Raw genomic sequence first — 1,153,433 nt, 5'->3', positions numbered from 1 at the left:
CCGGGTGCGTTAGCATAAGTCCCGTTTTTCCAGGACCCCGATCCGTGAGTATAGGTGTTCCTGGGCTAGACTGGGGACCCGATATCAGCACCGATCAATAGGGTGAGAACACCCCCAAAACACCCGACACAGGCAGGCAACTTATTGGCTTAAATTTCAAGCAAGTTCTACAGTCCAAACACATCCACATACATTATTAATATATCTGGAAGCAAAAATCCATACCACTCTCATAAATCTGGCTACCACTGCGATAGTATAAGATATACGCATTAGTGAGATCTGGCCTCTTGTCATTTCTATGTGCTTATGAATTTATCTTTTTTATATCATCAGTTTCATTTTTATATTTTTTTCTTAACTATGCATAATATTGTGGCACTGCCTGTGCATTGTACTAAGAGAACATTAATTAATAAGGTTTGTTTTTACCATTTATATAATCAGGAAATGTTTCAAAGCATATTCTTGCAAGAAAACAAAATTAGAAATTAAAACCCACAAATGTGCAGACAAAGTTTAAAGAAACATTAATTGATAAAAATATTCAGCGATTTGTGTAAATCTAGATATTATTAAAATTAATATGTCCTGTCATATTACAATGCAAAAATCCAATGTCTCATGACAGAAATGCAACCTTAAGGAGCCATCACATGAATGGCATATCTAAACCTACTGAATTTTAAATTCCGCCCACCTGTTGCGTTCAAGGGATATCCAAATCACGCACACGACTGGGTTATGAAATGTACTCTGGCATTCTTTGCCAGTTTTTGCTGAAACATGCTCCTCCCCTAAATCACTTCTCATCTCAGTCTTAAATGGCTGACCCCTTATCCTGAGACAATGTCCCCTAGTTCTAGACTCTCCAGCCAGGGGAAACAACCTCTCAGCATCTACCCTGTCAAGCCCCCTCATAATCTTGTATATTTCAATGAGATCACCTCTCATTCTTCTAAACTCCAGAGGGTATAGGCCCATTCTACTCTATCTCTCCTCATAGGACAACCCTCTCATCCCAGGAATCAATCTAGTGAACCTTCATTGCACCGCCTCTAAGGCAAGTATATCCTTCCTTAGATAAGGAGACTAAAACTGTACAAAGTACGCCAGGTGAGGTCTCACCAAAGTCCTGTACAATTGTAGTAAGACTTCCTTACTCTTGTACTCCAACCCCCTTGCAATAAAGGCCAACATGCCATTTGCCTTCCTAATTGCTTATTGTACCTGCATGCTTACTTTTTGTGTTTCTTGTACGAGGACACCCAAATCCCTCTGAACACCAACATTTAATAGTTTCTCACCATTTAAAAAATATTCTGTTTTTCTCTTCTTCCTACCAAACTGAATAACCTCACATTTCCCCACATTATACTCCATCTGCCACCTTCTTGCCCACTCACTTAACCTGTTTATATCACTTTGCAGACTCTGTGTCCTCCTCACAGCTTACTTTCCCTCCTAGCTTTGTATCGTCAGCAAACTTGGATACATTACACTTGGTCCCTTCGTCTAAGTCATTAATATAGATTGTAAATAGCTGAGGCCCAAGCACTGATCCTTGCGGCACCCCACTAGTTACAGCCTGCCAACCTGAAAATGACCTGTTTATCCCTTCTCTCTGTTTTCTGTCCATTAACCAATCCTCTATCCATGCTAATATATTACCCCCAACCCAATAAGCCCCTATCTTGAGTAAAAATCTTTTATGTGGCAATTATCGAATGCCGTTTGAAAATCCAAAGAAATACTACATTCACTGGTTCCCCTTTATCTACCCTGCTAGTCACATCCTCAAAAAACTCTAATAAATTTGTCAAACACTATTTCCCTTTCATAAAACCATGTTGACTCTGCCTAATCATGTTATGATGTTCTAAGTGCCCTTTTACCACTTCGTTAAAAATGGATTCCAGCATTTTCCCATCTAACTGGCCTGTAGTTGCCTGTTTTCTCTCTCCCTCCTTTCTTGAATAGTGGGGTCACATTTGCTACCTTCCAATCCAGTGGGACCGTTCTAGAATCTAGGGAATTTTGGAAGATCACCACTAATGCATCTACTATCTCTGCAGCCACCTCTTTTAGAACACTAGGATGTAAGCCATCAGGTCCAGGGGATTTATCGGCTTTTAGTCCCATTTGTTTCTCCAGTACTTTTTTCTACTGATCACTGATCACTGCACCTGGTCTTTATTCCCCCTGTGCATTGTCATAAAAGATCTACTACATTTTACATCATTTTTTTAAATCACTGTAATATTTCTTGACTGAAAGGACTATGGATATAATTAAGATCAGGAATGAGTAATTCCAGACAGACCCAGTCAGAATGTGAAGCTTTCCACTCTCTACCACAAATTGAGAATTATGGAACTAATCCTCTTCTCAGCACAGCAAAGAACTACAAATAGGAGGTTTGTGGAGTTCCAAAGTCTCACTAAAGATAGAAAACAAACCAGACCTGCCCAGATCAGATCAGCCATCCAGCAGCATTATAACCTGTGGGGTCTCAGCATGCAACCCCTAAGGCCCATCTCAGACCAGTGTCTGTGGAATGCAATGCACAGTTGGCAGACCCAAGATATTCTGCAGCTTGCACTGAGATCAGCAACAAAGAAGCAATGTGCATATGCGCTTGGACCCGTGTTAGGAGAATTCAGGTAGGAACGTCTGTTGTCTCCTAACATTAAAAAGTAAGTTTATAAGGTGCTCAATGAGGCACTTTTACAATGCGGCTTTTCACTAGGAGTTATATGGTACCCAGTGTGAACTCAAATGATTGTGAGCCTGTTTCGCAGTAGGGGCCTCATATCACTAGGCTTTAGTGTGCTCAGGTATCGTATTAGCACTTGATTCCAGAGTTATACAATCACTTTCACATCAATATGTACATGAAACTGCTTTGCGGCAACATGAACTTTAATGGTATTTGCTCAATCATGCTATTTTACTCAAAACATAATTAAATTTAAGGTAAGTAAAATTAAGTAGTAGTGGTTAGATTATTACATAAAATAATTTTTAGCAAGTTTGTATTGTTAAGTCTTAATCCCAGCATGCATTCCAACTTTGAGCCTCTGTAATTCAAGATTTTTTTTCAAAAAATATACTTTATTCATAAAATTTGCAGCAATACATACAGTACAGTTGTCATATCACATTCCAAATGTACACAATACAAATTATACAATTTGCAGGTTACATCGAGTACAGTTCAATGAACACATTGTACATAATTACAGTTCATCACACTCTAGGGTGCCTCATTGCATTACACTCAATACAGATTATTGATTACAGATTCATTACAAGTACATTACAGATTCATTACAGGTACATTACATCAATTTGAATTTTACATTCTGCCCGAGGGGTTTTTTCCCTGATTGCAGCCCCTCGGTATACAATGGTGGGAAGGCTCTAAACGGTTGCCTTTCCCCACAGAGCCTTTGCGGCGGCCGGACCCATCCTCAGTGCGTCCCTCAGCACGTAGTCCTGGACCTTGGAATGTGCCAGTCTGCAACACTTTGTCGAGGACAGCTCCTTGCACTGGAAGACCAGCAAGATTCGGGCAGACCAAAGGGCGTCTTTCACCGAGTTAATGGTCTACCAGCAGCAGTTGATGTCTGTCTCGGTGTGCGTCCCCGGGAACAGCCCGTAGAGCACAGAATCCTGTGTTACGGAACTGCTTGGGACAAACCTGGACAGATACCACTGCATCTCTCTCCAGACCTTCCTTGCAAAGGCGCATTCCAGAAGGAGATGGGTGACGGTTTCATCTGCACCGCAGCCTCCTCGGGGACAGCGCGCGATGGCGCTGAGAGTCCAGGAGTGCATGAAAGATCTGACAGGAAGGGCCCTTCTCACCACCAGCCAAGCTATGTCTTGGTGCTTGTTTGAAAGTTCTGGCGATGAGGCATTCTGCCAAATGACATTGACAGTCTGCTCGGAGAACCAACTGACAGGATCCATCACCTCCTTTTCCCGTAGGGTCTCGAGGACGTTACGTGCGGACCACAGACTGATTGTCTTGTGGTTGAAAGTGCATTTTTGCATGAACTTTTCGACGAAGGACAGGTGGGGCGGAACGGTCCAACTGGACGGAGTGTTCCGTGGCAGCGTGGCCAGGCCCATCCTTCGCAACACTGGAGATAGGTAGAACCTCAGCACGTAGTGACATTTTGTGTTTTCGTACCAAGGGTCCACGCAAAGCTTGATGCAGCCGCACACGAAAGTGGCCATCAGGATGAGGGCCACGTTGGGCACGCCTTTGCCCCCTTTCTCCAGAGATTTGTACATCGTGTGTAATTCAAGATTACCAAGTGGCCAGTGGACAGTATTCATAGAGCTCTCAACATTGGTGATCAGAAAATGCCTTTATATGGGTGGATCTATGTTTAACTTGAGCTTGATAAATGTCACATTTTAACCCAAAATGAGTGATGTGACTGCTGATCAATGACACTTAGCAAATCAGCTTTAGCAACCAAATGTGGGTCGTGACTTGCTTCTAGCCATAGAGCAAGGCTGCACGGGAGGAAGGACTTTATGGGGAGGCATTTCACATTTACTTCTGAGCGAACCTGAATTTGTGATACAATGGGCATGATTTTTACTTGGACCCAGGAAGAGAGCAGGAGGGTAGATTTTCATGTGGGAAACCTGGAAGTGAAGTGCATGCGTCAGAATCTGCGATCACAACTTGATTGAAGGCAATTATTTCTGCTTTCGGGTTTCCTGTGCAATTGACTAGCTTGCTGCGTTGTTGGGAGGGAAAGCAGCCGGGGAACGAATGCCAGAAAAATCTGAAGTCTGGGATGGTGGGGGGGGAGGAGGGGGTCGGAGACATCGCAGGGTCTTGGCCATCGAGATGGGGGTTCTCCGATATCGGGCAGGGAGGTTCTCGGCGATCAGGCGGGGAGGTTCTCAGCCATCAGGGGGGTGGGGGTGGGGGTGTTCCGGCCATTGGGAGGGGGTACTCAACCATTGGGAGGAGGTCTTAGCCATTGGAGGATCTCAGCAGTGGGAGGGAGGTGCGGCCATCCGGGGGGTATCTCGGCCGTCAGGGCTGGAGGGTCTCGGCAGAAGGGGGCGGGGCGGACTTGGCTGTTGGGGGGGGCTCTCGGCCGTTGGGGGGTCTCGGCCATCGAGGTGGGGGTCTCGGCCAGCGGAGGGGTGTCTCAGCCGTCCGAGGTAGGGGGTCTTGGCCATTGGTGAGGGAGTCTTGTCCATTGGCGGGGGGTCTCAGCTGTCAGGGGGAGGGGTCTTGGCCATTGGGGGGGTCTCAGCCATTGGGGGGGAGTGGGGCTTTATTTATTTGTTCATAGGATGTGGGCATCGCTGGCAAGGCCAGCATTCATTGCCTATCCCTAATTGCCCTTGAGAAGGTGGTGGTGAGCAGCCTTTTTGTACCGCTGCAGTCTGTGTGGTGAAGGTTCTCCCACAGTGCTGTTAAGTAGGGAGTTCCAGGATTTTGACCCTGCGATGGTGAAGGAACGGCGATATATTTCCAAGTCGGGATGGTGTCTGACATGGAGGGCAACGTTCAGGTGGTGTTGTTCCTCTGCGCCTGCTGCCCTTGTCCTTCTAGGTGGTAGAGATCGTGGTTTGGGAGGTGCTGTCGAGTTGCTGCAGTGCATCCTGTGGATGGTACACACTGCAACCACAGTGCGCTGGTGGTAGAGGGAGTGAATGTTTAGGGTGGTGGATGGGGTGCCAATCAAAAGGGCTTTTTTTTTATTCGTTCATGGGATGTGGGCGTCGCTGGCGAGGCCGGCATTTATTGCCCATCCCTAATTGCCCTTCAGAAGGTGGTGGTGAGCCGTCTTCTTGAACCGCTGCAGTCTGTGTGATGAAGGTTCTCCCACAGTGCTGCCTTGTCCTGGATGGTGTCGAGTTCTTGAGTGTTGTTGGAGCTGCACTCATCCAGGCAAGTGGAGAGTATTCCATCACACTCCTGACTTGTGCCTTGCAGATGGTGGAAAGGCTTTGGTGAGTCAGGAGGTGAGTCACTCGCCGCAGAATACCCAGCCTCTGACCTGCTCTTGTAGCCACAGTGTTTATGTGGCTGGTCCAGTTAAGTTTCTCATCAATGGTGACCCCCAGGATGTTGATGGTGGGGGATTCAACAATGGTAATGCCATTGAATGTCAAGGGGAAGTGGTTAGACTCTCCCTTGTTGGAGATGGTCATTGCTTGGCACATATGTGGTGTGAATGTTGCTTGCCACATATCTGCCCAAGCCTGGATGTTGTTCAGGTCTTGCTGCATGAGGGCACAGACTGCTTCATTATCTGAGGGGTTGCGAATGGAACTGAACACTGTGCAGTCATCAGCAAACATCCCCACTTCTGATCGTTTGATGGTGGGAACGTCATTGATGAAGCAGCTGAAGATGGTTGGGCCTAGGACACTGCCCTGAGTAATTCCTGCAGCAATGTCCTGAGGCTGAGATGATTGACCTCCAACAACCACTACCATCTTCCTTTGTACTAGATACGACTCCAGCCACTGAAAAATTTTCCCCCGATTCCCATTGACTTTGATTTTACTAGGATTTCTTGATGCTATACTCGGTCAAATGCTGCATTGATGTCAAGGGCAGTCACTCTCACCTCACCTCTGGAACTCAGCTCTTTTGTCCATGTTTGGACCAAGGCTGTAATGAGGCCTGGAGCCAAGTGGTCCTGGCGGAACCCAAACTGAGCAACAGTGAGCAGATTAATGGTGAGTAAGTGCTGCTTGATAGCACTGTTGATGACACCTTCTTTGCTGATGATTGAGAGTAGACTGATGGGATGGTAATTGGACGCACCTGGACAATTTTCCACTTTGTCGGATAGATGCCAATGTTGTAGCTGTACTGGAACAGCTTGGCTAGAGGCGAGGCTAGTTTTTTTTTATTTGTTCATGGATTGTGGGCGTCGCTAGCAAGGCCAGCATTTATTGCCCATCCCGAATTGCCCTTGAGAAGGTGGTGGTGAGCCACCTTCTTGAACCGCTGCAGTCTGTGTGGTGAAGGTTCTTCCACAGTGCTGTTAGGTAGGGAGTTCCACGATTTTGACCCAACGATGATGAAGGAACGGCGATATATTTCCAAGTCAGGATAATGTGTGACTTGGAGGGGAACATGCAGGGGGTGTTGTTCCCACGTGCCTGCTGCCCTTGTCCTTCTAGGTGGTAGAGGTCGTGGGTTTGGGAGTTGCTATCAAAGAAGCTTTGGTGAGTTGCTGCAGTGCATCCTGTACATGGTACACACTGCAGCCATGGTGGTGAAGGGAGTGAATGTTTAGGGTGGTGGATGGGGCACCAATCAAGCGGGCTGCTTTGTCCTGGATGGTGTCGAGCTTCTTGAGTGTTGATGGAGCTGCACTCATCCAGGCAAGTGGAGAGTATTCCATCATACTCCTGACTTGTGCCTTGTAGATGGTGGCAAGGCTTTGGGGAGTCAGGAGGTGAGTCACTCGCCGCAGAATACCCAGCCTCTGACCAGCTCTTGTAGCCACAGTATTTATGTGGCTGGTCCAGTTAAGTTTCTGGTCAATGGTGACCCCCAGGATGTTGATGGTGGGGGATTTGGCGATGGTAATGCCATTGAATGTCAAGGGGAAGTGGTTAGACTCTATTTTGTTGGAGATGGTCATTGCCCGTCTCTTGTCTGGCACGAATGTTACTTGTCACTTATCAGCCAAAGCCTGGATGTTGTCCAGGTCTTGCTGCATGCGGGCATGAACCATTTCATTATCTGAGGGGTTGCGAATGGAACTGAACACTGTGCAGTCATCAGCAAACATCCCCACTTCTGATCGTTTGATGGTGGGAACGTCATTGATGAAGCAGCTGAAGATGGTTAGGCCTAGGACACTGCCCTGAGTAATTCCTGCAGCAATGTCCTGAGGCTGAGATGATTGACCTCCAACAACCACTACCATCTTCCTTTGTACTAGATACGACTCCAGCCACTGAAAGGTTTTCCCCCTGATTCCCATTGACTTTGATTTTACTAGAATTTCTTGATGCTATACTCGGTCAAATGCTGCATTGGTGTCAAGGGCAGTCACTCTCACCTCACCTCTGGAACTCAGCTCTTTTGTCCATGTTTGGACCAAGGCTGTAATGAGGCCTGGAGCCGAGTGGTCCTGGCGGAACCCAAACTGAGCAACAGTGAGCAGATTAATGGTGAGTAAGTGCTGCTTGATAGCACTGTTGATGACACCTTCTTTGCTGATGATTGAGAGTAGACTGATGGGATGGTAATTGGACGCACCTGGGCAATTTTCCACTTTGTCGGATAGATGCCAATTTTGTCGCTGTACTGGAACAGCTTGGCTAGAGGCGAGGCTAGTTTTTTTTTATTTGTTCATGGAATGTGGGCGTCGCTAGCAAGGCCAGCATTTATTGCCCATCCCTAATTGCCCTTGAGAAGGTGGTGGTGAGCCGCCTTCTTGAACCGCTGCAGTCTGTGTGGTGAAGGTTCTTCCACAGTGCTGTTAGGTAGGGAGTTCCACGATTTTGACCCAACGATGATGAAGGAACGGCGATATATTTCCAAGTCAGGATAATGTGTGACTTGGAGGGGAACATGCAGGGGGTGTTGTTCCCAGGTGCCTGCTGCCCTTGTCCTTCTAGGTGGTAGAGGTCGTGGGTTTGGGAGGTGCTATCAAAGAAGCTTTGGAGAGTTGCTGCAGTGCATCCTGTAGATGGTACACACTGCAGCCATGGTGGTGAAGGGAGTGAATGTTTAGGGTGGTGGATGGGGCACCAATCAAGCGGGCTGCTTTGTCCTGGATGGTGTCGAGCTTCTTGAGTGTTGTTGGAGCTGCACTCATCCAAGCAAGTGGAGAGTATTCCATCACACTCCTGACTTGTGCCTTCTAGATGGTGGCAAGGCTTTGGGGAGTCAGGAGGTGAGTCACTCGCCGCAGAATACCCAGCCTCTGACCAGCTCTTGTAGCCACAGTATTTATGTGGCTGGTCCAGTTAAGTTTCTGGTCAATGGTGACCCCCAGGATGTTGATGATGGGGGATTTGGTGATAGTAATGCCGTTGAATGTCAAGGGGAGGTGGTTAGACTCTCTTTTGTTGGAGATGGTCATTGCCCGTCTCTTGTCTGGCACGAATGTTACATGTCACTTATCAGCCAAAGCTTGGATGTTGTCCAGGTCTTGCTGCATGCAGGCATGAACCGTTTCATTATCTGAGGGGTTGCGAATGGAACTGAACACTGTGCAATCATCAGCGAACATCCCCATTTCTGACATTATGATGGAGGGAAGGTTATTGTTGAAGCAGCTGAGGATGGTTGTGCCAAGGACAATGCCCTGCGGAACTGCTGCAGCAATGTCCTGGGGCTGAGATGATTGGGCTCCAACAACAACTACCATCTTCCTTTGTGCTAGGTATAACTCCAGCCACTGGAGTGTTTTCCCCCTGATTCCCATTGACTTCAATTTCACTGGGGCTCCTTGGTGCCACAATTGGTCAAATGCTGCCTTGATGTCCAGGGCAGTCACTTTCACCTCACCTCTGGAATTCAGCTCTTTTGTCCATGTTTGGACCAAGGCTGTAATGAGGTCTGGAGCCCATTGGTTCTGGTGGAACCCAAACTGAGCATCGATGAGCAGGTTATTGGTGAGTAAGTGCCGCTTGATAACACTGTCGACGACACCTTCCAGCACTTTGCTGATGATTGAGAGTAGACTGATGGGGCGGTAATTGTCCGAATTGGATTTGTCCTGCTTTCTGTGGACAGGACATACCTGGGCAATTTTCCACATTGTTGGGTAGATGCCAGTGTTGTAGCTGTACTGGAACAGTTTGGCTAGAGGCGTGGCTAGTTCTGGAGTACAAATCTTCAGCACTACAGCCAGGATGTTGTCGGGGCCCATAGCCTTTGTTGTATCCAGTGCACTCAGCCGTTTCTTGATATCACGTAGAGTGAATCGAATTGGCTGAAGACTGGCTTCTGTGATGGTGTGGCTATCAGGAGGAGGCCGAGATGGATCATCCACTCGGCACTTTTGGCTGAAGATGGTTGCAAACGCTTCAGCCTTGCCTTTTGCACTCATGTGCTGGGCTCTGCCATCATTGAGGAATTGTAAACAATTTTACAACACCAAGTTATAGTCCAACAATTTTATTTGAAATTCACAAGCTTTCGGAGGCTTCCTCCTTCCTCAGGTGAATGTGGAAATGAAATCCTCGAAATTGTTGGACTATAACTTGATGTTGTAAAATTGTTTACAATTGTCAACTCCACATCATCATTGAGGAAGGGATGTTCACGGAGCATCCTCCTCCTTTTAATTGTTTAATTGTCCACCACCAATCACGACTGGATGTGGCCGGACTGCAGAGCTTTGATCTGATCCGTTGGTTGTGGAATCGCCTAGCTCTGTCTATAGCATGTTGTTTATCATGAATGTTGATTTGAATCCTAATCAGCAATTTCTGAGATGGGGTGGTTGGGGGCGAATGAGAGATAATGTTCCTATGCCAGAATTTCTGCTCAGTGCTCGGGATGAGAAGATTTGTTGTCCGACCCTGGAATGTCTGCTAAGTGTTTGTGGTCCTATGCTTTGTGGATGCATTTGGGCTTATGGTCATTTCTTGAGGAATTCTTCTCGGATATATGCTCATTGGCTTGGTTCCCAATTTTTTCACAGTGAGTGGGGTTTGATTTTTTTTTTGCTCAATTGAGTGGGGGCCATGTTTATTATTCTACCGGGGAATGTAGAAGGTGATGCAATGGTGGTGCTGCAGGGGAGAAATTTATTTTCACTGGTGGCAGTTTTTGCTAGTTGATCGTCCATGGAATTGCACATGGCGAGTCAAAACCAATGAAACTTTTCAGGTCAATCAAGGGAGATAGTTGAACCAAGACTGGGAGGGGAGCGGTGACAGAAAGGGAATGGATGAAAATGGTGAAGGCAGACTGAGAGAGGGGGAGAGGAAGGGTCGGGAAGGGAGAGGCAGTGAGGGGGAGGAATGGGGACCATAAAACCATAAGAGATACGAGTAGAAGTAGGCCATTTTGCCCTTCGAGCCTGCTGCGCCATTTAATGAGAACATGGCTGATCTGATTTTTACCACTTTCCTGTCTTTTACCCATATCCTTTGACTCCCTTGCTGGTCAAAAATTTGTCTAACTCAGCCTTGAATGTATTCAATGACTCAGCCTCTACAGTTTTTGGGGGTAAAGAATTCCAAAAATTCATGACCCTCTGGGAGAAGAAATTCCTCCTCATTTCCATCTTAAACGGGCGACCCCTTATTCTGAGACTATGCCCCCTAGTTTTAGATTCCCCCATGAGGGGTAACATCCTCTCAGCATCTACTCTATCGAGTCCCCTCAGAATCTTATATGTTTCAATAAGATCACCTTTCATTCTTCGAAACTCCAATGAGTATAGACCCAACCTGTTCAATCTTACCTCATAAGACAAAGACAACCCTTCCATACCCGGAATCAACCAAGTGAACCTTCTCTGAACTGCCTCCAATGAAAGTATATCCTTCCTTAAATAAGGGCCCCAGAACTGTATGCAGTACTCCAGGTGTGGTCTCACCAGCACCCTGTACAGTTGTATCATGACTTCCCTGCTTTTATACTCCATCCCCCTAGAAATAAAGGTCAATATTCCATTTGCCTTCCGGATTACCTGTTCCATCTGTATGTTGACTTTTTGTGTTTCATGTACAAGAACACCCAGATCTCTCTGTACCGCAGCATTTTGTAGTATTTCTCCATTCAAATAATATTTTGCTTTTTTACTTTTCCTCCCAAAGTGGATGATTTCACATTTTCCCACAATTTATTCCATCTGCCAAATTTTTGCCCATTCGCTTAACCTGTCAATATCCCTTTGCAGACACTTTGAGTCCTCCTTGCAACTTGCTTTTCCATCTATCTTTGTACCATCAGCAAATTTGGCCACAATACACTGCTCCTTCATCCAAGTCATTGATATATATTGTAAATAGTTGAGGCCCCAGCACTGACCCCTGCAGCACCCCACTAGTTACAGATTGCCATTTTGAAAATTACCCTTTTATCCTGACTCTTTATTTTCTGTTAGTTAGCCAATCCTCTATCCATGCGAATATATATTACCCCAAACACCAAGAGCTCTTATCTTGTGAAGTAACCTTTTATGTGGCACCTTATTGAATGCCTTTTGGAAATCCAAATATACTACATTCATTGGTTTCCCTTTATCCACCCTGCCCGTTACTTCCTCAAAGAACTCTAATAAATTTGATGTGGAGATGCCGGTGATGGACTGGGGTTGACAATTGTAAACAATTTTACAACACCAAGTTATAGTCCAGCAATTTTATTTTAAATTCACAAGCTTTCGGAGGCTTCCCCCTTCGTCAGGTGAACGATGTGAAATTTTCACATCGTTCACCTGACGAAGGGGGAAGCCTCCGAAAGCTTGTGAATTTAAAATAAAATTGCTGGACTATAACTTGGTGTTGTAAAATTGTTTCTAATAAATTTGTCAGACATGATTTCCCCTTCATAAAACCATGTCGACTCTCCTTGATTGTATTATGAGTCTCCAAATGTCCTGCTACTATTTCCTTAATAATGGTTTCTAGCATTTTCCCAATGACAGTGTTAGGCTAACTGCTCTATAGTTACCTGTCTCACTCCCTTCTTGAATAGGGTGTTATGTTTGTGGTTTTCCAATCCGCTGGGACCTTTCCAGAATCTAGTGAATTCTGGAAGATTACAACCAATGCATCCACTATCTCTGTAGCCACTTCCTTTAAGATCCTCAGATGCAAGCCATCAGGTCCAGGGGACTTGTCAGCCTTTAGACCCATTAGTTTACCTGGTACTTTTTCTCTAGTGATAGTGATTGTTTTTAGTTCCTCCCTCCCCTTTGCCCCTTGATTTTCTACTATTATTGGTATGTTATTAGTGTCTTCTACTGTGAAGACAGATACACATTATCTGTTCAATTCCTCTGCCATTTCCTTGTTTCCCAGTCTCATCCTCTAAGGGAGCAATGTTTACTTTAGCTACTCTCTTCCTTTTTATATATTTGTAGAAGCTTTTACTGTCAGTTTTTATATTTCTTGCTAATTTACTCTCATAATTTATTTTCTCCCTCTTTATTATTTTTAGTTATCCTTTGCTGGTTTCTAAAGTTTTCCCAATCTTCGGGCTTACCAGTGATCTTTGCCATGTTGTATGCTTTTTCTTTTAACTTGATACCATCCTTGACTTCCTCAGTTAGCCATAGTTGGTTCACCCTTTTTGTGGAGTCTTTCCTCCTCACAGGGATATATTTTTGTTGCGAGTCATAAAATATCTTTTTAAATGTTTGCCACTGCTTATCCACCATCATACCATCTAATCTGTTTACCCAGTCCACTTTAGCCAATTCTGCCCTCATTCCTTTGTAATTGGCCCTTTTTAAGTTTAATACAGTAGTTTCAGACCCAAGATCCTCGCTCTCAAACTGGATGTGAAATTCTATCACGTTATGATCACTGCTCCCCAAGGGATCCTTTACTTTGAGGTCATTAATTAATCCTGTTTCGTTACCCATTACCAGATCCAAAATGGCCTGTTGCATGGTTGGTTCCCTGACGTATTGGTCTAAGAAACAGTCCCCAATACACTCAATGAACTCCTCCTAAGGACTACTTTTGCCAATTTGATTTGTCCAATCTATGTGAAAGTTAAAATCACCCATGTTTATTGCATTACTTTCTTTACAAGCCCCTCTTATTTCCTGATTTATATTTTGCCCTACAGTGTAGCTACTGTTAGGGGGCCTATATACTACTCCCACCAGTGATTTCTTTCCCTTGCTATTTCTTACCTCCACCCAAATTGATTCGACATCTTGATCTTCTGAGCCATGATCATTTCTCACTATTATACCAATTTCATCCTTTATTAACAGAGCTACCCCACCATCTTTACCTTTTTTCCTCTCCTTCCGAAATGTTAAATAACCCTGAATATTTAGCTCCCAACCTTGGTCACCTTGCAATCACATCTCTGTAATGGGCACGAGATCACACCCATTTGTTTCTATTTGTACCGTCAATTCATCTATCTTATTACAAATGCTGCGTGCACTCAGATAAAGAACCTTTAATTTTGTCTTTTTACCATCCCTTCCTACTCTGGCCCCATTTGCTAGTGCACTGTTGTGCTTGTACACTCTGTCCCTTCCTGACACACTGTTTATCATTACCCCCATCACATTCCTGTACCACTTCCTTGTCTTTTCTCTTTATCAATCTAAACTTTGCCCCACCTGAACCCTCTCCCCCCCCCTCTATTTAGTTTAAAGCCTTCTCTACTGCCCTAGTTATTCAGTTCACCAGAACACTGGTCCCAGTATGGTTTAGGTGAAGCCCGTCCCAACAGAACAGCTCCCTCTTTCCCCAGTACAGATGCCAGTGCTCCATGAATCAAAACCCACTTCTCCCACACCAATCTTTGAGCCACGCATTCATCTCTCTGATCTGATTTACCCTGTGCCAATTTGCTCATGGCTCAGGTAATAATCTGGAGATTATCACCTTTGTGGTTCTGCTTTTTAATTTAGTCCCTAGCTGCTCAAACTCCCTCAGCAGAAGCTCTTTCTTAGTCCTACCTATGTCGTTGGTACCTACGTGGACCATGACAACTGGATCCTCCCCCTCCCACTCCAAGTTCCTCTCCAGTCCTGAGGAGATGTCCTTAACCCTTGCACTGGGTAGGCAACACAGCCTTCGGGACTCTCGCTCTTTGCTGCAGAAAACAGTTTCTATCCCTCTAACTATACTGTCACCTACTACAACCAGGGGAGAGAAGGCCGATAGAGGGTGAGGACAGGGGTGGGCTGGTGTGAGGGAGAGATGAGAGGAGAGGAGGATGGAAAGGGAGAGGAGAGAGGGAAAATGAAAGGGATGGGGAGGAATAGAGAGTGAGCAGGAGGAGGGGAGAGGGAGAGAAGGTGAGATGGAGGGGGAGAGAAGCAGGTGAGGGGGAGAGAGGGACGACTGGGGAAAGGGGCACCCAGGCAGGAGCTTGAGATTTGTCTGATTTCTGGATGTGGTATCTTGGTGCTTCCCAAGAACTTAGAAACAAGTCCGATTGGTAGTTTCCTCGGCAGGTTGGAAGTTTGCCGAACTATTTGCAGGACACGTACACCCGACGCCAGCCACAAGTGTAATTCAAGTAGATTTGTTAACAAATATTTTTATTCATTTTTGTTTGGCTTCTGTGTTTCATGTTACTTGGGATTCATTCTTTGGAATTGCCTATTGCTCTGAGGATTCTACTGTTGATTTTGTGTATGTTTCCACCATCCTGGATTTCCACGGATGCTTACTCTTTGCTGGTTACACATCTTGCTGTATTTTTAAGGTACTCTACACTTCCTTATGTTTACAAATAACTTTACGTTTTTTATTACTGACTGTATGGTGGGAAGAAGCCAGCAGACAACAATACCAATATTAAACAAGGAAAGACCTGTAGCCAACATAATGAGTCAATGGGAGCCACCAGCATCTCGCACCCACTGCAGTGCATGATGGTCTGCACTGAGGCTGCATGGGGAGGAGGGCATGAAGAGCTGGCTCCAGATTCAGGCCAGGAATAAGGAACATATACCAGGGTGAGCAGGAGAGAAGTGATTTGATGATCAGTGCAGTACAAGCAACATTCATATTTTGAACTTCCTAACAGCACCAGCACTAGCATAAGCATTAAAAGATGAAAAGCATAACGGATGTCCCTGGCAGTTATTTTCTGCTGCATATGGGAAATGTGGTGGATTCAATCAAAGGGCCTGTCAACCACTGCTGAGGGAAGACTCAGCTGTGGGAAAAGGACCTTAGGAACTCTGGCGAGGAAAGTAGATTGATTACAGCAGATATGACAGAGAAGGAGAAAATTAGAGAAAGGGATGAAATATTTACTGGAAGTGGGGTGGGAAGAAACACAATCCAAATAGTTGTGGGAATCCAAGCTTATAATACATATCTATGGAAAGTGTTTGCCCCTCAGCCCATGGGCCATCCTGGAAAATTTGGCACTAGGCTAGGACCTGGGTGTACTCATGTACTGGCTAGTTTCTTCTTGTTCTGGTGTAGACTAGCTGAAGTTACAGCAAAACTATTCCAGAACAACTGTGGATTTTTGGGACTGAACACTTCAGCTTTTTCTGAGATAACGTTACTGAAAAAACCCAATTTAATCACTCTGTGAATAGAGTAATTTATTTAGTAAACATATAATTTTACATGTGTGACAAATGAGACTCTTCACTTTGAGATGTTGCCATTTTTAAATCTATATTTTATAATGTATTCTAAATGGTGACAGTAGCTACATTTTTTTATTTATGGGTGTTTGAGAGAGAACTCAAGGCAATCAGGAAAATAAAACAGTTAATATAGACTGTCAATTCTGTAAGGGCTGTACCATTAATTTAGTTTGCATGAGTTTCTGAATAAAAATCTTGAATTTAATCACATTTATTTAAGCAGAATTTTTAGTAACTGTAAGTATTGTTGCAGAGATATTTGGTAAAGTTGAAAAGGTCCAAATTAGCATAATCTTTTCTTAGATTTTATACCTTTTAGTTCTTACTATAAAATCCTGCACCCTAAACCAATGGTGCCGAATGGCCATTTGATATCCCAAGTAAGGAGCTGTTTCCCCCTCCCCTCCCCCATGAGACATGGAAAGATTTATTTATTTCTATAACTGTGGTATCATCAGTGAGTAAGGAAAACACTCTTTATTTTCCAGGAACCAATCAAAAAACACTCCATACTCTCTGAGAAAAGCTCTTACAAACTTCTATCCAAATCCTTGCAGTGGAGATGTGCAGTCCCATCCCCTGCAAGAGCATAACCTGAAACTTGCTGTGAGCAACACCATGGGATGTCTGCTAGTCTGTATAAAAGTTCTGAGATATATCACACATGTAAACTGCCCACCACACCGAAATCTTAATTGATTCCTGAGAAATTTGAGCCAGTCAAAAGACACTTCTATACCTATATCACTATTTCTCATCACAAAACAAGTCCTTTTAGTCACCATGTTGCTTCATTCTTTATCTATCGCCGTTCCCTTTTATCTTTCGTTCATTCTTTCCAACTTTGACCATTTATTCATTTTTTCCCACTCATGCTTTTATTTGTTTCAAGGCAGCCAGTTATCACTGTATTATTTACTTATTTCCTCCCAGCTCATTCCTAAATTGTTACTATTTCCTTGCGACTCTCTCCAGCTACATTAGTTATTTATTTCCTGCCCATGTACTCCACATGCATTAATCACTTCCAGCTGACCCTAATCCACCAGTATATGACAGATAATACTCCCAATCCATGCAACTTTATGGTCAACACATAAACACTTACACCATAACACTCCTTTCATTGCGAAACTGCATATCCCCCAATGTACTCTGCACATGGGACAATCACCAATTATTTACAAAATTCCACTTGAAAATTCCCATTTATTTCACATGAGGTGACAAGGTTGGATATCTTCAATAGAAGATATTGAAGTGTCTTGTCATCTATTATCTCTCTCAAAAGGATAGGCTATCACTTTTGTCCATAATTTGTCAGATTCCGCTTACTCAGAGGATTTGTAACCAGTGTTTATTTACACTATTTAGGGGATGATACTCTTTTTTTATAATTGGGGAATGATGCATGTTCTCTCAATTCTTTCTATAAGAGCATCTTAAGCAAGTCCCACAATGACCTGCAGCCCATCATATGCATGAGTGATAAACAACAATGAAGGTTCTTGACAACTCAGACATCAAGTGTGAATTTCAGCAGTTCAGCACGCTTGGAAAAGAAGAAGTCATTCAGTAAGCAATTAATTAATGCTCATTAGCAGTTATCATTTTGGCTCATTTGCAAGAGGTTTAGCAGGAAATAAATAAGTCATTTGCAGGTGGCGCTTTCAGTCTTGGTGCAATCAAATAGCTGAAAAAAGCTTCAGAACCCCTAGTTGTACTTCAAATCTCTTAGGGCAAATACTGAAGGGAATAGAAGCACAGAAGGGGTCTAAAAGCTTCAGGTGTTAAGCACAGTGTTTGAGATCAGCAAGGGGTAAAATTTCATGGATTCCTCCAAACAGCCTCCCACTTACAACAGTCACTTCTTGTGCTTTATTGCTGTGACAGTGACAAGTATTCTCTAAACTGGACACTCGAGTGCAAACATGATCTGCAACTTAAACCTGGCAGCGCTACTCAGAGCTGGTTTCTGTTTGAACTGAGCCATGACTGCAAATCAAAAAGGGGCTTGTGAAAGTGGTAAACACAGAGGAATGAACATTCTAGATGGCTAATGCATCATTTTTGTGACACGTTGTGACTGATGAGTGTGGTTGATGTGGGTTTTTGATAAGTGCCTCATCAGTATCCTCATCATGATCACACTACTGTGCCGTGGTATGTGCCCTGACTTGATTGTAATTGCTTGAATCTGCTCCTGCTGCTCAGAAGCACAGACCAATATGCAATAAAACAGCAAGAGTTCAAGGTTAACTCTCTGAGCACTGAGGCACCATATATCACCAAAAAAAGGCCTTTATGATGTCTCACTACAATACCAAAATGACTTGACCAAAAGCAAAGTATGTGTTGGATATGTATTTTTCTGCTTGTTATTGTAATATTGATAGCATTTGAAAACAAATTTGTTAATTCACTTTTTATTGACACTGACATTGGCTCTGACATTTTGTGCTTACAACTGAAAATCCATTGATAAGCAATCTGAACTTCAAGCACTGAAATAAATGTACAAAAAAAAGCAAATGAAAGAACTCCAAGAAACTCCATCCGAAATAGAATTCTCATGAATCTTTTCTCTTTAAAACAAATTCAAAGATCTAACTGTTGTAGGTCTCCCATTACAATCCCAAACCCAGCAATTCCAAATCGCAAACCTGCAAAGCTTGAGTATTAGACTGAAGGGAGTCCAATAATACTTTTCATGCTCTTTATTCATTGTCCATAATGTTGAAGGAATGGATGCTATGCTGCAAGCTGAAAAAGACATTAAGAGCTTAACAAGTTAAATAAAAAGGAAAAAAAATCATTTTTTATGTTGTAAAGCATTTCTTTTCATGCAGTTGCAGCAGTTTTTTAAAAAAGAAAAACTTTTGCTCAATAGGTGGTCTTTTTATGTTCTTGAGCTTTAACAATTAGAAAAAGCAGGCCACCATGAATGTGTCAGAATGTAATGTTCTAAAGCAGGCAAAGACCATTCACTTTCTTTTGTTAATTGTTAGTTTCTGCAATGTCAGGTATTGTTCAAATCACAAATGTGGGAACATTCTTATTTGACATTTTCCTATAAATAGATGCTGACTGAGAATGACCAGTCAGTGAGACATCTTGTCAGAAGCAGGGAGGAACTTGCTGGTGAAAAACAAGGCCATGAACCCATGTTGAATGAATGACAGTTGGTAGTCAGAAAACCCAAAAGAAATTGTGAATGTTAAATGCCAAATAATTTAATATGTATGACTACTGTCTGATTACCCTTAAAGGGACTTAAAGCTTTTATTAAAGTTCAAGCATCATTTTCCTGTGCCTATTAATGAGCTTTCCAACAGAATACAAATACTTTTGCCCCATTTAAATTTCTGACCACTTTTCATAATGTCTGAAAAGATTCACTTCTAAGCTACTCCTATAAATCTGTATGTACATCAGTGCCTCTAAACATGCTAAGCAACATATATTTTGGTGTGAGAATTTAACTTAATTAAAGTATTATAAAAGCAGAGATTTTTTTGATTCTCATTTTTTTTTTAATACTGGAAATAAAGAGTAAAGCTTTAATTGTCTACAGGGTAGGAGCAGCAACTGCCATTGATGTGATGTCATGATGGTGATTGAGTTAATATGCATTCACCCATCTTGCAGACTTGGTTGTGCATGTCATATATGGTTAATTTTAACCATGTAGCAAGGATATGATGAAAGAAAATGACCAATATTTGGGTGCAGAAGGAAGACAGAGTATGAAGCTACATGAATGGAATTACAGACAGAAAAACAGAGAGGGAGACAGATTACAAGTAAAAAAGATGATTTCACTGTAGTCTGGTGCTAGATATCAAAATACTTTTACAGATACCAGTCTACCAATAGTTCCCTTTTGAATTCACCAGAATACAAACAAATGGATGGTTGGTTGATTTCATATACATGAAATGAGCCTGAAAAAATAACAACTCCTTGCAGCTTCTGACAACTGGAAATACTAAACTGCAAGGTAACAGTTGCAGCTGAATCTCTGGTAAACAATAATTGCTTAGCATTAACAGGTTTTTCTGACACTACTCATTGCACTTTGAAATTGGTATTGATTTGGTAGTGCATATGAAAACAATGTTATTGGAAAACAGAATTCTTTGACAGCCCTACTCCATTTTAATCAATATACAAACTTCAGTGGGATTTCAGACTGAAATGCTACACTTGGGAATGGTTCAGTATTTTATTGATTCATTTCAGGTATCTACATAGTAGGGCTAATATTTTGTACCTCACTGATACATTTTGGAATCTTTACCTATTTGGCCTGGAACAGATTTTAGTTTTAATTTGTTATATTATTGCTATAAAGGCAGCTTTAGCTTACAAAGGGTAACTCCCATAGATGTACAAGTTATTTCAAATGTTAATTAGAATGATTAAGTGGGACTTAAATGGAACAGCCATCAAATTGTGTAATTTTGCATGTCACATTAGTTTTGAGGCAATGGGCAAGTGTTGAGCACCTTCCATAGCAATTTGCACCCTGATAGTAGAATGTTTTTTATTCATTAAACCCGGTGGGGACGGGGGTGGGAAGGGCTTAGCTGACCAGACAATACAGGTGCTGTGGGCTTATATTCAAGGTATTGAAACTCGACACAAGTCTGCAACAGTTTTGCCCACTCACCTAGTCTGTCTATGTCCCTTTGTAACTTCCTGCTCCCATCTACACAACTTACTATGCCTCCTAACTTAGTGTCATCTGCAATCTTCCATTACAATTCTCTATTCCTTCATCCAAGTCATTGATATATAAAGTGAAAAGCTAAGGCCCTAGTACAGATACCTAGGGAATACCACTTGTCACAACCCATCAATCAGAGTACATTCCCTTTATCCCTACTCTCTGTCTCCTACCTATCAACCCATGTCACAAGGTTACCTCCAATTCCATGCACTCTTATTTTTGTTAATAATCTTTAGTGCGAAACCTTATCAAATGCCTTCTGGAAGTTCAAAGAGACAACATCCATAGACTTTCTCCTATCCACTATGTTAGTGACCTCCTCAAAAAATTCAACCAGATTTGTCAGACACAACCTACCCTTCACAAATCCATGCTCTTTGATCAGCTCATACTTGTTCAAGTGCTCAGTCACTCTGTCGTTGATGATAGATTGCTGTAATTTCCCCACAACAATTAAAAGGGGAACATTTAAAAGGAATGCACAGCTAAGAAGATGCATACCCTATACTTTCACTAAGGAAAAGTACTGGGGCAAAACACACCAAATACAACTGCATCATATTGGTAATAAGGATTATTCAAAATTGCATTGACTGATAATGAAATGTCCTGACAGTTCTTTTGGTATGAGGCAGATTAAGGTTGTTGTGGAGAAATGATGTGGTCTTCATGGTTCTTGATGTATGGCTGGGACCAATGCATGCAATGTTTTATTTGGCAAGGGTATTGGCACATGCGGAAATGCCTGTTGTGTATTAGAGGTATATTTAAGGGTTGGTCTATTAGACCTTGCCTGATGATTATTGCTGACAGCTGTTTTCAGTGTCAGGAGGTATTTTGTCCCATGGTTGGGCTGGTCTTCCTCTGCTTCCTTCTCCTGCTTACTTCAGGGCTGTACTCTTTTGTAAGGCGAAGTTGTATGGGACACAGCAAGCTACAATAATCTGAGACACCTTAGCTAGTTTTACTGTAGCACTCACCATAGTTGCCAATTGTTACATTTTGTGTGAAAAATGAGCGATTCTTTCCTTCGTTTGTGATCCTTGCACTTAACCTCAAATACTCGTTCTATCGCCTCCGCAATGCATTGTTCATTATTTCTTTTGCCCAGTCATGATGTGCAATGCATTGTGGGGCAAGTTGATCAGTCTATGGAGCTCCTGCATGAGTGGGAGTTACATAAGCGGTAGGGCGTGCCATTTGAAAATTAACTTAAGCTTGTTACACGCTGTAAGCGCACATCACCCATTATAATATTCTAAATGTGCAAATAAAAGCTGCTGAGCTTTTTATGCTTTTGTCATAAAGAATGCTGTTAGCTGTACCCCCTCCACCCCCACTTCCATTTTACACACAACTTTCAAATGGGGCCGTCAGATTTTATTTTACAACCAAAACCATAATCTTTTATAGTTGGTGACTTTCCTTGGAGGACTGAGAAATCAAAAGAAATTTAGCCAGATTTTGTTCTGTTTCCCATTTAATTTGAGATCCCTTAAGTTGTTGTTCGCCTCCACTCACATTCTCAGTCAATACCTGCAGGGGCAGCTCCAGAATTGCTGCTGAGTTTCATCACAGAAATATTTCTCAGGGAAATCTGGTCCATAATGCTGCTGCGTGCAGCTGCTTTTTGTACCCCTCTGGTGTGCATGAGGTTAAAGTCTGTTACTATAGTGACCTCTGTGGAGATTAAAGATGATCAACTTTTCTAGTTCCAGAGAACCTCCAAATATTTATTTTATTTGCAGATAGGAGATCCCTTACATTTGTCTGATTCTGATAAAATGGATTTTTAAAAACAAAATCTTTAATTTTCACCAGATTGCCTGTCTATTTTGTATCCAGTCAGTTCTCAAGCATGAGTTCACCGTATCTGGTTTATCTGCTGCAATGTTAATTATCCACAGATACTTTACCATTATGCTGGAGCCATCAATTTCATGTCTCAATCTCCAATTTAAAATATCTGTTTTTGAAAGAAGACTTGGATTTATATAGCACCTTTCACAACCTCAAGACATCCCAAAGCACTTCACAATCAAGTACTTTTGAAGTGTAGTCACTGTTCTACTGTGGAAAACACACGGCCAATATGTGCACTTCAAGGTCCCAAAACCAGCAATGTGATGTTGGTCGAGCTAAATATTGGTCAGGACACCATGAGAATTCCTCTGCTCTTCTTCAAAATAGTGCCATGGGATCTTTTATATTCACCTGGTTTAATTTCTCATCCAAAAGTCAGCACCTCTAACATTGCAGCACTGCCTCAGTACTGCACTGGAATGTCAACCTAGATTTTGTGCTCAAGTCTCTGGAGTGAAATTTGAACCCACAACCTTCTGACTTAAGAGGCAAGAGTGCTACCACTCTAATGGTCCAGCTACACCTGTCTGTGCCTGCTATTCTTTATCTCTCCTAAATTTCTTGATTGATCTGAAAATTTGGGTTGTCTCCTATATCGGTAGAGGGATTTGGAACCTGTCTTTTCCCCTTTAAGGATATATGGTTAAAAGCTGATCCCCCAGTGTGGTGTACGATAAATCTTTAAGGTCATGTCTTTTCAAGTTTAATAAATTCTGTAAGGAGCACAAAATTAAACAATACATGCCCACCATCCACATTTTGCCCAGACCTCAGCATTTCTACAGCCTCCAGTGTTGCTGGGGAAGATCTTCAGTTTTACTGCTTGGGTCTATACACAAGCTGTTTCATTCATCTATATTTTCTAAACATTTTGGAGCCTATTTCCTGCTGGGGAATATTGATGTGACCTGCTTTTTCAATGTCAGTACCTAGCCTCCAGCCAGTGTGCTGGTTCCAGTGTGCACCAAAACCAAAGGTACCATTCCTGTGTATGTATTAGGGTAATCAGGAGTGGGTTAGTAGTGATCGATGGTCACAATAATGATTTTGTGCTTTATTACTGCTACCACCAGAAAACCAAATGCCGAGAAATTCGACTTGCACCCAAAACGGGCAGAAAAAATTCTGTGCAAGGACAGCTGAATGTTAGTAAACAGTCAGTCACCTTCCCTAGTCATCTTTCACCCCTTGCTTTGCAAGTACTCTATTTGTGCTTTGCATAGGATGACCAAAGATATATCCTGTAGGGCCAAAATAAAAACCTGTAGGAACACATTAAACGGCTGATGAGGAGTAAAAAATGCACTAGACCTATATGCAGAGAGCTATGTATGATGCACAGCAACACTATAGACACTGAAAATTGCATTTCCAACTAAAATACTTTGAGGCTGCAGGAAGTAAACTTGCTGGATAACTGCTAACCTAAGAGCAACTTCCAAGTAAAACAGTGCAAATACATTTGTTTAAGTACAGCTGTAATGCATCTTTTCCCATGATAATTGATTTTTTATTAATTCTGCATATTTGTCAGCATTTACACATTTTCATTTGAACCTGTTCTTCCAGCACATAAACATAGCTTGAACTATGCATTCCCAAGAATGAGTATGTAAAATAATGTTAACAATTATAAAAGGGAAGATTAATTTCAGAAAAGGTGCAAAAAGGCTACTACAGTCCCTACAAGTTCAAATTTGTATTGAATTATTTTAAGTAACAATCATTTACTCCATCAGAACTGTCATTGCATTGACCTTTCATTATTGCCGCTGTAAGCCAATGAGATTTTCTGCTACTATTGTAGTGGTAAGATGTTCCACATCACCCTCATGCACCCCCTTGTATTTGACCTTGATGAAATGAGCTGAATAGCTAGTGCAAATGCTATGCAGGCAGAAATGAATAGTTTGTACAATGGATGATACTCCAGAAATCAATTAGACAGTCACAAAACTGAAACAGATGTGAGTGATTCAACAGCAGGAATGGACAGGATTGCAGCTCTAAAGTATGTTTGCTTACATTAATAACCCATCTGTAAGAATTAAAAATGGGCATTAACATATAATGTTCCTTTTGAATTATGCAATATTCACACATCATGTGTTAATAGTGCTTAACAATCCTCATTTGTTTGTTGCAGAAATTACAATGGAAACAAACCCGAGACCATATACTTCCCACTGATTCCAAGATTTAGAATTTTTAAATGATTTTTAAATTCTATGAACTTATGCTAGTCAATAAATTAATTTTTAAAACCCAGAATTGTGCTGCATCAGATCATTCGATCTAACTCCCTAACACCAATGGCAATGTTCTTTTTTGATTAATAACTGAGGCATTTCATTGGTAAGCAACTGGCATTTGCAAAGAATGATAATCAATGGTTTTTGGTAAACTAAACAACACCACAACTTTTATTTATATAATGCATTTAACATTTAAAAAAATGTCCCATGGCACTTCACAGAGGTGTAATCAGACAAAAATGGACATTGAGCCAAAGGAAGAGATATTAGGAGGGGTTGCTAAAAGTTTGTTCAAAGAGGGGGGTTTTAAAACAATCAAATTATTTATTTCACAATAACATGATTAACTTGCCCATTGAATTATCTTTTCATTCCTTTGTTCGAGCTTTTATTTCTAGGCCTAAGTCAGTCTCAAAAGCCTAGGTGTCAACTGGATATATTGACCCCTGAAGAGGGTTACCAACCACATCTGTGCAGTCTGAGTATGTGCAGTTTGCAAAATTTCCACCTGGATCAGTAGGCTTCTCTGAGTTGAAGTAGGTGAGTTACTTTGTTTTTTTCTAAAAGACTTCAAAATTAGAGATTGAATTCTCAGTTTGATTTCAGGTAAGTTTCGTATTTATATTATCAACTGCTTCTTTTCTATTATGATCTGTTTAATTCTTATCTCAACAGTTAGACAATGAAATTGCTTAAGAACTGTGATTCCTTTTGCTAACATTTAGAAAGCAAAACAAAGATTGTTTGATCAAGAAGGCTTTCCCTTTTCTCAATGGGCAGAATGCCCGATCTCACAAGAACTCCTGTCCAGTGTACAATGCTGTCAATAACAGCAGAAGGGCCAGCAGTTATAGGTCGGAAAAAGAGAGAGGGAGAGAAAATAACAGTACCACAGATGGGCAGAGCAGAGACAGAGACAAAGGAGAAGCTACAGCAGTACTTATTCCACTGCTCAAAAAGCAACATGGCCACCAAAAGACATTAGAGCATTTTTTCTGATCAATTTTGTTACTTGCTGGTTTGTGAATGGCATCTGTGGGTTAATAAAAAGGAACAATTTCCTTGTACAGGTTTATGCTGGCTATTCATTGCTGATTGGTAGTTTGTGCTATTGCTTAGAGCTTGGAATCAATTCAAAGGGACATAAAATTGAAGGGGGGTGCTGTTTGAGGATGTACACTCCTGCTCACACAATTTTCCTGAACTTTTTTTCCCCCCTACAGACCTCATTGACCTCTGGAATAGATTGCAAATAACATGTGATGAATATGAATTTGCTACAAGCCTTCACTCACAGGAAGTTTTTCAACTCCCTTTTGAAGGACATCTCGAATTATAGAAGGTAGGTGGGACCAGAGCACACTACTTATCAGGTACTACAATCTCTTGGAGCTTGCTTGATTGCCTTCAGGGGTCAGAGAGAAATTTCACAATTTTTTCCTAAATTGGTCTTAAGGTTTTTTTCTCTAGTTTTTTGCCTCCAGTGAGATTGCATGGGGTGGATTGATGGTGTACATAGGCTGCATCATGTCTGGATAGCACAGGCTGAATGGGCCAGTTGGTCTTTTTCATATGTTCATATTTGCTGCACCAAGGTGATCCACTAACTATTGGTTGGGGAGTTAGAGATGAGGGGTCATCAATTGCCACTAAGAGTGAAGAGAGGCTAGGAGAAATTTATTTATGGAGAGAACTGTTATGGCATGGAATGTTTGCCATAGACAGTCATTGAGGCAGACACCATTGCATTTTAAGGAAAAAGTGGATGTAATCATTCAAAGTGGAGGATGATTCAAGGCAGTGGATTGCTCTAGCAAATAGCTAGCACAGACAGGATGGGCCGATTGGCCTTTCTATGCCTCATCTTTTTCTCTTGGGATCTTGCAGCATTGGTTGCAAACGTCAAACACTTCCTAAAAAGGACAAAACTTATTATTTCACCATTACAAACACAAAATTACTTTAATCAAGCACTTTAAAAAACTTTATATTCTAAATTTAGCATAATTTTGAGTGTTTGGTTTAAAAGCAGGTTTTCAAAGATTTCATTTTTTAATCTTATAATCAACAATATGTTAAATATCAGAATCTGAAATATTCAGTTTTCAAGGCCCTGTTGTAAATATCTATTTATTTATAGTTACAAAAACAAAATGCTCAAATTCACAGGTCAATCAGCATTAGTAAAGAGAAACGGCAGGTTAATGTTTCAGGTATAACTCCATTACAGCATATTTATCACTAGCCTGTTAGGAATGAACTCAATTTCTTGTCTAACAATAATTCTATAAATAGGGTTCAATACACAATAGTTCTTTAACAGTTTAAAAAACACAGCAGAGCATTCCCCTCAGATCTTAGGCCCATTTACAGGGGCACTTACCAGACAGCAGCTGCTATGGAGGGTCTCTTGACTGCAACTAAAAAAAATGCTTTATGTTTTAAATATAAAACATAACATGCACAATTGTCAAAACAAACTGTTCCTAATTTTCATTTGGTTGTATTCTTTATCTTGTAAGGAGTTAAAATATAGAAAATTTAACTGGTAACCTAATATGGTCCAGGCACTTTTTCAGTATTTTTTTAAGGGAACATTCACACAAAGAGAGTTAAAAATTGTCACCCAAGATCTTTCAAATAATTTGTTCTAAACCTTCTTGAGGTTTGTGAAGTAAGGATGAAATTTTCTGCAAATAACCAGTTCATTGTAAACAGAACTAGATTTCATTGAATGGTGATAATTCTTAAAAAGTGTGCTTTAAAAATGTGCCACTTTAAATAAAATGTTACAAATCATTACATACACAATTCTTTCTACAGTTCTACAGATTCAAACCAAAATAAATTGTAATTAAACTAAAAGGTTTTATCACCAAAAAAAATCTTGTGATTTGCATGATTGCAGAGGGCTGGATGCTACATGTACTAGCAGTTCTCCTGTAGTGTTGCTCAAGCTGACTCAGAGGTTACACTCTTGAGGGGGTGGAGGAGGCGGAGGTATTGAAGTGGGTGAGGGGTTTATGTCTCCAGTGAAAATTTTTGGAAAGAGATCAGTTCAAATCAGTGAAGTGTTTTTTTTATTCCTGGAAAATATGGTTGTTCCTACCCACGACAGGAACAAATATATTTATCTACTTAATGCATCAGTTACATAAATAAATAAATTGCTGCATGCATCAGAGTAGCAACTTACACTTATGGCTCATCTGTTTGGCATAGGTTTTTTTTGTCATAACAAAAGATTCAACTAATTACCATCTTTCCTTTCTTTTAAACCAAATATCTTTGCAACGGTACTTAAATGTCACTAAAAGGTTCTATTTAAATGAAGGTTTAAATGCAGGACTTTTATTTAGAACCTCCTTCCAAATTTAATAACAGTCCTGAATTTCTACTTTAAATTTGAAGATAAACATAAGTAATTGAATCTGGTGTATCCACACAGAATAATTACAAAATATAAAGATGAAACACTTTCAAAGTGCAAAGTTTCATTTGTCACACATATAACATGCTGTATTTGATAAATTAGCATCCGTTTGAAGAGTAAACTACATTTTTTCAGGAAAATCACCTCAAACGTTGAGTTCATGCTTTACCTTGTTTTGATATTTTATTAAAGAAAACAAATTCTGATTACTTTCAATGCCCCTAAAAAGTTTCTCTAGGCTTTCGGTAATTTTGCCATTATGTACAATAAAGGGTAGAACTTACAGCCATACAACTCTAGAATGCTCTGAATGCCCGGTTTTGCTTTTTATCATAAAAAACTCTTTCCTTCCTCCCAGCCCCAATAAGCGGTTGTGTTCATTAGACTCAGCAAGGAGACAGCCTCAGTGCATGCTGGGAGTTTTCTCCACAGACCACTTACACACAGTGATGCTGGTGCACACTGGGAGCTATAGTATACTATCTTGTTAGGACTTTCTTTGAGCTGACAGTGATAGTTCTGGGAAGCCCCAGGTACCAGAGTCTCAAGGAAGCCCAGAAACTCAAGGCTCAGGCTTCTCAGAGAAGAACAGGCAGTCAAGCATCCACTTGAAAACATTATTAAAGACATTTTAAGGCAACATTTAGGTTTATCTAATCATTTTATTCTAAACTTTGTAATTTTTATGTCTTTGATTATGTTACAAACCCTATTTACTGTACTAAGTTTCACAGCTACTTCAAAACAACAGCCAAAGATAAACAAGTATTTTAAACAATTTGCATTGGTAACTTTTTCTGAATTCGTTGTTTTCATATACACGTACACCGTACACGCACACACCCCTAATGGATAGATATTCCGATATAACTCATAGGGATAGCTATGCCTATAAATGAAAATCTAGATGGCATACAGAAAATATAGCCAAGATAGATACATCTACATTTAGAACAATAACAATTAAATTAAAAAGGCCCCATTCTCCACTTGTGTCTTGGGTACAAGTGCAAAATACAAGCACATTGATCTGATGCCTGAACCTGGCCTGGCAAGCACTGTTTACATGGCAGGCTATTCTCTCTTCCACCCCCCCCCCCCCCTTTTATTTAAAAAGCAGGAGCTGACGGCATAAAATAAAGTCGTCGCTAGTGGCACTGGCCGTAACATTAGTACCTGGCCAATCCAACTCTTCCTCAACCCCTCCCTCCCCTCCTCTGGCCAATACCCAAGATACGCCTATAGTGGTAGTATTCTAACAAGGTGACCTTCCCCGATCCCAGATATTGCAGCGGAGTCAGGAGTGGAGGTCACCAGCACCTGCTCTGCCACACTTCTAGCAGCAGTGCAGGCACAGGGATTTCTGGGGCCACCATCGCCATATTGAGAAGATCATAATTTCTTAACTAGGCTGTTAAGACTGAGCGTTTCTCAATGGGGGAGTTCTTTATCTTCAGAAGCTGGCGTTGGGAAAGAGAGGATTATCTACACTGAAAATTTTTAAAAAGCGCAGAACAATATCAAACTTTTATTGTACCAATGTTGCACAGATATAATTAACAATATTTACATGAACACTGAACACCTAAAATGTGGTTTATTCAAGACACTTGTTTGATCAGAATTTGATGCTTTCAATATTAAAGCAACTTAGTGCCATCAGAATGTTTCTACACAATATTTTGTACAAAATGCATTTATTACAGATGCTATCACAGCACAGATTTTGTTTATTCTTTGGGATACAAAGATTTAGTAACAGCTCACTGCTCTGACAATTGCTCAAGAGTAACGGCTGCTTTATTTTAAAAAAATTGTTCCCATTTATCTAGCTACTAGAATTAGGACATCAATTTAATTCTAGCCAAACTGACATTTTCAATCCTGATTATGTACTTCAGAAAACAGAATATCTGGTTCAGAAATATTAAATAGCATGTTACTGACATCACTCCAGCAGGTTTTCATTTCCTGAAAAAAACTCAGAAATTCACCAACTAATTTGGCTGGTTTTAAATAGTCTTGTTATAAAGCTCAGAAAAATTGACCTCATATAGACATCTTGTCAGCCTCTATTGGCTGAGCCTGGTCATTTGCTTTCTGCAGCAGCACTGCCTTCAGTGCATTAATCTTCTCATCAAGTTCTATCAGGCTGTAGCCCTGAAACACAAACAATTTAAAGTATTTAAATTTGCAATACACTGGACTAAACAACTGTAATTATGCTTCTCATTTAGAAGCAGCATGATGCAATGCAAACATTTCAATGGAAAAATAGCTCTACAGCAGCCATGTTTAACAATCTTTTACATGATTTGAACTTCAAGTATTTCCTGTACCTCTATGTATCAAACCTAACTTGATGCAGCAACAAGTCACACTGCATGAAATTTTTAGTTGTGCTTTTCTATATGCAGTAAACCACCTGGCACATTTTAATTGGATAATGAAGATTCTTTCCCTCCCCTAACTCTGACAAACCAAATTTTACCTGTCACTTGCTGCTCTTCTGCCATTTATAGCATGTTATATGCACTTGCATATCATAGCAAGCAAGTCTGGTATTGATCAGTAGCAGTGATGTTACATCATGTTAAAAGAGCATTCCCAATGATACTTAGGTTGATAACGAAAAGGACATAATTTGTTGTAATACAAAAAGGAAGAGGAGGGGGAAGTAGAAAATTTATCATATGTCCTGGGTGACTCAATTCTGGCAGTGGTGGTGTCCCACTTGGATGGAAAATGCCAGCAATTCAGTGAGCTCTTTCTCGAGCTCTCCAGCATAAAACATGAAAATGTGATGGACGTGGGAGAAGGCTGCGGGGGGCGGCGGTGTGAAGAAAGAAAAAAGATAAAAACAAGTGGAAAGGACAGGAGTAAGAAAGAAGTATATTAATATCACTTTTATAGTGCACTGAAGATCACAGTGTCAGGTCTATTTTCATTGTAATACAAATGAAGACCATATTTTCAGTTTGCTAACACTTGTGAAAGTGGGGAATGCAGAGTTCCAAATGCACATATTCAAACCTAAGCACCAAACTGTGCATCAGCTTCTCTGATTTGTAATGATCGAAAAAAAGCTAAGAATATAGTCAGCTTTTTTTTAAATCATTAAAATGTGATTGGCTTTTTGTTTTGAACTTTAAAAGTTTTTTCTGACATGACTTTGTACGAGCCACATGTACTGCATGGCACAGATAACTGCATTATCAGTGAATTTGTTCATTTTATAGTGAATTATGCCTAATTGGGCACCACACAAATACCAAAATATAGTATAAAGGCAGCATGCAAGAATTAGATCCCTTGTTGAAGGAACAGTTTCAATGCTTTCCAGATTTTGCAGATTGGGGCTTAAGTTAAAAATAAGTGGCCCAGAAGTTTGTTCTCATTTGACTGTTTAGAGATTGAAGAGAAAGAGGAGGAGAGAGACTGACAGAGAGATTGAGGCAGCTCAATGTAGAAGTATGTAAATATATGATCAAATATGTCCTTAGATCCCAGACTGCATTGCATAGGATATTGAATATGAAAGCGTAAAAAAAATACCTGCACTGTTTCTTGAACTTTACGCCTTTTGCTTGGAAAATTCTGAAGAGGAGAAAGTTTTTTAAAAAAAATTATGTTCTGTTCCACTTAAGAAAATACACAAAATCTTAGTTCCTAATCATCTATAATTAGCCATGGAGAAGCTGCAAAATCTGAAGCATACAGGTGAAACACTTTCAGTAGCTAAAATTCTTAACCCTATAAAATAAAATCCATGACAAACATTTTTCAAGTCTAAAAACAAACACAAATTGTAAGTAAAATTTGTATGGAACAGGACACTCTATATCTGGATCATGCAATAAAAAGGAGTTTCACAGGTAAAAGTTCCAAAGATCCCTTCCATGGTAACATTTCATATAAATGTTACACATTTCTTATAATTAAAAGGTCTTGCATATAGTGCATTTCTGTAGTATAACATGTCAAATGTGTATGTAGTGAAAAAAATTGTGACTGGCTCAAATAACTAGTTCACATTTAATCAATGGGATATTTGAGCCAATCGAAAACCTGTTCCATTCCAGATGGTTAGGGGAAAAGTAACAACCAGCAACCATCACAAAATCAACCAAAGTTTTCAATTTCTTTCAAAGCCACCGTTCACAAATCAGGAAGTACAATAAAACTGACCAAACGAATTGCTCAATTTTCTTCTAGTCCTTGGAATAACCATGTAATTTCTTCACAAATATTAGTACATACACCCAAGTTGAATTTATACAATAGTACATTCACAGTTACATAATATTGAAAAAACATTAAGCTATAAAGTGAGCCACTATATACTAGAAATGCTTTCAAGAAGTTTCACTCACATATGCCTGCTCATTTCCTCTGGAGCTGACAATTTCAGTTCTGCTATATGAACATACGAATTAAGAACAGGTGTAGGCCATTCTGCCCCTCGAGCATGCTCTACCATTTGATAAGATCATGGCTGATCTGATTGCGACCTCAACCCTACTTTCCTGTCTACCTACTATAACCTTTGACTCCCTTGTTAATCAGGAATCTATCTAACTCAGCCTTAAAAATATTCAATGACCCTGCCTCCACTGCTCTCGGGGGGGGGGGGGGGGGGGGGAAGGGAGTTCCACAGACTCACGACCTTCAGAGAAAAAATTTCTCATCTCTGTCTTAAATGGGAGACCCCTTATTTTTAAAACTGTGGCCCCTAGTTCTAGTCTCTCCCAAAAGGGGAAACATCCTCTCAGCATCTACCCCTTCAAGTCCCCTCAGGATCTTATATGTTTCAATAAGATCACCTCTCATTCTCCTAAACTCCAAAGTATACAGGCCCAACTTGTCTAACCTTTCCTCATGAGATAACCCCCTCATCCCAGGAATCAGTCGAGTGAACCTTCTCTGAAGTGCCTCCAAAGCAATTATGTCCTTTCTTAAATAAGGAGACCAAAACTGCACACAGTATTCAAGATGTGGTCTCACCAATGCCCTGTACAACTGTAGCAAAACATCTCTACTTATATTTTCCATTCCCCCTGCAATAAACGACAACATTCTATTTGTCTTCCGAATCACTTGCTGTACCTGCATACTAACGTTTTGTGATTCATGTACTAGGACTCCCAAATCCCTCTGTACCTCAGAGTTCTGCAATCTCTCTCCATTTAAATATACTGCTTTTCTATTCCTCCTGCCAAAGTGGACAAGTTCACATTTTCCCATATTATACCCCATCTGCCAAATTTTTGTCCACTCACTTAACCTATCCATATCCCTTTTGCAGACTCCTTGGGCCCGATATTACCATGTCGGCGGGTTCGTGGCGGGGGGGGGTGGGTGGGGTGGGGGTCGATTGGGCGCGTGGGTAACGCGCCCGGTGAAATCAGTCTGCCTCGCGCACAATCGCAGGCTGATTGGATCCACTAACCTGTTGTTCCGGGTTCCCCACTGCTAAGCTGCGCGTCGGGCGGACTGCGCATGCACAGTAAGGTCTGTCAGCTGGAGGAGCTCTATTTAAAGGGGCAGTTCTCCACTGACAGATGCTGCAACAAATAGGAAAAATTACAGCATGGAGCAGCCCAGGGGGAAGGCTGCTCCCAGGTTAATGATGCCTCACTCCAGCTCTTATTGGATGGGGTGAGGAGGAGGGGGAGGACAGAGATCTTCCCCCTGGCGGGCGGGAGGAAGCGGCCTGCCTCTGCCACCAAGAAGGCCTGGCTCGAGGTGGCAGAGGAGGTCACCTGCACCACCAACATATCGCCCACCTGCATACAGTGCAGAAGGCGCTGCAATGACCTAAGTAGGTCAGCCAAAGTGAGTACACTTACTCATTCCCCTAAACTCCGTCTGCCACATCACCACCCCCACCCCACATCTCCTTCTGCACTGCCAACACTACTGTGTCACATCACCCCTCATACCCACTCAAACCTCATCCTCATCTTACCTGCACTTACTCGCCTCCCCAGTACTCATCCCGCCACTACCACTCAACCCAATCCTCATACAATCTCATGGCTCTATCTCATACTCACCCTCATGCATCTCTTTCACAGTCAGCCTCACTCAACCTGCCACTACCTGTGCTGCAGCCACAGGGCATGCATCACATATGTGCAGTAGGAAGCGTAAGGCAAACATGTCGTGAGCATGAAGGGGATGCACAAGGGTGTTTGAGGGTTTGTCATGGTTTTTACTTATATTTAATTTCTGATCAACTCACATTACATATTATATTGGCATCACTACTGCCACGTCTTTGCGAATCTTGACTGGTTTGTGCAATAATGCCCTTTCCTGAGGATCACCATGAAGATCCACAACTGATGCCACCCATTGTGTCACTGCAGAGTGGGTGTAGGTGTATTAGCAGGGCTCTTTTGTGCAGACGACAGAGGCGTCGGCGATGTCCCCAGTGGCACCCTGGAAGGATGCGGAGGAGAAGTTGTTGAGGGCAGTGGTGACTTTGACAGCAACGGGTAAGAAGATGGTGCTCGGGCCAGCCGGGAGCAGCTCGGCATGAAGGAGGCTGCAGATGTCCACGACTACATGTCGAGTGACTCTGAGCCTCCGTGCGCATTGCTGCTCAGAGAGGTCCAGGAAGCTGAGCCTCTGTCTGTGGACCCTGTGGCGAGGGTAGTGCCCTCTGTGACGCATCTCTCTCTGCGGTTGCCCTCCCTCCTGTTGTGCAGGTGGATGTGTCACAGCACTGTGTTGTGGAGCTCCACGTGTCAGAGGTGGACAGCGTGGCTGGTGATGCTGTTCGCCCTCTGAGGAGTTCATGACTGCAGCTATGGCGGCCCCCATCCGGAAGATGCACACCTGAGGGGGTCCGCAAGGTAGGTACATGTGTCTGGACACCGGGGTAAGTGTGCAAGTTGGTGAATTTTATTGTTAGGAGGAGGGTGGTGGAGGCCAAACTTTGTCCAAGGTGACAGAGTAGCCTCCTGCAATGAGTGAGGGTCTCCACCCCCACTTGTCAAATGGACCTTTGCAGCTGCCACAGGCTGATGGCTGCAACACGTCCATTTGAACTGGGAGTGTTTCCCCCAGTACGGGAAACAGTCCAAGTTGTTTGCAAAATCCCAACCTTCCTAAAATATCATGTTAATCAGGTCTCTAAAGGACCTGAATACTTAAATAAATACCTTAAGTGGCATCCTGCCGGCTTTAATTGCCGGGTGGAGTCCCACATGCGGGGGCTGCGCGCGCATGTCAGCGCGTCTGTGGGGAACCCGGAAATGGGGCGGGTTGGAGCCGGGCTCCCGCCCCGCCCCGGGAATCCCTGATTTTCATAGCCTCCCCCCGCCACGAATGCACCCGATCGCGGGTGCTAAAATCGAGCCCCTTATGTCCTTTTCACAACTTAGTTTCCTACCTACCTTTGTGTCATCAGCAAATTTAGCAACCATACATTCAGTCCCTTCATCCAATTCATTGATATAGACTGTAAATAATTGAGGCTCAAGCACTGATCCCTGTGGCACTCTACTCATTACATCTTGGAAACCTGAAAATAACCCATTTATGCCTACTCTCTGTTTCCTGTTCGCTAACCAATCCTTTATCCATTGTAATATGTTAATCCCTATACCATGAGCTCTTATTTTGTGTAGTAGCCTTCGATGTGGCACCTTGTCAAAAGCCTTCTGGAAATCCAAGTACACCACATCCACAGGATCCCCTTTATCCACGTTGCTTGTTACTTCCTCAAAGAACTCTAATAAATTAGTCAAACACGATTTCCCCTTCTCAAAGCCGTGTTGACTCTGCCTGATTGCATTGAGATTTTCTAAGTGCCCTGCTATAGACTCCTTAATAATAGATGCTAGCATTTTTCCTATGACAGGTGCTAAGCTAACTGGCCTGTCGTTTCTTACTTTCTTGAATAGAGGAGTACATTCGCTATTTTCCAATCTGATGGGACCCTTCCAGAATCTAGGGAATTTTGGAAAATTAATACCAATGCATCTACTATCTCTGCAGCCACTTCTTTTAAGACCCTAGGATGAAGTCCGTCAGGACCTGGGGACTTGTCAGCTTTTAGTTTGAATATTTTTTTCAGAACCCTTTCCCTGGTGATTGTAAATGTTTTAAGTTCCCAGAACTTGAATTCCCTGGCACAGCTGAGGAATCCTAGTTCCCATTGAATGCGAATGAGTCTGGTTTGTGTGTGTGTGTGTGCGCAAAGTGAAATGGGAATTGTAGTTTTCACCCCTCTCCTCTGGAACTACCAGACCTGTCATACACCATATCCATCATTAGGACAATCAGGAACAAGATTTATAAATAATTATGAGGCACAAGCAGTGAAAAAAGAAAACAATAATATATTTTTTCCTCACTGTTATTCAGTACAAGCCAGTCATTAAAATTCTAAGCCAAAGGTATTTTTGGGATTTCTTTTTGCCTGTGGTGTTTGAGTGAGGCAACTTATAAACATCCCCCTCTAGCCCTGGTACAGTGTTGAGCTCAGACCATGGCGAATGGCCACCTATTCGAAGAACAGCATGGGAGTTCCCCAGACATCCTGGCCAACATTACTGTTTAAATAAAGAGAGACAGTGTTTCTATAGTCTATCCTCATAAGCTTAAGATAATGACCAAAAGAACAAAGATGTGGAGATGCCGGTGATGGACTGGGGTTAACAATTGTAAACAATTTTACAACACCAAGTTATAGTCCAACAAATTTATTTTAAATTCCACAAGCTTTCGGAGGCTTCCTCCTTCCTCAGGTGAATGGTGTGGAAATGAAATTTTTGAATCCTTCGCATTTGAAAATCACAGAACAATGCCTGGTGATTACTGCCCCTTGCCAAGGCAGTCACAGTGAGCAGACAGAAAGGTGTCACCTAAAAGGCCACCGAATATACAAACCCCCAAAAAAAGAGAGAGAGAGAGAAGGAAGACAGTCAATGACCCGTTATATTAAAAACAGATAACATTTGTTCGCTGGTGGGGTTACGTGACTACAGATCATGAACCCACTCAAGTCCACATACAACTCGGATTACGCTGAGAGACTCTGCCGTCGTACCTCTCACACACTCCGCAACCATCTCATACACCAACTCTACAGCAGACGCCGCAACCTCGAAACTAAGATAGAGTCCATACTCTCAACCTGTACTCAGGACACAGCAGACCAGCTACGATATACCGCCAAACAGACGAGGCAACGGAACTACGCTGCCTACATGAAAACTAAGAGCAGGAAGCTTGAGAAACTCGGCATCACCACCAGCATCGACCAAGCTTCCCCTGGTACCACGGTTGCAACCACAGGGAAGTCTATCGTCAATTTGTCCGACCACACCCTTCAACCAGACGAAATCGAAGTTCTCAGATGAGGGCTCAATTTCTGCCCCACTACCAAAATGGACCCCACTAGTCTCGCGGCAGACACAGAGGAATTCATCAGGAGAATGAGGCTCCGGGAATTCTACCACAAACCCCAAGATTTCAGCAGCGAACCCAATGAGACAATCAACGATCCAGAACAGCAGACAGAGGGATCCGCGGTACAGCAACCGAAGAGGAAAGAGTCTCACTGGACGCCTCCAGAGGGTCGCTGCCCTCAGCTTGACATGTATGCTCAAGCTGTCAGGAAATGCGTCTATGCCAGATTCATCAGCCGCACTCGGAAGACAGTCCAGAATGTCACCCGGGCACAACGCAACGTCATCAAAGCTCTCAAGACCAACCGCAACATCGTCATCAAACCAGCGGACAAAGGAGGAGCCATCGTCATACAGAACAGAACGGACTATTGCAAAGAAGCATACCGACAACTGGACAACCAGGAACACTACAGACGGTTACCCACAGACCCGACCAAAGAACACACCCATCAGCTCAACAAACTGATCAAGACCTTCGATCCAGACCTTCAAAACATCCTACGCACTCTCATCCCACGTACTCCCCGCGTGGGAGACTTCTACTGCCTCCCAAAGATACACAAAGCCAACACACCCGGACGTCCTATCGTATCAGGCAACGGAACCCTGTGTGAGAACCTCTCTGGATACATCGAGGGCATCCTGAAACCCATCGTGCAGGGAACCCCCAGCTTCTGTCGCGACACTACAGACTTCCTACAAAAACTCAGTACCCACGGATCTGTTGAACCAGGAACACTTCTCACCACGATGGACGTCTCGGCACTCTACACCAGTATCCCCCACGATGACGGCATCGCTGCGACAGCATCAATACTCAACACCAACAACAGCCAATCTCCAGACGCCATCCTACAACTCATCCGCTTCATCCTGGATCACAATGTCTTCACCTTCAATAACCAGTTCTTTACCCAAACACACAGAACAGCCATGGGGACCAAATTCGCACCCCAATACGCCAACATTTTCATGCACAAGTTCGAGCAGGACTTCTTCACTGCACAGGACCTCCAACCAACACTATACACCAGATACATCGACGACATTTTCTTTCTATGGACCCACGGTGAGGAATCACTAAAGAGACTACACGATAACATCAACAAGTTCCATCCCACCATCAAGCTCACCATGGACTACTCCTCAGAATCAGTTTCTTTCTTGGACACACGAATCTCCATCAAAGACGGGCACCTCAGCACCTCACTCTACCGCAAGCCCACGGACAACCTCACGATGCTCCACTTTTCCAGCTTCCACCCTAACCACGTCAAAGAGGCCATCCCCTATGGACAGGCCCTGCGAATACACAGGGTCTGCTCAGACGAGGAGGAACGCGATGGACACCTACAGACGCTGAAAGACACCCTAGTAAGAACGGGATATGATGCTCGACTCATCGATCGACAGTTCCGACGGGCCACAGCGAAAAATCGCGTAGACCTCCTCAGAAGACTAACACGGGACGCAACCAACAGAGTACCCTTCGTCGTCCAGTACTTCCCCGGAGCGGAGAAACTACGCCATGTTCTCCGCAGCCTTCAACATGTCATCAATGATGACGAACACCTCGCTATGGCCATCCCCACACCTCCACTACTCGCCTTTAAACAGCCACCCAACCTCAAACAAACCATCGTTCGTAGCAAATTACCCAGCTTTCAGGAGAACAGCGTCCACGACACCACACAACCCTGCCACGGTAACCTCTGCAAGACATGCCAAATCATCGACACAGATACCACCATCACACGAGAGGACACCACCCACCAGGTGCACGGTTCATACTCCTGTGACTCGGCCAACGTTGTCTACCTCATACGTTGCAGGAAAGGATGCCCCAGAGCATGGTACATTGGCGAGACCATGCAGAAGCTGCGACAACGGATGAACGGACACCGCGCAACAATCGCCAAACAGGAGGGTTCTCTCCCTGTCGGGGAACACTTCAGCAGTCATGGACATTCAGCCACCGACCTTCGGATAAGCATACTCCAAGGCGGCCTTCGAGACACACGACAACGCAAAATCGTCGAGCAGAAATTGATAGCCAAGTTCCGCACCCATGAGGACGGCCTCAACCGGGATCGTGGGTTCATGTCACACTACATGTAACCCCACCAGCGAACAAATGTTATCTGTTTTTAATATAACGGGTCATTGACTATCTTCCTTCTCTCTCTCTCTCTCTCTCTCTCTCTTTTTTTTGGGGGGTTTGTATATTCGGTGGCCTTTTAGGTGACACCTTTCTGTCTGCTCCCTGTGATTGCCTTGGCAAGGGGCAGTAATCACCAGGCATTGTTCTGTGATTTTCAAATGCAAAGGATTCGAAAATTTCATTTCCACACCATTCACCTGAGGAAGGAGGAAGCCTCCGAAAGCTTGTGGAATTTAAAATAAATTTGTTGGACTATAACTTGGCGTTGTAAAATTGTTTACAAAAGAACAAAGGGAGAGGTTAGAATTTTTTTTCCTTTATGTAGAGGTCTAATAGGACATAGAATGCCTTACCAGAAATAATAGTGAAAACAGAATCCATAAGAGCTTTGAAAGGGAAGTGGATAAATATTTTTTTTAAAATATTTTACAAAGTACTGGGAAAAGGTCAGGGGAATGGAATTAAGTGGATAGCTGTTTCAGAAACCCAGCACAGCGCCATGGGCCACATGGCCTCCTTCAGTGCTGCAAAATTCTATAAGCTTACAATTAGGTTTAAGAACATGTTGCCTTGTGCAATGAGGTCAATAAACCTACCACATGTTGAAAATATTCTGGAGAGAGACCTTCCAAATGAAGAATTCTATCCTCAAGTCTCTTGATCCTTCGATAAATGTCAATTGGGACTGGACCACCTAAAAATGATATACACAAAAAGGATAATTTTTCATAGGTACTTAATTCCACACTAAGTGCAATCTTTCCTCTAAAAATGTTTCATCCAATCTCTCAAGTTTGGACCAATAATGAAATTCGAAGTTCATGGAACAGCACAATGGTGAGCACCAATCTTCAAGATCATTAGCACAGATCCATTATTAAACTAGATTGCCTACCTTTCACATGCAGAATTGCTATTGCAAATTCTTCAATATTGTAGTAAATAAAATTATACGTCATTTTCATTGGTATGAATTTTGTTATTCAATACTTTATGTATTTCAGGAAAAGCTCTGGGCAATTACCACCCAACTCCCAGCAGATATTCAAGCAAGCTCCAGGAGACCATGGTTGCCCATCACAATGCACAATGAAACTAACCATACTCCCATGTGTCCCAATTTTCTTAGAAACATACATGACCGGAAATGACCATCCCCCTCCACTGGAGTGGCCCCAAAGGTCAATGACACCTTACCCCACTTTATCTCAGATACCCATCATTAGCCCAGCCTGCAAAAAAATTATTCATCATTCTCAAAATTTATGCCACTCTAATTTTACTGCCTCCCGATGTCGGTCAAGGAAGATTGCATAGCAGGGCCCAATGTGTGTCAACATTAGTGACTTTCAGCAGTATCAGACTTCAGTCTGAAGCCAGGGCAACAGCAGTGGGTGTGGCTCAAGTCCGTACTAGCGCAATGACTTGTGGCTTTCCTGCGATGATGGCTGACCCAGTGACTTCCTTTGAGATGAAGAATCACAGCACTAGAGTGTTCAGCACAGCAACAATCAGCCTTCTTATAATTCCAGGCGTTGCTGAAGATGCTGGGTAGCAATAGCTGAAAATGCTACAGACACCAATGGGCTGGTGATGTCAGAGACTTGAGTTGTGTTGACAGGAGACTTGGGCAGAGTCAGCTGTGCCAAATGAGACACATTTTCTCTTGCAGTATAGGTCTTATAGACAACAAAACTGATCCTGTGCACCTAGTGTGGGCAGAGGATCCCAGACAGATGTTACAGGTGCTCATGTCATGCTTTTTGGAGCAATAGCAGACAACAATCACGGCTACATCAAAGATAAAAGCCCTTCAAAACAGTGATTGAAGCCAGCCACGTAGTAACCATCTCTTTTTCCTCGCTTTTCAAAAACTGATGGAACGACAAAAAGGAAGATAAAAATAGCCAGAAGAATTGAAAATCTTGTAAGATAAAGAACTGTGAATGAAACAGTATAATAAACTAGCAAAAATCAAGGCCATAACAGAATTTTTAACGACTCAGACACACACTTAACAAAAATTTGCCATGGTGGCAGGGAAAATAGACCAACCTCCAGATTGGAATAGATCCTTATGAACAGCTTGGGCACAGGAAGCATCAATTTGGCAATGGTGAAGGAAAAAGGCAGTGTTCGTGGCAAGTGGGTGGTAAAAATTAAGTGGCGAGAAGTGGTTAAAGCTTCAAGGAGGCAAGAAGAGGGAAAGTTAGGGGCTCCAGAGAGTTTGGTGGTTGTAAGCAAGAAAGATGGTAGTGGGATGAGGTGCAAACAGGAAAGATGGAGTTGGGCAGTTACAATGAAGAGAATATGGAGGGAAAGGTATGGAATGGACTATTGGGGTTTGAGGCTATGGGGGTTTTAGGGTGTGCAGACTAAAACAAAACACAAACACGAGGAGTGGGGAAGAAAAGAAAGAACTCTCAATGACAGCATTTTATAACATCTTCAGATTTCAACGGGAAGACATTGGCTGGGATTTTCTGTTTCTGCTTTTACACTCTAGCCTTTAATTTTCTGCCCATTAACTTTTTAATGGGGGGGGGGGGTGCGGGGATGGGGGCCAAGAAATCATAGTGCAGTAGTAGAAAACCCTGGCCTATCAGTTTGGCTTGCTTTATTAAATGAAAAGTGAATAGCTTTTATTTAAAATTTTATCAGCTCCTTCATCCAGTTGGTATTCTATTTTTGGAAAAAAAATAAATATTGAGGCAATTTGACTTTTCCACTACAAAAATAAAGTTTGAATTCAAACAAACAAAAACTACAACAGGTATATAATCAGTACATTCCGTTATATTTGAAGGGGCTGTTTTTACTCGCCATCTCATGCACAAAGATACCATCTGTTTAAAAAATGCTTTCAACTTTATATTTACCTGAATAAAGCTTTTGAACTTTTTCCTCTAGCTCTTCAAATAATTTTGAAAAAGCAGCAAATATTTTGATTGAATAGAGCATTGTTCATAGAGTAAATGCTACTGATCCGAGGAAATTGCGCACATGCTCAGAATGTAGGACCCACCTTCAAAAGTAAGGAAGTCTTACTACGATTGTGCAGGGCTTTGGTGAGACCTCACCTGGAGTACTGTGTACAGCTTTGGTCTCCTTATCTAAGGAAGGGTAAACTTGCCTTGGAGGCAGCGCAGCAAAGGTTCACTAGATTAATTCCTGGGATGAGAGGGTTGTCCTATGAGGCAAGGTTGAGTAGAATGGGCCTATACACTCTGGACTTTAGAAGAATGTGAGGTGACCCAATTGAAACATAAGATTAGGAGGGGGCTTGACAGGGTAGATGCTGAGAGGTTGTTTCCCATGGTTGGAGAGTCTAGAACTAGGGGCATAGTTGCAGGATAAGAGGTCAGCCATTTAAGACTGAGATGAGGAGGAATTCCTTCATGCAGAGGGTTGTGCATCTTTGGAATTCTCTACCCAGAGGCTGTGGATGCTAAGTCATTGAATATATTCAAGGCTGAGTCAGACAGATTTCTGGGGATTTCTCTAGGGGAATCAAGGGATATGGGGATCAGGCAGGAAGTGGAGTTGAGGTTGAAGATCAGCCATGATCTTATCGAATGGCGGAGCAGGCTCGATACGCCACGTGGCCTACTCCTGCTCCTATTTCTTATGTTCTTAAGCTGACAAGAATCACAGCTCTAGAAAAAAATATTAAGTCAAAGTCCAGACTTGAGAGGCTCAGACATTCAAGTAAAACGTTACTGAAGGTATTAAAAGACACAAAAGCTAATTTAATAAGAAACATTAATCATGTTATTGTGAAATATATAATTTTTAAACCTTTATTTTGAACATTAGAAATTTCAGATGCTGAGATAAAAATGGTAACTAAGTTTTTTTTTCAAAAACTATTTTAATTGATTTGACTGGCTCACTTTTTTTTTTAAAATGACAACTTTTCCTGAGTAGTCATTTGGAATTTGTTTTCCATTTGTATTTAGTAGTTTCTTATTGCCAGTTTTCTAGTGTTTTTCTTGCTTTTGATAGGTTTGTTCCCTGCTTCTCCATTTGTGATTTGCAGTAGCACTTTGGTTGCCAAAGTGATAAAAGGAAGCGTAATGCAAGATATATTTAGAGCCAGAAAAGTATAGGTGGATAATTATAGAGGAATATTTAATGCTACTTACCCGGAAATGCAATTGCAACTCAGTATAAGAGAGGATGTGTATACCAAAAGCTGAGTACCCAAGAACAGATGAATGGACAAATATAGTCAGAGGTTATGCTAGTTTTCTTCAAAATTGCTAGAATTCCTCACCCTACCTCCAATTTATCAATACAGGAAATTTTATCCCTGGGTTGTGTTAATCTTTGTCTAATAGGTTTGAGTGCTCATAATCTAAACTAAAATGTATAATTTGTGCTAATATAGTATGGTTACAATGTATGCAAAGCAATATCAAAATCTTTCAAATAAAGAATTTCAAAATGAAGATATCAAACTTGGAATATTTAATGGACAAATAGGAAAGATATCTAATAAAAATTAAAACATTGACAAAACATGACTGTACAGCTGAAATGTGTCCATCTTACCAGGAATTTGTGATTTTTAGACACCAGTTAGATTTTTGTTTGGGTGGGGGGGGAGGGGGTAAGGAAAGAGGAGGGACAGGAATTTATCCTAAACATACACAGGGTAGAACTTTTGGTAATCAACCAAACGCTACTTCTTGACAACTTACATTAACGGCATCACAATCATTAAACTTTTTGTGTTTCTTGTACGTAAGCATACAAAAGGTTTGCTTCTGCAGTAGCACAGACCAGATATGGAAAACTATTCATTTAATTAGAAGACAAACTAAAAAATTAGAATCGATTCTAACACTACAGTCTAATTTTAGAGTTCAAATAACAATACTAAACTGACCAAGTATTGCCCTTGCAGTTTATGCTACCATATGAATTTCATTAGGTTATTTTGCAATCATTCCTTTGTATTCTTTATTTAATACACCCTTCAAAAGATTACAAAGTGAACCATACCTGTTGGAAGCTTCAAGTGGGTTTCCATATTTTGAAGCCTCTCTTCAATAGCAGGGTTACCACAGCTTTGTGTCATAGTATCAGGTTTCTGAAGAGATTCTCCCACACCTTCAGGCCTTGTTTGAGGCCCGTATGTATTCACAACTCTTGAAACTGCAAAAATGGTTTTGAAAAATATAAAGGAAGGTGTACAGGCTTTTTAAAAAATCTATTATTAGAAAGGATAAGTTTCACTAAGCAGCAACCACTTAGCTGATCTGTGAGGTGCACTTCAAAACTCAACAGTAATCATCCCCAGAATACAATATTGCATCACTGTTCGTGAATTATTGTTCTTTCTCTGAACTGTCAGAAACACAGCCATCGCTCACTCATATCACTCAAGATAGAGTATTGCAGGCTACTCAAGGAGGAAGAGTGCATAGTCATTGGTTCAGTAACCTACTTGCAACTTTTAGGATATTCCTGTTGCAGTGAATCTCAATATAGATTTATAAATATAAGACAATGAACAGTGCAAAACATGAAATGTACACATGATGAAGTAATCCTATGTTGCATTTTGTCCATGAGCAAAAGCTAAAGGATTTGGGTGCAATTACTGATCATTCACTAAGTTTTAGTCAATGTGAAGCTATTATCAGTATTTGGATGTATTAGAAGGACACCTGATGTCGATTTTGTATAGATTACTGGTGAGGATATATTTGGAATACTGTGTGCAATTTAAAGCATTCTGTCTCAGAAGAAGATACAATCACTGGAGAGATAATTGCTAATGATTACTGGATCAGGGCTTCACGTTATGAAGACAGACCCATTGGAAAAGGTTGAAACGTCATGACCCAGCTTTCTTGGATAACCCAGTTTCATGGATAATGTAAAATAATTGGACTTTCGAACACAGAAGGTATGTTGCAAGACAGTGTTCTTCCAGCCTGTTTCCCTCCTCTTCTCGATTCAAATCTTGTTTCAATGACAGTGACTCTGCAACACTGTCTACAATTGCCTCTAAGTGCACCCAGAACTAACAAACAAGTGCCAAATTTGTATTTTATCAAATTGTTTTAGCCAACTTAACACATACAACAGAAAAGACAATAGTGACAGCAGGAACTCAAAATACTATCTGGATAACAATTTCAGAATCGTATAAAAGTCTTATTACTTTTGAAGATAATTCTAGGAGTGGTACAGGAGTGCTATGAACAGCTCACAACTTCAGCTGCAGTGATGACACATCTACAGAGCTTTTCATAAGGTCAAACATACTCAAGAATATTTTTAAGTGAATGTATAATCATATTATACCAAAAATACAGTTTAATTTTCTTATGATGAAGAATGAACATAAATGCTCAGCTTCAATAGGATATTGGAAAAAAACAAGTTGCAATATAGGATAAGAAATCAACATACCTTTTATATGACTTTTGAAACCAGGGTGCGGGGTGAAAACTGCATCTGTTCTAGCACAGCTGTTTTCTGGTTATAAACAGAGTTACTTGACTAAGACCAATCATAAAAAAGTCAATATGGTAAAAATAATTTGCAAAGTAAATGAAATAGATAGAAAAGTTGACGTAACAAAAAAAATCCTCTATTCCCAATTACTAGAAGTGTTTTTTACTACATGGAAATGGAAAATAAAGCAAACAGATCAGTTTTCCCACATATATCCTATAAATTAGCATTTAATCTATATCTCCGTCTCTCCCTCTATCTTGTTTTCTAAAAAAAAGTTACATCAATATACCTTTTACTAATTGACAACTAACCTAGATTACAATTAATAACATTGCAGAATTCACGGATGTTGTTTTCATTGATCTCTGCCTGTTTTCTCTCCATGAATGCTGAAATTCTTCTTTCGATCTGTGTGACAAATAAGATGACATGGGAAACAGCTTCACCCACTAAGGTTAAAAAAAACTCCACATAATTATAGCAATGGAGGATATGGAAAATGTCATTAAATCTTACTTCATCTCTGCCTGCTTTGATCTGAACCAATTCCATTTCAGTTTGGATATTTGATTTGTCTTGTCCTTCAGGCTTGTTTTGTGCTTCATTTAGGAACATTTTCATTCTTAGATTAATTGTTTTATGTGAAATTTGCTCATGGCCATCAGTCACTGTTGAATTTGAGTCACTATCAGGTTTTGTGGGCAGCATCATCTCTCCTGTGTTTCTAGTCCCAGATGTGTCATTTCTCACCAATAAATTAAGCTTGTCTGAAACACACTAACAATAAAATGTTACTAAACTACTTGAAGTCCAAATTAACTGAGCAGTTAGTGTGGTTAATGCAAATCAGTTACAGTTTTAATATTCAGCTACATCAACTAAATGTGTGTGTTTTGGGTTTTTTTTGCTCAGCTGGATGCCTTGACAAGTGGGAAATCCAACACCATGTACAAGAGTCTCCATAATTAGCTACTAAGAAATCCACTGAGTTCCTGTTGTCCAATATGGACTATACACTTTCTTGCCCTGTAAGGACATACCCTACTTACCCAACTTTAGAGTTTAAGCACAAGTGGCAGTGTAAGAGCTCAAGAATCCCAGGGTACTACTGCAGTTTAACCAGCTAAAACCACAAAGCTTGCCAGCACAAATCACTGATAAAACTTCCTATTGCTTGTTCAGCCAGACCTCCCTACACGTGGGACACTGGTTTACAGGATTATCTGGAGCAGAGTGCGAAGAATCCCAACCCCGGTGCTGGGTCTTCTCTTCCAGGCTCCATCAGTGAGCCAGATTGGCTGCTTAATCATTAACAATGCCCTGCACTGGTGCAGACCCGTTTGGCTCAGGGACAGGCATACCGAATCCACCACAAAGGGTTGACTTTGTTCCAAACTTCCATAGCCTACCTGGTGTGTCACCTTAGAGCCACCTCGACTTTAAAAGATACTCTGCTCACTTCAACCCACCCCCAAATCATCCCAGAAGGATAGTCATTAGACAACAGACATGAATGGGTTTAAGCCCATGCTAGATAGACACCAGTTACCAAGAGCCCCTCAGGTGCACCCTGGTGAGCACAACTCAACATGAAATGTGCAACTGCCACCATTCGCCACTGAACAGTAGGAGGAGCGAAACATCAGCAGCACCAGCTTGCCTCTCTGCAATCCAATCATGGTAAGCACTAAACCCTGGATATATTAACACACACTCTCATACCCACTTTCCAGAAGCTTTTGTTCCAAGCCTCAAACTTTCAATGGACATCTGCATTGAGCATGATGAAAGGACTAAGACAGGGCAGCTTGCAACACACCAATCACCTTGATGATCTAGATAGCTATAGAACTAGCCATGCTGCTGCCACCAGCCTCTGCTCCCAGACTCAACCCAGCAAGGCCTCCACACTCACCCTCAGACTTTGCTACACCCCATTGCTAGATAACTAATTCCACTCCATCTCTGCTTCAGATGGTGCCTCGTGTCCCATTCCATCTTCCATTTTCATCATCAGACCCACGTTCTGGCCTGTATCCTACACTATACACACACAAAGTACATAATTCATTCATTTCTAGGTACATAAATTAATACATTTCTTGAGCTTCGCTATTGTGGTTTAATCATGTCATTTGCAATTCTCAAATCAGTTTACTTTTTAAAAAAAATTACTTCCAGGTATCCATTAATATATAGAACAATTTTCTTAAACGAAGAATTATATTTACACTTACCTGCAAATCAAGAATATACTGTTGGAGCAAGCTACTAAGGTGTGCTGGGTTAAGTGCTGTCAGACTCTGAAGCTTGCATAAATCAACAGTAATGCTTAGAACATCATCTCCAACATTAAGCTTTAAGAAAAAAGACAAAGCATCAAAATCACCGATTTCCAACATCAGACTCCAGATTGCTCCAAAATGGTCACAATAAAGCAACTAGTTTGTTCAACTATTGTGCAACTGACTTATAAGACGTACAAATTGAGATAGCTAACAAAAGCAGAATTAATAGACATCAAAAGGTAACTCCTGCATATTGAAATGGTCAAAGTCATTCTACATAGAAACATAGAAAATAGGAGCAAGAGTAGGCCATTCGGCCCTTTGGGCCTGCTCTACCATTCAAAATGATCATGGCTGATCGTTTAACTCAGTACCCTGTCCCCGCTTTTTCCCCATATCCCTTGATCCCTTTAGCATTAAGAAATATATCTATCTCCTTCTTGAATACATCTAATGACTTGGCCTCCACTGCCTTCTGTGGTAGAGAATTCCACAGGTTCACCACCTCTGAGTGAAGAAATTTCTCCTCATCTCGGTTCTAAATGGCATACCCTGTTTCCTGAGACTGTGACCCCTGGTTCTGGACTCCCCAGCCATCGGGAACATCCTCCCTGCATCTAGCCTGTCTAGTCCTGTTAGAATTTTATTTGTTTCAATGAGATCACCTCTCATTCTTCTAAACTCTAGTTAATATAGGCCTAGTTGACCCAATCTTTTCTCATTTGTCAGTCCTGCCATCCCAGGAATCAGTCTGGGATGGCAGGACTGACAAATGGTTGCACTCCCTCCATGGCAAGGACATCCTTCCTCAGATAAGGAGACCAAAACTGCACACAGTACTCCAGATGTAGTCTCACCAAGGCCCTGTATAACTGCAGTAAGACATCCCTGCTCCTGTACTCAAATCCTCTTGCAATGAAGGCTAACATACCATTCGCCTTCCTAACTGCTTGCTGCACCTAAATGCTCGCTTTCAGCGACTGATGTACAAGGACACCCATTTCCATTTGTCAAAATGTTGAAAGCACTGTAAAATGCTGACATCCCTATATTTGTCTGAAATTATGGTATTGTATTTCCAGATAGGATTCAATCACTAATCTTGCACAACCCCCTCCCTTCTCCACAGATTCTCCATAACAAAATTGCTTTTACTCTACAAGTCACAAAATTTCTTGGTAATTCTTCCATGTTCTGTTTTCGCAGGAAAGGGGAGATGATGGTGTTATTGGTACTGCAATTAATTGTAATATACATGTGTACTTTTATTACAAACATTTTCCACTGGGGGAATATTATGGACATTGCAGATAAGTCATGTAAACTAAGGTTTCTTTGCAAATTACTAGTGAAAATATCAATGGCAGATTAGGCTCCTGTGGGATGTATGTTTGATGCAACACTTCAGTCCACGTTCATTTTTAGACATTATATTTACACCTTTTAAAGCTATTCTTTAATTTGGCAATGCTAGCAGCTCAATGTTAATGCCAGAATTTCAGTATTAACTAATTCATCAGATACCTCACTCTCAATACTCCACACCTGGGAGACAGGCCCCACTATCTCTTTCTCTGCTAATAGCAGGGAGCAGGCCCAACTCTATGCGTGCTCCCAATCTCTAGATGCCACTTCCCTCCAGACCCCACTCCCTCCCATATTGAGCCCCTTATTCCTCACCCGAAGCTTCTGGTTTACATGTTGCAGTGGGTTAACAAGAGATAGGGACTGTTCCTTACTTTTGAAGAGATAGCAATGTGAATTTTATTATAGTACAGGGAAGAAGAGATCAGAACCAAGATCAGCATGGAAAACGCCTTTTCTCAGAGATACTTACAAGCCTATTTCTCAACTCTTCAAGAAAAACTTTTAAAAACAGGCCAGCTGGGTGATGTTCAAGGCGTCACTGGGAGATAGTAAAAGAGCTTGCATTTATACAGTGCCTTTCACATCCACTGGAGGTCACAACCAACCAATTATTTGACTATTCCAATGCTCTCCAGGCCGGCCTCCCATCGTCCACCCTCCATAAACTTAAGCTCATTCAAAACTCTGCTGCCCATATCCTAATTTTGCAGCAAGAACCAGACAACATCCAAGCTTGGGCTGATAAGTGGCAAGTAACATTCGTGCCAGGCAATGACCATCTCCAAAAAGAGAGAGTCTAACCACCTCCCCTTGACATTCAACGGCATTACCATCGCCAAATCCACCAGCATCAACATCCTCGGGGTCACCATTGACCAGAAACTGAACTGGACCAGCCACATAAATACTGTGGCTACAAGAGCAGGTCAAAGGCTGGGTATTCTGCAGCGAGAGACTCACCTCCTGACTCCCCAGAGCCTTTCCACCATCTACAAGGCACAAGTCAGGAGTGTGATGGAATACTCTCCACTTGCCTGGATGAATGCAGCTCCATCAACACTCAAGAAGCTCAACACATCCAGGACAAAGCAGCCCGCTTGATTGGCACCCCATCCATCACCATATTTACTCCCTTCACCACCGGTGCACCATGGCTGCAGTGTGTACCATCTACAAGATGCACTGCAGCAACTCACCAAGGCTTCTTTGACAACACCTCCCAAACCCACGACCTCTACCACCTAGAAGGACAAGGCCTTTTAAGTCCTGTTCAGCTGTGAGGTTACTACAGGGCATTTGCTGGAGCATGGAATTCCAAAATTTCACCAATTGCTTCAAATCAGCATTACACACTGATTCGCATAATCATTTCCCTACTCTACATGCTGCCGGCGGTCATTAGGTGTGCGCCAGCAAAAAACACCTTTAGCAAGATGGCGTCCTGCGCACTTCACGTTGGAAGTGTACATGTGCATCTCGGACTCTATTTTCGGGACTTAGTGTCTATGTAGTGCCTACAAAATGGGCGCTACACAGCCCAATTTCGCTCCCAATACATTTTGGTGGTATTGACTAAAAGATAAGTGTTCACCAGGACACCAGAAATACCTGCTCCTCTTCAAATATTGCCAAGGGATCTTTTACATCCACCTGAACAGATAGATAAGGCCTCAGTTTAACTTCTCATCCATAAGATTGTATCTTTGCAAATAATACAATCAGTTCTTGTCATCAAAGTTGATCCTGCGACATAATTACAGAACCATCAATTGTTTATAAATGCACTTTCAGGAAAATAAAATGTGAATTATTTTGGATCACCAATCTCATCTGACACTGGTTTCAAAAACCAAGTGGAACATAAACAAAGTTTTGCTTGTGGAAAGAATGTTATCAAAAAATACTTCACATCATACCGCAAGCATATTTTTGATGAAACATGCATAGCACAAATGGCTTTTAAATAGTTCTGATGTTTCAGGTCGATGACCTTTCATTAACTCTGTTTCTCTCTCCACAGATGCTGCCTGACCTGCTGAGTGTTTTCCAGTATTTTCCGTTTTTATCTTTTATATTTAACAAAAAACGAAGGTTATCCTAACCTATTTTGCGCAATCTCATAGATCATGAGTTTATGGACTGTTCTGTACTTTGGTGCACAACCATACATTACCTTTTAGGATATTCTTACTTTTGTTTTCTTCTAAAATCAGCGACTTCAGCACTCAGGTAAAACGTTTCTTGGTGGGGTGGCGTTGAAGAGCCCTGAAATTAATCCTCCACATTCAGCAGCTTTGTCAACTCGATGGGTTTAAAGAGCTGTCTGAAGGCACAAGCCATGAAAGCCCAGCCGCTCTGTAGTTAGTTACTGAACCAAAGGATTCAGTAATGTCTGTTTAACCAGAAGCCGACTGCACTCAGCTCCAATGAGTACAGCGACTAAAAGCCCGGACCATTGTTACTCCAGACCCTGGCTCCGGCCCTACTTCAGAGATCATAAAAAAGGGACTTTTCAAATCAAAGAAAACAAATTGTAAGTAACAGACCTGCTCGTGAAACCGTGCGAGCGACCTGAGCAGGGCGCGCACACTCCCCCCGGCCTCCCTGTCCGGGTGAAGAAACGCCGCCTGTCCCGGATCCGCCGTCGCCATGATACCGAACGGACAAACCCGCCAGCGCCCACAATGCCCTGCGAGACTCTCTGCTTGTTGATTTATTCAAGAAGGCCCCAAGAATCAGACCATTACCAACATCACAGGAATCAAATCATTCACAGGAATCAGACCATTACCAACATCACAGGAATCAAATCATTCACAGGAATCAGACCATTACCAACATCACAGGAATCAAATCATTCACAGGAATCAGACCATTACCAACATCACAGGAATCAAATCATTCACAGGAATCAGACCATTACCAACATCACAGGAATCAAATCATTCACAGGAATCAGACCATTACCAACATCACAGGAATCAAATCATTCACAGGAATCAGACCATTACCAACATCACAGGAATCAAATCATTCACAGGAATCAGATCATTACCAACATCACAGGAATCAAATCATTCACAGGAATCAGATCATTACCAACATCACAGGAATCAAATCATTCACAGGAATCAGACCATTACCAACATCACAGGAATCAAATCATTCACAGGAATCAGACCATTACCAACATCACAGGAATCAAATCATTCACAGGAATCAGACCATTACCAACATCACAGGAATCAAATCATTCACAGGAATCAGACCATTACCAACATCACAGGAATCAAATCATTCACAGGAATCAGACCATTACCAACATCACAGGAATCAAATCATTCACAGGAATCAGACCATTACCAACATCACAGGAATCAAATCATTCACAGGAATCAGACCATTACCAACATCACAGGAATCAAATCATTCACAGGAATCAGACCATTACCAACATCACAGGAATCAAATCATTCACAGGAATCAGACCATTACCAACATCACAGGAATCAAATCATTCACAGGAATCAGACCATTACCAACATCACAGGAATCAAATCATTCACAGGAATCAGACCATTACCAACATCACAGGAATCAAATCATTCACAGGAATCAGACCATTACCAACATCACAGGAATCAAATCATTCACAGGAATCAGATCATTACCAACATCACAGGAATCAAATCATTCACAGGAATCAGACCATTACCAACATCACAGGAATCAAATCATTCACAGGAATCAGACCATTACCAACATCACAGGAATCAAATCATTCACAGGAATCAGACCATTACCAACATCACAGGAATCAAATCATTCACAGGAATCAGATCATTACCAACATCACAGGAATCAAATCATTCACAGGAATCAGACCATTACCAACATCACAGGAATCAAATCATTCACAGGAATCAGACCATTACCAACATCACAGGAATCAAATCATTCACAGGAATCAGACCATTACCAACATCACAGGAATCAAATCATTCACAGGAATCAGACCATTACCAACATCACAGGAATCAAATCATTCACAGGAATCAGACCATTACCAACATCACAGGAATCAAATCATTCACAGGAATCAGACCATTACCAACATCACAGGAATCAAATCATTCACAGGAATCAGACCATTACCAAAATCACAGGAATCAAATCATTCACAGGAATCAGACCATTACCAACATCACAGGAATCAAATCATTCACAGGAATCAGACCATTACCAACATCACAGGAATCAAATCATTCACAGGAATCAGACCATTACCAACATCACAGGAATCAAATCATTCACAGGAATCAGACCATTACCAACATCACAGGAATCAAATCATTCACAGGAATCAGACCATTACCAACATCACAGGAATCAAATCATTCACAGGAATCAGACCATTACCAACATCACAGGAATCAAATCATTCACAGGAATCAGACCATTACCAACATCACAGGAATCAAATCATTCACAGGAATCAGACCATTACCAACATCACAGGAATCAAATCATTCACAGGAATCAGACCATTACCAACATCACAGGAATCAAATCATTCACAGGAATCAGACCATTACCAACATCACAGGAATCAAATCATTCACAGGAATCAGACCATTACCAACATCACAGGAATCAAATCATTCAAGGAATCAGACCATTACCAACATCACAGGAATCAAATCATTCACAGGAATCAGACCATTACCAACATCACAGGAATCAAATCATTCACAGGAATCAGACCATTACCAACATCACAGGAATCAAATCATTCACAGGAATCAGACCATTACCAACATCACAGGAATCAAATCATTCACAGGAATCAGACCATTGCCAACATCACAGGAATCAAATCATTCACAGGAATCAGACCATTACCAACATCACAGGAATCAAATCATTCACAGGAATCAGACCATTACCAACATCACAGGAATCAAATCATTCACAGGAATCAGACCATTACCAACATCACAGGAATCAAATCATTCACAGGAATCAGACCATTACCAACATCACAGGAATCAAATCATTCACAGGAATCAGACCATTACCAACATCACAGGAATCAAATCATTCACAGGAATCAGACCATTACCAACATCACAGGAATCAAATCATTCACAGGAATCAGACCATTACCAACATCACAGGAATCAAATCATTCACAGGAATCAGACCATTACCAACATCACAGGAATCAAATCATTCACAGGAATCAGACCATTAGCAACATCACAGGAATCAAATCATTCACAGGAATCAGACCATTACCAACATCACAGGAATCAAATCATTCACAGGAATCAGACCATTACCAACATCACAGGAATCAAATCATTCACAGGAATCAGACCATTACCAACATCACAGGAATCAAATCATTCACAGGAATCAGACCATTACCAACATCACAGGAATCAAATCATTCACAGGAATCAGACCATTACCAACATCACAGGAATCAAATCATTCACAGGAATCAGATCATTACCAACATCACAGGAATCAAATCATTCACAGGAATCAGACCATTACCAACATCACAGGAATCAAATCATTCACAGGAATCAGACCATTACCAACATCACAGGAATCAAATCATTCACAGGAATCAGACCATTACCAATATCACAGGAATCAAATCATTCACAGGAATCAGACCATTACCAACATCACAGGAATCAGATCATTCACAGGAATCAGATCATTACCAACATCACAGGAATCAAATCATTCACAGGAATCAGACCATTACCAACATCACAGGAATCAAATCATTCACAGGAATCAGACCATTACCAACATCACAGGAATCAAATCATTCACAGGAATCAGACCATTACCAACATCACAGGAATCAAATCATTCACAGGAATCAGACCATTACCAACATCACAGGAATCAAATCATTCACAGGAATCAGACCATTACCAACATCACGGGAATCAAATCATTCACAGGAATCAGACCATTACCAACATCACAGGAATCAAATCATTCACAGGAATCAGACCATTACCAACATCACAGGAATCAAATCATTCACAGGAATCAGATCATTACCAACATCACAGGAATCAAATCATTCACAGGAATCAGACCATTACCAACATCTCAGGAATCAAATCATTCACAGGAATCAGACCATTACCAACATCGCAGGAATCAAATCATTCACAGGAATCAGATCATTACCAACATCACAGGAATCAAATCATTCACAGGAATCAGACCATTACCAACATCGCAGGAATCAAATCATTCACAGGAATCAGACCATTACCAACATCACAGGAATCAAATCATTCACAGGAATCAGACCATTACCAACATCACGGGAATCAAATCATTCAAGGAATCGGACCATTACCAACATCACAGGAATCAAATCATTCACAGGAATCAGACCATTACCAACATCACAGGAATCAAATCATTCAAGGAATCGGACCATTACCAACATCACAGGAATCAAATCATTCACAGGAATCAGACCATTACCAACATCACAGGAATCAAATCATTCAAGGAATCGGACCATTACCAACATCACAGGAATCAAATCATTCAAGGAATCAGACCATTACCAACATCACAGGAATCAAATCATTCACAGGAATCAGACCATTACCAACATCACAGGAATCAAATCATTCACAGGAATCAGACCATTACCAACATCACAGGAATCAAATCATTCACAGGAATCAGACCATTACCAACATCACAGGAATCAAATCATTCACAGGAATCAGATCATTACCAACATCACAGGAATCAAATCATTCACAGGAATCAGACCATTACCAACATCACAGGAATCAAATCATTCAAGGAATCAGACCATTACCAACATCACAGGAATCAAATCATTCAAGGAATCAGACCATTACCAACATCACAGGAATCAAATCATTCACAGGAATCAGACCATTACCAACATCACAGGAATCAAATCATTCACAGGAATCAGACCATTACCAATATCACAGGAATCAAATCATTCACAGGAATCAGATCATTACCAACATCACAGGAATCAAATCATTCACAGGAATCAGACCATTACCAACATCACAGGAATCAAATCATTCAAGGAATCAGACCATTACCAACATCACAGGAATCAAATCATTCAAGGAATCAGACCATTACCAACATCACAGGAATCAAATCATTCACAGGAATCGGACCATTACCAACATCACAGGAATCAAATCATTCAAGGAATCAGACCATTACCAACATCACAGGAATCAAATCATTCACAGGAATCAGATCATTACCAACATCACAGGAATCAAATCATTCAAGGAATCAGACCATTACCAACATCACAGGAATCAAATCATTCACAGGAATCAGACCATTACCAACATCACAGGAATCAAATCATTCAAGGAATCAGACCATTACCAACATCACAGGAATCAAATCATTCAAGGAATCAGACCATTACCAACATCACAGGAATCAAATCATTCACAGGAATCAGACCATTACCAACATCACAGGAATCAAATCATTCACAGGAATCAGACCATTACCAATATCACAGGAATCAAATCATTCACAGGAATCAGATCATTACCAACATCACAGGAATCAAATCATTCACAGGAATCAGACCATTACCAACATCACAGGAATCAAATCATTCACAGGAATCAGACCATTACCAACATCACAGGAATCAAATCATTCACAGGAATCAGACCATTACCAATATCACAGGAATCAAATCATTCACAGGAATCAGACCATTACCAACATCACAGGAATCAGATCATTCACAGGAATCAGATCATTACCAACATCACAGGAATCAAATCATTCACAGGAATCAGACCATTACCAACATCACAGGAATCAAATCATTCACAGGAATCAGACCATTACCAACATCACAGGAATCAAATCATTCACAGGAATCAGACCATTACCAACATCACAGGAATCAAATCATTCACAGGAATCAGACCATTACCAACATCACAGGAATCAAATCATTCACAGGAATCAGACCATTACCAACATCACGGGAATCAAATCATTCACAGGAATCAGACCATTACCAACATCACAGGAATCAAATCATTCACAGGAATCAGACCATTACCAACATCACAGGAATCAAATCATTCACAGGAATCAGATCATTACCAACATCACAGGAATCAAATCATTCACAGGAATCAGACCATTACCAACATCACAGGAATCAAATCATTCACAGGAATCAGACCATTACCAACATCACAGGAATCAAATCATTCACAGGAATCAGACCATTACCAACATCACAGGAATCAAATCATTCACAGGAATCAGACCATTACCAACATCACAGGAATCAAATCATTCACAGGAATCAGACCATTACCAACATCACAGGAATCAAATCATTCACAGGAATCAGACCATTACCAAAATCACAGGAATCAAATCATTCACAGGAATCAGACCATTACCAACATCACAGGAATCAAATCATTCACAGGAATCAGACCATTACCAACATCACAGGAATCAAATCATTCACAGGAATCAGACCATTACCAACATCACAGGAATCAAATCATTCACAGGAATCAGACCATTACCAACATCACAGGAATCAAATCATTCACAGGAATCAGACCATTACCAACATCACAGGAATCAAATCATTCACAGGAATCAGACCATTACCAACATCACAGGAATCAAATCATTCACAGGAATCAGACCATTACCAACATCACAGGAATCAAATCATTCACAGGAATCAGACCATTACCAACATCACAGGAATCAAATCATTCACAGGAATCAGACCATTACCAACATCACAGGAATCAAATCATTCACAGGAATCAGACCATTACCAACATCACAGGAATCAAATCATTCACAGGAATCAGACCATTACCAACATCACAGGAATCAAATCATTCAAGGAATCAGACCATTACCAACATCACAGGAATCAAATCATTCACAGGAATCAGACCATTACCAACATCACAGGAATCAAATCATTCACAGGAATCAGACCATTACCAACATCACAGGAATCAAATCATTCACAGGAATCAGACCATTACCAACATCACAGGAATCAAATCATTCACAGGAATCAGACCATTGCCAACATCACAGGAATCAAATCATTCACAGGAATCAGACCATTACCAACATCACAGGAATCAAATCATTCACAGGAATCAGACCATTACCAACATCACAGGAATCATATCATTCACAGGAATCAGACCATTACCAACATCACAGGAATCAAATCATTCACAGGAATCAGACCATTACCAACATCACAGGAATCAAATCATTCACAGGAATCAGACCATTACCAACATCACAGGAATCAAATCATTCACAGGAATCAGACCATTACCAACATCACAGGAATCAAATCATTCACAGGAATCAGACCATTACCAACATCACAGGAATCAAATCATTCACAGGAATCAGACCATTAGCAACATCACAGGAATCAAATCATTCACAAGAATCAGACCATTACCAACATCACAGGAATCAAATCATTCACAGGAATCAGACCATTACCAACATCACAGGAATCAAATCATTCACAGGAATCAGACCATTACCAACATCACAGGAATCAAATCATTCACAGGAATCAGACCATTACCAACATCACAGGAATCAAATCATTCACAGGAATCAGACCATTACCAACATCACAGGAATCAAATCATTCACAGGAATCAGATCATTACCAACATCACAGGAATCAAATCATTCACAGGAATCAGACCATTACCAACATCACAGGAATCAAATCATTCACAGGAATCAGACCATTACCAACATCACAGGAATCAAATCATTCACAGGAATCAGACCATTACCAATATCACAGGAATCAAATCATTCACAGGAATCAGACCATTACCAACATCACAGGAATCAGATCATTCACAGGAATCAGATCATTACCAACATCACAGGAATCAAATCATTCACAGGAATCAGACCATTACCAACATCACAGGAATCAAATCATTCACAGGAATCAGACCATTACCAACATCACAGGAATCAAATCATTCACAGGAATCAGACCATTACCAACATCACAGGAATCAAATCATTCACAGGAATCAGACCATTACCAACATCACAGGAATCAAATCATTCACAGGAATCAGACCATTACCAACATCACGGGAATCAAATCATTCACAGGAATCAGACCATTACCAACATCACAGGAATCAAATCATTCACAGGAATCAGACCATTACCAACATCACAGGAATCAAATCATTCACAGGAATCAGATCATTACCAACATCACAGGAATCAAATCATTCACAGGAATCAGACCATTACCAACATCTCAGGAATCAAATCATTCACAGGAATCAGACCATTACCAACATCACAGGAATCAAATCATTCACAGGAATCAGACCATTACCAACATCGCAGGAATCAAATCATTCACAGGAATCAGATCATTACCAACATCACAGGAATCAAATCATTCACAGGAATCAGACCATTACCAACATCACAGGAATCAAATCATTCACAGGAATCAGACCATTACCAACATCGCAGGAATCAAATCATTCACAGGAATCAGATCATTACCTACATCACAGGAATCAAATCATTCAAGGAATCGGACCATTACCAACATCACAGGAATCAAATCATTCAAGGAATCAGACCATTACCAACATCACAGGAATCAAATCATTCACAGGAATCAGATCATTACCTACATCACAGGAATCAAATCATTCAAGGAATCGGACCATTACCAACATCACAGGAATCAAATCATTCAAGGAATCAGACCATTACCAACATCACAGGAATCAAATCATTCACAGGAATCAGATCATTACCAACATCACAGGAATCAAATCATTCAAGGAATCAGACCATTACCAACATCACAGGAATCAAATCATTCACAGGAATCAGACCATTACCAACATCACAGGAATCAAATCATTCAAGGAATCAGACCATTACCAACATCACAGGAATCAAATCATTCAAGGAATCAGACCATTACCAACATCACAGGAATCAAATCATTCAAGGAATCAGACCATTACCAACATCACAGGAATCAAATCATTCACAGGAATCAGACCATTACCAACATCACAGGAATCAAATCATTCACAGGAATCAGACCATTACCAATATCACAGGAATCAAATCATTCACAGGAATCAGATCATTACCAACATCACAGGAATCAAATCATTCACAGGAATCAGACCATTACCAACATCACAGGAATCAAATCATTCAAGGAATCGGACCATTACCAACATCACAGGAATCAAATCATTCACAGGAATCAGACCATTACCAACATCACAGGAATCAAATCATTCAAGGAATCAGACCATTACCAACATCACAGGAATCAAATCATTCACAGGAATCAGACCATTACCAACATCACAGGAATCAAATCATTCACAGGAATCAGACCATTACCAATATCACAGGAATCAAATCATTCACAGGAATCAGATCATTACCAACATCACAGGAATCAAATCATTCACAGGAATCAGACCATTACCAACATCACAGGAATCAAATCATTCAAGGAATCGGACCATTACCAACATCACAGGAATCAAATCATTCAAGGAATCAGACCATTACCAACATCACAGGAATCAAATCATTCACAGGAATCAGATCATTACCAACATCACAGGAATCAAATCATTCAAGGAATCAGACCATTACCAACATCACAGGAATCAAATCATTCACAGGAATCAGACCATTACCAACATCACAGGAATCAAATCATTCACAGGAATCAGACCATTACCAACATCACAGGAATCAAATCATTCACAGGAATCAGATCATTACCAACATCACAGGAATCAAATCATTCACAGGAATCAGACCATTACCAACATCACAGGAATCAAATCATTCAAGGAATCAGACCATTACCAACATCACAGGAATCAAATCATTCACAGGAATCAGACCATTACCAACATCACAGGAATCAAATCATTCACAGGAATCAGACCATTACCAATATCACAGGAATCAAATCATTCACAGGAATCAGATCATTACCAACATCACAGGAATCAAATCATTCACAGGAATCAGACCATTACCAACATCACAGGAATCAAATCATTCACAGGAATCAGACCATTACCAACATCACAGGAATCAAATCATTCACAGGAATCAGACCATTACCAATATCACAGGAATCAAATCATTCACAGGAATCAGACCATTACCAACATCACAGGAATCAGATCATTCACAGGAATCAGATCATTACCAACATCACAGGAATCAAATCATTCACAGGAATCAGACCATTACCAACATCACAGGAATCAAATCATTCACAGGAATCAGACCATTACCAACATCACAGGAATCAAATCATTCACAGGAATCAGACCATTACCAACATCACAGGAATCAAATCATTCACAGGAATCAGACCATTACCAACATCACAGGAATCAAATCATTCACAGGAATCAGACCATTACCAACATCACGGGAATCAAATCATTCACAGGAATCAGACCATTACCAACATCACAGGAATCAAATCATTCACAGGAATCAGACCATTACCAACATCACAGGAATCAAATCATTCACAGGAATCAGATCATTACCAACATCACAGGAATCAAATCATTCACAGGAATCAGACCATTACCAACATCTCAGGAATCAAATCATTCACAGGAATCAGACCATTACCAACATCACAGGAATCAAATCATTCACAGGAATCAGACCATTACCAACATCGCAGGAATCAAATCATTCACAGGAATCAGATCATTACCAACATCACAGGAATCAAATCATTCACAGGAATCAGACCATTACCAACATCGCAGGAATCAAATCATTCACAGGAATCAGACCATTACCAACATCACAGGAATCAAATCATTCACAGGAATCAGACCATTACCAACATCACAGGAATCAAATCATTCACAGGAATCAGACCATTACCAACATCACAGGAATCAAATCATTCACAGGAATCAGACCATTACCAACATCACAGGAATCAAATCATTCACAGGAATCAGATCATTACCAACATCACAGGAATCAAATCATTCACAGGAATCAGACCATTACCAACATCACAGGAATCAAATCATTCACAGGAATCAGATCATTACCTACATCACAGGAATCAAATCATTCAAGGAATCGGACCATTACCAACATCACAGGAATCAAATCATTCAAGGAATCAGACCATTACCAACATCACAGGAATCAAATCATTCACAGGAATCAGATCATTACCAACATCACAGGAATCAAATCATTCAAGGAATCAGACCATTACCAACATCACAGGAATCAAATCATTCACAGGAATCAGACCATTACCAACATCACAGGAATCAAATCATTCAAGGAATCAGACCATTACCAACATCACAGGAATCAAATCATTCAAGGAATCAGACCATTACCAACATCACAGGAATCAAATCATTCAAGGAATCAGACCATTACCAACATCACAGGAATCAAATCATTCACAGGAATCAGACCATTACCAACATCACAGGAATCAAATCATTCACAGGAATCAGACTATTACCAACATCACAGGAATCAAATCATTCACAGGAATCAGACCATTACCAACATCACAGGAATCAAATCATTCACAGGAATCAGACCATTACCAACATCACAGGAATCAAATCATTCACAGGAATCAGATCATTACCAACATCACAGGAATCAAATCATTCACAGGAATCAGACCATTACCAACATCACAGGAATCAAATCATTCACAGGAATCAGACCATTACCAACATCACAGGAATCAAATCATTCACAGGAATCAGACCATTACCAACATCACAGGAATCAAATCATTCACAGGAATCAGACCATTACCAACATCACAGGAATCAAATCATTCAAGGAATCAGATCATTACCAACATCACAGGAATCAAATCATTCACAGGAATCAGACCATTACCAACATCACAGGAATCAAATCATTCACAGAAATCAGATCATTACCAACATCACAGGAATCAAATCATTCAAGGAATCAGACCATGACCAACATCACAGGAATCAAATCATTCAAGGAATCAGACCATTACCAACATCACAGGAATCAAATCATTCACAGGAATCAGACCATTACCAACATCACAGGGATCAAATCATTCACAGGAATCAGACCATTACCAACATCACAGGAATCAAATCATTCACAGGAATCAGACCATTACCAACATCACAGGAATCAAATCATTCACAGGAATCAGACCATTACCAACATCACAGGAATCAAATCATTCACAGGAATCAGACCATTACCAACATCACAGGAATCAAATCGTTCACAGGAATCAGATCATTACCAACATCACAGGAATCAAATCATTCACAGGAATCAGACCATTACCAACATCACAGGAATCAAATCATTCACAGGAATCAGACCATTACCAACATCACAGGGATCAAATCATTCACAGGAATCAGATCATTACCAACATCACAGGAATCAAATCATTCACAGGAATCAGACCATTACCAACATCACAGGAATCAAATCATTCACAGGAATCAGACCATTACCAACATCACAGGAATCAAATCATTCACAGGAATCAGATCATTACCAACATCACAGGAATCAAATCATTCACAGGAATCAGACCATTACCAACATCACAGGAATCAAATCATTCAAGGAATCAGACCATTACCAACATCACAGGAATCAAATCATTCACAGGAATCAGACCATTACCAATATCACAGGAATCAAATCATTCACAGGAATCAGACCATTACCAACATCACAGGAATCAAATCATTCAAGGAATCAGACCATTACCAACATCACAGGAATCAAATCATTCAAGGAATCAGACCATTACCAACATCACAGGAATCAAATCATTCACAGGAATCAGACCATTACCAACATCACAGGAATCAAATCATTCAAGGAATCAGATCATTACCAACATCACAGGAATCAAATCATTCAAGGAATCAGACCATTACCAACATCACAGGAATCAAATCATTCAAGGAATCAGATCATTACCAACATCACAGGAATCAAATCATTCACAGGAATCAGACCATTACCAACATCACAGGAATCAAATCATTCACAGGAATCAGACCATTACCAACATCACAGGAATCAAATCATTCACAGGAATCAGACCATTACCAACATCACAGGAATCAAATCGTTCACAGGAATCAGATCATTACCAACATCACAGGAATCAAATCATTCACAGGAATCAGACCATTACCAACATCACAGGAATCAAATCATTCACAGGAATCAGACCATTACCAACATCACAGGGATCAAATCATTCACAGGAATCAGATCATTACCAACATCACAGGAATCAAATCATTCACAGGAATCAGACCATTACCAACATCACAGGAATCAAATCATTCACAGGAATCAGATCATTACCAACATCACAGGAATCAAATCATTCAAGGAATCAGACCATTACCAACATCACAGGAATCAAATCATTCACAGGAATCAGATCATTACCAACATCACAGGAATCAAATCATTCACAGGAATCAGATCATTACCAACATCACAGGAATCAAATCATTCACAGGAATCAGACCATTACCAACATCACAGGAATCAAATCATTCACAGGAATCAGACCATTACCAACATCACAGGGATCAAATCATTCACAGGAATCAGATCATTACCAACATCACAGGAATCAAATCATTCAAGGAATCAGACCATTACCAACATCACAGGAATCAAATCATTCAAGGAATCAGACCATTACCAACATCACAGGAATCAAATCATTCACAGGAATCAGATCATTACCAACATCACAGGAATCAAATCATTCAAGGAATCAGACCATTACCAACATCACAGGAATCAAATCATTCACAGGAATCAGATCATTACCAACATCACAGGAATCAAATCATTCAAGGAATCAGACCATTACCAACATCACAGGAATCAAATCATTCACAGGAATCAGACCATTACCAACATCACAGGAATCAAATCATTCAAGGAATCAGACCATTACCAACATCACAGGAATCAAATCATTCACAGGAATCAGACCATTACCAACATCACAGGAATCAAATCATTCACAGGAATCAGACCATTACCAACATCACAGGAATCAAATCATTCACAGGAATCAGATCATTACCAACATCACAGGAATCAAATCATTCACAGGAATCAGATCATTACCAACATCACAGGGATCAAATCATTCACAGGAATCCGATCATTACCAACATCACAGGAATCAAATCATTCACAGGAATCAGATCATTACCAACATCACAGGAATCAAATCATTCACAGGAATCAGACCATTACCAACATCACAGGAATCAAATCATTCACAGGAATCAGATCATTACCAACATCACAGGGATCAAATCATTCACAGGAATCAGACCATTACCAACATCACAGGAATCAAATCATTCACAGGAATCAGACCATTACCAACATCACAGGAATCAAATCATTCACAGGAATCAGATCATTACCAACATCACAGGAATCAAATCATTCACAGGAATCAGACCATTACCAACATCACAGGAATCAAATCATTCACAGGAATCAGACCATTACCAACATCACAGGAATCAAATCATTCACAGGAATCAGACCATTACCAACATCACAGGAATCAAATCATTCACAGGAATCAGATCATTACCAACATCACAGGAATCAAATCATTCACAGGAATCAGACCATTACCAACATCACAGGAATCAAATCATTCACAGGAATCAGACCATTACCAACATCACAGGAATCAAATCATTCACAGGAATCAGACCATTACCAACATCACAGGAATCAAATCATTCACAGGAATCAGATCATTACCAACATCACAGGAATCAAATCATTCACAGGAATCAGACCATTACCAACATCACAGGAATCAAATCATTCACAGGAATCAGACCATTACCAACATCACAGGAATCAAATCATTCACAGGAATCAGACCATTACCAACATCACAGGAATCAAATCATTCACAGGAATCAGACCATTACCAACATCACAGGAATCAAATCATTCACAGGAATCAGACCATTACCAACATCACAGGAATCAAATCATTCACAGGAATCAGACCATTACCAACATCACAGGAATCAAATCATTCACAGGAATCAGACCATTACCAAAATCACAGGAATCAAATCATTCACAGGAATCAGACCATTACCAACATCACAGGAATCAAATCATTCACAGGAATCAGACCATTACCAACATCACAGGAATCAAATCATTCACAGGAATCAGACCATTACCAACATCACAGGAATCAAATCATTCACAGGAATCAGACCATTACCAACATCACAGGAATCAAATCATTCACAGGAATCAGACCATTACCAACATCACAGGAATCAAATCATTCACAGGAATCAGACCATTACCAACATCACAGGAATCAAATCATTCACAGGAATCAGACCATTACCAACATCACAGGAATCAAATCATTCACAGGAATCAGACCATTACCAACATCACAGGAATCAAATCATTCACAGGAATCAGACCATTACCAACATCACAGGAATCAAATCATTCACAGGAATCAGACCATTACCAACATCACAGGAATCAAATCATTCACAGGAATCAGACCATTACCAACATCACAGGAATCAAATCATTCAAGGAATCAGACCATTACCAACATCACAGGAATCAAATCATTCACAGGAATCAGACCATTACCAACATCACAGGAATCAAATCATTCACAGGAATCAGACCATTACCAACATCACAGGAATCAAATCATTCACAGGAATCAGACCATTACCAACATCACAGGAATCAAATCATTCACAGGAATCAGACCATTGCCAACATCACAGGAATCAAATCATTCACAGGAATCAGACCATTACCAACATCACAGGAATCAAATCATTCACAGGAATCAGACCATTACCAACATCACAGGAATCAAATCATTCACAGGAATCAGACCATTACCAACATCACAGGAATCAAATCATTCACAGGAATCAGACCATTACCAACATCACAGGAATCAAATCATTCACAGGAATCAGACCATTACCAACATCACAGGAATCAAATCATTCACAGGAATCAGACCATTACCAACATCACAGGAATCAAATCATTCACAGGAATCAGACCATTACCAACATCACAGGAATCAAATCATTCACAGGAATCAGACCATTACCAACATCACAGGAATCAAATCATTCACAGGAATCAGACCATTAGCAACATCACAGGAATCAAATCATTCACAGGAATCAGACCATTACCAACATCACAGGAATCAAATCATTCACAGGAATCAGACCATTACCAACATCACAGGAATCAAATCATTCACAGGAATCAGACCATTACCAACATCACAGGAATCAAATCATTCACAGGAATCAGACCATTACCAACATCACAGGAATCAAATCATTCACAGGAATCAGACCATTACCAACATCACAGGAATCAAATCATTCACAGGAATCAGATCATTACCAACATCACAGGAATCAAATCATTCACAGGAATCAGACCATTACCAACATCACAGGAATCAAATCATTCACAGGAATCAGACCATTACCAACATCACAGGAATCAAATCATTCACAGGAATCAGACCATTACCAATATCACAGGAATCAAATCATTCACAGGAATCAGACCATTACCAACATCACAGGAATCAGATCATTCACAGGAATCAGATCATTACCAACATCACAGGAATCAAATCATTCACAGGAATCAGACCATTACCAACATCACAGGAATCAAATCATTCACAGGAATCAGACCATTACCAACATCACAGGAATCAAATCATTCACAGGAATCAGACCATTACCAACATCACAGGAATCAAATCATTCACAGGAATCAGACCATTACCAACATCACAGGAATCAAATCATTCACAGGAATCAGACCATTACCAACATCACGGGAATCAAATCATTCACAGGAATCAGACCATTACCAACATCACAGGAATCAAATCATTCGCAGGAATCAGACCATTACCAACATCACAGGAATCAAATCATTCACAGGAATCAGATCATTACCAACATCACAGGAATCAAATCATTCACAGGAATCAGACCATTACCAACATCACAGGAATCAAATCATTCACAGGAATCAGACCATTACCAACATCACAGGAATCAAATCATTCACAGGAATCAGACCATTACCAACATCGCAGGAATCAAATCATTCACAGGAATCAGATCATTACCAACATCACAGGAATCAAATCATTCACAGGAATCAGACCATTACCAACATCGCAGGAATCAAATCATTCACAGGAATCAGACCATTACCAACATCACAGGAATCAAATCATTCACAGGAATCAGACCATTACCAACATCACAGGAATCAAATCATTCACAGGAATCAGACCATTACCAACATCACAGGAATCAAATCATTCACAGGAATCAGACCATTACCAACATCACAGGAATCAAATCATTCACAGGAATCAGATCATTACCAACATCACAGGAATCAAATCATTCACAGGAATCAGACCATTACCAACATCACAGGAATCAAATCATTCACAGGAATCAGATCATTACCAACATCACAGGAATCAAATCATTCACAGGAATCAGACCATTACCTACATCACAGGAATCAAATCATTCAAGGAATCGGACCATTACCAACATCACAGGAATCAAATCATTCAAGGAATCAGACCATTACCAACATCACAGGAATCAAATCATTCACAGGAATCAGATCATTACCAACATCACAGGAATCAAATCATTCAAGGAATCAGACCATTACCAACATCACAGGAATCAAATCATTCACAGGAATCAGACCATTACCAACATCACAGGAATCAAATCATTCACAGGAATCAGACCATTACCAACATCACAGGAATCAAATCATTCAAGGAATCAGACCATTACCAACATCACAGGAATCAAATCATTCACAGGAATCAGATCATTACCAACATCACAGGAATCAAATCATTCAAGGAATCAGACCATTACCAACATCACAGGAATCAAATCATTCACAGGAATCAGACCATTACCAACATCACAGGAATCAAATCATTCAAGGAATCAGATCATTACCAACATCACAGGAATCAAATCATTCACAGGAATCAGACCATTACCAACATCACAGGAATCAAATCATTCAAGGAATCAGACCATTACCAACATCACAGGAATCAAATCATTCACAGGAATCAGACCATTACCAACATCACAGGAATCAAATCATTCACAGGAATCAGACCATTACCAATATCACAGGAATCAAATCATTCACAGGAATCAGATCATTACCAACATCACAGGAATCAAATCATTCACAGGAATCAGACCATTACCAACATCACAGGAATCAAATCATTCACAGGAATCAGACCATTACCAACATCACAGGAATCAAATCATTCACAGGAATCAGATCATTACCAACATCACAGGAATCAAATCATTCACAGGAATCAGACCATTACCAACATCACAGGAATCAAATCATTCAAGGAATCAGATCATTACCAACATCACAGGAATCAAATCATTCAAGGAATCGGACCATTACCAACATCACAGGAATCAAATCATTCAAGGAATCAGACCATTACCAACATCACAGGAATCAAATCATTCACAGGAATCAGATCATTACCAACATCACAGGAATCAAATCATTCAAGGAATCAGACCATTACCAACATCACAGGAATCAAATCATTCACAGGAATCAGACCATTACCAACATCACAGGAATCAAATCATTCAAGGAATCAGACCATTACCAACATCACAGGAATCAAATCATTCAAGGAATCAGACCATTACCAACATCACAGGAATCAAATCATTCACAGGAATCAGATCATTACCAACATCACAGGAATCAAATCATTCAAGGAATCAGACCATTACCAACATCACAGGAATCAAATCATTCACAGGAATCAGACCATTACCAACATCACAGGAATCAAATCATTCAAGGAATCAGACCATTACCAACATCACAGGAATCAAATCATTCAAGGAATCAGACCATTACCAACATCACAGGAATCAAATCATTCACAGGAATCAGACCATTACCAACATCACAGGAATCAAATCATTCACAGGAATCAGACCATTACCAATATCACAGGAATCAAATCATTCACAGGAATCAGATCATTACCAACATCACAGGAATCAAATCATTCACAGGAATCAGACCATTACCAACATCACAGGAATCAAATCATTCACAGGAATCAGACCATTACCAACATCACAGGAATCAAATCATTCACAGGAATCAGACCATTACCAATATCACAGGAATCAAATCATTCACAGGAATCAGACCATTACCAACATCACAGGAATCAGATCATTCACAGGAATCAGATCATTACCAACATCACAGGAATCAAATCATTCACAGGAATCAGACCATTACCAACATCACAGGAATCAAATCATTCACAGGAATCAGACCATTACCAACATCACAGGAATCAAATCATTCACAGGAATCAGACCATTACCAACATCACAGGAATCAAATCATTCACAGGAATCAGACCATTACCAACATCACAGGAATCAAATCATTCACAGGAATCAGACCATTACCAACATCACGGGAATCAAATCATTCACAGGAATCAGACCATTACCAACATCACAGGAATCAAATCATTCACAGGAATCAGACCATTACCAACATCACAGGAATCAAATCATTCACAGGAATCAGATCATTACCAACATCACAGGAATCAAATCATTCACAGGAATCAGACCATTACCAACATCTCAGGAATCAAATCATTCACAGGAATCAGACCATTACCAACATCACAGGAATCAAATCATTCACAGGAATCAGACCATTACCAACATCACAGGAATCAAATCATTCACAGGAATCAGATCATTACCAACATCACAGGAATCAAATCATTCACAGGAATCAGACCATTACCAACATCGCAGGAATCAAATCATTCACAGGAATCAGACCATTACCAACATCACAGGAATCAAATCATTCACAGGAATCAGACCATTACCAACATCACAGGAATCAAATCATTCACAGGAATCAGACCATTACCAACATCACAGGAATCAAATCATTCACAGGAATCAGACCATTACCAACATCACAGGAATCAAATCATTCACAGGAATCAGATCATTACCAACATCACAGGAATCAAATCATTCACAGGAATCAGACCATTACCAACATCACAGGAATCAAATCATTCACAGGAATCAGATCATTACCAACATCACAGGAATCAAATCATTCAAGGAATCAGACCATTACCAACATCACAGGAATCAAATCATTCACAGGAATCAGATCATTACCAACATCACAGGAATCAAATCATTCAAGGAATCGGACCATTACCAACATCACAGGAATCAAATCATTCAAGGAATCAGACCATTACCAACATCACAGGAATCAAATCATTCACAGGAATCAGATCATTACCAACATCACAGGAATCAAATCATTCAAGGAATCAGACCATTACCAACATCACAGGAATCAAATCATTCACAGGAATCAGACCATTACCAACATCACAGGAATCAAATCATTCAAGGAATCAGACCATTACCAACATCACAGGAATCAAATCATTCAAGGAATCAGACCATTACCAACATCACAGGAATCAAATCATTCAAGGAATCAGACCATTACCAACATCACAGGAATCAAATCATTCACAGGAATCAGACCATTACCAACATCACAGGAATCAAATCATTCACAGGAATCAGACTATTACCAACATCACAGGAATCAAATCATTCACAGGAATCAGACCATTACCAACATCACAGGAATCAAATCATTCACAGGAATCAGACCATTACCAACATCACAGGAATCAAATCATTCACAGGAATCAGATCATTACCAACATCACAGGAATCAAATCATTCACAGGAATCAGACCATTACCAACATCACAGGAATCAAATCATTCACAGGAATCAGACCATTACCAACATCACAGGAATCAAATCATTCACAGGAATCAGACCATTACCAACATCACAGGAATCAAATCATTCACAGGAATCAGACCATTACTAACATCACAGGAATCAAATCATTCAAGGAATCAGATCATTACCAACATCACAGGAATCAAATCATTCACAGGAATCAGACCATTACCAACATCACAGGAATCAAATCATTCACAGAAATCAGATCATTACCAACATCACAGGAATCAAATCATTCAAGGAATCAGACCATGACCAACATCACAGGAATCAAATCATTCAAGGAATCAGACCATTACCAACATCACAGGAATCAAATCATTCACAGGAATCAGACCATTACCAACATCACAGGGATCAAATCATTCACAGGAATCAGACCATTACCAACATCACAGGAATCAAATCATTCACAGGAATCAGACCATTACCAACATCACAGGAATCAAATCATTCACAGGAATCAGACCATTACCAACATCACAGGAATCAAATCATTCACAGGAATCAGACCATTACCAACATCACAGGAATCAAATCGTTCACAGGAATCAGATCATTACCAACATCACAGGAATCAAATCATTCACAGGAATCAGACCATTACCAACATCACAGGAATCAAATCATTCACAGGAATCAGACCATTACCAACATCACAGGGATCAAATCATTCACAGGAATCAGATCATTACCAACATCACAGGAATCAAATCATTCACAGGAATCAGACCATTACCAACATCACAGGAATCAAATCATTCACAGGAATCAGACCATTACCAACATCACAGGAATCAAATCATTCACAGGAATCAGATCATTACCAACATCACAGGAATCAAATCATTCACAGGAATCAGACCATTACCAACATCACAGGAATCAAATCATTCAAGGAATCAGACCATTACCAACATCACAGGAATCAAATCATTCACAGGAATCAGACCATTACCAATATCACAGGAATCAAATCATTCACAGGAATCAGACCATTACCAACATCACAGGAATCAAATCATTCAAGGAATCAGACCATTACCAACATCACAGGAATCAAATCATTCAAGGAATCAGACCATTACCAACATCACAGGAATCAAATCATTCACAGGAATCAGACCATTACCAACATCACAGGAATCAAATCATTCAAGGAATCAGATCATTACCAACATCACAGGAATCAAATCATTCAAGGAATCAGACCATTACCAACATCACAGGAATCAAATCATTCAAGGAATCAGATCATTACCAACATCACAGGAATCAAATCATTCACAGGAATCAGACCATGACCAACATCACAGGAATCAAATCATTCACAGGAATCAGACCATTACCAACATCACAGGAATCAAATCATTCACAGGAATCAGACCATTACCAACATCACAGGAATCAAATCGTTCACAGGAATCAGATCATTACCAACATCACAGGAATCAAATCATTCACAGGAATCAGACCATTACCAACATCACAGGAATCAAATCATTCACAGGAATCAGACCATTACCAACATCACAGGGATCAAATCATTCACAGGAATCAGATCATTACCAACATCACAGGAATCAAATCATTCACAGGAATCAGACCATTACCAACATCACAGGAATCAAATCATTCACAGGAATCAGATCATTACCAACATCACAGGAATCAAATCATTCAAGGAATCAGACCATTACCAACATCACAGGAATCAAATCATTCACAGGAATCAGATCATTACCAACATCACAGGAATCAAATCATTCACAGGAATCAGACCATTACCAACATCACAGGGATCAAATCATTCACAGGAATCAGATCATTACCAACATCACAGGAATCAAATCATTCACAGGAATCAGACCATTACCAACATCACAGGAATCAAATCATTCACAGGAATCAGACCATTACCAACATCACAGGAATCAAATCATTCACAGGAATCAGACCATTACCAACATCACAGGAATCAAATCATTCACAGGAATCAGATCATTACCAACATCACAGGAATCAAATCATTCACAGGAATCAGATCATTACCAACATCACAGGAATCAAATCATTCACAGGAATCAGACCATTACCAACATCACAGGAATCAAATCATTCACAGGAATCAGACCATTACCAACATCACAGGGATCAAATCATTCACAGGAATCAGATCATTACCAACATCACAGGAATCAAATCATTCAAGGAATCAGACCATTACCAACATCACAGGAATCAAATCATTCAAGGAATCAGACCATTACCAACATCACAGGAATCAAATCATTCACAGGAATCAGATCATTACCAACATCACAGGAATCAAATCATTCAAGGAATCAGACCATTACCAACATCACAGGAATCAAATCATTCACAGGAATCAGACCATTACCAACATCACAGGAATCAAATCATTCAAGGAATCAGACCATTACCAACATCACAGGAATCAAATCATTCACAGGAATCAGACCATTACCAACATCACAGGAATCAAATCATTCACAGGAATCAGACCATTACCAACATCACAGGAATCAAATCATTCACAGGAATCAGATCATTACCAACATCACAGGAATCAAATCATTCACAGGAATCAGATCATTACCAACATCACAGGGATCAAATCATTCACAGGAATCCGATCATTACCAACATCACAGGAATCAAATCATTCACAGGAATCAGATCATTACCAACATCACAGGAATCAAATCATTCACAGGAATCAGACCATTACCAACATCACAGGAATCAAATCATTCACAGGAATCAGATCATTACCAACATCACAGGGATCAAATCATTCACAGGAATCAGACCATTACCAACATCACAGGAATCAAATCATTCACAGGAATCAGACCATTACCAACATCACAGGAATCAAATCATTCACAGGAATCAGATCATTACCAACATCACAGGAATCAAATCATTCACAGGAATCAGACCATTACCAACATCACAGGAATCAAATCATTCACAGGAATCAGACCATTACCAACATCACAGGAATCAAATCATTCACAGGAATCAGACCATTACCAACATCACAGGAATCAAATCATTCACAGGAATCAGACCATTACCAACATCACAGGAATCAAATCATTCACAGGAATCAGACCATTACCAACATCACAGGAATCAAATCATTCACAGGAATCAGACCATTACCAACATCACAGGAATCAAATCATTCAAGGAATCAGACCATTACCAACATCACAGGAATCAAATCATTCACAGGAATCAGACCATTACCAACATCACAGGAATCAAATCATTCACAGGAATCAGATCATTACCAACATCACAGGAATCAAATCATTCACAGGAATCAGACCATTACCAACATCACAGGAATCAAATCATTCAAGGAATCAGACCATTACCAACATCACAGGAATCAAATCATTCACAGGAATCAGACCATTACCAACATCACAGGGATCAAATCATTCACAGGAATCAGACCATTACCAACATCACAGGAATCAAATCATTCACAGGAATCAGACCATTACCAACATCACAGGAATCAAATCATTCAAGGAATCAGACCATTACCAACATCACAGGAATCAAATCATTCACAGGAATCAGATCATTACCAACATCACAGGAATCAAATCATTCACAGGAATCAGATCATTCACAGGAATCAAATCATTCAAGGAATCAGATCATTACCAACATCACAGGAATCAAATCATTCAAGGAATCAGATCATTACCAACATCACAGGAATCAAATCATTCACAGGAATCAGACCATTACCAACATCACAGGAATCAAATCATTCACAGGAATCAGATCATTACCAACATCACAGGAATCAAATCATTCACAGGAATCAGATCATTCACAGGAATCAGATCATTACCAACACCACAGGAATCAAATCATTCACAGGAATCAAATCATTCACAGGAATCAGATCATTACCAACACCACAGGAATCAAATCATTCACAGGAATCAGATCATTCAGAGGAATCAGATCATTACCAACATCACAGGAATCAAATCATTCACAGGAATCAGATCATTACCAACATCACAGGAATCAAATCATTCACAGGAATCAGACCATTACCAACATCACAGGAATCAAATCATTCACAGGAATCAGACCATTACCAACATCACAGGAATCAGATCATTCACAGGAATCAGACCTTTACCAACATCACAGGAATCAATTCATTCATAGGAATCAAATCATTCACAGGAATCAGATCATTCACAGGAATCAGATCATTACCAACATCACAGGAATCAAATCATTCACAGGAATCAGATCATTCATAGGAATCAGACCTTTACCAACATCACAGGAATCAAATCATTCAAGGAATCAAATCATTCACAGGAATTAGATCATTACCAAGATCACAGGAATCAAATCATTCACAGGAATGATATCATTACCAACATCACAGAGAGGACTGTTTATGCTTTTAGATCAAAAGTTATCTTCTTTCTGTGGGTATCTCTACAGAAAAAAAAACATTTTTTTTAATAATTAAGGTAGTCTGAAACATGAGTACATCTTGTTTAATAAGTGGCATAAATGTAATTATTTAAGTTGAATATTTAACAAATGGGAAGTTCAAATTTGCACGAATAGAGCAGCATTTTGTGTTCTGATGTAAGCTCATCGGCCTGAAACATTGGGCCTGATATTACCATGGCGGCGGGTTCACGGCGGGGGATCTATTGGGCGCATGGGTCACGTGCCCGGTGAAATCAGTCAGCTCCGCGCGCAATTACAGGATAATTGGAGCCACTTACCTTTGGTTCCGGGTTTCCTGCTGCTAAGCTACGCGTCGGCCGAACCGCGCATGTGCAGTAAGGTCTGACAGCTGGAGGAGCTCTATTTAAAGGGGCAGTCCACCAATGCTCCTCCTGCTGCAAACAATGAATGCGACACCATGGAGCACTCCAGGGGGAAGGCTGCCCCAAGATTCTCGGACTCCTCACTCCAGCTGCTGCTGGATGGGGTGAGGAGGAGGAGGGAAACATTGTTCCCATCGGATGGGAGGAAGTGCCCTCCCTCCACCACGAGGAAGGCATGGTTGGAGGTGGCAGAGGAGGTCAGCAGCTGCGGCAACATTGCACGAACCTGGGTCCAGCGCCGCAAGAGATTTAATGATCTAACCAGGTCAGGCAAAGTGAGTATACTTACGCATTCTCCCACACTCCGTCTTCCACATCACCTCCACCACCACACAACCCCTTCTGCACTGCCACCACAACGCTCTCGCATCACTCCTCATGTCCACTCAACTATCATCCTCACCGTGCCTGCACGTACTCACTGCCCCTGTCCCCATTCGAACACTACCATGCACCCCAATCCTCATACAATGTCATGGCCATGTTGCACACGCACCCTCCCATCCATCCCCCTCACACTCAACCCACCCACACCAATGCATGCAGCGCCTCACCATGCAAGCATCACTCAATCACGCCTCTGTGTTCTGCCTTGATAGGAGAAGAGATGCCAGAACGCCCGGGAGAGGGCACGGACCGGAGGGGGCCCGCCACACCAGGTGGTGCTAACGGACACGGAGCAGCAGGTGTTAGAGATCAGCCGCACGCTGGAGTGCCTGTCCGTGGAGAATGCCGAGGCTGGGGCTGCAGAAACGGCCGGTGACAGAAAGCTAAAACTCAGCACACATGATAGCGAATGATCTTAGCATCACTTGGCATCTGCCGCACCTCAACATCTGTCCACATGCCTAATATTGCTTTCTGTTCTCTTGCGTCTGCGAGTGCCGTGAGCATGGAGGGCGATTCCTCAGAAGACCTGCCGGTCTCTGATGGTCCATCGTCACATCTGAGCCATGCATCCACTAGCGCAGATACACACACCTCGGTGGGTCCTCGTCCTCACTTAGTTGGGCTTGCACATGGTGAGTCACCACGCACATGTGAGCACAAGCAGACCATGGTGGCAGGGGCAGCCGTGGAGAGTCCGCGTCGGTGGGAGCACCCTTCTCCAGGCTCTGCTCAGCTGGACCCAAATGCTGAACCCTGGGGGCCAGCCGTGAAAAGGAGAGTCGTCGAGGGGCAGCAGCACATTGCCGAGGTGCTGGAACAGGTGCCACGCGCACTCTCCACAATCGCGCAGGTGATGGAGGAGTCTAACTCCTGCATGAGGGGAATGGTGGCACAGGTACAGGAGGGTATCTGCAAGATAGTGTCGCGGGTAGGTGCGGGAATGTCTGCGATGGAGGAAAGGCTAGCCTCCCTCGAGCATCAAGCACGGCTCAACAATGAGTCTATCCAGGCCCTGACAACGGCCGTTCGGATTCAGGGTGAGCAACATTCTGCCGCCATAAACAGGCTGACAGATACATTACAGGTGGCCTTCCAAGGCCTCACACAGGTCCTCCAAACTGCCGTCCAGCAGGGTGGAAGGAGTGATGTGGGCCTGGGCCACGAGAGGGATGATGGTGAAAGCGGACATGGAAGTGGAGACGCCACTCAAAGTGCTCCCATGTCTCACCCATTGCCCCCCTCTCAACTAGTACCCACAATGCTGCCCCCTCTCCAGGTGGCTGAGTCTGCCCCTGCACAGGTGCAGGAGGAGCAGTCTTTGGAGGGGCCCTCACGGGCACCGAAACCCAGAGGGTGTCGGCCCAAAGCATCTAATCGGTCAGGGCATGGACAAGAGCAATCTGCCACTACCTCTGCTGAAGCCACAGGGGTAGCACCACGTAGGGGTTCCCGAAAGCACAAGGCGAAGGTGTTGTGAGCACAAAGGGAATGCACAAGGGTGTATGACGATTTGTCATGTTTTTTATTTATATTTGTTTAGTTCACATCCACAATAAACCCCATTGTTATCACCACTACTGCCACGTCTTGCCCATTCTTGACTGGCTTGTGCAATAGGTCCCCTTCGTGGGGCTCACCATGAAGACGAACACCTGGTCCCACCCATTGGGTCATACTACAGTGGGTGCCGGTGTAGTTGCACCATTGTTCTGTGCAGAGGGCAGGGGAGGGGGCTGGTATGGCCGCTCCTCTGTCCAGGGGATGAGGACTGGACTCTTCAGACAGTCTGATGTTAGGAGAACCGTTCACATATCAGTGACTCCCTGGCCTCACAAGCAGCCAGGTGAGCTGCTGTTCTGCCCATTGGTCGTTCCTCCTCCTCCTCCTCCACGGCCTCCTCCTCGGCCCCCTCCTCCTCGTCCTCAATATGAGTGGCAGATGTGGATGGGGCCTCCTCCAGCGGCACCCATCTCTGTTGTGCCATGTTGTGCAGGACACAACAGACGACTATAATGCGTCCCACTCTGTGTGGTGCGTATTGGAGCGCTCCCCCAGACTGATCAAGGCACCTGAAGCGCATCTTGAGCAGCCCTATAGCCTGCTCAGTTGTGGACCTGGTAGCAATGTAGCTGTCGTTATACCGACGCTGTGGCTCGGTGATGGGGTTCCTCAGAGGTGTCATAAGCCACGTGTGCTGGGGATATCCCTTGTCGCCGAGGAGCCAGCCCTTGCGGGTGTTGGGTGAGTGGAAGAGGGGCAGTACGGTGGACTCCCTGAGGATGAAGGAATCGTGGCAGCTGCCAGGGTATCTGGCGCACACGTGTAGGAATCTCTTGCGGTGGTCACAGATGAGTTGAGTGTTCATGGAGTGATACCCCTTCCTGTTGATGAACAGTCCTGGCTCGTGTGGAGGTGCTCGTATTGCTATATGGGTGCAATCGAATACACCCTGCACCCGTGGGAAGCCAGCCACAGCATGGAATCCAACTGCCCTCTCCGTCTGGCTGCGGTCATCCATGGGGAAGTTGATGTAGTGCGAGGCCCTGTGAAACAAGCCGTCGGTGACCTGCCTTATGCACTTGTGTGCAGACGACTGAGAGACGCCGGTGATGTCCCCGGTGGCACCCTGGAACGATCCGGAGGCGAAGAAATTGAGGGCAGCGGTGACTTTGACAGCGACAGGTAAGAAGATGCTGCTCGGTCCATCCGGGAGCAGCTCGTCATTAAGGAGGCTGCAGATGTCCGCAACTACCTGGCAACTGACTCTGAGCCTCTGTATGCACTGCTCCTCAGAGAGGTCCAGGAAGCTGAGCCTCGGTCTGTAGACCCTGTGGCGAGGATAATGCCTTCTGCGATGCATCTCTCTCTGCGGTTGCCCTCCCTCCTGCTGTGCAGGTGGATGTGCCACTGCACCGTGTTGTGGAGCTCCACGTGTCAGGGGCGGACGGTGTGGCCGGCGAGGCTGGTGATGCTGTTTGTCCTCCGAGGAGGTCATGACTGCAACTACGGCGGCCCCCATCCAGAAGGTGTACGTCTGAGGGGGTCCGCAAGGTAGGTAAGTGTGTCCGCACACCGGGTTTGAGGTTCCAGGTCGGTGAATTTTCTTGTTAGGAGGAGGGTGGTGGAGGCCAAACTTTGTCCAAAGTGACGGAGTGGCCTCCTGCAATGAGTGAGGGTCTCCCCCCCCCCCACCTGTCAAATGGACCTTTGCATCTGCCACAGGCTGCTGGCTGCAACACGTCCGTTTGAACTGGAAGTGTTTCCCCCAGTACGGGAAACAGTCTCTGTCAATTGCAAAATCCCATCCCTCCTAATATAACAGGTCAATCAGGTCTGTAAACGACCTGAAATACCAAGATAAATACTTTAAGTGGCACCCCGCCGGCTTTAATTGCCGGCGGGAGTCCCACATGCGGGGGCTGCGCGCGCATGTCGGCGCGTCTGTGGGAAACCCGGAAGTGGGCGGGTTGGAGCCAGGCTCCGACCCGCCCCGGGAATCCCCGATTTTCGGAGCCTCCCCCCCCGCCAGGAATGCACCGGATGGCGGGTGCTAAAATCGACCCCATTAACTCTGTTTCTCTCTCCACAGGTGCTGCCTGACCTGCTGCATGTTTTCCAGCATTTTCTGTTTTTATAACAGAATTTTCTCTGTTGCTTTCCTCCACCAATAACAACAACTTGCACTGCTGGACCTAGTAGTGGGAAATGAATCAGAACAGATAAGAGAAGTAAGAGTAAGGGAATATCTAGGCAATAGCGATCACAACATAATAAGGTTTAAGATAAAGATAAAGATTGAGAAGAACATAAGTAAGACAAAGACCAAAAAGGCTGATTTTAAGGGGATGAGAATGGAACTAGGGAAAATAAACTAGAAAAATTTACTGACAAACAAAGAAATAGAACACCAGTGGGAAACATTTAAAATGATGATCAATAGAGTCCAAGAGAAATATATCCCACTAAAAAGCATGAACAAACTAGCGAATAATGAAACACCATGGATGAATAAAGAAATAAGGGCAGAATTGAAACTATAGAAAAAGGCATATACGAAGTACATAGACAACAAAGGAAAGGATGATGAAAGGGACTATGAAAAGGTTAGGAAATAAGTCAAATAAACAATTAGGGTGGCAAAGAGAAACTTCGAAATTAAATTATCAAGGAATATAAAAAGAAACAGTAAAGTGTCCTACAGATACATAAATAACAAAGGAAAAGTCAGGATAGGGATAGGACACATGATAAACTCGCAAGTAATGACAACAAAATGGCAGAAATATTAAATAATTACTCTGCCTCAGTATTTACCAGGGAGACTAACATGGTGGGCATGACATTAGAAGAAGAGGTCAAAAAAGATATAAAGACATTTAAAATAGAAAATCAAACTTAGAGAGGATAAAACCGCTGGTCCAGATGGATTGCATCCAAGCATATTAAAAGAAGTTAGGGAAGTGATAGCAGAGTCACTATTACATATATATATAAATTCATTAGAAAAGGAAATAGTGCCAGAGGACTGGTGGACAGCTAATATAATTCCTATATTTAAAATGGAGAGAGAACAGGTCCAGAGAACTATTGACCAATTAGCTTAAAGTTGGTGGTAGAAAAGATAATCAAATCCTGACTCAAAGATGTAATAGAAAAAATTTAGAAACCAAAACTATAATAAAGAATAGTCAGCACCAATTTCAAAAGGGAAGGTCATGCTTGACCAACCTTATTGAATTCTTTGAAGAGGCAACAGAAAGGATAATAGCAATAGCCAAGGGTAATAACAAGGGTAATACAGTAGATGTAATACATTTGGATTTTCAAAAGACCCTCGATAAGGTACCACATAGTAGACTCATGACTAAAGTCAGAGCATGTGGAGTTAGTGGACAAGTAGCAGAATGGATAGCAGGCTGGCTACAGAACAGAAAACAGAGAGTAGGAGGTTAAAGGTAGTTACTCAGACTGGCAAAAGGTGGGAAGTGGTGTTCCACAAGGATCGGTGCTGGGACCACTGTTGGTAGAAAGAATAACGAGGCCACATACTCCTTGAAAAATAATAATCTAAATGGGGTAGAGATAAACAAATCTCTAAAAGTAGCGACGCAGGTTAATAAGGCCATAAAAAAAGCAAACAAAGCACTGGGGTTCATTTCTAGAGGGTAGAATTAAGAAGCAGGAACGTTATGTTAAACTTGTATAGAACTTTGGTTAGACCACATTTGGAGTACTGTGAACAGTTCTGATCTTAATATTATAATAAGAATATAGAGGCACTGGAGAAGATGCAAAAAAGATTTACTAGGGCGATTCCAGAACTGAGAGGTTATATCTATCACGAAAGATTGAACAGGCTGGGACTCCTTTCTCTAAAAAAAAGACTGAGGGGTGACCTGATAGAGGCCTTTAAGATTATGAAAGGGTTTGATAGGGAAGACATAGAGAAGATATTTCCACTTGCGGGGGAGACCAGAACTAGGGGCCATAAATATAAGATAGAGACTAATAAATCCAATAGGGAATTCAGAAGAAACTTCTTCACCCAGAAAATGGAACTTGCTACCACAAGAAATAATTGAGGCGATTAGCATAGATGCATTTAAGGGAAAGCTAGACAACACATGAGGGAGAAAGGAATAGAAGGATACGTTACATGGAATTACATAGAATGTATAGAACAATGAACAATGTTTATGCTCCACATAAGCCTTTTCCCACCCTTCTTCGTCTAACTCCATCAACATATTCTGCTATATGTTGATGGGGTTAGATGAAGAATGGTGAGGGGATGCTCATGTGGAGCATAAACACCGGCATGGATCTTGTTAGGCCAAATGGCCTGTTTCTGTGCTGTACATTCTATTTAATTCTATACTGAGTTACATTGAGTCTACAGCACAGAAACAGGCCATTAGCCCCAACTGGTCTATGCCGGCGTTTATACTCCACATGAATCTCCTCCTTCCCTACTTCATCTACCCCTATCAGCGTACCCTTCTATTCCTTTCTCCCTCATGTGCTTATCTAGCTTCCCCTTAAATGCATCTATGCTATTTGCCTCAACGACTCATTGTAGTGCACGTTCCACATTCTCACCACTCTTTGGGTAAAGAAGTTTCTCCTGGATTCCCTATTCGATTTACTGGTGACTATTTTATATTGATGACCTCTAGTTTTGGACTCTCCCACAAGTGGAAACATTTTCTCTACATCTAGCCTATCAAACTCTTTCATTGTCTTAAAAACCTCTATCACGTCACCTCTCAGCCTTCTCTTTTCTAGAGAAAAGAGCCCCAGCCTGTTCAGTCTTTCCAGATAAGTATATTCTCTCCATTCTGGTATCATCCTTGTGAATCATTTTTGCACCTTCTCCATTGCCTCTATATCCTTTTTATAATATGAAGATCAGGACTGTGCACAGTACTCCAAGTGTGGTCTAACCAAGGTTCCATATAAATTTAACATAACCTCCCTGCTTTTCAATTCTTTCTCTCTAGAAATGAACCCTAGTGCTTGGTTTGCCTTTTTTAAGACTTTATTAACCTGCCTTTAATGTATTGTAAACAATTTTACAACACCAAGTTATAGTCCAGCAATTTTATTTTAAATTCACAAGCTTTCGGAGGCTTCCTCCTTCCTCAGGTGAACGATGTCGATGTCACCTGAGGAAGGAGGAAGCCTCCGAAAGCTTGTGAATTTAAAATAAAATTGCTGGACTATAACTTGGTGTTGTAAAATTGTTTACAATTGTCAACCCCAGTCCATCACCGGCATCTCCACATCATGCCTTTAATGTAGTAAAAGGTTCAGAGGTGCTCCACAGGAGCGTTATCAGACAAAATTTGACAGCAAGCTACATAAAGAGATATTAGGATAGGTGACAAAAGGCTTTGTCAAAGAAGTAGGTTTTAAGGAGTGCCTTAAAGGAGGAGAAAGAGGTGGAGAGGTATAGGGTGGAATTCCGCAGCTTAGGGCCTAGACAGCTGAAGGTATGGCCGCCAGTGGTGGGGCGAAGGAAGGGGGGATGGACAAGAGGTCAGAGTTGGAGGAACGCAGAGTTCTCAGAGGGTTGTAGGGCTAGAAGAGGTTACAGAGATAAGGAAGGGCAAGACCATGGAGGAATTCGAACATGGGTATAAGAATTTTAAATTCGAGGTATTGCTGGCCTGGGAGTTAATGTAGGTCAGCGAGTGCAGGGGTGACGGGTGAACGGGACTTGGTGCGAGTTAGGATACTGGCAGCAGAATTTTGGATCGGTTCAAGTTTTTGGAGGGTAGAGGATGGAGGCCAGCCAGGACAGCATTGTATTAATCGAGTCTGGAGGTAACAAAAGCATGGATGAGGATTAACAACCCAGAGGTTATGAGTTCAAACCTCACTATCACAAGTTATGAAAGTGAATTCAATAAATCTGGTCATTTGTGGGCTGGCATGGATCAATAGTATATGTGTGTGTGTATGTGTGTAAATCAGAGAGCGAGAAAGACAGAAAGAAAGAGAGACACACACAGTGTGTCTTTCCTCATCCTAATCTGAGATTTTTTTTAATGTGTTGGATTTTGAAAGCAAACAAAACCTCTAATTAATGCCTGAATATCACCTATATTCTGTTGATGGTTATAAAATTGTAATTACTGACACCTGTGAAATACAAAAAGTGAGACAGAGGCAAAGAGAGAGGTAAACTGAGGGAGAGGCGAGAGAGACGAATTACAAGTGTAGCCACTGTTGTCATGTAGGCAAATGCTTTGTTTTTATTCATAGTCAGGATGTGCATCTCTCTGGCAAGGCCAGCATTTTTGCCCAGAGAAGGCATCTGAATTACTCGTCCAGTAACATAACCACTATTCTACCATACTCAGAGACAGACAGTCACAGAGATCCACTTCTAAGAACAAATCAAAAGCACTAGATTTAATGGGCCCGATATTACCATGGCGGCGGGTTCGTGGCGGGGGGTAGATTGGGCGCGTGGGTAACGCGCCCGGTGAAATCAGTCTGCTCTGCACGCAATTACAGGCTGATTGGATCCACTTACCTGTTCTTCCGGGTTCCCCGCTGCTAAGCTGCGCGGCGGGCGGACTGCGCATGCGCAGTAAAGTCTGTCAGCTGGAGGAGCTCTATTTAAAGGGGCAGTCCTCCACTGACTGATGCTGCAAGAAATAGGAAAAATTACAGCATGGAGCAGCCCAGGGGGAAAGCTGCTCCCGGGTTAATGATGCCTCACTCCAGCTCTTATTGGATGGGGTGAGGAGGAAGGGGAGGACAGAGATCTTCCCCCTGGCGGGCAGGAGGAAGCGGCCTGCCTCTGCCACCAAGAAGGCCTGGCTCAAGGTGGCAGAGGTCACCTGCACCACCAACATATCGCCCACCTGCATACAGTGCAGGAGGCACTGCAATGACCTAAGTAGGTCAGCCAAAGTGAGTACACTTACTCATTCCCTTACACTCCGTCTGCCACATCACCGCCCCCACCCCACATCTCCTTCTGCACAGCCAACACTACTCTGTCACATCACCCCTCACACCCACTCAAACCTCATCCTCATCTTACCTGCACTTACTCACCTCGCCAGAACTGATCCCGCCACTACCACTCAACCCAATTCTCATACAATCTCATGGCTCTATCTCATACTCACCCTCTCGTGCATCTCTTTCACAGTCAGCCTCACTCAACCTGCCACTACCTGTACTGCAGCCACAGGGCATGCATCACATATGTGCAGTAGGAAGCGTAAGGCAAACGTGTCGTGAGCATGAAGGGGATGCACAAGGGTGTTTGAGGGTTTGTCATGGTTTTTACTTATATTTAATTTCTGATCAACTCACATTACATATATTGGCACCACTACTGCCACGTCTTTGTGAATCTTGTCTGGTTTGTGCAATAATGCCCTTTCCTGAGGATCACAATGAAGTCCCACAACTGATGCCACCCATTGTGTCACTGCAGAGTGGGTGTAGGTGTATTTGCAGGGCTCTTTTGTGCAAACGACTGAGAGACGTCGGTGATGTCCCCGGTGGCACCCTGGAAGGATGCAGAGGAGAAGTTGTTGAGGGCAGTGGTGACTTTGACAGCGACAGGTAAGAAGATGGTGCTCGGGCCAGCCGGGAGCAGCTCAGTATGAAGGAGGCTGCAGATGTCCACGACTACATGTCGAGTGACTCTGAGCCTCCGTGTGCATTTCTGCTCAGAGAGGTCCAGGAAGCTGAGCCTCAGTCTGTGGACCCTGTGGCGAAGGTAGTGCCCTCTGCGACGCATCTCTCTCTGCGGGTGCCCTCCCTCCTGCTCTGCAGGTGGATGTGTCACAGCACTGTGTTGTGGAGCTCCACGTGTCAGAGGTGGACGGCATGGCTGGCGAGGCTGGTGATGCTGTTCGCCCTCCGAGGAGGTCATGACTGCAGCTACGGCAGCCCCCTCCAGAAGATGTACATCTGAGGGGGTCCGCAAGGTAGGTAAATGTGTCTGGACACCGGGGTAAGTGTGCAAGTTGGTGAATTTTGTTGTTAGGAGGAGGGTGGTGGAGGCCAAACTTTGTCCAAAGTGACAGAGTGGCCTCCTGCAGTGAGTGAGGGTCTCCCCCACCACCTGTCAAATGGACCTTTGCAGCTGCCACAGGCTGATGGCTGCAACACGTCCATTTGAACTGGGAGTGTTTCCCCCAGTACGGGAAACAGTCTCAGTTGAGTTGCAAAATCCCATCCCTGCTAAAATAACAGGTCAATCAGGTCTGTAAACAACCTGAAGTACCTGTTCAAGTACTTTAAGTGGCACCCAGTCCCACATGCGGGGGCTGCGCGCGCATATCAGCGCGTCAGTGGGGAACCCGGAAATGGGGCGGGTTGGAGCCGGGCTCCCGACCCGTCCCGGGAATCCCCGATTTTCGCAGCCCCACCCACAACGAACGCATCCAATCGCGGGTGCGAAAATCGAGTCCATTGTTTTCGGATATCTTTTAGAAAGTTAGAGTGCTGCCAGACCTTCAATATCCCGTTCCCCTGTGCTGTCAGGCCCATGCCCTTCACTTACTACTAACACACATCAGGAATCCACTGGTCAGTCAAACCTCTCATTCCACCCCCATTTGCCATACCCTAGGTCCCCTCCACACTGATGCCAAATGAAAAGATCAAAGAAGCCCCACCGCCTTGCTGCCAAACTCAAAATGCCCAACCCAATTCTGCCAAAGTCCAGGACCAACCTCAGAGCTACCAAAACCCAGGACCATCCCGCAGGTCAATCAAAACCCAGGCCCAATTCCAATACTGCCAAAGCCCGGACTCCAGTGTGACTAAAGTGCAAGACCACCAGTGCAGCTGAGCCCCAGTCCCTGTACCCAGTACAGTTAAAAACTTTATACTTAGAAACAGTGGTGAGAATGTGGAACTTGCTGCCATATGGCACGGTTGAGGCAAATAGCATAGATGCACTTAAAGAGAAGCTAGATAAGTACATGAGGGAGAAAAGAATAGAAGGATATGTTGAAAGGGTAACGTCGGAGGAGGCTCGTGTGGATCATAAACATCAGCATAGACCTTATGGGCTGAATGGCCTGTTTCTGTGCTGTAAAATTCTATGTAAAAACCAACTAGTACATTTTGCATATCATTTTGGCTGTGTGGTATCAATTTTAAAACTGGTAAAGGATAAAGATTAAATACACAAGAAAGAAAGGTCACTTATTTAGGGTTTTCACAGAATAATGGACTAAGTCATGGAATTCAGTTCCCAAAGCACCAGTAAAACTTGTCGAATATCTTTTAATAAGAATGGATGTTATGCCCTACACATCATAAACACCTCTGTTGTTATAAAACAGTGCAGCCTCTGTCATGGGAGGTCCACTAGTGTCCTGCTAAAAATTTTGCATATGCACACTTTCTGTTCACAAACCTTCAGATTTTTGTCAACATTGAACATTGAAACTGCCTATATATAAATATTGTAATGGGAATTACTGGGTGCCTGAAATTAAACGTTCCAGTCCCTAGAACTAATATTCCTCACCTTGATATATACAATTCAAAAAATTGCCTATAATCATTAATTATATGGTAACCACCTTGATCAAAGCATCAGAACAATATATGAAACTTACAATAAATAGGGATGATAAATGTTTATGTGAGCTATCTATATAATATACTAAAAATCTTATATCTGCACACACTTCCGGTATAAATTCCTATGTCTACATTTATAATAGAAACTGCCTATGTAAATGTGTCACATTGTAATTACACACTCAGTGATGGTCCTGGAGTACCTCGGTTTTATGTCTCCCAGCTCCCCTGCTTGTACTGTAGAGAAACTGTATACTCCAACCAATTCTTCCCCTCTGCTCTCAAATTGCCGTCATGTTTTACTATTTAACTATATAAAAAAAATAAGGACAGTATGTATGACTTTAAAATGGGAACAGAGCTTTTTCTGCCCACTCTGGTTCACTTATTCCCCATCCTTTAACCCTCATCCTCTTTGACCCTGAGCTGAGCTTCTGACCCATATCCTCTCCATCGCAAAGACTACCTACTTCCACCTCTGTAACATCGCTCATCTCCATCCCTGCCTCAGTCCATCTGCTGCCAAAACCCTCATCCATGTCTTTATCGCCTCCAGATTCGGCTATTCCAATGTTCTCCTGCATGGCCACCCATCCTACACCCTCCATACACTTCAGTTCATCCAAAACTCTGCTGCCCATAACCTATCTCCCACCAGATCTCGCTTACCCATCACCCCTGTGCTCATTGACCTACATTGGCTCCTAGTCCCCCAACACCTCGAATTTTATTCTTATACATAGAAATACATAGAAGTTACAACACGGAAACAGGCCATTCAGCTCAATCAGTCTGTGTCGGTGTTTACCCTCCACACGAACAAATCGTTCTAATCACATTTACCTACCCTGTTCCCATATCCCTTTAACCCCTTTTCCTTCAACCATCGATCCAATCTAATTTTGAATGTTGACATTGTTTCTGCCTCAACCAATAACCCTGGAATTGAATTCCACAGCCTCACAACTCTATGTGAAGAAGTTTCTCCCACCCTCTGTTTTAAATCTCTTATATTTAGTCCTGTATCTATGGCCCCTCACTCTTGATCCCTCAACTACTGAAAGCAGTCTGTTTCTATCTACTTTGTCTCATCCTTTCATAATTTTAAAAACTTCTGATATCATCCTGTAATCTCTGTTGTTCCAACAAAAAGACCCAATTTTTCAAGCCTTTCTTCATATTTGTATTTCCTCATACCAGGCAGCATTCTTGTGAATCTGTGTTGTACCTTTTCTAAAGCCTCAATATCCTTTTTATAGCGTGGAGCCCAATACTGCACACAGTACTCTAACTGAGTTCTTATTAAGGTTTTATATAAGCTCATCATTACCTCTTGGCTTTTATATTCTGTACTCTTGAAATAAAACCTAGAATTCCATTAGCTACTTTACTGCCTTATCAATCTGAGGTGCTGCCTTTAATGTTCTGTGAACCTATACCCCGAGGTCGCTTTGCTCTTCCACAGCACTGAGCCTAATTCCATTCAGAATTTAATTACTGCTGTGTTTGTTTAACAAGATGTATCACCTCACATTTACTGACACTGAATTCCATCTGCCATTTTTAGCCCATTCCCCCATCTTACCGTCCCTTCCCAGTTTACTTTGGTCTTCTAAAGAATTAACTATACCTCCTATTTTGGTATCATCTTCAAATTTCAATACCACTCTCACTAGGCCTATATTCACATCATTGATATACACAGTGAATAGAAGTGAGCCCATAAATGATCCCAGAGAGACACCACTACTCACTTCCAACCACTCTGAAAAACTGCCCTTAACTCCTACTCTCTGGAATGACCTCCCTAAACTGCACCGCCTCTCCACCTTCCCTTCTTCCTTTAAAACCCACCTCTTTGGCCAAGCTTTTAATCACCCCTCCTAATATCTTCTTCTTTGATTCAGCACCAATTTTTGCCTGATTACACTTCTGTGAAGCGTCTTGGGACATTTTTCCTGCATTAAAGGTTCTATATAAATGCAAGTTGTTGTTGTTGTTGCTGCTGCTTCACCTGGAGACTGCAATTGGTGCAATGTCACAGGCAATCAATTAGTTGTTAAAAATAAAATCATGATCTCAATCAAAGAGATAACAAGTGTGAAAACTACAGAACAATTAGCTTTATGAGCATGCTAGTAAAATGATTAAAATTATTGGAAAATGTCTGAAGAGTCAGAACAACATCTTTCAGAACAGCTATCAGGGTCCAGATCAAGAAACATGGTAGAGCAGATTTCTGTACTGTATAAGAAAAAGTACTTGGTATATATTGCAAAGACTACGTAGCATTCATTATTTACATCAGGAAAGACCTTTAACATAATGTGGCAACAAGGTCTGTTCAGCACAGGATAGCTATTTAAGGAATACCACAAGACCCTATGCATGCTGGATTGACATGCTGTTGAAAGAATTACAACTGACCAGCGGCAACTGGTGACCTTTTTGACAGGTGAGGCACAGCTATACATGCCTCACAAAGCTAGCATGTTACCATGGCATTGGGCCCTTCCTGTGGAACCCTACCACTAATTCTGGCAACAAAATTTCATCCAATTTCACTGGCCATAATCCAATACTATAGCTCAGATTTTGGCAATTACAAATTAATGTGCAGTGTAAAAGGCCGTTCTGCACATCTGCGTGCCGTCAGCGACATTGACTTCCCACCTGCGCGTGTATACGCAAAAGTCTAGGAGGCAGTGATTCACTTGCCTCAACTGATGAACTGCCTCTGCAGCTAACCATGGGGCAAGGCTACATAAGGAAAGTTTGAGTGGTCAAAGCCCATTGATAATTTGTCCTACCGAAAGGTACCATAGCCTCACCTGTAAACTATATCCGTTGTTGCAAGCGCGGTAAAAACATTTCACAGGCTGAAGTTTTGTGTCTTCTTCAGCCACTCTCCATCAAGTTCCTGATGACAATTCCATTAATCATTGGTTTTGCAATAAAACAGACCGAGGGTCTACACCCTGATGTGCTAGAAGAAATCGGTAAATCAAATATAGTGGAGCTCTTCTAAAATCCATCATAGACAAGTTTTCATGAACCTCTAGTAATAGAAACTCATTAATAAAATAACTAAATATTTATGTATCTGTGCTTTTAGGCCAGGCCTTGTTAACATAATGGCATTTCTATTTATTATCAGAATTATTACGAATTGTATTGAGAAAAAAGTATTGGCACCAAAAAGATTTGATTGTATTTCATCAGAGTTGAGTTATATTTATAGTCATCAAATTTGTCTAGGTCCCCTAGCTTCATCCAACATTCCCCAAGAGATCAGACAAGCAACATGTCACCAGATTTCTGTTAATGATGTTCGGAGGTGTACAGCAGTGGTATGGATTACCCCATGTACTAATTTTCCTGATTATAGCAGCAGCGTAACAATCAAGCAAGCACACACATATCAAATTAAGAAAACAAGTTGCACCAAGGTTCTTAAAATATTTTATAAGATCAAACAACTATACCATTTATGACAGATGAAAGTGTTGCTCATTAGGCTCACAACTGGACTGTATTAATCAGCTTTTTATTACTAAAGATCTTGGTAATAATTCCAGAAATTGACTAACGTACATACGGACATACAAAAATGACAGGTAGGAAAAGACCAGTTGGTCCATCAAGCCTATGCCACGTTGTAACTTCAGAATACCATGACCCCCATCCACACACTCCCCTCCCCCCACAATGAATGCAATAAAAACACAGTGGGGGTCATTTTCAACTTCACCGTCTCGGCCGTAACCGGTCGAGTGGATCGTTCACCTGTTGCAGAACAAACCTGATTTTCATTCCATTGAAATAGATGGGATGAAAATTAGATGGGTTCTTTTAAGACTGGGCAATTTGCTGCGCCAGATTACCACCCAGGCGGCGAGGTTTAAAATTCCCCCCCACCCCCCATGTCATCAAACTACTTCAATTTAATACAACAGTGTCCACTGGAGCAAAACAAAGGCTTGTAGAAGCCTATTTTCACTAGGTTTATGTCTTAATAATTACATTATAAGTTATATGTAAACTGGAATCTGGAATCTGAAATTAAATAAAAATTCCACGCATATGATTTTAAAAAACAATCACTAAAACACTTGATTAGCCACTTTACTGGGTTTTGTTTAACCCAGCATTAAATGACAATACATTTAGCGATAGTAAACATTTTGAATAAGATAAAAGTTCATAGAAATACAAGGTTTCACTGCTGTAGGGACATTATATTGCTTGTGGGGCTATGGCTGCATTTTTCTAGCCAGTTCTATTCCAATAATATCAACTATCTGCATTGTCCAACGGAATTTCAGCATCCCCAGGAAAACAGTTTTTAACCTTTGAGCTTCTAAAGTATAATTTAATGGGTATGTAGAATCTTTAATTTCTTTTCTTAAATATTATGGAATAATTATTTGAAACTGTTGTGTATTTTTCACGTTATCATATGATATGATAATAATATGATAATGATAATCACATGATATGATATGATATGATATGATATGATAATGATAATCATGATATGATATTATGATAATGTATATCGGCTTCCTTAGATGTACTTTGTATGGTTGGATCTAGAACATAAGGGCAATTTATTTTTAACCTATTAAATATTCTTTGTTCATATTAGTAAACAAAATAGGCTATTGTAGACATATGTGCTATCTGCTATGCAGTTGTTTTTTGTTGAAGAAGGAGTATATTTGGACATTAAAGGTGTGTAATTAAAATATTTTGAGGTATTTTGAATGCTAAAAAAGTTTTCCAATACATTAAGGACACAAATTTCCTCTCATATAAGCATGAAATGAACATTCAACCTTGTAACGATTATGTTATGTCTATGGTTCATTAGAAATACTGTACTTACATATTTTATGGCTGATATTTTCTTACATAGAATTAAATAGAATGTACAGCACAGAAACAGGCCACTGGGCCCAACAGGTCCATGTCCCTCCCTTCTTCATCTAACCCCACCAGCATATCCTTCTATTCCTTTCTCCCTCATGTGTTTATCTAGCTTCCCCTTAAATGCATCTATGCTAGTCGCCTCAACTATTCCTTGTGGTAGAGAGTTCCACATTCCAACCACTCTCTGGGTAAAGAAGTTTCTCCTGAATTCCCTAATGGATTTATTAGTGTCTATCTTATATTTCTGGCTCCTTGTACTGGTCTCCCCCGCAAATGGAAACATCTTCTCTACGTATACCCTATCAAATTCTTTCATAATCTTAAAGATCTCTATCAGGTCACCCCTCAGTCTTCTTTTTTCTGGAGAAAAGTGCCCCAGCCTGCTCAATCTTTCCTGATAGATATAACCTTTCAGTTCTGGTATCATCTTAGTAAATCTTTTTTGCACCTTCTCCAGTGCCTCTATATCCTTTTTATAACACAGAGACCAGAACTGTTCACAGTACTACAAGTGTGGTCTAACCAAGGTTCTATACAAGTTTAACATGACTTATTTGTTTTTCAATTCTATCTGTCTAGAAATGAATCCCGGTGCTTTGTTTGCTTTTTTTATGGTCTTACTAACCTCTGTCGCTACTTTTAGTAATTTATGTATCTGTATCCTGAGATCCCTCTGCTCCTCTACCCCATTTAGACTCTTATTATCCAAGCAGTATGTGGCCTCCTTATTCTTCCTACCAAAATGTAATACCTCACACTTATCTATATTGAATTTCATTTGCCAATTACACGCCCATTCTGCAAATTTACTAATGCCTTCCTGTATTTTGTAGCATATTTGTTGATATTAACTATACCCCCTAATTTGGTGTCGTCCGCAAATTTTGAAATTGTACTTCTGATTGCTGAGTCCAAATCGTTTATGCAAATAGTGAACAACCATTGTTCTTCAGGTACACTTTCCAGTTACAAGAGCATGAACTATATAAAGACTTAAATAATGCCAATAAAAATACTTACACAATGGAATTATATTAATTTGTTGTGATTATTTATCACTTAAAATGGCAAAATAAACATGTGGATATTTTAAGATTCAGATACATCATCCTCCTTTAATCCTTTGGGTATTGGACGGTATTATTAGCATTTTTTTGTCTATCATCTGCCAAAATGATTTTTGTACATTTTAACCAATGTTTCCGAACAGAATTAGAAAACTGCACAGAACCAAAAACAAATCTGTAATCCACATTATTCTGGAAAGAAATTAAAACATCTTGTTATATTTGTGAATTTGTCTGCTAATGCTACTGCATCTCTCAAAGAGTTAACAGCATTATAATTGAAAAGCTGCTTTCTTTTGCCTTTTACATTTGAAACCCAATGTCTTCCAGCCAATTATTAGGAATATCTGTTCACTTTTTTTTGCATGAAACAAAACTTGAGCTGTGTTCATTGTCTTTTCCTCCCCAGATCCCATGTACATATTGGGAGTAGAATATGGAAGTTTGACAGGTCATAATAAATTGTTCCTTTTTTCAGGTATCATGTGTCTTTTTGGATTTTATGTGTGAATAGGAAATGGCTAAAGGCACCTGTGTTATTGCAGGTCCCATAGGCAGCTGCTCAGCTAATGAATGCCTGATTATGTGTTAACATGCTTTGTCAGATATTGGCAGAATCCATTCTGTTCTCTTTTTTGCCTTTTCAGTAAGGGTGCCATTGATAGACGGGTTACCATTTATAAAAATGTTGTCCATCAAGCTGAGGAAAGACAATGGTGTTTTCTGTGGCCAGTGACTGTGGGAAACTTTCCTTTGCCTATTCAAGCAATTTTAGTAGCTTACATTGGATAGAACAGAATGATGAGTGCAAAAAACTATAATTAGGAAAAACTTATACTGATAATTATAACATAGTCAGTCTGCTGTTCTAATTTTACACAACTGCAAAAAAGCCTGTTTTTAAAGTGCCAGCAGAATTCAACAGGATAGTTACAGTAGTAGAGGTGAATTTAGTACCCAAATCTTATCATGTGTACAATTTTTATATTCACTTTGTTAAACAGTATTGGGGGAGAAATTTAACTCACACCGCCCGTTAAGCACCTGAAAGATGGGCAGCCAGCAGTGAAAAATCGGGCGGCCTCCCAACTGATGCCCAAGTCCCATCTGATGCCATATTCAGGAAAGCCTGTAAATGGGTGAGTAGCTCATTTCTGAAACAGGCGTAAGGCTGCACAAATATGTAAATCACCTGTTATAGGAGCACAAATGCAATATTCGGGTACAAGTGAGCAGAATGTGAGCTGTGCACCCTCCACCTATTACCAGACATTGAGCGACCTAACCAGCGGTCCTTAAAGGGATCATTGGAAATTGTTTAAAAAAAGGCCCAGGAAACTTTGAGATTTGGAGAAGCAGGAGTTTTCCTCCTAGACCCACAAAGAAACCCTAGCCTTCTGCCAGTGCATTTGAGGCCCTCCCCAGAGCTGCCTCCACCACCCAAGACCTGACATCCTAGCTGGCTCAGAATAGGAACCAGCCAATTTCTCGCCCTCCCTGATCGGCGAGCTGCAACAGGGCACCCGCATCTCACCAGCGGCATTTTTAAATGGGGCCCAAAGCTATATTTTGGCTTGGGCCTCAGGCTAGCACACCTGTTTACAGCACAAATCGAATTTCTCCCCCATTATTTCCTATCTGAACACATGCACCCCATGTGATTGATTTGATAGCATGATAAGCATGCACATAATATTTTATATTCCATCACAGATGGAACCATCATACTATTCACTAATAGCCTTTTCCTGACACAGAATAGTCACTTATATACAATTATCAATGATATGTACAAGTTGTCAGTTTACTTAATTGTGGTCAGTTGCCCTCAAACTACGTTGTGACCTTCTATATGATTCCTCCAATTGTTTCAAGTGTCTTTTGAATCTACCTTGTATTTTATACAGGAACAGCAGTTCTTTATTCTTCTTTTTGATAATTTTAATTCTTATTGATATCATATCAACCAGTAACTTGCAAATATTGAAGTAAACATGATTACAGTAGGGTCGAGTTTCTGACAGTTATATCAGCGCAGTCCGGGCAGAATCGGCCCAATCAGCGCAAAAGATCGAGGAATTTGAAACATAAGTTTGAAACAACGCCCAAAACCACTTACACTCATGTATTCCACGATCTTTTACGCTGGTTCAAGACTTAATTTGCCCGAATCAGGCACTGAACATAAAACTGGCCACACCCACAGGTCGAAATCGCGAGATTCTGCCAAATGCGTTGGTTCAGGAAGGCTCTTCAAATTGCATTCATTTTCTTAGGCGCATAGGCACCAGTAGGTATGTTTTTAAAAGTTTTTTCATATCAAAAAATATTTATTTTAATAAGAAACTGACTAGTGTACACCAATGAAATTAGTAAATGGTTCAGTAGTTTTTTGAAGTCATTTTCATTGATTTTAAATCAGGTTACTCACAGGTGAAGGACTGGACATCCTTATTAAAAATGCTTATTTTTGGTGATAAACCCATTTTCAACTGTATTAATACAACTGCACCAGGCTACCACTCTTAAATACATCAAGGAATACATTTTAATGAAAAGAAGAAAAAGAAACAATTACGTTCTATTACGCTGGCTCATGGAAGATTTTACCTTTGTGATTATGCAAATGAATTTTAGCGGAAACTTGAAGTGTAACCTAACCAGTGCATTTTCAAGCGCATTTTGGGTTCAATTTCCCGATTTTGCCTAAAGCAGAAACTCTACCCTAGTATCTTTATGTATTTTGCAAGTAAGTCATTAATTTTGGTTTTTACAGATGCAAAGTAATTTTCAAGATTGTTTTTTAAAGGAATGGCTTTAATTTGATTTAAACTGTTATAAATTAACGGGTAGTAAAGTGATGCTACTGACTGTTAAGGACGTGACTGACTCAAACAGTTTTGTTTAATGGAATGTACAAATATGGCATTGGAAGACTTTTACTGGATTGACAACAAACACAAAACTATCTTTTGTTAAATAATTTAAGTATACCAGTGATGCCCCAGTGAGGAATGCCTAAACTTAGCCATGCTGTCAGGGGAGATGAAGTACTTTCCCGGGCAAGAGGGAAGGGGAGGTGGAAAGAAAGACCAAGCACAAGAGAGAAAATAAATCAGAAAATGAATTCATCCTCATTGTTCTCACATATTTCCTAAGCAATGGTACAGTGGCATTGACAGAACCTTGGATTGGGAAATAGTCTCTGTTAGATAGGGAGAAAAGGAAAACGAGATTTTAATGGTTAGCATAGTTGCAACTATAAAATATATGATGGCTAATTGCCGGTTGCAAACAGAACACACTAAGCACATTTGAGGATGTAAAATGTCTGTGTTCCATGTCATAACAAAGGGTGGCTATTCTAACTTGACTCTTAACTAAAGAGTACTGAGATTTCTTCAGCCCTTAACTTGTGAAATTACATGCCAGGGGTTCATGATCAAAAACAATCAGCCTTATGACCTAAATGATATAGAGGAATGTAAATTACATACAAAGAAAAATGAATCCCACCTAATGGGATGAGCAAAGTTCTTGGGCACAGTGCATTATCTGGACAGCAAATCTCACTTCTTTCAGCCTTTCATTTATTTTCGTATTTTTGATTATCTTATTAATGATGTTACTAAGTGGTTGTTGCTGATACAAAGTATAGGCAGGGGATAAATATAGTAGCTGTGAATGGTAACACATGCTACAAGAGGAGAAAAAAAGCTTCAGCAGTGTGGCCTTATTGAGGTCGAACCTGTGGATAAGTCAACATTTTTTTTCTTTATCCAGACTCCATCTACAGGAGTGTGTACCATCCACAGGATGCACTGCAGCAACTCGCCAAGGCTTCTTCGGCAGCACCTCCCAAACCCACGACCTCTACCACCTAGAAGGACAAGGGCAGCAGGCACAAGGGAACAACACCACCTGCACGTTCCCCTCCAAGTCACACAACATACCGACTTGGAAATATATCGCCGTTACTTCATCGTCGTGGGGTCAAAATCCTGCAATTCCCTACCTAACAGCACTGTGGGAGAACCTTCACCACACGGACTGCAGCGGTTCAAGAAGGCAGCTCACCACCACCTTCTAAAGGGCATTTAGGGATGGGCAATAAATGCTGGCCTTGCCAGCGATGCCCACATTCCATGAACGAACAAAAAAAAATCTTATGACAGTCTTATAGCCAAATCATCAAAAAAAAATTCAAATAGCACACTTTACACTTTAAATGTGTACAATGCACAAAAAGTCTGTCACAGTTTTTTGATTGGTTTCTGGGAAATCTTAGTCAATCAAAAATAATGATACTGATTGGTTCAAATTTGGTTTCAAAATGCCACTCTCAAAATATTGTCAGTTGCATCGTCAGAGTTAATGGGACAGTAAGGCTACTGACCCCATTTTGAGGCCACATTAACACCAGGTGAAACAAGTTAAAATCAACCCCAAGGAATGAGAGTATAACCCAATGAAAAGATACTAAATGGTCTGGAGGAATAGAGAGAAATAGAGGTTTGAATGCATAATTCCTTTGTGTGAGTGCAGTTAGATAAAGCCATTAAAGTAGCCAATAGTATTTTGGGTTTTAGAAGTAGGTACATATGTTATAGTTGGATAGCCATGTGGTGAAAGTTAGAATATTAGAGCCTGGTCTTTAGTTGTTTCCAAGCCTTTATTCACAGAGATTCTCCTTACACCCACACCACACCATAGATAAGATCTCCTATAAAAAGGATACAAGAGAGTCTCCAATTTATGCCCTCCACCTGAATACAATTAACACTCATTGATATAAATCATACAATTAACAACATAGAGTAAAAGAGCAAAGATTAAATGATAAATTCATACAAGGCAATAGTCAAGCCAAAGAATACTTTGTGCAGCTTTGATGCCCCATTGAAAAAAGAGCATTAAAGACATACAGAGTAAAATTATTCTTGGGTGGTAGCGCAAAACAGGTGCTAGTGAATCGACAGCTCATTTTACACCTGGCCTAATTTTCTTTTCCATTGACCTCAATGTAAAGAAAATCGAGCAGGTGTAAAACAGATTGCCAATTCACTATTGCCTGTTTTGCGCTATTGTCCAGGACCAATTTCACCCTCATCGAATGCATACAGCTTAGATTCACCACGGTGATACCAGGGATGAGAAATTATAGTTTTTAGGAAAGACATGAGATATTGGGCTCGATTTTCAGACGTCCGAGATGGCGGGTTCGTGGCAGGGGACGCTCCGAAAATCAGGGATTCCCGGGGCGGGTCCAGAGCCTGGCTCCAACCCGCCCACTTCCGCGTTCCCCAGTGACGCACTTAGATGCGCACACAGCCCCCGCATGCGGGACTCCCGCCGGCAATTAAAGCCGGCGGGATCCCACTTAAACCAATTAATTAGATAGTTCAGGTCGTTTGCAGACCTGATTTGTAGGATATTTTAGGAGGGGTGGGATTTTCAACTCAACTGAGCGTGTTTCCCGTACCGGGGGAAACACTCCCAGTTGAAATGGACGTGCTGCAGCCACCAGCCTGTGGCAGCTGCAAAGGTCCATTTGACAGGTGGGAGGGGGGGGAGACCCTCACTCATTGCAGGAGACCACTCTGTCACTTTGGACAAAGTTTGGCCTCCACCACCCTCCTCCTAACAATAAAATTCACAAACTTGCAACCTCAACCTCGGTGTGCAGACACATTTAACTACCTTGCGGACCCCCTCAAACGTACATCATCCGGATGGGGGCCGCCATAGCTGCAGTCATGACCTCCTTGGAGGACGAACAGCATCACTAGCCTCGCCGGCCATGCCATCTACCTCTGACAAGTGGAGCTCCACAACACAGTGCTGTGACGCATCCACCTGCACAGCAGGAGGGAGGTCAATCACAGAGAGAGATGCTTCGCAGAAGGCACTACCCTCGCCACAGGGTCTACAGACCGAGGCTCAGTTTCCTGGACCTCTCTGAGCTGCAGTGCACACGGAGACTCTGCAGCCTCCTTCATGCTGAGCTGTTCCCGGCTGGCCCGAGCACCATCTTCTTACCTGTCGCTGTCAAAGTCACCACTGCCCTCAACAACTTCTCCTCTGCATCCTTCCAGGGTGCCACCGGGGACATCACCGACATCGCTCAGTCGTCTGCACAAAAGAGCCCTGCAAATACACCTACACCCACTCTGCAGTGACACAATGGGTGGCATCAGGTGTGGGTTTTCATGGTGATCCTCAGGAAAGGGCATTATTGCACAAACCAGACAAGATTTGCAAAGACGTGGCAGTAGTGGTGACAATATAATATGTAATGTGCATTGATCAGAAATCAAATATAAGTAAAATCCATGACAAACCCTCAAACACCCTTGTGCATCCCCTTCATGCTCATGACACGTTTGCCTTATGCTTCCTACTGCACATATGTGATGCATGCCCTGTGACTGCAGCACAGGTAGTGGCAGGTTGGGTGAGGCTGACTGTGAAAGAGGTGCATCAGAGGGTGAGTATGAGATGGAGCCATGAAATTCTAAGAGGATTGGGTTGAGTGGTAGTGGTGGGATGAGTATGGCGAGGTGAGTAAGTGCAGGTAAGATGAGGATGAGCTTTGAGTGGTGCAAGGAGTGATGTGATAGAGTAGTGTTGGCAGTGCAGAAGGAGATGTGGGGTGGGGGCGATGATGTGGCAGACGGAGTGTAGGGGAATGAGTAAGTGTACTCACTTCGGCTGACCTACTTAGGTCATTGAAGCGCCTCCTGCACTGTATGCAGATGCGTGATATGTTGTTGGTGCTGGTGACCTCCTCTGCCACCTCGAGCCAGGCCTTTGTGGTGACAGAGGCAGGCCACTTCCTCCCGTCCGCTGGGGAGAAGATCTCTGTCCTCCCCCTCCTCATCCCATCCAGTAGGACCTGGAGTGAGGCATCATTAAACCTGGAAGCAGCCTTCCCCCTGGGCTGCTCCATGCTGTAATTTTGGCTCCTTTCTGCAGCATCAGTCAGTGAAGGACTACCCCTTTAAAAAGGGCTCCTCCAGCTGACAGCCTATGATGCGACTGCGCAGTCCGCCCGCTGTGCAGCTTTCCAGCGCGAAATCCGGAAGCCAAGGTAAGTGCCTTCAATTAGACTGCGATCGCGTGCAGAGCTCCCCAAATTCACTGAGTGGGTTACCCACGCACCCAGTCGCCCCCCCCGCTGCCAACCCGCCTCCCTCCTAAAATCGAGCCCATTGGGACTATTCCACCGGAGTAGAGAGGGTAAGAAGAGATTTAATAGAGATTTTTATAATTATGAAGGGCTTTGATTGGGTGAATATGGAAAGACTGTTTCCTGTGGTTAAGATGTCAATTTAAAATTGTCACAATGAGAGTGAGTGAGAGATTAGGAGAATTTTTTAACGGAGTTATTAGAGCATGGAATGTTTTGGCAAAGGGAATATTTGAGAAACAGACCATTACATCTTCTGAGGGAAGAATAAAGAAGGAAGAATGAACTTACATTTATATAGCACCTTTCACTTCCTCAGGATGTCCCAAAGAGCTTGATAGACAATGAACTTTTTTCTGAGGTGTTGATATATAGGCAAACATGGTGGTCAATTTGCAGACAGTAAGGTCCCACAAAGATAAAATAAGATAAATGGCCAGTTAATCCATTTTGATGGTGTTGGTTGAAGTAAGAATATTGGCCAGGGCAAGTACCTGCTCTTCTTCAATAAAGTTCCATGGAATCTTTTATGTCCACTTGAACAGGTAGACAGGGCCTCAATTAAACACCTCATCTGAAAGATGACATCTACAGTAGTGCATCATTTCCTCAGTACTGCACTGAAGTGGAGTCTAGATTATGTGAAGAGAACAGGGGATTCACCATAAGGAGGGAGGGAAAATAACCTGACAGTGAGTCACATTGGGCTACTTCTATGCATCTCTTAGTGGGCAACTACAGAACAGCAGCAGCATTGGTAGAGGCCTAAAAATATGTCACCTTTCAACTCCATTGGTGTAGGGTATAACAACTTAAGAGTCGTGGTTCTCACAGGGATTGCAGAGCCCATGATTTTTCCATCTATCCATTAGTGACTGCCCATGAGTTGCTCCCTGTGAGCGCCATTTCCCATTGGGAGCACAGGAGTATGGAATCAGCACTATAGAAAGAAGAAAAGGAATGGAATTAAATTATAACAGCAACAAAAAAGTTCGTTCATAAAGCAAATGAATCTGATTTTATTCAATGAAAAGTTAATTTCAATATACCTTTTTGTTGTCACAAGTACGGTTTTCATTGCATGTTTTCTTGGTAATGTTCACACTGCTGTAAATTGATTTTCTCAGTTGAAGTGAAGGTCATCTGCTGCTATGAGGATCTGCTAACAGACCATGCAGTGCACAGCAGGAAATCTTTGAAGGACAGAAAGAGAATGTTTGCCCCACTATGTTAGCAGATTTAAGATCCAATTAGGGAATCTATTGTGAATCCAAATGCTATTTTCATGTAATTATGTGATCAGAGAAGCATTAATTACTTTGGGAGGAAGCGTATATTGTGTCTTTGTTATATGGCCTTAACAAGCATATATTGATATAATTGAGTTCTCTGAAAACAAATACGTTAGAGTAATGATTGATGGACATATGTAAGGATTTAGTGAATTAAATGAAATGCTGTTTTGTAGTGTAAAAGATTTTTTTTTAAATGTGATTGGAAATAAATGTATCATTCATGTTTATGTGCTATTACAATTAGACATTTTACACTGACTGCTTTATAAAAAATAAAATGTAATAGTAAAAATGGAAAATTAGATCAAATTATCAATTGCTGATATGTTTAGTTCGTACTCGTAGTTGAAATCATACATATAGTTGAATCTTATATAATGATTCCAAATAATTTCTTTATTGCTAGCTTGTGGGTAGTATGGAAAATGATTACAGAATTCTTCCTTCTCATTTTATGTGCGTGTATATAAATAAAATCATACATATTGAAGTTATCATTTCTACAGTTATGTGTTAAAATATTATTGCAACCAAGCTTTAGGAAGACAATAGTTAATTTGATAGAAAAAAGCAACTATAGTGTTACAAAATTTATGTTAAACACATTGGGGGCGAAATCTGTCTTGGACGGTAACGCACAATGGGCCATAGCGCATCGGCTGGCTGTTTTCCACTCCGCTTGATTTTCTTTTCAATTGACTTCATTGGGAATGGGACAGTAGTGTGCTCAAAATTAGAGTTTCAAAGTTACCATCCTGTTCCCGCCATTGTTCCACATGCTGCCATTTTGAATGAGACCTTCAGATAGGTGGCCAAAGCGAGAGCCTCATTATACATTGCAAATTGATGTCCTATGATGACAACAGGACCCTGATGCAATTTTCAAGTACTAATGATGGGAGTGCACTTTGGGCATGCTCCGTCCACTAGCACTGGTCATAAAACAGTCTAACCAGCAGTCCATAAAGGGACCGCGGGAGTCTGCTCCAAAGACGGGACAGGTCAGTTTTTTAGTGACTTTTGTGGTGCCAGGAGAAGCATTAATGCAAAAATCGACCCATCCAATGCCCTACTCTTCATGGCCCATCCCCGGGATTGCCACCTCTCCTTTAACTTATCTTAACTAGCTTGACTCTGCGGAGCAGCCATCAGATTTTCCATCAGCTCATCGTTGAGCTGCCAGTCAGCATCCCAAACGCGTGGTTAGCTCAATGTGAATATTAAAATGAAGCCCGACCATGAAAATGGTTCAGGCTTCTTGCTGGTGCCATTGGGCAGATGTCCAGTTCAATCCTCCCAGCATCCACCCGATGTACACCACATGAAAATCTACCCCATTGTTAATTAGTGCTGAACTAGGGGCAATTATATTCTGTTGGCCCATGCCCACCAGGGACTGGATTGAGACTGTCCAAACTAATTTTATATGCGATGGCGCTGGCTGCCTCAGGGCAAGCCAATGTTGGACCTGGGATCTCAATCAGGTGTTAGGCCTCTTATTTGCATATGCAAAGGGGCTAATGCCTTCTGGCATGATAAAAGATGCCTCTTGTTTGTCCTTACCCAATATGGTGGGTGGCGCACTTCCAGCCGTAAATGTGCGCACATTTCCTGCCCACCGTTTTGGGACTTTAGGTGTCCGCACCGCGCCGGAAAAGCAGTTGCTGCACGATACAATTTCCGGGCAAATTACTGAGTTAAAATCTAAGGACTGCAAAATGAGGTTACCAATGGGAATCTCACTTTATATGATCTTGTGCTCTGTGACTCACCATGTGTCAATTCCTCATCTACACTATCTGTGTATGTGTCTCTGGGCTGCTAGAGGGTGAGTGACAGGCTGGGTGAGTGATTATGAGAAGTGGAGGGGACTACAAAGTATTGCTCTTCAGCAATCGTCTATGCTGTTTCCTCTGGAGGAAATACTACACTGTTATCTTTGGTGTGCTTGAGCAGCATTCTATCCTAATCAGCCACTTTGTGGGTCTCTTATGAGGTAAGTAGTAGCTGATGAAAAGATTACAGGACATATAGAAACATTTGCCGTGAATTTCATCCTAGGTTCTCCCAATCAGCTGCCGTAACCTTGGCGGAAGATCAGCGTAAACCTCAGATAGATGCGTAAATGAGGTTTCTGGTGATCTTCCGCAAAAGTTACAGCAGCCAATCGGGAGAATCCCCAAGAAAATTCCTGGTGATTAAATAAGATAAGGACCCACTGAAGGCACAGAGACTCCCACATCTCCATCTGCAACTGCAAAGTTAGAGTTATGCCAATTATTGCCATTGCTTGCTCCTCATATGTTGTTAAATGCTGGATGTAAGAACATTCTACCCAGTAGCCTGACATTCCCTAGCATTATGTACTGTCTTCTACAGGAGGATTGCATAATGTTAGTTGGCTGCTGCAGCCTCCAGTTCCTGCAGTCACAATCAATTGGGATTTGTGAAATGGAAGACAGTAATAGTAGATGTAAAGCAGCAAGGACCCAGGTTGTGAGACTTTAATGTGCTGGCATACATTTCAGGATGTGAGACACTTGACATGAGTGCTGCCAAATGACTTTGCTTCTGGGACAAGGAACATAGTTCCATGTGATACACTAAATAGCAATATTTGACTATTTTCTTCTCTGTGATTTAGTTATCTGCCATGTTATTCGTCTGAAAACACCTTTGTTGACTTCTGTTGAGATCATTAAACGTCTCCCAACATTGCAAGGGAGGCCAGAGTATTTGGGGATCCGGAGGTCCCACTCACAACCACAGTACCTACTTTACAGGGCCTGTAGATGTTATTAAGAACATCAGGGGGCAATGGCACTGGGACTGCTGTGTGTTAGGTACTGCCCCACCCCAAAAGGCATACCTGAGTGGAAATTTAGTTTTAAATAATGTAACTTGTATTGTTTTTAGGGATCAGTGAGTTCACTGCATGCTCTATCAGCTAAGGATGGATAATGTGGTTGCAAGTAATTATGAAAGCAATAATATAAGGTTAGCTCATTAGCACACTGTGACAGTGCTTTGTTATGGAGAGCTTGAGCGCCAATCTGCAGCAGTCCGTCTTCTCATGATTCACCATGTTGGGGAATCAAATTGAGACAGGCATACTGCAATGCTTAAAAAAACTCATTGCTGCCCAGAGATCTGCTTCCACGCACATCCCTGGCCAGGCTGAGACAGTGCACAACAGCAGAGGAATAGCAGTAATTGGCACAGATGTTGGAGATGTCTCAGGACAATGCCGCATCCCAACCTCCCTACTATCCCACTCGAATAACAGTGGAGTTGCCTTGACAACCAATTCCTCACTAGCTGTGGTGCCTTCACTTGTAGGTCATCTTCAGACCCCGGAAAAGGAGAGCCTAAGACATCAGCATCTCTAGAGGCAAGCACTGGCAACCAGCTGTCACCCAATTCATTCCCTCCTCCCATTAGGGGAACATTTAAAAAGACTACAAGATTTGGAAGAAGACACAGACCATACACTTTGATTAAAGAGTAGCGACAGGGCAAAATAAACAGCAGCATCATGCATTACAAAGGTTAATAAAAGTTGCATTGATTGATGCTTTGACTTTGACGGACACTGGTAGACCTGTCCCTGGAACTGGCCTCCAACTATGGCTGCAGGAATTTGTAGAGCTAAGTAATGGTTTCCTTTGGGAATCTTAGTAAATGCTGTCAGGTATCTTCAGGCAGGTTCAGATAAGAGACCTTAGCCCTGTCTAATGAAATCTCAGTGTAAGAATATTTCTGAATGGAGCATCTAAGGACAATCCCACCAGTCTGGGATGCCTTCTCCAGAATCTTAGGGTTTCCAATCCTCTTGGTCCTGCCCCCGTCACTCTTAAGTTCACCAGAGAGGCGGATTTCCACGCTTGCTGTGAAGTTACAGCAGTGGAGCAGGACCAGCCATGAGGAAATTCATTGTGCCTGCAGCAGCCTGCCATTCTTGCTTTATTGCCATTAGCCGACAAGAGCAGGACGATCCTTACATGGTGGCAACCCTACATAACTAACAAATAGAAACGTTTGCCCATAGGAATTCCCATAGCTGGATGCTAAAGAGCTCTCTAACTATAGCAGCTGTATAAACAGTCACTGACAAAAGATGCACAGTCACTGACAAAAGATGCAGCACAGCTTTAAGTAGCTATCAGAAAGGCTCCAATAAGATGCAGTAACTTCCTTTGTCCAACAAGACTAAAACAGTGCACAAATAATTAGTTGCTAAGAGATAACATTAATAACAGAATTGTACCTTTAACAACAAAGACCCAACTAAAAGGAACAAGCCTCAGTTTTATTTAGGCACTAAACCCATTGGACCCTGCTCTAACCTCTTGTTTGCATTATGGGGGAGTATCCCTCATTAACTTAAAATTGTAGGCTGTAATGAGCCTTGTGCACTGTCTGTGTGCAAGCTCAAGTGCTCAAAGCCTTTCAGGCATTTTGGTATGCTATGTGCTTTGGGCACCTAGTAGACTTCAGGCGTTCATGCCCAATAAGACAGTGAGCCAGCACCTGACGTGTAGCAGTGGTTTGGGCACCTGTTATTGCATTGTTAGTCCCAAATGTACTTGGATATGGAAAAGTCTACCGATGTGTTTGATTGTGTAGAGATTGTTTTAAGCCCATTGTTACTTACCATTCAGCCTATTTTTCACTTTTGCTGATGGAGCATGCAATGAATTAATTGGTTCCCAAACACAATACAAGTTATATTATTTAAAAACTAGATTTCTACTCATCAAGGTACACGAAATGTGGCCTTCATTTTGACATGTTCTTTTCACACATGTCGAAAGCTCTTAGCACTCCGCCTTTAATTTACCATTTAAGGCCCTCATGTTACCACAAATGAAAAAAAAGTATTGACAACATTCTATTTGAACCCAGCAACTTGTGGTTCACTTTTCTGTCTTTTATTAGGTAATGAAAATAAATGCTTTGTTTGCAGACCTAATGTAGCAAACGCAGGCCTTCTACGAAGTTTTGTTTTCATTAACCTTATCTCATCCAGTCATCTCTTTCTTTGTCTTTAAGTCAGATTAATTACCTGCCAGTGTCCTTACTTCTCATTAAGATACAGAGGGAAGAGATTTTAAGCGAGACCAAGTATTTCATTCATGCTCACTGTATAGAATATTCAAAGTATTATATCTGACAGGGGCATAGGCAGGAGCAGGGGTGGGGTGGGGTGGGGGGGGGATGGGATGGTGAGGGAAGGGGGTGTTCAAACACCCTCTGATATTTCGATGTGTTTTTTTATGACCACACATTCTTTCAAACAAATGTGCCTTCGATCACTTATAGAACACAGAATCAATGGATGTTCTTCCACAGCTCGTCATTCCACAAGTAATTGGCAGCTCACCCATTGGGGGTTTGGACTACTGCGATTTAAAGACAGCCTGCACCTCTTATAGAGGAGGTGCCTTGAGTAAATGGTCAATGACAGAGGTGCTGCTGAAAGCATAATGTCTGCTGTTAGAGCCTCTGTTTCTCGAACAGTGCTGTGGAGGTCATCAAGAGAAAAAAGGTGTAGTTCACCACACACAAATGCAGAATGCCCTGCCAGATAACCTGGCAACAATGGGCAGAAGTAGCAGGCCGCATGAATGCTGACACCACTGGCAGCAATATAGGAAGAAATTCAATGACCTAACCAGAGCTGCTAATGTTAGATTCCCATTCACAGCTTTTTTACAATCTACACAGCCCTGCACTACTCTATTGAATTAGGGGTTACGGGGAGCGGGCAGGAAATTGGACATGAATTTAGATTTGAGGTTAGGATCAGATCAGCCATGATCTTATTGAATGGCGGAGCAGGCTCGAGGGGCCGATTGGCCTACTCCTGCTCCTATTTCTTATGTTCTTATGTTCTTATTGTAGCCCCAACACTAGCACCCATTGCCACCCCGTCTTTCATCTTTCTCCTCCAATCACAGCAGCAGATATCAATACAACTCCTTCTGCTTTGACTTGCACACTCTGCACCTGGTAATGCCCTCACAATTATTGGGCCCTCTTCCTCACACCTGCGACTTCTTCTTCGCACCATGTAAACTATGCTAAGCTGCCATAGATATCTTCACATCCCTTCACAGCCCACACATTACCACACTCCCACTCTTCCCGCAGGACAAGCTGGTGCACAATAAGGTGAAGCTCTCCAGATCTGGAGGAGGTCCACCATCCATCCAGGAGCTCACACTAATGGAGGAGGCAGCAATCGATGGCATGGGCATCTGTGATGGCGAGGCTGGAGGATGAGACCCCAGGGTGCTTCCTCTTTTTTTCTTTTGACACTAAATTCTCTCCCTCACACACTCAGAATGACAACTTGGTGGCCCAAAGAGCGGCTGCTTCCATTGCCACTAAGTGCTAATTCTTGTCCATCTCCCTTCTTTCCAAGTGCTAGGACCATCTACAGCAGAAGAAGAGAGCAGTCCTCCTGAAGAAGCACCATCACTGTCTCTCAGCCTTGCAAGCATCAGCTAAGAAATCTGCATTCCATGTACTTTAGGCAGTGAGTTTCCGGGCTGTGCACTGGATGATTCACCATGCACAGGTGAGCAGAAGTGAGGGCAGGGAGAAAGGATGGCACAGGGTACACCTCTCTGGAGGTCAAGCTTGAATCCAAACTCTGCTATAGAGGGCACAAATGAGGACTTCCAGCACCCAACCTAGAATAGAAAACTGAAAGATGTGAACCAGAAATGGTTCAGTGCATTGGAAAGTGTGCCAGCGAGCCTCCGCGCCATGCACAGAGTGTGAAGGACTACCAATTTGTGTGGGGTCATTGCACATAATAGTGAGGCAATTCAGTCAACCACGGAGTGTGTGGTCAGCTCTACGAAAGCATTTTTTAATTCATTCATGGGACATGGGCGTCACTGGCAAGACCAGCATTTATTGTCCATCCTTAACTGCCCTTGGGAAGGTGGTGGTGAGCCACCTTCTTGAACCGCTGCAGTCCGTGTGGTGAAGGTTCTTCCACAGTGGTGTTAGGTACTGAGTACCAGGATTTGGGCCTAGCGACGATGAAGGAACGGTGATATATTTCAAAGTCAGGATGGTGTGTGACTTGGAGGGGAACGTGCAGGTGGTGGTGTTCTCATGTGCCTGCTGCCCTTGTCCTTCTAGGTGGTAGAAGTCACAGGTTTGGGAGATGCTGTCGAAGAAGCCTTTGGTGAGTTGCTGCAGTGCATCCTGTGGATGGTACACATTGCGGACATGGTGCGCCTGTGGTGGAGGGAGTGAATGTTTAGGGTGGTGGATAGGGTGCCAACCAAGCGGGCTGCTTTGTCCTGGATGGTGTCAAGCTTCTTGAGTGTTGTTGGAGCTGCACTCATCCAGGCAAGTGGAGAGTATTCCATTACACTCCTGACTTGTGCCTTGTAGATGGTGGAAAGGCTTTGGGGAGTCAGGAGGTGAATCACTCGCTGTAGAATACCCAGCCTCTCACCTGCACTTGCAGCCACAGTATTTATGTAGCTAGTCCAGTTTAGTTTCTGGTCAATGGTGACCACAGGGATGTTGATTGTGGGGGATTCAGCGATGGTAATGCCAATGACTGTCAAGGGGAGGTGGTTAGGCTCTCTTTTGTTGGAGGTGGTCATTGCCTGGCACTTGTGTGGCACAAATGTTACTTGCCACTTATGAGCCCAAGCCTGGATGTTGTCCAGGTCTTGCTGCATGCGGGCACGGACTGCTTCACTGTCTGAGGGGTTGCAAATGGAACTGAACACTGTGCAATCATCAACGAACATCCACAATTCTGACCTTATGATGGAGGGAAGGTCATTGATGAAGCAGCTGAAGATGGTTAGGCCTAGGACACTGCCCTGAGGAACTCCTGCAGCAATGTCCTGGGGCTGAGATGATTGGCCTCCAACAATCACTTCCAGCTGTAGCGGGGCCCTCAGTGATGGTGTCTATGGTGACTGCTCCGAAAGCTTCGATGGAAGCTCAAACTGCTGCCAATCAGGTTCTGGGCGCCACCACCTCCACACATTTCCACAGTTTGTGTGAACGGATATATAGTGGCTTCAGTGTTGTCACATCCCTCCTGCAGTCTGCTCTCCCACAGATCAGTGCAAGTACAGAGGTGCAGCCCCATGCAAGTGTCAGCGGTGCCATGGGAGAGGGTCTTGCTGTCCTCTTTCAAGATAACAGTATGCCTGCTCTCCCACCTACCCATCAACCAATACCAGTCCTGGTGCGAGAAAGCCAACTGGGCCAGACTGCCCCAGAAGTAACCGTGGCACTGCAGTCTGCATTTGTACCCTCTCAGATTCAAGCATCTTGAGGTCACTGACCATGGCCACTCAAATGCCCTGATTGGAGGTTTAAAAGTGCTACATCTCCCATTCTAAAGCTTGGTATCTTACCTCATAGGAGCACCAGAATAGATAGGAGAGCCCTGAACTCAGACACTAGTGACTTGCACTAGGGTGATCATTAGTTTATGGATGTGTTAATGTTCATTCTCAATTTACAATCTTTTATGAAGTTCTTGGTGTAGAGATTTTGTTTGGTAAGTATTTGTTGACCAGGTAATGTGATTTAACTGAAATACCCATGCTGGTGTTTGGGTTGAGTGCAGCCCTAAGGATGGTGCAAGGACTGAGACTGCTGTTGGGAAGGACTGTAGGGCATGAGAATAGGAATTATTTCCCACTGCTCAATGAGCTGCTATCGAAGAGCTCTTGCAGCTGGCAAGATTGGTGAACCTTGCTCTTCCTTGTCATTCTCTCTTTCTTCCTGTTCTTCGTGCTCCTTCACATCCACATCTTCCTCCACAGGTGGTTCGATGGGTTTGAACCCAAACTGTGGGGCAGGCAGCACATGACGGCAATCCTGGATGCCTCCAGAACTATCCAGGTAGCAGAAGCATTGCTTGGGGATGCTGATACTTTGATCTAACAGGGTTCTGGTGGAGGCATGATTTTGATTATACCTCATCTCATCATCTGTCCTTGAGTTTCTGACAGTGTCATGAGCCATGTTGTAGGGGTAGCCTTTGTTTCCAAGGAGCCAGCCTCTAACCCAATGGTCTGGGTGAAAGACAGGGGGAATTGATGACAGGTGCAGGATGAAGGCATGGCAGGAAAGATCCAGTGGTGCAGATGCTTAGTGCAGTGGTCATTTTCTGCATGTTGCTCACTGGTTATAGGCCTGATTCAATAAGCTGACACAGGTAAGCGATAGTGTCTCTGTCAAGGTGCAGTCTCCTTATACATTGTTCCTCACTAACGTCCAGGGATATTGCACTTTGCCAATACTTACTGGATAGTATTGAGTCTTGAAGGTCTGCCTCCTATGACCCTGAACCTCCTAAGCCATGATTTCCTGTTGATCCTCCAGCTTAATGACAGTAAAACAGAAGTCATCCTATTCAACTCCTGCAAACACCTACCTGTCTCTGGTATCAACTCTATCTACTTTCCAGTTGCCATCTCAGGCTAAGTACAGAGATGTGTAACCTGGGCATATTGCTTAACCTTGAGCTCAGCTTCTTGCCCCAATGGATTTGTCACCAAGCCAGTTTCTTTCATTACCCCAACATCAGCCACCAAAACCCTAACCCTAGTTCACCTCTCTGCTGAACTTCTGCATTGGTTTCCTTGCCAACCTCCCCACTGTAACCACTCAAACCAGAAGTCATCCAAAAATTATGGCTCATGTTCTCACCCATATTAAAGTGCGCATCAGTGTCACCTCTGTTCTTTCGAAGTTTCCCATGTACCAGAGATCAACTTTAAGATTCGTGTCTTCACCTTCAGATTTCTCCATGGGTTTGCCATTCCCTACTTCCATGAACTCCTTCAGTTCTACGTCCCTGCACACACCATCCGGTCTTCCTACAGTGACCTAATTCTAGTTCCCTGCTCCCTCTGCTCCAAAAACAGCATCTACCCGTTCAGCCACTTTGTCCCCGCATGTGGCACTGAAAGGATTTAGAAGGAAGTTTGTCAGGGTTGTTCTCAGAGGCAGTGAACTATGTATTTTCTAATTAGTTTTGGAAAATAAATTAAATTTGCTTTACTCAATGCAAGTAGACAAATAAAGAAATTAAAAGCATTATCTCCATATACCACAGTTACATATATAAATAAATAAATCAGTGTATGTAATCTGGGGGAGATGGGCACCTTGGAAATGTATAGCTAAGCAATTATTTTGTTCAGTAGAGTGGTCTAGATGATTGGGGCAAAGTATCAATGAACTCTATTGCTCATCATATTTAGAGAAACTGCACAGGATGGGGCCCCCAGACAGCTAAACCTGGGTCTGCATAATCGGAGTATAAATGCATATAGAGGAATAAGAGTGGACTTAAAACTGTAATGGGAGTTGTCTACAGGCCTCCTGAGAGCAGCAATGAAGTGGCAGAATGTATTGATTCAGAGATTTAAAGAGGCTTGTAACAAAAGCAGATCTGTTTTAATGGGAGACTTCAATTTTCATATAGATTGGGAAGAGCAGAGTAGCTCAAGTCAGATAGGTAGTGAATTTCTTGAGTGCATTCAAGATAGTTTTCTGGAGCAATATTTTCTAGAACCATCAAGAGGGCAGGCCATACTAGATTTAGTAATGAGTAATGACCCATACTTAGTTAATAATCTAACAGTAAGGGAACATTTATCGAACAGCGATCATAATATGATCAAATTCAATATTAGGTTTGGAAAGGAGAAACTTAACACAGTTACTAAGATTCTAGATTTTGGTAATGCTAACTTTAACGGGATGAGACAGACACTGATGACAGCAAACTGGTAAAACTACAGATGAAGAGTGGGAGGTGTTCAAAAAAGAATTTAGCTTAGTACAGGACTAGAATAAAACCCTAAGGGGCAAGAGCTCGACTTACCAAATAAAACAGCCATGGTCAACAAAAGAGGTGAGAGTTAATATAAAACTAAAGGAAAAAGCATACAAAAGTACAAAGAATAGTGTAGATCCAGGGGACTGGGAGAAATATGAAGAACAGCAAAGGGAGACAAAAAAGATAGTCAGAGCTGCAAAAAGGGAATACGAAAAGAAACTTGCGAGAGATATCAAGATTAACACAAAAAGTTTTTATAGTTATATTAGAAGAAAAACGGTAGTCAAGGGTAATGTGAGCCCTTTAAAAGCAGATGCAGGTAATATTGCGAATGAAAATAAGGAAATGGCAGACTTGTTGAATAATTACTTTGAGTCAGTCTTCACAGTAGAGGAAGAGGATAATATACCAGACATTCCAGGGAAACTAATAATGAATCAAAGACTGGAACTCACTAAAGTTAACGTAAGCAAGAAAACAGTATTAGAAAAAGTAATGGGCCTAAAGACTGACAAAGCCCCAGGAACTGATGGTTTCCACCCTAGGGTTTTAAAGGAAATAAGTGGGGAAATTGCAGATGCTTTAGCCATAACCTTCCAAAGCTCTCTCGATTCAGGAGTTGTCTCATTAGATTGTAAAACTGCCAATGTAACTCCATTATTTAAGAAAGGTGAGAGAGAAACCAGGAAATTGTAGACCTGTTAGTCTATCATCTGCTGTGGGAAAGTTATTAGAATTTATAATTAAGGACAGTGTGATTGAGCACTTAGAGAAATTTGAGCTGATTAGAGAGAGCCAACATGGATTTGTAAAGGGTGGGTCATGTCTAACACACCTAATTGAATTTTTTGAGGAAGTAACTAAAGTAGTAGACAGGGGAATGTCTATGCATGTTGTTTATATGGACTTCCAGAAGGCATTAGATTAGGTTCCACATAACAGACTATTAGCTAAAATTAAAGCTCATGGAATTGAAGGCAAATTATTGACCTGGATACGAGATTGGTCAGGCAGCAGAAAACAGAGAGTAGGGATAATGGGTATTTACTCAAAATGGAAGGAAGTGACTAGTGATATCTCACAAGGATCTGTGCTGGGGTCTCAACTATAATTATTAATGATTTAGTTAACACAATAGAGAACCATATATCCAAGTTTGCCGATGACACAAAGATTGGTGGCATAGTAAGCAGTGTAGACGGGAGCATAAGATTACAGAGACATTGATAGATTAAGTGAGTAGGCAAATCTGTGGCAGGTGGATTTCAATGCAGGTAAGTGTGAAGTCATCGATTTTGGACCAGAAAGGATAGATCTGAAAATTTTTTTAAATGGTGAAAAGCTAAGAACAGTGGAGGTCCAGAGAGATTTTGGGGTCCATGTATACAGATCACTAAAATGTAGTAGTAAGGTACAAAAATAATCAAAAAGGCTAACGGTATGTTAGCCTTTATAACTAGAGGGCTAGAATATAAAGGGGAGGAAGTTTTTCTACTGCTATACAAATCCCTGGTTCGACCTGTATAAAACACTGGTTAGGCCACAGCTGGAGTACTGTGTGCAGTTCTGGTCGCCACACTACAGGAAGGATGTGATCGCTTTGGAGAGGGTGCAGAGGAGATTCACCAGGATGTTACCAGGGCTGGAGCGCTTCAGCTATGAAGAGAGACTGGGAAGATTGGGTTTGTTTTCCTTGGAGCAGAGGAGGCTGAGGGGGGACATGATTGAGGTGTACAAAATTATGAGGGGCACAGATAGGATGGATACTAAGGAGCTTTTTCCCTTCATTGAGGGTTCTATAACAAGGGGACATAGATTCAAGGTAAAAGGCGGGAGGTTTAGAGGGGATTTTAGAAAGAACTTTTTCACCCAGAGGGTGGTTGGAGTCTGGAACTCACTGTCTGAAAGGGTTGTGGAGGCAGGAACCCTCACAACATTCAAGAAGCATTTGGATGAGCACTTGAAATGCCATAGCATACAAGGCTACGGACCAAATGCTGGAATATGGGATTAGAGTAGACAGGGCTGATGGCCGGCGCGGACACGATGGGCCGAAGGGCCTCTATCCGTGCTGTATAACTCTATGACTCTATGACTCTATGACCAAATCTGGAGTGCTGTGTATAGTTCTGGGCATTGCACCTTAGAAAAGTTATATTGACCTTGGTAGGAGTGCAGCGTAGATTCACTAAAATGTTACCAGGGCTCCAAGGGTTAGATTATGAGGAGAAATTACATAAACTGGGCTTGTATTCCCTGGAATATAGAAGGTTAAGGGATGATTTGATAGAAGTTTTTAGGATTTTGAAAGGAATTAATAGGGTAGCTAAAGGGAAACTTTTTTCCACTGGTTGGGGAGTCCAGGACAAGTGGGCATAAACATAAAATCAGAGTCAGGCCATTCAGGAGAGAAACATTTCTTCATGCAAAGGGTGGTAGAAGTGTGGAACTCCCTCCCACAAAAAGCAGTGGATGTTAGCTCAATTAATAATTTTAAATCTGAGAGCAATAGATTTTTGCTAACCAAGGATATTAAGGAATATGGAGCCAAAGCAGATGTTTGGAGTTGGGATACAGATCAGCCATGATTTCATTGAATGGCGAATCAAGCTTGGGGGGCTGAATGGCCTATTCCTGATCCTACATTCCTAAGTTCCCAATATTCTTAAGACATGATGAGGAGAACAACTAAGGAGTGGAAGGTGTCTGTCTCTGGATCACCAAATAAACATAAATTGCATAACCAAATAACCTATTGTATATACTTAATTATATTACTTTCACTGTCTTATTTATCTTAGATGAAGTAAAAATGTTCTTTCTTTATCGTGTTTTGATGTTTTTATATATTAGAAAAAATCCATAGTAACCTTCACAGACCTAATAATAGCTCCCTCGCTTTGTTTTTTTTCATTTGTTCATGGGATGTGGGCGTCACTGGCGAGGCCAGCATTTATTGCCCACACCTAATTGCTGTTGAGAAGGTGACGGTGAGCCGCCTTCTTGAACCGCTGCAGTCCGTCTGGTGAAGGTTCTCCCACAGTGCTGTTAGGAAGGGAGTTCCAGGATTTTGACCCAGCGACGATGAAGGAACGGCGATATATTTCCAAGTCGGGATGGTGTGTGACTTGGAGGGGAACACGCAGGTGGAGTTATTCCCATGTGCCTGCTGCTCTTGTCCTTCCAGGTGGTAGAGGTCGCGGGTTTGGGAGGTGCTGTCGAAGAAGCCTTGGTGAGTTGCTGCAGTGCATCCTGTGGATGGTACACACTGTAGCCACAGTGCGCCGGTGGTGAAGGGAGTGAATGTTTAGGGTGGTGGATGGGGTGCCAATCAAGTGGGCTGCTTTGTCCTGGATGGTGTCAAGCTTCTTGAGTGTTGTTGGAGCTGCACTTATCCAGGCAAGTGGAGAGTATTCCACCACACTCCTGACTTTTGCCTTGTTGATGGCGGAAAGGCTTTGGGGAGACAGGAGGTGAGTCACTCGCCACAGAATACCCAGCCTCTGACCTGCTCTTGTAGCCACAGTATTTATATGGCTGGTCCATTTAAGTTTCTGGTCAATGGTGACCCCTAGGATGTTGATGGTGGGAGATTCGGTGATGGTAATGCCGTTGAATGTCAAGGGGAGGTGGTTAGGCTCTCTCTTGTTGGAGATGGTCATTGCCTGGCACTTGACTGGTGTGAATGTTACTTGCCACATATCAGCCCAAGCCTGGATGTTGTCCAGGTCGTGCTGCATGCAGGCTCGGACTGCTTCATTATTTGAGGGGTTGCGAATGGAACTGAACACTGTGCAATCATCAGCGAACATCCCCATTTCTGACCTTATGATGGAGGGAAGGTCATTGATGAAGCAGCTGAAGATGGTTGGGCCTAGGACACTGCCCTGAGGAACGCTTGCAGCAATGCTGTCATTACTTTTCCATCCCTGAACAGGCTGAGCGGTGTGGCTTACAAACAATAAATACTGGCATGCTTTGTGAATGGGAAATCTTGGCGTCAATCATAGAAAAAAATCTACAGTGTTCTACATCTCTCCCTCAGCTCTAAAATATTGTTTGGTTTAATATACTACGAATGGAAGAAGTCGGAATCTGTATTATGAAACCAAACTGATAGGGGGGGTGGGGGGGGGAATGGGTGGGATTGACATGGATTGCAGCCAGAGAAACCAAGGCATTAACAGAAAGAAATAGACAACAAAGTCCAACTCAACAAGTGAACCTCCAAATAAGTAGCCTTAATTGAGCTGCAGACGTCCGACACAGGAGTAGGCCTCTGCAAGAAAGTAATTTCCAGAGGTCTGCCACACTGTACAGTGAATTAGGAACATAGGAACAGAAGTAGGCTGTTCAACCCCTCGAGCCTGTTTCACCATTCAATTAGATCATGGTTGATCAGTATCTTAATCCATCTACCTGCCTTGGTTCCGTAATCCTTAATACCCTTGCCTAACAAAAACCTATCAGTCTCAGTTTTGAAATTTTGAATTGACTTAGCCTCAACAGCTTTTTGGGGGACAGTGTTCCAGATTTCCACTACCCTTTGTGTGAAGAAGTGCTTTCTGAACAGCCTAGCTCTAATTTTAAGGTTATGCCCTCTTGTTCTGGACTCTCCCACCAGAGGAAATAGTTTTTCTCCATCTATCCTATCAAATCCTTTCATCAACTTAAACACCTCAATTAGATCATCCCTTTATCTTCTATATTCAAGGGAATTCTCGTCTATGCAATCTGTCCTCATAATTTAATCCTTTTAGCCCCGGTATCATTCTGGTGAATCTGTGCTGCACCCCCCACAAGGCGAATATATTCTTCCTGAGGTGTGGTGCCCAGAATTGCATGCAGTACACCAGATGGGGTCTAACCAGAGTTCTGTTTTGCTGTAACATAACTTCCACCCCTTTGTATTCCAGTCCTCTTGAGATAAAGGCCAACATTCCAGTAGCCTTTTAAATTATCTTTTATACCTGTCCTCTAGTTTTTAGTGATTTCTGTACTTGGACCCCTAAATCTCTCTGCTCATCTACAGTCCCTAGCTTCTTGCCATTTAGAAAATACTCTAATCTATCTTCCTTAGGTTCAAAGTGGATGACCTCACACTTACCCACATTGAACTCCATCTGCCACAGTTTTGCCCACTCACTTTACCAATGTTCCTTTGCAACTTTCTGCTCCCATCTACACTACTAACTGTGCCACCTAACTTAATAATTCTATCAATATGAATAAGCATTTATTCAGAATTGATTAATTTTTTTATTGGTTTCTCATGTTATAAATGTTACTTACACGGGTATATTTTCAGATAAATCAAGGTAGCAGCTCAAACCAAGATCACAAAATTATTCACGCGATTTGATTGATCAGTTTCTGCCTTTTGTAAATTCAGGGTTGGCAGCTTTGAAAAAAATTGTACAATTTGATTGTTCAGTTTTGTTGCTTCCTCATTCCTTTGTACTTACCAATTAAATCAATCTGCTTTTATTTCATTTGCATTTAGCCAAAGGATATATGGTTGGTAATGTAAAGGGTCAACCTTCATTTCAGCCAATTAGTAATTTTTACCCATGGATGTGTGATGCTTTGAGATGTAGGGCTTGATTTTCCTCTGAATTATCACTGGTTTTGGGATGGATTAGGGTCAGTAAATAGAGTAAAATGGGTTGTTAGAGACTACCACCTTAAATCGACTGCAAAATAAACTGCACCTGAATTATCCTCCCAAAAAAACACCAGTTCCCTTTAAGGCCTGCCAGGAGCCTGGTCCACCCCATGTAAATGGGATAATGGGATTATGGCTAATTCATCTGATCCACTTCCCCCAACTTCCGCCCCAAACCCACTTCAATTAATTACCATCACTATATAAGTGGCAGTAGGAGCTGCAGGAAGGTATCCCTGAGGTGAAAACCACTTTTTGTGTGCTGCTGCTAAAGGATGGTGATACTTTGCCTGCATATTGATTTCTTTAGTACTTTGCAGGTTCAGTCAGGACTTTTGCTGCTAATTTCACTCAGCTCTGTTCAAATTATTGTTTTGCATTTGGAATTGCTCTATTCTTATGCTATGAACAGGAGGAGGATAAAGATATAGAAAAGGCTAGATTGGAGGCTCTTATAGTGAGGTGTCACAGAAGATATCTCTTCTCTATGTGTTCATACCCACTAAGCAGGGTCTGCAAAACAAGAAGGTCATACTTAGAGATAGATCTTGTCTTTGTGTGATAGTGTAAAACAGGTAATAGCAAATCGGCAACCCGTTTTACATCTCTCCTGATTTTTATTTCCATTGACTTCAAGAAGCTGAGACTACCTATGATGAGCATTTCTCAGCCTTTACCAACCTTCTAATGATATCACGCTTCCAACCTTGCCCTCTCCCACAGGCTTGCCCGTCTACCTGCCAATGATTCGCAGAATCTCTTCATGTATTCTTAGGATTTTCAGCATTATTGCTCCTCCCCGGTTGTATTTCTGTGGCATTGTTTGTAAGCCAACTTTTTTTTTGGAGGAAGAGAAGATAATGTTAAGGGCATGTGAGCGGTATAGACACTTTCCCCATGACTGCATGCATCCCATGATGGTAGGATGTTGAGGTACATAATCCCTTTAAATGAAGTGTCCTTGAAGGCTAACAGTAGCCATTGTGGCAGCCGATTGCGCCTTGCACATACCTGTGTATAAACGGTGTCCTTAGTGATCAGCTCCATTCGCAACTTCTCCATTAATGAAGCGGCCCATGCCAGCCTGCAGCAGGACCTGGATAACATCCAGGCGTAGTCTGACAAGTGGCAGATAACATTCATGCCACAAAAGTACAAACTAATGAACATTTTGAACAAGACAAAATCTAGCCATCTTCCCTTAACCTTCAATAGTACCACCACCACTGAGTCCCTAACCATCAGTATGGTGTCACCACTGATCTGCTTCTGAACTAGACAAACCATATCAACACTATGGCTCAGTTGTGATGCCACTCATCCCCATGATCAAATAACCTGTTGACACCACTTGGGCAAGATACTGGAGGTTACACAGGGTCCATGAACTATACCCCAACAGGACTGAATAGGATGGGAGAAAACTCGGCTAAAAAAGCTTCTTAATGACAACCATTGTTGCACTGTGTGCATTACCAGCCATTGCAGATCCTTAATCAGTAGAGTTGTACAGCAAATTGATCAGTAACAGTGCTTAATAAAATCGTTTAGTGTTAAATTACGAGAGAGCACTTAACCTTAAAGATATTGTTTGATGGATTAAAGTGAAATGCTAAAATTCAGCAATAAAAGCTTTATATGCAGACATCAAAGAGGTTATCAACATTATTCTATAACTGGAGCCTTACATAATAGTGTCATAATGCTGTGATGAAGTAATGCATTTGGAGCTTTAAATTGTAAACAGAACAACTTGAACCTTATTGGTTAGAGTGTTCAAGAGGTTTAGGAATTGCTGTAGCTTGCTGAGAATATTTAATAGTTATTCTATTTCATGTGGTGTATTGTTAATATGTGAAAAATATGTTCAGATTTAAAAATCATATCATTTTCTTACAAGAATGTGTTTAACATCTTTAACACATGAACTGTACTTATTTCATTAACAGACCTGTCATATAGGTCAAGGATAATTTATATCTGCTCTGGAGGAACTGCTGTGATTACTTGAGCTGTTTCATTTTTCTTTTACTGAAATATTCTGACCTTTAGACTGCAGTTATACTGCCACTTGCAGATCAATGCAAAACAATTTCAGGTATGCTGACACAGAAGTAGCAAAAAACTTTGATTAAAGCTAAGTGCTGTGAACCATATAAGTATACAGCAGAGAAAGAGGCTATTCAGCCCTTCATATTTGCGTCAACTCTTTGCGAGAGCAATCCAAGATTAACCCAACTCATCCTCTCTCTCCCCATGGCTCTGTATCTTCCACTGCTTTAAATATTTATCCAATTTTCCCTTAGAAGATACAATGGTCTCTGCTTCAACCATTCTCTGTGGCAAAACAATCTGCTGCAGAAAGAAATTTCTCTTAACCTCGTTCCTCAGTCCCTTAGTGATCATTTTAATCTGATGTCCCCTTTGTCACTAGCTCCTCAACCATAAGAATTAGTCTTTCCTTATTCACTCTATCAGAATTTTAAAAACCTCCATTTAAATGTCCCTCTTATCCTTCTCTGCTCCAGAGGAAATACTCCCAATATTTCAAGTCTCTCTTCATAGTTTTCCATCCCTGGTATCATACTGGTGAATCTACATTGTACTCTCCCAATGGCTTTAATGCCCTTTCTATAATGGGGTGCCCAGAACTGTACACAGTACTCTGTGGTCTAATCAATGTTTTATATAAATTTACCATTACTATTTTGCTCCTGCACTCTGTGCCATTATTTTTTAAAAAACAAAATTCTATTGGACTTTTTTATGGCTCCATCCACCTGCAATTGCACTTTGAGGGAATTACATACTTGAACCCCAGGACTTTCTGTTGATCCATACCCTTCATTAATTGTATATTCTCATTCCTTGTTTTTTCAACTGGAATGTATTCTCTAACACTTATTCACATTAAATTACACTTGTCAACTGTCTGCCCATTCTGAGAACCTGTCTATGTCTTTCTAACATCTTTTACACTCCTTCTCACTTTTTTCCAAACCTAGTGTTGTCAGGAAATTTTGAGATTGTATTCCCTATACCCACGTCCAAATCATTTCTATACACTGAAACAAAAGTAAGACCCAGCACTGATCTTGGGTTCCTCAACTTCCAACCTTTCTCCAGTCTGAGCAACACCCATTTACCCTTACTTTGTTTTCTGTCCATCAACCAACTTTGTATTCATGCTACAACCTTTTATTCAATTCATCTGAATTTTTCTAAAAAGCCTCTTGTGAGACAAATTATTGAACAACTTCTGAAAATCCATATACACTTGTATGTACTGCATTCCCTTTAGCTATCCAAATGGTCAGTTCTTCAAAAACTCTATTAAATGTATCAAACATGACATGCCTTTAACAGGTCCATGCTGACTGTTCTAGATTAACCAATGCATTTCTAAATTCGTACTACTTTGACCTTGATTATGGATTCTAAGAGTTTGCCCACAACTAACATTAGACTAACTGGTCTATAGTTACCTGGTTTATCCTTCTCTCCCTTCTTGAACAAATGTGCTACAGTAGCCACTCTCCAGTCCCTTGGTACAATTTACATTTTTAAGAATTTAAAAATTGTGCTCAGAACCTCTGCTATCTTTCAAGGGGATAGGGTGTATGCCATTAGAGCTTGGTGATTCTTCCACCTCAAGTTCTGCTAATTTTTTGTCAGAATTCATTCCTTTTCTAGTGTTATCTATAACAATTGGTCAAAATCCTTCTGTGGTACACTTACATTATCACTTCCACCATCATTTGTAAAACAGATACAAAATATTTATTTAATGGGTCAGAATTTGCTGTCAAAATAACAGCAAAGCTAATGGCGTTCACTATTATTTATGTGTAAATGGTACAGCAACTTCAGGTGAGGAGCAGATGTGTGGTTCAATGTGAGTATGCAAAAGTTGCTGTCCGAGTTGTGCCACTCCGCCATTAGCTTCACGAAAACAGCATCTCACCCTTAGCCTCCCCGTTTCTTTTAGGAACTTGTTGTATTTGCCCATTAATTGCCCATTAAACTCAGTACAGAAATGTAAGTCTTGTCATTACAAGCATAAGTACCCTTTCAATGATGTGATAAGTGTTAATGATTGCCAATCAATCTCTCTGGCGCTGAAAATTAACCATTACAAGTGTGGGGTCCCATTCCTTCAAGGTTTGAATTTTTGGGGGAGATTTCAAAAGTGTCAAATTTTAAATTTAAATTTTTTTCTTACTTTTCCTTTCTTTCTTTTTTCTCTCTCTCTTAATCCAATCTTTCTTTCCCTCTCTTTATTTCTCTTTCTATACCTGATTTGACATTGCATTCACTTCCTTTAACTCACCCTCCTTCTCAGTCCTTCCTGTGTTTATTTCCATATCCTTAAATCTCATTGGTTAAGGAGATATTCTGCTGGTTGCCCTGTTCATTCAGGTCTGTTTCCCTTGCTGCACTGTTACCAGGGGCGCGATTTTCGGATGTCCGAGCCGGCGGGTTCGTGGCGGGGGACGCTCTGAAAATCAGGGATTCCCGGGGCAGGTCTGGAGCCTGGCTCCAACCTGCCCACTTCCGGGTTCCCCAGTGACGCACTTAGATGCAAGCGCAGCCCTCGCATCCGGGACTCCCGCTGGCAAATAAAGCCGGCAGGATCCCACTTAAAACAATTAATTAGATAGTTCAGGTCGTTTGCAGACCTGATTTGTAGGATATTTTAGGAGGGGTGGGATTTTCAACTCAATTGAGACTGTTTCCCGTACTGGGGGAAATACTCCCAGTTGAAATGGACGTGTTGCAGCCATCAGCCTGTGGCAGCTGCAAAGGTCCATTTGACAGGTAGGGGGGGGGAGACCCTCACTCATTGCAGGAGGCCACTCTGTCACCTTGGACAAAGTTTGGCCTCCACCACCCTCCTCCTAACAATAAAACTCACCAACTTGCACACTTACCCCGGTGTGCAGACACATTTACCTACCTTGCGAACCCCCTCAAATTTACATCTTCCGGATGGGGGTCGCCATAGTTGCAGTCATGACCTCCTTAGAGGACGAACACCATCACCAGTCTCGCCGGCCATGCCATCCACCTCTGACACATGGAGCTCCACAACGCAGTGCTGTGACACATCCACCTGCGCAGCAGGAGGGAGGGCAATCGCAGAGAGAGATGCATCGCAGAAGGCACTACCCTCGCCACAAGGTCTACAGACCGAGGATCAGCTTACTGGACGTCTCTGAGCAGCAGTGCACATGGAGGCTCAGAGTCATTCGACATGTAGTCATGGATATCTGCACCCTCCTTCATGCCGAGCTACTCCCAGCTGACCCGAGCACCATCTTCTTACATGTTGCTGTCAAAGTCACCATTGCCCTCAACAACTTCTCCTTCGCATTCTTCCAGGGTGCCACCGGGAACATCGCCGACGTCTCTCAGTCATCTGCACAAAAGAGCCCTGCAAATACACCTACACCCACTCTGCAGTGACACAATGGGTGGCATCAGGTGTGGGTCTTCATGGTGATCTTCAGGAAAGAGCATTATTGCACAAACCAGACAAAATATGCAAAGACATGGCAGTAGTGGTGACAATATAATATGTGATGTGAGTTGATCAGAAATCAAAAAAAAATAAAAACCATGACAAACCCTCAAACACCCTTGTGCATCCCCTTCATGCTCACGACACGTTTGCCTTACGCTTCCTACTGCACATATGTGATGCATGCCCTGTGGCTGCAGATCAGGTAGTGGCAGGTTGGGTGAGGCTGACCATGAAAGAGATGCATGAGAGGGCGGGTATGAGACGGAGCCATGAGATTGTATGAGGATTGGGTTGAGTGGTAATGGTGGGATGAGTACTGGCGAGGTGAGTAAGTGCAGGTAAGATGAGGATGAGCTTTGAGTGGGTGTGAGGAGTAATGTGATAGAGTAGTGTTGGCAGTGCAGAAGGAGATGTGGGGTGGGGGCGGTGATGTGGCAGACAGAGTGTAGGGGAATGAGTAAGTGTACTCTCTTCAGCTAACCTACTTAGGGCATTGAAGCATCTCCTGCACTGTATGCAGATGCGTGATATGTTGGTGGTGCTGGTGACCTCCTCTGCCACCTCGAGCCAGGCCTTCATGGTGGCAGAGGCAGGCCACTTCCTTCCATCCGCCTGGGAGAAGACCTCTGTCCTCCTCCTCACCCCATCCAGGAGGACCTAAAGTGAGGCATCATTAAACCTGGGAGCAGCCTTCCCCCTGGGCTGCTCCATGCTGTAATTTTGGCTCCTTTCTGCAGCATCAGTCAGTGGAGGACTGCCCCTTTAAATAGGGCTCCTCCAGCTGACAGCCTATGATGCGACTGCGCAGTCTGCCCGCTGCGCACCTTTGAAGCGCGAAACCCGGAAGCCTTCAATTCGGCTGCGATCGCGTGCGGAGCACCCCGAATTCACTGGGCGCGTTACCCATGTGCCCAGTCGACCCCCCGCTGCCAACCCGCCTCCCTCCTAATATCGAGCCCCAGGTCATACTTACAGCAATTTTTTGGGCAAAAATATTTTGAGCTGAAGAATGCAGGGGCAAGTTTAACTAACAGCAGGTGCCATTAGATACCCTGCTATACTAAAATCTGGCCCAATATCTGTGTCATACCTTCATCCCTAAATGTTCATACCCTCTTTAACTAATGTTTTCCATTCTATATGCTTATGAAAGCCCTTACTATTGCCTTTTATATTTTCTGCTAGTCTTTTTGCATATTCACTTTTAGCCCTTCTAATCTCCCTGTTCACCTTCCTACTGCACTTTCTATATTCGTTATGATTATCTTTACTATTGCTAGCCCCCTAACTTCCTCATATGCTTCCCTTTTAAGTTTCAATTTAGTTTTGGTATCTCTATTTATCCACAGAACTCTATACTTTAAAGCATACCTTTTCATCTTATAAGAATATATTTATTTTGTATTTTAGTTTAAGTCCAGTTGCATTTTAAATATTGGACTTCCTGTGCATTTTCTAAATTTATTTGTGAATGTTTTTAATGTTATAAGAAAACAGACACTCCTACCCATTCCTTCCTAAGATTAAAAATTAACCACTCATGGAGCAGACTTGTAACCAAATACACTCCTTTGTTGCTGATCTCAATGCAACCCATAGAAATGTACAACCAGCTCCATGCTGCAATCTGCAGATACTGATCTAAGACTGGTCGCTACAATTGAACTGTAGTTATCAAGTCATTTGTGTGATTCATTTCAAATAGTGCCAAGGTATGTCAACCAGAACAGGCAAACTGGACCTCAGTTTAGCACCTCATCCAAAAGACAGCACCTCTGATAATGGAGTACTGTCTCAAGATTGCACTGGAGAGTCAGCCTAGATGATGTATTCATGTCCTGGTGCAGAGCTCAAACTCACAACCTTCTGACCCAAAAGTGAGAGTGCTACCAACTGATCTCAGCTGATACAAAACACAAATTTCTCCCAGTTGCACTAACTGGCACAGGATGGCTGGTTTGGGAAATGGAAAAATAGCCATACTTGTGCAGTAGAAGATATTCTTCTTACGGCACATTGTTGGAGCAGAGTAGAGGGAGCTTTACTCTGCATCTAGCTGATTATTATTGAAGTGGTCAGATAATAAGAATACATATCAGATAAATGCTAAATAACACAATGGTACAATGACAATCTTGGAAGACTGGTAACCTTTGGCCCTCAATTGCTTGAGGTGAGGGCCTCACATGCTGTCCGAAACATGCCAGATAAAATGCCGCGGGACACTTGGGCAGCATGGCTATTGCTTGCGGTTAAATAAAATGTTTCTGAGAGGTAAAATATTTACTTCACTAAGACACAAACATGATACAGTAAATAAGATCAAACTCTCTGTTCTTTAAATATTGGGTTAGTCATAAGTCAATATTTACCCAGGTCTAGGCTGACGAGAGAGCATGATACAAATCACTACACCCCCATCCAAACTGGCTTTAACTTTTCAGATACATCTATGGTACATTCATACTACAGAAATTTAGTGTTGCTGCTAAGCTGAAACTGCCTTGTACTGACATTAAACTTGGAGCCTAAATCAGGTACGAAGGCACAAATTGATTCCAGTGTCAAATGGGGCCCTGGCATTTGATTCAGGCTGTATCTATACTATAACTAGTATCGGCGGTTTTGCTTCGCACCAGTGTTGAAGTTGAAGTGTAAATGCATCCGTAAACCTTTAAAAACACTTGCTAAAGTTCAGCATTTGCCTAGAATTTGTATTATGTGTTATAATGTTGAATTTTTTTGCTAATCAAAGCAAGGAAATGATAATACAGGGGAAAGGAAGTCTCCTGATTTGAGATACTCAGGGTCGGATTTTCCTCTGTTATCTCATCCCAAATTGGGCCAGACAGTGGCAGAAATGGCAGAAAAATGGGTTGGCAAGGTTACCTGTACCTCCTCACTCCAGTCTGGATAGTCATCCCCCACCTCTGCTAGGATTACCGCTGGCTGCCTCTTCCCCGCCCACCGGATGTAAAAGCCAGCGGGCAGGTGGGACCCGGGTTCCTGGTGTATTGTCCTCACATCCGCCTCTTTTACCGCTGAATGAGACTGCCTGGCAAAAGGTGTCAGTAAGCCCAAGGCAGCAGCAGTAATGGCTCCAAAGTCTCTCGATACAGGGAGAGGGCCTAGTAGGGGCCTTCTGTCCCTCCAAGTGGACCCCAACACATACCATTGTAGGCCTCGGTCTTAGCCATTTCCAACTTAGGATCTCTTCTGCCCCTTTAATTGATGCAGAGAAGGTCTTTTGGTGCTGCAGCACTGTTCCCATTGTAGCCCCTGAAAATGGAAAGAGGCAAAACTAGTACCAACATCAGATACTGTTGGGTCAGGCACAGCACAGCCACCTGAAGAGAAAGACTCCCTTCACTGTGTCTCAACATTCTGTCGCAAAAGAGCACACTTATTGCACAAGTATGATTTGTGGATTCTCGGAGGTTAGTTTTTATATAATTTCCCTTTTTATATTTTATTCCTTGCTGGAACAGAGACATCACATTTTTGTTATCCTTATTTTCTATTTAAGAGCAATAGAAAAATTAAAACTGAGTTGTTAATTTGAAAGTCACCGTTTTTCTAAAATATTACATTTCTGGAAGAACTAAATTTTTTATCTTCCTGAACATTCAGAATCTCGATCAATTTCAGTGACACTTAGGTATGTCATTGAGCGTTATTAAAAAATGGTTAACACTAAGACCGCACAATAGGTGCTGGTAATACATGTACTAATTTTCCTATCCTGAACTTAGTTATTAGTTATTAATGGAAAATAAAACAAACTTTGAGTATGTAAATATTATAGATATCAGCCTAAGAATTCTATCAAGCCTGAAAACGGGCCTCAGGAGATGGGGAGCGTGGTGTACTCGCCTGATCCGTGGGTGCAGGGACAACGTGAAATTTGTGCTGGCAGCTCATTATAATGAGTTAGGACTACCCGTACTGTTTATTGGCTATACGCCTGTTTCTGGGAGTGGGGTGGGGGGTGGGGGTGGGAGAAATTAGGCTTCACTGGCAGCCACCACCTCTTAAAGGGGAGAGGCACTCTGGCTGGAGACAGCAGGGAAACTTTGTAAGTGAAGAAATGGCTGCAAGAGGTCCAGAGAGGGCATCCAGTTTCTCAGATGCAGCATTGAAGGTCCTGAGCCAAGCAGTGGGTGGACAGGAGGAGAGAGATCCTGTTCCCCCCAGGAGCCAGAAAATCCTCCAGGCTACACCTCCACCGCAAGTGGGAGGAAATCACTGAGGAGGTCATTGCAAGGAGCTTAGCTCCCAGGACATGACTGCATTGCAGAGAAAAGTTCAATGACCTCACCAGAGCTGTCAAGGTAAGAATCTTACCTCTAAGCTCAATTACTCCCTCACACAGGCCAGCCTTCCTGAAGATGCGGCATCACATGAACCAACCTTAGCAAGCCCCAGCTCCGCGACTGGCATCACGAGTACTTTAGAGGGTAGGCTAGAGGAAGGGTCTTCACTTGTTGAATCACCGGGCACAAGTCTGCCAAAGATAGGGCAGGGGGATAGAATAACACAGGTGCCAGCTCACGGAGGGCAAAATCACATACTAGCACTGCTGCAGAGAACACAGATGCTGACTTCGAGGGCCCAGGCTACTGAAGATGGCTGATGTGCATACGCCAGGAAATGCTAGGTGCACTGGGCTGCCTGTCAGCGAGCTTGCGCACAATGGCCGACAGCATGGAAGAATCCAGTTCCAACTTATGTCAGGATTTCACACAGAGCATGGAGACCATTCTGCCCAACATGGTGCAAATGGTCAGCTCCATGGCGCTCAATGGAGCCTCTGTTGACAGCTCTCACAGCTTCAATGGCAGTTCACACTGCTGCCAGGGAAGCTCAGACTGCTGCCAGCTTGGCTTTGGAAGCCACTACTGACAGGGGCTTCCAGAGCATCACATCACTCCTGCACTCTGTTCTCGTGCAGAGCCATAGAAATGCTGAGGTACAGTCCTAGGAGAGTGGCATTGGATCCATGGGAGAGGCACCTGTTGTACTATCTTAGGATGGCAGCATTCCTGTGCCTCTGTCACTCCATCTACTACAGCCCTTGTTAGTGGCAGAGAGCCAGACTGCCTAGGCCCACGCCAACTTGCTGCAGTCTGCAGCTGGGCTGTCACGGCCCAGAGCTGCTCAAGGTCGCCCACTACGGCCATCTGATGTGTCCTCAATGGAAAAATAGTAGCCTTCCACCTCCCAAGCTGTAGCTGCTGGAGATACAATTCGTATGAGCACTAGGATAGGTAAATGAGCACAGAACACAGACACTAAGGGGTTGCAAAAGGGTGATTCTTAATTATTCCTGTTAACTATTATACACATATAGAATAGTGTTATTGGAGTAAATTTTTTTTCTGGATTTGGTTTAGGTGTTAATATATGTGCTCAAGTGAGGGCAAGACCCAGAAGGCTGGATTGAAGCAAGGCAATAGGATTGGAGCTAGTAAGGACGATGGTGATAAGGATTGTGGGACTGTTGGTGGAGGCATGGTTCAGATGAAGTGCTCTTGGATGAGTTGCTCTCTGAGAGCTCTGGCAGCTAGAGGCACTGGTGGCCGATGCTGCGCCTGCTCTTCCTCCTCTTTGAGTTGCTTTTCCTCCTCTTCCTCCACTTCTTATTGCCCAGGTGATGGTAGGGGCTGGTTCCTCATTACCACGAAGTTATGCAGCATGTAGCACAAGACCACAAATATGGAAACATGGTCAGGGCTGTAATGCAGAGCTCCTCCTGAACAGTCCAGGCAGCGGAAGTGTTGCTTGAGCACGCCGGCAGTCTGCTCAGTGATATTTCTGGTGACTCTCGTTGTAGGCCAGCTCTGCATCCGTGCCCGGGTTCCTGAGAGGAATCATGAGCCAAGTCTGAAGGGAATAGCCCTTGTTGCTCAGTAGCCAGCCTGTTAGCCAATGACCTGGTTGAAATAAAGGCAGCACAGAGAACTGGCGAAGGATGAATGAATCATGAATGCTGCCAGGAAATTGGGCATGATGTGCTGCCTGTGGTCATAAACAAGCAGAGAGTAGAATCGCTTTCTATTGAGAAAGATGCCAGGCTGGCGATGGGAAGCACGCCATATTGGACCCTTAGGCATCCATTTTACGGCCGTAAAAGAGGCTCAGCACGATCAAATTGCTAGACCAACATCTCTGGTTTGCTATTCTTAGCACTGCCATCTATTTAAAGAAGTGGACTATTGGACTGTGTTAGGAATATAACATACTTTCAATAAAACAATACAGGTAATTTGCAACAGGAAGAAAGACATCGGAATCTACAGTTCTATCTCACCGATTTCTCGTCAGCATTGTGCTATTGAAGGTTATGTTTATAGTTGTTACATCTTTTAATAGTATTTCTTTAAATTCAAACATTTAATGACAAGAGGGAATTTTAAAAAAAAAATTTATTAGAACAGTGCCCTTTCATTTCAGTGGCCAGGTTTGAAAATCGTTGTCTGTACATAAAAGTAGAAAAAGTTTTGTGACAAAAATTTGTGTAGACTGTCTCTTAAATGTCTTCAAATCTTATCCACTGATACACAGACAAACTGGAGGATCTGTTTGTCTTAAAATGCATGATGGTTATGTAATTTCCTACTATGTAGTGCAGCAACAAAACAAAAAAAAATCCTTGTTTTCTGTCTGGAGACATAATGGGATAAATGTTAACTTCCAGCCCAGAAGGGAGCGGGGGTGGGGGGGAAGATTTCCGGGTGCGAAACCCGGAAGGTAAGTGGGCGGGTTCTTAATGAGGCCCATCAGTGGCAGGCTGGCTGGCTGGCGGCCACAAAGGCCTGCTGCAGCAGGCCACAGCCGGGGATCAGAGGGAGGGAGGAAGGAATCACAGGCTGGGGACAGGATTGGGGGAGAGGGAGAAGATTGGGGGAGGGGCTGAGAAAGAAATCAGGGGCTGAGAAGAAGATCGGGGGGCTAAGAACAAGATCGGGGGGTGGGGTGAGAACAAGATCAAGTGGCTGAGAACAAGATCGGGGGGCTGAGAAGAAGATTGGAGGTCGCTGGAGGTCGGGTGAAGAGTTGGAGGTAGAAGGGGTCCACCATGGCGGGGGGGGAGGGGGGGTCCACTATCGAGGGGGCATCAATGGGGGGGGGCGGCGTGGGTCAGCCGATCGCAGGGGTCCTGTCGGTCAGGTTAGGCCTGGATGAAGCACTCCTGCTCCTCCAGGCTCACAAGCAGTGCAATAAAGGAACTCATCTCATGGATCCAGCCCTTCACGCCTGCTTTCACCTGGCATAAATGGGAAGCAATGGGAAACCTGAACAGGTAAGGTTAAATTCATTTTATTATTCCAATACACAAAATATTAAGTACCTCAGATATCTCAATGAGGTACATTTCCCTTTTAAGTGGGGGCGGCTTTAAGTGGGGGCGGGACTTTCTGGTGTCTGCTCTCCGCACGCAGACAAACCTGCCTGGGTTAAACCCAGAAACAGGCGTGTTGGAGCTGGGATGCCGTCCCGCTCTGAAAACCGTGTATTTTTACTCCCCACCCGCCCTCAACCCACCGTTCTTGGGGGTTAAAATTTACCTTGATATTCCTGAAAACTATTGTCACAAACACCCCTTATCCTCGAAGAACAAAACCAACAATATCAATTTATACAAGATTTGTGTCACACTCCAAATATAACAATCTACATCATCAAACCTTAAATTGTTGAGGCTATTAAAAAAGAGAAAGAAATGTATGCATGCTGCAATTTTATTTCTAACCAGAAGGTGGAATTTATAAGATCCTGGTAATCTAGTAACCTCCCTTACTAAATAACAATTAAACGTTAATTGACTTCAGGTTAGATCATTTCCCCACAGAGACTACCTATGCAGTAGCCTTAAAAAGACAGGCCAGATGAAGAGTTAAACATTATAACCATGCTGCAGACTTCAAGCTACCAATAAGCAATGCTACGGGAGATCAGGTGGCTTTTCAAAAGATTGTCTAGGGAATATTTGCAAATTCCATAACTAAAGCAAATTTTATGGCATGACAACATATCTAAAAGATGGTAGGCTCTCAGACTGACTCCAGTATTCCAATCATATAATTTAAAAATATCTTTCATAAAACATAATCAGAATTTTAGAGTATATTTTCAACAGTTTTATAAAATCTGCCATTTAATTGCCTGGATCGGACCTGACATATATCAAAGGCTGAATTTATTGCCCATTCCTAGTTGCCTTGAGAAGGCGATGGTGGGTCTTTTTAAAACATTGCAGTCCTTGTGATGACGCTGCTCCCACAATGGTGTTAGATAGGGAATTCCAGAATTCTGACTCAGTGTTGATGAAGAAACAGCTATATGATCCAGTCAGGATGGTGTGTGACTTGGAGGGGAACTTAATGGTGTTCTTATGATATTGCGGCTCTTGTCTTTCTCAGTAATAGAAGTCTGGGAGCTGCTGTCAAAGTAAACTTGGCGAGTTGCTGCAGTGCGTCCTGTAGATCATACTTACTGCAGCCATAGTGCACCAGTGAGGGAGTGGATGTATATTGAGTCCAACGGCAGGGGCACTGATTAAGTAGACTACTTTGTCCTGGATGATGTTGAGCTTCTTGAGTGTTGTTGCAGCTGCACCCATTCTGGCAAGTGTGAGTATTTCAACAGACTCCTGACTTGAGCCTTGTATATGGTGGAGAAGCTTTGAGGGGTCTGGAGGTGAGCCACTTATCGAACAGTACAAAGCTTCTTCCTTGTCCTTCTAGCCACAGTGTTGATATGGCTGGTCTAGTTAAGCTTCTAGTCAATGGTAACCCACAGGAGGTTGATGGTGGGGAACATAGCAGTGGTGGTACTGTTGATGATTAGAGAAGACAATTGGGCTTTTTCTTGTTGGAGATGGTCATTACCTGCAATTATGTGACATGAATGTTATCTTCCACGTTAGCCTAAGCCTTGATCCTGCCCAAGTCCTGCTCTAGACCGGCATTGGCTGCTTCATTACTGAAGATGTCGTGAATGGAGCTGAACGCTGTGGAATCATCAATAAACAGGTTCATTGCTGACCTTATGATGATGGGAAGGCTATTGACGAAGTTGCTGAAGTTGTTTGATCTGAGGACGCTGCCTTGAGGAACTCCTGCAGCAGTGTTCTAGGGCTGTGATTAGCTTCTGAAAGCCTCAGCCATCTTCCTGTGTGCCAGGTATGAATCCAGCCACTGGATTTTTTTCCCTTTGACCCCCACTGACTTCAGTTTTGCTACGGCTCCTTGGTCCCATAATCAGTTGAATGTTGCCTTGATGTTGAGGGCAGCTACTCTCATCTTTCCTTTGGCATTCGGCTTTTGAGTCAAGGCAGTGAGGTCTGGGGCTGATTGGTTCTAGCAGAACCCGAACTGAGGATTGGTGAGCAGGTTATTGGTGAGATAGGTGCCATTGTTGGCACTATAAGAACATAAGAACATAAGAAATCGGAGCAGGAATAGGCCATATGGCCCCTCAAACTTGCTCCGCCATTCAATAAGATCATGGCTGATCTTCTATCTCAAATCCACTTTCCCACCCTACCCCTATATCTGTTGATTGCCTTAGTGTCCAAAAATTTATAGATTTCAGCGCTGATTATACTCAACAACAGAGCATCCACAGCCCTGTGGGGTAGAGAATTCCAAAGATTCACAACCCTCTGAGTGAAGAAATTTTTTCTCATCTCAGTTCTAAATGCCTTTATCCTGAGACTATGACCCCTTGTTCTAGACTCTCCAGCCAAGGGAAACAACCTCTCAGAATCTACCTTGTCAAACCCTCTAAGAATTTTATATGTTTCAATGAGATCACCTCTCATTCTTCTAAACTTCAGAGAATACAGGCCCATTCTACTCAATCTCTCCTCATAGGACAACCCTCTCATCCCAGGAATCAATCTAGTGAACCTTGTTGCACCGCTTCTAAGGTAAATATACTCTTCCTTAAGTAAGGAGACCAAAACTGTACACAGTATTCCAGGTGTGGTCTCACCAGAGCCCTACATAATTGCAGCAAGACCTCCTTACTCTGATACTCCAACCCCTTGCAATGAAGGCTAACATTCCATTTGTTTTCCTAATTGCTCGCTGTACCTACATGTTAACTTTCAGTGATTCGTGTACAAGGACACCCAAACCCCTTTGAATACCAACATTTACCAGTCTCTCACATTTAAAAAATATTCTGCTTTTCTATTCTTCCTACCAACGTGGATAATTTCACTTTTCCTCACATTATACTCCATCTGTCACCTTCTCGCCCACTCACTTAACCTGCCATAACCTTTTGCAGCTTCTTTGCATCCTCCTCACAGCTTACTTTCCCACCCAGCTTTGTATATTCAGCAAACTTGGATACATTACACTCAGTCTCCTCACCTAAGTCATTGATATAAATTATAAATAGCTGAGGCCCAAGCACTAATCCTTATGGCACCCCACTAGTTACAACTTGCCAACCCAAAAATGAGCCTTTTATTCCTACACTGTTTTTTGTCCATCAACCAATCCTCAATCCATGCTAATATATTACCCCCAATCCCATGAGGCCTAACCTTGTGTAACAACCTTTTATGTGGCACCTTATCGAATTGTCTTTTGAAAATGGAAATATACTACTGGTTCCCCTTTATCTACCCTGCTAGTTACACCCTCAAAAAACTCTAATAGATTTGTCAAACACGATTTCCCTTTCATAAAATTGTGTTGACTCTGTCTGATCATGTTATGATTTTCTAAGTTCCCTGTTACCACGTCCCTAATAATAGATTCTAGCATTTTCCCTACCACTGACGTTAGGCTAACAGGACTATAATTCCCTATTTTTTCTCTCCCTCCTTTCTTGAATAGCAGGGATACATTTGCTACCTTCTAATCCATGGGGACCATTCTAGAATCTAGGGAATTCTGGAAAATCAAAACCAATGCATCCACTATCTCTGCAGCCACCTCTTTTAAAACCATAGGACGTAGGCCATCAGGTCCAGGGGATTTCTTGGCTTTTAGTCCCACTAATTTCTCCAGTACTTTTTCTTTACTAATATTAAGTACTTTAAGTCCTCACTCTCATTAGACCCTGGGTTCCCTACTATTTCCAGTATGTTTTTGTGTCTTCTACTGTGAAGACAGATACAAAATATTTGTTTAGCTTCTCTGCCATTTCCTTAGTCCCCATTATAATTTCTTCTGTCTCTGCCTCTAGGGGTGCACTTTTACTATCACTAATCTCCTCCTGTTTATATATATTTGTAGAAGCTCTTACAATCTGTTTTTATATTTCTTGCTAGTTTACTCTCATATTCAATTTTCTCCCTCTTTATCAATTTTTCGTCATCCTTTGCTGATTTCTAAAACCCTCCCAATCTTCAGGCTTACTACTCTTTTTGGCAACATTATTAGTCTCTTCTTTTAATTTAATACTACCCTTAACTTCTCTAGTTAGTCATGGTTGGACCACTTTTCCCGTGGAGTTTATATTCCTCAACAGAATGTGTATTCGTGAGAATTATTAATTATTTCTTTAAATGTTCGCCATTGCTTATCTACCTTCATATCTTTTCATCTAATTTCCCAATCTACCTCAGCCAACTTGCCTCTCATACCTACGTAATTGGCTTTGTTTAAATTTAAGACCCTACTTTCGGACCTAACTACATCACTCTCAAACTCAATATGAAATTCTATCACATTATGATCACTCTCCCCCAGAGGATCCTTTACTATAAGATTACTAATTAACCCTGTCTCATTACACGATACTAGATGTAAAATAACCTGTTCCCTAGTTGGTTCCTCAAAATTTTGTTCTAGAAAACTGTCTCGAATGCATTCCATGAACTTGTTCTCTAAACTATTTTTGCCAATTTGGTTTGTCCAATCTATATGAAGATAAAAGTCCCCCACGATTATTGCATTATCCTTGTTACATGCTCCTCTAATTTCCTGATTTATACTCTGACCAACAGTATAACTACTGTTAGGGGATTATAAACTACTCCCACCAATGTTTTCAGCCCCTTGTTGTTTTTTAGCTCCATCCATACTGATTCTAGATCCTGATTTTCTGAGCTAAGATCCTTTCTCCCTATCTCATGCTTTATTATCAGGACTACCTCGCTCCTTTTCCATTTTGCCTGTCTTTTCTAAAAGTCAAGTACCCTGGAATATTTAGTTCCCAACGTTGGTCACCCTGCAACCACTAGATGGCTACTAGATCAAACCCATTTACCTCTATTGTGCCATTAATTCATCTATCTTGTTATGAATGCTTAACATAACATGACCTTAGTCACTAATGCCCTATTACCTTTGTCAAACTCTCTGTCCCTTCCTGTCACACTCTGCTTGTTTTTACCCAACTTGCAACTCTGCTCTACAGCCTTGACTTTTCTCTTTAGATTTATAAATTAACCCTTACCTGATCCCTCCCTCTGCTTTATTAGTTTAAACCCCTATCTACCGCCCTAGTTATTCAATTAGCCAGGACACTGGTCCCAAGTGGACCCTGTTCCAACAGAACAGCTCCCTTTATCCCCAGAACTGGTGCCAGTGCCCCATGAATTGTAACCCCTGCCTCCCACACCACTCTTTCAGCCACGCATTAAACCATCTGATCTGCTTGATCCTATGTCAATTTGGTGTGGCTCAGGTAGTAATCCAAAGATTGTTACCTTTGAGGTTCTGCTTTTTAATTTGGACCCTAGCTCCTCAAACTCTCACCGCAGAACCTCATTCCTAGTTCCACCTATGTCATTGGTTCCTACGTGGACCACGACAACTGGATCCTCCCCATCATGCTCCACGTTCTTCTCCAGACGCTTCTCAAGTCCTTAACCCTTGCAGACCGGCAACACAGACTTCGGGACTCCCGGTCGCAGCTGGAGAGAATAGTATCTATCCCCCTGATTATACTATCCTCTACCACTACCACATTCCTTTTCGCTCCCCCCACTTGAATGGCCTCCTGTACCACGGTGCTGTGGTCATTTTTGCCCATCTTCCCTGCAGTCTTTGTTGTCATCCATACAGGTAGCAAGTACCTCGTACCTGTTGGACAAGCGCAAAGGCTGAAGCTTCTCCACCACTGATTCTGGGGTCCCCTTACCTGCCTGACACGCAGGGACATCCTCCTGTCTCTGATCACTAATCAAATCTAAACTATTACTTAACCTAAGGGGTGTGACTGCCTCCTAGATCAAAGTGTCCAAGTAACTCTCCCCCCTCCCTGATGCATCGCAATGTCTGCACCTCGAATTCCAGCTCAACAACTCTGAGCTGAAGTTCCTTGAGTTGCAGACACTTACAGCAGATATGGTTGCCTGGGATCACGCTGCTCTCCACAAACACCCACATGCTGCAGTTACAGCACACTACCTGTACTGCCATCTTTATCTAACCTTGTTTTATTTATTTAATTAATCAAAGTTTTTATATAATTAATTCACTTGGTTTATTTTTCATTTTTAAAAAACTAATTAATTTATTTAGTTTCAATTATTAATTTAATAAAGCATTAGCAAGTTATAGGTTCCTAGATCCTAGTTTAAACAACTCCCCTAGCTTGGAGAGCAAAAAAATGTTTCACCAACCTTCTGTCCGGTGACGTCACTGGGTCTGGGAGTTGTTTACTCCAACCGAATGGACACTACTGGAAAATCTCATGCTTTTTAAACCCGATTTAATTATGCTAGTTATTTATCTTAGATCCTTATCTCAATAGTTATCCTCGATACTTATCTTAGTTCCCTCGGATTCTGCTGCTCCTTCCTCTCTGCACTGATTCTGACGACACTCTGACGTTACTTTTTCAAATTTCTGCCTGTGTTTGAGTTAGTCTCAGCTCCCAATCCTTCTAGTCTCGGGCCTCCACTGCCACCGCGCTTTATATCCCCGCTCTGCTTTCACTCAGCTCCCGCTCCTTCTAGTCTCGGACATCCGCTGCCGCCGCGCTCTATATCCCTGCTCCGCTCTCCCTCAGTTCCCGCTCCTTCTAGTCTCGGGCCTCCGCTGCCGCCGCGCTCTATATCCCTGCTCCGCTCTCCCTCAGTTCCCGCTCCTTCTAGTCTCGGGCCTCCGCTGCCGCCGCGCTCTATATCCCTGCTCCGCTCTCCCTCAGTTCCCGCTCCTTCTAGTCTCGGGCCTCCGCTGCCGCCGCGCTGTATATGCCTGCTCCGCTCTCCCTCAGCTCCCGCTCTTTCTAATGACTTCTTCCATCACTTTGCTGACAATTGGGAGGAGGCTAATAGGGTGTTTGGCTATCAGAAACTCAACCTTGCAACAAGTTTTTAAAAATTATTAATTTGACCAGATATTTAATCGATCAGAAACAAAAATCCAATTGGCTTGTTGGGCCTTTTCAAAAGTCTGCTGTCAGGATTATGTGCCACACGGTACAAGCAAGTTGGATCGACAGCCAGTCCTATAATTCAGGCTCACAATCTACTACAACGGCTACCAGTTTGCCAAACGTATTCAAAAGTTTTTTAAAAAATGAAGGGCACACTACATGTTGGAGGAGAGGTCTTCCTAAACTCCCATTAAACATAAGGCTGACAAGCCCTCTTCTCAGTGGATTCTTAATTGTTCTGCGACAAAACTTTTCTGAATGTTTACCTCCAACACAAGTAAGAAAATCATTTTAATCTTTACAGAACTATTAACAGAAGTACCCACAGAGAAGAAAAATGTGAGGTTCTAGTTTCTTTAGCTAAGCTTAAAGAAAAATCGTCTTCTATCATCCAGAGATAGTCAACACTTGATAGGAAACACAATTACTTATTTACATCCATTAACTACATTTTGTATTTCATAACAGGAAAATAAAATTTAAGTTCAAGAACTGTTCCCTTTTTAAAAAAAATTGCTCTGTACTGTACCTAAAGTAGTTTGTCACATACAGACTAACAGGATATAATTTACATAGCTTATTTAGGTTTATCGCAATCACTACAGCAAAGTTCTTAAAATAACTGTAAGTCGGTAATGTGGCAGTTAACTGCTTTAGACATTTGAGTTCTATAGTGTTATCATTAACTGGTAAAGTACTTGTTTATCTTCCATTACAATTTGTTCAGTTTTAAACCATTAAGAAGAGGAGCATAATTGCTGACAAGCCTGGACCACTGCAGAAATCACTTCCTTGTTGACAGCAATTTTTCTCCTCGACCTAAATGTCACAGATTTCTGATTTGTGCAGATCTGTTATGGACTCATCAGTTGATTTACTGCACCTGTCACCTGTGTGCTAGCATTCTACTCAGGATCAATTTACATAACCTCATTTAATGGTTCACAAATCATGCCCATTAAGCCCAGCTAACAGGAGCTGAGGGTTCTAATTTACTCTGCCTTTCACAGCAGGAAATTGGGAGGCTGGAGCCTGTGGATAAAGACGCAGGTCTTGGCTTTGATTGTTGATTGTGATGGTAAATGTATGGATGATTAGAACAGATTTTCACTTTATTGATTTCCTGCCAAAATACAGCATGTTATAATGCATAAAGGGGCCGTTTGCCAGCAATGCTGAAGTGACAGTTGTGTACTTGCTCTAGCCCAAGATGATACTTGCAGCAACATAAAATGACAAACATTGAAAACGGTATCAAAATGGGATTTTTTTTCTATAATATTTTGGAAGTGTACATGAAAGTAATATGTATAATAAATCTGTATTTTCTACAGTTGATTAATTCTATGGTTGCAGTCATATTGCAGTACTGATGACTCAAGTGGCAAGATCCCTTTATATTGCCTGGCTGCCATTAGAGAGCTCTGTGTATGCATGCTTACACACATATCCATGGTCCTGCACCCAACTTATATATTTTTAATGCTTGGAAATGCAAGCATAAATGTCCACTTGCCCAAAACATAAAAAAGAAGACTGCTTAAGTTTCTAATATGCCAGGTGGTCCAACAGACACTTGAGCACTTTTTGAACCCAGCTTCATCTGCACTGGAGTTATACCCCATATGATGGCAAGCCCAAGTGATATGATACAGCCTCCCTAATTTGGTCTCACATTGCTGTGTTCTGGAGGCAGATAGGGACCTGAAGTGGAATTTTGCTGTCATTTTCATGTTCAAAAGAGACAGAATAATTGCACCCTAAATATTCTTCATCCAATAGTGCTATTCTTTTCCAAAAAAGTTCTCATTCATTTAATTCCATTGAAGTTACAGATTTTAGGTAAATAATTTCTATATTTTGGAGAAACTTTGCAATTTCCAATATATTTTCAATTTATGCCAAAGCCATAATCTACAGCAGCTGCCAATAAAGAGCTGTGTTGCTAAAATATTTGTAGCAGCAAAAAATAAATGTAGACGTGCTTTTCTCGGCAAGAATTTCTAAAATTCACAAAATAATTTGCAATTTATTAGACTTTTAATATGAGCGTATTCTCTATTCAGTTTCAAAATGGTTAAAACTAGAAGAAAACTCTGACAATAGTGAGAAGTACTGTATCAGTTTGACCACTGCTTCAATTTGACTCACAATTACAGAATTACATGAACTGCAATCATTAGTCCTCTAAACAATTCACATAGCTCTTATGTGATGATTAGATTTCCCTTTTGAATGAAATGCTTTTATTTATAAATCCTTTAAACTTTCCTTGATATTAAGGTATTGTCACACATGATGAATTATTGTAAGCATGTCACCACATAGTGGAAGTCAAGTACAATTGAATGATACTCAGTCAGAATTAGATTTGGCATGATATTCTAAAAAAAGGACTCAATTCAGAGTTTCCACTTGCTTCTGCTAAACTTGTCACTTGTAGGTGCTAGAGTGCTTGTTGTGTTAGTTTAATTAGTCAACAAATTGTTCGCTACTTGATTGCATGGTTGATCACATTCTTGATGGAGATATTAACGAGTGACAAGAGTCTCTTACACCGGGACTAAAAAGAAGATAAGCTCTTCTATATCATTTCATTTGGCACTGCCAATGTTTATTAGATCATGTGCCCCACATGCTGCAAGCCTAAAAGTGAGATGCAAGAAAAAATTCACAGGCTTATGCTCATCTGAGTCTAAAAGGAAGGTCACTGAGCAATTGGTGTGCGAGGAGTGTAAATAAGATAAGTGTTTGCTCCTACGATGCCTTAGAAATTCATTATTTGCTACAGTTGCTCCAGATATCCCTTTGAGCTATTTCACTTAAGGATAATTTATGGCAAGAACAGAGTGGTTCTTGAAAGTACTATAGCAACTGGAGCTGAATGCTTAGTCTACAGGCCGCATACATAGTCAAGAATGGCCTGCAAATTGCTTGTATTTGTATTCAAAATAAAAAGATGAAAACAAAAATGCTTTAATATTCTATGAAACCAATGGGTTTACTTCAATATAAATGCTATAGATAATTTACTGTCACTTTCTGTTTTGCTGGTACAAATTACTATGTTAATAAAACTCTCTTTCTGTAGAGCTGATGAATGAGAATCATCGAGTCAGACTTTACAAAAGGACTTCTCTATTCATGTTTTGGCAAGACTTAACAACAAAAGGGAGTGGATCCTTTTCATGTTATAGTTTTTCAAAAGTATCTGTGAATGAGCTCACAGTGCCTCTACTAAGACATGGATTTTTGTTTTTAGCATTCCTCTCCTAAATTAGATGAAAGGTCTTCACTATTGCCAATGTTTGCCACAGATACAGTTTATGAAATAGCAAAAATCTGCTTTTCAGAATTCTTAGAGTACTTTCTTTGAATCTATTTCTAAGTTTAAAATATGCACACTTTAATCTAGAAATTTATGAATATATATGTGCAAGATCATTAAAAAGATCCAATGAGAAAAATGTGTTATATTCAATTAGTGTTACCCAATGAGATTACACATCCATTCACATTGGGGCCCCAGGGAAGCATGGCATTGGGAGAGTTTGCTTGGGGAAATATTGGCTACAACTCTTTTTGAGATAAGTGCTATGGGATCTTCTTGTACACCAAAAGCTCATGCCAAGTATTTTTGGAGTTTTATGATATTCCACCAAAGTTTTGTTATTTGATATGGAATCAGCTCCAGCTAGATAATTTCATTTTATTGATAGCAAATGCACATACAATGTTGTTTAACGAAGCAATGATATATTCTTGAAGTTATGGAAGATAGCCCAGGAGGTATTTTTTTTACTGTGAATAAGTGATTACATTATTGAGAGCATTTGAAGATCTTTGCTTAGCAGTCTTAAAATCATCTCATCCTATGGTAAAATCTAGTTTTTCTTTTCTTGTTGGAGTTGACAACAGAAAGAAATAAGCTGTCACTCTTTTTCCTTGTGCAGTTTGATAGCCAGACGCTGCCAGTTGTTGCTAGGGTAGTCATGCTGTTAAATTAGGTCTAATGAACAAGTAATTGCTTTATATATAGTGAACAGTTTCAAAGAAAACAAGGATTCTAATTGATTTGCAATTTGTTTGGCACATTGCATTGTCCAGTGTACTATTGATTAGTCTTCTGTATTTCACACTGCATGTGTTTCTCTTTATTAAGGGAATAACAGGTTACTGATTACTTTCCTCCTGGGTTTAATGTAGCGGTTAATGTCTACTTTGTTCCTGTGTCATGTTGCAGGGCAAGGACGAATAATATGCAAGTGGGTGGCCCTTTGCTAAGAAAGTTCCCCACTGGTGTGAGCTGTGTATTCCATGGCATGTTGAAAGGCAGATCACTGAAAAGGGTTAGAATAGCAAGAGTCACAGGTTATGGCCTGTGCAAGACCAGCATAGGACTGCAAACTTAGCTTTTCACATGGGGTGTCAGTACGACATAGTATTAGCAAGCATTTTTTTTAAAGATGGCATTAATTTGTTGACATACATTCGAGGAAAATGTCAGAAAACATCAGGAGAAAAAGGTGTGCTCATTGAATAATCAAATGAATATATATTGTTAAAATTTTAAACTTAAAAACTATATTTAATAATCTTTGTAATTTTGGCTTAATATTTCTGGAATTGGGTAATTACATCTCAAAGAAGCATAGCATAATGCAGAAATTGCTTTCACTATTTTTTTGTAAAAACAGTATGTTTGGATTAAACTGCCTGTTGAATGCATGAAATTATTACTTCATCTTTGGAGCTGTGCAGAAAATATCTGAATGAAAATAACTAATTGTGCAGAATAATTACTACCAAAATACAATGATTAGATGAAGTAAACTGTAGTCTGTGAACAGTGAATTGCACGTTAGCTAATTGTTAATTTTAGCAAACGCTGCAGCTAATTACTGTGGCACACATTGGCTATTAGCATGATGCCCCACCACCTGCTTTTTCTTATAAGCAGATTTCTCCATTGCTGGCAGTAGTGCAAGTAGTGCAATTATTGGCTATCAGTGGGGCAATTTTTCAGCTATTCCTTTGTGTGAATTGAATAAAACATAATGGCATATTTTATTAGAGGGCAAATAGCCATTTGTCACTGACAGAAGCTTTATATTTGAGAGAAGCAAAGCAAAGTACGTTATTCTTGGTAGTGTAGATTTAAAGAAGTGGTGCAAATTCAACGTGTTTATCTTTTATTGTATAAAAGTATACAATCTAGTCAACTACAGCTAACCAATATTCTAAACTTTATCATCTCTGATGCTTATACAGATTCAGGAAAATAAAGTTCTCAATCAAAATTCCTTTGATAATTTATTTTAATGCAACATTATATGGGTTTAAAAATTAGTAACACCTATGTAGGAAATGTCTACTACTAAGGGGCAGCAAATCACACCAAACTGCTTATATTCAAAATATGACCAGATACCTAGTTTCTCAATAACATAAAACCAGAAGTATACAAAACCCATAAAATCCTACATTGTGTGGAAATTACAGATTAAATTGCATTGAATTTTACCATGATCATTCACACTTGAAAATTAAAAGGCAAGCTAAGTTCACAGATTTTACAATTAGCTTCTTCACACAGGGTATGAACAGAACAGGAATTGTTTTGCATGTTTCAGTGGATTTGCTCAGTTTAATTGACCAGAAAAAATCCAATAAGTCTGCTCATGGGGCATGTAATACACACCAGTCATTGCTTTCATACATAAAATCAGTGGTGTAGAATTCCAGATTTGTTAAATATTCCTTGTCTCGAAGATCATGAACAATTTAGGAGTTTCACATACAGTTGTTGAGAGACTTGACATGAAGCTGACAGCTGGGTATCTACTTATTAGCTGTCTTGCAAAATAAAGGGTCACAATAATGTTTTTTATTTATAGTATTAGTTAACTGACAGCTTATTCTTAAGTACACATTTATTATTTGACAGTCTGTTTAAAGACTGTTCTGAATTAATTTCTATGAAGACAGAGTATATTGAACAACCTTATTAACTAGAGAAAAGCATTAGCTACCAACATTGAATAAAACTGTCAAAAATAAAGTTGACAAAACATGATATTGGTAGTATGTTATAGTTACAGAAGACTTTTAATCAACACTGAGTCTGAAAACAAATAACTAAAACCCCTCACTGCCAGCTGAAGGACTATATTGTTGTTAAACTACAGAATTGGTGGTAAAATAATAGATGTCTGCAGATGAACTAGTACAAAAGAGGATTACAAAATATATACCATTTTATATCATTACATTAAGGATAGCTGCTTTCATGTCACAACTGTAACTAAATTTGGTTGTTATCTAAATAACATAAGAGGACTGAAGGTTTGTGGTTTATTATTCAGTTTTGTTTTATTTGTAATATTTAGGTAAATTGAATTTCAACCTAAAATGCTCCACTGTGATATTAAATAAATGCATCCTGTCTATATGTAAGACATCAAGTTTTCAGTAGTAACAATTATAAAACTTATCTGATCCATGAATATGAACCATTCTGTGGCTATGCCAAAAGAAATTACAGTCTCCCTGGGCCAGTTAGTCTTTTAAAGTTTTCAGCTCATAAGCTTGTAACATGCTGAAACAAGCATTAATATTACTGCAATAAAACTACCCAAATGCCAGGTACACTTTTATTACTATGTAAGTATATACAAGTAAAATAAGTACAACACAATTTTAAATTAAAAATGCTTTACTTCTGCGTGCTCTGATCTTTTCTTTCCTTCCATTCTCTCCCCACTCGAATTTTCTTTATTATTTTAAAACTTTACTTCAACTTTTTTTCATCTAACCTAATCTATCCATTTTAACACCTTTTCCCGCTTAAAAAAAAACTTCATTTACCCATTTTCTTCTTCCTCTCTATTTTGGAGGTGACAGCAAAAATTGGGCTTACATTGCAGAAAAACAGCTCCCTTAACACCATTTTATCAGTTAACTGAAAGCCTGAAGATTAATGTGATTGCACGACCGGTGCAACCAGATCAATCTTTAGCTACACCTGTATCAAACCCAGAAGAGCTGCTGCTGCATGCAATGTAAACTTGCTTATGGCATGATAAAGGTTAACTATAGCACTATGTGTGACCATTATTGGTGGCTTATTCCTGGTGTCTTTTTTTTGTCATTGTATTATTTATAGTAACAGCATGAATATCTCAGTTGTACTGCAGTGATCCATAGCACAGGATCTCATAAAAGTATTCTAACACCAGAAGCCACAATACAAATTTGTCTTTAGGTTGAAAGAAGGCTCAATGTACAAATGTTGCAATGTGGTAGAAACATGACAAATAATATAAAGTAGTAATTTATTGTACTAATGTAAGCTACTTCATAAACAGAATCTGTAACTTATAATAGATATGAGGCTTTATGTCACCTCCTTTTGTAAACATTAGCTTCCCATTGTGTATATTCAGCCATTTTCAATCTTTTACTACCATCAATAAAAAATATTTCAAGTTGGGAACTTAAATATTTAAAATTGAATGTTTGATCACTATAAAATCAGTGTCAACATGGTGATTTCCCATAACACTATAAACCCCATCCAAGGTACACTTAGTCAGAATGTTGATTTTAGAATTTAAATTGCATCTGCCTTGTATTCTGCCAAAACATAATTAATTAAAACTCCAGTTGATGTCTGATTAGAAAGCCCTGAAGCAACATATTTTGAAATTATAATAAATGATCAGGAAGATCCCAGGTTCAATCCCTGATCTATGCAAGTTAACTGATCGCAACCATGGTAGCAATGTCAGAATATCATTTGGCTGCAGTGCTCTCAAACTTGGCAAAGTAGAAATCTGCCAGGCTTTCCAGTCTTAACCACCTTCCAGTGACCTCTGCAGCAGGGAAATTCTCAACTTCGAAGGGCGTGTAAAACGGGCACTAGAAGATTGGCTCTCACCCGTTTTATGCCGCAGCTGGATTTAAAGTTCCACCCTGTGTGTGGTGTGGATGCCAAGTAAGGACAGGATGGGGCATGGCTATGTTGTACCTACCTCAGTGGCTGAATAGTTTGGCAATACTACTTCCAAGCTTCACATTTAAGAATGGTCATTATGCAGCACTTAAAGTGGCCAGAAATAATTGTTGGGTCTCAGATAAGACATGTCTTAGCATTATCATACTGCTATAGAATTCTAAGCTTCTTTTCATAAGTTAGGTGTTCAGTTCATTGCGCATATTCATTCATATTACAACATAAGCAAGGAGACATGCAATTTGAACAGAAATATTTACTGTGCACTAACATTTTTACTAGAAGGGGAGCAAACTGAAGTCATTACGGTGATACTATTCTTTAACAACTGAGCAATATTTTAAAAACAAGCCACAGTCCAGTGCCACCCCAAATATCATTTTTAAATAAATGACTAAAGATACCCAACAGCCCTGGCCACTCTTGGAAGGGAGGTCAACAGGCATTGTTACAAAGGAGAACCTGAGGAGAGGCAGTTGGCGCACATAAACTATGGAAAAATACATTTTATTAGCTAGAAAATGATTGGCCCCTGGTCCAATGAAGAGACTGTGGCTGCTGAAGGGAAGGAGCAAAATCAACATCAATTGAAAGCGGATAGGCAGCGTATACACATAAACTATCAAAAAATATTTGTTTTGTTGGAAAGAGGAATTGGGAGCCAATCACTCCAGACGCATTAAGATTGCTGGAGGAGGAGAGGCCAGATCTGGGTCACCAGAAGGATATTACAGATGTACAGATTACTATTACAAACTTTCCAACTTAAGTTAAACTTGAAAAGAAATACATTACTTTTCCAATGGCTTCCCTTGTTTGAAATCTTTGATGCCAGTAATACTTGCTGATGGTGTACAGAACTCAAAGGAAGATTCATTTTTTTTTAAAATTTGTTTGCCAGCCATGCATGTAGTGACAGACTCTCTACAGAGCTGCATAGCATATTGATGAAACTAACAGACAAAAGCTGAGGGAGGAGCGTGCTCATTCGCTTTTAAATACTAAACGCTCACAAGATAGCAAACATCGTGGAATTTACCCTGAACAACCAAGATTGAAAACAGTGAGACCTGCCTGAGTTTCATCAATATTTTTTTCTGGGCCTGAGACTTGATGCACGTTTAAGATAAGTCTGGGTACCAAATCTTTACCACTATTCAGTGATCCTACTGGAAGGAGTGTGTGCATGTGTGGTACATCAAATGATGACAGGATCTGACATTCGCACTCTAGACACATACAAAGAAGATACACTTGGATGAAGTATCGAAAGACTGCTTGTACCCTTGAGCCACTGCCTTTCATGAGAGAAAGAGACAAAATAAGGGGTAGATTGGTAGGTAACATTCTAACCGGTGAACAGGGAATGGGGGATATGATCTAATGTCAGGAATGAACAATAAGATATCATGATTTTACGATTGATGTTTAAATTGGCACAAACAAAAATAATAAGTACAAATGCCTTCTTATTCAGACAAATGCAGGCGAGACCTGTTATCCATTTCCTTATAATGGATAATAAGGAAATGGCAGACTTGTTAAATTAATACTTTTTATCCGTTTTCACCGGACAGCAAGAAGACAAAATAGCTAAAAATACGTTGGGGGGGGGGGAGCTTAGTGAATTTAATATAAGTTTTAAAACAAAGTAATGGAGAAAATAACAGGACTAATTAAAGAGATCAGCTCATACTTGTCCAAGTATTCAGTCACTCTGGGCCCGATTTTACCAGGGGAGCGGGTTCTTGGCGGGTAGGCCAGCGCGCCCCGTGAAATTAGTGGGTTGCCCGCACGACCGTAGCAGGCAACACACTAATTGGATCCACTTACCTGCTCCTCCGGGTTCCCCGATGCTGATCTGCGCGTCGGGCGGGCTGCGCATGCGCAGTAAGATCTGTCAGCTGGAGGCGCTCTATTTAAAGGGGCAGTCCTCCACTGACAGATGCTGCCACAAACAGCAAAAATTACAGCATGGAGCAGCCCAGGTGGAAGGCTGCTCCCAGTTTAATGATGCCTCACCCTAGGTATCAGTAGATGGGGTGAGGAGGAGGGGGAGGACAGAGATCTTCCCCCCTAGGTATCAGTAGATGGGGTGAGGAGGAGGGGGAGGACAGAGATCTTCCCCCCGGCGGACGGGAGTAAGCGGCCTGCCTCTGCCACCAAGAAGGCCTGGCTCGAGGTGGCAGAGGGGGTCACCAGCGCCACCAACATATCGCCCACCTGCATACAGTGCAGGAGGCGCTCCAATGACCTCAGTAGGTCATCCACAGTGAGAACACGTAGTCTTTCCCCTACACTCCGTCTGCCACATCACTGCCCCCACCCCACATCTCCTTCTGCACTGCCAACACTACTCTGTCACATGAACCCTCATACCCACTCAAACCTCATCCTCATCTTACCTGCACCTACTCACCTCGCGAGTACTCACCCCGCCACTACCTCGCAACCCAATCCTCATACAATCTCATGGCTCTATCCCATACTCACCCTCTCGTGCATCTCTCTCACGGCCAGCCTCACTCAACCTGCCACCACCTGTGCTGCAGCCACAGGGCATGCATCACATATGTGTAGTAGGCAGCGTAAGGCAAACGTGTCGTGAGCATGAAGGGGATGCACAAGGGTGTTTGAGGGTTTGTCATGGTTCTTACTTCTATTGAATTAAAGAACAACTTACATCACACATTATATTGGCACCACTACTGCCACGTCTTCGCGAATCCTGTCCGGTTTGTGCAATAATGCCCACTCCTGGGTATCCCTATTTGGACCCACCACTGATGCCACCCAGTGTGTCACTGCAGAGTGGGTGTAGGTGTATTTGCAGGGCTCTTCTGCGCAGACGACTGAGAGACATCGGGGATGTCCCCGGTTGCAGCCTGGAAGGCTGTGGAGCAGAAGTTCGGGAGGGCAGTGGTGACTTTGACAGCGACAGGTAAGAAGATGGTGCACGGGCCAGCCAGGAGCAGCTCGGCATGAAAGAGGCTGCAGATGTCCACGGCTACATGTCGACTGACTCTGAGCCTCCGTGTGCACTGCTGCTCAGAGAGGTCCAGGAGGCTGAGCCTCGGTCTGTGGAACGTGTGGCAAGGGTAGTGCCCTCTGCGACGCATCTCTCTCTGCGGTAGCCCTCCCTCCTGCTGTACAGGTGGATGTGTCACAGCACTCTGTTGTGGAGCTCCACGTGTCAGAGGTGGACGGCGTGGATGGCGAGGCTGGTGAGGCTGGTGAGGCTGTTTGCCCTCCGAGGAGGTCATGACTGCAGCTACGGCGGCCCTCATCCGCAAGATGTACATCTGAGGGGGTCCGCAAGGTAGGTACATGTCTCCGGACCCCGGGGTAAGTGTGCAGGTTGGTGACCTCGACCATCAGGAGGCCAAACTTTGTCCCAAGTGACAGAGCGGCCTCCTGCAATGGCTGAGGGTCTCCACCCCCCGACCTGTCAAATGGACCTTTGCAGCTGCCAAAGGCTGACGGCTGCAACACGTCCATTTCAACTAGGACTGTTTCCCCCAGTGTGTGAAACAGTCCCATGTTTATCCAAAATCACACACAGTCCCTTAGTCAGGTCAGTTAATGACCTGAACAACCAAAATAAATACACTCAAGTGGCATCCCGCTGGCTTTAATTGCCTGCGGGATTCCCACCAGCGGGGGCAGTGCACGCACCCCCGCACATCAGCGCGGAACCTGGAAGTGGGCGGGATCGAGGCGCGATTCGGTCCCGCTCCGGTATTTCACGATTTTCGGGGGCCCCCCGCCGAGAACGCACCCGATAGTGGGTGCTAAAATCGGGCCCTCTGTCTCTGATGATAGAGTATTGATTTGTGTCATGTCTGACTAATCTAGTTACATTTTTTGAGGAGGCCATGAGCATGGTGGATAGGAGAGTGTCTATGGATGTTGTCTATATGGATCCAGAAGGCTTTTGATAAGGTTCCCCACAAGAGATTATTAGCAAAAACAAAAGCGCACGGAATTGGTGGTAACCTTGTGACACAGATTGATAATTGGTTGGGAGTCAGAGAGTAGGGATAGAGGGAACGTTCTCTGATTGACAGGATGTGACAAGTGGTGTTCCCTAGGGATCTGTACTAGGGGCTTAGCTTTTCACCATATAGAAGAATAACTTGGAGACAAGGATTAGAGAGTCGTATGTCCAAAGTTTTCAGATGGCACTAAGTTAGGAGGCATTGTAGGTTGTGTAGATGGGAGCCGGGAATTACACAGGGACATAGACTGACTGAAGGGATGGGGAAAATTATGGCAGATTGAGTTCAATGTGGGTATGTATGACTCGTCCACTTTGGATCTGAGAAAGACAAATTGGAATATTTTCTTAATGGTGAGAGACTAGGAGCTGTGGAAGAGTAAAGGGATTGGGGAGTCCATTTGCACAGATCACTAAAAGCTAGTACGCGGGTACAAAAAGTAATCAACAAGACTAATAGAATGTTGGTCTGTATCTCAAAGGGGTAGGAATACAAAAATAAGAAAGTGATGCTTCTGTTGTACAGAGTCTGGTGTACTGTGTTCAATTTTAGGCACTGAGCCTCAGGAAATATATATTGGCCTTGGAGGGGTAGTGGAAATCTGGAAATCTCTCCCCCAAAAGGCTATGAATGCTGGGTCAATTGAAATTTTCAAGACTGAGATCTATAGATTTTTGTTAGGTAAATGTATCAGGGATATTAAGCAAAGGCAGGCAAATGGAGTTGAGGTACAGATCAGCCATGATCTAATTGAATAGCAGAACAGGCTTGAGGACTGAATGGCCTACCCTTATTCCCATGTTCCTATGAATTTTTTGTAGCCCAAGAAAAATCATTTAAAGCTGTTCTGTGACGTTATTTTATCAATGTGATGTAATTTGTTGTTATAGTCTCACAGTTAACAAGAACCAATGAGCAGCAGTTAACATGGATCAATTAAATTTTGTTTCCATGGAGCAATCACAGTGTCAAAAAGTAAAGAGCAGAAGTGACCATGAAAATACTCATGCCATTACTGTATCAGGAACAGAATCCGTGGAATTGCATTGTCCAAATGCAGGTCAATCAAACACAGAGGGCTCAATTATTAAATGCCGATGGGATAGCAGCGGGGGTGTGTGGGGGGGGGGGCGTCAGTGGGTGCGCGGGTAACCCGACTAATAAAATCCTACCATTTCCCACATGATCGCAAGTTAATTGGTGGCCCTTAACGCAGCTTCCGGGTTTGCCGTCCGAAAGCTGCGCAGTGGGCGAACTGCGCACCTGCATCACAGGCTGTCAGTTGGTGTGGCTCTATTTAAAGGGCCATTGCTCCAAAGGCTTATGCTGGAGCAAACATCAGAAAACACACAAAATGGAGCAGCACAGGGGCAAGGCTGCTCCAAGATTCAAGGATACCTCACTCCAGGTGCTACTGGATGGGGTGGGGAGGAGGAGGGATCTCTTTTAGCCGGCGGACGAGAGGAAGTGGCCTGTCTCTGCCTGGCTCGAGGTGGCAGAGGAGATCACCAACAGCAGCAACATCTCCTACACCTGGGTCCAGTGCAGGAAGCACTTCAATGACCTAACTAGGTCAGCAAAAGTAAGTACACTTACTGATTCTCCTGCATTCCGTGTTCCACATCACACCCACTTAAGGCTCATCCTCAACTTAGCTGCACTTCCTCATCTCCCCATTAGTCACCCCACCACTACCACTCACCCCAATCCTCATCCAATGTCATGGCTCTGTCTGATACTCACCCTCTGAAGCACCTCTTTCACAGTCAGCCTCACTCAAAGCAATGCATTCATCGGTTGGTCACTTCACCATCACTCACTCACACGTCTATTCTTTCTCCCCTTCTAGGAGGAGAGAATGCAAAATGCACGTGAGAGGGCGAGGACTGGAGGAGGGCCACAACAAGTAGTGGTCCTCACAGACGTGGAGCAGGAAGCGCTCGAGATCAGCCATACCCTCGAGTGCCTGTCCGTCGGGGACGCTGAGACTGGCAACCCACAAACGTCCGGTGACACAACATTAACATTCATCACACACAACATGAATTGATCTTAGCAATGATTGGCATGTTGAACACCTCAGTATGCTCATCACAACATGACACATCTGTGATGATGCTTAATATTGCCTTCTGTTCTCTTACAGGCCCTTCAACGAATGCGGTGACAGCAGAGGGCGATTCCTCAGTGGACCTGCTGGCCTCTGAGGGTGCACCATCACATCTGAGCGAGCCATCCACCAGCATAGATACTCACACCTTGGTGGGTCCTAGTAGTGAGTTAGTTGGGTTGGCACCTGGTGAGTAACCACACTCAAGTGAGCATGAGCAGTCACTGGTGGCAGGGGCAGCTGTGGAGAGTCCGCGTCTGTGGGTGCACTCCTCTCCAGGCTCTACTCAGCTGGAGGCAGATGCTGAACCCCGGGGGCCATCCTTTAAAAGGAGAGTGATCAGGGACCCCAGCACATTTGCAAGTTGCTGGAACAGGTGCCACGTGCGCTCTCCACAATAGCACAAAGGATGGAGGAGTCCAACTCCTCCATGAGTGGAATGGTGGCACAGGTACGGGAGGAAATCTCTGCGATAACGTCGCAGGGACGTGAGCAACTGTCTGAGATAGTGTCACAGGTAAGTGCGGGAATGTCTGCAATGGAGAGAAGGCTAGGCTCCATTTAGCTTCTAGCACGGCTCATAAACAAGTCCATTCAGGCCCTAACAATAGTAATTCAGACTCAGAGTGAGCAACATTGTGCTGCCTTAAACAGGCAGACAGATACACTAGCACTGGCCTTACAAGGCATCACACATGTCCTCCAAACTGTTGTCCAGCAGAGTGTAGGAGTGATGTGGCCCTGGCCCAGGGGAGGGATGATGACGAAAGGGGACATGGAAGTGGGGACGCCAATCAAAGCGCTCCCACGTCTCACCGTTGGCCCCGTCTCAACCAGTACCTGCAATGCTGCCTCCTCTCCAGATGGCCGAGTCTGCCCCTGCACAGGTGCAGGTGGAGCAGTCTTTGGAGGGGCCCTCTTAGGCTCCAAAACCAAGAGGGCGTAGGCGAAAAGCATCTAAGCAGTCAGGGTATGAACATCAGCAAGCTGCCACTACCTCTGCTCCAGCCACAGGGGATGCACCATGTAGAAGTGTTAGGAAGAGGAAGGCTAAGGATTTGTGATCATGAAGGGTGTGCACAAGGGTGTCTGACAGACTGTCATGTTTTTCATTTATACTTGGTTTTTGTTATATTCACATTAAATGTTATCATTCTCACCACTACTGCCACGTCTTGCCCATTCTTGACTGGCTTTTGTGATAGGGCCCTTTCATGTGCTTCACCTTGAACGGCGACACTTGATGCCACCCATTGGGACACTTTACAATGGATGTATGTGTAGTTGCAGGACTGTTTTATGCAGGGAAGGGTGAGGGGGCTGGAATTAGTGCTGCTCTTGGTACGAGGACTGGACTCTTCTCACTTTCTGATGTTAGGGGAACCGTTCATATATCAGTGACTCCCTGGCCTCACGAGCAGCCAGGCGAGCCACGGCTCTGCCCATGGGTTCCTCCCCCTCCTCCTCCTCAAAGTGGATGGCAGATGTGGATGGGGACTCCTCAAGCGGCACCCCTCTCTATTGTGCCATGTTGTGCAGGACACAACACACTACTATAATGCTTCCCACTCTGTCTGGTGCGTATTGAAGCGTTCCCCCAGAACGATCAACGTGCCTGAATCAGATCTTGAGCAGCCCGATAGCATGCTCATTTGTAGACCTGGTGGCGATATGGCTGTCGCTATATCGACGCTGTTGGTCGGTGATGGGGTTCCTCAGAGATGCCATGAGCCACGTGTGCATGGGGTATCCCTTGTCCCCGAGGAGCCAGCCCTTAAGGATGTTCAGTGCATGGAAGAGGGGCGGGATGTTAGGTTCTCTCAGAATGAAGGAATTGTGGCAGCTGCCAGGGAATCTGGTGCACATGTGAAGGAATCTTTTGCGGTGGTCACAAATGAGCTGAGTGTTGATGGAGTGATAACCATTTCTGTTGATGAACAGTCCTGGCTCATGTGGAGGTGCTCGTATTGCTATAGTGGAATCCCACTGCCCTCTCCGTCTGGCTGAGGTCGTCCATGGGGAAGTTGACGTACTGTGAGGCTCTGCGAAACAAGTCGTCGCTGAACTGCCTTATGCACTTGTGTGCAGACGACTGAGAGACCCTGGCGATGTCCCTGGTGGCACCCTGGAATGATCCAGAGGCGAAGAAGTTGAGGGCAATGGTTACATTAACTGCGACAGGTAATGAGGTGTCGCTTGGCCCAGCCGCGAGCAGCTCGGCATGAAGGAGGCTGCAGATGTCTGCTATCACCTGGCGACTCACCCTGAGCCTCCGTATGCACTACTCCTCAGAGAAATCCAGGAAGCTGAGCCTTGGTCTGTAGACCCTGTGGCAAGAGTAGTGCCTCCTGCGACGTCGCTCTCTCTGTTTTTGCCCTCTGTGCACTTGTGCAGGTGCCTGTGGCACAGCACTGTGTTGTGGAGCTGCAAGTGGCGGAAGTGCATGCCATGCCTGGCGAGGCTGGTGATGTTGCTGGACATTGGATGTAGTGGTGAATGCAGCCATGGCGTCCCCCATCCTAATGGTGTCAGTTTGAGGAGGTCCAAAAAGTTGGTAAATATGTATGAACAGAAGAATTCTGAGTGGAAACTAAGAGTTTTCAGTGAAAGCATAAAGATCTCCCAGCTAAAAGTTTGTCTGAAAGAACTGAATGCCCTGCTGCAATAACTCACCTTTTATCCCTATCTGTCAAACAAGCATTTGAATGTCCAACTGGCTGCTGGCTGAAACATGTCTCCTGCAACATGGAGTGTTTCCCACAGTACGGGAAACATGCTAGGGCTGAATGAAAATCGGTCCCTTGCCTGAAAGATCATGAAATTAACTAGTTCAAATACTTCACGTATTTAACTAACTGTCTTAACTGTCATCCCGCCGGCTTTAATTGCCGGTGGGACTTCTGCATTTGTGAGGTGCGCGCATCTGTGGGGAACCTGGAAGTCAGCGGGTAGGCGCCGGCTTCCTCACCCACTCGGGATTTCCCCGATTTTCGGAGCCTCCCCCGCCCCAAACGCACCCACACTTTGATTCTAAAATCGGGACCAGAATGTGAACACAATTGTAGAATCAGATGCAGCTAATGAGATTGCTAGAAAGAGACACCAATACAACAGTTATGTGACCACTATGTGCTACTGAGATTATCAGAAAGTGTCACTCAGTTGGAAATGTTACACAATCGCTATCAGTCAATGAGATTGATGAAAAGAGGCATACACAATTGCTTTTACATTATACTAATTGATATCCCATGCCATTGCTAATGAATAGTCTGGGGACTAGAGCACAGTTATGATGTTTAATGTGATCCAAATTGGGGAATACTGTACAGCAGGGTGGGATTGTGAGTAAAGTATATTGGGACCCTGCCAGGTTAGGCTGTGGAACATCCCACTTTCCCTGTCCAGTACTTCATTAGACCTGAGGAGAAAGTGGCAGCCTGCATTTTGGGAGTTGTAGATTATCAGATTGACACACACATTGACATTGATGCCTTCTGCAAGTTGTAGTCCACCAGAGTGACACAAGTCCACTCAGAGTCCGCTTCTTGGTTGAACCTCTTCACTCAGGGAAGGCCCAAGTACACAATGGTGCCTGAGGAAGGCAGCAGAACAGAAACTATAATCTCAAGAGAGGGGCAGGCATGTTTTCAAAAAATTATTCTCAGTATATATGGGTGTCAGTAGCAAAGCTGGCATTTATTGCCCCTCCATAGTTACCCCTGAGAAGGTGGTGGCGGGCCATCTTGAACTGCTGCTGTCTATGTGGTGAAGGTACTCCCACTGTGCTATTAGGTAGGGAGCTTCTTGGAGGCATTTGTAGCATGCAACAGTTGATTTTATACCTAATGTTAAGTATTTTTTTCTGAATTATTTAATTTTTAATGTTTATTACATTATTAATATTACTTATTTATATTTTCAGATAGGCCAGAAATCAACAAGGTGACCAAAAACCAGTTTCAAAATAATTGAGCCATACGGTTGGCTTTGTCCGTAAATGCTGTTACCAATCTGGTGTCTTCAGAAAAAAAATTGAACCGCTGAATTGATTGGTTTTGAGCAGGATCCGCGCCCTTGAGTTTAAGCTTTCCTGGGAGCTATATATACATATATATATATATTTATATTTATATGAGCGAAGCAGTGTATTTAAATTAACAAACAGTGGTTATTTTAGCCTATTCATAATAGCGTACCTCTTAATTATTTTATGATGCAGGTGGATTTAATGTGCCACCATATCCATGTGACACAGTACACAAGACCTTCAATCCAATATAGATCATAATTTTTATAATTTATCATTTGAGGATTATGGTTGCATTTCTGTAGAAAAATTTTAAAAATAACAAATCCACAATTAGATGAACTTGAAAACTACTGGAAGTGCAGTGTAGCCAGCGTATCATTACTTCAGAACCTAGGTCTTTATTGACTCTTGAAATCCGGTGATGCATGCAAGTCTGTAAATAGATAGGAGAATATTAAACTGTTCTCCATCATGTTATCTATAAACAATGGTTCGCAGCATTCCCAACACATGCTTTGGTTTTACATTCCGTGCGTGCATGTCTACCTCGCTATCCCATCACTCTCGTTATAACTTACTCCACAATAAGCAAACTTTACCCACTATTTTCTATGACTCTATAATGTGCACAACAGCCAGCCTGCTTTGATACAGAGCCTCTCAACTGCAATATGATTAGCATCACAGTACAGCAATTGCATGTCAAGTTTATCGTTGAATTTATTTTATCTGTTGCAGTGATGACATCATAAAATACAATGTAGATTGATAATCATAATAGATGGTCACAGCAAGTTGCCAAGCAACAATTCAATTGGACTGCTCTTATGACATCGGCAAAGTCACTTCACTCTCATCGCATTATATGAACTATTAAATTACAGCCTTATTACTCACTCCAATCATTCATAATTCAATACTTTTCAAAGTTCACTTTTGACTTTTAGTACCATTATCTAGCAAGCTTGCTGAGTGCATTAGAGGTAATGTGACATGTTTTAAAAAATAATAAAGATGACAGTGTTGAAGAACCTGACGATGTAGGGCATTACCTAATGCTACAAGCCTTCAGCTCCCCTGTTGTAGTGCAACAATCCTAGCCCTCTTACTTCCCAATCCCCTACCTATTCCCCGGACGGTGCATTATTGACAAGTATAGAATACACAATATTACACAAATATAAAAAATTCAATTTTGACTTGTTTCTGAAGTTAGGATCACTGAAATTTAAACTTTTGCTTTAATTACTGTTACATTTTTGAGTTTTATAGAACAGATGAGCTGTTAAAGATATTCTATGATTCTATAGGATATAGTGTAAAGGCAGGAAAAAAGGATTTTTATATCAAACCTAAGTATGTTATGAATTTTATTTCCTCTATATTCCTCTATCCTTACATTACCTACTTCTCCCATTATATTTTCTAGAACTATATCCAGCTCTGCCTCAATCCTTGTTGCCTCGAATTTCCATGGAGATTCTCCCAATCGTCCGCCATAACTTCTGCAGATCAGTGGAAACCCCAATGAAACGTTGTAAATGGTCGTTTACACCATTTCTCCGAGGTTTCTGCCTAACTTCTGCTGAAGTTACATTGGACAATTGAGAGAATTCCCAATGATTTAGAAAACTGTTCTGAACACACTGTAGAAACGCCTTCCCTACTTTGCCATTTATATTATTTTTACCCCAGTCTATCTTTGCATTAGTAAAGTCACCCTTTGTTATGGTCCTGTTATTTCATTTCTGATTTGTCTAGATAACTCTTCCTCTGGAGTACTATACTAAGTTTTAGTCTTCATAATACAGAAAGGGTATAGAGAAGCCCTGAAACTTTGTATGGGTTCTCCTGGTCAGACTGGGAGAACCCCCACGAAATTTCAAGGCCTGAGTTATTGGATGGAGTCAAAGGAGGGTTACAAGGCTCATTCTTCAATTTAGAGGACTGGGTATGAGGAAAGAAGTCAAAGAAAATACAGATGATGCAACAGGAAATCATGACAAGTTTTTTTTTAGAAAGGATTGGATGAATTCCTATTAGTAAATATGAATCAGAAGCATTCTTTATAAAATCATGATAAGGGAAGTGATGGGAGATTTGGAAGAGCAGGCTAGATGAAGCAATTTTCTTCTCCTTCCCAAAACATTGCTATGTTATTACGTTAGTTATTTAAGGCCTCATTAAATAAAGACAAAAATGCAGAAATGGGATATCAAAGTTAACTAAATAATTTCTGAAAGGCAAAAAAGAGTACAGCTTCCATATACATGGCTTTGAAAATAATTTTTTTGTATCAGTCAATATTTTTCAGATAAAGTTCCTTGGCCCTTTTTTTGAGAAAATTAACACAGAAGCTGGATTGATACATCAAAGAACCTATACCCATTACAATGAATAAATAACATCCCACAATACCTGAAAAATTATTTCTAGAACTTGCAATCTCTATATCACAAGAAAGTCAATTATGCTGGACCAGTGTCAGCTCTCAGTGAGGTTTGTGTGACAAACAACACAAGAAAGTTATAACAAATTAGGCCAGTTAGCTCAGCCTTCATTTGGGTTCTTATTCTGGACCCAAATTATCATTTTATATCCCTCCTGCTTTACTTTAGTGCCAGAAAAGAAAAAACATTGGCATATCACTCTGCTGCATGTTGAATAAGGAACATCACAATTTCCTTTTTGAATGCTTCCAACAGTCAGGACTTTCTAGACTAGAGGCATTACAGTCCACAAGTTTACTATTTTAAATGCAAAATTGCTTCTTATGTAGGTTTACAACTAGATCGTCTAGTTCCACCCAAAGAACTTTTCTGTATCACTCTAATCAACAATTCTTAAAAATATTAATTATTTGGAATATTCCCAGTTATTTTCCCACTGAAAATAATAAATGGTTATATGACCCATAACCAATAATTTTGCCCTCCTTTTAACCATTTTCAGTACAGCATATATCTGTTTGAAAGTACATTAACCATAACTGGATTCAGTACTCTAAATGTAGTATCCCCAATACCTTATAAAAAAGTATTATTGTCACTTCCTTACACTACAGATCCACCTTTGCATCTTAACATGATGCAGTCATGATCTCAATAATTGCCCCACTGAACAAATTAACCATATATTATCTGCAATAGAAACACAAAGGTCTTGAAATTGGAATTATAGGGAATGCTAGAAACTGATGTCAAAAAGGTAAGTAAAAAATGTTTTACTTACCTGAATGTGGAGCCAGAAGGAGCCACTGCTTGTCCCTCTTCCCACCCCCCCGACTCACAGTTGCTCCGATGCCCGTGTACCCACCAGATGATCTTGGCTTCTGTGTGACCGGTGCACCGCCCCTTGGAGCGCAACTGGCATCCCCTGCACACCAGTTGCATCATGATGGTGCAAGAGGACCAATTTTGCATGGTCTCTTGCTCATCATTTTTGACGCGGTGGTGCAAATTTGCCGCTAGGCCAAGAAGTATGTAAGAAACATCCAGGACTGGGCTCAGCTATGATGCTTCCCTTGGTCAAATTGCCTCCCAATACTTACTGCTAAGACACACACATGAATAATGGCCACTTGCATAAATTACTTGAAGGTAACTAGTGCGTGTGGAACCATACCCTGCAAGGAGTCAATACCTTTGGGGAGGTGGGGAAATGGTGAGGGAAAAACTTCACTATTTATCTAACACTATGTGAAACATCTTCCCTGTGTGCGAGATATTTGGATCTTATCACTTTCATTCCAAATTCACACATAGATGGAAGGGATGTGAAGTGCTAATTATAATTAGCTGTTAGGAATAGAACTCTAAAAAATAAAGCAATAAATCAAACTTCCCAAATTCATTGCTGAATAATTCAAAATTCTAACCTTTTCTAACGTCAGTTTCATTAACACAAAAGGTAGCTACTGCTATTATATGTAAACTTTTTGACTATTATAAATTATTTGTTAATATGATTTTATATAAGGCTAGTTAGCACCTCATACACAGAATGCTACACAGAACTGAAGTGTCACTGACTGCACTAAAAAAAAGGCGGGTGTTGAGGGGGAGAACAGTAAAAAGCCCCAAATAGGTTTTTCTGTTCTGGAGGCATTTTGTTCAAACCCTTCTTTCAGTTGGTGCCAATAAATAAGCTGAAGATTTAATACATTTCTATAGCTTTAATGGGCTGCTATACTGTCACCTGCAGCCTTTTTATTGATATATGTGCAATGGTCAACAATAAAAGAAAAATAAGGGTCAAGTTGGGCGGTCCTTGAGAGGGAAATTAAAATAAAAAAGATGTCTAAACAATAAAGAGAGATCAGCAAATGTCTAAATCTGCCAGTGGCCAAGTCTGCTGCATAAAGCCAAAGCACAATTAGTCGTACACCTACAGTAATTTCCTGGTGCCATACAAAATCTCGTCTAAAATCAGAAATTGCTATTTCTAAACATTTATTCCACCAAATGCTGGCTAATTGCTGCAACGGTCATTACATAATGAATAATTTTCACTCAGAAAAAGAAAGAAGGGAACATTTTCTCTTTTTATTCCACCGGGAAGCTCTATTCAGTGAATGCTGAATGCACAGCGTTTCACTGAAACATTTATTATGCTGAGAGGTCAAGTATTACACAGCATCTTGTATTACGCTTTGCATGCTAAGTATTTCACTTCGCCAATTGACCCTTCGGCGTACTTTGCTATACAACCGGCTAAAATGCAGGACAATTAGCAATACTTTTGTTACCAGTTAACAATCAGAACTGTCAAGGCAAGTGATTGCATTTACAGTACTTTTTCACGAAATTGCTGATTGACACATTCAGCCAGCTCAAAACTGCATGGCACCAACAGGTATAAGGAGCTTCCTACGAACAATCTTTGAATGTTCATAAACAGTATTCAGCCATGTTTGATTTTTAAGTTAAAAGACCAACTGTACATTTTACCCAATTATACACATTTGAAGAAAAGCAAAGTGACATGCTTTGAAAGCATATTGGCAGTTTTACTTGTATTTTTCATTTGCCATGGTTTTCGTCTAAATTTTTCACTGAAGGGTTTATTAAAAGGGTAACCACATTTTTCTCATGTGCTGTTTTAAACTAAGCACCACAGGAACGTATATACATCATTCACAGCACACAAGCTAAAAAAAAAATTCTGTAGACACTTGTTAACATTATTGTGTAGCTCTGATAAGGTATTTGAAATCTCAGAATTTGTTAAATGCAGTGTCGTCTATTATCTGTCCTGACGATCCCCCCGCCCATCCAATTGCTAGGAGAAATGCTTTTATCATAATATGCTTGGCCTTGCAGTGGTGATGCATTATTGCCAACTGTAAAAAATATTATGATACTGTGTTCTACGTTAACTAGGCTAATTAAAATTGAAATTGTTTGCACAATGCTCAAAGATAAAGTCCCAGTACATGTATCATGTTCCCTGCAGACTCTGGTATTGGTTCTCTAGGTAACTCATGAAAGGGATAATTAACATTAACTAAATATATTATTCCATGGTCTTAAAATACAATGTGAATGTTTCAATTAAACAGTAAATTTAAATTTACATATGAATAATAATGAAACATTATTATATGTAAAAGATTAGCTGTTTCCAATTGGATAGGATTTTCAGGAATGGATACAAGACCTCTGCGCAGACACAGCAGATTTTTTTCCACAGATAGCATAATTCTTCTAATATTGTGTATTCCATACAAGTGGTATTTGAATATACCTGTTCAATTGAAAATACATTTTCTGTTAATTGAAAATAAATTCCTAAATCACTTTGAGCCACATACATTGTATTCATTCCTATTAATTGAATATCTTGAACTATAAGTTTCCATTAAGTACCACTTTTTCTTTCCAATTATACATTAATAATATTTCATTATTAAATATCACTACTCACATTCTACATTCTGTTGGATCTGGTTGACATGCTAGGTACTTTAAATTTTTGATCATCCACTAAAACACTGCAAGAGAATGGTGAAATAATGTAGTTGCATAAAATATTTTCCATTAAACTCTAGTAATTTCTCTCCAAATGAAAGCATTCTAGAAATTACATCAATACCATTAATATAACCTAATTACCATTACACCACACAGACTGCAGTGGTTCAAGAAGGCGGCTCACCACCACCTTCTCAAGGGCAATTAGGGATGGGCAATAAATGCTGGCCTTGCCAGCGACACCCACTTCCTATGAACGAGTAAAAAAAAACACCAACATTCTAGACAAATGACTAAGTTTGTGGTGATCAGGCACTCAATCAACGTGAATCAACTGAATTAAACTGAAAAAGTCATTAAGATCAATGTGTCTGCACACCTAATAGTTATAGTTCTGAATGCTCATTACTGATGATAGGATTTTTTAAATGTTATACTATAACTATTAAAGGCGTATTTTAAAAAATTAGACCTTCTGATTTTCAGGTTTTATTTTTCTCTGAATTCAGGCTTAAAAAAATCAGGTAAAATTGGTATGCTTTTTCAGTTCAAAAGTTCATAATCAAAAAAATAAGGCTTTATCCAACAAAACAATTTTGGAAGGAACAAATAAAATACATTCCATAAATAATAAACATTTACAACTGTCTTCACAATGAATAATCCTGACAGGAGTTGACATGCATTATTAGCTGTATCCTCAGAAGCTCCTCCTCCATTGAGCCATCTCTGCGTAATGCAGGTGACTAAATGAACACTTTACATCAATGCTTCCTTCCCATATAGAAAGATGATAACATGCTCCCTGCACCCAACAGGGAAATCAGCTGTGTCACAGACAAAACTGAATTATGCTGATATTCATGTCTCCAGGCTTCATTTGGACTAACCTTAACTTCAGAATTCATTTTAAGGGAGGTGGATGTAATTATCAAGCTGAACAGTAAATTTAGAAGGATTCATTTTAATATAGATTTTATTGTATTCAACATTCTATTAGAAATTTTAAGTGGTATCCTCACATATTGAAAAGATTAGGAATTTTTAGGAATTCTTTAAAATTTCATAAATCATCACTTTCAGATTAGGAGATGGTTACTTCGTCAATTTTTGCAACATGGAGACAAAGATTTGAAGATGATTGCCAATTGCATCCTCTAATAAAAACTAAATGTCAGTTCTTTTTTAAAAGACTTAAATTACAATGCTGATGGTATTAAACAGTATTATCTACTTACAATTCCGTGTTCATGTATTCTATTACTAATTATATGAACTTTCTGACTTGGAGGCAAGAGTGCAGGAAAGTGTTGAAGATGATGGCATAGGAAAGAAAAATTTGCACACGTGAATTAATGGGTAAACAGGCCAGCTCTTGCATTTATTGGAAGGAATATCGGATTAGTGCCTGCTGCACCAATGGTTCTACAGTAACTCATTCCCCTTCAAATAACAATGGTACTAAGGAATGCCAGAGTAGCAACCATTCACCTGCATTATTCTGTGCTGATGGTCACATACTAGCTACATAATGGTTGAATAAAAGCACTTAAAGTTAATTTAAGGCATTAAATATAGACAGGAGTCCTTGATAAGTCTACAGACCTATAGAAATATACACCTCCATCGTGCTGGTGCTTTTGGTTTATTGGGAAAGCAAAAAAGTTGTTGTCCCTGAACCTCTGCCTATGACACCAGTTCTTGTCCAAAAGAACATGACTCTCACAGCTGCTGGCAATGCCATATGAAAAGTCCTGCAAAGCTTCATTAAGTAGATGGCACAACCTCCTGATTTAGCCTCAGCCTTCTCAGGCACTTCTCCTCAGTCCTTCCCAAATAGATCTGCCTAGATGATACAGCCAAGGTTTTGGGTGCAGGTGGGAATACATCATACACCTTGTGTGCCACCTAACTTCACAGGCTGCCCTTTCCTGATTCTCTTGGTCCTTGGCCAATTGCAAGGCAAATGGTGCACTGAGTTAAACTTCTATGAACAGTCAGGCTTGTAGCTCTCTTCTGTAGTAGATCAGCTCTCATCAGCAAAACAATTTGCAGTCACTGCTCCAATGCAAGTTATAAATACATGGCAGATGCAGTATAACGTGGATAAATGTGAAGTTATCCGCTTCAGAAGGAAAAACGGAAAGGCAGAGTATTATTTAAATGGTGATAGATTGGGAAATGTTGATGTACAAAGGGACCTGGATGTCCTTGTACACCAGTCACTGAAAGCAAACATGCAGGTGCAGCAAGCAGTTAAGAAGGCAAATGGTATGTTTGCCTTCATTGCAAGAGGATTTGAGTACAGGAGCAAGGATGTCTTACTGCAGTTATACAGGGCCTTGGTGAGACCACACCTGAAGTATTGTGTGCAGTTTTTGTTTCCTTACCTAAGAAAGGATATACTTGCCATAGAAGGAGTGCAGCAAAGTTTCACCAGACTGATTCCTGGGATGGCAGGACTGTCGTATGAGGAGAGATTGGGTCGACTAGGCCTGTATTCACTAGAGTTTAGAAGAATGAGAGGGAATCTCATTGAAATGTATAAAATTCTGACATGACTAGACAGGCTGGATGCAGGGAGGATGTTTCCCCTGGCTGGGGAGTCCAGAACAAGGGGTCACAGTCTCAGGATACGGGGTAGGACATTTAGGACTGAGATGAGGAGAAATTTCTTCACTCAGAGGGTGGTGAACTTGTGGAATTCTCTACTACAGATGGCTGTGGAGGCCAAATCACTGAATATATTTAAGAAGGCGATAGATAGATTTCTAGACACAGAAGGCATTAAGGGGTATGGGAAGACAGTGGGAATATGGTATTGAGATAGAGGTTCAGCCATGATCATATTTAGTGGCAGAGCAGGCTCGAAGGGCTGAATGGCCTACTCCTGCTCCTATTTTCTATGTTTCTATGTTATGAATGAGTGCACATGCAAAGAAGGAATATTGCAAGATGGTGCAAGTTGAATTTAAATATCAATTATGCCGCCATTAACGTGCCCAGTAATTCTACCACATTGGTTCAGTGCTTTAACATCTGACCGGCTGCTTCATTCAGGTATCAATTATACAACGATGAAGATGGGTAAAATGTGTGCTGAACTGCACTCTTACATTAGTGGTACCCAACACATAAATAGTGCAAAGATTAATAATAATGCCATCAGTAAATTCCAGGCTTATAAATTTACCAACATATGCTCCAACATATATGAATTTAAGTTTCTTTCATTTATTATACAGTTGATCTTCTGGGAAATGTTCTTAGAAGCAAAGAACCTACAGCAGATGGAATGTGAATGAAAGGGATTGCATCAAATTAAACCAGTGCAGTTTTCCACAAATGAAAGATCACTGCCTAGAAATTGGCTCGCGTCAGCCTGCCAACACAAATGGGGCATGGAGAATCCCTGCACCGGAATGGGTAGGCCCGAGCTACACCCGATATTGGGCCTTGAGCCTTATTTAAATGCGACTGGCGAGCTGCGGACGCATGCTGGGTGCTCCAGGCAGCTTGCTGGCGAATCAACATTAGATTTTGAAATACTGTGTCGCCAGCAGCGCTGCTAGAGGGAGGGGGCAATTGGAGAAGGGGAAGCGATGAGGAGGGACGGGGCGATCAAGAGAGGAGGAAGTGATCAGGAGAGGGGGATGTGATAGGGAGGGGGGAAAGTGAACGGGAGAGGGGAAAGTGAACGGGAGAGGGGAAAGTAAACGGGAGAGGGGAAAGTAAACGGGAGAGGGGGAAGTGATCGGGAGAGGGGAAAGTAAACGGGAGAGGGGAAAGTAAACGGGAGAGGGGAAGTGAACGGGAGAGGGGGAAGTGAACGGGGGAGGGGAAAGTAAACGGGAGAGGGGAAAGTAAACGGGAGAGGGGAAAGTAAATGGGAGAGGGGGAAGTGAACGGGAGAGGGGAAAGTAAACGGGAGAGGGGAAAGTAAACGGGAGAGGGGGAAGTGAACGGGAGAGGGGAAAGTAAACGGGAGAGGGGGAAGTGAACGGGAGAGGGGAAAGTAAACGGGAGGGGGGAAGTGAACGGGGGAGGGGAAAGTAAACGGGAGAGGGGGAAATGAACGGGAGAGGGGAAAGTAAACGGGAGAGGGGAAAGTAAACGGGAGAGGGGGAAGTGAACGGGAAAGGGGGAAATGAACGGGAGAGGGGAAAGTAAACGGGAGAAGGGGAAGTGAACGGGAGAGGGGGAAGTGAACGGGAGAGGGGAAAGTAAACGGGAGGGGGGAAGTGAACGGGGGAGGGGAAAGTAAACGGGAGAGGGGGAAATGAACGGGAGAGGGGAAAGTAAATGGGAGAGGGGGAAGTGAACGGGAGAGGGGGAAGTGAACGGGAGAGGGGAAAGTAAACGGGAGGGGGGAAGTGAACAGGGGAGGGGAAAGTAAACGGGAGAGGGGGAAATGAATGGGAGAGGGGAAAGTAAACGGAGAGGGGGAAGTGAACGGGAGAGGGGGAAGTGAACGGGAGAGGGGAAAGTAAATGGGAGAGGGGGAAGTGATCGGGAGAGGGGAAAGTAAACAGGAGAGGGGGAAGTGAACGGGAAAGGGGGAAGTGATGGGGGCAATGAACGGGAAAGGGGGAAACGAACAGGAGAAGGGAGAGTAAACGGGAGAAGGGAAAGTGATCGGGAGAGGGGGAAGTGATGGGGGGAACGAACGGGAGAGGGGGAAACGAACAGGAGAGGGGAGAGTAAACGGGAGAGGGGAAAGTGAACGGGAGAGGGGAAAGTGATCGGGAGAGGGGGAAGTGATGGGGGAAACGAATGGGAGAGGAGGAAATGAACAGGAGAGGGGAAAGTAAACGCGAGAGGGGAAAGTGAATGGGAGGGGAGGAAACAAATGGAAGAGGGAGAAGCGATTAGGAGGGGGCCAAACGAGGGATGGCGATGTTCTTTGGCACTCCTCCCATCTGCATATTCAGGTAAGTATTTTTTGATAAACTTTCCTTTTTGGTGGTGGCCTCCAGTGGTCCTTTTTTGGACCACCACTTAGGCTGCATGTAAACCGCGTTTTCCTTAATGCAGCTGTCCCAGCACCAGCTGCGATCAGGGCAGACCAATTTTGCAAAGGGGCCCTCAAAAGGGCATTAGGCCTCTTATTTACATATGCAAAGGATCTAACACTCGTTTCAGGCGCTGGCCCTGGATGCCTCCTTTTCTGCCTTCACCAATTTGCCGAATGGCGCACTTCTGGTACAGAATGTGTCCGAGCACGCCGCTTGCCATGTTGGACACTTTGGCACCTGTTTATGCCTGTAAAATGGTCGTGGCATCAACCAATTTCTAGGCTCACATGTTCGAAGAAGCTCGAATTGAGAATGCATTGACTTATCAAGAATTTAATTAAGGTTCCATTGGGAACCAGTGAAAGCCTAGCTGGGGCAATTTCCATAGAGCTTGCACACAGGACCAATGGGAACCAAACACAAATGGGTCATGAAATACTGAAATAATGACAATATGAACTCGAATTGGGTTTTTAAATGGCTTCTAACAAATGATGTAAATATTTATAGGAAATCATGGCAAAGCTGGTGTTGACATTGGAATTTTGAGAAGCCAAGATCCTTGGAAAACCAAGACAAAGGGACTCCCACCACAGAATAATTACATATGTTTCCAATAGCCTGGAACCATGAAGGTTCGAAATCTGTACAATACAAGCCTTGGAGGCAGATGGATGAGTCAAATTTATCTGTGGGCCTAGCCAAAAGATTTTTAAAAAGCTGTAATGGAGACATCGAAGTCAGAGTTTATGGCTTGCAAGTTGCAGTTAATTGAGAAAAGGGTTTTTAGGGAAAACCTGATTTCCAGTGATTCGTGGACCTGGACAATAGTTCAGTCAAAGAAAGTCACCCTTACGCTGTAGTTTTGTTAATCAACATGATTATTTAATGATATTATAATTCACACAAGCATGAAGCAAAGCAAGCAATATATACAACCCTACTCTACCAATTTTACACTTATGCGGTATTTAAGATCGTAAGACCATAAGAAATAGGAGCAGGAGTAGGCCATAAGGCCCCTCGAGCCTGCTCCGCCATTCAATCAGATCATGGCTGATGTTCAACTTCAACTCCACTTTCCCGCCCGATCCCCATATCCCTTGATTCCCCTGGAGTCCAAAAATCTATCCATCTGAGCCTTGAATATACTCAACGACTCAGCATCCACAGCTCTCTGGGGTAGAGAATTCCAAAGATTCACAATCCTCTAAGTGAAGAAATTCCTCCTCATCACAATCTTAAATGGTCGACCCCTTATCCTGCAACTATGCCCCCTAATTCTAGACTCTTCAGCCATGGGAAACAACCTTTCAGCATCTACCCAGTCAAGCCCCCTCAGAATCTTACATGTTTAAATTTGATCACCTCTCATTCTTCTAAATTCCAGAGAGAATAGGCCCATTCCACTCAGCCTCATCTCATAGGACAACCCTCTCATTCCAGGAATTAATCTCGTGAACCTGCGCTGCACCCCCTCTAAGGCAAGTATATCCTTTCTTAGATAAGGAGACCAAAACTGTACACAATACTCCAGGTGAGGTCTCACTAAAGCCCTGTGGTAAGACTTCCTTACTTTTGTACCCCCTTGTAATAAATTCCATTTGCTTTCCTAATTGCTTGCTGTACCTGCATGCTAACGTTTTGTGTTTCTTGTATGAGGACACCCAAGTCTCTCTGAACACCAACATTTAATAGTTTTTCACCATTTCAAAAATATTCTGTTTTTCTATTCTTCCTACCAAAGTGAATAACCTCACATTTCCTCACATTATACTCCATCTGCCACCTTTTTGCCCACTCACTTAACCTGTCTATATCCCTTTGCAGACTCATTGGGCCCGATATTACCATGGCGGCGGGTTCCCGGCGGGGGGTAAATTGGGCGCTTAGGTAACGCGCCCGGTGAAATCAGTCTGCTCCGCACGCAATCGCAGGCTGATTGGATCCACTTACCTGTTCTTCCGGGTTCCCCGCTGCTAAGCTGCGCAGCGGTCTGACTGCGCATGCGCAGTAAGGTCTGTCAGCTGGAGGGGCCCTATTTAAAGGGGCAGTCCTCCACTGACTGATGCTGCAATAGGAAAAATTATAACATGGAGCAGCCCGGGGGAAGGCTGCTCCCAGGTTTAATGATGCCTCACTCCAGCTCTTATTGGATGGGGTGAGGAGGAGGGGGAGGACAGAGATCTTCCCCCCGGTGGGCGGGAGGAAGCGGCCTGCCTCTGCCATCAAGAAAGCCTGGCTCGAGGTGGCAGAGGAGGTCACCTGCACCACCAACATATCACCCACCTGCATACAGTGCAGGAGGCGCTGCAATGACCTAAGTAGGTCAGCCAAAGTGAGTACACTTACTCATTCCCCTACACTCTGTCTGCCACATCACCGCCCCCACTCCACATCTCCTTCTGTACAGCCAACACTACTCTGTCACATCACTCCACACACCCACTCAAACCTCATCCTCATCTTACCTGCACTTCCTCACCTCGCCAGTACTCATCCCGCCACTACCACTCAACCCAATCCTCATACAATCTCATGGCTCTATCTCATACTCACTCTCTCATGCATCTCTTTCAGTCAGTCTCACTCAACCTGCCACTACCTGTACTGCAGCCACAGGGCATGCATCACATATGTGCAGGAGGAAGCGTAAGGCAAACATGTCATGAGCATGAAGGGGTTGCACATGGGTGTTTGAGGGTTTGTCATGGTTTTTACTTATATTGAATTTCTGATCAACTCACATTACATATTATATTGGCACCACTACTGCCATGTCTTTGCGAATCTTGTCTGGTTTGTGCAATAATGCCCTTTCCTGAGGATCACAATGAAGACCCACAACTGATGCCACCCATTGTGTCACTGCAGAGTGGGTGCAGGTGTATTTGCAGGGCTCTTTTGTGCAGACGACTGAGAGACGTCGGCGATGTCCCCGGTGGCACCCTGGAAGGATGTGGAGGAGAAGTTGTTGAGGGCAGTGGTGACTTTGACAGCGACAGGTAAGAAGATGGTGCTTGGGCCAGCCGGGAGCAGCTCGGCATGAAGGAGGCGGCAGATGTCCACGACTACATGTTGAGTGTCTCTGAGCCTCCGTGTGCACTGCTGCTTAGAGAGGTCCAGGAAGCTGAGCCTTGGTCTGTGGACCCTGTGGCGAGGGTAGTGCCCTCTGCGACGCATCTCTCTCTGCGGTTGCCCTCCCTCCCGCTGTGCAGGTGGATGTGTCACAGCACCGTGTTGTGGAGCTCCACGTGTCAAAGGTGGATGGCGTGGCCAGCGAGGCTGGTGATGCTGTTCGCCCTCCGAGGAGGTCATTACTGTAGCTACGGCGGCCCCCATCCAGAAGATGTACATCTGAGGGGGTCCGCAGGTAGGTAAATGTGTCTGGACACCGGGGTAAGTGTGCAAGTTGGTGAATTTTGTTGTTAGGTGGAGGGTGGTGGAGGCCAAACTTTGTCCAAAGTGACAGATTGGCCTCCTGCAATGAGTGAGGGTCTCCCCCCAACCACCTGTCAAATGGACCTTTGCAGCTGCCACAGGCTGATGGCTGCAACACATCCATTTGAACTGGGAGTGTTTCCCCCAGTACGGGAAACAGTCTCAGTCAGTTGCAAAATCCCATCCCTGCTAAAATAACAGTTCAATCAGGTCTGTAAACAACCTGAAGTACCTGTTCAAGTACTTTAAGTGGCACCCCGCCGGCTTTAATTGCCGGGGGGAGTCCCACATGCGGGGGCTGCGCGCGCATGTGAGCATGTCAGTGGGGAACCGGAAATGGGGCGGGTTGGAACCGGGCTCCCGACCCGCCCCGGGAATCCCCGATTTTCGCACCCCCCCCGCCACGAACGCATCTGATCGCGGGTGCAAAAATCGAGCCCTTTGTGTCGTCCTCACAGCTTACTTACCCACCTAGCTTTGTATTGTCAGCAAACTTGGATACATTACACTTGGTCCCTTCATCTAAATCATTAATGTAGATTGTAAATAGCTGAGGCCCAAGCACCGATCCTTGCAGCACCCCATTAGTTACAGCCTGCCATCCTGAAAATGACCGTTTATCCCTAGTCTCTGTTTTCTGTCCATTAACCAATCCTCTATCCATGCTAATATGTTACCCCAACCCCATGAGCCCTTATCTTGGGTAACAACCTTCTATGTAGCACCTTATCGAATGCCTTTTGAAAATCCAAATATACGACATCCACTGGTTCCTCTTTATCTACCCTGCTGGTTACATTCTCAAAAAACTCTAATAAATTTGTCAAACACGATTTCCCTTTCATAATACCATGTTGACTCTGCCTAATCATATTTTGATTTTCTAAGTGCCCTTTTACCACTTCCTTAATAATGGATTCCAGCATTTTCCTGACAACTGATGTCAGGCTAACTAGCCTGTAGTTCCCTGTTTTCTTTCTCCCTCCTTTTTTGATGATTTAAAATTTCACACAAGCATGCAGCAAAGCAACCAAACATACAACCTTAAACCAAGGATTTCAGCATCATGGCAGTTCAGAAGTGATCAGCTTCTCATGTCTTGAGGTCTTTGTATTCTTGCTGTTGGAGTTTCTTCTTCTTCTTAAAGTTTCTGCTTCCAGGCAAAGCTTCGTCAAGCTTCTCTGACAGCAGCTCCTCTGACTGTTGACTGTCCAACTGTTGACTGTTGAAGCTGCTTCCAGCCCATCTGACTGCGGCTCCTCCGATTGTTGAGGTTGCTATGATGTCCTATCTTTATATGATTTTTTGGCAGTTATGGTATGAACAAAATTACGAGAAGTCCCATTTTTGCCACTCACCCACTGTTGCATTAATGTTGGATGGTCGGCTGGACCACTCAAAAACCGTGTGAACCCAGCTGTATCTTCTTATTCGTGTGAATCCAGGTGCAGTTATCTTTCTCAAGGATTTCGTCTCATAGGAACATAGGAACAGGAGGTGGGTTATTTAGTCCCTCGAGCCTATTCCTCCATTCAATGAGATCATGGCTGATCTGAGACCTATCTCCATATACCTGCCATAGCCCCATATCCCTTAATACCTATGGTTAACAAATAACTATCACTCTCAGATTTAAAATTAACAATTGAGCTAGCATCAACTGCCATTTGTGGAAGAGAGTTCCAAGCTTCTATCACCCTTTGCATGTAGGAGTGTTTCCTAACTTCACTCCTGAAAGTCCTGGCTCTAATTTTTAGGCTATGTCCCCGAGTCGTAGACTCACTAACCAGTGGAAATAGATTCTCTCTATTTACCCTATCAGTTCCCCTTAATATCCAGAGTCCAGGTATCATTCTAGTAAATCTATGCTGCACTCCCTCCAAGGCCAATATATCCTTCCTAATGTGTGGTGCCCAGAACTGCTCACAGTACTCCAGATGTGGTCTAACCAGGGCTTTGTATAGCTGTAGCATAACTTCTACCCCCTTGTATTCTAGTCCTCTAGATATAAAGGCCAGAATTCCATTAGCCTTTGTGATTATTTTCTGTACCTGTCCATGACATTTTAATGGTTTATGAACATGGACCCTTAAGACTCTTTGGACTTCCACTGTTTTGAGCATTTCACTGTTTAGAAAGTACTCTGATCTATCCTTTTTAGGTCCAAAATGGATGACCTCATACTTGCCTACATTGAAATCCATTTGCCACGGTTTTGCCCATTCACTTAATCTATTAATATCTATCTGTAATTTTATGCTTCCATCTACACTGCTTACAATGTTGCCTATCTTTGTGTCATCGACAAACTTGGATATGTGGCTCTCTATCCCGTCATCTAAGTCATTAATAAATAGTGAATAGTTGAGGCCCCAACACAGATCCCTGAGGGACACCACTAGTCACATCCTGCCAATTTGAGTACCTGCCCATTAACCCTACTTCTGTCTCCTGCCGTTCAGCCAATTTCCTAACCAGGTCAATAATTTGTCCTCAATTCTATGAGTTTCACCTTTAACTAACAGCCTCTTATGAGGGACTTTATCAAATGCCTTCTGGAAGTCCACATAAACAACATCCATAGACATTCCCCTGTCCACTACTTTAGTCATCTCTTCAAAAAATTAAATCAGGTTCGTCAGGCATGACCTACCCTTTACAAATTCATGCTGGCTCTCTCTGATCAGCTGAAAATATGAAACCTGCTGCGTCTTCTTATCCGTGTGAATCCCGGTGCAGTTATCGTTCCCAAGGATTTCTTGTTATTTCAGCACTGTTTTTCCAAGTTAATTGTTATGAGAAACAAAGTTATTTTTGGGAATCTTTATATTGTTGTGAGAACTAAATTAGTTTTGAAAATTGAAGTTGTTTGAACCTTCTAGAAGCTTCTAGAAGGTTCTTAAGGCTTCTGTCTTTCATTCTCATCAGTTCTAAATGAAAACCGAAGCATGTTGAATTTTTCTGGACATTTGCAGTTTTAAACTGAGGTCTGAATGTCCAAAGGAGCAAGTTAAATTCACAATGTCCAAAAAGGGGCACAGTCCTTCAAATTTCCTTCAAATGTAATGTCCAAATGCTCAAAGGGGCAAGTTAACCCTTTCCTTCAAATGTAATATCCAAATGTAATGTCCAGGTACTTTGAATTCACAATATTCAATGGGGTTTCAATCACAATGTTCAAGGGTTTTAAGCTCTGCCCTACAGGTTCAACGATGCAGAATGGTCAGAAAGTTCTGGGGCAGATTTTCTTGTTCCTGTAGGGAATTATGCCTCCCGTCCTTACCCAGTCTGACCTGTATGTGACTCCAGTCCCACACCAAGGACAATGGCATCAGGTGCATGGGAACACCATCAGCTCCAAGTTCCCCTCCAAGTTATACACCATCCTGACTTGGACATATATCGCCGTTCCTTCATTGTCAATGGTTGAAAGTCCTGGAACTTCGTACCTAACAGCATTGTGGGAGTACTTTCACCACATATACAGCAACGGTTCAAGAAGGCCCACCACCACCTTCTCAAAGGCAATAAATGCCAGCCTTGCCAGCAATGTCCATATCCTGACGAATGATAAAAAAAAACCTGGAGCTGTTGGACTGCATAGGCGATATCCTTGCAGTAAATTTCCCAACTGGTACATCTGGGAGAGAGCATGGAGAATGACCATTAAGACAATGACTGGGGTATTATTCAGGGTTTCCACTGGCTCCCAGTCTACATAAGCTTGGTCTATTTGCGAATGGATCTCAATAGCTTCTGTATGTCAATCAAAACCCCCACAACGATGAGGAGCAGAAATGGGAAACCTCACAAAAGTTCCTTCCTGTGGTCTATGTCAGATCTAGAGAAAGGGCCACTGGAATGAGAACATTAAGCCATTAAGTAACCCATGTCCTAAACTCCTGTGTAAATTTGAAACTTTTGCCCAGTAACCCATCCATGGGCAGTTTGTCACTCCCTTGGTCAAACCCCCTCCCCAACACTGTTCCCAATTGCCTGCAGGCCATGAGGAATTAGCAAGTGGTTCTTTATAGATTCATTAGCCTTGGGGGTCTAGCATGAACCCCTTACAGGAGACAGCATGGCTTTTATCAAATTGGCTAAAATACTAATTGAATGGCTTAGGGATTTTAATCCTTTGTGAAAGATGCCTCTACCATTCTTCAGCTAGTTCTGCCCCTGAATCTGATTAGCTTCCACAAAGTAAGTTTCCTGTGCTGAATTATAGTTAATAATCATAGGGGCAAACTTGTAATAGACACAGGAAAGCAATGCACAAAACGAATGCATACTGACCTATAAACAAGCTAGGTTAGCATCACATTCCTCAAATCCACCTTCTAAGCAATTCATGGATGTCTCTGAGTGTGGCATTGCCAAAGAATAAGGTGCTGATGATAGCCATTCCTATGTAGTTTGTCTTGGTTTGCCCATTCCTCATATAGGGGGCTGGGAGCATTGGGTCAAGCTTATTTATGGATACTTTCGTAATTTTGGCAGCCCTTTCACTCTCCTAGGAGGAAAATTTTAGTTTGATTTTACATTTTATTTAAACTATTCATATGGCTATGTAGTCCAAAAGGCACCAGTACCAGTAGAATATTGCTGGTCAGTCGGGGGTGTCTAATCATGATGCTTCAGGCATCGCGTCTTTGTGGAGCAGGCTTGATGTACCAGATGGTCTTTTCCTGCCCATCATTTTTGTACTTTCATATGTAAGAAAACCTTGATGATGCTTTTTTGAGTGTAACCGGAATCTCTTCATTGGAGGGTCCCTGTGCCAAGGTGGCTCCATATTGTTGAACCTAGAGTTCCCTCTTTGGAGAGATTGGGTGTGTTTTGCCTTTGGCTTTGACTAATCAGCATGCCCAAGTCTAAGGGGAGGTATTTTGAATAAAAAGTAGTCACACTTGGCTTTTCTTCTCTTTTAAGTTTCTAATGTCAGAAAAGAACTAACTGTGTTATTGACTGTTTATTAACATTAAAATTTTACTGGTATTCAGATGCTTACTAATGAATCTCCCTGCATACATTTAAGAACATAAGCATAGAACTCCACTTTGCCTGAATATAGAATAATGAAGCAGAGCACTCACTGACAAAACTTGTAATTGAGGTATAACTGCATTATTTAAAGTCCCAGTTATCTAATGAAATTGAATATTGAGGGACATTCTATTGTGTCGTCATAATTTAGAACGTGTTATTATTGCCTTGACACATATTCCCAAATCCCACCCTCATTAAAAACTTTAAAATGATCATAATGCTTTAGTTTTTCTCCACATCACTGAACAATGGAAAGAAAATAACTTCCATGTACACACTAAAGCATGTTACACATGAATGATCCAAGTATTGAGCTTCCAGAACACTTGTGGAGAATATGATTTTACCATAATTTCAACAAGCTACTTCTGTGGGAGAATCAAATTTGTAGTGACTGCACAACTTACAACTCTAAGGAAAGCACTTATACATGCAGTGAATTATTATGGCAACATATTTTGTAAGCTTCCATAGAGATACCTGCATAATGGAAGTGACTTGAATTTCTACACTAGTTTAATAAACATGTAGGATAATGTTAATAGATGGCTGGCAGCCCAATGCAAGATAATAACTGAATGATTTTAAGAACTTAAAATGCAAAGGTGAAGCTTGAGGGGTATCAACATAATTAAACAGCTGAGCTTTAGCCAATACCTTGTACCTTTAATTGCTTTTTTGACTATTTACAGCACAGGACAAATATATTAAATCCTATTTTAAAAGCTAGTTTAAGTTGCTTACCACTTGTTAGATCCATTTTGGGTAGTTCTATTCTTCAGCCACTGGAAAGTGAAATTCAAAATCATATAATTAATAGTGTAACAAGCATGAATGAAGTTTGACCTGAAGCTGAAAAGCTTCATGTAACTTGTACCTAGTTTTTATTTGTGGCAGCAGAATACAGGTATTCATATATATTATACAAAATCCTCATCTGCTGTCCCCTATCTATGTAAATATATATTTTGTGCTCTCTTTCACAATTTTGACATCACTGCTGTTAGATATAACAGAACAACTTTCAATATATTCATAACTCGTTATTTATGTAAATATGAGAGGCGGTATCACTATCTATATCAAGAAAATGAGTAACTCTGCAACTACCACTTTTTAAACTCAAAAGGCTCAACTTGACTTAAGGTGCCTTTATACTGCAAATTTAGTGTCAGTGTGAAATGATTGGAGCATCACACCAATGTAAAACTGGCAGTGAGTAAATCTGGAGTCAAAGCCTGACCAGATTCCACAGCATGGTGGACTGAGAATTCCTGAAAGAGTTACACTGCATGGAGTGTAAATCCTGTGCCATGTCAAAATCTGGTTTGCAAAGTGTGTTGAACTCTCTGAAGTCAGGCCTTAATTGAAATGTTTGGAGATCAGAGATGCCCTCCTCCTCACTCTTTAAATATTTAAATTTCTGACTTTTCAAGACAGCCTTGTGCCTGCACAAAGCGTTAACATAAGAACATAAGAAATAGGAATATGAGTAGGCCATACGGCCCCTCGAGCCAGCTCCGCCATTCAATCAGATTGTGGTTGATCTTCAACCTCAACTCCACTTTCCTGCCCAATCCCCATATCCCTTGATTCCCTTAGAGTCCAAAAATCTATCCATCTCAGCCTTGAATATACTCAAGGACTGAGCATCCACAGCCCTCTGGGGTAGAGAATTCCAAAGATTCACAACTCTCTGAGTGAAGAAATTCCTTCTCATCTCAGTCTTAAATGGCCAACCCCTCATCCTGAGACTGTGCCCCCTAGTTCTCGACTCTCCAGCCAGGGGAAACAACCTCTCAGCATCTACCCTGTCAAGACCCCTCAGAATCTTACATGGTTCAATGTTCTCCTAAATAGGACAGTTAAAATTCCTAGAGCCAAGCAACGTAAGCAGAGTTCTACCTGCCTGGAACCCGAACTGAAGTATTTGGTCTCAAACTAGTGGATGCAGAGTAAATGCATCCACAATCGTGTGCAATTCTATTTCCAGGCTGAAGTGGGTCGTTTGTCAAAAAAAGGTTAAGATTTATAAAAACGGCCACCTCTTCCTCGCACTCAGGTACATGTCGCTGGATCCTTTTCTGGGCTTTTGAAGCCTCCTCACTATGACAACCGCTGACATGTCCGCGATTTGGCTTGAACAACAAAAAGTGCAAGAATCGCGCCTCATGGAGTCTGTGACCAAGTATCTCGCGGCTCCACGCGCTGTTGCTGTGACTACCGCGTAGAACCTGGGAGCAAGCGTCGCAGTGAGTGGGACGGCTGCTCCGTCTACATTCACTGCTCTGTGGGTATTGTGGCTGCAACTAACGGCAGTGCACAGGCAATGGAGATGGAGGGCAACGATATCTCCACTTCAACCTTCGTAAATGGCTGGATTTGAGAAGTTCCTTAATTACAAATTACAATAATATGTATTGTTTATTTGGTACTCCTTCCTTATTTCACCATAATATTTCCTCACACGATTCAATATATGATTGGTGTGAATTTTAAAAATTGACCTCCTCCCCCTTCCCAATTTTTCATAGCCTTGTTACATGAAACGTCCCACTTTTCTCCGCACCAGTTTGTTTCACTCCAATTGGCTTCAGCTTAATTAAAATATGTTCCATCTATCCAGTCACACCGGACAAGGCACAGGGGGAAACGTATTGATCCAAGCAATTGCTCTCTGGAACATACTTAAATATTTGAAATATATATTAAATAGTATTTTATAAGTTTTAGCTTTGTAATTTCAAATTTTACAGATGTATTAAAAAACTGTGTTTTCATGCAAGTTGTATAACTAGCTATGTGTACTGTAAAAACAGGTATACACTTTATCCTTTATGTATTTGTTGATTTTCAGAAAATCGAAACATGACATTCCGTACACATGCTTGTATCTCTTGTGCTTTGAGAGAATGTCCTTAATTGGATTATAAACACATCTTAAGTCTGTATTTTCGTAATTTTAAAGACGTATGAAATTACATCAAGTAAGATGTTTTGTTTCAGCTCTAGAATCGAAAACGGTGCAATTTTGCTGCTGGGTAGGGACTTGTCAACGCGACTCTGGAACTTATGCTAAAGTAGCTGTTTGCTTGTTTGGGATATCATACAATAGTTGTTTTAAAAATGTATACGTTTGTAAATAAATTGATATATCTGTAATTCATACGCGGATATCCCCGTTTAATAAAATGACGTCTAACGTATATGACGTCTCACTATCGTGTATGTTCATGGAAGGTTTTACAGTATTGCGCCTTTATTTGTGAATTTCCTGTTTTAAAGCTGTTCCAAACTCACTTATTTGTATTCCACTATACAAAATACAAAAGGGGGAATGCTTAGAATTTGTTGTAATATTTTTCTTAAGTATTTATTTCAAATCTTGTTGAAACCAATGACTTGCGACTTTAAATAAAAATGATTACAGTTATACAAAAATAAAACAATCCTTTTACATATGTTCAGAGTTGTTGAGATATAAACTGATTTAATAGGTTATTCTTGTTATGTTGACCTAATTAAAAAGGTATAACAGGTGTGTGTTAACATGGACCCGAGAATGATGTAGTCACCCCGCAATTCACAAAAAAACGAAGGCAATTGACCTGCTTGTGGGATGGGTACAAAACAAAACCGATGAACTACTAGAGAATCCGCGTTGTCTTTATATTCTAGAATGTTATACGTATAACATTTTGTTCTGGTAAATTTACTTTTAGAAACCTGGGAATTAATTTTAAAATGCTACAGTAACCAATGTCGCACACTACTTTTGCACTCGATGTGTACAAAGGGACAGTAGCGGTATTGTATTAAACACTCCGATAATGTATAAAACTGATAATTGCGCTCAGTTACATATTTAGTAATTAATGGACAGGATGAATTAATGTCTCTGCTTTGTTACCTCTTCCAGTAATCAGTAAATCCACACGCTTTTCCTTTTAGACTTTTCCTACAATTAAAATGTTAATCCCGTTACCAAACAGCGTCCTACCGTTACGAAAATTGAAACAGTCAAAAAGATACATTCACCACAACAAGCAAATGCAAGATCTAGAGGCAGCGGAAACATGCAAAGCATATTCGGGGGCGAAATTGCTTATTTCCAATTGAGGATGCAGAAACGATGAATTTAAAAAGTGAGGCTTATTTATGCCAGGATGAAATCTATCTGTCATTCAAAGCCGATCTAAAGGACAAAAAGAGAAAAGCAGGAGATAACACTGTGATTTTTGTGCCTGATCACCACAACGGTAGTGATACAAGTAAACGAGAGCAGAAAACACGTGGGTATTGGAGACCATCACGTCATGGCCTGAATAGACCCTCTTATAAGCGTATCACTTGTTCTGTCCTGTCGATAACACCTGTATCGTATATTCTGTATGTGGAATTCGATTGAAATATGAATTGTTTCCATTAACTGGTTAATATACTTATTGGAAAATAGTGAACAGTTGAAATATTTAAGTTGCTTAGGCATTATTCCTGATTATTGTTTTTTTTACTGCAACTTATGAGCAAAAATTAAAAATAATGTTCATCAGTAGCTGTGACTATCATAATCATTTAGCTTTCTTCACTTTACGTAAGAAATGTTACAACGTCGCACTTTGAAGATCATGGCTTGAAATTCTTAAAGAATTTCAAACACAAATGGGACGGAAAATGTAAAACATATTGAGGCATATATTTCAGTGTTTATATCTTAGTGATTTATTATCAATCGTATATTAAAGTAAATAAATTACCGGTGTCAAGCGCTTTTTTAATTATTCTTCCAGTCAAGGAAGCAATGCATTAATTTTGAATTGATTCTCCTTCTTGTTATGTATGTTGTCATTTTAAGTTCACGAACTGAAAATAGAACTATGCAGTTGAATCGATTAAATAATGTGCGTATTAATTACTTGGAAAATATTTCAAATGTTAACGTTAACAAAAGAGATTTTCCGTTTCCTTGTTATGTGCCAATATTTCAAATTCCGACCATTAAAAAATGCACAAAACACAATATTTACATATATTAGTCTCTTACAAAGCCTCTTCAATGTTAATTTCTGCTAAGAGTGGTAATCCTTCCATTTAGTGACAGTAACGTCAAATAAATTATATAGTCTTTGTATAATTTCGTATAGAATTAGAATGCTGGACAAAATATGTTCTGTGGCAAATTTCATAAACAGATCGTCCAAAGAACTATATATTTCAATAGCGTTTTTGTGTGCATTGATCTGTATAGTAATTGATATCATGGATGGTTTCAAATATAGGCTGCTTTGTGGCCAACATCACTGAGACGTTTATTGCAAAATGCTTGTATTCTTCAACACTTACACTTTAAGTTGGTTACGAATGTCACTTTTAATGTAGAGTTGTGTGCTGCTTTTCTGCCCACACTGCAAAACTAGTAGGAATTAAATGTTCAAATTGGATATTTTAATATAATCCAGCTCCTTCAAATATCTCAGCACCTTTTTTCAATTAATGAAGTGGATTACTACCTTATTTCCTATTTGACTTAATTCATTAAAGAATAACTCCGATTTTATGACAAAGGTTAAGACATATACAAAGGATATCTGGTTTGTATTCACAGTTTTAAGATACAACCAATATTGATTTCCCAGTAAGCCAGCTAGAATATAACGTAAGGATACCGTTAAAATCTTTTAAGGAGACCCAACAGATGACATGCATTTCAATAAAGTATTAACGAATATCTGGTGGCGAATGTACTCGTGTTTTTCTAATGCTGTCCTTGTATTCATCATTCTCGCAAGAAGATGCAGTAAAGTCACTTTTAATTAAACTTTCTTAACACATTTTGTAATTCTGTAAAACTTTTTGACGATTGATAGCGATAAACAACTTGCACGAATTTTAACTTGAATTTCGTTGCGATGAGGTTAGTATCTAATTGCTTTGGCTTTTGGATGAAATTTGAAGTATAAAGCCAGAAATGCGAGATATCCGCTGACCATCTTGAGTTTTACACACCGTCTTTAAAGGGATAGAGATGAGTGCACGCACGCTTCCCACAAGTAATTTCCAACAGTTACAAGCAATCCACAAAGACCACACAGAGAGCCTAAAGAGATGCAAATATAATCCGTGGTCATTCTACAAAGCTTGAGCAAAAATGTGCTAAAGCCTAATGGAAAAGCAATCATTTCTCAATCATCGGCTGCTGTTAGATTCCATTAGAAAATTATAGAAATTGGATCTGTTTATGTACATGTTGGAGAATGATCTGACAAAATCACTGCTTCAGTGTGACTGGCAATGGTTCATAAATGCTGCCATTTTGCTTAGGTACGAAATGTATTTCCACTAAGCCCTTATAAGAATGTATTATGTCTGCACTTGAACGCATGCTGAATACGGTTAAATAGTATACTAACTATTCTCAATTATTGCGTTCTGAACGTACTCACATTTTTTTTGAAAATATTAATTGGCAATAATTTTGATGTTGTGCCTGTTTGGTGACAATGTTGTTAGTCTGTTTCTATACATTTCCTAAAAGGGCCGCTATAGCTGGCCATGCAGGGTCAATGGTCAGAAATTTAGATAACCACTAGATATAGTTCGAAAGCGAAAGTACTAAAAAGCTGAAAAGTATTTTTTTCCTTTTTTCATGCTATCAATTTCTTTAGAAACGAAAGAAAAGGAAAAGTAGTTTAAACGTTTACTAATTCCCACAACTCCTCCCCACCCCCCCCCACCCCACCCCCGCCCAAATAAATAAATATATTTTAGCTGCTTATGGCATTCGTTGTAGTGATAATATCCGTTAAAACATAACACTTTAAAGAACAATTGTTTGGTTTGTACAGTAAACATTTGAAACATCTAAAAACTTCGGCAGACACGGATACAATTAAATAATACAAAAAACATGTAGTGGGTAACTGTGCCACGAAGACTAAACGTTACCAAATGTGTAGATATTTTTTAAATGCCTGATATTTGTTTCAACCTTGTTTTTAGATGACTGTAATTAAAAACGCAATACAAGTCGTCCAGTTTTGTGCTGCAGGAAATGGAACATATTCGTCAATTCACACTTCAAGGTAAAAGTTTCTCATGTGCTGCGCAAAGAGTGATGCCCCAGATGTGTAAAATATGGTTGCTCAAACTAAAAGTCTTTTTTTGTTTTGTCCAATCTATTCATATAATTTTTAAATATTAACGAGCAATCATATATTGAATCAGCGTTTCATTTTAATTAAAATAATGAACGCAGTGTGCCCTACAAGCTATTACAACGTTAAGTATGTTAACCAGTTACTTTAAATTGAATTACGTTAACAGGTATAATGAAGGACTAGTCCATCCTAGTAAACCTGGATTTAGACAATAGTCAACATACTCCGCAATTGGAACTGCAGTTGCTATTAACCATTTGGAGACTGCAGCTATGAAAATAACAATGTTGAGGTACAATGGTTATGTGCAAAAAATAGTCTTATGAGCCGTAAGGCTAGATTTGGTACCCGTGGGTAAACAACTAATCTCTAGAAACACGTATTACAAAACGAAATTCATAATAAGGTTGCTATATTATCGCCCTAATGGCAGGAGATAGGCATGTGAATATTTTTAGTTATAAAACCTTAAGTATATGTTCCCAACGTCTATCACGACTTTCTATTCTGTATTCATTCTGAATCATTCACCATCCAGAGCTTTCATGATTGCAAATGTGCCTGTTTTCAAATGGAAATAAGACACAAACTGATTATGTGTGCTGAATCCGAATCAGCCGTTGCAGTCTTCTGAAAACCCGCACTGAAAAGAAGCTGGCTGAAGACCTGTGCAACCGGGCCTTCTTATCTGAGTGGGGTCGATCTATTTTCCAACTTTTGCCATTTGTGAGTGTCTCTGCTAGATAATTACGTTGCCATTGTAAATTGCCCAAACAGAACCCAGAGAGTGGTGCTCTTCCTTGTCTGGGTCTTGCTACTGATTTTTCCAACAATAGCTTCAATGACTTGCATAGAATCGCCTTATTGAAGTGAACAAATGGGAGCGATATGTCTCCGCGGGGAAAAATGAGAAATCATGAGATTTGAGTTGTTTGTCACTGCTGCAATCTTTATACAAATTAGACTACCATTGATTGTACCCGAACATTTTATCTGCTGATAGAGTTATGTGCAGTACCAGAGAAATAAATCCGTGCTTTTAAAAGGCTATATCTGCCAGTTACTGTTACTTAGCTTTGCAGAGTTGCGGTATTGGAGAAAGATACAATTGGACCACAGTTTACCATTTTATTATTAAAATAACTAATCACGCATTCATTAAAATTCTTTGCGAATTTCCAAATATAAAGTGATCAAAGTTGGAACATTAATATTGAACCCAATTAATGTCAGATCCTATCCTACGAAGACAACCTGATATAAAAATACTTAAAACAATTCCCTGTGCTTGCCTATTAATCGCTCTATAAACGATAAATAAACATCCAGACAAAACAATAAGCACTTGCCTCATTTTTTTCAATTTGTATTTGAAATGTGAAAACAACACACTAACTTCCATTAATATATTTACATTGCTTTCTAAAATATGTTCTTTCTTTCTATTATAAGAAATGGTAAATTTATAAAGTCGGAAATTGTAATTATAGCTGCTGCAGCATTTACTAACACGGCAATTCCGTTTCATTTGAACATACTTTGATCAAAGCTATCGAGGGTGCCGTGTACAATATATTTTGGAGCAGGAATTTCCTCAATAATCATTTTTAAATAATAAATTGCTTCTGAAAGTGCCAGACACTTCCAATATTTGTAGCAAGGTGTTTAAATTGGTCGATGCTCTCGTTTCATGAGTCAAATGGAATGAAAATTATTTTAAAAAACACCGATGACAAGACGTCACCTTCATACCGGATACTTAACATCAATCAGCAATAACTGATATCAACGGGGTTACAACCTCCCAACCCCCAACCCAACTGATCGTTGGGCCATGATAAGTGAGACCAGCAAATTTTTAATATCTAATTTTACACACACTTGTGTACTAAAATCACTTGTACGACCAAAGAAAAATTGTCAACAGTTAATGGCTTCACAAATACTCAGAATCAAACCGGGTTCTTTCAAGTCTGTTTTCACACTGTCTAGTAGATCGTCAATTTATAATCGGTGTTTCGTTTCCAGGTCATACGGGAACACTGGCGCACCAATGCTCTGTGATTTGCGTTTATTAGTTTCGTTATCACTGCCTTAACGTAAGGCTGTTTTAACATTAGTTCCCTCTTTGCAAAGCTATGAAAACTGGCTATTTCGCCTCGCTTGGTTTAGAACATAACCCCAATGGAACAATCTTGCAATTGTACCCAAAATTTTGTGTTTATTTCTTAAATGAACAGATTAGAAACAGCAAATGTAAAGATTTAGCTTCATTTCTATTCACCTAATGCCTAGTTATAGTGAAGTTAACTGTATCATATTACTGTTTTGCTACATTTTCTTACAAAATCTTGTTAACAGATTAATTCTCGTCTCCTTCAAATAGCCGGATTTTCGTCAGAGTTCCGTTTTACTATATCCGTTATTATAAATGCAATCATGAAACAATTACCTGGAGAATAACTACCATAATATGTTAATTCAAAATCGAATGACATATACAGAATTACCCTTCCCCTGAATGAAAACATAATTTGGAGGTCACTTAATACATTGCAATTTTTATACATGTCTTAATATATGTTAGAACAATATAAATAGCAGGATCAGATTAAACTCGAATCTAATATTTGTTTGAATTTTCTAGGTAAACCCCATCATTAAAGATAATGTACGACATTGCCCATAGATAACACGTTTCTGCTTGATAAGCCTGTCAAGACATTAGTGGCCTATCTGCTTTATTTTCAAAATTGCATTTGGAAAGTTATTCAATCGACAAGATTATACTGCGGGCATTACAATTTTTGTTATGGATATTTTAAATTCCAATTAATCTGTATCAGCCGGATGTTTGCTGACTTCGATAATGGTTGTTGTAAACTACAAAAATTCGCAATGTAAATGTAAAATTATTCTTTATCGTGCAAAAATGAACAATCGTTTTATGCTAAAGTTACGATTTAAAATTATTTAAAATCTTAATTTAAGAATGTTTAGATATGTGCTCTCGCATTAAGCGTGAAGCTGCAAAACTATAAACTAAAATATAAATAAAAATAATTATAGCTGTCAACTTTCTTAAATAAGAAAAAATCATTACCCGGATATCATACTCTGGGGAGACGTCAGTCGGCTATAGTGATGGATAATAGTTTTCTTTCTGAATCTATGATTATTAGCTCAGTAACAAAACTAAAAGGACTGCACCACTTCAGAACATTCCTTTGGCAACAGAAAAAGTGCAAGAACATTTCGTGATCTTGTAGAACTAATAAGAATCGGAATCATAATATTCCAGAAGCAGAGTTACAAAGAAAGTACTTGAGGGTAATGTAATTTTCAAATCTTTAGTTACGAGTAAATGGGGACTGCTGTAGAATAACTGCAAAAGGTGTAAATTTGATTTAACATTTATTTCTGCACCTGGACTATACTGATGATGAGTACAGATGTATTGCAGTTTTGTTCCTTCATTGTAATGTTCTATAGGTATATAGAAAAAGCAATTTATTCCAATTGTATAAATACTTTCCACATTTGTTTTCTGTACCTTTCGGTCTCTTTTTAAAGTGTCTGTGAAATTGTGCGCCACACCAATGGATATTTTGTATTGTTTTACCTCTAATCTTCTACTTGGGTAATCTTTGTTAACACAAAATATTATTTTAAAACAACTGGTACATGTTGTGTGTATTTTCATTATGACTAGAAATAGAAGAGATTTTCTTTAAGTATTGCTCTGGGCCGTAATGAATACAATGCCTCTTTTATAAGAAATGTATTTGTCGACTTAAGCAAAAATACAATTCAGAACGCTATACGGAACGTTTGTGAATACAAGTTTGTACTTATCTGAATATAAGTTCATGCATGGCTATGAAATATATCAATTATATTCCTACCGTTAACAATGATATCCCGTGACTAAAGAATTACATTCAGCCGACCCCAGAACATTATTGAATGTCTGTTTTTGGACAGAAGTAACGAAGGACAATTTTGGAAACACCTATGGATTTAGTTCCAACTCTACTTCATAGAACATTAAACTACACAACGTCAAACATCACTTGTCATCCATCTGACTGCTTATATTTACTTTTTTTTATTACTGCTTACCTTGGGCGTAGAAACAAGGCTTGCATGTCACCACATAAATTAATACCAAATCTTTAGAAATACATTATTAATACTTTTATTGCAAATTCTTCATTTGTTACAAACGAAAAAAAGGGTGAAAATTTGAAACGCATTATAGCCCCATCCCTTTCCATAAACACTACATGTATTAATTGAGCGTGTTTGGCACACCTTTTTAACAAACACTGATGGAACCGCTTTGACCTACCTGATAGCTTCATTTTTCTGAGATCATTCCTCGGTACCCAGACAACCGAAAATCTCTAAACGAGCTGAAGAGCTTAATTTAAGCAGCTCCCAGATCAGGTACATCTTTATGCATACATCAACGTGGAACACTTCGGTTAAAACAAAATAATAATGGCATTTAAAAAGCTGTAAATCGACTGAATGTATACATAAGTATTTAACAATCGGAATGCTGTATATACCTCCCCTTACAGCATTTCCTGGGAGAGAGGAGCCTTTAGTGTTTACCCCTTAACTCTACTTTGTTTGTGAATACCATCTGCTGAAGGGCCTAGGCCTGAGCTACCTCTTGAAGAAGGCGCTTTCACTTGTAACAGAGATTTATATATGACTCATAAAAATAATGACATTCGTCTTTGGGGTCTTCTCGGCGGAACGCATCGAGCATGAATCCTAGAAATATTTTTAAAGTGTGCAATTTAAAAGGAGTTTGCACAATTTTTCTCAGCATTATAATGATGCAAAAATGTAAGCGTCAGTTTAAAATACTTTTTCTTTAAGTGTTGCACTTAAATAGTATGGGGCTGAACTTATAAAGGGAGGTTGCTAATAAGTAAATTTGAAAGACGATGAATGCCTTCTTTAGTCGTGACAGTTAAGTTTATTTCAGTGAGACTGTAACATCAAAAATTAAGGTTCTAAAAAATCTCCGAAATAAATATGTAAGCCTATGTTCAACAAATAACTCAAAGTGTGTTTCATCAAAACGGACCTTCGAAATGTTTGATCTTTTGTTGTTTAAAAGGCACATATCAACTGCATTGTTAATTTTGTTGTAAACATCGATCACCACTGTTGCGATGGTCAGTGAAAGAGCGCTTCGTTTTTTACTAAAACTTCTGACTTTGGTGTTTGTTAATAATCAAACACGAAACGATTCACGTCATAAACAGAGAGTTTATCTTTAATGCGAAAGTGTATCTGACCTTTTAACACTGAACAAACTCCATCCTGCCACAGGCTGAAAAATCAAATATAACGTTCGAATTCAAATCCACGAGTTATGTTGACCATTCCATTTCCATGGGCTCTTCAATGGCATCGCTCCTTCATTCTAATCGCTATATTTCCAATTCCGATACATAAAATTATTAGAATTTTGAATCTTTTTGAATGACGCAAATTTGGTATTCGAAGTATTCAACTGTGAGGATGGCTGACCGAATCAGTTACCTATCAATCTCTTGTCTTGCTAAGAATGAATCCCAGCGCTGTTAATAAAAATAAATAAAAATATGAAAGATAACTGGATCACGTAATTTGCGAATGTTTAATTAGCGTTGAAATACGTGCATACGGTCACTAAAAACACACACATTTTTGCGAGCTTAGTTTTAAATCGGCCCGAGCTGGCCGAGCAACACGTAGATCTTTGCCTTTTGCCTACAGCAAACAACTGAGATTTCCTTAATGCCAAAACAAACAGTGTCTTCCATGGAGAAATCATACTTGATCGCTCTAATTGAAATGCACTTTGGCCTCATTAACTACTTTAACTTTAATTCACTCTGTGGAATTAATTCAAAATAAATATCGGAGAAGCGCTCTAAGTGTTTAGATCATTACTCGGTTCGATTCTGCAGTTTACGGTCAATCCACAAATTGAACCTTCTAACGTTTGACATTTGTGGACTTTGAACTGTTGGTTATCAACAGCGCCAGTAACCGAACAGAGCATTCCGTCTGTATTTAGAATGTAAGCATTGTATTGGGTTATAATTAATTTACATCAGAAATAGCCTTCATTTTTAAAAAATGCACTAAACTTGAATCATAATTTTCTCAGTAAAATTACACGCTAGCCTCTCCATACAAAAAAAAAGATAGACAAGAGAATAACAAAATATTTGGTTTGTCCACGTGTTCTAGTAAATGGTAAATCTAATATAACATTTCATGAGCCTTTGGGTGTCGAGGCGTCTTTACCTATGCCGTAAAAAAAAAACAGGAAAATAATGGGAGATTTTTCTAATTGGAAATTACTTTTTGAGGTAACAGGAACATTATGTAGATCTCTTTACCTATTTTATATACTTGAAACTATAAATTCGCTATAAATACAACGCGTTGAGTTCTAATCGCGACACGCATAGGCAAATAGCAATTGTGAAAGTTAAGGGAAATGTACAATGATATGCAATAAAACAGTTGTGGGTATTGCGGTTTAGGGTTTCATAATTTATTAGAAGCTCTCAGAACTATATTTATACCAATTATCTATTTAAGTTACAACAAAAACGATTTTCTTACGCCGGCAATAACGAACAAACTATCAAATACTGTACAAGCTCAGTCCATCATGAAAACATTTTTACAGCATAATATACAAATTACTAAAAACTATAAATTCGTTCCAGACATGTGCATTTTACAGAAATATACACCTAAGTTTCATAGTAAAAACTAAGAAAATGCCAAGTCGTGTTAAATAAACCTAATGTATTTCTTCTCTTTCCGGGGAAAGAATATTACTGGGTGTCACATTTTTTGTTAACACTGTATTATATTTCGAAAGCTTCATTCTATACGACCCCCACAAAAAACGTTATATTTACAGATCTTACATATGGACAGATCTGTGTTCTGTAAAGTTCAGTCTATGTCTGCATATGGAGAAATCTTTTTCACTGTAATATTATAAGTCCAGCCAGCAATATGTGCATTCCAAGTCTACAAAACAAAAGACATTTACAGCGTTTTGCCATCACTTCAGCCGGAGCCTCCTCCTATATTGATGCATATCTACGCAAATTAGGACCAGGAACACTTTACCAAAAGACAGCAGATATGAATCAATACAGCATGGTGTTAAAACACAAGCCAAGTGAATCGTTCACCAGGTCCTACCATACAGTAAGGTAGAGCATGACATGGCTGTACCATAATCAGAACTAGAAGAGTTTAGGTGAGACAAGCTGGTGACGTGGCTTTGGAGAGACGAAGGACTTCCTGAGGTTTGTCCTAATTCCGATGTCTGACCTGTGCTATTTGCTTGCTGGCTTGGGCCATGAGCAGTGCCATTGGTAGCTATTGTGATTGCTGTGTTGGTAGATTGCTGTTGTTGGGTCTGCATGGTCGTGGTTGGGGCATTGGCACCTCCTTGGCATGGTTTGCCATCTTTAACCAGGACAGGTACAGCTACTCTTCTCGGAGACTGTTGCTGCTGTTGGCAAGTGCTGCTGTCCTGCTGCATGTGCTGTTGAGCTGCCTTGTCTTTGGCTTGCCGCTTCATCTTATAGCGGTGGTTCTGGAACCAGATCTTCACCTGAGTGGGCGTGAGATGGATCATACTGGCCAAATGTTCCCTTTCAGGGGCTGAGAGGTATTTCTGCTGTTTGAAGCGCCTCTCTAGCTCATAAACCTGGGCTTGAGAGAAAAGCACTCTGCGTTTTCTCCTAGGTGTACTATGGAGAGGAGCCATGGGTTTGCCAACGTCTCCAAGAGAACCCAAAGCGCTCATTCCGCCCATGTTCATTCCTGAGGACGGGGCCATGAAGCGGGAAACTAGAGAGTGGGGATAAAAGAATACACTTAGACAAAGACTTTTACAAATAACGCACGGTAAGTATAATTTTTTTAAAATACTATAGGTATATTTATCCCAACACAAATTTTTAAAAATCCAAAACCACAAAGAGGTGTTTCATAAAGCTAACCATTAAAATTAACATATTAAGATTTTTCTTTCTATGCAGTAAATTTTGAGTGCTCTGTTTCCATTTAGCAGCTTTAAATGGAACAGGTTTCTATACTTATTTACAAACGATTAGGAATTTTAGCCACTTTAAAACACTGGATATTACAAAAAGGTTTAGGTTAAAAAGTATGTAATTTTTATATTTAAAGGATAGTTTTGCTGAATAAACTACACAGGGCTGTATATTTTTCATTTGTTTAGAAATGCTGTTGCGGTTTTCAAAGAATAATATTTATATAACTTTAGGACAGTGCAATGGGTGTATTTAAACATTGTAAAACATTTATCAATAAAGCTAACAACACTGCTTCCCTGTGCACTGGGCAAATATACCTTTCCAACATAATTCCCACATTGCTAATGCGTGGTTTAAACGTTTACACACTTTAATCTGGCCACGTTAGTACAGTACTTGAAACACAAGTGTCTTGAGTTGCGAGAAATGTTTGTACTATATACGGATAGGATCACTTACGCTGTCTATATATTTACACCACAAAACATACCGACTTGCGACACAAGAAAAAGCATGTGAACTAAAACTAAGGTATTTGAACTACAACTGCGAACTAGTTGTGTCATCTATGATGGCAAGGTAAATCATTTTGCTTGTTCCGATCTCAATGAAAAATCAAAACACGTAAAACGTATGAATTAGAAAAACATGACATTGGAAATACTGATTTTTGAACGCCATTTTCATAATCTCAACAAATTTTGAATACTTGAAGTATTTTTACAGTTTGAATAGCTTATTGCTTAACTAATCCTGTTTATTAGAAACTAATTATTCCACTTACTGGATGAAAAGCGTGGATCCGGATTCGTGCCGTACCAGCCTGTCGCACTTGCACTGTTCCTCATGGTATCTTGGTAAGCAGGAAGCTCGCCCATGTTGCCAATATTGCTAATATTGCCGTTGCAGTAGCCTCCCATAGCAGCGTGTGAAAGCTGGGGGACCCCGTGTGACATGTGGTAGGTCGCCGCAGGCACCGACGTATTATGTCCGATTGGGTGCTGTTGCATGCCCGGCTGGGAGACCTGTTGCTGCCGGTAAGTTGTCAAGTGAGCTCCGAGGTTACCCGCTGCGTCCATGCCAACTTTCTTGTAGCTCTCCTCGATGGGGCTCAAAATATCTGAAACTGAGAAGGGCGTAGTATGCTTGGGGCTCATCGACATGGTTCAGCAGCGAAGTAGGCAAATTTGCTGAACGGATAAACAGTGTTATGTTAGCGCCGATCTTGTGGACGTACACGTAAGAGAGTGATTGAAGTCCGCCTTAATTGTATTAAGTCGAGGCTATAGACCTGCGAGCGCCTAGCTTTTGTTTGTTGTAGCCAGGCGCCAGGTTTTAGACAGACAGGAGAGGCGGGGCATGGGCGCAAACGAGCAAACAATAGAGCTCAACATCTTGCTAAGATAATTAGGTAACATGCTGATGGCAAGGTAAATACTTTCGAGTTTACCTTGCCAACATATTTTACTTTTTGTGAAATATTAAATAACAGAATATTAGAAGGTACCCATTGATTCAATGCATTATCTATAAAAGATGTGCAATAAGGTTTCATTGTATTATCAGTGGTTATGTTTGGTTTACGGGAAGGTCAGTGTTTAACTCTGACTTTTGATATCATTGATAAAGCCAGGGGATAATTGCACTTTTAGGTCGTGTTTTCAGTATGGTTAAATTATACTTAAGTAATGTAAAAGTGCACTTGCTACCTAGGAATAGCTAAATATCTTTAGTCAGAGTGGCAGCATAAATGCTTGTTCGCTTTGTGACTGTGCTCGATATTAATGCATAAGGATCATTTTGCTTCAATTCAGGGGCTCTTATTCAGTAGCCAAGAAGTCTTTCAGGAGAAAGAAGGCTCCCGCATGAGTTAACATCGTTCAAGTGTAAACCTCTGCCCTGATTATACTTCACTTCTCCTGGAGAGGCGAGATTTCCACAAGATTTAATGTTAGAAATTTATTCTTGAATCCGCATGTTAAATGTCCCTTTCAGCACTGAAGCGTATATTTACTGTACCCATTCGCGAATATACCACAATCGTAACACTTACCTTATATTTTCTGGTGCAAGATACACGATTTGCACGTTTTCATTTGAAACAAGGTAACTTGCACTAAATTACCTAAAGTAGTCTGCTGGAGTATGCATAATCTTTTAAATATTTCACATATTTTAACAAAATCGGGATAAACTATGCTCCGGTCATAAATCAGATTGACAGATATTTCAATGTCTTGCATGTAGTGCCTTCACTTAACTGATAACTTGTAAATCGTCGTGCCTGTACTATGAAATATTTGTGTCGTTTGCAATCAATTTTTGATTCGCGTATCTATATAGACAGTATATATATTTACACTAATATATGAAGAGATATATCTCTATCCTCTATCTTCCGTGCCTTCTGTTGATTCCTATGTTAATGATGACTTCCACCCATCGCCCGTTACTTGTAAATCCCCAAATATTTTGGAATTTATTGCTGTTGCAAATAGATTGTGCATTCCAACATGTGTGCTTTTATGAATTCATTTATTTTACGTCAGTCTTTATTTACTTTATAATAATTACGTTAACATACTAATGGGCAGTACCAGGTAGAGGTGGGATGACTGTCAGAGACCGGATAATATTCCATGCAAGTTTAATACGGTAAGCCCCAAACTCATTAAACAGTACAATTCTAGCTCTGGGATATTACATTTGCTTGTTCTGAATCGAACTCCGAATTACCAATAGGCAGTCATTGTAATACTGCAATTAATTTGAAGATGTAAATGCACATTGACTGATGATTATCTAGTAAAAAATTGTATGCAGAGCATTTTTCAATTGTTTGATTATCCACATAACGGTGTGAGAATTGATTCTTCTTTGCCAATATTAATGTGTTATTGCATGAAGCAGTGGAATAGTTATTTATTATTGCATGAATAATGTACGCGATCTTACCCTATTATTGACTCCATTCTCTGCCCGGCTGTTATGTATTAACCAAGGAGGGATGATGAGCAATGTGCAGGTTCATACAATCCTATTTTGAGAATGGTGCAGTCCTTTCTATGTTTATGTGCACTTCATGGCGGGCTACATGGAGATTTTCCAATAGCTCCTGACCTTACACAATCCATTTGATAACACTTGAGATGTGGTACAAGGCTAGATATTGTCAATCAAATGGTCCCAAACCTAATGCAAACGGTCCAGCCAAGATCAAGGTGTTTTACCGATGTGCATCAATTGGTGGAACAAGACTAACGATTTTGTTAATATCATACTAAATTGTACTGAATAAATGTCACGAAATTTGATACCACAGTCATTTGTAATCACATAAAATATATATTGTAACATTATGTATTTCGAATAAAAGTTTAATTTGTCTCGTGTTTCTAGGATCTCACTTTTCAGGATTTTCACCCTGTAAATAAGTGAGAATTATAATACTAACCACAGTTGTTTGAAAACTGATGATATAATTTTCCAGCAATAGTTGTGATATGAAATTTATAAAGTAAAAATAGTATCCTAATTGTTTTAATAGAACGAGACTCCATTTCATGTTTCACCTGTCATTAAGCGATCTGACTAATGGTCAAACACACAGAACCGAAACCATTTAATTGCCTTTTAAGTGTAATTCGTGTTATTATAGTAAAAATCATAATAGCGATATAGCAGCACGTTAGCTAACTTAGGATTTTTGATAGCTGAAACATACATAAAGTCTGCTATTAATTGTTGAGATTTGTTTTGCTGCGCTGCATGAACAGGACGTTCATTCTTACATCAACGTTTTGATGTTTTTCCCCCTCCGATCGCAATAGGACGAATACTGAACAGACTAAATTCTAAAAGAGTAATAGCATGTTTGAACACTGCAAGATAAATTTATTGACTATGAATATATTCAGTTATATTTTCACGTGAACTTTTTGTTTGTATAAGTGTGATTCTACATCTATGTAAAATATGTACATGTTTCACCAATGGAAAACTCTGCTACTTAATTATGTTTAAAAGAATATATATTGAAACGTAATCATTGCAGTCTTTTATTCGTGTAAGAGGGAATAAATGTGCAAAAGCCATTTGTTACATATGTTTCTATCCTTATCAATAAATAATCAGTTTCCCACAACCCACACTGAAAGCCGTAAATATTTTCATAGGCGTTCTATTAATTCCAACTCCTGCATCAAAGCTAATGGATTTAATTACATTGCATTGATACTTCTTGGAATGCAATTATTTCGAAATATTGACAAACAATACATATGTCTTTTGGATCAGGGTTAAAATTGGACACATGTTGATAAATTGAAGAACCTGAGAATTATATACATTGGAATTCCCCGTCTGCGTCAGAACTGCGCTCGAGTTCAGTTACATCCAGATTTAGCAAACTGGGTTAAACATAGTGCAAAGTTTTAAAAGTACGATCGGGGAGGTAATAGCATTTTAATGTTGGTATTTGATAGTTGTCACGCGGTTATTGTACCGGAGGGGTATCATGTATACTATCAACTATCAGCTCTATTGTAATCGCACATTGATGCTGAACACATGCCTATACCTTAAAGTGTTATCCGAATGTTCAGAACTATCAGCGCAAATATATAAGGGACTACAAGAGAAAGTTGTTTTGATTGTAATACATGCTTGCAACAATTAGACATCCTGCACTTGCTTGATGATTAACTCTAGAAAGTAACATCAACAAACAACTGAATTAATTAGCAGAAAGTGAAGCCAATAGACACTACACACGACAGCGCAGAACGCTTCCAAATCACAGCACGTTCTACTTTGCGACTTTGTAATTCCCAGCAGCCCAGCAACAATTAGTAACACTGCAGTAGGTCGATAGCAAGCGAGGTATGCCTTTGAGAAATCCCATTTAATAGAAACTAAACGCGAACAGCGGCCTCTGTTGATGGTTTCTACTTTCAAGTTATTCAAGGTGAAGGGGAGGGGGGAGTACTATGTGAGCCCAATTGTTCCCCTTCTCTCCATCCCCAGATTTTACAGGCAAATATAATTCAGACTTCTTTTAGTAATAGGAATGGACGTGGAGTTATTCTGTGGAACGTTTGCTGTAGAGAAAAACACAGTTGTGATTTGTCAACAAGATTAAAACCAACATTCTTTCTTTTAGTCTAACATACCGTTGTTTTTTCTAAACCCGATTCAGTTCCAGAATGTTGCCAATAATTAGCTCCTACATTATTTTATCAGAACATTAGGAGTTCCGCTTTATCCAGATTATGGAGGCCTGCCATTGGTTCAACTATATTGTACGTCGACCGATGTACACATATGATTATATTGTTTCCCATTGGCAATTTGGACAGTCACAGTTAAATTGTGGAAAGAAGAGCTTTCCTTGCAATCTTCTGCCGCATTCAGTATTTTAAGCTTTCAGTTTTCATTATGAATTAGTTCATTATCTTAATTGAATGACATTTTCTATCTCAAATTGAAGTAGACAATGGAACTAAACTCACGATTTCGTCCTGAACAGATTGATTGAAAAACGTTCTTGAAAACTGAATGCAGCACAACATTAAGTTATAACATATTGTGCAACGATACGGTAAATTAAGTTATATATATGTAATTTTAAAGTGACATTCCTTTGATAGGGTGAGATTTGAATTTCACAAACTACTGACCCAAAAGCAGAATCTGTATAATATATATTTGCGTTAATGGTGCACGTTTCGTAAATAAAAAGGACAATCCAGTTAGCCTCGCCCTACCTCGTCAGATCAATATGATTTTAATATGCTTGCCTGCGCCAAAGCTTTTTTGGCTAATACGATCAAGCCGAAGTAAAAATCACTTTAACACACCAGAAACAAACTGTAAAAATACAGATTAAGAAAGTGACACAGAACACAGTATTTTCTGCTGATCATCACAGCAGTGAAAATCAAGCCTTAATTCCCAACACTGCACTACTGGATCCTTATGATAATAGATACAGTATTAATGTTTAAGTCTGCTAATTTCGCTCTGTATTGTGGAATATGTCCTTACATTTTAATGAAAATATTTAGAATATTTCAATAAAAGATTCCTGGAGCATTCTAGTATATACAGTACTGTGTTTTCCGGTTAGACCTTAGAAAGCTTTAAAGAGGAAACCTAAAATATCAATGAGGTCAGGCCCTGTTAAACGCTTAGCAAAACAACGGATATATACGTCCCTTTGTATTAAGGTTTTTAATGAAAAACAATGGTAATTTTTTTAAAATAACAACTTAAATACTGGTAACTACAAACTTTTGCAGCGCAAAGGATTTCGGCTATAAAGGCGATCCTTCCACACAATGTACACCGACATGTTTTCTGGGAAACATCTCAGAGCTCCACCACCGACGACCACGGATACCCGCCAAGTCCACTGCTTTGTTTTAAGTAGGCCCTTTGCAAAATTGTGTTTTTCTAAATTGTTGCAAAGTATTTGTCCCTTAACTGAAGCATTGTATTTTGTAATAATAATGCTAAATCTGTGTTTTTAAAAATAATTTCCCAATTTTATACCGCTGGGAGAATGAGTTAATTTGATATAAATCAATCATTTAAAGTACACTTTAAAGCACATCCGAAGATTTTTTAATGAAAAGATATAGTCCTTCATTTAAAAAGAGACAAGTGAAAGATATATTAGTCGGATGTATGAAAAGCCCATGAAAGGATTAATTCCTTTCTAACAAAGAGTCAAAGTGATTTGTTCAGTTTGAAAGCTTCAAAGAACTGTACAGTCGCATGAGTCAAACACTGCCTGTTTACAGCATCGCTAAGAGGTTACATATTTCTCAAACGCAACTTTGAGCAATAAGTTATGCTAAATATTTAGAAGTGTTTTTAGGTATTTGCTACGTTTGATATAAATGAGCAAAAAACCCCCCATAAGAAACATAAAACAGGACACCAGCTATTGAAATTGGCTCCAGTGTTAGCTCCAGGCTTGGAAATAGCTGCGTTTAAAACACTTCCGTGCCAAATAATTCGCTAGCTGAAGCCTTTTCTTTGCAGAACGATGTGTTTTTAGTTTGATATCTTTATATGTACTTACTAAACGCTAATATACATAAAAAAAAGTTTTGGTCCAATATTAGGTAGCTATCCGACATCTTTGCAGATCCGAGTTCGCTTATTCAGCAAAATTGTTTTTTGTTTCTCCTACATTTTACACTTTGAGGTTTTCAAATATTAATATGGACTACACATCTTCCCAACTTCAGAATCATTTGACTTAGAATTGTATTCCGTCTATCCATATATATCTATGTCATGCCTTATAAGGACGAACAGCTACTGAAATTTTAACAAACGAATTACATTTTCCTGGTCCATTGTGACTGCGATTAAAATTTACTGAACTCGGAACATGTGAATCCAGGGCTATTGAATATTCATTCCTAATTTTAAACGGCTTAGTCAAAGTGCATCATGCATTTATTGCAACTTCTATCTTTCCATAACTCTAAGATATATCTAGATGGAGCACATTATAAATCGTTGAGCAAACACTGGGATGTAACAGCGCATTGTCCTTTAAGCATGCTCAGTGACATCCCCGCCAGGAACCAAAGCGAAAGTACGGAGAGTAAAGCTGGTAAATGGCCACTGAGCTCACGGGATATTAGAAATGTGCCATTAATTACTGTTTGATAGATTTGGCACGGGCTATTTGGATGAGATTTTTTTTGTCAGATCCAAGTTAGTTCAAGCATACCGTGTAATATCATGAAGTCAAATTGTGTCCCTATTAGAAAGATCAGTAGACAGATAGCCATCACAATTTTTAAAATGCGACAGCTTATTTGATTGACTTTTGCATAAGAGTTTGTATTCCATCCTTTTTAGATTTGATTGGAACACTAAAAAAGACTAAATCCACAATCGAACGCGTTCTTAGATATACATTTAATAGTAACTAATTCCATATGGAAGTTGTTATATATACATTACATGGTACAAATAGCTAGAAAACTTATAAACATTAACAAGTATTCAGCTGACCTAACTTGAAATCGCAAGCAAAACTCGCGTATGATGTGCACGGAGCTTTTTGCCGGGAAGAGGCGAAACTCCTTTCTTCGCTAATGTTAGTGAAAACGTGGAACACAAGCAAAAAGTGATGAGATGGAGGCAAAAATCGGCAAGAACTATTTCCCCTGTTTAGCACTACATTTTCCCAGGATTTTACGTGCTACCAAAATTTCATTCGGAGTCTCTTAATTTCCGACAAATGGATCCAAGTTTTAGGAAAAAGAGAACATGTGGCCTCCAAATATTAAACTATTAACCATTTAACTACCAACGCTTTCCAAAAGATGAGGCATTTGTCCACAGATTTGATGTCACATAGAATGGAATAATTTCAGTTAACATTTGCCATGGGAAAAGAAGCATCAATGGTAGAAGAGTTAGCATTCTTGAGGTGATGCCTCGTTCTCTCAGCGCTCAGCTCACGTTATAGAACCTTTTCATACTCGAATTCGGCCGCATCTCTATTATTGACAAACACGCGTAATACGGTTTTAAAAGGTATGTGGCACAATCTTTGCAACTGTGCAGCCGAGATTCTGCAGTGGCAAAACTTCCATTGTAGGCCGCAATGAGGGAAGTTTTCCGTTTCCCCCTCTTCTAACTGAGGTGAGTAAATTATTGGGGTAAATAGAAGAGTGTGTTGCCAAGGGATACAAGCCACACTTATCGGGGGCTCCATTCTTTTCTCTGAAATTTGCAGTATTAATGATACCGGTGTACGTACAGTTGTCCTCAGAGTTTTGGGGGAACTGGAGAATTGCCACTCGTGACATGTTTAATGTCACCAGGGTGAGTGAGATGGCACTGTTTAATGCTGTATCACTTATGCCTTCCCCGGTAATGCTAACTACGTTGCTGTTACAAATGTAATAGTGGCCTGAATTAAGCCTGAATTTTAGTGCCACATTAGGACACTATCCTGCTGGACGATACTTTTGGATCCGATGCTGCACCGTTATTTATGACTGCTGTTACAGATATGCTACAGCTACCAACTGTAGACTGCGATGTGCAGCTGGAAGACTTAAATTATACTGCCGACTGCTCGTTGCATTGAACTAAATGACAAAAGAATATTGCACAATTTTCGACTCCTTGGTTAAATTTCTCAATCCTCTGTTGGTGCCATGACATCGCTACATCATGATATATACCAAAGTTACACTATACTTATCCAGTGGTACAACTGACTTGTTGGGTCGACCCTGACAATACAACAGTGAGTAAGCATTACTGATGTCGGTCCCATAACACTGGACAAAACCTTTGATCCATCCATCTGTTAAAATGCTCTGGTATCCTCTAAATTTTGGAGTAAACCACTGGTATGCATGTACGCTCATATATTAGGGATGCCCCAGGATTTGACGGTGATTAAATGACAAGGTGCTGTAACTGGCAGAATTGAGGCATATCAAACATGTTAATACAAGGAGCTGGGATTCACTACGGTAAGCAGGTACAACAGGGCACCACACATTCAGATTCTGGAAAGCTACTAGGAATGTTTTTTTTAGGATGATTATAATTTAAAAGTGATGCATTATCATTTGGTATTGTGTGTACATGAAAGGGAAGATGTATACAAATGGACATGTATTGCCACCTCTGATGGTGTTACAAATGGCCAATATAATTGTCTCAACCTGTGAATACATCTTATGAGGAATCAGAGTTTGGAACCAATCTGAAATCTGCATTGTAAAAATAATGGTGGTGTTTCTGATGTCTGGTGAAAATTATTTTTAAAAATCTGGCTCATATGTGAATTCAAATTTTTAACCCCCTATTATACAACATTTATGGGACCCATGTCATGTTGCCATCTGCAAAAATTCACTTCCAAGAATGAAGTACAAGATCCTTCAGAGCATCTTGAACCCCAAGTGGTGTGTAGCAGATTCACCACATGCAAGTTACAGTATAACTTTTAGCCAGGCCAACCTCTGTTGGCTGCAAATCTAATGTGGAAATTCAAGGTTTAAAGTTCTTATTAGCTGAGCTATAAAATAAAGATGGACAAGGGCACAACCTTCTTTTCTCATTTCCTTTGAAACAGCATTTGTTAGTGTAAGAAAAAGCCTTAACATATTCTTGATGTTTCTGAAGGTGTTCTACTCAGCCATACAGGTCATAAAAACAGGACTGTGAAGGCAAAAAAATGGTTGCTGTCAGCTCAGCAGCCCCATGCTCTACTGTTTATTTCTGGCTACCCTTTAAGTAGATTCTAAAAGTGCTATCTTGGATTTCACTTCTTTTAGCATGGGTCTAAAAAATAATGAAATGTAGCTTTTTTTTAGAACTGTGTATATATTTGCATGTTGCACATGTATACACTGTGGTGGAGAATGCATGTTTTTTGTAACATTGTTACTGCTCTTTTTGGAATCAATACAAAAGAACAACATCCTGTAAAACCATGTAAAGAGTGGGGAGACTGGAGATAGAAAGGTGGGAGGCTGGTGGTAGTCATTGGTCATATTTGTTTGGGTAATTAGGAGCTGAATTAATAAAATAAAATTTTAAAAAAGATGATTTCCAGAATAACAGTGAATTTAGAAATGTCACGATAAACACAATCCTGATGCCCTGGCCAATATTCCTCCCTGAACCAACACCAGAACTAATTAATTAGTCATTCATCTTGTTGTTTGTGAGATCTTGCTCTGTACAAAATGGCTGCTATATCTGCCGACATAACAACAATTACATCATTTGTATGTGAAGTACTTTGAGACACGTTTGAGGCATGTGGTAAGGCATTATACAAACAGCAAGTCTTTCTAGTTGTGAGACCAATTGTTCGACTAGGTTAGAGACTAATGCAGAAGTCTCTGCAGAATAAAACTATAAGCAATGGCATAAATGGTGTATGCCTTCCGATATCCATCTGGGTATTGCCTTCCCTTCTCCCCCTTCCATCACAGTTGTCTTTCAAATATTTATTTAATAGAACCTAATTTGCAACTTCACTCACTTACCATGGCTTTAAAAGAAGAAAAGCAAAAAGGCACTAACATTGTACAGGTGGATTATGTTAATAAATGAACAGTTTTTAAAACTCTATTTGAAAAAAAATATTTTTAGTTGTAATTTCTTCTACTAGTCTCCATCCAGCAGCCAAGGTAGATAACGTGAAACCACTGCACAGGACTGGAGTTTAACTTTAGGGAAATTTACTCTGTGTACTAGGCACAGCAAAAGATTGAATTTATGATTCCAGCATACATCTAGCCACATCTAGCGTACAAAGGAAATCTTCACCCAATGAAAAGTTGCAGTATGAAATTAAAGTATAATTTATGTTCGCACAATCTTAACATTACTTATTTAGTACCTTTAAACTTCAATATGTTACCAGTCTTCATATCATGGAATCATAGAATCATAGAATCTTACAGAACAAAAGGAAGTCATGTCGCCTGTCATGCCTGTGTTGGCTCTTGAAAGAGCTGTCCAATTTAGTCCCATACCCCAGCTTTTCTCTCATAAACCTGCAAATTAGTGCTCTTCAAGTACATGTCCAATTGCCTTTCGAAAGTTCCTTTGAATCTGCTTCCACCACCCTTTCCAGTAGTGCATTCCAGATCTTAACAACCTTCTGTGTGAAAACATTTTCTCCTAATTTCCCCTCTAGTTATTTTGCCAATTATTTTAAATCTATGACCTCTGGTTACCAACCCACTTGCCAGAGGAAACAATTTCTCCCCAGTTTTTTTTAATTTGTTCATGGGATGTGGGCACCGCTGGCAAGGCCAGCATTTATTGCCCATCCCTAATTACCCTTGAGAAGGTGGTGCTGAGTTGCCTTCGTGAACCACTGCAGAACGTGTGGTGAAGGTTCTCCTACAGTGCTGTTAGGTAGGGAGTTCCAGGATTATGACACAGCGACGATGAAGGAACGGCAATATATTTCCAAGTCAGGATGGTATGTGACTTGGAGGGGAACTTGCAGATGGTGTTGTTCCCATGTGCCAGCTGCCCTTATCCATCGAGGTGGTAGAGGTCGCGGGTTTGGGAGGTGATGTCAAAAACGCCTTGGCGAGTTGCTGCAGTGCATCCTGTGAATGGTACACACTGCAGCCACTGTGTGCCGGTGGTGGAGGGAGTGAATGTTTAGGGTGGTGGATGGGGTGCCAATCAAGCTGGCTGCTTTGTCCTGGATAGTATTGAGCTTCTTGAATGTTGTTGGAGTTGCACTCATCCAGCCAAGTGGAGAGTATTCCATCACACTCCTGACTTGTACCTTGTAGATGGTGGAAAGGCTTTGGGCACTCAGGAAGTGAGTCACTTGCCACAGAATACACAGCCTCTGACCTGCTCTTGTAGCCACAGTATTTATGTGGCTGGTCCAGTTAAGTTTCTGGTCAATGGTGACTCCCAGTATGTTGATGGTGGGGGATTCGGCGATGGTAATGCTGTTGAATGTCAAGGGGAGGTGGGTAGATTCTCTCTTGTTGGAGATGGTCATTGCCTGGCACTTGTCTGGCACGAATGTTACTTGCCACTTATCAGCCCAAGCCTGGATGTTGTCCAGGTCTTGTTGCATGTGGGCACAGACCGCTTCATTATCTGAGGGGTTGCGAATGGAACTGAACACTGTGCAATCATCAGTGAACATCCCCATTTCTGACCTTATGATGGAGGGAAGGTCATTGATGAAGCAGCTGAAGATGGTTGGGCCTAGGACACTGTCCTCAGGAACTCCTGCAGCAATGTCCTGGGGCTGAGATGATTGGCCTCCAACAACCACTACCATCTTCCTTTGTGCTAGGTATGACTCCAGCCATTGGAGAGTTTTCCCCCTGATTCCCACTGACTTCAATTTTACGAGGGCTCCTTGGTGCCACATTCGGTCAAATGCTGCCTTGATGTGAAGGGCAGTTACTCTCACCTCACCTCTGGTATTCAGCTCTTTTGCCCATGCTAGGACCAAGGCTGTAATGAGGTCTGGAGCCGAGTGGTCCTGGCGGAACTCAAATTGAGCATCGGTGAGCAGATTATTGGTGAGTAAGTGCCGCTTGATAGCACTGTCGATGACACTTTCCATCACTTTGCTGATGATTGAGAGTAGACTGATGGGGCGGCAATTGGCCGGATTGGATTTATCCTGCTTTTTGTGGACAGGACATACCTGGGCAATTTTCCACATTGTCGGGTGTATACCAGTGTTGTAGCTGTAATGGAACAGTTTGGCTAGAGGCACGGCTAGTTCTGGAGCACAAGTCTTCAGCACTACTGCTGGGATGTTGTCGGGGCCCATAGCCTTTGTTGTATCCAGTGCACTCAGCCATTTCTTGATATCACGTGGAGTGAATCGAATTGGCTGAAGACTGACTTCTGTGATGGTGGGGATATTGGGAGGAGGCCGAGATGGATCATCTACTCGGCACTTCTGGCTGAAGATAGTTGCAAATGCTTCAGCCTTGTCTTTTGCTCTCACATGCTGGACTCTGCCATCATTGAGGATGGGGATGTTTACAGAGCCTTCTCCTTCCGTTAGTTGTTTAACTGTCCATCACCATTCATGACTGGATGTGGCAGGACTGCAGAGCTTTGATCTGATCTGTTGGTTGTGGACTCGCTTAGCTCTGTCTATAGCATGTTACTTCCGCTGTTTAGCATGCATGTAGTCCTGTGTTGTAGCTTCACCAGGTTGGCACCTCATTTTTAGGTACACCTGGTGCTGCTCCTGGCATGCTCTTCTACACTCCTCATCGAACCAGGGTTGATCCCCTGGCTTGTTGGTGATGATAGAGTGAGGAATATGCCGGGCCATGAGGTTACAGATTGTGCTGGAATACAATTCTGCTGCTGCTGATGGCCCACAGTGCCTCATGGATGCCCAGTTTTGAGCTGCTGGATCTGTTCTGAATCTATTCCCATTTAGCACGGTGGTAGTGCCACACAACAAGTTGGATGGTGTCCTCAGTGCGAAGATGGGACTTCATCTCCACGAGGACTGTGCGGTGGTCACTCCTACCAATACTGTCATGAACAGATGCACCTGTGACAGATAGATTGGTGAGGATGACGTCAAGTAGGTTTTTCCCTCGTGTTTGTTCGCTCACCACCTGCCGCTGGCCCATTCTGGCAGCTATGTCCTTCAGGACTCAGCCAGCTCGGTCAGTTGTGGTGCTACCGAGCCACTCTTGATGATGGACCTTGAAGTCCCCCAACCAGAGTACATTCTGTGCCCTTGCTACCCTCAGTGCTTCCTCCAAATGGTGCTCAACTTGGAGGAGTACTGATTCATTAGCTGAAGGAGAACGGTAGGTGGTAATCAGCAGGAGGTTTCCTTGCCCATGTTTGACCTGATGCCACGAGATTTCATGGGGTCTGGAGTCAATGTTGAGAACTCCCATGGCCACTCCCTCCTGCCTGCATATCACTGTACCACCACCTCTGGAGGGTCTGTCCTGCCGGTGGGACAGGACAGTACCCATGCTTCTCCAAGTGAAAATTAATTTTGTCCTTGACAACGGTCTCCAGTAATTTACCCTCCACTGACGTTAGACTGACTGGCCTGTAATTACCAGGTTTGTCCCTCTCCCCCTTTTTGAACAGGGGTGTAATATTTGCAATCCTCCAGTCCTCTGGCACTATTCCCATAGCCAAGGAGGATTGAAAGATTATACTGCCATCAGAGCTTTTGCTATCTCCACCCTTACTTCCCTCAGCAACCTGGGATGCATCCCATCTGGACCGGGTGACTTGTTATCTTTGAGTGATACCAACCTATTTAGCACTTCCTTTCTACTTATTTTTATCCTATCCAATATCTCTAGTCCCTCCTCCTCTACTGCAAAATTAACATCGGATATAAAATATCTTCAAACATTAAAATACTTTCCAACTTCAACTTGCTACATAATATCTTATTTAAAAAGGAAAAAAAAATTGCTTGATCATTGCTTAAAAAATAGAAAACAGGTTACAAAACTCCTAACTGCTTTTGTCCTAATGTGGATCCTCACTGTTTTGTCTGCACACTTACTGCCATTACAGAAGCAAAGGAATTGCTGTCACTGCCAATATATTTTGTATCCAATATGAAGTAAGTGCCCCGATGTGGGAGTTTTTATTCGGCCTCCTGCTGTCTGACCAATACCCTGCCTGCCAATAAGGCCAAGTTGACTATATTTCACAGGCCTAGCTCAATTCCATCTCAGGCTGACACTGGCAAGGCTGCATTTATTGCTGATCACTAGCTGCCCTGAGAAGGTAGTGGTGAGCCTTCTCCTTGAGCTGCTGCAGTCCTTCTGGCGATGGTGCTCCTACAATGGCATTAGTTGTAGTGGGGTGAGTACGCTGTTTCCTTTTAATCCAAGGTAGATAGTAAAACCCCCACCTCAGGAGGATTTTCAGCATAGTTTCACAAGACACCTGAGCACAGTGAAAAATGAAGTTTAGAAATGTCATAGGCAGGTTCCCCTGATACCTCAGTTTAGCTTACCTTTTAAGCAGATAAGCCAGTCAGAGCGGAAAAATCCTGAATTCAACGCTCAGTGCATACTGATCTCAGCTGAGATAGTGGGTGGAGGTTGGAGGTGGGGGTGGTTGTGTCAAAATTGGCCTCAGTCTTTCTATGTTAGGGACAGGAGGAAAAACAGGTTTCCTGATTGCTATCTATCAGCTGCTCTTAGGAGTTGTGTGTGCATACATTATCTGAATATAGAGCTGGGCTGAACTGTGATATCCTTAATAGTTGAATAGTCAACTGCACTCATTGTCAAGGCTGGGACATAAATAATGACACCTTCATGAGTTACCAGAATCAACACGATTAGGAGAGGAGGGGAGTGAAGGAAATGATCAAGAAAGAAAAAAATGTTAGTTGTAGCTTTTAAACTTAATTTTTAATCTAGATAGTGTTAGGAGACAATTGTTAGGACAGTCATCTCAGTGCTAACACTAATGTTTAACTGACATTTGGATATTTTTCTCTACAGAGGGAGGGTCAGCAGTACATGTTAGGTTTGCTAGCCTTGTATCATTCTAAACAGGTACCAGTTTCAAACCAATAATCAAGCCATTAGTCCATTGAAGAACTTCAAGAAACTGTATATTTAGATTTTGGGAGTCCAGTTTTCCAGTTTACAGTGCAGATTAGTTTTAACAGTGGGGAAGGAGAAAAATAGGTGACAAAATGTATGACCACCACCGGAATGGGGGGCTGGAAAGCTCCTTGCCTCCATCCCTTTTGTACAGGTAGTCAATTGGTTTCTTGATCACTTACATGTACTGTGCTACACCTCTAAAGCTGCTAATAGAATCTTAGAATCTTACAGAAGGAGGCCATTCGGTCCACCATGCCTGTGCTGGCTTTTTGAAAGCTTTATCCATTCAGTCCCACTTACCTGCTCATTCCCCGTTACCCTGCAAATTTTTCCTTTTCAAGTATATATCCAATTCCCTTTTGAAAGTTACTACTGAATCTGCTTCCACCAACCTTTCAGGCAGTGCATTCCAGATCATAACAAGTCATGTTTAAAAACATTTCTTCTCATCTCCCCTTTTGTTGGAGAAAAAATAAAACAGTAGTTTAAAATTTTTTCAATATTCACAGCCAAATGTTTAAGAAAATATTTTAAACCTTTTTTTAATCAATATTAAGGAATTAAATTAGTGCCAAATTTACACATGAACTAAGGGTGCATTTATATTACATTTTCAGCATTGCAGGAAAGTGTTTTCCACTTCTTTGTGATGCTAAGTGTCAATATAACAGTTGGGTCAGATCACTAATCTGACCCTGTAGCACACTCGTCACTGCAAAGTAAACCCTTGGAAGCTGGCGTTTCACAGCACAACTGAAAATGCCTTGATGCAATATAAATGGTTGCCCCAGAGGTATGGTGCATAGCAGAGTGTGGTATCACAATGTCACATGACCACCTCACTGGAGCTGTGCACCAGCTTCACAGTTGGGGACACAAGGGGGACTTCAGAATCTGGAATACAGTATAAATTGGCTAACAGCAATAAGGTGAACCCTAGAGTATGGTCCAGGTGTCCTGGCCAATATTTATCCCTCAACAAACATCACTAAAAAAAATTATCTGGTCATTTATCTCATTGCTGTTTGTGGGACCTTGCTGACAAATTGGCTGTGGTGTTTTCCCACATTGTAACAGTGATTACAATTCAAAAGTATATTATTGGCTATGAAACGCTTTGGAACATCCTGAGGTTGTGAAAGTCGCTATACAAATGCAAATACTTCCTTTTCTTTCTATAGCTGCTCACTGATATCCATTGCCTAATGTCTGATGTAGCAATAGCATAAGGCAGTCAATCTGTTTACTGTCTCTGCCTTGCCATCCAGGTAGTCGCAACAACACCACATTAAAAGCACAGAAATCATTTCAAAACCACCAAACCTTTTGTATAAATTGAATAGTCGAAGGTAAAGACATGATTCCGTCTCCATCTCACTCTGAGCTAATTGTAAGCAATTCAGCCACCACTGGTGAATTGTGAACCAGCCTCACCCATACTTAAGAGGGTCATATCCCCAACATATACCCTCTGACTCTCCTCTCATATCCTCAAAACACACCATTGGAGCATAGCTACACAACTTTAATGGTGATTTAGGACATACCTTTGTTAAATATATCAGAAAGGTAAACGTTTATAGACAATTGCAATGGCATCAATGTACATTTTGTTGTTCATCAGAAATGAATGGTTTGACAAGTTGAATGACTTTTCAAGGACTAATTATTGCGATAGTTGGCCAGAAATCGATAGATAGCAGTGTGACGTCTTTCCAACTGGTTTCCTATATTTGCACACGACTGTGCTCCAGAAAATTATGTTGCTGGGAGTGTTCCATAATATTGTTTTTAATGGTTCTGTGGAAATAACTATTGGATTTCACGCTTTCTTTGAATTCGAAACAAACAGCAAGTATGGACTCTGCCTTTGCTTCTGTAGGATCCTAAAGTTGCTTTTTTCAGTTCATAATGCTTTTTTTTATTCGTTCACGGGATGTGGGCGTCGCTGGCAAAGCCGGCATTTATTGCCCATCCCTAATTGCCCTCGAGAAGGTGGTGGCGAGCCGCCTTCTTGAACCGCTACGTTCTATCGTTACACTTATGCTCACATTTCTGTTGTGATTAGCAATGTTCTGTACAAATAATACTTCTAGGTAAGTTTACATTCTTTATCGGTTGATCGTTGGGATATCATTTATATATCCAGTTGGGTAGCAATAATTACCCATGTAAACCCATCTGCTTCCTAATAACGTTCTACGCTTGCAAGTTTGACTTTAAATATGATACTGGAGTTCCATGCAGTACGGAGGGGCGTCTCCTGCAGTCGGGCCAAGCTAATAAATTAGAATGAACTCGCATTTTTATCGGTTTTTATCTCTACTTTCATCGCAAATGGGTCAGCAAAGAAGGGGGGCTACTTGTACCCTATGTTAAACAGTATTATGCCGTGTGCTTTGTATTTAGCGCTCACTTCTGGAGTTTTAAAATTACCCTGCCTTTTCGCACTGCTCTGCTTTAAACCACAAGTCTTTTCATCATACAATAGTTTCCTTCTATGCATTTCATTTTATTGTTTACTTAGTGTATTGATAAACAGAACATAAATATGAACATCAATGCAACATTTTGAAAATAAAGTCACGTTATAGCATTTTAAGTCGACATTGTTTTTCTTTAGAAAACTGTAACCTTCATTGTTGTCCTTATTTTATTTAACTGTTTTTTCACGTTCCGTGACTTTTTAATAATAAAAACACACCAAAATTGTCATCTTAGCAAAGCAGTCAGGATCAATAAAAACATTTGAGTGGCAGCAAGAGTTGAACAATGATACACTACATCTGGATCCGGAGAGTGTACCAAGGATTCTGCAAAAGGCTCATAGGCCTAAAACAGTATCAAGTACAGTAATGAGTAAAAAGGAATCCAGTAACTACCGCTCATGGAGCGCTCTCCCTATAGATCATTCACAAAGGATGATGTCAACTGATCTGAAAAACCAACCATGGGAGAAATTTCATGAATTAATAAATCTACAGTAAATAATGAGCCCGGGTGGATAGAACTGACTTGGACTCACATTTTTGCAAACCCTAAACTTGTTCAAACATTTTTAAGATCTTTGGGGTTCAGCTCGAGTCCCAACCCTGGATCCTCAGATGGGCTTTACATATACATGCCAGCAGGGCAATATGCCTGCTGTCACTGGGCATACTGGCCCACTGATGGGTCTCTAAGCTGAGGACAAGGAAACTTCTGGCCAGGGATTCCTCACCCCTTTTATCATGCCCATCTGATGCTGGTGTATTTGTTTGGGGCAGAAGAAGGCTCACCTCAAACAAGACCTGCAGAAACTGGTGGGGAAGCCCAGGAACCAAGGGATCTGGTATATTTGGCTACAGGTCTAATTTCCAGCCCTTATGCCATACTCCTGTATGGCAAGAATGCACCAGGAGAGATGAGAATCTTTGGCCCCACCACCTCTTACAATGCAGCATTCTCTAAAATATAGGACTAGTCCTTAGTTTCTTAAGCTCAGTTTCACCTCAATGCCATTAACTTTTAACGTGATAATTTACCCTTATATGCAAGCTGAGGTTAATTATAAGTATTACATGGCTTTGTTGGAATATTTTACTTTAGTGATTGCAGAATTTCGGTGCTGCAACTAATTACTTTCAACGATATCTTTCTGTCCTGGTTTCTGCTTGTCGGGGTCGAATAACTATAATTGACAATGATGGTTTCTGTTGGAGCTATAAAATTATTCATTTCAACAGAGCTAATTCAATATATTCTTCCTATTATTTGTGCCACAAAGGTGGTAAAATAGAAATCAGTCAATATTTGTGTACTTCTCTGATGGAAATGCAGTTTTTCAGCAGAGTAACAATAAAGTTAATATGTATGGTAAAGACTGCTTTGCAGCAAGTAATACACGAACATACGAACATATGAAATTGATGGGAAGGAAAAGACCAGCTGGTCCATCAAGCCTGCCCCACATCCATGATGGCTAGACCATCATGGCTAAACACTGCTTCCCTCCCCCAACCTCCCACCCTCACACCCACCCCCGCAGCCATGTAATCTCCTGGGAGAGGCAAAAAACAGAAAAATCCTAGGGCCAATAAGGGAAAAAATACTCTGTAAAATTCCTCTCTAACCAGGCAATTGAAACCAGTCCAGGAGATTACATGGACCAAGTGTTATCTATAAAGACACTTACCTTCTACATAATGCGATCTCTGCCCCAGTCAGGAACTGGTCCAGCTCCTTCTTGAAGGCAGAGAGTCAGCAGCCCCCACACCAGCCGGCAATGTATTCCAGAGGCTCACAATTCTCTGGGAAAAGAAGAACTGCCTAACATCCAGTCTAATCCTACACTTCCATTGTTTAAACTTGTGTCCCCTGGTCCTCACCAACCAGTTATACTGGAATAATCTATCAACAGGGATGCTTCCAGCCCTTTAATTATTTTATAGACCTCTATCAGGTCACCTCTAAATCTACGCTGCTCCAAAGTAAATAGACCAAGGTCCTTGAGCCTAGCTGAGTAGCTGAGGTTCTTTTGCATAATGTGATGCAATTTGCATACTCGGCTGTGCATATGTTGATCTTATTTCATTTCAATTTTTATTTATTTGTGTGCTCATCACAGATGTGTGCTCATCAATAAGAGGGATATCAGGATCATGCATCAGAACAGAATTCTACTTTGTGTACCCGCTGCTAATATCATAGGCAGCAGCAGCATGAAAATCTTTTTTTTACTGTGTCCCAACATCCAACTCCAACCTGAAAAGAGTACCCCCAACTGCAACAGGTACCCTTCAATTCTTCATACTTATAGCATTGCCGACCAACATCCACTGAGAGCTGAATTGATAGTGGCCAAATTAATTTCATGCAGAGAAGAAGCTTCTCTTGTTAGTCTCAGCTGGATTAAAACCAGGTCCTGCAGGTGAAAGAGGACCATTCTTGACCTAGTGTGCCATCCTGGTCGTTCTGGGGTATGTTTTGCTCCAAGATTAAGAGTAAACTGATCTCCAAGATTAAGAGTAAACTGATCTCCTAGTATGTCCACTACTAAAACAATGGTTTTCCCCTGGAAATACTTGAGGTTAAGGTAAATACTCAATGGATTATGCAAATTGCAGCACATTATGCAGAATTCTAAATGTTCTTAAGTGGTGATGTATCAGTTAACAGCAGCTTCTGGGTGAAACAATAATAACTATGATTTCATAACCGGAAGGTAGTTGTAGTGAATGTAGAACAGAAAGTTTTTGAAACCATTTGCACGATGTCATGCAATGACTACCAAGCAACCAGAATATCAGGGTGTACAATCAGAAACATAGAATATGAATCCAATAAAATAATTTAATGCTATATGTTTAGAGTTTACAGTTTTCAGGATTTTGTGTTTATTTTAGGAATTTTTCTTTATTTGAAAAGTCTAAAGTACAGCAAAACCAGATGAAAACCTATAAACTTAATCATATATTTGTACGACGGCTAACAGTCTAAAACTAGTAGTGGAAGCTTGTTTCAGAGGAACAGTACCCAGTTTATACTGCTTGGCTCAAACTGTAATTTTCCTGACCCAGAATGTGCTCAGGCGTGTGCAGATGTCTTCTCCCACCAGATAAAAATTAAATGTTTAGAGAGTACAGCAGGAGTGGATTACTGTCTAAACATTTAAATCAACTCAGGGTCCATTGAAAAAATCCTCAAAAGGCTCTGGGCATCCTTAAAGAGTGGCTAGATACTACACTGGAATCATAATTCATGTGATGTCAAAAGCCAAATTGAGTGAGATTATCTCCTCTGGGGGTTGTCATGTCTCTTCTCTCTAAAGTCAGGCTAGGTGCAGACTGCTATTTTAGCATTACTGCCAAGTGGAAACCATTATGCGGTAACACAAAAGCTGCAGTATAAATGCACCCTAAGTATCTGCTTCACACTATTTAGTCTGAGGAAGCAAGCATTAAAATGATGGCGATGGCGCAGAGGGAAATGTGGAGTGAAGAGTCTTGGGGGGCTATTGAATGGAAAGTTAGAATTATGGAGCTGTGTTTGAGAGTTCAATTCCCTTGAGGTTTATTGCCTAGTAACACAGGTAGATAATCGAGGAGGATCAAAAACTATTAAAATTGTATATTAGTTTTTTTTCGTGTTAACAAGTTTCGTGGAGACCCCAGATCTGGACACTGGAACCAAGTAGATTTAATTATCATCTGTAGAAAGCATCAACAGGATGTTCTTCATACTTGCAGTTTTCACAGAGCAGATTGCGACACAGATCATACACTTGTATGCTGAAAAATAAGGCTTACACCAAGGAAATTCCATTGTACCAAATAATGTTGTTGCCACGTATTAATATCAAAACCACAAAAGACCAAGGAAAGTGTTTCCAATTTACTGCAAGTCTCAAAGAAGCCAAGTTATCGATTCCACTTCTCCTGAATGTTGATGCAGCATGGAATACACTCAGAACTAATATAAACAAAACTACAATCTTAGCTTATGGTAAAAAGACTGTAGAAGATAAAGATCGGTTTACAGTATATTCTGAGGAAATGGTTCCAGTTATTAAAGCAAAACGCACAGCATAGCTCCACCACAGAATGAATCCCTCTCCTGAGACATGCTAATCTCAGAGTGTCCAAAAGCAAATTGCAATGAACAGCAAGAAATTGTGCTCAATCATATTGGCTAGATATGTGTGAGAAGGTACAAATGTTCTTTGAAAATGGAAACCAAGGAGATACATATGATGGAATAAAGAAAGCAATAGGTCATTCAATCAAGAAGATTTCCCCACCTAAATTGAGCAATTGAAACAGTTTCACTGACAGAGATAAGCAGATGAAATGCTGGGTAGAATACTTTCATGAACTTTATTCACATGAAACTATTGTTTCTGAAACAGCATTAAATGTGACCCCAGGAACTTGATATAGAGCCATCCATAAATGAGCTTGAAAAGATAATCATCACTCTAGCATTAGGAAAGGTGCAGGAAAAGATGGGATTCCAGCTGAAGTACTAAAACAAGAATGACAGGCTGTGCTTAAGCATTTGTACAATGTCTTGCTTGCATGCTGGAGGAAAGGATAGGTACCACAAGACATGAAGGATGTCAACATCATTTTGTTGTACAAGAACAAAAGAGATCGGAGCAATTGCACAACTATAAGGGAATTTCTCTCCTTAGTGTTGGTGCAAAAGCATTTGCATGAGTCATTCTTAAAAGATTGCAAATAATTGTTTAATTTGTTTATCCAGCGAGTCAGTGCAGTGTCAGTAGATCAACAATTGACATGGTATTTGCATTAAGATATCTGCAAGTAAAAGGTCAAGAGCAGGTAAAACCTCTTTATATGGCCTTTATCGATTTTACAAAGGCTTTTGATCTGATCAGCAGAAAGCGTCTTTTCCAGCTGTTGGAGAAAGTTGGTAGCCCCCAGTCCTCCTCAGTCTGATTCAATCCTTCCATGATGGTACAAAGGCTACAATCCAGTATGATGGTAATCAATATGTCAGTTTTGAAATTCATAGTGGTGTCAAACAGGGATGTGACTTTGGTATATTCTTCTCTCTGCTGCTTTGTTATGCTTTCTCATCTAGTCCTGAAGGTTGTTATACTCCATACAAGATCAGATGGAAAACTCTTCAATATTGCAAGCTTAAAAACAAAAAGTAAAATCAAACATCTGTTGATAAGAGAACTTCTTTTCACTGACGATGCAATGCTCGTTGCATACAGTGAAATCGAACTTGAACAATTTTGCAATTGCTTTTCACTAGCTTGTGATGAATTTGGACTAACCATCAGTGTAAAGAAGAAAGTGATCATGGCACTTGATGTTTTGACTGCACCAGAAGTTTCAATAGCTAACACCATGCTAGAAGTTGTACATAAGATCTGCTACCTAGGATCAACTGTATCAGATAACTGATCTCTAGATGATGAGCTAAATTCATACATTGGAAAACCAGCAACCACATTTGGCCAATTGACTAAGCATGTGTGGAAGAAGAAGAAATTAACATTAAACACTAAGCTAGCGGCCTACCAAATGTGTGTTTTTTTTTATTCGTTCACGGGATGTGGGCGTCGCTGGCAAGGCCGGCATTTATTGCCCATCCCTAATTGCCCTCGAGAAGGTGGTGGTGAGCCGCCTTCTTGAACCGCTGCAGTCCGTGTGGTGACGGTTCTCCCACAGTGCTGTTAGGAAGGGAGTTCCAGGATTTTGACCCAGTGACAATGAAGGAACGGCGATATATTTCCAAGTCGGGATGGTGTGTGACTTGGAGGGGAACGTGCAGGTGGTGTTGTTCCCATGCGCCTGCTGCCCTTGTCCTTCTTGGTGGTAGAGGTCGCGGGTTTGGGAGGTGCTGTCGAAGAAGCCTTGGCGAGTTGCTGCAGTGCATCCTGTGGATGGTGCACACTGCAGCCACAGTGCGCCGGTGGTGAAGGGAGTGAATGTTTAGGGTGGTGGATGGGGTGCCAATCAAGCGGGCTGCTTTATCTTGGATGGTGTCGAGCTTCTTGAGTGTTGTTGGAGCTGCACTCATCCAGGCAAGTGGAGAGTATTCCATCACACTCCTGACTTGTGCCTTGTAGATGGTGGAAAGGCTTTGGGGAGTCAGGAGGTGAGTCACTCGCCGCAGAATACCCAGCCTCTGACCTGCTCTCGTAGCCACAGTATTTATATGGCTGGTCCAGTTAAGTTTCTGGTCAATGGTGACCCCCAGGATGTTGATGGTGGGGGATTCGGCGATGGTAATGCCGTTGAATGTCAAGGGGAGGTGGTTAGACTCTCTCTTGTTGGAGATGGTCATTGCCTGGCACTTATCTGGCGCGAATGTTACTTGCCACTTATCAGCCCAAGCCTGGATGTTGTCCAGGTCTTGCTGCATGCAGGCTCGGACTGCTTCATTATCTGAGGGGTTGCGAATGGAACTGAACACTGTGCAGTCATCAGCGAACATCCCCATTTCTGACCTTATGATGGAGGGAAGGTCATTGATGAAGCAGCTGAAGATGGTTGGGCCTAGGACACTGCCCTGAGGAACTCCTGCAGCAATGCCCTGGGGCTGAGATGATTGGCCTCCAACAACCACTACCATCTTCCTTTGTGCTAGGTATGACTCCAGCCACTGGAGAGTTTTCCCCCTGATTCCCATTGACTTCAATTTCACTGGGGCTCCTTGGTGCCACACTCGGTCAAATGCTGCCTTGATGTCAAGGGCAGTCACTCTCACCTCACCTCTGGAATTCAGCTCTTTTGTCCATGTTTGGACCAAGGCTGTAATGAGGTCTGGAGCCGAGTGGTCCTGGCGGAACCCAAACTGAGCATCGGTGAGCAGGTTATTGGTGAGTAAGTGCCGCTTGATAGCACTGTCGACGACACCTTCCATCACTTTGCTGATGATTGAGAGTAGACTGATGGGGCGGTAATTGGCCGGATTGGATTTGTCCTGCTTTTTGTGGACAGGACATACCTGGGCAATTTTCCACATTGTCGGGTGGATGCCAGTGTTGTCGCTGTACTGGAACAGCTTGGCTAGAGGCGCAGCTAGTTCTGGAGCACAAGTCTTCAGCACTACAGCTGGAATGTTGTCAGGGCCCATAGCCTTTGCTGTATCCAGTGCACTCAGCCGTTTCTTGATATCACGTGGAGTGAATCGAATTGGCCGAAGACTGGCTTCCGTGATGGTGGGGATATCGGGAGGAGGCTGAGATGGATTATCCACTCGGCACTTCTGGCTGAAGATGGTTGCAAACGCTTCAGCCTTGTCTTTTGCACTCACGTGCTGGACTCCGCCATCATTGAGAATGGGGATGTTTGCAGAGCCTCCTCCTCCCGTTAGTTGTTTAATTGTCCACCACCATTCACGACTGGATGTGGCAGGACTGCAGAGCTTTGATCTGATCCGTTGGTTGTGGAATCGCTTAGCTCTGTCTATAGCATGTTGCTTCCGCTGTTTAGCATGCATGTAGTCCTGAGTTGCAGCTTCACCAGGTTGGCACCTCATTTTTAGGTACGCCTGGTGCTGCTCCTGGCATGCTCTTCTACACTCCTCATTGAACCAGGGTTGATCCCCTGGCTTGTTGGTAATGGTAGAGTGAGGAATATGCCGGGCCATGAGGTTACAGATTGTGCTGGAATACAATTCTGCTGCTGATGGCCCACAGCGCCTCTTGGATGCCCAGTTTTGAGCTGCTAGATCTGTTCTGAATCTATCCCATTTAGCACGGTGGTCGTGCCACACAACACGTTGGATGGTGTCCTCAGTGCGAAGACGGGATTTCATCTCCACGAGGACTGTGCGGTGGTCACTCCTACCAATACTTTCATGGACAGATGCATTTGCGACAGGTAGATTGGTGAGGACGAGGTCAAGTAAGTTTTTCCCTCGTGTTGGTTCGCTCACCACCTGCCGCAGGCCCAGTCTAGCAGCTATGTCCTTCAGGACTCGGCCAGCTCGGTCAGTAGTGGTGCTACCGAGCCACTCTTGGTGATGGACATTGAAGTCCCCCACCCAGAGTACATTTTGTGCCCTTGCTACCCTCAGTGCTTCCTCCAAGTGGTGTTCAACATGGAGGAGGACTGATTCATCAGCTGAGGGAGGACGGTAGGTGGTAATCAGCAGGAGGTTTCCTTGCCCATGTTTGACCTGAAGTCATGAGATTTCATGGGGTCCAGAGTCAATGTTGAGGACTCCCAGGGCCACTCCCTCCTGACTGTATATCACTGTACCGCCACCTCTGGTGGGTCTGTCTCTGCCGGTGGGACAGGACATACCCAGGGATGTTGATGGAAGAGTCTGGGACGTTGGCTGAAAGATATGATTCTGTGAGTATGGCTATGTCAGGCTGTTGCTTGACTAGTCTGTGGGACAGCTCTCCCAATTTTGGCACAAGTCCCCAGATGTTAGTAAGGAGGACCTTGCAGGGTCGACTGGGCTTGGTGTTTTGCCGTTGTCGTGTCCGGTGCCTCGTGGTCCGATGCCGGGTGGTCCGTCCGGTTTTATTCTTATTATGACTTTTCGTAGCGAGATTTTACAACTGAGTGGCTTGCTAGGCCATTTCAGAGGGCAATTAAGAATCAACCACATTGCTGTGGGTCTGGAGTCACATATAGGCCAGACCGGGTAAGGGCGGCAGGCTTCCTTCCCTAAAGGACATTAGTGAACCAGATGGGTTTTTACGACAATCCGGTAGTTTCATGGCCATCATTACTGATACTAGTATTTTAATTCCAGATTTTTATTTAATTAATTGAATTTAATTAATTAATTGAATTTAAATTCGCCAGCTGCCGTGGCGGGATTTGAACTCATGACTCTGGATTTTAGTCCAGGCCTCTGGATTACTAGCCCAGTAACATAACCACTGTGCTACCGTACCCTATGCTGGGCATGCTGCTGTATGCCAGTGAGACCTGGACCATCTACAACAGGCATGAGAGAAGACCACACTCTTTCCAAAGGCCTCTGCCGTATTCTAAATATTAAGCGGGAAGACAAAGTTCTTGTGATCAAAGTACTTGAGGTAGCTACGTTGTCAAGTCTAATAACTTTTCTCAAACACAGACAACTCTGGTGGCTTGGTCATCTATATCAGATGGAAGATGGCCATATTCCAAAGGATTTTTTGCATGGAGAACTTGAGGATGCTTCAAGGCCCAAGGCTCCTAGATTCAGGTTTGAAGGCATTTGCGAGAGGGACTTGAAAATTTTTAACCTCAGCACTGCAAGCTGGGAAGCTGTGTCTAACACCAGACTGAAGAGAGGCCTGAGCGAGAGGAAAGAGAAGAGAGCAAAGAGGAAAGCACATCAGGCTTCATCATCTGGCTCTGTAATTTACATCTGCACCATCTGTGGCAAGGACTGTCGCTCAAGAATTAGACACTTCAGCCACGATGTTGCAGCATGGCAAAGTAACTGAACTGCTTTGGTGCTCTCACCATTGCCTTTTGAGACGGACGGTTGCCATACAACAAACAAACACCAATTTAACTGGGTAGTTTTATTGGTTCAGCTCAAGAAACTGGAAAACCCATCTGTAATCTATTAGTGATACCACATTTGGAATGTTGCATCCAACCTGTCACCAAAACTGCAGAGGCATAAAGAGAGAGGCATTAGGAAAGATACAAAAACAGCAGGAATAATTCTGGTATGTAGATCAGTGAAATGGTGAGAATGCTCAGATAAATGAATCTATTTTTAGTGGAAAACATAAGGGAAATAATTCAGATATTTAAAATTTAGAACTTAATTGGTAAGGAGCGTGATTACAAGGTTAAAAAAATTACAAACTAAATGTGACTTAATATGTAATTTCTTCAACTTGTGCAGTGAAAATGTGGAATAAGCTATCACCTAGCACTGTGAACTCAGAACATATTTTCTCTTTAAAGAGGCAATTGGATGGTTCTTGGCTATGAAGAAATTGCAGGGATAATGGCTTTGATTAGTTGTAAAATTACGATAGAAAAAACAAATCCCCACAGTATACTCACTGCAAAGCCTTTTCTGATTCCTGCACTTCCTGTTGTCTTAAAATAGTTTCTATAGCTACTCAGAATGCTTTATTCTTCAATCACAATGGATCATATGATTTTAATTTATTCAGCATTAGACTGATAGTTAAGTTCAAAAACATTGGCTGTAAATGTAGAGAACAGAAGGTGGAATATTCCTTTCATGCACGATATATTGGGTATTTTAAAAATCATGTAAGGAAATCATCTAATTGATTAAATGTGGTCAAATTTTAATTTTACTACTTTATATAAATGTTGCATAAATATTTTATAAATGTTAATTCAAACATTGGATTAATGATAAGGGACTGTACCATTATGTCAACTTAATTTATCTATATGTTAAAAGATTCTGAAGTAAAACTAAAAAAAATCAGTGTGATTTGCCAAATGCTCTAGCTGATTTGATAACAATTTTGACATGGCCAGAAAATCTGAGTTCTGTGGTCACAGTTGTGTTATAGGCAGTTAATGTATTTTCTTTTTGCCAATGTTCTCCCTCCCCTGAAGATTGGGTACAGTTCCTGGCTCAAGTGTCATTATTTATGTGAGCCTTGATAGTGAGGGGAGGCAAGCTAATTGATGGGGATGGAGGGTATACTAATCAAAACCCAACATCCACAAATATGCATTTCCAGCAGGAATGGGAAACCTGACTGGCATTCCCATCTCTAACCCAGGGGCAATAAAACCCCTACCACCAGATCGCTTCAGCACAGAATGGTAATTAAACCTCAGCTACTCACTGGATAAACTTGCCTAACATTGTGGAGCTATGCCAAGAATACAATGAACTTTGTAGTAAGACTGAAACAAATTAAGCCAACGGTGTTGTTCAGGTCTGCTTCCTGACCGATAAACTCAATCTATAAAGACCCGGGATAAGATAATGCCTGTATAAATCGGATATATTTTCTTTTCAAAGAATGCAATGCAATCCCACAACTCGCGACTGTATGAAATACAAATGTAAAAAGAAAGTAACTGGATTAATTTTCATCGAAATGTAAAAAGTTTCCATACGAATATGAAAAAAGTAATTATGTCACTGGATAACTTTTGGTTGGCTGGTAAGAACAAAAATCCTCACACAAGAAAAAAAGTTTTAATTTCCAACTTAAAAAATAAGCAAGTAATCAAACATTCAAATGCAAAATAAGAATTTAATAGTCAGGTCCTTGCCCACAGCGATTCTGGGACAAATACTGAGCTCAGATTCTTGGATGCAGTTGTGGTGTGGGAGCATGCAGAATATCACAGTTCTCTAAATAAAACCAGGTAGAAATCTAATAAAACAGCGACGCCAACAGCTCGCTGTGAAAAATCGGCGAAACATAATCACATTAATCCAGAGTATAAATGCAGGTGGATGGTTTTCAAATAATTCAAAGGCTGCAAATAAAAACGCTGCGAATTGCAGCAAGCAAAAAATAGTGAAACGTTACTCAAGTATAGTTAGTCTTATTTCAAATGTGCAGTTTACACCGATTTGCACAGCTCATCGTTAGACACGAACTCCTGCATAACGCATATATGAACTGCGCCGTCTTAAATAAAGTTCTTTGTTAAAAAAAACAAATAATAAACCAATAATAATGCTTTCAGCGCAACATATTGAATACTGAGGAAGAAATTGAACATAAACTTCGTGCGAACTCATTATCGCCCTCTTCTGGAATGTATCTTTCACTGTTTCTGGGGTTACCTTCAATGTTTGGTCATTGGTGTAATTACAACACCACTTATGGTATCTTTGTGCTACTGCTTTTGCAAGAATGACAAACGGTTCTGAGGGATATTGATGCAAAAGAAGCACACCAACAAAGGAGACAGTGGGCCAACTCATTCTTAAAACCAAGAGATGTGAGACCACCTGCAAGGATTTGGCATGAGATCCGCTGCAGTAAAGCTATTTTTTAAAAGTTCCCAGATTGCCTATAGCTTGCTTACGCCACTGGTTTCCTCCCATGGCGTGGGTTAAATGCAGGTGAAGAAGGCCATTTGGCTTGCATGCATCCAGAAAAACCCCAGCACTTCCTCCATGGCAGCATTTAATTTGTTCTTAAATGATTCTGGGGTTTTCACCTCCACTATTCTACCCAAAAGCTCATTCCATGTATGGATCACACTGTATGAAGAAAAATGTCCTAAAATGAGTCCTAAATTTGCCTTTCACTAGTTTGAACCTGTGTCCTCGTTTTACTTTTACAGAGAGTTAACAGGAGAAGCTGTCAGGTAACATCTTTAGTACTGTGTCCAGTTCTGATTTCTGAAATACAAAGGCCAACCATTTTGCACCCTGCCTGATTTTACTTTCCAATGTAAAAATGAACGGCCTGCCAATCCGACCACGTTGGTTTCCGGCTGAGTAGGTCACGTTAAAATTAGCCCCCTAGTGTCAGTGTCTGCTCTCCACCCCTTGTGAAACTCCTTTGAATGTTTTGCTACATTAGATGTGTTATTTAAGTACATGTTGCTGTTGTTGTAGTAATAGGTTTAAGAAGATCTCTCAAATAATTTGATCTCATCCTTCCAGAATATGACCCACAGTCATCCCATTACAGTACCAAGTTGTTTTGTAAACGAGTCCCTTGCTCTTTCACCTCCGGCTTATTATTCTTTAATCACATTCAAAACAAGACTTTCAAATCCCAAGACAACACTGTGGGCTGCAATATTGAAATAATAGAGCTAATATTTCTTTTTCAAACAATCACAATGAATATTTTGCAACATCAAATGCTGGTCATTGAATCATCATCCCTAGACTTCAATTAACTAGGCAGTCATTTTAGATATCAGTTTATTATCTCGATGCTTCACCTTCAACAACCAGCCATTATCAACATTCTTACATTCCGTGTATTATTCTCTTAAGGAATTTATCGCATAAATGCTCTTCCAGTCATTAGTAACCATGAAATCGTCAACCAGTTCACTGTTTAATGTTCATCGAATAGTATAAAAATGTTTTGATAAAGCTTATATCAGCAATAATCATTTTTGTTTTCTTATGTGTGCTTTGTGATGTATTATGTTTCACCTTTTGCAGATGAATACATTTTTAGGATGTAGCCATACTGCCTTTTTCATGTCTATACAAATCAGTTTCAAGTATCCATCGATGCAAAAGTGACAGTACAAAAGCATCAAGTCTTGAATCTGACTCCCAAGGGCACTAAAGCCATGCTTCATTAGGTCTAACCAGGAGACAAATCATCTCACACCAATTTGAGTTCACACTTGCCACTGTATAACTGCAACCAGGTGCAAATGCATGTGTATTTTCATATGACCTTAGATAAATAAAGTAAATATAAATTTAAAATTGGCTTCAGAAACTTGTAGCTGGAAAAAATACTTTTTTTTAATATCTAACTGGGAAGAAGCCCGAATCATTACAATTGGTGGAATCTAGAGTGGGATAAATATAATTTGCAGACCAAATAAACTGATTAAAGTCTAAAGTAAATGACCAGAAGCAAATAGCAGTCACTATGAGTACTAAATGTCAGAAAAATGTTGACAGTGTTGGAAATGTCTCTCTTGCAGCAGAAGAAAAAGATAAGGCCCATAAACAACAGTTAGAAGTGCTAAAACTGGAGGCCAAAGGGTTGTCAATGCTAACATCAGGAGGTACAATGCAAACATCAGGCTAAAGAAAAAGAGTGCCAGTGCAAGTACAAGGTGCAAGAAAAAAATATATGGTCAGTATGGATTATGATTTTGTAAAATGATAGACTGTTATTGCTTTTGACTTGATACCAGAAGTGTAGATGTATACATTTAAAATGTTATGGAAAGTTCAGGACTGCACTTCCAGGAAATTGGTGATAGAAATGTGTCTGTAATTGGTTGGGAGGTAGAAGGCAGAGAATAGGGATAAAGGGAACGTTTTGTGATTGGCGGAATGCGACAAGTGGTGTTCCCCTGCGGCCTTAGCTGTTCACCATATATATTAATGACTTGGATAAAGGCAGACTGCTCTGGTATTCCCTCCCTAAACCTCTCTGCCTCTCTAGCTCTCTCTCCTCCTTTAAGACGCTCTTTAAAACCTACTTCTTTGACAAAGGTTTTGGTCACCTGTCCTAATATCTCCTTAAGTGGCTCGGTCAAATTTTGATTGAAAGTGCTCCGGTGAAGCGCCTTGGGGCGTTTTACTATATTAAAGGCGTGAAATAAATGCGAGTTGTTGTTGCATATTCAAGTTTGCAGATGACATTAAGTTAGGAGGCACAGTAAGTTGCGTAGATGGGAGCAGGGAGTTACAATGGGACATAGACAGGCTAAGTGAGTGGGCAAAACTATGGCAGATGGAATTCAATGTGGGAAGTGTGAAGTCAACCATTTTAGATCGGAGAAAGACAAAAGAGAATATTTTCTTAATGGTGAGTGGCTAGGAGCTGTGCAGGAGCAAAGGGATTTAGGTGTCCATGCACACAAATCACTAAAACCTAATGCACAGGTAGAAAACATAGTCATAAAGGCTAATGGATGTTGACCTTTATCTCAAGGGGGTTGGAATTCAAAATTGAGGAAATGATGCTTCAGTTGCACAGAGTCTTGGTCAGGCCCCATTTGGAATACTGCATTCAATTTTAGGCACCAAATCTCAAGAAAGATATACTGGTCTTGGAGGGGGTACAGTGCAGATTCATCAGCAAGATAGCAGGGCTTATAGGTTTAAATTGTGAGGACAGCTTATATAAACTTGGTTTGTATTCACTTGAGTTTAAAATGTTGAGGGGTCATCTAATTGAGGTGTTTAAATGATAAAAGGATTTGATTGGGTAAATACAGAGTATCTAGTGAGGGAACCCAGAACAAGAGGGCATAATCTTAAAGTTAGAGCTGGACCATTTAGGAGTGAAATTAGGAAGCATTTTTTTCACACAAAAGGTAGTGGAAATCTGGAACTCACTCCCCCAAAAAGCTGTTGATGCTGGGTCAATTGAAATTTTCAAGACTGAGATCGATGGATTTTTGTTAGGTAAGGGTATCAAGGGGTATGGAGCAAAGGCAGAAAAATGGAGTCGAAGTACACATCAGCCATGATCTAACTGGATGGCAGAACAGGCTTGAGGGTTTGAATGGCCTACTCCTGTTCATGTGCTCCTAAATGAAAGATGTATTAAAATTATGGTTAGAGGGGCAAATGTAACATTCTATGATGAAATGCACAAATTAGTGTTAAGAAATTATTTTCTGGAGTGTTTCCAGATAATTTAAACAACAACAAAAACAGCTTTAACGTAGTAAAATGTCCCAAGACACTTCAAACAAAGGCTAATAGAATGTTGACCTTTATCTCAAGGGCATTATTAAACAAAATTTGACGTAAGAAGAATTTTTTTTTTATTCGTTCATGGGATGTGGGCTCCGCTGGCAAGGCCAGCATTTATTGCTCATCCCTAATTGCCCTTGGGAAGGTGGTGGTGAGCCACTTCTTGAACCGCTGCAGTCTGTGTGGTGAAGGTTCTCCCACAGGAAGGGAGTTCCAAGATTTTGACCCAGCGACAATGAAGGAACGGCGATATATTTCCAAGTTGGGATGGTGTGTGACTTGGAGGGGAACGTGCAGGTGGTGCCTGCTGCTCTTGTCCTTCTAGGTGGTAAAGGTCGCGGGTTTGGGAGGTGCTGTCGAAGAAGCCTTGGCGAGTTGCTGCAGTGCATCCTGTAGATGGTACACACTGCAGCCACGGTGTGCCAGTGGTGAAGGGAGTGAATGTTTAGGGTGGTGGGATGGGGTGCCAATCAAGCGGGCTGCTTTGTCCTGGATGGTGTTGAGCTTCTTGAGGAATTCTTCTATTAGGACAGGGGATCAAAAGCTTGGTCAAAGAGGTAAGTTTCAAGGACATCTTAAAGGAAGAGAGTGAGGTAAAGAGGCGGAGATGTTTAGGGATGGAATTCCAGAGTTTAGTGCCTAGACATGGCCATGGCCGCCAATGGTGGAGCGATGAAAATTGTTGATGCTCAAGAGGCCAGAATTGGAGGAGCACAGAGATCTCATGGGTTTGTAGGGCTGGAGGAGGTTCCAGAGATAGGGAGGGGAGAGGACATGGAGGGATTTGAAAACAAGGATAAGAATTTTAAATTCGAGGCATTGCCGGTCCAGGAACCACTGCAGGTCAGCGATCACAGGGACGATGGGTGAACGGGACTTGGTGTCAGTTAGGATACACCCAAGTGCTCAACCCATAATGCTTTTATAACAGAGCATTTCCTCACTCTACTACCCCTATGGGATGCTCCCTCAGTGGCTTCAGCAGAGCTGGTGGAAGGATGCTGTTGCTCATGTGAGGATCCCTAAGTTGACTGTGGCTGATGACTCATGGGTGATCAAGCCTGAGAGGGCCCAATAGCAGACTGCTGCACTTCAGCTTCTGCTGGGTCAATTTGGCTCAGCTGGCTTTCTGGCACCATGCTGAGTATTGGTTGAGGGGATGGTGAGTGAGCAAACGTGCTGACATCCTGAGAGAGGTCAACGCCTGCCTCTACTGCTATGCTACTGCTGCCCTGATGGGGCTGGGGCTCATCACTGATCCACAAGAGGGCAGACGTTAGAAAATGAGTGATTCCTATCCATTTGCTCCATCAATCATTCCAAGGTGGGAATTTGCCTCTCCAAGGCAGAAGTCTGTCTATCCATGGCGAAGCACAGGTTTGAGCCCAGAATCTGCATGGCAACCATTTGAGCTTCCACCTAAGCTGAAAAGCATGCGAACATGGACTCCTGTTGTGAGGGTTCCACTGCAGCTTCTCTGGAGGTGGCCACATTCTCCAAGATAGACAGAAAAGTGCTGATGCCATGCAAGATGACACCATTCAGGGTGACAGTGGACTCCTCCTGACTTTCAACCGTGGTGGTGAGACTCCTTGGCAGGACTTCCAATACCTCATACATCTGCTTGTGTGAGGTGAGCAGTTTTCCTCTCATTGCTGGATCCCTAAAATCTTCATTTCTGTCCTCCTCAGCAGAGCTGGGAGAGGATCTCTCCCTCCAATGAGCTGTCTCCTGGGCTGTCCCTTCTACCAGTACCATATGAATCATCATGTGAAAACCCCTCTAGCTCACTATTTAACCCAGTCGTGGTGCCAATGTCTGTGCTGGTGCTTGGGGGTGATGGAGGGTGTGATGGTTTCTCCTCAGAAGAACTCTCCTTCTCTGTTTTGTCTTCTTAGGGGGGCTCTGGCTGTTGAGAAGGATCTGGAGGAAAAAGTTAGGACAGCATTGAGGTGCTGCACAGTTGCAGAGGACATCAATCACAATGTAATTTGATGTAGTGAAGTTGTGTGAATGTGTGTTTTTCCAGTGCTTAATGAAAGGGTACAAGTAATTGTCAGAGAAATGATCGATGCACACAGTTCGAGAAGGCCTTCATGGCTTGCTGCTACAGCTCACTCATGATCATGAGGTTAGCTGGTCCTCCCCCAGTTTTGCTTCTCTCATGATTATTGTGCGCAGTTTTGTCCCAGGAACATTGGAACAGGAGCAGGTCATTCAGCCTCTCAAGCATGTTCGATCTTTCAGTTAGATCATGGCTGATCTGTATCTTAACTCCATTTATCTGCCTTGGTTCCATATCCCTTAATATCCTTGCCTAACAAAAATCTATCAATCTTAGTTTTGAAACTTTGAATTGACCTAGCCTCAACAGTATGTTGGGGTTGAGAGTTCAGATTTCCACTACCCTTTGTGTGAAGTGGTGCTTCTTGACATCACCCTTGAATGGCCTAGCTCTAATTTTAAAGTTATGTCCCCTTGATCTGGACTCCCCCACCGGAGGAAATAGTTTCTCTCTATCTACCCAATCAAATCCTTTAATTATTTTAAACACCACATAGATGAAACATATAAAATTCTTAGAGGGCTTGACCGGGGAGATGCTGAGAGGCTGTTTCCCCTGGCTGGAGAGTCTATAACTAGGGGTCGTAGTTTCAAGATAAGGGGTCGGCTATTTAGCACCAAGATGAGGAAAAATTTCTTCAGTCAGAGGGTTGTGAATCTTTGGAATTCTCTACCCCAGAGGGCTGTGGATGCTCAGTCATTGAGTATATTCAAAACTGAGATCAATAGATTTTTGGACACTAAGGGAATCAAGGGATATGGGATTAGAGTGGGAAAGTGGAGTTGAGGTAAAAGATCAGCCATGATATTATTGAATGGCGGAGCAGGCTCTTGGGGCCATATGGCCTACTCCTGCTCCTATTTCTTATGTACTTATGTGCCACAGTTATATCACCCCTTAATCTTCTATACTTGAGGGAATACAAGGCTAGTCTTTGCAACCCGGCCTCATAATAGAACCCTTCTAGCCCCTCTAAGGCCAATATATCCATCCTGAGGTGCGGCCCCCAGAACTGAATGCAATACTCCAGATGCGGTCTAACCAGAGCTTTATGCAACTGTAGCATAACTTCCACCCTTTTATTTTCCAACCCCTTTGAGATGATGGCTAACATTCCATTAGCCTTTTAAATTATTTTTTGTACCTGTCCACTAGTGTTTAGTGATTTCTGTACATGGATCCATAAATCTCTCTGCTCCCCCACAGTTCCTAGCTTCTCATCATTTAGAAAATATACTGATTTATCTTTCTTAGGTCCAAAGTGGATGACCTCACACTTATCCACATTGAACTCCATCCACCAAAATTTTGCCCACTCATTTAATCTATCAATGTCCCTTTGCAACTTTCTGTTCCGATCTACACTACTTACTGTGTCACTTAACTTAGTGTCATCAGCAAACATGGATATACGGATCTCTATTCCTTCAACTAAGTCATTTATAAATATAGTGGAAAGCTGAGGCCCCAATACAGATCCCTGGGGGACACCACTAGTCACATCTTGCCAATTGGATTACATACCCATTATCCCTACTCTCTGTCTCCTTCCTCCTAACCAATTCCCCACTCATGTCAAAAGTTGCCTCCAATTCCATGCGCTTCCATTTTTCCTAACAGTCTCTTGTATGGAGTCTTATCGTGTGTCCTGCAGAAAGGGAGGGTGAGAGTTAGTGAGTGGGTACTGAAAACGAGAGTGCAGATATGTGGGGCTTGTGTAGGTTATGCATACGTTGAGAGGGAGAAGCAAGATGCAAGTAGGATGAGGAGGTGTTGAATGGGAAGCAAGTGTGTACAGTATGAAGTGAGGAAGGAGTCCTGAGAGAAGTTAATGATTGTGCAAAGGCTAGCAAGTGAGGGGATAATGGTGCCTTGTGCTGGTTGGTGAATGAAGTGATGGAGGAAATGGAATTGTTGAGAGTGGTGGGGGAGGGGGTGAAACACTGCTGTTATGTAGAGAGAGGGATAAATAAGGAGCAATACTCACCTTTGTTACTCTAGCGAGGTCACTGAAGTGTTTCCTGCCTCCTGCACTGTATCTAGATGTTGGGGGTATCACTCCTGGAGCTGACGACCTCTGAAATTTCTCTCCATGCCTGATGAACAGAGTTTTGGCAACCCTCCTGGCACTACTTCGGAACTCTCCTCACTTTCGTATCTTCCACAAGCATCTCCAGGGAGGTTTCTGAGTACCTGGGACCTTGCCTGTGACTCATTTCAGAGAAATGTTTGTTTGTTTGTTTGTTTGTTTGTTGAATGTGTATTCGGGGGTTCTGCAGGTGACACCTCTCTGTCTGAACACGGTGATTGCCTTGGCAATGGGCAGTTGCAGGGGCAGTCTGTAAACACCATGTATTGTTCTATATGTATAAATGCGTAGGCTTCAAGGAGCTCCTGAACATTTACCTGACGAAGGAGGAAGCCTCCGAAAGCTTGTGAATTTAAAATAAAATTTCTGGACTATAACTTGGTGTTGTAAAATTGTTTACATTTCAGAGAAGAGTCTTCTTCCAGTACTTTGGCAATAAAAGAAGCCACAAGGGAATGCAACTTCCCATTAGGAGGTACATTCCTGCTTTAATAGGCCTCTGACTGACCCGCTGAAAATTGCAGCCTGGTAGTGGATGGGTTTCTGGTCGGCCAGCTAATTCAGTGGGAAGCACACCAGTGAGATTATACTGAGGCCTGGAAGTTAAAATAACCCAGGTCTGTTTTTAGCTGAAGCTGTTGAATGTTAAACTGAAATAAAACTCAGCCTCCCAAAACTGACCCGCAGTTCAAATCAGGGCCATCGTTGATTTCAGAAACACAATCAACGTTGTCCTCAACACATTCATTCAGGTATCCTTGTTAGTAGGTCAACTTAGGCCAATAGTTCACTGTTAGATTCTGAAGGCCCCGTAGAAGTAAGAAAAGAAAGAAAAAATGAAGGAAGAAGGAGAGGACTTGCATTTACTTAGTGCCATACCACTACATCACAATATCTGAAAGTGCTTCACATTGCAAATTACTTTTGTGCATTTATTGTTCTGAGGGCAAACATTGCATCTGTACCAATGACACATGGAAGATGAATGGCCAGTTAGTCCAATTTTCATAGTGTTTTTTGAGAAAGCAATGTTGGCCAGGATCCAGATAAAGTTTATGCTTTTCATCAAGTAGTGCAGTGGGATCTTTAACATTTACCTGAACAAATATATGGGACCGTGGTATAATAGTTGCTAAAATAGAGACATTTTTAATCTGTCAGCACTTATCATACAGCTACTGTTATCTGTGGAATGCAACATACAACCAGTCGATCCAAGTTATATTACTAGTGTCAACTTTCTCTGCAGATACTGGTCTTAAACTGGTAACTTTTAAGTGCTATGTACAGCTGGCAGACTTCAGTTATATTGCCACTGGCACTTTGCATTGAATTTAGCAAAAGGAAGCTCTGCGCATGTATTTTTCTATGCATGTGCAGACATCAGCTTCCTAAGCAACTCATTTTTATTAAAATATGTCTGCTTTCTCATAAAAATATATTTTTTAAAAAGTTTATAAAGTCACCAGGCACTCCAATGGACATTTTTAATATGCAGTTTCACATTGGGCTGGAGTAACATTACACCCAATGTGGGATTAAATAATCAAAGTAATCTTTCCTCCCACCTCCAATGTGCCTCAAGATTTTATCCTTAGCCATTTCCTATTCCTCATCTGTTGGATTTGCTCTCATATGTATGCTGATGATACCTTACCTCTCCACCACCACCCACACCTCCACAACTGTTGCAGTGCTGTCCAACTGTCTGTCCAGCATTAAGTCATAGATGAACCACACTTTTCACCAGCTCAAAACTGGCAAGATCAAAGCCATCACACTTATTTCTCACAAGAAACTCTACACCTTAGTTGTCAATTTCATCCCATTCCCAGCTACTTACTCAGGCTAAACCTGACAGTGCAAAATATCTTTGTCCTGTTTGACCCTATATATCTACTTCAAAGCCCGCATCCAGTCTATTGCCAAGACTGTCTTCTTCCATGTATTTGTGCCACTCTACCTCCAGCCATATGCTCTGGCTCACATCCTCTGTTCTTCTGACGCTGATGTATTATGTGTCCCTTTCACTTCCACTCCATCACTTGTGTCAGAGCCTTCAGCCATTGCACTTCTGAACTCTGGAATTCCCTTCCTTAGCCAAATGAACACCCATCTTTTTGACCACCTCTCTAAATGCGCACCCAACTGCTGCTCTGATTCTAATTCCCCCTTCCCTCCCTCCCTCCCTGAAGCACCTTGAAATGGTGCATTAAAGGTGCAATATATGTGCATGTTGCTGTTTTTGTCTTGCATCTCTCATTTTAGTGCACTTATGATTGCCAAACTGACTCTTGAATTAACCATCACTTTTGCATTGATGTGCACCCAAAATCACTGTCCATCAACCATCAACCACTGTACCACTGTCCATTTCCACATTCACCTGAGGAAGGAGGAAGCCTCCGAAAGCTTGTGGAATTTAAAATAAATTTGTTGGATTATAACTTAGTGTTGTGAAATTGTTTACAATCATCAAAATCAAAGTATAATCCCACTCTTATGTCTGTAAATTAGCCATATCTGATTTAGGTCATTCACTATTCTGCCTTCTCTACTGCATCAACTTGACTTATGTATGTATTTACAGACTTGGATATAGTGACAGGAGTTATCAGGTGTTACATAGTTGAGGGTATTGAAAGAAAGACTTGCGTCTGTATAGCATTTTTATCACATAACTCAGGAATGTCCCCAAAACGCTTCACATATATTAAATCAATCTGAAGTGCCCTGGTCTCTTGTTACCAAGGAAAATGCGGCAGCCAATTTGCAGACAGCAAAATTACCAATTAATCCGTTTTGGTGTGTTGGTTGAGGAAATCTTAGCCAAGACACCAGGACAAACTTGAATGTTAGCATTGGATCTTTAAGGATGGTGCCTCCAACGATGCAGACTCACTTAGTGCTGTGTTGGAGTGTTAGCCTAGGATGTGTACTCATGTCTTAGGGTAGGGCTTGAACCCATAACCCTCTCAATCAGAGGCCATAGTGCTTCCAAGTTCCTAAATCCATCTTTTGAAATCTACAGCTGCCAGTATTATTTTTTTGTGGACAGTCTCCAAGCAGGTGTAGGAGAGTGCTTTTGCCATTTTGGCAGCTGTTGATTCCAATTCCATTATGTGGCTCCCGCCCCCACCCTTCTTTCGATGGTTCAGACACTACCTGATCTTGCAAGTTTTGGTAGCTTTCGTATAATCAAAACTGCGTCTTGTTTGGACCTCCGAAATTTGAAAATCCCGACCAAAAATATTCCTCATTTGTAAATACTTGACAAAACTGCTAAATTATCTTTCTCTGTTCAAAAGAAAATAAGATTGCTGTCTACAATTAATCAATGGTTTTAACGTGGTGCATCTCTCTAGTTGGGGTTTTAAGAATAAGCATATTTCATTAGCTTTTAAGGAAAGTTTTAGCCGTTATTGTTTTACGTTAAATGATTGTAAAATACAAAAATAATGACGAAGAAATGGGTGTCTTGAGATGCTGGCAAGTGCAAGATATTAAGGATCAAACCGGCAAGCGTTTCGGTTTCTTACACGTTCAATGAAAGAGGGATAATATTCATGGGGAGAGAACTTTACAAATAACAACCTCTTAATGTACAATTTACAGGTTCATGTCAAAATCCGAACTGGAGAAACTGAAGAAATGTTTGTAAGTTGGTGATGGCCAAGATAACAAAAGTGCGCATTCTTTTCAATATATAATGTTTTATGACATTTGTATTATTTGTTATGTATAAAAGGCAATGTCACCATTACATAAGGACAACGCGTCAGAAATAGTTACACTAACAACAGGATTAATTTTGTCTTTGCTTCTTTAAATGCCATTTGGTGTAACAAATCGCCCTAATGGATGCGTTAAGTACCGTCCAAATACCACACTGTCCTAACAAGATCACGGATTTCCAAAATAGTTATTGTCATCCCATCAAAACCATGTCCTTTGTCTTCATGAAGGTTACAATGTTTTAAAAGATGCTATTGTGCCCCCGTAAACCATAAAATTGTCACTGGGGACTGATTAAAAAGTTCTGAATTGAAACACTGCGGAATTTGTCTGCATCCTATTCAGACCTGACAATGCCCCTTTCAGCCTGGTATACAAAAAGGGTTTAATGGTGATTCTGTTGGAGATTCTCCAAGGCTAGCTGCATCCATATGGAATACACGGAGGACATCAGCTGGGACAAAGAGCCCAGGTGACAGCGCCAGCCCCATCCTCTGCCCAACAGGCAGCAAAGACAACATAGGGTCGAGATACACAGCAACTTTCATCAAAATGCACGCCTCCTACATTTCACTTTCTCATGACAACAACTTCTCCTTTTACCGCTCTTTAATAGTTATTGTGCCAATATAAACTGCTTAGCTTCCTGCTACATCCCCAGTACGATCCGAGTCTTGCTACGATTCCTGATGAGATACGATGACAATGGGTGCTGTACCACTTTGCCAAATGCGATATCGTTGTTGAAATAATCTTAGTGCCGAGTGTTGCCTCAAACAGTAGTTAAATATAGGACTGGGTCACATCTCATTGATTTTTGCATCCCTGTCTAATACTACAAAGATATAATGCGATCAATTTTAGACATTGTTTAAATTAGCATCCCAAAAACGATTTTATAATTTTCACAAATCCTTCACAATATATAACTCGGCGTTATATTACCATAACCTTTCCTCGTGCGTGAAGAGTAAAACTTATTACGGACATTTTATGATTGAGACAAATCAAAACTATAAAGTTTAACCTAAGTGCACTTGTCTGAAGTATTCTTCAATAATATGTCCAGTTAAAGGCAGAGTGGAAGAAATTTAAACATACAGATGCCTAAAAAATCGATAAAATTATCTTCTGAATACAATGGACCACTGCAATGAACGTAAGCGTTTAGCCTCTAAACTGACAATTAGCATTTAAACACACACGCAAACATAGCCTAATGCTTACTCTAACACATCTTAGAGATAATCCTTATTTCCTTGTTGAATATGCAAAATTGTTTTAAACGTGCTTCCATGCTTCAAATGGGCGCTTCAGTTTATATCGGAAGCCTGAAGGCTAACCGCTGCTTTGTTTTTCCAAACGAGTGGTCTGGTACATTCAAAGAAATAATACCTTTTTAAGTTTTTTAATACTTAGAGCATTCAACTTAAAACCCTGACCATATCTCAGAATCCCATAAATGTTAGCAGTTTTTCGGACTTCTGCAACCATAGACAGAAACACAATGTGAGGTAATTACAATGTTCGGAAGTCATCGAGTTTACTAATCAGCAATCATTTTGAGTATTACCATGGCTTACAGGGAAATTAGAAGTTACAAAAACTACTCGGACACTTTCACTTTCTTCCTTTACTTCTGTCCATCAACCTTTGGGAATCCAAAACAAAACCACCTTTACTACTGCCCCAGTGGTGTCCTGTCGAAGATTGTATATCGATTTTCTCCTGGGGTAGGCCAGTAAAAAAGGGATACTACTTCAATAATAAATACTTCTCAATCTGTATCTACCGCGCGACTTGGAGTTTCTGAATCCTTTTTTATTACACACGTATCAATGACCTATTTTTGAACTATTGTAGCATTTTTTCACATTCTTCCTTAATTTCTGTTCATCCCCTTTTGCTAGAAAACATTTAAAAAATCTAATTTCTCAAACTTGAGCTTAATTCACCTTTTGTTTATTACTGCATAGGTGATGTACCACGGAACAAAACAGTAGGGCTCAGTTGTTTGTTGGTATGAGGCGACACTCGGCACTAAGATTATTTCACTCATTTCTGTTCCAGTTTCTATATCAATGATATTTAATTTGTATTGTTTGCAATTTATATCCTTATCACGGCACATACTAATAGCAGATGTTTTTTGCAACTAAGGCAATTCGCTTGAATGCGTTTATCAAATACTATTACAAATTACTTTGTTAAATTCTAACAAGGAATGCAGAGATTTAAAGGTAAAGCTTGTTAATGACCTTAGTGTTTACTTGCACGTCGTATTTGTATACAGAAAGGAACAGAGAATTCCAGATAATACGTGCACGCCTTTACTCACCTCCAAGTCATAGATAGCTGTTATTGGGGGAAGATTTTCTCTGCATGCTATGTGTAATTAAATTCCAAACCTGTTTATAAAGAACAAGTTTACGAATTCGTTACGCAAAACACCTGAGGGAATATCTCTCGTCCCTTGCTTTTACAGTCACCTTTAAAAAGAAAATGAAAGTGTTTTAAATAACCACAACGTCAGGAATGAATGACGTTGACTTTATTTTAAAATTGATATTAAGTATTCTGTTGCCACTTTTTGAACTGAAATAACTGCCTCTTAAGGATCTATCTTCCTCCAATCTTTGTGAAATTTGTAGTTAGGCAGAAGTGCATTATTTTTCATTGGCATGTGTTGGAGTTACGAATACGTTATTTAGATATATTTCTTAAGAAGTGTGCAATATAAAACAAGTATTATACATTAAAAATTAGTTTTTGTTATAGAACATGCTCGACGACAACGGAACACATTTGCTTCACTGTAACCAGATTCAGAAAAAAGGAATTAAGTGGGTATTACACAAGATACTAATTGCCTTTCGCCATCAGTGGATACCATGGACACGTTCTTAAAAGCGATAATGCATTTATTTTTAAATTGTCATTCTCCTCAGCATAACTACTGCTTTGTTCAACAGATCTGATTAACGCCAGGAAATAATTTGCTTATTCTCCTTTTAAAATGTTACGTAAAGATAACTTTATTTTATATATTGCAAATATTTAACCTTTGCATAAAGGTTAGGAGCTTACATCCGCATTACCAACGTAACACGCTGGAATATATGACATCTTATAGTTTATACTTGTATAATGTTGATTTAAAGGGGAAAGTTAACTTTGAAATTCTATTTCATAAAAATCCCAAGGAGAGCGTAACCTTTATTTTCCAGGTAGATCATCTGAAGCAACAACTGTTACACCATTTTATCATTAATTTCCTTCTATAGAAGAGAACTTCGTTCTAACCTATTAGCTCACAAAGCTTACCCAATGAATACGTTCAAATCACCCAACACTAAAATTCGGTTCAATTTTAACGAATAAATCGGAAGTGTTCGGGTCAAATCTCGGAAATAATTTCGCATTAGTTAGTAACATTGAACGTGGTAAAACTAGTCCATTCATGTACTTCAGAATGAAATAGTAAACGGTTCTATCGGCATCGTAAATGAACCATTTTACACTTTACATTGAGAAAGCAAAAATATAACCATTGATATTAGAAATTAATTGGTAATAGACCAATGACTATGAAATCTAATACTTTCAAAATAACATATGAAAGTTCTAATTTGCAACTATTTTTCAGAAACTCAAAATATAGCAATGCAATTTGTAGCTACTTATTGCCATTTTATTTTCTCAGGCAGGAAATTACATTGAAAAAAGTACCAAACTCTTTTGTTGGCCTTTTCTATACAGCTTGAAAACGTACAGCCGTATACAATAGTTTAGAGTTGCCAGATTATGTTATACCCATGAATTACTTAACAAGAAATGTCCCCTTTGGAAGACAAGACGTGCACGTTATGAAGAAATCAATGACATTCCAAGAAGTGATCAAAAGAAAGTTTAGGTAGGGGCCTAGAAATGCTGTGTGCAAAAAAGTACCAGAAATGCAATTACACCGGATAATGTGACTATTCACAAGCTCGCTGAAGCATAAAATAATTATTTTATACATCAAATAATAGCATAATTTATTAGAGTTCAAAATGTCTACGATTCACCAGCTCCACTGTTGTCTTCGTACTACAGGATGTGTTAAGTGATGGTAGCTAGGGAAGACGCCAAATGATCCAGTGTGCTGTACCTGTTGAAAACCATGAACTGTGAAAGCAGTATAGGAGTTACTGGGATGAACAATATCGCCGGGCTTGTCCTGGATCTGTACCGAGGTAATGGAGCAAGTATGACACGGTTTGCCATCTCTGACCAGCACTGGCACTGCCACTCTGCGGATCAGTTGAGGCTGGTTTACATCTAACTGCAGGGTGCCATCTACCCGGGCTCTCTTCATTTTATACCTGTGGTTTTGGAACCAGATCTTCACCTGTGTCGGGGTTAGGCTCAGAAGATGGGCGAAATGTTCGCGTTCAGGGGCAGACAGGTAACGCTGTTGTCGGAATCTTCGCTCTAGCTCAAATGTCTGTGCTTTGGAGAACAGGACTCGTCGTTTTTTCTTCTTCTCATTCTTCATGTTGGATGAAGAGCCTTTTCTTTGGATACAATCCGCTGAAGCTGTATCTGCGCTGCTTTCATCAGATGCTACAAAGAAACATGTTTTGGTTAAAGTTACTTGCGATACTTTATCTGAGACCAAGAGAGTAGACCAGCATGAAACACTAAAATCTAATTTGTATACTTACAAATTTTGTCACAGCCAATCCACCCCGAATAGGAAAATTTCGAATAGTCACGCTGTGAGCGTTGGTCTGCTTCTTTCTTAATGACAGCTGATTGCATTGCTTTCCCACTTCCCTGATCCCATTGATTTAGAGGGTCTACTTCGTGTTGATCTGGTAAATCTAAAATACTGCGCACTGTAAAGCTGGTCCTCGTTATCGACATGTTCACAGATTAGCCAACGCTCGACAAAATTTCTGGAGAAAAATAGACTACTTGCTAGTTAAAGCGAGTATAAAACGTTTCCGTGGAACGTATATACAATTATATCTCGCTGCCAAATAATAGAGCAATATAGAGTCTTTTACAGGGAGCGTCCTATGTTTATATAAACAGTCCTCTTCACCGCAAACAGAGGCAACCTTCAGATCGTGTCTGACCACAGGATACCAAGTACCTGCATCAGTCAAGTACCAAAGCATTAATGTGAGTAGGTGTAACCTCACCAGAGAATAACCCGACACTTCCCAATGACAGCAGGAAACTGGCTTCATCATTACATATTCTGCCTGATTAGCAAAGAAAGTAGCGAACAGATAATGGTAATTGTGTTAGTGAATTAGTGAATTACATCTTGGGTGGTTAGTGGTGACCACAACCCTTCCCCCTCCCCATTATTTGCATACAAAGTAAAGAAGCAGTGACAGGTTTCTCTAGTTCATTTAATTACTTATTCATTTGTTAACTAGCCCATGTGTGTTATTTAAGGTGAACTGGACGTGCTGTATTTGCTGCAATTTTCTTTAATTACAAACACATAAGATGCTTATTTCCCCCCCAAAAAAAATCCCTTTCTGAGACTTTACTACAAATGGGAATTTCCAGGGCAGATCGTACAGTGGATATGAAGTATCAGCTTTACAGCGAACATTATGCCGGGATATCGAAAACGTCCATTGCAAGACAAGTAAAACTATATCTGACTACAGATAACTGCGAAGAATATCAAAATTTACAATTTTTATTGGTTTCATTTTGTTCAATGTTTCTTAGTTATTTGGATGTATAATGTCTATATATATATATATATTTAATACGTACAATGGGACAACAGATGGCAATTAAGACATACTATCCTGCAGTGGTTTTAACAGAAAACACTTCTTGTTTGAAATTCTAGTTGATACTCCAAAATATTTAGTAAATTTGGTAACTTAAGAACATTAAATCGAATACTGAAATGACGAGCTATTGGCGATGTTACTTGCAAACATGGCACTAAGCCTGAGTTGGCCATCTATTTGAAAATTTCTGTAGGTAATCTTCAGGCAAAGATTCCCATGCCATGCCTATTTGTGCCACCTATCAAGCGTGCTTCTGTGACAGTGCTCCATGCTCCACAAACTCCCTCACAACGTCCTGGGTGGTCGAAACTGGGAGAACACAAATACATGCCAACTGCTAGGCTGCAAACAATGGAGGAAATGTAGACCAACGTCCCGGACCTGTTGGAAGCATTTGTTCCAGTCAAGATTTTGCATTTGTTCAGTCATCAAATAATAGATGATTGACGCCTCAGCACAATGAGCTGTAACTTTTTGGGATAAGTCCGAGTTTGTTCCTTGTTGTCATGGTTTTCAATGGCATTAAAAGGGATTTGGCTGCTATCGACTTCGCTTCACGTCTAATGCAGCCAAGTGCATAAAAAGTTATTACTTATATCGTTTAGAATCAAATAGGATTTCTTAAAATGTAAAATTAAAGGATTATTCACTCTTGCGAGAAAGATGGACTAACGCATCTATTGCAAATACAATTTGTTCTACATTTTTACAAGCTTAACATATCTGTGCAATAGTAGTTTTTGGAATTGTTAAGCACAAAAAACAGACTTGGTTTCGAAATTTAGAGAGCGTGTTAGTGATATTCACTAAATATGCTAGTACCAAATGTTTGCTTTGATGATGAGTGAAATAGTTACAATTGTAGTCATTTGAACATTTCACTAATCGACTACTCGATTATTAATGTACTTCACATTCGGTACAAAATAGAAAGTTATTACAATTTGTATTTAATAACGGGAAATCGCTTACGATGCACAATCATTTAACCTTTTTTGATGCTTAAAGTGCTTGTGCTAACTTTGTAAACACAGGGCTGGAAAAACGTTGAAAGAGCGAAATATTATGATTATTGTTTTCTGTCGATGTAGTGTGGAAGGGTAACTTTATTCGATCTCAACGAAAGACTGGCCGCCGTATTCATCGTCGGTATTGATCTCAAGAATTTACAAAGCGGTTAAACCTTGTACTTAATATAGAAATCCTTATGGATTGCATTACGTAAATTAAGAGTCAACTATACTGTTGGATAACTTTACCAATCATAGTCCAATGAAAGTGCAGAAAAAGTCATGCTCGGTAAAACAAATGTACAGCTTCAATGACCTCTTGTAGCCGTCTAATCTATTTAACATCTGAAGACTACAATGATGTGCAGAAATAAGCAAATAGATGCACTTACACGCTTAAGGGCTCTTCACCATCAAATGTTTGCTTTCGCTTCTAAAAGATTTTAGCTCACGATGGTTGCATGAATATTTCACGCCCTGGCGTTTCTTTGATACCAAAGGGCATTTCGATTTTATGTACTAAGTCCTAGATGTGCCCACAAGCTTGAATAAAATACTGGAAGTGAATAGTTGGTTTTAAGTATCATTAAAACTTTACCGATTAAAGATTCAATTCCAGTTAATTACATAATTTATTATGTTTCTTTGTCATTAAAAAGTCAATGCATTAGTATGTAAAAGACCTTTTAATAACAGGTTCTTTTATACATCTAAAAATTAGCTAACCGTTGAACTTTCAATTATTTCAATATGTTGCAAAAATCACAGATTTGCTTCATAGTAAACAAGTTTGATTATATTTTTAAAAACTATAATCTTGCTGTCTTTGTCAGGGCGCGTCTGCACTGTACAAAGCAAACAGATAATGATTTACGGTGGCCACAAGAGCCAAGAACAACTTTCAATTTGAGAGAATAAAAAGTCATTGGAGTATACACTTGATGGAAAGCCGAGTGCATCTTCAATTTGAGCTAATAAATTAGGAGATGTAGGAAACATTAAAGTAATATTCCAGCTTTGAGACAGTGGTGAGAAAGATGATGAGCACAGCAATAGCAAAAAAAAGTACAGCAGGTTGGTAGTTCTGTACCGTCTGGAAAGTCTGCTCCACTCGGGTGATCGAAGAACAATTTGGGGGGAAAAACTGCAGCATTTGGTGGAATTAGCTTAAACATTAGTTTACGTTATGGCGTCATGACATCCCATTTAAGAAAATATTGTGGCTGGGGAACCTGAACTGTCGGACCTCATTAATATTGAGGGACGGGATGTGCACTGGAAGTGTAAAATCCACAGCTGCAGGGTTTATCAGTTTTGGGTTCTGAGTATTTCAGGAGTCTTTGCGTTTAAACACCAACCCTACTATCAGAGACTGGTGGCTACAGAATAGGTTCCAACTAAGCAGCACCTTGTTTGTTGGCTCTCATTCCAATTCTCACGCTAGACCAGAGCTCTCTGTACAATCGTTTGTAACAAAATCAGAGCACTATTCAGTGTCTGTATTGTGATAAAATTTATAGGACAGCTGAACTTTATAACTACAAGAAGAATAAACCCTTGTATTGCAGCTTTTAGGTCTTAGTTGTCAGCCTTGGCTCAGTGGTAGCAGTTTGTTTTTGAGTCAGAAGGTTACGGGTTTAAGCCCCAATCCAGAAATTTTGACACAAAATCTAAGATGACAGTTCAGTACAGTAGTGAGGGAGTGCTGCATTGTCGGAGGTGCTGCCTTTCAGATGAGATGCTAAACTGAAGCACTGTCTGCCCTCTCAAGTGGATGTCAAAAATTCCTTGACACTATTTGAAGTAGAGCAGAGGAGTTCTCCTGGAGTCCTGGCCAATATTTAAACATCAAACAACATCACAAAAAAACAGATTATCTGGTCATTTATCTCAGTCCTGTTTGTGGGATCTTGCTGTGTGAAAATTGGCGACCATGTTTCAATACATACAACAGTGACTACACTTCAAAAGTATGCCATTGGCTGTGAAACATTTGGGGTGTCCTGAGGTCGTGAAAGGCAGTCTTTCTTTAAAACAGTTAAGAGCTAAAGTTGTGCTATTAAATTTGATAAGAAGCAAGTGCCTTGATTATTCATTTCCTGCATTTCTATATTGTGGAATATTTTATTTTCATTTTTAGTCTGCATTTAATGTAATCACATTTAACTCGAAGCCTATTACCACTGGTGGTAGCAACATATATTGTCAAACTAATTCACTAAACCACAAGAAATAACATGAGGCAAGTAACAAATAACCGAGTCATGCCCATAAATTGGATTAAACATCATTGGGCAAATTTATCAAGTATTACACTGAAACACAGGGACATGGAGGGGGGGGGGTGGATTTTAACTCCCAAGAATGGGTGGGTTGGGGGTGGGTGGGAAGTTAAATAATGGAAATTTGCAGTGCGACTGCAACCTGGCTCCAACGCACCCACTTCCGGGTTTAATGGAGCCGTATTTGGCTGCTTCCGATTAACCTATTCGCCGGAGGCGGGTTGATAATTAGTACAGGTGGGTGGGTACTTATCAGAGCATTTCAGTTGATCAGATGCTAATGAGGTAATACCCAGAAATTGCTTAAAAAAGAACGGCGTGCTCAACAGTGCTCACCGATGTCAGGGTGCAATCGAAGAGCAACTTCCGGTGTTCACACATGCGCAGTGAAACGCAGAAATCTGGAACTTGCTTCTCCTGGTTCACCAGCTTCGAATTAAAGGGCTATCACTGGCTGGAATCAGAGGAAACAATGGACCAGTGCCAACTTGCTCATCTGCCCAACTGGAAAGTAACTAATATTGTCACAAAACCAAGTTTTAACAGCACAGTAAGTCTTAATGTCTGCCAAACAACTAAAAATTAATTTTTAAAAATGTGGCATTTCATTGCTCCTTATTTTAAATTTTTGGTCATTAATTTTTTTAAACTTTTCCCTTTTGTCTCTTTTATTTAATTCAATTATTTCTTACCCTTTTTTGCTGTCTATAACTGTTTTTACAAATGAGTTTAGTGTTGTACCTTTCACTTCCTGGATTTTAGGTTCCAGCTTGCAGTAACTTTTCACAGCTTGTCAAAAATGCTGCAATCTGATTGATCGAGGAGAGACAGTGATTCTCTTGCTTTTCCCAAGGGTCCTAGTTTCACTGGAGCGAATGCTGGGCTCTTCTCCGCTTCCTATTAGAGGAAGTGCACCCAGTAAAGACCACAGTAAGTTAGATGGTTAGTTTAAATCTACAGAGTGGCGAGCACGGTTGGTTCAATTTCTGGGCCATTGTTAAATTGAATTTAACAGGCATTAGAATTTATTTCCTCCAGCATGGGTTTCCCAGGGCTTGGGACACTCGCCTGAGAAACAAAACGAGATTGAGCCACAGTTCATGGGGATCTTTAAAGTTATTATTGTCCGATGCAAATAAAAGCTCAATGATTACAGCTGGTATTTCAGTTCCCTCTGGCAAACGTTTGGCAGACAGTTCTTGTGTTCATACAGCTTTTTCAGAACTTTAGAGGCTTTCAAATGGACAAGATCAGGATGGGGTGGGGGCGCCATAGATGTGTTCGATAGGACATCGGATGAGGAAGACAATCACCAGCCATGGCAGTGAAGCCGTGCTGTGTTGGGATCTGCAGGTGCACAAGAGAGAGGTGCACAACACAGACCTGGAGAACAGCAGAGAGAAGAGCAGAGTGGAAAACAGCAGAGAGGAGAGCAGAAAGGAGCGTAGCTGAGAGGAGAGCAATAGAGGGGCCAAGGTCACAAGAGGCACTACCCACGTGAGAGGGTCTACAGATAGAGGCTGAGCTTCCTTGACCTATCTGAAATGCAGTGCCTACGCAGGCTCAGATTAAGCCAGCAGGTGGTTGCAGACATCTGCTGCTTCCTTCAAGAAGAGTTGCTCCCCGCTGAACCTGGTGCCCATGCATTGCCCGTTGCAGCAAAAATCAGGACTGCCCTCAATTTCTTTGCATTTGGCTCCTTCCAGTGCAACACCAGAGACATCTCCAGGGTCTCTCAGTTTCCTGCACATAAATGTATAACGCAGGTAACAGATGGGTTGTTTTCCAGGGCATCCACTTAAGTGAACTTCCCCTGTGACGACAATAGCCAGAATGAGCGGGCAGTCGGTTTTGCCTCTCTGGCTGGCTTCCCACAGGTGCAGGGCGCAATTGATTGCACACACATGGCAATCTGAGGACCACCACATGAACCAGGAGTTTTATCAACCACAGGGGATTTCACTCCATTAATGCACAGCTGGTGTGCAAACATGGCAAGTGGCTCATGCAGGTGTGCGCCAGATTCTGTGGCAGCTGTCATGATGCTTATATACTGTGGCAGTCCAACATTCCAGACTTCTTCCTACCAGAAGACAGGCTTAAGGACTGGCTCATAGGAGACAAGGGATACCCCTTCAAACTTGGCTCATGACACCTGTGAGGAACCCCATCAATGAGGCGCAAGAGTGCTACAACCAGAGCCACATGACTACCAGGTGTGTCATCGAGCAAGCCATCGGCATGTTAAAGATGCGCGTCGGATGCCTAGATAGGTCTGGAGGTGCCCTTCAGGATTCACCAGCAAGGGTGTCCAGAACCATTGTGGTGTGCTGCGTCCTGCACAACATTGTGCAGCAGAGAGGATTAGAGGTAGAGGACGACCAAAGCGCTTGTAAATCATCTTCTGATGACAAGAATGTTGAGGAAGAGGAGGAGGAGGAGGAGGAGGATGAGCAATATGAAGATGGGGCACCCATCACCAGACCAGCCATGTACATTGCTGCTTGGGATGCTCTCATATCTCAAAAGTTCTCTTAGTTAGTCAGAGTAGGAAAAAGAAAAATTGAAATACTCTGGCTCGTTACCACCGCCGCAACCAACCCACCACCAACACCCCCAGCCACCCCCGGCCCCCTTTGCACAAAACAGTCCTTCTACCACGCATACACCCATTGCGGGTGCTAATATCGGGCCCTTAATATCAGTTTTGAGGAAAACTAAAAGGATTGGCTAGAAACCCTAAATTAATTACTTGCTTAAAGAGCCGAGTTTTGTTAAAAGGATTAATAACAAAGGATAGAACAGAAAACTGTTAAACGTGACCAAAATCAGATGGCATGCTGGGAAGTTTGCCTAAGTTCAAAAGCTTTCATGAATATTATTATTGCTTCAGAGTGTTGAAGGCTAACTGAGACTTGATGTATTTTTGTGGAGATAAGGAATGAGGCTGAAGATAAGACAACTGCCTAGCTAGGCCATGGAAGACTGCCAGAAACAGTCATAAACATCAGACGCTGTTTTTCAAGCAGTAGCCAGGATATAAAAATAGCCATTTTAGTAAGTTCGAGGAGGTTGGTCAGAAGCAGAGACCATGAAGGATGTCAATGAAGAATTCATCCCTCAGTCTCCAGAAGCAGAAGAATTTGACCATTCTGAGTGTTGAGTTGCACTACTGACTAAGTTGTAAACATCTCTATCTATAAACTTGTGTTTTAAAGTTAATATAACCAACATAACCTTAATATAACCTTCATTAAAAGGCATGATGGTGGATAGGCGATGGCTAACATTTAAGGAAAGAATGCATGAATTACAACAATTATGCATTCCTTTCTGGTGCAAAAACACAAAAGGAAAAGCAGCCCAACCACGGCTAACAAAAGAAATCATATAAAGTTGCCAGAAAAAGTAGCAAGCCTGAGGATTGGAAGCAATTTAGAATTCAGCAAAAAAGAACCAAGAGATTAATTAAGAGGTGAAAAATAGAGTATGAGAGTAAACTTGCAAAGAACATAAAAGTGGACTGGAAAGGCTTCTACAAGTATGTAAAAAGAAAAAGATTAGTGAAGACAAATGTAGGTCCCTTACAGTCAGAAACGGGAGAATTTATAATGGGGAACAAGGAAATGGCAGAGCAAATAAACAAATACTTTGGTGCTGTCTTCATGGAAGAGGACACAAAAAACTTCCCAGAAATGCTAGGGAACCAAAGGACTAGTGAGAAGAAGGAATTAAAGGAAATTAGTATTAGTAAAAAAATAGTGCTGGAGAAATGAATGGGACTGAAAGCCGATAAATCCCCAGGGCCTGATAATCTGCATCCCAGAGTACTAAAAGAGGTAGCCATGGAAATAGTGGATGCATTAGTTGTCATCTTCCAAAATTCTATAGATTATGGAACAGTTCCTGCAGATTGGAGGGTGGCAAATGTAACCCCACCATTTAAAAAAGGAGGGAGAAAGAAACAGGGAACTACAGAATGATCAGCCTAACATCAGTAGTAGGGAAAATGCTGGAGTCTATTATAAAGGATGTGATAACAGGACACTTAGAAAATATCAACGGGATTAGAAAAAGTCAATATGGATTTATGAAAGGGAAATTATGTTTGACAAACCTAATGGAGTTTTTTGAGGATGTAACTGGTAGGCTAGATAAGGGAGAACCAGTGGATGTGGTTTACTTGGATTTTCAGAAGGCCTTTGATAAAGTCCCACATAAGGGGTTAGTGTGCAAAATTAAAGCACATGGGATTGGTGGTAATATACTGGCATGGATTGAAAATTGGTTAACAGACAGGAAACAGAGAGTAGGAATAAATGGGTCTTTTTTGGGGTGGCAGGCAGTGACTAGTGGGGTACCGCAGGGATTAGTGCTTGGGCCCCAGTGATTCACAATATATATCAATGATTTGGATGAGGGAACCAAATGTAATATTTCCAAGTTTGCTGATGACACAAAACTAGGTGGGATCGTGAGTTGTGAGGAGGATGCAAAGAGGCTTCAAGGCGATTTAGACAAGTTGAGTGATTGGGCAAATACATGGCAGATACAGTATAATGTGGATAAATATGAAGTTATCCACTTCAGAAGGGAAAAAGGAAAGGCAGAGTATTATTTAAATGGTGATAGATTGGGAAATGTTGATGTACAAAGGGACCTGGGTGTCCTTACACACCAGTCACTTAAAGCAAACATGCAGGTGCAGCAAGCAGTTAGGAAGGCAAATGGTATGTTGGCCTTCATTGCAAGAGGATTTGAGTACAGGAGCAAGGATGTCTTATTGCAGTTATTCACGGCCTTGGTGAGACCACACTTTTTTTTATTCGTTCATGGGACGTGGGCACCGCTGGCAAGGCCAGCATTTATTGCCCATCCCGAATTGCCCTTGAGAAGGTGGTGGTGAGCCGCCTTCTTGAACCGCTGCAGTCCGTGTGGTGAAGGTTCTCCCACAGTGCTGTTAGGACGGGAGTTCCAGGATTTTGACCCAGCGACAATAAAGGAATGGCGATATATTTCCAAGTCGGGATGGTGTCTGACTTGGAGGGGAATGTGCAGGTGGTGGTGTTCCCATGTGCCTACTGCTACTGTCCTTCTAGGTGGTAGAGGTCGCGGGTTTGGGAGGTGCTGTCGAAGAAGCCTTGGCGAGTTGCTGCAGTGCATCCTTTGGATGGTAAACACTTCAGCCACTGTGCGCCGATGGTGAAGGGAATGAATGTTTAGGGGTGCCAATCAAGCAGGCTGCTTTGTCTTGGATGGTGTTGAGCTTCTTGAGTGTTGTTGGAGCTGCACTCATCCAGGCAAGTGGAGAGTATTCCATCACACTCCTGACTTGTGCCTTGTAGATGGTGGAAAGGCTTTGAGGAGTCAGAAGGTGAGTCACTTGCCGCAGAATAACCAGCCTCTGACCTGCTCTTGTAGCCACAGTATTTATATGGCTGGTCCAGTTAAGTTTCTGGTCAATGGTGACCCCCAGGATGTTGATGGTGGGGGTTTCGGCGATGGTAATGCCATTGAATGTCAAGGGGAGGTGGTTAGGCTCTCTCTTGTTGGAGATGGTCATTGCCTGGCACTCTCCACTTGCTTGGATGAGTGCAGCTCCAACAACACTCAAGAAGCTCGACACCATCCAGGACAAAGCAGCCCGCTTGATTTGCACCCCATCTACCACCCTGCACATTCACTTCCTTCACCACCGGTGCACTGTGGCTGCAGTGTGTACCATCCACAGGATGCACTGCAGCAACTCGCCAAGGCTTCTTCGACAGCACCTCCCAAACCCGCGACCTTTACCACCTCAGACAAGAGCAGCAGGCACATGGGAACAACACCACCTGCACGTTTTCCTCCAAGTCACACACCAGCCCGACTTGGAAATATATCGCCGTTCCTTCATCGCCGCTGTGTCAAAATCCTGGAACTCCCTTCCTAACAGCACTGTGGGAGAACCGTCACCACACGGACTGCAGCAGTTCAAGAAGGCGGCTCACCACCACCTTCTCAAGGGCAATTAGGGATGAGCAATAAATGCCGGCCTCGCCAGCGATGCCCACATCCCATGAACGAATAAAAAAAAACTTGTCTGTGCGAATGTTACTTGCCACTTATCAGCCCAAGCCTGGATGTTGTCCAGGTCTTGTTGCATGGGGCTCGGGCTGCTTCATTATTTGAGGGGTTGCGAATGGAACTGAACACTGTGCAATCATCAGCGAGCATCCCCATTTCTGACCTTATGAAGGAGGGAAGGTCATTGATGAAGCAGCTGAAGATGGTTGGGCCTGGGACACTGCCCCGAGGAACTCCTGCAGCAATGTCCTGGGGCTGAGATGATTGGCCTCCAACATACACTACCATCTTCCGTTGTGCTAGGTATGACTCCAGCCACTGGAGAGTTTTCCCCCTGATTCCCATTGACTTCAATTTTACTAGGACTCCTTGGTGCCACACTCAGTCAAATGCTGCCTTGATGTCAAGGGCAGTCACTCTCACCTCACCTCTGGAATTCAGTTTTTGTCCATGTTTGGACCAAGGCTGTAATGAGGTCTGGAGCCGAGTGGTCCTGGCGGAACCCAAACTGAGCATCGGTGAGCAGGTTATTGGTGAGTAAGTGCCGCTTGATAGCACTGTTTACGACACCTTCCATCACTTTGCTGATGATTGAGAGTGGACTAATCGGGCGGTAATTGGAGTATTGTGTGCAGTTTTGGTCTCCTTACCTAAGAAAGGATATACTTGCCATAGAGGGAGTGCAGCGAAGGTTCACCAGACTGATTCCTGGGATGGCAGGACTGTCGTATGAGGAGAGATTGTGTCGACTCAGCCTGTATTCACTCAATTTTAGAAAAATGAAAGGGGCTCTTATTGAAACATATAAAATTCTAACAGGGCTAGACAGACTGGATTCAGGGAGGATGTTTCCCCTGGCTGGGGGGTCCAGAACGAGGGGTCACAGTTTCAGGATACGGGGTAGGACATTTAGGACTGAGATGAGAAGAAATTTCTTCACTCAGAGGGTGGTGAACCTGTGGAATTCTCTACCACAGAAGGCTGTTGAAGCCAAGTCACTGAATATATTTAAGAAGGAGCTAGATAGATTTCTAGACACAAAAGGCATCAAGGGGTGTGGGGTGAGAGAGCGGGAATATGGTATTGAGATGGAGGATCAGCCATCATCATATTGAATGGCGGAGCAGGCTCGAAAGGCCGAATGGCCTACTCCTGCTCCTATTTTCTATGTCTATGTTTCTAATATGATCAGAAAAGTTTTAAACCTTGGTGGATCCTTACCTCTGGGTACTCTAAGCAGTGAAGAGAGAGTTTAAAAACCCTTCACATGTTTGGGGTATTGTGGCCAATTTTGGTCCCTGCACATGGCAACATATACTAAGGCTCTAGAGAAGGCTAGGAGGGCAAACAGAATGATAAGGGCTCTTAGTTATCAGGGTAAGTTTCAAGAGTTAGAGCTATTTACATTCGAGAAATGCAGGCTTAGAAGTAAGTGTCTAAACTGATGTAAGGACTTTAATTCAATCTGGTTGCATAGGTTATTTGAAATGGACAGGAATAGTAGGATTAGAGGGTATGCATATAAAATACTTGGGGAAAAGGGTAAGTCAGATGCAAAGAAGTATTTCTTTTCATGGAAAGTCATCATGCTCTCAAAGAGGCTATCAAAATGCTTCCCTACCTCTGCAGCCTCCTCCAGTCTTATATACCCTCTCAAACCCTTAGGTTCTCTAATTCTGGCCTTTTGTGTATCTCCACTCCCCTTCACCCCAATATTAGTGGCAGAGCCTTCACCCACCTCAGCCCTATTCTCTAGGGATCCCTCCCTAAACCCCTCCACCTCTCTACTTGTCTCTCCTCCTCTAAAACCCTTCTCAAAAAACTGTTTTGACACAGCTTTTGATCAACCCCTCAATCTCTCCTTCCGCGGCTCAGCATCCTCAACTATCTAATTTCCATTTCTGAAGTGACTTGCTATTTTTAAAATGCTAAATAAATGCAAGTTGTTGCTATCTGCAGCATAATTTTTTTTTAATGATACCACAAGCATGCAAATTTATTTGACAGAAATCATTGGCAGTCTTTTGACACCAGCATAAGTACCAGGATCAGCCTGCAGGGAACTTCCTGTTACTGACACCGCTGGAGTATCCGGGGTTGGGGAAGATTCCCTCATCTGCATATGCATGACAGATGCCTGCACCACTATGGGGGCATCTCAGGTGCCTGACATAGTGGGTGGGGCACGCATAATGCAGCAGTGGGCAGCTACTCATATATTCCTCCTTTGTGACCATGCTATTTTTGATTCAAAGCACCAGCTATGGAGACAGCTATTAACTTAAAAACTATGATAAAATATGAAACTAGAAATTCGGCCATGCAGTGCCCATTTTTTGTGTGCTAAATGGCCTCCTAAGCCTCCAATATGGTGGGCAGGAAGCACATACACATTTCCAGCCAAAAGTGTGCCACCCGCCATATTGGATAAGGTAGATGACCTCACAGCATGAGTGCATGTTGGGAACATTTTAAGTACAGAATAATTTAGTTAAATTCGGGTCCTGCAAGTCTTGCAGGACCTGTTTATATTTTGGAATGATTCTCACTTCACTCGCCACATGCTGAATTCCCACAACACAACATGGCGCTAATCGGCATGAAGGCACTTTCAATGGTTTGATGGTAATGAGGCCTGAGGCCCAATATCGGGGGCTGCTCGGATTTCGCCATTCAAGCGCAAAGATCGTACACGGGTGCCCAAAAATGGACGCATCTGAATTTCTAGGCCTATATATCTTGAAATAATAGAATGTGTTTGTCAGACATTGAGTGGTAGGAGACTTGCAATATTAATTATTCTATCAGCAGCAATGCCAGATTAGTGCCATGAAGATTGGGGCACTCTGGGTGCCTCCTGGGCTTTAAAGGCATCGGGACAGTTAAAGGGGTAGGTACGGGTAAAGCCCCATGGGAGAATCAGAAAAACATTTTTTTTGCAGGTATAGATTAGGATTATTATCTAGATACCGTCTGATGAAGAATAATACATTTTAAAATGTATGAGCGCTAGAAGCTGTGATTTGCATGTCGGTGGTCTTTCCTTTTATTTAAAGGTTGCATCCCCAGTGAATGAATGTGTGCTGTTGTGCCATGGCTGGGATGGCAACAGTACCTCAAACAGCAGCCCAGGCAACCCCGCCGTCTACCTTTGAGGGAGCCAGTAACAGAGTGGCACAGGGATAGCAAGTGTGGGTAAGAAGAGTGATGTTGCAGAAATAGGAGAGTGCTGGATTGAGTGGGAGGCTTCCCTTTTTATTTCAAGTGGCACGGAGTGGGGAAATTCCTACCCTGTGGTAGAAAAACAGGTGCTTGTGGCTCAGGAGGTGACCAGGTGAATAACCTCAGCAACTCAGCAGGGGATTGTGCTCGTTTCCCCTTGTCTGCCTCCAAATATGTCGTATTGTAAAAGGATAAGTAGCACAGTACTGATCACAACCTCCATCACTAAGTGTAAAGGAATAATAGTGTTCTGCAACAAGAATAGAAGCAACAAGAACATTTTTTATTCATAAAGCCACAAATAAAGTCCTTTCTTGGCAATACCAGCGCACCCCTCAAGATAGATAATGCTTGAAATAGCAGCTCTGGAATTGGTAACAACAGGTTTTTCAGGGAGCAGTTTACCCCTGAACTGAACCCAATGTTATTGGAGGAAATTTGAATGCAGAGGTCTCTGATGTTCATTTTCCTTAAATTTACATTGCTGCACTCTCTTCAGGTGCAAACATCAAAACAGCCATAGAGAAAATTCATGGGCAGTGCTTTCAGGAGCAAAATGAGAGCAAAGGATTAGCACCCATTTTCTCTCTGCATTGTACCCATTTCTTGGGCATTATTTGGGAGCAGGGCAAAGGAAAATCAGCCCTCATGATAAAGAGTAGATTTCCCACGGCATTACTCACAGGTATAGAGTATGATTTCTGATGTTTGCAACAGTTCAACTGCAGCCTAAGCAAGACAACGGTTTGCACGTTGCTGTAATGCAGCAAATTTATTGAAGCAATATATCATATGCCTCACTGATACTAAGATAAGTTTCACAAATGTTTACCTACCACTTTATGAAACTTGCTTTAGGTGCAAATAACTTGGTTCTTCCCTCCTCAATACTTGTTATTCTCGTTTACATATTGTCACTTTTCTTTTGCTCTAGCTCCCATCATAGATTTTCGGTACTTCATTTATTTTCTTGCCCTTCCTTCCTTCAAAACCTCCCCAAAACCTGTTCACTTTCCCTCAGTTATGATTATGAATATATTTTTCTCTCCCATAATTTCCATGGTGGATATGTAGTTGTTACAGAAGCAGTCATTGGTATAGCATTGGACCAGGAATGTTTTTTGCACTGTTGTGTGTTCAATATTCAGCACTTTGAACAGGTAGTCATTTACTATGTTCCAGGTGTGGCTGGCCGGCTGGCTGACTGAGTCCATTTACAATATTAGAGTTTATCAAAGTACCTCATAAAGATCCCTCTGCAGGCATAGCACAAACATCAGTCCTCCACGGCAACACAGAAAAAAACTCTAATCACAAACAGCAACTTTTCTCCAATAACTTTATTTTATTATATTTATGCTATTATTGAGTTGTACAGGAATTTACGTGCTTTATTAGGTAATGGCAGAGTTCAGATTAATAGAGTACATGTTGTTATGTACATTGCATAAACATATAGATGCATACATTAAGCATCCTTTACAGGTGTGAAGTTCTTGGGCAGGGTTACTATTTGGCAGGATTTTTTCCTTGCCGGGAGCTCAGGTCACACGGTAGAGGAAGGAGTTGAGTGGGATGGTACCTGGTTGCTAAGGAAGGTGAGGGATTCAGTGGGAAGAGGGTATCTGTCAGTTCAGAGGCTAGCCTAAAGTCCCTTCAGCTAAACCATTAGGTAAGATCATATTCAGAATATTTCTTGTAATTTTGGGCATTTTAGTAGAAAATAACATTGATGTATTGGAAAAGATTCAGAGATGAGTAACAAGGATGCTTCAAGGGCATAAGGCCTTATATTATAGAATGAGCCTCACAGAAATAAATTAGTTTTAATTGGAAAAAAGGTGACTGACTGGGGATCGAGGTTTTTAAAATGCTGAAAGGCATAGGTAATGTTGGCATAAACAGATTATTTAATTTGGATGGTGAGCAAAGAAGTGGAGGACACATTTTAAAAAGCAATTTATAAGCAAGAGTATAGATTAGAAGAAATTCCACGCTTTCATAGATTGATGATGTATGAAAAGGACTCCAAGCAAAGGCAATTAATATTGTATTGATGAATTCCTTCAATAAAGAGCAGTTTAATGATGAGAATCAATGTTATAGGGTTAATGATACATGTAAAGATAAGGGGAGATATTGTGCGAACTGGATCTCCTTTAGCTCACTGCACTTCTGGAGAACATTGCTAGAAGACTCTGATAGATCATCTTAATGAGTTAATACATGGATTAGTAATCTGGAGATCATTGTGTCAGCAAATTGAGATAAGTTGGATGGATGCATCAAACGTGGACATTATAGCAGAAGCAATTTTGATTGATAAAGACAACAGAGTGATGATTGCTAGCTGTAGTTAACTACCATATCAATATGAATAGGTAGATAGAAATTTGACAGGTTGCAGGTAAATATCAATGTCTCACAGGTTAACAATCATAAGGGTAAAAGCATAAATAGTTTTGTCGAGTTTAAAATTGATTTTTTTTAAGCACATATGAAGGATACATAGCAGCCCACATAAAATGATTACTAAGCTTCAAATGAGCACTTGAGCTCTAGTGATTATTGAAAAGTTAGATTTCATATTGTGGTTCAGGATAAGACCGAAGACAACAATAGATGCTTATGAATTTTAAAAAGCGCATTTTCAAGCTGTAAGCAAGTTATGCTTGAGGATTAAGAGGATAACAACCTAGAAAACAGATTTACTATGATGAGCTTTGCATGAGGCACTGCAAGGATGTTCGTAGCAGTCATTCTAGTGCTTTGAGGTATAGCCTTGCCTCAGGAACAAGGGCAGATTTCTGCAGATAAATCTGAAAATTACTGGTTGGGAGTATTACATATTTATTGCATTAGTTATTATAACTGTAGTTTGGAGGATAATAATAACTGTTCTGGTAAAATCTGGACACTCACATAATGTTCTAATTAATTATAGCTCTTGAGTTTCAATAGTCCAGGTAAACAATTAAGGGTTTCCTAAGTACAATTATTTGTCACAGAGGGTAACCAAATAAAGTCTCTAGTGGTTTAGTTACATTATAGCTACCAGTCTGAGACCAACCGTTGCAATTTGGGTTTCAGCCAAGCAGAATCATGGTTAATTTTCTTGGCTCCAACCCTGCTGGAACTCGAACTGCCCGGCCCAGGAGAGTGCTCTACACATGACTGGTTACACACGTGTTCACTGCTCTCTCCCAACAGTTAGAAATTTTGATCTTAAGAGTTCCTATTCTCCAAGCATGTAAGTTGAGATAACATAAGTTTAAAACATGCCCTGGAGGTCCAGTGGATTCTCTGAGTGCTTTGTAAACTAGGTTTGACAATGTACTGGATTTACACTCTATGCAAAGTCAATCTGAAATGGTGTGAGATTACTACCTCCAGAGAATCTGATCCCACTTCGCTCTAGAACCAGGTAGGTCCTAGACTTCAGGTTTATACTGCCTGCTCAGCACTGAAGTCAAGCAGTAATTACTTCGCATCAATGGAAAGTTGTAGTGTAAATGCACCCCACAGAGCATCTGTTCATTTGAAAAACTGTCACCAAGTACATGATTTTGACCCCGAGCTGGGAAGGAGGTGGTGGGGGTCAAATTGCGGATGGGAAACCTGGAAGTATAGGTTTCCTGGATGTCCTTACGATTTTGACAGAAGGCAGAAGGACATTTTTTTTTGTCGGTTTGCCATCCTACTAGCCAGCCTGATTGACTAGTAGGGGCATGGGTGGGCATGAGGCACTGGTGGGCATGGGTGGGCACAGGGCATCAGTGGGCATGGGGGCCACGGGGGGGAGCCAGTCATGGGGGGAGGGATCGGGGGTCAGTTACGGGGTGGGTGTCGGGATCGGGGGTCATCGCAGGCGTCTGCAATTTTTGGGTGGGGAGGTCGGGGTCATTGCAAGTAGGCTTGTTGGGCCTGGGGGAATCACTCCTGCTCCTCCAGGCCCACAAGCTGTGCCAGAAAGGCAGTTACCTGCAGTTTCAGGCCTTCTTGCCTCCTTTCACCTGGCATGAAGGAAAAGGCCCGGGAATCCTGGCCCCCAGGGGTTGAAATTGCAATTTCTGCAGAAATTGAGGCCCGCAGCCTCCTTGAAAGGTTTTAGTCACTAACCCGCCTCCTGGGAGCGGGTTGGTCGCCCGCCCCTCGTCCCACCACGGTGAAAACCGGAAATGGGCAGGTTGGAGGCGGGTTATAATAGAATCATAGAATCATAGAAAATTTACGGCACAGAAGGAGGCCATTCAGCCCATCATATCTGTGCCGGCCGAAAATGAGCCACCCAGCCTAATCCCACTTTCCAGCACTTGGTCCGTAGCCTTGTAGGTCACAGCACTTCAGGTATTTTTTAATTGAGTTGAGGGCCTCTATCACCCTTTCAGGCAGTGAGTTCCAGACCCCTATCACCCTCTGGGTGAAAACATTTTTCCTCAGCTCCCCTCTAATCCTCCGACCAATCACTTTAAATCTATGCCCCCTGGTTGTTGACCTCTCTGCTAACGGAAATAGGTCCTTCCTATCCATTCTATCTAGGCCCCTCATAATTTTATACACCTCAATTAAATCACCCCTCAGCCTTCTCTGTTCCAAAGAGAACAACCCCAGCCTATCCAATCTTTCCTCATAGCTAAAATTCTCCAGTGTAAAGAATCTTACAACACCAGGTTATAGTCCAACAATTTTATTTGAAAATCACAAGCTTTCGGAGATTGTCTCCTTTGTCAGGTGACTCACCTGACGAAGGAGACAATCTCCGAAAGCTTGTGATTTTCAAATAAAATTGTTGGACTATAACCTGGTGTTGTAAGATTCTTTACACTTGTCAACCCCAGTCCATCACCGGCATCTCCACATCATAAAATTCTCCAGTCCTGGCAACATCCTCGTAAATCTGAAACGGTTGCGATTTTGAATACCCCCGCGGCCCCAACCCATTAATTTTTCAATGTTAAAATCAAGCCCCAAAGTCTCTAATAATAGGCCATATGGCAATAGTTTCTAGTACCTGCTGCCTCCTTGACTAGGGTTTGCCAGTTGCATTGTGGCCAACTAGTGACCAACTTCCTTAGGGTCTATTTGGGAGACTAGAATTGAGTTGACCGTCTGTGCAGACTTGGTACTGTGATTACTGAGTCAGCAATACTTCAGGATGCTATTGATGATTGACCAGCTAATCTGGCTCATGAGTGGTCAGATCTGTCACTGGAGCTTGAGGTGGTCCTAGCTATTCAAGCAGGAGGTAAGCTTAAAGGTGTGTTTTGGTAGGAAATTGTGCAGTTTTATCTGGAAAAAACTTTAACCTCTAGTTCTCTGTCCTTAGTTAATTATATTAGGCAAACAGTAACATGAACTGTGGATTGCTCAGTACTTTAGTTTGGAGACTATTAAGTATAGTGAAGGGTTTCTACATAGATCATACACCTAGCTGATCAGAAAAATAGGAAAGAGTGGAATTATCATAGATATCGTCTTACAAGAACAGACCAGCAATCTCCAAAACATCAGCAGAAGCAGCAGGGAAGTGCAGAACAGTTGATCTTGGAGGCAAGAGTGAAAAAGTCTACCTTTTCCACAGTAAGATTATACTGCTAACAGTTAGACGGGCTGTATGTTGTAGCAGAGGCAACTCTGGCTGGCATTAAAGATACTTACATTATTGACAGTAAATATGACAGCACCTTTACATTAAATCGCTCTTATTTAGAAAAAGCGCAAATGTTTCTCACAACAGCAGGTGGGCATCTGTCACCTGCCTGGGGAAAGAAAGATTTTCCATCCTGAGCATTTGCTCCTCTTCCTCTTTTTCCATGGCTCCCAAAGAGATGGAATAATGTCAACAATGTTCACGGAAAGCTCATGAGCTGATGAACTGAATCAATACCCTGACTCATGAGGCCTTATCAGTGAGTTGGTAGTGTGCTAGATGTATCTGCCACTTCCCTGGATATTGAGACTTTCAACATCTGTACTTCCAAAAATGAACGTGGGACTGAATAGAGGGGAATGCAGGGCAACTGGGGGAAAACAGAGATTACTGTCCATTGATTCAACTGGGTGCACATGTGTCGACACTTATTGAAGAAAGGAGGAGGGCAGAAAATTGGCAGAAAGAGGAAGAAAAGTAAAATAATATAGAAATGATGAATGCGGCAAAAAACTGGTGAAAAAAAAGCAACTGGCAGAACTTTGATTAAGATGAGACTAATGCAGAGGGGAATGATTCTACTGTTCCAAGAAAAAATAAACTGGCTTTTGTTGAGCAGGGTTTGCCCTTTATACTGTACAGGAGTGGTGGTGGGAGGGGGGAAAAGAGTGTTACAGCCCAGCATCATACATCATGGTTATCAAAATCATTTCAGAGGCAAGAAGATCAATCCTTGGTTTGTGTTGAGTCACTTGATCTCAGCTGGGGTGATAGTGAGGACAACTACAAATCACCTCAGTATCCCTAGACTAATGATAAAGAAAAAAAATCAGGGTTTCCACTCCCAATCACAATCCACTAACACCTGCTGGAAGTGCATTTATGGATGATTAGATTGGGTTGTGGTCAAACCCTGCTGACATATATTGTTTGTGCCTACATATGGCCACTTAGGTGAGGCACTGGTAGGTTGCCTCACCCACACTAAGGCTCACATCCCATGAACCCTGTCATTGGCAAGCTCCATCGGCTTCCTGTGTCCCAGAGAATTGACTTTGAGATTCTTATCCTCTCCTTGAAATCCTGTCATGGCCCCCTCCCTAATTCTGTGATCACCTCCAGTCCTGTATTCTTTCACATACCTTCCAATCCTCCAGCACTAGTCTATTTCTTATTCCCCACTCTTTCTGCTCAACCAGCAGCTGCCCTTTTCCTTCAGCCACCTTATCTGCATCTCCCTCATTATCTACGCCTTGTCACCTCCCTCTCTGCCTTCCAAATACTCAAGACCGTTCTCTTCAACCATTCTTTTGTACTTCTCCCTCTCTCCGTTCACTATCTATTTGCTATCCATCATAAAGTATGCTGACATTTCTTCATACATAATGAGCACTATAGAAATGTAAATTGTTTCCAGTGCCTGTGGAACAGTTCACTGCATGATTTGCCAACTTCAGGAGGGGAAGGAAAAAAAGGAAAGAAAAACTGAGTGGAAAAAAGTCTTAAAGGGCCAGCTTCCCTTGTGTCTCTCCCTTAATAGAATTTATCCCATCCTTGAAAAACTATTGATCTATGGATGATGCCAGTGATGAAGAAAAATGAGCTGCTACTATTCGGAAACTGCAAGCTAAATACTAAGTGTTGATAATGGATCTCAACTTGATGCAGCACTTGAGAATTTCTTCAGTTACATGAAGCAAAATTCGATGTCTCCCAAGCGCAGCTTACCATTGAAGGGAGCACCATGAACTATAAGGGAGAAACATATCAGAATGTTGGTGAAATTTGCTAGTAGGAGCTGTGCTTAAAATAATGCATACTCATCAGTGATTAAAGGAACCCTTACTGAGCACACTGTAGCAGCACAGCAAAAGCTGTATTAAAATGCCGACCGCTTGTCACGGGGGTCTATTTAGATTTCTTGTATTTCCAGAAAGCCAAGGAGAAGGCAAAACTACAGCTACATTATAAAAAAGATGAATGATCTTTTTGAATCTTGGTGAGACTCATGATAAACCAACACTATTTGCTGGAGCTGGATTCAAATTTACCAATTATTCAGAGTCAATAGAAAAAAAACATTGCCCCTAATGCCATGTACTGACTAGCCAAAACTTGGAAGCCACTTCCATCTCCTCACTGAGCTACAGTACCAGAGAAATAATCAACTCCACTCAATTCAACTAGTCATATAAGGAATACAGGAGGCCTTGAAGTGAAAATAAATCAAAAGTAACATATTAGACTGGGCTAAAATCTCATACGTCAGAGACGGTAGGAATTTGTTGATGGAAACCTGACATTTCAGGAATTTGTAATGATGCAAACAATACAGGAGAAATGCTACATAGTCTTCTGATGTAGAGATAGAAAGGTATCTCAGGACATCGTCAAAAATGTGCGAGTACTATTCCAGCACTGGAAATGTATAAAAATTGGAATGATGGTGCAAGACATAGGGAAAATGTGCATTAAGGAGAAAACTACAAAGGAAGATGAAATAGTCACAAACACATATAACATGGAAGCACTCCTAAAAATGGGTCACCATCGATAATCCAGGACCATCTGCCTCCCACCATGGCTGACTTCTAGAGGGCTAACACATATTAGTTGTCAGAAAACTATTTCAACAAACATGCATCCTATCAGGAATCAGGAGTTAAAATGGTAGACCTGTCATAGTGAAATAATTCAGTCATATGTCTGGAATTTTATATCACGTTAAAACTAAAGCAATGTTTTGAGGCAGCTGTCTCCATGAAATGTGTAGCATTAAGCAGTTACAGCAAATTATCATTAGTATTTTTATTTATTTCAATATTTTTGATGATGTTTATACATATGAAAATATCAACTGATGCTGAATATAAAAACATACAAATGGAATGTGGAAAGATTTTTTGACCCATCAAACCAACTCTCAACAATTTGTACAATCAGGAAGTCTAGCCAACTTAATTAATCTCCTGAGGGATATGAATAATCAAAAGATAAAAACATCCAAGGGCTCTGTGAAATTTCTCATCTACAAAATCATTCAAGTGAAAACTCCAAAATATCAGGATAAATTTGCTGATCTTGTACTCCAAACATGAAGCCATGTTTGAAGGCAGCACAAGTTAGTGATAGAGCTCCAACTCTAGATTCTCAGACCCATGCAGCTCCCCACCAGGAATGTGGGATCAGTAAGTTTATCCTACCAATTTAACATTAAAATATATGTAATTCAACCCTGACCAGTTGCATTCCACGGTTGATATTCCTATGTCCACAACAGGATAGGAGCTGTAATGAACTGTACAGTATTTACATTGAGTTACATTGAGACTACAGCCCAGAAACAGGCCATTCAGCCCAAGTGGCCTATGCCAGCATTTATGCTCCATGCGAGCCTCCTCCCTCATCTACTTCATCTAACCCTATCAGCACACCCTTCTATTCCTTTCTAATTTTGTGTGCTTATCTAGCTTCATCTTAAATGCATCTATGCTATTTGCCTCAACTACTCCTTGTAGTAGCACGTTCCACACTCTTACCATTCTTTGGGAAAGACGTTTTTCCTGAATTCCCTATTGGATTTATTAGTGACTAGTTTTGGACTCCCAAACAAGTGCAACCATTTTCTCTATGTCTACCCTATCAAACTCTTTCATTATCTTAAAGACCTCTATCAGGTCACCCCTCAGCCTTCTTATTTCGAGAGAAAAGAGCCGCAACCTGTTTAGTCTTTCCAGATAAGTATATCCTCTCAGTTCTGGTATCATGAATAAGGCTAATGGAATGCTGGCCTTTATATCTAGAGGACTCGAGTACAAGGGGGCAGAAGTTATGCTGCAGCTATACAAAACCCTGGTTAGACCGCACCTGGAGTACTGTGAGCAGTTCTGGGCACCGCACCTTTGGAAGGACATATTGGCTTTGGAGGGAGTGCAGCGTAGGTTTACTAGAATGATACCCGGACTTCAAGGGTTAAGTAATGAGGAGAGATTACACAAATTGTGATTGTATTCTCTGGGGTTTCGAAGGTTAAGGGGTGATCTGATCGAAGTTTATAAGATATTAAGGGGAACAGATAGGGTGGATAGAGAGAAACTATTTCCGCTGGTTGGGGATTCTAGGAGTAGGGGGCACAGTCTAAAAATTAGAGCCAGACCTTTCAGGAGTGAGATTAGAAAACATTTCTACAAACAAAGGGTTGTAGAAGTTTGGAACTTTCTTCCGCAAACGGCAATTGATACTAGCTCAATTGCTACATTTAAATCTGAGATAGATAGCTTTTTGGCAATCAAAGGTATTAAGGGATATGGGCCAAAGGCAGGTATATGGAGTTAGATCACAGATCAGCCATGATCTTATCAAATGGCGGAGCAGGCTTGAGGGGCTGAATGGCCTACTCCTGTTCCTATGTTCCTATGTAGTGAATCTTTTTTTCACTTTCTCCAATGCCCCGATATCCTTTCTGTAATATAGAGAGCAGAACAGTGCACAGCACTCCAAGTGTGGTCTAATCAAGGTTCTATACAAGTTTAACATAACTTCTCTGCTTTTCAATTCTATCCCTCTAGAAATGAGCCCCCTTTTATGGCCTTATTAACCTGCATCACTACTTTTAGTGATTTGTGTATCCGTACCTTGAGATCCCTTTGTTCCTCTACCCCATTTAGACTCTTATTATCGAAGCAATATGCAGCCTCCTTATTCGTCCTACCAAAATGCACCATCTCACACTTAGAACCATAGAACCATAGAAAGGATACAGCACAGAAGGGGGTCATTCAGCCCATCGTGTCCGCACCGGCTTGAAGAACAACCAGGTGCCCATTCTAATCCCACCTACCAGCACCCAGTCCGTAGCCATGCAGCTTACAGCACTTTAGGTGCAGGTCCAGATACTTTTTAAAAGAGTTGAGGGTCCCTGCCTCTACCACCAATTCGGGCAGCGAATTCCATACACCCACCACCCTATGGGTGAAAAAGTTTTTCCTCATGTCCCCTCTAATCCTTCCGCCAATCAGCTTAAATCTATGTCCTCTAGTTCTTGAACTCTCCGCTAGGGGAAACAGGTACTTCCTGTCTACTCTATCTAGGCCCCTCATAATTTTGTACACTTTAATCAAGTCTCCCTCAGCCTCCTCTGCTCCAAGGAAAACAACCCCAGCATATCCAATCTCTCCTCATAGCTGCAATTTTCAAGCCCTGGCAACATGCTTGTAAATTTTCTCTGCACTCTCTCCAGAACAATTACGTCCTTCCTGTAATGTGGTGACCAGAACTGCGCACAATACTCCAGCTGTGGCTTTACCAGCGTCTTATACAGTTCCATCGTTACATCCCTGCTTTTGTATTCTATACCTCGGCTAATAACGGAGACCATTCCGTATGCCTTCTTCACAACCTTATCTACCTGAACTGCCACCTTCAGGGACCTGTGCACATGCACTCCAAGGTCTCTCACTTCCTCTACCCCTCTCAATATATTCCCATTTACTGCGTATCCCCTTTTACAGTTTGCCCTCCCTAAGTGCATTACCTCTCACTTCTCTGGGTTGAACTCCATTTGCCACTTTTCCACCCACTCCACCAACCCATTGATATCTTCCTGGAGTCTACAACTATCCTCTTCACCATCAACTACACGGCCAATTTTTGTGTCATCTGCAAATTTGCCAATCATGCCCCCTACATTCAAATCCAAATAATTAATATATACCACAAACAGCAAGGGACCCAACACTGAGCCCTGTGGCACACCACTGGAAACAGATTTCCATTCGTAAAGACATCCATCGACTTTTACCCTTTGTTTCCTGTTACTAAGCCAATTTTGGATCCAATTCACCACATTTCCCTGTATCCCATGGGCTTTTACTTTTCTGACCAGTCTGCCATGTGGGGCCTTGTCAAATCCCTTACTAAAATCCATGTAGACAACATCCACTGCAATACCCTCATCAATCCTCTTTGTCACTTCCTCAAAGAATTCAATCAGATTTGTAAGGCATGGGTTTCCCTGAACAAATCCATACTGACTATCCCTGATTAAACCATGCCTTTCCAAGTGACAGTTTATCCTATCTCTCAGTATTGATTATAATAGTTTGCCCACCACCGAGGTAAGACTGACCGGCCTATAATTGTTCGGCCTTTCCCTCGTACCCTTTTTAAACAATGGTACTACGTTTGCAGTCTTCTAGTCCTTCGGTACCTCCCCTGTATCTAGTGAGGATTGGAAAATGATCCTCAGAGCATCCGTTATTTCCTCCCTGGCTTCCTTCAATAGCCTAGGAAACAATCCATCCGGCCCTGGTGACTTATCAACTTTTAAGGATTCCAGTCCCTCTAGTACTTCCTCTCTCGTTATGTTTACTTTATCCAATATTTCACACCTCTCCTCTCTAACTACTATGTCCGGATCATCCCTTTCCCTTGTGAATACGGAAACAAAATATTCATTTAAAACCCTACCCACATCCTCTGCTTCTACACGCAAGTTACCCTTATCGTCCCTGATCGGTCCCATCTTTTCCTTAGCTATCCTCTTGTTCTTAATGTACTGATAAAACATCTTTAAGTTTTCTTTAATCTTACTAGCTAATATTTTTTCATGCCCTCTCTTTGCTTTCTATATTTCCTTTTTTATGTCATCCCTGTACTTTCTATACTCCTCTAGGCTTTCTGCAGTATTTAGTTTTCTGTGATAGTCATAAGCTTTCTTTTTCTGCTTTATCTTGCCCCGTATACTTCTAGACAATCAGGGGGCTCTAAATTTGGCAGTGCCACCCTTTTTCTTTGAGGGGACGTGTCTGCATTGTACCCGTAGAATTTCACTTTTTAGTGCCTCCCACTGATTTCTCCTCAAGTAGTTGTGTCCAGTCCACTTCTGCCAAATCACCTCTTAGTTCTGTAAAATTTGCCTTCCCCCAATTTAAAACGTTTACTCTTGATTTAACTCTTCCTTTTCCATAATAATGCTAAAACTAACTGAATTGTGGTCACTATCCCTAATATGGTCACCCACTGTCACTTCACCCACTTGCCCATCTTCATTTCCCAGGACTAAATCTAGAATTGCATCCCCTCTTGTTGGGCTTGTCACGTACTGGCTAAAAAAGTTCTCCTGGACACCGATCAAGAATTTTGCGCCATCTGTGCTCCTCACTTAGCTACATTGAAATTCATTTGCCATTGCATAGCCATTCTTCAAGTTTATTAACGTCTTCTTGCATTTTAACGCATTCTTCCTTTGTATTAACTACACCCTCCAATTTTGAAATTGTACTTCAAATTCCCGAGTCCAAATTGTTGATATAAATTCTGAACAACAGTAATCCCAACAGTTACGCAGTGGAACAGCACTTCCCACCTTTTGCCAGTCTGAGTAGCTATCCTTAACCCCACTCTCTTTTTTCTGTTTTCTGGCCAACTTGCTATCCATTCTGCTAACTGTCCCTTGACTCCACATGCTCTGACCCTAGTCATGAGTCTACAATGTGGTGCCCTATCGAAGGCCTTTTAAAAATCCAAATATATAACATCTACCACATTACCCATGTCTACTCTTTCCGTTACTTCTTCAAAGAATTCAATAAGGTTGGTCCAGCCTGACTTCCCCTTCTGAAATCCCTGCTGACTACTCTATTATATTTTCATTTTCTAGATGTTTTTCTATTACATCTTTGAGTAAAGCTTGCATTATCTTACCTACCACTGAAGTTAAGCTAACTGGTCTATAGTTCCCTGGACTTGTTCTTTTTTTTTATTCGTTCATGGGATGTGGACATCTCTGATGAGGCCAGCATTTATTGCCCATCCCTAATCGCCCTTGAGAAGGTGGTGGTGAGCCGCCTTCTTGAACCGCTGCAGTCCATGTGGTGAAGGTTCTCCCACAGTGCTCTTAGGTAGGGAGTTCCAGGATTTTGACCCAGCAACAATGAAGGAACGGCGATATATTTCCAAGTCGGGATGGTGTGTGACTTGGAGGGGAACATGCAGGTAGTGTTGTTCCCATGTGCTTGCTGCCCTTGTCCTTCTAGGTGGTAGAGGTCGCGGGTTTGGGAGGTGCATCCTGTGGATAGTACACACTGTAGCCACAGTGCGCCGGTGGTGAAGGGAGTGAATGTTTAGGGTGGTGGATGGGGTGCCAATCAAGCGGGCTGCTTTGTCCTGGATGATGAGTCACTCGCCGCAGAATACCCAGCCTCCGACCTGCTCTTGTAGCCACAGTACTTATATGACTGGTCCAGTTAAGTTTCTGGTCAATGGTGACTCCCAGGGTGTTGATGGTGGGGGATTTGGCGATGGTAATGCCGTTGAATGTCAAGGGTTGGTGGTTAGGCACTGACTTGTTGGAGATGGTGATTGCCTGGCACTTGTTTGGTGCGAATGTTAGTTGCCACTCATCAGCCCAAGCCTGGATGTTGTCCAGGTCTTGCTGCATGTGGGCACGGACTGCTTCATTATCTGAGGGGTTGCGAATGGAACTGAACACTGTGCAATCATCAGCGAGCATCCCCATTTCTGACCTTATGATGGAGGGAAGGTCATTGATGAAGCAGCTGAAGATGGTTGGGCCTAGGACACTGCCCTGAGGAACTCCTGCAGCAATGTCCTGGGGCTGAGATGATTGGCCTCCAACAACCACTACCATCTTCCTTTGTGCTAGGTATGATTCCAACCACTGGAGAGTTTTCCCCCTGATTCCCACTGACATCAATTTTACGAGGGCTCCTTGGTGCCACACTCGGTCAAATGCTGCCTTGATGTCAAGGGCAGTCACTCTCACCTCACCTCTGGAATTCAGCTCTTTTGTCCATGTTTGGACCAAGGCTGTAATGAGGTCTGGAGCTGAGTGGTCCTGGCGGAACCCAAACTAAGCATCGGTGAGCAGGTTATTGGTGAGTAAGTGCCACTTGATAGCACTGTCGACGACACCTTCCATCACTTTGCTGATGATTGAGAATAGACTGATGTGGCAGTAATTGGCCGGATTGGATTTGTCCTGCTTTTTGTGGACAGGACATACCTGGGCGGTTTTCCACATTGTCGGGTAGATGCCAGTGTTGTAGCTGTACTGGAACAGTTTGACTAGTGGCGCGGCTGGTTCTGGAGCATAAGTCTTCAGCACTACAGCCGGGATGTTGTCGTGTCCCATAGCCTTTGCTGTATCCAGTGCACTCAGCCATTTCTTGATATCATGTGGAGTGAATCGAATTGGTTGAAGACTGGTTTCTGTGATGGTGGGGATATCGGGAGGAGGCTGAGATGGATCATCCACTCGGCACTTCTGGCTGAAGATGGTTGCAAACCCTTCAGCCTTGTCTTTTGCACTCACGTGCTGGATTCCACCGTCATTGAGGATGGGGATGTTTACAGAGCCTCCTCCTCCCGTTAGTTGTTTAATTGTCCACCACCATTCACGACTGGATGCGGCAGGACTGCAGAGCTTTGATCTGATCCATTGGTTGTGGAATCTCTTAGCTCTGTCCATAGCATGTTGCTTCTGCTGTTTAGCATGCATGTAGTCCTTAGCTGTAGCTTCACCAGGTTGGTACCTCATTTTTAGGTACGCCTGGTGCTGCTCCTGGTATGCTCTTCTATCTCCCTTTTAAAATATAGGAACAACATTAGCTGTCCGCCAGTCCTCTGGCACTATTCCCTTTTCTAATGAATTTTTATATATATGTAATCGTGCCTCTGCTATCTCTTCTCTAACTTCTTTTAATTTGCACAGATGCAGCCCATCTGGACCAGCGGTCTTTTCCCTCTAAGTTTGATTAGTTTATTAATTATCTCCCCCCTTTCTATCTTATACCTTTTTGATCTCCTCTTCTAACATCATGCCCACCTTGTTCGTCTCCCTGGGAAATACTGAGGCAAAGTAACTGTTCAATAATTCTGCCATTTCGCTGTCATTACCTGTGAGTTTATCTTGTGCACCCTTTACTGGCCCTACCCCTATTCTGATTTTTCTTTTGTTATTTATGTGTCTGTAGAATACTTTACTATTTCTTTTTATATTCCTTGATAATTTAATTTCGTAGTTTCTCTTTGCCTTCTTAATTGTTTTTTGACATCTTCCTAACCTCTTCATATTCCCTTTTGTCATCCTCTCCTTTATCGTCTATGTACTTAGTGTATGCCTTTTTTGTTCAATTTTACTCATCTCTTTAATCATCCATGGTGTTTCATTATTGGCTAGTATGTTCTTATTTTTTTTAGAGGAATATATTTCTCCTGAACTCTATTGATCACCATTTTAAATATTTCCCACTGCTGTTCTATCTTTTTGTCTGTCAATTTTTTTCCAGTTTACCTTCCCTAGTTCCATTCTCACCTCCTCAAAACTTACTTTTTTCCAATCTATTACTTTGGTCTTTGTCTTACTTATGTCTTTCTCAATCAATGTTTTAAACCTTATTATGTTATGATCGCTATTGCCCAGATGTTCCCCTACGCTTACTTCCCTTATCTGTTCTGGTCCATTTCCCATTACTAGATCCAGCAATGTTTCCTCTTTTATTGGGCTTCTCACATACTGGGTAAGAAAGGAGTCCTGTACACACTGTAAAAACTCCATTCCCTTTCCCTTTTCTCTACCTCTTCAAGTAGACTTTCAACTATTTGATAGTCTATGTGAATAACTTATCCTTATAATCTTCAATCCTAATCTTAGCTCTTGATCACTTACTACTTTTGATAGGACTTTATATCACATTCTTATTACACTGTGAGCAGAAAATTTCTATTATCCAGTCTCACTTAAACTACAAAATACTTGTATTTTGTCCTCCGGTTGAATGATTAGTCAAAGCTAAACACCCTGGTTATATCTACATTATATAGTGATTACACTACAAAAGCATTTCTTTGGTTGTGAACCACATTGGGATGTCCTGAGAATATGAGAGGCACCAGATAAATGCAAGATGTTTCTTTCATTCTCCCCCCAAAAAATAATTTAGTGAGACTCTCCCTTAAACTACTTGAATTAACTAAACCCTCTCTGATCAATACCCTTTGTAGGCACCATTAAGCGAGCTAGCTTGGAGAAGTTATTCGGCTGACAGGAAGAAACTCAATTACTATTCAGAGCTTTCTGAATGTAATGTAATTTAATTTACTGATCACTGAATACCAAATTGTCCTCTCAGTTGACTATCAAATGGTTGCTGACAGTCCATCTGGAGGCTGAACTGAGAATTTCATGATGGAGTCAACCTGTTTTTAAAACCTATTGTATATACCTGGTTCATCCTTTGTAAACCTCCAGAAAACACTTGTATTATGGGTTAAGTACACTGTAGACTTCTGTGACTAATCACAGGTTACACAGAAAGAACTTTGAGTTGCATTAAACTAGATATATATGCAGTGTTGGTAGCATTCATGTGACATTGTGAGAATCAGCTGGTGAGTTCTGCCTGAAAGTTGTCTATATTTATCAGGAGATTAAATGCCTGAATGTGAGAGATGCATACTAGATATCTCTCCCGGTCTCAACTTATTTCTTCTATGAGGAGTCAAATTCAGCAAACCTTCTGTGTAAGACATTCTGCCCTCCTTTGTGAAAAGAGTTCAGCTGGTAAGTGTGCCAATGCATTCGGCTCCATGTGACATTGTTCATTACTGATCACGAACTTGGAATTTGACTTTCTTTAATACTAGACCTTGCTTTCCCTTTTCTTCAGGCTTCAAATTACTTCCAGAATTTGTATGATTAGGGCAGGATTGATGTCCTTTTAAGCAAGGTTTACTCTGCCCATCTTTGTGGGAAGATATTTTTCTGTCACCCACTGTATACCCTAGGGGAGACATTAATATGGTTATACACAGACAAGTTAGAAAATGCACAGAGATTCCATCTTGCAGAGCATGTTGCATAACCATAAGAAATATTTTGGTTGTTTCATTCCAGTTGAGCTCTGAAAAGTACAATACTGACCACATGTTGTGGGCTCAGGCAGAGGAAACACTAAAAATATTCATCCAATTTGGAAAAGGCCTCATTACAGCTGGTACAAATCTTGAAGCTTCTATTTACTGTACAGAGAAATGGTCTCCTGTTAAGTTGACAAGTTGCCAGAACATTTACTTGAGGGTATCTTGTGTGTCTCAAAAAACTTCAATACTTTCTTAAATGTTTGAAGACATGCTTCAGAACTTTTTATGGGTACAGAACAATGAACTATACAACTATCAGTGATGGGAGAAAAAGAGTTGAGCATATGTTGAACTGATCAGGGGTAATTTTACAAGTCTGCATTACCAGTGGGGGAACCTCGCTCGTTAGTAGTGCATATCAGAAATTCAAGCATATGCTGCAACCATTTTCAGAAAATTATGGGCAGCAAGTGTCTTTCTGATTTGCATTGCTGGCAGACAAGGTCCCAGCCAATAGTACAGACTTGTAAATTAGTCCAAAGCCAGATAAAATGTTTGAGCAAACAAATGAATTTTTCTCCCACAAACATTTATCAGGAAATTGAAAATCATGTGATAAACAATTCCCCTCAACCCTCCCAAGAAGGTGATTTATTTTTATATTTCAAAATAAACTTCATTCATAACATTTGTAAAGGTACATACAATGCAATTCAAGTCGCACTTCAAACTATACAATACATGTCGTACAATTTGCAACGGTACATACAGCACAAGTCAACGATCCCGGTCCAATCAATAGTTACACACCATACATTGTAAATACAGTTCATGGCACCCTAGGGTGCCTCCTTGCATTTCAGTCACTACCGGTTACAGATACAGTACATTTTGTTACATTCATTTGTCATTTTATATTCTGCCCGAGGGGGATTTTCCCTGATTCTAGCCCCTCGGTATACAATGGCAGGAAGGCTCTAAATGGTGGCCTCTCACCATAGAGCCTTTGCGTAGGTCGCACCTCGCTTCAGTGCGTCCCGCAACATACTCTTGCACCTTGGAGTGTGCCAGGTGGCAACACTCGGTCATGGACAGCTCCTTCAGCTGGAAGACCAGCATGTTTCGGGCAGACCAAAGGGCCTCCTTCACTGACTTGATGGTCTTCCAGCCGCAGGTGATATCTGTCTCGGTGTGCGTCCCGGGGAACAGCCCGTAGAGCACAGTGTCCTGTGTTACTGAACTGTTTGGGATGAACCGAGACAGATACCAAAGCATCTCTCTCTACACCCTCTGCGCAAAGGGGCAGCCCATCAGGAGGTAGAAGACGGTCTCCTCCCTGCCACAGCCTCGAGGGCAACTCGCGGTGCCGCTGAGGTTCCGTGCGTGTTGGAACAACTGCACTGGGAGGGCCTTTCTCAACACCATCCAGGCTACATCCTGGTGCCTGTTGGTCAGTTCCAGCGACGAGACATTCTGCCAAATGGCCTCGATCGTCTGGTCAGGGAAGAAACTGATCGAGTCCACCCTCTCCGTTCCTTGCAGGACTCTGAGAACGTTTTGTGCCGACCGACACTTAGTGGCGGTTTTTGACTCACTATCTTCCCGTTTGCACTTAAGAACGGGGCAGTAGCAGAACCAAAACTAGACGGCAAGTAGTAGTGCCATCTTGCCACTGTGCCTGCTCTGATTTTTCTGCGGACCTAAATCCTGACGATCAGACATCCTGTCAGGCACAACTGGAGCCTCATTACCAGCAGCAGATGCAATCTATTGGAAATGTTTTCCACAGGAAAATCCATTATGTGCAAATAGGAGTCAAGTGAAGCAATTAAAACCTCAATGCTGTTTTCATTTCCGTCTGCCTGACTACTCCTAGCTCTTGTTCCTTCCCACCAACCATGGGCAGTACAAATCAGAAGGTAGCCATTTCCAGTGAAAATTAAAGGTATCCTCAGCTGCAGTCTGGATGGAATTTTTGGAGACATTCTTCTGAGTCGCTTATGGGTTTTGCACCTTGACGCATTTGCTGCTGTAGACTCCACACAGGTGTTGCCAACTGCTCCCCAGTGTTGCTTCTTTTGATCCCAACGGTAAATACGCCTCCCTTTTAAGGTGCTTATGCAAAACCATCACAAACGGCCGGTTCACCCAATTTTCCACCTCCAATGTGTGAGCTGCCTATTGAGGGGCATGTTTCACGCTGGCAGCTCCCCGAGCACTGCATAATGAGGAGCCAGGACCAAAATCGCCCTGGCCCCACTCTGACTCCTCTGGGAGTCCTACTACCGCCTGCCTGATTCACGCATGTGCACCAAAATTGCCCACTTAATCTTTATAAATAATCTGTTTATTGCTTCAGCAGCTCATTGTGTTCTAGAGACCATCACTATCTGTACCTTATATTTACTTAGATCCCTTTATCTGTTCTTTTATCACTCTCATTTAAAGGGCATTAATTGACATGTCTTTAAAGACCTTATTGGGGGTCTGTTTCACATATGCATTACTCAGAGAACTGGAGAAAATTCACCTTATTTAAGACTGTTAATTTTACACTTTTCTGTAGTTCTGTTCCAATAGTGCAAATTAAACTGCTTGCTTGCATCCTACAAGGTACTCTTTCTACCACTCCACCCTTCCCCCACTCAAAAAAATGTGCGAGGCTCTGTTCCTGTACCAAGGAGAAGGAGCTCTACAGTATTACAATGGAAGAACTGCACACTTATCTTGGAGTCTAGTCCTATCATAATTCTACATACTTGGAGCGGATTACATTTATGTTAGCACTTGGGAGAGGGAGGTAAACTTCTGCAGGGGTTCGTCCGCTCACCCGCCACAACTTTGGCACAAAAGCCTGCGGAAACACTGGAAAATGCCGTTTAGCCACTTTCTACCCCCTGCACTGTTGATTAAGAATCACAAAATGTAAATATTACCCCAGAAATAAATCAGTGCAAAGGTTCTTCATTTGCTGGTAGTGACTGACATCCTTCAAGGCTTGATATTAATATGTGTAGATTCAATAAAATACAATGGGCTCGATTTTCAAAGGGTGGCGAGATGGCAGCAGTGGGGTCAATGGGCGCGCAGGTAACCCGACTAATAAAATCCTACCGTTTCCCAAGCAATCGCAAGTTAATTGGCGGCCCTTTTTGTGGCTTCCGGGTTTGCCGTCCGAACGCTGCGCAGGGGCAGACTGCGCACCCCATGACAGGCTGTCAGCTGGAGCGGCTCTATTTAAAGGGCCATTGCTCCAAAGGCTTTTGCTGGAGCAAACACCAAAAGGTACAATGGAGCAGCACAGGGGCAAGGCTGCTCCAAGATTTAATGACGCCTCACTGCAGCAGCTACTGGCCGGGATGAGGAGGAGGAGGGAAATATTTTACCCCGCAGATGGAAGGAAGTGCCCTGCCTCTGCCACCAAGAAGGCCTGGTTCAAGGTAGCAGAGGAGATCACCAGCAGCAGCAACATCTCCCACACCTGGGTCCAGTGCAGGAAACACTTCAATGACCTAACTAGGTCAGCAAAAGTAAGTACACTTACTGATTCTCCTGCATTCCGTGTTCCACATCACCCCCACCCCCCAACTCATTCTGCACTGCCAATTCTACTCCATCACATCACTCCTCTCACCCACTTAAGGCTCATCCTCAACTTAGCTGCACTTCCTCACCTCCATTTTAGTCACCCCATCACTACCACTCACCCCAATCCTCATCCAATATCCAATGTGATGGCTCTGTCTCATACTCACCCTCTGATGTAAGTCTTTCACAGTCAGCCTCACCCAAAGCAATGCTTTCATCAGCTGACCACATCACCCTCACTCACTCACACGTATGTTCTTTCTCCCCATCTAGGAGAAGAGAGTTCAAAATGCACGTGAGAGGGCGAGGACTGGAGGGGGGCCACAGCAAATAGTGGTCCTCACAGACGTGGAGCAGGAGGCCCTGCAGATCAGCCGCATCCTCGAATGCCTGTCCGTTGGGGACGCTGAGACTGGCACCTCACAAACATCTGGTGACACAACTTTAACATTCATCACACACAACATGAATTGATCTTAACAATGATTGGCATGTTGAACACCTCAGTATGCTCATCGCAACATGACACATCTGTGATGATGCTTAATATTGCCTTCTGTTCTCTTACAGGCCCTTCAACGACCACAGTAATGGCAGAGGGCGATTCCTCAGAGGAGCTCCCGGCATCTGAAGGTGCACCGTCACATCTTAGCAAGCCATCCACCAGCGCAGATACTCACACCTCGGTGGGTCCTAGTAGACAGTCAGTTGGGTTGGCACCTGGTGAGTCACCACACACAAGTGAGCAAAAGCAGACACTGGTGGCAGGGGCAGATATGGAGAGTCCGCATCAGTGGGTGCACTCCTCTCCAGGCTCTGCTCAGCTGGACGCAGATGCTGAACCCTGGGGACCATCCTTTAAAATAAGAATGATTGAGGGACAGCAGCATATTTGCAAGGTACTGGAACAGGTGCCACGTACACACTCCACAATAGCGCAGAGGATAGAGGAGTCCAACTCCTGCATTAGTGGAATGGCGGCACAAGTAAGTGCGGGAATGTCTACGATGGAGGGAAGACTGGCCTCCGTTGAGCTTCAAGCATGGCTCGCAAATGAGTCGATTCAGGCCCTAACAACGGTCATTCAGACTCAGAGTGAGCAACATTGTGCTGCCTTAAACAGGCAGACAGATATACTAGTACTGGCTTTACGAGGCATCACACATGTCCTCCAAACTGTTGTCCAGCAGAGTGGTAGGAGTGGTGTGGCCCTGGCCCAGGGGAGGGATGATGGTGAAAGGGACATGGAAGTGGGGACGCCACTCAAAGCGCTCCATCGTCTCACCTGATGCCCCCCCCCCCCCTCTCAACCAGTACCTGCAATGCTGCCTCCTCTCCAGGTGGCCAAGTCTGCCCCAGCACAGGTGCAGGTGGAGCAGTCTTTGGAGGGGCCCTCATGAGCTCCAAAGCCCAGAGGGCGGAGGCCAAAAGCAACTAAGCAGTCTGGCCATGAGCAACCTGCCACTACCTCTGCTGCAGCCACAGGGGATGCACCACGTAGAAGCGGTAGGAAAAGAAAGGTTAAAGATTTGTGAGCACGAATGGTGTCTGACAGACTGTCATGTTTTCCATTTATATTTAGTTTTTGTTATATTCACATTCAATGTTATGATTATCACCACTACTCCCACGTCTTGCCCATTCTTGAGTGGCTTTAGTGATAGGGCCCTTTCATGAGCTTCACCATGAGCATCAACACTTGTTGCCACCCACTGGATCACTTTGCAGTGGGTGTGTGTGTAGTTGCAGGACTGTTTTGTGCAGGGAGTTGGGGGGGAGGGTGGTGTTGCTGGTGATGGCGCTGCTCTTTCCAGGCGGTCAGGGGACTGTACTGTTCACACTTTCTGATGTTAGGAGAACTGTTCACATATCAGTGACTCCCTGGCCTCGCGAGCAGCCAGGTGAGCCGCTGCTCTAGCCATGGGTTCGTCCTCCTCCCCCTCCTCCTCCTCAATGTGGGTGGCAGATGTGGATGGGGCCTCCTCAAGTGGCACCCTTCTCTGTTGTGCCATGTTGTGCAGAACACAACACACTACTATAATGTGTCCCACTCTGTCTGGTGCATATTGAAGCGTTTCCCCAGAACGATCAAGGCACCTAAATCGCATCTTGAGCAGCCCTATAGCCTGCTCAATTGTAGACCTGGTGGCGATGTGGCTATTGTTGTACCGACGCTGTTGCTTGATGATGGGGTTCCTCTGAGGTGTCATGAGCCACGTGTGCAGGGGGTATCCCTTGTCTCTGAGAAGCCAGCCCTTAAGGGTGTTCGGTGCGTGGAAGAGGCCCGAGATGTTGGATTCCCTCAGAATGAAGGAATCGTGGCAGCTGCCAGGGGATCTGGCGCACACCCTAAACATTCACTCCCTTCACCACCAGCGCACTGTGGCTACAGTGTGTACCATCCACAGGATGCGCTGCAGCAACTCACCAAGGCTTCTTCGACAGCACCTCCCAAACCCGCGATCTCTACCACCTAGAAGGACAAGACCAGCAGGCACATGGGAACACTACCACCTGCACATTCCCCTCCAAGTCACACACCATCCTGACTTGGAAATATATCGAATCTTACAACACCAGGTTATAGTCCAACAAATTTATTTTAAAATCACAAGTTTTCGGAGATTATCCCCTTCGTTATGGAAATATATCGCCATTCCTTCATCGTCGCTGGGTCAAAATCCTGGAACTCCCTTCCTAACAGCATTGTGGGAGAACCTTCACCAAACGGACTGCAGCAGTTCAAGAAGGCGGCTCACCACCACCTTCTCAAGGGCAATTAGGGATGGGCAATAAATGCTGGCCTCGCCAGCGACACCAACATCCCATGAACGAATAAAAAAAAACACGTGAAGCAATCTTTTGCGGTGGTCAAACGAGCTGAGCGTTGATGGAGTGATACCCCTTTCTGTTGATGAATAGTCCTGGCTCATGTGGAGGTGCTCGTATTGCTATAAGGGTGCAATCGATTGCACCCTGTACATGTGGGAAGCCAGCCACAGAGTGGAATCCGACTGCCCTCTCCCTCTGGCTGAAGTCGTCCATGGGAAGTTGACATATTACAAGGCCCTGCAGAACAAGCCGTCGGTGGCCTGCCTTATGCACTTGTGTGCAGATGACTGAGAGACCCCGGTGATGTCCCTAGTGGCACCCTGGAATGATCCGGAGGCAAAGAAGTTGAGGGCAGTGGTGACTTTGACAGTGAGGGGTAATGAGATGCCGCTTGGGCCAGCCAGAAGCAGCTTGGCATGAGGGAGGCTGCAGATGTCTGCGACCACCTGACGACTTACTCTCTGCCTACATATGTACTGCTCCTCAGAGAGGTCCAGGAAGCTGAGCCTCGGTCTGTAGACCCTGTGGCGAGAATAGTGCCTCCTGCAACGTTGCTCTCTCTGTCGTCACCTTCTGTGCTCTTGTGCAGGTGCCTGTGGCACAGCACTGTGTTGTGGAGCTGCAAGTGGCGGAAGTGCAGGCCATACCTGGCGAGGCTGGTGATGCTGCTCGTCCTCGGATGTAGTGGTGAATGCAGCCATGGCGCCCCCCACCCCCCTCCCATCCTGATGGTGTCAGTTTGAGGGAGTCCAAAAAGTTGGTAAATATGTGTCAACAGAAGAATTCTGAGTGGAAACTAAGAACTTTCAGTGTAAACACGAAGATCTCCCAGCCAAAAGTTTGTCTGAAAGAACAGAGTGCCCTACTGCAATAACTCACCTTTTATCCCCATCTTTCAAACAAGCATTGCAATGTCCAACTGGCTGCTGGCTGAAACACGTCTCCTAAAACATGGAGTGTTTCCCACAGCACGGGAAACACGCTAGGGCTGAATGAAAATCAGTCCCCTGCCTCAATCAGCATGAAATTAACAACTTCAAATACTTAAAGTATCTAAATCACTGTGTTAACTATCATCCCGCCGGTGGGATTCCGCATTCATGAGGTGTGCGTGCACACAGACACGTCTGTGGGGCACCCGGAAGTCGGCGGGTTGGAGCCGGCTTCCTCACCCACTCGGGATTTCCCTGATTTTCGCAGCCTCCCCGCCCTCAATGCACCCGCAATTTCCTTTGAAAATCAGGGCCAATATCTTTCCTTAGCAGAATAATTCAGGATGATTAAGGACAACACGTGGGATGAGACGAGGAACTGCCAGAAAGGAAACAGCACTTGCCAGATTGGTCTTTTTGGTACAATCATCCTTTTGACACCACTCCAGTTTTAAGACTGTTATTTTCTGCATAGCAACCTGATTTGAACACATTACCACAATTCTGCTTTGCTTCATTTTTATGTTTGACAACTTTCAAGTAAACAAAAAATATTCAGTAGACTCCTGAATCAGTTAACATTTTACCAGGTCTACACTGATGACAATTACAAACTTATAAATGGATCCTATAAACTTTGATGACTTTTCCCATTATGTTTCCTGCTTCTTTGCTTGGAAAAACTATTACCAACATTTAGCATCCACAGAGGGCTATGGCACATTGCCTGAACAAAATAATTTTGCTCTTTTAATGCCTGTACATTTCTGTTATCAACTAATAACTGTGGTTCCTTTTTATTTTACTATGTTACTTAATTGTTGATATGATGCAAGTTATAAGGATGATTTTTTTAATGGGTTAATGGATGCCTAGCAATGATTAGAAAACAGGGATCTCATTGAGGAGTTCAGACGATGTCAATTAATGACAGCAAAGCTCGAGTGAGTACTGGAGTTGCCCTGCACTTACGAGAGGAGAGGTGCCCAGAATTCTCCTGTCCTGGGCCATGTGCTGGAGGGGTGGTCACAGGAGCAGAGCTGCAGGCCTTGCCACTGGCAATGGGCTTTCGGGCCATGGAATCCCAATACCTGATGGTTGTTCAAAGTGGGAGAGGATGAAAGATCCATACCCATGGTAATTATCTTTCTTTGGGCTGTCCCCAGGACTTCCGAAAACCCTCCAGTTGCTGGAGATTTCGGACTACAAGCCCCAATGGAGGTTTCTTTGGGTACCCCTCCATTGGGGTGGACCATGGCTGGATGCAGAGGAAACTGCAAGGTGGGAGAGCAGGAACGTTCCCTCCCACCTTATCTAAATATTTATATAGGGCCTGCACCTACTCCAGGCACAGGTCCAGTTACCTAATCTTGGGAAAGCTCTGGAAATCCCCAGCGGTTACTTGATCAGGAGTAAACTCTCTCTTTACCATTTAAAAAAATGAAATCTTAGGGCTGGGATGATTTTCTTCTGCCCTGCTCCCAAATAGCACCCAAAAAATGGGTGCAATGCAGAGGAAAAAGCAGTGCTAATTCTTTGCTCCCATTCTGTTCCTCAAAGGTACTAAACCCCAACCTCCTCTATGGCTTTTCTAGTGTTTGCACTTGCAGATGTGCAGCAAATATACATTTCATGCAAATTAATGTCAGAGGTCTGTGTACACTGATTTGCTCCAATAACGCCATGTTCATTCAGAAGCACACTGCCCCAGATTCCAGAGCTGACATTTTCCTAAGGGACAGGTTGGTATTGCCAAGAAAGATTGTTACTTTTAGCTTTTTGAATCAATAATGATTTTGTTGCCATTGGACTTGTTGCAGAATGCTGTCAGTCCTTTACACTTAGTAAGGCTGTGATCAGTACTCTGTCACCACTTGCACCCTCCCCCCCCTCCCCCTCCTGCAATATGGCTTATCTGGAGGCAGCCTAAGGGAAACAACCACAAGCCACTTTGTCAGTTGCTGATGCCTTTTCCCTGGACCTCTCTAAAGCCTCTAACATTTGCTCCATGCCTCCTACAATAAAACAAAAAGCCTTGCAGTCAGACCAGCACCCTCCTCCTATTTCCACATGATCATTCTTCATTCTCCCGTTCCTCAACCAACTATTTGGCACAACTTATCAGCTCCCTCAAAGGCAGACTAAAGAGGTGCTCAGACTGTTGCTTGGGGTGTTGCTGCTAACCTGGACATGACACAGCAGCACAAACTTATTCAAAGGGGACAGAACCTTTAAATACACATCATGACCATCAACATACATATCACAACTTTCAGCATACATATGTTAAACTATAAACTCACCATAATACATCAGAAGCTGGGACTACAAAAATCTTGCCCCATTACCGTTAAAAAATGAAGATCTTCTGGTTCTCCCATGGGACTTCCATTTTACTTGCCCATTAACACTGCTGCTGTCTTCATGGTCCAGACAGCACCGGGACATTCTTTCAGGATGGTTGCTGCGTTCAATAGTGTGCCTCCACTAGTACCTGAAGTCCACCCTCTCAACATTAATGAAGGCCAGCAGAAAATCTCAGCACAAACTTTCTACCCCCAGTGTAGTGCATTGCACCCACATGGCTCTCAATCAGTGATGAGAAAGGAAGATTGAAGCTGCTGATTCCCCAAGTGAGAGCTCCCAGTGAGGAGTAGTGTTCACAGGGCAGATGGTTAGGAAATCGTAGGCCTGCAGACCATGATTCCCCAAATAGTACTCTTTGTGAGTACCACTCCACTCTGGAAGCACTCACTTGGGGATTAAACCCTGTCTGTAGACTTTGCAGGAACATTTTGTTTTTATGTTTTTACAAGTTATTTCACCTTGTGAGTGAGTGCAATGGCAGACATCGGTAGCCAGGACGGTCTATACAATTAGTGGTGGATGAAATTTTCATGCAAGGATTATTGGTTGTGACATGTTTACTGCAAGATTATCAAGTAAGAATCTGCAGTGAATTGCCAGGAAATAGGTCAGTCATTATATATTATATAATCAGCAGGACTTCACAAAACACAATTAAAAGATTATGCAAGAGAAACCACACTAACATATTAATAAGCATAGTTCATAGCAATTTTACTTCCTTATTCCAACTATGAAATCTAAAAGAGAATATTATTAAGCTTCCAGTTTTCTGTTTTTTATTTGGTAATATGCCTGCATTTGCCGTAACCTCATTCATTAGATCACTACCACATTCTCCTTTTTATTCAGACTTAAAATATAAAACATATGCGGGTAGGATCTTCCTCTTTGAACCCAATTTCAGTCCTTTATTGTAGTTATTGTTCCAATTATTTTTCATTGAAACATCATCTGCACTTTGCATTGAGTATTTAATAAAATGAAGAATGAGACACACAGACCCAAGTAATATGCATTAAAAAAAATGGAGATATTAGTTTAGAAATAATTGTTGCCGTAACGTTTTACACAAACAGCAACTGAAGCATCAAAGACCAGCAATTTGGTGAGTCTGCTGTTTTGTGCGGTTCCTGCCTACACCAAAATTGCTGTATTTAACTTTAGAGTTGCTGTGTGTGATTGTACCTAAGCCATATACTAGTCTCATTGTACTCTTAGTTGAAGTATTATTGATGGTTATGAGGAAGCCCATAAAGTTCCAATCTTCATGCATTGCACATGCAATGCACCTATTCTATCCTTATGGGGCAGGCATTACAGCTGAGGGAGGTTCTCATATTCAGAAGGTTACTGCTGCAGTTTCACAAAGTTTATGTAAACCAAAAGCTCACTACAGTGGGGACTGCTTTCAGTGTTCCCTGACTCTTGGCTTTGTGGAGGATGCATAGCAGGATGACAGAAGAGCTGCCAGAGATGTTAGATGGCACTAAAGATGCACAGTCCAGATATGCCACTCATCACATCTACAGGGCCAATCACAGCTACCTGGCAAAAACTGAAGAACAAAAGCTTAGCAGTGAGGCAGCTATAGAACTGTGCTAGCTGCTTCAGGAAGACCTGCAGGCAAGCTCGAAGGGAAAGCACTGCTAGTGGACATCAAAGTGACATAGGTTAATAAGGGATCTCGGGGTACAAATACACAAATCACTAAAAGCAGCGACGCAGGTTAATAAGGCCATAAAATAGGCAAACCAAGCACTAGGGCTCATTTCTAGAGGGATAGAATTGAAAAGTAGAGAAGTCATGTTAAACTTGTGTAGAATCTTGGTTCGAACACACTTGGAGAACTGTGCGCAGTTCTGGTCTGCATACTATAGATAGGATATAGAGGTATTAGAGAAGGTGCAAAAAAAATCACAAGGATGATACCAGAACTGAGAGGATATACTTATCAGGAAAGGTCAAACAGGCTGGGGCTCTTTTCTCTAGAAAAGAGAAGGCTGAGGAGTGACCTGATAAAGGTCTTTAAGATAATGAAAGGGTTTGATAGGGTAGAAATAGAGAAAATGTTTGCACTTGTTTGGGAGTCCAAAATTAGAGGTCATAAATATAAAATAGTTGCTAATAAATCCAATGGGGAATTCAGGAGAAACTTCTTTCCTAAAGAGTGGTAAGGATGTGGAGCATGCTACCATAAGGAGTAGTTGAGGTAAATAGCATAGATTCATTTAAGGGGAAACTAGATAAGCACATGAAGGAGAAAGGAATAGAAGGGTATGCTCATAGGGATGAAGTAGGGAGGGAGGAGGCTCATGTAGAGAATAAACGCCGGCATAGACCAGATGGGCCGAATGGCCTGTTTCTGTGCTGTAGTTTTGATGTAAATATTAATTTTTATGCCTCAAGCTCCTTCCAGGTTGGTGCAGGGGATATCAGCAGTATCAGCCAATTTGATGTCCAAAGATGCATCAAACAGATGAACAATGTTTTGTTCATGAGGGCCAACAGCTTAATCTTCTGTTCCACTGATCAGCATCACAGCACTGGACTTCTGGTTTTCCTAAAGCACAAGGGATGATGAATACCATCTGGATTGTGACCATCTCAGCATTTAAGCCGTTAAGCAATGGCTCAGATGAACAGAAATGGACTTTATTCCATCAATTTGTAGCTAGTTTGTCACCACCTACATTGTATAATGCAAATCACTGACCACTTCCCAGGCAGCATCCACAATGCTTTCATTTTGTGCCAAGCTTCTCTGCCAGGCCTATTTGAAAATTAAAGTCTAGATGTATGGCTTCTCAGAGACTAAGGCTACCCTCTTCAGCTTTGACTAATGATACCCTTACAACAGCCAAGGACAGAAGCGTATTGTAGACACAACACGGCCTACACAACCATCAGGATCGCTATGGAGCATACTACTGTCTGAACAGATTGGGCATACCCTCCAGTACAGTCCCTCCTATTAGAGTTTTTTGAGGATGTAACTAGTAGGGTAGATAAAGGGAAACCAGTGGATGTCATATATTTGGATTTTCAAAAGGCATTCAATAAGATGCCACATAAAAGGTTGTTACACGAGTTAAGTGCTCATGAGGTTGGAGGTAACATATTAGCATGGATAGAGGATTGGTTAACGGACAGAAAACAGAAAATAGGGATAAAGGGTCATTTTCAGGCTGGCAGGCTGTAACTAGTGAGGTGCCGCAAGGATCGGTGCTTGGGCCTCAGCTATTTACAATCTACACTAATGACTTAGATGAAGGGACCGAATGTAATGAGTTCAAGTTTGCTGACGATACAAAGCTAGGTGGAAAAGTAAGCTGTGAGGATGACACAAAGAGTCTGCAAAGGGACATAGACAGGTTAAGTGAGTAGGCAAGAAGGTGGCAGATGGAGTATAATGTGGGGAAATGTGAGATTATTCACTTTGGTAGGAAGAATAGAAAAACAGAATATTTTTTAAATGGTGAGAAACTATTAAATGTTGGTGTTCAGAGAGACTTGGGTGTTCTTGTACAAGAAATACAAAACATTAGCATCCAGGTACAGCAAGCAATTAGAATCATAGAATCATAGAAGTTTACAACATGGAAACAGGCCCTTTGGCCCAACATGTCCATGTCGCCCAGTTTATACCACTAAGCTAGTCCCAGTTGCCTGCACTTGGCCCATATCCCTCTATTAGGAATTAAGAAAGCAAATGGAATGTTGACCTTTATTGCAAGGGGGTTGGAGTACAAGAGTAAGGAAGTCTTACTACAATTGTACAGGACTTTGGTGAGACCTTATCTAAGGAAGGATATACTTGCCTTAGAGGCGGTGCAACAAAGGTTCACTGGATTAATTCCTGGGATGAGAGGGTTGTCCTATGAGGAGAGGTTGAGCAGAATGGGCCTATACTCTCTAGACTTTAGAAGAATGAGAGGTGACCTAATTGAAACATATAAGATTATGAAGGTGCTTGACAGGGTAGATGCTGAGAGGTTGTTTCCCATGGCTGGAGAGTCTAGAACTAGGGGGCATAGTTGCAGGATAAGGGGTCGGCCATTTAAGACTGAAATGAGGAGGAATTTCTTCACTCAGATGGTTATGAGTCTTTGGAATTCTCTACCCCAGAGGGCTGTGGATGCTGAGTCATTGAATATATTCAAGGCTGAGATAAACAGATTTCTGGACTCTAGGGGAATCAAGGGATATGGGGATCAGGCAGGAAAGTGGAGTTGAGGTCAAAGGTCAGCCATGATCTGATTGACTGGTGCAGCAGGCTCGAGGGGCTGTATGACCGACTCCTGCTCCTATTTCTTATGTTCTCACATTCATAAAATCAGCACTACAGACCAAACACTTATTATCTTACTTTGTGTGATGTACGAGTGATGTCACTGTGTTTTGCCATGGTGCTTCCTTTTAGTGCTGGTATATCATGTGCACACGCTCTGATCCCTACCTGATGACTTCTTCTAAGAGAATCCTCTGTTGAAATAGGAAGTGCGCTGGCTAGCAGCAGAGCTTCGGTGACAGCGAGGTCACTGTAAACCTCCTTGCGCTGGTTCATGAGATGGCCCTGCAGCAGGTAGTCGTGCCTGCTGCTGCAGTGGCTGGCTGACCCTGCCCATTTTCTGGCATGTCTACTGTGATATGACAGCTGGATGGGCCTGATATGCCATTGCCCTAATAGACAGCAGCCTCATTTCGTGCCTATTTCAGGCCTGGCACTGCTGCCAGATACCGTCATCAGAATTTTCAACTTTGGCAAGGGTGTAAAACAGGCAACATTGGTTTGGTTGTCCGTTATACACACTGCCCAATTTTCATTTCCATTAACTTCAAATTCGGTTGGGGTGTGTAACGGGCGGCTGATTTTTAAAGCGCCCGTTTTACGCCCCACGAAAATTGAAAGTTCTCGCCTCTGTCACCACATCCACGGGTCTGCAGAAGTTCTGATGGGATTTTCTATGATGGGGGACTGTCTGAACAGGACACTGACACAGCGGGGGTGAAATCACCCCGATACAGCGGGGGCGAAATCACCCCGACACAGCGGGGGCGAAATCACCCCGACAAAGCGGGGGCGAAATCACCCCGACACAGCGGGGGCGAAATCACCCCGACACAGCGGGGGCGAAATCACCCCGACACAGCGGGGGCGAAATCACCCCGACACAGCGGGGGCGAAATCACCCCGACACAGCGGGGGCGAAATCACCCCGACACAGCGGGGGTGAAATCACTCTGACACAGCGGGGGCGAAATCACCCCGATACAGCGGGGGCGAAATCACCCCGATACAGCGGGGGTGAAATCACTCTGACACAGCGGGGGTGAAATCACCCCGATACAGCGGGGGTGAAATCACCCCGATACAGCGGGGGCGAAATCACCCCGATACAGCGGGGGCGAAATCACCCCGATACAGCGGGGGTGAAATCACCCTGACACAGCGGGGGTGAAATCACCCCGATACAGCGGGGGCGAAATCACCCCGATACAGCGGGGGCGAAATCACCCCGATACAGCGGGGGCGAAATCGGGGCGAAATCACCCCGATACAGCGGGGGCGAAATCACCCCGATACAGCGGGGGCGAAATCGGGGCGAAATCACCCCGATACAGCGGGGGCGAAATCACCCCGATACAGCGGGGGCGAAATCGGGGCGAAATCACCCCGATACAGCGGGGGCGAAATCACCCCGATACAGCGGGGGCGAAATCACCCCGATACAGCGGGGGCGAAATCACCCCGATACAGCGGGGGCGAAATCACCCCGATACAGCGGGGGCGAAATCACCCCGATACAGCGGGGGCGAAATCACCCCGATACAGCGGGGGCGAAATCACCCCGATACAGCGGGGGCGAAATCACCCCGATACAGCGGGGGCGAAATCACCCCGATACAGCGGGGGCGAAATCACCCCGATACATCGGGGGCGAAATCACTCTGACACAGCGGGGGCGAAATCACCCCGATACAGCGGGGGCGAAATCACCCCGATACAGCGGGGGCGAAATCACCCCGATACAGCGGGGGCGAAATCACCCCGATACAGCGGGGGCGAAATCACCCCGATACAGCGGGGGTGAAATTACCCTGATACAGCGGGGGCGAAATCACCCCGACACAGCGGGGGTGAAATTACCCCGATACAGTGGGGGCGAAATCACCCCGATACAGCGGGGGTGAAATTACCCTGATACAGTGGGGGTGAAATCACCCTGACGCAGCAAGGGTGAAATTATCCCGATACAGTGGGAGTGAAATCACCCCGATACAGCAGGGGCGAAATTATCCCAATACAGCGGGGGCGAAATCACCCTGATACAGCAGGGGTGAAATTCTTCTTGGGCAGCAGCGCAAAACTGGCAATAGTGCAGCGGCAGCCCGTTTTTCACTCCACCCTACTTTTTCTTCATTGAGGGTAAACAGAACATCAACAACGTGTCAGTTTGCAGATTTCAGTTTTTTGTTGCAATTCAATGATGGGGTAGATTTTATGGTCAACTGCACCAGTTGTGCAGATACAGAAGAAAAACACAAATTTGGGCAATGAAGCCTGAGCCATGTTTTGCGCCATATTCCTTCAGCTCACGATTTTCCAGCTAGTTGCATAGTGTTCACTAGAGCACTAACGCACATTTTATGCCACAGCTTCATTAAAGACCCGGAATTCATGCAAAAATATTTAAATGGCACCTGGCCAATTTCTCAGCTTTGGGGATTGTGTTGGGATTGCACTTTTTTCCTTCAAATTCCATGTGTGATGGAGCTCAAAGCAGATCAAACTTTATATGTTGTTGCAATGTTTTCAGTACCATCTTATTAATGTGTTTTTCTTACAGATTTTATCAATGTTCCAGAAATTACTATTAATAATAATTTTGTAACAATATTTGAGGGAAATTTATTTGTACTCATTACAGTAAGTTTGATTTTAGTTATTCTAATAATATCAATTATTGTTCACTAAGTCACCGGAAACCACCGTAGGGGAAGCATGTACAGGAACTCAGCAAAACAGGAACAGATGAATACCAACTCAGGGAACCATAAGGCATTGAGGCGCAAGCTGCAAAATCCCATGGTGGTGAACAAATAAAGGTAATGTTAATGATGTGGGCTGATTTGAATGCACCTAAAAAAAGTAATTCATGGTCGATGTGGTATTCCAGTGAGATCAGCAGGCATCAGAACCACAGTGTCCACACCTGCTGTTAAGCCACCAACCATACCTGCAAGCCCTGGCATCCTACCTGCCAATAACTGTGTGAAACTGGTTCCACAGGCTATCAATCAGCATGGAACCAGCTGTAGATCTGTGCCATCTGCTACAAGGGCTTCTGCAGCCAACCTGCACCATAGGAATGGCACTGCCAGTGACAGTTAAGGTCATTCTTCCCTCAATTTTTTCCTCTCGTCACATCTTGCCATTTATGTTGCAATGCTGTCCTCTGGAGAGGATGCCCTGGAGTGCAAACAGGAAAACCTTCTTTGCACCCGCATCATGCAGCAGTTCCACTTTGCCCGCCATCACACAGGGGGGTTAGGAGCTGGATCATTCTATCACTTGCCCATGGACATCAGCCTAGAAATTTGATCGTGCAGCACCGTTTTTAGGATGCTAAATGGACTCCACAGCCTCCAATAAGACGGGCAGGAAGAGCACACTCACTCGGAGTAGGAAGTGCGCCACCCTCCATATTGGGCATTGGCAAAAACATCGACATCCAATGCCTATGCCTGAAACAGGAGTTAGGCCCTTTCCATATTCAAATAAGGGGGCTAATGCCTGTTTGAGGTTCCCTCTGCAATATTGGTTTGCCCTGAATGCAGCCAACATTTCCTAAACCCCCTTAAGATTGTACCATTTAGTTTATATTACCTCGCCTCATTCTTCTTCCCAAATTCTTCACACTTCTCTGCATTAAATTTCATCCGCTATGTGTCTGTCCATGACCATATCCTCCTCACTGTTTACTACATTTCCAAGTTTTGTCTCATCTGCAAACTTTGAAATTATACCCTGTATACCCAAATCCAGGTCATTAATATATATCAACAAGAGCAGTGATCCTAAATCCGACCCCTGGGGAACACCACTGTATATTTCCCTCCAGTATTAAAAACAACCGTTCACCACTACTCTCTGCTTTCTGCCTCTTAACCAATTTCAAATCCATGCTGCCATTATCCCTTTAATCCCATGGGCTTTAATTTTGCTAACAAGTCTATTATGTGGTACTTTATCAAAGGTCTTTTGAAAGTCCATATACACATCAACTGCACTATCTCCATCAGCCATCTCCATTATTTCAACAAAGAACTCAATCAAGTTTGTCAGACACAATTTGCCTTTAACAAATCGGAGCTGGCTGTCATTTATTAACCCATGTTTTTCCAAGTGAAAACTAATTTTGTCCCAGATTATTGTCTCTAGAAGTTTCCTCACCATCAATATTAGGCTGACTGGCCTATAGTTATCAATTTTATCGCTTTCCCCTTTTTTGAACAGGGGTGTAATATTTGCAACCCTCCAGTCCTCTGGTACCATTCCCATATCCAAGGAAGATTGAAATATTGTGGCCAGAGCCTCTGCTATGTCCACTCTTACTTCCCTCAGCAGCTTAGGATGCATCGCATCTGGACCAAGTTTCTGTTCTACGTTAAGCACTGCCAACCTTTTAAGTACCTCCTTTTTATATATTTTTATCCTAACCAATTTCTATACTCCCCCCAACGTCGCCCGCCCCCGCAATTTCCAATTTACTATCATATGGGCAGCATCCTCTTCTTTTGTGAAGACAGATGCAAAGTATTCATTTTGTACCACAGTCTCTGCCTCCACAAGATGGTTTACTTTCTAGTCCTTAATTGGCCCCACCCTTCCTTTGACTACCCTTATATCTTCATATGTTTATAAAAGACTTCAATGTTTCCTTTTGTGTTACCCACTAATCTTTTCTAATTCTCTTTTCCCCTCTTATTTCTTTTTTCAGTTTTCCTCTGCACTTTCTGTATTCTGCTTGATTCTCTACTGTGTTATAAACCTGACATTTATCATAAGCTTCCTTTTTCTGTTTCATTTTAATCTCAATTTCTTTAGTCATCCAGGGAGCTCAAGTATTGGTTGCCCTTCCTTTCCCCTTCATGGGAATGTGTTTAGTCTGTACCCGAACTATCTCCTTCTAGAAGGCCTCCCTTTGCTCGTTTACAGTTTTATCTCAAAATGATAGAATGATAGAATGGTTACGGCACAGGAGGAGGCCTTTCGGCCCATCAAGCCTGTGCTGACTGTCTGCAAGAGCAATCCAGCTAGTCCCACTCCCCTGCTCTTTCTCCGTAGCCCTGCAAATTTTTCTCCTTCAGGTACCTATCTAATTCCTTTTTGAAAGCCACAGTTGACCCTGCTTCCACTGGCCTTTCAGACAGTGCATTCCAGATCCTAACCACTCGCTGCGTTAAAAGTTTTTCTTCATGTCGCCTTTGGTTCTTTTGCCAATCGCCTTAAACCTGTGTCCTCTGGTTCGCGACCCTTCGGCCAACGGGAACAGTTTCTCTCTATCTACTCTGCCTAGACCCTTCATGATTTTGAACACCTCAATCAAATCTCCTCTCAATCTTCTCTGCTCTAAGGAGAACAACCCCAGCTTCTCCAATCTATCCATGTAACTGAGATCCCTCATCCCTGGAACCATTCTAGTAAATCTTTTCTGCACCCCCTCTAAGGCCTTCACATCCTTCCTAAAGTGCCGTACCCAGAATTGGACACAGTACTCCAGTTGTCAAATCTCCTGTGACAACTGCATTGCCATGGTTCCCTGTGCTCACCTGCATGGTCATTCGACCTACATGCCATGGATTTGCCAAGGACTATAGTCCCAGAGGTATCAACACTCTCACCATTATTCAGCACAGTTTCTGTCAAAGTTATGGTGGGAGATGGAGAAAACCCCCATGCAAATTTTACTCCCACATATCTAGAGAGGTTAGTTCAGTCCCAGCAAAAAAAATGAATGAATGCATCAGACTTACACCTATAATAGGAAATCACTTGGCAACAATGCCCACTTGGCCAGTCGCCAAAGTAGTCATTATGATCAGGTCGAGTGTAGTCATTGTAGATCCTTTTAGCATTGATTGCTATGTAAACAGAGGCATATACATTTAAATTACATAAAATGTAATGTATATACAAAATAACTATACAGATTCCTCACAAAGCCAATACCCTAGTGGTTACACTGGACTTCAGTATTTATTTGTGCTTTAAAACTAGCAAGTTTGTTTATGAACAATTCAAATATGTAAAAATGTAGCAATTCAGCTATTATTCCTAAGCTAGAAAAATGAAAATTGCCTAATTTTTACTCAAAATAGAAAATGTTATTGACCACATTAGTATGTGTTTTTAGGCATGTTGAGCTCAAAATGTGCTCACAATTTCCCCTCTCTGCAATCAGAGCCTGTTCCAGAAGTAAAACTGTGGGAATGAATCATAATATAATTTGCAATTATTCATACACTTACAACAACTCAAACAAAACCACTGGTCAGTGACCTACTTAGTTTGGAAAAGCATCCAATTTGGACCGCTGATATTAGGGCAAGTGATGCTGTGGAATGTATGTAAAATCAGGACAAACTGATCACAAACTATGCATAATGTTTTTTTCAAATGCTGGTACATTCATTTTTGTATTAAGCTACACAACATCTTTCCACAGTGAAGTCTACCTCTGTGGGCCTCATCTGCTGATCCTCATTAAATATGTACTTTAGGAAAGAAAACCATGTATCATATGTTTTGGTGATGTCCCAGGGTAGTAATACTGGTAGCAAATAATGAGATTCCTAACAAAGCTGCTGAAAATTCATGGTTCAATCCCTCTAAAGCTAGGTACATTTGCTGATCCAGCAAATCTGTTTGGACTTGATCACAGGAAAAGAATGATTTTGGCAACCCTCATATTAAGAAAGCAATTCTCAACTCCTAAAAAATTATCGGGAATGCTGGCTAAAATAAGGAAAATCAATCTGATTCTGATACAGATTAGGAACTTTCAGATGATGTGCACAGTCCTTTTGTTATTGTTATGGAGAAAATAGTCTACTAAAACTAGACAGTCGGAAGAATGCAAAGAAGTATGAACAGGATTTAAAACACAGCCTATTCCTATTCAAAGTCATTTTTTTCTGGAAAAAAATTCAAATTATCTAATAGTATGAATTATGCATTTTTTATAAAACAGTACAGGAGGCTTTGTTTCACATCTTCAGCTCAAATTATCAGATGATTTGAATTAAGCAACTTCAAATTAAGAGTAGATTATATAAAAGGATGTCACATTGATAGTATGTTGTAGCATTGTTTACATGAACAGATGAGCATCTGAAAATGATTATTATTGGATCTATTCATAGAATGATGCAGCACAGATGAAGGCCATTGATTCTATTCTGCTTATTCTATCGATATTTCTCCTCATAGAATGCTAAAAACGTACTTAAGGGTACATTCATACTTCACAAGTTTAGCATGCATCAATACTAAATGGTGCGTGTATCAGGTGTCAAGGTCCGATCTGATTCCAAAGAGGAGTGAGATTACCTCCTCCAGGAAGTCTCACACTGGTTTGTTCCAGTATCAAGTGCGAAGCGTAATCCCACCTCACACTTCCAACACAATTAATGAGTCAGATTTTTCTCTTTTGTGCTTGGTCATAAATAATCACCTGGCTGAAGCCCATCGAGGAAAATAGGGTGGAGCGGATTGTATGCCCATAACAGGGTTAAAATTTTCTATTCAAAAATGGGTTCAAATCGAAACTGCTGAGTTCATCTAAACTGATGAGATGTCTTCTGGTTGTCAGTCTCCTATGTGAAATGAGTTGGGACAGGCTCAATCTAGTTCTCAACGAGCAGGGGTCCAAAGCACAATACTCCCACTAATTTGACACTGATCGGCAATCTCTTTCATTTAAGTCACAGGAAAGATGACGTGGGAAATGGAATAATGGACGCTGATGTTATTTTGAATTTGTGGAGAATAGAAGGAATTCTCATATAACTTCACGATGCCAAACCTGGGAATGGTCAATGCTGACATCACAGGGAACACATATCAGAAATTCTGGTATGCGCTGTATAAAGTTGGAAAATTATGTTGAGTGTCAAAATGGAAAGTTCTCTGCTCTCTTGCAAAATATACCTCACTTTATGCTGCAAAATTCATATTTAAAAATGCATACAAAAAAGACATTTGAGAGGAGGGGTTGACATCCTTTACAGACCAGCAAATTGAGAGAATGTTAAGAAATATGCAGACATTTCAGGGAGTTGCTTAGAAATTATAGGGTAGTGATAATGGGGAACTTTAACTATCCATGAGATACCACATCTATGGGAGAAAAACTATGGGCGAGTAATTGGTTTTAATGTTAAAACACAAAAAAACAATGTTCATTGATTGAAGAAGGGCAAAATACAAAGGGTGAAAGAGGATTTAGCCTGGAGAAATCAGAAAGTCAATTTCACTGGTGCAAGAATAAATATAAAATATTTAAGTGTGAGATTGGTGCAACACAATTTTGGAACTTTCCAATAGGGAAATGGGTTGTGGTTCCATGAATAAACAGATTAGATGAAAATAAAAGTTAACAAAACCTACTACAAAGCTAGTGACATGAAAGAGTTATTAGAAATAGCAATCTACCAATAGAAATTTTAAAGAAGGTAAGGAGAGGTAACAGGCAGTATGAAAAGGAACTTTCAGCCAATGAAATGGGAATGGGAAGTAGCAAAGGTTCTTGCAACATATTATACGACGAGGTCAGTCAAAAATTAATCTGGTGAAAATCTGATGATAGATCAGAAAATGGCACATTTGCTTAATGAACACTTTGATTCAATATTTACAGAGAAAAATGGAGAAGGTCTTCAAAGCCTTGAAAATGAGAAGCTAAAAAGGCAAAAAACAGGTATATGAATTAATAAGGAAACCTTTCTTGAACTGCCATGGTCACTAAAAATTGATATGTATCAAGGATCAGATGGTGTACAACCCAGAATATTTAAGATGATTGGGAGGAAGTAACAGAAGGGTTAACAATGATTTATGAAAATTCTTTAGCGAAGGCGGCAGCACCAAAAGGCTACAGTTGGCAAATGTTACACCTCCATTCAAAAGGGGGAAAGGATAAGCCATGCAAATGTAAATCAGTTAGCCTTACACAATAGTAAGAAAATTGCAAGACACCATTATCAGAGATAAAACAGATAAATACTTTCACGACATTGATCAGTGATAGTCAACATGGATTTGTGAAGGGTAGGTCATGTTTCGCTAGCCTGATTGAAATTATTCTCTCAAAGAAATTCTTTCAGAGAATACAGACAGTGAATATTGTAGATGTTGGTTATATCCAGGAAATCTGATAAAATGCCCCATAAGAAATTGATAAAGAAAATTAGGACCCATGGCACCAAACAGGCACTCTGCTGCAGTTTGCTGGTTTTGGCAGGGCAGAAAATCAGCCAACAGTTGGAGCCAGAGAGGAGAGGCGACCCCCGAGTGGAGGGTGGGGGGTAGGCTCGGATGAGCTGGCAGTGGGCGTGCAGTGCTCCACTTCCTCTTGGCCTTACCCAAAAAATTAACATTTCCTGGATCGTTTTCTCAGCAGCCTCCAGCGGTCCCTTTAAGGACCGCTAGCTAAGCTGCTCACCATCTGGTACAAATGGGTAGAGCGTGCACAGTGCATGCTCCATTGATTTGTCCCCCAAAATTGCAATATTACAAATGGCCTCCCATCTGAAACAGGCGGGTGCTCCGGCTACCAATCTCAGGACCTTACCCAAGATATCAGTAACTGGAACGCCAGCGTGAAGGGGCGATAAATGATCTAACGCCATTTGGGGGGCTATACCGCCCTGTATATGCTGGGCAGAGGGAGTTAAGTCTGCCCTCATATGTCCACAAGCACAGTGCATTTAGACAAACATAAATGAAAAGTAACAGATTTGTCTGGACATGGAAATTAATCCAATATCCCTTCTATATAATAAGCAAGCTATAATAAAGAATTAATTACTTGTTAATGTTATCCGTATGACCAAACAGCCATCAGTCAGTTAAATGTTCTATTCCAGAAGACATGGGACATTCAAAGGAACATATGAGAAGCTTTGGCTTGACGGGAACTTTGAGAGATTTCCCCGCTGCACTGGTGCTGGATGCTGGACACAGGTAGAAAATTTAGAGCAGACTGTGAATACTGAAATGCACTGGGAACACATCCTGCTTAGTATTTTACAACTGGTCAGTGCTGCAGGGTCATGAAGCTGGCATTACACGTGTGTGCGAGCCCCATAAAAGGAGAAATATATATATATATAGAAATATTTTCCAATAGTTTCACCCGAAACGCAATGTCATCATTGTGCTCCATAAAACAGTACTTGCAACTTGACTTCCTTAGAACCTAGAGGGCTAATTTTAACCTGCTGCATCCGACGGAACGAGGCAGACAGGTGGTTAAATATGCGGTAGAATACATACCGAGGCGCTTCCGATGCGCTCCCGCCCACTGCCATCTTAACTGCACAATTTTCTGAGTCGTTCCAGGAGCCCGCTAGAGACAGGCAGAAGCCTCATGTGCCGAGTGCCCAACCCACAAGTAAAACCCAGCGGAATTGGTCTGTCAGCACCATAGAAGCAACATTTTGAGAGGTACTCACCTGCAGCTAAATGGATCACAGGGTCTGTGTGCAATGTGGATTGCTAGGAGAGTTTCCAACTTCCAGATCGCTTCTTTCTGATATTTTTCTCCTTACTTACCCTCAGTAAGGTTTACCTGCTTATCATGGGTGCTATTACTGCCAGTTTCATTGGATGAAGGAACTGCTGGAGAAAGAGGAGCAGCAGCAGCCTCAGCAACCAGCAGGAGCAGCAGCTGAACCTGTTAGAAGACCGCAGGTGAGGGGGGGGTTGCCTTTAGGAGGCCCTACCCAGCACTCAGGTTGTAAAGTCCAAGAGTCACTTGGATCTATCGGAGAAGCAGTGCATCACGAGGCTGCGCTTCTCCAGTCAGGCTGTTGCAGACCTGTTCAGCCTTCTGCAACAGGAGCTACTGCATGCTGGACCAAGGGGCCATGCTTTGCCAGTGGCTGTAAAAATCAGCACAGCCTTTAACTTCTTTATGACTGGCTCCTTTCAGTCTACTACGGGGGACATCACGCACATCTCCCAGTCTGCAGTACACAGTTTGTGCTACTACATCCGTGCTGCCTGCTAATTACAATGATTTGTGTGGGCAGTCAGCGCTACCTGCACTATTCATTGGCTGCATGCCTCTCTGGGGAGGAGCAGTGATATCGAGAGTCCAGGATACTACTTAAAAATGAGTTCTCTGATGCTGCACTGGAGGCCTTCGCGCAGGAAGTGGAAAGGAGGAGGGACATCCTTTCTCCCCCAGGGGCAGGAAAGCCACAAGATATCTATTCAGGAGGCAGTGGGAAGAGATTGCTGAGTGCGTCAATGCCAGGAAAAAATTCAGGGGGAAAGAATTGGATAAGGGCTGTTTTTGGGCACAGGTACCGTGATGTGCTATTATCCCTCGCACAATGACCCCCTGCGCAGGCAGGATGCGAGTTTCGGCCGGCCTGAGTACTAACCTGCAATCAGCATTCCATTCCGAGCCTTGTACGTGGAATCATTGCAATTTACACTTTCCACCAGCAGGAGGAGCCCAATCTCTTAAAGGGAGGATGTTTCTTAGAAATCTCTTAAAGGTAGTTGGTACCTGTTATTTGCTGAAAATAACAGTCTGCTGTCTACATGGAGTCTGAACAGAGATCAGTTATAGCACACGTAAAACACAGATGCAGGTCCCATCCCTATATTTACACACTGATGAGTTATGTTGAAACATTGAATAAAGCTTGCGCATTACTAAATCCCACATCCGCCAATCTGCACGTCAGACCTCACCAATCTGCCGATCTGAGTTGATACCAGGCCTGTGAGAGTGCATGCACCAAGGTTCTCTGCTGATGCCCTAGAGACCTTGGTGCAAGGGGTGGACAGAAGGAGGGACATCCTATATCCGCAGGGTGGGGGGGGGGAAGGGGAACAAGAGGACCTCCAGACATATATCCAAAAGGCAGTGGGAGGCAGCGGGGGAATGAAGTCAATGCCAGGTGCACAGCATCATGAACATGGATGCAGTGCAGGAAGAAGTTCAATGCTTTGACATGAGTGGTCAAGGTGAGTGAGGTTAACTGTCAAGTGGTGTCTCCTACCAACTGCACCCGCACTACACCCCCCATCACCCACATACCAATAGACTCTTTCCATCAGTACTCAACTCTTCCAACCAGATGCTTCCTCTCACCCTTACACATTACCACTGTTTCAAGCTGCCCACCCACAACTCACAGGCCACACACACTGGCAGCTATTCAACCATGACAGGCACATCACCCAGACACACGTCCCACTTTCTTGCAGGAGAAGGTGGCGCATATTAGGAGGCAGCAAGTGGCAGTGACATTTAGCCTCTCGAGCCTGTTCCACCATTCAATGAGATCATGGTGGACCTGTGACCTAACTCCATATACCCATCTTAGCTCCATATCCCTTAATACCCTTGGTTCACAGAAATCTATCAATCTCAGATTTAGAATTCACAATTGAGCTAGCATCAACTGCCGTCTGCAGAAGAGCGTTTCAAACTTCTCCCACCTTTTGCGTGTAGAAGTATTTCCTAACTTCACTCCTGCACATCCTGGCTCTAAATGTTAGGCTATGTCCCCAGTCCTAGTATTTAAGTATAGGAGACCACCAAATACAATTACAAATGTCTCAACAGCCAGAAGCAATAATTCAGCCACTAACCTGTAAATTCTGCAAGGTCCCTTTAAGTAATGCTGGTGGGGTCTTTCAGGCACTCTAAGACACATTCAGATGTTCGGGGTTAAGACTGTGCATTGAGTTGAGCATTAAGTCCCAAAATGGTGTCTATCGCATTAAATCAGCGTTGCACACTGATTGTAGCCATTTTCTCCCTACTTTAGATGCTTCCAGTATTCCTTATCTCCGCCTGCGCTAACTCCTAGACCAAGATGGCGTCCGGCGGCCGAAACAAGGGCACTACATGGCCCAATTTAGTGCCCTCAATGTTCTAGCTAAACTACTTTAGCTAGACTAGCTAAGGTAAGAAGACTGCTAAAATACTTTCTGATCACAGCTGCACCACTCTCAGCCTCATTAGTTAGAACACTCACAACACTGCCCTCCCAGACTACTTGCACTGTCCTGCAGTCACTGCATCACATTTCACTCAACATCCTTTTCCTCATGCTCACATACTTACCACTATTACAACCCTCATTACCCACAACTCACATGCACTGTCAGTTATTTCACCATAACAGCCACATTCTCCAAACAACTCCAAGACTCTCACTAACACATTTCCCTCTTTCTTGCAGAAGGTCTCAAACAATACAAGGGAACAGGCTGCCACCAGAGGAGGAAGAGCCCATCTACGCACCCTCTCCCCCCTTGAAGAGAGTGTCCTGGCCATCATGGGAAGCACCAGAGTGGAGGCCAAGACCACTGGCGACACCGGAGGAATGTCATGCAGGATTTCTTTATACCTAATCCTCTTTGTCTCTTCTGACTTCTCCCTCACCTGACACACTATTCATGACAAGCTGCAGATGGTTCAACTACCACCTCTCTCTCTCTCTCTGCTCTCCCTGACACCACAAGCTATTGCTTTTCCCTTTCTTTCATTTCAGCTGACAATGTCAACGCCCCTCAGTTACGCTGAAGATGCGCCCAGGGACTGATCAGAATTTTGGGCCCAATGTATATTTTAGTGACAGGCAAAAGATACGTTCCAGAAAGAGGTAAGAGAGTTTAACAGACAAATACATGATATTTTGGTAAGATACGTATATGAGAGGATAATGTACAGATGAAAAGAAGGCCAGGAAAAGACAATCAGGCCAATCAAGCTCTCCTTGTCCAGTACACAGTATGACGTCTTACACTGAACATTCTCCTAGTAATGCAGTCTCCTACAAGAAGCAAAATAAAATCTGTGGCCAGTTCAGGAAAAGCTCTTGCAAATTGCTCTCAGCACTCTGAGGCAGTCGAGCAGAAGACCATGGTTGCCGATACATGGCCAGATACAGTGCATAAATCAAACAGGTACAGGGTTGCATAGAAAGTCAGTTCAGAAATATAAGGAACATTTAAGATTGGGTGTGCCAGTAGTGCTCAGGCTGACTGGGAGAGTGGGATGTACCTATCAGGAAAGATTAAATAGGCTGGGGCTCTTTTCTCTAGAAAAGACAAGACTGAGGGATGACCTGATAGAGGTCTTTAAGATTATGAAAGGGTTTGATAGGGTAGATGTGGAGAAAATGATTCCACTTGCAGGGGAGACCAGAACTAGGGGCCATAAATTTGGATAGTCACTAACAGATCCAATCGGGAATTCAGGAGAAACTTCTTCACCCAGAGAGTGGTAAGAATGTGGAACACGCTACCACAAGGAGTAGTTGAGGTAACTAGCATAGATGGATTTAAGGGGAGGCTTGATAAACACATGAGGGAGAAGGGAATAGAAGGGTATGTTGATAGGGTTAGATGAAAAAGGGTGGGAGGAGGCTCACATGGAGCATAAACACTGGTATGGGCCGAACGGCCTGTTTCTGTGCTGTACATTCTTCGTAATTGTACATAATCGGGCGAGCAGGCCTTAGGTCCGATTCTTGTCCGATCTGCACAGAGTGCCATTCTATGATCAGACCCTGTGTAAAACACACAGGTCAACTGCACTTTTCTTGTGATAACTTTTAAACCTTTAATGAGGTTATGATCAGGACCTAGTGACTCCATTTCCCAGGTTCAGAATGCATTGAAGTTAATGAGAGCCCATTTAAAATGGGCACTGCACTGAAGGCAACTTCAGCTGTTTTGGAGATTGCACCCTTAAAGGGGAATGCCATTATTAGATGTGGAATTTCATTTTGCAGCAGCACTTGTTCATATAGTTTTTTTCTGCACTGTTTTTGTTGCATTTCCTGCTGCTTTTGGCTGTGGCCTAGTTTTTTGATATTTCTGAAGCCCAGTAATTTTCACATCTGGCTTGTTAGCAGCTGCAGTTTAAGTTCCTTCAATCACAATTCTGAAGTTAGGCATCCCACAGTGCATACCCCTCTAATTGTTGGTTTTAAAGTAGTAGCAGGATTTTAAATTTGCAATCTGCAGCTCTGCTTTAACAATGAGCAGCAGCCCCTGAAGAGCTGCTTATTTGCTGGATATCCTTCTCTAAGCACTAAGCATACTCCCTGTGCATCAGCCAATCTGCACAAGCAGTGCATGATAATTATTAAAATTAACTAATCTTGCAAAACCATACCAGATTAACTCTCTACCCTACTTGTGGACTGTGCAGATGAGATGTTGCAGTCCTGCTGGCAAAGTGACAGGACAGCATAAGCCTTGTAGAGCATTATGCACAGCACCAGATTCTTTAAAGGCAAAAACTGTTATTAAATATATCTGTAAAAGAATCAAGATTTAAAATTAGAACTAAAAAGGAAGTAGGCTGAACAACTAAACCAAAGAGAAGTTTTATTTTAAAAATTGCTGGATTCTTTGAAAATAGGTAACATAATCTATTCAAAACAGCTCCAGATCCATTTATTCATGGTATCAGTGAAACTGGAGAAAGAAAACTACAAAAAGCCAAAGACTTAGAAATCCAACTCTCAGAAATGATATGAGAAATCCAGCAGGTCCCTATTTAAGCATTCTTTCGTCATCTGCCCTGAACTGACCTGACCCTCATCACCCATTTTGCATGGGGAACTCAGTACACAGTGCTTTCCTCATGAGAAAAATCAGGCAATTGCAATTTCGTTCATTATACTGATATTACAATTTGTTTAAATACTTAAGTGAAGCTCGCACATTTTCTGCAAGAGCACTTTAAGCCAGCCAAAAGATCATGCATTGTGCAAAATGGTTGGGAATCTGGCAATATGGATCTCCACCCGATTTCCTAACTCCATTTTCTGCTGGCGCCATGTGGAACAGAAAATACACAAAGGGTCCTCAGGTCCTATTTCAATAATCTATTGCAAAGGACATAGTCATCGTCCAAAAAAAGGCTAGTTTCAGACAAGCACAGAAAAAGGCCATTCGGACCAACAGCTTCATGCCGGTGTTTATGCTCCACAGAGGCCTCCTCTCTCCCCACTTCATCTAACCCTATCTTCATATCCTTCTATTCCTTTCTCCCTCAAGTGTTTATCTAGCTTCCTTAAATGCATCTATGCTAGTCTCCTCAGCTACTCCATGTGGTAGCGAGTTTCACATTCTAACCACTCTCTGGGTAAAGAAGTTTCTCCTGAATTCCCTATTGGATTTATTAGTGGCTATCTTATATTTACGGCCCCTAATTCAGGTCTCTTTGGCAAGTGGAAACATCTTCCCTATCAAACCCTTTCATAATCTTAAAGACCTCAGGTCACCCCTCAGTCTTCTCTTTTTTAGAGAAAAGAACCTCTGCCTGCTCAATCTTTCCTGATAGGTATAACCTCTCAGTTCTGGCATCAACCGAGTAAATCTTTTCTGCACCTTCTCCAGTGCCTCTAAATCGTTTTTATAATATGGAGACCAGAACTGTTCACAATATTCTAAGTATGGTCTAACCATGTTCTATACAAGTTTAACATAACTTCTCTGCTTTTCAATTCTATCCCTCTAGAAATGAACCCCAGTGCTTTGTTGGCTTTTTTTTAATAGCCTTATTAACCTGCATCGCTACTTTTATTGATTTGTGTATCTGTACCCTCAGATCCCTCTGCTCCTCTACCCCATTTTAACTCTTATTATCCAAGCAGTATGTGGCCCCCTTATTCTTCCTACCAAAATGTAATACCTCACACTTGCCTATATTGAAATTAATTTGCCAATTACAAGCCCCTTCTGCAAGTTTATTAACATCTTCCTGTATTTTGTCGCAGTCCTCCTTGGTATTAACTATACCCCCCAATTTGGTGTCAAGTTGCAAGCATGTGCAAGCCCCATTTAAATAAAATATTTATGAACATGCTCTGCCCACAGATGCACCTCCCCTATATAAAAATTACACATGCTGGAGCCTAGCCTGCGCAAGTAAAATGTTCCAAGGCACTTCATAGGACCGTAATCAGACAAAAATTGACACCGAGCCAAAGGAGGAGATATTTGACACTGAGCCAAAGGAGGAGATATTAGGGCAGGTGATCAAAATCTCGGTCAAAGAGGTAGGTTGGGCTTCAATGGAAGTATTGCAAGGCTCGGGAGCCATGTGCGGAACCACTGGCTGCATTTTGGATTCTCCTGCTGTAGTATATGTTACTTGGAATTATCAATAAATATATATCTCAAGCATGATTTTTATAGTTGCATCACTAGAAACGTTTCAAAAGTTCAGACAAAATGGTTGAAGATGTTAGGTTCCACTTATCTCAAAGAGTAACAAGTATCAAGGCACCTGAAGGAATCAAAGCATTGTTAATTCTGCTGGTCAAATATCAACAAAAGTATCTGCTTATATGAAATAAAAAAATGGTGGAAACCTCTCTCTTCCAAGAAATAAAGTTCACTGATATATTGGTGGAATCTCCACGTATGTCAACAGTTTCTGGTATTACCACTTGTGTGTTTCGATTGCTGTGCAGTTTCAAAAGGTGCAATTTCACTATGTACGTTTGGTACTTATATCAATCTATGTTGATGCATTTATGGTCCACAAAGACAACTTTGAACAAATCAAGAAACTTCAAAAAGTTTTGTTCCTTTTTGGATTTTTTTTGGAATGAGAGACAGATAGTCATGAAGCACATTACCAAGAGCACCAGGAGGTACAAATATAATTACACATGTGTAATGGCTTAGATGCAATACTGTAAATTCTAATATTCTAAAAAGTGTAAAATGATGTAATATTTCAAACAGCTACAGTTTTCTAGTGTTCAAGTTAACCTTGGCTGTGCTAATCTTGGATTTCTACTGTGTATTCAGATAGATATTCAACTACTTGGAAAGAGAAGAGAAATCTCAGATCAACAGCAAAATGTACAACATTGTAAAAAAAAAAGGAAACTGTTCAGGGAGAAACAAACCAGCTCCCCTCGGTTATCGCCATTATGTCTATTAATCATTCAGTTGGTGCAGCAACGTAATGGCAGCTTTATTCAATTAATTCTGGAACACTCCTCTCTGGCTTCATTAACTAGTATCAAGAGGAGACCCTGGAGTTTTTTTAAAACAGTATTATTCCTCCCATCAGGGGGCCCTCTAGTGCTCAATTAACATTATTCAATTACAATATATATCACTTACACCCCTCAGAATTTCAGGGTCACAGCAATCATGTCCAAGAATAAACTTGGTTATCCCCTAAAAAATATTACATTAGGAAATTCAGCAACTATGTAGTGATGAAAAAAAATAGCATATATATCAGAAGAAAGATGGGTTATACTATCACCAGAACCACAAGGAAAACCACTACACTCGAAAACCCACAAGTCCAAACATTTGGAGTTTTCCTTGACCTTTGAGGATTTCTTCAAGCAGGTTTGATAATGGGTGCATTGGGACTAATAACAGGGGCAGTAGATGGTAGCCTCTCAGGTCTGGTTTCAACACAGTAGGCTTTCATAACTTTCTTTGGAGACCATTGTGGAGTGTAAACACCAGAATCAGGTCCTGGGAGGCAGTTAGTTCATAACACTTGAGAATAGACAAAACATCTGAAGCTTTTTGAGGAGCTACTCTTCTTGGTTGAATAAGCATTGGTGGTTGGTCACACTCAACATTAATATATGGTAATACCACATCAAAGGCAGCAGGTCAATGCAATTCTTGTAATTGATCCTTAAGGCATGTCCACGGCAAACCAACCATCAGAACTAAAAACGGAACAGCTCCAATTTTGTGTACAATAATGCCAACACACTATTTTTTCACATTCCCACAGAAATTAAGACAAATACTTTTTCTCCCAGCAAGATTGCTTCAAAGTTGACGATCCAGCATTCCAAAGTTTTCTGATACAGACATTTCCAAGTCAGGTTTAAAAATATCGAAAGAGTACGTAACTTCCTTCCAGTGAATGACTCAGAACTTGTCAAAACGAGGCGTCGAATGATAATGCAAGAGAAATACAGCTAATTTCTGATGAATCATGCCAGGATCTTGTAACACATACTTGAGAAGTTTTGAATGTACATCCAACCTTCTCAATTTTCCCATTTGACTGCGGGTGTCCAGGTGAAGAAGTAATATGAAACACACCATTCTTACTGAAAAAAAATCGTATGACTGAAGAGATGGTGCATTGTCAGAGACCAGCTCTACAGGATGTTCATATTGGGCAAACAAATACCATAGCACATCAATCATCACCATTGCATCTGTTGATGACTTTGGAACCACTTCAAGGCATTTAGAATGAGAATCAAAAATAAATAAAAACTTCTGTGTCTTCAGCTCGGTGAACATAAATACGCTGCCATGGTTTTGTTGGCCACTGCCAAGTATTAGATGAACAAAAATTTCCTTGAACTAAATATTGGGAAGACCGAAGCCATTGTCTTCAGTCCCCGCCACAAACTCCATTCCCTAGCCACCGACTCCATCCCTCTCCCTGGCCACTGTCTGAGGCTGAACCAGACTGTTCGCAACTTTGGCATCCTATTTGACCCTGAGATGAGCTTCCAATCACATATCCGTTCCATCACCAAGACCGCTTCCTTCCACCTTCATAACATCGCCCGTCTCCACACCTGCCTCAGCTCATCTGCTGCTGAAACCCTCATCCATGCCTTTGTTACCTCTAGGCTTGACTATTCCGATGCTCTCCTAGTCAACCTCCCATCTTCCGCCCTCCATAAACTTGAGCTCATCCAAAACTCTCGCCCATATCTTAACTCGCACCAAGTCCCGTTCACCCATCAATCCTGTGCTCGCTGACCTACATTGGCTCCCGGGTCTGGCAACGCTTTGATTTTAAAATTCTCATTCTTCTTTCCAAAACCCTCGAACAACTTCAAGCCCCTCCCTATCTCTGTAACCTCCTCCAGTCCTACAACCCTCTGAGATCTCTGCGCTCCTCCAATTCTTGCCTTTTGCACATCCCCGATTTTAATCGCTCCACCATTGGCAGCCGAGCCTTCAGCTGTCTACGCCTTAAGCTCTGGAATTCCTTCCCTAAACCTCTCCACCTCTCTCTCCTCCTTTAAGATGCTCCTTAAAACCTACCTCTTTGATGAAACTATTAGTCACATGTCCTAATATCTCTTTATGTGGCTCAGTGTTAAATTTTGTTTCATAATTGCTCTTGTGAAGCGCCTTGGGACATTTTATTATGTTAAAGGTGCTATATAAATGCGAGTTGTTGTTGTTGTTATAGTTTCCACAGGGTTTACAGGTAAGATGATCTGACAAGCTTGACACTTATGAACAGCATCTTCTACGTTACTATGCCTGGATCATATGATTTCAGAATTTAGGTGGGATAATAACACGAAGTCCACAAAGCAAACACCCATCTTGGATTGACAATTCAGCTCGATATCTACCATACAATTGTAGTTCTGTTGATAATTTCTTAATGGTCAAATCTTTGGCAATAAGTGAATCTGCTACAGGTAGACGGGACAAAAATCTGCATTGCATTCAATTTCAATGATTTAAACTTTAAATATTCACAACAGCAACTTGCATTTATATAGCGCCTTCAACATAGTAAAACATCCCAAGGCACTTCACAGGAGTGATTATCAAGTTAGGATTAGTGAGTTAGGACACGGGCAGCAGAGTTTTGGATGAGCTCAAGTTTATGGAGGGTGGAAGATGGGAGGCCGACCAGGAGAGCATTGGAATAGTCAAGTCTAGAGGTAACAAAGCAATGGATGAGGGTTTCAGCGGCATATGAGCTGAGGCGGGGGTGGAGATGCACTACGTTATGAAGGTGGAAGTAGGTGGTCTTGATGATGGAGCAGATATGTGGCCAGAAGCTCATCTCAGGGTCAAAATAGGATATCAAGGTTGCGAATGGTCTGATTCAGCCTTGGACAGTGGCCAGGGAGTGTCATAGAGTCATAGAGTCATAGAGTTATACAGCACGGATAGAGGCCCTTCGGCCCATCGTGTCCGCGCCGGCCATCAAGCCCTGTCCACTCTAATCCCATATTCCAGCATTTGGTCCGTAGCCTTGTATGCTATGGCATTTCAAGTGCTCATCCAAATGCTTCTTGAATGTTGTGAGGGTTCCTGCCTCCACAACCCTTTCAGGCAGTGAGTTCCAGACTCTAACCACCCTCTGGGTGAAAAAGTTCTTTCTCAAATCCCCTCTAAACCTCCTGCCTTTTACCTTGAATCTATGTCCCCTTGTTATAGAACCCTCAACGAAGGGAAAAAGCTCCTTAGTATCCATCCTATCTGTGCCCCTCATAATTTTGTACACCTCAATCATGTCCCCCCTCAGCCTCCTCTACTCCAAGGAAAACAAACCCAATCTTCCCAGTCTCTCTTCATAGCTGAAGCGCTCCAGCCCTGGTAACATCCTGGTGAATCTCCTCTGCACCCTCTCCAAAGCGATCACATCCTTCCTGTAGTGTGGCGACCAGAACTGCACACAGTACTCCAGCTGTGGCCTAACCAGTGTTTTATACAGCTCCATCATAACCTCCTTGCTCTTATATTCTATGCCTCGGCTAATAAAGGCAAGTATCCCATATGCCTTCTTTACCACCTTATCTACCTGTTCCGCCGCCTTCAGGGATCTGTGAACTTGCACACCAAGATCCCTCTGACCCTCTGTCTTGCCTAGGGTCCTCCCATTCATTGTGTATTCCCTTGCCTTGTTAGTCCCTCCAAAGTGCATCACCTCGCACTTTTCCGGGTTAAATTCCATTTGCCACTGTTCCGCCCATCTGACCAACCCATCTATATCGTCCTGCAGACTGAGGCTATCCTCCTCGCTATTTACCACCCTACCAATTTTTGTATCATCAGCGAACTTACTGATCATACCTTTTACATTCATATCCAAGTCATTAATGTAGACCACAAACAGCAAGGGACCCAGCACCGATTCCTGTGGTACCCCACTGGCCACAGGCTTCCAGTCACAAAAACAACCTTCGACCATCACCCTCTGCCTTCTGCCACTAAGCCAGTTTTGTATCCAAAGTGCCAAGGCACCCTGGATTCCATGGGCTCGTACCTTCTTGACCAGTCTCCTGTGGGGGACTTTATCGAAGGCCTTACTGAAATCCATGTATACCACATCCACTGCGTTACCCTCATCCACACGCCTAGTCACCCCCTCAAAAAATTCAATCAAATTAGTCAGACATGATCTTCCCTTGACAAAGCCATGTTGACTATCCCTGATTAATCCTTGCTTCTCCAAGTGGAGACTAATTTTGTCCTTCAGAATTTTTTCCAATAATTTTCCTACCACTGATGTTAGGCTCACTGGCCTGTAGTTCCCCGGTTTTTCCCTACTCCCCTTCTTGAATAATGGTATTACATTAGCGGTTAATAATGATATTACATTAGCGGTTAAGAGTGGGTTGGAGTTGGTGGCTAGGGAACAGAGTTTGTGGCGAAGACCAAAGGCAATGGCTTCGGTCTTCCCAGTATTTAGTTGGAGGAAATATTTGCTCATCCAGTACTGGATGTCAGACTAGCAGTGTGACAAATCAGAAACAGTGGAGGGGTCGAGGGAGATGGTTGTGAGGTAGAGCTGCGTGTCATCAGCGTATATGGGGAACCTGATGTTGTGTTTTCGGATGATGTTGCTCAGGGGAAGCATGTAGATGAGAAATAAGAGGTAGCCAAGGATAGATCCAGAGGTAACAGTGCGTAGGCAGGAAGAGAAGCCATTGCAGATGATTCTCTGGCTACAACTGGATAGGTAAGAATGGAACAAGGCGAGCACAGTCCCATGCAGCTGGATGATGGAGGAGAGGCATTGGAGGAGGATGGTGTGGTCAACCGTATCAAAGGCTGCAGACAGGTCAAGAAGGATGAGGAGGGATAGTTTACCATGGTCACAGTCACATAGGATGTCTTTTGTGACTTTGGTAAGGGCCATTTCAGTGATGTGGCAGGGACGGAAACCTGATTGGAGGAATTCAAACATAAGAGTTGCGGGAAAGATGGGCATGGATTTGGGAGCCAACAACATGTTCCAGGACTTTGGAGAGGAAAGGGAGGTTGGAGATGGGGCGGTAGTTTGCAAGGACAGAGGGATCGAGGGTGGGTTTTTTGAAGTGGGGGGTGATGATGGCAGATTTAAAGGGGAGGGGACAATAGCTGAAGAGAGGGAACCATTAGCAACATCAGCTAATGTGGGGCCCAGGAAGAGAAGTTGGGTAGTCAGCAGTTTGGTGGGAATAGGGTCGAGGGAGTAGAAGGTGGGTCTCTTGGTCAAGATGAGCTCGGAGAGGACATGAGAGGAAATAGGAGAGAAACTAGAGAAAGATGCGAGTTCAGGACTCGGGCAGGGGGAGCCTTAGGGGAAGTTTGGCTTGGTGGGCTAGGGGAAGGGAAGGAACCGGCAGAGGCAACTAAACGGATGGTCTCAATCTTAGTGACAAAGAAGTCCAAGAGCTCCTCACACTTGTTGTTGGAGGTGAGGGTGGGTGGGTGGGGTGCAGGGGAGAGGGATTTAAGAAGACGGTTTGTAGTGAAGAGAAGCCGGGGGTTATCTTTGCATTCCAGGATGATCCTGGAACAGTGAACAATTTTGGCAGAGGAGAGCTGGACCCGATCGTGCTTTGTGTGCTCCAGCCAGATCTGGCAGTGAATGGCTAAACCAGTTGTGCACCATAAATGTTCATGTCTGCATCCCTTGGACTTAAGGGAGCGGAAATGAAGGACATACCAGGAGGAATGACCACGGTGAGAAAGAGTAATGGCTTTAATGGAAACAAGGGCATCAAAGGTGGAGGTAAGATTGAGCTGCAAAAATGTCATGGTGAATGGAGGGCCGAAGGCTAGACTGTTGGGAGTTTGAAAGTGCAGTTGTAATCACTTGGGGAGAATTTTTATCAGGGGCCAACACAGAAGGAAGTGGGGTTGGGAGGGGGAAGGAGGATGTGAATGGAGAAGGATACAAGGAAGTGATCAGAGATGGCCCTATATGTGATTCACATGATGGGGAGTAGAGAGGCCACGTGAGATGGCAAACTCAAAGGGGTGGCCGTCAATGTGGATAGGCGAGTTTATATGGAGGAAGAGATTAAGGGAGGATAGGAGGGCAGTGAATTCAGAGGAGAGAGGGCATGATGAGCTGAGATGAAGGTTGAAATCACAATGATAAGAAGTCACTTGATGCTGAGGGTGGAAAGCAGTGAAGATATTTTGGTGAGAAATTTGGCATGGAACTTCAGTGGGCGGTAGAGATTAAGGATTTTAAAGGAGAGGAAGGAGGGGTGGAACATGGTGAGATGCTCAAAGGAGGAGAAGGTGCCAGAGGAGTAGGGGAACAGACCAAGGTGTGACTTAGTGCTAAAGGCCACACCACCATCATGACAGTCTGGGCGGGGCAAATGATGGATAGTATAGCCAGGTGGGGAGGCTTCATTAAGGGGGAAGGTATCATCACCTGTCAGCCAGGTTTCCATCCAGGCCATGGTGTTGATGCAATCATCCACAATAAGCTTATGGAAGGCAAGGGCCTTGTTCACAAGTGAACGGACATTCTGGAGGGAGATGCAGAGAGGAGTGGTGGTAGCTGGTCCACTGATAGAGTCTGCAGGTTCAGCGCTGGGAGGGATGAATGGGACGGGAAGAAGGCAGGCAAGATTAGCTCCCAGCGGGGTGGCTGCTCATAAGGAGGCAGTGACGAATGCCTCGATGGGCCCTTTGGAGGATGCCAAGAGAGGCACAGAGGGAATCTATAAACTTATCCGTGGGAGTCAAGCCTGGGACGGCAGCAGGAGAGTAGGAGGCGTGGTGAAGGTTTGGGATAGTGATTTGAGGGGGAAGATTACCTGAGAGGGAAGAAATAAAAGGAGGCATGATGACAGGAGAGAGGGGCCTAGAAGGGGTAAAGAGAAAAGAAGAAAGGGAAATAGAAGTGATAGACTCGGGTCTGGAGTGGCAGCCAAAACACACATGCATAGAAGGCAGTCAGGCAGCAAAAGGCTGTGAAGGGAGAGTGGTTCTGCCCCAGGAGTGTAGGACATAATGCAGGGAGGTTATTCTGTTTTAAGTTACTTAAGATGAGCTACCAAAATGGGATTGCATCATGTGTTCCTTATCTTGTATCATTAAGAAAACATAAGTTGCATCGATTGAACTAAGTGACTCTGTGCATACCTGTTATTCTGGACCATTCATCTGGCTATGGAATAAAGTACAATGAAACCTCTAAAAAAAGGGACACCTCCAAAAAAGGGTCACCTGCAAAAAAAAGGACACTCATTGAGAGTCAAAAATAATTTACTGTACATACAATGACCATTTTGAAGTTAGGGACACCTGCAAATAAAGGACACCTGATGCAAGTCCCTTAGGTGTTCCAAGTTTACAGGTTTTACTGTAGTTTACAAATTGAACCAAACTTCACCTCATCTGGTGTTAACTTGGTCCATTAACTGAGAGATTGAAGAGGTACATGTGTATAAGACAAGGAGATCCTATCCAGAATAAATTGAACAAAGCAGCCATTACATTGCCACACCAAGTGAATGTTTAATAGACGTAATATTTTGGCAATGAGGAAAATGGACAATGTGTTGTCATGAAGGTTGAACACTGGACATCTTGTTTATTTATGTAGTAGTCAACCTTGTCACTGCAATTATTTGTCATGTTGCCATTGGTTGAGAAAATTGGAGTGTATCAGATGGGGTCTAGCTGGAATGAGTATGTCGAAAGACTTATTTTTTATTTTGAGGCAAATGAACTGACAAAGGATGCTAAAAAGAGTACAGTTTTACTTCCCATCTGCGGGCCTGCAACGAAAACACTGATTAAGAATCTGATCACGTATGCTCAACCTAAAGACAAATGTAAGAGGGGTTGGTCCAAGTGGTCAAAGAACATCTGAGCCCGAAGCCACTGGTTATTGTGGAACAGATTAAGTTTAACAAGAGGAGGCAAAAATATGATGAAAATGTTTCTCAGTTTATGGCGTTTCTCGACAATGCAATAAGAGACTGTGTTTTATGTGGTTTGAAGGCAAAATTGATACAAAGTTGGTAGAAGACAAAATCACGTCTGCTAGAATTCTCAAAACAGCACTTGGGAAATTTGTGTATATCTCCCACTAGACGTCACCAATGGGTTCAATACTTTTTTTAAAGCAACATTTTTGCAAGTCATTTCAAAGAACATAAGAACATAAGAAATAGGAGCAGGAGAAGGCTATACGGCCCCTCGAACCTGCTCCGCCGTTCAATAAGGTCATGGCCGATCTTTGACTTCAATTCCACTTTCCCGCCTGATCAACATATCCCCTGATTCAATTAGAGTCCAAAAATCTATCAATCTCAGCCTTGAATATACTCAGCGACTGAGCATCCACAGTCCTCTGGGGTAGAGAATTCCAAAGATTCACAACTCTCAGAGTGAAGAAATTCCTCCTCATTTCAATCCAAAATGGCCAACCCCTTATCCTGAGACTCGACCTGAACTATTTCTAGACTCTCCAGCCATGGGAAACAGCCTCTCAGCATCTACCCTGTCAAGCCCCCTCAGAATCTTACATGTTTCAATGAGGTCACCTCTCATTCTTCTAAACCCCAGAGAGTATAGGCCCATTCTACTCAATCTCTCCTCATAGGACAACCCTTTCATCCCAGGAATCAATCTAGTGAACCTTCTTTGCACTGCCTCTAAGCTAAGTATGTCCTTCCTTAGATTAGGAGACCAAAACTGTACACAGTACTCCAGGTGTGGTTTCACCAAAGCCCTATACAATTGAAGCAATACTTCCTTCCTCTTGTACTCCAATCCCTTAGCAATAAAGGCCAACATATTATCTGCCTTCCTAATTACTTGCTGTACCTGCATGTTAACTTTGTGTTTTGAGTACAAGGACACACAAAATCTCTCTGAACACCAACATTTAATACAGACTCTTTGTGTCCTCCTCACTGCTTGCTTTCCTACTTAGCTTTGGATTGTTAGCAAACTTGGATACATTACACTCGGTCCCTTCTTCTAAATCATTAATATTGATTGTAAATGTCCGAGGTCCAAGCACTGATCCTTGCGGCACCCCAATAGTTACAGCTTGCCAACCTGAAATTGACCCATTTATTCCTACTGTCTGTTTTCTGTCCGTTAACCAATCCTCTATCCATGCTAATATATTACCCCCAACCCGATGACCCCTTATTTTGCGCAACAACCTTTTGTGTAGCCAATTATCGAATGCCTTTTGAAAATCCAAATACATTACATCCACTGGTTACATCCTCAAAAAACTCTAACAGATTTGTCAAACATGGGGCATCATTTTAGCACCCGCTATCGGGTGCGTTCCTGGCGGGGGGGCTCCGAAAATCGGGGAATCCGGGAGCGGGTTCGGAGCCCGGCTCCAACCCGCCCACTTCCGGGTTCCCCACTGACGCGCCAGCGTGCGCGCGCAGCCCCCGCTGGTGGGAATCCCGCAGGCAATTAAAGCCAGCGGGATGCCACTTGAAAGTATTTATGTTGCTTGTTCAGGTCGTTTACAGACCTGATTGAGCTGTTTTATTAGGAGGGGTGGGATTTTACACTGAACTGAGACTGTTTCCCATACTGGGGGAAACACTCCCAGTTCAAACGGAGGTGTTGCAGCCAGCAGCCTGTGGCAGCTTCAAAGGTGCATTCGACAGGAGGCCACTCCGTCATATTGGACAAAGGTTGGCCTCCACCACCCTCCTCCTAACAAGAAAATTTACCGACCTGGAACCGCAACCCCGGTGTGAGGACACACTTACCTACCTTGCGGACCCCCTCAGATGTACATCTTCCGGATGGGGGCCGCCGTAGCTGCAGTCATGACCTCCTTGGAGGGCGAACAGCATCATCAGCCTCGCCATCCACGCCGTCCACCTCTGACACATGGAGCTCCACAACAGAGTGCTGTGACACATCCACCTGCACAGCAGAAGGGAGGGCAACCGCAGAGAGAGATGCGTCGCAGAGGACACTACCCTCACCACAGGGTCCACAGACCGCGGCTCAGCTTCCTGGACCTCTCTGAGCAGCAGTGCACACGGAGGCTCAGAGTCACTCGACATGTAGTCGTGGACATCTGCAGCCTCCTTCATGCCGAGCTGCTCCCGGCTGGCCCGCGCACCATCTTCTTACCTGTCGCTGTCAAAGTCACCACTGCCCTCAACAACTTCTCCTCCACATCCTTCCAGGGTGCCACCGGGGACATCGCCGACGTCTCTCAGTCGTCTGCACAAAAGAGCCCTGCAAATACACCTACACCCACTCTGCAGTGACACAATGGATGGCATCAGTTGTGGGTCTTCATAGTGATCCTCAGGAAAGGGCATTATTGCACAAACCAGACAAGATTCGCAAAGACGTGGCAGTAGTGGTGCCAATATAATATGTAATGTGAGTTGATCAGAAATTAAATATAAGTAAAAACCATGACAAACCCTCAAACACCCTTGTGCATCCCCTTCATGCTCTCGACACATTTGCCTTACGCTTCCTACTGCACATATGTGATGCATGCCCTGTGGCTGCAGCACAGGTAGTGGCAGGTTGAGTGAGGCTGACTGTGAAAGAGATGCATGAGAGGGTGAGTATGAGATAGAGCTATGAGATTGTATGAGGATTGGGTTGAGTGGTAGTGGCGGGATGAGTAAGTGCAGGTAAGATGAGGATGAGGTTTGAGTGGGTATGAGGGGTGATGTGACAGAGTAGTGTTGGCAGTGCAGAAGGAGATGTGGGGTGGGGGCAGTGATGTGGCAGACGGAGTGTAGGGGAATAAGTAAGTGTACTCACTTTGGCTGACCTACTTAGGTCATTGCAGCGCCTCCTGCACTGTATGCAGGTGGGCGATATGTTGGTGGTGTTGGTGACCTCCTCTGCCACCTTCCTGGTGGCAGAGGCAGGCCGCTTCCTCCCGCCCGCCGGGGGGAAGATCTCTGTCCTCCCCCTCCTCCTCACCCCATCTAATGATACCTGGAGTGAAGCATCATTAAACTGGGAGCAGCCTTCCCCCTGGGCTGCTCCATGCTGTAATTTTTGCTATTTGTTGCAGCATCTGTCAGTGGAGGACTGCCCCTTTAAATAGAGCTCCTCCAGCTGACAGACCTTACTGTGCATGCGCAGCCCGCCCGACGCGCAGATCAGCAGTGGGGAACCCGGAAGACAAGGTAAGTGGATCCAATTGGGCTGCGATCGCGCGGGGGGCAGACTAATTTCACCGGGCGCCCCCCCCGCTGCGAACCCGCAGCCCTGCTAACATCGAGCCCATGATTTCCCTTTCATAAAAGTAATTAATGTTAGTAAAGAAAAAGTATTGGAGAAATTAATTGGTCTAAAAGCCAACAAGTCTCCTGGATCTGATGGCCTACATTCTAGGGTTTTAAACAAGATGGCTGCAGAGATAGTGGATGCATTGGTTGTGATCTTCCAAAATTCTCTAGATTCTAGAACAGCCCCGTGTTGATTCGTGTTGTCTCTGCCTAATCATATTATGATTTACTAAGTGCCCCGTTACTACGTCCTTAATAATGGATTCCAGCATTTTCCCGACTACTGATGTCAGGCCAATTGGCCTGTAGTTCCCTGTTTTTTCTCTCCCTCCTGTCTTGAATAGCAGTATTACATTTGCTACCTTCCAATCTACTGGGACTGTTCTAGAATCTAGAGCATTTATTAACATCTGGTCAGGTTAGACTTTGAGAATTTTACTAAGACTTTTAGGACTACACCAATTCCAAAATATAACAACTTGCAATTATATAGTGCACTTAATGTAGAAAAATGTCCCAAGTTCTTACTTTTTAGTTTATCCCAAAAGCACTTCTGGCATTTGTCCATCACAAAACAGTATCACACTTGCATATGAAAGTATGTGTCAGCTGATTGGCTCAAATGTCATTTTCATAAAACAACAAATCAAAGCAGGTACGGAATTACCAAAGGACAACTGGCTAGCAAGTACAAACATGATCAAGAAGTACCAAAGAGGTACAAAAGCTACCAATTTAGAATGAGCAGCCAGCAAACAGCAACAATGAAATGACAACCAAGGACAAGAAGGGAAACCAAAGAAATCACTCCAAATATTTTTGTCCACCATATTGTTTTGTCAGTAACCTAAGGACCTGAGGTTGTAAAAATAAGGTTTGTAATATAATAAACACATAAAAATGTATAATTCACAACAAAATCATTAAATTTACTCATACTTACACATCCATTTCTGGGACTAGGCTGTCCACCAGTGTCTACTATAAGCCCACCAACTCCTACAGCTACCTTGATTATACTTCCTCCCAGCCCGCTACCTGTAAGGACAGTATTCCATTCTCCAAGTTTCTCCGTCTCCGTTGCATCTGTTCCGGCCATGCCAACTTCCACACCAATGCTTTTCATTTCTGGGGATGAACTTACGCATAGTCATCTTTTCTATGTTCTACAACACTTCTTCTGGCAGCCTGTTCCACTTTCATGTATGTGCTATTTGAGTATGTCAGGCTTCCCTGACTAAAAATGCTCAATCACTCTTTGCAAGCACATTGTTCACAGCTCCCATTGTGCTACTTAAGGCTGCCACCTGATATCAGAATCTTTTGAATGCCACCACATTTTGGAGCAAGGGAAAAGGCAGATAACACACCAAACTTTTTTTATATGCTTAGCAACAAGTTGGCCGTTTATATAGCATACTCGGACCTGTTTTTGTAAGCCCCATCCCTCCCCTTTTCCAACTATGGAAAAGTTCTGACAGCATTAAGACCCAGTGTAACGATTATTGGGATTGCCCATGAATATAGTTGCAGACAAAATAAACTATGATTTTTTGAACTCTGATATAACATTCACAGGAAAACTAATCTGAGGAACTATATAGTTAGTTAAGGAAACTTTTTTTGAAGCTAAACAGTTAAACAATTTACTTTGAGCTCTTTTGTGATAAGTTTAATTGGGAAAATAGTGCAATTGTGGACAGTGGCTGAAAAGAAAACTGCAAATGTTGGAAATCTGAAATTTAAAAAAAACAGAAAATTCTGAAAATACATGTTCTATACTTGAAAAATTAACATTTCCTTTCTCCTTACAAATGCTAACAGATCAGCAGTGGATTTCTAGTATCTATATAGTCTCTTGCCTGCCTCTCCACCCTCACCTCGAACAACAAGTACAAGAAGCTCATGGAGTTCTTCATCACCAAGATAGAGACCATCCGTTCAGCTATCTCTGCTCTTTCCCCCTTCCCCTTTCTCAATAAGCCACACACTCTCCCAGCCTCTCTGACTGTAGCCCTAAATCCAGTCTCTCTCACGTTTCTCCCATCTTCTCACTTGCCTCCTCCAAGCTCCAATACGAATACCACCTCTTGCTCCCTCGACTCCATTCCCACTAAACTCTTGTCCACCCAACTTCCCTTCTTAGCTCCCATTCAAGTTTGTATCATAAATTATTCCTTCTCAGGCATTGTTCCCCTCCCTTTCAAAACTGCCATCACTCCCACTTCAAGAAAAAACACCCTTGCCCCTAAGTCCTTGCAAACTACCAGCCCATCTCCAACCTCCCTTTCCTCTCCATGGTCCTTGAATGAGTCGTTGTCTCCCAGATCCATACCCTCTCTCCCACAACTTTCTGTTTGAATCCTTCCAATCCATCGTCTGACTCTCCCACAGCACAAAACACCCTTAACCAACGTCATGAATGACATTCTATGTGACTGTAACATGGTGTAATGTCCCTTCTCATTCTCCTTAATCTCTCTGTATTGTCCAACACACTCAATCACACCATTGTTCTCCAACTCCTCTCCTCCATTGTCCAACTTCATGATACTGTCCTTGCCTGGTTCCACTCTTACTTATCTGATCATGGCCAGAGTATCTCTAGCAATGACTTTTCTTCCCACTCCCGCAACACCTCCTGAGGCCCTGAAGGATCTATCCATGGCTCGCTTCTCTTCCTTACTTGCATGCTGCCCCTTGGCGATAACACCTGTAGACATGGAGTCAGCTTCCAAATGTACACCGATGAAACTCAGCTCTACTTCTCCACCACCTCTCTCAACCCCTCCACTGCCTCTGTGCTGTCAGACTGTTGTCGACATCTAGTCTCGGATGAGTCGTAACTTCTTCCAGCTAAACATTGAGAAGACTGAAGCCATTGTCTTTGGCCCCCAGCACAAACCCCATTCTCTCACCACCACCTCCATCTCTGTCCCTCCCCTCACTGGGCCACTGCCTCAGGCTTAATCAGTTGTCAAATTTGCCATCCTGTTCAACTCTGAGATGAGTTTCTGTCCTCATATCCTCTCCATCACAAAGATCGCGTACTTCTACCTCCGCAATATCACCCGCTCCGCCCCAGCCTCAGCCTATCCATCGCTGAAGTCCACAATTGGCAGCCATGCCTTCAACCACCTAGGTCACATTCTTTGAAATTCCCTCCCTACTTCACACTCTTCCTTAAAACTTACCTGCTTGACCAAGCTTTTGTTCGCCTCTCTGTGCCCATTTTCCTCATACCTCTGTAAAGGGTATATTCTACGTTAAAGATGGTATGTAAACGCACACATAATACATAATGAACAATAATAGTGTAAATATGAAATATGTTATACATAATCAGCCCTGCCGCTCTCATCAGCCTCTCTGCCAGCCTCAATTCTAGGAACACCTGAGCTTTCTTTCTTGGCCCTAGGAATCCTTCCATTTCCATCCTCAGCCCAAGCATTGTCTGACCATAAGACCATAAGAGATAGGAGCAGGAGTAGGCCATTCAGCCCCTCGAGCCTGCTCCACCATTCAATGAGATCATGGCTGATCTGATTTTTACCTCAACTCCACTTTCCCGCTTTTTTCCCATATCCTTTGACTCCCTTGCTGATCAAAAATTTGTCAAACTCAGCCTTGAATGTATTCAATGACTCAGTGGCCACAGCTTTTTGGGGTAAAGAATTCCAAAGATTCATGACCCTCTGGGAGAAGAAATTCCTCCTCATTTCTGTCTTAAATGGGCGACCTTTTATTCTGAGACTATGCCCCCTAGTTTAAGATTCTCCCATGAGGGGTAACATTCTCTCAGCATCTACCCTATCGAGTCCCCTCAGAATCTTGTATTTTTCAATAAGATCTCCTCTCATTCTTCTAAACTCCAATGAGTATAGACCCAACCTGTTCAATCTTCCCTCATAAGACAACCCTTCCATAACCGGAATCAACCTAATGAACCTTCTCTGAACTGCCTCCGATGCAAGTATGTCCTTCCTTAAATAAGGACACCAGAACTGTACGCAGTACTCCAGGTGTGGTCTCACCAGCACCCTGTACAGTTGTAGCATGACTTCCCTGCTTTTATACTCCATCCCCCTAGAAATAAAGGCCAATATTCCGTTTAACTTCCAGATTACCTGCTGCATCTGTATGTTGACTTTTTGTGTTTCATGTACGAGGACACGCAGATCCCTCTGTACCGCAGCATTTTGTAGTATTTCTCCATTCAAATAATATTTTGCTTTTTTATTTTTCCTCCCAAAGTGGATGACTTCACATTTTCCCACAATATATTTCATCTGCCAAATTTTTGCCCATTCACTTAACCTGTCAATATCCCTTTGCAGATACTTCGTGTCCTCATCGCAACTTGCTTTTCCATCTATCTTTGTATCATCAGCAAATTTGGCCACAAGACACTCTATTCCTTCATCCAAGTCATTGATATATATTGTAAATAGTTGAGGCCCCAGCACTGATCCCTGCGGCACCCCACTAGTTACAGATTGCCATTTTGAAAATCACCCTTTTATCCCGACTCTTTGTTTTCTGTTAGTTAGCCAATCCTCATTCCATGCCAATATATTACCCCCAACACCATGAGTTCTTATCTTGTCTGCTTAGAGTCTGGGCCCCAGGACCACCTTCACGCCTGTCTATGGCCTCAGGCACACTTGAGGTTTTGGCATCAGTCCCAGGAACGTCTATTTTGCTGATCCTGATCCCAGGAATATCTGTGTTCCTATTTTCAACCTTAAGAATGCCTGCTTTCCCAGTTTCAGACTCAGGAATGCTTCTGCCTTACTCAGGCCCAGTCTTTGCTGTTCCCAGTTGCCAGAAAAAAAGGACACTGATACCGTTCCATCTCTGTTTCAAATCTAACCTTGCATCCCACTCCATCACTGCTTTAGTTCCCACTTTGACCAACTAGTCCACTCCCTGGCCAATATTGCATATATAAACCTCACCCACCTGGTCTGCTCCTCTCCTTGTGCTTCATTCACCACCTGGCTGTTTCAGTCTCTGATCTGTGTCTCAAATGGATCTACCAGTTGTTAAAAATATTCTATAATTTTGTATATTTCTTTAATTTGTCTTGATAATCATAATTAGCACATAATTAGAATTATTAATGTAAATAGCACTATATTTGTAAAACCCATATGACAGAACAGAATTATGCAATAAAGACATAACATGCTGGAAATACACAACTGGGCCATCAGCATCTGATTAAAAGAGGAAATGTTAAGGGACGAATAGGTAAAAGTCAAGCATACAGATGTGATAAATGTAATTACAAAGAGGCAGTTAATTGGTTTACTAGCCTGTAAAAAGTTTTACAGAAAACTGTAAAGAGCTGCAAAATGCTGGATGATATACAAAGGTCATCTCAACATGTATTAGAAAGACAAAAAGCATGCTGAGCAGCTCAAGAAGGGAAGGGATATGGTAGAATATGAATCAGGAATCTGGCAGGAAAAGCAGGAAGGCAGCTAAGGTCCGAAGTTGCTAAAGACAATGATTAAGCCAGTGGGGGAGGAAAATGATACTATTCCTGAAGTTGTCATTGAATTGATTAGTAGAAAGCTAAAGACAAATGGGTAAGAGTGAGAAAGGAGGGGAAATAGAAGTGGTGAACTCCACAGAGATCAGGATTATGTTTGTGGGCAAAAATAAATGCTTACAAAGCAGGTTTCATCCAGAATTTCAAAATTTTTGCAAAGCTCAAGATTTTTGTTTACAACCTTAACATGTTAATTTATGAACAAACAATTATTGACTTGTAACATATACACTGCAAGTTTAACCCTGAGAAAAGTGTTCACAAGTAATTCCCCATTTCAACCATTTTTTAAAATTTTAGCTGCAAAAACTTTAATTATTTTTTAGAAGTAGTGGCTCCTTAGAATCAGCATTGCTTGTAAAGAATTCATATTTAGTTAACTTTCGGATCATATTGTTGCTTTCCGAAGAGCTAAGAATTGGGGTTCTGGTGTTTTAAATAAATTGCATATCTTCACTAATGCCCACGGTTTTAAATCAAACTTTCATAAGTGAAAATTACTTCCAGTCAAGAAATCGAACTTTTCATCAATTGAAAACATACACGTGTGCAAAAATGCTAAGTCCTTAAGAATAAACATATGTAAAAGTATCAATATTAGACTGGATGAAAACAGTTCTCCTAATTTGTGAAAATGGAGAACATACTGAAAAGCTATCTTCAAGAAACCTGACCCTACAGGGTAGGGTTTTCCTTTTAAACATTGAAAGAATATCAAAACTAGTGCATCCTTTTTTGGCTCTTTATATGCCATCAATATGATGTAAAAACAAAACTAAGTGAGATTTAATTTCATGTGAAAAAAATTCCAATAAAAATGAATATTTATCTAGAAGTGGACTAAATGCTGTTAACTTTTATTAACTTTAATAATTGTCTTTAGAATTAATTGGATTTAAATAAAAAGAAAAACGTAATTGAAGACTGAAAGAGAATTACTTTTTAAAGGGCAGAGTATTTTTGTAGCCATCAATAAATACAAGAGATATTATAATTTCCACAGTTTGTGAAAATATTTAAAATTTTGTATGGCTATTTATCAACCAGAGTATTGAAGAAAAACTTGGAAATCCACAATTATAAAATCTCACACTCACTTTTCAAGATTAACTATGTTATCAATATTTATTGTAATACTGAACTATGTCACTTTTCCTACACTTCTCTGGAAACTCCCCCTCATTTATTTTATAATTGTTCATATCCTAAATTTCAAACTTGTCTTATGACATTTATAGGCTGTTGCCAAGTTAAAGGTCTTGAGCGTATTAACTATGTACCTATTACTGACAAACTATGGACAAATGTAAATACTAATGCAGAACCACATTTTGTTCATTCTCTAAGGCACTCAATTCACAGCTGAATAATCTAAAACATGAGAAAAAAAGGATTGTTTAACATCACCCTTATTACGCCTCAACTAGTATTGCCCCTAATGTTATAGATTTTTCTCCAATTGATTTAATGTACACAGATGTCGCTCATATGTACAAACATGTTAAGTATATAATGTGCTTATATGAGCAAGAAGAAGGAAAACAATGTTGAGTGGCAAGTAACTTAGCACGGCAAATGCCTAAACTGATGAAAATTAAGTTCACTGTTTGGTGAACATAATTTTCAAAAAAACAAATGCAATATTAGAGAATCCTTGAGTTTGGGAAAACTCACCAACAAGTGTTTCTGTTTTCTCTCAGTTATATCGCTATCCAGTGCTCAGACTGAGGCTGTTCACTCCCTCTGATTCCGTCAGATTTTAGTCTCCGGCCTCAGGCGCGCGGGCGCGGCAGCTGCTTCTCATTTTGTGAAGACGTCGCGTGCACCTTGGGACAGCGGGACGAGCGGGACAGGGGCGGGGGGCGGGGGGATTGCACCTCTTATTACATTCCCTCTGCATCACCGGTTGTATTTGTGAAGCAGCCTTTTACTACACCGATGAAGCAATCCCGCTCAGTCATTAGGTCTGCTTCATTGCGTAATAAAAAAGACAACGAGTAATCTTCGAGGTAAATTATGATTATTCACGCATGCGGAACTACATTTTTATTACTATTTTAAACTCCAAATTTAAAAATAAATACAATAAAATCACATCTTCTAACATTGCTGGTGTCGCCGAACTCGGGATGGTCATAAATCAAAAAGTTTGGGGATTGCAATAGGCCATTCGGCCCAACGAAGCTCATTCTCAGTATTTAAGATTGCAGTTCAGTTACTGGTGTTGGGTGAACATCAAAGCGTAAGTGCCAGTATAATTCCTGAGTCATATCAGTGATCTGAGTCCGGAGATCACGAAAACTAGACCGCCTCCTGTACTCTAGCACAGTGCAAAGTCACATTTCAGAAGTGTCCAGGCGATCCATTGGATCTTTTAGGAACTGTATAAAAGTAGTTTTGTCTCTCTTTAATTTTATAAGAGAAGCAACTGTGCAGTTTGTGCTCTCATAACATTAAAAGAATAGCCACTTGAGGAGTGGAGCTTTGCTCCACATGTGAAGAGCTTCGTTATTGCTGAGCTTAGTGCATGGTGCAGTTGTCAATATATTTTGCTAGCTGGGGATGACAAAATACAGATACCATACAGTTTGAGTCCAGTATCTGTGGCAGTTATACTGCCAGCTTTCCAGTGGAGAATGATGAATTCACTGGAACTGTATATACAAAAATGGCAGTACAATTTGTGAGTCAAACGAATGGACCACCTAGGAACTTTCAAAACATGCCTTGACACTGGGCTGGAGTTATCTTATACACAGTGCAAAGTCCATGCAGTCCCACCAGTAGTGGTCTCAGATCTCCTGGCTTTACTGCATTTGAAATTGCCTCCTGACTCCCTAATGACAGCGGCACTCAATGATATGCATCCAAAACTGCTTTGCATCAATATGAAAGTGTTTGTATAATGGCAATTTTATATTGCTGTTCTAGCAATATAAATGCTACCATTCAATTAGCTTTTTCAATTGTTTCACCATATTTTTTTCATATAATGTGTCTAATATTACTCCCAGGTCTCTTTTCGGCACGGCCAGATTAATAATTCTTGGGGCCCTCCAAACCCCCTGCTCAACCCCCTCCCCATTCGTTAAAACACAATCGTGTAGGAAAATACATGAAGAAATAGGCCGTTAATATGTTTACACGCTCGTTAATAATAAAGCACATCATATCATAATATACTACGCTTAAATGAAACATATTTGCAAGGGCCCCATATTTGGTTAAGGCCCTTGGGCACAGGTCCGGTAGGCCTGTGCTTTAACCAGCCCTGCTTTTCAATCTCCCCATACCAATTGAATTCCATTATTTGTATTCTAGTGTGTGACATTTTTACCTCGTGTAATACGTTACGTGTCTGACTGAGGGTATAACAAGTGTTAGTACTTTTGAAAATCTTTAGCTGTATACTCCAACCATACTGTTCTCCCTAACGTGTGTAGTCAGCAAATTTATTTCTCCCACAGTGGGACTTTATCTGTGAGACATATATTTCACATTGAAATCAACCTCTTCATTGAAACCAGGACCACGGATGAATAAATTGTGCGAATGAATCTTTCATTTTGAAGTATTACTTTTTAAATTATTAGAGACATTTGGAGGCAGTGTATTTATTAGTTTAGTGATTACAATGTATAGATACAAAGAACCAGTAAAATGGATGGGGTATAACACCTTTAATACTTATCACTGCAAACATCAACATTCATATACATAGATTTGTTTTAAATTGTATCAACACTAATAAATATTTAATCATACAGCGTGTGACATCTGTATTATTAAAATTTACAATTATACAAGTAAACAGATGGCTAACTAAGAAGGCCAGAATCATATCCCTGCAACAAAACAGAAGGAAAAAAAACTATCAAAGCTTTAAAAAACCATCACTGTCGGAGTGATAGAGCTCATGTGTCAGCTTTGATTCAGTGGTAGCACTCTCAACTTTGAGTCAGAAGTTGTGTCTTCAAGCTTCAAGACTTGAGCACTTAATCTGAAATGACACTAACTGCAGTATTGAGAGAGCGCTGCATCGTCAGAGGTGCTGTCTTTCAGGTACGACTTTAAACTGAGGTCCTGCCCACCTATTCAGGTGGACATAAAAGATGCCATGGCATTTCTTGGAAGAAGGGCATGAAGTTCTCCTTATATCCTGGTCAATAGTCATCCCTCAACCAACATCATCAATAAATGATTAACTGGTCATTCATCTCACCGCTGTTTGTGGGATCTCGTTGTGCACAAATTGGCTGCCACATTTGCCTACAAAAAAACAGAAGTGACTACACTTCAAAACGAATTAATTGGCTGTGAAGTACAGTGAACCTCCTGAGGAAATGAAAGGCGCTATATAAATGCAAATTCTTTCTTTATACAGGTGGGGAGAAACTGTACTTATAGACATAGAGTACAGTTATTATTCCACTTTTGCACCACTGGAAAGTAGATTCTGCTTTGCAGCAGTGCAAAACTATAACTCTGGAACTAGAACTCAATTTGTCTCCGAGTGCAACTCAGAATCTCCCTTTCTGAGTCCATCTCAGACCGCTTGCCTGACACTGCATGAAGTATAATTCCATTGAGATTTCAAAACCAGGTTTACAAAATGCTACGGGTGCCCGTTAAACCTCTTGGGCCCTTTATAATCTTCAGCAGAGCCTTTTTTCTAAATGTTTTGAGGAGGCAGGCGCTTCCATCTACTCTCAAAACATGCAAAATCTACCATCGAGTGCAGTTCCAGCCCTGCTGTAAAATTCAGGTGTTGCCGCTGCGGATCTTTCTCTGCAAATACCAATCTGAGACCGGTTGCACAGTATAACGAGCAATACATTAGAACGCTTCGTAGACTTTTTTGAAACAAAATCTATGTAAAAAATCGTCTTCAAATATAATCAGTCACAATCCAAACAAATCATTTATTTAAAACACTAACAAAAATGAAATATTGAATTATCTCCCCCACACAGCAGAAACGTAACAGGACGATTTACAATTAATATACTGTCAAGACGTGGATTTTAAAAAATTACAGTTGAACAAAACGAACATATGGAAGGACTTAAAACGTGTTTGAAATACTTTGCAGTGGGCGATAAATGTCTATGTTGTTTTTACTGCCGATTTCAAATCAAAAACATCAGGCACAACATTGCGAACTCATCACTTTAAAAAAAACATTTTTCATATTTTATCAACATGTAGCGTTCTAAACTAAGTAGAATGAGAAAAGAACTCACTCGGACATGTGTATCAGTATAACTATTTGTAAAAATGACAAGTGAACACGTTTAAATGTTCCGCGCGTGCGAGTGTCGTTTAATACACTTTTCTCACCATAAGTGTATTGCACCAATTGTATCGCATCTGCATGAGAGGCTTTTACTAAGAAATGTTAAATTTAGTTCGAACTTAAAAAAAAATCAATTGTAGAAGTCATCTTTGCATGAGTATTAAAAAGATGCTGCAGAAAAAGTTGATGTTATCCTCCAGTGATTCCTCCCGCCCGCCCCCATTTTCAGGAGCCTCCGCAACATTTCATTAGTCAGGTGAAGAATAAACTCAAAGACAATACCAGATGCCAAACCTTAGCAACATATATTGTAATTTTTAAAAATACGCGTTTTATCGCAAAAATGGTGCTACTAAGTTCCTCCGTATACTCATTGACATCGTGTTTAGTCTTAATACATTTCGAAGGGATATTTGGTTATCTAGATTGTATTTCGTTTCCAATTCTTCATATTTATTAGCAATAGCTAAGTCGAAAGAATTTACCCACACGATTTAAGTTTTAATGTCAATCTAATTTTACTGCAAAACATGATTTTTTATGCCCGATGTTCAAAAACATTGCAAAGGAAGAAACAGAATACATATAAACTATTACACCATTAAATTACAGTGTAGCTCGCGCTTTTGACTTTTGGGAGAAAACAGATCCAAACAAGGTAGGCAAGAGGGAAAGCCTAATTTCTAAGCTTTTATGGGTATAAATTATGCATTGCAGCTTTTAGAGTTATATTTTCAACGATAATTGTTCAAAGCCATTGAGATCCATCATATACAACGGGAACTGGTTTAAACGCTGGCCTGAACATAGCTAAATGAACATCCTGAATTCCCAAATGTTTAAAAATATAATTTTGGTACCGCAGCCTCATCACTTGGTATCTAGATTACTAATTAAAATACTAATTTTAGTCGGAAATGCAAGATTGATTATAATTTAACGGTTCTGATAAAACGTGTCTTCATCTGGATTTTACTTTATTATAGAAGAATGGAAAAGGGCATTTGAGCAAAAACATATTCAGCCAATAAACGCGCGCGAGCTCTCGCCCACAAAGTCCAATGCCGCTGACAACTGATTACGAAACAGGTAGAAATGAGCATTTTTTCCTGAGAATGAAAGTCACTCTTTTAAAATTATCTCCGTTCACTTTTGTATATTCTTTATTCGAACAATTAATATTTTCAAGAATGAATATCAAGAATGATTGCCAATTTATTTTCTGCTGAACGAACTTAATTATTCGAGCAGTATTCATATCATTCCTATCCCCCATTCTGTTAACTATTAGCAGCACTGTTGTCATATTGTGATTTTAGAAATTGATAAGTAACTTTGCTGAATGCGGGAAATCACTGACTAGATTGTGGGATGATTTTGGACCGAAGACTTCGGAACTTGTGACGATGGATGCTGACATATGAAATCGTTATATTTTTTCCTTACCTGCCAGCTGTAATCAGGAGGTGGCGCCAGATCCCAACAGGGTTTCTTTCAACTGAAACGCTGGGTTGGAAACAAGCCAGCTCTGCGGTTTTAGAACAAAATTGACGGTAGATACATTTTTCAATTAAAGAATGACATCGTTTATGAAAAATAAATGAAATGTTCAATAAAGACGCAGCAAGTAAATGAAAACGACACACATTAATGATCAAGGAGTATACCATAATTGTATTTTAGTAACATTTAGCATAATGTTAGCCAAATAAATGTTCTGCTTCCTTGTTATGTGCCAATATTTCAAATTCCGTCCATTGAAAAATGCACAAAAACACAATTTGGAAATGATTTAAAAATACACCTTATATTTACAAACTGTTATAAAACATAAGCATTGAATGTCAAATTTTAACACAACACAGTGCCATAGGAGTGGCGCGTGTTTTTGGGAGGAAGGGGATGCTAGCAAATTCGAAAAGGTTGCTGAAAATTGATTCCACCCAAGTCCTTCATTCCTGTAGTTACTTTGTGGTTAATTTTATACATCCAAAATGTGAAAACTATAAACGGTCTCGAAAAAAAATCAGAAATTCAAATGTCCATTGATGTTGTAATCAAGGTAGTCTGAGGTGTGATCATCGGTGTACCATTTGCCAAATCCTATAAGTAAAATTCCAAATTCTACCCCTACCGCTATGGACAACTAAAGTTTTATGAAATTACAAATTATTGAGAAAACATGTTCTCTGGCGCTTACATGAGAATTAAATCGACGTAATTATCTGTGATGAGAAACGTTATTCCACGAAACAAATTGGTTTGTATTGTATTACAAGAATCATTTTCAATAAACCAATTTTCGTGTTGAGCGGCTCGTTGGTTAGTGGTTTTTATCTATTTTATATACTTGTTATTTGAACTTAGTACAGGAAGTTAAAAGAATGATCTAAAAATGGAACATTTCTTAGCAATGCAGCACACTGTGGGTCCTCCATTAGTAACTACAATAATAGCACAAAATGTTTAAAGAACATGTTATTTCATTATATTTACCAAACAACTTATATTTCTATCAGTTAACTCTTAGCATAACTTTCTATCTTAATAATTTAAATCTACTAAACATATATGTGGATGAGGTTATTTTGTGTATTTTAAAGAGCATTCCTATTTTTCCTCCTGTCCCGTTTATGGATTTAATAAAAAAATAAAGCATTTATTCTAAATTACCGGTGGTCTTTCATTTCTGTATCATAACATCTAATTTACTCCGTATGAAATTACACTCCTCAGAACATTCAGCTGCATAAACATTTGTATTTGTATATTTGCAATTAATATGTTTTTGTTCCTGTTTTATGACTTAATGGCTCTCTTTTTCTCGCATATTCTTTCCATGTGTATACTTTATATTTTGTCTGTATACATATTTACATAGCTAAAATGTAACTAAAATTGTGTACGTATGTGAAATATTGTAGATGTATTCATTTAAACTGGATTTTTCCTTTCTATAGCATTATATAGTTCTCAATGTTTTAAATATAGTTTGTTATTTTTGGGAGGACCCCCAGTGAAATCAGGTTGTAGCTATGTAAAGTTAAATGCAATCTATAAAAACAACGATCTATCCAATTTTTCAAAATTAGTTTTACCTCACGCACAAATTCCACTTAACTTATTTTCAGGTAACTTATTTCTCGACTTTGTAAACAGAAGTGCAACCTTAGTTTTTATATATATATAAAAGTTAGAAATCAGTAGCAAACTGAAGGCATTTGCAGAAAAATGTAATATACATTAGCTAGATAGAGAGATAGCTAGAAAATCCAAGACAGACATACAGACAAAAAGAAAACTAAAGAGCTCAGGGTGATCTATTCAGCACATGGATTTATACAATTATTTTTTTCAAAAGCATAAAATGCCCAGTTTAAGCAAATAGTGTTTTTACGCCGTACATATAGACAAGGTGAGAACTGAAAAGTTAAACTTGATGACATTTTTATTTTCTATTCCACGAGCTACAGCTTAATGGGAGGAATTTGAGATTCTAAAATTTTGTTGCAAACTTTTAATTTACCTGTGTAAACCAGAACTGACAAATATGCAACATATACACAACTGAATACGGATATTGTACCGAAGCTTTTGGCCAGATTTGAAATATCAGCGATCATGGCTAGTCAAAATTATCTTAATGGCAAACATTTTTGTTCTTTAGATTTTAACTTTTTCTAAAATTATCTCGAGGCTATCAGCATTGCGAAAATTGACTTTCCTCAGATATGTTCATATTAAAATGTAGAGTTAAAGAAACGTGCCGAGTTACCGAAGATTTCTTTATTGGAGGTATGATCCAAATTAACTGAAACATTTAGGTGGGCAATGTGTTAAATTGGTGTAGAACTAGTATCATGATCATCAACAAGTCGAATAAGGTTCACCAGGGGTTGCAGTAATATTATTGCTCGCAATCCGTAATAATTGCAGCACAACACTGATTCAATTCTAAGCACCCATACAATCTTGGAAACACTGTCACATTTGTGCAAAAATAAATCTTGAGGGATAAAAATAAAGTGCTGTCAGATAGACCCCATGCCCTGTGCATGACCGTAATGTTGAACTTGAGAAATAGCGTAACCGACTTTGAGATCTTACCGCTCTCTTCTTTTATACAAATTAGATATTGTACGAATCATTACAGCTTCTACATACACTTCGTTGTGCAATACTAAGGGCAGCCGCATCATGAGTACAATATAATCCCAGCCGAATTTCAAAGCACAATTCGTATTTTTAGAATACCATTATGCTTAATCAAGCCATCTCGTAGAAGATTGGATCTTTTATTGATATATGCTTTATGAATTTATCAAGAGAATACTGATAACAGCCACCCTGTTATTCTGGATCTAAAGAAATGTTTACGTTCTTTGTATTTTATCCCCATAGTCAATAGGTCACTAAGTTCAATGCTTATAGTTATATTAATATGATCTCGCTCTTTCTCCCGAAGAGCTGGGAAGATATTAAAATTATTCCGGAATAACATTAGTATTTAAAATACCAACAGGCTCTGACTTATTATTTTGAATGCGTAATTCAGACAAGGCCCTCCTGACTCTTCACTTCTAAGCTTGTTATTCTACAAGACGGGGATAGGTGGTGAATATTGCTGTCCTGGTTAAATAACGTGTGCTTCAGTTACAACAGGAAAGTGATTTCCGTTGTTCTTCCCAAAATTCCACACATACTGTAAGATTGACAACTATTTTGCTCCGGTATAAAATTCAGGGAGGGAAGGGTAGAGAAGAGATAACAACTGGTTAATTCATAACCAACTCTAACGCTAATACGTTTTGATATGCACGCAAATCTATGAAGAAGTGCGTTTTGTAATTTGCTTCTTTATCACTGTTTATACTTTAATTGCAGATTTTATATATTTGGTGAAATCTATCTGGTTTGTTATTAATTTTCATGCATCATAACATTATGCTTATAGATTATAACAGAATAGTATTGTGTAGAATGAAGGTTTGCGATCTTCAGGCTCATTCAAACCGAAATATGGCTTTGCGCTGACAAATAATTTAGAAAACCTAACTGTATTTCAGATAGTTTAAACTTCTTTAGTTGAGAAACATATCACGTATATGGCCTGCAATAGCATTTGATTTATTGGAAACAAAATGCATTGCAATGGACACACAAAATGTGCAGCTGTGGTAATTTAATATCAACTGATATGATCACCTTCCAGTTAAGGCTACTTGGATGGTGTACTCTATTTTTGAATTAAGCTATATCTGGTAGGTCAGATCCTATCTGGAGTTTTGGGCACTGAACCTCAGGAAGGATATATTGGCCTTGGAAGAGGAAAAGTCAGATTCACCAGAATGATACCAGGGATTAAACTTTTAAATTGTAAGGACAGGTTGCTTAAAATTGGCGTGTATTTCTTAGAGTTCAGGAGGTTGAGGGGTGGTCTGATAGAGGTGTTGAAAATGATAAAGAATTTCCATAGAATAGATACAGAGAAACTATTTCCTCTAGTGGAAGAATCCAGCACAAGATGGCATAATCTTAAAATTAGAACTAGGCCATTTAGGAGTGAAACCAGGAAACGCTTTTTCACACACAGGGCAAAATCTGGATCTTACTCCCCCAAAAGGCTGTGGGTCCATTGAAATTTTCAAGACTGAAATGGATAGATTTTTGTTGGGTAAAGGATATGAAGCAAAGACAGGTAAATGAAGCTGAGCTACCGATCAGCCGCGATCTAATTGAATGGCGGAACAAGCTCGAGGGGCTGAAAGGCCTACTCCTGTTCCCATATTTATAGTTTGTTATATTATACTATAATGCGAACCTGTTGCTCGTTAATGCATTCTAAGTCCGATATGGCACATCCCAAATAAAATCAACTTTTCTTTGATGATAGTAAAATGCAATCACAATAAATTAAATATGCACTAAGACAAATGTGAACTTAACTTAAAAAAATATTTTTCGGATCCATTGGACTTGTTTTGGCTCACCTATTGTAGAATATATTTTACTAACAATATTGAAACTTCTGTATGTTAAAGGATGTGATCAGCAATATTTAATGTAACTCTTTGGCTTATTCACTTAACACTAGTTGAACCTGAATAGCCTAAGTTAGGACCAGGCTATACTTTGTTGCAAACGAAAGCTTTCCCTTTGTGCTGCTTCTTCGTTTTGATATAAGACTGTGCATTTCAAAAGAAGGGGACAGCGAGGACTCCTGTTTAGCTGTGGTATGAAGACAAGCTTCACACCCATTTCTGGGAGATTAGAATACTGTATAAAGCACTGCGCAGTCAAGTATAACTTGCAAATATTTCCCAAACATATTAAAGTAAATTCGCTTTGGGGAAAATGACATTAACAAGGGATTTTAGTTTACTTTTTTCAGTAGCCCAACGAAGTGTTCACCAAACATTTATCTACGACACATATTTTGGTTCATAACCCGATTTTGCAAAATGTGGTATTTATTTGTTCCACTTTATGTCCCGTTTTCATATCAAGTTACCTATTAGAGATATAATGCATTTGTCCTTGTACTTTGTTATAATGGCCTTTTTATTTTCTTGAGAAAATATTCAAAATAATTTCGAATAAGACATAATCTGCGACGCTGCGCTTCAGTGAAAATGGCCATAAATATTTATTCCTGCTACTTCCAAATATTTAAACGTAAGATTTTGGAATTCAGTAGTGTAATCACTTTATAAATTTGTCTGATTGCTCGTTGCCTTAGTTATGGATGAATAACAATTTTCATCCTGAAGGAACCTGGAAGTGTTATATTTTAAAGGAGAATTCAAAGCAGCAGATGCAGAGTGTAAACATTGTGTAAGCTCCTTAAACTAGATGTTAAAATAAGGGACCTGATGCGAGATTGTATAACGAGGTAATGGATGAGAACTAGAAATGTTGAAAATGCATGTAGCGGCATTTATTCTAGCTAGATGTATTTTTGTATAATAAGATATGAATTTCAAAATTAGAAACCAACCTTCTTTCGGAAATTAATTCTAACAAGCCATTTGGCATTCAAAATGCTGTTGGTCTGAAATGAAACAGTCAACTTCAAAATGATTTAAAGCTTGCTTGCAGAAACAATTGCGGATTCATCCCGTTTGTGTTCCCCTGCTCTTTAATGGGGCAGTGTGTATCTGACCTTTGTTATTTAAGACCACACTCAGCACCTCAATGGAAACAAGTTAAGCACGTTCAGCTCTGGTAAACATTATCCTTTTCCACTAGAGACCAGCCCTGTGCAAACGGACTCTTCCGACAGTCCCAAGTTACAACCTCACATGCGGCCCACACATTGAAAAGAGAGCGGGCACAGAGATCACAAAGCGAATAGTACCGAAGGAAAACAGGATAGAGACCCATACAGACAGCGGGGTAGAGCTAAGAGCATGTTCCAAAGCAATTATAGGAATAGCAAGAAATTGAGAAAAGAAATGTAGAGGACAGGAAGAGACGAAGGTAGATCTTCTTATAGAATTACAGTATACCCGACACACTATCAAAAACAAGGACGATAATAGAAACGCCGCCTGATAACTTAATCAGGTGATACTTTATCAGAGGTTGTTAGGTCGAATTGTCAGTTGCTATTATAAAACTCTTCTTGAAAACATTGCTTTTGATATTTTGGTACACTCAGTAATTAAAAGAAAAATGTTAAATACACCTTTCCGTCAAACCTATTAAATAGCACAACACGGTCCTTGAAATAACCCGGCATTATTTTTACGCGTTATAATTTTATTGACAGCAGAGCCTATTTGGTACCTTAAACATAACATAGCCAAATAAATATTGAGATCTAACACAAATATTTATGCTGAATTAAAATGAAACATTTGACTTTTAAATTCAAATAAACATTTTAGGTATCGAATTTAGTATTTTGGAGAAGTGTTTTAGTTTTAAGAACTCAGGACCCACTTCAAACTTTATTTTGTGGCAGATTTGGAACATACCACGAAACATAAATGATATGGCCAGATTATACCACAAAGGTAAATAGATACCCTCACGAAATTAAAGTCATAAATTTCTTCCCTGTTTTAAAATCGTTCGCACCAATAAAATAGTATAAACCCAGGGTTGATGTTCCATTTTGTAATTAAGCGAAGCCATTAATGATTAATTTAATTGAAGAAAGTAATTTACCAATCAGAATAGCACAACGGTGAAATACATGAGCAAATTCTTTGTTTAGATTGATAAAATGGATATCACATTTTCTAAGACAGTTTAGTGTTAACTCATTTATCAGCAGCATATTGTGTCGTATATTTTGATTTCAAACCGCAGCGTGAAGCAAACACATTCTAATACCTGCCCATTAATGTTACTGATGCAAGAAGCACTTTATGCTAACACTACACACGCAATAATTCTTCAAATATAATTTACCTACATTTTATAAACGTCATTATACACTGCCTACCTGATTACCTGTAGTTAAATGAAAATTGAAATGGGAAGATTTTTGCAACTATTTTTTCTGACAATTATATGTTACTCCCTACACTGATGCAACCCTCGGCTTCATTGTAGTGAAAGAGCAATCATTCTGATTATTAATTTTCATTCCAACATTGATGTATTCTCCATATTGGTCGGCTGTTTATTATTTATTATTTAGGACGCACTTTATTCCAACAAAAAATCAGTGCTGGTACTTTAATTTGGAGTAACACTATTGACACGATGTTTTAAAAAAATCAATATGCCAAAAAACCCAATGTTTTTTGGGAAAAAAATAACTTACAATGGGAACTTACCGGCTGTATGAACTATTCCGTTTTAAACAAAAATACTAGTTTGATACAATTTATTAAAAGTTTTAAAAGTAATATTCCCCTCATTTTATCAGTCCACCAGAAGCCAACAGACGTTGGTCAGCCCGATACTAATTTGTATGACCAACTTCCAGGTAGTGTTGCCAGGTCACGTCCGTCCACCAATGAGGGAATGCTATCTTCATTCTCCCGCCCTCTTACGTCATTGTCATAGGCGTGCCTGTGGTGATTGACAGACAGAGCGTGTAAAATCCATTTCCCATGCTGTGCTTTGAAATGCAGAACCGAGCCACCTCTCCCCAGGAAAAGAGAAGCACATTTATTCTGTACAAGTTCTTCTGTAACTTCGAAAGTGAAATCAGTTATTAGGCAGCATTTACAAGCGGACCCCAAAGCAATCTGTACTACAGGGGATTTGGAAACTATATGTTTGGAACTCTTTCATATTCAGCAGGAAGTATTGAGGATCATTGGTGTAATAACTATCATGGGTAAGTCATTTCAGTCTGTAAATTTTACATTGCTGTCAACAGAAGCACAATCGACCATTGAAGCTAGCATTATCAAGCTTTTATTTTTTTTCAACTATTTGTATTACTTGAAAAGACATGCTATAAAATCAAGTCATTCACGCCTAGTTAGATGATTACATATTGGGATGTTTATCTTGCGATTAGAGGAATTAGACAGAGGGTTGTGGATATATAAAAAAAACAATGTTTTCCATACAAACATGTGTCGATGAATTATATGTGGTTTCTGCATGGTCATCTTTTGGAGCGTTAATGAGCTTAGAGGGTGCATGCGTATGGGTCTGTACTGAAAAATGGGTACAATAATGGCCAAACGGTCCAATTAACAAACACGGTAAACCGAAAGAAAAGTAAACTGTATAACTTTTAAACACAAGTTAAATATTCTTGGGAGTTTGCATTCCTCCTTTAAATAAGATAGATAAATGCATCCTGAGGGAAAATAAAGGCCGGTGTCTAACTTCTATCTGTGTTTTGAATCTCGATTTTAATTAACAATATCCTTGCGTTTTATTTTAGCCTAATTATTAAAGAAATGAAAACTCTCGTCTTGTGATATGAGAATATTACAATTCAAAGAGCAAATAATATGGTAAACTTGGTCGCGTATACTTTGGTTTGTAATAAATCAACAGAAAACATCTGAAGGTTAAAAAAATCATACAAAAGGTTAATTTAAAAATAAATCTTGTGCCATTTTCGAGCCTTTCGAATAAAAGTTCCTGGCGACTGAAAAAAATATTTTTCTAAAGAGAATTGTGCAAAAGCTAGCGACTACAGATGATCACAATTTGCACTATTCTTGGTTGACTTCTATTTGAAATCGCCAGGAACTGTGATAGTACTTAATGTATGAGTTTGAGCCGAATGTAAGCGTTACACTGTACAGGCCAACACGACGGATACGCTCCATAAACGTAACAAAGTAGAGCTTGTCAAATGTTGGTTAACAGAACACAGAAATACATCCGCTGTCTGATTAGATGCTTGGTTGTAACGTCTAACTGTAGTTGACTTTTTTTCTGAATGCGTCCTCTTGTTCTGTTCTATACCAGAGCCAGCGTTCGGGGAGGTGAACCAGTTAGGAGGTGTATTTGTCAATGGCAGACCACTGCCTAATGCCATTAGACTGCGGATAGTTGAACTGGCCCAGTTGGGGATTCGACCATGTGATATCAGTAGACAGTTAAGAGTTTCACACGGCTGTGTCAGTAAAATCTTGGCTCGGTACAACGAGACCGGTTCTATATTGCCCGGTGCGATCGGAGGCAGCAAACCCAGAGTAACAACCCCCACAGTCGTCAAACACATTCGAGCATACAAGCAGAGGGACCCCGGGATTTTTGCGTGGGAGATCCGAGACAGACTCTTAGCCGATGGGGTCTGCGACAAGTACAACGTCCCTTCGGTGAGCTCCATCAGCAGAATCCTGCGCAACAAGATCGGAAACTTGTCCCAGCAGAATCAATACGAATCGAGCAAGACTCCAGCGCACCCACCTCCACAGTCGGCTCTCCAGTACAATGCAATTTATTCCTACTCGAGTCCCATGACAACGGCCGGAGCCAAAATGCCATCGTCGCCCGGTGTGCCCGCAATCCCAGGACACATGGGAATTCACAGGACCTGGCCTTCATCGCACTCTGTCTCCGATATACTGGGTATTAGAGCAATAATCGAACAGCAAGGTAAGCTGCAGCACTCCAGTACAATGTCGTTCAGTAAAAAAGGCCAAGGTAGAGCAGCTACAACATCAAGCCTTTTGTTTGTACCTCAGCACTTACAAAATCGTTGTATTGTATCCATAAATAACAAAGAATCTCCGATCACTAAAAATCCAGCTAACACTGTTTCCCACTTTAGTCTTAACTTTACTAAAGTGCATTGTACAGTTTTTTTTGACTGCCCCTATTTTCTCTCCATATAATAAATTGAACACGAATTTGTGAAAACCAAAAATCTTCAATTTTGATTCAGTAGCTGTTCCACTGAAACCCACCAAAACTAAAGTGTTATCCTAAATTTAAAGGATTGTTCTCTTTTTAGTGAAACAATTTCAGAAGTACCCATTTTACCAAGTTGCATTTTAACTCTTCGTAAAAGGAGGTAAGCGAGGATTTGAAAGTTCCATTCCAGTCAACTATTTTTGGACCGAATTAAATACCTAACGCAGTCAATTTTCGCAGTCTTGTTAACAATACAAAATAAAGCCATGTCGCTTCCCACAGAAAATGTCCACTCTTATTGTCACACGACATAATGATTTCCTCTCCCACTGATCGACTGATTAGAATGGTCTGCTATTTATACCTCGTAGTTTTTGATAGTTGAACACCGATTATATTTAAGTTTTTCGCGATGATTTGTGTAATAGGAACATTTCTCCAGGGCAGTTCTAGATTGATTGCGAAATTAATTAATACATTAATTGTCAAATATATTGTATTATTGTGCTGTTTCTGGGATATACAAATAAGCATTTTTTTCTTTTTCGGGTCAGTTTACTGGAAATTCGTCTCTGTTGCCCCTTCTCAATCTCAATTTTATTTTCTTTTATTTTCACATACAAAAAAATGTAATTAAACGGTTGTTGGATCCAAACAATGATATGCCAGCTTCGGGAATCGCCAGCTTTTATTCAAAACAGATTTAGTAGTTGCATCGTTTTTACTCTGCGATGTTAAGAGATGATAGCTCACGCTTACGATAAAGCTACCTGGAGAAGTGTCTGCTATTAACTGCCAATGTCAATTTACTTTTTTAAAACCATCACGATAAAATATCTTGACCTGAGACTGAGAGGAAATACATAATTAAACCTCCAATTGCATTTCCTACGTAATAATGTATCGCTTCGGGCTAAAACGTAATACATAAGACCACAAACTGCATAAAATGAATTCTGTAGTTATGATTTTGGGAGAATCAATTGAAATTTAAGTAGGAGGATTAGTAGCGCGTTTCCACTGCAAACAACCATGAACAGAAAAGTTAGGACTTGATACGGAAGAAATCAACTTAAACTAGACTTGTCATCCTTGGAGAACATTTGTCGAAACATCGAAAGCTCGTATTGAGATGTTCGATTTGAAAATGATTTTTTTTACAGTAACTGGCTTTTCAAATTAAAATACATGAATACTTGTAAAATATAATTTGCAAGGACGTTGGTTACGCGTATGTTTTAAACAAAAATGGTGACGTTTCAGAATGCACTGTTGGAAGTACCGTACATCAGAAATAATCTTCAAACTCTAATAACAAGACAATTTGTGGAAATATTTGATGTTCAACAGTTGGCTTTCTTATTCATTAATGTGTAACATATTCGACATGTTCCAGACCGCCGAGGAGTGCAAACCGGACTCGATCAAATCCGATGAGTTTAGCAGTAATGAGTAAATCAGCCGAATGGCACCCCAGCAAACTTCATCTGGTCGTCTGCACCAATTTTTTTTTTAAATGCCGGAATCATAAGGGCGGAAATAGAGAAACAAATATGATGTCTACTACAAATATTCAGATACAAATCATGTCATATAAATATTTTTGTTGTTAGGTGCAATTCCCATTAGTGACTGTTCTTCCTATCCTACGAAAGTGGAGGAATGGAACAGTATAAACAGGAGCCACTTCCAGTCCTCAAACCAGTCTGCAGTGAATGGACTGGACAAGTCCCCACTGGAGCAGGAAGTCAAATACACTCAGGTAATTGTAGCTTGCCTTTCCTCTCAACTAGACAGATTACAGCGTTTACAGAACTCTAAACTACAAAAATAAACACGTTTCAACAATTACAACCCATATGTAATTAGTATTTTAAATTGCAATGACTTTTATATAGTGGGAACCTGTAATTAATTTGTAAAATCAAGGACGAGATAATATGCTGTAGACATTTTTAAAACAAAAAGGAATAAAGGGCTAATATGAAAATACCATCTATTTGTATTTTAAAGGATATTAGCAGCGTTGCTGATAAGTCGAAATAACATTCCATTCTTAGCAAAGACGGAAACACCATATCGCAGAATGAGAAAAACTGTAAAAATAACACGTTAAAAGTAGTCTAAGATATTTAAATATATTAATCGTTTTGTTGCCAATTATGGGATCACAGTACACGTTGTTCACTGCAACAGAAGAAATCAACCGTTCACTGTAACAAAGTAAATAGATTGATGATAAACTCGCTAAATATGGAAAAATAACCTAAATTTATCTTTTATACTAATTTAAGATGAACAGTAACAGCATTTCTATACTCTGGTGTAATGGCTATAAAACAACAGTTGCCTGAGAATGGGGGAGAGTAATTATGACGGATTTAAGCCAATAAATACAAACACAAATTGTTTTCCTCGGAATTATTGTATTTTTCACAAATGCCTCTTTAGCAAATCTTCACACCAATTTAGAGTTAACTAATTGCCCTGAATGGGACGAGGAAAGTTTTGTAAAACGTTTGGGGTGGGGAGAGGGGAAAAAACAATGATAAACTGGTATAGAACGATTAACTGCTCAGCACCTACACGAATATCTAGTTTTTAGTATTCTAATACAAATCTGTGCAAGAAATTTGGCACGAGGGATTTTTAAATGAATATAATTATACCCCTACCCCGATCGCTCAGTACAATTGTGCTTCATTTGCTCGATTGAAATAACGTTTCTAACAATGAAATTGTCCAATTAGCCACATCTCATCTAGAAAAAAAATACTGCTAATTTTTTAAAAAGGAAGACGGCGGTAGTGATTCGAACAAAGCATCGACACCCTAGGCACAAAGTAAAATGAGTTTTACGGTGGAAGAAAGAACAGTTAGTTGTTGTAACAGTGAGCTATTCCTAAATATTTTCTAAGATCATTTCTTAAAAATCGAAACAGGCTGAAGGCACGGCTTGTGCGTTTTATCAGCTCACTTGACTGTGTCTAATAAGTGTAGCGGTGTCTAATGATAGGCGCAAGTATTAGACTTAATATAGTGCAACTAATTAAACTCGACTTATCTCCTATTAAAAGCGAACTACATTACAAAGCATCACGGCGCATTTTTTTTATATAGGATTGAATAAATTGACGCTTGTACGTGCATTTCACATTGGATGTGTTCTAGCAGATTTAGAACAGTAAACATAATGCAGTCATTTGCTATCTACGTGGCTTGTATTAGTTCCACTGTTCTGTTGTTCCACTGTATTATTTTCAATTGTATTTGTGCAGTAGCACAACTCATTCACTTAATCATATACGAAGGGGAGCACAGGCACAGCAACAGTGTGTGTTAGGTTCTGCATTTTTGTTTAATGGCACTGCGTTAGGAAGCATTATGTGGGAGTAGTCGTCATTGTGCTGTTCGCCCTTGTCTTGTGCTGGCCTTCACTTTGCCATTATTTTCATATATATCATTCTGAGTGCTAACTCAGATTTACTGACAACGTTCAAACATGTATTACACATGAGCACGTTAGTCAATGCACTCAGGACAGTGACTTTTTAAATTGGGAATCTTTTTGCTGAATATTTTAAACACATTATCAAAGTATAATCTGTTATTTATTGTAATCATGTCACGGTTTCCAATCTTTTAGCAGTTATTTAATATGCATTAATATATATTTAACATACCGAAATATGTTAATTTTCCCGAAATTAGGTGAAGCCTACGTGTAGGTTAATCTCACTTTAAAATATTTCGTCCACTTTTGCATAAATTAAGGTTACCTGATATTTCCACCAGATGACTGTAAATTAGATCTTTCTAGTATACTATTAAAATACTGTTATAAACAAAACATTTTTTAATATTAAGTACACTACCTTTTAAGATTTGTCAATGTGTTCTTATTACATCAAAATGATCTAAATTATAAACTTACTCCATCATACTTCTAATGATTTAGTCTTGGTGTGATTGGGTCGCATGCTGCTAATATAATAAAGAAAGAATATATAGTAATTTCAACTGATTATCTTATCTTCATTAAATAATTCAATGATCAATTTTTATCTTCCAGGGTCCTAATGGTCTGCCTGCAGTTAGCAGCTTTGTCTCTGTCCAAAGTATGGCTCCTTATCCTCAACCTACACAAGTATCTCCCTATATGACATACAGTGCAGCTGCCTCCAGTTACATAGCAACCCACGGCTGGCAGCATGCGGGTGGCAGCACACTACCAACTCACAGTTGTGACCATCCCACACCAGTGCCATTCAAAAGCATTCAAGCAACCAGAGAAGGTAGTCACTCTGTTGCAGCCTCTGCATTGTAGTATGCAGTTAATTACAATTCAAAGTCTTAGTGTCAGCATCAGAACAAATATAGTCCTAAACTTTGATAAACACAGCCAAGAAGAAATGCCTGTTTCGTGGCAATTTCAAAAACTTTATTTTGCTTGCTTTTATTTAATGAGCTATTGGAATCTGAATCTCTTTAAAATACTAGCACCCCCTCACTTTATCATAGTAATTATGTCTTCTGTGGGACGCAGATGATAACATAATTGGCATTTAACAAACAAAAATCTGAGGATTGAATCATACCTATGTTACCATCCAGAGATGATAAGTCCAAGAGCTACTTGTCATATCACTGTGTGGCTGAGATGCTTGTTGGAATCCGAAGTAAAAGTAAGCATTTTCATTTGAAGAAGAAAACTCAAATTCTCCATCTTGCCTTCTCTTACATCACTGTTCCTAACATTCAATCATGGAACAGCATTGATTGCAGTTCTTTAGAATAACTGTGGTTTGGACAATCCCAAACTTCTGGCTGAGCAAGAAAGTGCGGTGGCAAGTGCCCTGTTTAGCGAGGGTGGCAATATTACTGAAACTAGGGTACTAATGTTAAGTCAAGGAAAGTAGAACAAAGTTAAAATTTCAGAGGGGCAGATTTTCAAAAATTCATGCAGTCATGGATATTAATAAATTGATTAATTTGTTAAACTGGTCACAAGGACCACAAACCATTCAGAACTGTTACTTCTTGATTCAAATTCAGTTCCACCGACTTTCCTTTTATTAGCTTATCACAAATATTTTGCAAACAATGGCAGACTACTGGAAAGCTCTCTAATGTGTCCATTTTTCATTTGAATCATTATATGACTACAAGAATTAATATAATAGTATTCTATAATGTGTTGCATTGTTTTTGAAATGTTTGGGGGGAAAAAACAATGACAAGAGCCTACTAAGAAAAGCCTTTTGAACTTTAGTACAATTCCTATCAATTCCATTGAAAATCTGATCCCAGGTGTACCCTTTGCAATATTCAAAAAAATACAGATGTGCTTATATATATCATCACCTTCTTCTGTTAAAGTAATAACATCTGAGTAACTGGACCGAGAGAATGAGGCAAAGTATTGTAATTTAATTATTTGGTTAAGCAATAATCGATGGGAGGGAGGACTAATTATGGAACAGAGACTTTCTTCTTTGTAAATATAAATAAAATGACAAAATTTATTTTCGTATTATTGTGTAAGGCTTTGCTCCCTGACTGTTACTGTTGGCTTTCCGGCAAACATATTCATCGATGGCAGGATGCCCAGACACTTGAAAAATTGGACATTTTTTTGTTATTTTATGTACGTACGGTAGAAGGTTCAGCATTTTTTATGAAGGACATTTTCTTTCTTCAGCAGAGGACACAAAGCCAAACAACCCTCCAAGTAAATCTACAGGATCCTATGCAACCTCACAGGGTCATTACACAGCCCAAACACAGCTAGAGTATAAAGTTAGCTATTCGAAGACCTGAACAAAAAGTCTTTAAGAAGTTGATCAGAAGGTTCAAGCTTAATGTGAAACCAATATATGGACTCATACTATGGACTTGTAGCATAACCACTGTGAAATGCAACTTCTACTCTAGTTGATGGCTATAGCACTGACCCTACAATTCAGGTGAAATGTTAACATGTTTTCCTGACAGTTCCCAGAAAGTTTCTGTTTGAAATGAATGTACATCAGCTCGCTGTGAAGTTTACATCCATGTAAATAATCATTTTTATTTGTAGGTATAATGGTGGTGGTAAAAAGTATGAATATAAAATTTATTTAATGGTAATTAGTACTTTATGTAGCAAATATCCAGTAAACTAGGCCGTACCTGCAATTGGGCAGTCACACAAAAATCTGTACTCCACGCAAAACATAAAGAAACTCTCATCATTCTATATTGAAACATTTTTTTTTAAAGTACATTAATTCTACATGTTTCTGTTGTGAGATTAGTTCACTGCTCTCACAGCTTCTCTCAGCAAAGCCTTCTATTAAACCTGTTCTTCAATAAAGTTCAGGATGGATGTATAAAAAAAATTAAATCATTTTAAAAAGGATGTAGATCATTAGGCTGTACCTGTATATATTTGTAAGAAAGCCTTTTATTTTTATATCATATCTAAATTAAAAAAGCGTGAATTACAAAATATTTGTTTTATTCAGAAATGTAAAAATTGTTGTACTTTTTAGTTAATCATCCTAGGTTAATTTATTGACATGAGGAAAATACTTTACAATTATATAATTTTGTTTGCTTTGAATACAGATTCTGGTGAATGTCCTCTGAAAAAAATAATATTCTGCATGTTTACACAGTTTATTGAGGGCACTGTCACATGATGTTTCATAAGAAAATACAACTGTTTCAGTGATATTTTGTTCTGGTTGAATCAGAAGTTTTCCTGAAGCCAGGCAAATGAATATTCATAAACCAAGAGCATAACTGCACCCCCTGGAGTCAGAGAGGGATGAAAACAGAGAAAGCGATCAATGTAACTTAGTAATGGATTTTAAAACTACAAACTATTGAAAACAATCAAATGTCTTTAATGCTAACATTTTTGATTAGAGTATATATAAATACTAAGATTGGGATTACCTGGCCCTAGTCGCAAGATCTTAGGTACCAAGCCTTTGTACAATGCGAAGAATCTATCAAATGGAAAATTTATATATTTGTTAATGTTGCTAACAAAATGCTCTAATGTCCGCTGAGGAATTCTGCTAAGTAATAAATGAACATATTCTTTAGCTCAGCCTCTTCCCCCTTTGAACTACAAGTTGTTATAGCACTTTGCATTTAGTTCTGTTTTTAAAACCCTCTGAAAAATGGGTGTAATTTCTAAGTACATAAATTATACAACACAACTGAAAATATGATGGTTAAAATCATGATGCAAGGTATTTTTTAAAGTTAATTTTACATCATTGCTTTACAATTTTACATTTAATAGCTGAACTATGCACTGTGATAAGATTTTCACACGTTAAATATATTTCAGGAAAATGTGAGTAATTTGATCTTAAGTAATTATAATTTCCAGAGGTTTAGTATGGACTTTCTTAAAGTAATTTTATTTTCTTCAGCCAAGGAACAATTAAAATTATGTAGATTTTGAAAATCTGCAATGGGGCACATCTTAGTATAAGTTCCAAGATGTGAATTCCAGGAATTTCCACCAGTGTCCCCATAGAGCTCTTGGGGTTAGAGGAGATACCCTAATTTGTGTGCCAATGCTGAGTGCCGACACCACTAGGGGCAGATCTAGGACACCTGTCCACCAAGGAGGCCAGAAAATCTGGTCAAACAGGGTCTGCTCCAGATGGGGGTGGGGGGGGAGGCTGTGCTGTCCCCCCCCCCCCGAAAGAATTAGTTGTTGGTCCCTTGGCTCCCTTATAGATGAGCTGCTTTAAAAATAACAAAAAAACTGGGAATAATGGTCAAGTTTCTAGCCATTCCGGTGGATTCCCGCCAAAGCTATGGAAAGAGTACACTGTGGATTTTCAGGGCCATATGTTTTACTAGGACATAATTTCATGAAAACTTACTGGAAGTGACAATGTTAAGATGATTCAACTTGTAAACTAAAAGGGACTCTTACCCTTCTTCGCTATAGATAGTCTTGATGGTGCTAAAACATGTTCTATATTTAATCACTCCTGGCTCAGGCTGTGGTCCTTGAATTCTGCTCTTTGCTACATCGAAAGGTATGTTAACAAAAGAAGCAATCGTTCCCGACAGTAATCCAATTCCAAGTTTCCTCAAGAACTCCATTGCTGGGTCCTAAAAAGAAAACAAACATAAAATTTGTTTTAGGGGAAAAAGAATTACAATTAATCAGAAATCTACATAGCACACTGTTTTGTTATTTTACCTAAACACATTAAGATTTCCCATACTCAAGCTCACCTTCTTGACAATCATACTGCCTGTGTTTTTACACATGTTCTAAATTGCTGAAGTACACATTTCCTCACACAGGATTTATAAACAAACTTCATAAAAAAGACTGGCTTGGCATATGGGGATGATTTGTATAATTAGGCCTTACAATGTACTTAGTATTACTGTATCAAAACATGAGAAATCCAAGCAACCATATTAGCTAATTGACCAGAATACTTTACAAATGACAGCAACTTCCACCATGAAATCTACCAAAATACTGATTTGTACATGAGATCTCCATATGTTAAAACATTTTTGATCCTAGTGTCCTGTGTTTTTGTTCTCTTTCCTGCATGCTTTTCTCTTCATATTTTCTTTCATGTTTAAGTTATCCAGTCTATCAAGAAGTACAAGTTTCCTGTTATTAACAATCCACATTAGTTCAATTATGGCAGTGACTGAAGTCTCTTGTATTTTTAGAAAACAGCAGCAACTAATTTAATTGACCTAAAGGATTTTTACAGTACACTACTACTTCAAAATACCACTAGTTTCAGACTTTTGCTGTATACAGTGTTATATTTGCACTCTTAGAATGTAGACACTTCACTGATGTTTTATGTTGATACATTCAAATCACCATTTTTTTCTGTTTTGTGTTAGTAATTATTTATGCAGGCCTGTCATCCACCACATTTTTATGGACAATTAAATATAATGGTGTGTAATGAATTACACTTGCAAAACATTGTATTTCAGTGTAATGCTAGTTATGGGCAACTTTTTGGAAGATTAGAAAACTAAATGATTGGTACAGAAAAGCTATGACAGATGGTCAAATGATATGTTCTTCCTGAAGGCCAATGTAATTGATGCATTGTAACAGATGTATTGCCTTAGTTTGAATAAAAGATTTGCATGAGGAAATGAGTTGTACCAAAGTGAAAGGAACATGAAAATCCATTGCTTACGTATACACTAACAATTCTTAGTTTCTGATTTTTCTTTCACTATCCAATATTGGCTATTGATTTGGATCAAATAATTACCTTATTTACAGGAATAATATTTTTCACATTGAAGTAAAATCCAAAGTAGATCATGTTGAACACACCATGTCGACCTATTGTTGCTGTCAGTCCCTTGTTCAGGCCCCGCAGCCCAAAACCCTGAGATCGGATTATTTCACGTGCATATGCAAATGTGGATGGTTGCTGTATTGAAACAAATGTCATATAAAGTTATTTTTTAGGTAAAATAAAAAATCTAAAACAAAACTGCCTTCATTTCTCTTTTATCCCGCTTAAAAAAGTGGAATATAAAATGACAAAACTGATGCAGATTGAGATCTATATGCAAAATGCAACCTTTTTAATCTGAGATCTCCTGCTGTATTGCTCATAGTGCCAGATCAGAGATTAGGGATCAGGCAGGGGCTGGGAGCACAGGGTGGGAGCTGGAGCATTCAAGATGGCTGTAAGTGGAAGGAACAGAGGATAGCTGGGGGCTGGAGGATTGACGATAAGCTACAGAGAGAATTGATCAGAGTTTAAGCCAACTACCTGGATGGAGAATTAAATAGGAGAGGACGGAAAGGGGCCAGGAAACTCTCATGGCAGTTGAAAATAGGGAGATTTTTAAAAATCTGATTGGTTATTATGGACAATGTTAGAGGCTCATTGCAATCCTGCAATAATGGAATGATATATGCAAGATATCAAATCATTTTAACCATATAAACACCAAAGCATAGGCCATAAAATTACGCTGTGGGATATTAGCATGCATTTGTCTGAAATTCCTCTTCTGCATTATTTTAGTGGAGCGGTTCACCCTTTTATATTAAATATGTAAATGTCTCCACTAAACTAGCAGGGAGTGGAATTTTGGATGAGCACATTAAGCAGTCATACGCTAGTATCCCGTACGTATTATCAGAGCCATAATCACTAGCTCCTGGAATTTCCACAGGGATTCTTCTGATCATCCACTCTAACTAAAAACCATAGAGAATTGGCGTAAACAGCCATTTAATTCATTTCTGCAGGATTCGGCCGATTTCCACTGAAATTATAGTGGGAGATCAGGAAAACCCTGGAAAAATTCTAGCCCTAGCTTTTTATCAAGGAGGAATTTTAAGGGCTGACTTGCCTGTTCCCCCCATTATGCCTGAGTGGAAGGCAAAGTGCATTTGAAGTGTGCACCACCTGCAATGACCTGAACTTGCCTGTATTTTCGAGTTCAGATGATTATCCTACCCTCAATGTGACCCAGAACAGTCTCACCCTGGCAGGGCCTTGCACTTAGAAACGGAGGTGGAATTACAGCTGCTGCAGGCCTCAGAGACATGCAGCAGCAGGAATGGCCGCTGCCTTCAGTACCTTCTGGCTGCTATCCAAAAACAACAGTCAGAAGGTTCCAGCCTGAAGATCCATGGGGAAGCTGTAAAAAATTTTAACTTACACTTTTACACCTCCCTTGTCTTTCTACCACTCAGATCCTGATCTAAGCGTGGGCTAGGCCATGCTTAGATCAGGCTATCAGTGGTAGAAAGACAAGGCCTACCACTAATTTCAGTGAACCTGGTGGAAAATGTGTCAGGAAGGCCGATGCCATCCCCTCCTGCCTCATTTCCACGGCTGCCCTTTGCTTGTGTCTGTTGTAGGTACAGTTATATTGCTCCTCTCCTTTTGGGTGAAGCTCCAGAAATCCAGTGTCACGGGTTTCCACTCCTTTGTACCTAGGAACTGAGCATTCAGCAGGAACAATGGAAAAAAACAGCCTCTTAAACCTTGCAATTAAAACACTAACATGGACTTCCTGATGGCTTTGTGAGTAAACAAGCAGCATGTTGCGGTACTGAGCCATAAAGAACAGGAAGGTCCCAGATTCAGTACCTGATCCAGGCTGAGTTAGCTGTTGTACACTGGGGCACAGCAATTGGCTTCAGTATCCCTAGGCTCAGGAAGACAAGAATCAATAAGGTTTCCTTATCTTCATTCAGTTACTTGTGCTGCCCTGTGTACATATGGGTTTTGGATTAGGCTTAGATGTGCTGCCCACTATGGTCAAATATGAAAATAAGAAAAAGGATGAGAAAAGGGATTATCAGCCTCATCAATGCTCACCCAATTCAATAGGCAGTGCAACCTTTTACAGCACTATCCCCACTGCCATGAATTCTAATGCCCAAGGAAGGCCAAAACACAGAGTAAGAAACTTGTGGCCTGTTCTAGGAAAAATCCTTGTAAATTCCTTCCGCTTCCATAAGGCAAGCTCCAGGAGATTATGGTTATCCATGATATATCAAAAATGAACATAACTAATGCCTCCCGAATAAGCCTCCCAGCACCCATTGAAAAGTCGACCCTTCCAGGCTTCACCACTGAGCTAGGTTGGGTGGTAAATTGTTAACAGTGGCCTGAAATGTCTGCCATGGAGAACTGAATTGGTTCCAGTCTTTCATCATCAGGCACGTCATCTTGGAGCCACCTCAATCCCGAAGAGACCCCACTTACCTCCTCCAAGATGGATAGTCACTAGTAGCTTATTAAACAACTGAAAAGCCTGGGTTTGAGCCCTCATTAGGTAGCAGGCACTTTTTATGAGTAACATGGTGAGCCACACAAATAACCATTACATATACAAATTCATTTCCACCATCTTCTTGACCACAGCGTGATGACACAAATATCATATTGAAAGGTGTTTCATCAGTTGGAGGTAAGGAGCTTCAGATGCAACTGCTTGCCTTTCTGAAACTCAATCAAGGTAGATACTTCAGCTTCAACAGAGCAGCGAGGCAGCGGACCGGCGAGGAAACAGAGGCGGCGAGCGGCGGTACTAAAGGTGAGCCCCGAGGCGGGGAGTGGTGTTACTAAAGGTGAGCCCCGAGGCGGGGAGTGGTGGTACTAAAGGTGAGCCCCGAGGCGGGGAGTGGTGGTACTAAAGGCGAGCCCCGAGGGGGGGAGTGGTGGTACTAAAGGTGAGCCCCGAGGCGGGGAGTGGTGGTACTGAAGGTGAGCCCCGAGGCGGGGAGTGGTGGTACTAAAGGTGAGCCCCGAGGCGGGGAGTGGTGGTACTAAAGGTGAGCCCCGAGGCGGGGAGTGGTGGTACTAAAGGCGAGCCCCGAGGTGGGGAGTGGTGTTACTAAAGGTGAGCCCCGAGGTGGGGAGTGGTGGTACTAAAGGCGAGCCCCGAGGGGGCGAGTAGTGGTACTAAAGGTGAGCCCCGAGGCGGGGAGTGGTGGTACTAAAGGTGAGCCCCGAGGCGGGGAGTGGTGGTACTCAAGGTAAGCCCCGAGGCGGGGAGTTGTGGTACTCAAGGTGAGCCCCGAGGCGGGGAGTGGTGGTACTCAAGGTGAGCCCCGAGGCGGGGAGTGCTGGTACTAAAGGTGAGCCCCGAGGTGGGGAGTGGTGGTACTAAAGGTGAGCCCCGAGGCGGGGAGTGGTGGTACTAAAGGTGAGCCCCGAGGGGGCGAGTGGTGGTACTAAAGGTGAGCCCCGAGGCGGGGAGTGGTGGTACTAAAGGTGAGCCCCGAGGCGGGGAGTGGTGGTACTAAAGGTGAGCCCCGAGGTGGGGAGTGGTGGTACTAAAGGCGAGCCCCGAGGGGGCGAGTGGTGGTACTAAAGGTGAGCCCCGAGGCGGGGAGTGGTGGTACTAAAGGTGAGCCCCGAGGCGGGGAGTGGTGGTACTAAAGGTGAGCCCCGAGGCGGGGAGTGGTGGTACTAAAGGCGAGCCCCGAGGTGGGGAGTGGTGTTACTAAAGGCGAGCCCCGAGGCGGGGAGTGGTGGTCCTCAAGGTGAGCCCCGAGGTGGGGAGTGGTGGTACTAAAGGCGAGCCCCGAGGGGGCGAGTGGTGGTACTAAAGGTGAGCCCCGAGGTGGGGAGTGGTGGTACTAAAGGCGAGCCCCGAGGGGGCGAGTGGTGGTACTAAAGGTGAGCCCCGAGGCGGGGAGTGGTGGTACTAAAGGTGAGCCCCGAGGCGGGGAGTGGTGGTACTCAAGGTGAGCCCCGAGGCGGGGAGTTGTGGTACTAAAGGTGAGCCCCGAGGTGGGGAGTGGTGGTACTAAAGGTGAGCCCCGAGGGGGCGAGTGGTGGTACTAAAGGCGAGCCCCGAGGCGGGGAGTGGTGGTACTAAAGGTGAGCCCCGAGGCGGGGAGTGGTGGTACTAAAGGTGAGCCCCGAGGCGGGGAGTGGTGGTACTAAAGGTGAGCCCCGAGGCGGGGAGTGGTGGTACTAAAGGTGAGCCCCGAGGCAGGGAGTGGTGGTACTAAAGGTGAGCCCCGAGGCGGGGAGTGGTGGTACTAAAGGTGAGCCCCGAGGCGGGGAGTGGTGGTACTAAAGGTGAGCCCCGAGGCGGGGAGTGGTGTTACTCAAGGTGAGCCCCGAGGCGGGGAGTGGTGGTACTAAAGGTGAGCCCCGAGGTGGGGAGTGGTGGTACTAAAGGTGAGCCCCGAGGCGGGGAGTGGTGGTACTAAAGGTGAGCCCCGAGGCGGGGAGTGGTGGTACTAAAGGTGAGCCCCGAGGTGGGGAGTGGTGGTACTAAAGGTGAGCCCCGAGGTGGGGAGTGGTGTTACTAAAGGCGAGCCCCGAGGTGGGGAGTGGTGGTACTAAAGGTGAGCCCCGAGGCGGGGAGTGGTGGTACTAAAGGCGAGCCCCGAGGTGGGGAGTGGTGGTACTAAAGGTGAGCCCCGAGGCGGGGAGTGGTGGTACTAAAGGTGAGCCCCGAGGTGGGGAGTGGTGTTACTAAAGGCGAGCCCCGAGGTGGGGAGTGGTGGTACTAAAGGTGAGCCCCGAGGCGGGGAGTGGTGGTACTAAAGGTGAGCCCCGAGGCGGGGAGTGGTGGTACTAAAGGTGAACCCCGAGGCGGGGAGTGGTGGTACTAAAGGTGAGCCCCGAGGGGGGGAGTGGTGATACTAAAGGTGAGCCCCGAGGCGGGGAGTGGTGGTACTAAAGGTGAGCCCCGAGGCGGGGAGTGGTGGTACTAAAGGTGAGCCCCGAGGCGGGGAGTGGTGGTACTAAAGGCGAGCCCCGAGGCGGGGAGTGGTGGTACTCAAGGCGAGCCCCGAGGCGGGGAGTGGTGGTACTAAAGGCGAGCCCCGAGGCGGGGAGTGGTGGTACTAAAGGTGAGCCCCGAGGGGGGGAGTGGTGGTACTAAAGTTGAGCCCCGAGGCGGGGAGTGGTGGTACTCAAGGTGAGCCCCGAGGCGGGGAGTGGTGGTACTAAAGGTGAGCCCCGAGGCGGGGAGTGGTGGTACTAAAGGTGAGCCCCGAGGGGGGGAGTGGTGATACTAAAGGTGAGCCCCGAGGCGGGGAGTGGTGGTACTAAAGGTGAGCCCCGAGGCGGGGAGTGGTGGTACTAAAGGCGAGCCCCGAGGCGGGGAGCGGGGGTACTAAAGGTGAGCCCCGAGGCGGGGAGTGGTGGTACTAAAGGCGAGCCCCGAGGGGGGGAGTGGTGATACTAAAGGTGAGCCCCGAGGCGGGGAGTGGTGGTACTAAAGGTGAGCCCCGAGGCGGGGAGTGGTGGTACTAAAGGTGAGCCCCGAGGCGGGGAGTGGTGGTACTAAAGGCGAGCCCCGAGGCGGGGAGTGGTGGTACTAAAGGTGAGCCCCGAGGCGGGGTGTGGTGGTACTAAAGGTGAGCCCCGAGGCGGGGAGTGGTGGTACTAAAGGCGAGCCCCGAGGCGGGGAGTGGTGGTACTAAAGGTGAGCCCCGAGGCGGGGAGTGGTGGTACTCAAGGCGAGCCCCGAGGCGGGGAGTGGTGGTACTAAAGGCGAGCCCCGAGGCGGGGAGTGGTGGTACTAAAGGTGAGCCCCGAGGGGGGGAGTGGTGGTACTAAAGTTGAGCCCCGAGGCGGGGAGTGGTGGTACTCAAGGTGAGCCCCGAGGCGGGGAGTGGTGGTACTAAAGGTGAGCCCCGAGGCGGGGAGTGGTGGTACTAAAGGTGAGCCCCGAGGGGGGGAGTGGTGATACTAAAGGTGAGCCCCGAGGCGGGGAGTGGTGGTACTAAAGGTGAGCCCCGAGGCGGGGAGTGGTGGTACTAAAGGCGAGCCCCGAGGCGGGGAGCGGGGGTACTAAAGGTGAGCCCCGAGGCGGGGAGTGGTGGTACTAAAGGCGAGCCCCGAGGTGGGGAGTGGTGATACTAAAGGTGAGCCCCGAGGCGGGGAGTGGTGGTACTAAAGGCGAGCCCCGAGGGGGATCACAAAACCAGGTTCCGGGAGAGGGAAGCAAAAAGTATTCGTAGTGTGACGTCACCAAAAAGCAGGTAAGTGATTGGTTGGTGAGTATTTTCTTTCTCAATTTTTCTAAACTTATATTTTGTGGTTACTACAGTCTCTGTCGCGGGGACGACTGTTAAGCAGGGGCCCTTGAGTATATCACTTAATTCCAGTGTGATTGGTGGGATCCATTTCATTTTAATTTAATTTAAATCAATTAAAGGGTAAGTCATGGCAGGACAGCTCGGCCCCGTGGCATGCTCCTCCTGCTCTATATGGGAAATCAGGGACACTTTCTGTGCCCCTGACGACCATGTGTGCGGGAAGTGTATCCAGCTGCAGCTACTGACAGACCGCACTGCGGCACTGGAGCTGCAGATGGATACATACTGGTGCATTCGCGATCCTGAGAACCACTTGGATAGCACGTTTAGCGAGTTGGTCACACCGCAGGTAAAGGGTGTACAGGCAGGAAGTGAATGGGTGACCACCAGGCAGAGTAAGAGGTGCAGGCAGGTAGTGCAGGGGTCCCCTGTGGCCATCCCCCTCTCAAACAGATATACCACTTTGGATACTGTTGGGGGGGAATGACTTATCAGGGGAAGGCAACAGCAGCCAACTTCCTGGCACCATGGGTGGCTCTGCTGCACAGGCTGGGAGGAAAAAGAGTGGAAGAGCTATAGTGATAGGGGACTCAATTGTAAGGGGAATAGATAGGCGTTTCTGCGGCCGCAACCGAGACTCCAGGATGGTGTGTTGCCTCCCTGGTGCAAGAGTCAAGGACGTCTCGGAGCGGCTACAGAACATTTTGGAGGGGGAGGGCGAACAGCCAGCTGTCGTGGTGCACATAGGCACCAACAATATAGGTAAAAAAGGGGATGAGGTCCTAAAAGCAGAATATAGGGAGTTAGGAGGTAAATTAAAAAATAGAACCTCAAAGGTAGTAATCTCAGGATTGCTACCAGTGCCACGTGCTAGTCAGAGTAGAAATAGGAGGATATTTCAAATGAATACGTGGCTAGAGGAGTGGTGCAAGAAGGAGGGATTCAAATTCCTGGGGCATTGGAACCGGTTCTGGGGGAGGTGGGACCAGGACAAACCGGACGGTCTGCACCTGGGCAGGGCCGGGACCGCTGTCCTCGGGGGAGTGTTTGCTAGTGCTGTTGGGGAGGGTTTAAACTAAAGTGGCAGGGGGTTGGGAACCTGAGCAGGGAGACAGAGGAAAGCGTGTCAGGAAGGGACAGAAGGTATGGAGTAAAAGGTAAAATGTTAAAAAAGGAAAAAGCAGGAACTGTCACAAAACATATTTGAAAGTTCTTTATCTGAATGCACGTAGCATTCGTAACAAAATGGACGAGTTAACGGCACAAATAACTACGTATGGGTAAGATCCTGTGGCCATTACAGAAACATGGCTGCAGGGTGACAACGACTGGGAATTAAATATGCCAGGGTATTTAACAATCAGGAAGGACAGGCAGGAAGGAAGGGGAGGTGGGGTGGCTATGTTAATAAAGGAAGGAATCACTGTAATACAGAGAAATTATATTGGGACAAAGGATCAGGATAATGAAACAGTTTGGGTAGAGATAAGGAATAATAAGGGGAAAAAAACACTAGTGGGTGTAGTATATAGGCCTCCTAATAGTTGCAACTCTGCTGGAAGAAGTATTAATCAGGAAATAGTCGGGGCATGTAATAAGGGAACAGCTTTAATTATGGGGGATTTTAACTATCATATTAACTGGACAAATCAAATTGAGCAGGGCAGCCTTGAGGAAGAGTTTATTGAGTGTATTAGGGATAGATTTCTTGAGCAGTATGTAACTGATCCTACAAGGGGGCAAGCAACCTTGGACCTGGTCCTGTGTAATGAGCCAGGATTAATTAATAATGTCCTAGTTAAGGATCCCCTTGGAATGAGTGACCATAACATGGTTAAATTCCATATCCAATTAGAGGGTGAGAAGGTTGGTTGTAAAACAAGCGTACTGACCTTGAATCAAGGAGGCTATGATGGTATGAGAGTGGAATTGATTTAAGTGGACTGGGAAAATAGATTAAAGTGTAAGACGGTACATGAGCAGTGGTGTTCATTTAAAGAGTTATTTTACAACTTTCAAAAAATATATATTCCACTGAGGAAAAAAGGGTATAAAAGAAATGACAGCCATCCGTGGCTAAGTAAAGAAATTAAGGATAGTATCCGACTAAAAACAAGGACATATAAGGTAGCCAAACTTAGTGGGAGGATAGAAGATTGGGAAGTCTTCAAAAGACAGCAAAAAGTAACTAAAGGATTGATTAAGAAAGGGAAGATAGATTATGAAAATAAATCAGCAAAAAATATAAAAACAGATAGCAAGAGTTTCTACAGTTATATAAAAAGAAAAAGGGTGGCTAAGGCAAACGTAGGTCCCTTAGAGGATGAGACTGGGAAATTAATGGTGGGAAACATGGAGATGGCAAAAATGCTGAACAAATATTTTGTTTCAGTCTTTACGATAGAGGACACTAAGAATATCCCAACACTGGACAAACAGGGGGCTCGAGGGGGGGGGAGGAGCTAAATACGATTAAAATCACTAAGGAATTGGTACTCAGTAAAATAATGGGACTCAAGGCGGATAAATCCCCTGGACCTGATGGCTTACATCCTCGGGCCTAGAGGGAAGTGGCAGTAGGGATTGTGGATGCTTTGGTAATAATTTTCCAAAATTCTCTGGACTTGGCAAAGGTCTCGGCAGGTTGGAAAACTGCTAATGTAACACCCTTATTTAAAAAGGGTAGTAGGCAGAAGGCTGGAAATTATAGACCAGTTAGCCTCGCATCTGTGGTGGGTAAAATTTTGGAGTCTATTATTAAGGAGACAGTAACGGAACATTTAGATAAACATAATTTAATAGGACAAAGTCAGCATGGCTTTATGAAGGGGAAGTCACGTCTGACAAATTTGCTTGAGTTCTTTGAGGACATAACGTACAGGGTGGATAAAGGGGAACCAGTGGATGTAGTGTATTTAGACTTCCAGAAGGCATTCGACAAGGTGCCACATAAAAGATTATTGCTCAAGATAAAGAATCACTGGATTGGGGGTAATATTCTGGCATGGGTGGAGGATTGGTTATCTAACAGGAAGCAGAGAGTTGGGATAAATGGTTCATTCTCGGACTGGCAACCAGGAACCAGTGGTGTTCCGCAGGGGTCGGTGCTGGGTCCTCAACTCTTTACAATCTATATTAACGATTTGGAGGAGGGGACCGAGTGTAACATATCAAAGTTTGCAGATGAGACAAAGATGGGAGGGAAAGTAGAGAGTGAGGAGGACATAAAAAAACCTACAAAGGGATATAGACAGGCTGGGTGAGTGGGCAGAGATTTGGCAGATGCAATACAATATTGGAAAATGTGAGGTTATGCACTTTGGCAGGAAAAATCAGAGAGCAAGTTATTATCTTAATGGCGAGAAACTGGAAAGTACTGCAGTGCAAAGGGATCTGGGGGTCCTCGTGCAAGAAAATCAAAAAGTTAGTATGCAGGTGCAGCAGGTGATCAAGAAGGCCAATGGAATGTTGACTTTTATTGCTAGGGGGATAGAATATAAAAACAGGGAGGTATTGCTGCAGTTATATAAGGTATTGGTGAGACCGCACCTGGAATACTGCATACAGTTTTGGTGTCCATACTTAAGAAAAGACATACTTGCTCTCGAGGCAGTACAAAGAAGGTTCACTCGGTTAATCCCGGGGATGAGGGGGTGGACATATGAGGAGAGGTTGAGTAGATTGGGACTCTACTCATTGGAGTTCAGAAGAATGAGAGGCGATCTTATTGAAACATATAAGATTGTGAAAGGGCTTGATCGGGTGGGTGCGGTAAGGATGTTCCCAAGGATGAGTGAAACTAGAACTAGGGGGCATAATCTTAGAATAAGGGGCTGCTCTTTCAAAACTGAGATGAGGAGAAACTTCTTCACTCAGAGGGTAGTCGGTCTGTGGAATTTGCTGCCCCAGGAAGCTGTGGAAGCTACATCATTAAATAAATTTAAAACAGAAATAGACAGTTTCCTAGAAGTAAAGGGAATTAGGGGTTACGGGGAGCGGGCAGGAAATTGGACATGAAGCTGAGTTCGGATCGGTCAAGGCCCTGTGGGTGGCGGAGCGGGCCCAGGGGCTGAGTGGCCGGGTCCTGCTCCTACTTCTTGTGTTCTTTAGATTTGAGGTTAGGATCAGATCAGCCATGATCTTATTGAATGGCAGGGCAGGCTCGAGGGGCCGATTGGCCTACTCCTGCTCCTATTTCTTATGTTCTTAGACTGAATCCTGGATCTAAGTGCATGTGGTCTCATACCCAGTGTCCAGATAATGTCTTGCAGCAGCTGTCAAGCGAAGCCTCATCAAATATACAATGGACATCTGCTTTTAGCATGGTGCAAGCAACTATGCAGGAAGTTTGGGATGCGCCAGTCTTGATGTTCTAGCTGTCCTACTCCGATGTCATATGTCAGACTGACTCATAGAAGAATTGTTTGGACACATATTATGGGCTCGAATTTAGCAGGCCTGCGGGTTCCCAGCGGGTGGTCCTCCGGGAGCGTGGAAAACGCGGACGGCTAATCGCGTGCGTCCCCCACGCGATCGCGGGATAATTGAACCGATTAAGCCCTGCTTCCGGGTTCTCCGCTCCCCAGCTGTGTGCCGGCCGGCTGCGCATGCACAGTGCCGTCGACGCGATGTAGGAGCTCAACTTAAAGGGGCAGTCTCCCAAAGCCCCTCCTGCTGCAATCATTAGGTTGCTGACGATGGCTCAGCCAAGGGGAAAGGCTGCGCCACGTTTTTCCGACCTTGCGCTGCAGCTGATGCTGGAGTGCGTGAGGAGGAGGAGGGACACGCTCTTCCCGGAGGATGGACGCAAGTTCCCTGCCGCCGCCACCAGGAAGGCATGGGCAGAGGTGGCGGCGGAGGTGAGCAGCAGGGCCAACACCCCAAGGACTTGGGAGCAGTGCCACAAGCGCTTCAATGACCTGACTAGGTCTGGCAAGGTGAGTACACCAACGCACCCTCCCACAGCCCGTCCCCACCATCACGCCAAACAGATCACAACCCCTCCTGCACAGCCACCACTGCGCTCCATCAGCAATCCTCACAGCCACTCATTCACCATCCTCGCCGTGCACGCAAGTACCCACCGTCCCTGACCCCACCTGAACACTACCACACACCCCAATCCCCATGCAATGGGATGGGCACGTGGCACACGCATCCTCCCATCCATCTGCGCCACGCTCAACCCACCCACACCGATGCTCGATGCGTCTCACGATGCAATACGCACCCTTTCACACATCTGTGTTTTGCCTTCACAGGAGAAGAGGAGCAAGAACAATCGCGAAAGGGCACGCACCGGAGGTGGCCCGCCGCAAGTGGTGGAGCTCACCGACGCTGAGGTGGAGGCGCTCGACCTCGCCCGCACGCGACATTGCCTGTCGGTGGCTGATGGCGAGTGTGTCGCTGCCGAAACGGCCGGTAAGGGAAAGCTGACACTCAACACCCATGATCGCGAGTGACCGTATCATCACCTGCCATCAGGCGCACTGTCAAGTTGGTCCACATGCCTCATAGTGCCCTCTGTTCTCTTGCAGGGCCGTCTGTGTGTGAAGCGATCGAGGAGGGCGATTCCTCAGAGGACATGGCGGTCTCTGAGGGTGCATCGTCACATCAGAGCCAACCATCCACCAGCGCAGAGACACGCACCTCGGTGGGTCCCCCTCGCCAACTAGTTGGGGTAGCACTTGGTGAGTCATCGCGCACGAGTGAGCATGAGCAGACCTTGGTGGCAGGGGCAGCCGCGGAGAGTCCGCGACGGAGGGAGCACTCATCTCCAGGCTCTGCTCAGCCGGACCCAGATGCTGAACCCAGGGGGCCACCAGTGAAAAGGAGAGTCGTCGAGGGCCACCAGCTAATTGCTGAGGTACTGGGAGAGGTGCCGCGCGCATTGTCCACAATTGCGCAGGCGATGGAGGAGTCCAACTCCTGCATGTGGGCATCGGTGGCGCAGGCACAGGAGGGTACCGGCGACACAGTGTCGTGGGTAGCTGTGGGACTGTCTGCGGTGGAGGACAGGCTGGCCTCCCTCGAGCATCACGCACAGCTCCAGATCGAGTCCTTGCAGGCCCTGACAACGTCTGTACGGATTCAGGGTGAGCAACATTCCGCCGCCATCAACAGGCTGACGGATACACGAGGGGTGGCCTTGCAAGGCCTCACACATGCCATCCAAACTGCCGTCCAGCAGGGTGGAAGGGGTGATGTGGGCCGAGGCCACGAGAGGGATGATGGTGACCGGGGACATGGAAGCGGGGACGCTTCTCAAGGCGCCCCCACGTCCCACCCGTCGCCCACCTCTCAACCAGTACCCGCAATGGTGCCTCCTCTCCAGGTGGCCGAGTCTGCCCCTGCCCCGGTGCAGGAGGAGCAGTCTGTGGAGGTGCCCTCACGGGCACCGAAACCCAGGGGCCGTCCGCCAAAAGCATCTACCCGGTCAAGGCGAGAACACGAGCAACCTGCCACTACCTCTGCTGGAGCCACAGGGGTAGCACCACGTAGGGGTACCCGGTAAAGAAATGCAAAGGCGTTATCATCACAAAGGGAATACACCAGGGTGTCTATTAATTTGTACATTTTTTTTAATATCATGTCACATTGGAGATATTAAGTACTCTATTCTCACCACTCCTGCCACCTCTTGTCCATTCTTCCGCGGCCTGTGCAATAGGTGCGTTCCGTGGAGGCCATCATGACGGCGAACACCTGCTGCCGCCCATTGGGCACACTGCTGTGGGTGCAGGATTACTGGCAGCACTCTTCAGTGGAGGGGGCTGGTATGGCCGCTCGCATGTGCAGGTGAGGAGATGCGAGCGCCTCGCAGTGTCTGACTCTAGGAGAACCGTTGACGTATGAGTGCCTCCCTGGCCCGGCGACCATCCCGGTGAGTCGTGGTTCGGCGCATGGGTCGTCCACTATCCTGTGGCGCGTCCTCCTCCTCCGCCTCCGCCTCCTCCTCCTCCTCCTCGCCCTCGCCGTCCTCAATGTGGGTGGCGGGTGTGGATGGGGCCTCCTCCAGCGGCATCCCTCTCTGTTGGGCCATGTTGTGCAGGGCACAGCAGACAACTATGATTCGTCCCACTCTGAATGGTGTGTGTTGCAGCGCTCCGCCAGAATGATCAAGGCACCTGAAGCGCATCTTGAGCAGCCCTATGGTCTGCTCAATTGTAGACCTGGTAGCAGTGTGGCTGTCATTGTACCGACGCTCCGGCTCGGTGATGGGGTTCCTCAGAGGTGTCATGAGCCACGTGTGGAGGGGATACCCCTTGTCGCCGAGGAGCCAGCCGTTGCCGGCGTTGGGTGCCTGCAGGATGGGTGGGACGGCGGACTCCCTGAGGACGAAGGCATCGTGGCAGCTGCCGGGGTATCTGGCGCACACGTGTAGGAATCTCTGGCGGTGGTCACAGATGAGCTGGGCGTTCATGGAGTGATACCCCTTCCTGTTGATGAACAGCCCTGGCTCATGCGGGGGTGCCCGTATTGCGATGTGGGTGCAGTCAATTACACCCTGCACCCGTGGGAAGCCAGCCACAGCATGGAATCCAACCGCCCTCTCCATCTGGCTGCGCTCGTCCATGGCGAAGTTGATGTAGTGCGAGGCCCTGCGGAACAACCCATCGGTGACCTGCCTTATGCACTTGTGTGCAGAGGACTGACAGACCCCGGTGATGTCCCCGGTGGCACCCTGGAAGGAACCGGATGCGAAGAAGTTGAGGGCAGTGGTGACTTTGACGGCGACAGGTAAGAAGATGCTGCTTGGTCCATCAGGGAGCAGCTCGTCGTTAAGGAGGCTGCAGATGTCGGCGACTACCTGGCGATTGACTCTGAGCCTCCGTATGCACTGCTCCTCGGAGAGGTCCATGAAGCTGAGCCTCGCTCTGTACACCCTGTGCGGAGGGTAGTGCCTCCTGCGACGCATCTCTCTCTGCTGTTGCCCTCCCTCCTGCTGTGCAGGTGGGTGTGCCACCGCACCGTGTTGGGGGCCCCCACGTCTCCGAGGCGGACGGCGTGGACTGCGAGGCTGCTGGGGCTGGTCATGCTGTTCGTCCTCCGACGATGTCAACGCACCACCCATCTGGCAGGTGTTGGTCTGAGGGGTTGTGCAGGGTAGGTGGGTGGTTCCTCGGACTGGGGCTGCGGTTTTGTGTCGGTCTGTACTCTGGCTTGTCGGGGGGTGGTGGAGGGCAGGGGTTGCCCTATGTGACGCGGTGGCCTCCTGCGTGGGTGAGGGCTCTCCCCCGTGGAGTGCACCTTGGCACCTGCCACAGGCTGCTGGCTGCAACGCGCCTGGTTGAGGAGGGACTGTTTCCCCCAGTGTGTGAAACTCACTGCCTTGAACCTAAAATCCCACACTTCCTCTTTTGACAGCTGCTTCAGCTCATTAAATGACCACAACAAGCAAGGTAAGTACACTCAAGTGGAACCCCGCTGGCTTTAATTGCCTGCGGGATTCCCACCAGCGGGGCTTGCGCGCGCAGCCCCGCACGTCAGCGCCGTACCCGGAAGTGGCCGGGATTTCGTCGCGATCCGGTCACGTGACCGGATATCGGGATTTTCGGGGCCACCCCGCTGGGAACCCGCCGGAAACACGACGCCAAAATCGAGCCCTATATGTCAGAACTTTAGCCTGCAATGGGATAGTGTACCCACATTTATGACATTCACTGGTACTCTGTCCTACAGGGCGACAACCTTCTGAAAAAATAAATAGTTCCTGGTATGTAATTTGACTCTCTGTTTACATATTTTATAGCCATACCTTCTTTCATTATTCATTTCAAATATCGTATCCAAATCAAGTACATTCAATCCTTTCATAAATTTAATAACCTCAATCACATCCTGCCTGAGCGTAAGCTACTTCAGAGTGAATAGCCTTAACTCTCTAAATCTATTCTCATAACTAAGTCCTAAGTTGAGGTATCATCCTTGCTGCCTTCCTCTGTCCCCTCCAAGTTGCCTTTTTATCCATCACCAGATGTGGAGACCAAAACTGAACACAGTACTCCAAACACAGATGTACAAAGCATTACGACATAAACACAGGGCTCTTAGTTTTGTATTTTTTCGACCTAACAATACTCCAAAAACTCTAATTGCTTTCCCTATTGCTACCTCATATTGCTTATGAGCTTTTCATGACTACTCAATGACTAGCCCCCATATCCATTTCTTGTTCTGTTACTTTTAATTAGCACCTGTGCATGGAATAAACCTGGCTTGAGTTGCCTGGCCTTTGGGCATAACACAGCACTTCTCCACAGTAAATGGCATCTACCATCCAGGAACTTATTCATTTAATTTATCTCAATCATTTTGCAACCTACAATCTCCTCCTTATTGTCAACCCTCGCAAACATTTTTGTTTCATTCACTAATTTAAATAATCGTGCCATTCGTCCCTCCTCAGGATTATTAAAAAAGCAACAAAGAGTAAAAGGCCCAGCACAGAAACCCTGGGAAACTCCACTTATCACCAGACTTCATTCTGTACCCTTCCTGTTAATAATCACTTTGTTCAAGCTCAAAAAACTCCCAAGTATTCTTTTGTGTCCTCACTAATATCACTGCATTCAAAATTCTCGAAAACCCATCTATACAAAACTTTATAAAACAATCCCTGAAAATCCAAATAGACATATTCACTGGACTTCCTATTATCTCTAGTTTTAGTCACTTCTTCAAAAAACGCAGTTATATTTGTGAGGCAAAAATCGCTATTATATTTCTGTGCCTCCTAAAGCTCTGTTGGGTGTTACCAATAATTGTGGTACTAAGTGTTCCTTTACTCGTCATTATTTTCTCTACAACCTAAGGTAAGTTCATTGGCCTATAAGATCAATTCTTTCCCGTTTTTAAATGATGGGGCCACATGATTAACTCTCCAATCTTCACGAACCATCTCAGACTGTAATGAGCTACAGAAAATAACAACCAATACTTCACATCTGACTTGCCCCATTTCCTTGAGTACTTTCGGATCAACTGAATTGGATTCTACAACAATATCAATTTTAAGTCCATTAACCTTGGCTAGCACCATCTCATGTTATTTCCAATTTATTAATTTTACTTAACACCAATCTTAGAAAACTAGAACTGCCCATTGTGTTCAAAAATGAAAATAACCACAAAGGGCTCAATTTTAGGGGCCAATCGCGGGTGCGTTGGGGGCGGGGGGTGCTCTGAAAATCGCAGAAATCCCATTCGGGTTCGGAAGCCGGCTCCAAACCACCGACTTCCTAGTTTCCCAGGAACTACCTGTGTGCGCGCAGGCGACCTGAAAATGGAAGTCCTGCTGGCAATTAAAGCCGGCCAGATGACAGTTAAAGAGCCAGATGTACCTCACTGAGGTACTTAAGGCATTTTACCTGTGACAGGGTAAGTGATTGGAACGATAGTTAACATACCTGGGCAGCTTGCCCGCCACTTCTGATTCACGCCTTGTGAAACCAGGGCCGGATCAGGGAAAAAGAAACTAAATAATTTAACTAAAACACCATAGAAGGAAGTTAAAACACAAAATGAATCTACCTTTGCACCCTGCTCCCATATCCGATGTCTCCCTCTCCGATCTCCCCCTCTTCGCCCCCCCTGATGTCTTCCTCTTCACCCCCTCTGATGTCCTCCCAATATTCCCCTCATCCCCCGATCTTCCCCTCTTCCCCCCCACCGATCTTCCATTCTCCCCGCGGATCTTCCACTCTCCCCTCCCCCCCACACCCCGGTCTTCCAATCCAGTGCCGGATGATGTCTCGCCCTCTCTCTTTCTCTCCCCCCAACCCCCCCCCAACCTTGTGTTGCAGCTCCTGACGGCAGCCAGCCTGTCAATCAGGAGCTGCAATCGTGTCGGAAACGGTAAGTTTTGTTTATTCGGGTTTGTCACGCGCACATTTCACCCCTCCCAATGCCAACCTGCCACCATTTCAAAATCGACCCCAAAGTATTTTTGGAGTCATCAGCCATTTCTTTATCCTCTTTTATAATGTGCCCTGGCATATCTTTCGAAGGTCTTTTTCTCCTTGACGGCTCAGTCTCCTAATATAACTTTAAAACTGTCTTATCATTACCCTTACTATTTTCCATTAACCTTTCTCCAATGCCATCTTAGTTTTCCTCATACTATAGCTCCCTGACCATCTGTCTGCTCATACGTGAAAAATGACCTTTGGGATGAGATACTGAAAGTCTGCTGGTAACCATGGCACCATATTCTTATATAAGTCATCACCTTTAGGAGAAAAGGGGAGAACATTTGTGGTGGAGGAAGGAACTGCTGACACAATAATGACTCTTAAAAAAAACTTAAATTGATTTCTCCAATCCAATGTCAACTTTAATGCATTTCTATTTCCATTCTGGCTTCTTTAACTTCAGGAACAAGATGGTCAGAGCTGGAGATTTTTTTTCAGCTGCTCTCTATTCAGCTTCTTATTGCTCTATGGTGCACTTCATGAGATGGGGCAGATCTCCCTGTTAGTTTTTCATTTCCCTTCGCTCAATTACTTGAGGCACTTGGTACTTACAAAGTGCTCCAACTAGCAGTCAGGCAAGAACCAGTGAAATTGGCCTATACAGCCTCCTTGAAGAAATATTGAATCATACCTCAAAAGAAAGTACTATCATAAAACATTTTAACAATTTTCTCTACTTTCCTTTAACTATTTCAGCTTTTGGAAATAACATACTTTGGAATACAATTAAAGAGACATTGAACAGAATTTCCCTTTTTATCCTTCCCCATTTACTCATTACTTTGAGGATGATGTTGAAGTTCCTCCTAATTTGTGCATAAATAATTCTCTCATTTGAATATTCAGATAGAACAGTTTTGACTAAAATTTTGTCAACATAGATTTTTTAATGTGATGATTTGTTTAGAAGAGATTCTCTTTCAAAACATACTGTTAGATTCATGGGGGTAAGTTTTAGCCCACAAGAACGGGTGGGTTGGGGGTGGGTGGGCAGTGAAAATGCTAAGTTTTCAGAGTGGGACCGCATCCCAGCTCTAACACGCCCACTTCTGGGCTTAACCTAAGCAGATTTGTCTGCATGTGGACAGCAGACACCAGGAAGTCCCACCCCCACTTAAAGACGGCAGGCCGATACTTAAAGGGACAATGTACCTCACTGAGATACTTGAAGTACTTAATATTTTGTGTATTGGACAATGAAAATAAATTTATCCTTACCTGTTCAGGTTTCCCATTGCCTCCGATTCACATCAGGTGAAAGCAGGCAGGAAAGGCCGAATCCATGAGGTGAGTGCCTTTATTGAACTGCTTGTGGGCCTGGAGGAGCAGGAATGCTTCATTCAGGTCCAACAAGCTCACCTGGCTGACAGGACCCCCGCCACCGATGGTGGGCCCCCCCCATGATCCCCGATGCTAGCTGACTCCCCAATCCATGATGGTAGCTGACCACACCTCACCCATGTCACCCATGTCATCCATGTCCCCCCACATCCCCCCCCGACCCTCCGATTTTTTCCAAGCCTGATGATCTCTCTTTCCCTTCCACCCTCCTCTCTGATGTGCAGTTCCTTTCACTGCTGACAGCCAGCTACCTGGCTGCCGGGAGTGAAACCCAGAAGTGCCATTGATGGGCCTCATTAAGTTTGTGATCGCAGATCGTGACCCGCCCACTTACCTTCCAGGTTTTGCACCCGGAAATCTTCCCCCCTGCTCCTTTCCTGGCTGGAAGTTAAAATTTACCCCATGATATCAGCCAAATTATCCCTTCAAACGTCGAGTAGGTAGTTAGGGCAGAAGAGAGGGATGGATTTAATTTCAGGTTGTTTGAAGTGTGAGTATGCTTTGATCTTCATTAAACCAATGACATTACTTAGGCAAGGATAGGCATAAAAATAAATTTCTCTAATTCAATTGCCAGGAAATTTTGCTAAGCATATATATTTTACAGTGTGGACATCACACCAGTTTTAACTATTCCACCATCCCATTTGGTTAAAAAAAATATGAAAACAAGCCAACTCTGTTTCATAAGGTTATGTTTTAATTTTTGTTCTGTTAATTAGTGACCAATATTTCTCATATTAGTCTGTGAGAGGGGAGGTAAATTTGATTTGTTTACATACACTATACTCCACAAACAGATAGAGAATTAGCTTATTGCACGAAACATAACAAGATAGCACTGCAAGTCATAGGGTTCAGGCAGCCTAGGAGCGGCTGTAAAACCATATATAAATATGTGTGTCGAAAAGCTTATAATATAGATCTTTACATGTCACATGCACTACCGTCAAGTATGATAATAAAATGGATGACACTATTATAAAACACAAGTTAAATTACACTGACCTGCGAAAAAGAATTCCGTTGAACTTGTAAGCTAACCTTGACCACTTCAAAAGGGTTGACAATAATAGCTTCTGTGAGTCCAGATCCCAGTCCAGCAACTGTAAAAACCTAAAGAGTTGCCAATTAATACATTGGTAAGAAATACAATGCAATATTTTTTAAAAATTAGAAAGACTCCTCTTTAAAAGGTGTTAGCCTTGGTTCAGTGATAGCGCTCTCACCTCTCAGTCAGAAGGTCGGAGGTTCAAACCCCTCCTTCAGAGACTTGAACACATAATCCAGGCTGACACTTCAGTGCTGTACTGGGAGATTGCTGCACTGTTGGAGGTGCCGTCTTTCAGATGAGACATTAAACCGAGGCCTCATCTGCCCTCTCAGGTAGACACAAAAGATTCAATGGCACTATTTGTAGAGCAATGGAGTTCTGCCAGTGTTCTGGCCAATACTTATCCCTCAACCAACAGATGATTTTGTTATTTGTTTCATTGCTATTTGTGGAACCTTGCTGTGCATGTCTCCTATACTTAAAAAATACTTCATTGGCTATAAAGCACTTTGGGACGCCCTGAGTTCATGAAAGGCACTATATAAGTGCAAGTTCTTTCTTTCTTTTCTCTAATGAAACGCCGTAAATATTTAATATTCTATATGGTTTGATAAGGTCCCTCAAGACTGTACAGGTTCACCGTCTCTAACCTTTGTCGTTGCTCATTCTCTTTACAGCTGGGATCATTCTTGTTGCTCTTCTCTGCAACCTCTCTAATGCATGCATGCCCTTTTTGTAAGAGTGGTGTCACTGGACAGCAAGTATCCTCCTTTCATTAGTCTCGTTGTTACTCTTATTCACACCCTCACTCAGTAACACGCAGCCAGTTGCATAACAGCAGCTATGTCACACAACAAATTGGTATCATGTCTCTATTAGAAGGCATTCCCTTCTGAAACCGTTGTACAGGCACCTTTTTCTCTTCCTTGGGGGGCTTCCTAAGATAGTGCATCTAGACCAATGGCACCTACAAATTCAGCACTTCACAGCAGGTTGTCTCACATATTGCGCTCAGTACAAGCACATAGATCCAAGCACCCTGAGACATTTAGGTTGTGAGTATGAGGAGGGAGCACTTGGGAAGCATTAATCACAAGTGAGGAGCAACAAGTGAAGATGGCAGTGGAGGAACTGTAAACATCTGGCAAGAGATCCAGTCTCAGGTGTTCCCCTGCTTCAGGGGTGAGGGATTGGCACCCTACTGGGTATGCAGTCAGAAGGGAGTTAGTTTGACTTCATGACATCTTTGGAGCCTATGTTGAACACCCTGAAAATGTGTGGGAGAATGTGCTGCGCATTCTCTTTGTGACATCTCCTGCCTTTGCCTCTGGGTACCTCTCCTTGAGGCCCAGCAGAACTCAGTGCTAAGTAGTATCGTCCTTCTTTGCCTCACTACCTGCAGCAGTACTTCCGCTGCCTCATCAGAGAATCTGGACAATCTCTCACCTGCTGCAAATCCGACAGTCTTTCTGGAATCTTGGAGCGTCTTTAGGGAAATGGTAATGATGATGCCAGCCCCTTTAAGTTGCTGCAGGCCTTTAAATCCTGCTCAAATGGGCACGCTGCCAATCAGTGGCAATTGTGAGGCTTGGAGTTTGCTCAAAAAATTCTAATGAAGCGAGGGAATACCGGCAGGGTCAGCACTCATAACATTGGGTGGATGTAAATCACACTCTGTCCTACTTGTGGTCGGGCTTACGTCCAAGCAGAAAACTCAGCCTAGTTTCTATCATGAATGCTGTGACTGGGGCTATTGAGATTTTGGGCTCCATGCAGCAGCCTGTCTGTGCTGGATTGGACAGGCTTGGGACTGATAAGAACATAAGAAATAGGAGCAGGAGTAGGCCAATCGGCCCCTCGAGCCTGCTCCGCCATTCAATAAGATCATGGCTGATCTGATCCTAACCTCAAATCTAAATTCATGTCCAATTTCCTGCCCGCTCCCCGTAACCCCTAATTCCCTTTACTTCTAGGAAACTGTCTATTTCTGTTTTAAATTTATTTATTTAATGATGTAGCTGATGAGAGAATCTTGATGGGTAGGCTTCACGCTATTCAGCAATGCCCTGTGGTCTGATCCCAAACAGGTCATTGGTCACCCTGCAGGAACGCTCAGGAGAGGCAGCTTTCTCTCAGGCACTACCCGTCCATCCAACCTAGCTGGCCAACTCAAAGGATTGAAAAAGTACCAGTTAGCAGGCAGATGCCAGTAGCTGCTGTCTCCTCATACATGGCTCCAGTTCATGAGTCAGCACTCAGAGGTACAAGGACAACTCCATCATATGAAGCCCACATTTCACAGTAGCCATGTGCCATCACACTTGTTCCTCCCACTCAAGTTGCACAGATGTAGTATAGGGTTAGATAGTAGAAGAAGTACATCGTATAGGGGGAGTACACTGGCTGGCAGTAATAGCACAAGATGATGTAAATTTCACATAATAAATTTTGCACACTTTATTTCACCTTAGTCCAGAGAATTTTTTTCCCCAGCAGGGTCATAGTAGAAATACAGACAGCTCAAGGTTGGAAAAGACCATAGATCCACCTGGTCCACCTTCTTGCTGACTTTGCAGTTGTTTCTAATAATGTGCCTCTCTTCAAGGTACTTGTCCAATTTTGCTTGGAAGATATCTAAACTGCTTGGCCTAGGAATTTAATGGCTCCGCGCCTGTTTTTTCAGGCACAAAACAGGTGCCTTTGCATCCAGTATGGTGGGCAGGGCACACATGCTCATTACACACTCGAAGTGCGCCACCCGCCATATTAGTAAAGGGAGAAAAAGAGGTGTCCAGCACCTGAAACAGGAGTTTATCTTCCAAGCAAAATTGTACAAGTACCTTGAAGTACGTTCTACTGCCTAACCCAATGCTACATCTGTGCAGCCTGAGTGGGAGGAACAAGTGTGATGGCACGTGTCTTTGCATATGTAAATAAGGGGCCGATCGCCTGATTGAGGGCTGGCATGAACCAATTGCTAGACTCTTGCCTCTACAACTACATTTAGGAAACTGTTTGAATAATTAACCACCTTTGGTTTCTTGAAATTATATCTGAACCTACTTCTCTTGTATGGAGCCCTCGATCTCAATAGCTCCATACACGAATAGCTCCATACACATCCATCGTTTTGTTATTTTGTGCCAATACAAATAGCTGTAATTGACCTTCATCTCTGAACCATACCATTTTAAATATGTCAAGCACATCCCCCAATGAGAAGAATTCCAATTCTTTGAGCCTATCCCCATATGTTTCATCAACCCCCTTATCATCATACAAGCTCATTTTGTTCCTTTTTCAGCTCAGCTACATCCAAAGAGTGTAGGTTCCAAAACGTTTTTGTTTAGAAGCTTGTTCTTGGGAAGTATACATATTGCTCATCCTCCATTGCCCTGAGGGCATTAAGAGTTAACCACATAGAGTGAGGGCTGGAGTTAAATGTAGGCCAAACCAGGTATGGTGAGAGGTTCCCTTATCTGAGGGAAATTAGTGAAGCAATTGGGTTTTTACAACAATCAAGCAGCTTTCATGGTTATTTTTCTTGTGCCAAATTTATTGAGTTCAATTTCACAATTTACTGAGGTGGGATTTGAACTCAAAACCTCTGGGTTATTAGTCCAGTAACATAATCAATGGGCTACCATACCTGAGTCTAAACCAGATGGGGCCTGACCAATGATTTATATATTGATAGGATTACTTCCATTGATCTTCTCTCCATTCCTCTTTTCATGCAAGCCAACACCCATTAGGATTTTTTTTTAATAGCAGCCAGACATTGGCTTGATGCCTTGAAGGATCTATCTATTATGATTCCAAGATCCCTTTGCTGATCCATCATGTCAAGTATTTTCCCATTAATTCTGTAATCACTACTATCACCCAGCCAACTTTAGTACACTCCCACCAGCTGCTTAGTTTGTGTACTTAGGAAAGTGCCTGAACTAAAATGCAAATGTATTACACGTATCTACATTCTTACCCTTTTTCAAAAAATTCTACTGAATTGGTGTGGCACGACTTCTCTTTTGCAAATCCACGCAGTTTCTTTCCAATTAGTGTGTATCTCTCTAAGTGCTCCATGACCTTGATAATTGGTTTCAGAATTTTATCTGGTTTTGATGTCAGACTTCCTATTGGATCCTGCCCCCCACCCAATTTCCTTTTTAAATAAGGACATTACATTTGTCATTCCCCAGTCCTCCGGTACGACTCCTTTTTCGATTGATTTGCTAAATATCGCTGCTGCAGCTGTTGCTAGCTCATCTTTGTAGTTCTTTAGGAAACTTTGGATGTATCCCATCTGGCCCAGGTGCTTTATTTACTTGGATCTTATTCAAGTAGCCAGCTAAGTAGTAATTTAATTTTATTATAATCTTTAATCTGTGGGTAAACTCATTAGGGCCGATTTTAACTCAGGTGTGCAAGGGCGGGGCAGGCGGTAAACCCCCTTAACGTTTTTGACGCGAGATCAGAATCCATTTTAACTTTGGGCTGCATTACCATTTGACTGATGGGCTGCATTCCCGACTGCGTCACGAAGCGGGCAACCCATCCACCTGCTGCATGCAATTCCTGGTGCGACAGAGACGCGGAGGAATCTTAACCCCTCCAAAATGGGGGGTGGGGGGGGGTATTGGTTGAAATTTCAAAAATCTGTAAGCCGACTCCAACGCACGGCCACTTCCGGTTTTAAAAGAGGCATGTTGGGGAGTGGGCAAGTAACCTGCTTTTGAGAGGAGGATCAGTAATTTAAATATGTCAATGAGGCTGCGTGCCTCAGATTATAGCAGACTTACATTTAACGGCTGCGGGCCGGATTTTCCAGGGCTCAGGAAACTCGGCAGCTGAAAGGAGCAGAGAATGGCCGGATCCAGCAAGTAAGTGCCTTTCCAGCACTGCTTGTCGGCCAAGAGAAGCAGAAGTGCTTCCTCCTGGTCCCCTAACCTGTCACAATCGGCCTCCCTCCCCATGATCCGCCAACCCCCCCCCCCCCCCCCAGCGATCCAAAAAACACCCCCGGTCTCCAGGCAGACCTGTGATCCGAAGCCCGCTCGATCTCCAGGTCAACACAGGATCTGAAGCCCTCCCCTCAATCTACCCCCCCCCCCCACAACAATCTCTCCTGCCGCCTCCCCCACCCCCTCACACTTTCCCCCCACCCTCACAATCGCTTCCTCCCTCCCTTCCTCCTCTTCATTCCACTCCCTAGCTGTGGCCTTCTATGCAGGCCTTCCCACCCGTCAGCCAGCCAGCCTCTCCATCTGGCTGGATGCCAGCTGGGAAACGGAAGAAAAAAAATTCAAATGAGGCCCTGCCATTAAATTCGGCAGGACCTCCGCGTTCCCTGCATTTCTGGGTTTCCCCGCCGCTACAACCCCCACCTCCCCACCCTGAAAATATCAGGGCCGAGGACTTCAGAGACTTCATGAAAAAAAAACATAGAAAAATATCCCAAGGCACTTCACAGAATCACGTGTGCTATATAAAGGGAATCTTCCACTATACAATACATGCTTTATTTTGATATAGATTAATTATATCAGACAAGAGTGCCAAAATAAACAGAAAATAAATCTTTGAGATAGTCAGAGCCTCAGAGGTTAATTAACTGGGGGAATGATTCACTTGATAATGAGCACATGAATTTATGATGCCTGACAGATCCTCTTTTGCTCAGGCACGGAATATCTTGACTTCATTTAATGACAGTTTTCTTCGTCTAAATGTGGACATAATCCTGCACCAACAGCAAGATGCCCGCAGGTGGTTTCAAAGTGATTTTCTTTTTTTAAAAGTGAAAGAATGCTGATAAATTCATCTTCCGATTTAGGTGTTTGATAGGTGTGTCCTGTATGGACACTCAGTCACTCATAAATAATAGACATTTCTTATCCTTCAAAATAACTATTAGCGCATTTGTCTCCTTAGATATTTGATTTATGACTTAGTGTACGGAACGATTGGTTTTAAAAAATGAACAAAAATTGAACAAAAATCTGACAAAAAAAAAGTGATTACTCACATTCACGAACCCAGATATTGATCGATCATGTAATGTATGATGCAGTATTTTAGGAATGCAGACAATAATGACTGGTGAATCCTTACAATTGTGGATTATATTTTTAATTCAAACATATCCAAAAGCATTGTAACATCATGGTACAACTCCAGGGATTTAGTTTCCTCTGGCAATGCAGGTTTGTGCAATCAAACAATGGGCGGCCTTCAAAGAGGAGATGGTTCGGGAACATTCTAGATGCATTCCCACGAGGGGGAAAGGTAGGGCGATCAAAACCAGAGCTCCTTGGATGATGAAAGAGATAGAGGGTAATATGAAGCAGAAAAATGGAGCACATTCCAGATGTCAGGTTGGATAATGCAAGTGAGAACCAGGTTGAATGCAGAAAGTACAGAGGGGAAGTGAAAAAGGAAATAAGAGGGGCAAAGAGAGAGTATGAGAATAGACTGGCAACTAACATAAAAGGGAATCCAAAAGTCTTCTGTAGGCATATAAATAGTAAACGGGTAATAAGAGAAGGGGTGGGGCCAATTAGGGACCAAAAAGGAGACCTATTCTTAGAGGCAGAGGGCGTGGCTGAGGTACTAAATGAGTACTTAGCATTTGTCTTTACCAAGGAAGAAGATGCTGCCAAAATCACAGTAAAAGAGGAGGTAGTTGAGATACTGGATGGGCTAAAAATTGATGAAGAAGTAGTATGAGAAAGGCTAGCTGTACTTAAAATAGATAAGTCACCAGTTCTAGATGGGATGCATCCTAGGTTGCTGAGGGAAGTAAGGGTGGAAATTGTGGAGGTACTGGCCATAATCTTCCAATCATCCTTTGATACAGGGAGTGGTGCCAGAGGACTGGAGAATTGCAAATGTTACACCCTTGTTCAAAAAAGGGTGTAAGGATAAACCAACAACTACAGGCCAGTTAGTTTAACCTTGGTGGTGGGGAAGCTTTTAGAAACGATAATCTGGGACAAAATTAATAGTCACTTGGACAAGTGTGGGTTAATTAAGGAAAGCCAGCACAGATTTGTTAAAGGCAAATCGTGTTTAACTAACTGGATTGAGTTTTTTGATGAGGTAACAGAGAGGGTTGATGAGGGCAGTGCGGTTGATGTGGTGATCTGACGAAAGGTCTTCGGCCTGAAACGTTAACTGTTTCTTTCTCCACAGATGCAGCCTGACTTGCTGAGCATTTCCAGCATTTTCTGTTTTTATTTCAGATTTCCAGCATCCGCAGTATTTTGCTTTTGATGTTGTATATATGGACTTCCAAAATACGTTTGATAAAGTGCCACACAATAGGCTTGTCAGCAAAGTTGAATCCCATGGAATAAAAGGGGCAGTGGCAGCATGGATATGAAATTGGTTAAGTGACAGGAAACAGAGAGTAGTGGTGAATGGTTGTTTTTCAGACTGGAGGAAGGTATACAGTGGTGTTCTCCAGGGGTTGGTACCAGGACCACTGCCTTTCTTGATATATATTAATGACTTGGACTTGGGTGTACAGGGCACAATTTCAAATTTTGCAGATGACACAAAATTTGGAAGCGTAGTAAACAGTGAGAAGGATAGTGATAGACTTCAAGAGGACAGACAGGCTGGTGGAATGGGCGGACACGTGACAGATGAAATTTAACGCAGAGAAGTGCGAAGTGATACATTTTGGTAGGAAGAATGAGGAGAGGCAATATAAACTAAAGGGTACAATTCTAAAGGGGGTGCAGGAACAGAGAGACCTGGGGGTATATGTGCACAGGTCGTTGAAGGTGGCAGGGCAGGTTGACAAATTGGTTAAAAAAGCATATGGGATCCTGGGCTTTATAAATAGAGGCATAGAGTACAAAATCAAGGTGGTTATGATGAACCTTTACAAAACACTGGTTCGGCCACATCTGGAATATTGTGTCCAATTCAGGGCTCTGCACTTTAGGAAGGATGTGAAGGCCTTAGAGAGGGTACAGAAAAAATTTAGTAGAATGGTTCCAGGGAGGAGGGACTTCAGTTACGTGGATAGACTGGAGAAGCTGGGGTTGTTCTCCTTGGAATAGAGACGATTGCGGGGAGATTTGACAGAGGTATTCAAAATCATGTGGGGGTCTAGACAGAGAGAAACTTTTACATTGGCAGAAGGGTTGAGAACCAGACGACACAGGTTTAGGTGACTGGCAATAGAACCAAAGGTGACATGAGGAAAAACTTTTTTACCCAGCGAGTGGTTATGATCTGGAATGCACTGCCTGAAAGGGCAGTGGAGTCAGATTCAATCATGGCTTTCAAAAGGGAATTGGATAAGTACTTGAAGGAAAAAAATTTGCAGGGCTACGAGGAAAGGGCGGGGGAGTGGGACTAGCTGGATTGCTCTTGCAGAGAGCCGGCATGGGCTTGATGGGCCGAATGGTCTCCTCCTGTGCTGTAACCATTGTACAATGTGATGGAAAGTTTTTGATGTATTATTTTAAAACGCTTAAAATAAAGTCGCGAAAGTCCACAGCCCTTCCAGCACACTCCTGTCATAAAATCAGCAGGTACGTGCTGGCAGGGCTGGAAATTAGGCTGGGACTCCCATCAGGAGTTTCCCAAGTTGGTCTTGACCCTTGCTTTCACCAGGCTCCCTTCAGAGTGAAACGGGGGGAGGGGGGGTACTGTTAAGAGCAGGGGTCCACACCTGGACCCCCGAAGACAAACTGGTTTCCTTATTTTAAAATGTGGCCCATTAGACCATAAGACCATAAGAGATAGGAGCAAGAGGAGGCCATTTGGCCCCTCGAGCCTGCTCCGCCATTTAATGAGATCATGGCTGATCTGATTTTTACCTCAACTCCACTTTCCCGCCTTTTCCCCATATCCTTTGACTCCCTTGCTGATCAAAAATTTATCCAACTCAGCCTTGAATGTATTCAATGACTCAGCCTCCACAGCTTTTTGGGGTAAAGAATTCCAAAGATTCACAACCCTCTGGGAGAAGAAATTCCTCCTCATTTCTGTCTTAAACGGGTGACCCTTCATTCTGAGACTATGCCCCCAAGTTTTAGATTCCCCTATGAGGGGTATCATCCTCTCAGCATCTACCCTATCGAGTCCCCTCAGAATCTTGTATGTTTCAATAAGATATCCTCTCATTCTTCTAAACTCCAATGAGTATAGACCCAACCTGTTCAATCTTTCCTCATAAGACAACCCTTCCATACCCGGAATCAACCTAGTAAGTCTTTATGAAGGAGGCCAGTGGGAGCAGGCACTCAGCTGACCAGTCATCAGTTGGATTTTCTGGCCTCTCCCCTTAATCCTGTGTACTTTTGCTTTTTTTAAAAAAGTAAAAATTGTGCATTACAGGGATATTTGAAACATATCTTTTGAGGAGATAAATGAGCTATCTTGCATTATCAGGATTCCCAGTTTCTGTCCTCAAAAGATACATGTTTCAAACATTCTTTCTCCAATCTGTAAATTACATTTGTTCATGTGATAATGTACATGGTGGGAGGATTGGTCTTATCAACCAATGTCAGCCTGGGCTCAGTGGTAGCACTTTCCCCTCTGAATCAGAAAACCTTCAGGACTTGAACATGTAATCCAGGTTTACACTTCAGTGCAGTACTGGGGGGTTGCTGCACTGGTGGAGGTGCTGCCTCATAGATGTGATGTTTAACCGAAGCACTACCTGCCCTCTCAGGTGGACGACTATTTGAAGAAGAGCAGAAGAATTTTCCTGGTTGCCTGGCCAATTTTTATCTCTCAACCAACACAGGCACAATGGGAGCGGCGGAGGCAGCGGGAGCGGACCCAGAAGACCACCGGAGGCGGTAGAGGGACTCAAATAAAGGTCCAGGCTCGAAGGCCTAAACTCACTGGGAGCAGCGGAGGCGACGGATCCTGCGGAGACAGTCGGAAGGAATCGAGCAAAAAACCAAGGACTAACGTCACAGGACAGCAGGTAGGTGATTGGCTGGTAAGTGTTACAGCTTATTTTTCCCCTCTGAGTTAGGGAATTGGGTAAAATTAAAATAAAAACTGGGAGTGAAAAACTGCTGTTAGTTTATTAAATTTAATAATTTAAATTAGTTTATTAACTAGACTAATAAAACAGCTGATTGGCTGGTAGCTGGTGAGTGTTTCTTTTTTGAGTGAATGTTTTTTTTAAGGGTTAGTTTATTTTTGTTAAGTTTAGTAAACAATCTAATAAATCGATGTACGGCAGGGCAGCTCACACCCATCGAATACATGGCCTGTGCCATGTGGGAACTCCAGGACACTTCCCGTGTCCTGGACAAGCACAGGTGCAGGAAGTGTCGTCAGCTGGAGGAGCTCGAGCTCTGGATTTCAGAGCGTGAGCAGCAGCTGGGGGTCACTGCTGTGCATCCGCGAGGTTGAGAGCTACGTGGATAGCACGTTTCAGGAGGTGGTCACCCCGCAGCTTAAGAGAGTGCAGCCAGACAGACAAGGAGGACCAGGCAGGTAGTGCAGGAGTCCCCTGAGTGCATCTCGCTCTCTAACCAGTGAATACTGGTGAGGGAGAGGGTTCCTCTGTGGAGTGCAGCCAGAGCCAAGTCCACAGCACCATGGATGGCTCAGCTGTACAGGGGAGAAGGAGAAAGGTCAGGAAAGCAATAGTGATATGGGATTCTATAGTTAGGGGAACAGACAGGCGTTTCTGTGGCCACAGATGTGATTCCAGGATGGTATGTTGCCTCCCTGGTGCCAGGGTCAAGGCTGTCACTGAGCGGCTGCAGAAGATTCTGGGGGGGGAAGGGTGAACAGCCAGAGGTCGTGGTCCATATCGGAACCAACGACATAGGTAGAAAGAGGGATGAGGTCCTGCAGGTAGATTTTAAAGAGTGAGGAAAGAGATTAAGAAGTTAGGACCTCAAAGGTAGTAATCTCCAGATTACCCTCGGTGCCACGCGCTAGTGAGTATAGAAATAGGAGGATAGAGCAGATGACTGCGTGGCTGGAGAGATGGCGCAGGAGAGAGGGCTTTAGATTCCTGGGGCGTTGGGACCAGTTCTGGAACCTGTACAGGGCCGGATGGGTTGCATCTCAACGGAGCTGGGACCAATGTCCTTGCGGGGAGGTTCGCTAGTGCTGTGGGGGGGGGGGGGGTGGGGGGTTAAAACTAATTTGGCAGGGGGATGGGCACCAGGATGTAGCAATGGAAAGGAGAAACAAGGGACACAAAGGATCGGGGGAGAAAGATAGCACTAGAGCAAGTAATAGAACAGTATTAGGTGGGATCAGACCAAGAGAGATTACAAGAAAGTCTAAGACTGGTTTACAGTACATGTGTGTAAACGCACGAATCATGGTAAACAAGGTTGGTGAACTGCAGGCGCAAATAGCCACATGGGAATATGATGTTATGGCGATAACGGAGACCTGGCTCAAAAAAGGGCAGGATTGGCTACTAAATATTCCTGGATACAAGGTGTTCAGGGAAGGTGGGGAGGGAAAAAAAGGAGGAGGGGTGGCATTATTCATTATGGAGAATATTGCAGTACTGGAGAGAGAGGATGTCCTGGAGGGGTCAAGGACAGAATCTATTTGGTTAGAGTTAAGAAATAAAAGAGATGCCATTACACTACTGGGTGTATTCCATAGGCCATCAACTAGTGGGAAGGATAGAGGAGCAAATTTGCAGGGAAATTAGAGAGAGGTGCAAAAGCTATAGAGTAATGATAACTGGGGACTTCAACTATCCTAATATAGACTGGGATAACCATAATAATAAGGGGCACAGAGGGGGAGGAATTTTTGAAATGTATTCAGGATAACTTTCTTAACCAGTACATTTCTGGCCCAACAAGCAAGGGGGCATTGCTGGACTTGATTCTAGGGAATGAGATGGGCCAAGTGGAGCAAGTGTCAGTCGGGGAGCATTTAGGGAGCAGCGATCATAGTATCATAAGGATTAGAATAGTTATGGAAAAGGACACGGACCACTCTAAAGTAAAAATACTCAATTGGAGGAGGGCCAATTTAAATGGGATGAGAACAGATCTGACCCGGGTAAATTGGAATCAAAGATTGGCAGGCAAAACTGTAATTGAACAGTGGGCAGCCATTAAGGAGGAGATGGTTCGGGTACAGTCTAGGCACATTCCAACGAGGAAGAAAGGTACGGTAACTAAAGCCAGAGCTCCCTGGATGACAGTGAGCAAGATGAAACGGAAAAAAGGGGCGTATGATAGATATCAGGTTGATAACACAAGTGAGAACCAGGCAGAATATGGGAAGTTCAGAGGGGAAGTGAAAAAGGAAATAAGAGGGGCAAAGTATGAGAATAGACTGGCAGCCAACATAAAAGGGAATCCAAAAGTCTTCTACAGGCATGTTAACAGTAAACGGGTAGTTAGAGGAGGGGTGGGCCGATTATGGACCATAAAGGAGATCTACTCATAGAGGCAGAGGGAATGGCCATGGTACTAAAGGAGTACTTTGTATCTGCCTTTACCAAAGAAGAAGATGCTGCCAGAGTCTCAGTAAAGGAAGATATAGTTGAGATACTGGATGGGCTAAAAATTGATAAAGAAAAGGTACTTGAAAAGCTAGCTGTACTTAAAGTAGATAAGTCACCAGTTCCGGATGGGATGCATCCTAGGTTGCTGAGGGAAGTATGGGTGGAAATTGCGGAGGTACTGGCCATAATCTTCCAATCATCCTTTGATACAGGGGTGGTGCCAGAGGACTGGAGAATTGAAAATGTTACACCCTTGTTCAAAAAAGGGTGTAAGGATAAACCAACAACTACAGACCAGTCAGTTTAACCCCAGTGGTGGGGAAACTTTTAGAAACAATAACCCGGGACAGAATTAGCAGTCACTTGGACGAGGGTGGATTGATTAGGGAAAGCCAGCACGGATCTGTTAAAGGCAAATCGTGTTTAACTAATCTGAGAGTTTTTTGATGAGGTAACAGAGAGGGTAGATGAGGGCAGTGCAGTTGATGTGGTGTATATGGACTTTCAAAAGGCGTTTGATAAAGTGCCGCATGGTAGGCTTATTATCAAGATTGCGGCCCATGGAATAAAGAGGGCAGTAGCAACATGGATACAGCATTGGCTAAGTGACAGGAAACAGAGAGTAGTGGTGAACGGTTGTTTTTCGGACTGGAAGGAGGTGTACAGTGGTGTTCCTCAGAGGTCAGTGCTGGGGCCACTGCTTTTCTTGATATATATTAATGACTTGGACTTGGGTGTACAGGGCACGATTTCAAAATTTGCAGATGACACAAAACTTGGAAGTGTAGTAAACAGTGAGGAGGATAGTGATAGACTTCAAGATGATATAGACAGGCTGGTGGCATGGGCGGACACATGGCAGATGAAATCTAACGCAGAAAAATGCCAAGTGTTACATTTCAGTAGGAAGAACGAGGAGAGGCAATATAAACTAGACGGCACAACTCTAAAAGGGGTACAGGAACAGAGCGATCTGGGGGCTTATGTGCACAAATCGTTGAAGGTGGCAGGGCAGGTTGAGAAAGTGGTTAAAAAAGCATACAGGATCCTGGGCTTTATAAATAGAGGCATAGAGTACAAAAGTATGGAAGTCATGATGAACCTTTATAAATCACTGGTTCGGCTACAGCTGGAGTATTGTGTCCGGTTCTGGGCACTGCACTTTAGGAAAGATGTGAAGGCCTTAGAGAGGGTACAGAAGAGATTTACTAGAATGATTCCAGGGATGAGGGACTTGAGTTGCGTGGATAGACTGGAGAAGCTGGGGTTGTTCTCCTTGGAACAGAGACGGTTGTGGGGAGATTTGATAGAGGTATTCAAAATCATGAAGGGTCTAGTCAAAGCGGATAGAGAGAAACTGTTCCCATTGGCGGAAGGGTCAAGAACCAGAGGACATAGATTTAAGGTGATTTCGCAAAAGAACCAAGGTGACATGAGGAAAAACTTTTTTTTTAACACAGCGAGTGGTTAGGATCTGGAATGCACTGCCCGCGGGTGATGGAGACAGATTCAATCGTGGCCTTCAAAAGGGAACTGGATAAGTAATTGAAAGGAAAAAATTTGCAGGGCTATGGGGATAAGGTGGGAGAGTGAGACTAGCTGGATTGCTCTTGCATAGAGTCGGCTTGGACTTGATGGGCCGAATGGCCTCCTTCCATGCTGTAACCTTTCTATGATTCTATGAACTTAAACAAATGATCTGGTCATTCATCTCATTGCTGTTGTGGGATCTTGCTATGTGCAAATTGGCTGCTCTTCAAAAATTGTCTGTGAAGTACTTTGAGATGTCCTGAAGTTGTAAAAGGCACTATATAAATGCAAATTCTTTCTTTCTGTGAACTTGGTGGGGTGAGCAGCAGAGGTCCTGGGTGGACACATCTTGGCACTTACCCCCCCACACCCCTCCATGCAGATCTTCAGGAAACACCAGGTTAGTGATTGCACTAAAATTAAGCACAAAGATCGTTCACTCAAACACATTAAGCTGTGTTCAGAGGGAATTAAACCCCAGATTATCAACTACAGTTACCACCTTTTGCCAAGACCAAAGTTCAGATCGATAGCAGGACAGAAGCCATGGCACAGGTGGGATTGTGATGCGAGTTCTGATGTTTTCTTTGTCAATGACAAAAAATTATTTGAAAAGTTCAGTAACTTTAAATAATGAATGCTTCCACATCATACTCTTTACAAGTGAAAATGAATTTAAAACATTTTTTGCAAGACAGACTTTTGTTGCGTGGCAGTGGTAATTGTAGAAGTTGGTGTACTTCACCTCATGTATGGGAATTACTTCTGCTGGAACCATGACCTTTGCCCACCAACAAAATTTAGATTTTTGACACTTTATTTGATGCAATGCCCAGCATTCTAGAATAGGTCTTTTTTTACATTTAAGTAAATATTTTCTGATGTGTATATTACTTCATTTGAGAGAATAGGCCTGACTAAGTTTGACCAAAACTACTACTGTGAATGGTGTACGTTGTGGTAATCTATTAACAACATGGTACACTTATTTCTTCACTTTTATTTCTTCCTATGCCACCATGTTCTTTTTTAATCTAAAAGTTATTCTTTGCAATGTTGGAATAATATTCCTTTGTCTGATATTTTAATGTCAGTGTTAACTTGTGTTAAAATAACAGACAAAGAATTGTCACATGAATACACTAATCCACTAATATTGTCAATGATAATTTCTAGACTTTGGTCTCAAAATGAATCTATTAATATAGTATAAAAATGACAGAAACTGCCGCAGAACCTTATGCTTTTCATCGAAAGATGGTTGTCTACATCACCTTGATGTTGTGTGATTTGCCATCTTGTGTTTCTGGAGCCAGGGTCTGTTGTACTTTTTTCTATCTCACAAGTGAAGAGTTGGTCCACTCAGGTTCACAATTTCAGACTTGCCACATTTGAATTGAGGATTCCTGTGCCGTTCTAAAGCAATTTTTTTCTGAGCAAAGAACAATGAACTCTAGAGCTTCTGCTTATTTATGCTACACTGAACTGCAGTTAGTTGGGAAGGACTCCATTTGTTGCTGTACTGTAATAAGTACAAAATCCTTGAGGTGATCTGTCTAGGTAGATTCCCAAAAGTCAAGCAAATGTTTGATCAGCTTGTGTAAGAATTAGAGTGTTCTTGGATAGCGCAATGAGGATAAGATGTAATAAGATCTTAAAGGGGAGGGAATTGTTCCAATTGAAACTATGCAAGCACATACTGTGTGTTAAATTAATTGTGAATCAGAACATGCTGAGACAGAAGTCAAGGTAGAATTCACACAGGAATTGTGAGACTGCAGAAAAATTTTACTCATAATTCTTGGCAGAAAAATATATTGCGAAAATTCAGGTGGAGCAAATAAACAACCGCTGATTATTCTGATGAGAAGACTAAAAATAGCAGATGATTATTCACAGTAATTCAAAGAAAAGCAAATAATAGTCAGAAGAATTACTTCACATTAATTACAGTACAAAAGTTACTCATAAAGAGGAATATTACTGAATGGAAGTTGGAGATCTTAAAGATATTGTATATTCATTTCAAGAAATTCAATGAACCATAGATTGATCAATTGAAAACATACAGAAGAAACCAACATAGGAGGCAAATAATGAGATAAACTTGATACTTAATAGCAGGGAAAGATTCTGCGGTCTGGAAATGTACTCATATGACATTCCTCTGTCTCTTATTTTAGCAGAGGTGTAACCCATCTAAAATAAATGGTTAACACCTTCATTAAAATAGTGAATACAGAAATATCATACAAATACATCAAGTGTTCATCCACTAATAACGTCGACAGTAATTTCAAAGAAATGTCTTTCTTTCTAACAATAATTTCTGGCTTATAAGGGTGAATTTTCCAGCCAGTGAGATGATTCCCATTGGAATAAGTGTGTGAGAGTTTCAATGTTGAATTTGATTACGTAGTAAGGTCTCATGTAATTTCTTGGAATTCATACCAGGAATGCACTAAACGTGCAACCCACCTATATAAAATGAGCAGAGCAATGACACTGACCCCAAAGATAAACCCACTGAAGCTCCTTTGCAGCCAGGAAAAGTAGTATGCCATGGAGGCACTAGAAAGGCTGGCTATACTTAAAGTAGATAAGTCGCCCGGTCCGGTTGGGACTCATCCTAGGCTGCTGAGGGAAGTAAGGGTGGAAATTGCAGAGATGCTGGCCATAATCTTCCAATCCTCCTTAGATATGGGGGTGGTGCCAGAGGACTGGAGAATTGTAAATGTTACACCCTTGTTCAAAAAAGTGTGTAAGGATAAACCTGGCAACTACAGACCAGTCAGTTTAACCTCAGTGGTGGGGAAACTTTTAGAAACGATAATCCGGGACAAAATTAATAGTCACTTGGACAAATGTGGATTAATAAAGGAAAGCCAGCATGGATTTGTTAAAGGCAAATCGTGTTTAACTAACTGGATTGAGTTTTTTTGATGAGGTAACAGAGAGGGTGGATGAGGGCAATAAGGTTGATGTGTTTATGGACTTTCAAAAGGTGTTTGATAAAGTACCACATAATGGGCTTGTCAGCAAAATTGAAGCCCATGGAATAAAAGGGGCAGTGGCAGCATGGATACAAAATTGGCTAGGTGACAGGAAAGACAGAGTAGTGGTGAACGGTTGTTTCTCGGACTGGAGGGAAGTATACAGTGGTGTTCGCCAGGAGTCAGTACTAGGACCGCTGCTTTTTTTGATGTATATTAATGACTTGGACTTGAGTGCACAGGGCATAATTTCAAAATTTGCAGATGACACAAAACTTGGAAGTGTAGTAAAGAACGAGGAGGATAGTGATAGCTTCAGGAGGACATAGTAAAGCTGGTGGAATGGAATGGGCGGACACATGGCAGATGAAATTTAACGCAGAGAAGTGCGAAGTGATATATTTTGGCAGGAAGAATGAGGAGAGGCAATATAAACTAATTGGTACAATTCTAAAGGGGGTGTAGGAACAGAGAGACCTGGGGGTATATGTGCACAAATCTTTGAACGTGGCATGACATGTTGAGAAAGCGGTAAAATTGGATAAATACTTGAAGGGAAAAAATTTGCAGGGCTACGGGAAAAGAGCGGGGGAATGGGACTAAATGGATTGCACTTACAAAGAGCCGGCACGGGCTCTATGGGCCGAATGGCCTCCTTCTGTGCTGTAACCATTCTATGATTGTATGATAGTGTTGGTTCGAACTTTAAAGTTTCTCTGTAGTACAGGCTGAAGATAAGGAAGACACAAAACTGAGGCACTACAATGCCACCAATGGTGGTAGGATATAATTACAGTATGACAAGTTTACATAGGCAGTTTCCATTACAAATGTGGACATAGGAATTTATAATGAGAAAAGTTAATGCAAAATTTGTGTACAGACGTATTTTTAAAAAATATATTACACAGATGAAGGTCTTTAGCTAAACCCCATGTAAAAAGAATGACATGATCTTCATATATTTTGATCGTCATAATTTATTACCTCTGCCTTTACAATTTTGGTTGCCTTCAATGGATAGGAGTATTCTAATTTAGTAAGTTTCTCTTACAATTCTTAATTTTATTGTACATATGTATTCAACTTACTTTGTGCACTTACTAGCCTTCCATCCTCCCTATAACGCTGACAGAAAAATGTGAACATGAGAGCACATCATGGGGTGAGCTAGTAATGGAGTGAGGTGGAAACAGAGTGGGAGTAGGGACTTCTAAAAAGAGAATTTGGCGAGAGTGGGAATTAGATGCAGAGAAGGATGGAGATGGTAAGGAGAGTAGTGGATACTATTTGCAGTAATACATACTTCAATGTAGAACAAACTAACTAAACCTAAAAATGACAGCACAGGAAGGAGGCGATGTGTCATTCCTACAAGATGGAGGGGTTTCAAGCACCAGGTGTTGACTTGGGCAAACAGGTCTGTGGGAAGTGTCACCAAAGCACTTTGCTCAAGCTCAAAATCTTAGAACTTGAGAAGGAGATGGAGACAATCCAACACATTCAGGGAGGGAGAATGGTTTTTGGAGCGAGAGTTTGAGAGGGTGGTCAGACCAATGAGAGAAAAGAAGGATGAAAGATGGGTGACTATCCAAGGGGCAAAGAAAGGTAAGAAGGAAAGGCTAGAACAGGAACACCTAGAGCAAATCATATTCTTGACAGTTATGAAGCTTTAGTTTCCTATGGGCAAAATGAGGACTCTAGACGGGACCATCAAATAACTATCAATGGCACCAGTAAGTAACAGTCGGCTCGGGAGGGATGGGGGTGAGATTAACAACACAGGTATAAATGCAATAGTGATAGGAGATTCTATAGTTAGAAGGCTTGACATGATCATTTGCAGTCCAGCCTTTCAGTCCCAGATGCTTTGTTGCTTTCCCGGGTGCGAAGATAAGAGACATATTGAACAGACTGGAAAAGATTACAAGGAAGGGAGAACAGCCAGTTATTGTGGTCTATGTAGGAGCCAATCACACATGTAAAGAAAAGCCTGAAGTCCTACAAGATGAATTTAGAGGATTAGGAAACAAGCTCAGGAGCAGGACTTCATGGGTGGTACTCTCAAGATTATTTTCCTTCCATGCGCTAGAATAGGGAAGGTCAGGAAGATTTGGGAAATCAATGTATGGCTAAAGGTGTGGTGTCATTGGCACCAGTTCTGGGAGAGATGGGACATATTCCACAAGGATAGGCTACATTCGAACAGGCAGGTTGCTAATGTGCTGGCAAAATGGTTAAATAGGGAAGTGGTTAAATAGGGTTAGGAAAATAAAACCAACCAGGATCAGTTTATTGAGAAGGGAGAAATAGATGAGAATAATATTCAGCAGAAAACAATTTAGCAACAGAGATATGGGGGGTGATTTTAAACCCCAAGAACGGGTGGGTTGGGGGCAGGTGGGAGTTGAAAACAGTTGTTTTTTGGGTCGCGACCGCAACCCGGCTTTATTTCCGGGTTTAAGGTCAGTGTGGAAAAGAACAGGATTCCCACTGGGAATGCCAAGTCCAAAGATTTTGTGGTTACGACCCGATAAAACAACTGTTTTCAACTCCCACCCGCCCCCAACCCACCTGTTCTTGAGGTTTAAAATCACCCCCATGGAGTAGAGGAATAAAATCAAATGAACTAATTATAAATGGAGAAAAGACTTAAGTACAAGTAGAAGGTAACAGGGAAAAAAAAAATCATAGAAAAAGGCTTGAAAAAAATGCAAAAAAAAAAGTTGAAATATATATATTGCAATGTACAGAGTGTGGGAAATAAACTGGGGGAACTGGATGGAATTATTGTTCAGGAAGATCTAGACTTAATAGCATTAACAGAAACCTGGCAGCAAATTGGACAACAGTGGAAAATAAACGTATCGGGATATAATATACTTAAAATGGTTACAAAAGATAAGAAAGGAGGCTGAATGGCAATATTGGTAAAAGAGGGAATACATGCTGAGGTGGGTTTTAAAGAGGGCCATGAAGGAGGAGAGGGAGGTGGAGAGGCAGACAGCATTAGACAGGGATTCCAAAGCATGGGGTCTAGACGGCTAAAGGCATGGCCACTAATGCTGGGGCGAAGGGATGTTGGGATACACAAGAGGACAGAGTCAGAGGAACGAAAAGTTCTGGATAGGGTGGGGTTGTAGGCTGAAGGACCTTATAGAGATATGGAGAGGCAAGGGCATGAATGGATTTAAAGATGAGGATGAGAATTTTAAATTGGAGGCTTAGCAGTAACGGGAGCCAATGCAAGTCAGCAAGGACAGGAGTGATGGGTAAGCGAAACTTGGGGCGGGATAGGATGCGGGCAACAAAGTTTTGGATGAGTTGAAATTTTGCAGAGTTTGCAGGGTGGGAGGCCCGCCAAAAGAGCATTGGAATACTGGACTCTGGAGATGACAAAAGCTTGGATGCGGGTTTCAGTAGCAATCGGCCTGAGGCAAAGGCAGAGGTGGGCAATGTTACGGAAGTGGAAGTATGTCTTTGTGATGGAGAGGATATGGGGTCGGATGCTCAGCTTGAGATTTAATAGGATGTCAAGGTATTGAATAGTCTGGTTCAACTTGAGACAGCACCGGGGAGGGGGATTGAATCAGCAGCAAATGTTTTGGAGTTTGGGTTGGGGCTGTAGACAGTGGCATCAGTCTTCCCAATGTTTAATTGGAAGAAACTGCAGCTTATCCAGGGCTATATGTCAGACAACACAAAGGCAATGGAAGGGTTGAGAGGGGTAGTGGAGAAGTAGAGTGGGTGTCATCACCGTACATGTGGAAGCTAACTCCATATCTTCAGATGATGTCACCAAAGAGCAGCATGTAAATGAGGAAGAGGAGGGTGGACAAGGACAGATCCTTGAGGGACTCTGGAGGTAATGATGTGAGGGCAGGAACAGAATCCATTGTTGTAGATGCCCTAGTTATGATGTGACAGGTAACAGTAGAACCAAGCGTGGGCAGTCCCACTAAGCTGGACAACGAAGGAGAAGTGTTGGAGAAGGATGGTGTGGTCAACCATGTCAAAGGCTGCAGAGAGGTCGAGATGGATGAGGAGGATTAGTGCACCATGGTCATAATCACAGAGGATGTCATTTGTGACTTTGATTAGGATCATTTTGGTGCTATAGCAGGGGCGAAAACCTAATTGGAGAAATTCAAACATGGAGTTGGGGAAAGATGGGCACGGATTTGGACTTTGGAGAAGAAAGTTGGGTGGTCAGCAGTTTAGTGGGAATGGGATCAAGGGAATTGGAAGTAGGTCTCGTGGGCAAGGTGAACTCAGAGAAGGCATTGAGGGGAGATAGGAGAGAAACTAGAGAAGGGTGTGGAATCAGGGCAAGGGCGGAGGGGAGCGTGGGACGGGTGTGGCTTGGTGGGTAAGGGGAAAGGAGTGAAGCAGCAAAAGCAGGCTGAACAGATGGCCTCCATCTTAGTGACAAAGAAGTACATCAGTTCCTTGCATTTGTTGCTGGTGTTGAGGGTGAAGGGGGCAGCAGAGAGGGGAGAGGGGTTTAAGAAGGTTACCTTTGCTCCCCAGGATGATCATGGAATAGTGGGTGCTTTTGACAGAGGACAGCATGGCCTGAAGATGCTTGATGTGGTCATAGATATCTGGCACACAACTGGTTTAGCTATGCTAAAGTCTGCTGCCTTGGCCTTGAGGGAGTGAAAATGGGGGCCATACTGCAGATGGGAAAGAGTAAATGTATTACTGGGGTCAAGGGCATCAGAGGTGGAAGTGAGGGAGTGGCTGATGGACCAAAGGCTAGGCTGTTGGGAGTTTGAAAGTGCAGTTGTGAGTGACCTGGGGCAGAGTTTTTGCCAGGGGCAGACACAGAAGGAAGTGGGATTGAAAGAGGGTAGGCAGAAGTGAGTGATGAGAGATACAGGGAAGTGGTCAGAGATGACCTTGTTTGTAATCAAGTCCATGGGAGTAGAGAAGCTTTGTGAGAAGGCATGGTCAAGGGGTGGCTGTGAATATGGATAAAAGAGTTTATATGGAAGGAGAAGATTAGGGATGAAAGGAGGGCAGTGAAATCAGAGGAGAGAGGGCAAGGGGGGGTTGAGGTGGAGATTGAAATCACCTGGATGAGGGAAGAAAGAAGGGAGGGTATCTCACAGAAACTCAGGGGCAGGCTTGGGGGTAGAGCAGTAGAGAACAAGGATTTTAAAGGAGGTGAGAAGGGTGGAACAAGGGAAGTTGCTCAAAGGAGGAGTAGGTACGAGAGGAGTAGGGGGAGAGACCAAGGTGTGATTTGGTGATAATGGCCACCCTGCCACTGCGACGTTTTGGGCGAGGCAGGTGGTGAAACGTATAGCCAGGTGGGGAGGCTTCAGTAAGGGGCACCTGTGAGCCAAGTTTCAATCAAAGTCACGATGCCAATGCAATTGTCCAGAACATGGTCGTAGATGGCAAGTGTCTTGTTAGTGAGTGATCGGGCATTCTGGAGTGAAATGCAGAGAGAGGCGATGATTGTTGATCTGCTGGCACATTCTAAGGAGGCAGTGGTGGGTGGAGCGAGCGGAGCGGGAAGGCGTTGGGCGAAATTCACTGCCAGCGAGCGCACTGTGTTAGAAGGCCAGCAAGACAGGGCAATTGGGGTTGTTGCTCGTAAGGAGGGTGGAATTAAGGGCAGGACAGCAAACAGGATTAAAAATTGGTTAGAAGGCATAAAGCAGACAGTAGGAATTAAGGGTAGCTTGTCAGAGTGGTTGGAAATGTCCCATAGGGTACAGTTCTAGGGCCACTTTGGATATAGGCCTAGAAGGGTGGTGTCGAAATTTTCAGATGATACCAAAATAGGAGGTATAGTTAATTCTTTAGAAGACCAAAGGACGCTGCAAAAGGATGGAGATAAGATGGGGGAATGGGCTAAAATGTGGTGGATGGAATGCAATGTCAGTAAGTGTGAGGTAATGCATTTTGGTAAAAAATATAACAAGTAATTATGCTGTGAACGGAAGTAAGTTCAGTGCTGTGGAAAAGCAGAGCTATTTGTGGATACAGGTTCATAGGACATTAGAGGCAGCACCTCGGGTTGATAAGGCCATAAAAATAGCTAATCGAATTCTGGGTTTTATTTCAAGAGGTATAGAATATAAAAACCAACAGCTAATGATGAGCCTATATAAAAAAAAGAAAAAAAGACTTGCAATTATATAGCGCCTTTCACAACCTCTGGATGTCCCAATGCACTTTACAGCCAATTAAGTACTTTTGAAGTGTAGTTACTGTTGTAATGTAGGAAACACGGCAGCCAAGTTGCGCACAGCAAGCTCCCACAAACAGCAATGTGATAATGACCAGATCATTCATTTTGGTGATGTTGGTTGAGGGATTGGCTAGGACACCGGGGAGATCTTCCCTGCTCTTCTTTGAATAGTCCCATGGGATCTTTTACGTCCATCTGAGAGGAGACCTCGGTTTAACGTCTTATCCGAAAGACAGCACCTCTGACAGTGCAGCACTCCTTCAGCACTGCACTGGAAGTGTCAGCCTAGATTTTATGCTCAAGTCTCTGAAGTGGAACTTGAACTCACAACCTTCTGACTCAGAGGCAAGGATGTTACCCACTGAGCTACAGCTGACACCGGCTAAAACCTTAATAAGACCTGAGTTAGGGTACTGCGTGCAGTATTGGGCTGCACATTATAGGAATAACATTAAGGCTATAGAGAGGGTACAATGGAGATACACTGGTCAGCTGCCTGGTATGAGGAAATTCAATTACGAAGAAAGACTTGAAAAATTGTTTTTTTTGTTAGAGCAACGCAGATTATGGGATGATATGAAGTGTTTAAATTATGAAAGGATGGGACGGGGTAGATAAAGCACGAGAGAGCGGTCCTGAGCCGGACGCCCTGGAACCAATCCCTATAAAAGTGGTGGTGAGGGGGGGCGGCAGGCTGAGAGAGCGGTCCTGAGCGGGAGGCCCAGGAACCAATCCCTATAAAAGTGGTGGTGAGGGGGGCGGCAGGCTGAGAGAGCGGTCCTGAGCGGGAGGCCCAGGAACCAATCCCTATAAAAGTGGTGGTGAGGGGGGCGGCAGGCTGAGAGAGCGGTCCTGAGCGGGAGGCCCAGGAACCAATCCCTATAAAAGTGGTGGTGAGGGGGGCGGCAGGCTGAGAGAGCGGTCCTGAGCGGGAGGCCCAGGAACCAATCCCTATAAAAGTGGTGGTGAGGGGGGCGGCAGGCTGAGAGAGCGGTCCTGAGCGGGAGGCCCAGGAACCAATCCCTATAAAAGTAGTGGTGAGGGGGGCGGCAGGCTGAGAGAGCGGTCCTGAGCGGGAGGCCCAGGAACCAATCCCTATAAAAGTGGTGGTGAGGGGGGCGGCAGGCTGAGAGAGCGGTCCTGAGCGGGAGGCCCAGGAACCAATCCCTATAAAAGTGGTGGTGAGGGGGGCGGCAGGCTGAGAGAGCGGTCCTGAGCGGGAGGCCCAGGAACCAATCCCTATAAAAGTGGTGGTGAGGGGGGCGGCAGGCTGAGAGAGCGGTCCTGAGCGGGAGGCCCAGGAACCAATCCCTATAAAAGTGGTGGTGAGGGGGGGCGGCAGGCTGAGAGAGCGGTCCTGAGCGGGAGGCCCTGGAACCAATCCCTATAAAAGTGGTGGTGAGGGGGGCGGCAGGCTGAGAGAGCGGTCCTGAGCGGGAGGCCCAGGAACCAATCCCTATAAAAGTGGTGGTGAGGGGGGCGGCAGGCTGAGAGAGCGGTCCTGAGCGGGAGGCCCAGGAACCAATCCCTATAAAAGTAGTGGTGAGGGGGGCGGCAGGCTGAGAGAGCGGTCCTGAGCGGGAGGCCCAGGAACCAATCCCTATAAAAGTGGTGGTGAGGGGGGCGGCAGGCTGAGAGAGCGGTCCTGAGCGGGAGGCCCAGGAACCAATCCCTATAAAAGTGGTGGTGAGGGGGGCGGCAGGCTGAGAGAGCGGTCCTGAGCGGGAGGCCCAGGAACCAATCCCTATAAAAGTGGTGGTGAGGGGGGCGGCAGGCTGAGAGAGCGGTCCTGAGCGGGAGGCCCAGGAACCAATCCCTATAAAAGTGGTGGTGAGGGGGGGCGGCAGGCTGAGAGAGCGGTCCTGAGCGGGAGGCCCAGGAACCAATCCCTATAAAAGTGGTGGTGAGGGGGGGCGGCAGGCTGAGAGAGCGGTCCTGAGCGGGAGGCCCAGGAACCAATCCCTATAAAAGTGGTGGTGAGGGGGGCGGCAGGCTGAGAGAGCGGTCCTGAGCGGGAGGCCCAGGAACCAATCCCTATAAAAGTAGTGGTGAGGGGGGCGGCAGGCTGAGAGAGCGGTCCTGAGCGGGAGGCCCAGGAACCAATCCCTATAAAAGTGGTGGTGAGGGGGGCGGCAGGCTGAGAGAGCGGTCCTGAGCGGGAGGCCCAGGAACCAATCCCTATAAAAGTGGTGGTGAGGGGGGCGGCAGGCTGAGAGAGCGGTCCTGAGCGGGAGGCCCAGGAACCAATCCCTATAAAAGTGGTGGTGAGGGGGGCGGCAGGCTGAGAGAGCGGTCCTGAGCGGGAGGCCCAGGAACCAATCCCTATAAAAGTGGTGGTGAGGGGGGGCGGCAGGCTGAGAGAGCGGTCCTGAGCGGGAGGCCCAGGAACCAATCCCTATAAAAGTGGTGGTGAGGGGGGCGGCAGGCTGAGAGAGCGGTCCTGAGCGGGAGGCCCAGGAACCAATCCCTATAAAAGTGGTGGTGAGGGGGGCGGCAGGCTGAGAGAGCGGTCCTGAGCGGGAGGCCCAGGAACCAATCCCTATAAAAGTAGTGGTGAGGGGGGCGGCAGGCTGAGAGAGCGGTCCTGAGCGGGAGGCCCTGGAACCAATCCCTATAAAAGTAGTGGTGAGGGGGGCGGCAGGCTGAGAGAGCGGTCCTGAGCGGGAGGCCCAGGAACCAATCCCTATAAAAGTAGTGGTGAGGGGGGCGGCAGGCTGAGAGAGCGGTCCTGAGCGGGAGGCCCAGGAACCAATCCCTATAAAAGTGGTGGTGAGGGGGGGCGGCAGGCTGAGAGAGCGGTCCTGAGCGGGAGGCCCTGGAACCAATCCCTATAAAAGTGGTGGTGAGGGGGGGCGGCAGGCTGAGAGAGCGGTCCTGAGCGGGAGGCCCAGGAACCAATCCCTATAAAAGTGGTGGTGAGGGGGGCGGCAGGCTGAGAGAGCGGTCCTGAGCGGGAGGCCCAGGAACCAATCCCTATAAAAGTGGTGGTGAGGGGGGCGGCAGGCTGAGAGAGCGGTCCTGAGCGGGAGGCCCAGGAACCAATCCCTATAAAAGTGGTGGTGAGGGGGGCGGCAGGCTGAGAGAGCGGTCCTGAGCGGGAGGCCCAGGAACCAATCCCTATAAAAGTGGTGGTGAGGGGGGCGGCAGGCTGAGAGAGCGGTCCTGAGCGGGAGGCCCAGGAACCAATCCCTATAAAAGTGGTGGTGAGGGGGGCGGCAGGCTGAGAGAGCGGTCCTGAGCGGGAGGCCCAGGAACCAATCCCGGTGAAATCAAAAACACAAAAAAATAATCAAGGAGTGATGTCACAGGCCAGCAGGCAGGTGATTGGTTGGTGAGTATTACCACTTTTTTGTTCTCTAAGCTGGGGCAGTGGTTTAAACTAAGAGCTGGGAAACGATAACTTGCTGTTACTTTGTTAAATGAATAACTTAAACTAGATAAACTAATTAGTTAATAAAACTAAAAATATCGAGTGAATAAAAACTTTAAACTAATTAAATAAATAAAACAAGGTTGAATAGGGATGCCAGGGCAGGTGGTGTGTTGTAACTTTTTTTTTTATTCGTTCATGGGATGTGGGCGTCACTGGCGAGGCCGGCATTTATTGCCCATCCCTAATTGCCCTTGAGAAGGTGGTGGTGAGCCGCCTTCTTGAACTGCTGCAATCCGTGTGGTGAAGCTTCTCCCACAGTGCTGTTAGGAAGGGAGTTCCAGGATTTTGACCCAGAGACGATGAAGGAACGGCGATATATTTCCAAGTCAGGATGGTGTGTGACTTGGAGGGGAACGTGCAGGTGGTGTTGTTCCCATGTGCCTGCTGCTCTTGTCTTTCTAGATGGTAGAGGTCGCGGGTTTGGGAGGAGCTGTCGAAGAAGCCTTGGCAAGTTGCTGCAGTGCATCCTGTGGATGGTACACACTGCAGCCACAATGCGCTGGTGGTGAAGAGAGTGAATGTTTAGGGTGGTGGATGGGGTGCCAATCAAGCGGGCTGCTTTGTCCTGGATGGTGTCGAGCTTCTTGAGTGTTGTTGGAGCCGCACTCATCCAGGCAAGTGGAGAGTATTCCATCACACTCCTGACTTGTGCCTTGTAGATGGTGGAAAGGCTTTGGGGAGTCAGGAGGTGAGTCACTCGCCACAGAATACCCAGCCTCTGACCTGCTCTTGTAGCCACAACATGTGGGGGGTTGGTGGAGACCAGTGAGATCCTGAGCAACCACATCGGCAGTAAGTGTCTGCAGCTCGAGGAACTTCGGCTCAGAGTTGTTGAGCTGGATTCCGAACTGCAGACATTGCGATGTATCAGGGAGGGTGAAGAGTTATCTGGACACTTTGATCCAGGAGGCAGTCACATCCCTTAGGTTAGGTAGTCGTTTAGATTTGGTCAATGGTCAGGGACAGGAGGATGTGACTGTGAGTCAGGTATGGGGACCCAGGATGCAGTGATGGAGAAGCCTCAACCTTCGACCGTCTCCAACAGATATGAGGTATTTAGTACCTGTGTGGATGAGAACAACGACTGCAGGGAGGATGGACAATTTGACCATGGCACCGTGGTACAGGAGGCCATTCAAGTCTGGCTGCTACATTTAGATAGGCTACTATCTGCTATGAAGGTGCCCTTGAGTGGCAAAAAGGCTAGCCCTTCTCATATCCACTTCAGGCAGCAGGAGCACGATGACTTTCTCTCGCTATCAAATAGGGGGTTTGCGCTGTTTCATCACTTGGCCAAAGACTACATTTCCTGCCTCCATGTATATTCTTCCTTCTCTTAGATTCTGCCAGCCACATCTTTTGCCCCATACAGCCAGGGCTGAAAAATATTTATGGCCTCTGGAAAGTTTCCACCGATTTATTCCTTATATGTGCCCACATCCGTTTAAATTATGACAGCAACCCACTAAAGGCAGTCCCCACCCCTCCCCCTCCACTCTTTTTCTTTAAGGGAACTCTCAACACCAGGACCAATAACAGGAGGATACGTGTCAATGCTTCAAAAGGTTAAATTCATTCAACCATATTAAAATATTTTAGTTTCTTGTGTTACCTCAAGTGACACTGACAATAAAGAATATAGTACAGTTGGCATAGTTTGATTTATTTCTCATCCACAATATAGTTAAGGCAAAGAAGGCTTGTAATGTTAACATACCAGTACATAAATGTCAACTCGGCAATTCTATCTGAAGGAATGAAAATTAAATTTAAAATTCAAGATTTGTAATATTATGCAGTTACCTATTTTATCATTGATTCATCATTTACAAGTAGCTTTTAAAAGTTCCTGGAGCAATATGCCCTTGGACTCCGGTAACTTAGTGAGGCCCCTCCAGATTACTATGATTCATGCCCTGGGTGCTCACAAAATAGAACCTTTTCCCGAAAGCCTGAATGTAAACCTGGTGATTGACCAGTCAGCAACAATCTTAATACAAAACAAGTTGACTTTGTGCCAGGACTTAGCTGCTGAGCAGGTTTTCCCATAAAGTTCAACCTTGCTTAACTCTGTTCAGCACCTAAATACACACCCACAGGTAAACAGGAAGATGAAAGCAGGAATGCAAGAAACAAAGGCACTAATCCTTGTGCTGAGTGACAGCTCATGAGCAAACCTACAGTGGGTTAAACTTAACACACAACATTTTTATTAGGCTATTATAAAACTTAATAGTACACAGAGCATTGGTTGACCATAAAGTAACTTAAATAACATAAAAATGTCTTTATTTGAAGTCTTTAGAAGGGAAATGACATTTAACTAACACTAACAAAGGATTTTAAATGAAACCATATGCTGTGTCAAAGAACCATTCATTGTTAAACACTTTAACAATAAATTGTTCACATTTGTGTCAACATCTTTAGGAAAGTGCCTATTAATAAAATGTTTATCACTACCCTAACTGAATGTATTACTAATAGAAAGAACCATAATTTGTGTACTTACCACACTAGAAGACAGTGAAGCATAACTTAGTATCTTCTTATATTGCTCAAAAGTCAAAAACTGGAAACCAAACCATAAGGATATAACCATCAGTTCCAGGAATTTAACAGAGATAACCACGTCTGTTTTACCTCTTTAACAAATGTATCACTATGATGTTTGACTCTTTTACAGTCAAAGACTGAAATGAGAAGTAAACAAATTAAGTAAAATGCACTGAATGAAAAACCTTTAAGGAAAAATGTCAAGTACTTCACATAATGTCACATTTTCAAAAAAGAAGTCCAACATATGGATCAGATATAAAATGCAGCTGTGTGTTCTTTAGTTATACAATAAAAAGCATTAAAAAAGTCAATCACATAGACAGGGCACTGAAGAAAATAAACAAGATGTGAATGGCAAGTTTTAATCTAAAAAGGAAGCAACTGCTGAAGTGTCAATATTTAATAGCCACTTTTTAGTAAACAAAATGCAATTGAGCCACTTTTATCAATTAATATATTTTATAAGGGACCTGTTCAGCTTAAAAGACATATATTTACATCCTTGACCAACTAGTGATATTCAGACTGTCAAGTATAAAGGCACTTTAGACAGTTAACATAAAAACATAAGCTCCAAATTTTCCACTCATAGGCACTGAATGGGCAAAAAAATCCAGCTCATAAATTCCAGTGAGCAAAAGCCATTCGCCCCATCAAGCCCTTTATTCTATCAGGTCTCTTTCCTCACCGCCGCCCTCCCCCCGCCACTCCATCCTTTTCACACCAGCAGTGCTGTTAATATATCTGTGGAGCTATGCGGTAAAAAAAAGCCATTGGCATAGGCAACAGAATGGGCTCCCATAAGGTAGTGTGCCAGCACCGATGCTATATATATATACACACCAATGACCAATCCATCCATCCTAGTATCAGAAGTTTCCAATATGCGGATGATCTTTTCGTAACGTCGCAAAGCCGGACTTTTGATAGGATCGAAGAAACTCTGAGCAACGCCCTAGCTAGCCTGACAATACCACACCTCCAATCAACTGAGGGCCAATCCAGTTAAGAAACAGTCTGTGCACCCACTTTAAAAATAGAAAAGCCAAACGAGAATTATATATTGAGTGTTACGGGAAAAGACTTGATCATTATTTCAACCCTGTCTACCTTGGTGTGATACTGGATGGCACTTTGAGTTACAAGGAACACATCATCAAGACAAAAGCTAAAGTTGGAGCTAGGAATAACATCCTGCAAAATATGACTAACTCAAACACTATTATTAGGACTACAACTCTGGAACTCTGTTTTTCTGCCACTGAAAATGCTTGTCCGGTATGGGAATGCTCCGCCTGTGCAAAGAAATTGAACTCAGTTCTTAATGTATGCTGCCGTTGCAATGCTGGCTGCGTTAAATCTCCCAAGGTAGACGATCTTTATCTACTGTCAGGTATTGCACCTCCAGACATATGTTGAGCAACCATAGCCAGAGCTGAGAGAAACAGACAATATAATATCCACGCCATCCATTGTTCCAGCACCATCCTGCTCAGAGTAGACTAATGTCAAGATGCAGCTTCCTGCACTCTCAACGCTCTCAATTCCAGTGCGAAACGACTTTCCTCCCAAACTTGTTCGGTGCAACTTATACTGCAGCAAAAATCAACAAGACTTCAGGAAAGTGTGATGTAGCAAACTTAAAGCTTCAGCAAAAAGGCAAGAAGAAAATCAAAGTATGCAAGAAGTTAGAGAAACGCCCACTGCCATAAAACTAGACTTCAGTAGTAATCAATACAGCAGCAACCTTGCTTTAAGAAGCACTCCAAAGCAGGTCAGGTGATTAGATTTCTTGCACTCATTTTAGATGGGTGAGGTGCATGAAGCCTTGCCTGAAGTTGTGAAATTCTGCATGAGACTTGATTTACATATGTTTTTATTTTAAACAAGTACATGCTTAAGTGTGCCCTCCTTACTCACCCCAAAATCACACCGTGGAAAATTGGACTCAACATAAACCAATCGTGCAAGTGAGCCTCCACACTGCTACTACAACCTCATAAAATATACCCTATAATGCTTAACAGTTTTGAAACATCTAATATATATTACTAAAATTAACTGGATTAAATCCATTAATAATTTTAATAATTAATAATATTTTAGTTCCTAGCAGTAATCATTTATCTCTGTTAAACTAATATCAGAATGTGTGAAGTTACATTATCACTCAAAATAGCCATTACCATCAGCGTGCAATATTCTGCTTAGTGCAAAAAGTGGATTAGAAAATTATATGTACACACAGTAGGACTAAAGTCTGCTTCTCTGTTTAAAATATATAACTGTGCTACTAAATGGTAAAAAACCCACTAAATTTAATTAATGGCAGTGTTTTCCGCAACATGTCTGGATCATTTGAGTATGACTGGAATTCACAAATTAAGCCTTCAAAAATTCATTGAGTCATGTGGGAAAATTCATTGGGAATTTGGTGAGTGAGGGGATTCGGTGCAGTAAGGGGTGAGGTGCATTTGTTTAGACAGCAGAGCAGAGCGTACCGAGAGCGGGTCACAGCAACAAAACAAAACTGCAGTGTAACATCACAGGTAAGGCAGGTAGGTGGTTGGTGGTGAGTATCTCTTCTGTTTTCTTCTTTCTTAAGACTGTGGGCTAAGTAACATAGCATAAAACTAAATTTAAAAAAAAACTAAATTTAATTATAGCAAGTTAGTTGTAGTAAGTAGAGTTTTTTTAGTGAATCAAGGTCCTTAGTGTAGTTAACATTCTCTAAATTACGAGTAATTAAAAGGAGTAAACTCCTTAAAGGAGTAACTAACGAGCTTAATCTAAGGCAAGTCATGGCAGCAGAGCTCGCACCCGTGATATGCTCCTCCTGCGCTATGTGGGAATTCATGGACACTACTGGTGTCCCTGGCGACCATGTGTGCAGGAAGTGTGACCAGCTGCAGCTACTGGCCAACTGCATTTCGGAGCTGGAGCTGCGGGTGGATTCACTGTGGAGTATCCGCGATGCTGAGATTATCGTTGATAGCACGTTCAGTGAGGTGGTCACACCGCAGGTAAAGATTACACAGGCAGAAAGGAAATGGGTGATAGCCAGGCAGAGTAGAAGGACTAGGTAGGTAGAGCAGGCGTACCCCTGGGGTCATCTCCCTCTCAAACAGATATTCCACTTTGGATATTGTTGGGGGAGATGGCTTATCAGGGGAATGCAGCAAGAGCCAAGACCGTGGCACCACGAGTGACTCAGCTGCACAGGAGAGGAGGAAGAAGAATGGGATTCCATCATAAGGGGAACAGATAGGAGCTTCTGCGGCAGCTGACATGACTCCAGGACAGGATGTTCCCTCCCTGGTGCTAGGGTCAAGGATGTCACGGAGCGGCTGCAGGACATTCTGAAGGGGGAGGGTGAACAGCGAGAGGTCGTGGTCCATATCGGTACCAACGACATCGGTAAAAAAAAAGGGATGAGGTCCTGCAAGCAGAATATAGGGAGTTAGGAAATAAATTAAAAAGCAGGACCTCCAAGGTAGTAATCTCAGGATTTCTCCCAGTGCCACGTGCTGGCGAGAGCAGAAATAGGAGAATAGACCAGATGAATGCATGGCTTGAGAGATGGGGTAGGAGGGAGGGGTTTAAATTCCTGAGGCATTGGGACCGATTCTGGGAAAGGCGGGACCTGTACAAGCTGGACGGGTTGCACCCAAGCAGAACTGGGACCAATATCCTCCTGGGGGTGTTTGCTAGTTCTGTTGGGGAAGGTTTAAACTAGTAGGCAGGGGGATGGGAACCAAAGGGCAGGTACAGATAGGACAAATTCAGACCAGGAAACGGGAAGTAGAAAAGGAGTTGGTGTCGTAGTTAGCGACTCAGAAAGGCAAAGAAGCAAAGGTTAAATAGTGTTCAGCACAGGAATTTGACAGGGTTAAAGGGTATATACTTCAATGCAAGCAGTATTACAAACAAAGCAGATGAGCTAAGGGCACAGATAGACACACGGCAGCATGATATCATTGCGATAACGGAAACCTGGCTTAAAGAGGGGGATAATTGGCAGCTCAATATCCCTGGATGTAGAGTTTTTAGGCAGGATAGAGTGGGTGATAAAAAAGGAGGGGGGGTTAGCATTATTGGTTAAATAATCAATTACAGTTGTGAGACGGGATGATATGCTAAATGGATCATCAATCGAGGCCATATGGGTTGAGCTAATAAAAAAGGGGCAGTCACACTGCTAGGAGTGTACTATAGACCCCTGAATAGCAAAAGGGAGGTAGAAGAACAAATATGTAGGCAAATTTCCAAGTGCAAAAATAAGAGGGCAATAATAGTAGGGGACTTCAACTAGCCTAACATCAACTGGGATTCAAACAGTGTGAGGGGCACAGAGGGCGCAAAATTCTTGGTCGGTGTCCAGGAGAACTTTTTTAGCCAGTACGTGACAAGCCCAACAAGAGGGGATGCAATTCTAGATTTAGTCCTGGGAAATGAAGATGGGCAAGTGGGTGGAGTGACAGTGGGTGACCATATTGGGGATAGTGACCACAATTCAGTTAGTTTTAGCATTATTATGGAAAAGGAAGAGTTAAATCAGGAGTAAATGTTATAAATTGGGGGAAGGAAAATTTTACAGAACTAAGAGGTGATTTGGCAGAAGTGGACTGGACACAACTACTTGAGGAGAAATCAGTGGCAAGCCAGTGGGAGGCACTAAAAAGTGAAATTCTACGGGTACAATGCAGACACATCCCCTCAAAGAAAAAGGGTGGCACCGCCAAATTTAGTGCCCCCTGGTTGTCTAAAAGTATACGGGGCAAGATAATGCAGAAAAAGAAAACTTATGATTGTCACAGAAAACTAAATACTGCAGAAAGCCTAGAGGAGTATAGAAAGTACAGGGACGACGTAAAAAAGGAAATAAGGAAAGCAAAGAGAGGGTATGAAAAAATATTAGCTAGTAAGATTAAAGAAAACCCAAAGATGTTTTATCAGTACATTAAGAACAAGAGGATAGCTAAGGAAAAGGTGGGAAATATCAGGGATGATAAGGGTAACTTGTGTGTTGAAGCAGAGGATGTGGGTAGGGTTTTAAATGAATATTTTGTCTTCGTATTCACAAGGGAAAGGGATGATCCGGACGTAGTAGTTAGAGAGGAGAGGTGTGAAATATTGGATAAGGTAAACATAACAAGAGAGGAAGTACTAGAGGGACTGGAATCCTTGAAAGTTGATAAGTCACCAGGGCCGGATGGATTGTTTCCTAGGCTATTGAAGGAAGCCAGGGAGGAAATAGCGGATGCTCTGAGGATCATTTTCCAATCCTCACTAGATACAGGGGAGGTACCGGAGGACTGTAAGACTGCAAACATAGTACCATTGTTTAAAAAGGGTACGAGGGAAAGGCCGAACAATTATAGGTCGGTCAGTCTTACCTCGGAGGTGGGCAAACTATTAGAATCAATACTGAGAGATAGGATAAACTGTCACTTGGAAAGGCATGGTTTAATCAGGGATAGTCAGCATGGATTTGTTCAGGGAAGGTCATGCCTTACAAATCTGATTGAATTCTTTGAGGTAGTGACAAGGAGGATTGATGAGGGTATTGCAGTGGATGTTGTCTACATGGATTTTAGTAAGGCATTTGACAAGGTCCCACATGGCAGACTGGTCAGAAAGGTAAAAGCCCATGGTTACAGGGAAATGTGGTGAATTGGCTCAGTAACAAGAAACAAAGGATAAAAGTCGATGGATGTCTTTGCGAATGGAAATCCGTTTCCAGTGGTGTTGCACAAGGCTCAGTGTTGGGTCCCTTGCTGTTTTTGTTGTATATATTAATGATTTGGACTTGAATGTAAGGGGCATGATTGGCAAAGTTGCAGACAACACAAAAATTGGCCGTGTAGTTGATAGTGAAGAGGATAGCTGTAGACTCCATGAAGATATCAATGGAGTGGGCGGAAAAGTGGCAAATGGAGTTCAACCCAGAGAAGTGTGAGGTAATGCACTTAGGGAGGGCAAACAGTAAAAGGGAATACGCAGTAAACGGGAATATATTGAGAGGGGTGGAGGAAGTGAGAGACCTTGGAGTGCATGTGCACAGGTCCCTGAAGGTGGCAGTACAGGTAGATAAGGTTGTGAAGAAGGCATACGGAATGGTCTCCGTTATTAGCCGAGGTATAGAATACAATAGCAGGGATGTAATGATGGAACTGTATAAAACACTGGTAAGGCCACAGCTGGAGTATTTTGCGCAGTTCTTGTCACCACATTACAGGAAGGATGTAATTGCTCTGGAGAGAGTGCAGGGAAGATTTACAAGCATGTTGCCAGGGCTTGAAAATTGCAGCTACGAGGAGAGATTGCATGGGCTGGGGTTGTTTTCCTTGGAGCAGAGGAGGCTGAGGGAGACTTGATTAAAGTGTACAAAATTATGAGGGGCCTAGATAGAGTAGACAGGAAGTACCTGTTTCCCCTAGCGGAGAGTTCAAGAACTAGAGGACATAGATTTAACCTGATTGGCGGAAGGATTAGAGGGGACATGAGGAAAAACTTTTTCACCCATAGGGTGGTGGGTGTATGGAATTCGCTGCCCGAATTGGTGGTAGAGGCAGGGACCCTCAACTCTTTTAAAAAGTATCTGGGCCTGCACCTAAATGCTGTAAGCTGCAGGGCTACGGACTGGGTGCTGGAAGGTGGGATGAGAATGGGCACCTGGTTGTTCTTCGAGCCAGCGCGGACACGATGGGCCGAATGGCCCCCTTCTGCGCTGTATCTTTTCTATGGTTCAATGGTTCTATGTGCACTGTAATGACCTGCAAACCTGTGTGCATGACTGAGCTGTCCACATTGTAGTACTTTATCACTGGCAGCACCAGCAAAAATTCCTGCTACCCCCAATTCTGTAAATTTCTTCTCATGTTGATGTGAAATAAATGTGTAAATACTCATCATGGGAAGGTATTGTAACAGCTACTTTTGGCATTCGCCTCCAAAACTCACTGAATTGTCTGACTATATGAAGGATAAGTAGCTTATTATAATATTTTTCCAAACCAAAGTAGAGCAACACATGACTGGAGTCATATTTTGCTCATGCCAGGAGCCCTATGTTGTTCATTAGACACAACGATGATGGAAAGAAAAATCGTGAGGGTTGTCTTACGGATTGCCGATTCGATATCACCCATTTTACACCTCCATCAAAATTGAACATCAATAGTGACAAGCAAGGTGATTCCAGCTAACTACAGAAATTAGAATGCCAATACTTATCAGTTAGCAATAAATAAACATCACTGCAGAGAAGACAGCAGGAATCGGGCAACTGGTTATCACCACTGAACCGCCCAGGCCCTTTTTCAGGCTTATTCCTTTCCTCAAGCATCAGCAATAGCGTCCAACTGTCGATATCAGGGAGTGCGAGAAGTTTGAAAGCCTATTGCAAGTTCATTTTTAACTGGAAATTTAACTTATCAATTCTAATTAACAATTAGCAGTTGAAATTTCAATTTACCGTTGGCAAAAACACTCTTCCAAGTTCGATTGTTTTCCAGCAGAAAATCGAACCCATATTATTTTTTTTATATTCGTAAGCCATTTCCCAGTTGTAGGATGTGGAGCATTTTTCAGTTCATGGGCTAGTCTCACTTTCTAGAGACTAGCCCATCAGCTGAAAAATGTTAACTTTGCTGATCCATAATGGTCTTCAATCCCTGGCCTACTTTGCTTCCCCTCACTTTACAGCTGAGTGAAAAGAACACTGGTGCAGGAAAGAATATATCATGTTATCAACAAAGGAGGATAAAGTTTCTTCTAACACAGAGGAGGTAGGTTCCAATATAAACAAAATTGCAAGGTGAAAAATGCAGAAAACTGATCTGTTGTTTTTTTCAGAAAAAGAAATGAGTCTTAAAAATGAATGTGTTTCGAACAGTATTAGCTAACTTTTAAATGCTGGATAGTTGGCATTGCAAAAAGAATATTAAAACCCATTAGATTTAGTGAGTATACACTGTTCAAATGGAATTAATGTATAGGTTATTGGGAGGCATCAAATGGTGTATTCTACTATAAAGTCTGTTGGAAATTTGTTGGGAAAAACGGAAATACTTTCAAAGAATATGATTACTGGTTGAAAACATGCAAAGGATTAGATCAATGTTATCTTGGAAAAATTAGAATAATCCTAAAGAACTAAGATTGGCAAAGCTGGCCTTGATAGTTTCCACCCCACACCTCCCCCCTACCCCCCAGCTACCCCATGACTGGGCACTGGGGCACACAGCAAGTATCCTCCAGGAAAATAAGATGGGAAGCTGGGAACATCCCCATCCACATCATTTTTATTGGTGTGATGGGCTTACTGGAGGCACAGGCCCAATTTTGCCCTCGTCCTGAAAATTCTGGGGCTACATGAAGGGAACAGGAACCCAGCAAAACAGCTCTTCGGTCCTTTTTTCCTGACGGTTGCAGCCAGGAAAATGGGTGTTCCTTGGGGACCAGAGTCAGAAAACTCACCCCCTAATAATCTGTTTGGAAATATGTGACTGAACTTTATTTATTTATGTTTAGATTTTGTACAAAACTGCAAAAAATTAGGACTCTATGAAATAGTGCACTGTCTGGCGACTTAAAGGCGCTGGCAAAAGAACCAGAGGGGAGATGAGGAGAATCTTTTTTTATGCAGCAAGCTGTTCTGATCTTGAGAACACTGCCTGAAAAAGCAGCGGAAGCAGATTCAATAATAACTTTCAAAGGGGAAATGGATATTTACTTGAAAAGGAAAACATTGCATGACTATGGGGAAAGAGCAGGGGAGTGGGACTAATTGGATAGCTCTTTCAAAGCTGGCACTGGCATCACTGGCTGAATAGCCTTCTTTTATGATTCTAATTTTTCAAAAACTCATTTCCCTAGTGAACAGGAATTATATATAGCCAACACAACACAATATTAGAAAATCTAATGGTTGCACATATTGCTGTCTACAAAGTCTTACTGCCTATTCTTATGTTTTTGTCGTACTTTTGTGTCAACTTTTGCCATTATAAATTCCTATGTCCACATTTATAGTGGAAACTGCCTATAAACAAGTCACGCTGTAATTCCGCTCTCCTGCTAGTGGTAGCACTGTAGTGCCTCATTTCTGCATCAATTGAATTACTGCTGTGTGTCCTGGTCCAATTATCCTCTAATCCTGCTTAATCTGAAGACTACACATGCTCCTCATGTGCAACACCATGGAAGATCGACTTATACAATAAAAATTGCATTAATACGTAAAATGTTTAATACTTAAAACGTTTAAAGATATCTCTTGATAGATAGGTTTTCTGTTGTGGGGGTGGGAGGGGCGGTGGTGGCATTTCTAAAGGGCCAGCCCTTCTGTCAGCCCTGGAAATACCCCCTGCCCCAGTCATATGCTAGGCCTCGGGGCCATTCACATGCTAGAGGTGGACTCTCTGACCTCCACCAGGATTTCCGCCTGAATCAGGGTGGAAATCAGCAGTGGTAGGCCATGGAGGCCTGTCACTGTGTAGGGGTGCCATTAAAAAGTGAGAAAAAACTTAAACGTCAGCCCTCACTGCCAGCAATATTTTCCTTGGTCCCTCAGCTAACCTTTGAATGCTGGGGCATAAAAGGTGGGCTCTGCATCCAGCATTCGAGCTGGGCAAATGTGGAGGCCATGTTTCCCTCATTATCAGGTGATTTGCCTGCTCCCCCAAGTGGAACAAATTCCAAGTGTATTTCCGACCTCATCCATCCAAGGTCAACCAGCAAACTGGTGAAACAGGGCCAGAAAGCCTAGAGCATAATGTTTTCAATACAATAAGTGAAACCATGTGGCCTGAAAACCCGTGGCCTTTGATTCCTGGATCCACCTGCCAGTGACCTCAGGCATTAATCCCGCCAAAGTTTGTGTCAGGGGAAGATTACATAATTTACATAACCCAGGTACACCCATCATGGTGGTGAGGCCAAGAATCCCGTCAGAGGATGCCGGGATCAGGGGAGGGAGTGTGGTAGCCCCTTCCCTCACGAAATATTGCAGGAGTAAGCCCATAAGCCTTCCCTATATGTGGTCTGAAATATCCTGAGGAAATTTTTCATCTCTCGGGAGCTCCAGGCATGGGCCCCGACAGGGGCCCCACTTCCGCTGATCAGCAGGCCAGTGCATCTGCCTTCTCTTTGTGTACCAGCCCACCAATGTCCCACCAGGTCGAGGATTGGAAACACCAAGCCTGTGACTCCCTGCACATGGTCATGCATACTCTTATGCCAAAGGCCCTCTTTGGGATGAGTGGAGGCTCTGCTGGGGAAGGCTGGGTCCCAGCGTATCCAGAACCCATCTTATTTGCAGCCTTCCGTCACAATCCCGCTGGACTTTTGGCGGGAGTTTCAGCCTCACTGTTTCCATTGTGCTATAGTTTATAGACAGAATTTATTGCACTTACCTTCACTGCCCTTTTAGGTGTCTCAACTAGGATGGGAGGTAAGATTCCTTTGTAAAAGCCAAGAATCCTATTACAAGAAAGAAAAAATATATTTCATTTTCAAAAAAATGCAAAAAACCTAAGTATTTTAGCAAGCTGCCATATGGTCTGCAAATCTGAGCTTGTGAAAACAATTTTAACTATTGCTTTTTTCCTCTATCTAATAATGGTGAACACCTCCAAGCTTAGTTTGATGAAAAACTACAATTATTATAACTTATTAAGGCAGTAAGTGGTTAGTAATTGTTGTTATTATCCTCCCAACAAAGCAAAATGTGTGATAAGTAGGTCAGTTTCCTCCGGACTATGTATTTTAAAGCTGACAAAGCCAATTAGGAGTGAAGGTGGGGGATAAGGGGAAAGGAACTTAAGGAGACAGTTTGTAGTTAAGAAAAGAAGCCAGCGGTTATCTTTGCTCTCCAGGATGATCCTAGAGTAGCGGACAGTTTTGGCAGAGGAGAGTGAGGTGTGGTAGAGCTTGATACGGTTCAGGCAGATCTAATGATGGATAGCTAAGCCAGTTGTGCACCAGATATGCTCAATGTCTGCACTCCTTGGACTTGAGAGAGCAAAGATGGGGGCCATACAGGGAAAATGACCAGGATGAGAAATAGTGAAGATTTTGCTGAGAACAAGAGAATCAAGCGTACAAGTGAGGGAGTGATTGAGAAAATCGACAGCTGCAGAGGTATTGTGGTCAATGTGTGATGGTGAACTCTGTGAATAAAGGCTTGGAAGCAACTGAAGACCAGGCTCTAGTATTCTATCCTTCAACACCTGGCTATCCAATTTATAACATGGGTGATCACGGATACAAGGAAGTGGTCAGAGATGGCCTTAGGCCCAAAGGTAGGGAAGTCTATAACGAGGGGGCATAGATTTAAGGTGAGAGGGGAGAGATACAAAAGGGTCCAGAGGGGCAATTTTTTCACTCAAAGGGTGGTGAGTGTCTGGAACGAGCTGCCAGAGGCAGTAGTAGAGGCGGGTACAATTTTGTCTTTTAAAAAGCATTTGGACAGTTACATGGGTAAGATGGGTATAGAGGGATATGGGCCAAGTGCAGGAAATTGGGACTAGCTTAGTGGTATAAACTGGGCGACATGGACATGTTGGGCCGAAGGGCCTGTTTCCATGTTGTAACTTCTATGATTCTATGATCGAGGCCATGAGAGCAGAGACATCACAGAAAATGGCAAGATAAAGGGGGTGGTTGTGAATAAAGATATGAGGGTTTATATGAAAGAAGAGGTTAATGAAGGACAAGAAAGCAGTGAAGTCAGAAGAGAGGGGGCAAGGGGAGCTGAAATGGAGATTGAAATCAGAGGATGAGGATTTGCTGAGGGAGGAAAGGAAGGAGGATATCTTGGGGAGAAACTCGGTGTGGGGCTTGCGTGAGGTGGGGGGGAAGAGTAGACAACATGAATTTTAAAGGAGGGGCAAGTGAGGTAGAAGAGACTGAGATGCTTGAAGGAGAAGAAGGTATCAGAAGAGATGGGGCGGGAGACCAAGTTGTGACTTGGATAGCAGCAAAGGCGAGATCGTTTAGTAGCATGTGAGTAGAATCCAGAGCAGGATGGGAACCAGCAGGAATAGATCAGAGCTAGCTCAGTGTAGAGTGAAAAGTCCCAACGGAGGAGCAGAAACTGAAACCGCAGAAGCAGACCACTTACTGGAATTGAGGCAATTCAGCAGAGAATACCATCTCAGAAGAAAGTAGCATGAGGGGGGAGGTCCCAGTAAAGTCCAATAGCCAGAGGAGAAAGAGAATTCACCCCAAGTGAAAGAGGCTTCCTGCCCAGGGCCCAACACAACACCAGAATACAGCTAAGAAACCATTAGCGTACTGGTGTACAGCCCTAAAGCCCAGCAGGTGTGGGATGGGCACTGCAGGCTTGAATAGGTTACTTTAAACTTGGAGATTGAGAGGCAGAGCAGAGTTTTGGCAGCAGAGGCATACAGAATAGTCTAGCAGAGCAGTGCAATCCTCATGACAGATGAGTCCAAAAAATTGAATGTGAGCAGCGTCTCAGCCATTGAAAAGAGTACATGTAAAAACACAGAACAAGCTGGGTCAGGGATAGGCAATGTGCTCTTTACAGGTAGCTTTAACTTGTAACTTGAACTTGTAGACTGAGCAAAAATGGTCTCACTATTTGGAATTGGAGGAGGTTAGGGGAAGGGGAAGGGATAGTCAACGATGGAGTTGCAAAGGAGAGGAACTCAGTAGTGAGCTGCCAGCCTGGGAGCAAGCTTCAAAAAAAACCAGTGCATCACCTGTGGCCATTCTTTACAAGTGAGCTTAGACACAAGTTTTGGCAGGCTACTCAACCGTAGTGCTGGGGGAGTGGTGCCGGTAAATGTTAGCCTGAACCCAAAGTTCACACACGACTTTCTAACATAAGATTTTTCTGTTCCAATCTAAACATTGTTAATTTGAAACCACAACTCTGGGGCTCCTTTGATGGCTCAGTGGGTGTTCCCTTAATGATTCAGCAGGTAAAATAGCTCATTAAAAGTGGAAGATAGGGCACTTAACAGTAAAAATTCAAACAGTGTAAATAACTTAGCACAACACAGGGTCCTTTACTGTTCATTATTTTTATGAATTATCTTGAGGAGGGTATCAAAGTACTATTATTAAATTTATAGATGATGCAAAAATGTGTGCTCGGGTTGCCGAAAAGGATTAATAGATTGCAAAACTTTTTTTAAAAAGTGGTGAAATATTGGTGGTTTTTGAAGTGGAAAAACACTTTGTTATGCACATGGGGCCAGGTAACTCAAGGCATGTCTATTTTATGTAAGGAAAGTAATTAAAAGTAACAAAATGAAAAGCATGTAAAGGTAGTCTTTGAGTTGTGCCTAAAAGTTCACAAGCAATTTGAGGTAGCTATAGATAAAGCAGACAGAGGAGGGGCTGAGCAATTGCTCTGGTTGCTATATGTAGCAACGTCCTAACTTCATTTAAAAAGAGCATGTTAATGATGTCATTACACATAGCAACCAGGACAATTCTTCTCCCAGGGTTCTTGGAATTATTGTGAGGTCAGTAAGTACAAAACTAAAATCACCATATATTATATAAGGCACGACGTTGGAGTATTGTGTCCAGTTTTGGTCTCCACGTCTGTGAGGATATTGAAGTTCGAAAGAGGATGCAGAGGAGAGCAACAAGGATGGTACCTTATTTTACATCTCTCAATTAAGACGATAGACTTAGAGAGTCAGGGTTATTAACTGTGGAGAAATGCAGGCTCAAGGGCAATATGATTGAAGATTTTTTTAAAAAATTAATAAAGGATTGGGAATAGTAGGATTTGGAGAAGATATTGAAAACTGATAGATACAGTAGGACATGGGATCATGTCTATTAAAAAATCTGGGCAAGAGGCACATTAGAAACATAATTTTATCAAGAGAATCCTTGCTCTCAGGAACTGATTACTGGAGGATATAGTAACTATGGGTACACTACAATCTTCTAAGAGGGACGTGACAAGTTCCTGAGCGAGAAGGACATTGGGACATATTAGGATGTACGGATTTGTTAAGTTTGTCATTGCTGTAACATGGGTAACCACAATAGCATAATAGATTCTGCATTAAAAGGTTTGCATGATGTTTGAAAAATAAACAAATGCTAAAAGAAACTTCTGTTATGGTGCTGGAAAAGCCTATCAAAAATATTTAGTAATTAATTAGACTACTAAAATAGCACCATTTTAAGGGTACTTTGACAGACACATCACACTTCCTTCAAAGCATATAAAGTGTTGGCAGAGTATGCTGAAGTATTAAATCATCAGTTCCTTCAAATTATTATGGACCATCCAAGTTATAAAGTTTGAGACCGTGCTTTGATGCCCAAATGTTGACACAATCAGGTGCAAATACAATGAACAGCAAACTGTGAAACAAATAACCACAATATGAACCTTGAGAGATTATACTTTAAGGCTGGAGTCAAATTGTTCCCCAAGTACTCAGAGACCTCCAGTAGTCCCCATGTGTAAAAGAATTCACATGTCACTTGCATTTGCAAAAAGGTTATGCTGACAGTTTTCTTGTGGTCTGGGCAGCTCATGTAGTCTTCTATTTAAGTATGAGAACATCATGCTCCCATTGAGCAAATCTTCAGTACAGTTTTCGCTCTTTCATTTAACAGACTGGCATATTTATTTCTTACTCCTTGTACCAGTATTAAATGTTCAGACTTTGCTCACATTACAGAAGTCTCATTTAATTTCTTAATTATTTGAATGGCAATTCATTAGGGCTCGTCAAGGTGGAGTTTTTTTTTATTCGTTCATGGGATGTGGGCGTCGCTGGCGAGGCCGGCATTTATTGCCCATCCCTAATTGCCCTTGAGAAGGTGGTGGTGAGCCGCCTTCTTGAACCGCTGCAGTCCGTGTGGTGAAGGATCTCCCACAGTGCTGTTAGGAAGGGAGTTCCAGAATTTTGACCCAGCGACGATGAAGGAACAGCGATATATTTCCTAGTCGGGATGGTGTGTGACTTGGAGGGGAACATGCAGGTGGTGGTGTTCCCATGTACCTGCTGCTCTTGTTCTTCTAGGTGGTAGAGGCTGCGGGTTTGGGAGGTGCTGTCGAAGAAGCCTTGGTGAGTTGCTGCAGTGCATCCTGTGGATGGTACACACTGCAACCACTGTGCGCTGGTGGTGAAGGGAGTGAACGTTTAGGGTGGTGGATGGGGTGCCAATCATGCGGGCTGCTTTGTCCTGGATGGTGTCGAGCTTCTTGAGTGTTGTTGGAACTGCACTCATCCAGGCAAGTGGAGAGTATTCCATCACATTCCTGACTTGTGCCTTGTAGATGATGGAAAGACTTTGGGGAGTCAGGAGGTGAGTCACTCACCGCAGAATACCCAGCCTCTGACCTGCTTCTGTAGCCACAGTATTTATAGGGCTGCTACAGAATGAAACATCTCTTCATTTTTGTGTAATCAGTTACAGTTTCAAACACTCCCAGGATAGTCATAGCACAAGTCAGAGATAAAGCTTTCTCTATACTGCTCCAATGAATCAATGTGAACAAGTGGAAAGTGTTGCACATGGGCAGAAAAAATGGTGCCGCACGTACTCCATGAATGATGTTGAAATAACTTAAGGGTGAAGTTGAAAGAGACCAGTAGTCTTAATAGACTCAGCCCTCAACATGTCCAACCAATGCAGAGCAGTAATCAACAAAGCCAACAGAATGTTGAATTGTATAACCAAAACAGTAGAATACAAGTCAGAGGGAGTTATGATCAAACTGTACAGCGCTCATCAAAACACAACAAAGGATACTAAGATCAATTCTGCGCTCCCGTGCTCCCAGTAAGGAGTGGCACTTGCACGCTGTGCAGTACAGAAATTTGCAGGCACACAGCTTGTGATTTTCCATCATTTCATGTGCCCATCAATTCATAGCTTAGCTAAATGGTCAAGGCTTTTCTATAAACATTCAAATGGTATATGACACAGACAAGAAAATACTACACCTAATGCACAGTTCCCTGGTGGTAAGCACGTTTTCATTTTGATGTAATCATATGTGCGACAGTTTATTAAGCAGGAGTACAAATCAGAGGAATTCATACTCAAAATGTATAATGTCTGGTTGGACCACACCTTGAGTATTGTGTCCAGTCTGGTCAACAGGACACAAGGGAGTCATTTGAGCGCTGGAGGTAGTGTGGAGAAAAGCCATGAGTCTTAGAGATATTTAAGATGGTAAATGATATGGAAAAAGGTAAATCTGGAAAATTACATTAAACTAAATTGCAAGAGTAGGACAAGGGGATACAGGTTCAAACTAGGAAAAAATAAACTTAGGTTTGATTTCAGTAAATTCTTCTTCACACAGGCTGATCAATCAATAAATGGAATGCATTTCCAGATAGAATAGTGTAGGTGAAAGCACTGGAATCATTTAAGAAACACTTGGATGCTACAATGGGAGGACTTTAGAGTTTTTGTAGATGGATTGACTATGATGAGCTGAATGGCCTTCCTGATCCTTAATTATCTTGTGATGATGATAGGTGGGCTGGCTCTTTAGAAATGTGGGCAACACATTGGAACCATGACACCTTTGTTCAGCCCCCCAACCCCCCTATCCCCACCATAACCCAGCAAACCGGGGTTCTTACTGAGCAGACATTTGAGGTGGCAAAATAACGATTAAGTTGCTTGGACCAGCCAAGGAAAGGGCCTTATAATATGCCTCACTGAAAGTGTGCAAAATGATAGCAGTCTGCTGGATAATGCATAATAGTGCTGTAGACAGAGACCTCACCACAGACTTGGGTAATAAGTATCTGCAAGCTACAAAAGAGCAGGAGTACTATGATACAGAGCAGCCAGCAGCAGCAAACCAGCCAATGCAAAGTGGCAGGTGCACGAGGAGCTCATTGCCTAGTTCTTTCAGTGAGTTCTGTGATTGGGCACTACTATTTTCGATTATACATATTTACAATGACATAAGTGCTATTTGCTTTAGTTGTTCATTTGTTAGAGAATATGTTCTGTTAGGTTTACTTTCGGACAATTGGCACTTTCTTTTCCGCACAATCAATGAATGATACACAAATATGTTAAAAGTGAATACATTTTATGAAGGTATGAGGTGTGAGTTGGCGAGGATAGATTGGAGAACTTTACTAAAAGGGATGATAGTGGATAGGCAATGGCTAATATTTAAAGAACGTGTGCAGGAATTACAACAATTATTCATTCCTGTCTGGCGCAAAAATAAAACAGGAAAGGTGGCTCAACCGTGGCTTACAAAAGAAATTAGGGATAGTATTAGATCCGAAGAGGAGACATATAAAATTGCCAGAAAAAGCGGCAAGCCTGAGGATTGGGAGCAGTTTTGAATTCAGCAAAGGAGAACGAAGAGATTGATTGATTAAGAGAGGAAAAATAGAGTATGAGAGTAAACTAGCAGGGAACATAAAAACTGACTGTAAAAGCTTCTATAAATATGTCAAGAGAAAATGATTAGTGAAGACAAATGTAGGTCCCTTAGAGTCAGAAATGGGGGAAATTATAATGGGGAACAAAGAAATGGCAGAACAATTAAACACATACTTTGGTTCTGTCTTCACAAAGGAGGACACAAATAACCTCCCGGAAATGTTAGGGAACCAATGGTCTAGTGAGAGGGAGGAACTGAAGGAAATCAGAATTAGTAAAAAAATAGTGCTAGGGAAATTAATGGGGCTAAAGGCTGACAAATCCCCAGGGCCTGAAAATCCACATCCCAGAGTACTAAAGGAAGTGGCCCTGGAAATAATGGATGCATTGGTGGTCACCTTCCAAAATTCTAAAGACTCTGAAAAAATTCCTACAGATTGGAGGGTGGCAAATGTAACCCCACTATTTAAAAAAGGAAGGAATTACAGACCAGTTAGCCCAACATCAGTCATGGGGAAAATGCTAGAGGCTATTGTAAAAGATGTGATAACAGAACACTTGGAGGGAATTAACGGGATTGGACAAAGTCAGCATGGATTTATGAAAGGGAAATCATGCTTAACAAATCTACTGGAGTTTTCTGAGGATGTAACTAGTAGAATAGATAGGAGAGAACCAGTGGATGTGGTGTATTTGGATTTTCAGAAGGCTTTTAATAAAGTCCCGCACAAGGGGCTCTATTTTAGCACCCGCTATCGGGTGTGTTCCTGGCGGGGGGGGGGGCTCCAAAAATCGGGGAATCCCGGAGCGGGTCGGGAGCTCAGGTATTTCAGGTCATTAACAGATCTGATTAAGGGAATATGTCAGGAGGGGTGGGATTTTACAGACAACTGGGACTGTTTCCCATACTGGGGGAAACACTCCCAGTTGAAATGTACGTGTTGCAGCCATCAGCCTGTGGCAGCTGCAAAGGTCCATTTGACAGGTGGCGGGGGGTGGGAGACCCTCACTCATTGCAGGAGGCTACGCTGTCGCTTGGGACAAAGTTTGGCCTCCACCACCCTCCTCTTAACAATCAAATTCACCAACTTGCACACTTACCCCGGTGTCCAGACACACGTACCTACCTTGCGGACCCCCTAAGATGTACATCTTCCGGATGGGGGCCGCCGTAGCTGCAGTCATGACCTCCTCGGAGGGCGAACAGCATCACCAGCCTCGCCGGCCACGCCGTCCACCTCTGACACGTGGAGCTCCACAACACGGTGCTGTGACACATCCACCTGCACAGCAGGAGGAAGGGCAACCGCAGAGAGAGATGCGTCGCAGGGGGCACTACCCTCGCCACAGGGTCCACAGGCCGAGGCTTAGCTTCCTGGACCTCAGAGTCACTCAACATGTAGTCGTGGACATCTGCAGCCTCCTTCATGCCGAGCTACACCCAGCTGGCCCGAGCACCATCTTCTTACCTGTCGCTGTCAACGTCACCACTGCCCTCAACAACTTCTCCTCCGCATCCTTCCAGGGTGCCACCGGGGACATCGCCGACGTCTCTCAGTCGTCTGCACAAAAGAGCCCTGCAAATACACCTACACCCACTTTGCAGTGACACAATGGGTGGCATCAGGTGTGGGTCTTCATTGTGATCCTCAGGAAAGGGCATTATTGCACAAACCAGACAAGATTCGCAAAGACGTGGCAGTAGTGGTGCCAATATAATATGTGATGTGAGTTGCTCAGAAATTAAATATAAGTAAAAACCATGACAAACCCTCAAACACCCTTGTGCATCCCCTTCATGTTCACAACACGTTTGCCTCACGCTTCCTACTGCACATATGTGATGCATGCCCTGTGGCTGGCACACAGATAGTGGCAGGTTGAGTGAGGCTGACCATGAAAGAGATGCATCAGAGGGTGAGTATGAGATAGAGCCATGAGATTGTATGAGGATTGGGTTGAGTGGTAGTGGCGGGATGAGTACTGGCGAGGTGAGTAAATGCAGGTAAGATGAGGATGAGGTTTGAGTGGGTGTGAGGGGTGATGTGACAGAGTAGTGTTGGCAGTGCAGAAGGAGATGTGGGGTGGGGGCGGTGATGTGGCAGACGGAGTGTAGGGGAATGAGTAAGTGTACTCACTTTGGCTGATCTACTTAGGGCATTGCAGCGCCTCCTGCAGGTGGGCGATATATTGGTGGTGCAGGTGACCTCCTCTGCCACCTCGAGCCAGGTCTTCCTGGTGGCAGAGGCAGGCCACTTCCTCCCACCCGCCGGGGGGAAGATCTCTGTCCTCCCCTCCTCCTCATCCCATCTAATGATACCTGGAGTGAGGCATCATTAAACTGGGAGCAGCCTTCCCCCTGGGCTGCTCCATGCTGTAATTTTTTCTATTTGTTGCAGCATCAGTCGGTGGAGGTCTGCCCCTTTAAATAGAGCTCCTCCAGCTGACAGAGCTTACTGCGCATGTGCAGTCCGCCCGACGCGCAGATCAGCAGTGGGGAACCCGGAAGACCAGGTAAGTGGATCCGATTAGGCTGCGATCGCGCGCAGGGCAGACTGATTTCACCGGGCGCGTTACCCACGCGCCCAATAGCCACCCCGCGAACAAGCAGCCCTGGTAACATTGAGCCCAAGAGGTTAGTGTGCAAAATTAATGCACATGGGATTGGGGGAATATACTGGCATGGATTGAGAATTGGTTGACAGACAGGAAACAGAGAGTAGGAATAAACGGGTCTTTTTCCGGGTGGCAGGCAGTGACTAGTGGGGTACCGCAGGGATCAGTGCTTGGGCCCCAGCTATTCACAATATATATCAATGATTTGGATCAGTGAACTAAATGTAATATTTCCAAGTTTGCAGACGACACAAAGCTGGGGTGGAATGTGAGCTGTGAGGAGGATGCAAAGAGGCTCCAATGTGATTTAGACAAGTTGGGTGAGTGGGCAAGAACATGGCAGATGCAGTATAACGTGGATAAATATGAGGTTATCCACTTTGGTTGTAAAAACAGAAAGGCGGATTATTACCTGAATGGTGATAGATTGGGAAAAGGGGAGGTGCAACGAGACCTGGGTGTCCTTGTACACCAGTCGCTGAAGGTGAGCATTCAGGTGCAGCAAGCAGTTAGGAAGGCGAATGGTATGTTGGCGTTCATTGCAAGAGGATTTGAGTACAGGAGCAGGGATGTCTTACTGCAGTTGCACAGGGCCTTGGTGAGACCACATCTGGAGTATTGTGTGCAGTTTTGGTCTCCTTATCTGAGGAAGGATGTCCTTGCCATGGAGGGAGTGCAACAAAGGTTTACCAGACTGATTCCTGGGATGGCGGTACTGACGTATGAGGAGAGATTGGGTTGACTAGGCCTATATTCACTAGAGTTTAGAAGAATGAGAGGTGATCTCACCAAAACATATAAAATTCTAACAGGACTCGACAGACTAGATGCAGGGAGGATGTTCCCGATGGATGGGGAATCTATAACCAGGGGTCACAGTCTCAGGATACGGGGTATGCCATTTAGAACCGAGATGAGGAGAAATTTCTTCACTCAGATGGTGGTGAACCTGTGGAATTCTCTACCACAGAAGGCAGTGGAGGCCATGTCAGTAAATATATTCAAGAAGGAGATAAATATATTTCTTAATGATATAGGGAGCAAGGGATATGGGGATAAAGCGAGAACAGGGTACTGAGTTAGACGATCAGCCATGATCATTTTGAATGGCGGAGCAGGCCTGAAGGGCCGAATGGCCTACTCTTGCTCCTATTTTCTATGATTCTGTGTTGCAGCACATGTTGTATATGTGTTTTTTCTGTTTTGCTGGTGTATTTTCTTCTTTGTGCTGTGAATTTATGCGTGTTAGTTGTTGATGCAGCCAACTATTATTTGGTCCTTAGGTGAAGGAGTGGTATGGCCAACTGTGTAGTATACTGAAGGCCTGATACCTGACACAACTAACCCTGATATATCTGCATCACTGCCACATGTCTCCTTCACCTTTAGTCATAGAAGATTCTTTGCTTTCAGAGGCAGAATCTCCTGTCACTTGTGTAGGGTTTTGTGGTGGCACACGACTATCACTGACATGAGTACCAGCAACTGCTCCATTGCTGCAAGACATCTCCTCACAAGAAAACTAATCTATTGAGCTGAAAACAATGGGCACCTGTCAGAGTGTAACCATTTTCCAAGCGAACTGAAGCCAAGCATGACTGCTTCATGGAGTTGGGACCCATCATAAAAGTGTCAACATTTACCTGCAGAACCTGCACACCTATAGATGGTGCTGTGACAGGGGATTTCCATGTTAAATGTAATGTAGCATTATCTACCAAAACAACTGCAGCTACATAATTTATAAAGAGTGAATACCAAAAGAAAACTGGTTGAGTTTATATTCTGTTGCAGGATCTGGGCACCGAGTGTTGCTGTGGAGACAGCAGCCATATTGGTATAGTTAAGTAAGGGTAGATAAGTTTTAAAGTTCCTAACTAAAGTTAAAACTTTGTATAATTTCTCTCAACTCTGACAGCTCTTCTGGACATCCTTCCACCTCACCCCCTTTGTGGGATGACCTCCTCCTCACTCCAGTTGGCCTTACAATCCCAGACTTCTTAGAGCCATCAACAGCCCAATTACTCTCCCCCAGTAACTGCTAGACCCCAGGCCCCAGGCCCCCAGAACCGCCACAGCAACAGCAACATTTATGAGAGATGCACCAACTGTGGCCTTAGCCAAAGTCACTGCCAATGTCATGGGTGTTGTCATGTACTTGATGGAAAATACAATGCAGACAACTGTGCGTCCAATCTGACTAGTTAAAGTGGGAATACACTTCCTAAGGAGAGGTTGTATTCACTTCACTAACATTCTTGTCTTTTAGTGATGCAAAGTTGAAGATGAGTCAGAAGCAAGCCTTAAGATTCTCTGATGCCTCCCTGGAAGTTCTATTCTAAGAGGTGAGAGTAAGAGGGATGTTCTCTTTCCCTCAAATGGGAGGAAGTTTGCCAAGACTGATATACACTAAGCCTGGAGAGAGGTGGCAGAGATGGTCAGCTCCAGGAGCATCACCCCCAATACCTGAATCCCATGCAGAAAACACTTCAATGGCCTGTCAAGAGTAGAAAGGATGTCAGGTTTTTGAACAGAAAGTTGTGAGGGAAATCTTCCACCAGGCACAGAAGTTTATAATGCAGGAGGACAGTTAGAAAATATTTTGATTAAGTCAAGCAAGATGACCCACTGATCTGGGGAAGTATAGCATGTTCATTAGTATTATTAGTGAAGACAAGTTGTGCTGATTGAACTATGTGAGTCTGATCATAACTGTTGCTCTGTATGTTCACTTGCTGTGAAATTCATAATTTTAAAAATGTCTATTGACTTGCCTCTTAGCCTTCTCCTGTGGAAACAGTCCCAGGATCTCAAGCATCTCCTTATAACTACAATTTTGCATCCTTGGTATCATCCTGCTGACTCTACGTTGTACACTCTCTATGGCTTTAATGTTCTTTGTATAATAGGGCACCCAAAACTACACACATTACTCTAACTATGGCATAACCATTGCATTGTACAAACTTCATTTTTCTCTTTTAGTCTATGCCCTGTTTCTAAAACCCAAAACGCTACTGGCTTTTTTATAGCTTTATCTGCCCTTACTTGCACTTCCAAGGAATTATGTATTTGAGCTCCTAGGTCTCTCTGTTTATCCACACCCTTTGGTCTCTTTCCATTGAGTGTACGCTTCTGTTCCTTGTTCTTCCTCCCAAAATGTATTACCTTACACTTGCCCACATTAAATTGTCTCTGTCACCTGTCCATCCATTCCACTAATCTGTCTATGTCCTGAATTCTTTGACAATCCACCTCACTATTTGCCAAATCTTCCTACTTTTGTTTTGTTAGCAAATTTCAATATTGTATGTCCTATGCCCAAGTCCAAATCAATTACATGTATATCAGGAACAAAAATGGACCCAGCAGTGGCCCCTGACGTACACCATCTCCACCCTTTTCTACTCCAAACAATTAACCTATTAATCCTAATCCTTTCGAGGGTTTATAGAAGGTATGGCACAGATTCACCAGGATATTGCCTGGTATGAAGTAATACAAATATGAAGACTTGGAATTTTTTTTTGCATTAGAACAACATAGATTATGGAACAATATGATAGAAGTGTTTAAAATTATGAGAGGCTGTATTAGGGTAGATAGAAGCAGACTGGTTCCAGTAGTTGAGGGTACAAGATTGGGGGGGCATAAATACAAGTTGAATATAAGAAATTTAGAAGAGAAGGCAGGAAAAACCTCTTCACACAGAGAGTCGTGAGGCAGTGGAATTCACTTCTCGGGTTAGGGGTTGAGGCAATGCTTGGCAAAAATTACATATTTAAGGAGAAGTGAAAAATTGTGATCAGAGCCTCTGCTATCTCCGTTTTGACTTTCTTCAATAGCCTAGGCTGCATGGAGTTCGGGCACCTTGAACTCTACAAATCTCTTTAACCAATGCCTTTTCTACAGTCATCTCTAACAATTATTCCACATCCATCTCCAGCATATCTCATTCTGATTTCCACAATAATTTAAAATAAAATGCAAAATATTTATTTAATGGGGTAGAAATTGCTCAGAGCGGCGAAACCAACACAGCTCACCGCTCCATAGATTTATACTAACCCCCTAACTCACCACGGTCTTTTCGTCGGCCACTTCCTCGAATAGGAAGCGGAGAAGAGCCCAGCGTCAGTTCAGGTGAAGCCAAGACTCTGGGAGAAGCGAGAGGATTGATCTCTCCCCTTGAACAATCAGATCGCAGCATTTTTGGCAGCTGCCTCTGCAGGTTTGGAATGTTAAACCAGGAAGTGAAAGGTACAACATTTTAAATCAATGTAAAAACAGTAATGATCAGCGAAAAAAGTGGGTAAGAAATAACTGAATTAAATAAAAGAGACACAAGGTAAAAGTAAAAAAAAACGTAATTTTTTTAATTTAAATTTTTTTAAATGACCAAAAACTATTAAAATAAGGAGTAATGAGACTCCATATCTTTAAAAGTTAATTTTTTTGTTGTTTGGCAGTCATTAAGATTTACCGTGCTGTTAAAACTTAGTTTAGATCTGTATTTTTAAGCGTCCCTGTTTGGTGGCGTAATTAGTTACTTTCTGGCTGGGCAGATAAGCAAGTTGACACTTTTTCAATGATTCCTCTTATTGCAGCACGCGATGTCCCTTTAATTCGAAGCTGGGATATCGCCGGCGAACTACTAGGAGCAAATTGCGGATTTCCGTGTTTCACTGCACATGTGAGAATGTCGGAACTTGCTCCTCCATTTCGCCACTAACAGCGGTGAGTGCTGTTGAGCTCTCCGTTATTTCAGGAGCAATTTCTGCCCCAATATATCTGCCACTCTAGTTTTATCATATGCCTCTCTTTTAGTTTTGTTTAACTCTCCACAGAACTCCATCCTTTGATATATTCTCTTTTTGCCTTATAGGAATATATTTATTTTGTACTCTATTCATCTCATATTTGAAGATTCCCCACTGCTGATTTATTGTCCTATTTGCTAACATTTCTGCCCAATTAAGTTGGGCTAATTCACTCCTTATTTTACAGAACTTTGCCATTTCCTAATCTTTGTTTATTATTCTTTTCTATTTTCACATTGAACTTAGTTATGTTGTGATCTCTATTACCCAATTGTTCTCATTTTTCATATCAGTTATTTGTCCTACTTCATTTCCCAGAGCTAAATCAAGAAATGCTTCTTTCCTCATTGGATTCGAAACATACTGATCTAGGAAGCAGCTTTGGATGCATTCTAAAACGCGTTCTCCACTTTTTCCCAGTCTACCTTGGGTTAGTTAGAACAACTGATATTATTGCCCTATTCCTCTTCTGTCTCTATAGGTATCCCACAAGACCCAAGCAGAAGCTTGAAGAAAATACCTCACAACACCTTCCATCTCTCACACCAACCATTGCAAGCACCAGCAGAGCTATAGGATTAGGTAGTGAGCTTGAGCAGAGAACTGAGCGCAAATGAGCAGAAGCAAGCGATGGTGACAGTGGAGAAATAGAACATGCATAGCCGAGGGCTGGAACCTTTCAGGGGCTGTTTATAAAAGAAGGTTGTTATTTGAGCACAATAGTCTCCTGGAGTCATTTCAGTCTGTTCAAAGCTCCCCACAAGGTCTGGTGATGCCCGTGGAGGCATCCACTGGCTGCAACCTGTGCTGTCATGAAGTAAACCTTGTTAGCACTACTGGCTCACTAGACTTCCTCTCTGCACAGATGTTACTGCACTGTCATCCACTTACTTAGGGTCCGCATTCTGGTCTGGCTTTGGTTACAGGGTGGTTTCCCCCTCCACCTTCTTAGTTGTGCAAAGATATACAGCAGACAATGATGATCTTGTCGACTTTGGGAGGGCTGTCTTGTAAGGTTCCCCCTGACCTATTGAGGCCACTTTTTTATGTTAGGTGGGCTCCTGGGAGCTAAAGGAAATTGGCTGTGGCAGTTTGCACGTGCTTGCTGCAGCAATGTGCGGCCAACACTCCCAAAACACTTTTTTTTTCAAATAATTCCCCAAAATTATGTTAGCTCATAGATGATTGATTGTGTATACAACAGCAGTCCTTTAAATTGTAATAGACCCCCTTAAACCCTGAGAACTTGGATACCAGAAACACACAAGTGTTCCTAGCACCTAATGTTGCCAGGGCGCAAATGACGAGAAAAATGTTGGATAATATATTCCTGTCATTTGCAAGTCTTCACAATACATGTGTCTATATTTAGATTGATATCGTTTGTCACTTGTGGTGGAAATCCCAAAATGGCATGGGCAAGTAGGGAGTCTCCTGCCGTCATCCACTGGAATTATCCCGGGGAGCAAGTTTAACTCCAGTGGAAAATCCTTGCCATCAATTGTGAAGGGTTATTTAGTCATGGAGTGCTGGATTCATGTCATGAAAGGACTTTAACAGCTTCTTGCTGAATCTAAAACTGACAAACTCCCCCCTCCCTCCATTCCAGTAAAAGTTGCCTCTAGAACAGACATTCCACCCCAAAGTAAAACACTGCCATGCCAATATTTTTCCAAAGTTTTTTTCCCATATTTGTGCCAGGTATGGATTAAGTACATATCTTGCATTAGCGCTGAGATTGTAAAATTGAGCCTCAATGAGCAAATTAGTGATGAAGAAACATTCAGCTAAAATCTATGAAATCTAGAATGCAGAATGGTTTGGTTCATGTGGGAACTACTGTGACTTATATCAAAAGTATCTGAATAATATATTTTTGCAAATAAAATACCAAAACAGGTAGAGCAGGATGAAAATATCTTTCTTTAAATTAGTCATTCTTTGACACACCCAAGGTTGGTTAAGCCAACTAATGAAAGAAAATGCCTTAAATGCAGTTTTTTTTTCAACAACAAGCCTGGAGCATTAATCAACAAAGAAATGGTATGTGGAAGATCCACATTAATGAAAATAAACACTGTGATAGCATAAACAGTTACTTTGTGAGAACTGAATGGTGTATTGACTTGAACACTGTCATTTCAACTTTGAAACCTGCTCCTCTATCTTATAGTTATAAGTGAAATGAGTTTGCGCAGTCTCAACCCAGTTCCTGCTAGGCCTTAGCTCAGAGGACAAAACTGCCAATAATTTGGAACAAGTTGTCATTCTGTTATTAGTCTCACTTAAAAAGGCTACAAGGGTAGCTGGAGTAGGAAACATAAAGGTCACACTGGTGTGGTATGAAGGTTGCTTTTGAGGTTGGATAAGGTATATATGTGGGGAAGTGCAGAAGTGCCTCGTAGATCTGAGAGGGTAAAAGGCAGGATGGGAACAGAGGAACATAACACTATGTGTGTCTGAACACAAAGAGTACTCTAGTCTGGAAAAACAAATGATCATTCTCCTTTATTTTCAGGTTTCTGTCAAATGTTATGGGCTATCTATACCAAAGCAATAATTGCTTTAATTTTTCATTAAAGACAAAGCTGCTTTTGCAAACTCTGGATCGCTTGAGGATTTTACATCATGGCAATAATACTTGATGAATGCATAGACGGTATTTTAACTTACAACTTTGTAGATATCTTTGAGGTTTTTTTTTCATGCTCCCTTAGCCACCTGGTTTCTCTTTGCTTTCAAGTTAGATACCTAAAGGTTCAATCCCAATGGGTAATGGATAGCTGTTTGGATTTTCTGATGGAACTAGTCCTTTTTTGGTTTAAAAACAAAGTGCTTTATATACTTAAATATAGTTCCACCTTATTTGCCACAGGAATAGCAAGTTAGGTGCAACTCAGGCAAGCTTGGAACTTGGAACAGGGTCAATCTGGCTGGTTGCCAGGTAGGAAACAGAATAAAAAATTATAATGAGGTCCTGCCGTTAAATTCAGCAGGACCTCCGCATCCGGGGGATTTCCAAGTTTTCCCCCGCTCCCTCCCCGGAAATATCGGGGCCTTTAACTATGGAAACGCTTCAGAGCTCCAAACAGGATCAATCTCTAAGTTGTTTCATTGCTTTTCTACCACATTTGTGCTTCAACCTTAGCATCGCTGCAAAAGGATTTCTGCTTTGCTGTAATGGAAAGGTGACAGTACACCACCTGAGCCAAGTCCTAGTCCAACTCCAAACAGGAGTGGTTTGAGACCTCCTGGAGGAGACACAACACTGCTTGGAATTGACATCGCATTGAGTCTAACTCCAGTGCACTGCCAAAATGGGTTTAAAAAGTGCTTGACTGATCTGCTGAAGCTCCTGGGAACGTTTTAAACTTACTTATTTAAATGTAATGAGAGTGTGGATGAGAGCTCCTTCCTGACTAGGAGAATTCTAATCAGAGCCTAGCAGGAGCCAGGCATTGTAAAAAATGTATTGCCTGGCACCCTAAACTGGCAAAGTATTCTTCATTTTTTAGTATCCTCTGAATGCAGCTATCCAAGGAATTACTCTTGAGAATTTCTGCCAGTGATACATTTAATAAAATCTGATTTGACCGTTTTGTTAAACACTGGCACATAGTCAACATTCAAAGCTACAATTTATGTAATTGTTGTTTTAATTAAGGATGTGAAAAAGTAGAGTGGCTCTTTTGTCATTAACTGAAACTGATGCACTGAGAAAAAAGAAAATGACTTAACAAACTCACACGAACATCTTTGGTGCAATTTTAAAGGGGGTGGAGATACACAAATCTTTGAAGGTGGCAGGACAAGTTGAGAAGGCTGTTAAAAAAGCATATGAGATCCTGGGCTTTATTAATAGAGGCAAAGAGTACAAAAGAAAGAAGTTATGCTAAACCTTTATAAAACACTGGTTAGGCCTCAGCTGGCATATTGTGTTCAATTCTGGGCACCACACTTTAGGAAGGATGTCAAGACCTTAGAGAGGGTGCAGAAGAGATTTACTAGAATGGTACCAGGAGTGAGGGAGAGACTGGAGAAGCCGGGGTTGTTCTCCTTGGAACAGAGATGTTTAAGGGGAGATTTGATAGAAGTGTTCAAAATTATGAATGGTTTTGATAGAATAAATAGGGAGAAATTGTTTCTAGTGGCAGAAGGGTCAGTAATCAGAGTAACCAGATTTAAGGTGATCGGCAAAAGAGCCAGAGGAAACAATTTTTTACGCAGCGAGTTGTAATGATCTGAAACGTTCTGCCTGAAAGGGTGGTGGAAACAGATTCAATAGTAACTTTCAAAAGGGAATTGGATATATACTTGAAGAGAAAAAATTTACAGGGCTTTGGGGAAAGAGATGGGGAATGGGACTAATTGGATAGCTCATTCAAAGAGCCGGCACAGGCACGATGGGCCGAATGGCCTCCTCCTATGCTGTACCTACTATGATCTGAATATCAATCTGAAGTTGTTAAATCATATTAGAAAATGATGCTAATTTCTTGTGAAATAACTCTGTGGAAAAGATAAAGAAACAAATTTAAATACTAGAGTTTTACAACTGAGGCATTACTATGAACAGTTTATTAGTTATTACAATACTAATGGGAAAATACATTTTGGTAGTTGGTTAACTTTCCTCAACTAAGACTTCCGAATGAATGGCACACATAACACTAAAGTAACATTTTTGGGATTTTCTATCATTGATTTTATCAAGTTAGCAGAAATTTTGGTTTGTGTACATGAACTTATTAGGACCAAGAATGGAAGAGAACCGTTACAGTTCATTTTATCAGTGGCCCATATCACAGCTGTGACTTCTATCATGAAGCCTACAGTTAGATTCCAAGTAACTGTTCTGGGTACGAAAAGTGCGCTAGCCATTTACTGCAAAAGATCTAAGATTTCATGAATTGAATGTATAAGCTTTGAATGGTTTTCTTTTTCCTCAATGCGTTATATTTAATGTTTTCAGAAGGGTTCAGCCGAAATGATTGCTAACAATCCTAGCCAGAACTGGTATTTCTAGTATTCAAAGTGCAAAGGTCACTTTTAGCAACGCAGATTCACCTAAAGATCTTTTTCAGTGCAAGAATGTTAGCTGTTAAGAAATGAATAACAGTTGCTAAGACAATCTGACACAGAATGGCTCTGATCCATGAATCCATTAGTTATTTAAACAGACGGTGTTTCTGTTCTTCTGGACAATCCTGCAGTACTTAACTTTTTCCAAGACTTCTGCACAGACATTTGATCATATTTGCTCATGTAAAACCAGAACATTACCTATGTAGGATACAGGTAAAGGAAAAAGAAATGATATTGTTGGATAAATGTCAATATGTGGCTTTCAAAAAGAAAAAAAAATCCCTCTACATTCATTAGAATCATTCAGATGTGTGTAGGTGGTATGGAAGTAAATTTAAGCCTGGTTTTAGGTTCATTGTGAATGGATTAATTTTGGAGAGGTAAACGTGTGGGAGAAAAGCCTTCCTTAAGTCAAAGAGAGAAAAAGATAAAAGAGGCTCAAAACGACTTAGATAAATAGGTAAAAGCCTGTATCACATTGCAAATCTCCTGCTGTGATGATCTAGTAAAATAGATATATGATGGGAGAAGAGAGAAAGATTGGTTTATGGCATATTGAACCAGGTGACGTTGAAAAGCTAGCTCAAGCTGGTCACAATATGTATCCCCAGTACATTGTACTGCCACATAATCTGAAATATTTAATGCACTTTCCAAGATTCCTGAGTTGTCCTGTGTTATATACTATGACCTTCAGGTATCACCAAGGAGATAAATCATTTTAGTATGCAGCTTCTGCCTGTCACTGCCAACATGACTCAAGTGGTCAAAGAACCTGGCATTGCACTGGCAAAAGCATCTTGGTCTTGATCTGGTTGCGTCAATGATTTAATCGATTTAAAGTGCAATAACCTGAGTCTTGACGGGATGAAAACTGGCCTTTGTGGACAGTTTCAGACAGTGACCGACCTTTGAAGATATGAGGCCCAGCTGCTGAATGGACTGTGGGATGTTAGGAGATGAAAAAATAAAACATTTAAACATGAAAAAATTAGACATTTAGCCTCATTTTAGTAGAACAGCTTTGGTTGGATTCGATATCATTGTAGTTGGCACATATGCAATCGTACTCAATAGTTGGTGCTAGGCTTAAAAATAACAGTGAACCACTGGAGATACTGTAAAATGGGAAATTTACACAGAACTAAATTTTAATTGGAAGAAACTTGGGGTAATTTCACATGCATGCCAGTGTAACAATGGAAAACAGGCTTCAAATGGGTTTTTGTGACCAACAAGTAGTGACAGCGGGGGTCATTTTGACATTGGGCGATAATGTAGAACGGGCAATAGTGAATCGGCAGGCCGTTTACATCTCTATCGATTTTGATTTATATTGACTTCAATAGAATCATGTAAAATGGGCTGCCGATTCACTATCACCCATTTTACACTATCGTACAAAATCAAAATTATCCCAATCATTTGTAAAAAAAAAAGTCCAAGTGAAAATAACCCAAAGTCATAACTAGATTCTTCCCAAAAATTAAAATTACTCCTAAGAACATATCATGCATTCTTTATCCAAATGAGGTAATTTATCTACTGGTTGTTATTTCTAACTTAAATAATTGACGTTTCCATTTTTTTTCAGTAAATGGTTTAAAGCTTTACCTCTCCAGTAAACTTACAAAATCCTTTAAAGTTATTTTAGTACAAAAATTCTTACGAATGAACACAAATGTTTTAGAAGAGCAGACACACTGCCGCTTCCATAACTCATTAATTTTTTCCTGCAGTTCAAAAAGTGTCTTCCCCATTTTTCAAACTGCAATTGTTTTTTTAAAAAATTGCATAGTAGCATCCATCTATCACCTAAAGTTAACAAAGCAGTAATTTGATATATGACAAATATTACAAGCTAAATGGCTGATGCCCATTATTGATGGGGTTTGCTTGCTATTGATAGGAGACTGTCACTGAAGGATTGCTGTGCAAACAGAATGGCTAGAAACTTGCACGCAACAGTCTGTCACCATGTGTGTGAAAGGAGGCATTACCTGAGAAAACTGTCTGTTATCTCAAGGCGTAAGCTGCTGCCACTGCTATTAATGCACAACAAAAACCTGTCATGGTATCTTGGTATGCCACAATAACTTGATGGTGGTTTACCCTCCCTGTACCTCATTCCTCTTTACGGATCAGCTGAGACCAAGCAGCAAGCCTTGCTTTGGAAGCTATGATGCAGGCTCTTTATAACAAACTAGCGACAATGAGCAGCAAACTGGTCTGTGACTTTTGTAACAAACAGCTAAGCAATTTTAATCCAAAAAAGACACAATGAATTTCAACCTGAACAGCATTTGATTAATTCTCTGTCACAATAAGAATTAACTTTTTTTTTACTTGTTCAAAGGTAAACATAGCTAATCTGATGTAATTGTTTTGTTTTCTAGTAAGGTAAAGGTTTATGCCTATTCTACAACTTCAGCCATGTACAAAAAATAAGGTACCTAACTGTACTTTCACTAATCTATATTAATAAATCATACACTACATATTAACAGCTAAACTAATTCATTGCCATAATATTGCTTTGGGAAACTGGTAAACAACTTCTTTTTGAACTTTATAGCTGATGTATATGTGCTGTCTCTGTTTGTGATAAGTAGGCTTATAGGCTGATTTAGCTTCTCCTTGAAGCCATTTGTTTGCCAAACATTTAATTGGAAAGATGGTATGCTTCATTTAAATACAATATATTAAAAGGTACAATCCAGCTTCCATGATGGCCAGCTGGGTAAAGGCACCGCCCAATACAGTACAGAGCTTTTTTTTTATTCGTTCACGGGATGTGGGCGTCGCTGGCAAGGCCGGCATTTATTGCCAATCCCTAATTGCCCTCGAGAAGGTGGTGGTGAGCCGCCTTCTTGAACCGCTGCAGTCCGTGTGGTGACGGTTCTCCCACAGTGCTGTTAGGAAGGGAGTTCCAGGATTTTGACCCAGCGACAATGAAGGAACGGCGATATATTTCCAAGTCGGGATGGTGTGTGACTTGGAGGGGAACGTGCAGGTGGTGTTGTTCCCATGCGCCTGCTGCCCTTGTCCTTCTAGGTGGTAGAGGTCGCGGGTTTGGGAGGTGCTGTCGAAGAAGCCTTGGTGAGTTGCTGCAGTGCATCCTGTGGATGGTGCACACTGCAGCCACAGTGCGCCGGTGGTGAAGGGAGTGAATGTTTAGGGTGGTGGATGGGGTGCCAATCAAGCGGGCTGCTTTATCTTGGATGGTGTCGAGCTTCTTGAGTGTTGTTGGAGCTGCACTCATCCAGGCAAGTGGAGAGTATTCCATCACACTCCTGACTTGTGCCTTGTAGATGGTGGAAAGGCTTTGGGGAGTCAGGAGGTGAGTCACTCGCCGCAGAATACCCAGCCTCTGACCTGCTCTCGTAGCCACAGTATTTATATGGCTGGTCCAGTTAAGTTTCTGGTCAATGGTGACCCCCAGGATGTTGATGGTGGGGGATTCGGCGATGGTAATGCCGTTGAATGTCATGGGGAGGTGGTTAGACTCTCTCTTATTGGAGATGGTCATTGCCTGGCACTTATCTGGCGCGAATGTTACTTGCCACTTATCAGCCCAAGCCTGGATGTTGTCCAGGTCTTGCTGCATGTGGGCTCGGACTGCTTCATTATCTGAGGGGTTGCGAATGGAACTGAACACTGTGCAGTCATCAGCGAACATCCCCATTTCTGACCTTATGATGGAGGGAAGGTCATTGATGAAGCAGCTGAAGATGGTTGGGCCAAGGACACTGCCCTGAGGAACTCCTGCAGCAATGCCCTGGGGCTGAGATGATTGGCCTCCAACAACCACCACCATCTTCCTTTGTGCTAGGTATGACTCCAGCCACTGGAGAGTTTTCCCCCTGATTCCCATTGACTTCAATTTTACTAGGGCTCCTTGGTGCCACACTCGGTCAAATGCTGCCTTGATGTCAAGGGCAGTTACTCTCACCTCACCTTTGGAATTCAGCTCTTTTGTCCATGTTTGGACCAAGGCTGTAATGAGGTCTGGAGCCGAGTGGTCCTGGCGGAACCCAAACTGAGCATCGGTGAGCAGGTTATTGGTGAGTAAGTGCCGCTTGATAGCACTGTCGACGACACCTTCCATCACTTTGCTGATGATTGAGAGTAGACTGATGGGGCGGTAATTGGCCGGATTGGATTTGTCCTGCTTTTTGTGGACAGGACATACCTGGGCAATTTTCCACATTGTCGGGTGGATGCCAGTGTTGTAGCTGTACTGGAACAGCTTGGCTAGAGGCGCAGCTAGTTCTGGAGCACAAGTCTTCAGCACTACAGCTGGGATGTTGTCAGGGCCCATAGCCTTTGCTGTATCCAGTGCACTCAGCCGTTTCTTGATATCACGTGGAGTGAATCGAATTGGCCGAAGACTGGCTTCCGTGATGGTGGGGATATCGGGAGGAGGCTGAGATGGATTATCCACTCGGCACTTCTGGCTGAAGATGGTTGCAAACGCTTCAGCCTTGTCTTTTGCACTCACGTGCTGGACTCCGCCATCATTGAGAATGGGGATGTTTGCAGAGCCTCCTCCTCCCGTTAGTTGTTTAATTGTCCACCACCATTCACGACTGGATGTGGCAGGACTGCAGAGCTTTGACCTGATCCGTTGGTTGTGGAATCGCTTCGCTCTGTCTATGGCATGTTGCTTCCGCTGTTTAGCATGCATGTAGTCCTGAGTTGTAGCTTCACCAGGTTGGCACCTCATTTTTAGGTACGCCTGGTGCTGCTCCTGGCATGCTCTTCTACACTCCTCATTGAACCAGGGTTGATCCCCTGGCTTGTTGGTAATGGTAGAGTGAGGAATATGCCGGGCCATGAGGTTACAGATTGTGCTGGAATACAATTTTGCTGCTGCTGATGGCCCACAGCGCCTCATGGATGCCCAGTTTTGAGCTGCTGGATCTGTTCTGAATCTATCCCATTTAGCACGGTAGTAGTGCCACACAACACGTTGGATGGTGTCCTCTGTGCGAAGACGGGATTTCATCTCCACGAGGACTGTGCGGTGGTCACTCCTACCAATACTGTCATGGACAGATGCATTTGAGACAGATTGGTGAGGACGAGGTCAAGTAAGTTTTTCCCTCGTGTTGGTTCGCTCACCACCTGCCGCAGGCCCAGTCTAGCAGCTATGTCCTTCAGTAGTGGTGCTACCGAGCCACTCTTGGTGATGGACATTGAAGTCCCCCACCCAGAGTACATTTTGTGCCCTTGCTACCCTCAGTGCTTCCTCCAAGTGGTGTTCAACATGGAGGAGGACTGATTCATCAGCTGAGGGAGGACGGTAGGTGGTAATCAGCAGGAGGTTTCCTTGCCCATGTTTGACCTGAAGTCATGAGATTTCATGGGGTCCAGAGTCAACGTTGAGGACTCCCAGGGCCACTCCCTCCTGACTGTATATCACTGTACCGCCACCTCTGGTGGGTCTGTCCTGCCGGTGGGACAGGACATACCCAGGGATGGTGATGGAAGAGTCTGGGACGTTGGCTGAAAGATATGATTCTGTGAGTATGGCTATGTCAGGCTGTTGCTTGACTAGTCTGTGGGACAGCTCTCCCAATTTTGGCACAAGTCCCCAGATGTTAGTAAGGAGGACCTTGCAGGGTCGACTGGGCTTGGTGTTTTGCCGTTGTCGTGTCCGGTGCCTAGTGGTCCGATGCCGGGTGGTCCGTCCGGTTTTATTCTTATTATGACTTTTCGTAGCGAGATTTTACAACTGAGTGGCTTGCTTGGCCATTTCAGAGGGCAATTAAGAATCAACCACATTGCTGTGGGTCTGGAGTCACATATAGGCCAGACCGGGTAAGGGCGGCAGGCTTCCTTCCCTAAAGGACATTAGTGAACCAGATGGGTTTTGAACTCATGACTCTGGATTTTAGTCCAGGCCTCTGGATTACTAGCCCAGTAACATAACCACTATGCTACCGTACCCGGATACTTCATGTTTGTCTCCTGCTTTTTGGTGAGCTAAATGATCTGACAGATCAGTAGTTGGAGGCTACAATTGACCCAGCAATGTTGGGTTCGGAAGAGGAGGGGAAAACTCAGCCCAAGTTCCCACTGCTGATTTTCTATGTACTGCTAGAAAGTGTGTGAATCTGGAAATTAGGTAGGAATCAGTTCGGGCTCAGCTACGATGGTTTCCAAGGTCCAGTATATTGGTGACTAGGCTGTCACTGTCCAAACTCGCATGTGAAAAATATCCACTGGGGTGCAAGCGGGAATCACATACTGGCAAGAGTCTGGACCTTCAGGACAGATGGGGAGAAGGGAAAGGAAGAAAACTGAGGAGAAAGCACACACCAGCTTTAAAATGATTGTCTATTCTTATGAGATGTAAGAACATATCATGAATAAAATGTGGGCCCCAAAAATCTGCGGGCATTCTGGACTTGCCCCATGTCGGGTCCCGGCCTTGCGCTGAAGTTTCTAGTATGGTCTTATGCGGGGGGGGGGGGGGGGGGGTTTCTGCCCACCCATTACAAGGTCATCGACATAAAGGGGATGGGCTGGGGCGGGTCACCAAATGTCGAAGTTCCAGTGCACCATCCCTTTTTTGGGACTCTTGTGTATGGTTGGTGCAGGTATGCCTGGTGAGAAGGGATGAAGGAGGCGGTTGTGAGGCCCATCTGGGATCGTAGTCTGGCCCCATGAAGATCTGGCCAGCCAATTTTTTTTAAAGTTTCAGATCTGCCCCTTTGTAAGAGGGCTCAGAGGAGCACTTACATGATTCTTCCTGAGGGGGTAACCACTCTCCCCAGCCCAGGACTCTTTGACCAGACTTTCAAAACTCTTTGTGGAAACGGATGTTCCAGTTGTGCCTCAGCCTGCTGAAGGCATGTAAATCTTGGGACCGCTTCGTGACGCAGTGAAATTTGGCAAAGTCAATGGTGGAGGTCCAGGGAAGGAGCCTGGACACACCACCCTGTGGATTTTCAGGGCCATGGTTAATTGTGTAAAACATGTGGATGAAAATTAAGCAAAGGCCTATATTCTACTCACAATATTTTTCCTTTTCAAAGATCATATACATTCTAATGTCTGAGCAACTGGTGATTTAAAGTAAAGGAATAATATTTTGAATGTCATTTTAAATGATAATTCAGAAACATTTACAAATGCATTTTGAAATTTGTTACACAATCTGGTAAATTAAACCATTGTCCTTGAATAGCTACACACCATATAATTTAAAATATTTCTGGTTAATATATAACCACAGACAATGAAAAGGATCTAAATAGTAGATATAGTAGAATTACCTTCAGTGGAAAGGGTATTGCTGAAGAAATTAGAAGTACCAATAAAAAAAAGTTTAAAATGTTATATTTTTGTTTTAGTCTGTGATTTCTCTACTTTTTTAAATTTACAAGTATTCCCACTGTGTCGTCTATTAAAGTGTCATGTTAATGAGGAACTGAGTGAAACTGTGTGATGCAATCCATTAGCACACTGTCATTTCACCACTGGAATCTGTGCTTGAAGTTCAACCCACCCCGAAAGAACAAAAGTTTTCTCTTTGTACCAGATGTAGCGCTCCTCTGTGAAATGAGCTGGAGAACTCTCAACTCAGTTACTTGTGTCCATTACAAGAAACAGTTCATAATTCAGCACTATCATAAAATGTATAAATCACACCTGCGTATAAGTTCTTCTCCCTCACTGGCGTGTTGAGAAAATGATTTCTAAATTTGCATACAAGTTACAACCTCATTTTCTTAGAGTACAAAATATACTGTTTTAAAAATTTGCCTGCAGCAGAGAATATGTTTCATATCCTTTGCTGCATTATTTGCTTCTGTGGCATTCGGTCACGTCCCTCTCTCTTTTGAGTTACCTAATCTTTATTTTCTGCAATCGCATTTTCTTGATTTCTCTATTCATCCACCCACTGGGGCAAAAATTCCTCTTGGATGGTATCAGCCGCCTGTTACACTGCACGCCTGATAGTCGACTGCCCATTTTACTGCATGCCTAATAGTTGGCCGCCTGTTATATTGTACACCTGATAGTTGGCCGCCTGTTATATTGTACACCTGATAGTTGGCCGCCTGTTATATTGTACGCCTGATAGTCGGCCGCCTGTTATATTGTACGCCCGATAGTCGGCCGCCTGTTATACTGCGCCCCCGACAGTCGGCCGCTCGTTACACTGCGCCCCCGACAGTCGGCCGCCCGTTACACTGCGCCCCCGACAGTCGGCCGCCCGTTACACTGCGCCCCCGACAGTCGGCCGCCCGTTACACTGCGCCCCCCGACAGTCGGCCGCCCGTTACACTGCGCCCCCCGACAGTTGGCCGCCCGTTATACTGCGCCCCCGACAGTCGGCCGCTCGTTACACTGCGCCCCCGACAGTCGGCCGCCCGTTACACTGCGCCCCCGACAGTCGGCCGCCCGTTACACTGCGCCCCCGACAGTCGGCCGCCCGTTACACTGCGCCCCCCGACAGTCGGCCGCCCGTTACACTGCGCCCCCGACAGTCGGCCGCCCGTTACACTGCGCCCCCCGACAGTCGGCCGCCCGTTACACTGCGCCCCCGACAGTCGGCCGCCCGTTACACTGCGCCCCCCGACAGTCGGCCGCCCGTTACACTGCGCCCCCGACAGTCGGCCGCCTGTTACACTGCGCCCCCGACAGTCGGCCGCCCGTTGTACTGCACGCCCGAGTCAGTCCCCTGTAATACTGCACGCCCGAGTCAGTCCCATTGACTTCAATAGAACTGAATATCAAGCAGGGCATACAATAGGTGGCCCATCAGATTTCGCCTGTTCAGCATCCTCAACCAAGTCAAATTTCACCCCCTATAGTCTTTACTTTTCATTCTCTTTACCTGCCTTTTTCTTCGAGTCTAGCTCAGTAATTACTGTTGGGCACACAGTGGATGAACACTTCATTCTTTTGCCCTCGATTTTAGTAGAACCATTCATCCATTTAAAATAGGAGTAGCTTGCATTAAAATAGCACACACAGCAACATCATATACTTTAAGTGTTTGTTTGCTCATATTGCCAACAGTAATGTCTATGCTCTATCTTTTCTCTTTCTTATTTCTTTTCTTACCACCACTTTTCTTTGCCCTTCTTTGCTCTTGCTCTCACTCTCATCCTTTTAAGAGGAATCAGACTTATGTGACAAAGAATGCTGACCAGATTCACCGGGACAACTCCTGCATAACCAGCACTGATCAGAATACAAGTCACACTGGTGTAACAAGTCATTCCCTAAACTTGAGAATGATGAAAATATATTTAAGTGTGTGCTTAATACCCATAGATCTATGGCAATTTCAGCTAAACTGGAAGCTTCATTACCAGAGACCGTAAGGATGGTCGGTGTAGGAAATCAAAATTAATGTGAAGCTGGGTGAGTCAGTCTGCAATCCCATGCATTCTAAACCTGACTTGGGAATGCTTGATGGTGATACTGAAGTGGCAAACCCAAAAGTGGTGCAGCATTGCAATGGCCTCACAATGATGGACACAACAGTAAAATTTAATAACATAATCTCACTGGGTTGTATAGATCTGTAATCAATAGCACAAGGAAATAAAGAAAAATAAATGCTGCACCTTTTGCTACAAGTTTAAGATTTATAATAATTCTCTTTTTCATAAAGAAAGGTCCTTAACTTCCTGCCATTAGTTTGCCTTTATGAGTATATCAGGTAAAGGGGATTTTTTCTTCAAAGGACAGCTGATATTGAGATGGAATTCTCGAGATTTGAATAAAACCATGATCAAATTCGTTGGCTTAAAACTTTTATTGCCAATTATGGTTCACAAAAATTCACTAGAAGGAAATATGAATTGTGGTTATAAACATCATAGTTTAGTTTAGCCTACGATGCAACCGTGAACTTCCAGCTGAGTGGGGGGGGGGGGTGGGGAGGGGCATTTGTGATACCTTTAAAACTTCAGGGCATGAGATGTCCCATAAATCAGTTTAAAGGAGACATACTTCAAATTTCAGGTCTAATAATGGTATGCTGAACTGTAATTGGCTTTTCTGCACATTGGTTTGTCACACCAAGCAGCTAACTGAAAGCTGATCACTCTCATGAGAACAATATGAGGCAAGCACTTTACTGCTTTGCAGAAGTCGCAATAGCGAGGAAAAAATGAAACTATACAGTTATCCAGAAAAGTGAATTACATAGTAAATAAAGTGAATGTAAAATAAGATACATAACAAGACCACGAATGACAGCTGAATCTGGAAACTCTGTGTAAGATGGGTTATTTTAAAGAATGGTGTTCCTTATATTTTTCTGTGAATGCTTTTTTTTAAAACTTATTTTACAGAATAGAGTAAAACCTTTCTAAAATAATCAATTATGACACAATTTCTAATACCAGCTGCTTCAATCGTTCCATGGATTATTTTTTAATTACACGTTATTATTAACGGATAAACTTTCCTTCATCATTCCAATCTTTACAGAAGTTTAGTTTATTCTACATTAGATTGTTATGAATTCAAATACAGTGCTCCAAGTTGGCAAAAACAAAATTGAAGAATTCCCATTATATTCACCCCAGAATGTAGGTGTTACTGTCTCATTAATAGTTAATGATATTTCCACTATAACTAAAAGCAATTATTGCAATTTAAAAATCTGGCCATAATGAGGATTCATATTTATTCAATATTTAAATTTTGGATGGTAAATGCATGTAATGTAAAGGCAATAATTAAGTTGAAGGTGTGTCAATATTAGAACATTTATCCGCTTAGTCTGTTTTAATTTTTGGCTCCACCACACAATGCAGTTGTTATGGGGGATTTGATAGTCAGGGGAATAGACAGGCATTTCTGCAACCGCGGACGTGAGCCCCACATGGTGTGTTGCCTCCCCGGTGCCAGGGTAAAGGACATCACTGAGAGGGTGCGAACATTTTGAGGGGGGAAGGTGAACAGCCAGAAGTCATGGTCCATGTGGAAACCAAAGATATAGGAAGGAAAAGGGTCGAGGTCCTGCAGTCAGAGTTTCAGGAGCTAGGGAGGAAGTTAAAAAGCAGGACCTCAAAGATAGTAATCTCTGCATTACTCCCTGTGCCACGCGCTAGAGAGTATAGGAATAGTAGGATAAAGCAGGTTAATGCACGGCTGCAGCAATGGTGCAGGAGGGAGGGCTTCAAATTCCTGGGACATTGGGACCAGTTCTGGGACAGGAGGGATCTGTTCAAGATGGACGGGTTGCACTTCAACAGAGTTGGGATCAATGTTCTCGCGGGAGGTTAACTGGTGCTGTGGGGGAGGGTTTAAACTAATTTGGCAGGGAGATGGGCACCAGGATGAAACATTAGAGAGGAGAAGCAAGGTGCACAGAGGACTGGGAGGGGTAGGTAACACTACCGTAAAGAACAGTTCAGAAATAGAAGGGATCAGACAGGGGGCAAATGCGAGGCAGTCTAAGATGAGTTTAGAGTGCATGTGCGTCAATGCACGGAGCATGGTAAATAAGGTTGGTGAGCTGCAGGCTCAAGTCGCCACATGGGACTATGATATAGTGGCAATAACAGAGACCTGGCTCAAAGAAGGGGAAGATTGGGTACTTAATTTCTTGGCGACAAGGTATTCAGGAAAGATAGGGGAGGAAAGAAAGGGGAGGGTGGCAGTATTGATCAAAGAAACTATTTTAGCACTGGAAAGGGATGATGTAGTTGAGGCATCAAAGACAGAATCGATTTGGTTGGAATTAAGGAGCAAGAGAGGAGCTATTATGCTACTGACAGTGTACTATAGGCCACCAAATAGTGAGAAAGAGATAGAGGAGAACATTTGCAAGCAAATTACAGAAAGATGCAAGAACTATAGAGTAGTGATAATGGGGGACTTGAATTATCCCAATATAGACTGGGACAGTTACAGTGTAAAGGGCAAAGAGAGGGAGGAATTCCTGAAATGTGTTCAACAGAACTTTCTGAAACAGTGTGTGTCTGGCCCAACCAGGAAGGAAACAGTGTTGGATCTAGTTCTGGGGAATGAAGCTGGAGTATTAGGTTTCAGTGGGGGAGCATTGGGGAACAGTGATCATATCATCATTAGGTTTAGAATAGTTATGGAAAAAGACAAGGAACAATCAAATGTGAAAATGCTTAACTGGAGGAGGGCAAATTTCAGTGAGTTAAAAAGGGATCTTGCCCAGGTGGATTGGAATCAAAAATTGGTAGACAAAACAGTAATTGAACAATGGGAGGCCTTCAAGGAGGAGTTGGTTCGGGTCGAGAGTAGACACATCCCTACAAGGAGGAAAGGAAGGGCATCCAAAGCTAAAGCTCCCTGGATGACTAAAGATATAGAGATTAAAATGAAACAGAAAAAGGAGGCTTATGACAAATGTAAGGTTCATAATACAGTGGAGAATCAGGCTGAATATGGAAAGTACAGAGGAGATCTAAAAAAGGAAATGAGAGGCAATGAGAGAGTATGAGAACAGATTAACGGTTAACATAAAAGGGAACCCAAAAGTCTTTCATAAACATATAAATTGTAAAAGGGTAGTCAAAGGAAGCGTGGGACCATTTAGGGACAAAAAAGGAGATCTTCTTGTGGAGGCAGAGGGTATGGCTGAGGCACTAAACGAATACTTTACATCCGTCTTTTTTAAAAATTCGTTCATGGGATGTGGGCGTCGCTGGCGAGTCCGGCATTTATTGCCCATCCCTGAGAAGGTGGTGGTGAGCCGCCTTCAGTAGAGAATAGGATGCTGCCATTGTAGCAGTAAAGGAGGAGGTAGTAGCGATATTGGATAGGATAAAAATAGATAAAGAGGAGGTACTAAAAAGATTGGCAGTACTCAAAGTAGAAAAGTCATCCGGTCCAGACGGGATGCATCCTAGGTTACTGAGGGAAGTAAGGGTGGATATTGCGGAGGCTCTGGCCACATCTTCCAGTTCTCCTTAGATATGGGGGTGGTGCCGGAGGAATGGAGGATTGCAAATGTTACACCCCTGTTCATGGAGGGGAAACTTTTAGAGACAATAATCCGGGACAAAATAAATTAATAAATTAAAATCAGCATGGATTTGTTACAGGAAAATTGTGTTTGACTAACTTGATTGTGTTCTTTGATGAAGTACGGAGAGGGTTGATGAGGGTAAAGCAGTTGATGTTTACATGGACTTTCCAAAGGCATTTGATAAAGTACCACATAATAGACTTGTTAGAAAAATTAAAGCCCATGGGATTAAAGGGACAGTGGCAGTGTGGATACAAAATTGGCTAAGGGACAGAAAGCAGAGAGTAGTGGGGAATGGTTGTTTTTCAGACTGGAGGGAAGCATTCAGTGGTGTTTCCCAGGGGTCAGTATTAGGACCACTGCTCTTTTTAATATATATTAATGACCTAGACTTGGGTATTGAAGGTATAATTTCAAAGCTTGCAGATGAAATGAAACTCGGAAATGTAGTAAACAGTGTGGAGGATAGTAACAAACTTCAGGAGGACACAGACAGATTGGTGAAATGGGCAGACACATGGCAGATGAAATTTAATGCAGAGAAGTGTGAAGTGATGCATTTTTGTGGGAAGAATGTGGAGAGGCAATATAAACTAAATGGTACAATTTTAAAGGGGGTGCAGGAACAGAGAGACCTGGGGGTGCACATACACAAATCTTTGAAGGTGGCAGAACAAGTTGAGAAGGCTGTTGAAAAAGCATATGGGATCCTGGACTTTATTAATAGAGGCATAGAGTACAAAAGCAAGGAAGTTATGTTAAACCTTAATAAAACACTGGTTAGGCCTCTGCTGGAGTATTGTGTTCAATTCTGGTCACCACACTTTAGGAAGGATGTCAAGGCCTTAGAGAGGGTGCAGAAGAGATTTACTAGAACAATGCCAGGAATGAGGGACTTCCGTTATGTGGAGAGACTGGAGAAGCCGGGGTTGTTCTCCTTAGAAAAGAGACGGTTAAGGGGAGATTTGATAGAGGTGTTCAAAATCATGAATGATTTTGACAGAGTAAATAAGGAGAAACTGCTTCCAGTGGCAGAAGGATCAGTAAATAGAGGACACAGATTTAAGGTGATTGGCAAAAGAGCCAGAGGCGACATGAGGAAACATTTTTTAAGCAGCATCTGGAATGCACTGCCTGAAAGGGTGATGGAAGCAGATTCAATAATAACTTTCAAAAGGGAACTGGATAAATACTTAAAGGGAAAAATTTACAGGGCTATGGGGAAAGAGGAGGGGAATGGGACTAATTGGCTAGCGCTTTCAAACAGCCGGCACAGGCACGATGGGCCGAATGGCTTCCTCCTATGCGATACCTACTATGATAACAAAATATTGCCATGGTGAAACACTAATACATGCATATCTTCTCATTCACTGTTGCCTAACTGACCATTAGCTGCATCTAATCTTGTGAATGTGTGTGACTTTAACAAAAATCTTTTTCATATTCCCCAGTGAATGGTTTTGAAATGTGGAGGGTTTGATGACAGCTGTTGGAAGGTGGTACCTGGTTGCTGGGTATAAGAACACACACTCATACATCCTGGGCTCAGTGATGACCATGGCTGGGTGGAAGAGAGGAAAGCAGCTGCTGTGAAGCTTCGCTCCTCCAACCGTGGAATTCCTGGTCAATGGGACATGGTGCATGTCTATGCTGTGGTCAGGGGGATGGAGGTAATGCTCTCATACATGTTAGTGAGCTGTGCTGTTCAACATGCCACTCATAAGGAACTCCTGGTACCTGTTGTCCACCTAGTAAGCGCTCAAACTCACTCTTGTAAGTTATAACCAATTAATAACAATGCTCCCTGGAGAGCTTGGATGAGACATAGGTAGAGTCTTTTTGGAGTTGAGGTGGGTGGTTCCAAGGTGACACTTCAGAGGATGGAAAGTTGGAACCAAGTCAACCCTACATGGTAAACTCAGTGTATCAATACCTGAACTAGCGGTGTCTGCGATGTCCCACAGCATTACTCGTGATTGACCAGTCAGCTTTCTCATTAATGGAACCTGGAGGGGTAGTCCTGTCATGGGGGATGGGAGGGGGGAGGGGGCAGGGTGGGAGGGAAGAGGGATCCTACCCATTTGGCTCCAGATAACCTAGCAAGCCAATGTTTGAATATGTAGGGTGACCCTAAATGGACAAGTAGTGGGAAGCTGTGCAGTTTTAGCTAGTTAAACTCTAGCAGTACCCCTCTGCACACCTCGGGGTTCCTAAGCCGAGGCTCTGCTAAACCGTACCTCAGCTCTCTGGGCTTCAGTAACTGGGGTCTGTCCCTACAGGTAGAAAGTACACGCTCTCTTTTGGGAGAATTAAAACCCAAGGTGGGTGTAGATTTCTAGCTTGATTTAGAAACTTTTGAACATGGTGATGGGCATCTGCACATGTTAAGACACCACTGATGGAAATAAAAACATATATTCCTAAAACTTAAGAACACAAATGCATACATCACAAAGCAGGTTTCTCTCTTTTTAAATTAAGCAGAAACACCTGTATAATTTGATTTAGTGGTTTTCCTCCCTACAGCTTGACAGTATAATCATTTAGCTAAAAGGTGAAGGTTCAGAAGTTATTCAAAACAGTCTTCTCAATTATCTTTCCTTATACATTTATTTCATTCCAAAAACAAGTTAACTACCAAAACAATTTATCTTAAAGCCAGTTATATAAGTTTATAGATGCCAGTAAGATACCGTCTTACAGAGATAATAAAATAACCCACTAATCACTTTTATGTTGCCACATGCACACATTCACCTTTGCTCCTGGTACTAGCACAAGATCAAGTTTATGCAGGCTATAAAACTGTCAGCTCTCAATAAACAGATGTATTCCCAGTGGGCTAACTTCTGCTGTCTGCAAACTAACTACAGTATATAATCACCATTTATCATCTGCAAAGTAACTACAGTATATAATCACCACTTATCAAAGCTAAAATAAATAAGACTTTACTATCAATGAAATGGCTAAATGTTACATTTGTGCTTTGAAATGGGATTGGTTTTACAGTGGATGGAGATAGGGATTTAAAAATAATTAATTCCTTCATCTCGACCATGTTGGCAGTAAGGGCATAATGCTTGTGTAATGCCACATTTTCTAACTCTGGGTGATTCAGTGCCTACTTATGAACAAAAAAAACAAATTTAATGCATATTTACACCACTGTAGGCAGAATGCTTTTCTTTTAGCTTCTGCAAGAAGACTAACAGTTAGTGCAGTCAACCTTAAAACTGGAGAACTGCCTCAAGTACATTAATCATCTTATATGCAAACTTTCAGATGATGAACAGGAAGAAGGGCATCACTTAAACATTCCATTAATGCAATCTTCAACTGTATTAATTGCATCTTGCCACAGAAAGATGGGAAGTAGGATCAAGCCGGTCAGGTAAATGACAAGGATCAAGCATTGTCCAGATAACACGTTATAAACCCCAGCTGGTCTTCCCCACTTTCCCAAAGGGTGGAAGCAATGGGAAATGGGAGGTTGAAAAGATAAACAAGCCACACCACTATTCTTTAGCATTTCTCATGATAAGTAGAAGCCTAGAAACAAGAGAACATAACTATGAAGAGATAATACTTTACAAATTTAGGAATGAAAATGAATGAATTGAAGATTGATTATTGGTTAATAGTAAAACTTGTTTAATACTCAAAAACAAATGTTAAAACCTAAATATATCGATAATCCTTTTTAAAATGGATACCTAGGTGAAGCTAGATACAGGTATAATCCTTACACACCCAGTTTCAAAAGCCAAAGAAATTTTCACAAGACAAATTTGCTGAAAGTCCAATAAAGCATAATTGAAATGACAATACAGCATTTAGTGAAGGACAAGGGCGTGGGTATAACATTTCCAACATGCTGGATTAGAATAGATGCTTTATCTGATTAGCACCAAAAGTAACAACGGACCTTTTATTGGTTTATTTTAAAACTGTTGAACTCATAACTTTGCAGTCAGTGACGAATGTTAGGGTGCATTTCCGCTGCAAGATTAATGTCGCTAAAAAACAATTTTCACTTCACACCGAAGCTGAACTGACAATGTAAGTCTCGAGTCAGGGTCTGATCTGACTTGAGAGAAACGGAGTCAAACTCACTGGAGGTAGTAGTCTCACACTGCTGTGGTTTGATACCGTTGGATCTCCTGGTCACTTTGTAAACATACTTGACCTTAATTTAAATGTCTAACTTTAGGGAAATAGCTCTGCCCATTCATGAATCCAGGCATGAGTAGAGCTTTCTCCTAAACAGGGCAGTTAAACTTCCTGCATGACAGAAATCAAACAATGTACAAAGGGCTCTGCCTGGTTGGAACCTGAACTACATCTACCAATCTCAGACCAATAGCTGCAGTGTACATGTACTCTTGAACACTCTTGGTTTCCTGCATGATCATTCTTCAATAGCCAACCCATATCCATGATCAGCTAATCCCGGAGATTAGTGGTGTACAAGCTTTTTGTCTTCATGAGCCACATAGTGTATACAATGGTGGTAGGGCCACATATAACGTTTAAATCAATGTTCCCATTAATTTGCATGAATCTCAAGTTGCTAACACTAACAGATCTTGATGTTCTGATTTAGCATGTATCCATTAATGAGGCAATAGCACTAAGATCAGGTCTTTCCAAACTTCCAAGACCACAAATTTAAACAGGATAAACCAGAAAATACAAACTGGTGCAAATAAACAGGCTAAACCAATTTTAAGTCTGCTTGTAACCTCTGTATGCTCACTATTAGAGAGCTAAATACAACTTTTATTGAAAAGGAGTACAACTGTTGTCTTCCTGTCCCTCCAGAAGCCATTCCTTCAAGTCTTTTGTCGAAGTTGCCTCTTGTTACTTCTGTGAATCCTCCGTGGCACCCCTCTTCCAACCTGATGGGAAACCGAGCATTTTGGCTCACTTTTCTCCTCCAAATCTGAGCTCAATGATCTTGCTGAATTACTTCCTCCAGTAGTCCATTCTGTCCTACTATTGTGACACACATCAAGTTTTGCCCCTGCCAGATCTGCTGGAGCCTTTGCTTTATGGACTCGAATAAGACTTCTGGTTCCAGTGGTACCTCTCCCATCATTCTCATGATGTGTGCCTCCAAACTTATTCCTGCCCTGTGTTATCTCATCAATCTCTCATACTCCCAATCAATATTTCCTACTACCTGGAAATTTGCCTACGTTCACTCTATCACAACAGCTGGTCTTATTGCCCTTATAGCAAGACTTTCTAAGGTTATAGAAGCCAAGATTAACTGTCAAGTTATCCATCACCGTAATAGTTTTGGCCTAATCATTAACTATGATTTTCACCATGGACAGTCCACCTGTAGATCTAATTGTCTATGTCACACTGCATAACTGTGCTCTTGGCAAATCATTTGATATTGTCTTGGGCATCTCCAAAGTTTTCGACAGCACGCGGCACCATACACTTCAAAACAAGTTACCATTATGGCCTGTCACCAAAGCTATGATCATGGCTATCCAGCTTTCCTCTCTAATTTCTAACTATTCAGTAATTGGTGCCTCAAATTCTTTTTCCATTAACTCAGTGATTTCTTGTAGCTCTGTCCTCTCAACCAGCCTCTTCCTACTTCACATCATTAGCCGTCCCCACTCATTATTCAACTCTATCCACTCATTTGTTGGTGATTGAATGTTACATTCATAAACTTCCTTCAGATCACATGCCCTCCGTGCTTACTACCTTCAGTATTCTGATAAAGTAATGATGAAATCACAATGTCTTGATCTCCTCTATTCCCTTCAAAAGGGCACTGATTCTTTTTCCTTTCAGTTTGGCAGCCCTATGATATCTCATACAAGCAGCCATCTTCATGTGAATATCTGCTAGATATTCTATCAGGAAAGGATCCCAGTCAAGCCTGATCCTCTTCTCACCCGATGTCTACACATGTGTCCTTTCAAGCAGGGGTCCCTGGGCCCTGGTCAATTGTATTCCCTTCCTAGTTGAGGCCAATAGGAGTGGCACAAAGGTTACATCAGCATTGACCAAGAATTGAAACTGAGTTCATGGCTCAGAGCGACACCAGGCAGTGTCATTACTCACTAGGCAATACAGAAAGCTGGTCGACATTTATAGCAATATTATAACATCAAAAAATAAATCCCCCTCCTCTTAGAACCTAGGATAATTGAGGAAATGTTATAACAGTTACGTAACTCTCACTTTCCTTGTACCATGTCAAGCCCCCCAAACATGTATCTTGTCTTGCGAATTATATCAAGGATAGGAAGTTTAAAAAAAAGTTGCCACTGACAGTCAAACCCTGAATAACTTAGAACTTTAATTACAGAACCTTCTATTGCATTATTTCATGAAACTTTACAAAATTATTTCATCGATCTTTACAAAAATTCCTTCTTCAAACTTTACAAAAATTATTTCTTAAAATACTGCTGCTTTAGAGTAATTCTAACAAAAACAAATCAACATTTTATGCTGGTTATTGAAAATGAGTAATTAGAATCAAAATCTGTACCCTTCTTGACGAAAAATTGTTTTGAAGCAGTGGCCAAGACTCTTGTAGCTGGTTGCATCACCTTTCCCTCTCTGAATTTGGATCCTAGGAAGTAAAGACAATGAATTTAATAACTCCAGTTCCATAAATGAGGTAAGTCCAAGCTAGGTTTCTTCAATATTACCATAACGTGGGTAAAGCATACCAGTAACAATGTATTTGCATACATATTTGTGCAGCAACAAACAGACTTCCTGTAGACTGCCCTACAGATAAACAAGACCGTGGCAGTATAAATCTATACCTTTAGTGTGAATGCTATTCTTTTAGTTCCTATAAATGGCTTAGACCATTCAGAAATCATGACTGACAATTCTTATCCTCGTTCAATTGCTAATTATTTAAATTATGTTAAACTTCTGAATTTCATAAAGAACAGGTATTTTTTACATAATGTGATGGATTAAATGATTGCAACAATTTTCCTATTCTTTTCTGAACTGTCACAAAGCTAATATTTATCATCACTTTATGATTCAACCTATGCTTATCAACAAGAAAAATAAATTATGAAATATTTGTGCAATAAACTTGTACTCTGAAGCATTGATACTAGGGCATCATGACCAATATTTCCATTTGTTGGAAAATCAATTTTGTAACAATTACATTTAGTCCACCTTGTTTCTGAAGATGGCTCATTGTTTGGAAGGGTCCAAATGAACAAGTATCCTAAAAACTCTTGTTTTATTCTCCTCTGAAAATAAAACAAGGAAGAGCACATTAGTTTATTGTGCAGATCAAAATGACAGTTCTGGTGTCAGCCAGTAAAGAGAGTGGCACAGGTTTATGCAAGTTATTTAAAAGTAGCTAACAATATAACATTTACATTTTGATTGGTAATAGTCTTTGAGTTGCAAATATAACAAAAATCATGAGGTTGCAAAAATCATGACCAGCAATTTGAGCCTCCGAATTACAGACCTACTCATCGCATTCTCTCTGGTAATGCTTTCTAAAAAGTGGGTACACATGTAGAACTTAACAAAAAGACAACATTCCACCCTCAAACCTTCCCTCCATCATAAGGTCAGAAATGGGGATGTTCGCTGATGATTGCACAGTGTTCAGTTCCATTCACAAACCCTGAGATAATGAAGCAGTCTGTGCCCACATGCAGCAAGACCTGGGCAACATCCAGGCTTGGACTGATAAGTAGCAAGTAACATTCGCGTCAGACAAGTGCCAGGCAATGACCACCTTCAACAAGAGAGAGAGTCCAACCACCTCCCCTTGACATCCAACAGCATTACCATCGCTGAATCCCCCACAATCAACATCCTGGGGATCACCGTTGACCAGAAGCTTAACTGGACCAGCCATATAAATACTGTGGCTACATGAGCAGGTCAGAGGCTGGGTATTCTGCGGCGAGTGACTCACCTTCTGACTCCCCAAAGCCTTTCCACCATCTACAAGGCACAAGTCAGGAGTGTGATGGAATACTCTCCACTTGCCTGGATGAGTGCAGCTCCAACAACACTCGAGAAGCTCGACACCATCCAGGACAAAGCAGCCCGCTTGATTGGCACGCCATCCACCACCCTAAACACTCACTCCCTTCACCACTGGTGCACAGTGGCTGCAGTGTGTACCATCCACAGGATGCACTGCAGCAACTCGCCAAGGCTTCTTCGACAGCACCTCCCAAACCCGCGACCTCTACCACCTAATAGGACAAGGGCAGCAGGCACCTGGGAACAACATCACCTGCACGTTCCCCTCCAAGTCACACGCCATCCTGACTTGGAAATATATCGCCGTTCCTTCATCGTCGCTGGGTCAAAATCCTGGAACTCCCTTCCTAACAGCACTGTGGGAGAACCTTCACCACACGGACTGCAGCGGTTTAAGAAGGCAGCTCACCACCACTTTCTCGAGGGGAAATAGGGATGGGCAATAAATGCTGGCCTTGCCAGCGACGCCCACATCCCATGAATGAATAAAAAAAAGGCTCAGGCGTCTCGTCATGGACTTCAGGCGGTTGGGCGGCACGAACGCTCTTCCTGCACACCCGCCTAAAGTTAAAATCAACCCCTTAACATCCCAAACAGGATGACAGGATAGTGACTAGGAGTGAAAACGCGAGCTGGTTTTCTCCTTCCTCCCAAGGGACAGTAAGGCCAATTGTATAACCCCCTCTGTCATCCCAGTTCAGATCAGCTAACTTAACACAGACTAGGGATCAAATCTGGGACTTTCTGGTCTGTATAGCTCTTGAAAAGTATCAATATATTAAGTACCATATGAACATAATGTAAACAGATTAAACCTGTTATACAAATGCCTGTTAAAGTTTTTTTTTAAAATGATCACAATACTAGAGTGTATGCTGAAATACAATAATAATTTGCTTGTTTCCTGTGCAGTTTTTAAAAAAAATCCTTATTCACTTGGTTTTTTCTTATTAAAATAAGTGGGAAATGTATCCCAACAACAACCATTACATATTTCAAAAAAGAACAGTAAATGCTGCTCGTGCACAGTAGGTCCATCAGGACCTGAAAAGAGAAAATACAGATTAATATTTAAGGTCTACGCCTGAAACATTAACCTGTCTTCTTTCTTTTCTGGTTGCTGACAGACCTACTGTGTAGTTTCAGCACCCTGTGTTTTTATTTTAGTTTTCTTCTTTTTATCGCAGCACGTCTTATATGCAACACTAAGATGTTCAATTCAACTTCATCAAAACGAGCGATAGCAGATCAGCCGTCTGTTCTACACCCGCTCGATTTTCCTTTGCATTGACTTCCCTACCACCCATTTTGTGCCCTGCCAAAGTTGAATTTCACCCCCATAAAAAATTGTTAGGGCTGATAAGTATTACCAGCCTATACTTTTTCAATAATATAGAGACCAAATTCTAAAACTGTGGATGGATATTATCTCGGTGATAAAATAAAGGCCACTATCCATTTATAGCAATCATGCATTACAACAAGAATGATTCTTAAGAGAGAACATTCCTCCTTTCCACAGCTAGACCCATAAAGATCCTTTACTGTTTTAGGACTAGCCATTAAAGAACAAAGGAATGTTTCTAATATCTGAGGTCAACTCCTTTTTATGTGTTTTCATAAATACCGTATCATGGATTCTGCAGAACATGAGAACATAACATAAGAAATAGGAGCAGAAGTAGGCCATACAGCCCCTCGAGCCTGCTCCACCATTCATAGAAACTTAGAAAATAGGAGCAGGAGTAGGCCATTCGAGCCTGTTCCGTCATTCAATATGATCATGGCTGATCCTCTATCTCAATACCATATTCCCGCTCTCTCCCCATACCCCTTGATACCTTCTGTATCTAGAAATCTATCGATCTCCTTCTTAAATATATTCAGTGACTTGGCCTCCACAGCCTTCTGAGGTAGAGAATTCCATAGGTTCACCAACCTCTGAGTGAAGATATTTTTCCTCATCTCAGTCCTAAATGTCCTACCCCGTATCCTGAGACTGAGACCCCTTGTTCTGGCCCCCTCTGCCAGGGGAAACATCCTCCCTGCATCCAGACTGTCTAGCCCTGTCAGAATTTTATATGTTTCAATGAGATCCCCTCTCATTCTTCTAAACTCTAGTGAATACAGGCCTAGTTAACCCAATCTCTCCTCATGCGACAGTCCTGCCAACCCAGGAATCACTCTGGTGAACCTTCGCTGAACTCCCTCTATGGCAATTATATCCTTTCTTCGGTAAGGAGACCAAAACTGCACACAATACTCCAGGTGTGGTCTCACCAAGGCTCTGTATAACTGCAGTAAGACATCCTTGCTCCTGTACTCAAATCCTCTTGCAATGAAGGCCAACATACCATTTGCCTTCATAACTGCTTGCTGCACCTGCATGTTTGCTTTTAGTGACTGGTGTACAAGGACACCCAGGTCCCTTTGTACATCAACATTTCCCAATCTATCACCATTTAAATAATACTCTGCCTTTCTGTTTTTCCTTCCGAAGTGGATAACTTCACATTTATCCACGTTATACTGCATCTGCCATGTATTTGCCCACTCACTCAACTTGTCTAAATCGCCTTGAAGCCTCTTTGCATCCTCCTCACAACTCACAATCCCACCAAGTTTTGTGTCGTCAGCAAACTTGGAAATATTACGCTTGGTTCCCTCATCCAAATCATTGATATATATTGTGAATAGCTGGGGTCCAAGCACTGATCCCTGCGGTACCCCACTAGTCACTGCCTGCCACCCCAAAAAAGAAACATTAATTCCTACTCTCTGTTTCCTGTCTGTTAACCAATTTTCAATCCATGCCAGTGTACTACCACCAATCCCATGTGCTTTAATTTTGCACGCTAACCTCTTATGTGGGACTATATCAAAGGCCGTCTGAAAATCCAAATACACCACATCCACTGGTTCTCCCCTATCTATTCTACCAATTACATCCTCAAAAAACTCCAGTATATTTGTCAAACATGATTTCCCTTTCATAAATCCATGTTGACTTTGTCTAATCCCGTTGATATTTTCTAAGTGTCCTGTTATCACATCCTTTATAATAAGACTCTAGCATTTTCCCTACTACTGATGTTAGGCTAACCGATCTATAGTTCGTGTTTTCTTTCTCCCTCCTTTTTTAAATAGTGGGGTTACATTTGCCACACTCTAATCTGCAGGAACTGTTCCATAATCTATATAAGTTTGGAAGATGACAACCAATGCATCCACTATTTCCATGGCTACTGCTATTAGTACTCTGGGATGCAGATTATCAGGTCCTGGGGATTTATTGTCTTTCAGTCCCATTAATTTCTTCAGCACTATTTTTGTTACTAATACTAATTTCCTTTAATTCCTCCTTCTCACTAGACCCTTGGTTCCCTAGCATTTCTGGGAAGTTATTTGTGTCCTCTTCTGTGAAGACAGAACCAAAGTATTTGTTTAATTGCTCTGCCATTTCCTTGTTCACCATTATAAATTCTCCCGTTTCTGACTGTAAGGGACCTACATTTGTCTTCACTAATCTTTTTCTTTTTAGTTACTTGTAGAAGCTTTTACAGTCCACTTTTATGTTCCTTGTAAGTTTATTCTCATACTCTATTTTTTCCCCCTCTTAATCAATCTCTAAACTGCTCCCAATCCTCAGGCTTGCTACTTTTTCTGGCAACTTTATATAACTCCTCTTTGGATCTAACACTATCCTTAATTTATTTTGTTAGCCATGGTTGGGCCACTTTTCCTTTTGTGTTTTTGAGCCAGAAAGGAATGTACAACTGTTGCAATTCATGCATTCGTTCCTTAAATGTTAGCCATTGCCTATCCACCATCATGCCTTTTAATGAAGCTTCCCAATCTATCATAGCCAACTCACTCCTCATACCTTTGTAGTTTCCTTTGTTTAGATTTAGGACCCTAGTTTTGGATTGGCCTACTTCACTTTCCATCATAATGAAGAATTCTATCATGTTATGGTCACTCTTCCCAAAGGACCCCGCAAAACAAGATTATTAATTAACCCCTTCTCATAGCACAACACCCAATCTAGGATAGCCTGTTCTCTAGTTGGCTCCCAACGTTCTGGTCTAAAAAACCATCTCGTACACAGTCCAGGAATTCATCCTCCACAGTATTATTGCTAATTTGGTTTGGACAGTCATTATATATATATATATATATCTTCAATAAGATCACGGCTAATCTTTGGCCTCAACTCTACTTTCCCGCCCGATCCCCGTATCCCTTGGTTCCCTTAGAGTCCAAAAATCTATCGATCTCAGCTTTGAATATACTCAATGACTCAGCATTCACAGTCCTCTGAGATAGAGAATTCCAAAGATTCACAACCCTCTGCGTGAAGAAATTTCTCCTCATCTCAGTCTTAAGAACCTTCTGCTTATCACAGAATACTGCAAAAAAAATCTATTTTGGGTGCTGCTCTAAGAGAGACAAAATGGCACAATCTTCAGACCTTGAGACAACATTAGATATTGACTGCTGGAAAGGGATTTCTAATGGAGGAAGTATGGCTTCAGGTAACACCTATTTAAGGCTGATCTAGATCAAAATCTTAAACAGATGTTAAGTAACTGCCAGTAAATTACACTCAATAGGAATGAGAGAATAGACTATGGTGGATCCAAGGGACAGTGGTTCACTAACTTTTATCATATCTGAAAATAGTTGCTCCTTCTCCCTATGATCAGAGTTAGTATATTTCCATCAGAGTTTTTTTTAATTCATCATTATTATATTAAAAGATATAATGGGTAGGTTGGGTTGAAAACTATTAAAAAGGTTTGAGCTTTTTCCTATTTCTAAAAACTTTATAAGTTAAGTTTACCAATGCCGCACTCCCAGTGCGGAAGCTGCACTTGAACGGAGTGCAGGAAATAGATGGAGTTACTTTTTGGCCAATTCTGCAACCTGTGCTCTTTACGGTATGGCTCACCATTGGGAGTGTGTGTTTGCTGAATTTACCTTTATATTCTTGCCTCAATTTGGCATTTTTGATAAATCATCACCACTGATATATAGCTAATTTTGTTAAGTGATAATTGTATTTTTTGTGTATTTTGTAGGGGATTCTATAATCAGAGGGATAGATAGTGTCCTCTGCAGTCGCGACCGAGAGTCCAGGAGGGTGTGTTGCCTACCGGTTCAAGAGTAAAGGACATCTCGGAGCAACTGGAGAGGAACTTGGAAAGGGAGGGACAGGATCCAGTTGTCGTGGTCCATGTCAGCACCAATGAAGAACAAGGAGGAGGTCCTGCTCAGGGAATATCACAAGCTAGGAACTAAATTAAAAAGCAGGACCTCCCGGGTGATAATCTCAGGATTACTACCTGAGCCATGTGGTAATTGGCATAGGGATAGACAAATCAGAAAGGTGAATGCGTGGCTGACAGAGTGGTGTGGGAAGAAGGGGTTCCATTTCATGGGACACTGACTCCAGTACTGGGATAGGAAGGAACTGTACCGCTGGGAGGGGCTCCACCTGAAACTGAATAGGACCAAAGCCCTAGTGGAAAGGATAAATAGGGCGGTGGATATGGCTTTAAACTAGCAAGATGGGGGAAGGGATCTGGTTGCAATAACCAAAGCTTAAAGATAAAAGAAACAGGAGATGACTGTAAAGGTCAGGCCAGGGTAAGGAATAAATATAATATAAATGGTCAAGGAACAAGTACAATTATAAAACAAGTATAAAAGGACTGTTAAAAATAAAATAAAAGGAACAACTATTTAACATGAATTAAACTACCTGTACAGCAATGTAAACAGCATGCAAAATAACGTGGGGGAACCGGAGGCAATAATCCATCGCGAGGAACCAAATGTAGGAGGAATAACTGAAACATGGCTACATAAAGAACAGCTCTGGCAACTAAATATTGTAGGCTATAACATAATCAGAAAGGATAGAGAAGGAAGAAGGCGGGGGGTTGGGGGGGTGGAGTAGCTGTACTAATTAGAGATAACATAATGCCCGCAGAAAAAAGGGACATCACTAACAAAAGGATAGAAACAGAATCCATGTGGATTGAAATAAAAGATAAGAGGGATCGGTCACGCTAATAGGAGTATACTACAGACCACCAAATAGTGGAAAGGAGGTGGAGGAAGAAATATGTAAGGAAATATGCGAAATGAGTAAAGGTCATAGAATAATAATCATGGGAGATTTTAACTATCCCTAAATAAACTGGCAAGAAGAGGTAGGTAAAGGGGTACAGGGAATGGAGTTTTTACAATGTGTGCAGGACTCCTTTCTTACCCAGTATATAAAAAGCCCAACAAGAGAGGAAGCACTGCTGGATCTAGTAATGGGAAATGAACCATAACAGATAAGAGAAGTAAGCATAGGGATCATCTAGGCAATAGCAATCACAACATAATAAGGTTTAAGATAAAGATTGAGAAGGACATAAGTGAGACAAAGACCAAAGTAATAAATTGGAAAAAAGCTGATTTTCAGGGGGTGAGAACGGAACTAGGGAAAATAAACTGGAAAAATTTACTGATAAACAATGAAATAGAACAGCAGTGGGAAACATTTAAAACGGTGATCAATAGAGTCCAGGAGAAATATATCCCATTAAAAAGTAAGAACAAACTAGCCAATGATAATATACCATGGATGAATAAAGAAATAAGGGCAAAATTGAAACTGAAAAAAAAGGCATACACTAACTACATAAACAACAAAGGTGAGGATGACAAAAAGGAATATGAAGAGGTTAGGAAAGAAGTAAAAAAACACAAGTAGGAAGGCAAATAGAAACTGAAATTATTTATCAAGGAACATCAAAAGAAATAAAGTATTCGACAGATACATAGATAACAAAAGAAAAATCAGAGTAGGGATTGGACCACTAAGGGATACACATGATAAACTCACAGGTAATGACAGAGAAATAGCAGAAATATTAAATAATTACTTGCCTAAGTATTTAACAGTGAGACTAACATGGTGGGTATAACATTAGAAGAAGAGAACAAAACAGATATAAATACCTTTAAGATAGAAAGGGGGGAGATAATTGATAAACTAATCAAACTTAGAGAGGATAAAACCCCTGGTCCAGATGGATTGCATCCGCACATACTAAAAGAAGTTAGGGAGGAGATAGCTGAGGCACTATTACATTCATATATATATATATATATATATATATAAAATCATTAGAAAAGCGAATAGTGCCAGAGGACAGGCAGACAACTAATGTGATTCCTATATTTAAAAAGGGAGATAGAACCAGTCCAAGGAACGATAGACCAATTAGCTTAACGTCGGTGGTAGGAAAGATAATGGAATCTTTACTCAAAGATATAATAGAAAAACATCTCGAATCAAATATATAATAAAGAATAGTCAGCACGAATTTCAAAAGGGAAGGCCTTATTGAATTCTTTGAAGAAGTAACAGAAAGCGCACACATGGGTAATACAGTAGATGTAATATATTTGGATTTTCAAAAGGTCTTCGATCAGGTACCACATAGTAGGCTCATGACTAAGGTCAGAGCATGTGGAGTCAGTGGACAAGCAGCAGAATGGACAGCAAGCTGGCTACAGAACAGAAAACAGAGAGTAGGGGTTAAAGGTAGTTACTCAGACTGGCAAAAGGTGGGAAGTGGTGTCCCACAAGGATCGGTGCTGGGACTACTGTTGTTCACCATTTACTTAAACAATTTGGACTTGGAAGTACAATTTCAAAATTTGTGAGCACCACCAAATTGGGGGGTATAGTTAATACAGAGGAGGGCTGTGAAAAAATACAGGAAGACATTAATAAACTTGTAGAATGGACATGTAATTGGCAAATTAATTTCAATATAGGTAAGTGTAAGGTATTACATTTTGGTAGGAAGCATAAGGGGGCCACATACTGCTTGGATAATAAGACTCAAAATGGGGTAGAGGAGCAGAGGGATTTGGGGCTACAGATTACCAAATCACTAAAAGTAGCGATGCAGATTAATAAGACCATTAAAAAAAGCAAACCAAGCACGGGGGTTCATTTCTAGGGGGATAGAATTGAAAAGCAGAGAAGTTATGTTAAACTTGTATAGAACCTTGGTTAGACCACACTTGGAGTACTGTGAACAGTTCTGGTCTCCATATTATAAAAACAATATGAAGGCACTGGAGAAGGTGCAAAAAAGATTTACTAGGATGATACCAGAACTGAGGGGTTGTACCTTTCAGGAAAGATTGAACAGGCTGGTGCTTTTTTCTCCAGAAAAAAGACTGAGGGGTGACCTGAGAGAGGTCTTTAAGATTATGAAAGGATTTGATAGGGTATATGTAGTTAAGATGTTTCCACTTGTGGGGGAGACCATAACTAGGGGCCATAAATATAAGATAGTCACTAATAAATCCAATAGGGAATTCAGAAGAAACGTCTTTACTCAGAGAGTGGTTAGGATGTGGAACTCGCTACCACAAGGAATAGTTGAGGCGGCTAGCATAGAAACATTTAAGGGGAAGCCACATAAACACATGAGGGAGAAAGGAATAGAAGGATATGCTGATAGAGTTAGATGAAGTAGGGAGGGAGGAGGCTCGTGTATAGCATGAACGCCAGCATGAACCTGTTGGGCCAAATGGCCTGTTTCTGTGCTGTACATTCTAAGTAATTCTATGTAAGAAATGGTGTTTGTTTTGACTCGCAGATGAAAGGGATGGTGAAGTTGCAATATATGGAAAGATTAGTTCTAAAACTAAGAATACTTCACTCTTAATAACAAACATTTAGAAACTAATCATGTACTCCAAACTCAACTGATTGTAAAACAAAGAATTAAATATTTCTGTGAAAGGAATAAAAAATTGTGTTTTCCAGATCTGTAAACTTAAAGTGATTTTGCATAACCAGCCTTCACCCTGAATTCAATCAGAGACCGATACATTAATGAATTTAGTTACAGACCATGTCCAGTACATATTGGATGAAAATGCAAACAAACTTTTCATCTATGAATTTGAGTTGAGCTCAATGCCATTCATCTTATGGCGGTGTGTTTGTGTTTTAAAATCCAGTAAAAAAAAAAGGAAAATGGCATTAGCTAAATAACAAAGACAATAAAGGAACCCCTAACACCGAAATCTTTGATCAATTTTTGTAAATCTTTCAATTTAGCAATAGTTCAAAGCGTGATCGTTTTTTCTTTAAACAAGGTAGAAAGCAGGGTTGAAAGAAAGATTTTTTGTTTTTTGGTCCCTCTAAGTAGTGGGAAAAATAAAGAGCATTCTCTTGAAGAATGGTGTGTCTCAGGTGGGGGAGGGAGTCAGGGTTGATTTTAACCAAGGAGTAACAATCATTTTTCCAGATTACTACAAATTCACTTCACTAGGAAAAACAGCTTTTGACACCAGCACAGCTGTCAAAATTGAATTTATTTACTCAATTGCCAGATGATTAATATTAAAAATAATACTTAACTCTTCAACTGATTCCATTCAAAGTAAGAAAAAAATATTTGAAATTAATTTGTCTCTCTCCGGTAAGGCATTGGTCAACATAAACCATAATCCAGTAGGTTTGTTTTTATAAATACTGCACACAAGTACTGCTTTTACTGTGGTTGGAAAGGAGCCATTTTTTAAAGAATCTAATTAACTCCATAAATAGTGAACTGAGGCTGACCAAAATTGTTTACAGAACTCACAGGGGAATCTGTTGGTTCCTGCAGATTTATCATTTTGCGTGTTGTAAAAGGTTCCTTTGACAATTGTAGGAATGTCTTTCTTAGTCAAAGCTTCAAATCCAACAATAATTAATGAAATATTTTTAGCGAAAAGCAAATTAAACATGAGCGAGAGTAAATGCAGAAATATGAGAGGTAATTTTAACCCCCAAGAACGGGTGGGTTGAGGGTGAGTGGGCAGTAAAAACAGTTGATTTTTGGAGCAGGTCCGCATCCTGGCTCCAAAAGGCCTACTTCTGGGTTTAACCCAGGCGTGTTAGGATGCACGTGCACATCAGAAACCCAAAAGTCCCGTCCCCACTTAAAGCAAGTGGGCCGATAGTTAAACGGGCAATTGAGGTACTTTAAACACTTGAGGTAATTAACTTTTTGTAGATGCTGCAACAGAAATGGATTTAACTTCTCCTAAACGTGCCTCTCACAGCTTCTGAAACACGCCTTTGAAATGGAGGCAAGATACAATCAAAGCTCATCTGGCCCTTTAGACCAGTGATTGACACATCTCAATAAAAGATGAGGTACTGTAGCTGGGCACTCAGTTCCCTCAGGCAAACATTTGGCTGGGAGTTCTTTGTGCTTAAACTAAGAGTTCTTTGTTGAGACTAAGAATTCTTGTGTTCACAAAAATTTACCAACATTTTGGAGCCCCTCAAACTGACAAAATCGGGATGGAGGACGTAATGGAGGTATTCCATAGTACCTCTGAGGAGGCGGTCCATCACCATATGCGGCAGGCATGTTGTGCAGTTCTGGGATCTACAGGTGCACAAGACAGAGTTGCGTCACAAGGACCTCGAAAAGAGCAGAGAGGGGACCAACAGAGGGGCCAATGTCGCAGGAGGCACTACCCACATGAGAGGGCATACAGGCAGAGGCTGAGCTTCCTTGACCTCTCTGAAAAGCAATGCCTACGCAGGCAGAGATTGAGTTGGCAGGTGATCGTAGATATCTGCAGCTTCCTTCAGGAAGAGCTGCTCCGGCTGGACCTGGTGGCCACGCATTGCCCGTCGCAGTTAAAGTCAATCAACTGTCCTCAATTTCCTCGCCTCTAGATCCTTCCAGGGTGCCACTGGTGACAACTCTAGGATGTCTCTCAGTCATCTGCATGTAAGTGTACAAGACAGATGATGGATGGCTACTTTGCCAGGGCATCCGACTATGTAAACTTCCCCTGCGACGACATCAGCCAGACTGGGTGGGCAGTGGGTTTCAGCTCTCCGGCTGGCTTCCCACGGGTTCCGGGCGCAATCGATTGCACACACGTAGCAATCCGAGGACCTCCACATGAGCCAGGAGTGTTCACAAACCAAAAGGGATATCACTCCATCAATACACAGCTGGTGTGCGACCACCAGAAGAGATTTCTGCAGGCATGCGCCAGATTCCCTGGTAGCTGTCGCGATTCATTCATTTTGTGCGAGTCCAACATTCCGAACCTCTTCCAGGCAGGAGACAAACTTAAGGGCTGGCTCCTTGGAGACAAGAGATACCCCCTGCAGATGTGGCTTATGACACCTGTGAGAAACCCCACCAACGAAGCACAGCAACAGTACAACCAGAGCCACATCACCACCAAGCGTGTCATTGAGCAAGCAATAGGCATGTTGAAGATGCGCTTCAGGTGTCTGGATAGAACTGGAGAGCCCTTCAGTACTCGCCAGCTGGGGTGTCCAAAATAATCGTCATATGCTGCTTCCTGCACAGCACAGTGCAGCAGAGAGGGTTACAGGTGGAAGAGGATGAATGCGCTCATCAAGAATCCTCTGCTGGCTCCAACAACGAAGAAGAGGAAGAGGAGGATGAGGAAAATGAAGATGGGTAACCCATCGCCAGAGCAGCCACGCACACTGCCGCCCATGATGCCAGGGATGCTCTCATCTCTTACAGGTTCTCAAAATGAGATGTGCAATGTGAACGATTTGACATACTCAGGCTGCCTGGAACAATCACTGCCAGCACCATCACCGCCCCTCCCTTTGCATTAAACAGTCCTTCAACCACGCATACACCCATTGCACGCCCACCCCAATGGGTGTCGTCTTGCCATTCATGTTGAAGCAAATGAAAGGGCGGCTTCACAGATGGGACGCAATAATGGCCAAGATGTGGTAGTGGTGATAGATTAAATTTAATGCGGCATAACAAAATATATAAATGAGCAACATGACATTTCGCCAAACACCCTTGTGCATACTCTTGGTGAACTACAATTACTTAACCTTTCGCTTTCTGCTGCTTCTATGTGGTGCATACTCTGTGGCTTCAGCAGAGGTAGAGGCAGGCTGATCAGATCCCTGCCTTGACCTACACTCTCTGGCTTTTGGAGCCCTTGAGGGCCCCGCCAAAGACTTCTCCACCTGCAGTCGTGCAGGGGCAGACTCGGCCTTCGGGAGAGGAGGCAGCATGTCGGGTATTGGTTGGGGAAGGGGGGGGGGGTGGTGGAAACGGGGGAGATACGTGAATGCTTTGAGTGGAGTTCTCACTTCCATGTCCCCTTTCGCCATCAACCCTCTCCCAGGCCAGCACAACATCACTCCCACCACTCTGCTCGACAGCAAGTTGGTGCACAGATGTATGTATCGCGTAGTAAGGCCACAGATAAGATATCTGTCATCTTGTTTAAGGCAACATACATGTTGGCATTCAGAATATGCATGGTCATGGCCTGCATAGACTCATTTGAGAGCCGTGCTTGAAACTCAATGGAGGCGGCCACTCTCTCCTTTGCAGACATTCTCACGTTTACCTGCGACAACAATCCAGTAGCGATGGAGTTGGACTCCTCCATCCTCTCTGCTATTGTGGAGGGTGTGCGTGACACATTTTCCGGTACCTCGCAAAGGTGCAGCTGTGCCTCAATCATTCTCATTTTCAATTATGGTCCCCGGGGTTCGGCATCTATGTCCAGCTGGAGAGGAGTGCGCCCTCCAATGCGAACTCTTCACAGCTGCCCCTTCCACCAGTGTCTGCTCGTGCACACTTGTGAGTGGTGAATCACCAGGTGACAACCCAATTATCTGTCTAACAGGACCCACCGAAGTGCAAGTGTCTGCGCTGGTGCGTGGCTGTATGTCCTGTGAAGGTGCACCCTCAGAAGGAATAAGCTCCTCTGAACAATCAATGTCTTCCATTTCCCAATTGCTCTTGAAATCATGAAGGCCCTGGAAGATAACAGAAAGTGATATGAATTATTCATCGGAAAAGTGACAATGACCATACTGAGGTCTGGCACAGTTCACTCATCGGTAAAATCAATTCATCAGGTGTGAGAAAGATGTTAAAGTTCTGTCACCAGCCATCTGTGGGTTTCCAGTCTCTCCATATCTGATGGATAGGTATGCAATTGTCCCACTTATTTCCATGGCCTCCTCCTCTACATCTGTCAGCTCCACTATATGCGGTGGACCATCACCAGTTCTACTCCTCTCCCTTGTATTTTGCGCTCTCTTCTCCTACAAGGGAAGAAAGAAAAGACCTTTGAAGGTGACGTTTTCACTCTATGAATGCATTGCTCTGGGTGAGGCTCACCATGGAAGAGATGCATCACAGGGTGACTATCAGACAAGTACATCACATTGCACCAGGATTGGGGTGAGTGGCAGTGGTCAGTGGTCAGTGCATAAAAGTTAAGGAAGTACACAGAAAGTGAAGGATGGTTGAGGCTGAAACTTAACTGGGTGTGAGGAATTATGTGATGGAGCAGGCATGCCAACACAAAGAGTGAGGGGGGTGGGGGAGGGTGTTGAACAACACAGGATGTGGGTGAATCAGCAAATGTACTCACTTTTCCTGACCAAGTTAGGTCATTAAAACGCCTCCTGCACTGCACCAAGACCTGGGCACCTTGCTCCTGCTGCTGACCTCTTCTGCCACCTCCAACCACGCCTTCTTGTTGGCAGAAGCAGGCTTCTTCCTCCTATCAGCTGGGTATATCAGCTCCTTCCTGCTTCTCACAGCAACTAGTAGTATCTCAAGGGAGGTGTCTGAGAACCTGGGTGCTAACTTTCCTCTATGTCCTTCCTTTTCGCTTTTTACTCCTCTCTTCTTCAAAATCCATTTTTGCATTGGCCCTTTAAATAGTGGGCTTTAAATCATGTCATGTGGGTGCGCATTACGCCTGCTGCACAGCTTGGAGATGCGAAGCCTGGAACTAACATTTCATATGCCTTCAATTCAGTTGCGATCGGACAATCCAAAATGCTCAAGTTATTTCCAGGTATCCCACGTGATTATTTATCTACCCGCTGGGTTCCTGCCTCCATGCTAAAATCATGCCCATGTTATCTGTTTCAAAATTCCTTCACTACCATGTCACTCAACATTCTAGCTAAAAACAATAAACTATTTCTTACAAATATTATTTTAAAATAGGATTAACAATAGCATTGCGAAGCATAAATGCTCTGTTCATTTTATAGATTATTTATTTCTCATTTCAACTATTTAAGTATTATGGTTCCTGCTAGCAAATTGTCATATTTACCTTCTCATGCCTTTCACTCAATGATTCATCAGCTGCTTTACTGATATGCCGAGTATACACTGGACTCTGAGCAGCCCATACCACTGCCAACGCTGAAGGAATAGCCATGACCCTCTCTTCCCCCAAGTACAATTTTTAAGCAAACTGCAACAAACTTTGTAGGTCAGTTATATTATACAGATTATGTTGCTATGAGGCAAATTTGACATTGCATTAACACTTCCATGTAATTCAGATGCAGAGTCATCCGCAGTACACTGCAGTGTAACTGCAAACTTGTGGAGGCAATGTTAAGAAGTTGCCAAGCAGTCCATTAAACCACGCGGGAATTTTAAACGAAGGAAATGAAGGTATGCGTCCATTTCTCTGGAAATGTATCCAGTTCCCTAGCGGTCCAGTTGTGATCGATGTATCCACTGTTCCAACCAACCTTCAGGAGCAATTTCTCATCTATGTAATTTCATGTAATCTTTTTTCTGAGTAGAATTCCAAACCTATCTCCCCTATTTTCTTGATGGATTCTCCCAGTCGGTGTTAGTCACACTCTTGTTTTCTCTTCCTTTTGGAGTCATGAGTGTGTTCTTTCTCAACTTTTTGTTTCAAATGTCTGCAATATCTAATCCCCATTTGAGATGGTTGTTATACAGTACACAGAACATTACACGAGTATTTTAAAACCTGTTAATAGATTACTGCACCCCTTAGTTGTATTTTTATGCAAGCAGTTAATAAATTTGAACACTCAACCTCCACCAGTTGTTCTACTTACCCTTTAAGTTTTCTTTGTCATGTCTTAACTTGTCCTATAAAAGAGGCTTGTTCACCCTTAGCTCTGCCAGTTTCAATTTAGTGTTATATCCAAAATTTTTACCCGTCTTTCTTTGTCAGGGCTAGTTGCATTTCCAACATTTCTGTTTAATTATTAATTTCCACCGTTCAAAGTTTTCTTCCTGCCTCACTCAGATTTCCTGAGTTTCCTGCTCTATACGTACATCTCCGTCACACCAGTGTTAATGACATTGGGGTTCCCTTGGGGGTATTTTAACCCCCAAGAATGGATGGGATGGAGTCAGGTGGGAGGAGAAAATAGTTTTTTGGGTTGCGATCACAACCCGGTTCCAACGTGCCCACTTCTGGATTTAACGTGGATGGGTTTGGAGGCATGCACGGAGCAGAATCACGAGGTCGCGTCCCCAATTAGTGCCAGCGGGTGCGTATTTATCAGGCCAATTAAGGTAGTTAAGAGACGTTAAGTATCGCTTTTAAACTGATTTTAACCGAGCTTTAAATTTAACGCCTCCATGGCAGCTTTCCCGGGGCTCGTGAATCTCGCCACGTACAAGGCGGCGAGAAGTGCCGGTTCATCAGGTAAGTGGCTTTATTGCACTGCTTGTGGGTAAGGAGGAGGAGGAGTGTTTCCTCCAGGCCAAACAAGCTTACCTGCCATGATCGGACCCTCGCAATAGGCTGACCCCCACCCTGATGTCCAAGCCCCACCACCCCCCCGATTGCTGACTTCTTACCTCCCCCCAGCAATCAGCCCTACACCCATCCAACCCCGAGGACACTGATCTCTCCCCGACCTCCTCCAGCGAACCCCCGAGGACAACGATATCTCCCTGACCTCCCCCATCCACCCCCGAGGACAAAGATATCTCCCCGACCTCCCCCATCCAACCCCCGAGGACAGTGATCTCCCCCCCAGACCTCCCCCATTCAACCCCCGAGGACACTGATCTCTCCCCGACCTCCCCCATCCAACCCCCGAGGACACTGATCTCTCCCCGACCTCCCCCATCCATCCCATGAGGACACTGATCTCTCCCCAGGCTGGCTGCCGGGCTCGAAGCCCGGAAGTAAAATTTTTATCATTCAATTAGGTCGCGATCACAGATTCTGACCCGCTAACTTTACTTCCATGCTTCCGCGTGAAAATCTAACCCTGGCTCTCTTCCCAGCTGCATATAAAAATCATGCCCCTTGTGTTACTTGTGCCCACCACTGTAATCTGTCATTAGTGTTAGCATGTCTGTTTTTTGCTGGTAAACCAGGTGTAACCCTCATTCTACAGATGGTATCCTGTAATACGGAACCTAAGAAAACAATCACATTCCAACTACATTGTAGAGTAAAATTATTAAAGAGACCTCAAAATCAAATTTGTCATTTTTAACCTTCAGCAGGTAGCTGTGCTTCAAAATGAGATCATGCCCATCCTTAGCATAAATATAACAATTACCCACTCAAACAAATCAGGAAGTTATACAGGTTTATAGGTTGCCTTCTGCTTATTGCCCCGTTCTCTTTGACTGCATATATTTTCATATTTCCTGGTCTCTGGAAACATTTATGATATGTGGAGGACGATTTTAACTGCCTCCATCCAGTGTAAATGGAGCGATAGTATTGGGTCACGTACAGTTCCGTTGATGCTGGTGGTCCAGCCACTTCCATCTTGGGTAGGGTCCTCAAAAGTGTAGACAGAGCACCCGCCTCTTTCAGGTACTTGCAATGTGCATATCAGGTCCTGTGACATACATAGGAATCCGACTGCAATTTTGTGGGACAAATGGGCAGAGCGTGAGCTGCCGATGCTTCACCCATTTGTATCAGTATTAAGTGGCCTAACCAGCAGTCCTAAAAAGAGACTGCAGAAGGCTGCTCAAAAAATGGCCCAAAGAAATTTTAAAATCTTTTTTGTGGGGCCAGATGGAGCAGGAATGCTCCTCCTGGCTCCACAACAATTCTCCGACCTGCTGCTGGCCCATGCGTGCTTACTCCCGGATTGTCTCCTGCCCCAGGCGCCAACTGTCAGCAAGCTCCAGATAGGAGCCAGCTGATTTCTCACCTTTTCCAACCTGCGAACTGCCCCAGAGTACTGGTTTGGTATGCACAGCTCGCTGACAGCGTGCTTCAAAATGCCTCAGGACTCACGGCAGTTGCAATGGGCGGGGGGTAGGTCCACTCCGCCCGTTGTGTGCCAAAAGTTAAAATAGGCCCAAAGTTTTCTTATGTAATACCATCACCCATGGCATCAGCATGCCCCTGTTGTTTTATGTAGAAATATTTGGATATTATCTTTTTTGTTTGACTTCTTGCTTTCCTTGTGAGAGGAGAGAATTGTAAAGTTTTCAGTCAAAAATCAATAAAGTAGAAATCAATAAAATGTGTAATACTTTTACTAAATACTTCACAATTTAGAATTACTTTATCACAATTAAGTATTATGTTGTTCTAGGTTTTTAAAAAGCTGGTTTTAACTTTTTCACAATTACGTTTTAATTACATTCTTCTCATTTTAAGAATATATTTGAATTGTTATCTTAACTTGCTAACTGAGCATTTCCTATTGTGACTTTATTAGTACAGTTGACATTAATCTTTTCCAACACTGAATTCTTGTGGGACAAACCTTAAAATGTTTCAGTACTCTGTAAATCATCATCACATGTATTTCTAATATAAGGTACAGCAGCATGTCTGCCTTCATGTATGTTATGTGTGTTAGGTATCTTGTATGAAAACAATAATTTATATAAATACAAGCAACATTATTGATGATACCACTTCTGAACATCTAATTGACAGAAAGTGCTGAAGGACAAAATTACTCCTTGGACTTTGAATCTCATCCTTGGTTATGATTCATCTCGACTCATTCAGTGGACAGGCTTTAACTTTAGGTAAGCATTTAAGTCCAGCAGGATTCAGTTATCTACTGGAGATCACACAACTATTTTACGATGATCGTTTTAAGGCACATCTGCACAATGTATGTTCCTTTGCTACTTCTAAAGAAAAGTTGAATTAATATTTTGTTACTGCCAAGGCCACTTTCTGTCATGCAGATTCAGTCATCCTGAGTCTGGTCTGCTCCTGGTGATTGTAAACGCTTCCCCATGATCAGGGGACGTGAATTTTGCCTGTAGTGGAGCACAATAGGCATTTTAATTGTTCCTCCTTGGCGGCAGTTGGTGGTGCACAGCCATCAGTCTTCTTCTGTAGGCTGAGCCCTCTGAAGTAGGGCCCATTTCGCGTCCGTTTTTGGCGCAAATTGAATTTCTCCTCATTTGTATCTTTTCTGAAGTTCAGTAAGAATAAAAAGAGACATTTTGCTTGGGAGGGGGAATTTTGCACTTATTAAGATGGGAGATGTCAATGCCAGGAATGGCTGCTTTATTGACTTTGCACCACCTATTAGCATTGAGCACTTACAGGGTCATGTACAACAAGGCAAATAAAATGTAGGATACAGCACTGTGCTTCAACAATAAGCCTTGATCAAAAGAGTGTTCCCTACCTTACTAGTAATATTTCCATTTCCTATACTAGCATCCTCATGGCCTTGCTGACTGAAATTTTCATATTTAAGTCAATCAGTGCCAAATTATCGGCAGGTTTTTACTTTGGGCTTTCATCTCTGAGCATTAAGTAGAGCTAAACTGAATTAATCTGACTTAGAGCCTTCAATCATCTTTAACATGTTACTTTCATCCCAGTCCCTTAATAGATTAATGTTATGACATATAAAACTTTCATCAGTTCTTTTTCCCTTAGGACTTTCCTCCAACATTCCTAAGAATGTGAGAAAAAGATGATGGGGGTGAAATTGAGCAGCGTAGCGCCCATTTTTGTTAGACACTACGCAGACACCTAAGTCCCGAAAATGGGGTTTGAGATGCGCGTGCACACTTCTGATGGGAATTGTGCAGGACGCCATCTTGGGAAAGGTGTTTGCGAGTGTGCACCTAACGACTGTCGGCAGCATACAGAGTAGGGAGATTATGATGCGGATCAGTGTGCAACGCTAATTTGAAGGCAACGCTGCTATTTTGGAACTCCACAATCTAGCCAACGCCCTGTTTTAACCTCACGCAGATGAACAGGACTTAAAGGGCATGAAGGAGCCCCCCACCGCCGCTATTTAAAGGGATCATGAAGTACTTACAGGTAAGTTGCTGGATTATTTCTTCTGGCTGCTGGTGCAATTGTACATGTTTTTGGAGGTTTCCTATACTTGGATAAGGTTTAAACACTCTACAGGGAGTGACCTCCATGGTTTTGCTGTACTCTTTGTATCATTTAAAATATTGTGCCAAAAAAAGTTGCATCCAGATGTGGGTGGCCTGCTAGGGCTTCCTCTCGGAATTGAACATGACTGGGCGAATGAAGAGAGACCACGAAGAGAGCAGGACAAGCTGCTAGAAGAGGGAGGAGGAGGAGGAGGAGGGCACTCAGCAGGAGGGTCTTCAAAGAGCAATTCTCATACCTCAACTTCAGCGACGATCAGTGCATCAGACATCTTTGGTTCACTAAAGTGGTCATGACTGAAATTTGTCAACTGCTGCAGTCACAACTGCAGCCTCAAAGCAGAGCAAGGACAGCATTGCCTGTGGCTATCAAGGTGACCATGGCTCTTAATGTTATGCCTCTGGCTCCTTTCAGGCTGCTGCTGGAGATATAAGCAACATCTCGCAGTTTGCAATGCATTGCAGTATAAGGGAGGTCACTGAGGCTCTCTATAAAATGAGAAATATTTTCATCTTATTCCCTCTTGCCAGAGAGGAACAAGAGGAGTGAGCAAGAGGTTTTGCTCGCAATGCAGGCTCCCCCATGGTGCAGGGTGCCATTGACTGCACGCACATAACCTTGCGTGCCCCTCATCTGAACTCAGGTATATTCATGAACAGACAGGGATTCCATTCCCTCAATGTACAACTGGTGTGAGACCACACGCAGTGCATCAAACAAGTGAATGCCCGCTATCCTGACAGCAGTCATGATTCGTTCATTCTGCGGCAGTCCTCTGTTCCAACTGTATTTCAACCAGCAGAGCAAGTCAAATGCTGGCTACTGGGCAACAAGGGTTACCCCCTCAGGACATGGCTCATGACTCCGTCAGGAACCCATGCACACATGCACAGCAGACCTACAATGAGAGCCATTCTGCCACAAGGAATATCTTCGAACATAGGCATCCTCGAGCAAAGCTTCCGCTGCCTGGACTGCTCTGGAGGAGCCCTGCAGTATTCAGTTGAGCGGGTATCAAGATTTGTCATTGTATGCTACATGCTGCACAATCTGGTCATCATGAGGGAAAAGCCCTTGCCACAGCCTATTTGGTGAGAACCTGAAGAGCATCAGGAGGAGGAGGAGGAGGAGAAGGAGAAGGAAGAGGCGGAGGAGGAAGTGGAGGAGGAGGAGGAAGTACAACAGGAAGTGGAAGAAGAGGAAGGGAGGCAACAATGTAGACAGGCCCTTTCTGCCAGGGCTCTGTGTGATCAGATTATTAATGAGCGATACCAGTAATCTCAACTACATCTCCCCATTCATCAACAGTCCCACACTCCTTACCGTTCGTTTCTCACATGACCATCAAATCGTCCTTCTTATGATTACACATTGTTTCCTTCCTCAGCTCATCACAGAAATAAAAACCACCTCCAAATGCAAATTCAAATCCACATTTATAAATTATAAAAAATGAGACTTTGTCCTTGTGCATTACCTTAGTGCCTGTCGTTCGTGTGCCTTTGCCTTTCCTGGTGCTACTATGAGGTGCTTCCCCAGTGGCTGGAGCTTGGATGCTGGAAGGCTGCTGACCTTCAATTAAGGAGACATCAGATGGCCTTGGAGGATAACTTCGAGCAACTCTGGGCCTAGAGGGCCTGTCTTCAGACAGTACCATCTCGCCTGGGCTGCAGCAGTCTGGGTTGGCTGGCAGACAGGCAACAGCAAGAGTACGGGTGGAGTGGCAGGGTGGGAGCAGGAATGCTGTCGCCCTGAGAGAGGACAACAGGTTCGTCTTCCATGGCACTGCCACTCTCCTGGGGCAGTGCCTCAGCAATCCTGGTGATCTGTTGGAGAACAGATTGCTGGACTGCTGTGTCGCCCTGGAAGCCCTTTTCCACAGTGGTACCCAGAGTCACGATAGCAGCAGTCAGACCTTTGATGGAAGCTGTTACATTGCTCATCAGACGCTGCATCATTGTGGGTTTCACCCCCATGTTGGAAAGGATGGGCTCCAAATTCTGCGCAAAGCCCTATGCCAAGTTAGAGCTGAACTCCTCCTTGCTCCTTGACATTATACACAGGTTTTCTGGCAGGCTTTCCAGTGCACCAACCATTTGGTTGTGGATGCCCATCAGTCTTCTTCTGTAGCCTAGGCCAACAAAGTCATCATCTGAATCCTCTGCAGCAGAACTAGTGTGCGACCTTGTCCTCCGGCGAGCTGGTACCTGCGGTATCTTTTCCCCTCGCCCTGGTCCTGCGCACTTGTGCCTGGTGTCTCACATGCAGATCCCTCCTCTATCCTAGCCTTTAAAGTATGTGCAGTGTCAGTCTCTGAGCTGGTGACTGCGAGTGTAAGATTGAGTGAGGGTGTCTCTTCATCATCACTGCCATCTTCCTCTGCCTCCTCTGATGGTGCCGGTTCCAGTTCTTGGGTATCTGAAATGACAAAGGGAAACGAGTTGGGTTGCGGTGAGGAGAGAGGAGAACGTAAGAAGTGTGAGCTTACACCATCTGCAGTACATGAGTCAGAAAAGATTGTGGGTGAGGGAGAAGTGGGAAGAGAGAAGGAGGGTTAGGTAAGCAGAGACCCTCATCATCAATCCCTCCAGCACCGACAGTGGCCATGGCCTCAGCGATAGCCCTTCCTATGATGGCCAGCACAGTCTCCTCCATGAGAGTTAAGTTGTGTAGGCGTGCTTGACCTCCTCCAGTTGTTTCTTGCTGCCTCCTGTTATGCGCCTCCTTCTCCTGCAAGAAAGAGGAACATGTGTCAGTGAGTGTCCTGAAAGATGTTTGGGAGATGTGGCTATCATGGTTGAATAACTGTCAGTGTGTGTGAACTGTGAGTTGTGGATGTGAGGCTTGCAACAGTGCTAAGTGTGTGAGGGTGTGGTAAACCATATGATTTGAACGGTCGAGTACGAACTTAGAGGTTGATGATAGGTGGGTGATGGGGGTGTAGCGCATTGAGCAGTGGATGAGGCTACTGGTGCAGTTGGTACAATATGCCACTTGAAGCTTGAACTCACTCACCTTGACAACTCGTGTTAAATCATTGAACTTCTTCCTGCACTGCATCCATGTTCTTGGAGCTGTGTTTCTGGCATTTACCTCCTCCGCTACTTCCTCACACTGCCTCTTGAGCGTATGTCTGGAGGGCCTCCTGCCCCCCTGTGGATACTGGATGCCCCTCCTTCTCTTCACCTCTTGCACCAAGGCCTCCAGTGTACCATCAGAGAATTTTGGTGCACACTCTCTCCCTGATGCAGCCATTCTTCAAGTATCACTGCACAGATTCAGTTTTCCAATGACTTCCAACACTTCTTGCAACCACAATGTACCTCCCCTTTAAGAGGAGCAGGCTGCCTTTAAGAAACGCGAGCCAATCGCAATATCGGGGCCCCCTGCTGATGCAGGCTGCCAATCAACAGTGCAGGTAGCGCTGACTGCATGCAGCAACCATTTAAAGGAACAGTCAGCACAAATGTAACGTGCAGCCTGCATTACAATGACCAGGCGTGGGTTAATCGCATACTGCGATCCCCACGCCCGTTTTCAGGGGTTATCCAATTTTACCCCCTAACTCTGCATACACTATTTGCATGAATGTGGCAGATACTGAAGAACTTTTAAAAAAAAATTTCTACATCTCAAGAACAGTATGTTAATTATACATACATTAACTTTGTTCAAATCATTCGACAAGATTACATCAATTTTAAATGTGTTAATTTTGAATATAATATATTCCCAATGTACTACATCTATTTCACACAGGACAGCATTGGTAAATATATCTCATTAGTTCTGCTACCTATATAAGCTACAAATGCTTATTGTAGCTGTGATATTGCACAGCCCTGTTTCCTGAAAATTCGTGGCAGCAGAAACCTTTGCTGTTACATGTTCATCAACTGGTATAAAAGCAGATGAGACCATGTAGCTCCATTTAAAAGCTGTAATTGTATAAAATGAAATCATGTCTGCTCATGCAAAAAGCTTTAAAGTGCACTTTAACAAATCACTATAGCTACTTCCTGCAATATTTGCATTTCAACAACTACAGTCACTAAATGATCACAAAATTCTGAATCCCTTAACAAGGTTTTCATTTTATCAATGCTGTCCTTAAAGTCACAAGAGGAATAATGCAGCTTGACTCCAGTTACATTTAACATAACTTTCATTTTTTTGATATTTACAATCTTCGAAACCCTTTGATTCGTATATCAAAGAACATTCCCTACAATCTGTTATTTTCTCTCATAATAGTTAAAAAAAGCAAAAAGGCACATAAACATACCTGATTTATATATAAGTAGAATTGCTTTGAATTTTTGTTTGTTAAAGTAATGAAAATCCAGTTCTTTGTTTATAAACTGTAGCCTTAAATTTTGCAGATTGATTTTCTGTTTATTATGTAAAGTAGTCCTCATATTCATTTTTTATAACTTTTGTACTGTTGCATAACATAAATAAAAATTTCACAATTTGTTTTTAAAACATAAAAAGGGAAATTTTGAAAAGAGAGCATATATTTGTGAAATAATCCATAACACAACGGGATATATTCTTCAATCCTAACACTAAAAAGTGGCAAGTATAATGTTTACTGAGGTCCTGTAGGGCCAATCTCTTGCAATTTTCTGGAGTGAGCCCAAATAAATCATTAATTGCAAGCTCTAACCCATATTGGACTTAGTGCTGCGAACTTCACAGAAAAGAGTTGCGATAAGTGAGAAATTGTGCACATCAGCAGTGCTTAAAGGGCTGCAGCTAAATTTTAATGGATTGTGGCCACATAAATGTACAGGAGGTAAAAATTGTTGCAGCCTTTATAGGTTGTAAATGTTTTAAAATGCATCCCAACTTTCCCAAAGGTAGTATGGGACAAAAAAAAAGTAACTGGCAAAATAAATGCGAAGACAGGAAATAGAAGTTCTGGGCAAATGATGGAGCAGAGCAATACCTGATTGCCCTGTTTGATGGCTGATCAAACACAGGTGCTCCTGCACGTGGTGGGTTTAAGGAGGGTTGCCCCGTTTGGCACTCTAAGGCATCTTCCAAAGGACAGCAGTACAGCAAGACTGTCAGAAGATGGTGGCAGGGTCAATGTTCTGTATAGTACCCACATGATGTGGGAACAGGCATGGAAATGGCATTATACCGTAAGAAAACTTCGATGCATTTAAAAATATTTACGATCTATAAAGGCCGTACCATTTGACAGATAGTTGACCCAAGTATGCATGCATGCCACAAACTGTTACCTTTCAATCTGTTCCATATTTGCTGCTGTCTTAGGCTAAGCTCTCACAAACCTGACAGCTCTTTGTTCCTTATCACGTCTGCCCAATTAGGACACACATTCAAGTTACAGCTGATAACAATGGCACACTCATATCTTGAAAGGGCCACACATAAAATTATTGTAACACAATCTTCCTTTTAAATACATGGTCCCATACTAACCCAACGGGATGGATTATAGAATGGCTGCCATCAACGACCCCTATACCTTCAGAAATGCAACAGAGCGATGACAGTGAGTAGCCATGTTATGCTGCTATTGGTAGGAGATGAAAGTACTCATCAAATGGAACCTATGCATCAGTTACCGGTTTAATACATATATATGCAACATATTGACGGATACTGCAGATAATCACTATGCTAGCTGACAGGAGTTGGAGGCAGAAAAGTTGAGGGTGGAAGTGACCTATACTGCCACTGGCAGAGCCCCTAGCTTTGTTGCAGGTTGTTTGCAGGTATCCTTATACTCCATTTAAAATCAAACCAATTCAAATGTACTTAATTTCTTTATTCTTGCTTCCAAACTGTAATATGCTTCACATTTCTTTACATTGAACTGCATCTGACACCTATTTGCCCATACCTCAAGGCAATCCAGCTGTGTAGCTTTTCATAGGACATGCATCTGATCCAGATTTTCTAGTGCCTCAGTGCTTGTTCCACTCCTGTGCCACAAGTCTTAGCAACCAGAAAGTAAATCCCAATTTATCTTTTCTTGTTAAGAACCTGTATTTTATTGGATCTATGTTGTACACAGTGAAAGGAAAGACATGTCACATAATATTGCCAGGAAACTTTCCAGAGGATATACAGCTTGTGATGAGAAATACAGAAGACAGTATGGGAAGTGTATTATCAGATGATTATTAATTACAAAATATCAACAGGTATGTTTGCCAAATATTTAAAATCTTTACTCACATGTGGAGGTAACAGTAGCAGCAGGTGGGCTAGTACATGACTTAATTTTTGATGGGCTCTTTATGAAACCTTCCAATTTTATAGCACAGACACTGCATTGAATCTTAAAATAACTCACATTTCATTACTTCCTTTAAAATGTAGTTACAATGCATTGTTCTTTTATATTTCTGCTGATAAACTATTTACTATAGTATTGAGAAATTTAACGAATACCAGAGCAATTTTACTCTTATATTAGTACCTCATTAATCACCTACCTATAATGTTGAATATTATAACCCCAAGTTTTAAAAATGTTTTAAATTGTTCCCTTTGGCAGATGGTATCCTAGATGTGGTCCTAGTGGCATGGGTGCTTACCACTGGCAGAAGTCAGCAGTGCAAGTTTCCAGCAGACGCATCTCAGTATTTATACCAAGCTGCAATCCACTACAGATTTTCAGGGCCATAATGTGATATATACGTAATAATTTAATGACACTACCCTGTTTCGCGAAAAGTTTAGTACCTCAGGGTACCTCACATGACTCCATTTAAGAAGAGTTAGCAAACTTAAATTATAGAAAGGCATGATGTGGAGATGCCGGTGATGGACTGGGGTTGACAATTGTAAACAATTTTACAACACCAAGTTATAGTCCAGCAATTTTATTTTAAATTCACAAGCTTTCGGAGGCTTCCTCCTTCCTCAGGCACATTTACCTGAGGAAGGAGGAAGCCTCTGAAAGCTTGTGAATTTAAAATAAAATTGCTGGACTATAACTTGGTGTTGTAAAATTGTTTACTATAGAAAGGCAGGCAAGGATGATTCTTTTCGATGATTTTAAATAGAAAATAAACTTTTTTGGGTGTCTCCACGACATGCACCATTTTCCAGTTGCGAGGGCAGGTAAATGACCTCCTCTCACTCAGACTTCTGCAAGTGCCATCCCATAACCAGATAGTAACAGGTGCACGAGTGCCCACGACAATGATTTTCTGCCTCGTCGTAACAGCCGAGCTAAAGTTGGGGAACCCACCATTTGGGGAATCACAGTGTGCATCCAGATCCTATTGCTCCAAACAGAAGACAGGCACTAAGTTTTTAGATAAAGCAGTCCCAGTTCTTACTCAAGTTACACTATTTGTGTGCTTGCATTTAGTACAGGTGGGAAAAAAATCCAAAACAGTTGACTGTTTATGCTATACATGTAATAACCTGCAAAATTCTATGTAAATATGAATGTATTACATTGTAAGGAGTCACTACATCTGTCAACATAAACATTTTTCTAACCTACAGAGGCCAAATATTCTTTTCTGGTTTTATTAACATCGCCGAATCCCCCACCATCAACATCCTGGTGGTCACTATTGACCAGAAACTTAACTGGACCAGCCATATAAATACTGTGGCTACGAGAGCAGGTCAGAGGCTGGGTATTCTGCGGCGAGTGACTCACCTCCTGACTCCCCAAAGCCTTTCCACCATCTACAAGGCACAAGTCAGGAGTGTGATGGAATACTCTCCACTTACCTGGATGAGTGCAGCTCCAACAACACTCGAGAAGCTCGACACCATCCAGAACAAAGTAGCCCACTTGATTGGCACCCCATCCACCACCCTAAACATTCACCCCATCCACCACCGGCATACAGTGGCTGCAGTGTGTACCATCCACAGGATGCACTGCAGCAACTCGCCAAGGCTTCTTCGACAGCACCTCCCAAACCCGTGACCTCTACCACCTAGAAGGACAAGAGCAGCAGGCACATCGGAACACCACCACCGGCACGGTCCCCTCCAAGTCACTCACCATCCCAACTTGGAAATATATCGCCGTTCCTTCATCATCGCTGGGTCAAAATCCTGGAACTCTCTACCTAACAGCACTGTGGGAGAACCTTCACCACACGGACTGCAGCGGTTCAAGAAGGCGACTCACCACCACCTTCTCAAGGGCAATTAGGGATGGGCAATAAATGTTGGCCTTGCCAGCGACGTCCACATCCCATGAATGAATTTTAAAAATTGCAACTTTGTTGCTTGTTTGGTAAAAATTACATTCAATAATTATAGAACTTTGGTTACACATGTATATTTTTATGTGAAATAATCCTTAACAAAACCATTTTATACTATCTTTATTGGAAGATTTGACTAGTTAAAAAGCAGTTTCTTATCATTTACAAAAATGCCTAAAGCACTAGCTTGCTTCATTCTTTTTATGTGTCACTGCAAAAGGTGCTAATATAAACTATATAGAATGGTGACCTATTAAATAAGAAATGAACAAAAAGCATGACTTAGACATCTGCTGTTTACCATTTGCAGATAAAATAAGAAGTTTTGCAAGGAAACTAAATTATTGCAAGTCAAACCTGGCAGAAAAAGGATTCATTTTAGAATCATAGAAAGGTTACAGCACGGAAGGAGGCCATTCAGCCCATTGAGTCCGTGCCGGCTCTATGCAAGAGCAATCCAGCTAGTCCCACTCCCCTGCCCTATCCCCTTAGCCCTGCAAATTTTTTCCTTTCAATACTTATCCAGTTTCCTTTTGAAGGCCACAATTGAATCTGCACCCCCCCACCCCCTCGGACAGTGCATTCCAGATCCTAACCACTCGCTGTGTAAAAAAGTTTTTCCTCATGTCACCTTTGGTTCTTTTGCCAATCACCTTAAATCTACGTCCTCTGGTTCTTGACCCTTCTGCCAATGCAAATAGTTTCTCTTTATCTACTCTGTCTAGACCCTTCATGATTTTGAAAACCTCTATCAAATCTCCTCACAATCATCTCTGTTCCAAGGAGAACAACCCCAGCTTCTCCAATCTATCCATGTAACTAAAGTCCCTCATCCCTGGAATCATTCTAGTAAATCTCTTCTGCACCCTCTCTAAGGCCTTAACATCTTTCCTGAAGAGCGGTGCCCAGATCTGGACACAATACTACAATTGTGGCCGAACCAGTGTTTTATAAAGGCTCATCATGGCTTCCATACTTTTGTACTCTATGCTTCTGTTTATAAATTGTAAACAATTTTACAACACCAAGTTATAGTCCAACAATTTTTACTGAAATCTACAAGCTTTCGGAGGCTTCCTCCTTCCTCAGGTAAATGTTCAGGAGCTCCTTGAAGCCTACGCATTTATACATATAGAACAATACATGGTGTTTACAGACTGCTCCTGCAACTGCCCGTTGCCAAGGCAATCACCGTGTTCAGACAGAGAGGTGTCACCTACAGAACCCCCGAATACACATTCAACAAAAAAACAAACAGGAAAAAAAACAGAGAGAGGCAGAAACATCCGGAAGGCAGAGAAAGCCAGCAAATGACCCATTATATTAAAAACAGATAGCTTTTGTTCGCTGGTGGGGTAACGTGTAGCGTGACATGAACCCAAGATCCCGGTTGAGGCCGTCCTCATGGGTGCGGAACTTGGCTATCAATTTCTGCTCGACAATTTTGCGTTGTCGTGTGTCTCGAAGGCCGCCTTGGAGAATGCTTACCCGAAGATCGGTGGCTGAATGTCCCTGACTCACGACAACACAAAATCGTCGAGCAGAAATTGATAGCCAAGTTCCGCACCCATGAGGACGGCCTCAACCGGGATCTTGGGTTCATGTCACGCTACACGTTACCCCACCAGCGAACAAAAGCTATCTGTTTTTAATATAATGGGTCATTTGCTGGCTTTCTCTGCCTTCCGGATGTTTCTGCCTCTCTCTGTTTTTTTTCCTGTTTGTTTTTTTGTTGAATGTGTATTCGGGGGTTCTGTAGGTGACACCTCTCTGTCTGAACATGGTGATTGCCTTGTCAACGGGCAGTTGCAGGGGCAGTCTGTAAACACCATGTATTGTTCTATATGTATAAATGCGTAGGCTTCGAGGAGCTCCTGAACATTTACCTGAGGAAGGAGGAAGCCTCCGAAAGCTTGTAGATTTCAAATAAAAATTGTTGGACTATAAATTGGTGTTGTAAAATTGTTTACAATTGTCAACCCCAGTCTTTCACCGGCATCTCCACATCTGTTTATAAAGCCCAGGATCCCGTATGCTTTTTTAACCACTTCTCTGTCCTGCCACCTTCATCAATTTGTGCACATATATCCCCAGATCTCTCTGTTCCTGTACCCCTTTTAGAGTTAGGCCCTCTAGTTTATATTGCCTCTCCTCGTTCTTCCTACCGAAATGTATCACTTTGCATTTTTCTGTGTTAAATTTCATCTGCCATGTGTCCGCCCATGACACCAGCCTGTCCATATCCTCTTGAAGTCTATCACTATCCTCTTCACTGTTTACTACCCTTCCAAGTTGTGTGTCATCTGCAAATTTTGAAATTGTCCCCTGTACAACCAAGTCCAAGTCATTAATATATATCAAGAAAAGCAGTGGTCCTAGCACCCACCCCTGGGGAACACCACTGTACAACTCCCTCCAATCCGAAAAACAACAGTTCACCACTGCTCTCTGTTTCCTGTCACTTAGCCAATTCTGTATCCATGTTATTCCATGGGTCACAATCTTGATGACAAGCCTACCATGCGGCACTTTATCAAACACCTTTTGAAAGTCCATATACACCACATCAACTGCATTGCCCTCATCAACCCTCTCTGTTACCTCATCAAAAAACTCTATCAAGTTAATTAAACATGATTTGCCTTTAACAAATCCGTGCTGGCTTTCCCTAATCAATCCACACTCGTCCAAGTGACTGTTAATTCTGTACCGGGTTATCATTTCTAAAAGTTTCCCCACCACTGAGGTTAAACTGACTGGCCTATAGTTGCTGGGTTTATCTTTACACCCTTTTTTGAACAAGGGTGTAACATTTGCAATTCTCCAGTCCTCTGGCACCACCCCCCGCATCTAAAGATGTTTGGAAGATTATGGCCAGTACCTCCGCAATTTCCAACCTTACTTCCCTCAGCAACCTAGGATGCATCCCATCCGTTCCGGGTGACTTATATACTTTAAGTACAACTAGCCTTTCTAGTACCTCTTCTTTATCAATTTTGGGTCTATAAAACTTCTTATAAGTTGAAAGTAAAGCTATCATTGTGTGCTTTGCGTTGACGTGAAACTGTCATTACCACAATTTTAATTGAAACGAATCTTCAGCTGTACCTGATTAGACACAACTTGATTGTTGTTATTCCTCCAACAGCAGTGCCTAGTTGAGAAACAAGGGTGCTTAAAGCATATGTGTAAAAAAAAAGCCCTTAAATAATTAGATTGAAAGTGGACCAGAATCTTAACAGAGCATTCAAAATATACTATGAAGATGGAAAGGGGAATGGGAGCTCTCCATATTACTTTATGGAAATTATGGCACAGAACAAGGCCGATACCACTCCTTGAATGTGCTGGTGTTCGATCTTCATTGAGCGCTAACAAACCAAATCCCATTTCCCTGCCATTTGCCCATTTCCTAGAACCATAGATGTTTACAGCACAGAAGGAAGGCATTCAACCTGTTGTATAAGTGCCAGCTCTTTGCTAGAGTAATCCAAAATGAATCCCACTGTCGTGCTCTCTCCCCATAGCCTTCTGTTTCAAATATTTATCCAATTTTCACTTAACAGATGCAAGTAAACTTGAGCTCATCCAAAACTCTGCTGCCCGTATCCTAACTCACAACATGTCCCATTCACCCATCACCCCTGTATTCGCTGACCTACATTGGCTCCCAGTCCGGTAATGCCTCAATTTTAAAATTCTCATCCTTGTTTTGAAATCCCTCCCTTCCCTATCTATGTAACCTCCTCCAGCCCTACAACCATCCGAGATCTCCGTGTTCCTCCAATTCTGGCCTCTTGCGCACCCTCGATTTTCTTCGCTGTACTATAGGCAGCCGTGCCTTCAGCTGCCTCGGTCCTAAGCTCTGAAATTCCCTCCCTAAACCTCTCCGCATCTCTACCTCTCTCTCCTCCTTTAAGATGCTCGTTAAAATCTACCTCTTTGACCAGGCTTTTGGTCACCTGTCCTAATATCTGCTTATGTGGCTCGGTATCAAATATTTGTTTGATAACACTCCTGTGAAGTGCCTGGGGACATTTTACTACACTAAAGGTGCTATATAAATGCAAGTTGTTGTTGCTGCATTCTTCCTTACAGTTTACCATGCCTCTAATTTGATATTAGACTTCAATACAATTCCACCTGTGCCTACGTCCAAATCATTTACATAAATAGAAATCAAGAGGTGCCAGATAGATGGCTGGAGCACACCATTATTATAGCTCATCAATCCAAAAAACTTCTAGGAACCAGCCTACCATGCCATTTCATACCCATCCATCTGTGTTACTGCTGTTCCCCGGGACCGCCTGGCAGAAGGTAGCCGTAGGCCTTGGGTAGCAGTGTTAATGGCCCCAATGCACAAAAATGGAGGGAAAGGAACTAGTAAAGGTCTCCTGTCTCTCCAATCATGCCCCCACACATACCTTTGTCTCTGCCAAGGCCTACAGAGCTGCAGCTTCTGCCTCTTTAAGGGCTTTCTTGCCCCATTTACCTCTGTTGCCAACGTCTGTGGTGCTGCAGCGGTGTCCCAGCTGCAGCATTGTCTCGCTTTCCTTTAGCTCTGGCTGGCTCCCTCTTGGTGGCAGAGTCTTGCTGGGAGCCTGCCCTGTATGGCTAGTGGCCCCTGACCCAGAAAAATGGGTTGGGTTTCGGCAAGATCTGAGGGCAGGACAGGAGTCCCCCTTCCCAGATGGAAGGAAAATCTAGCCCTTGAAGTTTACCTACAGCTGAAATAACATTAACTGGCCTATAATTTCCTAGCTTATTCCCTTTCCTTATCTTGAAGAGGAGCATAACATTTACCACCCTCCAGACCTTTGGTACAATTACCATTTCCAAAGATTTCTGTAAAATCATGGTGAGTCCTTCTACTCCCCAACCTTCTTCAGTAATCTGGGCTTCATGCCATCTAGAACTGATGAATTTGTACTTTTAGTCCCATTATCCTTTTCAATGCAGTGTCCTTCCAATTCCATTAGCTTTTTTTAATACAGTGGCCTTTTAACATTTATCTCCAGCACTGACTCTTTCGCATTCTCCTCAAGTATTCCAATAATCCCACTTTCACCCTCTGAAAATTGGTGTGAAATATTTATTAAGTATCTCTACCATTCTCTCACTCTCAAGTACAAGATGGCTTCTGGCTCTCTTTGTCTCTAGCTGGTCCCAACCCCTCTTCCTAAGTTGGTTATGAAAGTTCTTGCTATTTTCCTTTATGCTGTCTGCCAGTTTTCTTTCACACTCCCTCTTAGCCTTCCTAATCTCTCTTTTTGTTTACTTTCTGTGCCTTATTCTTATATGTGTATTGCATATAATAGAAAATTTACTCTTAAATCAAACAGCCACATCATATTATTGATATAATTGGGATGAGAACCTATTGTAACTGAAGACACTTTGTTCCCAATTAATTTCAATGAGAAGTTGACTTGTCCTTGTTTGGATACCACTTTTTGATGCTCGAGTTCCAGTACAGGAGATTTCTAAAACTGAAATATTGGCGTTATTTTGTAAATGCCCAACTCTAGTTGACTTATGTGGAGAAATTAAGTCTTGGCAACTGCAACATTATGGTGACATAATGATGCATTGGGACAGGAGGTGGCATTGAATCACTTTATTGACCATCAACATATTAGTCACCTATTTGGCAAACAATCATTTTTGAACTTAGTGTAGCAGCATTTCCACACCAACGGAACATGCCTGTAGTTTGAAAAATACTACAATTCTCCAATTTTACATAACACCTATAAATCATTTGAACATAAGGAGCCTAGTGATTCTAACAGTGGAGGATTGAAATCACCTTTGAAAGGGCTTATTCTTTGAATCCCAGTTTAGGTGCTAGATGAAGCATTTTGCAGTTGCAATGAACATCAGGGGAAGCTACTATGCCTTGTTGCTACCCACCTCCAATTAGTTGAACACAGAATAACATGGGCATTTATTGTGGAGGTGTCCATGACCCTAACCCTGAACACTTCCAATAGACAAAGATAGCTCTAGTCAATAGCAACAGAGGTGATATTGAACAAATGAATAAATGTGATAACTGAAGATCATTTTATACAAGCTATATAATAGGGATTGTGTGTAATTTGAAAACTGTAAAGACTACTGAACTACAAATTCAATAACTGAATGAACAGTTTTAAAAGTTACATTTTGTAAACAGCAATAATAAATGTCCAATGACTTCAATGCTACCGTGTCGGGTTTTAACTAAGTGATCAGTATTCAAATCCCAGTTTTGACTTGCATTTGGACCTGGATTTCCTTTAGTGGCAGGTTTGCTTCTTTCAATCAGATCATGTAAGAGACATAGGAACAGGAGTAGGCCATTCAGCCCCTTTAGCCTGTTCCGCCATTCAATTAGACCAAGGCTGATCTGTAACTTAACGCCATCTAACTGCTTTGGTTCCATAACCCTTAATACTTTGCCTAACAAAAACCTATCAATCTCAGTTTTGAAATTATCAATTGACCCCCAGCCTCAACAGCTTTTTGGGGGAGAGAGTTCCAGATTTCCACTACCCTTTGTGTGAAGAACTGCTTCCTGACATCACCCTTGAACGGCCTAGCTCTAATTTTAAGGTTATGCCCCCTTGTTCTGGACTCTCCCACCAGAGGAAATAGTTTCTCTCTATGTACCCTATCAAATGCTTTAATCATTTTAAACACTTCAATTAGATCATCCCTAAGACGGGAGGGATCTCCTCCTACCTTACTTTGTTTTTAAAATTATGAAGAGTTTTGATTGGGTAAATAAGAAAAGGCCATTTCCTTTCAGAGGCTCAATGAAGAGGGATCATCAATTTAAATTTATCACTAAGGTAGGAAGGAGAAATGGTCGGAGAAATGTCTTTACACAGAGCTCTGTTGGAGCATGGAGCGCTTTGTCACAGATAGTGGTTGAGGCAGAGACCACATTGTACCTTTCAGGGTAAAAGTGGGTAAATATTTGAAGCAGGGGAAGATACAGGGCAATGGGGAAAGAGCAGGACTATGGATTAGTTTTGAATGGGAGGGTGCAAGGGTGGAACAAACTGCACAGCACATTAAAAAGCACAAAACTGTAAAAGTGAGTGTTACTGGTGGATATATGTCAGAAATAATGCAGGTATTTTACCATAGACCTAGTCATTTACCTCAGCAGTAATTTGTTTCATTAGTTTTTCAGTGCAATCCATGGGGGAGAATTATTTCTTGTCGAATCATAGAAATTTACAGCACAGAAGGAGGCCATTTGGCCCATCGTGTCTGTGCTGACCGAAAAAGAGCTATCCAGCCTAATCCCACTTTCCAGCTCTTGGTCCATAGCCCTGTGGGTTACGGCACTTCAAGTGCATATCCAAATACCCTTTAAATGCGATGAGGGTTCCTGCATCTACCACCCTTTCAGGCAATGAGTTCCAGACCCTCACCATCCTCTGGGTGAAAAACTTTCTTCTCAACTCCCCTCTAATCCTTCTACTGATTACTTTAAATCTATGCCCCCTGGTCACTGACCTCTCTGCTAAGGGAAATAGGTCCTTCCTATCCAGTCTGTCTAGGCCCCTCATAAAATTATACACCTCAATTAAATCTCCCCTCAGCCTTCTTTGTTCCAAAGAAAACGACCTCAGTGTATCCAAACTTTCCTCATAGCTAACATTCTCCAGTTCTAGCAACATTCTCATAAATCTCCTCTGTACCCTCTCTAGAGCAATCACAACTTTCCTGTAATGTGGTGACCAAAACTGTATGCAGTACTCTAGCTGTGGCCTAATTAGTGTTTTATACAGTTCTAGCATAACCTCCCTGCTCTTATATTCTATGCCTTGGCTAATAATTGAAAGTATCTTGTATGCCTCTTAACCACTTTATCTACCTGTCCTGCTACCTTCAGGGATCTGTGGACATGCACACCAAGGTCCCTCAGTATCCTACCATTTATTGTGTATTCCCTTGCCTTGTTTGCCCTCCTCAAATGCATTACCTCACACTTCTCTGGATTGAATTCCATTTGCCACTTTTCTGCCCATCCATTGATATCTTCCTGCAGTCTACAGCTTTCTTTCTCACTATCAACCACACGGCCAATTTTTATATCATCTGCAAACTTCTTAATCATGCCCCCTACATTTAAGTCTAAATCATTAATATATACCACAAAAAGCAAGGGACCTTATATTGAGCCCTGCGGAACCCTACTGGAAACAGTCTTCCAGTCACAAAAACACCCGTTGGCCATTACCCTTTGCTTCCTGCTCTCACATAGCCGATTTTGGATCCAACTTGTCACTTTCCCTTGGATCCCATGGGCTTTTACTTTTCTGACCAATCTGCCATGTGGAACCTTGTCAAAAGCCTTGCTAAAATCTATGTAGACTACATCAAACGCGCCACCCTCATCGACCTTCCTTGTTACCTCCTCAAAAAATTCAATCAAGTTAGTCAGACATGACCTTCCCTTAACAATACCATGCTAACTGTCCTTGATTAACCCGTGCCTTTCTAAATGACGATTCATACTGTCCCTCAGAATTTGTTCTAATAATTTGCCAACCAGGGTAAGGCTAACTGACCTGTAGTTACTTGGTATATCCCTTTCTCCCTTTTTAAACAACGGTATAACATTAGCAGTCCTCCAGTACCACGCTTGTAGCCAGAGAGGATTGGAAAATGATGGTCAGAGCCTCTGCTATTTCCTCCCTTGCTTCTCTTAACAGTCTGGGTTTCATTTCATCTGGGCCTGGCGATTTATCTACTTTCAAAGATGCTAACCCTATAATATTTCCTCCCTCACGATGTTTATCCCACCTAATATCTCACACTCCTCCTCAACTGCAATGCCTGCATCGTCCCCCTCTTTTGTGAAGACAGACGCAAAGTATTCATTAAGAACCATACCCACATCTTCCACCTCCACACGTAGGTTACCTTTTTGGTCTCTAATAGGCCCTAACTCTTTCCTTAATTATCCTCTTGCTCTTTATGTATTTATAAAACATCTTTGTGTTTTCCTTGATTTTACTTGCTAATGTGTTTTCATGCCCTCTCTTTGCTTATGCATCTAAGTTTGATTTTTTTGATTGGAAAATGAAATATTCAATTAGCTTAAGATCAAAACATTGGGTCACATTGATGGCTGCCATGTCTGGAATTTCCTTATAAATGCCCGATTGCTCAGCAGTTCATAGGTCAAGCAAAACAGTAGGGATGATTCTATTTGCACTTCATAGGCACAACGAGATTTGTAAGAGTTAAAGCCATTTTCTGTAATTTCAAAGTTATGTGACCCCATAACTAGAGCTCCGAATACCATGGTGGAAGAAATATTGCTAATAACCATCAAATACTTGCCCTGTTTTCTCACTGTAATAATAAGATTTCTTTAATATATCTGCCAAAAAGGTACACTTTCACCAACAAAAGAGCATCATGAATACTTTCAGAAAAATGCTGACTACTGCAGACATTGCAGCAATCAGTAGATCAATCTTGCAACAGATTTTACAGCCTGTTTTCAGTTTTATGCCTTAACATTATTTTTAAACGCAACCAATAAAAGATTGTTGGTATCCATATAAGATGATCACAGGCGCAGTTAAAGATCTATTATAAAACATAACTTGTCGTGTTACACACTACATTAACACTAATTGCCCTACTTAAGGTATTATGTGGTCTCTCAGTATTTGCACATTGGAAAATTCTATAGATTGTTCAAGAATACAATGCCACAATTTTCTTGTTCTTTTCGAATTTTGCCATGTTTTTCTGATAAATAATTCCGTCAAAGGTCACGCATTATCTTATTTAACGGCAAATGTATCAATTAATAGGAAACATAGGAACATAAGAAAGGAGTAGGCCACTCAGCCTCTCGAGCCTGTTCTGCCATTCAGTTAGATCATGGCTGATCGGTACCTCAACCTCAGTTACCCGCCTTTGCTCCATTTCTGTTGATACCGTTACCTAACAAAAATCTATCAATCTCAGTCTTGAAGAATTCAATTGACCCAGCATCCACAGCCTTTTGGGGAGTGAGTTCCAGATTTCCATTGCCCTTTGAGTGAAAAAATGTTTCCTGAATTCACTCCTACACGGTCTAGGTCTAATTTTAAGATTATGCTCGCTTGTTCTAGAACCTCCCACTAGAGGAAATAGCTTCTCTGTATCTATGCTATCAAATCCCTTTATCGTTTTAAATACTTCAATTGGACCACTCCTCAACCTTCTAAAGACAAGGGAAAACAACAAATATTTATTCGACCTGTCCTCATAATTTAACCCTTTAAGTCCTGGTATCATTCTGGTGAATCTGCACTGTATCCCCGCCAACATATCCTTCCTGAGGTGCGGTACCCAAAACGGAACCCCAAAATTAGTTTAGTAGTTTGTAATCATTCCCAGGTTGCCATTACTTTGTGTATAATATAATGAATGTCATTCATGGATTAACCTTTTAAACCTTCATGTAGTCCTGTGAGAAAAAGTGTTTTGAAACAGTAAATTTTCACTTTTGGGGATGGCACCATCAATTCCCTAAGGTCCATGTTGTAGATTTCATCTTTCATCTTGTACTTATAAACAGTATAGTCTGATAAATAATCAACTTTCTCTTTAACCCCTTCTCACCCAGAAATGTCAAGAGTTTCACTTTCAATAGGAAGTGACAGGCCATTTGGTTGGTCTTGGGAACGGCTAATGTCTTCAGCCCAATCTGCAAATGTTTGGATTTAAAAACACAACCAAGATTCTCCAAGGCTGCAAACACCCATTCATATACATTGGTTTACATAATAGGTATGCTTGTCAGCAGTCTTGTAGTCATAAAGAGTAATTTTAGGATGTTGGGGTAAGTTTCACTCTTCACAGTAGACCTAGTTTCGCCTTAGGCACTGTAAATAATGAACTGTTCGGGGATCAGCAAGGAAACACTTGTGTTTTTACAAAACTTTGTACACTTCCTTTCCTAGCCAAGTTAATGTTACACACAGCAGTAACAAACAATTGCTCTCCCTCTGTCCACCTTTCAAGTGCGTGTGAGTGACCCTGAATCAATGTGACATCAGCTGACATCCCCCCCTGATGTGCCAAAGACCATAAAAGCTGTCAGGAATACTGTTGGCCTCCAGCAAGCAAGAAGGCACTACATTTGTTTTCTTTTCCTTTTTTTCTTTAGAAGGGACAACAGTGAACAAATCCACGTTCTTATATTAGAATGTGAAATCTGAGAGCATTCTCCTGAACCTAACAGTTCTGCATTCAGCGTTATTAAATGCTTTAAATGTCAAAGGCAAAGCACCACTTGCATGCTGAGTTACTACCCCTCATCAGTACTAAGTCTCTGCAGCAGACTGACATTAGCCCCAGTAGATGAACTGCCCCAGTGACTGACATGTCTTCTTTTATTAACATTTTTCTAGTTACGTTACTGCTTTTTTTCGATCTGTAACAAATGCGAGTTTATCAAAAAAAAGTCAAATTAGCATTCTTGACTAAAGGAGAAATGGCAAGACATCCACAAAAAAATAATCAGCTACCTAATGTCTGGAACAAGCTTAAGCTCTCTGTAATGTGATCCTTACATGAACCATAATCTCCTGTTTATTTCCCCTAATGAGGCAGGAGTTAAAACAGTTGACCTGATCAGATTCAGATGGCAGCCCTAAAGGAGTGAGCCCCCTGCTGCATCTTGGGCCCGACACCCTTTGTTACCTCCAAGTGAGCTGAGACCAGGCTGTGAACCATGTAAATAGGAGGTTTCCAGGTTAATGAAAAGCCATAACTTCGTCCCAGTGCCTCTGTGGAACTCTCCTCACTTCAACCATAGAACCACATTCTTGCCGCAATCCACTAATAAAGCTTAACAAATGTGTTAGTTTCTAGAGAAGCCAAATGTGTTTGGTGAAAAATGGGTCTAATTATAACCTCAATCTATACAGGAAAATATATACTTACAATGACTTAAAGAGCTTAAAATGTCATGTTTTTGTTGCAAAAAATATATATTTATTTTAAGATTCAACAGAAACAAATGTGAATGACAAAATCACTAACAAAATTATTTGTAATGTCAAAGTTTAAGCTTCCTGACAATTTGTGATTATTGTTTAAATTAGTATTGCCATCTCTATAATAGTAATACTGTATGGAATGAATTGTGCAATTCAAGATTTGATTGAATCATTGAACTTTGTCTTAAATGCAAATTAATCTTCATGTGCATCAGTGGTAATAGTCCTCACATTCTTGATTTATGTATAAAGTGTCAAATTTTCTTAAGACCTCATTGCCATAACAGTATCCACTTGAATCCAATGTGAAAAAACCCAAATGCTGGACTGAACGCAATATGTAAGACAATGGAAAGTGAGAATTTCAAATTTTCCTTTTTCCACTGCAGTTGATTTAACTTGGAAACTAAAGTCTTTCTCATGAACATTGGCAAATTGCATCAATTCATGAACAGCAACCTTAGCGCTCTCATATTATGTTACATTGTCTCTCATGCAACTGCTGTTTGCTGCTCTACTCAATTATAAGTCGGAGTGCAAAATATGATGTGATGTGAATTTGTGGTCAAGTCAAACATAAGCTGCACTACTCTGTAAACTGTAACCAGAATCTATTTAAAACAAGCCAAGAAGTTGGAATGGAAGGAGTTAATGTACAACAAATGGTTTAGTAGCTTACCAGCTTGATGATGAAAGAGAATTAAATGGTTTAACGTGTATGATGATATGCAGCAAAGTTCCCATTTTGTTTTAAAACCTCTGATCAAAACAAGGGATCTAATTTGATTTATTTTTAACATAATCCATTGACCCTCCCCTCCCCCCCCCCCACTCCTCTCCGATATAATGTTGGCACTGGTGTGAAGGAGAATTTTGTTCTGATTAAAGACTGATGCATGCACAGCACGGTAGGTCTGAATCACACACGAGTCTGCATCAGTTTGCACGTAACCTTGTGGTTGTCTCACTTCAAAGCACTTGTTTGAGTTGCTAAATCCCTAAAGTAAAACCAGTTTGAAAAGATTTTTTTTAAAAACAGTGAAGCACAATGACAGTAGAGATTCTAGACATTTAGCACACTGCAAATCATAAATTCAAATCTGAACTAAGACAGACTCACAGAGGTGTAAATTCTGTTAGTAACTTTACCCCTGATAGGACTCTGTTGGCATTTGGTTCCTGTAAAAAGCATTTAATTGTGAAAATGTTAAGAAACAATAAAGCATAAATCGTATGTTTTCTGACAAAATAAGAAATCATCAGTTTTCCAAAATGTCTCCATTATGGAATGACATTAAAGCACCAATTACTTAGGCAAGCCCTGACATTTTAAATCAGCAGCCTGGCAGTCCACATTCTGGATGACTTCCAGTATCAATAAAACTTGCTCAAGCAAAGCCTTACCTGGTTTTCACCACATCGAGGGGATGCATCAGGCAAATTTCCACAAGACCTAAGCAGGTAACAGAGAAGAAACAGCCAGTAAACATTAGCACAAACAACAGTTCATGCTTCACTACCAAGGTGGTTATTATTGTGTGAAAGGTCAAATATGAGAATTGAGGTGAACTGAAGCAAATAAGTAGGACAAACAGTTAATATAGATGTGTGCAAGAAAGCCACTCAATAGTAACATATCCAACCAGCATACATATCTGAACCACTTGAACCAAGCATATAATAATTACTTTTATCACAAAGTACATTTTAGGATCTAATTGGTTGACCGTGTTAGCCCATTTTGAGATTCATTTTGGGTCCATCCAACACATCTGTAGTGCACAAGCCTTTAAAAAACTGACCATATTAGCAATTCGCATTAAAAAATCCCCATCACATATGAATCTACTCTATTAAATACCCAAAGTAATTTTTTGGCTTTATGTGGTCTTTTTCGAGGTTAGAAATACAGCATCACGTGAGAATCTTTGTGCTGTTATATAAATGTGTTTACTAATACTAAAGAAAGTCATGGACAGATCAAATCCAGTACTGCTTTATAAAACAACTTTAGACAAAACTTAGTTTTGGACCTGTGTTTAAAATATAAAATTTTCTGTTGCTTTCATTATACTGACATCTTTAGCATTGCTTAAGGTGCTGTACCAAGGTTTTTACAGGACAACAACAGCTTGCATTTATATAGCATCTTTAATGTGGAAAATACATCACCAGATGCTTCACAGAGGCATGAGAGAAACAGGATCTGCCGGCCTCTGAGGGTGCACCGTCATATCTTAGTGAGCCATCCACCAGCGCAGATGCTCATACCTCAGTGGGTCCTAGTAGTCAGTTAGGTGGGTTGGTACCTGGTGAGTCACCACACACAAGTGAGCACAAGCAGATGCTGGTGGCAAGGGCAGCAGTGGAGAGTCCGCGTCGGTGGGAGCACTCCTGTCCAGGTTCTGCTCAGTTGGACGCAGATGCTGAACCCGGGGGCCATTCTTTAAAAGGAGAATGATTGAGGAACAGCAGCACATTTGCGAGGTACTGGAACAGGTGCCACGCGCACTCTTCGCAATAGCATAGAGGATGGAGGAGTCCAACTCCTGCATTAGTGGAATGGTGACATAGGTACGGGAGGGAATCGCTGAGATAGTGTTGCAGGGACGTGAGCAACTGTCTGAGATAGTGTCGCCGTAACTGCTGAAACGTCTGAGAGAGTGTCGCAGGTAAGTGCGGGAATGTTTGCGATGGAGAGAAAGCTAGCCTCAGTTGAGCTTCAAGCACGGCTCACAAATGAGTCCATTCAGGCTCTAATCACGGTCATTCAGATTCAAGGTGAACAACATTCTGCCGCCTTAAACAGGCTGACAGATACTTTAGAAGTGGCCTTCCAAAGCATCACACAAGTCCACCACACTGTTGTCCAGCAGGGTGGTAGGACCGATGTGGGCCTGGCCCAGGAGAGGGATGATGGTTAAAGGGAACATGGAAGTGGGGGCGTCACTCAAAGCGCTCCCACGACTCACCTGTTGCTCCCCCTCTCAACCAGTACCCGCAATGCTGCCTCCTCTCCAAGTGGCCGAGTCTGCCCCTGCACAGGTGCAGGTGAAGTAGTCTTTGGAGGGGCCCTTAAGGGCTCCAAAACCCAGAGGGCGTAGGCCAAAAGCATCTAAGCAATCAGGGCATGAACATGAGCAACCTGCCACTACCTCTGTTGCAGCCACAGGGGATGCACCACGTAGAAGTAGTAGGAAGAGAAAGGTGAAGGATTTGTGATCAGAGAAGGTGTTTGACAGATGGTCATGTTTTTCATTTATATTTGTTTTTTGTTAAACTCACATTAAATGTTATGATTATCACCACTACTGCCACATCTTGCCCATTCTTGACTGGCTTTTGTGATAGGGTCCTTTCATGAGGTTCACCATGAACGGCGATGCTTGATGCCACTCATTGGGTCACTTTACAGTGGGTATATGTTGCAGACTGTTTTGTGCAGGGAGGGGTGGCAAGGCAGTTGATGCTGCTCGTCCTCGGATGTAGTGGTGAATGCAACTATGGTACCCCCTCTCGTCCTGATGGTGTCAGTTTGAGGGGGTCTGAAAAGTTGGTAAATATGTGTGAACAGAAGAATTGTGAGTGGAAAGTAAGAATTTTCAGTGAAAACACAAAGATCTCCCAGCCAAAAGTTTGTCTGGAAGAACTGAGTGCCCTGCAGCAATAATTCACCTTTTATCCCTATCTGTCAAACAAGCATTTGAATGTCCAACTGGCTGCTGGCTGTTTCCCACAGCATGGGAAACACAGAGGATGTTTGAAAATCAATGTGCACAAAATTAAGTACTTCAACTTTCTAACTAACTGTCTTAGCTATCATTCTGCCGGCTTTAATTGCCGGTGGGACTTCTGAATTCGGGAGGCGCGCGTGCACCCAGACGCATCAGTGGGGAACCCGGAAGTCTGCGAGTTGGAGCCGGGTTCCGAACCCGCTTGGGATTTCCCCGATTTTCGGAGACCCCCCGCCCCCAATGCACCCGCACTTGGATTCCAAAATCGAGCCCATGGTGTAAGCGCAAATGTAATAGCATGAATAGAAAGTTGGCTGACAGACATCAAACAATGAGTTAGGGAAAATGGGTGTTGCTCAGATTGGAGAAGAGTTGGAAATGGTGTTTCCCAAGGGTCAGTGCTGAGCTTACTTTTGTTTTCCGTGTGTGTGTGTATACATATATAAGAACATCAGAAATAGCAGAAGTAGGCCATATGGCACCTTGAGCCTGCTCTGCCTTTCAATAAGATCATGGCTGATTTATCTCAACGCCACTTTCCCACCTTACACCTCATATCTCTTGACTGCCTTTGAAGGGATTCGCAAAATTTCACATGTCCACCACCCCCCCCCGAAGATTTTATTGGAGTTATTAAAGAAACCCTGGTGTGACTGTTTCAAACAAATCCAGGGTCTCTCAAAATGGGTGCGGTCAGACACATGGCCTAAAAGCCTGCTGGATTCTCCAACAACTTGGAAGGCTTCGTGTTTCAGACAGGTTTCTTTAAACAATGCAGTTGCATTCAAGCCCTGAGGCAAGCCATCAACATGGCCGGCCTACACATCAAAATTCGAGCAGGAGAAATTCCAGGACAAAAGATAGACCATCAAGGAACATTCGGAACAATGGTAAAGCAGTTATGGAACAGATAAAGACAGGAACTGTCCATTAATGTAAATGGGCCAGAGATGGGGTCCTTTGTCTTACGTTTTCGTGCTTAAATCAAACAATGAAGCAAGCTGATGAGGTACGAAAAAAAACTGTTACCAAGAGGGTATAACTGGTGGCTTCCCAGTATCTCTCTCTCTTCTCTCTTCGCCTGGTGGCCGGGGTCCTGCTGCTTGCTAGCAACCAAGAAGGAAGGCCATCCAGTAAACCTCGCAAACACATGTCGACGGCAGCAGCAGGAGGCCAGGCCTTTTCATCTGTTTCACCGGTGAGCATTAATTTTCTGGCCGCCACAAGACAACCTAGCATAGGTCTAAGGGTGGGGGGTTAAAGGGGATTGCTAAAATTGTGATTTTAGAATTTTCCCTCGATGTGTCCGTTTTCTTCCACCCCGATAAGTGTAAGACAGTATTACATCCATAGCGATGTTCTTTTATCTTCTGTATAATACTGTTTACCTTGTAGTTTTTTTTAGTTTTCTTATTAATAAACATTGGTTTTCCTTGTACCAATCCACTGGTCTGTTAGTCTGTCTTTGTTACCGCCCGATAAGTCCTCAGCTCAGAATCAGGAAGGGGTAACCGATTCACAACCGCACAGCGGGCAGGGCAGCTCAGGAAGACATAACTGGCTGACCTATAATAAGCCCGAGAAACAGTAATAAGATCATGGCTGATTTATCTCAACGCCACTTTCCCACCTTACACCTCATATCTTTTGACTGCCTTAGTGTCCAAAAATTTATCGGTCTCAGTCTTGAATATACTCAATGACTGAGCATCCACAGCCCTCTGGGGTAGAGAATTCCAAAGTTTCACAACCATCTGAGTGAAGAAATTTTTCCTCATCTCGATCCTAAATGGCCGACCCCTAATCTTGAGACTATGACGCCAATAGGATTTGGACTTGGACATATGGAGCTCAATCTCAAAATTTGCTGACAGCACAAAAGTAGGACCTCTGGCAAACAGTGAACTTCTTTCTTTATGCATTTTTGGGATGTGGGCATTGCGGTCAAGGCCAATATATTTTGCCCATTCCTCGTTACCCTTGAGAAGGTGGTGGTTGGTGCTCTTTTTGAACCGCTGCTGTCTGTGCGGTGACACTGCTCCCACAATGCTGTTAGGTAAAGAGTTCCAGGAATTTAACCTATCAATAATGAAAGAACAGTGATATATGTCCAAGTCAAGTTGGTGAGTGACTTGGAGGTAGTGATGTTCCCATGTACCTGCTAGCGTCCTTCTGGGTGGTGGAGGCCATGGGTTTGAGAAGTGCTGCCTAAGAAGCCTTGGTGAGTTGCTGCAGTTCATTCTGTAGTTAGTACACACTGAGCTATCGTGCACTGATAGTGGAGGGGGTGGATGTATAGGCTAGTGGATGAAATGCTTATTATGCAGACTTGCTTTGTCCTAGATGTTGTTGAGTTTCTTGAGTGTTATTTGCATCTCCACCTATCCAGGCAAGTGGAGAGTATTCCATCACACTCCTGATTTGTGCCTTTTATGTGGTAGAAAGGCTTTGGGGAGTCAGGAGGTGAGCCACTTGCTGCAGAATACCCAGCCTCTGACCTGCTCTAATAGCCACAGCATTTATGGAGCTGGTCTAGTTAAGTTTCTGGTCAATGGCAACCTCCAGGATGTTGATGGTAAGAGATTTAACAATGTTAGTGTCATTGAATGTCAAGGGATGTGATAAGGCTCTCTCTTGTTGGAGATGGTTATTGCCTGGCATTTGTGTGGCACAAATGTTATTTGCCATTAATCGGCCCAAGCCTGGCTGTTGTCTAGATCTTAGTGAATGCAGCTATGGACTGCTACACATTGAGGAATTGTGAATGGAGCTGAACACTGTGCATTCATTAGTCCACAGAAAATTGGCAGACTTGTCCCACAGACTAGTCAACAGTATGATAGTCATGCTCACAGAATCATACCTATCAGCTAACATCCCAGAATTCTCCATCACCATCCCTGGGTATATTCTGTCTCACCGGCAGGACAGATCCACCAGAGGAGGGGGCACTGTGGTATACAGTCAAACCAGAGAGACCCTGGGGAGTCTTCAACATTGACTCAACACCCCATGAAGTCTCATGGCTTCAGGTCAAACATGGGCAGGGAAACTTCCTGCTGATTACCACCTACCACCCTCCCTCAGCTGATGAATCAGTAGTCCTCCATGTTGAACATCTCTTGGAGGAAGCACTGAAGGTAGCAAGGGCACAGAATATACTCTGGGTGGGGACTTCAATGTCCATTACCACTGACGAAGCTGGATGAGTCCTGAAGGACACAGTCGACAGACTGGGCTTGCGACAGGTGATGGGAGAACCAACACAAACCGTGTCCTCACAGATGCATGTGTCCATTACAATATTGGTAGGAGTGACCACTGCACAGTCTTCATGGAGACCAAGTCTCGTCTTAATACTGAGGACACCCTCCATCGTGTCATGTAACACTACCTCCGTGCTAAGTGGAACAGGTTAAGAACAGATCTAGCAGCACAAAACTGGGCATCGGTGAGGTGCTGTGGGCCATTAGCAGCAACAGATTTCAATGTCACCACAATTAGTAGCCTCATGGCCTGGCATATCCCTCACACCTCCATCACCATCAAGCCAGGTGACCATCCCTGGTTCAACAAAGTGTAGAAGAGCATGCTTGGAGAAGCACCAGACGTACCTAAAAATTAGGTGCTAACCTGTTGAAGCTACAACACAGGAGTACATGTATGCTAAACAGCTGAAGCAGCATGCTAAGAGATAAGCGATCCCACAACAAACGGATCAGGTCATAGCTATGCAGCCCTGTTACATCGAGTCATGAATAGTAGTGTACAATTATGCAACTAACGTGAAGAGGAAGCTCCATGAACATCCTCATCCTCAACGATGACAAAGCCCAGCACCTGAATGCAGAAGACAAGGCTGAAGCGTTTGCAACCACCTTCATCCAGAACTGCCGACTGAATGATCCTTCTCGGCTTCCTGTTAAGGTCCCCATCATCACAGATGTCAGTCTTCAGCCAATTCAATTCACTCTATGTGATATCAAGAAATGGATGACTGCACTGGACACAGTAAAGGCCACGGGCCCCGGCAACATCCCGGTTGCAGTGCTGAAGACCTGTGTTCCAGACCTAGTTATGCCCCTACCTGAGCTGTTCCAGTACAGCTACTATACTTGCATCTAACAGACAACGTGAAAAAGTGCCCAGGTATATCCTAGCCGCAAAAAACAGGATAAATCCAACCCAGCTAATTACCGTCCTATTAGCCTATTCCCAATCATCACAAGTGATGAAAGAAGTCATCAACAGTGCTATCGAGCAGCACTTACTCATCAGTAACCTGCTCACTGATGCTCAGTTTGAGATCCACAAGAATCACTCTGCTTCAGACATCATTACAGTCTTGGTCCAAACGTGGACATGGGCTAAATTCCAGAGGTGAGGTTAGGTATTAAGGGATATGGGCCAAAGGCGGGTATATGGAGTTAGATCACAGATCAGCCATGATCTTATCAAATGGCGGAGCAGGCACGAGGGGCTGAATGGCCTACTCCTGTTCCTATGTAAGATTGACTGCCCTTGACATCAAGGCAGCATTCGTCTGAGTGTGGCGTCAAGGAACCCAAGTAAAACTGAAGTCAATGGGAATTGGGGGAAAACTCTCCAGTGGCTGGACTGGTAGCTGGCACAAAGGAAGATGATTGTGGCTGTTGGAGGCCAATCATCTCAGCTCCGGTACAACGCTGCAAGATTTACTCAAGGCAGTATCCTAGGCTCAAATATCTTCCCCTGCTTCATCAATGATATTCCCTCTATCATTAAGTTAAAAATGGGGCTGTACACTTATGCATGCAGTGTTCAGCTCCAGTCACAATTCCTCAGATACCAAGCCGGGCAATCCCACGGAGCTGGACAATGGAGGAAAGGTGTTTGAGGAGTATCATGTTGTTGACTGTGTGGAAGGCTGCAAAGAGGTCGAGAAGGACACAGAGGGATAATACATCATGGCCATAATCATAGAGAATATTTTTAGTGACATTGGTTAGGATCATTTCGGTAATGTAGGAGGGACGAAAGCTGGCTGGAGGGTTTCAAACAAAGTTGCGGGAGAGGTGGGCGAAGACCTTGGAGAGAGAAAGGAGGTAAGAGATGGGGCAGATACGGGAACTGAGGGTGAAATTTTTGAGAGGTGGGGGATGATGGTTTTAAAAGGGAGGTGGATAGTGCCCCAGGAAAGGGAACCATTTATTATTTCACCTGGCATGGGAGCCAGAAAGAGAAGTTCGGTGGTCAGAAATTTAGTGGGAACAGGATTTAGGGCTCTTGGGCGAGATAAGCTTGGAAAGGGCGGTGGGGGGGTGGGAGGGGAGGGGAGAAACTGAAGAAAGACCACTGATCAGGCCTATAGTGGTCTTTAAGCTCCCTACACTTGATGTTAGAGGTAAGGGTGGAGTGAGCATGGGAGAGGGGTTCAAAGAAGAGATCAGTAATAGAGAAAAGGAGCCTGGGATATATTTGCCTTCCAGGATGATCGTGGAGCAGTGGGCAGTTTTAGCAGAAGAGAACAAGATCCGGTAAAGTTTGTTGTGGTCAAGCCAGATCTGGCAGTTGATGGCTAACAACAACTTGCATTTGTATAGTGCCTTTAATGTAGGGAATGTCCCAATGCACTTCACAGGCGTGTAATCAGACAAAAATTGATACCAAGCCAAAGAAGGAGTTATTAGGAGAGCTGACTGAAAGCTTGGTCAAAGAGGTAGATTCTAAGGAGGATCTTAAAGAGCTGGATGGAGAGGCGGAGGGGTTTAGGAAGGCAATTCCAGAACTTAGGGCTATTTTATCAGTATTGTCATAAGTGCTCCTCTGAATTTTCCTCTCCGGTATATTCTATGCTTCCAATTGTACATGTTCTTCCTTCCTCCTCACTATAACCTAGCTATGTTGAAATCAAGACTTATTGTAGTGTCTTCCAATTCCAAAATATTCTTTCCCAGAACCTTAAAACCATGAACATTGTTACCTACCTCTCCCTTCTCTTCATTTTATAATTTATAAACCAAGCTTTGGCATCACATAATGACTACATGGGTTGCCTTGTCTTCTTTCCTATTTTCAATCTTGACTGCCTTTTCCCTTCAGTTAGGTTTCTCAATAATGGAAATAAAATCCAATAAAATCTTTGTTCACCTTTTCTTCCCCATTGTTTAAATAACACTATCAGTACCATGAGTGATCCATTTAATAAGTTACTCAGTGATCCTACTTCAAGAAATTTACTTTGCTTTTGTCTACCTCAAGATGACAGACTTAAAGTAATTAAAGTGAACACTAGTAAATCTAAGTTCACAGTCACCAGGAGTAACATCGCAAAATTTTCTAGTGCGGAACATGCCATCAACTGTCAGACTGCAATTTATACACTTGACAACTCAGATTAAGTACGGTAAGTCAATGCCTGTTATTCAAAACTAAGCTATTAATACCAGTTGCTAAGATGTGTAGTCCAGGTGAATATATGTTCTACCTACCTCAGGCAGTCAAGTGCGATATTGCTGGCCTTTTGACAGGAAAGCAGTATTTTCTTTATTTTCAGTGAATAAAAGTCAAATAAAGGTGGTGATTTCAACTTGACAGAGCCTTGGTGATTGCACAGTCAAAAAATGTAGAATAAGTTCATAATAATTAGTTAGTATCCAAAAAAAAAATCAACAAATCTAATTGTATGTTTAAAGTGCTCCAGGATTGATTGCTCCAAAGCACTGTACTGTAACAGCTGAGCATTTGAATACTGATACTGTAGTATAGCACATCTTGGTATCTTACACTAATCTACCCAAAAGTTACATGTTCCTACTACACCTTCAGAAAGCAATTAAACAGGTTATTTAATTTGCCATTTATTAAAATTGTTGGTGTTATTTCCGTAAATGTTAAAACTCTGTCCCATAAATATGCTGCTTACACTGTATTGCTGATTGCATGAAATGCAAAAGATAATCTTCAAACAAATTAAGCTTTCTGTATTCTTAAAATTTCAACATTTCAAAATACATAAAACCATTTCAGGAACATTAGTTGCACAGAGGGCAATAGCAGAATCCTGCAATTGCAGTAATATAGAACCTACAGCTTGAAACACAATACAGGCATTACATGAGTATTATTGGACAGTAGATTAAGTGACTATTTTAAGGATAATATTCCTTCTTTATTGCATATAGTACTCATTCTGACATAGTATAGCATACAGAAAATTACTGCCATTTATAACATGTTATTGCATATAGGGCTATACAAATAATCAAAGACCATGCCATAATGATTAGAGCTGGAGACAACAGTATTATTGTACACCAGAGGTCACTTTGGATATTAAAGACACTGTCAGTAAAACATAAAAAGACAACATACTTAATTACAGTGAACAAAAAAAAAAATTGCATGTGACAGAATGGTGATTCCAACCGTTTATCTTTCCACCATTAGCTCCTTTACTACTGACTCATCTGGGAATTTGGGTTTTGTTTAATATTGTTTTTTCTGCAGTTGAGTTATTTATTAACCTCCACAGGGAAGGTCATAGCATTTGTTTGACTGATTTTTTTTTTGCCATGATATACACTTCCACTTTCCTTCTTGTGGTTAAACATTTTGACTGCTCGTGTGGGTCTCGAGATAGATAAACCCAAATGGCACATTAACTTTGAAGATATTCCTCATTGTTCATTCTTATCAAGGGTTAAGATGCCAGTGACAGAAGTTAAAAGTTTGAACTTTAGGAATAAAAAGGGAAGCAGAACATTTTTACCAAAATGGCGATCGAGTCGTGGAAGAAATTCCAGTGGAAGGCCACTGAAGCAGACAGCATAAATGGTTTCAAGAGACAAATAAATTGGTTTTTGGGGAGAGAAAGCCATTTGAGAAACATTGAGAGAAAGTGGTGGGCCAAGGTAATCTAGAAAATATGTGGGTCTGTTTGAACCTGATAGCCTCATCTTGTCACTAAAGATTCTTAATGTTTTAAACTCAATTATAAACAAATTTTCAGTTGAGCTGAAACTTCTGTGCCTGTGCAATTTATCCAATTAACTCAGAGTTGTATTTGTTAAACTACAGCGCTTTTAGGTTACAGTTTATTTTTTTATGTTGCATTGTGGCTTCTCAACCTCTCTGCGTCCTTCAATATGATTGACCACACCATCCTCTTCCAACATATCTTTGATACTGCCCTCGCATTGTTCCATTCCTACCTGCCTCAATGCAGCCAACACGTCTCCTGCAGTGGCTTCTCCTCCCCCTGTCGACATGGTTAGCTCCCATGTGTCCCAAAGACCAAGGTCAGAAACTTTGCATTTTAGCCCTTAATTCCATTTCCTTTCCTGAATGGTCGCTTAGGTTGTACTCAACAGTGCACCACTTCAGTTGTGCCTGCTTGACTTTGAACTTAGTATAAACTTTACATCCAGTTCATTAGCAAGACCACCTACTTCTACCTTCAAGACATCTCCCACCTTCATTCCTAGAGGTGTCACCTTTAGGTTTGACTCTTCCAGTTCCCACTTAACAGCCTTCCAAGCTGCACCCTATACTAACTCCAAATTACCTAGAACTCTCCACCCGGTATCCTGTACACTACTAAATCCCGTTCACCTATCAGCCCATCTGTGTTCATCTGCACCCTCAGTGTATTGACTTCAAAACCCTTGACCTCGACTACTAATTCCTGAATGGCCTCACTCATAGAGTCATAGAAGTTTACAACATGGAAACAGGCCCTTCGGCCCAACATGTCCACGTCACCCAGTTTATACCACTAAGCTAGTCCCAATTGCCTGCACTTGGCCCATATCCCTCTATACCCATCTTACCCATGTAACTATCCAAATGCGTTTTAAAAGACAAAATTGTACCCGCCTCTACTACTGCCTCTGGCAGCTCGTTCCAGACACTCACCACCCTTTGAGTGAAAAAATTGCCCCTCTGGACCTTTTTGTATCTCTCCCCTCTCACCTTAAATCTATGTCCCCTCGTTATAGACTCCCCTACCTTTGGGAAAAGATTTTGACTATCTACCTTATCTATGCCCCTCATTATTTTATAGACTTCTATAAGATCACCCCTTAACCTCCTACTCTCCAGGGAAAAAAGTCCCAGTCTATCTAACCTCTCCCTATAAGTTGAACCATCAAGTCCCGGTAGCATCCTAGTAAATCTTTTCTGCACTCTTTCTAGTTTAATAATATCCTTTCTATAATAGGGTGACCAGAACTGTACACAGTATTCCAAGTGTGGCCTTACTAATGTCTTGTACAACTTCAACAAGACATCCCAACTCCTGTATTCAATGTTCTGACCAATGAAACCAAGCATGCCGAATGCCTTCTTCACCACCCTGTCCACCTGTGACTCCACTTTCAAGGAGCTATGAACCTGTACTCCTAGATCTCTTTGTTCTATAACTCTCCCCAACGCCCTACCATTAACGGAGTAGGTCCTGGTCCGATTCGATCTACCAAAATGCATCACCTCACATTTATCTAAATTAAACTCCATCTGCCATTCATCGGCCCACTGGCCCAATTTATCAAGATCCCGTTGCAATCCTAGATAACCATCTGCAAACTTACTAACCATGCCTCTTAAATTCTCATCCAAATCATTAATATAAATAACAAACAACAGTGGACCCAGCACCGATCCCTGAGGCACACCGCTGGTCACAGGCCTCCAGTTTGAAACACAACCCTCTACAACCACCCTCTGTCTTCTGTCGTCAAGCCAATTTTGTATCCAATTGGCTACCTCACCTTGGATCCCGTGAGATTTAACCTTATGTAACAACCTGCCATGCGGTACCTTGTCAAACGCTTTGCTAAAGTCCATGTAGACCACGTCTACTGCACAGCCCTCATCTATCTTCTTGGTTGCCCCTTCAAAAAACTCAATCAAACTCGACTCTACTTCTACAACATTCACAGTTTGTGTTCATTTGCACTCCCCCTCCATTCTTCTGACTTGTCTCCTATACGTTCCCCTCTCCCTCTGCTCCACAAATGGTGACAGTCTTCCGCCATCTAGCATTCAAACTCTGGCGTTCTCTTATTGAACTCTTCTGCCTTGCAACATCTCTCTTCACCGTCAAAAGTCTCCTTACAATTTATCTCTTCAACTGTACATTCAGTCTTCAGTCAACTTCAGGTGCTCTCCTTACTCCTGCTCTGGTTAGACTTCAACCTCCTGCATCTTGTGATGTTTTCACTATGTTAAGAGTGCTTTTTAAAAGCTAATAATTGTTGTTCAGGAGTGCAGCTGACAGAAAGTGTGACAGTTTCCCTCCATTGGCTGTACTCCATAATATAAATGTCATACCCTTGGGGAATAACGGGCATCGTAGAACCATGAAAATGGGGCTCTACAAATATGCTATTGGATTAAGGGGGCTGCTTTCAGGAAAGTAAATGTGGGCAGCCAGGTCTGCTTCTGTTTTCCACAGTGGATCCTAGCACAACCAGCATCCAACTGTAAAAGCAGAAAGAGGAAAGCAACATACAAAGGTCACTCAACATACAAAGGTCATTTGACTGGACGAGCAAAAATAGACAATATAAAATCACTTTTACATTCTGGTGAGGGGAAGCCAGATAAGCACATGAAGGATATGTTGATAGAGTGAGATAAAGTAAGGAGGAAGGAGGCTCGTTTGGAGCATAAACAGCAGCATAGACCTGTTGCACCAAATGGCCTGTTTCTGTGCTGTAAAATTCTATGTAATTCTTTGTCATTCATACTTTTGCATTGCACTAAATGAAGGAAGAGGCACCATCTTGAATTCAGATTCAGAGAAGGCAGCATTTTTTAAAAAGTAAACTTTATTTGTGAACCAAACAAATAACTGGAGCACACAGATTTTAAAGTGATTGGCAAAAGAAACACAGGAGACATGAGGAAACATTTTTTTTAGGCAGCAAGTCGTTATAACTTGGAATACACTGCCTGAAAGGGTGGTGGAAACAGATTCAATAGTAACTTTCAAGAGGGAATTGGATAAATACTGGAAGGGAAAAAAATTGCAGGGCTATGGGGAAAGAGCAGGGGAGTGGGATTAATTGGATAGCTCTTTCAAAGAGCCAGCACAGGCACGATGGGCCGATTGGCCTTCTTCTGTGCTGTATGATATAATGATAAGACAGTTTATAAAATATTTTGTGTGCAGTAGGAAGTTATGCTATGATTCATGAGTTCTTCAAGTAGCATCTACAGTAATACATTTGGTTTCTGTGTAAACAATAAACTCAAAAAAATGCTACATTTGCATTTAGATTCCAAACACACAAATACATTTTCAGATGATATCAGGAAAGCCTCAGGTTGGAGCCATTCCTCATGTTGCGCCATTGTGGTAGTTGCACCAAGGTTTGGTGCATCCTTTAGCATGCCACCCTCAATAATGGAATGTGCAAGTCTGCAACACTCAGTCTCAGTCAAATAATTCTTTGCTCTGGAAAACTATTAAGTTTCAGGCAGGCCAAAGAACTGAATTGATGGTTTTCCAGCAGCAGACATTTATTATCTTGGTGTGTCCCCTTGGGAACAGGCCATAGAGCACTCGTTACCACGTTAGGGAGCTGTTAGAGATAAACATTGATATAAAGTACCGGATTTCTCTCCAGACTTTCTTTGCAAACATACATTTCAGGAAGAGATGGGCAATAGTCTCTTCACTGCCGCAGCTGTCTCAAGGACAGCATGTTGTGTAACAGGGACTCAGGCTGTACATGGCAGGTCTGACAGAAAGGATTCTTCTCACTAACATTCAGGCAATACAGCAGTGTTTGTTCAACAGACCATAATGAGTAGGCATTCTGCCAAATGCCTTATGCTCGTCTGCTCAGAGAACCTGCCAAGAGGATCCATCACCTCCTTCTTTTGGAAAGCCTCAGGGACATTCTACATGGACCACTTTCTGATTGACTTGTGATTAAAGGTGTTCTTTTGGAACAGTTTCTCCACAGAGGATAGTTGGGATCGTACACTACAACTGAATGGACCGGCCATTCTGCGGCAGTGTAGCCAGACCCATTCTGCTCAACACCAGGAGCAGATAGAATCTCAGCATTACACCAAATGTGATCTAGCAGCTGAATGTCAACTTTCTCCAACTAACTTGAATTTCCACTGAGAAGCATGCAACACATCTCACTTTAAAATTCGGCCAGGGAGACAGAGTACTCCATTATCCTTGTAAACATCCGAAAGCAACAACTGGGTTGAACCAGGAGTAGAATTACAGAGGTGGCAGAGTGAAACTTTAAAAGATTTGTTGCTGGGGGATTCAGGAGACTGCTATTTATGAACAATATGCAGAGCTCCTTAAAATAGCAGCAGGTTCAAAATTGAGTGACATTTCAAAATATATGTATATGTGCCTTTAAAGTTAAACATGTACGAACAGTCTTGATTACTGTGTTGCCTTAAACTAGATGCATTCACTTCCTGGTGGAAACAAGGACTGCAGCATGGTAATGACTGTAAAATAAAATAATTATAAGAAATGGGCAGCTAATCTCATTAGTTTTAATGAGTGCACAACATTGTGTATTGCATTCATTCAATAGACTTTGCACTACAAGGAAGAAATTCGGGAGAAAAGTCAAAAAAGTCAAAAAATTAAAATAAATAAAGATGTCCAGAAATAAAATAATATTTGTAAAAACAAAAAGCAAATGTGAGTCAAATACATTTTTAAAAATTCTTAAAATTTAAGACAAAGCAAAAAAGTAATTACACTAAAACTAATAAAGTGATATAATGCATAACATTTGTGGTAGACTATAACATAATTAATTTGCTAGCTCACCTCATTACCAACCTTGGTCACTACTGCCTCACTATTGTGGCCTTAAGGGCTCAGTTACCTCATTGCCCCTACGTGAAATGATCAATTCTCTTAGCATAGGCTCCAGGCTGTACAAAATATAGTTTAAATCAGGACTCGATGGGTGGGTGGATTATATGGTTAAAAGACTGATTGACTGGATGAGGTTTGTATTCGATCACATGCTTTAATTGGAAGTGCAACAATTTCTAACAAAAGCATTCTTAAGGTAAGGTTATTTTAGGCATTTAATATGAGGAGTTGTCTCGACCTATTCACTCCTTCTCAAAGCGCAATGTTTCAATTTGGTTGTGATCCACTTCATTTGGAGATTGTATGGGGAATTATGGGATATCATAAAATAGGGGGGAAAAACAAGAGTTTTTAAAAATGCATTCTACTTCAAAATGGTGAGAAAATTGCATTCTTATATCCTTAATAAATGTGAAATGCAACACTATCTGGAAACATAAAAATAAAATATACATCCTAGGGCTTAGAAGAAATGTGCTAATGCTGCATACATTACTAATACTAAAGAACCTTCTTTATCTGACGGAGGGGGAAGGTGGCGAGAGCCCGTCATAGCCTATATTAAGCTGTCCTGATGAGCCACAGGTCAAAGCATCGAATCTGAGCCACATAAACCACGTTTGAGCCTCATTTGTGCTGAGTTAGCAAATTTCATCTCTGGCAGTTACAGGGGCTCTACATTTGGTATTCTTGAGCTCGAAAAATCAGCCCGAGATCCCCTGCTAATCCCCCTCGTCAAATGAAAGGGTACATGTGTGAATGCCTGCTGAGGACAAGATTGGGCTCAGCTGTGATATCCTCCACAGTCGGATAGCCGGCTGATGCCAACTGTCAATGTTGACATGTGAATATTGGCCACTTAGGCAACATACTAGGGTGCGACCGCTATCCATGGAACCGAACCACAGTAAAAGGAGTCAATATCTTCAGAATATGAAGAGACTGAAAAAATTTGGAGGAGAAAAAAAATTAAATCTTATGCATTGTCTTAAAAGTTCTAACTCATAATCTAGATATATGTAAAGGCCATCTGAATAGGATTTTATGCCCAATCCAATGTTTCACACATTTGAAAAATGTTTCGCCTTCAGTTAATAGCATTTGCAAATCTGCCAAAATGCTATTTCCTACAACTGCATAATGCAGGAAAAAAAAAATCTATGGTTTAGAAATTTAAGTCAGCAGGGCCTCATATTATTTCTGCAATTGACCATAGGTAAAATATTGGAAATTATTTGAAATGTCGTTAAAATAAGTTGCTGGCACAATCTGAGAATGATTGGCACAAACAATTCACAATCTAAGACTGTCCATAAATCAAGCCTTGCTTTCCACAACACCTGTACCAATGTAGATTCAGCTGTAAAACCACCGGTTTTGCAATAAAATTAGGTAACAGGAGCGGAATTATTAGCGTTGCTTAAGTACACCTTCTGTTGGCCAGTTATGGAATGGTATTAATACACAGTATGGAGAAACATAGGAAGTGACTGGGGAGTTGGATAGTAAAGAACATTAAAAAGGTGAAAATATCAAAGAACTAATTTCCAAAATTTACAAAGATTCAATTTATTATCTAATTAGTGGCATAATATAGGAAATATTTTTACAAGTGAATCAAAAATTTAACATTAATATTGTCCCTTTGTAATCTTTAATTTCCTTCATATTAATTCATATTCAAAGTGCTGCTGCTTAATACTGAATTATCGGTTCCATGTTGTTGAGCCTGGAAACAGGACGATAAGAAAACTTGGAATCTAGCATTCTAATAAGAGTTTTCAATGAATTACAATAGAACTATGAAGAGACAACCTTGGTGCACTGAACAAACAAGGCATCTTGTAAATTTAACCAGCACAAACTTCAAATCCTGAAATATCCCAAACAAAACATACCTGTCTACTGGGCAATACACAGTCCTTGTTTGGTAGTGAAATTCTATTTCATCGGCCAACTTTGATGGAACTTGTTACAAACTCACATTCCCCATCTCATTAGAGAAAATGAAACCAGAATTTAAATACTATATAATAAATATAATTCAGTCCTTATTCTTTCAGGCTTTGCTAAACTACTCTTCAGTTCTTCTTTGTTATATTATACATATACTACGATGAATTTTATTGGCATAGCAAATGGCATAATTACTTTTTTTAAATGTAGAGAAAAAAGGAAGATGTGGAATTATCAATAACTCACATTGACGATGTTGGGCATAATAAATACAAATCAGTGGCAAAAACAAAAGACCTTTTAATTTGAATTGAATTTGTAGCACATTACAAAATCCAAACAGAATGAGATGGTTGTTAAATAGGAAATCGTATAAAATGGATGTATACACAGACAACTCTTAAGTACAACAACAAATACAAAATGTATTGGTTTCCACTACTTTTGTCTGTGGTAGGGAGGAAAACTTGGCTTTCGGGAGAGTGCCAATTCCTCATTCCTATTGAAGAGTACCTCTTGACACATGAACCAAGGAGCATCTACAGCAGCCTCTGTAGCCATGTCTGCAGATTTAGCTGCAGCTCTCATATATACGACAGAAGTGAGCATCATGTAGCAGGAAAATGCTCCTTTTCAGTTGAAACAAAAGTTGTGGATTTCTTCTGATGTAAATTTGGGGGGGGGGGGGGGGGGAGGTGGGGGGGGGAGAAGAAGGAAAGATAAAAAGAAAACCTAGCCATATATCTTCATTTACTGGTCGCTTCGTTATATGTATAACGTGCAGCAATAAGGATTTTCTATCTGATATGTGTGAAGATCAATAGACGGTACATGGGGGGGAAGTTAATATCAAGGTTGTAATGATGGTTCTCTCACAGCTTCTTCAGTAGGTTCTTTACTGCTCCGGGTCTCTCTTTCTGAATGAAATGCACAATCTATAACACTACGGGGGCAATTCGTCCCAGCTTCCCATGGCGCTCTCAAATTTATTTAAGGGTGGAAGGACTGGGACATGACAGTTAATAGAGGGAAACAGGAATTGTTCAGCTGAAGCACGCTTCAACGAGCTGCTGCCAAAGAGCTCTGGCGAGAGGCAACTGTTGGACCCCTCCCACTCCCTAGACGTCCTCTATATCACCAGTGTCCTCTCCCTCAACATACTGAAGGCCCTTGTCCAATGGTGGCTCCATGTGTTGTCCCCATTGCATAGGAACATAGGAAGAGGAGCAGGCCATTTAGCCCCTCGAGCCTGTTCCGCCATTCATTGAGATCATGGCTGATCTGTGACCGAACACCACATACCCGCATAAGCCCCATATCTCTTATTACCTTTGTTAAAAAAAATCTATCAATCTCAGATTTAAGAATAACAATTGAGCTAGCATCAACTGTTGTTTGCGGAAGAGAGTTCCAAACTTCTACCATGCTTTGCGTGTACAAGTGTTTCCTAACCACTCCTGAAAGTCATGGCTCTAATTTTTAGACTATGTCCTCTAGTCTTAGACTCCCCAACCAGCGGAAGTAGTTTCTCTCTATCTACCCTATCGATTCCCCTTAATATCTTGAAAACAAAATCAAATTAACCCTTAATCTTCTAAATTCCAGGGAATACAACCCTAGTTTGTGTAATCTCTCCTCGTAATTTAACCCTTGGAGTCCAGGTATCATTCTAGTAAATCTGTGCTGCACTCCCTCCAAGGCCAATATAACCTTCCTAAGGTGTGGTGCCCAGAACTGAACACAGTTCTCCAGGTGTGGTCTAACCAGGGCTTTGTATAGCTGTAGCATAACTTCTACCCCCTTGTATTCTAGTCCTCTAGATATAAAGGTCAGCATTCCATTAGCCTTTTTGATTATTTTTTGTGTCTGTCCATGACATTTTAATGATCTATGTACATGGACCCCTAAGTCTCTTTGGAACTCCACTGTTTCCAGCTTTTCACCATTTAGAAAGTACTCTGATCTATCCTTTTTAGGTCCAAAGTGGATGACCTCACACTTGCCAACATTGAAATCCATTTGCCACAGTTTTGCCCATTCACTTAAACTATTAATATCTCTCTGTAATTTTATGCTTCCATCTTCACTGCTTACAATATTGCCTACCTTTGTGTCATCAGCAAACTTGGATATGTGGCTCTCTATCCCGTCATCTAAGTCGTTAATAAATAGTGAATAGTTGAGGCCCCAGCACAGATCCCTGTGGGACACCACAAATCACTTCCTGTCAATTTGAGTACCTGTCCATTATCTCTACTCTCTGTCTCCTGCCGCTTAGCCAATTTCCCAACCAGGTCAATAATTTGCCCTCGATTCCATGAGCTTCAACTTTAGCCAACAGTCTCTTATGAGGGACTTTATCGAATGCCATCTGGAAGTCCATATAAACAACATCCATACACATTTCCCTGTTCACTACTTTAATTTACCTTTTCAAAAAAATTCAATCAGGTTCGTCAGGCATGACCTACCCTTTACAATTCCATGCTGGCTCTTTCTGATCAGCTGAATATTTTTAAGGTGGTCAGTCACTATCCTTAATTATAAACTCTAGTAATTTCACAACAACAGATGTTAGGCTAACTGGTCCATAATTCCCTCGATCCCCCTCTCATCTTTCTTAAATAGTGGAGCTACATGTGCAATTTTCCAATCTAAAGGAACGGTTCCTGAATCGAGAGAACTTTGGAAGATTATAGTTAGGGTATCTGCAATGTTTTCACCTACTTGATTTAAAACCCTGGGATGGAAACCATCTGGTCCTGGGGATTTTTCACTCTTTAGTGCCATTAATTATGGTGAGTCCCTGTCCCTTATTCAAAATTAGTTTCCTTGGGGTGTCTGGTATGCTATCCTCTTCCTCTACTGTAAATACTGATGCAAAATAATTATTTAACATGTCCGCCATTTCCTTATTTTCATTTACAATATCACCATTATCAGTTTTTAAGGGGCCCACATTGCTCTTGACCACCCTCTTTTTCCGAATATAATTGTAAAAAAATTGTATTGATTTTGATATCCCTTGCAAGTTTCTTTTCATACTCCCTTTTTGCAGTTCTTATTATCTATTTTGTCACCCTTTGATGTTTTTTGTATCTCTCCCAATCGCCAGGCTCGGCAATATTTTTTCTATTTTTGCATGTTTTTTCTTTTAGTTTTATATTGTCCCTTACCTCTTTAGTCGTCCATGGCTGGTTTTTTTGGCACGTAGAGCTCTTGCCCCTTGGTGGTATAAACTGGTTCTGTATCACATTAAATTCTTTTTTGAACACCTCCCACTGATCATCTGTCATTTTACCCATTAATAGATTTGCCCAGTTTACAATGGTCAGCCTCTGTCTCATCCCGTTGAAGTTGGCCTTACTTAAATTTAGAATCTTAGTAGTTGTTACGGGTTTCTCCCTTCTAAACACAACATTGACCTCGATCATATTATGATTGCTATTAGATAGATGTTCACGCACCTTTAGGCTGTTAACTAAATCTGGCTCAATACTCATTGTTAAATCTAATGCAGCCGGCCCCCCCAGGACCTATTTTTTGCAGAAAGCTGTCCTGAACACACTCAAGAACAAAGTTATGCAGCATCCAGCAAACCATCATTATACAGGAGACTCTTTGTCTGCTGTATTGCAGGTAGCCACCAGACTTGTCTATGCAGCGGAATCGTTGCTTGAGAATTCCAATGGTTTGCTCACTGAGGACTCTAGTTGACCCATGGATCTAATTGCAGCGCAGTTCAGCTGTCGAGCATAGGTTCCTGAGGAGGCATGAGACAAGTATTCTTTGTCTCGAGCAAGAGCCTCTCACTTGCTGTGCAGAGGCAAAGAATCGGGGGTTGGTGATTGCCGCAACATAAAAGCATCATGACAGCTGCCAGGAAAGAGGGCACACACCTGCATGTTGCGTTGCTGGTGATCACGCACCAATTGCACATTAATAGAGTGGAAATCCTTGCGATTTCTTGAAGGCAATGTGCTTGTGTGAAGGAGTCTGAAGGGTGACATGGGTGCAGTCAATGACACCTGTAATCCTGCAATCCATGCAAACCCCACAACCCTATCCTGCAGCTTCCAGTTGTCCTTGGGAAAAGTTATCAAAGTGCTTGCACGAGCAAACATGGCATCAATCACCTGCTTAGTGCAAACATGAACTGCAGATTGACTGATGTTACTGACACCTTCTGTCTGGTAGGAACCAGAGGCAACCTTGACTGCAGCAGACAATGCTGTGCTGGTTGTGGAAGTTGGTTGCAGGTCTTGTTACAGGAGGTGACACAACTATATCACAGCCTCCCTAGAGAAGCAAGGCCGCCTGACACGCTGTTCTTCCGAGAACTGCAGGTATGTTGTTCTGGGCCTATAATCTCTCCCTCCAGCGACAGCTCTGTTCCTTTCTCCTGCTCCTGTTCTTCCTCCTCCTCCTCTTCCTCTTGTCAGAATGGAATTCCTAGAAGGACCCCCATGAAGAAATAAGTGCAATACCAGAAGCCCCTTAAGGGCTCAGAACGTTCTACAACACCTACAAGCACTTTGAAATTGCCTCCTGACTTATATCACCCAAGCAATGCTGGCAGAGACAAAAATGGCGTCAGGCATCGTAACTATGTCATCTGACCCCGATTTGCATTTATTAATGAGGCTCCCACCTGTTTCCAGCGGGAGCCCTGGCCACATAGATCGAGGTTTATTAGAAAGGGCAGAAATCAAGTGGTAACCATACATGCTATTTTGGTCCCAATATCGCCTGCTTTTAAGCACAAACAGGTTGTAGGGGTACGAAAATCACCCCATGACTCAAATCAGTTTGGTTATTTAACTTAGATATTCTGTGATATACTTTTAACTCTATATAAGCTACGTAATAGTATATCTACAGGTGGATGGGTGTCTTATCAATTACACCAACATCATTACAAAGAAACATCTTGCACTTTCTCTTCCTGTCATGCAATATCATACTCTCAGCAGTGGAATCAAACCCAAATAATTTATATAACATTTGGGAGGGGCATATGTTTGGATAGGGCCCATTATACATCAGATGTCATACTGTTACAGAAGCAAAAGATTCTTCAAAAATAAGGAAAGCCAAGCATTAATCTGGAATCTGAAACTTTGAGGCACTTTGCAATCTGCAACATTCCCTGACCAAACAACAGTTAAACCCTGACCTCATCTGTGCTCACTTAACAACAATTACACTTGATGGCCTTAAAAGGGCACAGTTCCAATTTAGCAGCAGAATAATACACGGTGCATCACATGATATAACATCTCTTTCCTTATAAAACAGCATTTCACTCAACTTACTACATGCAATGCTACTTAAGATATGCTAGCATTATTAGAAAATAAGAACTTGTTTGGATAGGGTATACCAGCTCTGACATTCAGCTGGCTTTACAAGCGATTCAATGCTTTGCGCTTATGGTTTCTGATACCTTCCAAACATCTTAGTTCCATTTTAGTCTTGAAAACATTCCAAGTCAGCTGTTCCATTTGAATTCAAATCTTTTTATTCGGCATTATATTTAAAAGAAAAAAATCCACTACCATTTTCTGGAAGGAAAAGTCTTTCCTCAAAAAGTAATAAATCCATAGAAACAGTCACAAACAGAAATGAACAACTCTATTGCATTAGCACCCCAAATGTTTATGAACCATCTCATTTGATCTCCCAGATGTGTAACAGTCAACAATTATGAGCCATAACATACACCAGTGGTAATAGTTAAGATTTCCAGATAAAAGCATCTTATCAAGAATGCATTTGTATTTCATTTAACAACACATTTAAAAAATATGTATATATAAGCTGAGGATTACTACAATTTCACTCAACATTTCCAATAGATTATATAGTAGTTTATAGCAAAATAATCATGCTGATCTTGAGTGGAATGTAAGAATCCTAAATGGTTCATGCGCCCCATGTGGACTAGAAAATTAAAAATGCTTTTGTATAAATTCTCCAACAATTCATTTTTCTTTTCAACTATGCAAGTTGAGGCACCGATAATCATTTTACAGTATCATGCTATAGATCTTCTAAGTGGAACCAAGCATTTCAAAGGCATTAAATACAACGCTGCCATAGTCAAATGACACATCCCTTCTATCAATGAGTACTGAAGAGGACGTTTTCTAAATGTAATTGAAGAAACTGCAAAGGTCAACATTAGGTTACACAGTGTTAGTGCCATCACAGCTGTAGCCGATTCTATCCATATTGAACCAATCTTCCTGCAATGAAAATGTGTAAGTAATATTTTTTCCCCTGCATACTTAAAAACAGCTTGATAAAATCCTTTCCATGAAAAAGCTGACCAGTCATGTGTCCCTAAGCTGTTGTAATTCCTGTTGCTTGGTTGATCTGCATATGTGGATATCTTTCCTTCAGTAGACATGTTTAAGGTTCTCTAATGAATACAGCTAACGGCTTACGGCTGCTTCAATTGTCATCCCTTTTTCTTTCTGTCACTTGTTTGCCCTTAAGGGCCCTAATGTCTTGAAAATAGGCCTCCTGGCTGGTATTTAACTGCCTTGTCCAAAGGGGTCTGAAGGGTACAGCAGATCAAAGGTGTGCTGGCGACATAAAAAAACAGCTGTCCTTCATTTACCTTTAATTAAGTACATCTGACCATAGAGGTTTTCAAGCTGCCTTTGTCACCCTTTTATTCATTTAATATCACTGACTTATCTTGGAATATAAATTTATGGAAACACTCATTTTAGTTTAGTATTATGGTTACTTTTAAACAGTATAAACCATGTTGAGAAAAGAATCCTTTAATAGCAGCAGATCACACAATACAAATGCATGTTTTCCCACTTGGAACTAATGACTACTATATATTGTTGATGTAACAACCCATTAACTAAAATCACAAGCCCTTGTCTTACTACGAGATACCTATGTGCTGCAACAATATCAGTAAACTTTCCACATGGTGTAGATGCTACTAATATCTGCATCAGTATCGATTTTATTAAATGAGGAATTAGATAACTCAAAAGATTTCCTTGTATTGCCTACAGAAAACAAAATGTAAAGGAAGGAATTCTTTTGCACTTTTTATGCATTAATGTAGAAACAATTCATATTTTAGATATCATGAATGAGAAAAGCAATACTAAAAACCAATCTCTCTCCCATGATCAAACCTGAGAGTGCAATTGGGCTCTGAAGTGAAAACCAATCTTTCCTTGAGGTAAACTTGAAGGAGCTATGGGTATTTTTTTTCCAGAGACAATTAGAAAGAAAATGAGTTTGTTACTGAGCCAAAACTCACTATATTGCTTATGAAATAGAATAGTGCTTTTATCAGGTCAGTTGACGTTTACATTCATCAGCCGTCTTAAAGTAAAATGGAAGTTGCTATTGAAATGTTGGGGAATTTTGAAACTAAAACTGCTTAAATTATAGGGAATAAATTATAGGAAATAATTTATTTGAGGAAATCATTGGCCTCTATTTTGAAGTGTTTTCTGTTGGCCTGGTGTTCATGAGTTTGGTTTAGTTTAGGACACAACTTCTAAATTGCACATTAATTTCTAATTAGGACACATTAATATTCAACTAATGTGTTTTAGTTAGACCCAACATATCCGTGATATTTCATTGATATAGCAGTAACATGGCTGGTCACAGCATTTGTCTTATATATTTCCTGTCCATTTAACACAATCTGATGAAAGGAATATTATACCATGCAATATAACTATGGGGCAGATTTTCAACTTCCTGTCCAGCGTAAAATTGGCATTGCAGATTGGCCGCCAATTATAGACACCATGTGATTTGTACTTCCATTGGTTTCAATAGAAATTAAAATCGGGCAGTTTCCATAATGGGCGGCCAATCAGCAATGCCAGTTTTGCACCCAAACAGCAAGCTGAAAATCTAGCCCTATGAGCCACTTACAAAAGGGGAGGGAGAGGAAGAATCATGAGATCAATGATTATGTGATATATCTACCAGTGAATTCATCAACCACATCATGTTATCACATGACATCAAAAAATTATTATTGAAAGTTATTAAAAAGTAAAAAAACACAGGCAGTAAGTCTTTTTAAAGTCAGAATATTGTTTTTTTTAGATGTTTACAAGTTTTCCAAAGTCTTAGAATTAAATATTCTTAAATCCTAAATGATTTTGATTCTTAATTTTTGTTTTTCTTACCTGTAATTTTGTAATGTAATTTATAACTGTTATTGAAATGAAGGAAGCTTGGACAATGTTTTTCTTTAAAAGATAAAGGACAAAATTTCTGAAGACTGTTTGCATTCCAACATTTTTCTTTACATGCGAACCTCATCAAAAATAACATTTGAATCTGTAATGTCAGATCCTGTTCATTATAACTTTTAAAGTGGGTTCCAATGTGGCTTCTAACATTTTCTTCATGAACTGGGATGGTGTCATATTAAAATTAGAACTAATGTATTCAAAACTGTAGTTCTTATGATTTGCTTATCATTTGGTGCTGCTTATTCAACTCTACAAGCCTCTACATGTGAACTGTAATGTTATGATGATTTTTAAAAAAAAGAAAATAAACCAACATTCCCACTTTTTAATGCTGATTATATGGGTCATGTTTTGAAAAAGATATATCATTTCTTAAATACAGTATTTAAAACTGTGCTTGAAAAGCTCAATTGAGACAACAGAAGTAAATTATTTAATCTCAAGTGATCACATTAATGTCACATTAAAACATTGAATGCTGGAAATACAGATTTTTTAGAATTTTCTGTTATAACTTCAGATTTCTAGGTTTTGCAGCATTTTTCCTTCTATTTTAAGCTAATGGCATTTTACACTTAAACAAACACTGCATGATATTTGATCAAAGTTACACATTCACCTAATAGATCCCAAATTATAACAATCCAGACAGGAGTAGTATGTCTAAAATACATTATTAAGATGCCACTATCTATCGCTAAGTAATCTAGAAAATTAACATTTTTTAAAGATTACTTTATTTTATGGTTTAGTTCCAGAAAAAGGAAAGGGAACTTGCTTGGCGTAGTGCATTAGCACATTGTCCTTTAATCTCTGTGACCTAGGTTTCAATCCATTACAAAAATGTAATGGGATGAAACTATCCTTCCTTTGCTGGCTGTAAGTGTACAGTTTAACAACAAACTGAGAATCTAATTCAGAATCTGCCGCAAAGACGAATGCTGTGGGAAATGCAAAAATTTAGATAAGTGCAGCATCTTCTTCAGTTGGGTTAAGTCACATTGTTAGACAGTATAGTTAGATTTTTACATTTTTTGCCTGTAACTTTGCTTGATGCTGATACATGAGGGTTAATTTTTTGAATTCATGTTCCTATCATGCAGCCTCGCCTGTCAGAGTGTCTATCGGGAATTTGGCACACGCTTCTGACAATTTTCCATCCAACTCATAGCACACAGCCAAATTCCCAGAATGCACTCTTGGTGGGCAAGAGTGCAAATGTGATATCCCTTATCTTAATCATAAAAATTCCCAAAATATGTATTTTTAAAAAGAAGGATGTTTCGCTACACAAACAAAGCTCACGTTTTCAACGTGATGGGTTAGAGGAACTCTGGTTCCATATTCCCTGCCACCTGCAGTATGACCCTATTTGCATATATAGTAAAGAGACAGATGCAATGATCCCACCACCTTGTCTGTCATTATAAAGTAGCAGGACTGTATGGAGAAAGGTAAGACCAGCTGAGCTCAGGGCATACTACCCCCAAAATTCTTTCCAAAACCAATAAAAACAATTCTTAAAAGTTGTTCTCGGAGGGATGAGAGAAACCTGTAAACAAAATGGTGGCAGGTTGCTTCGTACAAAAAGCTTATTCCAAAAATTTGTTTTTGAATGCCCTTTTTCAAAAAAAGTGCATTAAAAGCACAGAACGTATGTACTAAGAAACAAAGATAACATCATTGTACAGGAAGAGTAATCTAAACGAACTCTTGTCGTAGCAAGTTTTACTAACACGTAGGATAGCAGCAACCACCTTTATATGTCCAGTGTTGTTGGCGATTAATACTTTATTTCTGTCTCCCTTTATCTCAAGCTTCTGCATTTAAATAACAGATTTCATGCAGTCCCCTTGTATGCTGTACATAGACTTAATTTTCATTTAATTGCAAATAGCTAACACGTAGGATGCAGACAAACGGAGATGATCTGCAGGGTTGTTTATTTTTCGGCTGTTTCTATAACTGGTGAATGGTCTTGAAACAATATTATATTCTTCAGAAATTAGATACTAAATTTTTGTCAGAGCACATAAAAAAATAAAGGTTTCATGAATGCATCAGTTCGGTTTAAGAGTGACGTATTGATGTCCTGCATAGTCTGTAAGATTTACAGGAAGCAATCTTCAAAAAAAGGTCAATATATAGGGTACGATTCTAGAACATTTGCAACAGCATAGAATTGCATTCAGGCCACATTTCAAATAGGCAACTTGCAAAGATTGAATCTTAGTTCACCCTTTACTGGTGGCATGATATAATATGCATGGAGCAGCACTAAGAAGTGGGCAAAGGAAATTTTAACACAGTACTGCAAACAAAATGTGAAAACAACTTTGGGACAGCACTGGTTTCGCCTCTTGCAAGATACAATACACCATCTCTGACTGGTCACCTTTGCGTATTTTTTTTTTAAAAGGCACTCGCGGACCTCTTCTCACAACAGGTCAGTGACATCCATTGGCCTCTACAACATTTCTGGCCATTTTAATTGACCATTCTGTGACCGGAGAAGGAAATGGCTTCTTGAACCTTGCTGAGTTGTATGTGCCCATAACTCTGGTGTACCCATATGAAGGCTTGCTGGAAATTAACATTTATCCTCTCCAATTTTCTCACCTCCTCTTCTAAAGGCTCTGACTCATGCTGGAGTATGGTTACATGGTACTGGTCACCCTCTAAAACCTTGTGAAGTGGCCATTCTCATGAGTGAGCCTAGTCAGTAAATGGTGGATAGCTATTTGACAATGGACTATGGGAGGCATTATAACCAAGGCTAACCCTATTCTCATCCAAAGTCAGCACATGAACTTTCTAGCAGGAGTCATGTGATAATGGTTATCATAGAAAGAAACCCTGGTGTACTTTTTCTTTCCCTAAATGGAGGCATTGAAGCCTACTGTAGTATCTTGGATGTGATCAGCTACACCTGGGACCTTCCTGTTCTATGTAGCAAGGTAACCTACTCACTGGAACCAATTAACAGTTAATCAATAGTGTTGGTTTGTTTCGCTACTTTCCAATACACTTCGAGCAAGACCAAAAGAACAGAAGCTAATTGGCAAGCAGGCAGTTACAGAAGCCATTTGGAAGATGGTGTCTTTTTAAAAAGAATGTTTTTAAGCAGAGAAATGGAGTAGTGGGGAAGCAAAAAATATGGACAGAAGTCCATAGCACACACTCAATAAAAAAAATCCATGGTAACCTAGATTTGCTCACCAAATACCACCTGTTATCAAGTGGTACAGGAACGAGGCGTTCAGAGGTTTTCTGGCAGCAGGATAGGTTTGATTTATGTCCCTAGAATTAGCTAGTTTCTAAATTCTACAATCAGAGATCAAAGAATTTTGCGGGTGCCCTTTCGATCAAGTACAGTGGCATTTCCTTCATGTACACTGGCTATATTAGACTTTCACAGTGAAATAATGACAAGGAAGGTGCTTTCTGTTGTGCTTTTCCATTGCTTCCTGCCCCTCCCCATCATAGATTTTGTAGCAGATTCCAGGCTTCTCAATTTCATTCAGTGGTTTTAAGCAGCTGCTGTGAATGAATCATTGCCACTGCACAAGATATCTCTCCCCACACGGTTGTATCTCCCAATAGAGAGGCGTACATAGCACTGGGAGCCCAACCTGAATACTTAATTAATGCCAACGCAGGGAGATGGGATGAGATAGGAGTGGAGTTGGCCCATCTGCCTAAAGTTCAGCCCCACCCTGTTCTGGCATGTATTCCAATGATGAGGAACATCCAGGCCATAGACTGCTAGAACAGCAGTACTTGGTGTACAGGCTGAGCATTTATCAGTACCTTTATACGTATGTAACACTACTCATTGTAAGACCTGGGAAGCAGCGAGTCAGCAAGCAGTGCGCTCTTGCATTATAAAAAAAAGTCTTTTGTTTTCAGATACAGCCTGCGACTTTTTCTTGATGATATAAGGAATAAAAGAAGTAACACAGTCTGGATGTGTCAGTTTTACACTGGGCAGTAAGTTACTAACTGATCGCTTAGAAGAATCTGACTGAAAATTAATTTAAAAGTTTCATGCATATTTGTTTGGTGGCAATGAGAAACATCATACCTTGTGGGTTGTGGTATATAAAAACACAGCGTTTGGACATAGACCAGGACTCCTCTGCTGCTGTTTGGGCACTCTTATTGGGGTCATTATCCATGGGAGCGGGGGTAGGGTTTGTCATCTACCAGTCATCAATTGACTTGATTTTCCTCCCTAAAGACATCAGGGAGGGCCAAATTTCAAAAGATGATGAGTGACAACATCCAACATACCTCATATTAACGTGCAGAATCCTTTACATGTTCATAGAATAGAATCATAGAAAGTTACGGCATAGAAGGAGGCCATTCGGCCCATCGTGTCCGTGCCGGCCGAAAAAGTGATATCCAGCTGAATCCCACTTTCCAGCACGTGGTCTGTAGCCCTGTAGTTTACAGCACTTCAGGTGCGCATCCAAGTACTTTCTAAATGAGTTGAGGTTTTCTGCCTTTCCCACCCTTTCAGGCAATGAGTTCCAGACCTCCACCACCCTCTGGGTGAAAAAAATTCTCCTCAGCTCCCCTCTAATCCTTCTGCCAATTACTTTAAATCTATGCCCCCTAGTCACTGATCCCACAGCTAAGGGAAATAGGTCCTCCCTATCCAGTCCCGTCATAATTTTATATACCTCAATTAAACCTCCCCTCAGCCTCCTTTGTTCCAAAGAAAACAACCCCAGCCTATCCAATTTTTCCTCATAGCTAAAATTCTCCAGCCCTGGCAACATCCTCATAGGTCTCTGTACCCTCTCTAATGCAATCACATCTTTCCTGTAATGTGGTGACCAGAAACTGTAAGCAGTACTCAAGCTGTGGCCTAACCAATGTTTTATATAGTTTTAGCATAACCTCCCTGCTCTTATATTCTATGCCTCGGCTAATAAAGGAAAGTATCCAGTATGCCTTTTTAACTACCTTATCTACCTTTCCTGCTACCTTTAGGGATCTGTGGACATGTATTCCAAGGTCCCTTTGTTCCTCTACACCTCTCAGTATCCTCCCATTTATTGTGTACTCCCTTGCCTTGTTTGCCCTCCCCAAATGCATTACCTCACACTTCTCTGGACTGAATTCCATTTGCCACTTTTCTGCCCACCTGACCAGTCCATTGATATCTTCCTGCAGTCGACAGCTTTCCTCCTCACTATCAACCACACGGCCAGTTTTTCTATCATCTGCAAACCTCTTGATTAAGCACCCCACATTCAAGTCCAAATCAATAATATGTAATACAAAAAGCAAGGGACCCACTGCTGAGTCTTGCGGGACCCCACTGGAAACAGCCTTCCAGTTGCAAAAACACCCGTCAACCATTACCCTTTGCTTCTTGCCACTGAGCCAATTTTGGATCCAACTAGCCACTTTCCCTTGGATCCCATAAGCATTTACTTTTTTGACCAGTCTGCCATGTAGGACGTTGTTCAAAGCCTTGCTAAAATCCACGTACACTACATCAAACGCGTTACCCCCGTCGACCCTCCTTGTTACCGCCTCAAAAAATTCAAATCAAGTTAGTCAGACACGACCTTCCCTTAACAAATCCATGCTGACTGTCCTTGATTAACCCGTGCCTTTCCAAATAGCGATTTATGCTGTGCCTCAGAATTGATTCCAATAATTTGCCCTCCGAGGACTGACTGGCCTGTAGTTACTCGGTCTATCTTTTTCACCCTTTCTAAACAACGGTACAATTGGAGGATTGGTCCTCCAATCCTCTGGCACCACGCCTATAGCCAGGGAGGATTGGAAAATGGTGGTCAGAGCCTCTGCTATTTCCTCCCTTGCTTCTCTCAACAGCCTGGGATACATTTCATCCAGGCCTGGCGATTTATTCCCTTTCAAAGATGCTAAACCCCTTAATGCTTCCTCTCTCACTATGTTTATTCCATCTAATATTTCACACTCCTCCTCAACTACAATCTCTGCATTGTCCCCCTCTTTTGTGAAGACAGACGCAAAGTATTCATTAAGAATCATAACCACATCTTCCGCCTCCGCACATAGGTTACCTTTTTGGACTCTAATAGGGCCTACTCTTTCCGTGGTTATCCTCTTGCTTTTTATGTATTTATAAAACATTTTTGAGTTTTCCTTACACGTCGTCACATGTAACCTGTTATTCAAAGAATGGAAGCGATTCCTGTTGAGGGAGTTCAGAGGGTTTTCTGTGAGGAGCCCACAAAGCAACACGAGTGCCATCAATTGCACACTGGACTTTGAGAAAGCCCGTGACCCTGTAAAATGGATGGCCCTATCGCACTGTTGTCTTGATGTCAAAGGAGATGAATTCCCCAGATCGCCTGTAAAATGCATCAGTCATCTGATGAACGCCTAACAGTACTGCACACTGGTTGATATTACAGAAATCTTTTGTGCCTGCCTGAAATTAGCCTGTGCCATTAAAGTTGAGTGTGGTTATCATCTTCATCGGCAGAGAGAGAGCAGTGCAGGCAGATGACCATGGCTTCAGGACCTCATTCTGCAAGTAGCAGAGCTCCTTGATTTCCTCTTTTGGTGCAGCACACTTCTTACACACATCTCCACACGAACATCCTCATATGACCTGTGTTATCTGTATATTCAATGTTGGGGGACAGGGGTAATATCTGTTGGAATCCATCCTCGTTACATGCTGCCTGGCTCTCCTATGCCCCATCCTGTGTGCTCCCCTCCTTCTCCATGATAGTGGCATGCCTACATGGAATGCCATACCTGTTCTTGAGAAGCCAATATTTCCTGGTTGTCTTACACTCTCAGAAACAAGTGTAAGCAAAATACCAAAAAAATGTTATTCCCAGTTGTTGAAATCGCCATTGAAACTCTCTATACTTCAGGCTCACAAATTCCTCATTTTGCCTGGCTCACCTGACCCTGGCAACCTCTGTGTCTTGTAATTCTCATTCTAACTTACCTTGACTGCATTGTGAGCATAAAAGCAGGGAAGTCAGAGCTACAGAGCTACTGGCGCTCATTGTAATATATGTAAATGAGCTCACTCGGGAGTTGGCGGGCAAATGAAGGGAAGTGCCAAAATACGTGAGGAAATTCGGGGGGATATCTTTTGGGGTGGAAAACTGTCTTCTACCCAATATTGCTGCCAAAAAAAAATTATGCACTGAAATTACGCCGATAAAGATGTCAAATTTCTGGGCCGATAAATTGGATAGCGTGTGTAAAATCTACACAAGAGAGATCAGAGCACACAAAATATCCCAATGATAGACTTTCTAAGTTGCACATTGGTAGAATGCTGCAGGCAACACAAGTGAAGTTATCTTGAATCAGTTTCTGAACTTTCAGGGTTTTCGTAATAACATAGGAACAGGAGGCGGCCATTTAGCCTTTCGAGCCTGTTCCGCATTCAATGAGATCACGGCTGATCTGTGACCTAACTCCCTATACCCACTTTAGCCCCATATCCCTTAATACTTTTGATTAACAAAAATCTATCAATCTCAGATTTAAAGTTAACAATTGAGCTGGCATCAACTGCTAGTTTCCCTCTATCTACCCTATCGATTCCCCTTAATATCTTGAAAATTTCGATCAAATCACCCCTTAATCTTCTAAATTCCAGGGAATACAACCCTAGTTTGTGTAATCTCTCCTCGTAATTTAACCCTTGGAGTCCAGGTAGCATTCTAGTAAATCTATGCTGCACTCCCTCCAAGGCCAATATATCCTTCCAAGGTGCGGTGCCCAGAACCGAACACAATACTCCAGGTGTGGTCTAACCAGGGCTTTGTATAGCTGTAGCATTACTTCTACCCCCTCACCTCTAGTCCTCTAGATATAAAGGTCAGCATTCCATTAGCCTTTTTGATTATTTTCTGTGTCTGTCCATGACATTTTAATGATCTATGTACATGGACCCCTAAGTCTCTTTGGAACTCCACTGTTTCCAGCTTTTCACCATTTAGAAAGTACTCTGATCTATCCTTTTTAGGTCCAAAGTGGATGACTTCACACTTGCCAACATTGAAATCCATTTGCCACAGTTTTGCCCATTCACTTAAACTATTAATATCTCTATAATTTTATGCTTCCATCTACACTGCTTACAATGCTGCCTACCTTTGTGTCATCAGCAAACTTGGATATGTGGCTCTCTATCCCGTCATCTAAGTCGTTAATAAATAGTGAATAGTTGAGGCCCCAGCACAGATCCCTGTGGGACACCACAAATCACTTCCTGTCAATTTGAGTACCTGTCCATTATCTCTACTCTCTGTCTCCTGCCGCTTAGCCAATTTCCCAACCAGGTCAATAATTTGCCCTGAATTCCATGAGTTTCAACTTTAGCTAACAGTCTCTTATGAGGGACTTTATCGAATGCCATCTGGAAGTCCATATAAACAACATCCATACACATTTCCCTGTTCACTACTTTAATTCACCTCTTCAAAAAAATTCAATCAGGTTTGTCAGGCATGACCTACCCTTTACAAATCCATGCTGGCTCTTTCTGATCAGCTGAATATTTTTAAGGTGGTCAGTCACTATCCTTAATTATAAACTCTAGTAATTTCACAACAACAGATGTTAGGCTAACTGGTCTATAATTCCCTCAATCCCCCTCTCATCTTTCTTAAATAGTGGAGCGACATGTGCAATTTTCCAATCTAAAGGATCGGTTCCTGGATCGAGAGAACTTTGGAAGATTATAGTTAGGGCATCTGCAATGTTCTCACCTACTTGTTTTAAAACCCTGGGATGGAAACCATCTGATACTGGGGATTTGTCACTCTTTAGTGCCATTATTTTTTTTAATTACTGTTAATTTGCTTACATTAATTATGGTGAGTCCCTGTCCCTTATTCAAAATTAGTTTCCTTGGGGTGTCCGGCATGCTATCCTCTTCCTCTACTGTAAATACTGACGCAAAGTAATTATTTAACATGTCCACCATTTCCTTATTTTCATTCATATCATCACCATTATCAGTTTTTAAGGGGCCCACATTGCTCCTGACCACCCTCTTTTTCCTAATATAATTGTAAAAATTTTTGTGTTGATTTCGATATCCCTTGCAAGTTTCTTTTCCTACTCTCTGTTTTGTCACCCTTCGCTGTACTTTGTATCTCTCCCATTTGCCAAGATCTGTGCTATTTTTTGCATTTTTGTATGCTTTTTTTTTTAGTTTTATGTTGTCCCTTACCTCTTCTGTCGTCCATGGGTGTTTTTTTTTGCAAGTTGACCTCTTGCCCATTAGGGGTATAAACTGGTTCTGTATCACATTAAATTCTTTTTTGAACACCTCCCACTGATCTTCTGTCGTTTTACCCATCACAGATTTGCCCAGTTTACTGTGGACAGTCTCTGTTTCATCTCATTGAAGTTGGCCATACCTAAATTTAGAATCTTCGTAGCTGATACGAGTTTCTGTCTTTCAAACACAACGTTGAACTCGATCATATTATGATTGCTATTCGATAAATGTTCACTTTAGGCAGCATTTTTTAAAAAATGTTGAACAGTCCAATTTTAGAAAATGAATCTAAAAAAATCTTCAATAAATCCAAGAATGGTCTGGTGTGCATGAATTAAACTTACTTTTGACATTGCCTTTCAGCCTGAAAAAGAGGATAAATGCTGGATGGACATTGGCAGTGACCACCCACCCTTAGCCCCCTCATGTCTACATTAATTGAGAGAGGAGAATACAAAACTAGTCACAATCTCAGTTTGGTACTTGCCCTGGGCACAATAAAGAAACATTGGGCCCTTTGTATTTTAAACAGGAAAAGGCTTTCCAAAACTTTGAGGCAACATATATTTTTTTTGTCAAGGTTTTCCCACAGACGTGCTTCACTATCAAGTGTGTTTTGAGAATACTCAGACCTTACTTTAGAAATGCTGCTGGCTATCTGCAATTCCATGCCAGTCTATAAATAGGAATTGCATGGGATTGAAACCTTAAACTTTTTGGAAAGACGGGAATAACTAAGTGTAATTTTTTTTTAAAAAAGTATTCCTCAATTAAATATTTTACACAAAGATTTATTTCCAATGTGTTCACTAACCTCAGGTTTATATAAAATGTACTTTTTTTGTTTTGACTGTGGAGCTGTTTGATATGTGGGGAAACCCATCGCCAAGTTTTCGAGCTTCCAAATCAAACGGCTGAAAAATCTGCAGAACTAGACTTTCTGTTTGCCTCATATCAAGTGCACACTCTCCTCCCATAGAGAAATATCCTATTTACACTCAGGGAATTTAGGTGCAGGTTGGATTTCAGGGCCCACAGTGTGCATAATGGTACTTCTGGAGGTTAATCTGCTAAAACCAGCACAGCTTAGCAGCACAGGATGCTGCTAAACTCCAGCTAGGACCACCCTACCTGTTAAGGCATTGACCTGCAGGGTTATTTAGAGCCAAGTGTGAAGAATCCCAGCCCTCCAGGTTCTGTCAATGAACTAGCCTGCCTGGTCAATAATCAACAGCACCCTGGAGTTTAAAGACTTGCCTAACTCATATATCCATATATAGAATCTGCCACAAAGAATCAGCTTAGTTCCAATCTCCCACTGCCAAGCATGTTATCTTGGTGGCAACTTGATCCCAAAGAGAACCTACTTTCCTCCCCCCCTTCTCCCCAGAGGATAGTTACAAAAGAGATTAATGTTTCTCTTCCAGTACTAGACTTTCGAACTCTCCCACATATGTGGCAAGCATTTTTCATTTCCCCAGTGGAGATTTTTCCACGATAGGCTCTCACACGTCAACATTTTGCTTGAAGTTCGGAGCTCCGCCGTACAATCGGTAAACTTAATCAGTTCCTGTTCATGAAATGCCACCATGCTGCAGGCATTCAACTACACTGGTAACGTGTGATTAGGAAGCAACCAGAGTCACGGAGCTGCAGACACTCAGCCAGCAGCACCTCTGACAGGCAGGTTATGTTTTCTGGCCTCGATTTACTGGATAGAAACAGGTAGGCCGACTGTAAATTATGCTCTTTACATGTGAACCTTTGAAGCAGTTGTGAAAATAGTCATGTAAGCTCTATCAGAAAATAAGCACTGTAAACTTACTTTCTGTGAATGTCATATACTGAATCAACCACTACAAAGCAATGAACCATAGAAATGGAAAAAAAGTCTTAGAAAAATCAAAAAGATTGTAATATTTACTTTGGTGCTAAAATGGCATAAGCAGTCCTCCTGAAGGTGAAGCAGCTGGTCTGTTTAAATAAGCTTTACAAAAAATAAAAGCACTGACATTTTTATGTGTGGGCCATCTGCCTGTCTCCAGCCCAACAGATTTCTATCTCCTCCCCAAGATATGCAAACAGGACTGTTCTAGCAGACCGAATGTTTCGCCTTGTTAGTTTCTTCTTACCGTGCCAAGATTCTTCCACCCCCTCCCCACCCAGTCTACCTGTATCCGTGACTTCTGATAACCCTCTACCATTTTAACTAGTCCAGAATCTCCAGCCCCAATTGTTGCCTTTTCACCATCGACTCTCAATCCCACTACACCTCCACTCCTCACCAGGGTGCTCTCAGGGCTCTCTGCTTCTTCCATGAACAGGGTCCAAACAAATCCCCATCCACCACCACTCTCCTCCACCAAGCTGAACTTGTTTGCTCCGTGAACAATTTCTCTTTCAAATCCATTCACTTTATCCAGATAAAAAGTGTCACAACGGGACCCGCTATGCCGATCTTCTTTTAGGAAATGTGGAGCAGTGCTCCTCCAGGCCGCACAAAAATGCCCCGGCCCGCTGCCGATCCCCTCACCTCCCCCCTCCTGGCATTGACCTCCAGGTCCAAAGTGTCGGCCGACTTCCCACCCTGCCCAACCAGCGAGCTAACTCGGAGAACCCACTTGGCATTCGCAGCTCGTCGGCCGCATGCTAATGGCGTCTGACCAGCGAGATGGTTTGGACCACTCGATCAGACGGGTGGCACGATTGCAACACTCACCTGATTACTGCAGCAAACCAATCTTGACCTCAGAGTGTGTGTGTGTGTGTGTGTGTGTGTGTGTGTGTGTGTGTGTGAGAGAGATTAACAGGCAGGTTGCTTGCCTGTAATTTTCCCAGTGACAGAACTTGGCCAAAAAAAATCTTTAAAAATTATAAGAAAACAGAAATATATTTGTTAGTCTAGTCAAATTGTAAAAGTAAAGGGACATCGACTGACATATATCTGGACTCATTTGCTTTCTTACAAGCAGCTACCTTCAAGGCTATAGGAAATGCAGAGTACTTACTATAATTATATAACTTAAAATATTCTCAGTTTGAGTGTGTCTGTCTATATGCTTTTAGACCACTTTTCCTTTAACATGATAACATCTGAATACTAAGAATAACTTCCAATACCAAGAATAACTTCCATCTGTGTACTATGTACAGTTTTGGTCTTCTTACCTGAGGAAGGATATACTTGCTTTGGAGGCGGTGCAATGAAGGTTCACTAGATTAATTCCTGGGATGAGAGGGTTGTCCTATGAGGAGAGAGTGAGTAGAATGGGCTTATATTCTCTGGAGTTTAGAAGAATGAGAGGTGATCTCATTGAAACATAAAAGATTCTGAGGGGGCTTGACAGGGTAGATGCTGAGAGGCTGTTTCCCCTGGCTGGAGAGTCTCGAACTAGAGGTCATAGTCTCAAGATAAGGGATCGGCCATTTCGGACCGAGATGAGGAAAAATTTCTTCACTCAGAGGGTTGTGAATCTTTGGAATTCTCCACCCCAGAGGGCTGTGGATGCTCAGTCGTTCAATACATTCAAGACTGAGATTGATGGATATTTGGACACAAAGGGAATCAAAGGATATGGGGATAGGGCGGGAAAATGGAGCTGAGGTAGAAGATCAGCCATGATCTTATTGAATGGCGGAGCAGGCACGAGGGGGCGGTATGGCCTACTCCTGCTCCTATTTCTTATGTTCTCATCTCCTCCTGCCTCCTACACCTTGATCTCTCCCGCCCAACTTTTGAGTATTCAACTTCCTATCCTCCCAATGACATCATAAATAGCTCCCTTTGCTCAGGCACCATTCAGTTTCTCTTCAAAACTGCCATCATTATCTTCCTCCTCAAAACCCATCCTTGACCCTTCTGTCTTTCCCAACCACCATTCCATATCTAACCTGTCTTTCCTATCCAAATTCACCATTTACCTCCCAAAATTACCTTTTCAAATTCCTTCTATCTGGTTTCCTCCTTGCACACACCACTGAAACCGCCCGAGTCAGAGTTACTAATGACATTCTCAGTGATTGTGACCAATGGTGCATTATCTTGTCTTATCCTCCTGAACCTTGCCATATCATTCCATCCTCCTCCACTCTCTCCTCTCTGTGGAATAGATCACGCTCACTTGATTTCACTCCTACCTATCCCAATGAAACCAGGAACAACTGATTCTCCTCCTGCCTGTAAATGGTCATCTTTAAAGTATCTGAAGGTTCCATCCCTAGTGCCCACCTTTACCTCTATTTACATGTTGCCCCATGGCAGTATTATCTGTAGGCATACTGCAATTTCATTAAATATGAGAATTTCTTGCCCTACCTTTCCAATACCATCAAAATTCAATAACCATCTCTGTGCTGTCAGATTGCCTATCAAATCAAGGTTGAGCCAAGATTTTTGCCAACTGATATTGGGGAAAAACAAAGCCATTTATTTGGCTTGTGCCAAAATCTCCACACCCTTGTCCATGATGACATTCCCTCCCCACTGCTCACTTGCTAATGATCTGCTCACCAACCTCCTGAGTTCCATCCGATGCAACTCATCCAAAACTCCACCGCCCAGATCCTGTTCCATGCTAAGTCCCTTTCATCCATTAGCTGTGCCGTCATCAACTGCTCTTTGGAACTATCTCCATACACCTCTTCGCCCTGCTACTTTTCTCTCCAACTTGTAAAGTTTTCTCAACACTAAAACCATGATTTTAACCCTCGTCACACCCAGCGGGAATGGTGCGGGTGGGCGGGGTTAAGATGGCAGTGATGGTCCACCACATTCCCAACCACCATCTTAATTTACCTTAGATCAGGTATGGGAGGCCCGCCATTCGAGAGAAGCATGGGCCTAATTTAAATGGCAAAGTTACAGTTCAATTATTTGGATGTGCATGCCATTTTAATTGTGAGCTGTCTAAGGGCTGCCCAGTCTCGAACTGATCAGCAAAAGCAGCACCAAGGCCACAGGAAGCTCAGGTAAGTTTATTTTCTTTCAGTTTTTAAAGATTTCTTGTAGGCCAGGAGAAGTAAGAGTGCTCCTCCTGGCCGCACAAAGATACCTTGGCCTCCCCTGCCCAAGGCTAGAACCCCTCCCCCCCAAATACAATTTTTGCCAGCCCCCGCACCACCCCCCACCCCCCACCCCCCTTCCAGCCCAGAGTTAAAATCGACCCTGATCTTTTCAACTGTGCATTCAATTAACTCTCCCAATTCTTCTACCAAAGCTCTGGGAACCACCCTGGGATGTTCAATTTCAGTTAAATATACTTGGAAATGGTAGCTATAATTGGGGTTTAAATAAGTTTGAAAACGATCATATGGGTACAAATTATACGCTGTTGGAAGGAGGGCCTTGAGGAGTTGAATGGTCTTTTCTTGTTCCAGGGATAAATGACTAGATTTTTTTTTAAAACTCATTAACGGTGAAGAAAAACTAAAATATTGTATTTTTAATTCTGTGCTAGAAAAACTATTATGCTTCTCAACGGACTGAATGCTGAGTTAACACAGCAATTGTGAGCACATCTCACCAATGTAATGACTCAGTGTATCAACACACTATAGTATTGAGTGGCAGTTTGTGCAGTTTGGGCTCATTTGGCACAATCTTAATCTCAAACGAGCTGTTAGCGTGAGATTCTGAATACAAGTTGGCTGGTTCATCAAGGAATGAGAGGTAGTTAAAGTGTCTCCCTGGGAGCAATAGCTGGAGTACATCAACTGCCTTCCTGGCCTCCGTTTGGGAATGGGACATGTTGCAGAAGTTACTTAAATAAAGGAATATATCTAAGGGGATGAGAGGGTAAAATTTCTATCTATAAAAAAAATCGTACTATCACAATAAGTTGCAAACTGCTCCAAGAACAATTGCTTTTCAGTTACTTTAGTACTCATTCATAAAATCCAGAACATTAACATTTTCATTTTTAAGATTTTATCCATAAATCAATGCCTAAAGAGAATTGCATGCTGTCAGTTTGAATTACAGGTTTATTTCATTTGCATGTAACAGTAATAAATCTTATCAGAACACCAATGTAGCCAAGTACCGCATCACTGAACGTTTCTATTTAAAAGTACGCACTTAAAAAATGCATGGTTTTGTTGTGGACAAGCGTTGAATGGAGAGAACTAAACCCACTCGAAACTAAGCCACTCATTATGCATGAAGACAAATACTCTATTCCAGCCAGTCATGGTGAAAGTTAAAAAGGTTGCCAACATTCACTGCTGTGCGCCAGATGTTAGTGCACACATAAAAAGTTATACATAAGCAGATGATGTAATTTTTGCAAACAGTTCTCCAAGTGATGGCATGTATCAATGGTAGCCGGGGGATAGTCCTCCAGTTTGCCAGAACTTACCCGGGCAAATCAAGCTTTTAATGCATTTATATATCAACATTTAGCTGCAACTGCTGTTAGCTCAACAGCAGAGGTCATTAAAAGAGGAACACTCCCCAAAAAACACTCTGGGTGCTTTTAGTAAAAACGTAAACAAAACTTGCTAAGTACTGTTTTTATCTATCTCCCTCTATATTAAAAAAGGTGAAAATTAAAGCCATGTTCTGCTAAAAAGCTTACTGTTCCAAGAGGAAACCCCTGCCCCTGCAGTGAAGAGCAAGCCCTTGTTGCCAGTGCTTAGCTACGTTAGATCCTAGCATTTCAACATCATAAAATTGAATTAAAGAGACTGACAATCATCAGAGGCAGAGAAGCCATGAAAACCTGTTATTTAAAGAGAAGCAGCAGTAAGAATGATGCAGTTTAACAGTAGGAATCTAATAGTGGGATTCTCATATTGGGGAGGCGTTTGTAGCAATTTGGGAAGGAATAAATTGCTGCTGAAGTAAGTAGTTTAAAAAATATTTTTGTTCAAGTATTTAATGTTTTCTTCCTCTGTGTCCTCATATATCTGGCTGATGGCAGGCTGGAGGCTATTCACAGACCACTGTCAATGTGATACTGGAACTGTATGTGAAGAGGAGACTCTCTGATTTTTCCCACTTTCCTTACCAGAATGGGTGGCAAGATCAGTAATTAATGATGTGGTGAATCTCACAGCTCCAAACCATTGCACCAGTGGGCCTGTCTTTCCTGCCTCCTTCCTAGTTACAACAGAGGACAATAACTCTCAGAACAGAAAACTGCACCAGCGAGATTAAGGTATCCTATGGAAAAATATTATTGAGTTTTTAAAGTGAATGAGGGAAATACGTAAGAAAAAGTGTATACTTGCTTAAGTATCCAGTACTTTGATGTTTAAGAGACTACAGTATTGCAAAAAAGAGTCATTACTTGAAGGGTTATTCTGTAGACTCCAAGAGACCGTCAGAGAAAGAGAATACAGAAGAACTGTAGATGACTTTGCCTTCGATAATCACTATTACAGCTTAGTGCAAACAAAATTCACAATAGGTTTCTCCTGTAGTTATATTAAATAATAACCACATTAAACACTATTGTCATCATTTATAATGTTGTGCAGCACTGCACTAGAAAGGAAAGGACAGGAAAAGGATTTGCATTTATATAGGGCCTTCACAACCTCAGGGCATCTCAAAGTGCTTTACAACCAATGAAGTGCTTTTGAAGTGTAGTCACTGTTGAAATGTAGGGAAACATAGCAGCCAATTCTCCTTTAGTGTAATCTGACCCCTCCTTTTCATAGTGCAATCTGACCCCTCCCCCTTTACGGTGCAATCTGACCCCTCCCCCTTTACGGTGCAATCTGACCCCTCCCCTTTAGTGAATTTTTAATCAGACCCCATCTGGAGTACTGCATTCTGTTTTGGGCACTGCACCTCAGGAAGGATATATTAGCTTTGGAGGGGGTGCAGCGCAAATTCATCAGAATAATACTGGGGCTTAGAGGTTTAAATTATGAGGACAAATTGCATAAACTTGGCTTCTATTCCCTTGAGCATAGAAGATTGTGGGGTGATCTGTTCAAGGTATTTAAAATGTTAAAAGGATTCAATAGGGTAGGTTACAGAAAAACTGTAAGAAAGAGGGGACGTAATCTTAAAATTAGAGCTAGGCCACTTAGGAGGGAAATCAGGAAGCACTTTTTCACACAAAGGTTACTGGAAATCTGGAATTCTCTGCCCTAAAAGGTTGTGGATGCTGGGACAATTGGAGCTTTCAAGGTAGGTCAACAGAGTTTTGTTAGATAAGGGTATTAAGGGATATGGAGTTGAAGTACAGATCACCCATGATCCAGTTGAATTGGCCTTGCAGCCAGAGGTGCCAGGGACAAATTAATTGGTCAGCAATTCCAGTGATCTGCTCATTGCCATGTCCTGAAAACTTACACAAAGTCCCTCTGCTCAACAGTCCTTGTTACATCCTTCATCACTCCCTTTGTCCTGCATTGAAACCATTCAGCCAACTTCAATATCAATGACATGCTGACAATGCAGACTCAGAAGCTGCTATTAAACCACACTGCAGATCAAAGTGACAAATGTGATGAAGGTGATAAATTTACTGCAAAACACATTCATTGCCTTGAATTCATTTCTCACTCAAGTGTCAACCCATGGTGCCTGTTTTAAAAAGTTTACTAACTCTACTACTCCTACAATATGCTCCCCTAGTGGCCTCAGCAAAGCTAGCACAAGGCCGCTGTGATCCTTGTGGCCGGTGACTTCCATGTCCTTCAGCCTCTGAGGGTCCGGCAGCAAACTGCTGCACTTTGGCTGCTGCCGAAGCAGTCTGGCCCAGCTGAGTTCCTGGCACCATGGTTGAGGGGTTGGTGAAGCAGCAAACATGCTGATATCCTGAGAGAGGGCAACATATACTGCACCCCGAGCACTAGCCACTGTCACTTCCACTGATCTGCGGGAGAGCAGGCTGCAGAAAATGAGTGACTCCTTGAAAGCCCCTATCTATTCGGTCCACAAATCCATACAAGATGGGCACCTGTCTCTCCAAGGTGGAGCCCAGATTTTGCATTACAGCCATTTGAGCTTCTACCAAAGCTGCAAAGGCTGGTGACATTGACTCCTTTTGTGAAGGCCCTGCTGCAGCGTTTCCTGAAGGTGGCCACATTCTCCAAATTGGACCACAGAGTGCTGATGCCATGTGAAAGAACACCACAGAGGCTGGAAGCGGACTCCTCCATACTTTCAGCCATGATGCTGAAACTCCACGGCAGGTCTTTCAATACCTGGCTTAATGCTTGTGTGAGGCCACCAGTTTTCTTTATATGGCTGGGCCACTGATGTCCTCACTTCCGTCCTGCTCAGCAGAGCTGGGAGAGGAGCTTGCCAGAGGGCAAGCTGTCTCCTGGGCTGTCCCTGCCACCAGCACCTTCTGCTGCTCACTCGTGCTCTTTCACCATATGCAGGCCCCTCTAACTGAATGTCTAACCCACACAGAGTTCCTATCTCGGTGCTGGTGCTCGGGAAAATGGAGCTCGTAACGGTGCATCCTCAGTAGGATCATCCTCCCCCAAGATGTCTTCTTCAAGAAGCTCTTGCTACTGAGAAGAACCTAGAGGAAGTAGAAAAGGGACAAGAGTTAGCATGGCAGACCAGACATTAGCAGCCAAAAATCTCCAGAATGCAGCTTGAAATTGACATGCTGGCTGAAAGTGTGAATTGCTGAGGTGAATGAAGAGTTATAAGTAAAAGCCAGACACCTTGCTCAGAGAAGCCACCAGCCTCACTTCCCCAATCCCTATAGCTTCAGCCAGCCATGAATCTCCAAGGCTCCATTTGGATAAGGGCTGTGATGTCAGGTGCTTGTCCCCTGATCTTGGTCCACTCCCTCGGATTGTGTGCTGTTATGTCCTGCCGAAAGAGAAGGCAAAGGTTAGTGAGCGGCTGTTAAAAAGTTAAGTAGAGCTGTGTAGGATTTCTGCATGTAGTGCACATGCTGAGAGCTGAAGAAGCAAGATGGAATCAGGATGAATGTAGAATATGAAGTGAGGAAGGAGTCCTGAGAGGGGTTGCTTGTTGTGCAAGGGCTAGTACGTGAGAAGAGAATGCTATTCATATCTGGTGTGAAGATAACAAAGGTAGAGGTGAGTGTGTTTGGAATGAGAAAGAGAGGTGGTGCAGAGTGTCTTTGTGATTATATACTGAAGGACATAATGGGGAGGAGGGAACTATGGAGAGTGATGGGGAGGAGGTGAAAGGATTGTTGTTAGATGCTGTTGAGAGAGATAAGACCATAAGAGCATAAGAGATAGGAGAAGGAGTGGGCCATTTGGCCCTTCGAGCCTGCTCCGCCATTTAATGAGATCACGGCTGATCTGATTTTTATCTCAACTCCACTTTCCCGCCTTTTCCCCATATCCTTTGATTCCTTTGCTGATCAAAAATTTGTCGAACTCAGCCTTGAATGTATTCAATGACTCAGCCTCCACAGCTTTTTGGGGTAAAGAATTCCAAAGATTCATGATCCTCTGGGAGAAGAAATTTCTCCTCATTTCTGTCTTAAATGGGCAACCCCTTATTCTGAGACCATGCCCCCTAGTTTTAGATTCCCCCATGAGGGGTATCATCCTCTCAGCATCTGCCCTATCGAGTCCCCTCAGAATCTTGTATGTTTAAATAAGATATCCTCTCATTCTTCTAAACTCCAATTAGCATAGACCCAACCTGTTCAATCTTGCCTCATAAGACAACTCTTCCATTCCCGGAATCAACCTAATGAACCTTCTCTGAACTGCCTCCAATGCAAGTATATCCCTTCTTAAATAAAGGCACCAGAACTGTGGTCTCACCAGCACCCTGCACAGTTATAGCATGACTTCCCTGCTTTTATACTCCATCCCCCTAGAAATAAAGGCCAATATTCCATTTGCCTTCCGGATTACCTGTTGCACCTGTATGTTGACTTTTTGTGTTTCATGTATGAGGACACCCAGATCCCTCTGTACCGCAGCATTTTGTAGTATTTCTCCATTTAAATAATATTTTGCTTTTTTATTTTTCCTCCCAAAGTGGATGACTTCACATTTTCCCACATTATATATTCCATCTGCCAAACTTTTTCCCATTCACTTAATCTGTCAATATCCCTTTGCAGACACTTTGTGTCCTTCTCGCAATTTGCTTTTCCACCTATCTTTGTATCATCAGCAAATTTGTAGTTCCTCCCTCCCCACTGCCCCTTAATTATCTATTATTAGGATGTCATTAGTGTCTTCTGCTGTGAAGACAGATACAAAATATCTGTTCAATTCCTCTGCCATTTCCTTGTTTTCCATTATTATTTCCCCAGTCTCATCCTCTAAGGGATCAATGTTTACCTTAGCTACCCTCTTCCTTTTTATATACTTGTAGAAGCTTTTACTGTCAGTTTTTATATTTCTTGCTAGTTTACTCTCAAATTATTTTCTCCCTCTTTATTATTCTTTTAGTCAGCCTTTGCTGGTTTTTAAAGTTTTCCCAATCTTCGGGCTTACCAGTAATCTTTGCCACATTGTATGCTTTTTCTTTTAACCTGATACCATCCTTGACTTCCTTAGTTAGCCATGGTTGGTTCACCCTTTTTGTGGAGTCTTTCCTCCTCACAGGGATATATTTTCATTGCAAGTCATAAAATATCTTTTTTAATGTTTGCCACTGCTTATCCACCATCATAGCATCTAATCTGTTTGCCCAGTCCACTTTAGCCAATTCCACCCTCATTTCTTTGTAATTGGCCCTTTTTTAAGTTTAATACAGTAGTTTCAGACCCAAGATCCTCGCTCTCAAACTGGATGTTAAATTCTGTCACGTTATGATCACTGCTTCCCAAGGGATCCTTCACTTTGAGGTCATTAATTAATCCTGTTTCGTTACCCATTACCAGATCCAAAATGACCTGTTCCCTGATTGGTTCCCCAATGTATTGGTCCAAGAAACAGTCCCTAATACACTATGAACTCCGCCTCAGGGCTATTTTTGCCAATTTGATTCGTCCAATCTGTGTGAAAGTTAAAATCGCCCATGATTATTGCATTACCTTTTTTACAAGCCCCCCTTATTTCCTGATTTATATTTTTCCCTACAGTGTAACTACTGATAGGGGGCCTATATACTATTCCCACCAGTGATTTCTTTCCCTTGCTATTTCTTACCTCCACCCAAATTGATTCGACATCTTGATCTTCTGAGCCATGATCATTTCTCACTATTATACCAATTTCATCCTTTATTAACAGAGTTACCCCACCATCTTTACCTTTTTTCCTCTCCTTCCGAAATGTTAAATAACCCTGAATATTTAGCTCCCAACCTTGGTCACCTTGCAACCACGTCTCTGTAATGGCCACGAGATCATACCTATTTGTTTCTATTTGTACCGTCAATTCATCTATCTTATTACGAATGCTGCACGCATTCAGATAAAGAACCTTTAATTTTGTCTTTTTACCATCCTTTCTCACTCCGGCCCCATTTGCTAATGCACTCTTATGTTTGTATGCTCTGTCCCTTCCTGACACAATATTTATCATTACCCCCATCACTTTCCTGTACTACTTCCTTGTCTTTCCTCTTTATCAATCTAAACTTCGCCCCACCTGAACCCTCCCCCCCTCTATTTAGTTTAAAGCCTTCTCTACCGCTCTAGTTATTTGGTTCGCCAGAACACTGGTCCCAGCATGGTTCAGGTGAAGGCCATCCCAAAGGAACAGCTCCCTCTTTCCCCAGTACTGGTGCCAGTGCTCCATGAATCGAAACCCACTTCTCCCACACCAATCTTTGAGTCATGCATTCATCTCTCTGATCTGATTTACCCTGTGCCAATTTGCTCGTGGCTCAGGTAATAATCCGGAGATTACCACCTTTGTGGTTCTGCTTTTTAATTTAGTCCCTAGCTCCTCAAAGTCCCTCAGCAGAACCTCTTTCTTAGTCCTACCTATGTCGCTGGTACCTACGTGGACCACGACAACTGGATCCTCCCCCTCCCACTTCAAGTTCCTCTCCAGCCCTGAGGAGATGTCCTTAACCCTGGCACCAGGTAGGCACCAAAGCCTTCGGGACTCTCACTCTTGGCTGCAAAGAACAGTGTCTATCCCTCTAACTGATCTGTCACCTACTACAACCACATTGGAGAGATGAAGAGCTGTACTCACCCTGTCGCTCTTCCTACAATGAAGCCAGGTCCGGGGGACGATGTCTCTAGCACTGAACCTTCCAGCCACCTTGGTCCAGGCCTGCTGAATATTAGTCCTCTGGATCTTCCTGTGGTTTCTGGGCAACAGTACCTCCCTCCTTGCCCTGACCTACTCCACCAGAACTCCCAGGGAGGCATCAGAAAACCTGGGGGCATGCCCTCCGACTCATCATGGCCCACAGAATTCAGTCCACACTGTCCCAGCGAAATGTGAAAACAGCGAATGCAACCTTGCTTCAAGAGGTGCATTCCCACTTTCAATATGCCTCAATCTGCTCGCTGGAAATTGTGCCATGAAAATGGGCGATTAAGTTAATCTTATTCAAATGAGGTTCGGGAGTTAAAATCGTCCAGGCCTCACACTGGGGATTTCCCGCTCGCCCCGCCCAATTTCTGTTCCAGGTTAAAATCAGGGCTATGGGATCAGTTAACCTGTCCATCCTTTTGCCAGGAAAGTGTGTGGCATGTAGCGGAGATAAGAAAGGTAAAGGAAGAGTATTCTTAAAACAGGAAATAAAATCAGAAAGTGCTGAAAATACATAGTAGGCCAGACAGCATCTGTAAAACAGGGACTAGATTCAAGGGTTTCCATGATGATAAAATAACAAGAATAACTCAACCACTCATCAACATTGGACAATCAAATTACAGACATATATTCCTATAAGTATTAGTAACATTACATATTTAATGTTATAAGAGATGTAAACCTTTAAAAAGTCAATACTTCAACAGGTATCAGTGGAAGCAGATTTTTATTTCTATTTGTTTCCAGCACGTGGCTGATGCTGGCACAGTCACAATTTTATCACCCAGCCCTAGCTGCCCAGTTAAGTTGTTGGTGGGCCTTTGTCTTGAACTGCTTCAGTCCTTGTGCTGATGGTGCTCCCATGATGATGTTAGGTACGCAATTCCAGGATTTTGACCCAACGATGATGAAGGAACGGCAGTATATGTCCAGTCAGGATGTGACAGAGGGGAACTTGGAGGTGATGTGTTCCCACGATCCTGCTGCTCTTGTCCTTCTTGGTGATAAGAGGTAGCAGTTCTGGGAGGTGCTGTTGAAGTAAACGCGCGGTTAGTTGCTGCAGTGTATCATATAGATCATACATTCTGCAGCCATAATGCTGGAGGGGGTGAATGTTGAATCAAGTGGTAGGGGCACTGATCATGTCCAGTATGACTCCACCAAAAACAAAGATGGTTGTGGTTGTTGAAGGTCCGTGGAGATGGTAAATTTTCAAAACAAGAGGCTGGAAAGATTTCAGTGAACCTGTTATTTTTAATGATACAAATGTGATCTTCAAACATGATGAGATTATATCATGAATTAGCACCCGAGACATTCATTTCTAAATCCTGTCCGTACTACTGTCTATTGGAGTCATATTAACCAGTTTCCACTCAATCCAGGTGGGCCTGAGACTATAACAATGGACTACCCAAAATTCACACTGGAGGAGCATACAATACACATCTGAGTTTAGGGTTATAAGACATTGCTGTGGCAGAATAGAGGAAGGTTTGTTCTACATCTAGTTATGTTATACCTGACCTAGGAATGTTTCATAGTGATACTGAATACCAAAAGTAGAAGTGTATTTCATTCTCTCCCACTCTCAACTCTTAGTTTGGTGAGCACAAAAAATACTACCAGCACAAAAAACGAATTGAAAAAAATTCTTGGAGAGTTTGAGAGGCCATTGATAAATTGAGTTGTGAAGTTGAAGGTGCGTTGTAAAATGGAATTAGATGGCCTGCAGAATTTGGACATAGCATTAAAACTATTTGCTTTATTGGTATCCTCAGGAATATTCCTGATGTCGGAGAAAGTGTACAATGAAAGGAGGTCTAAAGGATGCTTATGATCATGTTACGAGTATAATCACCTTAATTTTTTTTTAATCTAACACTTTATGGCTCCTTTTCGACAGAAATGATTCGTAATTACTGGCGAAAGACATATCTGCTAAATTCAAAAGGGCAGATATATTCTAATACCAAATAACTTTAAAATTTCTACCTGTTTCTCACCCATATTTTAAGTTCCTGCTTCAAAAGTTCTTGAAATTTAATTTACTTTCTGTGCCAGTTCTTTCAAATGAATCTTAACTACCTTCAAAATATCATATCTATTACACAATTACAAAGAAAAATCACACCAAAACACTAAGGCTCTCAGATATTCTGGATTGTCAGGATTCTTTTAAAAAAGAAAACGCACTGTAAAATGGCATTGTTAAACAAAAGGCTGATGGATTGTTTTAGTTCTTTACCTCAGGGTGCTGTCAGCAGCTGTTGTCAGCTGCAGGGTGTTAAACAGATGAAAAAACAAAATTGATCAGAGGAGTACTGCTTTGCATAGCAAGCTAGCGTGCCGGCAGCACTGAGGGCACCTTTATTTGAATGCTTGGTCTGAAATACTTATACTGGGCCATATGTTTATGTTTTAGGAAACCTCGTCTACAGTGCCTGTTTTGTTTTCTCATACACGTAACAAAATATATACAAAGATGGAAAAAAAATACGATCTATAGCCTAATGTTGGTTTACCTTCCTCTGGTATAATTTCCTATTTTTCCATGCAAATAATTTAAACAGGATGGGAGCCAAGTTCAACAGGAGGTTGTTCAACACCTGTGAAGGGAGTTATGAAAATTAAGCAGCTGCATAATGTAATCACACAGATGATCATATGGCCAGCAAATGATGCACACAGCAGCTTCTCCTTTTGGCAGTGTGATTGTATAGTTATTGAGTCAATCAAAATGACATTCCCTGCTTTGGGATAACTATTGGCCTCTCACTTCAACAGGCTTAAATTACTGCACCAGTAGATGAATTTGCATTTGTTGGTACTTTGGATTGAAACGCTTCTATTCCAAGCCCCAGGTTTTAGCAACAAGTATTCAATATATAACAGACGTAAAACACCTTCGACTGTACTCCAACAACATGCCTCATTCAACCACCTCAGAAAAACATCCCCTACTCCAACAGTTTAACATTTTTCTATCTCCCACACCAACCTGTCATGTCTGAGTGAGATCGCCAATATAGTGCCAAATTAGGGGCAGTTTTGTGGTATGGGCCCACGGCCATTCGGATTTCGATCAAGACTATCCAAATTTACTTTCGTATAGCAACCTTACTGCTAACAGAAAATGCTTATCATCTCTGTTCAGGGATGCATTTTTACAATTACTTTTGTGTCAGTGCAAAGTGATTTTGGGTGGGCATCAATGCTAAAGCAACAGCATAACTTAGAAGACTACCAAGTGCACTAAAGCCCTGAGATATGAGACCCCCTCCAGAAGACTCTCTCACATAAGTTTGAGTCCCCAAAGAGTGCAGTCTAAATCTATCCTAGATTGGATTTCAACCCAGAGATGAAATGCTGGTGCCTAACCCAGTGTACAATTATTTTATTTTGGTAAAATTCTTTGGGTTGCAATGACAGCGTTGAAGATGAAATGTGTACATTCAGCAGGAACCACTGTCTAACACCCGGTCAGTTTATTTCTTTTAAGCTATGATTACACAATTTACCCAGCTAACCATATTTCTATTCACGACAGGGGATGACTGCACTTCCAACTTGTTAAACAGCAGACACATAACTCCTTGACCCATTTCCTAGCATGGAACAGTGAAAGAGGAGATTTTCTTGAGTCTGCGCCCAGGAACACTGGACTGCCTGGGCTCAGCAAATGTCGGAATATTAGGCTGATCCGAGTGCACGCTTGTAAAGGAACCCGCCTAATTTTCCGATATTTGCTTCACCCAGGTAATCCACAGCACCTGGGTGCAGATCTGGGAAAATATTCTCCGAAGAATCCACTGGACAACATCCTGCTCAATCAGAAAATGGAAACAGAAAAACTGAATAGGTATATGGGCCTCTCCTCTTCTTTATGGTAATTCCAGCAGTTTCTTTTTTTACTTCTACCATTCGACCTACCAATTGCACAAAGATTCTTCTGAACTAGATAAATGCTGTGGGATTAGGGTTGTCAACCCTCCTGGAATGACCAGGAGTTTCCCAGAATAGGGGGCATCTCCCCCGAGTGGTGCGTGCAGCAGCCCGGGAGATTCAGTGAATTAAATTTCCCCACAGCAGTGCACACCACCACCCTCCCCACACCACACTCCCTGAGGTCACCGGCTGCTGTTAGAGAAGCCTCTGGCTCGGTGACATCACCCACTGAGCCGCGACCTCCTGGAGTGTAGTCGGGAGGGGGCTCCAGAGTCGGGAATCGGGAAGAGGGGGGGTGCTCTCTGAACTGGGGGGAAATGGACCCTGAAGTGAGGGGGGGAAATGGACCCTGAAGTGAGGGGGGGGAAATGGACCCTGAAGTGAGGGGGGGAAATGGACCCTGAAGTGAGGGGGGGAAATGGACCCTGAAGTGAGGGGGGGAAATGGACCCTGAAGTGGGGGGGGGGAAAATGGACCCTGAAGTGGGGGGGGGGGGAAATGGACCTGAAGTGAGGGGGGGGGGAAATGGACCTGAAGTGAGGGGGGGGGGGGAAATGGACCTGAAGTGAGGGGGGGGGGGAAATGGACCTGAAGTGAGGAGGGGGGGGAAATGGACCTGAAGTGAGGGGGGGGGGGGAAATGGACCTGAAGTGAGGGGGGGGGAAATGGACCTGAAGTGAGGGGGGGGGGAAATGGACCTGAAGTGAGGGGGGGGGGAAATGGACCTGAAGTGAGGGGGGGGGGAATGGACCTGAAGTGAGGGGGGGGGGGAATGGACCTGAAGTGAGGGGGGGGGGGAGAAATGACCCTGAAGTGAGGGGGGGGGGAAATGAACCTGAAGTGAGGGGGGGGGAAATGACCCTGAAGTGAGGGGGGGGGAAAATGACCCTGAAGTGAGGGGGGGGAAAATGACCCTGAAGTGAGGGGGGGAAATGACCCTGAAGTGAGGGGGGCATTGACTCTAAAATGAAGGGGGGAATTGTCTCTGAAATGAAGAAGGGGGGAATATCTCTGAAATGTCTCTGAAATGGGGGGGGGATCTCCAAAATGGTGTCCCCTCTTCCCAACCTTCGGTTTTCCACCTTGCCCTGCTCACAGGTGGCCTCCTGGTTCTTGGAACTTGTTGCGCAACAACTGCTGGCGCAAAGCCACGAACAAAAGTAGTCAACTCCAGGGGCCCCAACCTTTAGACGGTAAATGCATTTGTAGAAGTCACGTGATCGAGCGTCACGTGGTCAGAATGTGACGTGGTCAGAATGTCAAACCTCCAGGAATGCCTCCAACCAGAGTTGCCAACCCTATGTGGAATTGATGGAAAATAAACCACCTCCTGACATTGGGACTGAAGCTCTTACAGCTTATACAGTATGGTGTAATTTAGCATTTTAGTTTTCAGTGAACTATTGGTCAGAAATAAACACATGTTCAAATTATTAATTTTAAAAATGGATACACTGTATAGAAGTAGATATCGTGCCTTAGTGTATTAATTGTTATATTGGTGTCACACCTCACACAAGGCCTAAAGACATGACTATGGTCACATCTCCAACAAAATTCAATCCCTCATGTCATATTTCCAAAAAGAGCCAAAATGCACTACATTCCACCCATGTTAGACACAGCACTCTTGTTCAAAATCATTGTCTGTCATTTACTCTGATCTAAATTAGACTTGTATATTAATTCATTTAAATAACTAAATAATGCAAAATAATTCATTTTACAAATCACACGATTCCATGGACCAAATCATTGGAAGAATAATGAAAGCATGAATCATGGGGGATCATCAGAAACCCAATCAAATTTGGAGAACAATTAGGGATCTGGTCATTTCCATGACTGTTAACAGATTATATATGCATGTGACATAGATTCAATTGCATTGTGCCATGTAAAGTTTGTATCGGAGTGGCCACCATAGTCCTTGTAGTTGCGATATGCACACCAGTACTTTTACTTTAGATTCACTCCGCACTGCTATTAAGTTGCAGCTTTCCAACTGGCAATCCAGGTTCTAAACTGGCACTTGGATTAATGGATCTAAACTCCATATTTTGAAATGTGTGATTAGATAACTGACTTCACTGTGAGCATTTTCCTGACAAGAGTATAAACTTTAAATGTAAGGAATCTTACAACACCAGGTTATAGTCCAACAGTTTTATTTGAAAATCACAAGCTTTCGGAGGCTTTCTCCTTCATCAGGTGAAATGTGGGATTCCTTGAAGGTTTCCGCATTTATAGTCAGAGAACAATGCCTGGTGATTACAGATAATCTTTCCAACTGCCCGTTGTTAAGGCAATCAAAGTGTTCAGACAGAGAGACATTACATACAGGACCAACGAATATACAAACGGCCAGAACAAAAGACAGAGAGAGAGAGAGAGAGAGAGAGAGAGAAACATCCAAAAGGAAGAGGAGAGAGAATGACCCATTGTATTAAAAACAGATAACTTTTTTCGCTGGTGGGGTTACGTGTAGCGTGACATGAACCCAAGATCCCGGTTGAGGCCGTCCTCATGGGTGCGGAACTTGGCTATCAATTTCTGCTCGACGATTTTGCGTTGTCGTGTTGTGACGATTTTGCGTCGACGACATTTTCTTCCTATGGACCCACGGCGAAGAATCACTAAAGAGACTACACGATAACATCAACAAGTTCCAACCACCATCAAGCTCACCATGGACTACTCCTCAGAATCAGTTTCTTTCTTGGACACACGAATCTCCATCAAAGACGGGCACCTCAGCACCTCACTCTACCGCAAGCCCACGGACAACCTCACGATGCTCCACTTTTCCAGCTTCCACCCTAACCACGTCAAAGAGGCCATCCCCTATGGACAGGCCCTGCGAATACTCAGGATCTGCTCAGACGAGGAGGAACACGATGGACACCTACAGACGTTGAAAGACGCCCTCATAAGAACGGGATATGACGCTCGACCCGTCGATCGACAGTTCCGACGGGCCACAGCGAAAAATCGCATAGACCTCCTCAGAAGACTAACAAGGGACGCAACCAACAGAGTACCCTTCGTCGCCCAGTACTTCCCCGGAGCGGAGAAACTACGCCATGTTCTCCGCAGCCTTCAACATGTCATCGATGACGACGAACACCTCGCTAAGGTCATCCCCACACCTCCACTACTCGCCTTCAAACAGCCACCCAACCTCAAACAAACCATCATTCGCAGCAATATACCCAGCTTTCAGGAGAACAGCGTCCACGACACCACACAACCCTGCCACGGCAACCTCTGCAAGACATGCCAGATCATCGACACAGATACCACCATCACACGAGAAGACACCACCCACCAGGTACATGGTTCATACTCCTGTGACTCGGCCAACGTTGTCTACCACATACGTTGCAGGAAAGGATGCCCCGGAGCATGGTACATTGGCAAGACCATGCAGACACTGCGACAACATATGAACGGACACCGCGCAACAATCGCCAGACAGGAGGGTTCCCTCCCAGTCGGGGAACACTTTAGCAGTCAAGGACATTCAGTCACCGATCCTCGGGTAAGCGTTCTCCAAGGCGGCCTTCGAGACACACGACAACGCAAAATCATCGAGCAGAAATTCATAGCCAAGTTCCGCACCCATGAGGGCGGCCTCAACCGGGATCTTGGGTTCATGTCACGCTACACGTAACCCCACCAGCGAAAAAAGTTATCTGTTTTTAATACAATGGGTCATTCTCTCTCCTTCTCTTCCTTTCGGATGTTTCTCTCTCTCTCTCTCTCTCTCTGTCTTTTGTTCTGGCCGTTTGTATATTCGTTGGTCCTGTATGTAATGTCTCTCTGTCTGAACACTTTGATTGCCTTGACAACGGGCAGTTGGAAAGATTATCTGTAATCACCAGGCATTGTTCTCTGACTATAAATGCAGAAACCTTCAAGGAATCCCACACTTCACCTGACGAAGGAGAAAGCCTCCGAAAGCTTGTGATTTTCAAATAAAACTGTTGGACTATAACCTGGTGTTGTAAGATTCCTTTCATTTGTCAACCCCAGTCCATCACCGGCATCTCCACATCATAAACTTTAAAAAGAGGATCCATGTTTTATTCTTATATACCAGTGGATCTATCACAGCAGTGTGAAAGGTGAGTCTCACGAGCGTTATTTTTACCTTTCTTTGTCATCTTTTTGTTTATTCTTTTTTATTTCTTATCCTGTTTCTCTATTATCTATTATCTACTGCTTCAGCCTGTTGCTTCTCTTCTCTTGGTTGGGAGGTAGAGAGGCTTGGGGATTTGGGAAGGGGTAAAACACTTAAACGCTTCGAATATATTTGGAGTTCACCCATTGCCTTCCTTCACTCCATAATCATGGTTATCCTGTGCCTGTTCGTCAGCACCTCGTCAATTATTTTGCTTTTAAAATGCAGTCACAGCTTTCTGTTATAGGCAGCTGGTTTGTTGAAGAATATATTTGCTTGTAGACCAAATTTAAGGTTTTCTACATGTTGATAATTAAATTGCCCAAGTCATAAATATTTATGATCTGAAAATCAAGATTTGTTGCTTCGGGTAAGTGAGAGAACTCTGTTACCATACACGCATGTCAGATCCCTTCTACGCTGCAGAACTCCCTCTCAGATACCTCAGTGTACGCCAGTGAAAGACAAGGAGGCTAATTATCTCTTTCATCATGGACAGTAAACTGACAGAGCAAATCAACCAACTGTTATCAATGATTTCAATGGAAAGAAAATTGAGCAGGTCCTACAATGGGCAGATGATCTGCTCTGCCCATTTACATCCCAAGGTTAAAATTACCTCCATGTGGTCTTCATGGAGACACTAATAATTCAGAAGAAAAAGAACAGAACACAGAATATATTTCTTGTGCCTGATTCAATCTTGTGTTAAACTCCATTTGCAAATCAAGTCCACTTGATTAAGAACATAAGAAATAGGAGCAGGGGTAGGCCATTTGGCCCCTCGAGCCTCCTCCGCCATGCAACAGATCATGGCTGATCTTCGATCTCAACTCCACTTTCCCGCCCGATCCCCATATCCCTTGATTCCCTTAGAGTCCAAAAATCTATCAATCTCAGTCTTGAATTTATTCAATGACTGAGCATCCACAGCCCTCTGGGGTAGAGAATTCCAAATATTCATGACCCTCTGAGTGAAGAAATTCCTCATCTCAATCCTAAATGTCCAACCCTTATCCTGAGACTATGACCCTTAGTTCGAGACTCTCCAGCCAGGGGAAACAGCCTCTCGGCATCTACGCTGTCAAGCCCTCTAAGAATTTTATATGCTTCAACGAGATCACCACTCATTCTTCTAAACTCCATCGAGTATAGGTCTATTTTACTCAATCTCTCCTCATAGGACAACCCTCTCATCCCTGAAATCAATCTAGTGAATCTATGTTGCATCGCCTCTAAGGCAAGTATATCCTTCCTTAGATAAGGAGACCAAAACTATACACAGTACTCCAGGTGTCATCTCACCAAAGCCCAGCAAGACTTCCTTACTCTTGTACTCAACCCCTTGCAATAAAGGCCAACATACCATTTGCCTTCCTAATTGCTTGCTGCACCTGCATGTTAACATTCTGCGTTTCGTGTACCACGATACCCAAATCCCTCTGAACACCATTTAAAAAATATTCTGTTTTTCTATTTTTCCTACCAAGGTGAATAACCTCACATTTCCCCACATTATACTCCATCTGCCACCTTCTTGCCCACTCACTTAACCTGTCGATATCCCTTTGCAAACTTTTTGCGTCCTCCTCACAGCTTACTTTCCTACCTAGCTTTGTATTGTCAGCAAACTTGGATATATTACACTCGGTCCCTTCATCTAAGTCATTAATATAAATTGTAAGTAACTGATCCCTGCGGTACCCCACTAGTTACAACCTGCCAACCCGAAAATGACCCGTTTATTCCTACTCTCTGCTTTCTATCCGTTAACCAATCCTCAATCCACGCTAATATTTTACCCCCAATCCCATGAGCCCTAATCAAGCAACAACCTCTTGTGTGGCACCTTATCGAGTGCCTTTTGAAAATCCAAATATATTACATCCACTGGTTCCCCCTTATCTACCCTGAAAGTTGCACCCTCAAAAAACTCTAATAGATTTGTCAAACATGATTTTCCTTTCATAAAACTGTGTTGACTCTGCCTAATCATATTATGATTTTCTAAGTGTCCTGTTACTACGTTCTTAATAATAGATTCTACATTTTCCCTACTACTGATGTCAGGCTTACTGGCCCATAGTTCCCTGTTTTCTTTCTCCCTCCTTTCTTGAATAGCGGAGTTCCATTTGATCACTGGGCTGCATTTTCATTTTTAGAAACTCAAGGCTCAGAGAAAAAGAGAAAAACATACAGATTAGTTTCTACTACGGTGCGGTATTTATTCATCCTTTCAGAAAAAACCCATATCCTAATTGGACTGTAACAGAACATATTACATAATGCAACCCATAATTACATAGATGATTTCATTATGCAAATATTGACTGTAGAATGATTTCAACCAGAATAAGATTACAGAAGTTATATGTTAGAATTAATAGCCAAAAACTAAAAGCATTATTTTATATTAAACATTACAGTGCTTACTCAAGGGCTGATATCTCAGCATTTCCAGAGAGAAAATGGCAGGTGATGTTTGGTGTATAATGGAAAATGATGTTAATTCTCTGCTTATTTGGACTTTGGTAATAAAACATCATTCCCCATTTGCAACATAATTTCACCACACAGTCTCCACAACAGCACATCTTGTCAATTTTATTTTGCTTTAAAATGTAGTTACAACTTTCTGCTGTTGTAAACAGGTGAGTTGTTTAAAGATATATTTGCTTGTAGACCAAATTTAAGATTTTCTACATGTTGCTTAATATTTGGGATTTGGGTAATTTAGTTATTATCTGAAAACCAAGATTTATTGTTTAACAATACCTATCCATCTTTTTGGACAAGGTGGGGAAGTACTTTAATAACTAATTTGAGGCCTAAGAATTACATATTGCAAGGGAGGGAGGGTGGGGAAGGAAGGAAGGAAGGAGAGACCTTAACTCCTGAGGATTATATATTTTTTTCATTAGGGTAATTGGAAGAGGTCAGCTGCACAGAGAAATAAGCATATAGGAACAGTTAAGATTCCACATGAGCAATAAGGCTTTCCATTCCACATGAGTGCTTCTTTATAGCTGATACACATTATTTAATGTAACAAATGCTATGACAAATAAAAGCTGCAATTCAATGTCGGGGCTTTTTGTGACATTCGTCAATTACTCAAGCTACCCGTCTAAGGTTTATCATATTATGGTTGAATTATAGCTTCATAACACATTTCATAGCATCCATTATTCTATGTAATACACATTGGCCACAGTACCAAAGTAGTACTTTAGAGACAGTAGACTGGATTATCCCAAGGATGGGCAACACCACGATTGTTGCCAGTAGTACTGGCTACCATTCACTTTTGGTATTTTCCCCAAAACAAAAAAAGTAAATAACTGCTAACAAACTTTTAATCATTACATTATCATTTTTTTTTACAGTGGAGCAGGGAGCCAGGTTATTCAATTTTCTTTTTTATTTTGTACAGATACATGGGTAGACTTCCAGCGTACTGAGGACAGAATCCCAGGCATGTCAGATTTAACTATGACTCAGGAAATAGAAAAATCCTTTTAGTGTATCCTGCTCCTTTCCCAAGGCCCTCCCTTTAAAAAATAAATAAACAAACTATTGCTGCTAAATTTGAAATCAAGTTACTTTTGGAGATTAACAGCTAACCCGCTGGGTTAAAATTTGAAGTGACATTATTTGGAGGGCAACAAAAGGTATACTTCAAGCATACGGGTATACGGCTTTGAAAATGTAGACTCCATAATACGAGATCAAAGTCAAGCAGTCAGTTATTTGTATCAATAGGCAATGTTATGTGAATGCAGATTATTTTTCCAATAAAATCCACAGATTAAGTCCTGATTTCATGTTACCTTTCAGTTTAAAATAGTTGTAGTATATTTGAACACAGTTCAACAATATCCTTTGCGGCCTGATTGCCCCTCCCCCGGTCAATGCAACCTCCCCCCTGATCGATCTAATCCAGCCAGCTAATCCCCGCCCCCCCACACCACCACCCCGGCTGCTAATAACACCCTCCCCCCGATCACCAGCATTCATCATTTACCCACAGCCCGATCTTCATTGATGCTTCACCGGCAAACTGCCTCTTACTCTCCGCAGCTCCCCCGCTTCAAGTGAGGCCAGAGGTGCAATTTTGGGGGCACCTCAGACCTCACCATTCAGGTGCAGGGACTGTACCCAGTGCCAAAATATAATAATACTAGAATCTGAAACAACCCACCCAAACCCGCGACCTTTACCACTTGGAAGGACAAGGGTAACAAGCACATGGGAACAACACCACCTGCATGTTCCCCTCCAAGTCACACACCATCCCGACTTGGAAATATATCGCCATTCCTTCATCGTCACTGGGTCAAAATCCTGGAACTCCCTTCCTAACAGCACTGTGGGAGAACCTTCACCACACGGACTGCAGCAGTTTAAGGCGGCGGCTCACCACCACCTTCAACAATGGGTGAAACTAGAACTAGGGGGCATAATCTTAGAATAAGGGGCTGCTCTTTCAAAACTGAGATGAGGAGAAACTTCTTCACTCAGAGGGTGGTAGGTCTGTGGAATTTGCTGCCCCAGGAAGCTGTGGAAGCTACATCATTAGATAAATTTAAAACAGAAATAGACAGTTTCCTAGAAGTAAAGGGAATTAGGGGTTATGGGGAGCGGGCAGGAAATTGGACATGAAGCTGAGTTCGGATCGGTCAATGCCCTGTGGGTGGCGGAGAGGGCCCAGGGGCTATGTGGCCGGGTCCTGCTCCGACTTCTTGTGTTCTTTAGATTTGTGGTTGGGATCAGATCAGCCATGATCTTATTGAATGGCGGAGCAGGCTCGAGGGGCCGATTGGCCTACTCCTGCTCCAATTTCTTATGTTCTTATGTTCTTATGTTCTGATGGGCAATAAATGCTGGCCTTGCCAGCGACGCCCACATCCCATGAACGAATTTAAAAAAACTACTGGCAACCTCTTTATAAGTTTTTTTAATTGGACGACGACATTAAATAGCTAAGTTCCATACTTCCAGATACCTTAAAGTGATGAGGGTCTTTCCTTTTTGAATTCAAAGCTGAATTTTATGATAGCACTTAAAGACTCGGCACAGACCAGGTTCAATCATCGGTCTTCACTGGGTTAGCTGATGTTAGGCTAAGCAGCAGTTGGAGCAGTGTATTTGGCCTTATGGCTTGGACTAGAAATGGGGGGCAGGGGAGAAGCCAGCAAGGGTTCTCACTAATGATTGCTGGCCAACGATTCCTGCTGGAAATTATGTGTGTGCAGACATCAAGAAATGCCCCCTTCCCCACAGCCCAATAACCTGCAACTCTCATTGCGCAGGGTCATTCATGAAGAATGGACACTGTGCAAGGTACCAGAGGTCCATTGGCACCCATGGGTTGCTGCCATAGGAAGCAGAAGATAAATTAATAAGAAGTCTTCACAATCAAACTATCAAGTATATAGAACAGTTACGCTTTGACAAATTCTCACCCAACCTCAGACTGGTTCTCATAATTTCATGTTTTTAGCAGCTGTACCTGTTTACACTACATCACAAAAATAGCCCTCCACATCAATAAAACTATGTACATGTATTCAGAGCTGTAAAAATACATTGTTTGTATATCTGCTGATAAAAAGCAATGGACAAATCACTACAACTGTTGTCCCCTCGAATTGGTGGTTGGTAGGGACATCGGCACAGCATTGTCTAAAAGATTGGTGATTGCTATGCATTATGGGAAGATAGTTGCAAGTAAATAAATATCATACCCAAAAGAGTTTACATTACAAAGATAGGAGCAGTTTCATGCCAAAGCTTGACCAAATAGATTTTAGACTTTATTCCCATGTTAGAAGACTGTTACGAGTTCACAAAGACATTTTACTATTAGTATTGACATAATACTGATTTGATACTAGCGTAAACATGGCTCGATCAGGAATTTCATTGCTTTACCTCAAAGTTGCATATGAAGGTGAACTGATTTTAGTGATAACATAATTTTTATTAAAGACACTGTTTTCTATTCTAAACAAAAACATTAGAAGCACAACCAGCTACTGTTATTGTTACTTTATTCAACAGACACATTGGGCTCGATTTTAGGGTCGGGTTACCTGCGGGTTTCCAGCGGGGGGGCCCCGAAAATCCCGATCTCCGATCACGTGACCGGATTCGGATGAAATCCCGGCCACTTCCGGGTACCGCGCTGACGTGCGGGGCTGCGCGCGAAAGCCCCGCTGGTGGGAATCCCGCAGGCAATTAAAGCCAGCGGGGTTCCACTTGAGAGCACTTAACTTGCTCGTTGTGGTCAGTTAATGAGCTGAAGCAGCTGTCAAAAGAGGAAGTGTGGGATTTTAGGTTCAAAGCAGTCAGTTTCCCACACTGGGGGAAACAGGACCCTTCAAACCAGGCGTGTTGCAGCCAGCAGCCTGTGGCAGGTGCCAAGGTGCGCTCCACGGGGGAGAGCCCTCACCCACGCAGGAGGCCACCGCGTCACATAGGGCAACCCCTGCCCTCCACCAACCCCCGCCAAGCCAGAGGACAAACCGACACGAAACCGCAGCCCCAGTCCGAGGACCCACCCACCTACCCTGCACAACCCCTCACACCAACACCTGCCAGATGGGTGGTGCGTTGACATCCTCGGAGGACGAACACGATGACCAGCCCCAGCAGCCTTGCAGTCCACGCCGTCCGCCTCGGAGAGGTGGGGCCCCCCAACACGGTGCTGCGGCACACCCACCTGCACAGCAGGAGGGAGGGCAACCGCAGAGAGAGATGCGTCGCAGGAGGCACTACCCTCCGCACAGGGTGTACAGAGCGAGGCTCAGCTCCATGGACCTCTCCGAGGAGCAGTGCATACGTCGGCTCAGAGTCAATCGCCAGGTAGTCGCCGACATCTGCAGCCTCCTTAACGACGAGCTGCTCCCTGATGGACCAAGCAGCATCTTCTTACCTGTCGCCGTCAAAGTCACCACTGCCCTCAACTTCTTCGCATCCGGTTCCTTCCAGGGTGCCACCGGGGACATCACCGGGGTCTGTCAGTCCTCTGCACACAAGTGCATAAGGCAGGTCACCGATGGGTTGTTCCGCAGGGCCTCGCACTACATCAACTTCGCCATGGACGAGCGCAGCCAGATGGAGAGGGCGGTTGGATTCCATGCCATGGCCGGCTTCCCACGGGTGCAGGGTGTAATCGACTGCACCCACATCGCAATACGGGCACCTCCGCATGAGCCAGGGCTGTTCATCAACAGGAAGGGGTATCACTCCATGAACGCCCAGCTCATCTGTGACCACCGCCAGAGATTCCTACACGTGTGCGCCAGATACCCCGGCAGCTGCCACGATGCCTTCGTCCTCAGGGAGTCCGCCGTCCCGCCCATCCTGCAGGCACCCAACGCCGGCAACGGCTGGCTCCTCGGCAACAAGGGGTATCCCCTCCACACGTGGCTCATGACACCTCTGAGGAACCCCATCACCGAGCCGGAGCGTCGGTACAATGACAGCCACACTGCTACCAGGTCTACAATTGAGCAGACCATAGGGCTTCTCAAGATGCGCTTCAGGTGCCTTGATCGTTCTGGGGGAGCGCTCCAATACACACCATTCACAGTGGGACGAATCATAGTTGTCTGCTGTGCCCTGCACAACATGGCCCAACAGAGAGGGGTGCCGCTGGAGGAGGCCCCATCCACACCCGCCACCCACATTGAGGAAGGCGAGGGCGAGGAGGAGGAGGAGGAGGAGGAGGAGGAGGAGGAGGCGGCGGAGGAGGAGGACGCGCCAGAGGATGTTGGACGACCCATGCGCCGAGCCGCGACTCACCGGGATGGTCTCCGGGCCAGGGAGGCACTCATACGTCAACGGTTCTCCTAGAGTCAGACACTGCGAGGCGCTCGCATCTCCTCACCTGCACATGCGAGCGGCCATACCAGCCCCCTCCACTGAAGAGTGCTGCCAGTAATCCTGCACCCACAGCAGTGTGCCCAATGGGTGGCAGCAGGTGTTCGCCGTCATGATGGCCTCCACGGAACGCAACTATTGCACAAGCCGCGGAAGAATGGACGAGAGGTGGCAGGAGTGGTGAGAATAGACTATTTAATATCTGGAATGTGACATCATTTAAGAAACAAAGTACAAAATAATAAACACCCTGGTGTATTCCCTTTGTGATTATAAGGCCTTTGCAATTCTTCTCCGGGAACCCCTACGTGGTGCTACCCCTGTGGCTCCAGCAGAGGTAGTGGCAGGTTGCTCGTCTTCTTGCCTTGAACGGGTAGATGCTTTTGGCGGACGGCCCCTGGGTTTCGGTGCCCGTGAGGGCACCTCCACAGACTGCTCCTCCTGCACCGGGGCAGGGGCAGACTCGGCCACCTGGAGAGGAGGCACCATTGCGGGTGCTGGTTGAGAGGTGGGCGACGGGTGGGACGTGGGGACGCCTTGAGAGGCGTCCCCGCTTCCATGTCCCCGGTCACCATCATCCCTCTCTTGGCCTCGGCCCACATCACCCCTTCCACCCTGCTGGACGGCAGTTTGGATGGCATGTGTGAGGCCTTGCAAGGCCACCCCTAGTGTATCCCTCAGCCTGTTGGTGGCGTCGGAATGTTGCTCACCCTGAATCCGTACAGACGTTGTGAGGGCCTGCAAGGACTCGAAGTGGAGCTGTGCGTGACGCTCGAGGGAGGCCAGCCTGTCCTCCACCGCAGACAGTCCCGCACCTACCCGCGACACTGTGTCGCCGGTACCCTCCTGTGCCTGCGCCACCAATGCCCACATGCAGGAGGTGGACTCCTCCATCGCCTGCGCTATTGTGGACAATGCGCGCGGCACCTCTGCCAGCACCTCACCAATTAGCTGGTGGCCCTCGACGACTCTCCTTTTCTCTGGTGGCCCCCTGGGTTCAGCATCTGGGTCCGGCTGAGCAGAGCCTGGAGATGAGTGCTCCCTCCGTCGCGGACCCTCCGCGGCTGCCCCTGCCACCAGGGTCTGCTCATGCTCACTCGTGCGCAGTGACTCACCAAGTGCTACCCCAACTAGTTGGCGAGGGGGACCCACCGAGGTGCGTGTCTCTGCGCTAGTGGATGGTTGGCTCTGATGTGACGATGCACCCTCAGAGACCGCCATGTCCTCTGAGGAATCGCCCTCCACGCTCGCTTGACCCAAAGACGGACCTGCAAGAGAACAGAGGGCACTTTGAGGCATGTGGACCAACTTGACAGTGCGCCTGATGGCAGGTGATGAGACGGTAACTCGCGATCATGGGTGTTGAATGTCAGCTTTCCCTTACCGGCCGTTTCGGCAGCGACACACTCGCCATCGGCCACCGACAGGCAATGTCGCGTGCGGGCGAGGTCGAGCGCCTCCACCTCTGCGTCGGTGAGCTCCACCACTTGCGGCGGGCCACCTCCGGTGCGTGCCCTTTCCCTATTGTTCTTGCTCCTCTTCTCCTGTGAAGGCAAAACACAGATGTGTGAGTGGGTGCGTCTTGCATCGTGAGACGCATCGAGCATCGGTGTGGTTGGGTTGAGCGTGGCGCGGAACGGATGGGAGGAAGCGTGGGCCACGTGCCCATCCCATTGCATGGGGATTGGGGTGTGTGGTAGTGTTCGGGTGGGGTCAGGGACGGTGGGTACTTGCGTGCACGGCGAGGATGGTGAATGAGTGGCTGTGAGGATTGCTGATGGAGCGCAGTGGTGGCTGTGCAGGAGGGGGTTGTGATCTGCTTGGCGTGATGGTGGGGACGGGATGTGGGAGGGTGCGTTGGTGTACTCACCTTGCCAGACCTAGTCAGGTCATTGAAGCGCTTGTGGCACTGCTCCCAAGTCCTTAGGGTGTTGCCCCTGCTGCTCACCTCCGCCGCCACCTCTGCCCATGCCTTCCTGGTTGCGGCGGCAGGGAACTTGCGCCCATCCTCAGGGAAGAGTGTTTCCCTCCTCCTCCTCACGCCCTCCAGCATCAGCTGCAGTGCCAGATCTGAAAAACGGGGCGCAGCCTTTCCCCTTTGTTGAGCCATTCTCCCAGACCTCTTGCTTGCAGCAGGAGGGGCTTTGGGAGACTGCCCCTTTAACTGGAACTCCTACATCGCGTCGACGGTACTGCGCATGCGCAGCCGGCCGGCACGCAGCTGGGGAGCGCAGAACCCGGAAGCAGGGCTTAATGGGTCCAATTATCCCGCGATCGCGTGGGGGACGCACACAATTACCCGTCCGCGTTTTCCACGCTCCCGGAGGACCACCCGCTGGGAACCCGCAGGCCTGCTAAATTCGAGCCCATTATTGTTTCAATTTCTAAGTATTTTAATTTTCTTAGGACACAGGCAATAAATCACTGAGATAAGTGACAGATAAGATACAGGCTTCAATTAAAACCAATGCTGTTTTAGAACTAAACCCTGTGAGTAATTCACATTTAGCTTCACTAAGTTGCATTAAAAACAGACCCCACCCAAATAATTATATCCTTCTTTAAACAGATTTTTCATTTGCCTGAAGCTCAGTTCCTGAAGTTACTGCATAGCCTTATCACAAGTTGTCAAAATGGAAGATGTGGTGAACAAATTGGAACAAAATCCTTTTTGCGCTCACTGTCTTTCTCTTTGGTCAGCTGCGATATCTGTGTACTGCATGCTGCTCTTTTGACTTATTGAGAATTACGGAGGTAGTGTTTGAGAGGGGACAAGAAACCATTTCAATGTAAAGTCTAAATGAATTTTTGGAAACTTTACAGCACTGTTTCGGATTATCAACCCAAATAAAAACATAAATCAACCAAAAAAGGTGGAAACGTGTTTATTTTAATAACTGATTAACCCAATCACCCAGCTACAAAAGGAAAATAAATCTATATTTTTCTTCTCACTTATCAGCATTATGAAACAAAGCAACATTCTCTATAAGTCAGAAATGCAAATATCACAATGAAATATGTAAACATGAGATTAAAAAGCAAGTCTCTCCTGAAAGTATTTGTCAGTAGTCTTCAGAAAGGTGGCCAAACCAGAATATGAGTTGTAGGATTGCTTAGCTCAAATGTCACATTTGTGACTTACTTCATTTACAAGATGTCAGCTGGTATTAATTTGTTCATTCAACTGGAGAACACAAAATCTAAGAATCGTTGTTCAGTCTTCGGCCAGTTATCAGCACTAGAATGTTATAGGTACAAGGCAGAATATTAAACGTAATGCTGGCTCCAACACTGTTTTTCCATATTACCAAACAATTTCACACAATTGTCCTAGTTCAAAATCAATAGTTTATAGAATTTTGTGTACATTACAATGTTTTCTCACACCAACATCTAAAATTTAATTCTCCAAAATGAAAACACTGTACATTATATACAATTTCTTGTCACAAAAATTACCACTTTCATATAGTATTTTTATGACTTGTACTAGGAAACATTACTAACTAGAATTAATTCACCCCAAAAGTGTATTTCACAAGTCAATTATGCATTTTTCGATATTACTGATATGTACAATATCGAATACATCCAAATTTTGAATCATAAGTCCATATCATTTACACAATAAATGGGAGGATACTGAAAAGTGTAGAGGAAGTGAGGGATCTTGGTGTGCATGTCCACAGATTCCTGAAGGTAGCAGAACAGGTAGATAAGATGGTTAAAGGTGGCATATGGAATACTTTCCTTTATTAGCCGAGGCATAGAATATAAGATCAGGAAGGTTATGCTGGAACTGTATAAAACACTGGTTAGGCCACAGCTTGAGTACTGTGCACAGTTCTGGTCACCACATTACAGAAAGGATGTAATTGCACTAGAGAGGATGTTGCCAGGACCGGAGAATTTTAGTTATGAGGAAAGATTGGATAGGCTGGGGTTGTTCTCTTTGGAACAGAGAAGGCTGAGAGGTGATTTAATTGAGGTGTACAAAATTATGAGGGGCCTAGATAGAGTGGATAGGAAGGACCTATTTCCCTTAGCAGAGATGTCAATAACAAGTGGGCATAGATTTCAAGTGATTGGTAGAAGGATTAGAGGGGAGCTGAAGAAATTTTTTTTCACCCAGAGGGTGGTTGGGGTCTGGGACTCACTGCCTGAAAGGGTGGTAGAGGCAGAAACCCTCAATTCATTTAAAAAGTACCTGGATGTGCACCTAAGTGCCGTGACCTACAAGGCTACAGACCAAGTGCTGAAAAGTGGGATTAGGCTGGGTGGCTCATTTTCGGCCGGCGCGGACATGATGGGCCGAATGACCACCTTCTGTGCCGTAAATTTTTTATGATTCTGTATCAGTCTGCACAACACATATATCCCACCCGAGTGGACCCTAATGGATCAGATGGATGAATGCTCTCCATGAGATCACCAGGAGTTGGAAGGACAGACAATTACTAACAAAGTTATATACCCTGTCCAACAGACTACCACAGATGGGACATTACATTTTTTTTAAATTATGGAACCGGTACCTAACTTGTTGCTACGACTTTAAACCATTTAGATTTTTCCCTCAACATGTGCCAGGATGGTAGGAAATCTTTCATTCAAAGCAAAAATTGTGCAGGGTACAGGAGCTAAATCCCCTCAAATATATTTGAAGAAAAGCAGGTAAAATTTGGTGTGTGTGTGTGTGTGTGTGTGTGTGTGTGTGTGTGTGTGTGTGCACCAACATGATAGACCATATAGATTCCTGCTGTTAAACATACTCAAGAAAGTTCAGAAAGTGTATTAAGCTGAGAGAGCGAAAGATATACACAATTCCAGAGATAGATTCCTCGCCCTAATTTGAGTTCTTGTTTCCAAAAAAAGATTGAATTTTGAAAGCAAAAATAGCCTATTTATTACATTTTGTCAGAAAATGTAAACATTCTAATTACTGAAGACTGAATTACTTTGAGACTGAGGGAAAGAAATACAAGACAAGCAACAGAACTTTTAACAGGAAGGGGGATATAACAGGTGGCAGATCTGATATCGCTCATCGTATACCCTGGCCAAAGTTGAAAGTTCTGCCCACGTGGGAGAGAGGAGAGATACAGCGTGGAAAAGGTTTAGACGGGGCTAAATGCAGAGCGCACCAGCCAACCACTCAATAATGCCAACGGGAAGGTGAGTTAAGTTAGAAAATGTAAACATTCTGATTACAACACTATGAGACAAAGAGAGAGACAGAGAGGGGGACAGAGACAGAGGGTGAGAGGCAGGGAGGTGCAGGTGAAGAGAAGCAGACAGTTAGGGAGAGACAGACAGAGAGCTATGCTTCCAGGAACCAATCACAAAACACCAAATTTAATCTTTACAGAGAACTCTTAGAGAGTTACAAACCCCACACTCCAGTACTGCCAAACCACAGGGACTCCCTCCATAGTGCTGCCAAACTACAAGACTCCCACTCCAGTTCTGCCGATGCTCAGCACCATCCACCAATGCTACCAAAGACTAGGACTCGCCCAGTGCAGCAATACTCCATTCCATTTATGATTTTAACAGAATAATAGATACTGTTACTTGATCCAATCAGCAAAATAAAACACAAAGCAACAGTAAAAATCCCAGAATAATAAAAATACAATTTGATATATTTGATCACTGTAAATCAGTGGCTTGATATTATCCCCTACTTGGCATAAACACCTCTATTATTATTAAATAGCGTATTGTCTGGCTCACTGTGAGCAACACTGGTGAAATGTTAAGAGCTCGGACTATCTCTCAGGGAGATTCATTCATCTCTGTTGCTTTATCTGGTGGAGAGAGAAGAAATTAACTTGAGATAGGGACGGAGAAACCCCTTCCCTTATGCACTCAAGCATATCTTCTGGTAGATCAACCGAGGATGACAATATCTGTGCCTACTGAAATGGCCACAGATCACTGTTCAATCATTTGAACTGAGTTAGATGCTGTGAACAAAAGAAATGGGGTGAAAATGGAATTAAAAAGGAAATGACGTGGAATCTGAATCGTTTAAATTTTCTAATTTCTCCCCTCCTTTCCTGAAGGTGCTGCAGTACAGTTCCATTGATGCCAGCACATCTTCTGGTTCTTCACCCAAGTGGTCATTCTTCAAGTGTGAGCATAGTGAGTGCTGGTTTGATCATTGAGGATTTCACAGCAGAACCCATTCCCCTTCGAACCCAATGTCCACACTTGCATACCTTCCCTTCCAGCAGGGTATTTGCTAGCAATCAGGAGCAGGAACCCTGGTTGAAGTTTTACTTCTCCCTAGTGCAGGGGTACTAAGCCTCTTCCAGCACCCAACTGGTACAATAGGTAGGATCAGCACAGACCAAGAATTGAACTTTGAATCTTTCGTCTCTATAGCTTAGTGTGACACCATCATCGTGGTTCAAAAAATGCACCAGTTTAAGTGCTCATTATTGTTTTGCTGGCCTAATGTGAAACAGTGAATACTGTGGAGTAAATCTTTTGGGTTCCTATTCTTCTGTGCTACATTAGAAACAAATTCTATTTGTCCACTGGGAACTGTATTTTGTGTGAACTTGTATTTGCAGACAGAGAGTAGCCCTTCACATTATATGTTATAAGAGGTATGTAGGATCACAGGAGGGAGGGAACCTTAGCTTGATAAAGGCTGCTTGCATTCTTTCCTCTGATGCCTTAAGTGTGGGTAATGTGCACACTTAGGTCATTTTAAATATACATTTTCTGTATAGGACAGAACACAAAATTCCAATCTTACAAATAGGTGCAAACAGATCAACGTATTTGCACCTGACTTTGCCACTATTTTTGCTCTTTGCATACAGTAAAGGGAAAAAAGTCTTTAGTTTTTATACTCCCTACCTCAAATGCAAAACATAGCCATCTGGCTGTTGGTTTGTTTAAAATATAAATCCAGTGTCAGTGTGCTGGTGCTGACCTAGTGAGGCTGAAGTTCATGGTGATCTGAATCACTTATCCATAGACAAGAGAATCATAATATCAAATCTTGGAATCCAGCTTGTGATGGGTGATAGGCTTAATGATAGGCTTCTTAAAGTCAGAGGCCTGTTCCAATGTAAATGCAGTACTGATCTTGTTACAACATCTTATTCTAAATCTTAAAATGTTTAACCAAAACAGATCTCTTTTAGGGTCCTTAAGTCTGTCTAAAGATATAACATGGATAACATTCCCCCAGCTACTGTCATCAAAAAAAACCTCTTTACACATACAATTTAACTAACTAGCATAGATTTTCCAATTGGTTTCAGCCAATTAATAAAGGTAAAATGCTGTAACTGATCAGAAAAGTGGGCAAAGGCTCACTATGCCAGATTTCCACTTCCTTAGCACCTCATCCAGTTTCAAGGTCGGGTATTGTACTGGTTCCAGAAGTGGCCTGCAGTTTTCAATAATTATGCTGAAAAACGATTGCCAATTTACACCACTTTAACACAGTCATCTATGTGCTCATATAAAATGGGTATCCAATGGTGCACTCCTTATGGAAGGGCATTTAAAGAGCTCTATAGTAAGATTTGTAACATCATTTTTAAGCTGTTTTGGAACCCTTTTCTTGCTTATTCTGTGTGTGTCTTTCCTGCTTCCACTTTATTGGTCAAGTGGCTTTGTGGCAAGTGTTCTGCCACTTTTTTGGTACATCAACAATATTGGTACCATGGGATTCCCAATGGGAATTCTCCTTTATTTATATCTTTGGAGTAGTTAAGGAGGGATGCCAAGCATTATGTTTGCCCCCAAAGATCAAAGTTGAGCCATCCAGCAGCATAAGGGCAGCAGATTTTTGAACTGTTATTTTTAAAAGAACTATAAAGAAAGGTCTGGATCACCCAGGGTTCTTTTCAGATACACAGTCAAACACAATGGAAATGACGGCACAGAGGTCGAATGTCATTGACACACAGGAATGTCTGTGGATAATGTCACTGAGGGGTAACATATAAAGAAAGAACAGGAGGGGGCGAAGGTAGAACATTTGGGCACACTGCAGGTGACCTTGTAGTCAAGGGAGGAGAAGATATTGGAAGCGAGATTCTGAGTACATTGTTATGGATGGGAATGGAATCAGGACAGGAACTACAGAGGAGAGACACAGTGGAGGTGGATGGATTGTCCACTGTATCAAAAACTGCAGAGATATTGAAGAGGATCAGTTAATGCCTTTGTTAAAATAGCAGAAACAGGAATTTCAGACAAACAGGTTCATGCATCCGTCTGCTAATATCGCATGTTGCAATTTCACTCCAAAAATCTTCGAAGAGATAGCAAGAAAGGGCAAGAGGAATGTTCCAAAGTATTAGCCTGTTTTTGCTCTTTCTACTGAAGTCTTGCTGGGAATTCTGTGAGTAATGGAAAGCAAATATTTACACACAGGAGCAGCAGCACAAACTGAGAACAAAAATAAAATATGCTGACTCTGGAAACATCCGCCCCAATATTTACAGGGAGGCAGCGAGGGAACGGGAACGCGTGTCTGCGGCCAGAAAGCTGGAAATCCCAGGGAGGTAGAGGTCCTGCTGAATTTAACATTTAAATATTATAATTACGGACCCGCCTCTCTAGAGCAGGTTACTCGGACGCCCCAAACTCACCGCAGTTAAACCGGAAGTAGGCACGTTCACAGCGGGTTGAGGTCGGGTTTCATATATTTACCAATTTAAACCCCGACCCTCTCCCCTAATCCTCTCCCGCCTGTCATGGGTTGGGGGGGGTTAAAATTCCCATCGTTTACAGTTAATAAATGAAACGACTCAAGTTTGTTAAAGTTAAAGTTAAAGTTAGGATTCAGTTGAATCCAAAGGTTTTTGTTACAATATTGAAGCAAAGAATAACAACAGCATTGGACAAAAATAGATGTCAGGTAAGAACAGTGAAATATCATTCCACACATATGGTTGCCAACTCTCTGGGATTGCCCGGGAGACTCCCGGGAATGGATGGTCGATTTCCCAGGCACTGCTGCTGGCGACTCAGGAGAAAAGTACTTCTGCATTCCAGTTCGCGCCTGCATACCTCCGGCAGCACGTACTGTCAATTCCCGCCCCGCACCATCCTACCTGCCTCCATAGAGCAGGAGGTGCTATCTGTCACCAGATTGAGTGATTCCCCGCTCTCCCCACTGCCCTTAAATTCACCGGCGGGGCAGTTGCCGCATTTCCTGCCTGCAGCAGCCTGTCTTGCTTGCTTTATCAACATGAGCCAACAGGAGCAGGACGACCCATACCTGGTGGAGGAGCCAAGTGATGGGGAGAACTTGGTCTCCAGCTCTGAAGACAAGTCCAGCACGATGAATTTGAACTTCATTTTCAGCACCACCATATTCAGGTCAGTCATTTAAAATTATAGCCTTTAATGGCAGTAATTGGCACCCTCAGTAAGGCACAATTACAAGCCATTAAGTAAATGCAATAACATTTGCAGACTGCAGCAAATGTCACCTGACCATATGTCAAGTGACCGAACCTCCAGGAAAAGGTCCAACCAGAGTTGACAACCCTATCCACAAGACATCTCGTACTGAAAGTAATCAATAACATCGACAGCATATTATTAATATTGATCTAGTGCTCAAAACTATTTCCCTGACTTTAGTGCATGAACATTAATTTAACTTTTAAAGTGCACTTGACTCTTTTTCCATTTAAACTGTCACAACTATGTCTGAACAATCATAGAGGTGTTCCATTGTTGTATATTTACCCACAAATAACCGACCATGCCCTATTATTATTAATAAAAAAAACCTTACATTTATATAGCGCCTTTCACAACCTCAGGACGTCCCAAAGCACTTTACAGCCAATAAATTACTTTTGAAGTGGAATCACTGCCCTAATGTAGGAAATGCGGCAGTCAGTTTGTACACAGCAAGGTCCCACAAATAGCAACGTGATATTGACCAGATAGTCTGTTTTTAATGATGCTGGTTGAGGATTAAATATTGACCAGAAGAACTCCCCAGATCTTCTTAATATAAAAAGTGCCACTGGATCTTTTACTAAGGAATGGTATAAAGGTTGAACTTTAAAAGTATCACTTTTTCTTTAATTTGCCAATTATTAAGCATGAACTAGTGGCATAGATGCTGATGCTGATAATGTGTATTGCTATAGAACAGCAGGACATATGTCTGTGCCTAAACGATGAATTCTCAAGCTCAGTTGGGGCCGAACCACATTCATGTGAGAGGAAAAAAGGAAGAAAGAGAAAACAGAGGGCAGTCCAGCCCTAGCTACTTTTCGAAAGCCTGTAGCAGCAGTTTACAGAGTGATATTGGCAGGGACCTAGAACAGCTTCCCTATCTTCCTCTCAGTCAGAAAACAGCTTGGTAGTAACCTATACACTAGAAAATACATTTTTGAAAGCTGAATGAAGACTACAGATAATAATTTGACAATTATTAACAGGAAATATGATACAGTATTTGTACAAAATTCACCCTTAACTACTTTGCAGAACATATTGGGATATGTGGTTAAAATATGTTAATCACAATATAATTTTTCAAACATACCCATGCTAAACAGACCAACACATACCAGCTCAGAGATAGATACTGACACACATCTGCAATCATTTGTTAACATAATTACTAAATCTGGCATGTCACCCTGTGCTGCAAAGAGTTCTTCAACTTTTTGGGCTTAATAAGACAACTGTCCTTTTGTACTTTGTTATTTATTACAATGATCAAATCACCTAACAAGTGTGCAAAATACCCTAATGATTATTGAAAAGATATTTCACATGTAGTTAAAATAATATTTTGAAAAATAATCTAAACCATATAAATGCTAGTACTTATTTCTAGAGTGCTTTCCACAGAATTAACCTGCTGCAGCAGCTTAGACTAGTACCATTTGCTGTACCAACCAGTATTCCTTGCCAAAACCTATTACTTCCCAACAGATTTTCTATATAAAACTATCTAGTTAAAATACAACAGCAATGTTGACAATACACAATGAAAACAGGTACTTAGGATCTGTGCGACACTTGTTGATGTCATAACATTCATTAGTCAAAAGACTGGCATTGTTTTAATTCCCTATTTTTAGCACACCGATCAATTATTAGTTAAAAATGTAATAATCAATGCATTATTGACCTTTATGATTCAGAGATTCGTTTTTCCATTAAAAATTATTTTCTTTAAGAAATGTTTCTACATGTTTTTGGAACACAATGTAATAAATTGCACCTTCTTCATATGATAACAAAAGGCAGAAGAGTTGTACTGTCACCTAGTGGGCAAATATTTGCAGGCATTTATCCAGCATGTTAGACATGTGTGCATTAACTGCATTACATTGGGGGTGATTTTTGTTCTGCTACCAGCCAATTTACACCTAAAAAGGGGGAGGTACCGAGATGAAAATCGCGTGGAGGACAACCTGTCGATTCACAGCTGCTTTGCCGCCCGTTCCAATTTTTAGGCGGACCTTGATTCAAGCCATCAGAGCTCCTGCTGAAAATGGGCTGATTAATACACGCAAATTAATATAAAATGATACATTGCCATTTCTGTCTCCATCCGTATTGCTACCACCAGTTCCTCAACCTGCCAACAAACCATGGGTGGTACAAGTCGGAGGGTGACCATTTCCTGCAGTATTTAAAAGGAATCCTTAGCAGCATTAAGCTAAAACTGGGACCAGATCTGGCACTCATTATTACTGTCGTTGCTTGTGTGTTCTCAGTCGTAAGGGCATCTAATATTTGATCATCTTCTGCAAAACATCCCCCCTCCCCCCACTATAAGCTGCTGACCCCCAGCTTCACTCCCAACACTTCCACCCATCCCCTTTAAGGTGCTGCTTCAAGGCCCTTCAAGATTGGCTCCCCTGACAGATTTTCTGTCCTCCCAATTGGCGAGCTGCCTACAAGGAGAGCAATTAGTGCTGGCGGCTTGCCCATACAATATTGATGAGGCCCGACCACAAAAATTGATCAGACCTCCCGCCAACTGCATTGGACAGGCTGAAAAAAACACCCCACCCACTGTCCACCCGATATCTGCTAAAAATAAAAATCGCAAAATCATAAAAATAAAACGTACAATCCAAACTTTGTTGTTGACAGAACGTGGAAACTTGGCAGATGATAAAAGTTCTGACTGAAATCAAAATGATTAAACTTCACCACTAAATTCATCTTTCAATAAAGCTGCAGAGTGCCTTTGGCTGTGATTTTATAATGCATTTAAAATGATTGGCAATTAAAAATGCATCAGCAAATTTTTCTTTGATTTTTACTCTTATAAAGTCTTGAGACATTGGGTCAGACCTTGCTGGAAAAATAAAGTCATTTTCTCTCTCTCTTAATCCAACCTTTCTTTCCCTCACTTTATTTCTCTTTCTGTACCTGATTTGATATGGAATTCACGCATTCTAATTCACCCTCTTTCTCAGTTCTTCCTCTGTTTCTTTCTCAATCCTTAAATCTCATTGGTTAAGGAGCTACATTGTAGGTCCCGCCATTCACTGAGGCCCCAGATGCCCTGTTGCCCTCGCCATGCCTTTTATCAGCTTACACTTCCAGCAAGTTATCGTGCAAATATTTAAGCTGAAGGGTGCAGGAAAAAGTCTAACTAATGGAGCATGTCGCGATATGCCCTGCTCCATCAAGTTCTGGCCCATTGAGCTGATATGGTTTGTTGCAGTGTACTCCAGCATTCAGGATATTCTACATTATGCAACCTGTAAATGAAACTGATCTATGAAATGGGCTTCATGAGCAATTTAATGTAAGATACTGCAAGGCTATATATAAGACAGTTACTAAGAAAGGGAAAGGCTTTATTATCTAGTTTTATGGATACCATCAATTCAGAATGATGCCTGACATTTTACATAAGAACAGTAACATTTATTTCTATTTGTGTTCATACATGATGTTAATTCCTGTTTTTACTTTCTTTCAGTGGACATCAGTTAAGAATTTCTCCTTTGTTTCGGAATCATTAAGTGTATCAGTAGTTAGCTACCAAGCTGTTCATTAAAGAAGGAAAAACTGATTTGAAACTGTTTTTACCAGACACTGGAGTTTTAAAATATCTTTGAAGATGTCCTGTCAGATTAGTTGGCACTGATATGGTTATCTCTCGTTTCAATTAATTCTGAACATTCCATCCCAAATCTGAGAGACTATGTTTAGAGTTTAGAATATGTTGTCTAACATGTTTAAGCTTGACATGCTGGGACCTTGTAGTCTCAAGGGATAACCTTCCACTATTGTCACTTCAGTATTGGACAAGCCTAAAATCTTATGTTAACTCTTGCAAATTTGTTTATGAACTACAATTTTCTGAAGTTAATCTAACAAAAAAAGAAACAAATTATTATAATATTAGTATCAGTCTCCACTAGCCAAGAAAAACATTAAGTTCAAGCAGTATGAATAAATAGACAAGTAGCTTCTACCAGTTTACACACTGCTTAAAGCTGGCAATCACATTGTAACTGAGCAACCATAAACATTTTAACCGACTGATGATAGTCAATTATTGGCACACAAGAGCAATAAAAAGTTTAGTGGACTTGTAAATATTTAATTAGTTGTTAAAACTGTGCTAAGTACATATTTTCACACATTTATGAAATGTTTGTTGCAGTATACCTTTGGTACAAGGAAAGATGCACTGCACATACTTTATTAAAAAAAAGTAAAAGGAGTAACAAAATCAGGGCTATAAATTAATCAGTTACAAATCTTGCTGAGGTGCATAGCAGATACTGAGGTGGCATGAAATAATTAATATGAGATTTTAGATTACGTAGAATCAAAATGAGAAGTGTTTAGCCAAGAGAAAACCTACACTATTTAAAAATGAGAGGAGTGTTAAAAAGGTCTCAGACACTGGGCTTGTTTTTCATACTACTGTCTGGCAGACATTAAAAACAAAGGGTGACATCTAGAAGGCTTGAATAAATAAACCTTAGCCTGATAGCACTGCATAGCTTAAACAGGTTATGTGGCCTGACCTGCTTTAGTAAAGACACAATGTATGAACATACGAACCTATATATGCGGGTTTCTTTCTTGTTACAATATATAGAATTAGATAGCTCGAGATACATAATTAATTTAACTCATGTCTTTGAAAAGAACGGTCTGAAATCCATGGTTTTGCAACCCTTCAAAGTACAAACATTAGAAATGACAGGGAATTTTTATTTGAAGTCAGAATGTAGATGGAAATGGAAACAGTATTAAAGGTTAGCACCACTCGGTTTTGTTGACAAATGGTGAATAAATTTACAAAAAGATATGTACAATATTGCTGCATAAATTATTCAATTATACACACAGAAATAATTAATTGTCGCATTCATTAATCTTTACATTACTACTGAGCTTTTAGAAAAAAGTTATTGGTCTTCCAACCTCCACAAACTGCAACATATCCAAAACAATGCTGCACATATCATGTCCCACACAAAGTCTTGCTCGCCCATCATCCTAGACCTTGCTGACTTATTCTTATCTTTAAATCCTTCCATGGCTTCATCCCACCCTAGTTATGCAATCTCCTTCAGCTCTATAATAGCACCCCCCACCTCACCTCCAAACTTTCTATTCCTCTGGTTCTGGTCTGTTCATCCCCCAGTCCCTTCATTCCACCAGATAGCCTTCAGCCAGCTTAGTCCTACCCTCCCTCCCAAAACCTCTCCACTTCTCGCCTCCTTTAAAAACATTCTCAAAACTCATCTCTTCAACCAAACTTTTGGTGCCCTCTCCTAATCTCTCCATTCCACCTTAGTGTCCATTTTCCATATGCCCATCTGTGAAGTGCCTTGGGACTTTTCTATGTTAAAGGGCCATATAAATGCAGGTGGTTGTTGTAGTCAAAAGCTTTTACCCAACCCTATCCTTGAGGATAATAGGACTCACATATGGGACAGCAAGCTAGGGTGGAGGGGAAGACAAAAGACATGAGCCTGGAAATTACTGTTGTCAATCTTATTGTATGAATGCTATTTTAATGAATGAAAAATCTAATAGGAGTTCCTACGATAAAAAAACTGACAGTAAATTCTATCCAATGGGGCTGAAATAAGAGGAGAAATCAATGCAGAGCTTAATGATGGACCAGATGTCAAAAGGATGTTTTTTATTGAGATATAACTCGATGCAACATTCATTATATAGATAAGACAGGAAATGAGTAAAACCCCCTTCAAAAAACATCATTTTGCAGAAGTTCAATAAAATGTTCCTCACTGTTTATAGCATTTGTAACACTTACTCTAAGGCACATAAAAAAATAGATTGTATTAAAAAATTGAACACAGCAAAAATTGAACGAAGAGAAAAATCTCCAGCTCCTTTCTACATAAAACAGTAATGTAGGGCTCCACCAACATGTTGAGAAAATACCTGGTGTGCAGCCAGGGTGTTATTGTTTGGGCACAAGATATGCTATGACAGATGTTCCTTGTGAACTGTTGATACAAACTGACTTACCAGGTCCAGGTCTCCCTCTCTCACATATCTCTTTTCCGATTTCATTATACCCTAGGTATTTTACCATTCTACATCCAATCATGGGCATCAATTACCAATATTCAAAAACATGAGTCCAGTACAGGTCATGGGTCAAACCAAGACATACCATTTTGTATATATACGTATAAGCCATCAGTCAACTGAGGAAATTCAACTTTCAATTTGACTTTACATTTATGAAAGGTCATATATTTTTGTCCCTTAAACCAATTTATGAAAAGGTTGAAGTAAAATGATTAGAAACATAGACGAGTGAGTGAATTTCATCTGGGATAGTTAAAAAATGCATATTGTAACCATACTTTAGAGTTCTGAAGTCACAACAGTTCAATTGTAATGAGGCAGAACTTGTGTATTTTAACTGTCTGTAACAAATAGTTACTATTGGATTTATTTTGATTTGGAACACTGCTAAATGCAAACTTGCTTAAAATGCACAGGAAAGGACTCAGCCATGAATATCTGATGCATTACCAAGCAATGTTTTGTCTAATATGCTGCATTACATTTACAGGTAAAATAAGGAGACTGGGACCACAAGTCCTGTTTAATTCTTTTTAAGAGGACCAACTCACTTCCACCCAGTGGCCATTAATTATACTCACATAGGCTTACTGTTCAGCTAATCTGACCATTTCTCTGGTACAAGATGAATTGATACTACCATCCCAGTTCTGAACAGTATGACACATGGTCCCAAAACACTTAGAATGGGAAAGGGCATAAATCCAATTTTCACCCAAGGGAAGACTGGAATATGGAGCAAAACCAGTGGTCGCCCCCTCCCTCCATGTCAAGAGAGCATGTCGAGGACATTTCTGGCTTTCCCGGGGAATTCTTCTGTTTGTCCTCAAAAGGCCTTGGTGGAACTCATACCAGTTGAGACCTGATGGGATTCCCTTTGAGGCCTTCTGAAGACCCCAAAGCTTTACTGTATGGCTCCAGTGGGAGCTGAATACTTAATTTTTTTATAATTCAGCCCAATTGGGTCTCGGGGTGGGGGTCTTCAGTCAGAGCAGCAAGGCACAACTCTGCCTTAGATGAGAGGATTGGCTCAGGCAAGGTCACATGCCACTCACGCACGCTTGCAGGTGTCAGCAGCCCACCTTGGATATGGAAATGACGCCATCCGCAAGATTTGGGATGGGATTCATTTCATTCATGGGGCGTGGGCGTCGCTGACAAGGCCAGCATTTATTGCCCACCCCTACTTGCCCTTGAGAAGGTGGTGGTGAGCTGCCTTCTTGAACTGCTGCAGTCCGTGTGGTGAAGGTTCTCCCACAGTGCTGTTAGGATTTTGATCCAGCGACAACGAAGGAACAATGCTATAATTTCCAAGTCATGACGCTGTATAACTTGGAGGTGGTGGTGTTCCCATGCGCCTGCTGCCCTTGTCCTTCTAGGTGGTAGAGGTCGCGGGTTTGGGAGGTGCTGTCGAAGAAGCCTTGGTGAGTGGCTGCAGTGCATCTTGTAGATGGTACACACTGCAGCAATGGTGCACCGGTGGTGGAGGGAGTGAATGTTTAAGGTGGTGGATGGGGTGCCAATCAAGCAGGCTGCTTTGTCCTGGGGGGTCCAGCCTTGGGCTAGGGCAGGTGGAGACTCTGCTCTGCTGCACTTACACTAGCGGAGTGGGGCACCAGGAATTTCCAGTCACTGGTTTTCTGCAAGAGTTTAACGCAGCTCTGAATTGCTAGACTGACATTCACATCAACACATGCCTTTAAGATTTATTCTAACACCACTTCAATTGAATTTAGTACTTGCAAATCAGTTTGGTGTAGTGTTTCTCGTATTTTAGTAGATTTGTTTTACAATATCAGAATAAATACATTTCTTTTAATGAAGCTGCTTCAGAATGGTTTTTCAGGTTTCAAACTAGTGCCATCTTTCTACTTTCCAAATCCAGATTGTTGGTGCAAATATTGCACTAATTATACCCAATATTAAAATAATGCTTTTTGTTTCCAAAATGACATTCCCATCTATCCCAACTTTCCGTATGTTTTATGCATATAGAAAGCTCTATGAAATGAGCTATATGTGATGGCATCTAATAATGTATATTACAGTTGTAATGTCCCGACTGTGATGCAGAAAGTGTGCCTTCGTAACTGTAGTTACTGCACTGGAACTTATAAATCTAACTATTTGGTCAGATTTTGCATCAAAATCACAGACTCATAAGTGATGAAACCAATCTAATCCTACAACACTTCTTTTGTTCAAACTAAAACTTTTAAAAGGTGTCACACATAGCACCCTTTCTCTCTAACTCCATCTGCACTCCCACCCACCTTTCCCAGGCCATCTATGGTATATTTGCATAGTCTTTAATAACTTGAAAAGTCCAAACGCATTATCTAAAGAAAAAAAAGTCACAAGAAATAAGAAAGAATTTGTATTTATATAGCACCTTTCACAACCTCAAGAATACCCAGGGTTCCACTCACCCTCTCTCCTCCACCCAACAAAAATAGAAAGATGTCCCAAATCACTTCACAACCAATGAAGTACTTCAGAAGTGCAGCTAATGTGATGTAGGCAGACAGCTGTACTTTTCATCAGTGGTGTTATAGCAGTGTGCCTCTCAGCTTCATGTGATCACACAAGATAAAGCTGACACCTGTGTGTTTGCAACATTGGGGACATATTTTGCCATCTAAATCATCTGGGGGTGCAGTGTCTTATTTATTCTTCTAAGGTATATTAGATACAGTTTTAGAGATCGGTGGGGGGGGGGTGAAATGCAACTTTAGAGGGACATAAAACGTTTGGTAGTGGATCAGTCACTCGTTATACTCCACGACTAATTGAAGTCAATGGAAAGATCAAAGGAAAGGAAAATCGGGCAAGGTGTATAACGAGTGGCCAATCCACTACTCCACGTTTGCAGCCCCCGCCAAAGTTGAATTTCACCTCCCATCCCCCAGGACTCTTCAGCTACACTCTGGGATTTCCACCAACATTTTGTTTTATAAGTCTTGTGAAAAATGGCAGCAGTTAACACCAAGTTGAATCAAAAGACCCCATTTATAGCAAGTTTCCAGGCAACCCTCACTAAAACTTCAAATATCTCAGCGTACGAGAGATCCTGGAACAGTAAATTATAACTCATGTTAGCACTAACTCCTTCATTAGAAAAGGCATAATATTGCATAGAAAACTTAACAAAGGCTTCCCTTTTAACCTCTGCTACCATAGTCATTAAGTTGAGATAGTAAAATGATATCAAATAATAAACACAACTCATCTATTGCAATATTACAGGGGTGCCACTGGATCTTAGCAGTTCAAAGGCTCTATAGAATAGTGCCTTAATATATACCAATTTATTGGAGTTGTTGTCTGTAAACAATGTAAAATAGTAAACAAAATGATTACAGATCAGAATAGGCAGAACATGACTCTCTGTTTTAGCACCTGGTTGTATACGTAAACACAATAATATGTGACAGCGCACATATATGGACTGTATTTGAAAGCCTGGCTGGTGAACTGTTTCCCTGAAGTTCACAAAAGTGACCAAGAGTATGCTACAAATTTACTTATGCTTTATTAAGATAACTTCTGCAGCCTGAAGGACGATATTTTGCAACACTTTCCATCTACATCAGTAAGTGCTCAAGCTGGCCATTCAGTTGATGCTTTGCAATGTCAATGGACAATGGAACTCTCTTCTATTCCACAATGACATGGTTATCAATTGGTGAGAAATAGTGGCAGCTACTTTCTAATATATAATGACTTCAGCAAACTATGCCAAATACTTTGATCTACAGATGTAATTACAGAGAGAACAGCTGTTGATGGACTGAGGCGTTATAATTCTTTGGCAAGTGTGAAATTCCCTTAACTCATGATGTTCCACAAATATGCTATTCTGTCAACTCTATAGGTCTGCCTCTCTGGTAGAATCTTAAGATGAATTCCCAAATACCATATGGGAATACACATGAATGTTGACAATTAAATTATTGATCACACCACAGAATAAACTATTTCATTGAATAAGAATTGTTCATTTAAGGTTTGTGCTCTCACTCGAGAACTCATTGGGCCAATACACTGTATACTATATCCCATAACAACCAGTAATGTCCCAGCCTTGATCCCAACTTAACTATCTCAACTTAATGTGCAGGCTCAGCTAATCTCAATTGGGGTTGTAAACAATTTTACAACACCAAGTTATAGTCCAGCAATTTTATTTTAAATTCACAAGCTTTCGGAGGCTACCTCCTTCCTCAGGTGAACGATGTGGTGGTAGTGGCCCCAGGCTAGGAAGCAAAACACTGTGAAGGGTTTCTATTTCTAACTGCTATCTAGTTGTTTATTCCTCTAAAGCTGCTTTAGATATAGTAGATTTACAGAACAGTGTTATAGATCAGGGCCCCGATATTAGAGTGGAGGTGGAATAGCAGCGGGTGGGTGAATGGGCGTGCAGGTAAACTGACCAATAAAAAATATCCATTTCACACGCGATCGCAAATCAACTGGTGCCACTTAACATGGCTTCCGGGTTTGCCGTCCGAAAGCTGCGCAGCAGGCGGACTATGCACCCGCATCACAGGCTGTCAGCTGGAGGAGCTCTATTTATAGGGCCATTGCTCCATTGACTTTTCCTGGAGCAAACACCCACACACCACAGTGGAGCAGCACAGTGGCAAGGCTGCTCCAAGGTTCAATGATGCCTCACTCCAGGTGCGACTGGATGGGGTGAGGAGGAGGAGGGATCTGTTTTACCTGGCGGACAGGAGGAAGTGCCCTGCCTCTGCCACCAAGAAGGCCTGGCTCGAGGTGGCAGAGGAGGTCACCAGCAGCAGCATCATCATCTCGCGCACATGGATCTAGTGCAGGAAGCGCTTCAATGACCTAACTAGGTCAGCCAAAGTGAGTACACTTATTGATCCTCCTACATTCAGTCTTCCACATCACCGCCCCCACCCCCCAACTCATTCTGAACTACCAACACTACTCTATCACTTCACTCCTCACACCCACTTACAAATCATACTCAACTTACCTGCACTTCCTCACCTCCCCATTAGTCACCCCAACACTACCACTCAACCCAATCCTCATCCAATGTCATGGCTGTGTCTCATACTCAACCTCTGATGCATCTCTTTCATGGTTAGCTTCACCCAAACCAATGCATTCATCGGTTGGCCACTTCACCATCACTCACTCATGCCTTGCCATCTTCAGCGCCTCAATATGCTCATCGCAACATGACACATCTGTGATGATGCTTAATATTGCCTTCTGTTCTCTTACAGGGCCTTCAGCGACCGCTGTGACAGCAGAGGGCAATTCCTCAGAGGACCTGCCGGCCTCTGAGGGCGCACCGTTAAATCCACCAGTGCAGATACTCACACCTTGGTGGGTCCTAGTCCTCAGTTAGTTGCGTTGGCACCTGGTGAGTTACCACACAAGTGAGCTCGAGCAGACACTGATGACAGGGGCAGCTGCGGAGAGTCTACATCGGTGGGAGCACTCCTCTCCAGGCTCTGCTCAGCTGCACGCAGGTTTAGAACCCTGGGGGCCATCCTTTAAAATGAGAATGATCGAGGGACAGCAGCACATTGGCGAGGTGCTGGAACAGGTGCCACGTGCACTCTCCACAATATCGGAGAGGATGGAGGAGTCCAACTCCTGCATGAGTGGAATGGTGACACAGGTATGGGAGGGAATCTCTGATACAGTCACAAGGACGTGAGCAACTGTGAGATAGTGTCACAGGGACGTGAGCAACTGCCTGAGATACTGTCACAGGTAAGTGCGGGAATGTCTGCGATGGAGAGGAGGCCAGCCTCCATTGAGCTTCAAGCACGGCTCACAAATGAGTCCATTCAGGCCCTGACAACGGCCGTTCGGACTCAGGGTGAACAACATTCTGCCGCCTTAAACAGGCAGGCAGATACATTAGCACTGGCCTTACAATGCATCACACATGTCCTCCAAACTGTCGTCCAGCAGAGTGGTAGGAGTGATGTGGCTCTGGCCCAGGGGAGAGATGATGGCTTCAGGGGACATGGAAGTGGGGACACCACTCAAAGCGCTCCATCGTCTCACCCGTTGCCCCCCTCTCAACCAGTACCCGCAATGCTGCCTCCTCTCCAGGTGGCCGAGTCTGCCTCTGCACAGGTCCAAGTGGAGCAGTCTTTGGAGGGGCCCTCACGGGCTCCAAAACCCAGAAGGCATAGGCCCAAAGCGTCAAAGCAGTCAGCGCACAAACATGAGCAACCTGCCACTACCTCCGCTGCAGCCACAGGGGATGCACTGCGTAGAAGTAGCCGCAAGAGAAAGGCAAAGGTTTTGTGAGCACGAAGGGTATGCACAAGGGTGTTTGACAGATGCTCATGTTTTTCATTTATATTTGCTTTTTGTTAAAATCACATTAAATGTTATGATCGTCACCACTACTGCCATGTCTTGCCCATTCCTGACTGGCTTTTGTGATGGTGAACCTCATGAAAGGGCCCTATGAGTGGCGACACTTGATGCTATCCATCGGGTAACTTTACAGTGGGTGTATGTGTAGCATGCTCAACTGTAGACCTGGTGGCGATGCGGCTGTCGTTATATTGATGCCATTGCTCGGTGATGGGGTTCCTCAGAAGTGTCATGAGCCACCTGTGCGGGGGTATCCCTTGTCCCCGAGGAGCCAGTTCTTAAAGGTGTTCAGTGCGTGGAAGAGGGGCGGGATGTTGGATTCCCTCAGGATGAAGGAATCGTGGCAGCTGCCAGGGAATCTGCTGCACACATGAAGGAATATTTTGCGGTGGTCACAAATGAGCTGAGTGTTGATGGAGTGATACTCCTTCCTGTTGATGAGCAGTCCTGGCTCATGTGGAGGTGCTCGTATTGCTATATGGGTGCAATCGATCGCACCCTTCACCCGTGGAAAGCCAGCCACAGAATGGAATCTCACTGCCCTCTCCGTCTGGCTGAGGTCATCCATGGGGGAAGTTGACATATTGCAAGGCCCAGCGAAACAAGCTGTCGGTGACCTGCCTTATGACCTGCCAAACGACTGAGAGACCCCGGCGATGTCCATGGTGGCACCCTGGAATGATCCAGGGATGAAGAAGTTGAGGGCAATGGTGACTTTGACAGCGACAGGTAAGGAGATGCTGTCCGGTCCAGCCGGGAGCAGCTCCGCATGAAGGAGGCTGCAGATGTCAGCGACTACCTGGTGACTCACTCTGAGCCTCCGTATGCACTGCTCCTCAGAGAGGTCCAGGCAGCTGAGCCTCGGTCTGTAGACCCTGTGGCGAGGGTAGTGCCTCCTGCGATGTCGCTCTCTCTGTTGTAGCCCTCCGTGCTCTTGTGCAGGTGCCTGTGGCGCAGCACTGTGTTGTGCAGCTCCATGTGGCGGAGGTGGACGCCGTGCCTGGCGAGGCTGGTGATGTTGCTCGTCCTCGGATGTAGTGGTGAATGCAGCCATGGCGCCCCCCCATCCTGAGTTTGAGGGGGTCCAAAAAGTGGTTAAATATGTGTGAACAGAAGAATTAAGTAGAAAGTAAGAATTTTGAGTGAAAACACAAAGATCTCACAGCCAATAGTTTGTCTGAAAGAACTGAGTGTCCTGCTGCAAGAACTCACCTTTTCTCCCCAGATGTCAAGCAAGCATTTGAATGTGCAACTGGCTGCTGGCTGAAACACGTCAGGTAGAACATGGAGTGTTTCCCACAGCACGGGAAACACGCTGAGGATGCTTCAAAATCAGACCCCTGCCTCAATATGGAGAAAATTAAGTACTTCAAGTACTTAAACTATCTAAACAACTGTGTAAACTATCATCCCACCGGCTTTAATTGCTGGTGGGACTTCCGCATTCAGGAAGCGCGTGCGCACCCAGGGAACCCGGATGTGGGTTGGATCCGGGTTCCGAACCCGATCGGGATTTCCCCGCCCCATCACACCCACTACTTCCCTTCAAAATTGAGCCCCAGGTCTCTTCACCCACATTTCAGGGAGTTCCACCAACATTTTGTTTTGCAAGTCATGTGAAACTCAAAGCAGTTAATACGGAGTTGAATTAAAAGACCCTATTTATAGCAAGATTCCAGGTACCACGAATAAAATTTCAAAAATCTCAGTTTAATATCAGAGGTCCTGGAACAGTAAATTACAACTCATAACAACGCTACCCCCTCTTCATTAAAAGAGGCGTAATATTGTACAAAGAGTATAGCAAGGGCTTCCCTTTTAACCTCTGTTACCATAGTCTTATGTTTAAACAGTAAAATTATATGGATGAAGGAAGAGAGAGTTGTATATTCAAATTTGCAGATAAGTCTACGTTGGGAGACAGAGTAAGTTGTGTAGATGGGAGCAGGAAGTTACAAAAGGACAAACAGATTAAGTGAGTGGCCAAAATTATGGCAGATGGAGTTCAATGTGAGGGAGTGTGAGGCCATTCACTTTGGATCCAAGACAAATCGGAACATTTTCTTGATGGTAAAAGACTATCAAGAAGAGCAAAGGGGTTTGGGTGCCATGTACACAAATCACTAAAAGCTAATGCACAGGGGCAAAATGAAATCAAAAAAGCTAATTGAATGTTGGCCTTTATCTTCGGGGGGGGGGGGGGCGGGGTGGAATTCAAGAGAGGGAATGATGCTTCAGTTGTACAGAGCTTGGTCAGACCCCATCTGAAGTAATGAGTTCAGTTTTGGGCACCGAACTTCAATTATGAGGACAGACTGCATAAACTTGCTTTCTATTTCCTTGAGTTTAGAACGTTTGAGGGGTGATCTAAATGAGGTCTTGAAAATGATGAAGGGATTCAATAGGGTAGATACAGAGAAAATACTTTCTCTGGTGGAAGAGTACACAACAAGGGGGCGTAATCATAAAAGTACAGGCCATTTAAGAGTGAAATCAGGAAGCACTTCTTCACACAAAGGGTAGTGGGAATATGGAGCTTTCTCCCCCAAAAGGCTGTCGATTCTGAGTCAATTGAAATTTTCAAGACTTTGGTCGATAGATTTTTGTTAGGTTAGTTAAGGATATCAAGGAATATGGAGCAAAGATGGGTAAATGAATTTGAGGTACAGATCAGCCATAGTCTAATGAATGGCAGAACAAGCTCGAGAAGCTGAATGACCTACTTAGGTTCCTGTTCCCAAGGTTTTATATTAAGTTGAACATTGCTTCCTTCCTTTTGTATTCTATACATCTAGGTACAAAATCATGGATCATTTGCCTTTTTATGGCCTTATCTACTTGTGCTGCCACCTTTAATGACATGTTCAATATGTACAAACTAAGGTCCCTTTGTTCCTCTATTCCATTTAAAAGCTTGCCATTCAAAGTGTACTTTGTTCCCCTATTCCTACTTCCAAAATGTATTACATCACATTTTTCTATATTGAACTGCATCTGCTACATATCTGCCCATTATAATAGTCTATCTATGTCTTTCTACAGTTTTTCACAATCCTGGTCACCATTTTGCTGTATGCACCCCCCCACCCACCACCCAAATTCAGTGCCATCAGCAAATTTCAATATTGTACATAGCATATAAAAAAGGCCCCTGTGGAACACTACTCAGGGCAACTTTACAATCTGAGAAACGTCCTTTGTTTTCTGCTCTTCAACCATTTCTCTATCCATGGGCCACATCCCCTTAATTCCATGTGCCATTATCAATGCAATACCCCTTTTGTGCTACCTTACCAGATGCTTTTTGAAAATTTATGTAAACCACAACTGCTGCCTCTGTCACCTCCCTCCATACAGCCTGAACAGCCCCCTTATGAGGCTTCCTGCCCTCAGTGCCCAACAGACTTAAAATTCCTTTGTGACACCACCATGCTGCCAGTCCACATATTGTGTCATATACTGCAGTTTTTAACTAATGAAAGTGATTTTCAAAACAAGTGTACATTACTTTCATTTATGAAATATACTTTTGCTATACACAGTAACTTACAAAACTGTCAATGGTGCCACTGCCTGGCAAATTGAAAACTGCTGTTAAAAGTAACTTTTAAAGGTATGTAAAGTAGATTTTAACTATTCAGAAATATATATATTTGATAATTATAGATGTAAGCTATTATTTAGTTCAGTTCAAACAGCACTAGGCATATACTGATTTCAATGTAGGAGTTCCCAACCTCAGTTGAGTCACTGTGAAGGAAACATTTAGAGAAGGTTTGGTTCTTCTCCAAAGGGAGGGATAGAAAACTGAAGAAAGATTCTTTTTTGAAACTTCCATATGTCCCTCATAGCTGGTTTCAGAATTGCATTATAAAAAATCTGGGACCAAGTTGCCGATCTACCCACTCACTGCCCCAATTAAAAGATTCACAGGACAGCCAGTTTTCACATGATTTTCACATCAATTATTTCAGAGGTTTTAATTTGCTAGAAATAAATTACTACAAAACATAATGTTGTACAACGAAAGCATTGTTTTCAAACAGTTTGTTGGCTTAGTGGCTAACAGTGCAATCAGTAATGCATTATTACTTCAATAAAAAAACAATTCTTTGTGCCTCATTTTGATCTGTTTTAAATCAGCTCAATTTTTCAGTTTAATTCTAACTAATTTAATCCAAATTACAGAAAAAAATAGACAATCAAACTGATGGCAATTTGGATAATGTACAAACTAACGAGAAGAATGCTACCAGACCTTTCCCATTCAATTCAAATAACTACGCCCAACTAAGGAGTAATGGGGCTGAGAGGGGCAGATGACACCACCATGGTTCCAGTCCAAGTATTGTGTAATATACTGCAGCTTTTACTAATCTATTTTAAATGAAAGTGGTTTTCAAAACAAGTGTACATAACTTTCCTATATGAAATATACTTTTACTATACAATGAAATAAATTCCTCATGAGCTGGAATTTTACAACATTGTAATTGGTACCACTGCCTGGCAAACTGATAACCACCGTTTAAAAATATTTTAAAGCCCGATGAAGAACTTTTAATTTTTCTTAAATATGTACATTTGGTAATTACAGATGCAAGCTACTATTCTGCTTAGTTCAAACAGCACTGATTTCAGGTGGAGTGAGTACAAGGTTATATGTTTTTCTTTGAAATAGGGCATTGTCCAAGTTTACAAGGACAATATAATTTCTAAAAGGATAAACATGACCTCACATTTACCTCAGCTGAGGTTGAAATTTGTTTTATTATGCCTGCTCTTGATCTTCATTGTACTGTTCCTCTTTTTGCTATATGAACATGATACGTATTATCTTTATTATTCTGCTAGGCAGGTTCAGATTGGGATGAACTATCGTATGGACATAGCGGCAACAAACTGGATCAAGGCCAATATTTATAAAAGCCAGTTCACTGCATAATATCAGGGAGCCCATAGTATTTACACCTTTGCACAATAGATATGTGCACAATTTCTTTGTGAACATGGGTTCATGTTAGGGCCAACTATTTTCATTTACGTTGTTAAACATATGAATTACAGTAACTTGAATCATTTACAAAATTAATCTACTTCGCAACTCAGCGAAATAAATTCCTCATGAGCTGGAATTTTATAAACTAAATCTTTCAAAATATTGGGTTTAAAAGCAGCTTCTGGTTTTCATGATATGCATAAACGATGAAGAAAAATGTATTTGTTTATAATGTCACCAGGCATTGCTGCAGGAGTTCCTCAGGGCAGTGTCCTAGGCCCAACCATCTTCAGCTGCTTCATCAATGACCTTCCCTCCATCATAAGGTCAGAAATGGGGATGTTCGCTGATGACTGCACAGTGTTCAGTTCCATTCGCAACCCCTCAGATAATGAAGCAGTCCGAGCCTGCATGCAGCAAGACCTGGACAACATCCAGGCTTGGGCTCATAAGTGGCAAGTAACATTCGCGCCAGATAAGTGCCAGGCAATGACCATCTCCAACAAGAGAGAGTCTAACCACCTCCCCTTGACATTCAACGGCATTACCATCGCCGAATCCCCCACCATCAACATCCTGCGGCGAGTGACTCACCTCCTGACTCCCCAAAGCCTTTCCACCATCTACAAGGCACAAGTCAGGAGTGTGATGGAATACTCCCCACTTGCCTGGATGAGTGCAGCTCCAACAACACTCAAGAAGCTCGACACCATCCAAGATAAAGCAGCCCGCTTGATTGGCACCCCATCCACCACCCTAAACATTCACTCCCTTCACCACCGGCGCACTGTGGCTGCAGTGTGCACCATCCACAGGATGCACTGCAGCAACTCGCCAAGGCTTCTTCGACAGCACCTCCCAAACCCGCGACCTCTACCACCTAGAAGGACAAGGGCAGCAGGCGCATGGGAACACCACCACCTGCACGTTCCCCTCCAAGTCATACACCATCCCGACTTGGAAATATATCGCCGTTCCTTCATTGTCGCTGGGTCAAAATCCTGGAACTCCCTTCCTAACAGCACTGTGGGAGAACCGTCACCACACGGATTGCAGCGGTTCAAGAAGGCGGCTCACCACCACCTTCTCGAGGGCAATTAGGGATGGGCAATAAATGCCGGCCTTGCCAGCGACGCCCACATCCCGTGAACGAATAAAAAAAAGTTAATTAAACATTCATAGCAACATAGTAGACAAAGAAATGTTATATAAGCATGTGAAGCATTTGCTGATATCTCTAACAATACTTTCTAATCTACAGACAACAATTTCTGAAGAAAACATGCAGCTCACTAGTTTTGGGAGGGTTGGAAATCAGCCAGCTCCTATGCTGAGTCGGCTGAGTGGGCCTGGGAGAGGAGGCGATCCCAAGGGAAATGGGCCTCAAACAGGCTGGTAGTGGACCGTAGTTTCCTGGGCAGTTTTGAGTGGCCTCCAGCAGTTAACCCATGGTACAAATGCGCACAGCATGAATAATTTGAGTTGGGCCTCATTGAACGTAATGGTTACAACTCCACCTACAGGTGCAATGCCAAAGAACGTTGCTCTTTTTTTCCACTTTTTTTATTTGGACTTTATCTTTGCCTTATTTCTAGTATTGCCTATTTCAACATTTTATACCCTACTTGTCCCCCTTTTTTAAAAAGTCTAAAATCTTTACCTACTTTTCGTACAATGCCTTCCAGATCCCACTGTCCATTCTGGCCTCTGAATTGGCTCAAAACTAGCTCCAAAGGTCAGATATCCAATCAGTTGAGGCTCAGGTCCTCAAAGATTAATCTTTTTTTTATTCATTCATGGGACGTGGGCGTTGCTGGCAAAGCCAGCATTTATTGCCCATCCCTAATTGCCCTTGAGAAGGTGGTGGTGAGCCGCCTTCTTGAACCGCTGCAGTCCGTGTGGTGAAGGTTCTCCCACAGTGCTGTTAGGAAGGGAGTTCCAGGATTTTGACCCAGCAACGATGAAGGAACGGCGATATATTTCCAAGTCGGGATGGTGTGTGACTTGGAGGGGAAGGTGCAGGTGTTGTTGTTCCCCTGTGCCTGCTGCTCTTGTCCTTCTAGGTGGTAGAGGTCGCGGGTTTCGGAGGTGCTGTCGAAGAAGCCTTGGCGAGTTGCTGCAGTGCATCCTGTGGTGAAGGGAGTGAATATTTCGGGTGGTGGATGGGGTGCCAATCAGGCGGGCTGCTTTGTCCTGGATAATAGCGAGCTTCTTGAATGTTGTTGGAGCTGCACTCATCCAGGCAAGTGGAGAGTATTCCATCACACTCCTGACTTGTGCCTTGTAGATGGTGGAAAGGCTTTGGGGAGTCAGGAGGTGAGTCACTTGCCGCAAAATACCCAGCCTTTGACCTGCTCTTGTAGCCACAGTATTTATGTGGCTGGTCCAGTTAAGTTTCTGGTCAATGGCGACCCCCCAGGATGTTGATGGTGGGGGATTCGGTGATGGTAATGCCGTTGAATGTCAAGGAGAGGTGGTTAGACTCTCTCTTGTTGGAGATGGTCATTGCCTGGCACTTGTCTGGCGCGAATGTTACTTGCCACTTATCAGCCCAAGCCTGGATGTTGTCCAGGTCTTGCTGCATGCGGGCTCGGACTGCTTCATTATCTGAGGGGTTGTGAATGGAACTGAACACTGTGCAATCATCAGCGAGCATCCCCATTTCTGACCTTGTGATGGAGGGAAGGTCATTGATGAAGCAGCTGAAGATGGTTGGGCCGAGGACACTGCCCTGAGGAACTCCTGCAGCAATGTCCTGGGGCTGAGATGATTGGCCTCCAACAATCACTACCATCTTCCTTTGTGCTAGGTATGACTCCAGCCACTGGAGAGTTTTCCCCCTGATTCCCATTGACTTCAATTTTACTAGGGCTCCTTGGTGCCACACTCAGTCAAATGTTGCTTTAATGTCAAGGACAGTCACTCTCACCTCACCTCTGGAATTCAGCTCTTTTGTCTCGGCTGTAATGAGGTCTGGAGCAGAGTGGTCCAGGCGGAACCCAAACTGAGCATCAGGGAGCAGGTTATTGGTGAGTAAGCGCCGCTTGATAGCACTGTCGATGACACCTTCCATCACTTTGCTGATGATTGTGAGTAGACTGATGGGGCGGTAATTGGCCGGATTGGATTTGTCCTGCTTTTTGTGGACAGGACATACCTGGGCAATTTTCCACATTGTCGGTAGATGCCGTTTACATCGTGGACACAACCGAGCCTAGTTTAATGCATTGCATGTTGACCAATCTGGAATAACCACTGCTCAATGAAATATCTGAGCAACCCTGGCAACATGATTCTGTCATGACAATATAAGTTAATCTCAGCATTCCACAGGTTAAGTCAGCCCAAACTCAATTCAGTCAAAGGTCTTGTAACAATCAGAGAAAGAGAGCTTATCCATTACACTGAGCTGGATTTATAGCCTGGTCCCAGAGATTAAACATTTGTTCCAAAAATATTGTAAACCACAATGCTAACCAAACTTTGACCAATGCACTGTGTACCTGAATAAGTAACTGACCAATCACAAGGCAACATCATCGGAGACAATGAAAACTTAGCACTGAGAATCACCTTGCCCTTAGATGGAGAAGTATGGACATGTGTAGGTGCACTCAAGGGCATAAGATGCAAGAAAAATACAACATACAATAATGCCAATATGATGCACTACAAACATTACTATAGGAATCTCAGGGTGTTGTGAATTGTCAATCAGCAACACCATACTTGACCATGATGTGGAGATGCCGGTGATGGACTGGGGTTGACAATTGTAAACAATTTTACAACACCAAGTTATAGTCCAGCAATTTTATTTTAAATTCACAAGCTTTCGGAGATTTTCTCCTTCCTCAGGCAAATTCAACATTTGCCTGAGGAAGGAGAAAATCTCCGAAAGCTTGTGAATTTAAAATAAAATTGCTGGACTATAACTTGGTGTTGTAAAATTGTTTACAATACTTGACCAGGCAGGAACTACTTCTATAAACAGGAACAAATGTTTCCCGATCACCACCATCATGAATTCTCAAGCCTACAGACTACAAAAGTAATAAATAAATAGGCATTGTAGAAGGAACTCTGGACATTTACAATCCCTACCTTCACAGTACTGGCAGTTAACAACCACCATTTACACAATCATTAGACAACAACAATCATTTACATCATAACCAAGAATTATTTTGTTATGGTTTTAAAGGTTAAATTTTATTGCTTCCTTTTAAACTTCCATAATACATTTAATTGACTTCAGCTTCAGTAACTGTCCTTTATTTGAAAAAGGTGCCAATGCCAAAGCTTTTGTCACCGATCCATACAAACAGATTTTATAGCCCTTTTAGAGTCTGCTACAGTTCTGGCACAGATGTAAGCAACAAACAATTTATTTTTTTGAGCAAGTGACTGAATTGAGCTTTTTAAAAGCATGAAATTTATAGACTGTTGCTGGCAAAAGAAATTATAACAAGTCTACATTTTAACTTTCCGTGATATCTACAGAAACCAGAGATTGAGTCCATTTATTCAGCTCTCAGTGGGGGGAAAGACAAGTAACAGAATAACTGAAACCTTTATAAAAATAAACATAAAATGTTTAAAAATGCTTTCTTATTTGCCCCTGTCACAAAAATGCATCTTCCCCAAAGATCCTGAAACAGGGCGGCCTCTGTCAACAATTAGCACCTGAACCCTAAACAAATTACACTTCAACATTTGGTTTTGCAACATTTTTCAAATAACTATAAGTGAATAACCTAGTTGGACATTATTTCAATATCTTCTTCCCCATAACAAAACATGCAAGAAAAAAATCTGCCCATCGAACCCATTCTTGCTACCTATGAATATTTTCAAGAATGTTATGGTTCATAGAAGGAATGATTGATTAGTTAAACGGATATGGCAGTAGCAAGCAGGTAATGGCAATAAATAGAAGAAAACTGTATCCAAGGACACTGGTTGAAGGAGTTCTGCCTGGGTGTGTTTAGGATTTCCTGTTGTTCACACAATTCATTAATAAAATCGAGGAGGATACTTACAGTAATATTACAAAATTTGTCACCAACACTATACTATGTGATCGGGTGACAAGCATAAGAAAAATTCATAGCATTCAAAGGGATCTGGATCAATGAAGTCAATGGGCTGAGAAACAGCAGATTGATTTTAATGTGGAAAAACATATGGTACTGAACAATGGAAAGGAAATGAAACAAAACAAATGAACAGTGAAGGAGTCCTATTTAAAGTAAGCCTGTTTAACTGTGGAACCAGGCAAGCCTGAACTCACTGGAATACAATCAATCTCCTTAAAGCGATAACACAGTAAAATTTTACAGGGGCATTGGCCAACCCAAGATGATTTTTAACTAAAATAACATAATTTAATTAAAGGGGTCTGGAACTTATTAGTGAATGGTCAATAATCACTCCTACCTTTAAAAGCCTTCACATACAGAAGTTTATCAAATATTTTCTAAAAATCCAAGTAAATTATATCCACTAGATAGCTTTCATCTATTAATTTAATGATATCCCCAAAGAACTTGTAGGTTCCACAGGTTTAGGAGGCACAAAATACTGCTTTAAAAACCATGCTAATGATCCTCTAAGGCCTCTGCGGCTCTTCAGGAAGAAAGAACTTACATTTATATGGAGCCTTTCATGTCCTCAGGGCATCCCAAAGTACTTCACAGCCAAAGAAGAGCTCTGAAAAGTAATCACTGTTGTAATGTAAGGAAACGCATCGGCCAATCTATGCATGGCAATGTACAACAAATAGCCATGAGATAAATAACCAGATAAACTATTTTAGTGGTGTTGGTTGGTTGAGGGATAGATATTAGCTAGGACATTGGGAGAACTCCCCTGCTCTTCTTTGAATAGTCCACCTGAGAGGCCAGATGGGGCCTGGGTTTCATGTCTCATCTAAAAGATGGCCCCAGGAGCCATTCCCCAGCACTCATAGACCTAGGGACCACCCCCACAATGCTCCCTTCACTGTGCTCCTAACCTCAGCCCCCACATTCCCCACTCCAAACTCTACTCCCTTCACATCTACCACATCCCAAGAGCCCTCCTCCAGCATATGCACACTCCAGAAACACCCCCTCCCCAGTTTCGACATACCCTAGGACCCCTTCCCACCAACAGTGCTCCAAACTTTGCGCCCTTCCCAGTTCTGTCATGTCCTGGAACCCTGCACCCTCATTGCAGACAGATCCTGGTACCTTCCCCAATGCTCCCATATCCTGAGACCGCACCCCCCCCCAAACCCTCAGTGCTGCCAAACCTTAGGATCTTCTGTCCCATGTTGCTAAAGCCTGCCACCTGCACCCCCTTGCTGTAAAAATCTCAGAATCCTGACCCCAGTGCTGCCATACCCAAAGACACCAAACATTTGTGCTTTCAAAACTCAGGACCCCATGACCCTGCCACCTCAGACCCTAACCCCCACCAAGTGATGTCAAATTCTAGGACCTAACACCACGACTCCTCTACAGTTTTGCCAAACCCCAATGCTATAAAGCTCCAGAACCTCCCCAGTTGCTAAACCCTAGGAACCCCACTGCAGTGCTGGGATCCTCTCCAACACTGTACGACCTCTGAATCTCCCCAAGCTGCGAAATCCTAGGAAACTCAGTGCTCCAAAACCCAGGGACTACCCATCAATCCTGCCAAATCACAGGACCTCTTCCTCTTGTGTTGCTAAAACCCAGGACTTCTCCCCCATTGCTGCAAACCTTAGGACCCCCAATGCAGTTTGCCAAACTCCAACACTGCCCCTCAGTGCTGCTAAAACTCAGGCACCTAAATCCAGTACAACTTGCTTACTACCTTGTAATATATCTTGAGCTTTTAAAAAAAAGTGGGGGATAAAATTGAGAATATAGGTAAAAGGAAACATAATAATCAAAGCCACTGATTTACAGTTTCCTCAGAAAAATTAGCAACTTTGATTCCAAAAATACTGATAAAAATGGCAGAATAGCATACTGAAAATGCAAAAATAAAAATAGAAAATACCAGAAAAACTCAGCAGGTCAGCAGTATCTGTGGAGAAACCAGGTTAACGTTTCAGGTCAATGATCTTTCACCAGAACTCAGCAGTATTTTCCAGTATCCGCACTATTTTGCTTTTGTTTTATACTAAAAATGCAGTTTGACTTATTCAATCACCATAAATCAGTAGCCTTGATAATAATACATTGTGACTTATAAAGTATAACAGATTTGTTTTACATAAAAAATGTATTGTGGGACTCAACATGAGCAATGCAGTGAGGCATCCATTATAGATGAAAACTTCTTGTATCTTACGCACATCCATTACGCACAAGATGTCACACTTTATTACGGATACAAAACAATTATTGACCCGCAGCCTGAAATTTACAAGCCATTTATTGACCCAGCTACAGATAGAATTACCAGGATTTCTAGGGAGTACTTACATACTTGCCTTAAAGGAACAGGCCAAGTTATCAGCTAAACATCAGAACTATACTTCAGGCCTCAGATTACTTATGAGCAATGCCATGGGAGTTATGTTTTATAAATCTGCCTGATGATAATACTCATATCTAGGACCAGCGTCAAGATGAAATCCAGCAAAATCAATAGCGACTCCTATTAGGACATACCTTCATTTTTATACTATAGTCTCAGGAAGAGCTGTCATGTCAGCTCACCACTCCATCTCAAGTGACATAGATTAGAGTGACCATAAGAGACAGGAGCAGGAGTAGGCCATTTGGCTCCTCGAGCCTGCTCCGCCATTTAATGAGATCATGGCTGATCTGATTTTTACCTCAACTCCACTTTCCCACCCTTTCCCCAGATACTTTGACTCCCTTGCTGATCAAAAATTTGTCGAACTCAGCCTTGAATGTATTCAATGATATATTCAATGATGTATTCATACATTCCACATGACTCCCAGTGCTCATCAATTTATATTATTGAGAGCTGGAAGGTAAGATCAGCCTGGGGCCATTCTGAAACTACCCAAACTAGGAAAAAAACAGCTGGTAGGGTCTTGGCACCCCCAGATCATCCTTCAAGGAAATCTGAAGTACCATTTCCCATTAAAATTAACAGAGCCGCTCATGAAGGCACACAGCTACCTCTACAACCTGAGTGGATTGGAGGGGGAAGGGAGAGATGACTCAAATGGTGAATCTCCATGAAGCTGAATCTACAGTACAAAAAATTAGGTTAACTCCTAACAGGCAGAAGATGTGATTTATATGAAGGCTACAGAGGGACAGCAGGGGAGGGAAGGGAGTAGCTTCATACCAAAAAAAAGTCTTCTTCTTGAAAACTATATTGGCTATTTCATACTAAATCTTTTTATGGACTTTTCAGACAACCTCCCTTCACCTTTCTTTTTGTTCAAATGGCTCTTTATGTATCATTGGAGAATGTATCATTGGAGTATGCACCATTTTAGAGTCAAGAGGACCAACTTCCTGGCCTTTGTTAATGTCAACGCCTGAACCAGATGCTGGGAATTGTAAGAGAGTAGAGCTTGGGTGGCTCACTGGCCAATTTTCCTTCCCTGTGGAGAAACGCCCAGCCTCTGCTCCAAATTTCCTGTGTTGGGAATTGTAGAGCACTATGTCCTAACATTCCATCAAATAATACACTAGAGCACCAAAATGCATTGCTATCACATTGCACAATTCTTCCTCTGAATTCTAATCTCCCCTCCTTACACATGTGGTACACACATGCACATGACTTGGCAGATAATCTTATGGAAAATAATGAAGAAAAAATTGATAATGAACAGTGGGAAAAAAAAGCTTTGCTGCTTTAGTAAACCTATTAATATAACAATTTCTTTATGAACAATGATGTGCATGTGATTACTTATTGGGAATGAACATTGAATCTGAAGTGGTCCAAATTAGTTAGATTTTTAGTATTTGAAATCCAAAGTTTGGTTAAACTCAAATTATTCAAATTCAATAGCTCCTATCCATTTTACAGAGAGACAATACGTGGGATCTACACATGTATTTTATCATTCTGTAGTTCTTGGTTAAAGTTTGGAAGAGTGAAGTTTGAAAATGCAAGTGGGGGGTTTTGTCTCCTCTCCACCCATGGATTTTGTTATTTATTAATTATTACTCAGTCTTATTTACTATTTGGTTGTTGTGTCCAAAACTGTTGGGAATCTAGTTTTTGGTATGGAGAGGGATGGAGTTGGTGGCTAGGGAATTGAGTTTGTGGCAGGGACCAAAGACAATGGCTTCAGTCTTCCCAATATTTAGTTGGAGGAAATTTTTGTTCCTCCACGACTGGATGTTGGACAAGCATTGTGACAAATGGAGGACAATGGAGAGGTCGAGGGAGGTGGTTGTGAGGTAGAGCTGCATCAGTGTACATGTGGAATCTGACGTTGTGTTTTCGGATGTCATCGAGGGGCAGCATGTAGATGAGAAATAGAAGGGGACCAAGGATAGATCCTTGGGGGACTCCAGAGGTAACAGTGCGGGAGCGGGAAGAGAAGCCATTGCAGGTGATTCTCTGGTTACGACTGGGTAGATAAGAATGAAACTAGGCGAGCACAGTCCCACACAGCTGAAATATATTGGTTGATAAAGCAGCAGGATGGTGTCTCAAATGTCTACACCTTGGGTTATAGCAGCTGGAGGAAATTGCAATCAGCATAAAAGAGCAAAAGAAACAGGCCTACACTTACCAGCAGCAATGAAACAAAAAGAGCTAATATATTGCAAGACAGCAATGAGACAAACATCCGACAGGCAGCTGGTGCTATGATCTGTGGAATGGCAGCCCAAATCCTTTGCCAACAATGCAATGCATGTGTGCCAGATCAAACATTAAATGCTTAAAAATGTATTGTTTGTTCAAATAATAAATGTACTTAACAGAAAAAATGTGCAATTGTTTCTGTAACTAACTTTATATTCTTTGATGATGATAGTTATGCAATATAAACTTGGAAAGTCTAATATTTGTACTGTTATTCAGTATTTTTGTCTCAGATATATCCACATTAGACTGAAGCAGAACCATATCCATTCTCTATGACGAGGTACAAGCTCCGGATCTAATCGCAATACATAATACACCTTTTTGGTGAAGGCTGTTTTGCCACTGTATGGGAGTAGTGGTCGAAGGGCAACTAGCCTTTCCTTGTAATTGTACTGTCTCGCAGACACCACCTGTATACATGCAATACATATTCAAAGTTGTAAGGGTTAGCCAAATAACAAAATACATTTTCCTTGAATTACAAACATAAAATAATAAATGATTTCATGGAGGAGTCCATTTGGAGAAATAAATGATCTCACCCAGCACACTGGCAGAGAACTAAGCAAAAGCACAGAATACCACCAGAATAGGCAACAAATGATCTCATACATGGACACTTAGAAAAATGTGAAACACCGATTTTAGCTTTTAACCCTGCCTTGAGACTACTCCTCCTGACCTGCCAACCAGAGATCTTTGCCAACATTACATTGGACAGGATGCAAAACTCTCAATGTTTTGAAAAAGAATCAGTTGAAGAAGTGCTGAAGAAAACATTAAAATGAAGCCTCCATAACACAGGAAATCCTCTCACTTTTGAAACATCTTCCATCATGAAGGAGAAGCTACAGAAGTGAAAACTTTATCCACCTCATCATGCTGCATAGAGTCTGGCTTTGAAGCAGCAGCTGCCCACCATAAATTTCACTGACCCTCAAAGACATTCACTGTGCTTTCCAACTGTTTTCTCTGTGGAGCTGCAGCTCAGCGTTACGTCCAAGTCACAGCACCTGACAAAACTAAGCAGCCCTACAATGTGAGAATTTAAAGGCCTCATTGTTGTTGTTTTTTTCCGACTGCACGAGCAGAGAGGCATGAAGCCACACCTCAAAGGAATAAAGAAGCTGTAAAAAAAAAATCAAAATCCCTGTTGGGAACTTGAAAAGAGACATCTTTTGTAGATATAAGTTCACTACTGTCCCAGTTGAATGAAGATTTTGTTAAAATAGTTTGGAAAGCCAAATATTCAAAAATCTGATTTTTTTTACTCCCAAAGCTTAAATGGAAATTGATCATTTTAAAATTAATTGCACAGTGCCAGCAACCAAGAACACAAGGAAATTATGAATTACTAAAAAAAAATTAATGGTCTATTGTTTTACGTACACTGACTATTATTTCCCAATTGTAAACAATTTTACAACACCAAGTTATAGTCCAGCAATTTTATTTTAAATTCACAAGCTTTCGGAGATTTTCTCCTTCCTCAGGCAAATGTTTCAAGATCTCCTTGAAGCCTACGCATTTATACATATTGAACAATACATGGTGTTTACAGACTGCCCCTGCAACTGCCCGTTGCCAAGGCAATCACCGTGTTCAGACAGAGAGGTGTTACCTGCAGAACCCCCGAATACACATTCAACAAAAAAACAAACAGGGAAAAAAGAGAAAAAAAAAACACAGAGAGAGGCAGAAACATCCGGAAGGCAGAGAGAGCCAGCAAATGACCCATTATATTAAAAACAGATAACATTTGTTCGCTGGTGGGGTAACGTGTAGCGTGACATGAACCCAAGATCCCGGTTGAGGCCGTCCTCATGGGTGCGGAACTTGGCTATCAATTTCTGCTCGACGATTTTGCGTTGTCGTGTGTCTCGAAGGCCGCCTTGGAGTACGCTTACCCGAAGGTCGGTGGATGAATGTCCATGACTGCTGAAGTGTTCCCCGACTGGGAGGGAACCCTCCTGTTTGGCGATTGTTGCGCGGTGTCCGTTCATCCGTTGTCGCAGCGTCTGCATGGTCTCGCCAATGTACCATGCTCTGGGGCATCCTTCCGTTCATCCGTTGTCGCAGCGTCTGCATGGTCTCGCCAATCACCGCGCAACAATCGCCAAACAGGAGGGTTCCCTCCCAGTCGGGGAACACTTCAGCAGTCATGGACATTCATCCACCGACCTTCGGGTAAGCGTACTCCAAGGCGGCCTTCGAGACACACGACAACGCAAAATCGTCGAGCAGAAATTGATAGCCAAGTTCCGCACCCATGAGGACGGCCTCAACCGGGATCTTGGGTTCATGTCACGCTACACGTTACCCCACCAGCGAACAAATGTTATCTGTTTTTAATATAATGGGTCATTTGCTGGCTCTCTCTGCCTTCCGGATGTTTCTGCCTCTCTCTGTGTTTTTTTTTCTCTATTTTTTTTCCCTGTTTGTTTTTTTGTTGAATGTGTATTCGGGGGTTCTGCAGGTAACACCTCTCTGTCTGAACACGGTGATTGCCTTGGCAACGGGCAGTTGCAGGGGCAGTCTGTAAACACCATGTATTGTTCAATATGTATAAATGCGTAGGCTTCAAGGAGATCTTGAAACATTTGCCTGAGGAAGGAGAAAATCTCCGAAAGCTTGTGAATTTAAAATAAAATTGCTGGACTATAACTTGGTGTTGTAAAATTGTTTACAATTGTCAACCCCAGTCCATCACCGGCATCTCCACATCATGACTATTATTTCCCAGTAACCAACTACTGATCATCAGTCCATATACTTGTTTTATTCACAACACAATTTTCATTTTTGCAGCATGGGTGCATCACAGATAAACAATACAAATCGCACTGTTTGCTGCCATCAGTTATAACAGTTGCTACAGGCAAAACAAGGACTTCAAATATACAACCTAAAATATTGATGCCTGCTTTGCTCTCAAGTCATTCATGTCATTCTCTGAACACGCCAATTAAATTACAGCCTCTATATAAATCTTATGGATGACAAGACTCACCTAAAATTGGGATAATCTATTACTCCAAATTGCAAGCATTTGGTTTTAGAAACAGCTAATATTTGTTGAAAAAACAAGTTCTACAAAAACAAAAAAATCATACAATCCATTTCAACATACCAATGGTGTAGCTTTCTTGTTGTGCTGTTTAAGCGCAAATTTCTGCCTTAAGTTACACCAAACTTAGTGATGTGCAAGTCTGCTATTTTTTTGTCTGAATGTTCCATACTGGTAAGCAAGGAAACTACATCTAAAGAAGTGGGGGGTAGACCAACAGTGTGGCCATTCAACTGTTGGTGCACGTGAAGAATGTTCACAAGGCCTGTCTATCAAAGTTAGTGGCTTTTGTCCCCTCTAAATGAAATGAAAGAACAAACACTAGTTTTTAACCTTTTTCATTTTTCTCCCCTCCTCCCCATGAAGTCACTGGCTTCACAGGTACCAGCCTTGATTTCAATGGAAATGAACATCAGGTGCTTTCAATAATGGGTGGACAAACTTTTTTAAAAATTCGTTCATGGGATGTGGGTGTCGCTGGGGAGGCTGGCATTTATTGCCCATCCCTAATTGCCCTAGAGAAGGTGGTGGTGAGCCACCTTCTTAGAGTCATAGAGTTATACAGCACGGATAGAGGCCCTTCGGCCCATCGTGTCCGCGCCGGCCATCAGCCCTGTCTACTCTAATCCCATATTCCAGCATTTGGTCCGTAGCCTTGTATGCTATGGCATTTCAAGTGCTCATCCAAATGCTTCTTGAATGTTGTGAGGGTTCCTGCCTCCACAACCCTTTCAGGCAGTGAGTTCCAGACTCCAACCACCCTCTGGGTGAAAAAGTTCTTTCTCAAATCCCCTCTAAACCTCCCGCCTTTTACCTTGAATCTATGTCCCCTTGTTATAGAACCCTCAACGAAGGGAAAAAGCTCCTTAGTATCCATCCTATCTGTGCCCCTCATAATTTTGTACACCTCAATCATGTCCCCCCTCAGCCTCCTCTGCTCCAAGGAAAACAAACCCAATCTTCCCAGTCTCTTGAACCACTGCAGTCCGTGTGGTGAAGGTTTTCCCACAGTGCTGTTAGGAAGGGAGTTCCAGGATTTTGACCCAGTGACGATGAAGGAATGGTGATATATTTCCAAGTCGGGATGGTGTGTGACTTGGAGGGGAACATGCAGGTGGTGGAGTTCCCATGTGCCTGCTGCCCTTGTCTTTCTAGGTGGTAGAGGTCGTGGGTTTGGGAGGTGCTGTCGAAGAAGTCTTGACGAGTTGCATCTGCAATGCCAGCTTTAGGCCTGGGCAGCAAGTTGAAAATCTATCACAGTTAGTCTTAACATGCTGCACAACTACATTGGGGATGGAGAAGGGGAGATGGGTAGAGGGCACCACTGCCATTCACCATCCTGCTACTGCTGATCCATCTGCACATCTACACCTTCACAAATGAGTCACTGGATAGTAATTCCTTTGACCAGGAACCCATCCTGATTTTTTCCCTCCCCAACCTGAGGATGCCGATGCCAATTGTAACATCCGCTGTGTTGCGCTGGCTGAGATCAGCCAACTCAGCACATGCTAGCGATCAAACCTAGATCTATATAGCTCAGTACCAGATCACATGTTGAATTAATTACTAGAACATCAGGGGAAAATGAGCTTAGCTTGTGAGTTTCTGGTGATATTAGATTTCTATAAGGATTGGAGTTCATTGGCTACAAATATATCGGGCGGAACTTTCAATTTGGGCAGGAGCATGATTCTGGTGGTATTGGATCAGCTGCCGTTATACACCCTGCCTGATTTTCCTTTCTAATGACAGGGTGTATAACAGGCGGCCCATCTGATACCGCCAGTTTTACGCCCGGCCAAAGTTGAAAGCTCCACCCATTTTGCTGTTAACTGACAAAATGGACAGTACACAGAGATTAGACATGCTTCAAACATGACTTATCTGAGCAGATAATCATATCCTGGGTCTAAATACAGATAACTGGCACCTTCGCCACTCCCTCAAGACACATGCTAGGTTGTCGCCACTTTTAAAATGCCGAGGAATTATTTTATAAAAACATATGAACACACAAAAATGTCGTGCAGGAAAAGACCAGCTGGCCCATCAAGCTTGCCCCATACCTATGATGGCTGAATCATCATGACGAGACACCTCCCTCGCACCCGCCGAACATCCAGTCTATTTCTACTCCTGCGTAGTTTAAACTCATGTCCCCTGGTCCTCCCCAGTCAATTAAATTGGAATAATCTATCAATAGTAACGCCATCCAGTGCTTTCATTATTTTATAAACCATGAACAATGCCAGAGTGATCTACAAAATATATAAAGAGTCTTGGATGTACTTCCTTTAAGTGTAACATTTACCTCCTGGAACACATTGCTGTCACTCTTTGTTAAAATGCCCCCATTGTTAAAAAACAGCCTGTCTTCCTAACCACCTACGCCACAGGAAATCTACTAGCATAATTGCAAGTTTTGCATCAAGCACTCACCTGCAACATCACACATTTCAAAGGTGTTGCACCTGAAAATGTGGTCTCAGAGCCATCAAGTCTCATGACATCACAGTGCGTTACACACTCATAGGACAAAAAACTGTGCTTGACTCGAATAACCACATCTGTTAAATTCCCAACATATCCAAAAGACTAAAATTGAACAAATTAAATGTGGCGAAAAGTACCAATGAGGAATAAGTAGCTAGCAGAAAACTGAAAGAAATCAGTCATTTGTTTTGTAAAAGCTGCTACAGCAAATACTATAAAACCAACCATTCAAGTAATTTCTCCACTGTGTTCAACCACTTGTTTCCTTTTTCATTTAGCTTGCTGCAGGAGTTCCTCAGGGCAGTGTCCTAGGCCAAACCATCTTCAGCTGCTTCATCAATGACCTTCCCTCCATCATAATGTCAGAAGTGGGGATGTTCGCTGATGATTGCACAGTGTTCAGTTCCATTCTCAACCCCTCAGATAATGAAGCAGTCCGTGCCCGCATGCAGCAACACCTGGACAATATCCAGGCTTGGGCTGATATGTGACAAGTAACATTCGAGCCACACAAGTGCCAGGCAATGACCATCTCCAACAAGAAAGAGTAACAAGAGAGAGTCTAACCACCTGCCCTTGACATTCAACGGCATGACCTTCACCGAATCCCCCACCATCAACATCCTGGAGGTCAGCATTGACGAGAAACTTAACTGGACCAGCCACATTAATACTGTGGCTACAAAAGCAGGTCAGAGGCTGGGTATTCTGCGGCGAGTGACTCCCTGAAGCCTTTCCACCATCTACAAGGCACAAGTCAGGTGTGTGATGGAATACTCTCCACTTGCCTGGATGAGTGCAGCTCCTACAACAGTCAAGAAGCATGACACCATCCAGGACAAAGCAGCCCACTTGATTGGCACCCCATCCACCACCTTAAACATTCACTCCCTCCAGTACCAGCGCACTATGGCTGCAGTGTGTACCATCCACAGGATGCACTGCAGCAACTCGCCACGGCTTCTTCGACAGCACCTCCTGAACTCGCGACCTCTGCCACCCTAGAAGGACAAGAGCAACAGGCACATGGGAACACCACCATCTGCATGTTCCTCTCCAAGTCACACACCATCCGGACTTGGAAATATATCGCCATTCCGTCATCGTCACTGGGTCAAAATCCTGGAACTCCCTGCCCAACAGCACTGTAGGAGAACCTTCACCACACAGACTGCAGCGGTTCACCACCACCTTCTCATGGGCAATTAGGGATGGCAATAAATGCCGGCCTAGCCAGTGAGACCCACATCTCATGAATGAATAAAAAAAAGCTTAGTGCATACAGCAAAACAAAAATATAATAAACAAGGTTTTGAAAAAAATTACAAACTTACCCATGAAATTGGTCATTTAACGTTAGAAATGTCTGCAAGAATGTGTATGTGAGAGAGAGAGAGAGAGAGAGAGAGAGAGAGAGAGATCTGAATCCTATTGTGGAACTACAATAGTCAGAGTGTACTGTCAAAATAAGAACTGAGGTGCACACAGCCAAAAAAGTTTTCATTTTTACTGGTTTTTTTTGAAAAACAATTTAAATTTAAATTCTGATCTAATGGTGCAGTTTGGAACTGAGCAACTAGGGCCAGAAGGGAATATTTTACGAGGAACTTTGATGCTGAACTTGGACACCTTGCCAGAATCAGTCAGTCGGCCGGGTTCGGGTCATTATAAATTATTACCTGGTCAGGTGCTCGTCATTGGAGTCCCAACAGTGGGAAAAGGCTCTGTGGGCAACTTGACACCAATTACTGATTCAACAAATCCATTATGGGAAGGAAGGGGAAGAAAAAAAATGTCTTTTATAATCATGGAAATATCTGAGACAAAGTGGGGAGTTTTTGGGAGGGAGGAAGGAACAATAAACAATAAAGTAATTACATCAATCATGTGATATGTCGCTTTAGTAAATTTTCTGTATTACGTCAATGGGCAAATCATTGTTTTCGTTAGGTTGTAGCAAGACCGTGATAAACATCAGAAACTGTACTTCAGGTCATGGACTATCTGTGAGCAATGACTTGCGAAATCTACTAGTCTATGACATACAACACCTATATTTGTTCATTACAAGAGGCAAAAACTTGGGATCTTCTAGTGACATAACTTATAACTGAATCCACTAGTTATAGATCAATCTCGACTTTTCATACGCAAAAAATTTTCAGTCAACAGTAAATAAAAAGCTGTCATAGTACTAAGAGACGGTTACTGTAATGTCACACCATTTGCAGCTAATGTGCCTGCATTACATTTTATGGCATACTTGCTCTATTAACTTCTTAGCTGGTGATAATCCCAATAGTCAATATTGAAGCCATTTGGATGTAATCAGTGCAGTAATTGGTCACAGATACATTTCCAGTGTTAACATTTTTCTGAAAAACACTGGTTGCAATTCAAGCTTCCCCCAACACTTTTGTCTTGCATTCACAGCTAACAAAGTTTCCATATGCAGAACAAGTCTGAACCAAAATTTGCGAATTTGTACATGTTGGGATTGAAGGTGTGCCAAATTTAACAATCAACCTCTAACTGCAGTGTATCAATCACTGGGGAATACATGGGGCAACCATCATATTTTCTTGCCCCTTTTGAAAGGTGGAAAAGAACGTACAATCAGGCTAAACAACTGGTCAGATTTATTTACAGATTAGAGATATACAGCAAGACATTGGAACAGCACAAAATTAAATAAAAAGGTAAAAATAGAATCAACGTATACAAGGTTAAACTAAGCTTTTTGAGAGCATTTTTGTTGTAGGGCCTGTTAAGCAATAGACCTTTTGTATGAAGCAGTCAGTTTTATCTCTTGGTAGACTTTCAAGATGTAAAGTTTTTCCTGGACAATGCAAATTCCAGTTGATCCATTGAATTCGGGTCTCTTGCAATCTAAAGATGAGCAACCAGTGATATATGTCTTTTATGTTATATTTGTAAACAATTTTACAACAACAAGTTATAGTCCAACGATTTTATTTGAAATTTACAAGCTTTCGGAGGCTTCCTCCTTCCTCAGGTAAATGTCAGGAACTCCTCGAAGCCTACGCATTTATAAATCACAGAACAATACATGGTGATTACAGACATTCTTTGCAACTGCCCTTTGCCAAGGCAATCACCGTGTTCAGACAGAGAGGTGTTACCTACAGAACCCCCGAATATACATTCAACAACAAAAAAAAAACAAACAGGAAAAAAAAGAGAGAGAGGCAGAAACATCCGGAAGGCAGAGAAAGCCAGCAAATGACCCGTTATATTAAAAACAGATAGCTATTGTTCGCTGGTGGGCTTACGTGTAGCGTGACATGAATCCAAGATCCCCATTGAGGCCGTCCTCATGGGTGCGGAACTTGGCTATCAATTTCTGCTCGACGATTTTGCGTTGTCGTGTGTCTCAAAGGCCGCCTTGGAGTACGCTTACCCGAAGGTCGGTGGCTGAATGTCCCTGACTGCTGAAGTGTTCCCCGGCTGGGAGGGAACCCTCCTGTCTGGCGATTGTTGCGCGGTGTCGTTTCATCCGTTGTCGCAGTGTCTGCATGGTCTCGCCAATGTACCATGCTCTGGGGCATCCTTTCCTGCAACGTATGAGGTAGACAACGTTGGCCGAGTCACAGGAGTATGAACCATGCACCTGGTGGGTGGTGTCCTCTCGTGTGATGGTGGTATCTGTGTCGATGATCTGGCATGTCTTGCAGAGGTTACGGTGGCAGGGTTGTGTGGTGTCTTGGACGCTGTTCTCCTGAAAGCTGGGTAATTTGCTGCGAACGATAGTCTGTTTGAGGTTGGGTGGCTGTTTAAAGGCGAGTAGTGGAGGTGTGGGGATGGCCTTAGCGAGGTGTTCGTCGTCATTGATGACATGTTGATGGCTGCGGAGAACATGGCGTAGTTTCTCCGCTCCGGGGAAGTACTGGACGACGAAGGGTACTCTGTTGGTTGCGTCCCGTGTTAGTCTTCTGAGGAGGTCTATGCGATTTTTCGCTGTGGCCCGTCGGAACTGTCGATCGATGATTCGAGCATCATATCCCGTTCTTACTAGGGCGTCTTTCAGCGTCTGTAGGTGTCCATCGCGTTCCTCCTCGTCTGAGCAGACCCTGTGTATTTGCAGGGCCTGTCCATAGGGGATGGCCTCTTTGACGTGGTTGGGGTGGAAGCTGGAAAAGTAGAGCATCGTGAGGTTGTCCGTGGGCTTGCGGTAGAGTGAGGTGCTCGTCTTTGATGGAGATTCGTGTGTCCAAGAAAGAAACTGATTCTGAGGAGTAGTCCATGGTGAGCTTGATGGTGGGATGGAACTTGTTGATGTTATCGTGTAGTCTCTTTAGTGATTCCTCGCCGTGGGTCCATAGAAAGAAAATGTCGTCGATATATCTGGTGTATAGCGTTGGTTGGAGGTCCTGTGCAGTGAAGAAGTCCTGCTCGAACTTGTGCATGAAAATGTTGGCATATTGGGGTGCGAATTTGGTCCCCATGGCTGTTCCGTGTGTTTGGGTAAAGAACTGGTTATTGAAGGTGAAGACATTGTGATCCAGGATGAAGCGGATGAGTTGTAGGATGGCGTCTGGAGATCGGCTGTTGTTGGTGTTGAGTATTGATGCTGTCGCAGCGATGCCGTCATCGTGGGGGATACTGGTGTAGAGTGCCGAGACGTCCATCGTGGTGAGAAGTGTTCATGGTTCAACTGGTCCGTGGGTACTGAGTTTTTGTAGGAAGTCTGTAGTGTCGCCACAGAATCTGGGGGTTCCCTGTACGATGGGTTTCAGGATGCCCTCGATGTATCCAGAGAGGTTCTCACACAGGGTTCCGTTGCCTGATACGATAGGACGTCCGGGTGTGTTGGCTTTGTGTATCTTTGGGAGGCAGTAGAAGTCTCCCACGCGGGGAGTACGTGGGATGAGAGTGCGTAGGATGCTTTGAAGGTCTGGATCGAAGGTCTTGATCAGTTTGTTGAGCTGGTGGGTGTGTTCTTTGGTCGGATCTGCGGGTAACCGTCTGTAGTGTTCCTGGTTGTCCAGTTGTCGGTATGCTTCTTTGCAATAGTCCGTTCTGTTCTGCATGATGATGGCTCCTCCTTTGTCCGCTGGTTTGATGACGATGTTGCGGTTGGTCTTGAGAGCATTGATGGTGTTGCATTGTGCTCGGGTGACATTCTGGACTGTCTTCTGAGTGCGCCTGATGAATCTGGCATTGTCGCATTTCCTGACAGCTTGGGCATACATGTCAAGCTGAGGGCAGCGACCCTCCGGAGGAGTCCAGTTTGACTCTTTCTTCTTCGGTTGCTGTACCGCGGATCCCTCTGTCTGCTGTTCCGGATCATTGATTGTCTCAATGGGTTCGCTGCTGAAATCTTGGGGTTTGTGGAAGAATTCTAGGAGCCTCATTCTCCTGATGAATTCCTCTGTGTCCGCCGCGAGACTAATGGAGTCCATTTTGGTAGTGGGGCAGAAATTGAGCCCTCGGCTGAGAACTTCGATTTCGTCTGGTTGAAGGGTGTGGTCGGACAAATTGACGATAGACTTCCCTGTGGTTGCAACCATGGTACCAGGGGAAGCTTGGTCGATGCTGGTGGTGATGCCGAGTTTCTCAAGCTTCCTGCTCTTGGTCCTATCGTATCAGGCAACGGAACCCTGTGAGAACATCTCTGGATACATCGAGGGCATCCTGAAACCCATCGTACAGGGAACCCCCAGCTTCTGTGGCGACACTACAGACTTCCTACAAAAACTCAGTACCCACGGACCAGTTGAACCAGGAACACTTCTCACCACGATGGACGTCTCGGCACTCTACACCAGTATCCCCCACGATGACGGCATCGCTGCGACAGCATCAATACTCAACACCAACAACAGCCAATCTCCAGACGCTATCCTACAACTCATCTGCTTCATCCTGGATCACAATGTCTTCACCTTCGATAACCAGTTCTTTACCCAAACACACGGAACAGCCATGGGGACCAAATTTGCACCCCAATACGCCAACATTTTCATGCACAAGTTCGAGCAGGACTTCTTCACTGCACAGGACCTCCAACCAACGCTATACACCAGATACATAGACGACATTTTCTTTCTATGGACTCACGGCAAAGAATCACTAAAGAGACTACACGATAACATCAACAAGTTCCATCCCACCATCAAGCTCACCATGGACTACTCCTCAGAATCAGTTTCTTTCTTGGACACACGAATCTCCATCAAAGACGGGCACCTCAGCACCTCACTCTACCGCAAGCCCACGGACAACCTCATGATGCTCCACTTTTCCAGCTTCCACCCTAACCACGTCAAAGAGGCCATCCCCTATGGACAGGCCCTGCGAATACACAGGGTCTGCTCAGACGAGGAGGAACGCGATGGACACCTACAGACGCTGAAAGACACCCTAGTAAGAACGGGATATGACGCTCGACTCATCGATCGACAGTTCCGACGGGCCACAGCGAAAAATCGCGTAGACCTCCTCAGAAGACTAACACGGGACGCAACCAACAGAGTATCCTTCGTCGTCCAGTACTTCCCCGGAGCGGAGAAACTACGCCATGTTCTCCGCAGCCATCAACATGTCATCAATGACGACGAACACCTCGCTAAGGCCATCCCCACACCTCCACTACTCGCCTTTAAACAGCCACCCAACCTCAAACAGACTATCGTTCGCAGCAAATTACCCAGCTTTCAGGAGAACAGCGTCCACGACACCACACAACCCTGCCACGGTAACCTCTGCAAGACATGCCAGATCATCGACACAGATACCACCATCACACGAGAGGACACCACCCACCAGGTGCATGGTTCATACTCCTGTGACTCGGCCCACGTTATCTACCTCATACATGGCAGGAAAGGATGCCCCAGAGCATGGTACATTGGCGAGACCATGCAGACACTGTGACAACGGATGAACGGACACCGCGCAACAATCGCCAGACAGGAGGGTTCCCTCCCAGTCGGGGAACACTTCAGCAGTCAGGGACATTCAGCCACCGACCTTCGGGTAAGCGTACTCCAAGGCGGCCTTTGAGACACACGACAACGCAAAATCGTCGAGCAGAAATTGATAGCCAAGTTCCGCACCCATGAGGACGGCCTCAACAGGGGTCTTGGGTTCATGTCACGCTACACGTAAGCCCACCAGCGAACAAAAGCTATCTGTTTTTAATATAACGGGTCATTTGCTGGCTTTCTCTGCCTTCCGGATGTTTCTGCCCCTCTCTCTGTTTTTTTTCCTGTTTGTTTTTTTTTGTTGTTGAATGTGTATTCAGGGGTTCTGTTGGTAACACCTCTCTGTCTGAACACGGTGATTGCCTTGGCAAAGGGCAGTTGCAAAGAATGTCTGTAATCACCATGTATTGTTCTGTGATTTATAAATGCGTAGGCTTCGAGGAGTTCCTGACATTATCCTGAGGAAGGAGGAAGCCTCCGAAAGCTTGTAAATTTCAAATAAAATCGTTGGACTATAACTTGTTGTTGTAAAATTGTTTACAATTTTCAACCCCAGTCCATCACCGGCATCTCCACATTTATGTTATAGCCATTTCCTTAATGTAAGCAAACAGATTGAATTTAATGTATCTCACACTTTTAAGTGAAGTGTTAATGTCTGGAAATTGCTGCTTCATCCATACATTTCCCTTAATGGCTCTGCGTTTGAAGAAAGTAGAATCATCTAGGAACATAGAAACAGGAGTAGGCCATTCAGCCCCTCGTGCCTGCTCCGCCATTTGATAAGATCATGGCTGATCTGTGATCTAACTCCATATACCTGCCTTTGGCCCATATCCCTTAATACCTTTGGTTGGGATAGCTATCTATCTCAGATTTAAATTTAGCAAATGAGCTAGTATCAATTGCCATTTGCGGAAGAGAGTTCCAAACTTCGACCACCCATTGGTGTTCCACTATCCGTCGATCCACACATGTTAACATACCAAATCAACCGTTTCAACCACCAAACAACTTCTTGACTCAATTCATTTCTGTATAAAGGCACAGAAAAAACAAAGAAAACACATTTAAGACAGACATTTCCCATTAAATTCAATGACTAAGGCAGATTGCGTGCAGCCAGTTACATGTATTTGCTACTGCACAATGCTATCCTCCTGGGAACAAAGCAGCTAAATAAATTTTAAATCAGATTTATCCTATTTTACAAAAATATGTATCAAAATGTATTTGTCACAAAACTGCTCTAGATTACTTTTGGTGACCAAACCCCAATAATCACAGTTTGGCACCTTAAACTGTTCGAGTTCTTTGACCCCTATAAAAGGCTGTTGGGGGCAGGGAAGGGGTAACCTAGCCAGCAAAACTAATCAGGATTTTTTTTTAACAATGGCAGTGAGTTTATGGAAGCCACATTTCACGGAGGCTGAGGTGACGCTGCTAGTGGATGAGTGGCACAGTGAGTCACTATATGAGTCAGAATGCACCTGCCAGACCATCAACTGGCAAGGGAGCAGGGAAAGATAACTGGGCAGCCTCGTGCAAGTATAACCAACTATGAAACATGGCAGGAAGTGCCCAAGTATTTCAAATGTGTCAGAGGAAGGTCAGCAAGGAGGAAATCATATTCAATCATCAGACAAAAAGAGCTATAGTGAGATACCCAAGACCCGAAATAGCTTTTCTCCTTCATTTTGTCTTAAAAGGCTGAGTGACCACAATTACTGACCATTGGGTTGCCCGCACTGATCCTGGTGTCTTCACCAGATATAAATGTCACTGAAAGCAATCAAACATAATGTCACCTCAATAGATCACAAGGAGGTCGTAATTTTGATATAATGAACTGCCAAACTACTATTTTTAAAATGGGCAGCATTGATGATATTTTCTACCAACTATCCTGACAGAATACTAAAGTCTCTCCACTTCTCTTTCTCCACAGACTGACTTGGACTATCTGAAAGACAAGACAGCACATAACTATCTATATATAATCCACTGATCCAGGCACCAGCAGAGAGACAGGTTTAGCTTCAGTAACAGAGTTTGGTCAATCACCAGAACATTTGCATCCAGCCGGCGTGGGTGATGCAATGTATCCCCTCCTCAAAGACTAACTGGCGAAGCTCAGCCCTGATCATATTTAAAAATGACCAAGATGCCAACAGATGAGTGATAGTGTTGGTCTGTTTCTCTTACCACCACCCCCTCCACCCTGCTTTTTGTGAAATGTTTTGCTTGATCAGCACCCCTGCCACTAGGTTCACTATTCACCATCTCCAATACTAGTGCACTGTGGGGACACTATGTATTATTTACGGGATGCACTGTAACAACTCACCAAGCTTACCCCGACACCACCTTCTAGCTCTGCAGCTTCTACCACCAAGAAGGATAAGAGCACAAGATATCCATTAGGACATAAATGCAAGTTTGTTGTTTCTTTAAATGAAGCCACGGTGTCACGTTTTGAGATTTTTGATGATTTGACCACAAAGGAATTTTGAGTAATTTATATCAAGATGTTGCTATCAAGTTTAATTCAGTGCATAAGGGATTAAATTCACAGACCATATAAACTTTTGGGAATGTGGATTTGATCCAGATAAACCAGCCAAAGAAATGGTGCTTCTCGCATATCACATCAGCTTCAGACAATGGAAGCTCAATAAGACATTCCAGTAAACATTCACACATAATATGTTAAAATCCCTTCATTCATCTTAGTGGGGGTGGGAAGTTGTCAGGGAAGCTTACATCTAAGAGGCTGGTAGCTCAACTGGTCAATCCCTGGATGGAGAAAGCTGGGGGAGGGTCAAAGGCTGACTGTCCAGCCAAGAAAGGAAACAGTGTGCAGAAATCTGGACTGAAAATCAGGCACAGAGGGTGAGAACTCCCTTCTTAGGTATTGTGCCAATTACTTTCAGAGAATTTCTCTTTAGAAAAGTGAATTTATCCCACTAACAGGAATATTGTGGTATGTTTTATTATTTTCTATGAAGAGTATTAGAAAGTAGATTAAGATTCTATTTGTTCATATATTTATATTTAAAATAAATTGGAATGTTGATTTACAATTGGTCTTGTTTCGTTTAAATGTGTGTCAGTCTCCCTTCCAGAAGATAAGGGGGAATGCACATAACAGTACATGCAAGATTACAATTCCCAGTTCATGCAATGAAGGGTTTCATTATTATAACCCCTGGATCATGCTATGGCGTGACTATATATTGTGTAAAGGTAAATTCCTGATCATAAGGTATGCAAGGTCTGCTGACAAACAGACCAGTAATGATGAGCCCAAAGAATATGGAGTTCAGATCCAAAATGGGATAAACAGAACTTACAACTTCCTTTGAAGTTTTTCTACCATGTACTAGATATGACACTATGTCCATTTTTAGTATGAAAATAGTATGCCATTATATCATAGTTAAGTACTCTCATGCACGTTTATCCAAACTGAACTACTGAATCTGGGATTACACCTCATTCCAATTCAGGATTTCTCCCATCTACTTATTCGTGTTTGCAGTAAAATGCAGTTTCCACAGCCAAACGCTCAATTCTTTTAATTAAAAACTTACAGCCTCATACATACCATAAATGAGTAGTGTACCACAGGACTGGCAGGTACCTTTTTAACACTGTTACTTCACACCAGGGTTGTAGGAGCAGCCAAGTGTGGATTCATGTCCTTTCTGGACAGTGGAAAATACCACACTATGAGACCACTTTGTTCAGGCTATTTTAAAATATGTTCTGAGGATATGGATGATGCTGGCAGGGCTGTAATTATTGCCCATCCCTAGTTGCCCTGAGACGATGGTGATGGGCCTTCTCCTTGAACTACTGTAGCCCTTTGCTGACGGTACTCCCATGGTGCGATTTCATTTCGAGGATTTCATTTCCAACAACGTTCACCTGAGGAAGGAGGAAGCCTCCGAAAGCTTGTGAATTTAAGATAAAATTGCTGGACTATAACTTGGTGTTGTAAAATTGTTTACAATTGTCAACCCCAGTCCATCACCGGCATCTCCACATCACGGTACTCCCATGGTAGCATAAAGTAGGGAATTCCAGAATATTGGTCTGGCGACAATGAAGGATTGGCAATTTCTGTCCAAGTCGAGATGATGTGTAACTTGGAGGTGATGGTGTTCCTATAATCTTGCTGCTTTTGTCCTTGTTGGTACAAGTTACGGGGGCTAGGAGGTGGTGTAGAAGTTACCCTGGTGAGTTTTTTTTTATTCGTTCACGGGATGTGGGCATCGCTGGCGAGGCCGGCATTTATTGCCCATCCCTAATTGCCCTCGAGAAGGTGGTGGTGAGCCGCCTTCTTGAACCACTGCAGTCCGTGAGTTGCTGCAGTGCATCCTATACAATGCACTGGTGGTGGAAGCGGCAAATAGAGTCCGGTCGGATCAAGCAGACTGCTCTGTCCTGGATGGTGTCAAGTTTCTTGAGTATTGTTGCACCCATGTTATTGAATCATCAGCAAACAGCCCCACTCCTGACCTTATAATGAGGGGAAGGTTATTAATGACATTAATGAAGATAATTGGGGAGCAAATTTTCTTGAGGCTTCTCCTCCTCTGACGCCAAACTTCTGCCAAAGTTGCAGCAGTGGAGCAAGAGAAACCCCGAGGAGATTCCTGATGCTGGCCTGAGTAACTCCGGTAACGTTAACCTCATGCTGCAGTGATTAGTCTCCAACAGCTATGACCATCCTTCTTAGCATCGGGAATGACTCCAGCTATTAGAGGGTTTTTGCCTTGACCCCCCATTAGCCTCAGTTTTCTGGGGCTCCTTAGTACCATGCTAGTTCGAATGCTGCCTTGATGTTGACAACAGCTACTCTTGGCTCTCCTCTGGCATTCAATTAGTTTCCATGCCAGGATCAAGGCTGTAACAAGATCTGGAAACGAGTGATTCTGACCCAAACTGAGCATTGCTTAGCAGGTACTAGTGAATAGGCATCGTTTGATGACTCGTACCATCATTTTGCTGATGATTGGGAGGAGGTTAATAGGGTGGTAATTCAGCATCAAATTTACTCATAAGATTTAGAATTATACAGGAGCAAAAGGAACACAGAAGAAGAATGAGTGATACAAATCCTTGGCTTACACAATACTTTAAACTGTCTCATAAATGAAGTGTTCAAAATATTACAGCCCATTCCAGAATCTTTTAACCGAGTCTTTGATGATCAAATTGTGAGCATCTCTTTGCGCCACAGAGTCGTCTCACTGCCGCAACTTGGATATATGTGGTTGAAGCATGAGAACTGAGGACTGCTATAATAGGAACAAGTCCACTTATTGTACCATTCCTCTGAATCTCCAAGGCAGAATACAATACGCAGGATGAAAGGCGTTCTTTCCCACTGGGCAGGCAATTATGTTATTAATCAATTTTGCCATTCAGGTTAAAGATTATGAATTTCAGTCTTCTGACTTTGATGAGGTTTGTGTTTGCTTTTCACATCCAACTGGCATATCAAATAATTTGGTACTGTAAACAGCTCTTCGTGACCTTTATATGTCTGCAAGCTTGACTTGCAATCAACATTTCAAAGCCAGAAAAGAATTCCTGCTGCAAACAACATGTAGTGGCTTACCTCCAGGAGAGCGGCTGTAACTCATTTCCCCCACACTCCTTTCCCCCATATACAAAGAAAAAAAAATCATTTCAGAAAGCAGCTAACAGAATTTCATTTTACATTCATAATATATCAGTTAATTTAAAATTTCCTATAAAAGAGATATAATTGGGATTTTATGATCCAATGCAAAATGAAGTTCCACTTCCATTACACTTCACATGTTACACTCATAGCAAAGTTTTCAGATACTGTTTCTTCAGTTGCTAGCAGATCTCCCACGGAGTTGCTCATGGTGAGATGGCAGTATTATTCCAAGTACTATTAACAGAAGCACCAACTTATCAGCATGAGGTGGGGGGGGGGGGGGGGGAAGATATTGTCTTGTGAGAAGGGGGACCAGGGTCTGACACTACTGGGATCGGGTATCAGAGTCCAGCAGTATTTTAAGGGAGGCTCCAGATTCTGGGGACATGGGGAGAATGGGGTTCTAAAATTCGAGAAATGCTGGAGATGGAGATTGAGATTGAGAACACAGTGCAGGTCCTGGGATCTGGATCACTGGGGAGGGGGTTCTCAGGGTTTGGGTACAATAAGGGCAGTTCTGAGATCAGAGGGAATTGGGTATGTGGTCTACAAATTTGTGAGCACTGCTAGGGGATACCAGGAACTGGAAAAGGGAAGGGGAGAGGAGATAGCAACAGGAAGGTTCTGGGACCCAATAGGACTGGAGAGAGATTTTCCAAGCATTTTCAGGATCAGAGCTTGGCAGTATTAGGGAAGCAGAGCCCAGGAGAACAACACCCTAACTATCCTTGGTCGCTTTTCAACCCATCAGGCATGACCCCACTGCATTCCCACATACCAGGCTCCATCCCCATTCAGCCTGTAACCCCTTTTGCATTTACATTTCCTCACCATTCTTCAGCCAATTCCTCTTTACATTCCTGCATTAAGCATTTAAGGGCAAATTTTCTGTTCTTAAAATTAATGGATGGAAAATCACAAACTGTAGACACGCAGTTTCTTAAAATGCACTCACAGCATTCGCCAAGAATACAGGAGCAGAACATTTATACATTCCCAACATTTACTGTTTAATAAACATAAATTTCCATAAACAAAAATTACATCATAATATTTAAAAGTTCATTATTTATGCAGTTTCTAAATTTTTATAGCAGCCTCAAAAATGGTGGAGAGATTTTTCAACCAAAATAAATTAAACAACAAGAAGAAATTAATTCTCAAGCCCTTTGTTGATAAGACAAGAAATAAACCACAATCACGGGTGCTGCTAATCACAAATATTGTCTGTGAGCAGTTTATAATAGAAACCAATATTTCCAAATAAATATTATCACCTGTCTGAAATAAAGCTTGCAAAATACATTTTTTGGAAAAGGCAAAGAAACTCTCATATCTTCAGAAGATGGCAGGGCAGGGGTGGAATTATTCTATCCTTGAACTCTGCTGCTGGACAGATTGCATGGTGGAATATTCTGTAAACTACACATATTCCGAATGCACAGATGAGAATGAAAGCTCTGTCCAATGGTTGTGAAGAAAAACATTTCAGCCAAAGCCCAAGCTTTTGAGACAGAGGCTTTAAAATAAAAAACTTTAACCGAAGTATTCAGACACAAAAGGCAATTTAATGGCTAAAGTTAATCATGTTATTGTGAAATATGTAATTTTTAGAATTTTTAAAATTTTGTTCAAAACCTTATTTTAGACATTAGAAATTTCAGTTATTAAGGCAAAAAGACAGATGATTTCTTTTGCATCAAGTGATTTAATATGTTCAACGTGTGACATGTTCAGAGAGGGTTTCCCATTACAAATGTTTACAGATGAATTTTCCATTATAACACAGGTTTTCCATTATAAAAGTGTAACATAGTAACTAACGTATAGAAGAAGTGCATGCCATATAGAACATTTTTAGTTATATATATATATTAAAATAGGCTAATTTATTTTGCCTTCAGCCTTCCGTGCGGGCAACTTTGTGCACATGGATAATGGACAGAAAATCGTGGCCTGTACTAGATATCCCAATATGCACTCTCGGTATGCTAAGCTCTGCGTTGGGAATGCTAATGATAATGATGTACCCGTGTGTGTCATATTTTCAGTTATTTACAAGCTAGAATTTGGGTTCATGGGTAGAATATAGGATTATATATCCAGAGGCCTGGACTAATAATCCAGAGCCATGAGTTCAAATCCCGCCACGGCAGCTGGGGAATTTAAATTCAATTAATGAAATAAAAATTCTGGAATAAAAAAAATAGTATCAGTAATGGTGGCCATTGTCGTAAAAACCCATCTGGTTCACTAATGTCCTTTAGGGAAGGAAACCTGCCGTCCTTACCCGGTCTGGCCTATATGTGACTCCAGACCCACAGCAATGTGGTTGATTCTTAATCGCCCTCTGAAATCGCCAAGCAAGCCACTCAGTCGTAAAGTCTCGCTACGAACAGTCATAATAAGAATAAAACCGGTTGGACCACCCAGCATCAGACCACGAGGCACCGGACACGACAAAGACAAACCAAGCCCAGTCGACCCTGCAAAGTCCTCCTCACCAACATCTGGGGACTTGTACCAAAATTGGGAGAGCTGTCCCACAGACTAGTCAAGCAACAGCCTGACATAGCCATACTCACAGAATCAAACCTTTCAGCCAACGTTCCAGACTTTCCATCACCATCCCTGGGTATGTCCTGTCCCACCGGCAGGACAGACCCACCAGAGGTGACAGTACAGTGATATACAGTCAGGAGGGAGTGGCCCTGGGAGTCCTCAACATTGACTCTGGACCCCATGAAATCTCATGGCATCAGGTCAAACATGGGCAAGGAAACCTCCTGCTGATTACCACCGACTGCCCTTCCTCAGCTGATGAATCGGTCCTCCTCCATGTTGAGCACCACTTGGAGGAAGCACTGAGTGTAGCAAGGGCACAGAATGTAGTCTGGGTGGGGGACTTCAATGTCCATCACCAAGAGTGGCTCGACAGCACCACGAATGACCGAGTCCTGAGGGACACAGCTGCCAGACTGGGCCTGTGGCAGGTTGTGAGCAAACCAACACGAGGGAAAAACCTACTTGACCTCAACCTCACGAATCTACCTGTCGCAGGTGCATCTGTCCATGACAGTATTGGTAGGAGTGCACAATCCTCGTGGAGACGAGTCCCATCTTCGCACTGAGGACACCACCCAACGTGTTGTGTGGCACTATCACCGTGCTAAATGGGATAGATTCGGAACAGATCTAGCAGCTCAAAACTGGGCATCCATGAGGCGCTGTGGGCCATCAGCAGCAGAATTGCATTCCAGCACAATCTGTAACCTCATGGCCTGGCATATTCCTCACTCTACCATTACCAACAAGCCAGGGGGTCAACCCTGGTTCAACGTGGAGTGTAACAGATCATGCCAGGAGCAGCACCAGGCGTACCTAAGAATGAGGTACCAACCTGATGAAGCTACAACACAGGACTACATGCATGCTAAACAGCAGAAGCAATATGCTATAGACAGAGCTAAGCGATTCCACAACCAACGGATCAGATCAAAGCTCTGCAGTCCTGCCACGTCCTGTCATGAATGGTGATGGACAGTTAAACAATTAACGGAAGGAGGAGGCTCTGTAAACATCCCCATCCTCAATGGTGGTGGAGTCCAGCACGTGAGTGCAAAAGACAAGGCTGAAGCGTTTGCAACCATCTTCAGCCAGAAGTGCCGAGAAGATGATCCATCTCGGCCTCATCCTGATTACCCCACCATCACAGAAGCCAGTCTTCAGCCAATTCGACTCACTCCACGTGATATCAAGAAACGGCTGAGTGCATTGAATATAACAAAGGCTATGGGCCCCAACAACATCCTGGCTGTAGTGCTGGAGACTTGTGCTCCAGAACTAGCCACACCTCCAGCCAAACTGTTCCAGTACAGTTACAACACTGGCATCTACTCGACAATGTGGAAAATTGCCCAGGTATGTCCTATCCACAAAAAGCAGGACAAATCCAATCCGGCCAATTACCGCCCCATCAGTCTACTCTCAATCATCAGCAAAGTGATGGAAGTGTCGTCAACAGTGCTATCAAGTGGCACTTGCTCACCAATAACCTGCTCACCGATGCTCAGCTTGGGTTCCGCCAGGACCACTCGGCTCCAGACCTCATTACAGCCTTGGTCCAAACATGGACAAAAGAGCTGAATTCCAGAGGTGAGGTGAGAGTAACTGCCTTGACATCAAGGCAGCATTTGACCGAGTGTGGCACCAAGGAGCCCTAGTAAAATTGAAGTCAATGGGAATCAGGGGAAAAACTCTCCAGTGGCGAGAGTCATGCCTAGCACAAAGGAAGATGGTAGTGGTTGTTGGAGGCCAATCATCTCAGCCCCAGGACATTGCTGCAGGAGTTCCTCAGGGCAGTGTCCTAGGCCCAACCCAGCTGCTTCATCAATGACCTCCCCTCCATCATAAGGTCAGAAACGGGGATGTTCGCTGATGATTGCACAGTGTTCAGTTCCATTCGCAACCCCTCAGATAACGAAGCAGTCCATGCCTTCATGCAGCAAGACCTGGACAACATCCAGGCTTGGGCTCATAAGTGGCATGTAACATTCGCACCAGACAAGTGCCAGGCAATGACCATCTCCAATAAGAGAGAGTCTAACCACCTCCCCTTGGCATTCAACGGCATTACCATCGCCAAATCCCCCACCATCAACATCCTGGGGGTCACCATTGACCAAAAACTTAACTGGACCAGCCATATAAATACTGTGGCTACAAGAGCAGGTCAGAGGCTGGGTATTCTGTGGCGAGTGACTCACCTCCTGACTCCCCAAAGCCTTTCCACCATCTACAAGGCACAAGTCAGGAGTGTGATGGAATAGTCTCCACTTGCCTGGATGAGTGCAGCTCCAACTACAATCAAGAAGCGCGACACCATCCAGGACAAAGCAACCTGCTTGATTGGGACCCCATCCACCACCCTAAACATTCACTCCCTTCACTACCGGCGCACAGTGGCTGCAGTGTGTACCATCCACAGGATGCACTGCAGCAACTCGCCAAGGCTTCTTCGACAGCACCTCCCAAACCCGCGACCTCTACCACCTAGAAGGACAAGGGCAGCAGGCACACGGGAACAACACCACCTGCACATTCCCCTCCAGGTCACACACCATCCTGACTTGGAAATATATCGCTGTTCCTTCATCGTCACTGGGTCAAAATCCTGGAACCTAACAGCACTGTGGGAGAACCTTCACCACACAGACTGCAGCGGTTCACGAAGGCTGCTCATCATCACCTTCTCAAGAGCAATTAGGGATGGGCAATAAATGCTGGCCTCACCAGTGACACCCACATCCCATGAACGAATGAAAAAAAAACCTGCAATTCTTCAGTCAAGCTGTTCAGGAGAGGTACAGAAAGGAAACTTTCTGGTGGTGGTTTACTCCCACGATAGTATGGCTCATGGAGTGAAATACGTGAATTTACTCAGAATCTACAGCACAGAAACAGGCCAGATGACTCAAGTGATCTGTGCTGTTGATATTTCATACGAGAATCCTTCCACTCTAATTACCACCCTACTCCCATATCCCTCAACTCCCTTCACCCTCATGTATGCATCAAGCCTTCCATTACATGTGTTAATACTATCTGCTTCAACTACTCCATGTATTAGAGAGAGGTAAAGAGGAAGAGTGATTAAATATCAGTGACCTGTTAAAATATTTTGAAATATTAAAATATTCCCAATTTTCCCATTTACTTTCTTGTTGATGGGTTTTCTAAGTGTACTGCCATTTCAATTAATTTAGTCAATATAGTTATTTGGTTGATTTGTTTCAGTCACAGAAAATAATTCTCCCATCATTCCCTGGCCTCTCTTGATTCAAATATCCCAGTTAAGACTGATTAAACTCAGCCCTTGTTCAAAACTGGGATTGAAACTTGGGTCATTCAGTTAGAAGTCCACTCCTTGCTTCTCGGCCACCCAAGTATTTTATATTTTAAACAGTGTATAATCAAGTTAATTTCAATCTTTGAGGTCATGCACTTTTTGTTTTAGGAATTGCGAGGTCAGTTAAAGCAAGTGAACTGCATACAAGGTTCAGTAGACACTCAAAACATTAATAGAAGAGTTGTTAAAATTCATAACTTAAGGCAGTTGAAATGTTTTTACTTGTTACTGCACGTTACCCTGTAACAACTGTAAGTTGTGCAACAAAGTTAGTCAATTTGTCACTGGGTAGAAGAACATGATATTCAATCATTCAACACAGTTTTCAGTGGATAAATATACAAGCTGGTTAATGTACCGAATTCTATTTAACTTATCCAGAATAGAAATTCAACCAAATGTCACTTCAGCTTTGAAATGATAGGCTTTAAAAAAAAATTATGGAAATGTCTACATATTTTGTGCAACATTAAGATCTTTGTAGCACATTGTTTTTAACTAGATGCTGCAAAGATATGTATGCTGCACACAATACATAGACTATTCCAGACAGGAAAATGTTAGCTTTCAAATTTGCTCTGCAATCCCATATCTGTCCTCAGTCAACAAGGTGTGAAAAAGATTGCATAGACATGTCCTCAGACACCACCAATATCACAATCACGATCACCTTTTGATCAGCTGTAAGGAGTTGCACTTGAATTTGTGGTATTGATGTTAAAACCATCATCCTCAATGATGGTAGATCCCAGCACGTGAGTGCAAAAGACAAAGCTGTAGCATTTGCAAACATCTTCAGCCAGAAGTGCTGAATGATCCATCTCGGCCTCCTCCCGAGATCCCCACCATCACAGAAGCCAGTCTTCAGCCAATTCAATTCACTCCACTGATGTCAAGAAACGGCTGAGTGCACTAGATACAGCAAAGGTTATGGGCCCCGACAACATCCCGACTTGTGCTCCAGAACTAGCCGTGCCTCTGGCCAAACTGTTCCAGTACAGTTACAACACTGGCATTTACCCGACAATGTGGAAAATTGCCCAGGTATGTCCTGTCCACAAAAAGCAGGACAAATCCAATCTGGCCAATTACGACCCATCAGTCTACTCTCAAGCAACAACAAAGTGATGGAAGGTGTCGTCGACAGTGCTATCAAGCGGCACTTACTCACCAATAACCTGCTCACCGATGCTCAGTTTGGGTTCCGCCAAGACCACTCGGCTCCAGACCTCATTACAGCCTTGGTCTAAACATGGACAAAATAGCGGAATTCCAGAGGTGAGGTGAGAGTGACTGCCCTTGACATCAAGGCAGCATTTGACAGAGTGTGGCATCAAGAAGCCCTAAAAAATTGAAGTCAATGGGAATCAAGGGGAAAACTCTCCAGTGGCTGGAGTCATGCCTAGCACAAAGGAAGATGGTAGTGGTTGTGGGAGGTCAATCATCTCAGCTCCAGGACATCGCTCCAGGGGTTCCACAGGGCAGTGTCCTAGGCCCAACCATCTTCAGCTGCTTCATCAAAGACCTTCCCTCCATCATAAGGTTAGAAGTAGGGATGTTCGCTGATGATTGCACAGTGTTCAGTTCCATTTGCAACCCCTCAGATAATGAAGTAGTCCGTGCCTGCATGCAGCAAGACCTGGACAACATCCAGGCTTGGGCTGATAAGTGGCATGTAACATTCGCGCCAGACAAGTGCCAGGCAATGACTATTTCCAACAAGACAGAGTCGAACCATTTCACCTTGACATTCAACGGCATTACCATTGCCGAATCCCCCACCATCAACATCCTGGGGGGTTACCATTGACCAGAAACTTAACTGGACCAGCCATATAAATACTGTGGCTACAAGAGCAGGTCAGAGGCTGGGTATTCTGCAGCGAGTGACTCACCTCCTAACTCCCCAAAGCCTTTCCACCATCTACAAGGCACAAGTCAGGAGTGTGATGGAATACTCTCCACTTGCCTGGATGAGTGCAGCTCCAACAACACTCAAGAAGCTCAACACCATCCAGGACAAAGCAGCCTGCTTGATTGGGACCCCATCCACCACCTTAAACATTCACTCCCTCCACCATCAGCGCACTGTGGCTGCAGTATGTACCATCTACAAGATGCACTGCAGCAACTCGCCAAGGCTTCTTTGACAGCACCTCTCAAACCCGCGACCTCTACCACCTAGAAGGACAAGGGCAGCAGGTGCATGGGAACACCACCACATGCACGTTCCCCTCCAGGTCACACACCATCCTGACTTGGAAATATATCGCTGTTCCTTCATCGTCACTGGGTCAAAACCTTGGAACTCTCTGCTCAACAGCACTGTGGGAGTGCCTTCACCACACAGCCTGCAGCGGTTCAAGAAGGTGGCTCACCACCACCTTCTGAATAAAAAGTTTTTAAGTCTCTCTTGCAAACGTATTTAAACCTGAACTTAGGTTGGCCAAGTGGCCTTGAAGCATCTGCAAGTTCTCCATATAAAAGATTCTTTGGTATATGCCTATCATTCATCTGCTATAGATGATCAAACCACCAGAGATGTCTCTGTTTGGGAAAGGTCATTAGACTTGGCAACTTAGCTTCCTCAAGTATTTTGATTTCAGGAACTTTTCTTCCAACTTGATATTTAGAATACAGCAGATACAGTGGGTTTGGAAAGAGTTCAGACTTCTCTCATGCTCGCTGTAGGTCGTCCAGGTCTCACTGCCATACAGCAGCCTGTCTAGAACACACATTTGGTAGACCCGTATCTTGGTGTTCAATGTTAGTGTACTATAATTCCATAAATGCTTAGTCATCCCTGTTTGACACCACTACGAATATCAAAACTGTCAGACTGACTACCATCATACCAGACTGTAGCCTTCGTATCATCAGGGACAGATCAAATTAAACTGAGGAGGACTGGGGGCAACCAACTTCCTCCTCAATGGGAAAAAGTTGACCAGGTCAAAAGCTTTTGAAAGATCCAAAAAGGCCCTGTGAAGAGGCTTTCCCTGCTTCTAACACTTTTTCTTGCAGCTGCTTTAGTGCAAAGACCATGTCGTTTGCTGATCTACTGGCATAGAAGCCACACTGACTCTCTGAATAAACACGTTCAGCAAGTACTTGCAATCTTTTAAGAATGACCCATGCAAATGCCTTGCCAGCAACACTGAGGAGCGAAATTCCCCTTTGGTTGTTGCAATCATTGCAATCTCCTTTTGTTTTTGTACAACAGAATAATGTTGCTATCCTTCATGTCTTGTGATACCCCTCCTTCCCTCCAACATGTAAGCAAGATATTGTGCTTAAACATCTGCACAACCTGTCCTCCTTGCTTCAGTACAGCTGAAATCCCATCTTTTCCTGCACCTTTCCTGATGCTAAGGAGATGATTGTCTTTTTAAGCTCATTTATAGATGGCTCTGTATCAAGCTCCTTAATAGTCTGAAGCCTGAGGATCACATTTAATGCTGCTTCAGAAACAATGGTTGCATGCAAATAAAGTTCACGATAGTATTCTACCCAGTGTTTCATCTGTTTGTCTCTATTAGTGATGATGTTTCCAATGCTCTGTTTTAGGTGGTGAATCTTCTTGACTGTATGACCTATTACTTTCTTTATTTCATCATACATCCCTAGTTCGCTATTTTCAAAGGTCATTTGTATCTTCTCACACATATCTAGCCAATATGATTGAGCACAATTTCTTGCTGTTCATTGCAATTTGCTGTTGGACACTCAGATTAGCATGTCTCAGGAGAGGGATTCATTCTGTGGTGGAGCTATGCTGTGCATTTTGCTTCAATGACTGAAACCATTTCCTCAGAGTATACTGTGAACTAATCTTTGTCTTCTACAGTCTTTTTACCATAAGCTAAGGTTGCAGTTTTGTTTATATTAGTTCTGAGTGTATACCATGCTGCGTCAACATTCAGGGGAAGTGGAATCGATAACTTGGCTTCTTCGAGACTAGCAGTAAATTGGAAACACCTTCCTTGGTCTTTAGTGGTTTTGATATTAATACATGGCAACAATTTTGTTTGTTATGATGGAATTTCCTTCGGAACATCGGAAGGAACATAGGAACAGGAGTAGGCCAAACAGCCCCTCGAGCCTTTTCCGCCATTCAATTAGATTATGGCTGATCTGATCTTAACTACATTTACCCGCCTTGGTTCCATATCCCTTAATGCCCTTGCCCAACAAAAATCTAGCAATATTAGTGTGAAGAACATCCTGTAGATGATAGTTAAATCTAGTTGGTGCCGGTGTCCAGATGTCTCCATGAAACCATCCAGCGGTGAGGGCCTTGGGAAGTGGGTGTTGGTAATGCACAGTCCTGGGTGCAGAACTCCTACTGTCTTTCCCCATTATCATTCATTTTCCCCATTCCATGGTGGCCAATGCATAACGGCCATATTCGAAGATCTGAATTGACTCTCACGATCAAGTCTTCAAGTAGTTAGAATTGCTTGCCCGGGAGAAGTTTACTAATGACGGTGTCAAGTGACTGATAGAACGGTCCTTATCTTCAGAGGCAGAGGAAAGTCTTGGGACATACATACTGATGACGGTAGCAAAGCCCCTTGTAGTAGATATATAAAACGTTCTGATATTGCAACAGGACATTCAACCATGGACAGTAATTAATTTTTAACTGCAAAACCCACCTCATGTTCACAGCGGTCCCCATTGGCTTTTACCATGTCAAAAAGGTGTAATGTATCTTGCGTAAAGAACGTGAATCAACTAATCTGGTCTCAGAACACAGCTATATCAATGCCAAGTTTTGCCAGCTCTCCATCGATGTTAGCAGTCTTTCTAGGATCTCTGACAAACTCTACTTCATTTGACATACCAGTGGATATTGTCTTTATATTCCAACAAGCGTTTTAAAATAGCTATTTTCAAGCCAGGAATTTTTAGCTCACCTTTTCTAGGGTCATTCCCAAATTGAGGCAAGCAGCCCATCTCTAAGCAGGACTGTTTGGTCGTTAGGGCTGCCGCGGGACTTGAAGCATGCTGCGTACTGATGAGGACAACCATCCTCCCCAAACCTTTGACACGTGTGCCTAGGCAAAAAGAATTATGAGGCAAAGGCTTGCCCTGGGACCAAAGCCCCCCTCTCAGCCGCATGGAATAGGATCAAAGGCTCGGAAGGCCAAGATATTTGAAAGTCAGCTGAGTTGTAGTGCCAACCGCATAATGCTTTCTCTGCAGTGGATTTGGTTCAGGGTTTGTTCCCTAGCCTTTGTTCAACCAAGAACCAATTGCAAGGCAGCAGCACCCCATATATATATATATGGGGTGCTGCTGCCTTGCAATTGGTATATATATATATATATCTCCGAGATTGGGTCCTCTTGGCCCGACTCTCCTGCCAAATCCCAACCCTGCACTCTCCAACTCACTACCTGAAGCCCAGCACCTCCCCCCCACTCCACTCCCCATACTGCCCGGCACCTGGCCACTCCCCAAACACCCTATTTAACCACATAAACACCTTCCCCCATCTGTCACAAATATAATTACAGACCTCCTACCACTGGTAGTGAAAAACACTCCATCACTCAGCTTTTCCATAAAAACTTAAAAATAGCTGCAACATTTTACACATACAAATTTCTCACTTGTACATTGTTATCTACCTTAAAATATATCCGACCTCTAATATAAGCTGGTTTTGAATTTTAAAATTCATTGTAAGTTGGCATCCCACTTCCAAAGGGATTAAGCGGGAAGGCGTTTACAAGTCATAGTCTCTAGTTACCCTTGGTAGCCAAGTAGTTCTGTCACATGGCAGAAAATCTCAAGAAGGCTTCTCAAAACAGGTGAAGTACCTTTGTGTGGCATTATAAAATTTTAATAAACTCGTCAATCTCCTGTGACATTGCATGTCTAGTCTCGTCTGTTTAGAGGATGAGGGATAATTGGGCCAGGGCATGCAGACATAATTCAGTCACCATTTTAAAATCATACATTCTGCTCACATTTATATTTCCATTATAAATTCCTATGTCAACATTTATAAAGGTATACTAACATATAGTAGTAAATCTTCCATGACAATGTATGGAAGTGAGAGGCTGAAGTAAGCCTATCTTTTCTCCCAATGCCATTCCCCACTATCTGTTACCTTTTCCATACCTGCTTTCCTATTGTCCCTGCTGCCACTACCTTGTCTTTCTTGCTCTCCCTGTATATACCATGCTCCGACTGCCTGTTTCCCCATTGCACAGAGCATGTCCCACCTGAGCTATCAACATTAGAAGTTTTATGTGCCCCATCAGCCCAAGGATAGCTCACTTCCGATTTGACAGCACTATGGAGAAGGCTGGCAAGGTGTTTGTGGAGAAAAGCAATGGATGCTTGGTTTTGGCAGTGCCTCTCTCACCCAGGAAATGCCATCCCAGCAGATGGAGTAAGATTGCGAGAGGCAGAAGAAAATGCTGTGCATTGAAGCAGAGCCCAACAGAGGTCAAAGCTGGGGCTGGAAGGGAGTCAGTGGCCAGGAACAGTAACTCACCAAATCCCCATCCCCAGCTAGCATGCCTTTACTGGCATTGGTCCAGGGTCCTGGCAATCAAACATGGAGCCATCCGAAGCGTTGCATGATTTCTATTAGCCAATGAGATAGCTAGGAAGCAATATCGCACTCAAGTAGTCACTTTTGGCCAATCAGCTGGCAGAAATGCGACTCACTTTTTATTTGAACTAGATTACACAATAAGGTCATTGGTTCATACTGATGTCATGTTATTATTTGCCTTTGTTTTAAATAAATTTAGTGGTGAAATGATTGGCACTAAGCCACTGGTGAATAGATTGTGCTGAAGCAGGCTCAGGCTTCTGTTCTATTAACCACATTTACCCCCCCAGTACCCCTCTCACCAAATATTAATACATTTTCTTTTACTCTTACCTTGCTCAATAACCAAGAACTGCATCTGATTATCATAAGTGTATTTTCATGCTTTAAAGTGTACTTTTTCATCTTGACAACAACAATGCACTCTCTCTAATTCCTTAAATTCTGTATGCAAATGAAACTTTAAAAGAAAAAAAAATAAGAACAGTTGCTTGTAAGCTGGTGCAAGCATACGGTATACACTGGGAAGGGGGCAAATCTTACTCAACAGGGCATTCTTCAATTCCCAAGGCACTCATAAACAACTCCTAGAATTGATGACCTTTTCAGAGCTATCCAGGAAAATACCTAACTATGTAAAAATGCCTGTCTAATTTATTGATTCATTCTGGACCATCATGAGAAACTCTTGAGGCCAAGCAGTTCCTTACCCTGAGGCATTGTGGCCATGTTTGACATTTACAGAAAGTGCCTGACTACATGGAGGCCCTTGGTACCTGCTGGTGCAATTCTCTAGCACAATGTTTATCTTGGATCAGCCTTCCAGCCAACTGTTTGTAATTGACCCTCTACAGGGACAAGTTAGGATATGAACATGAACGTTTTTTCTTAAACTCTATCAGTATTTATTTCCAGCCCCCTTCATTCCCATCCACTTTGGCTGCGAACCAAGCTGCTGTCATGATGCAAAGCACTTTTAAAAGCAGCTCCTGAAAAAGTTCAGGCACTCAGCTTGTGAATCCATGCAATGTCTGTGTGCTTACAATAGTTACGTTTCCACCTTGTATGACAGAAAGCACACCTAATTATTACATCACTAACTTCTGCAAGCAAAATGTCAAACTGACATTTATCTCCAGATCAGTCATCAGTCAATCTGACATACGGAGTACATACACAATCACTAAATTAAAACTGCGGATGTGCAAACTTCCAAAGTTCTCTTCCTAAGGGCAAGTATTACCAGATCCACATTTACCAAATTCAGCACCACATTCAGACTTGCGTTCAATTCACCAGACAATGAAAGTTAAGACTGATTCAGTAAATTCATCTTAATTTAGAGAATACGAAGAGTTTCACATGGAACACACCAGGATTTAATCATACCAAATCTAAATAATGCTCACAAAAAACCTCCACTGTTACCGAGAATAGTTTGTTTTTCTTTAGCTTTCAATTTGGCAGTAAAAATTAGTGTACATTTTGTTTCTGATTTTCAGCTTTCTGATTAAAACTGGCACAAATCCCTGGGTCTTCAGGATTAATCTAAGTAAGCATCAAGTTTTACTGAAAACAAGCTAACTTTGTCTCCTTCTGGTAACATGGATTAAGATGGAAATATTGGCAGCTGACAGCACTTTTATTTTCTTAAAAACAAGCCAACATGACATTAAAAAATTTAAGCGAGTAAATTAGCCTGCTAAAGATCTGCATATGCTTAAAATAATAGGATTGGCAAGCCAATCAGCCATTCAAAAGGGAGGCTTGGCTGAGGTTCCAATTACAACACTGTAAAGTTGGCTTCTGTAGGCCTTCTGAGGTAGTCTGCACTGTATATTTTCATTTACAAATATTCTTACAGTTATGACTAAAGCCATAGTGGAATTACAACTAATTGGATAAATTCCACAAGAAACTAAATTTTATTAGATATTAAAGATGGAGCATTATTCCTTTTATTAAAAAAGCAAAACGTTTACTTACCCTCTTTCCAACTCAAGGTCATAAAAACAAGCTGGACTAGTGCCAATCTGTAGTAAGGCCTGTCCGTACAGGTCCAATTTACTCTCTCTCTCTTTATAAAGAAAACAAATCTTTGTTTAAAAGAGGAGTGTGCCTTTTCATTTTTCTTATTTCTTAATGTTAATGTACCCTTATTGCTTATGAGGCTTCTTAAATTTCATATTGAAATAATTAGGGAATCAATTTTCAAATCCAGCCAGTCCCACCTTGTTTCGCCTGGTCTCCAGGTCAAATGGAGCGACAGACATGATCGTGAGTCTGCTACATCTGTCACCATACCGTACGCTGTCTGGGAAGTGGGGTCACGCTGCAGGTGGGCAGGAATATACAGCTGCAGTCCACTCAGCCCACCCATGTGCAAAAGTGGCAGCTTAGCAGGTACTAGTGTTATTCCACATTCAAATAGAAAAAAAAAGTTTTTACATTTTAGTTTACTGCTGGTAGAACTGCAGAATCAATAATTCTACTACCAGCACTGCCAAATCAAGGCATAACTATTCTCTGTATGTTTTATACTTTAACAAACTACTTAACTGTATATAAGGACCCAGGAAAACATTGGCTGCTTGGGCCACAGGTGTACCTTCCACAGATTGTATCTGCAGAGCAGATAGTGCAAATAAACTTGCGCTAGGAAATGAAATATTTTCCAACCATCATGATCAAGAAACCTCAGGTCAGTTATAGCACTGTCACCTTTCTCAATTCTCCCTCACAATGGGCCTTAACATCACCTCACAAAAACATCCCTATTACACTAATGTGATTTTTCCCTCGACTTCCCCGTGGCCTCACTGACTGAGAATGCCAATTTAGTGTAAATTTGTGCCATGTTATGACAAGTTTTGTGGTGCATACCCATCACAGTATGTAGAGGGTTCAGATTGCCCAAACTCTTTTCAATCAGAACTGTATTCAAATCCAGGGTTCCAAATTTGAAACAACAATGTACTAAACTACAACACTGCAAAGAACCTTTTTCCTCTCGTCCCTCCCTGGACAGCTCCTTTTATGTAAAACTATTGTCATATACTTTTATTATACAGATGTGCACTTGTACATACATGCAAACGTACATGTGTGACTTTCCTTCACACTGCTTTATTTACCTCACATTATTTTGAGTTTATTTCTGTTTCTCTATTTTGCTGTTACTTTTCATTTTTTTGTTTTACGATCTCACTTTAGTCACAATCCTTCCTAATACAATTATTAAGGCTCTTTTATTTTCTCATTTTGCTTTTTTTCTTCTTTCCTGGTCTCTTCCTTCCTTCATCATCACGGCTTCTAACTTCATCTGGCCTCCTCTCAATTTTATTGTCCTGGTAATCTTTTGATCTGTCAGTCTCTGGACATTATTCTGGAGTTCCTATTTCTGTTGCTATAAATTCCAGATCTCATTTTACTACTTTCTGGCTGAGGGTTGCCAACTTTGGTTGGAGGCATTTCTGGAGGTTTGATCACATGACATTCTGATCACATAACACTGATGTCTGCAAATGCTATTGCATTTACCTCAAAAAGGTTGGGTCCCCTGTCGTTGAGTATCTTTGCTCGTGGTTTCGCGTATGCGAGATCCAAGAATCAGAAGTCCATCCACGAGCAGGCGAAGAAGGGAAACTGAGGGCTGGGAACAGGGAAAACCAAAGGTGGGAGAGCAATTCACAGAGGATAAAGCGATGGTGGGAGGAGCTTTGATTCCTAATAGTAACTCACTGAAATTGCACCGATAACTATTAGTAATACTGGAAACACTCCGATTTCCCTCATAATCAACAGTAATACAATAACTCACTGATAGCAGTTGGTGTAATGGCCCTATACCTTTCCTGTATATATTAGTAATCCTATAACCTGCTGATATTCACCCTGAAACTACAGCCAGAATCCCCCTGCACTACACAAGGTGAGATCAGACTCCCTAGTCAATGCCACTTTTAATAGACACAATCTCACTCTCTCCCCATCTCCTTGGAATCTGATTTGGGATCAGGTTGTGTGTGAAAGTGACAACTTTGAACTGGGTGGCTCAGTCAGTGCCGATCTGTACTTGGGCTTCACATCAAATCCGGCCAGCACAGGCCATCCTGAACCAAACTGAGAGATCGCACAAAGTTCAATGTTTGGGGCGCTTTTCATAGGGCACATGGTCCTAAATTCAGCTCGGACTCAATAAAGGGGAGTTTTCATAGAAAGATAGAAATTGGAGCACAGGAGGAGTCCATTCCCCCCCACCCCGATCTCTGTGCTGGTGCTCACTCCTCACTCCTCTAACCCCATTCCCCAGATCCTTTTATATTCCTCCTTTTCAAATATTTATCCCATTCCCTTTTAAATGATGTTCTAGTCTCTACCCCATTTGCCAATTGTGGTAAAGCATCCCATGATCTAATAGCCCTCAATTCAAGAACCTTTCTTCTTCCTTCCCCCTTGGTTCTTCCATTGAGTATCCTCTATCCCCCATTCACCCACACATTGGAACAATCTTTCACTACTCACCCACAATAAAGTCCCAAGGTTTCACTCACCCCTTTACTCACTGCTCTCATGGTGCCTCTCCCACTCACCACATTGTTGTTTGTGCTCTCGGCCCTGTAGGAATTGCTGGGCCGCATGCCCGCTTCATTCGCTCAATCCGCCCGCTCAACCCCCAACCCCCGGCCCCCATTCCCCACTCTCCTGCCAGCCCCCTAGTCTCCTCCTCTCTCCCTGAGCCCCCATCCCCGACCCCCAATACCCTTCCTCTCAGACTCTTGATTCCTTCCCCCCTCCCCCGCCCGCCTCTCTCCTGACTCCTAATTGTTCCCGGCACACCAGTCAGTCCCGGCTCTGTGTGGCGATGGAGGGGGACGTCATCGACCCGGGGCCTTCTCTGCGGTGTGGGGGGTAACGTGGGGGCCACCACTGCGGCGGGAAATTTAATGCGCGAATATCTCCCGGGCGCTGTTATTTTCCCATGCCCCATTCCGGGGAAACCCAGGCAATCAGGGAGGGTTGACTAACCTAGGCTGAAGTACTGCCGTTAGAATCATAGAATGGTTACGGCATAGAAGGAGGCCATTCGGCCCATCAAGCCTGCGTCGGCTCTCTGCAAGAGCAATCCAGCTAGTCCCACTCCCCTGCTCTTTCCCCATAGCCCTGCAAATTTTTCTCCTCCCGGTACCTATCTAATTCCTTTTTGAAAGCCACAATTGACCCTGCTTCCACCACCCTTTGCACTGATCCTAACCACTCGCTGCGTAAAAAAGCTTTTCCTCATGTCACCATTGGTTCTCTTCCCAATCATCTTAAACCTGTGGTCTTCTGGTTCACAACGCTTCTGCCAATGGGAACAGTTTTTCTATATTTACTTTGTCTAGACCCCTCATGATTTTGAACACCTCTATCAAATCTCCTCTCAACCTTCTCTGCTCTAATGAGAACAACCCCAGCTTTTCCAGTCTATCCACGGAACTGAAGACCCTCATCCCTGGAACCATTCTAGTAAATCTTTTCTGCACCCTCTCTAAGGCCTTCACATCCTTCTTAGAGTGCGGTGCCCAGAATTGGACACAATACTCTAAGAATGCCGGCAGATGTAGGAGGGGTTCTAAATGAATTTTTTGCATCTGTTTTCACTATGGAGAAGGACGATGTAGACATAGAAATACGGCAGGGGGACTGTGATATACTCGAACATATTAACATCGAGCGGGAGGAGGTATTGGCGGTTTTAGCGGGCCTAAAAATGGATAAATCCCCAGGCCCAGACGAAATGTATCCCAGGCTACTGTGTGAGGCAAAGGAGGAGATTGCGGGGGCTCTGACACATATATTCAGAACCTCTCTGGCCACAGGGGATGTGCCAGAGGACTGGAGAACCGCTAATGTAATACCATTATTCAAGAAGGGGAGTAGGGAAAAACCAGGGAACTACAGGCCAATGAGCCTAACATCAGTGGTAGGAAAATTATTGGAAAAAATTCTGAAGGACAAAATTAGTCTCCACTTGGAGAAGCAAGGATTAATCAGGGATAGTCAACATGGCTTTGTCAAGGGAAGATCATGTCTGACTAATTTGATTGAATTTTTTGAGGGGGTGACTAGGCGTGTGGATGAGGGTAACGCAGTGGATGTGGTATACATGGATTTCAGTAAGGCCTTCGATAAAGTCCCCCACAGGAGACTGGTCAAGAAGGTACGAGCCCATGGAATCCAGGGTGCCTTGGCACTTTGGATACAAAACTGGCTTAGTGGCAGAAGGCAGAGGGTGATGGTCGAAGGTTGTTTTTGTGACTGGAAGCCTGTGGCCAGTGGGGTACCACAGGGATCGGTGCTGGGTCCCTTGCTGTTTGTGGTCTACATTAATGACTTGGATATGAATGTAAAAGGTATGATCAGTAAGTTCGCTGATGATACAAAAATTGGTAGGGTGGTAAATAGCGAGGAGGATAGCCTCAGTCTGCAGGACGATATAGATGGGTTGGTCAGATGGGCGGAACAGTGGCAAATGGAATTTAACCCGGAAAAGTGCGAGGTGATGCACTTTGGAGGGACTAACAAGGCAAGGGAATACACAATGAATGGGAGGACCCTAGGCAAGACAGAGGGTCAGAGGGATCTTGGTGTGCAAGTTCACAGATCCCTGAAGGCGGCGGAACAGGTAGATAAGGTGGTAAAGAAGGCATATGGGATACTTGCCTTTATTAGCCGAGGCATAGAATATAAGAGCAAGGAGGTTATGATGGAGCTGTATAAAACACTGGTTAGGCCACAGCTGGAGTACTGTGTGCAGTTCTGGTCGCCACACTACAGGAAGGATGTGATCGCTTTGGAGAGGGTGCAGAGGAGATTCACCAGGATGTTACCAGGGCTGGAGCGCTTCAGCTATGAAGAGAGACTGGGAAGATTGGGTTTGTTTTCCTTGGAGCAGAGGAGGCTGAAGGGGGACATGATTGAGGTGTACAAAATTATGAGGGGCACAGATAGGATGGATACTAAGGAGCTTTTTCCCTTCGTTGAGGGTTCTATAACAAGGGGACATAGATTCAAGGTAAAAGGCGGGAGGTTTAGAGGGGATTTGAGAAAGAACTTTTTCACCCAGAGGGTGGTTGGAGTCTGGAACTCACTGCCTGAAAGGGTTGTGGAGGCAGGAACCCTCACAACATTCAAGAAGCATTTGGATGAGCACTTGAAATGCCATAGCATACAAGGCTACGGACCAAATGCTGGAATATGGGATTAGAGTAGACAGGGCTGATGGCCGGCGCGGACACGATGGGCCGAAGGGCCTCTATCCGTGCTGTATAACTCTATGACTCAAATTATGACCGAACCAGTGTTTTATAAAGGTTCAACATAACATCCTCGCTTTTGTACTCTATGCCTCTATTTATAAAGCCCAGGATCCCGTATGCTTTTTTTAACAACTTTCTCAAAGTGTTCTGCCACCTTCAATGACCTGCATACATATACCCCCAGGTCTCTCTGTTCCTGCATCCCCTTTAGAATTGTATCCTCTAGTTTATGTTGCCTCTCCTCGTTCTTCCTATCAAAATGTATCACCTCACACTTCTCAGCATTAAATTTCATCTGCCACATGTCCGCCCATTCTACCAGCCTGTCTGTGTCCTCTTGTAGTCTATCACAATCCCTCTCACTGTTTACAACACTTCCAAGTTTTGTGTCATCTGTAAATTTTGAAATTGTGCCCTGTACACCCGAGTCCAAGTCATTAATATATATCAAGAAAAGCAGTGGTCCTCGTACTGACCCCCAGGGAACATCACTGTATACCTTCTTCCAGTCTAAAAAACAGCCGTTCACTTAGCCAATTTCGTATCCATGTTGCCACTGCCCCTTTTATTCCGTGGGCTTCAATTTTATTGACAAGCCTATTATGTGGCACTTTATCAAACGCCTTTTGGAAGTCCATACCCACACCATCAACTGCATTGCTCTCATCAACGCTCTCTGTTACCTCATCAAAAAACTCTATCAAGCTAGTCAACCACGATTTGACTTTAACAAATCCGTGCTGGATTTCCCTTATTAATCCACACTTGTCCAAGTGATTATTAATTTTGTCCCAGATTATTGTTTCTAAAAGCTTCCCCACCACCGAGGTTAAACTGACTGGTCTGTATTTGCTGGGTTTATCTTTACATCCTTTTTTGAACAAGGTTATAACATTTGCAATTCTCCAGTTCTCTGGCACCACCCATGTTTAAGGAAGATTGCGGCCAGTACTTCCACAATTTCCACCCTTACTTCATTCAGCAACCTTGGATGAATTATTGGCTGTACTCTTACTATTTCCTGATTCTATCACTGCAATCTCGCTGTTCTGTCCTTATTAGTTGGAAGCACTGAGTGAGTGCAATAATACAAGTAGTTGCATCTCAGTGTTAAATTTTACCATTTAATGTTACAAATAGCATTGTCAGGTAATTTGTTCTTATTGTTATTGCTAGTGAATTACTCAATGTGTATTCTTTGAAACGATCAGACACAGAGATACACAGAAGGGCAGGATCAGCATGTTCATGAGCCCTTTCAAGCTTCATTATAAATATATTCGTAAGTTGAATGATCTGAAATCATCAAAGATCCAAGTGTCACTGTGAAATGGCTCATTGTGCCATCACAGTATAGCCTCTCTCTCCCTCCCTGCTTGCAAATCCATTATGGAAGGTCGGGCAGAGAAAGATTTTTCTTCTCTCCTTTTTAAAAGGAAAATAAAAGACATAAAAAATTATTTGTCGTCACCAAACTAAAAATCAGTGTAAATAACTATGTGTTTAAAAATGCAACCTTGTACAAATAGGCTTCAGCAGATAAAACTGAAAAATAATTTAGATGTTTTCTTTGTGAGTTTCTTTAAAACTTATATACAATAACAAGAAAGATTAAAAATCATGCTATAAAATTTTCTAAAAAGTTTCATAAGTGCATTGCACTTTTTGCACTACAAAGATAAAGGATTCCATATTTAATTAATTCTCTAAATCTAATTAGAAATGATTGTATCCAGCAATATTTAATGAGGAACTTCAGATCATTTTAAGTGGAAGGCCTGTACTTTTTGAAGGAGAACAATGCTTTGTGTGGGAAGGTCAGTAATTTCAATATAAAGAATTCCTCCCAAAAATACTTCAAAAAATTGTTTACCATTTCTCCTACCCGAGAGGAGAAATTCCAACCTTTCCAAAGCGAGAAAACCATCTGCTGGAGACCCGCCACGTCAGATCTCCCAGACAGAAGACATGCTCGGGTGACGAATGCAGTGGACCCAACTTCGGAAGGATCTCATTATGTTGAGCAGGAATTGGCATCTTTCCCAGTCCTAGATCCCAGTGCTCTAAAGCAGTTAAAAAGTTCAGTACCAGTCCAGACTTAAGCAAACATGGTGGATTTCTACCAGACTGCTTCTTCACTGGGAAATGTTGTAGCTTCTCCTCTGAGATAGGAGAAATTACAAACAATTTGTGTAGTGTTTATAGAGAAAGCACTTTAGATTGAAAGTACTTCACCCAAAAGTACTATTGTCTTTTAAATCTAATTTCACATTTAAATATGATTTTTTTTTTACACACAGTGACAGTGTTGGTGCTTCTCAGAAATTTTACCAGTAGTACAAAACTATAAAATATGCACAGTTTACTGACTCTTAATTTTTTTTAAAGAAGTATTCCAATTTGCTTTTACCTATTTTACAATTTGGTAATTGGTCACTAATTTAATGGGTTTTGAATCAATCTATTAAAGGTAAATAATAAATATTAACTGCATTTATTTAGTGGCTAACTGCATTTAAACTTCTCAAAGTGCGTCACACAATTAATTACGTTTGGACTGTTGTTACGTGGACAAACATGGCAGCCTTTCTGTGCCAGCAGAGTCCTGCAAACATCAACAAGGTCCATAAACATTTTTTTTGTAGTATTGGTTGGGGCTGAAATGTTGGCCAGAACACTCAGAAACCTCACTGGTCTACTTTGAATAGTGCTATGAGATCTTTAAAGTTCACGGGATCTTGATTTAATAGGGGTAATTTTGCAAGGCGAGACTTCCAGTGTAAAGCCTCACTGGTGGTGAGCACGGGTTGGAAAATAAGGGCTGCTGTGTTGTAGCCTCATTTCTGCTTCTGCACTCGCTGCTAGCAAAGCGCTGTGCCAGGAGCACAGCCCCACACTATTACCCCTAATTAACTTATCTAAAAGCTGGCGCCTCTAACAATGCAGTGCTCCTTCAGTTCCACACTGGAGTGCTAGCCAAGATTATGCAATCAAGTCCGGGGGGTTGACTTGAATCCATAACCTTCTGAGCTAGAGGCAGGAGCATTGCCACTTGAGCCAAGCTGACGCTTACATACAGGCTGATAAAAACTTCTAATTTTCAGGAGTCTCTCCTATAAAGTTCAATGGCAGATTCATCTGGGAGTAGATAGCAAAAATGAAACAGGACTGGTCCCTTTGCAAAATCCCTCCTAAAATGTAATCTCACACAGGTGAATATCTGGATTTTAGGAGAACACCCTAATTTAGAGTTGGTCTGGGTACGAATGTGCATAATCATCCCAATTCACAGCACGGAATAGGTTATCATTGGGTGTGTCAATGTTAGCAATGAAAACAAAGGGCTCATTTAGAAGCCATATAATGCTTCATTTCAGAAAAAAATTAGTTTAATGTTAACTTAAAACATATTTGGAGTATAATTACAACCACTTTAAGTAAAAGATTATTTATCTGTGATTCATCAGTGCCCTTGTAATCTTCATGGGAATGCTGCTACTGCTGTTTCTCAGTAAATGCTACCGAAGAATCCAAAATCTATAAAATAATGTTCAAGATTTGATGTACAATTATTTTTAGTGACGGAAGTTAAAATAAAATGTCACACATCTAAAATCACAACTCAAAGATTTTTACATCAGCTGTTACCCTTACATGGAAGCCTGAAGCAATGAAATAGATTTCTACAGCTCAGATTTATATTTCAATCTTTTAAAAAATAATAAGTTTTAGCTTTAACAAAACCAAAACCAAACCGCCAGTCAACATTATTAGGTAGCCCAAGGACTGCAGTTCTTTAACCTCGAGTTTATGTAGTCTGAGAAAGTTTCCAGCACTAGGAATTGAACTCCTTCCATGGCTCAGAGGCAATAATTTGTTACAAGTAAAAGGTTCATATGTCTGTGTTATCGTTTTTAAGAATCGAAAAACTACATGAGAGGACACAATGTTTAAATACAGGCATAATTACTGCAATCATTTTTTTTTGGTTTCCTCTTCATGTATCCAGACATCCCCATCTCTTAGTGTTGGTAAAACCTGACAGTTGCATGACAAGGAATGTTTCCCTTTGTAAAAGCCAACTTCCTTTCTGTGTAGTTTTAGCCTAATTGAAATGTTTCCTATTGAGCTCAATCAAGACAGCAATTATCTAATTACTCACTTATGCTTTTCCAGCCAAAAAATGCCTAGACAAGCATACTGGAAGCACAAGACAAAGGTTTTTTCAAGGAGGGGGGCGGGCAGTGGTAGTTGTTACTATTGAAGAGTGGAAAATCTGGTTCTCTGACTTAGAGAACTATAGAGAACACTTAGTTTAGGATCCTTCTCTTCATTATATCAACAGGAGAATTATGTTAAGGTACTTTTGGATGCAGTACTCCACATACTCATCAGATAAGCAAATAAAAAGGATGACAAAAAGATCTTTTGCCAAAAGACTGCAACTCATGAACAATAACATGGTCTTACAGTTAAAAGACGAATAGTAAAGACAACTGTGGTAGCATGTGTTCTTCAGCGAAAATCCTAATCAACCTCCCACAAACATGTAATTACTTTCTGATGGCCAGTGTGCATTAGATCTTTGCCATGGATGGAAAAGTTCTGTTGTTGACTATTATACTAGTGTCAGCAGCAACTAAATCAAATCTTCATCTATAAATTGTACTTTGAGTCATGTTAGTGTGTTTCTTTGCAAGTTGACAATTATTGTGGTTCTCTGCAGTCCATTTTTTAATCTCCCCTAGTATGCAGGCACGCATGCAGTGTGTGGGCATCGGGACAGATTAAAGTCCAAAATGCTTGTGACAAAGGTTTTGTGCCAAACAATTAAAGCTTTTTTGGAGCAGCAACATGGAGGCATTTTACACTAGTGCGACAATGAGTAGTACGATGTGGCTTCATCCCATGGTTCCTCAATGGTGATTCCCAACCCCAACTGTGCCATCAAGAGAAGGGATGGTAGTAAAGGCAAAGACTTCACCACAGCAAAACAAAGGCTAAAAACAGCTCCTCCAGCAGCTCACGCACAACTCCTACATGTTAGATCAAGTGATAAATTGACAAAAACTTGCCAGTCTGACTTCTTAGTTGCAAAATGGCATGTAAAAGTAAAATAAAATAATAACTTGAAATATAACTGTTGATTTGTGATCTTTGATAGCTGGATTTTGGTTGGGATACCACAATCAGATGGCTGATAGAAGATGGGACAGCAAAGGCCCACGATGCAAGTAGAATATAAAACTACAATTATGGAAATGAAGCAGTCGTCAATGGGTAAATGAAGAGATGCAGAGAAAGCTGCAGATTGGTCTCATATGTATCAGCTATTCTTTTCTAAAAAATTGTCAGGAGTTTCTTAGTTTTCTTTCATCTAATTTGTACTTCTTTCAAAAAACAAAATTTTTCACTACAACAAATGGTTGAATGCTAAGACAACAAAAACTTGGATGGGGGGGTGGGTTTAACTGAAGAGTCAAAATCTGCTCATCCATTGCAAAGATGCAGTTCCACAAGATAAACTAAGATTAGAGCACAGCTGAGTCAACAGCAACATTCTAATTGGCTATGGCAGCACTCTAAAACCCTTATTAATGGGACTCAAAACAACGTTTGATTCAAATCCCAATTATTTTGTGTATCTTTTCTTGCAGCAGTTTATCTATTTTTTCTATTAAATGCAAATAATTGTAGCATATAAAACAAAATTGTAATCTAATGGTACTAGCAAGTAAGGAATGACTATACACAGAACCTTAACCATATTTTGTCACTTGGCGTCATCCCCTGCCAAAACAATCTCTGATGTAGCAATATATCTGCAATGTATGTTGCTACAAGACAGTAAAAGTTGCTTGATTTTAGTATTTTCTGACTGTCTTTTCAATTTTTTTTTACAACTAGTAGCAGGTTACTAACAAGGGAGAAAGACGTCTGAATGTCCAATCACTCTTAAATAGCAGGATGTTCTGAAGAAATCTAGAACAGATGTCAATTACCATTTTGCTCTGCAGCAGACACTTGCAGCTGAAATATCCTACCGATGCTAGTAACTTTTTGTAACGTACAATGCACATTCCCCAGCTGCAAGGATTTCTGAAGATCAGTTTCACAAGTATCCACCAATGCTGATCTATAGCGCAATGCCAGAGTCCAGTATGACCAGTCCTATAATCTTGCCTAGCTCCCACAATGACATCATGAATTCATCACATTGAGAACCATGGTCATGGACCTGCTTATAACCACTTTGTGATCAACTTTAATAGTCTAGAATCGCATGCAAATTGTATAACAAATTATAACCTAGGGACAGCTTTTCTAAAGCAAAAATATATATTTTTTTTAATTCACTCGGGATGTGGGCGTTGCTGGCAAGGCCAGCATTTATTGCCCATCCCCAGTTGCCCTCGAGAGGGTGGTAGTGGACCAACTTCTTGAACCACTGCAATCCATGTGGTGAAGGTACGCCCAAATTGCTGGTCGGTAGAGGTCCAGGATTTTGACCCAGCAACCATGAAAGAAGAGCGATATATGTCCAAGTCTGGATGGTGTTGGACTTGGAGGGGAACCTGGAGGTGATGGTGTTCCCATGCACCTGCTGCCCTTGTCCTTCTCGGTGGTGGAGGTCGCGGGTTTGGGAGGTGCTGTTGAAGAAGCCTTGACGAGTTGCTGTAATGCATCCTATAGGTAGTACACACTGCAGCAACAGTGCACCAGTGGTGGAGGGAGTGAATGTTTGAGGTGGTGGATGGGCTGCCGATTAAATGGGCTGCTTTTTCCTGGATGGTATCGAACTTCTTGAGTGTTGTTGCAGCTGCACCCATCCAGGCAAATGGACAGTATTCCATCACACTCCTGACTTGTGCCTTTTCCGTGGTGGAGGCGCTTTGGGGAGTCAGGAACATAAACATTTTAGATATTTCTAATATCAAATGACAAAAGGTGTCAACTTTAGGAATCAAAAAAAGACTGTGGTATGGCATATTGACTGAGATTTAGCTATCTGCAGTACGTTTTAATCTTGGAGAGAACATTTAAGTTAGATAGGTGTTATTTATCATATGTAGTTTTTTTTTATTATTCTCTTTTTGAATCAAAATTGCAATCTATCTGTTTAGTATTCAGAATACAAAACTGCCAAAGCACTGAGATTCATTATTATGTACATTATACATCAATGGAGTAAATATAACTACGCACCAAGAGATGAAAATGCATAAACTTGTTCTAAGCCACCGTATTTTTATTTTCCATCTGATTAAAGACACTAAGAAACCAAAGTATCTAAGTGCATAATATTGCTAATATTTCATACAGTTAATAAAGAAAATAAGCTTTAAATGGTATTACATTTTCCTGTAAATTAATAACTTCAATCTAATAAATACTTCATAAAACAAAAACAATGACATTTGGATCATGGAAGCTGATACAGAAGATATACAACAATACATAGCCATTTGTTTCTGGGCTGCACAACACACAAATAACTATGTAACCTTATTTTATGCTAAGACCTGTATGCTTGCTAAGTAGAAGGCCATTACCTATTACGAAGCTAGAAAAAAAGTCATAGTTGGTAATTTTCTGTTGCTAAGTTAATGAGGTTCTCCTTGATTTGAATCTTCACATATATTATCAACCAATTTGATTTATAAAACCTACATTCAATTTTCACCAGTCCTGTAAAACAAACTATCTGAAAATGAAAAGGGACTTTCTGTTTATAGCATTCTAACCTTTCACTAAAATTCACTACAGCAGAGCAATATTGCGGCTGTTATCAGCCTCAATTAGACAACAAGCAAGTCCACTGTAGTTGTGAGTCATTATGGATCTGACAAGAACTTCTAAATGAAACTTTATGCCTTAGGCAAGATTTGGTAGAGGTGGAATTACTAATAATGTGTTTATAATGCTATCAATCTGCCAAGTTAAAATCATTAGTTTTGAGTCCTCATCACTTAACAAAATAATAAATTAAAAGCAGAGCAACTATTTTCTACTTTATATCTTTTATTAGTGATCACATGAATCTGAACAGTTGGGCATCATATACATGCAAAACCTATGTATTATCAAAACCTATGTATTACTTTCATTGTAACTAAACAGAATTTGATTCTGTGACTAAATGTAAGTCAACATTCACACTTTGCCTTTATTAGAAATAACCCAATTAGTGAGCAGTATTTTTGGTGAAAGCATCTCCATGTGATAACTTTTTACTACAAAATGTGCATCTATCTGAACTGTGCTGAAGATGAAATAGTGATCCATAACATACTACAAATCTTTTCCATAAAACAATGTTCTTTCCTTTCTCATAATTCTGGGAAATTGAGTACTTTTATCACAAACGTTTTATCACTCTTCTTGTCATGTGACATAACGCCTTGCACCTTCAAAAACTTGGCAATAGCAGCATGAAAACAAACTCGAGAATGGATAGTTAAATAAATGCTATAGGAAAACAAATGGAAGAATCCCAATGAATAATTGAACAAAAGACAAAAAGATTATAATTTCATATTTTCTACTGAGCAAAGCAAGTATGCTGCACTAATACAACTAACTTATCTACTTATAGCCATTGCGAAATCTCAACTCGTGCTGCAACCAAATAGCAGGCTTACCATATTTCACTCAAAATTTAAAAAAATGGGCTGTATTTATAACAAATAGAAAATGACAGAGTGCTTGAAAGCTGGAATAAACACTCAGGGTTTGCTTTCATGGTTTATATCTTTCTGAACTTGTTGATTGTGTTACACGAAGAATAAATGTATGACTTAGTCTGTGTTACAAGTTCTGTAACATACTCACAAACATATTCTTGAAAATACATGTATAGGTTAGTCTTGTTTACCTGTTTATGGAGCTTTCCAAATAGAGTTTTATCTTCCATTACCACCATCAGTTGCCGCCATTACTGTGTGGCTCCACTTCATGTGATAGGAAAGAAACTTTTTACACTGTGATGCTAGAGCATAACCAGAATTGGGTTATCTGACAGAATAGCGGGCTTTACTGAGTAACAGTACACAGAGCTATAGCACTCCTGTATTTTAGGGTAACCTTAAAAAACACTTTTAGCCAATGCTATCTACTATTCAACAAATACATGTTGACAACATACACAAGTAGGGATGCATCAATGCATAATAGGCTAGGTCAGGAAAATCATTTATTCTTGTTTATTCATCTGTTGTTCTTTCGGTCAAAGTGAATATCAGGCAGTCAGTTAGGAGGAAAAGCAGATACAACTTGGGCTCCAACAAATGAAAAGTTTGGAAGAAAGTCAAATTAACATAAAAGACAATCATTTGTTGCCTTGACTGTTGATTTAGGAGGAAAAGCAGACTACTTCTTAGTGGTAACCGTAGGTTAAATAAAAGGAGGAAATACTAGTTAATTGGGTTTGGTCTACAACAAATGTTTCTGCAGTGCAAATCTAAAGCATATTATTTGGATTCCGGTTTAAGTTTCTGTATTTCCTGAACCAGACGTTTCCTATGGTCGTCTATTTTTGGTAACCACTGCATGATCAGTGGAAGAAATTATTCAGTGCGAATGTCTGTAGTCTTTTTAGCCATCATTCATGTGTTGCATAGCTTTTAATTTATCATTTATATAGTGTATAGTGCAGAAATAACAATGGTTGTAGTTATTACATCAGGTACTTGGGGAGTAAAATGTAGAATGAAATAAAATGATTGAGTATAAGAACGAACTTAGCGGCCAAAAATGTCAGATATCAAGTGGGACTACAATGTTTCCTCCTGAAACTGATGATCATCAGTCTTTATTGTGCTTATAGGAATTATCACTGAATTGTCAGATATATTATTCTATACAGGACTATAGGGAGAAAGTACGGAAATAGGATTTGTTTTGGATTGCTTTAATAAAGGCCCAGCACGGCACAATGGGCAAATGGTCGTCTTCTGTGCTGTAAACTTCTATGGTTCTGTTTTTCAAAGGAGCTAAAATTAACTTTGTGTGGAAATATGCACATCATAGTAGTTTTAACAATGTGCCACAACACAACACAACTCCAAATTGATGTCCTCTATCCACTGTACATTTACAGATCAAATCATTTGTGCCAGAAGGAAGAATTAACATCTGACTGAACCTGCAGTTCACTACTCTATATACGGAATTATAATTTTTCTCTTCGTTCAAAAAATGTTAATAACCCATTTTGCAATGCACTAACAAATACGATGGGCATGCATAGTTTTTAAACCAGGATTTTATACATGAGAATGACAAAAGAAAAAATGGCCAATCATGACTTATTATGACCGATTATAGTTCTTCAATACTCTTCAAACAGCTAATGAGCCACTTAATCAGTATATATATCAGCAAGTTTGTTAATCCACCTGTGGAGTGATATTTGTGAAACATCTGGATTTACACAGACACTTCCAGACACAAATCAACTGTTTGTAAAAGGAGCCAGATGTGAATGTTCACAGCTCCTCATAATGAACAATGTGCTCCTCCCCCAATGCTTCCAAATCACTTACAGCATACGTATTTCTTTATTAGTTTTAATACTGATTTTAGCACAAAATTTAGAACATAAAAGCTTATCTTTGTCATATTTGATGTAAAATTGCTGAGTATTGAAACTGATTTGACAAACTATTAATCGAGATAATGCACCCATTCCATTGTATTATTTTTTCAGAGAAGATCTTGAATACATTTTCTGTACATGCACTTTTCTTAGAGATGTGCAAAGGTTTTTCATGCTCATAAAGCTTTATTAAACCTATTTCAAAAATCACATTTAATTATTATGTTGAATGGCCTGAGGGGTAGCAAAAAAAAGTTACAAATTGCACCATACTTATTGTTCACAAAGTTTATATTTGTTAGGATTTCTGGCTTTGTGGATGATTCAGCAATTCCACTAAACACCCACATTCAGCAGAAAGACCAGCAAATGAAGACAGCTTTGGGAGGCCCAAACCATTTTCAGGTCCAGGCCTCATTTAAATGCTCCGCTGTAGCTCATGGGTTTTGAGAGGGCAGGAAATCAGCCGGCTCCCATGCTGAGCTGGTTGGCAGGTCGGGCCTGGCCGGGGAAGAGGAGGGGGGGATTCTGGGAAGGGCCTTGCATAGGCTGGAGCTTTTTGTGGGCCCATGAGAACTCCTGCTCATCCTGGCCCCACAAAATTAAAAATTAAACATTTCTTCAGCAATTTTTGGAGCGGCCTCCAGCAATCTGTTTAAGGACCGTTGATTAGGCTGTTTAGGCTGCTTAATGCCTGGTGCAAATGGACGGAGCTGAAAATCTGCAACTTTTCCAGCATATTTTTGCCATAACTCTGGTGGGAGTGCACCAAAAGGGCTGGAAATTAGCCTCGGATCCAATGTTTTGTTGGGTATTTTATGGGGATTTGTAAGGGGCAGATCATTTGCCCACCTATTGGATGGCCAGCAGCATTGGGGGGGGGGGGGTTCCACATTCTGAGTCTCACAGAAACTTGACATAATTGTCAGCATCGATATGTCAAGTGAGACAGATTGGTGGTTGTGGGATCACCTGGTAGTCCAGGACAAGGATTGTGGCCTGGACCTTTGCAATTTAAGGACAGTACAATTTTTTTAAATTTGGAAAGCAATCCCTTTCAAAGGGGACAAGGTAACACCACTATCCTTTCCGGGGGGCTCCAGAATCTCGGCCAGCTGCTGTTCTGCAGCAGTTTTCAACCGACAAGCACAAGTAGATGCCTTGGATGTGCCCCCATGTCGCAGGCACCTGCCATTGCCATACAAAGAAAGACACCTCCCCCTGCTCTTACAAACTTAGGCTGGGATTGTGAAGGTGATCACGGATGGTTGCATCCGAGCTGGGATGTGCCCTTCCCCATGTGGGTATTTCGCCCCAGTGTTTCTGGGATCTTGAGAATCTCAACCTGAACTCTTTTCTATTAGGTTTTTATTTACACTTTTCATCCAGGGAGTGCTTTTTCTTTCTAGTTTCCATTTTAGTTTTTCTTTATATTTACTCCCTGTCTCTTTAAAACTCCCTTCATTTCAATGGCTTCAAAGAATAAGGACAACTAAAATATCAATGCAGTAAAGCTGGATGGTGGGGAGGAAAGCTCACTCCATATTCTATTCACTGTAGTTTCACAATGAACCAAGGTTTGCTTTGTCAAGACCCAAGGAACTGTGTATATTTAAAACAACTGCAATGTGTAGGCTTTAAAAAGCAAATATGGTGACACCTGACCCCACTTCTTGATTTGTCTCGAATGAATGTATCTTCTCTCATTATCCTGCACTATGGGCATTAGTTTCTCTATGTAAAAAAAAGGATACCATGAATAGGCTTTACCATTTACCATATTATTTTTAAATCTTCCAATCTTCCTCTTATAGATTTATATACACACACACACACAGAGTTGTTGTCAACATTGAGCAAGTCCTAGCTGTGACACTTTTTGTCATAAATCAGTCATACGTGCATTACTTCACATTAAAATCTTGTTTATTGCCAAGTTGAGGTGAAGTGGGGAAGAGCTGGAATCTGAAGATGAAACTGGCTGTGGCATTGGTGTGTGGTCATTTTATGGCACATTCCAACCATGAGAAAGCTCCCAAGGAGAGCATGTGAAAAGGTTTGTTCAACATCAAGAAAACTGCCAGCTTTACCAATGAACATGGCATTTAGTTGGTTGCACTGAACCTATGTACAATAAGATGTCTGTGCTGAATCATCGATCATTTTCTTAATTCTTTTATGAAGGCAGCATGGATTGTATTTCTCATTTCCTCTTCTATTCTCAAAATCCCTATTCTTATCTTGTTTCCTTCTCCCCACAACAGCCACAATAAATATTCACAGAGCCTGAATGTCACCTTGCAATGTAGGTTGCTGCACATACACATTGGCAGGATCCCACATGCATAGTTTAGAGCTGCTTGGAGTGGAATATAGAAAGTGCTAAAAGACAAATAATGATCCTACAGGACTTACTTCTTCCTTCTCTCCACTTCCCCACACAAGCTGGATTTAATTTAGGGTATTCATTCAAATCATTTGACCCCTACCTGTGCCTTGTTCTCTCCCCAAGCACCAACCCCCCCCCGCCCCCACCATGCCCACCACCCTCCTCCACTTAGTAATTTCACTGCTATGATGATACTTCAAAAACTTCCCATTCTTTAAAATAACTAATGCCAGATCTGAGCTGGAATTCAAAATTCACTTTCATTATCCTCTCTGACCGCCCCCGTCCCCACCATAATTCTGCACACGTTATTTACCACGGCCTTATTTTTCCCTAATTTTCTTGAACCCACTTTTGGATAGGTGCAATCTTCAGAACAACACTAAATATGGACAAATATTCCACTAGTGTTTTCCATCCATATTGCAGCACTGTTTTTGCAGTGGAAAATAGACGATAGTATTTATACAGGTGCTTTTGAACTTTTATGGTGAATTCGCCCAGGATTAATTCTGTAGCAAAAGTCCAACATGAAGCGTATTTGAATGCCTTTGATTATGTTGTAAAATAAACTTGATTTGCAGTATAAATCCAATATGTCATGAATCCAAGTTTAGAACAGCAAGAATTGTGCTAGAAAGAGTTCTTTTATAACTGTTTTAACTCTGGCCAATGAACAGAGTGAAAATGATGAGTACCAGTGATATTCTATACATCTAGGATTTATTTATTTCAATTTGTTTATACAGCATACAAGAATATAGAATCAAATAACATTGCACCATACCACATAGCCTTGACAGACCAATTAAGGGCTCATGCAAGCCAGCTTATAGCTAAGCCCTGTAATTCTTATTCAGAGAAATAAATTCTATCAAAAATGAGAAAGGATTGCAAATTTAAGAAACATCCACTCCTCTAATGTGTGAATTGTATGTTTAGGTCAAGCCAGAGTACTGGACCTGCAAAGTTTCCATCTAACCCCCAGGGTTCAAGACAACCAGGCTTAGGAATCAGTTGAAAATCACAGTCTTCCCCAGATCGCTGTTTTTCATTAGGTTTCCCCCCCTCCCAGCCTAGTGACTTTATTAGCTGTTTCTGTATCTCCTCTCATTCCCAACATTACGTTACAACAGTGACTACACTTCAAAAGTACTTCATTAACTGTAAAGCACTTTGGTCCTCAGGTTGTGAAAGATGCTTTTTAAATGCAAGTCCTTCTTTCTTTTTCTTAAAAACATTCAGAAGTGCAGCCTTGGATTTCCCATGCCCCACTCATCTCATCCCATTTACTTTTTTTTCATTCAAAACTTAATAAAGACCAAAAATTAAGAGTTGCTTTTATCCCTCCCATTCAGTGGGAAAATATAGTAAATTAGATTTTGTGTTGAAAACTGGCTTCAGGATAGACCCAGTCGACAGCCCAAGAACGGGTGGAAAGGGAGGCCCAGAGTCGTGAATGGACCACAATCTGATTGGAAGAGGAGCTGTTAGCCAGGAACATTTCAGATAGTATGGCAGGAAAGTGTGGACCAGAAACATAGAATGGGGGAAAGAGGGGTGGGTTGGGGGAGGGAACTGATGGCATGAAAATGTTGCGGCAAATTGGATCAACCAGAAACTTGAGCTCCGAGCCTCTGACAGAAGTTGGGTGATCTTATGGATAAGTTAAAATATCTTTTGCAATTTAATAATTGCAATCAACAGCCACCATCTGTTACATTTAATGATTCTTTAAGCTATTAACATTCTTGACATCACTGTCATCTCTGATCTCAAATGGATTTCCAACATCAACACTATTGTTAAAGTTTCTTCCAAGAGGTTCAATTTTTCTTTTGTGCCAAATGCTTCTTTCCCCCTCAACAACTCTAAACTCCCTATAAAGCCCAAGTCCATCCCATTTATACTCCCATATCTGGGGAAGATCTTCTAATATCTCTCCCATAGTGCTGGACATAATGCAAAGAGAATCTCATCAACTGGTAGGCAATTTTAATTCATCTCTAGCCTTCAACCTTTCCATCACAATCTATTGTATAGGCACCCCGATAGTCAGTGGTCCTCTGAACTATTCTTCTGTATCTCTTCTGTGCTCCAAAATACATAATCTTACGCACTCTTTCTCCTCCCGACATCTTCACTGTGTTGAAATCATTGATTACATGATCTTCAAGTGTAATTTATTCTTTCCCAGATTAAAAATCTGCAGAACTCCTTGCCTCCCTTGATCTTTTCTTAATTCTACAATCTTTAGACTGCTTTCTGATTTACCTTATTTCTCTTTTGCTTCTTTCAGTGATAGCACTCTCACCGCAGTCAAAAGGTTGCAGGTTTAAGGCTCCAGGGCTTAAGTAAATAATCTACGCTGATGTTTCAATGCAGTACTGAGAAAGTACTACATTGTCAGATGTACTGTCCTTTGGATGAGATGTTAAACCAGGTCAACCAAGGGAACCAATATAGAGGAGTAGGAAGGAGGAACAGGGAGTGAGGGAGAAGGTTGGAGAGGGAAAAAGGAGGGGAAGGGAGGGGAAGAGGAGGGGAGGGAGAAGAGAGTGGGGTGGGGGATGGAGGAAAGGTTAGAGAAAGGGAATGGAGAGAGAGTGAGTAAGGGAATACTGAGGAAGGAGAATTCAGATCAGCAGGGGTAAGCGATTAAGGCATAGAATAGCCAGCTTCTGGGAAAGGACAAATTCAGCCAATGGAGGTGGGAGGTGATGTGGATAGGGAATACAGTAGGGGAGGGGGGTTATTGTAAAAAGGAAGCAGTGTTTTTTTTTATTTGTTCATGGGATGTGGGCGTCGCTGGCAAGGCCAGCATTTATTGCCCATCCCTAATTGCCCTTCAGAAGGTGGTGGTGAGCCGCCTTCTTGAACCGCTGCAGTCCATGTGGTGAAGGTTCTCCCACAGTGCTATTAGGTAGGGAGTTCCAGGATTTTGACCCAGCGATGGTGAAGGAACGGCGATATAGTTCCAAGTCAGGATGGTGTGTGACTTGGAGGGGAATGTGCAGGTGGCGTTGTTCCCATGTGCCTGCTGCCCTTGTCCTTCGAGGTGGTAGAGGTCGCGGGTTTAGGAGGTGCTGTCAAAGAAACCTTGGCGAGTTGCTGCAGTGCATCCTGTGGATGGTACACACTGCAGCCACAGTGCACCGGTGGTGAAGGGAGTGAATGTTTAGGGTGGTGGATGGGGTGCCAATCAAGCAGGCTGCTTTGTCCTGGATGATGTCGAGCTTCTTGAGTGTTGTTAGAGCTGCACTCATCCAGGCAAGTGGAGACTATTCCATCACACTCCTGACTTGTGCCTTGTAGATGGTGGAAAGGCTTTGGGGAGTCAGGAGGTGAGTCACTCGCCACAGAATTCCCAACCTCTGACCTGCTCTTGTAGACACAGTTTTTATGTGGGTAGTCTAGCTAAGTTTCTGGTCAATGGTGGCCCCCAAGATGTTGATGGTGGGGTATTCGGCGATGGTAACGGCGTTGAATGTCAAGGAGAGGTGATTAGATTCTCTCTTGTTGGAGATGGTCATTGCCTGGCGCGAATGTTACTTGCCACTTATCTGCCACTTGTCCAGGTCTTGCTGCATGCGGGCACAGACTGCTTCATTATCTGAGTGGTTGCGAATGGAACTGAACACTGTGCAATCATCAGTGAACATCTCCATTTCTGACCTTATGATGGAGGGAAGGTCATTGATGAAACTGCTGAAGATGGTTGGGCCTAGGACACTGCCTTGAGGAACTCCTGCAGCAATGTCCTGGGGCTGAGATGATTGGCCTCCTGCAACCACCAACATCTTCCTTTGTGCTCGGTATGACTCCAGCCACTGGAGAGTTTTCCCCCCGATTCCCATTGACTTCAATTTTACTAGGGCTCCTTGATGCCACACTTGGTCAAATGCTGCCTTGATGTCAAGGGAGTCTGGGTGTTTATCAGAAAATGGGATGGGCAGCCAGTGCGTAGGTTGGAACAGAAAATTCAGCCAATGGGAGTGGGAGTAAGGAGATCAAATACTTCCTCAGTGTTGATGGCGGTTGGGGGAGTGGGGGAGAACAGATGTGCAAAATCTTGCTGGGGAGGATTGAATGCTAGGTCCATAAACATTTCAACCAATTTGTGACATCATGTTACGCTTTCAGTAACTGCCGTAGGTACATTACCACCAGCATCCCGACACCGATCACCAGTTTTCCTTATTCAGTACATTGCATCACACTACACCTCTGTGTTTCTTTTTATAATGCGTTCTGAAAATTATAACATTTTTCCAAACTGTCACACACACACACAACTCCAGCAAAATTTATTGGACTTACCTTTAATGGTATACAACCATTGGGGGACCCAACATCTCTGCAACCTGATCTCAGTTCTGCCATAACACTTGTAATGGCAAAACTGATAATAGCAAGCAATCCTTGAGATATTTGCTTTCCAGCTGAATGCTACCATTCTAGTCACTGAATTGATGAAAACATTTGTGTGGTCTATTGGATCCAAAAAAAATGTACTTCACAAAAGGTTAATAGGAATAGTTAAAAATTACTTCATTAAGGTATGTTAGTGAAGGGAAGCAGATGTACATCATTCAATAAAATACTGCCGAAATTACATGCAGATGAAAATCTGTGTGTAGCACTGAATAGTGTTTAGGGAAAGAATTTCATGAGCATAAATATCCTTTGGCTACATATTTCATAAAAAGAAAGATTTAAGGCATTGCATGCCATCTGTTTAATGGCCAGCTCTTATAGTATTTATTTTGGCTTTAAAGTTTAAAGCGCATTCAATGTAATCATATAGCAACCAATTAAACTAAGATAAATATCATTATACATAGAATTTACAAAAGTCTAAAAAAACAAGAGGATTATAGATAAGGATAATACAGCCTATAATGTTTCTACACATTTGCTAACTCACCAATAGAAATGAGGTAATATTTAAAAATAATTGAAATGATTTTTTAACCTCTGTGTTGCAGTTGTTGAGCCTTCTTGTATCACATAATCTTGTATGCAATCTACCTAGCCTTTATGTTGTCATCTTTGTTTACCCTATCCATCCTCTTCCAGCAGGAAAAGTCAAGCAGCCTGGGCCTCCTTTGCGACTGACATTAGTGCTGCTCTGCATCAAAAGTAGGCTGGGTTTACAGAATAGGATCGATCGCTTTTGCCAAATTTTCTTTCTCCAAGGTGAAGTATGCACCATGAGGCATTGCGTGCAGGAGTCAAACCAAGAAATGGCAAATCTTATCCTCTGCAGATATTGCAACTTGATTGTTACTGGAGGCTAGGAAATGAACCTCAGTTGCCTACATGGCAGGTCTGCATTCCATTTTTAAAAACTATTCAGAAGCTCACAAAATTCACCATTTTACCAGAACAATTTGTTACAGTGATAGTGTGATGGTGAGAGATTGTTGTAATCATATTTTGAATGAGCTCTAAGGAAATAAAATAGCAAAAATCTTATTAGATCAAGATAAAAAAATCTATGTGTAATGATCCAGGTGAAAACAAAACTGTTTTCAGAAATAAATTTTACTCTATTTTGAAAAATGGTACATTTTAATTTTGATCACGAATGAAACACACTTATCCATATAATACTATGTTGTGAAAAATAATCCACTACATTTCCAATGCCTTGATGCAATGCATTTTGGGAGGATGATATCATCATGGCTGGCTGTTGTTTTATCACTGCATCATAAAATTCTATACTGTAGTTGTACAATAAATCTTTCCACAGAACTTTGGCTCCTAGAAAAATAATAAATATCCATTTTATTTATGAGCCAAGATTCTCTGGAAAATTTTACAGCACAGTTCCAGAACACAAGCTGGCCTCAATTATATCATCTTCCTCAAAAAATATTGCATGGAGGAGAAGCAATAGCATCCCCTGCTGAAAATATTACAAGTTGGATTTCTCTAAAGTACTGCAGAATACAGTTCAGAACATATGGGAGGAAATTTTGTTTGAGAGTAAGCCACTGCAATTTAAAAAATGGTATCTTTTTAAAATGTTTTAGCAGATTACTAACAAATCTCACATGGAATTGCTCAGCTGAGTCAAAAGAGACATGTAGGAATTTCCTCGTGGGGTGTCCCAATTAGTCACTGTAACTTTCGTGGAAGATTGGTGGAAACCTCGGACAGACGAGTAAATGGGGTTTCTGCCAAAGATATGGGAAGCAATTTTAAACCCCAAGAATGGGTGGATTGAGGGCGGGTGGGAGTTGAAAATAGTTGTTTTACTGGGTTGCAACCACAAAATTTTCGTCCTTTGCATTCCCAGTGGGAAACCTGTACTTTTACACGCCTACGTTAAACCCGGAAAAAAGCTGGGTTGCGGTCGCGGCCCAAAACACAACTATTTTCAACTCTCACCTGCCCCCATCCGACCCGTTCTTGGGATTTAAAATCACCCCCATGGTGGCCGATTGGGAAGATTCTCAGTGACACTGTTTGGCACCATGATCATGTGTATATTTGCATAGAGACTGTAAATCAGTGGTCTTTATTATTATTATTATTTTGCTCATTTCAACGTGTAGTTAGTTACTTCATATCTTTTTTTTTGCCCCAGGATAGAGGGAGATGACAGGGAAGATGTTCCAGATTAGAGATAAGGTAAGTGGTAGGTAACAGGAACTGCATGTAGCAGTAATATGGAGTGGGGAGGCATTGTGGGTTGATAATGTTGGGTGTGGTCCAGGAGTGTTGCGAGCACGAAGGGGTAAGCGAACATTAGGAGGCACAAAGATCTTGGAGGATCAGAAGGAACGTTGTGGGATTTGGGAGCAAGATCTGGTAGGAGTGGAGGGGGTATTGGCATATGAGAGCACTGGATGGAGGAGTACTGGGGTGCGGGAGAAGTTCGAATGGAATGCTGACTGTGGCACTCATAGAGTGGGCAGAGAATAGCACGGTCACTAGGGGTGGGTAGATGTGGTGGTGGTGGAGGTGGTGGAGGTGGAGGAGGAGGAGGAGAGGGGGGTGGTGGTGGGAAGATAGATCATTCCCCTATCTCCCCCAGAAGATTTTTTAAAAAGCATAGGGCTTCCCTATACTTAGCTGGGAAGCTATGAACATTATAATGGCAAGTGCTGTTTAAATCATAGAGGCTTCCCAGTATAGCATGGGGTTCTCATTTAGGAAATCCTAGCCATGCACTGAGAAAAGCCACATTGTGACTGGGAACCAGCTTTAAGTCGGTTAAGTTTGAGCACTTTTAGAAATGGGACATAAAAAAGTGTTTATAAGCACTTAATCAAGCCAGTCACAGCAGGAATGTGGCATCTCTTAGTGAGGGGTTTTAGAGGTTGAATCAGTATGGACAGCAGCAGCTATTCTGCTAAGGGCTCGAGGTCATGGTGTGGGGTGGGGGGGGGGGGGGGGGGGAAGAGCAGGTAGCAGCAGCAAGGTGGGAGCTTGAAGCAGCAGTGAGAGGCACGAGGCGTTGAACACCTACCTTGGATTCAAGAGCTGGAAAGACTCAAAAAGTATACAGCAAGTATAGATGGATATAGTTTAGACATGAAAGGTAGGTATGACGGAAACAGGGTTGACCGAAAGCGTTACAGGAAGTAAAGTGTGTCAATTACACGAAATGGAGGCTTAGTCAAGACATAATATATTATAGCTATCAGCTAATCCTAAACTGGGATGGCAAAATTCCATTGGTCAACAAGCCAGATTACTTTCAACATATTCCCATCAATCTTTGGTGAGCTGAAAAATAAAGGAATGCACCAGCTTATATATCTTATCAGGGCACATAGCCCATCTACAATCCTTCATTGTTTCTTTCCATACATCTGAGATTTTGGCTTGTTGCAGCTCTTCTATTTGGACCATTTTCACTGGAGCAGAGAACACTTATAGAAAATTTAAGAGAGGTTTTTAAAATGATGAAGGGGTTTGGTGGGGGAAAGAAGAAAAGCTATTTCCTCTAATTAGAGTCAATGACAAGGAGTCATCAATTTAAAGTTATCACAGAGAATAAGGAGAGCGATTGAGAGAAGTTTCTTTATGCGGCAGGCTGTCGGAGCATGGAATGCTTTGCCACTGGGAATGAATGAAGCAGAGACCATTGCGTCTTTTAAGGAAATATTGCATAAACATTTGAAGCAGAGGAATATACGTGACTATGGGAAAATACAAGGGCAGTGGGATTAAGTTTGGACTGCTCTGGCAAGGAGCTGGCACAGATATGATGGACTAAATGGCCTCCTTCTGTGCCATAAACTTATGTGGTGCTCAACTCCATTGACTAGCTTCTTCTCTTTCCAGAGTTTACACATTTTTATGATTAATCTCCTTTGGTAATGTTCAATGCCATTTTAATAATGCACCACACAAATATGCTTTCTTTGCTGTGTCAGCAAGGCACAATGCATTTTCACAATGGCTCCAACTCCAAACAGTTGTCTCACAATGAAAGCACTGTCTGTGACCCAACACATTTCTTGTCGTTCAAAAAAATGTGGACAATGTTGACTGTCCCATAATGAAGGAATCATAGCTGCTTCCTAGATAATGGTCATTACCATGTGTATTGATGTTTTTATGAGTAGGTTTTACCTGGAATTTGAGTGCAAATGCTTTCCTCTCCTCTAGCCCATGGGGACAATATGCGGAACCATGATGCCATCTTTGACACTTTGCACTGAGGAAAATTCTGGCACTGAGGAAAGTTCTACATCCTGTCCAACCAACATCTCCTGCCACAGGAAAAATAATGAAGGCATTGCCCCTTGCAAATATAGCATTTTCCACTTTGGGGCATGTGTGCACTGTAGACTCCCTGATATGGCAGGTGTAGTGGTTTGGAAGGATCTGTTGGTTGAAAATTTCATGCTGTGATAACATCTGTACAAGCAAAGGTTATCAGGTTATCATGCAGCAGAAGTGCCAGCTCCTCTTGTGAAGTGGAAGCGTCCTCTAACACAAATGGAGGGATCTATAAGTGTGGGTCCCAGAGGTAGTGATAGCCGTGGACAAAATGTCTCAGGTGTCAATGCATCTGCATTTGTAGTCCCCTTGTGAACTTATATTCAACATCTAAGTCATGCAGTGCTATGGGAACTCCAAAGAAATTCCGATCCGCAGCACTTTGTATGGTGCTATTGAAATAGCAACAGCATTGTGGAATAATAAAGGAAAGCTTTGGGAAAAACCTGGTGCAAAAATGGCAGACTACCCAACAAAATCAACCAATGCATGGAACAAAATGCAGCAAAATGTTCATTTCAAACCTAAAAAAACAAATTTATAAGAGCAATTCAAACAATAATATCTCTAAGAAGCATACTTGTGCAGGCTAGGTCCCATTTTATATGGGTGACTTGCAGTAAAGAGTAGTTAGTTAGTTAGTTGATATAAATCTATGGAGTAGCGAGCACTGTTGGTTCGCCACTCCGAGCAATTTCTGGGCCAATATTGTAGAACTATCAGTCCCAGAAAAGTGTCGAACATTCGGTGATCATAAAAAAGAGAAAAGGGAGAAACAAGAAGAATTACAGGATGCATAGCAGATACCAGGGAATCACAGGTAAATGTTTGAACTTCTGGAGAATGTGGTAGCTTTTAAATCTGTCAGCATCAGCAAGAGGTATGGTATGTATTTTGATACTCTATTTGTCTCCCAATTCATTAAAGTCTGGAATAAAATTAGGAGAAGCCTTGCATTGGCTTGCAATATTACAGACTAGTTTCAGTTTAAGAATAAACCACCACAAATAAATCACCTTTCTAGTGGCCACACAGGTTATATAAAATACCAAGATAAGGTTGAAGAAATGTAATGCAACAAGTGAGAAGGAAATGTTAGGGAGATGATCCAGTAGCTCGAACAGAAGGTACACCAACACCCATTTGGAACATGTCAAATTCACAATCCAATGCTGTCAGACATTGTAATTTGTCTGTATTGGTCACAACTAGAATACTGGATGGAGCGCACCACTGAAGTGCAGCGTTCAATCCATAGAGAACAAAGTTGACACAGCCTGATTCACCCACTGGAACCATGTTGACCGCTGTTGACTGGCCACAGACTGCCACACAGCTACGAAGTCTATAATCAATACCGTCCTGCTCCTCATGGCGAAGCACTATCTCCCTCCTCAGAGCTTCCCTATTGGCCAGCTAAGACTCAACATGTAGAGAATTCTGGGTGCAAATACATGCCTCCTCTGTCCAGGGCACAGCTTTATCAATAAGTTACGTTACTAAAACATTTCTTCTGTTCTTATCAATAATCACGAGAACATCATGACTGCAGGCTGTGAGTGAACTACAAACTTCTCAAAATTGCCAAGTTTAAACATCTTAGAGAATGTAGGAAAAATTGTCACCGGTGGGCTTTTAGTCAAGGATTTCTATTCACAGTGATAAAAACCCAGACAACTCAGAACAATTAAAATACATAGATTATTTCTGCTGCAATAATTATAGATGCTCAAAAAAATCCTATTCATTAGTATTATACAACATAAACATGAAGTAGTGGATGGTCCCATCCGAAAAATATTTCTGGAAATGCCTCATATCACTGAGCCATCTTATCATGTTCTGTACATTTGCCATGTTTCAAAAATTCTAATGGTGGCTTCATTTAGGAGTTAATAAGTACCCTGATCAGCTCAACTTAATAATTTTTACATCAGCCTAGTGTGAGTGCCAATTGTTTCAAGTCTGTGGAGCAGAATTAGTGACTTGGTTTTGTAACAGGGGTAGGGGCTTCAGCTTCTTAACATGAAATCAGCATTTAACATCACAAGGCAGAGCTACCATTATTGATATTGTTCTGAGCTAGAAGGTCAGGCCAATGCTGGGGTCGTTCTAGCCTGTCACTTTATGTAGATTTAATATTTTTAAACAGCCTATCAAATACCCCTTGGAGTTTTTTTTAAATATTTTCTCAAATATTTATTTAAAAAGCTGATTACTATGGCATGACATCAACGTCCAAATGATTAAATTCAGATTTCAAGTGGAAGAAAAGTCATCAACCTACCTCTTCCTCCACCTACCTCACATAGAATAAATTCATTCTAAGACGATTAAGCATAAAATCACCAGATTAAACTGCTGTACTTCACAGTACAAAAATTCAAAGATGGTGAAAATTGGTCTAAGCATCAGACTATATCATTATTAATGAGAGAAAAAAAATCACATTTAATTATACGCATGGTTATGGTGGACTACGACATGGAACAAAAACAGAGAGATCCAGTCATTTCATGTCAGATTCAAAGCACCAGCTGAAAAAGTCCGAAAAACATATTCCCTGAAAACCCATGCAATTTAACTGTGAAACTAAAGTTAAGCAATCGTGATAAACTCAAAGGTCTGGCCTTCATAATCTTAAATTTATATGTCATGTTTACCTTTATCAAGCCTCAAGACATGAAACAGACGGGTGGTTAAAATAGCGGTAAAGTACTTACTGCTGTGCTCCTGATGTCATTTTAAGTGCGCACTTTTCAGAAATGCTCCACAGCATCAATATATTAAAAATCGGGGTCCTATGACGCAATTAGGACACCAACGCCATTTTAACTAAAAATCTTGGCAGTCCCGTCCAGTGCCGGACTTGCCAGTACAGCCCAGTGGGATTGGTCGCAGAGACACTGAAGCAATATTTAAAGGGACACTGACCTGCAGCTAATTGGATTACAGGCTCTTTGTGCTATTTGGATTTCCAGGAGAGTTTCCAGCTGCCAGATCACTTCTTTCCCACTTTTGTTTTTGCCTTATAACCTTCAGTAAGTTTTATCTGTTTATAATAGGTGCTATTAGTGAGAGTTTAATTTGCATGGAAGAACACTTGGAGGAAGAGGATCAGTAGCAGCAGCATCCTGGTTAAATGAAGAATGTAGAAGGACATACCAGAACCAGCAACAAGCGTACCTGAAAATGAGGTGCGAACCTGGTGAAACTACAACACAGAATTACATGCATGCTGAACAGTGGAAGCAGCATATAACAAAGAGAGCGAAGCAATCCCACAACCAATGGATCAGGTCATAGCTATGCAGCCCTGTTACATCCAGTCACGAATGGTGGAGGACAATTAAGCAATCACGAACATCCCCATCCTCAATGATGGTGGAGCCCAGCACGAGTGCAAAAGACAAGGCTGAAGTGTTCGCAACCGTCTTCAGCCAGAAGTGCCAAGTGGATGATGCTACTCGGCCTCCTCCCGAGATCCCCACCATCGCAGATGCCAGTCTTCAGCTAATTCGATTCACTCCACATGATATCAAGAAACAGCTGAATGCACTGGATACAGCAAAAGCTACAAGTTCCGACAACATCCCGGCGAGAGTGCTGAAAACCTGTGCTCTTCCAGTACAGCTCTAAGACTGGCATCCACCTGGCAATGTGGAAAATTGCTTAGGTATATCCTGTTCACCAAAAGCAGGACAAATCCAACTCAGGCAATTACCCATCAGCCGACTCTCAATTATCAGCAAAGTGATGGAAGGAGTCGTCAACGGTGCTATCGAGCGGCACTTACTCACCAATAACCTGCTCACCAATGCTCAGTTTGGGTTCCACCAAGATCATTTGGCTCCAGACCTCATTACAGCCTTGGTCAAAACATGGACAAAAGAGCTGAATTCCAGAGGTGAGGTGAGAGTGACTGTCCTTGACATCAAGGCAGCATTTGACCGAGTATGGCACCAAGGAGCCAGAGTCAAACTGAAGTCAATGGAAGCAGGGGGAAAACTGTCCAGTGGCTGGAGTCATACCTAGCACAAATTAAGATGGTTGTGGTTGTTGGAGGACAATCATCTCAGACCCAGAACATCACTGCAGAAGTTCCTCAAGGCAGCAACCTAGGCCCAACAATCTTCAGCTGCTTCAACAATGACCTTCCCTCCATCATAAAGTCAGAATTCACTGATGATTGCACAGTGTTCAGCTCCACCCGCAATTACTCAGATAATGAAGCAGTGAATGCCCATATGCCGCAAGACCTGAACAACATCCAGGCTTGGGCTGACAAGTTGCAAGTAACATTCGCTCCACACAAGTATAGAATCATAGAATGGTTACAGCATAAAAAGAGGCCATTTGGTCCATCGAGCCCATGCCAGCTCTTTGTAAGAGCAATCCAGTTAGTCCCGTTCGCCTGCTCTTCCCGTAGCCCTGTAATTTTTCCGTTCAAATATTTATCCAGTTCCTTTTTGAAAGCCATGAATGAATCTGCTTCCACCACCCTTTCAGGCACTGCATTCCAGATCATAACAACTCGCTGCATAAAAAAGTTATCCTCAGGTTGCCTTTGGTTCTTTTGCCAATCACCTTAAATCTGTGTCCTCTGGTTCTCGACCCTTCCGCCGATAGGAAGAGTTTCTCTTTATTTACTTCATCTAAACCCTTCACGATTTTGAACACTTCTATCAAATCTCCTCTCAAACTTCTCTGCTCTAAGGAGGACAACCCCAGTTTCTCCAGTCTATCCACATTACTGAAGTCCCTCATCCTTAGAACCATTCTAATAAATCTTTTCTTCACCCTCTCTAAGGCCTTCACATCCTTCCTAAAGTGCAGTGCCCAGGATTAGAAACCATACTTCAGTTGTGTCAGAAAGGTTCAACATAACTTGCTTGCTTTTGTACTCTATGCTTCTATTTATAAAGCCCAGGATCCCATATGCTTCGCTAACCGCTTTCTCAGCCTGTCCTACCACATTCAAAGATTTGTGCACATATACCCCCAGGTCTCTCTGTTCCTGAACCCCCTTTAAAATTGCACCCTTTAGTTTATATCGCCTCTCCTGTTCTTCTTGCCAAAATATATCATTTCACACTTCTCTGCGTTAAATTTCATCTGCCATGTGTCTGCCCATTCCACCAGCCTGTGAATTTCCTCTTGAAGTCTATCACTATCCTCCTCACTGTTTACTACACTTCCAAGTTTTGTGTCATCTGCAAATTTTAAAATTGTGCCCTGTACACCCAAGTCCAAATCATCAATATACATCAAGGAAAGCAGTGGTCCTAGTACCGACCCCTGGGGACCACCACTGTATACTTTGCTCCAGTCCGAAAAACAACCAGTCACCATACTCTCTGTTTCTTCTCACTTAGGCAAATTCGTATCCGTGCTGCCACTGCCCCTTTTATTCCACGAGCCTCAATTTTGCTGACAAGCCTATAATGTGGCATTTTATCAACGCCTTTTGAAAGTCCATATACACAACATCAACCGCATTGCTCTCATCAACCCTCTCTGTTGCCTCATCGAAAAACTTAATCAAATTAGTTAAACAGGATTTGCCTTTAACAAATCTGTGCTGGCTTTCCTTTATTAATCCACACTTGGCCAAAAGACTATTAATTTTGTCCCGGATTATAGTTTCTAAAAGCTTCCCCACCACTGAGGGTAAACTGACTGGCCTGTTGTTACCAGGTTTATCCTTACACCCTTTTTTGAACAAGGGTGTAACATTTGCAATTCTCCAGTCCTCTGGCACTGCCTCCGTATCTAAGGAGGATTGGAAGATTATGGCCAACGCCTCTGCAATTTCCACCCTATCTTCCCTTAGCAACCTAGGATGCATCCCATCCGGACCGGGTGACTTATCTACTTTAAGTACAGCCAGCCTTACTAGTACCTTCTCTATCAATTTTTAGCCCATCCAGTATTTCAACTGCCTCCTCTTTTACTGTGACTTTGGCAGCATCTTCTTCCTTGGTAAAGACAAATGCAAAGTACTCATTTAGTACCTCAGCCATGCCCTTTGCCTCCATGCGTAGATCTCCTTTGTGGTCCCTAATAGGCCCCACCCTTCCTCTTATTACCCGTTTACTATTTATATGCGTAAAGACGACTTTTGGATTCCCTTTTATGTTAGCCACCAATCTATTCTCATACTCTCTTCTTTGCCCCTCTTATTTTCTTTTTCACTTCTCCTCTGTACTTTCTGTATTCAGTCTGGTTCTCACTTGTATTATCAACCTGACATCTGTCATACATCCCCCTTTTCTGCTTCATTTTACTCTCTCTCTCTTTCGTCATCCAGGGAGCTCTGGCTGTGGTTGCCTTACCTTTCCCCCTCGTGGGAATGTACCTAGACTGTACCAAACCATCTTCTCTTTAAAGGCCGCCCATTGTTCGATAACAGTTTTGCCTGTCAATCTTTGATTCCAATTTACCTGTGCCAGATCCGTTCTCAACCTACTGAAATTGGCCCTCCTCCAATTAAGTACTTTTACTCTAGATTGATCCTTGTCCTTTTCCATAACTAATCTAAACCTTATGATACTATGATCACTGTTCACTAAATGTTTCCCCACTGACACTTGCTCCACTTGACCCATCTCATTCCCCAGAACCAGATCCAGCAATGCCTCCTTTCTCGTTGGGCCGGAAACCTACTGATCAAGAAAGTTCTCCTGAACACACCTCAGAAATTCCTCCCCCCCCACCTTTGCCCTTTACACTATTACTATCCCAATCTATATTAGGATAGCTGAAGTCCCCCATTATCACTACTCTACAGTTCTTGCACTTCTCTGTAATTTCCCTGCAAATTTGCTCCTCTATATCCTTCCCACTAGTTGGTGGCCTATAGAATACATCCAGTAGTGTAATGGCACCTCTATTGTTTATTAACTCTCACCAAATAGATTCTGTCCTTGACCCCTCAAGGACATCCTCTCTCTCCAACACTGCAATATTCTCCTTAACCAATACTGCCACACCCACCCCCCTCCTTTTTTGCCTTCCCTATCTTTCCTGAATACCTTGTATCCAGCAATACTTAGTACCCAATCCTGCCCTTTTTTAAGCCAGGTCGCTGTTATCGCCACCACATCATATTCCCATGTGGCTATTTGTACCTGCAGCTCACCAACCTTATTTATCACACTATGTGCGTTTACACACATGCACTCTAAACCTACCTTAGACCTTCTCGTATTCTCTTCTAGTCTGATCCCACCTAATACGGTTCTATTTCTTACTCTCGTGCTATCTGTCTCTCCCAATCCTTTGCACACCTTGTTTCTCCTTTCCAACGCTACATCCTGGTACCCATCCCCCTGCCAAATTAGTTTAAACCCTCCCCACAGCACGAGTGAATCACTCTGCGAGGACATTGGTCCCAGTTCTGTTGAGGTGCAACCTGTCCGTCTCGAACAGTTCCCTCCTGCCTCAGAACTGGTCCCAATGCCCCAAGAATTTGAGTCAACAGTGAATGGAAAAGCCCTCATTAACCCGCCTTATCTTCCTATTTCTGTACTCATTAGCGTGTGGCACTGGGAGTAATCCAAATATTACTACCTTTGAGGTCCTGCTTTTAAGCTTCCTCCCCAGCTCCTGAAACTCTAGCTGCAGGACCTCATCCCTTTTCTTTCCTATGTCGTTGTACCCACATGGACCACGACTTCTGGCTGTTCCCCTTCCCTCCACAAAATGTTCTGCACCCTCTCCGTGATGTCCTTCAACCTGGCACCAGAGAGGCAACACAACATGCGGGACTCACGTCGTCGGTCACGGAAACACCTGTCTGTCCCCGATCGAATCTCTTATGACTACTGCATTTCAATACTTTAGTGTGCCCCCCTGTGCAGTCCTTTGCCCCATGGTGCCATGCTCAGGACTGCACTCCTTCGAGGAGTCGTCACCCTCATTGGTATTCAACGCTGAATACCAGTTTGAGAGTGCCACACACCCAAAAGATTCTTGCACTACCTGCCTCTTCCTACCCTTTCAGATGGCCACCCACTTGCTATCCTGAACTCTGTGGCTGCAGGGTGACCACCTCCTGGAACATACGACCCAGGAAACCTTCAGCCTCCCTTATGCTCTGCAGTGACTCTGGCTGCCCCTCAAACTCAGAAACCCTCAGCTAGAGCTCGAGCATCTGGAGGCATTTCCTGCACGTGTCCCTCCAGAACACATGAAGTGTCCTGAAGTTCCCACATGGCACAGGAATTGCAGGAATACCAGGAAAGGACCATCTCCAACAAGGGAGCGTCTAACCACCGACTCTAGACACCCACTGGCACTTCCATCATCGAATCCCCCACCATCAACATCCTGGGGGTCGCCACTGACCAGAAACTCAACTGGACCAGCCACATAAATGCTGTGGCCACTAGAACAGGTCAAAGGCTGGGTATTCTGCGGTGAATGGTTCACCTGCTGACTTCCCAAAGCTTCTCCACAGCCTACAAGACACAAGTCAGGAATATGATGGAATGAGTGCTCCCCACTTGCCTGGCTGGATGAAGCTGCAACAACAATCAAGAAGCTAGACACCATCCAGGACAAAGCAGTCCACTTGATCAGCAGCCCATCCACTGCCGTAAACATCCACTCCCTCCACCATTGACGTACAGTGGCTGAAGTGTGCACTATCTGCAAGATGCACTGCAACAACTTGCCGAGGCTTCTTCTCCAATTCGTGACCTCCACCACCTAGAAGGCCAAGGGCAGCAGGTGCATAGGAATGCCTTTACCTCCAAGTTCCCCTCCAAGTCACACACCATCCTGACTTGGACATATATCACCGTTCCTTCATGGTTGCTGAGTCAAAATCCTGGAATTCCTTACCAAACAGCATTGTGGAAGCACCTTCACCACGTGGACTGCTGTTCAAGAAGAAGGCTCACGACCACCTTCTCAAGCACAACTAGGGATGGGCAATAAATGCTGGTCTTACCAGGGACACCCATATCCTGAGAATTAATAATTTTTTTTTTAAAAGCCTCAGCAACCAGTATGAGCAGCAGCTGGGCCAATTAGAAGAAAGCAGGTGAAGGTCAGGGGTGGGGGGGGATGCTACTAGTAGAAGGCCTTACCCAGCACACAGAGTGCAAAGGCCAAGAGTCACTTTCTTGGATCTATCTGAGGAGCAGTGCCTCAGGATCCTGTCCTTTGCCAGGCAGGCTGATGCAGACTTCTGCAACAGGACCTGCTGCCTGCAGGACCAGAGCTTCATGCTTTGCCATTGGCTGTAAAAGACACCACGGTCCTTAACTTCTTCAGCACTGGCTCCTTCCTGTTTGCTACAGGGGACATCAGCCACATCTCCTAGTCTGCAGTACACAGCTGCATTAAGCAGGTCACAGACGCCCTGTTCGCCAAGGCTCACCAGTGCTTCATCTTCCTGGATTGACCTAAACAGTCAATACGAGAGCGCACTGGATTTGCAGTAGTGGCAGGGTTCCTTCGCATCCTGGGCATCATTGACTGCACATGTGTTACCATCAGGGCACCAGAACACGAGCCTGCAGAACACTCCATTGATGTCCAACTAGTGTCCGATCACAGAAACAAGTTCATGCATGGTACCCAGGCAGCTCGCACGACACATTTATCCTGCAATCTACCATCCCCCAGGTATTTGACTCTTCCAGGAACGTGACAAGATAGCTTCTGGGTGACAAGGGATACCCCCTACAGACGTGGCTCATGACCACAACCCCACTACGCCTGCACAACAAAGCCAGGGGACCACCAGGATCATTAATGAGCACACCATAAGGATGCTGAAGCAGGGGTCTGGGGTCTTCCTACAATATGCTCCGCAAAGAGTCTCCCCCACTGTCGTGGTGCTTACTGCACAACCTTACCGTACAGAGAGGCTTGCATTTTGAGGAAGCAGAGAAGCAATAGCAGTCTTCATCGGACAAGACTGGAGAAATGGGAGGATGCAGCAGAAGAAAGGCTACGTCAACGCCTTGGAGCAAGAGATGTGAGGGATCAACTAATTGTTCAGCGATTCCGTTGACATGTTCATTCCCCACCTTGAAAACCTATGCAAAGCCCTCTGTTCAACAGTCTTTGTTACATCCTTCACCACTCCCTTCATTCTGTATTAAGAAACAATGTTTGCTGCCAAAATATCAGCGAGTTTAATGACGCTCGTCATTATTAGTGTGTAAATCATCCAGCAACTTGTGGCGATGAAGAGATACCCCATGAATTGCAAAACACCACAAGTTACTGGACGATTTGCGCCGGACTGCCGTTAGCCTCGCCAAAAAGGCAGCTTGCCCTCAAATTCCCCGTGAGTTTCATGAAGTTGCTGCATTTGCGCATTAATTGCCAATTAAACTCCCAGATTCCCCATTATCAGCTTGCCCTTCCAGCAACTTAAAGGGCAAAAAAAATTTTGAGCTGAAGGGTGAGGGAAAAAGTCTGACTAACGGGGAATGCTGCGAGGTGCCCTGCTCCAGCAAATTCTGAGCCATTCAAACCAGACAACTTCTATATCAATATCAATGATATACTGACAATGCAGATACAGAAACTGCTATTAAACCACACTGCAGACTGAGGCGCCAAATGTTGTAATGGTGATTATTCTAATAGCAAACATATTAATTGCCTTCCATTCATTTCTCCCAAGTGATCAACCCATAGTGATTTTCTTTGAAGAAAGTTCACTAACTCTGCTTAAAAATACCAGAAAATGGAAAAGCATTTCAGCAAGGGGAAAGTTAAAACTGCAGTACAATATAGTAAAGAATTTCAAAAGCATCCCGATGTGTCTTTCAGCAGCAGTCAGGATTGTTTAATTGTATTAAAAATAGTGCTAAAATAAAACCTTCAGCTGCCTCAAAGGAAATGGGGAATCACCATAATTAACGTAAACAAATTAACAGTGATGAAGAAAATAAAGGCAGTGAAGAGTGACAAATCCCCAGGACCAGATGGTTTCCATCCCAGGGTTTAAAAGGCAGTAGGTGAAAACATTGCAAAGTTCTCTCGATTCAGGAACCGGTCCTTTAGATAGGAAAATTGCACGTCACTCCGCTACTTAAGAAAGGTGAGAGAGGGAAACCAGGGAATGATAGACCAGTTAGGGCCTAAGATCTGTTGTTAGGAGTTTATAATTAAGGATAGAGTAACTGAACACCTTGAAATTTTTTAGCTGATCAGAGAGAGCCAGCATGGATTTGTAAAGGGTAGGTCATGCCCGACGAATCTGATTGAATTTTTTGGATGAGGTGACTAATGTAGCGGACAGGGGAGTGCCTAAGAATGTTGTTTATATACACTTCCAGAAGGCATTCAATAAAGTCCCTCATAAGAGACAGTTAGCTAAAGTTGAAACTCATGGAATTCAGGGCAAATTATTGACCTGGTTAGGAAACTGGCTGAGCGGCAGGAGACAAAGAGTGGGGATAACGGGCAGGTACTCAAATTGGCAGGATGTGACTAGGGTTGTCCCACAGGGATCTGTGTTGGGGCCTCAACTATTCACTGTATTTATTAATGACTTAGATGACGGGATAGAAAGCCACATATCCATGTTTGCCAATGACACAAAGCATTGTAAGCAGTGTAGATGGAAGCATAAAATTACAGAGAGATATTAATAGATTAAGTGAATGGGCAAAACTGTGGCAAATGGATTTCAATGTAGGCAAGTGTGAGGTCATCCACTTTGGACCTAAAAAGGATAGACCTGAGTACTTTCTAAATGGTGAAAAGCTTGAAACAGTGGGGGTCCAAAGAGACTTAGGGGTCCATGTACATAGATCATTAAAATGTCATGGACAGACACAGAAAATAATCAAAAAAGGCTAATGGAATGCTGGTCTTTATATCTAGAAGACTAGAATACAAGGGGGTAGAAGTTATGCTACAGCTATAAAAAGCCCTGGTTAGACCATACCTGGAGTACTGTGTTCAGTCCTGGGCACCACACCTTAGTTAGAACATATTGGCCTTGGTGGGAGTGCAGCGTAGATTTACTAGAACCTGGACTCCAAGGGTTAAATTATGAGGCTAGATTATACAAACTAGGGTAGTATTCCCTGGAAGATAGAAGATTATGGGGTGATTTGATCGAAGTTTTCAAAATATTAAGGGGAACGGGTAGGGTAGATAGAGAGAAACTATTTCCGCTGGTTGGGGAGTTTACGACTAGGGGACATAGCCTAAAAATTAGAGCCAGGACTTTCAGGAGTGAAGTTAGGAAACATTTCTACACGCAAAGAGTGTTAGAAGTTTGGAACTCTCTTCTGCAAATGGCAGTTGATGCTAGCTCAATTGTTAACTTTAAATCTAAGATTGATAGATTTTTGTTAACCAAAAGTATTAAGGGATATGGGGTTAAGGTGGGTATATAGAGTTAGGTCACAGATCAGCCATGATCTCATTGAATGGCGGAACAGACTCAAGGGGCTAAATGGCCTACTACTGTTCCTCTGTTCCTAAATGCTCCTGATAACAGAAGGAGAAGACATGTAACTTATAAAATTTATATTACAAATTAAACCTCATCAACATGTATTTTTGTTTAAATAGTTTACTAATAACTCCACCATTGCCATTTTTTAGTCTGTGTAAATTTAAACTGATAAAGAAATTTGAAGTTTTTCTGGTCTTCAGTGCTAAATTATAAATATTTTAGTTTGTGATATTGGACTTCCAGCTGTTGTATCTAATTTTAATCTCTCCCACCCAAATTGTGGTGTCATTCACTGATGTATTTCTTGCGCTCAGTTGAGTTAGCTACTCCCTTCTTACAAAAACGCAAGGCTGCTTATAACAAGACAAATGCTCCACAATAACAAAAAACAATATTACATCAGTACCAATCTTGGTGGACTGACTCAGAACATTGATTCTGAATTTACAGTAATTCACTGTTTGTATGAATTTAACCTTAGTAGCACAGGTGTAGAATTATCCAGCATGTTATATATATACAGCCTATGTGTACATAATAGTTTACTTATATGTACTTAAGGTTCACCTATTGACATAATAGCAATAACGAACCCCAAAGGCATGTGTGTATTGGAGTTGCCACATGCCAAGTAATCATTGCATACCAAAATCCCAATACATACATGTTACTACTTTGAAAATTCATCCACAATAATGACAACCTACCAACAAAATAGAGCATTACATAATAATCTCTATTTTTGTAATCTTCATAGGACAGAAAAAAGCAATACAATGAGAAGCAGAAATGAGGTTAACTGCAAACCTGTGAATCTGAACAATTTATTGCTGATATTAGGCCCAAATAGCATTTACCAAGAAGATTTTACTCGAATGTTTGCTATACTGAAGTGAATAGCCTAGTGAAACAGTGCACCTATTTTGTTTTCCATAAATTCATTCTCTTTCTCAAATATGATGCACTATCACATCCCAAATTTTGGTAATATTAGGTGGAAAATCAGTAGCATATTGGAAAATAGAAAAAAGTATTAAGTATATTCAAATACGTCAGAATCCCTCACCTTCTGGTATGCAATCTATTTTGTTCAATGGTTTATTGGGGCTAAGTGTGGAGAATCTCCTTTATCCACCTATCTCGTTTTCTTGGTTCCAAAGAACTTCTGCCTATTCCTCTAACGCTTAGCATGCTTGATTTACTGTATATAAAAGTAGCAGTCATAGCATTGCAGGGTACAATTTACCAGTCTGTAACTTGTTTCAGATTTTCTTATGCCCCTCTTATGCTACAAAAGTGCCTTCAATGGCAAAAGTGCACTGGGCGATGATTCATCAACATGACACTTTTGCTGTCGAAGCAGCAGAATCCTTTTAGAATGGGCTTTTCATCACCTCACAATGTTTGTGAAGAATTGGGTACATGAAAGAGTGAGTACAATGGCCTCAGAAAACCATCATTTTAAGAAAAAGATTGAAAAGATGGAAAGCAAAACACAAAAGAGGTACATGTATTTTTAAATAACTATGTGAAAACAGAAATAATATGTTGTAACAACAAACTACACACGAATAAAAAGACAAATATAAGAGACAAAAAGACTCATGGAAACATGTACAAAGAATTTATATTATAAGGAAGAGGCAGGAATAAAAACAAATAAAATGTAGATAATTTGAATCACAAGATCGTCATTATCCACGTTCAGATAAGTGGTAGGTACTGGCACGGATAATACATACCATTGTAGCTGAACTAAAAGGCACAATTATACTGTCTCTCCAACTGCTGTGAAAAGGACCCAACATTGTATCAACATAACAGTGACAGTATAACTCAGATCAGGTCCCAATTTGACTCCACAATGGAGCACAGTACATCTACAGGAAGGCCACCTCACACTGCTTGGGGTTGACACCATGTGAAATATAACTCCAGTGTGTAACAGACCATTTTAAAAAGTACTCGAGGTTTGTTAGACATCCTGGACATTTTAGAAATGTAAGCAGAATTCCTCAAAATCTTTTGACAAAGCTGAGACCCCACACTGTCAAAACATTTAAAATTTATTTTCAAGGGAGCAGCTCAATGCAAATGCGAATAAGCCTGCATACACAAATCTCACTCCTGGTCAAAGAAGTGTGATTTTCAGCCCGCAGTATAACTTGAATGCAACTGCCTGCAATTGCACTGTGCATGTACTGTTCTCAGGCTGGTAATGCACTTTAACTGCGGCATAAAAGTCACTGGGTTTGGCTCATGTGACCCATCTTTAGCTTTCAGATTTACGTGTTGATATTGTGAAGTTGGAAGATGTCTGTCAGTTTGAAAATGTTCCCCTCTGTGCTTGGTTGGCTATATAATACTAAAAGTTTTAACTGATATAACATTTAATGTTATTAGACAAGAATTATTTTTAAAACATGAACCAGAAAGTAATTCAAAAGTGCATATAGTAAAAACAAAAGTAAAGCAGCCATTTGCTTGATATGAATTGCTTCTGATTCAGGAAAGGTTGCATCAGGCACTTGAATGTTATTTTCCAACGCTGGAAAAGGATGAGATATAGGGTATCAATATTTCCAATCATCTGAGTTCAGTATCACTATTATTACTGCACAACCTAATTAAGTATAAATGTATCTAAGAATAACAAACAATAGTTGATTAAACGCTCGATACTGTGGGCTAATCAAACATTCTGAATAGACTAATGTAAACCCTAGGACCAGCATCAGTTTCTGTTATGATTAACTTTATACAACCAGCCAACTCATGACCTGAAATAATTTACTCCCTTGAGAAACTTTAGAAAGGTTCTGTGGTTGTGTGGAGCAGAACACTGATTAAAATATACCAGTATTTTCAAATCCGTATAGATAAACAATTACACAGATCTTTATTAGGCTTTGCAGTATTCTTTGCCTTGCATGCAAAAAATCATAATGGAAAACATGCAGAATCAATTCCTTATTGAGACTGGAAAGTTGCTATATATAGTCTCTGCTCAATATGAGCAAGTCAATTCTTTTAAAACTTTCCCAGACAGACTCATTCCATAATTTGCTAAAATGCCACTGAAAAAGTTGCCTGATCATGTAAAAGGTTGGCATGATAAAGATATTGCTGTACAATTTTAAATCAGCTTATATAAAGTTTGTGATGCTAGATTTTTACTTCAAGCAGGTTGGAATAGTCCAAAATTGCTACTTATGGTGATATTTTTTGATTATGGTGTCTAAGAAAAATTAGGTATACTGATAATATATAAACACCCACCTCCCTATAGAATTCTATCTTCCATATAGAAAGTGTGTTACAAGGGAAAGGACACATTGTAAAGAGGTTCCTTATGTGGGCTCACCAATAGTGAAGGTACCATTACAGTGTATATTTAAACACAGCATACTTGGTGCCTTCCTTTTGTATTAGTGTTAGCATGTGTAAAGTTGCACAGCAGCCCTTTGACTGTCACTACTTCAATATAAAAGGACATTGCCTATGAATTTAAATTGATAATTAACCTTTTTAAACTTAATAAACAAACACAATTACTGCCCTTCAGTATATTTTTAAATCAAATTTAATACTAAAATGTAGGTATAACATGCACAAGTGCATTTTTATAAGTGCACTCCATTCTTCATCAGAATAGTATGCATCAGTAAAGTGATGTAGCAGGTTGTATCAAAGCACTGCACAATGTAGTGCAAGGGCATGATTTTGCAGCAGTGATCCACATATGGCAAGAAAAGTATTAGTCATAATGATCTATAATGTAATAATGCGTGGCTCGTGTTCCTGAATACACCAACCTGAATGTGGCAATTGCTCCGTTCTCGTTTAAAATGCACACTGGCCTGATTTGAAGATACTAGTAATGTAGCTACAAGATGTTTACTTAATTTCCAGAATAACCTAAATAAGAATTACAGATTGATCAATTTACCAAGAGGACAAATTTAGGCTGCAGCACCACATGTGATGGCAACAAATTTATACAGGGACAGATTTTCTCTGTTGCGCTTGCGCATAAATAAATCGCCAGGTGGAGAACAGAGAGGAAAACTGGGCAGGCAAGATTGCATGTCCGAAATGGAACATGACAGATTTTCCATCTAAAATGGATTGAAAGTTGGGCGGGCATTCATCCTTCCTGCCTAATTTTTCTGTACGATTATTTACTCCCAAACACAAAGAGAAACATTTTGCCTGTAATGTTTTCACAATAAGTATTTACTACAAATAAAGAACCCACATTGCAAAAATAAATCTGACATTAGTTTTCTAGTTCTTGTTCTATAAATACACTACTGAAATAGTTAATTAATTAAAGTTTCCATGTTACACCTTTTAATAAAATGTTAGCTATGGGCAGCACAGTGGTTTCTCCAACACACTCTTCCATGGAGCAATATGATGTTGGTTTATACCTGTAATTCTGCATATTACAAGTTTCTCAATCTCAACTGTGATGTGAGGGGGAATCACCAAACAAAAATGACACACGCCTTAACAGGAAAGGTTGAGCAGTCAACTGGAGGACAACTCACTCCATTTTCACGCATATCGAAGTGGTTGATTACACAATACTACAGTCAGTTGCCTGGGAATACACCATCTTGCTCAGCTCCCTGGCTGGGAAAAGGCATATTGTATAATGCATATCTAGTAAAACAAAGAAAGCTAAAATAAAAGAGAGAGGAATAAGCACATGTGAATTTTATCTCAGAGAGGACATCACATATCAATTTATGATGGGATGGGTATCTGTCACAATACACTGCCACCAGGGTGATGTAATTTTAGGGTATTTTAATGAACTATTCCCTCTTGCAGCAGTCTTGCTGCACTTCCAGTAAATAAATCTGATGGCTCCTAGGAACCAAAAGCTACAATGACACCGTTTTAGCTACATGTACTAATTTTAGTAGAAAACCCCTTACATACACTCACAATACAAATAAATGTACTACTTGTGTATATTTACTTAAACATCTACCACCATTCAATACCCAAGGAAGTAAACCACTCACAATGATCGAAAAATACTCAAGCTCTGCTTTTTGTCTTACCATTTTAGCAACAAACAAACAAAAAGATTAAAGTACACATGCATACGCTATGCAATTATGAGTATTGAGATCATGTGCCCAACAACGGTATCTATTACTCATCTTTTATTTACTAATCAGAAATACAATTAGCCACATCTGGATTCCCAATTAGCCACATTATCCTAGGGGCTGATGTATTGGACAACACTGCTCGAGCATCTAATTGTTTCTTAAATGATTCCAGGATTTTTGCTTCCACCACACTATGGGGAAGTCTATTCTGTGTTTTGATCGCTCTCGACATAAAGAAGATATCTTGTCCTACTTGCATAAATTAATTTAAACTAACATGATTTACATTTGCCATCATTTACACCTCTATGCAATCACCTCTGAGACACATCCATTCCAGGCTAAAACACCCAAGTTGCTCCAGCCTTTTCTCATAACTCAGGCTCCGGTTACCGAGGATTAGCCTTGTGGCACTTCTCTGCACTGCCTGCAGAGCTCAAATGTGTTCCTTGTGTCTCAGTGATTAGAAATGGATGCTGTATTCAAGCTCCAATCTGACAAGAGCACGACACAGCATGATCATATCTTCCTCTGATTTATCTTCTACTGCTTTGGCGAGGTATCACAGAATCTCACAGCCCAGAAAGAGGTCATTCGGCCCATCGTGTCTGTGCCAGTTCTATGAAAAAGCTATTCAAATAGCCCCACTCCCCTGCTCTTTACCCATAGCCCTGCAATGTTTTCTTTTTCAAGTATATATCTAATTCCCATTTGTAAGTTACTATTGAATCTGCTTCCACCACCCTTTCAGGCAGTGCATTCCAGGTCATAACAAATTGCTGCATTAAAAAAAATTCTCCATCTCCACCCTGGTTCTTTTGCCAATTATCTTGAATCTGTGTCCTCTGGTTACTAAACCACCCAACAGTGGAAACAGTTTCACCTTATCAAACCTCCTAATAATTTTGAACACCCCATTTAAATCTCCCCTTAGCCTTCTCTGACCCAAGGAGAACAATCCCAGTTTCTCCAGTCTCTCCACATAACTGAAGTCCCTCATCCCTGGCACCATTCCAGTAAATCTCCTCGGCACTCTCGCCCAGGCCTGGACATCCTTCCTAAAATGTGGTGCCCAGAATTGAACACAATACTCCAGCTGAGGCCTAACCAGTGTTTCATAAAGGTTTAGAAAAACTTACTTGCTTTTGTACTCTATGCCATTATTTATAAAGCTAAGGATCCCATATACTTTTTAGCAGCTTTATCAACTTGTCTTGCCACTGTCAAAGATTTGTGTATGTGAACCCCTAGATGTTTCTGTCCTGCACCCCCTTTAAAATTGTACCATTTTGTTAATATCACCTCTCCTCATTCTTCCTACCAAAATGCTTAATTTCACACTTCTCTGCATTAAATTTCATCTGCCATGTGTCTGCCCATTTCACCAGTCTGTCTATATCCTCCTGAAGTCTGTTACTATCCTCCACATTGTTTACTACATTTCCAAGTACCGTGTCATCTGTAAACTTTGAAATTATACCCGCTATACCCAAGTCCAGATGATTAATATATATCAAAAAGAGCAGTGCTCCTAATACTGACTCCTGGGGAACACCACTGTATACTTCCCTCAAGTCTGAAAAACAACCATTCACCACTACTCTCTGTTTTCTGTCCCCCAGCCAATTTTGTATCCATGCTGCCACTGTCCCTTTAATCCCATGGGCTTTAGTTTTGCGAACAAGTCTATTATGTGGTACTTCATCAAATGCCTTTTGAAAGTCCACATACACAACATCAACCGCACTACCCTCATCAACCCTCTCCGTTACTTCAAAGAACTCAATCAAGTTAGTCAAACATGATTTTCCTTTAACAAATCAGCCCACACTTTTCCAAGTGCCAATCAATTTTGTCCCAGATTATTGTCTCAAAGTATCCCCACCACCGACGTTAGGTTGACTGGCCTGTAATTGCCGGGTTTATCCCTCTCCCCTTTTTTGAACAGGGGTGTAACATTTGCAATGCTCCGGCACTGTTCCCATATCTAAAAGGAGGATTGGAAGATTGTGGCCAGGGTCTCTGCAATTTCCACCTTTACTTCTCTCAGTATCCTTGGATGTATCCCTCTGGACCGGGTGACTTTTCTACTTTGAGTACTGCCAATCTTTTAAGTAACTCCCCTTTATCTATTTTTATCCTATCCAACATCACTACTACCTCCTCCTTCACTGCTACAATGGCAACATCCTCTTCTTTAGTGAAGACGGATGCAAAGTATTCATTTAGTACCTCAGCCATGCCCTCTGCCTCCACAAGAAGATCTCATCTTTTGACTCTAATCAGTCCCACCCTTCCTCTGACTACCCTTTTACTATTTATATGTTTATAGAAGACTTTTGGGCTCCCTTTTATATTAGCCACTAATCTATTCTCATACTCTTTCTTTGCCCCTCTTATTCCCTTCTTTAGATCTCCTCTGTACTTTCTGTATTCAGCTTGGTTCTCTACTGTATTATGAACCTTACATTTGTCATAAACCTCCTTTTTCTGTTTCCTTTTAATCTCTGTATCTTTAGTCATCCAGGGAGCTCTAGCTTTGGATGCCCTTCCTTTCCCCCTCCTAGGAACTCGGAGGTGATGGTGTTTCCATGCAAGTGCTGCCCTTGTCCTTCTAGCTGGTGCTGCTGAAGAAGCCTTGGCGACTAGCTGCAGTGCATCCTGTAAATAGTACACATTGCAGCTATGCTACGCCTCTAGTGGAGGAAATGGATGTTTAAACTGTTGGATAGGGTGCCGATCAAGCAGACTGTTTTGTCCTGGATGACGTCAAGCTTATTGGGTGTTGTGGAGGTGGTGGAGAGATTTTGAGGAGTCAGGAGGTGAGCCACTCACCGCAGAATACCCAGCCTCCGACCTGCTCTGGTAGCCTCAGCATTTAACTCTGGAATTCAATTCTGGTGTCCGTGTTTGGTCCATGGTTGTGACGAGGTCTGCAGGAACTCAAACTGAGCATGGGTGACCAGGTTATTGGTGAGTAAGTGCTGCTTGATAGCACTGTCGACAACTCCTTCCATCACTTTGCTGATGATTGAGAGTAGACTGATAGGATGGTAATTGGCTGGGTTAGATTTGTCCTTCTTTTTGTGGAAAGGACATACCTGGGCAATTTTCCACATTGTCAGGTAGATGCCTGAGTTGTAGCTGTACAGGAAAGGCTTGGCTGGTGGAGTGGCTAGTTCTGGAGCACAGGTCTTCAGCACTACAGCTAGGATGTTGTCAGGGCCAGTGCACTCAGCCATTTCTTGACATCACGTGCAGTGAATCAAATTGGCTGAACACTGGCATCTGTGATGGTCGGAACCTCAGGAGGCCAAGAAGGATCATCCACTTGGCACTTCTGGCTCATTCATGTATATACATCTTAATATATTCACCTCCTTTCAAGTTCCTCAGTGTCTGCTTATTTCTAGTCTCATGTTCGTGTGTCCATGTCCATTTGTTGACTACTTATTACACCACGATCTATAGCATCATAAATCCTGTTTCCTCCCTGCCTTCCCCCCACCAATCTAGTTTAAATGATTATCAATAGTTGCCCCAGTGTTCTGCAAATCTCTTTATTCCAGCTTCGTCTAGGTGTAACTCGTCCTTCCCGTACCTGTCCTTTTTGTTCTGCAAATATTTCCAGTTATTAATTAAGGTAACTTTGTTGATTTCACACCATGTTGCCAGCCACGCATTAGCATCCTCAATTTTGTGTGTGAACTCCCCTCCTTTCCTAAACTCCACGAGTATCCCATAGAACATTACTTTGCATCCCTTCCGAGTCTTGAGGCAATCCTCGTGATGTGCCATTTAAGACATTTATATTATTTCTCCCTATGTTGTTTACTCCTACATATAATACCATTTGAGTCACTGTGTCCCCTTCAGTATCCCTTCTAACCTTTTCTTGGTGTGGACTGCTCTAGGTCCAAGTAGGCAATTCACCATCCTATAGATATGTCTTAACGACGATGTGGCCAGCCACTTTCCTGAGAAAACAGTTCAGTATAACTACAATCGCCCTATGACTTATAAACTGCTTATTAGCCCAAGACATCTTACCTGCTTTTCTAGCTACAGTCCCCACCACTTAAAACACCATGTTTAAAAAGGGCAGTCGCCTATAACGGCCACAAAGTGCTAACCATTATCTATAAACATGAATGTCAATTTCAAAGTTGCCGGTTATAGCATCTTAAGTGCTCCGTTTATTTCAGGCAGAAACAGCTGCGCTTACTCACAATAAATGCTCTGCATAGTAGGAATTCCCAATCACGTAGGCTGGGCTTATCAAGAAAAACATTTCCTTTTTGCCTTACAGTTGACATTTCCTAGACTTTCAGAAAAGTGTTTGGCTTGTAAAACTTTCTCAATTACTTCTTTAGCTGATATGACTAAAAAAAAATGCCTTTCCAAAATTGTTGAAATGCAGATAGATAAAAGACAGATTCCGCAAGTGTTGAGATCATTTACAAAGCAAGAAGGTGATGACATTTAGCAATAGGAACTGGCTGAGTGACATTATCCAAACACAAGTATTCACTCCTGGTGTTACTGTCGTTATTCAATCTATCTTGCTTAACTGACTGCTTCTATAAGAATTATAGGCAATGACATATACACTCTGCCCAGACCAGCGTCATAGGAATACAGGTACAGGAGTAGGCCATTCAGAACCTCAAGCCTGATCCGCCATTCAATTAGATCATGGCTGATCTGTACCTTAACTTCATCTACCTACCTTGGTTCTGCAGCCCTTATTATCCTTGCTTAACAAAAATCTATCAATCTCAGTTTGGAAATTTTCAATTGACGTCGTCTCAACAGCTTTTTGAGGGAGTGAGTTCCAGATTTCCACTACCCATTGTCATCAAGGTAGGGAACTGGAAAACATTCTCCTTAATCCATTGTAAAGATAAAGCTCTGGATTAAATTACCTAAAATTGCTATAATAAACAGAACCGCTATACAATTGATAAAAGTGCAATCAATTGTAAAGTGCCAGCTTTAATTCAATGTAAACATAAACCTGTGACATAAATTACCTAAAATTGTTATATTAAACTGCGCCCATCTGTAAATAATCTAAGTGCAGTAAATATTTCATGTGCTAATGCTCACCTGCCATTAAGTCTGTCAAATGTCATACCAGCCATCGCGTATAGCAGGCAAATCGCATTCGCACGAACTATGCCCACTATGAGCAGTGAGGACTGTATTTTCTCTGCTGCCACCTTGTTTCTTTCATCATTTAAGGCTAGTCCCTGGTATCTGTTTGATTATATATTCTTTTGGATAGCTGATGGTTTGTTCTCTAAGCTTAGCAATAACCTGGACCTTTCAAAGATCTGCAGTGACTCACTGATCATATTCATACCTCTTGGACTCATCCTTAATTCTCCCAAATTATCCACAAGCCCCTCTCATTAATGTTCTTGAACCATCTTCATTATCAAAATGTAATGTTCATCCTTATAAATGCTGATTATTTATTTCCAGTATTCATCCTTATTTCTTACAAGTTATATGATGCCAACATAGTCACTGCTCAACCACAAAAAACTCCCAGCTCTCCCCCTAGTGTCTGGCTGAGTACATTACACAGCCCATGGAAAATGTGGGTTAAGTTAGGCTTTCAGTTGTACATTGCATCTTGACCGTGTGGGTGTGATGAGATGCAATGTTGGAGTTGCTAGGTGATGGCTTGGCATATGTGATGAGTAAACATGAAAGTGGTTGATAGGCAACACCATGTGACATAGAATCTTGGGCCATCTATCACGTGCTTGGATATCATACCTTGGCAGATTTCTTAGTTTGTTTTCTTGTCCTGCATCTCTGCATCTGTTCTCATGTCCTCCAGATATTGTAGGCAGCATTGAGCCCAGTCACCCCCTTCCTGTCAGGTATTGTGGGAGAATGCCATGGAGTTTCAAACAGGGGACTGTCTCTGCGGTGGACCTCTGCTTCAGAAGCATAGCTGTGTTCTAGAAGGGCTCCTATGATCCAAAATCTGCAAACATCCCAGTGGACAGATACCAAAGGTTGATCATCAGCAGCACATTAACTATAGTGGAGCATCGACTCCCATCTGAAACACTCCTAATTGGTATTTAAACAATCTAATTGGGGAAATAGTGTGCTGCTAGGAGAGCTCCATTGTCTTAAGACTTCCTAACAGTACAAGTTCTCAGCAAACCAGGTAAGTTTAAAGAAAGCAGAAATACTTTGTCCTAAGGAGGATTTTAAAGTGCAGCATAGGCAGAAGCAAAATTTAAGACAAATCATCAGGAAGAAACCACGATGTAGGGGAATAGTGGTCATAGACAGATGAACAGTCAAAGGGAGCAAATGATTGAAGTAAATTCATAAAGGGTGCCCCTGACAGATGGTAAACTAAAAGGAGGTAAAAAGAAGAGACAAAGAAATATACGGGCATACATGAAATCAAAAGCCAAAATGAGATAAGTAACATTTAAAGGGGAACAGAGAGAGAAGTAAAAGTAAGATGAGTATCAGGAGGTGTGTTTGCTGTGGGATGTTCATGGAAGAAAAAGCCATGTTTAATAGATGGGCTAAAAGATATGAAATTTCCACTGATCAATAACCTTCAAGAAAGGATCTAAAGGTACAGGAACTTACAAGGACAGATATAAGCACGATGATAATTGAAGGCAAAGGGATGGTATTAGACTCAAGATTCTATGTCACATGGTGTTGCCTATCAACCACTTCCATGTTTACTCATCACATATGCCAAGCCATCACCTAGCAACTCCAACATTGCATCTCATCATACCCACACGGTTAAGATGCAATGTACAACTGAAAGCCTAACTTAACCCACATTTTCCATGGGCTGTGTAATGTACTCAGCCAGACACTAGGGGGAGAGCTGGGAGTTTTTTGTGGTTGAGCAGTGACTATGTTGGCATCATATAACTTGTAAGAAATAAGGATTAATACTAGAAATAAATAATCAGCATTTATAAGGATGAACATTACATTTTGACAATGAAGATGGTTCAAGAATATTAATGAGAGGGGCGTGTGGATAATTTGGGAGAATTAAGGATAAGTCCAGGAAGTATGAATATGATCAGTCAAATCCTGTACATTACAAAGGATTTGGTTAGCTGTCGGCCTTGGTATATCTGGAATAAGTCAATAATCATACATCACATGTATCCCATATATTTATATCCATCTAAGTAAAAATACAGTTCTACTCATAACATGGCCTCAGGGTTACCCCATATAATCCTCATTGAACCTATACAATGATCCAACTAGAAGTCCTTCAAGGTTGGAGAAAAGGGTGAAATGTTCAAATGTGCCTTGGCAGGTCTAAAAGCACCAATGCTATGTGAAAGAGAGATTTACTTTTGCATCATGGTAGGAACATTTGCAAGATATATTTGATATGCTGTCTGATACTCAAAATGATGCTGACTATGATAAGACTAAGAAAGCCCTAACTGCCAAGTAACACTCCCAAGCAAAATACAATATGTGAATCAATTGTATTTTGACAGGCTGCACAACAGTGAATTTACAACTGCCTTTTACATGTGTTTACATTAACATTTTTTAAAATAAATAACTAAACCTAAAACATAATGCAAAAACTTTTGAAGAAAATAGTTCTTTAGGTACAAGGGAAGTTTTCTTTCCTGAAAGGGATATCACGAGTAGGTTGTGATTGATTTTGGATATTTATGACTGCATCATGCAGGCTGAACACAATGTTGATTTCAGAAGCACTACCATCAGTATCCAAGATCAAGCATCACTTCCTTACAAGCTCCCACTCAGGAAAAGGAGACACTATTACAAATCAGTGTGCAACTCAATGCAAATATTGCATAATTGTGCTAGATGTTCATTTAACTACTTTTGCACTCAATCTTTGCCCTTAAGTAGTTTAATAAGCAAACAGGGTGCAAGCACTAAGTGCAAAAAGCACTGAATTGTGGCCAAGAAATAATTACAGAGGGCCTGCTCTCCCAATTATGTGGTCTCTCTGCACTGGATGTGCACCAGCTCTTCCAGCATATGGGACAAGAAATTGTCTCATTTTTTTGAAAGTAACCAGTAACTGGTGACAAGTTCAAGGTAGTAGAGAAAGAGAAAGATGAACTTGAATTTGATAGCACCTTTCATAACCTCAGGACACACCAAAGTACTTCAGAGTCAATGAATTGCTTTTGAAGTGTAGTTACTGTTGTTTTGTAGGCAAACACAGCGGCAGTCAGTTTTCAAACAGAGAGGTCCCACAAACATCAAATGAGATGAAACATCAAACATCAGTTCTGATGAAAGATCATCGACCTAAAATGTTAACTCTGTTTTTCTCTCTCCACAGATGCTGCCTGATCTGCTGAGTGTTTTCCAGCTTTTTCTGTTTTTATATCAAATGAGATAAAGGAGCAGTTAACCTGTATTGGTGGAGTTGGTGAGGGATGAATGTTGGCCAAGACTTCGGAAGAACCCCTGTAGTCTCTTGGTTAGGTACAAATAATGGTTCTAAAATGCTTGATGTTCACTTGTATGGCTTATGGCATCATGTGAACCACTCAATAAGATTAATACCTTGTATTCATTATTGACTGTGTTGCAACATTATATTAAACAAATGAACTTCTTTTTAACTGAGTTGGAATGGAATGTATGAAGAACTACTGTAACCCAGTAAAATGGAAAAGAAAATCGGGCAGTTTCTATGACAGTCAATTTGCAATACCGATTTTACACCTGGACGGCAAGTTCAGAATCTACCCCAATGTGTCCTCCAACTCAATGTGAGCAGTACCATGTGAGAATCACTAGTCTTATCATCTTCACAACCACAGGGCTCAACTAGCAAATGGAAATAAGTAAATGAAATGAAAATCCCACAAAGAACCACCACTACCTTTACTTTTAACACTCACCCACAATCCACTAGATTAAAGGGTAGATTTTCTGTGGTGAGGTACCTGGCTCACATGGATTGGAAAAATACATGCGCATTGCCTGCGATTTTCCATCCACTGAAATCAACGGACAGAAAATCATAGGCAGCGCATCCAGTTAACATTTTACCATCAATCAACATCACAAACAGATTATCTGGTCATTTATTCTCATTGCTGTGTGAAAATTAGCTGCCACATTTGCCTATATTACAACAGCGACTACACTTCAAAAAGTACGTCCTTGGTTGGGAATGCTTTGGAACATCCTGAGGACATGAAGAGCACTATATAAACGCAAGTTCGTTCTTTCTTTCAATATATACCAAACTCTCAAACTAAAACCACTTGTTCTCATCTTACACTCTTTCTTAATTACACTGCATAAAACCACAATTAACAAGTATGCCACTCAGTCACAAATCCCAACATTAAATTAATAACATAATCTCTGACTCACCATAAGCAATGCCACAATATATCATCTAGTAGTCATTAATGTTATAAAACAAGTACAATTTCCCAAGATGTAATGCTTTCAGTATCAGGTCCTTTGCTTGGAACACAGTTTCAATAAGTGCAGTGGAAACACCAATGAAAGAGTTAAAGAAAGGAATTTCTTTTTTCTAGTCTGTGCACTTGAATGTCCTTATGAGGCTATTAAACAAAAAGGTATGAAGCTATGTCCTCTGCAATCGCAGACAATTAAAATCACAAGCAGTAATCAATTCACGAGGTCTAAAGATCTAACTTGTTTTATGTGGCCCAATATAAACGACATTGTACTATACTTCACTGATGTCATTACATGCTGAGCTGTATTTCTTGTGACATATTTGGAAAGTGTACTTAAGTACACTTTGTACCATCAATCACCTCATGGTACAAAGTTAATAAGTAAACTTCTCTTTAAAATCACAATATTAGTACAATACATTTGATAATTAACTCCCTGGAGGGCCAAATGGATTAATTTACATAGAGCCTCCCCACAATATTCGGTTAAAAAAAACTGTAAAATGAAAACAATACGTAAAAGGAACAAGGTGCAAGATCTTACATGACACATCCATTCGCGCTTAATCATAGTAGTTTCCATGGTATTTTAAGAAATAAACCAAATTTATTTCAGCTAAATAATCTGCAATTTTAAATTTGGACTTCTAATTTGAGGATTCATTTAACATAACTATTGTTAATGAAACTGTACCATACAACAATCTAATCCAAAGTAAAAAAAAGACTACATTAGAATGTCACCCTTTAACAACAACTTGCATTTATATAGCACCTTTAAAGTAGGAAAACATCCTAAGGTGCTTCACAGAGTTGTAATGAAACAAAAATTGGCATGAAGAAAGAGATATTAGGAAGGATAACGAAAAGCTTGGTCAAAGAGATGGGTTTTAAGGAGGGTCTTAAAGGAGAAGAGGGAAGTGGAGAGACAAAGGGGTTTAGGGAGGGAATTCCGGAGCACAGGCGGCTGAAGGAATGGCCGCCAGTGATGGGGCAAAAGGAGGGATGCACAAGAGTCCAGAATTGGAAGAACGGAAAGTTAAGGCGGGGGGCGGGGGGTGATTGTAGGGCTGGATGAGGTTAGAGAAGGAGGGGCAATGGCCATGAAGGCATTTAAACACAAGGATGAGAATTTCAAAACATTAGCCATGTAGGTCAGCAAGGACAGGCATGATTGGTGAGCAGGTCTTGATGCAGGATAGGATACGGGCAGCAGAGATTTGGATCAGCTGGAGTTTACAGACAGTGAAGGATGGGAGGCCAGCCAGGAGGGCATTGGAACAGTCGAGTCTGGAGGCGTCTGGTTCAGACTTTCAGTGGCAGATGGGCTATGGCAGGTGAGCAGTCGGGTAATGTCTTGGAGGTGAAAGTAAGCTGTCTTTGTGATGGAGAGGATATGGGATCAGGAAGGATGCCAAGATTGTGAACAGATTGGTGCAAAATGAACTATGATTTCCATAGCCATCAACACTGGAATTATGTTCAGTATGGATACTGTGGTCTAGATAGAGCTCTTTCCCAGCCTCTTGTGTGGGTTCCTAGGATTGAATGGCTCTCAGGCCAGTTGAGTCCCTCCCCCCAGTGTTTGCACTGGAGCCACTGCAGGATGTTGCTCTTAATTGACAAAACCAAAGCAGGGAGGCCATACTGAAGTAGAAAATAGCTTTTTTCAAAAAACAAAGAAAATGTCATTTTCTTCTACATAAAGAGGGAGTAATTGGAATAAAAGTTCTACCTCTAGATTTTCTTTCCTCTACAAGAGAAGTTGAAATCAAGAACACCTGAGTAAACAAGTGCTTGCCAATTCTCTTTCCTTCTCCAGTTATTTTCTGGTTCTGTTTCTCATCTCTCAGTCATTCTGGATACCAGTTCTCTTTATTGTTCTTTCTCCTTCTACGCTTGCTGGTTGGGTCTCCCTTCTCTCTTTGCAATATGTTTATTCTTATACTCATACTTTCAATCATTTTCATCTTACTTACCTTCAGCTTTCTAACACCAAAAGTTTCAGTCCAAATTGTTGCCCAAAAAGTAGAAGAAATAATACTGTCACAGGAAACAACAAATTTTCAGTGGCAAAATGTGTCAAAATGATCTTTGAAGCTTAAAAAATACTAAATTCTTCACATTAAACTTCTGGACTGAAGATGAGATAAAGAGAAATGATCGAAAACATTCATAAATACTCAGCACTGAAGTTTGTCATAAATACAACACACTGCATGATGAAAATCTCAGTAACCTTATGACTGGATTGTAGTGAGTAACCTCCAGCCCTATTGATACCAAATGTTATCACATTAAAATTGCATTAATAATTTTTAAGCTTTCTGAAAGCAATTTAATTTTGACTATCAATATTGGATGTAACATTGAAAGTTGAAAAGTAATACCAAGGATTTTCAAAGCATAGAAAAATACAAACTATTTTGTTAGATGCAAGGGATAAACAAAATCACATTGCTTCACAGCAATGATATTAATTAAATCATACTTCCATGAATCTGCTTTCTTAAAATCACCCACTTGTTTAAAACCCACAACTTCCCTTTTTTTAAAAAAAGATGAAATAAGTGGTATAACCTACTCAAAAACAATTTATATGCATAAATTTTTATCTTTGACTATGGAACTTTTTTGACCTCTTGAGACCATTCTTCAGCTTTTATGTTGAACACGTGATTTTCCCTCAGGTTATCGCCTAACATCCTTCCGTATATTTACGCAGAGTGTCTATTGACACCACTGTGTCACCCAATGAGTTGGAGGTGGGGCAGGACTTATGGCAAGACTCACAGCAATCAATCTATTTTAGAGCAAACAAAGTCTATTTACTCAGCAAACTGCAAAACAAAAAGTCAAAATCTATTTAAATAGTACCCTACAACAAACAGTCTACAAGAGTGTATTTAAAAGGAGTCTCTATGAACTCGAGGAAACAGAACTCATGAACTAAACTGCAGCAACTTCTCCCAATAAAAGCAGTGATTTCTCCAGCAAAATGCAGTGAGTGGAGGATAGTTACATAATACAGATTGATTATTTCTCCAGCATATTTGTAGTGAGTGAAGGATAGTATCATACAAATTACGTGTGTAAAATCAATCCCAGTCACTTTACAGCAGTGCGGTCTCCAGGTGTGATTGATGAGGGAATTACCCAATCATCTTCATTCTGGCTCGGAATAGTGGTGTCACTATAGGCAGCCATATTTACTGGCAAGTGTACAAATGAGATTCAAAAGGAAAGAGACATTTGAAATCTGAAGTATCACTAGACCCCATTAAAATCCCATACGCTATATGAATTGTCCTACTTAAAATATATTCTAATCCGATACATGAGAAAGAAAGATAAATGAAAATGGTAACAGATTATTCATAAACTAGACTGCAAAGAAAGCATTATGATCTTATGAACAATTTCAAACTAAAACAAAGGTGATAAAGTTGCCTATACAGTGCCCATACAGGAGCCTGCTGCCCAAGTTCAAAGTACATCCTTCCCACCTTCTCCAATATATCAAATACAACACAACAAACACAGCCTTGGGGTCACATTTAAATATGTTACAGTAGCCATTTTTTATAGACTTAGTATTTGCAAGATTGCCCAATTATTGCTGTACATTCATCAATTGAGAACTTTTTTGTGATTATTCAAAGTAAATGTGTTCAGATATACAGTGCACAGACTGACTCAAGTAATGTTCAGTAAGTTTTCTTCAAATACAGTACCATCAAACTGATCTTATATTAGCTTTGCATAAGCAAATCAGTCAAAAATAAAAACAAGACAGTGAATTTGTTCCTCATCTTAAAAATTGAACTGATCACCGATATCCTGACACATGTAAAATAAGGAACAGCCCTGTGTTTTTTTCTGAGCAACAGACTGTTGGTTTGAAGGACGAGACCACTAGTTCGAATCCTTCAACTAAATTATACTTTGTTCCCCAGTGCAGTACACAGGAAAGTTTGTTATTGCTATTTTGTCACCGTTTCAGCCACTATATTCAAAAAATAAAATCAAATTATATATTAACTTCAAGAAATTGTAAATAATGGCCATATTTTCTGCTCTCAGAAATATGAGTGCTAAGGCTTCGCAGTTTATTTTTTATTTTTGTGAAATAAAATTGTGGTTCATATTTGCTTTCCTTTGGGTGAGACTGCAGGAATCAAATTCACTATTATTTACACCAGAATTCTGGCCAATCCTGACAGCGCTGCAATAATTTAGTTTTAGCACCTCTGAAGTTGCTTAATAACTACTTAATCAGTGAAAACAACAGCCCAAGCCATACAATTAGCTGTGCAGAGCACAATCCTGTAGAAATTATGGTTCAGCAACTTGTCGCAAAGCATGTTTTCCTGACAGGACCACCAATCAGCTTATTGGTTCCAAAGTGACAAAGGGGCTCGATATTAGCAGGACGGCAGGTTCTCAGCAGGGGGTCGACCGGGCGCGTGGGTAACGCGCCTGGTGAAATCAGTGTGTAATCCCAGGCTAATGGGAGCCACTTACCTTTGCTTCCGGGTTTCCCGCTAATAAGCTGCGCGGCGGGCGGACTGCACAGTAAGGTCTGTCAGCTGGAGGAGCCCTATTTAAAGGGGCAGTCCACCAATGCTCCTCCTGCAGCAAACAACCAATTCTAAACCATGGAGCAGGCCAGAGGGAAGGCTGCCCCAAGATTTTCACGCTCCTCACTCCAGCTGCTGCTGGATGGGGTGAGGAGGAGGAGGGAAATCTTTTTCCCGTCTGATGGGAGGAAGTGCCCTCCCACCACCATGAAGAAAGTCTGGCTGGAGGTGGCCGAGGAGGTCACCAGCTGCGGCAATGTGCCACGAACCTAGGTCCAGTGCAGGAAGAGATTTAATGACCTAACCAGGTCAGGCAAAGTGAGTATACTTACGCATTCTCCCACACTCCGTCTTCCACATCACCGCCACCACCACACAACCCTTTCTGCACTGCCACCACAACACTCTCGCAGCACTCCTTACATCCACTCAACTATCATCCTAACCTTGCCTGCACGTACTCACCGCCCCTGTCCCCATTCGAACACTACCATGCAACCCAATCCTCATACAATAGCATGGCTATGTTGCACACGCACCGTCCCATGCATCTCCCTCACGCTCAACCCCACCCACACCAATGCATGCAGCAGCTCACCATGCAACCATCACTCAATCACGAGATGCCAGAACGCCCGGGAGAGGGCACGGACTGGAGGGGGCCCGCCACACAAGGTGGTCCTAACGGACGTGGAGCAGCAAGCATTGGACATCAGCCGCACGCTGGAGTGCCTGTCCCTGGCGGATGCAGAGTCTGGGATTGCACAAGCGGCCGGTGACAGAAAGCTAACACTCAGCACTCATGAAAGCGAATGATCTTAGCATCACTTGGCATCTGCAGCACCTCAACATCTGTCCGCATGCCTAATTTGCTTTCTGTTTTTTTGCAGGGCCATCTGCAAACGCCGTGACCGTGGAGGGCGATTCCTCAGAGGACCTGCCGGCCTCTGAGGGTCCATCGTCACATCTGAGCCATCCATCCACCACCGCAGATACACACACCTCGGTGGGTCCCCGTCCTCACTTAGTTGGGCTTGCACATGGTGAGTCACCAAGCACGTGAGCGCGAGCAGACCATGGTGGCAGGGGCAGCCGTGGAGAGTCCGCGTCGGTGGGAGCACTCTTCTCCAGGCTCTGCTCAGCTGGACCCAGATGCTGAACCCTGGGGGCCAGCCGTGAAAAGGAGTCGTCGAGGGGCAGCAGCACATTGCAGAGGCGCTGGAAAAGGTGCTACGCGCACTCTCCACAATCACGCAGAGGATGGAGGAGTCCAACTCCTGCATGAGGGGAATGGTGGCACAGGTACAGGAGGGTATCTGCGAGATAGTGTCACAGGGATGTGAAGGCATCTCTGAGATAGTGTCGCGGGTAGGTGTGGGAATGTCTGCGATGGAGGAAAGGCTAGCCTCCCTCGAGCGTCAAGCACGGCTCAACAATGAGTCCATTCAGGCCCTGACAACGGCTGTTCGGATTCAGGGTGAGCAACATTCTGCCACCTTGAACAGGCTGACAGATACTTTACAAGTGGACTTCCAAGGCCTCACACAAGTCCTCCAAACTGCCATCCAGCAGGGTGGAAGGAGTGATGTGGGCCTGGACCACGAGAGGGATGATGGTGAAAGGGGACATGGAAGTGGGGACCCACTCAAAGCGCTCCCACCTCTCACCCGTTGCCCACCTCTCAACCAGTTCCCGCAATGCTGCCCCCTCTCCAGGTGGCCAAGTCGGCCCCTGCACAGGTGCAGGTGGAACAGTCTTTGGAGGGGCACTCACGGGCACCCAAACCCAGAGGGCGTTGGCCCAAAGCATCTCATCGGTCAGGGCATGGACAAGAGCAACCTGCCACTACCTCTGCTGAAGCCACAGGGGTAGCACCACGTAGGGGTTCCCAGAAACACAAGGCAGAGGGTTTGTGAGCACAAAGGGAATGCACAAGGGTGTCTGACGATTTTATTTATATTTGATTTATTTCACATGCACAATAAATCTGATTATCACCACTACTGCCATGTCTTGCCCATTCTTGACTGACTTGTGGACTAGGTCCCTTTCATGGGGTTCACCATGCACACTTGATGCCACCCATTGTGTCACTGCAGAGTGGGTGTAGGTGTATTTGCAGGGCTCTTTTATGCAGATGACTGAGACACATCGGCGATGTCCCCGGTGGCACCCTGGAAGGATTCGGAGAAGTTGTTGAGGGCACTGGTGACTTTGACAGCGACAGATAAGAAGATGGTGCTCGGGCCAGCCAGGAGCAGCTCGGCATGAAGGAGGCTGCAGATGTCCACGGCTACATGTCGAGTGACTCTGAGCCTCCATGTGCACTGCTGCTCATAGAGGTTCAGGAAGCTGAGCCTCGGTCTGTGGACCCTGTGGCGAGGGTAGTGCCCTCTGCGATGCATCTCTCTCTGCGGTTGCCCTCCCTCCTGCTGTGCAAGTGGATGTGTCACAGCACTGTGTTGTGGAGCTCCACGTGTCAGAGGTGGACGATGTGGCTGGTGATGCTGTTTGCCCTCCGAGGAGGTCTTGACTGCAGCTACAGCGGCCCCCATCTGGAAGTTTGAGGGGGTCCGCAAGGTAGGTAAATGTGTCTGGACCCCGGGGTAAGTGTGCAAGTTGGTGAATTTGATTGTTAGGAGGAGGGTGGTGGAGGCCAAACTTTGTCCAAAGTGACAGAGTGGTCTCCTGCAATGAGTGAGGGTCTCCCCCCCGCCACCTGTCAAATGGACCTTTGCAGCTGCCACAGGCTGATGGCTGCAACACGTCCATTTGAACTGGGAGTATTTCCCCCAGTATGGGAAACAGTCTCAGTTCATTTCAAAATCCCATCCCTCCAAAAAAATCAGGTCAATCAGGTCTGTGAACAACCTGAAGTACCTGTTTAAGTACTTTAAGTGGCACCCCGCCGGCTTTAATTGCCGGCGCGAGTCCCACATGCGGTCCCCCCCCCGCCACGAACGCACCCGATCGCGGGTGCGAAAATCGAGCCCCAGGTCTCCGACCTGATGAAGTGTTTCCACCATCCATCTGGAATGTGATGCACAAGAAGTTTCATGATTTCAAGAAAAAGATCAGGGTGAACCAAGATGAGAATACCTATCTATGTATGGCAAGATAATGGGAACATCTGCATCCATTATCATGATAACAAGGATGTTTTTACTGTTCAAGTGGTGCACAGGTATGAGCATATATAATTTTATTGATGTCCTAAAGCTCTAGAGCAAAATAATCTTTTTATACTTTGCCAGCCCGCCTTCTCATACAACACATACATACATGTCCAGCCTTCACAATAAGTGACTCAAGAACACAGTCTCTCCTGTGTTTATCAGCTGGAGTTCTCTCTTGGCTTACTGTAGTTTGTTTTCACACACTCGTTGTCTGTTTGTCCCAGTGTGCTTCAGTAACTGCTTTTATATTGGTTTTCCTACATTAAAAGCGCTATATAAATGCAAGTTGTTATTGGCAGTCAGGCTTGGGTCTCGCACGGCATGCAGCAACCCCAAATTAAGCCTACCAGATTTGCAAAGACCAGCATCCAGGATTACTCATTTTTTTTAAAATTAGGCCTTCATGGACACTAGCCTTCACAAATCTGGCAAGTTTATAATGGGCTTGTTGCTGGCTGCGCGAGAACTGCAACTTGGAATCCGATGGCGCAAACATCACACTGACACCAACATAAGAAACTCTTCTCTTTCTCTCTCAATCTCTCTGTGTCAGTGATCCTTTGTTTCTCTCTTTCTTTGCCTATGTGTATCCGCAGTTCCACAAAACTCAATTGTGCAAGATATCCAGGCTTTAGAAACAAACTAGAACATCTCTAAGAACATCCATTATATATTAAAAACAGTGCATGACTGCAACATTCTAAAGGTATAGTGCTGTAAGCATAAAATTACATGACAATGTTACATGACATAACCTTGTGTGACAGGGCCACCGAAAGCAAAAATAAGGAATCCATCTTTGAAAGAATACAAGAATGAAAAAAAAATTAAGAAAAAAAACACATCACCTTAAAAAAAATCTGCAAGATACTTGACCTCAAAAAGTAATTAAAAAGTGAGTTAAAAGAACAAACTAAAAGGCAACTGCAATCAGGCGTGGCTGAATGCAGCCTGCAGGAAGACAATTCTCTGAACAACTCAACTCATGTCAGAACTGGTAAGATGACCTCCAGAAAAGAATTAGTATTAAATAAATTCCCCAAAATTTCAATCCTTCCCCTTTTCCCTCCGTTCCATTCCTGTTCATCTACTAGAGTACACTGAAGCAGCAATTGAAGGAGAAAATACTCATAACAGCATTGATGACATACTACAGGACTGAGTGGTTAATGCTCCTGCAGAGGTGAAATTTGGACACTCGATCCCCCCACCCAGCTGAAGCAACATTCAGACCCTGGCATAACTCAAGCTACTGAAGCAAAATTCTGACAACTGCCGTCCATCCAGCCCATTACAGCAAGATTCAGATGCCAGGTTAATACTCCTTCGCAAGTTGCATTGTCTTGTTAGGATAACCTCAACTAACTGACTGAAAGTGCAGTGTTCAATCAGAACAGTGCATTTCCAATCAATGTTATCACATTTTATGCTGCATTACTTGGTAATATATACAGTCACGACTATAACACCCAGCACTAATGTAACTACTCTAATTCAAACCATATATTTGACACCTCCAGTTACATATATGTATGTGTATTTATATCTTAATGAATACCGTTTGTGCCAGGTGGGCAGGGTTAAAATCGGGCCTTTAAACTATTCAACCAAGGATCATTTGTATGACATCCTGACACTGCACACTCATAACCTGCTATGCAACTACACTGCAGACAGAAGTACCAAATGTGAAAATGTTAATTCTTTAATGGAAAAACAAAAATGGCCTTGAAATTAATTTTCAAGCGTGTCAACCCATGGAGCCTTTCTCTACAATTCCTTTGAGGTGCTCCCCCAGTGGCGGACGGCTGCTGTTGCTCGAGCCTGTGAGGGCAGAGCTGCAAATTGCAGCACTTCGGCTGTTGCCAGGGCAGTCTGGCCCAGCTGGCTTTCTGGCACCATGGTGGGTATTGGTTGAGAGGGGGTTGAGGGAGCAGATGTGCTGACATCTTGACAGAGGGCAACGTGTGCCACTCCTGTTGCACCACTGCCACTTCAGTGGGCTGTGGTTCATTTTGCCCACAGACCTGCAGGAAGGCAGACTTGAGGAGACCAGTAATAACATCCAAAGCCGATGTGGGGAATGTTGTCCAACAGTCTCTGCAACTTGGAGCAGATATTGGAGCCCAGAGTTTGAATGGCAGCACTTTGAGCTGTCAGCAAGGTGGCAAAAGCTGATGACACAGCCTCCTGGTGTGAGGGCCTGGCTGCAGTGTGCATGGAGGTGACCATACACTTCATGGTGCTGATGCTCAGCGCCAGGACGCCACACAATCTTTCAGACATGGTACGGCAACTCCTTGGCAGGCCTTCCAATGCACTGTACAATTGCATGAGTGCCCAAAGGAGTATTATTTTGAAGATCTGACCCCTGAAGTCAGCATCGCTGTGCTCCTCAGCAGAGCTTGGAGGCGAGCTTGCCCTCCGGCGAACCATCTACTCTACTGTCCTTTCCACTAATCTCTGCTCGCATACTGGATGTATCACCAAGTGCAAGCCTCTCTAACTCATTCTCGAACCCACCTGGGGTGTCAAGTTCTGTGCTGGTGCTTGAGAGGAATGGAGCGTGTGATGGTGCATCTTCCGTTGGATTGCCCTACTTAGAATCTTCTTCGCCAGGGTCCATGTGCTGAGAAGGACCTCGAGAAAGGACAAGGGGACGAGAGTTAGTGGGGCACTAACGGACTTGACAGTAGCAGATGACATGCTTCATTATGAAGCACAACTCTGACAAGTTGGTTGAATGAGCAATTGCTTGAGGTAAATGAAAAGATACAAAAATAGGCTGACACCCTGCTTACCGTGGCCCCCACCCTCGCCATCTCCGAAGCATTTTGCTTCTGATGGGCCAATGATCTCTAAGGCAATGATCTCTATTTAACCAAAGAGGTCACCACAGCTGAGAGTGATCCACCAAATCCATTTTACAGAGGTCACTGCATAATAATAAAAAAAAGCAGGAATTTTGGCTATTCTTTCCTCTCAATCATAAGGTTGCCAACCGCTCCAACGAATTGCTGGAGGGGGGGTCTCCCAGAATGGGGCGTGAATATCCCGGGTACTGTAGCTAGCAGCCCGGGAAAATTGTGCGCTTTAAATTTCCCGCCGCAACAAGGGTTTCCCCGCTCCGTGACATCACCAGCTGTAAACAATTTTACAACACCAAGTTATAGTCCAGCAATTTCATTTGAAATTCACAAGCTTTCGGAGGCTTCCTCCTTCCTCAGGTGAATGTTGTGGAAAACATTCCCACATTTCCACAACATTCACCTGAGGAAGGAGGAAGCCTCCGAAAGCTTGTGAATTTCAAATAAAATTGCTGGACTATAACTTGGTGTTGTAAAATTGTTTACAATTGTCAACCCCAGTCCATCACCGGCATCTCCACATCATCACCAGCTGTCGCAGCAGAGAAGCCCCTGGCTAGTGATGTCACCAGTCTCTGCTGTAGAGAGCTGGGCCCCGCTTAGGGTTGACCGGATATGGGACTGGTTGTTTGCCAGGAGTCGGGGTGGTGGGGAGGAAATAGAGAGATAGAGACAGGGAGTGGAGAGAGCTGCGGGGCTAAGGTGGACGGGGACTGACCGGGGACTCGGCTGGGGGGGAGGGGGCGGCGGTCAGGGGATTGGAGTGGAAGGCTTTTTCAGCTTGAAATGCACAATTATATATCTGAAGAATATTAGTCATAGTAAGCTTTTATGATTTTTATAAAGTATAATTGGAGAATTAACTGAAAGCAAAGACAATTATTAATTCACAAGATCCTCAACTTAACCAATACACTCAAAGGTCTGCCATGTTTGTCATTTTGGTTATGAAATTCTCCAGTGGTCCTTAAAGGGTTAAACACAAAGCCCTCAGGAAAACTATAGCCTTTTTTTAAAAAAAGCGCTTACCTTGGAGTTTCATCATCCAGCTGAAACCACAGAACTGCTTTTGCTACCTGTGTTAACAGCTGCAGGTTTGAGTGCGGTTCAGTTCTTGTTTCACCTAGCCATTGAGTATCAATTAGGACAACAAGTATGTCACAATTCATTTGCATGTGATCTTTTTCAAAGTGCACAGCTATCCACATAGTCTGTAACCTTGTGTTCACCCTTTTCAAATGATATCAAGTTACTGTCATTTTTACCTCACTCACTTTCCTGACGGGTACATACAACACAAATGTGGATGTGGATTCCTTGCCTTCTGTGTTCAAATCTGTAACCTTAAAATAAATAAGAGATGGCAGGAACTAAAATCGCAAATTGTTCAATTAAAATTTTTCAGCAAATATGACAACCTGGGACTTATGGCTTCAAACACATAGCATAATGAAAAAAAAAGTTCATTCTTGAAAAGGTGAAATCATGAATATACTGCGCTAAAAATATTCTACAAGATGGTCATCGAAATGGCTCAATTTCCTTTCTGTAAGAAAAAGCAGTATTCAATTTGGTGAATTATATCTGCTGTTTACACTTAATAAATATCAAGACTTCATTTCACATTTTCCACCAATTCATGCAGAGAATTAAAGCATCTTAAAACCTCAAGGCATATAATATTGTACCATTGTAACATATTATTAAACAGTTAACATGAAAAATTATCAAAATAGTGCAATAATGGAGTCAATAAAAAGGTTGCTGTATTTTCTCTACCCTCTTTAACACCACAGTAGATTAAACAAAGGATTCTATCTGAGCTATAAAACAACAGTTCACTACAAGCTTTCAACTGTCAAGTAGAAAAGTTCACATTATGTAAAATAATACACTGTCACGCTGCTGGGCCTAATCTGCTCTGTCCACAGTTATAGGTGTTCCCATTAGCAGTTTTGGACAAGATGGTGTTTGACCTTTGACAACAGCACAGTTATTTCCCACAAGCCAGAGCCTGAACAATAGATTGCTTTATGCCTGTAGCTCAGGCTACTATGTTTCTTCAGGAAGACCTCAAGCAGAAAAGCCAACACCCCTGACAAGCACCAGAGAAGGCACCAAGGGTCCAAGTAGTAAATGTTGGAAAACAAATGGAAAAGCACACAAAACGACATCTGGAATCCTAATGGGCCACCAATGATTCTCAATCCAAGGAGGAATTAATACTGTTTTTTCATCATCCCTTGTGCTAACTTCACTGTTTATAGACAGTAATAAATGATTTTTAAAAACATATTTAGGTCATGATGTCATATACCACCAGCATTTAGCGTTGTTTTATTGTGCTTGCAGTCAAAATATACCCCTATACCCACATGCAAAGAAAGCTGACTCTTCCATTACTTCTGGATTCACTTTTGTTGGACAAATACTTTAGGATTTTAAAAAGGGAAACAGAGCTTTTTTTTTATGGCCGGTGATCCCTCTCAGCAGTAAAATTCACACCAGTATCTTCCTATGTATTGTTATTAGAGTGAATTAAGAAACCAAGAGGCTAAAATTCCTGGCTAGCTAAAAAGTGAACAGGAGTAAAAAGTGGTGGAATGTAGGTAAAATAATTAATGCACTATTTCTCCCCATTTCGCATTGCTCTAATCATTCCTAGCCTTCCAAACATTAATCAATTAACATTAATGAGTAGTTAAGGACAATCTGTATTTTTGTTTAAGATCAATGATGAACCTGTGCACAATTGATTGCCTCTGGAGGAACACTAGAACTTAGGATAGTGAGTAGTTAACCCCAGAGTCTGGGGGTGAACTTGATCTTTGGCTGTAGCGCAAAACAGGCGATGGCGAATCGGAAATCCGTTTTACACCCTGCCTGATATTCTTTTCTATTGAAGTCAATGGGAAACAAAATCGGATGGAGCGTAAAACAGTCAACCATTTAATTATTGGCCGTTTTGCGCTACCGCCGAAAACAAATTTGACCCCCCTTAAGTTTTCAGAATCTAGGGTGGTGACCCCAGCTCACATTGGGAAATTGAAGTGCACTGCCTGTAGTTTTCCATCCATGGAAAATCAATGAATGGAAAATCACAGGCGCAGCAGGTGAGTGCCAACTCGGACTCCAAAAACTTACCTTCATGTCAAACTTAGAATTAGCCCATTTAAGGAAGAATTAGTATTTTTAATGGATGAAATTTTTTTTAAGTATCAATACAACGGTGACAAACAAATAATAGAGTCATAGAGTTATACGGCACGGATAGAGGCCCTTCGGCCCATCGTGTCCGCGCCGGCCATCAAGCCCTGTCTACTCTAATCCCATATTCCAGCATTTGGTCCGTAGCCTTGTATGCTATGGCATTTCAAGTGCTCATCCAAATGCTTCTTGAATGTTGTGAGGGTTCCTGCCTCCACAACCCTTTCAGGCAGTGAGTTCCAGACTCCAACCACCCTCTGGGTGAAAAAGTTCTTTCTCAAATCCCCTCTAAACCTCCCGCCTTTTACCTTGAATCTATGTCCCCTTGTTGTAGAACCCTCAACGAAGGGAAAAAGCTCCTTAGTATCCATCCTATCTGTGCCCCTCATAATTTTGTACACAACATAATGCAGAGGGGTTTTATATCCAATAGCCTGGCTGCTATGCCCATTGCTGGGTTTCTGGAGGAGTGAGCAGCACAGCAGCTCAGAGAACAAAGGAGGCACGCAACTAACAGCAGTTACAACCCCAGGTCTCTCACCAGATTCAACTACCTAGACATGAGTAGGTCAGACTCACTAGGAGGATTGTGGCTTAAGTATCTTATCTGGTTCCAAATGTCCAGGATCAATTATTTGCAGTTCATTACCAATAGCAGTGAAGATCACCACTACACTATCCTCAACTTTTATGCCACAGGAAACTCACAAGCACCACTTTGTGACGTTTCACTCCATTAAGGAAGTAACTGAAACCTTGTACCATGACACACCCAGCTACATACACTTCAGTGGGAGCAAAGGCAGCAAAAGGTTTTCCAAATTGTGGAGGTCCCAAATGTACAGTGCATGTAGCTATTTATGTGCCCATCAGCCATATATCATATCTAGTAGGAAGGGCAATTATTCCATCAACGTATGTAACAACCATCAGAAGATAACATCCTTCAATGCATGGAGAGCAGGCTGGAGCATGCTTTCATTCTGGGACCACTGAAACACAGCTCTAAAAGATGAGGAGTAATGGATACCTGGTTCCTCCGAGATGATCAAACCTCCTTGCCACCCCTAGACCACAGCAGACAACAGCTACAACCAGGCTTATGGGCAAACCCTCATTCAGCAGATATTAAATGGAGTGGGAAAGGGGGGTAGAAATCCTTGAGAAGGCCCATTAAATCACAACAGCATGCCAAAAAATATTGCCATAGACAGAGGCATTATGCTGGATATGGATGAAGAGCTGCAGCAAGATCTGGAAGACCAGGAGAATAATGGATATGTGCGTGAAGGTTTAATTGGCCAGGTCCTCCGGTGAGCTTTGAAATTGGGTACTATTAATTTCTATTACACATATTTACATTCATTAAACTTATATTTGCTTTACCTGTTTAGTTTTGTCAAAGAACTGAATAGGTTCTATTAGATGTAGGCATCTAACACTTCTTTTATTTTGAAGAGTGCAAAATATACCAAAAGTGATGAACTTCAATAAACTGTGTAGGTGTACACATTAGATGTGTTTTGCTGATATGTTTGCCTCTTCTATTTAGTAAAGTTCTTTGTATTGGTGGTGCATGTGACCTACTACTACATGCTTCCTTGAATAAAGGAGTAGCATTGATGGGTAGCTGCAAGCCAACTGGCTACCTATTCGGGATGCACATGGCTTCTTGCCTGTATCTATGTTTAACCCTGATGGATCTGCACCTGTGGCAGTCAAACCCTTTGCTGGAGGTGGCTGCTACTGACTTTCAATGCAAACCACTGATGAAGAGCATCTCAGCATGACAACTCAGCATAGAACAGTTTGCATCTGACGCCTCAGAAGCTCTCCTTCATGGCTGTCTTTGAACACTTGGATCCAAAGGCTTATATGATGCCATTGCCTCTATAGATGAGAGATACTCCTATATAATTAATACCTATATAATTGAAATATCTATTGCAGATGCCACTGGTGTTGGCATGTACCCAAAGGCAGACTGAAATGCAAACAACTGTAGTTCCATGGCATCACCCAATGTGGGAGATTGTATTACATATGTAGGTGTTGGATTCCCCCAAACCACAAAGACCGCCTTCCACCCTTGGTGGAAACTCTTCAATTTGATCCTACTACTATACTTGCTTTTGTTTTAAAGCATGCCTAATAGGATCTACACTTCCATATGACCCTAGACCGAGCATGTTGGACCATTGTCCTACATCAGCAGGCCCCTCAACCACGGTTAACCCTTCATTACCAGTGCTCTATGTGTCGTCAAGCAATTCCTGCTGACCATCGCTATCCACATCTCCTAAGTATGTGTATCTGTACTGGTGCTGTGGGTGATGCTCTTCAATTTTGGCTAGAAGGTGACTGTATTCTCCTTGTTCTGTGAAGAGAACCGATGGTACATTTTGAAAATAAGCGCACATTTTCATTATGTGCTCTATTGTGCCTTCAGCATAATCAGTGTAGACATGTTCATCCAAAATATCAAGAAAATCATAATGTTCCTGAATAATATGCTGGATACCATGAGTTCTGTCCTCCAAGTTCCAGAGTCTCCATGCCTTCCAAACTCTTCTCCAAGATGGCTCAACAATAACCTGTTTGTGAGGTCAGTGGTTTATGGTCTCGAGATACACTGCTTGTTCCACCTTGCGCCTTCAGATTATGTCAAGTCTGTCTTTTAAAATATGAGCAGTGGGGATTGAGACAGGGTGATTTGACCCATGGAAATGACTTCTTGCAGTACATTACATGAACTTGCTATTTTCACTTCTAAACCCTTGCTGTACTGTGAACATTTCATATAGCTTTTTTTGAAATATATCTTTTACAACTATAACTTGCCATCATTTGTTTTGTGATGCAATACTTATGCATTTATTTTGTGCTCTCTTCATCTGATTTCCATCTAGGTCCTTCTGAACTTTGATGCAGCATTTAGCATCTCTGTACGTATGCTCACCCTTGCCTCCTCCTTTGCATATTTAGATGCTTCCTCCGCTACCACTTGCAATGCTTCATTACAGAGTTCATGGGAACTTGCAAATGGTGTCACTAAAATGAGATTTCATCAGCTGTCATTATTCCAGTCTCCAGTATATTTGAGCACTCCATACAATGTGTTAACAAACTTTCTCACATCGATATAGGTGCATTGTGTTTATCCTCTAGTTTTTCACTGCCAGAAGCAAAATCATATTTTGAATAATCAGACATAATCAAGAATGTTCATTAGCGTGATTTGATTAGCAATTTGCTAATTGGCAAAAAAACAAGCATTCCTCCCACTTTTCGCAAAACTAGAAATTTCAGCTCCCAAGTGTGTAAATAAGTAAAATGAGCAAAATAGGCCTCGCCCAACAAGAAGTGACAAACATTTTGCCAAGTTCAAACAGAAACCATATCCAATTAATAGGTAACACAAAGATTGTTTGAGGGTAGTGCGGTTGATATTGTGTATAGGGACTTTCAAAAGGCATTTGATAAAGTACCACATAATAGACTTGTAAGCAAAATTAAAACCCATAAGATTAAAGAGACAGTGGTAGTGTGGATACAAAATTGCCTAAGGGACAAGAAGGTGAGAGTAGTGATGATAGGTTGTTTTTCAGACTGGAGGGAAGTATAGTGTTCCCCAGAGGTCGGTATTTGGACCACTGCACTTTTTGATACATATTGATGACCTGGAATTGGGTACACAGGGTATAATTTCAAAGTTTGGAGATGACACGAAACTCGGAAATGTAGTTAACAATGTGGAGGATAGTAACAGACTTCAGGAGGACATAGACAGACTGGTGAAATGGGCAGACACATGGCAGATGAAATTTAACGCAGAGAAATGTGAAGTGATACATTTTGGTAGGAAGAATGAGGAGAAGCAATATAAACTAAATGGTATAATTTTAAAGGGGGGGGGGGTGCAGAAGCAGAGACACCTGGAAGTATATGTACACAAATCTTTGACGGTGGCAGGACAAGTTGAGAAGACGGTTAAAAAAGCATATGGGATCCTGGGCTTTATTAATAGAGGCATAGAGTATAAAAGCAGGGAAGTTATGCTAAACCACTATAAAACACTGGTGAGATCTCAGCTGGAGTATAGTGTTCAATTCTGGGCACCATACTTTAGGAAGGATGTCAAGACCTTAAGAGAGGATGAAGAAGAGACTTACTAGAATGGTACCAAGAATGAGGGACTTCAGTTATGTGGAGAGACTGGGGTTATTCTCCTTAGAGCAGAGAAGGTTAAGAGGAGATTTGATAGAGGTGTTCAAAGTCATGAATGGTTTTGATAGAGTAAATAAGGAGCAACTGTTTTCAGTGACAGAGGGGTCAGTAACCAGAGGACACAGATTTAAGGTGATTGGCAAAAGAACCAGAGGCGACATGAGGAAGCATTTTTTTATGCAGCGAGTTATGAAGACTAGGAATGCACTGCCTGAAAGGATGGTGGAACCATATTCAATAGTAACTTTGCAAAGGGAATTGGATAAATACTTGAAGGCAAAAAATTTACAGGGCTATGGAGAAAGGCCAGGGGAGTGGGACTAATTGGATAGCTCTACCAAAAAGCCGGCAGGCACGATGGGCCAAATGGCCTCCTTCTGTGCTGTACCTTACTATGACATTATGAAATTTATCAAAAACCACACATAAAGGTCGGAAAACAACTTTCTATCCTTCAAGAACTATTTTTGGTCAATGGAAGGAGTGTGAAAAGGTCTACATTTGGTTAGTTGGATAATTTGTACAAATTAACCTGTTTTATGGCATACATCTTGTTGTCAGGTAGACTAAAACCACTATCATCACGCTCACAGCAGGTAGCTTAAGGAAACACCAAAGTACACTCAACTATGCAGTGTAATGTATTCTACATGTGGGATAAGGGAAATTGAAATTCCTGAAAAGTTATTACTGGGAGCAATCAGCTCATGTAATCTATCACCATATACACAAATTAGTGGCTAGACCACACAAATTCAATTTTATACAATCTTACAGTGAGCCTAAACTAATGAAAGTGCACACATGGAAGCATATAATCCTAGATTATATGCTGATTGACTGTGAGATGTACATTAATGGATACATAGAATTACATAGAATGTACAGCACAGAAACAGGCCATTCGGCCCAACAGGTCCATACCAGTGTTTATGCTCCACACGAGCCTCTTACCTCCCTACTTCATCTAACCCGATCAGCATATCCTTCTATTCCTTTCTGTCATGTTTATCTAGCTTCCCCTTAAATGCATCTACACTAACCGCCTCAACTACTCCTAGTGAGTTCCACATTCCAACCACTCTCTGGGTAAAGTTTCTCCTGAATTCCCTATTGGATTTATTAGACTATCTTATATTTATGGCCCCTAGTCCTGGTCTCGCCCACAAGTGGAAACATCTTCTCTGCATCCACCCTATCAAACCCCTTCAGAATCTTAAAGACCTCTATCAGATCACCCCTCGGTCTTCTCTCTCTTAAATAGCCCCAGCCAATTCAATCTTTCCTGATAGGTATAATCCTAGTATATCCTTTTTGCACCTTCTCCAGTGCCTCTATCCTTTTTATAATATGAAGACCAGAACTATTCACAGAACTCCGAGTGTGGTCTAACCAAGGTTCTTTACAAGTTTAACACAACTTCTTTGCTTTTCAATTCTATCTGTCTCGAAATGAACCCCAGTGCTTGGTTTGCTTTTTTATGGCCTTATTAACCTGTGCTGCTACTTTTAGTGATTTGTGTATCTATACCCCCAGATCCCTCTGCTTCTCCACCCCACTTAGACTCTTATAATCCAAAAAGTATGCGGCCCCCTTATTCTTTCTACCAAAATGTAATACATCACACTTATCTATATTGAAATTCATTTGCCAATTACACGCCCATTCTGCAAGTTTATTAATGTCTTCCTGTATTTTGTTGTAGTCCTCCTTGATATTAACCATACTCCCCAATTTGGTGTCATCTGCAAATTTTGAAATTGTACTTCCAATTCCAGAGTCCAAATCATTTATGCAAATGGTGAACCGATCCTTGTGGAACACCACTTTGCACCTTTTGCCAGTCTGAGTAACTACTCTTAACCCCTACTCTCTGTTTTCTGTTTTGTAGCCAGCTTGCTATCCATTCTGCTACTTGTCCCCTGACTTCACATGCTGTGACCTTAGTCATGAGTCTACTATGTGGTACCTTATCAAAGGCCTTTTGAAAACCCAAGTTATGATCTGCCCAGGGGACCATCGCAAAGTACCCATTTGGTCACATGTCTGGACTCTATTCTGATATTACGATGGGGTAAACTTTGACAATATCAAATATCAAACCCTTTCCCCCGCAATGACCTACTAAAGTTCAGTTCATTTCAATGGTTTCCTTTCATGTGTTTATCTAGATGCTAGGGGCTTTTCCTGCGAACAATCACATGATACTATGATTTAAAGGGACAATGCAGCACTGATAAATGTGGGCCAAGCTTCAAAAAATGGTGTTTTGAACACACTGGTTTCAGCGATAACATCTAAAATACAGATGTCATTAGCATTACCAATTGTACCTTCAGGATTTACCACAAAATTAAAACCAATCCACAAAAAGTATCTCAAAAATTCACACTATGAATAATATTGGCATAGAAATTGCTTAAAAAAGAACGTTGAGCTCAACAGCGCTCACTGTTAGTGGCGAAATCGAGCAGCAAATTCCAGCGTTCATATATGCGCAGTGAAACGTGGAAATCCGGAACTTACTCCTCCTGGTTCGCCGGCGATATGACAGCCTCGAGTTAACGGGATATCGCCAGCTGGAATCAGTGGAAACAATGCTCTTCTGCCCAGCTGGAAAGTAACTAATATTGTCACAAAACAGGTACGCTTAAAAATACCAGCTCTAAACTAGGTTTTAATAGCGTGGCAGTAAGTCTTAATGACTGCCAAACAACTAAAAATTAACTTTTAAAAATATGGAGTCTCATTACTCCTTATTTTAATAAATTTTAGTCATTTAGAAAAATTGTTATAAAATTTTTTTTTAAATTTTAAAAACTTTGCCTGTCTCTCTTATTTAAATTGATTATTTCTCACCCTCTTTTTGTTTGCTGCCAATAACTGTTTTTACAATGATTTTAGTGTTGTACCTTTCAGTTCCTGGATTTTACGTTCCAGCTTGCAGAAACTCTTCGCAGCATGTCAAAAATGCTGCAATTTGATTGGTTGAGGGGAGAGCGCAATCCGCTCGCTTTTCCCATGGGTCCTAGCTTCACTGGTACTAACGCTGGGCTCTTCTCCACTTCCTATTAGAGGTAAGTTAGTGGGTTATTATAAATCTATGGAACAGCAAGCACTGTTGGCTCGCCACTCCAAGCAATTTCTGGGCCATTGTATTTGTTGCAAAAGGAAATGACATCCATTTCGAAGTGTACATAACTTAAATTATAAGAACATAAGAACATAAGAAATAGAAGCAGGAGTAGGCCAATCGGCCCTTCGAGCCTGCTCCGCCATTTAATAAGATCATGGCTGATCTGATCCTAACCTCAAATCTAAATTCATGTTGTAGAGTTTCAACATCAACATAGTTTTGGCCCAATTTTAAACTCCAGGCCAGTTTTCAGCTGGTGACTTGCGGTGTGAGTTAAGACACTCAACCGCTGCTACAGAAACGAGGCCTTGGGTATTTTAATTCACAGGTCTCATTTAAATCCTGCCGGCCAACTTTCCACCCATTATAGCTGGGAAGTCGGTGGAAAGCGGCGGAAAATAGAGAAGCCCAAAGACCGCCCACTCATCCTAACCCCACAGGAAAGTAAGAAATAACTTACCTGTTTGGGCCTCTTCTGGCCCCAATCCTCTTCACCTGGCGGGAAACTCACTGCGGCTTCCCACTCAGGCTGCCAAGTTAAAATTGCAGCCGGGTTCCGATGGCAAGATTGGAACCCGACACGCATATGTATGAAAGGACCCCACTGGCTTTGAGCTGCTGTCCCTGCCTCCTGTTTAGCTGAGCAGGCTAAAATCGGCAAGTGTCAGCTCCCAGCATCTCCAGGTTGGGTACATAGCCCGGGCGATTACAACTGCTCACCTGCCTCGTTTCCACCGGTTGGGTAGTTAAAATTGCCTCCTTTGTTACAATAAGGTATTGCACATTTGAGTGCATAGTTAGTAATGAATCCTGAGGCCACAAATTTTAAATAAATTTATAACAGAATGGTTTTTAAGGAGTTAAATTGATTGGATGTTTGCATCATATTTATAAACTTAATGAAGTTAGTCAGTGAAGTAAAGTGAATCTGGACTGAATGAACTGAACACTGTTTGCTACAATAATTAACTCACAGTATGAATTGTTGCCAAAATGTTTAAATGTTTCTGCATCATTTTTAGAAACCTTGCCATTTGGAGAGTTTTCAGAATTAGCATTTTTTCCTAATATGATTTCTGATAAAATCAGCGACTACCCAGCATTTTCAGGACATTTCATCAAATGATTTTCCAATTTAACAATTTCCAGAAAAACTGCTTTTTTTTCCCCAAGTAAACCCACAATTCTGTTATGAGTTTGTTTCCCAAACCATATGCACCCTTGAAAAATATTAATGCATTAGTGGAAAACACATAGGAACAGATATTATCCTTGAACCCTTGTCCGATTTAACTAATAAATATTATAAAATCAGCCACTTAGTAGAAATAGCCTGAAAAAAAATACTGCACGCAGCTTTTACACAAGGTAAGAATCGTTGCAAATTATTTGTTGAGATGTTTTATTGAGTGAAAAGATAGTCACAGTGTAGCACACTTGTCTATGTAACTGTGAGGCACATTTCCATTACTGACAGTGACATAACTGCAGGATATTGCCATTAGCCAAATCCACATGTGAGTTATCACAGGATATGCCCAGCAAGCAATTTAATTGAGCAATAATAAATGAGGAGTGTAGTTACAGTGGAATTTAGCACTCAGAGAACTTGGGCAGAGAGGAAACCTGATGTGGTAATATATATTAATGCCATTATTAGCATTTTTGCTGGGCCAAGGTAATGACTTCCAGTTTGGCTAATACACCTGGAAAAACATCAGCTACATCCTAAAGTCAAGTGAAAGAAAAATTCTTCAATAAAAGTTGTACTTTTAACCCTTTTGAAAGGCATAAATGTTTGAATTATAGGTATTTCACAGAAAAAAAGGCAGAATCATGGTAAATATCCCAAGTTTTTTTTAAAAATGGAACTTGACCCTATAACGGGGGGGGGGGGGGGGGTTTAGTCAGTTAAATCAGTGTGCTTATTTACAAAATGAACTGAATCGTAGAAAGTTACGAGACACAGATGGAGGCCATTCGGCCCATCGTGAATGTGCCAGCCCAAAGACAGCTCCAGCTTAATCCCATCTTCCAGCACTTGGTCCGTAGCCCTGTGCGTTACGGTACTTCAAATGCACATCCAAGTACTTTTTAAATGAGTTGAGGGTTTCTGCCTCTACCACCCTTTCAGGCAGTGAGTTCCAGACCCCCACCACCCTCTGGGTGGAAAAATATCTCCTCAGCTCCCCCCTAATCCTTCTACCAATTACTTTAAATCTTATGCACCCTGGTCACTGACCTCTCTGCTAAGGGAAATAGGTCCTCCCTATCCGCTCTATCGAGGCCCCTCATGATTTTATAAATCTCAATTAAATCTCCCCCCAACCTCCTGTGTTCCAAAGAGAACAACCCCAGCCTATCCAGTCTTTTCTCATAGCAAAAATTCTCCAGTTCTGGCAACATCCTCGTAAATCTCCTCTGTACTCTCTCTAGTGTAATCACATCTTTCCTGTAATGTGGCGACCAGAACTGTACGTAGTACTCAAGCTGTCGCCTAACCAATGTTTTATACAGTTTTAGCATAACCTCCCTGCGCTTATATTCTATGCCTCGGCTAATAAAGGAAAGTATCCCATATGCCTTTTCAAACCACATTATCAACCTATCCTGCTACCTTTAGGGATCTGTGGTCATGCACTCCAAGGTCCCTTTGTTCCTCTATACCTCCCAGTATCCTCCCATTTATTTTGTACTCCCTTGCCTTGTTTGCCCTCCCCAAATGCATTACCTCACACTTCTCTGGACTGAATTCCATTTGCCATTTTCCTGCCCACCTGACCAGTCCATTGATATCTTCCTGCAGTCTACAGCTTTCCTCCTCACTATCAACCACACAGCCAATTTTTGTATCATCTATAAACTTCTTGATCAAGCCTCCCACATTCAAGTCCAAATCATCAATATATACCACAAAAAGCAAGGGACCTAGTACTGAGCCTTGTGGGACCCCACTAGAAACAGCCTTCCAGTCGCATAAACACCGGTCAATCATTATCCTTTGCTTCCTGCCACTGAGCCAATTTTGGATCCATCCAGCCACTTTCCCTTGGATACCATGGGCTTTGACTTCTTTGACCAGTCTGCCATGTGGGACCTTGTCAAAAGCCTTGCTAAAATCCATGTACACTACATCAAACGTGTTACCCTAATCAACCCTTTTTTTTTCATTCGTTCATGAGATGTGGGTGTCGCTGGCGAGGCCAGCATTTATTGCCCATCCCTAATTGCCCGAGAAGGTGGTGGTGAGCAGCCTTCTTGAACCGCTGCAGTCCGTGTGGTGACGGTTCTCCCACAGTGCTGTTAGGAAGGAAGTTCCAGGATTTTGACCCAGCGACGATGAAGTAACCCTTCTCGTTACCTGTTCAAAAAATTCAATCAAGTTAGTCAGATACGACCTTCCCTTAACAAATCCATTCTGACTGTTCTTGATTAACCCGTGCCTTTCTAAATGACAATTTATGCTGTCCCTCAGAATTGATTCCAATAATTTGCCCACTACCGAGGTTAGACTGACTGACTATCTCCCTTTTTAAACAACGGTACAACGTTAGCAGTCCTCCAATCCTCCGGCACCATGCCTGTAGCCAGGGAGGATTGGAAAATGATGGTCAGAGCCTCTGCTATTTCCTGCCTTGCTTCTCTTAGCAACCTGGGATACATTTCATCCGGGCCTGGCGATTTATCTACTTTCAAAGATGCTAAACCCCTTAATACTTCCTCTCTCGCTATGTTTATCCCATCCAATATTTCACACTCCTCCAACTACAATCTCTGCATCGTCCCCCTCTTTTGTGAAGACAGACACAAAGTATTCATTAAGAACCATACCCACATCTTCCACCTCCACACAGAGACCAAAAAGGTAACCTTACAGGCCCTACTCTTTCCTTAGTTATCCTCGTGCTCTTTATGTATTTATAAAACATTTTTGGCTTTTCCTTAATTTTACTTGCCAGTATTTTTTCATGCCCTCTCTTTGCTTTCCTAATTTCCTTTTTAATTTCACCCCTGCACTTTCTATACTCCTCTAGGCTTTCTGCAGTATTGAGCTCTTGGTGTCTGACATAAGCTTTCCTTTTTTGCCTTATCTTACCTTGTATGCTCCTTAACATCCAGGGGGCTCTAGATTTGGGAGTCCCACCCTTTTTCTTAGTGGGAACATGTTTACTCTGAACTCCTTGAATCTCCCCCTTGAATGCCTCCCACTGCTCTGACACTGATTTACCTTCAAGTAGCTGTTGCTAAATCACTTCTCAGCTTAGTAAAATTGGCCTTTCCCCAATTTACTCCTGTTCTATCTCTGTCCTTTTCGATAACAATGTTAAATCCAACTGAATTATGATCACTACCACCAAAATGCTCTCCCACTAATACTCCTTCCACCTGCCCAGCTTCATTCCCTAAAACTAAATCCAGAACTGCCCCCCCCCCCCACTTCTTATTAGGCTTGCTAAGTACTGGCTAAAAAAGTTCTCCTGAATGCAATTAAAGAATTCTGCACCCTCTATCCCTTTTGCACTGATTGTATCCCAGTTAATATTAGGGTAGTTGAAATCCCCTATTACTGCCCTATTGTTTTTGCACTTCTCAGAAATTTGCCTACATAGTTGCTCTTCTATCTCCCTCTGACTGTTTGGGGGTCTATAGTACATTCCCAGCAGTGTGACTGCCCCTTTTTTGTTCTTTAGCTCATTTGATGATTCTTCCAACATATCATCCCTCCTCACAGCCGTAATTGTTTCTTTAACCAATATTGCCAACCTTCCTTTTTTATCCCCCTCTCTATCTCGTCTGAAAACCCTGTAACCAGGAACGTTGAGCTGCCATTCCTGCCCATTTAAGCCGCGTTTCTGTAATAGCTAAATATCATACTTCTATGTGTCTATCTGTGCCCTCAGCTCATCTGCCTTTTTCACTATAGTCCTTGCTTTGAGGTATATACCATTAAGCACTGCCAAACTCCTTTGTTGTCTAGTTTCTAACCTTTGTTTCCTCTGCCTTCCAAACGCGCTTACTAATTTTCTGCCTTCCATTTACAGCTCTGCTTCTCTCCCTTCTGAATCTACGCTCAGGTTCCCATCCTCCTGCCAAGCTAGTTTAAACCCTCCCCAACAGCACCAGCAAACCTCCCTGTGAGATTTGGTCCTGGTCTTGTTGAGGTGCAACCCGTCTGGCTTGTACAGGTCCCACTTCCCCCAGAACCGATCCCAATGCCCCAGGAATCTAAAGCCCTCCCTCCTGCACCATCTCTCCAGCCACGCTGGAGGAATGCCAGCTCCAAAATACCAGTAAAAATCTACAAATCCTATGTAACAAAACAGAGTTTGACTTAATCAATCATTGCAGAACAGTAGCCCTGCTTATGTGGAGGTTTCCACAGTAACGGTTTAAAACCTTATCTTAATTAATATTTAGAACAGAAAAATTGAAATTGCAAAATCAGTCCACACACGTGAGCTGATTATTGATGAATATTCATTCTGTATTTCTTCTAAATCCAGCACTTCTTGATTTATGAAATTACAATAAAACATCACGTGACACAAGCACATACCAAATGATAACCATATTAACCAGCTTTAAACTGCCTTCCCTTATTCCAACTATATACAATGGATTGCAAAATAATCAGCTTTTTCTTTTTGGACTCACTTCTGAGTATTAACAAGAGCAAATTACACTGTCACTTTGTACCTCTGTTTCTCAGCCTCAGTGTTCTCAGTGCAGATTAATGGGCAATGAGAAAAATGTGTCTTTTTTGGTAAGCCACCAAGTCCATGTCATGTATTCTCTGTCTACTAACTAGGTAACCGTTCCAGCTTTTTTCCACTGGTTCTGAAATGTTGATGCAGCATGCATACTGATCAGTAAAATAACACTGTTAAGGAAATCACAAATACCATGGGGAACACTAAAATAAACAGCTCATGTCCCATTTACTTTACCACACTATTGCTGACAGCAGCCTGGCAACGTAAGCAGAATAATGCTGCTGCTTCTAGGGGCTCCAGCTAACAATGTGATTTTTGCCAATTCATCTCCAGAGGCAAATATTGCCCCCACTCATCCAAGGCCACAAGAATAATTCTTGGGGCACCAAGAATATTTAGGTCAACCCCCACCCCGCTCCCCACACATCCACCCAATCCATTAAAACACAAACTTGTAATAAAAAGCCCAAAGATTAAATGTCCAACTTCATGAAGAGCTACAGAGGTTTATAAAAGTTCTTCCACTACGTCTTCCTGCTCTGCTGTGAGGCTCAGACGACGTCTTCCAACCTTCCCGCTCTGCTCACAGGTTTCATCGATCGAGTCTTCCTGCCGCTGAGACCATTTGCGGACGGCACCGCACCACCAGTCAGGTAACTGAGCCTCCTTCCGTGCTCAGATTCCAGTCACTGCATGACATGTATTGCAATTAACGCAACCGGCGGGCAGTACTGTTTTAAGTTTATGGTGGAGGGTTCACCTTGGGCGTGTAAACCCACACGTTAATGCGGCTCCACATTTACCCTGCAGCAATAGTAATGTTGCTGCCAAAGGGACAACATTTTTTCTGATTGATGATACACTGACTGCCCCAAACACGTATCTACCTTCCCCAAGACATAAGCAAGGTTCAAAACCACAACTTTCAACAGTGCATGTTTTATCTGTTATTCCAGTGCTATGGGACCTGCCCCACAATAAAGATGGAATGGATTCCACTGCCTCAAGAGCTTCAGGCAATATTACAGAATCACTTTTTGAAGCAGTTCAGTAATATGAATAGGCCATTATACTCCTGTAAATGCTGTGTGACCCGTACTAATATTCACCAGTTTAAGTAAACTCATCTGTGAAAATGAAATCTCATCAATATCTCCAGGACTGTAAGTTGTCCAGTTTAGTTTCCTTCCTAGCAGCTGGAAGTACTATATTACTATTATTTCACTAACAAGTACACCCACTAAATCCACACACACACATATATATATATATATATATATATATATATGAAGTAGATATGAAACTAGACTTTTTCAAAGGAAAGCACCATATGTCAGGATATGTCACAACAGAAAACGACTTTTTCGTTTTATTTATTAGATGACGCAGGAAACTCAAATGAATACAAAAGGGATTCCTGTTGTGAATTTATCTTCAGACTTCATGTTTTGTATTATATTATTGGAAGATAAAAAAGATAAAGACTGAAAGGAAAGACAAAAGAATTGAACCAATAAGGTCAGTTTATGCCTTATATTATTCTACTAGCACTCGTTTTGTTTTTGCGGTCCTGGTATTGATATTTCACACTAACAAAAAGAATAGTATTACACGTCTGAAAATATTGATTTTCGTTAGCACAAAGAGCTTCAGCAAAGCCACAACAGCCAAATTGCAGAACTTCAAGTCAGTGAAGACATTCCCCAACCCTCATCTCCACCTACAGGGAAATTTTAAAAATACAGATGTCATATAATTTATTTCCCCCTTTATCATTAAACTCAATTGAAAAAGTACAATATTGCACAAGTTGGATGCATTGCTGGTTTATTCCACTCCCAGAAATGGCACCATCAATTGTGAAATAAGCCAACACCAGTGATAAACTAAATATGGACAAAGACAGTCTCTTACACCCTATGCATACATGCAGCCAGTACTTGTATTATCATTACTTAAGAAAGTGCTTCCGTTGGTACGACACAATTTCGCCAAAATATCCTGCAATTTTCACACAACTAACTGAAGGAAAAGAAAAATAAAGCATCAGCACTGAGTTTAACAATTCAAATATATCACACAAATGGATCACAATGATAGAGGCATTTCAATAACATTCTCCACTGCAAAGTACATTTAACCCTTATTATAACCCTATTTCAAACCAAATTGCGACCCGGGGGTCAAATTTCCTAGTGCCCATGGAAATTAGCGCAATGCGTGGACAATGGACTAAAATAGTGCTGTGCCAGACATCAATTCTCCATGCCCCATTTCCTGTTGGGGCTATTAGCATGTGATGGGCGTTACTTGGGGAGATGCAATCATGAGGGCACAAGAGGTTGAAGTGCAGCTAAGAGACCTTAAAGGCCTCTAAGCGGCTGGTACATCTTGGTGCCTTAGAAGAAACTGTGGAGGAAACAGTAAAGCCTGAGCTGGGGTGAACAATGTGGAAGCCTATAGCTTGGAACCAAATATCCTGAAGTGCTTCTGAGAAGTTATTTTTGTCAGTAGATTATTTTTAAAGTGGCAGTGCCGAGGCAGATGTACTATAACAATAAAAGAACTATATCAGAGAAGAAGTGAAAACCCTAAAGATGTAAATGGGCTTGAAACTGAGGATGAACACAAAATATTAAATATTCTGAATGACTATTTCCACCAAATATTCATAAGGTAAGACATGAACAAAATGCTCTCCCCAAACAGAGCTGATCTAAGTAAAATCAATGATGAGGGTGGCCAAAAGAGCTCAAAACAAATAAATACAGAGGGAAAGATGGTAGTTATCCCAAATTGCTGAAAGAGGTGAGGGAGGATATTTGTGAGGCACTGACGATCATTATGAAGCACTCATTGGATACTGGGGAGGTACCAGTAATCTGAAAACAAGTTAATGTGGTACTCATATTCAAAAAGGGAAACAGACATAGGCAACAGCAGACCCATTGGCCTTACTTTCATTCTGTGTAATAATGGAACTGGTTATCATAAGTAAACTTGAAGATTACCTTTACAATAATAACTTTGTAACTGCAGTCAACACAGATTCAGAAGAGAAAGATCCTGCATGATCAACTTGCTCAACGTCTTTCCAGAAGTGACAACCCAAGTGGTGTATCTAGATTTCCAAAAGGCATTTGACAAAGTTCCACAAAAATGGCCATTATTTAAACTCAAAGCAGTATGGATTCAGGTTAAACCCTGGGAACAGATAAGAAATTGGGTGAAGGGTAGAAAACAATGAGCACTTGTTCAAGAAGTTATGTTGAGATTAGGGCAGGGGTACTTAGTGGGGTGCCCCAAAGCTCAGTGATGGGACCACTGCTATTTCTAATTTATATCAATGACTTGGGTTGAAAAACTCAATCCAAACTGGTCAAAATTGAAGATGATACCAAACTAGGAGGGACAGTGGATTCAGGGGAGGCAGCTGAGAAATTAAAAAATAACTTGTCAAATATGAAAATAGGCAGAAAAATGACAAATTAAATTTAATGCAGACCAGTGTAAATATTGCACATAAGAAAAGAAATAGATGACTCACATACTTAATGAGTGGTGTTGAAGTAACTGTGGATGAAGTTGAAAAAGACCTGGGGGCCTGAGCTGACTCAACACGTCCAACCAATTCAGAGGAGCAATCAACAAAACCATTAGACTACTGAACTACATAGCCAGAATTGTAGAATACGAGTCAGAGGAAACCATGACTAAACTGTGTGGTTCTCCGGTCAGACTATCCTTGTGTACTACATCCAGTTTGATCCCTAGGTTCAAAGGCTGACCCATGAGCAAAGAATGGAAAGACTTGGAAAGGATGAATCTGAGAGATGGTCTTATTGAGGTTTATGAGATTGAATAGAAAGAGAGAGTAAATCCAGAATATGATTTTAAATTAAATTTAGAGTAGGACAAGGGGACACATGATCGAACTATCAAAAGGTAAATTTAGGACTGAAATCAGGAAATTCTTATTAACAAATGATGATCAACAAATGGAATAGACTTCCAGGAAGAATAGCGGAAGTGACAAAAACTGGAATTTTCGGAGATGAAGAATTTATACAGCACTTTTAACATAGTAAAAGGTCCCAAGATGCTTCACAGGAGCGTTATCAAACAAAATTGATAACTGTTGGATGCTGCAACGGGGGGACATTAGGTTCTTTCAGGATGTACAAATTAAGATGGACTGAATGACCTTTCTCATCCATAATCATAATAGGTACAACAAAGGAGGAAGCCAATCTGCCCATTGTGCCTGTGCCAGGTCTTTGAAAGAGCTAGCCAATTAGTAATGATACAAGAGATGCTATACACAAAAAGAGTTACTGGAATTATTGGGGTTGCTCAACATTGTTTTATTTTAAGAGGCACAGATCATATTTCACTATCTTAATTGAATTTAGTGAGAAAGTGATTAAACAGAAGATGAAGAAAGTTCAGTGGATATTGTTTACTTGGATTTCCCAAAAGCTTTTAATAAAGTTCTACATTGACAGCAATTAGAAAAAAAGGTGATATTTTGGTTATCAAAATGAGCTTTCTCCCAACATTTTTGAATTATGTTCAGTGAAAAACTGGTTCCTCTAAGCAGACCATGTCTCCTATGATCTGAAACCTTCATCCTTACGTGTGCTACGTCTAAGGTAGTGCACCCAGGATCAACAATCAACTGTTAATTCCACCACTGGAAATCACATGATCTGCCTACCATGTTCCCCTGACACTTTTGAAGATGAAACACGCCACTGCAAAAACACAAAGTGTATACGTTAAAATTGATAGATTTATTTACAAGTTGACTATTACATTGAAACAGTAAGACACAGCATGAAACCGAAGACACTTCCAAACAAAAACACAGTTCATAAGGGTTTCCTAAATGGTTTGAAAGACAGGAGTTCTGGATGAAAGTCTTTCATAGACCTTCATGATGCAATATTGTATATGGATGCTGCAAATTTCCATTGCACCCATGGAGATCAGATCTCCAGCGAGAACACCTATGGGAGCATCCTCCAAAATTAAATGGTTGAAAAGCCCCTGAAATCAGAGCTGTCAATCATCCTTGATTAATAGTATAATGGTAGGATATATTATATATCATGCTAATGAACTGTTCACACATCATTCAGGTTTTACATGCCTGGCTAAGTAAAGAAATTAAGGATAGTATCCGACTAAAAACAAGGACATATGTGGTAGCCAAACTTAGTGGGAGGATAGAAGATTGGGAAGTCTTCAAAAGACAGCAAAAAGTAACTAAAGGATTGATTAAGAAAGGGAAGATAGATTATGAAAATAAATTAGCAAAAAATATAAAAACAGATAGCAAGAGTTTCTATCGTTATATAAAAAGAAAAAGGGTGGCTAAGGCAAACATAGGTCCCTTAGAGGATGAGACCGGGAAATTAATGGTGGGAAACATGGAGATGGCAAAAATGCTGAACAAATATTTTGTTTCAGTCTTTACGGTAGAGGACGCTAAGAATATCCCAACACTGGACAAACAGGGGGCTCTGGGGGGGAGGAGCTAAATACGATTAAAATCACTAAGGAATTGGTAATCAGTAAAATAATGGGACTCAAGGCGGATAAATCCCCTGGACCTGATGGCTTACATCAGAGGGTCTTGAGGGAAGTGGCAGTGGGGATTGTGGATGCTTTGGTAATAATTTTCCAAAATTCTCTGGACTCGGCAAAGGTCCCGGCAGATTAGAAAACTGCTAATGTAACACCCTTATTTAAAAAGGGTAGTAGACAGAAGGCTGGAAATTATAGACCAGTTAGCCTAACATCTGTGGTGGGTAAAATTTTGGAGTCTATTATTAAGGAGACAGTAGCAGAACATTTGGACAAACATAATTTAATAGGACAAAGTCAGCATGGCTTTATGAAGGGGAAGTCATGTCTGACAAATTTGCTTGAGTTCTTTGAGGACATAACGTACAGGGTGGATAAAGGGGAACCAGTGGACGTAGTGTATTTAGACTTCCAGAAGGCATTCGACAAGGTGCCACATAAAAGATTATTGCTCAAGATAAAGAATCACTGGATTGGGGGTAATATTCTGGCATGGGTGGAGGATTGGTTATCTAACAGGAAGCAGAGAGCTGGGATAAATGGTTCATTCTCAGACTGGCAACCAGTGGCCAGTGGTGTTCCGCAGGGGTCGGTGCTGGGTCCTCAACTCTTTACGATCTATATTAACGATTTGGAGGAGGGGACCGAGTGCAACATATCAAAGTTTGCAGATGAGACAAAGATGGGAGGGAAAGTAGAGAGTGAGGAGGACATAAAAAACCTGCAGGGGGGTATAGACAGGCTGGGTGAGTGGGCGGAGATTTGGCAGATGAAATACAATATTGGAAAATGTGAGGTTTTGCACTTTGGCAGGAAAAACCAGAGAGCAAGTTATTTTCTTGATGGCAAGAGACTGGAAAGTACTGCAGTACAAAGGGATCTGGGGGTCCTAGTGCAAGAAAATCAAAAAGTTAGTATGCAGGTGCAGCAGGTGATCAAGAAGGCCAACGGAATGTTGGCTTTTATTGCTCGGGGGATAGAATATAAAAACAGGGAGGTATTGCTGCAGTTATATAAGGTATTGGTGAGACCGCACCTGGAATACTGCATACAGTTTTGGTGTCCATACTTAAGAAAAGACATACTTGCTCTCGAGGCAGTACAAAGAAGGTTCACTCGGTTAATCCCAGGGATGAGGGGGCGGACATATGAGGAGAGTTTGAGTAGATTGGGACTCTACTCATTGGAGTTCAGAAGAATGAGAGGCGATCTTATTGAAACATATAAGCTTTTTTTTTATTCGTTCACGGGATGTGGGCGTCGCTGGCAAGGCCGGCATTTATTGCCCATCCCTAATTGCCCTCGAGAAGGTGGTGGTGAGCCGCCTTCTTGAACAGCTGCAGTCCGTATAAGATTGTGAAGGGGTTTGATCGGGTGGATGCGGTGAGGATGTTCTCAAGGTTGGGTGAAACTAGAACTAGGGGGCATAATCTTAGAATAAGGGGCTGCTCCTTCAAAACTGAGATGAGGGGAAACTTCTTCACTCAGAGGGTGGTAGGTCTGTGGAATTTGCTGCCCCAGGAAGCTGTGGAAGCAACATCATTGAATAAATTCAAAGCAGAAATAGACAGTTTCCTAGAAGTGAAGGGAATTAGGGGTTACGGGGAGCGGGCAGGAAAGTGGACATGAATTTAGATTTGAGGTTAGGATCAGATCAGCCATGATCTTATTAAATGGCGGAGCAGGCTCGAAGGGCCGATTGGCCTACTCCTGCTCCTATTTCTTATGTTCTTATGTTCTTATGCTTATGTTTTGACCATGCATAACTTAATTAGCAGACAGAACAAAATCCTGTATCGTAACGAATTTCCAGACAAACAACCAAGCCAAGTCTCAGACAGCTCATCTCCTGGCCTCCATTTTGAGATTTGGTTAAGGAAAGACAACTTCCTTTTTAACTCTAACTCTATTTATTTTTAAATACTATATGAAATAAATTCAGAAATGGCCCTTATCACCACAGGACAAAGACTCTCCTTTTATCACAATGGCATTATTGGGGAAATAGTGGAATGGATTAGGTGTTGGTTGAAATTACATAAACAGAGAGTGGTTATTAATGGGAAGGGATCAAAATGGGGCTTTTAGTGACAAATGCCATTCCCCAGGACTATGTGCTGAGTTCTTTACAGTTCATTATTTTTATGAATGATCAATAGTAGCATTATTAAATTTGTGGATGATTTTAAAAATGTGTGCAAGGGTTAGCAATAAGGAGAAGATTAGCAGGTTGCAAGTTGATTTGGATAACTCAAGTGAATGGGTTCTTAAGTGGCAAATATCATTTACAATGGAAAAGAATTGTATTATGTGCGAGACCAGGTAATTCAAGGTACGTCTACTCGACACAAGAGTACATATTGAAAGTAACAGGGAAAGAAAGAGACTTGGGGAGGTTATTGACCCATCACCAAAAGTTCACAAGCAGTAAGGGGTAACTATAGGGAAGCAAATCAGGTTTCTGGAAGTACTTTTATGTGAATAAAGTACAAAACTAAAAGCACTATACTTAAGTTAAAAAAAGCTTTCATCTGCATTCGGAATATCATGTCCCCACATCTGGTATTGGGTATTGAGACTCTAATGAGAGTGCAAAGGAAGGCACTTAAACTTAGATTTCTTAGTTACGTGGATAGGCTTAGAAAGTTAAAGTTATTTGTTTTGGAGGCTCTGGGAGGATATCAAATTAAAATTCTGAAATGATTGCATGCAATAGGTTTGGATAAAACATTTGAAAAGGATAGTGGCGGTAATAAATAGAAACAGTACAATGCAAATTAATAATCTTTTTTCAGTTTAGTCTTGAGGTACTAAGAACCTATTGTAATTGTTTGCTCGAAAATGGACTGGTCAGTAATATAAATTCCTTAATATGGCTTGAAAATACTGTACTGTTAACACATGCTGTTTTGTGATTCCTGATCCTTTACTCGGGAAAACAAGCCATTTGAACAAAAAAAAAAATCACACATCATAAAGTAGCACTCTACTGAGTCACAAATGTACATGTGGCTAGTGATTACTCCATATAAATGTTATTTTACTACCTGGTGACATATGTTCTTAACATCTGTGACAAAAAGAGATTAACACATTCATCTGTAATCTACGCAAAGCGGTAAATGACCCAGTATCTCTCTGCAAAATAATTGTTTATATTAGCTTGCTTGTCATCTGTAGGTCTTTTGCATATCAAAAGCTAGGTAATCTAATAGGATTTTCCACATTAAATTTGGGATATATTTTATGTAATATAGGCATAAAAGGAATAAATTAAGCAAACTGCTTAATGGGCATAATGAACTCCTTAGTTGTGTTACTAGCGTTAAGCTTATTGTTAGGGTTAAGAAATGAATTAGTAATATGCAACTAGTGCATTAAAGTGAAAAACTACATATTCTATTGAATTTCATACACTGATTCTGTTACGTGTAATCATAAATTTTTCATGCTGCAATACATTTCAAAGATACATTTTTTGATGTTGATAATAGATTTTATTTTAAAATGTATAAAGTACTTAAATATTCCCATAAAATGGACAAAAACACAATTTTATACAGTAGTTCATAACACTTTTTTCCTTTTCTCCAAAACTGAAGCCACATACATGGGATATACTGTCCACTCCTTTTAGTTCAAAGGCACTTAATTCAAATGATCTAATAATTCATTTTTAGCACTAAATTCCAATTTTGCTGAGCTACTTATGTTGCTTAATTCAAATTACTGGGTATTTCACATTGTTTTAGTCCATAAAAAGACTTTGAATTATCAGTGGACTGTAAAACCAAATCCCTTAAAGATATGGATGGTGGCTCTGTGCCATCTCTACCATCAGGCTGCAATTTGAGCAGCACAGAAATAAAATAAATCACTTCAAATTCAATGTGACCAACTTTGAATTGTAGTGTCTTAAAAACAAAATGGATTTCAATTTTAATGTTTTGTTTGAGCTCTTCGCAGTAGCATTTCGGTCCATTTTTTTAAAAACTCTGCATGTCTGAAATTCTACTTTTACACTTCTCTTTAAAAAATTTGTAGCAAATCCACTTTGCAAGTATAAGAGAAAGAAGTATGAATTTTGAAAACCGAATAAACGTCTTATCACTTGATTTTTAAAAACTGACAGCTCAAGTCACCTTTGTTTTGTAAAATTGGGCTCATCTCACTTTATAATCATTGATTTTCTGTACTGTAAATCATCCAAAAAATGTATACCATTTCATGAGTTAATTTTTGCCTGGAAATTTAATAATGATTACTTTAATCACTTAAATTAATTTATTGGTTTTGCAAAAGCTGAAACAAACTCATATTCAATGTACGTTCTTTGCTCCATTCTGTTCTACCATGACAGTCAAGTTTTATCTCAGATTTGCCGAATCCTACATGTGGGGCTCAAATAAAACTTCCTGTTTTCCGCCTCAAGTTCAAATCGTCCCTATAGCTTCTCCGGGTCTCTCATTTTGACCAAATCCTTCTCCATCTATCGACATTCTTGGCCAAGAAACTTGGTTTCATCTGACGTGCCAAACACAATTTTCCCCTTCCAACAACTAAAAACTTTATAAGCCCAAGTCCAACCAAGACTTGAATACTGCTTCTTTATTTTGGAAGGGTCCTTCAGCATTTTGTGTGCGTTCCTGTTGTTTGATAGAGAATCCATCGTTGGCTTCTAATATCTATCTCTCTCACTCAAACCTTCTGGCCACTTCCTAATCCATTAATACTATTATGGTTGATGCTCACCGCCTGTTCCATCTGAAATCCAAATACACTCTCTTTCACCCTCCCTACATATCCACTGTGTTGAAATTCCATTGTCCTATCCCAATTCATTTTTTCCAGGATTTCAAAATTGTTCATCCTCAATTTTTCCTTACTCCTACAATCTTAAATTTTAAAATCTATGCTTGGCATCACCCAAACATTGCTCTACAATTTACCTGGTTTCCTTTATAGGTTTTGACCCTTCACCTTGATTTTTCAACAAAAAAAAGCTAAACTTTTCTGTAAAACCAATGTATTTTCCACAGTTCCACCAATTATTTTTCTCAATAACATTTTCAGCTTTATATGTGTGAACATGTGTAATCTATTTGATTTCCACCCAAAGTAAAATTGGTTAATGGAAGTAAAGCTGTTGCAAGTGCAACAACCTCGACCTGCTAATAGATTTAAACCATTACAGCAAACTGATATTGGACGCAAACCTGATATTATTCACTTTTACAGACTTAATACTCACTAGTCCGTAATGTACCCTTAAAATAAGGATCCTGCTTTGATCCACACAGCATAATGCAGCAATATGGAATGGTGGGACACAGTTATTTACAATCGGTTCTTCAGTATGATAATCACATCTAATGTGCACTGGGGCAAACAAATGATGATAATGGCTGGGTAAGAAGGTAAAACCACACACTGAATCCTACTCAGTCCTACTGTTGCCATCAGCAATTTCAGCTGTTATACAAAACTTATGTCTGCCCATTTCTGGAACATTGTAGCATTGCTCTACAGATTAAAGAAAAACTATTACTTATTATTGACCAGTAGCTTTGATCAGGGTGATTAATTTTATACCAGAATTCACCCTCCTTTACACTGGTGGGATTGATTGGTGGCCAGACCATCAATTCGCCACAATATTATGACTTGAGCAGCATCACAAGAATTGCTACTGTGGAGTTAGCCATCATTTGATGAATCCAGCCTAATGGGGCGTACATTACGCTATAGGAAATTGGTCACCTGTTAGCACAGCATAATCATTCTTGTCCTTGTTCTAGTCAGCTGCATTCCAGACAGGTCTGCCTTCATGGCTGAAGAATAGTGTTAGAATTTCTGGGACCGCCAGGGTAAACAGGACAAGCTGGGTGATATCAGCTTTTTGTTTCTTCCCCACCCCTTCCCAAACAATGCCACAACAGCAGTCTATCCCACAGCATAGCAGGAACCAGTGACACTTGCCCAATTAAGGTTAGGGTATTATATCATCAACTACCCTGGGTCTCAAACTGGCGGATTTCTGGTTGGAAGTTCAGCACTCAGCGTCTTGACCTATTGGATTACCCTAAAAATAATTTCCTTCAAAATACTGCAGAGTTGAAACAAATGCCTCATTTAAATGGCAGTTCACATTAAAAAGGACAATTTCTCTCACTTGCCTGGCAATAGAATTTAAGGGCAATTTTAAATATAATTTCTAAACACACAATCAAGATTAATTTATACTATTTGAGCTCCCATGGCATTGCACACAGGTAATCAATACCAAGTGTAGTTTTTGCGCAAATGGGTTTAGAGAGGATAATTGGAGGTGGAGAAGTAGGGAAAGGATGAGAGGGAGAGGAGAGGAGAGAGGCAAAGGAGAGAGAGGGGGAAGGGAGTTCTTTTGAGAAATGCTGCTCAGTGGGGTGTCGTTCTGGAAGAGACACAAAGATGGAAGTCAGTTATTCAACATCAGCCCCCATTGAGCAGAACTGCTGAGGGGAAGTCCCAATGTTGAATAGCTGCTGTGATGGAGGGAGGGTCCTGATGAATTTCTGCCTTGTAAAAAAAAAGGGGTGATGTTGAATTCTTGCTCTGTAGGGGTTTGTCCTTATGTTGAATAACTGCTTTGTAGGGAGGGTCCCAACATTGAATAGCTTCTGTCAGGGGGAGTGTGTGGGGGGGTCCTGATCTTGACTACCTGCTCACTGTTGTGGTGGCGGGGAGATGCTTAAAAGGTACTCAATGGTGGGGTCAGGGGCCAATGTTTCAAAGCTGCTCAGTTGTGGTCCAAATTTGAAATGATATGCAGTGATTAGGGAAACAGGTTTTGGTATGCTGCACCAACTTGACCTCGTCCTCACCAATCTACCTGTCGCAGATGCATCTGTCTATGACAGTATTGGTAGGAGTGACCACTGCACAGTCCTTGTGGAGGTGAAGTCCCGTCTTCGCACTGAGAACACCATCCAACGTATTGTGTGGCACTACCACCGTGCTAAATGGGATAGATTCAGAACAGATCTAGCAGCTCAAAACTGGGCATCCATGAGGCGCTGTGGGCCATCAGCAGCAGCAGAATTGTATTCCAACCTGGTGAAGCTGCAACTCAGGACTGCATGCATGCTAAACAGCGGAAGCAACATGCTACAGACAGAGCTAAGCGATTCCACAACCAACGGATCAGATCAAAGCTCTGCAGTCCTGCCACATCCAGTCATGAATGGTGGTGGATAATTAAACAACTAACGGGAGGAGGAGGAGGCTATGCAAACATCCCCATCCTCAATGATGGCAGAGTCCAGCACATGAGTGCAAAAGACAAGGCTGAAGCTTTTGCAATCATCTTCAGCCAGAAGTGCCGAGTGGATGATCCATCTCGGCCTCCTCACGATATCCCCACCATCACAGAAGTCAGTCTTCAGCCAATTCGATTCACTCCACGTGATATCAAGTAACGGCTGAGTACACTGGATACAGCAAAGGATATGGGCCCCGACAACATCCCAGCTGTAGTGCTGAAGCCTTGTGCTCCAGAACGAGCAGCGCCTCAAGCCAAACTATTCCAGTACAGCTACAATACTGGCATCTACCCAACAATGTGGAAAATTACCCAGGTATGTCCTGTCCACAAAAAGCAGGACAAATCCAATCCAGCCAGTTACTGCCCCATCAGTCTGCTCTCAAACATCAGCGGCACTTACTCACCAATAACCTGCTCACCGATGCTCAGTTTGGGTTCCGCCAGGACCACTCGGCTCCAGACCTCATTACAGCCTTGGTCCAAACATGGTCAAAAGAGCTGAATTCCAGAGGTGAGGTGAGTGTGACTGCCCTTGACATCAAGGCAGCATTTGACCGAGTGTGGCACCAAGGAGCCCTAGTAAAAATGAAGTCAATGGGAATCAGGGGGAAAACTCTCCAGTGGCTGGAGTCATACCTAGCACAAAGGAAGGTGGTAGTGGTTGTTGGAGGCCAATCATCTCAGCCCCAGGACATTGCTGCAGGAGTTCCTCAGGGCAGTGTCCTAGGCCCAACCATCTTCAGCTGCTTCATCAATGACTTTCCCTCCATCATAAGGTCAGAAATGGGGATGTTCACTGATGATTGCACAGTGTTCAGTTCCATTCGCAAACCCTCAGTTAATGAAGCAGTCCATGCCCGCATGCACCAAGACCTCGAGAACATCCAGGCTTGGGCTGATAAGTGGCAAGTAACATTCGCGCCAGACAAGTGCCAGGCAATGACCACCTCCCCTTGACATTCAATGGCATTACCATCGCCGAATCCCCCACAATCAACATCCTTGGGGTCACCATTGACCAGAAACTTAACTGGACCAGCCACATAAATACTGTGGCTACAAGAGCAGGTCAGAGGCTGGGTATTCTGCGGCGAGTGACTCACCTCCTGACTCCCCAAAGTCTTTCCACCATCTACAAGGCACAAGTCGTGTGATGGAATACTCTCCACTTGCCTGGATGAGTGCAGCTCCATCAACACTCAAAAAGCTCGACACCATCCAGGACAAAGCAGCCCGCTTGATTGACACCACATTCACTGCCTTCACCACCGGCGCTCAGCGGCTGCAGTATGTACCATCCACAGGATGCACTGCAGCAACTCGCCAAGGCTTCTTCGACAGCACCTCCGAAACCTGCGACCTCTACTACCTAAAAGGACAAGGGCAGCAGGCACATGGGAACAACACCACCTGCATGTTCCCCTCCATGTCACACACCGTCCCAACTTGGAAATATATCGCCGTTCCTTCATCATTGCTGAGTCAAAATCCTGGAACTCCCTTCTTAACAGCACTGTGGGAGAACCTTCACCACACGGACTGCAGCCGTTCAAGGCGGCGACTCACCACCACCTTCTGAAGGGTAATTAGGGATGGGCAATAAATGCTGGTCTCACCAGCGACGCCCGCATCCCATGAACAAATAAAAAAAATGGGTGGGGAACAATTTGGGAATGTTGATCATTGGTGTTGGAATGGTCCAATTGGTCAGCGGGGGGAGCGGGACCGAGGTTCTTTTGAAAAACGCAGTTCAGTGAGGTGTCGTTCTGGAAGAGAGATACAGATGGCAGGGGGGAGGGGTTCTCTGAGTTATGCTGCTTTCTGGGATGAGGGTTTAGATTTTGGATGCAGCTCATTGTGAGGACATGTTGTCATCAACTGCTGCTCACTTGGGGGGTGGTTTTGATTCAGACGTGCTGCTGAGTTGGGGGGGACCCAATTCATAAGTGCTGCTGAGTGGAGGAGGGTGGGGTAGTCCTTATTGAGTAAAGGTGGAGGAGGAAGTCACAATGCCACCTACACGCACAATACAATTAGAATGTTGTCTTAGCTTACCATTTTTAATACATAACTACAAGGGTAGTCAAAACCAGAAACAGTATCCAGGTCAATCAGCATCACAGGGTAGGGCAATAATTAAATTATGATAGGGAACGAGACGAATGAGAGGGGGAAGGATCGGGGGAGAAGTTAGGGCAGAGAGTGGAGCGGAAGGGAGAGAAAGAGGTGGAGAAGGAGAGAGGGAGGTAGAGAGGAAAGTGGGAGTGGAGGAAGAAGGAGAAGAGGTGGAGTGGCAGAGGAGCAGGGATGAGGGGAGGAAGGGGAGAAGAGGGAAAGAACAAAATTGCATTTATATAGCACCTTTCATGACCTCAGGCCCTCCCAAAGCACTTTACAGCCAATTACATGCTTTTCAAGTGTCGTCACTGTTGTTATGTTTGAGAAATGCGGCAGGCAATTTGCACACAGCAATGAGATAAATGACCAGATAATGTGTTTTTAGTGATGTTGGTTGAGGGATAAATATTGGCCAGGGCACCAGGGAAAACTCTCTTGCTCTTCTTCAAATAGTGCCATGGGATCTGTTGTGTCCACCTGAAAAGGCAGACGGGGCCTCAGATTAACGTCTCTTCCAGAAGATGGCACCTCCGACAATGCAGCACTCCCTCAGTACTGCACTGAAATGTCAAGTGTCTGGAGCAGGACTTGAACCCACAACCTTCCAACTCAGAGGCGAGAGTACTACCACTGAGCCACGGCTGACACCTGAGGAAGGGGCAGGAAAGGGAAAAGGAGGGGGATAAGTAGACAGGATGGAAGGAGGAAGAGGGAGAGCAGAGAGAAGGGAGAGGAATTAGTGACAGGATGTGGAGTGGGCCACAAACGATGTTCATTGCAGTGAGGGGAAGGGCTAGCTTTGAGGGGCAAATTCCAGAAGCCTGTTGAGCGGGGAGAGGTTGGTTGGAATCTTAGTTTGTGCGAAGAGGGGGATGGTGCAAACACTACTGAAGTCCTAAGTGTTGCTCAGTGGGAGTAGGAGATTCAAGTGGAGTGGGAAATCAGTGACAGCTTAGAAAATGCTGCTTATTTGGTGGGGGTGCTTTTGGGGAAAATGGAAATTGTCAGGATGCAAGTTCCAAAACATTGCTTGCTTCAACATACCTAAGTGCTGCTCAATTATGTGGATTGGGGGGGAATTTTTTTGTGCAAATATAGTAAGCTCAGATAATGAAGCAGTCCATGCCCACAGGCAGCAAGACCTGGACAACATCCAGGCTTGGCTGATAAGCTATAAGTAACATTCGCGCCAGACAAGTGCCAGGCAATGACCATCTCCAACAAGAGAATCTAACCACCTCCCCTTGACATTCAACGGCATTACCATCGCTGAATCCCCCACAATCAACATCCTGGGGGTCATCATTGACCAGGTACTTAAATGGAACAGCCATATAAATACTGTGGCTACAAGAGCAGGTCAGAGGCTGGGTATTCTGCAGCGATTCACTCACCTCCTGACTCCCCAAAGTCTTTCCACCATCTACAAGGCACAAGTCAGGAGTGTGATGGAATACTCTCCACTTGCCTAGATGAGTGCAGCTCCAACAACACAAGAAGCTCGACACCATCCAAGATAAAGCAGCCTGCTTGATTGGCACCCCATCCACCACCCTAAACATTCATTCCCTTCACCACTGGTGCACCGTGGCTGCAGTGTGTACCATCTACAGGATGCACTGCAGCAACTCGCCAAGGCTTCTTCGACAGCACCTGCCAAACCTGCGACCTCTACCACCTAGAAGGACAAGGGCAGCGGTTCAAGGCGGCAGCTCACCACCTTCTCAAGGGCAATTAGGGATGGGCAATAAATGCTGGCCTTGCCAGCGACGCCCACATCCCATGAACGAATAAAAAAATATAACAGTAGCAAAATTTATTCAATAGGAGCCTGATGATAAAGGGTGATGGTCTTGGTTTGGGACAGATGTGGGGGTCAGTTTAGTGCCAGGGTCAGTGTTTACACTTTTCCTGTTCGCCAGTCATTGATCTGAAGTGAACTTTCTTTACTGATGGGCCAGGAATTCCAATGGGAAGGTTTGAGTGCTATAATAGCCAGCTTCTTTGCTGTAGCTACTACTTTAGCTGGGATTCGCACAAGGAGTTATCCTACAGCTTGTGGGAGTGTTTCTAGCCAGGCAGCTCCCGATGTCAATTATCTATTTACAATTCTATTATGTCAGCAAATTTTCCATTTTAAATGCACACGCACCCCTGAATGCTCTTTGCGTCAGCCCCTTCTGATTTGGAAAAAAAAATGATTATGGGGACATCATAGATTTTTTTTTTGTTGTTGGTTAAAAGGAGTTTAAGTTCGTTGGTAGTTTCTGTGATCACTTGATGAAGGATTATTGTAAATTAGGAGGATTATTGAAGGAGGGTTTTAAGAGTACAGTCACATAATGTTACAGGGATCCCCACTTTGTTAAATGGGTCATGTGACATTATGTTCACAGCACCACCTACAGGCACAATAGTATTAAAATGTTGAGATCACTCAACTTTTTTTAATATATAAATGATGTTGACACATATTTAAATAGTCAATTTCTAAAATATCTTTAATAGAATATCCCCACAGGAACTGCGTTAAACAATGTAAGCAACATCATTGGTGGGAAAAAATACTTCCTTCCGTCCTGTATGCTATACCTTAGACTTATTGGAGACCTGTTTTGCAAAATTATTGACTAAAACTGAGATATAATGAACATTAAAGGCCCAAGGATAGTGATTCTTGTAGAAAATAATATTGGAGGATATTTGGGATGAGAGATATCATGATATATACTTTAAAAAGAATGAAATCACCAATATCAAAATCCAAAGCACTGTTCCTGTAAGTAACATTGTATAACTGTGTTTCATAAGAGGCAGCTACAGAAAAAGGAGAGAACAGCAGCATAAACCATTGAGCATGCACGTTCAGAACTCGTTGATCAGTTGTACAATCAACAAAAACAGCCTGCAAAATGGAGACCATTTACATTATTAAAACTGGGCAGTGGTTCATAAAAAAAGGCTGAAACTGAAACATTTTTGGTTTTAATTTGTTGTGAATAATTAGGCCTCCACACAGTTCAATCTGCATAAGGCAAGATCTTATTGTGTTACTATACTATTTTCTTATATTATCAACCCACCTGAATACTTGATATGGCTTTTGCCTTTGTTTGCCACAAGACTAACCTATTGCACAAATTTATTTTGTAAAAAAGCTTTGCTTGTGTCGACCTGAATAAGGCTGCATGGACTGAAACAGTGGATGTACTTACTTCAACGTTTTCCTTTATGCAGACAAAAGGCGAGCTCTTTAAGCTCACTTGCATATCTGTTCATTTTATAACTTAAACAAGGGATGATAACATTTCTGAACAGATACTATCAACAAAATAAACAAGGTACTTTGAATTACATCAAAGCTTATTTATAATGTGTTTAGCAAACTGCAATGGAAACAGGAAAATAATGCCCTGATTTTCTAAACTGTTCAACATCTGCTTTTACTTAATGTCAATTTTTGATAACATTGAGAAGTTTCCAAGCATTTTTGTGGAAAAATTCTATATACTTTCCCCATAGTTTAATGTCTCAAAAATTATTTGTACAAACATTTTATACAGTTGATGTAGACCATTCAGCATTTATGATCTCATGATAATTCTGCCAGATACTGGATATTTTACAAAAACGACACTGAAGTACCAGTCTAAACTCAGATTTAAGAACACCCAATTAGTACAATCATTAGCATCTGAAGTTTTTGTTCAATATAAAAGTTGAAAAAGGCTCAGTATATCTACTGATCATTCAGTTTCAAAAGTCACCTTAACTGCCTTTAAGCTAACTGGCCATATGCTGACACTCATCCATCAAATCTCAAGTCCACTAATAAATGCCAATTATGGGTCAAATATTCACAAACGTGGATAGCATAAGCCATAGGATCATTTCCTTCCATGGAAATTAGTGATCAGTGAAACACCCAGGCAGTGTAAACTGCATAGACTGCCCTACAGCAAACACTCTTCTCCTTACTGACTGCTAACGAGCACCATTTTTTCCTCCTCCATTGGTGCTCAAGGGAACTGCACAGTAGTTGTGTTTGGGCTCATCCATATTTTTCCCTACTTCCATGTAAATGTAAAACTTTAGAAACCTGCCATTTAGCCTCAATAGAAATCAAACTCTTCTACAAACTTTTATTTTGCTTCAGTAGTGAAGCTCACATTTCACATTACCATTTAGAATCATGTTGTTTCATTTTCCATAAGTGCACAAATGTATTCCAGATTCTTTTAAGTGAGTGTACAGTTTATTCACATTTTTAAAATCTAGATATCCTGGTGACATGAAATTTTTGAAGATTATACTTACAAAATATTAGTGATGTGATCATCCTTTGCTAGGGGGATTTTTTTGCTGCTGAAATGCTGCAGTGTTTGAATTCACAGTTTTGTATAATAAATTGATTTAACATAAAAAGTATAGAAATGGTACAATCCAGTTTGTTGTCCTACCCAATTTGCCACACAGTAACATCTTCCATCAGACAGACTGCCCGTGTTACAGTAATTTATTTCCGTCCTGCCCAAAATTATGATGAATGGTCAGAGCTCAATTCAATTATTTAAAAAGTGCAAAGAAACACTAAAACAATAAAACTGGCAATGTGAACTGCATTCTTAGGAACAATTTAAGCTAATTAGCATCAACTTCTCCCCCCATTCATCATACTCCTTAAGAAATATAAACAAACTGTCAGGTCTAACGTAACAAACAGATCACTGAGCTACTTAGCACAAATTATTCTTACATGAAAGCTCCTTCTCAGGCAATATTCTCCTCAAGGGCATTTGGGGAACTGAACTATTAAAATTGAAGACATATGTTTCAGTCAAACTCAACTCCCAGATTATAATGATCACTGTTGTGACAGTTTTCAGCCACCATGTATGATGTTGGAAATGTTGCATACTTAGATTTGATAACCTACTTTAGAATATCCTTAACAAAAACAAGCAGTGTCAATAAACTTTACATACCAATAACAACGAATAAAAGCCGTAAGCTTCCAATAATAGGCCCAAAAGCTGTGTCATTAGCTTGTATCGAACAAACTTCAAAACAATGAAAATTAAGATCTATTGAAAAAGTTCATTAAACTTACTTCTACATTCTCATAACATTTATGACACATTTTAAGATATAAGTACAAATTTAGATATTTTAAAACAGGTAGCTATTTTTGTTCAATGGCATCATTGCTTCATACCACTAAATCAGCTCTTAACTATCAATTTTCACACCAAAATTATTTTGTAGCCAAATTTTTCATAGTACAGCAGACAAAATTTATACATGATCACTATAAATTAGTTATTAAAAAAATTACCATTAGGTTTATGAATTAATTGCCTCATGATCCATTGATTGGCAAACTGGATTAACGCTTTTAACAAATTGAGGCATGGTTTGAACCAATAAGTGGCTTCATTTACATAAGAATGATGAATAAATAGTACACAGTGAGATACATTTTCCCTGCATTCCTTAACATGTAAAACAACAAAGAGTCAAGTCATTTTTTCTCTAAATGTAGAGACAGTTTTTAGCCATACATTTACTTATGTTAACCTCAAAAGAAGCTTGGCTTCATATATAAAGCTGGCATGGAACTTCAAAACCAGAAAGTTTTGCAGCTCCTGAGTACACAGGCACTCTGACACCCACACCGACTCCCCCCACCTCCCGCCCCGCAATTTTTTCTGAAAAATTATAATATGAGATTGAGATGAAGTCTCTGTCCACTGAGCTGTCAATCAGAGGGCTCCAATAAATCAATCAAGGTACATGCCCTCTTTTCAAAGGACTCAGATCCTGGGAATGTTCTCTGGAATTGTCCTGATCAGCCGCCATAACTTGGTAGAAACCATTTACGCATCTATGCAGGGGTTCCGCCAATCTTCCACCAAAGTTAAGGCAGCAGATCAAGGAACCCCCAAGGAAACAATGTTACCCATAGTTCAGAGATGCAGACTGACAGCTGGGAAAATTAGATCTAGAGTGAATTGGATAGGAAATATTACATGTTACAGCACAGGGACAGGCTATTTGGCCCAACAGGTCTATGCTCCATAGGAGCCTCCTCCCACCTTACTTCATCTCATCCTATCAACATATCCTTATATTCCTTTCTCCCTCATGTACTGATCTAGCTTCCCCTTAAATGCATCAATGAGGGCAAGCTGGGTGTCATTGTTATGCATTGGGTCAGTTTGAAATAGTAAATGGACTGATGTCTCAAAGTTCTTCACATATAGAGTGATCAACACTTGAAATGGACTTCCAGGTAGAGTAGAGGTGTGAGACAGAGTAAGTATAAGAAATATAGTTAAAAATAGCATGTTTAAACATAATGGGAAAAGCATGACACAGGAAACAAGTGTTATGTTCATAGGTAATACTTTCAATATACACACATATATATTCTTATACATCACACACATTTCTAAAAACATTCAGTATTTTTTTTAAATTAAATTTCTTACCCCAGCTGAGACCTGACGTGCCAAGTCTCTACTTTTCTTGTACTGTTACTGACAAGGAGGAGCCAAATGCAACTCAGAGCATCTCAATTCATTTTAATGGAGCCACAGCTTCGGACAGTTCTGAGAACCAATCTAGTGCTGCCTGACCCAGGGAATTTACTGATGCCAGCCGGATAAGGATGGCATGGAGAAAGGGCAGGGAGATGGGACTAAGTAGGTAGCTCTTTCATTGAGCCAGCACAGGTGTGATGGGCCACATAGGCACCTTCCATGCTGCAAAATTCTATACCTACCCAGTAGTATTTTCCCAAAGGTCAGACAGCTCCAGATCTTTTTCTGGCTAGCTCTCAGGCTGGTCTGAAGTTACAGCCCCCATTAAAATGAATGGAGCCACTTAAGAAGCAGGGAGCTCGAGTACCCTGGAGGAAAGGAAACCTGACATTCTGGGATTCAACTGCAGTAAGGAATTTGACATTTTGTAAGGAAAATGTTCAATCTATGAAACAGACTACGAGTTACAAATGACTAGCATATCACAATTATGATATTTTGAGGGAGATTAACAATGGTGCATGTATTTCTTTTGAAGGGAATTTCTCAGCCCAATGAAAATTGAAATTTTACTGTTTGCAAAGGATGGAGCAACTATTGAGCACATGTGCAGAAAATTCATGTAAAACTCATCTGCAGCCTTTATTCTCATTTTTAAGAGATTTTTTAAAGGTCAGTGACTTGATTAAAAAAGTTCCCCCACCTAGACTCCTCTCCAAGGGTGCAGATATCTTCATAAATAATATTAATATATCAGTCCTTACAAGAGCTACAACAAAAATATACTTGAGTGCTCTGGAAAAGGATAACACCAATGTTCCTTTCCTACCACCAATAGATGACCCAGCTGATGCACGGAAAAAAATTCACCTCTAGGGTTTGTCATAAGACAAATATTTTTTTTCCCCCATTCATTCTCGAGATGTTGGTGTCACTGGCACTAAAGGCATTTATTGTCCACCCCTAGTTGCACTGAGAAGGTGGTGGTAGGCTTTCTTTTTGAACCGCTGCAGTCTGTGTGGTGCAGTGCAGGTTTACTAGGCCATTCAGAGCGCAGATAAGTGTCAAAATGTTGGTGTGGGACTGGACTCATATATAGGCCAGACCAGATAAGGACGACACTTTTCCTTCCCTAAAGGACATTGGTAAACCAGTTGAGTTTTTAGAACAGTCTAACAGCTTCAAGGTCACTTTTATTGATACCACCTTTTTTTTCTCCAGATTTTTTTTTAATAAGTGAATTCAAATTATCAAACTGCCATGGTAGGATTAGAACTCATGCTCTCTGGATTATTAATCCAGGCCTCTGCATGAGTCGTCCAGTAACATAACCACAACACTGCATAAATTAATCAAATTATGTGAGAGAGAGAGAGACAGGAACAGCAGATGAGAGTCACATCCACAGTACATGAGACTTGACAAGCAAAGTGCTCTAAAACACAACTGTCCAGGTTACTTACAAGCAATGCTGCTAATCTGTAAAAAAATCTTTCAACAGTCTTTGCTCCTTGTTGTTTTCTATTAATTCAAAACATTATTGATGTACTATCATATTATGTACTGAGTAATAATTCTCTGAAAGTGTCAATAATCTTCTGGTGAATAATCAAGAACATGATTACTCAAATGCCTTCAAAAACAATTAGTGGGCATCTCAACTTTAAACAAAACGTTAAATTCATTACAACAATCATTTGCATTTATATAGCGCTTTTAACGTAGTAAAATCAATAAAAACACGGAGTCCACCACTTTCTTGGTATATGAACGTTTATGTTATTTCCATCCACTTTATGTTCTCTCCAACAGCAATCCTGATAATCTTTTGCCGATAAAAAGTTAAAATGTATGTGTACATTTCCCTTTGTTGGTTTATTTCACAATTATAGAAGACAACTGAAAGCATCACATGGCAATACAAATTAAAATGTTAGGCCAGAACTTATAAACAGTAATTTAATGCTTTGTGCTGAAGGTGAATTAGCTTTTTGGATGAAAGAAGTGATTGGCAGCATCACTTAAAACTGGATGAGGGCAGGGAAAACACATTTTTGTTTTAGCACAAAAAATTTAAAATAGAATTTCACTGTTTTTTTGTTGAGTGATTAACTGATTGATAAAGAAAATTCAAAATTTATGTTTGCTACAAAAATAAGAAACTTATTCATAAAAGTTATTCATAAGGTCATAAAAGAATAGCTTTTCATCTCAGTACAGAAGCAAAAAATATAGTTTGCACAACTACCAAGTTATTTACACAAATGTACACTGGCAAAGAACTTTTTGCACTGATTTCTGTGTCCTCTCTTTCAAAATGCCACGGTGCTAAGCTTCTGCTTTACATTTAATTATAGCCTTGGAATACAGTAAGTGAAATTGTGCCAGGGCTATATATGTTCCATGTGCAATTTTCCTCCCTTCGAGCTGGTGCAAAGGACTGACACAATTAACACAAAGCTGGCATTAATGTAGAGCAATCTAAATAAAGAGGATTAGCTATTGAAAAGGTACAAAATGCAGATCAAGATGGCCTCAGGACTTATTGTTATTTTGTGGAAGCAGCCAAGGAGCGGGGAAAGGGCGTATATGGAAAGAGTGCATCAGATCAGAAGAATCTTCATGCTCTTGTCTACATTAAAAATTCTATTTTATACAGAGCACAATCTTTTTGACTGTTGTGAAAAGCTATATACAGATTTAGAGGGTTGTCTTGTTAGTGCTGTTGAACATGACTGCAGCTCTTACCTGTGTTACTGGCTTAGTTATAGCTGCAACAGCCAATCAAGCAGCATGATTAATTCACAACAACAACTTGCATTTATATAGCACCTTTAACGTCGCAAAACATTTCAAGGCGCTTCACAGGAGCGTTATAAAACAAAATTTGACACCAAGCTACATAAGGAGATATTAAAACAGGTAAGGAGCACCTTAAAAGGAGGAGAGAGTGGTAGAGAGGCGGAGAGGGAATTCCAGGGCTTAGGGCCTAAACAGCTGAAGGCGCGGCCGTCAATGGTGGAGCGAAGAAAATTGGGGACACGCAAGACTCCAGAATTGGAGGAGTGCAGAGATCTCGGAGGGTTGTAGGGCTGGAGGAGGTTACAGAGATAGGGAGGGGTAAGGCCATGGAGGGATTTGAAAACAAGGATGAGAATTTTAAAATCGAGGCGTTGACGGATTGGGAGCCAATGTAGGTCAGCGAGCACAGTGGTGATGGGTGAACAAAGCAAGTGCAAAATAAAGAATACTATAATTTCTTGTATTAACCTACATACGAACTGCAACCCAAACTGGAGTCTTCTCCCTAGGAAAAAAGTAACTTGTATCTAAGCTGTAACCCTAACTCAAATTGACTTTTTTGCTCTTTTTATATAAAAAATTAAAGCCTATATAAAATTTAGAATAGTAGCTTGTTTTCCTAGGGTTCTGGGAGCAAATAACTACACAATCAGTAGAACATTTTTGGTGAAGTGATTTTCAAACTTAATCAGTGTACGGTGCTTCATTCAAGGATTTAAAGAATGATTTCTTCATTTCCTCAATTCTTCCTCACTAGTTTCTACATTAAAAAATGAGTGAGGGTGGCAACTGGAAGGCGGTCATTGTAGTCAAACTATTGTTGGCTCCCTTTTGTCATCAACAACAGAGGTTAAGTGCAAAGAACCACAGTGGAACAAATGAAGCATGTTAGGTTAAATTAGAGACCTATTCAAAATGCTGTTCAATTCCTGTATTACTCTACAATATAGCCCTCAAAAGATCTGTCCATTTGTACCATAATTTGTTTCATATATCACAGCTGCCAGCCATTGCAAATTGGTAGGCATTCCTGAGGATGACTTACATTGGTTTTAAAATTGGCCAGGGATCTTCAGCTTGGTTTAATTCAAGTGTTGTTTGCTGGATCTCAGGCATCACATTGTCCATATCAACCTGTCAGTCTGGGTACAGTAACATAGATCCCACCAAAACCCTTAATCACAGATATAAATTATTCCAATATGGTGATCCAGGTTTGCAGAAATCCCAGAGGAGCGCTCTCTCATGGTTCCTACTGAACTAAAACCCCTTAAGGCTATCTTCTAAACCCATGAAGCAAAAGAGAAGAAAGGATTTCTGCAAGACAGGTTTGAGACTCATTATCTGTCCTAGTGCCTGCCCTTTTTCTCTGTGTTGCCTTCTGCAGACGGTTGAATTGTTCCCTGGTTAGAATTTCAATCACTATTCAGCAAACTTTAGGACGGACAAAGCACCAACGTGTACTCATGAGGTCCCTGGAGCACCAAAAGTTGCTCATTATGTTGTTGGCTGGGCATTTGTGAATACACAAGTTGAACAATTTATCTGAACCATATTTAGAAAGGTTTTGCTACCTCTGATCTTTCTTCTCTCACCTTGCCCCTTCCTTCTCTTCTGATAGCTGTGCCACTTGCTGGGATATGGTTCTACAGATAGTGATGACCCTCCAGAACCCCCAGCGTCAATGTTTTTGTGTGAACTTGAACAAGGTGCATCAGCAGTATATCTGAACATACCATCATAGTTGTGCCCAATCTTACTCTTGTTTAGCATCCACATACACACTTACAGAAGTCCTTGGACAGGAATTAAAGCCAATTACAGTGCTGCTGATGCCACCTACGTTGAAATCAATTGATTCAGCACAGGTCAGGGACAAAACCTGGGGACTTCCATCAGTATAGCTCCGTGACACATCATACCACACTGAATTAGAGGAGGGGATTTCCACTCGATTATGTCTGTGGCCCTTTCTATAAATAACTAATGTTAGCTATGTGAATGAAAAATTACTCTAAGTGCTTAACTGCCTCAAGTAGCCCAATTACATCTGCAATGCTTATTGATCAATTCAGAGCAAAATTTCTCGGTGTAAGTTCCTCTTGTTGCCAACATCTAGCCCAGATGTCTCAATGATTACTTTCTTGGAGAAAAGGGCAAAGTGAACTGAACTGAACTGAAAGGGAGAAGGGAAGAGGAGGAAAAAAAAATCACTCTAAAACTGTAATAGCCTTCCCTCTAGATGCACCTTTTTTAAGCAGGATGCAGTAGTAAATTTTCATAGTCATTTTATTGTAGGTTTTCTTCCTCAATTGTTCTTACGTGCTATCTCAAAGTGCTGGATATTTTCAGGATCTCCTCTGAGAATGTTAACATCTCCAAAGTAAAGTTTATTTTGCCTTGCCTGACTGGATTCACCTTCAATGTTTTGTTCCATCATTTTACTTTAACAGAGTTCGGTTAGCTCTCATTGGAAGTTCAAAATAGTTCTGACTCTCATTGGCACATTTTGCTATGCTTTCACTATGATAAATGTTTAATTTGGATGAAGAACGTGATTTGTCAGTTTGGATAACATTGAAACAATTTGAACTGCAACAGTGTGAAAAATAACACCTATTTTAGTCAGAATTTTTATCCAAATTGTTTCTGTAGAAAGACATAATATAAATTTAAGCTTGGTTTTCTCACTTCCTAGTGTCTCTCCTCATCTTTTCCCGACTATGCAAAGCCTCTCCACCACCTACAAGGCAAAAGTCAGGAGTGTGATGGAATACTCTCCATTTGCCTGGATGGCTGCAGCTGCAACAGCACACAAGCTCGACACCATCCAGGACAAAGAAATCCGCTTGATGGACACTCCATCCACTAGTTCAAACATCCATTCCTTCCAAGATCAGCGTACCGTAGCTGCAGTGTATACTATCTACAGGATGCACAGCAGCATCTCGCCAAGGCTTTTTTGACAGTACCTCCCAAACCCACGACCTACACCACCTAGAAAAACAAGGGCAGCAGGTGCATCGGAATACCATCACCTCCAGGTTCCCCTCCAAGTCACACACCATCCTGACTTGGACACATATCGCCATTCCTTCATTATCGCCAGGTCAGAATCCTGGAACTCCCTACCAAGCAGCATTGAGGGAGTACCTTCACCACACAGACTTCAGCGGTTCAAGAAGGAGGCCCATCACTGCCTTCTCAAGGGCAACCAGGGATGGGCATTAAATGCCGGTCTTGCCAGCAATGCCCACATCCCGAGAATGAATACTAAAAAAACAGCACAAACAGCATACAATACATGTCAGGCCAATGCACGGTAGATTTCATTATGCCTGTCAAACCTAAAAACTGATCATTGCTCCAACTAGATCCCAGCTTTACATTATTTGAAGGATGGATATTTGTGGAGAAATATCCAGTCTGAAATGGAGGGCACTATACAAAATACTTGGCACCACTTTGACTCCAAGCTACACTTCCAGATCTGTCTATAGTATGGAAACATCTTAAGACACTCCTGAAAACATTACCGGCACTTTGCAGTGGAGGAGGATAGGAAATGTTAACTATTATACATCGATGGACAGAGAGCTAACACCTAACTTCACCATTCTCCTTTAGGAGTCCAGTAGTTTGGGTGCCATAGTTTTAGACACGTAAAATGGAAAAAAATTGGAAAAATACAGCTCTCTTCTCCGATTACTCAGTCAGCTTATCCAGTGAATAGCTGAGTGATATTTATCAGAAAGGTCCTGGTTTCAAAGCCCAGTCAGCACGGAGGAGCTGATTTCAATGAGGATGCTACAATTGGTCTCAACACCCAGAGTAAAAAAGAAAAGCAGCCAGAGATTCACATCTCTGGTCATTATCCAGCAACTTCTGCTGGAAATGTACATAAACAGGCATCAGTGAGGATTGGGTCAGGAGTGGTTGTAACGCCCCCCTCCCTCCACAGTCGAATAGCCTGCCACAATCACTGTCGAGAAATAACAACTTGCATTTATACAATGCCATTAACATGGAAAAGGCACTTCAAAGGAGATAAGGCGTGGTGACCAAAAGCGTGCTCAAAGAGGTGGATTTTAAGGAGGTTTTTTTTTTAAAAAGGTCAATCTAAAGCAGTCTGGACAATCAAGAGAGGCAGAGACATCTTTGTTCTCCAGGCTGTGAATGTGAGTCAGTCAAAAAAACTCACACAGGTTCAGGTATCAGTGTGAACCCATACAGCTTGTAACCAAAAGTTAGTACCGGTCAGCTAGGGACAATTAACTTGTAAGTAAGCCACATCACTGGTTGGGATGTGTGATTTGATATTTTATCATGTATGCAGTGATACAAAATAGATACCTCTCACTAGAAGCCTGTGTTGAGTAAGACAGCTCCAAGGCTGGTAGCAGGACTGTATTGCTCTGCTGGATTACACTGCAAACCACTGCTGTTGTGACTCTGTGCTGCCACCCAATCTCCAAGTTTAAGGTAACCTGCTCCAGCCTACAATGCCCATCCTCTACCTGCTGGGCATCAAAACTGTACTCTGGTTCACTAGCTTCTCAGGTTTAATCTGCTGCTGTGTTGGGTCTTGGGCAGAAATCCACTTTCTCCTGGGCTGAATTCCATTTCTTGACTGTGATCTACACCTTTGCCACCACTTTCAACTGGACTACCTCTATTCCACCATCTGGCCTATTTCTGCAGGATCAATTTCTGCTCTTCCTCTGGAACTTTTTAGCGTACATTAAGCTAGCTCTGATCTGTCCCTCCTAGTTCCCATTCTACTCTGCATGCTGCTCCCATGATATCTGTTTGCTTTCTGCTTCTCTTCTCCATTCATCATTCAGGACTCCTCTATCATAGAAGTTACAACATGGAAACAGGCCCTTCGGCCCAACATGAACATGTCGCCCAGTTTATACCACTAAGCTAGTCCCAATTGCCTGCACTTGGCCCATATCCCTCCATACCCATCTTACCCATGTAACTGTCCAAATGCTTTTTAAAAGACAAAATTGTACCCGCCTCTACTACTGCCTCTGGCAGCTCGTTCCAGACACTCACCACCCTTTGAATGAAAAAATTGCCCCTCTGGACCCTTTTTTATCTCTCCCCTCTCACCTTAAATCTATGCCCCCTCGTTATAGACTCCCCTACCTTTGGGAAAAGATTTTGACTATCTACCTTATCTATGCCCCTCATTATTTTATAGACTTCTATAAGATCACCCCTTAACCTCCTACACTCCAGGGAAAAAAGTCCCAGTCTGTCTAACCTCTCCCTATAAGTTGAACCATCAAGTCCCGGTAGCATCCTAGTAAATCTTTTCTGCACTCTTTCTAGTTTAATAATATCCTTTCTATAATAGGGTGACCAGAACTGTACACAGTATTCCAAGTGTGGCCTCACCAATGCCCTGTACAACTTCAACAAGACATCCCAACTCCTGCATTCAATGTTCTGACCAATGAAACCAAGCATGCCGAATGCCTTCTTCACCACCCTATCCACCTGTGACTCCACTTTCAAGGAGCTATGAACCTGTACTCCTAGATCTCTTTGTTCTATAACTCTCCCCAACGCCCTACCATTAATGGAGTAGGTCCTGGCCCGATTCGATCTACCAAAATGCATCACCTCACATTTATCTAAATTAAACTCCATCTGCCATTCATCAGCCCACTGGCCCAATTTATCAAGATCCCGTTGCAATCCTAGATAACCTTCTTCACTGTCCACAATGCCACCAATCTTGGTGTCATCTGCAAACTTACTAACCATGCCTCCTAAATTCTCATCCAAATCATTAATATAAATAACAAATAACAGCGGACCCAGCACCGATCCCTGAGGCACACCGCTGGACACAGGCATCCAGTTTGAAAAACAACCCTCTACAACCACCCTCTGTCTTCTGTCGTCAAGCCAATTTTGTATCCAATTGGCTACCTCACCTTGGATCCCATGAGATTTAACCTTATGTAACAACCTACCATGCGGTACCTTTACTGGACTGGATTCAAGCGACAATTCAAGCTGCTGCTCCTGATGGTGTGCACTCCTTTCCTTCCTACAGCCGTTCCTTGGACCAGCTCGCTCATCTACACTGATTCAATGGATTTACCCTTCACCATCCTGCCTCCCTGGACTTCACTGCTCTTGTTCCTCCAGTTTCATTCTAACTGTTCCTTGCTTCTCTGCTGGTGCGGACTGTTAATACCCGAAGCTACAGGGACCCCAAGATCGATCTCTGCTAGCTCAAAATCAAAATACTGCAGATGCTGGAAATCTGAAATAAAAACAAAAAAAAAATGCTGGAAACACTCAGCAGGTCAGGAAGCATCTGTGGGGAGAGCAACAGAGTTCACATTTCAGGCCGATGACCTTTCGTCAGTGCACTTTTCTGTTTTTATTTCTGCTAGCTCTTGGTCCACTTGTCACTCGTCCATGGCCCACTGGAATCAATGGGCTGTGGACAGATGGCTCTGCAGATACTTTGACCCTTCAATGGCTCCTGAATCCTCTCCCTCTTCAGAACAATCTCTGAACCTGGACATTGGTTCATGGACATTCAAAATTGACTCCACCTTGTCTATAAGTCTATTTCATCCTACCACAGGGCCTCAGACTTCATTTCATCTCCTCCCAATCCTCTGTTTACAACCAGGACACATCTCTTCTAATCTCTGCCAAATGTAAGGAATCTTACAACACCAGGTTATAGTCCAACAATTTTATTTTAAAATCACAAGCTTTCGGAGATTATCCCCTTCGTCAGGTGAATGTTGTAACCCAAATTCCGTGTCCATTTGTGCACACGTTTTGGCACATTCTCTCTCTGTCCCTCTTGGGGCCCCTTTCTCCTATTTCCTCCTCTTCCTTTCACCCAGCCATGCTACCTTTCATTTCTCCTCTCCCAAGTACTTTGCCCCCAACAATCCCTACCCCAACCCTCTCTCTTCCCACACTCCTACTCATAAGCTGAAGACCCAGGCATGAATCCCCCTTGAATAAGCCTACAGATTATCTCTGTCCCTCTGCATTCTCTGAGGGGTCCATTAAGGCACCCATCGCAGCCTTCTGAGCAGCAATCCCAAGCACCCTATCGTCCTCTTTCCCCAACCTTCTCGTCTAGCAAGCCCGCTGGAGGCTGACTTCAACAACCACCTTTCACTCCCCTCACTCACCACTGCCCCCTTGGACTCTGCCAGCTGATCATCAATCATTTCCCCTCTGCATTTTACTCCAGAATGTCTGTTCACCCATGAACAACGCCCTTGCCATCCACAACCTGATTGTGGATAATAGCACCGACATCCCGGCTTTGGATGAAACCTGACTCATGGGTGGTGACACCTTGCCCCATACTGCAGCCTCCCTCCTGCAATGCTTTCCACCACCTACCCTGCCCAAACCACTGCAGTGTCGCTGTGGCTATCATCACCAACTCTCTTGATCTCTTTCCATGCTCCTCTGGCACCTTCTGTTCCATCAAGCACCTCACCCTGTTCCACCCTTCTCACCTCTTCAAAAATTCTCATTGTCTATTGCCCCCTCTTCCAGCTCCACCTCGAGTTTCTTCCCCAATTTCACAGCCTTTGATCTTGTCGTTATCTGTGGTCTCTCTACTTTTATGGTCTTGGTCACTGGCATCTCCAGCCACTTTCTTGTATCCCTCACTTTTCACATTCCACTACCTTCCATCCCACCTCCTCCTACACCATCCCTGAAAAAAAAACTCTCCTTCAAATCACTTACAACTGCATTTTCAAACTTGCTACTACTGGCCTTTGGCTCTCCATTTGCCATGGTACTTCTGTAGCTGTCTGTTTGCTCAACCACTCCTCAAACAAATACAGCTTCAACCCCTCGATCCTTGCAAAGTGCTATGCCAACTCCAACCTCCCTTTCTTCGCCAAAATCCTTTAATATGTTGTTGCCTCACAAATTCATGCTCATCAATCCGCAACTCCCTGTTTAAATCTCTCCAATCAGGTTTCTGCCACTGCCACAGCAACAAAACAGCCCTAACCAAAGTTCAGAATGATATTGCCTTGTGACTGTGACCATGCTCTCCTCCCTTCTTTGCTCCTTCCTTTCCTCCCCCAGCCTCTGCACTTAGCAACTCTTCAGTGATTGACACTTAGTGACTCCTCATCCTCAGCGATTTCAATTCCATCTTAGCTCCCTTTGTCCTTTCTCCTCTGAATTCCCATCTCTCTTCCCCAATTTCACAGCCTTTGATCTTGTCGTTATCTGTGGTCTCTCTACTTTTATGGTCTTGGTCACTGGCATCTCCAGCCACTTTCTTGTATCCCTCACTTTTCACATTCCACTACCTTCCACCCCACCTCCTCCTACACCATCCCTGAAAAAAAAACTCTCCTTCAAATCACTTACAACTGCATTTTCAAACTTGCTACTACTGGCCTTTGGCTCTCCATTTGCCATGGTACTTCTGTAGCTGTCTGTTTGCTCAACCACTCCCTCAGCTCCACCTTTGATGCCCGTCCCCAGCAAAACCTTTACTGACTCCGATCCCTGTAATTTCCCCTTGTGTGGCCCCCATCCATGTTTTTTTTATTTTTTTTATTCGTTCACGGGATGTGGGCGTCGCTGGCAAGGCCGGCATTTATTGCCCATCCCTAATTGCCCTCGAGAAGGTGGTGGTGAGCCGCCTTCTTGAACCGCTGCAATCCGTGTGGTGACGGTTCTCCCACAGTGCTGTTAGGAAGGGAGTTCCAGGATTTTGACCCAGCGACAATGAAGGAACGGCGATATATTTCCAAGTCGGGATGGTGTGTGACTTGGAGGGGAACGTGCAGGTGGTGTTGTTCCCATGCGCCTGCTGCCCTTGTCCTTCTAGGTGGTAGAGGTCGCGGGTTTGGGAGGTGCTGTCGAAGAAGCCTTGGCGAGTTGCTGCAGTGCATCCTGTGGATGGTACACACTGCAGCCACAGTGCGCCAGTGGTGAAGGGAGTGAATGTTTAGGGTGGTGGATGGGGTGCCAATCAAGCAGGCTGCTTTATCTTGGATGGTGTCGAGCTTCTTGAGTGTTGTTGGAGCTGCACTCATCCAGGCAAGTGGGGAGTATTCCATCACACTCCTGACTTGTGCCTTGTAGATGGTGGAAAGGCTTTGGGGAGTCAGGAGGTGAGTCACTCGCCGCAGAATACCCAGCCTCTGACCTGCTCTCGTAGCCACAGTATTTATATGGCTGGTCCAGTTAAGTTTCTGGTCAATGGTGACCCCCAGGATGTTGATGGTGGGGGATTCGGCGATGGTAATGCCGTTGAATGTCAAGGGGAGGTGGTTAGACTCTCTCTTGTTGGAGATGGTCATTGCCTGGCACTTATCTGGCACGAATGTTACTTGCCACTTATGAGCCCAAGCCTGGATGTTGTCCAGGTCTTGCTGCATGCGGGCACAGACTGCTTCATTATCTGAAGCAGTCCGAGCCTCATATCCAAGGGGTGCAGACTTGAGCGTATCTGGCGCAGAACTGGTCTGGCCATTCATCATCAAGAGAGCAAAAATAACCTGTCATATTTTCTCCACCACCAACTAAGTCCTTAAACCCCTCTCTCCTGCCCCCTCAACCCTCATCTCCAACAATTGTGAGGCGATCATTGCTTCTTCATCACCACAATTGAGACCATTCATTCAGCCACCTTTGCTGCTTCCCCACCAAGCCAAATCAGCCCCAGGCTGCCCCTGCCGAGATCTGAACTCTCGTCTCTCAGTAGCTTCTCTCCCATCTCCCCTCATGCTTTCACTGAGCCCATCTTGACCAGGAAACCCACCGCCTGCTTCCTTGACCGCATTGCATCTAAAGAGCTGACCATCCAGCTTCCCTTGCTAGCCCTCATGTTAACTGACATTGTAAATTATTCCCTTTCCTCATGTACTATCCTCCTCGCTTTCAAAAACACCATCATCAACCCTCTCCTCAAACAAATACAGCTTCAACCCCTCGATCCTTGCAAAGTACTATGCCAACTCCAACCTCCCTTTCTTCGCCAAAATCCTTTAATATGTTGTTGCCTCACAAATTCATGCTCATCAATCCGCAACTCCCTGTTTAAATCTCTCCAATCAGGTTTCTGCCACTGCCACAGCAACAAAACGGCCCTAACCAAAGTTCGGAATGATATTGCCTTGTGACTGTGACCATGCTGCATTATCCTGCCTCTTCCTTTTCAAGCTCTTGGCAGCCTTTGACACCGTCAACCACAACATGGTGCTCCAACACCTCTCTGTCACTGTTCAGCTCGGTGGGACTGACCTGGTTTGGTTCCACGCTAACCTATCCATTCATAGCCAGACCATCTCCAATAGCTTTTCTTCCCCTTCCTTCACTATTACCCCTGGAGACCCCCCAAGGAGTTATCCTTGCTTGCCCCCGCCGCCCCGCCTTCTTCGTCACCTACATGCTGCCCCTTGGTAACATCGGCAGATATGGGGTCAGTTTCCACATGCATGCTGATGACAGCCAGATCTACCACTCCACCACCTCTCTCAAACCCTCCAATGTCTGTGTTGGCAGATTGCTTGTCTGACATCCAGTTCTGGATGAGCCACAATTTCCTCCAGCTAAACATTATGAAGTCAGAAGCCATCATCTTTAGCCCCACCAGAAACTCTGTACTCTCATCACCGATTCCATCCCCCTCCCCAGCATCCAACCTCAGCGTCCTATTTGACTCCAAACTGAGTTTCCCACACCATATTCTCTTCATCACAAAGATCGCCTACCTCCACCCCTGCCTTCATCATGTCGAGACAATAAGGAGTTCAATAAGTCTGGGTCTTATTTCTGAGTATCTGTATGGTTTCTTTAAGTGCTAATACATGCCAGTTCAAAATATATTTTATCAAGATCTATCAAGGCTGAATGAGGATGTGGTATTAAATGGTAATGTTGCTGAGCTTCTGATGATTATATAAAAGGTACACCCCTAGAACAAATGGGACAGGCATGAAATGTAGGAATGCCACAGATCCCTTATTACATGTCTGCTAAACTAATGTGCTTTATTTTTTTCAACAATAGAAATATGTAGATTTAAAAATGGTAGCACTTGTTCGGGGGATGCAATGGTTAGACACTGATCTTTCATCTCTTTGATTTCACTTCAGATCCAGCCCAGACTAATGGGATAAAAGTCTCCACTTTTTGACAGCTATAAGGATCCTATAGGATTGAGCAATCCTAATCCAATTCTTAGTGTACATGAGTTCACAGCATAAAACGGTTGAAGATTAAAATAAGCCAGTAGTCTAGACATTGAGGGCTACAATCAACTTAACAGTCACAGGTACAATGTTCTCGTTACTGACGGACTCTAAATACTCCTGCAAATCAATATACAGATCTAATAGCACTGGTTTGCTCAGTTTGAATTTGCATCTGGCAGATCTTTTTCTAAGAATGCTCCTCAGGAGTTTCCTCATTCTGCAAAGGATATGGCCTCCTCCTCCTTCTGGGGTCTTCTGTCTCTGGCAGGAGCTACCACATGCATCAAAAAACATCCCTCTTTTGTCAGGATGTGACTCTGAGCCAAAGGAACTTATTCTTTTTTTATACGGCTCTTGTATTATTGAGACCAGCTGAAAGTTGATATAATTAAGGCCAGATCTTAGCAATGAATGTTCGAGGAAAAATACCTCATGCTGTGGCATTAACAACCATCTCCTAATGTAATTATTAAGTTAAATAACATTGGATGATAACCAGTTACCACTGGTAAAAAGAATTGAAAAAGGAGAAAATTTGCAACAGTGTTAACTATGGTACAAGTACTATCTGTGGCAGAAATAGGCTGATAAATAGGATTGTGCTCATATTTGTGCCACAAGTTCCAATGCAAAAATTGGGCTCTTTATCTCCAGAAATAGTGCTTGCATCCACGTTCTTGATAAAGCTCGATTTTGTTGAATTACACCCAGAACAGGTTCAAACAATCAAGTAAAACCTGTTGGCAGTTTTAAAATCCAGTCTTTCATTATTTCAGAAGGAGTCAGTAAAAACAATAAGATTTTAGCCAAAATTGCTTTGAAGAAGCAACGCCATGCAACTTTTGAGAATAAACATTTCGAACATAAAAGGAGGACATGAAACATTATAATGTTTGTTTTCCTTGAGAATAAAATTTGAACTTAATTAGTTACTGTTTTGTTCAATCTGAACCAGAATAAACTAAATAATGCCAGGTCCACATGTAAAACATGCTCGTGAGGTCACAGTTATGGAAAAAAAAAAATCAGGACCTGGACAAGCAAAATGCAATTTTTATCTCGACTTTAATATACATATTAAGTTGTGTCTCTGATGGGCTGCCATATTAGTGATGGCTCTCATTGCCAATAATTGGCCAGTCCCATAATTTTTGCCATTTTTGTTGAATTCAATCCAAAGAGAGCATTTAACCCAAAAATGGAATGTAAACAGAAACAAAATATGGAGAAGACCACCAACTGTGCTGGTTTTTCCATAATAATTTTCAAGCTTCTACGTGACAAAGTCAGTAGTAGATGTACATCACAGACCTGTTGTGTAGAACTGGGCTTCATCACACAACACTGAAATTATAAAACTCCTTTTACAAAATCAGTGTGTTTGTTGCTTTATTCAGCAACCATGTTCTAACTTGATCTGTGATCTTCCCAGCCAGGAACCTACCAAATGAATACATTCAGGATTCTGCTCCCTCTGCTGGATAGATTTATAATTACATCATATAGTCCAAAACATACCTCCCTCCTTTCATTCAAATGCTCAATGATGATAATCCTTCAGTGCTGCAGGGATTCTCCTAATCTTCAATGATTCCAGTGAATTGGAAAAGTATCTTCATTATGCTCTGTCTACACTCCTCATTCCCATTTAAATCAAGCTTATTTTCATAATTCTTGGAACCACTTCTCTCAATCACATCAGGTTTTCTTGTAATGCCATAACTGACTCATTCTTACATGTTATAGTATAACAGTTGATATCACATAACATTGCTCATGAACAAGAAAAAAGTTGTGTGCCTTTCTTCCTGTAACTGTTTCTCTACTTTATTCCTGTTCTATTCTTTTTATGTCCCTCTCTTTATATTTGTATTCCACTGTGCTTTTCCTTAATCTCTCTTCATGGCTCTATAATAGTGTTCCTATTCTGGTGTATATATCTTTTTGTTGGTGTCCCATTGTTTTCTTACTTTTCCTCTCTCTAAGTCTCTCCACATCTCTCTTACACAGGTCTCCAAATGTTTCTGCATATTTCTCACTCACAACTGTTTTATATGTCTTTCCTTTTGTTAAAGCACAGGGTATGTAGCAACATCCAGGAACAAACAGACTTTGGGGGATAGGAAGGGAACAAAGCACGGAAGAAGAAAAAGCCGACAACAAAGGGAAGGTACCGGTGAGCAAAGCAGGGGGCCTAAGAAGTCAAGGAGAGCCTCTGGAGCAGATGTAGGTCGTGAAACATCACTATCGCTTATGCACGCACCATCAAGGGTGAAAAAACAGCAAGCAGCATTGAGTTCTCAGGTGCTGCATGTGTGGTAGCAGGAAAATGTAATGGCCTAAGGCCCAGCTGAAGGTTCAAAGCTCCAAGGGTAGAATAAAAGATAAGCCCAAGGCCCCTGAAAGACAAGAGGCTTATGGGGTAAAGCTGTTTGAGGTATTGGAGATGAGATGGATAGGTCATTTATTTTCAGAATTGTTTAACGTTTTGTATTTATCATGAAATAAATTATATTTTTCGGAATCTGTAGTGGAGCGTGTGGTGAATCAACATGGTCATTCAAAGTTTGAAAAGAAAATCAGGGATGAGATTAAGAATTCCTTTAAGGAATATAGTGAGGTATTTGAGTGTGTTTGGTTGCTTTTTTTAAAAAAAGTGATTCTGAATGACAAGTAAGCATGCTTTGCTTCCTATGAATATGCAAATACTTTCCCATGTACTACATACATAAGCCAGAAGCACACATTTTAATGGATAGATGCTTGTGATTGGTGTGTATGGAGTAAATAGCTTTCTATACTCTCAATTTTTCACCAACATTTTGTCTCCTTCCTTAACCTCTGACTTTTAAACACTCTTTCTCTTGTCAGCATACATTTCAGTTGTCCTTTAGCACCTTGTTCTTTGGCTGTTTGTCTTTCTTTTGGGTTAAATCATTCTTGGCTTTGCTCGTATGTGATCAAGTGGTTCCTTTGTTGATTGAAAAAGGCTGTGGCTTCAATTGTCCTCGAGAGAGGAGCGGTATGATTGTTCCTCATGAATTTCCATAATCCTTGCTAACATTATTTTCTATCTACTTGGGCTGAACAAACTGCCTTTTTAAAGTGCCTTATGAATATTTCTGCTTCTCCATTGGTTTTCAGCCAATATGGTACCACTTTCTTGTGATTAAATTTAAGATATTGTGAGAATTGCTATGAATTCTGCACTGTTAAATGATGGGCCATGGTGAACCTTAATTTCTGGAATTCCACAAACTGAATACTCTGTTCAAGTATGGTATTGTGGCACGAGCAGATATCAATTGGACAATTTCAACTTCTGGAAATCCGGGGTTGCTCAACACTTGCAAGCAGGTCATTGCCAGATGGAAAGGGTCCGTTGAAACTAATACTTACTTTATGCATGAGTATTCTGGACATTTATACATCACAAGTGGTTCATGCTGATTTTCTTAGCTCTGTTATCAAGCAAACTATGCAAAACTTCACAGCTTCCTCAGCTTCCTGATTGATGCCAGGGAGCCACACTTTTTCTCATTGTTATGATGTCCTCATGAATCCTAGATCACCACGATGTGCAATGTTCACTCTTCAATCTCGCAAAATCTCAGGTGCGACATCTCTGATAATTCTGTCATTAGGCTACTGATATTTTTTCTCATGTTCCATAATGATTTATGTATATCTTTTATGTGTAAGGACATTACATCACTGCTTGTAGCACAGTATCTTTCATAATAATTTGCCTGACTTGGAGTGAATGTCTTTGGAATCACTTATTATGGAAGCATATAAATTCACCAGTTTTGAAGTCTAATATCCTACAGTTATGTCATATGATTGCAATTTCAAAAGCTCCTACCTTTAGTTCCAGTGTACAGGATTCAATTACAGCTTTCCAAAGATAGAGTCAAGAGATTTAAGGTCTTTAATAACCTTTTTAGATTGATCACATTCAAACATGTGGAAATGCTGTATTCCCATGCTAATGCAAGTACTTCTTGTTCAGACTAACTATATTGTTGCTCTGTGGGAGACAGCAAAAGATCAGCATTGCATTTCATTCCTGGCTTTATCAATCTGAGTTACTGTTTCTCCATGATCATGGGAGTCGCAGCCACACAAAATTATCTGGTTTTCTCAACACTGAAATATGCCATAATGGTATTATGATGTGGAGATGCCGGTGATGGACTGGGGTTGACAATTGTAAACAATTTTACAACACCAAGTTATAGTCCAGCAATTTTATTTTAAATTCACAAGCTTTCGGAGGCTTCCTCCTTCACATCGTTCACCTGACGAAGGAGGAAGCCTACGAAAGCTTGTGAATTTAAAATAAAATTGCTGGACTATAACTTGGTGTTGTAAAATTGTTTACAATAATGGTATTAGAAAGTGAGTCTTTCAATTGTAATATTTTGTCATGCTTGACATTTAACTGAAATGTAATACCTTCCATGATTAATTCTTCAAGTGGTTACCCGATTATAGCGAAGTTAGGGATAAAGTTCAAACTACACATGACCATCTCTAGTAGGATTCTCACCTCCGCAACATTTTTCACTTTTACCTTCTGCGTAGCTTTCTTCATCTTTGGGTCTGGTGATACATCACCTTCGCCAAATACCAAACCAAACAAAAGTAGAGTTTACTCCTATTGAATGCACATTTTTCATAAATAAGTGCAAGAAATTTTCTTCCAGTTTTTTCCATCAAGATCTTTATTTAAGCATCATGCGCCACTTTGCCAGGTGCACACACCAAATATTGTCAGACATGCTCAAATGCTTGGGGTGCCTCTTATTATTTTGTCAGTTAACACTCTGGAATGTCTCAACCACAGATATTCAATGTAACCCAAGCAAGTAGAAGCCATCATGATCGAACAGATTTGATTTCAATATGATGGTAACACGACTTCAGATTTAACTTCAAAAATAGAAAAGATCCATTTAGTTCCGCAACAATGTCATCGAGCTTTGGCATGTCACGTCACTCTCATTTGTTTATAACACATAATCAGACATCATTAAGATTTCTAGATTTGGGTTAAGCCATTACCAATTCAAATTCAATTATATCATTTTCCATTAACTGATTTAGCTGCTTCTCAATTTTCTTTCAGAATTGGAACGGTAATTTCCTTCTTCATTGTGTGACAGGCTGCATGGATTCATTCATGTGTAGTTCACTTGCACACTGTACACCACCAATGCCTTGAAGATATTTGGAAATTCCTTTCACATTTCAACACTGCTTTATTGATTGCATCATTTATACTTAAACTACAACTCGTGCTCTTAGTAGGTTTAGACAAGATCCAGCAATTCCCTTCCTGCCTCTATCTCGTTCATCTGACGAAGGAGATAATCTCCGAAAGCTTGTGATTTTAAAATAAATTTGTTGGACTATAACCTGGTGTTGTAAGATTCCTTACATTTGTCCACCCCAGTCCATCACCGGCATCTCCACATCATGTCTATCTCGTTGAACATAGCTACCACAAAAATAAAGCATTATTGTCTATGTTGTATCATGATACAGGCTTCTTGCTGTCTATCACAGTGCATACGTGGTAAAAAGCTAGGTTCACTCATTTTGATACAATTTGTTTTGGTACATAATAGCCTCAGAATATAAACATTATGTCTGGTCAGGTATCCAAGTAAAGGGCCAGACTATACAATTCAAATACAGTCACCTTATAGATCTTGTTTGAATGTATTGGCAGCTCTATTAGAGCTCCAGACACATTGTTGGGAATTTCCTCAGGGGTTCTCCCGATCTACTGCGGTAACTTAATTTATGTGGCCACCTGGGGTTTCTGCCAATCTTACGCCAAAGTTATGGCAGCCGATCGGGAGAACTCCCAAGGAAATTCCCAGCACAAGATTTAAATTGCTTCTGTCCACATAGAATTTTGAACAGTATATTTCAGCCTATATTGATCAAATTGGGGAGTTGTCTGAAAACAAAGAGATAAATAGCAAAACAGACTCTGTGAATGGTCAGCAACAAACCGCCATATTAATTTTCAGACCTTCTGTTATTGCAGTTTAGTGCAGCAGATGCAACTCTTATTTTTCCTATTTTCTGAGGAAGGATAGGTAAAGCTAATTACTGTAAATTGCTTCTGTTCACTTAAAGGAACGGGGAAGGCTGTATCTGAGCCACTAGCTCACATACTCAATAGCTCATAAAAGTCTGGATTGGTTCCCATGGATTTGAAGGAGGCTGATGTGTTCCTATTATTTAAGAAGGGGAAGAAATCACACTTGGTAGCTTTAGAACCCAGATCTTGAGGTTGGTTGTAGTGAAGCTATTATGAAGAATTATAATCTTGTGGAAAGTTCAGCAGTTATTGGAGATTTTCAGCATGGCTCTCGGAAGTGTAGGTCCCGCCTCAAAAATTTGAGATCTTTTATCGAGGAAGTAACCAGAATTGTGGATGATAGCGGTCCTATTGATGTGGCATACCTTGAATTTCAAAAAGGGTTTCATGTAAGAGCTTCTACAAGTGTGTAAAAAGGAAGAGAGCAGCAAAAGTAAACATTGGTCCCTTCGAGGCTGAGACAGCCTCCGGCCAATTACCGCCGTCAGTCTATTCTCAATCATCAGCAAAGTGGTGGAAGGTGTCATCAACAGTGCTATCAAGCGGCACTTACTCACCAATAACCTGCTCATCGATGCTCAGTTTAGGTTCCGCCAGGACCACTCGGCTCCAGACATCATTACAGCCTTGGTCCGAACATGGACAAAAGAGCTGAATTCGAGGTGAGGTGAGAGTCGCTGCCCTTGACATCAAGGCAGCATTTGACCGAGTGTGGCACCAAGGAGCCCCAGTAAAATTGAAGTCAATGGGAATCAGGGGGAAAACTCTCCAATGGCTGGAGTCATACCTAGCACAAAGGAAGATGGTAGTGGTTGTTGGAGGCCAATCATCTCAGCCCCAGGACATTGCTGCAGGAGTTCCTCAGGGCAGTGTCCGAGGCCCAACCAATGACCTTCCCTCCATCATAAGGTCAGAAATGGGGATGTTCGCTGATGATTGCACAGTGTTCAGTTCCATTCGCAACCCCTCAAATAATGAAGCAGTCCGTGCCCACATGCAGCAAGACCTGGACAACATCCAGGCTTGGGCTCATAAGTGGCAAGTAACATTCGTGCCAGACAAGTGCCAGGCACCTCCCCTTGACATTCAATGGCATTACCATCGCCGAATCCCCCACCATCAACATCCTGGGGGTCACCGTTGACCTGAAACTTAACTGGACCAGCCATATAAATACTGTGGCTACAAGAGCAGGTCAGAGGCTGGGTATTCTGCGGCGAGTGACTCACCTCCTGACTCCCCAAAGCCTTTCCACCATCTACAAGGCACAAGTCAGGGGTGTGATGGAATACTCTCCACTTGCTTGGATGAGTGCAGCTCCAACAACACTCAAGAAGCTCGACACCATCCAGGACAAAGCAGCCCGCTTGATTGGCACCCCATCCACCACCCTAAAAATTCACTCCCTTCACCACCGGTGCACTGTGGCTGCAGTGTGTACCATCCACAGGATGCACTGCAGCAACTCGCCAAGGCTTCTTCGACAGCACCTCCCAAACCCGCGACCTCTACCACCTAGAAAGTCAAGGGCAGCAGGCACATGGGAACAACACCACCTGCACATTCCCCTCCAAGTCAATCCCAACTTGGAAATATATCGCCGTTCCTTCATCGTCGCTGGGTCAAAATCCTGGAACTCCCTTCCTAATAGCACTGTGGGAGAACCGTCACCACACGGACTACAGCGGTTCAAGAAGGCGGCTCACCAGCACCTTCTCAAGGGCAATTAGGGATGGGCAATGATGCTGGCCTCACCAGCGATGCCCACATCCCATCAACAAATAAAAAAAGAGAAATTATAATGGGGAATCAGGAAAAGGCAGATGCGTTAAACAAATATTTTGTATCTGTCTTCACAGTACAAGACACAAAAGGCATACCAAAAATAGTGGGGAACCAAGGGGTAAATGAGAGTGAGAAACTTAAAACAATTAATATCACTAAAGAAAAAGTACTGGACAAACTAATAGGACTAAAAGCTGATAAATCCTCTGGCCCTGATGGCCTACATCCTAGGGTTCTAAAAGAGGTGGCTGCAGAGATAGTGGATGCATTGGTTATGATCTTCCAAAATTCCCCAGATTCCAGAACGATCCCAGTGGACTGGAAGGTAGCAAATGTTACCCCACTATTCAAGAAGGGAGGAAGAGAGAAAACTGTGAACTACAGGCCAATTAGCCTGACATCGGTCATCAGGAAAATGCTGGAATCCATTATTAAAGGAAGTGGTAACAGGGCACTTACAAAATCATAATATGATTAAGCAGAGTCAACATGGTTTTATGAAAGGGAAATTGTGTTTGACGAATTTATTAGAGTTTTTTGAGGATGTAACTAGCAGGGTAAATAGAGGGGAACCAGTGGATGCAGTGTATTTAGATTTTCAAAAGGTATTCGACAAGGTGCCACATAAAAGGTTGTTGCACAAGGTAAGGGGTGATATATTAGCATGGATAGAGGATTGGTTAAAGGACAGAAAAGAGAGTAGGGATAAACGGGTCATTTTCAGGTTGGCAGGCTGTAACTAGTGGGGTGCCGCAAGGATCAGTGCTTGGGCCTCAGCTATTTACAATCTATATTAATGACTTAGATGAAGGGACCAAGTGTAATATTTAAGTTTGCTGACGATACAAAGTTAGGTGGGAAAGCAAGCTGCAAGGAGGACACAGAGAGTCTGCAAAGGGATATAGACAGATTAAGTGAGTGGGCAAGAAGGTGGCAGATGGAGTATAATGTGGGGAAATGTGAGGTTATTCACTTTGGTAGGAAGAATAGAAAAACAGAATATTTTTTAAAATGGTGAGAAACTATTAAATGTTGGTGTACAGAGAGATTTGGGCGTCCTCGTACAAGAAACACAAAAAGTTAATATGCAGGTACAGCAGGCAATTAGGAAAGTAAATAGCATGTTGGCCTTTATTGCAAGGGAGTTGGAGTACAAGAGTAAGGAAGTCTTACTACAGTTGGACAGGGCTTTAGTGAGACCTCACCTGGCGTACTGTGTACAGTTTTGGTCTCCTTATCTAAGGTAGGTTATATTTGCCTTAGAAGTGGTGCAACGAAGGTTCACTAGATTAATTCCTGGGGTGAGAGGGTTGTCCTATGAAGAGAGGTTGAGTAGTATGAGCCTATGGTATCTGGAGTTTAGAAGAATGAGAGGTGATCTCATTAAAATATATAAGAATATGAGGGGGCTTGGCAGGGTAGATGCTGAGAGGTTGTTTACCCTGGCTGGAGAGTCTAGAACTAGGGGGAATAGTTGCAGGATAAGGGGTCGGCCATTCAAGACTGAGATAAGGAGGAATTTCTTCACGCAGAGGGTTGTGAATCTTTGGAATTCGCTACCCCAGAGAGCTGTAGATGCTGAGTCATTGAATATATTCAAGGCTGAGATAGGTTGATTTTTTGGACTCTGGGGGAATCAAGGGATATGGGGATCAGGTGGTAAAATGGAATTAAGGTCGAAGATCAGCCATGAACTTATGGAATGGCGGAGCAGGCTCGAGGGGCTGTATGGCCTACTCTTGCTCCTATTCCCTGTGTTCTTATATTCTAATGTGCTGCATAAATGGCTTTTGCAAAAAAAAAAGTGATCATATTGGATTATGGAACAGATATTATGTTGGATAAGTAGTGGTTGAACACTCACAGGCAGTGGGCTATCAATAATAAGATTGGGCCTGAATAAGGCCTGGTCATGAGTGAAGGTCCACAAGGCTCTGTATTGTAGCCACTGCTGTTCATCATTTTCATTGCTGATTTAGATAAGGGCATTAATGGAACCATTATTAAATTCATAAAGGTTAGTAATTCAGGCTAAATCAATAGACTAAAGGCTGATTTAGGTAAGTAAGGAGAATGGGCATATGTGGGGCAAATGTCCTTTAATGTGGATAAATGTAGTGTCAAAGCATTTGGGGTTAGGAAACACCATGCATGTTTATATCATGAAAGGGTGTCCATTAAAGGCAACAAATCAAGAGACAGCGCTGGAAGTAATAACTGATCACTCATCTACGGTGCACAAGCAGAATGAAGTGGCTGAAGGGAACACAAATAGGATTTCAGGTTTTATTGCTCGGATCATCAAGTACATTATACTTATATAAGACTCTGGTACATCTGCACTTGCAGTAGTGTATCCAGTTTTTGATCCCTGTACATGGTGAAGGATATCAAGGGTCTGTGAGAAAATGTAGAAGAAGGTGACCGAGATGGTACTTAACATTAGAGCTCTAAGCTATGAGGAGGGGCCCCAACAGTTAGAGCTATTTACTTTGGAGAATCATAAGCTTAGCAAGAATGTGATTGAAGTTCTTAATAGGAAGGGATTGGATCAAGTCCAATTGAATAGGTTATTTCAGATGGATAGAAAATGTAGGAAGAGAGGATATGCATATGAAATCCAAAGCCAAAGAGCTAGGTTAGATGCCAGGAAGTATTTCTTTTCACAGAGAATCATCACCTTTTGGAACAGATTTCCAAAATGTGCAGTGGGTAAGGAATCATTGCAGTCCTTTAAAAGGGAAATTGACATGTTCTTGGGAGAAAAGGGCATTTCTAGTTACAGAAGATAAACTGCTAGTCAGCTGGGATTATGAGTTATGGGCTACCACAGTCTCCTGTAACCTTGATTGATTACCTTAGGGAGGTGGAAAGGAATTTCCTAACACTTTTCCTGAATTGGCTGCAGGCTTTTTCCTGTTTTCTTTTGCGTGTCAGAGAATATTACGTGGTTTTCAATAGTGGACAAGGTTGCACTGTTCTCTGAATGGGACAGGTTTATTGAAGCTTGGCTATACTTTCCACCACCTGCCCCGCCCAAACTGCCACAGGGGTAAATTGGCCCTTATCACCAAGTCACACCTTGGTCTCTCCCGTTACTCTTCTAGCACCTTCTCCTCCTTCTAGCACCTTACCTCGTTCCACCCCCTTGCCTCCCCTTTAAAATCCTTGTTGTCTACTGCCCCCACAAGCCCCACTTTGAGTTTCTCCCCAAGATACCCTCCCTCCTTTCCTCTCCCAGCCTCTGTGTTGAGGCACTTCTGATCATCGGTGATTTCAATCTCCATCTCAACTCCTTTTGCCCTTTCTTAAAGTATCTGTATTAATGTTTAAACTATCTCCATATACACAACAGCATTCAGTATAGGGTTGCCAACCCTCCAGGATTGTCCTGGAGTCTCCAGGAATTGAAGATTAATATCCAGGAAACTGCTGCAAGCAACCCTGGAGAAAAATCTAGGGGCATTGTGTGTTTTTTTTCATTTTCTTTGAATACCTTCATTTATTAGTTATAAAAATATTGGAGATGAGAAAAGGCTGTTTGATTGACAGTCAAGAGTCTTCCAATCGGGTAATGAAGAGTCTGTTTGCTTTCCAGTTGGCTTGGGAAGGCGGTGTGCCGCGAGGGTGACTGATAGCAGGAGTGTGGGGCCGGGGCTGTTGGAAGCAGCAGGTAATTTAATGAAACCCCCAGAAATACGTCCAACTAGAGTTGACAACTCTACTTCAGCAGCTCCTGCCAGCTTATAAATTCCAACTTGCAGACTGACTGACTGACTTGCCCAATCTGGATTTAACTACTTTCTTAAACTGCAACCAGTGCTGAAGGGAATGCTCCTAAAATCTTATACTTAAACTAATGTTGTTACATACTCACAAGCTATGTGTATTCAAACAGATTATTTTTATCACTCAAACAGTTTGTGTTTCTCCTCACCTCTGATAGCTGCATTTGGCAATCCTACTTGCCAATGTCACATGCATATAGAATTAGGTTTGAATAATATCAAGGATAAATCACTTCTTTTACAGGATCTCAACAGTCAGGTCTAACTTTTTCATCCTTTACCTCCTCAGCCAGAAGCTGATCAGATGAATAACCATTTTACATCCATGACTCAACTCCCTCTGCTGGATAGATATGTAATTGCATGACAGTCTTAAACATGACAGGACCACCAGACCTCAAAGTCATAACTACTGCATTTTTCTCACTTATACTATTTTTACTACAAAACACATCAAATGAGAATTTCACACTTTCTTTTCGACAAGATATGTTAAATTTTAAATTTATATTTTTCTAGTCCTGTGAGCAAAACTATATTTTATAGTGAATCAACTGAGTATGCAGGTAAATGGTAAATTAAGACTACTAACAGAATCATAGAAATTACAACATGGAGGAGGCCATTTGGCCAATTATCCCTGTGCCATGCTGGCTCTTCAACTGGAGCTTTCCACTTTAATCCCATGTCCTTGCTACTGCCCTTCTATTAAAAACCCCCACCCCAATTCTCTCTGTCCAGTGAAGAAGGTCCCAATTTTCCGAGCTTTTCTTTATAAAATCAACCTAATTTCTGGTAGCATTCATAGAATTACATGGAATCGACAACATAGAAACACACCATTCGGCCCAACTGGTCTATGCCGGTGTTCATACTCCGCATGTACCTCTTCCCATTTTAATGAATCTTCACTTTTGTGCAAATTAACAATATTGACAAAAAAATGGAGCTGTCTTCCCTTCCTTCTTTTTCTCCTGCCCTTCCTGGAAAGTCATTTTCTTTCCCTAGCTTGGTTCTCTATACTATGCATGCACACACAACAAATATTATTCGGGTAATAGATAATGGTAATGTCTGCATGTACACTTGATATTGTTCAAAAATATGAGCATCAACCTGGAAATGTGAACGAGGTGAAAGGTCTGTCTGGTTTAGGAATGGCAATTTGAAAATATCATAAGGAAAATATTGCAAATCCCATATTGCAAGCCTTCAAAATAGAAAATGGAAATAGCATGCAATCAATGTTTGGAATCTCAACTAAAAGTGGGTTTCTGAAAAGAATTCCATCTGTTGAGGTAAATGGAGCTGGAAGAAAAGCTTACTTATTTGGCTTCCTTTTAAAAGAAGATATTAGAATGTTTAATAATACAGCACAAATTTCTGGCAAGCTATCAATACACCACACATCTGTAGCCATGAATTTTTCTTCCTATTTCCTCCAAATTTTGTAATGCATTTGTCAGACACCTCACCTACTCATCTTAGAATGGGAATTCACTGAAGGAGAATGGAGAAGAACCCACACCTTTACTAGTGATAATACTATTCAATCCCCAAAGTTTCATATCATTCAACAGTACCATAGCTTAACTGAAAGACAAGACCATCATCAGGTTGAGTCTGGATTACAAAACCCCTGTCAACTGATTTTTCATTATTATTTGATTATGCATTTCATGAAATTATCTTCATTCATTTTCATAGAATCATAGAAAGTTATGGCACAGAAGGAGGCCATTCGGCCCATCGTGTCAGTGCCAGCCGAGAAAGAGCTATCCAGCTTAATCCCACTTTCCAGCACTTGGTCCGTAGCCCTGTAGGTTACGGCACTTCAAGTGCACATCCAAGTACTTTTTAAAATGAGTTGAGGGTTTCTGCTTCTACCACCCTTTCATCACTTTCATCCAATCACACGGCCAATTTTTGTATCATCTGCAAAGTTCTTGATCAAGTCCCCCCCACATTCAAGTCCAGATCATTTATACCATAAAAAGCAAGGGACCTAGTACTGAGCATTGTGGAACCCCACTGGAAACAGCCTTCCAGTTGCAAAAACACCCGTCAACCATTACTCTTTGCTTCCTGCCACTGAGCCAACTAGCCTCTAGCCATTTTGAAGAAGATTTTTGCTGGGAGGGGTAGATAAGTCGACAGACCTTCCAATTTACCCATTGTTATAACCGGGATAGCCATGTGGTGAAGGATAGAATACTAGAGCCTGGTCTTCAGTTGTTTCCAAGCCTTTATTCATAGAGATTCCCCTTCTACACACATACACCACACTCTGGATAAGCTCTCCTTTCAAAAGGATACCAAAGAGTCCCCAGTTGATACCCACCACCTGAATACAATTAACACTCATTGATAAAAATCATACAATTAACACCCATATCACATGTTACTTATTTTCAAATGCACACACGCAAATGTTAATTGGGTAATAGATAATGGTAATGTCTGCATGTACACTTATGATTGTTCAAATATATGGGCAGCAACCTGGAAATGTGCATGAGGTAAAAGTCTGTCTATTTTAGGAATGACAATTTGAAAATGTTAAGGAAAATATTGCAAATCCCATATTGCAGGGCTTCAAAATAGAAAATGAAAATATCATAAGACCACTGAAAAAGCTCCCAACACTCAAATGAAACTTAAAAAATGTAAAGAGTCTGAAAAAAAAATGAAAAATCCTGGCTGTCCTTGAACATTTTGAAAAACAGTTCCCAAATTTCAAGTCTAGTATTCCATATCATACGAATCTATTGCCACAGATGAAACAAAATAATATTTGCAATTTGCCTTTTGAAGCAAGTATGTATTGCTTTCATTGTGGTAGCTCTGTTACTTTAATGTAACAGTGTCTAATGGAATTCCCTCTCTCCCCAAAGCCATCTTCTCATACCTTAGCTGTCCTATTTGGCAATGAAGGAACAATCCGTACAATGAACAACTGGTACTTCTTGGGTGACCTTCAAGGACACGCGCTGAAGTTGTGGGTTGGGAATCTCTGCCAATTTTCCTCTAACTTCCAGAGATCAAAAATGGTAAATTCATTCTCTCTGAATGTCACTCAAGAGTGAGTTCAGATTCAGGTTTCCTACTTGAAAAAGAGTTTAGCTGTTGTATTGTATCTTGCAGGTTGTCCACAATATTGTTTTTCACTTCAGTAAACAAATTATTTTCAAGCAAACATGATTTATGAAGCATACTAGGTTATTGAGTAGATGTGATACTGGGAACAGCAAACAAAATTCAATCCTTAAAACACAGTATAACATTTCAAATACTCTTTGGTTATTTCCCAATTTGCAGTGAATGACCATTTGAGTCTTATGCAAGCAAAAGAGAGAAGGATCAGAAGTTTTTTGTCTGCATTGTCTCAATTCTTTTTTTGCATCACTAAATACTTAATGTATCACTTGTATGTGTGAGTATCTCTAAGAGTATTAGTAGGTCAAGAGAGTTTTAATTGCTGGGTCCATTGAAACTTGCACACGTAGAAACATAACCACTCAACTTAACAGGAAATCTGGAGTATAGATCTGAAGAGGCTATGTCGCGACAGCTGTTCTTTTGCATTCTGAATGGAGTTCTATTGTTCATGTGGCCTTGTAAGAAGAGCCATCAATAACAACATTTTATTTAAATCGGTGCAAACATATTATGAACAGGAGTGATACAATGTACACAAGATTAAGCTTCAACAGGTCATATTCATCTAAGAAATAACAGACGTAAAATTTTGCTTTTTCTTTGACCTCTACAGCCCTTTGATTGTTCAGTTTCTAGTCAGGAACGTTATTCATTCAAGACATGCATTTTTGATTAAATTTTACTTTGTGATTCCATCCTTATATTACAACCTTATTGATTAGTGCTGCTGTTGATAGTAATTTCATTTTCATGCGCATTTGCTTTCTTCAAGGGAAAAATATGCAATAAAAAATTTAAAAGTGTGAAATTGTTATTTTTATGCAAATAACCAAGTTTACATTAAGCAAATGAACAACCCTGTTTCTGATCTGAGTTGCCCAATGAGTACAAGGTTGAAACACTGCATTAGTTAGAAGCAATTCACAATATAAATCTGTAGTATAAGGATGTACATCTGCTGACCAGTCACAACATTTGATTCCTGGAATAAAGTAGGAGCCACAAACATTTATTTTAAGTATAACAGAAGATTTAGCTTTTCCTTAATTACAACTTACAATATTCCTTCTTGGTCATTATTGGTTTAGCTTTAAAAATACAAGGATAAAATATATTCCACCTGGTTGGATCTTACTTAGATAACTGGTAATCAACTTGCAATAGCCCTTATTTTCTGAGAGTTCATCCAAAACTCATATTCTACACTGCACAAAGTCCCACTCACCCATTATCCCTGTCCCTGCTGACCAACGGAAACAAAAATCAGGAGAGATGTAAAATTTGTTGCCAATTCGCTATCACCCATCTAACACTATCGCTCAAAGTGATGTCTTGGCCAACATTCCTCCCTCGACCAACACCAGCAAAATAGGTTAACTAGCCATTCATCTCATTGCTGTGTGTAAATTGGCTGCCATGTTTGCCTACATAACAACAATGACTACACTTCAAATGTAATTCATTGACTGAAGTGTTTTGGGACGTCCTGAGCACATGAAAGGTGCTTTATAAATTCAAGTGTTTTTTTAAGCAGTTAAAAGCTTTGCATCTGGTGCACATTTGTAAGGTGTGGGAAAGACATAATGAGTCATGGGGAAATCTTTTGCTATGTTGTTAAGGTTTGAACCAATTTTCTAATCAGTAAAAGTAAATACCCAAAATTCCTGGGGTACTGGTGATGCAAAGTCACCATTATCTGGACAAGGAGAGGAGAAATTTGGGGCAGAACCCAATTAAGCTATATCTTTGCTCCTTTTTTAGCCCAACCAAAAATCTGCTCAGTGAAAATGAGAGCTTCTTAAGTCACTCCCTCTTCTGTGTGGATGTCACAAAGAGTTTTACTCTTAGCACTTGCACTCTTGACATACATCTTCCTTGATCCATTTACGTGCAAGGTCAGTGGCCCTCAACAGCTCTTTGTGGGCCTCTGCAAGTGTTCAGGATGTCAATGCTCTTGCCGATTTCGACATGTGCGACCTTGGCAACGTAACAGCGATCCAGAAATACCTGCAGACTTCAACACACTTCCAAGGTTAGGTTACTCACCAAGGAAGCAGCAATGGCACAGGTACTCAAAATGAAAGGTTAAAGTGTTTTACTTAATGCTTTATTTGAAATAAAATATTAATTTTCATCATAAAGTTGGGAGAGCCAATTAGATTTCAAGTTGTTGCAGTAGCTCACTGTTCTCTCCCTCTCAATAAAAATTGAATGCAATCTTTCTCTCATCATTCATTTCTCTATCAGCCTGTGTGTGTATCAAGCTCAAATTGTGCTATTTTATTATTTATTCAGTACCCTTTATTTTCAATCCACATTCCCTAATCATCAACTATAACCAAGCAAATTTTGCTCATCTGTATGTCCTAAAGCAAATCCCAACAAAACAATCTAATTGACCTCCCACTCAACACCTACATTCCCTCCCAGCCTCCAGCCCTAGTTTCTCTCTGATCTGAGCCCGGTGCACCAGCCTCCAGATAGCTTGGCTCCACCTGACCTTGGCACTCACCTCTGACCCAGTAAATGTTAGCTAACACGTTTCTGCTCAACATGGGCTTCAACATAGACATAGTGTTGCTCTCGCATGGTCCTTTACAGAAGAGAAAAAATAAGCACGAAAGAGTGAGAAAAAAAAGCGAGAGATACAAGCACCACAATGAAAAAAACACTTTTCTCTGTATGGCTCACTCAAAGAGCAAAATTATGCAGCGCAAAAGCACTGAAACAGTAGAGTTTTTGCTCCACTAGCAATGCTATAACGATCAGTTTTTATATAGAACGCTGTAGGTTACATATATGCCAGCCGTTATCGATCGCACTGTGTCACTGTTAAGGGGTCCTAGTCAACCCATTGGATGACAAAACAATGCAAACTGGGTCCCTCTTCCCTGAATCTGACTTTTAATATAAATAACTGGGGCCTTCTCTCCCCTCAGCCCTGTTGCAAGCAGTCAGATGGAGATTGCAGCCTCTGTATATTGTAAATAGAAACTCTTACGAGAATGGGAGTTTCTACCTACCATATACAGAGGTGCTAATTGCTGTCCTAGTGCTAGCAGCGGTGCTGAGAGCAAACATGAACGTGGGCCAGCGTGTTAGCAGCTGGTCTCAGGTAGGAATGGGACTGAGGGGAAGAAATTGATGGCAATTGAAAGAGCAAATGAATGGCAATGAAAGGGCCAAAGGGATGGAAATGAAAGAAGAAATAGATAGCAATGAAAGTGGAGAGAGAGGTGTGCATAAGGTGGGAGCGTTGCTTGAGGAGGAAGAAAAGACAGGAGAAACTGGGAGTGTCATTTTGGGGTAAGGGAGGAAGGAGATTGCCAACATTATCTCAAAGAATGGTGAGGAAAAGTGTCAACTGGACAGGGAAGGGGGAAGAGGGAAAGAAAAGAATGCCAGCATGAAGTATGAATGGGAAGAGGGAACAGTGTTAAACTGGGGAAGAATACTAAACTAAACTGAGTTGGAGAGGGAAAAGTGTGCAAAGATGAAATGATTTAAATGAAGTGAGGAAGAAGAGTGTGAATATCAACTGGGAGGGTTGAAAGAGGAGAGGGCATCTCTGTGAAAGGTGGGGAGTTGAATGGAGTATAGTGTCTCTATGAACTGGATCCAAAGGTGTGGGAGTGTCCTTGTTAAATTTGGCGGGGGGGGGGGGGGGGGGGGGGGTGTCGAATTGGACAGCGACTGTTGAGGTAACTTTAAGAATAGCGATGATCTGGTTGGTCTGGTTTGTCTGTTGAAAATCTAACTTGTTCCATATTTCAGAAAAAGACTTCTACTTCAGGCTTTCACGTACGTATGCTCACCCAACCCTGCCCCACCGACCTGCTACACCATCCCACCCACCGACCCTGCCAACCCTCCTCCCCCATCCCACCGTCCTCCACCTCCCACCACCCACACCACCAAACCCACCCCACCACCACCGCCCCAGTGTCAATGGGGAAATATTGAGGGAACAGTGATCATAGTATCATAAAGTTTAGATTCGGCTTGCAAAAGGACAAGGAGAACTCTAGAGTAAAATTACTTAATTGGAGGAGAGCCAATTTCAGTGGGTTGAGAATAGATCTGGCCTGGGTAAATTAGAATCAAAGATTGGCAGGCAAAACTGTAATCGAACAATGGGCAGCCTTTGAAGAGAAAGTGGTTCAGTTACAGTCCAGGTACATTCCCACGAGGGGGAAAGGTAGGGCAACCAAAGCCAGAGCTCCCTGGATGATGAAAGAGATAGAGAGTAAGATGAAGCAGAACAAGGGGGCGTATGACAGATGTCAGGTTGATAATACAAGTGAGAACCAGACTAAATACAGAAAGTACAAAGGAGAAGTGAAAAAGGAAATAAGAGGGGCAAAGAGAGAGTATGAGAATAGATTGGTGGCTAACATAAAAGGGAATCCAAAAGTCTTCTATAGGCATATAAATAGTAAATGACTAAGAGGGGTGGGGCCTATTAGGGACCAAAAAGGAGATCAACGCGTGGAGGCAGAGGGTATGGCTGGGATACTAAATGAGTACTTTGCATCTGTCTTTACCAAGGAAGAAGATGCTGCCAAAGTCACAGCAAAAGAGGAGGTAGTTGAGATACTGGATGGGCTAAAAATTGATGAAGAGGACGTACTAGAAAGGCTAGCTCTACTGAAAGTAGATAAACCTCCAGGTCTGGATGGGATGCATCCTAAGTTGCTGAGGGAAGTATGAGTGAAAATTGTGGAGGTACTGGCCATAATCTTCCAATCATCCTTAGAAACGGGGGTGGTTCCAGAGGACTGGAGAATTGCAAATGTTACACCCTTGTTCAAAAAAGGGTGTAAGGATAAACCCAGCAACTACAGGCAGTCAGTTTAACCTCGGTGGTGGGGAAACTTTAAGAAACGATAAGCTGGGACAAAGTTAATTGTCACTTGGACAAGTGTGGATTAATAAAGGAAAGCCAACATGGATTTGTTAAAGGCAAATCATGTTTAACTAACTTGGTAGAGTTTTTTGATGAAGTAATAGAGAGGGTTGATGAGGGCAAATGCGGTTGATATTGTGTATATGGACTTTCACAAGGTATTTGATAAAGTGCCACATAATAGACTTCTCAGCAAAATTGAAGTCCATGGAATAAAAAGGGGCAGTAGCAGCATGAATACAAAATTGGCTAAGTGACAGTGGTGTTCCCCAGGGGTCAGTACCAGGACCACTGCTTTTTTTGATATATATTATTGAATTGGACTTGAGTGTACAGGGCACAGTTTCAAAATTTGCAGATGACACAAAATTTGGAAGTGTAGTAAACAGGTGAGGAGGATAGTAACACACTTCAAGAGGACACAGACAAGGCTGGTGGAATGGGTGGACAAACGGCAGATGAAATTTATCGCAAAGTGCGAAGTGATGTATTTTGGCAGGAAGAATGAGAGGTAATATAAACTAAAGGGCACAATTCTAAAAGGGGTGCAGGAAGAGAGAGTCCTGGGGGTATATGTGCACAAATTTTTAAGGTGGCAGGACAGGTTGAGAAAGCAGTTAAAAAAGTATACGGGATCCTGGGCTTTATAAATAGAGGCAAAAGCAAGGAAGTTATGTTGAACCTTTATAAAACACTGGTTCGGCCACAGCTGGAGTATTGTGTCCAATTCTGGGCACCGCGCTTTAGGAAAGATGTGAAGGCCTTAGAGAGGGTGCAGAAAATATTTATTAGAATGGTTCCAGGGATGAGGGACTTCAGTTACGTGGATAGATTGGAGAAGCTGGGGTTGTTCTCCTTAGAGCAGAGAAGATTAAGAGGAGTTTTGATAGAAGTGTTCAAAATCATGAAGGGTTTAAATAAAGTAAATAAAAATAAACTCTTCCCATTGGTGGAAGGGTCGAGAACCAGAGACGACAGATTTAAGGTGATTGTCAAAAGTACCAAAGGAGACATGAGGAAAAACTTTTTTACGCAGTGAATTGTAATGATCTGGAATGCACTGTCTGAAAGGGTGGTGGAAGCAGATTCAATCGTGGCTTCCAAAAAGGAAATGGATAAATACTTGAAGGGAAAAAATCTGTACGGTTACGGGGAAAGAGCAGGGGAATGGGACTGACTGGATTGCTCTTACAAAGAGCTGGCATAACCTCGATGGGCCTCCTTCTCTGCTGTACCCATTCTATGATTTGAATTGTCAACTTTTTAGGCCGTTATCAACTTTTTTGAAGCTGTTGGTCAACTTTTGCTAGTTTTCTCGGTATGGTGTTACTGGGTATAATAGTCCTGTATATATTATATAGTACATTGTGCGTTACATGGTATAACAATCCCATCATTATAAAACAGCACATACTTCGACTAACCATGAGCAGTGTTATGAGATATCTGTGACTGCATTTACAATTGCGCTGTCCTGCATTGCGATTCACAAACTCTCGCCCTTGTACGTATTCTCTGGCTGAAAGGGTGAGTAAGTAACTTGCTCTGAGCACGACAGCCGTTTTTTTTTGTTTTTTTTTAAAAAAACATTCTCTTTGGAAATTGAACCCTATTGATCTCCAAGCTTACAATGGGAACTCACCCAGTTAGAAAATCTCAAACCCATTTTCCTTCACTGTTCTAATATATCAGCATATTTTACCATCAGCCCACTAGATGATGAAGCTTCAATGAAATTAGTCCCCAACCAGAAAATTGAGATTAAACTTCCAGCATTATAATTTACCAGCCTAAAATGTCTGCATAATTTATCAGTTTTGGTTAATTATAAAATGTTAGCCAAAAAATTCTGAACAGCACTTTTCAGTGACCACTTATTTCAAATTGTAAGTTTACCACTAATTAAATTAAGAACAACATTTCCTTTTTGGTTTCTGAGGAATAGTCATTGAAGATAACTTTATAGCATTGGTATGAAGATTTTTCATTGCTTCCTGCCACATGGCTTGTGCAATATACGTAATGTTACCCAGATGGTTCAGAATACCAGTATATGTTTATTTAATAAAGCAAGCTAAACCTTGTAAAAGTAGAATAATATGATGAACACCATCCCATTTTTCTACCTTCAAAGTCAAATATTTGATGAGAATAATGGAAATAATGTTTGTGCAAATAATGTCTTCAATTCTTCCAATAAGACACAAGAAATAAATGTAACCACAATTCTTCTTCATATAAGTCAGATACATTCAAAGCAACACACTAGTTTTAGCCTCATTCACTCAAAGTAATTATCTATCCAATTCAAATTACCGTAAGTCATCTCTATTACATATCATAAGGGGCTGCATATTAATTAATTGTAAGTGTCCATACATACCTATATAAAGATATCTGCTACAATGCCTCAGGTAGCATGAAGTTACTTTAAAGCATATGTCTTCCAGACATTACTTATGTGTGAATACTCCTTAGAATTATCATATTGATGACTTCAGTCACTGTTCCAATCTTCTAATTCCAGCAGCAGTATGAAGTGACTGATTATTGGTACATAGGCATTTTTAAGCTGTTAGCTCATCAGAAACTTCTACTTTAATCCCTTCTCCATATCCTTTTATATTTATCCAGTTTCATTCTAAATGTTGCAACCTGTGCCTCAACAGCACATGTGGTAAAGCATTCCATGTTCCAACAAACCTCTTGTGTGAAAAAAGAAATTTAACATCTCCCTTCGTTCTTCTGGAGACAGAACTGCAAAAATGAAAACCTTAGAGAATTGCTAGTGACATATTACAAAGACTACAAGAAATCATTTGAAATTAATCGTTGTTTTTTTTTAAACACATAGCAACTGTTTCAGGCAGGATAGGACCTGTGGTCCATCTAGTTCACCTATCCACAGTATTCCCTTGGTGCATTTCTAATAACCCTGAATCCCATTTGTTGACAATAAGTGTGGGGTATGTTTTTGACAATCAGTAGGTAATTGGTATTGGACAATCAGTAAGCAATCAGTGGGTATTAGGCGGGATCAGACTAAGAGAGAATACAATAAGGTCTAAGATAGGTTTACAGTGCATGTGTGTAAACGCACGAAGCGTGGTAAATAAGGTTGGTGAGCTGCAGGCACAAATAGCCACATGGGAATATGATGTCATGGCAATAATGGAGACCTGGCTCAAAAAAGGGCAGGATTGGGTACTAAATATTCCTGGATACAAGATGTTCAGCAAAGAAAGGGAAGAAAAGACACGGCGGGTGGCAGTATTGATTAAGGAGAATATTGCAGTGTTGGAGAGTGGATGTCCTGGAGGGGTCGAGGACAGAATCTATTTGGTCAGAGTTAAGAAGCAATAGAGGTGCAATTACACTACTGGGTGTATTCTATAGGCCACCAACTAGTGGGAAGGATATAGAGGAGCAAATATGCGGGGAAATTACAGAGATGTGCAAGAGCCACAGAGTAGTGACAATGGGGGCTTCAATTATTCTAATATAGACTGGGATAGTAATAGTGTAAAGGGTAGAGAGGAGGAGGAATTTCTGAAGTGTGTTCAGGAGAACTTTCTTGATCAGTAAGTTTCCGGCCCATCGAGGAAGGAGGCATTGCTGGATCTGGTTCTGGGGAATGAGGTGGGTCAAGTGGAGCAAGTGTCAGTGGGGAAACATTTAGGGAACCGTGATCATAGTATAAAAAGGTTTAGATTCGTTATGGAAAAGGACAAGGACCACTCTAGAGTAAAATTACTTAATTGGAGGAGGACCAATTTCAGTGGGATGAGAACAGATCTGGCCCAGGTAAATTGGAATCAAAGATTGGCAGGCAAAACTGTAATCGAACAATGGACGGAATTTAAAGAGGCAATGAGTCAGGCACAGTCTAGGTACATTATCATGAGGGAGGAAGGTAGGGCAACCAAAGCCAGAGCTCCTGGATGACAAAAGAGATAGAGGGCAAGATGAAGCAGAAAAAGGGTCCGTGTGACAGATGTCAGGTTGATAATACAAGTGAGAAACAGGCTGAATATAGAAAGTTCAGAGGAGAAGTGAAAAAGGAAATAAGAGGGACAATGAGAGAGTATGAGAATAGACTGGCAACGAACATAAAAGGGAATCCAAAAGTCTTCTATAGGCATATAAATAGTCAACAGGTAGTAAGGAGGGGTGGGGCCTACTAGGGACCAAAAAGGAGATCCACATATGGAGGGAGAGGGTATGGCTGAGGTACTAAAATACTTTGCATCTGTCTTTACCAAGGAAGATGCTGCTAAAGCCACAGTAAAAGGAGGAGGTAGTTGAGATACTGGATGGGCTAAAAATGATAAAGAAGAGGTTCTAATAAGGCTGACTGTACTTAAAGTAGATAAGTCATCTGGTCCGGACGGGATGCATCCTAGGTTGCTGAGGGAAGTAACGGTGGAAATTGCGGAGGTACTGGCCATAATCTTCCAATCCTCCATAGATATGGGGGTGGTTCCAGAGGACTGGAGAATTGCAAATGTTACACCCTTGTTCAAAAAAGGGTGTAAGGATAAACCCGGCAACTACAGACAGTCAGTTTAACCACGGTGGTGGGGAAACATTTAGAAATTATAATCCGGGACAAAATTAATAGTCACTTGGACAAGTGTGGATTAATAAAGGAAAGCCAGCACGGATTTGTTAAAGACAAATCATGTTTAACTAACTTGATAGAGTTTTTTGACGAGGTAACAGAGAGGGTCGATGAGGGCAATGCGGTTGATGTGGTGTGTATGGACTTCCAAAAGGCGTTTGATAAAGTGCCACATAATAGGCTTGTCAGCAAAGTTGAAGCCCATGGAAAAAAAGGGGCAGTGGCAGCATGGCTATAAAATTGGCTAATGACAGGAAACAGAGCAGTGGTGAATGGTTGTTTTTCAGACTGGAGGAAGGTATTCCCCAGGGGTCGGTACTCGGACCACTGCTTTTCTTGATATATATTAATGACTTGGACTTGGGTGAACAGGGAACAATTTTAAATTTGCAAATGACACAAGACTTGGAAGTGTAGCAAACAGTGAGGAGGATATAATAGACTTCAAGAGGACACAGACAGGCTGGTGCAATTGATGGACACATGGCAGATGAAATTTAACAGAGATGTGCGAAGTGATACATTTTGGTAGGAAGAATGAGGAGAGGCAATATAAACTAAAGGGTACAATTCTAAAGGGGTGCAGGAATGGAGAGATCTGGGGATATATGTGCACAAATCGTTGAAGGTGGCAGGGCAGGTTGAGAAAGCGATTAAAAAAGCATACGGGATCCTGGGCTTTATAAATAGAGGCATAGAGTACAAAAGCAAGGAAGTTATGATAAACCTTTATAAAACACTGGTTCAGCCACAACTGGAGTACTGTATCCAATTCTGGGCACCGCACTTTAGGAAGGATGTGAAGGCCTTCGAGAGGGTACAGAAAAAATTTACTAGAATAGTTCCAGGGAGGAGGGACTTCAGTTACGTGGATAGACCGGAGAAGCTGTGGTTGTTCTCCTTACAGCAGAGAAAGTTGAGAGGAGATTTGATAGAGGTGTTCAAAATCATGAGGGGTCTAGACAGAGTAGATAGAGAGAAACTGCTCCCAATGGCAGAAGGGTCAAGAACCAGAGGACAGATTTAAGGTGATTGACAAAAGAACCGAAGGCGACATGAGGAAAAACTTTTACACAGCGAATGGTTATGATCTGGAATGCACCGCCTGAGGGGTTGGTGGTGGCAGATTCAATTGTGGCATTCAAAAGGGAATTGGAGAAATATTTGAAGGGAAAAAATTTGCAGGGCTACGGGGAATGGGACTAGCTGGATTGCTCTTGCAGAGAGCCGGCACGGACTCAGCGGGCCGACTGGTCTCCTTCTGTGCTGTAACCATTCCATGATAATACTGAAACATTGACATGAGCATTTCTGCTATTTGTGCAACAATTCATAAATAATTTCAGTCTTAATTTTCATTTGTACTTTGCAGAAGAGAAGATTTTCATTAACATGTAATCTGTGATCAGAAAGATTACTAGAGAGAAAAATGCTCCCTGGATTAGGGGGATTTTTTGCAGACTTTTTAAATGTACTTATTCTCCCCTTTTCAGGTCCCCTTGCTCATACTCCACTAGTGCTGCTCTATAACTAACCAGATGATGTACAAGGTGTACTTGAATCCTCCATGGATTTCCCCTCTTTGAAGTTGCTGAATGATATCAGTGGCAAGACAGAAATAATTGAACTTTTGACAAGGATAAATGCATGTGAGATCCATCAGCTGTTACTTTTTTGTCCTGGAGAATCAACAACCTATGACAGCATGTTGATCTTTTCAGAAATTTATTTTGAAAGCCTTTTACTTTCAGGATGCCCAAGTAAGACCAGTGAACTCGACTTTCAATTCGGGCACTTTAATTAACTCAGATTGGAATTTGAGCTTAACACAGGCTTCCCCTATGGAGTGCATTTACCAAACTTAGATAAGTCATTTTGGGAAGAAAGAAAAATTCTGAGGCATCTCTCAAGAGTTGCCTTACCTATCCATGGTATTGTCTTGGCAATGGTATGTGGCACAGAGAGACTTAGAATTAAAAACAATAAAGCAAAATTCAACAATGCAGAACAAAAACCTTAGCGAGAGCATATATTTTGAATTCTACTGGTATTTTGGACTTCTTTTTGTATTTTACATGTCAATTTATTTTCTAATATAGGTATACTTTATGTCTGTTTTCCCCATATAAGCAATATTTATTACAATATTAATAATTCCATATGTAGATGTTGAATAATAAATGTATATTTTTGTTGAATTGTATCCAAATTAAAGCTGCCTTGGCTCATTTCTAATATACACAATAAAAACAAATTTCACAGAACAAGGTATATTCCTTGAATATAAACTGGAAAAAAGTTGTGGTATTTCACAGCAAACCAAAAGCTGTTGTCATAAAAACATTGCATCAATTATATTTAAATCTCAGTGATCTCATTGTAGTTCTTATAGAACTGACCAAACTCTGATTGCAGTACAGTAGAATTGTCAGCAGTCATGTTGAGTTTTGCCTTTTTCTCCCCAAATCAACTGCCTTATCTGAAAAGCATCTGAGGCATCTGGTTACAAGATTCAACATGCTATCCAAACTAGATAGCCATTACCAAAACAAAGAAGTAATATGCATTCTATAACTCCCAGGGATGCACATCTGATAAAAAGCTGCTACCACACACCAATACTGGGTGGTCTGAACAGCATGCAGTGCGCAATATTTTGTAAAAAAAAACTGAGCCAATAAATCACATTACATCAACCTGTAACAACAGTATTCAATTCTGAAGAGATTTTAAATGTTAAAAGGAAATCCCAGTTGACCTTTGTTTTAAGAATATGTCTTCCGACATATGTCTGTCCTCTGAAAGGAGTCACTGATCTCACAGCTAATACTGCAAAATAAAACTTGGTGACCCATTTCTTTTCCAAAAAATGTATAAAGTTGCATCATGTCGCACACTTCACAACAAAGAAGGCTGTTCAACAGCCCAGCGTCAGGTTTTTTGGTTTCTTGGAGACTTCCATATCTTAACTGCTCTAAGATGTATATCATATGGCATAAATGTTAACTAAATGCTACTTCGAGGCTAATCTAGCCATATAGTTAAAGTGCTTGCATCCAGGACACATCAGTAGAGGTGTGAAGGTGTCTATCACCAATCAAAATCATCTTTAGAGCACAAATATTTTGCAACTCCACAATGTATAAATCAGTGTTAAGTGAACCACACTGATGGTCTTAAATATTTTATTGACCACAAGTCAACTAACCAAAAACCATTTCCATTCACTAAACAGATGGGAAAAAGCAACCAAATAACACAAGATAAATCAAATCACTCATTAAAAAAAAATCAAACTGCTCTCAGCTATCTCATATACCTGTAAAAATATTTAAGTACAATGTTGTAAATGTTAACAATTCTGAAAAATGCATTAAAACTTACCTTTTGTAGCTCAGAGTGTGAGATAGAAAATCAGAAAGAAAAAGAGAATATGACAGAAATAATTAGACATTTGAAAACACAAACAGTTACAGCAACAGATATTTTTTTTTCTTCATAACTTATGCCATGAAACATCAATTTATTGTATACTAAGATTGTGTGTTACTGGGTATTATAATCCTGTCTTTATAGAACACTATCCTCCAACTCAATGTGAACAGTGCCATGGGAGACCTGATATTCACAAAATAAAGTGCTCAGGATCCCAGAATTTCAGAAGCCTTGACTTGATCACCTCAAATGAGGTTACTTTTGAATCAAATGCTCCCAGAAACTCAAAGAATTTTAAATCTCAGAATACCAGAATTAACAGTTTCTCTAAATGAATGCTTTCTTTTCAAAGCCACTTTCAGCTTGGAGAGAATACACTTCAGGCTATGGTCCAATGTTTGCCATGCAGCAAAAGTATACTTGCACTGTCAATGCAATTTGCTACAAGACACATATTTTTAGTTCGCTTTTTGTTTCCCCATTTGTCTGAGATACATTTCATTTTCAGTATGCCAAAGACAAGTCGATAAAAAAGGATAAATATTTCCTAGCTCAATTCATTCACACTGCTTGCCTGTGAAGCCAAAGAAGACAGAGCTGTGTGTATGCATGGAATGCCTCTCATAAGTGTTGAACTAACAGAATAGTCAGCTCTTTTCAACTGTTAAAATATGCCTAATGGGGCACCAGAGTTTGGTTTCAAAAAGCCAAATCTTTATTTACTATGACTTCACACCAGCTGCAATTGATTTGCTTCATTACTGTTATGCGATTTCCTCATCGAGGTGCTTTTGCACTGAGCGCATAGATGAATATCTGCCCATTTTATACTAGACTTCCAGTTTTGGTGTAGTACTCAAAAGTGTGGCACCCGAATTCAGAAAATGCAGTAAAAAGTCAGAATTACACTTGGATATGAAACTTTCATCCCACCCACCTGCCCTCGACGTCTCAAAGCATTTCACAGCTAATTAATTATTTTTGAAGTGTAGGCAAACACAGAAACCAATGTGCACAGAGGGTCCCACAAACAAATGACACAAATGACCAGTAAATCTGTTTTTGATGCTTAGTTAAGGGAGGAAGACTGAAACAGGTGAGCGATGCAGCCACCCTACTCAAGACGGCAGTGACTGGAACACCACCATAAATGGGGCGGTTACTGACCCAACCCCATTTTCAGACCACATTTATGCCGAGTGGAAGCATTTAAAATTGGTGTCCGCATGTGGTAACATCAACTTAGCAATTGAAGTCTTTGGGCCCACCGAAAGTACTTCATGCATTATAGTTACCACTTTTCTCAGCCAGGACAGTAGTAAGCATTAACTCCAAGCTTTTTCTTTATGAGCCCATTCGTTGCTACCAGACCATAATGGTATTTGGTCCTATTGAGGATAAGATGCACAAACCATATATTTTGCAAATTGCCCAGGAAACACAAACTAACTACTGGGGGAAAAATACAACAATGCCAGAGGAAAAATCTGGTGACAGTTATACGGCTTTGCAAACTTTCCCCTCCTTCTCAGTCTTTGATGTCTGGATGCAACTCTGAGATGGTAAAGCATAAACCAACCTGGAAATAGATCTTTACAGCTACTGTAAAGTTTATGCACAAAACTGCTAGTGGCAAGACAGTATCAGATACCACTCATAGTAAATTCTTGCTTTTAACAGTAATTCCACAATTAGAAAATAATATAGTGAGACTGTAATTTTTTTCAGTACAATAAAATGCATTGTTGCTATGAGCGTGTTAAGGCTATCTGACTGCCTTTGGGATTTCAGTATAAAAATGAGTTTTATTATAATGGGATTTTAGTGTACTATACGATGCAATATGGAGAATGATCAATTTTTTTTGAAGTTGCAAAATCACAAAACTATTTTTGACTTGCAATTAACTCACAAATGAACCATTTGGCAATCTACATTCTACTTTCAGATTATATATATGCAGGATCACAGGAAGTGGTCAATGTCAGGTTTCACAGGTACGATACATCAAATTCCTTTATTTATAGCTCCTTCCAATCCCAACAAATCAGCAACAAAGTGACAAACACCTTGGAGTGGTTGGAAACTGTTCCATCAAAAGTTGATCAATTATTTGTATTTTAGACTGCAGTTATACTGCTCACGCTGATCTGAGACCAAAGTGCATGAAGTTACATTACTATTCAAATTTTGAGTCTTGAGCGATCTCAAATCCTGTCCTAAGTCCCAGAATATGCTATGTGTAGTGCTAGATACTATGTTATGGATGTTTAATGTAAATAAAAGCCAGATGTGCTGAGTCACTGTAGGTAGATAAAAGTAGAATCTGGTTTGGAGCAATGTGTAGTTGCAGAGTTTTTTTGGCTTCGCTAGAAAGCACCTACAAAATATGCAAATAAAGTTATATTTGAAGAAATTTCCTGCATCAGAGTCCATTGGAAAAGAACACATAGGCATCACTATGGATGTCACCATGATGATGAATGTGTATTTATGTATGTATACATCTGCACCAGAAATAAGCATTGAAAGCAAATATCTTAAGGCAGAAACTTTTGCTGAAAATACAGGAGGCAGGTACAAAAAGAATTTCAATATACTTTGTTGTTGGCCTGCAGTCCTGGGTGTTAATTCAACATCTACTACACCCCAGAACATGGAGTGCCTGGAAACTAGAAAATGGGTTTGAAATCTTCCATATGCTGGAATTTCACTCTATTTTAAACTCACTACAGAGTCAGGTTACTTCACAGCAATACAAATGTGATAGTATAATTGCAGCTTTAAGCATAAAGTCTTACCTGAACAGCACAGAAAAGTTGCTACATACCTTCAAGGATGTTCTAGTGCCAATATAGATATACGCATGTTGGGAAGAGCATGATGATTTTTTTAGAAAAAAAATACGGGGGGGGGGGGCGGGTGGGGGGAGAATTTCTGTGAGGGTTCTCAGGATCTCCCACCATAACTGTGGTGGAAACCCTGGAGAAACAAGGTAAACAGCAATTTTTCATCATTTACTCCACTCTTCAAGAGTTCCACTGATCTGCCTACGTTAGTAGTAGATCGCGAGAAACCGCACAGATATTCCAGGTGATGGTTGCAATATGTAAGTTCCAATAGTTTTTCTAAGGAGCGGAATAAATAACTTTATTTGCATGATTTTTCACCACGTACAGCCAGTTAGAGTCAATAAATGCAAATTTCCTGTAGTAACATAAATGCACACTGATAACCTACAAATAGGGTTCACTTGAGAGTATACACATGCGTGCACACACACAGAAAAATTGGTACAATATCTGGTAAATTTCAACTCCGATTAATTCAATTGTTTACTTGCATCTCATTTGATAACACGCATCAACAATACTTCAGTCTACCCAAAACTGAGTCCAAGTGAAATGAACTTATATTTCCCAAATGCTTCTGGTTGGGTAACATAGGACAAAGATGCAGAATAGAATTACATTCTAGAAATGCCAAATATTGGATACCTTGTGAAACAAGCAAAGAGCATGGCCATCGGTTGTTTACAACACAACATAAGTTGCTGCAATTCTCTTTAAAACTATTTGCTGCCCAAAGCCCTAAGTCATTACACGTTCCATCATATTCCTGTATTTCTGCAGACCTGAAAACTTTTATTATCTAGATGCAGATTTGAAAAAAAAATCACAGATTTTCATCTAAAAACATTACACGAAACATTAGGGTAGATTTTCCCCTTTACGTGTGCCTGGAAAAGCAATGTTTCCCAAGTAAAGTGAAGAGAGTAAAAAGGGGTGGAGACCCATTAAGTCAGGACTCCGCTCTCCGCCCCGCCTGACCCCTCTCCCCACCCACCCACCCCATCCTCTCTGCACCCCCCTCCCACCCCATGCTCTCTGCACCCCCCTCCCACCCCAACCAACACTTTGGCTACAAGAGCAAGGCAGAGGCTGGGCATCTTATGATGAGTGCTTCACCTCCCCATCATCTACAAGGCTCAAGTCAGGAATGTGATTGAATACTTACCACTCACCTGGATGACTGAAGCTGCAACAATACTGAAGATCAACATCTTCCAGGACAAAGCAGTTTGCTTGATTACCACACTGGCCACTGGACTCAATGTCCACACAGGCCACCAGCGCACTGCAGCTGCAGTAAGTATATTCTACAGGATGCACTGCAGCAACTCAACAAGGTTACTTCAACAGCTGCGCCCTCATCTACAAGCTCTACCATTGAGAACAAGAGTAGCAATGTCATGGGAACACCATCAGCTCGAAATTCCCCTTCAAGTCACACACCATCCTTACTCAGACATATATCATTGTTCCTTCATTGTCACTGGATCACTATCCTGGAATTCCCTACCAAACCCCATTGTGGGAGTACTATCACCATAAGGAATGCAGCGGTTCAAGGGGGCCCACCACCACTCTCACAGCAACTTGGGATGGGCAATCGATGAAGCCTTACTAGTGTCATCCAGAGAACAAACTTTTAGATAAACATATAAGTTGTGCACTGGTACGCAAAGGCCCAGTTTTCCTGTTGTAATCAGGTGGGGGCGGCATTCTTTGCTTTCCACTTCAGTTTCCTCTGGATGCAATCATTGGGTGTCCCAGCCTGGAGGAGCCTAAAGAAACCTGGCACAAGGTTCTGCTCCAGGACCCTCATATACTGGAGGATTTGCAGTATTTGCATATTGGCTACCTTCACGTCACCAAGTCAAAAAAAAGCTCTTTTAAAAAGGTACAGCTAATTCAAAGGCTAAATCTTTCATTTCACAATATTTTGTCTATCTAAAATCATGTTAAAAATAATACATTAATTTTCCCTAATCGATGCAGGAAACAGCATAGGGAATATGGGTCTGTCGGACACACGTGTATTTTATTGTGATCCTCACCTTTTTATAGCCAATGTGAGGGACTCAAAATGCAGTCAAATCCCATATGGGCAGAGATGCTTCCTTCGCCCTCTCCCCCTGATAAAGGGAATCCTTTGTGCATGAGGCCTTGCCAAACTGCAGAGCTTTGATTATATTGTTGTGCTTTTGGTGGTTAGCACCAGGGTTCTTCTTGTGATTTGGGTGACAGTATCCAAAGTTTATCTAGAACTCCTTCTGGAGAACTGTTACCACTGGGTTGGGGTTAGGTCAGGAAGAGGAGGAAAGAAACGTCCTCTCAGTGGGGTGATGTCAATTCCCTTGTCCTGAATAAGCTGGTGATTTCAGGGATATAATGTGTAAAATGAGTCATTAGTCAGGGTTTTTAGCTTAGCAGAGTACAATATCCTATTTTCAAAGCCTGGTTTCTGGTAGAATTTAAATTAAAGAGAAATTTCTTCCTCGTTATCCAGAAGTATCCAACAACAATGCCCTACACATTCAGTGAATCTAAGTTCCAATATATAAAATACTCAAACCTACCACCTTCTGCTGAAAGTAATAAATTCCTCTTTAGAATACAAGGCTGTATTATCAATATTATAAGCTAAGCCTTCAAACCCACTCTGACTGTTGAAAGACTATAAAAACTTATTTCGGTTTCATGTACGTGCTCCCACCTTTTCATCTGGGTTTAACTGTCTTCTATTACATTGTCTAATAATGCCAAATATTACTGTAGATCACAAATTTCCCAAAACCTGTCAAGTATACTGTATTTTTTTTTAAAAAAACAAATATAGCTGCAATAAGGTAATAGCAACTCTGTACAGTCATCCAACAATGCTTTCCCCAGTGGAAATGGTTCAAGCAAAGCTCTGTATTGATCAGAAGCCCATTCTCTTCCCACCCCAGTCCTTCCACAAAGTGCTAAACAAGAGAGAGGGGTAAGAATGGAGAAGGGGGAAAGAGAAGAGAGGGAAAATTGATGAGAGAAAGGAGTGAGGTGAGGGTAGAAGAGAAGAGAGCTGGTGAACAAGAAATGAACCCAAAAAAGGAAAAAGAACCAGAAAAGGAAAAAAATTAACCAGAAAGACAACTAACCAAAAAAGATGAGCAAGAGTGCGAGAGCTCACGCAAGATATGAAGAAAACGCACATAAGAGACCGAGTAAGAGTGTGTACACACAGAGACAGCATAGGAGAATGGGACCATAAGAGAGAGGAAGCACAAAAGAGAGTATACGAGAAAAGCATAGAGTGCAAGAGAAAGTGTGGGAGTGAATGTGCAAGAGAGCAAGAGCAAGAGTGAAAGCAAGAGAAAGTGAGCAAAACAGAGTGAGTTCGCAAAATGTACAGATAGAAGAAATGGAGGCAAGATAAATAAGGCATGAAGGAGACACAGATGGGAAGGAGAGAGACAGGATAAAGTATAGAGATACCTAGAATGAAAGGTGAAAGAGGTGTACACAGTGTCTGCAGATGATGCCACTGTTCCTTACACAACAATTCTTACATAGTAGTCTTTGCATTTCAAAGCAATTCAGTGTACACAAAGCGCTTTGGGATATTTGAGACACAATAAGGTTGCTAAAGAAATGAAAGAATTTCTGATGACAGTGTTTCCACTTCAATAAATTTATTTGTAGGGATTTTTTTTAAAAAAACACTTTTACTAAAATTCAATTAAACAAATGCCAATTTCAATTCTACATATAGCCTAAATATGATCCATGAGCAAAGCAATGGATTGAATTAACATATGGGTCAGATCAATAGTTCATTCATGCCTGTGCACTCTGGAGATCTAATGCCCCAGTATCACTCAATAGTTAATTTCCCAGTGAGTAGCTTCTTTCAGTCATGCATCCTATGCTTAAAACCATGAACTAGAAAGAAACCAGCTCCCTCTGTTGGTGAAGTGTGATCTATCCTGTAATTTCCATTCTCAGAATCCAACACTCATTTGAAAGTTAGATTGGGGCTTCAAGATGTATTAAACTTACAAGAGAACTTATCTTAACAGCTCCCTTGATTCCAACATAAAGATCAGATTCTAAACTATAAACTATAACTATAAACCCATTGAATGTTTTGTATGACAAAGGTACAGGGCATTACAAGTTTGTCTCACTGTTTCAATCTCTAAGTTTTACAGCTTAATCACTCAATTATCTTGGGTAATTCAATAACTATTTTAGATTTTAGTTTGAGTATTTATTTGTTTTTTATTTCAAGCTGATAATAGCCCTGGCAGTGATAATGATAAAATGCTACACCATCTGTTAATTCTGACAATTTCTCCAACATTCAATAGTTCTCTGAACTGCAGTCTACTTGTAATTAAATACAGAATTTTTAGTGAAAATCTGTTAGATGCAATGGTAAATTATGTTTTGCTTAACAATACAAATATAGAACTTGATCAATGCTAATGTTATCATTTGAAGTGAGGAACTGTAAGAGTTTCAGAAGCCTCAATTCTAACCAGATAACCTGCAAACATTAAATGCATTGCTCATCTCAGAATAACTCCAACTGTTCAGATTTGAATTGGTTTACTGGCAACAACACATAAGAAGAAAATATTTTTCATGCTTCCCAGAACAGCAGCTGTAACGTGTGCATTCTAGTAATGTTTCCAGCCAACAGGAGAGCAACATTTATTTTCAGCAGTGACAATATTCTTGGTGATGAGAGGATCAAACATCCCAATTTGTTTATACCTATATCAAAGAGGGAGGCAGAGCGGAAAATGGGAAAGAGAAAACACCGCTATTAGTAAATAGCAAATATTAGCGAATTTCAATGTACACACTAGGTACAATGTGGATTGGCCTACGAGCTGTTTGAGTACCTGATTAAAACTTTATTAGCTGCTTTTATATCATGCGAGACCCAGGCTAGCACCACCTGTTACCAATGCAAGAGTCTTACGGAGCCTGCTGCAACTTGAAAGCAAATCTGCTGGATTCAATAACGCCATCAGGAAGGCCTAATAAAAGGGAAGGACACAATACTGTTGCCTTTCATTTTAACTACCTCCTTTTCCTTTGGTTTTGCTTTCTCCCATTTTATTTCTGCTTTTCTTTTCCTCACTTGCCTTTTTAATCGTTTTTTGCCTTCCTTATTGTTTTCTTCCCTCCCCCCCACCGATTAGATAATTTTCACATTTTCCTTATCCTCTTAATTTTCTACAATGTTGTCTATTGTTATTTTACATAATATTGTCCTTTCAGTCTTCCAGGGTACTTGCGGGAACAATGAGTTAGAATTTGGTTACTTCACCATTGCAAGATTGATCAGATGCTATTAGCTGAGCAGCTTTAGATCAGTTCCTCATTGGTATTAACCTGCAGCATAAAACTGTCCCTGTAGAGCATTAATTGAGTCTTCTGAGAGGAGACAAAAGGATGGCATGGGAATGCTGCAGTGAGGCATATTACTTAGCATACGATTTACTCAAAGGACAGGATGATTAACAATTTCAGCTTCAAATTTAACCTTTTTCATCCTTCTTCATTTTTGAACTTACCTTTTCTCCCTTAGTCATAATTAGGGCATTTGCTACTTTTGCATATTCATCTCTTTCCTTCTTGTTATTAACAGTTTCATTTGAATTTTTATCAAATTTTACCTAACCTGTTCTGGTTCTATTAAAAAAAACCCTGCTTTGTCAGTTCTCTTGCTGAGACACCTACAGGTCGATATTAAATCCCCACAACGGGCAGGAGAGGGTTGGGGGGGGGGGGGGGGGCGCGGAGGTGAGATTAAAAAAGTTTAAAATCACGAAACGCAACCCCAACCGGCCAGGTACGGGCCTGTTGCCATTTTTACGGTGGTGGGACTGCGTGGCATGCCTGTATCCTGCTCTCAAAAGGCGGGACACTTCATTGTAACATTTAAAATCAGGCCCCCATAGTGCAGTTGGGAGCCTGCTTTAAATTTAACGCTGGCCGGCCAGGTTTCCCAGGACTTGGGAAACGTGGCAGCAAAATGGAGAAGGAAGCAGCCAGATCAAGCAGGTAAGTGCTTATTATAGCACTCCTTGTGAGCCAGGAGGAGCAGGAGTGCTCGCCCCGGCCCTTCAAGCAAACCTTCTGCCGATCACGGCCTCTCTTCGTTGTCTCGATTGGCCAAACACCACACCCCCCCCCCCCGCCCAACTCCAACCCTGATCTTTGCCTCCCTCCCTCCTGATTGTCGTGGTCCGACCCCCACCACCAAGCCTCGATCTTTTCTGATTCCCAGGTCCGTCCCCAACTGCAACCTGCTTCCACTGGCTTTCCTGCCCAGTAGCCATCCAGTCGGTCAATCTGGCCATCTGCCAGGTGGAAATGGAATGGCGTTCCCGGGATTTCTGGGCTTCCCCCCCCCCACCAACAACCATGCTCCCCCACTCCCCATAAATATTGGGGCCTCAACGTCACCACCGCATGCCACATCTTAAAAGAAATTATAGCCAGTTGTCAGATTTACTGAAGCAAATCTTAGCAGAAGGGAAACACTTAATGCATTGATGCCATTATGCTGCATGATTCACTCTATTAATAGTTTCTTGGTATTAAAATGGTCAATTGTTAGCAACTTTATCCCTGTTTAAAATGACTATGGCATATACGATTGTTTTCTAGAAATTAAAGAAAGCTTGTCGTAGCAAATACATTACAATCATTAATCTTTCATTGAGGACATCAACACAATGCTCTGATAACTGCTGAAGCTTAAAAATGGTCTCTTACCTCTGTGATATTCCAAAAAGTTATATGGACTGATTTCAACCTGAACTTGGAGATCGGATACATGTTTATGATGTTGTGGCTTTTCTAAAAAAAAAATCAGTCAACATATTCTGCTTGGGACTGCCCATATAGTATCATAGTATTATAGTAGGTACTGCACAGGAGGAGGCCATTCAGCCCGTTGTGCCTGTGCCGGCTCTTTGAAAGAGCTATCCAATTAGTCCAATTCCCTTGCTCTTTCCCCATCGCCCTGTAAATTTTTTCCCTTCAAGTATTTATCTAATTCCCTTTTGAAAGTTACTGTTGAATCTGTTTCCACCACCCTTTCAGGCAGTGCATTCAAGATCATTACAACTCGCTGTGTAAAAAAATGTTTCCTCTTGTCACCTTTGGCTCTTCTGCCGATCACCTTAAATCTGTCCTCTGGAAACTGACCCGTCTGCCACTGGAAACAATTCCTCTTTGTTTACTCTATCAAAACTGTTAATCATTTTGAACACCTCTATCAAATCTCCCCTTAACCTTCTCTGTTCTAAGGAGAACAACCCCAGTCTCTCCATATAACTGAAGTCCCTCATCCCTGGTATCATTCTACTAAATCTCTTCTGCACCCTCTCTAAGGCCTTAACATCCTTCCCAAAGTGTGATGCCCAGAATTGAACACATACTCCAGCTGAGGCCTAACCAGTTTTTTTTATATAAAGGTTTAGCATAACTTCCTTGCTTTTGTACTCGATGCCTCCAGTAATAAAGCCCAGGATCCCATATGCTTTTTTTTAAAAAAACAGCCTTCTCAACTTGTCCTGCCAACTTAAAAGATTTGTGCATTTGCACCCCCAGGTCTCTCTATCCCATTTTGTTTATATTGCTTCTCCTCATTCTGCCAACCAAAATGTATCGCTTCACACTTCTCAGCATTAAATTTCATCTGCCCATTTCACCAGTCTATGTCCTCCTGAAGTCTGTTACTATCCTTCACATTGTTTACTACATTTCCCAGTTTCACGTCATCTGCAAACTTTGAACTTATACCCAAGTCCAGGTCATTAATATATATCAAAAAGATCAGTGGTCCTAATATTGACTGCTGTGGAACACCACTGTATACTTCCCTTCAGTCTGAAAAACAGCCGTTCACCACTACTCTCTGCTTTCTGTCCCTTAGCCAATTTTGTATCCATGATAGCACTGTTCCTTTAATCCCATGGGCTTCAATTTTGCTAACAAGTCTATTATGTGGCATTTTATCAAATGTACTATTTCCTTTCTTTTGAAACAAGAATTCCTCTTTGGTAACTTTTCAAAAAAGTCAATTGTTCTTCACTTTGGTTCTTCACTTTGTGGGTTGAAGTAGGCTGATATAAAAATAAGCTCACTGCGAACAGTATATCATCCATTTGCTATATACTACTTTCTCATGATTAGAAGGGCAACATATTCCTCTAAAAATATTGCAGCAGCATCCACCATGGAAGAGACAACTAAGCAACCGCTTAATTGTCTTGTTAACTCATTATTAATTCTAATAAAGCTCTGTTTTGTTTCTAAAACCACTGGGTGTTACAATGAAGCAGGGTGCCAAAACAAAAAACACTTAGATCAGGTACACAAATATTCTTCAGCATCCCGATGGTCCTCGCAACCACCTGCCTGATGAATGCATGTAAAGCGCAGCCATCGCACAGTCAGCTTCTCAGACATCTCCTGGAATGTCAGTTGAGGCCTATACACTCTCCAAGCCAGATACTCGCGTGTGGAATGTTATCTCCACTGGTGGTGCTTCACTCTCCAAGCCTCCTTTCTCTGGTTCTCTTCCTCCTCCTCCATTATAAACCAAGCTGTATCAGCCAGTAAAAGAGCCTTTTTTTCTTCAAAAAAATTGGAAAATGGCTGTCTGCGGTCACAGGATAACAATGGCTTTAATGTTTCCTCGAGCAGGTGATTTGCGCCTGCTTCAGGTGACCACAGGTGTCGGTGCGCTTAAAAATCTGGTTGTAATTTGAATAGAGCCTCTGATTAAGCGCATTTGCAGGAAACTTGCGTATAAGACTCTGTAACTTGGAAGCGGGGCCATTATTATGAGCGGAGATGCATTTAGGCAGGGGGATCGATAGACAATCGTAAAAGATTAAGGAGATTTGGGCGTATTATAATAATGCGGATACATTGTGCAATCTTTTAGGCTGCGTATTTGCTTTGTGCCTGTGTCTCTGGGTGCGAATACTCAGGAAATTCCAGGCCCGAGAGCGCTCACAATTTCCTACTCTAACTCCTTCTTTCCCAGGACCACAAAATTGTGCAAATCTTCACTTCCATCAATTTCTCTCTCATTCCGAAACCTTCAGGATGTTAAAATCCAAACTTAGCAGTAATGCACTCTAAATTAACTTAGGTAGAATGGCATTCCCTAATCACTAATTCATGATTTATCTCATCAAAAGTCAAAATAATAAATACTGTTACGAAGTTATTGAATCCCCTTTTTATCCCACCATTAAAGAGTTCTGAGCAATATTTGCATATTCAGTGATTTCAGATTTATTACTGACTTTGCATAAAATGGCATCTGTGCATATTCAATCAGTTAACTTCAGGCTACTGCAGTGATCCTGCCGGTTTTCATATCTTGGAATCAACTTTCGAAGAGACATGAACAATTTTGGACCCAATATTAACATGCCTTAAGGACCACATGAGTAAGAACAAAGCATTTCAAATTTCAAGCTGTGACTTTCAGAAGCAGATGTACACTGACTTCTGGAATGTCTCAGCATTTTAACAGTTACTTCTTCGTAGCCTAGGCTCAACCAGTAATCATTTAATCTACATATTAGTCTGAGCTAAACCAAGTAATACATTGAGTTTTATACATATTTTTCAAGGCATATACACAGTACAGTGCCATCGCTGGGATTTCAGTCAAGTGTAATGGTGTGAATTTTTTATACCATACTTATTTGGACTGAAAACACCCAGCAGGAGAATTAGAGTCTATCTTTCCAAACTTGTTACAGCATTTTGGACTACAGGAGTCTGGTAAAATGCTGCTTCTTAGATGTGTCATTTGTAGGGGAAGCAATATGACATGATAAATTAAGGGTATCCAAAGGAAGCACATTAGCTCAACTGTGATTTTTCCCACAGCATGCTGGTATCAATAAGATAAATATACTTACTGATAATACGTAGCACAGTTATCATCATTTAATGTAACATTTACGAACATTAGAACCAGTAACAAGGAGGTATAAACTGGAGGTGTCATGTATTGTGATAGCAAACCTCCAGAAAACTTTTTGGCCGAGGTGGTGATGTGAAGAAAAAATTATTTTAAAAACCCATCTCCAAAGGGCTCAACTGATGCAACTACATGCACATTAATCTACATAATGCTAATGTTATAGTGCTGCACTGGAAAAGAGCTATTTATAATAGTTCATAGTAGGATTGTCAAGCAATTGAAACATTTTTAAAAATGAATCATGATTAATCTTGATTAAAAATTTTAATATCAGTAAAAATTTTAATGTTGGTTAATCTTGGTTTTAATCGCATATTCAATTGATGCAATTACTGCATGCATTTCAAGTTTTTCTTTTATTACTGATGCTATTATCATCATCCAAAAAAACAACCCAGCGTAAAAACCCTGTCAGTATTGTCGATTTTCAGCCTCACTTGCTGTGACGCAAACAAATCAGTTTTTTAAAAAATCCATTTGCACATGAAGAATAAATTTACTATTCATCAGTGGGATGAGAACTGATCTGACCCGGGTAAGTTGGAATCAAAGATTGGCAGGCAAAACTGTAATTGAACAATAGGTGGCATTTAAAGAGAAGATGGTTTGGGTACAATCTAGGTACATTCCCACAAGGGAGAAAGGTAGGGCAACTAAAGCCAGAGCTCCCTGGATGACAAAAGAGATAGTGAGTAAGATGAAGCAGAAAAAAAGGGGTGTATGACAGATATTAGATTGATAATACTAGTGAGCTGAATATAGAAAGTTCAGAGGGGAAGCGAAAAAGGAAATAAGAGGGGCAAAGAGAGAGTATGAGAATAGACCTGCAGCTAGCATAAAGGGATTCCTTCTATAGGCGTGTAAACAGTAAACGGGTAATAAGAGGAGGGGGTAGGACCGATTAGGGACCAAAAAGGAGATCTACGCTTGGAGGAAGAGGGCATGGCTGAGTACTTTCCATCTGTCTTTACCAAGGAAGATGCTGCCAAAGTCACAGTAAGAGAGGAGGTAGTTGAGATATTGGATGGGCTAAAAATTGATAAAGAGGAGGTACCAGAAAGGCTAGCTGTACTTAAAGTAGATAAGTCACCCGTCCAGATGGGATGCATCCTAGCTTGCTGCGGGAAGTAAGAGTGGAAATTTCAGAGGTACTGACCATAATCTTCCAATCATCCTTAGATATGGAGGTGGCGCCAGAGGACTGAAGAATTGCAAATGTTACACCCTTGTTCAAAAAAGGGTGCAAGGATAAATCCAGCGACTATAGGCCAGTCAATTTAAGCTCAGTGGTGGGAAAACTTTTAGAAACAATAATCCGGCACAAAATTAATAGTCACTTGAACAAGTGTAGATTATTTAAGGAAAGGCAATATAAACTAAAGGGTACAATTCTAAGAGGGGTGCAGGAATAGAGAGATCTGGGGATATACGTACACAAATCATTGAAGGTGGCAGAGCAGGTTGAGAAAGCATACGGGATCCTGGGCTTTATAAATAGAGGCATAGAGTACAAAAGCAAGGAGGTTATGATGAACCTTTACAAAACACTGGTTCGGCCACAACTGCAGGACTGTGTCCAGTTCTGGGCACCACATTTTAGAAAGGATGTGACGGCCTTAGAGAAGGTGCAGAAGAGATTTACAAGAATGATTCTCGGGATGAGGGACTTCAGTTATGTGGATAGACTGGAGAAACTGGGCTTGTTCTCCTTGTCCACCACAATATTGGTAGGAGTGACCACCGCACAGTCCTCGTGGAGACGAATCCCATCTTCGCACTGAGGACACCATCCAACGTGTTGTGTGGCACTATCACCGTGCTAAATGGGATAGATTCGGAACAGATCTAGCACCTCAAAACTGGGCATCCATGAGGCGCTGTGGGCCATGAGCAGCAGCAGAACTGTATTCCAGCACAATCTGTAACCTCATGACTCGGCATATTCCTCACTCTACCATTACCAACAAGCCAGGGGATCAACCCTGGTTCAATGAGGAGTGTAGAAGAGCATGCCAGGAGCAGCACCAGGCGTACCTAAAAATGAGGTGCCAACCTGATGAAGCTACAACTCAGGACTACATGCATGCCAAACAGCGGAAACAACATGCTATAGACAGAGCTAAGCGATTCCACAACCAACTGATCAGATCAAAGCTCTGCAGTCCTGCCACATCCAGTCGTGAATGGTGGTGGATAATTAAACAACTAACGGGAGGAGGAGGCTCTGTAAACATCCCCATCCTCAATGATGGCGGAGTCCAGCACGTAAGTGCAAAAGACAAGGCTGAAGCGTTTGCAACCATCTTCAGCCAGAAGTGCCGAGTGGATGATCCATCTCGGCCTCCTCCCGACATCCCCACCATCACAGAAGCCAGTCTTCAGCCAATCCGATTCACTCCACGTGATATCAAGTAACGGCTGAGTGCACTGGATACAGCAAAGGCTATGGGCCCCGACAACATCCCAGCTGTAGTGCTGAAGACTTGTGCTCCAGAACTAGCTGTGCCTCTAGCCAAACTGTTCCAGCACAGCTACAACACTGGCATCTACCCGACAATGTGGAAAATCGCCCAGGTATGTCCTGTCCACAAAAAGCAGGACAAATCCAATCCGGCCAATTACCGCCCCATCAGTCTACTCTCAATCATCAGCAAAGTGATGGAAGGTGTCATCGACAGTGCTATCAAGCGGCACTTACTCACCAACAACCTGCTCACCGATGCTCAGTTTGGGTTCCGCCAGGACCACTCGGCTCCCGACCTCAGTACAGCCTTGGTCCAAACATGGACAAAAGAGCTGAATTCCAGAGGTGAGGTGAGAGTGACTGCCCTTGACATCAAGGCAACATTTGACCGAGTGTGGCACCAAGGAGCCCTAGTAAAAATGAAGTCAATGGGAATCAGGGGGAAAACTCTCCAGTGGCTGGAGTTATACCTAGCACAAAGGAAGATGGTAATGCTTGTTGGAGGCCAATCATCTCAGCCCCAGGACATTGCTGCAGGAGTTCCTCAGGGCAGTGTCCTCGGCCCAACCATCTTCAGCTGCTTCATCAATGAACTTCCACTCCACCATAAGATCAGAAATGGGGATGTTCGCTGATGATTGCACAGTGTTCAGTTCCATTCGCAACCCCTCAGATAATGAAGCATTCCATGCCCGCATGCAGCAAGACCTGGACAACATTCAGGCTTTGGCTGATAAGTGGCAAGTAACATTCGCGCCAGACAAGAGACAGGCAATGACCATCTCCAACAAGAGAGAGTCTAACCACCTCCCCTTGACATTCAACGGCATCACCATCGCCAAATCCCCCACAATCAACATCATGTGACTACAAGAGCAGGTCAGAGGCTGGGTGTTCTGCAGTGAGTGACTCACCTCCTGACTCCCCAAAGCCTTTCCACCATCTGCAAGGCACAAGTCAGGAGTGTGATGGAATACTCTCCACTTGCCTGGATGAGTGCAGCTCCAACAACACTCAAGAAGCTCGACATCATCCAGGACAAAGCAGCCTGCTTGATTGGCACCCCATCCACCACCCTAAACATTCACTCCCTTCACCACCGGTGCACTGTGGCTGCAGTGTGTACCATCCACAGGATGCACTGCAGCAACTCGCCAAGGCTTCTTCGACAGCACCTCCCAAACCCGCGACCTCTACCACCTAGAAGGACAAGGGCAGCAGGCACACGGGAACAAAACCACCTGCACGTTCCCCTCCAAGTCACACACCATCCCGACTTGGAAGTATAGCGCCGTTCCTTCATCGTCGCTGGGTCAAAATCCTGGAACTCCCTTCCTAACAGCAATGTGAGAGAACCTTCACCACACAGACTGCAGCGGTTCAAGGCGGCGGCTCACCACCACCTTCTCAAGGGCAATTAGGGATGGGCAATAAATGCTGGCCTCGCCAGTGACGCCCACATCCCATGAACGAACAAAAAAAAAGCAGCGAAGGTTGAGAGGAGATTTGATAGAGGTAATCAAAATCATGAAGAGTCTAGACAGAGTAGATAGAGAGCAACTGTTCCCATTGGTGGAAGGGTCAAGAACCAGAGGACATCCAAAAGGTGACATGAGGAGAATTTTTTTTTTAAACACAGCGAGTGATTAGGATCTGGAATGCACTGCCTGAAGGGGTGGTGCTGGTGGCAGATTCAATCGTGGCTTTCAAAAGGGAACTGGATAAGTACTTCAAGGGAATAAATTTGCAGGGCTACGGGGATAGGGCAGGGGAATGGGACTAACTGGATTGCTCTTGCAGAGAGCAGGCACGGACTCGATGGGCCAAATGGCCTGCTTCTGTGCTGTAACCATTCTGTGATTATATAACAAACACCAAACTCCCACAATAAAATAATTTTACAAGAAAATAAAAAAGATTACCACTTTACCTGTGTTCACCCCGTTGTCCCTTTTCCCCTTCCTATTTCCTCAATTGAAATTTTAAATTGAATGTTCCTCTTTTTTCACAAATTTTGAAGCCAAATAGCTTTCACGTGATTTTAGTCTCTGTTTTTCTAAATTTCTAGTGAAATAACACTGACGCAGCATCTTTCAGCATTTTCTTCACACCTAGGCAGGGCTCAAGATAAAGCACATTGGGGGGGATTTTAAACCCCAAGAACGGGTGGGTTGGGGGCGGCTGGAAGTTGAAAATAGTCATTTTTTGGGTCTCGACCACAACCCGGCTTTATTTCCGGGTTTAATGTCGGCACGGAAAAGTACAGACTTCCCACTGAGAATGCAAAGTCTGAAAGTTTTGCAGTTGCGACCCAAAAAAACAACTATTTTCAACTCCCACCCGCCCCCATCCCCCTTGAACCTTCAGCAACCATTCAAATATCTCTTCATTTTTATCCCTATTATGATTATAGTGTCTCTTAACTTTCCTCTCTCGTCCCTAAACTCCAAATATACCATCCTACATGAAAAGTTTTGAGAGGGTAAGTAACGAGGGCAAACAGTGGAAGGATGTTTCCACTGGCTAGTTAAACGGTAACAAGGGGGTATAAGACTGAGGATTATCACAAGAACAACAAATTAAATGAGAAGTTTTTTCTCCCAGAGAGTTATTAGACAATATAAAACTCTAGCATACGCATATAGTGTGATTGTCAAAAAAAACTTTCATTTTCTACAATGGTTAAGTGCAAGAGAATGACAACATATTTAAGTACAGCAAATATGAAAGGAGGAGTCCATTTCAGGTAAGGTCTTTGGTCGTTGGACTGATCGTAATACCAAATTAATTGAAAGATTAGGCTATTTAATCAATTTTGAGAGTGTAGGACAAGGGGATGCAAGGTCAAATTAGTAAATGGTAAATTTAAAACAGATATCAGGAAGTCCTTCTTTATACAGAATAATCAACCCATGGAATGAACTTCTAGATAAGAGTAGTCAAGACAAAAACCCTGGAATCATTTAAGAAACAATTACATTGTGAAATGGGGGGAGGGGCGGGGGGCGGCTGTCGGATTTTTCTGAATCGATGAATTAAGATGGGTTGAATGTCCTTCCTCATCTGTGCTTAGTGCATATTGTGTTCCTGTTATCACAAACAGTTTCAGCTCCCAGTTGACCTGCATCTGCACTCAGTAACTCAGAAATGCTTCATCAGAACGGAAACTGCCCATGACCCTTCTAATTGAAGCAGGTTTTCTGTTGGGTCAATGAAGGACAAAGTCTTGAATGATTGATTTTGGAGAAGGAGAGGTTACAGGGGTTAAACAAAGATGGAAGCAAGCACTTTTTTTTTAAAAGTATTAATTCCCAGCCCATAAATGCCATGCAGTGTGTTCCTCACCAATAGTGACCAGAAAGATTGCAAGATTAATCTCTGGTGTGTGTTAAATTAGCTGATTTCAGCCAGAGCATCAATTATCCGAGTATCCCTGGAATGGAGTGGAGAGAAAAAATGAACAACCAAGCTTCCTCCTCCCAACTGATATTTAGTGACTACAGCTAGAAAACATAAGTAGGTATCAGTCAAGACAGGCCCAAATTAACCCGTGCAACCCCAGTCAAGTTATCTGCTGACACTTAGTTTTGAGGTTCATACTTGAACAGCTGCTTCAACAATCCACCATTGGCTGCCAAAGCTTGTTGAACAATATTGCAAAAAGATTGTTGCTTTCAACACAGACAGAAAACAGAGAAAATAAAATATTAACATCTGTATGCTCAAAATGAAGACTGCAACCAACCACACTAACCTACATTTTACATGAATATATACATCCCGGGGTAATCAAACTTCAATTGGAAAAAGTGTGCTTATTATACTGCATGTCAAGAAATGTGTGGAGTCAATTTGTAAAATGCACAGCAGCTTCTTGTGGAATGCTCTCAGAAGGAGGAAACAAATACTATCACTAAAACTGACGTGCTGATCTGGAACAACCTCATTCCCAATGTACCTCAGCCTGGTAGTTAATTCCAAATTCATATTACTTTCCATGCTCCATTCATATTGTGCAATCACTAATAAAACAGATTTATGAATAATTTACTACTATAGCTCCAGAATTTTTCTCTCTGGTAAAGAAAATGTTAGAGCCCAACAAGTAAATGTTTTCAGTAAATCTTCACTTTGGGCACTGATGCTTGTAACACTGCTCAGGGGCCATTTAACAACATACTTCCCAGTTGCCCATTACTCTTAGCAGACCAGGGGCCTCAATTTATAGCCTGCCAGATGGTGAGTGCATTAGGAAGATTTCTTTTAATTTTTAAAAAAAATAAGTACATGGAATTGCTTCATGGTTAGTCTGAGGGTGGCTCTTGACAAAATGCGAGTAAGCCTGACTAGACGGCAATAAAGAACAGAATTTGGAGTGGTCTTAAAGTTAGGCTTTACTATTAAGCAAACAGATGTGGTTTTTCATCTTACTTTTTGCTCCAAACCCAACTTTTAGGTTTGCAAAGTCAACTAAGATTCACTAGTTTAATCAAAATGAATAGAAACAGAAAATTAATGCTGAAGAATTACTCATTTTTGAAGTGAACTGTGTTTAAACTCAATCACAACAACAACAAAATGTAACTAGGGATATTAGCAAGATCTCAGCTCAGACAAAAGAAAACTCATCAATTAGGAAAGGAAATGCTCCATGAGGGCCTCGTGCCTGACTGCTGTCACACCACAATCTCGGTTCAATTTCAACCACAACCCCATAGAAATCCTTTATTAATTTAAAAATTGTCACATATTGAAGAACAAATGCTTGACATTCATATTCAAGTATATACTTGCAGTTACTTTCTTAATCTGTGCTTTGTAAAGAAGGGTAACCCAATGGTCTTTGGTAATATTTAATCACATCTTAGGCAAAATGTTGAATGTTGCTGTGAATTTAAATTTAACATTCCAGATTTAAATTCACGCCAATAAAGTATGCACGTGCATTTATATAGCACCTCATCACATCCTCACGATATCACAAACACCTGGCAGCCAATGGACTACTTTTGAAGTATAGTCAACTGTTGTTGCATAGGCAAAACATGGCAACCAATTTGCCCACAAACAGCAAATGAATATATGGTCAGGTAATCTGTTTTTCTCGTTGTTGGTTGAGGGAAGAATGTTGGCCTGGATATCAGGAGAAATCCCCGCCATTCTTTGAATACTGTTTTGGGATCTTTTGTGTCCACCTAAGTCTTAGGACCTTGGTTTAACACCTTTTCTAAAAATACCTCCAACAATGCAGCACTTGCTCAGTATTTCACTACTCTTCCATCAGCTCAAACTGCTTCTGGTCTTTTTTCTCCTAAATTGTTCAGGATGCGGTTAACGCTGGCAATGCTATATTTGTTCGTTTCTGAGAAGGTGTGTAGGCCAGATCAAGTAAGGGTGACATTCGTAAGCAACCCGTTGAGTATTTATAAAAATCTGGCTGTTTTCATTGTCATTTTTCCTGGTGCTGGCCCACAAATGACGAGAATTATTAAATTCAATTTCTCAACATGCCATGGTGGGATTTGAAATCATGACTTCTGTGTTACTGATCCAGTACCATAACCACTCCAGTGTTCTAAGCTGGATAGCCCGAAGGTGAAGGATAGACGACTAGAGCCAAGTCTTCAGTTGCTTCCAAGCCTTTATTCACAGAGATCCACATTACCCACTCTACACTCTAGATAAGCTCTCATATATGAATACGAGAGCCCCAATTGATACAAACCACCTGAATACAATTAACAGTAATTGATATAAATCACATGGATACAATTAACTTCCAGTACCATACCCTTGCTCAATTTAACACTAACCTATTCACAATAACCAGATGATGATTCAGCTCACTTCAGACAAGCACCAGAATAACAGATGGAAAAGATGCACATCGGTTTTTCACAATGGTGCAAGAGGCTGCTGAACAGTGTGGCAAGGTTAGTTTTGAAATTAAGCTCTAAGTTTAAAATTTGACAATAGCAATTATTCAGTGCAACAAAGAATCAATACTTCAGGACAGGAGGGAAAAAATAATTTACATTTATTCATTTATTGCAGTCACCTGTGTGAATTAGCATGATTAGACAAACCACATTCTGAAGATGTGCATGGAAATGTGAGCACTACTGAAGAAAAACATGAAGAATTACAATTTTTTCCCTCTCATTTCAATTTGTTTTAGCTTTGCTGTCATGCAAAGTTCACAGTCACTGAGCATAACAATGTAAAAAATCTGAGTAATCATTTCAATATTACAAATCACTGAAACAACTTGAAGAGCACTCTGATAATGCAGCTGCCTCCAGATATTAGCCGCTGGATACAAATGTTCGAATAGAGCGGGGAAAAAGGTTGATAATTCAACATTTTTTTTTGAAAAAGGGCATCACATCCATGACAATTTCTATTTTCCGATGCTAATTGTTGAGTTACGCAGCTCCACAGTGTTGGAGTGCACATTAAAGATAATACTCTTTATATGACAAAGCCAGTTCGACTTGAAGTCATAATCATGAAATTTGCTCTACATCAGCTGAATCATTGCATATTTGGAGTTTTTTTGATCTGCAAAATGCACTATGGGTGACGAAAGCAGGCATGGATCAGCAAACAGAAAAAAGTGGCAGCAATTGTTGCTCTGGCACTGCAGTGTCAGGGAGACTGCTTCAGAGGCAACACCCACCATTCACACCCTGCACATTATTTTTATTTTCCAGCTTCCAAACTGAGTCACACCTGCCTAAAGCCAAAATTTAAAGTTTGTTTTCATGCATCTTTGTCAATATTGAAGCACTAAATCTTTGTCACAATACATTTCTCACCTTCAATTCAAATTTAAACTTGTGCAGGCACAAGTATTGAAGTTAATTAGACAATAAGTAAAGTTTGAACAAGTGTCAAGCTTTGATTACACAGTATTGGAAAACCAGTCTGATGCTGCATCTGATATGCTCAACAAACAGATTTCACGTGACTGGCTATAAGCCACACTACTTGCCTGCCATGGTTTTCTGTTACACACGAAAGGGTTCGAAAACAGCCCTCCAGCTTTTCTCCCGCAGCTGCTTCTTTCATCATCCAGTGATAACCCTGAATGTCGTAAAAATAAGATGCACAAGAGACACGACCCCTAAATTTTGATCGAAGTGTTTATCTGCTTCAAAACTACGCAAGTTGTAAGCAACTGGTTCAATAATGCCATGCACCAATTCCCTCACTTTGACAACACCCCAGCAACCAACACACTTTGTCTGTATAGATTTTGTTATAAGTACTCAACAGCATTCCTCATTTTCTTTTAACAGGATGCTGTAATCCTCCACTTCACCTGATACACAAGATAACCATGCCAAAATTTCCATTTCTAACTTCTTTCACCCAATTCCTACAGTTCCATCCCACCCACTTATGAATTGCACTGCAATTATCAGTGAAATTTGAACTGGGGGGTGTGAAAGGAAGGAGAAAAATCACTGCCTTCGTCAAGTGTGCATTACTGCTTATTGTGACACGTTAATGGCACTATACTATTAATTTGTACAATAGAAATAGTGCATTAAAAAACAAGAGAGCTGATTTAGCTAAAATTCACCCACACGAATTGTAGAACCAGAATTGTACAGCAAAGGAGGCAGCCATTCAGCCCATTGTGCCTTGCTGGGTCTTACAGCTATCCAGTTAGAACCATTTGCCTGCCCTTTCCCCATACCATTGTAACTTTTTCCTTTTCAAACACTTATCCATCTGTTAAGAATGAGGTTTGAGCTGAAGCTAATTTTTAAACTATTGTTTCAAAAAAAGTGAAATAAAAATTTACAGAGGGCATATAAAACTACAACTACGATAACTTTTGTACAATGCAGCTCCAGATAGAGGTAACAGCAATAAACACTGTCCATTCTATTAAAAAAGCTGAAACCTCTCTAGAATATTAGCTTCATGTTTAAGATATCATTTGGCAGCAACTAAGACTTGTCTGTCAACAATGAGTTCACCTAAATTGCACACTTCTATGTTTACATTGCAGTGCAAATTGCACAAAGGAAGATGGTAGTGGTTGTTGGAGGCCAAGCATCTCAGCCCCAGGGCATTGCTGCAGGAGTTCCTCAGGGCAGTGTCCTAGGCCCAACCATCTTCAGCTGCTTCATCAATGACCTTCCCTCCATCATAAGGTCAGAAATGGGGATGTTCGCTGATGACTGCACAGTGTTCAGTTCCATTCGCAACCCCTCAGATAATGAAGCAGTCCGAGCCCGCATGCAGCAAGACCTGGACAACATCCAGGCTTGGGCTGATAAGTGGCAAGTAACATTCGCGCCAGATAAGTGCCAGGCAATGACCATCTCCAACAAGAGAGAGTCTAACCACCTCCCCTTGACATTCAACGGCATTACCATCGCCAAATCCCCCACCATCAACATCCTGGGGGTCACCATTGACCAGAAACTTAACTGGACCAGCCATATAAATACTGTGGCTACGAGAGCAGGTCAAAGGCTGGGTATTCTGCAGCGAGTGACTCACCTCCTGACTCCCCAAAGCCTTTCCACCATCTACAAGGCACAAGTCAGGAGTGTGATGGAATAGTCTCCACTTGCCTGGATGAGTGCAGCTCCAACAACACTCAAGAAGCTCAACACCATCCAAGATAAAGCAGCCCGCTTGATTGGCACCCCATCCACCACCCTAAACATTCACTCCCTTTACCACCGGCGCACTGTGGCTGCAGTGTGCACCATCCACAGGATGCACTGCAGCAACTTGCCAAGGCTTCTTCGACAGCACCTCCCAAACCCGCGACCTCTACCACCTAGAAGGACAAGGGCAGCAGGCGCATGGGAACAACACCACCTGCACGTTCCCCTCCAAGTCACACACCATCCCGACTTGGAAATATATCGCCGTTCCTTCATTGTCGCTGGGTCAAAATCCTGGAACTCCCTTCCTAACAGCACTGTGGGAGAACCGTCACCACACGGACTGCAGCGGTTCAAGAAGGCGGCTCACCACCACCTTCTCAAGGGCAATTAGGGATGGGCAATAAATGCCGGCCTTGCCAGCGACGCCCACATCCCGTGAACGAATAAAAAAAAATACAACAAACATGGCTGACAATTATTCATTCCAGCCATAAAAACTTTAAAAAATGAACAGTCCTTAGCCTCTATGATCCACAAGCACATCAGGACTTCCACTACACCGTATGCTAAAATGTGGTTCCATCAAAAAATATTGTGCCATCATTCCTTGTGAAAGGTTGTACAGTCCCCACTGCTGACAGTGGGCGCATTTGTGCGAGCGCGGTTTTCCCGCTATACTCAATGGCCAGTTTAAACGCAGTAGTATTAATAAAATTAAAAATCATTCCAGTTAGTTGCCCTTGAGTGGCTGCTGAGCAGAATTTGTATTTGCAAAACAGATATGTTTTAACTCACATATGAAAAATATTATATTCGGCTAAGTTTGGCAGTATTTTACCTCACTAACCAAATTTCTGTCAAATCCCGAGTCAGTTTGCATCATTGCTGTGTGTCAGTGGGAAAAAAAAATAAAGAAGCAGTACCACTAGAGACTCAAAACAAATTTCAAAAATCACCCAGTCCTGGTTGGGCAGCGGAGAGTTAGCAGCAGTGAACTAATCTGAGGGTTCAGGTACAAAGTTCGAAAGTTCCACCACCACGATTTATAACACCACTCAACAGAGACGTTGTCTTGTAATTCACTTCCTCCAGCCTACTAGCTCCTGTGATGTAGATGCAGCTTTGGAACATTTTTCTGTGATACGTTGGGCCATGTAGTGGCATTAAATTGGGCCATGTAGTGCCCGTTTTATCGTTGCTACGCGGCCTCTCCAGCATCTAAGATGGCGTGTTGGCCGCGCACACACGTTTCCAGCATGACGTGCGCCGGACGCCATCTTGGTACAGGAGTTAGCAGAGGCGCAAATACCGAACGCCAGAAGCATATAAAGTAAGGAGAAAATGGATACAATCAATCAGTGTGCAACGCTGATTTAAAGTGATAGACACCATTTTGGGACTCAACGCTCAACTCAACGCACAGTCTTAACCCCGAACATCTGAACGTGTCTTAGAGTGCCTGGAGGACCTCCACCAGCGCTATTTAAAGGCACCATGCAGGATTTACAGGTTAGTGGCTGGATTATTGCTTCTGGCTGCCGAGACATTTGTAACTGTTTTTGGCGGTCTCCTTGAATACTAGGACTTGAGGACATAGCCTTACATTTAGAGTCAGAACGCGCAGGAGTGAAGCTAGGAAATGCTTCTACACGCAAAGGGTGGGAGAAGTTTGGAACGCTTGTCTGCAAACAGTAGTTGATGCTAGCTTAATTGTGAATGTTAAATCTGAGATTGATAGATTTCTGTGAACCAAGGGTATTAAGGGATATGGGGCTAAGGCAGGTATATGGAGTTAGGTCACAGGTCCAACATGATCTCACTGAATGGTGGAACAGGCTCGAGGGGCTAAATGCCAATGCCACTTACTGCCTCCTGATATGCGCCACCTTCTCCTGCAAGAAAGTGAGACATGTGTCTGGTTGATGTTCCTGTCATGATTGAATAGCTGCCAGTGTGTGTGGCCTGTGAGTTGTGGGTGGGCGGCTTGCAAAAGTGGTAATGTGTAAGGGTGAGGGGAAGCATCTGATTGGAAGAGTTGAGCACTGATGGAAAGAGTTTGTTGGTATGTGGGGGATGGGTGGCGTGTAGTGCGTAGTGCAGTTGGTAGGAGACACCACTTGACAGTTGACCTCACTTACTTTGACCACTCATGTCAAAGCACTGAACTTCTTCCTGCACTGCATCCATGTTCATGATGCTGTGCGCCTGGCATTGACTTTGTCCCCCGCTGCCTCCCGCTGCCTTTTGGGAATATGTCTGGAGAGCCTCTTGCCACCCCCACCGCCACCCCCACCCTCCCGCAGATACAGGGAACTTCTGTCCACCTCTTGCACCAAGGCCTCGAGTACATCAGCAGTGAACCTTGGTGCACGGACTCTCGCAGGTCCGGTACAAACTCAGATCAGCAGATTGGAGGATGTGGGATTCAGTAGTCCGCAACCTTTATTCAATGTTTTAACATAACTCATCATTTTGTAAACACAGGGATGGGAGCTGCATCTGTGTTTTGCATATGCGATGTCTGATCTCCGTTCAGATAGCGGACTGTTATTTTCAGCAAATAACAGGTAACAGCTACCTTTAAAAGATTTTTTAAGAGACAGCCTGCCTTTAAGAAATTGGAGCTCCGCCTGCTGGTGGAAAGTATGAATTGCATTGAATCCTCATGTCAATGCTGATTCGGAACGCTGCTTGAAGGTAATTCCTAAGGCCTCACAAAAGTCTCGTCCTGCCTGCGCAGGGGCCATCGGGTACGGAGTAATGGCGAATCGCGCTACCCACACCCAATAATAGGCCTATCCAATTTTTCCAACCTAAATCTGCATTTCATAATTGCAGAAGAAATGGAAACTTAAGGGAAGTGAAGTCTAAGAACTAGTCAGTAAACACAGCTGTTTCTGCCCGAAATAAATGGAGCACTCAAGACACTATAACCGGCAACTTCGAAATTGACATTAATGCAAATAGATAATGGTTATCGCTTTTTGGCCGATATAAACAACTGCTCATTTTAAACAAAGACGTTTTAAGTGGTGGGGACTGTACTTTCTTGGCAAAATACTTCAACACAGCAGTCTTATCATCACCAAAGTTAATTGGAATTCTTCATTTTAAAAGCCAAATGCAACAAATTTTATGGTCAAAAGGAAAACAAGCGGTACTGAAATTTAACTAAACTTTTTTTTGAAAGGGAAATCATACGGCCTCTGTTGAGTACCTCCTTTCATATCCATGGCTGAGCGCAGCATTGTGGGAGAAAATGCTGATGCAAACCTGCAGCCCCATCTACATAGAACGTACAGCGCAGAAACAGGCCATTCGGCCCAACAGGTTCATGCCAGTGTTTATGCTGCACACGAGCCTCCTCCCTCCCTATTTCATCTAACCTGTTTTAATTGCATGATGATAAAACTGCAACTCTCATATTAAACCAGGAATTATTCTATTCAATATTTGTTACCATGAACACTTACGCTTAAATAATGCATAATACCCAACAAAGCCCCAAACACGCTTCTTTAAAAAACAGCATTACAAAATGTCGTCAAATAATTCAAGGGAATGTGGTAAAAATGAACAAGAAATATCCAAATAAACATTCCTTAAATTGTACAGGAATCATTCCAAACAAGTAACTCCTAAAATTTAGTTTTTCAGATATGTTTTATAAATATATCTTATTAGGGGAAGCCAGCTTAATGAGTTGTTGCTCAGGGCTTCCCAACACTTCTTATGAGTGGCCAATTGATTAGCTGCACAAGATGCATTTTCTTGGAAAGCCTAGAAATGCAGAAATACAAAACTGAAGGGCAAAAAAGAAAGCAGCATACTTTTAATTGATTTTCAGGCACAAATTAGAAAAAAAAATTAACAACCTCTACCACAGCTGCAGCTATATCAAGTATTGTATATATTTTTCTGCTTTCTCAGTGATTTACTTAAGTGAGGGGACTGGAATTATTGGACAGAAGGAGGCATATGACATACATCGGCAGCTGGGATCAAGTGGATCCCTTGAAGAGTATAGAGATTGCCGGAGTAGAGTTAAGAGAGAAATCAGGAGGGCAAAAAGGGGACATGAGATTGCTTTGGCAGATAAGGCAAAGGAGAATCCAAAGAGCTTCTACAAATACATAAAGGGCAAAAGAGTAACTCGGGAGAGAGTAGGGCCTCTTAAGGATCAACAAGGTCATCTATGTGCGGAACCACAAGAGATGGGTGAGATCCTGAATGAATATTTCACATCGGTATTTACGGTTGAGAAAGGCATGGATGTTAGGGAACTTGGGGAAATAAATAGTGATGTCTTGAGGAGTGTACATATTACAGAGAGGGAGGTGCTGGAAGTCTTAACGCGCATCAAGGTAGATAAATCTCCGGGACCTGATGAAATGTATCCCAGGACGTTATGGGAGGTTAGGGAGGAAATTGCGGGTCCCCTAGGAGAGATATTTGAATCATTGACAGCTACAGGTGAGGTGCCTGAAGATTGGAGGGTAGCAAATGTTGTGCCTTTGTTTAAGAAGGGCGGCAGGGAAAAGCCTGGGAACTACAGACCAGTGAGCCTGACATCTGTAGTGGGTAAGTTGTTAGAGGGTATTGTGAGAGACAGGATCTACAGGCATTTGGAGAGGCAGGGACTGATTAGGAACAGTCAGCATGGTTTTGTGAGAGGAAAATCATGTCTCACGAATTTGATTGAGTTTTTTGAAGGGGTAACCAAGAAGATAGATGAGGGCTGTGCAGTAGACGTGGTCTACATGGACTTCAGCAAAGCCTTTGACAAAGTACCGGATGGTAGGTTGTTACATAAGGTTAAATCTCACGGGATCCAAGGTGAGGTAGCCAATTGGATACAAAATTGGCTTGACGACAGAAGTGACTTAAAAACCTAGTGGTCGGCACTGCATTGTGCAACACTCTCCACGTCAGATCCCCAACAAAGCAGGGGAGGACTCCCACATAAAGAGCCCTCCTCTGGGTCCCTCGCCTCCGCCGGAATCCAAAATGGCACACTAAGGCGTGTCCGAATGGAAGACGAAAGCGAGGAAGAGGAAAGTATGCAAAAGCAGCCCACACAGGTTATTTGTTATTTATATTAATGATTTGGATGAGAATTTAGGAGGCATGGTTAGTAAGTTTGCAGATGACACCAAGATTGGTGGCATTGTGGACAGTGAAGAAGGTTATCTCGGATTGCAACGGGATCTTGATAAATTGGGCCAGTGGGCCGATGAATGGCAGATGGAGTTTAATTTAGATAAATGTGAGGTGATGCATTTTGGTAGATCGAATCGGGCCAGGACCTACTCCGTTAATGGTAGGGCGTTGGGGAGAGTCATAGAACAAAGAGATCTAGGAGTACTGGTTCATAGCTCCTTGAAAGTGGAGTCACAGGTGGATAGGGTGGTGAAGAAGGCATTCGGCATGCTTGGTTTCATTGGTCAGAACAATGAATTCAGGAGTTGAGATGTCTTGTTGAAGTTGTACAAGACATTAGTAAGGCCACACTTGGAATACTGTGTACAGTTCTGGTCACCCTATTATAGAAAGGATATTATTAAACTAGAAAGAGTGCAGAAAAGATTTACTCGGATGCTACCGGGACTTGATGGTTTGACTTATAGGGAGAGGTTGGATAGACTGGGACTTTTTTCCCTGGAGAGTAGGAGGGTAAGGGGTGATCTTATAGAAGTCGAAAAAATAATGAGGGGCATAGATAAGGTAGATAGTCAAAATCTTTTCCCAAAGGTAGGGGAGTCTATAACGAGGGGACATAGGTTTAAGGAGAGAGGGGAGAGATACAAAAGGGTCCAGAGGGGCAATTTTTTCACTCAAAGGGTGGTGAGTGTCTGGAACAAGCTGCCAGAGGCAATAGTAGAGGCGGGTACAATTTTGTCTTTTAAAAAGCATTTGGACAGTTACATGGGTAAGATGAGTATAGAGGGATATGGGCCAAGTGCAGGCAATTGGGACTAGCTTAGTGGTATAAACTGGGCGACATGGACATGTTGGGCCGAAGAGCCTGTTTCCATGTTGTAACTTCTATGATTCTATGATATTTAATTTGACAAACAATTCATTTTTAAATTTCTAATGTCATGGCTCCTTGAACTGCAACTATTTAAGAAATGGTTTTGGTTCTGCAGCCTTACCAGAAAGGCACACTACCTGCTTTAACCCACGTTATTCACTTAGCAGCAAGATCTCATTTTTATATATTCTTTAACAGTCACAGTACAAGTTAATCAGGATTTAGGAATTTAAACGACCGTCAGGACTTACTACTTAAACATTACCATGCGGGTCTGAGCCTGAAGCAAATTTGCACATTCAGTTTCCATTAATGAGATTTTCAAGATAGCCCCTGCCTTTTCCTCATTTAAATTTTCCCCTTTGTGACCTGAACCATGGGTAGGCTTCCATATATGCTCATGATACCCAGCTCGACATCTTCACTACTTGCCTCAACTTCATGATTATCCCACGCTGTGAAATTACCTGTCAGACATTGTGATGTATGAGCCAGAATTTCCTCCAGTTCAACATTAGCAGAATTGAAATCAGCTCACATCAAAAACTCCAAGCCTTTGCCAGTGACTCTGTCCCCTCACCCCAGCTGCTCGCACAAACTGAACCAGACATTGTGTAATCTCAGTCTCCTGTTTGACCCAATGCTGAGCTTCACCAAGACAGGTTACTTCTAGTGGTAGCTCAGTGGTAACACCCTTGCCTTCCCGCCATTGTATACCGAGGGGCTGCAATCAGGAAAAAAAACCCTCGGGCAGAATGTAAAATTCAAAATTGATATAATGTACCCGCAATAAATCTGCAATGAATCTGTAATGAATCACCTGTATTGATTGTGATGCAATGAGGCACCCTAGAGTGTCATGAACTGTAATGACATCCAATGTGTTTCATTGAACTGTACTTGATGTAACCTGCAAATTGCATAATCGATATTGTGTATGTTTGGAATGTGATACGAGAACTGTATTGTATGAACTGCTGCAAATTTTATGAATAAAGTACATGTTTTGAAAAAAAACCACCCTTGCCTAAGAGTCAGAAGGTTGTGGATTCAAGTCCCAGTCCAGTGACTTAAGCACATAATCTGGACTGACACTTCAGCACAGTATTGAGGGAGGTGCTGTCATTCAGATGAAACGTTAAACTGAGGACCCGTCTGCCCTCTCAGGTGGACGCAGAAGATCCCAGAGCACTATTTGAAGAGCAGAGGAACTCTCCCTGGCGTCCTGGCCAATATTTATCCCTTAACCTACATTGATAAAACAGGATTATCTGGTCATTATCTGATTGCTGTTTATGAGCCCTTGCTGTGTACAAACTGATTGCTGCATTTCGCTACATTACAACAGTGACTACAATTCAGAAAGTACTTCATTGACTGTAAAGTGCTTTGGTATGTCCTGAGGTTGTGAAAGGAGTTCTTCTTTCTTCTTTCTTCTACCTCCATCTCATTCCTTCTGTTGCTAAAACCACTATCCACACTTTTGCTGCCTCTGGACTCAACTTCTCAAATGCCCTCTTATTGGCTTCAACATGCACATATTTCATCTTGTCCAAAATTCCATGACCCCCATCCTGTTCTTCACTAATCCCTCCATTGTCTTGCACCACCCAACCTCTGCAACGTCCTCATGTTTTCATTCGGAGCTTTTTGATCCTCCAACTATCTGCTGTACATCCTCCCCTCCCATAATTCCATCAGTGCTGGGAGAGCTTTCCAGTTGTCTTAGCCTATCCTATGGACCTTCCTCCCAAAATCCCTACATCTTATTACCTCTCTTCCCACCTTTGAAAGCCTTTTTAAAACTTAGCTATTTGACCATTCATACAGACACCTCCCCTAACTCTCCCATTTCTGCTCATCTCCAATTTCTCCTATGCAGAGTGCCTTGGGGCATTAAAGCCTGTGTATAAATGCGAGTAATTGCATTAACCTTTCAGTAAATCATTTAAAACATAAAAAAGCTCTAAGTTTTGACAGTTCAGTAAACAAGTTCATCTCCAAGGTTTCATCCTTGGACTGCACTATATTGGACACAATTGAGTTCTATATTCCCAGCTTTTTGCGGGGTGGGGGGGGGCGGGGGGGGGGGGGGGGGGGGAGGCGGCAGGGAGGGGGAGGAAGGAAGAGGAGAGCCGAACAACTTGGTTTCTCATTCCTAATCACCATTCAGTAAACCCTGACAGAAATGCCTATATGGACGTTGGGCAGGAACTAGACTGGGCTCCGATGGGATATCTTCACAGTCATGTAACCCACCAAACACACTGCATAGGCTTTAACATGTAGAATGGCTGTTTGGGAAATTTGCCGAAGGGAGAGGGAAAATAAGGTACTATATCTTAACATAACTTACTTCAACTCTTTCTTATACAGCTTAAACTTCTTTATTCAAAGTTGCTCAATTCAAATTATCTGATAATTCAGTTTCTTTCAGTACAAAATTCCCCACTTAATGTTGCTTAATTCAAATTATGAATAATTTACTTTTTAGCGCAAAAAACAATGCATCGGTAGACTATGGTATTAACGTGCCCTAAATGAGTCCGAAAATTTTGTTTCGCAAATCTCAAAACTAAAAACTACTACTTAAACACATCCTACTGCGAGACTTCATTTTAAAATCAGAAACTGAAGCTCTTTTGTTTATACAACTAATAAAACCCAAATCATAAAAAAAGGACAAGGAAAACTTAGCAAATTAAATCATAATGTTACTACTATTATCCACGATCCACTCCAGTCCCTGCGGTGCCAACCAGTCGCGAAGGCCTCAAGCAGACCGGCGGACACTGCGTACTCCTTCTCCAGGGCCACGCGGGCGCGGACAAGGCCATGAAGGAGAGGCAGGCGGTCAGAGCGACTGCCCCCACAGGCTGTGTCCAACCTGGACCTGTGGATGGCCACCTTAGCAAGGTCCAGGAGCAGACCCACAAGGAGGTCCTCTGACTTTCCCACCTCCCTCCGCAGGGGCAGCCAAAGATCAGGAGCGTGGGACTGAAGTGCAGCCCCTTCAAATAGCGGAACAGGGGCTTAAACCTCTCACACACCAGGTATGTATGAAATACAGACTCATTCAGGCCACAGAAGTCACAGGCGGCCTGGGAGTCCGTGAAGTGACTTAAAAACCTAGTGGTCGGCACTGCATTGTGCAACACTCTCCACGTCAGATCCCCAACAAAGCAGGGGAGGACTCCCACATAAAGAGCCCTCCTCTGGGTCCCTCGCCTCCGCCGGAATCCAAAATGGCACACTAAGGCGTGTCCGAATGGAAGACGAAAGCGAGGAAGAGGAAAGTATGCAAAAGCAGCCCACACAGGTAGTGAATGGTGTGCACTGGCACCATATTTCTTCCCAACAGCTGCACTGCCTGAATTATGACACGCAGCTTCTGTTCGTTAAGTTGCTTAGCAGCCACGCGTCCTTGCAGGACCTGCCTGTCTTTTACCAGGATCTAATCAGGGTCTGGAATATCGTTGCCTCCAGCAGGAGCTCGCCCGTGAGGGAACCATTGCTCAGGAACCTGCACCCCCGCGTGGTCAGCTTTGGCAACACGTGGCTGGCGGAGAGGAGTTCCCTGGCTGCCAAGGTAACCAGGGACGTACCGGATGGTGGAGGAGCGGGCTGGATGTCGCCTCAAACATTGGCAGAACGGATGTCCTTCTGCTATGTACGGCCCATGGCCAAAGCCATCAAGGCACTAAAAGTCGCACTCGGCCCTAACTCCACTAGGTGTGTCGAGGAGGTTCAAGTGAGTGGGTTAATCCCATCTGAGCTGACCCCTGTTTGGGTGGAATTTCTCATTGGCGCGTGACCCTGAAACCTCCCTCGGGAGCCTTCGCTTCACAACTTGAGTCGTTCCTCAGAAATTCCTTCCGTCTCATTTCACTTTGCGCGGAGGAATCTCCTGTGTGGACTGCTCCTGCCAACTGAAGCTCTTAGCATAGCCAATTAGTGGCATCTGGTCGATTGTGGAATGACATCAGAGCTCAGTTTTCTGAATACCCTTGCTGTCCACAAGTATTGCATCATGCCATGTTTCTGCTTATTTTTCTTCCCTTACACATCTTCCTGCCAATTATTTAGAACAAGCTTTCTTGTCCCTTTTAGATGCCCTGTATGATGCATCATTCCCCTACCTCAACAACAATAAGGGAGATCTGTTTATTAGTCTCTGTGGCTTTTTGGTGGCCATTAAGAAGATTACTAGTAGTGTGGAAATGCACTTTTACTCTCCACATTTTTAAAATGTCAACCAGCACTAATTTCAGCAAGTCCCAATAAATGCAACCAATTTTAGGAAACTGGGACCAACATTTGCAAAGCTACCATGAATGCTGCATGCAGTTATGTGGCAATGTTGCAAACTGTTAGTATCACTTTTCTTATGTTTTTCACAGGTACCATGGCACACAGCAAAGAACAGGTTCAAGGAGGGGGCTCAGGCACTATCCTCTTTCACCAGTAAGGCATAGGATATCTTTGCTATGCTGCAACAATTAAGATTTTCTTCAGGAACAGGAAAATGCCTACCAGGTAGCAAACGACACAGTACTTCAAGCTTTACTGGAGGAAAATCAGGAGCCTCACATGCAGCACAGTTATCAGGAACAACTTGAGAGATCCAGCATGAAGCAGTGCACTGGCTGAAGGGTTTCCAACATTTCCAACCAATGCCTCAGTAGCCAGTAGCCATCCTACTTTGATCCAAATACTCTTTATGGCTCCTTGCAATTTCAACCAGAACAACATTTGCTGCCAGTTAGTCCCACAGAATTAGTGGTTCTTATGAATGTTGCAGAACAATCAATTTTGATGTGACAGAAAGCTATTGTGACCAGGGAGTATTGTTTTTCTTTTCTTCCTATTGTAATAAAAACATTTGAATTTTACATTACAATATTTGCTATTTTTCTGTTGCAGGCTGGTAGCTGAAGCAGGAGGGTGGCAACAACACCCACATTGATCAAACTGGAAGTGTTGCAGGCTGTGAAGGCATGAAGGTTTGCTAATCACTTGAGCATATTGTGTAAGAAAATATTAGGGCTTAGGGTGCATATTGCAGTTTGGGCAAGGTGATACAGGACGAGAAGGCGGATTGCGAGCAGTGCTTCGGTGTGTACAGGCCTTTCTGGAAAACACAGCAACTCTGTGAAAGATTTGATATAGTTTTAAAACTATATTGGCAGCTGTATCGAGAAACAACACAGAAGTTTAACATAACACGAACAGAAGAATGAAGTACTAGGAATCAAAATTATGCAATTATAACTCACAAAAATTAAGAAGCATGAACAAACAGTAAGCTTGCAACCAAAGGTTAATGCCAGATTAAAAGTAAAAGAATGCAAACAGCAACAACATAGCACATGATTCAGGGTCTATGACCCGATGCAAACAAGGTAAGAATCACCAAAAGGTCATAAATTGTTGTGGTGAAGTTAAGGTTGTACTGGAAGATGAAAACAGTAAGCAAAGCAGTATTGTGCTTATTGTTGCTGGCAGGAGGGACTTTCAAGTAGAGGGATCACTGGGTTCCCGTTAAACTGTTAAGGTTCCATTCCACAGCATCGCAAACATCATGCAGTGAACCATGCATGTCTTCATTGGCCATTTGTGCTGATAGAGACTGTTCGGCAACTCCGTCAATATTGCCTCATCAAACCACTCATGCACTGTCACTCCCTGCTGCATCCAATATACGTCATGCAGTATGATTACTGTGGGTAAAAAGTGATGCTCGAACTGTAACACTTCAAAAGACATCTTCAGTATGCCTTTAGCCTCACAAAAACTTGCTCAAACAACATTCTTGCACTGAACAACTTATGGTAATAATATTGCTGCTGTTGGATCAGTCACCCAATGACTGCAAATAATTTCAGAAGCCACATGCAGAGTGCATATGAAGCATCTCCAAATAAATGAACAAGGCACCTCAATACCATTCATACATGCTGGTTCATTATCGAACAAAGATTCAAGTCACTCTATAAACACCAGCTTAGGGAGGGAATTCCACAACGTAGGATTTAGGTGGCTGGAAACATGGCCACCAATGATGAGGCAAAGGAAGAGGGGTGCACAAGATGCACTCCCTCTTCAAGAGTTAGAGGAATGGAGTGTACAGGGAGGGGGTGTTGTAGGACTGGAGGTCCGTACAGGAGATAGGGGTGGGCAAGGCTGTGGAGGGATTTGAAGACAAAAAGGAGAATTTTAAATTTGAGTTGGTGGAGGACTGGGAGCCAATGTCGGTCAGCAAGGACAGGGGTGAACAGAACTTGCTGCAGGATGGGATAAGGGCAACAGAGTTTTGTATCAGCTGAAGTTAATGGAGGGTGGAGGATGGAAGGCTGACCAAGACATTTACAAGGATTTCAGCAGCGGATGGGCTGAGATAGGAGAAGAGGCAGACAATGTTACTGAGATGGAAGTAAGTCATGGAGATAATGGGGGGAGGTGGTGGGGAGGGTCAGAAGCTCAACTCAGGGTCAAACGGAAGTTGCGAAAAGTCTGGTTCAGTCTGAGACAGTGGCCAGGGTCACTGATGAGGATATGAAGTTTCTGGTGGAGGCTAAAGATAGGGGACTGGAGGAAGTTTGGTTTCGAAGGCAAGGGGAAGGGGAGAAAGTAACATTGGCAGCTGAAAGAATGGTGTCTAACTTGTTGATAAAGACCAACATTAGCTCCTCACATGTTGTTAGAGGCGAGGGTGAAGGGTGCAGTGAAGAGGCATTTAGTTGCAGAGAAAAGGAGCCTGGGGTGAACTTCACCATCCAGGATGATCGTAGAGTACTGGGCAGTTTTGACAAAAGAGACTGTGGTCCAGCAGAGCTTGATGTGGTCAAGCCAAACCTGGCAATGGATGGTTAAGTCAGGTGTGTTCAAGTTTGAGCTCACACTTAAGAATTTAAAAGTGGAGAAGGCTCCCATGGACTAGGTACGTGGCAGAAGACAGACAGGTAGACACAAGGGTTGCGGACCACCCCGCCAGCCGTGTACCAACAGGGAATGGAGGAGGAGTGGGCTGGTGCATGAGATGAGCCACAGGAGCCTTCTCCGCTTTGCCAGATTCCATGCTTCTCTTCCCCTCTGCTGCAACCAAACATTCACACATCTTGTGGACATATCTTTTGTTTCTCTAATTTCTCATTATCACCTCCTTTTCCCTTGCACCATCCTCACTGTCATTTAATCATCTCCTGCCCTCCAACCAACCACAGACCTCTTCTTTTTTCTTTTCCTGCCCCCTTTTCCCTGGCTCTGTACCTGCTCATCAGCTGTCCATCTTCCCGTTCTGACAAAAGGTCACGACCTGAAATGTTAACCCTATGTTTCTCTCCATAGATGCTATCTGACCTGCTGAGTGTTTCCAGCATTTTTTATTTTTATTATAGGTGAAATATGAGTTTACTGCCAGCTTTATGACAAATGTTTTACTGACAATATGCAAAGTCCAAAGGCTGCACCTTTAGAACTGTTTAGCCTTATCACCATTTTTGTCTTTTACACCTCCCCTTCACATCTATTGATAGAGCAGCAGATAAATTACATGCATTCAGACCTCAGTCAATGAAGCTCAGGCCAATTATTAGGACAGTCTCGAAAGCAGCCTGGAGCGACTCACTATCCAATTTCCCCTGTTAAAAGAGTGTACCCACCTCATCTTCATAGATTAATTATTTAATTCCAACGTGCTTCCACTTCCAAAACTCACCTACTGAAAGCATAAAAGCTCAAAATGCTTTTTGAGTTTCCAATCTGAACCGGGTTACTGTGAGAGTCCAACTATCTACCCCAAGAACAAAACACCACCTTAAAACCTTCTATTTATTTTTGCAAAAAGATGTATCTAATATGTATGTCACATTCATAAATCTTTCAGGTCGAAGTCATTTATGCTATTTTTTTCTGGATTAATCTCCATCACCCAAAAATTTAAAACCACCATATAAATAAAAGTTAAAATATGTTGTTCCTCCCTTCTTTCATTTTTGTGGCAGTGAACCTTTTTGCAATAGGGATTGGGAGCAGGGACGTACATAGAATCATAGAAGTTTACAACATGGAAACAGGCCCTTCGGCCCAACATGTCCACGTCGCCCAGTTTACACCACGAAGCTAGTCCCAATTGCCTGCACTTGGCCCATATCCCTCTATACCCATCTTACCCATGTAACTGTCCAAATGCTTTTTAAAAGACAAAATTGTACCCACCTCTACTACTGCCTCTGGCAGCTCGTTCCAGACACTCACCACCCTTTGAGTGAAAAAATTGCCCCTCTGGACCCTTTTGTATCTCTCCCCTCTCTCCTTAAATCTATGTCCCCTCGTTTATAGACTCCCCTACCTTTGGGAAAAGATTTTGACTATCTAACTTATCTATGCCCCTCATTATTTTATAGACTTCTATAAGATCACCCCTTAACCTCCTACTCTCCAGGGAAAAAAGTCTCAGTCTATCCAACCTCTCCCTATAAGTCAAACCATCAAGTCCCGGTAGCATCCTAGTAAATCTTTTCTGCACTCTTTCTAGTTTAATAATATCCTTTCTATAATAGGGTGACCAGAACTGTACACAGTATTCCAAGTGTGGCCTTACTAATGTCTTGTACAACTTCAACAAGACATCTCAACTCCTGTATTCAATGTTCTGACCAATGAAACCAAGCATGCCGAATGCCTTCTTCACCACCCTATCCACCTGTGACTCCACTTTCAAGGAGCTATGAACCTGTACTCCTAGATCTCTTTGTTCTATAACTCTCCCCAACGCCCTACCATTAACGGAGTAGGTCCTGGCCCGATTCGATCTACCAAAATGCATCACCTCACATTTATCTAAATTAAACTCCATCTGCCATTCATCGGCCCACTGGCCCAATTTATCAAGATCCCGTTGCAATCCTAGATAACCTTCTTCACTGTCCACAATGCCACCAATCTTGGTGTCATCTGCAAACTTACTAACCATGCCTCCTAAATTCTCATCCAAATCATTAATATAAATAACAAATAACAGCGGACCCAGCACCGATCCCTGAGGCACACCGCTGGTCACAGGTCTCCAGTTTGAAAAACAACCCTCAACAACCACCCTCTGTCTTCTGTCAATCCAATTTTGTATCCAATTGGCTACCTCACCTTGGATCCCGTGAGATTTAACCTACCATGCGGTACCTTGTCAAAGGCTTTGCTAAAGTCCATGTAGACCACGTCTACTGCACAGCCCTCATCTATCTTCTTGGTTACCCCTTCAAAGACATGAATTTCCTCTCACAAAACCATGCTGACTGTTCCTAATCAGTCCCTGCCTCTCCAAATGCCTGTAGATCCTGTCTCTCACAATACCTTCTAACAACTTACCCACTACAGAGGTCAGGCTCACCGGTCTGTAGTTCCCAGGCTTTTCCCTGCCTCCCTTCTTAAACAAAGGCACAACATTTGCTACCCTCCAATCTTCAGGCACCTCACCTGTAGCTGTCGATGATTCAAATATCTCTGCTAGGGGACCCGCAATTTCCTCCCCAACCTCCCATAACGTCCTGGGATACATTTCATCAGGTCCCGGAGATTTATCTACCTTGATGCGCGTTAAGACTTCCAGCGCCTCCCTCTCTGTAATATGTACACTCCTCAAGACATCACTATTTATTTCCCCAAGTTCCCTAACATCCATGCCTTTCTCAACCGTAAATACCGATGCGAAATAGTAATTTATGATCTCACCCATCTCTAGTGGCTCCGCACATAGATGACCTTGTTGATCCTTAAGAGGCCCTACTCTCTCCCTAGTTACTCTTTTGCCCTTTATGTATTTGTAGAAGCTCTTTGGATTCTCCTTTGCCTTATCTACCAAAGCAATCTCATGTCCCCTTTTGCCCTCCTGATTTCTCTCTTAACTCTACTCCGGCAATCTCTATACTCTTCAAGGGATCCACTTGATCCCAGCTGTCTATGCATGTCATATGCCTCCTTCTTCTTTTTGACAAGGGCCTCAATCTCCTGAGTCATCCAAGGTTCCCTACTTCTACCAGCCTTGCCCTTCACTTTATAAGGAATGTGCTTACCCTGAAGCCTGGTTAACACACTTTTGAAAGCCTCCCACTTACCAGACATCCCTTTGCCTGCCAACAGACTCTCCCAATCAACTTCTGAAAGTTCCTGTCTAATACCATCAAAATTGGCCTTTCCCCAATTTAGAATTTTAACTTTTGGGCCAGACCTATCATTCTCCATAGCTATCTTAAAACTAATGGAATTATGATCACTGGTCCCAAAGTGATCCCTCACTAACACTTCTGTCACCTGCCCTTCCTTATTTCCCAAGAGGAGGTCAAGTTTTGCCCCCTCTCTAGTCGGGCCATCCACATACTGAATGAGAAATTCCTCCTGAATACACTCAACAAATTTCTCTCCATCCAAGCCCCTAATGCTATGGCTGTCCCAGTCAATGTTGGGAAAGTTAAAGTCCCCTACTATTACCACCCTATTTTTCTTGCAGCTGTCTGTAATCTCCTTACATATTTGCTCCTCAATTTCCCGTTGACTATTTGGGGGTCTGTAGTACAATCCTATCAAAGTGATCTCTCCCTTCTTATTTTTCAGTTCTACCCATATAGACTCAGTGGGCGAACCCTCGGATATATCCCCTCTCACTACTGCCGTGATGTTCTCTCTAATCAAGAACTCAACTCCCCCTCCTCTCTTACCTCCTGCTCTATCTTTCCTATAGCATCTGTACCCTGGAACATTGAGCTGCCAGTCCTGCCCCTCCCTTCGCCATGTTTCAGTAATAGCTATAACATCCCAGTCCCATGTACCCATCCATGCCTGAGTTCATCTGCCTTGCCCATCAGACTTCTTGCATTGAAATAAATGCAGTTTAATCTAGACTTCCCTTGGTCTTTGCCCTGCTTTCTCAGACCATCTGTCCAGTCATGTTTTGTACACTCTCCCTTACTGCCTTTTGTTTCTGTCACCACTTTACTTCCCACTGACTTCCTGCATCGGTTACCATCCCCCTGCCACATTAGTTTAAACACTCCCCAACAGCACTAGCAAACACTCCCCCTCGGACATTGATTCCAGTCCTGCCCAGATGCAGACCGTCCAATTTGTACTGGTCCCACCTCCCCCAGAACCGGTTCCAATGGCCCAGGAATTTGAATCCCTCCCTCTTGCACCATCTCTCAAGCCACGTATTCATCCTAGCTATCCAGTCATTCCTACTCTGACTAGCCCGTGGCACTGGTAGCAATCCTGAGATTACTACCTTTGAGGTCCTACTTTTTAGTTTAACTCCTAACTCCCTAGTTTGTGGGCTCACACTGCTGATCTCTGTTGTCCTCAAATTTGTAATTGCAAAAAGCAAAAGGATAAAAATTTGAGATGAGACTGTTGGGAGATGTTCAAGAACCACACCAAATGAATAATTCTCCCTCTCTCTCTCTCTCCCATTGGGGGAGTCCTCAATTGCACAGTTAAAATCAGTGATTCACAGATGCCAATCTACATCCTACCATTCCATGGGACCACTCAACGTGTTATTATATATTATACTAATTCATCAACAAATTATATTAAAAGAGACACCGTTAAGGCAAATGACATTGAAAGACAGTTTACAAAATGAATCAGAAAGCATAGTTCTTCAAAATCCTCCATTAGTGGGAATTCAAAAGACAGTACTTCCAATGTATGGAGGGAACCTTCCTCCACAACAGTAAACAAGTTTTTTGCATTCCAGCATAGAAATTAATAGTTCTTGAACAATGCAAAAAAATCACATTCAGAATACCATTTACCCAATTCTGCAAACTCAAGTTCCACAAAAAATAAATACATCCTTAAAACCTGAATTAAACTTGTGCAACTATGGACTTCGGATATGTATTCACAGTAAACACAGACATCGTCTGATTGATGTATGGGCGCCAATGTGGGCTTTCCGAATCGCGGAACTAAAGCTGAGCTCACCAGTTCCCTGTGAGTACGAACAGTTCTCAGTCCGCATCCAGGATGCCCGACTCGTGTGCAGGACACGAGCCTATGCGCTTGCCATACAACTTTGTGTGTGTGTGTGTTTGGGATGTGGGCGACGCTGGTGAAGCAATATCTTTACCCATCCCTCACTACCATGAGGGCATTTAGAGTCAACCCACCACTCTCCGACCGTCTGGTCAACAAATTACACAAACAGGTTTAGCAGCACATTTGGAAGCCTGCTTTAGGAACCATTGACTTCGCCGTCAGTCCATCAACCCATTCATTCTGAAACATTCCGAACTTAAACATCTTTAAATACAAAATATTTCTCCGTCTATTCACTAGCAAAATGTACATTATAAATGTTTTTTTTTAAAGTTTTACTTGTGACTCACCCGCAGACCCTCCGGCAACTGTCTGATGTGACGCTTCTCTCAACAAACTCTGGCGTTTCACCGTCATTTTCGACTCTAGAACTAAATAAAAACAACTTCATTATCCCGGTTATCAAATTATGCTCTTTTTGTGTGCAAATAAAAGTTTCGTAAATAATTCAGGGTTACGTGTCTGCTCCGACCTCTCCTCCGCCGTTGGTTGAAGAACAGTGCGCGAGCAACTCACAGCTGTTTGAAGCAAAACGATACCGGGGCAAAGCATAAGCTCAGCATGGGCGGGGACTGCAGAGCCTGAGAGGGACAGGGGCAAAGCGTGAGACTTAATTACACAGCATGACACAAAATGTACAGCACAGACACAGGCTATTCCACATAAACACACCCTAAACCCCCCCCCCCCCTTATAAAAGGGGGGCCGAAGAACACAAAAAAAAGAGAAACAGGCTATTCAGCTCAACAGGTCCATGTTGGTGTTTGTGCTTCATACCAGCTTCCTTCCTCCCTCCCTCCCTACCTACTTGATCTAACCCCATCAACATATCCTTCTTTTCCTTTCTCCCTCATGTGTTTATCTAGCTTCCCCTTAAATGCATCTATGCACCTCAACTACTCCTTGTGGTAGCAAGTTCCACATTCTTACCACTCTCTGGGTAAAGAAGTTTCTCCTGAATTCCCTATTAGATTTATTAGTGACTATCTTGTATTTATGGCCCCCAGGTCTGGTCTCCCCCACAAGTGAAAACATCTCTACGTCTACCCTATCAAATCCTATCATGATCTGAAAGACTTCTATCAGGTCATAGTACCATCGTTGCATAGTAGGTACAGCACAGGAGGAGGCCATTCAACCCATCGTGCCTGTGGCAGCTCTTTGAAGAGCTATCCAATTAGCTCCAGTCTCCTGCTCTTTCCCCATAGCCCTGCAAATTTTTCCCTTCAAGTATTTATGCAATTCCCTTTTGAAAATTGTTATTGAATCTGCTTCCACCATTCTTTCAGGCAGTGCATTCCAGACCATTACAATTTGCTGCATAAAAAATTGTTTCCTCGTGTTGCTTCTGGCTCTTTTGCCAATCACCTTAAATCTCCTCTTAGCCTTTTTTGTTCTAAGAAGAACAACCCCAGCTTCTCCAGTCTTTTCACATAACTGAAGTCCCTCATCCACCGGCACAATTCTAGTAAATTTCTTCTGCACCCTCTCGAAGGCCTTGACATCCTTCCTAAAGTGTGGTGCCCAGAATTGAACACAATACACCAGCTGAGGCCTAACCAGTGTTTTATAAAGGTTTAGCACTAATTACTAGCTTTTGCACACTATGCCTCTATTAATAAAGCCCAGGATCACATATGCTTTTTCAACAACGTTCTCAACTTCTCCTGCCACCTTCAAAGATTTGTGTATGTGCACCCCCAGGGCTCTCTGTACCTGCACCCCCTTTAAAATTGTACCATTTAGTTTATATTGCCTCTTCTCATTCTTCCTACCAAAATTCATCACTTCACACTTCTCTGCATTAAATTTCATCTGCCATATGTCTGCCCATTTCACCAGTCTATCCTCCTGAAGTCTGTTACTATCCTCCACATTGTTTACTACATTTCTGAGTTTCATGTCATCTGCAAACTTTGAAATTATACCCTCTATACCCAAGTCCAGGTCATTAATATATATCAAAAAGAGCAGTGGTCCTAATACTGACCCCTGGGAAACAACACTGTATACTTCCCCCAGTCTGAAAAACAACCGCACACCATTACTCTCTGCTTTCTGTCCCTTAGCCAATTTTGTATCCACACTGCCACCGTCCCTTTAATTCCATGGGCTTTAATTTTTCTAACAAGTATATTATGTGATACTTTATCAAATGCCTTTTGAAAGTCCATATACACAACATCAACTGCATTACGCTCATCAACCCTCTCCGTTATTTCATCAAAGAACTCAATCAAATTAGTCACCCCTCAGTCTTCCCTTTTCGACAGAAAAGAGCCCCAGCCTGCTCAAACTTTCCTGATAGGGATAACCTCTCAGTCGTGGTATCATCGTAGTAAATCTTTTTTGCACCTTCTCCAGTTCCTCTACAACCTTTTTATAATATGGAGACCATAGAACCATAGAAAAGATACAGCACAGAAGGGGGCCATTCGGCACATTGTGTCCATGCCGGCTCGAAGGACAACCAGGTGTCCCTTCTAATCCTACCTTCCAGCACCCGGTCCGTAGCCCTGCAGCTTACAGCACTTTAGGTGCAGGTCCAGGAACTTTTTAAAAGAGTTGAGGGTCCCCTGCCTCTACCGCCAATTCAGGCAGCAAATTCCATACACCCATCACCATCTGGGCAAAAACATTTTTCCTCATGTCCCCTCTAATCTTTCGGCCAATCAGCTTAAATCTATGTCCTCTAGTTCTTGAACTCTCCGCTAGGGGAAACAGGTACTTCCTGTCTACTCTATCAGGGCCCCTCATAATTTTGTACACCTCAATCAAGTCTCCCCTCAGCCTCCTCTGCTCCAAGGAAAACAACCCCAGCCGATCCAATCTCTCCTCGTAGCTGTAATTTTCAAGCCCTGGCAACATTCTTGTAAATCTTCTCTGCACTCTCTCCAGAGCAATTACGTCCTTCCTGTAATGTGATGACCAGAACTGCGCACAATACTCCAGTTGTGGCCTTACCAGCGTTTTATACAGTTCCATCATTACATCCCTGCTTTTGTATTCTATACCTCGGCTAATAACGGAGACCATTCCGTATGCCTTCTTCACAACCTTATCTACCTGAACTGCCACCTTCAGGGACCTGTGCACATGCACTCCAAGGTCTTTCACTTCCTCTACCCCTCTCAATATATTCCCGTTCACTGCGTATTCCCTTTTACTGTTTGCCCTCCCTAAGTGCATTACCTCACACTTCTCCGGGTTGAACTCCATTTGCCACTTTTCCACCCACTCCACCAACCCATTGATATCTTCTTGGAGTCTACAGCTATCCTCTTCACTATCAACTACACAGCCAATTTTTCTGTCGTTTGCAAATTTGCCAATCATGCCCCTTACATTCAAGTCCAAATCATTAATATTTACCACAAACAGCATGGAACCCAACACTGAGCCCTGTGGCACACCACTGGAAATGGATTTCCATTCGCAAAGACATCCATTGACTTTTACCCTATGTTTCCTGTCACTGAGCCAATTTTGGATCCATTTTGCCACATTTCCCTGTATCCCATGGACTTTTACCTTTCTGACCAGTCTGCCATTTGTGGGACCTTGTCAAATGCCTTACTAAAATCCATGTAGACAACATCCACTGCACCACCCTCATCAATCCTCCTTGTCACTTTCTCAAAGAATTCAATCATGACCTTCCCTGAACAAATCCATGCTGACTATCCCTGATTAAACCATGCCTTTCCAAGTGACAGTTTATCCTATCTCTCAGTATTAATTCTAATAGTTTGCCCACCACTGAGGTAAGACTGACCGGCCTATAATTGTTCAGCCTTTCCCTCGTACCCTTTTTAAACAATGATACTATGTTTGCAGTCTTTCAGTCCTCCGGTACCTCCCCTGTATCCAGTGAGGATTGGAAAATGATCCTCATAGCTTCCGCTATTTCCTCCCTGGCTTCCTTCAATAGCCTAGGAAACAATCCATCCGGCCCTGGTGACTTATCAACTTTCAAGGATTCCAGTCCCTCTAGTACTTCCTCTCTCGTTATGTTTATCTTGTCCAATATTTCACACCTCTCCTCTTTAACTACTACGTCTCAATCATCCCTTTCCTTTGTGAATATGGAGACAAAATATTCATTTAAAACCCTACCCACATCCTCTGCTTCAACACACAAGTTACCCTTATCATCCCTGATAGCTCCCACCTTTTCGTTAACTACCGTCTTGTTCTTAATGTACTGATGAAACATCTTTGGGTTATCTTTAATCTTACTAGCTAATATTTTTTCATGCCCTCTCTTTGCTTTCCTTATTTCCTTTTTTACGTTATCCCTGTACTTTCTATACTCCTCTAGGCTTTCTGCAGTATTTAGTTTTCTGTGACAGTCATAAGCTTTCTTTTTTTGCTTTATCTTGCTCCGTATACTTCTAGACAACCAGAGGGCTCTAAATTTGGCAGTGCCACCCTTTTTCTTTGAGGGGATGTGTCTGCATTGTACCCGTAGAATTTCACTTTTTAGTGCCTCCCACTGGCTTGCCACTGATTTCTCCTCAAGTAGTTGTGTCCAGTCCACTTCTGCCAAATCACCTCTTAGTTCTGTAAAATTTTCCTTCCCCCAATTTAAAACATTTACTCCTGATTTAACTCTTCCTTTTCCATAATAATGCTAAAACTAACTGAATTGTGGTCACTATCCCCAATATGGTCACCCACTGTCACTCCACCCACTTGCCCATCTTCATTTCCCAGGACTAAATCTAGAATTGCATCCCCTCTTGTTGGGCTTGTCACGTACTGACTAAAAAAGTGCTCCTGGACGCCGACCAAGAATTTTGCGCCCTCTGTGCCCCTCACACTGTTTGAATCTCAGTTGATGTTAGGCTAGTTGAAGTCCCCTACCATTATTGCCCTCTTATTTTTGCACTCAGAAATTTGCCTACATATTTGTTCTTCTACCTCCCTTTTGCTATTCGGGGGTCCATAGTACACTCCTAGTAGAGTGACTGCCCCTTTTTTATTTCTTAGCTCAACCCATATGGCCTCGATTGATGTCCATTTAGCATATCATCCCTTCTCACAACTGTAATTGATTCTTTAATCAATTATGCTGCCCCCCTCCTTTTTTTATCACCCACTCTATCCTGCCTGAAAACTCTATATCCAGGGATATTGAGCTGCCAATTATCCCCCTCTTTAAGCCAGGTTTCCGTTATAGCAACAATATCATGCTGCTGTGTGTCTATCTGTACCCTTATCTCATCTGCTTTGTTTGTAATACTCCTTGCATTGAAGTATATACCCTTTAACCCCGTCAAATTCCTGTGCTGAACACTATTTAACCTTTGCTTCTTTTGCCTTTCTGAGTCGCTAACTACGTCACCAACTGCTTTTCTACTTCCCGTTTCCTGGTCTGAATTTGTCCTATCTGTACCTGCCCTTTGGTTCCCATCCCCCTGGCATACTAGTTTAAACTCTCCCCAAAAGAACTAGCAAATGCCCCCAGGAGGATATTGGTCCCAGTTCTGCTTGGGTGCGACCTGTCCAGCTTGTACAGGTCCCGCCTTTCCCAGAATCGGTCCCAATGCCTCAGGAATTTAAACCCCTCCCTCCTACCCCATTTCTCAAGCCATGCATTCATCTGGTCTATTCTCCTATTTCTGCTCTCGCCAGCACGTGGCACTGGGAGAAATCCTGAGATTACTACCTTGGAGGTCCTGCTTTTTAATTTATTTCCTAACTCCCTATATTCTGCTTGCAGGACCTCATCCCTTTTTTTTACCGATGTCATTGGTACCGATATGGACCCATGACCTCTGGCTGTTCACCCTCCCCCTTCAGAATGTCCTGCATCCGCTCTGTGACATCCTTGACCTTCGCACCAGGGAGACAACATACCATCCTGGAGTCACATCTGCGGCCGCAGAAACGCCTATCTGTTCCCCTTATGATAGAATCCGCTATCACTATTGCTCTCCCATTCTGTTTCCTCCCCTCCTGTGCAGCTGAGTCACTCGTGGTGCCACGGTCTTGGCTCTTGCTGCATTCCCCTGATAAGCCATCTCCCCCAACAATATCCAAAGCGGTATATCTGTTTGAGAGGGAGATGGCCCCAGGGGACTCCTGCTCTACCTGCCTAGTCCTTTTACTCTCCCTGGCGGTCTCCCATTTCCTTTCTTCCTGTGTAATCTTTACCTGCGGTGTGACCACCTCACTGAACGTGCTATCCACGATAATCTCAGCATCGCGGATGCTCCACAGTGAATCCACCCGCAGCTTCAGCTCCAAAATGCGGTTAGCCAGTAGCTGCAGCTGGACACACTTCCTGCACATGGTCGCCAGGGACACCAGTAGTGTCCATGACTTCCCACATAGCGCAGGAGGAGCATATCACGGGTGCGAGCTCTGCTGCCATGACTTGCCTGAGATTAAGCTTATTAGTTATTACCAGAACTGTTCACAATACTTCAAGTGTGATCTAACCAAAGTTCTATACAAGTTTTTATATAACTTCTCTGCTTTTCAAATCTATCCCTTTAGAAATGAACCCGAGTGCTTGGTTTGCTTTTTTATGGCCTTATTAATCTGCGTCGCTACTTTTAGTAATTTATGTATCTGCTCCTCTACCCCATTTACACTCTTATTATCCAAGCAGTATGCGGCCCCCTTATTCTTCCTACCAAAATGTAATACCTCACACTTATCTATATGGAAATTCATTTGCCAATTACTCACTCATTCTGTAAGTTTATTAATGTCTTCCTGTATTTTGTCACAGCCCTCCTCGGTAATAACTCTACCCCCCAACATGGTGTCGTCTGCAAATTTTGAAATTGTACTTCTGATTCCTGAATCCAAATTGTTAATTTAAATTATGAACAACAGTGGTACCAGCCTTGTGGAACACCATTTCCCACATTTTGCCAGTTTGAGTAACTACCTTTAACCCCTACTCTCAGTTTTCTGTTTTGTAGCCAGCTTGCTATCCATTCTGCTGCCCTGACTCCACATGCTCTGACCTTAGTCATGAGTCATGAATCATGAGTCATGAGACCTTATCAAAGTCATTTTGAAAATCCAAATATATTACATCTACTACATTACCCTTGTCAACCCTTTCTGTTACTTCTTCAAAGAATTCAAAAAGATTGGTTAAGCATGACCTTCCCTTTTGAAACCCATGTTGACTATTCTTTATTATATTTTTGGTTTCTAGATGTTTTTCTATTACATCGTTGAGTAAGGATTCCATTATCTTTCCTACCACTGACGTTGAGCTAATTGGTCTACAGATCCCTGGATTGGTTCTACCTCCCTTTTTAAATATAGGAATCACATTAGCTGTCCTCTGGCACTATTCCTTTTTCCAATGAATTTTTATATCTATGTAATAGTGCCTCTGCTATCTCTTCCCTAACTTCTTTTAATATGCACGGCAGGGACTCAGACCCTGAAAGGGACAGGGGTAAAGCATGAAATCAAAGTGGGCAGGAGGTGAAGAACTTGAGATGGACAGGAGAGTCAAAGTGTGAGATAAATATGGGCAAGGGTGCAGAATCTGAGAGGAGGGGAAAAGTGTGAGATTGGCATGGGAAGGGGACGGGCGCAGAGCATGAGAGTACAGGTAGGGTCACATATGAAGAATAGGAATGGTGTTGCAAAGCTGTGAGGGTGGGAATGAAGAGAGAGTGTGAGATGGGGAGGGGCACAGAGAGGACAAGGCCCAAGGATGTGGAACACTGGAAAAAGTGGGGAAGAGGGGAAAGGTATGGTAGAAAAGGAGCAAAGGAATGGGGAATAGGGAAATCGTGACAGGAAAGGAGCAAAGTGTGGAAGTTATGGGGAAGCAAGCAAGGATACATGCAACAGGAATAGGGCAAGTGTTGCATTAGCAGGGAGAAAAGCAAAGAGATGGTAGTGTAGCAAAGATTGGAGTGGATGTAGCCATTCACAAGGATGGAGGAGTGGTTCAAGCCTTTGGATAAGGGAAAGGGACATAGGGCTGGTCAGTAATTCAAAGGCAAGCCAGGGAATACAGCAGAAAATTAAATCCATGGCAGAGCTGTAGGAAGTGTATCCCAGTATCCTGCGAAGAGAGTATTTATTTTTCAATTACTCCCACTTCTCTTATTAAAATAGAATGTAACAAAACATAGTAGCTTCCATAAATATCTTTGTTTTTCAGACTTTCGTTGAGATCAACATTTTATGTGTCTGCGTTGATTTTAGAATGGCCTGAGGCCTAATGAGACACACCCGATTCTGTCAAAAGCATTACCAACTGAATACAGACAGAACAGAAAGTTTCAGAGTCAGACAGCTCTGGACCAACCTCCAGGCTTTTCTGAAATGTTGACGATTAACTGTAGAATTTGTTAAGCATGGGTCCCAGCTCCCCGACTTGTGTACATTTGGCTCCATTCCCAAAACATTTGAATCTGCCAAGAATTTTTGGCTCTACCATAGCCGTTGCCCCCAGCTCACTATCAATAAAGTAGCCTTATGTTTAACCAACATTAGATATCTGCAGAGTTGCTGGGAGTGAAAGTGAGAGGGTGCAAACAAGACAGCCAGGACCTACGGTGAAATCAGAGGAAGTGAAAACAGTGCCACCTGGAATGGTATCACAGTGACAGCGAGATATGACAATGCAAGGTGGCTCAGGCAGAAGATCAGAAATAAACTTATCTACACTAGTAATGGGCTTGTCTGAGAGTTTGTAGCAGGATACCTGCAGAATCAAGCAAGACCCAACAGCCAGTGACAAAGGGAACCTTGGAAATCTGACAAGAAAATAATGCACTGGTACTACAACTAACCAATCAGACACAAACAATATCATATACCAGAACACTTGTCCACTTTTATCTCTGCTCCCCTACCATCAACATCCTGGGGGTCACCATTGACCAGAAACTTAACTGGACCAGCCATATAAATACTGTGGCTACAAGAGCAGGTCAGAGGCTGGGTATTCTGCGGTGAGTGACTCACCTCCTGACTCCCCAAAGCCTTTCCACCATCTACAAGGCACAAGTCAGGAGTGTGATGGAATACTCTCCACTTGCCTGGATGAGTGCAGCTCCAACAACACTCAAGAAGCTTGACACCATCCAGGACAAAGCAGCCCGCTTGATTGGCACCCCATCCACCACCCTAAACATTCACTCCCTTCACCACCGGCGCACTATGGCTGCAGTGTGTACCATCCACAGGATGCACTGCAGCAACTTGCCAAGGTTTCTTTGACAGCACCTCCCAAACCCGCGCCGTCTACCACCTAGAAGGACAAGAGCAGCAGGCACATGGGAACAACATCACCTGCACTTTCCCCTCCAAGTCACACACCAACCCGACTTGGAAATATATCACCGTTCCTTCATCGTCGCTGGGTCAAAATCCTGGAACTCCCTTCCTAACAGCACTGTAGGAGAACCTTCACCACACGGACTGCAGCGGTTCAAGAAGGTGGCTCACCACCACCTTCTCAAGGGCAATTAGGGATGGGCAATAAATGCCGGCCTCGCCAGCGACGCCCACATCCCATGAATGAATTTTAAAAAAATGTAGGCTTTATGATGGACCCACAGTATGAAGCAAGAAAAGAAAGCATTGAATGACAGCCTTGGAGGGAGTGCAGCGTAGGTTTACTAGAATGATACCCGGACTTCAAGGGTTAAGTTACGAGGAGAGATTACACAAATTGGGGTTGTATTCTCTAGAGTTTCGAAGGTTAAGGGGTGATCTCATCGAAGTTTATAAGATTTTAAGGAGAACAGATAAGGTGGATAGAGAGAATCTACTTCCGCTGGTTGGGGATTCTCGGGGTAGGGGGCACAGTCTAAAAATTAGAGCCAAACCTTTCAGGAGCGAGATTAGAAAACATTTCTATACACAAAGGGTGGTAGAAGTTTGGAACTCTCTTCCGCAAACGGCAATTGATACTAGCTCAATTGCTGAATTTAAATCTGAGATAGATAGCTTTTTGGCGACCAAAGGTATTAAGGGATATGGGCCAAAGGCAGGTATATGGAGTTAGATCACAGATCAGCCATGATCTTATCAAATGGCGGAGCAGGCACGAGGGGCTGAATGGCCTACTCCTGTTCCTATGTTCCGATGACAGATGGGCTACAAGAAAGGAAGAAAGCTTTATTTTTAAAGAATACAAATAAGCCTCTGTGAATTGTTCCCAAGTTGACTGGCAATTTTTGATCTCAGGGCCAGGCAGCATAAGGTTAGACACCAGCCAACAATCAATGGGGAGAATTGAGGGAGGCAGACTAAGATGGTGAAGTCTGATATGTCTCAGCCAAATGAGATCAACTGTTCTTTCCTGGTGTCCTTCCATTTCTCTCCTGGTATTGCCAAATTTAAAATTATTTCTTAGTTTCTCTTGACTACATGTATATCGCGGTTTGTCTTTCTTCTTCTATTCCCTCTGCATCCTCCTTCCCCCAGAAAAACAATAGAGCTACTTGCTCAAACAGTAATGAAGAGTTTGTTCTACAAATACAAATTGAATAGCTTAAAAGTAAGGTATTAGGCACTTTTCCTTATTTTTAGTTAGGAGTAGCTCTTGTGTTCAAGAAAGGAGCTCAATCATGGTGGGACCAATCAAGTCATCTGCAGTCAAGTGGAAATATATTGCAAGATTTTCAGGTATTCTAAAATGTTCAAGAATTCAGTAAAAGAACCAGGTCAGCACAACCGGAGGTCTGTATATACGGTAAGGCTTTATATTAAAATTCATTGTGAAAAACATCAGTTAATTAAACATTTCTACTACAGGCCATCTGAAACTGTCACTTTTTCAAAAGAGAATACCTTTGTTCTCAACCTAAATGTTTTCTGTTAAAAAAAATGAAAATTGATTATCATAAATTAAAAGCTTTGCATATGGCACACACTTTCTGTACATATTAAGCTTATTTCCTGATTTTCAGTCACATTTTATGTCAACATTTAAAAGATATCAACATTTTGCCATCACACTTTGTTGATTGTCTCAAAGCAAAACAGAAGCAAATCAGAAGTGATAAGGGAGGGAAATACAATTAAAAGCAATATTAGCATCAAGAAGCCACCAATAAAAATTACTAAGGACTTATGAAAACAACCAGTTCTGAATGACCAGTCAGGAGAATTTACTAATTTAAAACAGGAAAATAGAAGGTGAACCAATCAAACCATTCCAAAAACTTTTGGAGAAAACATTTGTCTGCCACTTTTTCTCAGTAACTGAAATTTCTATTGTCCAAAATATGACTTTTAAACAAAAATAAAATAATTCAAAATGTTACATTTTTTTTCCAATAATATTATTAAATGTACCAATTGAACTATCATTTGTATCTGTTAATGTCTTTCTTAAAGTTTTCATTTAAAGGCCTCAGCTTCTCTCAAAAGCATTGATTAATATTTTTTGCCAGAACAGTTGGTGAGTTACCAACCACTTATAAGTTTGTACAGTTGCAGAATTTTGCAGTATGGATCAGTAGGTTTCTACATTGATGCAGAAGGGTACAACTGCTCATTTTATGAGGATTTGTGATTTTTTTTTGCTTTTTCCAAAAGACTGTGAATAAATCTGGAGTTCAGTTCTGAAATCCAACTGGGCTATCACATCTCCTCGAGGGGGATTGGTGGGTTGGCACTTTTCTGTGCAGCTCAGCACCAATGATGATATGTATTCTTATTGGCATTAATCCTTCCTTCCTTCTGCATGGGTGTACTCTGGGGTTTTTGAGAAAGGATCTTGTTATATAGGTCTCCAGGAAATGGCTCCAGACCGCTTGATATTTCTCAGTTCTAGGCAGTATCAGTCCATCATACACTCTGACTAGCATGTGTCGCACAGGTTCACATGTTCCTGGTAGGAGCAGTTGGGTTTGCCTTGCTGGGGAATGCATCTTTTTTTGCTATTAACGGTGATTATGATCTGGAATGCACTGCCTGAAAGGTTGGTGGAAGCAGATTAAATCGTAACTTTCAAAAGGGAATTGGATAAATACTTGGAGGGGAAAATTTTGCAGGGCAATGGGGAAAGAGCAGGGGAATAGGACTAATTAGATGGCTCTTTCTAGCCTGTGCAATGTAGTTGGTGTGACACCATTGGGAACAGGCTTAGTAAATAAGAGAGTGGATTTAAGGGGACATCAATGATGGTCATGGCCTTTGTGGCATCCAGGATTTCTTCCAAAAAGATTGCATTTAGTAGCAAGGCCATAATTGTGCCATTCCTTTCCAGCATTCATTTGACAAGGAAGAGCAGCATCTATGAAGTTTATGTAGAGTGCACTAAGTTCAATGTATGAATTTGAGTGACCCTCATGTATTCTATTGCAAGTTGTGATTGTGAGGGTGTGTCCCCAGATTCCCTCTCCTTCATTTTCTACAAAGGCAGGTAAACGGAGTTGAGGTACAAATCAGCCATGATCTAACTGAATGGTGGAGCAGGCCCAGGGGTCTGAATGGCCTACTCCTGTTCCTAATGTTCCTATGTTCCTACTATTTGGTTATCTAGATCTCACACTTATGATGGTTTCAGACTTTCCATAAGTTCTGCCAATATGGAGGTGAGTATGGTGTACAGGGTAGAGATATGTTTATGAGTACCTTGAGAATAAGTAGCTTAGAATCATGCAGCACAAAAGGAGGCCATTCAGCCTATTGTGCCTGTGGTGGCTCTTTGAAAGAGCCATCTAATAAGTCCTATTCCCCTGCTCTTTCCCCATTGCCCTGCAAAATTTTCCCCTTCAAGTATTTATCCAATTCCCTTTTGAAAGTTACTATTTAATCTGCTTCCACCAACCTTTCAGGCAGTGCAATCCAGATCATAACAACTCGCTGTGTAAAAAAGAAAATTCTCCTCATCTCCCCTCTGCTACTTTTTCTAATTACCTTAAATCTGTGTCCTCTGGTTACCATCCCTCCTACCAGTGGAAACAGTTTCTCCCTATTTACTCTATCAAGACACCTTAAGGGATTGAAGCCTGTGGAGTGTCACTGGTTCCTGGAAGACGTGCTTAAATTAAAGGTACCTAAACACATACTGTAAGTAAACTGTTAACGAGTCGGTCTCTTGTACTAAGAGGCTGCGAATATGTCTTATTCCAAAGTAAAGGTTTCATTAAGAAGTTACAAGATAAGTAGTAAAGATGTTAAAATACAAAGCACAATTATAACAAACTAGATAAGATGTTACAACCTGGCAAAGCGTTACACCGACAAGGTTTCAAGGTGACCAATCTCAACTGAGAGGTCCAATCTTCACTTGGAAAATATTGAAACAAATACATTTTATGTTCTTACTTATATACCCACAATCACACATTAAAATCTGCTGCATTAAGCCTATGCCTGCATGTCAATCAATTTCTCTGTTTCCCAAGCCAAACACCATCTGCTAGCTCCTTACATTCCCCAACAAGATAGTAACATTTCCCATGCCATCATGTTCATAAACATTGATAATAATGGAGACCTGGTGGTTCATGAGGTGATCAACCAAAGATGTACTGGTCAATAGGTTGAGTCAACCTCGAGTATATGCAAACAATATCCAAAGAGGGCCTGTGAAAAGTGCTGTTTCTTACACATCCCATCTGTTGAGTCTAATGGGTTAGACTCCTGTTAGACTCAATGTCCACAACAACCTTAGCTCACAGCTCAATAACGCACATTCAACTTTTTATACACTGAGGATACTACACAAAGCATTATAATAGCAATTACAATAAGAATCAACTGAGTAAGAATTAAAACCTGTGAGAGACTCTAGCCCAGGGAGGCTGTCCTACGTTATACACTGTTTCCCACCATTTATGCTCTCCTAGCTGCCCTTTATCCCTTTCTACGGCCGCATTTCATTGTCTTGGATCAATTAGGTGGCATTCTTATGTGATTGTCCAGTCAAGTATAATTTTAAGACTCAGTTACAGTGGTGGAATCAGATTTCCAAATTGTATTACCACCTTCTCGGCTTCCTCCCTTAAACTCATTTCCACCTGAATTTCAGTAGCTTTATGAACGTTCACTGGAATCAGGACCGAACTTGCAATTCTCATAGGTAACTCTGGAGTAAAGCTAAACAATGGAGTTAATACAGGACATTCTTGCTTCCCATGATGGTAAGCCAAGTCCGATGTCTTCACATAATAACGACCCCTTCCCATGTATACGTGTCTTGCTCGTCCTGATTTCCATCTTTGAATACTGACAGTATAATTAGGGGAGTGCTCATCCAATGTGAAACCACAAGCTGTGACACAGTTCTAGGTGACATCATGCTGACACATCCACGTGTCGTTGATTAGAGTACAGCAAGATAAACCTGGTGCCACCCAGGTTTCACCATTCTTTGCCAATACCTTTGGATAGTTAACCAATTCCTTATGCACGTCACCTTCGAGGACACCTATCATCAGTCCATTTATCGAGCTGTTCATCAGTTATAAAAGAAGGGATACGATTGTTCTCAATATCTTCCAATCCCTTTTGTACCTGTGACAGCATAAACGAGCCATACATACTGCACGTGATCCCTTTGGAGATCTGAGTCTTGGATGTCGTTGTGTCATTTATTACTTGATTAATTTTCTTCTGAATCCACCGAAGGTTGTCAACCATCTCCTTCAAAGACACTAAAACCTGTTGTTGTTCATCCAACGACCCTATCATTACCTTATTCTTCCCTTTCATAATACCTTTTAATTGCTTTCGCATTGTTTCCACATGCTTTCTATGTCTATCTTGTTCCAAGCGGCCATTCCTGCTGTAGCCCCTATACCCAACCATTCAGCTACTTCACATTTTTCTTTCTGTCTAATGGCGGATGTGGTGTTATTCCTTGGAACTGGACCTATATCTCAAGCTGAATTTCTCTTTATAAACTGGCTAAGTTTTTCAGATAACTTCTGTTGGTAGAGCCTTTCATAAGTTTTATTACCAAGCCTGATAGCAAAGCAATTTTTGAAATGTCAAACAGAGCAGGGAAGATTTCAAATCTCACATCGTTATATAACTTTGTGAGCTAGCAATAGGTTCATGGTTCATGATACAGCTAGCAATAGGTTCATGGTTCAACTTTGGTAATATACCTGAAAGAGGTAATATATGCTATTGATTAGTATCAGATACAATTAGTTTTTTAAAGTGTAAGTTGCGAGCGTAAAATATATAATTGCTTGACTAAAGCACTGCTACAATCGTACTAAATGATCTATTTTAAAGGAAAAACCTTAGGACAAAACAAACACTGAATAAAACATGAGAGAGGCTAGCTCCCTGCCTTATCTCCCAAGGTTCCTCACTCTCTCCTGGAGCTGACAAATGTAAGGAATCTTACAACACCAGGTTATAGTCCAACTGTTTTATTTAAAAATCACAAGCTTTCGGAGGCTTTCTCCTTCGTCTCAGGAAGCCTCCGAAAGCTTGTGATTTTTAAATAAAACAGTTGAACTATAACCTGGTGTTGTAAGATTCCTTACATTTGTCAACCCCAGTCCATCACCGGCATCTCCACATCATGGCTCTCCTGGAGCTGGCAGCGAGCAGCTTGCTTGAATTTAACCCTTTCAATCCCACACAGCTGTACATAGGACAGTTGAATTTGGAATTTTCAACTCCAGGTCCTTTTCTTTATGTTTTTAATGGTTTTCACCAATTCCCTCAGGTAAGGAGGGTTCAGAATGAGCGGACTCCCCACTCCTTGTCCCATATTTCTAAAGGCTCATCGGGCCCATAGCCTGGGAATGTCCAATCAGAGGCGATGGAGGCAGCCTCGTCCTCCTCAACTTGCTGATCATCATTGTCCATAAGCCATAAAAGGATTATAGGAACGATGGAATGTATCCTTCCGACATCCTGTCCCTGCCGCTTCTTTATCTGGTTAATATGTGCCCACCTATCCCTTTTATTAGTCTGAATCTTGTACACATGACTACTGAATCTGACTATCCATTTGCCCTGATAAAACAAGTTATTCTGTACTGTAAAATTGTCTCTCCAGTTAATGGCATCTTTAGGCCATGAGCCCTCACCTTTGATGGCCACCTGGACTGATTTAATTCAAGGGTCTTCATCTTGCACTCCTGCAAGATCGAGAGGGGGTGTTTCACTTTGAACTTTATTTATCTGGCCCTGCAAGGCTACAGGTGGTTGCCATACTTGTAGGGCAGCCTCAAACTTATAGGCTATCTGATCTGCCTCATCATTCTCACTGGCCCAGGGAGCGATTTTAGAATAGGCTCGGACTTTAACCACTCCTAAGGGCTCTCAACCTCTGGTAGAATCCACTGGATCACCCCTGCCGAAGGCAATGCCTTACCATCCGCAGAGGTAAATCCCTGTTTATTCCAAATCGGCAGGTAGTCAGTTAATGACAAGCAGGTAAAGTGATTGTCAGAGAATATAGTGAGAGGGCCCTGAAGTTCCGACATCTGTAATACATAAGCTACTGCTGCCAGCTCTGCCTGTTGGGTGGAGCGACCTCCCTTTAGCCGCACTGATTTTTTTGAATAAAGAATCCCTCAGGGATGGTTATAATGCACTCATGTGGGTTTCCAGGTAGCATCAGCTCAGCTGCCAAATCCAAAGGAGTCCGGACATGCCGGTCCTCTATGTTTCTCTCCTGAAGTCCTAAAGTTCACCTTGCTACATGGCTGTTTGAAACTGACACATCCCTGAGGACCCCTGCGAACAATAACTCCATAAGGGTGTGAGTGGTCAAAAAAATGATGTTATCCAGCCCTGTAATATAGGAGAATTTCACTGTCCCCCAATATACTGTCAGCAAATGTCTCTAGCAGGCAGTATATGTCTGCTTCATCGGTGTCAATACGCGGGAGGCATAAGCCACGGGCACTAACTTTCCATGACAGTCTTGTAGGAGGACAGCAGACAAGGACATGTTCAAATGAGTGTGTGGCGCAAGGCTGTAGAAACTATAAAAATCATTGTTTTTATCAAGGGAAAATAAAACTGCTTGCACAGTGACTACTCTTTCCACTCAGAAAGCTATGACTCAGCAGATTGAAATGCTGGAAGCTCAAAAGGCGTCACCAACTTCTTAAAAAACTAGTACAGCAGGTAAGTAATTTCAGCAATGCAGAAGTAATTACTTCTTGCTTGTCAAAACCTTAGGAGGTGGAGGAGTAATCAATCACAATAGCAGGTCTCAGAATTGCAGTAAACAAATTAAGAAAACAATGCTTTGTAAACGTTCAAATTGATTTAAAATAAGACTACGCATCTTTAATTTAAAATGGATAAAGAAATAGGAGTTTTTAGCTGTAATCCAATTAAAACAAAGTGCTTTGTGCTTTTAACAGTGGCATAATGTAAATTTCAGCTGAGAAAAATCCATACTAGCGTCTTTAACGTAAAATGTAAATCACAAAAGTTTTCCTCAAATCTCCCATATTCTGGGGGCACAATCTTAAATTGAAATGAACAACACTCAACAACCTTATTTACATTTTCATCCACCTTAAAAATTTGATCCCTGTAATGGGTTATGAACTCAGAAAGTGCCAAATTTTATGTGAAAATCCCAGGGAGCAAGCCCAAGGAATATTCACATAGTTTAAGTAACTAGGGGGGTGATTTTAAACCCCAAAAACAGGTGGGTTGGGGGCAGGTGGGAGTTGAAAATAGTTGTTTCGTGGGTCACGACCGCAACCCGGCTTTATTTCCGGGTTTAATGTCGGCACGGAAAAGTACAGGCTTCCCACTGAGAAGGCAAAGTCCGAAAATTTTGTGGTTGTGACCCAAAAATACACCTATTTTCAACTCCCACCCGCCCCCAACCCACCCGTTCATGGGGTTTAAAATCCCCCCCCCTAGCTGTCTGTAGTGGCCACCCACAGAAAACCAGTTGCATAATTTGATAATTTAATCAAACACTCAATCTGTCAATTACTCCAAATCAGTTCAAAACCAAAACCAGGAATCAAAAAATAATGTTATAGAAAAGACATTGATTAAAATCCTTAAAATACTCCTGACATCAAAGACAAGACTACAGAGGGTTAAACTGCTTTTAGCTCTATGAAAAGGAAAGATGGTGGACACCAAAAACCAATATCATACAGAAACATTTTTAAAAGAGACTTTCAAACAAAAGAAATTCTGTAGCTTATTAAATATTCGTAGCATTGTAATGTAAAGTCATCAGCAACCATATTCATGTTTTCATGCACCTTAAAAAGATTGATTCCTGGAATGGGTTTCAAACTCAGAAAGTGCCAAATTTTATGTGATAATCCCAGACCACGATCACAAGGAATATTCACATAGTTTAAATAACTAGCTGTCTGTAGTGGCCGAAATGGTCAATCATTTAGGACCGAGATGAGGAAAAATCTCTTCACTCAGAGGGTTGTGAATCTTTGGAATTCTCTTCCCCAGAGGGCTGTGGATGCTGAGGCATTGAGTATATTCAAGATTGAGATCGATAGGGAATCAAGGGATATGGGGATAGAGCGGGAAAGTGCAGTTGAGGTAGAAGATCAGCCATGATCTTATTAAATGACAGAGCAGGCTTGAGGGACTGTATGGCCTACCCATGCTCCTATTTCTTATGTTCTTATATTCTTATATTCTTATGTTCTTAAACTTCCACACATTCACACACACCTTCACACAGACTGAAATTCCAGCAGCCTTTTCCTTGTAAAATAAAAACAGAAAATGTTGGAAACACAAGTAGGTCAGGCAGCATCTGTGATACTCTGCTTTTGCCTTTTTACGTCAAGTTACATCAAAACTACGGCACAGAAACAGGCCATTCGGCCCAACTGTTCTATGCTGGCATTTATGCTCCACACGAGCTTCCTCCCTCCCTATTTCATCTAACCCTATCAGGAATCCCTTCTATTCCTTTCTCTCTCATGTGCTTATCTAGCTTCCCCTTAAATGTATCTATGCTATTTGCTTCAATTATTCCTTATGGTAGCACGTTCCACATTCTTACCACTCTTTGGGTAAAGAAGTTTCTCCTGAATTCCCTAATGGATTTATTAGCGACTATTTTATATTAATGACCTCTAGTTTTGGTCTCCTCACAAGTGGAAACATTTTCTCGACGTCTACTCTATCAAACGCTATCATTATCTTAAAGACCTTTATCAGGTCACCCTTCTTGTTCGAGAGAAAAGAGCCCCAGCCTGATCAGCCTTTCAGCCAGTAGTCGTGGTCCATATTGGTACCAACGACATAGGTAAAAAAAGGGATGAGGTCCTACGTATGGGTATGATCTTGTGGCCATTACAGAAACATGGCTGCAGGGTGACAATGACTGGGAATTAAATATGCCAGGGTATTTAACAATCAGGAAGGACAGGCAGGAAGGAAGGGGAGGTGGGGTGGCTATGTTAATAAAGGAAGGAATCACTGTAATACAGATAGTGGGACAAAGGATCAGGATAATGAAACAGTTTGGGTAGAGATAAGGAATAATAAGGGGAAAAAAGCACTAGTGGGCGTAGTATACAGGCCTCCTAATAGTTGCAACTCTGCTGGAAGAAGTATTAATCAGGAAATAGTCGGGGCATGTAATAAGGGAACAGCTATAATTATGGGGGATTTTAACTATTATATTAACTGGACAAATCAAATTGGGCAGGGCAGCCTTGAGGAAGAGTTTATTGAATGTATTAGGGATGGATTTCTTGAGCAGTATGTAACTGATCCTGCAAGGGGGCAAGCAACCTTGGACCTGGTCCTGTGTAATGAGCCAGGATTAATTAATAATGTCCTAGTTAAGGATCCCCTTGGAATGAGTGACCATAACATGGTTACATTCCATATCCAATTAGACGGTGAGAAGGTTGGTTCTCAAACATGCGTTCTGAGCTTGAATAAAGGAGACTATGATGGCATGAGAGCGGAATTGATTAAAGTGGACTGGGAAAATAGATTAAAGGGTAAGATGGTACATGAGCAGTGGTGTTCATTTAAGGAGTTATTTTACAACTTTCAAAAAATATATATTCCACTGAGGAAAAAAGGGTATAAAAGAAATGACAGCCATCCGTGGCTAAGTAAAGAAATTAAGGATAGTATCCGACTAAAAACAAGGACATATAAGGTAGCCATGCTTAGTGGGAGGATAGAAGATTGGGAAGTCTTCAAAAGACAGCAAAAAGTAACTAAAGGATTGATTAAGAAAGGGAAGATAGATTATGAAAATAAATTAGCAAAAAATATAAAAACAGATAGCAAGAGTTTCTATCATTATATAAAAAGAAAATGGGTGGCTAAGGCAAACGTAGGTCCCTTAGAGGATGAGACCGGGAAATTAATGGTGGGAAACATGGAGATGGCAAAAATGCTGAACAAATATTTTGTTTCAGTCTTTACAGTAGAGGACACTGGACAAACAGGGGGCTCTGGGGGGGAGGAGCTAAATACGATTAAAATCACTAAGGAATTGGTAATCAGTAAAATAATGGGACTCAAGGCGGATAAATCCCCTGGACCTGATGGCTTACATCCTAGGGTCTTGAGGGAAGTGGCAGTGGGGATTGTGGATGCTTTGGTAATAATTTTCCAAAATTCTCTGGACTCGGCAAAGGTCCCGGCAGATTGGAAAACTGCTAATGTAACACCCTTATTTAAAAAGGGTAGTAGGCAGAAGGCTGGAAATTATAGACCAGTTAACCTAACAACTGTGGTGGGTAAAATTTTGGAGTCTATTATTAAGGAGACAGTAGCGGAACATTTGGATAAACATAATTTAATAGGACAAAGTCAGCATGGCTTTATGAAGGGGAAGTCATGTCTGACAAATTTGCTTGAGTTCTTTGAGGACATAACGTACAGGGTGGATAAAGGGGAACCAGTGGACGTAGTGTATTTAGACTTCCAGAAGGCATTCGACAAGGTGCCACAAAAAAAAATTATTGCTCAAGATAAAGAATCACTGGATTGGGGGTAATATTCTGGCATGGGTGGAGGATTGGTTATCTAACAGGAAGCAGAGAGTTGGGATAAATGGTTCATTCTCAGACTGGCAACCAGTAGCCAGTGATGTTCCACAGGGGTCGGTGCTGGGTCCCCAACTCTTTACAATCTATATTAACGATTTGGAGGAGGGGACCGAGTGTAACATATCAAAGTTTGCAGATGATACAAAGATGGGAGGGAAAGTGGAGAGTGAGGAGGACATAAAAAACCTACAAGGGGATATAGACAGGCTGGGTGAGTGGGCGGAGATTTGGCAGATGCAATACAATATTGGAAAATGTGAGGTTATGCACTTTGGCAGGAAAAATCAGAGGGCAAGTTATCTTAATGGCGAGAAACTGGAAAGTACTGCAGTACAAAGGGATCTGGGGGTCCTAGTGCAAGAAAATCAAAAAGTTAGTATGCAGGTGCAGCAGGTGATCAAGAAGGCCAATGGAATGTTGGCTTTTATTGCTAGGGGGATAGAATATAAAAACAGGGAGGTATTGCTGCAGTTATATAAGGTATTGGTGAGACCGCACCTGGAATACTGCATACAGTTTTGGTCTCCATACTTAAGAAAAGACATACTTGCTCTCGAGGCAGTACAAAGAAGGTTCACTCGGTTAATCCCGGGAATGAGGGGGTGGATGTATGAGGAGAGGTTGAGTAGATTGGGACTCTACTCATTGGAGTTCAGAAGAATGAGAGGCGATCTTATTGAAACATATAAGATTGTGAAGGGGCTTGATCGGGTGGATGCATAAGGATGTTCCCAAGGATGGGTGAAACTAGAACTAGGGGGCATAATCTTAGAATAAGGGGCTGCTCTTTCAAAACTGAGATGAGGGGAAACTTCTTCACTCAGAGGGTAGTAGGTCTGTGGAATTTGCTGCCCCAGGAAGCTATGGAAGCTACATCATTAAATAAATTTAAAACAGAAATAGACAGTTTCCGAGAAGTAACGGGAATTAGGGGTTATGGGGAGCGGGCAGGAAATTGGACATGAATTTAGATTTGAGGTTAGGATCAGATCAGCCATGATCTTATTGAATGGCGGAGCAGGCTGGAGGGGCCGATTGGCCTACTCCTGCTCCTATTTCTTATGTTCTTATGTTCTTATGTTCCCTGACAAGGTTATTCTCTCAGTTTTGGTATCATCCTTGTGAATCTTTATTGCGCCCCCACCAATGCCTTTATATCCTTTCTATAATATGGAGGCCAGTACTCCAAGTATTATCCAGACTCTTATTATCCAAGCAGTGTGTGGTCTCCTTAATCTTCCTACCAAAATGCACCACCTCACACATCTCTATTAAAATTCATTTGCCAATTACATGGCCATTCTGCAAGTTTATATATGTCCTCTTGCATTCTTCCTTTGTATGAACTACACCCCCAATTTGTTGTCGTTCTCAAATTTTGAAATTATACTTCCAATTCCTGAGTCCAAATCATTAATTTAAATTGTGAACAGCAGTGGTCCCACCGATCTCTGTGGAACACCACTTCCCACCTTTTGTCAGTCTGAGTCGTTACCCTTAACCCCTACTCTCTGTTTTCTGTTTTGTAGCCAACTTGCTATCCATTCTGCTACCTCTCCCCTGACTCCACATGCTCTGACCTTAGTCATGAGTCTACAGTGTGGTACCTTATCAAAGGCCTTTTAAAAATCCAAATATACTACATCTACTACATTATCCTTGTCTACTCTTTCTGTTACTTCATCAAAGAATTCAATAAGGTTGGTCATGCATGGCTTTCCCTTCTGAAGTCCGTGCTGACTACTCTTTATTGTATTTTCGTTCTCTAAATGTCTTTCTATTACATCTTTGAGTGAAGATCCCATTATCTTTCCTACCACTGACATTAAACTCACTGGTCTGTAGTTCACTGGACTTGTTCTTTCTCCCTTTTTAAATATAGGAATAACATTAGCTGTCTGCCAGTCCTCTGGGACTATACCCTTTTCTAATGAATTTTTATATATATGTAATAGTGCCTCTGCTATCTCCTTCCTAATTTCTTTTAATATTCCAGGATGCAATCCATCTGGACCAGTGGTCTTATCCTCCTTATGTTTGATTTGTTTATAAGCTATCTCCCCACTTTCTATCTTAAATGTTTTAATATCAGTTTTGATCCCTTCTTCTAATGTCCTGCCCACCTTCGTCGTCTCCCTGATAAATACAGAGGCAAAATAACTATTCAATATTTCTGCCATTTCACTGTCATTACCTGTGAGTTTATCTTGTGCACCCTCTAGTGGCCCAATCCCTATTTTGAATTTCTTTTGTTATTTATGTGTCTGTGGAATACTTTACATTTTCTTTTTATGTTCCTTGCTAATTTAATCTTGTAGTTCCTCTTTGCTTTCCTAATTTTTTAAAAAACTTATTCCATAACCTCTTCATATTCCCTTTTGTCATCCTTTCCTTTATTGAATATGTACTTGGAGTATGCCTTTTTCTTTAGTTTCAATTTTACCCTTATCTCTTTATTCATCCATGTTGTTTCATTATTGGCTAGTTTATTCTTGTTTTTTTGGAGCAACTCTATTATCACCATTTTAAATATTTCCCACTGCTGTTCTCTCTCTTTGTCTGTCAATTTTTATTTTGAGTTTACCTTCCCTATTTCCATTCTCATCCCCTCAAAATTAGTTTTTTTCCAATCTATTACTTTGGTCTTCGTCTTACTTATGTCTTTCTCAATCATTATTTTAAACCTTATTATGTTATGATCACTATTGCCTAGGTGTTCCCCTATGCTAACTTCTCTTACATTTCCCATTTCTAAATCCAGCAGTGATTCCTCTCTTGTTGGGCTTCTCACATACTGGGTAAGAAAGGAATCCTGTACAAACTGTAAAAATTCCATTCCCTTGTCTCCTTTCCCAACCTCTTCTTGCCAGTTTATTTGGGGGTAGTTGAAATCTCCCTTCATTATTATTCAATGTTTTTTACTCATTTCATAGATGTGACTACATATTTCATTCTCCACTTCCCTTCCACTGATAGATGGTCTGTAGGATATACCTATTAACGTGATCGATCCTTTCTTATCCTTTGTCTCAATCCATATGGATTCTGTTTCTATCTTACTGTTACTTATGCCCCTTTTTTCTATTGCCTTTATGTTGTCTCTAATTATACAGCTACCCCACCCACTTCTTCCTTCCCTATCCTTTCTAAATACATTATATTTTTCTTCCTCACAACAATTTTAATTCTTGCTGTGAGCTTTTAACTTCTTTCCCTTTTTCTTAACCCTTTTGTTACACCTCAAGTGACCAGCCTGGGGTTTTTTATGCAACTCTCTCACAGCCTTTGTCTGTTGTGAAATGACTGATGTTAACCTCTCATCCTCCTTCTGAGTTTTATCTTTCAACAGCTTTTCCTCCTTAGTTAACCCCTTCATTTTATCCTCAACCTCACACAAAGTCTGACAGTTTTTAACTGCTAAAGCACAAGTTCATAATTTCTCCTGGGTATACTTCTTGTTTTATCTACCAGAGTTTTTGTTGGCAGTTCTCCCATTTTCTCGCACCTATCAACCTCCTCTGCCATGGTTCTGCCACTCACTCCCTTGATTTTTTAAAAGCTTTTTTCTTGCACAATCGTGAGTTGGGCCAGGATATAACCTCTTGCCATGTTAAACAACCCACCACCAAAATCATGAGACAACAACTCACCCCTGTAGTGTTTCTGGACTCTTACACAGATCTCTCATGACGAAAAATAAACGCATAATTACACAGGTCTCTCGTGACCAAAAACGTGTAATTCCTACTTTGCCTGATAACAGGTACAAATATCCAAATATTTATACTTCATACAAAACTTCACCTCGCAGGCCCCACATTGGGCACCAAATGTAAGTAATCTGTTAACGGATTGGTCTCTTGTAATAATAGGCTTTGAGTGTGCCTTGTTCCAAAGTAAAGGTTTTATTAAGAAGTTACAAGATAAGTACTAAAGATGTTAAAATGCAATAGCACAATTATAACTTACTGTAAAAGACGTTGCTATACAACTTGGCAAAACATTACACCATCAAGGTTCTGAGGTGATCGCTCTGGATTGAGTTGTCCTGTCTTTGCTCCAAGAATATAAGTACCCACAATCACACACTAAGATCTGCTGCATTAAGCCTGTGCCTGCATGTCAATCAATTTCTTTGTTTCCCAAGCCAAAAACTATCTGCTGACTCCTTGAATTTCCCAGCAAGATAGTAACGCTTCCCATGCCATCATGTTTATAAACATTGATAATAATGGAGACATTGCGATTCATGGCATGATCAGCCAAGGACGCACTGGTCAACAAGGTTGAGACAATCTCGAATACAGACAAACAATATCCAAAGAGGGCCTGAGAAAAAAGTTGTTTCTTACACACACTGAGTGAGGTGTCATTTTTAGATCAATTGTTGAAAGGACAATATGTCATCCTTTAGAAGAAACTGGCTAAGCCTGGTGAGATGTTTAACACTTTAAACTATTTGGCCTAGTAGGGATTGTTTATATCACGCTGTTGATGTAAGGTCATACATGGATTATACTTCTTCTTCCCATCCTGCTTCCTGCAAGGACTCCATTCCTTTCTCCCAGTTTCACTGACTCTGTCGCATCTGCTCTGATAATGCCACCTTCCACACCAGAGCTTCCAAAATGTGCTCCATTTTCCTCAGCCGAGGATTCTCCTGTATCATGGATGACAGAGCCCTTGACCGAATCAGCCCCATTTCCTGTGCTTCTGCCTTCACCCCTTCTCCCCCTCTCAGAACTGTGATAGGGTCACCCTTGTCCTCACCTTCCACCCACCAGCTTCTGCATTTAACAGATCACATACCGCCATTTCCACCAGCTCCAACGCGATCCCACCACCAAATAGATCTTCCTCTCCCAGTATTGCAAAGAGACCATTCCCACTGATTCACTCTTCCATCATCCCTACCACCTGCTCTGCTTCTCCTGGCACCTTCCCATGCAAATGCAGAAGATGCAACACCTGCCCATTTACCTCCTCCCACATCACTGTCCAACGCCCCAAATAATTCTTCTGTGTGAGACAACAATGTACATGCACTTCCTCTGGCCTAGTATACTATATTTGATGCTCATAGTGTGGTTTCCTCTACATTGAAGAAACCAAACGCAGATTAGGTGATTATTTTGCTGAATGCCACTGTTCTGCCTACAAGTGTGAGCCCAAGCTCCCTGTCGCTTGCCATTTCAATTCTCTGTCCCATGCCTACTCTGATCATCCTTTATTTGGGCTTCCACACTGTTCCAATGAAGCTCAACACAAAGTTGAGGAAGAGCACCTTATCTTTCTACTAGGCACTGTGCAGCCCTCTGGCCTTAACATTGATTTTAACTTGGTCAGAAATGGGGATGTTCGCTGATGATTGCACAGTGTTCAGTTCCATTCGCAAACCCTCAGATAATGAAGCAGTCCGTGCCCGCATGCAGCAAGAGCTGGACAACATCCAGGCTTGGGCTGATAAGTGGCAAGTAACTTTCGCGCCAAACATGTGCCAGGCAATGACCATCTCCAACAAGAGAGAGTCTAACCTCCTCCCATTGACATTCAACGGCATTACCATCGCCAAATCCCCCACCATCAACATCCTGGGGTTCACCATTGACCAGAAACGTAACTGGACCAGCCATATAAATACTGTGGCTACAAGAGCAGGTCAGAGGCTGGGTATTCTGTGGTGAGTGACTCACTTCCTGACTCCCCAAAGCCTTTCCACCATCTATAAGGCACAAGTCAGGAGTGTGATGGAATACTCTCCACTTGCCTGGATGAGTGCAGCTCCAACAACACTCAAGAAGCTCGACACCATCCAGGACAAAACAGCCCGCTTGATTGGGGCCCCATCCACCACCCTAAACATTCACTCCCTTCACTACTGGTGCACTGTGGCTGCAGTGTGTACCATCCACAGGATGCACAGCAGCAACTCCCAAACCCGTGACCTCTACCACTTAGAAGGACAAGAGCAGCAGGCACATGGGAACAACACCACCTGCACGTTCCCCTCCAATTCAATCACCATCCCGACTTGGAAATATATCACCGTTCCTTCATCGTCGCTGGGTCAAAATCCTGGAACTCCCTTCCTAACAGCACTGTGGGAGAACCTTCACCACACGGACTGCAGCGGTTCAAGAAGGCGGCTCACCACCATCTTCTCAAGGGCAATTGGGGATGGGCAATAAATGTTGGCCTCGCCAGCGACGCCCACATCACATGAACGAAAAAAAAACTTCCTCAGACCTTAACTACAGCTCCCATTTTCTCTCTGGCCGTAGGTACTGGCAATGTAGTATGGGCGTTTCTGTGGATGGGGGAATTAAGCAGGTTGGTACTTGGGGTACAGACCTTCCCATCGGAATACTCGTGATGGAATGATCTGCACCTTTGGTGTCAACCTACTTTCTTCCTTCCACCAGTCTCCCAAGCCCCTGGAACCTGCTACACCTTGCCAGCTTTTCATTCTTCTCTTTCTACCTATCTCCCTTTAGCTAGTCACACACTCTGTGTCTCATATATATCTTTTATGTCTTTGATTTCTCTCAGTATACCTCCTTATGTCTCCTGCTAATATCACTGCCACTGAACCATCTCCTGTTCTCCACCTAAGTACTTCACAGATCATTCTATTTCTTTTCCTGTGTGTGGTTTGTTTTTTCCTCCTTCTCCCTTGTTCTGTTTCTTTTAAAATGTTATTCATCTGTAATATCTTCTAGTCCTGAAGAAGGGTCTTAAGATCTGAAATGTTGACTGACTGACCTCTTTCTCCACAGATGCTGCCTAACCTGCTGATTATTTCCAGCTTTTCAATGTTGATGTAAGGTCAAGTTCTGCCTACGAAAGGTTAACTCCCGGAGACACACAAGCTATTTAAAATATTGATTAGGACAATTAGATGGAATGCCAGATGGAAGGACAATCAAGTTATGTACTTTCACATGTCATGTTAGTTTTAAGACAATGGAAAGTCGTTGAGCACATCCCAGAGTAGTTTGCACTCTGAGGTGAGAATGGGTTTTCATTCAATAGTAAACAATTTTACAACACCAAGTTATAGTCCAACAATTTTATTTTAAAATTCACAAGCTTTCGGAGGCTTCCTCCTTCCTCAGGTGAATGTCAAGAAATCCTCGAACCTCTCGCATTTATAAATCACAGAACAATACCTGGTGATTACAGACAGTCTTTTCAACTGCCCGTTGCCAAGGCAACCAAAGTGTTCAGACAGATAGGTGTTACCTACAGGGCCACCGAATATACATACGGCCAGAACAAAAAAAAAAGAGAGAAAGAGCCAGAAACATAGAAACATCCGGAAGGAAAAGACAGCAATTGACCTGTTATATTAAAAACAGTTAACTTTTGTTCGCTGGCGGGGTTACGTGTAGCGTGACATGAACCCAAGATCCCGGTTGAGGCCGTCCTCATGGGTGCAGAACTTGGCTATCAATTTCTGCTCGACGATTTTGCTTGTCGTGTGTCTCGAAGGCCGCCTTGGAGTACGCTTACCCGAAGGTCGGTGGATGAATGTCCTTGACTGCTGAAGTGTTCCCCGACTGGGAGGGAACCCTCCTGTCTGGCAATTATTGCACGGTGTCCGTTCATCCGTTGCCGCAGCGTCTGCATGGTCTCGCCAATGTACCATGCTTTGGGGCATCCTTTCCTGCAACGTATGAGGTAGACAACGTTGGCCGAGTCACAGGAGTATGAACCATGCACCTGGTGGGTGGTGTCCTCTCGTGTGATGGTGGTATCTGTGTCGATGATCTGGCATGTCTTGCAGAGGTTACCGTGGCAGGGTTGTGTGGTGTCGTGGACGCTGTTCTCCTGAAAGCTGGGTAATTTGTTGCGAACGATGGTCTGTTTGAGGTTGGGTGGCTGTTTAAAGGCGAGTAGTGGAGGTGTGGGGATGGCCATAGCGAGGTGTTCGTCGTCATTGATGACATGTTGAAGGCTGCGGAGAACATGGCGTAGTTTCTCTGCTCTGGGGAAGTACTGGACGACGAAGAGTACTCTGTTGGTTGCGTCCCGTGTTAGACTTCTGAGGAGGTCTATGCGATTTTTCGCTGTGGCCCGTCAGAACTGTCGATCGATGAGTCGAGCGTCATATCCCGTTCTTACGAGGGCGTCTTTCAGCGTCTGTAGGTGTCCATCGCGTTCCTCCTCGTCTGAGCAGACCCTGTGTATTCGCAGGGCCTGTCCATAGGGGATGGCCTCTTTGACGTGGTTAGGGTGGAAGCTGGAAAAGTGGAGCATCGTGAGGTTGTCCGTGGGCTTGCGGTAGAGTGAGGTGCTGAGGTGCCCGTCTTTGATGGAGATTCGTGTCTCCAAGAAAGAAACTGATTCTGAGGAGTAGTCCATGGTGAGCTTGATGGTTGGATGGATCTTGTTGATGTTATCGTGTAGTCCCTTCAGTGATTCTTCGCCGTGGGTCCATAGAAAGAAAATGTCGTCGATGTATCTGGTGTATAGCGTTGGTTGGAGGTCCTGTGCAGTGAAGAAGTCGTGCTCGAACTTGTGCATGAAAATGTTGGTGTATTGGGGTGCGAATTTGGTCCCCATGGCTGTTCCGTGTGTTTGGGTAAAGAACTGGTTATCGAAGGTGAAGACATTGTGATCCAGGATGAAGCGGATGAGTTGTAGGATGGCGTCTGGAGATTGGCTGTTGTTGGTGTTGAGTATTGATGCTGTCGCAGCGATGCCGTCATCGTGGGGGATACTGGTGTAGAGTGCCGAGACGTCCATCGTGGTGAGAAGTGTTCCTGGTTCAACTGGTCCGTGGGTACTGAGTTTTTGTAGGAAGTCTGTAGTGTCGAGACAGAAGCTGGGGGTTCCCTGTATGATGGGTTTCAGGATGCCCTCGATGTATCCAGAGAGGTTCTCACACAGGGTTCCGTTGCCTGATACGATAGGACGTCCGGGTGTGTTGGCTTTGTTGGCTTTTCATTCAATATTACAACACCAAGTTATAGTCCAACAATTTTATTTTAAAATCCACAAGCTTTCGGAGGCTTCCTCCTTCCTCAGGTGAATGTGGAAATGAAATCCTCGAACCTATCGCATTCAAGGATTTCATTTCCACATTCACCTGAGGAAGGAGGAAGCCTCTGAAAGCTTGTGGATTTTAAAATAAAATTGTTGGACTATAACTTGGTGTTGTAAAATTGTTTACAATTGTCAACCCCAGTCCATCACCGGCATCTCCACATCATTTCATTCAATAGACACTGCAGGGGATGCTTAGCTGTGGAGCCATACCAGTGCTAACAGCTTCCACTGCAAGGGGGGAAGGGACAGTCTTCATTTAAGGCAGATCAACAGATAAATCCTCATCACACAGAATTGAAGGAAGGATTGGATGTTTGTCTTTCACTTTATCTTTTGCTGGAGATATCATTCTAAGGGAGCAGCTGTCTGGCAACCAGAGACAAAGAAAAATCTCACTGTCTGGTCAGCCAGAGGGAGGCTGGGAAACTCCAGGATGAGATATGAATGTGTACAACCTATAAGAGAAAGGGTTAGTACCAGTTAGTTCAGGGACTGCTAAATTATAAATGACAGTGGTAAAATTGCATGATTTTTTTCATGATACGAGGAGCGATAGGAAAATAGATATCTCACTGAATAACTTTTTTTATTCATATATTTCATTGAAAATGAACTAGTTGGTCAGTTTACAATGAGCCTTATTTCACTGGAATGCTTTTCAGTCCACCTTCTGAAAAAACAACACATGCAGCAATGAGTGTGAGATCATCGTATGGTACACACAAAGAGTTTATTATTATGATCCCTGAGTTACGCTATTGTTTAATTAGATATTGAGCAGTAAAGGTGATCTCCAGATTGTAGGAGATGTGAGGACTGCTCACGGGAGTGACTGGTGACAATATCTAGAACGGACCTGAAAACATTTTATCACCTGATGATGCTCTTTTCATGTCAGGATCTGAATCCAGGTAGGTTGGGAGGTTTCAGCCTTCATACCCAGTCATGGGTTCTGTGGTGAAACTGCATTCCAAGCCATAATATCCTCGAGTTGTGTTGCCCAGTAATAGCATCTAAGATTTGGGAGGACAAGTCTTCCCTTGAACTTGAGGTGTTGTCAGTATCCAAGGCACATTTGTGGCCATCAAGATCACAGAGCTATTGAGCTGGGACCCCCATGTGTAACAGAAAGATGAGCTGTCGGGCAGCACCTTCATTTTTATTGTATTTGCCCACCTAAGGATATTGGTAGACTGCCTAATCTGTCCTGTGAATGGGTGTAATTCCTCTTGTACAAGATCAAAAAGGGTTTCTGTTACACCAAGGTATCTGAACCCTGTGTCTGACCATGCAAAGATATAGGTATTGGAATGCAGAATTCCAAATAAAATACAGAGGCTGAAATGAGTTCTACAAGGTATTATTAAGTTGAGCAGTAGCAGTTTACACATATGCAAGCACTATGTCTAGTTACTTACTAATGGAATACCAATCGAGAATTTCCAAGAACCAAGGACTGCCTGCTTCTTAGCTCTTCACAATACAGTCTGTTGCTGTCCCTTGCAGGCTTTACATATTTATAGTAAAACACTAACCTTTTCTTTAACATTGATTATCATGATGTACCCTAAACCCTCATGAATGTTAGATCACCTCTTTTACCAAAACCAGTCAATTCTAGTTCTGAAGTCCATTTTTGGCAGCCCTTGGGCCTCATCTTGTTTTTATATCCTTAGCTCTTCTCCATTGGTTCTGACTTCTTCGCCCCTCACGTATGTGCCCATCCCCGTTAGAGACAAGAGTTAACAGTACCTAGCCACTATTCTCCAACAGTACTCAGTAATTATCCATCATGAGCTCAGAACCCAGTTCTGCTCCATATGACAGGCCTATTCCCTACTAACACTATAAGCTCCCATGACACTCTTCCTGTACTTCACCCGTCTCAAGATCAGGTTAACCAGAGAGAACAAGATGGTTACGATCACTATCATAATTCCCTGTGCAATGATAAACACATGGATAATTTAAAGGCAATGTCCATTGAATGTCCAATCCTCACCATTGACCATAATGCCTCTGCCTAGAAGGTCATATTTACCTCAATTACATGAAATTATGCACCCGAACCAGTATTAAAATTTTGTTTCCAAACTGTGTTACCTTTGTTGGGGTGGAGCGTACCATGAAGTTTGGAAGATGGCAGAGCAATGCCTATACTCCGATGCCGTGGAAGTCACGCAATATTTCCCTCATTTCAGAGAAGCAAAGTTCATCCTTCCATCAGGCCAGTTAGTTACTTGTATAGTACAATTGGGAGATTCTTCATCCAGGGTGAAGCCACAAGCTGGTATTGGGTTTTTCAGCATATCACAGTGGCATAGCCATGCTCCACCTTTCCTGAAACATCATGAGGTATTTGGAGCTTTCCAAACTCCCTCATCTCCCCTTATTAAAGTTCTTGGATAATTCACTTTTTTCTTCAACACATTTGATCAGTAACCAGGCTCAATCATTCCTATCGACTCAACCGTAAGAACCTCTTTATGTTTATTTTCCAACAATTGGTATTAATAACCACAACAAGTATTATTCCCCATGTATCCTCAGATAGGTTACAGGGTTTCCTCGTATAATAAAGTGAACTGTAGCGCCTCATATTACACCTATCCTGAATTTTACTGCCTGGATGCTAACTGATTAAATGGCTCTCTTTCACAAAGCTAGGCAGCTAGTTGTTTTCTATATCATTTAACCACTTTTGGATCAGATTCAATAAAAAACCCTCCATATATGGCACACATAATTGCTTTTGACTACTTCTGATCCCAATATTCTACATTGGTCAGATTGATCATTTCATCTACTTTATCCTTAACCTTATACATAACATCTATTTCCCTTACCGAAAACACTGTTGTTAGTCCTTCACTAATAAGTGAATAAACATTGAGTATTCATAACCTTCAGCAGCTCTTTAGCTGCTTCCGCATTGCATCATCATGCTCCCATAATGATTGAATGCCTACTCGGTTCCAGGCCACAGTTCCTGCCATGGCTCCTATACCTAACCACTCTCCTAAATCCCTATTATTTCATTATCCATTCAAAATTGGAGGCTATGGTTTGTCTAAATCTCTACCTGCATTTCTTTGATTGAATTCATTCACATTTTCCTGAATCGTAGCAGAGCAAAAGCGCTCATACACTGGACTACGTCGGCCTTTTGGCATAGTTACAGCTGATATGAGTTTGTATCAGTAATTTTTAACCTAACGCACATTGTTATATAAAGCTTGATGACTTATAATAACTACAAGTCCATTCTGCGGACCCTTAGGATGCAGCTATATCTGCCACCATCCTGCTGTTGTTGAGTGTTGCCCTGGTTTATAATCGGGTATCGGTTCATCACACAATTGATATCTGCTTGGTCCACGATTGTCCCCAGGTTTAGGATCATCTGTAAGAAAGCACAGAAATCCATATTGTTGTTCCTGCACTTTGCCGGAGCCCTTAAAAAGATTAAGTTGCATAACATGCATCCATTTGTCAATTTTCTGCTCCCCCTCTGTTATTCTCACCAAGTATACTGATGGGCTTACTTTCTGCATAATATAAAATGGGCCTTCCCACGGGGGCTTTGGGAAGGGTTTTTCTTCTAATATTTGCTGCACAATAACAACAACTTGGATTTATATAGCGCTTTTAATGTAATAAAATGCCCCAAGGAGTTTCACAGGAGCGTAATCAGACAAAAAATGACACCGAGCCAAAGAAGGAGACATTAGGACAGGTGATCAAAGAGGTCGGTTTTAAGCAGTGTCCTAGAGGAGATGTGGAGAGTTGAAGAGGTTTGGGGAGGGAATTCCAGAGCTTAGAGCCTAGATGGCTGAAGGCACAGCTGCCGTATGGGGCGAAGGAAGTGGGGGATGCACAAAAGGCCAGAGTTGGAGGAACACAGAGGTCCCCTACCTCATACGACTGCCGAGGCATGTTTGTTGGCTCTCTCCAATCTTTAGGGCTATCTGTTTGTGAACCTTTTGCACAAGCTGTACCAAGCCCTGCATAGGATTCTCATATTTGTCGATTAATGAGGGACACGTCCACTGTTTTGGCAAAATTAAGTTTGTAGCCTGATGTCATTGATGACCTGAAAGATGATAGGTCGCAAGGTTGTGGGGCTGGTTACATATAGTAAGTAACATGTCATTAGCGTACATCATTATTTTCAATCACACCAGTTTGCACTCTATGTTTGTCTATATTTGTCCTTATGACTATTGCCATTGGTTCTATGCTTAAATAAAAAGACATCACGGAGGGGGGAATGAGCATCCTGTCTGATCCCTCTTTGGAGGGGAATGTATGCTGCATAGATCATCAGCAGCCTGCGTGGTGAATCACAGCCTCCTCATGCAATGCTCCTCAGAGTTATTCAAGAAATTGACCCATCCCATAGACCCCAAGGGCTGGGTAAGACCTACGAGCAGCTTCCCTCACCCGCTGTCTTTAACACACTCACCTCCTGCTTCGCCTGGTTGTAATCGCTGTTGCTGCTCCTCTGTCTCCATCCAAAGGAATGAAGCAAAAATTGCACCCATGATAAAGCAGTGACAGCTTAATCAGGGTAAGTATGAGTGAAAAAAATCAGAAAGTCGCACACAGATCCTAACCATCTGATTGCCTGCAGGTGAGTGTCCCTTTAAGTACTGCTTCCAGTCATGTCAGTCAGTTTGCTGAAGCCAATCTTTAGGTTTTACTCAGTAAACTTGCATTTATACAGCACCTTTAACATAGGAAAACATTCCAAAGTGCTTCACAGGAGCGTAATCAGACAAAGATTGACTTAGCCAAAAAAGGAGATATTAAAAAGGATTGACTAAAGGCTTGGTCAAAGGAGGGTCTTAAAGGAGGAGAGAGAGGTGGCCAGGCAGTGAGGTTTAGGCAGGGAATTGCAGAGCATGGGGAATGCGCAAGAGGCCAGAGTTGGAGGAATGCAGAATTCTCAGAAGGTTGTAGGGCTGGAGGAGGTTACAGAGATAGGGAGGGGCAATCCCATCGAGTGATTTGAACACAAGGGTGAGAATTTTAAATTTGAGGCTTTGGTGGACCTGGAGCCAATGTAGGATCAACGAGCAGAGGGGTGATGGGTGAGCGGGACTTGATGCGAGTTAGAATACAGACAACAGAGTTTTGGATGAGCTCAAGTTTATGGAGGGTGGAAGAAGGGAGGCTGGCCAGAAAAGGAGTGGAATAGTCGAGTCTGGAGGTAATAAAAGCATGGATGAAAATTTCAGCAGCAGATTGATTGAGGCAGGGGCACAAATGCTATGGAGGTGGAAGGAGGAGGTCTTCGTGATGGAGAGGATTTGAGTTGGGAAGCTCAGTTCAGGGTCAAGTAGGACGGCGAGGTTGCGGACAGTCTGGTTCAGCCTGATACAGTGGCCGGGAAGAGGATGGAACCGGTGGTGAGGAAATGGAGTTTGTGGTGGGGGGGCGAAGTCAATGGCTTTGGTCTTCACAATGTTGAATTGAAGGATATTGCTGCTCATCCAGGACTGCATGTCGGACAAGCAGGCTGACAACACAGAGGCACTGAAGGTCGAGAGAGGTGGTGATGAGGTAGAGCTGGGTGTCGTCAACATACATGTGGAACCTGGTATCAACTTAATGTTGTCGCCTAGGGCCAGCATGTGAAAGAGAAATAGGAGAGAGCCAGGGATAGATCTTGGGGGACTTTAGAGGTAATTATGCAGGGGCAGTAAGAGAAACCATTGCAGGAGATTCACTACGGCTGCATTGGTAAGAATGGAACCAGGCGAGGGCAAACCCAATCAACTGGACAAAGGAGGAGAGGCGTTGGAGGAGGATGGTGAGGATGACTGTGTCAAAGGCTTCAGAGAGGTCAAGAAGGATGATGAGGGACAGTGCACCACAATGCAAAGAATGTCATTTGTGACCTTCATTAGGGCCGTTTCAGTGCTGTGGCAAGGATGGAAACCTGATTGGAGAGGTTGCAGGAAAGATGGGCATGGATTGGGAGGCGACAACACGTTCAACTGCTTGAGAAAAAAAAGGGAGGTTGGAGATGGGGCATAGTTTGCAAAGATAGAGAGGTCAATGATGGGTTTTTTGAGGAGGGTATGATAATGGCAATATTCAAAGGGAGGAGGACAGTACCTGAAGAGAGGGAACCGTTTACAATGTCAACTAGCACTGGGGCCAGGAAGGGAAGTTGAGTGGTCAGTCGTTCAGTGGGAATAGGATCAAAAGGGCAGGAGGTGGGTCTCATGGACAAGGTGAACTTGGAAAGGGCATGAAGGATGATAGAAGAAAAACTATCTCCCTAACTATACTATTCCCGATCACTACCACATTTCTTTTTAATCCCCCACTTGAATGGCCTCCTGTACCATGGTGCAGTGGTCAAATTGCCGATCCTCCCTGAAGCCTTTGTTCTCATCCACACAGGTAGCAAGTACCTCGCATCTGTTGGACAAGGTCAAAAGCTGAGGCTCCTCCATCACAGCATCCTGGGTCCCCGTACCTGTCTGACTCGCAGTCACATCCTCCTGTCTCTGACCATAGACTAAATCTAAACCTTTATCTAACTTAAGGGGTGTGACTGTCTCCTGGATCAAAGTGTCCAGGTAACTCTCCCCCTCCCTGATACATCGGAATGTCTGCAGCTCAGAATCCAGCTCAACAACTCTGAGCCGAAGTTCCATGAGTTGTAGATACTTACTGCAGATGTGGTTGCTCGGGATCTCACTGGTCTCCACCAACCCCCACATGCTGCAGTTACAACACACCACCTGCCCTGCCATACCTATCTAACCTTGTTTTATATCTTTAATTAGTTAAATTTTCTATTCACTCAATATTTTTAGTTTTATTAGCTAATTAGTTTATCTAGTTTAATAATTTATTAATTTAATAAAGTAGGAACATAGGAACAGGAGTAGGCCATTCAGCCCCTCGTGCCTGCTCCGCCATTTGATAAGATCATGGCTGATCTGTGATCTAACTCCATATACCTGCCTTTGGCCCATATCCCTTAATACCTATGGTTGCCAAAAAGCTTTCTATCTCAGATTTAAATTTAGCAATTGAGCTAGTATCAATTGCCATTTGCGGAAGAGAGTTCCAAACTTCTACAACCCTTTGTGTGTAGAAATGTTTTCTAATCTCACTCCTGAAAGGTCTGGCTCGAATTTTTAGACTGTGCCCCCTACTCCTAGAATCCCCAACCAGCGGAAATAGTTTCTCTCTATCCACCCTATCCGTTCCCCTTAATATCTTATAAACTTCGATCAGATCACCCCTTAACCTTGGAAACTCCAGAGAATACAACCCCAATTTGTGTAATCTTTCCTCGTAACTTAACCCTTGAAGTCTGGGTATCATTCCAGTAAACCTACGTTGCACTCCCTCCAAGGCCAATATGTCCTTCCGAAGGTGCGGTGCCCAGAACTGCTCACAGTACTCCAGGTGCGGTCTAACCAGGGTTTTGTATAGCTGCAGCATAACTTCTGCCCCCTTGTACTCTAGTCCTCTCGATATAAAGGCCAGCATTCCATTTGCCTTCTTGATTATTTTCTGCACCTGTTCATGACACTTCAATGATCTATGTACCTGAACCCCTAAGTCCCTTTGGACATCCACTGTTTTTAACTTTTTACCATTTAGAATTCTATCCTTTTTTGATCCAAAGTGTATGACCTCACATTTGTCTACATTGAATTCCATTTGCCACAGTTTTGCCCATTCACCTAATCTATCAATATCCCTTTGTAATTTTATGTTTTCATCTACACTGCCTACAATGCCACCAATTTTTGTGTCATCGGCAAACTTCGATATGAGACTTCCTATGCCTTCATCTAAGTCGTCAATAAATATTGTGAATAATTGAGGCCCCAAGACAGATCCCTGCGGGACTCCACTAGTCACATCCTGCCAATGTGAGTACCTTCCCATTATCCCTACTCTCTGTCGCCTTTCGCTCAGCCAACTTCCTAACCAAGTCCGTACTTTTCCCTCGATTCCATGGGCTTCTGTCTTAGCTAACAGTCTGTTATGTGGGACCTTATCAAATGCCTTCTGGAAGTCCATATAAATAACATCCATTGACATTCTACTTTAGTCACCTCTTCAAAAAATTCAATCAGGTTTGTCAGGCACGACCTACCTTTCACAAATCCATGCTGGCTCTCTCTGATTAACTGAAAATTCTCGAGGTGTTCAGTCACCCTATCCTTAATTATAGACTCCAGCATTTTCCCCACAATAGATGTTAGGCTAACTGGTCTATAATTCCCCAGTTTCCCTCTCTCTCCTTTCTTAAAAAGCGGAGTGACATGTGCAATTTTCCAATCTAGAGGGACAGTTCCTGAATCTAGAGAACTTTGAAAGATTATAGTTAGGGCATCCGCAATGTGCTCACCTACTTCCTTTAAAACCCTGGGAGGGAAACCATCTGGTCCTGGGGATTTGTCACTCTTTAGTGCTATTATTTTCTTCATTACTGTTGCTTTACTTATGTTAATTTTATCGAGTCCCTGTCCCCGATTCAATATAAGTTTTCTTGGGATTTCCGGCATGCTATCCTCTTTTTCGAATGTAAATACTGACGCAAAGTAATTGTTCAACATGTCCGCCATTTCCCCATTGTCAATGACAATATCCCCACTTTCAGTTTTTAAGGGGCCAACACTGCTCCTGACCACCCTTTTTTTCCTAATATAACTATAAAAGTTCTTCGTATTGGTTTTGATATCCCTTGCAAGTTTCTTTTCATACTCTCTTTTTGTAGCCCTCAGTATCTGTTTTGTGACCCTTTGTTGATCTTTGTATCTTTCCCATTCGCCAGGATCTGTGCCATTTTTTGCCTTTTTGTATGCCCTTTCCTTATGTCTTATCCTGTCCCTTAGTTGTCCAACTCTTTAGTTGTCCATGGCTGTTTTTTTTGGCAAGTAGAGTCCTTGCCCCTCAGGTGTATAAACCGATTCTGTATCACGTTAAATGTTTCTTTAAACATTTCCCACTGATCATCAGTCATTTTACCCATTAACAGATTTGCCCAGTTTACTGTGGACAGTCTCTGTCTCATCCCATTGAAGTCGGCCTTGCCAAAGTCTCGAATCTTAGCAGCTGATTCACTTTTTTCTCTTTCAAACACTACATTGAACTCGATCATGTAATAGCAAGTTATAGTTTCCCAGCTCTTAGTTTAACCCTCTGCCCTAGCTTAGAGAGCAAAAAAAAGTGATACTCACCAACCATTCACCCACCTGCTGTCCTACGATGTCACTCTTTGATTTTTTTTGTCTCTCCGTTCTCCGCTGTTCCTTTATACCTGGCCGCTGGGGGGATTCCCGGCCGCTTGGGGGGAGTTTCCAGCCGCTGGGGGGGATTCCCGGCCACTGTTGGGGGAGTTCCTGGCCACTGGGGGGGGACTTCCCGGCCACAGGGGGGGATTCCCGCGCTTTCTCTCTGTTCTCCGCTGTTCTTTTCTACCCGGCCACTGTGGGGGGATTCCTGGCTGCCGGGGGAGGGGGGGGGGATTCCCATGCTTTCTCTCCGTTCTCCACTGTTCCTTTATACCTGGCCGCTTGGGGAGATTCCCACGCTTTCTCTCTGCTCTATGCTCTTCCTTTGTACCCGGCCACTGGGGGGGATTCCCACGTTTCTCTCTTGTCCAAAATAAAGCCATATGGCTATTAACCATTATGGTGTCAGTCTCGAACGTTGAACAGAGAGTCAAAATTGACTACAAATTGGCAAAAGCCAGCCAGGAGACTGGCACAATAGCCGTTGGCATATTTGGTGTAAGTGAAATCCTAGGACTGACATGGACTGATATCGCCTCATAAGTAATTGTAACAAAGATTTTGTTTAGCTCTGAAAGCTGTTATTTCCAGTATTTTCACAGAAGAACGACAAAACGAAAGACGGTGTAATTTACCAGGTTTTAGTAAGCACATGCTATATTGATAACTTTATCTGTTCTGTCTTGTGTTTAATTCTGATATTGATGAATTAAAATTGGAGTTATTGAGGTTAACTAACCTATCAAATTGTGAAAAGCAGACTTCTATTGTGGCCACATAAAATTCTGGTTTTTATATAAAAAAAGTATCTCAAATTCCAGATATGAGATTATCATGTATGAAAATTGATCTGTTTGCAGTTGTGTTGAGTATTTGTGAGTGTGAAGTGATCTCATTGAAGTTGTGTTGAGTATTGTTGAGTGTGAATTGATGTGTAAGGAGTTAATGTTGTGTGTAACTGTAAATCGAAGAACGATACCTTGTTATCTAGTACGGGGCATCAATTTTGATAATTTTGGGATAATCTTCTTGGTTGTACTAAAATGTGATAGCTGTTAGCAAAACTGACAGCATTCCTTTTATCTTGTGATTGGCTGTGGTCGGAAAAAAAAGTGACCAAAAAACAGAACAGATTAAATAAAGGATTAGCATGCAATGCCGAACTACAATGACAGGAAGGTCAGGATAAAATGTGTTAACAAATTTGCCTATATCACCGGATTAGGTCAAGTCGTACTTATGACCGCCCACACCACTACTGAGTTCTTACTGTCAGGTGCATTAAAAGATTTAACTGGAGGCCGATCAGCACAGCAAGCTGAATTATCCACAATGGCCCATGTCCACCAGATGGATGTAGGGGAACGAGCCCTGACCACTTTCTCCGACAGCCATTTTACTTGTTTGTCACTGACTGATTATTTACCTATCTGGGAGAAACGAGGGTTCACCTCAGCGGATAAAACGCCATTACCCACCGCTGACCTCTTACAAAAAACTTTGCAACTGTCCTAAAATCGAACAAATTTGGTAGTCATTGTAAAAGCAAAGGCACGTTCTAAAAACACGCCATGGCTGGCAGAAATGGAAAAACTGGTTTATTGGCTAAAGCTTTCCAGCAGAGTGGCGAATGCTGGGCCCCGCACATTAGCGAGCAACCTCAGATGGCTCGTGTCCGAGTGGCTTGTGAACAGTTAAATTTGACAGATTTGCAAAACAAGGATCCCTGGATCCAGCAGCTGCAGGCTGTAGTATAAGGCACAGGTCCGTGGCCTCAGGCTGTCCTAAAAATGGGGAGGACATCACTCTAGATGCTGATAAATTGGTATGTTATCACAACCGAATGATCATTTCCACAGAACTCAGAAAAGTGATTGCCTGATGAACACATATGTCCAGCGGACATCAAAAGGGAGAGAGCTTGGCCCAATGACTGCTTGAATAAGAATTATCTTAAATAAATGCTAAATGCTTTAACAAACAATTAGAATTTAATCTGCAATATTTGTAGATAAAAAGGCCAGGTACAAGTACGCTTTTTAAAAAAAAACTGAGGTGAACGAAGGGAAATGCCATCTCCTGACACAAAAGTTTTGCGTCATCTGATGATACCTGGCTTCATCATTTTGTTTCTGCAAAGAAGTTAATTCCTTCCAAGGACACTGACATCTGTTTTAATTCACCAAGCAACAACCTTTGTATTTATTTAAAATAATTGGCATAATTTAATTGGATATTTCCCCACGGTGACAGAATGAAATCATGAATTCACAAATTAACTCCTTGGGCTCTCAAGAAGAGCCACAGTGGATTTTCTGTGCTTCTTTTTAAACAGGGAACTATGGTTTTCGGGGCCGCATAAGTGTTAATGGTGCAGGATTACCAAAAGTAGGTCTTTGACATTAAAATGGCTTCACAAAGTTATGCAGCAACCTTTGCTGGAGAAGTGTTGGTGCAGGAAAAAATCCAGTGGAGTCTGCAGATTTTATCGGCAGATATTAAATGTCACGGCAAGGTGATGTTTTGGACTAAGACTTAAGACTTGGATTTTGAAAATTCAAAATTACAGAGAAGGAAAAGCAATCAACAGCTTTGATCCAAGTTGCTTTTCCTCTTTTGAAAACGTTTTGATTTGTTTTGCTTTAAACATTTATTTTCTGAGACATGAGTGCCTAAAGGAGAGAGAAAGTATGTCCAAAAGTAATTACAAAAACTTCTGTCTCTACTGTAAAACCACAAAGCCTGGACATAATTTGTTTCTGAAATTGGAATTGATAATAAATTGATGAGTTGCTGTTCAAACACTCGGGAAGGGAAAATTTAACCTGTAGTTTAAGGGGATGATCAAATTAGTTTTTTAAAAATAAAATAAGTCCAGTTTAAATGATTCTTCTTCAATGTTGTGTATCAAGGAAGAAAGTATTTTGGGGGTGAAATAAAATTGTACATTGACAAGTCCTGTCAGTCCAACAATACTGCTCTCAAGTTAGGAAAATGAAAAATGGTCAAAGAAGAACTTAAGTAAGATAAACAAAAAAGTATTAAGATACTGGACCAGACTGTAAACATTGTATTGGACAGTAAATTTCCTCCAGGGCTCATGAATGGTAATATTGGATGAGAGAAAGTGATTGAGAATATAAGATAGAAGCAGAGAAATTACACCACCAAATGAGAATTTCTCTAAAGTCATTGTCTTGGGCATGAATTACTAAAGATATGAATCTGGTATGAATGTAAAATCTAGTGAAAATCAGGAAAGTGTAGTTGGGAATAGTTAACTGCTAGCTTTCTCTCGAAGATGTTTGTGTCATTTCCTATATTGAACAATGAGAACATTGCATTTAATAGCCAGGCCACTACCGGAGACTTTGGGACCCTGCAGATGGAGATAAGCGAAGACCTCGGGGCACTTCCTGATCTGTTAAGATAACCTGAAAACCCAAGAGTGGACATGAAAGATACAAATGTATGTTGCCATCAATTGGAAACAGAGACCAGGATGAAGAACATGATTACAAAGGTCTATGACCTGGTGAGCTATTGGAATCACTCTTTAAACAGAGCAGTTGCTCTTACAGGACATGTGCCATGGAAAACATGTTCGGAAATACCATGAGGAAAAAGAGACTGGGCAGCAGAAACTTGAATATTACCTATGATATGTTGCGTGTGGGACAACTAGTATGTGGAAATACATGATAAAGATGCACTGAAGAACGGGTCTTAGACATGCTCAGTTACTGGACAACAGCACGACATGAAATGGTTAACGTGGCCCAGGAGAATGACAAAATCTTTTAAACAAGGCAATAACACATGCTCCATAGAGAAATCAACTAATTAATGAATCAATCAGGAAACACTGGTACCAATCAGAGGGATTGAAATTAAAATAAAGAGGGACATGGTAATTTGGATTTCCAAAATTCAGGGTTCGGTTCCTTTCAGTTAAGAATGAAATTGGGCTAGGGAGAAATAATACTTCGCAAAAATATCCACAAGATGGATATTAGTAAAAGGAAAGCTGGAGAATCTTTCAAGTCCATGATTTCTTGACATTATGATATGTTCCTTGAAATGTATGCTTCAAAAACCTGGTTGACGTGCTAATAACATGGAGGTCGCGGCCCTGTTGCAGCAAGGTAAGAAGTAAGATTGAGTGAGGAGTCAGAGGTAGCTTTTCTTCCTCAAGGTGGGGAATGTAAGGAAATATAGGTTAAGGTATTTAGGGGAACCAGACTTGAAAGGGTTAGTCAATGCTTTAGCTGAAAGTACTGTACTATAACATAGACTCCATTTTTTAGTTGAACAGTTTTATAGAATCTGTTAAAATAGGAGATATCTGGAGAATGTTCCAAGACAGCTCAAATCACGAAGGCCAAATTTGCAAGGCGATAACTGTCATCATACAAGATAGCCTTGGGTAGTTCTAATCTTCTAATAGATATATCAATCTGTTAGGCAACAATATGTTTATCTTTTCTGTAATTGTAGGGACAACTTTTGTTGAGACCAACTCTCTGAAATGCTGAGTTGATGTAAGTTGGCTTTAAAATCAAGAGTGAAGGTCATGGAGGAGGTGATGTAAAGTCCTCGTAACCGAGGATAAAAACAAGACCATTGCAAAGAAGTTAGGGAAGACCTGCAGAGCTAAAATTACATTGCAACCGAACTCAGCAACTGTAACGTGTGGTCTCCTGTAGCCTTTGCGTCATTATGTGTGTTGTGTAGTCAATTTTGACTCTCTTTTCAATGCTCGAGACTGACACCATAATGGTTAATAGTCATATAACTTTATTTAGCACAAGCAAGAATCAATACCTTACAGTATTTAAGCAGTAGTTTACAAAGCACAATTGAGAATTATATTACCCCGTAGTCCTTTGGGTAGAAGCCGTGGCCTCGTTCCCTGTTCCTTCATGCACGTACTCTCGTTCTCATTTACCTGCCTGGTACTCTCTTTTCTGTCCTCTATACTTAACAAAGGCTCAGACTCCCCAGTTACAACCCCAAAAAAATGGAACTGCGGCAAATTTTTTTTTTATTCGTTCATGGGATGTGGGTGTCGCTGGCAAGGCCAGCATTTATTGCCCATCCCTAATTGCCCTTTGAGAAGGTGGTGGTGAGCCGCCTTCTTGAACCGCTGCAGTCCATGTGGTGAAGGTTCTCCCACAGTGCTGTTAGGTAGGGAGTTCCAGGATTTTGACCCAGTGACTATATTTCCAAGTCAGGATGATGTGCGACTTGGAGGGGAAGGTGCAGGTGATGTTGTTCCCATGTACCTGCTGCTCTCGTCCTTCTAGGTGGTAGAGGTCGCGGGTTTGGGAGGTGCTGTCGAAGAAGCCTTGGCGAGTTGCTGCAGTGCATCCTGTGGATGGTACACACTGCATCCACTGTGCGCCGGTGGTGAAGGGAGTGAATGTTTAGGGTGGTGGATGGGGTGCCAATCAAGCGGGCTGCTTTGTCCTGGATGGTGGCGAGCTTCTTGAGTGTTATTGGAGCTGCACTCATCCAGGCAAGTGGAGAGTATTCCATCACACTCCTGACTTGTGCTTTGTAGATGGTGGAAAGGCTTTGGGGAGTCAGGAAGTGAGTCACTCGCCGCAGAATACCCAGCCTCTGACCTGCTCTTGCAGCCACAGTATTTATATGGCTGGTCCAGTTAAGTTTCTGGTCAATGGTGACCCCCCCAGGATATTGATGGTGGAGGATTCGGCGATGGTAATGCCGTTGAATGTCAAGGGGAGGTGGTTAGACTCTCTCTTGTTGGAGATGGTCATTGCCTGGCACTTGTCTGGCGTGAATGTTACTTGCCACTTATCAGCCCAAGCCTGGATGTTGTCCGGGTCTTGCTGCATGCGGGCTCGGACTACTTCATTATTTGAGGGGTTGCGAATGGAACTGAACACTGTGCAATCATCAGCGAACATCCCCATTTCTGACCTTATGATGGAGGGAAGGTCATTGATGAAGCAGCTGAAGATGGTTGGGCGGAGGTCACTGCCCTGAGGAACTCCTGCAGCAATGCCCTGGGGCTGAGATGATTGGCCTCCAACAACCACTACCACCTTCCTTTGTGCTAGGTATGACTCCAGCCACTGGAGAGTTTTCCCCCTGATTCCCATTGACTTCAATTTTACTAGGGTTCCTTGGTGCCACACTCGGTCAAATGCTGCCTTGATGTCAAGGGCAGTCACTCTCACCTCAACTCTGGAATTCAGCTCTTTTGTCCATGTTTGGACCAAGGCTGTAATGAGGTCTGGAGCCAAGTGGTCCTGGCGGAACCCAAACTGAGCATCGGTGAGCAGGTTATTGGTGAGTAAGTGTCGCTTGATAGCACTGTCGACGACACCTTCCATCACTTTGCTGATGATTGAGAATAGACTGATGGGGCGGTAATTGGCCAGATTGGATTTGTCCTGCTTTTTGTGGACAGGACATACCTGGGCAATTTTCCACATTGTCGGGTAGATGTCAGTGTTGTAGCTGTACTGGAACAGCTTGGCCAGAGGCGCAGCTAGTTCTGGAGCACAAGTCTTCAGCACTACAGCCGGGATGTTGTCAGGGCCCATAGCCTTTGCTGTATCCAGTGCACTCAGCCGTTTCTTGACATTGCGTGGAGTTAATCGAATTGGCTGAAGACTGGCTTCTGTGATGGTGGGGATATCGAGAGGAGGCAGAGATAGATCGGCCAGTAATGGTGCTACCGAGCCACTCTTGGTGATGGACACTGAAGTCCCCCACCTGTGCCCTTGCTACCCTCAGTGCTTCCTCCAAGTGGTGTTCAACATGGAGGAGGACTGATTCATCAGCTGAGGGAGGGCGGTAGGTGGTAATCAGCAGGAGGTTTCCTTGCCTATGTTTGACCTGATGCCATGAGATTTTATGGGGTCCAGAGTCAATGTTGAGGACTCCCAGGGCCACTCCCTCCTGACTGTGCATCACTGTACCGCCACCTCTGGTCAGTCTGTCCTGCCGGTGGGACAGGACATACCCAGGGATGGTGATGGAAGTGTCTGGGACGTTGCCTGAAAGGTATGATTCTGTGAGTATGGCTATGTCAGGCTGTTGCTTGACTAGTCTGTGGGACACCTCTCCCAATTTTGGCACAAGTCCCCAGATGTTAGTGAGGAGGACTTTGCAGGGTCGACTGGGCTTGGTTTGCCTTTGTCCTGTCCGGTGCCTAGTGATCCGATGCCGGGTGGTCTGTCCGGTTTTATTCCTATTATGACTTTTTTTAAGCGAGATTTTACAACTGAGTGGCTTGCTAGGCCATTTCAGAGGGCAATTAAGAATCAACCACATTGCTGTGGGTCTGGAGTCACATATAGGCCAGATCGGGTAAGGACGGCAGGTTTCCTCCCCTAAAGGACATTAGTGAACCAGATCGGTTTTTACGACAATCCGGCACTTTCATGGCCACCATTACTGATATTAGTTTTTTATTCCAGATTTAATTTAATTAATTTAATTTAATTAATTGAATTTAAATTCCCCAACTGCCGTGGCAGGATTTGAACTCATGACTCCGGATTATTCGTCCAGGCCTCTGGACATCCAATCAGGTATTTTCCAAAATACTCCCTTCAATTTACCCAATCATATGGACAACACGTATTTATCCAGAAGCGACAGTGCCTTGTGGCCCCAACACCACCCCCCTCCTCCCTCCTCCCTCCCCCCTCCCCCTCCCCCCTCCTTATCGCTCCTTATCTCTAGCACAATGTTCCTCAGTCCCTGCAGTTGATAAATCTGCCTCTAGCCTTGAAGGTGACAGGAGATGGCTAGCTTCAGCATTCTAATATGTCTGGAGCAGAGGGGGATACCGTTATGTTCCTCCCTTAGTTTGCAATAACAAACTGTTAGTCCTTTCAATTAAAGCTTTGACTAATTCACCATTTCGAGCCTCGTTCCCCTAAATACCTTAACCTATATTTCCTACAGTTGCCTGTGAGTGTCGATTTCCCCTGTTAAAATCTGTAAAACTAAAACGGTGCAATTGGAACCTTAAATCTTGGCACAGACACAACAGCTCCAAGCTGGGTTCTCTAACAGTAGTAATTAACAAATTCAATAAATCTGGTAATTGTGGACTGGCACCAGAAAAATTGACCATGTTAGTTGCCAAAGTGTCATAAAAACCCAACTGGTTTACTAATATCCTTCAGGAAATTGACTTAACACCCTGATCTGGACTGGCCTATATGTGGCTCCAGTCTCATACTATGTGGTTGACTCTTTTGCCATCAGGGAAATCAGGGATGGGCAATTAATGCTGCCTTGCCGGTGTCATTGACATCTCAAGGATAAATAAAACAAGAACAGATTTGAAAAGTTACATAAACACCCAATTACCTAGAAACACATAACAAAGGAGGGAATAAAATAGCCATTAAGGAAATGGTATTGAAAAGTTATTTTCCAATTATTATTTTGACATATATTCCTGATACAGCAATTACTTTCTCTGTCCTTTCAAGGCTTATCTACAATTCCTTTGGACTATAATGATTAATATCTTGAATACTTAAACTCATATCTTTCCCCCTAATCTTTGCCCTCAAGGTGAATCACTTTTCCACAAAGAGGAAAAGTGAGTCACCTGAGCCGGTTCTTAAAAAATAAGATGCAAGAGCAGAATTAGTATAAACTTGGGAGCAGCTGTCATCAGTCATGATTACAGAAAAGTGCTAAAACCTAAAAAGAGAGGTAGGAAACTATTGAAAGTATACTTGATGAAACACAGTATTCCCTGTATTCGCAACACAGAAATGCATTTTTCAAAAGCCAATTACAGCATTTTCATGAAGTCAAGACCTCATTAAAGAGGGACATGTTCTCATTTTTTGTACAGAAGTTGTTGCTTATTGTTATTAACTATTGTTTGATAAATTAGAATATAATTTAAAATTGTTTCTTTTTACAGATCATATTGTTGCATCCTGGAAATAATGAAAATGCAGGAATCACTGCTACCCAACCTGTGCATAGGAATAAGCATAGATCATGTCTGTGCATGACTGGAATATCTATCCTATTTAAATATATCAGATATTTAAATATAGACTAGTGGGTCTCTTGAAGCGTTGCTTACAGTCAGTCAGATGATCTGCTGGTTTAGAAAAGGAATGTTATACTGTATAACACATCATATTAATGAATGCTTGAAAAACTGTAAGCAGTCTTGAGCAAGCTGATTTAAGTTTCAATCTTGTTAAACTGCCTATTATCTAACAAACTAAACACATTGCAGAATACTATGGACATTTGTGATTATTGATTATTTAGCATTTTTTATTAAATAAAGACACTATTATTAAATTTGAAAGAAAACCCTGCAATGCAAAACTGCAGAATATTTCAAGAAAATAAAAATACCAAATAAAATTAGTTTGGGATATTTTATTTCATAACAATGGAAATAAAGGCAAGAGAAAGAAAGGACATGCATGGAGACTCAAGAAATAAGGTATTTTTCAAGAAAGACTTGAAAATACTTTTTATCTTTTTCTTACTTAGAACTACAGGTATTTAGTAAATTGATCAATTCAACTTTTACATCTTGAGACAAAAAATGGAAACCTTTAAAGTTACTTCAGCTTAGAATTATGTCTGAAGTTGTATATAAGGAACAATGTGAAACTATTTTTATTGTGATAGTAGAACCATAAACTATCACGTTCTTGAATATTTTAAAAGATGCCAGGGTACTCATGATTGATTCAAAAATTGTAACGGCTCTAATAAAGGGTTAATCTCACAACAATCTTCTTCTGTGAAATAAAAACTGGAAAAGAACTTTGCACAAGTCTTGATGCAGTTTACAGACAAAGTCAAACATAGATGAGACAGATGGTCCAGTCAGGAATGGATGCAGAATGCAGAGGTGCAGCATTTCATTAACCATTTCCTCAGCTCTGGCTCTGTTTACTCCAGCATTTCTTTTATTATTGTCAGCTCCCATTGTGCTTTATTCAGAGGCTAGCCACTGATGTGTGTCTGCACTGCATTACAGCAGTCTAGAATAGTAAGTTAAGCAGATGATTGGGGTTTCAGAATTCCAGGCGCATAGCAGCTACTGGGAATTGTAGTCCAGTTATTTAGCACAATTTTTGGGATCAGGGATGGGCTTAAAAAAAATATAGGCATGTCGTAGGGCAGATCTACGTGGGTCCAGATCTGCTTACGATGTCATAGGGTGTAAAGTGTTGAAACATGTTGAAGATGATAAATTAATAATGGGGCAAATCTTGCTGGAAAAATAACTGTGTGTTAGCAACACACACCGTTATGAATGCACAAGTCGGCCAGCAAATTCAGGGGATTAAGAGATACGCCGTGAGTTGTGAATCTCTGGAACTTGCTGGTCGATTTACACCAATCCACTGTTTGCTTCACACAAACGGCAACTCACCCTTAGCCTCCCCATTATTTTTAAGGATTTGTTGAATTTGCACATTAATTGCCCATCAAACCCGCCACAGAAAGTTAGGGCTGGTGATTAAGAGCATAAGTACCCTTTTAACAACGTGATAATTGTTTATGCAATGTCAATCAACCTGTCTGGTCCAGAAAGGGAACAATTTAAACGGTTCCATCTCATTCCTGCCCGCAATAAATTCTTAGAGGTTTTAAAAATTTCAAATTTTAATTTTTTTTTCTTACTTTTCCTTTGTCTCTTTTTTCTCTCTCTCTTAATCCAATCTTTCTTTCCGTACCTGATTTGACGATAATTCACCCTCCTTCTCCTTTGTTCCACAGTTTCTTTCTCAATCCTTAAAACACATTGGTCAAGGGGAAACACTGTTGGTCCCACCGTTCACTGAGGTCCCAGATGCCCCGTTGCCCTCGCCATGCCTTTATCAGCTCGCACTTCCAGCAAGTTACGGCTCAAAAATTTTTCGAGCTGAAGGGCAGGAGAAAAACCTAACAGCAGATGCCCTGCTGCAGCAAGATTTGGCCCAATATTTTTCAGAATTATTCAGATTTTTCTTTGTTTATAATGTTACAAAGGTAATTTTAGGAGTATATAATGGATTGTATAAGGAATCACCAGGGCTACTGAAAGGAATGTGAAAAAAACAGCAATAAAGGATAAGACTGATTCATCTTTTTTTGAAAGGAAATTTTTGTCTTTTATTGATGAATGGTTCAGTTTAAAAAAAAATCCAATCAGAATATTTTGCACTGGTTGTGATTCGAGTTTAGCTATTCAGTAAGTTTTGCACCCCAATGAAATTATCATTTCCCTGCCACCCTATAGACTTGTGGCAGGTGCAAAACATTTATCTTGATGGATGCATTTAAAATGTATTCTAAAAATCCCACCATTACTCAAGAGATGCAGCCATACAATTAAAATTGTATTTCTATTGTTAACACCTAAACAAAATCTATATATACATAAAACTTTGAGTTGGTACATGACTGGCATATGTCCATGGTGCTCATCTGTCATTGGTTCTCACGTAGTTACCAAGGACCAATTACTGTGCTCTCAATTCAGGGCTCAGATTCTGAGGCTTTATATTTGACTCTTAGTCTGCAGTTTGCGGCCTGTACGATTCAGCCTAACCTTTCCTTGCGCCCAACAGAAAAAAATTCAAGCTTCCCATGAACCTAGACATGATCTTAGGTATGAACTAATCTTGGATAGCGTGCCCCATGCAGACAATGAACCCCCTATACTGTTACTGAATAACACGTAACACTTTCACTCCATCTCATATCACTTTAGACCATTAATATCAACCATGTCAGTCACTTTAGTAAGCAAATAATAAAACTGAAATATTGAAATCTGTTTTTAAAAAATCTTGAAGTCAAATTTTAAATTTACTGCTTTTTAAAAAATAGACTTTGCGCAGGACTCCAGGCACGAGAGCAAAGAGGGTTCTACATAGGTCAGTGAAACTCAGAAAAGGTACATGGAGGAATAGACTGGTGGCCTGAGACCAGGGGAAGAATGTTTTTTTTTTTGGTCAGCTGAGTGTCTGAAATGCTCAGAAATGTTTGTGTTGATATACATGATGTGGAGATGCCGGTGATGGACTGGGGTTGACAATTGTAAACAATTTTACAACACCAAGTTATAGTCCAGCAATTTTATTTTAAATTCACAAGCTTTCGGAGGCTTCCTCCTTCCTCAGGTGAACGAAGGAGGAAGCCTCCGAAAGCTTGTGAATTTAAAATAAAATTGCTGGACTATAACTTGGTGTTGTAAAATTGTTTACAATTGTGTTGATATAAACTTTGATACTGGGCTCCTATGCCCAAGTCCAGAATGAACATTGATCCCTAGGGGATACGACTGTTTACATATCTCCAGTCCAAAAGTCATCCAGTAACCACTTGCTCTGTTTTCTGTTCTTTAACCAAATTTTTATCCATGCCGCCACATTCCTTTTAATATCACGTGCCTTAATTTTGAAAATCCATATAGATAATATCTACTGCATTTCTTTTATCAATATACTCTACTACTTCCTCAAAGAACTCTATTAAATTTGTCAGAAATGACTTGTGTTTTACAAATCTATGCAGGCCGTCCTTAATTAAGATGCCGTTCTATGTGAGTATTAATTTTATCCTATATTATTATTACGGCCTCTGGAAGCTTACCCACTGCTGTTAGACTGATTGCTCTTTGCTCTTTGAATTCCCTCAGTATTCTAAGGTGCATGTGATCAGGGCCCAGTGCCTTTTTCACTTGGGGTTTCACCAATTTTCTTTTAGTATTATTTCCTTATCTATAGTTATCCTATCTAATTATTCCATCTTTAATTTCCACTTCATTGTCACTAAAGCCAGACAAGACTGTTGTGACCTTTGCCACTTCTTAGCACAGCCGATGACAAAGATTGGTGGCATTGTAAGCAGTGTAGATGAAAACATAAAATTACAAAGTGATATTGATAGATTAGGTGACTGGGCAAAACTGTGGCAAATGGAATTCAATGTAGACAAATGTGAGGTCATCCACTTTGGATCAAAAAAGGATAGAACAGGATACTTTCTAAATGGTAAAAAGTTAAAAACCGTGGATGTCCAAAGGGACTAAGGGGTTCAGGTACATAGATCATTGAAGTGTCATGAACAGGTGCAGAAAATAATCAAGAAGGCAAATGGAATGCTGGCCTTTATATCGAGAGGACTAGAGTACAAGGGGGCAGAAGTTATGCTGCAGCTATACAAAACCCTGGTTAGACCGCACCTGGAGTACTGTGAGCAGTTCTGAGCACCGCACCTTCGGAAGGACATATTGGCCTTGGAGGGAGTGCAGCGTAGGTTTACTAGAATGATACCCGGACTTCAAGGGTTAAGTTACGAGGTGGGATTACACAAATTGGGGTTGCATTCTCTAGAGTTTTGAAGGTTAAGGGGTGATCTGATCGAAGTTTATAAGATATTAAGGGGAACGGATAGGGTGGATAGAGAGAAACTATTTCCGCTGATTGGGGATTCTAAGAGTCGGGGGCATAGTCTAAAAATTAGAACCAGACCTTTCAGGAGTGAGATTAGAAAACATTTCTACACACAAAGGGTGGTAGAAGTTTGGAACTCTCTTCCGCAACGGCAATTGATACTAGCTCAATTGCTAAATTTAAATCTGAGATAGCTTTTTGGCAACCATAGGTATTAAGGGATATGGGCCAAAGGCAAGTATATGGAGTTAGATCACAGATCAGCCATGATCTTATCAAATGGCGGAGCAGGCACGAGGGGCTGAATGGCCTACTCCTGTTCCTATGTTCCCCAAGGACTGTATCCAACCTGAAGTTCAAGTATCGATGTGAAACACTAGTGCTGTTCATGCCTTCAAGACATTCCAAATAGCTTCACAGCCAACATATTACATTTCAAGTTTTAAAAAATTCGTTCATGGAATGCAGGCGTCGCTGACAAAGCCAGCATTTATTACCCATCCCTAATCGCCCTTGAGAAGGTGGTGGTGAGCCACCTTCTTGAACCGCTGCAGTCCGTGTGGTAAAGGTTCTCTGACAGTGCTGTTCGGTAGGGAGTTCCAGGATTTTGACCCAGCGACAATGAAGGAACTGCGATATATTGTATGTCATAGTTGATTTCTGTGCCAGCCAATTTGCACACAGGAGTCCACAAACAGAAAATGTTTTGCTGATTTTGGTTGAGGGATGAATGTTGGCCAAGGGTTGAATGTTGGCACTTGGAGAACCTCCTGCTGTCCTTTGAATAGTGCTTTGGGATCTTTTCTGTTCACCTAGAGAGATGTGGCCTTGGTTTAACATCTCATCCAAAATATGATACCCTCTGACAATACAGCATTCCCTCAGTTCAACGTTAAAGTCTCAGCCTAAACTATGCACTCATGTCCTGGAGTGGGGCTTGAACCAATGACATTCTGTCTTTAATGTAAGGAAATCCAGATGAGCCTAGACGATCCTCACCCAATCCCCAAGGATAAGCCTCACTGCCCTAGGCACAGTGCCCACAGCAACACACCTCCTTCCTGCTTTGATACACAATAACTCAAATTCAGTAGCAACGTGGCTGAAATCCAAATAATATCCCTGACTGCTGTGTGTGGGGAAGGGTAGGGGTATTAAAGTTCCAATTTTGCAGTATTTGTTTTAAAAATAGATGTTCAGGTCTCCAGATCTACTCAGAAGGGAAACGACGTGATATTGCATTTTATGCCACTGAGACGCAAAAAAAGCAGCAGTGAATTCTAAAGCTGTGCATGGATATTATAAAATTTTGAATTTGAGCTGTTGGGCAATAGGCAGCCAATGGAAGTTGGTTGTGTGCGCAGAAAACATTGCAACCCAAGGCACAAATCAGGAATTGAAGCTCTAGGATCAGACTGGAAGACAAGCCAGAGGCTAGAGTGAGAAAGAGAAGGGCTGTGTGGATGAAAGTTGGTGTACTGGGAAAAGGGTTGAGTCTATTTTTGATGTTGTTTTCCAGAATTGTTGAATTTTATTTGTGTTTGTTATTTTTAGTGGCCCTTAGTTGAGTGGGTGGGGTACTGACATGGCTAAGGGATATGAATTTTTGTGAATGAGAATTTTTGAGATAATAAAGTGTCTATGATTGGTTGTTTTTTTTGATTAAGAAACATTAACTTTTTTTTTTACAAATGCTGACTGACCACCTGTGTATTTCCAATATTTTCATTTTTTCATTTTATCCTCAAGATATCAACCAGTTTTTATTATTTCACGTATGATCTTGGGATATTACTCATTCCTGAGACCCCAGCACCTTTTAAATTAAGTAAAATGCACATCGCACAATACAATGTTGATTGGGATGGGGATCTGCGAATGCCAGTTATCCCAATTTTTAAGGATGCTGGATTGAGCTCTAGCCTCACCTCATGGGAAGCAGAATAAGTGTAGCATGAAGCATTGTTCCATAAGCAGCAACTTTAAGACTGCTGAGAGGCCAAAGATCTTTTCGTGCATGGGATACTTCATGCAATGGAGTGCATAGCAACTGCATATTTGTAAAGAGAAAAATCTTTGTTTGTCTGATAAGCTGGAGGTCCTCACCTCTGGTAAAGGAAGAGCAATCACTCACTCAACCTTTCATCACTCCTAGTGCTCGTGATCCTTCTTCACGTCTTCATCTGCTCCAGGTTTAACAACTCCAATGCTTTCCTTGCTGGCCTTCCAAGTTCCACCCGTCATAAACTGCAACTTGTCTAAAATTCTGCCACCAGCATTCTGTCCTGCTTGTCCATCACACAACCAACTTCCATTGGCTGCCTATTGCCCAACAGCTCAAATTCAAAATTTTATAAGCTACAAACCTTAAGATTATCTGTACAATAATAACTTAGTGAACAAACATGGATTTATAAGGTAAAGATCCTACCTGACTAGACTTGCGTGTTGTACCTGGACTTCTAGAAGGCATTTTAAAAGGTTTTTAGTTAAGCTCATAAGAACATAAGAAACAGGAGCAAGAGTATGTTATACAGCCCCTCAAGCTTGCTCTGTCATTCAATCAGATCATGGTTGATCATTTACCTCAACTCCACTTTCCCACTCCATCCCCATATCCCTTGATTTCCTTAGTGTCCAAAAATCAATTGATCTCAGTCTTGAATATACTCAATGACTGAGCATCCAAAGCCCTCTATGGTAGAGAATTCCAAAGATTCACAGCCCTCTGAGGGAAGAAATTTTTCCTCATCTCCTTCCGAAATAGCCGACCTCTTATCTTGATGCTATGACCCCTAGTTCTAGACCCTCCAGCCAGGGGAAACAAACTCTCAGAGGGCTTGACAGGGTAGATGCTAAGAATTTTATACATTTCAATGAGGTCACCTCTCATTCTTCAAAACACCAGAAAAAAGAAGCCCTTTCTACTCAATCTCTTCTCATAGCACAACCCTCTCATCCCAAGAATCAATCTAGTGAACCTTAATTGCACCCCCTCTAAGGCAAGTATATCCTTCCTTAGATAAGGAGACCAAAACTGAACACAGTACTCCAGGTGTAGTCTCACCAGAGCTCCATATAACTACATCAAGACCTGCTTACTCTTATACTCCAATCCCCTTGCAATAAAGACTAACATACCATTTGCCTTCCTAATTGCTTGCTGTACCTGCATGTTAACATTCTGTGATTCATGTACAAGGACACCCAAATCCCTCTGAATACCAACAGTTCTTAGTCTCGCACCTTTTAAAAAATATTCTGCTTTTCTATTCTTCCTACCAAAGTGGATAATTTCACATTTCCTCACATTACACTCCATCTACCACCTTCTTGTCCACTCACTTAACCTGTCTATATCCCTTTGCAGACTCTGTGTATGCTCCTCACAGCTTACTATCCCATCTAGCTTTGCATCACCAGCAAATATGGATACATTATACTCACAGCCCTCATTTTAAATAAACAACTGAGGCCCAAATACTCATCCTTACAGCACCCCACTAGTTACAACATGCCAACCCGAAAATGACCCATTTATTCCTACTCTCTGTTTTCTGGCAATTAACCAATCTATGCTAATAAATTACCCCCAATCCCATGAACCCTAATCTTGTGTAACAACCTCATGTGGCACCTTATCAAACGCCTTTTGAAAATCCAAATATACTACATCCACTCGTTCTCCCTTATCTACCCCTGCTTTTTTTTGTGTGCAGAAAACCAATAAACCCAAAATAAGTGCTCAAATTAAAATTTTATTGTATCAGTCCAGGATGCACTCCAGTCCCTGTGGTGCCCACCGGTCACGGAAAGCTTATCTACCCTGCCAGCTACACCATTAAAAAAACGTGGCTATTCAGTCTGGACAAGAAATTGGTTGAATGGCAAAAAAAATGTATACTTGTTTGAGGAGTTACGGGGTGGGGTTACTGAGTGCAAAAAGAATTGGTAATGAAACCACAACTGTTTCTAATTTTTTTTTCATTCCAAATTAGGCCCCCCTTTTATAAGGGGGGGGGGGGGTGTGGGGTGTGCTTAACAACTAAAACCCCAAAAAAACCAAAACCAAGTGTTCAAATTAAAACTTTATTATCCTCGTCCAGGATGCATTCCAGCCCCACTGTTTCTAATTTCTATCACTAACTCAGATTCAGAAACCCAATATAAACTGGTCAAACTTACAGATAATGTTAAACTAGAGAGATAGTGAACTTAAAGCAAATTGGAGAAAATATGTAAGTGGATAAAATAATGCCATGAAATTTAATGCAGACAAGTGTGAAGTACTACACATCAGAAGAAAAAATGGACCATACACGTACTCCATGAATATTGCTGGAATAGTTAAGAATGAAGTTAAATGAGACCTCAAAGTCTCAGTGGGCTTGACTCTCAATATGTCCAACCAATGCCTAATATGTTGTTGAAATTACAATTACGAGTTTGTACAATTACGAATTTGCACGATTACGATGTCAGAAGAAAAGCTGCTTCAACCCAATAACCATCCTGTAGAACTTCGTGGTTTGTCTGACTCATTTTCTGGCTTGGTATATCACAGTCAGCTCTGTAACTACCCTACCTGTGCTATTCGGGGGGAACTGCAAATCTGAAACAAACATAGAAAATGCTTAAGAAGGACACTGGCGAAAGGTTAACCCGTCTTTTCCTCGTTACAGATATTGATTGACCTGTTGTGTTTCTTGCACTTCCTGCCTGCACTATTTAATCCACAGTTTGTCTCCGCTAGTTTGCGGGAGTTTTTTTTTGTTGGAGGATGTCATGAGATTAGAATTTGCGGGAGTTGTAGGTGACGATATGCGTAGTTTTCTGTTAGAAATTAAATCCGAGTTACCATCATGGAGGTGGGGACCGATGGAAAGGCAATAATAATATCGGCAGAACTCCCATATATTTCGATTACTCCATATGAACGGTCTCGATTCACAATCCCGACTGTGAGAACGAGCGAAAAGAGCTCACCGCCTTGGAATTGCTGAGTTACTTTTTCAGAGAGGCGAGGCGGCAGGTGACGGTACCCCGTGACCCGGAAGCGCTGCGCGGTGTGTCTCGAGCTGCATTCGAATGCAGGTCGGTTGGGATCTTGCCCGTTGGGCTCAAGCAGCTCGAGCCGGTTCGTTGTCGGAGTGATGAGCGGTAACCAGCTGCAGTTCACAGGGCCAGGTATAAGGTTTCGACCTTAAAGCTTCAAGTCTGCGAAAAGTAAGCGAGCGAACTCCGGGGGTTTGTGACGCTAGTTTCAATAGTCTAATTATATACATACACAAGGAGGGGGCAGGGAGAGGGAAGAGTTTTGTGTTGTGGCCATCGGATGATGGTAACTGGTTACGCCACTGCCTGTAACATGGAGCCAGACATTAATCCTTCAAAGAAGTTGGAAATTAAATACATGAAGTGTCACTTGTTACATAAATATTAAAGGAAACCATAACTTCAAGTAACACCAGAGATCCATAACTACAGTAATATGTTAGGCATAGTTTACAGCGACAGCAGGTATAATTTTCTAGTGTTGAAACAAATATATTGTAAATTAATTTATTGGGGATGGGGTGAACGAAGCACGACTAATCTAATCTATTTCATCCATAGATTGTTAAATACTTAGCAAAGAATATAGTGGTGTAGGTTGTGTATTAAGGATAATATTGCTGAACGACTCCACGGACTTTGTTCTGGACTGATTTGTGCGCTCGAGTGCAGAGACTGGAAATAAACAGCCATTTGTGCGATACTGTTGCATTATACAGTAGCTTAATGTACCTTGTGCTGATAGGATCATGGATGGTTTACTATCGATTATGGACTGTTTGATTTATTTTAAACAATCTTTAGATAGCAGTTAAAGCAATGTTTGGTGTGCCATTACATTCATTGAATTTGTTATGTTATGGATATTATTGTTTAAAGATTTTTGAAGGTACATTCATGGGGATGGTAATGGAATTCCATTGCGTATGTACCTATGATTGCTTTGGTTGAAAACTAAATATTTGTATGAAGCATCAAATGATGTGGCAGTTGCAAAACACTTTAGTACTTAATAAACTATATTGATTATTTAACTCTTAAATTGATAAGGATTCCATTATAGAATTATATAATGTTTTCATAAAACCTTCTCACTAAGGCATTAAAAATTAAAATAATCCACTGATTTTTCTAGTTGCATGAACACTGCTGTAGAGAATTTACATCAATATTTGAGTAATTTTGGAATAAAATGTGAGTATTGGAAATACTATTTGTTTGATCAAAATGGATCAGTGCCTTAGATACATTAACAAAAAAAGCAATGCATAAAAACTTTACCCACAATATTGGTGTGTGGGGACAAATCAGTCGGCTGACTGGCACAATTTACAGTCATCGTTTTCTCTTTTTTCTTTCTCTTTTCCCCCCCCCCTCCCCAAAACAACAACACAACCTTGCATTCATGGAGGAGTCACTGAAAGGAGAAAATCAATTGGTTAAGACACTGTCCTTTTACCTCTGAGACCTGGGTTCAACTCCATCCCAGTTTGAGTTACTGAATCATAGGTTACAGCACCGAGGGATGCCATTTGACCCATCGACTCCGCGCCAGCTCTATGCAAGAGCAGTCCAGCTAATCCCTAGCGTCTTAGCCCTGCCTTTTTTTTTCCTTTGAAGTACTTATCCAGTTCCCTTTTGAAGGCCATGATTGAATTTGCTTCCACCACCCCCTCGGGCAGTGCATTCCAGATCCTAACCACTCACTGTTTTCATATATTTAAAAAAAAGTTTTTCCTCATGTCACCTTTGGTCCTTTTGTCAGTTACCTTAAATTTATGTCATAGAAACATAGAAAATAGGAGCAAGAGTAGGCCATTCGGCCCTTCGGGCCTGCTCCGCCATTCAAAATGATCATGGCTGATCGTCTAACTCAGTACCCTGTTCCTGCTTTTTCCCCATATCCCTTGATCCCTTTAGCATTAAGAAATATATCTATCTCCTCCTTGAATGCATCTAATGACTTGGCCTCCATTGCCTTCTGTGGTAGAGAATTCCACAGGTTCATCATCCTGAGTGAAGAAATGTCTCCTCATCTCAGTTCTAAATGGCATACCCCGTATCCTGAGATTGTGACCCCTGGTTTTGGACTCCCCAGCCATTGGGAACATCCTTCCTGCATCCAGTCTGTCTAGTCCTGTTAGAATTTTATATGTTTTGATGAGATCACCTCTCATTCTTCTAAACTCTAGTGAATATAGGCCTAGTCCACCCAATCTCTCCTCATACGTCAGTCCTGCCATCCCAGGAATCAGTCTGGTAAACCTTCATTGCACTCCCTCCATGGCAAGGACATCCTTCCTCAGATAAGGAGACCAAAACTGCACACATTACTCCAGATGTGGTCTCACCAAGGCCCTGTATAACTGCAATAAGACATCCCTGCTCCTGTACTCAAATCCTCTTGCAATGAAGGCTAACATACCATTCGCCTTCCTAACTGCTTGCTGCACCTCAATGCTCGCTTTCAGCGACTGGTGTACAAGGACACCCAGGTCTCGTTGCACCCCCCCTTTTCCCAATCTATCACCATTCAGATAATCTGCCTTTCTGTTTTTCCTTCTGAAGTGGATAACCTCACATTTATCCACGTTATACTGCATCTGCCATGTTCTTGCCCACTCACCCAACTTGTCTAAATCACATTGGAGCCTCTTTGCATCCTCCTCACAGCTCACATTCCACCCCAGCTTTGCGTCATCTGCAAACTTGGAAATGTTACATCTAGTTCCCTCACCCAAATCATTGATATATATTGTGAATAGCTGGGGCCCAAGCACTGATCCCTGTGGTACCCCACTAGTCACAGCCTGCCACCTGGAAAAAGACCCGTTTATTCCTACTCTCTGTTTCCTGTCTGTCAACCAATTCTCAATCTATGTCAGTATATTCCCCCAATCCCATGTGCTTTAATTTTGCTCACTAACCTCTTGTGTGGGACCTTATCAAAAGCCTTCTGAAAATCCAAATGCGCCACATCCACTGATTCTCTCCTATCTATCTGGTCCTCTGGTTCTTGACCCTTCTGCCAATGAGAACAGTTTCTCTCTATCTAGACTCTTCATGATTTTGAATACCTCTATCAAATCTCTTAACCTTCTCCGCTCCAAGGAGAACAATCCCAGCTTCTCCAGTCTATCCACGTAACTAAAGCCTCTTGTCCCTGGAATCATTCTAGTTAATCTCTGTGCACTGTCGAAGGCCTTCACATCTTTCCTGGCCAGTGCCTCTGCAACTTTCACCCTTACTTCTATCAGCAACCTAGGATGCATCCTATCTGCACCGGGTGACTTATCTACTTTAAGAGAAGTTTTCTTCTAGCTAGCATCTATTGAAAGTGTCATCTCTATCTAATTGTAATTATGCTGACTGAAATGAGTTTGGGCAGTGTTCACCCATTTCTTAGTGTGACTTAATAGTAAATCTACATTTCGGTATTAACTTGGCAGTCTTGTCCAGTGAAGCACAAAGATGGCTGATGTAGTAAAGGTTATGGTGCTGCTTTTCTTAAAGGTGACAAACTCAAGGGGAATACTTTTTGTTCAGGGCACTCTAACAATATCTTGTACTTCTATAACACCTTGCTTATAACATAAGACCCCAAGACATTTTATGAAGAGAGTTGGGGGAAACCAAGTCAGAGGATGGAAGGAATTAAGGGAGGTGGTTGAAATCATGGTTGAAGAGGAACATTTTAGAGGCTGTTGAACGTAGGGAGAGAAGTAGCCAGGCAAAGGGGTTTAGCAAGAGAATTCCAGTGCAGGAATGTGATGGTTGAAGGTTCCACCACCAATTGTAAAGAAAGAAACTGCATTTTTATAATTTACTTCCGGACATCCCAATGTGCTTCACAGGCAATGAAGTACTTTTGAAGTGTATTCACTGTTGTAATGTAGGCAAATGTGGCAACCAGTTTGCGCAGAGTAAGGTCCCACAAACAGCAGTGAAGTAAATGATCAGATAATTTGTGTTGGTTGACGGATAAATGTTGACCAAAATACCAGGAGAACTCCTATTTGAGATCTATGGGATCTTTTATGCCCTAATGAGAGGGCAGATGGGGCCTTGTTTAACATCTCATCCAGAAATGGCACCTCCGATAGAGCAGCACTCCCTCAATATTGCACTGAAATGTCAGCCTAGGTGATGTGCTCAAGTCTCTGGACTTGAACCTGTGACCTTCGGACTCTTGAAGTGAGTGCCACCACTGAGCCAAGGCTGACAGTTTCAATCCGTTAATCTGGGCAGGAGGAAACTGTCATCTCTATCTAGTTGTAATTATGGTGAGTGAAATGAGTTTGGGTAGTGTTCACCCATTTCTTAATGTGACTTAGTAGTAAAACTATAATTTAGCATTAACTTGGCCATCTCAATCAGTGATGCACAAGGATGGCTGATGTGCAAATTCTAGAAGAGGGTGGCAGGATACACGATAGACTTGACTTAGGGTTGAAGAAGATGGAATAGGTGGTAGGAGTAAGACTATGCAGGGATTTGAAAAGCAGATTTTGAAGTCATTGTGCTGGGAATGGAAGACCAGTGGTAAGGGCAAGAATGGGGATGATAGGGTGTGGAATAGTATATGAATAGCAAAGTTCTAGATGAGTTGGAGTTTATGTAAGTAGAGTTCAGGAGCCTGGCGAGGAAAGTATAGGAGAAATCAAGCTTAGAGAAGACTTAGGCATTGAAGAGAGTTTCAGCTGCATTGAGGGTTGAGGTATAGATGTTGCAAAGGTGGAAGTAGTCAACCTTGATGATGGACTAGATGTGAGCAGGATATTTAAGCTATGCATCATCAGGTTCAGCTTGAGCAAGTAGCCGGAAAGGGAGAAATCGGTGCCTGAGATACATAGCCTCTGGTGGGAGCTGAACTGACTGGGTTTTGCTTTGCCGTTGTTGAACCAGAAAAAGTTCTGGCTGATTGCTACTGCTGTCCAGCCAAGTTGGAAATCAAGTGCCTGTTAATCAGAGGATGTCGTCAACTGCAGCACAAGTAGAGCAGTTTCAAAGGAAATTAGCTAGCTGTGAAGTGAGCATTAGTAGGTATCAGTGCTCAGTGACATCCTGTCAAATGCTTCAGAATTGTCCAACACAAGTTAGTCACCTAAGTGTTCAAGAGTAGAGGTTGCAATGCATAATACAGACAACGGTCACCAGAGTGAATACAGTATCTTTAATTTTAGAAAATACAGGTGTAAAAACAATAGGGCTGTAGTTGAAGGTAAGAGGGATCACCTTAGGAATAGGATGAACAAATTTCCAGAAAGGCAGACAGGTGGATTTGGTTGTTAGAGGGATGGCTTATGTGCATCCCAGAATTGCTCCATTTAATATTGCAAAAGTCAACACATCACAATAATCAAGCCTGATGCCTGAGTCATGACAACTTTGTACTTCTTGCTTACTACTTGGGTTTAAATACGGTTTGTAATAAAAAGATCAAAATGCTGAGGTGAATTTTTTTATAGGCAGAAAACTGATTTTTAAAAGTTTTTTTTAGCTAATTGAAAGCTAAGATTTAGAACATTCATGGTCTGCTCATAGATATGACTAGATCAATATTTGATGTGTTTTACATGTTAAATCAGAAAGAAACTCTGCTGGAAAATAAACCATGTCAGGCTTCAAAGCCCAACACCATCCAGATAAGTAAACTTGTCCCTCGTGCTGGAATGCTTGATTTAGCAAGACTTCATACATACATACATACATACATACATACATGTGCATTAGTGTTTTTAAATTAGTCACATTCTGGATGAATACCTCAAAGAATTGTATGAAAGGTACGCCTCATTCCTTTTTTACTTGTTTGCCCTAACATATTAAGGGGGGATACAGTGGAAGGTCTTTTAGATAAAATTCTGCCGGTGACTCATGGTTTTGCCTAGTCTGTCCTGTAAATAAAGCCTCTTTGAGTTCATTCTTCAGTTGTTCTTCTCCTGTCATCAGCAACAGTGTTCTACTTACGGTCTAGACTGAGGAAAACGTCTTCAGTCACCATTTACATGGTCCTTTCCACATTTAGACATGACGATTGTCATAACTCTCTGCAGAGCTTGGCTAGTTCCAAACAAGTCTTTTTTGGGGAGGTAATACTGAAAGACCAATGTCACTTAATCCTTCATGCTGAGATCTCAAATTGCAATCTATTTTTGAAACTGAAGGAGCACAAGACTTATGTGAGGTGTAGAATGAAGTATAGTATTGGACACTGTAATTGATCTTTGCATTACTTTATATAAGGCTTCGTTGGCAGCACCTCCCAAACTTGCAACCTTCACCACCTAGAAGAACAATGGCATCAGGTGCATGGGAACACCATCACCTCCAATTTCCCCTTCAGGTCACACACCACCCTGATTGGACACACATCGTTCTTTCATTGTCACTGGGTCAAAATCTTGCAATTCCCTACCTCACAGCATTGTGGGAGTACCTCCACCACATGGTCTGCAGTGGTTGAAGAAGGCGGCCAATCACTATCTTCTCAGCAACTAGGGATGGGCAATAAATGCCAGTGACACCCACACTCCGATGAATGATTTAAGAAAAAAGTTAAGTTTTTTTTCTGTCTGTTAGGTGTGCATACAATTGAGCTGTGTGGGGCACATATAAATCGACATTCCTGTTGACTTTCACTAAGATTGGAATAAACTGTAAATTTGTTTAAAAAAATGAAAGGAATATTGGCCAAAGGCATTAGACTGGTCGTTTCTCCCCCACCCCCCCCACCCCGACTTCCTACTCTTTTTTTATATATTTGAGTCGTGATTAGAGATTTACCATTCTTGTCTAACGTTTATTCGATGTGAGACTAGCTTGCCTTTGAACTATCTTGCATAACTGTCAGGATGATTTGACTTGACTCCAATTGCATATGGTGATACTTTAGTGTCTAATCAGTTGTTGTGATGTGGAGATGCCGGTGATGGACTGGGGTTGACAATTGTAAACAATTTTACAACACCAAGTTATAGTCCAACAATTTTATTTTAAAATCCACAAGCTTTCGGAGGCTTCCTCCTTCCTCAGGTTAGTACAGAACAAGGATTATATTACCCGTTCCATTCTGGGTAGAAAGTGTGTCCGCTCCTCGCTCCTCTTGCTTCTTGCACTAACGAAGCCTGAGACCCCTCCAGTTATCCCCCAAAAGAACAGAACTGCAGCAAAATACATCCAATTGGGTATTTTCCCCAATCACGTGGACAATATGCAGTTTTCCAGAAGAGGCAGTGCCTTGTAGCCACCCTTATCTCTCCTTATCCTTAGCACAATATTTCTCAGTCCCTGCAGTTGATGAGTCACCCTATAGGCCTTGAAGAAAACGGGAGTTCTAGCTAGCTTCATCATTCCATTGTGTCTGAAGGAATGGAGATACTTCCTTGGTGCCTCCCTTAGTTTGCAATGACAGGATGCTCATGGAGATAGGCATCCTGTAGCTGTAGTAAGTTAATTCAAAAGCAGTCTATTTGGTGACGCAGCAATTTCAGCTGAAGGTTTGACTATTTAACCCTTTTGAGCCTGGTTCCCCTAAATATCTTCCAAACCTATATTTTCTTAATAACCCAGTTCAAATTATATTAATAGGTACACAAGTCCAAACCAACCACAGCTGGATTGCAGATCGCAGATCACAGTGCAATACTCCTACTTGCCAATCATTATAGACAGAGATGCAAAAGCTAACACTTTATTTAAACAATATTAATACAACTAATACCACCATAAAGTTAAGCATTGAAAATTACAGTAAGTACTTGATTCTTAAGTTGGGTTTTTGCTTACTGATAGTATTACAGGAATGTATGTTCAAGAATGTAGTACACCTTAGCAAGGTTAAGTTTACAGCTTGTATGCAAGTTGCTACTGACAGGTTTCAGCATTCTGCTGTTCTGAAATAGGAATATATAACCTCCTCTTCCTTTTAGTAGGCTGACTTCTGTTGTATTGTCTTCCTCTGGAATGCCCAGCCTTCAGCTGGGGATGCCCTTTGTGAGTCGCATCTGTGTTCGTTCTCACCGGTCATAATTATTGTCACCTTTCTCCAGTTGTGTCTTCTTCCAGTATAACTACCCTCGTATGTACGTTATCTCTGTAGTGAATCCGTTACTTTACTCTCTGGGTTCAGCAGCTTAAGCTTTTTATTAATAGATGTGATGCACTTTTACAAGTTTTACTTCCCTTTGATTAAACTCTAAGCATTTCTTAAGCTTCCAGTTTTTATTCTTAACAATTTAAGACAAGCCCACATATGGGACTTAGACCCAAGTGACCAAATCAAGAGGATTAACTGTCACACAGATACTTTCCAAACTGTCAATCAACTGGACAGGCATGTGTCTAACTATGATTGCTAGATGTTAATTAGTTTGACAAAGGACAGGCGCTACATTTCCCTTTGCTAGTGTTCAGTTCATGACTGCTTTTCTTGATATATTTTAAATGACTTGGATGTACAGGGCACAATTTCAAAATTTGCAGATGGCACAAAACTTTGAAAGGTAGTAAACAGTGAGGTGGATAGTGATAGACTTCAAGAGGACATTGATAGGCTGGTGGCATGGGCAAACACGTGGCAGATGAAATTTATCGCAGAAAAATGCAAAGTGATACATTTTGGTAGGAAGAACGAGGAGAGGCATTATAAACTAGAGGGCACAACTGTAAAAGGGGTACAGGAACAGAAATCTGGGGGTATAAGTGCACAAATCGTTGAAGGTGGCAGGGCAGTTTGAGAAAGCAGTTAAAAAAGCATGTGATCCTGGTATTTATAAATAAAGTACAAAAGTATGGAAGTCATGAATATCCTTTATAAAACACTGGTTCAGCCACAACTGGAGTATTGTGTCCAGTTCAGGAAGGATGTGAAGGCCTTAGGGTGCAGAAGAGATTTACTAGCATGATTCCAGGGCTGAGGGACTTGAGTTACATAGACTGGAGAAGCTGGGGTTGTTCTCCTTGGAACAGAGACGGTTGCGGGGCGATTTGATAGAGGTATTCAAAATCATGAAGGAGCTAGATAGAAACTGATCCCATTGGCAGAAGGGTCAAGAACCAGAGGACATAGATTTAAGGTGATTGGCAAAAGAACCAAAGGTGACATGAGGAAAAACTTTTTTTTACAAAGCATGTGGTTAGGCTCTAGAATGCACTGCCCGAGGGGGTGGTGGAGGCAGATTCAATCATGGCCTTCAAAGGGGACCTGGATAAGTACTTGAAAGGAATAAAATTGCAGGGCTACGGGGAAAGGGCGGAGGAGTGGGACTAGCTGGATTGCTCTTGCATAGAGCCGGCGAGGACTCGATGGGCTGAATGGCTGCCTCCCATGCTGTAACCTTTCTATGATTCTATGAATTGATTTTTTTTTTCACCACTGGACCCCCCCAGGTCATATTCTATTCACTTTACTAACATTCTTTGCCTGAGGTGGTTGAGTTTAGTAGTGCACAATGTTCAGCTTCAAAAGTGTGAATCAGAGCAGTGATAACTGGAGACAAGGTTTTGGACCTTGAATATGGCATGAAAATGTCACCCTTTCATTTTTAGGTCATGTGTTATGGCTGTTCATCATTCAAAACTAACATATCGATACACCATTTACTTGAACAGAATTTAGTGGATGGATCTCCTGTTTCTTAAATTTTTTGGGGGGGGATGCGGTGGAGAAACGATTTGAGTAGATGATTGCAATAACTAAAGGTTCTGCACCCATATTCCCATTACTAACACTCCATTGTTAGTAGCAACTGAGATCGGGGGGCGGTGGGAGGAGGGAAAGGAGTGTCCACATTGGTTTTGGTTGCTGCATCCTCATACCTAGAGGTGTTGATTCCCACTGTTACTGTTGGTCCTTCCAAAGAGATCAGCATTAGTTAAGGTAAATGGATATTACAAAACCTAATCAGATTGAAGCAAATCTCTTCGATGCCTATATCAGAGAGATATAAGATAACAAACATTTTGATTTATAATCATCTGACACAGGGCAGATTTCTTTTATAAAATAAAATCATTGTCTTGTGTTTTATAATTAATTACAATATAAACACACTTTTTGTTTAGTGATTAACATTGTAGCATATCTTCATTTTTAGGAACTCTGATACAATATCTTGAAGCCAGAACTAAACGCTCTCTTATTCCCCACAGAGATGCTGCTTTGGAAAATGAACTGGAACTTAAACTAGTTGTTCAGAAACAAAATGAGCAGCTCAAAAGCACACTAGTTGATATATGCAAAAGTAAGTGTATAATATGTTAATTCATCGATACTCTACCAGTCCTGTTGTTACACTGGGGGACTGTCATTTAATGAGTGTGGCATTGTTTAGCTCTGTGTTTACTGTTGCCTCATAAAACCTTAATTCTTTTTCACCAGTAGTTGATAGTCATCATAACTTTCCTCCATTCATTTCTTTTTTAGTTAGTTCTCTTTGGTAGGCCTGGTAGTCTTCTGTGACATTTTTACAAGACTGTAAAGTTTGTCATAACTTATTTGGCAACTGGATCCTAACATATAGAAGCACTAGTGGGGAGAGAATTTCTGACTAGTACTAAAACCCTTGGAAATATTGACGACAGTGGGAAATGGCAGTGCTATGTTTATCAAAGAAGTCATCTTTGTAAGTGGGCACCACAATGTGTATATTTTGTTGGTGCTCTAATACCTTCACTTTGAAATAAAAATGAATAATTCTGGAAATGCTGCTCACATCTGAAAGAGAAAGGACAGGTTGGCTAGAGACCTGTCATTAGTACTGATAAAGGGTCTCTTTTGAAACATTAAGCTTTCATTCCTCTTTCAGATGTTGATGAATTTCGAGCATTTTTCAGTTTTTATTTCAGGTTTCCAGCATTTGTAGTTTTTCTTGTTAACTCTCATTTAGATTACAGGCCCACTGATCTCAATACCAAAAGTTCCCTTTCTTTAGACTTCAGGTATTAAATATATCTGATGCCTCTTTTGCTTGTCTAACGCATCCTCAACTACTAGAGGTGCTTATGTGCTGGTGATTCAGTAAGTTGTAAAGGTACAGCTGCCTCGATGTGACTTCTGGACTGAAGAGTTCCACCACAGCTGCTTCTGGTCAGGTGAGAACTTTGAATTCCGCGGGTCCTACCACCTTCTTTGCCTGGTGATTAAAGTCAAGTTTCAATTTTGTTGTTTTCTTGAAAGTCATGGAGATGTTTCCTGACTTTCTGCTAAGTTCTGTGGACACTGCATTGATGCTGTTGATCTTCGGCTTATTTCCTGGCCTGTGGATTAGGGCTGCTTGCCTGAGCAAATATTTCCGCTCTTCTGGCCATTACCTCCTGCTCAGTGAAATGGGCCTGCCAATTATTAGTAATGGCGGTGACAACTAGCAGAGTGGAGGCCAGAACCAGCAGCATCTCTGAAGGGGCCAAGGACCAGAGAACAGACCATGAAGAGAGGAGAGGGAAAGCACTGAAAGGCTGATGGGCTTTAGAGAGGAGTGTGCGGCTAGGCTGAGAAGCAGCTAGAGAAAAGGCAGAGAGGAAGCTGTGGGTCCAGTAACAACAGGCTAAAGCCATCCACCAATGTTAATTTATATTTTTTTATATTATAATTTTTAATTTGGAGGAAGATGTAGTTACCCTTAACTTTTCCTCAGTAGAAATGAAAATCAAGATGGAAGGGAAAGATCAGAAATTTGACTCTCAGCAAACCAGTGCTCACATCATATAATTACAGCGTGATAAGTTTACATAGTTGCATCCTGTTATAAATCTGAACATAGAAATGATATTCGCTCTCTCTTGATCTCTCGCCTCTTTACCCTGATTTCTTCTCTTCGCACCTGATTTCCTACTTGTATGTTTAACGAACCTCTTATTTTGTCAGACAACACATAGACTATAACACCCTTTGATTATTCCATGACTTTTGCATGCAATTGGCAAATTTCAGAACGGAAAGTGGGATTTAGCTGGATAGCTCTTTTTCGGCCAGCGCGGACATGATGGGCCAGATGGCCTTCTGTGCTGTAACTTTCTATGATTCATCATCTCTTGGATATGCATATACGTGAACTCAAATAGTAGTGGGCAAATAGACCTGACTTCTGACCATGATTTCATCCGCTGGAGGCCAGTGAATTAAAATGCACTAACTGTGAAGTACGTCTTGTTGCCAGTGTGAGCAATATGATCAGAAGTAATTAATTCATTGTGCCCCTCTTCCAGTTAATATTTTTAGCAAAGCCTCAGGATTTTCTTAGTGAAGTTTTTTGCTCTGCTCCTTTGCTGGAATTTAATATTTATTACAATTACAAATAGGGCAGTAGCGAGATGAAAATCAAGGTGGGGGTAATCATTAACTTACTGCCAGAAGTCTGCCCATTCTAATTTTCGGGTGGACCTTGATTTTGCCGGGTAGTGCTCCCATGGGAAACGGGCAGAAACCTAATTAAAATATGCAAACAGGGATCAACTGACACTGCCAGGACCCCCAACGCTATTTTTGTGTCGGTCAGCTGCCGCCACTATTTTTTCAACACTGTCCCCACAAACTTTAGGCAGTACAAGTCCGGAGGTGGGAATTAAAGGGATACTCACCTGCTCTCAGTTAAACGGTTGGGAAGACATTTTGCTGGTAGTTTATCGTGATTTTTAGTTACTTAGACAATTTTAAAGGGTTTGTTGCGGCTGTACAACCATCTGAAATCTTAAGTGATTCCCTGACCCACGTATGCCTATATGGCCTATTGCCAGTGGGGCAAGGAACTCTTCCTCGCCGGTAAACTTGTCCAGCTTTTTCTCCAGGCAGGATGAATGTTCCACAGGTACCATGAGCTGCCCCAATACAGAAGCAAATGAAATCTGTGCTGTCTCATTATCCCCTATGTGACCAGAGCCTCTTGACAGGTAGTGACCCATCCAATTGCAAAGAACTATGTATCTGTGCATGACGTTCAATATATGTATCTGCAAGTACCATGTAACCTACAAAACATGTGGTCTTTTTTCAGAACTGTACCACAATCTGAGATAGCATGTAAACTTTTGTACAATTTTTGATAACATTATTTTGGGGGGAAAAAAACAAAATCCCTAACCTGTCTCCAGGCTCCATTTGCTAAAATCTCAAATCTTTTGCACATCTCTGACCTCATTAGTTGATAGCCTTATCAGTTAAATATGTTGGAGCAATGAGCAATGTTGGGCAGAAAGCTGGCATAGATGCACCAGTTGGGTCAAGCACTACAATGGACATACATGAATTAAAAAAATGACTTGCTAACAATCATCTTATGGTAGTAGTCATGGTGAGTCAGAGGATACATTGTTTTATGCTATGTAATGTAGAATATATTAGGACTACAGATTCCTTATGATTTAATAAGGATGTGATAGCATTAGAAGAGGCGGTTGTAGTTTTGGGAGCATTGGGAAGGAGAAAATTTGGGTAGGAGTGGGAGAGGGGTGTCAGGGCATGGAAACACTAGTGCTGTGTGGCAGTGGTGAGAGGGTAGATGTAGGGTATGGCAACTCTACCAGGGTGGTGGCTGGTTGTGGGAGCATTGGGAAGTGGATTTGTTGAGTGTGGGAGGAAGCTTGTGGAATGTGGGAACACTGGGGAGGGAGGATGTGGGAACTGGGAGGCATAGTTGTGGTTTTTGGGAGCATTGCGAAGAGTGTACCTGGAGTTGCAGAGGGGTGCCATAATATGTTAATACTGGAGAGAATCCTTAGGTGTGGGTGGGATCTCTGAGTGTGGCAGAATGGGGAGGGGAGTGCTGGTTGTGGTACTAGTGGGAGGGTAGACTTGGTATTAGTAGCACCAAGATGATGGAAATAGGATGGTGAGAGCTTTGTGGAAGGTGATTTGCTGTATGTGGGAGTGCGAGGAGGGTGTTTGGGGGGGTACGGCTGTACCAGAAAGGGGCTTGCAGGGTGCTGCCAACAAAGGTGGGATAGTGTTCATCATGAGGTAGATCAGCAGGAGAGGGGAAGGCATTGATGCATGATGTGGGGGGAATTGACATTGAGAGGAGCAGAGAAGGGGAAAGTTATGGGTGCTTAGGATGGGGTGGGCGGTGGGGTGAAGGTCAGGTTGTGGGTCTTGTCACAGCGGGTCGAGGGGGCTTTATTTACGGATGGGGATTTCTTAAAAGGGTTTCCAAGCAGTGACTGGGGAAACAAATTTATTTAAAGTAAGTGCTGCTGAATGTATCTACTTTAAATATGAATTACCCTACCGCTGGGAAGTTTATTCCAACAAATCTACCCCCGTACACCACAATGTCAGCTTTGTTGCCTCCGAGTCGCAATCCTGATCATTGCCGGCAACCACCTCCAAGTTCATCAGCACTTTTAAAATTTAGTATGAAAATCCGCATGGCCTGGGGAGAAGGGCTTAGGTCAGATTGGCTTCAGGGTACTGGTGGGGGTCTGGTTGCATTAGGGGAAAGGGAGGATGTGACAGGAGGAGGGGCTTGCGGTTGTGCTGGAGGTGGGAAATGGCAATAATGGAGGGGAGGAGGTGGGAAACATTAGGCATGTCAGATTTTAGTACCTCCCCAAGGTGGACAGTGCTATGGAGAACAACGCCACCCGTCTTGGATGCATTAGAGACCTCGGACAGGCAAGAAAACTAGAAGGATTAGAGGACTCAATGATGTAAATAAAATGAGTAATTAAGTTGAATCGTGACAGACAGGCATTGTAGAGATAGGTGTGACAGATTAGTGTTACTTCGCAGGAAATGTACTTTTATGCAAGACGCAGTATATTCCAGATGGATATGAAGGAGTATATGCTTGGTGTCCTCTTTCCTGTCTTTTTTGCATTTTTGAACAATATTGGGGAATTTTGGTCTATGGAGCTCTGGGACTTTGTACAAAGATGGTGGACCTTTTATTGCTTTCCAGTCAATTATTGCTCACCCCTTAATTTTTGAATTCTGACAACATGCCAAAGTTTAAAAATTGCTCACTCTGAAATATATCCTGAATTGGATTGTGGGATCTGCCTTGTGGTGGTTTAGAAAGGATATAAATTTCAACAATGTGATAAAACACGATAAAATTGCAAGCATTTTTTTCCTTCTTTTATGTGCCTATATCCCTTCTTAAATAAAAGAAAGTACTTGCATTTAAATAGCACCTTTCACGACCTCAGGATGTCCAAAGTGGTTTACAGCCAACAAAGTACTTTTTGAAGTGTCGTTGCTGTTGTAATTAGGGAAACGCTGCAGGCAATTTGCGCACCACAAACAGCAATGAGTTAATGACCAAATCATGTTTTTTTTTGGTGTTGGTTGAGGAACAAATATTGGCCAGGCCACCAGGGAGAACTCTCCTACTCTTATTTGAATAGTGCCATGGGATATTTTACGTACACGTGAGGGCGCAGATGGGGCCTCCAGTTTTACATCTCATCTGAAAGACTGCATTTCCAGCAGTGCGGCACTCACTCAGAACTGCACTGCAGTGTCGGCCTCAATTATGTGCTCAAGTCTCTGGAGTGGGACTTGAACTCACAATCTTCTGACTTAGATGAGACTGCTACCACTGAGCCAAGGCTGACGCTCAAATTTAGGACTGCATGCTTGTAGGGAACAATTTTTTTACTTTTTTGATTGGCTTTCTGTTTCTATTCATGGATTGATAAAATGCTTCCAGGCATATCCAGATTTCATCTTTTGAACATTGGTGTTTGGATACAACAGAGAGGGTGACACTGTACTTGGAACTGCTGGTCCAGAATGATGATGGGAGCAAGAGGTTCTTCCATCTTCCTAATGTGTTTCTTTGTGGGTTTGTCTGCTTCTGGTACCCATGATTGAATGGAGATGCATTTTATTGCAATATATAGGATCATTTGTATTGCCTTTTCATTTTTTTGATCATAGTCTGTATCTTAATTTACTGTATTACTATATGGCATTTTTAGAAGTCTATCGTTATTGGAATTTTTCTCACTTACTACACATGATGGAGGAGGATTAAAACTCTTGTTGGACTGCTCTTCTGAATGATAGGGCATGGATTAATGATATTGATTTCTTTCTCCCCTCCACCTTTTGACCTTAATAGAGTATAACGAGGCAGAGAAAAATGTTTGGAAATCAAATTCTAGCCACTTACACCTAAGCATGAACATGAAAAGGCGATTTGATCGATTAAGCCAATTCTTCCAAAGAGTCCATCCAATGTGTTGGAGATATTACTTGCCACTTATCAGCCCAAACCTGGATATTGTCCAGGTCTTGCTACATGCGGGCATGGACTGCTTCATTATCTGAGCGGTTGCGAATGGAATTAAACACTGTTCAATCATCAGCGAACATCCCCATGAGTTTTACTAACTCATTTTAATCTTCTGAAGAAAAATTCTGCAAAGTTTCACCCTTCCCTCAGAATATAAACCAAGCAAAACTCCAGAATCTACTCAGCTTTGCATCATACATTATTCTTCCTTGAGCCATTGCCTCCCATTTTGCCACTTTGATCCCAGCAAGAACCTTGATGTTATGTAGGGCATTTATTATCTGTATCTATACTTGAGTTGATAACTCTCAATTTTATCCCTAACCAGATAGCTATGGAATTTTTTTACTTCAAAAGGTGTCAACATAATATATAATATAAAAACAGAAAATGCTGGAAATACTCAGCAAGTCAGGCAGCATCTGTGGAGAAAGAAATAGAGTTAACGTTTCAGGTCGATGACCTTTTGTCAGAACTGGAAGAAGTTGAATATTAAACAGTTTTTAAGCAAGTACAGAGCCAGGCAAAGGGGAGGAAAGAACAAAAAGAAAGGTCTTTCGATTTAGGCACTTTACAACCTTTTGGACTCTACATTGATTTCAATAACTTCAGATCATAACCACTGCTCCCATTTTTTCTGTCAGCAGCTGCTGGTAATAGTTCTGCTGTTGCATTTACAGCTCCTCTGCACCCATCTTTTTATTTCTTTACTTGTCCAATTACCACCCTCCCTGCCTTGCACCATCATCCCTTTTTTGTCACTTACTCACTCCTGCCCTCCACCCTATCAGAGACCTTCTCTTTTGTTCTTTCCTTCCCCACCCCCTTTGTCTGGCTCTGTACTTGCTTAAAAACTGTTTAATTTTCAACTTCTTCCAGTTCTGACAAAAGGCCTTCGACCTGAAACGTTAACTCTTTCTTTCTCCACAGACTTGCTGAGTATTTCCAGCATTTTCTGTATTTAATTCAGATTCAGCATCTGCAGTATTTTGCTTTTGATTTAGTATCAATATAATTGATTTTCTGGTTGTTTATTTCACATGCAGGGATGTTTGCTGATGATTGCAGAGTGTTCGGTTCCATTTGCAACCGCTCAGATAATGAAGCAGTCCATGCCCGCAAGCAGCAAGACCTGGACAATATCCAGGCTTGGGCTGATAAGTGGCAAGTAACATTCGTGCAAGGCAATGGCCATCTCCAACAAGAGAGTATAAGCACCTCCGCTTGACATTCAACGGCATTGCCATTGCCGAAACTCCCACCATCAACATCCTGGGGGTCACCATTGACCAGAAACTGAACTGGACCAGCCACATAATTATTGTGGCTACAAGAGCAGGTCAGAGGCTGGGTAATCTGCAGCAAGTGACTCACCTCCTGACTTGTGCCTTTCCACCATCTATAAGGCACAAGTCAGGAGTGTGATGGAATACTCTCCACTTGCCTGGATGAGTGCAGCTCCAACAACACTTGAAACTCGACACCATCCAGGACAAAGCAGCCCGCTTGATTGGCACCCTATCCACCACTCAACATTCACTCCCTTCACCACCAGCGCACCATGGCTGCAATGTGAACCATTCACAGAATGCGCTGCAGCAATTCGCCAAGGCTTCTTCAACAGCACCTCCCAAACCCGCGACCTCTACCACCTAGAAGGACAAGGGCTGCAGGCACATGGGAACAACACCTACATATTCCCCTCGAAGTCACACACCATCCCGACTTGGAAATATATTGCCGTTCCTTCATCGTCGCTGGGTCAAAATCCTGGAACTCCCTTCCTAACAGCACTGTGGGAGAACCTTCACCACACGTACTGCAGCGGTTCAAGAAGGTGGCTCACCACCACCTTCTCAAGGGCAATTGGGGATGGGCAATAAATGCTGACCTTGCCAGCGACGCCCACATCTCATGAACGGATTTTAAAAAAAAATCCAGTGTGCATTGGAGTGGGGGGGAGGAGGAAGGAATTGTAATCTTAAATCTTGCTTGAAGCTTATTGATATTATGTTTATGTTCGAGTTCTGTGCTCAAAGTGCAAATTCTGTGTAACAAGTTAAGTCAATATCACTCCCTGGATTGGCAAAGATGCCACTTGAAAATATTGATAAGTTTGGGAGCTGAGTGTGTGATTTGGGTAAACTTAGATGTGAAAATAACTTCCCAAAGTAGTGAACTTTTTTTTTGCATGTTTTACATTTGTATATTGTCAATGTTCTCTCCTTCTATCCCCTCTCTTTCTTGTCTTTGAGGTATGACTTCATGGCTGCTAGTTTCGTTTCACCTCACCACAGTGATCATTATTCACGTGCGAGCCTTGCTGGTGAGTGTTGGCAGGCTATTTCACTGGGGGAGCATCACAGCCACAACCGGCTCGGTCCTTGTCTAACATCTGCGCAGAGTTCCAGCAGGGGTTGCTGGATAGTAGTGGTATTTAGATTTCCCTTCTTAACCTTATACATAGAATAAATAAAATAAGACTCCAGAGAATTTTCTTTGATTATTTCAAAATGTCTATTTTCTTACTAGAATGGGGACCCTTGAGTTGAGCCTCCTAGGTTGCTCTGGTGATGTTTCAGACTAAGAGCAACCATGTGTATCCTAAAGAGGCTTCATACGAAGGCTGCTGCAGAACAGCTTCATGCCAAAAGCCACCTTATCAGCTGGGAAAGTACTCCTCTAAGACTTTCCTTCTCCATTATTTAAACATGACCTTAAAAGCTGGGATGTTTAATGGAATTGTGTCAGTGTGTATATATTTGGTATCTATCTTTTATTGTGAGTGACTATTTGGACTGGACCATTTGATTTGTGGAAGGTAGAGGATGAACTAGTGTTTTAATGTTGAAACATTAAGTAACTTTTGAGAAGTCTTCCAGCAACTCCAATTCCTAATATTAGCATATGGCCTTCTGTCCTCCCATCCTCTGGAAATGGAAATCTCTTTTTAAGAATTCTGTACTGCAATAGTCAAAATGTTACTTATTGCATGCTATTAATGGATTGAGTACAAGTTCTCCATAGAATTTTTGTTCTTTGTCTTGTAGTTGAGTGAGTGTATTGTGATGTGCAAATCCCATATTTTTGTAAATGACAGTGGAGTATGAAAACATTCAGTTGATTGCAAAATGATTCATGTGATCTTTTGAGTTCTTCAATCCTCAAGGTGGAGCTGTTTGCTCGGAAACAGATTGTAAGCATGTCATGTACTTTTACACAAGCCTGAGTTAATGTTTCAAAGACTGCATTGGTTTATTCAAATGTCTTACATTTCACTGCAAAAGTTTTTTAATTTCCAGAATTGTGAATAAATTATTGCAATTTTTTTTACTCTTCATTGGTATAAATTGGGGAAAAAACTTTCTGGTCAGCATTGAATGTCTAGGCCTATAAAGTGTGCTTTCTAGGTCTTTTATATACCTGCTGCTATTTCTACTCTGCATTTATGTAACTTCCCTGGTTGTGAATATGTTGGGGAGAGAGAAAGTGATATGTCAAATGAAAAAAATAAAAATAGTATACAAAAGTGAAAAGCAGATCATGATTGCTTATATTCAGCTAGATAGCAAATTCAACTGTTTAGGTGCTATAGGAACATTTTGTACCCTGATGATTTCATTAATACACTTACTTAAAGTGAGCCAGGTAAATTTGTTGATTTTACATCGTAACTGCAGCACAGAAACAGGCCATTTGGCCCAACTGGCTTATGCTGGCGTTTATGCTCCACACGAGCCTCCTCCCTCCCTACTTCATCTAACCCTTGTAAGGGAGAAAGCCTCCGAAAGCTTGTGATTTTCAAATAAAACAGTTGGACTATAACCTGGTGTTGTAAGATTCCTTACATTTGTCAACCCCAGTCCATCACCGGCATCGCCACATCATCTAACCCTATCAGCATACCCTTCTATTCCTTTCTCCCTCGTGTGCTTATCTAGCTTCCCCTTAAATGCATCTATGCTGTTTGCCTTAACTACTTCTTGTGGTAGCGTATTCCATATTCTTGCCACTCTTTTTGGGTAAAGAAGTTTCTCCTGAATTCCCGATTGGATTTATTAGCGACTGTTTTATATTTATGACCTCTAGTTTTGGACTCCCTTACAAGTGGAAACATTTTCTCCATGTCTACCCTATCAAACCCTTTCATTATCTTAAATACCTCTATCAGGTCACCCCTCAGCCTTCTCTTTTCTAAAGAAGAGCCCCAGCCTGTTCAGCCTTTCCTGATAAGGCTATCCTCTCAGTTCTGGAATCATCCTTGTGAATCTTTTTTGCACCTTCTGCAATGCCTCCTAAATCCTTTATTATATGGAGACCAGAACTGCATTGTAACAAGTTGATTGTGAGTGGTCACCTTTTAGAAGCATTGATCCTTTCAAATCTACTTGTAGCCTTCTTCTGAGATCAAGAATATTGTAGTGGGAGGTTTTATATTCAACAAAGTAATACTGTGTCCATATGTATTGCAAAAGATAGAGCATTATCTCAGCTGGCAGATGTGCTGTTTGTAAGATTTTTGTTGTATGGAAAATGAATAAAATTAAAGATAATTTTGTACACCGTTCATGAACATTTACAAGTTTTGCACATTGTACTGTTTTGTATGTTGTGCTGACAATTACATGCATTTAGATAGTTTTTAACTATTTTCAAGTGATGAATGGAATTTTATGTGCAAAGATTAATTGATGCTACGCCCTGATGACTGAGGTTATCCATTGAGCAGCTGAGGCGCACAGACCAGATTTGATTTCTGCTCTGCTGTTAATTAATTTCAAAACAGGTGCTATAATTGGCCTCCATCCCTCAGTTAGGAGGGCAAAATTGGTCTTAGTTCCCTTTGCTGATTGTTATCCAGTGACCTGTACTGGAATTGCACTCGTGTGGATGTTTGGTGAAGACAAGAGCAGGTTCAGATGTGATGGCCTCCCTGATTTAAATGGCCCATAAACATTTGCACATGAATAATGACCATTTGGGCAGGGTGTTCGAGGGAGATTGGTACTTGTAGAATTATATTCCAGTAAAAGGGAAGGGAGAATATTTGGAAAGTGAAGAAAATGAGTTGAACAAGTTAATTGTAATAGAATATTTATTTTGATGCATTTCTGTATGACCTATTTGCCTAATGCAATAAAATGACGCATGTACAGAAACTTTCGGGGACAGAACATTGACGTGGTGGCGGCTTGCATCTTGGGCAATTATAAACCAAAGTCCTGTAACTCAATTGGAAATGGTAGTTATGACAACATCCATCTTGCACAGCTCTAGGAAAGGCTGCATGTGAGAATGACACCAGACACTGCAATGAGAAAGAAAAAATGCCATCTTTTGTCATTTTTATTAGTTAAATTTTTTATGTTGGGGTGACATTAATGGACAATGGCCTTACTTCCTTGCACCTAGAAAAACATCCCAAGGTGCTCCAGAGGAATAATCAGCCAAAGATGGAGGTCGAGCCAAAGAAGGAGATATTAGGCAGGGTGACCAAAAAGCTTGGTCAAAGAGGTGGCTTATGAGGAGGCCCTTTAAAGGAGAGAGGAAGGTGGAGAGATGGAGGGAATTTCAGCGCCTGAGGTCTAGACTGCTGAAAGCACAGCCATCAGTGATGTGGCAAAAGGAGGGGCGTGGGATACACCATATGCCAGAGACAGAGGAACAGAGAGTCCGGGGCCGAGGGTTGAAGGGATGAATGAGGTTAGAGATAGGTAGGGCTGAGGCCATGGATGGATTTAAACATGAAGATGAGAATTTTAAATTGGAGACATTGGTTCCCCCAGCCCCCCAATGAAGATCAGCAAAGGCAAGGTTATGGATGACCATGATTAAAATACTGATAGAGTTTTGGAAGAGTTGAAGTTTAGAGAGCAGAGGTTTGGAGGCCAGCCGGAAAGCATCAGAATAATGAAGTCTGGAGGTGAAAAACGCGGGCATGAGAATTTCAGTGGCAGATGGGCTGAGGCAGGGATGGAGGTAGGCAATCTTCTGGATGTGGAAGTTAGGCAGTCTTCTTGATTGAGTACGTGGGGTCAGAACCTAGCTCGGAGTCAGGTAGAATGTTGAGATTGTGAACAGTCTGATTCACCGAGACAGTGGCCAGGGAGGAAGATGGAATTGCTCACAAGGGTATGATGTTTGTGACAGGAACAATAGTATGACGATTGCTTCAGTCTTCCCAATGTTTAACTCGAGGAAATTGCAATTCATCCACAACATGTCGGACAAGCAATCTGACTACAACGAGGCGGTGAGGGTCGAGTGAGGTGGTGGAGAGATAGAGCTGGACGTCATTGGTGTACACGTGGCAGCTGATCCCATATCTGCGGATGAAGTCCACAAGGACAGTATGTAAATGAGTAAGAGGAGGAGGCCGAGGATCGATGCTGAAGGACTCAAAGTAATGGTGCGAGGGCAGCAAGTAAAGCCATTGCTGGAGATGTTCTGGCTATGATTGGATAGGTAAGAAGGTAACCAAGTGAGGGCAATTCCACTGAGATGAACAACGGAGGAGGATGGTGTGGTTGACTATGCCAAAGGCTGCAGAGAGGTTGAGGAGAACGAGGAGGGATAATACATCACAGTCAAGGATGTAATTTGTGACTTTGGTTACAGCCGTTTTGATGCTACGATGATGATTATTTTGAAAGGGAGGGGAACAATACCTGAGGAGAGGAAACAATTTACAATGTCAGCTAGCATGGGAGCTATTTGTATTTTGTAATTCACCGGACGGGTGCACATGTATTCATGTAATTAAACTGAGATGCAGTCATGATACAGGCTAATCCTTGGTAGTGTCTTAAGAAGTGCAAATTGTTTCTAAGTCCCAGTTTTACTGCTTGGCACTAGATAGTTAAGAATGGCATTGCTGCTATGTTCTTTACCAAGTCAAGAATTTTTCTGTGTAACTATACATAATAGGAGTTCGACGAAAGGGATGTTGCCTTGGCAGACTTTTTCTTTCACAGTTGACATGTTTTCTTAGAGATATTGAGAGATTTATTCCTTAAATCATGAACTAAAATTGAGTGTGCGTTTCATCCAAAGGGCAGTAAATATCTTCAGAAATACAATATTTCTAATCTCTTGATGAGTGAGTAGAATTGAAGGGATAATGTAAATTCAGATCCTTAGAGCGTTTTTGTAGTTTATTATATTTCCATGGTAGTTCATCCTTTGTGCTCATTCTTCGAATAAATTTTTTTTTAACCCTTTTAATACTTTAATAAAAAAAGCATTGCCCTTTTTTATACATAGCACAGAATAATTCTCTTTGTGTATTAACTAAAATAGTCTAATTAGAGGGACATTGTTGGTGCTGGCCTGGATCCTGGCTATCTGTCATCACACAAAAACAAGCTGACATAAGAGATCAGTGTAGCCTGAAGCTTGCTTTGGCAAGTAGTTGACAATATCTGTCGCTCAACTTGTTGAAGCTTGTTGATTTACACCTGCACAACTTATAATATGCTAATAAGATCTGTAAGTCCATGTCATGCTTCATTCTTTGTATTTTTTTCAACACTGGTTTTGGGGCCAATTTCTTTAAATAAGAACGGAATGATCCAATTCATAAAGGACCAAGCTGCAAAGGCTTTAACATTTATCTTTTCATCCTTCACCTGGCTTTTGTCACACTAAGAATTATCCAGACCGCAGTGTTTTCCAGAATATCAGAGTGCATGCTTCCAAATTAAATTATTGGCAATAATTGAATATCAATAAATAAAGATGAGTTATTGTAAGTAACAGCAAACATTTCAAACCTCTGCTGTAGTCTGTTTTCTGTACATATTTGTCTTCATTTTTTGATTAGTAACAAAAATTGCATTGAAAATGATCTACACATTTTCACTATCTTTTTGGGAAATTTCTTACAATAAGAAATTAAATGTGTGAATCAAAGTGGCAGCTTGTTGAATATTTTACATAGGTTGTGTCAAAATGTCAAACTCAGCCTATTAAATTCTACATCCCTGTAACTGACATTGAAGATGGGAAAAATGTAGTAAACTCTACCCTGCATAATAGTTTGTACCAAATTAAGTTTGCATTTTTTCCTTTAGCCATCTTGATAATTATGTTTTAATGTATTTATTCGATCAGTTATTAACTGAGCTACAACTACAATTATCATTTTTTTTTAAATCAGCAATTAAACACAAGTATGGCTTGTGTCTGAGTTATTAACTGGTTAACCTGTGGCACATACACTAGTTTAGATCACTCGCCAATCACAATGCAAATTTAATTATAGTTTTCTGTAATTGTGTAAAAGAAAATGTTTCTTTTCAAAACAAAATGTATAATTATAGATGAGCATATGATTATTACTTTAGTTCTTCAAAGCTGAATTTTGAAATTTACTTTAAATATAGTAAAAGGGAAATGGCCTGTTTGCAGTGCAAATGTTGCTGATGGACTTTGAGCTACAAACTGCACTAGTGACATCTGTTCAATGTTTAGAAGTGGTACATATTCAATGTATACCTGCAGTTATTATAATTCTACTTTCATGGTGTAATTTTTATGTAGTATAATTACATTTTATGCACATATGCCTCTACTTGCATCCATAGAACAAGATGTTTATTGCCTCTTATGAATGGACATTAATACGCAGTTAAATGCCTTAAGACCTTAAAATGGAACTGACCTGTGTGTAAGTGTAAAAGGGACTGACCTGATAATTGCTTGTTTTGTTAACTCCCTTGTTTAGCTCAGGATATCAATAATTTCAGATTAATTGCCACATACTATAGTATGTGATGCCAGAGTATAATAGGGTTAGATGAAGTAGGGAGGGAACAGGCTCGTGTGGAGCATAAACATCGGCATGGAGCTGCTGGGCTGAATGGCCTGTTTCTGTGCTGTACGTTCTATGTAATATGATACATTGCTACCTCTTGGATATTTTTTAAATTGACACACCGAGGTGAAAAGCCAACGCTCATGGTACAGGATAGCTCCAAACCATGCTCCTGTTGAGTGTCGTGCCAGAGACTTTAACGATAGTGCATCAGCAAGTAAGGTCAAATCAGGGAAAAATGGATTAAAAACTTAAAATTAAAGCCGCTTCATCTCAATACACAAAGCATTCATAACAAGATAGACGAATTAATGGCCCAAATAGAGATAAATGGGTTTGATCTAATAGCCATCACAGAGACGTGGTTGCAAGGTGACCAAGGTTGGGAAATAAATAATCCAGGGTACTTGATGTTTTGAGAAGACAGACAAAATGGAAAAGGAGTGGGTGTAGCCCTGATAAAGGATGATCTAAGGACAGTAGTGAGAAAGATCTTGGCTTGGAAAATCATAGTGGTATGGGTGGAGATTAGAAATAACAAGGGGCAGAAAACACCGGTGGAAGTAGGCCATAGGCCCCCTAACAGTAGCTATACTGTTGGATGGAGCATTAATCAAGAAATAATAGGAGCTTGTAACATAGGTAATGCAATAATCGTGGGGGACTTCAATCTTCATATAGATTGGACAAATCAAATTGGCAAAGGTACTTTGGAGGACATGTTCATGGAATGCATCAGAGACAGTTTCTTAGAACAAAACGTTGTCAAACCAACCAGGGAACAGGCTATTTTAGATCTTGTCTTGTGTAATGAGACAGGGCTAATTAATAATCGCATAGTAAGGATCCTCTGGGATAGTATCATAATATGATAGAATTTCACATTGAGATCTAGAGTGATGTACTTAAGTCAGAAATTAGTCTTAAACTTAAAGCCAATTACGTAAGTATGAGGGGTGAGTCGATTAACTTAGATTGAGAAATTAGATTAAAAGGAATGATAGTAGATAAGCAATGGCAAACATGTAAAGAAATATTTCATAATTCTGAATGAACAGACATAGTATTAGATTAAAAGAGGCTTATTGTGTTGCCAAGAAGTGTAGTAAGCCTGAGGATTGGGAGAGTTTTAGAATCCAGCAAAAGACGGCCAAAAAATTAATAAGGGAGAAAATAGAATATGAGTAAACTAAGAAGAAATAGAACAACAGATTGTAAGAGTTTCTAAAAAGGAAAAGAATAGCTAAAGTAAATCTGGGTCCCTTTTAGAGGCTAAGATAGGAGAAATTATAATAGGGAATGAGGAAACGGCAGATGCATTAAACAAATATTTTATATTAGTAAAGAAAAAGTATTGGAGAAATTAATGGGACTAAAAGCCAACAAATCCCCAGAACCTGATGGCCTACATCCTAGGGTTCTAAAAGAGGTGGCTGCAGAGATAGTGGATGCATTGGTTGTGATCTTCCAAAATTCCCTAGATTCTAAAATGGTTCCAGTGAGTTGGAAGATAGCAAATGTAACACCGCTATTCAAGAAAGGAAGGAAAGAGAAAACGGGGCAGTTAGCCTGACATCAGTCGTCAGGAAAATGCTGGAATCCATTATTAAGGAAGTGGTAACAGGGCACTTACCATATGATTAGGCAGAGTCAACACTGTTTCACGAAAGGGAAATCGTGTTTGACAAATGTATTAGTTTTTTGAGGATGTAACTAACTGTAGATAAAGGGGAACCAGTGGATGTAGTATATTTGGATTTTCAAAAGGCACTGGATAAGGTGCCACATAAAAGGTTGTTGGTTAGGGCTCATCGGGTTGGGGATAACATTTTGGCATGGATAGAGGGTTGGTTGACGGACAGAAAACAGAGTAGGAATAAACGGGTCATTTTCAGGTTGGCAGGTTGTAACTAGTGGGGTGTCGCAAGCATCAGTGCTTGGGCCTCAGCTATTTACAATCTATATTAATGACTTAGATGAAGGGACCGAGTGTAATGTATCCAAGTTTGCTGACGATACAAAGCTAGGTAGGAAAGTAAGCTGTAAGGAGGACAGTCTGTAAAAGGATTTTGACAGGCTAAGTGGGTAAGAAGGTGGCAGATTGAGTATAATGTGGGGAAATTAGGTTTTTCAGTTTGGTAGGAAGAATAGAAAAACAGAATATTTTTTTAATGGTGAGACACTATTAGATGTTGGCGTTGAGATTTGGGTGTCCTTGTCTACGAAACACAAAGCTAACGTGCAGGTACAACAAGCAATTAGGAAGGCAAATAATATGTTTGCCTTTTATTGCAAGGGGGTCGGAGTACAAGAGTAAAGAAGTCTTGCTACAATTGTACAGGGCTTTGGTGAGACCATGCCTGGAGTACTGTGTACAGTTTTGGTCTCCTTATCTAAGAAAGGATATACTTGCTTTAGAGGTGATGCAACAAAGGTTCACTAGATTGATTCCTGGGATGAGAGGGTTGTCCTGTGAGGAGAGATTAAGTAGAATGGGCCTATAGTATCTGGAGATTAGAAGAATGAGTGGTGATCTCATTGAAATGTATAAAATTCTTTAGAGGGCTTGACAGGGTAGATGCAGAGAGGCTGTTTTCCCTGGCTGGAGGATCTAGAACTAGGGGTCATAGTATCAAGATAAGGTGTGGGCGATTTAGGACTGATGAGGAATTTCTTCACTCGGTTGTGAATCTTTGGAATTCTTTACCCCAGAAGTCTGTGGATGCTCAGTCTGACTCAGACTGAGATTGATAGATTTTTGGACTCTTCACGGGATATGGGGATCAGGCAGGAAAGTGGAGTTGAGGTCGAAGATTAACTGTGATCTTATTGAATGGCGGAGCAGACGGTATGCTGGGCGGTATGGCCTACTCCAGCTCCTATTTCATATGTTCTTGTGTAATGGTAAATAACTGATGTAAAGACAACATTAATGCGAAGGTAAATACAAATTGCATTTATATAGTAAAGCATCCTAAAGCACTTCACCGAAGCGTAATCAGACAAAAATTGATACCAAGCCAAAGAAGGAGACATTAGGACAGGTGACCAAATGCTTTGTCGAAGAGGTAAGATTTAAGCAGCGTCTTAAAGGAGGCAAGAGCAGTGGAGAGGCAGAGATTTGGGGAACAAATTCCAGAATTAGGGCCTAGACAGCTTAAGGCACAGCCTTCAATGGTGGGGTGAAGGAAGTGGGAGATGCACAAGAGGCCAAAATGGTGGTGAACACAAACAGCTCATTGTTTTTACTGGCTTGGATGCTTTTTTTCTCCCCCCGCCCCCCCCCCCCCCCCACCTAAGAATGGATAAATGCTTGTTGAATAAAGATAAGACAACTTTTTTCTTAAAACCTGAATATTATGAAACATAACATTGCAAAGAAAAAATCACCTTCGTAACACTCTGTATAAATACTTACGTAGCTCACAGTTCTAATTTCATATGCTTTAAGCTGTTGTACTACTTGTAAGCCATTGTATCTTCATAAATCATGGTGATGTACGGCATGCGTTCAAGTATTTTAGAAAAGGCTTTGAATACCTCCAAAAAATATGTTCCACTTATTTCTTTCTTGGTACAGTATAAGCTTTTTATGGAATGTGCGCAATGGTACAAGATATCAGTACAAAAATTCACACATGCTGAATTTGTGTTTGTTTTATTTTTCCACCCTTCTTTGTGGCAGATACAGCTCCTGGACTGGCAGGTGAACAAATATGCTTTGACATCAACAATCTACCTTGAAACTAGTTGCTAACTGTGTAAAAGTGATCCAGGTTTTGTCTCATTTATAAATGTCTTCACTTGGCACATCTCAATCTCTTAATCTTGTTTGAGAAATGAAAGGAAATACACACACAGAAAATGATAAAAATATCATTAATTCAGTAGTAACCTTAAAATTCAGGTATTAATCAGAAGAATCAATGAATCAATTGTAATAAATGTATTGGTTTATAAATTCAAATAGCACTTCAGGTAACTAACATTTGTAGTTTCTTTTACTGATTAATCACATTGGATTAGCTGCTTTGCTGCTTAATTGTTTACATTCATTTCATTGTGGGAAAATCAACAAAACTCGAAGGAAAAGTCTTGTCATTGTATGATTGGGATAAACAGACGAGCTCATGTCAGAAAGGTAGTGAATTTCTTATGTTCAAGACCGCTTTCTGCAACAATATGTCCTAGAACCATCAAGGGGACAGGCCAAATTAGATGTAATAATGAACAATGAGCCAGATTTAGTTAACAGTCTAATGGTGCATGAACATTTATCTAATGGCGATCATAATATGATTGAGCACAACGTTGTGTTTGAAAGGGAGAAATCCATATCACCTACTAAAATTCTAAATTCAGGTAAGGCTGACTTCATGGGATGATGTGGAGATGCCGGTGATGGACTGGGGTTGACAATTGTAAACAATTTTACAACACCAAGTTATAGTCCAGCAATTTTATTTTAAATTCACAAGCTTTCGGAGGCTTCCTCCTTCCTCAGGTGAACGAGTGGGATGAGACAGAGACTGTCCACAGTAAACTGGACAAACCTGTTAATGGGTGAAACAACAGATGATCAGTGGGAGGTGTTCAAAAAAAGAATTTAACGTGATACAGAATCAGTTTGTACCCCGAAGGGGCAAGAGCTCTACTTGCCAAAAAAAACACCCATGGACGACAGAAGAGGTAAGGGACAACATAAAACTAAAATAAAAAGCATACAAAAATGCCAAAAATTTTGCAGATCCTGGTGACAGATACAAAGAACAGCAAAGGATGACAAAATAGATAGTAAGAGATACAAGAAGTGGGTATGAAAAGAAACTTGCAAGGGATATCAATCAACACTTTTTACAATTATATTAAGAGAAAAAGGGTGGTAGAGAGCAATGTGGGCCCTTTTAAAACTGATGATGGTGAGATTAGGAATGAAAATAAGGAAATGGCAGACATGTTAAATAATTACTTTGCGACAGTATTTACAGAAGAAGAGGAGGATAGCATGTAGGACACCCCAAGGTAACTAATTTTGAATCAGGGATGGGGACTTATCATAATTAACATAAGCAAATTAACAATGATGAAGACAATAATGGCACTAAAGAGTGACAAATCCCCTGAATCAGATGGTTTCCATCCCATGGTTTTAAAGGAAGTAAGTGAGAACATTGCAGATGCCCTAACTATAATCTTCCAAACTTCCCTCTATTCAGGAACCATTCCTTTTAGATTGGAAAATTGTACCTGTCACTCTGCTATTTAATAAAGGTGAGAGAGGGAGACCAGAGAATTATAGACCACTTAGCTTAACATCTATTGTCAGGAAGCTACTAGAGTATATAAGGATAAAGTGACTGAACAACTTGAAAATTTTCAGTTGATCAGAGACGGCCAGCATGCCTGATGAACCTGATTGAATTTTTTTGAAGAGATGACTAAAGTAGTGGGCAAGGGAATGTCTATGGATGATGTTTATATGGACTTCCAGAAGGCATTTGATAAAGTCCCTCATAAGAGACTGTTAGCTAAAGTTGAAGCTCATGGAATTGAAGACAAATTAGTGACCTGGTTAGGAAATTGGCTGAGCAGCAGGCGACAAAGTAGGGATAAATGGGCAGGTACTCAAATTGGCAGATGTGACTAGTGGTGTCCCACAGGGATCTGTGTTGGGGCCTCAACTATTCACTGTATTTATTGACTACTTAGATGATGGGATAGAGAGCCACATATCTAAGTTTGTCGATGACACAAAGGTAGGGAGCATTGTAAGCAGTGTAGATGGAAGTCCATGAAATTAGAGATATTAATAGATTGTGAATGAGCAAAACTATGGCAAATGGAATTCAATGTAGGCAAGTGTGAGGTCATCCACTTTGGACCTAAAAAGGATAGACCAGAGTACTTTCTAAATGGTGGAAAGCTTGAAACAGTTGGAGGTCCAAAGAGACTTAGAGGTCCATGCACATAGATCATTAAAGTGTCATGGACAGGTACAGAAAATGATCAAAAAGGCTAATGGAATGCTGGCCTTTATATCTAGAGCATAGAATACAAAGGGATAGAAGTGTTATGCTATAACCTATACAAAGCCCTGGAGTACTGAGTTCAGTTCTGGGCCACCGCACCTTAGGAAGGATATATTGGCCTTGGAGGGAGTGCTGCTAAGATTTACTAGAATGATACCTGGACTCCAAGGGTTAAATTACGAGGAGAGATTACACAAACTAAGGTTGTATTCTCTGGAATTTAGAAGAGTAAGGGGTGATTTGATGGAAGTTTTCAAGATATTAAGGGGAACTGATAGGGTAGATAGAGAAGCTATTTCCACTGGCTGGGGAGTCTAGGACTAGGGGACGTAGCCTCAAAATTAGAGCCAGGACTTTCAGGAGTGAAGTTAGGAAATGCTTCCTAGGGTAATAGAAGCTTGGAACTCTCTTCCACAAATGGCAGTTGATGCTAGCTCAATTGTTAATTTTAAATCTGAGATTGATAGATTTTTGTTAGCTTCATATCCCTTAATACCTTTTGGTGAAGGCGGGTATATGGAGTTAGGTCACAGATCAGCCATGATCTCATTGAATGGTGGAACAGGCTCAAGGGGCTAAATGGACTACTCCTGTTCCTGTTTGTGAAAATATTTGTCCATGTGCCAGTGCAAGGAATTTTAAGGAATTGATGAAAGGTATTCTTTTCTTTTAGAAAGCATTATTTTGTAGCACTTGCCTCCTCATCTTTGTTTTAAATATTTCCTACCTTGTATGTAAATCTCTGAAGTGGATATTGAATATCAGTCAACATTGGCATGGATGACTGGCTTCTGTACTGTAATATTTTGAGATACAGGTGCCAAAAATCATCAACTGCTCCTAAGGAGTAGCTGTTAGTTTTAGATAGAATACTAACAAATCCACAGATATTGGCTTCAAATTCAATCTGCTTGTTGCACAGCTAAACCCTGTGCCTTTTGCTCAAGGTCTTAAATGTTTTCGAAACTTTTCTGAAAATATGAGTTAATACAAAAGCTGGGAAATTTGAAGAGATTTCCAAATCTCGGGGTATACTCTTTGTTCAGACTGCTCTCTCTCTCCCCCCCCCCCCCCCCCAGAGCCAGATTCTGAATTCTAGGGACTCCGCGCACCAAGAACACTCAGGTCACCTTCACACCTCCAACACAGTACTTCAAAGTATGTCTTAAAGACACTATCTTCTGCATTTAGAATTGATGGTTTGTTGCTCTGCATTATCCCCACCATAGTTTAATCTGAATACCTACATTCTCAGTTTAACCTGTTACCAGGCAGCACACCTACATTAAAATGTTTAAAGTGAGGTAACAGAAAATGGTGTCTTACAAGACACTCAGTAAGTTCTATCCACTTTTATCTCACGAGAGGTTACTTACCTGCAGAGCAGCAGGGAAGAGAGGAGGATGACTAAGAAGAAGAATAAATCCAGTTCACTGCAAATGAGGGCAGGAGGGTTTGGCATCAATCTGTTAAGCCTTGGCATGTACAAACCACAGGCACGACTCTTGAATGGTGAACTCTACCTCTGTATTTTCTTACCCACCTGAATGTCTCAAATCTCCATTTCTGTGCTGTGCTTGTTCAGTGAACAGTAACCAAAAATCCTTTTTGGTTCGCATCCACAATCCAGCTGTCGAACAACTCCTGGGTTAATTGCAGTTGTACCCTGCAGATCACAAGGCCCCATATTTGGCTGAGGTCTCTTCAGTGGCTACACCAAAAATGAGACATCTGGAGCGGTTTCATCGAAAGCCATGGAGGTTGTGACTTCGGTCCAGCTTGTGAAGTGATTGCGAGCTGCCTGATCGTGGGAAAGTATGATGTTGGGTTCTTTGCACATCCAGTTGGCAGCTTGGTTCCCCGTGGCTTGACAATTCTAGATGGCTGCTGTGCCAGTTGAAAGTCCTGGTCCCTGCAATATACATGAGGCTCTTTCCTTTCATAACCTCATCGGAGCAGTCTAGAACAGAGGAGACTTGATCAGGCTAATGTCAGATAATTGATGTAAAGGAAAGATCAAAAATATTTATGTAAATATATATTTTTCAGTATAAAATGGTGGGAACTTTGAACAAAAAGTTCTTCTAGATTTTCCTTTCCTTTTAAATAATTTAAGTATTCAAAATTCTTGATCACTAGACTAATGCAAGTTTTAAAAAGGTTTACAAAACTTGTAACACTGTCTAGATTACAAACTACAATTTCTGTGTAGAAGAAAAAATCACTGTAGAAATGCTAAAGTGAATCACTGGTGTTGGGGGGGGAAACAATACTGATGCTCAAATTTCTGATTAAAATATAGAATATGTAAAAGCCTGTTAACTGGCGTCTGTGAGGAGGAACAATACCAAAATTATAACAGAATAATTGCTGAAATTGAAATGCCAAGTAGCAAAAATTGTTTGAAATGTGGGTGCCTAAGTTAACTCTGCTGCTAGCAATGAATTGAAGACTAGCATCAAAATTAAGGTGGGAATTTGTAGCTGGAGAAAGTAATTTGATGTTTCTTAATACCAGCATTTGATGAATATCAATTTAATTGAATAATTACTCTGCTGGGTTAGAGGCAGGGGAAAGTTGAGCAGATTTTGGAGGAGAGGACAGGGGCAAAGGGGGAGAGGATGGGGAGGGACAGAGAAAGAGGAACAGAAAAAATAGCTTTGAAAATAATTTTAATCATTGTGTATGAGCACTTCTATAGTGCTCTTGAAAGTTTTTTTTTCTCTGATCCACAGGAGCAGGTTGAGATACTGGCCCAAAATGGGCCTGTTAAAAGTGAATATATTGTAGATAATTAGTTGAAAGTTTATTCAAAATAGTCCCTTGCACCATACTTTCTTAAATAGGAGGTACTCAAACCTCCAGACATCAATTTGCCTTCAAGGAATTATTTTCTTCAAGATGATATAATACTTGGATTTTTTTTAAATTATGGTTTAATTGGCAATACCTATGGCAATCCAGGAGATAGAGCAGTAGAGTTCGTTAGAACATAGGGGTTTCTCTGCAGTACAGGCTGACTAGCTGGGAGATTCAAAACTGAAGTGTTGCAACGTCACCAGAGGAAGACATGAAAAAATGTGATAACAAATCCTTACTTCCTGTAAATGGAAGGTATGTACAGATGTAAGATTTTTAATATTTTCTATATAGATAGGAGGTGCTTCCTACATAAATAATGAACATAGCAAATATGTTCATTCAACCTTGACTTCAATTTCTCGGCTAGCTCTTTGCTTCCTGTAGGTATGGATGCAAGACCATTTGGCACCAATCAGCTCGTGCTTTGGTTCTTCTGCTGCTGTCCCTAATCCTGCTAACTAATGATGTGAGGCTCACCCTGTGCAGACCCCACAAGCTCATTATCTCTCCAACCCAGGTGCTGTTTACTCTTCTAGTGCAAATGAAAGAGACTGGCTAACCTTACCCTCTTCACCAGCAGGGTCCAAGTCATAGGAAAGACCTGTGAAAAGGAGAGGGTCAAGGGTCAGCAAGTAATGGGTAGGTTAGGGATGTGGACGAGTGAGGCAGCTGCTGCCTGCAGCTGTTTCTGCTTGAGGAAAGAGAAATAGGTAAAACGTTTAGCGCCTCCATCCCCTTGCTCTTGGTGAGGTCTGTCTCCAGTATCTCCAGTGCTTCCTGCTCCATGAGGGTGAGGGCTTGAAGGAAGGCTGGCCCTCAGCCTTGAGTCATGCAATATCTAGTCCTGCAGAAAGAAAATAACTAATTGTGTTTAGCTGCAGAAAAGGATTGGGCATATGTGTGAGGCATCCTGATATACAATGAATGCTGAGAGTGAGATACAGCAAGTAGTGTGCAGGATGAGGAAGTGGTAATGTGCAGGAAAGTGGCGGGTGGGTGACGTCTGCAAGCATTTAGGAGGATTGTCTCTGTGGTAGCACTCCAGGTGTGAACAGATAAAAGTAGAATGTTGCCTGGGGATACTCGTGGAATTTAAGTAGGTAATGCCTAGTAATACAGAGCACAGTTATGCTTCCTGCTGCTGTTTCAGCCAAGTCTATTGCTCCTGCTAGAGGAAAATCATCTTGAGCTAAGTGAAAAGAATCTTTGTACCCTGTTACAGATCTGTCCCTCCACGTTCCATTATTGAGTCAGCCAGCCTGACTCAATTATCAATGGTGGCTTGGTGTGCGGCGGACTGCCTGGCTCAGGAATCAGATTGCAGAGTCTCCCTTAAATGCTTGACTTGGTTCCAAATTTCGATTGCCTGATGTATCACCTGGGCTCATCGAGTGTCAGCCTTGTCTCAGTGGTAGCATTCTTACTTTTTGAGTCAGAAGGTTGTGGGTTTAGGCCTCACTTCTGAGACTTACGCACATAATCTAGGCTGACATTTCAGTGCAACACTCGGAGTGCTGCACTGTCAAGAGGTGCTGTTGTCCAGATGAGATGTTAAACTGAGGCCCTGTCTGTCTCCTTGAGTGGATGTTAAAAGACTGCCTCCTCTTGCACCCCCACCCCCCGCTAATTTCCTTCACTTCCCCCCCCCCCCGACCCCCCGCGAACTGTAGCTAATGCTAAGTTTTTAAAAAAATTTTTTGAGAGAATGAGTGGTCCTGTGTTAAATCATAGATTACAGATGTTGTTAAGACATGTCTTTGCAATGGAAGATTTTTTAGAAAACCATAAAAAGACATGAACAAATGAGGTGGTGAAGTTTTCAGGAATTCCACTTGGAACCTTATGCACAGGTGTCTGTGTATACCCTCACTGTATCATAGAATTTTACAGTACAGATGGAGGCCATTTGGCCCATCGTGCAACGGTGATAGTGTGTGGAGAGTAACGCAGAGCAAAAGAAAGCAAGTATGAGCCAAGGAATAGAACATAAACATGGGCAGATGGAAGAAGACCGAGAATTAGGTTGGTGAGAAGCAGAGATAGAGATGCATTTTTTGTTTGCTTTTCTCAATGAGCAATGCATGAGCAGATTGATTTTATAGTTTTTTTTTGTTTTTACCAGTGTGAATAAAAAAAAGTTAACGATCATTGGTGGTCTCCAGGTAAGATTTGTTTCATAATGTGTATGTATCGCAATGTTTTAAAGGATAAATTACATCATATAGCTTGTTCTATCATTTTAAAAGTTTGGCTTTTTTGTTTCTTCCTTTCAAAATACCTTCAAGGTAGTGTAATACCATTAATTTTGTAACAAAACACACTGACTTGTACAATGATACTTTATAATCCTAATCCGGTGTCAGAAGTTCAAGTGACGAATGACTTAAATGTCATAGGTGTGATTTTGACATAAACCTTTACTTTGTGCATAAAATATAACTGTAGGACCAAAGCTACAGGTGGACTTCTGTTAATTGTATATTTCTTAGTCTCAGGCATTGTACCAACACTGTAAGCCAAATGACAAGGAGGGTTCAAATGGTTTAACATTTAAAAAAAAATATATACAAAAGTAACTGAAGCAAAAATTACACGTTTCTACCTTTGCCATCACTTTCCAGAAAAAGAGTGTAACACTTCTTGTTTTGATTTGGTTCCAGAGGCTCTGGAAGGAGTAGCCATTAAGGTCTATTTTCTAATATAGTGATGACCGTTGTTAAATGAACTATGCATGAACAGAAGATGGCACAATGCATTAGCAACTTTCCTTTCACTCACAGGAACTGAGTTTAAAACCACGATCCAGTGATGTAACCCTCTTCTCTGTGCTGGCTATAATGATCTATATGAAATGTGTACGGGCAGTCACTAGCATTTCCCTCCTGGGCACTGGTGCATAGTATAAAATTGCCCATAATTGGGCACAAATTGTCAGACTCACTCATATCACGAGGATAGCTGGTATGGGAAATGGAAACATTCACTCTGTGCAGCGAAGGGTGCTCTAAGTTTCAGTTAAGGCCCATTGTTGAGGAAAGGTGATTCAAGTTTCACTCTACATCTGACTGCCATACCTGAGAAGTGCTTGATGCTGACTCTTGATGCCAAGAGGGGAGGATAAATATTTAAAAAAAAACGTATTCTATATCACCTTGTGTCTCAACAAAGTAATACAAAAATTAATTTTAAAAAAAAATGAAACTGGTTATGTCTGAAGAATGTCTTCCTCTTTGCTATACATCTATCAAAGGCTCACACTCCAATTCTTTAAGTGCTCTGACATAGTCTAAGATTAATTGGATAAAATCCCGAGGTTTTCCCCAGCTCCAAGATCTGTTTTCCTCCAGTGCATCCTCTTTCCAAGTTTTTGTTCAATTGGCTGCGGGGAGCCAACCTATTGCACATGTTCTTATTGTTGGAAAGATTATTTCATTATTCTGAGGGTTGTTGCTGATGGCTTACAATGCTGAAACAAATTGTGGAACTTAGCTGGCTCCATATAGCACATGAATTCTACATGCCAATAGAGATGGTGGCTATAGTGTTTAGATAAGCTATCTTTAGTAAATTTGTTTAGAAGTAAATAAAATTAGTACTGATCTGGAAAAAATAATCACCCAATGTTTATTTGTGAATTTGAGTAAATCACTTCATACAAGAAATTTAAACACTTTGAGTTAATAAAAATATGTACCTTAAATATCCAAACACTGCAAGTTTATTCAAAGAACAAATACAGTAATGTTGACCAAGTAAATATTTAGCAATAGGAGCACTTTATGACATCCATTGTGTCCTGTTTTTTTCTGTATTGTATCTGTGGAAGTAAAGTATTTGGTGCATGTTGTCCTGAATAAATTTTGGGTTGTTATAGTTAATATATGTTACATGATGTATTGAATGTATGAAGGTGGAACTTCACATATTGAATTTTGAATAAAGACCATCTTCAATTGTACGATTAGGTTTCAAAAAGCATTATAGTTTTACAGTGATCATTTTATTTTTAGGAAAAATAAGGATCTCAACCAGCTTTAAGGATGTCAGTAAACTTGCACGTCTAAATGTTTCCTTTCAATGCTGTATTTAGTTAGCCATGGTGGTAGGGAAACATTTGTTGAAGTAGAAGTATCATCTGTAATAGTTTATAGATTATTAAAGAATGACAGAGTGAAATCAAAATAACATTCCAATAATAAAGCGAATTAAAGTTGTCACAAAGAATTATTCATTCAAAATAGGAACTCAAATGTCAGGCATACACCCAATAATAGTATTCTATATTTGTTGCCTGGACCTATTTCAGTACATGCTAAAACATGAATGTACTTATCCCAAAGACAACCTTATTTAACAAAGCTATATCCCAGAAACCAAAAGCTATTCTTGAATGTTGTGTTGTACAGGCAGAATATAAACTGCAGTGTATCATACTTCATTTAAACAAAATTATTGGAGGAGTCATCCAGATGTTTGCACTTTCTTTAACCTTTCAAGTTCTCAATTTACACAGCAACATAGCTCAGACATGAAGTACTGTCATAGCTTAGACAGTTGCATCGAAGTCTAATACTTTAGAATCAGACTCTTTCCATTAGTTTTCCTCATTTACTTTGCCACGGACAGCAGCCTTGAGGCTGAACACAGAAGGGTACTTAGTAGGTGGCTCTGATAGTAAGATGAATGCTTGCTGTGGAAATAGCTATGTTTTTATCTGCAGCAGTCTAAGGAGCTGAACTACTTTTGCCTGCTCCCTACAGGCCAATTTAATGGCTTTTTACTTATTGATCTGTTACCTCCCCAGCCATTGGGAAAGAAAGTAAGCTCAGCAGAAAAAGTCACAAACAGCAACTTTAAAACAAATGCTGTTTTGATGCATGCCTGTTTTAATGACTTTAAAATAGCTGCACTTACATTGTTCTGGTGCTGTAGAAACCATATCTGGCACTGCACAATTACTTTTTTCTGAAATGAGTTTGTACTATAAATAAAGCATGTATTTATCAGGTACCTTTTCATATCCTCAGGATGTACTAATGACATTTCATAAAGTTATTACTTTTGTCTTGTTGGCAAATATGGCAGCTAATGAGCTAGATGAAAGACCAGTTAATCTGTTTGGTGTGTTGGTCGAGAGATGAATGTTGGCCAGGACATGGGGCAAATTCCCTGCTCCTCTTTGGAAAAAGTGCCACGGGATTTTTTTTTTTTAACTGACATCTGAATTTAGTGCATTTATAGCTTCTAATTCTGTTTTCATTCTGGACTGAGTCCAGGTGTTCTATTCACTTTGGGTTGATTGTGTGGGTCTGGGTCTTTTGGCTTATAACTCCAACAAGTTTGGAAAGGAGAATTTCACCACATATCCTGGTTTCAGGTGGTGGACCCATGTTAACTCTTAAACACTAGCCATATTACCTATATTGACTTTCACTTTATTCAGGGTGTAGGGCCAGCTGGCTGAGGGCTCTGCCACCCATGGTATGGTGAAGCAAAGTCTATGCACAATGGGCCAGAGTCCAAGGAACAAAGGATGCAGGAAGGGGATATCAGATTAGAGACATAGTGGGGTAAGGCTGTGGAGGGATTTGAAGACTATATTTTAAGTTTAAAGCATTGGGCACAGGGAATTAGTATAGGTGAAGTAACATGTAAGCTGAACATAATACAGTATGCACAGCGGAGTTTTAAATGAGTTGATGTTTGTGGAGGATGGAACTGCTTCCACAAACTTTTTCCCTTCGTTGAGGGTTCTATAACAAGGGGACATAGATTCAAGGTAAAAGGCGGGAGGTTTAGAGGGGATTTGAGAAAGAACTTTTTCACCCAGAGGGTGGTTGGAGTCTGGAACTCACTGCCTGAAAGGGTTGTGGAGGCAGGAACCCTCACAACATTCAAGAAGCATTTGGATGAGCACTTGAAATGCCATAGCATACAAGGCTACGGACCAAATGCTGGAATATGGGATTAGAGTAGACAGGGCTTGATGGCCGGCGCGGACACGATGGGCCGAAGGGCCTCTATCCGTGCTGTATAACTCTATGACTCTATGACAATCTTGATTTTAAGCCTGACATTCAGTCTGCTGGTAACATTTCCTGATAGCTCATTCCCTGTGGGTGCACAAGAGTTACTTTATTGCTAGGAGATGGATAGAGTTTGTGTTTTGTATTTGGGAGGCAAAGTTGAGTAGCCAAGAGGGGCAAGGAAAAGATCATTCTTTAATGTCACTTTTTTGCTTGTCACTATAGAAACTCAGCTGGAAAAGTCAACCAAGAAGGATTTTGTGAGAAATACATGAGCACTCATTCACCAAAGTAAAAAATTTACTAATGAAAATTCAGGAATAATAGGAATTAGTGCCATTTGAATTAAACAGGGAAATTGTTTATAGTATCAAAACTGAAGCTGAAGAAAGCAAAGGAATGGGGCCAGTGTGGAAATTAAATGAAATGAGTGCAGAATAGGACGAACAGGGCAGCAGTTTGAATGCTGAGGGCTCAGTGGGGAGTTCTTCAAAGTAAAAATATGGAAACTGGAGGTGAATAAAATAAATAAATTGGGGCCAGTATGGAAATGCAATGAATTAAATTATAAATGAGGGAGTGTAGCCAGAAGCTATAATGTGGCAGGGGATTTATTTATTAACAGTGAAGGAGATTGATGCATTTATTTATTTGGAGCAGGGGAGATCAGGAATTTATTTATTTAAAATGGGACACTCTAGAAATTTGGAAAAATCAATTCTCACATTGGCCCAGTACTGACTCTGTACTCTTGGACATTGGAGTGCAAAGAAATTAATTTAATTTTTTTCCCAGTGTACAGGGTGCATTCATGTGTTTTCAGTGATATGAGTTTACTGTTTCTTTACTTTTTTAGCAAGTGCGTCTTAAATAAAGCTTGTGAAACAGCATACATACTGGTTTACGTTGTTCACTGGTGATTTGGGTGCATTTTAAATGTCAGGTTAACGTTTGAGAAGAGCTATTCGCTTTACCGTCCACCTCATATAGCAGGCAAACTGCATTAATACAAACGCACCGGATATAAGCAGTAGGAACTGTATATCTCTTCCTTTTGACGACATGTATTTAATTTTTATCCAGCATCATTTTAAAGCTGAGGAAACATGGCAAGATTGCATGAAAGATCTACCATTAGAGATAGAGATCTGAGGGGGGCGGGGGAGAGTTGTCTTGGGTTTTGGTAGCATTGGGCTGGGGTAGAAGTCTTGGGAGTTTCGCAGCGCTGTTATGAGTGCTGAAGTGTGGGGGTCCTGTGGTAATGCACCAGCGTGGTGGATGGATTCCTGGTGTTTATCAGCATTGGTGGGAAGGGAAAAAGCATGTGTCTGATAATGGGGAGAGAGCATTTGACTGAGCATTTGACCGAGTGTGGCACCAAGGAGCCCTATTAACATTGAAGTCAATGAGAATCAGGAGGAAAACTCTCCAGTGGCTGGAGTCATACCTAGCACAAAGGAAGATGGTAGTGGTTGTTGGAGGCCAATCATCTCAGCCCCAGGACATTGCTGCAGGAGTTCTTCAGGGCAGTGTATTAGGCCCAACCATCTTCAGCTGCTTCATGAATGACTTTCCCTCCATCATAAGGTCAGAAATGGGGATGTTCACTGATTGCACAGTGTTCAGTTCCATTCGCAACCTCTCAAATAATGAAGCAGTCCGAGCCTGCATGCAGCAAGACCTGGACAACATCCAGGCTTGGGCTCAAGAGTGGTAAGTAACATTCGTGCCAGGCAATTACCATCTCCAACAAGAGAGAGTCTAACCACCTCCCCTTGACATTCAACAGCATCACCATCACCGAATCCCCCACCATCAACATCCTGGGGGGTCACCATTGACCAGAAACTTAACTGGACCAGCCATATAAATATTGTGGCTACAAGAGCAGGTCAGAGGCTGGGTATTCTGCGGCGAGTGACTCACCTCCTGACTCCCCAAAGCCTTTCCACCATCTGCAAGGCACAAGTCAGGAGTGTGATGGAATACTCTGCACTTGCCTGGATGAGTGCAGCTCCAACAACACTCAAGAAGCTCGACACCATCCAGGACAAAGCAGCCCGCTTGATTGGCACCCCATCCACCACCCTAAACTTTCACTCCCTTCACCACCGGCGCACAGTGGCTGCAGTGTGTACCAGCCACAGGATGTACTGCAGCAACTCGCCAAGGCTTCTTCGACAGCACCTCCCAAACCCGCGACCTCTACCACCCAGAAGGACAAGAGCAGCAGGCACATGGGAACAACACCACCTGCACGTTCCCCTCCAAGTCACACACCATCCCGACTTGGAAATATATCTCCGTTCCTTCATCGTCGCTGGGTCAAAATCCTGGAACTCCCTTCCTAACAGCACTGTGAGAGAACCGTCACCACACGGACTGCAGCGGTTCAAGAAGGCGGCTCATCACCACCATCTGAAGGGCAATTAGGGATGGTCAATAAATGCTGGCCTCGCCAGTGACGGCCACATCCCATGAACGAGTTTTTTTTAAAAAAAGGGTCCTGGATCTGGCAGCAATGCTTTGAAAGTGTCTAGGAGATCTCTAAACATTGAATTCACTGTTTGGTGGTTGGGTCTTGAATGTTTCTTCTGTCTGTGAATTTAGTGATTCACTGGTGCCTGCTATGTAGTTAGTTTACTGAATCAATGATGCCTGCTACTCCATTGATTTTGTTGGTCTGCCTGCTGCACTATGAATTTATTAATTGGTTGGTGTCCACAGCAGTATTAAGTTATTAATTGAATGGTACCCATTGTTTTAATTTATTAATCTGTTGACACTTGCTATTCTATGAATTTGTTGACGCAGTGGTGCCTGCTGCTCAATTAATTTATTAATCATCACTGCTTACTTGGATGTATTGCAATGTTAATTAGTATCGTTTGTTGTCCTAAGTGAGCAATGATGCAGATGGTTGAATTTTCCTGTTTTTGTTTTTTGTTGACACCATACGATTACAACACTTTTTTCTCTAATTTATGATTAAGTCCTCAAGTTTATTGAATTGCTTGTAATCTCCAAGATGACTATGATGTAGTAGCAACTTCTGTTCTCACTGTTTTAGGTTCCATTGTCACCACATTCTTCGGGAACATAGAGATAAAACTTTTCAACACTGTGCAAGTCTTGATTCACCATGTGCAATGCCACGGGAGATCGAAAAGTAATATATTAAAAGTATTCTGTCTAGCACACATTTCCTTTTGTTACACTTAACTGTGTGTGTCATGATCTGTCAAGCTATTGTTGCAATAGTTCAAGTTTGCTGTTTATTTCAATATTGGAGAGTCATTCCACAGAACCATAGATATTTACAGAAGGGAGGCCATTCGGTTCATCATGTCTGCACTGGTCTTTGCTGGACCAATTCAAAACAAATTCCTATGCTCTGTTTTATCCCCCAAAACACTGTATTTTCCTCTCTCTCAAATATTTATCAATGGTATATCTACCTCAACTACCCATGTGGCAAAGCATTCCATGCTCCAGCAGCTTTCTGCATAAAGAAATTTCCCAGTCAAACCAAATTAAAACCTTTCATAATTTTAAAAATGATCATTGAATCTTCTCTTGAACTTCTCGGCTCTAGTGGAAATAAAATATCTCCAGTCTGTACTCATGACTACAATTTCCCATCCTTAGCACCATCCTGATTAAAGAGCTACAGAGCATACCGTATAGATTAATGTCCTTTATATAATGGGCCTCCCAAAACTGATCATAGTATTATCTGTGGCCGAGCCATTGTCTTGTACAAATTCATCATTACCTCATTGTTCTTGTACTGTATATCCCTGTTTGTAAACCCAAAATGCTCTTGGCCTTTTTCTATGAGCACGTGCAATTTTAAGGAATTATGTGTTTGAACTCCTATGACTTCGTTCACCTGCACTCTTCAGTGTCTTTCCATTGAGTATATTTGAGTGTATATTGCATTCCTTGTTTTTCCTCCCAAAATGTACTTTCTCATACTTGTCTATATTAAATTGCACCTGCCATCTGTCTGCCTATTCCACTAATTTTTGAATATCTTCCTGAAGTATTTTTCTATTTGCCAAACTCCTTACTTTTATGTCATCAACTTTTGATATCATGCTCCCTATGCCCAAATCAAAATTGTAATTTGAGAATAAAAGTTGACCTAGAACTGACTTTTGGGGTACACCACTTCCTGCCTCTTCCCAATTTGAGCCACGCTTATTATCCCTAACCCTTTGTTTCTTGTTTGTTAACCATTGTGCTACATTTTCTCTTGCACCATTCACCTAAAATTTTGTATTAAGCTTCCTGAAGATAACTTATCAAACACTTTCTGAAAAACCATGTACACCACATCTATTGCAATTCCTTTATCCAATTGAACAATCCAAAAACGCTCAGATTTGTTAAAAACGATTTGTCTTTAAGTCTGGTTGTCTTTGACTAACCCATGCTTTTGTAAATGCTCGCTAATTTCATCTTGAATTATGGACTCCAAGAGCGTACCCACAGCTGACATTAGACTAACTGGTCTATAGTTACCTCGTTTATCCTTCTCTCCCTTCTTCAACAGAATTGTTATATTGGCTACTTTCTAGTTTATTAGATCAATTTGCGTATCTAAGGACAATTGAAAAATTATAATCACCTCAGCTGTCTCTTCTCAGCTGACTTATTAGCAGCCTAAGTTGCATGTCATCGGGGCATGTGGTGCTGCCAATCTTCACTCATAAATTACCCGTCATTGGCTGGAAGGGATCCTGTGACATAACCCTCCCAGCCCCATCTGTCAACTCCATCACATCAGAAGGCTAAGTCCAGCAGCATCTCTCTCCAGGCAAGTTTCCCCAGTATCATTCCTCTCTTGTGGAGTCTTGGGTGTTTCCTTTTTTTGCCTTTCTTGAAGACTTTTTTTAATCAGGGTACCTTGAAGCTCTGCTGAAGTTACGATGGAGAATAGGAGAAGCTCTGAAGAAATTCCTAGTGATTATGTGTAATTATGTACACTGTGTGGAATTTGAACATGTAGGTATCACTAATGCTCCAACAATACTCTGAATACGTTTCTTATTATCAATGTAAGTCAGTGACCCTAATTAATGTTATATGATGCATAGAATAATGCAGTTTATTCTCAGTCACTAAGCAATGTCACCGGAGATCCACTAGTATTTTAAAAATATGCTCGATCCTTTTAGTGGTAGTAAATGGATGTTTCATGAATATTATCTTCACTACCCTGGAGAGTATGAAATGTGTTTATTATTGAAGGAAGTAGTGAAAATTTATTTTGAATAACTTCAGAATATATCTTTATAATTGTATTTTAAGTGGGATTTGACTTTATCCAATTTTGCACAAAGGAAATAAGCAGCCTCTGTTGAACTTAAGTTAGTGGTCTTACTGTGTAATAAATGAGCACAAAAATGAATGCCTGATTCAAGATTGTTCCTTTTTCAGTTGTTAATCTGAACTGATAGTTGTGTGCAGAGCAACAAAAACATATAAAATATAATCACTAAACTAGTAATAATGACTACTTTTGTTTGCAAAGAAAGAAACATTTTTTTGAAAAATGTCATTTATTAAAGGAATCATCTGCAGTTTGGAAATGCAGTCTCTGCTCCTTCACATGAAGAATTGCTCAGCTAACACTATGCATCTGTAAAATGGGTATGGGAGTCTTTCAGTTAGACTCTCAAATAGTGAACTCCCTCTACAAACAAAATAAAATGATATGCTGTATAAATAATATAGCGAATAAGTCCAATGTGTCAAAGGAGCAGCTTAACACCATTCATGTTACAGCTAACTTGCTTGTTTGAACACATTAGGTACTTAGTAAGGTATGCATTTGGGTGTCAACTTTGCTCAGTAATAGCACTCTCACCTCTAAGTCAGAAGGTTGTGGGTTCAAGTATGGAAGAGCATGGAATTCTCCTGTTGTCCTGGCCACCATTTATCCCTCAACCAAAACAGATTAACTGGTCACATCTCATCACATGTGTGTACATTTGTTGTCTCATTCTACGTAACAACAGCAAGTAGACTTCAAAATAATTCAGTGGCTGAGAAGCACTTTAGGATGTCCTCAGGAAGTAAACGGCACATTATAAATGCAAGTTGTTCTTTCTTTCATCACAATGACGATTAAATTGCCTGCAAACTCCTTTCATTTAAAGGGGTGATTGCCAGTTTAACATTTCTGAAAATAAATGGCTATTGTATATTTAAAAATGGTGAGTGGTCTCAACATTCCATTGGAACTGCAGAAGTACCTTACAGGTAGCCAAATCAGAAGTGCAAAATTTGGGAAATTGCAGTTTTCAGATGATTCAGTCGACAAATAGTTGGGGGATGGTCTGGTAGTGTAGTGGTTATGTTACTGGGCTTTAATCCAGAGAATGAGTGTTTAAATCCCACCAAAGTTTGAGGTAGTTCGTTTCAGCCTGTTCTTGCCGCATGGAACTTATTTCCTCCTATCTCAATTCTTTTCTTTTTTTCTCCTTGTCCAATCTCTTCCGACCTACATCCGTGACTCTTCTGACTCCCTCTGCCACTTTGGCAGTTTCTAATTCCCTGGCCCTAACCGTGTCCTTTTCATCATGGACGTCCAGTCCCTCTACACCTCCATCACCCACCAGGACGGCCTGCGGGCCTCCGATTCATCCTTGAACAGAAGCCCAACCAGTCCCCATCCACCACCATTCTCCTCTGCCTGGCTGAACTTGTTCTTACGTTGAACAACTTCTCCTTTGACTTAATTTACTTCCTCCAATTAAAAGGTGTCGCTATGGGAACCTGTATGGGTCCCAGTTACACCTGGCTTTTTGTGGGATATGTGGAACGTTCTTTGTTTCAGTCCGATTCGGGTCCCCTCCCTCATCTCTTTTTCCTGTACATTGATGACTGCATCGTGCCATTTCCTGCTCTCGCCCCGAACTGGAAAATTTCGTCAACTTTGCTTCCAATTTCCATCCTTCCCTCGCCTTCACATGGTCCACCTCCGACTCTTCCCTTCCTCGACTTCTCTATCTCCATCTCTGGGGATAGGCTGTCCACCAATATCTATTATAAGCCCACCAACTCCCACAGCTACCTTGATTACACTTCCTCCCATCCCGCTTCCTATAAGGACTCTATTCCCTTCTCCCAGTTTCTCTGTCTCCGTCGCATCTGTTCTGACCATGCCACCTTCCACACCAGTGCTTCCGATATGTTTTCCTTTTTCCTCAACCCAGGATTCCCCTCCATTGTAGTTGACAGGGCCCTCGACCATGTCCGTCCTAGTTCCCGCATTTCTGCCCTCACCCCTTCCCTCCCTGAACAATGATAGGGCCCCCCCCATCCTCACCTTCCACCCCACCAGCCTCCACATTCAATGCATCATCCTCCGCCATTTCTGCCACCTCCAGCACTATCCCACCACCAAATACATCTTCCCCTTCCAGCATTCCGAAGGGAATGCTCCCTCCACGACACCCTGGTCCACTCTTCCATCACCCCCACACCCGCTCTCCTCCCCACGGCACCTTCCCGTGTGAGCGCAGAAGATGCAACACCTGTGCCTTCACCTCATCCCTTCCCACCGTGCAGGGCCCCAAACACATTTTCCAGGTGAAACAGCAATTTACTTGTACTTCTTTCAATTCAGCATACTGTATTTGCTGCTCACGATGCGGTCTCCTCTACATTAGAGAGACCAAACGCAGATTGGGTGATCGCTTTGCTGAACACCTCTGCTCTGTCCGCAAGCGTGACCCTAACCTGCCGATTGCTTGCCGTTTTAATTCCCGGTCCCATTCTCACTCTAACCTCTCTGTCCTTGGCCTCTTATACTGTTCAAATGAAGCTCAACGTAAGCTCGAGGAATAGCATCTCATCTTTGCACTTTACAACCTTCGGGGCTCAACATTGATTTCAATAATTTCAGATCATAACCACTGCTCCCATTTTTTCGGACAGCAGCTGCTGGTAATGGTTCTGCTGTTGCCATTCACAGCTACTCCCGACCACTCTTTTCTTAATCTGTCCCATTACTACTTTCCTTGCCTTGCACCATCATTCCTTTTGTCATTTAATCACTCCTGCCCTGTACCCTCTGTCAGACCTTTCCTTTTGTTCTTTCCTTCCCTTCACCCCCCCTCCCTCCGCTCCCCCCTTCCCTGGCTCTGAACTTGCTTAAACATTTTTATCATCTTCCAGTTCTGATGCAAAGTCTTCGACCTGAAATGTTAACTCTGTTTCTTTCTCCACAGATGCTGCCTGACTTGCTGAATTTCTCCAGCATTTTCTGTTTTTTATTTGTGAATTTGAATACAGTTTAAATAAAAAGCTGGTGGATTGTCATAAAATCCCAACTCATTCACTAATGTCCTACAGGGAAGTAAACCTGTTGTCCTTACCTGGTCTGGACTATGTGACTTCCTCGAGAATTTTTTTAAAAAGATAACGAGAACTGCAGTAAAATATCGACAGGTGTAAAATACAAAATCAAGGCAAGCAGAGTACTAAAACGTGGAGGACAGAGATGTAATTGCCTTCATACCACTGAGGCAAAAGGCCAATTCAACCACATAAGCAGGTTTTTGGCCCACTGTGCAGGACATAGTTCCCCAGCTCACTACCACCACCACCGAGTGGGAATCATTTCCTCACACTACCCGACTGAGAATGAATTCAGTGCCAACCATCCACTCTCACCACCTGCCTCCCCCACATTGAATGAAACTGATCTTGCAGGCAATTTCAAATCCCCCCCCCTCCGACCCTGCTGAGGCAGAACCACCCACCAGCAGCTCCCTTCTCCTTTGCTTCTTCCACCTCCCTCTTTCCCCTTCCATCTCTAATCTCTCTTGCCCCTCCCCTCATTTCCCTCTCTACATTGCATCTTCTCCTTGCCACCTCTCCTCCTCTCCTCTCTTCTCTCCCCTCCTCTCTTCTTCCTCTTCCCCTTCCCGCCCCACCGCAAACCTCTTCAACCCTCCATTCCTGCAAATTGATGCTAGTCTCATCTTCAACTCATTTGCTCAATTTGAATTTTGTTTCCTTGTTAAATCTCAACACTTCCATCATCTTCATGTATCAGGGCCCACCTAGTTTATACTGGCAGCCCTTGTATTTGATGATAGGGAGGGCAGAATGAAGGAAAATGATTTCATTGATTTCATTTTATGGTTCCATCCTCATTTAATTACGATCACTGACGTGTTGGCAGATGCTTTCAACACCAAGCTTGGAAATCTCTGGTTTAAAAATGGGCAAGAACCAAGCTTGAGACCCCAACCCATTTTCCCACCCACCTAGTCAAAAATGCACTGCACAACTGCTGGGAGGGGGGTGGGATATCCAGGGTACATTTTTCCATATCAGTTTGATTGTATTTATGTTTTAATTATCAAAATATTGTCCCAAGTTTAACTGAACATACTTGCTCATCATTTGCCTGCAGAACTTCTGGTAGGAGTCAAGCTACTTTTGAAGAAATGCAGACTGTGAATTTTGAGCCGTATGTATGAGAGCCAGTTATTTTGAAATGTGGTTGACAGTTACTCATATCCAGGAATGCCTGGCAACTGTTTTTGGGGATATTTAAGTAGCTTTAGCTGTTTCGAATCACTCAGTTTGAAACTTCAAGAGCTATAGTTCAGAGCTGCAGCTCCTGCAGTTGTAGGGAATACAGGAAGAAAAGAAACTGTGTGTGTGTGTGTATATTCATACATACAAATTAATTACAAAAACATAGCATTTAGGTTGCAATCTTTTGTTTTCCTTTGAGTCATTGCATTGAAGGACATCTACTGTAAATTAAGTTTTTTTTTTATATAATATTTTCTTGGGATATCTGCACCGCTGGACGCAATAGTTATTGCCCTTCCCCAGTTTGGGTTTTAATGCTGCGTGTACTGGTCAGTCTGGTATTTCTATGTCAGCTTGACTAAGTTGGTAGCACTCATGTTTCTAAATCAAAGGTAGGTTTACGCCTCACTGCAGGCTTCAGATAATCTCGGCTGACACTTCAGTGCAGTACTGAGGGAATGCTGCATTACCGGAGGTGTCATCTTTCAGAGAAGACATTAAACTAAATCCTCATTTGCCTATGCAGCTGGATGTAAAAGATCCCATGGCACTATTTATAGAAGAGCATGCAGTTCACCTGGTAACCTGGTCTACATTCATTCATTCATTAAACATCACTACCAAAAGCATATTGTTTAGTCATTAATTAATTTGCCATTTGTGGAACCTTGCTGAGTGCAAATTGTCTACTTGTTTGCCCACATAATGCCAATTGTAAGTAGAAATGGACCCCTTTTTATAAATCTTGGACACGAACATAACTTGCAAAATTAGATTTCCATCAAGAAAGTTGGAGCGTAATCTATTATTAGCACATTTTCTTTATTATAGAAGACCGTAGGACATTTTTACTGTAATGGTGAAATCTATAAACTGGTATTTACTTAAATTTGACTGAATGATCATGCTTGAATTCACAGTAGAATACAGCCTCCTTTTTTGAAAGTTTAATGTAACATTGAAGTTCATTACATTCCACATGGCACCTGTATTATTTAATAGTTAGAATTTAAATATTCCTTAGAAAGTATTCTTGAAACAAACAGTTGTGTGATTTGATGCAGATAAATTAAGTCATTATATGTGCCAATTTGCCTCTGAAGGCAATCAAAGATAAAATTAAATCTCGTTTAAGTATTTTTCACCAGTTTCATGTCTGAATAAAAATTCATGAAGAATATGAAAAATGAGGTGTCATTAGAGCTACAGGATTCATGGGGATTTTATATGAAGCCTGTTTAATCAGAATAGCACAGCTATTAATATTCATAAAGTCAGCTTGAATACAAATGACAGTCGTAGGAAGCAGAGATTTCATGTAGTTTTCACAGGGTGAATATATTAAATGCAGCTTAAAAAAAATTAATGGTATTTTGTTTAAATTAGAGCACCGTGAAAATCTAGCAGTGCTTGTCAAAACTGAAATTAGAACTTTTTGCCAGGGTGCGATTACAGCAACTTAATGTTTCCAACAGACTTCAAATGCATTTTAGCCAGATTATAATGCAGATGTATGAATGTTTACTTTGTGAGGTTTGATGAAGGAAAGAACCAATGCCATTTTTTTTACATGAATGATTGATTAATTCTATACTGCAAGTTTCAGAAAACCCTTCTCAAGGAAAAAAAAGCAAGGTAGAAAGAACGGCAATGGATATTGAGTTGAAAATACTTTTTTATATTACAGTAATTTTTTGAGGTGAAATTTCTTGTATATAATTTTATATCTCACGACATTGATTCACCAAATTGAGTGTAGCTGTTTAATACTGTTTAATACAAAAGGGATATTCAAGTTTATTTATTTGCTCACTTTTTTTGCTTGTCATTAAAAAAATTAATATTGGGATGCTCTTGTGGAATAGCATTTTGGTTCATTATTGTTCATTGTAGCTTTGTGCCTGTGCTGTCCTTGTACTGATCTCAGCCAGGCCAACAGCAGAGGCATCGAATAGAGGTGAATGCTTTCCTTACAATTGGGGTGCTCCTTGTATGTCTCCTGGGCTAACTGTTGACCTTGAGGCTCTGTTGCAGCTCTTGGTGCAGTCCATCTTACGCATTTGAGTGCAAAAGACAAGGCTGAAGCGTTTGCAACCATCTTCAGCCAGAAGTGCCAATGCCAATGTCCGACAAAATCCATGTCGGTCTCCTCCCGAGATCCCCACCATCACAGAAGCCAGTCTTCAGCCAATTCGATTCCCTCCACTTGATATCAAGAAATAGCTGAGTGCATTGGATACAGCAGAGGCTGTGGGCCCTGACAACATCCCAGCTGTAGTGCTGAAGACTTGTGCTCCAGAACTAGCTGCACCTCAAGCCAAGCTGTTCCAGTCCAGCTACAACACTGGCATCTACCCAACAAAATGGAAAATTGCCCAGGTATGTCCTGCTCACAAAAAGCAGGACAAATTCAATCCGGCCAGTTACTGCCCCATCAGTCTACTCTCAATCATAAGCAAAGTGATGGAAGGTGTCGTCGACAGTGCTATCAAGCGGCACTTACCAATAACGTGCTCGCTGATGCTAGGTTTGGGTTCCGCCAGGACCACTTGGCTCCCGACCTCATTATAGCCCTGTTCCAAATATGGACAAAAGAGCTGAATTCCAGAGGTGAGGTGAGAGTGACTGCCTTTGACATGAAGGCAGCATTTGACAGTGTGGCACCGTGGAACCCGAGTAAAATTGAATTCATTGGGAATCGGGGAAAACTCTCCAATGACTGGAGTCATACCTAGCACAAAGGAAGATGGTAGTGGTTGTTGGAGGCCAATCATCTCAGCCCCAGGATATTGCTGCTGAAGTTCCTCAGGGCAATGTCCTAGGCCCAATCATCTTCAGCTGTTTCATCAATGACCTCCTTTCCATCATAAGGTCAGATGTGGGGATGTTTGCTGATTGCACAGTGTTTCGCTCCATTCACAGCCCCTCAGATAATGAAGCAGTCCGTGCCCGCATGCAGCAAGACCTAGACAACATCCAGGCTTGGGCTGATAAGTGGCGAGTAACATTCGCGCCAGGCAATGACCATCTCCAACAAGAGAGAGTCTAACCACCTCCCCATGACATTCAACGGCATTAACAGCGCCGAATCCCCCACCATCATCATCCTGGGGGTCACCATTGATCAGAAACTTAACTGGACCAGCCACATAGATACTGTGGCTACAAGAGCAGGTCAGAGGCTGGGTATTCTGCGGTGAGTGACTCACCTAACTCCCCAAAGCCTTTCCACCATCTACAAGGGCACAAGGCAGGTGTGTGATGGAATACTCTCCACTTGCCTGGATGAGTGCAGCTCCATCAACATTCAAGAAGCTCGACACCATGCAGGACAAAGCAGCCCGCTTGATTGACACCCCATCCACCACCCTAAACATTCACTCCCTCCACCACCGGCGCACCGTGGCTGCAGTGTGTACCGTCTACAAGATGCACTGCAGCAACTCGCCAAGGCTTCTTCAACAGCACCTCCCAAATCTGTGACCTCTACCACCTAGAAGGACAAGGGCAGCAGGCGGATGAGAACAACACCACCTGCACGTTCTCCTCCAAGTCACATACTATCCGGACTTGGAAGTATATCATTGTTCCTTCATCGTCGCTGGTTCAAAATCCTGGAACTCCCTACCTAGCAGCACTGTGGGAGTACCTCCTTCACACGGACTGCAGCGGTTCAAGACGGCGGGTCACCACCACCTTCTGAAGGGCAATTAGGGATGGTCAATAAATGCTGGCCATGCCAGCGACGCCCACATCCCATGAATGAATTTTTAAAAAACTCGATTGTAGGGCCTCTTAAGGATCAACAAGGTCATCTATGTGCGGAACCACAAGAGATGGGTGAGATCCTAAATGAATATTTCACATCGGTATTTACGGTTGAGAAAGGCATGGATGTTAGGGAACTTGGGGAAATAAATAGTGATGTCTTGAGGAGTGCACATATTAGAGAGGGAGGTGCTGGAAGTCTTAACGCGCATCAAGGTAGATAAATCTCCGGGACCTGATGAAATGTATCCCAGGACGTTATAGGAGGTTAGGGAGGAAATTGCGGGTCCCCTAGCAGAGATATTTGAATCATCGACAGCTGCAGGTGAGGTGCCTGAAGATTGGAGGGTAGCAAATGTTGTGCCTTTGTTTAAGAAGGGCGGCAGGGTAAAGCCTGGGAACTACAGACCGGTGAGTCTGACATCTGTAGTGGGTAAGTTGTTAGAGGGTATTCTGAGAGACAGGATCTACAGGCATTTGGAGAGGCAGGGACTGATTAGGAACAGTCAGCATGGTTTTGTGAGAGGAAAATCATGTCTCACGAATTTGATTGAGTTTTTTGAAGGGGTAACCAAGAAGATAGATGAGGGCTGTACAGTAGACGTGGTCTACATGGACTTTAGCAAAGCCTTTGACAAGGTACCGCTTGGTAGGTTGTTACATAAGGTTAAATCTCACGGGATCCAAGGTGAGGTAGCCAATTGGATACAAAATTGGATTGACGACAGAAGACAGAGGGTGGTTGCAGAGGGTTGTGTTTCAAACTGGAGGCCTGTGACCAGCGGTGTGCCTCAGGGATCGGTGCTGGGTCCGCTGTTATTTGTTATTTATATTAATGATTTGGATGAGAATTTAGGAGGCATGGTTATTAAGTTTGCAGATGACACCAAGATTGGTGGCATTGTGGACAGTGAAGAAGGTTATCTAGGATTGCAACGGGATCTTGATAAATTGGGCCAGTGGGCCGATGAATGGCAGATGGAGTTTAATTTAGATAAATGTGAGGTGATGCATTTTGGTAGATCGAATCGGGCCAGGACCTACTCCGTTAATGGTAGGGCGTTGGGGAGAGTTATAGAACAAAGAGATCTAGGAGTACTGGTTCATAGCTCCTTGAAAGTGGAGTCACAGGTGGATAGGGTGGTGAAGGCAGCATTCAGCATGCTTGGTTTCATTGGTCAGAACATTGAATACAGGAGTTGGGATGTCTTGCTGAAGTTGTACAAGACATTAGTAAGGCCACACTTGGAATACTGTGTACAGTTCTGGTCACCCTATTATAGAAAGGATATTATTAAACTAGAAAGAGTGCAATAGACTTGAGACTTTTTTCCCTGGAGAGTAGGAGGTTAAGGGGTGATCTTATAGAAGTCTATAAAATAATGAGGGGCATAGATAAGGTAGATAGTCAAAATCTTTTCCCAAAGGTAGGGGAGTCTATAACGAGGGGGCATAGATTTAAGGTGAGAGGAGAGAGATACAAAAGGGTCCAGAGGGGCAATTTTTTCACTCAAAGGGTGGTGAGTGTCTGGAACGAGCTGCCAGAGGCAGTAGTAGAGGCGGGTACAATTTTGTCTTTTAAAAAGCATTTGGACAGTTACATGGGTAAGATGGGTATCGAGGGATATGGGCCAAGTGCAGGCAATTGGGACTAGCTTAGTGGTATAAACTGGGCGACATGGACATGTTGGGCCGAAGGGCCTGTTTCCGTGTTGTAAACTTCTATGATTCTATGTAATTCCTGCCCCCAATATCCCTGTAGATTTCCTCCCCTAATCTAGAGTCCGTTAATATCAAATGAAGTCCTGCTTGCCTCCTGGGTTCATGTACTGATGTGATTATTTTGTTATTGTAACTGCAGATAACCTATTGAATATCAAATTTAAGGGGATTCCAAGTTGCCAGTAGATTTAAGAGGGGAAAATACAACCCTTTATCTTTAAATGCCATTTTCTAATTGACTATCATAAATTCAGACACACATTATTTCTCATTCATTTTCTTGGATTTTTCTTGATGTGCTTCAGATAATCACTGAAGCATTCAAATTTATTGTATTAAAGAATACTAATTACTTTTGTACAATATTACAAATTGGGGTATATATTTAAATGCACATGAAGTGGCAAAGAAGATTCTAGTCCTGCACTTCCCCTCCTGCCTCCATACTCAATGTAAGGACATATTTGAGTCATTTATATCTTTCTCTGCTTGTTTATTACCAGTTTTTCTAATTATGATTTGTGTAATGAATGGAGTTTGTAATAGACTTCAAACAAAGAGCATGAAATCATTGGAGACTTCTGCTAAAACAAAGATGAGCAGTAATAGTGCAAGATGCTCAACAGTCTTTAAAATGTTTTCTTTTAAAGTGCGTATATACGGCACAAATAGTACTTGCAAAAATAATCATATGGCATTGCCTTCTGATGGATTTCTGAGAGTGACCCTCAAGCTTGGAGATTGTAGCCTTTGACCAAAAGTTAGTGAATAACATTGCCCTATGGGAAGGAAGTGAGCAAAACTGTACCACCTGCAGATGATGACTGGTATTAGAGGCCCGAGAACAGATTGCCTGTTTAGTCAGGAAATGGGCAGAACTTTGAGGTACTCCGTCACTGGTTGGGCCACTCAAGCCACCTGTTGCATATCAGATAATCATCGGTGCATTGCCCTTTGTTTTCCATTCATAGATGGAAAATCACAGGTAGAGCTGCCACGATTTTCTGATTAATCACCTGCTGCATGTGCAAGCCATAGGGTATCAATTTCCTGACCAGCTAGGCAATCTGTTCCCAGACCTCTTCCAATACCACTTTTGAACTAGCAAGTGGAAGATACAGGGCCTCAAAACATCCCACATAACATCACTGAAAAGGGAGGAATATATTTTTTGCAAAAAAAATAGCAGTCAATGGCACGTTGCAGTACCATTATTTAGTATCAGATTGGCCCAGTGGTAGCACTCACCTGAGTCAGAAGGTAATGAGTTCAAGCTTAACTTAAGGGACTTGAGTACGTAATCTAGGCTGTTACTTCAGTGTCGTCCTGAGGGAGTGCTTGATTGTTTGAGGTGCCAACCTTTGGACGAGCTGTTAAACTTGAGGCCCTGTTCATGTGGACGTAGAATCATAGAATGATACAGCACAGCAGGAGGCCATTCGGCCCATCGTGCCTCTTTTGAAAGAGCTATCCAATTAGTCCCACTGCACTGCTCTTTCCCATAGCCCTGCAAATTTTTCCCCTTCAAATATTTATCCAATTTCCTTTTGAAAGTTATTATTGAATCTGATTCCGCCACCCTTTCAGGCAGCGCATTCCAGCTCATAACTCGCAGCATAAAAAAAATTCTCCTCTTTTTCCAATTACTTTAAATCTGTGTCCTCTGGTTACCGACCCTTCTGTCACTTGAAACAGTTGCTCCTTATTTAGTGTATCAAAACTGTTCATGATTTTGAACATCTCTATTAAATCTTCCCTTAACCTTCTCCGCTCAAAGGAGAACAACTCCAGCTTCTCTAGTGTCTCCACATAGCTGAAGTCCCACATCCCTGGTACCATTCTGGTAAATCTCTGGACCCCCTCTAAAGCCTTAGCATTTTTCCTAAAGTGTGGTGCCCAGAATTGGACACAATACTCCAGCTGGGACCTAACCAGTGATTTATAAAGGTTTAGCATAACTTCCTTGCTTTTGTACTCTATGCCATTGTTTATAAAGCCAAGGATCCTGTATGCTTTTCTAACAGCCTTCTCAACTTGTTCTGCCACCTTCAAAGATTTGTGTATGTACACCCCAGGTCTCTCTGTTCCTGCACCCCCTTTAAAATTGTACCATTTATTTTATATTGCCTCTCCTCATTCTTCCCACCAAAATGCATCACTTCACACTACTCTGCGTTAATTTGCATCTGACATGTGCCTGCCCATTTGACCAGTCTGTTTATGTCCTCCTGACTTGGACTTGGATGTACAGGGCACAATTTCAAAATTTGCAGATGACACAAAACTTGGAAGGGCAGTAATCAGTGAGGAGGATATTGAAAGACTTCAAGAGGATATAGACAGGCTGATGGCATCGGCGGACACCTGGCAGATGCAATTTAACGCAGAGAAGTGCAAAGTGATATATTTTAGTAGGAAGAATGAGGAGAGGCAATATAAACCGGAGGGCACAACTCTGAAAGGGATAGAGGAACAGAGAGATCTGGGGGTATATGTGCAAAAATTGTTGAAGGTGGCAGGGCAAGATGAGAAAGCGGTTTAAAAAAGCATACGGGATCCTGGGTTTTATAACTATAGGCATAGAGTAAAAAAGTGTGGAAGTCATGATGAACCTTTATAAGACACTGGTTCGGCCACAACTGGAGTATTGTGTCCAGTTCTGGGCACCGCATTTCAGGATGGATGTGAATGCCTTAGAGAGGGTGCAGAAGAGATTTACTAGAATGATTCCAGGGATGAGGGGGCTTTAGTTATGTGGATAGACTGGAGAAGCTGGGGTTGTTCTCCTTGGAACAGAGATGGTTGCAAGGAGATTTGATAGAGGTATTCAAAATCATGAAGGGCCTAGACACAGTAGATAGAGAGAAAATGTTCCCATTGGCAGAAGGTTCAAGAGCCAGAGGACGTAGATTTAAGGTGATTGGCAAAAGAACCAAAGGTGACATGTGGAAAAACTTTTTACACGGCGAGCAGTTAGAATCTGGAATGCATTGCCCGAGGGGGTGGTGGAGGCAGATTCAATCATGGCGTTCAAAAGGGAACTGGATAAGTACTTGAAAGGAAAAGATTTGCAGCGCTACGGGGATCGGGCGAGGGAGTGTGAATAGCTGGATTGCTTTTGCATAGAGCCAGTGTGGGCTGAATGGCCTCCTTCCGTGCTGTAACCTTTCTATGATTCTATGAAGTTTGTGACTATCCTTTACATAGAATGTCCAGCACAGAATCAGGCCATCCGGCCCAACAGGTGCATGCCGATGTTTATGCTCCACACGAGCCTTCTCCCTCCCTACTTTTTCTAACCCTATCAGCATATCCTTTTATTCCTTTCTCCCTCATGTGTTTATCCAGCTTCCCCTTAAATCCATCTATGCTAGTCATCTCAGCTACTCCTTGTGGTAGCGAGTTCCACATTCTAACCACACTGGGTAAAGCTGCTTCTGAATTCCCTATTGGATTTATTAGTGACTATCTTATATTTATGGCTCCTAGTTCTGGTTTCCTCCTGCAAGTGGAAACATCTTCTCTCCGTCTACCCAATCAAACCCTTTCATAATCTTAAAGACCTTTATCAGGTCACCCCTCAGTCTTTTTTTATAGAGAAAAGAGCCCCAGCATGTTCAATCTTTCCTGATAGGTATAACCTCTCAGTTCTGGTATCATCCTGGTAAATCTTTTTTTTCACCTTTTTCCAGTGCCTCGACATCCTTTTTATAATAGAGACCAGAACTGTGCACAGTACTCCAAGTGTGGTCTAACCAAGGTTCTATACAAGTTTGACATTATGTCTCTGCTTTTCAATTCTATCCGTCTAGAAATGAACCCCATGACTTGGTTTGCTTTTTTTTTTGGCCTTCTTAACTTGCGTCACTAATTTTAGTGATTTGTGTACCTGTACCCCCGGATCTGTCTGCTCCTCTACCCCATTTAGACTCTTATTATCCAAGCAGGATGTGGCCCCCTTATTCTATATTATAATTCATCCTCCTCACTGTTTACTACGTTTCCAAGTTTCGTGTCATCTGTAAACTTTGAAATTATACTCTCTGTACCCAAGTCCAAGTCATTAATATATATCAAAAAGACTAGTGGTCCTAATACCAACCCCTGGGAGACACCACTGCATACTTCCCTCCAGTCTGAAAAACAGCCGCTCAACACTACTCTCTGCTTTCTGTCTCTTAGCCAATTCTGTACCCACGCTGCCACTGCCCCTTTAATCCCATGGGCTTCAATTTGGCTAACAAGCCTATTATGTGGTACTTTATCAAACGCCTTTTGAAAGTCCACATACACATCAACCCTCTCCATTACTTCATCAAAGTACTCAATCAAGTTAGCCAAACACCATTTGCCTTTAACAAATCTATGCTGGCTGTCATTTATTAACCCATGTTTTTCCACATTATTAATTTTGTCTCATTATTATCTCTATATGTTTCCCCACCACTGACGTTAGGCTGAATGGCCTGTAATTGCCAGGTTTATCCCCTCCCCTGTTTTGAGCAGGGGTGTAACATTTGCAATCCTCCAGGCCTCTGGTACCACTCCCGTACCTAAGGAGGATTGGAAGATTGTGGCCAGAGCTTCTGCTATCTCCACCCTTACTTCCCTTAGCAACCTAGGATGCATCCCATCCGGACTGGGTAACTTTTCTACTTTGAGCGCTGTCAACCTTTTAAGTACCTCCTCTATTTATTCTTATCCTGCATCCTCTGCTTTAGTGAAGACAAATGCAAAGTATACTCATTTAGTACCTCAGCCATGCCCTGTCCCTAATCGGCCCCACCCTTCCTTTGACTACCCTTTTACTATTTACATGTTTATAAAAGACTTTTGGGTTCCCTTTTATGTTAACTGCTAATCTATTCTAATACTCTTTTTGCCCCTCTTATTCCCTATTTTTTTAGCTCTCCCCTGCACTTTGTGTTCAGCATGGTTCTCTACTTTGAGCCTGACATTTATCATAAGCCTCCTTTTTTCTGTTTAGTTTTAATCTCCATGTCTTTAGTCATCCAGGGAACTCTAGCTTTGGATGTCCTTCATTTCCTCCTCATGGGATCCTATGGCACTATTCGAAAAAGAGCAGGATTTTTTTTTTGTTCATGGGATGTGGGCGTCCCTAATTGCCCTTGAGGAGGTGGTGGTGAGCCGCCGCCTTGAACCGCTGCAGTCCGTGTGGTGGAGGTTCTCCCACAGTGCTGTTAGGAAGGGAGTTCCAGGATTTTGACCCAGCGACGATGAAGGAACGGCGATATATTTCCAAGTCGGGATAGCGTGTGACTTGGAGGGGAATGTGCAGGTGGTGTTGTTCCCATGTGTCTGCTGCCCTTGTCCTTCAAGGTGGTAGAGGTTGCGGGTTTGGGAGGTGCTGTCGAAGAAGCCTTGGCGAGTTGCTGCAGTGCATCCTGTGGATGGTACACACTGCAGCCACTGTGTGCCAGTGGTGAAGGGAGTGAATGTTTAGGGTGGTGGATGGGGTGCCAATCAAGCGGGCTGCTTTGTTGTGGATGGTGTTGAGCTTCTTGAATGTTGTTGGAGCTGCACTCATCCAGGCAAGTGGAGACTATTCCATCACACTCCTGACCTGTGCCTTGTAGGTGGTGGAAAGGCTTTGGGGAGTCAGGAGGTGAGTCACTCGCCGCAGAATACCCAGCCTCTGACCTGCTCTTGTAGCCACAGTATTTATATGGCTGGTCCATTTAAGTTTCTGGTCAATGGTGACCCCCAGGATGTTGATGGTGGGGGATTCGGCGATGGTAACACCGTTGAATGTCAAGGGGAGGTGGTTAGACTCTCTCTTGTTGGAGATGGTCATTGCCTGGCACTTGTCTGGCGCGAATGTTACTTGCCACTTATCAGCCCAAGCCTGGATGTTGTCCAGGTCTTGCTGCATGCGGGCTTGGACTGTTTCATTGTTTGAGGGGTTACGAATGGAACTGAACACTGTGCAATCATCAGCGAACATCCCCATTTCTGACCTTATGATGGAGGGAAGGTCATTGATGAAGCAGCTGAAGATGGTTGGGCCTAGGACACTGCCCTGAGGAACTCCTGCAGCAATGTCCTGGGGCTGAGATGATTGGCCTCCAACACCACTACCATCTTCCTTTGTGCTGGGTATGACTCCAGCCACTGGAGAGTTTCCTCCCTGATTCCCATTGACTTCAATTTTACTAGGGCTCCTTGGTGCCACACTCGGTCAAATGCTGCCTTGATGTCAAGGGCAGTCACTCTCACCTCAACTCTGGAATTCAGCTCTTTTGTTCATGTTTGGACCATGGCTGTAATGAGGTCTGGAGCCAAGTGGTCATGACGGAACCCAAACTGAGCATCGGTGAGCAGGTTATTGGTGAGTAAGTGCCGCTTGATAGCACTGTCAACAACACCTTCCATCACTTTGCTGATGATTGAGAGTGGACTGATGGGGCGGTAATTAGCCAGATTGGATTTGTCCTGCTTTTTGTGGACAGGACATACCTGGGTAATTTTCCACATTGTCGGGTAGATGCCAGTGTTGTAGCTGTACTGGAACAGCTTAGCTAGAGGCGCAGCTCGTTGTGGAGCCCAAGTCTTCAACACTACAGCCAGGATGTTGTCGTGGCCCATAGCCTTTGCTGAATCCAGTGCACTCAGCCGTTTCTTGTTATCACGTGGAGTGAATCGAATTGGCTGAAGACTGGCTTCTGTGATGGTGGGGTGTTGTTGAGTGTTGTTGGAGCTGCACTCATCCAGGCAAGTGGAGAGTATTCCATCACACTCTTGTAGATGGTGGAAAGGCTTTGGGGAGTCAGGAGGTGAGTTACCTGCCACAGAATACCCAGCCTCTGACGTGCTCTTGTAGCCACAGTATTTATGTGGCTGATCCAGTTGAGCTTCTGGTCAATGGTGACCCCCAGGATGTTGATGGTGGGGGATTTGGCGATGGTAATGCCGTTGAATGTCAAGGGGAGGTGGTTAGACTCTCTTGTTGGAGATGGTCATTGCCTGGCACTTGTCTGGCGCGAATGTTATTTGCCACTTATCAGCCCAAGCCTGGATGTTGTCCAGGTCTTGCTGTATGCAGGCACGGACTGCTTCGTTATCTGAGGGATTGTTCTCCCAATGTCCTGGCCTGCATTTATCCCCTAATCAATGCCTCCAAAAAACTCATTAGCTGGTCATTCATGTCATTACCGTCTGTGGGACCTTTGGCAAATTGGTTTCCACGTTTGCCTAGAAAACAATCGTGACAACACTTCAAAAAGGTAATTAACTGTCTTTGAGGCACTCTGGAATGCTCTGAGGGTGTGAAAGTGCAATATAAATGCAAGTTCATTCTCTTTCTTTCATATGATGCCATGGATTGGTGTAATGTGGATTTTTCTCATTGAGTTGCTGCTCTGAATTGCACCACATTCTTAAGGGAATATTTGAGAGAAAATCATCTTGGGACCACTCTTGTGCATCTAGCAGCCAGTTTAAAGTAGAAATGTCAAAGTGCTAGGAGCTAGCAAATTAGCTGCAATTCATGAGTGATGCAAGGAGACCAGCGAACAGAAAAAAATAATTGAAAAACAGGCTTACTTTTTCAAAAATAGAAATAACATTTATAGACTCAATCACCAAATTCTGAAAAATACATTTTTCCTGTTGGCTTAATCTGATTTTAAAAATTTTTGAATCAAATCTGCAAATCATTGGACATTGTCCCCCCCATAACATTGTAATATTTTAATGAGCTTGCAATCTGAAGGTTAGATAGTTGATGTCGCCTCAAATCAAATAAATGTGCTGGGAATTAATATGTGCAGTCATGCATCCATAAACTGAATTTCTTCTGAAATATCCTAACACCACATTATTTATCTATACTATTTAAAAAAAAAACTTGGATATGATGCACATTTCCTGTCCACAAAATTTAACTTCCTGTAACAATTTTTGTGTCAATGTTTATAATGGACAAAGACATTGGAACATGTCAACATTTTGTCATCACAATTTCTTGATGAACCACTCAAAAATACTTTTTGAAAAATCTTTGTCCAGAATTTTACCAGAGCTCCAAGCGATAGATTATGAGGAGAGATTACATAAACTAGGCTTGTATTCCCTGGAATATAGAAGGTTGAGGGGCGATTTGATTGAGATCTTTAAGATTTTGAAAGGAATTGATAATGTAGAGAGAAACTTTTTCTATTGGTGGGGGAGTCTAGGACAAGGGGACAGAACCTTAAAATCAGAGCCAGACCATTCAGGAGGGAAGTTAGGAAACACTTCTTCACGCAAAGAGTGGTAGAAGTGTAGTACTATCTCCCACGACAAAGCAGAAGATGCTAGCTCAATTAATAATTTTAAATCTCAGATCGATAGATTTTTGCTAGCCAAGGGTATTAAGGGATATGGAGCCAAGGCAGATAAGTGGAGTTAGGATACAGATCAGCTATGATCTCATTGAATGGCAGAACAGGCTCGAGGGGCAAAAACGCCTACTCATTTTCCTATGCAACTGATATTTCTAATTTCCAAAATAAGGTTTTAAACAAAATCAAAAATAAACATTGAATTTATCCATTACATTGTTGTTGTGTCTTTTAATACCATTAATGTTTTTACTTCAAGGTCTCTGGCTCTTCCAAAAGCCGAGTCTCAGAACTGAAATTTTTGCACAGCTGTGAGTGTTAGTAGAAATCAGTTCCTGGAGACTGAGCGTGATCATTATGTGCAATTTTCCAGGATGCACCAGCAGCAGTTTTGGTTGAAGGCTGAAGCAGCAGGCAAATACCAGTCCTTAGCTCAGTGACTTGTCTGTCAGCTAGCTTGACTGAATGTCTCATTTGGTACTTAGGCTATGAGCTGGTTGATTAGCTGATGGATCAGCTGTGCAGGTTTTGGTTAAAAGTAAAGATACTTTGCTTTTAAACAATTCCTGTGTCTTTATCTGGAACTGACCTATGATTTTGGCCACATGTTCCATCACAAATCAGTAGCCTTAACTTAGCACATCTCTGCCACTGAGCTAATCCATTGCCAGATCATCACTCCTGTAAACACTTGGAAACGTGTGTTTGAACTTAATTGCTTTTCTAATTCCCCATCCCAAGCCCAATGCCATTTTAAATTAGTAAAACCAATTTACCAAACTTAACTCTTGTAAGATAATTTATCAATTTACTGTATTGTATCATAATGTAAACTTATGTAATAAAATGTTATGCAGATGAATCATTTTGCACCTACGCCGCCTTTGTTCCTGAATACTGTGCCACATTATTAACCTGGACGTCTGCATGGAGTATGCTGAGGCTTAAAATAACTATACATAGCTTCATATTTTCCATACTGTTGAAGATTGAAGTACCTAATTAGGTTTTTTTTTACATGAATTCATTATAGTTAACATGTCACATAGTAAAAATACACTATAATCTTATTTACAATAAGCATTTTCCATCTATTTGGGGTTTATTGAATCAATTTGCATTATGATAAATTGTTGAATTTTGTCATTATTTAATTGTGTTCTTCACTAATCGTAGAAGTCTTTCATTTATAACATCTTATCATGTTTCTCAAAAAAATCTCAAATGTACAGTCCTTCACACACTGAATTACTTTTGAAGACAAATGCAGAAACTATTTTGTATACAAGATCCACAAACAATAATGAAATGAATGACCAGTCTGCTTTTGGTGGTGTTGGCCAGCATACCAAAAAAAAGTCTTTGCTCTCCATCTAATAGTGCTATGAGATCTTTAACATCCATCTGAAAAGGTAAACAGTGATTTTGACAATGAAACACTCCCCTTGTACTGCACTGGTGCTCAAAAGTCCTGGAATGGAACTTGAACCCTGAACCTTCTGACTGGGAGACAAGAGTACTACCCTCTGACTCAAGCTGAAGCACAGTACATAAAAATATTAGGAGCTTCATGAGACAAATAAGTGCAACATAGCTTTGTGTCAAGTGTAAAATTGTACGAGAGTCACATTTTTGTAATTTTATGTTCGATATCTTCTGTTTCAGTGTCACTGGCCGCTCCTGTAGGTGGACTTCCCGTGCCTTTTGATCCAGAGTATACTTTTTTCTGCCCAGTATCTATACAAACAATAGCATAGCTCAAGAATTGTAACAGTGGATCCTTACACAAACACCGGCTACTGGGATGTATGGTGTCCTGCCACCACCACCCCTCTTTCCCATTCTCTTTCTCTTCCCCCCCCCCCCTCCCCCCCCCCCCCCCCCCCCCCACCCAATGTGGATCCTGAAACATAAGTAGCAGATGATACACCTCATGATGTAATTGAACCAAAATATTAATTCATCAATATTGAATGGAAGCAATCTCTATTAATGGCCCAAGATGTTTGTCAATGGATACAAGTGTTACAAATTCAGGTCTGTTGTAGATACCTTCTTAGGTTCGGTGGAGTCAGTTGTTTTCCATGCATTTGTGACGCCAGACTTGACTATTCCAATGCTCTCCTGCCTCTCGTTCAACTCCTGCAAAACTCTGTTCTCTGTATCCTATCCCATACCATCCACACACCTATCACTCCTGTCCTTGCTGACCTACTTCAGTTTTTTTTTTTATTCGTTCATGGGATGTGGGCATCGCTGGCAAGGCCAGAATTTATTGCCCATCCCTAATTGCCCTTGAGAAGGTGGCGGTGAGCCACCTTCTTGAACCACTGCAGTCCGTGTGGTGAAGGTTCTCCCACAGTGCTGTTAGGAAGTGAGGTACAGGATTTTGACCCAGCGACGATGAAGGAACGGCGATATGTTTCCAAGTCAGGATGGTGTGTGACTTGGAGGGGAATGTGCAGGTGGTGTTGTTCCCATGTGCCTGCTGCCCTTGTCCTTCTAGGTGGTAGAGGTTGTGGGTTTGGGAGGTGCTGTTGAAGAAGCCTTGGCGAGTTGCTGCAGTGCATCCTGTGGATGGTACACACTGCAGCCACAGTGCGCCGGTGATAAAGGGAGTGAATGTTTAGGGTGGTGGATGGGGTGCCATTCAAGTGGGCTGCTTTGTCCTGGATGGTGTCGAGCTTCTTGAGTATTGTTGGAGCTGCACTCATCCAGGCAAGTGGAGAGTATTCCATCACACTCCTGACTTGTGCCTTGTAAATGGTGGAAAGGCTTGGGGGAGTCAGGAGGTGAGTAACTCGCCACAGAATACCCAGCCTCTGACCTGCTCTCGTAGCCACAGTATTTATGTGGCTGGTCCAGTTAAGTTTCTGGTCAATGGTGACCCCCAGGATGTTGATGGTGGGGGATTCGGTGATGGTAATGACGTTGAATGTCAAGGAGAAGTGGTTCGACTCTCTTGTTGGAGATGGTCATTGCCTGTCACTTGTCTGGCGCGAATGTTACTTGCCACTCATCAGCCCAAGCCTGGATGTCGTCCAGGTCTTGCTGCATGCGGGCACGGACTGCGTCATTATCTGAGGGGTTGTGAATGGAACTAAACACTCTGCAATCATCAGCGAACATCCCCATTTCTGACCTTATGATGGAGGGAAGGTCATTGATGAAGCAGCTGAAGATGGTTGGGCCTAGGACACTGCCCTGAGGATCTCCTGCAGCAATGTCCTGGGGCTGAGATGATTGGCCTCAAATTGGCTCCCAGTTACCCAAAGCCTCCAATTTAAACATTTCATCTCCGTCTTTAAATCCCTTCCTGGTCTCTGTAACTTCTGCAATTCCCTCCCTCCCCACCCCAAACTCTGCGGTCCTCCAACCCTGGCCTCTTGTGCATCCGCCCCCCCCCCACCCTTCACCCTACCATTGTTGGCCATGGCTTCAGCCATGTCGGACCCATGCTCTGGAATTCCCTTCCTCAATCCCTCCATGAAAGCTCTCCAACCTATTATCTCCTTTGCCTTGGTGCCTGGGATGTTTTTCTGTGTTAAAGGCACTATATAAATGCAAACTGTTGTTGTAAATGTTCAGTCCATCTTACTTTTATAGGATTTGACATACATTGCCCCATATCTACTTGAACAAAAACGTAATCTGGGGTTGTAACAATAATACCCCTTTGTGACCAGCTACTTGTGTCTTTCACACGTATACTTCTTCAATCTTTCTGAAGGCAGACTGAGTAAACACTTGGTGAGATGATACTTGATATGAATTGTTAAGCTACTTTATTTCACAGTCAGTGAATGACATTGCAACAGTTTTGACCAGATTCACTTAGTTCAATCAATGCAATTTGTCTTCAGGTAATAATACAAAAAATAATGAATACACTGCACTATCCCACATCAGTGCTTGACTTAAACAAAATAATTTTTAACCAGCCCTTGTATTGTATCCTTCTTGCAGCCATTTTCTGGGACTCACTGCTTTGTAGCTTTTTCTTAAATACATGACTACTTATGCAGCATCCTATTTCAAAAACCTCCTGATGGACTGATTATATCTGTTTTTATCTTTTGCTATTCACAGCAGAAAAAGAAGGCCTGCCAGACCTCCTGCTGAGTGCTCGGGACTAGGGACCACGTAACATGACTGGTGCGAGGGGGTTATCGATTTACTGAACGAGTTAACAATATGGTTATTATTTACAGTTTATAAGCAAGCAACATCAAAGATAACTAAACAACATTTTTGACCTACCTGTCACCTCAGACCCTCTTTTTAACTAGTGTGCATACACTGTAGTTTAAAACATAACATTTAAAGTAACCTTTTCCAAATCCTTTGTGAAAAGAGATTCTGGAACGTGACATCAACCATTCCAGTCAATTGTGACTACCTTTCTATTGTTCTCCGTTTAATCAATTTGAATATGTGAAAAGCGCCATAACCAGTCTGTCTGGAACTGAACTCAGGTGTTTCCCTTTGAGAAATATCTTGAGTGAGACGAATTTAACTCCTTACATGCTGATGCTCATGTAAATTTAAAAAAAAAAATTGAAAGGCAAAAGCCCATTTTGTCACTAAGAGCAAGGAACCAAAGGTATCTGTTAAATGGAGTAATCAAGCATTCTGTAGCAGTGTGTAACTGCAGTAAAAAAGGCAAATGAGGTATAGGGTTAATTAAGCAGAGGGATAGAGCACAAATCTAAAGAAAAAGAATTTGCATTTATATAACATCTTTCATGTTCTTCGGATGTTCAAAAATGATTCACAGCTGATGAATTACCTTTGAAGTGTAGTCACTGTTGTACGTAAATGCATTACCTAATTTGTGCACAGCCAGGTCCCATAAACATGAATGAGATAAATGAGGAGTTACTCTGTTTTTGGTAATGTTGGTTGAGGGATAAATGTTGGCCAGGACAGTGGGAGAACTCCTGGGTTGTCTTCGAAGAGTGCCATGGGATATTTTATGTCCATCTGAACATGCAGACAAGGTCTTGGTTTAATATCTTATCTGAAAGACGACACCTCAGATATTGTATCACTCTCCCACTAAAACACTGAAGTTTCAGCCTAGTTTAGAATTTTAGAAGATTTTTCTGGATGTGCAGCAATGGCGGCTGCTGAACTTTTTGATTCAGTTGTACATGCCTGACTGAACCAGTACGTTACCATGGCAGTTGGCCCTTCGCGCATGCGCGCAACGCATTTTATTTTCATGTCCATAGCTATCTTTCATTATAAGAAGAAAGTAAGGTCAAAGAAAAGAGTATGAGGGGAACCAGTAAATAATTTTTTTTTAAATTCATTCATGGGCTGTGGGCGTCGCTGGCGAGGCCGGCAATTATTGCCCATCCCTAATTGCCCTTGAGAAGGTGGTGGTGAGCCGCCGCCTTGAACCGCTGCAGTCTGTGTGGTGAAGGTTCTCCCACAGTGCTGTTAGGAAGGGAGTTCCAGGATTTTGACCCAGCGACGATGAAGGAACGGCGATATATTTCCAAATCGGGATGATGTGTGACCTGGAGGGGAATGTGCAGGTGGTGTTGTTCCCATGTACCTGCTGCTCTTGTCCTTCTAGGTGGTAGAGGTCGCGGGTTTGGGAGGTGCTGTCGAAGAAGCCTTGGTGAGTTGCTGCAGTGCATCCTGTGGATGGTACACACTGCAGCCACAGTGCGCCGATGGTGAAGGGAGTGAATGTTTAGGGTGGTGGATGGGGTGCCAATCAAGCAGGTTGTTTTGTCCTGGATTGTGTCGAGCTTCTTGAGTGTTGTTGGAGCTGCACTCATCCAGGCAAGTGGAGAGTATTCCATCACACTCCTGACTTGTGCCCTGTAAATGGTGGAAAGGCTTTGGGGAGTCAGGAGATGAGTCACTCGCCACATAATACCCAGCCTCTGACCTGCTCTTGTAGCCACAGTATTTATATGGCTGGTCCAGTTAAGTTTCTGGTCAATGGTGACCCCCAGGATGTTGATGGTGGGTGATTCGGTGATGGTAATGCCGTTGAATGTCAACGGGAAGTGTTTAGACTCTCTCTTGTTGGAGATGGTCATTGCCTGGCACTTGTCTGGCGCGAATGTTACTTGCCACTTATTAGCCCAAGCCTGGATGTTGTCCAGGTCTTGCTGCATGCGGGCTTGGACTGTTTCATTATTTGAGGGGTTATGAATGGAACTGAACACTGTGCGATCATCAGCGAACATCCCCATTTCTGACCTTATGATGGAGGGAAGGTCATTGATGAAGCAGCTGAAGATGGTTGGGCCTAGGATACTGCCCTGAGGAGCTCCTGCAGCTATGTCATGGGGCTGAGATGATTGGCCTCCAACAAGCACTACCATCTTCCTTTGTGCTTGGTATGACTCCAGCCACTGCAGAGTTTTCCCCCTGATTCCCATTGACTTCAATTTTACTCGGGCTCCTTGGTGCCACACTCGGTCAAATGCTGCCTTGATGTCAAGGGCAGTCACTCTCGCCTCAACTCTGGAATTCAGCTCTTTTGTCCATTTTTGGAACAAAGCTGTAATGAGGTCTGGAGCCGAGTGGTCCTGGTGGAATCCAAACTGAGCATCGGTGAACAGGTTATTGGTGAGTAAGTGCCGCTTGACAGCACTGTTGTCGACACCTTCCATCACTTTGCTGATGATTGAGAGTAGACTGATGGGGCGGTAATTGGCCAGATTGGATTTGTCCTGCTTTTTGTGGACAGGACATACCTGGGCAATTTTCCACATTGTCGGGTAGATGCCAATATTGTAGCTGTACTGGAACAGCTTGGCTAGAGGTGCAGCTAGTTCTGGAGCACAAGTCTTCAGCACTACAGCTGGGATGTTGTCGGGGCCCATAGCCTTTTCTGTATCCAGTGCACTCAGCCGTTTCTTGATATCGCGTGGAGTGAATCGAATTGGCCGAGGACTGGCTTCTGTGATGGTGGAGATATCGGGAGGAGGCCGAGATGGATCATCCACTCGGCACTTCTGGCTGAAGATGGTTGCAAACGCTTCAGCCTTGTCTTTTGCACTCACATGCTGGAGTCCACCATCATTGAGGATGGGGATGTTTACAGAGCCTCCTCCTCCCATTAGTTGTTTAATTGTCCACCACCATTCACGACTTAATGTGGTAGGACTGCAGAGCTTTGATCTGATCCGTTGGTTGTGGAATTGCTTAGCTCTGTCTGTAACATGTTGCTTCCGCTGTTTAGCATGCATGTAGTCCTGAGTTGTAGCTTCACCAGGTTGGCACTTCATTTTTAGGTGCGCCTGGTGCTGCTCCTGGCATGCTCTTCTGCACTCTTCATTGAACCAAGGTTGATCCCCTGGCTTGTTGGTAATGGTAGAATGAGGAATATGCCCAGCCATGAGGTTACAGATTGTGCTGAAATACAATTCTGCTGCTGCTGATGGCCCACAGCGCCTCATGGATGCCCAGTTTTGAGCTGCTAGATCTGTTCTGAATCTATCCCATTTAGCACGGTGGTAGTGCCACACAACACGTTGGATGGTGTCCTCAGTGCGAAGACGAGACTTCATCTCAACGAGGACTGTGCGGTGGTCACTCCTTCCAATACTGTCATGGACAGATGCCTCTGCGACAGGTAGATTGGTGAGGATGAGGTCAAGCAAAATAGATGGGAGGAGAGGAAGCCAATAATCACTTTACTTGAATTCGTTCTTCCTGAAATACACATTTGTGAACCTCCATTCATCCCTATCATTCTCTTTCTTTTTCTCTCTCTCTCTCTCTCTCTCTCTCTCTCTCTCTTTTTCTCTCTCTTTCTTCCACCCCCCCGGTCTGATTGGATCTGCCACTCACCTGGTAGCTCTTCTTGTGGAATCCTGTCACCACAATGTGGAGCACGGCCCCACTGCTTGGCTCCATCCTGCTCACCTGGGGCTTGAGCTGCTGCCAGTGGCAATGCCAACTCCCCCCTCAAATGCACATGCACAGAATTCTATCTGGGATAGTGCTTCACTGATGAGATGCCTATGATCTGCACTCTGGTATACTGGAATGCCTCGATGCCATGAATATTGGAAAACTGGGCATTCCAGAGCACACCCAAGCAAAAGAACCCACACAATTTTCCTTCCAAAGTGCAGGTACTGGTTACAGACTGGTTGCTGCAAGGTAAGAGTGCCCTCAAATGAAACGGTTCCACTGAATTTCCCTTCTTGTTTTCCATTTTTAACTTGTGTATGTTTGACTGAAGTCCTTGGGTAGCAATATAGAACGGCGTGTTGATGGTGGAGCTTTCCCCCCCCCCACCCCGAGGAGATTTTTATTTGTTCAGGAAATTCTCTTTTTACCTCATCAATAAAGGCAGTCGGCTATAATGGAAATCTGAAATAAGAATAGAAAATTCTGGAAATGCACAGATTGGTTAGCATATGAAAGAAAAGGATAAATTATCATATATTGGGTTCACCCCTTCATCTGAACACAGTACAGCTAAATCGTTAAGCTACTTTCCTCTTTCAATTTGGTGTGCAAGTAGTGTTTTCTCCTTTTATTTCAAATCATTACTGCTGAATCTGTAGAAATACAAGTGAATATTTTAGTCTGTTTATTTAATAGAATGTATAGTTTTGAAATAATTTAGGAGCTGTGACCATAAGTGGCTAGATGAATATTAATTTTGTAATTTACTCTGGTATGATGCTTTTCAACTGATTGCATAGTCATATATTCGTTATACTCGAGTGTTATTCTTGCTGCTGTATCGTGGACCAAATTGACCTGAGTCTGCATAGTTCAAATGGAGCAATATATAAAATTTAACCACAGATCTAGAATTATATCGAAGTATTAAATATTAGCATATGCACAAGATCATCAAACCCAGGAATTTTCCCAAAGTATTTTGACTTTTGTAGAATTAATGGCCCCAAAAATCTGCATTCATTTTGCAGGACTCCTGTTATAAGTACAGCAGGAGGTCGCTGGAACAGCCACAAACTCAGCCAGAATCCAGATATATCAGGTCCCAGCCTTAAGCCAAATTTTCTGGCAGAGTCAGCTGTGGGCATTCCTCAGGAGTTCCTGCTCCTTGGTCCTCCATATCCTGGGCCCCAACTATCCATAAAGGTATGTCTGGTCTCTCTCGGCGTACCAGCCAAAATGGGTGGAAGTGGGGTATGCCTGGGGGTCCAGGCTTCGGGCCAGGGCATGGACCCCTCAAAGATGAGGGGGCCAGAATTTTTTCGGGGGCTTCAAGCAGCCATTTTCATGAGTGGGTCTCTTTGGGCATCTGGATTGTTCTTTGAGAGATGGTGCCTAGCACCTGCTTGCACCCCCCCCGCCCACCTCAACCTGGGTACTGGCCTTTCTGAGGTCTTTTGCGGGAGGCACAACCAATGCACCCCAAACCACCAAGGTCCACTTCTGTACAACCCTCCTCCTGTCCCTGCAGTCTTTGGCGGGGTCAGTAGCAGAGTTCCTCTGTATAACTGATGGAATCGCACCCCTGCAGATTCTCTATGCCAATAACTGAGGTACAGTTATTAACGAGAATCTCATCTGTGGGTTTCTGTCTCAGTCAAGGCAAATAATTGTCTCAGTCAAGGCAAGTGCTTATTTATTGGAGTAGTTTCTGGACATTGGCTTTTTATGATTTGCAGCTGCTTTCTTATGTTGCTGTCATGTGTATTGCCATGTTCCCTGTTCCCTAACACTTTCATACAGGGAACACTTGGGTATGTGCATATATCTCTATCTTTTAACATAATAACAAGGTAATTATGTTTGAGGAAGGCTGTTGGGTGCATCTTAGTGCCTCCACAATAATCCTGAAGTTCTCCCATTGCATTATCCAATTAGTTCTTAAATTATCAAGAGGTTTTTGCCTTCACTACTCTATCCGAGAGTTCATTCCACTTTGTGTGAAGAGGAACTTCCTGATATCAGTCTTAAATTTACCTTTTACTAGTTTGAACCTATGGCCCCTTGTCTTACTCTTGCAATTTAAAGTAATTTTCTGGATTTTGCCTTTTCATACCATTTGCTATCTTGCATAACTCCTGTAGAATCACCTCTCAGATGCCTCTTAAGGCTGAAAAGCCTTGTTTCTCCAGTCTTTTTTCATAACTTGGACCTCTAATTTTACCAACAACTATTTGCATTTAGATGGTGCCTTAAATACCAGAAAAACATCCAAGGGGCTTCAAAGAAGCATAATCAGACAAATATGATTGCTGAACTAGAGGAGATATTAGGAAAGATCACAGAGGTGGGTGTTAAGGAGGAGAGGGAGGTGGAGAGGCTGAGAGGTTTAGGGAGGGAATTCCAGAGCTTAGGGCCTGGACGGCTGAAGACACGGCCACCAATGGAGGTGCAAATGGAGGGGCTTGCACAAGAGACCAGAGTCTGAGGAATGCAGAGTTCTGGGTGGGTTGTCGGGCTGGACAAAGTTAGAGATAGGGAGGGGTAAGGTCATGAGGTATTTAAATACGAAGATGAGAATTTTAAATTGAAGACTTTGGGGGACAAGAGCCAATGTAGGTAAGCAAGGTCAGGGGTGATGGGTGAGTGGAACAGTGCAGAATGGGATATGGACAGTAGAATTTTGGATGAGCTGAAGTGTATGGAGGGTGGACAATGGGAGTCTGGCTAGGAGAGCATAGGAATAGTCAAGTCTGGAGGTAACAAAGGTATGGATAAGGGTTTCAGCAATAGATGGGCTGAGGCAGGGGCGGAGGCGGAGGCGGGGGATGATATGGTTGCAGTAGGTGGTCGTTGTGATGGAGAGGATATGGGCTGGAAGCTCAGCTGAGACTCCAATAGCTCACTGAAGTTGCGAACAGTCTGGTTGAACATGAGACAGAGGCTGGGAATAATGATGGAATCAGTGCCAAGGGTACGGAGTTTGTGGTGGCAGCTTCAACCTTCCTAATGTTTAATTGGAGGAAGTTGTTGCTCATTTAAGACTGAATGTCAGACAAGCAGTCTGGTAACACAGGGGCGGAGGATGGGATTAAGAGAGGTGATGAAGAGGTAGAGCTGGGTTTCATCAGCGTACATGTGGAAGCTGACCTCATCTTCAGATGATATCACCAAGGAGCAGCATGTAGATGAGGAAGAGCAGATGGCCAAGGATAGATTATTGGTGGTAACGACGGTTATGAAAGAAAGGGGAACAGTACCTAACAAAAGGGAACCATTTACAATGTCAGCTAGCATCGGGGCCAGGAAGAGAAGTTAGGTGGTTTGCAGTTTAATTGGAATGAGGCTAAGATAGCAAGAGGTGGATCTCATGAACAAAATGATCTCTGATAGGGCACGAGGAGAGAAACTAGAGAAAGATGTGGGATCAGAGCTAGAGCATAGCAGAACCTTGAGGAAGGTTTGCCTTGATGGACAGGGGAAGTGCGGGGAGCAGCAGAGCCAGCTGAATGGATGGTCTCAATTTTGATAATGAAGCCCATGAGCTCCTTGCACTTGTTGGAGGCAGGAGGCAGCAGAGAGGAGTTTAAGGACATGGTTGGTAGTAGAGAAAAGAAGCTTGAGGTTACCTTTGCTCTCCAGGATGATCCTGGAGTAGGAGGCAGTTTTGGTAGAGGAATTTTGTTCATGAGATCCACCTCTTGCTATCTTAGCCTCATTCCAATTAAACTGCAAACCACCTAACTTCTCTTCCTGGCCCCGATGCGAGCTGACATTGTAAATGGTTCCCTTTTGTTAGGTACTGTTCCCCTTTCTTTCATAACCGTCATTACCACCAACAATCTATCCTTGAGGGTACGGTAGCATAGTGGTTATGTTAATGGACGAGTAATCCAGAGGCCTGGACGAAAATCCAGAGTCATGAGTTCAAATCCCGCCACGGCAGCTGGTGAATTTAAATTCAATTAATTAATTAAATTCAATTAATTAAATAAAATTTGGAATTAAAATACTAGTATCAGTAATGATGGCCATGAAACTACCGGATTGTCGTAAAACCCATCTGGTTCACTAATGTCCTTTAGGGAAGGAAACCTGCCGTCCTTACCCGGTCTGGCCTACATGTGACTCCAGACCCACAGCAATGTGGTTGATTCTTAATTGCCCTCTGAAATGGCCGAGCAAGCCACTCAGTTGTAAAATCTCGCTACGAAAAGTCACAATAAGAATAAAACCGGACGGACTACCCGGCACCGGACACGACAACGGCAAACCAAGCCCAGTCGACCCTGCAAGGTCCTCCTTACTAACATCTGGGGACTTGTACCAAAATTGGGAGAGCTGTCCCACAGACTAGTCAAGCAACAGTCTGACATAGCCATACTCACAGAATCAAACCTTTCAGCCAACGTCCCAGACTCTTCCATCACCATCCCTGGGTATGTCCTGTCCCACCGGCAGGACAGACCCACCAGAGGTGGCGGTACAGTGATATACAGTCAGGAGGGAGTGGCCCTGGGAGTCCTCAACGTTGACTCTGGACCCCATGAAATCTCATGGCATCAGGTCAAACATAGGCAAGGAAACCTCCTGCTGATTACCACCTACCGCCCTCCCTCAGCTGATGAATCAGTCCTCCTCCATGTTGAGCACCACTTGGGAGGAAGCACTGAGGGTAGCGAGGGCACAAAATGTACTCTGGGTGGGGGACTTCAATGTCCATCACCAAGAGTGGCTTGGTAGCACCACTACTGACCGAGCTGGCCGAGTCCTGAAGGACAATGCTGCCATACTGGGCCTGCGGCAGGTGGTGAGCGAACCAACACGAGGGAAAAACTTACTTGACCTCATCCTCACCAATCTACCTGTTGCAAATACATCTGTCCATGACAGTATTGGTAGGAGTGACCACCGCACAGTCCTCGTGGAGATGAAGTCCCGTCTTCGCACTGAGGACACCATCCAACGTGTTGTGTGGCACTACCACCGTGCTAAATGGGATAGATTCAGAACAGATCTAGCAGCTCAAAACTGGGCATCCATGAGGCGCTGTGGACCATCAGCAGCAGCAGCAGAATTGTATTCCAGCACAATCTGTAACCTCATCGCTGGGCATATTCCTCACTCTACCATTACCAACAAGCCAGGGGATCAACCTTGGTTCAATGAAGAGTGCAGAAGAGCATGCCAGGAGCAGCACCAGGCGCACCTAAAAATGAAGTGCCAACCTAGTGAAGCTACAACTCAGGACTACATGCATGCTAAACAGCGGAAGCAACATGTTACAGACAGAGCTAAGCAATTCCACAACCAACGGATCAGATCAAAGCTCTGCAGTCCTGCCACATCCAGTCGTGAATGGTGGTGGACAATTAAACAACTAACGGGAGGAGGAGGCTCTGTAAACATCCCCATCCTCAATGATGGCAGAGTCCAGCACGTGAGTGCAAAAGACAAGGCTGAAGCGTTTGCAATCATCTTCAGCCAGAAGTGACGAGTGGATGATCCATCTCGGCCTCATTCCGCACCATCACGGAAGCCAGTCTTCGGCCAATTCGATTCACTCCACATGATATCAAGAAATGGCTGAGTGCACTGGATACAGCAAAGGCTATGGGCCCCGACAACATCCCAGCTGCAGTGCTGAAGACTTGTGCTCCAGAACTAGCTGGGCCTCTAGCCAAGCTGTTCCAGTACAGCTACAACACTGGCATCTACCCGACAATGTGGAAAATTGCCCAGGTATGTCCTGTCCACAAAAAGCAGGACAAATCCAATCCGGCCAATTACCGCCCCATCAGTCTACTCTCAATCATCAGCAAAGTGATGGAAAGTGTCGTCGACAGTGCTATCAAGCGGCACTTACTCACCAATAACCTGTTCACCGATGCTCAGTTTGGGTTCTGCCAAGACCACTCGGCTCCAGACCTCATTACAGCCTTTGTCCAAACATGGACAAAAGAGCTGAATTCCAGAGGTGAGGTGAGAGTGACTGCCCTTGACATCAAGGCAGCATTTGACCGATTGTGGCACCAAGGAGCCATCGTAAAATTGAAGTCAATGGGAATCCGGGGGAAAACTCTGCAGTGGCTGGAGTCATACCGAGCACAAAGGAAGATGGTAGTGGTTGTTGGAGGCCAATCATCTCAGTCCTAGGCCCAACCATCTTCAGCTGCTTCATCAATGACCTTCCCTCCATCATAAGGTCAGAAATGGGGATGTTCGCTGATGATTGTACAGTGTTCAGTTCCATTCGCAACCCCTCAAATAATGAAGCAGTCCGAGCCCGCATGCAGCAAGACCTGGAACATCCAGGCTTGGGCTCATAAGTGGCAAGTAACATTCGTGCCAGGCAATGACCATCTCCAACAAGAGAGAGTCTAACCACCTCCCGTTGACATTCAACGGCATTACCATCACCGAATCCCCCACCATCAACATCCCGGGGGTCACCATTGACCAGAAACTTAACCGGACCAGCCATTTCAATACTGTGGCTACGAGAGCAGGTCAGAGGCTGGGTATTCTGCGGCGAGTGACTTACCTCCTGACTCCCCAAAGCCTTTCCACCATCTACAAGGCACAAGTCAGGAGTGTGATGGAATACTCTCCACTTGCTTGGATGAGTGCAGCTCCAACAACACTCGAGAAGCTCGACACCATCCAAGATAAAGCAGCCCGCTTGATTGGCACCCCATCCACCACCCTAAACATTCACTCCCTTCACCACCGGCGCACTGTGGCTGCAGTGTGTACCTTCCACAAGATGCACTGCAGCAACTCGCCAAGGCTTCTTCGACAGCACTCCCAAACCCGCGACCTCTACCATCTAGAAGGACAAGGGCAGCAGGCACATGGGAACAACACCACCTGCACGTTCCCCTCCAAGTCACACACCATCCTGACTTGGAAATATATCGCCGTTCCTTCATTGTCACTGGGTCAAAATCCTGGAACTCCCTTCCTAACAGCACTGTGGGAGAACCTTCACCACACGGACTGCAGCGGTTCAAGAAGGCGGCTCACCACCACCTTCTCGAGGGCAATTAGGGATGGGCAATAAATGCTGGCCTCGCCAGCGACGCCCATATCCCGTGAACGAATAAAAAGAAAAGTAAGGCCCAATAGTGCTTGATGTGGTCCGGACAGATTGAGTAATAAATGGCTAAACTAGTTGTAAGGAGTCACACAACACCAGGTTATCGTCCAACAGCTTTATTTGAAATCACATTATAGGAGGAAGGAAAAACCGAGGTTGTGCACCAGGTACATTCTGGTCTGCACACCTTGAACTTAAAGGAGTGAAGAGGGGGGCCATACCAGGGGAATGACCAGAATGGGCGAGAGTAAAGGCTTTACTGGGGACAAGGGCATCGGAGGTGGTGGAGTCGGAGTGGTTGAGCAAATGGACAGCTGCAAAAGTATTGTGGTGAATGGAGGGCCAGAGACCGAGCAGTCAGATCAACCTTGTGACTTTTCTCTGCATTGCATCCGACTTGATATCTTGATGACCAGAAATAGACATAGTATTTAAGATGTGGTCTGACCAAAGCACTATCCAGTTAGATTATGACTTCCTCTAACTTTTATTCTATTGTTTTAGTTTTATAGTTCGACTTTCTAAAATAATGAAATGGAAAGGAGGCTTGCTATAAGTGATATTACTCTCATAATGTGTGTGCTGTAAAATGCTGAAATAATATATTCTTCCCGCCAGCTGTCGTCCTCCATCATACAGCACGATTTCTAAAGGTTGTTCGACTACATACTTATTTGGAACATGGGGCCAAATAGTTTATTGCATCTCCCATACACCCTATTTCACCAAAATAGCAACATTGTCCTTGACCAGTTCACTCGTTACCTCTTATAATTAATCTATTATAGGAGGAAAGGGATCTTCCATTTGGAGCACGTTGTAATGCCAATTTTTCCGTTGACAGCTATTTTCCCCCCTATTTGAAAATACTGTCGCATTTTGGTGCAAAAGATAGCACAATACATCGGAAGGGAGATCCAAAATTGTGTCACTGTTTTGGCATAGAGTAAATAACATTATGTATTAAACAAAACATTTTATGTTTCTTTCCATTTGAAAGAGACTTGAAACAATGTTGTATCTAAAATTGTGTTACATCAGAGTGGGCTAGTTAGTGATTTCTGTGCTGATAGTGTTACTTCTGTGCTGACATTCTCAATCGTAGAAACCATTGATATCATCTTTCCAGCAGGTGGCAGCCTTCTCCATTTAAGCAGTATACAGGGATAGGATGAGCTGAGGATGTCAGTGTTTCTTGTAATTGCTCCCAGTCTATTTGTTGCTTACTTATGAATTAACTTGCATTTATTGAACTAAATCATTTCAATCATTTAATTACACCTGAGGAGCTGAACTATAATTGCCTGCAGCTAACCAGGATCTAATGTGGCTTCAGCTGTATTAATTTGATGTTTACTTTTCTGAGTGCTAAAAGCATTAAAATGATTGCGCAATGGGATTACATTTTGTTAATTGCTGGCAATCATTAGCTTGGAAATGGTATTGAAGAATGACTGTACATTATGGAAAGATGAAATTTATGATTTATGTTATGAACAATAGGGCAGCCTGTCTTCTTTTAAAATGCCCATGAGATTATTAAAAATTGCTTTTTTTCTACAACTTGGTATATTAAAATATTAAAAGACTGAAATTATTATTCACCTTTTTGTAGTTCTATAACGGCATTGACTGAGACATGTACAGTACATTTAATTAATGTAATAAAACACCTGCATTTCAGCTAATCCAAAAGTAAATGAGGAACTGAACGAAAGATTGCCAGTTTCTAAGAAGTGCCACTGCCAACAATTGGAAAAAGAAAAGCTCGACTTCGTTGGAAAATTTCTATGAAGAACTCAATAAACTGGCAGTTAGGTGAGAAGATAATGGAACATTGTGAAATCTCAGCAGTTAGTGCACCTTTTGCATTGTGACAGCTGATAAGTGCTGTATATCTTAACTAGTTGTCCAGTAACTTTCTGCAAATTTAATGTATTTAATCTCTTTGAGGTGAAACATACACTCAAGCAATTTCAATTAAACCACTTCAATTAATGGTACTATGGTTCATGCCATTTTTTATGGCTGACCAATGAGATGACATCTTGTGTGACAACTAAAAGTAATTTCAGAAGATTGAAGCAGTGACAAAGTCCATATGTCTACAGAAAGTAATATTTAATTCAATGCTATTTATTGAATATACAGTTAATATTCAGCTCCAGACTTTTTTGCCCAATATTTCCCAACAAAAGCACACGATCCTGTTCAAAAACCTGTCACAAATATGAGACTTAGGATTTTTTTTAACATTAATTACTGGAATTGTGTGATGCAAAAGGTATTCAAATAATCCAAATATAAGAACGAGGAATGAAAATTAATTGCTCTTTATTTATAAACTAGAAACAGTTATTTTGTAGTTGTTGCAATTTTTTAACTTGAATAATTTAGTTGCTACAAAAACATTGGACTTCCCATTAAATATATTTTTAAACAATTCCCACAAACATGGGCCCCGATATCACCAGGGAGACGGGTTGGCAGCGGGGATCGACTGGCCGCATGGGTAACCTGTACAGTAAAATGAGTGGGTTCCCCACGCGATCGCGAGTAAATTGAAGCCACTTACCTTGGCTTCCGGGTTTCCCATTGGAAACCTGTGCAGTGGGCGAACTGTGCACCCGCATCCCAGGCTGTCAGCTGGAGGAGCCCTATTTAAAGGGGCAGTCCTCCAATGCTGCTCCTGCAGCAAACAGCCAAAATTACAGCCTGGAGCAGCCCAGGGGAAAGGCTGCTCCCAGGTTCAATGATGCCTCACTCCAGGTCTTACTGGATGGGGTGAGGAGGAGGGGGGAGATCTTCTACACGGCGGATGGGAGGAAGTGGCCTGCCTCTGCCACCAAGAAGGCCTGGCTCGAGGTGGCAGAGGAGGTCAGCAGCACCAGCAACATATCCCACACCTGGATACGGTGCGGAAAGCGCTTCAATGACCTAACTAAGTCAGCCAAAGTGAGCACGCTTTCTCATTCTCCTACACTCCGTCTTCCACATCACCGCCCCCACCCCACAACTCCTTCTGCACTGCCAATACTACTCTATTACATCACTCCTCACACCCACTCAAACCTCATCCTCAACTTACCTGCACTCACTCACCTGCCCAGTACTCATCCCACCACTACCACTCAACCCAATCCTCATACAATCTCATGGCTCTGTCTCATACTCGCCCTCTGATGCTTCTCTTTCACGGTCACCCTCACTCAACCTGCCACTACCTCTGCTGCAGCCACAGGGGATGTATCATGTATGAGTAGTAGGAAACGTAAGGCAAAGGTTTTGTGAGCAAAAAGGGGATGTACAAAGGTGTCTGATGGTTTGTCATTTTTTAATTTATATTTGATTTTGGTTCAACTCACATTAAATATTATATTGTCACCAGTACTGCCACGTCTTGGCTATTCTTGACTGGTTTGTGCAATAAGTCCCTTTCATGAGGTTCTCCATGAACACCCACATTTGATGCCACCCATTGGGTCACCCTACAGTGGGTGTATGTGTAGTTGCACGACTATTTTGTGTAGGTGCTTGTGGCGCAGCACTGTGTTGTGGAGCTCCACGTGGCGGAGGTGGACGGCGTGCTTGGCGAGGCTGGTGATGTTGCTCATCCTCGGATGAAGTAATGAATCCTGACGGTGTGAGTTTGAGGGGGTCTGCAAAGTAGGTAAATGTATTTGCACAGCAGAGTTTAGGGTATAAATTAATAATTTTGAGTGGAAAGACAAAGGTGTTGCAGCCAAAACTTTGTCTGAAGTGACACAGTGCCCTGCTGCAATAAATGAGGTATTCCCCCCAACTGTCAAAAAATCCTTTGCATCTCCCACTGGCTGCTGACTGAAACACGTCTGCTCCAATAGGGAGTGTTTCCCACAGCACGGGAAACACGCTGAGGATCCATGAAAATTGCATCCCTGCCAAAATCTCCTGTCAATGAGGTCTGTCAAGTACCTCAACTAGGTAGGTAAGTATTTAAATTGTCATCCCGCCGGCTTTAATTGCTGGAGGGAGTCCCGCATGCGGGAGCTGCGCACGCACCCGAACGCGTCACTGGGGAACCTGGAAGTGGGCGGGTTGGAGCCGGGCTCCGGACCCGCTCCGGGATTCCCCGATTTTACAAGCCCCCCCGCCCCCAATGCACCCGCTTGGCCATCCTGAAATCGACCCCATAGTGCCTTCAGTTGTTTTTGAATTATCTTTTTTGGTACTTTTTTTCTTTGCAGATCTGAAAACTTGAAGGAAAAAATAAGATCAACATAAGACCAAAATACATCTGAAATACAAATGGAAGGTTGGTGAAAAGATGAGATCTGTCACAGGCTGGATTATTGTGAATGTTAAAAACATTCTCTTTTTACCTCTTTTCCCCCTTAAAAAAAATCAGTGAATTTTATATTCAAGTATCCCAAGGAGAACAGTAAAGAAAAGCTGTGAACAAAATGGTTGGAATAAAAATGCCTTGATATTTGAGATGCTTGCAAAACAGGTTTGCTCTCCATAGTTATATTTCCATATCCCAAACAAGAGATACTTTGGTACTTGCTCTTTATAATTAAAATTAAAAAACTATGTGGGATACAGTTACTGGCTCTTGTATGTTCTGTTTCTCAGCTGAATTTTTTTATTCATCTACATTTAATTGCCCTTTACAGCTGTATGTTCTGAGGTCTAGTTTAAAGTAATAAAACTCAAAGTTGAGTATTATTGATGAACTAAATACTTGAAGATTGTTTAAACAATGCAACCTAGAAATTTTAAATGAGTAACATATCCTTTTAATACTTATCGACAATATAATCATTATTATAATGCACCAAGTCCTGTTCACCCATCACCCCTGTGCTCGCTGACCTACATTGGCTCCCGGTCTGGTGACACCTCGAATTTAAAAATTCTCATCCTTGTTTTCAAATTCCTCCATGACCTCGCCTTTTCTATCTCTGTAACATCCTCCAGCCCTACAACCCTCCAAGATCTCTGCACTCCTCCAATTCTGGCCTCTTGCGCATCCCTGATTTTCATTGCTCCACCATTTGCGGCCATGCCTTCAATTGCCTCGGTCCTAAGTTCTGGAATTCCCTCCCTAAATCTCTCTACCTCTCCTCCTTGAAACCTTCCACTTTGACCAAGCTTTTAGTCACCTGTCCTAATATTTCCTTATGTGGCTCGATGTCAGATTTTGTTTGTTAACGATCCTGTGAACTGCCTTGGGAAGATTTACTACATTAAAGGCCCTGTGTAAATGCAACCTGACCATAATTCTGTGCTTCCATTACTGTATGATTTGGTAATGTTTGCTGCAAAATAATAATTCTTAAGTCAAATATAATGAAATATAGCATATTTCCAATTTCTAAACAACAATGCTGGCACCATAATTGTTACTGAATTTTTATTTTATTTTTAGAGAAATATAATTGAAATGTATACCTTATTAATTATTCTTATTTGACAACTTACTTAAAACTTTATATTTCATAAAGTAAAAGTAATAACTCTTAACCCAATTCTTAACCAAACTGTCAATAAAGCTAATAGGCTGTTGAACTAATAGACAAAACAGTAATGATCAAAATGTATAGTGCTCTTGTCACACAGCACCTTGAATGCTGTGTCCACTTCTGTTCGCCAAGAAACAAGAGAGACATCCAAGCACTGGAGGCATTGCAGAGAAGAGCCACAAGGCTAATCGCCAGTGTCAGGGGTCTGAGTTCTGAAGAAAGACTCGATAGATTGGGGCTTTTAAGCTTAGAAATGGGGCATCTGAAGGGTGATCTTGTAGACATACATAGGATTGTTACGGGTATGCAAGAAGTCAGCCTGGAATATTGCTTTAAATTAAACTAGGAGTAGGGCTAGGGAACATGGTATCAAACTAGTAAACTGTAATTTTAGGACTGATATCAGTTTAATTTTTTTTTTCCAAGTGATCAACATATGGATTAAACTTCCTGATACATTAGTGGAACAAAAGCCTGGAATTAAGAAATAATTGGATATTACAGTAGGGGGACCTTGGGATCTCTCTGGACGAAATGGCCTTCATTTGTAATTATCTTGTGATAATAGGTCTCCTTAAACATTTTTAAAACATCTGGATTGCACAAAAAAATTGCAAGTAAACAAGAGCAGTTAATTGTATTCTTCCCGATATTGCAACTTATCCCATTATGATATACCTATCGTAATTACTGCATGTTTCTTTTCAAATCTTAACTGTTTGCTGCAAGAAGTAACAGTATGATAAAATTATTCCTAATCATACTTACAACAGTCTATACTCTATTTCTCCTTTTGACGGTACAAGAATATAGATTTTCAAATCTTTGACCTATTTTTCTATCCATTATTAATTCCTAGCATTCAGCAATTATACAGTTGATATTTATAATATTGTGACATTACATAGCCAGACAGTTAATTGTAACATAATATACTTAGAAATGCAGATTCTTTTTTACAGGTTTTAAATCATCTGTGGCCAGTGCTTTTGAAACCAAAGTCCTAATATTACACAGCTTTGATCATACATGTACAGAGGTAAAATGGGTGGAATGACAATGAGCGATAAACAGAATGTTTACCTATCCCTTATGAGCTGATGCTGATATGTAAATTTATTCTTCTCTGTTGCACAAATATACATTCTGGCTCTTGCTTAAACACTTCAGAGGTCTTAGTCAAACAGCTTTAATGGTGTTTCCAATATTCTGAATGTGTGACATTTGATGAATGTCTTGTGCAGTTTGATATCCAAGGAATCGCGTGAATGAAGGAGTCATTGATAACTACTCCACCACAGTGAGATAATTTATATTATTTTACTGTTCATATTCATCTTGACATTTTTATCTGCAGAAGGCAAATTTCATTTGAAATATCTAATCTTAGATTTATTTTGGATATTGGCTTTTTCCTGTTGATCATTGAAAGAGTTCCCAAAGGAAATTGTGCATCCTGTTTCAGATTAAGTGGAAGGTCTGCAGTTGTTGAGAGAGTTCTACGTTTAACACACATGCATACACGTTCGGTCTGCATTGTGAAGAAAAATTAAGATAGCAACCCAGGTTTTGGAACAATGTAGCTAAAAGTCCTATATTTGCTGAATGACAAAGGGTTATATGGCAGCATTTCATTTTATTATTCTTTTAAATTCATGTTTGTCTTGGTGGGCCTGGGTGAGAATACTAATAAATGTCCCCACAATCCAGACTAGAAATCCTTGGCAACAAAGCTGCACAGAAGACCTTTTTGATCTCCTGTTTGGAAACTGACCTTTTGTAAAATAATTGTCCACTCTCTAAGCTGATGATCTGATATACTAAAGTCATTGTACACTCTAAATTTGATATTAATGTTTCATTTAAATGGATATTCATGATCTATATATTAATCACAATCATCAAATTACATTACAGCAATTATACCTGAAATTAATCATCATCAAATATAAAAGACGACAATTTCCTGGAAAGTTTCGGCGTAACTAGAATGTAAGAGTGCATTGCACCGTTTTTTCCCCCCAAGAAAATTTGAATGTAACTGATTTACGCTGGTTTTACATTGAAACATGACTGCACGTGAATATCATCGATTGTTTGCGTTGCTTCCAAGATACCACCGCCAAAATCTTCTACCGCTCCGTTACATAGCTCCGCCTTCATGCAAAAGACCTGCTCACGCGAGTTTTCTAGATTTACACGAATAATGCACCTCCAATAATTTAGCCTCAGCCCAGCCCAAAGCCATCTGATATTGATGTAACTGAGATTTCTGAAGTTTGAAAACAATTTATTCACTCTTTTTAAAAAATCGTTCTTACTAAGACCTACACTATACTTAACGAAAGTATTGTCAGTCTCAGTGCACCTGAAATTTTATGGACTCTGCCAGGTATTTAGAAGGACTAAGTAGCTGGAATGTCCTTCCCTATATGGCGATATCTGTTCTGTGTATTAATGGAAATTGTAAACAATTTTACAACACCAAGTTATAGTCCAGCAATTTTATTTTAAATTCACAAGCTTTCGGAGGCTACCTCCTTCCTCAGGTCATCGTTCACCTGAGGAAGGAGGTAGCCTCCGAAAGCTTGTGAATTTAAAATAAAATTGCTGGACTATAACTTGGTGTTGTAAAATTGTTTACAATTGTCAACCCCAGTCCATCACCGGCATCTCCATATTAATGGAAAGGAAGAGGAGTAGAAGAGGCAAGTGGCTCTGAGAATGAGGCACAATGGCAGAAGCAACAGCAATACAAAATCACTCAAAAGTGAAACGACTTCTGGTAGGGATGTTAACCTCAGAAGGTAATTCTGAATAATTCAGACTTTAACAATGACTTTTTGACACTAGTGTTGGATGCTGTCCAAATTGGCACCATGGCGATGGTGTGAAAATTAATCTTTCATACTGGACATAGCAATGGAGCCATTGTCTTTTCAGTCACAAGTAAAATTGGGAGATAAACCAGAAATAGTTTCCTCACTCATAGGCCTGGTGGTAAAATGTCAGGGATCGAAACTGGATAACTGAGTTCAAACCCAGATTGAACTAAGATGCTGTGAAGCATCAGTGCTTTATTTCACACTCCACACAATGCAAGTTTCCTAATTTTATATTTAAAAAATGTCCACTAAACAGAAATACAGACACATGCAGTAAGTTTTTATTTTCTAAGGGGAATACACCTTTTTTAAAAAAATAGCTTATAAAGTTGTAACACAAATGGGCAACAATTGCTGGCGCTGCATTTGCGCTTGTTTTATGCTGGTTTTTACGTTCCGTAGTAGGCAAATGAACTCCGCGGGAAATTTCAGCATAAGTTTCTGGCTGCGATTAAATTTCAGTCCTATTTTTACGTAAATGCAATCCAGGAAATTCAGGATATTTCAGAGCTACAAATACCATCTTAAGGTCCAACATCAAACAGTAACAGAAAATCGTGTAGAAAGTAGAATGTATGTTATGAGATACTGATAGATCAGTATTTCTTAACATACATTCTCTATACTTTGCAATTTTTAGGAATTTATATTGCAAGATTCAGGTTGCCATAATTAAGTTTAGAAGTGCTGATCCTCGTTTCTAAAGTAAAAGAGCAAATCCTCTATACAAACTAATTTGGTAATTGTAATATTGGATTTTAAGTGGGGCATTTTAGCTGAACGAAAATCTGTGCCAACCAGTTGTTGTTATTTTTACTTGGATGAATGAATATGTTAAATAGAGGAATCGTATAGTTCCTAAGTGCACGTTGTCTTGCCTTGCTTAGTAATGGTTAATATCCTTTTGCATCAACACCAACAGATGTAATTATATTAAATCATACTGCTAATTCAATCTGAAGATACATTTCTGTACATTACAAGCAGGATAAAAACAATCAGATTTGAATTTTATCGTTTTGTAAAAATTGCTTAAGCTGTTATACCAAATCAAACCAGTCTGATAGCCACATTAAAAATCACAAGTATGTCAAATTAACACTCTGATATCTTGAAGTAACATAGCATTCAGCATTCGACCTGAGTTTCATTGGTTGAAAATGTTGCAATTTAGTTTCTACAACGCGTATTAATATCTGATCATCCTTAGATTTCCAAAAACGGACTCATTCCCTGTTGCACCATGAGATTGAATCTACAGAGCAAGGATGGTAAGAGACTAGATAAGAAAGGAGGTGGATTGGCTGTAGATGCTGGGGACACCCGGGAGGCAAAGGAAGTAGACCAATGGTACAGGGTAAGATTTCCAACAAGCTAGTTGGGCTAAAAGTATACAACGCAAAGAGGACACCGATAACTCTAGGGATATGCTATAGATTAAAACGTAAAGGACGGCTTAATCTATGTAGAGATAAATTATATGCAAACAGATAGATCATGCTGATGGTGGACTTGAACTAACCTGATATAAACTGGGAATGTTCAAGCAATCTGGAATCTGAACTGTAACGTAATACTGCTTTCTGACCCTGTGTGTTAGGGATACCATAAGAGGTAATCTTAACCAGGTAACGGCAAGTGACCCTAATAAGATATTGAGAACTGAAATAATGATGCCCCAGGGCAACATTGACCATAAAATGGTAACCAGGAAGCCAAAGGAGCCATTTCAAGCATGTTGCAGTTAGCCATCCACAAATGCATCAGGCAGCTGACCGATGCATTATTTGTTCGGGCAGGTACATATATCACCTTCGCAACTGATGACATCAGTCAGACTGAGAGACCATCGGGGATTGCATCTCTGGCTTCCCACAAGTGCATGGTGCAATAGACTGCCCACACGTGGCCATCTGGGCACCCCCCCAACCAATCAGGAGCCTTTGTAAACTGCAAGAGTTTCCACACCATCAATGTTCAGCTCATCTGCAACCACAAGAAGAGGTTCATGCAGGTGTGTGCCTGATACCCAGGGAGCTGCCAAGATGCCTTCATGTTAAGTGTAAAAGGAGAGTCCGAGAGGTGGGCGCTGTGTAAAAGGAGAGTCTGAGAGGTGGGTGCTGTGTAAAAGGAGAGTCCAAGAGCGGGAGGAGAGTCCGAGAGGTGAGCGCAGTGTAAAAGGAGAGTCCGAGAGGTGAGCGCAGTGTAAAAGGAGAGTCCGAGAGGTGAGCGCAGTGTAAAAGGAGATTCCAAGAGGTGCGCGCAGTGTAAAAGGAGAGTTCTGAGAGGTGAACGCAGTGTAAATCTAAGGCAAGTCATGGCAGCAGAGCTCGCACCGGTGATATGCTCCTCCTGCACTATGTGGGAAGTCGTGGACATGATAGGTGTCCCTGGCGACCATGTGTGCAGGAAGTGTGTCCAGCTGCAGCTACTGACTAACCGCATTTCGGAGCTGGAGCTGCGGGTGGATTCACTGTGGAGCATCCGTGATGCTGAGATTATCGTGGATAGCACGTTCAGTGAGGTGGTCACACCGTAGGTAAAGATTACGCAGCCAGAAAGGAAATGGGTGACCGCCAGGGAGAGTAAAAGGACTAGGCAGGAAGAGCAGGAGTCCCCTGGGGCCATCTCCCTCTCAAACAGATATACTGCTTTGGATACTGTTGGGGGAGATGACTCATCGGGAAAGCAGCAAGTGCCAAGTTCATGGCACCACGGGTGGCTCTGCTGCACAGGAGGGGAGGAATAAGAACCTGAGCAGGGAGACAGAGGAGGGGGAAACAAGGATAGAAACAAAAGACAGAAAGGGAAGAAGCAATAGTGGAAGGCAGAGAAAACAGGGCTACATTGATAGGTGATTCAATTGTAAGGGGAACAGATAGATGTTTCTGCGGCCGCAAACGTGACTCCAGGATGGTATGTTGCCTCCCTGGTGCTAGGGTCAAGGATGTCACGGAGCGGCTGCAGGGCATTCTGGAGGGGGAGGGTGAACAGCCAGTTGTCATGGTCCAGATCGGTACCAACGACATAGGTTTAAAAAAAAGGGATGAGGTCCTGCAAGGTGAATTTAAGGAGTTGGGAGATAAATTAAAAAGCAGGACCTCAAAGGTAGTGATCTCAGGATTACTACCAGTGCCACGTGCTAGTGAGTATAGGAACAGGAAAATAGACCAGATGAATGCGTGGCTGCAGGGATGGTGTAGGAGGGAGGGATTTAGATCCCTGGGACATTGGGACCGGTTCTGGGGAAGGTGGTACCTGTACAAGCGGGACGGGTTACACCCGAGCAGGACCAGGACCGATGTCCTCGCGGGGGTGTTTGCTAGTGCTGTTGGGGAAGGTTTAAACTGGAATGGCAGGGGGATGGGAACCTGAGCAGGGAGACAGAGGAGGGGGAAACGAGGATAGAAACAAAAGACAGAAAGGGAAGAAGCAATAGTGGAAGGCAGAGAAAACAAGGGCGAAAAACAAATAGGGCCATAATGCAAAATAAAACTAAGATGACTAGCAATCTTAAAAAGACAAGTCTAAAGGCATTGTGTCTTAATGTGCGCAGCATTCGCAATAAGCTAGATGAATTAACAGCGCAAATAGATATTAATGGTTATGATATAATTGCGATTACGGAGACATGGCTGCAGGGTGACCAAGGATGGGAACTGAACATCCGGGGTATTCAATATTTAGGAAGGACAGGCAAAAAGGGAAAGGATGTGGGGAAGCGTTATTAGTAAAGGAGGAAATAAATGCAATAGTGAGGAAGGATATTTGCTCGGAAAATCACGATGTGGAATCTGTATGGGTGGAGCTAAGAAACACCAAGGGGCAGAAAACGTTGGTGGGGGTTGTCTATAGGCCCCCAAACAGTAGTGGAGATGTAGGGGAGGGCATTAAACAGGAAATTAGAGACGCATGCAAGAAGGGTACAACTATAATCATGGGTGACTTTAATCTACATATAGATTGGTCAAACCAAATTAGCAATTATACTGTGGGGGAGGAAATCCTGGAGAGTTTACATTATGGTTTTCTAGACCAATACGTTGAGGAACCAACTAGAGAACAGGCAATCCTAGACTGGGTATTGGGCAATGAGAAAGGATTAATGAACAATCTTGTTATGCGGGGTCCCTTAGGGAAGAGTGACCATGACATGATAGAATTCCTCATTAAGATGGAGAGTGAAGTAGTTGAATCCAAAACTAGAGTCCTGAATCTAAATAAAGGAAATTACGAAAGTATGAGGTGCGAGTTGGCTATGATAGATTGGGGAACTTTACTAAAAGGGATGACGGTGGATAGGCAATGGCTAATATTTAAAGAACGTGTGCAGGAATTACAACAATTATTCATTCCTGTATGGTGCAAAAATAAAACAGGAAAGGTGGCTCAACCGTGGCTTATACATGAAATTAGGGATAGTATTAGATCCAAAGAGGAGACATATAAAATTGCCAGAAAAAGCGGCAAGCCTGAGGATTGGGAGCAGTTCAGAATTCAGCAAAGGAGGACAAAGAGATTGATTAAGAAAGGAAAAATAGAGTATGAGAGTAAACTAGCAGGGAACATAAAAACTGACTGACTGTAAAAGCTTCTATAAATATGTCAAGAGAAAAAGATTAGTGAAGACAAATGTAGGTCCCCTTACAGTCAGAAATGGGGGAAATTATAATGGGGAACAAAGAAATGGCAGAACAATTAAACACATACTTTGCTTCTGTCTTCACAAAGGACGACACAAATAACGTCCCAGAAATGTTAGGGAACCAAGGGTCTAGTGAGAGGGAGGAACTGAAGGAAACCAGTATTAGTAAAACAAAATAGTGCTAGGAAAATTAATGGGGCTAAAGACTGACAAATCCCCAGGGCCTGATAATCTACATCCCAGAGTACTAAAGGAAGTGGCCCTGGGAATAGTGGATGCATTGGTGATCATCTTCCAAAATTCTATAGACTCTGGAACAGTTCCTACAGATTGGAGGGTGGCAAATGTAACCCCACTATTTAAAAAAGGAGAGAGAGAAAAAAACAGGGAATTACAGACCAGTTAGGCTAACATTAGTCATGGGGAAAATGCTAGAGGCTATTGTAAAAGATGTGATAACAGAACACTTGGAGGGCATTAACTGGATTGGACAAAGTCAGCATGGGTTTATGAAAGGGAAATCATGCTTAACAAATCTACTGGAGTTTTTTGAGGATGTAACTAGTAGAATAGATAGGGGAGAACCAGTGGATGTGGCGCATTTGGATTTTCAGAAGGCTTTTGATAAGGTCCCACACAAGAGGTTAGTGTGCAAAATTAAAGCACATGGGATTGGGGGGAATATACTGACATGGATTGAGAATTGGTTGACAGACAGGAAACAGAGAGTAGGAATAAACGGGTCTTTTTCCAGGTGGCAGGCAGTGACTAGTGGGGTGCCGCAGGGATCAGTGCTTGGGCCCCAGCTATTCACAATATATATCAATGATTTGGATGAGGGAACTAAATGTAACATTTCCAAGTTTGCAGATGACACAAAGCTGGGGTGGAATGTGAGCTGTGAGGAGGATGCAAAGAGGCTCCAATGAAATTTAGACAAGTTGGGTGAGTGGGCAAGAACATGGCAGATGCAGTATAACGTGGATAAATGTGAGTTTATCCACTTTGGTTGTAAAAACAGAAAGGCAGATTATTACCTGAATGGTGATAGATTGGGAAAAGGGGAGGTGCAACGAGACCTGGGTGTCCTTGTACACCAGTCGCTGAAAGCGAGCATTGAGGTGCAGCAAGCAGTTAGGAAGGCGAATGGTATGTTAGCCTTCATTGCAAGAGGATTTGAGTACAGGAGCAGGGATGTCTTATTGCAGTTATACAGGGCCTTGGTGAGACCACACCTGGAGTAATGTGTGCAGTTTTGGTCTCCTTATCTGAGGAAGGATGTCCTTGCCATGGAGGGAGTGCAACAAAGGTTTACCAGACTGATTCCTGGGATGGCAGGACTGACGTATGAGGAGAGATTGGGTGGACTAGGCCTATATTCACTAGAGTTTAGAAGAATGAGAGGTGATCTCATCGAATCATATAAAATTCTAACGGGACTAGACAGACTAGATGCAGGGAGGATGTTCCCGATGGCTGGGGAGTCCAGAACCAGTGGTCACAGTCTCAGGATACGGGGTATGCCATTTAGAACTGAGATGACAAATTTCTTCACTCAGAGAATTTCACAGGTTCACCACCCTCTATCACAGAAGGCAGTGGAGGCCAAGTCATTAGATATATTCAAGAAGGAGATAGATATATTTCTTAATGCTAAAGGGATCAAGGGATATGGGGAAAAAGCGGGAACAGGGTAGTGAGTTAGACGATCAGCCATGATCATTTTGCATGGCGGAGCAGGCCCAATGGGCCGAATGGCCTACTCTTGTTCCTATTTTCTATGTGAAGACAGTTGAATATTTTGCCATGGGACCAATTTTAAAGGATAGCTGCTCAGAGACAGGGGATACCCCCTTCCACCATGGCTCATGACACCTCTTCGGAACCCTACTACTGCACAGCAGGAGAGGTATAACAGCAGCCAAATTACTACGAGATGTGGCATAGAGCAGGTGATTGGAATGCTCATGTTGAGGTTTAGGTGCCTTGACAGGTCTGGAGGCTCTCTGCAATATTCGCCAGCCAGTGTTTCAAGAATAATTGTGGCATGCTGTCTCCTGCACTACGTCATTCAGCGAAGAGGACTGGAGGTGCAGAAGGAACAGGGTATTCATGACTCATCGTCTGACGAAGAAGAGAATGGTGAGGAGAAAGACGGAGGATGTACGACATGCGGATCATCTTGCAGTCCATGATGCAAAGGATGCTATCGTAGCTCGTCACTTTAGTTAGACTCATGTCACTTTAACCACTGTAACGCAACCATACCCCCTTGCACAAACAGTCCTACAACCCTTACTCCATTGCATTTACATCCTCCAAGTTGTCACTGTGAAAATGTAGCTCCGACTTCCACACCTATGATATAAATGGACACTGAAATTGCCTTCAAATCGTGGGGAACACCGTGCTAGCTTAAGTGTCAAAGATTAGAATCATTGCATGGTTACAGCACAGAAGGAGGCCATTCAGCCCATCGAGCCCCTGCTGGCTCTCAGCAAGAGCAATCCAGCTAGTTCCACTGCCTCGCCCTTTCCCTGTAGCCTTGCAAATTTTTTTCTTTCAAGTACTTGTCCAATTCCCTTTTGAAAACCACGATTGAATCTGCCCTCCACCACCCTTTTTTGCAGTGCCTTTCGGATCATAACCACTCGCTGCGTAAAAAGTTTTTCCTCATGTCGCCTTTGGTTCTTCAATCTCCTTAAATCTGTGTCCTCTGGTTCTCGACCCTTCCACCAATGGAAACAGTTTCTCTCCATCTACTCTGTCTAGACCCCTCGTGATTTTGAACACCTCTATCAAATCTCCTCTCAACCTTTTCTGCTCTGAAGAGAACAACCCTGGCTTCTCCAGTCTATCCACGTAACTGAAGCCATTCATCCCTGGAATCATTCTAATAAATCTTTTTTGCATCCTCTCCAAGGCCATCACATCCTTCCTAATGTGCTCCAATAATTAAATCATAAAAAAACAAAACCTTGAAACTCCCATATGCCAACCCTCAGTGATCTATCTAGCCTTTCTCTTCCAACCTCTACCACTACTAGAGGTGCTACCCCAGTGGCTTGAGCAGAGTTGGTGGCAGGCTGCTGTGTACTTCCCTTGGACCCCTTAATTGCTCGCGGCCGATTACTTCTGGGTGCTGGAGCCCCTGAGAGTTCTGTTACTGACTGCACCTCCTGCATTTCTGCAGGGGCAGTTTGGGCCAGCTGGAGTTGAGGCACCATGTCAGGTATTGGTTGAGGGGGTGGCAATGGATGAAATGTACAGATATCCTGAGAGAGGTCCTATGAGTGGTTCTCAAGAATGTGTGCTTCCTCTGAATGTAGTGCATCTGGTGAATGTGAGAATCGGACAGATGTCGAAGGAGTGGAGATGGCATTCTTTGAGGAAAGTGGCTATGGTGCCAATTCATGAGGGATAATGAGTGGGTGCAGGCCGATCAACTCAGATGAAATGAGGTGAGGATTGGAGTTATTGGCAGTAGCGAATGGAGAAAGTGGGAGGTGAGTATGTGAAGGGAGTCAGGATGAGAGGTGGTGCATTGAACCATTCTGATTGGTGCTGAGGAAAATGATGAAGGGGCAAGGAGTGCTGTGAATAGTGTAGGATGGACAAAAATTAGCAGGAGGAGGTGCATTGCAGCAGATGGGTAAAGAGGGACATGTGCTGACCTTTCCTGACCGAGTCAGGTCATTAAAACCTTTTTTGACACTGGAGCAAGGACCTTTGCGAGACGCTCCTGCTACTCACTTCTTCTGCCACCTCTACCCAGGCCACCTTCGTAGTGGCAGCTGGTTTCTTCTTCCCACTTGTGGGGAATAAAACGTCCTTCCTTGCCATCACAGCACCCAGCAGGAACTCTAGGGAACCATCACTGAAGCGTGGGCCATCTTCCCTCTCTTTGCAGCCGTATTACCAATCTTGTTCCTCACTTCTTTCTTTCAAATAATACCAACACTCACCTCCCGTCAAGAGTTGGACCGGGGACTTTAAATGGTTGCCAGGAAATTGCGTCATGCGGGTGGGCGTCACACCTGCAGATGTGTGATGCTGACACAAAACCCGGAAGTATTAATCAAATGATGCTTGGCCATTAAGATTGGCCAGGCTTCCACATTGCACGATGTTGTGGGCTCGCTGCTCGCGACCGCCACTGCACACTCCGTTCCTGTCTCCGAGTTAATATCGGGGCCAATATTTCAGTGAACGAGAGGATAACTGTTCCATAGATTGACCAAAGGAGATGGTGGAAACATAGGAACAAGATTAGGCCATTTAGCCCCTCGAGCCTGTTCCACCATTCAATGAGATCATGGTTGACCTGTGACCTAACTCTATATATCCAACTTAGCCCTATATCCCTTAATATCTTCAGTTAACAAAAATCTGTCAATCTCAGATTTAAAATTAACAATTGAGCTAGCCATTTGTGGGAGAGAGTTCCAAACTTCTTTCACCCTTTATGTGTAGAAGTGATTTCTAACTTCACTCCTGAAAGCCCTGGTTCTAATATTTAGGTTATGTCCCCTAGTCCTGGACTCCCCAACCTGCGGAAATAATTTCTCTCTATCTACCCTATCAGTTCCCCTTCATACCTTGAAAAATTCGATCTAATCACCCCTTAATCTTTTAAATTCCAGGAAATATAACCCTAGTTTGTGTAAACTCGCCTGGTAATTTAATCCTTGGAGTCCAGGTATCATTCTAGTAAATCTATCGTTGTATCATGCAACCACCAGGATAGTAGAAGCCGAACTAGATGGACCGTGGTCTTTTTTCCGTCTAGCAATTCCTATGTTCTTAAACCAATACCCACATATACAGCTTTTAAAAGGGATACCACTGATTACACCATTCCAGCCCAAAACTATCCATTAACTACCTCTCTGTTTTCTGTCTTATCCATACTGCCACATTCCCTTCAATACAATGTGCCTTAATTTTATCAACAAACCTCTTATGAGATACCTTATCAAATGCCTTTTGAAAATCCATATACACAACATCCATATCCACTGCATTTCCTTTATCAGTTTACTCTACTTGTCAGGCAGGATGTGCCTTTTGCAAATCCATATTGGCTTCCTTAAGTAACCCACTTCTTTCTAGATGAATGTTTATTTTATTTCGTACTATGGCCTCTAGAAGCTTACTCCGTACCAATGTTGGACTGACTGGTCTATAGTTGCGTGGTTTATCCATTTCGCACTTTTTTGAACAGAGGTTTTACACTGGCAATCTGTAAGTCCTCTGGCACATCTATATAAGGATGTTTGAAACTCTTATTTATTCTGCTACTTCTTCTCTTACCTCTGTCAGCATTCTAAGATGGATGCCATCAGGGTCCAGTGCCTTTACCACTTTGAGTGTCACCATTTTTTTTTAGTACTACTTCCTTATCTATAGTCATCCTATCTAATTGTTCTACCTCCTCTTGTACCTTTTCATTCCCACTACTGTGCTCTTCTGTGAAAACCTACAAGTCAGAAGTGTGATGGAATACACTCCCCTTGCCTGGATGGGTGCAGCTGCAACAACACTCAAGAAGCGCGATACCATCTAGGACAAAGCAGTCCACATGATCGGCAACCCATCCCCCACATTAAACATCCACGCCCTCCACCACCGACGCATGGTGGCTGTAAAATGTACTACCTACAGGATGCACTGCGGCAACTTGCTAAGGCTTCAACAGCACCTCCCAAAACTACCACCTAGAAGGACAAGGGGAAAAGACACATAGGCACACTTTCACTTCCAAGTCACGCATCCTGCCGTTCCTTCATTGTCGCTGGATCAAAATCCTGGATCTCCCTACCGAACAGCACTTTGGGAGTACATTCACCATATGGACTGCAGCGGTTGAAAAAGGTGGTACACCACCACCTCTCAAGGGCACTGTGACAGCCAATAAATGCTGGCCTTGGTAGCGGCAGCAATATCCCAAGAATGAATTTGTTAAAAACAAGCTAAAGTACATTATGATCGATGCCATTCCTTCGACCTCCGTTTGAACATTGCCCTTTTCTTTTCAATCAGTTCACCCTTTAACTATTTTACTTTTAATGTAGAACAGTTACAGCACTGAAGGAGGCCATTCGGCCCATCGAGCCCGTGCCGGCTATTTGTAAATGCAATCCAGTTAATCTCATCCCCCACGCTCTTTTCCCCCATAGCCCTGCAAATTTTTTCCCTTCAAGTATTTATCCAATTCCTTTTTGAAAGCCATGATTGAATCTGCTTCCACCACTCTTTCAGGCAGCTCATTCCAGATCATAACTACTCGCTGGGTAAAAAAGTTTTCCTCATGTTGCCTTAGATATAAGGTGATTGGCAAAAGAACCTATGTCCTCTGGCTCTTGACTCTTCCGCCAATGAGAACAGTTTCTCTTTATTTACTTTATCTAAATCCTTCATGGTTTTGAACACTTCTATCAAATCTCCTCTTAACCTTCTCTGCTCTAAGGAGAACAACTCCAGTTTCTCCAGTCTATTCATGTAATTGAAGTCCCTCATCCCTGGAACCATTCTAGTAAATCTTTTCTGCTCTCTCTAAGGTGTTCACATCCTTCCTAAACTGTGGTGTCCAGAATTGGACACTACTCCAGCTGTAGCCGAACCAGTGTTTTATAAAGGTTCAACATAACTTCCTTGCTTTTGTACTCTATGCCTCTAATTATAAAGCAATTTGTGCTTCCAGCTCACCAATTTTTTCAACAATATTTTGTACATTTATGTACATACAACTCAAACTTCCCTCTGTGTGTTCCAGTCACTGGGGCACAAGGGAAGCATCCAAGGCCTGTGAATGGTGCACATATGATGCAAATCTGTATCCTTGCGTCTAGCGGATGCATTAAATGTCTATGGTGGGTTAAAATTATCAAACCCAAATGATGTACGTTTACATTCCTCATCAAAATGCCATGTGATAATGCACATTTCCTTGTGGTAATAGCTTGTAAATATTGTATTACTGTTCAGCTTGCTTTCAAAGCCCGTGCCTGTTCTTTAAAGGGATTATGATTACAAAAAACAGCATATTTTGTATGTCAGCACTTCTGATTATCATATGCTTACAGACCTGTGCCAACAGATTATTGCCACATGGTGAGGGATTTAACTTTATAACTTACACTTACATAATTCCTATAAAGACTGCATTCTGCTTTTGTAAAGAAATAAGATTGCTTATTTTCTTTGAGAACTACTTCATGTCAAGTTCTGTAAGAAGAATTCAAATGGTTTTCTTTGATTGGTTTGTTTAATTAACTCCTTGTGAATTGGAGGAGGCTAATTTCAGTGAGTTAAAAAGGGATCTTGCCCTGGTGGATTGGAATCAAAAATTGTTGTGCAAAACAGTAATTGAACAATGGGAGACCTTCAAGGAGGTGATAATTCGGGTACAGAGTAGACACATTCCCACGAGGGGGAAAGGAAGAGCATCCAAAGCTCGAGCTTCCTGGATGACTAAAGATATAGAAATTAAAATGAAACAGAAAAAGGAGGCTTATGATGAATGTAAGATTCATAATATAGTAGATAACCAAGCTGAATACTGAAAGTACAGAGGAGATCTTAAAAAAAGGAAGTAACAGGGGCAAAGAGAGAGCATGAGAATAGATTAGTGGTTAACATAAAAGAGAACCCAAAAGTCTTTTATAAACATAAATAGTAAAAGGGTAGTCAAAGGAAGGGTGGGGCCGATCAGGAACAAAAAAAGAGATCTTCTTGTGGAGACAGAGAGCATGGCTGAGGTACGAAATGAATACTTCTCATCAGTTTTCACTAGAGAAGAGGATGCTAAAAATGTAGCAGTGAAGGAGGATATTGGAGACGATAAAAATAGACAAAGAGGAGGTACTTAAAAGGCAGCCCTCAAATTAGTAAAGTCACCTTGTCCAGATGGGATTCATCCAAGGTTACTGAGGGAAGTAAGGGTGGAAATTGCGGTGGCTCTGGCCACAATCTTCCAATCCTCTTTAGAGATGGGAGTGGTGCCATAGACTGGAGGATTGCAAATGTTACACCCCTATTCAAAAAAGGGGAGAGGGATAATCCCGGCAATTACAGGCCAGTCAGCCTAATATCGGTGGTGGGAAAACTTTTAGACATAATCCGGAACAAAATTAATTGGCACTTGGAAAAGTATGGGCTAATAAATGAAAGTCACCATGGATTTGTTAAAAGAATATCATGTATGGCTAACTAGATTGAGTTCTTTGATGAAGTACTGGAGAGGGTTGATGAGGGTAGTGTGGTTGATGTGTGCATTTGATAAAGTACCAAATAATAGACTTGTTAGCAAAATTAAAGCCCATGGGATCAAAGGGACAGTGGCTGTGTGGATACAAAATTGACGAAGGGACAGAAAGCAGAGAGTAATGGTGAACAGTTGTTTTTCAGACTGCAGGAAAGTATACAGTGCTGTTCTCCAGGGGTCGGTATTAGGACCAGCTCTTTTTGATTAATGACCTGGACTTGGGTATACAAGATATAATTTCAAAGTTTGTGGATGACACGAAACTCGGAAATGTAGTAAACAATGTGGAGGATAGTAACAGACTTCAGAAGGACATAGACAGTCTGATGAAATGGGCAGACATGCGGCAGATGAAATTTAAGCAGAGAAGTGCGAAGTGATACATTTTTGTAAGAAGACTAAGGAGAGGTGCAATATAAACCAAACGGTACCATTTTAAAGGGAGTGCAGGAATAGAGAGACTGGAGGGTGTATGGACACACATCTTTGAAGGTGGCAGGACAAGTTGAGAAGGCTGTTGAAAAGGTATACAGGATCTTTGGCTTTATAAATTGAGACATAGAGTACAAAAGCAAGAAAGTTATACGAAATCCTCATAAAAAACGGGTTAGGCTTCAGCTGGAGTATTGTGTTCAATTTAGGAAGGATTTCAAGACCTTAGGGAGGATGGAGAAGAGATTTACTAGAATGGTACCAGGGATGAGGGACTTCAGTTATGTGGAGAGACTCGGGTTGTTCTCCTTGGAGCAGAGAAGGTTAAGGGGATGTTTGATGGAGGTGTTCAAAATCATGAAGGATTTTGACAGAGTCCTGTTTACAAAAAGCAGGACAAATCCAATCCAGCCAATTACCACCCCATCAGTCTACTCTCAATCATCAGCAAAGTGATGGAAAGTGTCGTTGACAGTGCTATCAAGCAACACTTACCAATATCCTGCTCACCGATGCTCAGTTTGATTTCCGCCAGGACCACTCAGCTCCAGACCTCATTACAGCCTTGGTCCAAACATGGACAAAAGAGCTGAATTCCAGAGGTGAGGTAAGAGTGACTGCCCTTTACATCAAGGCAGCATTTGACAGAGTGTGGCACCAAGGAGCCCGAGTAAAATTGAAGTCAATGGGAATCAGGGAAAACTCTCCAGTGGCTGGAGTCGTACCTAGCACAAAGGAAGGTGGTAGTGGTTGTTGGAGGCCAATCATCTCAGCCCCAGGACATTGCTGCAGGAGTTCCTCAGGGCAGTGTCCAAGGCCCAACCATCTTCAGCTGCTTCATCAATGACCTTCCCTCCATCATAAGGTCAGAAATGGGGATGTTCGTTGACGATTGCACAGTGTTCAGTTCCATTTGCAACCCCTCAGATAATGAAGCAGTCCGTGTCCGCATGCAGCAAGACCTGGACAACATCCAGGCTTGGGCTCGTAAGTGGCAAGTAACATTCGCGCCAGACAAGTGCCAGGCAATGACCATCTTCAACAAGAGAGAGTCTAACCATCTCCCCTTGACATTCAGTGGCATTACCATCGCCGAATCCCCCACCATCAAAATCCTGGGGGTCACCATTGACCAAAAACATAACTGGACCAGCCAAATAAATACTGTGGCTTCAAGAGCAGGTCAGAGGCTGGGTATTCTGCAGCGAGTGACTCATCTCCTGACTCCCCAAAGCCTTTCCACCATCTACAAGGCACAAGTCAGGAGTGTGATGGAATACTCTCCACTTGCCTGGATGAGTGCAGCTCCAACAACACTCAAGAAGCTCGACACCATCCAGGACAAAGCAGCCCGCTTGATTGGCACCACCCTAAACATTCACTCCCTTCACCACCGGCACACCGTGGCTGCAGTGTGTACCACCCACAGGATGCACTGCAGCAACTCACCAATACTTCTTCGACAGCACCTCCCAAACCCACGACCTCTACCATCTAGAAGGACAAGGGCAGCAGGCACATGGGAACAACACCACCTGCACATTCCCCTCTAAGTCAGACACCATCCCGACTTGGAAATATATCATCGTTCCTTCATCGTCGCTGGGTCGAAATCCTGGAACTCCCTACCTAACAGCACTGTGGGAATACCCTCACCACACGGACTGCAGAGGTTCAAGAAGGTGGCTCATCACCACCTTCTCAAGGGCAGTTAGGGATGGACAATAAATGCTGGCCTGGCCAGCGACACCCACATCCCATGAACAAATAAAAAAACAAGGAGAAACTGTTTCCAGTGGCAGAGGGATTGGTAACCAGAGGACACAGATTGAAGGTGATTGGCAAAAGAACCAGAGGCAACGTGAGGAAACATTTTTTTGTGCAGTGAGTTGTTATGAACTGGAATGCACTGCTTGAAAGTGTGGTGGAAATTGATTCAACAGTAACTTTCAAAAGGGAATTGGATAAATACTTTAGGGAAAAAATTTGCAGGGCTATTGTGAAACAGCAGGAGAGTTGGACTAATTGGATAGCTCTATCAAAGAGCCGGCACAGGCACGATGGGCCAAATGGCCTCCTTCTGTGCTGTCCCATACTATGGTATTATGATACTATGAACTTGTTCCAGACTTTAAGTAGTGTATTTGTGCTATTCAGTATCTTTCCTATACTGATTGCCCATAAATAGCTCTCTTCATAGATAAACCTGTTTACTGATTTTGCATGTAATGAAAAGTGTCTGACATGGATGATATTACCCACCTTCTGATGTGATAAGATATAGTAGAATTCCTCCTATTTTCTATCCATTAGCAACTACAAAAAGAAGCAGGATTATTTACCCTGGAGCATTCTTTTTCCCATGTACTTAATGTAACGAACATGAGGAATAAAAGTGAGGTAATTGCACATTGACCCAGAATATGACGCTCAATGAGGAGGGGTCGTCTTAATTGTTAGCAAGAGACATTTACTGATATGCTGCTGTAAAATGGCTTTTTTTTGCTTAACAGTAGTTAGAATTTTATGTGGTAAAATTACAATTCTTTATATCAATTTTACAATTCTTATAAAATGAGATTTTCTACACATTTATATGGAATTTTTTTTATAGCTAAGCTCTATGCATTGTCCCTCTTGATGCCCTCCTTTAACCAATATGGTTACTCTGTGGACATAGCTTCTATTCGTCTCATAAGTATGAGGAGGGTCATAAAGCATCCTGGCTTAAAACTGCAAAAGACATCCAGTTGTCAGCCTTGCCTCAGTGGTAGCATACTCACCTCTGAGTCGAAAGTCTTGGTTTCAAGGCCTACTGCAGAGACTTGAGCACAAAATCTAGGCTGACACTTCAGTGTAGTACTGAAAGAATGCTGCATTGTTGAAGCTGTTGTCTTTTGGTTGAGACTTTAAACCAAGGCCCTATCTGCCCTCTCAGTTTAATTTATCATTTATGTCATTGCTGTTTTTTAGACGTTGCTGTGTGCCATTTGGCTGCCATGTTTCCCCACATGACAATAACGACAACTTGCATTTATATAGCGCCTTTAATATAGTGATTACAGTTCAAAAGTCATTTGTTGACTCTGAAGTGCACTAGGACATCCTGAGTTTGTGAAAGGCGCTATATAAATGCAAGTTCGTTCTTTCTCTTTCAAAGTGGTAGAGTTCACATGTTAATCAAATTGGAATTTCGTTGCTAAGCTGCCAAAGTTGAAATCCAGCGCTTCTACCTGTTAGAGCTGTCTTTGGCCCCGTACTAACTTTTACCGCTGTTTTCAGTATCTCAATGGTACTTATTTTCTAGGAAGTATAGAAGCTGATGTGTTGACAATCATGCAGGGCTGTAATTGAAGGTATGTTCAGGTATATGGCATATACTCACTTTCGAATTTTGGAGGGAAGCATAATATTCCCTTTTGTGCAGTACTGAGGGAATGCTGCACTGTTGGAGGTGCTGTCTTTCAGATGAGGGGCTCAACCAAGGCCATGTTTGCCGTCTCAGGACGATGTAAATGATCCCATGCCACTATTCGAGGAAGATCAGGGGAGTTCTCACGGTGTCCTGGACAACATTTATCCCTCAACCAACATGACTAAAACAGATTAGCTGGTCATTTATCTCTGGGATCTTGCTGTGCACAATTTGGCTGCTGTGTTTTCCTACATTACAGCAATGACTGCACTTCAAAAGTACTTCATCGGTTGTGAATGTAAGCTCTAACTCCTTTTTGTCAGCTGTGAAGGCCAGCAAACTTTTGCCTACCTTCTCTTTTCTGATTTTATCTTATCCTTCAAGGTTCTTATTACCATTTCGGTCATTCACCATGCAGTGAGGAACCTTAGAATAGTATCATTTTCAGTAGTAATATAGTTGCTTAATGCCATGCAATGGATCGCCTTGAAACTTTCCATGCATTCTGGTTTCAGCCTGGTTCAGCATTGTGACATCCTGAAAAGTCAACTAATCAAAGATACCTTTATATTGATTGACATCTGCTTAGCCAATCAGAGAGTTATTGGAAAAAATTGATTGAAACAAGGTGGACACTACAAAACAATATGTGCTTCAATGCAAAAAGGTTCCCATACTTGAAAACATTCAAACAAGTTCTGATTGGGAAGGAAGATTTACTAGAGTATTACACATTGTAGGTTTGTGGGTTGGGTTTTTTTTCCATTGCGCTATTAGAGCTGTTTTACTCTTTGGTAAAGTTAGATCAGACTTTCTCTTTACAGTGCTGATTTCCCCCATTCAGTCTGGTTTACTTTTTAAAAGTCCAACATTTTCTCCATTTTTGATAAAAATGAAAACAAATGAAGAAATAACTGAGCTTTGGGTATTTTTAAAACAGAATAGATCAATTTTGTTCAACTGTTGAGCAGCAATTGCAGTTGATTGTACTATCTAAAGCAAATGGAATGCAGCTCTTTGAATGCTTTTTAAAAATTTTGTTTTTTTTCAAGTTTACATTAATATAACTAAAGTCTTGCATCTTGTGCCCATCCATCGCATTATACCTTTCAAAGCTGAATAGCTTGTTTTGGACTGTAGGTTCCATGTAAAAACTGGTGCTTCTTTATCAGTTGGTGCAGTCTCTTTTGACTCTTGTGATCAGAAAATTTGGCCACACATCTGTGGTTGGCTTAAAACAACATATGTGAACCTCTGCTACACTCATTGTGGGGCCATCTTATTTCAGACTCGTGTCAGTGATTACTCTCTACACACATCCCCCCGCGCCCCCCCCCCCCCCCCCCCCCACGCCAAATCTCCATCTTGACCCAGGCCAGTGAGAATGATGCCACCTCTTCCCGTCTCCCAGCTTCCCTGTCTCCATCTTATCTGAGAACAGTGTCAATAATAGCCAGTCTCCATCTTATTGGGAGAACTGGGAATGGAACCAGGTTGCAGACAGCACTGTGGAGGATCACCACTCTCTGGGTTGCAATCATGGTGAACAAAGTCAGTGGTAGGTGGCAATCAGGAGTATCACCAAGTCGTGCACTGTGCTCAGTATTATATATCCAGTACTAAAATTGCCTCAGTGTCACTGCAACCATGTAGCAAGTGATAACCATTATTTTGTAATGTTTTTGATTCAAGCTAATAATCTTCAATGATTGTGCACCAGTGTGAAAACCACAGTGTTATCCATTTTGTTATTCTTTACAATTTTCTTTGAGCGATGAATGTTTCTAGCTACCCAAATCAGTATTACCCGATTTTCCATTTTATACCATTCGTTATCTCCCAATAAAATGTTCCATTGTGCTTCCTGAGACAACTGGCTATTGTCAATGTAGCTCAGTCATATGAAGTGAAACATATCAAATGTATTTTTTTTTCAAGATGCAGATGATAAGCATGGAGCTCAGAATCCTAATGAAAAATGGAAACAGGAAAAAACTGAGGCAACTGCTTGTGATCTAGTCTTCAAGAATCCTAATAACACTCAGCAGCAAGAAGATCTGGTTAAATGCCTGTTCCCTCAAGCTGTGGCAGCTGAACACAAACCCCTACAACCCTGTCTCAGAACAGTGCATGATTCTGCTGAATGTGGGACTTGTTCAAATAATGGCTTGAATATGTTGCAGGTAAATGGACCCACCCATTCTTACGAGAAATCTCAGGAGCTCCTTCCTTCTCCAAATTCTTCACAGCACCTATTTGCTTTGGAAATTGACTCCGGTGATTGGACACAGCAGCAGCACCATGACATTCCTAGAACTTGCAACTCTTACTCAGAAGATGATGGATGTAGCAATTCCAAACGTGAAACTGACACCGCTGCTCCTTTACCAAAATCCAGCACAATGACGATCACACCAGTTTTCTCGGCACAGTATTGTCAAAGAATAAACTCTGAAATTAAGTTGGATATTCAAAGTAAGATGGAAGCAAACAACATAAGGTATAGTGTTTTTCTTTATTTCTTTTAATGCATGAAGTAAATTTATTTTGTTAATCGGAAACAAGAATTTTTTTTAAACACAAGAATATTCAACATTGCAGGTAATTAGTGCAGTTTATTATAAAACTTACCTTTCACCTCTTGATCTGTGATAAATTCATCCTGAGAGAAGGAGTTCAAGGCTTTTGGTTGGTTTGCTCCACTCATAAAATGGAGTACTCCACACACAATGCTACTGCCTATCCAGATCCCAAAATTATCCAAATGTATAAGCATTTTTACGATCGTTGGGGATATTTTTGTAGCCTTAATGTTCCTTCCTAAGCAGCTTGAAAACATTGTTGGATTAGAACAAAAGCAATGAAAGCCACATGGCATTCTGCTTGGATTGGGGCATTCACATAATTAAGAGTATCCCAGCACCTTCCAGTAGTGATTCTGACTCTGATATTACCGCTTCCCCAATGACTAATTGTGCAGACATAAGCTGGACACAAAAGGCATCAAGGGGTATGGGAGGAGAGCGGGAATATGGTATTGAGATAGAGGATCAGCCATGATCATATTGAAAGGCTGAGCAGGAAAGGCTGAGCAGGCTCGAAGGGCCGAATGGCCTAATCCTGTTCCTATTTTCTGAGCTGAAGACCAATTAATATTGAAGAGAGCTGGCTAGCATTTACTGCTTTGCAAAGGAAGGAAAATCTTATTTACTTTTGACTGACTTTCATTTACCCATTTAAAAACATTGGGCCAGAATTTGCTGCAAAAACAACAGTGTGTGAACGACGCACGCCGTTATAAATATGCAATTCGACCAGCAACTTGTAGCGAGGAAGAGAGACCCTGTGAATTGCGAATCGCCACAAGTTGCTGGATGGTTTGCGCCGCTCTGCTGTTAGCTTCATGAAAACGGCATCTCGCAACCTCCCATGAGTTTCAGGAAGTTGCTGCATTTGCACATTAATTGTCCATTAAACGTTCCACAGAAAGTTAAGTCTAGTAATTAATAGTGCACCCTATTAACGACATAATAATTGTTAATTGCCAATAAACCACTCTGGCCCAGAAAGCAAACAATTTAAAGTATGGTGTCTCATTCCTTCAGGTAGTGAATTGTTGTTGGAAAGTTTTAAAATATTAAATTTAAAATTTTTAAATGTTTTTTCATTCATTTCCTTTCTGTCTTTTTTTCCCTCTTAATCCAATCTTTCTTTCCCTTTCTTTATTTCTCTTTCTGTACCTGATTTGACATTGAATTCACCCACCCTAATTCACCTTCCTTCTCTGTCCTTCCTCTGTTTATTTCTCAATCCTTAATTGGTTAAATTAAATTGTTGGTCCCGTCATTCACCAAGGTCCCAGATGCCCTGTTGCCCTCGCCATGACATTATCAGCTCACACTTTCAGCAACTTACAGGACAAAAAATTGTTGCGCTGCAGGGTGCAGGATAAAGTCTAACTAACCGGGCATGCCACGAGATGCCCTGCTCCAGCAAATTCCAGCCCAGAGTGAGTTAATCGAGGGCCTTTTAGAGGTTGTGTTGAATACAGCTCAGTCTCTATTTCAGCATCTTACTATTGCATCTGTTCTCACAACCAAGCAGTTAAGCATTTGAACAAGATGTCTATAGTGGCTACAGTTTTATTTCTTGCATTCAAGAAAACAGACCACATGAAGACAGCAGCTAAAATACCAAAACTGGAGTGAGTAATTACAGTGACAAAACAATTGCAAATATGTTTTAGATTCAAACTCCAAACCACAAATCAAATTTGTAAGCAATCTCACTAAAGAGAAACCTCTGTAGAAAGTGAATTTCGACAGAGATTCCAGGTGAACGCTCCACTACCCTCACCTTGACCTGCACTAATATCCGTTCGCCCATCACTTCCATCTTTGCTGGCCTTCAATGGCTCCCTGTTCTCCAACGTTGAATTTAAAATCCTTCACCTCATCTCCTAAGCCTCCACAACCTCACCCTACCCTACATCTGCAATCTGCTTCATCTTAATATCCTCTCCTACATATTTTGACTTTCTGTGCACACCAGCTCCCCTTGCGCCACTATTGGTGCCAGAACCGGCCACAACCTCATTCCTAAACCCCTCCTCCTTATCTACTTCCCTCTCTGCTTTTAAAAACCTTCTTAAACCCATCTCTTCAACAAAGCTTTAAATCACTTTTCCCCCCAAGATGGCTGTGTCCCTCTAAAGCACATTGAAATATTTTTCCACATTAAAGATGCATATGAATCCAAGTTATTATTGCAGGTACATTGCATCTAATCTCTGTGATTTATGATTTCTGAGATTGAGTGTAAAATGACAAAATTGTTGTATTCATAAGAAGTTACAGTGGGAACAAAGAGTGATGCATTGCTGATTTTTTTTCTCTGAGATAAACATGCTGTGTCACACACTAATAGAATCTGAGGTTTGCAACTGTGACTCTGCATACACTGAGTTACCAAACCTTAGTTGTGTCCCAGTGGGGAAACAGCACTCAGGTCAGCTGCTTCCCCACAGAGAGAGAAGGAAAGACAGAGCGAAATTGAACCTGAGTTGCTCTTGTTCTTCCACACGTGCAAGTTATCAATTTTCAAACAGGACTTAGATAGGCCTGGAAGACCATTTCATCAGTCGCCTTGGTTTGAAATGGTGAGTAATCCAGAGAATCCCAAAATGAGGAAGAGAATAAAATAGTCAAAAAGAAAGAGTTGCATCCTCAATGGAAAAAATAAGAATGAGAAAAGAAGGTGTAGCTCATCTGGCATGCCATATAGTTTAGGTCTCTTACAGGTTATTCTTTTGGTGCTGTTCCATAGTTTCTACATTCTGTTGTTGCTCCAAGTGTAAACACTGCAGCACAGGAGGTGGGAACTCTAGAGCACTTGTGGGGAGAGAGGGGAAAGTTCAAGAGCAGCGCTGAGAATAGAGGAAGGCCACATGGTGACTGAGGCAGGGGAGGGAAGCCCAACAGTGGTATTGGGAGGGGAAAAAAGCCCAATGTGGCACATAGGGGAGGGGAACCTGAGAGCAGTACTAAGTGGGGGAGGAGTCCAAGATCGGTGCTAAGAAGATGGCCCAAGTGTGGCACCTAGGAAATGAAAGATGAATATGCCATTGTGAACTGGGTGAGGGTAGAAGATTGGCAGCTTGAATTGAAGGGGAGAGGAAGAAAATTACCAGCATGCGATGGTGGGTTAGAAGGAGAGATTGTATCTGTGACCTGGGGGAGTGTTGGAATGGAGAGTGTCTCTGTGAACTGGGGAGGCATGTTGGAGTGGAGAATATCTCTGTGAACAGAGGGAAGTGGAGAGTGTCTCTAAACCAGGGGAAAGATGCTCCTGGGAGACTGTGTCTTTGAATGAGGGAGTTGAAAAGGGAGAGTGATTCTGTGAACTGCAGGAGGGAATTGCAGAGGGAAGAGTGTCTCCAGGAAGGGAGAGTGTGACTGTTGTGATAGTTTTTAGGGAAGTGATAGTCTAGTTGGTCTGTTGAAAACCCAAATGTCATTTATTATTTTTCCTTTTTTTAGATTAAAAATCTAAAAGTGTTTAAAATGAATAAGAATTTTTAATGTAAACTTGAAATGTTTCCAGGAGAGCATGCCTGCCAAGAAATGCTTCAACAGTTTGAAGGAATATACACAATTCTAAATTTGTTGTCTTCTGCCCTGACTGTGTTATGTACGACTGGCTTTGAATCTCCTATTTGCTAAGAAATTAACTGAAACTTTTTCCCCCGTAATGATTACCTGCTACTGCAAAGAAGTTTCAAAAATGAAGAAAATTAATGAATTCCCAATTGCCAAAGAGAGAGTAGTTTTCTATTAAATTGAGCAAATGCTCTTTCCATTTTAGATTTTAAGAAAATGTAGTGCATTGGAGAATTCAAAATGTTGGAAAATGCAACAAAAGAGTGTCAAATCAAAACTTTCTGAGGCATGACCTCAGACCCTCTTAGAAAATAAATCTTGTGGCTTGAACATTTGTATCCCTTTTGAAGAATTCATGTACCAAAGTTCTTAACATGGTTGAAGGAATATTGTGTGCAGCTACAGCTTAAGTTAGAAAACTGTCCTGGTGCACTTTTAGTCTTCTGTTTATAGTTTTTATTTTTGTTTGAAGATCCCACCAGCCCCAGGAAATTCAATAAAATTCGTATTAAAAAAGGTTTAAGGTTTGCATTTGTATTCAGAACCATTTTGGAGTTGTCAACTTTTGTAAACTTAAGCTTTTGCATTTTTTCTCGGTTGACGCTGAACGTTTTCAATTCACTCTCCCCCTGTTGAATCAGAACTTGATTTCTTCTCTGTATGTGTCAATTGCATTTTTTTCATTTTGTTCATGGTCTATATGAGAAAGGGATAATGGGAAAAGGTACAGAGGAGAGAAGACCAGTTCCCTGGTGTAAACTACATGAGCTAGGAAGCAAGATTGGAAAAACGCAAGCTCTGCATTTAAGAAGGAAGACAGTAAAGTGGGGACCTCATCAATGTATATAAAATGCTAAATGATAGATGAAGTAATCTCAGAATGTTACTTTAGAATAAGCCAGAAAAATTGAATTTGCACTTAAATTTGTAAAAAAAAATAATTTTATACTTTACTCTAAGACTGATGTTTGGAACAATGTTGCTGGATAATAGAGACAAAAACATTGGAGATCTGCAGAACTACAGAATAGCAGACATGCAGACTCCCATCAAAAACTATTGATACATTGATCATCCCCTTTAAAAAGGTGTTGGATCATTATCTGGTTAAGGAGATTAAAGATTATATCGGTAAGCTAAGACATAGATGATCAAATATTCAGTGGATCGTTGTTGCTGTGGTCCTGTTAGGAGTGTGGGAATTGCAAAAATTTAATGTAGCCAATAAGCTCAATAATGTAGATTATAGTGTTGGTGAGAATCCATGGCATTGTGGATTTACATAATCTCTTGAAAAGAGTTAGCTTGATGGACTGAAAGGTCTTTTCTTCTTGTGGTTCATATGTGCTTCTGTGTAATCAAGAAAGAACTGATGCTAGCTGCTTTTCCATCTGGGGTTTTGACTCTGTTGTCGAAGTGTGGAAAATATAGAGTGCCTCCACTAGCTACTCGGGGTTTAGCAGCTGTTCAGCATGCCACAATGGAATTGAGGAGCCTTTTCTGTTTATCCAAAGAGTTACAATTTTTAATGAAGCCTTGCTGAACTTGGTAGTCAATCCCAGGGATCACCACTTCTCAGGCTTTAAACCCTTTTTTCAGAATTTTGCAGTCGATTTTGATGAGGGATGTGGGTGTACAACTTCCACAGACCAGCAATCTATAATAGATTTACAATTAATGATAAAAGGGTATGTTAAATAGCTTGGGTAGGTGACCTTTTCTTGCCTCTTCAAAAACTCATTATGCTAGAGTTAGCTTCGGTGTAAATTTTTTATTAAAAACTGAGGAGAATCCATTTGATCCAAAGATTTTGTGCACAGGGAGGGATTGAATAGAATGCACCACCTGCTCAAGTTAAAAAGCTATCCAGAACTTCCCATTAATCTGGACAATTTTTTTGGGGGTGTGGGCGATAGGTTGATAAAGAAAGCTGTCAACCAGACTTAAGAGGAGCACTCGGGGATGTATACAGTTGCTGTTAAGTTCCCTGAAAGCTTTATCAATTTTGTTTGTCACTGGAAACAACTCCATCCACTTAATAGCCATAATGACTTTTAAGCCTTCAAATTGATTGGTGTGGTGACCTAAAAGGCTGCAGGAACTCGATCCCTATGCAGAAAATATTGAGCACTCCCTTGCTTATCTGCAAGCAAATTTAATTGTTCAGAGAAAAAATAATATTTATATTTTTTTCTTGCACTGATTCTGTGAAGTTATTTACCTATGATCCAATGTTGAAGGACCACTAGTCCTTATGAAGTGCGTAAGATTTAAAAGACTCGAGATTACCATTGGCATTCTGCACCTACCATTGGTGTTAAGCTTAACGTAGGTGACAAATGTACAATAGTGGAAAATAATATCAGGAATGCTCTACAGATCTGCTTACCAACTATTACAAGATTTTTTTTAGTTAGGGCTTTAACACATTGAAGACATGTGACACATCAACATAACATCAGTGACCACACATGTGAAATAGCTCATGGGCAGTGAAACACTTAGGGACATCCTGAGGAGACAAAAAGCACTATATAAACACAAGTTATTCCATTAATTTTGTTGAAACTTGCAGATTGGGTAGTTAAGAGTGAAGCACCCCATATTGTCATGCTAATGTACGGCATGCTCAATATGGTCATATTGATGAGGGTAGTGTGGTTGATGTTGTGTATATGGACTTTCAAAAGGCATTTGATAAAGTATCACATAATAGACTTGTTAGCAAAATTAAAGCCCATGGGATTAAAAGGACAGTGGTAGCATGGATGCAAAATTGTCTAAGGGACAGAAAGTAGAGAGTAGCAGTGAATGGTTGATTTTCAGACTGGAGGGAAGTACACAGTGGTGTTCCGCAGGGGTCGGTGTTAGGACCATTAATCTTTTTGATATATATTAATAACCTGGACTTGGGTACACAGGGTATAATTTCAAAGTTTGCAGATGACACGAAACTCGGGAATGTAGTAAACGATGTGGAGGATAGTAATAGACTTCAGGAGGACGTAGATGGACTGGTGAAATTGGCAAACACATGGAAGATTAAATTTAACGTAGAGAAATGTGAAGTGCGTCATTTTGGTAGAAATAATGAAGAGAGGCAATATAAACTAAATGGTACAATTTTAAAGGGGGTGCAGGAACAGGGAGACCTGGCTGTGTGTGTACGCAAATCTTTGAAGGTGGTAGGACAAGTTGAGAAGGCTATTTTTAAAAAAAAGCATATGGAATCTTGGGTTGCATTAATAGAGACACAAAGTACAAAAGCAATGAAGTTATGCTAAACCTTTATACAACACTGGTTAGGCCTCAGCTGGAGTTTTGTGTTCAATTCTGGGCACCACACATTAGTAAGGATGTCAAGGCCTTAGAGAGGGTGTAGCAGAGATTTACTAGAATGGTACCAGGGATGAGGGACTTCAGTTATGTGGAGAGACTGGAGAAGCTGGGGTTACTCTATAGAATTAGATTGAAAATAACTTGTAGAATTGGATTGAAAATAATCAAAACAGGCTAATGGAATGCTGGCCTTTATATCGAGAGGACTAGAATACAAGGGGTTAGAAGTTATGCTACAGCTATGCAAAACCCTGATTAGACCGCACCTGGAATACTGTGTTAAGGTCTGGGCACCGCACCTTAGGAAGGATAAATTTGCCTTGAAGGGAGTGCAGCGTAGATTTACTAGAATGATACCTGGTCTCCAAGCGTTAAATTACGAGGAGAGATTACACAAAGTAGGGTCGTATTCCCTGGAATTTAGACGATTAAGGGGTGATTTGATCAAAGTTTTCAAGATATTAAGGGAATTGATAGGGTAGATAGATAGAAACTATTTCCACTAGTTGGGGAGTCTAGGACTCTGGGACATAGCCTAAAAATTAGAGCCAGGACTTTCTGGAATGAAGTTAGGAAACACTTCTACATGCAAAGGGTGGTAGAAGTTTGGAACACTCTTCTGCAAACAGCAGTTGATGCTAGCTCAATTGTTAATTTTAAATCTGAGATTGATAGATTTTTGTTAGCCCCATATCCCTTAATAGCTTTGGTTAAGGCAGGGATATGGAGTTAGGTCACAGATCAGCCATATCTCATTGAATGGCAGAACAGGCTCGAGGGTCTAATTGCCCTACTCGTTCCTATGTTCCTCCAATTGCGCTTGTTTGGGGGAGTGCATTGCATTGCACTCAGATGCACAGGCACCCGTGATCACATGAATCCTGCGAAAATGAGCTGACCAGCAATGAATTGAAGTCTCCCTTGAGGAGAGTGAGTTCTGGAGACTCGAGGCGCAAAGAGCTAAATGCCGCTCGCAGATATCCTGACCACAGAGTGTACAGGCCTCGAATCAGTTATCAGAGATGCCTGAGGAGCTGGCTGTGCGCCGCCCACAATTCACTAAGGGTGCTATTGGCTGACTGTATGAATTGCTGCAAAATGATCTTAAGCCTCGGTCAGACAGGCGAATTTGGGGCAGAATTTCCTGATAGCGCCCATGGAGGAAGCTCCAGTCCCCCCATTCTTAAAATGGCAATATATTGCAAAGATTATTAAAATTGCACTCCTGCTCATATACACATACAGATACAGCACTTATATCTTCATAGTGCATTACCCTTCAGGACTAATAGATTTGCAGATCCAATGGTAAGCAAACAGTGAGTAATTTTGTTTACAAACTCTGGAATAGTAACCTGAACTTCCAAGTGGAATGCATTTTAACCACTCCCCTTGGCATTTCACAGTTTTGCGAGTATTGTAATTTTTGCAAGAATTCTGGGGGAACACTTATTAAAAATGACCAGTATCAATAATTATTGTTACAGAACAAAACATTATATTGTGGGAAGATAAGCAGCAATATGATGTTTGATGTACTATTTATTTTTTAAATTAAAAATTGGCCAAAAGCTATAATTAAAGTTGACATTACAAATAGTAATAATTGCCAAGAATTTTTCTCTTAGATCAAAATGATGCGAGCAGATATTTTAAATTAATTGTAAATACAATGTCTGCAAAATGAAAATGTGAAGATAGTTTGAGTGCTGTTGGATTTATTTTTTAAAGGTATTTTATATTTGTCCCGCTTTTTGAAGTATTTTGCATCGTATCTGCCTTGCTTTGGCATGCCACTTCACATCACATAATGGGGAGAAAAAAAGAGAACTATCATATAAGAATAAGATTATAATAGGATTATAGGTGAGGAGAAGCGAGTTTTACTTAGAAACAATACATTCTTTTGTAACGAATAAACCACTACCAACTGGAAATAATACAGAGCATAAGTCCTTTAATTGTTGCCCCATGTGGAAGTAGGGCACAGATTTCAATCATAAATCCCAGCATAATGAGTTCCCATCTGAATCATACTATCTGGATGGAGGTGAAGCCCCTCTTGCTAATAGGGGGAAAATCATTAGGTAAATCATCGCAGGTTACTTTTACACCAGTCCAGTGTGTGATTGGCAGAACCTTAAGATGAAGTCACCTTCTTGCCTTTTCTACAAATGAATAACATTTGAATGGGAATCAATAAGGAAGAGAGAAAGATACATTTTAAAATGATAGTGCACTTTGTGTCAGCATCAAACACTCCCAAATTAGAAATAATATAATTGTAAACAATTTTACAACACCAAGTTATAGTCCAGCAATTTTATTTTAAATTCACAAGCTTTCGGAGACTTCCTCCTTCCTCAGGTAAATGTTTCAGGAGCTCCTTGAAGCCTACGCATTTATACATATCGAACAATACATGGTGTTTACAGACTGCCCCTGCAACTGCCCGTTGCCAAGGCAATCACCGTGTTCAGACAGAGAGGTGTCACCTGCAGAACCCCCGAATACACATTCAACAAAAAAACAAACAGGGAAAAAAAAACAGAGAAAAAAAACAGAGAGAGGCAGAAACATCCGGAAGGCAGAGAGAGCCAGCAAATGACCCATTATATTAAAAACAGATAACATTTGTTCGCTGGTGGGGTAACGTGTAGCGTGACATGAACCCAAGATCCCGGTTGAGGCCGTCCTCATGGGTGCGGAACTTGGCTATCAATTTCTGCTCGACGATTTTGCGTTGTCGTGTGTCTCGAAGAAATAATTTAAGTCTTGCTGCACACTAAAGTTCTGTTTACACTGCCTCAACATGTGCCTTAACTGTAATTTCAAAAGAGGGTGCCTGCTAATCTTTTTTTTGCTGCACACACCATTGTTATGGACTATATGAGATTACAATGTTTAATGCCAAATTGGGCTGCATTGCACCCATGAAAAATTATCCCAAGTTTATTTCACCTAGAACCTTAACAACTAACAGAGAATTGGTTTTCAATTCATCAGTTTGAGCAGCATTTAAATCAGGGTTCCAAAAGTGCTAATCCATTGTGCTGCCCATTCCCCAGGGAAATACTTTTAAAAAAAAAGCAGCTTCTCAATTTTCACTGAAGAATGCTAAAGTTTTCTGCACATTTCATTCTGTGTAGTGTAGGAGAGACCGGGAAATTTAAGAATTTAGCAAATACTTCTTTTGTAGGTAAATGTATTGTACAGCTTTGTCAGTCTCAGCTTGATTCAGTTGGTAGCACGATTGCTTTAAACCCAGAACTTTGTGGATTCAAGCCCTGCTGCAGAACTTGAGTGTATAATCTGGGCTGGCATTCTGACGCATTGTTGGGAGAGTTCTGTGTTGCCTGAGGTATCATGCAGCGTCGATGGCAATTGTGGCTATAATGTATGTTATGCAGGGAATTTATTTTCTAGTGGATCCAGAGGCGTAGAAAATTTTGATTTTTGACATTTTATTTAGTGCATTTTGGAGTAGATGTTTATGCATATTTTATGTGCATTACTTATCATAGTATCAGTATGTTTAGAGCACAGAAGGAGTCCATTTGGCCCATCGTGCCTGTGCTAGCTCTTTGAAAGAGCTATCCAATTAGTCCCACTCCCCTGCTCTTTCCTCATAGCCCAGTAATTTTTTTTTCTTTAAGTATTTATCCAATTCCCTTTGGAAAGTTACTATTGAATCTGCTTCCACCACCCTTTCAAGCAGTGTATTCCAGATCATAACAACTCTCTGCATTAAAAAAAATGTTTTCACATGTCGTCTCTGGTTCTTTTGCTAATCACCTTAAATCTGTGTCCTCTGGTTCCTGTTCCTTCTGCCACTGGAAACAGTTTCTCCTTATTTACTCTATCAAAACTGTTCATGATTTTGAACACCTCTATCAAATCTCCCCTTAACCTTCTCTGCACTAAGGAGAACAACCCCAGCTTTTCCAGTCTCTCCACATAACTGAAGTCCCTCATCCCTGGTACCATTCTAGTAAATCTCCTCTGCACTCTGTCTAAGGCCTTGACACCCTTCCTAAAGTATGGTGCCCAGAATTGAACACACTACTCCAGCTGAGGCCTAACCAGTGTTTTAAAAGGTTTAGTATAACTTCCTTGCTTTTGTACTATGTCTCTATTTATAAAGCCCAAGATTCAATATGCTCTTTTAACAGCTTTCGCAACTTGGCCTGCCACCTTCAAAGATTTGTGTACATACACCCCCAGGTCTCTCTGTTCCTGAACTCCCTTTCAAATTGTATCATTTAGTTTATATTTCCTCTCCTCATTCTTCCTATCAAAATGTATCACTTCACACTTGTCTGCTTAAATTTCATTTACCACATGTCTGCCTATTTCACCAGTCTGTCTACTAGGGCTCGATTTTCGGTGAAGGAGCGACTTCCAGGTTCCCCAGTGACGTGTCCGAGTGCGCGCGCGCTTCCTGAATGCGGAAGTCCCACCGGCAATTAAACCAGCGGGATGATACGTGGCATGGTTTGTCAGCTCGTTGAAGTACTTGAAGTACTTAATTGTTTTGACATTTTGGCAGGGGTGCGATTTTGAAGCATCCTTAGCGTGTTTCCAGTGCTGTGGGAAACACTCCCTGTTGCAACAGATGTGTTTCAGCCAGCAGCCATTGGGAGATGCAAATGCTTATTTGACAGGTGGGGAGAAAGCATCATTTATTGCAGCTGGGCATCATGTCACTTCAGAAAAGTTTTGGCTGCAAGATCTTTGTGTTTTCACTCAAAATTCCTACTTTCCACCCAAAATTCTGCTGTTCAAACATATTTAACTACTTTGCGGACCCCCTCAAACTCACACCATCAGGATGGGGGGGGGGCGCCATGGCTGCATTCACCACTTCATCTGAGGACAAGCAACATCATCTGCCTTGCTAGGCACAGCGTCCACCTCCGTCACGTGGAGCTCCACAACACAATGCTGCGCCACAGGCACCTGCACAACAGCACAGAGAGAGCGAAGTCGCAGGAGGCAGTACCTCCTACAGGGTCTACAGACCGAGGCTTAACTTCCTGGACCTCTCTGAGGAGCAGTGCATATGGAGGCTCAGTCAGTCGCCAGGTAGTCGCAGACATCTGCAGCCTCCTTCCGACCGAGCAGCATCTTCTTACCTGTCGCTGTCTAAGTCACCATTGCTCTCAACTTCTTCGCCTCCGGATCATTCCAGGGTGCCGCCGGGGTCTCTGTTGTCTGCACACAAGTGCATACGGCAGGTCACCGACTGCTTGTTTTGCAGGGCCTCGCACTACGTCAACTTCCCCATGGACAACCTCAGCCAGACGGAGAGGGCAGTGGGATTCCACGCTGTGGCTGGCTTCCCACGGGTGCAGGGTGTTATCAATTGCACCCATATAGCAATACAAGCACCTCCACACGAGCCAGGACTGTTCATCAACAGGAAGAGGTATCACTCCATCAACACTCAGCTCATTTGTGACTACCGCAAAAGATTCCTTCGCGTGTGCGCCAGATTCCCTGGCAGCTGCCACGATTCCTTCATCCTCCGGGAATCCAACATCCTGCCCCTCTTCCACGCACCGAGCACCCTTAAGGGCTGGCTCCTCGGGGACAAGGGATACTCCCTGCACACGTGGCTCATAACCTCTCTGAAGAACCCCATCACCAAGCAACAGCTTCGATATAACGACAGCCACATTGCTGCCAGGTCTACAATTGAGCATGCTATGGGGCTGCTCAAGATGCGCTTCAGGTACCTTGATCGTTCTGGGGGAGCGCTTCAAAAGGCACCAGACAGAGTGCGACGCATTATAGTCGTGTGTTGTGCCTGGCACAACAGAGCGGGGTGCCGCTTAAGGAGGCCCTAGCCACATCTGCCACCACCATTGAGGAGGAGGAGGAGGAGGAGGAGCAGGAGCAACCCATGGGCAGAGCAGCGGCTCACCTGGCTGCTCATGAGGCCAGGGGGTCACTGATATGTGAACGGTTCTCCTAACATCAGACAGTGTGAAGAGTCCAGTCCTCAGATCACCTGGATAGATCAGCGCCCACACCAACACCCCCTCTCCCCCCACCCCTTCCTGCACAAAACAGTCCTGCAACTACACATACACCCACTGTAGAGTGACCCAATGGGTGGCATCAAGTGTCGACATTCATGGTGAACCTCATGAAAGGGCCTTATTACAGAAGCTAGTCAAGAATGGCCAAGACGTGGCAGTAGTGGTGACAATAATAATATTTAATGTGAGTTTAACAAAAAGCAAATATAAATAAAAAACATGAACAACCGTCAAACACCCTTGTGCATATGCTTCGTGCTTACAAAACCTTCGCCTTTCACTTCCGACTACTTCTACGTGGTGCATCCCCTGTGGCTGCAGCAGAGGTAGTGGCAGGTTGCTCTTGTTCATGCCCTGACTGATTAGATGCTTTGGGCCTACACCCTCTGGGTTTCGGTGCCCGTGAGGGCCCCTCCAAAGACTGCTCCACCTGCACCTGTGCAGTGGCAGACTCAGCCACCTGGAGAAGAGGCAGCATTGCGGGTACTGGTTGAGAGGGGGGCAACAGGTGAGACGTGGGAGCACTTTGAGTGGTGTCCCTACTTCCATGTCCCCTTCCGCCATCATCCCTCCCCGGGCCAGGCCCACACCACTCCTACTACTCTGCTGGACAACAGTTTGGAGGACATGCGTGAAGCCTTGTAAGGCCAGTGCTAATGTATCTGCCTACCTGTTTAAGGTGGCAGAATGTTGTTCACTATGAGTCCGAACGGCCGTTGTCGGGGCCTGAATGGACTCATTTGTGAGCCGTGCATGAAGCTCAATGGAGGCTAGCCTTCCCTCTATCGCAGACATCCCTGCACTTACCCGCGACAGTATCTCAGAGACTCCCCCCGTACCTGTGCCACCATTCCACTCCTGCAGGAGTTGGACTCCTCTATCCTCTGCGCTATTGTGGAGAGTGCACGTGGCACCTGTTCCAGCACCTGGCAAATGTGCTGCTGCCCCTTGATCATTCTCCTTTTAAAGGATGGCCCCCAGGGTTCAGCATCTGTGTCCAGCTGAGCAGAGTCTGGAGAGGAGACTCTCCACAGCTGCCCCTGCCACCATTGTCTGCTCGTGCTCATGTGTGTGGTAACTCACCATGTGCGACCCCAACTAACTGCGGACTAGGACCCACCAAGGGTGAGTATCTGCACTGGCTCGCTCAGGTGTGAGGCCGGCAGGTCCTCTGAGGAATCGCCCTCTGCTGCTGGTGACCTCCTCTGTAAGAGAGCAGAAGGCAATATTAAGCATCATCATAGATGTGTCATGTTGCAATGAACATACTGAGGATCTGAAGATGGCAAGGCATGTTAACATAAATTCAGAACGTGTGAGATGAATGTTGAAGTTCTGTCACCAGACGTTTGCGGGTGCCAGTCTCGGGGTCCCCAACGGACAGGCACTCGAGGGTGTGGCTCAGCTCCAGCGTCTCCTGCTCGGCATCTGTGAGGATGACAATTTGTTGAGGCTCCCCTCCGGTCCTCGCCCTCTCCCGTGCATTTTGGGCTCTCTTCTCCTATAAGGGGAGAAAGTACAGACGCGTGACTGAGTTATGGTGACGTGGCCAACCGATGAATGCATTGGCTTGGTTGCGGCTGACTGTGAAATAGATGCATCAGAGGATGAGTATGAGACAGAGCCATGACATTGTATGAGGATTGGGTTGAGTGGTAGTGGTGGGGTGACTAATGGGGAGGTGAGAAAGTGCAGGTAAGTTGAGGGTGAGCCTTAAGTGGGTGTGGGGAGTGATGTGCTAGAGTAGTGTTGGCAGTGCAAAATGAGTTGGGGGGTGGGGCGGTGATGTGGAAGACAGAATGTAGGAGAATGAGTAAGTGTACTCACTTTTGGCTGACCTAGTTAGGTCATAGCACTTCCCGCACTGGATCTAGGTGCGGAAGATGTTGCTGCTGCTGGTATCCTCCTCTGCCACCTCAAGCCAGGCTTTCTTGGTGGCAGAGATAGGCCACTTCCTCCTGTCTGCCGGGTACAAGACATCCCTCCTCCTCCTCACCCCATCCAGTAGCACCTGGAGTGAGGCATTGCTAAATCTTGGAGCAGCCTTTCCCCTGTGCTCCATTGTGGTGTGTGGGTGTTTGCTCCAGGAGCAGCCGTTGGAGGACTGCCCCTTTAAATAGAGCTCCTCCAGCTGACAACTTGTGATGTGGGTGCGCAGTCCGCCAGCTGCGCAACTTTCGGACGGCAAACGGGGAAGCCACGTTAAGTGGCTCCAATTGACCCGCGATCGTATGGGGAATGGACATTTTTTATTGGGCGGGTTAGCCACGTGCCCAATCACCCCCCCGCTGCCATTCTGCCTACCCGCTACTATCGAGGCCCTAAAGTCTGTTACTGACCTCCACATTGTTTACTACATTTCTGAGTTTCGTGTCATCTGCAAACTTTGAAATTATCCCCTAAATACCCAAGTCTAGGTCATTAATATATATCGAAAAGAGCAGTGATCCTAATACTGACCCTTTGGGAACACCACTGTATACTTCCCTCCAGTCTGAAAAACAACTGTTCACCATAACTCTCTGCTTTCTGTCCCTTAGCCAATTTTGTATGCACACAGCCACTGCCCCTTTAATACCATGGGCTTTAATTTGCTAATGAGTCTATTATGTGGTACTTTATCAAATGCCTTTTGAAAATCCATATATACAACATGAACTGTACAACTCTCATCAACCCTCTCCGTTACTTCATCAAAGAACTCAATCAAGTTAGTCAAACATGATTTTCCTTTAACAAATCCGTGCTGACTTTAGCCCATACTTTTCTAAGTGCCAATTAATTTTGTCCCAGATTATTGTCTCTAAAAGTTTCCCCACCACCGATGTTAGGCTGACTGGCCTATAATTGCCAGGTTTATCCTTCTCTTTTTTTGAACAGGAGTGTAACATTTTTAATCCTCCCGTCCACTGGCACTGCCCCCATATCTAAGGAGGATTGGAAGATTGTGGATAGAGCCCCTGCAATTTCTACCCTTACTTCCCTCAGTAACCCAGGATGCATCCCATCTGGCCTGGGTGACTTTTCTTCTTTGAGTACTGCCAACCTTTTAAGTACCTCCTCTTTATCCATTTTTATCCTATCCAATATCATTACTGTCTCCTTCTTAACTGCTACATTGCTTCCTCTTCTCTAATGAGGACTGATGTGAGGTATTCATTTAGTTCTTCAGCCATAGCCTCTGCCTCCACAAGCAGATCTCTTTTTTTGTCCCTGATCTGACCCATCCTTCCTTTGATTACCTTCTTACTATTTTTATGTTTATAAAAAACATTTGGGTTCTCTTTTATGTTAGCCACTAATCTATTCTCATACTCTGCCTTTGCCCCTCTTATTCCCTTTTTTAGATTTTGTCTGTACTTTCTGTGTTTAGTTTGGTTCTCTACTGTATTATGAACCTCACATTTGTCATAAGCCTCCTTTTTCTGTTTCATTTTAATCTCTATATCTTTAGTCATCCATGGAACTACCTTTGGATGTCCTTCCATTCCCCCTCATGGGAATGTGTCTATCCTGTACCCAAACCATCTCCTCCTTGAAGGTCTTCCATTGTTCAGTTATTGTTTTGCTTACCAATTTTTGATTCCAATCCAGCAGGGCAGGATCCCTTTTTAACTCACTGAAATTAGCCCTCCTCCGTTAAGTATTTTTACACTTGATTGTTCCTTGTCCTTTTCCATAACTAATCTAAATCTAATAATATTATGATCACTGTTGCCCAAATGCTCCCCCACTGAAACATGCTCCACTTGGCCCATTTCATTCCCCAGAATTAGATCCAGCACTGTTTCCTTCCTCATTGGACTGGAGACACACCAATCAAGAAAGTTCTCTTGTATACATTTCAGGAATTCCTCCCCCTTTTTGCCCTACACACTGTTACTATCCCAGTCTATATTGGGATAATTGAAGTCCCCCATTATCATTACCCTATAGTTCCTGCATCTTTCTGTAATTTGCCTGCAAATGTGCTCCTTCCCACTATTTGGTGGCCTATAGTATACACCCAATAGAGGAGCATAATAGCTCCTCTGTTGTTCCTTAATTCTAACCAAATAGATTCTGTCTTTGACCCTTCAACTACATCATCCCTTTTCAGTGCTATAATAGTTTCTTTGATCAATACTGCCACCTCCACTCCTTTCTTTCCTTCCCTATTTTTCCTGAATACCTTGTAGCCAAGAATATTAAGTACCCAATTCTCCCTTTCGTTTGAGCCAGGATTCTCATTGCCACTATATCGTAGTCCCATTTGGCGACTTGTGCCTGCAGCTCACCAGCCTTATTTACCATGCTATGTGTATTTACGCACATGTACTCCAAACTCATCTTAGACTGCCTCGCATTTATCCCTTGTTTGATCCCTCCTATTTCTGAACTATTCTTTACTCTAATGCTATTTGACTCTCCCATTCCTCTGTGCACCTCGTTTCTCCTTTCTAATATTTCATTCTGGTGCCTATCCCCCTGTCAAATTAGTTTAAACCCTCCCCCACAGCACTAGTTAACCTCCCTACAAGGGCATTGTTCCCAGCTCTGTTGAGGGGCAACAGTTTTTAGGACATACCCATTAAGCTGGATGTAATACTGTAACAGTAAATCATGTACATTGTTAATTAACAAAATAATATACTTTATTTTGGCTTGTTTCTTGCTGTACCACTATACTTTGAGCCGAGAAATGACTGCGATATTAAGTTGATATTCCTCTGTCTGCTCTTTTAAGGTAGGCATTAAGTCATTTATTTTAAATGGGTTTTAACACCTCTGTTAAAATAATGGACAAAGGAATATTGTAATAACATGTTAAATGTTTGTCCAGTAATTTCTAACTTTGCTTTCAAAATAAGTCATTAATAATCGTACAGTATAAAAATTGCTCTTCACTGCCAATGATCTTCATCAGAAGATGGCTGCCCATATTGCCTTCTCCTTGTGTAATTTGCCATCATGTGCTTTTGAAGCTAGATGTAAATCTTTTGATCTCACCAGGGAAGAGGTAGCCCATTTATTTCACAACTTCAGAATTGCCATTTTTGAGATGAGGAATGTTCTGCTATTTTAATTTATCCTTCTTCATATAATTATTCTGCTCTTTGATTCATGCATAACCCTTCGAAATCAAAAGCACATGGAGCAATGCTGTATAGTTTCATCTGAAAAAATCTTAAGCAAGGAGCCTTGCCTTCCCAAGGAACGCTGACACACAGTCGATGATGAGATGCACATAAACTGTTAAGCCAATGCTAGGTTTAAGCAATAGGTGGGGGTAAATCAATTAATGGACCACAAACCAGTCATAATTATCCATTTAGTAGTGAGTTGAGGATTACTAATCAGCCAGCATTAGTAATATTTAATTAAGTTGGTGAAAATGAAATATTTTATGCCATTAAAATAAGGAATGCATTTGAGGATTAAGCACGGTATTTTATAATAATGGAGTCTGTATACAGAAGTGGATTATTCATATATATTGATAATGGGGGTAAGGTATGAATGATTAAATGTATTTGTATGTGGAGGATATGTTGATGAAGACTAAGCATCACTCTTGGGGTAAATTTTCATCTATATTGCCTCAGTATGAATTATTGCTTGGGCAAAGCGCAAGGAAGAAAATCAGGGTGGCGGGGGGAAAGGAGGGTGGTGGAGGAGAAGGGCAAGGATTAAGATTACACACCAGTATCAGAGCCAGCTTAATTTTTCTTCCATTAACTTAAATGGCCTGATTTTCCGTTCAGCTGAGCTTGATATTCAGGCTGTGCTTGATATTCAGGCAGTGCAGATGAAAATCAACCCCAATTTGTTTAAAAATTATTCATATCCTTGCCTCCAAAAATAAAAAGGAAACAGAAAGCTACAAACACAAGTATTTGCAACATATGGTCAAGAGTTCTGGTACTAATTACGTGCAGTGCATTTTGTAAGAAAAGAAATTATTTGAAAGTGCTATTAAAATATTCTACTTTGAAATGATATTTACCGAGAAATGTTTTAAGGTCAGGTGTATAATTTCCCCAATATTATATTAACATCAGACATCTTTACATGTTAGGACATCATAGTAACTTTTAATTTTTCAGCTTTAGCTCGCCAAAAGCACTACTTGTAATATATGCTCCACACATATAAAGTCCCAAGAGATTAAGATTATCATGCTTTAGAATAACTAGGCCCACTTTATATGCAGCCAATATTTGCACAATCCAAGTCTTCAATCAAAAAGGTGCCATGAGCTCCTAAACTAAATTTGTGCATTCAAGTGAACTTTGAGCCTCACTAAATGATTTCTGTCTTTGATTTGTAACAGCAGAGCTGAAAGCAGAGGTAGTAATGCACCAGGTGACCCTTTAACCCCAGGTCAAGTTACCAAACTCACAGATGATAACAGGAGAATAGCATTCCTATTGAAAGAGTTGAATGCTGTGAGAGAATCTAATAAAAAGGTATGTTCTTAAAAGTTTAGATTGCTTGATTGTGCTTTGTGTTTGTGGCTTTCAGGATTGTCTTTAAACCTACACTTTATTTGCTGCTGTTTCAGGAACAGTTGTCTTTGTTATGTAGAAATGAAAAATGAATGGATTTATCATTAAGTACTATATTCTTTGCCTTTTTGACAATCTGTCAGGTTGGGGATGCCACATTTCAAGTTTTTATGACAATCACTGCAATTTCATTGCAGCTGACGCCTTCCACTTCCATAACTGCTAGCAAGGATGTCTCCAGATTCCTATCAACAACTTTGTTCTATATTTACAACTGTTGAGATTTAAAATGTATAATCTATACAATGCTAATTTACTTCAAAATATAAGTTTCTATATTACAAGGCCACTTTCCAACTAGCTCTGAAGTTTGGAATAGACTGCACAATATAATTTAAATACCTGTTCCATTCTGGACCCACAGTAAAACAGCCTTGCAAAATATATGCCACTTAATTTGCATTAATCCCATCTTGGGTATCATTAGATTAATCTGATATGAAACGGTAGACTTAGTGATATTCCACTGCATAACTGAAATTCAAACTGTCGAAGTATTTATCAGGTTAACCCATTTCAGGAGATAGCAGATGTTAGAATGTTATTTGATACCGTAGAATGTCTATCTTAGTTGAGGATAAAAGTTTTGTGTAAATACTGGATGTGTTTAATTATCTATACTGAAAGCAGCTTTCAGAAATATCTTCAACTTCAATCTTACATGCATTTAGTGAAAGTCACTAGCTTTAATCTATCTATCTAGTCAAAAATGGTATGCGCGACTTGAGTTTTAAAATATATACAACACACTATGTTTGTACTTTTAGCTTCAGGATAAACTGTCAGAAAAAGAGCGTGAGTTGGAAGTTCTAAAACTGGATACAGAATTGCAAGAAAAAGCAGTAGAAGCCAAAATAGCTGAAAAGGCTGCAGGTACATTTTGCGTGGAATTTCAGTAGTTGGATGAATATGTAAGAAGCTGTTGCAATTTGATGTGATGCAGTGAACATTAGCTGTGTTTGCTAAAGGTGTGAGGGTTTCAAGTTTTTGGCAGTTTTAAATGACATATAAAATGAGTAACTCTGGGATCCTGATACCAGCATGCTGAACAGCTTTACCTGAATTCATACTGATATTGGCATTAAATGCATTGTTAACACCATGTCAATTCAATCACAAAAGAAGCTGTTTGTTTTGTTGAAAGGCCTTGAGTCAACAAGGGAGAATAATGATTACCAGTGCCTTTACCCTCCATCCAGCAGTTCAAACATTGCTTATTGTTTTAACTGGTTCAAAGCATCACGGCATCTTTTGTTTGGATGTATTCACACTTATCTACAACTTAGCCCATTCTTTCAGAAGTACCAGCCCATATGATACCAACAATATGACTAGCTAAAGACAAGCTTTTGTAGTTCTGATTTAATTATTTTGCCCTCTAACTTGATAGTGCTACAAAGATGTGATTCTATTTAAACATGCATCTTTCCCTGGCCCCTCATCATAACTTTCAACTTGTAGTTCTTACTTTTTGATTTTTAACTTTATCTGTTTCAATCAGCTGCACTTTTCTTTTCATTTATGTAGACTGTTGAGCTGCTCAAAGATAATGGGCCGGATTTTGCTGTGAGTGGTGAACGAATGGTGGGCTTGTACTTGCCCATAGACTTTCTATTTGCTTTTGCAAGGCAGGTTCCTGAAAATTAAAGAGCCAAGAAGAACGATGCCCTCTACAGGGCATCTGGGACCTGTGTTAACAGGCCGAGCAACTGTGTGTCTCCTTAACCAATCAGATTGAAGCATGTTAATAAGCCAAGCAGAGACTGAACGAGAAAGTGTAAGTTAGAATCGTAAATTCAATGTCAAAGCAGGTACAGAAAGCGAAATAGAGAGAGTAAGAAAGATTGAATTAAAAGACAGAGATAAGAGACATAAAGAAAAAGTAAAAAAAAATGTATTTACAACAACAATTAAAATCTGAAGGAATAAGACTCCACGCTTGTTAAAGTCAATTTTCAGTGCCAGAGGAGTTGTTTGGCAGTCATTAAGACTTACCACACCGTTAAAAGGGTACTTGCATCAGAATGGACAAGCCCTAATTTTTTCTGGCGAATTCAGTCCGCATCCACGGCGTCAGTGCAGGTACTTCATGCTGTTGCATTCATTTGAATGGTGAGCCTGCCGGCGAGGTGCCGTTTTCGCCAAACTTACAGAGGAACAGTGTATCTCGTTCAGTAACTTCCAGATCTCCGCATTTAACTGTGCATGTGTGGTCGTCGGAAGATGCTGACCGATTTGCACAGAAATAATGGGTGAGCACTGTTAGCATTGCCGTTATTGTCACAGTAAAACCCGGCCCAATGTAAAAAGAAATTAGGCTAGGGAGCAATTGAGAATGACAGAACAGCCTCTGTATAATAAGAATATTTGGTATTTAATGCAGTGCAGCTTTGCCAACCTATTTATTAACCTTTTGTGAAAAGGAAAATCTAGGTCCCCAGTATCTTGAAAATAAAATGAAAATAAGTTATCTATGCAGTTAAATTAAAATAGAGATGGAATTGTAAAATTTCAGACACTCAGCATTAATGTTTGTCAGTAATCATTTTTAAAAAGGCTGGATCGTATGATTATTGCTGCTTTTATGTGAAAATCATTGTAACTTTTTGGATATAGGAAGAGAAGCACTGTAGATATTTATATTGTTATGCCATGTTCCTTCAAAGATTAAATGAAAAGTTGTGAGGCTGTCTAATTGGCCATTAGTTCTTAACGATAGGGTATTTAAACAGCAAAACATTTTTCTGTTCCTCTGCTAGACACGATAGGCTGGATTTTCCTCCACAATCCTGCCTGAAATTGGGCAAGATCATGGTGCAAACGGTGAGAAAATGGAGCAGAGAGGCTTGCTGCTGCCTCCTTGCTCCAACCAACATCCCTTGACATTCAATGGCATTACCACCGCCGAATCCACCATCATCAACATCCCGGGGGTCACCATTGAACAGAAACGTAACTGGACCTGCCAAATAAATACTGTGGCTACAGGTCAGAGGCTGGGTACGCTGCGGCGAGTGACTCACCTCCTGACTCCCCAAAGCCTTTCCACCATCTACAAGGCACAAGTTAGGAGTGTGATGGAATACTCTCCACTTGCCTGGATGAGTGCAGCTCCAAAAGCTCAAGAAGCTCGACACCATCCAGGACAAAGCAGCCTGCTTGATTTGGCACCCCATCCACCACCCTAAACATTCATTCCCTTCACCACCAGTGCACCATGGCTGCTATGTGTACCATCTACAGGATGCACTGCAGCAACTTGCCAAGGCTTCTTCGGCAGCACCTCCCAAACCCACGACCTCTACCATCTAGAAGGACAAGGGCTGCAGGCACATGGGAACAGCACCACTTGCACGTTCCCCTCCAAGTCACACACCATCCCGACTTGGAAATATATCGCCGTTCCTTCATCGTTGCTGGGTCAAAATCCTGGAACTCCCTACCTAACAGTACTGTGGGAGAACCTTCACCACATGGACTGCAGCGGTTCAAGAAGGTGGCTCATCACCACCTTCTCAAGGGCAATTAGGGATGGGCAATAAATGCTGGCCTTGCCAGCAACGCCCACATCCCATGAACGAATTTTAAAAAACCTAGATTTCCTTCCTCTCACCCCCACTGAGACCGCTACTGGCCACCTCTTCCCTACCTGCAATATGCCAATGGAGAGACAGAAACTGAGATCCCAGAGGATTTTCCTTCCATCTGCCCATCAAAATGTCGCTTCCTGCGATGACCCAGAGAACGGTGGGCAGTGCAGAAGAGGTAGCAGTGGTAATGGCCTCTAATGGAGGGAGAGAGCCAAGTTAGAGGCCTTCTCTCCTTCCACTTCAACCCGCAGCACTTACCTTTTTAGGCCTTGGTATCTGCAGAGGACGACATAGCGTGTAGATTTGTTCATCTTCAGGGCTATTCTACCCCTTTAAGTACCCTCACAACATTACCTGGTTATACTCACTGCCATTGGTGAGCTCCCTCTTGGCGATGGGAATCCAACTGGAGGCCTGCCACGCATCTCAAATGGCCAAGCAAAATAGATGATGGCCAAGGCAAAGTCGGAGAGGTGGGCACAAGTCCTGCCTTGCAGCCACTCCGCCCCAATCAGGAAAATCCAGTCCTTGCTTTCATTCTAAACTCATTGTTAAAAAGGAATGGGCCTGGCCTTAATGACCATCTCCGATTCCTAACAATTCTCATGTCATTCCCCACCCAAAACAAAAATCCATCTTTTCAGAAACCTCAGGTTCATCTAAATGCCTTGCCTAATTTTGACACTACAGCGATTCCAGATTTGTAATAATATGGCTGAAAACAGACATGAGTTCTGTCAAGTTTCACTTCAGTGGTGGTTCTTGTTTTGCTTCTGAAACCTATGTGTGGATATCTGTTTTGCACAGTCACTCATTCCATTTAGTGTGGTAAATATGTGTTGGAGACTTATGAGACTTAACACTAATTGTATTTTTTTTTGCTGGGTATGACTTAATATTTGGGATGGTTATTTACCCCGCAGAAATAATAATGGGCCGAATTTTGCTGTAAAAATAATGGCATGGGTAACCGCTCACTGTTATTCATGTGCAAATTGGACAGTAACTTTCGGTGACCGCACCTGCGCAGTTAAATGCGGAAATCTGGAAGTTGCTGGCTAACGTCCGATGCTCCTCCAAAAGCTGCGTGAAAACGGCGTCTGGCTGCGGCGTGAAGTTCCTGTATTTACCTGATAGAGGTGGACTAAACTTGCCAAAAAAAAGCTAAGTCAAGTCATTTCAAGTTTAAGTACCCTTTTAAAGGCGTGGTAAGTCTTTATTACTACCAAACAACCTCTCTGGCACTGAAGATTAACTTTTACAGGTGTGGAGTCTCATTCCTTCAGATTTTAATTATTGTTGGACATTTAAAAAAAATTATTTTAATTTTTCTTTCTGTCTCTTTTATCTCTCTCCCTTAATTCAATCTTTCTTACCCTCTCTATTTCGCATTCTGTACCTGGTTTGACATTGAATTCACTATTCTAACTTACATTTCCTGATTCTGACTGCGCTGTTATTAATGATGCTTCAATCTGATTGGTTAAGAAGATACACAGCTGCTTGTTCTGTTCCAATAGATCTGAGATGCCCTGTAGAGGGCGCCGCATTTTTTGGATCTCTAATTTCCAAGAACTTTCCATGTGAAAACACATAGAAAGTCTACGGGCAAGTACATGTCTAACGAACGGCTGGCGCCACTTGCTCGCCGCTCACAGCCCAATATTTCCCTTATCCAAATTGTTTTAGATTGATCTACATTATACAAATGTCCTGGCTTGTCTTGTCATTTATCTCATTGCTGTTTGTAAGACCTTGCTCTGAGCAAAGTAGCTGACTCGTTGGACTAAATGACAACAGTGGCCATGCTTTAAAAGTAATTTGTGATGTCCTGAGGACATGAAATAGGTTATATAAATGAAAGTTCCTTATTTTGTTGATGTTGCATTGAGAAAATATTGTACTACAGACTCTTCTAAGTATTTAAGCTCCATGGGATAAGAGTATATGAATGTTTAATTCATTAATTTGAAATTTCTTTGGTATTGTAGCATTCAAGCTGACTTGTGAAAAATAAATCGGTTAAATCCTCTGCTAAAAGAGAAATTTCAGACCAATGCATAAAATGTTTACATATTAGTATCCCATGGCATAATGTCAGGGCCTTTATCATTAATTATTGGTGGATCTAATGTGGTTATTGCTCAATGATTTGTATAGATCAGGATCTTACTGTACCGTCCTATTGCTGATGGGTGGTGGTCAGCTCTATGAAAGCGTGTGATGCTGGAGCCAGGGAGTGTTATAGACTTGGTGTCTTTCAAGTAGGAACGAGTGGAGGCCAGATTCTCTAGAAGTACCTCTGCCTCAGTTTAGATGGTGTTCATGTCATTTGTTACGCTGCACTTGGTTATGACTGGTACTGCATATTTGGGAGCTGCATAGGTGAGAGAGAAGTCATAGTCAAGGGCTGGGTCTGGGAGAAAGATGCTGGGGTATGTAATCGGAGTGTGTTGGTGCTTTGGCTGCAAGTTGGTGGGGGGATTTGGGTATGTTACAGAGGAAGATGGATCAGTGGAAGGGATGGAACAACAGATCTAGAAAGTTAAACTGAATTTAAAATTTTGAATGTGAAGGATCTGAAAGAGAGCTGTCTTCAGCTACATGAAGTGGACCGTGAGCTCTCTCGATATGTTCTTCGCTTGCAGCTGGTTGCATGAGATTCATATCTCAAGATCAAACGGCACTAGTGCAGATCTTGGGCAATGTAAAAGCAACTTTAGGGTTCTTTCTCTCGTGAACGGGCAAAAAAGTAGCATTGGTTGTGGCGTTGCCTCCAAGTATGCATATTTCTTTATTTTCCTTTGTTCTCTCGCTCTCTAACCAGACTTGTCACACAGTGGATAATTGGGCCCAGATTTTGTGAAACTACATAGGGAAGTGTCATGGCATTTACGTGTTCCATTCAGGTGTCTCTCTGTCAGTTGCGTATGTGGACGCAGAGTAGCTGCCATGTTTTAGTTGGATTTGAGGTCCAGGCCAATGAGCAGTTCTGTAACCCACAAATGGCCCAATGTTACAGATTATTTCAAGGCCTTGTTCAGTGGTGGAGGCAGTGGTGATTATGGATTCTAGTCTTCAAAATAGATAGGGCTCCAGGTCCGTATGATATCCACCCAAGGCTGGTTATGGAAATGGGCAGCTACTCCGTGAGCCCCTTGCCCATATCACCAATAGCTGAATAGATTCAGGGATAGTTCCCTTAGACTGGAAGGTAGCTCATGTAGTTCCTATTTTCAAAAACGGGGACAAATCAGAACCAGGGAACTATAGGCCCATCAGCTTGACTTCCTTTATTGGGAAGATGCTTGAAGGGATCCTAAGAAATGACCTTTATAATCCCTGGGAAAGAGAAAGGGCCATTACAGATACTCAGCAAGGCTTCCGGAAAATAAGGCTGTGTATTACAAACTTGCATGAGTTTTTTGAAGAAGTTACTAGGTTAGTGAATGAGGGATATTATCCACCTGGCCTTTCAGAAAGCCTTAGAAAAGATACCTCACACTAGGTGACTTCACAAGATAGAATCTTGTGGTATCAGTGGGAATTTGATATGTTGCATTAAGAATTGGCTCCAGTCCCGCAGCCTAAAGGTTGTGGTGTGGATCAGCCTGGAGGCACCTTACTAGCGTTGTCCCCCAGGGATCTGCCCTAGGCCCGCTACTGTTCACTTTTATTAATAACCTGGACAGTGGTGTTGGGACTATGGTCAGTAAGTTTGCAGATGATACTAGAATCCATAATCACCACTGCCTCCACCACTGAAAAAGGCCTTGAAATAATCTGTGGGTACAGTAGCATAGTAGTTATGTTACTGGACTAGTAATCCAGAGGCCTGGACTAAAATCCAGAGTCATGAGTTCAAATCCCGCCATGGCAGCTGGTGAATTTAAATTCAATTAATTAAATTCAATTAATTAAATAAAAATCTGGAATTAAAACACTAGTATCAGTAATGATGGCCATGAAACTACCGGATTGTCGTAAAAACCCATCTGGTTCACTAATGTCCTTTAGGGAAGGAAACCTGCCGTCCTTACCCGGTCTGGCCGACATGTGACTCCAGACCCACAGCAATGTGGTTGATTCTTAATTGCACTCTGAAATGGCCTAGCAAGCCACTCAGTTGTAAAATCTCGCTACGAAAAGTCACAATAAGAATAAAACCGGACGGACTACCCGGCATCGGACCACTAGGCACCGGACACGACAACGGCAAAACACCAAGCCCAGTCGACCCTGCAAGTTCCTTCTTACTAACATCTGGGGACTTGTGCCAAAACTGGGAGAGCTGTCCCACAGACTAGTCAAGCAACAGTCTGACATAGCCATACTCACAGAATCATACCTTTCAGCCAATGTTGCAGACTCTTCCATCACCATCCCTGGGTATTTCCTGTCCCACCGGCAGGACAGACCCACCAGAGGTGGCGGTACAGTGATATACAGTCAGGAGGGAGTGGCCCTGGGAGTCCACAACATTGACTCTGGACCCCATGAAATCTCATGGCATCAGGTCAAACATGGGCAAGGAAACCTCCTGCTGATTACCACCTACCGTCCTCCCTCAGCTGATGAATCAGTCCTCCTCCATGTTGAGCACCACTTGGAGGAAGCACTGAGGGTAGCAAGGGCACAGAATGTACTCTGGGTGGGGGACTTCAATGTCCATCACCAAGAGTGGCTCGGTAGCACCACTACTGACTGAGCTGGCCGAGTCCTGAAGGACAAAGCTGCCAGACTGGGCCTGCGGCAGGTGGTGAGCGAACCAACACGAGGGAAAAACTTACTTGACCTCGTCCTCACCAATCTACCTGTCGCAAATGCATCTGTCCATGACAGTATTGGTAGGAGTGACCACCGCACAGTCCTTGTGGAGACCAAGTCCCGTCTTCGCACTGAGGACACCATCCAACGTGTTGTGTGGCACTACCACCGTGCTAAATGGGATAGATTCAGAACAGATCGAGCAGCTCAAAACTGGGCATCCATGGCCATCAGCAGCAGCAGAATTGTATTCCAGCACAATCTGTAACCTCATGGCCTGGCATATTCCTCACTGTACCATTACCAACAAGCTAGGGGATCAACCCTGGTTCAATGAGGAGTGTAGACGAGCATGCCAGGAGCAGCACCAGGCGTACCTAAAAATGAGGTGCCAACCTGGTGAAGCTGCAACTCAGGACTACATGCATGCTAAACAGCGGAAGCAACATGTTACAGACAGAGCTAAGCGATTCCACAACCAACGGATCAGATCAAAGCTCTGCAGTCCTGCCACATCCAGTCGTGAATGGTGGTGGACAATTAAACAACTAACGGGAGGAGGAGGCTCTGCAAACATCCCCATCCTCAATGATGGCGGAGTCCAGCACATGAGTGCAAAAGACAAGGCTGAAGCGTTTGCAACCATCTTCAGCCAGAAGTGCCGAGTGGATGATCCATCTCAGCCTCCTCCTGATATCCCCACCATCACGGAAGCCAGTCTTCGGCCAATTCGATTCACTCCACGTGATATCAAGAAACGGCTGAGTGCACTGGATACAGCAAAGGCTATCGGCCCCGACAACATCCCAGCTGCAGTGCTGAAGACTTGTGCTCCAGAACTAGCTGCACCTCTAGCCAAACTGTTCCAGTACAGCTACAACACTGGCATCTACCCGACAATGTGGAAAATTGCCCAGGTATGTCCTGTCCACAAAAAGCAGGACAAATCCAATCTGGCCAATTACCGCCCCATCAGTCTATTCTCAATCATCAGCAAAGTGATGGAAGGTGTCGTCGACTGTGCTATCAAGCGACACTTACTCACCAATAACCTGCTCACCGATGCTCAGTTTGGGTTCCGCCAGGACCACTCGGCTCCAGACCTCATTACAGCCTTTGTCCAAACATGGACAAAAGAGCTGAATTCCAGAGGTGAGGTGAGAGTGACTGCCCTTGACATCAAGGCAGCATTTGACCGAGTGTGGCACCAAGGAGCCATCGTAAAATTGAAGTCAATGGGAATCAGGGGGAAAACTCTCCAGTGGCTGGAGTCATGCCTAGCACAAAGGAAGATGGTAGTGGTTGTTGGAGGCCAATCTTGTCAGCCCCAGGACATTGCTGCAGGAGTTCCTCAGGGCAGTGTCCTCGGCCCAACCGTCTTCAGCTGCTTCATCAATGACCTTCCCTCCATGATTAGGTCAGAAATGGGGATGTTCGCTGATGACTGCACAGTGTTCAGTTCCATTCGCAACCCCTCAACTAATGAAGCAGTCCAAGCCCACATGCAGCAAGACCTGGACAACATCCAGGCTTGGGCTGATAAGTGGCAAGTAACATTCGCGCCAGACAAGTGCCAGGCAATGACCATCTCCAACAAGAGAGAGTCTAACCACCTCCCCTTGACATTCAATGGCATTACCATCGCCAAATCCCCCACCATCAACATCCTGGGGGTCACCATTGACCAGAAACTTAACTGGACCAGCCATATAAATACTGTGGCTACGAGAGCAGGTCAGAGACTGGGTATTCTGCGGCGAGTGACTCACCTCCTGACTCCCCAAAGCCTTTCCACCATCTACAAGGCACAAGTCAGGAGTGTGATGGAATACTCTCCACTTGCTTGGATGAGTGCAGCTCCAACAACACTCAAGAAGCTCGACACCATCCAAGATAAAGCAGCCCGCTTGATTGGCACCCTATCCACCACCCTAAACATTCACTCCCTTCACCACCGGCGCACTGTGGCTGCAGTGTGTACCATCCACAGGATGCACTGCAGCAACTCGCCAAGGCTTCTTCGACAGCACCTCCCAAACCCACGACCTCTACCACCTCGAAGGACAAGAGCAGCAGGCACATGGGAACAACACCACCTGCACGTTCCCCTCCAAGTCACACACCATCCCGGCTTGGAAATATATCGCCGTTCCTTCATTGTCGCTGGGTCAAAATCCTGGAACTCCCTTCCTAACAGCACTGTGGGAGAACCGTCGCCACACGGACTGCAGCGGTTCAAGAAGGCGGCTCACCACCACCTTCTCGAGGGCAATTAGGGATGGGCAATAAATGCTGGCCTCGCCAGCGACGCCCACATCCCGTGAATGAATAAAAAAAAATCTGTGCAAGGGTTAAGACATTAGAGGAGTGCAATCTAATGCTAAGAGATTTAGACGCGCTTGGGGAATGGGCCATACAATGGCAAATGGCATTTAACCTAGATAACTGCACTGTTGATGCATATAGTTAGAACCAACACAGAATACACTTATCATTTACAGGGAACGATATTGAAAGCGGTTGAGAGAGTAAAGGATCTCGGTGGTGTTGTGCACAGATCATTGAAAGTGCACGACCAATGCAGAGAAGCTGTCGTTGAAGCTAACAGGGTAATGGGTTGTACTGTATTAATAGAACCATCCAGTAAAAATCAAAGGACATTATTCTGTCATTATATAGGTCGCTGGTTGGACCACATCTGGAGTAATGTGCCCAGTCTTGGTCCCTTCACATCGTGGGTGATATAGTGGCCTATGAAAAGGTTCAGAGGAGAGCCACGAGAATGATTCCTAGCTTAAAGAACCTCAGTTACTCAGGCTTAAAGCGCTGGATCTATTTACTCGAGAGCAACATAGACTTAGCGGCGACGTGATAGAAGTTTATAAAATAAAGGGCTGAATAGTGTGCCTATTAATAGACTATTCCAGTTTGACAGATTGGGGAGGACCAGGGGTCATGCATTTAAACTTTGCAATTGTCGGAATAGATTGGTGGTAAGCAGACTCAGTGCTGTGTAAACCGCCTGCAGAACCTGGGAACAGATAGAGAAGAAGATAGTACACTTAGAGGAATCCGACAAGGAAACAACACCTAATAATATCGTGTTTCTCCTGGACAACTCAAATATTGCTTACTGCAAAGTGTTGACTGTTCCACATGTACCCATCGCCCATACCAAGCCTTTGTGTAACATTGTAGCTCATTCTTTGCTTCCAGTGCACATCTATGCCTGAAGAGGGCATTTGTTCAAGATACAATATTAAATTGTAAACTTTGCTTCAGCAACCAGGTACAAATGGGAGAAACACTGAGTTCCTGCCCCGACCATCTTTAGACATTTCTGATCAACCTAGCTGCATGATTCGCAAGCACGTAATGACACCCAGATTGGCATGGATATTGTGCACAGATCTGTCATTGTGAATGTGCTGCTTCAACTTCAAATCCCTTAAGACAATTTTTATGCTGGAACAGCCAGATTCCACCTTGAGAGCTCAATCCCAACGGTGAGTGGCATTCCTTGTCAAGTCTTCTGTGATATGTCCAGTGCAACCTGTGAACCAGCTACCTGGATAATTACTGGTCTATGCCATCTGCCTCAGGTAAGAGGCAGACATCCCTCTAATGACTCCTGGAAATCCTCTTTGTCCAACAGCTCCCATAAGGCAACAGGAATTCCAAAGGAATGCACATTCGACCAGTGGTGTTCGTTGGACGTGACAGTGAAACACTCTTGGCTAGTTGGGGGTAACAGGGCCCAAATAAAAATTAAACAGCAACTAGAATTGAAAAAGATCAAAAAAACAATGCTCCAAAATCAATGTAACTGAAGAAAGCTGCAAAGTAAAAAAACAAAAAATTCAATTACCAATCCAAGTGTGATACAGCGTTGAGTTGCAGAGAAATTCTTCTGGTGACTGAGGCCAGCCCTCTGCTCCAAATTGTATGGGACATGGTGTTGTGCTAATAGTGCACAGCATAAGCATTTCCAGATGCTGGAAGGGCACACCTCCCAAAATGTCCCAAATGCATATTTTTTATTATTCATTCATGGGATGTGGGTGTCGCTGGCGAGGCCAGCATTTGTTGCCCATCCCTAATTGCCGTTGAGAAGGTGTTGGTGAGCCACCTTCTTGAACCGCTGCAGTCCGTGTGGTGAAGGTTCTCCCACAGTGCTGTTAGGTACCCAGCGACGATGAAGAAACGACGATATATTTCCAAGTCGGGATGGTGTGTGACTTGGAGGGGAAAGTGCTGGTGGTGTTGTTCCCATGTGCCTGCTGCTCTTGTCCTTCGAGGTGGTAGAGGTCACGGATTTGGGAGGTGCTGTCGAAGAAGCCTTGGCAAGTTGCTGCAGTGCATCCTGTGGATGGTACACACTGCAGCCACAGTGCGCCGGTGGTGAAGGGAGTGAATGTTTCGGGTGGTGGATGGGGTGCCATTCAAGCGGGCTGCTTTGTTCTGGATGGTGTCGAGCTTCTTGAGTGTTGTTGGAGCTGCACTCATCCAGGCAAGTGGAGAGTGTTCCATCACACTCCTGACTTGTGCCTTGTAGATGGTGGAAAGGCTTTGGGGAGTCAGGAGTTGAGTCACTCGCCACAGAATACCCAGCCTCTGACCTGCTCTTGCAGCCACAGTATTTATATGGCTGGTCCAGTTAAGTTTCTGGTCAATGGTGACCCCCAGGATGTTGATGGTGGGGGATTCGGCGATGGTCATGCCGTTGAATGTCAAGGGGAAATGGTTAGACTCTCTCTTGTTGGAGATGGTCTTTGCCTGGCACTTGTCTGGCGCGAATGTTACTTGCCACTTATCAGCCCAAGCCTGGATGTTGTCCAGGTCTTGCTGCATGCGGGCTTGGACTGCTTCATTATCTGAGGGGTTGCGAATGGATCTGAACACTGTGCAATCATCAGTGAACATCCCCATTTCTGACCTTATGATGGGGGGAAGGTCATTGATGAAGCAGCTGAAGATGGTTGGGCCTAGGACACTGCCCTGTGGAACTCCTGCAGCAATGTCCTGGGGCTGAGATGATTGTCCTCCAACAACCACGACCATCTTCCTTTGTGCTCGGTATGACTCCAGCCACTGGAAAGTTTTCCCCCTGATTCCCATTGACTTCAGTTTTTCTAGGGCTCCTTGGTGCCACACTCGGTCAAATGCTACCTTGATGTCAAGGGCAGTCACTCTCACCTCACCTCTGGAATTTAACTTCTTTGTCCATGTTTGGACCAAGGCTGTAACGAGGTCTGGAGCCGAGTGGTCCTGGCGGAACCCAAACTGAGCATCGGTGAGCAGATTATTGGTGAGTAAGTGTCGCTTGATAGCACTGTCGACGACACCTTCCATCACTTTGCTGATGATTGAGAGTAGACTGATGGGGCTGTAATTGGCCAGATTGGATTTGTCCTGCTTTTTGTGGACAGGACATACCTGGGCAGTTTTCCACATTGAATTCACTGTCTAACTTACACTTCCTGGTTCAAACTCTGCACTGTTCATTTCACAATTCTTCAATCTGATTGGTTAAGAAGATGCACAGTTGCTTGCACTGTTCGCACAAATCCCAGATGCCCTGTAAAGGGCGCTGCGCCGTTTCCATCTCTCATTTCCAGCAACTTCCAGTGCAAAATCTCCTGGAAATTAAACGGGCAAGAGCAAGTCTAACTAACGGCGGGCGCCATTTGTTGATCGGCTGTAGCAATTTCTGGGCCTGTGTGTTCAATTCTGGACACCACACTTTAGGAAGGATGTCAAGGCCTTGGAGAGGGTGCAGAAGAGATTTACTAGAATGGTATGTAGGAACAGGAAAAGGCCATTCAGCTCCTTGAGCCTGTTCTGCCATTCAATTATATCATGGATGATCTGTATCCTAGCTTCATCCACCCGCTTTGGCTCCATGTCCCTTAATACCCTTGGCTAGCAAAAATCTATCGATCTCAGATTTAAAATGATTAGTTGAGCTAGCACCTACTGCTTTTCGTGGGAGCGAGTTCCACACTTCTACCACCGTTTGCATGAAGAAGTGTTTCCTAACTTCTCTCCTGAATGGCCTGGCTCTGATTTCAGGGTTATGTCCCCTTATCCTAGACTCCTCCTCTCGTGAAAAAAGTTTCTCTCTATCTACCCTATCAATTCCTTTCAAAATCCTAAAAACTTCAATCAAATCACCCGCCATCTTCTATATTTCAGGGAATACAAGCCTAGTTTATGTAATCTCTTGCCATAATCTAACCCTTGGAGCCCTGGTAACATTCTGGCGAGTCTGTGCTGCACTACTTCCAAGGCCAATATAACCTTTCTAAGATGCGATGCCCAGAACTGTACAAAGAACTCCAGATGTGGTCTAACTAGGGCTTTGAACAGCTGTAGCAAAACTTCCTCCCCTTTATATTCTAGTTCTCTAGTTATAAAGGCTAACATTCCATTATTATTTTTTTGTAGCTGACTACTACATTTTAGTGATCTGTGTACATTGACCCCTAAATCTCTTTGGACCGCCAGTGTTCCTAGCTTTTCACCATTTAAAAAACACTTGGATCTATCCATTTTTGGTCCAAAATGAATAACCTCACACTTACCTGCGTTGAAATCTATCTGCCACAATTTTGCCCACTCAGGGATGAGGGACTTCAGTTATGCGGAGAGACTAGAGAAGCTGGAATTGCTCTCAGGACAGAGAAGGTTAAGGGGAAAATTAACAGAGGTGTTCAAAATTTTGAGGAGTTTTGATAGAGTAGTTTGGGAGAAACTGTTTCCACTGGCAGGAGGGTCTGAACCAGAGGTCGCAGATTTAAATAATTGGGACAATAACCAGGGGGCAGACGAGTAGAATTGTTTTTATGCTGCAATGGTAACTTTCAAAAGGGATAAATACTTGAAAAGGAAAAAATTGAAGGGCTATGAGGAAAGAGCAGGGGAACGGGACTAATTGGATAGCTCTTTCAAAGAGCCGGCACAGGCATGATGGTCTCCTGTGCTATATGATTCTAAACGCAACAGTAACAGGTATAGTTAGCTCTGCCACTTTTTATGTGCGCTGTTGCTGTGAAAATGTCATGCACAAATTGATCATCTTCATGCTTGTGTTTAGTCATATTAGAAAACAATTAGCCTACTAGTTTCCTACATTACAACAGTGACTGCACTTCAAAAGTACTTCATTGACTGTAAAGCACTTTGGGATGTTCTGATGTTGTGAAAGGTGCTATAAAAATGCAAGTTCCTACTAAACAAATATGTCACCTGATTGAATTGTAGATTGTTTGATTTGCTTGTTTAAAAATGGAGGTATCCAAATATGATAAAGATATAATTTGTTTTACTTGCTTTCTAGTATCTTTCTTAGCATACATAGTAATTACTAATATTTGTTAACATGGGTTAACTGCTATGGATCTTTATTGAGCAAATAGTGGAATTCATAGGAGTCAACAAAGAAGGCCTTCCAAAGGGTTTTCAAAATCTCTCCTGAAACCTAAAAGTTTGCATGATTCAAAAACCTAAGTGGAATAAACCTAGTATGAAAGTTCTGTTCTAGAATTTTTTTTCAAAAATCCTATTTACTTTGTTATTTTAACACCAGATTTACAAGACTTTGAACAAGTTTCAAATTAAATCAAAAATATTGCTGATATTTGGTTATGAATTTTGAAGTTGTGAATAGTTTCACAATTTCTTTTATAACTCTGACCATATTTTTAAAATTTAACTGTTGACTACCGTGTGAAATGAAATGGTTTGGGTGACTTGGTGTTCCTTTTGATATAAGTAGCTAATTGTTGAATTGTATTTAAATGAGAAGTTCATGCAGGGGAAGTACCTGCAATGTAATTTGCTTACTCTCCCAAAACTTCAGTGGTTTAAGTACAATTTCCCCCACCTCCAAAACAAATAGGTGACTCCACAGCACCTGCAATAACATTTTACAGATCTGGAAAGAGAAACTGGATCTCGCTTAAAGGGATTGGCATGGGTATCTGTCAGGAATATTGTATTCTAATTCTTCACGCTGCTTCTGAGATCATTTTGCATTTACATTTCAACCAGGCTATATTTGTTTTCGATTTAAGAAAACAAAGCTTTATAAAATGTAGTTTCACAACAGGCTAATGGAGCAGCCATTCACTGCAAGAACGTGCAACTACGACTACAAGAAGTTTTCAAAAAACTGTCATGGTGCAAGTAGATCAATACTCCCTACTCCCTGTACACACTAACCTTTAATCTGCCCATGTAAAATCTGTTTTTAAGGCATTTGTGTCAACTATTTTCTTGCTTGTGTGTAGACAATAAAATTACCCATAACTATTCACTTTGCTCACATGCATTTAGCAGGCACATTGCATTCAGTGCATGTGCAGTGGTGCACTTGTATTGGTAATGTCATTTTGACCATTTAATTCTGGTTCCAGCTGCCAATCCTGATGTCAGCTGTCAGTAGCCTCTGTGTAGTTGATGCACAATAATCATGAAAGCATTAATGATCACCAACTTGTCACTGTATTTGATTTCTATAAAATTCAATTTTAGAGAGAAATAAAAAGAAAGAACTTCCATTTATATAGCACTTTTCACATCCTCAAGATATCCCAAAGTGCTCACCGTGAATTAATTACTTTTGAATTGGCATCATGGATGTTATGTAGGCAGATGAGGCAGCCAATTTGTGCTCTGCAAGGTTCCATAAACATAGTGAGATAAATGACCAGTTAATCTGTTTTGGTAGCATTGGTTTGTACAACGCCAAAACAGATTTCTTGATTCATAAAATTTTTGAATTAAATTGTTAAAACTAATTATTTTAGTGTAAATACTTATGTAGTCCTTAAAGGTTTAAATCTCCTCAAAATCTGTGGCGGCTATTTCCTAGCATAAGTGCCAGGATGTGCCCACCAACCATCATGGCCATTGATCCCACTGAAGTTTGCACGGTCAGGGAAGTGAGAATCTGGCGATTTGGGGATGCATCTGAGGCCCTTGAATCTAATCTTTTCCCACAATTCATTTGCTATAGCTGATCGCTGGTGACTCTAGTGCTAGCTATTCCAAGATTCACATCTCAAGGCATCAGTAAAATGGTGGTGTTGTGCTTTCTTATTGACTGCCTTTTTGTTTATCACAGTTCTAGTCGAAGAAGTTTATCACGCACAAAAGGAACGGGATGCAGCTGTTATGTCTAGACTTAGACTTGCCAATGAGGAGAGAGATGAAGCTGTTTTGCGAGCTAAACAGCTAGAACAAGCCTTTGAGGGGTATGTGTACTGGATTTTAAAATTGTTTTTATTCTTCAGACAAAAGAATAACATTCTGAATGAAAGAATATAGTCAAATGCACCCCATGCAGTGGCTCCCAGTTAATTATCACCCTCCATTTTAATGACATCTCAAATCCATGCAAATATTAAATTCACTTCAAAAGGTAATCAACTCTCTGGTCCCAATCTGATACTTGCCCTGTTTTGGGTTTTTTGCACCCTTTTGATCTGATACTATTTACATAATTCCAGGCGCGGTGATTTGAAGTTGGTGTTTTTGTACAGTGCTGCCGCATTACCCAAACAAAGTTTATTTCAATTTCTTTTAAATATAAGATTCAGCAGCTGAAAATGTGATATCTTTGCAGTAAAAATAGGGAATAAGCAGAATTACATGTATTAAGAGAGTTGCTGGTGTATCCAATAAATCACAAGGAAGATAAAGATACAAATTTTGGAAAAAAATTTAGATCTGTTTTTCATTTTAGGTGTGCCATAGAGAGTAGGAATTAAGGGTAGCTACTCAGACTGGCAAGAGGTGGGAAGTGGTGTTCCACAGGGATCGGTGCTGGGACCATTGTTGTTAACAATTTACATTAATGATTTGGATTTGGGAATTGGAAGTACAACTTCAAAATTTGCAGATGACACCATCTATGGGGGTTGGAGTTAGTACAAAGGAAGAATGCGTCAAAATGCAAGAAGACATTAATAAACTTGCAGAATGGGGTGTAATTGGCAAATGAATTTCAATATAGATAAGTGTGAGGTATATTTTGGTAGGAAAAATAAGGAGGCCACATATTGCTTGGATAATAAGATTCTAAATGGAATAGAGGAGCAAAGGGATCTCGGGGTACAGATACACAAATCACTAAAAGTAGTGAAGCAGGTTAATGAGGCTATAAAAAAAGGTAAACCAAGCACTGGGTTCAATTCTAGAGGGATAAAATTGAAAAGCAGAGAAGTTATGTTAAACTTGTATAGAACCTTGGTTAGACCACACTTGGAGTACTGTGCACAGTTCAGGTCTCCATATTATAGAAAGGATATAGAGGCATTGGAGAAGGTGCAAAAACGATTCACAGGGGTGATACCAGAACTGAGAGGATATACTTATCAAGAAGGGCTCTTTTCTCTAGAAAAGAGAAGGCTGAGAAGTGACCTGATAGAGATCTTTAAGATAATGAAAGGGTAGATGTAAAGAAAATGTTTCCACTTGTAGGAGAGTCCAAAACTAGAGGTCATAAATATAAGATAGACATCAATAAATCCAATAGGGAAATCAAGAGAAACTTCTTTACCCAAAGAGTGGTAAGACTATGGAAAGCGCTCCCACAAGGAGTAGTTGAATCAATTAACATAGATGCATTTAAGGGAAAGCTAGATAAGCACATGAAAGAGAAAGGAATAGATGGGCATGCTGATAGGGTTAGATGAAGTAGGGAGGGAGGAGGCTCGTGTGGAGCATAAACGCCAGCATTGAACAGTTAGCCGAATGGCCTGTTTCTGTGCTGTAAACTCGATGATAGAAACCAAAAATAAATCCAATGGGCAATAAGTTCGTTTTTATTTCCATGAAATAATTTGTAGCAAATCTCTAAAGATTTCTTCAGGATGGAGAGAAAATGGGCTGCATTGGTTACTTAGTAATGGCATTACTAAGCAGATACTGAACAAGGTGACTGGTTATAGGTACAAAAAAGAGGAAGAAAATCCAATATTGACTTCTACTATAATAAATCAGGTGTATGACGTTTCATATAACTTTTGTTCATTCAGAGGGTAAGGTTGTTGGTCACAAATCTCATTCTATAGAAAATCAACTCAGTCTTTGAGCCAATTAAACACTTAGTTTACCTACTATGTCACTATTAATTAAAACTGATATTAAAAATAATATTTCTAGGCAGGATTTTCCTCTTCCCTTTGATTAGGGTGCATCTCAGGAAACGGGGAATTCCGCCCGCCAAGAAGATGCACCCTTGATCCTGGCTGAAATTTCGACATTGAGGTCAATTACATTTTGACGGTGGATTCCCTGGGCAGTCATGACAAGACAAGGGCAGAAAATTGTAACAGCAAGTACCCTTGTGCCTGCACAGGTGGCACTTTTATAATATAAAAAAAACTTTTGCTGGCTCCTCTTCTGCCTGTGTACGGCAGCGCTTCATGAACACGTGCATAGTCCTGGCTCCCCAAAAAGTTTCTTCAGCTCCATCGGTGATCTCAGAGTGCTGGATGCCTGGGCCTAATACATGGCCCTTGTGTCCCAAATTCAAATTACACCAATGTTAGGATGAGTTGCAGGATGCATTTCCCTCACATAAATATTTATTTAACATATGATTACTGAGGGTATGATTTGCGCTGTTGGACCCAGCCAGGAGGAGATAGTAGGAGGTACACAAAGATGGGGATGTAGTGGACCATATCTCCAAACAGTTTTTTGCCCCACCTGGCGCAGATCCTCTGAAAAATTGGTGGGAGGAGCCTGAAAAATTGAGGTCATTAATTGCGGTGTCACATAAAGAGACATTCATGGTACACAGATATATCAGAAATATTTTAAATACAAAATATATATAACTAGGTTTGTGCAAAAATTCTTTGGAAGCCAATAGGTCAAGAGCATAATGTTAGTGAAAAGGTCAGATTATGTACATCCTTTTCTGGCAGTATATAAATTGTAATAGAATTGTTAATTGAATTTTAGTACTGTTGAACTTCTCATTATAAATGTTAACCGTAGAATTGTTTAAATTCCATGGTCTACTCAAAGAAAAAAAAATGAATTACTATATTTATGACTTAAAAATAGATGTAAAAGTTACTTTATTTGTTTTTGACCCACTTTAATATGTTTCTTTGCTTCCACCCCTTTATGTTCCTTTGTGCCATGTATCTTTGCTGAGAGACTGGGCAGATAATTTGCTCTCAAGTCTCTTCAGCTGATTGCAAGCTTCTGCAAAAGAGCCCTTGTATTTTTCTTCCATTTTGTGAAGTACCTGACCCCTGTTCTGTACCCCACTTTGGGCTCACAAAACCATTAAATACTTAATATCTTCATGCTGATCAGTGACTACTGAAAGGTATGCTTTACTTGTCATTTTGTCTGCTGGTTTTTTGAAGCGCCAGCCCTTTCCACCCTAAAGTATATTGACTAATGCCCCATCCTCAGAGCCTTCAACAATAGATTTCTCAACCTGTCCTGATGTTGAGAGGCAAATGAAAAACTGCAGTTTTGGTACAATCCCAGTTTTTGTGTTAGGGCCAAGTACAACCTAGTCTTACGTCAGTATGAAAGCTATGTGTTATATTTGTAAAACCATTATTATAATAAGAACAAGTGAAGAAAAATGACCATTTATTATCCACTTTTTAAAAAGGCAACCACATGTATTCTTGAATCAGATTGTATCCTATTTTTTTTTAAGTAATCCTATAGCCCTACAAGTCAGACACATTCTGTTGACGTTGGAAGATATCCTAGTACATTTTTAGTTGAGAATCCACTACAGAAACACATGTGCAAAGCCTTTTGTGTAAATGGCAGACTGTTTTTAGAAATGTGAAGTGAGACATTGAAATAGATTTATGAAGTCTAAGGGCAGAAGAGGGTAATGCCGTGAGAGTGCTAGCGTTGCCGCCATGGCAGCTCTGCCTTCATCTCTGCACATATGAACAGTTGATCCCTGTAGTCATATATAGCAGTAAACATTAATAACTTAACAGTCTGCAGACAGAGCTGAAGATATGGAGCATTATTGAAGGATGGAATAGAGCAGGTGGCACTTTAATATGTTTAGTGTCATGGTTGACTCTAAAGACTAGTAGAATGAAATTACTTGAGGTTGGAAAGATTTAGGAAGTGAACTCATTTTGCTGTGCTAAGGAAATGCTACTGATCAGGCTCTCTGTGTCCCTTTTCTAGGTTGGAAAATATTAACCCTGAAGAAAATGACATGGTAAGCCATTCTCTAAGGAGATTTTTTAATGTCAGTCTTATATCTTAGAGGCTTAAGCACAATTGAGTGGGTTTCCAGAGCTAAGAAGTGGGAAAAGATGAATTTGACACACTAATAATGTACATCTTAGATGTTCTATAAAAATTCAATAATTCCATTGTACTTTTTGTGTGTGCCCATTAATTAAGACCTAAACCAAATAAAATCTGATTCTAAATTCATGTATTACTGTCACATAAACGTTATTGATAGACATTGCAGGAATTACTGAACCGAATCAACAATGCAGATACAAGAAGAGCAGTTGACAAGAATGGAGATTTAATTGTGGATCGAATACACAAAACCAGGGAACGAAAGAAAAAAATAACTGCTGAAGAAATGAATGCAGTTATTGAGGAAAGGGATGCTGCCTTAGCAAGAGTAAGTATATTTAGTGCATTAAAGGTACTTTATATCTTTAACCAACTACCTTGTCTCCTAATAGTGTTATCAATTTAGTAAATATTAATTTTACAAGTAATAAGTACATATCAAAGAACGAAATTGAAATATATTTATCATTCAAACTCTAATCTAAGATCTAGAATTAATTTTTATAATACCGTGTGTCAGTTCTGCAGGATCCATACTTCCAGTGACTTTAAAACAATCATGAATGAAGATGTATTGGTTGCATAGCACATCCTTTAGTATTGCTGTGAAACGTTGCACTGTGTTTTTAAACTTGGTTGTGCCGGGTCTCTGCCATTTCCAGAATTTTCCAACATGCCTTGTAAGGCATGGAACCTCTGTCCACCCCTTACTGGTCAAATGTTGTCAGGGGCAGGGACGCTTCACTGGGTCTCCACACTTCCCTAGCTCATCCCGAAGTGATGGAGGCCAGTAAACCAAGTGAGATGAGATGCACTGGCCTCCAGATGAGGTGCAGTCTGGACCTGTGGGGGGGGGGTGGGGAAGAAAGAACAGCTCTTTAAATAGAAAAATCATGATTGACCACCTTATGCAGAGGATCAAGGGGAAGTTGGCTGGGGTCTGAGGACGCCTGGGCACCCCTACCCCCAATGGTGGGCAGGCATTGAACTTTCCAGCTGCATGGGCCAGGCAGGTGCCGAAGGTGTGCCCGCTGCAAACTCTGGCAGGGTCAGAACTGGAGGGCACCAGCAGATGTAATCCTTGGGACATAATCCCGGTAACTGCCGGGATTGCGTCCCAAGGATTTTCAGGGCCATAATATATTGTTATTTAGGTCACTTTTTACTTTACCTATCCCTAGTGTCAAATTGCTTCTGTAAATTCCAATGTCATTTATTAGATTGCTGAGTAAACAGACAAACTAGTTGGAATCTGTGAAAACAAATATTTAAATCTAACCTCAAATATTTGAAATTTCATAGTGCATTCATATTTCTTTCTATCAAAACACACGCACATAGCTAAATATTGACACCTAGCTCCTCGATCATTGCGCAGCTAAATCTTGAGCCGTATTTATTTACAACAGTTAACAGATGTTGTATGACCATATGAGACTTGCTTGTTGTACAACTGTTTGTGTGTGAAGTAAGTGTAAATCACATCAACCCAGCAGCAGCACAGAGCAAGACTCCATCTTTTAGCATTTATATTTTTAATGCTGATGCAGTGAATGAATGATAAAGTTGTGTAGTTTTGGACTTTTTACTGTCAGATTCATAAAAATATAAATATTATTGGATCTCTGCTACGCTGCTCACTGTAAGTTGGATGATACACTGTTCTATAATGACAAAAGTGTTATACCATTAAATATACAACGTGTTATTATAGAATAGTTGGTTTCCCTTGGCAATAGTTTCTTTGGATATTTTTGTATTGAATTGTTGCTGAAATGTCAAAGAGGCTCTCAAGAACATCTAAATTCATGGACTTCAATGTGGAGGAATTTCTGGCACAGATTCAGCAGTGCCAAAATCAACTTGCCTACAAACCTGCCTACAAAAGGCTCAGTGAAAGGAGTTTGCCACATGAATGGGGTAGTGCAAGTCTTATATAATTGAAGTTGCTCAGATAAACCACTTGGTTTCACCCCTATAATAGTTTACTTGCTGCTATTATGCCCACTCTTGAGCAGTCACGGTAATTGCTTTATTCTTGCTGGAGAAAGCTGCACACAATGATTGGCAGAGAAGTGACACAAATGGAGTCCCCAGGCTTTTATCCCCTTGCAGCCTATGAGGAGCAAGCCCTGGAATTGATCAGAAGGCAGACAGTGGAGGAAATGGGAGGCCAGAGTGCAAGAGCCAACTTCATGTTTGTTATAACAATCTGCTTCTTCCCCCTTTAGTCCTATTGGACTAAACATAAAACAATTGCATAACCAAACACTCAAGTATCTCCTTCCACTAAAAGTCATCAGCCATTGTAAATTCTCCTTTTCTCCTGCTCCCCTATATTTGGCTGAACACCGAAATAAAAGTATTGTAACTCCCAGGAAACCAAGTGTTGACCTGAATGATTCAATGCTGCTGATCAGATACTCAAACACCGAAACAACAAAACTTTTTTCTGATGAAGGTAACAGGATGCCCAAGGCAGCACGTGTTGCCATGTGTGTGCAAGCTGCAACATCCTGTGTGTGAAAACTGTAATTTTGTGGGCATCCTGACATTCTGTAAAACTGATGCTGCGAGTATGTGAGGATGTTTATGAAGAGGCTACCTCTACCAAACAGTGCATCAGTTACTTGTTTAATGCATTTATGCACAGTTGATTGGTTTATGTTGTAGATGTCATCACATGTAGCCTGATAGTAGGGGAGTCTATAACGAGGGGACATAGATTTAAGGTGAGAGGGGAGAGACACAAAAGGGTCCAGAGGGGCAATTTTTTCACTCAAAGGGTGGTGAGCGTCTGGAACGAGCTGCCAGAGGCAGTAGTAGAGGCGGGTACAATTTTGTCTTTTAAAAAGCATTTGGACAGTTACATGGGTAAGATGGGTATAGAGGGATATGGGCCAAGTGCAGGCAATTGGGACTAGCTTTGTGGTATAAACTGGGCGACATGGACATGTTGGGCCGAAGGACCTGTTTCCATGTTGTAAACTTCTATGATTCTATATGCCCTTGAGCCATAAAAATTCAGAACTGTTGAGATTTTCACAGACACGGACAGTGCAGTGCCTGTGGATGAAATGATCTTTTGGTCGGATTCCAAAATGGCACACAACTTGCATATGGCTTCTCTAGTGAAGTGTAGTCTCTGAAGACATAGCTTTTGAGACAGATTGAGGAAGATGTATCATGGTCAGTATTTCTTAGTGAAAGAGAATACCTGTGAGTGAGTTCCAAATACCTCTAGTGCTGTCCGATCTGCCTGGTGTCCCAGCATTGTTCCTCCTCCAAATAACAAATAGAGGGGTATGCTCAAAGGAAACATTATTATGCCCTCCATAAAATGTCTACCAGTAAATAAAGGTTGTCTTCACAGCAGCAGACACAAAATCCAGTGAGAAAACTGTACTGTTCCTGGCCAAAACGCTCCGCCATTGGGGCCAGAACCTTTGGCCATCTTGGCCCTATTCTCTGGACTCCCTCCTAAACCCCTTCACATCATCACTTCCCTCTCTGCATTTTATTCAAAATTCTCCTAGCATTCAGGTAAAGGCACTGAATTGTAATATTTACTTTTATCTTAAGTTTTTTTTAGCCTCTATTTGGTTTCTGTTTTATTTTCTCCTTTCTATTGACTAGCATCCAAGTTCTATTTAACTATAGTTAAAACCTGATTCCTTCCACTCCCCATACCTAGTTTAAAAGAGCTATAATTCTGCAATCCATGATTAGCTAGTTGCCTGGTTTCTGTCCTATTTAGATGTATTGTAAACAATTTTACAACACCAAGTTATAGTCCAACAATTTTATTTGAAATTCACAAGCTTACGGAGGCTTCCTCCTTCCTCAGGTGAATGTGGAAATGAAATCCTCGAACCCTTCGCATTTATAAATCACAGAACAATACCTGGTGATTACAGATAGTCTTTCCAACTGCCTGTTGCCAAGGCAATCACAGTGTGCAGACAGAGAGGTGTTACCTACAAGTTCTCCTGAAAGCTGGGTAATTTGCTGCGAACGATGGTCTGTTTCAGGTTGGGTGGCTGTTTAAAGGCGAGTAGTGGAGGTGTGGGGATGGCCATAGCGAGGTGTTCGTCATCATTGATGACATGTTGAAGGCTGCGGAGAACATGGCGTAGTTTCTCCGCTCCGGGGAAGTACTGGACGACGAAGGGTACTCTGTTGGTTGCGTCCCGTGTTAGTCTTCTGAGGAGGTCTACGCGATTTTTCGCTGTGGCCCGTCGGAACTGTCGATCGATGAGTCGAGCGTCATATCCCGTTCTTACTAGGGCGTCTTTCAGCGTCTGTAGGTGTCCATCGCGTTCCTCCTCGTCTGAGCAGACCCTGTGTATTCGCAGGGCCTGTCCATAGGGGATGGCCTCTTTGACGTGGTTAGGGTGGAAGCTGGAAAAGTGGAGCATCGTGAGGTTGTCCGTGGGCTTGCGGTAGAGTGAGGTGCTGAGGTGCCCGTCTTTGATGGAGATTCGTGTATCCAAGAAAGAAACTGATTCTGAGGAGTAGTCCATGGTGAGCTTGATGGTGGGATAGAACTTGTTGATGTTATCGTGTAGTCTCTTTAGTGATTCCTCGCCGTGGGTCCATAGAAAGAAAATGTCGTCGATATATCTGGCGTATAGTGTTGGTTGGAGGTCCTGTGCAGTGAAGAAGTCCTGCTCGAACTTGTGCATGAAAATGTTGGCGTATTGGGGTGCGAATTTGGTCCCCATGGCTGTTCCGTGTGTTTGGGTAAAGAACTGGTTATCGAAGGTGAAGACATTGTGATCCAGGATGAAGCGGATGAGTTGTAGGATGGCGTCTGGAGATTGGCTGTTGTTGGTGTTGAGTATTGATGCTGTCGCAGCGATGCCGTCATCGTGGGGGATACTGGTGTAGATGTAGTTTATCTCTCCTATACCACCAAGCTTACCCTAACCAGTTCCAGTTATTGATAAAACCAGAGCTTTGAATCCTCCCCCAACTAGCCAGACACTAATTTGCCCCATAATTCTACTCATAAATTCATAACTTGAAAGATCAGCGGTAATTCAGAAGATTCTTTACACTCCTTGTCCTTTAACTTTAGGCTAAACTTGCTTTTCAACTCCTGACCTCTCCCTAAATCATTTATTCCTAGATAAGCGATCACCACTGATTCCTCTCCAGCTTTCTGCATTGGTCCGTTTACCTTTTCATCTGTATCTATAAAATTAGACCACGGGAGACTCACTGCTGCCCTATTTACTTCATCTTTACCACAAAAGAAACTATGAACATGACTATAAATCCTAGTAATATAACCTTTTTTCTTCCTACAATGCTTATTCGTCCCACTACGATTTCAGCTCAAACCTCATTCAGCCTTGTTCCACGAGCTGAGTCCTCAGACCTAGGCGCCTACCTGGGGATATCTAAAGGGACCTGCCTTTGCCATCTATGTTTCATGAGTTAGAATGTCATGGTATTCATTTTCTTTGAGCCCACACCCCAGACAAGATCTACTGCTGGGAAAGCCGTTTGCCCATGACTGTAAAGTTTATCACCACAATAAATTTCTACATGACTGGATCCTTCCAAACCACCATTAGTAATATTTGCCACTTCGGTCAGCCTCCAGTCTACTTATGCATGAAACAAATGACAGATCCTTTGTCTGCCATGGGGAAATACTTTCATCACTTTCCCCATGGAATGGAGGCAAGAGCACAAGAGGGTGCAGCACTTTTAACAGGTGACAGGCTTTCCAAAATTGCAGGCCCCTAGTGATGTCAGACATATGGCCATCATAGCCCCATCATCATCCTCATTTAGGATATGAATATGAAAGGCTTTCATGCCATATTGTGCAAGTAGTAGTATTGAACCAGAGGAATAGGGTAATGCAAGTTCATGAGCGATGTACTGCAGTAGCCGTAATGTCTTCATTTTGCACTGGTCCACCATGGCACCATTATTAGAAGGAGAAAGCAGACTAGATGGCTGGCTGGTGGGGGACCACAGATCTCCATTGCAGCCCCATTGAGAAACCCCTAAACAGAGGTGCAATACAGATAAAACAAAGTTCATTCTTCTACCGAATTCTGCTGGAACATACAATTGGCATGCTCAAGCGGGGAATCCAATGTTTGGACAGATCGGGGGAGAGCACTGCTCCATAGCCTTGGCAAGATATCACAAATAGAAAAGTATGAAAGTCATGATGAACCTTTATAAAACACTGGTTCTTCCACAACTGGAGTATTGTGTCCAGTTCTGGTCACCTCACTTCAGGAAGGATGTGAAGGCCTTAGAGAGGGTGCAGAAGAGATTTACTCGAATGATTCCAGGGATGAGGGACTTGAGTTACATAGACTGGAGAAGCTGGGGTTGTTCTCCTTGGAACAGAGACGGTTTTGGGGCGATTTCATAGAGGTATTCAAAATCATGAAGGGTCTAGACAGAATCGATAGAGAAAAACTATTCCCATTGGCGGAAGGATCAAGGACTAGAGGACATAGATTTAAGGTGATTGGCAAAAGTACCAAAGGTGACATGAGGAAAAACTTTTTTACACAGTGAGTGGTTAGAATCTGGAATGCACTGCCTGAGGGGGTGGTGGAGGCAGATTCAATCATGGCCCTCAAAGGGGAACTGGATAAGTACTTGAAAGGAAAAACATTTGCAGGGCTGCGGGGAAAGGGCGGGGGAATGGGACTAGCTGGATTGCTCTTGCATAGAGCTGGCACGGACTCGATGGGCCGAATGGCCTCCTTCCGTGCTGTAACCTTTCTATGATTCAATGATCTGCGACTGATGTATATTGCATAATTTCACTATTCAAAGAAGGGAGACCATGTAGCCAGAGGACCAAGAAGGCCACTTTGAAGTCTTAGCAGAGGAGGAAGAGGAGAAAATGATTGATGATGACGTGCAGAGAGACTGGTGCATCATTGATTGACAGGACTTTTACTTAACTTTGTAAATGTGCTTTTGTATGAACAGTTCAGTGTTCTTGATCACAGTATGTTGGCACTGTGAACATGCCCTTCTTAATCATTACTCCCTCTATTACCACACATGCTTACCAGCCCACTGCCTACCATATTAATGTGTCCTTTTTGAAAATAGATTTTCACAGTATGTTCCAAAGAATGTGCAACCAATTTATTTCCCTCCTACAGCTTTATGTATATGCTCTTGCTGTTTATATCCCCAGTGCTTGCCTTGATGAGAGTATATGATATGTGGTGTCTCCTACCTAATCTTGTGATCCTTCTAAGTGCTACTTCAGTGGGAGAATGAAGCAAGGCTGCAGCCTACAGTTCCTCACAGATCTCTTGACATTGCTGTTCCACTATATCTCCTTTTGCTGGGTCATGAGATGGCCCTCTAACTACTGCCAGTACTGCAGTCTCTAATTGACTGGTTGTACTTGTCTGCTGTTTGCCATTTCTTCAGTCCTCTGATGAAGCGGCTGGGTTGGGTGGATTGGTATCTCCCTCAGAGGTAGCATCTTCATCCATACCTCCTCCTGTCACGCCTCGGCTGCTGAGGGTACCTGTGGATGACTAGGGATCATTTGAAAACAGACGCTTGGCCATCACTTGAGTACGAAGCCTGCCATTGAGGTTCTCTCAAGCCAATTACCTGGCCTCCAAGTCAGAAATGAGAGCCTCTTGGAAATTGGAACCCTGGTCAGAATAGGAATGTCACATGTTTGTAAGGGAAACTGGACCTCAATCCTCTGGGGCAGTCCTAATGCTGTCTGTGGACATGCACTTGGTGGCCTCCGAAGATTCTCCAAAGACTGTATAAAGCACATCTGCTCATTAATCAGCTCCTCTCTACAGGTAACACCCATAAATAAAGAATCTATGAGATCTTCAGCAGGGGAATGTTTTGGCGTGGCCCATTGTTCCTACTCCTCTGCAGTGACCTCCATTTTTTGCTCCTCTTTTCATTAGGTACTTTCTTGTCACCTTTTCTACTTGATTCCCTTGAGGTTGATATATTGAGCTGGTGCCTGTATGCTCAGAAGTGTATTATGCATGCATGTGAGATGGCTCAGCTTCCTGCTCACCTCTCGTGGCAGACATATCATCTTGGTAGATCCCTACACACAAAAAATTAACATGAGAACCTGCATGAAATAGCTGAGTACACAGCCCCAGTGCCAATACATTGAGTTCCATGCTGTTGGGTGGGCAGATATCTCCCTAATCTTCTGTTACCTCAACTCCCACAACTTCATTTTTATTTAAGATTCATTGGTACAGTGGTTTAGCTTGTTGTCCTATTACCTCTGTAATCAGGGTTCAAAAATAATTCAGACATCTGGAATAAAAAATCTTCCCTCTCTGATAACTGTAAGGATTCTAATTGAAATAACTTTGGCAGTTTCAATCTGATTTTGGTGGGCACAAGTCCCCAGCACAAAGCTGTCCATAATTTGGTACTAAATTGACAGCCTCACTGTGGAATGCTTGGTGTGAGAAATGAGGAACGGAAATGTTAGGCTTATGTTGCCCAGGGGGAGGTGATGGAATTCATGGGTACAACAGCCACCTTGTTTAATTTGTTTGCCATATAATGAGCTGTTAATACAGCAGGGATCAAAACTAAATATGCAGTACCACCAAGCAGCAGCACCAGTACCTAATAAATATCACTGGCTCACTTGTTTGCCAAAATAATTAACTAAAAATGTACTTATTGTACCTTGTACAAATAAAGCTCCTTTTGGAGGCAATCTGTAAAGAGCTAGCACAGGAAGCTTGCAGTTTTTGGAAGCACAGTACAATGAGTATGTGCTGACATTTGAATATATTCACTGGTTCATTGGCCGAATTATAACCCTGTTGTTATCAATCCACTGGAGTTTGCTTGATTACTTTTGGGAATCTGAAAAAAAATTAAGAGTTCTCTTGGAAATTTAACTTGTGCTTTTATGCCTCCCCAGGAGAAAAAGTAAGATGGGGAAAGTGTTCATGACAGTGAAAATTGTACACCATCTGTTGGAAGGAGTGGGCCCAATGGACCGAGTGGCATTTTCTTTTCCACATTTTATGTCCTTATGTTAAATGTCTTGATCTTGTGAACTAGTTTTATATGCCAATTATGTTTTAATTTGAAAACCAGTGCTATTTCTATTTCTGATGCACTCTGGATCACAGTTGATAGCATAGACAACCTGGAGTGTAGTTTTCCATACTGTGATCGTTGGCTGTCTGTAAAATCTGATGAAAGCGGCTGTGGAACACATCTGTAATCGAGCCAAATCTACCTGGTAGTAAAATGGTGCTTTATTTTAAAGGTCCAACACAAGTTAAATGTTTTTCCTTATGGATACGAAGGTGGAAAATCAGCAGATGAGCTGCATCTCCTAAGATTTGCTCAAGAGCAGCATTAGTAAAGAGACTTAGAAGTAGGTCATCTACCTGCCCTCTCAACAGGAGAATATTTCTTGTGGCATGCATACTTTGAGCATTGACTTAATTTGGGATGAAAAAATATTTTTTTTTACACCTGGAAGAGGCAGAGAGTACAAAAATTACAAGAGGGAAGTGTCCCTTCAACCTCATAAATGCCAGTAACCAATGTCTGTTTTCAAGCTTCGATATGAAGTAAATGCATTCTCAGAAATTAATTTTGACTTCAATATAGTTTCATTTTCATGTTTTAAGTGCTATTTCTATTTCTTTAAATTTACCAAATATGTTTAAAAAAAATACCACTTCAAAACGAAATTTTTTCCTCCCTGAATAAATATGACATTATGTACAACAGGACAACAGTGACGGTAATTCCAAGGAATACATAACCCTTTGTGCAGGAAAATACTTACGATTGTAAAGAAAAATTGGCATCTGGTCAAAGCATTTCTTCAATTAAAATGCAAATAAAGTAGGCATCTTCTGCTTTGGGACTCCTGCTAGGAGCAGACTGTAGAATTTCACCTTTTTGTTGACATTTATGTGATTTGGAATAGATCAGAGGAATAGTTGTGCAAGATATTTTAGATTCCTTATTTCAGCATATGAATTTAATTTAACACACAGATCAAAGTGGTGTGAGATGAATTTTGAAGCATTCATCCCTTTTTATCAGTGCTAGTGAATTTTTTTTAAAAACTCATCAATGCTTGAAAGCATATTTTAAGTAATGTTAAGTCAGCTGACTTGTGTCAATAATTAGACTAAAGTAAAATGACCCTGAATTAAAGAGGACTCAATTTTCAAACAATTTAAATGTTTAAAACTATTTCTGACATATTGTAGAATTGCAGTTTCATATACACAGCATAATTTTAATGTGTTGTGCAAAATATTCCTTTTTACCCACTAGAAGTCAGTGTTTAGAAAGTTTAGGTTCTGGCATTATCCATCTGTAAATGTTAACTTTCCTCTTAACTTCTTACGGTTGCATGAGCCTACATTTTGAAATCTAGTGCTTACGAAATATTTTTTTCCAAAACCATTCACGATGGAAGTTAATTTAGTTAATGATAAATTAAAATTTGGTGAATGTAATAGCTTTTTATTTTTGTGCTGTTTTTACAGTAAGCCTTTAAATCAAGGTGGCATTGCATTATATATTACTTGACTTTACAAAGCGCATTGGTCTTTGGCGATGTGCAAAACGGGCAATAATGAATCAGTGACATCAATGGAAAAGAAAATCAGTGGGAGTGTAAAATGGCCTGCTAATTCACTACTGCCCAAGATGAGTTCTGCCCCCTATATCTGAGGGGATTTTGCTGTACTGTTAACTGTCAAAGATGTATAATGGTTTTTGGCAGCTTCATGAATTCCAGCAGCAATTTCAATAATTCAAACCAGCTTTGGGTTTTTTTTGTAAAAATTGAAAGTTATACAATATTTACTGGGACTTAAAACCCAAATCAGAAGATGTCATCTGCTTCTCTCATTAAATTTGCATGTTACTCCTTCAAAAACTGAAAATATTTCAAAAATGTTTTCACCCTAATCTTCCTTTTGATTACAACTCTTAACTTATATTATTGCTTACCTTTTAATCACTTAGGTATAATTCTAGTTCCAAAAATGAACAAGGCTGCATACAAAATTGTCAGACATAATTGTAACCTTATTGGACTCCAGCCCTTGCTAATGAGTCAACTGCAACTAGTGAAAAATATTTCTTACTGTGTGACTGGATTTTAGCCAACCAATACTGTTTGAGATTCTAGCTCGAGGGTGTAATACATTTCAATATTCTATACAGCCATTGTCTTTAAATGTTCAAAAACATTTTGTATTGGCTTTAGGGGGTTATTAAGTCCCTGGGGTGGCCAGGTACTATTTCAAAAACTTATGCCTGTGCAGCAATGCTTTTCAGTATATTTGGTCCAAAACTACTGCTGCTTTCAGCCTAAAAGCATTATTGCAGAGTAGCCTTGTGTTGGTAATGTGAAACCTTAATGGTCCAGTGTTCTAACTTGCAATTTTGCAAAAGGAAAATTAAGATTGTTAACATGCTAAGAGGGGAATGCTGTTGGTGCATGACTTGAATCATGCCACTAGCTTCCTTACATGTCCAACAGTGGGAATAGCACTGTAAGAAAAAACACTAAGATTGTTTTAATGATGTTTGTTGAGCTTGGAAGCATTTATTTTAATTTCAAAATCAGTTGTTTTCTAAGAAGTGAGTGAAGTCTTGAGTATCTTTGTCTCTTTTTGCAAATGTGTGGATTTTCTGTCATTCTCAATTAGAAGTTCAGACAGTAGGTTCCACTTGTGATATCAAAGGAGTGTTTTGTTCCAAAGATCAAAGATTCCATAATTGAGCGATTGATGGAAAACTGTTACGGTTGTTTGGCACCTCCATGGACAAGTTTGTATAGCATGGTGATTGGATCATGTGAATCTCGTTGAGCTCCACAGTTATATGTGCATTGTTAATTGTTTTTATAGATGTAATTTTGTCCCGTTTCATCTGATTACCGAACTTCCATTGTTTAATTCATTATGACAAGAGCTTGTATAAATACTAGAGTGCTTCTGAAAGTTGATGGTCAGTTTGGGATGTTCTCAACAATACAAAACATATGCTAGAGAAGGAGAGAGAAAGAACTGTTAGTGCAGTGTATTATTAACCCCTTTGTTTTCAATACTGAAAAGAATTTCAAAAAAATCTTTCTGGAAAAGACTTAGGGGGGGAAAAGAAACTTTCAGAAGTTATTGAGAAGGATAATTAACCCATTATGGACTTTGCTCATTATATTTCTGTATTATGTCCTATTGATTAGTATTTCCTAAATCCATTTATGCTTCAGAGTTTCATTTAATTTGTAAATAAATATCTTGGTGCTTTTAGTTTGGAAAAAAAAACTTTGTTCATGGTTAATTGTCCATAATTTCTGAAGTGGTTGTTGAATGTAGCATGCAACTCCATTTAATCCACCATGTATTTTCCACTATTCTGATAATTGTTAAAATCTTGTGTCATACAACTCTGAAAGGACAGCTTAATAAAAGGTACAGCTTTTATGGATCATATGGTTCAAGGTCCACTTTTGTGAACTGCTGTGAAATAGTTGAGAAAGAAACAATTCTATCGAAACCTGAAATTATAATGCTTTTATAAATGTGACTGAAAAGTCCACTAAAAATGTTGCTTTGTTTTTTTTCAAAATGGTTATATATAAACAGTTTGTTCTGGGCCATTGATTTTTACTGAAGCAAATCCTTTAACCATCACAACATTTAATACTAGTCATTTTCCACATTTCTACATGTATTTTCTCAGTTAGTGTCTGTCTCCTTAGAAAACTTAAGGAAGCTTTCTTTGGCTTCAGGACTGGTTTGCGTAATCAAGTGCATAATAAGGCAATGCAAAGTATGACTCTCCCATAGCTCGAGTTTACCTGGTGGATAGCTGAGCCATACAAACCAAGAAAGTCCAAGATGTGTGCTTCAATTTGTGCTGAGTTAGCTTATCTCTAACAGGGCAGCAGTAGGATTGCTACAGTTGGCCTCCGTGCCCCTGGATTAGGTAGGGTAGAATCATCCAGGACTAAGGCTCCTGACCGCTATACTATAACCTTCACTAAAAGTATATGTCAGGTGAGGACAGGATCTCCACCACAGTCAAATACCCTGCTAACGCTCACTGTTAAGCTTCACACATGAATAATGGCCATTTGGGCAAGGCACGGAGAGAAACTGGTGCCAGTGCAATTCTATCTCAGCAAGAAGAGACCACCTTACAGAGAGGAAGGAAAGTGAGAAAATGGTCAGAACAAAAAAAGCAACTGTTAGGCAGCTGACAATTAAGGGAGTTATTAACCCTTTGAGCTGGAAATCCGCTGGTACATGATCTCAACAGTTATGCCAGAATTGTGCCTGCTGAGGAACTCTGCTAGTGACACCATTAAAGTTCACAGGGTCAGTGGACAAGGTTTCCAGGAGTGGGCCTTCTGTGGTTTGGGAGCATGTCTGCAGCGGCCCCTCCCCTACTGACGTCCCAGGAAACACTGGCAGGCCCAGGGATACACCCCCTCTGCAGCAACAATCTGGCTGTCCCTGTGGCTCCCTTACAAAAAGGGGCACTTTAAAAATTAGAACAAAATAATTTTGGCACTTCTCATATTCAGGGGTCCAGGCCTTAATCTCGGCCTGGACTCCCAATTGGACACCACTTCAGTTGTTTTGACCAGGTACGCCCAGTAAGTACTGCGCCAGTGCCATACCAGGTCCCGACTGAGGCCATGCCCCTCTCCCCTTATGTCAATGGCCTTGTAGGGGCAGGTGGAAACTCCCTAGCCTAACAAAGCCATACTGGATACTCTGCCTTCGGCTTGGCCCTGACCTATTCTGGTCCCAATTGAGTTTGCAACCATTCCATCAAACTCCTGCTGGTGTTTGAGCAATTTTGGGGCCTTAATGTCAGGTACATTTTACAAAATGTATACTTCGATCATAAAAATATTCAAAAAAGAATGTCTGTAATTGTTTAATGTTATAAACATGGGAAATAGGGAACTCAGTAAAGTGCTTAACACAGCTGTTAACTCTTGAAGCACCATGGCCACATTTCTTTGCCAGCTCTTTAACTTTCCTGCTGGTAAAATTGCCATGGAGTAAAAATGGATTATTTCATCAGTAGGAGTGCGTCACTGCAAAGTATAGAACTTACGGACTTGCCCAAAAACAAAGAAACTACAAAACAAAAGCAAAAAAGGGATAGAAAGTCTGATGAGATCTGATCTTGAAATACACATAACATAATATAATGCCTGATATAAAGAGTTCAATGCCTGAACAGCCAGTATAGTTTCTTTCCATAGTACACATCATGCACATATTGTATATAAGGAATGTTCTTGGCCATTCTGGCTGATGGAAAACTTTAATTTCCAGGCATGTCCATATAATTTTTTGACTGGGTGGAGAGTTTTGGGACATCTGCTATCTTAAAGGCAGTATATAAATGCAAGTTGTTGTTGAAATTTCTGCATCTATCCCTTAAAGCAATAGATCAGACTGCAAGGCAGCAGATTAATGCCCAAGACTAATTGAACTGAAGAGCTGGACCACACCTTGGCAAGGCGCTGTTTCTCTGCTGCTATTCCCATAAGGAGTCTGGTGAATAAGGCAGATGAACTGAGGGCACAGATAGACACGTGGAAGTACGATATCTTAGCTATTACTGAAACTTAGCTTAAAGAGGGGCAGGAATGACAGCTCAACGTTCCTGGTTACAGGGTTTTCTGATGAGATAGAGAGGGGCATAAAAAAGGAGGGGGAAGTCAATATTGGTTAAAGAAACAGTTACGACTGTGATGATCATCAAATGAGGCCATATGGGTTGAGCTAAAGAACAAAAAAGGGGCAGTCACACTACTGGGAGTGTACTATAGACCCCCAAACAGTCAGAGGGAGATAGAAGAGCAAATATGTAGGCAAATTTCTGAGAAGTGCAAGAACAATAGGGCAGGAATAGTAGGGGATTTCAACTACCCTAATATTAACTTGGATACAATCAGTGTAAAAGATATAGAGGGTGTAGAATTCTTAAATTGCATTCAGGAGAACTTTTTCAGCCAGTACGTAGCAAGCCCAACAAGAGAGGGGGCAGTCCTGGATTTAGTTTTAGGGAATGAAGCTGGACAGATGGAAGGAGTATCAGTGGGGGAGAGCATTTTGGTGGTCGTGATCATAATTCAGTTAGATTTAGCATGGTTATGGAAAAGGACAGAGATAGAATAGGAGTAAAAGTTATAAATTGGGGAAAGGCCAATTTTACTAAGCTGAGAAGTGATTTAGCAAAAGCAGACTGGAAACAGCTACTTGAAAGTAAATTAGTGTTAGAGCAGTGGGAGGCATTCAAGAGGAGATTCAAGGGGTTCAGAGTAAACATGTTCCCACAAAGTATAAGGGTGGGACTGCCCAATCTAGAGCTCCCTGGATGACAAGGAGCATACAGGGTAAGATAGGGCAAAAAAGGGAAACTTATGTCAGACACTGAGAGCTCAATACTACAGAAAGCCGAAAGGAGTATAGAAAGTGCAGGGGTGAAATTAAAAAGGAAATTAGGAAAGCAAAGAGAGGGCATAAAAAAATACTGGCAAGTAAAATCAAGGAAAACCCAAAAATGGTTTATAAATACATTAAGAGCAAGAGGATAACTAAGGAAAGAGTAGGGCCTATTAGAGACCAAAAAGGTAACCTATGTGAGGAGGTGGGTATGGTGCATAATGAATACTTTGCATCTGTCTTCGCAAAAGAGGGGGACGATGCAAAGATTGTAGTTGAGGAGGAAGACTCTGAAATATTGGATGGGATAAGCATGGTGAGAGAGGGAAGTATTAAGGGGTTTAGCATCTTTGAAAGTAGATAAATCGCCAGGCCCAGATGGAATATATCCCAGGCTGTTAAAAGAAGCAAGGGAGGAAATAGCAGAGGCTCTGACCATCATTTTCCAATCCTCCCTGGCGACTGGCGTGGTGCTGGAGGATTGGAGGACTGCTAACATAGAATCATTGTTTAAAAAGGAGAAAAGGATAGACCTAGTAATTACAGGCCAGTTAGTCTAACCTCGGTGGTCGGCAAAATATTGGAATCACTTCTGAGAGACAGTATAAACCATCATTTAGAAAGGCACGGATTAATCAAGGACAGTCAACATGGATTTGTTAAGGGAAGGTAGTGTCTGACTAACTTGATTGAAAATTTTGAGGAGGAAACAAGGAGGGTCGATGAGGGTAGTGCATTTGATGTAGTCTACAGGGATATTAGGAAGGCTTTTGACAAGGTCCCTTTTTTGACTGGTCAAAAAAGTAAATGCCTATGAGATCCAAGGGAAAATGGCAAGTTGCATCCAAAATTGGCTCAGAGGCAGGAAGCAAAGGGTAATGGTCGACGGGTGTTTTTGTGACTGGAAGGCTGTTTCCAGTGGGGCTCCGCAGGGCTCAGTACTAGGTCCCTTGTTTTTTGTGGTACGTATTAATGATTTGGACTTAAATGTAGGGGACATGATTAAGAAATTTGCAGATGATACAAAAATTGGCCGTGTGGTTGATGGTGAGGAAGAAAGCTGTAGACTGCAGGAAGGTAGCAATGGACTGGTCAGGTGGGCAGAAAAGTGGCAAATGGAATTCAATCCGGAGAAGTGTGAGGTGATGCCTTTGGGGAAGTCAATCAAGGCAAGGGAATACACAATAAATGGTTGGATACTGAGAAGTGTAGAGGAACAGAGGAACCTGGGAGTGCATGTCCACAGATCCCTGAAGGTAGCAGGACAAGTAGATAAGGTGGTTAAGAAGGCATATGGTATATTTTTCTTTATTAGCTGAGACATAGAATATAAGAGCAGGGAGGTTATGCTCGAACTGTATAAAACACTAGTTAGGCCACAGCTTGAGTATTGCGTACAGTTCTGGTCACATTACAGGGAAGATGTGATTGCACTGGAGAGGATACAGAGAAGATTTACGAGGATGTTGCCAGGACTGGAGAATTTTAGCTATGAGGAAAGATTGGATAGGCTGGAGTTGTTTTCTTTGGAACAGAGGAGGCTGAGGAGTGATTTAATTGAGGTGTATAAAATTATGAGGGCCTATATAGAGTGGATAGGAAGGATCTATTTCCCTTAGCAGAGAGGTCAATAACCAGGGGACATAGATTTAAAGTAATGGGTAGAAGGATAAAAGGGGACCCGAGGAAAGATTTTTTTCACCCAGAGGGTGGTAGAGGTCTGGAACTCACTAACTGAAAGGGTGGTAGAGGCAGAAACCCTCATCACATTTAAAAAGTACTTGGATATGCGCTTGAAGTGCCATAACCAACAAGGCTATGGACCAAGTGCTGGAAAGTGGGATTAGGCTGCGCAGCTCTTTTTCTGTGCCATAAGTTTTCAATGTTTCTATGGTGTGTTTTCATGTTCAGGGAGGTGCTTTGCAAAAGCAAGGGAGAAAAAAATTGGAGGAGTAACTGCAAACAGCCCTCAATCTTATTGCTGCATGGTTCACAAGAGGCTTGAGATGGTTCAAGCCCATTGGGAACAAGTCGCCTGCCTTCTCCCTTAGTCAAAGAACAGTTTGCAGTTCTTCCAAAACTTGTGGGGTGGAAGGCAAAAGATTCATGTAAAAAAATCAGTATAAGTGTATAAAACTAAAAAAAATCCAGCCCATTGTGTTCTTCAATTAAATTGTCATTTATAATGTTTTTATGTAAAAAAAACTACTGTACTCCTCCAGAGGTAAAATGGCAAAGATAAGAGGAATGTGATTCTTGTACATAACAGCCACTTGGTTTTTGGATTTCATGAACTGTATTTTAAGAATCCCAGACAGCTGCAGAGAATGGGATAATAGATGAAGTCATTCTTTCTGACACACTTACTGAATCTTTTGTTATTTAGTAAACTGCTCCATTAACCACAGCTAGGATAAGTATGAATCTATATACAGGTGCTAAACCAATTCAGAGGAAATCCTTTTTGTTTAGTATTGTGATTTGTTTGAAGACAGTTTGCCCATATAGCAGCAGTTACTGCACCCCAAAAATAATTAATTGAGTGAAGCGCGTTGAGACATTTCAACATGATACGGTGGAACACAAAATGCAACTTTTATTATTGTGTTTATCCACATAATCAGGCGGCAGGATAATAATAGGAACAACTTGAATCAGCATAAATAGTTGCTGTAGCGACTGGGACAACAACATTGGAGGCGGCAACAAAACTGCAAATTTGTTTCTGTTAAACAAAAGTATTTTGATGCTTCAAAACTGCAACCTTCCTGTTAAAGCTTCACTTGATTTCCATTTTTGAACTTGTCCAGATATCTTAGTTGTACTAGTGTGCATTTGCACCATTTTGAGTTCTCCAGCTGCTCACTTTGAAAATATATTTATTGTTTGCAAGCAACAAATTTTCCTTATGTGACACAAATTTCATTGGGCAGTGTGTAGAAGGGAAAAAAGGCTGTATTGATGCAGGAATTTACATTTTTGTGACATATGCTTCTTTATCCTAACTAGGCAGACAATCTTGTTTTGAATCTTGTCTGGAAACGATTGGTATTGTTTGTGTCTACCCAGGAAGAGCTTGTGAAGTGTCAGAGTAGATGGATGTTTGTCTGTGCAAGCTTTCCTGAATACAACACAAGAATCTAGATGTTTCTGGAGATCATTGCTGTAGCAGAGCATTCCATCTGAGGTTCATTTTATTAAAGATACAGCAGTCAGTAGTAATCTCAGCTGTTAGTTTCTTTACTGCCGCTATTGGAGCAAGATTTTTGAGGCTGAGGAATAGCTATGTGGAATGGTAATGTTTATGTAACTGAAATGTTGTCTTGGTCATTTGCTTCTAAAAATATTAACGAATAAAGATGAGCAAGCTTGGAATTGTAACTAAAACCATGGTAAGATCATTTGTAATTTACAAGCTTGATTTTTATAATAAATTACAAGGATGAGCGTAATAGACATACATTACAACTTCTAAATTACCAAAAAAAAATTATTTTACTAGATGTCATTTCAGGATTGTTTTGTGGTGTCATAGATTCTGTAACCCATTTACATATACACATTTGATAACCAGCGTTTTGACATTGTAATCCAATGCTCCAGACTGATTTGGAGTTGATGTGATAAACACTGACTAAGTTACTCATGGCCACAATACTGGTTTTTAATGTTATATTAAGGAGTTTTGCAGTATTAATCTTGCAATTTATAGAAGAAAACCGAAGAGGGAAAGGCAAGGTTCATTTCCATAAAGCACCCAGTAGCAAAATTAATACATACTTTTAGTAAAGTGGTTATACGTAGGGCCCAGTATACTTTGTAATTTCGATTCAGGAAATTTTCAAGATGGTAGCCAGAAAAATGGTAACATGTAAAGGCAATTGTATTTGAATGTTTCTCAAAACTGGAGATAGGTATGAATATTTTAGATGGCATAAAGAACAATATTAAATGACCCAATCTCCTAAAATTAGGAGAGGTTTAAAATAAAAGGATCTCTACAACTGTTCTATAAAATAGAGAACAGATACATAACTTGTTGAACCTTAGGGGATGAATATTTGTACATTACAATATACAGTTTTTTCAAACCTGTATAGGTGGTCCAAAAATGAGTTTTTTTGTTTTGGAACAACAACTTGCACTTATGTAGTGCCTTTCATGTAACAAAATATCTTAAAGTGCTGTACGGGAGATCAGATGACTGAGAAGCAAGTGACAGAGAAATTAGGGCAGGTGACTGAAAACGTAGCCAAACAGGTAGGTTTTAAAGAGATCATTCAACGTTGGGAGAGACTGGTAGCAAGGTAGAGTATAGGAAAGGAATTCCAAACTGGTGGCATGGTGGCAACAGCTCTGCCATTGATGGTGAAGCGGAGACAGGAGGTTGCATACCCAGATGGAGGGTTTGAGAAAATTGAAGCAAGACTATGGACGGGTTTGAAAATGAGTGTTCGGTTTGTTGGGTTTTATTTTACCATTTTTTTAAACTCGTCATTTTCCACTTCTGTGTTTCAAGGCTCTTCTTGTAGATAAGTCCTAGCTCCCAGTGTGCCATTGTTTTCACTTGCCAGATATCCAGATAAAATTTGTAGCGTGCCTGGGTAATAAGCAGAGAATCCTTTTCAGATCATTTCAGCTACTGGTTCTATCCTATACCTTCACGGGAACCTCCTTGTCGTCAAGTCGGCAGAAAAACACTACACTAGATTTTGTCTTAGACTTTAACTGCCAAACAAATTTGATAAACCATAATAAAAACAAGCTAATAGCAACAGTATCTGTTTACAGTAGTTGTCAAGCTTTGCTAGTTCCTCATATGGTGGAAAATAAAAGTTTGCAATTTCTATGCTAAACTAAAATACCAATAATTTTATTGCCTATTGGCTATTTTTTTCTCACCAATTACGAAGTTGTCTGGTTTGACTAACTTTGGAGGTTCTAAGCAGAATCCCTTCAAAGACTAAGGACGGAATCTGTTCAAAGATTCCAGATAGACACTCTGATTTGAAAAAGACAGGCTGATAAATACCTTGCAAATGGTGACTGGGACCAAACTATATTTAAATAACTGACTATTTTATCTAATAGGATGACTACAAGAGCAGGTCAGAGGCTGGGTATTCTGCGGTGAGTGACTCACCTCCTGACTCCCCAAAGCCTTTCCACCATCTACAAGGCACAAGTCAGGAGTGTGATGGATTACTCTCCACTTGCCTGGATGAGTGCAGCTCCAACAACACTCAAGAAGCTCAACACCATCCAGGATAAAGCAGCCCGCTTGATTGGCACCCCATCCACCACCCTAAACATTCACTCCCTCCACCACCGGCGCACAGTGGCTGCATTGCAGCAACTTGCCAAGGCTTCTTCAACAGCATCTCCTAAACCCACAATCTCTACCACCTAGAAGGACAAGGGCAGCAGTCACATGTGAACACCACCACCTGCACGTTCCCCTCCAAGTCACACACCATCCTGATTTGGAAATATGTCGCCGTTTCTTCATCGTCACTGGGTCAAAATCCTGGAACTCCTTTCCTAACAGCACTGTGGGAGAACCTTCACTACATGGACTGCAGCGGCTCACCACCATCTTCTCAAGGGCAATTAGGGATGGGCAATAAATGCTTGCCTTGCCAGGGCGCCCACATCCCATGAACAAATTTTAAAAAAAAATAATCTGTAACCTCACAGTCAAGCACATCTCTCATTCCTCCGTCACCATCAAATGGAGAGTTCAACGGAGAGTGTGGAAGGGTGTACCAGGACCTGGACACAGCACACCTTTAGAATGAGGAATGGAGCTATTATTTCCCTGCCCTCCAACCCAGCTTCACTTTCATATGTAGTCTTAACTCACTATGTGCAATGCCACAGGAGATTGACTATAGTATCTTTAATATGCTGATTGAATGCCCAGAATGTAAGTGCAAAGTAGTATTGTTTTCAAGTGGCGGAAAGCTCGGAATATAGTTGGTTAGTTACGTTTCAGGAATTTTGGAAATCATGTAAGTTTAAAAAACTGCACTAAGATGATAGGGGCTTAAAATGCTAATGAGCTAAGCTTTTATATTGTTTCTGCACAGACTGTAAATAATAAGCAATTCATTAGCCTATCTCAGCAATTGATAAACACCTCACATATTATGTTGGGAAATCTCTTGCACCTTCTTGCTGTGAACAGAGGTTGATCAGAGACAGAGATGCAGGCAGGTGGTCATGTTTTAAAAACAAAGCTGTGAAGGCAAACTTTGGGCTTGAGAATGCAAGAGGCTAATGAGAAGTTACTTTATTTAAGTCAAGTAAGATGATCCACTGATGTGGGGAAGCATTGTGTGTTCATTATTTTGTATTATTACATGGAGATAAGCTGTACTGTTTGAACTAAATGAATCTGATCATAACTGTTGGTCTGTATATACACTCGCTATGAAATAAAGCACTTTATCTGACCTTGCCTCACTGTGTGTTTTTTGGACCACCTTCGAAGAGATTGAAGCACTTCTGCAAAAGACACGAATATACAGTTCAGATCATAAAGGGATATTATTGTTGACCCCCACCTTGGTTTACACTGTTGTATGGTTGGAAATCGAGCAGTGTAGGCACATACCTAGACATACTATGTTCAGACAGCTTATGGGCATGACTAACACTGCAGTATGCCCTTGAGCATATAAGTACGTGTTAAGGTGTGCTTGTTTTTTTTTAATACACTTGTTATTCTGAGTTTTCACCAGCTTCTCCCCTCCCTTTCTGGAATCATTAATACATCCTGGCATACAATTTCAGAATCTGGTTGCTTCCAAACCAAGTGGCCATGCTTCATATGTGTGCCCAGCCAGGTTAGTCAACTGTAAACAATTTTACAACACCAAGTTATAGTCCAGCAATTTTATTTTAAATTCACAAGCTTTCGGAGATTTTCTCCTTCCTCAGGCAAATGTTTCAAGATCTCCTTGAAGCCTACGCATTTACGTTGTAAAATTGTTTACAATTGTCAACCCCAGTCCATGTATAAATGCGTAGGCTTCAAGGAGATCTTGAAACATTTGCCTGAGGAAGGAGAAAATCTCCGAAAGCTTGTGAATTTAAAATAAAATTGCTGGACTATAACTTGGTGTTGTAAAATTGTTTACAATTGTCAACCCCAGTCCATCACCGGCATCTCCACATCAGGTTAGTCAACCACAGTGGGCATCACAACCTATACTGATCCTGCCCTTATCACCTTTCGAACCTGAATAATTCTATGTTTAACATAGAATCTCATTAAATATGGATTAAACATATATTTAGAGAACATTAAAAGTGCTTCCAAAATGTGCAGATTTTTATTAAAGGAAATTATAATGTTTTTCCTTATAGGTAGCATGCAAAATGAGCAGTGCAATTGAAGCTAAAACAGTCTAGTTTAATATTGAGAGCAATGACAAGGTTTTTATTGAAGTATAAATGACATTTATTGGATTGGTGCTACGATTAATCTACCCTAATCATACAAATACTAAAAAGGAACTAAGCTTTTCAATAGTGGATAACAGAGTTTGTGTTGGGTAACATATTGACATCGAAAGAAAGTCTATCACTGCAGTAAAATGCGGAATCTATTTTTGGCGTAAAAAAGATATATGTATGTGATGGCAGCTGAACAGGATGACTTAAAATGATCCGTCCATCAAACATTTTATTAGTAATAATACAGATTTTTCCACAATAATATAAAAGATTCTGTAGATTAAATTGTTAAAGTTGGATTTTGATAACTATGAGCTGCAGTTGATAATTAAATCACACTCAACCCTAGAAATGTTGTACTACCTATTAGCTAATATGCTGTTTTATTTGTCCTCAGTGCAAACGGTTGGAGCAGGAGCTTCATCGTTTGGAAGAGCAGAACCAGACAATGGCAAACAACCCAAGACAGCTGACTACTGAAAACAATCAGCAACATGCCCTGAAGGTAAATCTCTTTCACTCTGAGTCAAATTAGGGTTGTAAGCCATGGATGCCATCTCTGTCCTACTGATATCTGTTGTGTACATTTCAGCACTAGTATGTTATGGTGTTTGCCAACAACTCCTTCTTTAAACATAGATGCAATGCCCTTCTGATGGGGTTTTATATATGTATTTATTTATGTAGAACATCAAATTGGAAGATAGACATATTGGGCTCAATTTTAAAATGGAGCCGGGAAGGGGGCGGGGGGGTCAAATTGAGGTCGGGAAACCCATTAGTACGGGTTTCCCGGACATCCTTACGATTTTGATGTTAGGACGTCTTATTTTTTTGTCGGTTTCCCGTCCGACTGACAAGCTGGTCTCAGTCAGACGGGAGACCAGCCAGGGAGAGGACGTCTTCAGGTAAGTCTGCAGATAAGTCTTTGTATGGATGGGGTGGGCACGGGGGGCATGGGTGGTCAAGGGGGCATGGGTGGTCAAGGGGGCATGGGTGGTCAAGGGGCACAAGTGGGCATAGGTTGGCACGGGGGTTGCGAGTCGTGGGGGATGGGATCGGGGTCAGTCACAAGGTGGGTGTCGGGATCAGGGGGCCATCACAGGGGTCCTCGATTGTTGAGGGGGAGGGTTAGGGATTGGAGGATCGGGGCTGGAGGGGGAGGATCGGGTTCGGGGGCGAGGGTCGGGATTCGGAGGTCTGGGATCGGGGGTCCGCGATTGTTGAGGGGTCGGTGCAAGTAGGCTTGTTGGGCCTGGAAGAAACAGTCCTGCTCCTCCGGGCCCACAAGCTGTGCCTTTCTAGGCACCTACCTATTAGTCTCGGGCCTTCTCGCCTCCTTTCACGAGGCATAAAACAGAAGGCCCTGGAATCCCAGACCCCCCGGGGTTGAAATCGGGAATTGGAGAAAAATGGAGGCCTGAAGCCTCCTCGAAAGGTATTAAGGCCCGACCCACCTCCTGGGAGCGGGATGGTCGCCCATCCCTCTTCCCGCCCTGGTGAAAACCGGAAATGGGCGGTTTGGAGGCGGGTCTGAAATGGTGGCAATTTTCAATGCTTCCTGCCCCCAACCCACCCGTTTTTTACTTTGAAAATTGAGCCCATTGAAACTATGCCATTTCAGTATCTATATCTGATCAACTTTGTTGACTCTTCTATTTCTAAATACTGTTTAGATTTTTTGTAGTTATTTGGAATTGAACAATGTATCTCCATTTCAAAGAATGTATTTATTTATGCTCATTATGTTTGAATTTATCTATTACTTGTGTTGTCTAAATCCACACTAACACTGGCCACCAAGGCATTTGATACAATTTAACAGTTGGCATTTTTGTAGATTCCATCCAATTCATAAAACTAAAGCCCTTTTTGCACAGTGATAATAATGTATTGTTTCTGAATATTTATGAATTTATGAGGTAAACACAAGAATTACAAACTGGTTTAAATCCAAAGCTTGGACTCGTGTAAATAGATTCCTGAAGTCATGCTGGTACTCATTTACTGGACAGAATAGACACTTTTACATAGACACTCATTTAGTTCAGATTTCTGGAGACTGACATCAATGAGCCAGCTCTCTGCATTACCAATACTACAAACTGGGTCTATAATTCCAACAGGCTAAAATCACAGATTTAGTAGCTGGCTTATATTCACAGGCCTCCCAGAATCCCAATTAAACAAGCACCAGTACAAAGGGCACGAATGTGGGCCTGGGCACAAATTGAACAACAGCTCCTAAATGATGTATCTCCTTGTGTAATATTTGGTACTATATGACCCATTGCAGGCAGTCACAGCTGTCTAGGAGTTATTCTGGGATTTATTGTTAAACAGGATGTTAGAGATTGTCATATTGTCAAAGCATCCAAGCTGTGTAGCTTTCGGTTTTATCACCGATTTTTCCCTCTGCCTTCCTGACTTAAAGTCATTTACCTGGATTCTCCTCTGAATTACTGTACATTTTGGGGTGAATTTGGGCCAGTAAACAGGATAAAATGCATTCTTGAAGGTTATTGCCTCAAATCTGCTCCCCAAAAAACTGCACCCTCCGCTATATCAGGAGGTTGGTGTTTCTTTGCATGAGTAGTGATCTTTTTAGTACTTTATGGGTTGAGTCAAGACTTTTGCTACAACTTTTATTCAGCACTGCTCAAAGTACTGTTTTGCATTCTAACATGGATTTTTTTCAAAGGAAAAACCTTTATTTTGATGTTATGAAAACATAGAAAAGGCTTGGTTGGGGGCTTTTAGAGTCATACATTACCAAAAGTATCTCTTCCCGACATGTTGACACTCACTCACTATACAGACCAAGAAGGCCTTACTTAGGCATTCCACAGCATGTGGAGGGTGCATAAGAAGGAGAGGAAATGGAACAGGAGAGGCAGCTGCCAGAGCAAGGAGAGCACAAATGAGAGCCCAGAACTTTCAATAAATAAAGGTTGACTTATTTCACACTTGCCTGTTCTTCCCCAGACCCTCACAAAGTCTTTCACTTTCCAAGAATTCTACCAAGGTCCATATGACAGAAGTCTACATTTCCCCTGCCATCATCCAACTCCCAAACATTGAAAGCATACACAGAAATGAACTCCCAACTCTGTGACCAAGACCACCAGGAAGTACCAAAAAATCCTTTCTCCTTTTTCACAACATCATCCTAACACCATTACTATACTTTGTGCCAACTAACTCTACTTTCTAATCTACGACGCCTAGGAAGTGCTGAGAGTGATTTGAGCTTGACGAGTGGGTGGCTGGGATGATTCCCCTGGAGCCTTAGACACCTGAGGCAACTCTCATCAGAGGGACCAACTTCTGGTAGTAAGAAGTGCTGGCCCATGTTTGAAGCTCCCTCATGTGAAGATGTTAGAGGATGCCTTAAGAAAGTGAGTTCACTGCCACACTCCAAAGAGACGTTGACATCTGCACCCACTTCTTACAGCCCATTGGTTTTCGGCATAGAATAAGAGATGCTATTGATTAATGTCATCACAGACCGACTAGTCCCAATGAAGTCTTGGAAGCTCTATGCAAGTTTGGCATTCAGACTGACCCTCAAGGCATCCATTGAGGCATTGCTGGTTCCCACTCTGGAAGTAAGCAACTTTAGAATTTCTTATTGGTGTCTTGATGTTGCAGAATTCTCCTGGGCTGTCACCCTGGGGAGGATGTTCTGCAGGTCATGAAACTTTCTATAATGTGTAATGGACTCCTCCTACTTATCCATCATCTCAACCATATGAGTGGAAACAGTTTCCATTGCCTGCACGTGACATCGATGCTCCTGAATCATTGTTCTTGTGAAGACTGGACCCCTAAGATCTGAGTCCCTAGGCTTCTCATTCAAGGGTAGCCGTTTCTCTCCATCTTTCCCCGCCCTGCCCCTCCCCGCCCACCCCCCCCCCCCCCCCCACCCTGCTGCTGTGGAGGATCAGCACTCTCTCTTCCATTCCCAGCTCCTCATTCTCACTAGTGCTCATTGACTCACCCGATGACAACCCTTCTGACTGTCTGACTAATTTCTTGTGCATGGGTGTCTCTGTGCTGGCAATTGTGCAGATGAGATGCCAGGATGGAGTTGGTGAGGACGGGGCATCAACTGTGGATCTGGAAGTACCCAGGTAATCATTGGAGTAGCTGCCCTCTTCCTCCAAGGCATCCCTATGAGGTGAAAAGCAGAAGAGCTTGTTTAGCTGTACACACAGTGACATTTGCCCTTGTTGAAATGGTGGCTAATTTTAAGGGCATTACAATACTTTACGAAAGCACATGAAGCAGAAACTACCTATGGTGAGGCTTGCCCAGCCTTTGCTAATCTTGGAGGTCATCCACTTTGGATCAAAAAAGGATAGAACAGGGTACTTTCTAAATGGTAAAAAGTTAAAAACTGTGGATGTCCAAACGGACTTAGGGATTCAGGTACATAGATCATTGAAGTGTCATGAACAGGTGCAGAAAATAATCAAGAAGGGTAATGGAATGCTGGCCTTCATATCTAGAGGACTAGAGTACAAGGGGGCAGAAGTTATGCTGCAGCTATACAAAACCCTGGTTAGACCGCACCTGGAGTACTGTGAGCAGTTCTGGGCACCGCACCTTCGGAAGGACATATTGGCCTTGGAGGGAGTGCAGCATAGGTTTACTAGAATGATACCCGGACTTCAAGGGTTAAGTTACGAGGAGAGATTACACAAATTGGGATTGTATTCTCTGGAGTTTCGAAGGTTAAGGGGTGATCTGATCGAAGTTTATAAGATATTAAGGGGAACAGATAGGGTGGATAGAGAGAAACTATTTCTGCTGGTTGGGGATTCTAGGGGTAGGGGGGCACAGTCTAAAAATTAGAGCCAGACCTTTCAGGAGTGAGATTAGAAAACATTTCTACACACAAAGGGTGGTAGAAGTTTGGAACTCTCTTCCGCAAACAGCAATTGATACTAGCTCAATTGCTAAATTTAAATGTGAGATAGATAGCTTTTTGGCAACCAAAGGTATTAGGGGATTTGGGCCAAAGGCAGGTATATGGAGCTAGATCACAGATCAGCCATGATCTTATCAAATGGCGGAGCAGGCACGAGGGGCTGAATGGCCTACTCCTGTTCCTATGTTCCTACCAGTCCCCCCACAAACTTGCCCTCTCTTCCTTTGGATTCACAGTTTTCAGTGATAGTGGTCTTCCCCTGCTTGTCCTTCTGTGGCACTGGTTGTATGACATTTTTTGTTTGGAAGGAGAGTAGACAATGCTGCAGGCCTGAGAGTGGATACTTCTGCCATATGAAGTCATGCATGTCATGACGATGAGAGGTGAAGGTGCCTTGTCCTTTTAATTAAAGTGACCTTGAAAACTACCAGAAGTCCTTGTAGAGGCAAAGTGAGTTAAGAAAATGGTTTTGAGTAAAGAAGGTGCTTGAGTGTTTGGAGAGGTTGACCTTAGCAGAAGTGAGTTTTGCTGACACCCAGGTGCTGAGAGAAAAAAGGTAAGGAGGTCAGTGAAGCAGTATGAGTAGAAGAGGATATGTATTGGCACGGGTGTCTTGGAGTGGTGGGGGTTGCACTGCCTGCCTGCCTCCCGCACTTCCCTCCAGAAAGCCTGCACCACTCTCTTATCTGGTCTCCTGCTGTCATTACCCATCAGACAGCCCCTCCTAGCTCTCACCTGCCAGTAGCACTTCCATCGCCACATCAGTAAATTTTGGGGCTCTACCAGCTGACAGCCCTCGGGCTGCTGCACCTCTTGCCATCTTGCCGAGAAATGATGTTGCCCTTTAACTGAAGCATCTTAAAAGGCTGCACCAGAACTGTGTTTCCCTCCCTCGTAGTGGCAGTAAGCCAATGAAAGGCAGTTTATTCTACTCCAACTTGTATTTTCAAGCATTTTTTTAAAAATGATTTGTCAATACTCTAACTAAGCCTTGAACAGATATTCTGCATACAAGTTGACTAATACTTTCAAAATTACCATTAATTGTCAGCCTAAACCTGCAACAGTCCTTACCCATAGTTTTGGGAGAATATTTATGTCATCATTCAACATTAATCAAAGGAAAGAAATGGCAGCAATATCAGAAGTTTTTTAAAAAATCACATAATATAAAATGTACTGAATGGACAGCAGAGATTCAATCTTGGTGTTTGGATCACTAACAAACTGTTTGGGCTTCTTTCTTGCAGTTGATAACATAATTTGAACCCCTCAAAGGTATTTTCCTGGCAAATCACTCCACTATCTTCTATTGAGACGTATGTAATCATTGATGCCAGACAGTTAAATATTTGACATATTTCATGAAGGCAACATCACATAATGTTCTAATTAATGCTAATATTTTTCTTCTGAAAATTCTTTAGATGAGATCACACAACACCCAAAAATGGGCCATTTAACACATTCATGTCATCCAGCTATGTTGGATCTAAGCCACCGACTCCACTGTCACCATCCCCATGTATGTCCTGTCCCACTGGCAGGATAGAACCATCAGAGGTGGAGGCACTGTGGTATACATTTGGGGGGGAATGACCCTCTGAGTTCTCAACATTTTCTCCAGACCCCATTAGGTTGCATTGCTTCAGGTCAAACATGGGCAAGGAAACTTCCTGCTGATTACCATCTACTGCCCACTCTCAGCTGATGAATCAGTACTTCTCCATGTTGAACACAACCTGGAGGAGGTACTGAGTATAGCAAGGGCACAGAATATATTCTGGGTAGAGGACTTCATTGTCCATCATCCATTCTGGCTTGGTAGTACCACCACTGACTGAGCTAGCTGAGTCCTGCAGGATATAGCTGCCAGACTGGGCTTGTTGCAGGTGGTGAGAGAACCAACATGAGGGAATAACCTTCTTGACCTCAACTTCACCAATCTACCTATCGCTGATGTGTCTGTCCATAACAGGAATGACCACCGCATAGTCCTTGTCGAGACCAAGTCCCATCTTCAGCCGTGGCTCAGAGGTAGCACTCTTGCCTCTGAGTCAGAAGGTTGTGGGTTCAAGTCCCATTCCAGAAACATGCACAAAAATCTAGGCTATCACTCCAGTACTGAGGGAGTGCACTGCCGGAGATGCTGTCTTTCGGATGAGACATTAAACCGAGGCCCCCTCGCAGGTGGATGTAAACGATACCATGGCACTATTCGAAGAAGAGCAGGGGAGTTCTTTCCAGTGTCCTGGCCGATATTTATTCCTCGATCTTGCTATGTGCAAATTGGCTGCCGCGTTTCCTACGTTACAATAGTAACTACACTTCAAAAGGCTTTCTTTTTTTCTTTTCACGCTGAGGACATTCTTCATCGTGTCATGTAGCACTACTACTATGCTAAATGGGGGAGATTAAGAACAGATTTAGAAGCTCAAAACTAGGCATCCATGAGGCCCTGTGGGCCATCATTAGCAGCAGAGTTGTATACCACCACAATCTGTAACCTCATGGCTCGGCATATCCTTCACAGCTCCATCACCATCAAGCCAGGTGACCAACCCTGGTTCAATGAGGCGTGTAGAAGAGCATGCCAGGAGCAGCACCAGGCGTACCTGAAAATGAGGTGCCAACCTGGTAGAGCTATAACACAGGAGTATATGCATGCTAAACAGAGAAAGCAACATCCTATAGCCAGAGCAAAAGTGATGCCTAAACCAATGGATCAAGTCAAAGCTCTGCAACCCTGCCAAATCCAGTCTTGAATGGTGGTAGACAATGAAGCAACTGACGGGAGGAGGAGACTCCATGAACATCTCCATCCTCGACATTGGCGGAGCCCATCACATGAGTGAAAAAGACAAGGCTGAAACGTTTGCAAGCATCTTCAGGTATAAGTGCCAAATGGATGATCTTTCTCCGACCCCTCCTGAGGTCCACAACAAGTGCCAGCCTTCAGCCAATTCGATTCACTCCAAGTGACATCAAGAAACTGCTGAGTGCACTGAACACAGCAAAGGCCCCAACAACATCCAGGCTGTAGTGAAGTCTTATGCTCTAGAATTACCCTAGCTAAGCTGTTCCAGTACAGAAAGAAAGACTTGCATTTAGCACTGTGGGAGAACCGTCACCACACGGACTGCAGCGGTTCAAGAAGGCGGCTCACCACCACCTTCTCAAGGGCAATTAGGGATGGGCAATAAATGCCGGCCTCGCCAGCGATGCCCACATCCCATGAATGAATAAAAAAAATTATATAGCTCTATTCACAACCCCAAAGTGCTTTACAGCCAATGAAGTATTTTTTGAAGTGTTGTCACTGTTGTAATGTAGGAAATGCGACAGCGAATTTGCGCACAGCAAGGTCCCACAAACAGCAATGTGATAATGACCAGAGAATGTATGTTTAGTGATGATGGTTGAGAGATAAATATTGGCCAGGACACCGGGGAGAACTTCCCTGGTCGTCTTCGAAATAGTGTCGTGGGATCTTTTACGTCCACCTGAGAGGGCAAACGGGGCCTCATCCCATCTGAAAGATGGCACCTCCGAAAGTGCAGCACTCCATCAGTACTGCACTGGAGCATCAGCCTAGATTATGTGTTCAAGTCTCTGAAGTAGGGCTTGAACCTGTGAACTTCTGACTCAGATGAGAGAGCTAGATCGAGCCACAACAGTCTTTCTTTTCACCAAGGGGCCCTAGTAAAATTGAAGTCAATGGGGATCAGAGGGAAAACTCTCTAGTGGCTGGAGTCATACCTAGCACAAAGGAAGATGGTTGTGGTTATTGGAGGCCAATCATCTCAGCCTCAGGACATCGCCACAGGAATTACTCAGGGCAGCATCGTAGGCCCAACTATGTTCAGCTGCTTCATCATAAGGTCAGAAACTGATGTTTGCACAGTGTTCAGCTCCATTGACAATTATTCCAATAATGAAACAATCCATCACTTCCAAGTTTCACTTTGTCACATCCCATCCTGACTTGGACATAGATCACCATTCCTTCATCGATGCTGGGTCGAAATCCTGGAACTCCCTAGCTAACAGCAATGTGGGAGCACTTTCACCATACAGACTGCAGCGGGTTCAAGCAGAAGGCCCACCACCACCTTCTCAAGGGCAACTAGTGATGGGTAATTAATGCTGGCCATGCCTGTGGTGCCCACATCCCAAGAATGATTAAGAGAAAAAAAAGGAAACAAAAATGTCCACAACATTGAACAGCATAAACCTCGAATGAGAGAATTGGAAGCAGTCCACAAAGGGTTAATAAGCCCTTTTCAGAATTTATTGAATGTTGCAGAGGTTGAGGAGGACAAGGAGTGACAATGCACTTGATTCACAAATCAAGGTGGATGTTGGTGGATGCGGTAAGGATGTTCCCAAGGATGGGTGAAACTAGAATTAAGGGGCATAATCTTAGAATAAGGGGCTGCTCTTTCAAAACTGAGATGAGGAGAAACTTCTTCACTCAGAGGGTAGTAGGTCTGTGGAATTTGCTGCCCCAGGAAGCTGTGGAAGCTACATCATTAAATAAATTTAAAACAGAAATAGACAGTTTCCTAGAAGTAAAGGGAATTAGGGGTTATGGGGAGCGGGCAGGAAATTGGACATGAATTTAGATTTGAGGTTAGGATCAGATCAGCTATGATCTTATTGAATGGCGGAGCAGGCTCGAGGGGCCGATTGGCCTACTCCTGCTCCTATTTCTTATGTTCTTATGTTCTTTCGGTCTAATCTTAGATATTTTGTCGTGTACAGCAGTGTTAATCACTCCTGTAAGCACTCTGAGCATCGTGTATTTAGGAATATGCCTGTAAACTAACTATATGATGGTGTAACCCAGGGTGTAACTATAATACCCTGTTATGATCTGAACTGGATAAGTGTATTTTGCATGTGCTTTTCTAATCTTATCAAATGTTTTCTTAGTCTGTCTTTGAAAAGAAAACGCCACATACTGCTATTTTATTTCTCAGCAAGTGAACGTACATAGCAACAGTTATGATTTGACACACTTAGAACATAAGAAACAGGAGCAGGATTAGGCCATAGGGGCCCTTGAGCCTGCTCCACCATTCTATAAGATCATGGCTGATCTTCGACCTCAATTCCACTTTCCCACCTGATCTCCAAATCTCTTGATTCCCTCAGAGTCCAAAAATCTATTGATCACAATCTTGAATGTACTCAACGACTGAACATCCACAGCCCTCTAGGGGAAAGAATTCCAAAGATTCACAACCCTCTGAGTGAAGAAATTTCTCCTCATCTCAGTCCGAAATGGCCGACCCCTTATCTTGAGACTATGACCTCTAGTTCTAGACTCTGTGGCCAGGGGAAACAGCCTCTAGGCATCTACCCTGTCAAACCCTCTCCAAATCTTATATGTTTCAATGAGATCACCTCTCATTCTTCCAAACTCCAGAGAGTACAGGCCCTCGTTTCTACTCAATCTCCCGTCAAAGAACAACCCTCTCATCCCAAGAATCAATCTGTTGAACCTTTGTTGCACCGCCTCTAAAGCAAATATATCCTTCCTTAGGTAAGGAGACCAAAACTGTACACAGTATTCCAGGTGTAGTCTCACCAAAGCCCTGTACAATTGCAGCAAGACTTCATTACTCTTGTACTCCAACGCCCTTGCAATAAAGGCCAACTTACCATTTGTCTTCCTAATTGCTTGCTGTACCTGCATGTTAACTTTTTGTGTTCCATGTACAAATCCCTCTGAGCACCAACATTTACTAGTTTCTCACCATTCAAAAAATATTCTGTTTTTCTATTCTTCCTACCAAAGTGAATAACCTCACATTTCCCCACATTGTACTCCATCTGCCACCTTCTTGCCCACTCACTTAACCTGTCTATATCCCTTTGCAGACTCTTTATGTCCTCCTCACAGCCTACTTTCCCATCTAGCTTTGTATCATCAGCAAACTTGGATACATTGCACTCAATTCCTTTAATCAAAGTCATTAATCTAGATAATAGCTGAGGCTCAAGCACTGATCCTTGCAGCACCCCACTAGTTACAGCTTGCCAACCTGAAACTGGCCCGTTTATTCCTACTCTCTGTTTTTTGTCCGTTAACCAATCCTCTATCCGTGCTAATATATTACCCCCAACTCGATGAGCTTGTATTACAACCTTTATTTGGCACCTTCTCGAATGCCTTTTGAAAATCCAAATGTATGACATCCACTGGTTCCCCTTTTTCTACCCTGCTAGTTACATCCTCAAAAAACTCTTAATAGATTTGTCAAACACGATTTCCCTTTCATAAAATCATGTTGACTCTGTCTACTCACATTATGGGCTCGATATTAGCAGGGCGGCGGGTTTGCGGCAGGGGGTCTATTGGGCGCGTGGGTAACGAGCCCGGTGAAATCAGTCTGCCCTGCGTGCAATCGCAGGCTAATTAGATCCACTTACCTGGTTTTCCGGGTTCCCCGCTGCTGAGCTGCGCGTCGGGCTGACTGCGCACGCGCAGTAAGGTCTGTCAGCTGGAGGAGCTCTATTTAAAGGGGCAGTCCTCCACTGACTGATGCTGCAAGAAATAGGAAAAATTACAGCATGGAGCAGCCCGGGGGAAGGCTGCTCACAGGTTTAATGATGCCTCACTCCAGGTATCATTGGATGGGGTGAGGAGGAGGGGGAGGACAGAGATCTTCCCCCCGGTGGGCGGGAGGAACCGGCCTGCCTCTGCCACTAAGAAGGCCTGGCTCGAGGTGGCAGAGGAGGTCACCTGCACCACCAACATATCATCCACCTGCATACAGTGCAGGAGGTGCTGCAATGACCTAAGTAGGTCAGCCAAAGTGAGTACACTTACTCATTCCCCTACACTCCGTCTGCCACATCACCGCCCCCACCCCACACCTCCTTCTGCACTGCCAACACTACTCTGTCACATCACCCCTCACACACACTCAAAGCTCATCCTCATCTTACCTGCACTTACTCACCTTGCCAGTACTCATCCCGCCACTACCACTCAACCCAATCCTCATACAATCTCATGGCTCTATCTCATACTCACCCTCTCATGCATCTCTTTCACAGTCAGCCTCACTCAACCTGCCACGACCTGTGCTGCAGCCACAGGGCATGCATCACATATGTGCAGTAGGCAGCGTAAGGCAAACGTGTTGTGAGCATGAAGGAGATGCACAAGGGTGTTTGAGGGTTTGTCATGGTTTTTACTTATATTTAATTTCTGACCAACCCACATCACATATTATATTGGCACCACTACTGCCACGTCTTTGCGAATCTTGTCTGGTTTGTGCAATAATGCCCTTTCCTGAGGATCACAATGAAGACCCACACCTGATGCCACCCATTGTGTCACTGCAGAGTGGGTGTAGGTGTATTTGCAGGGCGCTTTTGTGCAGACGACTGAGAGATGTCGGCGATGTCCCCGGTGGCACCCTGGAAGGATGCGGAGGAGAAGTTGTTGAGGGCACTGGTGACTTTGACAGTGACAGGTAAGATGATGGTGCTCGGGCCAGCTGGGAGCAGCTAGGCATGAAGGAGGCTGCAGATGTCCACGACTACATGTCGAGTGATTGAGCCTCCGTGTGCACTGCTGCTCAGAGAGGTCCAGGAAGCTAAGCCTCGGTCTGTGGACCCTGTGGCGAGGGTAGTGCCCTCTGCGACGCATCTCTCTCTGCGGTAGCCCTCCCTCCTGCTGTGCAGGTGGATGTGTCACAGCACTGTGTTGTGGGGTTCCACTTGTCAGAGGTGGACGGCGTGGCCGGCGAGGCTAGTGATGCTGTTCGCCCTCCGAGGAGGTCATGACTGCAGCTACGGTGGCCCCCATCCTGAAGATGTACATCTGAGGGGGTCCGCAAGGTAGGTACATGTGTCTGGACACCGGGGTAAGTGTGCAAGTTGGTGAATTTGATTGTTAGGAGGAGGGTGGAGGAGGCCAAACTTTGTTCAAGGTGACAGAGTGGCCTCTGGCAATGAGTGAGGGTCTCCCCCCCACCACCTGTCAAATGGACCTTTGCAGCTACCACAGGCTGATAGCTGCAACACGTCCATTTCAACTGGGAGTGTTTCCCCCAGTACAGGAAACAGTCCCAGTTGTTTGTAAAATCCCACCCCTCCTGAAATATTCCCTTAATCAGGTCTGTTAACGACCTGAAATACCAGAATAAATACTTTTAAGTGGCACCCCGCCGGCTTTATTTGCCTGCGGGAGTCCCACATGCGGGGGCTGCGCGCGCACGTCAGCGCGTCTGTGGGGAACCCGGAAGTGGGCGGGTTGGAGCCGGGCTCCCGACCCGCTCCGGGATTCCCCGATTTTTGGAGCCCCCCCTGCCAGGAACGCACCCGATAGCGGGTGCTAATATCGAGCCCTATGATTTTCTAAGTGCCCCGTTACCACGTCCTTAATAATAAATTCCAGCATTTTCCCGATGACTGATGTCAGGTTAACTGGCCTGTAGTTCCCTGTTTTCTCTCTCCCTCCTTCCTTGAATAGCGGTGTTACATTTGCTACCTCCCAATCCAATGAGATTGTTCAAGAATCTAGGGAATTTTGGAAGATCACAACCAGTGCATCCACTATCTTTGCAGCCACCTCTTTTAGAACCCTAGGTTGTAGACCATCAGGTCCAGGGGATTAAGGAACTTATTTCTTCCTATCTTGACTTTTTTTCTCCCCTTGTCGATTCTCTACTGACCGACATTCAAGACTCTTCCGACTCCTTCCGCCACTTTAACAGTTTCCAGTTCCCCGATCCTAACCATCTTCTTTTTACCATGGACGTCCAGCCCTCTACACCTCCATTCCCCACCAGGACTGCCTGCGGGCCCTCGGCCTCTTCCTTGAACGGAGGCCCAACCAGTCCCCATCCACCATCCTCCTCCGCCTGGCTGAACTTGTTCTTAAGTTGAACAACTTCTCCTTTGACTCCACTCACTTCCTCCAATTAAAAGGTGTCGCTATGGGAACCCATATCGGTCTTAGCTATGCCTGTCTTTTTGTGAGATACGTGGAACATTCTTTGTTCCAGTCCTACTCAGGTCCCCTCCCTCACCTCTTTTTCCAGTACATTGATGGTTGTATCGGTGCCGTTTCCTGCTCTTACCCCGAACTGGAAAATTTAATCACCTTTGTTTCCCATTTTCACCCTTCCCTCGCCTTCACATCATCCATCTCCAACTCTTCCCTTCCTTTCCTCGACTTCTCTATCTCCATTTCTGGGGACAGGCTTTCAACCAATATCTACTATAAACCCATTGACTCCCACAGCTACCTGGATTACACTTCCTCTCACCATGTAAGGATTCTGTTCCCTTCTCCCTGTTTCTCCGTCTCCATCGCATCTGTTCTGACGATGCCACCTTCCACACCAGTGCTTCTGATATGTCTTCCTTTTTCCTCAACCGAGGATACCCCTGCACTGTAGTTGACAGGACCCTCGACTGTGTCTGTCCTATTTCCTGCACTTCTGCCCTCACCCCTGCCCCTCCCTCCCAGAACCACGATAGGGTCCACCTTCTCCTCACCCTCCACCCCACCAGCCTCCATATTCAACGTATCATTCTCCACCATTCCGTCACCTCCAGCGCGATGCCACCACCAAACGCATATTCTCCTCCCCTCCCCTTTCAGCATTCCGAAGGGACCGTTCTCTCCACATCACCCTGGTCCACTCTTCCATCACTTCCAATATCCACTGTCCTTCCCATGGCACCTTTCCATGCAAGCACAGGAGATGCACCACCTGCCCTTTCACCTCCTCCCTTCCCACCATCCAGGCCCCCAAACGCTCCTTCCAGGTGAAACAGTAATTTACTTGTACTTTCAATTTAGTATACTGTATTCGCTGCTCGCAGTGCGGGCTCCTACACTGGGGAGACCAAATGCAGATTGGGTGATGTTGCCATTTACAGCTCCTCTGGACCCATCTTTTATTTCTTTACTTGTCCTATTACCACCCTCCTTGCCTTGCACCATCACCCTTTTGTCATTTAATCACTCCTGCCTTCGACCCTATCACAGGCCTTCCCTTTTTTTCTCTGTCTCCGTCGCATCTGTTTTGGCGATGCCACTTTCCACCTAGTGCTTCCGATATGTCTTCCTTTTTCCTCAACCAAGGATTCCCCTCCACCTAAGTTGACAGGGCCCTCGACTGTGTCCGTCCCATTTCCTCCCCTCCCATTTGTCTGTCTCTGTACTTGCTTAAAAACTGTTTAATCTTTAACATCTTCCAGTTCTGACAAAAGGTCTCCACAGATGCTGCCTGACTTGCTGAGTATTTCCAGCACTTTGTTTTTGGTTCAGATTTCCAGCATCCGCAGTATTTTGCTTTTGGTCCAGGGGATTTGTCGGCTTTTAGTCCCATTAATTTCTCCAGTACTTTTTCTTTATAAATATTAATTGCTTTAAGCTCCTCACTCTCATTGGAGGACTTAGTTCAATCAGCACAAAGTGTTTTCATATACTTCCCCACATCTTGCTTGAATTAAACAAAGTAATTCATAACTGTTACATTTTAAACTTCTTACTCTGGTGATAGATTGCCCTCACAGCTTTCTCTTTAAAAACCTGAGTGCCAGTGAGTGTCTCTGTTTTCATCTCCCTATTTTAAAACAACAACAACTTGCATTTATACAGCACCTTTGACGTAGAAAAAAGTCCCAAGGCATGACATGTAGGCATTAAGTAATAAATGTACGCCAAGCCAAGAAAGGAGATATTAGGAAGGGTGAGGAAGGTGCATTTTAAAGGGGGTCTTAAAGGAGGATGGGGGGTTGGGCATGGAGAGGTAGAGCAGTTTAGGAAGGGAATTTCAGAGCATGAGGCCTTAGAGTTATGACAGCACTGTGACCAATGGTGAGGCGAAGGGAGGTGAGATGCACAAGAGGTCAGTCAAAGTAACGGAGAGTTTGGGGGGGCGGTAGGCTTTGGGTGGGTTGGGGGGAGTAATTATAGGGCTGCAGATGATTACAGAGATAAGCAGGGACAAGACCATTTAGAGATTTATACAAAAGGATGAGAATTTTAACTTTGAGTCATTGGAAGCACCAGGAGACAATGTAGGTCAGCGAGGACAGTGTGATGGGTGAGCACGATTTGGTGTGGGATAGGATGCGGGCAACAGAATTTTGGATGAGCTGAAGTTTATGGAGGATGGGAGGCTGGCTAGGAGAGTATTGGAATAATGGAGTCTGGAGGTGACAAAGGCATGGATCAGAGTTTCGGCAGCCCTTGGGCAGCAGTAGGGGCAGAAGTGGAAGTAGGCGGTCATTGTGATTTACAGGATATGTGTTCGAAAACTCATCTCATGGTTGAATAGGACACCAGGGTTTCAAATAGTCTGGTTCTGCCTGTGACAGTGGTTGGGAATGAGTATAAAATCAATGGCAAGGGTACGGAGTTTGTGCCGGGGGCCGAAGATAATGGCTTTGGTCTTACCAATGCTTAACTGGAGGCAATTGGTGCTCGTCCATGACTGGATGGCAGAGAAGCAATCTGGCAACACTGAGGCAGTGGAGGGGTCAACAGAATTGGTGGAAAGGTGTAGCTGGTGTCGTCAGTGTACATGTGGAAGGGGCAACGTGTAGTTGAGAAGCGAGGAAGCCTAGGATAAATTTTTAGGGGCTCCAAGAGGAGGCCCTATGGGAGGTAACTCCTGCTGAGTGCCGGGACCAGATACTTCCAACATAATGGCCTTGATATTAACCCTCCCAAGACGGGGGATAGTTAAAGACATAAATGTGGGGAACATGACCCCAACATGCCGCGCACGCGCCCACTGCTTTTTTTATGGTAGTGAGTATTGTGCTGTCCGGCGGGACATTTCATTAACATATTTAAATCGGGCTCCCACGGTGCTATCGGGAGCATGATTTAAAATTCACTGCTGCTGCACAGGTTTCCCAAGGATCGGGAAAAACAGCAACGAAAGGGAGGCGGGAGCTGCCGGCTCCACAAAGTAAGCGCCTTTTCCAGCACTCCAGGTGAACCAGGAGGAGGGGGACTGCTCCCCCCAGCCTTTCAAGGAAGCCTTCGGCCTCCCCACTGCTGATCGCAGTGCCTCTCTTCTCCCATGCCACGGTCACCAACCCCCCACTCCCACCTCCTCCCATTCCAGCCCCGATGGTTTCTCTCCCTCCAGCTCTGATGTACAATGTTTCACCCCTGCCATGATGGCCAATCTCTCCTCCCCTCCTCCTCCCCCCCACCTTTCACAACACCCCCCGCCCCCAAGCCACGATGGCCGACCCTCTGTTTCCACCCCCCCCACCCAAGCTGCGATGACGGACCTCTCTCCCCCTCCCACTCCCACAAGCTGCGAAGGCCGATCTCTTTTCTCCTCTTTCCACCCGCCCCGCCCACCGAAGCCTCAAGCTGCGATGGCCGACCTTCCCTTTCCTTCTCTCCTGGGTGCCCAAGCTATCAATTTGGCCGGCAGCCGGGTGGGAAACGGACCCAAAAAATGATAATTATGTCCTGCCGTTAAGTTCGGTAGGACCTCTGCGTCCCCCATCCTGCCGGGTTCTTCGGTCGTTTTTGGCCTCCGCATAAATAGAACACTGAGACAGGCTAATGAATTACTTATTTTGTATAATCTTCAGGGAAAACAACTTGAATGCCTAGCTTATTGTTTTTCGGACTAGAGGAAGGTATACAGTGGTGATCTCCAGAGGTCGGTACTAGGACCACTGCTTTTCTTGATATATATTAGTGACTTGGACTCGGGTGTACAGGGCACGATTTCAAAATTTGCCAATGACACAAAACTTGGAAGTGTAATGAACAGTGAGGAGGATAGTGATAGACTTCAAGAGGCTGATGGAATGGGCGGACACGTGGCAGATGAAATTTAATGCAGAGAAGTGCAAAGTGATACATTTTGGTAGGAAGAACGAGGAGAGCAATTATAAACTGAAGGGTACAATTCTAAAGGGGGTGCAGGAACAGGCAGACCTGTAGGTATATGTGCACAAATCATTGAAGGTGGCAGGGCAGGTTGAGAAAGCGGTTAAAAAGGCACACGGGATCCTAGGCTTTATAAATAGAAGCATAGAGTACAAAAGTAAGGAGGTTATGATGAACCTTAATAAGACACTGGTTCAGCCACAACTGGAGTATTGTGTCCAATTCTGGGCACTGCACTTTAGGAAAGATGTGAAGGCCTTGGAGAGGCTGCAGAAAAGATTTACTAAAATGGTTCCAGGGATGAAGGATTTCAGTTAAGTGGATAGACTGGAGAAGCTGGAATTGTTTCCCTTAGAGCAGATAAGGTTGAGAGGAGATTTGATAGAGGTATTCAAAATCATGAGGGGTCTAGACAGAGTAGAGAGAGAGAAACTGTTCCCATTGACGGAAGAGTCAAGAACCAGAGAATATAGATTTAAGGTGATTGGCAAAAGAACCGAAGGCAACATGAGGAAAAACTTTTTTTACACAGCAAGTGGTTATGATCTGGAATGCACTGCCTGAGGGGGTGGTGGAAGCAGATTCAATCGTGGCTTTCAAAAGGGAATTTGACAAGTACTTGAAAGGAAAAAAATTGCAGGGTTATGGGGAAAGGGAGGGGGAGTGGGACTAGCTGGATTGCTCTTGAACGATCCGGCACAGGCTCAACGGGCCGAATGGCCTCCTGAGCTGTAACCATTCTATGATTTTTATCAGCATTTTAACCACCTTTCATCTCAGTGCTTTTTAAAAAAAAATGTGTGAATACACTGCTTTTAAAAAGGTCATGGAGAAAAGGAGCCATGAGTTAGCTTAGCACCCTTGAATAATTTTGTTGCAGTAGGAGGATTTGGCTGAGGATAGCAAGACTGGTAGTGCTAACTTGATTGAGCCAGGTCTCCTAACGGATGACTAGACCAGTCATGCCTTTGAGTTTGTGGCCCTGGGATTTGAGACCCGAAGATGGGGATTGTACCAAGGAATGGCAAGAGTAGGAGGTGGTGAGTGATTTGGTAGGAACAAAGATGATAAACTCAGTTTATGTAAAGGGTGAGAATGAGTGAAGCTGTACACAACAAGCATTTTAAGTAAGACACAGGAGGAAAGGAAGTAGGTGAAGTAATCGAAAGAGGCAAAGGTGCTAGAGGAGTAGGAGAAAAGGCCAAGGAATTTGCAGGAATCTTTGGCCTACTCTTGCTCCTATTTTCTATGTTTCAATGAAAGCTACATCACCACAGTGGCAAGGAATGTATAGCCAGGTGGAAAGCTTCGGTAAGAGGGAAGGAATCTTTGTCCATAAGCCAGATCTCTGTCTGATTCATCCACCATGAAATCATGGATGGTTCGAGACTTGTTTGTGAACAAACATTGTAGAAGCCAATACAGAGCAGAGCAGTGGCTGACTTGAGGCTGTTTTCGTTTGAACAGAGAGGATTAAAAGGTGATTTGATGGAAGTGTTCAAAATTATGAAGGGAAGGGACAGACTAGATAGAAACAGACTTCCCAGTGGTTGAGGGGTCTAGAATAAGGAAACATAGATATAAGATTAAATGTAAGAGATTTAGGACAGAAATCAAGAGAAATATTTTTACACAGAAGGTTATGAGGCTGTGGAATACATTACCAGAGTTCATGATTGAAGCAGAGACCATGTCAATCCTTAAGAATAGGTTAAAGAAAGAAAGAATTTGCATTTATATAGCACCTTTCACAACCTCAGTACATTCCAAAGCGCTTCATAGCCAATGAAATTTTTTTTTGTAGTAGAATCACTGTTGTAATGTAGGGAAACGCAGCAGCCAATTTGCGCACAGCAAGGTGCCACAGACAGCAATGAGATAAACAACGATTTAAACTATTTTAGTGATGTTAATGAGGGATAAATGTTGGCCAGGACATCAGAAGAACTCATAGAATCTTGCAGCATAGAAAGAAGCCATTCGGCCCAACATGTCTGTACCAGCTCTTTGAAAGAGCTACCCAATTAGTCCGACTCCCCTGATCTTTCCCCATAGCGCTGCAAATTTTTCCTTTTCAAGCATATATCCAACTTCCTTTTGAAAGTTACTATTGAATCTGCTCCCACCACTCTTTCACGTCATGCATTCCATTCATAAAAACTCACTGCGTAAAAAAAATTCTCCTCTTCTCCCCCCGTGGTTCTTTTCCCAATTATCTTAAATCTGTGTCCTCTGGTTATTGACCCTCCTGCAGGTGGAAACAGTTTCTCCCTATCAAAACCCTTCATAATTTTGAACACATCTATTAAATCTCCCCTTAACCTTCTCTGCTCTAAGCAGAACAATCCCACCTTCCCTAGTCTCTCCACATAACTGAAGGTCCTCAACCCTTGTAAAAAATCTCTTCTGCACCTTCTCTAAGGCCTTGATATCCTTCCTAAAGTGTGGTGCCAAGAATTGGAGTGGTGACTAAGTCCAGCACGGGAGTGCAAAAGACAAGGCTGAAGCGTTTGCAACCATCTTCAGCCAGAAGTGCAGAGTGGATGATCCATCTCGGCCTCCTCCCGATATCCCCACCATCACAGAAGCCAGTCTTCAGCCAATTCGATTCACTCCACGTGATCTCAAGAAATAGCTGAGTGCACTGGATACAGCAAAGGCTATGGGCCCCAACAACATCCCGGCTGTAGTGCTGAAGTCTTGTGCTCCAGAACTAGCTGCGCCTCCAGCCAAGCTGTTCCAGTACAGCTACAATATTGGCATCGACCCGACAATGTGGAAAATTGCCCACGTATGTCCTGTCCACAAAAAGCAGGACAAATCCAATCCAGCCAATTACCGCCCCATCAGTCTACTCTCAATCATCAGCAAAGTGATGGAAGGTGTCGTCAACAGTGCTATCAAGCGGCACTTACTCACCAATAACCTGCTCACCGATGCTCAGTTTGGGTTCCGCCAGGACCACTCGGCTCCAGACCTCATTACAGCCTTGGTCCAAACATGGACAAAAGAGCTGAATTCCAGAGGTGAGGTGAGAGTGACTGCCCTTGACATCATTTGACTGAGTGTGGCACCAAGGAGCCCTAGTAAAATTGAAGTCAATGGGAATCAAGGGGAAAACTCTCCAGTGGCTGGAGTCATACCTAGCACAAAGGAAGATGGTAGTGGTTGTTGGAGGCCAATCATCTCAGCCCCAGGGCATTGCTGCAGGAGTTGCTCAGGGCAGTGTCCTAGGCCCAACCATCTTCAGCTACTTCGTCAATGACCTTCCCTCCATCATAAGGTCAGAAATGGGGTTGTTCGCTGATGATTGCACAGTGTTCAGTTCCATTCGCAACCCCTCAAATAATGAAGCAATCCAAGCCCGCATGCAGCAAGACCTGGACAACATCCAGGATTGGGCTGATAAGTGGCAAGTAACATTCGTGCCAGACAAGTACCAGGCAATGACCATCTCCAACAAGAGAGAGTCTAACCACCTCCCCTTGACATTCAACGGCATTACCATCGCCAAATCCCCCACCATCAACATCCTGGGGGTCACCATTGACCAGAAAGTTAACTGGACCAGCCATACAAATACTGTGGCTGCAAGAGCAGGTCAGAGGCTGGGTATTCTGCGGCGAGTGACTCACCTCCTGACTCCCCAAAGCCTTTCCACCATCTACAAGGCACAAGTCAGGAGTGTGATGGAATACTCTCCACTTACCTGGGTGAGTGCAGCTCCAACAACACTCAAGAAGCTCGACACCATCCAGGACAAAGTAGCCCGCTTGATTGGCACCCCATCCACCACCCTAAACATTCACTTCCTTCACCACCGGCGTACTGTGGTTGCAGTGTGTACCATCCACAGGATGCACTGCAGCAACTCGCCAAGGCTTCTTTGACAGCAGCTCCCAAACCCGCGACCTTTACCACCTAGAAGGACAAGAGCAGCAGGTACATGGGAACAACACCACCTGCACGTTCCCCTCCAAGTCACACATCATCCCGACTTGGAAATATATCGCTGTTTCTTCATTGTCGCTGGGTCAAAATCCTGGAACTCCCTTTCCAACAGCACTGTGGGAGAACCTTCACCACACGGACTGCAGCGGTTCAAGAAGGTGGCTCACCACCACCTTCTCAAGGGCAATTAGGGATGGGCAATAAATGCTGGCCTCGCCAGCGACGCCCACATCCCATGAACGAATAATCATCGATATATAAAGATTTAGCATAACTTCCTTGCTTTTGTACTCTATACCTCTATTTATAAAGTCCAGGGTCCCCTATGCTTTTTTAACAGCTTTATCGACTCGCCCTGCCACCTTCAAAGATTTGTGTACATAAACCCCCAGGTGATTCTGTTCCTGCACCCCCTTTAAAATTATACTGTTTAGTTTATATTGCCTCTCCTCATTCTTCCTTCCAAAATGCATCACTTCACACTTCTCTGCATTAAACATGTCTGCTTTTCTTCAAATAGTGTCCTTGGATCATTAGCGTCCACCTGAAAGGGCTTAATGTGCCATCCAAAAGATGGCACCTCCAACATTACAGCACTCCCAGCCTACTGCTCTGGAGTATCAGCCTAGATTTTGTGCTCAAGTATCTGGAATGGGAGTGACTCAGTGGCAAGAGTGCTATCACTGAGACAAGCTGGCTCCCTAGATCAGATGGATGGTTGAAGGAAAAAGGAATAAAGGGATATGGGAACTGAGTGGGCACCTTGAATTAGGACTACTGCATATGTAAAGGATAAATACCAACATGGACTGGTTGGATCAAACGACCTGTCTCCATGCTGTAATTCTATGATTATCTGCCAGTGGGATCGGGCAGGAATGCTGGAAGAGTTGAGGGGGAGGACTCCAAGGAGTGAGCTAGGTGTGATGGTCGTTAGGAGTGTGGGACAAATCAGTTGGGATTGGCGCTCTGGGAAAGCCAGTAACGGATTCCAAGAGAATACCAAGGGAAGCTGTGTGCTCCTTCATGAGGGACTCGACCCTGGGATGGCAGCAGTAGACTGAAAAAAAATGTCAAGGATGGTGGATTAGGGGAAGCATGGTGCTGGAGAAGGGGGATGATGAAAGGGGATATGGCTGGATGAGATGAAGAGGAGGATAGAGCACAGCAAGGCCTGGGAATGACTGAAATGGAAATGTGGCAGTAGGAGGCATGGCTCCCCAGTGAACAAAGGAACAGGAGTAGACCATTCAGCCCCTCAAGCCTGTTCCGCCATTCAGTGGCTGATCTATATCTCAACTCCATTTACTCGCCTTTGCTCCATATCCCTGAATACCCTTATCCTACAAAAATCTATCAATCTCAGTTTTGAAAATTTCAATTGACTCAGCATCCTCAGCCTTTGGGGGATCAAGATCCAAATTTCCACTGCTCTGCGTGAAAAAATGCTTCCTGATTTCACTCCTGAATGACCCAGCTCTAATTTTAAGATTATGCATGAGTGGCAGTCAATAATGCACACATAACTCTAATCCTTACCAACATAGCCTTACTCAATAAATTGCCTTCTTTAACAGTAGCTCATGGATGAATTGAAAATGTTTTTGTCAATTGATAGCAAAGGTTCATGTCGATACAATGGCAAAATGGATTTATGCTCATAATTCCTGATAGTGAGTTCATGTATTGATTGTGTTGTTACGGAGTGGGGGCAATAGCTGCAACACAGGCATTTCCCTTTGTGGGGGAAAAAAATCAGAGGACAAGTTATTCTTAGTGTTTTAAGTGCATTTCCTGGGAGTCATCTGCAGAGCAGCAGTGTCTCAGGACTGAATCAAGTCACTTGCTCAAAACAGGGAGGTAAAGAAATTTGTTGATAACAAAAGTTCCTGTGCTCACCATTATCAAGGACACAATTTACTATGTGAAAACACTGCTGATTCTGAGCTAATATGGTGAAATAAATTACTATCTTTCCTTAAAGTGGCAGTTAAATTAGGAAACTGATGCAATGATGGAAGAGGAGACAAGACTTTTCAGATACCATAGTTTGAGATATTTGCAGTTGTCCCTGACAGCGGCTCCGGTTCTAAAGCACCTGTGTTTACTCTCCAGCTTTTCTCAATTTGCCTGAAAGTAGCCCAAGAATGACACTTGCCTGCATGATAGCCCGGGTGCCACTGCTGTACAAAACCCAGGGCTTTTAGTGCTGTTAATCATTAATGTTACCTTTCTTTGTGATTGACTGTAAGCATTGAGAGCATTTTAATTTGTATTACTTTCCAGATCTCATGTAAGGTTTGGTCATAATCATGTACCAGTTGGCACCTGGGTTGATTGTAAAAATTTGTAGCAGGGCTTCTAATTTTATGTTTCTTGATTAGTATTTGATATTATTATCATTGGTTTATTTACCAATATTTAACCCTTTTAACTCTAAGTAAATTATAAATTTCAGGATAATAGTTTTTCCCACATCAATTTATTCAGTTTTAAATGGAATACAGTGAAAGAAATATGGCGAAATGGAAGAACATTAGCATAAATAAACTCTTTCATGCATTTCAACTACTCTTTATTGTTCTTGAAAGGTTGAAGCATGTGTCATTTGATCACAGAAGGCGTAAACCTGTACAACTCCTGTTTAATTGTATTTATATGCATGTCTCACAGTTATTTTAACAAAATAAGCATTAGCAATGCACCTTTCATTCTGAAAATCCTTAATATGGTTATGATAGTGTTAAGGAGATCACCCAGAAAAACTCAAGTTTAAAAACAACCCTGTTTAATGGGTATACAAGTAAAAACTGGCTTGCTAAAAAATACAAACATATTTGGTTTGTGCCATGCACAGTTTAAACCTCGGAGAAACAATAGAGCTGTCTATCTTCAAATTCTTCAAAATAAGTCTTACTTCTTCAGCTGTTATAAGTGCTCGGACAAAATATATACAGCGCTTTGTGGACAGTACAACATAAAAGCACTTTTTTGTGGTTGGATAAAGTATTGTTCTTTTCTACTTTATGGTACAAATAAATGGGAAACAATAGTTGCGTGCAATAATAAAGCTATTCTTAATTATCAAGTTTTTAGGAATTTATGTTTAATGTAAGGTCTGACTTCATACACTGGAGAAGCAACATTTTATCACTTCTAGGTGGTTCAGAAATTAAAGAGACTGATATGGTTGAAAAGCAATTAATAAATTATTTAGTTGACTGTAAATCAGGAATATTTCAGCATTTTTAACATCTGCTGTTAAATCCAATTTTTATTATGATTGATTACTTTGTGTATTTTGCTTGAGGGAAGGTTTGTATCAAACTCTTTTGTCAATTATATTTCAGCTAACTTCCCTATTCTCTCAGTGTTTAATCATTAACAAAGTGACGTCTCTTGTTACTTTAGTAACTTTGTGTTGCTTGTTGCAGTTGCCAGGTGATATATTTCTATTGCAAGTTTATATGGAGCAATACCTGGAATTTTATGACATATCAAAAAGATCTCTTATCATGCTGTCACCTGTATGGCATTTTACTGGTCCTTTAGTCTTTGATCCTCATTAACTTTTTCCCCAATTATTGTATTAAAATGCATTTTTGTGCAGAAATCTCAAATGCAGGTACTTTATCACAGATCAGATATGGTCTCCAATCCAAGTTTTAAGTAAAAGTTAATAGCAACATTACTAAGCTTAAGTAACTCGGTCACCAGAAATATAATGTGACTACAGTCTCCTTCGCATAAAGGGAACAAGTTTAAGTAATTCTCTTAATTCCATTATTTGCCTTTCTAGTTATTCTGACTGCTTCTCAGATGTTTACTGCCTTCACAGTAGTGCTATTTTTCAACGGAAAATGAATCTTTCACCATGAATTTTCCAGTTGAAACTTTTTGGGAAGAAACATTTAAATTGTAAATATCATAAGGCACTTTTATATTTGCACTCTCATTGCTTCATATTTTGGGAGAGCAACCTTCAGGTACTGCTCTCTTGCTTTTACCCTCAGCCCCAGAAGCCAAATCTCTGTTTTGGCCTATGATTCAGCCATAAGGATAAGGGTGCTGGTTTCAGCTATGTAAATGTGGAGAGCCGGTCCCTTATGTTAGGTGTCTGTAGGTCTTGGTCTAAAAGCAGAGCTTAGCATGACAATGGAGAGCAGCTCCCGAGTCCAAGTATAAACATTCAGAATAATCAGAATTTGTTGATTCCTCATACCTGGGCTTGTTTATACAATGAAGTGCAGTTAAACCAGGAGACCTGTACATCTGAACTTCTATGTTTGAAAACACCTTTAGTGTCTCAAATCATCAACTGCTACACGGATATCTATTGTATTTAGATGTGACAGAAGTAGGGGATCGGTAGAGGTCTTAGGGAAGAAATTATAGTTTTTGGGGATGGACTGGATTTGAGGGAGTGCATCGGAAGATAATGTAGACATGTCCAATGTGGATTAGCTGGTTTTCCAATTCCTTTGGTCAAAATATTAACTTTTCTTGCTAGGAACATTAGGTAAATGGTTATGATGTAAATTACAGATTCATAGTTACTTTAAGTATTTCCTCCTTAACATTATTGGATTGTTTGCAATGGTGACAGGCACAATGGAGTAACTACAAGGGAACAACTTTTACATTTACTGCTAACTTCTACCAGAAATCAGTTTTGAATCCCACTAAGAGTAGTTTTGGCAACTTCCATGTTTGTCATCAGTGATCAAACCAAATAGGATGAACATGTTTCTATTATTAAAACAACAACAACAACAAGATCCATTTTTATAGCGCACTTAATGTAGAAGAACATCCCAAAGTGCATTATGAAGACTTATGGAAAAAAAATTAGATATCAGGAGAGTTGACCAGAATCTTTGTCAAAGAGGTGGGTTTTAAGGAGGATCTTAAAGGAGGAGACGAAGGTGGAGAGGCATATGAAGGGAATTCCAGAGCATGGGGCCTAGGCAGTTGAAGGCACGGTTGCTCATGGTGGGGCAGAGGAATGGAGAGTTTGGGGGGTTGTAGTGCTAGAGAAGCTTATAGAAATAGGGAGGGACAAACCATGAAAGGATTTAAACATAAGGATGAGAATTTTAAATTTGAGATATTGGGGGACCAAAAGACAATGTAGGTGATGTAGGTGTGATGGATGAGCAGGATTTCATGCAGGGTAGGATATAGACAGCAGAGCTGGTTTATAGAAAGTGGAGGATGGGAAGTTGGCCAAGGGAGCATTGGAATGGTCATGTCTGGAAGTGACAAAAGCATGGATTTGGGTTTCAGTGGCAGATAGGCTGAGGAAGGGGCGGAGGCGGGTGATGTTAAGGAGGTGAAAGTAAGCGGTCTTTGTGACGGAAAGGACATGGGTCAGAGGTTCACTCACAGTTAAATAGGATGCCAGGGTTGCAAACAGTTTAGTTCATCCTATGGAGAGCAACTCCTGAGTCTAAGTATAAACATTCAGAATAATCAGAATTTGTTGGTTCCTCATACCTGGGTTTGTTTATACATTGAAGTTAAACCAGGAGACCTATACATCTGAACTTCTACTACATAATCATTTACCTAATGTTCCAAGCAAGAAAAGTAAGTATTTTGACCAAAGGAATTGGAAAACCAGCTAATCCAAATTGGATACGTCTATATTATCCTCCAGTGCACTCCCTCAAATCCAGTCCATCTTCAAAGACCGTAATTTCCTCCCGGAGGCTGGCAAGAGGGTTAGATGGAAAGAAATAATGAACTTGCAATTATATAGCACCTTTCACCACCTCAGGACATCCCAAAGCACTTTACAGCCAATGAAGAAGTACTTTTGAAGTGTAGGCACTGTTGTAATATAGGATATGTGGTAGCTAATTTGTGCACAGACAGCAATGAAATAGATTACCAGATCGTGTTGGTTGAGGGATAAATGTTGACTAGGTCACTGAGAGAACTCCCTACTCTTCTTCGAATGGTGCCATGGGATCTTTTACATCCACCTGAGCGGGCATACAGGGCCTTGGTTTAACATCTCATCCAAAAGACAACACCTCCGACAGTGCAGCACCCCCTTAACCTAGATTATGTGCTTAAGTCTCTGGAGTGGAGCTTGAACCCATGACCTACTGACTCAAATGCAAGAGTGCTGCCTCTGCTCCATTTTCAAAGCATCAATCCTTGAGCAGGGCATCCACAATAAATGTTTTTAAAAACTTGACCCAGGCCCCAAAATATAAGTCCCAACGCTACTACATATGCTCAGTCCTCCAACAAAATGTATGTGCCCAGGTCTGCCTTATTCTGTTATTAGGCCTTGGCCTTGCTGCTCCATCTAAGATTAGCTGTGGGTCAAATGCTACCATTCCCAGTTATTCCCCAAATGCTGTCAGATAGTAAATGTAAAAAATGGGAAACGGCAATCCTACAGTAGTATCTGCATTTCTTAATTAGTTAAACAGCAATCTGCAAGCGTTTTTAGAGTAAAAGAAAGGAAGGGTACAGATATGCTGGAGCCAATTGTTTGAGTTAGAACTGCAAGAATGGCAGCCTTGCTTAAGAGTTGCAGATAGTGGACATAATAGGTTTGTTTCTTAATATGTTCTATAATGCCACTTCAAGCATCAGCCCCATTTTTGTTCCCAACTTAAAAGGAAAATGCTTGCAGAGATTTTAACTGTAGGTTGGAAAAATTCAGATTATTGCAAGCAGTGGCTGGACCCCTGAGTGTTGCGAATGACTTTCAGATAGTGAGAAAAAATTCAGACATAAACAAAGAAATAGTGTGAGTCCATACAGAGAGAAAAAAAGAATGAAAGATAAACAGAAAGAGAAGGGAACATTAAAGAATTAGAGGGTGGGAAAGAAGTGGAGAAATAGCTACAAGAAGAGACACATTATTTCTCTATAAGCAGCATCACTGAAGTATTTTGTTGAAAAGGCTACAGCTTCTGCAGTAAGAGCAACACTGCTGAGTTGTGCTTGAACACACTTCTAAAATGCATAAGTGATTTTACTGTCTGAGAATGAAGGAATGCTCTTTCAAGTGAAGTGTTTCATTTATATAAACATTATTTTGTTTGCTCCAATGCACATCAGTGAACTAAACTGACCTTGCACCTCTTCTGTCCCGTAGATTGTCCCATTAATTGGGTACTAATAATCCATAAATATGGAACCAAAACTTCCAAAAGTGTTCATGGTTTGTTTTAACAAAGGAAGGTTAAGCTCTGTCTGTTTGCTTTATTACAGGCTTATTTAAATTAAGGTCAATGGGCCACTTGTGGCCAGCCTCCCCTCACCTGCAGCTCTCAAGCTACCCTGTTAACTCACAATTGGAATTAAACTGAGCCCACACAATGGCCCTGATCTTAGAATGGAGGTGGGACGTCAACGGAGGGGTGAATGGGTGCGTGGGTAACCCGACCAATAAAATATGTCCGTTTCTCATGCGATCACAGTTGAATTGGTGCCACTTGACGTGGCGTCCTGGTTTGCCGTCGGAAAGCTGCGCAACGCCAGACTGCGCAACCGCATCATAGGCTGTCAACTGGAGGAGCTCTATTTAATGGGCCATTGCTCCAAACGCTTTTGTTGGAGCAAAGTCCCAGAAACCACACTGGAGCAGCACAGGCGCTAAGGTTCAGTGACACCTCACTGCAGAAGCTACTGGACGGGGTGAGGAGGAGGAGGCAAGTGTTTTACCCCGTGGAGGGGAGGAAGAGCCTTGCCTCTGCCACTAAGAAGGCCTGGCTCGAGGTGGGGAAGGAGGTCACCAGCAGCAGTAACATATCCCACACCTTGATCCAGTACAGGAAGCAGTTCAATGACCTAACTAGGTCAGCAACAGTGAGTACACTTATTGATTCTCCTACAGTCCGTGTTCCACATCACCGCGCCTCCCCACAACTCATTCTGCACTACCAATTCGACTCCATCACATCACTCCTCTCACCCACTTAAGGCTCATCCTCAACTTACTTGCACTTCCTCAGCACTTCCTCACCTCCCAATTTGTGACCCCACCACTACCACTCATCCCAATCCTCATCTAATGTGATACCTCTGTCTCACACTCACCCTCTGATGCATCTCTTTCATGGTCAGCCTCACCCAAAGCAATGCATTCATCGGTTGGCCACTTCACCATCACTCACTCACTCACTCATGTCTGTTCTTCTTTCTCCCCTTCTAGGAGAAGAGAGCGCAAAATGCGCGTGAGAGGGTGAGGACTGGAAGGGGGCCACAACAAGTAGTGGTCCTCACAGACACTGAGCAGGAGGCGCTCAAGATCAGCCGCACCCTCGATTGCTTGTCCATCGGGGACGGTGAAACTGGGACCCCACAAACGTCTGGTGACACAACTTTAACATTCATCACACACAACATGAATTGATGTTAACAATGATTGGCATGTTGAACACCTCAGTATGCTCATTGCACCATGACACATCTGTGATGATGCTTAATATTGCCTTCTGTTCTTTTACATGCCCTTCAGCGACCACAATGACGGCAGAGGACGATTCCTCAGAGGACCTGCCGGTCTCTAAGGGTGCACCATCACATCTTAGGGAGCCATCCACCAGCGCAGATACTCACACCTCGGTGGGTCCTAGTAGTGAGTTAGTTGGATTGGCACCTGGTGAGTCACCACACACAAGTGAGCACGAGCAGACACCGGTGGCAGGGGCAGCTGATGTGAGTCCACATCGGTGGGCGCACTCCTCTCCAGGTTTTGCTCAGCTGGATGCAGATGCTGAACTCCGGGACCATCCTTTAAAAGGAGAATGGTCGAGGAACAGCAGCACATTTGCAAGGAATTGGAACAGGTGCCACGCGTGCTCTCCACAATAGCGCAGAGGATGAAGGAGTCCAACTCCTGCATGAGTGGAATGGTGGCACAGATACGGGAGGGAATCTCTGAGATAGCGTCACAGGGACATGAGCAAATCTCCGAAATAGAGTCGCACGTAAGTGCGGAAATGTCTGAGATAGTGTCGCAGGTAAGAGCGGGAATGTCTATAATGGAGAGAAGGTTATCCTCCGTTGAGCTTCAAACATGGCTCACAAATGAGACCATTCAGGCCCTAACAATGGCCGTTTGGACTCAGGGTGAACAACATTCTGCCGCCTTCAACAGGCTGACAGACACTTTAGAAGTGGCCTTCCAACGCATCACACATGTCCACCACACTGTTGTCCAGCAGGGTGGTAGGAGTGATGTGGGACTGGCCCAGGAGAGGGATGATGGCAAAAGGGGACATGGAAGTGGGGACGCCACTAAAAGCTCTCCCACGTCTCAGCCATTGCCCCCCTTTCAACCAGTACCCGCAATGCTGCCTCCTCTCCAGGTGGCCGAGTCTGCCCCTGCACAGGTGCAGGTGGAGCAGTCTTTGGAGGGGCCCTCACGGGCTCCAAAACCCAGAGGGCGTAGGCCGAAAGCATCTAAGCAGTCAGGGCATGAGCAAGAGCAACCTGCCACTATCTCTGCTGCAGCCACGGGATACACCACGTAGAAGTAGTAGGAAGAGAAAGGCAAAGGTTTTATGAGCACGAAGGGTGTTTGACAGATGGTCATGTTTTTCATTTATATTTGTTTTTTGTTAAATTCACATTAAATGTTATGATTATCACCACTACTGCCATGTCTTGCCCATTCTTGACTGGCTTTTGTGATTGGACCCTTTCATGAGGTTCACCATGAATGGCGACACTTGATGCCACCCAGTGGGTCACTTAACAGTGGGTGTATGTGTAGTTGCAGGGCTGTTTTGTGCAGGGAGGGGTGGGGGGACTGGTGTTGGCGCTGCTCTTTCAGGTGGTCTGAGGACTGGACTCTTCACACTTTCTGACGTTAGGAGAACCATTCACGTATCAGTGACTCCCTGGCCTCATGAGCAGCCAGGTGGACCGCTGCTCTTCCCATGGGCTCCTCCTCCTCCTCCTCCTCCTCCTCCTCAATGTGAATGGCAGATGTGGATGGGGCCTCCTCAAGTGGCACCCCTCTCTGCTGTGTCATGTAGGGCACAACACACTACTATGATGCGTCCCACTCTGTCTGGTGCATATTGAAGCACTCCCCCAGAATGATCAAGGCACCTAAATCGCATCTTGAGCAGCCCTATAAGCATGCTCAATTGTAGACCTGGTGGCAATGTGGCTGTCGTTACATTGACGCTGTTGCTCGGTGATGGGGTTCCTCAGAGGTGTCATGAGCCACGTGTACGGGGGGGTATCCCTTGTCCCCGAGGAACCAGCCCTTAAGGGTGTTCGATGCGTGGAAGAGGGGCGGGATGTTGGATTCCTTCAGAATGAAGGAATCGTGTCAGCTGCCAGGGAATCTGGCGCACACGAGAAAGAATCTATTGCGGTGGTCACAAATGAGATGAGCGTTGATGAAATGATACCCCTTTCTGTTGATGAACAGTCCTGGCTCATGTGGAGGTGCTCGGATTGCTATATGGGAAGCCAGCCACAGAGTAGAATCTCACTGCCCTCACCACCTGGCTGAAGTCGTCCTTGGGGAAGTTGATACAAGGCTCTGCGAAACAAGCCGTCGGTGACCTGCCTTATGCACTTGTGTGCAGATGACAGAGACCCCGGCAATGTCCCCGGTGGCACCCTGGAATGATCAGGAGGCGAAGAAATTGAGGGCAGTGACTTTAACTGTGGCGATGTAATGAGATGCCGCTTGGCCCAGCCGGGAGCAGCTCGGCATGAAGGAGGCTGCAGATGTCTGTGACCACCTAGCAACTCACTCAGCCTCCATATGTGCTGCTCCTCAGAAAGGTCCAGGAAGCTGAGCCTTGGTCTGTAGACCCTGTGGCGAGGGTAGTGCCTCCTGCGACGTTGCTCTCTCTGTTGTCACCTTCTGTGCTCTTGTGCAGGTGCCTGTGGCGCAGCACTGTGTTGTGGAGCTGTAAATGGCGGAAGTGCAGGCCATGCCTGGCGAGGCTGGTGATGTTGCTTGTCCTCAGATGAAGTGGTGAATGCAGCCATGGCGCCCCCCCCCCCACCCCCATCCTAATGGTTTCAGTTTGAGGGGTCCAAAAAGTTGGTAAATATGTATGAACAGAAGAATTCTGAGTGGAAACTTAAGAATTTTCAATGAAAACACAAAGATCTCGCAACCAAAAGTTTGTCTGAAAGAACTGAGTGCCCTGCTGCAATAACTCACCTTTTCTCCCCATCTGTCAAACAAGCATTTGAATGTCCAACTGGCTGCTGGCTGGAACACGTCTGGTAGAACATCCCACAGCACGGGAAACACGCTGAGGATGTTTAAAAATCGGACCCCCGCCTCAATGTGCACAAAATTAAGTACTTCAATTATCTAACTAACTGTCTTAACTGTCATCCCGACGGCTTTAATTGCCGGTGGGACTTCTGAATTCGGGAGGCGCGCGTCCACCCAAATGCGTCAGTGGTGAACCTGGAAGTCTGTGGATTGAAGCCAGGTTCCGAACCCATTCGGGATTTCCCCGATTTTCGGAGCACCCCCACCCCCAACGCACCCGCACTTTAATTCTAAAATCGAACCCAATGAGTTCCTCCCTTTTACCTTGCTGGAAAAGTCCTTGGATTTTCAACTTACTGCCGAGGCATAAAACCGGTCTTGTAGATTGTCAGCCCATTATAGAAACCATCCGATGAAAATGAAAATTGGGTGGTTTATATAACGGATGGTCAATCCGCAACACCGGTTTTATACCCAGGCAGTAAGTTGAAAATCTACCCCCTTGTATTTACTGACTGCCTACGCCTTCCCTTTGTTGCAAGGTAGTGAGACTAAATTCTAGTCCTCGGATTCAAAAATGACTACTGGGCTATCTTCGAAGATCAAGAATTGCCCTTCTATTCCCATAATTTCCTCCAGTGCCAACTTCCATTTGTTGCTATGGGAGTTGATGCTATTTTTTTCTACCACAAGGCAAAGGTAAGACGACAGCTAGTAAAATAAGAGTAATGCTCACCAAGGGCCTGGATGAGAAGGGAGGATCCTCAAGAAATCTCTCAATTGGAGGTCCACAGTGGACTCAATTGAAACATTAAAAAAAATTGTGAACCCAACACACGTACCAATCCAATGCATCAACATCTGGAAAGGAGTGTGTTACCACACTAAGGTTGGTGATGACAAATCAACCTTGCTGTGAAAGTAGCAGCTAATATGCTGAAAGCATTTAAAAGGTAGGTAACAGGTCTTTGAGGCAGGTTGGCTGATTCCAACAAAAAGAATAGACATGAGATGCCACATCCAGGAAACAAACAGAAGGGTTAGGAAATCTATACATCCTAGCTAAAACAAAAACTAAACTTCCTGAGGAATGTAAGTTGTGGCAGACTGCATATACACAAAGTCTGAAAGCTAGACTATGCATGCCGAACCTCACAATCCATATATTTAATTTGAAAATAAACGGTCCCAGTTTTTCAGATGAGATTGGACAAACAGTTACTGCTGCGCTCTGTCCAGATAAAAAAAAAAATTCCCAAGAACACCAGTTGAAAGAAGGAAATAATTTTAGAATTTGTGACTACACATCAAAAGTACTTCATTGGCTGTAAAGCGCTTTGGGATGTCCTGAGGTCGCAAAAGGCGCTGTACAAATGCAAGTCTTTCTTCTTTGTGATAGTTGCCTATGAGCAGACATACTTTAGGGTTATGTTATAGTCTTGCTTAAAAAATAGATCCGTATTACTGATTTGCTTGAGTTTGTTGTGCAGAGAAATGAGGTGTTAAATTGTCACGTTTATTTTATTTGTTTTTATTTTCCTGTTTTGTGTTTTCCAGAATGCTTCATTTGATAAGTCATTTCGCACTATGTATTTTGTTTTTTTTATATTAATACAGGAGTTTAGTAGATCTGTTTTTAATGCAGCTTTTGATCCTGTGTTGATCTCAAAAAAGCGTTTGATTTTGTTAAGTCCTTGTGATTGCTGCTGACTGACTTGGATATGCCAGCAAAGGAACTGCGAATGTTTAAACTGTTTTAAAGTGATACCACTAATTCTATTTGCCTTGGTGTTCATCAAGTACGCACTATGATCTGAGAACTCTTCGTCATAGTTGTGGATAAAATTCTGATAGTTACAATTGCTGGGTCACTGGCAGGAATTTATATCGGCGACATCTTTATTACCGATTTGTTGATGATATGGCTCTTTTTTGCTGAAAATATGCAGCATATGTCAAAGGCTGTCAACCAGTAATCCAAAAAAACTGCTGAGAGAAGGCCAATCAACCCTGTTTGGTTGCACTGAATGGCTAAAATGTCCCTATGTTTCCGTATGAGAGTAAACTATCTAAGAGGAACACAATACACTTCTACCACACACACACAGCTTGTATGCAAGTTGTCAAATGGCATTATCAACTATGTTAGTTTGTCTACAGGAGTAACGGTATACACTACCATAACGATTCTATTATAGAAGTGAACCAAAAAATCAGACTTGATGCATCCGTAAGTCTGAGCCTTCAATAGCACCTTTGATAAAGTAGGTGTTAGTGAGGAACCTAAGGGTAATTACGTACTTAATTTAGTTTTTAATAGTGATCCTGATACAGTATCAAACTTCCATATGGGGGAACACCTGGGCAACAGTGACCACAATATTATTGGAGTCAACTTGATCAGAAAACCAAATATGCTGAGAATTTAATGCTAGTCTTAGATTTCAAGAGGGCGACATTTGCAAAGATAGCAGAGGACTTGAATCAGGTTGATTGGGCAACCCTACCAGTGTGTATATTAACAACACAAAAGAGAAATGGAATACCAACCATCATAATGGAAAAAGAAACCAGTTATGTCGCTGGAGTTAAAAGAAGGGCCCATGATAAAACAAAGCCAAAGCAGCTAACTGATCACATGCAAGGTCAAATCAGACTTAAGCAAAAATACTTTTGGAGACTACAAGAAATTAGCTCTCAGGAGCGATCAGTATTGAGCTCAGCTAAAGGCAATGAAAGCTCCTATCTTAGCCAAAAGGTCATGGGAGAAGGAGATAGTGGGTAACTACAGTAGCTACAGTAAAAACTTTTTTAGAAAACTGTTAGGAGTCAGAGGGCCATTAATTGCATAGGCTGTTGAAAAATTCCTCGGGGCAGATTCAGGTGGACATCCAGAACATGAGATGAGGTTTTAAATGGCTATTTTGCTTCTGTCTTCACTCCAGTCGACAGTTACCAATAATGCAGTGTACAGTTGACCCTAAAGTTTTAAGTGTCAAAGTGGATGCAGATGCAGTTCTGGATAGAATAAGGGGTTGCAAAATAAATCGGGCTGCTAGTCCTGACAGCATTCACCCAAGAGTGCACTAAGAAATGGGAGCTGTGTTCAGCGAGCTCCTTGCTAAAATATTTAACGGTTTGCTGGGATTGTTCTGATAAGGCTGGCAGGAGGCCCATGTGGTGCCAATATTCAAAAAGGGCAACAAGTCAGAACCAGGAAATGATAGGCCCATTAGCTTGATCTTGGTTATAGGTAAGTTACTAGAAGGGAACATTAGAGCCACTGTGTATGACCATCTGTAAACAATTTTACAATACCAAGTTATAGTCCAACAATTTTATTTGAAATTCACAAGCTTTCGGAGGCTTCCTCCTTCACCTGAGGAAGGAGGAAGCCTCCGAAAGCTTGTGAATTTCAAATAAAATTGTTGGACTATAACTTGGTGTTGTAAAATTGTTTACAATTGTCAACCCCAGTCCATCACCGGCATCTCCACATTATGACCATCTGGACAGAGAAGGGGTTATTAGCGACTCTTAACATGGCTTCTGGAAAAGAAGATTATGTCTTACCAGCCTGGTTGAATTTTTTGTGGAAGTTGCTGTGTTGGCAGATGAAGGTAGCCCGGTTGACTTTGGGCAAATTGCCTGCATGTTCACGGATGATAAAAGGCTTGTGGAAGTCTTAGAATCACAGAAATTTACGGCTTAGAAGGAGGCCATTCAGCCCATCTGTATCTGTGCCAGTCGAAAAAGAACTATCCAGCCTAATCCCACTTTCCAGCTCTTGGTTATGGCACTTCAAGTGCACATCCAAATGCTTTTTGAATGCGATGAGGGTTTCTGCCTCTACCACCCTTTCGGGCAGTGAGTTCCAGACCTTCACTACCCTCTGGGTGAAAAACTTTCTCCTCAACTCCCCTCTAATCCTTCTACCATTACTTTAAATCTATGCCATGTAGTTATTGACCTCTCTGCTAAAGGAAATAGGTCCTTCCTATCCACTCTGTCTAGGCCCCTCATAATTTTATACACCTCAATTAAATCACCCCTCAGCCTTCTCTGAAAACAGCCCCAGCCTATCCAATCTTTCATCATAGCTTAAGTTCTCCAGTCCTGGCAACATCCTCGTAAATCTCCTCTGTATCCTCTCTAGTGCAATCACATCTTTCCTGTAATGTGGCGATCAGAACTGTATGCAGTACTCTGGCCTAACTAGTGTTTTGTACAGTTCCAGCATAATCTGCCTGCTGTTATAGTCTATGCCTCAGCTAATAAAGGAAAGTATACCGTATGCCTTCTTAACCACCTTATCGACCTGTCCTGCTACCTTCAGGGATCTGTGGTCATGCACACCAAGGTCCTCCTGATCCTCTACACTTCTCAGTATCCTACCGTTTATTGTGTATTCCCTTGCCCTGTTTGCCTCCCCAAACGCATTACCTTACACTTCTCTGAATTGAATTCCATTTGCCACTTCTCTGCCCACCTGACCAGTCCATTGATATCTTCCTGCAGTCTACAGCTTTCCTCCTCACTATAAACCACACGACCAATTTTTGTATCATCTGCAAACTTCTTAATCATGCCCCCTACATTTGAGTCTAAATCATTGATATATACCACAAAAAGCAAGGGACCTAGTACTGAGCCTTGCGGAACCCCACTGGAAACAGCCTTCCAGTCACAAAAACACCTGTCGACCATTATCCTTTGCTTCCTATCACTGAGCCAATTTTTGATCCAACTTGCCACTTTTCCTTGGATCCCATGACTTTTACTTTTTTGACCAGTCTGCCATGTGGGACCTTGTCAGAAGTCTTGCTAAAATCCATGCAGACTACATCAAACGCACTACCCTCATCGACTCTCCTTGTTACCTCCTCAAAAAATTCAACCAAGTTAGTCAGACACGATCTTCCCTTAACAAATCCATTCTGACTGTCCTTGATTGATCTGTGCCTTTCTAAATGAAGATTAAAATGTCCCTCAGAATTTTTTCCAATAATTTGCCCACCACCGTGGTTAGGCTGACTTGCCTGTAATTACTCGGTCTATCCCTTTGTCCCTTTTTAAACAATGGTACAATGTTAGCAGTCCTCCGGCATCATACCTGTAGCCAGAAAGGCTTGGAAAATGATGGTCGGAGCCTCCGCTATTTCCTCCCTTGCTTCTTTTAACAGCCTGGGATACATCTCATCCAGGCCTGGCAATTTATCTACTTTCAAAGATGCTAAACCCTTAATATTTCCTCTCTCTCTATGTTTATCCCATCCAATATTTCACACTCCTCCTCCTTAACTACAATCTCTGCATCGTCCCCCTGTTTTGTGAAGACAGACGCAAAGTATTCATTAAGAACCATAGCTACGTCTTCTGCCTCCAAACGCAGGTTACCTTTTTGGTCTCTAATAGGCCCTACTCTTTCCTTAGTTATCCTCTTGCTCTTTATGTATTTATAAAACACCGTTGTGTTTTCCTTGATTTTACTTGCCAATATTTTTTCATACCCTCTCTTTGCTTTCTTAATTTCCTTTTAAAATTCACCCCTGCACTTTCTATACTCCTCTAGGCTTTCTGCAGTATTGAGCTCTCGGTATCTGACACAAGCTTCCCTTTTTTGCCTTATACCACCCTGTATGCTCCCTGTAAGTGTTCGGGCCTTTTCACTGGCAACCTCCAATGGTCCCTTTAAAGATCATTTGTTTGGCTGCTGTTCACCTGAGTAAACTGCAGAGCACATATTACAGTCAGTCGTGATCCAATATCCGAAAGGGGCCTGACATAGGCATTCGACCTCCGATTTGCAAAAACATTAGGCCTAACACCTGACTCCAGGGCGCCCTAACCGATATTGTGTGCAGCGCATTCCTGGCGTGGAATGAGCGCTCGCATGCCGCATACCATATTGGAGTCTTCAGCGCCCATTTTTTGCCTGATAAATGCAGGTTCCCCCTGCTCTAGCACTGAGCCCACGTCTCTAGTTCCTCTCACCTCATGCCATCTCTGAGCTCGTCTCATCCATGAGACATCAGGATAGCAGGAGAACTCTCCTGCACTTCTTCAATAGTGCCATAGGATCCTTTATGTCCACCTGAGAGTTGCTGGACGGGCCCTTGGTTTCACTTCTCATCCAAAAGACGGCATCTCCGACCATGCAGCTCTCCCCCAGTATTGCACTGAGGTGTTGGCCTCAAATGACTCAGAGGTGAGAGTGCTATCACTGAGCCAATACTGACACCTATTACACACCTGTTGTACCTTTTGATTTATGTTCTATAAACTTCAGAAAGTACTTGAAGCTCAGAGAGAAACAGTGCGTTGCCTCATTATAATTGAGCTCCTTTATCAAAAACAGTTGAATTTTAAAGCAAAGGCCCTCTAATTTCTCATCTGATTATTACCTGTTATGGTGACAATTAGAAAATGTAAGCATTCTAATTACAAACAGCTTTAAGACAGAGAGACTGACACAGTGGGGATGAAATCCCAGTTTTATCGTCTGCTGAAAACGGGCGGTAGCAGATCAGCCACCCATTTTACACCTCGGTGAAAAGCAAAGACAGAATCATAGGTTACAGCACAGAAGAAGCCATTCGAGTCCACGCTGGCTCTATGCAAGAGCAATCCAGCTAGTCCCACTCCCCTGCCCTTTTCCTGTAGCCCTGCAAATGTTTTTCCTTTCAAGTACTTATCTAGTTCCCTTTTGAAGGCCATGATTGAATCTGCCTCCACCACCCTCCACCCTGGCAGTGCATTTCAGATCCTAACCACTCACTGTATAAAAAAGTTTTTCCTCATGTCACCTTTGGTTCTTTTGCCAATCACCTTAAATCTATGTCCTCTGGTTCTTGACCCTTCCACCAATGGGAACAGTTTCTATCTACTCTGTCTAGACCCTTCATGATTTTGAATACTTCTATCAAATCTCCCCTCAACCTTCTCTGTTCCAAGGAGAACAACCCCAGCTTCTCCAGTCTATTCACATAATTAACGTCCCTCATCCCTGGAATCATTCTAATAAACCTCTTCTGCACCCTCTCGAAGGCCTTCACATCCTTCCTAAAGTGCAGTGCCCAGAACTGGACACAATGCTTCAGCTATGGCCAAACCAGTGTTTTATAAGATATAAGGGTACTTCTGAGAGGAAATCCATAGAAATATGGCTTTCTATAATTGGGATTTGGGGGGTGGGGGAGTGCGGGGAGAGGAATGGGAGCCCCATAGCAGAGAGCACAAAGGTTAATAGCAAGCAGTCAACAGCCCATAAAACAAAAAGAATGTAAAACTCAGCTGAGAAATAATCTTTCTGTGACTCTATTTTAAGTATATGCCATGGCCTTTAAATTAACTTCTAAATTTTCTTCACTGTCTTGCAATGCTGGACTCCAGTTCTATATGGGCACATTCAGCATTTTAGGGCAGGTGCTTCCGACATCAGCTCAAGTGATATTGGAAAATTGGGAAGGCGATAAAGATCTGATGTAATAGATCCCGTCTGCTCAGGTGTCACTCAAAAATCAGGACATACAGCTCGTAAGACCCAGACTCTCAAATGTCATAACTTTTGTAAAATCAAATTTATTCATTACAATTTTGATAAATAGAAATAAATAGAATCATAACCTGTTTGTTATATTTTGACTTGACCACACATTTTAATTCACTTGTATATTTGTCATTTTCTAGTTAATTTTTTAAATACTGTTATCATAATACAAGTCTGTTGTAGCAGGTTATAGAATAAGTTTATCTTTTTTTAAAAACCTTTATCATGGATTTCTTAGACCTGCATTTTTCATAAGCAAAAATCCAGTTGCCTTATCATGTCAATTGATATAGACAGAGCAGCTTAAAAGGCTAAAGATATAAATAATATTAAAGTGAGTCACTGGTTAATGCTGCTGTATTGGAGAATCATTTGGTTACAAATAGAACAGTAAGATGGTTAGCTTGTACTTATGGTCCAATGGATTTAGAATAAACATTATTCTATGATAATTGCCATTCAACCCATGTTCACATATTATTTACACTGCAGTGCTTCTGCAGCCTATACTGTACAAAGTTGGATTTCTGTGCTAGTATACTTTAATATTTACATAACCAGTTTCACACTTTAGTGAATGTAGTTTAATAAATTAGTAGTGTAAGGATGCTGGATTGCACAAATGGTTTAGGATATACCAGCCTAGATCAGACACAATACTGCTGCCATATCCAACATTTGCATGTGTTAATAATAATCAAGACAGCTGCCCTGTTTGAAGTAACTGTGTAAATGGTGGAACTCTAATTAAATTGCAGCTCTTTTTTTTAAACTATGCTGGGTTGGACTCTGCAGTAGGTTTAATGATGCTTATATGACCCTGTTTCTGGTAGGTCATTTCCTAACCTCTGCTTAAAACAAAATTCTCCCAACCTCTCCCTTCATTCTTCTGATTTTAATTTACACCATTACTGACCAGTGGAAATAGCTTTTCCCTATTTATCTATCAAAATCACTCATAATTTTGAAACAGCTCTATCAAAATTCCCCTCTAACCCTCTTCTAATGAAAAGAACCCTTCCTGTGTCTCTTCATAACCAAAGCCTCTGCTCCCTGGAATTATCTCTGCATCTTTTACATCCTCTCCATGGCCTTGAACTCTTACAAAGGTAGGCATCCAAAAATGGACAATATTCGAACTGCAGCCTAACATGATTTGTATAAGTTTAGCATTACCCCTTTGCTTCTGTACTCTATGCCCTTATTTATAAAACCTAGCATCACATTGTTTTTATATAGCTTTACAAACTTGTCCTCCCACATTTGAAGATTTATGTATCTGAATCTTTAAGTTCCTCTGCTCCTCTATTCCTTTTAAGGCTTTACCATCTGGTGTATATGGCCTCTCTTTACACTTCTTTCTAAAATGTATGCCCTTACATTTCTCACATTAAATTTCATCTGACACCTGTGTGCCCAATCTGTTAATCTGTGTCCTCCTTAAGACACTTACAATCCTCTTCACAGCTAACTACGCTCTATATTTTTGTGCCTTCTGTAGATTTTGATATTGTTTGCCTATACCAAAGATCATTTATATATTGAGAAACACAATAGCCCCAACACTCTGGGGAATATTGTACAATGTTCACATCCCACCAGTCAAAAAACATCCATTAATTACTATTCTGTTTTCTGTCCTTTAACTTCCTATCCATGCTACCATACTCTTCAATACAGTGTGACTTTTTTTTTATCAACAAGCCTCTTCTGCAGCACCATACCAAATGCCTTTTAAAAATCCTTGTGCACAACATTCCTTTTTCATCAAAGAACTCTTAAATTTCACAGACATTACTTGTTTTCTACAAATCTATGCTTTTACAAATCCTTTAGTAGTGTAATTCTAACCATGCAGATATAAACTGTGAAAGTTCCCAAAATTATGCTTATGCGTAGATTAGGCGGCTATTTTTTTTACTTGTGCAATCCTACTTAGAGGCTCATAGCTTGCAAAGATTTTGAGCTGTGCAGAGATGCCAGTTGGCAATTAAACACCAGCTGACAAAAGAGAAAACTGGTGTAGGACCACAATTGGCTGCCTTCACACCTATTATAATTAGTTTGGGAAGGCACCAAGAATTAGTAACAGAAACAGAAAGTGATGTAAATACTCAGCAGGTCAGAGAACATCTGTGGAGAGAGCAGAGGAGTTAATGTTGCAAGCATGAGCCTTTGACTGGGAGAGAAGGGCCCACACCTAAAATGTTACCTCCTCAGTTTTCTCTACAGATGCTGCTTGACCTGCTGAATGTTTTGAATATTTTCTGTTTTTGTTTCAGATTTCCAGCATCTGCAGTATTTTGCTTTTTGTTTATCAAGAATTACAAATTACATAGAATGACATAGAATCTACAGCACAGAAACAGGCCATTTGGCCCAAATTGGTCTATGCCAGTGATTATGCTCCATACAAGCCTCCTCCCACCCCTTTTCATCTAACCCTATCAGTATACCCTTCTATTCCTTTTTCCCTCATGTGCTTATCTAGCTTCCCCTTAAATGTATCTATGCTATTCGCTTCAACTACTCCTTGTGGTAGCGAGTTCTACATTCTTAACACTGTTTGGTAAAGTATCTCCTGAATTCCCTATTGGATTTATTGGTGACTATTTTATATTTATGGCCACTAGTTTTGGTCTCCCCCACAGGTGGAAACATCTTCTATACATCTACCCAATCAAACCCTTTCATAATTTTAAAGACCCTTATGAGGTCACCCCTCTTTTCTCGAGAAAAGAGCCCCAGCCTATTCAGCCTTTCTTGATAAGTATATCCTCTCAGTTCTGGTATCATCCTTGTGAATCTTTTTTGCACCTTCTCCAGCACCTCTATATCCTTTTTATAATAGAGACATCAAATATGGAGACTAGAACTGTGCACAGTACTATTAAATGTGGTGTATCCAAGGTTCAGTACAAGTTTAACATAACTTCTCTGCTTTTCAATTCTATCCATTTAGAAATGAAACCCAGTGCTTTGTTTGCTTAATTCGTACTAAGCTTTTAGGACTTTTTTCTAATGAAGTGTTATGTAATGGGGGCATTATTGCCTGGAAATAGATGTTGACAGCCGGTCACAGACCTGTATCTGTCATCTATGCTAATGCCTATGATGACAGTTTTCATGAACTTTTATTGTCCGGAACTGTGTAAACGGTCAGCTCAATTTGTTTTCTATTTAACAATCTCCCAGAATAGTCAGATACAAATGTAAATGCATTTGGCACTTAAACCAGTTTAGACCAGATGGGTGTAACTAGGTATAACTAGAATCAATTTCCTGTTTTGAGCTTGTACAAAAAATACCAAAAGATATTACAATTTGAATTGAACAAACCTGATGGGAGAGAAAAATACTAGGGAAGTGTAATGAGTACATTGTTATTTTGGAAAAGTGAACTCTGCAATGCTTCCATGCAAGTTTTGTTAAGAAATTTATGTTGACTACAATGGCCCAATGCTGCCAAAATTACGAGTTTAATGGTGCTTTCCGTTATTAATGTGTGAAGCGTTCAGCAGTTTGTGCCGAGGAAACGATACCGCGTGAATTGCGAATTGCCACAAGTTACTGGATAATTTGCGCCACTCCGGTGTTAGTCACATGGAAATGGCAGCTCACCCTCAACCTCCCCGTGAATTTCATGAAATTGCGGCATTTGCACATTAATTGCCAATTAAACTTGCCGCAGAAAGTTAGGGCTGCTACTTAACAGCGTAAGTACCTTTTTGATGAGATTTTTATTCCAGCTGTGCCAATTAACCTCTCCGGGCCAGAAAGGGAACAGTTTAAACTGTGGAAGCTCATTCCTACAGGTAGTAAATTTTAAACATTTTTTTTCTTAGTTTTCCTTTCTGTCTTTTTCTCTCTCTTAATCCAGTCTTTCCTTCCCTTTCTTTATTTTCTCTTTCTGTACCTGATTTGACACCTTATTTCCTTCTCTGTCATTCCTCTGTTTATTTCTCAATCCTTAAATCTCATTGGTTTAGGAGACGGATTGTTGGTCCCGTCATTCACCAAGGTTCTAGATGCCCTGTTGCCCTTGTGAGGTAGTTATTAGCTCGGACTTCAAGCAATTTACAGGGCAAAAAAATTTTGAGCTGAAGGGTGAGGGAAAAACTAATGGGGCACGCTCCAGCAAAATCTGGGTCAATATTTTTTATCTTACAAATCTACATTATTATTCCGTTTTGAATAGATTCAATATTTTGTGATTGCTTAAAATAGCACGCTCTGTATTTTCCCCCATAGGTTAGACCTCCCAAATAGGGTTGTTGTGAATGCACTGATTACTGATGGTCTTTGGGTGTCCAGTAGAAACGTTGAGTTGGATTCGGCACATGTCTGCATCTTTACGTTACGACTGCAGAACAAATCTCTGGACATTTCGGACATCAGTTGTTGCTGAAGCCTTGATGCCATAATTTCATGCACAATATCTGGACATGTTAGTCAAACATTATTTCATTATAATTGTATATAATTTTTTTTGAAAACTCTTCAAAACATATTTGAGCATGAATATGATTTCTATTTTTACTGAAATTATTATGTTACATTATTTATTACATTATTGTCCTTCCCTTCTATTATAATCTCCTAGATGCTGCAATCTTGGCTATATTGCTTGGATTCTGAAATATGAATGCTCCAAATGCCAGTATTTAGAGACTTTGCATTTTCCGATGCTGCAAGTTATTTAAAACGACTTACAGAAGGAAAAAAAAGATTTAGAAAGAAGTAACGAATCTAAAGTGCTCCATAGCAAACTGATGAATAAATTAGAATACATCAAGTACATTTATAAACAGCTGAAACATGGTGCGAACTGATGAAATATTTAAAATACTAAAGTTAAAGGACGCCACACCCTTAAATAAAACTAAGTTCCTTATAAGCAGAGTCATTTTGTGTAAATAACCTTTACTGCTTGGGAGTGGTAGAGGACTCTATCAGGGGTGAGGTATTAATGAGCAGAAGTGACAGGTTGGGGTAGAAAGTTGGTGGCTTTGGCACTGCATCACAGGGCTCTCCCAGGTAGGTATCAGCTGTATGTTTGCAAAAGGCCCCAGCCTAAAATGCATCATCCTAAATGGATGCAGTTTTAATTTTAAGAATAAAGGTTTAGAATCAACTAAATTGTTGCACTGTTCCGAGGAAAATCCCTGTATGCTATTTTAAAAAAAATCTTGTTTGACCTTCACTGGCTAATGGCACACATTGTGTATTGCAAAAGTATAAGGCTACTGAAATAGTTTTAAAGTTTCTTTTATTTTGCAATTGAAATCTAAATATGCCACTTTGAGTGAGACTGATATTTTTGAAAGATGTGCCCAGTATCTAGGACTGAAGCAATTGTAGAATGCGCATTGGGATTTGGGTTACCAAAAAAACAGAGGAATGTTGGGTGTACAAACCTGAAATGTGAACAACTTACTTAGTTCACTAATTCCTATTGTGTATATTGTGTATGATGTGTCTCAGATAAATATTGTAAAATATGTTGAAAAAATTGAAAAAAGAGTAAGCAAATATCCTGTTAGAAAGCATACTTAACATTGCAGAAGATACATGTAGCAGTGATGCGTTGTGATTGCCTGACAAACGAAGCTTTCGGGTGTTGCTATAGTGATGGAGAACAGGAGATTAGTGCAGTTATACTGGTTTACATTCAGCATATAGTAGTTTAAAAGACTGTCCCTTTGTCTGTGTGTAGGTATGTTAGCTGATGTGTCACAATACTTAAAAAGTAGTGCTGGTTTTAAAAAATATATAAATTACTGCTTTAGAATTTGCATATTTTAGCCAATTATTGACTAGAAGAATTTTTTTTTGGTTTGGGAGGGAAATCAATTTTTAAGAGAAGTTATACTTTTTTGTATTTTTGATATCTATTTTAAATTTTGATTGGAGAAGCTAACAAAAAGGAATGAATTGGTAATATTTTTAACAAGCATTTAAAGTTTAGTATGTTATCTGCCAATATAGGAACATAGGAACAGGAGTAGGCCCCTCGTGCCTGCTCCGCCATTTGATAAGATCATGGCTGATCTGTGATCTAACTCCATATACCCGCCTTTGGCCCATATCCCTTAATACCTTTGATTGTCAAAAAGCTATCCATCTCAGATTTAAATTTAGCAATTGAGCTAGTATCAATTGCCATTTGCGGAAGAGCGTTCCAAACTTCTACCACCCTTTGTGTGTAGAAATGTTTTCTAATCTCGCTCCTGAAAGGTCTGGCTCTAATTTTTAGACTGTGCCCCCTACTCTTAGAATCCCCAACCAGCGGAAATAGTTTCTCTCTATCCACCCTATCTGTTCCCCTTAATATCTTATAAACTTCGATCAGATCACCCCTTAACCTTCTAAATTCCAGAGAATACAACCCCAATTTGTGTCATCTCTCCTCGTAACTTAACCCTTGAAGTCCGGGTATCATTCTAGTAAACCTACGCTGCACTCCCTCCAAAGCCAATATGTCCTTCCGAAGGTACGGTGCCCAGAACTGCTCATAGTACTCCAGGTGCGGTCCAACCAGGGTTTTGTATAGCTGCAGCATAACTTCTGCCCCCTTGTACTCTAGTCCTCTAGATATGAAGGCCAGCATTCCATTAGCATTATTGATTATTTTCTGCACCTGTTCATGACACTTCAATGATCTATGTACCTGAACCCCTAAGTCCCTTTGGACATCCACAGTTTTTAACTTTTTACCATTTAGAAAGTACCCTGTTCTATCCTTTTTTGATCCAAAGTGGATGACCTCACATTTGTCTACATTGAATTCCATTTGCCACAGTTTTGCCCATTCACCTAATCTATCAATATCGCTTTGTAACTTTATGTTTTCATCTACACTGCTTACAATGGCACCAATCTTTGTGTCATCGGCAAACTTCGTTATGAGACTTTCTATGCCTTAATCCAAGTCGTTAATAAATATTGTGAATAATTGAGGCCCCAAGACAGATCCCTGCGGGACTCACTAGTCACATCCTGCCAATGTGAGTACCTACCCATTATCCCTACTCTCTGTCGCCTTTCGCTCAGCCAACTTCCTAACCAAGTCCGTACTTTTCCCTCGATTCCATGGGCTTCTATCTTAGCAAATGATTGGCAAATTTCAAATGACATAAAAAAGCAAGTAGTAAGATTCTTGATTTGCTAAACTTCCTCACTAAATTATATATTATAATAGTTTACCACCTTGCAACCTAATTCATTGTGGTGTTGACCAGTCCTTTCTGCTCTTATCAACTATGCTTTATAATGTAGGTAATTACTGGAAGGCAGCTGACTGTTGGTTTAGTGAAACCCAATTGTCCTCCCTCCCAGCTGTTGGTTAATAAAGAGTAGTTAAACACATCTGTTTCAACAGCTGGCAATTAGATGAATCTCTTTTATAGCTTTTTAAAAAAAAAATCATCCGATCCTTGAAATGCTATGTAGGTGCAATTACACTGTTAATTTCACACTGTGCACTTTCTGTGCTCACTTGGTTTTGAACACCAATCCTTTTGATTGATGTAGCGGGGGAACATTTTTGTACAATTACCTTTTAATCATCATAATTTGCATATATATAAATCAATGAAGTCATTTGTAGGACAGCAGTCTGCAGTAACACAGTGGGTAACAGCGAGTGGTTCAGATGGTAAACAGCAAGACTGAAGCTCAAACTGTTGTGACATCTGAGATTAGATAAACTACTGCCTTGGAACACACTGCAAACCGTTTCAAGGAATTGATTTCACTAAGATCAATCGGTCATTAAAAGTTCAATAGTTAATGACGGGTAATCGCACTAACGCGGTGTGAACAGCTGCTGAACTGCTCGAAATAGCTGGCCCACTTAATACGGTTAAACGACGCCTTTGTAATTGACACCAATGACAATGGCTAGTGCCATTTACCTGATGTAGGTGGCTATCTGGGAGAAACGGGGGGACGATGTAAGTGGTGGGGACTGTATATAATGTGTGTGTCTGCGTTCTTGTATGTCTGGTCTGCTCGCTGGTTTTGTGATTATCAGTATGACATGGCATTTCTGATTTTCGAAGCAATGTTTTATGATTACAAGTTCATATATTTCTATTTAAATGTTTGATACAAAAAAGCCCCCTTGTATTCTACTTTAAGTGCTATAGCTGAATAGTCGCAACATAGGATAGGCTACTCTTGTTTTAAAAGTAGCCCAAAACCAATTAATGCTTCTTTTAGTGTAAACTAATGCACAAGGATGGCAGTTTATAGTGTTGTATAATATGCAGCGCAGCAAATATTTGTGTACAGTCCATTGAATTTAAGCAAACAATAAATAGCCAGTATGAATGCATATTGCAGTGAAACTAGAATAAATAAATAAAAACAGAAAATGATCGAGAAGCTCTGCAAGTCAGGCAGCATCTGTGGAGAGAGAAACAGAGTTAATGTTTCAGGTCAAAGACCTTTTGTCAGAACTGGAAGATGTTAAAATGTTAACGTTTTTAAGCAAGTACAGAGCCAGGGAAAGGGGGAGGGGAAGAAAGAACAAACGGGAAGGTCTGTGATAGGCTAAAGGGCAGGAGTGATTAAATGACAAAGGGGATGATGGTGCAAAGAAACTCTGTTTCTTTTTCCACAGATGCTGCCTGACTTGCTGAGCTTCTCCAGCATTTTCTGTTTTTATTTCAGATTTCCAGCATCTGGAGCTTTTGATGTAGTGAAACTAGATAAATGTTATCATTTGCAGGCTCAACTACTAACAACACAGAAAGAAAGGGACAGTGTATTTCAGCAATGTAAGAAACAAGATGAAGAAATTCAGACACTCCGGCTTTATTACAGGTAAGCTGCACCTGTTTATCTTTTTTAATTGATTGGGGGCAACATGCTACAGACAGAGCTAAGCGATTCCACAACCAACGGATCAGATCAAAGCTCCGCAGTCCTGCCACACCCAGTCGTGAATGGTGGTGGACAATTAAACAACTAACGGGAGGAGGAGGCTCTGTAAACATCCCCATCCTCAATGATGGTGGAGTCCAGCACGTGAGTGCAAAAGACAAGGCTGAAGCGTTTGCAACCATCTTCAGCCAGAAGTGCAGAGTGGATGATCCATCTCGGCCTCCTCCCAATATCCCCACCATCACAGAAGCCAGCCTTCAGCCAATTCAATTCACTCCATGTGATATCAAGAAACGGCTGAGTGCACTGGATACAGCAAAGGCTATGGGCCCCGACAACATCCCGGCTGTAGTGCTGGAGACTTGTGCTCCAGAACTAGCCGCGCCTCTAGCCAAGCTGTTCCAGTACAGCTACAACACTGGCATCTACCCGACAATGTGGAAAATTACCCAGGTATGTCCTGTCCACAAAAAGCAGGACAAATCCAATCCAGCCAATTACCGCCCCATCAGTCTACTCTCAATCATCAGCAAAGTGATGGAAAGTGTCATCAACAGTGCTATCAAGCGGCACTTACTCACCAATAACCTGCTCACCGATGCTCAGTTTGGGTTCCGCCAGGACCACTCGGCTCCAGACCTCATTACAGCCTTGATCCAAACATGGACAAAAGAGCTGAATTCCAGAGGTGAGGTGAGAGTGACTGCCCTTGACATCAAGGCAGCATTTGACCGAGTGTGGCACCAAGGAGCCATCGTAAAATTGAAGTCAATGGGAATCGGGGAAAACTCTCCAGTGGCTGGAGTCATACCTAGCACAAAGGAAGATGGTAGTGGTTGTTGGAGGCCAATCATCTCAGCCCCAGCACATTGCTGCAGGAGTTCCTCAGGGCAGTGTCCGAGGCCCAACCATCTTCAGCTGCTTCATCAATGACCTTCCCTCCATCATAAGGTCAGAAATGGGGATGTTCACTGATGATTGCACAGTGTTCAGTTCCATTCACAACCCCTCAGATAATGAAGCAGTCCGAGCCCGCATGCAGCAAGACCTGGACAACATCCAGGCTTGGGCTGATAAGTGGCAAATAACATTCGCGCCAGACAAGTGCCAGGCAATGACCATCTCCAACAAGAGAGAGTCTAACCACCTCCCATTGACAATCAACGGCATTACCATCACCAAATCCCCCACCATCAACATCCTGGGGGTCACCATTGACCAGAAACTTAACTGGACCAGCCATATAAATACTGTGGCTACAAGAGCAGGTCAGAGGCTGGGTATTCTGCGGCGAGTGACTCACCTCCTGACTCCCCAAAGTCTTTCCACCATCTACAAGGCACAAGTCAGGAGTTTGATGGAATACTCTCCACTTGCCTGGATGAGTGCAGCTCCAACAACACTCAAGAAGCTCAACACCATCCAGGACAAAGCAGCCCACTCGATTGGCACCCCATCCACCACCCTAAACTTTCACTCCCTTCACCACCGGCACACCGTGGCTGCAGTGTGTACCATCCACAGGATGCACTGCAGCAACTCGCCAAAGCTCCTTCGACAGCACCTCCCAAACCCGCGACCTTTACCACCTAGAAGGACAAGGGCAGCAGGCACATGGGAACAACACCACCTGCATATTCCCCTCCAAGTCACACACCATCCCGACTTAGAAATTTATCGCCTTTCCTTCATCGTCGCTTGGTCAAAATCCTGGAACTCCCTTCCTAACAGCACTGTGGGAGAACCTTCACCACACGGACTGCAGTGGTTCAAGAAGGTGGCTCACCACCACCTTCTCAAGGGCAATTAGGGGATGGGCAATAAATGCTGGCCTAGCCAGCGACGCCCACATCCCATGAACTAATAAAAAAAAATTTAACATTTTCCTTCAATTTTAAATGCTTGCCAATGTAACTATGCTAGTTTGAGGTATATAATCAATTAGTTGTAATCTGTTTATATTGTTTTTCAGTCAAATGTTATTTCTAAACTACTGTTTGAACATTCAGATTACCATTTGATTTATGGATTCATAACCGTATTTCTTTTAAAAATACATATTTAACAGGCACATTCAAGTGCTGTTCAGTGTAAAATGTTTTATGTGAATTAATTACATGAACCTTTCTCTAATAAGCATCCAATATTTGGAGGGAATATGGTACTGAAAACCTTAACTTTGACACAACCTGCATTTATTTAGCACCTCTAACACAGTAAGACGTGCCACTGCGCTTCACAGGAGCATTATCAAACAAAATTTGACACCGAGCTACACGGAGATATTAGGACAGGCTTGGTCAAAGAGGTAAGTTTTAAGGAGCATCTTAAAGGAGGAGAGAGAGTTAGAGAGCCGGAGAGGATTAGGGAGGGAATTCCAAAACTTAGAGCCTAGGCAGCTGAAGGCACGGCCGCCAATGGTGGAGCGATTAAAATCCGGGATGCACAAAAGGCCAGAATTGTAGGAGCACAGAGATTTCGGAGGGTTGTAGGGCTGGAGGAGGTTACAGAGACAGGGAAGGAAAAGACCATGGAGAGATTTGAATATATGGATGAGAATTTTAAATTTGAGGTGTTGCTAAACCAGGAGCCAATGTGGGTCAGCGAGCACAGGGATGATGGGTGAGCAGGACTTGGTGCGAGTTAGTATACGGGCAGCAGAATTTTGGTTGAGCTGAAGTTTACGGAGAGTGGTGGGTGAGAAGGTAGCCAAGAAAATATTGCAATAGTCAAGTCTGGAGGTAACAAAGGCATTGATGATGCAGTCCTGAAGTAAGGAAGAGCTCTGAAACAGAAAGAAGGGGTCGGAGGGGAGAAGAAAGAGTGTAAGGAAGCAATTATCTGTTTCATGCAAGAACCAAAGTGTCATTGTGTAAAAGTATTAACATTAATCTAACATAAGGACAAGTGTACAATTTTTTTTAGTATTTTAAGAAAAGTAGGAAAAGATTTCATAAGTGTTGCTGCTTCTTCTCCGTAGTCCAAAAGCAAAATGTAGGTCAGAGTTTTTATGTTCCTCACCTCATCCTCTAAAAGTTGGCAAGCTCTAGTGGATACAATATGGATGATGTTTTTGAAGATTCTTGTAGCTATTAGGTTGATGTACAGGTACAGTGTGAGGAAGTAGGTATTGCTGTAGATAATATTTTTATCAACTTCATTTAAAAAAAAAGGATGGAAGAATATTTGCACTGATAAAGAAACTGTGAAATGCAAACCTGAATATTGTACAACAATTCACATTTATGTGATACCTTTCATATAATGAAGCATCCCAAGCTGCTTTACAGGGAGCATGGTGATCATCAAGGAAGTAGTCGAAGATTTAGGCGAAATGATCATAGGCACAGTCCAAGAAGTAAGTTTTGAAGAGGATTTTCAAATAGAAAGAGAGACAGCAAGTTTAGCCCAACATCTGTAAAGTGCTAGAGAGCATTATTCTGGTTGCTAACAGTCGAAAGAGGCCATAAGGAGCAGTCAGCATGGATTTGGAAGCAGTAAATCATGTCTCACTAATCGAATGGAACTTTTTGAGGAGTTAGGTAACATAGTGGATGAGGGCTATCCAGTGAATATAATTTACTTGGACCTTCAGAAGGCAATTGCTATAAGACTTTTTAGGAAAGTTAAAGCTTATGAATAAATGGCAGATTAGCTGGATTAAAAACTGGCCTACTGAGAGTATAAGGTGGTGACAAATGGAAAAAGCTCTGTCAACTTCCACAGAGGAGAGTTGTTCTTGTAGTTATATTATTAAACTTATTGATCAGACCAAGCTATACAGCAAAATGACAAATATTAGGGAGATAAACAGCATTCAAAAAAATTTGCACCAATTTGCAAATGGTCCAAGTAAGGGCAGTTGGATTTTAATGTGGATAAATTTAAGCGAATGCACATTGGAATATGAAACTGAATTCCTTATTTCCTCTCTCTTCTCCCTCACCCCCCCCCTGCCCTTTTTATATATTCTCTCTCTCTCTCTCACTCACACACACACACTCCCCAGTATTCTTCTGAAGATGCCTACTCATGTAGAGATACAATTCCACACATGCCAGCAGCTTAACCAATAGCTTACCAAGTGACTAGATAGTGCCAGCAGGCTATTTACCAGAGGGAATCATAACTGAGCCAGATGCTGCCCTCATCCAAATTCCACTCAATTCTCCAGCAAGATCAAAGATGTGAAATTTGATTCTCCCCCCGCCCCCCACCATTGCCAAAGGGTGCTGAGATGAACTGTAGATCCCCTGCTGCCCTAGGTTAGAGCAGCTTATTGAGTTTCGACCGGGGATTGAACTGAGATCTTCATAGTCTCTGACTTTTACTATAACATTTGTAAACAATTTTACAACACCAAGTTATAGTCCAACAAATTTATTTTAAATTCCACAAGCTTTCGGAGGCTTCCTCCATCCTCAGGTGTATGGTGTAGAAATGAAATTTTCGAATCCTTCGCATTTGAAAATCACAGAACAATGCCTGGTGATTACTGCCCGTTGCCAAGGCAATCACAGTGAGCTGACAATGAGGTGTCACCTAAAAGGCCACCGAATATACAAACCCCCAAAAAAAAAGAGAGAGAGAGAGAGAGAGAGAAGGAAGACAGTCAATGACCCGTTATATTAAAAACAGATAACATTTGTTCGCTGGTGGGGTTACATGTAGTGTGACATGAACCCAAGATCCCGGTTGAGGCCGTCCTCATGGGTGCGGAACTTGGCTATCAATTTCTGCTCGACAATTTTGCATTGTCGTGTGTCTCGAAGGCTGCCTTGGAGTATGCTTACCCGAAGGTCGGTGGCTAAATGTCCATGACTGCTGAAATGTTCCCCGACAGGGAGAGAACCCTCCTGTTTGGCGATTGTTGCACAGTGTCCGTTCATCCGTTGTCGCAGCGTTTGCATGGTCTCGCCAATGTACCATGCTCTGGGGCATCCTTTCCTGCAACGTATGAGGTAGACAACGTTGGCCGAGTCACAGGAGTATGAACCGTGCACCTGGTGGGTGGTGTCCTCTCGTGTGATGGTGGTATCTGTGTCGATGATCTGGCATGTTTTGCAGAGGTTACCGTGACAGGGTTGTGTGGTGTCGTGGACGCTGTTCTCCTGAAAGCTGGGTAATTTGCTGCGAACGATGGTTTGTTTGAGGATGGGTGGCTGTTTAAAGGCGAGTAGTGGAGGTGTGAGGATGGCCATAGCGAGGTGTTTGTCCTCATTGATGACATGTTGAAGGCTGTGGAGAACATGGCGTAGTTTCTCCGCTCCGGGGAAGTACTGGACGACGAAGGGTACTCTGTTGGTTGTGTCCCGTGATAGTCTTCTGAGGAGGTCTATGCGATTTTTCGCTGTGGCCCGTCGGAACTGTCGATCGATGAGTCGAGCATTATATCCCGTTCTTACTAGGGCGTCTTTCAGCGTCTGTAGGTGTCCATCGCGTTCCTCCTCGTCTGAGCAGACCCTGTGTATTCGCAGGGCCTGTCCATAGGGGATGGCCTCTTTGACGTGGTTGGGGTGGAAGCTGGAAAAGTGGAGCATCGTGAGGTTGTCCGTGGGCTTGCGGTAGAGTGAGGTGCTGAGGTGCCCATCTTTGATGGAGATTCGTGTGTCCAAGAAAGAAACTGATTCTGAGGAGTAGTCCATGGTGAGCTTGATGGTGGGATGGAACTTGTTGATGTTATCGTGTAGTCTCTTGAGTGATTCCTTACCGTGGGTCCATAGAAAGAAAATGTCGTCGATGTATCTGGTGTATAGTGTTGGTTGGAGGTCCTGTGCAGTGAAGAAGTCCCGCTCGAACTTGTGCATGAAAATGTTGGCGTATTGGGGTGCGAATTTGGTCCCCATGGCTGTTCCGTGTGTTTGGGTAAAGAACTGGTTATTGAAGGTGAAGACATTGTGATCCAGGATGAAGCGGATGAGTTGTTGGATGGGGTCTGGAGATTGGTTGTTGTTGGTGTTGAGTATTGATGCTGTCGCAGCGATGACGTCATCGCGGGGGATACTGGTGTAGAGTGCCGAGACGTCCATCGTGGTGAGAAGTGTTCCTGGTTCAACAGGTCCGTGGGTACTGAGTTTTTGTAGAAAGTCTGTAGTGTCGCGACAGAAGCTGGGGGTTCCCTGCACGATGGGTTTCAGGATGCCCTCGATGTATCCAGAGAGGTTCTCACACAGGGTTCCGTTGCCTGATACGATAGGACGTCAGGGTGTGTTGGCTTTGTGTATCTTTGGGAGGCAGTAGAAGTCTCCCACGCGGTGAGTGCGTAGGATGTTTTGAAGGTCTGGATCGAAGGTCTTGATCAGTTTGTTGAGCTGATGGGTGTGTTCTTTGGTCGGGTCTATGGACCCACGGTGAGGAATCACTAAAGAGACTACACGATAACATCAACAAGTTCCATCCCACCATCAAGCTCACCATGGACTACTCCTCAGAATCAGTTTCTTTCTTGGATACACGAATCTCCATCAAAGATGGGCACCTCAGCACCTCACTCTACCACAAGCCCACGGACAACCTCACGATGCTCCACTTTTCCAGCTTCCACCCTAACCACGTCAAAGAGGCCATCCCCTATGGACAGGCCCTGCGAATACACAGGGTCTGCTCAGACGAGGAGGAACGCGATGGACACCTACAGACGCTGAAAGACACCCTAGTAAGAACGGGATATGATGCTCGACTCATCGATCGACAGTTCCGACGGGCCACAGCGAAAAATCGCGTAGACCTCCTCAGAAGACTAACACGGGACGCAACCAACAGAGTACCCTTCGTCGTCCAGTACTTCCCCGGAGCGGAGAAACTACGCCATGTTCTCCACAGCCTTCAACATGTCATCAATGATGACGAACACCACGCTATGGCCAACCCCACACCTCCACTACTCGCCTTTAAACAGCCACCCAACCTCAAACAAACCATCGCTCGCAGCAAATTACCCAGCTTTCAGGAGAACAGCGTCCACGACACCACACAACCCTGCCACGGTAACCTCTGCAAGACATGCCAGATCATCGACACAGATACCACCATCACACGAGAGGACACCACCCACCAGGTGCACGGTTCATACTCCTGTGACTCGGCCAACGTTGTCTACCTCATACGTTGCAGGAAAGGATGCCCCAGAGCATGGTACATTGGCGAGACCATGCAGACGCTGCGACAACGGATGAACGGACACCGCGCAACAATCGCCAAACAGGAGGGTTCTCTCCCCGTCGGGGAACACTTCAGCAGTCATGGACATCCAGCCACCGACCTTCGGGTAAGCATACTCCAAGGCGGCCTTCGAGACACACGACAACGCAAAATCGTCGAGCAGAAATTGATAGCCAAGTTCCGCACCCATGAGGACGGCCTCAACCGGGATCTTGGGTTCATGTCACGCTACACGTTACCCCACCAGCGAACAAATGTTATCTGTTTTTAATATAACGGGTCATTGACTGTCTTCCTTCTCTCTCTCTCTCTCTCTTTTTTTTGGGGGGTTTGTATATTCGGTGGTCTTTTAGGTGACACCTCTCTGTCTGCTCACTGTGATTGCCTTGGCAACGGGCAGTAATCACCAGACATTTTTCTGTGATTTTCAAATGCGAAGGATTCGAAAATTTCATTTCCACACCATTCACCTGAGGAAGGAGGAAGCCTCCAAAAGCTTGTGGAATTTAAAATAAATTTGTTGGACTATAACTTGGTGTTGTAAAATTGTTTACAATTGTCAACCCCAGTCCATCACCGGCATCTCCACATCATTACTATAACATTGGCAATGAATTAATCCACTGGTCCATTCTTCCACGCTTTGATTCAGTTTGCTCTAACAGTGTATGGATAGTCAGGAAGAAATTTGAGCAAGCATCCATATTTTTCAAATCAACCAACGGTGACACCAATGGGGCTTATTTACTCCAGTACAGATTTGGAATTTGAACAGGTCACATCATATGCTGTGGCAAAAAGAGATCTGATTTACTTTTACAAGTATAAATGAGGTATAAGATGCTAGGTTGTTTGGAGATAGAAATTGAGGATAACTTTAAACAAAAATGAAGTGTGCATGTAATAATGTGAATTATATGAATTTTCCCAGTGATAAATACTGCAGATGTCCTTTAGCAACATCTGTGTTTTTGAGATTATTGTTTGTGTACAGTAATAAACAATGAATATAGGATAATAACGGATATTCAATTCATGCAGGAAAATGTGCAGATCCAGTATTTAGACTACTGCCATATGTATCACTTATTTAGCAGCTTGGACTTCAGGAAGATGAAGGCCCATTCAGTAAGAGCTTGAAAAACATGATGGAAAATTAATGGTATCTCACTAGTGTCCCTCATTACTGAAAGTTTTCAAATGCTTCAAAGTTGTAAGAACATTACAAGTTTATAATTGGCCTCCACCTCCTTTCTTCACCTTCTAACAATGTTAATTTTCACACTTTTGTGTAAATGGGAAGGCTTTTTCTTGGTGGTCTTTTTGTGTTTAAACTGTAGAATAACAGCAGTTACTGTTCCAGCATAAAGCTAGGAGTCCTGTTTGGTACTTTGAACATAACAAATGGACAGTATTGAATTAAAGGTAAATAGCCATGTATAAATTTGTGTGTGTGTATGTGTATATATGTATGTGGGTGCATATATATAATATTCTGTTTCTCATGCTAAATATTGTAAAATCTTCTTTCGTGCTGATTTTGTAGATGTCAAAAAAATCAAATTTGGCTCCTGTGAAAATGAATCCAGGCGATTCATGAACCATGGCTCACTGTTAACTAAATTAAAATCAAAATAATACAAATTCTTAACACATCTAGATCATATGTGAATTATATCTTTTACAATAATCTATAATTATAATATTGTTCCTTCTGCCGATTAGCAAGTTCGTAATTTATTATATATTTATTTTAAATTTACTAGAACGTAAGTGCTTATTCCAATTTCTAAAAAGACAAATATTCATGTAGCAGTAGTGATAGTAATTGTTCCAGGTGACTTTCTCTTTTGTCTCATCCATTATTCAGAATGGTCTGAGTTCCAATCCTGATTCGTGTGGCAAACTTCAAAATATAGGGGGTAAATTTCCGAATGTGCACTGGCAGTAGGGTATGTTGCCCACTGGCAGCGCATATCAGTGTCATTTAGAAGTGCTAGCAGGGAAGTCAGCCACCTTTTTTTATCATAGTAAGTTTCGGGCAAGACTCATTTCAGAGTGGATGAATACTGGGATTTTTCCCTAATACTTGTATTTGCTAATTAGGATTCAGTGTGATTCAACGAATCATAGGCCAGGAAGTAGCATACGATATCACCATCACTTAGAAGTGCTAGCAGATAAGTCAGCCACCGCCTTTTTCATTGTAAAAGCCCCAACAATCTATTATTGGATTGTCTTTCCTACCCACCCTCTATCCATCAAAATCCAAAATCCCAGCAGCCTAAATTAATGAATGGTGGCAGTCAGAAAAAGCTAAGTATTTATTTAAGTAATTATTCATATAACGGGACAGAAACAGACTTTCAAAGTAATGAGTTGCAAAAAGGAATATGAAAAATAAACTTGCAAGGGATATCAAAGCTAACAGTAAAGGTTTTTATAAATATATTAAGAGAAAGAGAGTGGTAAAGGGGAATGTAGGCCCATTAAAGACATATACAAGTGAGACTATAATGGACAATAAGGAATTGGCAGACTTGTTAAATTAATACCTTGTATCCGTTTTCACAGTGGAGGCTGAGGACAAAATAGCAGTGTATCCACCAAGTTCATCCCCGTGACTTATTTTTAGGTCCAAGGGTACCACACCTCAAGAAAAATATATTGGCCTTGAAGCACAGATTCACCAGAATTATACCACTGCTTAAAAGTTTAAATTATGAGGGCAGGTTGCATAAACTTGGTTTGTAGTCTTGAGTTTAGACGGTTGCAAGGTGATCAAATCAGTGTGTTTAAAATGGTAAAGGGATTTATTGAGTAGATACAGGGAAACTATTTTCTCTGGTCAGAGAATCCAGAACAAGGGGGCACAATCTTAAAGTTAGAGCGAGGCCATTTAGGAATGCAATCAGGAAGCACTTTTTCACACAAAGGGTAAATTAAATCAGTAACTCTCTTCCCCAAAAGGCTGTGGATGCTGGGTCAATTTAAATTTTCAAGACTGAGATTGATATTTTTGCTAGGTAAATGGATCAAAGGCAGATAAATGGAGTTCGAGGTACAGATCAGCTATGATCTAATTGAATGGCATAATAGGCTTGAGGAGCTGAATGGCCTACTCCTGTTCTTACCTTCCTATATTGAAAAATTGTGCTTTTCTATGATTTTTTTTCTCTCTCTCTTACAGCAGCCAGTCCTTCAGCTTACCACATTTACTCCTTTCACACTCAATGCTTCCTCTTATGAATCATTAAAACCTTAGGATTTGTGACCCTGAAATTCTTGGGTTGGAGAAGGGCATAAGTTGGTAATTACATCTTTGTGGGACCAAGAATTTGGCTCGAACTGATGTGCGTTAGGGTTGTGATCCAGAAGTGCCCCAGCATAAATTCCGTTGAGTTTCTGGGCATGCTAAAGAAGGAACTGCACTCCCAGTGACTATGGAGTTAGGATGGGATGATGTGCACTTGAGAACGTGTGCCACTATTTAAAAGTCGCAGTTTGCCAGAATCTCCTCATCAAGGTGGCAGAACTTGATTAAAGGGACACAGCTGAACTGAACTGGTTATGGAGACTTTTGGCCATATCTTGTTGTTGGTGTAATATTTTGACTGTTCTACTCCTAAGTTTGTTTCTTAATCTCCTAAATTCAGCTTGCAGGACTTCAGCATTTGTTTACCTACATCATTGGCTTCAGGTGGACCATGGTAACTTGTTGCTGTCCCTCCTCTTGCACAATCTTTTCCGGGTCCCTTACCCTAGCACCTGAAAGGCAAACAAAGCATCCCGGATTGTCAGTCTGGAGTCCAAAAGATTGTATCAGCCTCTCTAACTATTGCATCTTCTATCACTGGAAACATTCATTTGAAATGCTTCTATCATGCTTATGACCTACATAACAGAGGTCCCTTCAACAGATGCCACTGGTGTTGCCATGTGTTCAATGACAAACTGCAGTACAGACATTATCTCATGACATCACTTGTGGGAAGTGACACCGGGCAGCTTTCTCTGCTTTTTCCACAAAAGCAAGTAGTGGCCCAACATAGCATGTTGAACATCCATCCAGGTGGGTTGAGGATGGGTGGGCAGTAAAAATAGTTGATTTTTGGAGCGGAACCACATCCCGGCACCAATGGGCCCACTTCCGGATAGTCCCGTCCCCACTTAAAGCAAGCGGGTCGATAGTTAAACGAGCAATTTAGGTACTTTCAACACTTGAGGTACTTAACATTTTGTGGATTCTGCAACAGAAACAGATTTATAATTTCCTGAATGTGTCTCCTGTGGCTTCCGAAACACGCCATTGAAACTGAAGTGAGATGCAACCGCAGCTCATTTGGCCGTTTAAACCAGGGCCATTGACATAACTCAATAAAAAGTGAGGTACTGCAGCTGGGCACTCGATTCTCTCAGGAAAAACGTTTGGTTGGGAGTTCTTTGTGTTTAGACTGAGAGGTCTTTGTTAAGACAGAGAATTCTTGTTCACACAAATTTACCAACATTTTGGAGCCCCTCAAACTGACATCAGGATTGGGGGGTGGGTGCAATGGATGTATTCCACAGTACATCTGTGGATGAGGCACATTACCGCGGCAGGCACAGCATGCTGTACTGGGATCTGCAGGTACACAAGACAGAGGTGCGTAACAAGGACCTGGAGAAGAGCAGAGAGGGGACCAACTGAGGGGCCGATGTCGCAGGAGGCATGACCCACATGAGACGATGTACAGGCAGAGGCTAAGCTTCCTGGACTTCTCTGAGGAACAGTGCCTCCGCAGGCTGAGAATGAGTCGGCAGGTGGGTGCAGACATCTGCAGCCTCTTTCAGGAAGAGCTGCTCCGGCTGGATCTCATGGCCATTCATTGCCCATCGCAGTTAAAGTCAATCAACTGTCCTCAATTTCTTCGCTTCCAGATCCTTCCAGGGGGCCACCGGTGATATCTCCAGGGTGTCTCCGTTGTCTGCACATAAGTGTATAAGACAGGTGACGGATACTTATTTGCCACGTCATCCGACTATGTGAACTTCCCCTGTGACAACTTCAGCCAGACTGAGAAGGCATTGGGTTTCAACTCTCCGGCTGGCTTCCCACACGTGCAGGGCACAATTGATTGCATACATGTAGCAATCTGAGGTCTACCACATGAGCCCATAGTGTTCACAAGGGCTCTCACTCCATCAGTGCAGAGCTGGTATGCGACCACCGGAAGAGATTCCTGCAGGTGTACGCCAGATTCCCTGACAGCTGTCATGATTCATTCATATTACACGAGTCCAACATTCTGAACTTCTTCCAGACAGGAGACAGACTTAAGGGCTGGCTCCTTGCAGACAAGAGATACCCCTTGCAGACGTGGCTTATGACACCTTTGAGAAACCCCACCAACGAAGCACAGCAACAGTACAACCAGAGCCACATCACCACCATGACATTGAGCAAGCAATAAGCATATTGAAGATGCACTTCAAGTGCCTGGATAGATCTGGGGGAGCCCTTCAGTACTCGCCAGCTAGCGTGTCCAAAATAATCGTCATATGCTGTGTCCTGCACAACATAGCGTAGCAGAGAGGGTTACAGGTGGAGGAGGTTGAATGTGCTCATCAAGCATCCCCTGCCGGCGCCAACATTGAGGAGGAGGAGGAAAATGAAGATGGGGAGCCTGTTGCCAGAGCAGCCGTGCATATTACTGTCTGTGATGCCAGGGATGGCCTCATCTCTAACAGGTTCTCATAATGAGATGTGCAATGTGAAGAATTTGACATACTCAGGTTGCTAGGAACAACCACTGACAGCACCCTCCCCCCCCCCCCCCCCCCCACCCCTGGCTTTGCACTAAACAGTATATGATGACTATGATGTTGTGGCGATAATGGAGACCTGGCTCAAAAAAGGGCAGGATTGGATACTAAATATTCCTGGATACAAGGTGTTCAGGAAAGATAGGGAAGGAAAGAAAGGAGGGGGGTGGCAGTATTGATTAAGGAGAATATTGCAGTGCTGGAGAGAGGATGTCCTGGAGGGGTCGAGGATCGGAATCTATTTGGTTAGAGTTAAGAAACAATAGAGGTGCCATTACACTACTGGGGGTATTCTATAGGCCACGAACTATGGGAAGGATATAGAGGAGCAAATTTGCAGGGAAATTACAGATATGGGTGCAAGAGCCATAGAGTAGTGATAATGTGGAGCTTCAACTATTCTAATATAGACTGGGATGGTAATAGTGTAAAGGTCAAAAAGGGGGAGGAATTTTTGAAGTGTGTTCAGGAGAACTTTCTTGACTAGTACATTTCCGGCCCAGGAGGAAGGAGGCATTGCTGGATCTGGTTCTGGGGAATGAGGTAGGCCAAGTGGAGCAAGTGTCAGTGGGGAACATTTAGGGAACAGCAATCATAGTATCATAATGTTTAGATTAGCTATGGAAAAGGACAAGGACCACTTTAAAGTAAAAATACTCAATTGGAAGAGGGCCAATTTCAATGGGAGGAGAACGGATCTGGCCCGGGTAAATTGGAATCAAAGATTGGCAGGCAAAAGTGTAATTGAATAATGGGCGGCTTTTAAAGAGGAGATGATTCGGGTACAGCCTAGATACATTCCCATGAGGGAGAAATGTAGGGCAACTAAAGCCAGAGCTCCCTGGATGACAAAAGAGATAGAGAGTAAGATGAAGCAGAAAAAAGGTGCGTATGACAGATGTCAGGTTGATAATACAAGTGAGAACCATGCTGAATTTGGAAAGTTCAGAGGGGAAGCGATAAAGGAAATATGAGGGGCAAAGAGAGAATATGAGAATAGACTGGCGGCTGACATAAAAGTGAATCCAAAAGGCTTCTCTAGGCATGTAAACAGTAAACGGGTAGTAAGAGGAGGGGTGGGATCAAAAAGGAGATCTACGCTTGGAGGCAGAGGGCATGGCTGAGGTACTAAATGAGTACTTTGCATCTGTCTTGTCCAAGGAAGAAGATGCTGCAAAAGTCACAGTAAAAGAGGAGGTCATTGAGATACTGGATGGGCTAAAAAAATTGATAAAGAGGAGGTACTGGAAAGGCTAGATGTACTTAAAGTAGAGAAGTCACCCAGTCCAGGTGGGATGCATCCTAGGTTGCTGAGGAAAGTAAGCGTGGAAATTGCAGAGGTACTGGCCATAATCTTCCAATCATCCTTACATACAGGGGTGGTACCAGATGACTGGAGAATTGCAAATGTTACACCCATGTTCAAAAAAGGGTGTAAGGATAAACCCAGCAATTACAGGCCAGTCAGTTTAACCACGGTAGTGAGGAAACTTTTAGAAACGATAATCTGGGACAAAATTAACAGTCACTTGGATTAATTAAGGAAAGCCGGCACAGATTTGTTGAAGGCAAATCTTGTTTAACTAACTTGATTGAGTTTTTTGAAGAGGTAACAGAGAGGGTTGATGTGGTGTAGATGGACTTCCAAAAGGCGTTTGATAAAATGCCGCATAATAGGCTTGTCATCAAAGTTGAAGCCCATGGAATAAAAGGGGCAGTGGCAGCATGGATACGAAATTGGCTAAGTAACAGGAAACAGAATAGTGGTGAATGGTTGTTTCTCGGACTGGAGAGAGGTATACAATGGTGTTCCCAGGGTCGGTACCAGGACCATTGCTTTTCTTGCTATACATTAATGACTTGGACGTGGGTGTACAGGGTACAATTTCAAAATTTGCAGATGACACAAAAATTGGAAGAGTAGCGAACAGTGAGGAGAATAGTGATAGGCTTCAGCAGGCTGGTAGAATGGGCGGATACGTGGCAGAAGAAATTTAACGCAGGAAAGTGTGAAGTGATGCATATTGGTAGGAAGAACGAGGAGAAGCAATAAAAAACTAAAGGGTGCAATTCTAAAAGGGGTGCAGGAACAGAGAGATCTGGGGATATATGTGCACAAATCATTGATGGTGGCAGGGCAGGTTGAGAAAGTGGTTTAAAAAAAAAAGGGATCCTGGACCCTTTAGTTTTTTATTGCTTCTCCTCGTTCTTCCTACCAATATGTATCACTTCACTACCAATATGTATCTGCGTTAAATTTCTTCTGCCACGTATCCGCCCATTCTACCAGCCTGTCTATGTCCTGTTGAATGGGCTTTATAAATAGAGGCATAGAGTGCAAATGCAAGGAGGTTATGATGAATCTTTGTAAAACACTGGTTCGACCACAACTGTAGTATTGTGTCCAGTTTTTTGCACCGCACTTTAGCAAGGATGTGAAGGCCTTAGAGAGGGTTCAGAAGAGATTTACTGGAATGATTCCAGGGATGAGGGACTTCAGTTGCGCAAACAGACTGGAGAAGCTGGGCTTGTTCTCCTTAGAGCAGAGACGTTTGAGAGGAGATTTGATAGAGGTATTCAAAATCATGAGGTGTCTGGACAGAGTAGACAGAGAGAAACTGTTCCCATTGGTGGAAGGGTCAAGAACCATAGGACATAGATTTAAGGTGATTGGCAAAAGAACCAAAGGCAACATGAGAGAAAGCTATTTTACACAGCGAATGATCTGGAATGCACTTCCTGAGGGTGTGGTGGAGGAAGATTCAATTGTGGCTTTCAAAAGGAAACTGGATAAGAACTTGAAGGGAAAAAAATTGCAGGGCTACGGGGTTAGGGCGGGGGATTAGGGCTTGCTGGTTTGCTCTTGCAGAGCTGGCATGGACTCGATGGGCCGAATGGCCTGCTTCCATGCTGTAACCATTCTATGATTCTACCAGCTATGTATAACACCTCCCTCCTGCTTCTCACAGCAGCCAGTAGTATCTCAAGGGACGCGTCTGAGAACCTGGGTGCTAACTTTCCTCTATGTCCTTCCATTTCGCTTTTTACTCCTTTCTCCTTCAAAATCCATTTTTGGATTGATCCTTTAAATAGTGGGCTTTAAATCACCTCATGCAGGTGCGCAGTATGCCTGCTGTGCAGCATGGCAACGCAAAATCCGAAACTAACATGAAGTGCCTTCAATTCAGTTGCGATCGGACAATCCGACACGCTCAAGTTACTTCCGGGATTCCCACTCAATTATTTTCTCTCACGATTATTTACCCACCCGCTGAGTTCCTGTCTCCATGCTAAAATCATGCCCAATGGGTGAGGGTGGAGAATTCCCCTCTTTGGGGAATCTTTCAATATACATCCCCCCACCTCACTCCCCCTCCCCGTAGCTTCTGGCTGCTGAGGGAATTTTAATCCCTTGTAGACTAAATTCGTCTTCATATCATTTAATTATAAATTACACCAAACTCCTTCCGTGGTAAAATAGCCGAACATTTTGAAATGTCTCGGTAGCTTGCTAGTTGCTTGAGAAATTTTAAATGATCATTAACGAAGGTGGCCTTGATTGGCTACTAGTTATTCTTTACCACCAATAAAATTGTCTGCTCAGAAATTGCATGTTTCAAAATGTGCATTCCCATCATTTTGTTAGCGGTTTGTTAATCTGTGGCATTTTTTTCAATAATGTGCAATTTTTTAGCCCTGTCAATTTTATTTTCTTACTTGCCTGCTGCTGATTTCTTAAAATTGTGAATCCTATATGAAAGAAACTAACCTTGGCAAAGCAATTCCATGAAAAAAGAAAATTACAGAAGACTGCATATTCTAACAAACGAAACCACAAGTTTTATTATGACATTGCAAATTTTAATACAATTGGCTGCAAATGTTGTAGTACAAAAGATGACCTCATTCACTATGTTCTCTTTGTCAGTTGCCATTTATGTTCCTGCCATCTAGCATATTCTGAGAAAGTTGTGTCTTTATTCATAAAATTGCTTAATATAGCTTTGCTCGTCAATTGAGGATTATTTTGTTTACTAATTTCAAACAAACTTAGGATGTAATGAGGGATTTGCTTATGAAAAGCAGTTTTAATTTACTGTAAATAAAGGCAGTTAAAAGCGACCTCATTGAGGCAGAGAAAATATTAAATTGTATAGATTAAATATTACTTCAAAGCGAACCAGAAAGATGGAATCAGAAACTTAACTTTGCAGGTAAATTGCAAGTTACTTCTCCACCTGCATTTAAATTTGCATTTTATTTTGTAGCTACTTTTTTCCCTTTTCATTGTATTACAGCACCATGTTGCCTCCCCCAGGCAGGTAAACATTTTGGTCTGAGTCATGGATGTTTCCACAGCCACTATCATTCATCACTTAGTTGATGGTAATTCTGCTTCTGTAGGGTGGGACTGGCCCTTCCAATTGTCCTTCCCCAGGAGATAGAATATAGTACTATATGTAACATTTCAGCCAAGAACTAGCAACCTGACTGAGCAAGGGCAATTAAGATTCAATCCCAATCAAAAACTGATCTCATTTTAACCCTGCATGGTTGGAGTAATTGGATCATCACAAATTATAAATGTCCACAGAATTTCCCTCTTCCTCCCTCAAACATTTCCATGAGTGCAGATGTATAGTAATTAAACATTCTTAATTTATTAATTGTCCATTTGTATGTTGTCTTTTAGTGAGTAGCCTGGGTGTAGAAAAGGTAATACTCACTTCACAGTAGTGTGGAGATCAGTTTATACATTTAGGCTGCCTGGCAGTGGGACCCAAAGCACACCCAAAGTTTGTTTCTTCGGAGGTGTTGAATAGAAGTTCTTATAGAAATAGCATACTGACCTTGACAATGTCCCTTAGAGCAAAAGTTCGACAAGTGAAATAATCAGAGAGACAAATAGAACTGGGTTTGGATGAATCTGGATGGTCCAGCATGTAGGAAGATGTATTGAGAGAAGTTACATCGAAACTACAGCACAGAAACCGGCCATTCGGCCCAACTGGCGTTTATAAGAATATAAGAAACAGGAGGAGGAGTAGGCCATACGGCCCCTCGAGCCCGCTCCGCCAATCAATCAGACCATAGCTCATCTTCTGGAACTCCCTTCCTAACAGCACTGTGGGAGAACCTTCACCACACGGACTGCAGCGGTTCAAGAAGGTGGCTCACCACCACCTTCTCAAGGGCAATTAGGGATGGGCAATAAATGCCGGCCTCGCCAGCAACGCCCACATCCCATGAACGAATAAAAAAAAATCTTCTACCTCAACTCCACTTACCCGCCCTATCCCCATATCCCTTGATTCCCTTAGTGTCCAAAAACGTATCAATCACAATCTTGAATGTACTCAACGACTGAGCATCCACTGCCTTCTGGGGTAGAGAATTCTGAAGATTCACAACCCTCTGAGTGAAGAAATTTTTCCTCATCTCGGTCCTAAATGGCCGACCTCTAGTCTTGAAGCTATGACTCCTAGTTCTCGACCCTCCTGCCAGGGGAAACGGCCTCTCAGCATCTACCCTGTCAAGCCTCCAAGAATTTTATATGTTTCAATGAGAATATTGGCCCATTTTACTCAATCTCTCATCATAGGACAATCCTCTCATCCCAGGAATCAATCTAGTGAACCTTCGTTGCACCCCCTCTAAGGCAAGTATCCTTCCTTCGGTAAGGAGACCAAAACTGTACACAATACTCCAGGCGTGGTCTCACCAGGGCTCTACATAATTGCAGCAAGACCGCCTTACTCTTATACTCCAACCCCCTTGCAATAAAGGATAACATACCATTTGCCTTCCTAATTGCTTGCTGCACCTGCATCTTAACTGCCTGTGATTCATGTACAAAGACACCCAAATCCCTCTGAATAGCAACATTTCTTCGTGTCTCACCTTTTTAAAAAATATTCTGCTTGTCTATTCTTCCTACCAAAGTGGATAATTTCACATTTCCCACATTATACTGCATCTGCCACCTTCTCATCCATTCAATTAACGTGTCTATATCCCTTTGCAGCCTCTTTGCGTCCTCCTCACAGCTTACTTTCCCACCTAGCTTTGTGTCGACAGCAAAATTGGATACGGTCCCCTCATTTAAGTCATTGATATATATTGTAAACAGCTGAGGCCCAAGCATCGATCCTTGCGGCACCCCACTAGTTACAACCCGCCAACCCGAAAATGACCCGTTTATTCCGACTCTCTGTTTTCTGTCCGGTAACCAATCCTCAATCCATGCTAATATATTACCCCCAATTCCATGAGCCCTAATCTTGTGTAACAACGTCTTGAGCTTCCTCCCTCCCTACTTCATCTAACCCTGTCAGCATACCATCCTATTCCTTTCTCCTTCAGGTGCTTATCCAGTATGTATGTATCCATGCTTGTATGCATCCATGCTATTTGCCTCAACTACTTCTTGTGGTAGCGCGTTCTACATTCTTACCACTCTTTGGGTAAAGAAAGTTTCTCCTGGATTCCCTATTGGATTTATTAGCGACTATTTTATATTTATGGCCTCTAGTTTTGGACTCCCCCCACAAGTGAAAACATTTTCTCTACGTCCACCCTATCAAACCTTTTCATTATCTTAGAATCATAGATAGGTTACAGCACGGAAGGAGGCCATTCAGCCTATCAAGCATGTGCTGGCTGTATGCATAAGCAATTCAGCTGGACTCACTCCCCCGCCGTATCCTCATAGCCCTGCAAATGTTTTCCTTTCAAGTACTTATCCAGTTCCCTTTTGAAAGCCATGATTGAATCTGCTTCCACCACCCACTCGGGCAATGCATTCCAGATCCTAACCACTCGCTGTGTGAAAAAGTTTTTCCTCATGTCACCTTTAATTCTTTTGCCAATCACCTTAAATCTATGTCCTCTGGTTCTTGACCTTTCTGCCAACGGGAACAGTTTCTCTCTATCTACTCGGTCTAGACCCTTCATGATTCTGAATACCTCTATCAAATCTCCTCTCAACCTTCTCTGTTCCAAGAAGAACAACCCCAGCTTTTCCAATCTATCCACATAACTAAAGTCCCTCATCCTTGGAATCATTCCAGTAAATGTCTTCTGCACCCTTTCTAAAGCCTTCACATCTTTCCTAAAGTGCACTGCCCAGAACTAGACACACACTCCAGTTGTGGCCGTACCAGTGTTTTATAAAGGTTTGTCATGACTTCCTTGCTTTCTGAGGTCTTAAAGGCATCTGTCAGGTCCCCCCTTAGTTTTCTCTTTTCTGGAGAAAAGAGCCTCAGCCTGTTTAATCTTTCCTGATAAGTATAAGTATATCCTGTCAGTTCTGGTATCATCTTTGTGAATCTTCTTTACACCCTCTCCAATGCCTCTATATCCTTTCTATAATATGGAGACCAGAACTGTGCAGAGTACTCCAAGTGCGGTTCTATAGAAGTTTAACATAACTTCTCTGCTTTTCAGTTCTGTCCCTCTAGAAATGAACCCCAATGCTTGGTTTGCCTTTTTTATGGCCTTATTAACCTGCACCGCTACTTTTAGTGATTTGTGTGTCTGTACCACTAGATCCCTTTGTTCCTCCATTCCATTCAGACTTATTATTCAAGCAGTATGTGGCCTCCTTATACTTCCTACCAAAATGCACCACCTCACACTTGTCTAAATTGAAATTCATTTGCCAATTACATACAAAAGAAATGGGATTGGGATTTTGGGGAAAAAATATAAAGAAGTCTGTGAAATTGTGAATTTTCTTTTGAAACTTGCAATGTGTGACAGTAAAATGAAGATCAACCAAAAGGGTGCAAGTGTTCCACTCCTTTGAGCATGAAATTTACCCAATTTTTTTTTAGAAATCGAGACCAACAACTGTTCGAATCATTTGGGTTTTGCTTAGTGTTGAATATTTGGAAAACAATGGAAAATGTGGAAATGCGTTGTCACAAAACAGGTAGTAAGAATACTTTTGAGACCCCCAAAGGAGCACTTTCTCAAAGCAGTAAGCTGTATATCCAGCCTCACCAACCATCAAACTTTAAAACTCACATGAAGGGATAATTAGGTAAAGTCGTGGTTGTTGGAGGCCAATCACCTCAGTGCCAGGACATTGCTGCAGCAGTTCCTCAGGGCAGTGTCCTAGGCCCAACCATCTTTAGCTGCTTCATCAATGACCTTCCCTCCATCAAAAGGTCAGAAGTGGTGATGTTTGCTGATGATTGCACAGTGTTCAGTTCCATTGGCAACCCCTCAGATAATGAAGCTGTCCGTGCCCGCATGCAGCAAGACATGGACAACATCCAGGCTTGGGCCGATAAGTGGCGAGTAACATTCGCGCCACACAAGTGCCAGGCAATGTCCATCTCCAACAAGAGACAGAGTCTAACCAGCTCCCCTGGACATTCAACGGCATTACCATTGCCAAATTCACCACCATCAACATCCTGGGGGCCACCATTGACCAGAAAGTTAACTGGACCAGCCACATAAATACAGTGGCTACAAGAGCAGGTCAGAGGCTGGGTATTCTGTCGCGTTTGTCTCACCTCCTGACTCCCCAAAGCCTTTCCACCATCTACAAGGCACAAGTCAGGAATGTGATGGAATACTCTCCACTTGCCTGGATGAGTGCAGCTCCAACAATACTCAAGAAGCTCAACACCATCCAGGACAAAGCAGCCTGCTTGATTGGCACCCCATTCACCACCCGAAACATTCACTTCCTCTACCACTGTGGCTGCAGTGTACCATCTACAAGTTGCACTGCAGCAACTCGCCAAGACTTCTTCGACAGCACCCCACAAACCCGTGACCTCTACCGCTTAGAAGGAAAGGGCAGCAGGCACATGGGAACACCACCACCTGCACGTTCCCCTTCCTGACTTGGAAATATATCGCCGTTCCTTCATCATTGCTGGGTCAAAATCCTGGAACTCCCGACCTAACAGCACTGTGGGAGTACCTTCACCACACGGATGACAGCGGTTCAAGTAGGCGGCCACCTTCTCAAGAGCAATTAGGGATGGGCAATAAATGCTGGCCTTGCCAGTGACGCCCACATCCCATGAATGAATAAAAAAAACTCAGGTGATGCAGCGCAAAAATAAATCGGTGATTAAATGATGGAATAAGTGGGATAGATATAATTTATGTGAGGTTAAGAATTTGTTTCTAATGCTTGCCTTAGGAACAGATGTTCTTTTTGTAAATTTATTTCAATATTTGAAATATCTACAGGCAAAATTATTCATATTGATCTAAACTGATTGAAAAACTTTTACATATATATGACTGTAAAAAGGATAAGCTACACCAGATATATGTATGATTCCGATATTTAAGATGTTTGTGTTGATTGCTAGCGTGACTTATAAAGCTACAAATATGGTAGTTTAAAGATAGCCAGTGAATGTAATGAAGTCAAACAACGACATTCAGTACAGCACTGCTTGCACTGTATCTTAAGAGGAAATGACAGTAAGTTGAATGGAAACTTCACACTTAAGACCATAAGAGATAGGAGAAGGAGTAGGCAATTTGGCCCCTTGAGCCTGCTCCGCCATTCAATGAGATCATGGCTGATCTGATTTTTACCTCAACTCCACTTTCCCGCCCATTCCCCATATCCTTTGACTCCCTTGCTGATCAAAAATTTGTCGAACTCAGCCTTGAATGTATTCAATGACTCAGCCTCTACTGCTTTTTGGGGTAAAGAATTCCAAAGATTCACGACCCTCTGGCAGAAGAAATTCCTCCTCATTTCCGTCTTAAACGGGTGACCCCTTGTTCTGAGACTATGCCCCCTAGTTTTAGATTCCCTCGTGAGGGGCAACATCCTCTCAACATCAACCCTATCAAGTCCCCTCAGAATCTTGTATGTTTCATCTCCTCTCATTCTTCTAAACACCAATGAGTATAGACCCAACCTGTTCAATCTTTCCTCATAAGACAACCCTTCCATACCTGGAATCAACCTGGTGAACCTTCTCTGAACTGCTTCTAATGCAAGTATGTCCTTCCTTAAATAAGGGCACCAGAACCGTACGCAGTACTCCAGGTGTGGTCTCACCAGCACCCTGTACAGTTGTAGCTTGACTTCCCTGCTTTTATACTCCATCCCCCTCGAAATAAAGGCCAGTATTCCGTTTGCCTTCCGGATTACCTGCTGCACCTGTATGTTGACTTTTGGTGTTTCATGTACGAGGATACCCAGATCCCTCTGTACCGCAGCATTCTGTAGTATTTCTCCATTCAAATAATATTTTGCTTTTTTATTTTTCCTCCCAAAGTGGATCACTTCACATTTTCCCACATTATATTCCATCTGCCAAATTTTTGCCCATTTGCTTAACCTGTCAATATCCCTTTGCAGACACTTTGTGTCCTCGTCGCAACTTGCTTTTCCACCTATCTTTGTATGATCAGCAAATTTGGCCACAAGGCACTCTGTTCCTTCATCCAAGTCATTGATATATATTGTAAATAGTTGAGGCCCCAGCACTGATCCCTGCGGCACCCCACTAGTTACAGATTGCCATTTTGAAAATGACCCTTTTATCCCGACTCTTTGTTTTCTGTTGGTTAGCCAATCTTCTATCCATGCCAGTATATTACCCCCAACACCATGAGCTCTTATCTTGTGCAGTAATCTTTTATGTGGCACCTTTTGGAAATCCAAATATACTGCATCCATTGGTTCCCCTTTATCCACCCTGCATGTTACTTCCTCAAAGAACTCTAATAAATTTGTCAGACACAATTTCCCCTTCATAAAACCATGTTGACTCTCCTTGATGGTATTATGAGTCTCCAAATGTCCTGCTACTACTTCCTTAATAATGGATTCTCGCATTTTCCCAATGACAGATGTTAGGTTAACTGGTCTATAGTTACCTGCTTTCTGTCTCACCCCCTTCTTGAATAGGGGTGTTACGTTTGTGGTTTTCCAATCTGCTGGGACCTTTCCAGAATCTAGTGAATTCTGGAAGATTACAACCAATGCATTCACAATCTCTGTAGCCACTTCCTTTAAGACCCTCGGATGCAAGCCATCAGGTCCAGGGGACTTGTCAGCTTTTAGACCCATTAGTTTACCTAGTACTTTTTCTCTAGTGATAGTGATTGTTTTTAGTACCTCCCTCCCCTTTGCCTCTTGATTTTCTACTATTATTAGTATGTTATTAGTGTCTTCTACTGTAAAGACAGATACAAAATATCTGTTCAATTCCTCTGCCATTTCCTTGTTTTCCATTATTATTTCCCCAGTCTCATCCTCTAAGGGACCGATGTTTACTTTAGCTACCCTCTTCCTTTTTATATACTTGTAGAAGCTTTTACTGTCAGTTTTTATATTTCTTGCTAGTTTACTCTAATAATTTATTTTCTCCCTCTTTATTATTCTTTTAGTCATCCTTTGCTGGTTTTTAAAGTTTTCCCAACCTTCGGGCTTACCAGTAATCTTTGCCATGTTGTATGCTTTTTCTTTTAACCTGATACCATCCTTGACTTCCTTAGTTAGCCATGGTTGGTTCACCCTTTTTGTGGAGTCTTTCCTCCTCACAGGGATATATTTTAGTTGCAAGTCACAAAATATCTTTTTAAATGTTTGCCACTGCTTATCCACCATCATACCATCTAATCTGTTTACCCAGTCCACTTTAGCCAATTCTGCCCTCATTCCTTTATAATTGCCTTTCTTTAAGTTTAATACAGTAGTTTCCAACCCAAGATCCTTGCTCTCAAACTGGATGTGAAATTCTATCACGTTATGATCACTGCTTCCCAAGGGATCCTTTACTTTGAGGTCATTAATTAATCCTGTTTCGTTACCCATTACCAGATCCAAAATGGCCTGTTCCCTGGTTAGTTCCCCAACGTATTGGTCTAAGAAACAGTCCCTAATACACTCCATGAGCTCCTCCTCAGAGCTATTTTTGCCAGTTTGATTTGTCCAATCTGTGTGAAAGTTAATATCGCCCATGATTATTGCATTACCTTTTTTACAAGCCCCCCTTATTTCCTGATTTATATTTTGCCCTGCAGTGTAGCTACTGTTAGGGGGCCTATATACTACTCCCACCAGTGATTTCTTCCCTTGCTATTTCTTACCTGCACCCAAATTGATTCGATATCTTGATCTTCTGAGCCAAGATCATTTCTCACTATTATACCAATTTCATCCTTTATTAACTTTTAACTCAACATGTTATTAAAATACATATGCTCTTTGCTAAAAGACTGCTAGCCTTACATGTACACTGTAATGGTTAAGGGACTGGATTGGATAATAAATTAGAACACTCCTTTTACCTTGTAGAATTTGGATTCAATTCAGACTAATAAAGTGAGTTTCCCCTCTCAGGTGGATGGATAGGTCCCAAATTAGAATCATAGAAAGGTTACAGCACAGAAAGAGACCATTTGGCGCATTGAGTCCTCGCCAGCTCTATGCAAGAGCAATCCAGCTAGTCCCACTCCCCTGCCCTATCCCCATAGCCCTGCAGATTTTTATCCTTCAAGTACTTTGCCAGTTCCCTTTTGAAGGCCATGATTGAATCTGCCTCCACCACCCCCCACCCTGGCAGTACATTCCAGATCCTAACCACTTGCTGTGTAAAAAAAAGTTTTTCTTCATGTCACCTTTGGTTCTTTTGCCAATCACCTTAAATCTGTGTCCTCTGGTCCTTGACCCCTCCGCCAATGGGAACAGTTTCTCTCTATCTACTCTGTCTAGACCCTTCATGATTTTGAATACCTCTATCAAATCTCCCCGCAACCGTCTCTGTTCCAAGGAGAACAACCCCAGCTTCTCCAGTCTATCTATGTAATTAAAGTCCTTCATCCCTGGAATCATTCTAGTAAACCTCTTCTGCACCATTTCTAAGGCCTTCACATCCTTCCTGAAGTGCGGTGCCCAGAACTGGATGTTATGGCTGAACCAGTGTTTTATAAAGGTTCATCATGACATCCATACTTTTTACTCTATGCCTTTATTTATAAAGCCCAGGATCCTGTATGCTTTCTTAACTGCTTTCTCAACCTGCCCTGCCACCTTCAACGATTTGTGCACATATAACCCCAGATCTCTCTGTTCCTGTACCCCTTTGAATTGTGCCCTCTAGTTTATAATGCCTCTCCTCGTTCTTCCTACAGAAATGTATCATTTTGCATTTTTTGCATTAAATTTCATCTGCCATGTGTCCGCCCATGCCACCAGCCTGTCTATAACCTCTTGAAGTCTATCACTATCCTCCTCGCTGTTTACTACCCTTCCAAGTTTTGTGGCATCTGCAAATTTTGAAATTGTGCCCTGTGCACCCAAGTCCAAGTCATTAATATATATCAAAAAAAGCAGTAGTCCCAGCACTGACCCCGGGGTACACCTCCCTCCAGTCCGAAAAATAACCATTCACCACTACTCCCTGTTTTCTGTCCCTTAGCCAATTCTATATCCATGTTGCTACTGCCCTCTTTATTCCATGGGCCGCAATCTTGATGATAAGCCTACTGTGCGGCGCTTTATCTAATGCCTTTTGAAAGTCCGTATACACCACATCAGCTGCATTGCCCTCATCCACCCTTTCTGTTACCTCATCAAAAAACTCTTATCAGGTTAGTTAAACACAATTTGCCTTTAACAAATCCGTGCTGTCTTTCCCTGATCAATCCACCCTCGTCCAAGTGACTGTTAATTCTGTCCTGAATTATCATTTCTAAAAGTTTCCCCACCACTGAGGTTAAACTGACTGTCTTATCATTGCTGGGTTTGTACTTACACCCTTTTTTGAACAAGGGTGTAACATTTGCAATTCTCCATCCCCATATCTACGGATGTTTGGAAGATTATGGCCAGTACCTCAGCAATTTCCACCCTTACTTCCCTCAGCATTAAATTAGATGAATTTGCTAACTCAATCCTCTTCTTTCTACTTAAAATTTAGCACTGAAACAAGTCTCCCTCAGAGAGGTTATGAGCTCGATTTTAAGAAATGCAAATTACAAACTTACACCGTAAGAGTGATGTTTGGGGATTGTAGTTAAAACACATTTATGTGGCAAAATAGGAACTTTACCTTCAGTTTAACCTGTGCTGTATCTAAACTGGGAGCTCTAAATGTACAAAAAAGTGTTCAATTATCATTCATGAGCATTTATGACCCAGAACACACGTTCTTCTCTAACCCCTAGTTTTTTAAAAACAAATTGTGATGTATTTCAATTAAAGTAACTTTTTTAATATTTATATTATCTTTCATAGGTATTACATTAGATCTACATTTATAGACCATTAAATTTGAAATTTGTATGTGCTTAATTATCACAATGAGAAGGAACAGCTTGAGAATACTTTCAATATTACACTTGTTAATATTAACTACTCTGGTGAATGATGTCACAGAAATCTGTACATGTAATCTTCTTACACTGACTCAATCGTACACCTCCAAATCTAAGAAATCTGGACCTTTTGAAACCATGACTCCAAATTGCTGTCATAATGGAGTAATCTTACGTTGTAGACACATGTGTTACTGAGAACTGATCTGAGATTACGAGATCTCACTGCTCATATTGCTGTCTCTGACCATTAACAACTATCAGAGAGCAACTTTATTTCTCTTTTCTCAACTAGATTTGGATTTAGATGTTTAGAGGAGATTAAGAAATTTAATTTACATTATAGCACCCATTCTAGAAATATTTAACTAGATTGTGGACACTATTTTTGAAGAAAAATTAAAAATGCAACAAAAATAATTGTTAAAACCTGGGAATAAACTGGTAGAAGTGATAGGATTTAATATGACTCAATGCTGTTTTGGAGATATCTCAGTATTCGGTGGCCTACAGGTTGCGTGACGGGGTCTAATAAGAGTGTTATTGTGTGAAAGATCCTATCTTTGTGATCTCCTGTTTGCTTTGGTACAAATGCTATATTGCACCTCACTACACGGTTAAAACACCTATCGCAAGAACAAAATATATGAACCCAATAGAATATGCGAGGCTTTGGAACTGTTTCTCAAAAATATATCGGTACTATTTATGCTATTTTTCATATTTAACCTTTAATGCAAAATTAGAAAAACATTTCTGTTCTACATGGATGGCAGTATTCCAAGCCTTTTTTGTGTATATATAATGGATATGCTCATTGGGGGAAAAAAGCATGTTTGAACAACCTTTAATTCAGCAATGCTAATTTGGGTCAGAAGTTCATTTGTAGGTAGGGCAGGTGGTGTAAGATCTTGGACATATTTTGTAGAAACATTTGATTAATTTGGTCACATGTTTTTAACAAGAAGTTGCATGACAGGTTTAGCCAGTCATTAATTTGTTCCTTTCAAAAAGTAAAGATGAATATGACAAAAAAAATTAGGAACTGACTGAGGCATTAGGATATCTATTAATTTTATTCCAATGGGCCTAGCATTTGTTTCTCCCATCAATAACTGTTACACATTTAATGATATGATTACCTATTTATTATTTGTGTCATATACAGGTACAAAAGCTTCCCCTTCCCTGATTGTCCATCTACATTTCTTAATCATTTTCAGACTTGCAATCCAATGTTTTTTTTCATTTGTGCAAAATTTCGTAAGGTTTGGCATGCAAGAAGTAAATGTTCTTGAACCAAATTATTTCCAAATCATCTTTCCTGGTGGTTAATAGGAGATTTGTTTTCTTTTTATGTTTAGAAAAGAAATAAACACAACTTCATCTCATTTTGAAAGATTTTATACCATTCTTTGTAATAAATATATTCAATAATATTGCAGTCAGGGTGATATATCAGGAATGGCCATTTGGGCAATCAGCGTTCATGGAAAATATCCCAGCAAGAGTCATTGGGGCTGAAAATCTGCAGCCCTTCTGGCATACTTCCACCATAACTCTGGGAGGGCACCAAAACAATCAGAAATTAGTTCATACTGGATATACTGGAGAAACCAGGAATACCAGACCACCAATTGGCAGGTGTGGAGCCCGCCGGAGGATCTAGGCTGGATTGTGGCCTGGACCCCTAAAGATTCCTCAAGTTTTTATATTAGACATTTCAGTCCCCTTGCTAAGAAGGTTGAGAAGCCCTTCACACTTCTTTCTTGGGGGTAAGGGTACCAGCACTGCTGTATGTGGCCTCTGGAGCAAGCCAGGATTTTTAGTGGGCACCTGCCATTGACATGTTCATTTGGGAATTTCCCCCTGAAACTGTGAACTTTGGGGTTAGTGATGGAGGTCCCAGTCAGGTGCATTCTGGCGCTTATGTGGGTTGTGCCCCCTGTGGATTTTCAGTCCCAATGTCTTTAGTGGAGGAGGAAAGGACTGGAAAAATGGTAAGGTGGAAAAGGAAGGAAAGAAAGAAATTGAATTTATATAGCGTCTTTCACAACTTTAGAACACCCTTTTTGAAGTGTCGTCATTGTTGTACTGTAGAAAACACAGCAGCCAAATTGTGAACAACAAGGTCCCACAAACAGAAATGAGATCATGACCAGATACTATATTTTAAGGATGCTGGCTGAGGGATAAGTGTTAGCCAGGACACGAGGAAAACTTTTCTGCTTTTCTTCAAATAGTGCCTTGGGATCTTTTGTGTCTACCTGAGAAAGCAAATGGGGTCTTGATTTAACATCTCATTCAAAAATTGGCATTTCCAACAGTGCAGCACTCTCTTCGTACTGCATTGAAGAGTCACCCTAGATTATGTGCTCAAGTCTCTGGAGTAGGGATTGAACCCATGACCCTGAGATTAGAGTGCTATGGCTGACCAGGCTTCAACGCAGCATGCAAGTGGCTATTGTTCAAAACATTATTAGGCCTTTGTTTTCTAATGAGTGCACCACATCATTGTAAATTTTATTTGGATGCTTGACGTTATGCTGTGCATGAATGTATGCAGCCTTGCGATTGTGTCAGAAAGACTGAAGGGTTCCCAAGTGATCTTCATTCAACCAAAGTCAAGATGCAGCCGGCTGAGGTGGAACTGTGTGTTGCAGCTATGCCATAGCCTTACACTTAAAGTACTTACCTTGGCAAACTTCCTTTTAAATCTGCTGCTTCGTTGGATATGCCACACTTGTGTCTTGGACACTCCCAGTGCTTAGCACAATCTCTGAGGGAACTGTTGAATAATTATTTAAGCAGAGCTTGCCAAATCTGACAAGGACCACACCAAGCACGTTTAGCACAAGATGTGCTTTGCGCAATCAGACATCACTTCATTCCAATTGGAAAATGAGCCCTTAAATTAGAGAATAGGATCATCCACTTGGCACTTTCTGCTGAAGACACTTGCAAACACTTTGTGAATCTGAAGAGCTCCACGAGCGATTTCTGCAATGATTTTTTGGCATTCTGTATTCAGACCTGGACTTGTTTTGCACTACTTTTGACAGTGTGAGATCACCAAGAGATTCCCCCACCTCTACCTACAGCGAGGCATTCTCTGTGGCCATATGTTTGTATGCCATTATCATGGAGGAATAGGAGTGGATAGAAGGAAAGAGTATGAGGTAGCATTCAAGGAGGATATACCCCACTAGATATTAACCCCCCCCCCCACCCCCTTAAGAATATACATGTAATGCAGGTCCTTTGAGGAGATGTGTATTGGAAGAGTGTACTTCACCAAAGAGTAAATAGGGGAGCTCTGCCACCTACTTCATGACCTGAAGCCAGTCATCTGCCCACACTGCTCTGTCTGCAGCTATGAATTTTTGATATTTTCACATCGTTCACCTGACGAAGGAGGAAGCCTCCGAAAGCTTGTGAATTTAAAATAAAATTGCTGGACTATAACTTGGTGTTGTAAAATTGTTTACAATTGCAGCTATGAAGGTGACAACTGCATTCAACCTTTATGGTACAGCATAATTTCAGCCAGCTATGGGGATCTCTAATATCAGCCCAGCTACAGTACAAGAATGCATTTATCAGGCAACTGACGCACTTTTCAGGAAAGGTGAGTAATTCATCACCTTTGGTATCACAACAAGGCAGCAGCAAAATATAGTCATCCAGTTTTATGGGGTTGCTGGCTTTTCCAGGGTCAAGGATGCAATTGAAGACACCCACATTGCTTTGCAAGCTCCTACATAAACCCCCTTCATCTACTTCAACAGGAAAAGCTGCCAGTGCCTCAGTGTACAGATTGTGTGTGGCAACATGAAGAGGTTCCTGTACGTCAACGCGAGATATGCTAGAAGTTGTCACGATGCATTAATGCATCAAAATTGAGTCCTCTGACGTCTTCAGAGAAACAATCATGTAAGCAGATACTTGTGAATGACAGAGCCTGCTCCCTGCTATCCTAGATAATGACTCTTATGTGCCTTGAACAGCAGCAGAGGAGATCTATAATGAGGCACATGCTTCTACAAGACCATCGGGAGCTTAAAGGAGGGGCTCTTTTTCAGCCTCGACAGGTCAGGAGGAGATCTGCTATGTACTGTAGTTTGTGTCTCACGCATTGTTCTACTTTTCAAAAAGGTCTGAACTTGGGGGAGATGGCTCTAGCTGCTTTGGAAGCATAACTACGTAGAGGACAGCATCACGATGACCTGCACTTCAGGGTTAGTGGTTGAGGCAGAAACTATGTAAACTTTTGAGATTAGATTGGCTAGGTGGAAGAAGGAATAAGGGGTTTAAGGAATATGGGAACTGGGTGGTCAAAGTGATTAGAACTATTTGTTTGCATGGAGAGTAAGTACTGACTTGGACTGGTTGGGCTGAATAGCCCGTTTCCATGTTGTAACCTTTATGTATTTCTGTGACCCTTCAGTGACTTCAACAAGGGGCATCAAAGAACATCTCATCACTGAAGTCCTCTCTTCTGTTTAACACAGTCTACCTTTGATCCTGTGCATAACCTCTTCCTCCCCCACCCTCAAGTAAAGGAACATTCTTTTAATTTAGTACCCATCCTAGAAGATGATAACACATTAATCCCCTTTACCCCTACATGATCATGGCAATAATCATCACCTTCTTGAATAGGTCAGCAGCAAGTATGACTCTAACCTCCATGAACAACAAAACATGACATAAGTGCACATTCTATTTTATTACAACAGAGTCCAAAGTGAACACAAGCCAACCTACCGTTCCCTAACTATGCTTCCCCTGGGTGGCTACAGGTGCCTCTCTTTCTCCACTGCTGGCTGCATCTTTTGGAGCTTTTATTCCTGGGCAGCCTGGTGTCATCTCTTATGTTCCACTAGCATGGTTCTCTGTAGGGGAAATCAAGAGGCATGGCATGTGCTGCTGTCCTAAGAGACGCTAGTATCAGACAGATTAACTCCAGCCGGCGCCATTTCACAGGGCTCTGGGTCTGTGTCCCCACTGATCAGCACGATGGGTGGTCCAAGTGTAGCTATTAGATTCTGAAAGCCATGAGAGACAGCAGCATGCATTGCAGCTGCTGTGGTCTGGAAGCCAGTATGTAAGGTATTCCCTCCCCTATTGTCACCAGAACTACAGTCAGGTATGACACTAGTAACAATACAATGTGATATAGGCATGATGGGTTGAATGGCCTCCTTCTGTGCTGTGTGATACCGATGGTATGGATATGGACCAAGAAATTCCACATGGTGAGCTGCACCACTTTTACGCAAATGGAAAATGAGTTGCACTCAGTAGTCTGGAGAGGTATTTACATGAGAATTTTTTGGGTCAGCCCATCTGCATATCTATTAGTAATCTGCGGGGATGCATGGAAATTAAAGTGCAGCCTTTAAAAAGTCAGCTCTGGCTGTCGGTTGCAGCAGCAGGCTGGAGGGGGGGGGGGAGTGGCTGGGGGAGCAAGTTAGTAACTAACAGTGCTTGGCTCAGCCAGCTAACTTACTATGTGTCTCATGACTGCCACTTTACAAGATTGTGTAACACAGAACAACCTGGCAGAGGCAGGCAACCAAGGGACAAGGGCATGGCGCAGAGACAGAGAAGATGATGCCATAATTTCACTGAGTATGACCTGCAAAAGGTAAATTCCCCCCTCCTATAATCTCGTTCTTAACTAATGTGTAGATTTAATACTAGTTTGTGTGCATTTAATACACCACACTACAGTGTACTGCAATATAAATGAAATAATTTAAATTTATCTTCTCTTGGCAACTAGATTAATTTCAAGTGGAATTGTTCCAGATATATAAGGAGGTTGGTGTTGCATTCTTTACACAATACCATATATAGAATTTATGCCTATTATTTGTTTAGAGAGAAGGAAAGATAAGTTTTTTTTAAAAGTACTTTTACACACCAACTTGATAAAGGGTAGAAACGCCTTTGTTGTGAGTAAATATTTGCCAAGTCATTGGTTTTAAGAGAGGGTCAGTTCAGTGTCGAGTCTTGGTCTCCATGCAGTGCCATTGATTAGCTATCAGATGAAAAATGTTAATCAGTAACTTTGAGTGTTACTGATCAGTTGAAATGCATTTAGCTTAATTCTAAGATGATCTAAGGTGAAGCAATTCATAATCCTTTGCATTTCCTGCAAAGATTGCACAAGTTTGTATAGAAAGGAAAATCTGTTGATCCATGGTTAACCAATTCTCTTTAGATCTTGTTGTCATCACTACTGGGTTGTCATACTGCACATGTTTGCATTTAATTAGGCAGAATCACAGCCTCTGTCACACAATAGCTATCAATAATCAAATAAAAACTGATTTCCTCTTGGTCCAATGACAGCCTATTTCAGCTAATTAAAAAGCCACAGAACAAAGTGACAATGTGAAGGTAAGCACCATTGCTTAGAAACCAAAGTAGGAAATAACCTACAATGCATTCACAAATTAGAGCTTTTCAGAATGATATAGCATATACAATGTGCTGCTAAATATATAAGAAAATTTTGCTGAATTTATGATTGAGAATGATTAATATATTTAAGCAAAATAAATCAGGAATATTTAATCCAAGGGAAACACTTAAAATATATTTTAGGTCACATTCATACTGTAGCTACTGGCCTAAGACTGTTAGTTATATAATAGTTTCCAGCTAGGCAATACCTTGTTTTATACTGCTTGACTCCAATTTGAATTTTCTCATCCAGGAGAGAGTTCTGTGCACTTGTGCTCATATGAGTTGCAGAGCTCTGTTCCTAGCCATTAATGTTTTGAGAGTGTTGATGGGAACGACCCTACTATCCAATACATTTAAGTGTGTTTTAAAAAGTGCTCTGGAAGTCCAAAGGACCCTGAGCACTTTTTAAACACAGATTGACATCACACCAGAGCTATATTCTGTGGAATGCCAAACCCAATCATTGTGAAACTGCTTCCTGTACCTCTCCTTTCTGGAATCCGATTGGAACCGACTCACATAGTTATTTTGTCCTCTGGCTTTTTAATTATACTGTCACTTTTACACTTTGCAGTGACATTACAGTTATAGTATAAACATACCCTAAATTGCACAAGGACTCATTTTGGTAGCTGTGGTAAATATCACTTGAATTACTTTTCTATTTGTACAACTAGTTGTGAGTACAGATTGATATTTTCCTTTCAAAATGAAACCATTGTTACTCGAATGATCCAATGATTAAATGTTTGCACAGTGCAGTACTGAGCCATTCAGACCATGAAGGCCTTATGTTTTTTTCCCTCCCTTTTCTCTTTTCCTCTCCACAGGCAGTGCATCATGCTGAGTAGAGCTCTGCAGGTGCTGGCAGCTTTCTGAGACCCTACCATACAAGTGCCTAGACAATGATTCTTAGCAGCTAATTCAAATGTGGGGAGAGGAATCACAGCCAAACCCTGGTCCCTGTTCTGCAATGTTAACTGATTTTGGCCCCCATGCCACAGTGGCAGCACTATAGTCGGCCTTCTGGGGTAGGTAGGAGAAAAATTAGCCAGGATTTCTGTTCCTGATCCCTGTGCTATGGCCCGTGCTGGAAAGTGTGTATTTTGTGTGGACATCAACTGAAGATACAATGTTGGTTGGCTGCGATTCCTCTCCCCATGTTTGAATTAGCTGCTGAGACTCATTTTCTAGCCTCATGTGATATCAGAAAGCTGCAGAACTCTACCCAGCATGATGCATTGCTTCTGGAGAGAAAAAGAGAAAAAAGGAGGGAAGAAATAGCCCATTTGCTTACTTATGTGATTGATGCCAACATTTTTATCGATGATTTGAAAACAACCTTTAACATAGAGTTCTAGAGTACAATTTTTTGCTATTAAAGTTTCACAGACAAAATATACTAATGTAACAATAGACAGATTCAAGCCAGCGAAAGGCAAATTTAGGACATGTGGCATGGATGCCTGAGTAGAGTACTGGAGGGATAAACCTTGGAATCATTTAAGAAATTGTTGAATGCTGTGATGAGTCAATTGCAGCTTTTTCTAGATGGGTGATCTTGCAACTAGTCAATGATACAATGGTTTCAGAAATATGTTGGTGGCTAGGGAACGGTTGAAAAAAAAATGTAAAGATTTAGGAGTCTATTTCAATTTGCTTTCTTGGTTCGTCCCATCATGCTGCTTTGTACAAATTTGCTATTTGTTACCTTGAGTTTTTACCCTTTTGAAATGAAATTCTACACTCTTAAATGTGTTTACTGCAATCCAAAACCCAGTCTTTCATTTTTGCACTGAAGTCATTGGGCCAAAGAGGCAGTACATACTTTTGTTGGGCTTGTGTTAATTTATAAAGGTGCACAAATATGAACCTGATTTTAATAATAATAAAGAAACAATGATGCGTGAGTGGCCCTTTATGTCATTCCCAATACCATTAAGGGTTTATACAATGTAAGCAAGCTTTATAGCACAATTTACCAAGCTTAGTAACAAGTTTGAATGTACTGTATACAAACAGGATTGTTTCCCAGATACGTGCATGCCAACCTTGAAAACTAACATACTAGTCAACAGCATCAAAAAAGCTGGAATTGTTTTTGGAATAGTGTGGAAGTGGCTTTCATTAGATGGCAGAAATAAGAGCCTTGTGAGTTGTTCCACACAGAGAAGGGTATGTAGATGATGGCATCTTTATGGAGGGAAGGAGGAAAATGGACGTGGACTGTTAATGCATTATCCAGATGTGTTAGTTGACACAAGATCTCCTGTATGAGAGTAGCATGAATGGTGTAGACTTTCCCTTCATGAAGTTTTTGGATGGCCAATAATGCCAACAGGAGGCCAGGTCCATTTTGAGAGCCGGGTCTCATTAACATAGGGCTGCGGGTAGAAAACGAGCATCCGCTGCAATATTGAGCGGAACAGCCGGCCTCTGGGCCCTGAAAAAAGTAGGTTGGGACGGGGAATGTTTTCGGTGCGGCAGCTGCCCAGGTTACTTTTCTGCAGTGCGGTCGGTCCTCCTGGCCCCACAAACATAAATAAGTATTTCACTTTGGACTCCTCTTTGGCAGGATCGCCTGCTGATATTGGACGAAGCTTGCACGATGCACACTTCACACAGTTGAGTCTTAAAATGGAATTGGGGCCCTACTGGTGTCATAGGACTTCGATTTAAATATCTAAATTAGCTTACTTCAGGTGGCTGGCTGAGCTGCCTATTCCTGCAAAATGGTGACGACCACAGCAAAAATGAAAATGGAGCACTAAGTTCTCCCCCCTTGCTACCACTCCATTTCCACCAGACAGGAAGCCTCAAAATCTCCTCCAATATCCTTTGTAGCCAGTAAAGATTGGCCTCCATATCTTCTGCAAGTTTCTGCTGCTCATAGGGGCCTTCCTCCTCTAGGGCCTCCGTGATAAGGTACTTCGAGTGAATTTACACTACAAGTTTAGTTTGGTGTGAACCGGTTTCAGTTTCACACTGATGCTTAGCGTGTATATTGTAAATTGTGTGTTGAGGTCCAAATTTACTCTAAAGTGGAGTAAGACCTCCTCCTCCAAAGAGACTCACTCTGCCTCGCTCAGGTTTCAGGTCAGGCCTAGACTCCAGATTCAGGCTGCCTATACACCATAACTGCAGCGTTAGTGCAAGGCAACACCACTTCACACCAACATTACAATTGTAGTGCAAGTGCATTTAGTAAAAGTAAGTTGTGTGGAATCCAATACAATCACAATCCTTGAAACCCTAGCAGAACTATATTGTAGTACACCCCCAGATCAATTCAAACACCTTAAACGTGCTTTCAACATCTTAGTGATGTGCTCAATTATTGTTCTAGAACACGAATGGACTTCATTATACCTGTGCTCCGTTCCTAGCTGAGAAACTGCTGTGGCTGCAGAAGATGGCCTTAATCTCCCAGAAAGCACCCAGAACTTTGCCTTTCTGGCTGAAAGAGTGCTAGTATAGTGAATTGACTTAAAATGAAGGCATCATTGCAACTCCGAGAGAAGTGAACATTCATTTGTATGATGCGTAATATGTATGGACACCTGGATACAATCTATGACTCCTGGGACCTGCAATTGCAGTGCCCTACTGTGGTGCTGCTTAGGGAAGGGGATGAAATTGCTATTCTGACAATCCACCTGTGACTTGCTTAATGTAGCTGTACACAGCTGATAAGCAAATGTTTGAGATATCCCCATCGGCAGCCTGAAATGACCCCGTAGCATAAAAGTTAAAGACTGTTGTGACCTTAACAGCCCCTGGCCATGCAGTGCCTGTGGTGAAGATGTAATGTATGCCAGGTTACAGCATGTGGCATAATTCAGTGACAGCTCCCTTTGTAAAGCAAGGTTTCTACAGGCACTGCTTCTGGGACAACTGGAAGTAGGGACAACTCTGGTTGTATATTCTGGTATGGTGTGTGTCGAACACCTCCAGTGCTTCCTAACCAGCCTGGCATCCCTCTGTTGCAGTTTCTTCCAAAAAGCAAAGATAAGGGAGAACTCACAATTGGAGTACTTTGTCCGAAATGGTGGGGGTGGGGGGGAGACATTGAATAGCAGCCCCCCAACATAAAGATAGATGAAAAAGTAATTAGTAACAGCAAAAAAATCTAATAAAAAGCACTAATAACAATTTAGAAATAAGATTTCTATAAATCCCACAACTACAATTGCTGGCTGTTTAAATTCACTTCTGCCTTTTCTACAGTGCTTAGCAACTGCGAACACCTACATTATATGTGCAAAACATGAACTGGCATTAACAAGGGGGAAATGATGGAAAATGCAGCAATTTACCATTTAATTTATGTGTGCCAACCCAAAAGTGGGCAGACCCAAAACTGGATGGGTGCTAAAATGAACAAAGTTCTGGGACAACAGAACTCCAATCTATTTTGATAAAACAGGTAATCGCAATTGGAAAATCTAAACTTCACTGTCTAGGCACTGCTTGAAGAATGCTTACTTGGGCAAGTTACTTGAGGGCTGCCATTACCAATTGAACTGTACCCAGGATTGGTCACTGCCTTCAGAAGATGGCTGAAAATGGAGTGAAATTAGTCATCTTGGCCTATATTTGGCTATATTGGACAGTGACTTAACTTTCCACATTTTAGAAAATATTTTATATTACCAGTTACTAAGTACATTTTAATACTGGTGTAACACATTTAGCCACAGAAAGTGTTACAAGTTGAGTTTTTATTTTTAAAAAAACCTCTGACAAATGAATAACCAAGTCTGTACTTCTGTTCAGACAGACTGTTCTATCATGATGCAGTCCAACTGATTTAAAATGTGATGTCAGGTTGGTGTGCCCATCGAGAGGGAATGAGTGCAGTTATTATTCCAAGTGGAAAGTGTTATCCACTCACATCCTCAGAAACCTTTTGATTCTCTTTCTTCCTGCCCACTGTCAGATTTTCATGTAATGCCAGTCATTCAGGATAGGAATGGTCAGCCTGTAATCAGTCATGCCTATACAATAATGTAAGCATGTTTTCTAGAAGGTAGATTCAGCAAGATTAAGTCAAAGATGTGTTCTCACAGATACATCAAAACAAGAACAGTTACAGGTTGGAATTTAAGGGATGATTCAAGACCCCTGACAAAACTGAAGCCAGGTTTGTTACACTCGTATGATCCATTTGGCAACTTGAAAGGGGTGCTGAATTTGCAGAATAATTTGAATGTGCATTTTCCATGACCACAGGATACATAATGAATGGAAAGGGGCAGAGAATTACGAGAGCAGAAGCTCTTAATTGGCTACTGCTTCATTTCAACACAGCTGTTTTCTTTGGCTCCATTGAAGAGCAGCTATGGTAGGTCAGCAAGGGACCATGGGCAGAATTTCCCCTTTCAGTGATGACAGAGGCACAGCAGAGGATGGTAGCCTTATTTGGGGCTGAGGGGAATCCGGTGTCCTACAATGTGCAGCAAGCCTGGCAGAGCGTGGTTGATATACAGTGAATGCTGTCTCCCACACACATAGCTTGTGGGAACAGATAAGTCTGTTCACTGTTTGATGATACTCATGACCTTGATAACCATTGACAGTACCAGCACTGGGATGCTGGGTGGTTGCATGTGTCCTTATAGCAGATGACACAGCTTGGCATCTGGCTCCTGGCTGACCTGGAGCCTGTAGAGTCAATTCTTTATGGACAGTGCCACGTAGATGCACCCAAGCCTGCAAATGTGGTTAATGGCATCTTGGTGTGTGTGGCCAATCAGGCTCTGCTGGCTTTTGATCTCCCTGTCATCCCTTCTTTCATCTGGTACCACTAAATGCATGAAACATGGTAACTGGGGTACTTTCAAAACAATACTCAGCATTAAAGTTAGAGACAGCTTCACAGATTTCATGAGTGATGTCAGTGACACTTTGAGGATCCTGCCACTTGGAAAAAATGCAAAGCCCTCTCGTTGTTACCAGTTGTCCATGGGGAAAGTAATGTTGTTTGTTGCTTTGATGCACAATGCTTTAGTCACCTCCTTGATACATTGATGTACTGCAGATTGGCTCATGTCCTCTTGGAAGCCTAGAATGAGCCTGGCATAAAAGTTAGGAGCTGAAGCGACCTTGGCAGCCATTAGTAATGTGTGCTTATGGTGGAGTTTGGTTGTAGGTCAGATTGCAGTATGTACACTACTCTGTCACAGGGTTCCTGGTGAATCTTAGCCTACATAACTCTTGGGCTTGACACTATATGGAGTATGGAGTTAAGCCAAGTTTGAAGAGGTTCATCGGAAATGCACAATCACATTATGGGTAGAGATCTGGTGTAAGCAATCTCCACCCATACTTGTGGCCAGCTAGGTCTGATTATGGCTATTGATATTGTGGCATAAAAGTTAGGAGCTGAAGCGACCTTGGCAGCCAGTATAACAGATATGGGAATCACAGTCCCGAGCCCAACACGCAGTGCAGCCCAGCAGTCCCAGTAATCATTTCTGGGGGATCGGTGATACGCAACCTATACCAGAAAATTTAAGGGAGGGGCAACTCATTCATCCATGCTATTCTTTTCACCTATGCCCTGCTAAATGAAAGTCAGCATGGATTTGTTAAAAGAAAATCGTGTTTGACTAACTTCATTGAGTTCTTTGATGAAGTAACGGAAAGGGTTGATGAGGGTAGTGCGGTTGATGTTGTGTATATGGACTTTCAAAAGGTATTTGATAAAGTACCACATGATAGACTTGTTCGCAAAATTAAAACCCATGGGAATAAAGGGACAGTGGCAGTGTGGATACAAAATTGGCTACGGGACAGAAAGCAGAGAGTAGTGGTGTATGGTTGTTTTTCAGACTGGAGAGAAGTATACAGTGGTGTTCCCCAGGGGTCAGTATTAGGACCACTGCTCTTTTTGATATATATTAATGATCTGGACTTGGGTATAGAGGGTATAATTTCAAAGTTTGCAGATGACACAAAACTCAGAAATGTAGTAAACAATGTAAAGGATAGTAACAGACTTCAGGAGGACATAGACTGGGGAAATGAGCGAACACATGGCAAATGAAATTTAATGCAGAGAAGTATGAAGTGATACATTTTGGTAGGAAGAACGGGGAGAGGCAATATAAACTTAAATGGTACAATTTTAAAGGGGGTGCAGGAACAGAGAGACCTTGGGCTGCACACACATAAGTCTTTGAAGGTGCCAGGAGAAGTTGAGAACGCTGTTAAAAAAGCCTATGGAATCCTGGACTTTATTAATAGAGGCATAGAGTACAAAAGCAAGAAAGTTATGCTAAACCTTTATAAAACACCCGATGGGCCTCAACTGGAGTATTGTGTTAAATTCTGGGCACCACAATTTAGGAAGGATATCAAGGCCTTAGGGAGGGTGTAGAAGAGATTTACTGAAATGGTGCCAGGGTTGAGGGACTTGAATACTTGAAGGAAAAAAGTTTACAGAGCTGTGGGAAAGAGCAGGGGACTGGGACTAATTGGATAGCTCTTTCAAAGAGCTAGCACAGGCCGAATGGCCTCCTCCTGTGCTGTACCTACTATGATAAATTGCCTAGCTATGAATCACACTGCCTCCCGCCCCAGGAGACAACTCTGCTCGTGCATATAAACAGACAGGTGTAAAACTCTGTTCCCATCCAGTAATTTTTTTATGTTTTAAGCGCAGGCTTTCTGCTTTCTGCTTTCTTAAAAAAAAAGAAAGTGCCCAAGAGATCCAACAGATTATAAGCACACTCTTCAAACTTGGCTTAACTCCATACTCCATATAGTGTCAAGCCCAAGAGTTATGAGAGGAGTATGCACATCCAAAAAGTGGCAGTACCCTTAGAGTAGTGCCTTTTGTTATCCTGCAATATATTCACACAAACAAACCCTGGAGTAAAACAGGACATGATGCAGATCTGATGATAACCCTTAAGTGATGATTTGTTGTTTGTAAACATTTAAAGCTGAAATTCCTCCAAAATACAAAATTCTGCCTAAGTAATAAATAGATTAACTGAGATGGCATGTGGCATTACATTCAGTTTTTGATTGGTATCCAAGTAAGTAAAGCTTTTTAGGGGACCGAGTGCAACATATCAAAATTTGCAGATGATACAAAGATGGGAGGGAAAGTAGAGAGTGAGGAGGACATAAAAAACCTGCAAGGGGATATAGACAGGCTGGGTGAGTGGGCGGAGATTTGGCAGATGCAATATAATATTGGAAAATGTGAGGTTATGCACTTTGGCAGGAAAAATCAGAGAGCAAGTTATTTTCTTAATGGCGAGAGACTGGAAAGTACTGCAGTACAAAGGGATCTGGGGGTCCTAGTGCAAGAAAATCAAAAAGTTGGTATGCAGGTGCAGCAGGTGATCAAGAAAGCCAACGGAATGTTGGCTTTTATTGCTAGGGGGATAGAATATAAAAACAAGGAGGTATTGCTGCAGTTATATAAGGTATTGGTGAGACCGCACCTGGAATACTGCATACAGTTTTGGTCTCCATACTTAAGAAAAGACATACTTGCTCTCGAGGCAGTACAAAGAAGGTTCACTCGGTTAATCCCGGGGATGAGGGGGCGGACATATGAGGAGAGGTTGAGTAGATTGGGACTCTACTCATTGGAGTTCAGAAGAATGAGAGGCGATCTTATTGAAACATATAAGATTGTGAAGGGTCTTGATCGGGTGGATGCAGTAAGGATGTTCCCAAAGATGGGTGAAACTAGAACTAGGGGGCATAATCTTAGAATAAGGGGCTGCTCTTTCAAAACTGAGATGAGGAGAAACTTCTTCACTCAGAGGGTGGTAGGTCTGTGGAATTTGCTGCCCCAGGAAGCTGTGGAAGCTACATCATTAGATAAATTTAAAACAGAAATAGACAGTTTCCTAGAAGTAAAGGGAATTAGGGGTTATGGGGAGCGGGCAGGAAATTGGACATGAAGCTGAGTTCGGATCGGTCAATGCCCTGTGGGTGGCGGAGAGGGCCCAGGGGCTGTGTGGCCGGGTCCTGCTCCGACTTCTTGTGTTCTTTAGATTTGTGGTTGGGATCAGATCAGCCATGATCTTATTGAATGGCGGAGCAGGCTCGAGGGGCCGATTGGCCTACTCCTGCTCCAATTTCTTATGTTCTTATGTTCTTTTTTTAGTATCAGATGGAAGAGGAATTTCTCAAAACTTAAGATATTTGAATTTTTCTTTTATTTATCATTATTTACATCTGTTAACAAATGGACAAATCTGGAGCATAGGAAGTGATGCAGATCTTAGGCACAACTAAAAAGCAAAGTCAACTACAACCATCTTACTATGTGTCATGACATAACATGTCTCATGTTCAGTTGTGCACATTCAAAGCAAACGGACCCTTCACTTGTCCATAATTTATATGCACAGCGTCCTTTAAGCACTGACTTTTATATTTGTTTTTAAAATTATTATTGGTAATAATAACTGGGTGACCATCAGACAGACAAGGAGGATCAGGCAGGTAGTGCAAGAGTCCCCTGAGAGCATCTCACTCTTTAACCGTTATTCACTGGTGAGGGCGAAGGCTCCTCTGGGGAATGCAGCTAGAGCCACGTCCATGGCACCAAGGGTGGCTCAACTGTGCAGGAGGGAGGAGGAAGATCATGAAAGCAATTGGGGATTCAATAGTTAGAGGAACAGACAGATGTTTCTGCGGCCGCAGAGATGATTCCAGGATGCTATGCTGCTTCCCTGGTGCCAAGGTCCAGAATGTCACTGAGCAGCTCCTGAACATTCTGAGGGGGGTGGGGGAACAGCCAGAGGTTGTGGTCCATATCAGTACTAACGACATAGGTAGAAAAAGGAATGAGGTCCTCCCGCCAGATACTAGGGAACTAAGAAAGAGATTAATAAGCAGGACCTCAAAGGTAGTAATCTCTGGATTATTCCTGGTGCCATGCGCTAGTGAGTATAGAAATGGGAGGATAGAGAATGTGAATGTGTGGCTGGAGACATGATACAGGTCCCATTGCCCCAGGCTTTATATTCCTGGGGCAATGGGACCTGTTCTGGGGGAGGTGGGACCTGTACAGGCCGGACAGTTGCACCTCAACGGAGCTGGGACCAATGTCCTCGCGGGAAGTTCACTAGTGCTGTGGGGGAGGGTTTAAACTAATTTGGCAGGGGGATGGACACCAGGATGTAGCATTGGAAAGGAGGAACAAGGTGCACAAAGCATTGGGAGAGACAGATAGCATTAGAGTATGAAATAGTAAGGTATTAGGTGGGATCAGACTAAAAGTGAATACAAGATCTAAGATCTTGCATGTATGTAAATGCATGAAGTGTGGTAAATGAGGCTGGTGAGCTGCAGGTGCAAATAGCCACATGGAAATATGATATTGTGGCGATAACAGAGACCTGGCTCAAAAAAGGACAGGATTGGGTACTAAACATGCCTGGATACAAGGTATTCCGGAAAGATAGGGAAGGAAAGAAAGGTTGGCTGGGGTGGGGGAGGGGGGGTGTTGGTGGCAGTAGTATTGATTAAGGAGAATATTGCAGTGCTGGAAAGAGAGGATGGCCTGGAGGGGTCAAGGACAGAATCTATTTAGTCACAGTTAAGAAACAATAGAGGTGCCATTGCACTACTGGGTGTATTCTATAAGCCACCAACTAGTGGGAAGGATATAGATGAACAAATTTGCAGGGAAATTACAGAAAGGTGCAAGAACCATAGAGTAGTGACAATGGGGTCTTCAATTATCGTAATATAGACTGGGATAGTAATAGTGTAAAGGGCAGATAGGGGGAAGAATTTCTGAAGTTTGTTCAGGAGAACTTTCTTCAGTATGTTTCCAGCCCAACGAGGAAGGAGGCATTGCTGGATCTGGTTCTGGGGAATGAGGTGAGTCAAGTGGAGCAAGTGTCGATGGGGAAACATTTAGTGAACAGTGATCATAGTATCATAAGGTTTAGATTAGCTATGGAAAAGGACAAGGAGCAATAGAGTAAAATACTTAATTGGAGGATCGCTGATTTCAGTGGGTTGAGAACGGATCTGGGCCTGGGTAAATTGGAATCAAAGATTGACAGGCAAAACTATAATCGAACAATGGACAGCCTTTAAAGAGGAGATGGTTCGGGTACAGTCTAGGTACATTCCCACGAGGGGGAAAGGTAGGGTAACCAAAGCCAGAGCTCCCTCGATGACAAAAGAGATAGAGAGTAATATGAAGCAGAAAAAAGGGGCAAATTACAAATGTCAGGTTGATAATACAAGTGAGAATCAGGCTGACTATAGAACGCTCAGAGGGGAAGTGGAAAAAGGAAATAAGAGAGGCAAAGAGAGAGTATGAGAATAGACTTGCAACTAACATAAAAGGGAACCCAAACGTTGTCTTTGGGCATATAAATAGTAAACTGGTAGTAAAAGAAGGGGTGGAGCCGATTCGGGACCAAAATGGAGACCTACTCATGGAGGCAGAGGGCATGGCTGAGGTACTAAATGAGTACTTTGCATCTTTCTCTATCAAGCAAGAAGATGTTACCAAAGTCACAGTAAAAGAGGAGGTAGTTGAGATATTGGCTGGGCTAAAAATTGATAGAGATGGTACTAGAAAGGCTGGCTGTTCTTAAAAATAGATAAGTCACCAGGTCCGGATGGGAGGCATCGTAGGTTGCTGAGGGAAGTATGGGTGGAAATTGTGGAGGTACTGGCCATAATCGTCCAATCATCCTTAGATATGGGGGTGGTGCCAGAGGACTGGAGAATTGCAAATGTTACATCCTTGTTCAAAAAAGGGTGTAAGGATAAACCCGGCAACTACTGACCAGTCAGTTTAACCTTGGTGGTGGGGAAGCTTTTAGAAACGATAATCCGGGACAAAATTAACCGACACTTGGACAAGTGTGGATTAATTAAGGAAAGCCAGCACAGATTTGTTAAAGGCAAATCGTGTTTAACTAACCTGATTGAGTTTTTTGATGAGGTAACAGAGAGGGTGGATGAGGGCAGTGCAGTTGATGTGGTGTATATTGATATGGCGTTTGATAAAAGTGCCACATAATAGGCTTGTCAGCAAAGTTGAAGCCCATGGAATAAATGGGGCAATGGCAGCATGGATACGAAATTGGCTAAGTGACAGGAAACTGAGTAGTGATGAACGTTTTTTTGGACTTTAGGAAGGTATACAGTGGTGTTCCCCAGGGGTCGGTACGAGGACCATTGCTTTTCTTGATATAAATTAATTACATGGACTTAGGTGAACAGGGAACAATTTCAAAATGTGCAGATGACACAAAACTTGGCAGTGTAGTAAACAATGAGGAGGAAAATAATAGACTTCAAGAGGACATAGACAGGCTGGTGGAATGGGCGGTCACGTGGCAGATGAAATTTAACACAGAAAAGTGCAAAGTGATACATTTTGGTAAGAAGAACAAGGAGAGGCAATATAAACTAAAGAGTACAATTCTAAAGGGGGTGCAGGAACAGAGAGACCTGGGGGTATATGTGCTCAAATCGTTAAAGGTGGCAAGGCAGGTTGAGAAAGTGGTTAAAAGAGCATACAAGATCCTGGGCTTTATAAAAAGAGGCATAGAGTACAAAAGCAAGAAGTTTATGTTGAACCTTTATAAAACACTGGTTCAGCCACAACTGGAGTATTGTGTCCAATTCTGAGCACCGCACTTTCGGAAGGATGTGAAGGCCTTAGAGAGGGTGCAGAAAAGTTCCAGGGAGGAGGGACTTCAGTCACGTGGATAGACTGGAGAAGCTGGGGTTGTTCTCCCTAGAGCAGAGACAGTTGAGAGGAGATCTGATAGAGGTGTTCAAAATCATGAGAGATCTAGATAGAGTAGATAGAGAGAAACTGTTCCCATTGGCGGAGGGGTCGAGAACCAGAGGACAGATTTGCGGTGATTGGCAAAAGAACCAAAGGCGACATGAGAAAAACTTTTTTACGATACTAGTCGTTGTGATCTGGAATGCACTGCCTGAAATGGTGGTGGAGGCAGATTCAGTCATGGCTTTCAAAATGGAATTGAATAAGTACTTGAGAGAAAATAATTTGAAGGGCTACGGGGAAAGAGCAGGGAAGTGGGATTAGCTGGATTGCTGTTGCAGACAGCCGGCACGGACTTGACGGGCCGAATTACCTCCTTCTGTGCTGTAACCATTCTATGATTCTTTGGTATATATAAATAATTTAAGTACAATTAAATTTAACGAAGAAAAGTTAACTTTGTCACATTTGTTCATGTTCTTTCAGCTTACACAAGTCATTATCTCAAGAGGCTAGTCTCACAGACCAGTTCAACTTTGCTCTAGGCACTTACAACGATGCTTTACGTGCCAGTGAGGGCATTATGTCAGCCACACACCAGCAAAATGAGGATCTTGCGAACCAGTTGCAACTGGCTGTAGCAGAGCAAGCAAACCTGGAGATTAAACTGCAGCAAACCTTGGAAGCCAAAAATGAACTGAATGAAAAGGTTCAGAAGTAAGTGAGCGCTTTGACAATCTTTTTAAAAAATGAAAGTATGCTTTCCTTCGTCATAATTCTTCTGCTCTGCTTTTGATTGTGTTCAACACAAGGTAACATTTTTTTTTAATAGCACATGTTTAATAAAGGACGTGCAGTTACAAAAAGAAAAGTTAACAACGTAATGCTTCTAGAATGCAGCTTGGCTGAGTTGGTAGCACGCGCCTCTAAATCAGAAGATTATCATTCAAGCCTTATATCTCGATTTGAGAACATAATCTAGGCTGATTCTACAATATGCCACTGAGCGATTGCTGCGTTGTCAGGTATTCAATGGCTGCAGAGTGCTTTGGAACATCCAATGTCTATGTCTCATGACAAATTATTTTATTTGCTACTGTGTTCAGTTGTACACAATCAAAGCAAAAGGACCCTTCACCTGTCCATAATTTACATACACATTGCCCTTTTAAGCACTGACTTTTATATTTGTTTTCAAAATTATTATTGGTACACATAAATAATTTAATTACAATTAAATTTAACAAAGCTGAGGAAGTAAAAGGCACTATATAAATGCAAGTTCTTTTTATATGCTATCCCTTGGATGTGATGTTAAACTGAGGTCATGTCTGCACGTCCCAATCATTTAAGTGGATGTTAAGATGGCACCATTTAAAGAGTAAGGAGTTCTCCCAGGTTACTGGCCAACATTCATCTCGACCAATAGCCCCAAAACCAAATTAATTGGGCATCCACCTCTTTGCTGTTTGTGGATCTTGATGTGTTCAAATGGCTGCCATGTTTGACAGACTTCAAAGTAATTCAATATGTGTGAAGCGCTTTGAGATATATATGAGAAATATAATAAAGCATGTTTTCTTGTAATTCATAGAAATTTAAAGCACAGAAGGAGGCAATTCGGCCCATCGTGCCTGTGCTGGCCTAAAATGAGCTATCCAGCCTAATCCCACTTTCCAGCACTTGGTCCGTAGCCTTGTAGGTTATGGCACTTCAAGTGCACATCCAAGTAAATTCACTGCTGTCACTATAATTCTTGGAAATACTTGTTTTATTTTAATTTTGTTTTGGTTAGGTAAAACAAATCTGGAAGTGTTCATTGTCACTTTCTTACTGTTTAGAGAATAGTATAAAGTAAATAAGAGAAAATAGTATTTTCATTACGTTCTTGTCTTTGCAATCTCTGAGAGAATAAAATTATACATTCATGGGGGGAAAAAAATCACCTGTATACTAATCCTACACAATGGCCCCAAATTGATTTGTGATTTCTGGCAAGTTTGGGCTTAAAAGGAGGTTACCAGCAATTTTGGAAGTTGTTTCTGGGATCAGACCCATTTCCGCCCCTCAGTGGCTGCACTGTAGTTTTCATCACAGTCTGGGACCTTCTCGTATTGCGCAAAATGATGCTGCTTGGAGGTAATTAAAGTAAATGCTAATGTGGTGGAACAGCACTGGAGTGCCAAAATTCCACGATTTGATCTCCCCTTGCACCAAGGGTAATTAATGATGAGATAAAAGAGGTGTATCTGTTGCCAGCATCAGCTAAGACAGGCAGAAGTGCTTTACTCTGGAGCCTGGAGCCTGTAGAAACTTTGAGGAGTGATTGCTGGAGGTACAGAAGAGCTTTTAAAGGGTCTCCTCTTTTGCCATGCCCCTGCATGGAGCTGGACTTGTCACTTACAGCCTGAAGGCCTGTGAGGTCACTAGACTATTTTTATCCTCACCCACATTAAGTGGTTGTGAATACCAGTTATGGGTTTCCCATTGGGCATTCCCTTCAATTTTAATGGAGGAGGAGGCGCGATACAGGATGGATGAAAGAAGAGTGAGGCAACATATGAGAAGGAGGCGACCTACAACACATTACATCCTGCAAAGAAATTACAGGCCACACAGATCCTGTGAAAATTTCAGTGAGGACCTCTGCGTGAAATGAATGCACTTCACCAAAGACGCAATAGGGGAGCTGTGCCAGCTACTACGTGAAGATCTGCAGCCAAGATCATCTATCCGGATAGCTTTGTGTATTGCTGCGAAAGTGACAACCACCCTAAGTTTTTACTCGAGGTCACTTCAAGCAGCCATGGGGGATCTGTCATCCAGAATATCTTTCGGGCGTGCATTGGTAAGGTAATTAATACTCTTTTTAGAAGCTAGGGAATTCAGCTTGTTTGGCATGACCGCAAGGCGCAGTATGATAGGACCATCTAGTTTTATCGTGTTACTAACTTTCCCAAGTGTGGGATACACTAGATGGCATGCATATAGCATTGCGAGCTCCTATATTTGACCCCGTCAACTTTTTTAATAGAAAGGGGTACGACTCGTTGAATGTCCAGCTCTCCCTGAGCTCTGCAAGGAAGATAGTCAATACGGAATGTCTTGTGGTGATGAGGCTTACCCCTTGCTGCCATGGATAATGACCCCTCAAAGAGTTGTATTAACTGTAGCTGAGAAGCGCTACAACAAGGCACATGCATCTACCAGAATTGCCATAAAGTAGTCCATTAGAGTGCTAATGCGTTTACATTGCCTTAATAGATCAAAAGAGGCTCTGCAATATACTCCCGATCATTTGTCCCGCATAGTTGTAGTTTGCTGTGCCCTGCACAACTTTGACGTCCAAAAACGGTCTGGAGCTGGAGATTCCTGGGGAGGTGGCCCTTGCTGCATTGGAAGCAGATGAACATGGAATGAAGCAGCAAGAAGACCATCACTCAAAGGATTCCTCAGTGACAGGTGCAAGCGACATCAGAACTCAACTTATCAATGAGGTGTTCGCATGTGTTTAAAAGTCTCTCAATGTCACCAGTGTCATTACTCCTTATTCCCCGGTTTCAAATAAATATCAAATTCTTCCATCCGTACCCTCCCTAGAACATCACGTTACATCCGACCTCTTTGACCGTATATGATCATGCAAGTCTAAATTATATGAATGAACAACTCAGCACGACATAAGTGCACCCTTTCTGTATGACTATAATCTCCATCAGTAACTGAGCACAAGTTAAATGCACATTCTCCTTTATTACAATGAACTCAAAAGTGAACATAAGTCATCTGAACAGTTTCATCACACTGTCCTTCCCCTGGTGTCCAAACGTGCCTTTCTTTCTCCTAATCTGGTGCTTCTTTGAGGTGCAGCTTGAAGGCTATTATCATGAGAAGTGGTTGGCTGTTGAATCATAGAAGTTTACAACATGGAAACAGGCCCTTCGGCCCAACATGTCCATGTCGCCCAGTTTATACCACAAAGCTAGTCCCAATTGCCTGCACTTACATAAGAACATAAGAAATTGGAGCAGGAGTAGGCCAATCGGCCACTCGAGCCTGCTCCGCCATTCAATAAGATCATGGCTGATCTGATCCCAACCACAAATCTAAAGAACACAAGAAGTCGGAGCAGGACCCGGCCACATAGCCCCTGGGCCCTCTCCGCCACCCACAGGGCATTGACCGATCCGAACTCAGCTTCATGTCCAATTTCCTGCCCGCTCCCCATAACCCCTAATTCCCTTTACTTCTAGGAAACTGTCTATTTCTGTTTTAAATTTATCTAATGATGTAGCTTCCACAGCTTCCTGGGGCAGCAAATTCCACAGACCTACCACCCTCTGAGTGAAGAAGTTTCTCCTCATCTCAGTTTTGAAAGAGCAGCCCCTTATTCTAAGATTATGCCCCCTAGTTCTAGTTTCACCCATCTTTGGGAACATCCTTACTGCATCCACCCGATCAAGACCCTTCACAATCTTATATGTTTCAATAAGATCGCCTCTCATTCTTCTGAACTCCAATGAGTAGAGTCCCAATCTACTCAACCTCTCCTCATATGTCCGCCCCCTCATCCCCGGGATTAACCGAGTGAACCTTCTTTGTACTGCCTCGAGAGCAAGTATGTCTTTTCTTAAGTATGGAGACCAAAACTGTATGCAGTATTCCAGGTGCGGTCTCACCAATACCTTATATAACTGCAGCAATACCTCCCTGTTTTTATATTCTATCCCCCTAGCAATAAAAGCCAACATTCCGTTGGCTTTCTTGATCACCTGCTGCACCTGCATACCAACTTTTTGATTTTCTTGCACTAGGACCCCCAGATCCCTTTGTACTGCAGTACTTTCCAGTCTCTCGCCATTAAGAAAATAACTTGCTCTCTGATTTTTCCTGCCAAAGTGCATAACCTCACATTTTCCAATATTATATTGCATCTGCCAAATCTCCGCCCACTCACCCAGCCTGTCTATATCCCCTTGCAGGTTTTTTATGTCCTCCTCACTCTCTACTTTCCCTCCCATCTTTGTATCATCTGCAAATTTTGATATGTTGCACTCGGTCCCCTCCTCCAAATCGTTAATATAGATTGTAAAGAGTTGGGGACCCAGCACCGACCCCTGTGGAACACCACTGGTTACTGGTTGCCAGTCCGAAAATGAACCATTTATCCCAACTCTCTGCTTCCTGTTTGATAACCAATCCTCCACCCATGCCAGAATATTACCCCCAATCCCGTGATTTTTTATCTTAAGTAATAATCTTTTATGTGGCACCTTGTCGAATGCCTTCTGGAAGTCTAAATACACTACGTCCACTGGTTCCCCTTTATCCACCCTATACGTTATATCCTCGAAGAACTCAAGCAAATTTGTCAGACATGACTTCCCCTTCATAAAGCCATGCTGACTTTGTCCTATTAAATTATGCTTATCTAAATGTTCCGTTACTGTCTCCTTAATAATAGACTCCAAAATTTTACCCACCACAGATGTTAAGCTAACTGGCCTATAATTTCCAGCCTTCTGCCTACTACCCTTTTTAAATAACGGTGTTACATTAGCAGTTTTCCAATCTGCCGGGACCTCTCCTGAGTCCAGGGAATTTTGGAAAACTATCACCAAAGCATCCACAATCCCTACTGCCACTTCCCTCAAGACCCTAGGATGGAAGCCATCAGGTCCAGGGGATTTATCCGCCTTGAGTCCCATTATTTTACTGAGTACCATCTCTTGAGTGATTTTAATCGTATTTAGCTCCTCCCCCACGAGAGTCCCCTGTTTGTCCAGTGTTGGGATATTCTTAGTGTCCTCTACTGTAAAGACTGAAACAAAATATTTGTTCAGCATTTTTGCCATCTCCATGTTTCCCACCATTAATTTCCCGGTCTCATCCTCTAAGGGACCTATGTTTGCCTTAGCCACCCTTTTTCTTTTTATATAACTATAGAAACTGTTGCTATCTGTTTTTATATTTTTTGCTAATTTCTTTTCATAATCTAACTTCCCTTTCTTAATCAATCCTTTAGTTACTTTTTGCTGTCTTTTGAAGAATTCCCAATCTTCTATCCTCCCACTAAGTTTGGCTACCTTATATGTCCTTGTTTTTAGTCGGATACTATCCTTGATTTCTTTACTTAGCCACGGGTGGCTGTCATTTCTTTTACACCCTTTTTTCCTCAGTGGAATATATTTATTTTGAAAGTTGTAAAATAACTCCCTAAATGAACACCACTGCTCATGTACCGTCTTACCCTTTAATCTATTTTCCCAGTCCACTTTAATCAATTCCGCTCTCATACCATCATAGTCTCCTTTATTCAAGCTCAGTACGCTTGTTTGAGAATCAACCTTCTCACCCTCTAATTGGATATGGAATTCAACCATGTTGTGGTCGCTCGTTCCAAGGGGATCCTTAACTAGGACATTATTAATTAATCCTGACTCATTACACAGGACCAGGTCCAAGGTTGCCTGCCCCCTTGTAGGATCAGTTACATACTGCTCAAGAAATCCATCCCTGATGCACTCAATGAACTCGTCCTCAAGGCTGCTCTGCCCAATTTGATTTGTCCAGTTAATATGATAATTAAAATCCCCCATAATTATGGCTGTTCCCTTATTACATGCCCCGACTATCTCCTGATTAATACTTCTTCCAGCAGAGTTGCAACTATTAGGAGGCCTATATACTACGCCCACTAATGTTTTTTTTCCCTTATTATTCCTTATCTCCACCCAAACTGTTTCATTATCTTGATGCTTTGTCCCAATATCATTTCTCTGTATTACAGTGATTCCTTCCTTTATTAACATAGCCACCCCACCTCCCCTTCCTTCCTGCCTGTCCTTCCTGATTGTTAAATACCCTGGCATATTTAATTCCCAGTCGTTGTCACCCTGCAGCCATGTTTCTGTAATGGCCACAAGATCATACCCATACGTAGTTATTTGTGCCGTTAACTCGTCCATTTTATTACGAATGCTACGTGCATTCAGATAAAGAACTTTCAAATCTGTTTTGTGACGCTTAGTTCCTGCTTTTTCCTTTTTTAACACTTTACCTATTACTCCATACCTTCTGTCCCTTCCTGTTACGCTTTCCTCTCTCTCCCTGCTCAGGTTCCCAACCCCCTGCCACTTTAGTTTAAACCCTCCCCAACAGCACTAGCAAACACTCCTCCTAGGACTTGGCCCATATCCCTCTATACCCATCTTACCCATGTAACTGTCCAAATGCTTTTTAAAAGACAAAATTGTACCCGCCTCTACTACTGCCTCTGGCAGCTCGTTCCAGACACTCACCACCCTTTGAGTGAAAAAATTGCCCCTCTGGACCCTTTTGGATCTCTCCCCTCTCACCTTAAATCTATGTCCCCTTGTTATAGACTCCCCTACCTTTGGGAAAAGATTTTGACTATCTACCTTATCTATGCCCCTCATTATTTTATAGACTTCTATAAGATCACCCTTTAACCTCCTACTCTCCAGGGAAAAAAGTCCCAGTCTGTCTAACCTCTCCCTATAAGTCAAACCATCAAGTCCCGGTAGCATCCTAGTAAATCTTTTCTTCACTCTTTCTAGTTTAATAATATCCTTTCTATAATAGGGTGACCAGAACTGTACACAGTATTCCAAGTGTGGCCTTACTAATGTCTTGTACAACTTCAACAAGACATCCCAACTCCTGTATTCAATGTTCTGACCAATGAAACCAAGCATGCTGAATGCCTTCTTCACCACCCTATCCACCTGTGACTCCACTTTCAAGGAGCTATGAACCTGTACTCCTAGATCTCTTTGTTCTATAACTCTCCCCAACACCCTACCATTGACGGAGTAGGTCCTGGTCCGATTCGATCTACCAAAATGCATCACCTCACATTTATCTAAATTAAACTCCATCTGCCATTCATCGGCCCACTGGCCCAATTTATCAAGATCCCGTTGCAATCCTAGATAACCTTCTTCACTGTCCACAATGCCACCAATCTTGGTGTCATCTGCAAACTTACTAACCATGCCTCCTAAATTCTCATCCAAATCATTAATATAAATAACAAATAACAGCAGACCCAGCACCGATCCCTGAGGCACACCGCTGGTCACAGGCCTCCAGTTTGAAAAACAACCCTCAACAACCACCCTCTGTCTTCTGTCGTCAATCCAATTTTGTATCCAATTGGCTACCTCACCTTGGATCCCGTGAGATTTAACCTTATGTAACAACCTACCATGCGGTACCTTGTCAGAGGCTTTGCTAAAGTCCATGTAGACCACGTCTACTGTACAGCCCTCATCTATCTTCTTGGTTACCCCTTCAAAAAACTCAATCAAATTCGTGAGACATGATTTTCCTCTCACAAAACCATGCTGACTGTTCCTAATCAGTCCCTGCCTCTCCAAATGCCTGTAGATCCTGTCTCTCAGAATACCCTCTAACAACTTACCCACTACAGATGTCAGGCTCACCGGTCTGTAGTTCCCAGGCTTTTCCCTGCTGCCCTTCTTAAACAAAGGCACAGCATTTGCTACCCTCCAATCTTCAGGCACCTCACCTGCAGCTGCCAATGATTCAAATATCTCTGCTAGGGAACCCGCAATTTCCTCCCTAACCTCCCATAACGTCCTGGGATACATTTCATCAGGTCCCGGAGATTTATCTACCTTAATGCGGCTTAAGACTTCCAGCACCTCCCTCTCTGTAATATGTACACTCCTCAAAACATCACTATTTATTTCCCCAAGTTCCCTAACATCCATGCCTTTCTCAACCGTAAATACCGATGTGAAATATTCATTCAGGAACTCACCCATCTCTTGTGGTTCTGCACATAGATGACCTTGTTGATCCTTAAGAGGCCCTACTCTCTCCCTAGTTACTCTTTTTGCCCTTTATGTACTTGTAGAAGCTCTTTGGATTCTCCTTTGCCTTATCTGCCAAAGCAATCTCATGTCCCTTTTTTGCCCTCCTGATTTCTCTCTTAACTCTACTCCGGCAATCTCTATATTCTTCAAGGGATCCACTTGATCCCAGCTGTCTATGCATGTCATATGCCTCCTTCTTCTTTTTGACTAGGGCCTCAATCTCCCGAGTCATCCAAGTTGCTGTGGTACAAAAAGCTCATGGGACTGAGGTAGCCCTCATCTTACGGTCGGTTCGTCCTGGGAGGGCGCCACATCTGGCTGCATCTCTGGAGCTTATGCCTGGACAGGTTGGTGACGTCTCCTACATGCCATTTGTATGATGGTCTGAGGGAGAAAACCAGAAGCCTGTCATGCACTGCTGTTCTAAAACAGCAACCGCATACAGGTCTACTCCAGCCATTGCCCTGCATGCTGGCTGTATAGTCTAATGGCAACTATCAGATCCTGAAACCCCCGAGATACATCGACCTGCATGCCATCCCCCACCGTCTGAGAGCCTGCACAAAGGGTACTGCCTAATCTGTCCCCTTCTGTCACCAGGGCAGCAGTCAGTGCTTCTGTGTTTTTAACACCCAAGTGATAAAGAGGAAACTTCAGAAAAGCGCCTCGTGACCATGTGGAAGGAGGTGGTAGTGCCACCTCCTTCACCACTAGAATTGCAGACCAGTGCCAGAAAAGGTTCAATGACCTGATGAGGGTAGACAAGGAAACACACACTGTCCACTCTCCCGTTTGTTCCTTGGGTACCATGGGCACTAACACCCTCTTCACCCTCTCAAATTAATACTTGCACAAATAACCCTTCAAACTCCACAGTGGCTAAAGGGCTCACTAACTCTGTAACTTACAATATATGTTTCCATCTCCCTAACAGGAATTGCTTGCATGCAGAAGCTTTAAAGTCATTCCTCCAATTTAGCAAGGTGATAACAAAGGAACAGAGCAGGCCATTCAGATGCTCGAGCCTGTTCCGCCATTCAATCTGATCGTGGCTGATCCACCCCTCAACTCCATTTACCTGCCTTTGAAGTATTTCCCTTCGTACCCTTACCTAACAAAAAATTATCGATTTCAGTTGACCCAGCATCCACAGCCTTTTGGCAGATGAGTTCCAGCTTTCCACTCCTGTTGCATGAAAAAGTGCTTCCTGATTACACTCCTAAATGGTCTATCTCTAATTTTAAGATTGTACCCCTCGTTCTGGATTCCCCCACCAGAGGAAATAATTTTTCAATCTACCTTATAAAATCACTATCATTTTAAATATCTCAATTAGATCACCCCTCAACCTTCTAAACTAAAGGGAATACAAGCCAAGTTTATGCAATCTGTTTTCATAATTTAACCCTTTAAGCCCTGGTTTTATTCAAATGAATCTGCACTGCATGCCCTCCAAGGCCAGTATATCCTTCCTAAGGTGTGGTGCCCAAAATTGAATGCAGTACTGTAGATGAGATCTGATCAAGGCTCGGTACAACTGAAGCATCCTGAAACCCCCTCCCCGTGACTTAGCTACTTGCCAGCAAACCTTCCTTTGGTGTTGGTTGGATGCCTCTGGCCACCCGTACCTCAACTCCTGACCACCGGCCAGCTGCCGCTTTCCATCCATTTAGGACCGGCGGCTGACTGGCGACATGCAGATGAGGCCTCAGAGATAACATACCCTAGACTGGAAATCTAGGCCTGCGAATGTATTTTGCTTTGTTAGATGCTAGATACAATGTGCATAAGTGTTTTATATCCATACCACTGCGTATTTGAATTTCCAGTAGACTCCTCCATTGAGCAAACAAGCCATTTTAATTGGCAGTAGCCCCAGGTGGTGGGTATCAATTGGGGACTCTTGTGTCCATTTATAGGAGGGTGCTTATCTAGGGGGTGCATGATGTGTAAGGGGGATCTGAGAATAAAGGCTTGGAAGCAACTGAAGACTAGGCTCTAGTATTCTATCCTTCGACACCTGGCTTTCTGACATTTTACACCTTGCATGATTTGTGCTTTCAACATAAGTGATAGCTTGACTGAATTCTAATAGAATATTATGATAAATAGTGGAATACAGGTAGATTTTTTCCCTTTTGTGCTTGGCTATTAAATAATTGCCTGGGTGAAGTGCATGGAGGAAAATCAGACAAGCTCGATTACAGGCATGCGATCCTCTTTGCTCAATTTTCCTCTATGCTCTCTGCCCAGACAATATTTAATGCCTAAGTAAAAAAGAGGAAAGTTTACCCCAACAAGTGAACATAGGTTATGCTATTCCAATGTACTAGCCTGACCACATTCAGAGTGCTGTGTTCAGCTTGTACTTGCAGGTGAGAGACCATTTCAAAAGACAGGGGAATGATGTTACAAAATAAAGAATGTTTCTCTATGTTATATTATTTATCTGATTATTTCTTACTGGTCACCGCACACACAAGATTCAGATCAGTTACTGCCAGCTGTTTCTGCAAACTGTGTGGCTAATTTTCATGTCTCAGGGCAATGCATAGTTCTGGAAGACCTTGGATGGGAACCTGTCTCGCTCATTCAAAGTATTTGCCATCGATCAATGAATCAAGCCATTCTATTCAGTTCAAACATCCTATGTAATTGGCAACTTGATATATAATCTAATATATTTGAGAGAAATTGTGTTTTATATGTTGTTTGATTCAATATATTTTCAAAGGAATTTGAATGCTATACGAGCCAGTCTGAAGCCTTCAGGAATATAAAGCTATTCAGAGTGTTTGTTATAGCATTGGCCGCAAGAGCAGTAAGCGACCGAGTTTCAAGGGTCAAGTTTATGTTGAGGGTTAGTGCAGAAGAAGTGTGTTTGTTGCTTTGGCATTTCAAAGTGAATAGTAAAGCTGCAATTACTGTAAATGAAGGGGCCAAAATTCCGCTGCCCTTCTAGCATACTCCTGCCATAACTCCAGAGGGTGTCTGGCACAAGGGCCAGAAAACAGGCCTTACATCGGAGCTCTCACTCAGCTTCATAAGAGGCAGAGACTCCACCCATCCCTTACAATACCAGTGGTGTGTGGGGGCCAGGGGAGGGACTCCCTATGCTGGGAAACCCTGATAGACCTTTTCAAAAGGCAGGGGAGTGATGTAACAAAATAAAGCATGTTTGTCTGTTATGCTATTTATCTGATTCTTTCTTACTAGTCACAGCACACACGAGATTCAGGTCAGCTACTGCTAGCTGTTTCTGCAAGTTATATGGAATACACTACTATGTCGTTAATTTTCATGTCTTAGATGGATGTAAAATATCCCATAGTACTATTTGCAGAAAAGCAACGGAGTTCTCCTGGTGTCCTGGTCAACTCTCATGTTAAAAAAAGCATACATGATCCTTGGCTTTATAAATAGAGGCATAGAGTACAAAAGCAAGGAAGTTATGCTAAACCTTTGTAAGTCAATGGTTAGGCCACAGCTGGAGTATTGTGTCCAATTCTGGGCACCACATTTTAGGAAGGATGTCAAGGCCTCGAAGAGGGTGCAGCGTAGATTTACTAGAATGGTACCAGGGATGAGGGACTTCAGTTATGTGGAGAGATTAGAGAAGCTGGGATTGTTCTCTTTAGAGCAGAGAATATTAAGGGGAGATTTAGTAGAGGGGTTCAAAACTTTGAGCGGTTTTGATAGAGTACATAGGAAGAAACTATTTCCACTGGCAGAAGGGTCGGTAACCAGAGGACACAGATTTAAGGTAATTGGCAAAAGAACCAGAGGGGAGATGAGGAGAATTTTTTTTACGACGCGATTTGTTATGATCTGGAATGCACTGCCTGAAAGGGTGGTGGAAGCAGATTCAATAGTAACTTTCAAAAGGGAATTGGATAAATACTTGAAAAGGAAAAATTTGCAGGGCTATGGGGAAAAAGCAAATGGAACTAAATAGATAGCTCTTTCAAAGAGCCGGCACAGGCACGATGGGCCGAATGGCCTCTTTCTGCACTGTACGATGAACTCAGTCTCACAGAAGGTCAGGCATATTTGGAGGCTGGTACGCCTAATGAGAAAAGACATACTATTCTCTTCCTCAACAGGTGTGGGAACCACCTTGCATTTATCTAGCGCCTTTCACTTCCTCAGGATGTCTCAAAGCACTTTATAAACACTGAACTACTTTTAAAGTATGGACAAACACAGCAGCCAATTTTGTCCAACAAGGTCACACAAACAGCAACGAGATAAATGACCAGTTAATTGTTTCAGTGGTGCTGGTTAAAGGATAAATGTTAGCTAGGACCCAGTGATAACTCCTCTGCTTTTTTAAGTCAACCTGAGCAGGCAGATGGTGCCTTAGTTTAACATCTCATCCGAAAGATGACACCTCTACTAATGCAATGCTCCCTTAATACTACACTTAACTGTTAGCCTAAATGATGTTCTCAAGTCCTGGAATGGAGGCTTGAACCCACAACCTTCTGACTTCTGGCAGTTCGGGCTCCTGTCAGACCTTAAAGAGGACTGGCTCTTTTTTGGAGGATAATTCAGGTGCAAATTTTTCACCATTTTACTCCATTTATTACCCCAAATCTGCCCCAAAATGGGCAGTAATTCAGAGGAAAATCCAGTTCATACTGTCTGGCCTACAAAATTTCTTATTTCTAAGTCCCCTTAACTTACCAAGCACCTCTGCCATGCTGACTTCAAAATTCCGTGGAATGCTGTTTGTACTATAAAAATTGAATAGCAAGTTGGTATTATCCCCTCTAGCAAAAATTCTTGGAAATACTCATTTCATGTTTCAACTATTTTATTTATTGCCACTTTTATTTTGTTAGAACTCTAACTTCCTCTTACAGTCAAAATGGTCTGCTTACGTTCATTGTTAGTCTACCAACTGTACTGTCCAAGTTTTAAAGAAACTTTCTTTTAAGTTATAAGCTTCACACCAGCAGCAGTATAACTATTATCAACACAAGATGAAAAGAAATATTTCACAGCAATTTTGTGCCAATACCAGCCTATACTAGCAGTTTTAAACTGCTCTTTTGGCACAAGCATACTTTAAATACCAGCATAACACCAGCCTCAAGATGTAACATAAAAGCTGCACAAGGTTATTTGAAATAATTGTTTTTTGACAACTAAAATTTTGAAACAGAGTGTGCCTTTGGGGAAAAAAGTATATATATTTTTTTAAAACCTACTTAAGAACATGTATAATTTGCAACACATTCTTACTGTCTAACAATAAATTGTTCTGACGGTCTGCATAGGTTGTGAGATATAATACCAATCTCAATTAAGTTAGTGCACTTTGATCTGTTCACCAGGATAATAATAAATGAAGTACTGATTGGATGGTAAAGTAACCATTTTGTTCATTCACAAAGTACTACAAATAATACTTGTCAAAGTTTGTAGTAAATTAAGGAACTGTTCGGTAAACTTTTTAAATTGTGAAAATTTGTGATGGTTGACAAATGTTTTTTTCTCTTTGTTGTTGCTACAAGTTAAGCTTTGCTCATTTATGTGTAGTTCAACAATCTGCACTCCAAAACAAGTATTTTGGAAGTATTTACAGTGAATCAGGGAACTGACGAAAGGGTTAGGTATTAGTCTTCAGTATTGATTATCCACAGTCCATTAGGTGATGTACATGAGTGCTATTGGCATAAGTGGCATGAAGTCTGAAAATTCCTATTCATAATCACGTCTGCAGCTTAGAGCAAGGAAGACCAGTGCTGTAATCTTTCAGCGGTATCTAGGGAGTTTTGCAGCAATAGTGTGCCTTTGCTTCAATGTCATACATATGTATTTTTTTTATTTGTGTATATGTATGTATACATATGTCTCTGTGTAATATATATATTTGAAGTCAATCTACAGTCAGGGAATAAACTACAATAAAATATGCTTAGAATTTGGAGCATTACTGATGATTAAGCATACCCTCTGCAGTTCTCCCAGTGATGCTAGTTGAATCTATAAAGGGTCACATAAGGGTTCTTAGCACAGAGCAAACAGACTTTCTACAAACTCAGCTGCTTGATCTGTTTGCTGGTTGAATTAGTAGGTGGGGTGGATAGGCATGGGTGCTGGGAAGACAGAGAAAGGTTTCTACAGCTTTTAGATAAAGCAATAGTATTGTGCTCAAAGACTTTACAAAATTGTTCAGTTTTGCTGCAGAGGATTGACTTCAGTTATGGTGACAAGTATCCTGGCAACAGGATCATTATAAGATGGCCATGGCCAGAGCAAAGAACAAAATTTTAATGTGTGCATGTTCAGGAAAATTGAATGATTTTCTGTTTTTTGTTTTCTTAAAACCAAAACTTAACCCAAGATCCTTGTTAGAATTAGAAACAGTTAATATAAAAAGTTTATATTTTGTTTCATTTTTACACTTCGATCATTGACATGGCCATCTCTAATCACTTCCTCATCTCCCACACCATCCACATGTCCCTGCCCACCTCCAACCCCACTATCCTCACCATCTGTCCCTGGAGAAAACTCCACTCCCACTAACCCCAATTGCCTCTCGTTCACTGCCTCTGTTGACCTGATTTCTTAGTTCTGCCCTTGTCTCCACCAGGTCGCTCATGGTCTCCTACCCACGCCATTCCCTTGGTGCAGTTCCCACCTTCACAGCCTCAAGCCTGAGTTCTGCAGACAACTGCATCTGGCATATAACTGGCCAGACCCTCCAGGACTGCCTGGACCATATCGAGCAATACCACATCTCCCTTTCCACAGCCAAATCCTACTGTATCTCCAGGATTATCCTGGAGAGTAACAGCATTTCCTGATTCTTCTCAACTACTAACACCTCCTCTGACTCCATTTTCCTACCCTTTATATTTTCACCTCCAAAGCCAAGTGTGAGAAGCTCCATGGCTTTTTTAATTTCAAGATTAAGCCTATTTACCTGGCCCTTACAACCCATCCTGCTATTCCCTTACCACAGCTCTGCTGCTTTATAACATTGTCCTCCTGTCCCTGATGAACTCTCATACCCTTGTCTCATCCCAGCCCTGATGCCATATCACACTGACATGGCCATCATTGACATGGCCATCTCTAATCACTTCCTCATCTCCCACACCATCCACATGTCCCTGCCCACCTCCAACCCCACTATCCTCACCATCTGTCCCTGGAGAAAACTCCACTCCCACTAACCCCAATTGCCTCTCCAATCTCCACCATGCTATTCGATGCCAGCCAAAAACTTCATACCTATGCCCCAACTAATATCAAATCTTCTTAGCTGCTCACTCAGGATAAATCTGTTCTGTTTGCCTCTCAGCTGATCTTCAAATCCAAATCCAATATCCTACCCATCACCCAGATTGCTTATTCCTACCTCCTCAATATTACTCACCTCTGTCCTTACCTCACCCCAGCAACAGTGAAACTCTTATGTGTTGTGACCTCCACATGTGCTTTTTCCAACAACTTCCTCACCAGCCTCCTGAGGTTAACCCTACTCGAACTCCAATACAACCAAAACTCGGCTACTTGCATCCTGTTCCACATTAATTATTGCTCGTCCATCGTCCCTGTCCTTACTGATCTCCGTTGGCTCCACTTAATAGTTTCATAGTATGATACAGCACAGAAGGAGGCCATTCAGCCCATCATGCCTGTCGGTTCTTTGGTGGAGCTATCCAATTAGTCCTACTCCCTTGCTCTTTGCTCATAGCCCTGTAAATGTTTTCCCTTCAAATATTTATCCAATTCCCTTTTGAAAGTTATTATTGAATCTTCTTCCAACACCCTTACAGGCAGTGCATTCCAAATCATAATCACTTGCCCCAGTGAATTGAATTCAATCTCATGGTCCTTGTTTTATAACTACCTTCATGGCCTCATCCCACTGTTTGTGTCAGCTTGGCTCGATGCTACCACTAAGTCAGAAGGTCATGGGTTCAAGCACTACTCCAGGATTTAAGCACATAATCGAAACTGACACTTTAGTGCAGTACTGAGAGTGCTGCATTGTCAGAGGTACCATCTTTCAGATGAGACATTGAACCGAGGCATCGTCTGTCTGTTCTGGTGGACTTAAAAGATTCCAAGGTATTATTCGAAGACAAGCAGGGGAGTTCTTCATGTGTCCTGGCCAAAATTTATCACTCAATCATCATCATCATCGAATACAGATTAACTGGTCATTATCTCACAGCTGTATGCAAATTGGCTGCAACATTTGCCTATAAAACAAAAGTGACGGTATTTCAAAAGTAATTAATTGGCTGTGAAGCACTTTGTGATGTCCAGAGGACATGAAAGGCACTATATAAATTCAAGTCTTTCTTATTTCTTATTATCCCTTTAATGGTGCATTCCTAACTCTTCTACCACGGCTCAACATTCATTTCTCCTCAGTGAAACACCTTAGGACATATATTGTGTTAAAGACGCTATATGAATGCAAACTGTAGTAGTACACTTAAAGCTTTCCTATTTTCATATCATTGTGACCCTGTTTTTAATTACTTGGCATATAAACATCAGCCAATAGCTTCTACATAGTAGTGATGTCTCATTCATGTCACAAGAAGCCTATATTACACAGTAACAAAATCAAAATCACACCTGTTCAAAATATTGGTTAAATTATGCAGTTTGATCCCTGTTTGCTAAGATTGTCACTCAGTTTGGGTACCCCAAAAAAAGCCACTTCGTGAATGTCTTCTCAGCACTCGTGTCTTGTCAATCTACTTTACAATTCAACCACTTCTCATTTCTGTTGCTATCCAGGCACTCCGTCTGTTAATATATGCATGTAGATGCCAGGTAAAGATAGGACTGGACTTGATTGTGATGGTTCCATGGTTAATTAGCTAGCTAATACTCTTACTGTCCAATCTCGCACACACAGAATGGCCATTTGGATGGGATACCATCAAGCTGACTGTGGAATTATACAACTGCATTAGCTGCAACCATAGGGAGATAAGCAGTGTTGATAGAAACTTGGAAAGAAAAAGGAACTGCGGTTTGGCTTCTGTAGTTACCCACACAAAATATTACAGGTCACTAAAATTTTAACAAGTATCAAACATTTTCAATTTGGAACCACCGGTCATTGTAAAAAAAAGGACTATAATTGGTTATTATCTTTTTTGGAGTAATCAGCCTTTAAATATTGAACTGTGTGAAGATTATAGCATCCATTGTGTTGTTCGAATTCCTTTTTGATGACTATTTGTATCATATATTTAGTGCAGGAGTACCCAAGCTTTTTATCTTCATGGACGACATGGGTGCATAATATACCATGGGGCCTCAGGACCAATATCAATTTTCAATCCACATTCCCATTAATTTGCAAATATCTTGTGTTGATACTAACAGATCTTGGTGTTCTAATTTAGAATTTATCCATTAATGACGCAACAGCAGTAAGAACAGCCCTTTATAAATCTGCAGGCCCCACAAAATTCAAAATTCAATTAAGAACTATATAAGCAAAAATAGGACTGAGTAGCCAGGGCTTCAAGGTACAAATTTCCAGGACTTGCAGGCTGCGCATGACCCTGGGGTAATGGGTATCCCTGAGTTACGGTATCTGAGATTCCAGCTAAGGTGAGTCCTATCTTATTCCTGTATTTACTGATGTAATTTTAGAAGATATGTAAGTGTAATCAACAAAAATAATTTCATACAAACTATAAGACCAATTTGTGATCCACTAACATCACTAAAGGTACTTTTATCTCATTAGAGTGCCATCAGTGGCAGACACTGATATTCTTGCTGTCAAAGGCATTCCAACATAAAGCAGGTTAAATCCACACCACTGATGGCACCCAGGGCCCAACTTTCATGGGTCCCGAAAGTGGAGGTCAAAGACATGGAAAATGAACATCTCTTTTTCTATTGATCCTTGATGATTGTAAAAAGTGGAGAATGACACTCGGCGGTCACGGGTCTCTACTTGGGTTTTGCTCTCCTGGAACTCTAGCAGCAAAGTAAGAGTGCCTGAAATTAATATGGAATGTTACACATTTTTGCCCTTGTGGACTGAAGAGCACCATTTACAAGTCCTAGTACTCAAATCCCTCTTTTATACTGACTGGTACAGTACCACTCCCAAAAGTCAAGTCCACAGTAAACTGCCCATGTTGGCAGAGTGCTATACCACCACAAAATCTCCACTTTGTGGATGGCTAAGAACTTCTGACAACGATAAATAGCACAGCATCAGAGGGACTGCACTAGACTATAGTACTGCATTAAAATGTCAATACAATGTAAGAGTAAGCGGTCTAGATTACAGGGGTAAAAGTTAGTCAGACTTTGTGTTTGAGGTGAATGAACTCTTAGCGCAAGACTCACTTTTGCATAAAGGGTATCTGGTTGAATAAAATAACCACCCTGGAGAAAAAAAGTACTTCACCTCTCTGAGAAATGTGTTAAATCTATTCACACTACTTTTTGAAGTGCAGCAGCTGTTACATAAGTAAATGTGGCAGCTAATTTGAAGAAATCAAGGTCCCACAAACAGCGATGAAAGGAATGGCCAATTAATCTGTTTTTTTGGTGGTGTTGGTTAAAGAAAGAATGTTATTCAGGATATAGGGAGAACACTCTGCTCTTCTTCGATAAGTGTTACGGTATATTCCACCTGAACAAGCAGATGTGGTCTTAGTTTAATGTCTCATCTGAAGGACAGCATCTCTGACAACGCAGCATCACTCAATATTGCACTGGAGTGTCAGACCAGATTATAAAGTATATTCCTAAAGTGGAGTTTGAACCCACAACCCTTCCAACTCGAAAGGGTAGCATAATACATACATATTTATAATTAAATGAACAACTTATCCTATCGAGACTAAATGATGTTTGGTTATTGATCCAACAACAACTTTTGCAAAAACTCTCATGAGGAGGGCTGGAAAGTATTAATTTTACCACTGCGATGTAGAAATATTCTTTGCCTATTTAAACCAAAAGAAAAACTATCTCACACTAAAATCTTAAGATATAAGAGTACAAGAATATGAATAAATGCTATACCCCTTTCAATTTTTCAAGATTTTTGAAGTTTGTTTGAAATGAAAATGCCAAAAAAAGAAATAGAAGCAATTTATTTCAAGAGTCTATTCTTTCACATTAGTGTTAACTTTCTATGGATATCTTTTAACAAAATAGGAACTAATATAATTAATGTGAAACCTGTTTAGTTATTTCAACTTAATTTTATTCATTAGTTTCATCTTATTTCAGAATAATGGAATATTTGGAGTGTATTCCTTGTGAAGGATGTAAACACTCATTAGTAACTACTGGCAGGCCTTAATCCATCACAATGAGACTAAGCAATGCAGCTTGAGAATACAAATGAATATGAAATAATTACACCTCAATGTGAACTGACCCTTCAGCCTTGAAACCCATGAGAGATTATGTGGGTTGTTCGAGGAAGTTCTGACACTCTTTCTAACACGGCTGTGAGAAAAATGTGGCTGGAACCAAGTACTCCTTATGTGATGTAGCTAGCAAAAGAAACCATAAGGAGCAGGGAATTTAACACATTGGTGCAGAAAGTTGCTTCATTGTTGGAAGCTGAGGAGAATGTAAAATTGCTGGAAGAGACAAACTTGGCAATGAGAACAGAGCTCTTTTCATGAATTCTAATGTGAACTTTAAAGCTACAGATGATCTCCCCAAAAGCTGAATCTGGAGGAATTGTAATTTTTTTTTTCATTAAAAATGTAGAACTTTCTCCTGTTTGTTGACCAAAGTCAGAAAGAAATAATGTAGAAATTATTTGCAAAAAGTATAGTTTCAATTTTATGTTGTGAAAATCCTGGAAAATTAGGTGCCTCATTTTTTTTCCTGTTACTTATCTCATTAAATATTAGCCTTTGCTATTCATGAAGTAGTCATATTGCATCATTAATCTTGCATTGGTCAGCTTTGTGACTAACTTGTTGAAAGTATTCAACAACAAGATGTTATGTTAATGGTACTAGAGATGGCCTTTTGGTGCAGTCCGAATGCACAAGTGTTACTGATAAATCAATATAGATGTGTAGTATAGTACAAACTTCCATCTTCCACCTAAGAGTTTTAGGCAAACTGTAAATGAACATGGAGGTCAAGGCATCTCTATAAGATGCTGTAGTGTGTAGACTGTGATAGCTTTAGGCATGCAGCTGGCATTGCAGTATCTGCCACAATTTGGCAATAGCATTAAGTACAGGCATGTGGTGCATGATGTAAATAAAAATATTTAACTGTACACATGTTCAGTATCTCAGAAATGAACCATACTATTAAGTTGTTCCAAACAGACTTCAATTATTTAAGTGCCATCACATCAGTCTGCCTTATAGTGACTGTTGCCTAGAAAATTTGTAATGATTTGTAATAAAATCTGAATTTATTTTTAAAGAAATAATTGAGGATCCAGCAACTCAACATTAAAATCTAAAATTTTGATGAAGTTTGCCGACTGTTTTATTTATGTATATGGTTTTGAAGATGGATAAGCTTTTACAAATCAAGTAAAAGAAATCATACTATAGAAAATGTACCATGGGTATTCTAACAGACAGGGGAAGTTACGAGTTCACCTCCTGTTCAAGAATGATAAAGATTCTGAAAACAAAATCTAGAGATGAGTCTGCATCCTGTACCAGTGTCTGTGTTGCACAGTACATCTTTGTTTTCTAATGACCACCAGGCAAGCCTCTCTACAGTGCAAACACTGCCTCTTTCAGCCTATGAATTCCTAATACTAGCTCCTCTTTTCTTCCTGCAGGTTGGAACGGCTGGTGGACGTCCTGAGGAAGAAGGTTGGAACCGGGAACATCAGGACGGTGACCTGATTGAGTAGCAAAGTCTGGAGGTGTAGTCACATCTGGCGACCAGGCCATTCTGTTCTTCACTATACAAATAAAAAAGCCTGGTCTTAGCAAACAGTTATTGTAAGCGGCACATTGAAATAACTTTCCAAAAAATATCAAAATCTAATTTTTTTAAGTCTGAAGACTTGAGGGTATTCTGTATTGACAAAACTTGTAGACACGCACGAGACGCTTTCAGATGCACTGATTTTACCAGGAATTTGTAAGATGCGTGTCTATAAATAGTTTCATATTTTTGATGCATATTGAATTATAATTTAGAATGGTTACCTTCTTACCAGAAATGCCTAATCCACTGAAAATTCATAACATCGTTCACTTGCTTACCAGCTAGAAAATACCTCTTCTATAGGACATTAATTATATTTTTACACTTTTGCACCTAAAAGAGGGCATTGCCGTTTGAGTGGATGTTTGTAGTTCCTTGATGCTTAACCCTGTTTTAACTTGATGTACTTTAATACTTGTGACATTTTTCCTAATATTTATCTTTTTGGTAATTTAGTAAAATGTACCAGTAGCATTATTCAGAACTACAGTGTTAGTTCTTTGTCCTGGCCTTCACATTTTTAATTTGTTCAGAATTTATCTCTAATGCACTCTAGTAATGAAATAAAGAGCTGTGTAAATTTGCTAATGTTGAGTACATTTTGACTTTTTGGGGAATGGGGTTGAATTGTGAGCTTTTCAACACCAGTTCAGTCTTCTATCTGTGTTTTAAATGATCTCTTATTTAACTCACATCAAGAAATAAATTCACTTAGGAAAAGTTATATGATAGATTCTGTAGTGAATGTATTTCGAAGTGACTTAACAACTCCTCAAAAAAAGACAGCAGAGAATAGGAGCTGCTCATATCAGTTTGGTTGCGAAGCTAGTTTTGATTATTGGCGCCGTTGTAGCAATATCGAAATCTTTTAATGTTCAATTTGGTGCCAAATAGCCGATTAACCGTGCATGTAAAAATCTCCTATTCCTAAAATGTGTGACAGTTTTAGTACAACGTGTAATAAAAACGATGCGATTTCAACGGCTAAAACCGAAGTATAATTAACGTGTGCTAGCACATTCAGATGCATGCGGTATATTCAAATTTGTATTTGTACCATCTACGAATTGGGCTGCACTGTATGTATTCTGATTATGTGAAGACACGAACTTTTTAAATTGTCAGCCCATCGAATTACAATGCTAATAAAAGATTACAAAGAAAGCAAAAAAGAGAAATATCAAATGTGAAATGTTAAAAAGTGCAGAGGTGCAGTTGTGTTTAATACGAATCCTGTGCAGCTTCGATACTACGACTCTAATTGAAAAGGGACTGGTATAGGCAAAAAATATGGAACGACCCTGTATATAGAGATTTACTGACTCAGCTGGAGATGGGAAGGGGACTAATTTAACATTCACATT

The 1,153,433-nt window shown here is 42.1% G+C and overlaps 6 protein-coding genes and 2 long non-coding RNA genes across 26 annotated transcripts; 3 read left to right on the top strand and 5 right to left on the bottom strand.

Moving 5' to 3' along the window:
• Nucleotides 1-25,274: 25,274 nt before the first annotated feature.
• mbip (MAP3K12 binding inhibitory protein 1) lies at nucleotides 25,275-52,958 on the bottom strand. 2 transcript variants are annotated; one of them, XM_067991479.1, is made up of 11 exons: nucleotides 52,832-52,958; nucleotides 48,867-48,986; nucleotides 47,146-47,406; nucleotides 46,941-47,037; nucleotides 46,582-46,647; nucleotides 45,163-45,315; nucleotides 40,752-40,849; nucleotides 32,125-32,166; nucleotides 30,618-30,729; nucleotides 27,520-27,556; nucleotides 25,275-27,049 (listed from the first exon to the last, which is right to left on the bottom strand). In XM_067991479.1, exons 1-9 carry the CDS (start codon nucleotides 52,934-52,936, stop codon nucleotides 30,619-30,621), a joined length of 1,053 nt encoding a protein of 350 aa, XP_067847580.1. In that variant the 5' UTR covers nucleotides 52,937-52,958; the 3' UTR covers nucleotides 25,275-27,049; nucleotides 27,520-27,556; nucleotide 30,618. The 2 variants fall into 2 exon arrangements, with proteins under 2 accessions (XP_067847580.1, XP_067847579.1); XM_067991478.1 differs by lacking the exon at nucleotides 27,520-27,556.
• Nucleotides 52,959-192,329: 139,371 nt separating this feature from the next.
• nkx2.1 (NK2 homeobox 1) lies at nucleotides 192,330-194,873 on the bottom strand. The gene is made up of 2 exons (XM_067991001.1): nucleotides 194,438-194,873; nucleotides 192,330-193,444 (listed from the first exon to the last, which is right to left on the bottom strand). Exons 1-2 carry the CDS (start codon nucleotides 194,814-194,816, stop codon nucleotides 192,774-192,776), a joined length of 1,050 nt encoding a protein of 349 aa, XP_067847102.1. The 5' UTR covers nucleotides 194,817-194,873; the 3' UTR covers nucleotides 192,330-192,773.
• Nucleotides 194,874-239,531: 44,658 nt separating this feature from the next.
• nkx2.9 (NK2 transcription factor related, locus 9 (Drosophila)) lies at nucleotides 239,532-240,454 on the bottom strand. Its single transcript, XM_067991000.1, has 2 exons — nucleotides 240,175-240,454; nucleotides 239,532-240,073 (listed from the first exon to the last, which is right to left on the bottom strand). The coding sequence occupies exons 1-2, from the start codon at nucleotides 240,374-240,376 to the stop codon at nucleotides 239,532-239,534; spliced, it is 744 nt and encodes a 247-aa protein (XP_067847101.1). The 5' UTR covers nucleotides 240,377-240,454.
• An 83,434-nt stretch (nucleotides 240,455-323,888) lies between these two features.
• LOC137326415 (uncharacterized) lies at nucleotides 323,889-334,501 on the bottom strand. Its single transcript, XR_010964194.1, has 3 exons — nucleotides 334,278-334,501; nucleotides 326,935-327,016; nucleotides 323,889-324,461 (listed from the first exon to the last, which is right to left on the bottom strand). It is a non-coding gene; the product is annotated as an uncharacterized lncRNA (long non-coding RNA).
• Nucleotides 334,502-334,660: 159 nt separating this feature from the next.
• Nucleotides 334,661-343,248, top strand: pax9 (paired box 9). 4 transcript variants are annotated; one of them, XM_067991471.1, is made up of 5 exons: nucleotides 334,661-334,786; nucleotides 335,884-336,516; nucleotides 338,388-338,536; nucleotides 340,847-341,069; nucleotides 342,479-343,248. In XM_067991471.1, the coding sequence occupies exons 1-5, from the start codon at nucleotides 334,783-334,785 to the stop codon at nucleotides 342,592-342,594; spliced, it is 1,125 nt and encodes a 374-aa protein (XP_067847572.1). In that variant the 5' UTR covers nucleotides 334,661-334,782; the 3' UTR covers nucleotides 342,595-343,248. The 4 variants fall into 4 exon arrangements, with proteins under 4 accessions (XP_067847572.1, XP_067847571.1, XP_067847574.1 ...); XM_067991470.1 differs by having other exon boundaries at nucleotides 342,476-343,248; XM_067991473.1 differs by having other exon boundaries at nucleotides 342,320-342,562.
• On the bottom strand, nucleotides 342,819-806,894 carry slc25a21 (solute carrier family 25 member 21). Of its 3 annotated transcripts, none has more exons than XM_067991474.1 (11): nucleotides 806,824-806,894; nucleotides 806,642-806,722; nucleotides 486,662-486,710; nucleotides 444,302-444,385; nucleotides 405,312-405,378; nucleotides 394,847-394,906; nucleotides 365,650-365,757; nucleotides 346,056-346,220; nucleotides 344,720-344,901; nucleotides 343,717-343,769; nucleotides 342,819-343,569 (listed from the first exon to the last, which is right to left on the bottom strand). In XM_067991474.1, the coding sequence occupies exons 2-11, from the start codon at nucleotides 806,706-806,708 to the stop codon at nucleotides 343,508-343,510; spliced, it is 897 nt and encodes a 298-aa protein (XP_067847575.1). In that variant the 5' UTR covers nucleotides 806,709-806,722; nucleotides 806,824-806,894; the 3' UTR covers nucleotides 342,819-343,507. The 3 variants fall into 3 exon arrangements, with proteins under 3 accessions (XP_067847575.1, XP_067847576.1, XP_067847577.1); XM_067991475.1 differs by having other exon boundaries at nucleotides 806,810-806,859; XM_067991476.1 differs by lacking the exons at nucleotides 486,662-486,710; nucleotides 806,642-806,722; nucleotides 806,824-806,894 and adding an exon at nucleotides 459,994-460,560.
• Nucleotides 460,986-473,497, top strand: LOC137326128 (uncharacterized). Of its 2 annotated transcripts, none has more exons than XR_010964116.1 (5): nucleotides 460,986-461,203; nucleotides 463,582-463,676; nucleotides 464,872-464,943; nucleotides 470,498-470,551; nucleotides 472,525-473,497. It is a non-coding gene; the product is annotated as an uncharacterized lncRNA (long non-coding RNA). The 2 variants fall into 2 exon arrangements; XR_010964115.1 differs by lacking the exon at nucleotides 460,986-461,203 and adding an exon at nucleotides 461,288-461,361.
• A 57,143-nt stretch (nucleotides 806,895-864,037) lies between the features above and the next one.
• Nucleotides 864,038-1,152,657, top strand: mipol1 (mirror-image polydactyly 1). 12 transcript variants are annotated; one of them, XM_067991459.1, is made up of 16 exons: nucleotides 864,075-864,287; nucleotides 874,269-874,360; nucleotides 931,569-931,634; nucleotides 944,150-944,283; nucleotides 946,692-946,759; nucleotides 952,065-952,125; nucleotides 969,551-970,112; nucleotides 989,467-989,602; nucleotides 990,469-990,574; nucleotides 1,007,186-1,007,315; nucleotides 1,011,253-1,011,286; nucleotides 1,011,539-1,011,709; nucleotides 1,034,710-1,034,817; nucleotides 1,083,608-1,083,702; nucleotides 1,130,747-1,130,977; nucleotides 1,151,915-1,152,657. In XM_067991459.1, exons 6-16 carry the CDS (start codon nucleotides 952,098-952,100, stop codon nucleotides 1,151,979-1,151,981), a joined length of 1,668 nt encoding a protein of 555 aa, XP_067847560.1. In that variant the 5' UTR covers nucleotides 864,075-864,287; nucleotides 874,269-874,360; nucleotides 931,569-931,634; nucleotides 944,150-944,283; nucleotides 946,692-946,759; nucleotides 952,065-952,097; the 3' UTR covers nucleotides 1,151,982-1,152,657. The 12 variants fall into 12 exon arrangements, with proteins under 12 accessions (XP_067847567.1, XP_067847560.1, XP_067847561.1 ...); XM_067991460.1 differs by lacking the exon at nucleotides 931,569-931,634 and adding an exon at nucleotides 900,180-900,219; XM_067991458.1 differs by lacking the exon at nucleotides 931,569-931,634 and having other exon boundaries at nucleotides 864,075-864,248.
• The last annotated feature ends 776 nt before the right edge of the window (nucleotides 1,152,658-1,153,433 follow it).

The sequence above is a fragment of the Heptranchias perlo genome, chromosome 10, assembly GCF_035084215.1.
Source record: "Heptranchias perlo isolate sHepPer1 chromosome 10, sHepPer1.hap1, whole genome shotgun sequence".
NCBI lineage: Eukaryota > Metazoa > Chordata > Chondrichthyes > Hexanchiformes > Hexanchidae > Heptranchias > Heptranchias perlo.
This window is presented reverse-complemented; position numbering and strand designations above follow the sequence as displayed.

Excerpts from the sequence above, each read along its gene's own strand:
- pax9 (XM_067991470.1), top strand. Across the intron at positions 336,517-338,387 it reads AGCAATAATCGAACAGCAAG|GTGCAATTCCCATTAGTGAC; the intron begins GTAAGCTGCAGC and ends TTTTGTTGTTAG. Across the intron at positions 338,537-340,846 it reads AGGAAGTCAAATACACTCAG|GGTCCTAATGGTCTGCCTGC; the intron begins GTAATTGTAGCT and ends TTTATCTTCCAG.
- mbip (XM_067991479.1), bottom strand. The coding sequence starts at position 52,936 with ATGGCGACGGCGGATCCGGGACAGGCGGCGTTTCTTCACCCGGACAGG. Across the intron at positions 32,167-40,751 it reads CAGAATATTTTCAACATGTG|AATTTTCCAAGCAAAAGGCG; the intron begins GTAGGTTTATTG and ends TCTCCTCTTCAG. Across the intron at positions 30,730-32,124 it reads AAGTTCAAGAAACAGTGCAG|GGCTACAGCCTGATAGAACT; the intron begins GTATTTTTTTTA and ends TTTGTGTTTCAG.
- slc25a21 (XM_067991474.1), bottom strand. The coding sequence starts at position 806,708 with ATGACGGTGAAACGCCAGAGTTTGTTGAGAGAAGCGTCACATCAGACA. Across the intron at positions 405,379-444,301 it reads ACAATTTTTCGTCAAGAAGG|GATTCTTGGCTTTTACAAAG; the intron begins GTACAGATTTTG and ends TTCTTGTAATAG. Across the intron at positions 346,221-365,649 it reads AACGGAATTCTTTTTCGCAG|CAACCATCCACATTTGCATA; the intron begins GTCAGTGTAATT and ends GTTTCAATACAG.
- nkx2.9 (XM_067991000.1), bottom strand. The coding sequence starts at position 240,376 with ATGTCGATAACGAGGACCAGCTTTACAGTGCGCAGTATTTTAGATTTA. Across the intron at positions 240,074-240,174 it reads GATTGGCTGTGACAAAATTT|CATCTGATGAAAGCAGCGCA; the intron begins GTAAGTATACAA and ends GTTTCTTTGTAG.
- nkx2.1 (XM_067991001.1), bottom strand. The coding sequence starts at position 194,816 with ATGTCGATGAGCCCCAAGCATACTACGCCCTTCTCAGTTTCAGATATT. Across the intron at positions 193,445-194,437 it reads GGATCCACGCTTTTCATCCA|TTTCCCGCTTCATGGCCCCG; the intron begins GTAAGTGGAATA and ends CCCACTCTCTAG.
- mipol1 (XM_067991462.1), top strand. The coding sequence starts at position 952,098 with ATGAGATTGAATCTACAGAGCAAGGATG. Across the intron at positions 1,011,287-1,011,538 it reads ACCCTGAAGAAAATGACATG|ACATTGCAGGAATTACTGAA; the intron begins GTAAGCCATTCT and ends CGTTATTGATAG. Across the intron at positions 1,011,710-1,034,709 it reads GGGATGCTGCCTTAGCAAGA|TGCAAACGGTTGGAGCAGGA; the intron begins GTAAGTATATTT and ends ATTTGTCCTCAG.